The 1,060,162-nt window shown below is 28.4% G+C and overlaps 18 protein-coding genes and 1 long non-coding RNA gene across 23 annotated transcripts; 13 read left to right on the forward strand and 6 right to left on the reverse strand.

The window, feature by feature from the left end:
* Positions 1 to 3,737: 3,737 nt before the first annotated feature.
* Positions 3,738 to 7,547, forward strand: LOC148226046 (opsin-3-like). Its single transcript, XM_088203692.1, has 7 exons — positions 3,738 to 3,931; positions 3,987 to 4,202; positions 4,260 to 4,390; positions 4,448 to 4,574; positions 4,771 to 4,964; positions 5,028 to 5,129; positions 7,427 to 7,547. Exons 4-7 carry the CDS (start codon positions 4,533 to 4,535, stop codon positions 7,545 to 7,547), a joined length of 459 nt encoding a protein of 152 aa, XP_088059818.1. The 5' UTR covers positions 3,738 to 3,931; positions 3,987 to 4,202; positions 4,260 to 4,390; positions 4,448 to 4,532.
* A 3,823-nt stretch (positions 7,548 to 11,370) lies between these two features.
* Positions 11,371 to 16,478, forward strand: LOC148226047 (cell adhesion molecule 2-like). The gene is made up of 7 exons (XM_088204051.1): positions 11,371 to 11,490; positions 11,574 to 11,750; positions 14,442 to 14,647; positions 14,734 to 14,869; positions 15,708 to 15,847; positions 15,904 to 16,072; positions 16,213 to 16,478. The coding sequence occupies exons 2-7, from the start codon at positions 11,699 to 11,701 to the stop codon at positions 16,305 to 16,307; spliced, it is 798 nt and encodes a 265-aa protein (XP_088060177.1). The 5' UTR covers positions 11,371 to 11,490; positions 11,574 to 11,698; the 3' UTR covers positions 16,308 to 16,478.
* A 3,653-nt stretch (positions 16,479 to 20,131) lies between these two features.
* On the reverse strand, positions 20,132 to 77,375 carry LOC148226048 (uncharacterized). 3 transcript variants are annotated; one of them, XM_088203892.1, is made up of 2 exons: positions 76,446 to 77,375; positions 20,132 to 20,914 (listed from the first exon to the last, which is right to left on the reverse strand). In XM_088203892.1, exons 1-2 carry the CDS (start codon positions 76,644 to 76,646, stop codon positions 20,189 to 20,191), a joined length of 927 nt encoding a protein of 308 aa, XP_088060018.1. In that variant the 5' UTR covers positions 76,647 to 77,375; the 3' UTR covers positions 20,132 to 20,188. The 3 variants fall into 3 exon arrangements, 2 of the variants coding, with proteins under 2 accessions (XP_088060018.1, XP_088060019.1); XM_088203893.1 differs by lacking the exon at positions 76,446 to 77,375 and adding an exon at positions 21,082 to 21,180; XR_015812262.1 differs by lacking the exon at positions 20,132 to 20,914 and adding an exon at positions 72,270 to 72,787.
* Positions 77,376 to 77,389: 14 nt separating this feature from the next.
* meng (serine/threonine-protein kinase meng-po) lies at positions 77,390 to 79,204 on the forward strand. The gene has a single exon (XM_088203891.1). It carries the CDS (start codon positions 77,390 to 77,392, stop codon positions 78,677 to 78,679), a length of 1,290 nt encoding a protein of 429 aa, XP_088060017.1. The 3' UTR covers positions 78,680 to 79,204.
* A 2,995-nt stretch (positions 79,205 to 82,199) lies between these two features.
* LOC148226050 (uncharacterized) lies at positions 82,200 to 91,681 on the reverse strand. The gene is made up of 3 exons (XM_088203894.1): positions 91,517 to 91,681; positions 83,468 to 83,654; positions 82,200 to 83,397 (listed from the first exon to the last, which is right to left on the reverse strand). The coding sequence occupies exons 1-3, from the start codon at positions 91,531 to 91,533 to the stop codon at positions 83,266 to 83,268; spliced, it is 336 nt and encodes a 111-aa protein (XP_088060020.1). The 5' UTR covers positions 91,534 to 91,681; the 3' UTR covers positions 82,200 to 83,265.
* Positions 91,682 to 93,465: 1,784 nt separating this feature from the next.
* On the forward strand, positions 93,466 to 97,639 carry Hpr1 (THO complex 1-like protein Hpr1). Its single transcript, XM_088204104.1, has 9 exons — positions 93,466 to 93,563; positions 94,179 to 94,847; positions 94,921 to 95,177; positions 95,246 to 95,418; positions 95,481 to 95,622; positions 95,692 to 95,777; positions 96,795 to 97,021; positions 97,096 to 97,167; positions 97,242 to 97,639. The coding sequence occupies exons 1-9, from the start codon at positions 93,513 to 93,515 to the stop codon at positions 97,569 to 97,571; spliced, it is 2,007 nt and encodes a 668-aa protein (XP_088060230.1). The 5' UTR covers positions 93,466 to 93,512; the 3' UTR covers positions 97,572 to 97,639.
* Positions 97,640 to 208,336: 110,697 nt separating this feature from the next.
* On the forward strand, positions 208,337 to 542,893 carry Nmdar2 (glutamate ionotropic receptor NMDA type subunit 2). 2 transcript variants are annotated; one of them, XM_088203959.1, is made up of 22 exons: positions 208,337 to 208,584; positions 251,558 to 251,736; positions 260,859 to 261,340; positions 339,433 to 339,607; positions 397,442 to 397,615; positions 397,697 to 397,878; positions 404,937 to 405,174; positions 417,924 to 418,098; positions 427,706 to 427,853; positions 457,897 to 458,126; positions 502,805 to 503,006; positions 506,528 to 506,686; positions 525,485 to 525,652; positions 525,722 to 525,846; positions 527,983 to 528,135; positions 528,208 to 528,310; positions 528,877 to 529,025; positions 531,542 to 531,762; positions 532,017 to 532,203; positions 535,615 to 535,719; positions 535,785 to 535,845; positions 539,336 to 542,893. In XM_088203959.1, exons 3-21 carry the CDS (start codon positions 260,951 to 260,953, stop codon positions 535,828 to 535,830), a joined length of 3,330 nt encoding a protein of 1,109 aa, XP_088060085.1. In that variant the 5' UTR covers positions 208,337 to 208,584; positions 251,558 to 251,736; positions 260,859 to 260,950; the 3' UTR covers positions 535,831 to 535,845; positions 539,336 to 542,893. The 2 variants fall into 2 exon arrangements, with proteins under 2 accessions (XP_088060085.1, XP_088060087.1); XM_088203961.1 differs by lacking the exons at positions 208,337 to 208,584; positions 251,558 to 251,736; positions 260,859 to 261,340; positions 339,433 to 339,607 and adding an exon at positions 390,954 to 391,333.
* Positions 306,186 to 307,820, forward strand: LOC148226053 (uncharacterized). The gene has a single exon (XM_088203962.1). The coding sequence runs from the start codon at positions 306,283 to 306,285 to the stop codon at positions 307,690 to 307,692; it is 1,410 nt and encodes a 469-aa protein (XP_088060088.1). The 5' UTR covers positions 306,186 to 306,282; the 3' UTR covers positions 307,693 to 307,820.
* On the reverse strand, positions 478,574 to 486,937 carry LOC148226054 (lewis-type alpha-(1,3)-fucosyltransferase-like). The gene is made up of 2 exons (XM_088203963.1): positions 486,446 to 486,937; positions 478,574 to 479,284 (listed from the first exon to the last, which is right to left on the reverse strand). Exons 1-2 carry the CDS (start codon positions 486,934 to 486,936, stop codon positions 478,603 to 478,605), a joined length of 1,173 nt encoding a protein of 390 aa, XP_088060089.1. The 5' UTR covers position 486,937; the 3' UTR covers positions 478,574 to 478,602.
* Positions 542,894 to 545,875: 2,982 nt separating the features above from the next.
* On the forward strand, positions 545,876 to 547,023 carry Aptx (aprataxin). The gene is made up of 2 exons (XM_088203911.1): positions 545,876 to 546,443; positions 546,513 to 547,023. The coding sequence occupies exons 1-2, from the start codon at positions 546,002 to 546,004 to the stop codon at positions 546,665 to 546,667; spliced, it is 597 nt and encodes a 198-aa protein (XP_088060037.1). The 5' UTR covers positions 545,876 to 546,001; the 3' UTR covers positions 546,668 to 547,023.
* A 3,322-nt stretch (positions 547,024 to 550,345) lies between these two features.
* On the reverse strand, positions 550,346 to 743,655 carry LOC148226056 (dipeptidase 1-like). The gene is made up of 4 exons (XM_088204408.1): positions 743,437 to 743,655; positions 641,895 to 641,969; positions 598,698 to 598,745; positions 550,346 to 554,159 (listed from the first exon to the last, which is right to left on the reverse strand). Exons 1-4 carry the CDS (start codon positions 743,536 to 743,538, stop codon positions 552,807 to 552,809), a joined length of 1,578 nt encoding a protein of 525 aa, XP_088060534.1. The 5' UTR covers positions 743,539 to 743,655; the 3' UTR covers positions 550,346 to 552,806.
* Positions 619,062 to 621,430, forward strand: LOC148226057 (uncharacterized). The gene is made up of 3 exons (XR_015812339.1): positions 619,062 to 619,772; positions 619,839 to 619,882; positions 619,946 to 621,430. It is a non-coding gene; the product is annotated as an uncharacterized LOC148226057 (long non-coding RNA).
* Positions 743,656 to 906,227: 162,572 nt separating the features above from the next.
* On the forward strand, positions 906,228 to 933,828 carry LOC148226058 (uncharacterized). The gene is made up of 9 exons (XM_088203342.1): positions 906,228 to 906,397; positions 922,397 to 922,546; positions 923,596 to 923,698; positions 924,137 to 924,268; positions 926,362 to 926,614; positions 926,683 to 926,952; positions 928,920 to 929,137; positions 931,068 to 931,176; positions 932,311 to 933,828. The coding sequence occupies exons 2-9, from the start codon at positions 922,436 to 922,438 to the stop codon at positions 932,855 to 932,857; spliced, it is 1,743 nt and encodes a 580-aa protein (XP_088059468.1). The 5' UTR covers positions 906,228 to 906,397; positions 922,397 to 922,435; the 3' UTR covers positions 932,858 to 933,828.
* A 3,284-nt stretch (positions 933,829 to 937,112) lies between these two features.
* Positions 937,113 to 939,312, forward strand: Rh3 (Rhodopsin 3). The gene is made up of 7 exons (XM_088203341.1): positions 937,113 to 937,302; positions 937,652 to 937,837; positions 937,900 to 938,109; positions 938,175 to 938,311; positions 938,375 to 938,727; positions 938,793 to 938,875; positions 938,938 to 939,312. The coding sequence occupies exons 1-7, from the start codon at positions 937,253 to 937,255 to the stop codon at positions 939,047 to 939,049; spliced, it is 1,131 nt and encodes a 376-aa protein (XP_088059467.1). The 5' UTR covers positions 937,113 to 937,252; the 3' UTR covers positions 939,050 to 939,312.
* A 584-nt stretch (positions 939,313 to 939,896) lies between these two features.
* Positions 939,897 to 941,260, forward strand: Fitm (acyl-coenzyme A diphosphatase Fitm). The gene has a single exon (XM_088203238.1). The coding sequence runs from the start codon at positions 939,953 to 939,955 to the stop codon at positions 941,066 to 941,068; it is 1,116 nt and encodes a 371-aa protein (XP_088059364.1). The 5' UTR covers positions 939,897 to 939,952; the 3' UTR covers positions 941,069 to 941,260.
* Positions 941,261 to 942,479: 1,219 nt separating this feature from the next.
* Positions 942,480 to 947,037, reverse strand: Gdap1 (ganglioside induced differentiation associated protein 1). The gene is made up of 5 exons (XM_088203239.1): positions 946,434 to 947,037; positions 943,682 to 943,874; positions 943,390 to 943,569; positions 943,125 to 943,325; positions 942,480 to 942,867 (listed from the first exon to the last, which is right to left on the reverse strand). Exons 1-5 carry the CDS (start codon positions 946,521 to 946,523, stop codon positions 942,560 to 942,562), a joined length of 972 nt encoding a protein of 323 aa, XP_088059365.1. The 5' UTR covers positions 946,524 to 947,037; the 3' UTR covers positions 942,480 to 942,559.
* A 1,693-nt stretch (positions 947,038 to 948,730) lies between these two features.
* Positions 948,731 to 951,054, forward strand: LOC148226062 (uncharacterized). Its single transcript, XM_088204363.1, has 4 exons — positions 948,731 to 948,912; positions 949,078 to 949,474; positions 949,533 to 949,673; positions 949,741 to 951,054. Exons 1-4 carry the CDS (start codon positions 948,852 to 948,854, stop codon positions 950,009 to 950,011), a joined length of 870 nt encoding a protein of 289 aa, XP_088060489.1. The 5' UTR covers positions 948,731 to 948,851; the 3' UTR covers positions 950,012 to 951,054.
* Positions 949,880 to 976,866, reverse strand: LOC148226063 (ciliary microtubule inner protein 2B). Of its 2 annotated transcripts, none has more exons than XM_088204365.1 (4): positions 976,624 to 976,866; positions 953,815 to 953,916; positions 952,809 to 953,155; positions 949,880 to 952,748 (listed from the first exon to the last, which is right to left on the reverse strand). In XM_088204365.1, the coding sequence occupies exons 1-4, from the start codon at positions 976,692 to 976,694 to the stop codon at positions 952,519 to 952,521; spliced, it is 750 nt and encodes a 249-aa protein (XP_088060491.1). In that variant the 5' UTR covers positions 976,695 to 976,866; the 3' UTR covers positions 949,880 to 952,518. The 2 variants fall into 2 exon arrangements, with proteins under 2 accessions (XP_088060491.1, XP_088060490.1); XM_088204364.1 differs by having other exon boundaries at positions 952,809 to 953,158.
* A 4,590-nt stretch (positions 976,867 to 981,456) lies between these two features.
* On the forward strand, positions 981,457 to 989,383 carry Abp1 (Actin binding protein 1). The gene is made up of 9 exons (XM_088203132.1): positions 981,457 to 981,597; positions 984,476 to 984,647; positions 984,881 to 985,118; positions 985,186 to 985,283; positions 985,357 to 985,523; positions 986,550 to 986,714; positions 986,781 to 987,394; positions 987,846 to 987,941; positions 989,201 to 989,383. The coding sequence occupies exons 1-9, from the start codon at positions 981,515 to 981,517 to the stop codon at positions 989,350 to 989,352; spliced, it is 1,785 nt and encodes a 594-aa protein (XP_088059258.1). The 5' UTR covers positions 981,457 to 981,514; the 3' UTR covers positions 989,353 to 989,383.
* Positions 989,384 to 1,060,162: the final 70,779 nt, after the last annotated feature.

A 1,060,162-nucleotide genomic window follows, 5' to 3' on the forward strand; every position in this document is an offset into this window, starting at 1 on the left:
GCAACCTTAGAGTTATTAGTCTGATAACTTTACGGACTACGCTATTCCGTATCTAAAATTCCTTTCACAACTCATATTCTGCATAGTTTTTTATTATAATTTAAATACGTAAAACCTTTCTAATCGTTATATTTTTTTCGTTATAATTTATATCAAAAATGAGTGAATTTGTATAATGAAATTTTTGTGTTTAATAGAATACATTTTTATTAATATTTGCTGTTTAATTTTTTTACTTGACTTTTTATAGATAAATATTAAACAGAATTGATGTCGTCAATTTAGTTAATTTAACTTGAATCAGATTTTTTTTAAAGAAATTAATTTAATATTAGGTTAAAAATCCATTTGTTAACTAATCAGCCAAATAAACAAGTTGTTTATTAAAACGTTATTTATTATTTCTAGACATCGTAGCAAATAAAATTCAATTTAAATTTTTACTGAAGCAAAGATTTTTTAAATAATTTTAAAATATAAATTTCATCTTACGTCTACCTGTTTTTTATATTAAAAAAATATAAATTAATATTTAACATCATATTGAATTCAGGATTCTTTTTTTTCTAAAAATAATATAGAAACTCTAATCTGTACAGAGAAATAAATTGTGTTTATATGTTTTACTTTGAATATGCTTAAACCATTTTAATTAATGTTATAATATTTATAAAGAGGTAATACGTGCTTAATTTGTAATTGAAAATGTTATTAATTAACTGGGTCTATCAATAAACAAGCAAGGAGAATTTTACTCTCAAGGTAATTAATTAAAATTGCGGGTTATCTGACTTCACCTCTTAGCGAAACGAAAGTATATAATATAACGCGTTTTAATAACGATAATAACGTCCCACAATTTTTCATCCAGAATTATATCTATTACGGAATTTCACTCCGCTTTCACGTTAACGTTAGCACTTTTCCAGCACTAACCCAGTGGTTCCAGCTGCAGTTCCACGCGATTAACCACCCTTTGAATGCGATATACTGGCGTGCATTATCCGACGTAATACACCTCATATATTTTTTAGATGGTCGGTTTAATAAATATTATGTGTTTGTGTGTGACTGAATTTACTGCCGAGTAAATGATTACAAATCTATCAACGTCAAAATGGATCGATTATTTTATTTTATATTATTAATATATTTGTTTTATATCTAAATAATATAATATTTAATACAGTGTTTTGAGATAAGCTCAAAAAAAGGTTATAAAACATATTTAATATTTTTTATCAGAGACATCTGTTGTACAAAGTAAAAATTTTTTTGTCATCGCTTGCTAAAGAACTAATGAAGACAAATATATTTTCTTTACAGAATATATAGATGACAGTAATTTTGAAATTATATTTAATTTTAATCTATATTATTTCCGAACTTTTTCGTCATCATTTAAAAATATTAACCCTTTGAGTAGTGAGTTAATTTATACACATTTGGTAATTTGTTGGTATACACCTGGAAGTAAGTTAATTTTACATATTTTACCATAATTTTTCTGTTATTATTTATTATTATTTTATATTGTATTTAAAGTAAATTAATGATAAAAATCAATGATTTTCAACCTTTTATTGCTTAGATTTATTTTACTCCTTTTAGCATTTGTATGTTTAAAAATAATATTTTAATGCTTTTCTATTATCAAATTTCGATCATTTATTTCACATATTTTATATATAGATATGATATTCGGCTTTTGTGGATTTTTTTATATCAATTCAGAGGCTCTCAATATTTTTTATCAAATTATTTTAAAATATTTTTTGTTATGATCATTTATTTCGTACTCAATAATTTATTTTTCTTATTTTCCATAAAAATCATTTACACATTTAGTATATAATGATGGAAGGGATAGCTCTGGAACTGACTGTGTTGACGCAAATAGAGTATAAAAGTATAGTTATTATAACTCTTATTTTCTCAAATTTTAACTCAAAAAAAGTTTCCAAAAAGCAAAGCAATTTATTTTATTTATTTTTAAAGCCAAAGGGTAATTTGACTTGAAGTGTGTTCTCTCTGGTGTCTTTCTTCGTTTGTCTTCTTCGTCTCTCATCGCTTCTCTGTTCCTGTGACCAATTGTTACTTCTTTTATAATGCCGTTTCAATATAACTCTGGCGAATCGCAGATGAGAATGTTTGCGAGTCAATTGCATCGCTTCTTAGACACACTCTGTGTTCACGCCTTAAAATATATCAAATAAAATATATAAAAATAATCGCCTAATTTAAATACAATGCTCTATTTATTTATCTAAAATAGCTACGTTTGACTTTCATATGTAACAAAACCTCAAAAAACCCTTGGTGGCAAGTAACTTAAAATAATGAGCTAGAAGCGGCGGTAAACGGCTATTTTGAGAAGCTTGAGAAATCGTACTTTCAGGATGGGATAAAAGCATTGGAACACTGCTGTATAAAATGTGTTTGAATTGAGGTAGATTAAATTGAAAAATAAAAGTAATATAAAACAAAACAGGTATACATTTCATTATTATTATACATAGAAGTAACTTATGTACTTTTAATAATTTTTGGTTAAAAATTCACTTCGAAAAGAAATTTTGTATCATGTATTTTAATAAATTTATACTAAATTTTCAAGAATAATGTTTAAAACTTCTATATATAAATATTAACATGTAATATGATATAATACGTTTTAGCAATTAAAATGTAAAAGGCATATTATACAAAAACTATTGAATGTTTTAATTGTTAAAAATATTACATTTATATGTTTTTACTGAAAAAATATTTGACCTGCAGATCATATGATTATTTCACACAAGCTATTCTATAATCTTGTGAATTGCTGATTTTGTATATTATGATACTTTATTTTATTTCCTGTGCTTATTCGGCCTTCAGAGATTATTTCGACTTTACCGCATTACTTTTTACAAATTGTTAAACATAAACAAAAAATAAGTACTAAATAACTCATATTACAAATATAAATAAATATAACAGTTACTTAAATTTAGAGATCCGAATATTATCAAATAGCAATAAAGATAAAGCTTATTTTTTTATATAATATCGCAAAAAATAATGAAACATTTTCTTTAAATTGACAACATTTTTATTGTATATATATTTATACACCACTAAATTGTTTCAAATTAAATATCTTATTTTCTTGTTAGTTTACTTTAATCTTTGAAAATTTAGTCACTTATGTTTGTATATAATTTTAAACAATAAACCTAATTTTTTATAAAAATTATTAAATTATAAAGATCTGGTTATACATTAAAATTTTTTTCCATACTATCAACTAAATAAATATAATATTAAAATAGTATTTATTTTTATTTTATTTAATAATAATATTAACACTAGCAAAATTATAAAATTATATAAATAACCAAATCTTAAAAATATATACAACCATAAAATTTAATCTATTCTACTCGACACCAAGATTTAGTGTATTATGAAAAATTAAATTGTACAATCAGCGAATTGTATGCTTATTTTTTATTATTGCATTAAGTTTATACATTGAAATACAGTATAAATACATCATAGAATTTTCAATCAAACCGAGTGGGAAGCGACATTCATTGTCGGACTGAACTCACTACCGATCAAGCATCAGTATTATTTAAAACAGAATGTTTTCTAACAACTTAAGCGTCTACGAACCCTTTATTCAAGCTCTTAGTGGGTAAGTAATACTCAATAATTATATTAAAATATAAATATATTTTAAATATTTTTTTAGGGCAGACGATCTGAAAGTACATATGCTAGGATGGAACTTCCCATTAGAGCACCAAGGATTGGTACTTCCTCATTAGAGGAATTGCCAAGCAATATCCAAATACTGGCATCTCGGGTTAGCTTTAATTTATTTCATGTTGATGATTACATCAATAATTGGCAATGGAATAGTCATATGGATCTTTTCGACGTATGTATATATGTGTGTATATTTATATTAAACCCATTCAATTATTATTTGACAGCTCCAAACCATTAAGGACTCCAAGCAATATGTTCATTATTAATTTGGCAGTGTTTGACTTGATGATGATGCTCGAAATGCCCATGTTTATCGTCAATTCCTATTATCAAAGACTACTCGGTTATGAAGTAGGTTGTGGTATTTACGCTGCTTTTGGATCGTTGTCTGGAATTGGAGGAGCTATTACCAATGCTGCTATAGCATTTGATAGATACAAGTATTCTTTTTATTATTAATATATAATTCCGTAATAATAATTTAAAATATTTTATAGAACTATATCGAGTCCTATAGATGGTCGCCTCAATAAAATACAAGCAATTATTCTTTGTACTTTTACATGGTTTTGGGCAATGCCTTTCACAATTCTGCCATTCTTTAATATTTGGGGCAAATATGTTCCAGGTTTGTATTGAATTTACATATTTAATTATTCTTTATTAAAAACATATTTTATTTTAGAGGGATTTGATTATTTATCTGAAGATCAAGACACTAAAGTATTATATATGTTGCTTGCATATTCGTTTGGAGCTACTGTATACCAATGGCTTTAATAAGTTATTTTTACACTCAACTTTTTGGACAGGTATTTATTATTGATTTTTTTGTCATCGCGAGCAAATCGATAGTTATTTTAGGATTTAAACTTTTGTGGGATACATGTTTATTATGATTTGCTGACAATTTTCACGTAATACGAATTTTTTAAAATACACTGCACAGCTAATTTGATATATCAATATAAACATAGTGTTTTTTTGCTTTATTATTATTTTATTTAGGTTCGATCACACGAAAAGATGCTGAAAGACCAAGCTAAGAAAATGAACGTAAAATCATTTGTAGCAAATCAAGATGCTGCCAACAATAACATTAACATCAGAATTGCAAAAGTGGCTTTTACAATTTTCTTTTTGTTTTTGTGTTCATGGACTCCGTATGCAATTGTTGCAATGACTGGTGCTTTTGGTGATAAGTATGTTTGATATTATTAACATAAAAATATATATTATTAATATTTGTGTATTTTTAAAAATAGGAATATATTGACACCTTTATTGACTATGCTACCTGCAGTTTGTGCTAAAATTGTATCATGCATTGATCCTTGGATTTACGCCATCAATCATCCAAGATACAGGTAATGTAAACATAATAAATATTGCAACATAAAATTTTTAGCAACATATTTTAGAATTATAGATTTCTTCAAAATATTGCAATAATATTTTTTAATTTAATTAAGCTTAAATAATATATACTAAGACACTTACTTTTTTGATTTATAATTTTGTTTTAGCTTAGTATTATACTTGTATTTAAAATTATTGTTAAGTGCATAAGAAATGTGTATCATTTAAAAAATATTATAGTTTTTAAATAGGGGCTAATTTTTCTATAAAATTTAATTATAGAATAGAGAAATAATAGAAATAATGTATTATCAATTGTCCCACTTCAAACTTTAGATTGTTTTAAGTGGTAGTGAGGGTTTTTCTTGTTTCTAATATTTAGGTATTATTATTAAATTAAATCTAACATTTTATTATACACAGCATTATATTTTCTCTAGAATAACATGATTATGAAAATAAAAAACAAAAATTTAATTCATATGTATAATACTATATATAAAAAGACAACATGCTTAGTTGCATCTAATTTTAATAATCCCTTAAAAAAATACATGATTTATTTTGTAGCAATTAATAAAAATAAATTATTACGTTTTTTCCAAAAATCAAAATAAAATTTAAAATAAATTTAAAAATTTAGAACAAATAAATTATTTAAAAAAAAAAATTTTGTCAAAGAAAAATTGTAAAATATGATTTTTTTAAAATTGAAAAAATATACTAAATTAAAAAATATCAACTTAATTTAAAATATCTACAAAATAAAAAAAAAATTGATTTTACACAAAAATATAATAATTTATTTTACAAATAAATATAAAAAATATAATATATTAAAATTGAAAAATATTATTTCTACAATTCCGTAAAAACTAAAAACCACTTGTTCAGTATAGTTCACTTCCCATGAATAGAAAGAAAAGTAAATGTATTATATGAATAAGTTAAATTTAATTACTTTTAAATGTAAAATTTTAAAATATTTTTACTAGTAATAAATATTCAGGTACATTGCAAAATAATATCAATCTACTGAATATAACAAATTAAGAAAAAGTAAAATATTTTACAGAGTTTAGACTTTTTGTAAATAAAATACTATATTACACACATAAAAAACACTAACTTAAATACGTTATTACAATTTAATTTTATTTACTATTTATTATAAAAAGTACATATAAATTTTATTGTGAGTATCACAAAAATAGATTTTTAAAATATGGATGTTAAATATTTAGTTACTTTGATTTTAATTTTATTTTTAAAATAATATACTTACTTTATTCTCGTCACAGTTTTTTTAGCATTTGTATGCTTTCTATTTTAATCGTTTGATTATTTGTTACGACTAAATGCAATACAAATATTTATTCCTGTATTTTTTTGTTAGGAATTATTTTTGCACAAAAATGTATAATCAAATTTTAATTGTAATTTAGGAATTCAGTATAATTTGATTATAATAAAGTAAATATCTTAACAAATATTAAATAATTAATTAAATATCTTATTATCTTGTTTATATTTTAGTACTAAATTTTTGTTAAAACATTTTTGCCAACACAAATTGTGATTCCTAGCTAGATGTAATTTGAATTATCCATCATCATAATTTTCAAAAATAGATTTTGGTCTTTATTTTAATCATATATATTATTTACTAAATTTAATTTAATTCATTTTATTGAAATTAAAATGGCTAGAAAGTTAAACAGTGCAATAATAAAAATATTATAAAATAAAACAACAATATATCAAATCTCGAAGGATTTTAAACAAAAATATTTACCTGAAATCTAGACTGTATTATTCGATATTTTCCGGGAAATCTCGGTTTAGAATTTTTTTTATTTTATAGTAGAATTGACAAATGGTTCAAGTTAATTACAAATGTTAAATTTTTAATATAAAAATTGGTAGATAAATTACAACTAAAACAAAAAATATAACCTAGATACATTACATAAATTTTGATAACAATTACAAAAAAATATTTATACAATGTTTGTATGAGGCAGTGCTTTGTAGATGTTTTATGTTTGATAAAAGATATCTAATAATAATGTTATTAAAATATAGTGGATTATTATAGTTGATTTTCTTCCTGGGATGATCATATAAATTATATTTCTAAATTTTAGTTATCACGCATTAAATATATTAGTTTGATAATCCTTAGTTGGACAGTATATAGAAAATAAAATACAGTAATTTAATCAAAGCAAGAATATTTAATCTAAATCTTTATTGATAGTTCAAAGTTTATGTATTATTAACATATGTTTAACTTTAACTTTAGGAAAGAACTCCAAAAAAGATTGCCATGGCTAGGAGTTAAAGAACCTGACCTGGATTCTACTTCCATAGTCACAACAACAACATTGAACACAATAAATCAGGAGACAAACCCAGATGCTTAGATTCTATTCATTATTTTTTTAAATATGTATTATTGTTTTGATGATTTTGACCCGGCGCGTTTAATAGGTTCAACGAGTATGTACCGTAAGTAATATAACATTGTAATATAATATTTATTTATTAACATAATATGATACGCTTGATCGAAAATAAACGATTGAAAGAGGCAATACATTGAAGTTTTCTCTCCGGCGCGATATTAAAAAATGTTGGCCTAAAATTTTGCGGCCAAATGGGGGCCAAAACAGGACACCCACAAAAACGACGACAGACCCGAAGCGCAATCTATTATGGCATTTATAATTCATGAGGTCGGGGTGTTGGTGTCTGCTCCATTTTATTGTTCACGCCCGTTTGCCAGTCGCGGTGCATCACCTCATGAAAGTGTCTACCCACTTTACCCCTTAAAAGCCAACCACGATTAAAGCGGATATTCACCATCGAAAGACTGGATTTAAATTATTGTGGTGTAGCTAAATAGAAACACGTTATAAACGTATAAGTATATGGGTGTATACATCGCAATAATTATCCACATTGGAATAATTTATGGTACTAAGTGATACTTAAAAAATGACTACTTAATATTTTTTTTTAACAAAAAACATGTTTAAGAATGTTTAATTAGTTTTAGAATTAAAAAAAACGCATTACTGGATACACTATTAATTTATATTATTATATAATCACGTCATGTGTCATTAAAAAAACAAGTTGATTGCTTATCTAGACTGCTTTTCTCTTACCTTTAAAGGTTTCATCTGTGTCAATTTTATTTATACAAAAACGAATTTATTTTATATACAACTAATTTATTTATTTTTATTGATTCACTACTTTTTAATTAAGTAATTGCCATGTCTGTTAGGTATGTCTTTTGGTGTTGTCAGATCTACAACAAGTATTTTGGCTTCTTCAGTTTGGATGGCTTTTAGTCTGTCCCGGTGTATTTGTTTATTATTTCGTCTTTGCTGGATTTAATTTTAAGATCATTGTGTATACTTTAGGAACGTATCAGGAAGCATCCATTTTCATTCACAAAACCTTGTTCTAAAATCGCTATTTAGCGATTTATTTAAGCAAGTCTTTTTATTGAATGTAAACGTTATGTAAGTGGATTTAGTCTTGTTTGCTTTTATTCTCAATTTTTTAACTATTTTTTTATGTTATTAAGGTTTTTCTGGAGGGGTCTCAATGTGTCTTAATAGAAAGCCTTCACAGCTGTATCTTTGGCAAATGTCGCTATTATTGTTGATAGTCGCCATATTTTAAAAATCATCTGTACATGTTAGGTAGAGTACTGGTTACACTTCCCTGTGGAACACCGGAATGGATATCTTTCAGCTCCATATACTCCGCGTCAAAAAAAATATTTGGTAGATTTACTTTTACATCATAGAGGTGCAGTATTTTTTTTTACACTCAAAATCATTGCTGATTTTTATTATTATCCTATGAACTTGCTCTATAGACTTTTAACTATATATTAAATAAAAACTAGTGTATTATATTTTTTTACAGTTAATTAAATATATATTACTATCCAGTTATTTATGGTATTGTTGGTAAACGATGATCGTAATTTTGTTGTATTGCATATTAAAATATATAACAAAACTAATCTTTGCCCTCAAATAGAAATCACAAAAAATGTATTTAAAATATAAATATATTTAAGTTTGAGAACATCGTCGTCGCGAATGTGAAGAGATTTATCTAGATGCAAGGACCAAAAACCTCAAGTGTCATTTTGATGTAGATAGTGACGTCGGCCTCGCGGTACTGGCAATTTTTAGAGGAAAGCTGCTGGAGTTGCTGTCAAAATTATCATGTTGATAACAAATTTTCGTCGAGTTGTTTGGTGATAAAGCTTCATGCTTAGTTGCATGCATATTTACAACTATGCATACAAAATAGCAAATATAAATATACAGGGTGAGTAAAAATATTTTTTTAATAATTAGGTACTACCAAACATATGCACCTATAAATTACTAACACTATATTTTATATATAAATGCCTATCAAATATATTTTAAACTGTATAATATTACGGGTTTTATATATTATAAATAATTAAATCGTCCTTAAAGCACAATAAACACAAATATATTAATATTTGCTTTAATATGAATTAGCAGCTAGAAATTACTACTGAAATTACCTAATCAAAAATAGAGTAAAAATTGGCAAAATTTACATAGTTGATTTTTTTATTAAAACATATTTTTTATTTAAAATATGCAATCATAATCAATACACACAGAGGATATTTATCTTTATATAGAGCTAGAAATATTTGTTAAAAAATATGAGCTTAGGTAAATTGACATGTTTAGGTTACCTATGAATAATTTAAATAACAGTGGTCTTTGGTGTAAATTCATAAGAAGTTAGATACTCAATTGATAAAAAAAAAAGTTTAATGCCATAACAAACTTTGTCAAAGGCTGTTTCAAAATTTATAAAGATAATATCTTTAAATTTTTTAATCCATAAAAATCCATAGATCCATAGATTAGACTGAAACCCTAAATTGATTTACCCCCGTCGCAAATTGTGAATTATGTGGGACGAAAACCATACATGTATATCTTATGAAATTTGCTGACAGGGATTGTAAATATATTTATGGATAATTATTTAAATAATTTAACCGGCACCAGGAAAGGCAACCGGTCTATATTTTTCAATGTTTGAAATATAACCCTTTAATAAATCATGGTGACTTTCATGCATTTCTGCAGATAAGATAATAAAAACTTTTTTAGAGATAAATATGAGCTTTAGAAAAAAAGAAAGGTTTATTTCACCTTTAGGAAATAGAAATGGTGTCTGATTAAAATTAAATCAGACACCATTTCTATTTCTGGCATCAACTTACCTAAGCCATATTTTAAATTCAAAAGCTTAACTTGTTTGATAGTTAATGATGACCAAGAATAAAAAAAAGCAGGAAAAATCACATGAACTGAATCTCCAGAACGCTTTATATGTATATACAACCAGCTAGATTAAAGCATTTTAACAATCAAATCAATCTATGTAGAAAGTTTGCATATAATATTTTAATTTATTAATAAACATATTATTGAACTTCTACGAATCTCAAGTTTTTCTTAATTGAACTGTTAATTAATGAGTGAGGTATAAAAACAACTTCACTGCGCGGCCAAATCCTTCTTTATGCATTCTTAAAAAACCTCAACGGTTATTATTAGAACATGAATTAATAGTAATTAAATGTGAAATATAAACCTATTGAGTATTAAAGATGTTTTCTAAAATTTGACATTTTTATGTATTGTTTGGTTAAAATAAAACTTTACTTATAATTTTTACGAGGGCATAAAAAAGTCCGATCATTAGTCTTTTATATTTTTCTAGACTTTAGAGTAACGTTATTAAATTTATATCGGTTTTAATTTGTACATATGTATAATAATTTATTTTGATTTTAATTTTGACTGCAAAAATGCTGTTTTATTCACCGTCTCAGCGCGACATTGACGAAAGGCGGTAGTTAAACTTTTAACTATAAGATATATTTTATAGAAAGACTACTTTATCCATTAAATGGTTTCTCTCCGCCGTAAAGCTTTCGCAGCGTTCCAAAAAAGAAAAAAACACAGTCCGTCGAATTGATGTTTGCCCTACGTACATACGTAATGATTTATGTTTTATTTTGTCAATAATAAAACAACCTCGCGGGAAATCAAAGTATGATTAGTTTTTCAGTTATACGTTTATATTGTATTACAATTCATTTTTCAAATGCGTGCTATTGACGTTCAACTTTTTTAAAGTCGGCGTCAAAGCTTTCCAGTTACCGGCGAGCTTTCGCGGTAACCAGACGTTCTGGCCAGAGCTTTTCAATCAACTATTTCGTGCAACTTTACATGCGTGCTAAGAAGTTTAATGAAACTCGCTATTGAATCGACGGTTCGTGCACTGATATTTTAACTCAAAAACACAGTTGAAAATCGTATAATTATACATAATTAACTCATTACTTTTTTTTTCAGGCATACACAATATAATGAAGACGGGCATTTAAATTCATTTTAATTACAAATACAACTAGAAGTACAAATGTATTACAGATTAATTAAAATATGCCATATTTTTTATATATAAAATTAAACCAGAAATGAGCAATCGCCTAGCAAGTGTCACTGTAATCTTACTGTTGATCACGCGCGGTAAGTTGTTTTTATTTATTAAAAAGTAATTATCATAAAACTGCTCTTGAGCACTTCGCGCAAAATTACGCGTCTTATCTCGAAAGAGATGTAAGGAAAAAAAAATTCTGACGTTTTGATGTACCGCCTGTTCTAATATTCAGGAAGCATTTCGGTGTCTGTGTGCGCAGACAAATCAAAATACTATGTTGGACAGATAAGGCAAAAAGCAACGCTGGAGAGGTCTGAGTACTCTCTTTGATGTATTCGGTGTTTGTGTGCGAGTCTTCCTTTTGACTTGCATTCCCATGAACCTAATATAGTTTCAAGCTTTTCCGACTGTTTTCGGTAATCGCAAAAACTGATACAAACGTTTGAACCCATGAAAATCAATTATTGTTTTTATAGTAATGTATATTTATATTCCAAGCTCAAAGAGTTTCAGGATATATTTTTGTTTTATCGACTGCCAATAAAACTTGCCAGAATTGTTTATTTCTTTACCAAATATAAATATACCAAAATATATCAAAAGTTAAGTATATATGCAATTTTATTTAATTTAAGATATATTTAAAAATCTATATTTATTTAAGAGATTTTGGACATACATCATGATTGTGCGTAAATCTTGATTTGATTACAAAAAACAGTGTTAATATATTATTTTTTTAAATTAAAATGTATTCTACTTATTTGATAGTTTCAAGTAAGTTTATGTAATAAATATTATTTATTTATCTTTCAAAAAATTTAAAAAATAAGATAAATGTTTCAAATTAAAAATACTTGAAAATAATGTTAAGTGACAAAATTTTTAATAACCACAGTGTCATTAAAATGCAGATTTTTTTCATAAACTTTATTGTAACTTCTTCATTTATAAACACATATTTCTTTAAATAGATTTTATTTTCTTGTACCGTTAATTATTTTCGGATTTCGTGAAGTTTTGAAATCTTTAGATTATTCTCCAAATTATGATTCTTCTTAGAACTAATTTATCGAATAATTCAAGAGTTTTTCTGTCTACTAAATAATTATTTATTAACTGCAATTATTAAATATATATAATAAAATTTGACAGTAATAATAAAAGTATTTATTACAAATAGATATATTATCTGGCGTTAAAAATATTATACATTTATAAAATTAATTATAAATTAATAAGAATGGGCTTGTTAAAAATGATTTTTACGCAAATCTTGATAATTTTATTTAAAATAAATTATATAAGATTAGAAACTTATATATGCATTTTTATTAAAATGTTGCATTTGAAATTTTAGGTATTTTTGCAAGCTGTATATTATTTTATGAAAATTGTGAAACACTTCATTTTATAAATAAATTTTTAATATTATAATCATTAATTCCTGAAAATTTCAAAAGTTAATATTATCAAGTCTTGCGTAAAAAACATTTTTAACAAGCTTAAAGGAATTAATTTTATAAATGTATAATTGAAGAACAATACTGTCTTTCTTTTTACCAACAACTTAAATCATAATAGTTTAGCAAAATGATGTCTAGATTGCAAAAATTCGTAATTTATTACTTTTATATCGTCATTAAAAGGCTCAAACATTTTTATTAAAGTCGACACTAATTTATTGTTACGATTTTGTCCTAAATAATGCATCAGTAAAAATCGTCATTATGCGGTCGTAAAAGAATAATGCCGATTCTGACTGTGCACTCGTTACCGCTAATCTCATTTATTGGCACTAACTGTCAAACCTTAAATTGATCTTGCAAATAACACACAGGAAAAATTTTCAATACTTATCCTATATGTATTTATATACTTTATTATACAATTTTTAAAATATTATTTATTATAAATATATAAAATATTAAACGTTACTTATTTGCCTTTCAAAATTAGCAAAGACTATAAATAGTTTAAAACATATGTTTATTTTACAAATAAAACCATTTTCACTATGTTATACACATATAAATACACAAAATACAATAGGTACATGATTTTCAGATTTTATTCTTATTTAATTCAATATTTTACATAATAAACGTCACACGTAGTACATATGTATATAAAAGGCCAGATATTAGAAAAAGTGTAATGTTAATTTTATATTAAATATATTCTGAATGTAAAAAACAAATAAATTACTGATCTGAATAAAAATAATTTAACTAAATTTTGGCTAAAGAATATCTTCTGAGAAGATTTATAACAATAAAAATTAAAATATTACTCTAAATATAAAAGGTAATTAAAGTAATATAAATAATTCACAAATTATTTAAACTTGTATATATTGACATCTTTAAGTATACAATTATGTTGCATATGCAATAAAATATATGTTCAAGTCGCAATTAATATGATAAATAAAATAATGCGTAAGTAGATGTACCCATAAATCGAGAAGTAGTGAAACAGTTTTATGTTTTTACATTAAAATTGAAATCAATTAACGTAATTTATTTTCACCTAAAGTAATCGATCTATTGAACAATACTAATAATAATATTTTTTTATTTTAAAAGAAACATGTGTGTCATATAACTGTGATTTAGTACAAAATATAATTTAAATGAAATTTCTTTAAATTCTGAATAATATATTTCTTTTTTTTTAAAACAATCTAATTCACATTTTAAAATAAAGATTCTACTACAGCAAAATAAATATGTACTTTTGTATTATAGCTTAATATAAAATATATTTTTTCTTTTCAGAAATGTTCTGCTTGACCATGGAAGGTATAATCATACCACCATATGTGCATCAAGGAGATGCCACTGAATTGCGATGTCAATTTCGATTAGATAAAGATAATTTATATTCAGTCACGTGGTACAAAGATCATGAAGAATTTTACAGATACGTTCCCAGAAACAATCCAAAGCAGCACACTTACAAATTAGAAGGAGCCAATATAGACGTAAAAATATATTTAATTAATAATTAAAATTTCGCTCACCTATATACATTTGTGTATTATAAAATCTATTTTTGTTTCTCTAACAGCAGCAAAGATCTGGAGTACATGTTGTGAAATTAAAAGCTGCCACTCCAGCTGCAAGTGGAGTATATCGCTGTGAAGTATCGGCAGAGGCTCCATCTTTTACTTCAGCGCATGCTGAAGGTCGAATGGACGTTGTTTGTGAGATTCATAACCTTATGATTTTAAGTGTTTTGATTAGTACAGCGAATACATATCATATTATATTAAGTTAAAAAAAATTGGTAAGGTCTATGCGAATTATTCATTTAAAAAGCAGAGGTTAGTTATCTTCAATTTCTTATTTTCTTGTTGCTAATATTGGTCTAAATATATATCTGAGATGGCAAGAAGAAAATTCGCATTTTTTGCTCAATTTCATTTTTAATTTTTTTTGCTGCATAATCAATTTAATATTAATATTTTTTATATATATAACTATAAAATTATTTCTCGCCGCAAGACTACAAAATTACATTACACCGTTTTATTTAAAAAATCGACGAAAACCGAGGTACCACTGTAATTATAATTTCGACCGATTATCACAGATTAGGGTTTCGCAGATTTTCCTAATCTCAAATGTAAATATTGTAATGAATATTTAAAATAATATTGAGCTAGGTCATGCATAGTAGCATCTATCGATTGCTAGCTGTTATGAAAATAAATATTTAATAAACTATTTGCCACTTATTTACATTGCGTTTATTTAAATGTAACTTGTTGCAACGAAAGAGTTACAATAAATACATAAATAAACTCTCTGACTACCGTATCATTATTATTAACACTACTATTACTATCATTTAATGTCATAAATATAAATTGGGTAACATCTCTTTAGGGTAAAAATTATAATAATAGCGCTTTGTACCCTTTATTCTAATAAATATACTTCAAATATTTTACATATTTAAAACAGCAAGTAATCACCATAAACTGTGAGATTTACACATAATAATTAAAAATCATTGTTAATTTTATTATAATATTTCAGCACTTCCAAAAAATAATCCTGAAATTACTGGAGATATATACCCCAGAGATTATAGAGAAGGCGATATAATTAATATGAATTGTACAGCTGATAAAAGCCATCCACCTGCAAAAATAACGTGGTTCATCAATGACAGACAGGTATAAAAAATAAATAACTATATATATCATTTGTTCTTATCATACTAATATTTTAGGCATCATCCTGGTATGAGCTCAGAGATGATTCTGAAGGAAAATCAATATCGAGCTTGCGTCTTCAGTTGGCAAAGTATAATTTTTACAGTGGAATATTGACGATTCGCTGTAAATCTGTAATTGGTTCTCTATCAGTGCCCTTGGATGTTAAAGACGCATTTTTATTTGGTATGTACAATTTCTAAATTAGAAACAAAATAGCATAAATGTTTTTTTGCCAAAAATTTTATATTTTATTTTTTCAACGTTGACTTCTTAGTGTATAATATCACACATAATACGCGTATTTAACATATTTATAATTTTAGTGAGAGGATCTGCTCATAGAACACAACTATCATGGGAAAACTTGGAGCTTATAGTATTTTACGTTTTGATAAAATATTTTATATCGTATTTTTAAGAATAAAATTTTTATATTCATTCAGCGGCAATAGTTTTGTGTGTAATAAACAAAAATATTATTTTATGTCACAATATTAATATCACGACGCAATACTAATTTATAAAAAAAATTCAACAATAGATTATGTTATAATTTTAATTATAAAGAAAATAAAGAATCATTAATCATGTTTGAGTGTTTTATTTATCCTGTTGTTTTGTATCTATTAACTTAATGTATAAGAAAGTTCATTCTCCCAAATTTTAATGCTTTTAATAAAATAATAATTTTAGCATATTAATAATAAGAAAATCAATATTTAAATGTTACAATATAACAATTAATGTATATGAACAACTTATATATTATTGTCATACAAATTAAATGATTATTTATTAGATTTAAATATATAAGTGCATGGTATGTTGCATAAGACGCAATTCAATCAGGCGCGTAAGGTGAAATACATTTTCTTCCGCTCGCTCGCGTGCTAAGTGACGAGAGTGAGTGAGAAGAAGTGTGTAAAAAACCGCATGTAACGCACGGACTTATCTCTCACTCACTCTCGTCACTTTACACGCAAGCGAACGAAAAGGAATGTGTCTTGATGATAAATATTTTAAATATTTTAAAATAAATAAATATATTAAATGTGTTTTGACCGGATAAAGATATAGTTCCAGCTGCACCTCCAGAAACTGCAATTCCTAGAGCTGCGCCACGGAGAGTAGGTTCTTATATGGTCTTTCTACACACATAAAAAACTTGCGCTATTAAGTCTACGGCTTAGCCATTACTAAAACGCTAACCACAAAGCATTCTGTATTTAGTTTTACCACAATAAAAATATGCTTACAACAAATCGAATCATTTCGTTTTTACAACAAAAAAAAATGAATTTTTTGTTTATATTTATTTTAGTCACAGCTTTTTTATTCTATTTTTAAGAATCACAATAGCTGTATATGTTCCAGATACGGTGCTAATGCAAAGATATGTGTAGAATTAATTATAATTTTTTTTACCTATATTTGCATCAATGCCGTGCATTAAACAAGTCATACTATTCCATTTCTACAAAATTCCTATTTGTTTAAGCACAGCCTAATTAACGAACAGTGAGTTGCAATTTTGTTTTTGATGATGAAATTTAACGCAGTACTTAACTTTGGGAGATGATATGGCTTGAATATTGCCCGTTTCTCTTTCTCTCTCTCCCATCTCTCTTGCTGACGCTGACGTTTTGATCTTATGATTGTAGACAAACATCCCGTAGAATAAAAACAATAAGTATAAAATACATCACAAAATCAGTATTAAATTACCGGAAAGAATTTCTTTGCGGTTGTAATTTAATATTAGGCAATTTTTCGGCAACAATGTTATTGACATCATATCTTTAGAATAAAAAAAAATAAAACATCAAGCAAAACAAAATAAAGAAAGAAAAAACTATAAATTATAATTTAAACACTCGCGAAAAACTAACACATATTATATTTTTTCTAAATACTTACCACTACTTAAGAAACTTTTCATTTTTTTTATTTTTCTTGTTTTAGTATAAAATATAAAATTTATAAATATATTTTTTTTATTAATTAATATTTTAAATGGTTTGCGAATATTTATATTATTTAATTCCGTGATTTATCGCGCAGTTCTATATTTCCTCAGCAGTAGCGTAGCTAGGATATGTGCCGCCCGGGGCAATCCTTAAAATTATCGCCCCCTCCTTCCTTTTTTTTGCAGGGGCATAAAATCAGCATTTCTTAAAATAATAAATTAATTATTGTCAAGCTCTTGCTATTCGTAGACTTACATAAATTTTAGTTCATTCATGGTTAAGAACCACACTAGACGATTTTACCGCGAATATGCCGCCCCCAAGCAAGTGCCGCCTGGGGCGGCCCGCCTCCGTAGCTACGCCACTGTTCCTCAGTAATACTCACGAATTTTCAGTAACTAAGACTTCATGAAAATGCCATAATATTACTATCGAAATATGGAATCGTAAGTTCTCATCACAATGAATGCCAAATTTAAATATTAATAATATAATATATACAGCAATTAGACTAGTTAAAAATACTTTAAATATATCTATATTATTTTAAAACTATTTTAAAATTATTAATATTTATTAATTTTAAAATGTCTTCAAATAATTGTATTAGAATATGCTTACAATTATTTTTAGAATACCAATTGCCATTCGAAACCAAAATCGTCAACTGCTTTACTTAACCAGTTTAATTAAATGATTTTCACGCGTCCATTTTAAAATAAACGTTTTTCGTCAGAATGTGTTGGTCATATATAATATTATGGTACGTTGAGGCTTTAAAGTGTTTCCATTTTATAAGCCCTTTCTACTGGGCTCCATACGTGTGCTTTTCCTCACCCTATGGGTGTTTCGTAGAAAGGCAAACAAACGCGTGGCGATTATTGTTTGTACTAAGCACTGCGCGGTTGACCAAACGTATATAAAGATAAAGCAAACAAATCTAACAACTCTGCCGTCAAAGGGTTACAAAGTTGGAGATATGTAGAAAGCACAAAGTGACTCGCTGGACAAAATTCTTAAAATTATGAATAAGCTTATTTATTTGCTATGTATTAAATATACAAATGCAATTTTTTATGTAGTAAATAATAAATTAGAATATATAGATAGTAAATATATTTATCTGGTAATTGAAAGTATGTATATAAAAAAAATATTATTTTTTACAAAAAAAATCTTAGCTGTTGCAGTACACCCGGCCATTTAGCAAGTGCATAACCATGCACTGGAGAATCTTTCCAATTTATCTCTCACACTAGAAATGCATAGGATCTCTTATGAGTTCTGTGCCGAGCCAGTCTGCGTTTCATTCTAAACTTCTTATCAGATACATATTATTTTTTATGCATGCACATCAACGCACAATAAAGGCGAACTTTTAAACATTGCCCAGAAGGCCCGAGCTAATGTTGAAGAGATTGAAAAAATGCACATTTTAAATATCTACTTTGGCAATACAAAATAGCTTGCGTACAAATCTATAGATTTTATTAGATTTAATATGTTTCAATCTTAAATTTATTATATAGTAATAAATTATAAAGAGATATATAAAAAGTGCATTACAATAACTCAATGGTCTAACGATGTGAGTTGTGATAAGAACTTTCTATTAAATAAAATTCATTAATAAGTGATTCTGTAAAACCTCTCTCTCACCAGGCCAGTCCTGACGCCAGGATTTCTTTAAACCTTTGCATTGTTAGGCTGCCATATCAGATAATAAAGCAATCCAGCAATATAGCGGGCAGCTTTATGCCAAGCTTGCGTCCTCAGCCGGGCTCCCCCATTGAAGATTCCACCTCATGTTTTGTGTTTAAATTTAAAAATTACTTGAATAGTCTTCGTATCCAAGATCCTAAAAATAAGCATTTTTAATAGCGATTTTATACAAAAAAAATGAAATTATACTATAAAAGTTTATAGTTATTAAAATATATGTATAGCATATAATATGTCAAAGAAAAGTAACATAAAACTATGTAGAAAAAACTTGTAGTGATAATAAAGATAAATAACTGGTAGGTGCTGTTCTTATACTGCCAAGAAACGAACTAAATAGATTATAAAGATATACATTTAAAAATATGTTATTACAATATATCTACTAAAACTCTTTTATAAGATATAACCACATGTAAGAGCGAATATATTGTATATTAATTAAACCGAATTTTATTGATACATAACACCAGATGTTATACTAATAACAATATGACTTTATGGTTATCTAATGATTAAACGGGTTTGTAGTTTAACCTAAGAATAATACACATTTCTTTTTATATTTTAATTTATTATATTTTTTTAGCCAATCAACAAAATAAATTATCTAAACAGTGGAAGACAAAATTCTGAATCCTTTCTCATCAGCGATCCAGTTGACATCTACTAATTTTCCTTCAGGAGAAGTGTATTTATAAGATCCAGTCTTGGCAATGACATACTCCCATCCATTGTCAGTAGAGATAAGCTTACCTTGTTCCTTGACTTCGGTACCATCTGGACTTTGGAAGCCAACAGAATATTGATTCTTGTCGTCCCTCAATTGGACGTGACTATTTGGAGGTGCCACAACTGTGCGTACTGGAGAATCGATTATGCGTGCTGGAGAATCGATTATGCGTGCTGGAGAATCGATTATGCGTGCTGGAGAATCGATTGTTCGTGCTGGAGAATCGATTGCACGTACTGGGGAATTAATTGTACGTACTGGAGAATCGATTGCACGTAGTGGAGAATCGATTCCACGTACTGGAGAATCGATTGTACGTACTGGAGAATCAATCAAAGTGTCTTCGACTGGAACAATTTTTGGTCTCTTTTTAATTACATTCAAAGATCTCAGCAGAGTCCTTGGAGAATCGCGTTGAGTGCTCGTCTTGGGAGATGGTCCTGGTAGTGTCCTGGTAGCCACTGGACTAAGCAGCAATAGATTCGTACTTTTTTCAGGAAGGCCATATTCTTTGAAGGGTGTAACAGATGGAAGTCCATACTCCGATCTGAGAACGGCTGCCGAATATACTGATGAGGCAAACAACAAGAAGCAGAACGTAACCTGAAAAATAAAATAAAAAATATTTAAATACAACAGCATCTATGAGTCACGGGATAAAGCTTCGTATAATAATTTTGTATTGGGTCGCTAGGGGTTGAATAATAATAATATCTGACTAAAGATGTCGTTGATATAATGATAAAAATATTATTTTATGCATAACTCACCCCACCGAAGCGTGCCATGCTAATGTCAACTTGTTGACAGCTCTTGTTAGACAACTGATGTTTCACAACAATTTTCAAAATTTATACTGTCACCTTCAGACTGTTATTTCTAAAACCACATAATTAAGCCAGACGATTTTCCAGCTAATTTGTCGGAACAGGTTCTAGATAATTAGCAAATTCTAGCAAAATCAACGAAAACAAATTGACTTATCACTAATGATTCATTTTCGTTACAGTCAGATTTAATATTATTAATTTGTTTGGTGATTAAATCTAGCAAAATAATAATAAACTTACGATTTTTAATAATACACAAATATATCAATCGCTTATAATATAATAAATATATATTTAAAAAAAAAACATAAAATGAGTTGACAAAAATTATATTATCGATTTTATAAAAAGTATTGTATATCTAAATTGCTATTTTAAAATACCATGTTTTTAATTTTTTATTAGCTTCTATTTCAAAATAATGGAACGATTTTAACCATTTTGTATTTCTCAAAACATTTAAATTTGATGCGCTTTGTTATAATACTATGTTTCAATTAGTGTTAATTATTAAAATTTCTTTCTTTGTATATAATCAATTTAAAATGTTGTAATTATAAATACAATTTCAGGGAAGGCAAAATTGTTTATGGTTTATATTTTTCTTGAATAAAATCTACAGCATATTTACTATGAGATATGCATCTTAGTACTTAAATATTTAATTGGTTATTCAATTCAAGCAATAATATAAATATAGGTTATAATTCAATTAAAGCAATAATATAAATCAACGTCATAAAATTAGTAAACAAATATGTTATCAAAGCCGATCATAATAATTTGAAAAATATTAAAAAAAAATTTTATAAATGCAAACCAAACCTCCAACCCTGCTCTCCTGCACTTACAAGTCATCGACGAAAATATTTCTGCTTAAATCACCATAAGAAAATTCCGCCGGAAAAGATGATCTAAGAAATGTGACAACATGATACGATCTAATCTTCATAGCAACTCTAGCTTTTTCTGTAAATCTGAGTTATTAGTTGCCGCATGTATGCCATAAATAAAGAGCCAAAAGAGCAGAGTACTCAGATTGGATTCCTGCGGTACTCCACATGAACGAAACAGGTATTAACGAAGTACAAAATACGATAGAAACCGAAGTTACTCAGCTTCCGAAGTTGCATGGACAGCGGACAGACAAATCTGTGTTTTTCCTGACCACACACGATCAGATTTGTCCGCCATACGTGTATGGCCAACTTATGATCAACTTTATCGAATGCTTTTTAAAAGTCGGTATAGAATACATTGACCTGTATTTTAGAATCGATGGATTTATACCGCTTTCTAAAGGCACATGAAGTAAAAAGCAATTGTTCTAAACACTTGCCACATGCTGACTTCATGGACAATAAAAAATAGTGGATGTTTTGTTAAATCTTACATGTATTTATATTAAATTAAGAAGTTTTTTATATTTCCAGAATGGTTGTAAATAGCTACCTAAATATATAAGAGAGCCTTGAGTTAAGTTCAGATCATTCAGCAGTGATTTTGACTTTTAGTGAAGGAATAATTAAGATATAAATTAGACCAGCTCTCACCAACAAAACGACAGATTAAGAAAGTTTTTGAGTATAACTGAAAAACTGCATTAAGTTAAATGTGCAATTAAAAACAAAACAAGCTGAATACTACTTCAAGTACATACAAAAATCAACTTGAAACAATACTAAAGAACCTATAAATCAGTAAGCAATAACTACACAATAAAAATAAGAAATCTGGTATATGAAAAAATAAGGCCAAGGAGAATATAACCAGAAACCCTTAGAATAAAAATATTTTAAATAATAAAGCACGACAATTAAAACGAAAAATTTAGAAACCAAAGGAAGATTAACTATATAAGAACTTTAATAATTTAACAGCAGATAAAGGTACAGGAGATGTAACTACTTATTCCGTTGCGTGCACCACTGCCGTTACCGGTATTTGGGCCCTACGAGTCCAATATTTTGTAAATTAAATTATTGCTCATAAATACTAGTTTTAATGTTAATGTTTAAATAAGGCGTAAGGTAACCTCCTCGGTTGTCACTCAAAAGGTTAACAATAAATAACAAAAAAATAGTAATTAAATTGCTACGGAGCCGATTAGCGAGCGTTATCCAAGCCAAGTACCTCTCCCACCGCCGCGGTGTTGCCAGCGCACCACGTAGCTCAAGGGTAGCCAAATAAATCCGCCTCCCACATTATGTATAATCAAACTTGATTACCCTTTATCTTGCCCTTGATTACCGTTTATCGTCGTCGCTGTCGTTCATCGACTGTTAAATGCTTCTAAAAACTAAGACAAAGTAGAATACAAAACCGAATCTATTAGCAGATGACCAGGAACATCGAAATTTTCAATATAAAGTAATGTATTCTAAGGAAAACTTTAAGATGATTGGCGAGAAGTAGGAACTTAAAATTATAAATACCTTATTATGCATGACTTTTACTCCGGCCAGCGAACGGGATGAGTAAAAGTTTTGAGATGGCACACTATAGTTTTTCAGATCAGGCACACTAAGTATTGATATCAGAGCTCATTGCTGCAGTTTAAGTTATAGTAAAGGGAAATCGCCTCTGAAATCTGGTCTTGGTGTTATAAAATGTGAAAGACTAGCTGACATAATATTATATAAAAAAGGACAATTATATTATAGCCCTTTGAAACATAAGATGGTGGCTTTCTAGCAAAACTTTTTACTATTCAAAAATACTAATAGCTGAAACCAAAGTGGTGAACCTGCAACGTAGAAAATTTTTAAAAGAATTTGGAGTCTGGTACCTGACTGAAATTTTTTTGCAGCTACACGTGCGATCTGGCTTTGTGATACAATTTCGATTGACTTAATAGGTACATACTATATATTTTTAGGGCCGTACGATATATTTAAAACTCGCTTTTCACTGGGCCATAAATTTATGTAAAATTTCACAAATCAGATCGTATCTACGTCACACGCATTACACCCCTCTATCCATCAAGTCAACTGACTTTCCATATATTTTCATCTACTTTGATGCCACTTTAAACACGCGCGTGTTGCAACAACACACGCACGCACACAAACAGTCGTAACTGTGACAGAAGGGCCGGGGCTATAATTAAATGCGTTCTGAGAGAGCCACAAACGGTGTGCAGCATCCGTCCAATGACGTCAATTGTGATCTACTTAAGTCCTACAACGACGGACCCGTCATTGACATCGCGGTTGTTTCGTAACGATACCTAGTTGATTGGAGAAATGTTAATGGTTTTGACACGTGCCGGTTACGGCATTCACAACATGCTATAATTCAGAGAATGTAACAAACCCTTAAGAAGAAGCGTGTAAATTGTGGATAAACGGGGATACAAATGTGAAGTAGTCTGTCCGTTAGTTGAAGATTGTTTCACACGATTGGGTTTGTTTGCGCTTAGTATTTAAATATTTATATCTGGAAATCAACAGAAGTCAAATAACTATCTATAATATAATTGTTCTAAGCCGCTTCCGGACGCGTAAAACTTTAAATGAAACATTCTCCGTTCAAAAACTCTGTAAATCGTATCGCTTTGTATGAACAATATATAAATAATACACGTAAACAAAGGAAATATATTTAATTATAATAATAAAAACAAAAAATGAATTTGCTTCATTGCTTTCCAAGGCACCGGTAATGCGTTCTGTTGTTTCGACCAATAAAAAATAAGCATTCAAATATAAAACAAGATGGCCGACAGTACCGTGACAACAGTTTCAAATAATTATTATTTAATAATAAAATTTTGCTACGCGACAATATTATTTATTAATTCGTCATTTGTTTGAATATAAATAATCGGATTGCAAATTAACTAGGTGTGTTATAACTATGTTAACTTAAATATATACATAATGTGTTAAGGATTAGAAGAATACATTGATTAAACTAGATAAACAATCTTCGTAATGAAATCTTTAAATTTTGAATTCCCGGCGACGGGCTCCGAGGCCGAAAAGTGAGTTTATCCTTTAATAAATAATCCGATTGCAAATTAAATAGGTGTGTTATAACTAATCAAATTAAATATATACATAATGTGTTTAGGATAAGAAGAATACATGGATTAAATTAAATAAATAATCATAAAACAATCTTCATAATGAAATCTTCAAATTTTGAATTCCTGTCGCCGGGCTCCGAGGCCGAAAAGTGAGTTTTTCCTTTTATATTACATAAACATTATCATTGCTTCCGATTTAATGCACATATACGTTGGCTTTTAAGAATTTCAAATAAACCAGGTATGTTTTAATCGCGTATAATATATCATTAGTATGTATGATGATTGAAAGTTAGTCGATCAAATCGGTGCTGTCACAGTGGGAACGCTATACACCCTAGATACGCTCCACGAAACTTGGCCGCAAAGCGAAAAGCCGTATAACAAATCAATTATTCTAATACAAATTCATAGAAATTCAATGGGATCGGTTCCAAATTTGTTAAATATGTAACATGGTTTATCATTTAAAATGCATTTTATCTTTTTAGTTCATTTAAATCAAAAATACATACATAACAAGTACATACATTTGTACATAAAATAATAACAGACTCCAAAAACCAACAATAATCCATAAACAAAAATGAAACAACTTCATGTTACATAAAATATGTGTATGAATGCATACATATTTTTTTTTAAAATGGCTTTAATCTGAAGACGATGAAGAAATGGTAGCCTGCAGATCACTGTCGTTCTCATTTTTCGCTGGTAAGGATGGGCCTGGCTTAAAAAAACTGTCCAACGTTGTTTGTCTTGCCTTTTTGTCTCTTTCGTTCTTCAGTGATTAATAACAGCTAATGGCTGAGTTAATTCCTCGAGAAACTTTAGCGCTACGTTTGACGTCAGGATCGTTTTCAAGGAAGATGTTTATTCCTTGTTCGAAATAGGAAAAAGCTTTTGACCAATGACAATTTTTTTGATGTTAGCTGTTTGAATACAAAAGGCTCTGTCTCTTCATCAAATGCCGGTTCTGCTTGCAACTGAATGAGTTCCTTATATGAAAGGGGTTCCCTATCAGCTTCAAGTAGATCAAGCACATCACGTTCGTTCAAACCTTCAAAGCCGAGATCATGTGCTAGATCCAAAATGTTTTACCTAATTTCAGGAAGACTATTAACTTCTGCATCAGTACTTTTTACACATTCTGGCCATATTTTTTTTCAAACATGGTTCATTGTTGTTAATTTTAATTCCTTCCATGATTCACTGTTACTGTTAACAGCATCCTTGATGTTATAGTTTTTCCAAAATGTTTTAATTGAAGATTTACCATCGGTTTCCCTTATAAGTTGTCGGAAAGTTCGGCGTAGGTAATATGCCTTAAAAGTGGCTATTGCGCCCTGATCCATTGGTTGGATCAAAGCTATTGTATTTTTCGGAAGGTACTCAATCATGACATCTTCAGATAGTTTGGATAAATTAGTAGGATGCCCTGGTGCATTATCCAAAATTAGCAAAACCTTGTTGCTTAAGTTATTGTCTCGCAAATATTTTTTCACTTCTGTGCAAAAGTGATTTTTGAACCAATCCTCTAAAGTAGCTTTAGTCATCCAAGTTTTCTTGTTGGATCTCCATATTACGGGTAATTGATTTTTATTTAGTCCTTTAAGAGGCCTTAGATTTTCGGACAAATATAATAAAAGTGGTTTTAGCTTAAAATCACCCGCGGCATTTGCACCAAGTAGCAAAGTTAATCGTTCTTTAGACACCTTATAACCAGGCGCAGATTTTTCGGTTTTTGAAATGTACGTGCAATCAGGCATTCACTTTCAATAAAGCCCTGTTTCGTCTACGTTAAGCACTTGTTCAGGTTTATGACCACCTCTTTCAATAATTCCCTTTAAAATGTTGAGATATTCCTTAGATGCGGCCTCATCGGCGCTAGCCGCTTCACCTTTCATTTAAAAATTATGCAAATTAAATCAATTTTTAAATTTTTTTTAAAATTGACATCGAAAAAAAGTTTTTTTGCCGTTATAGCGAAACATTTTAGGCCGTAAATCGAAAACGTGCCTTGATTGAAGAGGGCTGTTATAGCGAAAGGCCGTATAAAGAGCGGCCGTATAGCGAGTTATGGGTGTATATATCAGCCAACGGACAGCTTATAAATGTGTAGTTTCTTGGATGCTATCTAATAAACGATATTTTACAATGATTATCAATATTTTATTGCATACCTGGAATAATCGATAGCCAAAATATTTAAGAGTGGGTTATTTTTAACTTCGATTTGGCAAAATATATATACGTCATGGTTTTTATTCATTTTTTGTTCTGTGCCATCATTCCTCTTTCGGAATAGCCAAATTCAAGATATTTAGTTACATAAAACTTATGTAGTATGTTCTTTATAAAAAGATAATTCTTGGCTGACAGTGACTTCAACATGAGAAGATTCACTTTTTGTTTAAATATACCAATTCTACGTTGTATAGGTCATCAAAATGCTTATGAAAAATAATTAAATTAAAATAATTAAATTTGAACACATTATTACTACTAATATAATCCATAAATTAAATTGAAACGACAACCGAAGAAAAAAATTAACGGGAGTTACTGTAGAGGATTTAACACGTAGATTGGCATCTCTTCATCTTCTTCAAAATTGTCGCAATATGGCATATATTAATTGTTTGCCATACGTAAATGTTATTAGATCTATCATTGTTTCTAAAAATGAACTGTAAACGATATTATATAGTAGGTAAAATGTAACTTTTTGCTTACACTAATACGAGATTTTTTATTATTACTAGCATTGTAATATGTTTAATTAACTTTGTATGTATACCTTTAATTGCCTAACCACCGCTGTTTGTCTTTTAATATTATACCCTGGAAAGTCAATGGTAATTTTGTAAGAATAACCGTGATATATTATTCATATTCCCAAACTCGTCATTTATAGTTTTGATTAAATTGTCTATAATTCGAATGCTACATCACTTTGAATTATTTCAATTGACACTTTGTAAAAAAAACGCCGTAATTATAACATATTTCACTGTTTAATAGGAAATTTTTAAAATCTATAAAAAAATTAGTAAGCTTTTCTTACACAAATCAATAACTTTTCGAAGAAAAACATTTTAATTTGGATATTATACAAATAATCCAGTTAGTAGAATTTTTAAATTATCATCTGAAACTGTAATTTTGTTAAACAACGTAGACATCAGGTAAATTTAGATTATGAGCTACGTAAGGCACAACTTAATTAAAGCTGATTAATCAATTTAAAAATGAAATTTAGTAACATTAAAAAAATCAGTGTTGCTTCACTTTTTGTTCTTGCCCTTTGCTAGATTTTTCAAAATTTAAAATTTAAAGTTTTTTTTAATATGTGTGATCTTTGTTGCATATACATTTGCACATGTATTTTAAAATAATATAAGTGAAAAGGCAATATACACTATGTTCCATTCAAAAGCAAAATCACACCTATCACCACAAATTTTCAATTTATAACACACATACACAATTATTCAAAGAAAATTTTAGTTCTAATGACCTTAACATAATATCGTCCGGAAGTCGCAAATATGCCACAGTTGTAATTATACTTCAAACTAGTAATAACAATTATAATATTAGTTTCAACATAAAATAGCTTCTACATATTATCATTTGGATAGTCTGAGATCATGGTTGAACACACATTTGCCAATTCTGGTCGTAGACGTACGTATTACAGCAGCATTGATTATTCTTGCATTATTATACTTAATATAATTAGGACTTGAGCCAAATATGCTTGCTTATAATATTCTGTGATTCTTATATTAGAATATTGTATATTATATATATTCTTACATTACATTATTTTATAATGTCCCTTTTAATTGTATTTTCTCTAAGCGTATTTTGAATGCTTAATTAAGCAAATACATTATCTCATCTGTAAATTCTAAGTAACATGTTTGCATAATTGCTTTAGAGCATATATATTGTGTAATATATCATTATAAACATTTATCAAAGATTTGATCTGGCAATAAAATAGATTATGATCATAATGATTCATAATCACCTCTCATTAAATTCACAAGTTATTTTATAATACATATTATATTTAAATATTATGTATCAGTAGTAAAGCATATTATTTTATCTCGTGAATATCTTTTATTATACATTATTAATATTTGTTTAAATGTGTGTTATATAAACATCCTTCCTTCTTGGATAATCTCACAAGTAAGTTTTTATTTTTATTAATTAATTTGCTATATTTTTTATCGATAACTCTGTATAAAAAAATCAAAGCAGTTATTTTTTAATATTATTTTTTACTATTGAATATACACTTTGTATATTATTAATTAATATTTATTTTTAAAAGTGCAATTTTTTATTAAGAATATAGATTTTATATAAAATATTTTGTACATCAGTGCAAATAAAATAATTATTATTGTGTTTTAAACTTATATTATTAGTGCTTTTATTTATAAAAATAATTAGTATTAATAAGTATTTTTTTAAATTCCTACAAAATAAATATCCCAAAGCATAATAATCATTTATGTCTGAAATATATTGGACAGATTATATATGCACATATTTTATGATTAAGATTCGTTCCGTTGAACAATATTTATTTCACGGATATCATTGCGTCTATTTACGTACATATGAAAATTCGCACGTTGGCGATTTTCCGATAATAAATCTCAAACTTTGGGACGTTTCGACATTTACGAGGGTCCCATTGCACAACATAACCTTCTGTTGTTGGTAAATGAGTTCATTTTTTTATTATTTCACGTAGCCAAAGGGATAAAAATACTGTTCGAATGCAAATGTGGCGAGGTCGATTATATAAAAAACAATATAAGAATAAAGTTTTAGAATTAATTATTGTGCGTATAATACATAAACTTTTTTCATTAAAAACATCTAGATTTTCATACTGAATTTCCGTAAAAGTTTGTTTTAAGGGTAAATACGTATTTTCCTCCCTTCATGTCAGAAAAATATGGCTAAAAATAATCTTAATTTATTTTTCAGATGACGTCATTGGGACGTACACATCCGTAAAACTAATACTTATATCCGAGCGAATCTAATATAATAAATGTATATTTATAAATAGAACCCAGAGAATTAAATATAACCATATGATGAAACACAAGACATATGGAAAGTGAACGTTGCACCTTGGTTAAAAATAACTATTTTTCTAATTTTATCTTCGCCTCTGTTCTTAATTATGTTCACTATCAAAGCGTGTTATTATAGCGCTTCTATGTGTTATTTCACACAATATTACATAATATAAAATATATTATCATAATAAATAGGAAACCGTTTGTTATTTCAACTTTTTCTGCTCTCTTCATCATAATGTGATTATATATTTAATTATTATTCAATTAGATTTTGTTCAAATGACACTAATATTTTTTATTTTAAAACTAGTGGTCATGTAATTTACTCTAAAACATTAAGCTACTTCACACGGAGTGTAACAAAAAAACTATTTATTAAGAAAATGAATTTTAAACAATTAGACTATGCATAGTTAAACATTATATCTACATATATTAATAACTTACAAATTATTTATAAATTTACAAGAACAGTCAAACTTTACAAAAATTACAAAATATTAATTAAAGGTTTTTATTTATATTTTTTTAATTTTATGTTACTTCATTTTATGTCATTATTAAACCCTTGACTCATCAAGCATTTTATTTTTTTTGTTAACCAGCAAATGCTCGAGAATGGTAAAACATTTTTTTTTGCTTATCGTAATAGACTTATTTTATTATCCTAAAATTTACATTGTGAAACAATACTTTCGGAATGTTAAATAGCGATTCCCTGTTTCTTTTCTATATACCACTCTCACTACCTGGTCTGAATGCAGCTGTGATTTCAGCGGACTTGTCGGAAGTGTCAAATATCGTTGCGGGGAAGGTTTAACTCAATTTCTAAATGGATTTTTCGAAATATAATATTACAAAGAATTTTATATCTTAAAAACTATAATACAGAGAATTTTATATCTTAAAAAATTGTCTGATATTTAATATGGAGAAATCAAATATTATATTAAAATTTAAATGAATCTCTGCAGAAAGGTGACTTAATATTCCTAGGACGCATTAACGCTTTGTTTAATTCTTCCAAATAAGGTTCATCATTTGAGATACTTGTTTTTCTCTTCAGAGTAGTAATTTTCTTGTTCTGAATTCCTCTCTCCGTCGTTTTCAAGTTCCTTTGTTTAAAGTCTCTAAAGTTCGTTAACTTTACGGTAAAATAATCTACTGTTATTGCCCTCCCTGAGCTGTTCAATCTCGTTTAGTGTGTGATTTTCTCTTTGTCATTTACCTTCTACTTATGTTATCCACTCGCTAACATTATTCAATTTCACTAACTTTACAAATTTATATATTGATAATTAATTAAATATATGTTTTTCAGTTCATACTGTACACAAAAATGTATACTGCCAGTGCGTAAAATTAAAAGCACAACTTAAGATCCGTGTTTATTTTCCTTCGCCGCAATAGCCAAATGTTGACCACCGCTGTTAATTTGCGTTATATTTAGAGTCGCGGGTGTCGTAGCAGGCAGTTAGATGTCTTATATTTAGAGCATGATGCTATTTCCACGGTCCATTTGATAATGGCGTCGGCCCACGAGTTGTGCAACTACTTGCAGCGTCCAAGGACCTCTGCTTTTTTACCTGACTTTTCCTGAATATTCTCGGCGATTAGAAATTTTGAGAGAAAGCGCAGTGTTACAAAGGAAAGCTATTTTCATGCCACTATGACGCAAATAGCGCATTGATAATAACCATATTGCCCACGAAGAAAAACGCCGATATAATAAATACATCTTGAATGCCTCGAATAGTGAAAGGTGAAAAAATATTATTAATGCGTTGTTTCGAAATCTAAAATAATCATTTATATTTTATAAACACGAGTAAACAACTTATTTCAGTGTAAAGAATCAATACAAATACTAAAAATTCACGTAGGAAGGTTTGAGTAAATATTTTTGAATCAATTGTTACAATCTCTAGAGTAAATAATGATTATTCAAAATCATTCCCCAATAAATAAGTGTGTCAATATTATGTAATTAAATATATTAGCCTATTATTTAGTATTAATATTTGTGAAGTTACATACATATAAACATTACTGTTATATTAAGTGATTTATTTTTCGTTATACTTAAACTTATAATAATTTATAGACCTTATTGATTTATAAACATTTTAAATTTAATGGAATTTGCGTACATAAATTGCTAAAAATACTGAAAAGATAGTTACTATGATATTAAATTAAAAATATAAAACGGACCTCTTGACGTAAGTTGTTCAATAGATCAGTTGAACCAATTTTTCTGTTTTATTAATATATATATAATATATGTATGTCAATATTAGAGCTTTTATAATTGTAGCTTATGTTTAAAACCAGTATTTTTTTAATCAAAACGTAACGATTAAAAAAATAGAATGTTGAATCACGTCGGGGTTCACCACTTTGAGGCCGAATGGGTGTGACTTAGTCAAATTTATTTTATGAACATATATAAATGCACACATTTATATAGAGAAATGTAGATATTGAAATGGCAGGTCTTAGAAGTCGGAGAGTGCTTGCTGATGTGTCGAGTTGTGTTCTTGTTAACATGACTTCTGTAGAATGGTCGGAATTGTTACCACATTTTTTATTATGCTGGTTCAAAACAACTCTGACAAATCATAGAGAAGGATGCTTGTAAAGCAATTGCATCGCTTCATGAACACATCCACGGAATATATTCACACCTTAAAATAAAAACGGTCCAGATGGCCATTTAAGCGATCGGTAACTAAAGGGTAGAAGAACAATAGTATTGTGTTCGGGTAGAATTTATTGTCTAGCTAGCGCACATCCTTTCCAAACAAAGCTTAGTTTTTCTAGCGATACTTTTGGGTGAATAACGTTTTGAGGTAAAATGGTTGTTAATTCTAATGACTATTTCCTAATGAAATCAAGAGATCATTCGACCTCCAAATTTTAACAAATTGTGCAGGTTGGTGAAACCCTACAAAAATATACATTATGTTATATTTAAACCTCACTTTCTCTAATGCAACATGTTGCATAAACCACAAATATATATTTAATGTAAAACATAAATAAAATATTTATTTATATAAAATATACAATAGTTAAAATTTCGCCAAAAAAAACATTTAAAAAAACATTAAAAGTCAAATATTCTTGAAATAAATTAGTTGTATAAAGCTTAACAATTATATTTCTATGCCATACAGGCACACATAATCTCACGTTGCTTGTTTATAGGAATGCAGGCATAAAAACTATATTAGTAATACATTTATATTGCTTCTTGATTGTGTTGTTTTCAGGGGATTTTTATTTTTGACATTATTTGTCCAAAGAGACTATAATCTAAATGCACACAATTATGTTGCAACATGAGCGCTTTTATTATTAAGTATTGAGAATACTTAAACATAAATCAATACCTATTTTTTTCAACTTTTAAAATGTCCATTCTGATCTGAACATATCTAACGAACAGTAGAAGTTATAAATTTAACATCATCAATCATACCTACAAGTGACGAGTATTTCTCTCAATGATTTGCCACCATGCAACTATTATTTTGATAATACAACTCGAATAAAGCTTTTAAAAAATACAATAATAATCCCCTTTTTAATAAATACAGCATAGACATATTTATTTTTAAGTACTGCATGTACGCAAAACCAATAACTTTAAATCGATATGTTTGGCAAAGAAATTCTTTGCTATTATACTTTAGGGAGCGTAGCCCTAGGGGTGGTTGACCTCGCGGCCAATGAGACTCCTGGTCGAATCCTATTAGACTATTTATTATTTTTATATTTACAAGTTTGTTAATGGACGAATATGGCGTGACGTTTCTCGTGATGTCGGAGTTCGTGCAGTTGATGATGCTCAGGATGGCTCAAGCTGCATGCGACAGGTGTCAGGAGTGTCAGATGGGGGCGCGTAGCTGGTTCCTCAGGAAGGCTGCTGGTCGTCGTTTGCCGCTGATTCCGCTCTCTGGCGACTGGTTTCTGCTTGACTCTCGTGGATTAAATGCCTTGGGCCCTCTGCCAAGGTCTTGTGGACACTGCGGATCAACTCGGATCAACTGCCGTCTCCTCGTCGGAGTCCGGGCTTATATTATTTTAGGGGATGCACCCTTGCTGGCCAATCACGCTTGTGCGTCGATCTCCTAGCCAATCGCTGGAGTCACTTCGTAGAATTCGAGAAATCGGATGTTGCATATTTGGAAGCGAGTTTTTGCTTGCTCCGACTTTCGAATTCTACGGAAAGGGTTTGCTGTTGTGATGATTAATTGCATCCGCACCGTTTAGTCACAAAAGGGATTCTCTTAACGACCCGTGTTGTGTGGTCAAAAGAAATCCCTCTTGTGCCATGATGTTTGTCTCATTGTTAATGGTGAACATTCTTGGTTACGGGCATTAACAATGAGACAATTGCCATTTTTTGTGCGTTACTATTCATGGTGGTCGACAGTCGCCACAATACTATTTTTCATATCCTCACAGAACAAGAAATCTTCCTTTACAGCAATCGGTTCAAAATTTCAATTGCTATATTGAAACAAGTTATATGGATCTTTATTATGAATACAGTAAATACATACATCCCTTTGTCACACATAATGAAACGCAATCTCGCATTCATTGAATTGTTATATAATTAATTAAATCTTTGTGACGATTCTATTTGCAAAACAGCAAATTGCGAAAACAAAACATTTACTTGATTACAGCTCAATGGTATAAGCTCATAATCTGTTGCGTATTACGCAAATTTTTCCATTGTTTTCCCTACGATTATATGACCAGCTACGCAAATCGGTCGTTGCGCAATTATGTTTTTCCGGCGAAAACACGCCGGTAAGAAATTTTGTAATTTTCCGTGCCATAATAGTCAGTGAATTTCCGTAAAAACACGAAAGGGCAACGTACATTACCGTGTAAACAAAATGCAACTTCTTTGGCAACATTTCGGGTGTTTTTGTGCATTTTTTTGTCAAAGATATGTTTTTGAACGTGCGCCAAAAGAAAATTTAATTTATTCCTCGTATTTTCTGAAGGAAATTTGCTGTTTAAATTTGTGAAACAAAGAGTGCGTGTTTTGGATTCCAAAGTTCAATCTGACAAGTTACAATACTATTCTTCTCTAAAATTATTACATTACATTAATATATACACATGTTATTATTATCATCATCTGAAAAGTCATTGCTATAATTATTAATAGGGAAATTATTTATACATTCACAAAGATTTAATTTATTAATGCCTTTGACAGGGAATTCAGATATTAAATTGATAAAAATCTTATCGGTTTAAACCAAAAATATATCATCAAAACCAAACAGCTACTGTTAGGATTCAGGTTTTTTGAGGTGTGTAAAAATATTGCGTTCAGACTGATGGCCGTAATTCAAAGCATTCAAGGAAGTAAACCAAACTATCATTATTTAAAGCAAAATACAACTTGAGATATGCAGATGACACAGTCTTATCAACTGAAAGTAAAAAAAGGTTGGTCCTGTTAAATAGCATTTAATAAGCAAGTAATGCAATAAGTGCTTTAAAATTCTAAGATTATGATTCTCGAAGAAACAGAATAATGTAATTATATTTTTCCTGTTCTAGTGCCATGTTCAATTATTTGGCGACCATCTTGTTAATTAGTTTCAAGTATCCCTATCGGTCTTTTTCTGCACGAAACATTTTTCATAGAATAATATAATAAATCATGTGTAATCTTCAAAATGACAAAAAAAAATTATATAACTGCGTTTTAAAATGAAAGTAATTATATTTTAATCTATTTAAAATAGTATTACTTTTATTTTAAAACCCAGTTGTATAAAAAAAGTCTTTTCACTTTAAAGATAATACATGATTTATTATAATATTCTATATGTGAATAATTAAACACATTAACGATTAAGTGAATAGCTATATCAGTCTTAGTAGTTCTGGTTAGCTTAAAAGCTTTTCAGTACATATTTTTATAAACATAAACAAACTCACCGTCCAAGAAATGGTATCCATCAGTACGATTTACCGAATCGGCGAATAACAAAGGTTTATATGTGTAGGTAAAATAATATCTAAACGTGACAGTGGCGTACGTGATTGTTACGAAATTCGCATTTCGCAGTAATGTAATTATAGGGAGAATATTTGGCAGAAATATTATTAATACAACCGAAAAATAATGTAAACTTTTTCAGATGACGTAGATGTAAAATATTTACGTAAAAGTATGTACTCGTCATAAAAATAAATAAACGTTCGGTATTTTATATTAAATATAAATAAACTCGTTGAAAACATTAACATACTTTTTTCATGAGTGAATGATCAAACACTCTAGGCTCAAAGCTTTGTGTTTTTATTGTGAAGCATATTGAGATTATTCAATTGAAACATTTTGCTCAATATATATTTACTTTAAATTAAAATCGAATTTTGTAATGAATTTTACCACCCACGTGGCAAATTTACGTGGGTTCCTCAATTATTATGTCTAATGTATTATTAATGCTGTAGAGAAAATAAAGTATTTAAATAAGCTTATTTTTTGTAATAATATTTTTCAGCTATATTTTGAAATAGCATATTAATATAAATTATTATGTTATTTCAAGATATAGCTGAAAAATATTATTACAAAAAATAATTCAAACAATAATACACATAGAGCTGTTTCTGTGTATTTGAATACAAATTAAACTTACAGTTTTTTATATTCCTCAATAGGTATACTAATATTTAAAATTGACCTGTTTCCTGTGTAGTACAATAATTTTTTAAGCATCATTTTGCTGTCAACTATTAACTACGAGTCTCACGCTTGTACAAGTATTTTCTTTTTAATTCCATTGCTTGTATTGTAACGAACGGTGCAAGCATCGTAGTACGCGTTCGAAAAAATGTCACGCCAGAACACCAATTATGCATCGCTATGCATTTAACCTTTCCCAATTATGATATATAGCATTAAAGAAAAATACAACCGCTGGTTGGAAAAGCTTAACCAAAGAATTTAAATAAAATCTTTGATTAAAGTTAAAAATAAAACTAAAATCGAGATAATGGAACGACTGATGAGTTGGAAATGAATCTTTTGCTATCAAATGAATCGGTGGTTCAAGAGAATGTTTATAAATGTGGGATGATTGTATAACAGTGACTTAATCGACAGTCTTATTCCCAAGAGTTACAAATGTTTGGCCATCCCTATATTTAACTTGACAATAAAAATAGACCATGTTTCGCAAAGATTTTTTACCTAACGAGTAGGAAAAGAACATAAGTCTAAAATGCTTTCCCATCCCTGTTTTATAGCACTGATCCATCACGCTGGTTACCTTACTTATAAATACACATTGAAATAAAACAAAATATTTACGACTGTCACACAGCAGTGACAATCAATCGGTCACGGCCATTTAAACCGTGCACCCGCCCAGAATCGATGGGTGACAGATATCGAAAACGAGCGTGGTCAGTGATATTTGTGAGTCTGTCTTGAAATAGCGCAGCCAGCAGTCCGCATTGAGATATTGCATATTCTTAGAAGTTTATTAGTGGCGCGTGTGAAAATTTAAGTCTTAAACCGTCCCGGGTCTGACTGGCCACTACTGGTGCCCGATTATATATAAAAGCTCTAGAAAAATGTTATTCTAGATTAAAACTTTAGCAGACATATTAAACCTATATTTCATCACAGTAGCATTAGTTATTTTACATTGTACTGAAACAAAAACTGCTGGCTATATCGCACTCTCGTTTACTCTAAAGTTAAATTTCCATATGTTTGTTAAATATTTGTTAAATTATTTAAACAAGCGTTAATTTAATTTACAAGCTATCCATTGACTCACAATAACTGATGTAAAAAAATATTTTTTCTACCTTTGTGCTGTCCAATGCTTCCAAATGCCATAGCATAGACGATGTGATGACAAGTTTTCATGTTCTCGCTTACATGCAAAACAAAATGAGCCTGATCACTTAATATTTTTTGGGTTTTGAGACCGAAAAGATGTTACTTAGTTCTTTGTTTCGAACGCTGGTAGAGAAGTTGGCAAGGGAATAATGTCTTCGGAATAATCTCTTGAGTTCTATTGTTGCTCGTCTCGGCTCGCATGGTGTCTCTAGCCTTAGGAATGTCTTTTGGACGTCTCTGAAGCGTCTGGAGCGTCGTCGCCAAACTGATCTGGCTCTCGTCTCCCATTTTCTCTCTAGTGTCAGACCTTTTGTAACGTTGATTCAGCACGTCTCCGGCGAATCACAACTCTGGCGCTTGTATATTCGATTAATGAAATATGTTTATGTCTTGAAAGAGTGAAATTTTGTAAATAAACTCATTAATTAAAATAATTCAAAATGGTAATAACAATTGTGTTTTTTCTGTCCGGATGACGTGTTATTTGTGCTATCCATAATGCAGAAAATGGTATAGATTCTCTGTTCATTACTGTATTTTTTTGTAGTAACATTTTTCTGAACTTTCAACGCGGATTTTTAATGCTATACTGTGGGAGATCTCCCTTTTCGTTGTTCGTGTGGCCATTATGGTGACCTCTTATTTATGACATATGGCGCAGATGGTTGAAAACATCTACATTTTTTCAATTTATTTTGTTATTTTATATGAGTTTTATTATGCAAGGTGTATTGACGTGAAGCTGTCATGCCTTGCACATGTATTTAAATATATAAATACATAAATCGGCGCCCTCTTTTGTTTAGATGTTCCATAACTGTTTCATTGATTTACCTGATGTATCATATACTTTGTACACAATATTTATAGTATTAAAAAAATATTTATTTTATTTTTCAAGCTGTAAATTCGTAATAAAAATATATTTAAAAATCAATACATACACAATAAATTATTTGATAAGAATAATACAAACCCTTGGAAAGATTTAAAGCTTATGTAACAACCGCTAATGATTATATTTTTTAGTGATCGACGACTTTCTCTTTTTCTTAATAAAAACTCATTTTTCACATAGATCTTTTTTGGCTATGTAAAAATGAGATAGTTTTAGTAAAATATTAATTATTAAATTTGTAAATTAAATATAAAATATATTTTTACAAATTAATATTGTGGATTATGTGACGTAACAAGCAGTACGTGACTTTCTAGGCAATTTGCGAAATACCTCGCAGCTTGCGAAACGCGATCGGTATTTGACCTTATCGAAAATACATGACTAATAACAATAGCACTTGTTTTGTGGGTCGTTGATGAACGTAATAGCAACCCTGACCTCGGTGAAGGTTTGAGATGCTCTTTAAAATAAGCTTAAAGACTATAATAATGCAATGCGCGGAGACCGTTTAACGCGATCCATAAAGTCACTAATTTATTTATCTTGCGCTTTGAAGTATATTGATTTATAAATATTGACCTACTTAGTTAGAAATATATAGACCTTAGCGCTTAATTTTGTGTCGCATACTCTTCGAAGCAAATTAATTAGTTAGATTAAAAGATTTGGGCAAAATTAGGTCCAATGTCAAGAGAGATTTCTTAGAAAAATCTTTCATAAGCGAAGATTTGTAATAGTACATAAACATCTCATAAAAAATAGAAACACTAAATTTCGCGAGAAAAATTAATAGCCCAATTAAATTACGTAAATATTTACTTAAGCCAACTCTTCGCTTTTAAGATTAAATGGTTGCTTAAGTAAAGGGTCGGCAACCAGCACCTCGCGAAGATTAATTTTATAGTAGCGTTTTTAGATATATTTTTAATTGTGCGAGGGGGTTTTCTAAAAATAATTACAGTTAATAAAAAAATTAAGATAAAATAATTTCTGTTATTATAAATATTTATTATTTTTATAAAATTGCTTTTTATATAATCTGATAATTAAATTTCCAGGATTACGGATTATATTTTCGGCTTCCTAATCTTTGCTCTTTTACCTCTTATGTAGAAAACAATATAATAACATTCAAATTTAGAGTACTAACCAAAATTGCTAGATTTATAAATATGAATGAATACCACTCATCAGAATATGTAATTTTGTACCAACCTTCGTGTTTATTTTGCTTTTAAAAGAAAGTTATTGCTTGTAATTTTTTGTGCAAATAATTTAGCTATCAGTTATACGTTAAGTTTTCTTGAAACCAGGTGGAAATATAAATTCTCGACGTCGAGCTGGACTAGGATACGCGAAGAGAGAAGCGGCGGCATCACTAGCTGTTTCAATAAAAACAATCAGCTTGAAAAAAAATATTTCAGAATTTTTATGTGGTTGTTTAAGATGCTTTTGAAAAATCTAAGGGTCAAAATATATGTTTTTTAAATAAATGTAAAATTTTTTGCAGCGCGATTGAAAAGCTTATTTTGTTTTAAAAAAGTAAATTTATTACATTTGAATAAAAACCCTAAAATAACTCACATTCTTGAATGAAGTTATTAATTTTAGACAAAAATTCGAATGTATCTTATTTTGTCTGTCATTTTCTTAAAAGAAAAATAATAAGAAAATTCTATTAATATCTTATCTTCAAATTACGACACCATATTTTATTAAAATATGTAATAATCTTATTTAACCTAAAGTATATTTAAATTAAATTACATGTTATAAAAAAATGTAAAGCTTCTCGCTAAGCTTTTACATAATCGTATCATTATCTTTGAATAAAAACAGTGTTTTTAATAATTAACTTAAATAAAATAAATCGTTTCGCAAATATAATGAATAGTATACAATGATATACTGTACACAGTGGCATAGCCAGGATTTGTCAAGGAGGGGGGGGGGGGGTTTGTCAAGAAAAAAGGCAAGATAATTTTTGTAATTTTAACTTAATTAACATAAAATGCCGCCAGACGAAAAGAGACTCTTGTCCGAGATTAAAATTTTCAACTATCAAAAGTAAGCCCCATGATTTGCTGATTAACATGTACTTAGAATGTGATTCTAATGCTTATAAAGTTTAACAAATACTGAACTAAGTTGATATTCCATGTTTTTAAAATAATAACATTTTCAGTTGCCTATTTAAACTTATTTTGTATACAGGCGGCCCTTGACTTTCGCACATAATTGGTTCCTGAAAATGTGTGCGAATGTTGAATGTACGAAAGTCGAGGGAAGTAAAAAAAATTGAAATTATGTGTATTTTAAAATATTTATATATCAAGTAAATATAAATATTTAAGAGGCGTTTAAGAGACACGTTTAAGTGGGGTTTGCGGGTGTTTCCTTTGAAAAGTTATCAAGAGTTAACTGTTTTCCACTATTCTTTTTCTTTTCTTCATATAGTATTTTATAACATGCTATGTTTTTATTGATCGCCCCACGCACTTGAGATATGCGTTTTCCATTGGGATCACAATATTCTATGATATTTAAAAATTTGTCAAGGTGCGTGAAGGCTTCATTCATATTTTTTATTGTTAAAGAGTTTTCCAAAATAAACCTGTCTCAACTACATTAAATATTTGGCTAGAGGAATATTCTACATCTTCAATAATTTTGGATAATTAGGAAATAATTTATTTTGCAGCATCTTTATCCGCATCAGCTGATTCTCCAGTAAATTTAATATTATGAAAAGAATACCTCATTTTAAAATTGTAAAACCAACCGTTACTTGCTTGAAAAACCGTGTTAAAATATTTTTTAATCTATCCTTCCAATCTTTGTGCAAACTAAGAGCTTTTTGCTTGACATCTTTTTGATGTTGGTCATCGATCTACGATGACAAAGATTTTTCATTTCATCCATGTTTTTTTTTGCTGTGTATTTTTGGAAACATATCATTAAAGATTGTGGAAATATATCTTTATTTTTCCCAATTTTGAACGTATTCTTTAATTATATTTTTATTTTGCAGAGTTGAACATATCATAGACCTGTTTGTATCATACGAACGTCCGATTGAAGCAAAATATTCACCGCTATCATAACGTTTTTTTAAAAAAATTAAATTAAAAAAAATTGTTCTTTTTAAATGTGCGAAATAGCGAATTGTGCGAAAATCGAACGTTCGAAAGTCGAGGGCCGCCTGTAAATTAAACAATCTACAAATTGCCATTTTAATCCAGAAATTAAGTAAAGAAGCACTTTCGATATGTGATAAAAAAGTTAATTACATTAAGTGTATTTACAATTTGAATAAAATCCCTTGAGAAATAAAAACAAAGTACTTTGGTTCATATAAATATTATTTGTCTAACACTCTTCACATGTGTATTAAATGGGATTACGTACATAATGAGTATTTTTGCCACACGCTTATGAGTTTATTTGACTTGCGGCCTTCGACCTATTTATAATTGCTAATTTTCTCCACGAGGTTTAAAAGGTTGTCGATCCATAGCTTAAATGATATCAAAATATTTTGTAATATGGTGTAATAACAATGCACAGCAAGATATTGACACATTTCCAATGACATAATTGACGTACGTATTACGGTTTATTATGGAATTGGCAAAGATTCTACGTCGTCATCGTCTTATATGAAAACTGTGTACTTCATTCGTAAACAAGCTTCAGATCTTTTAATTGAGTAATCGCAAGAAAATATTGATAAAAACACAAGGTTTTTCACACTTTCGACTTTCAATCGTCCTACGTTATTTTTCGCTGAGGCAAATCACATTTATTTTTTACGCCTTGAAAATTTTAACAATGCGCCATAAGCTTTGATAAAAAAAAGCGTTAAATAAAATTGAATTTAGATTTTAGATTTCAGACCCCTTTGCCTTATGTATGCGTATAAAAATTCAATCGTTTTTATTTCATAATATTATATTTTAAATATAAATACGCAATAATATGCATTGATAAAATAGTTTTACTTTAATAATTTTAAAACAAATCTCTGCCATCTTTTCTAATCGTTCAATCGTTTACTAATTCAATGGCTTAGTGAAATATAGCTAAATGACGCGAATGGTATGTTTCTACTTTTAGACAAACGGTTATCCTCTATTCTAGACACATGGCATATTTTTGGATATAATGTTACTTACTTGGTTGGTGTCATCTGCCGTCAAATGTATGTGTTAATAAGAATCTTTGCCTCAATCTCATCAGTATGTATTATTAACTAAGATCCATTGCACAGTTTTGCTTTTCTCAATAAAGCTAACGTCCTTAATGATTAATTCTTACAGAAAAAAATATATTGACTCCAATGGAATAAAATGAACATGCTGCAACTAAATCATAACATCATATCTTGAATCATCAAATTTAATTAATTATTATCAAATTAAATTCACCTTTAACATTGCTTGACACAAGATACTAGATATTATTTAAATTATGTGTATCTACCTACATTATATATTTTTAAGGGTGCGTTGACTTGGAAGTTATATTATTAGTAGTATTTACTATTTTTTAAAATACATTTTATTGATACAACAGATTATATGTTCACATATATAAGTATGCATACAATAAATATAGAACTCGCTTCCCACAATCCCGTTTGATCGCTCACCCGCGGTTTAATTACATTCGTTTTGAAACATCGAAGCGTTAGGTCTATTTCAAGATGATGTGTGGATAATAACCGTCGGTTATTAATGTTGCCTTATAAATATAGATTTAACGAGCGTAACAGGGGATGACTATTATTCATAAATTCAATTCATAAGAGAAGGTAAAGCTAGTGACGTAAATTCTAGTATATAATGCCACCATATTCATAGAGCACAAAAAGCAATAAGGGTTCCCAGTTTTTAAGCTATATGAAGATTCAGGGTTACAAATACATTCAAGTAAAAAATATAATTTCTTAGTATTAAAAAATCGGTGATAAATAGTAACGACTTTTACTTTCAAACATCCAAAGCTAATGGGATATTTTGATATATTATGATATACTCAAACGGCTCAGAAAAGGGGAAAATCTAACTACATAAATAAGATTGTGTTTTTGCTACATATGTAAGTTATATTAAACTCGTTATTATTTTACTAATTCACAGGCATGTGTGTTCAAAGCCATTCGCTTTAATTTTCACGTAGTATTTACAACATTTTTAAGCATGTGTATAAAATTTGAGGTTATTGGAATCAAAAGTGATTTGTCTTCAAGAAAAGTAGTTCAAGTTCAGCTGCTTCTGAAAGAACTGGTTATTCTCAAAGGGATAGATGAAAATATCACACAAATCTGCGAGTATAACAAATTAGTCTTTTCAAGAAAATTTTGTCTACCAAAGCAAAAATAAAATTTCTATAATTGTCTCTTATTAACTTTCAAGGATGTGTTAAAAATTGCAGCAAATTATTTTACATTAACATTATCCATAAATGGCACAATTTTGTGGACTTAAAAGTTTAGAAAACATAGCGCTAACTATAGAAAAGTAAGCATTAAATCACATGTTTTTTATTTAATAAAAGTAGGAGTGTTTAAAAAAGATAAAAAATCTTTGTTTGATTATGTTTATTAGTATGATTATGTTTAATACATATCCAAATCTAATAAACTTGATGATAATATGCAAGATAACATAACAGCGAGAACTACACACAGTAAACTATTCTAGATTTAAAAATTATCAAAAATTTAGACAAGCATTATGTTTACCCTTAAATTTTGTAGCAGGGAAATACATCTTGCAACAAGGAATTGAGATTAAAATGACTGTCGTGAATGGTAGAAAAAATTTTATTAGTCATCCTAATACTGTGAATCTTTGTACAAAAAAATATTTTTTTTAGATACTACTGAAAAAGCTATCATAAAATTAAATAAGTATTTAACTACATAATATTAATGTTATCACTGATTTTCAATAAATTATTTCTAATATAGCGCCAAATAGTCATAGACTTTCCAACTCAAAAACTAAACTAAAATTTTGTAACCCATACTAAGAATGAATTCTTTCGCGGGATAACCCGGAAATAATTTAATATTGTTAAAAAAAACGCTGTTTGCAGAAGTCAATCCGAATAAAATGACTATAATTGTGGGCAAACAGCAAACACACAAGCTCACACTTCACTACTAATTTGCAAAAAAAATTATATAATAAATATAGTATTATCAGAATATTGCTATAACAAAAAAAATACGTTTATGCATATATAAATGACAACCCTTGTTTCATAATGTCAATTTCGCGATATACCCAGCATCACATGCGGGGGATGTTAATCGTAAATTTCGTAAGCTTACTATTATCTTCCACTGTCGGTGACGCGCCCACTTGGCAATCTCGGAGAACACTCACCTCGAACCGGTATCTTAGCAAGCGTTTTTCCCTTTGTTGCATAAATCATGATGACGTCACGCCTAGAATACCGTGTGATAAAGCCGTGACGTCAACTCTACGGTATCAAAGCCACGTCACCTTCGATTGTACCTTGTCGTTAGTTGTCGTGGTCATTTTATTCAAGTTTGTTTTCTTCGATTGGATATTGGTATGAAGTGACGTTGATATTATGAAACTGCGTCACGAATGTTTACTAGAGTTTAAATACACAATTAGCATTTCATTCGTGAAGGCGTAGTTTCACTATATCAATAAGAACCGTTTAATAGTGTTTTCTTGATATTTAGAGGTAATTACTCGTAAAGTATACATTAGCTGAAAATAACATTACAATAATACTTTGCTCAAATGCAGATGATATGTAAATAACAATCATTAAAAATCGTTTTGAGAAAATTTTACAACTCTATTGTCGCTGAAAATAACATTGAAAAATGTATAAAAAGCATTGACCTGATTGCTTGTTAAAACGGGAGATTAAAAATAATCTTATAATTATTTAAAGCAAACCACGTAGCTTTACATTGTACTTGTAAAGTTTACACTTAATGTAATTTATTATATTTACATTTTTGACATCGTGGAGGGCATCGTTTTGCATCTTATTATTTATGATATTTTTAGCAGTGAAATTTTTTCTTAAAAGCGTGCTATTTTTTCTATAAATTAACTGATATTTTAAATGAAAAATTATGGTTTAATTTATTAACAAATAAATACAATTAATTTTGCTGAACTAAAATTTATTTCTTATAATATTATAGAAAATAGTTTTTTTAATACAATTAACTTTGCTGAAATAAAAATTATTTTATATATTATTATAGAAAAGAGTTTCTTTTAATGATATTAATTTTGCTAAATTTAAATTTATTTCATTTAATATTATAGAAAATAGTTTTTTAATACAATTAATTTTGCTGAAATAAAATTTATTTCATATAATTCATATAAAAGGCTAAAAATTGTACATTTGAAAAACAATTGTTTTTTTCATCTCAAACAGATAATAAATCGAAAATTTCAGTTCACCGTTTTTTAGACTTCTACAAGCGTTTTGAGCCTAAAACTCATGTTCATAGTTATAACGTACTGTAAGATTTTTACATTTTTTTAGGCTGGAAAAACTTCACAAAAGACCTCAAAAATCTTGAAAAGCAAAATTATGTAGAATCCTCTACAGTGGGATTTGACAAAAGTATTCCAGCATTTTATGCTCCCAGAGAACATATTGGACAATTTTAAAGAAGTGTTTAGGAATTAAAATTAAAATTTATAAAAAGAGATTTATTGCAGACGTCGTTTACATCTTACCCTTAAAGTGATTCCAAGATCTTTAGTGGAATTTTTTCTTATTATTTTTTTACTAAGATCGTAGAAATAATCTGACAGCAAAAAATACCACAAAATGGCGGTTTTGACAAACCTTGTCGAAGGCCTTCCATAATCCATATATACGACGTCTAGAGATTGTGTAAATATTTAGGTGAAAAACAGAAGGTTAGTAACAGCTGAACGCGTAGGATGAAACCCATGCTAGTTCAATTAAACTTGCCGAGAGTGATAAGAAGCGTTGCAATGTTGTATTTTAAATAATTTAGCAGAAGCAGACCAAACTGCGACTACTTTGTGCACATTAGTCACCTTTTTTATAAACAGTGGTAACTTTTGTGCATTTCCAAAGATCAGGAAATGATGACATAAAAATCAGATCAAAGATACGTTTTAGAGCTTTTAAATAAACTTAACTAAAACATTTTGAAATAAAATTTCACAGTTTGGTTGAATTGTATTTTAATCCATTCCTCAAATATTATGCTTTTGCTGTGTGAAAATATTTCATAAGTCTTTGATCTGAGTTTATAAATAAATTGCTCAATAAATTAATTTTATAAATGGATTAAGTGAAATATTATAAAATTCTTCAAAATAATATTTATTTAATGGTCAAATCTAAAACCGATACATTTCCATGAATTGAAAATCCGTGCACTTTTCGAGAGAGAGCTTTATCCTAAATCTCATTAGTCTCGCATCACCCGCTAGCTTCTACGTAATCTTAAAGGACATCTCAGACATTTAAGCATTCAAGGCAAACAGTTTTATAATTAAGTGTACACATAATATCTCATTGAACTGTCTTTCGCCTTATAAATGCGCGAAACAGGCCCATGTACAAAAGGTTTGGCAAAGGACACTACGCTTTGTCACCTTTTTACTTTGTTAGTCCACAAAGCACATTATTCAGTTTGATTTACTTAGATTCCAAAACAATAAATCTCGCCAACAATGTCTTTGTTGCATATATGAGTGGAAAAATTTATTTCCACAGTTTCTTCTAATCAGAAAAAATTGTTAGAAGTATAAACCTTTCATTAAAGATGATAAACGCTATAAAATATATTTAATATGTTGTCTTATAAAATTTATAATATGAATATTTTTCTGTTCCAAATCACTGTTATATATGACGTCGAATCATCATTGCGTTTAAAAACAGAATGATCAAAGCGATTCGAGATTCATCCGAGCATGTACACGCTTATCATTCGATTAGTTACTTTTAGGTTTATTTGGCGTTTGAGATGTCATCTTAGGTCTTTAAATTGGGTCAAGAGTATCAAAATATACTCTTAAAAACGATGTCGTCTTGAAGCGACTCAATATTCTTATTATTTTCGTGTATCTTAAGTAGCTTTTAAAAAGTCAATCAATCATTTCTTATTTCCATTCTTCTTCCGAGACAAATATTCATTTTCACTTTTGATTTCAATCGTGAAAACCCAATTTATTCCTTCTCAACATACGTGAAACTCTCACAGTTTGTCTTTTGCTTCTCGGAAGCGAGACGTTTATATTTTCCTTGGAAACTTTCTGCTTCAATCTTCTTTTTCTGTCTGCAAAAGCGTCGGGCGAAGCGTCTCACTTTCCTGTGTCTTTTCCTTCTTTATTTTTATACTTGTCACCGGGCGACTTCCTATCGAAATCCTAATTAAAAAATAAGCAGCCCTTTGAGATGTAGCATATTATTTTAATTTAAATTTAAAACACACGTATACGCCAGCTTCCATTTTTCTTTTGCTTCACATTTGTATGTACAATAATTTAATACAAATTTAAATTAAATAAAGATTGTTAGTGTCTTTGCAATAATAACAATTATTGTTATAAATAATATGCTTAATATTTTTTAAATTTATTAATAAACATCAAACTTAAATACATAATATATTAACCTAAAATATATATTACTTTAGTATATATGATGATCAAAATATATTTTTTTTCATAACACAAAACCATTTCAAGAATGTAAATGGCAATTAATACATGTCTGTTCAATACAACTGTTTTTTTTATATACATTATAATGCTGAGATAATTTTATGACTGTGTTTAAAAATTTGCATGCTTAAAGTATTGATTTTTTTTATCTAAAGTTATAAGTCTTAATAATTTTTTTTATCTAAAGTTAGATGTTTTATTAAAACTTTTAACTTTAGATAAAAAAAATCAATACTTTAAGTGAAAATCCAAACAAATATGTTTGGATTTTCGCAAGCTCTTTTATTGTATAACACAATAAAATAAACGACGACGACGATAGACGACACGCACTTGTTTTGATGTATAAAATATTTATGGTGGTATACGTAAATGAAGCTTATCAACTTACAAATTTTATTATAATATTTTTAATACGAATATAATTATTATTATTGTGAATATTCCGATGCAACATGACAGACGCTATAAGTCACTAAGTAAGTAAAGAAACACCGGACTAAAATAAAGTCTATAAATCAGTAACATATATTTTAGTAATCATGGTCTATTAATATAGCTTATAATTAATAAATGTTTTTTTATTTTAATTGCTAATCTGCGAGAGTAATAAAATCTAAGAAATCTTTTTCTGTGACTGTGAAATTTTATAATATTCACTAAATCCGATCTTACAGATATGTTCATTTGGGATTCGAACTCTGTTTCATCAGATATTATTCACTGACTTATACTTAGTGTTTTTATGTTGGTTTGCGCTTAGTAGCGTTTTTTTATTAAATTTTGTTGCAGTTTCACATAGTAATGTTCGAAGAAGTAAAATAAAAAATAAAAAATTGCAATTTATTAATCGTTAAGTTGAAAGGGTGAATAGATCGCATGTTATATTATGGTAAATTAAAGTGACAACTAAATGAGAATGTATGTAATTAATATGTAAATTATTTTAGGAATGATCGCATTATGATTCTATTTTTGTATGGTAGGGTTAATATATTTTTAACAATGTAATGAATTTAGATTTTGCTGGCTGCTTTATAATCAGTGTTGTTTTAAATTTGTATTTAAATCATAAATAACCCCACTTTAAACTTTGATATTGATATTCATGAAAAGCATTGAGTAGGTGTAATAGGTCTCAAATTTTCCTTATTATTATCAAAAGGTCATATTTATAATATATTCAATTTGCTAAATTTAACTTGGTATACATTAGCATATTATTAAGTATAAATTTAAAGACCGAAAATAGTCCCATATTGGGTTTCCGATTTTAAAGAAAAGCTCTTTCGAATCGCTACATTATAAAGGCATTAAATACACCTACATTATTAACTCACCTTACTTGGAACAAAATTAATTTAGCGATCATTTGTATTTTTAATAACTCGCAGCTTTTTCGAACGCGGAAAGAAAAAGCTTCTCAGAAAGCTGCGAAGAAAAGAGTTGATCATTATGTTTGGAAACCATTAGCGTCTGTAGCATCTCCCTAAGCAATAAGGGATCGTTGCCCCTCGCGTGACATGACAAATGAAAATAATTATGTCTTGCACGTGCAACACACTGAGGCGGTTGCCAACGAGTCGGATTCGTTGCCCCCGTGTTGCGTTTCTCGTTACTCGGTAAGAAGGTGCAACGTCTCGTCAGGCTCTCTCGTTAAATAGGTTGTCATACTGATTTATAGGGCGCAGCTTGCTCGCAATGACCAAAGTTCTCCAAGAAGCAGCTTTCTTGGAAAAACAGAACGAAAAGAGGAAATCTCTCGGTTCTGGCTCTCGGAGAAATTTATCGTAAGACTCTTGGCAGAGATACCGACTAATCTAATTCGATGCGGGTGAACCATTGTTGCGTCACGGACGAGTTGTTAATTATTGCAACACCGATACACTGAGCTTGTGCTTAGATATTTAAAAGGCACATCGAGATAAACGTGATTGTTTTAATGTATAGAGACATTGAAATAAATGTATGTAATCAACTCTTAATTTGTATTTCATCTTATGAATATTTATTGTAATAAATACAACATATATTATCAATATAATATTAATTTGCTGCATTGATACAGAAATGACAAAAACTTTCTTGCTTTCTTTAATTCATTAAGATCTTATAGATGTACCTCATGGTATTTTTTTCCAAGAAATAAATTTAGTTCATCCACGTACTTTCATTTCTGACAAATCGCGAATCAAGGAATAGTTGTTTTTAGACATTTTGTAATGTTCCTTTTAGTGACGATAGAGTTGACACATTTTATTTTATTTTTATTTATATTTTTACTCAAAAGTTGAATAAATCAATTTATACAAATTCATAAGTATACTAGTATATTTGTATGTAAAAATCGATAAAAAATATCAAGCTGTGAAGATGGCCGTAAAATCATTAGTTGTCAATCAAGATTCTTGCAACAAAAACATTTATTTCTAAAATTACTTTTTTGTGTTCTTTGCTTTTTTATGCTATTTGTAATATACTTTTTATATAATTATACCATTAAATATATTTTTTTTAAAAATGTTATGCTTGTAGTTTGTACTATAATTACATCCTACAATTAATTTACAAAAAAAGCTTGAACGGAAAATTTACAGAAAATAAACAGATGCGTATAATCTTTTCATGCTTAGGATTTTATTGTTCTTTTAATATTAGTTATGTATTTATTTTATATTTACATATATAATATTCTCTATAAGCTGTACGGTATAGCTCGATTTGAATTAACCCTTTGAGTAGTGAATCAAATATTGTTAAATTATTTTACGTATTTTTTATTTACCTATCTATTATTTGGATTTTTTATATTAATTCTGAGGCTCTCAATATATTTTCTATAAAAATCATTTACATTAAAACCAATTAAAATTTAATAAAATTTATTTTATATAAATATAATATTTTTATTTATTCGATTATATATGTAAATATATCTAGGATACCTCAAAACAGTGAAATATCGATCAACGTACAAGTACGGTGATACTCCTTCAAGGGTTAAACATCACTATATTTTTATGTGGGATTTGGAAAATCTAAGAAAAAATAATCTGTGATGATCAATCAGAATTATAATTATATAATAATTCCCAGTAAAGTAAATTTATTTTGTGTTTTTTATCATTGAATACAAAAAATATAGTGCAATTGGTGTTTTCTTTGACATATTTTTTCTACTCGCTTTTCTATATAGAACAACAAACAAACAAAAGTAAACAACTGCGTGAAAGATTTTTATAGTTAAAGATTTTATTGCCTTTTGTAGATTATTTGAATATGTTTTCTATACATTATTGATACTTTTTACCAGCTGAAGTAGATTTTAATAAACCTAGTATGTTCGACCTAGTTCTATTTAAATTAAGCATCCCGATATTTATTTGTGAGATTCGTAAAATTTAGAAAAACCTAATCTGTTATGATCCATCGTATATATTTTTATAAATTTATAACTAATTCTAATCTTCTAAACATAATATAAATTGAAAAATGGAAAATATATCTTTTGGGTAATAATCAGCAACTACACGACTTAAAAAAAATAAATTATATTTTTTTTTTAATTATCTCTGGTCACATTTTATAATATATTTATTATTGTAACTTATAACCATAAAATTATGTACAATAAATACAAGTTTAAATAATTTAAATATTTAATATGATCCCATTAAGGAAAAAATAATCAATAAATAGTTTGGGTTATTTTCAATTTTTAATTGTTAAAATAAAACCTTATTTGCTATGTATTAATATTTATTTTCACCCAAAGATAAAATTTGATAAATCCATACTGTTTCAGAAATATTCAGGAAAAAAGGTATACTGTTCAATTAATCGTATTGTTAAATTAACTATATTATCCATAAAAGTAATATGTGATGATGGCCCAATCAGCACATATCATTTTTATTTAAATTGATCTTAATAATACAATTTTAGTTTCAGACACTTCGTAAACATTCACCTATTACTGCTACTTTTACAAAACTAAAATAAAAAAATGAGATAACAACTAGTGACTTAAGAAAATAATTGATCATACAATTACCTATTTTGTGAATTAATAAATAATGTATGTACTTAAAAAATATTTTTTTTAAGAAAATCTGCACAATATTGACTCTAAACATTACATTTGATAGTATATAATGCTTAAATATAAAGTAGATAGATATTATAAAGCGGTTATCAAATACAATTTCGATTAGCCTGTTTTTTGGCACTAAGGGAATATTTTGTTACGCGTCTTGGTGATATTTAGTATTCTGAATCATGCTGTTCGAGAAGATTTCTTGTATTAATATATTATGACATAATGTATTTCACCAATGAGAATCAAATTTCAATTTATATAAATATTCAATGCCTGATAAAAAAATTGTATTGCAAAAGTATCTGAATTTTTTTACATACATGATAATTGCAAATACAAAACTATTATAATTTATTCTTAAAATTGTTTATCTATTAGACAGCAAAATAAAAGCGGAAAAAATATTGAAAATAAAAATAATCTCTTTATGAGACAACTATTACCATAATTTAATAATTTATTCTATAGATTATTATTATGGATCGTATATTATATCATAACTCTCACAAAAAAATTTCAATAAAATATGTCCAGTATGTCATATGAAATATATTTTCATTTTTAAATATCCTACTTCATCTGCCAACACCTATGATGTCACAGAACGTCACTTATTAAAAAAAATGATACGCTCAACAAATAGATATATACATATGTATATACATAAACAAACTTTCTGCAGCTTCTCTGAAACGTAATTAGCACACGTACATATTTACATTCTTGGAAGTTGTTAATGTGACGTTTTTATATATGAAATTAAACACTGAGCTTTCGGGATTCTCATTAAATATATCGACGTCAAAAAATCATAGTTTATTCTATCTTTACTATTAACACACTTCCGCGAAATTGAATGAGGTTTATAACGTATATTTTTGCAAATGCCATCCATCACTAGCTTTTTGATTGTTTGTACAATTTGAATTAACGCGAATTAACGCCATAATATTTATTTCTGGGATATATTTAAATACTTTGAAAGATTGACGTCAATCGATACACGTGCAATCGATTGGTAGGATTTTGTAACTTGGTTGCTATTGGGTTATTTGTGATTTTTTATATAAACAAAATGCACTACATGTGCAGAAAAAGAAGAGCAGATAAAATTAAAAATAAATAAATAAGATTATAAATATGTTTTTTTCTATTTTAAACTGCCTGATATATTTATTTATAATACTATTTTAGTTGAACCTAAAATAAAAATTACCGAGTAAATCGTCGGAGTACTATATAAATATATATATATATAAAATACAATAATTTCCTAACCTAAAATAAAAATATTAGTATATGATTTCCGACGCTCACTTATCAAAATACGCCTACGCTAGATCTGAAATCGAGAGATCCCTTTCGAAAGTTCAAATATAAAATGTAACATGTACTCAATGGTGCAATATTGTGTTTTTTATATTTTTCTTCTTTTAACAAGCTTGTTTATCTTCTGACCTAAAAACGCATATAAGAAAAATAGGATAAGGTGGGACGAGATTGATGCATTCAACGATTGGTTTGGGATTGCGTTAATTTTTGCATCACAAATTAATGTTTTGTAAATATTTTTTTTCAACGTCAAAACGGCTCAGATTTATCTTCGTGCTAAATATAAAAAAATCATTACTCTTTGTACGTGTAAGCTGAATATGAGAAGCGGTTGAAAGTGCATAAATTAATTCATGTTTATATTTACTCTGGGATGGAGCGAAGGAAATTGCAGCGATTTGGAATTATGTTCATATGTATGATATGAACATCAGTGGCAGTGCGTGAGTTGTAAATAAGGTTTCTGAATACCAAGACTTTTTAAATACACAAATAACAATTCAGGGGTATTTCTGAAAATTCCCGGTTACTTAGGATTTTTTAATATGGGTGAAAAACTAAAAAAAATATCTTTTATATATTATATATAATTAGACTTTTTTCTAATTTATATTCCTTATCAGAGATCATATTTTTTATAAACATCCAAACTGCCTACAATTTCTGCAAGATATTTCCCTAGTATAAAATTTGATATTGGTGTTTAATATTAAATTATAAAATTATTTCATTCAAAATACTAGACTCTAATACTTCAGTTCTTTAGTTAGGTTGTTACTAACCTTGTATTTATGAAATCTCTCCAAATATATTTTTATTTCACTTATTCATAATCATTTATACGAGTGACTTTCTAATTAACTAATTTTATAAATGTTTCCAGACGTGATTTTTCATAATAATATTAGCTGAAAAATGGCAAATTTACAAAATAATTAATATTAATAATATTTTAAGTTACTTAATACCACTGTAAAATTATTACAAAAACACAGGGCAAAACAATATCTATCCAGTAAATTAACAAATTTGATGTTGGATAATGAATGACCCTCAATTAAAATTATCTTTACAAATAAAAATCAGTTTATTATTCATAAGCCTTTGAATGATATTGCTGAGGTTTAAAAAAACTTATATGACAGTTATCAATCCAGCTGCGTGTCAAGTGATATTTAACTAGAAAAATGGTGAATTTAAAGGGTTTTTAATTATCTGCTTTTGTCAATAAAATTTCGCGATTAACTGCAAAATATTTATAAATTACCCAAATAGTCTCTAAATTTTCCAAGACAAGTCAGGACAGAAACATTAGTTAATGATTTGGAGAAGCGGCGGTTAAAATATTAAATCGCCTAGTGGTCACCCTCAAATAAATTACATAGTGAATGCAAATTAAAACAATTTTTTTTTAATCTTTCGCTATAACCTAACATGCGTAAGTCCAATGCGTTACAACGAGATAAATTTGTTACAAATGGGTAAGTACTAAGCCACAAAAAATAATTATAAGTTAATATATGTATATATTATATATTCACATTTGCAACTTGCGTCAGTTTTTAATAATAGAACATTTATATAAATAAAAATTGGAGTCTGCTCCGTAACTCAAACCCGTGGACTCTTAAGTTACCAGTCTAGATCTAAATAGAGGTGTAATTAACACGCATAATAAGTGTTTATAATATTAATGAATATTTTAATTTATAGTACCTAAAACAAATAATCGATCTTTAATATAATATATTTTCTAAGTCAAACACTTTGTTTTTATGTAACATTAAATTCTAAATTGCTTTAGATTTTGCTATCGAATTAAAAATAAATTAAAAGCAATGAAAGCTTAAAATGGGTGGAATAACAACAAATCGTAAACTTAACAATACTTTTGGTGCGAGTACTGTAATGAAATTTAAGATGCAATTGAGGTTCTAAAAATGTCGTGCTGTAGACATGAGCTTTATTAGGATACACTACAATAATCGAGATCTTATATTAAAAATATACGCTAGTAATCTAACGGTTATTGGGCGCTTAAAACAGACATAAAAACATAAAATGGGTGCCGCACGTACTGAACTACAACCAAATATTTGTATATTTTAAGCAGAAATTTATTTTTATTTTTTATTTTCGCTCGTATTAAAATTTTCTATAAAATGCAGATCATTCACAACAACATAGAATAATCTAAAATTAGCTTTACAAAAATAAAGGCATTGATAATTTATAGTTAAATCACAAAGCCGATTTATAGTAAAAAAATGCGCTTGATATAATTTACTATATTTTTAATTCTAGCAAAACCATTACAGTTTTATCTTGTCGTTGGGAAATCCACAAAATGCACTAAAAACTGCGATGTCTGGCTCCGCACTTGTGAAGCAAAAAGTTTTGATTATCCTGCACGACAATGCCTAGCCACACATCGCAACATTGCCCTTTCAAAAATTTAGTAAGTAGAGCTATGAAATATTCTTTATTCTATATTATATAACATACACACCAGACATATATTACAATATAAGCACCAAACATTTCACTTGCTAAAGCATTTCGACAACTTTTTACATAAAAGTGCATTTTAGTTTTCCATCTAATTTTATGTTTCGAGGCAAAATAGTTGTGAATTTGCAGCCAAATAGACGCCGGAAAAGCTTGTAAGAGTTAATTTTATAAATATATATAAATAAATATAGTTGCCGCTATCAGGCAGTAGAGTTGAAATAACAGCCTTCAATGGCGTGTCGAGATGTATTATTGTCGGCTGTGATTTCAGTGAATTATTGGTCCAGCATTTCTATTCTGGCTCTTCTTCGCATAATACTGCGGCAAGGTCAAGCTTCATACACCATTAATCCTCACTAGCTCTGATCGTAAAAATATGTTACTTCACAACTCAAAAAAAAAAAAATGGCTTAAATTAGGTTATTACTCAAACATGCAAATTAATTACTTCTCATTTATATAATATAAAAAGATATTACATATCTTGAAAAAGTGAAAATGTTAATAATAATAACTCGAATATTGTAATATAATTTGAGAAGTGGAATCATATTTCAGACAATCGCAATATCAAGCTTTCGGGCGGGTTTGACGTTTTCGATTCCGACTTTTGCGATTTGTTCGATGTGTGTGACAGCAACTCATCGCGTGGGCGTCTCTCGACAAGTGAGTGAGAATCGGATAGCGCCATCATAACGATTTTCGCAGAACTTCGTCATGTAGTTATTTTTTTCGTTGCGTGTAGCAGCCGCGGTTATTTTTTCACACGGTTGTGACACGGCGGCTAAATGACGGTGACAAACGGCGTCGGCGGTGTCCCACCAGACGTCGCGGCGCCAAGTATTAATCAGAAATCCTAAACATTTCTGCTGCATTTACGAGTTCTGTCAGAAAAGAACAAACGATTATAAACTGACTTCTTCGTATGATAATCTATCAGATGTAATGCGTTAATAGGCAGGGGAACATGGTTTGAGTAAGATAAGGTAAAAAATATAAGTGAAATAAATATGTAATTAATAAAAATCTAGAATCAACGTTTAAATAATGGAGAAGCGATTTATTTTGACAAAAGCTATGCGGCGGCGAGAGCAACACTATTGTTTGGTTGATCAATATGGAAAGACGACGATTGACGGAGCCTCGTCCACCGATCTCATTCATAACATCACCAATAACTAATTGTCTAATTGCCACACATCACTATCTTGTAGTAGGCATAAACAACATGCCAGGATAATATAATATTTTATTTATATCGAAAACCTAAACTCCAAGTATATCAAAATACAACGCCTTAAGTAGGCTGAACATGTTTTTTCAATAAAATAACTTGAAAGCTTCTAATTATTAATAAGCTTTTAAGTAAAAGGAGCTGCGTTGGACTTACTTTAAGAGGCGTACATTACCGTAGAGACCTTTGAATGCTTATAGTCAGCATCTGGCGTTAAGTGACTCATGTATATTTGAAACAATATTCAAAGCAAGTAATGAGTTTGGAGCCAATAGTTTACTTTAAGAAACGCACTTTCAAATATCAGTCGCTGGCGACTTAGTCAGAAAAAAACAAGAAAGCAGAATGTGGCAAAAAATACAACCAGAACACATGATTAAAACTATATTTGATTCATATTAGTGAATGAATAAGACTAAACAAATTAACAATTAATGAAAGAAAAATTCACTATACGATATTTATTGACAATTTTGATATTAAAATTACTGCAAAATATTCGCTAATTACAAGAAGTGTTAGTATAAAATTATTATATTTATTTTTAGATAAAAGTTTAAATTTTAAATTTTAATATCAAAAACCTCTTAAACCATTTTCTTTATAAGCTTAGAGACGTCTAAAAAGTAATGGTTTTGCATTAATGCTGTTCGAACTATCCTTTGTAATTTTCGGACGGTCGTGCAACCCCGAGACAAACTTGAAAAACTTTCACTAAGTGATGGTTTTGTAGGTGAAGCTAAGCCTTCTCTACCGTTCGTCTAAGCTTTCTCAAAAGACCATTATAAAAAACGTGACATTTTGTCACGTAACCAATCACTCCCGAAATCGTTCATCAATCGATCACCACTTGTTCAAAGAAGACACTTAGACCGATAACCATTCAAGGAACTCTCAAGACTAGCCAATTTGACTCTAACTGCAAGGCTTGCCATACTTGACACCGCTGTCTACTTCTTTGGTAGTTGTTTCTGCTCTAAAACATCCATTTGCCGTTCCAACCTAATCAAAGTTATAAATCTAATTGTAGTTTTAGAACTTTTATTAGGTCAAGCCTATAATACAAACTAAGCAAACTCATCTCTGAGGGGAAAATAAGCGGAAGAAGAATTACAGAAAGACGTCGTATCTCGCATATTACTCCATTGTTTATCTGCACATGTGTATTACATTATGTTTTAAAAATATGATAGCTATTCTTAACGATATTACTATGGACTTCTAATATAAGAAAGCTGATTAAAGTATATTGAAACCGAATTTTGATCAATAGAAGAGCGCAAAAACAATTATCACTGCGACGGTGGCGGCACGATTTTATTGCTTTTGACGTGAATTTTTGACTTCTGAGAAGGGATAATTGTTTTTTGCGCTCTCCTATTGATCAAAATTCTGTTTAGATGTGCTTTATTCGATTCTCATTCGTAATATTGTATCAAAAGTCTTAATATAAATGCTTGATAATCGAGCTATTTCCCCTCAATGACTAAATTTTATTGCTTTTGATCTGGAATGAAAATTCACTATATGGCAACACTGAGCAGCAAAATAAATACGACTAATTATAAGGTAAATATTATGAGTAGATATTTTTAATAATTTTTAATTCCTAATTAAAATATTTCGCATAAAATATGTCGCAACGGTGGCTACTTTTTATATTTATTTGTAGCAAAGAAAGGGTAAACTTGTACCTACTATTATTTATTCAAGAAATTAAATTACGATAAAAAAATGTATAAAATACCATTTTTATCATTAGACCAGAATCATTGTTTTCTCAGGGCTCGGGTTTATTTTCGGTGGCCCTGCGTATGTACTATATTTTTAACTTGTTATAGCTAATGTAATACGTCTTTAACATCCTTCACCGTATATTAGTAAAAAATATTATTTATAAAATTTCATTCATTCATTTTTAGCGACCTTTTCTATCACGTTGACAGTTACATTTGCAAATATTAATTTCAATCGATACATTGTCATACTTTTGAAAAGCTTTCAGTGTATTTTAACACATATGCTTTCACTATAAATATAAATCGACATTCGATTCGATACTAAGCAATGCTCAATGCTAAGTGTTTTTCAAACTTTCATAACAGTCTTATGTGACTATAATATAGTCGATGTTTACACAATCAAGTGCCTATTCATAACGAATACCAATTGCTTACTCCCAACGCTATATAATAAATTCTGTCAAATGAAAACCTAATAATTGTGGGCGCTCAGAGAAAATAATGAAAAATTCATGCGTTTGACTTGCTTTACACAATGGCACCATTCAAAGGTCAAACAATGGTCTGAAAAAATTAATTAAATATTCTTCGCCTAACAAATTTTAAGCACTCGGTTTAAATTGTATTTTTAAGTTAAATTTTCAAGAATACTGCTATTGGGAACGATGTAATGATAACGGTGACGAAATCGGCAAAACCTAGAACTTAGTCACGCATGTATTTTTTATACTCTTGAGTTTGCAGACTAACGATGCTTGGAAATATTGTCAAGGTCTGGAAAATGAGAGCGAAAAATTATTTTAAAAAAATACATAGGAAAACATTTACGACACGCCTCGTTGAAAAAATCTCGGAAGATTTAGATTGATTTGTTTAAAAAGACAATATAATTTATAATCTGGTGACGTAACTATTTATATACTAAAGGTTGTTTAATTATTATAAACACGTTTTATTATTATTTGATAATATCGCTATACAAGTTATATAAAAAAATATTAAGTGAATATAATCATTTATTTTGCTATACAACTTTTCTGTAAAATCAGAGGGACGTGTTAAATATAAGAAGGAATATTTGAAACAATTACCATAAATATATAAATAAAAATTATATATGGATATGGTTTTAAAAAAGGTTTAATAAATTATTTTTAATATTATTTAAGTTATTTAACCACAAAACTCAATTATTTAATATTAAAAAAAATATAAATATAGATTTATAATTTGTTAAATCTATTCACATAAGCAACTGTAATTTAATTGAAATAAATTATTAGTTTGCGATTAAGAGAGTTTTAAAGTAAAATACTATAATATAGAGGGACACTCTGGAAGCTGTGGATCAAGATAATCTAAGTGTTATTAAGCATCGTATTTATCTAACACAAAGCTAGTTTATTAAATACAATTAAATAAATCAATTTTCGGGGTTAAGAATTTTTTTAAATAAAAAATGTTTATTAAGGCGTACTACAAAGCTAATAAATTAGAGCATTTTTAAATAAAGTATATGTTATAAATACTTGTACACAGATCAATCTTTGATTTACTGTAGTAGTTAAATAAACAGAATGGTAAATTTATTAATGAAAATATAAATAATAATTAAAAAGTAAAATTTATAAAAATAATAATCTGTGTTTATTTAAAACAAGATTACAATTTCAATATCAGTGTGTATTAAATAGGATTAAAAATATATTAATACCTTATTAAATAAAAAAATTATATATTTTTCTGTGAAGTTATGTTACCACTAGTTTAAATAAAATGTTACGAGTATTATTGTTATTAAAAGTAAATTTTTAATAAGGTAATTATATTATATATGAGTTGGCCTCTGGGACTAAAACTGGATTTATAATTCCTGAAATATGAAATATTTTTTACCTATTACGTATATTTTTCTATGTATTTATGTAACATATTTTTAATCAAATTAAAAGCCTAAATATATTTTAAAATTCAGAAGTATATATATAACTTCTTCACAGACCTTTTCGTTCAAATAAGTTCGCTAATGAAACTCGTGGATTATGTAATATTTTTTTCACATTGGGTGGTAAAACGTGATAAGGGTGTTTAAATACACCGTGTATATAAAAAAGCGTATTCAAATTTTAAAGAATAATAAGGCATTGTAATTTTTGTGCTTCAACTTTTGTTTCGCAAATAGCAGAGTGCGAAATTGCCAACGAGGGGTGAATTGATGGAAATTTTATACGGTACGCAGACTTACGTGTTTGTTGTGATATCGCTAAAATTTACGTAATTTCGGTTGAATACAGGCGATTTTTACTGTTGAATGCTTTGCGTAATCATAATGAACCCTTTTGATTATCGTAATAACAATATTATACCGAAAGCATTGACGTACCGGTATTGTACTAAAGTTTAAGCAATTACACGGCTTCTAACAAATGTACATTGAAAACTCGACCCAAACACACATAAACACGTTTAGCGCTATTTTATATACGTCTTCGTATAAATACCATACAAATGGTCTTGGTTGCGGTCTATATATAAAGTGTAGACTCAGAAAATAAATGTTTGTTTTCCTATGTGTAATTACTATGATTACATAATGTTCTGTAGCCTTTTCTATATCTGTAAAATTTAGTCGTCTCCGAAGAACGAAGTCGTAGCTAAATCAGAGTTGACGCGAAGAGGGAAGCGTCTGTTTTTTCGGACTTAAAAGTTTCAGTCGTTGCTTAGCATTGTTATGCTTGGTGTGAGTTGAGACGAACATTTGTCTTAAGGTAAAAATAAAATTAATAACCTCTTATAAGATTGACAGATTATTTTTGTCCATCTTTAAGGATAAAAATGTTTTATAAATAAAGTTTAAGGGTCGCCGAAACACCTTGAATGATGCTTGTGAACACATTCGGAACACAGGAATTCGGAAAAATATTCTATCGTTGTATAAAAATTGTACCGTATTCTTAAATTCGGATCAGTATACTGAGATCAGTGCTCGTTACAATTAAAACATTTTGTATGAAAGTTTATCGGGGACAAATTGAAAATTCGTTATACTAAGAATCTCAACCGCGCCCAAGATCGGGATTTCCCTTATCTCTCAAATTTGCATACACGTGACTACTCTTCTGTCATCTGGCAAGCGCTTGTTTCGCGCAGTTCGGTGCAATTAAATAAACAGTGAAATATGTTATAATCACAGCATTTTTCTCACAAAATGTTAATTGAACATGATTTAAAATGATGTAGCATTGGAATTATAAACAATATAATCAAAACTATAAATTATGAGTGTGCCAGTAAGTGTTGGTTATATGAATAATATTACACGGTTATTCTAATAAAATTACTATTGACTTTCTAGTAGCAAAAATTAAAAGACAAACAGCATTATTTTGGAAATTATAGGTATTCGTACCAAAGTTAATTAAACATATTATAATGGTAGTAATAATGAAAAATCTCATATTAGTGTTAGCAAAAAGTTACATTTCACCCACTATATAGTATCATTTTCGTATGTCAAACAATTAAAATATGACATATCATACGTAATAAGTATATATTACATGTTCACGTTTAAAACATACCTAGTTCTGTCAAATATAACGTAAATGTGCATTAAATCGGAAGCGATGATAATGTTTATGTATTAAAAAAGGTCACTTTTCGGCCTCGGAGTCCGTCGCCAGGAATTCAAAATTTGAAGATTTCATTACGAAGTTTATCTAGTTTGAGCAATGTATTCTTATAATCCTTACACATATTATTTATATATTTAATTTTCATAGTTATAACATACCTAGTTAATTAGCAATCCGATTATTTATATTAAGTCAAATGGAAAAACGCACATGACGAACTAATGAAAATTACTGTCGCGTAACAAAATTTTATTAATAAATAATAATTATTTAAAACTGTTGCCACGTTACTGTCGGCCATTTTGTTGTATATTTGAATGCTTATTTTTTATTGGTCGAAACAACAGAACGCATTACCGGTGGCTCGGAAATCAATCGAGCTAGCTCAATTTTTATTTTTATTATTATAATTAAATATATTCCTTTGTTCACGTGTGTAATTATATACACTCTTCATACGAAGCGATACTATTTACAGAGTAGAAATTGAGCATAAAATGTTTCATTTTAAAATATGCGCGTCCGGAAGCGACTTAGAACAATAATATATAAGATTAAGATTTACTGTAGATTTCCTTAGCTTAGCTCAAGCCATTAATAAATAAAAATCAGTGTCTGTTATTCTATAGGAACAATCAACATCTACTAATACATTAAATACGGTTGCTGTGGCCATAAAATAATCTTCGTACTGTTTATTTTCAATTTATACCAAAAATAAATGTTTTATTAATTCGCAATGATCACGAATACGATCTGTTCGGTAAACAAACAGCGAAAACGATTTATAAACGCGCTTTAACAAATGCGTTCAAATGGTCGACGTGAAAAATTTCGTCCGTTCCATATAATGTTTCCCTGGTCGTTTTGCACAACAGAAATTTATTATCATGCTGTGTTTATGCGAGAGATTCGGATAATGCGTAAAAACATTATGATTATAAACATATTCAAGCGACCTGGCAAATATTTACAGCTTCTTTGAAAAATTCTAGCTGACGTCTTTATTATTCCAGTTAACGTGGCTGGATTTAAGTTAGATTTTATGACGGTCATTACAGTGGCTACAACAAGACTAGTTTGAATGATTAGACTATGAATTATAAAATGTTATTTTTATTAATACAGTGTACTCTCAATAATACGGGTGCAGATTATAATGAATTTAATATTTATGAATTAATTTTAAATTTCTTTAATTAATTCTTAAATATTAGTCATGTGTGCGGAGATGTAAAAAAAATTTATAAAATCGATCTTTCAGTGATCAAAAAAACAGAAAAAACCTAGATAAAGGGAGCCGAAATAAAAAATCTTACTGTTGATTATTATAACTAAAATGGAGCATGGATAGTTAGAGAGATCTTCGAAAATTGGTTCAAAACCATGTGAGTTTCTGAAATAAGAGATACTTTTTAAAGTAAAGGGTTGCCACACAAAGCAGTATCGTAAATATAAACTGCTCCTTCTTATCCAATTTCTAGGAAAAAATGACGACATTGGATAATATATAATACATATAATAGCACAATCTTGGGCAAAAGTACGAGAATCACATATGTTCCTAATAAATAAAAAAAATGATAATCTGTATTTTAAATACATTCAGCATATTCAGCTCGGATTATCCGTGTTCTTTATCTCCAGCATTAGTCCAGATATTCGAGAGTTTACTGTATAGAAATCTACTTTCTCGCCATTATCCTTATTTTTTATTTTATAGTAAATATATACCAGCGTTTAGAAGTCTACTTTATTGGAGATTAAGATTAACAACATATAAATGCTTTTTTCTTATAATATAATAATGTACATGCGAAAGGCGATTCTAAAGAAATATTAGACAAATATAATATTTTTCAATATTAAAGCTTTTCCACTGTAAGTTTTAAACAGACACACAACGACAAAATGTATCATTTATGATTTTTAGTTAAAAAAAACGTTTACAATATGCACTTTTCTATGTTTCCCTTGATATATTAAAAAAATGTCTATGCAGTGAGATTTTCCACAATTTTCCTTGAATTAAACAAATTCAATTCAATCAAATAACCTTTCATAATAAAAAAAACATTAATTGATATAACAAAACATTAAAACGTAGCACATTTGTAATGATTCGAAATACTTTATTACAATTTTATGACTAGAACATAAATTTATTTACGGTCTAAAAAATAAAAAAAATGTTATCGTTACATTATATATGTATAGCAATATAAAAAAGTTCAGAGCAAAAAATAAATTCGATTTGCCTTAGATAAAATATTTTAGCGACGTTTTAATATATGGAATTATCGAGGGCAATCTGCGAATCTATATTGGTGAGATTGGCAAAATATATGCAAAATAAATATTATTATAAAGAATTAAATATACCATGACCTACAATAGACTGCTGTCGAAATAATTATAATAAATTATACATATACATATAAAATAATATTTCGATCCAATAGCCTTTACATTTAGTAAGAGTTAAAAAATTAAGAAGGATCTTCGCACATCTTAAAACACTAACTAATTCAAAATATATGTAAATGTCTCTTTATCGACTTTTTACAAAGCTCATAAGCTTTAGTGGTCAAAGGATGTAGCTACAATGAATAAAAATCGATTGCATAAGTACAGAAGATGATGAAGCTAGGGTAATAGTGGATTTTTGTCGAGATGAAAATGTTTCCAAAAGAATAAATAAGGATAGCAACTATAAATCAATAAATAGGATATTCATAAAAATGGCTAAATTCACTTGTGTAATAAAATAAAAGGTATAATAATCCAACGGGTTAAGATGAATTTTTAATTAATTTTTAAATATTTTAAATAATTTTCTTATTTATTGCAGGCATAGCTTGTGCCAAAAATTAGCATGTATGGTACTAAATGATGTAATTTTAAATACATACACATATTATTATGCCTAATTCTAGTTATAATCTATATTTCCAACAATTTGCATAATTAATTTACAGGCAATTCTAACAATATTTCAAATAAAAACAAAACAAATAGATCTCGGGGTTAAACAATTGCGTAAATAGTTGTTATTATTTTACGTAAAAATAATCACTTGTAAGCACCCGCAAAAAAACAATATGTCTTACCTTGCGCAAAAGGACCACTGTTATTTTTATCCCTTTGTTAATAATCGCCGAAAGTGGCAATCTGGACATTTCACTTTTAAGGCATAAGCACATTTCGTGTGTGTGTGTCTAAGAAGCAATTAGCCCGCCAACATTTTTATCTGCTATTAGTCAGAAGATATAAAATATGTGACACTCGGTAACATGAATGCAGACAAGCAGGCAGAGAAAGAGAGAGAGAGACAGACAAATAAAGATTCTCCATATCAATACAAGATCACACCACGACAAATCACAGCTGACAATAATTCAACTCGACATTCCAGCAAAAACTCTAATTCTTAATGACAGCTTTTTTGTCCACCCCAGCTACATATCTATATATAAATATATGGTATTTTATATATTCTTACGAAAAGAAACTTCCACCAACTTTTCTGTCTATTTAGTCATTTTGGTCTCAAAATCATAAAATTAAATATATTTAAGCAAATTATTGTAAAGTTAAAAAAATGTATTACATTTAATTTTTTTCTATCATTCCCGTTTATGAATCTTCGCTCACTTTTTTACTAAAATTCCCTCAGTAAAATAACCTATTTTTATATTATTTTAACACACATAATCCATCTATTTTTAGCATACATATAACCATTATAATTTCTTGCTCTATTCTAAGCACCGCAACCACTCTCTTATTCTGCAAGTTTTGGAATAAATTAACCCACCCTTCATTTGCCAAAAATAGTATTATTGCATAATAATATGTGTTATAATAGGTACAAAATTTATGATATATATTTAATATATTTTAAATCCTACTTAATTAACTTACTTTACAGTCATAGTAGCGCTTAATATTTTTTATTTACATGATATTTCTCTACATTTATTTTTATATCATCACGTATATTAATATTTTCTATTATCATTACTTTTTGCACATTTGTGTTTTCAATGTTGATTTAAACTATTTTTCAAGAGTCCATTATATTATTTATTATCACAGTAACTTTTTTATTCACCATTAGAGAGATTACATAATACTATCAAGTCATGAAAGGCTAGATAGTTCGGCTCGTTATAAAGCATTTTCACAGATTAAGAAAAAGTATGTTTCTTCGTTAAAATGGGACACCACCGTGAAAAACCTTTTAACAATTTAAGTCACAAGGTACATGCTATAAATCAGAAATGATTAAAATACCCTTTGTCTTAAAAAAAGTTGTTTTTAATCTGCGTTAGCGGCAAACATTTTACAATTTAGCGGCTAGCATTTTAATGTACACCCATTTTAATTAAATTTTTGTACAATAAAAATAAATAATGGTCTCAACTTAAAATCCTGTGGTATGCCTTTATAAATTATATTTTAGTAGCTTGTGCATATATTTGTTTTTATAAATCAATATGAAGTTGATAAATATTTTATTAGATTCACAGCTACATTGCAATATAATAAGCATTAGACCAATGCATTATAACAGGGTAAACACAATTAACGCCGGTCAGTCTATAAATTGGTGACATATATTTTAATATTTATAAAATTTAGCTTACAAATATGAAATGACACTATGCACGATCTAGATCAGTTTTTTTATTCATAAGTTAGATTAGGAAAATCTGAATTGACCTAATCTGTAATGATCGATCGCATTTAGAACTGTATAATAAATAATCACTAATTCTGATTTTTTAAATACAATAAAAATTGAAAAATTCTAAGGTTCATTTAGGATTCGAACCTAGGTCTTTTAGTTATTAGCAATATTATACTAATGGTCTATTGCGCTTATATTTGTGCTAGTACTGATGAAAGAGGTATTGCGCAAATATTTGTCTTATAAATAAATATATAGTAAGACGTGTATGATAATTCAAAATGATAAGGTAACCTTTTAGGTCACGATGGTCTTAAATTAACTTACATAAATAAATATTCATATATATTAGCTTTTCGGGGAATTTCACAAAGAGCTTTTGTGTACCATGTACCAACAGATTGTCATGAAATATCTTTTCGATATTAAATAGTAAATTAGTTAAACATAAATCTTTAGATCTTAACCATGTCCATTTAGCAAATATTTACACAATTTATATCTCTCATATTAACGATTATATGACATTAAATTTAAAACATCTGTCTAATAATTTATATCAAGAGTTTTCGTACTAATAAAAAACGGAACAAACACGTTTCACCGTTGATCAGACAAATAACGTGCGATTTTTTTAAACTATGTTTGTGTATATTATTATTTTAAAATTGCTTAGAAGTAAGCCGTCTACAATAAGCTGATACATTTTAGTCTATAACCATTTTACCACATTGGGGCATTTAATTATTTTTTTCATTATACCCATTATTCGAAGCACGTTTTAAAAAAGACTGAAATTCCCAGTAAGGCTATTATGTTATATTTATGAATCGTTCTCAAAGTAAAAAATAATTTTGCACCTCTCTTTCATTGGGTGTTGTAAAATACTGAGAAGCCCACGCGATCTTAACTAAAGTAAGGAAAAGTGATTCTCGACAATGGCTAGGTAATTTTCCCACCCACACACAAGAAAATAAATTCTACAGATAAACATAAAGGGACAATATTGCAACTAAAAATACGACTCAAATTAGACAATTGTTTATTTATAGAGTATGTGGACTTTTCCCAGTACTTGACTAAATTATTCTTTCACCGTATCATTAACGCGGAGCTTGTACTTGGCACAAACCTAGAGCTGTATTTAAAATTGCCAATTGCCAGAAATCTAATTTGAAAACAATCTTTGCTTGTAGCAAAACGATATAATTCGATTAACATTGTAGTTAGAAACCACAATACAAAACCAATGTAGCGTTCTTAAAAAAATATTTGTTTCAACAGATATATTGCAAGGAAATAAATTCCAGAATAAATTTATTTTACGCTTAATTTGAAACGAGATTAAAATGTGCGAAAGAATGCAAGCGACATTGATTTAAAAATTGAAATTAGATTTATATTAAATTTCACGCTAGAAATACTTTTCACAGACAAATGCATATTTAATATAAAAAAATGTTTATAGATTTTATTTTACATCTGACCATCATGACTTGACAGGTTTACCCAATGCGCCATAATGGCTATTATACAAACAATAATAAACATTTGAAAATAATTTAAAAAAGGATTTATATAAATGTTTCTAACTCATCATAGCTATCGCCGGAAACATCTTTGTGTTTTGTAAGCTAAGCTCGTGCAAGAGAAGCGTTCTTAAGCGCTGACGTTCTGGTCGCAAAGGTCAGGGATAAGGGACGCGATTGCGACTCTTTTGAAAAAAAAATTGACGCAGTAAATGCCAAAAATGAGAGTAGGTACGAAACATTGAAAAAAAGAAATGTTTAGGTTAAAAAATAGATACAGAGGTACACTAATAAATATTTTCTAGGCTGATAATGATAATTAAAAAAAATATTATATGACTATTTCAGATTAAGGTCAAAAAATAGTTTCGTTATGTTAGATTAAAACATTAATAATACTTTTCTAGTTGTCTTTAATTTAAAATAAAATATATATAATATAATTTTCATTTCACACTTATTCTCGCTCATGTGACAATCAAACAAAAATAACATTCGCGATAAAATCTGATTTTTCCCTACTTGGAAGTGTTGGTGACTTGGCATGCTTAAATGAATAAGAACTTTGATCAAAGATTAAATCTTTTAGAAAATATATGACTTTCACATTTTAAATATAATTGATAATTATACCTATATATATATATATATTTAGAATTTCGCTTTATTATTATATTTTTTTGTATTAAAATAAATGAATAACTACAACTAATATGATACATAGTGTAAAATATATTTACACGTGCAACATATCTAATAATATATAATAACTTAACTACAGTTTTATTACAGTAAACGAATCTCATCTTTCCCGTGTTCTAAGTAAAGCGTCGTCATCGCGATATAAAAGACAGCGGTTAACATCTACTTTTAAAACACCTATTTCTTTAGAGTTAATAAATCTGTATTTAATGTATGTGTTTTATATTTTAATAACGCAATAAATAAAGTATTTTCATTCCTGATAAATTAACATCAGTTTTGGTAACTGAAATATTATTTTATTGATCAAATAAACGGAGAAAAAGTAATAAAATTTAATTATAAAAATAAAATATTATAATCGTTAAACACAATGGACTATAAACCACCAACCAATAGCCGTTTAACACCAAAGCCACAGGTTGGCAATCAATCTAAAAAGTCAAACATCTCGTGCTATTGCATAATATACCTTTGACGGTCGTTGGTTTATGCAAAACAAAATAAATAATTTTAACAATCACAATATGCAATATAAACACAGACATCATCGTTACTGTAGTATTATTAGGAGATACACTTCCTGAAGAATCTTTAAAATACACATAAAAATAAAAACCTACGAGTCAGGAAAGTTTTCTCAGACTTCAGCTAAGAATGAGCTTTTAAGATTAAAATAATTTCCTGAATTTTTGGCGTCACAAATCCTGAAAATTCGTCTTAAAATATACAAGTGTCAAGACGGAAAAATTAAAATAAAAACTAATTATAAAATGCACTAGAATTCGTAACAATAGAACAATAAAAATACATATATACAGGTTGGTACGAAAATGATTTTTTATTTACTCTTTACGTTATAAAAACACGCACATTCATAACATATGGCTTCCAAGATGTTGAGATTTGTACAATAATATTTTTGTTAATTAAAGTGCTCAAGAGTACCATGCACCTTGTATAATTACTGTTTTTTTAACATGCATATTTTGTTTGGTTACTAAATAATGCAATCTACTCTCATGTTTATTTCTAATTAAATTTTTTTGAAAGGCATACTAGTATATAAATCTTTAAACGTATGGTTTAGAGCTGAATTATTGTATAACTTACATATTAGAACTGGAGTGATTTACTTTTCTAAGAAAATAAACAGCACATTGTCTGCAAGAATTTATGTATTACATATCGATTGGATTTAAGATCTTAATCTTAAAAAAGTTTTGCGCAGTTGCTTACTTTTTCATTTTTTAGCTTTTTAGCTATTAATTATGTTATTTTAATAATTCATTAAGCTAATATATATATATATCTCATTGTTTATACACTAAACAAATTTAATTAAAACATATATATAAAATAATATAAAAAATACTTATATTATAATTTATTTCCTGATGCACATGGGTGTTTTTTATTTCATTGAGAAAACCCACTACATTTTTAATTTTACGGATTGTCTTATAAATATTATAAACAAAATAATTAAATTTAAGAAATATAGTGATATTGTATTTATATTTAACATATTCATAATCCTAGATAATACACTTATTTTTTTTAATATGTAAATTCAATGCTCCTTAAATTATTTGTTTAACTACAATTAATCCTAAATATTTTATATAATCACCCATTACTACAATATAGTTATCTATAACTATATTTATATTATTATCTAAGATATTCTCACAACTAATAAGCATACATTTCATTTTTATTTAATTCCAGAACATTATGTTAAAAATTAAAGTGTCGTCCACAAACAGATCTATTTTACATTTTTCTATATTAATAATTATATCATTATTATTTATTATAAACAACAATGGTCCTAATTTGAACCACTGTGGTACAATTTTTTCTTTCTATTTTTTATATAATTATCAAACCATTTTAAAATAATTTCACTTATATCTAAAATTTATTAAAATTTTTTCAACATTATTTTTTTGTCTATTGTTTCGAAAGCTATATATAAACAATAAATAAACAAATAAAAATGGAGACACTTCTTTTTAGAATACATAAAAAGCATAATTGTTAAATTTAAATAGATAAAAATAATACCATAATTTTATGAGACTCACGAAGTAATATTTTCGCTCTACATATGAAAAATATGACTATATGATTAATACGATTTGCCGCAAAATATTATGTATAACTGACGTTTGAATTAATTGCTAATCTTAGATCTGACTGTAGCTGTACTTTTCTCGTGAAGGTTTCGTTCAACTATACATCAAATTTTCGGCAGCTTGTTGATACATCAGAGAGCTTCAGTGTCTTATGTTGACGGCAGTATGTAAGCAGCGGTGATCCCAAAGCTAGGATATCAACAGCTTTAAGATAGTGCAGCTTGGAGGTCTCTCTCTGAAGTCGATGAACAGCGTATGTTAGCTGTCCGTGTGAGAAGAGTGGTTTTCCGTTTTCTATAGACCAGATCAGCTTATTGTCGAGGTCGGTCGACTAGAAGATGAATCACTCCTAAAAGTTTATTTACAAGTCCAAAAATAATTGATTTTTTAACTAAAATTATATATTCACCAAGATTTACATCTCGCATTTTGTATTTTAAAGAATCTTTGCTTATTGAAAATGTAATTTTAATTCCCTTTATCTCGGTTAAGATTACTTTTTTACAATAACTAGTTTGTTTTATATAATAATACCCAGAAAGATTCTTAATCGCACTTGTGACTATCCCTTTTTGGTCACACATAATTTAGCAGGTGTACGCGTAGACGAAGGGTCGATTTGATATGAAATAATGGAAGATTATTCCGTATATATTATATTAGTGAATCATTGGAATTTAAATTTAGTCAAAACCTATATTAAAGGATCTAGTTGCAAGTAACATTATTTGATCTTGAACCAAATAATCAATAGTGTTGATAATTTTTATCTTGTAATATATATATAAATATGTATACATTATTCATATATATTTTAGCTATCTTTTTAATATGCAACAAGTGTCAAATCCTAAATTCTTTAGTAAAACATAATCATGAGGAAAACTCCTTTGCACATAAATATTTTATAGGCATCCAAATTATGTATTGAACACACCCTGTATAGGCGCAAGATGCAGGGACGCCCAACGGGAACGGAGCGGAGCGGGGGGCGTCGCGACGCTGATGACGTCAAACGGTACGGGATATAAAACTAAGCTTTCGCGTCCGATGGCAGTCAGTTGAGAGCTTTCGGGCGCAAAGGCTCCAAGGAAGAAACACGTCCTGGAGACTGGCGCACATATCAATAACACGCTGATCACATCGATTATCGAATCGGACTTGTTGAACTTGTGACTTTGTGATTTTTATTGACTCAGTGTGAAGAGAATAAGAGACTTTTATATTGTGAAAAAATAGGAGATACAAAAGCTGAGCCACTACTAGAAGGGATCGTTTCGGATAATTTATCTAAATCGTGAGTAATTATTTATTTATTTATGTTTAGGTTGTGCGGATCTTTCGTTTCGTCCTTCGTTCTATTTTCGTGCATAAGGTCATAGGTCAAGTCTGTCTATTCGTAGGTGTGTGCATAGAGATTTACGTAGGAGGGATAAACACTTGACGTTTGAGTATTTCTAGTGACGAATTTCTAAAACGACCGTGAAGTACTAGAAAAAGCTCATTAGTTAAACGTAGGAGCTTTTACAATATTTTATATTCAATTTATGTTTGCGCGTTAAAAATACAAGGTAAACTGAAAATATTTTATTTTAATGTCCTGAAGGAATACTACGTACATATAGTTAACGTTAAATTATGCATTAATATTTTTTTAATTAAATTAATTATAATTTATTTATTCTAATAAATTAATTGTATATTTTATATAAAATTACTGTTATCTATATCATAAAAATAAACGCTATATCAAATAATCTATATATAGGATGATCGTATTTTTTTTAATTTAAATAATTTTGTAGCTTTAATATATAAATGCATACTTAACAATACACATTTTTTTTTTTATTAAATATAAGTTAAAGAACTTTTTTATTAAGTATTTTTAACTTATTTTAATATATTATCATATGTGGTATAATTGATTATAAATATAAAAAAATATTTAAAATTTAAAAAGCACTAGTTGTAAATATATAAATTAACTGATTAAATTAATGATTTTATAATTTTTGCTTTGCTTCTAATTTAATAAATCAATATCACTATCATAAAATGTATTATTAAATAGCGAAATAGGCAATAAATTGTATTATTAATTTATTATAAATCTTTTTACCACGATTTTATATAAAAATGTTGTATCAAAAAAACAAAAAACTGGACCATCACCGAAAACATCTTAGTATCTGATATCATTATAATATAATATCATACAATAATTATTTTATATTTTCATTACGCAATTCTGTCACTGAATAAATAACTAAGGTAGATAAAACATGTACGAAGCCAATGCTAATGTGTAATAAATAATGTGTTCGAGCCGCCCTGTACATCTGCCAAAAATAGAAGTAAATCAATACACGCCGTAGCTGGGTTGACAAGTTAGCGCTCAAAATAAATAGAGTTCAAAGTAACCGAAACGCTCTCATAAAGGACTTTTCGTGGGTCTACATTGATGCCCCACTTAAAATTTCCTCTCTCGAAAGCCTCATTGCAAGAAAATTTTAGTCGCCATTTTGGTGGCACACTCGAAATCGCGTGCGCTCTATTATTAGCGACAATAAAACTTGGGAGTGTTTCGCACGCATATTATTTTTAGATATATGAATTCCTAGATGCAAATATAGCAAGTGGTATTTGGCCAAAATTTTAGCCATTTATTTGAGCGTGTTGGCCGCCATTTTAAGGGCGCGGGATTAACGGCAAACAAACCCTTTGTCTGGCAAAATCTCGGTTAATTGAATTGGCAAATTGAATTGGTTCAATTTAAACTCGGCGAGGTCGAAACAAAACTCCGAAATCGCGAGAACAATTAATTTGTCGAAATAATGGTGTTGAAGGAAGGAAAACCTCATGAAGTATTAATTGGATTTTATTTAATAATGCAAAATAAATTCGAACGACGAATACGACGACGACGTTTATCGATCGCATAAAAAATCTATTATTATTAATAAAAAAATGCATTTAATGTGACTAGGATAGCTTTCAAAACCTTGGAGAGCAATGATCTATAATATAATTACACGCGCGAGTTTTATACCTCTGAGCCAAAAACATGATACATTGCTTGTTCCACTTTGGACATGTAAACTGAAACATTAACTCTGTTTGTATACAACCTAAAATTAGTTCGTTTTAAACGTAATCGTGTTTTATTCGAATGCGCAGTATAATTTTCTCAAATACAAAGTTAATAGGGATAGATGAATAAAGAAATTCAACTACAACCTCACGGTCACGTCTGCCATGATCATAAAAACTAAACGGAGCTTAACTATTTGATTGATTAAGACTTAACTCGACCTTCACAATAATACGAAAGAAATTCTGACCGTGCATATTATACTTCACGAAGAGAGAAAAACAATCCTTCTATTTAGCTTACTAGCGATTTTTTTATGTTTAATTTATTGTTATCTACTACCAAACTTTATCTGAGGTAAACTATTACTTCGTGTGTGGTCTTGTCGTCCTCCATTAATATATGACAAGAAACTTAAAACAATGCTTTACAATATGCTACATAAACAAGCTTATCGTTTAACTTTTGATTTTAACAAATGAAAGCTCATTTGGAAAACATTAGTTAAACTACATAAAATATTATATTTATATGGACAAGAATGGATACTAAATAAATCTTTTTTTATAAAAAACAAATTATTAAAAAAAGTTTAAAATAAACATTTTTAGCTACGCGGCTTATTTTATTTTATTACTTAAATTAAACATACCTTTACAATAATAATATTATTAACACATTGAAAGATTATTAAAAATGCAATTATAACAACGTTAGATATGTGAGTAATTTAATTATAAATATACGAGAGCTCATTAACAGTAATAAATCACATTTTAATTTACTTCGAACATTAAAATTAAATAATTAAACTTTCGCATTATGATCCTTTAATTTTATAATGAATAGATGATTTTAATAAAAATAAATTCTAACATACAATAAATTTTATTTATCAATTTTATCTACTCACATGAATATTCCCGAGGGTCTGGGATCGTCGAATTGCAATCCCGAAATCCCGAGGCCGCAATTTTAGCTCGGAATCTGAGCACTGTTGTTGAATTAAAAAAATATGATATAGTCTTCTTATCAACGTTTCTATAATGGAAAAATTTAAATTAGAAAAAGCACAGTGGAGCATTGTTTTTATAAAAAAATCAATACTACGCATCTTAGTTAAGATCAAGATTCAAAGCGAATTGTATCTCCAATCTAAATATTGTGTGTGGCTACGATTGACCAAGCGTATCTTTGTTTAACAAACAACATTTAGTAGGCCACTGGTTTAATTGATATTATATGAAATCAAAGTTAGTAAGACTCATTCAAAATTTAAGTGTTACCTATATATATTATATGATAGTATTTGTAGTTATTTTCGATCTAATGCGATATTTATAATGGAAGAAGAAAAAATGTTTTACTGTTATACTTGTGATCTAAAATTAGCCCGACGAATACTGACAGCATGCTAAGTTATAAAAAGCATAGTTTCCCCAGAAGAACAAAAGCTTCGTGCGTGTCGGCACAAAAGCCTACATATAGCTCAAGTCTATTTGTTTCTTATAGTCCGACAAACGTAAATATCAGTTGCCATCGCCCATACTGAAACCGATGCTCGATTAGTAAACATTCGATCACCATTTACTCAAACGCGTGCTGACTTTAGTGACGTGTGAAGCTTTTCTATAGCTTCAGTATTTATTTAAAAGCGCCGTACCTGCACGCCAAATATTCGCCAATCGTTTATTTATCATGCGATTGCTTTATAAATAAAGAAAGATCGTAAAAAAAATATTGTGTATACAATAGAAGAATTCGCACAGCTTATGTATATAAACAGAGATTTATTTTTACACAGTCGATTTATTGATTTCTTTCTTGCCATTTCAGGATATCAGGATCTTCCGTTCCATGAGATCTCTGTTGTTGGCCAGTTACATCTTCGGTGACGGCTACGAGCCCGCCTATACCAAGCTGAAGCAGAAGCAGGACATCATGAAGCTATCGGAGAAGAAAGAGATCGACCAGAAAGACAACAATGGCAATCAACTGTGCCATTCGCTGTCTAACGGCGCAATCAACAGCATCCACAGGATCCAAGAAGTCCAGCTGGCAGAGATTAACATGTCTGAAATATACGACATCAAGAAAGTGTTAGCTGAAGGATGCTACGCCAGAGTCACTCTAGCGAATCACAAAAACACCGATTCTACCGTCGTACTTAAATCAGTTTATGGCGAACTGACACCGATGAAAGACTTTTTCAGAGAATACCACTACTCCTATCATCTAAGCCCACATCCGAACATCTTGGACAGCTATAACGTGTCTTTCAAGTGCGACAACTGCTACGTGTTCGCCCAGGAGTACGCGCCTTATGGCGATTTGGCCGGACACGTCAAACTTGGAGGACTTCCAGAATCCATTTGCAAGCTCATCGGCAATCAATTATCGAGTGCATTAGACTTCATGCACTCTAAAGAGCTTGTGCATAGAGATTTAAAGTTGGAGAACGTCTTAATATTCGCTCCGGATTACTCCAAAGTGAAGCTGTGCGACTTTGGCGCTACCAGAAAGGAAGGAACCCTCGTTTCTAAGCTGAGATGCACTTGGCTGCCGTTCCTCCCTCCTGAAATATACGAAACAATAAAGAATGAAAAATACATATGTAAAACGTCGAGCGACAGCTGGCAATTAGGTATCATACTCTTTGTCTGCCTGACAGGCTGTCCGCCATGGCAAATGGCCGACAGTATACAAGACCCTAATTATTCAGCATTCTGGAGATATCAAAAGAGACGGACCACCAAAATACCAATCCCTTTTAAGAAATTCTCCCCACGAGCTTTGAGAATGTTCAGGCGCATATTTGAGCACAAACCTGACAAAAGGGCGCCGGTTACGGAAGTCTCGAAATACATGAAAGACTCTTGGATCGAAAACAGGCTGCAAACTTCTAGCTCTTGCTCGCAAATCGTTAGCACTAGTACATTGGTCCAAGAAAGGAAAGACTCGATCAAACTATATCTTAGACAACAAGACGGAAGTAAGAACTCGCAAGAGAACAACAGAAACAAACTGAACAAAATAATGAACACTTATGGGTTAGAATCGACAGTAGACCAAAAAGCAATATCCAAACGTGTTTGGGAATGGGTATTATCTTGTGATGTAAACGCAGAACTTGTAGAGGGTATATAAATTAATATATACTATATATAATATGTACATAAGACATTTTTTTAATCTACTAAATATTGATTGTCAATTATGCAAAGAACAAAATATATTCATAGACTTAAGTGTGATAGTAAGAGTATAGTCAAACATGTATTCCATATATTATGTGTACCTAAAATTATTATGTAATTTTGAGAGCATTTTTACCAAGTAGGATATTTATTGATATTTTAGATAATGTACCAGTATTATTGCTGTGCGACTTTTATGTGGATCGACGAGTGACTAATAGGTATATCTAAAATCTTCCTGTAAATGTGATCGTTGGTCTCTATGAGACCGATTTTAGTATTAATGTACTTCATATAATATATTAGTATGAAATGTATTGTAAATATAATATACTTGTGCAGTGCAATATTTAATTTTAAATAAATATCAGTTAAGTTAATTGTAATTTTTTTATATGTGAAATTCAATTTAATTTGTATTATTTGTTAGTTTTATATAAAAAAATATTTAATAAATGATATTTCAAGTGTAAAATATGAGTGTTTTTTTTTCTTATAAAAATAGCAATAAAATATAAAATTATTACAACAATAAATAAGAATAATAATCAGTAAAAAATGTTATGATATGGTAATTAGCTGAAGCCGTGGATCAAAAAAATTTGTTACCTTAATAAATAAAATATACTGTTTAACACAGGACAAAATATATAATATCAGGGGGAATAAAGTCTCAATAAATAGTTTATTACACAAAATATATAACTTTTTAAAATATAAAACCGATTTTTTGTTAATAGGAGAGGGCAAAAACAATTATCACTTTTCAGAAGTCAAAAATCCATGTCAAAAGCTATAACATCGTGTCGGCGCCGTTGCAGTGGGAACGCTCGGTACCGAGCGGTCATTAACGTTTGTCAATATTTATAAATTAATTAAAACGCTAACCCTTAAATATCTCAATGTATGAATAAATAGACTTATTTACATACTTTTTTATGACCGTTGTTGAAACACGCACAATATTTATAAAATTGCACAAAAATATACTATTTAATAGATTAGCCAAGAACCTTCATTTCATATTATAGCAGAGTTGACATTTTTTAATATTAAAAGCGGCAAAGACTTGTGACACAGTTGCATATTAGGAAGGGATACTATTGCTGCATATTTTTTTAGAATTTGTTTTAAATTGGTTGAAGATGTGTTAAAAATTTTACATTTAAAAATATATTTTTATTAATGCTGTTAATGTTTTATTTGATTATTTTGTTAGACTTTTATTATATTTTTGAAGTTATGTGGCGTCTATAGTACCTCGTATAACATTGACAATATAATAAAATATCAATAGCATACATACAATACCGACGGCAAAGAATAACGCATTACTATTTTACGTATTGCAAATAAAATATCATACAAAGCAAAGACAACAAAAGGAATTTACTATAAGTTAACGTCATATTCGACAAAAAAAACAACTGTCTATAAACAAATGCATATTACAGTAATTTAAATATAAACATCGACCCACAAAAATGCTTGAAAAGTAATTAAAAAAAAAACATTCTACAATATGTGACGCGATGTGTAAAAAAAACATTATTTAGGTCGATACACATAGCAGATAAGAAACACTGTTCTAAGCCGCTGTGTAAGATCTCAATTATCGCAGTCCATTTAACCGATATTAAACACTCTTTTATTAATGGAATTTTATTGCAAATCATCTCCAATCGATTAGAGAAAAGCACGAATTAGCAATGGAGCTTTCTACCTTTTCGATGGCGAAAATTTTGTTAACAAAAGCCAATATTTAGCATCAAATGATGAAACACTCGGGTACAGAATTTCGAGGATCACAATTCTATACAAGATTTGAGACGACCAGCGACTCTACGATGAAATATGCGATCCAGTATTGTCTTAAAAATAATATAAAATTGCGAAACTTTTTACGACAAATAGAAATAACTGTCAATTGATAAATGTAGTAGTGTATATCATTTAAGTAACACATAGTCAATATTGAACCTCAAAGTTTTAGCGTGAATTATTTATGAACCATAAGGGAAAGATTAACCCTTTCACCGCGGATGATATTTTTGCGGGTCATTTCGAATTTTGTTAATATGTGGTGGGGGGCACATATTCATGATATATTTTTTTAAATATTATAGTTTATGAAATTCAAGTGATTTACAGCCTTAAATTATAGTAAGTAACCATATGATTAGGCTTAAGGGTTTTTGGCACCTTTAGGTGCCCAATGAGTACTAGCTATTTTCTTGATGACTTCTATAGAAGCCATCCGCGGTGAAAGGGTTAAAGAAAAAATACCTTATTACCAAAACATCTAAAAAAAAATTGCAGTATGCGGCCAATTATTCCTTCACATATTTTTAAATATGAGTAAAATATTAAAATTCTTTAAAACGCATGAGTATTATAATCTCATTATTTTTTATGTGAAATGGCAGTAAAACACGAATTATATAATACTTTAATTACTATATTTGCAGTAATGATCATATTTGTGTATCTATGTAATACAATCTAGATGCATTTAAATACTATACTATAGTTATTTTATACAATTTAATGTTCCGCCATTATTTTTGCAGCTTATATTATTATAAACAAAATTATTTTGGGGTCGACTAAAAAAGATCACCCAAACACTAATCTGGATTGAGTCTTAGTTAAAATAATGATTATAATTTATAGTAATCTTCTAAGCTTTGGTTTACAACTTTACTATAGTAAAATTAATATATTGATTACAAACATTAAAAAATATGAATGACAATTAAATTATTATTTTTACTACAAATATATTTATTTTTTAATAAAAAAATAGCGAATATTTTGTTTAACTAAAAGGGTTAAATAAAAATAACAACAGTAAATAATCATTTATGAACACTTACTACTAAATGAGTTACTGGTTTGTAATGTAAATAAACTTTTGAAAAGTTTGTATCCTCATGAGGATGCTATGGCACACACTTTAAGAACCACTAATAAATTAATAAATAAAATCTTAAAAATTATCTAAGATTTTGGTTTTAAGACAATATTGATTGAACACGCTTAAATTTAATCAATAAAGATTATAAATACAAAATTACATTAAGTACGAAGAATTATAGTTTAAGTAACAGTAAAATTAGACATAAAGCTTAAATATTGACTATATTCTTATTAATCTCAAAAGATGCCAAACTTAAGTCAAAAGCATCTTTTGATTACAAAATAAAATGTGTCAATGTTAATAGTCTTACTTACTGATACACTATTAGGATGAGGAAAATAAAATAAAATGTAAGATTTGAACTTTTATTTCAGTGTTGTATGGTAAATCATCATTGTAAGTTCAAAGTACAAAATCAATTATTTTCAATGAACGTGAATTTAAGTGAAAAGTAAATTAAGAGACAGTATAGTTTATGAACACAGAAGGAATGTCAAATGATAAAAGTAATAAAAAATATAAATAATTAGATATAATAAAATAAAGAAACTTTTCACAATTAGAAATGAGCTTGTTTTTATTTTGAATGTATCATCGAAAAATCGTATAACAGCTAATCATTATTTCTCAGTCTAATAAATATTTGGTTGTATAAAAAAGATTAATTACAATCTACAATAATTACAGATCATAAAATATCCAATATAGACAAAAAAATAAGAACTTTGAAAATGGACAAAAAACATCAATTAATTTTTAGTACATTGAATTCAGTATAAAAATATAAAATATCATATTTTAAAAAACGGGATATTTATTTTTAATATATATTTTGTGTAGCATTAGTACACTACGATAAAACGACATAATTGGATTCACCTAAAAATACATTTAAAAAATTAAAATAATACTCAAAGTAATGTAATAAAGTATTTTTTATTACAATACTCTTCTAAAAGGTACGAGAGAGAATAAAAAAAGTACGCCAGCAGATTTTCGAACATTATATCGACAAACATAAATATTGTAATAAAATAAATACATAATTTACTTTCGAGGAATGTGCTGCTATGGAAAAATCACAATTATAATCTCACAAAATTTATTAATGTACGAATGCATACGCATATGTAATATACGCACAGATACACGCATACATATCTTATAAAAAGAGAGCGTCACTCTGTATATATAAATACTTGAAACGGATAATAAAATATATATATAGTATATCAATGGCATGCCGCCCATATATGCGGTAGATTCAAAAAGTCAAACGCATTCACGGTTGATCGAATACAAACACGAGCGACTATAAACACGAGCACGTGTAACGGCTGAGTCGCTTGCCATCAACCGTACATGCATTTGACGTTTTGAATCTACAGCATGTATGGACGGCACGCCACTGATGTATATATATATATTTGTACATTCCAATCTTACAATGCAATATGCACAAGTGAATATAATTTACATATTGTCCATGTAAAAGATATTTAAGTTAAAGAATTTTTTTTACTATTAAATTTACCAAATGATTGAATCGTCTAAATAAAAATAGTTTTGGTATTTTCATTGATAACGTTTACAATATTATCGGAGCCTTAAACGAACTATGAGTTGTGCTGTGGACGTTTGATGCGACCCCACAATTCGTTTAGATCGAATGGCACAAAGTTACTGTACTGAGTAGGTCCTTGATAATATCGGACATGGTTAGCTCCACCCCGTTCCTCTCTGTGAACCTGTGAATATATAAAACTTGTTATAAATGATGATTATCGTACAAATATTTTTGATATGTTTGGTCTTTACTTTTTCCCATGTATCAAAAATATAATTTACAAGATCTTCTTGTTGACTTCCATGATTGCTTGGAGTCTCATTGTTTGAACTTGTAGGGCTAATTCTATTATATCCTCCGGAAGAGCGATTCTTTCCGTTGTAATTATTTACATGGTGGTTGGATCGTGGATTTCCATTGGAGGAGTAAGAGTTATTTCTGAAAGCAATAAAAAATTCTAATTATATTTTATACAAATGTCGATTACAAAAAATATTTCAAAGCATATTTTTAATATTATATATATTTGTAAAACACAATTAAACCAAATGTTTGTTTAAAGTCTTCAAGAAGATCACCATAAAGCTCATATGACAGAGAAACTTGTGCAGATGCATAAAATTTAAGTTAGGTCAAATTCCAAGACAACTAGCATCACACGCATTACACATTTCACTGCTCTGGGTCGTGCGGAACGAATTCTCCAACTAGTGATATGTGATATTTTCGTTTAAGAAATATTACAGATAGGTCGTACCAAGATGTAGAAATGAGATGAAAGTTTATCTGAACCAAAAACGCAATAAATTTCTAGGTGGAATATAAATGCCAAATAATTTAAAGTGGGATTTAGTAGAACACATTTTAAAGTGTTCTTATAAAACAACATAAGATATATCTGGCTATGCACGGTTTTTCCCATCATTATGTTGGTAACAATGGTCAAAATAAAACTTCATATTGCATCAAACAATAACATTTTAATATGCTACGACATCCAAACATAGTGAATGTAAAGCATATATTAGAAGATAGATCCAAGTGACCAAAGATGCAATGGACCTAACTAACATCAGTGTGGAAGAATCTTAGAAAACTAAGAAACAAATTATCCGTAATCTGATGTTTTCAATTTTTTTACGGAGATAAGACTACTGTTACTTGTAATGGATTCTGTAATTCTTAGGACACATTTCTCACTAATAACAATAAAGCTTTAAAGCAATGTGTTAGGAATAAGAAGAAAATCACCGATTAGATGAATGACTAAGTAACCAGTATTGTGAGTGAAGATTTTCCATTGGTGATTTAGATAGAAATAGTGAGTCCTAGCAAATCAATGATCGCGATTAAATCATGAGGTAAATGATAGATGCAAAACGTATTTTATTCATATCATAGGTTCATATCTATATATATACATACACATACAGGGGTGTGACAAAATAATTGGACCAGACATTATTTTTTTATATTTTTGTAGTTTTTACACACTTTTATGTAATTTAAGAAAGTAGAAGCAATATATTTACACAAACAATTTATTTTGGCACATTTTTCATTTTAAAAATGAATGTCTAGTAACACCACCTTTATCTTTAACCGCCCTACCCATACGAACGTACGTGATACGTTCGTATGGGTATTATAAAAAATATTTGGCGAAATCTTTTTTCGAGAACCTCTGACTTGCAAAGGATACAAAAAAGGATCACAAATGAGTCTATTGCGTATTTTTTTATGTTATATTGTAAACAAGTATTGTTATTGTGAAATCTAATGAAAAAAAAACCCAATGTATTTTTTAACTACTTTTTGAATAATAACCCAGAGGTAGGGCGGTTTAATTACTTAGAGTACTCTTCTAAGCATACTCTCTATTCTCGCTATTATATTTTTACTGCTCAACAATTTTCTATTTGATTTATATTAGGTGAATTACCTGGCCAAGGTAAAACTTGTATATTTTGCTTGTCAAGTAATTCTTTATTGATTTTGCCGTGTGGCAGGGAGCTGCATCTTGCATAAATATAGTTTTTCGGATTTTTATTAATAATATATGTCCGTCCAAGGGGTTGTTTTGCATTTTCGTCCACATTTATGTCATTGTTTATGCTATGTATCAATAAAAGTTTTAGTTTTAGCAGTATATCATATCATAATCAATTATAAAAAAGCGATTATCAACAATTATCGAAAAACAAGAAAATAAGAACCAGAATGCAAATTACAATGAAACATATTAAATACATTATCATTAACAGCTAGTCCTGATATTATTTTTGAGATTAATAGAATTGCAATACATTTTGAAACATACTAAGATATGAAAATTAAATGAGATACATAAACCTTATTATGAGATAAGATAAATATGTTTATGAATAATTTCTCAGAATATTTTATTGAAGATAAACTAATTCTGATTATGACGTATGTTGAAATCTATCAATACGATGACTCAAAACTGAAACATTATATACTCGGTTATGTATTATTTCCTCATGTTTAGACTACTTTGTATAAAGATAGATTGAGCTAAGCTGTTCAGGTTAAAACAATAGTCATAGTGATCTTGTGATTTAAATATTAGATTCAGGCAACTTTATTTTATACATCAACTCGTCTGACATTCTTGATAGAGGTGATAAAATCTTTATAATTTTTTTATATTCTTTATATAAAATCATTATAGTATGGGGTTGTATGTATGTCTTAGCATGGGGTCGGTCCTATCCATTTAATTGAAGGGATTATGAACCAGGAAGTATATGTTAATATTATGGAACCTGTAATGTTACCTTATGCTGAAGATTTCGGGTCATTGTCCTGTTTATCAACAGAACAATGACCCGAAACATATTTCACATAGGGCAAAAAAGTCGTTCACAGACAATATTATGGATGTTTTGGAATGGCAATCATGCAGCCTGAATCTAAACCTTATTGAACACTTATGGAGACATTTAAAATACAAAATTAAGAATTAATTTGTCACAAATTTAAAAGAAATATATTCAATTGGAAAAAACGAGCGGGAACCGAATCCTGCCGCAAATACCAGCAATTAATCGAGTCAATGCCTAACCGTTGTAGGGCTATTATAAAGACAAAAGGTCACCCTACAAAATATGATATTAATGGTATTTTTTTTTTTTTTATGTTTTTGAATTTTTAGAATACACTCATATCAGTGGTGTGCCGTCCATAGATGCGGTAGATTCAAAACGCCACCAGCCTGAACGGTTGATAGCGAGCGACTCTATCGTTCACGTAATAGTGTTTATATTCGCTCGTGTTTATAGCAAGCACGCCACTGACTCATATGTATCTATTAAATTGAAAATAAATATTTTAAATATTTATTACAACATATACTAGTATTATTTACCATTATGTAGATTATCAAGATAAAAAATAAAAATTTAAAAGGTTTCAACAATTTTATGTAAAATTTGCACTTTACATCGCATTTTGACAAAACTGCAAAAGTGTCTTATTTAGGTGGCTGCCACTATATATAAAAACTACACCCTGCAAGATTCAACTTACAAAAATGAAATACACGTACCACTTCCCAGTTAGCACATCCATTAACTAATCGTAAGCACTAGAAAAACTACCCTTTGTGCGTAAAAATGCAATAGACAATGGGTCTCCGGCAAAAAACCTCGCATTAACCCTTACTTAATTATTCGCTGTACGCCATGCGTTTTTAGCGATATAATTTTTTGGCTACTTACTTGGTTTATTAACACATCATTACAGCCAAAATACTCAATTTTTATATTTTAAAATTATATATGTATGATTAACATGATTTAAACATTCTAATTATATCAATAAACAAACATTTTTCATCGTATTGTTGGTAATATGGAGTAAACAAAACTTATTATGCACTTAAATCAATTGGCCGGCCCGCGTGTTCACACGTACACACACATGCACGCGCGCGACACTATACAAGCGAATGACAAGCAGGATCATGCTTCCACACTGAGACAATTTTAATATATAAATTTGCAACGCATTTTTTCGTCGTCACATCCTGTTATAAAAATGTACAAATCGACAACATTTCTTAGATTTATAGAAAATCACATATATCGCACACAAAAATAACCCTAATAACCAAACCGTTTACGAATTATAACACGCTCTTATGTGGAAGAAGAATTTGCAGTTGTTTGTTGCTATAAAAATAATAAATAACAAAACTTGATGGCAAGTTACGATGTTACATTTAACTATATATAATTATATGTATAATTTATAATATATACATATTCTTCTTCTTCTTCCACAGCGCTACAACCAGTGAGTGGTTTTGGTCTCCCCACCTAATTTCTTGTAGGGCTTCTAGATATATCATGAGTTTTAGTGTTTCTTCCGCTATTGTTTGCAATTTCTCTGGTTGTAATATTGCACATTCCAGGTTCCAAAATTGAAGTTCAGTCGTTTATCTAGATTTCGATCGTCTAGGTCAGGGGTCGACAAAGTGCGACTCCGGAGCCGCATGCGGCTCTTTGGCCCCCTAAGTGCGGCTCTGGCACAAATATCCACAGGCATTCGCGCAAGACGCGCCGGATTTAAGAAATAAGGAAATATGGAGCTCTAAATTTGAACATCTTTGTGTTGATTTGGAAAATTATAATAAGTGTTTGCTAAATTAATAAATAGATTTGGCTCTCAATTTTTTTTTAATCGTTGTAATGTACATATTTGGCTCTTTGGCTAATTAGTTTGCCGACCACCGGTCTAGGTCATTATGAATCGGGGCGGATTTATTATTTCTTTGTGATTTTTTCGTAACTATTTGGATTTCTCCACGTTGGTTGGTTTGCTCCACGATAGAAACCCTCCTCCTTTATCCGGGTTTGGGACCGGCAAGAGTGCAACATATCTACACTCCAGGCGGAATATGTAAAATATATTACACACACACATATACACATATATACAATAAATAATAAGCGTTTCGTCCATCGTGACGCAATGGGGTAACCTGTTAAGTCACAATGGTCTTAATTTAATCTAATTAAATAAATATATTACAAATAAATTATAAAATAATAGAAGAAGTAAAATAAAATGACTCAATGACAAGGAATCGCTTTTGTTATTATTATTATTATTATTATTTAATATTTACTAAGAGTTATTATTAATATTTACTAAGAGTTATTATTAATATTTTATTAATTATATCTTATTTATATTTATTAATAAGTATTAATTAGTAATTATTATTATTATTATATAATTATTACAAACAATAAAAACCAATCACAAAAACATTTGACAATATTAAAACAGTCGAAATAATGTATATTCACAAGTATTTACAAATCACAATAATTATTGAAATATTGATGACATAATTTAATTTCGATTCATTAATTAAATTATAAAAAAAAACGAATTTTCGCGACGCGTTTGTGCCAACCCTAAAAGTGGCGCTGCAGTAGCACAATCAAAACCGCGCGCAAAATACAAACGACTAAAATTAAGGCTTGACTATAATTATATATACCACTTTTTCATCGCAAATTCTATAAATAAAATCACTGAAATCGCTTACTAAGAATTCAAACTGATTTTTAAAACATATATTACCAACTTTTACCTTTCCTTTTCTTTAAAAAACGAAGGTTTTAACGAACGCATCATATGATGCGCATGGCGTGAGAGTCGATTCAGTTGCGCATCATATGATGCGCGTGGCGTAGAAAGGGTTAACGACGTTCAAAATATGTTCAGCTTGCAGATTCACTTATTCAAGGAATGAACATATTTCGTTGATCGAAGCACTCGACCAACCAGCATCAGCACCGGTGATTCGCCACAGATGTCTCAAAGCAAGTGTATAAAAGATCTGACACTTTATCACATCGGCAGACAATCAAGCGATTTGAGATGAAAGCGCTTGATTAGAGCAGACGAACACAAGATTCGAGAAGGCAGACAAGCAGACCAAAACAAAAACAAACATGAGAGACCTCAGCAGATAATTCAGAGAACATAACTTCTCCACCAGCGCTCAGTCTATAAAATATTTACAACTCGACAATATTTCGCTTTGGTAAATTGTACAACTTAACAATAAACTGTAAACTGCAAAGCCACACTTATATATTTTATTCTCTAAGCCCGAAATCAGAATAGTTAGTAAGAAACGATATAAATTGATTAGCTTCTGGCTAGCGAATCTAATTTCAGGATCCTAAACGATTAACGATACCTATGATATTAGTAATTATAATCGCGCAAATTGTATGATTAATTTTTTGTTAAAAACAATCGAGTTGATCTTAAACAAATTTAAAAATGTTGATACACCTGCAGTTGTCACATGCTGGATCACCAGATGCTCACATGTAATAATAACCTTTTAATGTTGCAAAATGCAATCATCATCAGAGATGCGAGTAATTTAATTTTTAAAACATATTAGAGAAGAAAAAGAATTACAATCATTAATGGTAACAAATACCGTTTTAATTTACTTCAGACATATTATTTAAAATAAAATTGGGTACTTGTTTTTTGCACAACAGAAAGCTCAAAAATCAACAGTTGTAATTTCCACTGTGTGCATACGAGCCTGTTAGCTTATTCAGCGTTTGCGTAAGTATAAATTTATTGTATGGAATGAAAATGACTATGAAAATATATTATAGTTATTAAAGTTGACAATTGCGAAACGTCCATTTGCTGTTGAAACCCAAACCTAGCCTAAACAAATATAATAGTATAATCGTTAATTTGTTTAGGTTACTTTTGGGCTTGAACAGCTCGGGAAGCGCAGTTGGTAGTAACTGGTGATTTGAGCGTTGCTAATTAACAAGTACTTACAATTGTTTAATGTTCACATTATGATTTGTCTTATATTATGTAATATATTGTATGTCAGATTCCTTGAATGTATTATATGTACTTAATTGAAAATACATGTCTATACTACAAATTGTATTTGTCATTTTTTGATCTATTTTATAAATGTTTTTAAATATTTATTTTCCCCAAACTAGTCCCAGAATCACGGGATTGGTTCATCTAATATTTTTGATTCAACTAATTACCTATTCACTGAACCTGCTGATATTTTTATTTTATCATATCTATTAGATTAAATTTATTTAAAAAGTACAGTAGTAATTAATCGCCGCCAATAAATACTTAATCCCAATTTAGAATGAATTCACTTCTATTAGCTACTATAATTGAACAAATGTTCTCCTTGAAATGAAGTATCTCTAAAGAATACATTTCAATATAAAAATATAACTCTTCACTTTTATTAGTTTTATAGTTGGTGATTAATTTAAAGAATAAAATATAAAATCATATATAATATAAAGAATTACACATAATAGAAAAAATGCAGACAAACAAAATGGCGACATAACTTATAAACGGTACACATTTTAATACCATTTTGACTATCGAATGTTTAAAATTTCATTCAACATTACTTTTATATGTATTCATAATTACCGTAAAATAATCCATAGATGTAAAAATATGAAAAATTAATTTTACAAGGACATAAATATAGTTTTTAATAGTTCACCAAATCATGTATCTATGTGGATAGAATGACACACATTTGTGATCCGTTGATTAAAAATCTGGTTTATACAATTTTTTCTAGTATGTATATAGTATTGCACGAATAATATATTAAATAAAATTCTAATACTTTTTCTCCACTATAATTAATAAATGTTAACTTAAGCACTCAAACATTATTTACTGTAATTTTCTTTGGATATATTTTTTAATTTCTTATGAACCATTGCATTAAACAAGTTCCTTTGTTAAATATGTAATTTAAAATGGCAATAAAACTGTAATTTATACGACTTAGGGTTAATTTTTAAGAATATAATAGATTTATGGATCCCGTCAAATTGACGGAATTCTGAATTGATTTGTATCAGACAGTGTTTTTTTACGACTTTTAATATTTGAACAATGCAAATATGTTACTATTTTTATTTTCGGAAACAGTTACGATAAAAAACGATTAGTACGTAAGTAATGTTTCAAAATGGCGGCAAATTAGGACCAAATTAAAAAGTACATAAACAAAGATCCAAGCGTCGACTTCGTAATCCGTGACGGAAGAACGGCGCTTTGGGCCAAATTTTCCGCTCGATTATCGCGAATCGAACCGCACATAACCAGAAAATTGAACCAGCTAAGTCGCTAGAACAAACAGCGGACGGTCGAGGATAGGACGAAGGCACGAGATCGATTCTGTCTGTTCGGAAGGTAGAAGGAAGGGGCCTTACCTGACGTTACGATCCATGGCTGTCAGCCTTTGTTTTGGAGACGCTTGCAAACAACCGCTCCAGCTGGTAGATGCAACGTTGTGCGTCCGTCGCGCGAAAGCGTCGAGCGAACGACGCGCGTATGAGGATGCGATTTCGCGAACGCGAACGTTGCAACCATTCTTTAAAATAATGTGAGCACTGAGATTACTCAATATAATATATGTTATTTTTTTCTTTTTTAAATTATTACTATTTACAATAATATGAAAATAAATCTGATATCTGAAAAACAAACAAATTAGCTAAGTATTTATGGTGTCATGTATGAATATGTGTGTTTCTAAATATGAATTAGGCGATTGGGTGAAATTTTTTTTAACAATCAGTACTATTTCATAAAATTAACTGCAAAACTATGTATGTTGAAGCTACTCTTATTTAAATGTTTAAAAAATATTTTTTTTTAAATAAAAGATTAATGTAATTGTTAAAAGTATTTTATTTTATAATTAAAATAGTTACATGGATATGATAATAATTTGGATGCTTAGTGTCTTAGGGAGGGAATGACAGGTGGCTGCATTTACCTTATATTGGAAATGCATGTAATTTATTAAAATACTACGAATTTTAATTTTATAAAAATATTGAAAGTAGCTGAAATAACGTCCCTGATTCTAAACCGAAAATTCTCTAATTATCTCTATAGGAGCCGAATTTAGATTTGTTATGGCCAAAACTGGTCGTCTTCTTGTCAATGTATTGCTTTCCGCCGCTGTCACGTCGATGTTTCCAGAGTGCCGCCGAGTTTATTTGGTGATTGTAATAACAATGTAACGATATTTTTAAAAAAACAGATTTGTCACAGTGTTATGATTTTGAAAATATAGTCGAGTGCCAAACAATATATTTAATATTATTAGAATAATAAATTAAATGTTATAATTTTAATTGGTAACCGGATTATTGCGTAAACAAAAGTTGTGCACACAAAAATTTTGAATATTAGTAATTGTTTTGTGGGAGCTTAGATTTGTTATGGCCAAAACTTACCAGCACTTGGGTAACACTAACGTGATGGCAGCCCTCGGCCTGTTCAGGCACGCATCGCGGGCTCGTGCCCCGTTCAAATGTAAGCAACTTCAATCGTCAATAAAAACACTACTGCAGCGTCTCAATCTGTGTCTTATTGTCACCTGTCACCATCCCGTCGCTAAAGTTTGATTGTCAAATATATTTTACTTAAAATTTTAACTACTGCCAAATATTTCTCTCTATTTTTTATTGAATATTGATCTGAATTGTTGTTGTTTGCAATTTTCGCCATGCGCAATTTTCGTTTCCGCAATAATTACCGAACAAAAGAGTAATTAATCTAATTTAAAATAAGATATTTAACATACATATTTATAATCAGGGCTGTGGAGTCGGAGTCGGAGTCGGAGTTGGAGTCGTGGAGTCGTGGTGTTTTGGCCAGAGTTGGAGTCGGAGTCGGAGTCGTGAAAAATGAGCGACTCCGAGCATTTTTTAAATTATGAAATTTATGAATTTTTAATTGCGTAATAATGAATGTGTATAGCGTATGAATATTAAACGGGTAGAGAAACACCAAAAATACCTGATAAAATTAAACTTTTTTGAGTCGGAGTCGAAGTCGGAGTCGGAGTCGGAGTGGAGTCGTGTTGTTGGTAAATATCGGAATCGGAGTCGGAGTCGGAGTCGTGTTTTTTTTTAACGACTCCACAGCCCTGTTTATAATGCTTGATATTATTATTGTTGATACACATATACATAAAACGATAAATTTTAATAATATTTCTCAAATTATTTTATAAGTTATAAAAATGATTAAATATGAGTTATTAATAAAGTTGACGTGTTTAGAAATATTTACAATATTATTTTATTTATTTTTCATGATAATATTATTAAATTTTAGTAATGAAGTTTTTTCATATTGCAACCCTGTTACAAGCTGTCATCATCGTGCGGCGGCGTCGTTTTTGCCGCTACAATGTCTGACGATAAAGGTCTAACTTTTGAAGAATATCGGTCTCTATATAAAGTGAGTTAACTATAATTACACAGTTTCTAAGCTTCGCTAGTAATTTAAAGTGAATTTATCATATAAAATTAATTCTCATAAAAATATAGGTTGGGTTCTATTTGGTTGAAACATCAAGGCGACTTTTTATATGTAGTTTTATATATTCTTATCGCATTACTTTATTGTAACCAATTTACGTATAATGGTGCACCAATTCGTTAATAATTTAACAGCTTAGCAATACAACATTAATTATATAAATAAATACAATATTCGAATTTGGACCTGGTGCTTACAATTTATTGGTTGCCAGTTTTTGATCAGACTTCATGAGCTAAAAATTGTGTTTTCTAAATAATTTTCAGTAAAAACATTTTAATGTCTAGGAGAGTTAAAACTCTTAAAGACATCACTATATAACATTCGAGATTGTCTGTTTTGCCATATTTCTCATCACAAGATGATCAAATTAATTAATAATAAAACTGAACATTTTTATCTGTGTTTTCAATAGTAAGGTGCTTGGGTAGCAAAATTAGATCAATATTGAATAACAAAACACTCGATGCTTTGATATTACTTCAAACATGAAAATTTAAATTATTTAAGTTAATGCAAATTTTATTTTTTTAGGGAGTTTTGCGCCATGCTTTTACAATCAAAAATGACGAATCAGAATTATGCAAGCATTCTTCAGATCCGACTTTCAAATGTGCAATGGATCAACTCTTCAGAGATGTGCTCATAGAGTTCTTAGGCAAAGATCAAGAATGCTTAGAAAGATATGTCACTTTTTGCATAAGATGTTGCCGGAAAGAGATAACAAAACCCACCATGCCTGTGGTATTATTGGTCGACATTTTCGACTCGTTCACTTTGGACAAATGCGAGAAAATGTTCACATACGTCGAAAACGGCGTAAACATATGGAAGGAAGAACTTTTTTTTACGGCTTGCAAAAATAATTTGTTAAGAATGTGTAATGGATTGTTAAGGCGATTGTCACGTTCACAAAACACCATATTTTGTGGCAGAATATTGCTATTCTTGGCTAAGTTTTTCCCGTTTTCTGAACGATCGGGATTAAACATTGTGTCGGAGTTTAATTTGGATAATGTCACTGAGCTTGGAGGCGAAAATGATTTAATGGATGCGAACGAGGACGAAGATATGCTGGACGAGAATAAGAAGAATTCTATCACTATTGATTATAGTTTGTACTGTAGATTCTGGGCTTTGCAAGATTATTTCAGAAATCCAAACTTGTGCTATAATAAAGTTCAATGGAAAACCTTCGCTGGAGTAAATAATTTATTTTATTAATTTATCATATGTTATAAAAAACTTATTTTTATTATAAAATTAATGTTTACAGCATTCTTCAAATGTACTAACAGCGTTCAATTCATATAAACTAGATACTATTCAAGTAAATAATGAATTCAAGAACAAATCTTCAATGATGATGGAAGTAGACTCAAAAGAAGATCAAGAAAAACACTACTTTGCAAAATTTTTGACGAACCGAAAACTTCTCGAACTACAGTTGTCGGATTCTAACTTTAGACGGTGTATTTTAGTACAATTTTTAATACTATTCCAATACTTACAATCAACTGAGAAATCCAAATTGTGAGTCAATTTTGAAATTTTGTGTAAAATATAGTATGTTTTTATATTTTTTTTTTAAATATGTTTAGGGAAACTCTTGAGTTGAAACCGGATCCTTCAGAATGGATAAAGCAAACGGCTGAATTAGTTTATAAACTGATATCAGAAACGCCGCCAGATGGTAAGAACTTCGTTAATAGAGTTCGGCACATATTAAAACGCGAGGAGTTATGGATTCAATGGAAGATTGAATCATGTCCAGGTAATTTATAATTTTTTTATTATTGTATATTATTTTAGATACTAAGGTATTTTTTTTTATAGAATTTCAAAAACTAAAAGCAAACAGACCTGCAGAAATAATAAGCACAGATGAACCAAGAAAAATGTTAAAGCCTCGCAGAAAAAGATTGCTTGGTGACATAATCAAAGATTATGAAGGTCAAGGAAAGTTTTATTTAGGAAAGTAAGTATAATTCGTTTAAAATTGTGATATACATGAATTGTTAATTAATTTCGTTTATTTTAATTTCAGCAATGAGTTGACTAAATTATGGAATTTAAATCCAGACAATCTAGAGTCGTGTAAAGGAAAAGATAGAGATTTCATTCCATCATTAGGTAATAATATAAAAATACTTGAATTAACACAGAAAATATTAGATTTTATAATCAATCTGATTTTTATTTATATTTAAAGTTGAATAAATATGAGTGAAAACAATTATTGTCATTCGATTAGATATAATTTATAATCATTTGTGTAAATAAGAAGCAGTAAAATGCAGAATTCCATTAAATTTAGTTTCACATGCTAGTTACACATTAAATCAGACTGATTGCTTCTTTTATTAATAAATATAAATATATGTTGTATTTAAGTTTAGTATTTCGCAATGAAATATTGAAAGAAAAAAATGCCTTTTTTTATTATCAACTGAAACCAAACCTTGAACTAAAGTTTTTCTAAAGTTTGTGAATATAAAATAATCTCAAACCTAAATGAAGTACTGTGAGAGATTTTTTTTGTTTGTTTCATCCACTGGGTTTTCCTTGTCATTGATTATTGTTTAGTAATGATTTATTTTTACGTTCACGTAATGTTCTAATAAGAGGTACGTTTAATCCTTCGCATATCCATATCTTTAATTAGTAAAAATCTTCATAAAGTTTTGACTATGAAAATTTTACAATACATGTATTTTCTTGATATTTGCATTTAAAATCATCTACAATTTTTAATAATCGACTGAATACTTTCTTGATTCAGTGAATACTAGTAGCATTATCTTGAATTACGAGATGAATTTTCAATCTTATCTCAAAGTTATACATCAATTTAACGAACTTTCCTGTCAAATAAGTTGTGGTTTTTTTGAAGACTCGTCTTGTGAGTGTCACTCATAAGACTTAGAATTGTGTGGATAAATAAGTGTCTATTTCTAAAAGTTCAGAGAGTAATGATGATTTTCTGTTGACTTTCCATCCTTGGATAAAAGTCTCAGTTTCGGCTGTATATTTCGACTAAAACTAGATAGAAGATTTATGGCATTCTAGCACTTTTTATTTCCTTTAACCAATTGAAAATATTAAAGCAGAAAAAAGCCATATTTTAAAATTTGTTTAATATTATTTTAGAAACTTATCTAGCTGAGGCCTTTGATCAAGTCGAGAAAGGCGTCACAGGTGATCAACGCGTGGTGGCCGATGAAAACTTCGGATGGAGAGCACTGCGATTACTTGCTAATCGCAGCCCTCATTTCTTCACGTATACGTGTAATTTAATAAACAAACTACCAGACTACTTAGAATCGATGATAAAGAACATAGCCAATGATCTAGAATTGGCAAAACAGCCGAACCAGGTAATAAATCAATATATTGATTTGATTTATTATACAATTTATATATAATTTAATTTTATTGTTTTGAATTCTAGGATTCAACTGAAGATGAAGTCAAAGAGGAAGAATTCGAGCTGATGAAAGTGGAACCGACAGATGAAGAACAGGTTAGATTTATTAAAAATTTGCAATAAGTATTAGTAAAAATTACATTTCTTTCATTGTGCGAAATAATTTATAGATGCCAATACAAGATGCTGATAATCAGTCGGGTGATTATGAAGAAAATTCCAAATCAGCGCTACAAAAAGCCTTGAGCGACGAGCAGATGAGTGAGCTATGCGAACAATTGCAAGGGGACTGGAAAAAGTTGGCTACAAAGCTCGGCTTTAAAGAAGACGAAATATTGTACTTTATAGAGAATAATACGTCAAATTCCACGAGTGCCAAAAGCATGCTGCAACTTTATTTTCAAGATGACGAGGACGCGTCTCCGGAAAATTTAGCATACATATTAGAAGGTTTGGGTCTCACAGAAGCTGCTTTGGTTTTGAAAGAGGCTGAAAATTAATTTTACACCTGTAGTGCTTTATATGTGTATTTTTAAATTGTCTAATAAAATGTATTTTTAATTAAAAATCTCGTATTTAATTTAGTTAAATTTATATTTGGAGAAAAAACCGAAAAAGGGTAAGAGTGTGAGTTGGCTTTGTGGCTAAATAAAATACAACTGCTCTTAACAAACAGTGTGAAAAAGAATTTATGTAACTTGGAATGAACATTTATGGTTGTATGGACCGTAACGCTAGCAAAGTTCTAACCTTGATATAATATTAGTTTTTATGTGCACAAAGGGAATTGTTAGCGTTGTAAACTATTTGTTAGTTGTTTTCTTCAACATAATAAACCATTTAATATTTAATGAATTGGAAAACTGGGATGTGAAATAAGATTTTTAGTTATTGTAGTATAGTTAATTGCAGTACCATCGCCTATTGTTTTTAATCATACAAGAATAATAATATCTATATGCAATGAAGCACTCACTGTGAAAGCAGCGATTTTATGTCTCATTTTAATTTTAGTAGTATTCTATTTATATTGTAGATGCTACAGCTTCACTATTTGGACAAATTTAAGTAAAACCTAAGCACAAATATATTTAATTCTTAATTTTTTTTTTAATTTAAAAAACAATACCAGAATATAAATATTGATTATTTAAAATGACATTTTATAATAAAACTTTTCTTAATTTGGTATTTGGTAGTAACATTATTTCTTGGAATTACATTAAAAGGGCTATCCAAAAAAGATAGAAAGTATGATCTTATTGAAAAAAATTTCGATGAGTCATAATCTTAGAGATTTTGCTTTCCAGAAACTCCCTCCCTTCGCCAGGTGCTAAAGATATCAACGGGTTTGAGCCATGCCCTGGAAAAGTAGAGTAAGTCGTCGACCAGAGTGGACAGCGCACTTTTATAACGATGGTTTACGCCCTCTGATCCGACGTCGGAGTTTTTTCCATTTGCTTGTTGGTTTAATAACAGGAACGTCATTGAGGGGGGGGGGAGTTGGTAGGGGCATTTAGAGGGTCAGTCAGGAGTCCTCCAGAGAACGACGTCACTGAATCGTACTTCACAAATTGCGCATCGTCAAGAGTACACGAGCCCTGATACCGTGCTTCGTAAATTGCGTCCCCAGTTGCGTCAATCATTAGTGTAACAGAAAAATCGCTCGAGTTGAGTCTCCAACGATAAACTTACGATCCCAATATATACATATATTAGCCTTAGCCAGAATATCTATATTACGATTTCCATACTTTGTCTCTCTATAAAATCATTAATGAAGCACTAAAGTTATTACATTTTTACTGAACGTCTGCTGCGAATTTGTGAGTCAATTTAAATGATACTCGATTATTCCAGTTCTTTTAGACTTTATCGACGGTAACAACTGGACTTATCAAGTAACGTTAAAAAGTTATATCTCAAATCGTTCAAAATAACTGTCAGCATTTTGCTAGGTGAGGAGTATAATCCTGGTAAGCTATTACAACATATATACTTTGTAAAATTTATTAATTTATATAGTTATCTGTAGCAGCTCGAGCATCTGCAGCATAAAAGTTAAGAGGAACGCACTGGAATACTGTTAATATACATTTTGGAATTTACGACAGGGAAGAAAAAACAAGAAAATTCCCAAATTTATTTTACGCTTCCGAACCGTAAACGCTCCCAAACACTGGAGCCAAGACGCTCGCTCGTAAAACGTGCATATGCAAATAGCATGACGAAGTGGAGTGGAGTTTACCAAAATTTTAATCTCGTAAAAAGCAATTTATCCCTACGTCCAAGCTTAGCGTTTTCTGCTCGCTATATAACGGCAGAACTACTTCTACTACATAATTTTCAATTTGTAATTTCCAATTAAAACAGTGCGCTATGGTGTGAGCTTTCCAGGTTTTTCTTCGTCGGATGTCATAGCTGCGAATGAATTTAATTAAAGGACTCGAAATCTTGTTCTTCAAACTCGGCGTTCCGCCCATTAAGTCTTCGAAAGCACAAAAAGCAATAAACGTGATTCTGACGTTAACAGTGAACCAATTAAGGCGCGTCAAAGCTCGGCCGCTTCTTATGAAGCATTAAGATTTGTAGGTGCTTGCAAAGTTTACCTTTCATGAATAGAAGCTGATTAATTTATTCAAAAACAGTCTTTAGACACATTCTTCCATTACCAATTTCTGTAAAGCGTCGATAACATAAACGAATTATTTTATTTTAGATGTTTAGTATATTCATTACTGAGAAAGAAATTAGTTATTGGCAGCTTGTAGAGACTTTTCAGAAAATATGTTACTCAAACAATAAACGGTTTTCAAAGTCATGCTTATCCAAAAAAAAAAAAAATAAATAGTGCATAAACATAACTTAATTACTGCACAGATTTACGCCGAAAGTATTTTTTTTGTTGATAAATTTAGTTAAATATATTAGTTTAAACAAAATATATTTTTTTTCATTCTACGGCGTACTTATTCATGTTTGTTTATACACATATAAAGCAAGAAGTGGAGACTAATGGATATCTTGCTATTATAAGTAGTAGTGAATTACCTTGTTACATTTTACTAAAAATATCTAAAAAATTTTCTCTGCGCTGCTGAAAACGTTTCGGTGTTTTTATTTTTAAAATTTATAAAAAAAATATTTAAAAAATCATTACGTTGATTAGGAAATATTATAAAATAATAATAAATTTTGCGCTGCGCTGTCAATTGTATATTGACAATTATTTGAAAAAAATAAAATATCAGTAAAAACATAAAATATATTAACAAATTAGGGTTTTGCGTTCGAGTGATGTGACTTTTATTAGCCATTAAGATGCTTGGTTAATCTGTCTAATGATATTTTATTGCATAAGTAATCATGGGTCGAGTCTAGATTCATTGAATTGCTCCTTGAGGAGGTAGTATTGGTGACCTTCTAAATGAGTGAGAATCAACACTTTTATACGTTTTTTTTCGAGCGTAAAACTTAATTATTAAGATCAATAAGGACGTATGGGCAAACTCAACTAATTTAATGTACGCCCTAACAAACTGTGAGTATTTCACCAGGGTAAATTTACAATATAGATTTGATAGCGTTGGGAATATAATAAAATTTCGACTATGTGCACGTTTCTGAGAGCTTTCGTTACTCGCTTCCTTTCGCCAGGCGCCAGAGATATCAAGTTTTTAACGACTCTGAACTGGCAGAGTGTTACTACATGATCCATTGCTTAAACCACCACCGTTACTAGTACTATGTCCCTATATTTTTTATTTATTTATTTTTAAATGTTTTATAAAAGACTGCATAAAAATGTTAATTACAATTTAAAATATATTTTCGTGTGTTATTTTTCGTTTTTTTAGTATAATTTCCGGCTTTTCAGATTTATTTGACAGTCTTACGTTCGAGAGATTCATAAAGTGTCTTTGATGCTGTATACAATATTTATTTATCCATCCGTATGTATTTTCAAAGATGTCTATACTAAAAATCGAATTTATAACGCTTCGCTTGCTACACAGAGATTTACTTGCTAAACTTTTGCGCGCTTTGCATAACGAACTAAATAGCAAACATAATTTATGCAAGAAATGCAGTTCAAAGCGTTTGAATCACCACTGTGCATCCGTCTTCTTAATAAAATACGCCACAATCTTTGACAACTTTGTGCGAATCTGCCTTGCAAAGTTCGATGGCGTCCGCAATTCATACAAAGAAATTTCAAGCAATTATTATATAATGGTAATAAATAGTAATCTGAAAATTTCGCGATTATGTGCATGGTGTGTACGCAAGATAAGGCACCAAGATTGGATTACAGTTGCGAAAGGCGAAACACAGAGTCGACGCTAATTTATAAAGCATCTCCTAAGAGATACCCTTAAGAGTGCAGCAGCTCAAGCGGATAATAATCTCCTTTATGCTCATACCGAGGGTAAATTTTTTTTTATAGTAAGAAATAATATTTTATGACAATATATAGCTTATTGGTACAACTTGTACTATGTGCATATGCAGCAGGAGTGGGGAAGTAGACGCTTTTCTGCCGCCATTTTGACATTAACATCTTGATGACGTCCGATTAGCCGTAGGATTATCGTTTGTCAGAAATATTACTATAACGTATGGAAAGTAGTTTACGTCAACTAAGCGATTTATACAGAAAATGGAAGCTATACGAGCGACTAAATCACATTTAATTGTCACCGACATAATTACCAAACAAGTAAACACTCACAATATCGCATACACCACGGTGGCGTATGCGATAATGTGAGTGATACATTCACATATTATCGATATGTGAATGTATATTGTCATAAATTTGGCACATATAAATTAGATTTAAATAATATTTTTCATATAAATAAACATTAAATCATCGGCATTATACTTTTAGAAGGTCGACATTATTACAAAGGTGACCTTCGACTATTATGACATCGGATGACCTCTCAATAAAATAAATCAAATGAGAGATAGATATTATAAAAATATTTTAAAGCTAGACAAATTGTCAACCTTTGATAAAAAATATTTTTTTTTGTTATCTGAGATGCACGATATTTTAATCGTTATGGTTTACATGAAGCATAACCTTGAACTCGTTTGAGCTTGTTTATGCATCTCGAAATATTTAAAAAAAATTCAGTAGCTATGTGACATTAGTCATTAACGGTCGTGTTACATTTTTGTCGAATAAGTGTTTTTATAATAATATCCCTATCGATGTTTTTAATTATAAAGTGATAGTGTAATTCAGTGTATGTGTTAGAATTAAGCAGTGTATAATTCAAATTAGTGTAGTGTTTAGTTGCACCGGCGGCGTGGCGCTGGCGCTGGCGCTGGCGTCCTTACCGACGCCGACGCGACGCGGCCCCCGCTACCCGTCACGTCAAGGTTATGTCTTTTTATTCATTTTCTGTTATGTGTCTTTCGAATTTAGTTAACCCTTTATGTATTATTACTCGTAAGTCGACAATGTGTCGACATCCGAGTGTATTCCAAGCGTTGCACTCTTACGTTGTGTTGGAGCTAATTTTGCCAATTTCAATTTATTAATGGTAAAAAAAGCTGTGGTAAACACATTTTAGTAATATTAAATTTTCAACTTATGCAAATAACTCAATAATCTTCAATTTACGAGTGTAAGTTTATTGTAAAAAATTTCATCGGTACATGGCTGGACGGCGCGATGTTAGGACCGCATAACGACGCGACTTGACAATTATTGGTCTTATATTATCTATATTTTTATGATATGGGATTATATACTCTAATTGTGAATACTTGTTACTTAATATTGTGTGTCTGTTATGAAATAAATAGATTATAAAATTTAGTAAGACGGAAAAAAAGAGCGAGATGCAAGCAGAGCTCGCTATCTCGTTCGCAGTATTCAAATCAGCGATTGACAACTATCGTCATTTTTAGCGGCAACTCAATTAATAATATTAGTCTTTTCGAGCTAGTAAATTACTAAGAATTAGTAATCTGTGCTTTAATTATTTATAAATACATATATTGATTTATTTTTAGAAATTATCCATATATTAATGGATGTTTAAGAAAGTGACGATGAGTTTGATATTAACCGTGTTATTATTACTGTGACAGTAATAGTAGTAGGAATGATATCTAACCACTTAAAAGAAGATGGATTATGCCAATATTCGATGTAAATAATGAATACGAATCAGATTATAATCTTAAATAATATGACAATTGGTATGGTGCGCCAAGTAAATACTGTTAACCTAATTTAACACCTCTGCACCAAGAGATCCATTTATTGTCCAAATACCCAGAGACCCGAAACTATAAAATAATATATCGATTTATAAAAACTAATAAATTTACTAAGAGTGATTAGCATAATAGTTTATTAATATTATTTATAAGTTAATACAAATATTGTTTCTAAAACAATTTTATATCTGACCTAGATCTTAAAGATTACTTGTTTTTGGAGGAAGGGTATGCGAATTTTATGTCAGATGTTCCTACTGACAATGAGGATACTGGGAATTAAAGTGATAGTGACCAAGACCCTTTTGGTCAATTGAGGGATTATCCACGTGTCATGACACTCGAGAGTGATTCAGAGCATTCAGAAGAAGGCGAGGATATGTTGTCATTGTCATTCCAATCAAGGTCACCCTTGATTGGAATGACAATGATCCACCCAGACAAAACGAGCCGTTTGAAGGATTATCGGGATTATATTATAATATTGGACCGAAAGGATTTGCGAAAAAAAATATTGGAGACGATTTATTCCACACAATTGCAGAGGAATGTGTTATAATTATTTAAAATTAGTGTTTATTATATATTAAATAATAAATGTTAATAAATTTTAGTGTATATAACTATATAATTTAGTGTAATATGTGTTAGAATTAAGCAGTGTATAATTAAAATTAGTGTTTTAATAGTGTTTATTGCTAAACTTTGTGTTTATACACACAATATATTTATCGTTATGAGCTACTATATTTAGATGTATAATAAAAAGTAAACAATTTGTTATTTGTCTACCATGTTCAAAAATATGAGGTGCTTGTTTCTTGTGAGTGACATTTTAAAAACAATCTTTAATATGAAATATATAAGCATCTAAGACGAAATATCGAACAATATGTTCTTAGAACTATTTATAAAATTATTTAAAATAGACACATTGTGTTTCTCATTATTAATATTATGTCCAGACTATTTTATTATAATTTATTAAATTAAAAATAAATTTTACATACGAGTATATACGTTTTATATTGATCAAGTAAGTGCGCTGATTTTTTATTTAAATGTAGTTGATGCATATATAAGACTCACATTATATTACAAGTTGATTTTGCGCAATACGACTCTTGGAAAGTCACATTGGTTTTAATATTTTTATTTCACTATCGTAGCAATATTGCAAGTCTGCTTAGTTTAAGGGTGATAGTTTTCATAGTCCTTTAATGACAACCATTCAACTCGATTTAAACTTAGGTGAGAGATAGAAGTATCACAGAGTTTGGTTCGGGCTGTATTGAAGTTATAGAAGTGTCTGGACCCTAGTTTTCATCGAAAACTTTTAAATTAAAATTTCTATGTAAGCAAACGCGTTGAGGTAAAAATAATCAGCATCGATTTGCTAATTATGCTTTATTATAACTTGGCGAGTGTGTGTTGAAGTACCTTTTTGCTATTTTTTTCTCTCTTATCTGCCTTACACTGAGCAAATGCTAAGATTTTATTATGAGGCGTTCAGATCACAAAGGGCGAACTCTACAAATGACCATTTCGAGAAAAACGAGATTAAAATATATTTTTAAATATGGGAAAAAATATTATAATGTAGAGTTTGCCCTTTGTGCTCGTAACCAGAACGCCAGAAATCAGCAAAAGAATTTATAAATTCGTGAATATCTTGTAAAATAGGAGCAATCTCAACATTATAAAAATATGGCTATAATCTCTATGAGGCAGGGATTAAATTTTTCGAAAAAAATAATTTAAGTCAGATTTCGAGTTCGCCCTTTTTGCTATTAACGCCTCATATATATATTCTCACAAAAGCTTTAAGGAATGGGAACATATTTATTTAGATTTTTAAACTTTGCATAAAATATCCAATCTTTCTAACGAAGCTAGGACTCTTTATAAACATAAGCATTGAGGTTGCTTTCAAATGATTTCAATAACTGTTTGATAGACAAAGTTTTTTATTTCCACGATCACGATATATTGTATTTACATTTTGTCTGTCGCAGTCATTGTTTACGTCATTATTGCATATTCTAAATATGACGATTTCTCTTGAAGGTTAATTTGTAAAGCAGCTTTGTTCCACTGACGCTTATTTCTGGCAAGTCTCTATAAATTCAATACGTACTATTTAATATAATTATTCATTAAATGATTGTCATAATCATATATGATATTTAAGCAATTAAAGTGTTAAAAAATGTAATAATATTTAAATAAAATATTTAAAATATAAAATCAGAGATATTAGAATATAAATATAAAAACGAAAGAGATAATATAATGATACAGCTGTAATTAATGCGTTTGTAAAATATAGTTTTTATATCTTTGTAATAAATAATATGTAGTTGATAATAATTCTAATAAGCACTAATAATATATTAAAATTAAAATAAGTAAATATTAATAAAATAAAATGATAATATGAATCAGTCAAACAGCAAATAAAACATTGTAAATTTATTCAATTAAAAATACATTCGCCTGGATGCAATGTTAGAAATTAAAAATGTAATTTTCAAAAGAAGCAATTCTTGAAAGAGAGAATAAATTGGCAGGGAATCTAGAAGTCCAGCTTTGATACAAATAGTTATAAGTTGTATCGCAGCTAGTTACTAGTGTAATTACACTTCAAACTGTTGTCTAGTATATTTAATTAAAAAGTTAAATTTAGACTTTAAAGAGTTTTTATTAATCATCCGTTCAATATATTTTTTTTAATATTTGAGAAAGATATTAAATTAAGATCTTAAGATAAGTTTTCAACTGACGTTTTTGCTTAGAATATTCTTTGTTCTTTTAAATGAACAATCGCATCGTTAAAAATGGACTACTTTCACAAATATATTATTCACGGCAAGATTAAGTTAAGCAACATATTTAATGCTTTGCTATAAATGTTTTAACATTTGGCTATGTTAATGTTTTAGTAATCAAAATAATTTAAGTATGAGTAGTAGGATCTTTATTAAAATAAAAAAATATAGCATACAACGTATCTATATATTATATTAAGTTTTTAATTATAATACCACCCATTAAAAATATGTAATGTTATAAATTATTAAAATAAGGTAAATTTTCAAATGTCATCTTACATTTTACTGAGTCGTGGCCTTAAAATAATTCACAAATATGTAACGAAAATTAAGATATGTATTATACTTAAGTACGATGTCAACCAGCTTTGATTGGAATTAAATTAATTCTACCCTATATCAAAGATCCATCAAAGGCGTACAGTGTTAATCCGGCAAATTATTCACTCATCCATAGCTTTTCAGGATTCATGCCATAATTCTGGTATTGTTAGATTTGACTTACTACGCTATCCAAAATAAGCTCCATGCCAAATGATAATATGGCTTCGATCCAAACGTTTGTTTCCAATATTTTCGATTATTTCCATCGTTTTAAATAACGTTTTAAAGCAGTCGTTATTTAAGAACATGTATAGTAGATATACATTTTCGTACATTGCGCAGTATTTATGTACACCGGCGATGTGTGTAAAGCGAGATAAGGTCCTTGGGGAGTCTTAAATTTCCCTTTTACATATATTGAAAATGCACGTGTGCAGCTAAAACAACACGCTGGGTCGTTGGTTGAACCGATGTGAACTTAAAAGTCAGACGAAAAAGTGAAGGTGGAGGGTTTGACGTCACTATACTTTGTATGCTTTAAAAAGCAAGCATCGTTCGATATATTTTATCTCATGAAATATGTATGAAAAATAATACTATAAATAAAATAGGCATTAAGTTACATCAACTTTGAAGCAAGTTTAAACGTATTTTTTTTAAATATAATACACAATTTATTATTTTAATATGCTTATTTTAAATTTTTGATTGAATTTGATAAAACTGATAATTTTTAACACTCACATATTTTTGACTTTTTTGACTAATATTTAAAGTTATACGTATAAAAATAATAAAAATTATTTACTTAAATGTACTAAATATGATGTAATAATATTAATTTACTTAATGACTTATTGTTTTGTCAACGTTGATTTTTTATTGAGTGTTATGCTATTTATTTATGCTATATTTCACCCATACTTCTGTGTTTTTTTATTAAATAAAATGAAACTTCGAGTTGTTTATAATATTTAGTACTACCGGTTCATATCCGGCGTTGTCCAGGATTAAGATTTACCGCAAATTAACCTCTGATTAGTTCAAGGGAGCCATTATTGTTATATTTACATGTATTATATACATATATAGAACAGAAGCGGTTATTTAAAAATGTTATTTATAAATATTTCCTTACTCATTGTCGATGCGTAAATAAGCAATGATTATTGAACGTAAATTAATTCAAGCAAAAACTTTTCTTTCGTTCAAAAAAACTGCTAAGTTTTATTTATAATGAAGGGTGCATTAAGAGTGGGTATTTAAGTAATAAAGGGGGTTTTGTAAAAGGACTATATTTTTCTTAGGGTCCAAGAGTGCAACTGAATATAATTTATTTTTATAAGGAAAAGAGATTACTATATTTTTTATTATTGCTGTCGAAACGTAGCTCTGCGTAAAGAGTAAAAGAGCTGAAAAACGATCCTATTAATTTTTATTTTATAAAATCATAAGATTTTGTGTTTAACACTAGATATGTTTCTAAGATTTGCTGAAAAATAACTTAATATGTGTATCAGAAATCTGTTTTCTTTTGTTAATCAATATAACATTCAGATCTGAATTTATAAGCAAACTTGCAGATTGCAATGAGCAAGAAATTTTCACGTAAATGAGAAGCAGAAACAAAGGAAGTGTAGGAAACAATTATAAAGTTACAATAGAACAACGTTTTAATAACCAATCATAAAATAATTCCTAGGCAATATAGCACCAGTTTTATATTGTATTCTCTCGCTATAAGCAATCAGCGCCGAAACGAGATTTATTGTGAATGGCACAAATAACGAAAGAATATGGGCGTTTTAAAATACAATCAAAAACCGTTATTTGAGCAAGTTTTATAGTAAAATTAATAATTTAATTGTTGTTAAATTTAGGATCTTACTCTTAAAACTCACCTTATTTACTGTAACCAAAATAATCATCCATCAACAAGGAAACATAGCGTAAAGGATTGGGACACACAACCCCCACTACGACCAGAAAAAATCATTAATAACACGCAAGGATTCTCTGGTGCATTGAAATAATGTCAATAACGAATATAATAAATCACCGGATCCACAAGATTTCCGTTGCAGTATACGACCTTGGACAATGCTCATCAACCAAATGTTGCTTTCTAAAGGCGTATACCTATTTCGCTGTTCTATGAAACGAGTACATATATTGGCTGGATGATCGTTGCATAATTGTGATTTGTCAGCGAGCTTTGCAGCCCTAGATAATTAAGTCTCACAACTAGGGTTCTCAAACATTTTTTTTTTCGGAAGGGAGAAACCTTCAAAAGGCACCTCTGGCGTATTTTTTAGCCTTTGATAGTGTGGGATTTTTACCCACTAAAACTCCCCCCCTCTGCTCCCACCACTTTCCAGGTATATTGCTTTTACGCATTAACTTCTAGAAGGCGGCTGTTCTGAAGCTTGTGCTCCTATCTTTCAAGATTTAGGCTTTTGTTTCATTATTCAATGAGCCTTGTTCTTCGGTGGGGATAGCTCTTCGATTTCTCTCATCCTCCTCTTTGGCGGTCATAACGGGTTCTCAAACCTTAAATTGGACGAAAGCACCTGTTAAAACAGATAAAAAGTTTAATAGGTTATTTAAAAGTTAAAAGAAAATATATTAGTTTTGCACATTAGCCTAGGCTGGTTAGGAATTCGAGTAACTGAAACTTCACTTTTTGTATTTTAGACTTTAAAATATATTTAATAAAGCTTATACAAAAAAGATCCAAAGGAAGCAGCTGCTTCCACTTTGAGACACCACAACAAACAATGTAACACGTATTTAATATGCATTTATTTTATAAATAGTACGGCCGTATTTTAACTTTAAAATAGTTTTAATATAATCTTTATTAAAATTATAAATTAAACTTAAAAATAAACGAGTTTGCCGAGGAAAGGTTTAGTCGTCATTAAATTTTATGTGCATAATAAGAATAGATTTTATTTTTTTCATTTTTTTCTCACTGAGTTAAAAGTTTGTTTTGCCACATTTATTCATACGCAGATTGTTCATACTTTTTATGGTTCAATCTATAATTAGTTTTTTAAAATAATAATGCTAATACTAATAATTATTTAAATGTGATGTTACTTATGTATGGAGTGTGAACAATAATCAAACACATTCTCAGGATTTGGGTCATTTAATAGATTGGGAGCCCCTGCTCTACTTATACGATAATATATTTTGCAACTACTCGCTACGCTTATTACACAAAGGTCTAAAAGCAAATTATCGATTCCCAAATACATGCAGTTGTTAGTCTTTGTAAATTAGCATACATTACAAAGACTTAATACAGTTAGCACAAGATGAAGAGCTTTCTTGATTGACGTTCATTGTTTCATATCTTGCGAATGTACTGTTGAGATTACGGTCTTGCAATTGTCAAAAATTAATGCAGGGCCTTAACGAGCGTAAGAAACTACTCGCATTCGAAGTGATTAATGTGTTTTTGCGCTTTGAATTTCATCCCTCGAGTATGATAACAAAACAGACACGTAGGCGCAAAGAGCGAACGGAGTTGCTCATATTTACAAGATTATCCCTCGTAATTGATTCCTTCCATAACTGTTTTGGCCTTTATTCATTACACGCGATTCCACTTAGTGCCCGCGATAAGACCGTGTAAAGTGGAATCCCGAATGTATTGTTATGGGGGCACTGTGTCCCGAAAACGGCGAGGGAAATTACATTTATTATTTCAGGTGAAAAGAGCAAACGGAGCGGAAAAACGTTGATCCAAATGGGAGAATGTCATGGGTAGCCCATAGGTAGTTCACAATGAACATTTTTTAAATTAAAGATCGAATTTAACATGGTAAAAAATATACGAGGTGTGCTTATAATTTTATTCCATTATATATAACGTATATTTACTCTGAAAACAGACATTAATAGATTTGATATTTACCGATTTTCATTAAGCATTGTTATACTGGTAATAACAAAATTTGATAAATTAAATAATAAATTAAGATTTTGTGTGAATTTATTAGATTGCGTTAAATCATTGTCAGACAAAATTCCAGTTGCTGAAATAATTAATTATATTCCTTATTCATGTATTGCAACAATTATTGTAGCATAAAATAGTGCTTTTTCTATATCGCTGATGACCTTGAATAATTTACTATTTATTCTACAAAATTCATTAAAAATGCTATAAAAGAATATGTTAATATGTAATATGAAGAACTTATAAAAGAATAATATTTTTTTACTTTCTCGTATTCATGTTTAACGTTAGGGTTTATTCTAATAAATCTAGCTATTTAAAAATATTTTTAAGTAAAACGGAGTTTGTAAAAATAATACTTTTATATTGTCACTATATTTTAACGTAATACGTTCACGGTATAATAATTACAGTGTACTACCAAGTTTAAATTTTTTTATTTTTTTTTTATTTAAAGTAAATTATTTAATTATTTATTACTATTATTGTGTAGATTTTTTTGAAAAGAAGTGAAGTTTAGATGATTATATTGTAATATTCGTTGGTAAAGTCCGATTCTGCAAAAAAATGTGTGCAAATCTAGAGTTTAAAGAACGTATTTGAACAGGGACGATGAGAAGAGGGAAGCGGCTGCTTTTTCGAGACTAATCTCTGCCGATGGTTGGCGTAGTCTTACTTGATGCGAGTTTGGATGAATTATTTTGTTTTCAAATTGAGTATATGGGACGGAAGTTCATAAAGAAGGGATGACGGAAGTATATGTGCTATATCTGTGTTCATCTATGTTTTGTTTTCATGGGAGAGGTTTCTTTCTCGTCCGTTTTTGCGGCGATGGCTAATTATTTATTGTTATTCGATTAAGATATGTAATTAGATGTGTTTATTTCTGTACATTTTCTTATTGAAACATTTGCGTTGCGAAACTTTAAGTTTAAATCGTGAAAGATTTGGAAACCTTGCACATTTACATTCAATATGTTTGAAAAATCAGCAATTAATATAAGCATAGAAAAATGATTTATTGAGAAATTAGCAACTAATATAAGCATGGAAAAATGATTGATTTTATATTTATTAAACACATTTATGTAGTAAATTATTATTTTGTTACAGTCTTTAATCAATCGAAACCAATTAAATCCATTCATGCACGTCGCTCATTAGCCAAAATCTATGGGGCAGTAACAAGCGTCATCACATTATAAATTCACGGTCTATAAATGTATTCAAACGGTACACGCATCAATAATAACGTTATTCCACCATCACCATAAATTATTTACAAATTTGGGTCAAGTTTCTTTTCCGACGTGGTTCACGTTATCACCGACAGTAAAATTCCTTTATTGTTTTCCATCAGCCATAAATTACCCCATGAAAAATTCAGGCATGCACTTCGTATCCTTCGAAAGTTATTGCACTATCTCGCTGTTCATAGTAAATAAGTAGTAGCATCCAATAATTCTAAGCGCGGACAACTTTCCCGTTATGCAAGAATTGCTCGTGCATAATATGTTCCTGAAGACCAGAATAGGAAATTATGTATATTGACAATTCCAGATACGCGCACAGGGAATGTAAATGGGACAACATTTGACATACATCATTTTGACGTTTTGGAATATTTTCATTGTGTCCATTTAATAACTTTCGCTTCATAAATTGAATGGCATTTTCTTCTGTTAACTTGTTTATTTGGTAAATATACGTACAATACATTTCTAAAGTGATCGTCTATTTTTTTAAATTATGTGAATTATAAAAAAAAACACATTAACACATACTATAAAATATACATTTTTAACAATTTTATTATTTAATTTAAAATATTTTACATTTCAATATCTTAGTTATTTAAGATCTGATTATATATAGACATACTGTTTAAGCAATATAGCAATACTTATACGGCCCGATTTAATAAAAATAATAATAATAGTAAAAAAAATATATTTCAATTAGAAATATTTTTTAAACTCTGTACCTTTATTTAACAAAAATCCCTCGTATTTTTATTCCTTAATTTACAGATATCTGAAAGAAAATAATAAAATCGAATAGTTTCATGGCATATTATATTATCTGATAATTTATATTTTTTTATTTCTAAATTTAGAAATCAAGTTATATATAAGTTTACAAATCGTACAATACATAATAGGTTTAACTATCTAACCATGGTCTGAAATGAACGCCAATTTATCAAAGGCAATTCGGTTCCGAATGACAAATCGTTTGAAATAGAAAAGGGTTCAAGAACAAGGATTTGCCCCAAATTGAACACACGAGCATTAGAAATTTTTTATAGAATACCCACATCTCTATTATTACTTTCATTTTTTACACAAAAATTTAATTTAGATAACACATATATACATATATTATTATTATTAATTTATTATTTATTTATATCAATGTAAACAAAAAATAAAACTAAGTAAAAAGTCTTTAAATTTTATTAACTACGTATTGGGTACGGTTTCTTCACTTTCAGAATATCTTGTATACCATTATTACCAAAATTTTTTTTATAGTTATTAAAAATTTTCATAGTGTAAGATCTGCAACCACTTCTTTTTTATTTATACATTTTTTAATAATAAAATTATTTAAATACATTTTTGCTACTGAAAAATCTTAAATTTTAATGTATGAATATATATTATAAAGGATGATCTAATTTTAGTTTCCATACTTTTTTTAAAACCCTCCACAAATTTAAGGATTTTTTGAATTTCTTATTAATCGAACATTTGATGTTATTCGTTAATTATGTAAAATAATATCAATTAAATGCTCACCTTTAGATCTTTTACAGCTGCCGATCATTTCGATTTATTTTTCGTACATTTCAGGCTGTATTTCGGCTATAAGTTGACGGATGTTGGTTTTTAAGTACTTAATTGTTTCGGTTTGTTGGCGTAGACACGACGCTAGCGTAATCCTACAAAACAACAGCATTAAATTGCTTGATTTTGAAGTCCAATTGACGTCACCAAAACAGTAAATAATAGGACCTAGGAACTTTTCAAGCAAAACATTTAACGTTGCATCTGATGTGTAGAAAGCTACGCCATCTTGCTGTAACTACATGTCTTTCAGATCAATATATTAATTTTCCTGCTAAAAATGATCTGTGAGTAGCGTTTGTAGTGTTCACCATGGACTGTTACAGTCTTACCTTCATCGTTTTTAAAAAAGTAAGGCCCAATGACGCTGCCTGACCACAATGCGCAATAAACAGTTTTTGCGCATTTAATGCATCACCTAAATTACACAAGGGTTTTCCTCGCCCAAATGCAATAGTTTTGCTTAATAACATTCCCATAGAGGTGCAGATGTGCCTCATTATAAAAGAAGATTATTTTTGAAAAATCAGCATCAATTTTTGCTGATCTAACACCCAATCATCGCTGTCCATGGTTTCTAGGCTTTTGCTCTTGAGTTATCTAAGTTTTAAACAGGTGTAGATGCAAGTCCAGATAAAAAAATCATCAAAAGATGCCATAAGAATTCCGAGATCTTGGCTTTTAATTCGGAGCAGGGTGAAACCGATACACAAAAAATCACAAAAAATAATACTATTTCAAACATTATTATATACAATACAATTGATAAAAATAAAAAAATAAAAAAATAAACCAGGAAGATCAAATGTTGGTTCGCGAATTCCTTAAAAATCGTCGAAAAATGTCTTCAAAGCGGGCTGCTAAAGTCTTTGCAAGCGAAGGGCCAACTATTTTTTTGCAGACGGTGAGAATAAAGCTCAACAATGTGAAAATCAGAGGTTTTTAAACCTAATAAAATCCGTTGCTTTCAGAAAAAAATAAAATCGAAAATGGGCATGAAAAAAAAGTCATTTAGTTCGATTACACTAACTTTAAGATAATTTTAAACATGAAAAAAATATTAAAAATTCAATTTATTCAAAAATTTTTAGAGGAATATTAAAAAAAAATTGTACTTTTTTAAAAAGAAATTAAAAGTTTTTGGGATCCTTGGTGTAGTACACGTGCGTAGAAGAGTCGGAGAAGAATATCTTACTGATTGGGTAGTACCCAAAGTAAAATATATTGGCGGAAGCGTTATGTTCTGAGGTTGCATAGCAGCAGCAGGGGTATAAAGCCTATACACTTGCGAGGGCAGTATGAATAGTGACATTTATTTATTTCAATGTTGGAATTCACTTTACTGGATTCCTACTGGAAAATTGTTTTAAGCATAGACCACGCTATCATCCGATAGCGTGTCGCTAAAAAGCAGAGGTTTGTTTGTGTCAAAGGTTTTGACACTTTTAGTTACCTATATTTTATAAAGCATTTATGGGCAAAATTAAAAGACAAGGGTACCCAATACAATTGCAAAATAAGGCTGCAAGAAAAATGAAAATGGAATGGAGAAAATTGTCTCCATCCACCCGGAAGTCATTAGCTGACAGTATGCCAAAAAGGGTTTTAGCTGTAATTATAGCTAAAAGTGGGCCTACTATATTTAAAAAATATGTTTAAAATAAACACTACCAACGTTGATTAATTTTTTATTTATGTTTTTACTATTTTTTAAGATTTAACACATTTATTGGGGTGCCTCATTATTATGGTCAAGCCTGTATATATATGTACATTTAGTCTCAAATTAATGAATAAATAAAGTTGGAATAATATTAATTAATTAAAGCAACGTCTATAGCAATAAATAACGAAGAAAATAATTACGTGCTCGGGTAACTTTTAAGATTTAATAATTAAAAAAACAATTTTTTCGAAGAAATTTCAATTTGGGTTGTTAATATTTTGATTGATTGCTTTGTTTTTCCAAGAGTAATCAAAAAATGATTAATCTCATTGAATTTTTACGCTTTTCAAATCCATTTTTAATGGTATCTTTTTGCAAAATGCATTCCATATCTTACATAAACAATTAGCATACATGTAGATATTATACCTATTAAGTGTTTACGCTTTTATAAATCCAATTTAAGCGAAAGCTCTTTCCGGAATGCATTCCTTAACGGAATATTGCATAATTTGTGAAAAGTTATGCAACGTCACGACCGCCGGTAGTGCGCTTTAAATTTAAACCTCGGATTATTGAAAGTTGAACGATCGATCTTGGCGTAGGGTATATTTTTCATCCTTTGTTATATGATTTCTACACGGGGGGCGTCCCGGGAGAGGATTAGTGGGACTCGTGACACATCCCTGACCCGTTCGGTCGAAGCAAATTGCTCCAGTGAAAGGACCCAAGGGTAAAAAATCTCGTTTCACTGAGCATTGGCGCATTTATACACCGCCTTTGAGCGTTATATATTTTTAAATGGTATATATCACCGAGATTTGGCAAAAACATATAACTGAAAACGTTTTATTATGTAATCCATAATGATTTAAAAAATCAATAATAAAAAAGTATTTATTTTTTATTAATTTGATTGATTTAAATATTTAGAAAAGTGTTATATGAATGTTTAAATGTTAGAGACGTGTGGGAGCCGATTTATTTGCCACTATAGGCGGCATTCTGATATTATAAGCGACTCTATTTATTATTGGCTGATGACCTGAAAGTATTTCAGAATATTCGTTAGTCAATTGACAACTGACAACATTTAAACGTTTTTAAGTATCACATTATTATATTTTCTAGATATCCATGTTTGCCAGAATTAATTTACAGTTTAGACAAAAGTGTTTTAGTTCAAAATTCTTAAAGTCAGTGACTTAAAAATTCAATATACACATTGCTAAATTTTTCGATACAAAATTGAAGATGCTCGCCTTCGTTATGCGGAGCACGTGTGACTTTAACAATTGATGGGCGATATGGGCTAAGTACGATAAGTTAGTTCGTAGCTTCTTAAAAAAGAAGAATACATTGTCTAAAATTTAAGCGAAAAAAGTACCTTGTTGATTGGAGAATTATTTTATAAGTATATATATTTTTGTTCGGAGCGTTGCGATAAAATTGATATTTTTACCGTAGAGTGTATTTAATTAAGCGAATTTTACATTTGCTGAGAATTAGTATCGACAATCTGTCGATGCTTTGCAATTTTTAGCTCTAGTATTAGTAATTTAGTATTTCAATAAATAAATATGTTGTGTATAGATTATAGAAGAATAGTGCTACATTTAATATATTCAATGATTATGTATACAACAATATATCAATAATAAGTTAAGTTCCCATAAATGAGTAATTCTGAAAAATAAATTATTTAATGAAAAAAATGTTGGTTTAATATAAAAAATATCTACGAACAGTTACTCAGTATGTTTAAAATTCGTATTAGTTAGGAACAAGATTATAAATTTGTTTTTATTAGAATTACAACTGTATGAAGGAATTATTTATTAAACGGGGCTTATTGCGATTTTAATTTACTTTTAGTTTTAAATTTGGTAGCAATGATCACGACTTCCGGGTAATCCACTTGTTCGCACGAAAAGAGAGGCGTTAGACATATAAATCCACAAAGAGTCCGCTTTGTACAATCGGGATTATAGCATAATGATATCAATGTCTATGCTTCCGATTTTAAAATATTCAACAAAAACACCGAAAAATATCACATATACCAACATAAGAAGCATAAGTGCAAACAAATCATTTTCTATAATAAAAATAAAAAGGGTGACAAAAATAAGTTTTCGATTCGAGTTGAATAAAATAGTAAAATCGAAAAATAATTAAAAGCCATGCCTAATAATAATTACGTTCCAACCAGTGATAACGCTGCTAAAATAATTTCATTAGAAAAATAGAAGCACAAGACAATTCCCATATTACAAGTTCAAGAACAAAGTTCGGATCCAGAGAGTCGGTCTCTTCAAAACATCAGTTAACTAAGAAAAGTAAAATAATAAGATCGCGATAGCATCTTATATAGGATATCATGTATATATGTAGTTACGTAAATATGTATATGTTTGTGTAATACTCACTTTCTGTGCTAAATTATTCACAGAAAATCCATACGCATCGTCGACTTATGATACTGTCACGTAAATATTTCTTGCTAGTAAAACAGTCGATTTGAACAAAGAAAACGCCAAGATGAAGTACAAGCTTTATTTGATTCTATTTGTTTGCTCTTTGCTTCGAGTGTTTTTCTCCTATATATTAATCTCACCATCGGCGAGCGGAAGTTACTGGACCTTTGCTCGTAATAAACTTTTATGGGCCACAATTTTTTCCACGCTTGTGAAGAGACGCACAGATTATTTGCACAGCTTTCATACGGAAGCGTAAAATTCTTTATGTTCACGGCATTAAAACGTACACCGCCAAAAACTACTTTCCATGGATTGAATATATATAGTATGCGGAATTCAGAGTACCCGTGTTTATTGTGTATTTCTGAAAAATATTACTCAACCGTATCCAAGCTTTTAGCTATAACGGAAACCATGGGTGAAAACATGGGCTTTACACTTTTGAGGTTTGGCACTCGCAGAGGATCTGCTACGGTAAAACGGAAGGACGGAGAAACAACGAGTCATTGTAAACTACCACAAGTGTAACCGCATACTTATGAACTGAAATTTATGAATATGTATTCGGAGAGAACGTACGCATATTTTGTTCAACGTTGATTATTTGTGAGGCGCAGTTAAACATAGAGCTCCCAAATATGTAAATATGTACATTATCAACATTCAACTAGCGTCACGCTATGTGTATAATCCTATGAATCCGAAAACTTGTTATATAAAATTAATTAAAATAAAGTAATCTCAATACATAAACAAGATCATAAAATAATAAAATTAAATAGCTGACAATAAAAAGATCGATGTGCAATGCCAGCGCATTGAGTCAATCGTGATTCTCGAAAATGTTTCAAAATCCTTAACATGAATTCCTCAAGAACAAAAAACATAGTGCTTAAAACATAAATGATTAAATATAGAATATAATTAATTGTTATCACGATCGTCCTATATTTTAATTTTGCTCCTTCTATATTTTTATTCTGACCGTATGCTATTTTTATTTTACCTATTTGATATTTATTCTGACCCTGAATTATTATGATCAGTAGACAACCAATTGAGCCACTTACCAAAAGTAAAAAATCACCGAGATATTATTAAGCTCTCGAATTATAAAATTAATTCTCAAAGCAAAAGATCCATTTATTTACAAACAGCATCTTGAATTAATTAATTAATAACATACAAATCAATACTTGTGATACAACTCAGACGGAGAACAAAGTAATATTGATGTTGCTGGAATCCTTATCGGAATGATAAAATTAATATACTAATTAACAGTCAGTCAAAATACAAATGTTTAATAAAAGAAGCCTTAAGCAAAAATAGTAAGTGAGCATATAGCAATTGAGAATCTTGATCACACTGTGTACCTAGTGCGCAGTCTCTCGAGTATGCTTCTCTGGTTTGGTTGTGAAATAACGCAACCGACTCACATTCAATACAGAAGGTCCAAAAAAGATTTCTCAGATACCTGTGCATGAGATAATATAAATATTTTATATTTTTATTTTCTATAAATATCTATAAGGTATGCTGGGATATGATTCTCTCAATGTATTGAAGAAAACACTTCTTTATGTTGCTGGTACGGAATAATTACAATTCGATAATACTAAAATAACTTAATTTTTGTGGCCACCTAATTTTCGACGCTTGGGTTCCTATGTACTGTTTTAAATAACTCATGCTAAAACAATAGTATTAGACATATTTTTTCGACTTATAACCATTTGCCAGATGGTATTAATTTGTCCTCATTTTACATATTTAACTCGCAGTCGATAAAAGCATTATTGTCTAGACGGAATTATACAGAAATTTATTTAATAGTTCTGTATATATTATTCTTATGTAGTTTGTTAATATGTATTTACACGCATTGACGTAGAGCTGCCCTGAAATATAATTAAATAAATAAATAAATATATTCCGTCAAAAATTTATTTCATAATCACCAGTAGGTATAACATTGTTCATTGAAGGCACATATTATCTTTAGTTCAGAAACTGTAAACCTCCACAACTGATCGGTTGGCGAGTGATTAATTTTCTGCCGGCTGACCCAGAGAAACTGCTACAATTCGACCCGCACACCGATCCTGCCTGCTTAGATCTGAACTGGACGCAGTACACTGATTGTTTTATTCCGCCTATGTATTTGATCAATATATATTATTCAATACACATTGCAATTTTGTAAAGCGTTTCAATTATTAGTCAATATTAAATTAATTATTATATATTTTTAACAAAAATATAGACTTTTATTCAATACATATTTTAAATTTAAAAATACATAAATTTAATCACACATGTGTATCAACACATATACAATAAATTCTTTCGTGATGGTCGAAAGTACATATATAAAAGTATTATACTGTTCACAGGCTATATCTTTTCTAATGGATCTTATTTTACGTGATATTTACAAGCGTGATTCTAATAGCGATAGGATGTCTTGTAAAATGGATGGCTCATTAGAACTCAATTATTTCGTCTCATGCAGGAAACAAACTATTTGTTTCCGCAGGCACGGTACTTACATCGGAAGATCCGCCCACCTAACACAGTGCCTTGTTATTTGGCGCCTTGTCAAAATGACGCTTTCAAATGAGGTCGACTCCATCCACCCTGACTGACTCTATACACTTCTCTACCTGGGCTATAAAACACAGTTGCATTTTTATTATGTGGAATAAAAAGTGTAGCAAATGTGTGCACGTATTAAATTATAACTATAATAAAAAAATATTTTTTAGCCATAAAATAATTAGTAGATACTGCTACTACTCGACACAATAGGAATATCTAAGGCAGTGGTTATCATGACGTTTAGTATTTTAGAGTGTGCTGCAGCAGGATCTGGTATATTTGAATGTATTACAATAGTACTATTTGACTTTGAATTCATAACATCAACAATTCACGAGACATGGTCTTATAAAACAATGTCGGTTTTCCTTTTGAGGCGCCCTGTAGATCTCAAATGATATAACATCATCTGCACGTATACGTCGCAATAATAAAACGTTAAGTACCATCATCTACGTAGGTATTCACAAACGTAAATGTGTTTTCCACGCAGTGATTCGCCCTCGGATTTGTGCCAATTGAATTTGTCCCCCAAACTTACATAATCTCGCCGTAAATCTTTTATTTACTCTTGTCATCGGGGCAATTTTAACTTTTGAACCCGAGCTCTTATCGATTTCAAAAATCGCAGGTAGAGAAGTTAAATTGATAACGATTTATCGAGAGAGAATTTCTAATTTATTACAAATAATGCTACTTATAGTTTGCAAACCAATTTTCGACTACCTTTGTTTCTGTCATGGTATATATTTATAATAAGTAACGTCAACAGAAAGTCACGTAGCACTTGTAACAAAAATACTTCGTAATTCAATTTATTGTTGTCTATGATATCAAGTTCTGCTGCTCATGGACCCCGAAGGATTCACTCTGAAAGAGTATAATGGAGAAGGCCTTTTGTGTCAGATTTGATAGCTAACATCAAGAACATAAATTTATTTTACAAAACTATATTTCAATTTAAATATATATTTATAAATATGCTTAACAAAGCAGATATTTTAAGAAATAATAAGTGGCTAATAAAATAATTAAGTGAGTCCGTGGGGTTCACTTAGTTATTTTATTATTTTATCATAAAAAGGCAGATAATCGTAAATGATCAAAATAAACCAATTGCTTAAACATATACTTTTTTTCATATTTTTATATATTTGGTATATATGCATACAAATTGTTATTTACTTTTTTTACGACGTAGTGAAAATCGTAGTTTTTACTGCTTTTTTATGTAATATATTGAAAGCATATATTATAAAAATCGTATTAGCTATAAGCAACTGATCTTCACATGGCATAATTTTAATTTATTTTTTATTGTATTTATACCGAGTTAAATTTGTAATTTTATGAATTATTACACAGCTAATATTAAAAAGCAGCATATAATTATAATAAAAAGCAGTTATGGAATTATAATTTTAAAGTTATTTTGAAATTATATTAAATTTATCAGTATATTGATAAAGTATAATAAATAAATAAAATAATACAATTTTGTGCCTAAATGAATAAAAAATAATATAGCTTTATTAAGAAATAGATATTTTTAATTAGTAGTTGTCGGTTTTTAATTCGTAATTTGTATAATTCACAAAACTTTGTTTTTTTAAGGCTACTTTACGATATCAGAATTAAAATGAATTTTTTTAATAAAATGCAATCTGTCCTTTTAGATAATTAGCATTTTTTATAATATATACATATATTTCTTTATTTATTCTTTCTCCCAGTTACTAGGTACTTTGGAAAGAAAAAATAAAAAAATTTGAACTACTCTTACTTTTTAAGCTACAAAACACGCACCGTTTAAAAATTAGAAACGTTACGTTTTTTAAATAAGACATTTTTTCTATTCACAAAATTGTAATTGTGCACAAAACATCTTTTCTATTAAGGGTAACATTTTAATATGTCTCATATATCTGTCTCCTATTGTGCCTATTACTTTTAGTATAGCCACTATTGTCTCTATATTTATTTGGTATACCCTATTTTTTCGTACATCTCCCTCATATAGGAAATTATTAAATAAAGCAACATTCTTTTCTATTATATCACGTGACCAATGGAAGTTTCCTATATATATTATAGAAATAAAGCGCAATAAATCTGCCATTGTTTGCAATAACAACTGATAATTATTATATCCACATTAAAACATTCTTACTATTTTCAGATAAATTTTTGTGCGGGTATTTATAATCAATAGTCTATTTCATTAAAATTGAATATCAAAGGCTGCAATCTTCAATTTAGAAATATTAAATTTATTTTAAAAAGGCATTGAAAGTCAGGTTTATCTAATTCACTAAACTGAGGTAACTATTTAATCAATGTGTTTTTTAGAACAAAACGTAATCGTTTGGACTTTAAAATAAAAATTGTGATTATATCCTAAATTATTTTTAATTTATTTAAAAATCAAATCACTTTTACTATAAACTGCTAACATTTATATAATATATCCAAAAGCCTCAACCGTTATCTGTGTTTACAATAAGTATAATATAAAGTTAAACTTCGCACAATTACCAGAGAAAACAATAATAACGGATTTCCGTTAAATTTTGCTGCTTATCTAAATTCGGATTAGTTATATTACACTAATTAAATTGCGTTTTATTTAACAGTAATTTTAAGACTATGTCGACTACAATGATTTTCATTGAAACGTTATTTATGAAAGATTGAGCCCATAACCATTAAAATGATTTATTCGACTCAGAACAAAAAAAAAACATTATGGATTTTCACGTATTTTTAATCCAAAATCACTATTGCGGACCGCTTTATGCCTTCCGCCGGGAAGATTTATACTTTAACTCTATTCTTTATCATCTCCACTCTTTAGTACTATTTAAAGTACATTACTCGAAACGAATATAATGTCACGAGAAGAAAACTCGCATTTTTTCTTCCGGCGCACAGTAGTATAGAGCCGACTTGAAATGGGTTAAATTAATGCTTATATGTTATCAATTATAAATATATAATTTATTATAAAGGTTATTTAAAATAACCTCTTTTACCAAAAAATAAATCAAAGGGTTATTGGGTATTTTTTTTTAACATATAAAGCGAATATTAACTACACTGTCGATTTGACATAAAAATTGGCATAAATAGGGTTAGTATTTACAATTATTAATTAGATGTGGGTTTAGCTTTTAGTATATTGCGACGATTCCAGTATACGTTAATTAAGTTATTGTTATCAAATCAATCTTTGATTTAAATATTATGCCTTATTGATACTTAATTGTATACATCTATTTTTCTTAAATCTGAAATACTGTACCAGCAGATTATTGCAGATTAAGAAAGTATAAGTGATTCATTGTATATTATAATATAATCCTGATATAAAATTATACGACCAGGCGTGAATAAGACTGGTAAAAAGTAAGAAAAAAATATAGTCATTTATTTTTCACTTTTAAATTAAAAGTTTATGAATAGGGATGAAACGAAGGAGTCGTGGAAAAAGGGAAACTTATGTCACTATAAATTAAAGTAGTTATACTTTTATACATTCTTGATATAAAATTAAACTAGCAGATTTTGAGCAAAGGTAGTAAATTTGTACTAATTTAAGTTAACAAAAAGAGATAATATTCAATACAAAAATCATATTAATCTTAATTAAAGTGTAAAATTATTATTAAACAACATTTTAAACTGTTTTAGTACAGTAGTTCATTGAAGGTCATATTCTTTAAAGGTTATTAACGTTTACATTAAAAAAATGATTTTTGTTTATAGTATTTTTAAGAAAACGCGATTAAAGCTAGTATATTATTGAAAAATGTTTAATTTAAGAATTGGTGGTTGAAAATGTGACTATAAATGATAATAATCTCGTATTATTTAAATAAAGGATAAATTAAAAAATGTATAAAGGAACAACAAGTGAGAGTTTCAACCGCCTGCACAATTTGTTTTAATTTTAAGGTTACTCTCTAAATTATTATTAAAAAAGATTAACAAGTCTTGAAAGTTCACAATAACGAAAAAGAAATCTCGTGACCAAATATTTGTGTTAATAATTGAAAGTATTGCATAAACGACCTAAAAGCACATCCGTCCTGAGACGTTATAAACTTATAAGTACCGCTGGGAAAACTACTCTTTGTTTAGAAAGGATGCGCGCTAGCTAAATTTCAGTTTGTTAGGTTTTTAAGAACATAGAAAAATTTAATGCGTTGCTATTGAATAGTATTTAAAACAGTGTTACCATAGTAAAAAAATATTTTTTAATTTTTTGACTCAAGTTCGAATTAAAAATCCTACTTTTTATTATGTTAGTCTTCAAAGTTCGAGCAATATATTTTTTTTTAAAAAATACCTTTTTGAGATTGAAAATAACATTCTCAATTACCTATTTAAAGTCAATAAGCATATGTAAAAAATATATTATTATTTTAAGAGAGAAAAAAATAACTAACTAAATAGAATAAGTTTAGAAAATAAACAGTAAAAGGTTATGATTTTTTTTATAGAATAATTTTTTAAAGAATATTGTGTTTTAATTTTAAAAGAGATTTATCCTAAAACATTTATAAAAATATTTTAATTATTAAATGTTTAGTAATGGTCAAGTAAATATAGTTAATAGAATTGCATATTTATTAAAAATAAAATTGAACCCAAAATTTAAAATTAAGATCATATTGATGTTATTATTTATTATCAGTGTTTTTTCAATAATTGTTGTAACATGCATTTATTAGTGTTTCATTTTGCATTTCCATTTTTCGAGAAATAAGAGTTCACATTCACGAATTCCCTTCTCGATTTTCTCTATAAATTTTGATTAATAAAAAAATATGTAATTTTTAGAAAGTAATTAAAAAAATACATAATTATCGATAAATTTATATTATTGATGAACAGAGAACTGGATGATCGCTGAACAAAACAAACTTTAATAGAATGATGTTTTGTTATAATGGATGCGAATAATCGAATCAACTTCAATTGACGTAAAATTTTGGGCTCCCCTATTCATACCCGCATCGTTGAGAAAATTGCCAATAACAGCTGTTGCCACTTTACATTTTTCATATTTAAAACAAGATAAAAATAAAAAAAGTATTTAGATTATTAAGAAAACGAGATTTATGTTCGTCGAAAAGCAAATTTTATGGCGTAATTCTGTGAAAAGCTCCTATACGTTTTTGCATTCTGCCAATTTACACAAAGTGGATTCTTCTTATCTGGTTATTTATTAATGTAATTCTTAGAATATTAAATTAAAGATAGGACTAATTAGAGATATTGAGAAAATCATAAATATTTTTTGCCATTTAAATACCGACTGTTAAAAGCATCTAAGAAAGCATACCTTTTTTGAAATATCTAGTACTGACCTACCCTTTTTATTCAGCGGTATAAAAAATACGGCGATTGTAAAATATTTGTTAAAATTTAATTTTGAAAAAATAGGCTTTATAAAATAAGAGTTCTCAATTTATATTTTTTTCAGACAAATAATAGAGAAATAATTGTTGAGAAGAAATGCTATTTGAATGAGTAATATTATAAATAGTATAACGAATTTGATAAACAAAAAATTAAATCAAACGATAAAAAATTAAAGTGAAATGTGTTACTATGTACTTACTATAAAATCGTAAAAAATATTTAAACACTGAATTAAATCGAGTTAATAGATTCGAATTTAAAAGTGTTACTAATAATAATATTAATAAAGTAGATCTTGGTTAAAGGCGTAACTTCTTGGAGCAAATTAGTTGTTAGAGCAAGGTTGTAGTTTGAGCGTCGATGTGTAGTGTGTCTAGTCTGGTTTTGTAATGCGTTATATACACATATGTACGCGTGAACCATAAATCTGCCACGCGTGTTGAAGGGGGTTGTAAGAATGCTGGCGTGCTTCTCGACGACTGATAGGTAAGTAGGCACGCCTCACGGAACTACTGACGCGCATGTGGCATGTCACTTGATTGGTGTTATGAATAAATCGCTACAATGCTATTTAAAAAAAAAAATTTAATACACATACAAAATATTATTGACGATATATACAAATTTAATATTAAAACTCAACTCGTTACAATTTGTGTTCTATAAATATTTAAAATGATGTATGATTTATTAAATTTAATTAAAATGTAATATCAATACTAAATTTGTATCATTAAACTCAATGTATGATTAACTACATATAAATATTTCGTAATAATTGCTTTTATTAAAACTAAATTAAGTTTGCGAGCTTAATAGTTATTTTTACAAACATTACAAATTCTAATCCATATTTTATCATGCTCCCTAAACATTTATTATTCATTCTGACATCCTGATAAATTGACGAATATCTGTGAAATTATGTACAAAATGTAAATATATTTTTACAGAAAGTTCAAATATAAACTTGGGCTAATATTTTTATAAAAATAAATTGTTTTTTTCACTTAATATTATAAGACTTTAATAATATTCGCAATAAAAGTTTTTGCTTGGCTCAAAAACATGCAAAGTAAATTTATTTTCTAAATAATAAATCACGGAAACTTCTTAGCTGTGTTCTATATTTACTTGAACTCAAGTAATCAATAACTTTTTCAGTGAGATATTTAACTTAAGAATTTAAAAAAATATAATCGTAATTTATAGATATTTTATTATTTCTATATGTTTTTTATAAACAAATAAAAAGCAAAAATATTAAAAGTTTTTACACAACAAAATTTTACTATTTATTTAAATGTTTTGCAATTTATTAAATGTTTAAACATTCAAAGGTAATATTAGTGTTTTAATTATTTGCTGTATTTCAAAAGCAATATTTGCTATTAAATGACTTTAGCTTGTTGTGCTAAAATATATCTATATAACAAAAAAATAAATATAGAAATCCACCGAAACAATACATAAATTTATAAGCGAATGCTTGTCGGAAATAACAGATTCAGAAATTTTATCTTATATAATATATATGTATATAGATTTAAAAAATATAAATGGCGAAGCTTTTATTGTGAATTTACCAAAACATTAACAGTACACACAATCAGAACATATAACTTTAACACCAAAGCCCAGTGGCTTATTGTAAAGAAATTTTCAATATCTATAATGTAAGACCTAGCTCAATCCTAAATAATTGTCACGATGTTCATCCGTGAGATTAGAAAAATATAGATAAATATAATTTGTAATAATAGATCAGATTTATAATTATATATAAATCACTAATTTTAATCTCCCATACACGATATAAAAACAGTAAGATCTATATTAAATTTAAATCCAGGACTTTTAGGTCAATAGTCAGTGACTTACACCACTCGTTTATTGTGCTAGTATTGCCTTTTTCGGCAAATTAAAATCTTTCGTTAAATGTACTTTTCAAATAAATCTAAACTAAAAAATTGGTCAATGAAATTTGCTTGGCATTTGTGACACCCGATTCGCATTCCATAAAGTTACAGCGTTGTCAAATCTCCACCTGTTTAAATTATTTCTTATCAGATAGTTAGCAAATGATAACAAATTTTGTTTTTGTAATTGAAGCATATTATTGATTAAACGGTTGAGGGTAGGAATATGAAAATAACGTAATCTTTTTTTACCTTAAGCTTAACCTAACCCAACCCAACATAACATATTAAAGACACCTTTATCCGTTAATTGTTAATGACAGAATTTTACCAAAGATTTATTGTTTTAAAAGAAGATTTGGTGCCCGAAATTTTGTAATTATTAAAAGCATTTTAATTAAACTAATTTGTGGTTAAAATATTAAATTCATCGAAACAATAGTTGCCAGGGTATTGAAATGCTTTGATTTGCCTAATCAATAAGCATGGTGAATTATGCTAGCGGTATTTTAATTATTTTTTTGCTTATTTAAATGAAATAATAATAGCAATGTAAATATTTTTTTCTTAGTATTGCCGGTATTCAAAATTCCTGTTTAATTGCAATCCCTAGTTACGTCATTAAATTTGCCTTTCGGCGAACTAAAATGTCGCTTTTGAATTAATCGAAAAAGGTTTTTAAGAAATGATTTTGTTCGAAATATAAAAATATGTACTAACAGCTATTATTGATAATTTTTTATATGACTTATTTATGAATAAGGAGGCCCAAAATTTTTTCCTAAATTGACGCTGTGTTCTTAATCGAAGTAGATCGATCGGTTCTGATTTTTACAATATTTGCGTCCAATATAAGGACTTGTTATCTTATTAAAATTTGTTTATGTAAAATTCCGATTAACGGCCAAATTACCTCATTAAAAGAGCCTTAGTGGAATAGCCATGTCAAGGGTTTCTTTAGTGTTTAATTTGGAAATAACATTATTGTTTAGTTTTGTTTCAGTAAGACATTTAAAATTATACTAAAATTACGTTTAACTAAGACTGGAATTATAGTCTAATAATTTTTAGAATTTGCACCACAAAAACACACCAACTAAACTTTGGTACTGATTCTTTAATTTAAAAAAAAAAGCACTACCACTATGCTAAAACAGCGATTTTAATTATCGGATATCTCCTATGACGTTTTTACGTTCCTGTAGCCAAAAAAGAATGTCGGTGAAAAAACAACGTTTTGAGGCTATCGAGTGTAAAGTAAAACCAATAATTAAACTAAAGATCAAACAAGATAATTATTTCTTTAAATATTGTGCATATTAAAAAAAACATTTGATTAGTAAATTTTATCTTATGGGTATTGCTTTGAAGGAGTAAATATAAATATTAGAGAATACGTATATATTTTTAATTAAAAATTAAAATTATCAGATATCGTTAAATTTTATAATGAAAGTTATAGGTAGGATATTTTTAGAGCATAATCAAATTATATTGTAAAAAAATTACCTAATTTTTTGAATATTTACTAACTATTTTGTGATATTTTTATTATAAAAAAAATATTGACAGCCACTGTCAAGATTTTTTTTACCGAATAATCGACAGCTAAGCTCATAAACTTCATACGATAATGTTAGAAATGCCGTTCACATGCATGTGCATTCCCGGGATTAGGTTTCTTTTCCTAACGATATTTTTTTTTTTAAACAAGTACATACGTCCAAAACGGTACATTTTTTTTGCACTCAATGTGAGCGCGCGTTCGAAAAGCGGTTAAGTCTCTAAAATATACGTTGTACTGGTCAGTTCTTTAGTGATGCTTAAATATTTCGATCGCTTAAAGATACGATGGAAGGAAAGAGGTTCAAAGAAGAGATGCAGCAAATAATTTAATAGTTTTGCGCACACACCAAAGTATTTTTAGGGGTATTTTTATAGTTTCTAAGCGCTATAAAAATGCAATAAAAACTAAGTAAAATAAATATAACTTAACAACATTTTTGTTTAATAAATTACAATATTAAGAAATAATTAATTATTGTTTTATACTTTATATTAAAAAGCTTATTACAAAAATATACAATTACTTAAAATTTGATAGAAATTACTGGTTCAATATTTTAGAATAATTTCAAACATACTTTAAATCGTTTTCTTTAACTTAAAAGTTGGTTTTATCCCACTGTGCGGCGACGAAGTGGCGTAACTTCGATAAGAAAAATTCGGGTAAAAATTTTCCTAACCGTTGATTTAGTGCCCTTTTTGGGACCGACGAAAATCTCCTTTCCTTACGCCCATAAATTACAAGCGACACAAATTAACAAGTATCCATAAGCACCGCATATTATTTAGGCACAGTATCTGAGCCCTCCGAGCCAGCCTTGTCGCACTGTAAATATTTACCTCTGGATTCCTGTCCATAATTGGAAAATCGGTTTTAGTTTTAGTACGCTCGGATGACACACTGGTGTTAAACAAGCAAACTACGATCGTCGAACTAATCCGTGGGATTTGGACGGTTATTTAATCCTGGACCCTTTGCATGCTCAGTCTCTTTTGATATATGTACTGTTGTTTTGGATTAAATCATGGGGTCTCAACCTGCGGTTTAATGTTATAATATCAGTCATATTTTGAAAGTTTGTATATGAAGCCGTTAATAACTAAAGTGATGAGTATCAACACATATTTCGTCGAATATTGAGGATTATTTATTAGTGAAGTTCTATTAATACAATAATGATTATACGTGAGAGACAGATTACAAACACAAAAATATTTTATATGAAAATAATTCGTACAAACGCAATATTAATATTAATTATCTATACATTGTTCTTTAGTGTATTTAAAATCACTATAATCATAGTAGTATACATCAGAATTTAATTTATATAGTGTTACTATTTTTACCCGAATTTATTTATTGTAATTAAAATAAGATCATTGTGACCTAACACAACCTAACCTAACAAATTACATCAACGCGTCACGATGGTCAACAAACAATACAAAGTATTATTAAAATACACAAAAACTATAATACAAGTAAAATGCAAAATAATGTAATACATACTAAAAAAATATAAAATAAAATGATACCAATCGGACCAGTTATTCATAGCTGAAATTAATCAGATAAATGTTCATTGCTAGTGTACTTAGGAGCTGAATAATGATAGCCATATACAAATTGCCTAGTTCGGACTTTCTGGCTCTAACGGTCAACAGAAAAAGACGCGATTGTGATTCAATAAAACGTTCCAAAATTTAAAACTGGATAACCTCTAGAATAATTACATTGTCGACAGAACTCTTTGGTAGTTTTAGAAATGGCTAGCGATAAACAAATTTCTGCAGGAAATCAGCAAATCCTATCACAATGCTCATATAAGAAAGGCGGTAATAACCATATATACTTTTATAAAGGTATTTTAAGAACCTATTCTAACAATTTTCTATTGAGAAAGAGTATTAATTTATTAAAAGATTAATTGTGCTGTAAACTAAAGTGTCATAGAGGACGCGAGTAATTGACGGATCATTAAAGTGAAATGCGTTCTTAATAATAAAGCTAAGCATCTTAAAAGTTTTTTACAGACGTAATTTATGTATAGACAGAACCACTTGCTCTTCAAAATGATTCCGAGATCGTAGGATTATTTTGGGGGCAAACAAGATTAAAAAGTTAAGCAGTATAGCAATTTATGACACTAAGGCACTGATGATTGATAAAAGTCTATTTCCATGGAGAATCTAAATCATACTGCAGAGAGGTGTCTGTAACAGATTGAATGCATTTAAGATTTTTTTATTCCTAATATAATAATTTAAAAAAATAATGGAATATTATATTCTTAAGACTAATTAAAGATTATAATATTAAGTATATTTTCAATCAATATAGAGATTAGTTATAGGATCTAGGTTGTAATAAAAGTAAAGAATTGGTACCTCTACTAAAAATGCACATGAAAATGTCAAATTTTTATTTTAGTTGCAACTGTCTGTACCGATAAAAGCGTATAATATGAACGAAGAATTTTACCGCTCTTGACTGATTCCCTCCAAGGGGTTTTGAATGTGTTGTTTGATTCAATGAAAAGCGTTTGCAGTCTTACCAAAAAGCGTAGTGGAAAATTCATTTCTTTTCTTGGAAAATGGTAGAAAGCATCGGCGACGACGGCGAGCCTTGTCAACGGTTTCAATGTAATGTTGGTGCTTTTTTATTTTATTTTAGCTCGCCGCACGTCAGTGTCATACTACGTTTTTCAATTTATTGGACAAAGCTAGAGATGCATCCGTGTGTCAGTATATATTTTTTTAGTAAAATGTAAACAAAGAGGAATTGTAAAAAATATTTAAAAAACACAATATATTTATATTTTTAAACGTAAACCGGTTCAACTTTGGTTTGAATAAGCCATCCTTTAATACTATTAGAAATTTTGTCGTCGAACAAGACAACACGACACCTTTAGAGAATTTCCCCCAACGAAATGCTCACGTCTGGCATTATAATCCTTATTAAATCGATTTTCCGAGTTCACACACAGCAATGACCTATTAGAACCCTTTAACCCTTGCGGGAAAATTCCATTCAATGGTGTAATGCACGCATTAATTCTAAAACAATGACCTCATTAACCCCATAATATGTACGAGTATTCATAATATGATAAATCAAGAATATCAGATTATACAGCGTAACCTATATTAATATATAAGCGTATAATAAATAGTTTAAATATTATTAAATTAAAATTTATAAAACTTAAGTCAATTTTATTCCAAAACAAAAATAATATTTGAAGTAAGTATTTCATCATTAATTAACACAATCATTTTGAAGATGTTAACCATCCATTATCGCCGCCAATAAAAACAATCATTTGTATGAAAAAAAGCGCGCTAGATAAAATATGTTCGATCCTGTGTCACTATTGATTTCCGAAGTAGCCATCTATATCGTGTTTTCCTTTAGGCCATGAACACATTTTAGAGGTGTGGTTAAGAAGCGATGCAATTTTTCCTTATCTACGATTTACCATGCCTGTTTCGAACGATCCGTATAAAATATGTGACATTTGGTTACATCAAGGCAGAGATTTGAACAGACACGGACAGAGCCACAGAGTGACTGAGGCAGATTGACAAAAGAGACACCAGCAGATTGTCCAGAGAGAATCAAGTGAACACGAAATTACGACAATAACTCCAACGAAACCACCAGTACGGCAACAATTACAATTCTACACACCAGCGAAGATTATCTGACTTTCATGAGCCGCATTCTTATACGATGCTGTGGTAAATTGTACCAATTTAATGAACTGTTATTATATTTTTTGGCGTCTATTTGGTAGCAAAGATAATAAACAATAAAAATCATGTTGAATTTTATTTATTATTTATTTAGCTAATATAGATAATTGTTATACCAAAAAAAACTACATGGTGTGTTATAGGCTATAGCTCATAGCACGACAATAACACAAAACCCTCATTAGTATCAATATGTAGGTATCAAAAATCACATTCATAGACTTATCATATGCATTTAGGTTCATGGTGAATATATGTCAATGACAAAATAAATGTCTTTAAATTAATAAATATATTATTAAATTTCCCTTCATATTTAAAGATATATGTAGCAATGTATGTATCTTTGTATATATTTGAAAATTGACTAATTAACACAATTTGCATATTTCAAAGTGAATCTCGTCGCTTTTTATGCGACATCCTGCTCATATTTTACCAAAAATATTGCGCTTCCGGTTGATTTCCAGCGTTGACGGGTACGCGTTCGGTCGCATCTGCTGGGGACGCTAAATTGTTAGGCAGATGAATAATGCAGTGTCGTGTTCGTCATCGTTGCACAACCTGCTCTTTATTTTATAGCAATAAAATATTATACAGTGAGTGTATATAAACTTTTATGTGCCGCAAAGAAGAAAATTTGTCCCGCAGGACTTGTGGTAAAAAAAGTTAACGCTTTATTATTAAAGCGAGCGTCTGAAAATTTTATACACACAGGTGGTGGAGATTTTCTAGCCAGACAAACAGGGGTTGTTTTTTATTTTTAATAAGATTTTCATTACTTTGGCATTTAGATGTTATGTAGGTTGAGTAAATGTTTCTTTTGTGTTAAAGTATATTTATATTTAGTTTAATATTATATGCCGTATAATGGTTATAGTATAATCTATATTATATGATAATGTTTGACGAAAAGTAATTTAATTTACCCTCATAATAAGCATGTAGTATTTAGACTAATGGACTTTGATTATTGTGCCAAAACGATTGTTGTCTAAAACAATACTAGCTGCTTCACTACAAAAATGCACTGGCACACACCAAAACACATTTGATATTGACGAAACATATTCTCAGTTTTTTTTATTTACCAACATTTTGGTACAAAAAACTTAACTTAAACTTTTTAGTCAAAGAGCGCGCGATCAGAATCGGCGTAATTTTTTTCAACCGCTTAATAAATGCGTGAACGACATCCATGAATTTGATTTTGCTACTCTTGAAAATTGACCTGGTAAATACCACACATAAAGTTGTACATAAATAACAGTTTATTTTATCTATTGACTGCTAATTAAATCATGTTTGTATTTTATATTAAAGATTTTTTCATCATTTGTTATTAATATTCTAATATGTTTATATCACTTAATTTTTTTTTTCAATTTTTTTTTTAATTAAAACAATATAAACTTTTAGTATTCCCCAAAAGAAAGAGAAGTGGAAGGGTTGGATGCAACAAAGAAAGATATAAAGCATGCTATTTCGTGTAACGGTACTTCATCCATTCGACATAGGAATCTTATAAAGGAATTAGGTAAAGCCTAAATATTTTTAATTTAGTTCTTTCATCCCTGTATTACAAGGGCTATGATATTACATTTAAAAATTGTGTTTATAAATAGTAAAATATATTCTTGAATGTGCATTTAAGTACAAAGTATTGAAATACAATATTTTATAAAAAAAGAATGTTACTTTTCTAGTATATTTAAAAGGTTAATATTTACTTGAAAAACATATATTTTTTTCGAAATATTAATGTTATAAATGATTTATAGCACTTTGTAGGTATGCATAATTCTGTCGATTTTTTAACTGTCGAATTCCTTAAACTGATAAAGTGCCCTCGTAAAAAGGATTAATAGATATTCTGTACATCGTTGGCTCTTTGGAACCTGGGAGTGGGTAGAGTTACAAAAAATATTTCCTATATAATAATAAAATACATTGCATTAATTTGCAATATAATATATTACATTAAATTAGGGTTGTCAAAAAATATTTTTTTATCTATACGTAAATAAATATTTAATTTTACCAAATTTATAAATAAATAAACAACGAAACAAACGTTTAAAAATATTGTAAAAAAAATAATTTGAAAATTTATAATATAATAAATTAAATTATAGTACAATTAAATAATCAACTAAATATATAATACATATATGTGAATTTAATAATAGATATAAACGAATTGATTCAAAATAAAATATATATTAAATTAATATATGAAAAAATTAACTGTGATAATTAATCACTGGCGATCAATTTTAAGATCGGTAAAATTTCCGTTCGACGAATTTTGGGGTCGATAAATTTTCCATTCGACGAATTTACTAATCAGTGAACTTTTAGCTCGATGAACTCTCTGGATATACATGGACATGAGACACATTAGTGGATCGTCTGGTTGCTAGACGATCCTAGACTATACTAGACTAGCATTATCGCGAGAACACATCACGATAAAATCCGAAGTGCTTCATTTAATCAAAGCCGACAATAATACAACCTGACATGCCTGTAAAAATTATTCCACTTTCAAGATCTGCCATTTCACCACCTAAGAGCGGCATCTATATTTCTTTATATATGTGGCAATTATTAGATGTTTGTAAAATATTTGTTTCCAGCATTTCCGGCGTCTATTTTAGCTGTAAAGTCACACTCTTTGTGCCTCAAAGTCCAAAAGTGGCGTAAATAACGAATTATTTTATGGCGTATCTAATGGTTTAATAATATACATTGAGCTCTAGTTACCAAAGGTATTATTTGAATACCACGAGTCCTCCTCGAAACATTCTGCGATTGTCTTGAATCTGCGATCTGAGAAAAGCCACCGAGTTTTATCGAATACTTCAAACCTCTTCTAGAAACCATTACAATCATATTATTTATCAATGACACGCAAAATAAAATTTTAAAATATTGACATGAATGAGCTTTATCAAGATCCGCACATTTTGTAGCATTATATATTTTTGTCTTCTGGATAACCGTATGTCTTAAAGTTTCATTTGGACGTCAGATTATCAGTGTACAGGAATGAGATTTTCTCTTTTCATCTAATCTTGATTGTATCATATAAAAAAAACATTTATTTTTATTCGGCCACATTACATAAACGTTGACCATACTATATCGGAGATAAACTTACGGTTTCTTTGATCGCGTTCAAAAATAAATTCGTGAAAAACCGTCGTTGAATACAAATGCAAATAAAAAATAAAAAAAACAGAGAATACAAATTGATTGTATACTCTGTTTGTGCGTTTTATAAACTATTGTTATATTATTTATTATATAATGTTTCTCAAGGTTATTCAATGTAACAAACTTTGAATTTATATATGTCTGTAAGCTTGGCATTAAAAGAGTAAAATTCACATTAATTAGGTAATTAACTGGCTTACTTAATATATACATTATTATAGATGTATTCAATTCGTTATAAAATGCTTAATTCAAAATCGCAATAAATTAAAGTTAAAAAAACGTTCAGATGAAGAATAATAATCCGTTGGATTAATGATATTCCAGACGAAAAACTTTTATATTTTAATCTTGCTAAGTAATTTTTTACATTTTTCTTTTCTTTGTAAATCGTTATGGTATGATTTTACACATTTTAATATTAAAACTTACAAAAATATTATTATTAGCGTATGGAACATGTATCACTATGTTTTCAAATTGAAATCTCAATCTTAGCAACGTTATTTATTACTTACATAAACTATAAAAAATGTACATTATCGAAGAAAAATATATACTTATAAGTATCTTTTTAGTATTGGTGAAATTTTCCAGTACAAAATTTCAAGCTATGTAAACGCACTCTAAATACGTCGAACTCGGCATAATTCTATTCGAGCAATAATGGAGTACAAATTTTATTTACCTTATTGCATTAAAATGTGCAAAACGTGAACGACTCAAAGAGCGGGGAGAAAATAACGTAAAGGAGAACATAAAAGCTTTCGAATGTAGAAAAACTTAGAGTTCAATAAATTGATTTACGTAACATGTTTATCGATTATAGATTGAATCAATCATAATATAAATTGAATCTATGGTTTTATTTTAGCTAAGCGTGTATTTCTTATCAGGGTATTATTGAAGCACATTTTTTACAATATAACAATTCATAAACAGTGATGTATTACTGATATTTATTAAACTGGCAACTATGCAGTTGTGAATCTCATATTGTTTTACTGACTGGCCTCAACCGTTTATACAATTTAATCTAAAATACTCGGAAGAAGGGTATTATATAATTCGCACAAGCGAAATAAATTCTTCGTGAGAAAAACGCAAAGTTTCACAATTTTATCGTTAATCTGTCTAATTGGCAGGGTTCCGGCCAAAGCTGAATGTAAATCGTACATGAATAACAAATAGAGCTTGTCTTGCAGATTACTACGGTTATATAAACGGTAGTCAATATGGTACGAGTACTTGCCGCAAACTTGCGGATTGAGTATTGAAAGATGGGATGCAAATAGCGGTTCCTATTTGAATCAAATCATTCGAGTAAACGATCAGAATATAGCGACAAGTGCACTGTAATTAATCAGATTCAGTATTTGACCACTGAAGAACCTTGTATTAAAATATTATTTGCAATAAAATAAGGGATTTAAAAAAAAAATTATGCTTAAAAAATACTCAAATAATAATAACTATTCATAAAGTATTTCAGTATTTCAAAAATATATTTAAAACATTTTGTCTTAAAAGTAAATTTGTACAAAAAGTATAAAATTATTTATTTTTATCATTATTATAAAGTGTGAATTTTAATTTAGGGTGTGCAATTATAGCAATCGCCTCTTCCATGTTATCTAAGTAGGGTCAACGAGGGCATATTTAGGACCTAATGACCTACATCCTAACTTCGTCATGATAATCTGCCTCATAAAGAAAATTCGAGCTTCTAATTATTACAGTTAGCCTCTTTTTGTAATCAAAATAATGCTTGAAGGCAAAATATTTAACGACCTCAAAAATATATTATAAGTATTTTAAAAGAGATATAATCAAGTTAAAATGCATTGACGGAAAGACGCAAAAACCTTTTCTAAATGTTTCTGTGGATTTTTTCAACACAAAACATTTTCTTTGTGAAATATAATATACATTTTTTTTCAGAGCTTTCATTTAATTTACGCTTTGTCTTTGTAATATAATGTTATAGAACATTGCAAAAATAAACGAAATACTTAATATATTTTTTAGTTTATTATTGCAAGAATTAATTTATATACTTTATTTTAAGTTGTACAATATCGTTAAACACTGTAAGTATTGATTTAAATCATCCTTTATAAATGTTTTTAATTCGAGTCTAATTTTTTTGTACATATAATTTTCGGCAACGTCACAAATAAGCGCGGACAAATGGGCGTGCGTCAAAAGAGCGCTGCATTATAAGCGCTGCGTCATAAGAGCGTTTACTACAGTAGCGCTGTAACAAAATAGCGTGCCTCAACCGCGCAGACAGTCATATGAGCGTTTGACAAAAGAGAGCACGTCATTAGAGCGTAAAAATACTTGGAGAAAATCAAGTAATAAATATTTTAGGAATTAGGTATACAAAATATAAGTAAATTGCGAGAAATGTAAAAAAAATAATAATTCACGAGATATAGGCGGTAAAATTAGTATTTTATGTGCCAGAGCGTAATGACGATTAAAATGATTAGTCAATGAAAACATTATTATTTATTAATTATTACGTACATACGAAAGTATGGCTCCACATCCCCATACGTACGATATACATATATTTTGTACTAAAATGAAACGCTGATTTTGAATTTATCATTAGATTGGTTTTGTAATTTTTCATTAAATTGACAAATAATTATCGACTCGACTTGCAATAAATGCGTACAGTTATAGGGCAGGTATATGACCGGCTGCCATTATTTTCATAATATTCCTTATAAAACATGAACATTGGAATCTAAAGATCTTATAAGCTATAAATAAAACATTTACATATATACATATATGTATGATAATATGTATTATGTAAATAAAAACTATCATATCTAAGCAAAAGTGTGAAATTATGATCAATTTAACTTTGAACTTTTATAAGTTTATTATTTTAGTAGAGAAAGTGCTTATTTAAGGAAAGTGTTAATTATGTCACTTAATTTTATTTTTATTTATTTAAATTTAATAAAGAACATCGAGACTTAACTGAAATGCACCACAATTTTATACATGATCAATTTATTTTTCTTTTTTATTTAACCCAACTCTTTTCCTCTGACTCAAAATTGCTTGTGAATTTGACATAGACTTGCCGTTGAAGTATTTATAGATATGGACGGGATGCATTACAGTTAAATGTTTTATTTAAATAAAGGGGATTTTTAATGAAAACGTTGAGAAATATCCATATTTTAAAACAGAAAAATAAAACATGGTTATAACAAATACTATCATAGACATCAGTGAGAGCATTTAAAAAAAAAATATTTGTCACTACTAAAGCTAGTAGAATCCGAAGCCATTGTTTTTCTCGTTCATCAACGTATAATTACTGTGAAACCGTAATAGTAAATTTATCTATGAATAGATACCTTTACTCATGTTTTATTTGGAAGTTTGACCATGCGACCTAAAGGGTTTAAATTAACATTCTCCTCATTCATTCAAGCAAAATAATTTTAAAGAACTCAGATACCTTCAAAAGCTCTTTAAAAACTCGGACTCTTTGACTAGCTATACTACTTTAATGCATATGAGGTATTTTTCATGCATTTAATGCTACCACCTGATTTACATCTAATATATATATTGGTAAACATAATTACTGAGCAATATTCATCACAAATATATTACTCACTGATTATGTATATCACTACAAATACAACATTTTAAAAACATATATCACATAGGTTCACAAAACTTCACTTATTGACATATTCATACTACTGAGATCAAAAACGTAAAATATATATTTTTCCTATTAAAGAAACTAGTCTTTGTGTTTACTGAGCAACAATGAATAAAAAATGTCTACATTTGTCAGTTTTCTTAAAAACTATAAAAGTTTTTTCTTAAAGTAACCTTCGTGCATTACCCTTATGTTATATTAATTATTATATTTCCATAAAATGCATATACTGTTTATATTGTGACAATACGGCTTTAAGTGATATGATACATTGTATACATTATCGTTCGCGCTACATTTAATATAATTACCCCTAACGTTATTAATTTGCTACTATTAGTATCAAAATATACATAAACATATGTTGTGTATCTGTTGTATCAACGGATTTATAAAGGCGTACACATTGCGTATGAATCAAATCTACTTTGAACTTTGTAATAGCTCACATACATAATTATATAACATCCGTAATTAAATGTATTCAAGCATCTCTTGTACGTGTGAGAGGATATTGTAAATTAAGTTGGGCAATTCATTATCAAAATCGTTTAAGCATATCAGAGCTCTAATAAAACAACGATGTTTAAATACACTCGTTAACTTAAATATGCTGGCTGCAAGACGCACGCGTTTCTTATTAAATTTGTTCAATAAAATTAGCGAAACTCCGAGTTTGCTATATACAGAGTTTATTTTACGTTTGCGTATGAATATAAGTTCGAAAAATTAGGGTCCATGTTAGGATGGGTGGAAAGTTTTGTGTGTTGAATAAGCAGATTTGTTCGAGCTGTTTTGTTGCTTTGCAAAGATACGGTAAAGTAAAACGCAGTTAGTTTGTATATAACATATTAAAACGCGCAGTTGTTCGAATTGCATTAAAACATTTCTGAATTGAGATATTTTTAGAAATAAATAATAAATTCAGGCTTAAGAAAAAATGCGGCTTTATTAATAGAAAATAAACCTACACAACTTTAATACATATATAGAGGAAATATTAATTTAATAACTATTTTCTTGATTGTACAAAATGGTGGATAAATGATTAAACTTTAAACAAGGTTATATAATATATATTAAATTCTGAAACTGTAATACTACTCAGTTTTAAATATAATATAAGTAATAAATTGTGAAATTTATATTAAAGAGCAATTTCGTAGAAGAATACTATACAATATAAATATAGTATCACTATTTTAAAATTTACAGTATCAACATGTATCTAAATATACATATCTAAAAATATTTATTTAAGGAGAAAATAAAAAAGAGCCCCTAACATGTCATTAAATTGATAAAAAAAATATTTATGTATTCAGGTCTAACAAAAAACAATTTACTAAATAAAATAATAAAATAATTTAAAAACGTAATAAAATAATTTGCCAAATAATCATATTGCACAATGTCATTTTTTGCCTTGCCATTTTGCATATTAGTAATATTTTGCTTCACCAAAATGTTTGTCTTTGACGTATTTAAGTATAAAACTTTAAATTAAATCAAAGATGCACAATAATAGTGCATTGTAAAACTAACTAAATTACATTAAAATCGTTGCCATATAATCAAAAATTAAGATTTATCAATTTTATTTTTGTAAATAAGAACTGTATAGATTAGATTATCTAAACTAAATAAAGATTAACCCAGTGACTGCCGCTGGTATTTTATATGACATTTCACACATTGCTACTTATTTATTCCACAATTACTTAATATTATATTTCAATGAATTAATGATTTTTAGATTTAAATTATATAAAATAACCATATTAAAAAGCTTTAATGTTTATGGCTCCTTTAAAAGGCTTAATGAGTACTACCTATTTTTTTGATGGTATCTATAGATAGTATAGATGCTATCCGACGTAAAAATAAAAAAAAAATGAATTAAATTATTAAGAAATATTTTATTTTGTTTTTAATACATATATAGCCTTATTTAAAAAATATAAAATATATTGCTTAAAGATAACTGTTATTTTTAAAAACGACAAAAGATTACGTTTTATTTAAAGTCATTCTTCTTGTCTATTTAATTACTTTATAGTTAGTTGCATCTAAAAATTTAAAAGTCTTTTGTAGAATCAATAATCTTCGACTTCTTGGCTTTGTAATTTTAAACTCGTGTCTCCTATACATTCTTTATTTACTAAATCGACGTCATCGGCTTTATTATAACTGCAACATACTAACATTTACTTAAAATAAAATGTTAAGTTCTATGCATTTTTCTATGCAATTTTCTACTGCTAAAAAATCGGATATCAATAAAAGTTGCTTACAGATTTATTTTTGATATATTTAGAAAGCGCTTAAATTTATCTATTGCATTTTAATCTAAATGTAAATTTTTCCCATTAATTAATTTGTTTTGTACAATATTTTTTATCTAAAATTTCGATAAAAATCACATTATTATATTTATTTTATAAAATACTATTTTTTACTACAATTTTTAGTATCACTATTATTTTATCCCTCAATTCGATTGATAATTAAGTATCATATTGAATAAAATACAATTTAGAGTTAATTAATAAATTACGCGAGGTCATCCAGAAATATAAATCGTCACAAATGTTCAAAACGTAGACTCCCATCAGATAAAATATTAATTTATGATAACCTCTAATAATATTAGAACAGTTTTTACTGCTTAACAAAAGGAGTAATTGAAAATTGGTAATTGCCCAAAATAAATCTGTGCAGTGTTTATTGCAAGAATAATATAAAAGGGATTATCACTTATCACGTCAACTAGTTTAACAATATAACTGTAAACTCCACTACGGTTCACCCGTATCTCATATTTGACAAAGACACTGAAAACTGATACTTAATATTTATTTATTATCGTTATCCGTAACCTAAATGTGCAATAAATTATATATGTACATATATTTACAAGACAGATTCAGCAAGCGTCTCAGTGGCGAACAGTGAAGTCACATTAACTTGATCCTAAAACTCGAAAGCTCTCTGGAATTTTGAATAGCCACAGTTTAAACCACAGCATTCTTGAGTAATACTCGCAAACGTTTGATATATAACCATAAAATGTTAACTCGCAGTAAAAGGCTACTTCCCAATCAACCATTAATATTGCCATGTGTTCAATCATAGATACAACGACGGTGTCACTATTTAATATGCTTTTATCGATTTTTTGTCATTTAGTTTGAATTTACGGTTATGTTTACCATATATTAAATATCATATTTTATCTATGAACGGATTAAAAATTTGTATGTGTTTAGATATATGTATAAACAAGAATGACCAGCCATTTACCTATTTGGGCGCTAGCCAAATATAGTGAATAATATAATATCTACGATAACATAATATACTAGCGCAGATAAAATTGATTTATTGTCCAAATTTAATTATTGATATTTTTGTTATCAGAAAAATATTTTTGCTTCTTATTAGTCAAATACATAGATATGTTTATATATAGATTAGGAAATTCACTATGGCTTATATTTATTTTACATGCAGTAAATTTTTACCAAAAGTTTATATGTTTTAAATTATTTTTGTTGTACCGTCTCTCTACAAAAGAGTGTATAGGTGTGATCCGTAGTTGTATTATATTTTTTTGTGCAAGGAGCGTTGAGATACAATTAGGGCTCGCAATTGAATATTCGAATATTCGATTATTTATTCGCCCGATTTCAAACTATATGAATATTCAAATTAGTGATCGAATATTCGTAAAAATGTTTGTTTATATTATTTTAAATGAAATTTTTAAGAATATTAGAATAAAACAGTTTGGAAACTTGAGAAGCACAGGACTAGTGCTGCTACAAAATTCATGTTATTTTATCCGCCTTTATTTTATTTCAAATTGTGAGATAATGACACAAAACATTGTGAATAGAATGTTTATCGGCGTGTGTACTATGACCGAAATATGTAGAATTCTTTCATGGAAAAAACAAAATGTTGGAAAGACCCACACTTAATTACCGTTTAATTCGTATCTTAAAAACAAGTGTGCATTGCAAATTTTTGTGACGTTCGAGTTATATTCTTGTATTTTTCGTTTCAAGATGCAAATTTTTATCAGTTTATTAATTCGATCACGATTAATTAATTTATAATTATTTAATAAATATGCAAATACGCACAAAACAAACGCCGATAAGTATATGATCTTTATGTATATTTAATTTGTCAAATTTATTAAATCATTTTTATTGAATTAATTTAATCGCAACTGATCTTAATATTGGTGAATAAAAAATCTAAAATGACGCCTTTGATGAAAAATAATAAAATTAAAAATTAAACGGGTTTTTTTCGACGCCCTCACTGATCAGTTATTCTATTAAAATGTGTTTTGCATATTTTATAAAATTCAAAAAGCTTAACGAAAATAAATGCAATTATTGATTTATTAAAAGAAATATTATTTACCAATCATGTACTAATTGGTTAAATAAATTATTATTGGCAAAAAAAACAAGAAAAAAATTACAAATATATTCGAATACTTGATCCATTTTTATTTGATATTCGAATAGTTGAAAACTATGAATATTTGAGAGCTCTAAATTGAATGCTAGGCGTAGCTTTTACTCAATCAAGAAAGTTGCAAGGAGGTGTCGACAATCCATCAATGGTCGGCGACTTTCAGCTGTGAGCTTTAGAATGCCATAATGAGTCACGATCGCGTCCCATTTTTTATTTCTTGGCTAGGACGTCAGTGATTAAGAACACTCCTATTGCACGTTTTTGGGAAAGCCATGAGCATCTAGAAAAAAAATTGTTGGATGGTGCTTATCTTTTTTATGTGTGCACCATAATTGTTTTATATATATTAAGAAAAATATGATTTATTTCGACCTTAAAGATGTCAGTAGATTGCAAAATGTTTTTTTAATTTTCCAATCTTTAGGGTGCGTAGCTCTAGTGGTGGTTGACCTCGCGGACAATGAGACTCTTCAGTGAATCCTATTAGATTGTTAATAAGTTATAAAAACAATTTTAAGTATGGACGATTACGGCGTGACGATGTACGTGTACGTGGCGCAGGTGGTGATGGCCGTAGATGATGTTCAGGATTCTTAGGCTGCGTGCGGCGAGTGTCAGGTGTGATCTTCAGGTCTGTCGGTGAGGGCGCGTGGCTGGTTCCTCCGGATGACTGCTGGTAGATTTTGGCTTTCTGGTTATCTGCGTCACTGGCTCTGCTGTTTGGTGACGTCTCTTGTCTCGTGCCTCAGCCGTCTCGTATCTCGGACCGTCTGCCTTCTCGTCGTTGGAGTCCGGGCTTATATCCTTTAGGGGATGCACGTTAGCTGGCCAATCGCGATTGTGCATCGATCTTCTAGCCAATCGCTGCAGTGGTTTCTTAGAATTCGAGAAATCGGATGTGTATTTCCGAAAGCGAGTTTTTTGCTTAGCTCTAGACTTCGGAAAGAGTTTCCATTGTGGTGATTGATTGCGTCCGAACCGTTTTGTCACAAAAGGGATTCTCTTAACGACTCGTGTTGTGTGGTCAAAAGAAATCTCTCTTGTGCCATGATGTTTGTCTCATTGTTAATGAATGAATGTTTTTGGTCACGGTCATTAACAATGAGACAATCGCCCTTCTAAATGTGCCTATATGTGTGGTCGCCACAAATCAATTACTCTTATCGCATTTTTTGTAGAGAAGTCACTTTAACTACTATTATATATTTATTATAATATTATTAATATATTTTTTGTATATATATTATATATAAAATAAAAATAAGTATGGTAAAATTTTTATTTTATTTTAATACAACAGATTACGTTTCTGTCTATAAAACGGCAAAGTAGTATGATTTTTTTATTTAAACCTAAAATAGTAAATACATTATTTTATATTATTATTAATAGTTTTCTCGTTATAATTATAATTGGCTACAACAGAATGTAATATTTCAAATTGCGGTGAAATCTTCGCAGTGCTCGGAGAGACATATAGATTTGTTAAATCCTTGAATTAAGGAAAAGATCCAAGCGAAGAAAGGCGGAGAATATACGGTTTCAGTATTCACCAATAAAACTATCCTATACATTGTACTAGAAACCGGATTTTACTGGTGGATAAAAATGTTTTCTATAGCCACACGTCACAAAAATAAAATGTGACCATTACATGTAATTTAATTAGATGTTGTTTTATTAAAACATGCATTCTCTAATTGAGGTTGATATTGTTATTAAATCGTAATTATAAATGATAAAAGTGTATTTTGTAACGAAAGAGTCTGTCAAGTCTGACACGTACGGTGTCAAAAATCACTACTCAAAATCATTAAAATTGCAGTTTACCGTATTTGATTATTTTACTTTTTATTATATTATTTACTTACCTAATTTAGAGTTTAAAATGAAGCATCACTGCTTTAAGGTTTAATAAAAATATCAGCATTCCTAAAAATATGCGTTCTTATTAGGTCACCTTCTAATATCTATTATAATTTTTGTGAATATCTAGTAAAAAAACAAGTTAATATTTTAATCTACAATTAATCACAAATACTAAAACGTGTAATATAAAACATAGTAGTTTTAAAAAATAACCTTATGTGCGGCGGTCAATTACCTTTTGCCACATAAAGTTTTTCAAGTGACAATAATCTTTGTATGAAGTTAGTAGTTGCGAACCAGTGCATTAACCATGTTAAATAAAATAGAGCGATAAAGCATGAGTCACATGTATTTATAAATACAATTTAATTAATTATTGAGGAGCTTTCTAACTTGCTTAAGGTTGTTCAAGTATATGAATTAACATGCACGTGCAAGTAAACTTTTAACAAAAACCTATAGTAAACTTTTAAGTTCTGCATGCATTGGGAAGCTTTCAGCTCGTTACATCTGGGGTAGCTCGGGCAATCGTAGCAAATTTTTTATGGTTTAACGCACATCGTCCCCCATTTTTTGCGCTAAGAAGGAAGATATATTTTTGTGTTTTAGACCCTTTTTAGGTAAGAGCAGCGTGATTTATCAGATTCAGGGTAAAATCCGTCAAGCGAAACCGGATATGTCGTTGATGTAGGTGAAAATATTGTGCTAATGTGATGCGCTCCGCGCGGTTCGCTCTAATAGCTACATAATTCGATATATAATAGTAATTGATGGTGGTGCGGTGTCGTGTTTATTATCAGAATACATTATTTTAATATGCGGCGGTTGTAATGCGAATATTGTTAATGTGCGCCATTAATAAAATTGGCTAACTAATATAGTTTCTGAAAATTCCACTAATACCAATTTACAAGGAATGCTCATAAAATGTAAATAATACAATAAATGTACACGCTGTTTTGAAGTATAGTATTATTCTATCTAGTGGAAATAATTTTATATTCTTATCTATCCAGTGGAATATATTTTGAATTATTAATTAATTATGAATATATGTATATTATATAATAATGTTAAGATATTCGTACATAGAAGTGTAAGGTTATATAACCCTAAAGGGTGTGACTTTGCAGCCAGTAAGACGCAGTTGGAAACTGAAGAAACATTTATTGGATTATATTTAATATATTCCGGCTATTATGATAGGTGAGTATCGTTTTCTCCAAGCAGTGGTGGAGAAACTGGCCCAGGGATGATATCCGTGGAAGATCCTCGGGGGCTTCGTAAATGGCGGGGACAGTGTATAAATGCAGTTTCATATTTGTTAAATAATATTTAACATGGTTACTTTAAAAAGTATTAAATATTTATTATTATACTTGAAATATTTTTTTTAAACAAGCGAACATTTATTCTGAATAAAAATTACAGTATAATAAATATATGTAAAGAACAAACCCAAGAAAACACTGATTATTACAAAAATACTGGTCATACACTTAAATTGACGGCATCGTAAACTAAATAATAAGGCATTGTGCTCAGGCGGCAGACCCTCGGCGACGCGCCATCGTGAGATTGTGGTCGACGAGACGCGCTTAGTATTTCTATTTGTATAAATATGTTAATTTCAGCTCTAAGATAAATAAATTGCTTTAGCACATTTCCGCGAATTAACTATTTCACTTCATTATAGTACAATAAATACCGTACACAGCTTTAATAATTTCAAGAAAAAAAAATTACGATGAATAAGATTGGTCTTGCAAATAAAATTTACTTTTGATTTTAAAACGCACATGACTCAATTTGTGGACAAAAACTCTCCAAACAAAGCCTGTTGATGAATTAAACAGTGAAATTGCATAGGTTTTTTGATATCAATATTATTGAGATGACCCATAAATCCAATATTTGAATAATATTTTTAGCCCCATCCGTTGTAACAGCTTTATAAAATTGAGCTGAAAAAGCAAATGCGACCGAATATTTTCAACGTAAAAACCAGACTAAAACGAATTTCTACCACAAAAATTAATACATCCAACTTTTTTATGCTTTTGAATTATAAGTACATAAATATATAACACATTCCTAAAAAAAAGAATTGCCCGATAATTATTGCAAGTCTGCACATGTACATTTTGCATCTTTCACGATTTGCATGATAAACGTGCTGCGTGTTCGTGACGCATTTTAAGTTTATGGGAAATTGAAATGAGAATACACGCAAAATGTGCTCCGGATGGTTTTGTTTTCTATGAGCCAGAACTTCAAAGGAAGCGTAAAGTTTGTGACAAACAGGAAGTATGTATCTGGCTTGTGTTTACCAAAGGGGATATTTTACAACGAACTATTGTATTTTATGAGATAATAGATTATTTTTACAGATTTTTTTCTTGTGGAAAATATTCATTGGAATAAATTAAACGAGGCAATGACCGTATAAAAACCTTTTGCAGGCCGGATACGGCTCACGGGCCGTAGTTTAATGACATTAAAAATAATGCTTTTAGAAATTATTCACTCACTGCTCGAGTTATGTTCTAAGTCGTTAAGTGAATTGGTTAATAAACATGGAGCTTTTTATTATTTATTTCTAATAAAAATGTTTCGCAAAAAAATATAGCTTATTATTTTAAGCAGTAAAAAATATTAAAAAACAAAAATTTATTTGTCAGAACAAAATCTTGAAAGGTCATATTCTCAAGTTCACAAGTTCACCAACGTCAATATATTGTAGGAGTTGCCAGCAAGGTACTTGTAAAGAATATATGTATATGTACGTAGTGGTTCTGGTTGTAAGTTTGAGAATAATCTGGTTTTTATGTCCGCTTTAAAACTTTTTATATTGATAATATTTTTAACAAAAACATCGTGAAAGTTTATAAATTTCACGTTTTACTTCTGGGATATGTTCAACATAGCCGCATTTGCTTTTAAGAATATACCCTTAAATTTGAACTTTATATCTACTCCATTATTTTATCTTCTACCTTCTCCAAATGCTGCTGCAGTTGAAAATTTATCTATAATTTGTTTTAGTTAGCTCTCTAAAATGAGGCATACGTCTAATGAGAAAGAGGATTTCCGTTTTAAGTTCGAGCGTTTGTTAAGCTGGTAGGTCGCTTAGTGAGGGGTGGCTGTATTTATTTTATAATATTTTTCATAGTTAGTTTCGGTTTCTCAAAGAAAAATATTAAATAAAGCTGCTATGTTACTTGACATAAATTTAATTAAATATAAGGAGGTAGGTTAATTAAAGGTTTAAAAAGTTTATGATATTCTATATCAAATAAAAAAAAAATGAAGGAAATTTATATTGTATGAATATATGTTTTTCGTTTAGAATTAAATATATAATATAATAATTAAATTTAATATAAAAAGTGTCAGGGGTGTTTAAGAAAAATCTAAAAATATTCATCACAACATTAAATATATCAAGCTACATTAAATATAGGCATGTCAAATTTAATGATTTTTTGTTATCTTAGATTGAAATTGAATTAAATACAATTTACAGCACACTATCCTTTTACTTTTGATAAAACTTGAATTACCGTTATATAGCACAAGAAGTAATAAAATAAGCTTTTAAGGAAAGGACAAATATAAATAAACACATAAGGGAGAAGTAAATTAACTGCTGCTGTTACGGAAATTAATGCATGCGGTACTTATATTACTCTTCTAATTGTCTCTCTGAAAAAATATGGCACTAAAAATAATGAAGCTCTTAATCAATTGTTATGAAAATAAAAAGGGTTATGAAAATTTTAAATACATATATATGTCGATTATTGATCATATTATAAACTAAAAAATAGCATAAAGCGTATCTGATTTTGATACTTACATTGAAGGTAAATGTTTTTATTATGTAAATGTAGCTCTTAACTACCCCTACTATATATCTAAATCTACATGAATTGTTATTAAAAAATAAAAATAAATTTCTCTAAAGAAAAATCATATAGGTATCTTTGTAAAGCGTTTTCTATTTTTATTATTTATTATTATTTTTAAAATAATAAACTGATATATTTTATCAAAGCGTATATCAAAGTATAATTAAGTAAATACAAGGTTTCTAATTGTTTCAAAAGAAATATCGTTCCTTGAGAATTCATGTAATTTATTTATTGTATAGTGAAATTAATGAATCACCAAAGGCGCGCAGACACTGCAATCTGTTTAAAAGTGTGAATTGATTAAACCGAAGTACTCTATCCAGCGACTGACAATTTAGAAAGGATTGAAATGAAGGCAGCGTTTTTGAGCACAGCTTCCTAATGAACAGTACATAGTTTGTTAATTGGAATCCTTTTGGCGCGGTTTCGTTCATTATATTCATTCAAATAAGGGTTAAACTCCTCGGGCGTATAGAAACATATTGCGTAATGAACATTAAGATTATATTTTGATATTCATTAGACCTGTTGTTGACGGGTAAAACTAACTTGCGTCATTGCCGTATGTTTGCGAAAGATTTACGAGCTATATTTGCCCCTGGCAGACGTATACATTAACTTAATATAGCGGGTATTTGCTTAGTCATGTCGTCTTCGGATAAAATGCTCACGATAGACGCTAGTGACTATCCGCAGACTTCTTTGGTAAATTTATAGTGCTGTGCGAAAACCTAAGCTATGCTATAAGTAAACTTAAACGGACTTTCTACACTTTTATATTTATTGATTTAGATATTTGTACAGCCATTGAATGCAATGCTTATAAATACAATGTTAACATTTATATTGCGTTTAAATACGCTGAAATCAAATCGTATCTTAGATAACTTAGTTATATTTCTATATAAATAATAAAATGTGTAAATAAACCGTAATAAACGACTACAGATTAAAAATAACACAATGTGGGTTCTTCCCACATATTTTTTTTAATGGTAAAAATGAGATACATTTTAAGTTCTGCTAAGCAGCTTACTTTATACCAAATAAACAATAGCCAATTAAAAGATTCTTTATGATGCTTAAACTAATTATAAATATTTATACAAAGATCCCCAGAATGTGACTTAGCTTGTTGTTATTTGGTCTTAAAAAAATGATAATTTTAATGAAAGATCTCAAAGCATGACACATGCATTGGAATTGTTCCAGCGTTAGTCGATCCAAAATAACGCTTTTTAATCGACAAGGACACGATTTTAAGCTTCTAAAAATCAGTAACAAATTACCGTAGCTGCACTACGACGTAAATGTTAAATATTGAGTGAGTTAAGAGTAATGTTCAGATCTTAGTTATGCAATGCATCCAGTCTTGTCAGAGTAGATAAAAGTCAGATTTATATCCATACGGATACTAAAAAATCGACGATGGTATTCATTATTTAACATGCTTAATTATATTAAACTTACTGCATAAATTATGAAATTAATTAAAATTTAAAATAAAATGAAAAAATAGTAGCAAAAAAATAAATTTCCTCAATTAAAAACTTTAATAAACAAACCGAATGATAGTCATGTAGACATTTGGGTTTATATGAATTGAAATGGATTCAATGAAGTCAACGTTTTTAGTTGTTTTCTCCTAATAAAACACGATTACCCAAATTAGTTCGTAAAGGTCTATAATTCATACTATTAATATTATCTATCTGGCATCTGCGTCTGTTATAAATCATACAAATCGGATCTACTATATTTAAGCACGTCTGCTAACTGCTTTATTTTGATAGGTCTAATCATTTTAATTATAACAACCTATTCCAAATTAATATTTATTTCTACTTCCAATCATTATTAATTGTATGTATAGCTATTGCCACAATCGTGATAAAGTGATGAGCTTTCAAAAATAATAATAGAAGAGTTTCGTTGATTTTATTAGTCTAGTAACTAGACCCTGCCTATGTCACGTTGCCATGTTGACAGAAAATTTACGAGATTTTTTCAATAACGAGCCTCCTTCGATTCTCGTCATATGGGTGACTGAAACGAGGAGGTTGCCTTATCCTATACTTGATTACTTTTATCCGATATAGTAATAAAAATTTGACCTTCTAAAATGTAACATACTTATATGATATAATCGTATATGACTTGCAAACTTTGAAGAAATATGTATATGATATCATATTAAATCTTTGATGCGATGTATAGGATACTATAGCTCAATATAAATGAACGAGTTTTTATATGTGTGATGTTCTCATTAGAAATTGAAATGTACCTAGTTGTATAATATACGGGCTTAATGGATTGGAAGGGATGTTAAATACATTTGAAGATTTATGAGTAACATTAAAAAAATAAATCATGTAACCGTATTTTACCGTATATTTTTTTGCAAAATAAGCAAGTTGTATACAAAGAGAACATTGAGAAAAAATTGTGAAATTGCAATAATAAATTATAAAAATATTGTAAAATTATAAGCATTTTATTATTTAAATTGTAAGCAATTTATTATTAAATTAAATAAAAATGGTATATATATTATATAAAAATTACTACAATTTTTATTAATTTATATAATAATTTATTATTAAATTAAGTTTTTGATTTATTTTATTAGAACTACTATAAGAATTCTACCACGTATATGTGATTTTGAAAAAAAATGTTAAAAATATTATTTATGGTCTATTTTATTTATATAATTGTTTGACTAAAATCAATAAATTTTATTGAATGAGTTTCTTGGCATAAATATATATAACATTAAAAATAACATAGATGAACATTTGTCATCATCAAAGTTGTTATCAAAGTTTGAATATATAGTGTTTATAATAAAAATTATATGAATATTTTTATTAAATAACAAGGAAATACGCTAAATTATATATTATATACTACAATATGTAATATTAACAAGGTCGGTGTTTGAGGACAGTAAAATTAAAAACAAGATCGTCATTAATTAAGCGGTAAGAAAAAAATGTCGATCCTGACTGCGAATTTGTTATTCGTTAACATTTTTCTTAGAAATCAGCGTCATTATTACTAATTTAGTGGCTTAACTTATTTAACTGTATAACTAATTTATTAAATATACAGATACTATTAATATTTATATAATTAATATAATAATATTAAAATATAAATATATAATCATTTTTAATAGTTTTACATCGATATTTATTTATTTATTTATTAAAATTATAGCCATCGTGACCTGACAGGCAAACCCAATGCGTCACGATAGTCAAAAGTCTAATACATCATAATACATACAAATATAAACAAGACAAAACAACAGACACAAATCACCTCAACAGGTGTCCCATACGAACTGAACCAAAACTCCATATGTGCAAGAGAAAATGTCAATATTACTATGGACAGAATTGAGCAGATAAATAGCCTTGGCCAGAGAAGAGTTGGCAAGTGCTCCAGTTCTAGACTTAACAGGCAAGAATAGTGGACGCGACCGAGAACTATAACCACCTTCAGGAGCCCACATTTGAAGCTGCTCGAGCATTGAAGGATTGTCTACGATGCCCTTGAGCAATTTCCAGAAGTGTTTAATTACATAAACACTTCTGCGAGTCGACAAAGAAACGTATCCCAGGGCTCCCAAAATAAAATCACTGGGAAACAAGAACGGATAATACCCGTATTCCTTCAAGTATAAATATCAAAGAAATTTACGTTGTACTTTTTCCAGCTTCAATTCATTACATTGATTCATTACGCCTGGGATCCAAATGATGGAGCTAGTTTCTAGTATGCTGCGGACTAGAGTATCATAAAGAGTGCGCAATACTAAAGTATTCCTGAAGTAACGCGCATTTCTCAAGATAAAACCGAGCATTTTTAAGGATTTGCTATGAGTCTCTGCAATGTGCTGGCTAAATTTCCAACGTTCTTCGAAAGTCACTCCTAAGTCCTTAGTTGAAGAAAACCTTTCCAGAAAATATCCGCCTAGATGGTATGAATATTTTGCCGGCATTAATGACCTTGAAAATGAAATTGTGTGACATTTCTTTATACTGAAAGGCAATTGGTTATAGCAAGTTCATTTCCATATAGAGTTGAGATCCTCCTGTAGGTCGAGGGAATCAGAAATCGAATGCATTTTCTTGTAAATTTTCAAGTCATCTGCATATAATAAAAAATCTGAATGCTCTATTGCTGTTTCTATGTCATTAATGAACAATAAAAACAACAATGGACCCAAATTGGATCCTTGAGGTACTCCAGTAGGGGTCATATATCGTTCTGAAAAGGAGTTATTATACTTGATGAATTAATATCCATTGGTCAAGTAATTTGAGAATAGATTTATGAGATCTTCAGAAAACCCGAAATTAGATACCTTTTTTACAAGTAAAGCATGGTTAACTTTATTAAGTGCTTTTTCAAAATTGTAAATAAAACATGTTGCTTTAATTGAAATATTTTTGGTTTTTAATGGTAAGCTTTTACTTACTGTATCAAACTTTTTTGCTATGGTTTATTATAAAAAACACAAAAATAATAATAACTATAGGTTTTACTATAACCTGTCTGAACAATATTATATTAATTTTCATAAATATATCATTGAAAAATATTGGTAAAACAATTTATATTATTTTAATTTTAATAAATAACATATTTCACGTTTGGGAGCTTTATGGTTATGACCAATGGCATTTCAAGAATTTCTCTTTGGGCACATGCATCTAAGTGTGCAATGCGAAATATTTAGGAGACGCTAAATTACAACAGATATTCAGAATGTCATACATTTACTTATTAATATCATAACTACCTTATTAAAATGTGTTCTTTAAATATAATAATTTGATAATATCTTAAAGCGTGAGAATTATATTTAAAATAATATTTGTACAATTTATCTGATTAAAAGTGAAAAAATATTTATTTTAGTACGATTGTGCCTTCAAGCTTTGTCTATATACTTTGCTATTTGAGAAAATCAAGTCTGTTCAATTAAGGAAAAACGACGAGCAAATCATCAGAGGGGAGCGTTAGCAATATCTTTTTTTGGCCCTAACATTTGGCGATCTATCTGAAAAAATAATAAATTATAAGAAACTGACTCAGGAACATATTATATTTAATATTCCGTTATCAGTTATAATACATTACAATATTACTAATATATTAGTATTATGTAAAAAATAATTTTTTGGTGTTTAATTTAAGCCATAGAATTAATATCATTATATCTCGCTTGTAACTAAAAAATAATGATCAAAAGTAAAATGTGCAGTGCAAGACCGCTGAAAAAAGTTTTAACGAACAACGACACTGTTCGTGTTCAGAATACTTAACTTTTACCTCTCCACAATGGATGGGTCGAAATCAAATTTTTAAACGTTTCTACGACAAAATGAAAGGGTTAATAATTTAAACTGGCCTTTGCTGTGCAATTTCCTAGCTTAACTACTCTTTTGTGAGCACAAAGTCTTGCCCTGTAACACAGAATGGTAAAATATCACATCTTACGTAATGAATTCACCATTATACCTCTACAATGATATATTTTGGATAGAAACAGTACACAAAAGAATGGCGCTTTAAGTTAATACCGAGACTATTTATATTTTGCTTGCTGCTAAGCTGTCTGATGTTGAAACACCTTTTATGTTTAAAACTGCGGGTTCTATATTTATGTATCTGCTTACAATTATATTCTTTAAGAATTGTGTTTAAAATATTAATTACGATAACATAGACTGGCTCTCCTCGTATTTTGTAAACCACTAATTATATATTGTTATTTAAGTGCCTTTATAATTTAAATTTCAACGTGAGCAATGTTGATATAAAATAATTTGTAAGGATCCAATAATGTTTAATTCGTATTTTGTTAACATTAAATTGCGTCATGTTAATGTTAAAGTAAAAAATTACTGTAATATATTAAACTTTTAAATACAAATTCTCTCTGAATTGTTACAGATAACATCATATAATTATGAAATTTTATTTATTCTTTTTTTCGTATTGCTAGGGAGGAGGTAACGTGTGTGTCACATATAACGATTAATGATTTTACACGGTGGCGTTTGAATTTCAAAAAATATTATCAAATTTAATGAATAATTTATTGAAATGAAGCACTTTATTTTTTATTATATTGTTATATACATAATAATCGCGCTTAGATTTATGTTCTGTGCTTTTAAAAAATCAAAATGCCCTTGAATACAAAACAGTATTATCGTCTTCAAGCGAGCAGCAACAATTTCATTGTTGCCAAATTTATAAAATACGCGCCTGCTGCAATCGTTAGAGAAAAAAAAATTTTACTCTAAAAAATCTGTATTACGATAAAAATTTTATATTTCATTTTCCTTGATTATATATGTCATTTTTAAGTGACTACTACTGTCCGAACTTAAGCGTAAGCTCTCATCCAAGCGGATGTGCGCCGAATTTACCAAATAATCTTTTCAAGTTCTAAAAAAACCGTCACGTCTGCTTCGACCATATAATCTGGTCCAGGCAAGCATAGTTACATTGAACCTTCAAAATTAAAATATTTATTTTTTTATAAATTGTTCAATTTTTGTGACTTGAAAATAATTTATAAAATTTTGTAATTTTTAATTAAAATTTAACGCATGTAATGTATCGTATAGCTAATTACCAAGGCACATTAATCAGCCGCCGCAAAAAGCAATATTCATGCCTCCTCAATACAATTTAGAAGATAATAAGGTTATTTTACCCTCGACTTAACAACGAAACACATCTGGATGGTGAAGGTCAAGTAAGATAATTCCTTTGTATGATCAGCCGCTTTGAACTAACAACAAAGCACGTGACAGTGACTGACATGTGTCATAAATTAAGGAAGAGACATTTCACAAACTCATTAAAGAACAAACAATAAAAGTTAGTTAAATTTAAAAATACAAAAAAAAGAATTGATACAAAGTATTTTATTTCTTAATAAATACCGATTAAACACATACTTAGAAATGTCATAAGTCGCCATACGGAGATGATGTAAAAGTAAGGCTCTGGAAGCAAAAGGGCAGATAAAAGTTCAATGTTCGCCTTAGTCACTTGAGACGACTAGCTCACTAAATTATACTTGGATATTGCAAATAATAATATTTTAATTCTTGAGAAAAACCATTGAATTTAGCTTTCTCCTTGGAAGTAAATATTATATGGTTATTTATTATTTACATTTATTAAGTAATATGTAAATTTATTTAGCACTGTATATATAAATTAAATATATTTATACTATACAGATATTTTATTAATATACATACAGTTTAAAAAAATCGAAAAATTCTGATCCAATTATTTTGTAAGACTGTTAATAAATTATTAATTTAGTGAAATAAATATTCAGTTTAATTGTAGATCCATATAATACTGGAACTGCAAAAGTGTTTTCTTTAAAATATTTTTGCAGTTAAAAAAATAGATTTGAAATATTTATAAAATATTTCGAATCTCTTAAACTAATTTTTTTTTATTATTTTAGTTATTGGTATTTATTCGTTATTGATTCTTTAGAGGGTGATTTATATTTAATACAATATAATTTAAGTTTTATATCATTAAATGTTACTTTAAGTTATTGTAAATATGTATCATAATAATTCCACAGTTCTGTTTTATTTTTTAGTCTAGATTTTAAAAAAAATCTTATAAAAATTATACTAAGGAATTAAACTGGTAATCTCTCAAATACTATATTTATATATTCTGTTATTAAATGCCTTTCTTATACTTTGGTTATAATATGTATGCTTACATGAAACTCGTATGGTAATTTTTAATATTTTTTAAGCTTTATATTTATCCATTTAATACATCAGTTCTTTGACTGCCTAATATATATTTTGTTGTGCTTAATATTTTTTATTTTAGTATAATATATATTAAATATTATGCTTGATTTTAAGCTGTTTATTTATAGCTTCTATATTAAAAAAATCACTGTTGATTTTTTCGAGGGTGTGACGCTAGTTAGTACAAAATATTCAGGCACAGTTCGTCTTTGTGTACGGCAGGTATTTTAATTATTTTCAAAACAATCCCTTTGGTGTCGTGCAACGCTGAGATATTTAGAATGTTTTCCTCTTTTTCCTTCTCTTTTAGTATTTCGCAACATAGGCTCAGCCAAACCTTCGAAGGATGGAATATTCACCCTTAAGCGGTCGGGTCCCATCAATCACCATAGTCTACTGACTTTTATAAAACTTTTTTCATTTTTCATGCTGTCGCTGAAAGACACTTTATGGATGTTCCACGTCGGATCATTTCATCTCGTCTCCTAATAAAATTCTCACAAATTTACCGCTGTCCAAAATTGATACGACTTCGACCGTCCATTTCAATTCAAAGCCTACAAAGACAAAAGCAAATATATCCCGCCATATTATGGCGTTAAAAAAACTTTTCAAAACAATAATCTGCACGTTCGAAAGTTATTTTCGGCACCCGACCGTGGAATGTGACCTCCTTGACCGAAAACTTTGACTCTCCTTTGTGCGATTTTTTTCACGTTTGCTCTTCGATGAATTCGCGAGAACTCGGTGAAAAGTTGTAATGAACTTCGTATGCGGAAGAAATGTTAAACTATATCGTGGTAAAATTTTTTTTGTGAATGCCAAGTATAAAAGTAAATTTAAGTTGTGGATTTGGCAATGGGTTTAAATCACACATGAGGAATTATACGATTAATAATTTCCTGACAAATCAAAATACAGGAAATTGGATCGTACCGAGTTAAGTAAACGTTATTGATTTATATTCGTTAAATATGTGCTCAGGTAATTAAGAAATGAAAATGAGATCCAATTAATATAGTTTATTATTATTCGTATTATTTTTTTAATTAAAATTATATTATACATTTAAAGTTTTTTGTTAAATTAATTGACGAAGACACAAATTTGTTGACATTTCAAAAATAAATTATATGGAGTGAGGGTTATGTTAGTGTTAAAAAATTATGAAAAAGTCATTTGCAATTGCGTCAAGATCTGGAAAACGCGACTCAAATTGATTTTAAAGTCACTCAAAGCCTTACTTTCCCCTAAAACTTCTATTTGTTACTTGCGCTGAGGACTTTTAAAATGATAAAATAATTGCATCACCTCTTCGCTTTTGACTTTGAAATATATGAAAGTTTTTATTTTTACATTTGTAGAAAATAAGCCTTTATTAAATAAATGCTTTAAAATTACGTTTTGTATGAATATGTTTCATATATTTTATGTTAGTTATTTAACAATAAATAACTTAATAAAATAAAATTAATAAGATCGCAACGCTCAACATTTTTTAAATATCGAGCAGTTCTTGAATTTTTCCAAATTTTGGACATCCCTGATAAAATACAATTTACCTAAAATAATTCATGCTTTGTGTGTTATACAAGGCGTTATAGTAATAACCGCTGTCAAAACAAAGAAAAGCGTGGTGCGTTGTTACGTTGTCAAAAGTCGATATTTATGGTACATCGGGGGTGGCAATTCATCCCGTTGCCAAATGGGTGTTCCGCGGGCTCTGATAATGTCGGGGGTCCATGATCTGGCCCGACGATATGAGCCTATGTAAGTGTGACATTGTCGATTTTGTGGAAGATAAACTGTTGTTAAGCCGATCACGTTTTGAAAATGGGACATTAGCATTGGCATACGGGCGAATTTATTGCTCCCAAGCCAGCCCTTACAATATTGTGGATATCAAAGAATGATCTCCCGTGTCTGACCTTGCCTGTTACACAGGATGCGGCAAATAATCCGGTCGATTCTTAAAAGAGAAGAACAAAATGAAATAAACATACACATTACCACGGGTGCCTGATAGCCAGTGTTGCGTTTATTCAAATAATAATGTTTTCCCAATATTTTCGAGTAGTTTAATATATTATTATGGAATATTTGATTCTCATTAGCAACATTTTTATCTGATGCTATTTTTTATTTTATATATTTTTATTTTTCATCCAGCTGCTGCGTAGCGATTCGAAATCAGGCTTACAATACCGGCATACCGATATTCAGGTACAAGCAGGGCTGTAGTGAAGGGTATAAGGGGGTATACGCCGTATATCCTCTAGTTAAATCAAAATATTCTAACATCAGATTAAAAATAAAATGCATTTTGATAAAAAGTATTGTAAACACATCGTAGAAGTCTCTTTTAGCTTTCGGTGCGAAGCCAGCATTCAATAATTAAAATATAGATGTAAATTTAGCTGTAAATATAGGGTATACAATATTGTACAAAGTGCGTTACCGTAAACCCTCTACAAATTTTACGGCTACAGCACTTGGTACAAGGTTGACAATTATTTTGATTATAAAATAGCACATTTTAAGTGCTTCATTAGAAATATTAAACGACTTAAGAGTTTTATTTTAATATGAGTGCATATTCCATAAGTATATAGTAATTTAATTTTATTATAGATTTTTGCGCTCAAATATCTGTCAGAAAAGCTGAAAGTTTGTTTATATTTTTTTTAACAGATAAATAACGTTTAGTGACACACTAAACATACAAAAAGCAAACGAAACATTTCAGTATCAGGCTTTTTAGCTGGCTTTCGGCAAGTTTGTTGTAATGAACTAATAATTATTGTTTAGATAATTAAACCTTTTTATTGTATGAGGTTATATGCGTGGACATATAATAAAAAATGCAGCTATAATATAACAAGTTAAAACTATCATACGGTCGTTAGTCATGTTAGGATTTAATGCAATTTAGTTGAAAACTTAACGATCGTTCTCGTTTTAGCTTATGTACACGAGAAATGCGGCTAAGTGCAGGTACGTCGCACAAGTTTCACATCATAGTAAATGATGGATAGCAGCATGCCTGAAACGATGGGGTGCATCATAGAGTTTTAGTATGAGATATTATAAGAGATAGTGATATCGGAAAATGGATATTGTCTATGTGCATCACGTGTTCTGAATACAGTCGAGTTAAAAGGTTGAAGTTTAACATTTTGTAAGTAGCTGTGAATGAAGTATACTATTATCTACATTATTTAAAAAAAATCGAGCAATATTAGAAAAATAAGAATTCTAGGCTCAAAGAAATTGAAGCATTTTTTTTTAATAATTCAGTGTTTTATTATTAAATGAAATAATAACCAGTAGTGGTTATTATTACTTTTACAAATATAGCTTAAATTTTTTTTACATTTCGCATTTATCGTGGCAATGTTGTATTGTGATAATTTTTTTAATACAAGAGAATTTTTATAAACATTTTATAAAATATAATTAACACAAATCAAATATAAATATATAGAATTTGTATATATTTTTATCTTCAGTTTAAAAAACACGTTTTTAAATCCAATAGCTTAAAAATGTCTGAGCATGTTTCTCCTATTTACTCGTGATTCAATTGCATTTGTAAAGCAGTAGTAGTTCTTTCGAAACGAGTTGCAACCGTGAACATGACAGTGCCACACATGTCGAAGAGCATACCTACACTCGCGTAGAATACCAACTTATAGCCTTAATCCAGCACAAGAACGATAACTACATACCTGAGGTGAAAGCGTAAACTTTAAGTTGGAAATTTACTGCAGCCGTATATGTTTTTATTGTTAAGAGTGGAACAACCCTCATATCATTATATACGCCATATCTGCCATGTAATAAATTCACTGATTGCTTTTTGATATTTAAGCGAGTCATTTATATAAATATATAGTATATATTTAGATTAAATTAGTATTCTAGAAGGGAGCAGGTTCACCTGGTGATAGCAAAACTAAGTTCGCTCGCTGAAAGCTCGCAACCGCAAATTTTAAGCACTACACAACCGTGCGACATAATGTGCGTAATTCATCGTAATACGAGAGCGTTGAAAGCTCCGTTATGGAGGTCTCGTAAATTAACGTGTAAGAATTTTATCATTTGAACTTCCGGTAATTGGCGAATGTAATAACGCGTTTGTTGTGTATAGAGTTTGTCTACGTTGTGCGTATGTTTAAGGGCTTTGCCATGTTATGGGGAAATGGGATCTCTTGTTATTTTGATAAATTTATCACGAATTGACAATGATGGATAAGCTTTTTAATGAGGAAAATGACGTGAAATATTGATTATGTATTATTATGTCAATAAATTTTTGATGCGTTTATAAACACAATAAACCCATTAGAAATGCTTCTTAGTATCTTCAATTCAAACCTTACAAATTATAAATTATGTTTACGATACAACAACTAACTAATTCAGCTGTATAATTTCGTGCAGACAAATCATAATTAAATATAGATACAGAACAGAATTCGTACTATCATCTAAAATATGCGCCTTAAAAGTCGCAAAACCACGAGCTCCAACGGTGGAAAGTTCAGGGTCTGAACTCTTGTGTAGTTACAAGAGCAAAAACTCCTCATTGTTTTTTAAATTATAAAAGTAATCGAAGTTCTTGTATGATATAATTATCTTAGTCTAAATTTTTGCTCCAAAATATATTGATTTTGTTTTTATTGTATTAAAAAAAACGTTTTTCGCTGGGATCTACTAACAATTGGTATTTAACTTTGTGCATTTTTTGTCTGTTTCTGTAAAGCGATTGGCTTAAAAAACGAATTTGCTTAGCTAACATTTATTATCTGTAAATCTTTAATTGCGCAGAAGATAAAATTTAAGCGTCATATCACTAGTTTATTATCCTTAAAATTATTGTTTGATAGTAAGTTTAAAGTCAATTTACAATTATTATGACTAGTCGACGCAATTTATTAGTGGCGTTAAAATTTTCTTAAGGGAAAAGGCAGATTTTATGAAATATTTATGTTTACGATATAAAACAAATAGTACCTAGTTTTATATAATAAAGGTAAAACATAACAATATATGAATTAAGTAGCAAAAGAAAAAAAAGTATTATGAAAAAAATTATTAAAAAAAATAAAAAATTATTAAAAAATAAAATAAATGAAGAACTATTATTTTGAAACATTTAGATATTTATAAAGAATAAGAAACATAGTACAAAATGGCATTATATATCAAGAAATAAGTAAATCGTTATTTTATTACAACAATAAAAAAATAATACAATAATGCAATATAATAGTGATTTCAATACATACTGGGTAAAGATTAAAAAAGAGAACAATTGTCTGTCTAGTCTTGTCCTTAAATTTTTTTTTATTTAATTTCTAAATAAAAAAAAACTAATTTAGATAAAGAAGATGTGAATATTTTGTCTCACACTTATATAATTAAGCAAATATATAAACAATAAATAAAACAAAATTTTAAAATTGCCATTATAACACCTAGATCCTGTATGAAAAAATAATACAAAGTTTTAAGAAATTTCGCATTTAAAAATCTTGTTAATAAAGTATTTTTATTAAACAAATAAAGCAATAAAATAAATAATATAATAAAAGCAATAATATCGAATACAAAAAAAAAACGAAAAATTGTTTCTTTGATTAAGCACGATTATTGCGAAAAGAAAAGCGACTTTATGAGATCTTTGATGGTCTCAAGTTGGTTCAAATTCCTATGAACTGAAACGACTCTGAGCTGAAGAGGTCCTGTAGTGTTTTTGCCAGAAAGGGTCAAACAAAATCTCTGAGGTAGTCTCTCATAAAGGGATTGTCGATTATACTAATTGTCCCCTCCGTAGGAGAGGTTAGCCTCCCCTTTCGGTGGGTAGGACAAATTGAAAAGGATGGCCGTTTGATAGTTTTTTTGTAAACATATTGTATTTGACAAGATTGCGAATATTGAGTGCACATGATATTATTTTTAGTCGCTTGCGACAAATACTTGCAATCTTTATCATTCATAAAAGGTACTTTGACTTAATCTACAAAAAGGTGTTTTCACGGTAATGTGCAATTTTTACAAGGAAGGCGCTTTTTGTCTTTGACGTTTAAAATCCGTCTTTGTATATCATATAGTGAATCTGGCTTTATCACTGGTGGGTGGGTCAAATCGACGAGTAAAAATACAAAATAAATAATTTTCTTTCGCACACAAAAATTGATTTTTGTGCTCAGTGACGAATACAGTCTTATTATTATCGAGTATTCTATGTTTTAAAATCCTTAATTTAAACCATAATAATAATCATAACCATTCCAATATAAAAAGTTAGTATTTTTTGTGCGAAAATGAGTTTTAAATGTTTTAAACTTGTGAATTATATTAATGTCATAATCATGAAAATTTATTATTAAATTTATTACCTAAAACGTGCTTTTTAACTTTAACCGTTTATTAAAAAAATATATGATTTACTACTGATAGCTACATGTATGTCTAAAATATAATGAAAAAACTTTCTTTGACATGCTCCTGTAAAAAATCTAAGGTAATTCAATCACGTAAATGTGGCGAAAAATTAAACCATATATATTTTTTAATAAAAGTCCAGCAAAAATTGTACCAAGATACTTGTTTATTTTTAATGTTTCAACAAAAACATGCATGATATGTATTAAACCACTATTTTTAATAGCTTAAAATTAATGTATGAGTGAGAAAATAAACACAGTATGCGAAGGGTAAAAAATACATATTTCACAAAACAACAATTTAAATTTGACAATTGTGTGAAAGTACTTATTTTATTTTATATAGTTTTAGTTTTTTTTTGCTTTAAAACTTTAACTACCATAAACGTTATAATAAATGGCGTTGCTTTAAACTGAAATTTAATATTTTTTTAAGCAACAAGCTTTTTTTATAAGATTGGTCGACCTTCTTTGTAATTCAAGTACGTGTGATTAAAACGAGTTAAGAGTTAAAAATTGCTTTTAGTCTCTGTGTTTATACTTGGCCCCTTCAGAGGAAGATATAGGGCTCACCCACATTTACTCAAACGAGAAATAACTGGTCTAAATGTAACCGTTATTATGGTGAGTTTCATTTGCTTTTGATTGGCAGATTTTCAAGCTGTATTTTAAGATTAAGGAATGCATTCAACCATTTTCAGAAAGCAATTGGATATTTGTGGGTAATTTATTTGACTTAAAACTAAATTGTATTGGACGGTATACATCCAAAAAAATGTCTCGCAAACGACTAATCTCTTGATTGTAAGAAAACTTAGGGATCTGTTTGTTTAGCATCTGCTGGTATTACAATTAACAACTGACCTGCCGATGGTAATGGCTTGATAGCGTAATATTTAGATTTTAAAATAAATGTTTGAGACCTACTGATTCAATACATCAACAGTATGTAAAATAGAGTTGTTTTAGTTCATTAAATGTCACCCGATTAATGATAACAAATCTATTACCAACACTTAGAATCGATTTTTTGACCATTAAAAGTTCAAAATATATATGACAAGATTTTTTCACTGATTCTTGTAAGCCACGCTACTAAAACATATGTATTTTAATACTTAATATATGTATCATACTCAATAAAAAAATATTTTTATGTACAAACTGATATTTTATAGCTCGGATATATTGTAAAAAATAGAGTTTTATAATCTTATGATATATATTAGATATTAGTTATACGTTCATGATAGTGCAACCGTTGTTTGAGTGTCGTTCTTCACGCGAGAACATCGTTCTGACAGAGATTAATCGAAAAGTTTGTAGGGCTTAGTCGACACGTTGTGACAAATTCTCCGAGTGCCGATATTAACTTTTAAGCGATTATATCTGAAAGGAAAACAGGGCAGTATTGCAATGTCTGGTTGGGGATTTACAGCGTCTACGACTTCAGATTGGGCCAATCGCGAGTAGATCTCGTATTAGGTTGCATCTTATTTTTGTTTTTTGGCTCAAATATAAAAATCTCTGGAAGGTACTCAGCCTCTGGGGTTGCAGTATCTCTGTGGACCAACCTAATGAAAATATCACATTTTCAGTTGCTTGTCATATTCAATACGCAATTGAAAACGTGGCGATCAGGTCAGAAGGAATATACACTTCTGCGATTAGTCGATTGCTTCTGGCAATCGGGTCTTGGTAAGTTGTATTTTAAATTACATCAAAAATCCTTGATAAAGTATGTGTTTGAAAATGTTTTTCTTTGGTACAATAAAGAATTTTTTATTTTATTTTCAAGCGGTTTCACTTTGACGTTAAACTTTAGACATGCACCTTATCTGGACCGTTAACTGAAAAGTGTTTTAAATAGCACAATTCTTTGTCAGTAGTTTGCTATTGTGTTATTCTCTAAAAGTGACATTTATTATCAACGTTGCTCGGATATAGTGAATTAAGGGCAATTTTAGCATTTAAAATATTACACCACTTTATTTTTAAAATGTATTTTTCCTGTTGACGCGATTCTTAAAACAGTCCCATAGAGTTATATTCACTTTTAATAGTTAGACTATATTCAAAGAATGTAGTTTTGAGTTAGAAAGCAAAAAACGATACCGTTGCAGAATTGCAACACGATTAGTTTAAAAACTAAGAATATTATACTGACTAATGCGGCTAGCTCAGGATTAATAAACTTATTAATAACTTCAAACTGCTATCGATATTTTATGCAGACATTTAAATATGAACTAAATATGTACGTAGAACAAAGTTTAAATAATAATAAGAACTATATTTTATATAAGTTTTAGGGATATATAACTATGCGCGTGATGTCTATCTTAATGGAGCACTATGTTACTAGCTTTCGTTTAACAAAACTTTGAATACACAATTTATTATCGCGAATGGGCAAACTCGCAAAAAGGAAATATATAAACGATATTTATCTACAACATTCAAGCTTTACACACAAAGCTACATTTCATGAAACATGAATTTTTATTTAACGCACATCGCTATCGCGCCGATACATACACGAAATACCATTCAATATTTCACTAATTTTCAGAAGGTTATGTTAAGGTATAGCGTGCAAGTTAATGGCTTGTGCGCAGCATTGTATTTTTATGATCGCATTTATTTTATTTTGTTGAGGTTACGCGATTTTTGCTTACGAACTGAAAACCGCGCGTTGCGGAATTAGACCCAGCTCATAAAGAAATCCCTTATTTTGCTCCAATTTCTCGTTTATTTCTACTGATTTTGTCCTCTTTCACAACAGCTCTCGCTCGTTCAAGCCCCTTTGATCTTCGAATAATGTGTTACATGTAAACATGCACGTTCGAGTTAAAACTTTTCGTGGATACGTACGGGTCCTACTTCGAAGCTTTAGAATTTTTTCACGCAAGCACGAAAACCACATTTTTTAACCGAGGTTGTTCATAATAAACTGATTCAAAGTAAAATGAAACGCGTTCTACATATATAAAAAGAAATTTAAAATGTATAGAACGTGTTTGATATTTCAGTATTCCGAATAAAATATAATTTATTCAATAGAGGTTACTTACAACTGGTAATCATAATTTACTTTATTTCATATTTCAGATTCTAAGGTCGTAGGGGTGTGAATAAACGCAAAATAGATGCCGGAAAGCTGGTAACAGTTTATAGAGCTAAGTTGTACAATTTACCAAAGAGAAATAGTATAATAAAATAATTCCTCTGGATGATCCGTTGAAGTTTCTCGTGTTTGTTGTTGTTGCTTGTTATCGGTCTCGGTCTGGTTGTCTATCATTTTGAATCAGCTAGTGATATCGTCTATATTGTCTGGTTATTTCTCTATATATTACAATCAATTACGGTAAATATAATTCATGTTTGATTTCAAATCATTTCATGTTGTATAACTTTGGGTATTTCTGATTTGAATATGTTAGAGGGTTAATTCGATATGAACCTTATAATATGAAAATTTAAGTTAAGAATAGATTTAGCAATAAGGTATACAATATTTAAAAATACATCGTTTTTTTTTAATTTTAAGATACTCTATTATTTTACAAGTTCTAAAAATTATTTTCTTTAAGGTGTATTTTTATAAAATAGCACTCCTAAATTTTTAAAAAATATTTTCATGAGTAAAATTAAATTGTTGCATATATACCTACATATGCACTTACGTTCTTATTTTATTAAAATAAATGGTTTAAAATTTTTTATTATTAACTTTGCACAACAATTAGTTAAATTATTCTCATCTCCTTGTCAAATTGCTAAAACATGTCCTTTTTTATCCAGTAATACGCTTTTAAATCATGATCATTAAGCAAGTGTTGTATATATGATACAATATAATAGATATTGTTTTTTTTATATCTAATTATTTTTTTAATGTATATACAGTAGAACCCCCAACAACACGATAAATTAGGGACGTTTTAATTGCCCAATATCTCAGTTTTACTAGGATGGCTTTTATTCTTAGTCATCAACCTAACATAAGTTTATGATTTCATTACGATAAACTGGATTATGCTAAAAAAAATCTGCGGAGCACTACTTATTTTACGGGATTTACGTTGAAATAAATAAAAGCAAACATTTTATCTAAATGTGTTTTATAACTTTGTATCCAGTGATTTCTACCAATAAAATGTAATACAAATAATTTATGTAGTGAAAATAATAATACGAATTAAACAATACAAGGTTATTTAAAAAATAATACAACTGGTCATTGTGGAAACCAAAAGTAACAAAAATCAAATCATATTGCAAATATAAGAAATATGACTTTAAATATCACCTTACTAAAGATAATGAGAGAGAAACTCACGTTTTTTACCACCAAAATAACTTGATATTTATATATTTATAAAAATGAACATCAATAAAAACGCATTTAACTCACAAGAAAGCTTCTAGTCATGATTTAATGACGGCACGGGTGATATTTATTTTATTCAGAAATAATTATTTTTGCAGTACCTTTGTTTGGAATAAATTTTTATTTTTAGCTATAATTATTTTTACATTACAAAATTTGAAATATCCTATAGATATTTTTTGTGTTGTTCTTGCCGTGTAATTCAAGGTGATTGCTTTTATAATAATCAAAGTGGAAGCGGCTGCTTCTATGCGAGTCTGGGTTTAACTTTTGTGTATTTAAAATTGAAAGCAAAGTATATAGTACTGTTTATATACGATCAGAGAAATGGAAGAAGTTCAACGTCATTACTATCTTAATCTGTCGACTAATCAGGTTGATTTGTTTTGGGATTTATCCGAGAACGAAGTTATTTATAATTGTTTAAATCAAAGACAGTAGGGTGGTCATTATTTTGGAGAACAATACTATTCAAAAGTGCACATTTTCTCGATATTTTAACCAGAACGATACACCATTCTAGCTATTGTTTTTACTGTATTTTATTTCTTTTGGGCCCATTGCTAAAACGCCGTAACTTTGTAAATGAATGACATCAGTTTTTATAATCATTTAAACAGGTCTTATAAAATTAATTATAATGTGTGGTCTTTACAAATTGAAATCGAGGTAGGTCGTACGTACTAGGTACTGAAAATTTTCTAATAATGAGCTATATACTTCAGCTTATAGATCTTATGTGTTTATAAACAAAATTGTACGGTCTAAATAATTTGTTGTATTTTTGGGTAATTAATAAATTTAAAAAGTACTAGTTTATTTTACATAACATTTTAAAAATAAACTACACTAAATCAAAAAAAAAGTGACATCAATCTAATTTATAAATTAATAAAAATAAAAATAAATGGAATATAATATTACAAAAATGTGACACTCAATCATGTGAAAACATTTAATGGAAGCATATCCCTCCACTTAAACTTTCAATTCGCCGTTGTCAATTTGGACGTCTACGACCCTCTTCATATTGAAGATTCACATTACTTTTATAAAGCTTTTAGAGTCTATATTTGAATAGTTCATCTAAAATTTTTTTATTAGACAATTTTATTATTTGTAAAATATATTTAAATTATTATATAAAAATTAACCGTTTATCATGGTATACTATAATAGTACGTAATATCACCTAGCCTTTTAGTAAGCTTTCTAAAACTATGCGTTTCGATTTCCATAAATGCATTTACCAATGCTACAAATCGCGAAACAAGGTTGTTTGCTTTTGTTTGACTTGTCAATTCCTGTGCATGCAAAACAGTAATAATGACTTGACACATGTTTGCTGCTTTCTGTATTGGAGCAAATACTTTGTTTGAATAAGTTTGTACATATATACATATATTTGCATTATCTGACGTTTTTGATGTATTATTTTACCTTGATACGTGATTTATGTTTTATTGCTATATAAAATATATAAGCATTTTTATTGTATATCTAAAGTTATATATAATAATATAAGCTATACAAATAAACTCAATACATATATTTCACATTGCCTATTTTAATTTAATTTTTTTTTGTATAGAAGAATTGTTTAAATTTACCCATATTTTTTTAAATATTTTATTTATTTTTTATACAAGCACGATAGACAGTAGTATAATATGAGTCTTTGACTATTAAATAAAAAGACATGGGTTTAAAACAAATACGGACCTTATTGTTTTTAAATTTCTATCGGAATTAGTGATTATTATAATTAAAATTCTGATCGATCATCATAGATTAGGTTTACCTATATTTTCTTAATCTCACGGATGAATATCGTGATGTTTAATTCAATTCGAACTAGGTCGTAAATATCTTGTATTGCAAATTCTCTAAAGCTCATAAAGTATCTGATATGTATTAAAAATAAAAATATTTAAATAGAAAAATATTTTATATAAATCAGTAACTGTAATACAAATTTTTTAAACAAAAAAAAAAAATATTTTAAAAGAAAAATATTTTATATTATTCAGTAGCGTTTCTACATAAAAAATTACACTGTTCTAAGAACGCAGTTTGTCGAAGCAGGTAGATATGCTGCTGCGGTGTATGACTAATAGCTATTTGGGCGTTTTTTCGTTTTAAAAAACTATTTTTTTCATCGTCAAGTTATTTATAGCATCCATAGCAAGGCTAAAAAAAAACAAACAAGCAGTCGCATGCAAAATATGACAAAAAAACTTTATAATTTCCGAAATTCTAAAAATTACTCGTTTCTGACTTAATGTTATACACCTGTAAACTTTTTTAATGACTGATATTAAAATTTTCTATATCTTTTTACTTAATACAAATTATGTAAAATTTTACATCTAATTAAAGTAATATTTTTTTGCTGCAATCTATATCTAAAAATAACGTCCACATAAACAGCAACAGTGTTTTTGACAGCAAAAATTAATAATTTTGTTTTGTATTTATTTAAAGCTTAAAACATTGAATGCTCTATTATTTAAAAAAAAATCTTTATACTTTTAATATATGTAAACATTTATTCGATATTTATACCGTAATTTTCGACTCTTCATAACTTTGTAAATATAATATATTTTAATATTTGATCGTTTAATATTCGTTATTCAAATAGTTTAAAATAGCGTATATTTAGAAACTATTTGTCCAGCTTTAAACTAGTATACTTGGCTATTCAATTAAAATTATATACACGCATCCAAGGAAAAAAATTGACCCTTTCGTCTGATAAGTTGAAGTAAATCCATTTACCATATGCCAAAGCCGCTCGCACTAAACATATAAAAGGGTTTATTAGCTAATGCATTCTCTACATCCTATGTGCTAACGCAAAATTATACGCATCTAAAAACCCAGAGTAAAGTTGATCGTTCAATTCAAAGACTTGATAAAACTAGAATAGATAAGAAAACTATTAACGAAATTACCCCGTTCGAAATTTATAACATTGCAAAATCACTTAAAAATAATAAAGCTCCGGGAATTGACCGATTAGATAACATCTTAATAAAAAACTTTCCATTTAAATGCTTTCATTTCCTAACTAACATATTTAACTTTTGCTTATCTATTGGGTATTTTCCAGGTATTTGGAAAGTTGCAAAAATAATTCCGATAAAAAAACCCGGTAAAGCTGATAGCATCCCGTTAAATTACCGACCGATTAGCTTACTACCGTCCCTAAGTAAATTATTTGAAAAGATTATCTTATCACGTTTAAAAGAGTGTCTAAATAGTAAAATCATTGACGAACAATTTGGCTTCCGCGAAGGACACTCAACAACGCATCAACTTAATAGACTCACGGAGCACATTTCTGCGAATTTTAACAGGAAAAAAAGCACAGGATTTTTAATGTTAGACGTAGAGAAGGCATTTGATACTGTGTGGCATGAAGGGCTAGTATACAAACTAGATAAGTACAAAACCCCACACTATCTGATACAAATTATCCGATCATACCTCCAAGATCGAAGCTATGTCGTCTCCTTAAATAACGATAATTCGACACCGCGTAAAATACCAGCCGGGGTTCCTCAGGGGAGCATACTTGGGCCGTATCTTTATATAATATATACAAACGATATTCCAATTTTAAAAAACACCAGTCTCTCTATTTACGCGGACGATACGGCCGTTTTAACTAGTTCATATGGTCTTAAACCAATAGCAACAAAACTACAAAAATCTTTGCATAACTTAAATAAACATTTAAAAAAGTGGAAAATAAAAATAAACGATGATAAAACTGAGGCAATTATTTTTACGATGCGCCGGCAACCGTTGCCTCCGCCTTTAAAAACCGAGCAGGGCAAAAACATTGAATGGAAAACGAGTGTTAGGTATCTGGGTCTTCACTTAGATTCTAAATTAAAATATACAAAGCATATAAAAGAAGTACGGTCTAAAGGGCTTGCCGCCATTTCAGCTCTGAGACCCATTTTTAACAGAAAAAGCGCGTTGACGATTAAAAACAAAATTTTATTATATAAACAATTAATACGACCGATATTAACATACGCTTGCCCAGTGTGGAGTAATACGTGTAAAAATAATTTTAATAAGTTACAAGTAATTCAAAATAAAGCTGTAAAAATAATTTATAACACCCCATATTATACTAATTTAAAGAAACTCCACACTCGATATTCTATACCTACAATTAAAAATCACATTATTACTAATACGATAAATTATTACAAAAATATCTCGCGTGAACATAATAATAAATTAATTGCAAAAATTGGTAACTATGACAAAGTCACACTAAATTTCAAGTATAAACATAAAATGCCTAAGCACATAATGCTTTGATAGCAAATCTGTAACCACGACTTCAATAGCCCCAGTTCGTAAGTGTTATTTTTAATTATGTATCTTACATTTTATTTATTTTATTTTCTTTTTCTTATTGTATAAAGGTTTTAGTATTTTCTCCTTAAATTTTACTTATTAAATATTGCATATTGTTGCCTCTATTTTTATTTATACTATTGTAATTTCGCTTGTAAACATGATAATGGCTAAAAGCCAGAAACATGTAATTTATAACTTGTATAAAACTAAATTATTTTTGAAATAAACATTAAAAAAAAAAAAAAAAAAAATATAAAAGGGTTCACAGGCTTCATTTAGTATTCATCAAAAGCGGCGACGGTATGTCGCTTAGAATATCATAAAGACATAATAACGCATTGGGACAACTTGGAACAACAATCTGCTACATCACTATGATCCATCCATAGTGATGTAGCAGACTCCTGACACCTGATTCACATTTATATATTAGCATACGTATAATAATTAGGCAATTAATAAATCAGACAGATCTACCAAGCGGTACCTGGATTACTAATAGTCACATTAGTTAAAACATGACAGTATATAAATTAAATAAAGTCCGAAGCAAGTTATAGTTTTAACAGAAGGTTTATATGACGGTGTTTTGCTTTTTATACGATCGAAAAAATGAAAGTAGATCTACATGATCTAAAACGGAATTAAAATCTTTGATTTTAACTGATATGATATGAAGTTTGGCAAAGATGAGATTTTATCTTAGTGCACATTATACATTCGCAGAGAGGTTATTGTCAACTTTCCTTCTATAAATAATTTGTCTAATAATCTAGACTATAATTATAATTTTAGGAAATTGAAAATGTTGTAGATTAAACTAAAAACTTAAAATCACAAATAAAAATTATAAACAAATATAAACGAATAAAGAACTTGTTGAATTAAAAACATTTTTTTAAAGTGTAAATTTTGATAAAAAGATACATAGCTGGTGTTCTATTTTTCACATAAGAAAGACCGCTTTGTTTCGCAAAGGTTACAAATTCATTATTTGTCTTGTAGAATAAATTGAGACGCGGCAATTATGAGTGGTCCTGACATATGTACATATATATACATATTTTTGAATAACTCGAGTAATATTTGACATTAGAGTCAATATGTATTTCACATTTTAAGTTAACTCACACATCTCTAATAATAAAAAAGATAATTTAAATAAATAATTTACAACTCCAAAATATTGTCTCTTAAATACTGCTATAAAGCAGTTTCCTTTTAAAATTGAGAATATTCCTATATTATATAATTTATAATATTCCATAATTAATTACGAAGCTTCTCATTAAATTTCTTACTTAATTATGTTAATAAGTTCAACAAGACAAACTATTTCATTTTTGAGCTAAATTTATATTTGTTACTCTCATTCTGTTTTTCTCTTCTCTACATAGGATCAATTACTAACGGAAGGAAAAATATAAGAAAAGCGCTGTTTATAATCGTTTAACCTTTCATGGTTCAGAAGCATCTTGTACATATAACGATCCAAGTAAAAAGAGCCTATTTAAAAGGAATAATTTATATTTATAAACAAAAGTATTTATGCATCATCACCTTTAAAACGAAAAATTGAGCACTGAGCACAATCGACGCATTTATCCCTCTTATAATCGTAGGGTTTATTATATTGTATACCTTTTTTTGCCATCTCACTCAATAGAACCCTTTCCAGCTTTTATATTATACAATACTCGTACAACAACCCTCGGCGCTGAAAGCATAAATATCTGACGTGAAAAAATATGCTCAGAGGAAAAGGCGAGATTTTCGTCAAGTCATCGAGAGAGAGAGGATGTGGGCCATCTCGGTAATAAATTAGTCTGTCGCCTGAAAGAAGACTGACACAAGATTACATCCAAGGTTTCAACAATTTAATTAGCCCTTTTCGCAAGCCCTGCAACCTCCTACCGACTACGAAGTCAGCCAGCGGCGATAATTCATCCCACCTTCATTGTTTGGAATTTTAGCGCCGGGCGTGATCAGCATATAGAAAGTTTTTTGACAGCGGTTTATAAGGCGAATTAGGGCTTCACATCATGTCTGAACCGCACTTGTATAATGCATACAAATAAAAGAGCCCTTTGTAAATAAATAAAACGAAAATCGCACACGGAACGGCCGACCTGGAAGTGCCAAGCTATTGATTTATACCACCGCAGGCTACTGTGTGTTACATCTATCTATACCTCGATACATATTGTGTTGTAATAAAATATTAAAGAAATAATTGCGATCGAATTTGGGTTCGTTAAGGTTGGTTGATTGTTTATGGTGTTGGAAAAATGTTTGATTCGGAACAATTATCATATGGAGTGATTGATTGTTTGCCAACGTACTGACGAACGCTTGATAAGCGAAATGTGTGTGATGTGTACAAAGAGATTTATTTATATGTATGTACATATATGTATACATTCAATATACCTGTTATATTTAGATATGTATATTTAAATTAAAAAAATATGAATTAATCGATATATACCAATGTAAATTATTTTTACGTTACCAAAAATATTTATTATTATTATTGTTTTTACGTTACAGAAAAAAATTATGCAATAAAATAATATTTACTTATCTCTGCATTTTCTATCTATTCAAGGTAACGAATAGGCTGGGCAAAATTTCACAATAGAAATAGAAAGACGGCTTTTCAGACTTAATGTCATTTGTGTCGATTTGGCGTGAGTTTCCATGGTGGCAAGCTCAGAGTTAAACTATATTTTTTTCTTAATTAAAATAAGTTAGTTATTAGCAACGAATGGGTAATGATTATCCGTCAGTCACGTTCCCGCGAATATTTTGACAAATCATAGGTCTTTTTGGCAATAATGAAATATCGTTATTATTACTTTAAACACTTGCATTGTGTTTAAATATATTTTTTTGTTTTTACAGTTCTTGTTATGCACAACAGTGATTAATAAGCTTTACATTACTAATACGATAAAATACTGACGATTTTGCATCATTAAAATACATCGTAAAATCTGTGCTTGCTCAGTATTCCCTTATCAGTTTTATGTTTTACTATCAAATGTACTAACTTCAACAATCTATAATAAATTTACTAATCTTAGTACATTTATGTTAGACCCGTATAATTTAAACATATGCATATGGTGTGATAATTAAATGCTCTCAATAGTCAATTAGATAATTTGTGATTAAGCTGTCGATGAATTGTCACTATCTAAGCTTTGTGAATGTTTATGTCATACTAATTAAAATAATTAATTGATAAAAATACGTATTGAAATGAGATTAATATTTACAAAATATAGGTTTGTAGCTCGTAATATTTAAAAATTTATTAAATTAATAAAATATTCAGTAAAAGTCATTATAAAAATTAGCCATTAAAATTTGAAACCTAATGTCAGTTGCAGTATCTAAAAACCTTTTGAAGACTTAAGCAAATACATCTCGTTTGAAATTATCTACCTTGAGGCGCAGATATTGTATTTCAGTGAACTGGTTTTCTTGGCTTATTATTTCACACTGTCTTTAGAATTTATACATAAATATTCAGTATGTTTCAAAATTTATTCCATTTATTTTTTTCAGTTTTAATATTAATTGAAAAACTAGCAGTATTATTTTTTATTAGACAATTTAGGAGTATCAATATATTTAAAAGTTTTAATTAAATTTTTACAAACTTGCTTGGACCAGTACCGATTTATTTAAAATTCACCAATTTTTTTTACAAATTTGCTCAGTTGACTAATTAAAGTAGCAGTTTATTTAAACCTTTTTAGCATAAAAAATTGCCTTATTAATTTTTATTTAATTTTTTTTTAAAAATGTACATTATATTGTCGAAATTTGTCAAGTTATGTTTTTAATTTGCTTACAAATTGTTTACCTTAATTTTTTTTCAGAAAAATATCAGTTTAAAAAATACTATAGTAGTTTTTATTTGAGAAATTTTAAGTGATAATTTATTGTTAAAATACGTTGTTTTATTATTCAAATATATTTGTTGTTGTTTTAAATCTGTTGTACCTTACTTTTTACAAAGTTATAACATATAAAAAATATTTTAAGTGATAATTTCACACCTATAGTTAAAGCTTAAGAAGAAAGTTTTGTCTCTTAAACCTAGATAAAAGTTTTATCATTATATTTTTTTGAAATAAACATTTTAAATCAGTGACTTTTCTCTGATATACAAAGAAAATAATAAAACATACGTTTAGTTTATTAAATTGAACTGATAATAATAATAATAACAATATACAATGTCTTATTTCTTATTTTCCCTTTTAAGTTGCAGAGATATAATGATTCAAGACATTTTTTATGTGACTTTTTATTTTCAATTTAAATGTATTAAATAACATGAGTGCATATAACTCTAATGAATTTTTAAAAGCTAATTTTAAAACATAATAATACCTAAATATCGATTTTAATTTCAGTTTATATCTAGTTGATCTATCTATAAATAGCAATTTTATTGCAAATACAATTTATACCAAAGGATCATCATTGCTAGGCAACGATCTTCAATCAAGCCTCTCTCGTAAGACGTTTGATAAATCATGTATTAATTTTTAACTGTAGCACGTACATAAACGCCACATCACTCAAAACAGTCTTTGATCTGTTTCGGCTAATATAACTCAAGCATTACATTTAGCACATGATGTTTAGTATGTACCAATGCATGGAACGTTTATTACCAATGATAAAGCATCTCGCACAATTTCAATATCGTTGAACACACAGACATATTTGGTTTAATTAAGATCAGCATTGGTTCACAAAGTCAGCGAGGGGTGAAAACTGTTAATTATATACGCTGGCATCAGTCAAATATTCCAGTTTGATTAAGTTAAAATGTTTAACTGGGTCCGATCGATTCGGCATGTCAGTTACACTTGAAGAGGGTGAATGGAAAAAAACTGACAACTGGAACACAAATCGATTGGGATATTTTGCTGTGAATGATATTGGAATTCCATGTGTCTGAGCTTTAAACGACTAGATGGCAAAATAGAACATGTGATAAATAATAAACAAATTAGAACGATATTTATTATAAAAAAAGTAAGCTTTTAAATGTTATATATTTATATACATTATATTACTATGCGCTTATTTGGGATATATTATTTTTTATAAATATTGCAATAACTCTTTTTTGCATTCTACAAAGAAACTGAAACATAATTGTGGATGAAACTTACTGCCCTAAGGCAATGGAGAGTCGTGTAAATTGAAGAAGACGTAACAAAAGAGAGCTACAAAGACTTAGCAGGTAAATTATGTAACAAAGCTTTTCTGCGCGATTCATTGTCGCTGTGTTGTCACGTATGTATGTATAATATGCATGTATGTATGCATGTTCTACTTATGTAAATATCAGTGGAAATGTGTGGATTATGACTAAAGTGGAACTAGGGAAAAACATCTAAATGTTAAGTATAAGCGCAATTTTCATTCTAATATTTATATTTTAATTAAAAATATAACGATAGGATTATTATGACACATTCTTAAATCAAATTATTTTAATAGTAAAAAACAATTATTTTTCAGAAAAATAATAAACAAGATAAGCGAAACAACTGACAAAAGTTTCTGCAATATATTTGCTTTAACAAATTATCCAAAAGCACGTACTCAATAATATAATTTTAAGTTGTAGAAAACGGAAGATTTAGTATTAAATTCAACTAAATATTATATTTAGATATTTTGGAATATTGTTAACTTATTTTTTAGCACCATATTCCTGTCTTAATTTGATGTCCTTATGGTCTACGTTTCTAAAATATATTATATGAAAAACCTTAATCTATCCATACTTTTATGATCATCTCCATCGCATTTTTTTTCATTGCGATTCTACTTTTAATTTCTTCATGCAAGTCTAGGGTTAAAAAAGAATTAATTTAAAATAATCGTTATTCATTGTAAATCACTACAAACTCATCAAAATGTATGTCTGAAACTCAAATATACATAAAGATTTAAAAATAGACACTTTACGTGATTATTTCGATAAACTTAAAGTAAATTACCATGACAGAAATAAAAATCATTCTAACCCATTAGTTAAAAACCTTAATAAAATAACATAAATATTAAAAAAAAGCTAATTTAATAAGAAACAAAAAGTTTTTTTTTTCTTACTTTTTTTTTGGCTAAAAAATAAATAAATAAAAATAAGAACAAATTTAAAGATACCCAGGTAAATGACTTTGGCCTTGAACTGGAAAGAAATAAATATTAGACACTCTAATTCATTGTTTAACTATTCTTATATAATATGTATGTATGCAATGAATTCTTGGGTTTATTGGTCGTGTGGCTTGTAGATAATTAAATCAATGAAAACTTGTGGTGGGTAGTGTAAAGGTGTAAAATAGTAAACAAAACACTTTTTTGGACAGCATAATCAGGGGAGAGCCAAAAAAGGGTAATCAGTAAAATTGCACTTTAGCATTAGATCTCGTTTTTTTAGTAACAAGGCTTCGACTATAAATAATAATTTGAAAAATCAAATAAAGAATCTGGTCTTTACCAGCTAATATTTATTTAACGCTGTGATGCCTTATAAAGTTACGATATGGGTTATATGGGTGTAATATATTTCACGCTAAAAATTAAGGTCGATAAGGGCATAAAATATAATCGATTCTGTATAGTAACAAGGCTTACAATGGTGATATATTTTCGATGGGCTTATTGTTGATTTTCAAGGCAGACAATGGTGATATATTTTCGATGGGCTTATTGTTGATTTTATGCTGAATAAAATATCGAGGGGTGAGATGAGCTATTATTATATAAGATTAGTAAACAAGTTAAATATTCAATGAGGTTTATGAGTCTGACACGAAAAATATTTTAAGATCTTATTGTATATGAGAATAAAAAATATATTATCCTCTTCTCGCACGGCTATATAATCGATTGCGTCGTGATAGAAATTTCTATTAGACATAATGAAAAATGAAACTAACATAAAGGGGTAGGAGAGATGGAAGGAGTATGAGAAAATTTTAGAAAAGATACTACGTCACATAAATTGCGGTGTTCAAACATCGGCATCAGAGTAAGATAAATGTATAAAGTACGAGAAGTGTCTGAGACACGTCGACGAACTTTAGTTACATCACAAGTATTGTTTACTAAGATACTACATCAAATTTACGTACATACATGTGTAGAAACGCATGTTATAATAGATTCTATAAAACAAACTCTCATAACAACAATATGCATATCTCAGTATCACGCATATTCGCGTAGGCTTGTCGTTTGCGAAATTCACAGCTCTCTTGTTCTAAGTAAACAATTCTTTAAGTACTTTACTTCCATTGTGAAGATTAAATAGACTTGGGGCTATTTTCTAATGAAAAGTCAGAAACGTGTGCTTAGTCGTATGATATATTGCAAATTCTCACAAATGTACGTTGAGACATAACTTATTACACATATTAACTATATTTATTTTACTTGTATTATATTCGTTAAAATTAAGAGTATATAAAAATAAAATATATGGTATATTAAAGTTTCATTTTATTGATTTTTAATGTTTTGACAAAGCAAAAGAATGAAAAACAAATTATGCAGAAAATTTCAATAAATAAAATCAAAGATAACATCATCATAAATATATTGTGCTGTCCCACATATGTAATTTTTTTATAAATTTATATTAGGCGCTAGTGTTAAAGCGTATCACAAGTTAACATTATTGTACCCCTTATTTTCTTTAATAAATTCAACTCTAAAAGAAAAATGTAGACTTATCTTATATAGATCTTATAAAACACTCTTAATATTTATACGAAAAAAATAGCACCATATAGATTAAAATTACTGAGATTTTTTAAAATAACTTATAACAAAAACATACATAATTAAATTGAGCTAAGTTAGTGTATTAGATTTTCTGATTATGTGTTCAAAAAGTTAATGTGTGTAAGATTGTGTCAAATATTTGCCTTAACATTTCATATTAATTAATCAGATGCTTATTATTTATGTTTTAAAACTATACGTAAAGTTATGGAAAATAAAAAGAGGTTGTAAAATTAAATAAAATGTACATTTTTATATAATTTTGCAAATTAAATTTGTATTTTTACAAGCAATGTCATGATAGCAATAAATTTAATTTTACTTATTTATTCAAATATTTCATCGCTAAGACTTATCTCGCTACTTATTATTATTAGCAAATATTCCTTTCAAATTATTATAATGCTTGCGAAGAATTATGTGTTATTTGAGCAATAAGCAAAATAAATGACATCGTACTCGTAATTAATCAACGAGAGTACTTTTAATAAATTATCAGACATAAGGATATTTCTAAAATTTATATAGGATGTTATATTATTAATAAAAAATAAATATTTGCCATTTTATTATGTATGTCCTATAAAGCTGCAAACGATAGTAATAATATTTTTAAAATGGGTTTATAATTAATTTAAAGAAATAAGTTAAGTGATATAAATTTAATTAATTGCATATATTTTAAATACACAGTCTACAAATAAATTGTAACAAGTAATTAAAGTAAATAAACTGCTAAGAAAAAAAAATTGCAGTGGATTATATATTTTTTTCTCTACGGTTAGAATAATTACTCTTCCGCTTTTCTTCCACTCGAGTTTTACTTTCACTTTTAAAACAAATATATATATATTTAGAATATAAATTATTATTAAATGTGTTAATATGCTCTGTACATTATTCATGCTAAATAACATTAACATAATCCTATTAAAAGTAACAAAAAAGTTTTTTTATGGACTAAGAATAATAATATTAATAATGATATATAACATATTGAGTATATTTTAAATGTTGTAAATAGCAAGTGAGTAATATAAACTAGCATAATTTAATTAATTATGTTGAATCTAGTGAGTTTGCTAGTCGAAAAGCAGAACTAGACATCTGAGAGTATTCAGATTTGCGGTTAAACAGTGTCGTCGAAAGCCTCAGTTGCAAATAGGTTAGTTAACGGTAATTAATTATGCAATTTGTATCTAAAATTGGCACGAGAGTGAATTAACTAAACTATTGAATTAAAAACTATACTTCTACCCGTACAATTTCATTAGGTAAACTATGCGTTATTATTTCTCGCAGTTCATTTCAAGATAACACGTAGATATTATTTAGTAAAAACGGTATTCAGAACCTATATATGAGCATATGTTGCTTAGGAAAAAATTATATAACGGTTTAAGAGGCCCAGTAATATATTTAGGAAATACCAATCCATCAAATCTTACGCCGAACGTGAAAAATGTTTTACCATATTTGTAATATATTTTTAGCAATGAATTTGCACATAAGCGTAATGTTATATTAAAAAAGTGGAAAGGTATAAATAAAAAGTATAATATTTAATTTTAAAAGTACGTTATTATTAATAATTACTATTGTCACTATATTATCCATTAACTTAAAAAAATAAATTGATACATTTATGTACCAGTATCGTGAATATTTTAAAAATAAATGAAAGGTAAAAAGGTAGTATTATATGTTTTTAAAATTTTTTTTTTAATTAAATTTAATTATATATATGTATATATAGTTTTTTAAAATGTAAACTGTTTTTTTTTATAAAAGTATGCGTGTGATAAAAGCGTCTTAAAACTAAACTACCGATAGAACCAAAAGCTAACGATTGAAGTGGAAAGGCTACTAAGGTGGTGTCAGTCTGAATGTATCGTCGTTGACTTTTAGTAAGCTCAAAGCCTGAAGCGTATTTTATTTTACAAAAAACCAACTTTAATTATATGTCTAGTAATATTTTTATTTCTTTTTTTCTGTATTAATAAACCAGAAATTTGCTTGTACACTATTCTTAGAATTTAACAACGTATTGATTAAAGTAGATTGTTGATTAATTTAAAAAATATACGCGATCGGTATGCTATGAAATCTACACTGATAAAATAAAGTTATAAAATGTCATTTGCATATCATTTGGTTCAAGTATCATCAACTTCGGTCGACTATATCCTCGTTAACAATTCTTAATTGTAGGTAGATTGTTGGGTCAAAAGCGTAGATCGCTCTAAATTAAACAACTTTCAAGGGTGAAGCGTTAACGAAGTTATTGTTGGATAAATTGCGTTTCGTTCAAGTTATAACACATTTGCATTTGATAAAGTAATTTATGTAAGCATCGCTTTCGTCAAAGCGTAGTAGGAAAATGCGAGTAGTGCAGGGAATAAGTTTACGAGCGATGAGAAAAATCGCATTCGAAATTGTTTTGCAAATCGTTCGGATTCTTTTTGCGAAGATCCGCCGTGGGGCGGGATGAAAATCCTATCCATCCACTTTGGAATTCATTTTTTCGGACCTTGGGATTAAATTTTCGATCTGAGACTTTTCCATCCATGAGTAGGTACATTTTTTAACAATTCTTTCTTGTCCTTCTGTGCCCCAGGGCTAGGTGAACGTGACGTTTTAAAAAAAATCCCCCTTTTCTTTATTCCTACAAACGAGATTTGAATACGCAATTGCGCGTGTGTTCAATATTCAGAAAAAAAAACTCTTCAAACGTGTGTATTCGTATTTAAATTCAATTTTTCGACAAACAAAACCGACAAAGAATGGGAAAAATTCGATTAAAAAAACTGGGCGGTGTTCTCATAATGGACGCTTACATTAGTGCTCATACCTGATGAGCCCTCTTTAAGATTTTTTATTTGTTCAACCATTGAAACCTTTGTTTGCCAAAAAACAAACGATCAAATTTGTACGCATAAATACATACATTATAATATTTTATAAAGTTTGATAGGTTGAACTTAAGCATCGTTATAAGATACAGCAAAATAAAGAGACGATTATAAAAAGGAAAACACAATAGAATACGATTAACAACGTAGAAAAAAAATAAATAAAAGATGAAATAATAATATATAAATCATATATTTGCAATATTGTTTCTTTAATCACATACTTGCTCAATGCCGTAATTACCGTTGCTTTATATTAGGCAACTTTGCTATGTTATTATTTATTAATAATATATGGGTGTTACCAATATTGAAAATAAATGATGAGGTAATCTACTTGGATTAAGAAAATTATTTTCTATTTAATATATCTATTATATTGGCAATTTATTAAGATTAACACGTGTAGTCTAAATTGGTAAATTATTTTCATGTTATTTATATATATTTTTAATGTGGTTATAAGAGCAATAAAATTTTAGGCAATATTTATTCGTAATTAAATATTTGTTCCAATATTTAAATAATAAATAATATGTGCTGTTTTTAACCTTATTCTAGCGGGTACTAAAAATATTTTCAGACCACCTTTAAACTAGGAGGTTTATAAGAGATTAAAGTGTCATACTATATTACGTTACGCAATAATATAAATATCTTCTAGTTGGATAGAGAATTGGTGCGGATTGTTTTATTCTGTAATAACACAACTTATGCTAAGATAACTAAGCTGTAGTAATACTTGAGTAAAGTTTGACTGACTTCGAACGTGTTAACGGAACCTTACATTTCCAAGGATTCCGATCATAGTATTACTTTTCTTACAAATATATATCTATAGCAACGGATATTCTATAGTGTATACATATTATATTTGTGTATTTGTTTTCGTTTACAAATTTACGATGCTCTGATAAAATTATATCGAAATCAATGATCTTGCTAAATAACTTTTAATAAAGTTCTATATTTAATGTTTATTATATTATTCTACTGTATTTTCAATATGATTTATTAAATTTTGATTAAACTCTGATTCTAATCATTATTGAAAATAACTATATGTGTAGTTAATTATTTAAAAATAACAGAGGCAGTCTGAACATATTTTATTACCGCGTAATGAATTTTGCAAACCTCAAAAAGTAACATAAATAAACGAAGTTGAGTTTACAATCTCCTGATAAAATAAATAATAAATTTGCATCGCAGTTATATTATTCTGGATGAATACCAAAAATATTTACGAATATCCCGTAACCTAATTGGCGGTCTAATAAACTTCCTCAATTCAGTTACATATTAAATAACCCATGCGTTTTTGCACTTAACTAATTCTCTATAAATTTTAGATCAAATATATAAAAACATGCACTAATTGAATCATGAAATTTGTATTTATATTTGACGAATAATACAAACTTTTTGTATTTTTGATGAATATCGATAGTAGTCAGTCAATATAAATCTTATCGTGGAAATCGGTTGATTCGGAAGCAAGCTGTTAAAAAATACTTTCATATAAGAGCTACTTATTGGGAAATTTCGCACTGCGCGGATTAATAAATCTTCCCAATTTATTTAAAAATTATATAATATAAAAAATAGTGGTATTGGCATATTATAAATAATACTTTGATTATCTAATAACTTGCTTTTGAAAAGCATTCTATTTATATAAATATATTTTTATAAAATTAAATCTTAATTAGTTTAATAAAATAAAATATTAGCATAGTCACTGTCAATAAATCGTTTAATATACATATATGGCAACGTTTATTAAACATTCCACTTATATACATATTGATTTGTGAGCAAAGCGTATATTGGAATATATTGAATTGTATGAACAATTATAGGTAAATAACGTAGAAAATCGTTTATTTCATATGATAAGAGAATATTATATTACAAATTACTTGTTACGAAGAAATATTTAAATTGGAAGTCGTTGCTAAAGAAGCATATTAATATATTGTATAAGATAATTGTTTAAATTAAAAATGAAATAAATTAAATTATTATAATAGCAATAACGGAACATATAATACAAATAACTCAATTTTTTTGGTAAAATAAATTACTAAGATAAATTATGTATTTGTTAAGAATAATTACAAAAAAAAAATTATTTATTGTTATTATAAAGACAGTGCATTGATTATTCATATATATTTATATACAACATTATCCGTAACACAAAATTTACATTTTTATATACAAGACTAATTAAAGATGTTATAATTATTATATTAAGCAAATTATGTATACATTTGACCTATTCATTTTAATTTAAGAATTATATAATAAACATATTTTATTGTAACTTTAAGAAACAATTTTTTTCAATCTTTATAAAATATATAAATGTGAAAAATGTATAAAAACGTTATCAAACCAATATATTTTTATTTTTAACTCCTTAAATATTTTTAATAATTTTATTTTATAAACTTTCACCGACTGAATTTAACTGATAAAAAACTTGTATTAGTAAAGTTTTAATTAAACAAAAATTTTCAATACGTTTCTGTGTTTTTCATATTGAGTTTAGTCTTTACTGCTCATTTCGGGTTTTAAAGTATTTTTTATCATATCAAATTAGCTTATAATTTTGATTTTTATTTAAAAGCTCAAATCTGTGTATGTTTAAAAAAATATGTTCCTATAAATCTCTTAAAGCAATAGTTATGATAGCTGTATCGCATATGTACATTGATAGAACGATTTGAATTTCTCTCAATCGAACGGCTGTTGTTTCAAAAGTGGAATCCGTTTATAGAGCTTTTTCGCAATTTCTCCAGCCGTTGATCCTTCAGAAAAAATCTCGACATTCCTCACAGAGCACGCGAGAAATAACGACATTAAAAAGCCGTGAATACAAATGATACGGGGGGAGAGAAAGAGCGAGAAAATGGGAATTGCCCGGGAGCGTATGCGATTTCTGCGAAGGAGCGGCGACAATGAATTGCCGAAATTGTCTGTCTGATATTCCGCATTTTTCCTACTAGACAAAAAAAGCGAATGATTGATGGAAAAATTGGAAAATCTGGCGGCGAAAATAGCCATCGATGGTAAATATAATCCAATGCCTCCAATATATTTATTTAATAAAAATAAAAATAAATTATTAGTTCACTTAGTTTTTAAAATCGCTATTGTGACATCAGTTTTGTGTCATACATGGTAAATTATGTATTGAAGTATGTATGTAAGAATGTAGTAGTTTTAGCATTTCCATTGCCCTCGTGTGTGCCAGTCAGAATGACAAGCACAAAGAGACTCTTTGGAAGAAGAAATGAATAAGTGGAATATGTGACTTTCCGCGAGCCAAAGGAAGACTATTTCATAGTGTAATGTAACAGTAAAAAGAAAATACTATTTCGATTTCGCATTTACAAAAAAACTTATGCTATGATCAATATAAGCGAACATTACTACAAATAAAATGTGAACATTTTCATATACATACGTATATTTAGAATGAGTAGGATTAATGCCACATATTAAATATGGTAGTGCATTTAAATAAAAAATATACAATTTTAATAGATTAATGTATGGGTTTTAATAACCTTTTATGAGATTTTTTATGATTTAAGTATATACAAATAATATATATATCGATAGTTTGACCTTGATAAGCACAAAAATAATGTTGTAGCAAGTTCAATTTTGTCTCTGCGTTTTATGAATAGTCTCTATATTCAAATTATGGCACGTGAAAAGTTAATAGCTTTTTCGTGTGTCTTTAAGAGTTTTAAAATAAAATCACTATAGTATAAGGGAATCAATCGTATATTTAAAAATGCTTTAGTGTCTGAAAGAACATTGTTTTAAAGTATACACAGTGTGGTCAATAAATATTTTATCTATAGCATAAAAACTTTGATTTTATTTTTAAAATATCATTAAAATTCTTTCATAATTTTAGAAGTTTTGAACTAAGCGTGTAATATATATAAACAAGCTTTATTATTTATGGTAAAAAATTGCATATTTAATCATATTAATTTTAGTTAAAAGTTTTGTGTCAAGTACAAAGAAAATTTAATAGCAAGCAAAAATAGCTAAGACCATAGTATTTTATAAATGCTTAAAAATATGATTTGGTATTAAATTAAAACACTATTTATATTTAAATATTACTAATAAATGCGTCTTGTGTCATTTCACAATATATACCTTTTAGTGTTTTATAAAATGATTTTAGAACATATAAACATTAGTAAAAAATAAATTAATATCTAGACAACAATTACCTAAATATTGCTTGATATATATATGTATGTATAACTATTTAAAATATAAAATACAACATTATTATTATCTCACGTTAAAATGGATTAGGTCGATTTTATATTGTTTACATTTCAATAATAATAATACATAAATAATAAATTTATAATCATTTTTTTATTTATAATATAATAAAAATGTAGTATTTTTTTTCTTTTTAAATTTAGAATACTTGAATTTAACTGGTATTACATCCTTTCACTTAATTATTTAACTAACCTGAGGTTAAGACTTGTTTCATAAAGTATTCTTTTTTATTTTGAAGAAATATTAGGATAGTTTTATTATAAAATATTGTACAAATATAAATGTTCATAAAACTAGTCAATAAATATATAAAAATAATAATAATATAAATATCGAAATTTAACGATAACATTTTATTTTCAAGCATTTCCATCACAATAGTGTATTGGTTCAATAGCTCTACATTAACAAAACCATATTGTTATGTTTTATTACTATTAGCGATTTATGATAAATAATAATTAAGACAATACTTTGTTGTTTTTGGGTCAAACTGTGTTTATTTATTATCATATTGAATAATTGAAATCCTACCTAATATTTCCATTTTTACTTACAAACCAAATATCTTAAGTTAATACCCAAGTTTATGAGTTGCAAAAACTTAGACAGATTGAATATTGATTTTGCATTTATATATCACATAAAACTTTTTACTATAACTTATTCAAAAGTAATTTTAAATATAAATTGAAATACACCTATAATCGAAATCCTTGTTTAATTTATAACATGAATACGTATTTTCTATATTTAATAACAAAAGCATATAACTACCTGATGTCAACTATAATATTCCTTTAAAAATTTCACAAACTAACATCGACAAGCTAAGGAAAAGCTCTAGACAAGCTTTCAGCGATTATTAACGGCAAACGAGTCTCACAACGTTTTGATCGTATGCTCTTAATTGAAATAAAATCCTTACATATTTATTATAAAACGCCTCAAATTAAAAACTACAGAATTTAAGAATCAATTAAAGAAATTTCAATTCGAATCCTTTCAAATGTTCAACGGAGATATACATTACCCGAGCGGATAATTAGGTTTGGGGAAATAACTTTTTGTTTTACCAAACAAAATTGTTTAATTAACAACTTTACAAATCAATTATGTCGTTAGGAAATCTCAGGTGCGGTTAAAAATGTATTTTTTTTCTATTATTACTCATGGAAACCTCGGCGCAAAAACATAATTAAAAGAGAAAGAATTTTTTCGCATTCAACGGCAGAAGATTAATGGGTTTCATCACTGACAATTTAACCGATATATATTTTTAACAGCGACGTTACATACCGTTTAATCTGGTAAAAAATAAATGATTAATGCGATGTTTTAAAAATAAAAATTGTTAATGAAACGTTTTAATCCTATTAAACATTAATTATTTTTTATAAAAAATATTTAAACAAAGCTTTTACATTACAATGGAATATGAAGTTAATTAATAATACTTTTGGTAGGCATATAAAGTAAAACTCCAAAAATGTACATAAAAAAGCTTCAGCGAATCAGCAAAACGAAAAAGCACACACAGTTTTCAAAGTGGGAATTTCAACGAATTTTCTCGTGTATTGCTTTTAAAATTTATTTTAAGCGGATACAATACAATTTTGTCATAAATCATAAGAAAAGTGTGTAATATAAAGAGAAGACTCTCACGAAACTGCTATAAAACAACGGTTCGAATTTCTTATCTTAAATTATATAATATTATAATATAACATGCTATGTGGACATTTTCATGTTAGATTTATATAAAATGTTATTAATTATTGCAAAAATAATATTTTGCCGTTTTGATGTAAATTAATTGCTATGATACTATGTTAATATAGATTAGCAAAAACTTAAATAATGTATTTTTTTACTAATTCTAATGTGACATTAAAGAATATACATATACATTATACTGTCAAAACAACGTTTTAAGTTATAATTTGGCTCATAACACTTTTCAATAGCCCTATACTAAAAGATTTGTGTTATAAAGAGATAAAACTAGATATAATCTAGATATCCCTTTATAATATAAAACGAGATAATATGTAAATAATATATTTATTATAGCACTACTATTTTTTTAACTAAACATAAGTTCAGAAATAATACTATATTTGAATATTAAATTTGCAGTAATATTTTGTGCATATTTGACTGATGCTTTAATTAAACTATGAAAGTGTTAAAGCTGAATTATATTTATTAATTAAACCAGAAAAGGGATTTAAAAATGCAAAATAAGGCGAATACAAAGAAAAGGTCGGGATTCGATCACTACAATGCCAGAGAAATGTCCCTTGCTAAACCTGATTGAAAGTCTGTGAACCATTATAAAAGGTACTGTGCGTCAGAGAAATTCTCGAATAATAGATAACTTTAAAATAATTTTAAAATCTTATTTTGGGGAAATTTTAGTAGCAAAATTAATAATTAAGCTTAACAAGGGTCAACATCAAGTCCTTTATATATGCAAAAAGCTTATAAATATATAAGATTTAGTTGTACAATTAAAATATATAATTTATGCGCTGATTGCAATTGTAATGTTATATATATTTTCTTTAATATCGTGAACATTTTTGATAAAATAGAACAGGTAAAAATACTAGGTAAATTATTAGTGTTAATATTAAAAAAAAATATTTGAAAAAAGGTAACTTAAATATTTTTTTTATTGAAAAGGTGTAGATCCCTGCAAAAAAATAATGCTAAATGGGTTGTGCTATTGACTAATAATGCTTACCAAAAACGTGAGACAGGGATATAACATGGTCCAGGATATGGCACACAAGCTGTACCATCGGCCAGTGTTGTATAAATATGTATTATATAAACAATATCTTAGTTATACATCTTTAAATTAATGAATAATTTAATAAAATGTCAAGATCAATTATAGATCCTCAACTTTTGACGAGATTTGCTATGAGTTCGTAATCATAAAGTATTATTTACATATAATATTTACATAAATCTATTTAAAAAATAGATAAATATTTATATTAAATAAGGCTTCTTGATACTCTTTAATAAGAAAATTGTTAGTTATATCTAATGATAATATTATATTTAAACTAGTTTTCGGTCATTCACTATCATGAGGTACCATAGCTAGTGAGTGTATGAATACCGGACGCTTAAGTTTTTATATTTTAAATTTAATTTTTGCTTCGTTTTGATGGCTTTTGATTTAAATTATTGACTTGCTGTTCTTAATATGGATAACTATAAACGAAATGAAAAAAAGCATTTTAAAATATTTTATATCTGCTTATAGTTAGTTCAACATATGCATAATTTAAATTATTAATTTTATATAGAATTCGATTTGGCAATTATTTAGTTTAAATAAAATAAAAATCAACTGATATTCCAACATTAACTGTTTTAATAATAATATCAAAATTTTAAAACACAAACGACCATTCCCGCACTTCTATGTATTATTGTATTAGACAAAACACATATACTGGCATTTCCTGACGAAATAGTATTATTTTAGTTTTAGATTCATTTGAAAACAGTGTCAAATGTGAATGAATGTAGTGCGAACAGAAGTTAAAGCATAGATTAGATAGAATGATCTAATAAAAAATATCACATAGAATGACAATACTTTTGCTGATTTTGAATCTACCGATACATAGATAAACATTAATCTAGTATAATAAGTTATGAAATATACAATAATAAAGTGTTTTTTTTTTCACCACAAATCATCGCATTGGTCAAAAGATACTACCGTACTGAATTATTTTTTGTAAAGACTTAAGTTAACACTTGACACAGAACTACTACTTCAAGTTTAGCCGGATTTGCTACTAATGTGCTACTCATATTTATTGACAAAATCACAAAATATACAATTGTTTTTCTGAAAATATCGCCTTGCTTAAATATTATTAATCTTCAAGTAGTTAAAATAAATATATTGCCGATTCATTCGGTAAATATTTATATAATAATGTAATGTTTATAGATATTATTTATTTACTTAAGCATCGGGTATATTTGATCAATGTTTTTTATCCTCGTTTCCACTACAACATATTGAGATTGTGTCGTATTAATAATACAAAGAAGTAACGAACGCCTCTTTAAACAAAAGCTATTGTTTTCGATTTATACACAAGGGGCAGAATAATTAATTCGAAAAGAGTTAGAATTCAACATGTGTAACTAATATGGGTTAGGCGCCTCTAAGGTTTAATCTATAGATAAATTAAGTAAGCAAACACACGCGAGATTTGGGTCACTATGAATCGATCAGAATCTTAATGTGGTTGCATGAATTTTTATATTAATGTCGTTTGGTGGATTTAATGGTCTTCACCTATATTTTTAAATTATGGATGTATATTGATAGTTTAAAACTCGATTCAGTTTTTATATTTCAATATGATGAAGGATTCGTTGGAAAAGCATTGCTGCAGCGAACGCGTTAGATGCACCGACGTTTGGCTGCGTGCCACACAAGTCACCCTGACCTATTTTAGATTCGAAACTGGGGTAGAAGCTTCTGGGGATTATAGTGGCTTGAATGTGGGTGGTTCCAGTGCGGATATATCGTTTATAATGGCGTTGTGCAAGAGAAAAGGGTTAAATGTGGGCCGATGAATATAATAATTAGCTGCACGGAGGCGTATTACGGTGGTATATTATGTAAAATGTTGGTGATGTTTTATTATAAGTGCAATATTGACAATAGATTGTTTAAAATTATGTAACACTGGTAATTTTACTAAATCACAACATAAAAACATAGGCCAAATGAAATGTTTCATAGTTGTTTGAAATGTTTCCCATCGTTACTTTTATTGGAAATTAAAGTTTATAAATTATATAGCTTGTCTATGTATTGTAAACTGACTTTTTTTTTATTAAAACAGCAATAATAAAAATTAATAATAAGCCGTGTAGACGTGGTTTGCTTATGAGTTATGAAGTAAATAATAATAATGCATTAGAATTTCTCTTGAATTCTAAGAAATGCCCATTATTTTGCCAACAGATGGTTGAGCTTAAGACTGAATTCAATAGGTATGTTATATAATATTGTAGTATTGATTGCTATTAAATAATTAAATACAAATTTCATTAATAATTTATTGTTAGTATTAGAAAGGTATTTTAATTAATTAAATATATCAGATGGTAGTAAATTCAGTAATAAGATTAATACATATATACTTTACTTTATAATATTTAGTTATAAATACATATTAGTTGTATAATATATACGTCTAAGTAGCTTTGTTGTTTTGTTTGGATGTATTATATTTTCCGATTGTTTGGCTCAACAGCAGTAAAAGATAAAGGAAAAGCACACAACGAACATCGAAAATGCATTTTTGCTATATTGTACTATAGGAATTTTCGCGAACAATGCAAACAAGCATATCAAGAATCCTTTTGTTTGAAAAAGTTATATATATAAATTTATAAATATATATATATATATATATATATATATATATATATATATATATATATATATATTTATATAATATAATATACATATAATTTTGTTCGTGGAACACATGAGCATTCCGTGGAACATCAGTGTTCCACAGAACATTGTTTTTGAAATTCATTAATGCATTAAACCAATATAAATATACTAACTAATTTTTCACGTTTCATTCGGCAGTTATGACGAATTCATAAATATGAGTCTCTTAAAGAAACATATTTTCAGAGCTGGCTGCCAAAATTATCAATTCAACTTTATTAAAAAAAAGGAGCAAAAAAATCAATAATTTTCAAGGCTTTATAAAATATCGATTTGAGATTTAAATATCGGTTGACAGAATTTGGGTTAATTTTTTTGATAAAAAATACCAGTGGTGACCATGTTAATACACAAATTAATTGTTTAATCAATTTTTAGTGTTGTACAATTATATGTCAAGTAATTTATTGATATAATGTTATATGTTTTTTATTTTTAATATTAATTAGTACATGCTAAATTAATTTTTTTCGAGTTAGCGAACCTTATAATTTTGAGATCAGGGATATTTTTGGGGTCCATCTGGTTCTGATTGTCAATTATAGTACTGTGCTTACATGTATGCATGTATTTATGTATGTATGTATATCTGTATACATAGCTTCACACATATAGCATTGTCACTATCAATATTTCAAACACCAACGAACCCAAACGTGGTATGCTCGTGACAGCTGAATTCTTCGGGGGTTTCCGAAAATGTGCCATTGGTTTACATACACACATTGCGAACATACGCAATATAATTGTATATATTTTTACGTCAAAGTGATGAATATTTTTACCGTTATGACATTATTTGTCACGAGCGATAGCACGTTCTAATAAACGTTTCTTGTCGTACGTTACGTACGCAAAGCGCTAAGTAACGCCGTACGCATTTAATCATTTTTGATAGGTGTTATACGTGGTGTTGAACGTTTTCTGGATGAATGGTTATCGTTTGTATTTTAAATATAAAACACGTTTCTTACATTAGAAATAAACTTCTATGAATATTTTCTCGAATATCTCGGATTCAAACGCGAGCCGGATCCGGACCACTGGGAGCCGGATCCAGACGCAAATATCGGTAGTCAAAACTACCGATTTAATAAAATCGAGTACAACAAAAATATTTTTTTATTGTAATATAACACTAAGCAATTTTTTTATTTTAATTGAATGCTTATGCAATTAATTTATAAATTATAGAAAATACAAAAAAAACAGTATATACAGAATTGTAGTAGTAGACGCATCATTTATTTATACTGTCAATAGTCTGCTCATATTGGCAACAGGCAGCGATTGCCAGATAATTCCGCTTTCATCATCAACATTATAAAGGAAGTGATATTATTTAAAATTACAAATGCAAATTTACATAAAATCAATTTGTTTTTGTGGTATCTAAGTTAATATTTATTATTATAAACGCTTCTAAAGGTTTCGAAGCCGCAGCAGTGCGATCTTATAAAAGCAGCGGAACAATCCTAAAATATTGTTTTGAAATTCATGTTATGTAATTTATCTTATACATAAGTGTAAGGATTTATATTCTCAGAGCTTATCTAATACATTCACATTAACGCGTATTTACACTATATATAAAAATATTATTTTATAAAAACACAAATGCAGAGATAAAAGTGGATTTACCACTATATCTTTGTTGACGTGTCTTGCCAAAGAGCTTTCGTCTGCATTATATAACCGTCATAGAGCTTTTGAAGAGTTATTTTGTTAACGGTCATTAAATTCCGTCGAATTAGTCTGGATATCACTGAAACATGGAATCCGCTTTGAAAATGGGTAATTATATTTTTGACGCGCATATTAAAAGGCAAATTTAATTATTGCTGTCTCTTTTAAAACAAATATGGTAAATGAAATTAATAAAATGACTGTTGCCCCTTATCAAAGAGCAAAAAAAACATTTTGCTTTTGTAACGGCAATAGTATTTATATTTTTATTAAAAAAATGATAAAGTGAAATGCTTAAAACGCAAATTAAAGGCTTATCAAAAAATATTTTTGTTTATAAATTTACACGGTTACCAATGTAACCCATAAGAAGAAGGTCATTTGTATTAAAAAATTACTACCTAATATATACGACCTAGCTCGATTTTAATTAATTTAATTAATTAACCGTGAGATCAGAAAAAATCTAGGTAAACCTAATCAGTGATGGTCGATTGGAAGTAAAACTAAATAATAATTATATAATATATTCCGATCTTCCAGATACGATAATTTTTTTAAAAAGGTCCATTCAAAGTATCAATTCGTCAAGTATAATAACTCTTTTTCAGAACGATATAAGACCCCTACTGGAGTACCTCAAGGATCCAATTTGGGTCCATTGTTGTTTTTATTGTTCATTAATGACATAGAAACAGCAATAGAGCATTCAGATTTTTTATTATATGCAGATAACTTGAAAATTTACAAGAAAATGCATTCGATTTCTGATTCCCTCGACCTACAGGAGGATCTCAACTCTATATGGAAATGGGCTTGCTATAACCAATTGCCTTTCAGTGTAAAGAAATGTCACACAATTTCATTTTCAAGGTCGTTAACGCCGGCAAAATATTCATACCATCTAGGCGGATATTTTCTGGAAAGGTTTTCTTCAACTAAGGATTTAGGAGTGACTTTCGAAGAACGTTGGAAATTTAGCCAGCACGTTGCAGAGACTTATAGCAAATCCTTAAAAATGCTCGGTTTTATCTTGAGAAATGCGCGTTACTTCAGGAATACTTTAGTATTGCGCACTCTTTATGATACTCAAGTCCGCAGCATACTAGAAACTAGCTCCATCATTTGGATCCCAGGCGTAATGAATCAATGTAATGAATTGAAGCTGGAAAAAGTACAACGTAAATTTCTTCGATATTTATACTTGAAGGAATACGGGTATTATCCGTTCTTGTTTCCCAGTGCTTTTATTTTGGGAGCCCTGGGATACGTTTCTTTGTCGACTCGCAGAAGTGTTTATGTAATTAAACACTTCTGGAAATTGCTCAAGGGCATCGTAGACAATCCTTCAGTGCTCGAGCAGCTTCAAATGTGGGCTCCTGAAGGTGGATATAGTTCTCGGTCGCGTCCACTATTCTTGCCTGTTAAGTGTAGAACTGGAGCACTTGCCAACTCTTCTCTGGCCAAGGCCATTTATCTGCTCAATTCTGTCCATAGTAATATTGACATTTTCTCTTGCACTTATGGAGTTTTGGTTCAATTCGTATGGGACAATGCACACCTGTTGAGGTGATTTGTGTCTGTTGTTTTGTCTTGTTTATATTTGTATGTATTATGATGTATTAGTACTTTTGACTATCGTGACGCATTAGGTTTGCTTGTCAGGTCACGATGGTTATAATTTTAATAAATAAATAAAAAATAAATAAATACATATGAAATTCAAATGAGTTTTATCGTTGCATATATTATTTTCTCCTTGGTGCCAAGACACAGGATGACTTTTTACTCTCGTCCATAAGAGCTTTTCACTCGATCCTTTCCACTAGCCGCCTCCAATTACCAGCTCAACTCATTTTGGTCCAGTTAGCTGCAACGTGGTCAGTCCCCGTTTTTTTTGGTTTGCTCATCGGTGTCTTTCATTGCGGAATCTATTTTGTTATTAGTTTTAGAATACGGTATTCATCCATCCTTTTAAGGTGATTGTTATTTTTGTCCATCGTAGTCTTTGATACCTATACAATCTTGTGATGTTTTTTTATTCGTTATCAAAACCATTCTGTATTTATTTATTTTATTTTAGTTCTGCTAGTCCGAGTTAACGTCTAGTCTTTGTGTTTTCTGTAAAATATTTTCAAGGGTTTTTTATACATAATGTTTTGGTGCCCTTAGTTGTGATATTTATTAAGTTTCTGAGATTTTCTCATTTGTATTTGCGATTATTATTATTTTATTAATTTATATAAATTATATTTTGACAGATTGCCTTAAAGCGTCATGATGGTCAAAAACGATATTATATTATTACAATACACAAAAAAACCTTAAAACCTCATCTTTATTTTCATATTTCACGTTGAAATCAGCTAATTAATATTTTTTATAAAGTATATTTTTGACGGCCAATGTATTCCATGATTCAGATATAACATATTTTCTATTAAGCTTTCGCGTCCAAATTTTACCATAACGCTTGCACCGTAGTTTTTGAAACTATAACGTCGTCGTTATTATTATATCAAATTCTTCTAAGCAATTTATTTTCAACCATCTTTCATGGTGTCGCATTTTTCCGATACAAATAAAAAAATCAAGGTTGAAAATGTGATTATCCTTTTTATGTAAAAAACTGTATTCCAATATTGCCGATTCCTTGTATTCGCCCATTCGTATAATGATAAGATATATCAAACTCTTAGCTTATTGATTTATTCAACTTGAATATCATTTTAATTAGTTGACGTATTTGTAAGTAAGATATATCCTTATTTTAGTAAGATGTAGGTTCTCTCATAAAAGTAATCTTAATTCAAATTCCATCTTCGGCGACCAAACGAGCCACAATCTAATAAAAAAATTAGCATATATTTAGATTTGTGATTTATTTTGCGTCTTTTCGGTGAACTACACCCGTCAACAACTTCCTTAAACTTTTTGTTAACACTGTTCCTGTGATATCTATATAAATTTCTCTGCATACTACTTGTATACCCTCATTTGCACGAAGTTGACATTGTGTCGTTAGCTTATTGTCGCACTTGCTTCAAAACTTGTGACTGGTTTTCATATTTAGCTTAAAAATAAAAGAAAATTATCTCATAATAAAACTAAAAATACTCAAATAATAATAATAGTATAAATATGGAAAAATACTTACTTATAAATGTTAAAAATTTCCGAAGAAAAAACAATGTTTGTTTATTGAACTAATACATCTGTTACTGCGACAGTGCAACAGTTAAGAAACCATGAAACCGTTCGATTTATTTTACCCAGGCCGCAATAAAAAAAAATAGTTTTTTTACCAACAAATATATTTTTTTTTATTGAACTTAACTAGCACCTTATGTGGAGCATAACAAGAAAATATTTCTCATGTTTTTTGACCCGACGTTTGTGAAGCCCTGAATTTTATTTGCACAAATCCCGGGACACAACATAAACATTCCCGGTTCTTAAGACATTAAAAATCCGTGACCCGGATTAAAAATTCTGGTCCTGACTCATGGGAATCAGAAGAGGACGCGATTGTTTTTCTCAAAAATGTTCCGGAACCCAAAAAGAACATTTTTCTATAATAATTCAATTGCCAACAGAACTCTTCAGTTGTTTGAAAACATGATAACTTAGCAAATCACATTCCAACGCTCCTATAAAATGGTACTGGGATTCAAGAATAGATGATTACCAATTTATCTTTTTATAAATGTATCTCAATAACTTTTTTTAAATATATTTTATATTAAGAGAAAGAATTTGGTTATTTGGAGATTTTAAATTATAAATCAATATCTAAAAATGCTACAAAATAAAGAGGCTTAGAGGACACAAAAAAATTAGGTATTGTCAAAGTGAAAGCGTTCTTTATAACGAAGCCAAGCATTTTAGAATTATTTTCGCAGAATTCTCACTTGCTCTCAAATATGTTTCCCTTGCTAGCCCATCGATATTATATTAAAAGTAATAAAATAAAATACTTAGTTCTACTTTTAGATGAAATTTGATTTTTTATTACCATATTGATTATATAATCCAAAAAATTTTACCAATATCAAAAATTTTATACAGATTTCAAAATATATTATTGTATAAAACTAGATTCAACATTTATTATGTACATAACAGATCGAAGGCATTAAAATAATTTAAATCATCAGCATACAGAAGTAAACTTAAATTTGTAACTTACGTATTACGTCATCAATAAATAAGTTGAATACACGAGAAACCCTTGAACGGGTGAAATGTTCTTGCGAAATTTGGCCACTATAGGTGACAAACTGTCTACGATCGCTTAATAATTCAAGAGTTAAATAATAAAGGCAACTAATTGTATTTACTAATAACCCATGACTAATCTGTATGTATAAAGTCTTTTTGTATTCAGACGCATACGGTGAGATACATTCTCTTTCACTTGCTTGCTTGTTAAGTGACAAGAATGAGTGAGAGATAAGAGTTTGCGTTACATGCGTTCCGCACGTTCCCCACTTCTTCTCAATAGCTCTCGTCACATAACACACGAGTGAGTGAAAGGGAATGTATCTCACCGAACGCGCCTGCTTGTATTCCCGTATCAAACGATTTTGCCATCGTTTTTGTGAAAGATAAAATGTTAGTAAGAGTGAAACGGGCGGGATGAAATAAAAAAAATTTGTAGAAAGTTATTAAATGCGTATCAATGAATAATTATTTTTAATAATTTAGCAAGAGCTGACGACACTGCGACTGATATTTCAGTTCTTTATGCAGAATTTGTCACCCTTTTTATAAATATAGATAGGTGACTTGTGTATATTTCCATACATAAGGAATAACAACATCTTAAGAATCAGACAAAAATCAGAGAAGCTGCTAGAATGATTTCGAACCCTTCATAATGAAATCGGAAACCAAACCAGGCCCTCAGAATGCTCAGTTTTAAACTTCTCGAAACCGTATTTAAGATCTAAGTGCTTAGTTCCCTTAATGGTCAATACAAGTATAACAATATTAAAGCGACTGAGTGGAAAACGAAAAAGATTTATGTAAACTTATTAACTTATTCATTTATGTATGTGTTTTTTGAAGTATATATTTTTGAAGTTTCCTTAAATTTTATATGATCGATTAGTAGACACGGTCAGGACAAAATGTCAAAATGAAAAATGACTACGTTAGATCGACCCGTATTAGTGGACGAAAACGGAATACACAAATTAAGAACTTAAGCGGCTGAATTTCGACGAAGTTGCTCTCGTGGCATCGTCTGTGTAAATCTTCGAAACCTATTGCGAGGATCGCTGTATCTGCATACATATTAATTACTCGTACCCATTTAGATTCGGTACCAGTGACGCATTAATATTGCGCTGCAAACATTACGTATGATATTGACTATTAATTGTACTTATGTATGTACATACATATATAACATTGAATGGAATGTCGCTTGGCGTAAAATCATACACTGAACACTTTTTGAACACAATATACGATACAAGTAATTTCCATAACAATCGAACCGGAGATATGGAATGATGGTGAATGTGGATTTTTATAGTACATTGAAAAGCCTATGGGAAATTCAAGAGTAGTCGTTGAATTTTTTTCCGCTGTGTTTTGTTTGGAAATAAAAATATAGTACGTATAATTTTATATACAAAATAAACATATTTATTTATATATAACATATTTTATAATTATAAATAAAATTTTAAAGCTGATGCATTAAAAAAATATTTAGAAAGAGCTGTACAGTTTGTGTTAATAATTAATTGCTAAGAATATAAATTATTGTAGTTTAATGTTCTAATATTTTAAAACGTATCTAGTTTCATGAATTGATACAGAGTATACAAAGGGTTGCATTACCTATATATTGAAATCAATAGCTTGTTTGTAGTCCTGTATATACGTTGTGATGTACAATTTTATTGTTATTTATTTTTATATAATATTTAGTGGGATATAGGCGCTTGGCACAGGTTGTTTATTTGAGCCCAGATTGAAAAACTTTATATATTATTATTAAGTTACAACAGTTGAAATACCGCCGTATAATTTGTAAAATAAAATAATATTACGCTACGTGGCGCTGCGTCATAAAATCTTCGCCTCGAAAATATACCGAACTATTGAAGATTTAAGGTGACTGTTAGGCTGAACCAGAACTGACAAAAAATGAATAGAGCTGTTTTTTTATGGGATTTGAAGTGACGTCTGTTTTTATTCGCCGTAAACTACACTGGATGCAAGTTCAGGGCACAACTCTTGCGTATTACACGTGGGACGCGAAGTTGTAACAGGTGGTCGAGACTTCTTTGGTATTGTTATTCTAGTAGCAGATTAGCTAAAGAACTAATATCGGTGTCTCTGAATGAAAAATGAACGTGTGTCAAATGGAGTCTATTTTCTGATCAGGCACATTATAAGTTATTTTAAAATTAAGCACAGAATTTTATTTTTTGTGGAGATTGACATTTAATATAACTACATATAAAAAAAAACACGTAATAAAATACGCTAGAGAGAACACAGTCTTAAAGAAATATTATTTATTTATTTTTAATAAATCTTCCGTTGTAACCTAACAGACATAAGCCCAATACGTTACAACGGGCAAATCTGTACCAACTGAGTAAGTCAATCAATCAGATTAAAAGTCTGAGAATCAGTGAAATCTATATTATTAATTATATATATTTATATATATTAATTAAATAAATTATGATGTGTTATACAAATAAAATCAATAGATACCACTGGAGCTGGGGTTTTTTTTTTTTAATAATAAACATTTTTATAAATAAAAATTTTAGTGCCGCTGCCGGGGCTAGAAACCGCAACCTCAGAGTTACTAGTCTGAGACATTACGGACTACGCTATTCCGTCCTTATTATATTTTATAAAGGCTACTGCCGATGGTATTATTGTGGTATTATTTTTGCCTATGGTGATCAATGTTTACGATTTTTAAAAGTCAGTGGTGGTAATTGCTTAGTTGCTCTTGAGATTTTTAATTTGATGACTTTTTTTAGTTTTAAAGCATATTTGTTTATAAGTACAATTTATTGGTAATTTGGGATCACTTTAACAATACGTACTAAGCTTGAAAAACAAGCAGAAACAAAAAATAAGAGATAAATATAAGAATTTCATTACTTTTATATATGTTATCTCATGGAAACTCACTTTAAAAAAAAGACTGATACTAAAGTTTTAAAATACAGTAAAATGTATTTGAAAATAATGATCACATAATTTATTATTTTTAATAAAACTAAACATTTTCTATCATCATCGCCTAAAATAAAAATATTATTCACGTATCTTTTTAATTTATATGTATATATATAATCTCAGAAGCCCCCAAGATACGCCACAATTATAAATTTTTCAATAAAAATAATCAAGGAAAGCAATTATTTTTTTAATACATAATTAGAATTTACCCATTCAACATTTCCTGCTCAAATCCCAAGCGTAACATAGAATCGTGGTGAGGTAACATTCAGCTCTTTATAGCTTCTCGAGCTTTATCTGCGTCAAGGAATTATCTTCTTGAGCTCCGTCTTGTCAATTGTCTTCCGCTCAAGCTCAAAACCATTCAACCTTAAGCAACTTGATCATGTAATTTTTACAAAGGCATGACATGAGACCCAAGCATTTATATGGATCTATATATATTGTATATAAGTATACTAGAAAAAAATATAAAACCAAATGAAATATATGTAGAAAATAAAATGGAATTTATTCCTTATAGCTAAAATAATAAAATACATCTCGAATCTAAGCAAAAAATCCCATTAAACACAAACTAGAGTGCTCTTTAGTCTCGCCACTCGAGTGTTGCAGTTAATGTATTTTAAATGAGTCATTCCATAGATGTAACTTAATAACGAAATATATGGTCGTAATAAATATTATACAGGATCATAATTCACAATTATGCGTTGTAATCATACACGCATAAAGATGAGTTATTTTTAACCATTGTGATTAAAGCAGCTTTGTGGGTTTTGAAATAATATGTGATTTATTGTATCGTTGAGTGGTTTCGCATTGATTTTGTATAGAATAAAAATATGTTTTCATGTATAATAGTAGCAGGTGTATTTCGATACATTTATTGCGAAATTTTCTATTGTATTCTCGTGGCAAACGATATTACTATAAGCAATATCGTTTGTAAGATATTTGATACCCTTATATTTAACTGTTATAATTTTATTCAATTAAGCTTGAAATTTGTGTGTTAAATAATATATATTTATAAATATTGTGAAAATATCTGCCTTAAAAGTTTTTGTTTCTAATAACAAGTTAAAAATAGTAATTTAATGATAAATAAGATAAACATTTATTGCTATTAGTGATAGAGTTAGCAATATAATGTTCAATACGATTATAATGTATTTTATTTAAATTTTCAGTTTGCTGCTTTCAATATTTTGTGATTTTATTCTTTGTTTAGTGTCAATAAAACTACAGAAGATATAAGAGAAATATTAAATCAAGACAAGTTAAATAAAAGCAAATCTTGTATTCAATTACTAATTATGGTGCTTTTGCTAGGTTCCGCGTGACGTACCATGAATCTACGTTTAAAATTCATCACTAATTCATTACATAGTAATGACATTAAAAACGATGGCAAAATACTTTTGTTAAAAAGAGTGGTATTGTAGAAGGGCAAAATTTGCTACTGATTTCCAAGAAACAGATAATAAGTGTTTGTAACTGTTACTTGTAAAATATAAACCGAGCATAATATTTGGTTTTAAAAAATAGGGCAGAAATAAGATGTTTTTGATAATAAAGTCAAATAATCTTTATATACATATGTACAAAAAATCATTGAAAAATTAGAAAATGTTTTTTAAAATAAATAAAAGAGTTTTCTAAAGATATTTTAAGTCAACCCAAAATTTATATTTTTTAAAAATATTTTTTTGGACTCTATGTTAACCCTTTATGGAGTATCGCCGTACATGTACGGTGGTTGATCTTTTTCTGTTTTTAGGTACCTCAGTTAGTTACCCCAAATATTACTAATAATAAATAAAAAACATTATATTTACATATATTTAAAAAAAAAAGATTTAGTGTAAATGGTTTATATAGAGATTAATACCAATAAATTAAAGAATACAAAATAGATTAACATAATCAAAATTAGAATAAAATAATTTTATATAAAATACTAAGGCCTCTGTACTTATACACATAGAATCCACAAAAGCAAAATAGTATATATTAAATTTGTAAAATAAATTAACGAAATTTTTGCAATAGAAGTGTTACTTAAAATTAACTCACTACTCAAAGGATTAAGCTAAATGGATTATTTAAATTATTTTGCACTACTTCACTAACAGGCGATCAAAATATAATGTTTTTTCTAAATGCCAAATATATTAATTGTTATTAGTTTTTGTCAAAAGTGTCTATCAAATTTTTTTTATAGCTAACGGCTTAAAGTTGTACCTCTAATAGTTAATTCTTTGCTTTTGTCTCATACTACTCATTTTAAAGCAAAAGACGGGCTTTTTATATCTGTATTCTAAAACATATATTGTGCAAAATCATATTGTTTAGATAATTTAAGCTTTTTGTTTTTGTTAATTCCACTCAAAAATATTTAAATTCATATTTTTTCGTTCTTTGAAACATGAAATTTTTCAGCGAACTTTTTTTATCTTTTATTGTTTTTTTAATAGCTACTTCATACAGTCTTATTTTTCAAAATATCACTAGAATATATTAATTATTTTTAATTCTATTGCTTTAAAATCTATATTTTTATAATTTAAACACAGCATAACCGGCAATAAACCATGTTCATATTGAAGTAACGTTAACGTAGCTTAACCGACAGTAAAGTTGTAATAATATTACAAGTTTAAGATATACTGGCGAACGCGCTGGTTTACAAAATCTGGTTTGATATGCTTGACTTGCGTGTATAGAATAATATATACGATATTTGAATTATTACTAAATATGCTCAAGAAAATAAAATTTCACACATGGTTACGAATTTTGTAATAATAGTTATCATCTTTTTGTATGAACTATTTATTTAGTTACTACAATATTTTAAATTTTGATAGAAATTTATTAATAAATCAAAGGAGCAAGAAACGATATATATAATAAAAAATTGAATGACCATCCATTTTCACTGATTAAGTTAAGAATTTATATAGGTGAATCAAGGCAAATATTGTCTAATTACTAACATACTGATCTATCTCAAAAAACAATTAATATTGTGACGATATTTTATGTAGAATTTAAAATAACTTTTTTAAATATTTAAAAATGACAGTTCTATTGTTATATTAAGAAAAACAGGTTTACGTTTATATTACGTTCATATAGTAAAAAACCTTTGACACAATCGAACGCGTTGACTATATTATATTATAATTGAATGTAACCGTCTAGGCAAATATATATATTTATATATAATAATCGCATATGTACTATAAAACCTAATAAATATATATACACATAAGCTATAATACAAATAACAAAGTTGATAATCTTAAAATTTTAAATAAATAAATAAATAATAAATATCAACGATTTAAAATTGAAAACTATAAATATACAGTAGATAACTATTTGATATTTGATTGCATATACTGAATATATATGTACATAGTATAATTCTATTTATAGAATGAATTAAAATCATATTTCCAGATTTAGCCAACTCTAACGGGTCGGTATTTGTCATATTTAAATGTTTTAGCATTAAAAGTTATTATCAAGGACACCGCTGGGGATTTAGGCCATACAAACTTTTACATTTTATAGCTAATAAAATAAATGTACAGCTACAAAATGTGTACAAATATATTTAACTATTTTGCAACAAATATTATACACATATGAAAAAAAAATATTTATACTTTTTCAGATTTTACCTATTTTCATAGTGTAAATATACTTGCATTAATTATTCTAAAAATGAGGTATTACTATTATTTAACTAGTAAATGTAAAAAAGATAAAATAAATCACACTAATTAAAAAATTTATGAGTGATGTAAATTAAATTATGTTGGTAAAAAATTTGAAAATAATAAAATGTATAAAAAAATATAAATTAAAAATTAATATAATAAAATTTTGAATAACACAAACATTTTTGCTAAATTTCCTTACATATATTGATTATTTTATATATAAAAATGTATATATTATAACTAAAATTATTCTTGATAAATTATAAAATTCATTGGTATATTTTATATTATGATTTATGTATACTAGAAAATGCATTATTCGAATACATGTATTTTTAAAATATTGTATTTTATGGAAACAAAACCAGAAAAGAGAAATCTACGGTAGTATGAATGTAAACAAATAGCTAGAAATATATTTACGCTAATATATTTATAGGCAAATAAATAATATATTACAATTCAAGTACTATTGAAATTGAACTAAATAATTTTTATGTGAAATATATTGATCTAGCATAATTAAGAAATGACGGATAAAGGGTGCTATTTAATAGGAAATTATTTTCAGAGATATGTGCATTTAAATCAGTTCTATGTTACATAAAACGAATTAGTTGTGTATTCATGTAAGCTTAATCTTTAAATTTTCTCTTTGGAAAAGGATTCGTTGCAGAGAGTTATTCATAAGGTGTTCATTATTTTGACCAATGTTTGCTCGCACCTAATATAAAATGTTCAACAGTAATACAGAAATAATTTGTTATGGAACAATTATATTATATATTGCTCATTGAAATTGTCCTCATAAATAAATATAAATTGATTGGTAGCATAAATAAGTTATGAGTGTAAACTTATGGTAACCTTTTGAGTAGTGATTTAATTTATACATATGTTCTTTTATTAGTATACACCTAAGAGAGTTAATTTTATGTATTTTGCATTATGATTTCTGTTGTTATTTATTATAAATAAAATTAAAAAAAAATAGCTACGATAGTAAGATTGCAAAAAAAAATAACAAATATAAAATAAGAAAATTGTAATTATGCTTCATAAAATAATTAATTAAATAATAAAGTTTATAAGCATATTAAGCTTATATTAGTTATTTGTTGAGGAAAAATTATAGTTCGTGTTTTATGTATTTAAAGTAGAAATATTTTTAATATTTTTTTGAAAAAAGCTTAAGCAAAAATACAAAAGTAGAAAGAAAAAATATTTGATAGTGAGTTAGTATAAGTATTTGAGAAGTATTTTTTTAATACACATTTGACTATCATTTTAAATTAACATTCAACTAGTACTAAAAATATTAAAAAATTGTTACAAAAATATCCATAAAAAAATATTTGAAGTATTGCATTTAAGATTTACGTACAAATAGTATAAAAAAATTGTAGTAAGATAGTAAAAAAACATGACTAGACTTCTGTTAAAGTCAAATAATAAACAATTAAATTACGAATTAAAATTGCTGTACTAATTCAAGCAATTAGAATATATATTTTAATTTAAGTCTTGATAATGCTTATGAAAAATAGATGAGTTTTATTTTTAGGAATAAAATCAGTTCTGTATAAATATTAAATCATTTAAATAATAAGCGAGAATAAATTATTTATGTAGATCTATTTTAAGAAAATATTGAATATGATTTGTGTGTTAAGATAAAAATACAATTTAATAATAATTTATTAATGCTATTGCAATGCATGGCTACCAAACTAAAAAGAATAAAACATCTACAATCGTAAAGGGTAAGAATATAATGTAATATAATATTTAGAGATTAGAGTATATATTGAAATGTGAGTTCTGTTAATTAACTTGTAGATTAAATATTAAAGCAAGAGGTTCTAACCCTAGATTTCAGTTTAGCCTATATTATTTATAAATTAAATATACCATCAAAAATTCACACCAAACAGATCTCCCTCGAGATAAGTGGCGTTTACTTTGTTCACAGCTACGGACCTAAATGAAAAGTCAGTTACGAAATACGTTCACACTCACACGTACACATACACACACATGTTTTCTGCAATAGTTAGTGTTATCTGGTGTGTAAGTGTCGGCGTCGCGGTGGCCGCGCAAGTCTGGCCCGAGCGGCGTCGGGGACTACGGTCAGTGCTACGCGCGAGCTACGCCGCTACGCCGGCTACGTCGCGACGCTCTTCCGGCCTCGCCCACCGCCGGAAACGACAACAAAACTTTGCACAAGACCAAAAGCTCTGATAGCTTTTTTTCTTTGGAGAAAGAAATCGGCGCGATTAAATCATTAGATTAACGTTAAATTTATATTATACACAATAAACGCTGTGTTCATATCAAGGTATTTTATACAAAAAAAAGGATTACGAAAACTTTCAAAAAAGTAAGTTAAAGTTTGTTTAATTATTAAAATAATGCAATTGCACTTTTATAAGAATTATATGTTTTAAATCAATATAAATATATAATTTATAAGCAGAACAAATTCGATTCATACATACATATTATTAATTTTATTGCAAAAATAGGACAACAGTGTATCTGATATTTTATGACGTGAAACAATTATTTTTTATTTTTACGTACACCGTGAACATATTATTTCATATTTTTTTATGGATATGCTTGTGACAAATTTAAAACATTAAGAACAGTGTTGTGTTTTTAAAATTTACTTGTTAATAAAATTATATTAAAAATAGTAGTCAAAGTCGTATTAAAAAAATCATATAACAAATATATTCTTTACTTGCTCATTATTACAAAACTTTCAACGCAGTTTTATAATATACTAGAAAAATAAAACAGCAAAATAATATTAATAAACTTTGAAAGTAAAAGTTATTGCTTTTTAACTTTTTTATGTTTTTAATACATATTAATAAAAGTACTGTTATAAATATTATCAAAAATAAAGTCAACTAACGCATATTTCATCTTACTGTAAACTTACAGTTATTAAATTTTATGTATTAAAAACAGGAAACGCTGTCATTTATCTTATGGCTGTCACCCAGCTTTTCCGAAATTCTACTTAGAACTCATAACAATCGTTAAAATAATTTTGATGAATATAATATTTAAAACACGATGTAGTCTGAAATTATATTTCACGAACACAGAGAATGTAACAATATTATTATATTCATAAATTGAATGCATTACTCATTCTTAAATTAATTCACGTACAAATCGATAACGGTATAAATTATAGAAATATAGCATTAAAAAGAACATTTCCATGATTGGTCTATATAAATTTAATAAATCTTTTATGTTTACTAGTATGTGTGAAAATGAGACAATTTATGACGTGTTACGAAAATTTGGTTTATGTTATTCTTTGCGAAGGAAGGCATTACTTTATAGCTTTTGTTTATGGATACGCCACAGAATTCGCTTACGCCAAATTTAGTACAAGTGTAAGAATAAATAAATAAATTAGAAATAGTAGCTGTAGCAAAATATACAAATCTATTGTTTTTATAAATTAATATAAATATGTATGTTAATCAAATTTTATAAAATATATTCAAACATATTATCGTGTTAGTTTTTAAGATAAAATATATAATTTATACTTATAAATATTATTTCCTACATTTAATATAATTTTTTGCGTGAATATGATTGTATGAGTGGGTTATTTTGCTAAATAATAAAAAACAACATTAAAAATACAACTGCGACCCATACGTAGTGTGATTTGTTGTTCTGGCGTTGTGCGAGTATTAATTTTTTTTGCTGGCGAGCTTTTATAACGAAACGCGTAGTGAGCTTTTATTTATTTTACGATTTTAATAACGTACGTTAGACGCGCGATATGAATGGTAGAGCTTTCACGGATATAAAAGTATGTGTGTTAAACTTTAAAACCGCAATCTAGACGAAATCGTGAGATATGTGTTTATTTTTGGACTATATATTATTAATCTCTTTTCTTGTGTAAAGTGAGAAATGTGCTTTAATGTGTTTATTATTTAAGCTCTCTGTAATACCATAAATAATTCTAATACTAAAATATATATTATTTTGACTTTAGTTTTAAATATAAAACATACACATAAAAATAAATCGATGTATATTAATTGCAAATACCAATTGGAGAGTAAAGACGAAACTGGGAAGTATAAAAAACCGAGTCTCTTAAACTTTTTTGGTTTAGTATCCTCGTTAGTTAAGTATTTTTTTGCAGCGTTTTTATTCTGCTTCAACGATGGAATACTGAATGATAGGTTTATGGCTTTTCGTTGTTATATATATATATAAGTTATTGCTAAGATAAATATTAAGGGTTTTTTTATAACCAGATGCATGTTAAAAATATATAAAATATATTTTTATACATGCATATATAAATAAATTATAAGCAATTATTGTTTTTTATATGCAATTATTTTAAGTATCATCTACTTTATACAATATTATGTATTTAATATATATCGTTTTTAAGTAAAAATAAAAATCTTTATCTTATATTATATTTTTTAGATTGTTAAACCTTTGAAAATTAAGTGTTATGTTACGTTTTCCGTTGATTTGATTATATTTGTATTAAATAAAGTTAGCTTAAATTTTTCGTCATATTATTAGCAGTTTCATAAATATATTCATTATTGAATTTGTGAATGGGATATATTTTACAAAATAAATGGAAAGGAAAAAAGGGAAAGACAATTGAGAAATAATCGATAATGCAAATGTTTCCAAAGTACGTGGGGTTAGGCTGAAAGATATTGGAAAAATGGTTAGGTTTTTGCTCCCATACTAAACCTTTAGATCCTTAGCTCTCCCTAATTTCTATATTATTTAGATGACTAGTGTTGTATATACATATACATTTATTAAAATATTTCGTTTATTGTAAAAAATTTCAATGCCATGAATTTTAATATTTTTTATTAAAACCCATGATATTGAAATACTTATGCCATGTATGTTTTGACACTAAGATTTTTGACGTAAAGTTATTATTACTTAACTAAAATGTGTATATTAAATACCTCTTGGATTTCAAATACATATATCATAAGTAACATTTATTGATTCTTAATATGAGCAGTATAATGCATATTACTGGTGAGAACTTGTGTTTAAAAATACATTTGCTCTTATTTATTTTGTAAAAGTTTTAATTAGTTAATATTTTTGATTTATTTTTTATTAATTTACAATAAAAAATAACTTTTATTTTATAGTCATATGTAGATTTTAGTTAATGATAATATAAAGCTAAGGAATACCGATTTTTTAAATATAAAAATTCGTGATATTACATTTTATTTGTTACAATGATTTTATTTATTATAAGATTTTAACAGCATTTTTAATCTATATGTCTACTAAAAAAAGTATTATTTAATAAATTATCATTTATACTGAAACAACTAATCATAAGTTGATATGAATTCAGCACATAGCTTAAACATTGAATCAAGTAACCGTAATAAATTATTAAAACATAATATTTATAAGGTACTACCTGATAATACAAACTGTAGAAATAGATTATAAAAATAATATTTTTTCTTAAGATTTACTATAAAAATATAGGTTTTTGACAAAATAGCATTTTCTTTAATAAAAATTCATGAATATAACATAGAATTTTAATCGGATAGATAAAGTGGTGGAAAGATAAAGCAAGATAAAATCGGAAACTAAAACTCGAAAGACCTTGATTTGAATCCCATATAAACCCTAGTGTTTTTCAATTGCACTTGTGTCTGTAAGATCGGAATTAGTGATTATTATATAAGTATAATTCCGATCGATCATTACAGGTATAGTTTTCGCAGATTTTACTAATCTCACGAATAAATAGCGTGATTATTAATTAAAATCAAGGAAGCTCACATGTATTACGCATTTAGACATTTTATATATATTAAAATACAGCAAATTTACCATTATTTTTTAAAATTTATTTTTGAAAGAAAAAAAAATTATGAAAGCTTTTAAGCTATAATCTTATAGTATTGTAAATTTTATTATACATCCACAATAAACAAAAAAAATCAAAAAAAATAAGGCAAAAAAGTTCATTTTTAATTTTTAAACTTAATTTAACCCTTTTAATTACCATTTTGTAATTTATATATTACGTACACATAAATGGTAGGCACATATTCATGCTATAAATTCTTTAATTATTCTAGTTCAATAAATTTAATTGATATTTAGCCTTAAATTATATAAAATAACCATATTACAAGGCTCATATGTTCATGGAGATTATTTTGCTGGCATCTATAGATACTATTCGCAGAAGAGGATTAAATATTTAATTTAAAATAGAAAGCTTTATTTTGGATTAAACTATTCTATTTTTTTAAATTTGCCACGTACAACATATACATGTATAATATTTTTATTAAAAAATATCAATTAATTTTCATTAAAAAATAAATAAATTTTGCTACTAAAAAAGTATGCAATAATTGACTAAACTAGGATCAAGTAAATTAATACATAAGCCAATCCTTCCTATAATTAAATAAAAAATTAGATCTCTATGATCACACTTGTTATTCGATGCTATGCACTCTAGAACATTGTAGATTCGAACGTGACTTGAAGTTTAGTTTCAAACGTGAGATTTCATCTAATGATTAAATTACTTGAAACTTGTATTAGTGACTCATTTACATACCGTATAATTTCACATACCTTTACTATAAATACCTTTAATTTCAATAATTAATACAGATTTAATATAGTGCGCATTAAATATACGAATTATTATTTTAAAGTTAAAATAAATTTTTAATTAAACGTTTTATAATACTGTAACAAAATAACCAATATATTTTAAAGGCATATGAAACTAATGATTTACTGAAACCTAATCGAATATTTTGTTTTTTTCTTGACTAAAACCGAAACTGATAATAAATAATATAAATAATGTTAATATATTATATAATATATTAACATAGAAACAGAGATACTAATTTTATATAATATATGATATTAGTATCTCTGATATAGTATCTATAATATACGATGTATATATTATATAATATATGAACATAGGAACAGAGATACTAGTATTATATTAATTTTTTCCGAGAAAATATGAACGCCTGCTTTTATAGATTTGTCCTACAAAAAAAGCAATGATAGTTTCTACAATATATATGCCTATAATATTTAAATAGGGTTTTTAAATGCCTGAAAGATCAATAGTAAATGTTGACGCATAATATGAGTTCAGATCATTTTTGTATAAAATTGCATATTTCGTTTTTAGCTATTTTAAAGTAATACGAATTGCTCAAAAATTGGTTTGTGATACTATAAGCGATATTGTATTTATATATACTTTATTTTATTTTACTCAGTACGAATTTTTAGCTACCACAGGCCACATACCACATAGCAGTGAAATCATCAAATCATTGTAGCGCAAATTTTCGCCCTTATGACAAATGTCTTAAAACTCACATATATCTAAATGGATACATCCCTTAGTAGGAAATTTTTGTGACAATGCTGGGAACAAACTGAATAATTCATAAACTTTTATTTATAAATCAAAATGTTCGGCCAATCAATAATTTTATTTTAAATTTATTTATTAATAAGACTACAGATTTTAAATATTCCTGCTTAGAATAGAACACACATTTAATATAACACAGAATTAGTATTTATAGACGAGCTTTCCTAATCTCAGGGTAACTTATAAATAGATAGCAAACAGATGCAATGCGATATAAATAGCAATAGCAGCCTACATTCTAATTGTTTACCACATTGAATCGGATACGAAATTATTGCTAGCGGCAAAATTAATTAAACGTCCAAACGACATTAACCATTCGACTTTTTAATATTTCGCCACCGGCTTAATGAATAAAACCCAGCGATAATCCGGGGGATTTTAACGTTACTTTGTCACACTGCGAAATTGCCGGAGAAAACTGTTTGTTATATGTATTATATTTGTGAGCAGTGAATTTTAATCTAGAATCGTCAAGGTTTCTTTGTTTTTGAGTAGTGTAATAAATATAATATAAAAAAATAAGACCTAGCAAAGAGTTTATGATTATGTGTAAAAGGCGTGAATGAAATAAGAAGTGATTTTACCTTTTGGTTATAACAATTTATAAAATACTTTTGTTCTTATTTTTTTTTTTTTTTTTATATATTTTTAAAAGCAAGTTTAAGCTCTATATTTGTGGATTTATTTTTTTATTTACCAATTATATAATCAATTAACTGGAATTTTTTTAACAGTATTTATCAATTAAATCTGTAACGTTTAGTGAGCGAGAAAAACAAGACATTTAATTTAATATTTAAATATTAAATTTTTAATTAAACAATCTAATGTAAAAAATACTACCTAATTACAAATATTATGTATATGAAATTTGACAAAAATATAGATATTGTTAATTATAATTTAAAAACTAAAAAAGTATTGTATAAAACAATTTTCATTGACAATAAACGTGCAATATACATATTTTATTTTCAGTATATTCTACCTATTATTTCATTTGGTGATCGAATTATAATCGAGTTTATTCATGCGTTATACAAGATTGGTTTTTGATCTTGTGACAAACTCGTATATGAAACCTACATATCTATTTTTAGAACTTTTCCAATATTAATAGGTTGGTTTCATACATTTTTGTCTCCTTTTTGGTTTTATATATAGCACATATTTACATACATATGTAGTACATGTGTACATACATTTTAATTAACGTATTGGTTATGACTGAAATTTTGAACTTCACTGAAAATCATAACATCATAACTTTACCCAATACCGAATCTATACAAATTTCACCGAACCTGATATTAAATGTGTTGATTTTCGGTGTCTTAGAACTGAAGATTTTTTACGCATTTTTAAGCATTTTTAGAATGAGTTTTAATCGTAATCTATTAAGTAAGTAACATTGTTTAAATTAGATCAATGGATGCATAAATTTGACAATGAAATAATTTAATTTTGTAAATATTAAAACGTTCCTAAAAGAAATGGGCTGGGATACAAGAACGTAAAATACTCAAATATCCTCCTTTAAAGGTATCTCCACATCCTTTTCCTAAATTTTTGGATTAAGAGAATTGGTTATTTAGAGATTCTGAATTATAGATTACCAATTGAGAATACTAAAAAACTAACGGATCGTCAAAGTGAAGAACGTCTTCAATTTCTCAAAGAAATATTTAAGATGTAGGCGCTCAATTTCCTTTGATGGTCAGTACCAAAGAAGAAGGCAAAATAAGATTTCTCAAAATCAGAACGGAAATATTGTGCTAAACTGTCAGCAATATTTTGTGAACCGTCCAAAGTTTTTCCATCAATGTACATTATTTTTAGCGTCGACTGAGAAGCACGTTTAATGAATTTATAGAACAACTTTCAGATCATTATTAATTTTATTTGGGTAACTTTTAAAAAAATTCAATGACAGGAAATTATTAAACATGTGGATATACTTCTAATAAATATTTTTTTAATAATTTTTAAGTTGGGTAAACAAAATTATGATTTTACTATGCAATTAGATAATGTAGTATTTTTTTTTGGATAATATTGACGAACCACTATCACTCAGTATTGAATTTAGTGTTTTTATAAATAATATTAATTATTCTGCAATTGACAATCTAGACATAAAAACACAAATTTAAAATAAATAAATACATAGACTACCATATAAAAAAAATAAACCAAAATCTATTTATAATTTTCAATATTATATTTAAATTTAATTTCATGTAATTAACATAATCTATTTAAGTGATATTTTATTTTTACAAAGATTAAGAAATATATTATTATTTTTTGTAAAAATAGAAAGTATATGAAATAAAAAACAACTCTTTTTACAATATAATATATATTAATCTACTTTCCATATTATTAACATTAAAAAAAATTTGTTCAAATTTAAATTTGCGTTTAAAAATATTGTTTTTTTTTTCAATGTTTCTATTATAGACATTGTGTAAAAACTTAATTAGTTTTTTCTCTTTCAAAATCTTCTGCAAAAACAATGTATAATAAACGTTTACTTTTAGCAAGCAAGAATACTATTTACCTTGAAATATTATTGAACACATTTTTTACATACAAACATATGTATGCAAATTCAATATTTTTTTATCCTAAGAAAATGGGAGTATTAAATTTTTCTAAATCTGTAATTAATTTTGAGGTAGCTGAATAAGTAATTATGTTTTTAATCTTTAGTTATAATAAATATCAGGTGTAGTATATTTTTAGAATGTTCAGTTTTACGCCAAGCATCAATTCTTAACTTACATGATTCACTGTGAAACTTTCAAAGCTACATATCAAAAAGTTGACAGTGCAATAAATATATAGTAGGTGTGTAGTACGTATACAGATATTAAATATATAGACATTCGGTTCTAATTATTTTTCTTAGCACCTATGCTTTTTATAGTGTACAATTATTTTTATGATTCAACTAATTATTTATTAAAAAAATATGACTTAATTGGGACAGCATTTGATTTTATGGTCATAAAATATAAAGTAGATAAAATTAATCACCGCTTCGAATTTATGCCTGTTATATATATAATAACTTTTTTACGACTTAATCCAGCGAATTTGCCAGTTTAACCCCACTGAAAGAGACTTTACTGAAATAAAACTCTTAAGAAGGCGTTTTTTTATATTAATAATTTACCCAATGTGCACTCATTGAAAATGTTCATTATATATTTGTACGATAATGTTTAAAATTTAAACATAAAATTATGTTGATTATTTGTCTGTAATCAGTTTCAGAGGTTATTAATTTTGTTGATTTATTTTCTTATTTAACTTTAACCATCATTATTGTGCTTTATAATTAAAAGCACTTACCGTAACAAAGTCTCGTTTCAAGTATCTCTTTTTAATTGAACTCAAACAAATTTCAACACACGATCCTTTCTACCTAACAGACTTTTCAAAAGTTCGGCTTTGAAATTGCTCGTAAAATTTATAAGCTTAATTGATTATTGAAAATTATATTTGCTTATTGCTAAATATTAAATTAAAACGATTCTCATTAGCGATAGTTAAGTGTTTGGATTAATGGCAAACCATTAGATTTTTAACGGAAGGGCCAGAGGTTAAATCTTTTTTTATTACGCATTACCGTAATGTCTCGCGGGTCGTAAAATATTTATATCTATGGATTTAATTCGCAAACAAACATATTAGGGAAATTTGTGCAAATTATCGCGGGCATTAGGTAACCGTTTTTTCTCGTTTGATAATAAATCTTGTTTGTATACGAGGTACCTATGTTGTTTGTTTAAATGTTAAGTGCCATTCGTTATTGAACTCTTTACGCCTACTAAGGTTAAAACCCATGGTTTAATGAATAAAGTTTTAGTATAAATTCAATATAAGTTTGTTTTAAAGCTTGTACGATTTTAATGAATAGTTAAAATATGCAAATTTTATAAATAGAATGAAGAATAAACAACGTTTGAGTTTTATTAAGTATAGATGAAATAATATACAAGAAGCGAGTATAAACACAATATTGAGTTTTCCTGAATATAGTGAATTTTAAATTAATGGTTGTGTGCCAAGAAGCAAATTGAATTTTTATTTAAGCAATTTGTAATATTTTTGCGTATTATTGCACTCATTTATTTTTTCTTTATATTTCTTTAATTTAAACATTATTATATTTTTATTAACAGCATACAAAACACGATAACTAGTTTATGAAAAATATTTTAACAGTAGCAAAGTAAAAGTAAACTAAAAAACTATAATATATTATATTTATTATTTCATCCTCCGTTATTTTTATTAAAATTAACAAACTCGATATCTTATTTTTTTAATTTAAAACATTGTACTTCTTTAAAAAGTTTAAAATCTTATGTTTTTGTAAATTTGTAAAGGCGGCCCTCGACTTTCGAACGTTCGACTTTCGCACATTTAAAAAAAAAAATTTTTTTAAAAAAAAATTATAAACATGAGTGAGAAACGAAAAAACTTCAGTGTTGATACGTACAAAACGAAACCAAAGACTAATAAACTTCACAGGATTCGAGATAAAGATGAAAATTATTAGACGTTCTGATAGCGGTGAATCTTTTGAAGCAAAAGACATTTGTGTGATACAAACAGGTCTACGATATGTTCAATTTTGCAAAATAAAAATTTAATAACGGAATACGTTCAAAATTGTGAAAATTAAAGATATATTTTCACAATCGTTAAAGATATGTTTAAAAAAACACGTTAAAAAAAACATGGATGAAATGGAAAAATCTCTGTCATCATGGATCGATGACCAACATCAAAAAGATGTCCCTCTGAGTACTTCAATTATTCAAGCAAAACTCTTAGTTTGCACAAAGATTGGAAAGATTCAATAAAAATATAGCATGTTATAAAATACTAAATGAAGAAAAGAAAAAGAATAGTGGAAAATAGTTACCTCTTGATAACTTTTCAAAGGAAACACCCGCAAATCCCACTTAAACATATCTCTTAAACATTTTATATTTACTTGATAAATAAATATTTTAAATACACAAAATTTCAAAATTTTTTTACTTCGCTCTTCTTTCAAACATCCAACATTCGCACACATTTTCAGAAACCAATTATGTGTGAAAGTCGAGGGCCGCCTGTAATTGTATCAAAACTTTTAGAAATGAGAAATAAATATAGAATTTCTGCTAACAATATTATTAAAATTAATATTTATATCAATTAAAGATAGTTATAATGCAAACATAGTTTATATTTATTGTATCCATTATAAGGTTTTCTATAAATATAATATAAAAAGTAATTATATTAATGATAAATAATATTATAATTAGAAGAACTTTTTTTATATATTTTTTATTTTCTATAATGATTGTAAATATTGTATTAAAAAAAATATAGTAAACTGAAATATTTTAACTGATGACCAAAAATATTACAAATATTATTTGGGTAAGATTTCATTGCAAAATTAGAAAGAAACTAATTTATAAAACAAATTTGTTTTGACAAGCTTGTTTTTGGTTTGTGAGATAAAATATTTCAAACCATCCACTCATAAACTTAATATGAAATCCAAAATTACATTTGAGACTTCGTTTGCACTCAGAATATTCTATTCGCAAGATATTTTACTTGATGCTATTTAAATCTTTAATCAGGCAATACAATTTAGGATCAATATTTCAATATTTCTGAATACAAATATTTTCTTTGAAGAACAATGTAGTACGATATTCTGCTTTAACTATATAGCAGTGTATAAGTTGTAGCAACATTTTTAATTTTTCTCAACTAAAAATTGATAAAACGAGATTTTACACTGTATTAAGATGATTCATAATTAATTTTATTTTGAAATGGAAATAAAACATCATTATAAAACATGAAAATATAGTTTAAGGCGTACATAAATCTACACAAGATCATATAAAACGACACTAAATAAGCCATAAATCGGTATAAAAATAATTATAACAAACAAAAATAGCCAATTATTCACAGAAGATCTATAGCATAAACTTGATATAAAATATTTATTATATTTTGTACTTTTAAACGTTTAAACCTTTAATTGTTTAATATAACTATAAATTATTTTTATGAAAAAATACCTAAAAATGTAAAGAAGAAAATTAGATTAATGGTATATTTATTATTGTATTTTAGAAAACCGCATGATACTCAAGAATTTTATCAGATATTAATTAATAAATATAGATAGTTTATGAGTTAAAAGAGTTATTCTTTTATATTCTGGTACAAAAATGTGCTTATATGGAGATAAATATATTGTGGCAACCAATCGCGTTATAATCATCATAAATTGACTTTATTGAATTGTACAAGAGAAAAAGACAAATTGCCCATAAAAATAAATAAACCCCATTTTTATATTCATGTGTACTTAAGCGTGACGATAGAGAGAAATTTTGAGTACAACTTAATAGCGATATGACGCAAAAAAATTAACGCTTTTAAAACGAATATTTATATCAATTACTATATTTTTTAAATTAGATAGTAAAACCTATATCATCATTTTTAGATGTTTTATGAAAATACTTAAGCATAGTACACCCAAAAGAGCTTCAACAAAAATTCCGTTGTTGTATAAATTAAATATAGCTCTCTTTTTATTTTTTTGCTAATATATTTATAATTTGTGTGGGGGGTCCAACCAGCTGCACTGTTAACTCTGAGGTCATTTAAATGACCCTTTAAAATAATATAGTCTTAACAAAAGGCCTAATAACAATAAAAGAATACCTAATATTACAATTAATTAGAGATTTTAGAGACCATTTATTTGCTGGCACTAGAAAATCTACACATTTGTGCGTAAAAGATGTGTTATTGACAACGTATATATATTGCATAAAAACTGTTGTCATCATCTTTCACTTTTATTTTTATCTGTAAAATTAACACACAACAGTTTTATTTAAAGGCATGAACATATTTATTTGATTCAATAATTAACAGATGCAATTGGCCCATTATCATCCCCGTCTGTGATTTGCCAGAGATGTCTTAAATCATAAGTATAAAAGATGTTACACTTTGTTACATCGAAAGACGATTACTCATAATCAGAGATGAGCTCAAACAGCAGACAGCATCTGAGGCAAACTGAGAGCGCTGTCTGAGATATTAGCGAATCGTTTTGCGGACATCACTACGATAATCACAGTTTCTCCAACAGCACTTAGTCTAGGGAACACTATTTGGCTACAGTAATTTGTACATAATAAATGCTTTTCCAGCAGCTATTTTGGGTGCAAAGTCAACCCTTTTCGGCTTTAGAACCCGAAAGCTGGAATATCACCGTAGAAAAACACAATTTTTTTGCTCATAATTAATTACTTTCGACTTAGAAATACTCAATGGTTTAGGCGTAATTTATACATACGCTCTAGTATTGGACTAGACATCTAGACAAGTTATCAGCATACGTCAAGGTCTGAAGGAAGACAGTTTTTCCGTTTTAATAATCAGATTTGGTCTAACCAAGCTGTCACCTTGAGTCGCCAAGAGCTAATTAAACTAGCACGATTGATCAATAATATACATTAATGACTCATAGTTGAAATACTGAGATTCTAATCTCATATAAACTCTGGTGTTTTCTGATCTATGTGTGGAGATCAGAATTAGTGATTTTTATTATTTTACTTTTAGGACCAGAAAGTAAAAGCAATCACATGTATGCTTTACTAATATGTCTGATTAAGGTTTATTTTTAAAATTACTCAAAACACATATAACAAACACGATACCTATTTGACGATAGCTTTTTTAAACGTAATTATTAAGTTAGAATATAAAATATTATTTTACAGACACTATAAATGATCCTTCATGACATTATTTTAAGTTATATATATTTTATAGTACGTTTAAATTATGCAGTTTAAGTTTATACAGCTGTATATTAAAGTGCACTACCACACTTTACGATACAAAATCCGTTAGCAATAGACAATTTTAACGAAAATAATATATCAAAAAAATATATGTATGTATATAAAAATAATACATATACACTTTATTTTTTTTCATTTTAAACCACACTTAAAATACTTTAATGTATGTTTATAAAACATTTAAAGTATACTGTCAATATTTTTACACCAGCTACCAATATTTATTATATTTTACTTTTTTAATTCCATCGATGTTTAACTAAGGGTAATAATGTTTTATATTTAAATTATAAGTCAATCATATTGTCCACGGGCAACTCGAAACGCTTAATAAACCTTTCCCGAAAAAGTAGGTCAGCAAGGGCTTAACATTTTCATATAACCAACATAAATGACAATATCTTAGCTTTTGCTTTCAGTGAGTGTTTTTAAATTATGTTAAATAGCATATTTGATTTTTAGACTCAAAAATAAGAACAACTTGATATAAATGTAAAATTATATAAAAATGTTTTTTTTTGTAAAAAATGTATTATCACTATTCATTGTGTTAACATTTATTTTTTAACCTATTGTTAAAAAGTATTTTTATTTTAATAATGATACAAAAAAAAATAATTGCATTAAACATTGCCTTAAAATATAATAATTATGAGGGTATACTTTGTACTAAGTTTCTGCTTGCATGTATAGGTTTTTGGTAATACAATACTTATTAATATATAATTTGGAAATCAATGAAGTAAAATTCCAATTGCAGTGGTGAGGTTTCTTTATGACTACCTATTAATTGGCAATTTGAAGTGAAACCTTATAATTCAAATATAAAATATATTTTATCAAAATACAATACTAGGGATAAAGTTATATTTAAAACCTATTAAAAATGATTAAGTACCATTGATTAGGATACCCTATTCATTACTAATACAATAGAATTGGCTGCTATAAGAATAGAATCAATTTTGATGTTCACAATTCAATTTTTTTCCTATTATTTTAAATTAATGGGACTTAACCGAAGTGTTTAAAAGCTATTTATTATTTTTGACATAACACCATAAAATATATTTTTTAAATAAATGCTTATTATATAAATAATAAATACACAACCACAGCATCACGTTTTCAATTTACTGAGTTCGAAAGAAAAACATTGCAAAAGCTCAAAAGTAAAACATTGAACTCAAACAGTCCAGAGTATTAAAAGTGAAATAAAAATTAACATATAAACGAATTCCGAGTATTTTCTTTGCAAATGTTACCCGAAAAAAAGTACATACATTTGCTTTGCATATTTATATTTTGTGAATCTTTTCGCAAGCCTACTCTGAATATTTATATAGACAATATCAATAAATTATGATATATGTGGGTTAAATCGTATTGGATTATTTAAATATTGTACAACATAACATGGCGAAGTTTGCGTAAGACAAATTTTGAATTATTGATCAGCATTGTCATTTTAGTACAGTACTTCCTTGACGCTGTAGTGTAGAAGCTTTGATTTATGTTAATCCTTTGAAAACGGGATATAAATAAACATATATATTTAATAAGCTATACCGAATTTTGGCTACCATAAATAAATAAACATGGCATTTATGTAGAACATAGGTATTGTAATTTTTACATTGTAATAATTGATATATTAATATAATACAATATACGTAAAGTATTTCTATACCATATTATGTGTTTGCAAAAGAAATATTTATTTTTATGTAGCATTAAATGCCTTTAGGCGTAAGGAAAGGAAAGCAAACATACTAGAAGATGGATGTTGTATTATCGCTTGTGTATAAATTAATACATAAAATTATACTCATGATAAATATTCAAAGATAACAATAAGTTCGACCATCTATTAGTATGTACTATGATAAAATGCAAGTTTGATCAGTTGGTAATGTGATTATTAAGGAGCATAGTTGATTATTGAATTTGCATCTGTAATATATCTACGTTGCTTCGGAATAATATATGGTGATTTTCCATTGCCAATGAAAGCAATCAGAATTCAATTTTCTTCGTTCGTACATGAACAGGTATGAAGTCCGGAAAAAATGATTTATAATTAGAATTTTTGTCACGCGTTGCAAGCTTACGCGCTCTTCTTGAGGTGAAAAAAATATTGTAAAAAATTCTCTATGTAGTTTTGTTTGGTTCAATTTAAAACTTATATTTGATTTAAAATTTCGAAAGTATCAAAATAGCTGTTATATATTATTATTATAGAAAATCATATAAATTGATAGTAAAACTCTAATATGCAAATGAAACGCAATACATTGAAGTTGCAAGAATTGTGGGTTGATTAAAAAAATGCTTAGAAAACTCCTAAAACACACTGAGAATTAAATTTAGAACTTCAATATTTTTTTTACAGTCTCAACATTATGAATGAAACGTTGATATATTTCGCCACTTTTTTAATATGATTTCAATGAAGAGCAAATATCAATATAAAGATACACTGGATGTCATATAGCTCTGTATAAAAGTAATTTAAAAGTAATAAATCATAATTCAACCACCTATTGACAACTTTAAAGATAAAACACTAAATACATAATATTTTAAAAACTGCATGTTTTTTACACCGTGCTTTTTTATAAGACATTTATTTAAAAACCTTTTACAATTAAAGGTAAAAAAATACAATAAATTAATTGTACATTTATCTGAAGATCAGGAATCATTGATATATTTATATTAAATATAGGTCTAAGGCCCGTAATGCGGCAAGCTTTTCAGAGCGAAGATTCAAAATATTTTTATTAAATTTAAGCTCCAAGTGTAAGCCCAAGTATTTAATAGCCCTGTTTATTTTTGAGAGGTGGTGGCAAAGTTTGTCTACGTTCTGTTTTATTTTGGTTATTTGTAATTTTCCATTTTTCAAAATATGTTCAAGATTTTGGTAATATATTTGTGATTGGTTTAAGAGCGTAAAAACTGTAAAAAATCACTATATTGTCAGCGTATATTTTAAATTTAGGACAAGAAAAAGGATAACGGATGGAATCCTACGCGGTATCGAGTATTCATAATTTTGTGAAACAACATAAGTTCTATTTTTCAGTTATGAGCATATTAAGTGTTGCAGATAGTCAGGGATTTTATAATTGTATAGTTTATAATTCAAACCGTCATTTTGGACCATATAAAATGCTCTCTCTATATCTAAGATAAAAACGCCTTTACTCTTTTTCAGTATAAAATGAGCGCATATTTGCTCTGTCAAACAATAAAGTTGATGTGTTGTCGAGCGGAAGTCGAACTGTTCGTCATAATTTCACTCCTAAAATATTATTTTAAAAGCCTAAAGATTATTGTTTTATTATTGTACTAACTAACGGCAATAATCAAATAGGGGGAAAACTAACCAGAACTGGAAAAACCTTATTAGGATTTCTTAAAAAAACATTTAGATATAAATATTTTATATAATTTAATTTTTTTATAAACCATCCAAAAGATAAGTATCTGAAACAAAGATATATGATTTTTTAACTACTTGAATTTGTAATAAATAAATAATAATAAATAAGATATTAAAATGCTGCTTAATTAGTTACATATAAATATATTTTATATAAAAAGCTAAGGCTAGAGGTAAACATCCTTAATGCGTTTTTGATTGCTAATTAAAAAAAAATGTATTTTTACTTTAGCATTAAGTTAATCAAATATTATTACTACTAATCTTGATTAAATAAATTTTTATTATTATAAAAAGGCACAGCACAATTTAATATGCATGAAAACCATTTAAAAGATAATTACCTTAAAAAATACTTTTAAGATAACTCGTAAACTTTTGATGTTACAAAGAATAAAGAACATTAAATTAATAATAATCAAAAGCCTTTTAAATACATGCAATTTAAGCAATTAGTTTCTTTAAAGTATAAAATAATGTATAAGATAAAATTTTGTTTTAAGCAATTTTAGAAATACAGTAGTATATGTATGCAATAGCTGGTGAATTACTTATATCTAGAAATAGCAATATATTTTTAAAAGCGATATCTATATACATAAATATAATTGCAATTTTATGAATTTAATATATTTATAAATAATCTAAAAACACAAAGTTATATAGCATTTAAATGAGCCATTAAAAAATAATCCCTACCTCTAATATATGCTAAATTTAGTTTTGTAGAAGTATATCCCGATTAATGATTCAGTTAAAATAATGACTGAACGAAAGCTCTATTTAATTTGTTGTTTTTTTATTTATTATTAAAATACATATACATAATATATTTATTAATAGTAGTACCTTTTTCGGATTACCACTATAATATTTAAGTTTGTACGGCAAATAAAATAAATTAAATTACACAAATTTATATTACTTTTATTAAGTTTATTAAATTACTAATATTTATGGTTTGTGAGATATTTAAATTTGAAACTACGTATATAACGTGAATAAAAACGGTATTCAATATATGTATTAAATCGGTAATGTTATTATAATATAAAATTATGAGAAAAGTTAATATTAAACACATTTTCATAAAAAAATATAAATTATTCAAGACATTTTTATAATTTGTTATTATTTAATATGCCTACATAAAATTTAAAAAATATCACTACAATATAATTTTCTTTGAAAAAACCTTTAATTTAAAATAAACCGATGGTTTGGAACATATTTACTTTTTATTCTAAAAAAATATATATATAATATTTAATTTATTGTTGTGTTGAATATACGAATAAACCGTATAATATACATATACTTATGTATACTATATAAGTTTATTTGGAATATATTAATGATTCTTTAATTATTTATTAAAAGCATAAAAATATATTTTCCGTACAATTATATATTTTATCTACTGTTTGTTAAAATAGCTTTACAAGATAATCATGAAAATTTCGTGTCTCTATATAACATTTGTAATAAATTTAAGTACTTTTTTTATTAAAATAGTAATATACAAACGCCAAAAATGTTTCTCTAATATTTCTGCTTGATTAGCTTTTATAACAAATAAAATATACGCACAACGTGTGTTTCATTAGCTGATTGAACCAACCCAAAAAAGATACGCATTAATACAAGTAAATTAAGCTTTTAAAATTTCTGTTGTAAATAAAATACTATATTAAAAAAAAATTTAGGATACATTTAATTAATTTGACCATACATGGCCTTAAAAAATTGTGTAATATTTTTAATCAAATAAATTACCTTCAATATAACAATAACTTTAATAGGAATCAATGAAAAAGTCTAACCTAATTTGAAGCTAATTTCTAATGTCTACATTAAAAGTTTACGACCGTTCCTCGTCTAGAGCTCACTTAATATTCTTAGTAGAACTTCAATAAATAATTTACATTTAAACTTTGGCATGAATATAATGTATAAATCCACAGTTTTGAATTATATACGCCCTTTGTACGTAATATGGTATTTGTATTATTTTATTTTTATATAAAAATATTTTTGTAACGTCTCAGACGTTTTTTATTTAGGTAAAAAAATTATTTAGAACACACCTTCAGCTTCAGATCGAACCGTATTAGCACTCGCCACAATAACGGTCATATATCTTTTTGAAATATTGACAGTAAAACAGTAGACTTATAAAACATGATAAACGAGGGTAAAGATATATAGGAAATCACTAAAAGTTGAGAAAAAATACAATACGTTTCGGATGAAAAAATATCTACGTGTGAAAAATGCGAAAAATATCTGCTCGGATTATTGATGATGAAGATAAATTTTGGGTTTGAGGGAAAATAATTAATTGAATTGTATTCATCTTAATAAGAAATAAATATGATTTATTTATGAATATAATGGTCGGTTTTTATTAATTGAATTAAAAATGGTTTTTATGTATAAATATCACGAGATGTTACAAAATATTAGACATTTGTAGTATAGTAGTTATAGTATAAACTATGTCGTAAATTATTAATAAATATTATTTAAAAAATTATAAAACAAACCCAATTCATTAAATATATTTTATTAATGAATTTGTGTGTAATGTGTGTTATAAATGCCTTTTAAATTAAAAGTTTTTAATATTATCAGCAATAGAATATTACTATTTGTCGTTTAAAGATTTAAATTTAATATATTAAATAATTTAAAAAAAATATGGCTTAAAATCATAAATATTGAGGCATTAAACACTATAAAATATATATATGATATTCTACATTCTACAACATCAATAAAGTACTTAAAATATTTTTAGAATTAAAAGTAATATATTAAATAAAAAAATAGGAAGTATTTAGTTGAAAAATTATTAGATTGTTTTAAAGGTTTTAAAATTGAAACATTTACAAAGTGTTAGCTAATAAAAAATTGCCGTAAGATCATTTTACAAGTAGGAAAAATAATCCTAAAAGTTAATTAAGCGATGTTACATGAAATAATATTAATTTATACATTAATAAAATTCCAAAAATATATTTTTTTATTATAAATATGTGTTATAAAGAAAATCTGCTGTATATAATATGAAAAATGTGAATATATATATCTTACTAAAAAATCTAACAATACAATTCGGAAAAATAAAAGGGGTTCAACAGAATTTCTGTTTGCATATAGATTACATCTATCATTATTTAATAATCTTTACAAACCCAACAAAAACAGTATATTTGTCAATTTAAGGACATTGACAGAATTCAGCAGTATATTTTTATCAAAAAATTGTAGTAATTAAAATCCATAACTTATAATATTATTAATATTAGGAAAGTCAACAAACTCACATATTACTTGCCTTAAGATATTAAAAACTTATATTATTATGGCAATCAAATATATAAAATAAAAATATATGAGCTATCACTTGAATTTTATATTATTGATACTAGTTAAAATATAAATTAAAGCAATTGACGTATAAATATAGAAGTTTTCAAACTTATATTAGATTAATTACAATCTACTTAATCCATACATAAATTAGTTAAAAAGTTATTTATTGGATTATTTGAAATATAGCCATGTAACATATTGCTATTCAAAATTAACATTACTAACTTGTTGAAGCAGAAAGACCGTTTTCAGCAACCGATTTGCATATTACCAATTAATTTGGCAGAAGCATCGACATTTTATTCTCGATATGTTATTTTAAATCATTTTAAAGATAAATGTATTATATTATTTCAAACAAATTAAAACATATTATCCATTCAGTGCTTATTTTTTATTCCCTCTGAATATGCCCCTCATAAATATTATTTTTAAATGGATATTAAGATTCGGAAGCTTCTTCGAAATTTCGGGAATCACAAAAATGAGACATCCTAATTAAAATTTAGGCTCTTTAGAATGAAAAAAGCGCATTGATGGTTTTTTAATGTAATGGTTAGTCTTTTTTTTTAATAAATTTAGTCTTAATTGTGACAAACAGACGTGTTAAAGTGAAAGCTACTTTTTACTATTGAATATGTTTTATTTATTTCACTGTGTTTACTAAGTCGCCATTTGTATTTTCTCTAGTTTAATTTGAGCCTTATATCTAGCATTATACTATGAAATCACAAACATAATCGACATATATAATTAATGTTGCTTAATAAAAATATGTTCTATATAACTTTCAGTGGATATTTATGGTGTTACTTTATTCTGGAAAACGTTTTTTTAGAAAGTACAATTTATGTGTAAAATTTGGAAAAGTGCTTGCTGATACCGTTTTAAATAGTCCACAATAAATGACTTTTATTAAACGAAAATTACAAAATTCATTGCGAAGGTTATGTGTCCTACAACAGTGTTAGAGCAATAATATATCATAGGCATTGTAAGATAAATTTTTCCTTAATGTCGAATTTCTGCTTATATCGTTTATGACAAATAAATTTTATAGATATCCGTAATCAATTATAATTATCGTAATCAATTATAAATAGCCGTAATAATAAGGATAAACTAGACAATAGAGTATAAAAGATGGGACCACACAAAAGCCTTCGTAACGTCCAGAAAGAAATGGTTTCACATAAATAACACGTAATTATTCTTCGATGCATTAAAAGAATAGTTCTTTGTTACGGAACGGGTACGGAACGGGTACGGAAAACCATTTATTACCGGAAGACAAAAAACACTGTAAATATTCCCGTTGCACCATTCGACCTATCCATTAAGCTAATGTTACTTTCTAGAGTTGTATACATATTTCGTTGGTGAAATAAACGAGTGCAACAATTGGCTGGATGGTCGCTGGACGGTTGTGATTCGTCAGCGAGTTTTGTAACCTATTGAGTAGAGATCAGATTCGGCCCGAGAGAAGACTCCACCATGCGAGAACCACTGCAGAGAGAAAGCAACTTCCACTACACTGTCGCTGCCACAACTACAAGATCTCCGAGGACCATTTACCGACATCATCCCTTCGCTAGATTCTCCACCACCACTCAGAAATAACGATACGCGCCCACCATAGTTTGTCGTAATATATGTAATAAAAACATATAAATTATTACTGGTGTCCAACGGCGTTTTACTGACTGTGAAGCTACACCCCTTGTGGTTAAAAAACTCCTAAACTTTAATTAAATAATATTTATTTTACTAATTTTAAACTATAATTATAGCCCACAATCAATATATGTCACGACTTATATAAATTTTATTTAAATTATTCCTTAAATAAGAATTTGTAATATTCGGAAAATCTAATCTGTAATCTGAATTATAATTATACAATTGTGGTGGCCGAATAATTTGGTCACAAGCTAGGTGGTAATCTGGCTTCATCTATCTTATTGTGTGTACAGAATCATCAACACATTCGTCAATAGCAAGGTCTCGGTTTCTATTGTCAGTTGAATTTCGCAATTATAAATTGATGGTGGGAGGTACCGTAAGGGCTGATTTATTTGGCTATACAGACTGGCTGCACAGACGGCGACGGGAGAAACTTTTATTTTACGTCTAATTGCCATTTGTCACCACCCGTCCGTCAAATAATAAATACTAATTGTGATCTTCCAGACACAATAAAATACAAAAACACAAGACACTATGATACGAACCCAGTTTTTTTTATATGCAAGTCACCGACTTATAGCACTGGTCAATCGTGCTAGGAAAATATACTTGTATAAAAAGTCACAAGAAATATTTATCGCCCTTTGTGTGATTTTTGAAGAGGGTAAAATAATCCATTAAATTCATGCATTTACTTTAGGTGTACTAAGAAATTAGTTTACATTTATATTTAATCTTTGTATACGCTGAAAAATAATATATTTAATTGATTGCGTTATTATTTTATTGTTGATATTAATTGTTTATTAATTTTGAAAGTGATGCAAGTCCACTCACAATAAAATAATTTTAATAAAGATTGAACAGCGTGCTATGTTAGTTAGTTTTCAAAATTAAAAAAAAAATTCTTAGCACACTTCTGTGTGCTAAGAAAATAATGTGACTGAGAAATCTCAGGAGAACGCAAAGGACTTGCAGTTTTAAATATTAATTAGATACCAGAGAAGCAAAAATTTTAGTGTGCAAATATTTTAGACACATTTAATATATCTAAATGAATAATAGACAGTGCTCTCAAGGCATCAATATATAGGAGAAGATTTTCGTGGTAGGATGGAAGGTACAATTTTGAAAAGTACCAAAAATATTGATGACGAAACTGTCAACTGGCTGAAAATCTTCTGGATACGAATTTTAATAAATGCGCCATATAAATTGCATTATAAAACATTAATCGTGATTCACAATTTAAAACTATTGATTTATCGCCAGAACAGGGTATTTTTTCATATTACAATTAAACTATTGAAAACAGGAAATCAACACTTTCATAAAATCATTGCTTTTGAAAGTGAGGTAAGTTCATTGGGCCCTATTAAAAACAAGTTTTTTGTTTAAATTACGCAAATATAATTATTGAATATGAAATTTTTAGAAAAAAGACCGTAAACAATAAAAAATGTCTATTATTGCATACAAATATTTTCAAATCAGTTCAAACACAAACCATTAATTACCCAACATTAACATAATATGGACTTGCCCCACTTTCAAAATCTACAGCTCATATAGTATATTCAATATGATATTAATGCGTTGTATATAACAATACCATTGCTATCTCTTCGTTGCGTCATATACACAATATTTTTTTAAGCTATGAGTGTACCCTTGTATATATTGTTTGATTTTAAGCAGCTTATTCTGGCATGAATAGTTAATTTGCTGCACTATTTGGTTTACATACACCGACATGCATATCAAATTGAATGCTAGCGTTACTTTAACGTAGAAACAGTGAATATAACATATAAGAGAAAAATCTATAAAAAACGGCAAAATATACGATTTGCAACTATTAAAGGACGATATTATGTGTGACACTTGCTGTCAAACGATCAAGTTGTCTTTTATGTGCTGTCAAATCATGAACTTGACTAAATCGCATTGCCACACGTAATCAGAACATTCTGTTAACTCGTCACGTAGGGGACTTTAACTTGCGAGATTATAACCACAGCACAGGATTTACATAGGCGACCCAATCGAGATAATATGCTGACTTTAATATTCAGGTAAAGTGGGTATTATTACCATATTCGGGCATCGATAACATATGTACACATGTACACATATATTTGATAAGGAATATTGAATTACGCCAATGGTGCTTTAATAACCCAAACCATTTTAATGCAAATTGGTGGTGCGCCATTATAAAGCGCTTACAATATTATATTATATATTAAATAATTAAATTCCCAGCGAAAGTACTGGCAATAAAAACATTTTCAACTCTGCGACATTTCCTTTTTGCTGGAGGCACGCCAAGTTCCGTTTTGCTAGGTTCGGTCAATTTAAACGACTGTCGTTTCTTGGATGGTGTTCGTAGATTGAACAAAATTCCACGTCCAAAAACCAAAATCGTGACATCAATTTTATTATTGCGTATTTTAAATAATTGGACGTGGGTAAGCTTATAAAATTGTTTTGTTGAAAACCGAGCTAGTAATAAATTTCTTCCTATTGTTACATAACAATGGGTCTGAAATATGAAATCATCAATTTTGAAGCACAGCAAGATATATCAGAAAGTTAAAACATTATTGCGAAACATATTTTCAATTGAGATTTTTAGTTTATTGAATATAATATAGCAGTGACAGATGTGATTCTTCTCATTAAATTTTTAAGCGTTGCTTTCAAAGTCACGCTATCTATAAATTAAAGTTTTAAAGATGCTTAATATATACTTAATGCAGGAATAACATAATATATATTTATTAGCAAATCAGTAGATTATTCTTTTAATTGTTGTAAAAACTGCACAATTTATTTAAAATATTAAATAATGTTAATTTTTTAATATTTATAAACAACAATAATTAAAAATTTGTAAGATGAATAAAATATAAAACTATTCTATAGTCTATTGTAGGGAATGAATAAATAACTATACAGACATTTCTTAACTAAATATACAGACGAAATGTATAAGCTAGTAAGAAATAATTTGTAACAAGATTGCAAAAGTTTCCTTATTAAGGTTTTAAAAAAATTTAATTTTACAAAGAGACCTCATTTTGCCTAAAAAAATAATTAAAGCAAACCTTCTTTGCTTTGCCTTGGAAAAAAATCACGTCTCTTTGAAACCAAGCATAAAGTGAATACATAAAACGAGTTCGAGTAAAAGCAGTAAATCACATAATTTGCAAATATATAAAAGCAGACAGAAAGCTCTTAGGTTATTTACAATCACATGTAAGAGAAATGTATACAATATGGAAAAAATGTACATATTATGTGTATATAATCAAAAGTTCTTATTGTCTACATTTTTATAAGCCAAGAGTCTTTATTTTTGTATAAACCCACATTAATATAATAAAAGTTATTATTAAAGTCATATCACAAGTAAAAATAAAATTGCATATCAATAAAATATGTGTATAAAAACGAAATAAACTCGAAAAAAATGATGAAAACGCAAGGAATAAATAATTATTTAGACAATTCTAAAATATTGATTTATTTTAAACCCGGATTTAACCATTAAACCTTTCATAGAATTAGCTTAGAGGATTTGGTTTAATCTTGGAAAATTAAAAATAAAGGTTTCTTTAATACATTTGTACTGCTTTTATGTATATTGTGCGAGGGTCAAAAAAAATCCTTAAATATTTATTGTTTTGCAATTTATTAAATAAAAAAGGTACAAAAATATATTGTTTTGTAGTTTTTATACTCTTTATTTAATATACGTTTTCAAGCGCTTAAAAATACATATATGAAAAATATTTGCATTGTTTTGCAGCTATATAGTATAATAAATTATTTTAATGCATCGGTAAGTCGTTATTTAACTTAATAAAACCTTGCATGTGGGTCATGACTTTTTGGATAAACGAGAGGAATGACTTTTGTAGCTAATTAAATAATGAACGGGCTGTTTGAAAACTATTTATTGTATATAGTAGATATAATTGACCAGAAAAAATGCAAGTTTTAGTATTGGGTGTAGATCGTAGATCAGTTGTAAAAAATTTGTGACTCTGGTATATAATTTCTCAATTATCTGCTGAGTACAGTTGGCGAGTCTTAGTCGAGTGATTAAAGAGCGAGTTTGGAAGTGATTAATGATTATTGACCAAGTGTTACATCCTTTATACTGGACCTTCGGTTAAACTTGAAATTTAGAGGCAATCGCGTTAGCCAATCACCTCTTACCAATCGCTATCTGAAAGTTTAAGTTCTAAGGATTCGATAATTATAAAGGATCATTGAAACAATGGTTATTTATAAGCAAAAATATTTTTTTGTCTATAAGAAATATCTAATTATTATATAAAATATATAAATAATATAAAGGGTTTAATGAGTTGTATTAATAATATAAATCAATTGCTTAATTATTTATTTTAATAATTATAGCATGTTTACGCATGTTCGAATTGCATTTAATTATTTCTAAAACTTAAGCTTAGTTACTTAAACATATCTATAAGAGATCATAAAAAAATTAGGGATCAGTGAACTATATTTTATATTTAAATTCGTAATTAGATCTGTTCTTTATAATACGGAAATTTAATAAATAATAATTTATAACTAAAACATAATTTGTAAATCTTTCATTGACATTATTCGAAATTGTTTTCGTGATCATTATCATTTCAATTGTGTATGAATTGTGCTTAACTTTTTATCCACCCAGGCAAGGTCATTACTGATTTTCTTCTGCAAGCAATAAATCCCGAGAATCCTAATCTGGGTTTCTTTATTACGGTTGAATTTTTTTCCATTTGCCATAATCGTACCCATCGAAACACATTTTTGGACTTTGGATAAATGAAAATAAATATTATTTCAGTATATAAATGTAAATTATTATTATACACAGATTATAAAATAGTGATTGTAGCATTTTTTTACAATTTATTGACTTATTCACTATTTTATTATTCAATTAATCTGTATATAAAGTTAAAATGCTCAACTGACTCAACTATTTGTGCACGCAGTAACTTAATTATTTAATCATCTATTTACTTTTATTTGTACTATATATGAACCTGAAGAATAAATAACATTAAAAACAAGCTGACTAAATAATAATTAAAATACATAATCAGATATGCATACAAATATTTTAAATTGTTTTTAATGTTAAAAAATGCTTACTCAAATTTAATAATTACTTTACGTCAACCAAAAAATGCCAATTAAAGAATATACAAATAATTAATAAAATTTGATAGCTGCGTAAATGATAATTTTAGGCAAATTGATTATCTAAGAAAATTTATTTTTAGTTCATTATTATATCCTAGAATCTTGTGGACTAAAGCAACAAATTATTTACGTGGTGATGCCATAAAAATGTATATTCAACTCACAAATTTGCGGTAATCAACATTTAAGTTGTATTTGCTAACATTTTTATGAATCAAAATACATAAAATCGAATTTTATTTAATTTTACATATATCTCGTTATATAAGTAAAATCAAATAAAATAATTTACTCAGTGCTAGAACATTCAATAAAATATAACAAACGCTGAAAGAAATTCGCAATAATACATTATATGTTGATGTGAGATCTGAAACACTGTTTGACGTATCTCTTATATTATTCATATCTTTCTAAGCTTTAAGAGAAGCGCGATGCTCTAAATGTGCGCGTATGTGTTTTTTCAGGGTGCCTTAAAATAATATCTCATGCAGAAGAAGTACATTTTAGAATATACGTATATCCAAGATTAGCACTATAAAGAAACAACTAAGGGTTGTGTCACGTAGTATTTCTGGCGCGCACGGTTGGCTATATTTTTGCGTTACCATCACGAGAAATTCGCATGTCTCACAAGAGAAATGGATATAAATCTAATTCAGGATGCGTCCGCAAAAGAAAACAGTAATGGTTAATGTGTGTTTTCTTAAAATTTGCACCTAATATTTTTTTAAAGGAGAGAAAATATATATGTTTAAATATATTATTTTACGTTTTTGCTAAAAAGTTTCGGTTAAATTTCAAAGGATAAACCCGGTTTGATATAGTTTAAGTAATGTTGTTGGCGCTGCGGTCACGTCCTCGGATTGAGGTCAACTATATTGAAGAAGATAAAAATATATGATGTTTATATATCTGCATATGTGTGGTATTGCCCAAAACAGTACTATTTAAAATAAAGTATAACTCTTCACAAATTTATAGTTTAGCGAATAGTATGCCAATTTATTATTTAAATTATAAGTTAATAATGAGCGCAGGTATGCTTCGTTTAGATGCAACAACCTATCTCGAATATTATATAAACATTTTAAAAGTTGAAAACTGAATTTTTTAGTAAATATGGTTCATATAAATCCATATCATTAAATAAAATAAAAAAGTTAAACCATATTTTATGAAAAAAATATTTGGCAAGAGACTCTATGACACCACAATTGCACTTTGAGCAACTTTAAAATAAGCTTAAACTAATGAATAAAATATTAGTCATTTATTTTAAATTATAGTTGAATTATTGTGTCATTTAGGTCGTTTTTTATTATTATTATTTTATTTTATTAGACCCCCTAGTTCTGTGTATGTGTCTCAAAGATAAATATCACGCTGGTTCACAGTGTGATGTCCTAAGAAAAATTGCAAGGAAAAACACAGTGTTGTACTTATCATTCTTTGCATGAAACTAAATATAAGTGTGTGTATTTCTGAATTAGGTTACACCAATACAAATAATTTGTCAGACGCGCTACACTTATTAATTAATACAGGGATTAGTCCAAATCACTAAATGCAAGGTTGTTACGGATTAGTAATAATGACTCAATAGAATTCAGATGGTTTGACATTTGTTGTTTTGTGGTACATTAAATTCTCAGAAATGCTAATGGGATTTGGGGTTTGTCCTGCTAGATTGTGCATTCCGATTTCATGGCAGATGTAGTATATGGTCAAACATGGGGGTGAAAGCGTTATAGTTTGAGGGTGCACGATAACGTGGAGTTGCAATCAGGTTTACGTGCGAGGGTCATATAAATAGTAATACTTAAAACTAAATCATGGAATCCATTCTAATCAAATTCTTTCGGAAAGTATTGTCCATGATGATCCGACTCTAACAAGACAGTTATTCTTGTTATACTTTGCAATAAATAATTTTTCGTTTGGGTGAAATATTTTGGATTTTAAATTACCCTACACAATTAAAATATTTGACCTCTACACTAAATATTTTTTATACCATATAGGTGTATGCAATACCTAGTTTAGTTTTTAAAAATCGTTACGATATATACTATTTTTTATATATAAACGATGCGATAAATTATTGTTACAATAAGGTATCACCTGTTTTTTCAATAGAAAAGAACAATATAATACTGTTTAGATAATGTATTAAATTATACGATAAATATTCGATTTTTTGAACAAAAATTGAATCGATGATTCACGTATTAAATTTTGATCGAATGAACCATATCACTCACTTTTGGTCAGCACATGTAACCTTTGAATTGCTTTGGACGATTTAATATATCATAAAACTGTAATGGATATATAGTTTAACCCATAAAGCTCCATCATATAATACTATACTCGTATCTGTTGAGTGCATTCGTCTGAGTGTGGTATTTTACGTTTATAGCGACTCAAATACGACAAAATGGATTCGAGTGATATTATGGATGTGACTGAAATCCTTTAAAAATAGATCTTACACTATAAGTAAATACAAATTTCATGAAAGAGAAAAAATGTAGTTGTATTAATGAATCAAAAATACTTTTAAATATATATTTTTATTTTATTTCTTAAAATATTTTTTTTACCGTCTAGGAAGTGTTGTATCTATCAAAAAAATATTGGTAAAAGAAGCAAAGTCTGTTAGATAATAGTGTTCTTAATCATTAATTTAATCAAGAGCTTATTTTCCCACATAAGGATGCGCTTTGTAGGGTTGTATAATTATTCGAATTTTATGGCGAAGCGCAGGCCTATTTTTTTAACTTTCTTGTGCAAGCGATCCAGCTTATTACCATAGATGTATGCTTTCAGAGTTTCACACCTGGTTTCAGAGTTTCATAATGCATAATCCCTTTTCAATCCCACCATAAAAACAAAATATTTTTTTACAGTGAGCCCGGGCTTCACCTTTGGATAAACTATGATTGTTATCGTACGAAAACTATTTCTCATCTCTGGTTATGCAATTTTAAGGTCTAGTAACACTAAGGAGTGTGACTTAGCAGCCAGTAAAACGTAGGTGGAAACTAGTGAGAATTTTATTAGATTATATTACATACTGCTACATACTATGATGGGCGAGATCGTTATTCTCTGAGCGGTGGTGGATTTACTGACGGAAGGATGATGTCAATGAAAAATTCTCAGAGTTCTGAATGGTGTGGCAGCGACAGTATAGCGGAGGTTGAACACTCACTTGGTGGATTCGCTCTCAGGATGTGAGCATCCATGACCATATGTTGTTCGCAGGTGTCTGCCTGGTTCTTATTGGAGACCAGTCCTATGTATTCAGGGCTACAAAACTTGCTAGCACTCACTTCTTAGAACAACAACTATTAATACGTTTTTAGAATGGACGTTTCCGAGGTCGAATTATACAGCAGAAATATTGTGGCCTTACGGTACTTTTTAGCTTTCGGTGATATATTGTTTCCCGTGACCGTTTCATAAAAATGAAATAAAAATTCAATGAATGATTTTTAATCACAGATTTTACCGTGAGTTTTAAGAATAGGATCCCCTACACAATAATTAAAAAATTCAACCAGCTCTTAGGATATGTGGATACATACACCTTGTCTCCAAGTCTACCCAATATTTTTAATGTGTCTATGCACTATTGGGTATATGTTAACAAATATCTAATGAATCACCTATCATTTCACAAAAGTTTTTAGTGGCTGTAGTTGCCATCGTAAATTTTATGGGTCAGTATTTTTCAATAGCAAAATATGGAGACATGTGCACCAACAAAGACAACAAAATACGTACATGGAATTCAACGGTCAAACTACGAATGACTGGTATAAATAATTTATTTTGGGATTACCTAATATAACGTATGTTTTTTATAGTGTTTTTATTTTATTTTATGTTTATGTAATTGCAATAACCTTCAACTTTTTTTCCTTTGATGTAGGTTTTTTTGACCATTAATTTAAATTTTTTATTGTAACTCAAATTAGTTTTCATTATACAGTCGATAAACAATAAACTGATAATGCATATAAAAAATGCAGTTCCTGTAAAAGCAAATATTTGTTAGATGATCTTTTTAAAAAAAATAGTCAAACTAATAAATAACTCAAAGCTTAAGCAAACTTAAACAAAAAATTCGCAAAACTAAAGCAGTGGAAATTGCAACGTTGTTAGCAGTTAAATTTAACTGCTACATCTTTTGTTAGGTGATTTATTTTAAAAAATAAATCAAACTAATAAATAAGTTAAAGGTTAAACTAACTTAAACAAAAATTCGCAAAACTGAAGAAGTGGACATTGCAACGCTGTTGGCAGTTAAATTTAGCTGCTACATCCTTTGTTCCTTTATGCAACAGCAATGCTATATTTTTATGTATTCAAGAAAAATACACATAAAAGTATTAATATACAAGACTTAATATGCAAGTAAATGTAAATAAAACATTCTACTACATTTTAATCCGATTAAATAATATTCCTAAAAAGAAGATAAACACCAAGAATTTAATAAAAATATTCAGATAATATTATAATATTAGCAATAGTATGCAAGCATTTCAAATGTGGGTTTATATTCTCACACTTTTATGAAATTCTATATTTCGCCTAGGGCAGATAATGCTTAAAATTTGCCATAATAATTAAGAAAGGGGTTCATCTACTGAATGCCATAATTTCCCACATAATATCCGGAATGAGGGTTTCCGTGAAAATCCAATTGTGTACTCGCTGCCAAAATTATGTCTGGCACGTATCACAAGACATAACTCGGTGCTAGCTCTAAGTTTAGGCACTACCGAAGCACTCACAATATATTCGTCTAAAACATTCACCTTTAGATCATCAGTTAAGACGCATTCTGACCCACTTATCACGCGTACTACTTCATTGATAAATTATTCCAAGACTGCCCGGGTATAACCACGTTGGCAATGTTCCAATTTTTTTTATAATAAATTAAACATATTTTTACATATGTACATACTATTGGAATATTCAGTCAATATTTGGCGATCTGTATTTGCCTCTGATGTATCCTATTTCGGCTTATATGTTCTGAGAATTTGCAATAAAACTATACAATATCACGTATATAATATTGAACCGTAACATGATGCAATTTTCTACAGATATTGAGTTCATATTTCCCACTTCACATCCTCTGGATCGTATTTACACGTTCAAAGCGCAGGTTGTATACCGTTTTAGATTTTTTCCATCATAAATGGCATTACCAAGTGAGCGTAAGTAGTGTATATTGAATTCTATATTACCTAATATGTTTTTTACATTGTTTGAATTTACAATGATTTTAATTGTATAAAGTAAATGTTTAATATACTATTTTAGCATTTAAAATAAATTATTTGCCGAAGTATTAGTAAACATATTTTTATTGAATTTAAAGGTGAAATATATATTTATGTTTTACTATACATATACTATTTCATTTAGTGAGCAAATAAAGATCCAGCTTACTCATAAATTGTAAGACATTGGTTTCGGATCTTATGTGAAACCCATACGTCTATTTTTAGAACTTTTCCAATACTTTTAGATTTTTGACTTTTACTGCACTGAAATAAATTTACTATTTGTAACCTATATGTATTGTATGCTATTAAGAAATTTAACTTGTTAAGGATAATCAAATAAATATAATTTAATATTTATTCCTTATCACATTATTCTTATAATTTATCTCAAGAAAAAATATTATTACAACCCTTCGTCGTCTCCTTATTAAAGTCGAGCACAATATATATATTGAAGACGTTCCACAGTACCGCTTGTCACATACAATAAATGAAAGCGAGATAATGGGTCGGAACATTAAGGCACACCATAAAAACCATCTTTGTCACGATGAGGTATTAATTTTTTGACGACATCGTTTCAATATATTGTTTGAAAGCATCGTTCCGTAACATGGCGTACTCCAAAATGATTTAAAATTGATTATTTTTAAAAAATACTAATATTTGTTAGTATTTACTACAAATGCTTCGACAGCAAATTCATCGCTTTGAGTGCTAATACTTTAAGCTTTCTTGAACGAATCAACTGGTATTTGAAGTTCATTAGCATTTATTATACTTTCAAATCTATTCTAAAAATATAATATTCAAATAGCACACCAATCAATTTTGCGGGAGAGAAAAACCAATCGGCGAAAAACCACTTTCAAAGAAAATATGAAAGTATTATAATTCAAGTATTGTTTTCATTTCTTTGATATTGTAAGGTTCTTTTTTAGTAAATAATGATGACATTTACTAAAAAAAATAAAAGCTTTAAGATTATAATAAATCATATATAGATATCTACGTACATACATATATTACAAATTTATTTATTTTATATTAATTTTAAGATTTATTATTGTGTATTTTGTATAAAATTTTTCGATATAATTACATTGTTAAGTATTTGATAAACATTGTATTCAAAGTAAATCATACTTAATTTTGGCATATCTGCATTAAAGCTTTAATTTACTGTCTACATAATATATCTTTAAATTAAAATTATATAATCATTAAAGGGTCTATTTTGAATATTATAAAATAATTTTAACAGCAGATACCAACTACAATAAATATTTATCAATAGATGAGAACTTAAGGATCTATTATCTTATGTTATAAAAAAATATTGAATATATAAATTTGTTTCTTATAATATAATAACACTAACGACCTTCAAAATTGTCGCTCAAAAAACCCAACGTCATGATTAAATCATTTTCATGCATTTTTCAAGTCTCACGGAAAGCTTAGCACCCAAAAGAAAGTTATTCACGCGGCTTCCGGGTTTTGATTATATCCCTTTTTTTGTACAGGGCACATGTGGGCAATATCGCCTCGTTTGTAATCCACCTGAACCACCGGTGAAGGGGCGAAAATCTCATGATTTATCATTTCGTGGGGCTAAATCACTACTCCTTATTCTCCGTGCAAGTTTATCCCCTCTAAACGGAATTAATGTGAGCGTTTTATTAGCCGTGTTTGCACCTCTCGCAAATTGCGTGTAAACACGAAGAGAATTACGTATAATAGGAGCAGGTGTCCACACAACGATCTTCTTTAAGAAAAGTTTATGCTTATAAAGAATTTTGAATTTTCGTGACGGCTTAACTTATAATAATCGAGAAATAATTAGTAAACTTAGGAGTTGAACGGCGCCGAGAGGCGCGGTTAATGCACTGAAAAAGTGTAGGGAAATTTTAAGCGTTTAAATATGAAAATATGTTAATGTAATTTTTATTAGACAAGCTTTGAATGCTTATAGCCACATTATTTTAGCATAATACCATCTGGTTTATTGTTTGGAAAAAAAATCACCAAACCTATGTATTGTATGTATATATATATATAGAAAACTCATCTCGGAAAAGCTCATCTTCTGATAGTTGACAACGTCCGAATATGAGCACAACACTATAATACGTACGAATATGTGGTTATTATATCGAATATGAAAATAAAACCGCATATTCATGTTATAAATGAAGACACAAAGGATAAAACTAAATTAACATTTTTGTTCAAAATAAGTTATATTATTTACAGAAAAAAGTTACGTTGCTTGCATTGCTAAGAATACGTTATAATATACCAAATCATAAAATTAAAAACATCAATATAAAAGCTTAAAAAAGGTAAATCGGTAAAAAATGTTTCAAATATAGTTTTGTCCGCTCATTGATATTTGCCTTCTTTATATTATTAAAATGCTTATGATAAAGAAGAAAGAATAGTATTTTGCTTTATGTATCTGTAGAATAATGAGATAAAATTACTATGACTTTTATTTTATCAAATCATTATTATACTCATAAAATATTTTGAGCTATGTCATACATGTCCTACTTATCGTTATTTCTTAATTTAGTTGTTAGGGAGACTAAAGTTTTTGTTTAATAAATTAAGCTTTCATTTTTCGTGTTTACATCTTTTTAAAGCATGATTGGCAAAATTCTATTCTGTCCTAACTTTGTTAAAGACTAGGCTAATAAATCATTTTTATCATATAAATACATATTTAAAAATGTTATTATTCTAGCACTAACATATAAATACTTTTTAATTTAATTTTAACTAATTCCAGTTATCAAAATATATTATTGATGTATTATATTTTTTAGTTTATTTTTGTCAAGCAGCTTAATAAAAAATGCAAATTAAAAAATATATAATAAGTTGTAAAAAATATAGAAGTACACAGAAGTTTTTTGTAGTATATATAAGTAATTTGCAAAGCAGTTTTTAGTGTGCTCTTATTTATAACTTTATAAAAATTATTATTTCATACTGCTCATAATAAAAGCAAAAATAATTAAATCCGATCCAATAATTTTATTGTAGTTTATATAGCACTAACAAAAGTATTTGGTATTTGATCTAACAATGATTTTTATAATATATTCTCTTTATAAATTTGTTAGTGCTAGTTGTTTATTTATATTTTGGCACTAAAATATTCCGATCTCTTTGAATCTGCAGATCTTCGCAAAATATATATTTTATGTGCATATATTATATCATTATTATATTATAGATATATAGCATAGTGGTATTGAAACATTTTGTTTAATATAAAGAATACATTTAGTGCACTTTACATTTTATTATTTTAAATTATATGTCAGAATGTCTATCCATTTTTTTCTAAATATTTACGGAACTTGTAAGTTATAAACAAGAATAATTAAGTAATTAATTTATATTAAAAACTTAACTGTACAAAAATATTTTTACAACATAACAAATATATTTTTATGTTTACAGAATTTATAAAAATAAATCAATTCACATATCCCAAAAAAATAGTGTAGTATAATAAAAGTAAAAACTATAAAAAAATGTTGATATATCAGAAATATTGTCTTTCATTGAAAAGTTTTTAAAAGAAAAACATATATTTTATAGTTACTTCATTTTTAAAGTGTACAAATTACAACTAAGATTATGAAAACAGGACTTTACAAATTAGTATTTCTAAGTGTAATAATTGTCTTATAAAGAGATAAATAGAATTTATGAGAAAATATAACTTGTAACAATCTGTGGTTCTAGAAACGGTTCTTTTCTTCTAATTTAATTCTAATTTATGTGAAAATGCAATAGCTCTAACTTTAAATAAATATTTTTTTCTAAAACACTTTGATGTGAAATTTATTATGTTCATTTTTATCACATTGTCATTGTTCATCACATTTAATTTATCATAATATATTATTAATGCAGTGAATTTACGCATTCGTTATTCAATCATTGTATATCTATCGACTATTATTTTATTTTGATCAGCCCCAACAAGTGGTTGAATTTGGTTTTGGAATAAAATCTCTAATCTATAGGGATTTTTAAAATATATTTTCCGTAAATAAAAAATGATTCTCTCAAGATTTGCTATAAAATCTCCATTGTAAAATTCCTATTAAAGATTTATATTACTATCAACTATATTTTTATTTATTACATATTATATAAATATAAGTTTTAATAAGTGTACTTTAGGTTAAAATTCAGCAACCTATATTCTGCGTTTCTTACCATTAAAAATGATTAAGTACCGAATCAAAATAATACATAATGAGAAACGCATAAATCCATAATGACAAATGTATTAAACTTTTCTCTGTGAGCAAAATATTTTTAATAATTAGTAATTGATAAGTAAAAACACTATCCTACTTGGTGCTGTTAATTATGATATTTATTTTAATAATTAAGTAATTAAAAAAAATCATATAAGCCTATACAATAATTGTTTTAAAGATAAAATAGGCACTAAGTACCATAAATATAGTTATATTATTAAAAATGTTTATTTAAATCTCATAATTACCAAAAAAATACCGATAACATAAATACATGTTTATTAAACTCATACAAATTATTTAAAGAAAAATAAGTCTCTTTAAAAAGTCCAGAGGATAAAGATTGACGCAAATCGCCAGCTATTGTCAAATAAATGTCAAAATGACAATTAAGGCCATGCGTCTTATTTAAAGATTTTATTAAGGCATATAAAATTAAAGACTTAATTATATTAAAAATAGCACTTTGTTCGTTTTTTACTTTCAGTATGAAATTTATAATTAGATAAGCGTAGCCTAATTAACTTTAATAGGACCGTAATATGAAATAAAATCTGTGTGTGTTTGTCTTAAGTTATTTTTTAAAAATTCGAGCTACGTTTTCATTACCAGGCTTAATCCTGGCCTTAATCGTAGGATTTCCCCTAACTACACTATCACCATTATGGAGGATGAAAGGTTTATGGGGAAGGGGGAAGGAGGAATAGTATAATTCAGTCACAAAAGCTTTTCGGCCTTTCCTTCTAATGAGCTAATACAGTTGGCGAATTTCATACTTTCTAGCTTGCAATTAAATGCAAAGTTTTTTCCAAAGTTTAATCGGAGCAAGAATAAAAATGATTAAAAAAAATTCAACATTTTTTTATATAGCCATAGATTTATATTCAAATGTATAGTAATAAATATCAATGTTTTAAGGCGGTTGGCGAAAACGTTAAGAGCTAAACGTTTTCCATTTGCCTTCTTAAAAATATAATAAGAGGCAATAGATCTTAATAAAAAAAAAAATCATTTAAAATATTAAAGAAAAAAATTGATTGTAAATTATTTAAAGCTATTTTACATGTTTTATAAACTTATCTGGGAATCAATAGTCATTTGAATAATACTTATTTTGCTATCTTATAGCAATATAATACCAATAGAGTTGGCATGGGATGATAAGGATATAATTACGTTCATATCATGTACATATGGTGCTAAAGGCGAATATTCTAACAACGCACGAACTTTTAATATGCTAAAACGTGTTTTTGCACCCGCAAAATAGGCGTGAAATGTGTTAAATTCAACCATTGCGAGATAAGAATCAAAGGATTGTGTTTGGGTTGTCGTGGTTGATGCGGATGCTGCGGCTTGTTCATCTGCGCGAGCGCGAAGTGCGTGTTACGTAAGTCGAGTCGAGAAGAAAAGATTAAACATCGATTAGACTCTGGGAAAGTTGTTTGGAACGTTTCACTTTGATAATTGTTCAAAATTGGATTCCAGCTAAAGCTTAGTCTGGCATACATGTCGCACGTGAGATAATCGTCTCTGAACTCTGGTGAATTTTATTTTATATAATAATTATTTATTAACTTAGGAAATGAATGACAGATAGGGTCTTTAATATAATCTTTAAGATGAAACTAATTCTAAAATTTATTTTAATAATTTGCAAATAAACTTTTTATTACTATTATACAGGGTTATTTTATTCGAGTTTCGTATGTTGGCAGCACTGTAAATCAGATAGCTGTCAATAATCACGCGTGTTCAAAGTGTCAAATGTTAATTTGCAACAACACATTTACTAAATTTATTGCTTAACCGAAGCTTAAAGCGTTAAAATTGTTCTACAGAGATAACAATTCTGTATGAATTATGTATTGAAAGTCACGGTAAAATTATGGTTTATTTCATCGTCCTACTGAGCAAACAATTCGCAACGTAGTGAAACAAATTTAAGAGACTGGAAGGGTTGGAGATCATCGTGGCGTCCGTTTTCGCCTAGATTATTGCGTTTGTACGTGAAAACGTGGCCGAAGACTCGAAATTGTCGATTCGTCGGCGTTCGCAGCTTTTGGGCTTTTCTTTAGGCTCCCTTTGGCGCGTTTTGCATCTGGGCTTACACATAAACTCGTATAAAATTCAGTTAATACAAGAACTACAGCCCAAACTCAATGGACAGCAAAGAATTTACGCAGATTAGGTGTTGAAAAAATTTGAGAAACCGAAGTTGGATCAGCCTTTATATTATATAACAATTCACAAAATATATGGTAAACCCATTTTATATTTTAGCCATCAAAAATAGTATAAAAATGTTTTATTTAATTTTAATATTGGAAATTTAATTAACAAAAATAACAGAAAAGCAATAATATTCTCCACTTATAGGAAAAGTTTAGTTAATATGTTAATTTCATATACTGTGAACTTTAGAGCAAACAAAGTAATTTCATAAAATAGAGTAGAGGTTAAATACCTAGATGTGCACATGAACTTAAAATTACATTGTCTAAGCATATTTGTTACTAAACTTCGATTTTACCGGCTTGCTATCATTAAGGGCTTTAAACCACTGTTCCATAGCATACGTCTGGTGTTAAGTAATGCTAATTAAATAGTCTTTTTAATTATACTAATACAAAATAGAGCCATTATTATCATTATTAAAAAAATATATTATAAAATTATCAGACACATTTTTTAGGTACACTAAATTTAATTTAAATTGCTCCAAGATTTCTATTAAGTAAATAAAATATTATATCAATAAAACATTAGGCATAAACCTTAGCAGATTTATTTTTATTAAGGCGAATGTTAAAATTTATTTCCTGAGAAGAAGAAGTTGCTAAATGAAATATAATTTATTTTAGAACAATTAGTTACAACTATTGCTTTTAGACTAATTTTTATTGAATTAATTCATTGCCGCAAATATATTGCGGTATGAAAAATTAAAAACACATGTTTCATGTGTTATTTGAACATAGGTCATTCAGTCAATAGTCATGTTGTTCCATTATCATACAAAATTATTCTTGTATTCATTAATATTTTACTAGTTTGCTTATGACTGTTTAAGATTATTAAAACAATTCTAAATGACACAGTACATACAAATGTCGAATTTTTCTAATTTTTGCAAATTTATATATTATTTCCGAATTTACTTTTTTACTAATCAATTCCTTCGTATACAATAGTAGAATAAGCTCAAAGGGCTCAGCATAGTTTAGCTGGTGGCTCGTATTCTTTTGTAGTCACATAACCCAATTATTTTATATCGAAACCGGAGCAATCTTTTATTCGCTTTCAATTCACTATATACATACACAATGTATGTGTAAAAAAACTAAGTATGTATTTCACAAAATATGTTCCACAGCAATCTAAAGGTCACTTTAATTTATTAAACAACTATTTAAAAGACAAATGTTTGGTATTTAAATAATAAACATCAAAAATATTATTAAAAACATTAGATGTATATGTTAATAAATTCAAGGTTTTGAGGCTTAATGATTGTGGCTTTGCCATAAAAGCTAGTAACTGTTTATTTTATAAACATATATAAATTTCCACATATGTATATAGAGAAATATAGGTGCCGCTAACAGGCGGTGTAGTTGAAATGGCAGGTCAAGTTGTATTATTGTCAACTGTGATTTCGTGGAGTAACTGGAATTTTTCATAATGTGTTTTTGTTGTCCTGACTAGTCTCTGCTACTCTGTAGTTACTCTTATTAATAAAAAATAAAAACAGCACAACACTAGTGATCATAATCAGACAAGGGTGGTGTTTAGAAGCAAAATATTTTTTTTATTGTTTACTAAATATAAAGACAAATTTTCTTTTTACCAACTTAAGGCCCAAGGACTTGTATAAGAGTCTTGAAAGAACATTGTTTAGTGGCCGTTACTCAGGCATGTCCTGCGTCATGCGTTTTAGTTTATTAAAAAAAGTTTGACAATATATCATATGATAATCAGAGATGGTAGTACCCTATTTATACGTACAATTAAATAAAAAATAAATTATATTTTACTTATAAAGAGTCGTCTTATCCCAATTCGGCGCATTGCAATGAGACGTCACCTTTTTGGGGCACGTGAATATTTTTTATGAAATGTATGACACATAATTATTTATTTCATATAAAAAATATATTATGTTACACTTCTTGAACAGAAATAAATTTCAGGGCTTAACTGTCTGGTTAGGTAAAACAAAAACTAATCCAATCAAAAAAAATCGAATCGTCCCGGTTGATAGTACTTCAATTAAGAAAGTTTTTCAACATAAAATTCTGTATGTTACTGCGTAATTAAAAGTAAAATCGTTACGGTATATGTAGATAAATTACATAACACAGTAATCAACTTGCAAAAAATATCATTCATTAACTTACAAACATTTTTACCGGGTGTTTGTTATTTTAAAATTTCCTCACCATTTGGAAAACCGCAATGATTTACAAATAAAGAAACCAGGGAAAAAAACTACAACTTGGATTAATTATCAACATATTAGTTTATTGTAAAATAATTATTGCACTTAAAAGAATCTATGAGGAATAAAATCCTGAACGAATAAATATGTAATTTTCATTCCTAATATTTTGTGTTAATTGAAAATGGTTGCAATGGTTACAAACCAGTTATTTATTATTTTATACCATGTATGTTTAAATGCAAAAATGTTGTATAATCGATTTATAAAAAAATATCCGTTTTTAATATAATATAATTTTCACTCACCAATTTTTCTGCGTCCTTTATCTGCTTACAACTGTCACAGACACATTTATTTTCACCATTACACTTATATACCATATTATAACACTATATTTATTTTTATTCTTAACACTTTTTTTATTTATTTCAATATTTTTTAATACGTATAAAAACACTCGGCAATATGAAGAGGAATTTCACAATTTTTACACATGTATGATATATCTAAACACGACACTTTTTTCCACATATTTCTCCCCACTTTGTAATTTTATTGGCTTATGGTTTTTTAGCTTATCCAAAAGCCTTTCTGGTGGATGGACAGTACGGGCACGGCAAGATGTGATAGAAACTGGTGAAATGTCTTCATAGTCGATAGATTTCACTGAATTCTGCATCCATTCTTTAGCCTTACACAAAAGAAAACCCTTGAATTTAATTTTGCTGTTACGATTCAAATTTCGATAGACACTGAACGAATAAAACAATGCGCATTGAAATAAATGAAAAAACAAATTTTTTTGTTTATTCCATTGTTTTTCGAAATATTTGGTTACTAAGGTGATGATCGCCGCGATCAACAAACATCTTTCATATATTTATTATAGTCCATTATACATTGTGGTCATTGACCGGCATTACAATATGTACATTACATATTGTAATGCCGGTCGTTCCGTTTTTTCCCCGTGTCTATCATCTTGCTGTTATGAAAGGTAGATATCATTCTGAAATATCTTTTCTTATTTGTTTTCCAAATTTAGATAAGCGTTTTAATTTTTTTTCCATGTTCATCTCTTCGAGCAGTAATTTAATATTTTTGAGATTCTGGCAGACTCATAATATTCTGGATTGTTCCACAAAGTTCTGTTTTCAGAAAAAAATAATATTTTGCGAGTAAAACGCTATTTTTAAAATTGTCAGCATAAACACGGTGCCACTTGTTCAGATATGGGTTTAGTACTTTCATCACCGTGTTTACTCTTCCTGCATTTTCAGTGTATAATTAGAAATTAAAAATATTACCGGTATCTAATTCGCAAAACATTCCAATAAAAACAAAAATTTAAATATTTTAGATACATAAATACCATATTTGTATTCAAAAAGATTTGCAATGTATAAAACCAGATATAATATATCTGATTACATACAATAAATTTATCAGAATATGCACATGTATTATTTAATATAAAAAATGCTAAATCATTATAATTTTCATGTAAAGTATTTAGAAAATCACTACATAGTAATCTCGTTGTGTTGGCTATAATCTATTAGCAATATGACATCTTAAGAATTAGTCTAATAATCAATATAATATATATTTATGTATTATAAAATATAAATGAAAAGAGAGAAACATTAACAATGGCAGTTAAAAGCTCGACTTAAGGAATTAACGAGAAAATAAGCTTAGCATTGGTTTGGTAATTTAATTGTCTTTAGGGAAAAAGATTAAAAATTTTGCTTTTTAATAGAAATTGATTGTGTGTTTTTCTTTTTTTTAATTTTTAAAATCAATAAAATATAAATATTAAATTAAATGTAAAAATTAAAACTGTAGATCCTTAAATATCATTTTTTGCTTAGCTTGCATTATATATATTTACTTCAATACATATCCTTAATTTGCTATAAATTTATATAATTCATGTTAATCCATCGTATAAAGATAATAAACGTGAATATATTTAAGGTACACTGATCGTCTTGAACTTACACAAATCTAAGGATCAAAAATCTTTTCAGACAATTTTCTTTACTCTTCCAGTAAACGGCATGAATAATTCATCATGCCATGATTCAATATTTAAGCATTTTTTTTATAAAGTTTGTTTATTTTTGTTTCAGAATGTTCCTGTACATAAAGAGTGTGTCTAAAATGGGGAGAGAATCAACCAACGCGCGAGTGTTTTTGCGAATTAATTTGTTGTTTTTAGCAAGTTAATGATAATCTCAAAACGTTCGCGAAAATTCATATTGAATGTTCAAACGCATTACAAGAGAAAACTCCAGTTATTGTGAAATAGGTATTGATATTATCATCTTTGATTCATTGAAGTATAAATAAAGTACATAGCGATATCTTTTACAAAAACCATTAATAAAAACATTTGTAGAAAATTATAGACATTGAAACGGAAATGATACGTCATTTATATCATATATCAATCGTTATAGCGCTGTCACTCTTTAAATTATGATATATATATATATATATATATTAGAAAGCACATATATGTATATCACGTCGAGTTCTTTAAATAGAAAGACAATATTTATTCAGATATTCAAGTCAATAAAATTCGTTTAAAGTGAATTGATTTTTAAACGTAAAATTCCTAATGTATAGGTTTAAGTATCTGTTATAAATTATTGAGGCAAAACGGAAATGAAGCATCCGAAGTTTTATCCGGAAGTTATTTATATTTCAAACTGTAAATCTTACGGCGCCATCGTTTATGTATGAAGTTTTATCTTTATTTAGGGTTGTATTTTTACTTTCCGATTTTGAAGGTTAATCGGCCGGTAACTGAACGTATAATTTTAATTTATTTCAATGAATGTTTGCCGTTTTGAATTTTACTCGAAGTAATTTCAAGCCGACTGCGGTTGCGGGTCTAATGGGTTAGGGTTCGCTGCTTTCAAATAATAGTTTCACTCTAAAGGACACGGGAAAATTTTAATATGATTTTTATGCGTAGCTTTAGGGATTTTAGGGCCAATTAACATTTGAGAAATATTAAATTGAATGTTGCGGAAAGCTCGTGTGAAATATTTTTACTAAACGTTTGAATGCCGCTTAAAGTGTAAAAACCATTAAATGTCATCGTCTATGTGAGTTCATATTAGAGAAAAGCTGAATAGGAGTGTTGAAAGCGCCGCTTAATTATACATACATATCTTATATTGTTTTAGGTAAAAGTTATTAATTATTTCATTTTAATATGTACTCTAATATCTATGTAGATATTTTATATAGTGCTTGTACATTAAAAGTAGTAATAGCTTAGCAATATTTAAATATTTTTTTTATTAATAATTAAAATGCCGCTCAAGTACTCAAATTTTATTTACTAAGCGAGATGAAAAATATAAGCCGGAAGTTTCGTTTCACTATATTTAATAATAACATCGTAATTGCGTTTTTATTTTGAACTGATCCATATATTTAATATTTGATTTTTATATCTCTCTAAAAAAATATTTTATTTTCCCTAAGGTCATGAAGTAAAATTACCCGAAAATATACATTACAACTGTGAATATTGCTTCCTGGGTGCAATTGTTATGTAAGAGTCAAATTTTCAGTAAGAATTGCTATTATTATTTTTTTTGTTTATCGCTGCAAAGTAACAAAGGTCTTTTATAATACTCAGCCGGTCGAAAATATCGTAACGTTTCTCGAAACGCTTTAGTCTTTCAAAGTGAGGTCAAAAGATTTTCCGCAGGCTTATTCAAATTTTATTATTTATACCAATAAGTCGCGTGTTGCTGAGAAGGATTTTAAAGTGGCAGGTACTTTTGGCGGCAAATATTATCATTAAAATACATTTTTTCCTTCTAAAAATATTTTTTTTCGGAAAAGAAACTATAGAGATCCTCTCATGAATGAAAGGACAACACCGTAACGTTATTCACCCTCTATTTACATATAAAAAACATTTTTTTTAAGAACTTCCTTGTCGGATCAAGACTGGAGCATATGAGCCGAAATAAAGTCACGTACGATAATAGGGGAACGTTTTTTTGTGAGGACGTGATGTGATGTATGGGTCAATTTAAATCTTGATGAAAGTCTAAAATTGCTTTTCGTTCCGTGTTAAGCGATGTTTCACGTGCGATTAAGTCCAAACTTTACCATTTACATTATATGCCGATAACAGCCTCTAACACAATAAACGAACATCGTTTAATATTATCAGAGTGTAACTTTTGGCAACATTTGTTTTAGAAACCCTGCAGTCTTTTTATTGGCATATTATTGCAGCGTCTTATATAGACAGTATACCTCTTAGTATTGAACTGCCCATAAATTATTCATGGTATTTCATATGGTTCATTTTCGCACCGATTTGTCGAGTATATCTATGGCATTCTACACTTTATTTAATGCTTAAGCAATCTATTTGAAATATTTAATGCGTGCTTATATTTTAGGTATTTAAAAAAAAAAAGGCAGCATTTCGATCAAATAACGTCCCATTAGCTTATTACCTTCATTTAGTAATATATTAAAAATATTTTATGGGAATTTCTTGATGGTATATAATAAATGGATTATAAATTTTTGGGAGCACATGTCTGGCATTTGTATTATATATATAATATATACATATATACTATATATAAAACACAGCATTATAGATGTTCTGTATGCCTAAACAAATTTAAAAAAATATACTACAAATTACATTATATTTATCTTGATGTCAATTTCATTTTTAACGTACAAAGGAAATTCTTGATTGTGTGTTTTATGAAATATGTTTTCCTATGATATTTTTTTAAATCATATAAATTTTACAAAATTATGATATAACCACCAGTGTTGTATTTAAATATAAAATCACTGATTATATTCTCATACCTAAAATGTTCGATCTATTTATATTATTACGTAAAAACAACAGTAGGAGCTTTTATATAGAATAACCTTTTTCAACCATATACATTGATGATAAAGCGATCAAATAAATGATATAATCTCTTTACACAATAAATATTTATTGTAGAAAATAAAAAAATATTAAGATAAAACAAACTAGTGTATTTTTAACTCTAAGAAAACTCTTTACTTTAACTCTTCACCTCAAAGTGAAATTGCATGAATTAAAAGCGAGTGCTACATAATTAAGTTTACACTTTGACTTCAAACTTCAATTCACTAAACATATTACAGAACGTACATATTTACGTATAAATGTCTTTCTTCACTATAGTTATAATAACGATACTTAGCAAAAGACGGGCATTAACAAATAAAAAATAATATTAGGCAATACTGAAATGAATGTCAATTATTTAATGAAGCAAAAAACCCTTTTAAATGTTTATTTTTATTTTAATAATTAAACATACAATTTATTTTTAATATTTAACCTTCTTCCAGCTCTCAATTATTTATTAAATTCTATTAACATAATTTGGAGTCTTTAATGCAAATTATTCTGGCAGCCCCGTTTTCACATTGTCTGCATTTTGTTTTTTTTTTCGTGTCGGTATTTGTGGTCCGAGTCAAAGGGACTGAATCACAAAATGTACTACTCTTTCAAGCGCGAACAGTGAGATACTTTCTATTTCGCTCTCTCGCGTGATAAATGACGAGGGTGAGTGAGAGATAAGAGCATGCGATTTCGCCTCTAGCTACTTCGTGAGAGTGTAGAGAAGGCATTAAAATAAATGGTTCTAAGAAGAAAGAAAGGTTCGGGGAATTATATGGTTGGGATAAAACCTTTCAGTCAAATTCCTTGATTTTGCTAAGAGTTTATTTCGTCACACGGGGCCGTCCCGCATTGTCGTATTTTAGAACTATTCGACTTATGTTTAGAAATACAAGCCTTTTAACCTTTCTCGTGCACCACAATCTAGCCGATCACCAAAAACAAGCTTGCTCTTATTGTTTGGCTAGGTTTAAGAGTTTCGTAATGCACCCTTTTTTTGTAATCCCATCACATACACAAAATAACTTTTTTTTACAGTGAGCCCAGGCTTCAAACCACTGTCTTTTACTGCGCTTGTTGTTGTACAACACCCATTTCTTATATTGAGTAATTAAATTATTGATAAAAAACGACCGGTTTCAATATACAGCAGCTTTTTGAATATGCGTATACGTGCTTACTTGTTTACTCCGCTTAATTCGCGTGGAATCTATACACATTCTCTCCATATCTGCATATTATAGCATGATTTGCTTTGATTTTACATCACCTAGCACTTCACAAATGCTTTAGTGGCCGTAGTTTACATTTTTTCAAGAAATTCATATAATCTGCAATTTCGTATTAATGGCTCACTCGGTAAAAATCTTTCAATCGTGAATTTTGTAAGATATATGACCATAGTTGTCTCTTCTTGTAGACTTTACTCACCCTTAATTCTGAAGTCGGAATAGCAAATTATTTTAATGAAAATATTTATTTTGCATCCCACCTAGTTTATCTTTGGTTTCATTATTTTTGTTTAATTAAACTATAAGATTAAACAGAATTATACATTTTTGTACTGTAAAAAATATTTTGTACGTGTTTCGAGGTACTAAATAAAAACATTACTTTCACGAGTTATTACTGGCATGTTGTAGTTAAAAACAAGTTATTATGCTCCCTTATTTATTTTATATAATATATTTTAAATTATATTACCTACAGTAATATTAACATTTAAATAGCTATAATTTCCATTAAGCTATTTTCTCGTTAATGATTAATCTTTAAAAATTGCAGGCTCTTGTTTGTGAATACTCTGATCTTGCTTCTATATTTATGTCACATACTTTGATGAATATTTAAATATAATAATTATATATACATGATATGTATTATTATTATTTTTTTCTAAGTAATATAAAAATCAGTGTGCATGCTAGAGCATCGCCTTTTCTAGGATCGTTGTTTTTTTTGTAAAAGTTAAAACACACTCTTATTTGTTTGCATATAATCTGTATTCTTATTCGGCTTTTTTCATGTCAGGTAGTTAATTTATTATATATTCTTAATTATTAGCTGCATATAATCTATTTATATTAATCGAGTCATATGCTTAATATTTAAAACGTTTGTCTATTGTTAATTTATCTGCCATAAACCTATATTTTATTTTTTAATATTATACAATATAGACATTTATTAACATATGTTGCTGCTTAGTACAAATAAATAAAAACTGTATGCGTCGAAAAAAATCGTTAGCCGTTATAACAATAGTTAGGATGACTAACAATGGTTGATGCAAAAGTTTTGTCGTTTTTTTTATGACGCAAACATTTTTTTTATTTGAACTAAGCATACCATTTCATATTAAACTATTTCACTGTATTTTATTAATTTCTCCTATAAAATACCTTAATGACAATGTGGCAACAAAAAGCATTTGTGATGTGTACTAAAAAGATGGAAATAAAAATCGATTGACACAGGTGGTTTACAAAATTCCGTTCTAGAGATTTTTCAGTGCTTGATAAATCACTGAGCTAGCTTTTAAGCATTATGATGCCAGGTTAAAGGCCATAATTTACACTGATCCATGTCAAAATTCCAGGAAGATTGTACTGAAAATGGGAGGCAATTGTAAGACATTTGCATCGCATTTGAATGATTTTGTGGTACGATGTTTGGACTTCTCGGTAATTTTCAGATGCCTGTTTTAAAATGTGTTGCTTCAAGTGCTAGAGATTTGTAACAAAATATTAAGCATAGTTTGTCTGTGACAATGTGCCATGAAAACATATTTGACTGTACCAGAGCAAACCCCATTTGCCATAACTAAGCTAAAATTCATGAAAAAGTAATGCTTTGTTTTATGATAAGATTTGAAGGTGTTGCATTAATAATTTTGGAATATAATATAATTTAACTAGAATATAAAAATTAAACGTTATTGTTATCAATTAACAAAATTAACCACAGCTCTCAGAAAGGTTAAACCTCAATTAGTGAACAAAACGGGGGTAGTTTTCACAATGACAATGCATTGTTTCTCCTGATTATATCTTTTAAGGGCATTACAATCTGTTTTAAAATATAAAAAATGGAATCAGATTGAAAATCTTAATTAATTTTGTACATAAGTCATAAAAATTTATTGAGATAAATGAAGTTAAATAAAGATGATAGAAAAATATACCCACAAATAAAAAGTATGTAATTAAAATAATATACTATCTGAAAAAACAAACTTTTTTACATAGTTATTTATTTGTAGTATTTAGTTTGACAATTTTTTTGTGTAGTTGACGTCTACTTAAATTTAGTGTGCATGTCTTTATTCTAGCATTTTTTTAAAAACCTTATGAAGGTATTGCAATGTAGTTAATTTCCTACTTTCACGCATCCTTACAATTATCTTATACTTATCTTGTGATTTGTCGATTTTTTAATGCTCTCTTAACTTTATTTAAATGGGGATACAATATACATTTTTTTAACATAGCGTTGTCTTTTTCTTGTCTTTGTATTGCCCAAATATTTTTAGCTCTTTATGTCATAACTATTTATCTAAAATCATGACATTTTATAAAATCTTTGCGCATCTAATTCGCTCTACAATGTTTTAGGAGTTTACCAAAATTTAATTTAAATTTAAAAATTTAAGAATTAAACAAAAAAAATATTAGTTAACTCAAATTAATTTTAAAGTTATAAGCTAAAACTAACATTTTAAGCAATTGTGTATTTGACATTTAATGTAAACAACACAATAACCATATTCGTTACCTATATAAGTTTAAATTTAAATTAAATTTTGGCATGTTTTGCGGGTTCCGACAGATTTCAAGGAATTATCTTAGCACTTGCCAAATAAGTTAATTTAGTAAGATTAATCTTGTGTCTGTGACAACTCTAATTATCCTGGTTTGTACAAGCTTTCGAGTCTTGATATTACAATTTTGAATATTTCGAATATTCAGGAAATATATTAATTTTAATAACGTCGCATCGAAAGTTCGGTTTGCGAGTAGAATTTTACCTCGAGGCAATTTTCGCGACAGTATTGGACGCTCTCGGTTAATTTCACTTCATTTTAAATCAATTATAAGACTCACCGGCTGTTGTGCAAGAAAATTTCGCCATACTTTAGTCACTTCCTAAATTTGCGAGAAAACTTGTTAAGATTGCATGTCGTCAAATGTAAGCAATGGAAAATTTACGACTCGTAGCGATCGAATCTGGAGAGGTGAAAAATATGGAGAGCAGAAAACGAACAAGGTCATAAATCATAGTGTATGAATTTTTTAGCATTTGATGTATTCCCAAAACGCTTAAATTTGATTTATTATATCTGTGCACACGCATATATTATGAGGGGATTGAAATTCCATTAGGGTAAATAACCTTAAAGATATTTATTCCGTTTGATACGAGTAGTTTATGACGTTTATTAAGCTTATATAGCTCTCTTTAGAATGTTTAGTAACTATGTTTTATGTTATTTAAAACATTCTGTATATATCACTAAGTATATATGATAATATTCTGTTAATGTTATCTCTTATTTATTTAAAAAAATTAAGTAAAAACGTATATAAGGCATATTTGAGATATTAAACCTACCCCTTTAATTTTGTAGCGATACACATCCATTTAAAATACCCATTCAATGACTTTGATAATATTTCCAAGTGATCCACAATTTCTTCACGTACACTTGAAATTAGAGACTTATTTTTATCAACCATTTCTTTGAGTGATAGAAAATTATAAAGATTCCCTCCCCTAGCTCGTCGACACCAAAGTTTTAACGTTTCTTTAAAACTGTTTATTTTCTCGCAGCATGTCAATATGTTTGCATTTTGTCCTAAGATAGATATATTCAGGTCATTAATACGAGTGAAAATTTCACTCAAATAGGTTAACATTTGGTTGAACTCTTGTTATTCCATTTCTCTAAGCAGATTATAATCTCGTACCTTTAGAAATGCTTTGACTGTGAGAAGAACGCAGTCTAAGAAACACGTTAAAGCATTCCCACGTGACAACCAGCTGAATGCTCACTTCCAAATTCTTTACAAAACAACTTAAAGAGGCGGTTGTTTGGAGCGCAAACCCTAATCTAGTTTATGGTATTCTCTGTAGTGTCAAGAATTTTTTTCATCTTTGGAGATAATGTTTTTGATGCCAGAGCATGTCAATGAGTAAAACAGTGGGTACATTAAGTGCGGAATCTTTTGTTTTAGCAGAGCAAAAAATATTTTACAACATGGTAGAGATACCATCAGTATACAAAGTCATGCTTCGCAAATGAGTACGTCACATATTGAAAGTGGTCTTTTGTAAGTTTGTTTTCACGTCTTTACAGAACAGAAAATCTTTCATTATGGCACTATTATGGACCTCACCAATGCAATGAGTTGACTGCAATTTGCAACATAAGTTGCTTCATCCAACTAGAGAGATATTTCAAAGGAACTAGATGAAAATGTTTTAACTCAAATCACTAATTCGGCTTTGAATAACATTATTTGACAACCTCACTAATTTAAGGCTTCTTTACCGAGAACAATTGTTGCCATTTCTAATGCACACGGTTTTATCAACTCTTCTGCAGATGCATACTTTATACGATTCGAGGTATGAAGTCATAAGCAGTGGTTTTTCAGTCAGTATAAAACCTAATTTTGGAAGGGTTGCTCAAGAGTTAAATCGGACTCTTTTAGTTTTCAATGATTCAACATCATAGCCTGAAAAATCTGCACCACAATCTCGGTTGTTAAAATGTTGCAGCAGCTTAAACGGTTTCAGATTTGCGTTTGAAAAGACACATCATCAGTTGTTTTAAACAAATAATGAAACGAGCGCCCTGATTGGAAACCTCTGTGGTAATCACAACTGTCCTTTTAACAACAATAGAAATAAGTTGGGAACTAATAATATAAGCATTTTGTTCTTTGCTATAGAATTGATAAAATACTAAACGAAACATTCACCCAAAAATATTAATAATTTGCGCGAACTTCTTTAGAATACTGTAATACACTTTTCATGTCACGCGTACCCTAGCGAAAACAGCAGTTTCCAAATTCGAATAAAAAATAACTCTTATTTCTGGTAGCCTTGTATTTTTATGTTGCAAATGTCGCATTTTCAATTAAATTTTACTATACTGTTTTAGTACATGATATGCGAAAAATATCATATACAAGCAATTTTCATATATTATAGTATAAGACAATTAGTTATGAGTAAAGCGACGCTTATACAGCTTCCTCGAATGGCTATAGAAATTCTCGGCTCTTTCTCTCTATATATGTATGTACTCGCATGACGGATGTTCATAGTTTGATGTAAATTATGGACTTACAAATTTGAAAAGGGTAGTAGACCATTAGTGTCTTTGTCAGACGGCATAAATCCTATATAATTATTCAACGACAATGACTTGAGGTCTTTCTTGGGATGCTTGGATAAAAAAAATATGTTTTTAATAATAGTTGTGTAGTGAACTGTGAGCTTACAGATTGTTTGGTGGTGACATGTTGACCGTTTCGTCGTAAAACATCTGGGATTCGTCCTGTCGGCAATCATGCCACTGCCGTGTTCGGGAGCGTCCAGATTAGCGTTGGTAATGTTGTTATTTTGCGGCTGCTTCGAGGGTGGTGAACCCAGGTGGTTCGGACGGGAAGGTGCGGTTTCTCACATGACAAGCGAGTTGACTCGCTCCGGTAGGAGGTCGCGCTCGGCCGAGCTGTCGTGGTCCGGCAGGGAAAGGGGCGGCTCTGGGGTCAAAGTGGGCTCCGGCTCCTTGAGGGGCAACACCACCGGCGCCAGAGGCGGGGGACTGAAGCTAGGGGGCGGCAGGACCAGCAGGACCACGACATCGCCCCCTTCTTACTACATTCCCGGAGAGGCGGACTATCCAACGCCGCGCAGTGACGTCAACGTCTATCACCAGAAGGAAAACGAAGCGGAACAGGTAAGGCTATGATAATTTTTAATTAGATCACTCACTCCGGTATTAAGTTTTTTTCCGTTGGTCGTAAACCTTTTTGTCGTAGAAACCGTGATAGTAAAATTAAGAATACAATCTGGGAGAATCGCTTGTTAATTTGTGGTGATACAGTGCGCTGGCAGTGTGCCAAACTACAGTTCCTTGACTTCATTTGATAAACAAATCGTATTTATGTGCAGTAATTCGCACGAACTATTCAATATAAATAAAATAGTAACTATAAAAATATTTAATGATACTTTACTAAATTTTCCTTAAAATTATAATTTTTTATAAAATAATATACTTCTATCACAGTCATTGTCTTTAACGCTATGGTTTCATTACTTATCTGTCACGACACAAAATCGTATTGATTAAGACAATGAGTTATTTTCGTGTTTATTAGGTTGCATGCTTTAAAAATTAGCTAGACATATAAAAAAAACCTTTGGTTGATCTTGAATTTAATAAAAAATGTTTATGTTCAGACTAAAAAAATAGTCTATAACAATCATCACTTCTTTCATAAATATCAGCTGATTGCTATAAAAATGTCATTCTTAGATGACCATCAATAACATGCAGAATTCGCGAGTCCTATTTCACTCTACGAGGTCTGATGATTGAGTACTACTCAGTACTACTACGTTTAACCTCAAACGGAATCAGTTTCCTATTCCGCAAGTAAGACAGCTTAAGGAGTCCTTCTCAGATGCTATATCTATCACAGATCTTCTCAAAATGCTGAAAATGTTCTAAAAAATCCGAGTCAAGGTTGGTAAGTGAGCCAATAAAAGGGAAATAGCGCTGATGATAGTTAAATATTTATGTGTCCTCTTCTACACGGAAAATTAATTACCGTAGTCACTGAAACCGCACATTAACATTTACATCCCCAGCTTTGCATGTCTCCTGAGGGATCGTCTCTCAAGACCAGGCAGAGGAGTCGTGATATAAACGCGCGCATAAACACTAACACAATTAACCTAGAAACCGTCGCGATGCAACTTAAACATAAAAATAGAATAATAAGAAATGTCACAGGGTATGTGTAGTTTCCTTCTGTTGTTAGTTTGTGAATTGACCCGTTGCAATCTTTATGCAGTTTTTACCCATGGAAATTCAATGATTTTAACTAAAGATCTTTACGATAAATACGTGCATTGGAATTGTTCCATCGTGAAATTTTTTTTTTAGTATTAACACGACACAAATACAATTTTAAGTTTTCCAAAACCAACAAAACATGACGCCATTAATTTTAAATTATGCGGTATTGCTAATGGGCAATTCTAGGATCTCAGATATACAATTAGGGTTAAAATTATCGGTAGTACCAGTTTTAAGGCAAATATCGATTTTTGATACTACTGGTAAAACAAAATAAATACTGCTATTAACGAAAAATTTATATTTTTTTTAAAATCCATACATTTTATTTGTTGAAAACGATATCTCCATGGCTTATAGCTATGAAAACGACGATGCCAATATTGATTAAAAGCAGAGGCTTAGAATAAAATAATGTTTATTGTGGAGGATTAATCTAATTAATGTTATCGGCGTAGTAGAATATTATTATGCTGTATTTACGTGAACATAAACACGTATTACTTAATTTTAATTAACGTTTGGGATGGGTAGAAATAAATTAATAAACGAGAGACGAATCCTTAAAAATTAATACTAGTGAAATATTCTAAAATAAATCACATAATTATCACAATTTTTAATCAGATGATTCTGTTTTTAGAAAATAATTTGTCGCAGTTTGAACAATTTTGTACGCACTCCTTTCTCATAATCGTAACTGGCAAAAAATATATGAATAATATAGGAATATATTTTATTATAATAAATTTGCTGATGGTGTTTTGGCCCCTAGTATAAAAACTTAGGAGGCATCCAAAAACAGTTTATAAGAACGATATTTTGTCAAAGATTATATTTTTTTAGACTTATTGTCCCTGCATTTTTTTTTCGACTATGTAATAAATAAAATAAATGGGACAAAAACGTTTCTGTACACAGTAGTCTTATTGATTTTTATTGCTATTCATAGATAGCACAATGGTTTAGCGTACACAGTATTTTTAAAAGTACCTGACTGTAAAGAAGATTGCTTTAACGCTTCTTATTGTTTGAAACATGAAATATTCATAAACAGTCAGAAGGATAATTATGACAAAATTTGCCCTGCATGTTTTTTATATTTCAAAAAAAAAACACTGTGGAGTAACGCTAGTAGTATTATTTATTTCTCAATTGCAAATCATTCAAAATAAAGCTGTAAAAATAATATATTCACATTTTTTTTACTTATTAAAAAAAAATGCATATGCCTTCAAATACTTACAATTAAAGAACATTTTAATTTTTATATTAGACAATTATATAAAAATATAAAACACAGTTAATTATGAAACACCGTCGGTGTTTCATAGTCTACTATCCAAATATGGTAAAAAAATATTAGCAAGAGCTGTAAAGACCGTTTTTGTATTTCCCATAAACTGTCCGGTCATTACAAAACAACGAGGATTAAAATATGTTTTTTTTTTGTGAAGAATAACAATTATAGCCATTTCTTTAAAATTAAATCACTAGGTATAAAACATGGGCTGTTATTTAAACTGACTGAGAAAAACAGTAGCTATCTCACGTTCAAAGGGCAGTTCCTCTAAATCAAGAATTCACCCTAAAAATGCTTTTCTTTGTGTATGATGAAATTCCAAAATATTTATTTATTTAAAGTGTAAAGGCAAGGTAAAACATAATGGCAAAAGTATACAGTAAACATTTAACTTGATTGAGTGTTGCATTGAGTGAAAAGAAAAATTCTCCAGTGAATAATCAAAAAATATTTTCCAACATAACAACATACTGCTTAATTGACTCTAGATAAAATCTGTAACTTGATTGATAAGTTTTAGTGCAGCCTCTATATTCTAAGGACCATTGCCTTTCGTCACTTTCGATAAAATATATTTTCAATTAATTATTAAAAAAAGGAATATTGACTCTTTTTAATTGTTTTGATTCTAAATTAAAAAAATATTACAACATTGGCACTAGTATTTTTTTAAGATCGTAAAAAATGTTATTTAAAATATAGAAAAAATCGGAAATACTGTAAAATTAATTAATTTTTTTTTCACATTCTACTATTTTTTCTAGAAATAAATTTCTAGCATACTACTTCTTTTTAAATGTAATAGTTCTTAAATATTCAAAATATCAACAGTCATTGTATGAAACAATGAATAATTTTCGACGATGCAAAATTAAATATGATAATAAATGCATCATACTTTGAATCGACAAATAATTGCAACTGAATTGTTCAATCTCAATTTACTACAATTTTTACATTATTCAGTGCCGTATTTCATGAACAATACATATTTAAAAGAATTAAGTGTGGCTATTATTTTAATATAAATAAAAAGAGAAATAATTTAACTAAAAATGAAAAATACATGCGTTGAAAACTAACAGTATCACAGTGTTTGAAACATTACAATAAAAAATATATTTGTGAATGAAATTTAACACTATTACAAGGTTAACATAATTCCGAATATGGCTTTTGACCTTTTCTTGACATTCAAAACTAGTCTATTTATACTAAAATATCGTTCGTGATACCATTTTTAAAGTTTCAAAGCCAGATTGTTTATAATCTTAGCTCACGTGGCTCGCGAACTGCGAGTTCCTTACCACCTATTTCAGGAAATAAGAGATCGAAAAATAATTGGGGAGCAAAATAATAATTTTGTAGGCCGACCGGTTGGCTGGCAATCTGGTTTAAGTCTGGAATTTGAATGGGCTATAAAGTTGTAATTATCTTACTTTAAAACATGGTTAGCCCTTAATTGCAAAAAGATAATTAGTTTTTAATCAAAAAACCTATTCTATATTTAGAATGTAATTCGATTGATTATCATAAATTAACATTAAACTCTAAATAACCTACCCTTACTTGTTCTAGCGTAATTAAAAAATAATTATCTCAAAAAAAAAACAGTATCGGATGACGTTTTATTATAAAAAAATTCAAAATCTTTTAATAGATTCGTAAATTTTTCGCCTTACTGAATTAAACCTGTTGTTTATTATTTTGTGGAAAATTTTCCAAGTATTGTTATTACGGTATATTAAATGTTTTGGGTTTCGGATTTAAATATAATCGAAACGACTAAAGGATTTAATGGTAATTAGTAGGGTTTATGGGAAACAAATGGACCAAAGCAAATTAGAGGTTTTAATAGACATATAATTGAAACTTCGCAAAAGCCTGTGCAATAGTATCTTATAATAAATAATTTTGGAATGTTCTTAATTTATACGAAAAAGTTAGATAATATTATAAAATATTTAGCATACTCTATTGTGATTATAACCCACATAACTCGCACACCTATGTAAATCACTTAGTAGTACAGTCACGTACTCGTGTTATTTAGCATCATGTAATAAATTTCATACAGTATGCTGCCTATTAAATTATGTGTAATATACTCTTCTGTGCTCTTTAGTAATAAAAAATATCCTGAGTTAATTTTACATTATTTTATTTTATCTTAAATATTTCAAATAGTTGCTCTTTCCCTTGGATCTAAGATTTCAAACACTTTAAAACTTGCATTTTACGTTGGCTTAAAAGTATAATTTTTCACAGTGAATAAAACGTCAGTAAATCTCGAACACTACTCTTAAGTAAGCTTTGCCACTTTGTATTTAAGCTGTGTATACTGAGTTGTGAAACCCATGACTTCACGCCATTGCAAATCGCAATAATTATATTAACAAATAAAAACAGGTTTATTAAATATATAAATTTAATAAATTTCAATAAAAAAGTACATCTTTTTTAAAGTCATATATAGTATATATACATATATATTGAATATGCAAATTCCTAATAATCAGATTATTTTATTGTATATTAAAACTTTATACTTGTTCATTTATATAATTGAATGCCTTTCATAAGAAAACAAAATTATAATTTGTGTACGTGTTTCAAAGTGTTGCTTTCTTGTTATATGTCTATATTATACAGTACACGTATCAAAATTTAATTATCGTATTAATAATATTGTACGTGTTTGCCTAATGTTGTTTCATGAAAATATTGATATTTAATAATTATTACTGTTCGTGCATTATAAATTAGTTTTAGGTGTAATTTATAATATCGGTGTATATATATATAATATATATAATTAATTTTAAATTGTGGTATACATATATATACATATATGTGTTTTTGTATATTTATAACAGTAAAAGTTGTCAAGAAATGTCTGAAAAAATAAATTAAAATTTAATTACATTTTAGTAGTATTTAAATAGCATTAAGTTCTTAAGCTAAATACATTTAAGAAAATTATTTTTTACATTGAAAGTTTTGCTGTCTAAAATGTTTGATTTATTAAATAAAATCAATATATAAAAGTAGCATATTATTATACAATATTTATATATCCACATTCTTATCGATCAACTACCTGTTTTAGACCATAACTTTCCACTGTTGCTCATATGCTTTACTCAATATGCTTCAAATGCATTTGGTTCTAGAACACAGGTGTATGTTATGTTCAATTATTTCCCATAAGCGTTTTTAAAATAAACTTAAAATTGCCATTGATTTTTTAAAGCTATTTAGTGTGTAGTAAATGCTTCTTGATAAGTTATTTATTTAATTAACAATAATCTTATGTCTTTATTTGAGTATTCGCATTTACTCCAAATAAGTTGAGTTTTAATACACTAAATATATTCACGTACAACAATATTAGGTTTCTGATATACCATAACATTTAAACTTTTAATTTATGTACTTACACATACAACATTTTTATGTATATAAAATAATATGTTACTAAAATATTTAAAGCAACTTTCAAAATACAAATAATATCTTTGTATAAAAAAACATGTTCAAAAATAATTTATGTAGAATGTGAATTAAAATTTAGGAGTAATAGAATGAATTTCAAATATATATTTATAAATTTGTTTCTATGTATATGATAATACAATATATATATTTATTAATATATCATATTAAATAAATATTCAATCTAAATTTTTTCTCCGTCTGTTTTTTCTTAAATATTGTATTGTATCCACCCATAACATACATTTTTATGATTTATTCAGCTTAGAGCTAGCCAGAAAATAGTTGACAGACTTTGACATTTTGAAATGTGTGGTAAGAAAGTGTGAAAGTTTTTGCTTACTTTATAAACTTCTAAAAGCAATAACGCGACTTTGGAAAGCAAAAACATGGATGCCACCATGGTTGACAAACTCAATAGTGGTTTTCAAAATTTCAATCTAGATAAATGAATATATACTATTTAAGTTTCAAAACATAATCTTTAAAATGGATGTTGAACATCTTTTTAATTATATTTTCCTGTATTTAATTATTTATCTAGTCTTTTAATGTTTTAAAATGTATTTTACTATATTTTTATTAGTTGAGAGAAATATTTAAAATGTGCAATTGATAAGGTATTTTCATATTTTAAAATTTTACTTAACAAGGGGCCCGCCATACAGGATGAAATACAAATTGGAGAAAATGTTCATTCGAATTTACGTCAAAGGAAATACTGGCACGGCTACAGGTGCAGAATAACAGATACTCTAACGAGCAAATTGGCAAAGTGCATCTTGAAGAGCATCCAAGGTTTCGCATTCCTTAAGACGTAGAAAAGAATTCCTCTCGAAAAGCGCAATTCACGCATTCCGACAAGGTAGAGAAATTCAAAATTACGCTGAAGTTGCGAAAGATTGCATTCCACTAAAAGGGCAGAAACTATTTCAAAAACGCCCACTGGTTGACTTGGAAAGGCTCAGAGATTAGCAGTCACGAAAGAATTTATAAAAATATTTATTTTTTAAGACTGATTTCATTTTAAAGTATTAACAAGCATATTAATATCCACATTATTGAGATTTAAAAATTACCGCAGTTTAGTCAAATTCACCTCAATTATTTTTTAAATAAACTCGATCAATTTAATAGCTCAAAAAAATAATTAAATATGACTTAATTATGTTTCTGGATAAAAGTTTGCCGGACAGATAAAGACCAGTGCCAATAAGACACTTTGATTAGGTCGCTGCAGTAGTGTTTATTGAGATTTATATATTAGTAACATGGATACTGAATGTTATAAATGCGACTGGTGGACGAAGCACCACCGGTCGTCGTACTTCTGTCGTATTTGCCTTAAGAATGATGTTACTCTTGCCGTTGCCAGTGCTGCCAAAATGGCATCTAGCTTTTTTCCAAATAAATCGCCACCCCCCCCCCCACACAAAAACATTAAGCAATTTTAAAGTCATAAAAAATTTACTTAAAAAAAGTTGCATACAAAAACTGTAATAAAAACACTTTGGTTGACATTTTAATATTTTAGTATAATATCTTTTTGTCCATATTACGATAAAGTTTAAATATAAAAAATGTTTATTATTGCATAAAATGTTTTTAATTTGATATGAAATATTGTAATCTAACATTAAAATTAACAAACAAGTTTTTAATATGTTGTTAACAACGATAATTCATTCTCTAATGTTCAACTATCGTAAATTCTAACAACTTCTGGGGTTTCAATTTACAATAATTAACAGTCAATGAGTTCGCATTTTCTAGAAGATATATTGAAACAGTTAACTAAATACACACATATACATTCACACGGAACAATATAATTAAGTCAGTTTATTATACGATAAAATGTAGGTATCAAGTTCGCTTCGTTAAACCTAAGCATTACAATATAGTGCTATATACATAAATATTATGCGAGAATATCGCCTCTTTTAATTTATTACATCATCAATAAATTACATCAATTTAACTGCAATTACTGTATATTATTGTGACATATTTTCGTATATTACCATAAATTACTACGTTGTAAATAATTACAGCTTTACGCTATAGTGCAACGGAGCCTAGATACTTTTACGTTCATGTAATTAAAATGAGAGTAAACAGTGATTTTCTAATTATATTAGTATATTATAAATATATATTTTAAATCTCTGGATTCATCGCAATTTTCGCTTACTTTCTTTTTATATTTCGACTGCGATGCTACAGCCATGATCACGAATTATCCATAACTGCTGCTCTGGTCCTTGATCTTGTCATATATACACGTTTCGGTTAGACAGTATTAATTATATTAATTATTTGTCCATTAGCCCGGGACACGTCATTTGTGTATGTGTTAATGTGTTTGCGTAATTGTGTGGCAATTAGGTCGGTGACAATTTTATGTGATTTTTTCGCAAAGACTACGTACGAACGACTTTGTACGAACAAAAGGATTTTTAATGTTCGTTAAAGTTTTTGTGCTGCTAAAATCAATTTTGTGGTCTTCTATGAAACTGTGTTCGGCCAGAGTAGAATTTCTGTTGAATTTTTTTGTTACTATTACTATTGAATTTGGTTTTTTGGAGACTAAAGATGAAAATAGACAAACTTTTCGTAATGTCAGACGCTCACATACAAGTAAGATCGCGATCGCATCCGTAGCCAATAATCATAAAAATATATAACTCTAGAGATTCCAATAGTATCAATACTCGCGAACCAATGATGAAGCAATCAAACATTAATTCTCATATGCAATTTCATTCGAATAGAAAAAAGTTTTAATCATCCTGTTTTATACACACTTTATCGAGTAGATTTAATTTTTTTATAAAGTTGATTCACGATTTATGTATATGCATAAATTAAAATTCAATTAATAAAAAATTAGTATAGTTTTAATTTTTTTGATTATCCTTAAACCTAATTTTGTAAATGCAGTCTTTGTAGGTGTTATTAGCCAGGACACCGCGTGTACTGTATATCAGTTCAATGGACCTTATTACCGCAAATCCCAGGATGTAATAAATACCCACAACTTCCTTTCTCGCTCTTATCGCCTTTCTTCGACCAACAGATGTTTTTCTATTTTCTACGTCTTCAGCTCGAAGTAACTCAATCTAGATTAGTTTTCATATTTATTTGCTGTAATTTACTTCCTTTTTGTCCGAGGAGCTTTATTGCTTCTTAAGGGTTAAATTACATTCTTAATCTAAAATTCCCTAAAATAATTTGTATGTGAAAATATGTATTTGATTCGATAGATTAGGCTATTTACATTTTTTAAATTTTACAATGGATGGCATGTTACTTTTGTATTTTAAAACATAGTGATTTTTTTCTATTTATACAAAGGTGTCTATTAGTAGCGTTTTTCATTCATCGAATCGATCGAAATTTTTCGGGAACCCTCGAGAAATTTGGACATTTAAAAATATGTATTTTTAATGGAAAATATATTTATATTATTTTTGTGTTTATTTATGGACATATATAATAGTTGCAGATAAAATATAAGGTCGGAATAGCGTAGTCCGTAACATCTTGAATGATAAACAAAATACAGCGGGTTCGAGCCACGACAGCAGAATTAAATTTGTATTTATAAAAATTAAAATATAATGATTACAAATTATAATACATATAATATTTCTGAATAAATTAAATAGTATTCCTGAATCCAGACAAAAATTTTGACTTAGGCAAATGGAATATATTTATTTTTAAAAATTATTTAAAATTTACTATATATTATTGTACAGTATATATTAAATTATATAAATCTATTTCTTAATATATTGTATTGTATTAATAAAAAAATTTATATTAACATTTTTTACACACATATTAAATTTACATTTTCTACTTATTTATCTTGTATTAGTTAGCCTGGTATTTTATTTTAATATTATATTGAAATGTTTTCTGGCAAAAGCGCACGTAATAAATGCGTTTGTTTTGACAAGCAAAGTTTTAAGCCCAACTTTTGATTTAAAGGCGAATGTAATTCTGTCAAATACATTATTTTTAAAAGTATAGTGACTACAAAAATATAAAATTGCGTAAATAATTGTCTAGCAAAAATACTACATATTATTTATTTAGTAACCTTTTATGATATTATTATTAGTATTTTAGCAAATATTGCAACTAATTGTATGATGTATATTGATTTTTTTTTATTTAGCTAATTCTTGTTAAACAGTTATTAATATATTTTTGTTAAGGTATTGCTCTTCGCAATAATACTTTCTTGTTGACCGGTAAATGTTCGTGGATATACAACAAAATGTTTGCTTTTCGTCATTCCTAGAGTCTGTCATAAATTTAGATTGTCAAACATTGTTTTCGGAGCGTTAATCGGAAATCTTTCTGTTTCTTTTCGTCTTTGAATTCAGCTGATTCAAACCACTATTTGGTTGCTAGTGAAATCGCACGTAATAAATACGTTTTATATGACAAATACGTTTTTGTCATATAAAATACGTTTTATATGACAAATTTTAAGTACAAGCAATTCAAAAGCTAATATATTTCTGAAAAATAAAAGTACCGTAATTACAAAAGTAATATAATTTAATTATTAATTGATTTTAAAACAATAGCAAACATTATATATTATTTCAACAATTTATTTGTTTAAGAGAAATCTTAAATAAAATTATTATTACATTTAAAATTTCGTATTTTCAATATATTTCTAACAGATCCGCTGTAAAAGACAGCGAAGGCGATTACAACTAATTCGTTTTCACAGAAAGCTCATTTTCTGAGAAGAGAAAATTATAAATATCAAATTGGACCATTTAATTTAGAGAATACATTTTTGTTAAGACATATTAACTTAATTCAATATATTTACTTTTCTTTTAAATGTTTACTCATAATTTAATATTTTTCTCTGATGTAGCTTTCATGGTCAAAATTTCCACAAAATAAATATTTATTGATAAATTTAATAACAAGGATTTTGATTTTCAATTATTGGAAAAACGTTTTCAATGAAAACAATAAAACTTTTATTACAAGTATTATATAATTAATTAACATCAAGTTTGCTTAAGATTTAGCATTATTATTTGTTTTATAAAATTTCAATGCTACAATAAATAAATATAACTTTAATTAAAGTTTTAAAACTAAAACAATAATTATTACTTTTTTCAAAGCCAGCAGCAATAAAATTGTATATGAATATTAAATATTATATATTATTTATTTAATAATACAAACACACACATTATTGTATAGGTTTTAATATCTTATAAATATAAAAATTTAGAATCGATTACAGCAGAATTATATTATAACAATATTTATTGAAATTCATATTCACTCTATATGACGTTTATATTAAAGTTGTTTAATATAATAATTCATATTTAATGTTAAAAGAACTTCGTATTAAGGAAACTATTAAATTTGCATTACAATCATTTTAGAATATAATTCACGTTGTTACACAAAAGCGACAATCGTTGTATTCACAAAAAACGTAAACTCGCTTAGAACGGAAATGTGCGAACGTTATCAACAAAAAATACCCTTTTAACACTTTATCTACCGCTCACGCCAATTGGCGTCCTGAGTGTGCCGAAAGTTAAACACCGCAGACGCCAATTGGCGTCCTGTGTATGTTTTCGTTTCCATGTCAAATTAAAAATATATGTTTAGTGTTTTATTTGATTTTTTTTAAGAGATGACTAAATAAATGTATGAATTTTCATTTTATTTTAATTTTTTTTTTTTTTAATTATATTTAGACAAATGCGAAGGTTTTATAAATATATTTTATATTTCTTTCATCAGGCAGTTTCACTACCAGACAAACTTCTGTATCTTTTGATGTGGTCCGAATATTTCAACAAATTTTTCTAGACATGTTATAAATGTAACAATGCATCAATTCAAGCCATTATTAAGTGGTTCTCAACATGTGGTTCGCCGGAAATAGAAATTAATTATTACATTTCCTTATTATTAGATTTTAAAATTGATTGATGATTTTAAAATTATAAAAGCAAGTAATCTAGGAATTTAAATAAATATAATTAAAATTGAGGTAACCAACGGTTCTCAAACTTTTTCAAATTTCAAAAAACTTTTATCCAGCACACTTTTTTTTCGGACGGTGTAAAAAAAGAAAAAATATGATATTTTATACACAAACATATAAATGTGTATATTTAAAAATAATTTATTGAGTAAATGGGTTTATTTAGAAATAAAGTCAAATTACATAAAATTAAAAAATACGATGTACATATATAAAAAGTACAAGACACTAAAAATTTATCATATCATTAACCATTAGATAGTATTGGATTACTGAGAATCTCAAGATTGTCAGATTAGTAAGATTCTATTGTATTTTTTTCTATCCTGCTATAAGGAAATTCCAACATATTTTTTGTGAGTAAATATTATCTCCCTTCAGATAATACTGGCTTACTGGAAATACCGAATCTCAGTGACACATTATTTTAGAAAGTGGGAATTTTTTCGAGTAATTATTTTTGAATTATTAGCACGATACACATAAAAACTTATGGATAAGAATTAAGTTTAAGTTATACTATCGTGTGAAGTGCATCTGGTTTTCGTGTGCTCGAGTGAATATTCGAAAAATATTACGAACTGTTTATAAAACATAGTTTTTTAGTTAGATACGAGTGTAGAATCTACGTGAAAATAATTACAGTTTATGTTATTTAATATAGTGTTAAATATATATAGATATTCCAAGTGACAATGAAAATTATAATGATAGTGATTCAGACTCCTCTGTTCATGAAAGAAATCGTCCACATGCTATGATGCTCATGAGCAATGAGGAAGATGAACAAGAAAAATACTTAGAAGACACTTTACAAGACACAAAACTTTATTGAAGATGACTTGATTCCCGTTATTGCAGAATAAACGAATAGACACCATAATCAACACATCAACAGATACAAACTGCAAATAAAATCTAAAAAATGGGTGGATGTAACGGTACCAGAATTAAAAAATTGGTTTGAGTTGATATTGCTAATGGGCCTGGTAAAAAAAGGCTCATTACACCTGTATTAGACAATAAATCCACTAATAGGAACCTTGATATTTACAAAAACCATGAGTAGAAATAGGTTTTATCAAATATTACGTTACCTGCGTTTTTCCAATAATGAAAATGTTCCTGATAATGTAGGATTACTGTTCAAAGTACAAAAAATAATTGATTATTTCTCCGAAAGATTAAAAAAGATGTACAAACCAAGCCAAAACACATCTCTGGATGAGGGTATGATCCCATGGTGTGGAAGATTAAATTTTTACGTATACAACCCCAGTAAGCTCACAAAGTACGGTATAGTGATAAGAATGGTATGTGAATTAGTGTCAGGATACATATCAAAATTTTAAATATATATTAAGGACCTAGAATTTCGTTACAAGATTCAATATCACATCTAACATCAGACAATAAATACAAATGGCATCATCTTTATATGGACGATTATTATAAGTGCTGAAATAGCAAAAAAAAAATATATATGAAAAAAAATAGCATCTGTGGTACCATAAGGAAGAATCGGGTTTTACCAGAATATCTAAAAAATGCAAAATTACGAATATTTGAAACCAAATATAAACGATATGGGGTAATATTGTTGCAATTGTGAAAAACAGTAAAAAATCGAGACACTTTAAACTTTCATTATATAACTAGTTATTGTGAAAAGTGATTTACACGTGAAAGACAATGTAAATTATGTGTGTATGTGCCTGGAAAATTTCACATTACGATGGAGTGAATTACAACGGTTAGTGAATATTTTATTGCAAATGAATTATACATCAGTAAACTCGTATTAGTAAAAATGTCACAATACAAAAGAAAAGTTTGCTTGAAAAAAGTTTTTACAAATTTAAAAAAGTTTGAGAACCGCTGGTTAACTAAATTTAAATTATTTTTATTAAAATTTCTAGGTTATTCGTTTTTATAATTTTAAAATCAAGATAATCATTTTAAAAATCTAATAATAAGGAAAAGTAATAATTATTTTTTATTTCCGGCGAACCACATGTTGAGAACCATCTAATAATAACTTGAATTGATGCATTGATACATTTATAACATGTCTAGAAAAATTCAACGAAATATTCGGACCGTATCAAAAGATACATAAATTTAAATAAAAAAGGTAAAATTTGCGAAGTTTTGCGAAAAGGTGCCGGTATTTAGCGTAAGTCTGGTAGTGAAACTGCCGGTCGGTAAAGTGTTAAGAGAAAATTTTACGTGAATTTATAAAAGGCTATATTTATCTACGTACGGCCAAATATCTTATATCTGTGCATCTTGAAAAACGATAATAGTTTGTTTGTAAACAGAACCCAAAATGATCGGATTTTAGTGTTTTCGATACGTATTCCGGTCGCGTAGAATCCGTTCGTGTATTATTCGTAAAATTGGGCTCATATATTTGGCTCATATTTGTGAAAGTTCAGGTGTAAATTTGACACAGTTGCTAATCGAATTTCAGATTCATGCAATACAACCTTTCCACGAACGGCGCTACTAAAATAACATGCAAAGTTACCAACGGTCCAATTTAAATAAAAAATAAAAACTAGGTTACACCAGCAAGTTTTTATTACATTATGCGCTCGAACGCAAAGGGTTGTAGTGAATACATTCCAAATTTTAGAACGTCGTTGCCAAACTATGATTCGTGGAATAAAATTGTGCCATATACAAAATATAGTGTCCCAGCAAATATTGTAAAAGTTAATTAAAAAAACTAGGTCGCAACTAGTGTTACTCCTCGAGAAAACACAATTATTTGAGTGTTTTTTTGAAAAACACACGAATAAATTTGTTTAATTACCTAATTAATAGTAAAAAAATATAAGTTTTAATGCCAAAATACTAGTATTTATCTAAACAATTATATTTTATATTTATTTTATATATTTATAAAATAAAATACTAAAAATGCATTTTTAAATTTATACATACATATGTTTATAGCATAATTAATAAAAAAAATCGCGTTCACAAAATAAAATTGAAAATATTAGACTTATCGTATTAAGAAAATAACATACTACTAGAGCTACTAATAATTAACTGCTAATAAAATAATATGTCGTAAAGAATTTTATATTTAAACTTTAATACAAATTTAGTCTTGTCGTAGTTACCAATTCTAGAGAAAGTGAATTAATATGCTGTTGCGGAATATTTTATGGAATTTTAAGGTATAGTTATAGTATTGGTAGTATAGTGTTAGTATTAAAAATATAATATTATTATTATTTGTATCGCTCAATGTGAAATAACGCTCGTAAAATCAATTACAAGCGTTACTCCACACCGAGCAAGCGTATGTGATTGCTATTCTAATAAGCTGTCTAATTTAGTAAACATTTTTCTCTTGCTAATGTTCTTATTCTGTTAAATATTGTTCTTAGGGTGGCAATGGCAGGAAGTTACTAAAATCTTAACTCCGTGATATGTTTGGTATATTTAGCTTTGAATACCTGGGTATTTATCCCTCTAGCTTAATTCAATGGAGTTTTCTTGTTTACTTTTAAATGTCAAAGTCAAAGGTTGTTAGCAAATAGAGTTTGGTTCAACTTTAATTTTTTGAATAGTAAAATAATTATCTATATTTTGAAAAAAAATCTGTTTATTGTATTGATTTTAAAATTATAATAAATATTTATGACGACTATATCGTAAATTAACAATGATAAATCACTTTTATTTAAGTAAAAATGTCTTTATTATACATAATGAAGAGTTATAGATTAAGTAAACTATCCTGTAGGACTTTAACTAAAAGTTCACTTTGCACCAAGAACTCATTATTTTGCATAAAATCAAATTCTTATATAATATATGAAAAGTTATCGGTATGACAACAAAAGTTTTACCTTAGTTAGCACAAAAGTCTTAGTTATGGTGCCGTTTTAATGCTATGTCATTCTTGTTTTTTTGGAAAAAATCGAAATAATTTTAATTTGCCATAAATTTGAACGCAAGACAGATATTAAATTGCAGCTTTACTACATATTTTATTTTAAAATTAAAAAAGTTAATATTTACTAAGAGATAAGCTGCTGAAGTAAGTTTTATTATTATAATATGATACTTTAAACTTTAGATTATGTTTTTAGATTACTATTTTATTATCTACGTATTAAAAAAAAACGTATGGAATTATCTTGTAAACGGAAATACTCTCCAACCAGGGCTGTAGTAAAGTATTTGTAAAAATAGCGTATACCGTTTGGTTATATTAAAATATTTTAACATTAGCAAAAATTAAAATTAGTGAATATTATTGTAAGCACAATGTAGATGTCTCTTTGGGCTTTCAGTGCAATATATATGTAAGTACGTAGATGTTGATTTGGCTGTAAACATAGGGTATACGATATTGTACAAAAAATGCGTAACTTTATACCCTCTTCGAATTTTACGACTACAGCACTGGGTTTTGTACTCAAACATTTATCAATAAGGATAAAAATTTGTGGATTAGTATTTTTTTGTTTTTATTTGTACTTAAAACAGACCTAAAATTTAGTATTTCTAACTTAAAAATCTAGCAAAAAGGCTAAATTTGTAGACTCATAATTTTGTTTATTATTATTTTTCTTAAAAATCGGCTTTAAATTTAGTGTTCTGAGCTAAAAAATCTATCAAAAAGTTTGTGATTTTGTATAATTTTTTTTTTTTTTCTTAAAATCGGCCATTAATTCATGGTTTTGAGCTTATAAATCTAGCAAAAAGGCTGTAAATTTTATTAAAAACATGCCTTAAACACTTAGATTTGTAGTGAAGGGTACACAGTGATATACTTTACACTTTTTACTTTTTACGCTTTTCTATATTTGTAGGAAAAGCATATACCGCATAGTTTATTCAAAATATTTTACCATAAGTAAAAACTTAAATGTATTTTTTAACCAATATTGTTAAAACATTGTAGATATATCTTTTGGCTTTTGTTTTAAAAAAAAGTTATACTGTTTTATATAGAACCTTTTAAAAAAACTATTTAATAATATTATTAGTATACAGTTTATAAATAGGGGTTTTAATTTATAAAATATTCATGCTACAATATACAAATGCATAGGATAATAAAGATATTTAAAAATCCAGTAAGACGGAAAGTTTGCGCCGCTATTTTGCTCGTTCTAGCATAAGCCTAAGATAAAGTCTGACATCTTGGTTTGCAATTTAACTTTCAAAAGTACTGACAAATTAATTAAAGTAATACATATTATAAAATCTGTAGTCATTTTAATCTCCTTTTATGACGCTATAGTTCTTTTTCCGTTTATGTGCCACATATATTGTAGGATTACCTTTAAATAGTTATATACAATTTTATGCTTGCCCTACACTCTCTGGAAGTTGTCCGAACCGAAGTTTAACTGAAGTTGGCCGAGGTCGCTGACTTCTGAGTAGCGGCCACACTACCACAAATTTCATATGTCGTCCGGACGTCGGTCGTGAATGACGTTCGCACAGCGGCTGCTGTCACGTACAGCTGGTATATTTGCGCGCGATCGAAAAATGTGCCAAATAATCGCAATTTTTAAATTGTCATATTATTAAAAATACGCTACTGACAAATATAAAAGTTTATGTGGGCACTCACCAATACAATATCAGTAAAAACTTTTCGGTCGTAAATATTCAATTTACGCATAATCTTTGTTGGCTTTTGAAAAAATGACATAAGGCATAAAAATGATACTTAAGAATACAAACACCACATCTGTGACTATCCTAGAATTTGTCGCCATCGATTCTAAATATAAATTCGTTATGGTGTGACATTTAGATAAACCGATATAGGAAAATTCATAAGGATATTCGAAACAATTTTTTTTTTTAAATCAAGTACCACTAATTATTTTTGAATTATTTAATTTTATATAAAAAAAATATAATAACGATATCTATCAAAAATATAATTATTGCCTTTTGGTGCCCTAAAATATTCAAAGATGTCAGTAAGAGTCTGTTGAAGTCTTCGATAAGCATGTGGTATTATAACTTGAACATGTGACCACGATGCAGCGCTCGTCATGCGTGTTGACCATAGGACGCCTACGCGCTTACTAAAATTGAACCGAATTACTCGTTCTATCTCAGTTTGCGAAAAACCATATCATTATCTTTCTAATTCTCGTCACTTAACACGCAAGAGAGCGAAAGGGGAAGTATCTCACCGCTCGCGCCCGAAAGAGCAGCTCCGACTTCGGTTTCTTTGACTTCGGTCCGTTTGCTGACAATCTTCGGAAGCGCTTGAAGCTGGCCAAGTCGACTGAATTACCCCCACTTTACTTCCCGATTACTTTCGAGAGATTTTAGAGCGGGTAGAACCGAACTCAACCGAAGTAACCCACTATATTCTCCGTCCTTGGCCAACCTTGGCCAACTTCCAGAGAGTGTAGTGCAGGCAATACATCTTGATTTTTTTCATTAGTATTGGCATTAAAACGATTTAATAATTTTAAAAGTTAGGCTTTGCTATGTCGTTAGTTATTTCAGCTTTATTTACTAAAACTATTGATGGATTGTGTTTTCAGATTAAGTAACTTGGAAACATATTATTTTTATTGGTTTGCTGTTCTGTAGAACGCAATATTTTTTTATATACTTTTTCATTGTTCAGTGTTGATATTGCTACCTAGAGTTTCATATTTATTTCATGTGCTTGGAATTTATAATAAAAAAATAATGTGACCCTCAATTAAAATATATTTTTAAATGTGTTTTATATTTCTATTAGATTTCTATCAGATTTCTATTAGATAAACTATATGTTACCAGTTAATTATAGGTACTATATAACACATCCATTATAAATTATAACTGACGGTAAAAGACCGTCGCATAGCCATGATGATAAGATCGAAACAGCGGCAGTAAAGTAATTCTGTAAGATATATGAACGAATAATGGCTGCCTAAAAAAAGCTAGGGAAATATAGGAACAAATGCCTTCTTGTAGTGAAAAAAGCAAAGGATCACTACCGATTGTAGTGGTAATACAAGTACGACAACAATGTTTTTTTTACCGCAAACCTTTTAGGCTCATTTATTTTATTTCTAGTAATATTGCGTTCATGTATTTCTGCGTGTGAAGGTTTCATTCGCAAATTCGACACGTGTTCTAATATATTTTTTAAATTCACGCTACACAAACTTTGACTTTGTATGCTATTGAAATAAAACGCAACGTTAACAACACTCATTTAAATGAAACAGTAGACATTACAACGTGAAAATGTGTAAGACAAAGAAAACATTATCTTTTCGTGGGTCGTTTGACGCACAAGACAAATTTTGCCATAAAAGAATTTATATGGCAGTTATGAAGATTCTTGTCGAGATAAAAGGTCCAAATTATGCATGTAAATCGTTTTTCGATACAAAAATTAAGTTGGAAATACAATTCATGGATCTAATTTTAATCCGAAAAAGTAGGTTATTTAGTACTGGGTGTATGAAAGGTCACTCATTCGGTATTTGCTATTTTATGCTTTGTAATTAATAATTATTTTTTATACGGTATAGTGAAACTTTATTTTAGAAAATTAATATTTAAGTAATTGTTTGCGTAAAAGGAAAAACTATTTTTTCCTTAATATTGAATTTAAAAAAATTGTTTGTATGGTGAATAACCATTTAAATTTTAAAGACAAGTAGTAATGTTAATCAGCTAAATTCACAGCTGCTGCAGCAGTTGGTACGAAAAGCAATAGATATTTCCGATTAAATTTTGACAATACAAATTTTATGACCGACTATACAAATTACGTTTTGACTTCCTTAAACAATTCCGGGCAATGTATGGATCAATGACTTTATAAATATTATTATTAAGTCTTTGGTAAAAAATTATTTGCCGGCTAAGTGAAACCAAAGTCGACGTTTTATTATAAATGCTTTAAATCTTACAATAGGATGTTTTAAAAAATACGAGAAAAGGTGTCAAAAAATTAACTAAGCATGCATTTCTTATTTTAGTCACAACTTTTAATATTATCTTATGAAGAAATTTAGAATAAATATGTTATGTTATATTTATTTATTAGTAGGTATGCTTAATAATTGTGTTTCCATTCTTTTTGTACATTGTTAACTCAATTTAATTTACACGCATAACTATCAATCTAATCTATTGCAAAAAATGTTTTTCATATATTACAAAAAAAAAAAATTGTACATTACATATGTTTTTTAAATATGTACTGTAAATATATGTAAATACATACTGTATATTGCATATATTTTTTATGTCTAGCTTTTTCCATTATTCTCCAAAAATTTTAACAAATTTTCCATTTTATAAGAAGTGACAAACTATTGAGAAACATTGAATGTAATCTTATTATATATTTTTTTTTAAATTTAAATTTTACTATATTGTTTGCCAAAGTTTTGGAAACATTTTTAGGAAATTAAAAAATGACACTTCGGTAATTTAGGCCATAATATTCTTAAGGCCTCATATTATGTATGGCTTACATAATTTAATACCCGCACATAAAAAGGTTAATTAACTGGCTTAACAGGAACAGAGTTAAAATTAAATCTTGTAAAAGGAGTGTTTTGAATACATTTAAAGAGCTAGAGACCCTAAACAACGTTAAGCTATATATGTATATTTCATAATTTGAAATTTGTGTAGCATATATGATAATATATATATATATATACCCTATTCAAACATTTTCAATTAAATTATATATAATTTAATAAGTTACATTAGAGGATAACTTCACATATCTATATATTTTACAAATTAAAATAATAATAGAAGCAATAAGAGATATTAAATATATAAGTATAAAAAAAGCGTATAAACATAGTTATTTTTATACTCGGTTAGAAAACCCGTAGCTTAAGAAAAATTAATAGCAGGACTATCTTACTTGTGAGTGTTTAAAATAGCCTTACACGTTAGTTTATTTAAAGCCAAGAATAAGTTATTTAAATTCATTACTACGTTAAAATGTAAGTGTAAATCTAAACATTGTATATAATGAAAATATGCTTATTTATTCATTAAATAATGAAAAATATAAACTATGTTTACGATTCAATTATTATTGATGATTTTTTTCATGGCTCTAGATAAAAAAATCTCCAGTTGAGTTCGAAATTCAAGCTTACTTCTGTAATACAAGTTAATATCCTAGCTAAAACAAATTTGACGATCGAAATGGAAATGGTGCATTTTATATAGACTTCAGTGCTTTCAGTCTGAAACTAGATTGTCTGTGTGTATTTGACGTAAGCTCAACTTGTAGTGAGTTAAGAAATAAACTCTAGTGTATATCTAACACAAAAGTAAAAAGTAATATCAAATAATTTGTAGTGATAGATAAACATTGAGTAAAACGTGATTTATTTTTGGCGGCGATCCGGTTTATGTATTGGCAATAAATAAGGAAATGACAATATTTACATAAATTATTTGTAATATTTTTATAAAATATTACAAATAATTTATGTAATTTGTGAAAATGGTTTTTGCTGGCATTTTTGTCTGTTTCTGCGAAACGGTAGGCTATTCAAAGAAAACTGTTTTTTTTTCTTATTTAAACCACGCCAAGCAACAAAAAATTGCGCTGAAAAAGAAATTTTGGCGTCATATTGTTTATCCGCTTTTGTTTGTTTTTATGCACGCCTCGTATAGGTAAAGGGTAGTTAATTAATCTATTGAGTCTTATACATTTTATTTGCATGAATTTATGACGATTAAGACGCGATGACTCATAATGCTCCCAACCACAAAAAAAAACATTTTTTTTAACAAAAAGCGTTTAACAATAGTATAACTTTATTATTAATGTCAATAATTCTGAACTGTTCTTTATGAAACGGTTACCGAAAGATTAGGGCTCCAAAGAGTGCTGCGTCGATCGCAAAGCGAAATTTATTTGATTCGAAGTGGGATTTCGTATTAATAACTCAAATTTACGGCAGTCATATTTTTTTAAACAACTCTTATACTTGATCGTAACAGTGGGGTTAGTGTTTCTGATTTATCTTTATTTTTTATTTTTTGCGACAAAAAAATGCAATGTAATAACTAAAAAATACGTAATAAAAATATTTAATGTTAATATTTATAATCTTATATTCACGTATTAAAAATAAAAATGTAAAAATTTGCTTATTCTTAAAGGCGTACATCTGTTTTCTTGAGAAAAATTCCCAGTAAGGATTTCTCATTTTTCGAATGAAATGATTTTTTTAATAAACATAAAATTCATATAAAAATTATTTAATAAATTAGAACCACTTTAATTTTAAAGACAAAGGCAACCAGAGCAGATTTTCGATAATTACTCCAAAAACATTGTTATATGATCGATTTGAATAATTGTTGTACTATTTTTCGAGTTATTTATTAACTCTAATATAATTTATAACTAAGTTACTTAAGTCGTTGCTACATTTTTTTTGATAGAAAAAGAAAATAATGGCACCTATGTATCTTCATAAGATTAAATGGATTTAAAAATAAATTTACATTGTTTATTTACATAACAAAGCTTAACATACAATTTTAGTGCTCACTAAAAAAAATATATATACGTCATAAGAAAATCAATTGTTGGTATTTCAACATAAAAAATAATTTAAAAGCATTGAACGAAAGTCTATCTATATAAACATGTTTTAAAAGTAATTTATTATATTTTGCACGTAGTTATTTATCTTCGACATATTGTGAATATATTTATATTAAATAAAAAGAAAAAAAATCTGTAAAAAAAGGACACTTTTTCTTACAAATTTTATGCGTTGCCACCATTGTCAAGTGAGTACATTTGGAAGATTTGCGTAAAATATTTTTTTACGATTTTATTTTTATTTCGCATAAGAACAAGTAGGCGCAAAATAAACTCGGCAAAAGCTACAAGCTCACTTTTCTCCCCGAACAACTCTTTACATAATATTAACATTAGGAATAAACGAGTGCCATTTTACTGTTTGAATCATGAAACATGGCTCTTTATTTATAAAGAGCAATTAAGGCATAATTTAATTGCGCAAAATATATACAACTTGTTTAAATGTTTTCGTTGAGTGCCATTTATTGAGTTTTTAATAAATCGCAACTTGATATTTGAACATCAGAAGAGAGTCTCATAATAATTTATGACGTAGTGAGTTAGTTGAATTATCCGTTTACTCTATGATCCGCTTAAAATTTGAACTAGAACGAAGTATAGAATATACGTAAATACTACGTACACCACTTTTGATTATTTGAATATAAAATTTAATTTATTTGGGTGAAAAAAATATACCATTTACAAATTTGTATACAAGAAAGAAGCTGTACTACATTCAATGTGCTTCGAATTGATTAATAGCAACAAATATATAAAGCGAAGCTACCAAAGCCACGGTCCATTCGGTTTTATGCAAATTGTTGTATATTTTTTTTTCTATACAAGTTGACATATGTTTGCAATTTTTCTTGTTTAGGAATACACTTGAAAGAATAAAAGTACAAATATATTTTCTTTTTCTGGTATTTAATTAATATCACGACAAAATAATCATTGTTTTTAAGATACGTTTTACATACTCCTAGTGATTTTCAAAGCTTTGGCATATTTTATTTTTTCTGTTATTAAAAAACTATATTTTTAATTTATCTAGGTCATCGTATTAGGAGTGTTATTGTATTTTTTAGAACAAAGTTAAATAATTTCTGTAAAAGAATAATAAACAATGTATTTGAAGGCCACGTGTGTCACACATATTCAAAATATTAAAATTTCAATGGCTCCACATGTGTCACACATATTTAAAATAATGCAATGTATTCACTGATTATGTATTACAAAAATATAAATATTTATTTATCCATTAAATACACAAAATTTTATTGTTTGTGTAATAAATCTTCATGATATTTTTTTGTAAAATTTAGTATAATTATTGTAAAAGAAAATATATATTATATATGTAATTGAATGAGTCAATAATCACAAATACTGTTTATTGACTCATTTTCTTGTTAGAATATACGTTTCAGTAATATATCTGACAGTTCTTGTGTACATACATTTATATTATTAGGGTTGGTTTGCAATACGATATAGTCACGTGTCCCTTATATAGAATATTTTATATTTGTGTGTAATTCCAGCTTAATATAAGTCATTTCTTGAAAATTTATTTGTGTTGAAAAGAATACAAATTAGTAATATTTATGGTTTTTATTACATTATTCGTAATTAGAAAACATGATATACTAGTTGCAATTTTCTGCATATGCTGCAACACACTAGGAGTAATTTTAAAGCGTGTTAACTGTTTCAAAGTTTACAAGTGTATGTTCTAAGCGTTTAAGCAATTTTGAACTAAAATAAATCAGAGCTATTTAAGATTGGGAATTTAGCTTATTTAAGCAATCATGTTTTTTTCATTCTGTAATAAATTAATTTCAAACATATACACTGTGATGATAGTAATTAATAGCTTTTTTACAGATATTCTATACGGCAGATATTCTAAAACACTATAAAAAGGAACATCAGCAATTAAAATTAAGTGATTTACTAGAAAAAATATTTGTAAATTATTTTTAGGCACAGTTATGATTTAAATTCAAGAATAATTACGTGTATATAAATACGATAAAGTATTTTTTTTTGATTAACTTCATAAAATAAAATTTTGTACAGATTTATAAATAGTTTGTTTGAAATATTGACTAATGATAAAATAAAACCCCTTATATTAAAAAAATATATAAAAATAAATGGCAAAGACGTAGAAGTGCAAATTATATTAATCAATTTTTATTAGAGTTTCGGCACACGTCATTTTTAATAAAACTAGCTTAATGCAAATGTTATATAATGGCTAAAATGTTTAATACTCCACAAAAAGTCATTGAAAATATTTCATAAAAAACACAAAAAAATAATTTGTAAAATTGCGATTAGTTAATGTGTAGTTTTGTCTTAAAATTACGATAAGAAAAAGTAAAGGGCTAATGAAATGACTATATTTTGATTAAAATATATTTTTTTATTTACAATCTGTCTATACATTACCAATTAGTATTTTTTTATTATAATATTGGCATGTAAAATAACATCTCATTGGATATCTCTTCATATTTATTATTACAAAATCTAATATATTTTATATGATACTAATTTATCATGTCTATCAGGTATATCAGGTGGTCTAAATCGTTTAAATCGTCTGGTGTTGTCATATCTATGGCCAAGTAGTTGGGTTGCCATTTTGTTTAGGAATAAAAAAATATCTATGAAAACAGTTTTTGTTTGAAAATTTTTTTTTAAATTTTTTTATTGTGTCCACAAAAATCTATACTTTAATATAGGTTAAGCACCCCATAGGCTCAAGAAACTTAAAAGTGGTGACCCCAACGTGATTCGCGCAGGTTGTTCAAACCTCCCAAAATAACAAAAATATTTTTGGACTAGCTTAATATTTATTTTTTGTAATTAATAATAAATGTAAAAAATTTAAATTTATATAGCTTATCTGCAGTATGGAGTTACTTAATTATCTGTTTGCGTAATCAATATTCAAAGATAAATTCAACTGAAGTCATTAATGCTCAAAAAACATTTTCCATTACAATAAGTTTAAATTAAACGTTGTATGTTCCAAATTACATAAATCAAACTCAGAAATTTTCAATTGTACCAATTTGATGGCAAATGGCTCGTGTGCTATTTATGGCAGCACTAGCCGAAATGGATAAATTATACCCGTCAAAAAATTTAAACATAATATAAAGCTTTGATTCACGGCCGTTTCAATGCATCTGAAAGGGGCGCCAGTGACCCGGATTCCCCCGTTTGCGCATCACTGGGGCAGACAAAGTATCGAACGTTTGACCGAGGACACACATCCATGTACGTACAAAACCTGCCAGTGTTGGCACTACCAACCGCACTCGTACATATTAAATTCCCAGACATTCGCCTCTCACAATTTTTCACTCGAGCACTTTCGTACTTTCCTAAAGCTCGTTTCGTTTCAATGCGAAATTTCTACAATAGAAGAAATTCTCCATGTCAACCTTTTTCCCGCACCCAGTTTAACCATTTTGCACAATTATTGGCTTTTTCCCTTCTTAACCCTTTCGGACATACACTGCGCAACTTTTAACTGCGATTCGTCGTTCAGAAAATCGATTAAAATCGATCAAACGCTACTAAATTCAACCTTTGAAAAAGTTGATTGAAGTCAAAGCATTTTTTGTGGCTCCATTAATTACCAAATTATCAGTACGAGAGCGAAAGAGCGAATTTATTTCATGGTGAGGTTTAGCGATGATTTAGGTTTAATTAAACGTCACTGTGGTGACACAAAATTTATATTTATATTCACGAAGATAAACGAGCATAATACCATATTACACATATACATTTTATTAAAATAAAATATCCAAATATTAAAATAAAATATTCAGATTAAAAGTCAACGACAAATTTTAAAGTTTTGCTTAAATAATTCTATAACGTCGAAGCAATACCTATTTACAAACTAAATTTGTTAATGAGTCACTCTTTATATTTTTTATATTAAAATAAATATAAATACTAAATTTAGAAAGCTTTAATAAAAAATCTCAAACTGTATGCTTTTAGTTAAAAAAATCCTATAATTTTGTAATCACTATACTAAAAAAAATATAATTTATCGTATCAGAAATAGTAAATAACCATATATATTAAATTTTTTTGTAGAATAAAACCAACGCTGGTAAATTCATAAATATAACTTTGTAAATTGTGATTTTATTTATCTATTTATATTAATGTATAAAAATAAAATAATGTCTTATATTTCGTGACAGTTTTGGGCGCTGGTTTGACAGATGTAAGCATTTAGGCCGACAAAAAATTACTTCAAACGCCGGCCGATCAAAATTAAAATCAAAATTTTGGCGTAATTATCGTCCTTATATTAATTAATTTTATTTGTTAATTTTTACTTTTACTAAAAGATTTTACTATTAGTATTTGATTTAAATATTAGTACTTAATTTTTATTGCTTAGTGAGGATAAATTTTTGGTCTTGTTTCATTCAATATGATCAAAATTGTATATGATAAATATAATAGGACGGTATTGTTTTACTTTTAAGGACATTACTATGTGGATGTATGTGTATATAATAAAACATATATTAGTTTATTTGTATCATACTGATTTTATGCTTTTAAATTCTGTGTTTTTATATTTAGTTAATTTATTTTTAAAATAGTTTTGCACAAACTTAAAAACATTTATTTTTAATACATTATGTTAGATAAACATATTACACAAATATAATTCAATGGAAAATTCCCTTAACATTTATGTAGCCATAATAGACATTAAATAAATACATATTATCGATTTTTTAATTTTTTTATCATTTACTTTCAAACAACCTATGTATACCACAAGACATTTAAACGTATCATAATTCAAGCGTGTGTAAAAGTTCGTGGCACATGATCAAAGAAATTATTACCGAATTTCCCAAGAGAGAAATATAAACTCTTATCATAAAAAAATGAACATATAAACATTTCTTTGTGAGAATATTGAATTAAGTAATTTTTGTCGTATATGAATGAAGTTATAACTAAATATATTCCTAAGCATCTTTTCAAGACATATGTACATTCAAGATAAATACAATTTGTAAAATAAATAATTTTGAACGTTTGTAAATACAAAATACTGTATTTAAATTTTATGTATATATTTATATAATATATACATATGGAAAGTAGAAATGTTTTTTATTTTAAGTCATATTAGCCCATAGCTAATTATAAAATTTATCAAATGGAATGAGCATGCATATAAAATAATATGACATAAAGCCTTCTAATTAAAATATGCGTATGCTTTGAAATTATGTAATTTATTAAGTCTTATTGAATAAATTTTTATTTCAACTATAATATTTCATTCATAATTTTTTTACAAAAGTGATGATATACATCGGTATAAATGTTTAAGCATTGCTAATGCTTTCATTCCTTTCAACAAGGAAGAAAACCTTTTCACCTGGTCAAAATTTCTTGTTGTCGAACGTCGGTAATGAATGGCACTTTTTTCTGTGAATGCGGTTTTGGTGTTTCCGACCACAAAAGAAATTTCAAAGCCCTGAAAATATTCCTCTTGGGAAAAAATAAATAGCCAGTCCGCAACTAACATCTAATAGTCTCATTATTTAACCAGCTAATATTGACCCCATATATAACATTGATTAGTAAGTCTGACTAGGGTCAATTTAACGATTTTCATTACATATGCTGAACGAAGAACACCTTTTGTATGTATGAACAACATAGACAAGACTTTCGTTTTAATACTAAAAATATAATAGAATTACTTTCGGGTTCCCAATGGGATTAAAACATCGTCTCACAAATAGAAAAAATACGCCGTTACCAAGACTATAGGGATTTGTGATTATATCAAAGAAAGGTCTTATCTTTTATATTTGTGTGTGTGTGTTCCAAGTTTATTTTTCATATGAGAAGATAACGCTGACATTGTAAATCTTTTATGATAATATTAATTTGTTAGGAATGCCAAAATATATGTTTTTGATGGGATTAAATTTGTAACGTATGTGACAATTTGTTTATTAAATACATGTTTTACGTTGCTTAGTATATACACAAGACGTTGCTTAGTATACATTTCATTTAAATGTAAAAGTTACAATGCTTAAATATTATTTTAATAATTTTAGCTTAATTTATTTCAGGTATAATCTTATTCAATTTAATTCATTTTTATCATTTTTTTATCTAATAAGTAACTTATATATAAAATAAATTATTGTCTCACTAATTTGACTTTATGATTATGTATATAACATACAGTGTAATTATACACGTAATTTTTAGTACACTTACTCTCAAAAATATATAAAATAACATTGTTTAATGTTTGGCATACATCAAATCGATTTTGCTATCTAAGCAGTTGTATGTCAACATTATTCAGTCCTAAAATTTAAGTGATTAGTGTGTTCATTAACCATAAAAATAGCATTCTTTATTATTTACTCCCAAGTAAATATAATGGAACGCCATAACATCTTGCAGATTGACGCATAGTTGATGATTTACTAATAATAAAAATATTTTATCTGTACAGCAAAACTGACCTTGTGCTCACATTAACAATTAATAAAATACTTATTACAAAACTAATTTATTTCAAAGCTCAAGTATTTTTTATAGATATTAATGCTTTAAACTAATCTATGCTTTCAAGAACACTCATTACAATTAAAATTGTTTTATCAAACCGTTGAGTTTTCCTCTCATATAAGAGTATACATATTTATAGTAAATCCTGTTATTGCCGGATTACCTACAGGACGTGACGATCTTATGAAATCCCTATTGGGTTTTCCCTTCTCGAACACTTACCCTCAGGCGTATCCGGAAGCAGTCGCACGGTTTACTCGTATTTTTCTCGTATGGGATAATAATATACACGATAAACATTTATGCAAAAATAAATTATACACTTAAAAGCTTGCTTAAAAAATTGAGCTTACGCAATTAATTATCATGATACATGGCGATACGTTTTTTTTTATCAAGGCTGTATTTACGTTTCTAGAATTAATTACGCGATTCGTATGTGTGTAATGACCCGTATATATGCACATATATCAAATTGAATTAATTCCACTCTGAAAAATATACGCAGGGATTTTTTATGTAAGTAACAAATGTGTGAATGGAAATGTTTCGAATGAAACGATTAAAATTCCTAGAATGGTATGCAACATTAAACAAAGCACGTTCTAGAAGTCTAGACAATTGTCCAGGGAACTTTTGAACCTAAAACACAAATAGAAATTCTTGAGATGTTCTTTTAAGTTGTACACATACTTCAAATAGAAACAACGTGAAGTGATTTATTCCTATGATATATATCTAAACTTATTGCGAGCTAGCTATATACATAATACGTATATATGAATATATGTACATATATTCATAGATATATGGTTTAGTGTATCGGATAAAAATCTTTTAATCTTGGTTTAGTCATGCATGAGAATATATATTTCCACTTTTAGTATATTTTTTAAATAATTTATTTGGAATCTCTCATTTTTTTAACCATTTATGCATAGGGAATTTGAGTATAATTTTTTATAATATTAAAGACATTTAGTTTAAAAAAAAAATTATTTTATAAAATAAAAACCATGGTATTTTATGAATCTTTCGTGAAAATGCAATTTATATGTATGTATCTAATTATATTTTTCGTATTATTAATACTTAGTTCAAATGCTAATGAGTTATTATATATTATTTTATTTTAAATTTATATATTTTTAACACTTAAACGATTAGTCTTTAAATTATACAGTCAAATTTAAACAAACGTATTTAAACTGTGTAGCCAAATTGATTTACGATACCCTGTCCATTTATTTGAGCCATAAAATAGAACGCGTCCCTTTTTTAATTAAGTTTCGTTTTACATCGCTTTTTGCACAGTTTATTTCATTACTATATAAAAAAATAAATAAAATTTTATCTAAAACTTTTCTAGTATGTATGTATGTATTATAGAATCGATTTAATTTCAATTGAGTCAGAGGAAATCCCGATTTCAATTACTTGCAGTCCGTTTGAGTGATCGCTCCATTGAATACGAGCCTCTTTAGCATACTCATTCGATTACGAACATTATGTACAGAACAAACAGTGCCGAAACCACACCAACCAAAACTAAGCAATCCATATAAATATCGTTGATAGCGCTTCGTCCAATTCGGACAAATAACCCGAAGATTTATGGTAGGTTAAAATGTCTTAAGGCTTAATGTTAGGAACCAAGTCATTTGAATTTGAATACTATACATAATACATTTATTACAAATATGTAAATAATAATATACAAAAACTAATGTTTTATTACGCACAAACCCTATAATTATTTTATATAATATAATAATAAATTTATTAAATTGGGTCCAGAGATAGCATCGATCATATTAATCAATTTATTAGATGGCACCAGTAGGCAATTTAATGAAATATAATACTAATAAACTATGAAATCAATCTGTTTACAATACTGCCGATAGAATAAAGCTTCAATATAATAATAACGATGGTCCAGAATACTGACTTTATATACAGAAAAGTATATATAATAAATATAATTAAAACAATTATTTCTTAAAAACCGTTAATGTAAAGCGAAGAAAATAAATATGTTAAATTATTATATTTTATTTTAAAAACCACATAAAATAATCTTGTTAATAAAAACAAATTAGGAGTAATTTAGAGACTTTTCTTTATTTATATAAAAACACATTTTTTTCTAGTAGATTATCATACTGTTTATTATTATATAAGTTGAGTTTTTGATTATAACATTAAATTTTAAATAGAGAAATAAAAATCTTGACATTATTTCTTATAACTTACACAGAAAGTAAATAAAACTATTAGATCTGCAGCAAAAAACACATCTGTATTTAAATATATAAACTTGAGCAATACTATACATACAGAATTACGTTACTGTCTCCACGTTTTTTGGTTCAGTAATTTGCTATCGCAATGTTTCTACGTTTACTTATTTTTTACTAAATTTATTATATTAAATAATAGACTTGCCATATAATAATGATTTACGTATATTGTCAGAATTACTATAAAATAACTATTTTTTTAAAATAATATCTACTAGCATATGAATGTATATAACTCAAATCATGATGCTTGTCAATCGAAATAAACTACTTGTTCCCACCTACATACATTACTTAAACATTTGTTTGGAGGGCAATTGAGTCAAGTTTGCGTAGTAATTTGACTCTAACTCATAATTGCTTTAAATTGAATGGAACATATTGCAAACTTGCAAGTTCTGCGTTGTATTTGACAGTTGCGAGACACGAAACTTGGTCTGAGATACAAAGCTCGACTGCCGACTTAGGCATATCTTCATTCAATTCGAAATCAGCCCTTGAATTGAAAGTAGGGCATAACTACTGATTTACTGACATTTTTCATATATCTAATAAAATTACTGGTATTATAATAGTATATAACAGACCTGGCCAACAAGTCGATTGCGATCTACCAATCGATCGCTTGTAATAGACCGTCGATATTAACACAATGTATCGATATAAAAAATCGGTTTTAAGACCGAAAAGATTGAATTTACAGTCAAATAGACGCCGGAAAAGCTTGTAACAGTTATTAAAATATCACTATCAGGCAATTGAGTAGAAATGGCACGTCTTGAAACTCGAAGAGTCTTTATTGGCCTGTCGAGTTGTATTATTTTCGGCTGTGATTTCGGTGGAGCAGCTGAGAGTTGTCGAGATGTCTTCTTTTAATGCTCTCTAGATGATTCGTTGATGTCTGTCGTATCAATGCAGTCTCATAAAACGTCTCTGCTGCTGTAACTCCGTGGAGTCTCTAGCGTTTCCCTTCCGCCCCTTTCATCGCTTTTCTCTTCCCTCTGTTTCCAAGTGTCACATATTTTATAATGCTGGTTTGAGACAGCTTTTGAAAAACGTAGTTAGTGATGTTTGTGAGCCAATTGCATCGCTTCTTGGACACACAATGCCTTAAAAAGAACATGGTCTAGATGGGTACTCTAGCGATCGGTAACCAAAGGGTAGAATATATTAGTTTTCATGCACTACTTAAATGCAATAAATGCTTTAGAAAAATGTGCTATTATGTGATTTGTTTAATATTCTCAAAAATTTCCGTAATTATTTGGTCACGAAAATTCTTTCTATTTTTTTTAAATATTGTTATTTTTCGAAGTGATCTAATAATTATTATGCCTTCTAAATATTAACAAATTGTACAAGTAATTTAAACCTCTGCAAATCTCTCCACATACATTTTTGTTGTTTTGCTTAATTTGTTCATTTATGTTTTTACATTGTTATGTTTTATTAAATGCATAAAACTATTTGTGGGTTAAAGTAGTGCGCGTACTTTCCAAACAAAGAGTAGTTTTCAGTGGTACTTACGTGTGATTAACCTTTTGGGACGGATGTGCAATATATACAATTATTCATGAATTTTTTTTAAAATATTGTGTGTGGCTTAGAGAATTTTGATGTTTCTTTTCGTTTGTTTTTAATCATCGTTAGAATAATCTCAAAATCATAATAAATTATACAGGTGGTTAATGCCACTTTAACTATATAATTTTCATAATAAATTGGAATTATATGGTTAAAGTCGTTTTTAAAAAAAACATTTTTGCGCAATACTTTAGAAAATAAATTTAGAGCGCCATTTTAACATGTTTTATATTAAATTTAAATCTAAGTGTCATGAGTTTTAAATAATGAAAAAAATAGTAAGAACTAAAAACATGTTTTCTAGTCAAATTAATCAATCTAAGGCCGCAACATATAGTAATAAAAACAGTCATCAAAAAAAAAATAAAGCTAAAATGTCAATCCGTTTTTTGTAATCGGTGTTACAGTCGGGAAGTAATATTGTATAATATTAAATAATCTGAAGGTTTGGGTAATCTGATTGTCATGCATGTTGAATGACTTGCTCTCTACAGACTGAAAAATGAGCCCTTTGTGTACTTCGAGAGATTTAAAAAGCTATTTATATTTAGCGTTGTGAGTAAATGTGTAATGAAAATATCTTTTAAATGAATTTTAATGAGATTAAAATACCTCTTGTGTATAGAATTTATATAATAGGTTTACGAATAAGTTTTTGATGCTTTCAAAAGCAATTTGTCTAAAAATATGAACTAACTAATGCATACTTTATATTTACTATTCAGGTTGTACTTCGTCAGCAAATACAAGAGAGCCAATATTTTTTTTAATGTCTGGCAGAAAAGTGTATTTACCTAACTTACTGAAAGCAAAAACGCGACTAGAGTTAAATAGACTAATTAATGTTTTATAAGCATTTTCATTTGCTGATCAAGTAATATTTTAATACTGAGAAAATTACATTCAAGGTCATATTCATTGATGCTGATATAATAATATTTCTTAATTGATTAGTTTTTTTATTTCTAAGCTACACGTTGGATCCATACCATATATTATTTTTAAATGTAGATATATTAATTATAAATACTATAAAATAAACCCTCATTTTAGTTTTATATTAATAGTATTCAATTAATTACATTTTTATATATTATTGAATATACCAGTAGAATGTTATTTTTTGACAAATATAAAATACAAATAAACCATACATAAGCATATTTTTCGAGTCAAATAATCTTTTTTTTATCTAAGAAAGTAATAATATTTTTTATCTATTTTTTTAATATGTGATCACATATATCATTTACATTTAATTTATTATTGAGCAATAGTGTTAATATAATTAAAGTATCATCTGCGAGCAGATGTATTTTATTGGTGTTTTTACAAAGATCCTAAACTCTATATTTCAGATTTCGTAGCTGGACTAGGGTTGACTTGAAGTGGGAAGCAGCTGTTTCCTCTGTCTTTGGATTAACTCACGTGTGCCCCATGATGTTTTTTTATCAAAAATAAATTCCGAATAAGAGTTAATAATACACTTTGTATGCGCTTATATACACTAGGTCGAGAAAAATATAGTTTTTTGCTCTGATTATTCTTTATTAAGACGAATTGGGGGCGAATTTATTATGCTTATTTCATGCGTCTTTCTTATGAGAATCATTACTTGTATATTTGAGCAGGTAAAGATTTGGCAACATGCTCTTCCGGGTAGTACATTCCACAGGCTATCTGCTTTGTCAATTACATAGTATTATAAAAAGACACCAATTCATTTGAAAATTGTTTCTGATTATAACGTACAAATGCACTTTCCGTCATAACTTATCGGTAAATATACATTAGTTTATTGCGCTTTGAACACCTTATTTTAAATGATGGAATAACGTCTTAAACTAGTAACTCTGAGGTTGAGGGCAGTGGCACCCGAATTTTTATTTAAGAAAATGCGATATAATTAAAAAATTGGCTCCAGGTCCAGTGACATCTATTGATTATAAATTATGTTTAACATATTAATTTATAATAAATAATATAGTTGTCACAAAATAATTATCAAACTTAGTGTTCAGTAATAACTTGTAGGTTTTTATTATATCTGATTGACTTACTAAAGTTGGCACAGATTTACCCCGTTGTAACGCATTGGGCACGTAAAACACGTATACCTGACAAGTACTTTTCCACTGTTATTGTATATGTTTAATTTGTGCTTTTTAATTGGCTGGGTCTACAAAAATAATTAAATTTATTTACTCGATAAGATAATTTTTTTACTCGGTCGTTTTTTTTAGTGTCTTTTTTTATTTAATAATTTGGATCAACGTTTAATGCACTGTTTAGTTGACTGTAAGTCAAATGTCTTATTATTGCTATGTAAAATATAATAAGTGGTCATTATCGTCTATTAAATGCAAGTATGTTATTGTTTTTTTACAATGTTGTAAACGTAATTAGAAAGCCATAAATATATTTAAACAATTTTATATAAATAATTTAAAACACTACTAATTTTTTTATTATATCGATACATACAGTTAAAAAAACATTATTTATATTCCAATAGAATGGTGATATAAAATTTATGCATTTTTACTGTCAGTACATAGATATGGAATCCGCTAAAAGATAACGTCACATTGATCGAGTTTTCGAAGTCAATAAGCACTTTAGCTTAAATCTTAAGATTTTGAGAGCCACGTAGTGGAAAGTAGCTAAGAACTTAACCCAAGATTTGATATGATCCGCAGTCTATCTAAATCCATTACATATACATACATATATGCTCCAGGAAGATATGCTACTAGCATACAAAAATCAACGCAGTTCAGTACTGCAATTTTGTACGATTTTTATAAATAAATTAAGATCGATTAACTGAATAAAGTACATATAAATATAACCACAGTGGTTAACCCTAGGTGATTTAAACACACAAACTTTGTCCGATAATTTAGCCGTCATTTTCAAAATGCCTTATCTGTTCTACTAAGAAGTTCATCGTTTTCAGATAATGGGTACTGAAATCTATTTATATATAGTATATTTTATATATATATTATATTTAGATTCATATACTATTCTGTTTTTAAATATGTCTGTTCTATGCTTTCAAATCTCTCTTAAAATTCAGAAATACTGCTCCAATGATCTCTTTTGTATCGTTAACTTCTAACGAATCTTGCATAAAATGTTATTCCTTGATGCATGATTTTTATTATAGGGATAAATGCAAAATTTTTGATCTTTTAAAAGATTCTGGTTTATTATTTTCATATGCTTATAAAAAATGAAAAAAAATATGGTAAACCTTTGTTGCACCCTAAAATAAAATATTAAAAATATTATATAACAAAAACCATATTTTTTTATAATACAATTAAAACCGTCGTTTACATATTAAATCAAATTTAGTTAACCATTCTCATCACGTAAAACAGATCCATTTCAATTTGAATATATCTACGTTTACTTTAATAGGGACACATAAAAAAGATGGGTCCAATGTAATATATATCACTTTCAAAACATAATAATAGTGAATCTAACGTCCATCTAAAATTGAATCTATTAGTTCGTTTTAACCGACGCTCTCTATATTCGAACGGGAAAATCACGTTTCATTAGTTACTATTATGTAGTAAGTCTATGAAAATAATCGATATTTATTGCAGAATAGATATTAATCAGCTACAGGCATTTAATTTCCGTTTTATATGTGAGGTGGCTATATTAAATTATCGTGTGTTGTGTGTATGATTTCTTTTTAACTCGGTACTAATCCGTAATTTTAATATTCATGTAGGGATGTAATACATTGAATGACGTGATGAATCTAAATTGCGTTGAAAAGTATTATGTATTTAAAAATATGGATATAAAAAGCAGTAGACTACGATATAAAAACATAAGTAGCACCTTAGGGCTTTAGGAAAGTATTTGTATTCAAAATACGTGATTCACGTTTTATCTTCGTATCAGTCACGCAACGCTTGGCAATATTTCGTAGAAAAATAACAACAATTTTCTTATGTACTGAAATAATTTTGTAAGGCAAAATTTCAATCAAGATTTCCATGTAATCATTCCAATGCAATTAAAACGTATACATAGATTAAAATTTATGTATTTTTTTAATTTAAAATGTAAACGTAGTGTATGATAACCATTGATATACATACATATTTATAGGTTTATTTATAAATAAAAAATCTTTTTTTATCTTTATATAATTTATAAAAAAATAATGAGCTTTTAAAGCTTTGTCATCTTAATATTTTTTATTTCAATAAATATTTGATTGCTAAAATTTGCACGAAAGCAATTGCTTTTAGTTCATCGAGTACCAACTATATATACTTATTTATTAAAGCCTTCGCGTTAAGAAAAATAACTAATGGCCCAGAAAAAAGCATCGCGCCCAATTACATTTTTTCGGTCAACTAAGCACGTCTGTTGGTCATTAATCATAACTTCGAAACATCGTATACGCTATAGAAAACTAAACATCCGACATTTTTAGGTTTCCTTTTCAATACAGTATATATGTATACATACATATATAGTTTTTATGATGAACGTGTAATGTTACTGTTTCTCTGACAACATTCTATAAGCTATTTAATTAGATCTTGCGATGAAAAAATATGCGTCAGAGATATGAGTTCGGAACTTTGCCCCTGGTGATGAACTTAACATCAAATGTCGAAACGGTAACAAGTGATGCGAAGAAGAAAAGCGTTTCTTGTTTATCGATATACGAGTAAACAAGGTTATGTTTTTGATTGGAAACCGCACAAACTCTTAATTGAGGTTTAACCTACTTTCATAGCGATCTATCTATAATAACTCTCATGAAAAGATATTGTACTATTTTATAGTTATTATATTAACTAGTCGTTTGTTACGCACTATAATTTCTACATTTGTTTGCTATGTGTTATGTACATATGTAAATTCGGAATAGGTTTACTTTATACATATTAATACATTCTAGGCTACCTGTACGGATAAACCAGTATGAAACTCATATGGATATTTTGCGAATTTAAACTTGTTTGGGTATGGTATTAATATAATATTCTCTATAATTTATTATTAAAATTCTATACTATATGTATACCTATAATAAACTTACTATTATTAAAAATGTATATATGTTATTCTAAAAAATCTTAATACAACATGTTACTTTTGATATCTAATATAATATGTAATTATGTTTCGGGAAGTAAATAATTAATGATTTGATAATTGAACGAACTTTGTAAGTGTCACATTCAGCAAATCGTGATAATTAGACTTAACGACTTCTTAATTAAGAGGTACTCGTATCGTATATTATACAACTTTAGCTCTAACCCAACGTGTTTCTCAATTGCGAAAAGTTACTTAAATAGCAGTTGAAATGTATATATGTAGAAATAATTATTGCATTGTGAATGTTTGATATTGCTACCGAACCATCTCCTCGCAATACGTTTAAATATTTTTAAGGCTTTATTTAACATCATATAATAATTTTTCACGTTGCTACATAGATTTTTTAACCTAGAAACTCAATTACTCTCAAGAAGGTAAATACATTTATTGCGAAATAAATTGCACAAACTCGAGTGCGTCAACCAAACCGAGTACTACATGCACTAAATCTCAACCAAGAGATTTCCTCTCGATTTTCTCTGAAAGCTTAGAGTTAAATGTGCCAAGCCATCGACTTGAGAAAAATCCAAGCTTTTTTCAAGGATTTTTTTACAATGAGTTAAAATCAAAATTTATGTCAAACCTTGATATTGATTTTTAATCCTTGTTATGTATTGCAGTCAAATAAATAAATATTTACCGCCTTTATAGTATGCATATTGATTTTCAATGTTACTTTATAATATAATAAATCAAATAGCGTAGTTCCTGGAGGGCAGACTCCCCGATGTATAGAACTTCAGATGTAAAGTGCCCAGAGAGCGTGGTTACCGGGTGCGCATTCCCCGAGGTCATTTTTTCTTAGATTTTTTTCAAGTTTTTCTTACATTTTTATATTTACATATAAAAATATAATATCGCATCTCGGCCCACTGCTCAAAGTGTGAAACTCTTGACCCGTTGTCTTGTTCAGGAGTTGCACAAACACATACTGTTGGAATTTATTTCGCAGCGTGTTCGCAGTGTGCGGCACAACTTTCGCAAACCGCGAATTTGCATTTAGCCCCTCACATTGCTCAACTCTGTGTAAGGCTCTTTTGTATGCAAAGGGGGTTGCCCTGGGCGTCGAATTAGTTTTTACCCGTCAACATATTCGGGAAAATTGACATAGTTTAAAACTGTGTAATGACCAAGAACCGTAATTTACGGTCGACGTTGCCAAGCTGTCGAAAGCTTGTGAGATGTGTGGTTTGGTGTGCTTCGAACATTTGATTAGAAAATGAAACATCAAATAATTTATTTATATTTAAATTTATTTTTTATTAGTTAAAGTCAAGGGTCGGCAAAGTGCGACTCTCAAGCCGCAAAATTGGTAGGCTAAGCGTTAACATAAAATATTTAGAGAGCTATCTTTGTCGATAAGCACACCCCTCATAATTTTACTTTGTGACAAGTAAGTGTTACGTTGTCTAAACTCAATTAAAGCGTTCCGTCACAAAGGTAAAAGGAAAAGCTTAATTGAAAATAAATATAAAAAATAACAAGGTTAAACCATTCACAGATAAATATATTCGTTTGGGTAACAATATACATAAAATGATTCTTTATAGAAACAGTTTAACACAAATCAGTTTTATGTTCACTTAAATTTATTTTTATTTAAATATATATTTTTAAGAGCTATAAGAGTTGTTTTTTTATCATAGTATAAAAAAAAACAATTTTATGATTCTAATTTTTACAAATAGGCTCCAAAAACATATATTGCTTGACCTTTTTTTATCAAATTATACATAATGTAATATAATATATCTTGAAAGTTTATAGGTATAAGGTTTGATCTCTACAAGAATTGCGTTTTTCTTGATCCAATCGCTGAACCCTCGAAATCCTAATTATGTGTATACATACAAAGAATATTTTTCTTTGATAAAAATATTTTTCCTACACTAATCCGATCATAATTAATTTTAAACAATGTGGTTCTCAATATATTGTATATAATTATATTTGTTCATAGTATAATATTAATTTTAAAACAATTAATTATATTGTATATAGGCAGTTTATTGTTTTTGAACTTTTCGATCGGTTAAGCTTCGTTGAAATTGTTCTATACCGAGTTTATGAGCTGTAATCCTGTTTAAATGTCTTAAATTTATTTAGAAATATTTACAGAATATTTTATGTAGAAAATCATCCTGTCGTTTCAAGAAACGTTTGATTAAGATACCATGAAGACTAAATTACCACAAAAGTAATCGCTTGCGTGTTTTGATTATACCATTCCCAATTGAAACTTAGTTAGTTTCTCACAGACAACTTTGTACAATTATCCTTTATGTTTATCCTTCCGTTCCTTATATTAATTTCTTATTCTGTATTAAAATTTAAATTGAAGCTATTATAACAATACATATAAAAATATATATTTATATAGTGAGATTAAATTATAAATTATGAAAGAGTATGAATTTTGCTACATAAATAATATAAGTCGAAATCGCAATTTTAAAATTAAATATTTTATTCCTTACTTTGCTTAATTTTTTTTTACAAAAGTTTATTCTCAAGAGTTATTAGTGAAAACTTTTATCTGCCCAAATAAAAGATTTTGAGAAAGTGTTCAATGTCAGGCCGCATATTATTTTTATCAGTGAAAATTAAATTATATAAAGTTCATCGTAACACCGTACGAATATTTCACATCTTTTGCAAGTTTCTGATAAGTATCGTAATAATTTATTATCAAGAAAGAGTTTGAGTGTATTAAGTTTCATTCAATTGTTTTTTTTTTAAATATTTTATATAAATAAACAAACGCATACTATTATAGAAACATATCTTTATTATGAAGCATCACTTGTATTAATTTTGATAACAGAACCGCCATAAATGATCGATAGGATATTAAGTTTACTTATATGTTGTGACATCAAAAACATTTTAATACAATGCGGTAGAAATCCCACGAGTCTTACGACGTAATTGTTAAAATACAAACATGAGACAAACGCTTACAAAAAGTAGCAATCTGTTTCTTTGTGAAAAAGTGAAGTTTAAATAAATTAAATTTAATATTTGGTTGAGTCGTATATTTCGATTCATTCCCCTTTAATTTTTTTATAAAAATGTGGAAAAAGAAAGCAGAGTAAATCAAAATTTACGACTAAAATTATATAAGTTTTGATCGTCGACAACTGTGATTTATTTGATATTGAGTTAGATAAAGATTTACATTTAGGTAATCCAACCAGTTTTATAAGATAAACACCGTCACTATAAAGTATTACATATTATTATTATAAAAAACGTTTGGTTGATATGCTTGTTGAATTTAACGTTGGTATAAAAATTGACCCCTTAATCAGAGGCTTAACTCGTAATATTTATTTATTGTATATTTTTTAGTAATTATTGCGCAAAAAAGAAATGCGCATAGCAAAAATTTAGATCATTAATGATCAATATATTAGAAAAAATAATTTCCGTTTATATCACAGATGTAATGTCATTAAAAAATATCAAAATTCAAAAATATTTTATATTTATATTAATAATTTACATCAATTATATTTTTATTTGGTTTGCGACCACAAAGGTTTCGCTTGCAATGGATCACTCGAAAAACATACTTTTAAATACAAGGATATCACATCATAGGATATTTACAATACGACTATTTATCACCAACGTATGAAATACAGATTTCATGAGCACAACTGCGACTCAGATTTTTTACGCAAGCAATAAGTTGACTACGAGAAACCAGAGACCAGAGAGACTTTGCTATTTTTGTTCAGTCAAAACTGTCGGATAATAGCAGATTTTTAAATTACTACTTATTAAGAGCTTTAAAAAAGGCGATTTGAAAATCGACTAGTTCGATAAAGAGTTAATACAAAAATGATTATAAATGTTTGTAGAGTAGATCACATATGTATTTTGAAATTATTGCAATAAGATTTGAATTGACCTTAATACCGGCCTTATAAAAATATAATACATTTATGTCTCACTTTGACTCTCTAAATTATAAAAAATATTGTTTGAAACGCCCTCGGAAAAGACACAGATTTTTTTTTAATATTCACTTTGTGCTTTGATCACAAAGGCGAGGGTTGTACAAAAAGATTTAAAAAAAACATTTGTTGCAGGCGAAACAAAATGTTGCCACTGTACGTATGATGAGTTTTGCACGATTTACTTTGTTTAAAATTTTATATTATATAATACACATATTGTTACAGCTACGGTGAAGGTAGTTTAAATGATATGTGACACATTCGTGCATGCCTGTGATTTGAACTTGCATGTGAACATAAAGTTTGCCTCTCTATTTTGTGCATTTGATGGTAAAGTTACCTGAATGTTTAACGGCATATTGCATAATTGAAAGCACAAGCAAAAAGCGTAATATTTATTTAAATTTTGTTATGCATTTTATCCCTTACTTGGTAAAATAATTTTAATATTAATGATTGATGCTATAGTATAATAGTTTTATAATAAATATATTAAATATAATTACTTTTTTGTAAACAGTAAAGCTTAAAATTGTGATATTGTTTCGTAAGTATTGATTTATTTATATATGTTGTACACTATACAACTCTCAATGAAAAAATATAACTATGACAATATTTATATAAAAAATAAGAAACATATCTATATATAAAATAACCATCAAAATTTGAGTGTCGAGGGAATGTCATATACAGCAGACCCTTAGCTGTATGTACTACAAAAAACATGAAAGCTTTTGTAAAAATCGGCAAATATTTAAATAAAAATGGTATATTCTTTTTTCATATATTTATTTAAAAAATGTGATTATTGCAAATTAAGTAACAAAATAATGTTATTTTTTCAATACAATCTTAATGTAAATTTAGCTCTCAATACATTTTTTTACGACTGTACAATGTTGTATTAACTTAAATGGTATCTTTAAGGAGTAGCAAAGTATTTTTATTGCGGGCATCCAAGACAAACTACAACTTATAAAAATGTATTTATGGACTAATAAATAACATAGTATCATACATAGTTTATAGTTTAATATTATTGTTAAGACGCTATACTTTATAAAAATATTAATATTGATTAACGATAACTTAAAATTCACAACAGTCACAATAAATTAATTTATAACAATAATTTTTAGAATCATTTAAATAAAAAATAATGTTGCACTTTCTTGAAGTACTTCTTAATAAAAAAATTGTTATAAATTAAACATTTTACAAATATAGTAATTATATTCTTAATGTATCTTAAAATGATTCAAAGCTTGTAAATATATATATAATTATTTAAGTCCTTTTTCTGCGTACAGATTTTATTATATCAATATTTAATACACAATTAAGATTAATTCTAAATAATAAAAAAATATTGATATTGTAATGAGTTCGTTTATTTTATACTTAAGAAGTGAAAAAGCTTTTAGATTACATATTTGCAACCTACATATTTTTTTTTATAAATAATAATGATATTCTTATAACATCTTATAGAAAATGCTAAACGTTAAAAAGGTACACTTCGAATATATTTAAAATGCAAAAGACGCATTTTTATCAGATTCGATTATAAAATAAATGTATCTGATTACAATCCATATTAAGGCTAACATTTAGTCTTATTTTAATATGAAATAAATTGATTTAAAAATATTAGCGTAAAAACAGCTCGCTGTTTTTTTAGATTGTGCCATTTTATATTGAGTTATAAATAGATTAATAATTCTTTGTGAGTTGTATGAAAAATTAAAATCATGCAATGTTCGCGTTATTACAGCACACTTTATTATCTCTATTTTAAAGCAGCGTTCTCAAGAATAATTTATAATAATGCCTGCTTTCGCAAAGTTGAATTAAGGATGCCACATGCGCAACTTTGGCACTGGTTTTTATGGAGTACATCCTGCCATCCAACAGAGCGTAAAGTAGCATTTCTCTTTGAAGAGCACTGATCCAAAACATTTTAATATATATATATATACATATAAACCTATGTGCGAAATATGTTATACTCAATTTGTAAAATCCTTATGCATCAAATCTTGATTTACTTCACAGCATAAATTAATTAGAAACTAGATTATAAAGGATATGTTATTAGAACTTTATTTTCTGATTGTTACTTAAGCCTTAAGTTTCGTTATATGCATATTCATGAGAAGGCTTCGACAAAATGCCTGTAAAACTGATATGACAAGTTCTGACATCAAACTGAAACTTTCCTCACCGACAAAGTCGGTTTCCAAAGGGTACTTATGTTTAACATTGACGTCCAAGCTATAATCTGCCAATATTATTTAAAAGTTTTTTAGATTGAAATTTTTATGTTTATAAAAAATGAAGTTAAGCTCTGATTAAACTTAAGGTGAACCCTTATCAATCATTTAATTTTATAATAAATCAGTGTTCAATAAATAAAGTTTTTTATAAAATTATCTACAAGATTAATTTGTGAAAGCCTAATAAATTACCGTTGCACAAGATAAAATAGTGTCAATATTTGATGAAAGAAGACAAGTTTTATAAAGTAATAATATACAACAATTTTATATTAAAACATGATATATTGAGCATCTGAATATATTTAAACATAAATAAGTAATACAAACTAAAGAAATAGTTACCAAATATAATAATTTATAAATTTAAGTTCATTCTTGTTTCGGCTACCGGACGAGATACACGCTCTGAGCACACCACTCCAACGACGGTTTTCCCCCGCTGACTCATCGGTCTTCCGACCGGCTCTGTCATGGCGGAGCCAATCTTTGACGTGGACTCCCTAAGCATGGAGTTCACTCAAGTAAGTGAGCATGCCTCAGACTTGACGAACCTCAGGGAGGAAATGGAGATCCTTCGCCAGGAACTCCTTGAGGAACGTCGACTCCGCATCTACCTTGAGGTGCAAATTGCCGAGCTCCTGAAGGGCAAAAAACCAAATAAAAAAACGGCTTCCGTTTCTTCCGCGTCCGCAACGGAGGCAGTTATTTCTGCGCCTCTAAAAGGCGCACATTCTTCTCAAATAAAAAAAAATAATAAGCAAAACGTATCCGCGGTACCAATCGTTGTTACCGCATCTGCTCCCGCGATACCCGCGAGTAACGTTTCGACCGGAATAGTGACATTGAACACTGCCTCTGCACCCGCGAAATTTCTCGCTGATAAACTGACCGCGCCCTCGACTACTCGTTATCCCTCGAATAATAGGGAATCGTCCCCTGCTAAGAAGAGGCTACGGCCTAGCACACCGCCAATAGTAGAAACGGAAATAAAAAAGGCGAATATCCCGCCAATTATACTTAATAATCCATCAGATTACAAAGCGGCGAGACAAACCATTATCAACAATGGTTTGTCGTTTTCCTCTATTCAGCGCACCGACTGCGCAAAAATTATTGCGGCGTCAACCGATGACTTCCGCAAAATTACTAATTTGCTAGATGAAAGGAAATTCTCCTTTCATACCTACACACTAACCGAAGACAAACCTCTTCGGGTAGTCATCCGGGGGCTGAACGCTGACTTTACTTGCGACGAAATTAAAGAGGAGCTCCTGTCGCTTAAGTTCGAGGTTGAATCCATCAACCAATTAAAAAATAAAAAGTCAAGCAAACCTATGCTATTATTTGCAGTCTCGCTAAAAAAAAGCGAGCACAATAAATCAATATACAATTTGGGATATCTCCTGCACCAGCGTATTACGGTGGAGCAGCAGAATAGACCAAAAGGCATTCTCCAGTGCCACCGTTGCCAATTGTTCGGCCACTCTGCGATTAATTGCAGAGCTACTCCTGCATGCGTAAAATGTGCCGGTCCCCATCTCACCAGAGATTGCTCCCACGAGGAAAAAATTGATAAGCCCTTATGCAGTAACTGCGCAGGTTCTCATCCTGCGAATTACGGGGGATGTGCTAAAAACCCAAACAATAAAAAAAATATAGATTACAAGAAACCGCGAGATAATAAAAAAACCCATAACCATATTAATAATAAAATAAACGGCTGCTCATTCGCCGAAAAACTTAAAGGAAACCCGGAAGTGACTCCTATCAATAATGTGACAACAGAGAACCCCTCCAATCGCGACGTCATAATCAATATGTTTATGGAATTAAGTGAAAAAATGAAATTTATCAGTTCCCACCTATTGCCAACATTATGATGTGCGAAAAAAAAGGGAAAACCCACCACCGCAAAATTTTAAGGATATTAGCGTGGAATGCTAATGGCCTTCGCGATAAAAAATTCGAACTTAATCAATTTCTCATAGATCAAAACATAGATATAGCTCTTATTTCCGAAACACACCTTAAAGAATCGATAAAAATTAACTTTGCTAATTACAAAACCTATCGCTCGGACAGGCAAATCGGTGCCGGGGGAGGAACTGCAATTTACATTAAAAATGAGATAAAGCATAATGATGCGCTTACAAAAACATTTAATAAGCTTGAAGTTACAACTTTAGAAGTTAAAGCCGATGCTCGATCGCCCATAATTATTCATTCTGTATATACCCCACCGAAACCGGCGTATCCCATTGAAGATTTACAACATTTATTTAACTATTCGCAACCTATTTTTGCTGCAGGGGACTTTAACTCCAAACATAGAGAATGGAATTGCAGGGCGACTAATAAAAATGGTAGAACGCTAAATAAATTTGCCAAAGATAATAATAACATAAACTTAGAAATCCCAACAGATCCAACCCACTATTCAACACGCGGTGTTTCAGATATTTTAGATATTGCCATAACAAACAACTTACCCACATGCAATATAGAGGTCCACAATAGTCTCGCGTCTGATCATAACCCAGTCATTTTTTGCCTTCCAATAAATTTTGATATTAACATTAGAAGAAACATAAAGAAAGTACAGTGGGATTTCTTCCCTTATTACTTAGAGCAAACCCTTCCTGAACAAAAAGAGCTTAACAACACGGTAGAAATAGAAGAAGAAATTAATACTCTCACTTGCTCAATAAACAAATCGATAGAACGAGTTACTCTCGAAAGAAAGACAAACAAAGATATTTCTTTACCAAATAATATTCGCGAACTTATTAAAATTAAAAATCAAATTCGTAGGAAATGGCAACAATCTAAGAATAAGTCAGATAAATCAAAATTAAACCGCTTACAGTCCGAAATAAAAACTGCAATTTCAGAATACAATAATGAACTATGGGAGAATAAACTTATCGACCTAAACCCTGAAGACAATTCCCTTTGGAATATGTCAAAAATTTTACGCAGAGATCCAGTAGATATAAAAAAAATTATGACTCCTTCACAAGTGCTAGTTTATTCTTTAGAAGATAAAGCAGAAGCTATTGCCGATAGCCTCCAAGATCAATGTACAATTAACTTATCTTTAATAAATGTAGACTTTAAAAACAAAATAGAAAAAGAAATTAGAACTACTCTAGGAAAATAACACAACCAAATAGAACCAGTAACGTCAATTGAACTAGAAAATATTCTTCGATCACTAGCCAACCGCAAAGCCCCTGGAAACGATTCCATCCCTAGTAAAGCTTTCAAAATCTTTCCTCCTAGCGCTATCAGTTTTTTTCTTAATATCATAAACGCATCATTTAACTGTCTGTATTTTCCAACAGTTTGGAAACAAGCTAATGTGATAGTTCTGAGAAAACCCGGTACCGACCCAACTCTTCCCGCGAGCTATCGACCCATAAGCCTCCTACCCGTCGCGAGTAAAATATTTGAAAGGCTTATCCAACGTAGATTATTAAAACATGTAATAGAAAATAAAATATTACCCAATGAACAGTTCGGTTTTAGAACGGAACACTCGGCTACGCAGCAGCTGCATAGAGTTGTGAACCACATCCAGTCGGGCTTTAATAAAAAAATGACAACAGGAGCAGTATTTTTGGATATAGCCAAAGCGTTTGACAAAGTATACCATGATGGTATACTATTTAAACTTATAAAATACAAATTTCCATCTGAACTGGTCAAAATAATTGAATCTTTTCTCAAAAATAGAACCTTTAAAATTAAATTGGAAAACCATCTATCGAGTCCGAGACCTATTCTGGCAGGCGTTCCGCAGGGATCAATTCTGGGTCCATTATTATTTACAATTTTTACTAGCGACTTTCCCTCCAAGCCATATAAAAAAGTAATTACTGCCCTATTCGCGGATGATACCGCCATTTTATGCTCTTATAAAAACCCCCATCGTGCAATAATTCATCTTCAAAACAAACTCAACACTATTCAAAAGTGGTTCGATAAGTGGCTAATAACAGCAAATCCCAACAAAAGCGTCGCTGTAATGTTTAATCGCAGGAGAAAACACGCTTATGCTAATAATAATCTCTCTAAATTAAAAATGTACGATAAAAGCCTCGAATGGCAAAATTCAGCCAAATACTTGGGATTAACTCTGGACTCCAAATTAACATGGAAATCCCATATTAATAACATAACTTCAAGAGTCAAAACAACTCGTGCTCGTCTATATCCATTATTAAACAGAAAGAGCAAACTAAATGTAAAAAACAAACTGCTCCTGTACAAATCGATCATCCGACCAGTTATTTCATATGCCTCCCCCGTCTGGGGAGGTATACTTAGTCGTAATTATTCGAAATCACTACAAACGCAACAAAATATTGCGCTAAGAATGGCGACAAATGCCCAATGGTTTGTCCGAAACTCAAATATACATAAAGATTTAAAAATAGACACTTTACGCGATTATTTCGATAAACTTAAAGTAAATTACCATGACAGAAATAAAAATCATTCTAACCCATTAATTAAAAACCTTAATAAGGTAACATGAATATTTGTAAAAAAAAGTGCTAGCTAACGTAATAGAAAACAAAGTTTTTTTTTTTTTTTTTTACTTTTTTTTTTTTTTTTTTTTTTTTGCCCTAAAAATAAATAAATAAAAGTGAGAACCAATTAATAGATACCCAGGTAAATGGCTTTGGCCAGGAACTGGAAAAAAATAAATATTAGACACTGTTATAAATTTAAGTTATTAACCACGGTTTAAAGTAATCGATAAATACAACAAAGCAACGCATAATAAATTCTAAAATAGCAAAAGGAACAATTTAATAAATATTGTGTATTATTACCAATGCAATACAATATTTCGCTTTTAAAATATATGATATTTTTATAGAGACAGCAATGTCAATTGGACATATTTCTATAATACCTTACTTGGGCTACAATAATGTCCCAACTCAAAAAACAGCAGTTTAATGTTACTTATATCTGAATTAGTCATATTTAAATACATAAAACATTGGGAATATTTAAACAAATAACACTCATTAATATTCTGGACGGTTGAAATGTAAAGTCGTATAGGGTACAACTTCCGTTATTTTTAAACTTGACTTTATTTATTACTGTATAAATTTGCAATTAAAATAATGACTAGAAGTTTTCCCCTAGTCTTGACGAAAAAACGAAAATATCTGAGAAAAAAATATTAAGAGAACATAAATTAGCTTAGCACATTAATCGTCAAACTCAGTGGACAATGTAGTGATTATACTAGCCGACAAAACTACATGTTGTCAATTAAAAATCTTATGTTAACATCCTGTATAAACAAAGAGAATTCATGAAAATTAATTTTAACGGTAAGAGGAGAAATACTGTAACATAAAAAAATAAAGCAAAATGATCAAAGAAACTTATACAAAACTCCGAGATTTTTAATCTCAGCAAGCCTTAAATTGTACCAGTGTCTGTAGCATTATTTGTGTTATTGCAATTATATGTTAATATAGACAATAACACAAAGAGTCATATTAATAAAAAAAATGAAAGCACAAAGCCACTAATATACCGTTATAAATCCATTAAATTTATAATTAAATTGTGTAAGTTGAACATGTCAAATAAATTAAAAAGTTGTTATTTATATTTTAAATATAAAAAAATAATGTATATTATATATTGTATTCGGTTATCAGAGTTTAAATCAAAAACGTTGTGTATTTTTTACATAGTGATTTCATTTACAGTAAACCAATTTTATAATAATTTTAATTTATTTCAATATTTATATTTCACTTTTGGGCTTATTTCTGTTCTTTTCCTAATCAGGCTGCTTCTATAACATTAATGCACATTTTGCTAAAGATAAATATTACCATCAAAGAAGAAGGATTAAATATAATTTTAGTTAGTCAGTTGACTTTAGATAAATGCCATACTATGGTTACTACAATGAGAGTTAAGTTGAGTCCATTATTTGGACTTTGGGACTTAATCAGTTAGTCAATTATTTTTTTTCACTGTAACCATTAAATTAAGATGTAAAGTGTTATAAAGATAATAAAATTTCCTAAAAAGTCTTGAATTGCTTTCTAATTAGACTCAGTATAATGCGTCAAAACAAACAATCAACTTTATCTGCTTAAAAATAAACTTACGGGAGGCTTAAAAACCTACCTCTACATTTAAAGACCTTGGTTACATAAAGATTTATTATAAGTATGTATAATATATATTTAACCAAAGTTTATTTTTTTAAAAACAACGTAAAAACATCATATTAAAAATGCGCCACGAAAAAAAAGAAAACATAAAAATGGGTACATATTTTAAGAAGCAATGTGTATATTTATATATACATATGTAATAAATAAGTATAAAAATTCTAGGAATAAACCTATAATTTCATTAAAATTAATTATTTTATAATAATACTACATATTTTAACATAGTCTTCATTAAAGACTTTTTACAATATATAAAAATAAACAGACCTCCTCGAAAACTTTATGATATACTTATTTATTGCTGCTTTCATTCAGTTAAAATATTCTAAAGTGTTTTTTTTTCAAATAGGCGTTAGATACTAGATCTTAATCAAGCGAATAGATAAGATGTGCTATTATTTCCCATCGTAGATCTGGCAAAACTTTATTTCTAAGACGAGAGGGTCAAGCGTAAAGCATTCCTGATCCCTTCATGATTAAAGTTTATCGTTGTGGGCTACTAAACAGTTGGAAATAGTATCGTAGGCGTTTGTTGTATCTCATTCTAGATAATAATTCAGGAGCTTGAAACATATTTGATTGATTATATGCTTCAGAATTGAAATAAATAACTCAGATTTCAATTGTTTTTCGATACAGTTGTGATGTGTCATCTATAGAGCGAATAAGTCATGAAAAATGTTTTGATCAAGTATTATTAGTCGTAAAACTTAACGAGATAAAACTATATTCATTACTCATTAAATATAATAAATGGTAATTTTCGATTTTTAGTCCAACTAATTTTTCCAGTCGCAAAATATCGTAACAGCTTATCTCACTGTTTTTAAATTGGTCCAACATTAACAGGCAACTTATATATTAATAAGGATTAAACATATATTTTAATTTAAGCCTACGTTATGATTAACGTTTAAATTTTTGTTGAGTAAGAACATTTTAAGCTAAATCAAATTAGTTTTCCTCTGATAAATTGCTTTATATTATGCTTTTTTTAATACGGCCACATAGCATCGTCTAATGAAAATGAAGGTCCAAGTGGTTTTAATTACACTATCAGAAATTTAACATTGAGTATTATAAATATTAGTATATTTTTTAATCTCATCACGTGATATAATGTAGCTCACTCGAGAGTTGTAACCATATGCTTTGCTTTTCTAGTACATCATTTTAAATGTAAAAGCAATATTGCAAAATGTACACATATTGCTTTCGTAGAAACTGTAAAGTCATGCTTTTATGTATGTACTACATATATATTTAATGTTAACTTTTGTGAATAAAATTCTTAAGTAATCAATACTCGCACAATTATTTATTTTCTTAATTTAGGTATTTTCTTTATGTATTTATTTTTATTTCTGACGTTTTATTTATTTTAGTTAGATAGTTTGCAAAGATTTTAAAGATTAACTTCCTTTGACAATACCGTAAAAATTGCATTACGTATTTTTATCGCTCGCTGCACAATCTACGTCGGTATATAATCCATATTGTATTGGTATTAATATTTTATTTAACTTCGTAAGATATAAATTATTAGGCAATAAATTAAAATTAATATTTATACATTCGTTAAGGCTTTCGTAACCATGTTATACAAATAATAGACGATACATTTAATCCATTACAAATAAAAAAACATCTGACATCTAACGTATTAATATAAGATTGAATTTCATTAACCACTTATACCATGTTAATTTTTTTTTTAACATCGTAATGTATTTGTAAAATATTACGAATAATACGAAACTATAATGAAAAGTTTATATTCCGCAAAAATCACTTGACAACACATCAACTTAATAGTTTGACGGAGCATATGTATATGTGTTAATTTCAATATGAAAAAGATGAGCCTTTTAATATTTGATATAAAAAAAAAAGTTTTTTACACGGTATGGCATAATAGTTTAATTCAGAAACTATACAAATACCAAACCCCTGACTATCTGCGACGCTTATTACGCTCATACCTGGAAGTAAAAGCTATGTTGTTTCACTAAATATTGAGCATTCGATACCGCGTAAAATTCCAGCAGGAGTTTCTCATGAAAGTTTCCTCGAGCCATTTCTCTTTATCTTGTATACGAATATATCTTTAAAAAATACACGTTTATTTATGTATGCAAACGGTACAGCTGTTTTTAAAAGTGCAAATATATTTTTTTTTAATATTTTAATTATATCTACGAAACGTAGACGAAAATTGTTTAAAAGTAATAGGGCATTAAGGTAGAAATGGAAAACAAGCGTTAAATATTTTGGCTTTCACCTGGATTTTAAACTTAAATTTAATAAACATATTTTATAACTTCGCTCTCATGGGCTTGCCGCGATTGCGGTTCTTGGAAAAAATAAAAGCTTACTCTTAAAGGAAATATTCAGACACATTTTAACATATGCCTACCCGGTATAGAGTAACACTAGGAATACTATTTTTTTTATAAATCTTTATTCATTTAAAATATTATATAATATACATTTATACACCAATTTTAAATAACTTTATGATGGTCTTTAAATAGCAACAGTCATTTTTATACCAGAAAATATTTTAAAAATATATCGCGTGACAATATTAACCAATAATTCCATGTATCGGTGAATACGATATTATTATATTTCTTAAGAGGCTAAAGGTAACATATCCATCATTTTAGATCTTTAGTTAAATGTACTCAAATTATCACTTAATTTATTGTTTCATTTTTATATATTTTTCTTTTACTTAAATTGTAAAAGATTTAATTATAACCATCAACATATTAATTCATGTTCTGATTTTATATTAAATTGTAGCTAATACAAAATTGTATACACTAAAAAATGTTTATAAACCAGTGACATGTTTAATATATAATATATAATAAAATAAACGTTTATATAAAATAAAATAAAATTATACAGCCTCATCTATTTTACTAAATATGTTTATAAGCTTATAATAAGCTAAGATTAAGAAAAAACATACGTATATATTTAGTTAATCGGTTTTAAAAATATATTATTATAATATTGTCTTTAAAAAAATAAAAACTTGGTGAAAGTTTTTCGATCAAGACGAAAACTTTAATTTGTAAAACGATGGAAATTCATTTACCTTTTTACATATATAAAAAAGACCTTTGGAGATTGTTTTGCGATCTCAACCCTGCGGGAGATCTACTTTAACAAAGAACAATCGCAAAATTTACATTTTAATTTAAATAACAAGGGAATATACACCCTCTCGCGAATTTTTGCAGGAAAAAATTACGATCGCGCGAATTTGCGAAAAATATATAGCAAACGTGAGGTTGTGGGTGTAATTGAAGAAAAAAATCTCAAAAGGGACAGGAAATTGCCGTTGGTGCTGGATGGGGAACACTTCAGATAAATGTTAGTATGTGAAGGGTTAGAACATGGCAATACGAGATTTTTACATTTCACGCTAAGGTCAACTTTGTAACGCTCGCTTTAATAGTACATTATAAATGTCTAAAGCAATATTATACAATTTGAACTTGAACTATTTAAAGATACATTTGCATTGAAATATAAAAAAAAATTGAGCAGGTTAAAAAATATTTATAATAATCAATTTTTTATATATTATAGAACATATGAACTTCTCGCATATTTTTTGATTGAACCTATCCTGAAACAAAAACATTTCATGAAACGTCCTTAGAAATTGCTTATATAATCTTGTCACGTTTTAAGAAAATACTGAAAAAATGTTCATTTCTCGTACCACAAAAGAAAACCCTTATATATAATGTCTCCGTTTTATAAGGGAAAATGTCATTATTATTTCATTTTTTATACGTTTAACTGTAAATTATTATTGAAAAATGATAATTTTAACTATTTTTTATTGCATATACAAATATATTCGTAGAATAAAATCATTATATTTTATCTTCAATGTCGCTTATCGCTTTTCATAATTTATTTTATTTTTATATAAGACAATATAATATATACTATTCATGTTCATGTGAATATTAGGCACTTTTCACGCGAATTCACAACTGACTCTAAATTATTCATAAAACGATATTGAAATATTTTTTCTGCTTGGATAGGCAGAAAATTTGTCTTATTGCCGGGTGATTTATTGAGATTTTTGGTTCTTTTGATGTAACTGTTCGTAGTGAAACAAAGACTTGAAAATTGAATGTGGTTATGGCTATACAGGTTGGTATAAAAATGTATTTCAATAGGAAAATTTTAATAAGAAAAATCTGAACTTAAGCTCTATTCATAAGTAAATGATAAGATCATTAAATATTTATTCTATTTCATTTAAAAAATAATATAAATAAATTCAAGAAATTTATATTTTAATATAAAATAAAAGTTTTATTCGTTAAATAATTATAAAGTGTAATCCAAATACACAGTTTTGTAATTTAAAGTAAAGTATTTTTCTGCGTAAGCGTCATTTTATTTTTTTACAATATTTAATATATTTATGTTATTTTTTTGACAAGTTTAATTTTAGCACAAGTCGTTTAAAAGCAATATTTACAATTTTACACAGTGAAAAAATAATATTAATGTATTTTATAGTAATATATTATAAAAAATATTGGATTCAAAATTGACAAAAGTTATTTAAAGTCAAGGTTTAAGTTAAGCTAAGATGCATAACTAGTGGTGAATAAATGTGATTGACAAAAAAAACATGGTGTGTTTGGCAGATAATTGGAGTACAAAAAAAACAGAATTTACATTTCTTTCACCTATTGATATTATACTTTCAGGTATTCAGCTATTATTATGCTTTCAGTTAATTAAGCTTCACATTTATATATAACAGAACAGAAATTAGAAAAGGATTCATAAATTTATGATAAAATTTGGTCAAAAAATAATGAAAAATAGCAGTTTTCTTGAAAAAAAATATTTTTACAAATTTAATAAAGGAATTAAAAAAAAAATTGTTTTTAAAAACTAAACATTAATTATATTGTGTTTATGAAGAAAAATATAAGACTTTTAGGTGTAAAAACACTTTTATATTATCATTATAATTATGATCATTTTGGAATCTATGCTGTGGTGCTGAATGAGATGCCTTCATATAATGGTGATGCCACTAAATAGCGCAGCATTCGAAAGGCGCAGACTCTCTGATAAAGCAGTATCTGAAGTTGCAGTCAATGAAAGCGCTTTAAACGCGTTTATTAGAGCTCGTTGTGATGAATTGGTGCAGGCACTTTCTATTGGGGGGTAAGCCATATTGCATAACTCTAGCGAATGCAAATTCTGGGGGCCGTTAATTGTGAAGATGTAGCCTCTTCAGGTGGTATGGTACTTTAAGAGGGGAGGGGACTTTGGTGGCGCAAGTAGCCATAGGGTGGAGCCCTCGTGGTAGATCTCACCCCTTCGAGTTTATCTTCTGTATTCAACATGGGTAGTAACGCAGGAGACCATAAACTCAGAATAGAGGTGGAGCAATTCGTTGGCGCACAGCTAACTATGCGAAGCCTATAGGATGTTGTAGCTACGGGTCGTTAATGGACCGTTGGGTAAAGGCCTATGCTCGACCATAAGGAGTGGATGGAAACATCCAGAGTACTTTTAATTCTTTGCCCTTTCTCATCGGCGACTCAAAAGCGATTGACGCTCATATTTTTGTCTCCTCTAAAAATATAAAGAAATGAAATTCTAACCTTTTAATGATTCATTGCGATTTACATTGATGAGTCATCCCGTATCTTGCCACGTGCAGAGGACATACGACGGCCACCATAATAATGTAAAATGACCTGTAATATTAACAAAAATCAAATCATGTTTTTTTCCAAGATTTTTCGCACACATTTTTTAATGAATAAAATTGTTTTTTTTTTTAATAATAATAATTTATATAATATGATATTTAGTATTATTATCTTCAATATAAAACAAATAAATACATAATTATGTAAGGTGCACAAATTAAATTAATTGCACTAGGATACAAAATGAGACATTTTGTAAGCTTAGTATCAAAAAGGAATATTTTAAAATTTTACGCAAAAGATCTTATGGTTATTAGAATAGGCAAGAATTTGATATTTGTCTAAAAAACAGTTTAAAATTTAAATTAGTAATTTTATTTATTAAAGGTCTTTTGTGAATCAATTAGACTCAATAGCCAGATTTGCTTTTAAACAACTCATATAATATATTACCATTATAACATATTTATAATTTGTAATAATAATAAATCATTTTAATAATTACTTTTAAACGAAACACTTCTTAAAATAGTCGAATACAAATATATTTTATACAGCATATACAAATATTCGAGAAAATTGAATACAATTACTATGGCTTTATTTAGCGTATCTAAAATTTTAATTTTACAATATAGGCTTTTGAAACAGTAAAATATAAGGGGCTAATAATAAAAAAAATCTAGTAAGATAGATTTGAAAATCTTATAAAATGCAACACAATGATAAAAAGCTTGGAAGAGATTTTGAAGTGAAACATTATTATTTGTAGATATTTATTTCCTACAGTTATGCGCCTTTTTATACTAAATAAAAATCTTAATTTTGATTCAATAAAAATAGTTATTGCTGCTACTCTTCTTTTTTTCAGAAAAAAAAATAGTCTATCAAAAGGTATTTTTATAGACTATTTTGCACAATTTAAAAAAAAAATCGTTTTTTCACATATGTATGTATTACACCTCATTAAAAAATCTTATTTTATTTTGCTGCGCTGCTCTGTCAAAAATATGATTTTATTTATTAAAATATATCAAATGCTAACGATGCATTAATATTTTTTGCTAGTGTATTAATAGTACTATTTCGAGTTTAGGGGTTTCAAACATAATTTACATATAATAAAAACTATACTAATAATATGTTAAAATTTGCGCCAAGTTCGGCTTATATTAGAAAGTCGCCTGCGGGGTTTAAAAGTTTAGTGAGCTCGATTATATTGAGTACATGCAGTTTTGGGTTTATGTTGTAGTTTTAGGTAAATTTCAATTAAAATTCACATACTAAAAATATACTCGTGTTCTAATTTAAAAAAATCGATGTAGTTTTTTTAATAATTTCTTTAAATCTGATTTGAAAATGACTGTTATTAAAATTATAATATATTTAGGAAGAAACCAAAACTTTAAATATTTTTCCACACACAACAAACTGCCTGATTTTTGCGACCAGTGTCAAAAGTTTTTTTCTATAGCAATAAGTATCAAAACACTATTGCCAGCATAAACCTAAAATATTTTTTAAGAAGGTTTTTATTTTTCAAAAATAGTATCATCCCTTTACGCGATTCAACAATTTATAACCCATATATGTATGTACATATATTTTAAGAAAAAAATCCTCATTAAAATGTAAAAGCTTCTTAAATTAGATAATTTATTATATAATTGCGCTTTTATTTTGCGCCAAGACACTATAAGGTGTTTTAAAAGCTACAAAGATGTTTTCGCTGTTTATAGAGAAAATTAGATTTTATTACCAACCTTTTACGAAAAAGCCTTACAAAGGCAAACGTGAATTTTGTTAAAATGCTGAATATGTTGACAATTTCTATAACACGGCGTCCCTAATTAATATGTTGCTAATTTACAGTGTTTATACATTGATAACAACGAAAGTAATAATAAATAAAATAAATATTAAACGGTATTGTATTCACAAGCAAAAATATCGTTAGGGTGATATAAAATATAACTCTTCAAATAAAGGATCGAACATTATTAAAAGTGCGTTTATTACGAGACTGAAAGTATATCTTGTGTTATAGATAAAGAAAAAAATCTGTTATACAGGATACTCTAATATAACTTGAACAAGAGTATTGATTACGTCAGAGGTCGGCAACCTATTTAGCATCAGAGCCCCTATATTAATTATAAATCAGTACGATATTTTAACAACGCTGATTGTATATGCTACTGGTTTTATTGTTTTTTTTTTATGTTTATAATTAAGTTATCTTACAATAATATAATAAAAACAAAAATATTTATATCAATAGTAAAATTTAAGGGAAAATATTTTCCATTAAAAAAAAGGAAATTGAATTTATATCAAAAAATTGTATATAGAAGTGAAGTTGTTTTCGAGGAGGATGAACTATTCGTTAATAATTTTATTTCCTAGAGATTCCTGTAAACGCGATAAACTTATTTTATCTCGTACTTAACAAATGACCGTAATAAACTAAAAGAATAGTAGCTTATCGTAATGGTAGGCTATTTATCTAGTTAGATAATCGAGTAATTTCGGGTGGGAATATTTCCAAAAAGTATGGAAGTGTTACAGATTTTTATTAGTTAATGATTATGCGCCATTCAAAAACAAAATTTAAAATAAAAGTAATAATATTAAATAATTTGATTTATATAAATACATTTGGTGCATTAATGGTTTTTTCATTGGTTGAAATTTTTTTCACATTGCACTATATATCTGCAATTTATACGACCGTTTCCGTTCGATTGTTTGTGGCGTTCAGATTGCATGATACGCGCACTCCCACAGCCAATATATGTATATATGAAACATAACCTATCTATATAATCTTATATATAATTATTCTAAGCCGACGCTTCCGGGCGTTCTCTTTAATTTAAAATGTAACGCTTTACGTTAAATTTCTTACCCTATTAATCGTATCGCTCTGTATAAACGGTGTTTAATAATACATGTAAACAAAGGAAATATATTTAATTATAATTAATAAAAATAAAAATTATTTGCCTAGATCAATTTTCAAACCTCCGGTAATGAATTCTTTTGTTTTTGATTCGAGGCTCTGACTGTCGACCAATGAAAAAAAAGCATTTAAATTAAAACAAGATGGACGATTTTCATTAATTTCTTATGTGCGTTGTTTGATTTGACTAAATATAAATATTTGGAGTGTAAATTAACTAAGTACGTTTAAACTATGAAAGTGAAATATATACATAGTGCGTGTGAAGATTCAAAGTGTACACTGATTAGACTATATAAACAATTATAAGAAAATCTTTGTGAAAAAATATTCAAATTTGAAGTTCCGTCGAAGGGCTCTGCGAACTAAAAGTGAGTTTTTGATTTTCAATACATCAAATTTATCATTGCTTCTGATTTAATGCAGATATTCGTTAGTTTTGACTGGATATAATACTCGAATTTCAAATAATTCAGGTACATTTTAAACATGAACATATAATATGTATGAGGATTGAAAGTTAATGTTGATCAAACCATATAAATGCTATTAAAAAGTATTTTTTTTATCTATTGATTTTTGGGGATACCATCTTTCACAACGATGCATGACAATGATTGTGATCCAAGCGGTTATTTATCTGAAAAAGTTTGGTTTATTATTGTGTAGTCATCTTATTCCGGCGCCAGTCGACCACACGCTGGAGTTCGCCGTAAACAGTGTGACCTTAGGGTACCGAGGGCTAAAACTAAAACTGAGGCAACACAAATAGTGATGCAATAAGGATGAAGCGCACCGAAATGCAATAGCATGCAATGCTAATGTATTGCATGCTATTGCATTTCGGCGGCAGGTAGTCATGAGAACGTTTCCCAGCGTGCTCGGGAGAAATACTACTGAGACTCTGATTATTAACATAGTACTACGGGGGGCGGACCCCGCTTATCTGGCCGTTAAAAGCTAGATGCCGTCCATTGGGTTGGACTCGTAGGGTCCAAGTACCGGTAACGGCAGTGGTTTGCGCAATGGATGCCAAAGTAGTTCACTCGCAGTCATCTTATTGCTTGTTTCTAAAAAATAATTGTGAACAATAAAAATTATGTAAGATAATTAAAATCTAAACATAATATTTACACAGAAAACTGACAATGATATGACATAATAATTTGTTAAGGATGCAATGATTTTAATTATTAAATTAATTTTTATAATTTTCATAAAACGTCAGTCATAGGCTCTTGACTTTTTTATTTTTACGTTTTTTGTGCCATATAGTGTTAATAAGTAGGGTAGTGAGTGAGTTGTTATATAAACCAAATATATTAAAACCATTATTGTAGCAAAAAAAAAAAAATCACCTTGATCGATCCGTTCCAAGCAACAATTTGCAGTATATTAGCCTACGGACAGCTTATAAATGTGTAGTTTCCTGGATGTTATCTAATAGACATTTTAAAATAATTATAAATATATGATTGGTTACCTGGAATAATCGATAGCCAGAATATCTAAGAGTAGGTTATTTTTAATTCCGATGTGGCAAAATATGTATCTATGTCATAGTATTTTTTTATCAATTTTTGTTCTGTGCAATCATTTCTCTTTCGGAACAGTTTCATGGTATTCAGTTACATCAAACTTATGTAGTATGTTATAAAAAGATAATACTTGCTGACAGTGACTTCAAGATGATATGATGCACTCTTTGTTTATATATATATATATATATACATATATACAAATTCTACGTTGTCGCCATAATATCATCAAATTGTTCTATCATTGCTTCTGAAAAATAATTCAAAACAACAAAGCTTTTATCAAGAGTTAGACATTGAGCATATTATTATTACTAATATAATCTATAAATAAAATTTAAACAACCCAAGAAAAAAAACGTTAGTTACCGTAGAGGATTAATTATGTTGGTTTGCATCTCTTCTTTAACTGATAAGTTTTCGCAACACATTATATTTTAAATGTATGCCATAAGTAAATGCTATTAGGTCTTTCATTGCCTCTGAAAATTAACTGTGAACGATACTGTATCAAATTTTTCATTTTTACTACCATGTCAATCATACCATTGTAATGTGTTTAATTATCTATGGTATGTATATCTTTAATTGGCAAATTACTGCTGATTGTCTTTTATCATTTGATCCTAGAAAGTCAAAAGTAATTTTGTTAGAATAACCGTGATATATTATTCATATAACCAAACACTTACTAGCTCACTCATAATTTAAAGTGTTTATATTATCTATAATTCCAATTGCTACATCATCTTCAATTAAGAATGTGTAAGAAAAATGCACTCTGAGTATAATATATTTCACTGTTAAATAATTTCACTTAATTGTGCGCGGCGTGCGTTTGACAGATGACAGAAGGGTTACCATATGAAAGCAATATTGGCAGTAAGGGGAATTCCAGTTTTGGCGCGTTTGAGAACAAACTACGCAATTCATTAAACTATTCAAATTGTAAAACATTGATTAAAATAGGTAGAAAAAAAGTTCTAAAAAAAAATCAGATTACAAAATATATTTTTTTTGTTTTAAAATATAGAGATTTTAAAAATAATATTAATAATATGGATTTGTATTACATTCTTCATACAAAAAAATGTATAATTAAATGTTGGCGACGATGGCAATTTAATACAATTTAAATTTGTATTTTTTAGAAAATTTTAAAAAATTTATTTAAAAAAAAACATTTTCAACAAAAAGTGGCAGAATCTTCTAATACTATTAATCGCGCTGTCACAATGACAGCACGCAAAGTTTAAACTACTAATATCAAAAACCCATAGGAATCCCATTTCTGACCCGTTCGAAAGGAATCTACACAAAGTTTTAAAACACTAATTTAAATATTTTTAAAATATAAAGTTTCAGAATAAATTTCAAGATATTTTTTTAACCGTAAAAAATAATTTTATATTAATATGAATTTTCAATACTTTTAGTTTATTTATATGTAGATTTAAAATATAGTTTGTCTAATATAGATTTCAAATATAGTGAAAACTTTTTGAGCTTATTTTATTTTAAAAAAATAATAAAATATTTATTGCTGCACAGAAAAAAACCTTAACTTAAAAAAATTGAAATATTTTTCAACAAAAATTGATAAAAGTCTTAAAATTATTAGTATTTTTAAAGCGCATATTATGTTTACCTTAAGGTGACCAGATTTTAACATGGGTGAAGCGGGACACTATTGACGGGGGGGGGGGAAGTAGTGAAGGGAGGGGGGGGGTCTTGCTTAAAAATGTTTTAAAGCAACAAAAAATTATTATCATAGAACGCAAAAATTGTAATGTAATATATATTTTTTTAAATTCAAGCATATATAAAATTTACAAATGTAATAAATATATATATATATATATATATATATATATATATATATATATATATATATATATATATATATATATATATATATATATATATATATATATATATATATATATATATATATATATATATATATATATATATATATATATATATATATATATATATATATATATATATAAATAAATAAATAAATAAATAAATAAATAAATAAATAAATAAATAAATAAATAAATAAATAAATAAATAAATAAATAAATATATATATATATATATATATATATATATATATATGTACATATATGTATAATATGATAAATCTTTAAAACCTCTATTTTTTCGCCCTTTTCTCATTTGAGTGAATTTCAATAGACTGACAACTGAGAGTTGTAGCATTCAGAGAGATACAGTATTCTTTCCAAAAATCGGGACAAATTGTTAAAATTCGGGACTGTCCCGCCAAAAGTGGAACGTCAACTTTTGGTTTAAAGCAATAGATTGGATGGTCGATATTTTCAGTGTATTGCTTCTTTTTAATTAGTAAATTTAATTAAAAACCTGCTTTTATATTTACAATAAAACTTATAAAAAACTTTTTTTAATTATAAAGTGCAGCTTATGGTTCAACTGTAATGTCTAAATAAAAAACTTACTAATTACTAAACGTTGAATTAAGGAAAAAATTGTGTTGTATTATATATTATTTATATCACATAGTAATATGTGAGACTATTTTTTTATATTGATAAAGTTATTTAAGCAAAAAAACATTATTTTAAGAAGACGGGCACTATAACACCTAGACACTAGCAGTGTTTGCTAGTGTCTTCAAGTGTCTGCTTTCTCCTCATTGGAGACCAACCTTATGTATTTAGGGCTGCAAAGCTTGCTGTAGAATCACAATCATGTAGCGATCATCCAGTTAATCGTTTTACTCGCTTCTTAGAACAATAACATATGTATACGCCTTTAGAAAGTGATATTTTCTTGATGAACATTTCCGAGGTCAAATTATGCAACGGTAATATTGTGACCTTATGTTGCTTTTTGTCTTTCGGTGATATAATGTTTCCCGTGACCGTTACGTAACATATAAACATTCATTCAATGCACCTGAAAATCCTAGCGTATTATTTATGTAAACCCTTTTTTCTAGTCGTAACAAGGGCTTTGTGTGGTCCCATTCTTTACACTATTGTCTAGTTTATCCTTATTGGTAAATGATCACTTTTGGTAACAGTCATTCACCCATCCCCCACAACACAATGTTTAGTTTCATTATTACATAGCTAAGTTTTAAACATAATCTTATATGATATACAATAATTAGTTTTATTATTAAATATCTAAGTTTGAAACCTAATGTTTGTTTTTCTATAAATATTTAGCTATAACAATCGACGGTTATTCATAGAAAAACAGATTTCAAAACAGATCAAAATTTTCAACCAACAAATTTATAATAACCCTCACACCGCTACTTGCCACCTGCAATTATAGTATATACACCCAACAGTTATATAAAGTCCACCCAATTGTTACCAATAACCAAAAAATCTTATTTCTTATAATATTGAATTTGCTTACTTCATTGAAATGCTGATGAAACGAATTCATAAACTCAATATATTCAAAATAATAAATTGTATAAAATTTCACCAAGTCATTGTGATATTGAAAAACGTTTGACGGCGACAAAACGCGATAAATCAATTTGTTTGAGGCGACAATAATTTATTGAAGCTTATCACTTTCAACTTTGAGAAATGATATATTGTCTCCTATACATAAATACCCTTACGCCTAACGAATTTTTGCGCTTACTGAGCAAAATGTGTTATATAATATTTTATACGTAAAATAAATATGAGCTGTAAAAAGAATATGACTAATCTAAAAGGGTCTTTCTTTTACAACCCGATACATCGATTTTTCCCGTTTTTATTCTCTGCGAAAATTTTATATTATATAATAATCCTAAGGGTATGGAATGATGATGTGATTGAGAATTCCCAAAGGTAAACATTCGCACAAAAAATATAACAACACTCATTTATATCACATACGAGACTATAAAAACAGCGATAAGCAGATATACTAGGTTGTAAGCTATCTCTTCGATAATGAAACGTGGACATTTTTTTTAATACGTGATTACGGGTCATAATGATATATTACTTTTATCTTGTCACATCCGAAATCTTAGCATTTCTAGCGCGTATAAAATATAAATCCATGCTATAAGCAGCGGGTCGACAACCCGCGGCTTGCGAAAGGATTTCGTGCATCACGTAGTTGCTGGATAACGATGTAGAAGTCTCTTGCCACAAAGAAAGTCTGTTTATATTTTAATAATTTTATTAGTAGAGTAGTTGTTTTTGAATACCTTGATTCTTTACATTAAAAAAAATAGATTAATATTTTTTCTGACTAAAAAATATTAGGAATAAATACAATTTTGTATAATTAATTAATTACCATTCATAACAATATCATTAAAATCTGTTCAAAACTATCGTGCAGTTTGATTAATTAGCGGTTTTCTTTAAGTAACACACTTTGGTCTACTGTTGTTCTTATGGTTTATTAATAAAAGTAATAGTACTATTTTGATTTCGTTTAATTATTTTAATAGTTTTGTATATGAATTGCTTATTAACAATAATACTTTATTTAACACTACTAAAATTACAGATTAATATATATTGTTTTATAAATACTATATTAATATAAAGAGCATAACTGATGTTTTGTCATAGGTGTTCCACAAACTCTAATTAAATAATACGCTTTAAATATTATTTATGTAAGTCATATTGTTAGAAGTATAATTAAATTTAATTTGTGGAAGTCTTAATTCTTTGATTGAAATAAACCGTTTTGCAAAAGGTTCTGCGTAAATAGGATAACGAATAATTGAATCAAAGACTTTTAGATATGTGTGCATTTAAAGCAGTGCAGCACTACAAATTTATAAACACAATACCAATCATTAAAAGCTCTAATGGGTATGTTAAACTACTAACTTAGGTAAGTGCTAAAGCTTAACATACTCAACTAGTTACGCAATTATATATATATTTTATATTTGAGTCAGTTGAACGCCTGAGATAACTATATCTGAGAAATGATATTATCAAAGTGTAGGGTGTTATTAATTACTATTTCGATTCCAATTCGATAGGTCAGTATTTCCATATTAATTAAAAGAATTTACCAAACTAAAAGTAAACTAAAAACAATCCAGAAACGCAATCATTAATCATTATCTGACCTTTCTGTTGGGTTTGGTGTCTAGTAGTTGTTCATTAGACATTTGATTTTGATAAAGATTCAATATCTAAGATGAGAGCCGCGTGTGGCTCACGATCCGTTCTTTGCAGACCTCAATATCTTAATTCTGCTTTTAATTTCTAATTACAATTTCATTCTCTTTTTGTAACGCTATGCTTTAATTGAAGTTCAAACAACGTGACACTTACTTGTCACAAAGTCAAATTATAAGCGGTGTGCTTATCGACAAAGATGTCTCTCTAAATATTTGATGTTACCGCCTAGCCTACCAATTATGATGTGTCTCTAAGCTTTTGCGAAATAGCACTTTCAAATGCGCAATTACAGTGTAAAACGTTATACTTTCATTTTAAGCGAGAGGGTTCGAGTAGTTATATAATATAATATAAGTAGGCGTATATGTATGGACTTCGTTTTAAATATTTTTTTTTATATTATATAAAACTTTGTACAAAAAACAATTTTCAAGTAAAAATTTAAGACCGATCAAAACTGTCTTTTTAATATTCAGGCAAAAACTGAAATGACATTTTTATAAGTAAGTTGAATTGCCAAAATTAACCTAATATGTACATTGACACATTTAGAATTTAGAATCAATTTTATTTTTTATTTTTTTTTATATTATATAAAACTTTGTACAAAAAACAATTTTCAAGTAAAAATTTAAGACCGATCAAAACTGTCTTTTTAATATTCAGGCAAAAACTGAAATGACATTTTTATAAGTAAGTTGAATTGCCAAAATTAACCTAATATGTACATTGACACATTTAGAATTTAGAATCAAGGGACTTTGTGTTCGCTTTTGTGTGACCGTTAAAAAGGCAGACTTAAACAGTGTTTAGGAATATATAATATTTGTATAGAATTATATTTAGCATCTTAACAGATACCAAAGGAACGATGGCCTTTTAAAGTTTTCAATACACGATTTATCAACCTTCTCGTACATCTTAACGAATTAGGAAACGATGTAATTTTTGGTGATAAATAAAAATATATTGAAAGAAGGCAAAGAGATTAACCTGGCAGATTTTTAGTATATTTCTATAAAACTATGCGATTTGAGCTTTCCAAAACTATACTTGTATGTCGATAATGTCGTATTATTTATGGCTAAGACGGACGACGATCGTGAAGTGGGATTGCTTGGTTGTGATAGAGAGTTGAAGATGATTCTTCATAGGCGGATTTAAAACAGTCAAAAGTTTTTCAAAATTCACGATGCATCAGTATCAGTGCAATTTGTGTGCACTTTTTAGAGGCAAATAATCTCTAAAATTTTCCGGGATTACTGATAAGGAAATTTTCTCATTATCTAAATTATTTTTAGTGAAATAAGATTATCATTCTTTTAGCAAAACTTTATGAAAGACATGTTTCTTTTAAGTATTGCAATAACGTCCCAAGAACTCTACTGATCGTTTAGTTACATTTTATAAGAATAGAGTTGCCGAACACACTGTAAATTTTTGTCTGGAGTACGGTAGGGGCTGCATCTAGGTTCATAGACTCAACCCCATTGCATTTCATTAACATAGTTAAAGGTCTCGCACAACTGATCTGTATCTTAAATATAGTATTTCTTTGTATATGTACAACTTAATCAAATAAAATAAATTGTCAGTGTCTATGTTTTAACTATAGATCTTATTTTTAATTTGTTTGTCTTTATATTTGGGCAAAAATTTGTTTTCTTTTTAAATGATTATTTACGCCATCTCTTCTTAAACACAATTGACTTATATACATATTTATATTGAATTTACTATTAATAACTTGTTTACTACGAAGAAAAAATTAAAATATTCAAATGCTTATGTTTATTAAAAATTTTTTTTTATAAATTTGCCTCCGATGTAAATACCGCGTATCAAAATATTTACGCTCAGTTTGTAAAAGCGCTGTATGTTAAATATATCAAAGGGAAGTTTTTTATGGCTTTTCTGAAAATAAAGCCATGTTATCTCGTTCTTGTTTCGCATGAATATATTTTTCATATTTAAAGGCGTCTCTACCGCAGTTGATATTCAAGCAATTTTTTATGATTGAGATCTAAGCTTTAATTACAAATTTGCAATCGTATCTTTTCTTTCACCAGTCACCAAATCGTGATATTGCATTTCAAAACGGACTTCCAACTTTTTCCATCACGTCTTTTATATCAAATAAGAGTCGTTTTCAGGAGCCAATAAAGACTGGCTCGATTTTTTCTTTCTTAACCGCAAAAGCCCCCGCGGATATTTCTCCCTCGTAGGCCATTTTACTGCAAAATCTCGCAGACAGAAAATACGTTTTTTCCCATCAACTCCGACTTGTATTTTTATTTTATTTTGCTCGACCGCTTTTCTTTCCTCTGACATTAGAACTGTTTTTCCAGACGTCGTGTGTAATGTTTATTTTCATTGTGTCTAGAACGAAGTGTATAAAAACGACAATTTCTAAAGATACTCGGGCACATTTCACACTTAGCTCAAAAGCATAAATTTCATTATTTTCTTTTTAAAAAATCGAAATTTTTGAAATGATAAAAAAGTTTAGTCAAGGATTTTGTTAAAGAAAATCCAATAAAAAGCATTTGCTCTGAAACGAAATTCCGCTTTAGGCGTCAATCGTATTATTATATATATTTACACAAAAAAATATCCGCTCGCAGATTTCCCCCCCAAGAGTGACATCAAAGTATAATAGAGGAAAACTTTTTTGTTGTTCGATAAAGCATTCAATTTAATTTTACATTTCATTGCGTTATATGCTTGTGTATACATTCCTAAATAATGATTTATTAAATTCATCAAAGAAACGAAATTCAAGTGGAAAATCCTTTTTGAGGGCTATTTATACGACACTAAATTATTCAACTGATTTTCTGAATTACAAATATTACATTTTTTTTATTTTACAACTCATAATAAATAATTTATTTTCATTTTTTTGTATTTATTAAAGCACACTAAGTGATACCAATCTGATTAAAATAAATTAAATTAAAATGCAACTCAATGAAAAAGAGAAATACAGTATGTGTAGGTTTTTGCTATTGTAAATTAAAATCATTCGTAATCATCATGATATAATCTGATGCAGTTTAACACTAACAAAGTATTACGATTAGCTACACGTCACATGTCATCATAAAAAAAGTAAAACATAATATAATGCTAGGCTAACAAAATACTAATAACAGTAATTTGATACTTACTAGGTCGGCTTCCTAGGGCTGTGAAATGCAATTAAGGACTAGAACGTCGTTTAAATGTTTATAAGGCGGTCGAAAAGAATAGTGCAGATTCCGTTAATTCCATTTCTTGGCTTTAACAATCATACTTAAATCAAAGTTTTTTTTTTTTTTTTTTAGATTAAATTAAGACCATCGTGGCCTAACAGGTTACCCCAATGCGCCACGATGGTCGAAAACAAATTTTAAATTTATCAAACAAAAAAAAAAACGTATATATACATAAATAGAACAATACTTAAAAATAATAAACATAACAAAAAATTATAAAATATCAAAATTAAATGAGACAAACTGGATCAGCTCCTTGTAGCTAACATTAAACAGGTCAATATGTAATGCAAGCGTATTAAGGAGCCGTATGGCCACAGCTATAGGCGAGTCGGCAAGTGCGGATGTCCTAGCCCTAACTGCCATCAAAAGAGGTCTCGATCGTGATTCTCGAAAATGTTCCGGAACCCAAAACTGGAATTCCTCGAGAATAGCTGGATTGTCGACAGCACCTTTTAGTAGTTTGAAAAAATGCTTAGCGACATACAGCTTTCTGCGAGAATTCAGCGAATCATATCCCAACGCTCCTAAAAGAAAGGCGCTGGGATATAAGTACGGATAATAACCAAATGTTCTTTTGTAAAGGTATCTTAAATACCTTTTTTGAATTTTTTCCACTAAAAGGGAATATTTGGCTATTCGGGGATTCCAAATTATAGATCCCGATTCAAGAATGCTACGAACTAAGGTGTCATAGAGGATGCGAATAACTGACGGATCGTCAAAGTGAAAGGCATTCCTCATAACAAAGCCGAGCATCTTGGAAGATTTATCACAGACGTCGTGTATGTGTAGAGAGAACCTCCATTTGCTCTCGAAAGTGATTCCGAGATCTTTAATGGAAGTTTCTCTAGTCAAAATGTTACCACCGAGATGGTAGAAATAAGCTGATGGCGAACGGGATCGAGAAAATGACACAGTATGGCACTTTCCGACACTAAAGGGCAGACGGTTAATGGAAGCCCATCTCCACAGAGAGTCTAAATCACTTTGTAGAGAGAAGGAGTCCGCAACAGATCGAATGCATTTATATAATTTTAAATCATCTGCGTACAGAAGAAAACTTGAATTTTTAATTGCTGTATTTATGTCATTAATAAATAACACAAAAAGCAGAGGTCCCAGATTGGATCCTTGAGGAACCCCCGAAGGGGTAAAATATTCCTTTGACAATCGGCCACCATAGGTTACAAACTGTCTACGATTGCTTAAATGACTCGAAAATAACCGAGTTAAATTATCTGAGCAACCGAGGTTCGACAATTTTTTTAATAATAACGTATGACAAACTTTGTCAAATGCTTTCTCAAAATCTGTATACACGACGTCTACTTGAATTCCGGCATCGAGAGAAGTTGTCACCGTTTTGGTGAACGACAGAAGATTAGTAACAGTGGAACGGGCAGGACGAAACCCGTGCTGTTGGTCTAATAAAACTTGCTGAAAGTGATTGTAAAGATATTTATGAATAATTATTTCAAATAATTTAGCAGGAGCTGACAACACTGCTACTGGTCTATAATTCTTTTTATGAATAGGGGTGACTTTTGTGCATTTCCATAGATCAGGAAATGATGATGTTTAGAGAATCAGATCATAAATACATTTTAGAGGAGCAGCGAGACTTACTTCGCAACCCTTCAAAATAAGATCTGGAATTAAATCAGGTCCAGAAGAACGCCCTGTCTTTAATTTATTAAATCCGTATTTAAGATCTGAGTGCTCAGTTTCTCTGATGGTCAGTACTGAAGACCAAGAACATGAAGAAGGAAGCGACTGAGCAGAAGGCGAAAAATATTCCTCGAAAACAGAACGAAAATATTGCGCAAAACCGTCAGCAATATTTTGTGAACCGTCCAATGTTTTATCGTCGAGGTTCTTCATCACTTTCAACGTAGACTGAGTAGCGCGTTTAGTGCTAATGAATTTCTAGAACGCTTTGGGATCATTAATTATTTGTTTTTGGCAATTTTTGTAATGATTGCGATGACAGGAAATTATCAAACACTTAACGCGTGCTCTTAATGAACGAAATTCCTCGAGAGCAGATGGATGTCCCGATCTCTTCCATAACTTATGAAAGGCGTGCTTTCTTTTTAGCAATGGGATGATCTCATGAGAAAACCATCTAGGATATGACACGTTAAGCACTCGAGGGCGCTTTCGAATAAAGAGCTGGTCGAATGCACAATAAAGAACCTCATAGAAGATGATAATTATCCCACAGGCTTATCTTTTAATACTACATATTTAGTCCTACAATTAAATATTTTATATATAAATTATACATTCTTTCACTTAAAAACAAATATTTTATTTTTGAAACAAATGTTTTTTACAAAGTAAAAATAGATATATAAAAAAATTATTTATTGGTAATAAAATAGTATAAAATATTGTTATTGTTAATAAATAAATGAAATTATATCTTATCCTTGCATGAAAGAGATACTGAGAATAAGGCGTAAAAGCGGAAGGAAAAGGGCGAGCAAATATTGTATTTAGTTATTCATTCAGTAAATTTTAGTACAAATATTATATATGATACTTGTAAATATAAATATAATACATATAAATATTTACAATAAGTCTACTTTTTTTAAATAGCAACTATTATACCGAAATACCAAATCACACCAATGACAACAACATTGATAGTTTTTTGACAGTTTCATTTATTTTTTGTATTACATTTATAAATTCATAAAAATGCAATGGCTTTGAATTAACTCAATTTTCATTATTATTTTATCAATCGAAGTTATATTTTTTATATTCATGAATCCAAAATTGTATCCATTCAAGCAATTCTAAGCATTTCTCTATATCAGTGGTCCTGAATATATTTTGAATGCAAGGTATATTTTCAGATCCTATGCGGGTCGCAATACAACTTGTAAGCTGAACTTTCAATTGAATGATTTCAGGAAAATATATGATAATAACCCTTTACACGCTGATTGTTAAATTATTTCAATTTAAATTTACGTAATTTCAGTGCAACTAAAATTAATTTTATATTCTATAAAATAAATAGAACACTTCGGATTGGGTTTGTCCACACAATCCATGTTAGTAAAAAATGATCGTTGTAAATTGGGACAAAAAATCTCCTTTGTAATTGTCTGGCCAAGTTTTACTAAATTATAATAAATGCCTCCCAAAAAATTTACACTAAACTGATCCTCTTTTAAGGACAATGTAATGGTTACAAGAAAAACAGTAGTAGTTACAGGGAATTAGTTTTTAGATGACCATTAATTTCTATTTGGATTTGTAGAAGACACATTCTTCCTTATTAGTAAAAATCCTTCACATAATATATTAGTTTTATATCTAGACATGATATGATTATTCCTTAATGAAATACATATATTTTTAAGCAACATGTAAAAAAAATATCTTTCCTTGTTGCTTTATATTTCTGGCTTTAGGTAATAAATATAGGTAAAAACAAAACATAAGTGATAAAAATTTAAACTATTGCTAAAAAGAAAACAATACTCTTAACCGAAACTGACTAAATTATGATAGGAATCAGAGTAGTAAATTTTTTTAAATTATTTTTACTTCAAATAAAATATATTCTGTAATTTATTAATTTATAAATTACCTAAGTTTTATATATTCTTCTACGTAACCTTTACTATAAATTAAATACTACTTAATGCCTTTTCTTAAAGCACGATTGTTGTTAAATTAAAATATGTTGAAAAATAACAAATTCTATAACTTATTAAATGACTTCTATGTACTATTACTAATACCACACAGGGCAACATTTTTTATTTTAGTTATATAGTAATAAATCAAATCTTAAAATTTTCTAGTAATTTTACTTTACTGATTAATTATTAAAATATCGTAATAAATTTAGTAATTATTTACGATTCTTTTTTAGGTAATAACTTGACAATTATTTCATTACCTTAATGTAATATTTTTACTTATTGTTTGTAATGATATTGTTATATTTTCAATTATATTCAACTTGCATATAACATTTTACTGATCTATAAATTAATTTTGTAGTGCTTTTAGTTTTGCTCTGATCATCTTACACTTAATAATATATTTTCAACTTTTTTACGTACACGTTTTTGCTATCCTCAGTTATAAGGTTTTGAATTTTTCATCTGAAATTAAAAGTTTTAATTTAAATATTTTATACATGCCATAAAAAATATTGTTATGACTTTTTGATGAAATATTCATTTAGATTTGAGACTACTTATTATTTCACAGAAGACATCTATTTATTATTAAGCAATAGTTTTGGAGTTAATTAAATTATTTTTCTTAGAAAATATTATTTAATTATCATAAAAATACGTTTATGTCCTTAACGTGTAGTAGGTGTATATATCTATGAAGTTTAATTATTTGTGTTACCAATATTAATTTTATTAATAAGGCCAAAATTCATTATAAAATATATTTAATATAATTGTACTTTTAATAATTAACCACCCCTTTTTTATTCAAGTATTTTTTATGTCAAATATTGACATAATTTATTACATCCCGGGAGCCCGGAATAAATGCCTATTTCGTTCCAGAGTCCCGGGTAAGCAAATGTGTCCAACATGAAAACCCCTACTATGTAATATACGCGCATCCTTTTTCTAATTTATTTTTAGCTTCGTCCAATGTTTTAAGGCTTTAATTGCAGCCTGATTGAGCTTTACGGCTTCGCGCGAAGGCCCAGCGAGCCTTTTCCACGTCCATCAGAGTGAAAGTTTTACGTGAGAGAATGAATAAAACCTTCGAACAGGCGCCAGAGGTAAAACGTCACGAAGTGTGATTCATTTGTAAAGGGTTTCTCCCGCGGGGAAACACAAGTTTGTTGTCTTTGTGACTACGATGCGCGTGGGGAAAGCTTGCTCTTTTTTCCAAGTGACGAGACTCGTTTGCTTTTATCGCTTTCATACCCCGAGCTTTTTTGCCTTCACCCTTTTTTTCCTTTGTCGTACGTGAATCTCGCACGTTATTCCTTTGTTTAGTCTCGTTTGCATAAATTTGTTTATCAACTGAATTTTTGGCGAACACCGTTTCAACAAGTCGTAAATAACATTTGGTTACGCATTATATAATGTTGTATAAACCTGCACGTAAAGTATAATATATACATATATACGCCCAACTGAATATGTAAGGAAGCCAAATCCATTTTGTTCGAAATCGAATTATATTTGTACGACAAAAGGCGCACTCTCTATATGAAGGTACACACATATATGAGATATTTGTAAAGTAAAGATACACGGCTAGTAAATATAGAAGCGAATTTCGCTTTACTAATTTAACTAAGCTGTTAGAGTTTCAGTCACATAAATGTTGTTTTTAAAATGTACAGATAAATAATAAACGGTTGGTGAAACTCAAATCTAATTTGCTTCTGTTTGTAGCAAATAGTGGAATATATTAAAGTAGTGCTTATTATGAAAAATGTATTTTTTTGGTATTTTAGAATTTTATATATATGTTTCAGATCTGTAATGATTTTAAATTAAAAAATCTCAATCAAATATACTACAAAATATATAGTATGCATTGTTTTTTTAATCTTTCAATTACTATTTAAGGACATATTCGTTTAGTAAAAATGCTTTGTTTTTTAACTCTGTAGTTTTTCTTAAAGAGGAAAAATATTAAAAAAATGTTATTATTTTTGGCTTTATCTTAATTCTGAACTATTTTTAGTGCAACGATTTTTTTTATCAAAGCAAATATATTTTATAATTTATAAACATTTTATAAATATATTTTGATTAATATATTGCTAGTTATTACCATAATAATCTTATACTAATTATTTTATATTAATATTTAATATTTATAAAATATCCATAGATACTTTCAACTTATTAATTATTGTTTTAAAAATATTTTGTTTCCTGTTAGTAAGAATTATTAAAAAAAATGTTCAGCAATTCTCACTATAAGACAATAATAAAAGTTTTAATGCTGATCAAGATAAAGAAAAATCTTGACAGATTATTTTATCAAGATTATGTCACTTCACACTTTCGGCAAACCATTATTTTTATGATCCGTATGTTCGTTGATCCTAAAATATATTGTGTTACATTATTAAAGTAATATTTTAATAATAATAACATGAATAAAATAAAATTTCAAACCAAGAAATAATATTTAATCATACATGAAAATTAATGTCTTAACAATTAAATTTAGACTATATAATGCAAAAAATAAAAAAAAAATTCTAATAATTCTCGATGTGCAAAATTTATATCATTAAACGTTTACAAACATTTTAAGCTGAAAAAGTATACTCAAAATCATAATATTAATTTTTAATTAAAAAGCAATAATTGTTTTTATTATTTACTGTCATTTTAATTTCTTAGATATATTAAAAATTCACATTATTAAACACGAAAAAAAAGTGAAGTAATATCATAATAATTAAGTTACAAAAAATTGGACCTCTTGGATAATTTTATTAAAGTCTACTTTCTTTCAATTCATTTGTAAATTAAATTTACTCTCATATATTATTTATTTAAATATTATATCATGCAAATTATAATTAATTATATACGTCATTTATTATGTTAAGGTTATTGCATTAATTTGCCGAAATATAATTTAATTTAAATGTTAAAAATTGCGCTCTACGATGTCAGTGTTCAAGGCGTAGGATCTTATTTCTTCTGTTTTATAAGGTAATCTCAGTCTAGCAAAACCTGATTTGGAGTATTCAGTAATCCGTACAAATTAGAGCATCTTGTTCGTAATATATCAAATTAAGCTTCGGGCATGTTTGTCAACAAAGAAACCTTATTTATTATTATTAAATCAAATTATTAATAAAATATTTTTTATTTATTATATATGTAATAATAGTTATGTGCAGTATATTTGTAAATTTATTTTTAAAATTATTTATGTTATCTTACGACCGCACAATAATACCTAGTGGCGACTTTCGAAACAAAATTGTGCACTAAAACAATTTTCTCTTACTCAAAGTAAATTTGGTTTATTTCCAGAATATATATTAGTTAGGAAAACCGCCGCTGGTGGCAGCACAAGTCGGGCGCCACGCCCATTTCCCCTCAACACGTTAAGAACGAAATGCTTTTCTTGATTTAATTTACATATTTATTATTTAAGAAACTCTTAAACATTATTACAAATGTTATTTAATTATTGCTTTCATATTTTCATTATTAATACTACTATTATATTTATACGAGAAATAATTAGAGTAATATTTTTACTAAATTAACACTATAAATGCCGCTCAAATACACGGTTAAAATCCACAGGAGATAGCAACTCATTTAAGGAATTTAAAAAAGTTAAAAATAATTTCAATAAAATTTTTATGCATTTTTAGAAAATAGTATTTTTAGAGTGCAGAGGTTCTAAATTTAAAAAAACATAAACAAGGTCTATCTTGTTTGTTGTTGTTTCTTTTTAATATCAGTCTGATGGTCTGCCTTCTCGAATCTCTCTTAATCTATGTAATTGTCTCTGACCCTTAAATTCTGGAATCGTTTGATTGTCTGCCGATGTAACAAAGTATCAGATATGTTATACTCTTGATTCGAGACGTTTCTTGAATCATAGATGCGGATGTTGGTTGGCCAATTGCATCGCTTACATATTGGATCAGCGAAATATTTTTACACATTGGAGTGAAACCGCAAGATGAAACGATTTTGAAGGTCTTTAATGCGAGGAGTAAATTACAGTAGCGGTTTTATTTAGTATAAACGAGTTGTCTATTGCATTCTTTATGCACAGAATGTTAGTTTTTTGTTGATTACGAGTAATTTAATAGGAGGATGTGCAAATAGGGTGTCTGTTAATACCATTATTGCAATTGTGAGTTACGCAAATGTGGTTTTGAATATTCTCATATATTAGGCTTTTTGTCAAAATGCGTTGCTATTGTCTTTTCGTAAGTTAAAAATTGAGCTGCGCAGCTAAGTGGACCTCCTACGCAATGTTTCGTGTCTTAAAGATTCATTTACATATTACTTTAAAATTATATTAACAGAAATTTGGTTTGAAAAATTAACCTATCCATTTAGTACAACCGTATAATAAAATTTTTGTTTGTTTTTTAATTGTATGTATTGTATAATAATATATGTAACACATGAATACTATACATGTTTAAGTATAGACATATTTATTGTCAATTTCTTTGAAATATAAAAATCAATAACTTAAATTAAAAAAACCGTAAGTGATTTAGTCACCCAAAAATGAAATATTTAATGAAAATTAAAATAAAATATACATCTTGAGGCGTGAATGGGTTAAGCTTTCAGCGACATACGGTGAAAAGTCGAACTAAAATTACCGCAAATTTTTTTCTATGTAAAATTAAAGCTTAATAGTTTATATATTTAATAAAAAATATGTTTAATTTGTATGCAAATTTATTCTATTTTATTCATCCAAATTCTAAATCGCATTTTTTATGGAGACATCTACATCGTAGGTTGTTAAATTTTCGTTACGTAACTCCAATATATTACACACGAACAACACAATAGAAATTTTCCTTTGATGTTCACTTACTATCACGGCAAATATGAGTATGCGGCATTATAATAATTTACAATATAATAAACTAATATTGCAAGACCATACTATGATAATGTGTAATATTATATAATATTATTAATATTTAAAAATTCATATGATAATTTATTACTGCATGTTTATAACACATATACATAAATAACCTGAGGTTTGTTTTCCGTTTCATTTCAGACGATTAGAGAGTTACACGTTGGATTAGTGGTCCCTTATAAATCTTTTGGCACGAGAGACTACACAAAGGCCGTGACCTCTGCGATATCGGGGCTAACGAGAAAATTAAATCTTTTCAAAAGATATGATTTTAGAGTGAGATATGCAATGCAAGAGCTTACACCTAGTCCTATGGGTGAGTACACATTATTTTTGTTATTTTTAAGTGTAACATACGTATATAAAATCGTATTATGAAAATATGTTGGTGTAATCGATTTTGATATGCCTTCAAGCCATATAATATAGAATTTTTATTAAATATTTTTGATATATTAATTCTCATAATGGGTATTTTTCAAACGTATGCGAAAAAACCCATTAACTTCGTTGATCGTCTCGGTTGAATTTAACTACTTTTTCCGCGTTAATAAATTTATTGCTCAATTATTAAGCTTCGCGTCGTTTCACGCGTTTTAATTGCTCATATCCATTATGTGTGTGTATATTATATAACTCTTAACTGTAGACTTGGTTTCGTTATGTTCTAACACGAAGTTATCCAATGAAATCTAATGCAGCGGACATTGCTCGTGCACCGATAGAGTAATTTCGCTGAACAAACAAGGAGCTTCGATATCGCAATTGTAAACTCGAACTTTAAAGATTTTCGTTTCTGTGATAAAAAAAGAAATCATTTCGTCTCCAATATCGCTTCCTATAAAATTCAGATAATGTTTGTAGGCGAAGATTCGCTCGATTCGAATCTCAGAATTTATTGCATCGTTCCTATGCGACTTTTATGCTTTAGGGATAGTCTATAAATGTTATTGAAAAGTTTCGTCAGTTAAAAATGTTTTATTAGATTCTTTATTTGTATATAAATAAATCAAATTGAATCTTATTTAAATGGAATTCTGAAATACATATGAATACATAAATTCTTCTTAATTATCATATATAAAAATATGTATATCAAAGTAAATATAATAAATTAATAAATCATTGCAAGCCAGCTACAAAAATCAGAGCCCTAATTTTTATTAAAAGATACGTTATTGTATTATTACATTTATTTTTACTTTATATAAATTCCTATTCTGAATTTAATTTTAACAGTAAGTTCATGCTTCTACTTAAGACTATTGCTTATTCAATTTTTAGTGAATTTCAAATAAAATAGAATATTCAAAAGGCAAGACCTCCAATTATATAATATATTTTAATATGTTACAACTGGTCAAGGCCACAGAATTCCTGAAATACACCATTTTCACGCTAGAAAATTTTCCATGTTAATTATAAATAATATATAACATATATCAGTATTTTAGTTAAGTTATATTAAGACATAAACATATAATGAAATATTGCATAAACGTCAAACATTTATTGAATAAATATAAAACTAGGATACAGTTTTTATAAAAAAAGAACTCCTTACTTTTATGCATTCATATCTTGTGTAATTATATAATTATTTTTGTCTTTTTCTCTCTTTATTAATAATAATGTTTGATCCAAAAAATCTTTACTTTAACTTTAACGTAGTTACAAAAAATATGATAGAATCTAACGAAAATATTAAAATATGATAAAATCTAACGAAAAGTTTGATTTTTTAATTTTTTTCTATACTGTTAATTTTATAACAACACAAAATCTCTCATTTTCAAAAATTAAACTACAAATAATCATTTAAACATTACATATATGAGTAATTACGAAAATTTGTTAATGTATGAAGGGATTTAAAAAGAGCTACTATCGTATCCATAGTGAATAAAAGTTGCTTTAAATGAAACTTTTTCATTGTTTCCATAGTATAAAATGTATAATTAAAATATATTGATGTTTCTGTATAATGTGTCTCCAAGCGAGATCGTATATTTTATAAAGTAAATTATTTCAAGAAAAAATCTGTTTAAAGGTCACTGCTACATGTATATTTTTTCTCTTTGAATAACGTAAAAATATAACGTGAGTAATATACACTTATATAATATTTATGCCGTAAAATAACAGACATTAAAATTATAAAATATAGGGAATTGGATACAAATATTTCAAAATAGTTACTGTTTATATAAAATGTTTATATTTAATAGTATTGCAAATCATTTGCCATTAACTTTCGACGATTATTAAAATATTTAGTTTATTAAAAAACCTATTTGAGTGTATACTTCAACACATATTTAAACTGTGTATGTTTAAATTTGTGAAAGTTGTTATAAATATTTATATAGTTAGAAAGTTTGTAGTCATTTAAAATCGTTTTATAGCTTTAAATATATATATACTATATATGAATGTGAAAATATATAAAAAATATATATTTCATATATAATACTATATTACAGATATTTCATCGATAAGTGTCAATTTTTGTCGACGTAAAATGTCAAGAAAATCACGTTGAATTGCATGTTTAAGTTAAGCCCCTTTTCATTTGACAAGTATCTCAATCATATGAATAAAAAAAAGGAAGCACTAGAATAAAACGTACTCTTTTATATTTAATGCAACGCCTGGAATACGATTTCTCATGATTGAATCTCGAAACGGTTGCAGAGGTCGAAGCGTCCAGATTGAAACGGGGCCCAAAATGAATAATTTACCACAAACAAAAGGTCAAAATATCAAATAAAGCGAACAACAAAATTACATGAATGTTCTGAACCGTAGGGTGATTTGAAGCACACAAATAATTGAGAGAGAAAGATAAAGTTCAGTCGCGCAAAACCGCGCAACGATAACGACAATTTTAACTACGGGTTAAATATTCACACCGATGTTAACGACGCGTTTTATAACGCAAAAGTATGTAGATGTGATTGAGATTAAATTTTTTTCATGATAAAATTTTTCATTGCCGTTTTTCGCCTGACTGCATTAGCATTTTCCGCTCTAGGCCATAAATGTCCACGCGTCGTAAAATAGGAAGTTATACAAAATACCATGGAAAAACATTAACGATATATTTATTTTTATATTAATGTTTAAGTAGTAATATATACATAAATATGAAACTTACTGAACTATATAATTTGTTAAGTGCTTGGCTAATAGCAAAATTACACAAATTAGGATTCATGCAAAATAAAATGCATTGATATTTTAATACTTTATTATGAATATATATGAGTTTATTGATCTACAATTAACCTGAGCAAAAAAGAAAACATATCAGTCAAGTATATAAGGCGAAAAAAATCAAGAATGTTATGCAAATATACACAGAAAAGTTTTGACAATTTTTTAATTAATTTTTAATTAAGAAACTTTTGAAATTACAAGAACAAATACATATATGATATCTGTGCCGAAATTAAAGTGAATGAAAATACAAATCAAACTGAAAATCTTTTTAAAACTCATTAAAAAATAAAGACTTATCCAAAGAATACAGTACTTTGATTACTAATTTAGCTTCAAACCAGATAAGTTACAAGCAGAGATTTATAAAGGTATTTATGAAGAAATGAAGATGTAAAATATCTCTAGTTTTCCAGCGATAATATTAATAAACATGAAGGCAAATGTATTGCCATATTATGATATATATACATCACAATATGGAAAAGCGGGATTTAGCCTCAAAACTAACTTAAATTTAAATATAAGACGTTGCACAAAAAGGATCCACCAAAAGTGCACTGACAACATTTATTTGGAATTAATTATATGTAAATAAGGAGGCTTATTCAAAGCACATCACAGTAGTTGCTTCTACAGAATATTTTTTCTTATTTCTTATGTTGTTTTTTCCTTTACACATAGAATTCAAAGTTTTTTAAATTTAATTTAAAATATTCTATAATGTACGTTGTTAAGAAATATAAAGTATTTTATCTACATTTTTTCAACAAATTACTTTTTTAAATATTTAAGTAATATAATAAAACCATGTTTTGTTATATTACATACTTTTATAAATATACGTAAAACCAATATTATTAAAACAACAAGGTTGTTAATATTTACAAAATCTTTATTTTAAATTAGATAAAGTTGTGAGAGCTTAATAACTAGATCTTAAAAAGAAACGAGCTTTAGAGCTTTACTTTCATAGTTAAAATTAATGACGATCGTTAAGTAGGCACAAAAGTTTCTGACTTGGTTACTATTAATGAAAATATTTTTTTTATTATGTCCACTTCTTTTTACTTTACTAAACTTTTAATCACTTTTGTTTAATATCAAAGTCATTTATCATTCATGTAGAGTAATAAGAAGTTTTAACTTTAGAAGTCTAAACGGTTGGCTCTAAATTAACATTATTACATTTGATTCAATTTTTTATAACTAGTAATCATTTATTTGGGGTATTGTTTTAGGCTTTATTTGCCATTAAAGAGTTTTTTTTATAAGTAAGTTGTATCTTAGAGGTTTCCATAAAATAAAATTATAACACATTATCGGTTATTCTTGTATGCAATATGTCAAAAAAACGAAAAAAAATATTCTTTTAAAACCATATATAATACATGCACCAAATTTAACAAATTATTTACTTATACAGAGAATTACTTTTAAGTAAAGCGTACATTTAAAATACTTATTGCTGTATAAATATAGTTTTTGGTTATGCCGTGAGATGTTTTATTTAAGGCTTTATATTTTTTTTTTAAATTATTAATAAAAAATACATCACAATGATTGTTAAGATATAATTTGTTTATATTACGAATATTTGGTAATTACCTTTTAATAATTAATATCCATGAGTATTTTATATTTAATGAAAATTATAAATAGAAAACATATTGTCTTAAATTTTATTTCATCATACCAATAAGTTTAACCTTAAGGTGAAACTAAAAAACTATTCATTAGCATTGATATTTAGATATGACTAAATTAAGCTTAAACTATATAGAGCCTTAATATAAAATATGAAACATAGTTTAAATTTAAAACTCGTACATATTTTAATCTTTATATTAAGACTTACCACTATTTTTTATGTCAGTAAAACTCGTTAAATTTAACGACGAAACAAAGATAGAGCAAAATTCGTCATAGATATTTTTCGATTCTCATAGTTACAATTTATTAGATTTGTATAATTTTACTGTAATCGCTCAGTGCTTTGAATATTTTTAATTAAAAAATTTACTTTCTATTTAATAATGATCTTTATATTTATTGTTTTTTTTCTTGAGTAATTGTTAAAAGCTAAAATCTGCTTTGAGTTTGATGTTAAGGTAACGATAAATGGCGAGATGTTGTCTCCGAGTGGTAGTGGAGAAGCTAACGGTGGGATGTGTGAGTCCATTATCGTATGTTGTCCGCAGGCGGCGGACGTCTGCTGGTCTCTTTGAGTGCCTGAGTCTTCAGGTGGCTGCTTGTAGCTGCCTTCTCCTTATCTACAAGCTACAAAGCTTGCTGACCAATCAAAATTATGCAGCGGTCATCCAGCCAATCGCTTAAGTGGCAAAATAGGTTTACGCCGTTAAAAAGCGACATTTGCTTGATAGGCAGTGTCCAAGGTCTTATTACACTCCAACGGGAATCTTGTGAATCTGATGGTTTATTATATCAGTGACAAACAAATATTTTTTTAATGAACAAAACACGTGTTACTTATGCGATTTTTTTTTGGTCGTAAGGAGGGCTTATATGTGTGGTCCATCTTTTACGCTATTGTCTTGTTTCTTTGTTAATGGAGGATCATTAGGGTCACAGTAAATTAGAGTTTTGGGAATAAGACCCTTTTAAACGTGGCATCTGTGTGTGGTCGCTACATGAGTAAATCTTGTAAAATACCACAAGTAGATTTCATTTTGTTGTAAGATCTTTTACATATCTTATTTCGTGCTATGTATTATATAATTTTATTTCACACATATATAGTACAGTAAAAGGTTTCAGATATATTTAGTTGTATGTTATATATTAATTAATATAGCCCAACAGAAATGCACTTTATCATAAATACATTACGAAATCTCCATTAAATCTGTATATATAAAATATTAAAAAGTTGCATATTTAAGTTTAAAATATATTTTTTTTAAAACACCAATAATTTATGCATTAATATGATTGAAAAGTAATTAAATTATATATTACTGATCCATATCTTATATGTGCATGAAAAATGTGTCATATAAAATTCGGAGTGTGATAACACTCAAGGTGTTTTGAATTAAAAAACCCAAGTATTTAAAGAAAATTATTGTAATTAAATAAAATGACAATACTGTATGTAGTATATTTATTTTTTAGATTTTTTTTGCTTTGTGAGCATATACAATTTGTACATGGCTTTGCTTTTCAAAACATTTATTAAGGATTATTGAAGAACGATATACCAAAGCTCAACTCCATGGCAAAATTATATAATCTTGCAAATATTAAAAATCATTAATCGTTATAATGGATTGACTTTTTTGTAATTCCCAGCACATTATAATAATGTCTGGGTGAGTAATTACACTGTTTATGTCTCTAGAGAATTTGATATACTCTTTTGAGTACCGCAAATCATAAATCAAAATGTATCGATCGTTCTTTATTAAGTTACAAAATGTCTCGCTAGATCATCAGATTACAAATGATCGGTAAACTTGTCAATTAAAATTTTCAACTATTAATAAAAGACGCTTAATTTCAAGTACATCACTATTTAACAAGCCGTCAGATTTTTAATAACGTAAATAACGAATGTTTAAAAGGCTCATTTAATGACGTAATCATAACATTTCTATGACTGTTTGTAATCACTTAACAATATAATTGGGATTACTAAAATGCGCAGATGAATTTAATATGACTTTTATGCTCAACTCAATTTTTTGCATAAGAAAGTGCAACCACTGAAAAAACATTAATGTTTCTAGTCAAAATTTACACACAATAAAAGCAAAGATTAACCATACGCCAAAATTAGTAAAAGATTAGTCAAAGCCGCTCTTAGTAAACTTATTAAAGAAGGGACAAAACATCAGCTCTTTAACGACACTATGTTTTATCTAAGCTCTTCCGCGATTGATACTGACGTCATTTAAATATTTACAAGATTCTGGTTACGTGCTTGTTAGCCGTTAATCTTATTTTTTTAGCCTTAACCAACACACTTACAACTTGGCCTTAGCAACTAAATTGTTGCTTATGATTTTATTACAGATTTTTTTGATATTGACCATTAAAGTCACAGCGCCCTAATCTTGGAACCCAAAAAACAATCATTGCATAAATATATTGAATGGAAATTTTTTAGCAGTAATATTTCAAAGCCTTTTTTTTCATATGCTCTGTACACATGCACCTGCCTTATTGCAGAACTGGTTATTAGCATAAAAATGCATCGAAACAATATTTTGGACCCACCTATATATGATTTTAATTTATCATAAAACTATTACCGATCGTTGTTTCTTAGAAGATTGATTTATGCGCATGAATTATCCACTCATGACTATTTATGAGTAATGGATAACCATTTAAATGGGTCTCGCGAATAATTCAGCGTATACCTTGTCTTTGACGTTGACGAGGGACCACAAACACACGCCTGAATTAATACATGGTCCATTGAACACATAACATTGGATTTGAACAATTAGATCGAATTTGAGAGCACATGATTCGCTATGTTTTTGCACACGGGCAATGCGAATGTTAATTGTATTAATTTGCTGCGAGGTAGGTTGGTTTGGAATTAAATATGATCAAATAACCAGATTAGGGCTGATGGCATTAAACGCTGCCGTTTCAATTAAGGAATTTGATTAAATGGGACCGTCAATATGATGTGCGTGAAAAGGTGAATTGGGGTACAGTATATGCAATTACTGTGGCAAATATTTTATTAAACGATTTAAAACGTTATATAAACAAAGTTTATTTTTCGATATAAACATATTTAAAGGAATAAATAAGACATACAATTTAATTAACAAAGATGTTATAAACTTGTTTCTTATAAATAGGTCGAACCCTACATTTTCATTAATTAAAATTTAGGAGTTTTCTCTTTGCAATTTGGACCTTATCCTTTTTTTCGCGAAGGCAAACTTTTATCAAATTATCGAAACTTTTGGGAGCAAAATAAATGCAGAGGTCGAAAATAGATCGATAAATAACTTTATGCGCAGATTTGAACCTTATGACATGAAAAGATCACAATACATAAAGCACATAACATATAATACAGCAATGAAATGCGACTGCTTGAAGCTCCAAGTACAGTTAAGGGAGAGATGTCGGTATATACTACTATGTACAACATAGTATGTACACAGTGGTGTATGTATAATATATACATACATAATATATGATATTCAATTTATAGATATATTCAATGAAAATAGCAGTACCTTAATTTTAAAATTAAAATTTGTATTATACCTGTTTAAAAGTAGGTTTACGCAAAACACCTATTTCTTAATGTAGTGAACCTATCTTTATATAAATTAGTTATTTATTGTGAATTTACAAATCATTTTGTATTTTTAATTGCTTCTACTTTTAAAAACATCCAGTCAGTAGCAGTTTTTTTAGCTTAATAAAATCATATATTTTACATCAGAATCAAATAATAAAATCATTAGAAATGGCAAGCTTTGTCTTATACATAATATTTTAATTTTGTTAAGCTTTTGTAATAGTTTGCAATATATTTAGCTAAAAATTGTCACAAATACTATTTAAAATATTGCTGCCAAAGTATCTAATTGTAGAAAAGGAGATAGAAAATGTTGTTAAAAGAGTAGTACCTATACTAACATAATTTCGGAATTAAAAACTAAAAATAAAGGTTATTTTTTTATAAACATTTATAACAAATATCTTGTCAATTGTAATAAGTAATATTTGTAGCGTTAATATTTTTATTACAAAGCTGATAATATTACATCTCACCTAATTTATTCCGCAAAATTTTAGTGTGAATCATTATTTTTTTGGCAACGTCACAAATGAGCGCGGACAAATGGGCGTGCGTCAAAAGAGCGCTGCATTATAAGCGCTGCGTCATAAGAGCGTTTACCGAAGTAGCGTTAGCCATATGAGCGTTTGACAAAAGAGAGCACGTCACAAGAGCGCAAAAATACTTTGAGAAAATCAAGTAATGAATATTTTAGGAATTAGGTATAAAATATATGTAAATTGTGAGAAATTTCAAAAAATAAAAATTCACAAAATATAGGCGGTAAAATTGGTATTTTATGTACCAGAGCGTAATGACTATTAAAATAATAAGTCAATAAAAACATTATTATTTAATAATTATTACGTACATATTCAAGTATGGCTCCCCATCCCCATACGTACGATATACATATATTTTTATTAAAATGAAACGCTGGTTTTGAATTTATCATAAGATTTGTTCTGTAATGTTTCATTAAATTGACAAATAATTGTCGACTCGACTAGCAATAAATGCGCAGGTATATTAATTATATGCGATAAATAAAATATAATATTCAATTTTCACAGCATCGCGGTTGGATTTTGGGGTCCTTCGGCTTAATAAATTGATGGAAGGAACACGAAATTCACAAAAAAATAGTTTAATCGTAATCGCAAAAAATTTAGGTCTCTAGTAATAACACAATAAAACTAAATTTCAGACTAATAAAAGAATCATAAAGATTTACCAATTACTACTTTAAGTCTTACTATCGTAAACATAATTTTAATTTTAATTTTAGTATTTAAAAAATCATAAGTAACTCCCTTTTTGACAATTAAATTGAATTCGGCAATATTAATGTTTAAACTATAATAAGATTTAAATAATATTTTTCATATAAATAAACTTGAAATCATCGACATAATACTTTAAGTAGGTCAACAACAACAACCAAGGTGACCTTCGCGTCACTCGCATTAAAAAAACAAACAGATGCATTAAAATAATTCGAATTAGAGATAAATATTTTAAAAATAGACAAAGAGGTGAATGACATTTGTTATTTTTAATGAAGCATAACCTTGAATTGTCTGAATGCATCTAGAAATATTTAAAAAAACAACAGTAGCTATGCGACCGCGGACGTAAACGGTCGAATAAATTGTTTTGTTACATTTTTCTCGAATAAGTGTTCTCGTTCATATTTTTTTATAATAATATCCGTTTCGATCTTTTTAATTATAAAGTGATAGTGTAATTCAGTGTATATGTTAGAATTAAGCAGTGTATAATTCAAATTAGTGTTTATAATGTTATTACTATGCAAAGCACCGTTACACCAGTGTTTTTCCACGGTTGCAACCGTCCCTTTTGCCGATTTTGGTTGCCGATTGACGCCGAAAGCGCGAGGCCGCGAGGATATTTGCAATTCTAGGCATCATGCGGTTGACAAGGTAATGTCTTTTTAATTTTATGTGTAACCCTTTGTGCTAGTAACTCGACAATTGGTCGACATCGTATTCCAAGCGTTGCACTCAAAACTTGAAATGCATTTATTGGCTTTGTGTTGGAGCTAATTTTGCCAATTTTAATTTATTAATGGGAAAAAAACTTCCGGTAAACACATTTTAGTAATATTAAATCTTTAATGTATGCAAATAACTCAATAATAAGTTTATTGTAAATTTTTTAATTGGAATATGGTCGTTACGCGTGGTGTTAAGACCGATAATTGACAACGATAATTTACGGTGTCAATTAAATTCATTTTTTCCTTCGACGGGTATCTATATTTTTATAATATGGGATGAAACGGGATTATATGCTCTAATTGTGCATATTTGTTACTTAATATTGTGTGTCGGTTAAAAGAGCGAGATGCAAGCAGAGCTCGCTATTTCGCTCGCACTATTTAAATCAGCGATTGACAACTATCGACAACTCAAATAATAATATTAATTAATTATAAATACATATATTGATTTATTTTTACAAATTATTTATATAATTAAGAATGACGATATAACAATGTTATTACTGTGACAGTAATAGTAGTAGGAATGATATCTAACCACTTAAAACAAGATGGATTATGGCAATATTTTATGCAAATACTCTTATTTTAATCTTAAATAGTATGATGCGCCAAGTAAATATTGTTAACCTAATATAATACCTCTGCACCAAGAGATTTATTTACCCGAAACTATAAAATAATATATCTATTTATAAAAACACTAATCAATTTACTAAGAGAGATTAGCATAATAGTTTATTATTATTATTTTTAACCTAATAAAAATATTGTTTCTGAAATATGTTTAAGTATATATGGTCTTCTTTTAAAATTGTAAATTCTATAATTTTTTTTATATAATTTTCATTTTAATTTTTAATTTCATTTATTTTATACACTTTCTGGATTGATAGTGCAGCAAGAGCATTTAGTATGCTAAGACTATTTCTACCAATATTAAATCTTGTACAAGTTTCAAGTTTTAGAATTATCTTTTAATGTTATCATTTTTTATGATAAATTTAATTCTTTTTTTAAAAACTGTTTTAATAAATTCCGAAGTATTTTGGTATGTCCAAATATGGTTTTAATATCAAATATCATTAGGGAATAACAGTATTTTCATATTTCTAAGGTATCGTATTTTCTAATAAGAAATTACAATTTTTTTCTTCTACTGAAATTAATGTATAATTGTCAATTGGAGTTTGGTTAGTCTTTTTAGGAGATTTGATCTTTTCATTGAGCATTGTTTTAAAATGTTGTAGTGCTTGTTTTGCAAAAAAAATAATTATTCGATTTTAGTGATTATTTTTAATATTTTTCTTCAAAACCACAAGATTATATGTCTATCTTCATCTTCCAAATTAAAATATCTAAAAATATTGAAGCGATATTCAAAACTAGGTATAGATAAAAAGGGTATTTTGTCAAATATTGTAAATCTTACAGTATTATTTATAGTAATCTTAATCTCACTGATGTATATCGTATGTATGGAAATGGGGAGCCATACTTTCGTATGTACGTAATGATTAATAAATAATAATGTTTTTATTTACTAATCAATTTAATCGTCATTATGCTCTGGCACATAAAATACTAATTTTACCGCCTATATTTCGTGAATTTTAATTCTTTGTAAATTTCCCACAAGTTACTTATATTTTATATTCCTAATTCCTAAAATATTCATTACTTGATATTCTCCAAGTATTTTTGCGCTCTTATGACGCGCTCTCTTTTTTAAAGCGCTCATATGTCTCTCTGCGCATTTGACGCACGCTATTTTGTTACAGCGCTACTTTGGTAAACGCTCTTATGACGCAGCGCTTATATGACCGCGCTTATTTGACACACGCTCTTTTGACCGGCTGCCTATTTTTTTCTAATTGCAATCTAAAAAATAAATTAAATATTCTGTTATAACATAATGTGTTGTTTATATATTATATATTGTTTAATAAAAAATCGATAGCTACATTTATCGGTACTTGACAGAATATAAAATACGAGTAAAAATATTGTCAAACATAATGTGGTGAAGGATTTAAATTACTTTAAATAATAATATTTCATTATAAAAAAATATTTTTTATAATTATCAATATAAATTATGCTTTCTTATTCATTAAAGGCGAAGGCAAACTTCAGTATTTAACGTTTATTGCTGTGCTTAATATCACTTAAAATAAATTGCTTTTGCGATAATTACATTGTATACTGATTCAAAGCGATATCACGCCATTACCCCCGGTTAAATATACATAATTTTTTTGTAATATTGAGGGATACTTGGAAAATATAAGCACTTTTATCTTAACACCTTATTACAGTTAAATTTAAATATTTGCCGTTTTCAGTTAGCTATTATTAAGATTTATAAATATTAATGTGTACTAATCATTATAGAAAATTGGTGTAAGGAATTATAGTCCATACGGCAAACCTCTAATCGTTCTGACCCTCATTCGGGTAATAGGCTTTGTCTCGTGGCTAATTCGAAAATGGAGGCCCTCTTTAACAATTCACCGCATTGAAACGATGTCATGAATATGACAAGAGCTTTCGAAAATGAGTCAAATTCACACATTTTCACTCTGAGATATAGGTCTTCCGAACCTTGCGAATATTAAATCCGTGTCGCTAAATATCAAGACGTATTCCTCAGACCTAATAAATTTGGTAAGTGTTCCCTCGTGTGTGTACTAATTTGGGCATCATAAGTTGTGCTTACAACAGTTTAAATCGCATTAGCATATTTGAGCTGTTAAGTTCGAAAGGAATAATGAATGTTGCGAAAGTAATTATAGACATTGTTTTAAAAACAGGGATGTACAATTTTTAAATATTTATTTTAAATAAAAATCAATATTCTTAAATAATTGCCACACATTGATAAAATGTATCGTTCCATTAAATACGCTTTAAAATTAATCTGTCAATGCTGTTTCGTATATTAAAAAGTCCTTGTATTTTGTCTAAGATCTGTTTTACAAAGTTGAAGATACATTTACTGTAAACTTTATGTTATGTAGCAAATCTTTATTAAAGTTTTAAAAATATATTAAAAACGTGTTCGTAATAAGTAATTTATCTGCGAGTTGTTCAAACAAGAAATATGAAAATAAAAAAGAGATTAGTCCTTTTCAATGATTAAATTTTTAATTTCACCGCTTTCAAAGCGAGACCTTATTCTCTTTCGCCGATGTATTGTACGTCGATCCCTGAAAGGCATTCTTCATTTTCGTGATATTTAATCGGATGTGCAATTTAAATATTTACCAGGACGTAGGATGTCTGCTTCTGCGAAATATCTCCGCCCTTTGTTTCATTTTAACCGTTGGCGAATTCCGAATAGAAATTGGGGTTTTGTGAATCGATTTACACCTCTCTAATGGTCAAAAATGACGACTGACATACGTCAAATTTGACGTGTACCACGCGAGCGGAATGACCACTGAAATATTAAGCGAACATATATCAAATTTCAATTGTATGTTGTAAATATGATTCATACAATTTAGACAGAAAAATAAAATTTTAAATAAGTTTAGGCTATTTATAAATCATTTTAAAGTAGAAACTAGTTTAAGAATTAAAATATTTAGATGACGATGATAAAAAAGTTTTATATCTTTTTTATATATATATATAAAAAAAAATCAGTAAAACTGAATTTAAAATTGTAGAGAACATAGAAGTAAATAAAAAAGACTATTACAGATATTCAAAAGATTGTACAAGTATATTCAATTCCTCATGTAGTATATCCCACAGACATACATACAAGTCAATACATATTAAATAGATATCTTTGCTATACTTTTTTAAGGAAGCTATTTTTTTGAGTAGCCAATATTTTTAAATATTTTTAGACTGGTAAACAAACTTTTACTTCACTTAAAAATAACAGTCAGTAGGCAGGACTTAACCAGTATTTTCATGAATTAAATAGTGGTATAAACCAGTGACTAATATTTGAATGTTATGGGTTCGAACCCACATGAACCCTAGTGTTTTTATATTTTAATCGTGTCTGGGAGATGATTATTATATATTTAAAATTCAAATCGAATATGACAAATTAGGTTTTCCGTAATTTTCCTCCCCTCACGGATGAATATAATTTATTATTTGTTTTATTTTAATAATTTATTAAGTTAATATAGCTTATTGCTTAGACCAGGGGTCGGCAAAGTGCGGCTCCGGAGCCGCATGCGGCTCTTTGGCTCCTTGAGTGCGGCTTTGGCACAAATATCCACGGGCTTGGGCACTAATTCTGGTCAAGTGTCTTTTCCATGCAACGTTGAATGTGTGCGTGAGCGTTGACGTAGTACCTGTTTCGTCCGGTAGGGGCGCAGCGCAGCGTAGTAGTATGACAGCTGTCAATCTGCGTATTTGGCGGCTACAGAAAAGCCGGCCAAAAGTATGACCGGTGTCAGAAAAGGGTTTGTTGTCATTTTGAAAGAAAAAAAATAATCACGAGATATTGGTTTATCATTGCATTATTCACCAAGAAGCACTTTGTGCGCAGACATTTCCGAAAGAAATTAGTAAAGTTATGGGATTAGTGATCACGATCATCAACTCCATTGTAGCTAAAGCTTTTAATCATCGTCAATTCAAAGAATTTTTAGTTAAAATGGAGAGTGAGTACGCTGATCTTTTGCTTCATAACAAGGTTCGATGTGTATCAAGAGGGAACGTTTTAAAACGTTTCGCGTCCCTATTGCCAGAAATTAAAGCATTTCTCCTTGAGAAGGGTGTTCACTATCCAGAACTTACAGACAATCAGTGGATCCAAAACTTTCATTTCATGGTAGACGTTACGTCTCATCTAAATCAGCATAACCGTAAACTACAAGGGAAAGGAAATACAATTTTTTCGATGTTAGAAGAAGTCACTTTATTCGAAAACAAATTATCCTTTTTTGCTCAAGATTTTGAAAGGGAAACATTGTTTCACTTTCCGAGCCTGCTGAAGTATCGCCAAGAAAATAATTCCTCTTTTGATAAACACCATTTCAAAACAACAATTTTAAATATGAAGGAAGCATTTCTCAGTAGTTTTCAGGAGCTTAAAAACAGCAAAGCGACCTTAGCATTCGTCAAAAATCCTCTTAATGCTATAATAACTTTTTTTTTTAATTTTCTCCTTTTGGCATTGACATTGTAACTTTGAAATACAATTGCAGGATTTAAAAAACATGTAAATATGGAGCTCCAAATTTCAACGTCTTTGTATTGATTTGGAAATATTGGAGAAAAACGAATGTGATCTTAGTTCACAACACAAGTGGTCTGCTTTGAAAGACCTGGAGAATGAAGACATGATCATTTTCAACGTCTGGAATAGTATTCCCGACTCTTACGATCAGCTGAAAAAACTTGCGTTTGCTGTTCTTTCCCTTTTTGGTTCTACATATTCATGCGAACAATCCTTTTTAAGCATGAACTTTATCAAGAGTAAACTGAGAAGTTGTCTTATTGATGAGAACCTGGAATCATGCCTAAAATTAAAAACGACAACATATATACCTGACTTACTGAAACTTTCCAAGGAGATGCAAGGATATTGTTCGCATTAAGTGTTTGTCAGTCATTGTCATGATTTACATTTATGGATACCTTACTTTCATATTTTTGTTTATCAACGAATAAATCTTTATTAAGTGTGAAATCAAGTTTTATTCAGTATACCCGTAATTTAATGAAGGTCTAAAATTATAATAAAGGTTTACTAAATTAAAAAACAGATTTGGCTCTTAGAATCGTTGTAATGTACATATTTGGCTCTTCGGCCAATAAGTTTGCCGACCACTGGCTTAGACATTAAACAAATTTAATCGAAACAAACATATAAAACATAATATAATAAAGACTTAATAATATAATATTTCTTAATGCACGAAGCTGTTTCTTTAAAAACTATAAATAAAATTAACATTACTTAAAGTTTATGCAATTAAATGTTGTTTTACCATATCAAGTAATTTTATTTTATCATAATTGCTATTTTTGTATTTTTAACTTTAATGGCCTTAATAAATTAAATTTGTACTCATATGTACACTTCTATGAACATAAAGATATTCACATGTGGCTTTATTAATTAAAATTTTACTTTTCTGTACACTTAATGATATTCATTAAACGTATACATTTTACTCAAAGCTTTTCTGAAATATAAGAATAACAAGAAATTACATTATAATAACAACTGGTTTTTACCATATGAAAAAAAAACAATGACGACTATATTCGTTAGAAATACATAAATTTCTTTTTGACTTTTAAAGTAAATAATAATACCTAAACATTGCTCTCAAATATGTCTTTCTTACCTATAAATATTGATAAAACTGTGATTTCTAAATCTAGTAAAATTGAGGTTTTTAATTTTTTTTTTTCAAATCGTTTTATGGAAATTTGTGAAATACGGTTTTAGAATTTTTAAATATATTCTTATTAAAAATTAATTGAAATAACGACAATTACCGTGTCCATAATAATTTTATGACATTTTTTTCCTTAATTTAAATTTTTATTATACAATAAAATTTATTGGTGGCAGTTTGTGACACTCAATACAAATTGATGTATTACGATAGGGGATAAGTTTTACAGAACAATTTATAATGTTATAATTAACATATACAAAAATATTTAAAGAACACAATAATTTTATTTATTCACAATTAAAATTATTTAGATTATTTTATATATTCAATCTCATGCATCTTTGAGAATAACAGAAAGCTCAAAACAATTTTACAATCTGGTAGTAATGATGATACAAATTTTAGCAAAGAGTTTAATGGATTTGAAACGACTAGCAAAACGACAACAATTAAACAGTTCTTGAGCGATGCATTGTTTACGATTAAAGCTATTTTCAGGCCTAATTAACGCAATCTATCAGATGCTAATGATTTTACCATTTAAAAGCCAGAAAATATGTTAAATTACATAATATTTTATTGTATTTAAGAATAGGTAAAATATATTATCTTTTAAATATATCATTAGCAATAATTTGCTGTCCAGAGAAAGCAAAATAACTAGTCGCAACGAACAATGACTTAATTTTGTTCTTTTAAATTAGAATTTTTCAGCAATACACATGGTTCAAGGACAGTTGTGTGTATTATTTTTATTTTTTTCCTGAAATATTTTTTTTATACTGTATTGTGAAAGTATTGTTAGGAGTTTATGTTAAATTGTAAAGATTTTTGCATATAAAATTTTGGCTTTACAATAAGACCTAAGCTAGGCAACTAACCTACGATTTAAATCTAACGTTCACCGTATATACAATTCCCAGGACTTAATGCTCTGAAATTATCATAAGGTCCTTTGTGCTGGTTTGCCCGCACAATAACACCACGAGTCGTAATTGTATTTATTACTGAAATGCTTTCTTTTTATTAAATCTTAGCTTTGCCTAGCTAAATGCATACTTTAAATGGGAAACAGTCGCGTAAAACGCTTAATTCACAATTAACGTTAACGACAATGAATTGTTTGCGATTTATGGGAAGTTTATTCATTATAAATCATATTAATTATAATTTACTTTTAGCGCTAATTAATTACTCGTCGAATGAAAAATATTGATTTTTACTTCTTGGAATAAATTAATGTTTTAATTTGTATTTTGAATAAATACCATATTATTACAACTGATGTAACTTATTATTGAAAATAATAAATATTTTTTATCATAATATGTAGGTCATTTGAAAAGTTTTCAAGCTTATGAAAAATAAATATATTTTTTTTCTCTTTCAATTTTTTAACATAATCCCTTTTAACTTACTTTATTTAGCAATGTAAAAGTGTTTTTACTTTGTATAGGAGAAGTTTGTCGTCGCTTTTTTATGGTTCAATAAAAATCAATAAGATATAAAAATAGATAATTTAAATCAGGTGAATAATCTGGGTTTTTCACTGATTTTTTTAGTTCATTGTTTTAAAAGGCTAGTATAACAGTAAAAATTATCGTTTAAATTTTCGGAATATAATTAATGAGCAATATTACCTATTTATTCCAGAAAACAGTAGACATAACATATCCTGTAGTCAAAATTGATTTGGCCTTCTATGGTAAAGACTAATTACATTGCTTTTTTTATTTAAATATTTAGTATGATTAAAAATTAAGTAAGAAAAGGGTTGTAACAGTATTGATGAGCCTGCAATTTAATTATATTTTAAATTAACTGAGTCTGTTAAGTAAAAAAAAAATAAACATAATGTAGAATGTTTTTTATTGTATTGGGTCTCATTAAATTTGTTTTACTCTTGCCGAATCTATAAAATAACCATGCTTCTTAAAAAAATGACTACGTTTTTTAACCAGCAGGTTATAGTGGTATAAGTTGCACTGTTAAAGGTCTATATGTCTAAGACATTAAAATTAGCGATTATTAAATAAATATAATTTCGATAACAGATTAGATTTACGTAACGCTATTTTAAGTCATAGAAAATATATTTTGTATTTAACAATGAAAAACGCTACAATTTGCGATTGTTCAGCTAATGCGGACTAATTAAATGCGGATATAGCTTATTATTAAAAGTGTTTTAGTATCATACTATAGCTGAAAAGTTAATTTCTATTTATATTGTAAAAAAAAGTTAGTTGCGTATTTGGAGAGTAACGTATACTGAAGTTACTATATTTGTTTTTAGCAATACAATATCTAAAAAAATAGTGTATATTTTCCAATTTTATTAAAACAGTGATATATTTATATAATACAATATCGCTATTTATATTGATAACAGTGCTAATATTGCTGTTTCAACAAAAATGAAGTTTAAAAATATTATGTCAGAGCTTACAAATAATGACGATATATTGCTTGTGGTTTATATAATTAAATAGCATAAATTTATGAAATTATTATGATCCATTTACTGATAATGAAAAGGCTATATATAGTTAATATTTTGATTTTCGCTGCTAAAGCAAATATAATAGTCAATCTAATCACATGTCAAATAAAATGTGCATATGAAAGTGGTTAATTTGATTAGATCAAGTTCCAAAACATATTTAAAAAACATCGAATCGTTATTATTTTGTGTCTTTTTACACAAAAATATTAAAGTTCTTACATGGCTTCTCAAACTTGGATATATAGTTCATATATATTTTTCAATACCATTCTTTCTAACTTGCTTCTAAGACTTTTAGTATAAATTGAAATCCCAAAAATCATCTTTCAGCAAGCAGTAATTAATTAGATTATCAATATTTCCGTAACGCTAAATTATTAATTAAAGAAATAGAGATTTTAATTTTTTTTTAAATATTTTTTGTATAAAAAACATTGATAAGCTAAATAAAGTTTTAACAGATTTGATATTTTACATCGCCAAAGGGTACGCAAGTCAAAAAAAGTTGATTGATAGCTAGCTGCACATAATTAATGATTTATGGTATCGTAACACTTTAAATGGCTTACTGCAGGGTTAATTTTCTTATCTTGTGCAATTAATATAAAATTCTAAAGTTCATATTTTCGTCAATGAAGGTGAACCAAAATATTTTCCATCATTTTGAAAACCTCGGTTGAGAATAAACCTAAATTTTAATATAGACAGATTTTTAAATTATGTTTTAATTTTATATATTTTAATATAGCTAAAAAAATATAGTATAACCTTGCTACCGTACATCCTTGCATATGTAATAAAAACTAGTATTTCAAATACTAATCTAATCTAGTAAATAAATAGTAACAAAAACAACTTTCGTAAGAAATATTGCTTAGAGATTCTTAAATTTTATGCACACACTTTTAGTTTACTATTAATTTAAAAACTAAAACTCTCGACAATGGTTGTATATTTTATTACACTGAATTTGACTCTGTGATTAATTTTAACTTTTTATTAACCCTTTGCGCTAATAAGTTGAAACTGTGTCAATATTGTAATCCATGTGTTCATTCCAAGTTTTGTCTGCAATACGTGGACAAAACTTTGAATGCATTTTTATTTATTATTTTTTTTCTAATTTTAATTTATTAATGGTAAATAACTTCTGTCAAACACATTTAAGTAGTATTGAATTTTTATATTATGCAAACATCTAAATAGTCTCAAATTTACGAGTGTAAGTTTATTGTAAAAAAAATCCTCAAGTCATGGACAGTTTTACGATGTCAATTATTATTCTTAAACAGATTTTTTCCTTCAATGTTGTTAGTCTGTTATAAATAGTTATGCAAACAGAACTCGATATCTAGCTCGCACTATTAAATCAAGCGATTGACAAATATCAAAATTTTCAGCGGCAACTCAATTTTTAAAATTAGTCTCTACACATTTAATGTATTTTTGAGCTAGTAAATTATTAACTTATATCGAACAGAATTGGTAATCTGTACTTAAATTATTTTTCAATATATTGATTTACTTTTAGATATTATCAATATAATAACGAATGACAATACAATAATAAATTTCGATGAATTTGATATCACTTGTGATAGGTATTACTGTGACAGTAATAGTAATAGAAATTATATGTAACGACTCAAAAGCATATCGATTATGCCAATATTTGATGCAAATAAGGAATACGAATCTGGTTAATCGTAAATAAGATGACAATTGCTATGGCGTGACAAGTAAATATTGTTAAGCTAATGTAATACCTTTGCACAAAGAGAACTATTTACTGTTCAAATACCTAGAGACCCGAAACTGTAAAAAAAATATATCGATTTATAAAATCACAAATATATTTAGTAATAGAGATTTGCATGATAGTTACTTATTAGTCTGATAAAAATATTGTTTCTAAAGCAATGCAAATTTTATCGATCCTATTAAGACGTCCTATGCAATTTAACGTTGCAAATAATTTCCGTAAAATAAGACTTGGAGAAATGCTTAAAAAAACTTTTTATAGAACACAATGTGCTTTACAACTTTAAATTGAAACATTTTCCATTTTATACAAATTGCAATTTTTATTGATCCTATGCAAAAAGTAACATCTATACTGCCGTAAAATTATACAGCTTTAATTATTAGTTTAGTCAGAGTGTATTCCTTAACTTGAAACTGATGTCCTAATGTGCACATTGTTGTGCTTATATATTGTAAAAAGCATTACGAATTTTTGTATTGTTTATGGTTAAGAATTCTTTTTTACAGCGATTATTTTAGTTTTTCTAGATTTATATGTTTATTGTATGCTTTAATTAACCCAAATTTTTTTGTTCTTTCATAATAGGTTTATGGTTAATCGATTTCTTAGTAAGTACTAAATTTGATAATGTAAATAAATATTAATAATACATGGCAGTTAAATAAGTACACTAACAAAAAAGATTATTTTAAGTAACAAAATAATGGTTTTTGTGTCTTAAAAATAGAATTGATTGTAATCAGTATTTTATTTTTCTCGTATGAACGTCAATCGAGAAGTGCTGAAAAAAATACCAGTAGAGCAATATTCTAGTTATTTACAATTCACTTCACATCTAGCTATTTATAAATAATTACTTATGGGTATAAATCTCTGGCCGCTACATCGAGCGGCGCATTTAATTACGATGGACGAAAAATCATTTAAAATCAATTTTATTAACCTTTCCATACTATGTATACCTTTTACTAAGTCATTTTTTTTTTGTGAATAGTAAACACACTTCAATAAATAAATCCTATATAAGAGTTTTGGTTAACGTTTTACAAAATATTTTTAAAAGTACATTAAAAAATTTATTGTCAGAATAAATTATTTAAATTACAATATTTTTTTGATACTTAGTATAATATTTTCTGAACTAAAATACTGGCAAACTATTATACTTAGGCTGTGCTAATTTTTTTTTTAATAATAATCGAAACATGTCTTATTTAATTTTTACTCTCGAAAGTTAGACTTAAAAAAAATCATTTAATTAAATACGAGCTGGCACTACCCCAATATAAAAAATATACAAGTGCAAAGGGTACATACATTTATGAAATATTTTAGCACGTTTTGTAAACATACATTTTTCATTTTGACATACGTACAAACTTTTTCGATATAAATATATTACATTTACTTATGCGCATAAATGTATATATCAATAAATTATTATAGTAGCAAGCAACTTTATATCAATATGACAATCTATGAATGTGGCATTCACAATTTGTGTTGTGTAGTTTCCTTCCTTCCAACTATTATGTACACCTTTTTATCCACATGCCATTTTTGTCGTACACATACCACATATCTACTATTTATATACCTTGAATACTTTCAGACTAAATTATCTTCTTTCACAGTCCTCATTACGTGACCGATATGTGTAATTACTGTATTTGTACCAACCTCAACCGAGATTTCTTCGCTTAATATGTCTCGCCGCACCTGTCGCAGTTGTGATGTAATTTTTCAGGGGTTACCAACCGGCCAACTCACTTTTATCATAATTTAGATGTGCACGTACGTTATAGAATCGCACATTTCCCCCAATATTGCTCCCAAGAGAGTCTCGGCACGAACGAAACCGACTTATCTTTAGTGCCTCTTTTATGTCTTTTCAGTGTGACTGGATAACAATGGTGTCTTGCGGTGTAGTGTTATTGATGTACAATTGCCTCTTAAATATTTTATTGTATCGATCACTTCCATAATCTAGTTGACATTGTGGCGCTCTTCTTGTGAACCTATCTCTCAGAAATCGAGTATCATATTCGGGTTACGATAAAGGTTCGATTTTACGAGAGAAACGCGCCGCTCTATTGACAGACGGGAAGAAGGAGATGAGAGAATTTTTTGCGAATGATAATTGAAGTTGTGTCAGTAAACTTCGACACAATAGGAAGAGAAAAACCGAAAGGATATTTTCGTCTGGCGAAATTAACAGATAGTGGAGTCAGAAGTCTGATATTGATTTTGGCTGTCGGTAAATTGCGTTGCCAAATATAAATAAACAAACAAAAAAATCATTAGTTCCCAGATAAAAAAGCTCTATCTAAATAGAAACATTACAAATAAAAATATATACCTTTTATAAAAGCAATGATCCGTTTTAATTGACTTTGTAAATATAAAACTTTAATTTTATCGTGAAGGTTAATTTTGTCATTGTTCATTATTAACTTATTAAATATATTGCTATGAATATAAACTTAATGTTTTTTAATCAAACGGTAAATTTTAAATGATTTATTAAAAAAGTTTCCAGTTTCATATTTATTATTATACCAAAAATTAATTATTTCCTATAGAAATCAATGCATAATTAACAGTAATTTCATTATTATTAATTTTATTTAAATATGGATTATTTTTAAAGTATTAATGAGTCAAATAAAACACTGTTGTTTTTATGTATCTGGGAGGTATTTATATATATATATATATTAAATTAAATGCATTAATCTTATTTGCAATTAAGATTAGTACATTTCACTTTTTTGTTTATAATATAAAGTGTTTTTGGTTACAATTTTGGAGTAAAACTAAAAAACGTTTTACAATTTAAGTGAAAAAAAATTTTCCAAAGTGCTAATCCTAACGTATTTTTCTGAAAATATGCAACCATTCGAATGTGTATTTCAGCCTTTAAAGCAACATGTACAAATATTTAAATTAAGGTGTGCTTTGTATTTTTTGTTCTTTGATTGTTCGAATTTGTAAGCTATAGTCAGAAATACAAGTAGATTTTTTGTTTCTATAAAGTTAGAAGGTTTGTCATAAGTTATTAATAAAAAAATTGTCATACCTCAGTTGCTCCTATGATTGAGATTGATTATTCTTAAATTATTTAAATTATCGTAAATAGTTTATTCATTATGAAGTGCTGACGGAAGCGAATTCTGAATGAAAGTAGAGTATAGGCGCTATGGGAAATTACGATTTAGATTTAGAGGTGTAATTTGATTTGTTATCAGAACATTTGCGTTGCGTGACTGTTTGAACTGTTAAAGATTTGACAATGACACCCTTGTCATTTTGAATTCAACTTGTTTGTCAACGTAATGTATTTTTTTGTGTGTATAAAGACACTTAATAGCTATTTAGTAATGTTGTTTACAATTATCTTACAAACTATATTTTATATTTTATAATTCTAGGGCCGTGTTTATAATACGTATTTTTTTTAATTATGCAAAAATGTATATATGATATTTATTATTTTTATGAAATGTATTAAATTAAAAAATATTACATTGAAAATCGTATTACTAAAAATTAGTGATTTGCAATAGCTTTTATTTAAATAATCAGTTTGATCGAGTTTTCATTAAAAAAATCGAATGTATTAAGTTAATGTTAATGTCATTTAATATATTCTGTTAAGATATTAGAGATATTTTCCAACCATCTTTCATTGACATTGTTTTTATTTTTCTCAAAACACTTATTATATTATTTATTTTTAAAATGTTTTAAATGTCAAAAACATTTTTTATCAATAATAATATATCACTGAGATAATCCTAATTAAAATGCCGTCATATTAAAATTGTTTTCAAGTTATTATTATTCATATAGATGTCCACCTTTCACGAGCTCTATTCCATACCCTTGTTAGGGGTTTAGCCCTCAGGGATATAAGCTAGGCTCTTAAAATTGCAACTATTACAACGAGTTTACGTTATTTTCAATTAAACCTACAGTTTTGAACAATTGACGAGTTTTCCCAAACTGGGGCATTGAAATTATAAAACGAGCAATTCAAAACTTATGGTGGCTAGTATATTTAACTATTTGATGTTAGTTAACTTTAGTTCAACGTTATTAATTAAACAACCGCTGCAGCTTAAATAAGTTCTTTGAACCGCACGTGTCTGATAATATTCTGAAAGTGTAACAATAATGAACTGTTAAATATATAAAGTTTATAATTAGTTTGACTATCTAATGTGTGATTAAAATTACCTAAAACTTTTAATTAAAATCAATGCAGTACGTGTGATGTAGAAAAGCAATTTTAAATATATGAGCAGAGACTTATATTTTTATAGTTAGATGACACTATAAAGTTCTATTTTGAACGCTGATTTTGCTTGCGAGATTCCACAAACTTTGCTGCTTAACTTTTTTCAGCTTATTTTTAAAAGTGTTGTCCAATTCAAATTTAAATTGAATTTCTCAGAAGTGATTTGAAATAAATTCCCGGTAAATGTTCAAAGTAGCTGTTGCAGCATTATCCCTTCGCATCTCCCATTAGTTTTACAAAGCATATATTGGAAATACGTATTTTTGTAGCGCAATATAGAAATATCAACGGAAATTATGTGTTTCACATATAAATATGTGATAGGTTGGGTAAGGTTAATTTAAGAAAGATTTACTTTGCAACGATTTGTATAGTTGTCCAAAAAAAATTCAATATTTTTAATAAAACGTTTTAACATTATTTTGATAAATAATTGTTCATAAAATAAAAATCTTATAATTTAGGATTTTTAACATGAGATAAGAATTAGTGATTATTGTATAATTAATTAAAGTCGAGCTAAGTTGTATATGTAAAGTATTGGAAATTCTCTAATTATGAGCTATTTCAGCTCATGGAGTATCTTGTATGTATTAAAAAATATGTATATAGTAATTCTAATATATTTTTAATTTCATTAGATTATAATTAGCTAATATTATTGAATTTAAATTATTATTTGCAGTAATATTTTATTATTAATTATAATTGTACTTGTTGAAAAATAAACGGAAAGTACAAGTTTTGTAGATATTCTTAAAGTTGTTTAATATATAACTATTTAATAAAAAAAATACTATTTTAAATATGAGTTTTCAGATGAATTCGATTGTCACTCTTTCATATATACATATATATGTGAGAGGTAATAACTGCTATCAAATTTCACCCCCTCTTTTTTCCCCCTATACGCAAGCTTTAAGCGCTCGTGTAATCTCCTCTCATTCAAACCGAGCTATATATTTTGATTGAACTCAATCGAGTATTTAATACATTCCCGGAAAGCACTCTTTCCACAAAAAAAAAAATAATATCACAGTGCTATCAATCACGCAGACGACTCGATCGATTTCATTTTTTGCAGACCATCTTGCGAGTTTTCAATTCTTGCAACACCCACAGCCTCCCATGTAATATATTTGCAAAATCTGCAGTAAAACGGCAAGCAGACACCCCTGTGCCGAAGGTGGCCGACCGCTGATAAATGAGAATAAACCCGTAAATCGTCTACGGCTGCGAGTCGTTGGCCGTGGGGCCTGGGCGCTGTGCTCTCTCCATGGTAACCATGACGACGCCAGTTTGCGACGCCTGCTCAGTAGCAAACCCCCCCTAGATCCCAGACCCTCGAATTGGAAACGGTAGAGCTTGTAAACAATTTGGGCGCAAATTGTATGTGTGTATGCATTATGGATATATCGATGGTGTTTGGACAGAGTGTACTTATGTAGGAAGTGTGGTCGTGTTCGCTTTTGAATGATTAGGCGCGCAGTTCAATTGTATTTGCCCTATAATCACAAATGACAAAGTGAACTAAATATTTCAAAAATAAACGTAAACTACAACCAGGAAAAAGCTGAAACGTTGGTGAATGTATTTTTATCACTCCACATACATATATTCATTATCGACGCGATAAAAAGCAATCACCACAATGCGCGAAAACGTGAGCTAGAGCCGAATTTCACTCATTACATTTGCAACTAGGAAGCGTGGTGACGTTTAAAACAAACTTGTATGAAAAATCCTCAACATATTTTAAATAATAACCATATTATTTGAATAACTCAGTAAAAATATATTTAAATGTTTAAAAGATTATAAATAATATTGTAATACACTATGCCAGAGGGGTATCGAAAATTTACTTAAGCTTTTAAAATAATTAATATTAAACTTTTTATGCAGCCTTTATTTATGTTTTTAAAACTTTGATGGTTAAGGTTAAGTTCGCTCCCAATAATTTTAACGCCCATGAATTTGCAATTACAAATAAAAAATATATATGGGGTAGTCTATATAAATTACAACCCGCTGCTTCATCACGATAATACACCGGCTTACACTACAGCAAAAACACGTGTTTGTTTTTTTTTAAATAAAATTTCAATTGCATACCAGATTAATTTAATCATAGGAAATACAGATTTAGTAAAGTTAAGAATAATTATTTTTATTCTAAAAAAACATTTAATATGTTACTTAATTTACTTGTATAAAGCAATTTCTAATAAACGCAAATGATATTAAATATACATTATTTTTAAAAACTTGTTATGCAAATAATGTATAATTAATAATCCAATGTACGACATTTTACACTAAATTGAATTTAGCTACTTGAACACGATTAGGGAATAGAATAAATATAATTAATTACAATGGTTACTGAAAATAGCGCTTTTGCCCAGTCGATTAGAAATATTATTTTTTTAATAATGATCTAAATTTCGAGTGTGCTTTTGAATTTCAGCGAGATTCAGAAATATTTTGCGTGCAATATTAAAAAAGTTATATGACTTTGATAAAAAATAAAACACAAAAAATAGTTACAATTATTTTATAAAAGTGAATTCAGAAAATCCTGCTTCGGTAATTTCTAGATTGGCTTTTTTATATATATAATATCAGTGCTTTTAAAAAATATACGGTATATATTTTATTAATTAAAAATTACCAATTTTGATTTCGAAATAAAATGTTGCTTATTATTACCATTAATAAACAAAATTTCATAATTAGCAATTTGATATAATGAAAAAAGCATTTTTTAAGTCCTTTGATTTATAAAATTAATAACGTAGAAACATTCTGTGTGTGACCTATTTTTCGCTTGAGGTAAACAATTTTTTTGGTCGAAATGTAATAATATTTTGTATAAGACTTACGATACATTTAAGTATAAATAAATCCCAGTATATCCCTTGATTACCAATATTTTTCTTTCATAAAAGAGAACCTTTTAATCAGTATTCTTTATTAGTATATATTAATTACAAATTTAACTCACGTTTTATTAAATAATATCATGAAAACAATGTTTAATTTATTTTATATTGATTTATATTCAACTTTACTGCTTATAAAGTAATAATATTAATAATATTAAGTCATCAAAGTGTATGTTAATATAATACGTAACGATATTACTATATAGGCGAAATTGAGGTTATAAACCACGTCTGAATATTTACATTAATTACACATTCGTAAAATATTTAACGGCAAAAGCATAAAATTATCGTTCTATAATATTTGCTAGAATTCTCACAAATTTAATAGTTTATCAAGAATTATTTCTTTATTACACGCGTAGCTGATGGATGGATTCTTGTGTTTATACTTTCTATATAATATTAAGAGCATGTCAAAACATTTTGACTGGTATATAATAGTTATACTTTTCTTGGTATTGTAATTAATACATTTCCGAGAAATATATAATATTCCTAGTAATCAAATTTCAGAATAATAATGGCGAGGTTTGCCAAAATATACGCAATTTAACCTTTTGAAATTAAAAATATTTATTTAATTAAATTCTAAAATCTATGGATATATATAAAAAAAATTATTACAAGGGGGTGATAAAACCATGTATGTAGGATCTTTAAAGATGCCCATTATCCGTGAATACAACTCTAGGGACAAAAGTCTTTATAGGCGCCTTCTGTAGTGGACGAGACCAGTCAATCGTAAAGCCTCATAATTGCGTTTCTTTGCTATGCTGAACTGCTGTGAAGGGTGTATATGGATGTTCAACCGGCTAAGGGCAAAGCCCCTGCGTCGGTACCGATAACATATATACTCTGTGATGCGCGATTATGTCCATTTTTGTTTTTTCCAACTTTAAGCAAATTTGTTATACCTAGCATCTAGCTACATATATGACTCATCAAAGTTTAAATTTATGAGTTACTCTTTTTTGGATTGAAATATTTTTTTATCTCGTTTAGAGTTACTAATGATCATCACAAAACTATTATATTAAACCCTTTTATTACAACTTGTGAAATCGATTGTAAGTTTCATTATAATATTGATAAAATATCTTAACTCTTTCAACGCGTTAATTAAAAATAATATTTTATTGTTTTTTTTTTTTGAAAAATGCAAATTTTACTTTGATACTGTGTTTAAATGTTCTGATTTTTTAATTTTTATTCATTTTAAATGATATTTAATGTTTATTCACAAAAAAAAGTTTTTTCTTGAAAAGCATTTTTTTTTACTGATTTTTGTGTAAAGGGATAAAAAAATCAATTGGGCGACTTTAGCCGCTTTCCGCGTTCAAAGGGCTAAATTAATAATACAATAGCAATGTTTTATTTTTAGGGTGTGTCTTACTATATTTATATAATTTATAAACCTTTTTGTTATCGAAGTAATTAATTATAGTTGCAATATAGTCTCAATAACCGAAACTGTCACTACGGTACGCCTGATAGTATCCTGGTAATGATTTATAGGTCAATTAAAATGTGATAGGTAGTACTTGTTAGAAACCGCGACACATTTCTCACTAAATGTGCACTCTGACCCCTATAATTATTATTTAGTTGTATCATATTGTATATAATATATAATTCAGTTAAATTGTATAATATACATATGTTTTTAATATACAAATAATTTATATTAAGGTCTGTTTATACACTTTAGACAAAGATAATTTATTGTTGATAAATTTATTATAAAGTATTACTATTTAAATTTATTTTTATTACAAACTATTACAATACTATTATCCGAAATTATAAAAATAAGTCAGAAGTAATCGTAGAGTATGATAACGTTTTGGAATATTTCGAGGACTAGGAGTCCAACATTTTTTCAAGTTTTTGATCACTAGATCAATGCAGATATTTGTTTAATACACACTTATCAGACTTTTTGTCGTGCTTAACAGGGAAAATGTAGGATTATTAAAATCTAGCCACAATGGTAAATTTAAAAAAATCTGGGGTTGATACCTGTTTGGTGAAGAAAACCGATTCTGACTATTTTTTGTTAACTAACTTGTTAAGTAGTAATTTCTTTGGTTCTGATCTATTATACCCAATCATAGAAATATCATCAAATAATTGTTTTACATTGTAAGCGCAAAATCTTTATTAATTTGCAAGATACAAATCTGAGTTTTGTAAGTGATAATTTATTTGCTTTGCGATGAGTTACATTCAAACAAGTTGCAATACCTTAGCAAACACTTGTTCATATTACTTGTGCCAGAGCCACATTTTCACTCGCTTCACCAACCTTACCGCGTAATATAGAAACATTTACACATTCGACAATACAAAGACCCCATACCTTATTCTAGTTGAATTTCGTAATTTGAAATTGATTGGGAGGGAGTACTGTGAGTGCCAATTTATTTAGTTTGCCATAAGCTAGGTTACAGCGGTGAAACATTCCCTCGGCAACAATGACAGGAGCACGGTTGCCAGCAATGCTTCGTTCACTGACCTTATAACATTTACAATAATAACATGTAATTCTATTAAATTTATTTAAAACTACTGTAACGGCCAATTGCTGTCTAATTGCCATCCGCCATTAAGCATATCTTACACGAATCATTTCGAAGCGCATATTATAGTTGGTTCAAAAACAAATACGCTTTGACAAGAAAAAGTACGCTGAGTTTCATTAAATGGCAGGATTCTCATAATTTTTTTGTTTAAAACGGCTTAGTTCACTATGAATTTACCAACTAGGAGATCAAAAAAATAATAAGCAATAAATATTATTTTGCAGTCTAACGCTGTTTGCGGGATAGGATCTAAAAAAGCATAATTGTGGGCAACCAGCTCTTGGGTTTTGCACTACGATAACTCACTGGATTATTATTTGTATATTTGTCCAAAATCATAGTAATACTGTAGGAGTGTTTATTTACTAGATGGATCTAGTAAATAAATAGGACATTGAAAGGGAAACGTGTTGTTACATAGAGAAGAGAAAGGCAATCTGAAGTATAATTACAAATAGTGCATTCCACAGATATTTTATGTTTTTTAAAGTATTTATTATATTCCACTCATATAATACATCCACTTCCAATGTCACTATTAATTACAATACTATTTTTTTTGTTAGAACGTCAGAGGTTTCTTGTTTTTAAAGATAAACTTTCGTTAGCTAAAAAATAAAAAACAATACTATATACTATATACATACATACTTTATTAAAGCTTTTATAAAATTGCTGAAAACAGTTAATCGTGTTGCTTTTTTTATATATAAAATATTTTAATATTTTATTACTTTAAAATAATTAATACAATTTTTTAAATGTAAAAAACAAACATAAATTGTTCCTATTGTATTTCTTTCTCATGTATTATTCCAAGATATTATTCTTTATATAAAACGGATATTGCTTCTGAAAAAAATCTGCACATATAATAAAACCATTGTGATATTTTGGGGTTACCATATACAGCATTTTTTCCTTTATAACAACTTGATGACACATCATATTTCAAAAGCGCTTCTACAAATACTGGTTGACCATTTTTTAACATTTAATCAAATACCACATTTAAACTAATTATTTTTAATATTATTCAGCCGATGTTTCTCAAATGTCTATTGATTTTTCAGTCATAATGTTTATATACTTAAGTGGCTGTGTGTGCTGGATATGGAAACGTGTGTATTTATTTATGCATTACACATCCTACACATATGCTCAACGCAAACGCGACCTTTGTTCATAACCAAAGGAACTTTGTCTCATGATAATTAATTATTGTGACAATCTCATACAATTATGTTTTTCTGCACAAATAAAACCTAATAAGAGTGGTAAAAAATTATATATATAAATATAAAATAAATTTATTAATCATCACAGTAATGTATTGAGTAAAAAAGCCTCCTTTGCGAGTTAACGAGGTGTGATCCTTTATTTGAAGAAATTTCTAAAGGTGAGAGAAAATGTTTCGCATCGGCCCGACCTTTCTCTCTCGTTTTTATCCAAAGTCAAACCAATTTTGGTTACTCAATATCAAGGCTGTTAAATAGGACTCTTATTCACAGGCTGGTCTTTGTCGGAGGAAATTTTCATGAAATAAAATTTTATTACAGCATAAAGGTGTGCGACATACGCGACGTGCGTTGTAATGAAGAAAAACGGCTGTGTTACGTGGTATGTTCCAATATAATGTGTAACGTAACACTTGAGAGTAAAATAGGTCGATAACATAGTAATTCGTGGAAGAAAACATATTATATTTTAGTTGATTTTTTTTATGTAAGTCGTGTTTAAAACATGATTTGATATAGTAAAACATTTTAGAGTAGAAAGTGCATCTTAAAAGCGATTGACCAATGCTGTATGGTACACAAAAGGGTAGTCGTGCTTAATTAACAAAAGGTTAACGAGCGGATGTTCACAGAGAGGTAAAACCTCCGATACTTTTGGTATATAGAAGCACCATTATTGCAATTATGGTATTGAATATTATTTAATAGGTATAAGACCTTTTGTCAAAAGGCGTTGCTATTTGCTTTTCCAAAGTTTAAAATTATCATTTGATGGACCATAGGTTAAACAGCGCAGCTGGGTGAATCTCCTACATTTAGTTATATATTAATTACTAATGCTAATTTCTCAGACAAAATAGAAAATTTAATTTTTTTTAGGGTCCAGTTGGGATTTAAGCTTATGTTTTTTATAAATTAGCTACCAACTTATACCATGTCTTATAATATTGGTAGATAGTATGTATGTTTATGTGTTTTTGTCTGAATCAATTAATAGAAACGGCAATTGTTTCCTGTCTTTTACAAATATAGTTAAAGAGCTTAAAATCTTGTTTATATATCACTTTATGAAAAACACAATACTTCTTATATTGTCAGAGATATGCACACAAAGTGTATTGTATAATTAATACAATCTGAAAAAAATCATAATAAACGAAAAGTATAGCTAAAATTAAAAAACTTTTTAATAAGGAACGTTTATGTGTTCAACTTTTAGATGAATTAATTTCAAAAATTGAAAAATTCAATCACGTAATAAAATAAACACAAAGCAAGGAAAATATTTCCAACCACATAGTTAAAATTCTTGGTAAAAAGCTAAAAAAACTTTCATGAATTAAAATAGTCTAAATAATTCTCGATAATAGTGAAATGTTTTAGTTGTTTTATTATGTTACCATTGTTATACGTAATATGAAATTCACTAACCCGTAAACGACCATGATGTGCATTTAAGCTAACAAATTTGAAAATTAATTAGATAATATCATGATCCCTTTACTGCTTTTTTATAGCCACTTTTAAAACAGCCTATATGAGCCTATTATTATTACACTTAATCTGAGTGAAAAGCTTTAAAGTAAATATTAATGTTTTTAATTAAGCTAATAAACAATATATATTCGAGCAGTAAGATAAAATAAAAGTTACATATGAAACATTATTATTTACATGTTTAATTAAAACACTTTTGATTAATATTATCTGTAGTTTACCAAAAGGTACGATACTAATTTATATTAAAATTTCATATAGAATGCTTATAAATAAAAATGAAAGAGAATTGATTGAGTAATCTCGCTGAAGTCAAGGTCACTTCGTCTCCTACTCTCACTTAATCTCCCGTTCCAAGATCAAGGTGAATATGTGGTTGAGTTGCGGAAAATGTGTTTCTTGTTTATGTATTAAACACAGGTTGCCCTAAAATATATATTATCATTTACACACAATTACCAAACTTTTTCATTTTAAAATTTACAAAATCATTAAAAAATTAGTAAATATATTTGGATTCGTTTGCTACCACTGGCTTATTAAAATATATTAACCCAAATGTTGACTTACAAAGCTTTGTTTGCAGTATCTTGACGTTTTGTCATTGTTTGTGATATTTAAACCAGACCATTACTTGATAGTTTAAGATTAGTATTTTATATTTTCTAACCAAAATATATAAGTAAATATACACTATATGTATTTTAAACAAAAAATGTAATATTAGAGCGTTACTTATATCTCGAAGGTATTTCCAAATAATCTACTGTGTTTTTATGGTTTCCAAAAAGCATAAATGATAGTTTTTCATATTTGGCATTTATGTATTTCAAAATAATGGTTAAAAAGTGGAAATAATCATTTTTTAAATTTGTGATTTTAGCCCTATTGTTTTATGTTTGTATTTTTATCATAAAGTGTTATTGTTTTTGCATAAAATACTGAGAAATGAAAAGCTTTATATATTTAACATTAAAGTAACTTACAAAAATTAAGAATTGGCGAAGACATTTATTTCATTTTGTTTTACTCTTCTTTGAAACTTAATATATTAATAATAAGTGTCACCCCTAATATGTTTATTTAATTCTTATTGACAATAACAGGTTAGGTTTTTCGAAGATTTTTCTAATGTATTCTGTGATGAATATTTACAATCAAACCATTGGCAACTGTTCCTATGTTACTTATTATAACTGCGATAAAAGTAAGACAAATTAAATATTAAAGCCGCTTGAAGCCTAAAGTCAAGTCACTAAAGATTAGCACCATCGACCAGTAGTTTATCTTGGTAACTTACACATAAAATATCTGATGGTAAATTCTCTATGCACCCTTTTTTAATTTTTATTGAGTTTAAAGATTGCTGTTAATGATTATTAAATATTTATATTTTCAATTAATTATCATTGATAATATTTTTCTGTGTTTTAATATTGACTATTGACCTGAATGACCTGGGTTCGTATCTCATATGGACCTTAATGTTGCTTAAAAAATTCTTGTCGTATCTGTAAGATCAGAATTAGCTATTTATTACAAATAATTCCATTATTAAGGTTATTGAGTTTTTCACACCGATATATATTAGGATAAATAATTAAAATCAAGCTGGGTTGTACATATTTGGTATTAAAAATTCTCCAATAAGGAGCTTCTTCAGTTTATAAATAAATATTTTATGTGTAATACAAATAACTGATTTATATAATTTGATTATTGGTTATTGATTGTATTTACTTCATTGTAAGACATTGGGCTAACGCCTGGATGTTTCAACGGAAGATTTTCAATAAATATATATATATATATATATATATATATATATATATATATATATATATATATATATATATATATATATATATATATATATATATATATATATATATATATATGTATATGATTACTCTCTACTAATGTTCTAATTTAAGATTAAAATGTTATTTCAATTTTTTTTTTATTTCTATTCAAAAAATAATATTGATTTATCATAACGACTATATAAAGAGTTATTAAAAATCGCAATATCAGCCAATTCATTTCCGAGCCAATGCAATCTTGGCAACCTCGAATGAATACAGTAATTTGTGCCACTATATCTTATAAAAAATCAGCTTGTTGTTGCATATATGATTAAATGTATTTTTTATCTGCTAACGTAATAAATTTTATTAGATAAAAAAAAATTATTTGTAAATATAAAATAATTAGATTCAGTATTTTTTTTCCAATGCTTAAAAATGATAGTGTTAAACACTTGTGACCATGGCTGGAGTATCACAGTCGATATATATATATATATATATATATATATATATATATATATATATATATATATATATATATATATATATATATATATATATTTGTTTTTGTATCAATATTCGTTCATAACTTTTATGTAAACATCTCACAAACAAAACATTTATAAACGAATTTAAAACTAGCAAAACATTTTTCCGACCCCCTGCGCATACACACAGCGTTCGGGTCCTGCGAGGGTTTTCCGATTCCAGCCGAGATCAGAGGGACTGAGCGTAGCAGCGCGCTTCTCGCTAGTTTCACTTGGGCGTCGCCCCGCGGTGGCGGCCCGCATCGAGTGCCGCCCCGAAAAATAAAAAAAAACAACACACACCCCTTAGTGACAGTTTGTTAACATCAAGTGACTACCCTTAATTTAAAAAAAATAATAATCGAATATGTCATTATCTTCGGTGGTGGAAAAATAAAATCATCTGTCATCCCCCGGCGTCTTTGCGCGACCAGCTCAATGTCAAACAGAGTGTTCTCACAAGTTGACGTTTGAAAAAAAAAATTAGGGTGTTGATGTTATAATATATAAAAGAAAAAATAAAGTGATTATTATATGTAAACTACGATATTTTAATTACACTCTCAATTAGCACATTGAAAGTTTTCTTATGTGTAATCAAAGGTTGTTCTTTAATAATATTTTATTTTTTTTAAAAAAAGTATTTAACATCATATTTGCTTTTGTATATTTTAAGCGAAAATCTGTAAAACTGATAAAACGATTTTTTTATCTTATCAGTTGAATAGCAAACATTTTGGTTCAGTGCTTTTCAACTGAAAGGGGCTTAACGGTCAGTTTCGTGTTAACGCTTGATCGACACAATGCTGTCAAGTGAAGTTGTAGTGCTTCGATTTTCAACGCCTTGATAAATAAATTTCTTGATATTTTGAACTGGAGAAACACATAAATAAATTTAGATATCTTAAAAGTTGTGTAAAATAAAAGTATGTTTATTTTATAAATATTGTAGTAAAGCATTAAGATCGTGGGTCTAAACGACTTTTTTCAATAGTTATATAATTGCATTATTTTTCTTTCTAGATGATGTAATTAAAAGCGTTTAAACTTTAGTCATTAATTACAATTAGTTGATGGTAATTAAAACAGCAAAAAATCACAAGCTGCACACATACTAAAATGCACCGACTTACATCTCAGCACGCGTGATCTATAATTTACTTTACTTATATATTTATTTATTATAAATCTTTAGTCACAATCATAATCAAGCACATAAATTGTTTAAAATAGAATCGGTTGCATATATTATTGTCTTTAATCAATAAATATCACTATACACAACATTACTCTAATTTAATTTTAATTATTTATCACCATATTTATACGTAAAATAGGAAAAATCTGAGGCGATATAGTATGTAAGAGTCAATTGGAATAATAATTATTTTTCCGATCTCTAAGACACGTTAGAAATTTAAGAAACCCCACTTAAACACGAATAATGTCACTGGTAAACATTGTTTTTAAGCTACAGCTTTAATTACTTTCTAATAAAACATATGCTACAAGTAAAATATCATACTATAAAAGAAGCAAATATATCATACAACAATATCAATACGACTTGACACGTCTTTAAAGGTATTATTAATACTTTTAGTGATAATGTTCGGTTATTTAAATATCTTATAAATCTACTTTCTTTAAATTATAGAATGTTATGTCTCTGATACTGAATGATTTACAAATATTAATATTTTTCTCTATAGCTGTATTAATCCTTTACTGTGATGCAATAGCACGTCTTTGATTCCCATTATTGTCATAAAATAGCTGAAAGTACTTTTTTGTGAACCTTAATGAATAATATTATTTATGCTTATAAAATAGTTAACATAATATGTAAAACATACTATAAATTCAATAGCTATTTTATAATACGTAGAATTTTACATAGTTGCAATGTATTTTTAAAATTCAAAGCAATGTGAATTGTGTATATTGATTTATTTATTTATTAAAATTAAAACAATCTTGACGTCTTATATTAATAAAAGTAATAGTTTAAAGTATATATGCACAAGTATGTCTTATTGTTTAACAAAAAAATATTTAAAGTAAAACGGAATAATAAAATTCATATTTTACTGTAACATATAAATTATAAATTAATATTTTGACCCTGAATAATATTTTCTATTTTAATAAAGGTAATAAAGGTATAATGTTGTTATTTAGCACAAGATTAAATAAACATGCTAATAAACGAAATTATATCAATCTTATTACGTTTACTGGCCAAGTGCCACAACGAATTCGATGTCAAATAAACGACGATCTTTCCTAAGAGCTTTCACGTGCTGACGTCATGAAAAATATCGGCTGATGGCTTTTTTTTCTATTTTAAAAGCACAACATAAATGTGCACATACTATAAAGAGTCGTTTATATAAATAATATTTCAAATTTGCTTTAGTCTTAAAACAAATAACTTATCAATTAGTAATAAAAGATTATGCTTAAAAAGTGTCATTAAAATTTAATTATCAATTTTATTTTTAAGTAATAAATAATTAGTTGGTTACCAATATAATTAATTGAACAGCAAAAGGTTTAACTGCGGTTAGCCACAATTTGAACTATTGAAAATATAATTTCTCTTTGTTATCAATTTAATGGGTTATTAATTTTTCATTTTATAAACAATATTATATCGCAGTTTTAAAAACATTTTAATTGTAAAGACGAATATAATTATATATATAAAATAATATTATTATTGGCCCTAGAATTCTTGAAACGGATAACATAAATTTTGGTAAACGCGTCGACATATCGCGTGTTTCATCTTAATTTCTGCTCGGATCAGTCGGTTGGATTTGGTTTATTGTGTGACACCTTATTATTTGAGATAAACACACGAAAATTCAGGTGTCCTAAATCAGTGGTAATAGATTTGTTTTATTGTTTTAAATAATAATTCATAGTAATAATTAAATGCATTTAAAGCTAAGTTGTTTTTTAGTTTTTCACTTCAAATTTTCTTAATTAAAAATTTTTTTTTTAAATATATTTAGTATTTAAATAATTCATTTTTTTACAAACTTTCATGAAAATTACTAGTTTTTAAAATATTTTGGTTTGCAAAAATACTGAAAGGTAATTTTGATAACATAAACAATGATTTTTAGTGAAATGTAGCTAGCTTAAGTCTTGCTTCAAAGATTGTATTATAATTATAAAATTTTAAAAATTCGAGATATTATTGATTTTAACTTTGATATTTATTTATCGTAGTGATTGCAATTAGTCTTCTTTGTAATTATGTTATTTAATCACGTTTTTTTGCTTAGTGTGAGGCTAAAATAAAAGCTAATTACATGTATTAATTTATATAACTGGTTAATAAAACATATGTAAATGAAAATATTTATGAAATCAATTTGTTTGACAAATTTCCAAAATTAAATATTTGTTTGCTTAAAATAATATTAATTTATTTAAATTACACTTTAATATTTATTGTTTAGCTTTATTTGTATTATGTGTTACACTTAACAATTATTTTGCTTATTTTATTGAACTATTTCAAATATATTTATAATAATGTACAAGAGAATTGCAATAAATTATTATATACAAAAACATGTTTAAAGAAAAAAAATCAGTATCGTAAATATGTATCATTAAATGCTTATTAAAATGATTTATATCAGTGGATTTTCTTAAATACTTCTGATTTTAATATATAACAGAATTAAGTGATTCAAATACTATCAATAACAAAAATAAGGTTTAAATAAGCAAAAAATTTAAGTTTATATTTTACACAAAATAAACGGATCACTTCACGTATCATGTACTTGCTACAAATATTTTACGATACACAGACCCTAGCATGCATATATATTTTACTAGCTTTGCATCGAAATATTTCAGACTTTGACAAGATAGGTCTCGTTATAAACTAGTTGAAATCCATACGAAAATAACTAGCCCGCTCATTTCTCGGTTTAAGGTGAGCACACCATTTCCTTCCGGTTTGAAGTGTAAAAACGGTTGATAATTCAAACACATTAAAAATAAGTTATTTTTGGATCACCTTGTACAACGTTATAAACGCTACATTATAATAGAGAATATCACTTTAAATATGCTGGAGTTTTTAGCGCCTCTTTGACCCTTACCGAGAGAGTTCCCTTTCATCTCGGAGTTATCAATCAATACACCATCTGGCCAAACAACGGAGCACACGTCCAATCAACAATCGTTTCATCTCTCAATCTATGAATAATGGTGATTAATTTTCATACTGAATGTATGTAGGCAATGCACGTCAGTTTTATTTGTCTTGTATTATTATACAAATTGAAAATCAAAAATGAGGAGCTTTAATGCATATGATTAATGATAAATGTATCGAATTAAATATAATATACTAGGCATCTGTTAGAACGAATATTTCCCAAAAGCGGTCGGTTTATTTTTAGACTAGAATAGCCACTATAAGAGTAACATCTGGCAGATATGGGTTCAATGCGGTAAAGCCTTCCGATTCAGTTCTTGTTTTTTTAATGAATTATATCTAACCACTTTTGTGAATTGTTACAGAAAAGGATCGCTTTCTATCCCCCTTTGTCCTCCGCTAATTATGAAAATACATTTTCTTTTTGGTCGCTTTATCTCAGTGAAGGGATATTTTTTCCGCACACATATTTTAGCGTTAATCCTGGTTTGTGTCTGATAAGGTGTGGGTAATCCATTGTGTTCCCGCTCCTATTATTGCCGATGTGCCTTTTCACGCCGACACAGTCTTGAGTTTTTATTATTATCTTAACGTTATGGATCGGTAATTTGTTATCGGCTTAAAAATTAATTAATAAGCAATCAACTTGATTGCCATAACTGTCAAAATATTAATTTACCTTTTTCGCTATATTTTTGCGCTGTATTGCATGTATATTTTGAAAGTTAATCGATAATATTATGTTTGACCTATATATAATTTTTGGAAGTCACTGCTTGTATTATTTATGCAATATACACATACATATTTATTTATTTATATTAGCGAGTATGTATTATGAAATACAATAATATACAAAAAGTATAATTTCATGTTAATTTGCGTCTTATAGCAAAATGGTGTTTCTTAAAACCTTCTAAATTGTATAAGATTATCCTAAAAATAATTTTATATGAACCAACATATTACCTCATTTTTTTACCCCGCTCCTTTTTTTATAGTTATAAAATATGTAATATTTTATTTAAATATTTCTTTAATATGCAAAGATTTGGATCGTTAAAACATACTTTGAAATTCAGCTAAAAAATTATTTAAAAATAATAAAATAAAAAAATATTGTTTAAGCTTTATAAAATATTATTAATATCATAGCATAATTGTTAAAATAAAACATTAACAAATATTGTATAGTATATTCATTATTTTTAGATTAAAATAAAATTATATTATTGGTATATACTATTTTAATAAATATTATTCTAATAATATAATTGGTAAAAAATATTTTTACTAAGCATACTTAGAAATTCAGATAATTATTTATTTAATAATACTTAAATAAAAATATTTATTTTATTTATTAAAGTTCAAAATTTTTTTTACTATTGCATGATTGGTAAAATAAAACATTAATAAATATTGTATCGTATAAATTCATAATTTTTTAAATAAGATTATAATAATCATTAATTCTATTTTTTATAATTAAAAAGGATAATAATTATATCATTAATATAATGGTTAAAAACAGTTTTTATTACCCAATTGTATATTTAATTTTATTAATACGCTAGTTATTCCATTTTCTTACTTTTTCTTTAAACATTTTGTTAAGCGTTGTTTTAATACGTTCATTCAACCATGTTAAAACAATTATTCAAGCAGCTCAAAAAAGACACGTTTATTAAATAAAAAAAAATATTTAAGCTCATCAAAATAGTACGTTTATTCATTCATGGAAAAGCGACTAATTAAGCTCAGCAATGTAAATGTAGCTTCTAGCTCATAATTAAATAAAATACACTTACTAATAAAAAATTTTAAGGTTTAAAAATGAGCGAATGTTAAGCAAAGTTATTTCTTAAATTAGGCGTTTGGTTTACAAAAAATCTTAGTATACTTAAATTTAGCGATCTTTAACAATATTTACATGGGTACGTGCATCACTAGAAAAAAACTAATTTTACTTTGACTAAAATGTAATTTTTATAAAGAGCAATATTCCCTTTGTATTTTTTGAAATGAAAGGTACAACTATTTAAGCAGACAAAAAATTCGTCAAATAAAATTAGCGTTAGTCTTTATTTAATAAATACAATTATTAAATAAATACTAATATTTATTAAATAATTGTTATGATTACACAATGTAATCAAGAAGAAAAGAAAACATTGGTAATTACAAATTGAGAGCCAAACTTTTAGCAATTAAAAAGATAAAATTATTAATCTAATTAATTATTTTTTATATTAAGCTACAAATTTCTAGTCATTAAAACGTCTGTTTGTGATTAATCTATGTTTTATAATTTTAAACTTATATTTAAATTTAGTAGTAGTCGATATTTAGTTATTAACGAAAAATATATTTATTATATAAATAATATTTATTTATTAGTTAATGTCTGTTTATATTATTGAGTATTTAATCACTTGCAATACAATAAAATTTAATCCTTCTCAAAAGGTTTCCAAGAATTTGCTTTCATTTGTGATTCATTGCTTTTTAATGCTCAGTTATATTTAGATTTTATTACACTTGTTCATCTGATATATGTAAATACAAATACAATCTTTAAAATTTCAGACAAATTTCAGTCATAGCATTTTTAGAGCGTCAAATAAGCTCGTAAGATAAATTTTTAAGTGTGTCATTATTTATCTCATTAAAAACTTTGTCGAGGTAAAACAATACTTAAACATTTTTATTTATTTTTATATATTTTATTTATTTTTATATATTTTTGCATATTTTATTAGCTGATTTGAAAATCAGCTAATAAAATATGCAAAAATTCAACATTTCACAAAGGCTAAGAATAAAAATACTGTTTTACATTCAAGAGAGATTTAAGAATGTCGTAATGAGCTTCGTATTTACCACTTTTATATTAAGCTAGTTTCGTCAGAAGGCTTTCATAAATGCTTTACTAAAACAAATAATAATTATTGTTAAATTAAGGTGAATTGAAAATAATGTATTTGGTGGGTATTTTTATATTGAACGTTAGGTTTTGCAGACATAGCTCTACTAATATTGATACTTAAATCATTTATGTATTAAAATCTTATTATTAATATGGAAAATATGTTCCGTAATCATTTATTTATTGAATATTGTTAGGAACTATAAACTTATGAATATTATGAAAAATATTCGTCAAAGACCAGATAATAGCGGTAATAGCTTTCTTGACAATGTTTATAATAGTTTATTATTATTAACTGACGATATAAAAATAATATTTCTGGCAATTTTATTTAAGATTAAATGACCATTTATTTAATAAAACTTGTCATTTAATTTTCTAACATTTTACTTTTACAAATAATACTTTTGCTACACATATTTAGTTTTAAAAATGTATTTTTTTTTTTTTTTTTTATAATACAGCTATGCAAAATAAAATTAATTCTGATTTATTCATAATCCTATGAACCCATGACAATTTTTGAATCCGAATTGGTAGTTATTATTTGTCGAAATAACACTTTTTCGAATATTTTTGACAGCAGAAGTAAGCATATTTTTTAATATTTAGAAAAATAGCTATTTAAAATAAAAAACAAATCTGCTTTAAATAAATCTAAAATGCACTTTAATTGATAAACAATTATAAAAATATAAATAATAAGTTTATGGTAAAAACTATAAACGCAAAAAAACTTTTGCATAGTTATATAGCAATTCCTCTAAAATCTTATATAGTTGTTGTTGGCTCAACTAACTTATTGTGTTATTACTATAAATATTAATTCAATATCTTCATGAGCGTTTCGTGAGAGAATTGTGTAATATTATCGCTACCCTATTGAGTGTTAATTAAAATAAACGGCAGTCTTTGAAAGTATGTATTATATATAGGCGTATAAAGGTATAATGGCGTTGTTTTTGGGTAAGCTTTGGAAGCGAGCGATTAAAACGCGTTACGTGAAAATGGATGGCAAAAGTCATAAAGGGAGCAATTTGTTTGTATTTTTTATTAGACTTAACTGCCGTTAAAACGGTTCGGAACGCGAAACGTTCGCTTTTTGAGCGTTCGTTGTGCGTACACTTTAACTGGAACGCGGTAATTTATGTTGTATAAAGTCATGTGTAAAATTAAGGGAAAACTTTTCGAATCTGCCCTTTGAATAAATTTAAGCAATGTTCTATTTACCGTGAGAAGTTTATAAGTTTGCGAAGACTTCCTGGTAATTCTGAGGCATTGCTTGAAGGAAAATAGGTTTAATTGCAGTTTTATCGCTTAACTGATACCTTATTAGTTGTGTGCTTGATAGCTTTATATAACATAATACAAAATCGTTTGAGAGTATCTATTTTTAGGGCCCATATCAAACTTCAGGTAAAAACTATATAAATATAAATTTTACTGTTTATTTATTTATGTTTAAATTTTTGTAAATATTATTAATGCGTCTATTATGTATATTTACCATCAATTCCAATCTCACAAGAAATATTTTTCAACTATCGACATATGCTAAAAAGTCTGTTTTATTAAGAAATAGTGTGTTCATACTTTGATATAATGTTAATAATATATTATATAAAACATTGTCATATATTATATAATTATGTATATAGCATAACGTGTTGATTACATTACATAAAGTTCACCTAGGAATTTTCGAACACCCACATTATACGCAAAAGTGAATATAAACAATATATAATATCTAATGTAGGTATATTTATGCGCGTATACATTATAAATCGTGGACTATTCATTGCCTTTGAGCTTAATAGCACTATTCCCTTTCACAACAACGATTTTATCGACGCATTCTTTACGAGAGTTTTTGTCCTCTGAATAATGGTGAATGCCCAATTTGATATATCGAAGGGTAAGGACTTTACTCGTTTACTGACTAAAGGTTTTAGCATAGGATTTTGCACACATAAGCTTCCGTTGCGAAGACGAACCTCTGAAAAAAAGTTAATGAAACCTTTCTTTCCAGCGCTGAAAAAGAAATGGGAACGATACAAATGAAAATTACTTTTTTCCCTTTTTTTATTTTATATCCACGTGCAATTTTCCCACTTTATTTTTTTGCTGTGTGGTGTGAAATGAGTCTCAGGGTTTCGCTACAAATTATAAATTAGGTCGGAGCATTAACTAATGTACATTTATTATCGGATTGCGTGCGTAATATTTTATAATTAGAGGTAGAGTAATTAATGATTCGTATTAGTGAACTGAAACTAATTAATTGAATAAAGTGACTATATAACCATCATTGTTCTAGATAAGGGATACTAATTTTAAACACTTAATAGATACTGAGAATCAACATTTGCGTAAATCCCTGGAATTCCCAGGACTTGAGAGCTATATATATTCCAAATTTTGTGCCAATTTTTTCTGTTACTTAATAAATTTATCAAGTTTGAAAAAATAATGACCATATATACAAGTTTCTACAGTAACTAAATAAATAATATAGTATATTTTCTATTGTCATCCTTTAAAATACTATAAAATTTGTCAACAAATTATTCATTTTAAAAACATTACAAATTTATATAAAATTGATAAAAAATAATATGTATATTTAATGTAATAGTATATGTAAATTATTAAATAATCATTTATTCTTATAACAATATAGTGTACTTAATCCTAATTTACTTTTAAAATCATATTATATATCAACAGCTACAATATGCATTTTTATTAAATCAAATAAAATAATATAAACATCATAATAAATACAATTAAGAATCATGATTTTTTCAGTAACAATTTTTTTTTTCTTATTATATGTCTTAGCTGTAACATAAAATACTTTTCAATACACTAATAATACTTAAATCGCAAGTAAACGATTTTTATTTTAATCGTACTAACCACCAAAAGCTTTTACGTGTATAAAAGCTTATTTTCAATGTATATTTATGAATGCATAAATGGATATAGAGATTATTCTCGACGTTGTATACGAGATTATCAATAATTAATTATACGTTATTATAATTATCATTGTATAAAGGAATCCTAGAATTTATTATTATTTATTTTAAGGTAAATGCTTTTTCTAGCACCTCTTTAGCTATTATCATATCTTCTTATTTTTAATTGATTTAGAAAGTTGTAGCTTTAATTTAATAAAAACATATATACTAAAAAAGATACTTACATTTTATTTATTAAAATTTAGGATATTTTTTATAAGCTATTTTATCATTTTAAATTTTTTTTTTTAATAAAAAGTTTTTGATTATCTTAAAATCGTAGCATATTTGCAATATATTGCTTTAAAAGTAATTTAAAAGTTCCAAAAATATTTTTTCAGAAAAACATATTTTAATTTTAACCTTATGCATTCAATACTATAATATAATATTTATCGTACCATATAATTAAATTGCTGTTCTATTTTGGTATTCTTAATGATTAAAATTTCCAATGTGAGATTGTTTAACACCTATATATCTTCATCTAGTATTTTAATTAAAAAACTATGCTAATGACATTCAAATAAATTTCATGCTTAAAGCATAACTCATTTTGAACAGGTATTCGCCTTTTTTTTCATTACGAAAATTCCTTTTACGGTCGTTGCTACAGTTAAAAACTCAGTTGTGTTAAGAGTTAAAGGCAGAAAATTGCATATAAATTAAATATGAAATAAATCCTATTTTAAGATACGCTAATTTTAAAACACATTCTTTAAGTATTCATTGATTAGATAATATGTATAACTAATATACTTCCTATTTATATATCACAAAAGTAAAATATTTCTCAAATTGCCTTAAATCGTATCTCCATATTTCTCAAATTGCATTGTTTGATTTTAATATGTACATTACTTTTTATGTATTTTTTATTTCATATTTATCAAATAGTTGTGAGAATCAAAGTATTCTGGATTTTTAGTGCAAATAATTATTTATATTTATATATATTTATATATAATATCAGTCTCTTTTAATAATATAATGCCAAACTTAAACTGCCTTATTGCTATTTTTACCATTAACAATTATTCTAAAAGGATTCTTTAATCCTTTTAGATCGATAAGAACAACACTGTAGGCGTAATATTTACATACATGTAGCTTTTTTATATATTTTTGCTTGAAATGAAATCATTACATATTTTCTAACCAAAAAAAAATATTTATATTTTTACCTTACTAAACATATCATCGAAATTTAATGCATGTATCTCTCATATGGACATACTATATAACTATAGTATGTATATATACTTGTAATACGAGGTAACAATATACTGTTTGATTTCGACGAATCCTCATTTGGATATAATTTAGTATCGAACTGATTTTCTAGAGAACTTAGGTTATTTACCACAAATCCATTCTATTACGTTCAAAACGCAAATATAATAATTTCCTTTAATTTAATGCCCGAAAACACACGATTATTTGGTAGATTACCCAATATGATGAACGTGGTTATGATATCAAGTCTACCATGCAATTGGTTAGACGCTGCTCGACATGGTTTAAGATTAAAGCTTAGCAAATAATTTATATTCGTCAAACTTAAAAAAAAAACAACGATAAATACCTACATATTTTTCATTTGCCTTTATAGAATTTCAAAAGCACCTTCCGAAGAAAATGAAATTTTCCATAAAGCAACGCTATCTAGTATGTATACATTATAGCATTATATGTACTACGTCTTTTATACGAAAGTACCTTAGCGAGCCCCATAATGTAGCAAACGAAATTATCGAAATGCTTCATTTTTACTCGCTAAATCCTCTCAGACACAATCAGTGATTTTTTACACGTGAAATGAAATTACTCATCCTTTCAAAAAATCACAGAGCATTAGATAAAATATAATTCAGTTATATATACATTTTTGAGGTAAGTTAAATATAGAAAATGATGCAATTTATTCAATCTTGATAAATCGATATTCTGTAATGTTTCCAGATAAATAAGGTCGGAAACGATAGAGAGATAGTGAAGATATGTGAAACTGATTACCGGATAGAGTTAAACATGCCTCAGCGAAAGCTTGAGTCGTCAAACGTACCCTTTTATTTGTAGTCGATTCACTTGGAGAACTCGTAAAACCTTCTCGATTACTTTTTATGTAAAACTTTATACCTACCTACGTATACGTAAAAAGAATAATCCAACTAACCGTTTTTATAAATAATGCTAATCAATCCTATGTAATATAAAACGATCGTTCAAATACACTCATTATGACGTAATACGAGATTCATATTTTTATATATTTCAATCAAAAATAAATCTACATTCTAAAAATATACGATCTAATATTAGTACGATATTTTTTTAACGTTTTTTACATCTTTTGTTTCATTAAATGTATCTCTGATTTTTCTTCGCCTTTTAAAGTACAATCACGCATGGACGGAGATGCAGAAGTAAAATCAGAGATTTCTATTCTTCTTATTATTTCCCCTTTCTTTGAACTACCATGTAATGCTTTGTAAACTTTGCACTTTTTCCTCTTTTGAAGAGCAATAAACTATTAAATGAAAAAATAATCAGAAAATATTGATTTGTAAAAACAATAACTCATTATACGTTTACTTTCATGTAAAATATTTTTTAATGGTAAACTTTTTCTTTATTATTATATATATATATATATATATATATATATATATATATATATATATATATATATATATATATATATATATATATATATATATATATATATATATATATATATATATATATATATATATATATATATATATATATATATATATATATATATATATATATATATATATATATATATATATATATATATATATATATATATATATATATATATATATATATATATATATATATATATATATATATATATATATATATATATATATATATATATATATATATATATATATATATATATATATATATATATATATATATATATATATATATATATATATATATATATATATTGAATCAAGGCTTTGGTTTTTTTCGATGAATTAAATTTTGATTAATTAGTAATCATGAGTGAAGAAAATAATATCAGATTTAAAATCAGCCTGTCAAATAATAGAGTGGTATTTTTATCTTTGTGAACAACATTTTTCTATAGAGTATTATATTATCATAAATAATATGTTATTAGCATAATCTTATAATTTATGTTAGGTTTTTTTTTATATTTTTTAAAATTTTATTAATACTTAATTACATGCAAAATAATTAGAAAAACATATTCTAATGTTGCCTTTTTAGAGCATTGCCTGTTCTATTTAAATTCTTTTAACACTACATATTAAAATCGATTTTTTCAAATAAGCGCTTTAGCTTATTTGAAAAAAAAAAATATTTGAAAAAATAAAAAATTTACTCAATCACATTTCGACATATTTAATTAAGGATTTGCTTAGTAAAGTACATGCTTTTATATTGCTTTCAAATTGATCTTTTATTTTTCTGAAGTATTATTAAACAAACGCCATAATGAATCGCAAACTGAAATGTGCCACTCAATCCATAGCAGTGAAGTCAGCGGGGTGAAGAGCCTTTATTAGTATATTAAAAATAAATTAATCATCAGATTTGTTCTGTAAATATAATTTACTTTGAAAACTTTTTAATATTGTTTAGGTACATAATTTTTTTTGTTTATTTTAGCAGACTGAATTATGCAAATTTTTTGTCTAAAATCGAATGTTATTATTATTAATTATTTTGTATCTGTATTTGAAACTAGTATATGAGACATGTAACAATTTTTAAGTTAAGCATGTTATTAAAATTGTGTGGACACTTTAATGGCATTTATATTAGTACTACGAAGTTGAGAAACTGTTCAGAGTGTAACAGATGGTTACAAGTTTGATCGTTTACTATAGTAGTCGCTGAAGTCTCATTAGCATATTAACGTTTCTCAAGATTCTCGTACTCTCATCAGACATTTTTTTGTAAACAAATACACATAGTAATGTGCTACACTACCGTTGAATGTAGGTCTTAAAATAATACTGCTAAATAAAACTTATAATTACAATTTAGTTATAGATCTATAGTTTTGAAAATTATTATTATGTATCGTCTTGAATATCAAAATAAAAAAACTAACTTAATCTCAAATCTTTAATTAGCCTTAGTAATACAAAATGAATATACATAAAACATAGTACTTTATTAAGACTAGAAAAACAGGTATCAAAAATTATTTCTAAAAGAAAAAAGAATGTCATCAATAAAAATATTTAATGTAAGCGACAAGGAAAGTAGCATATCACTATATTAATTGTGTCAGGGGTATTTAAAATGTTGCACAACTATTGCAGTGTTGTTCGTGGGTGCACCCGTTGTAGGTATTATTTAAATTGTAATATATCTCATGCATTAAGTTAACCTGTCAGGTCACAATGGTCTTAATAAATAAATAATAATAATAAAAATCCAGCATGACATCACAATGGTATAAGTCATATTTATTAATTTAAGTCATTGGTTCAAATCTTAAATAGAACTATGGAGCTATTATTTTTTATCGTATCTGGGAGATCAAAATTAGTGATTTTTATAATATAATTCCAATCGATTATCTCATATAATGTTTTATTTATTATGGTTGTCAATTTAAGTCGAGCATATTTACTACATAATAATATAAAACAGATTTATTGTAACTTATCATACAATAAAGTATAAATGACACAATAATTATTATGTTCCCAGGAAAATACTATCCCAAAAAATTGCAAAAAATAAATTATCTATTATTATACTTCTAGTTTGTACTTAGAAAATGATTATGTTGAAATCTAATCTCTAGTAAGCTACTACTACAAAATTATTAAAGAACGACTTTTGAACAAAACTTTAATCCTATCTCTTTATAATTTTAATTAAATTTACCATTTTTTATAATATTATAAAACCGTTTTGTATTTTCGTACTTATTTTTTGCGCAAAAATAAAATTTGTACAGAGCACATGAACAGCTATTTACGACTTGGTGCCACATATAATAATGTACACCCCTCGCGAGTCTTTTTAGTACCAAAAAACAAGAACGAACACCCGTATAAATATAACTTTTTGGGTCGCCAAAGACGCCGCAGACAATTAAGCTCGAGTAAAAAAGCCTCCGGAGTAAATATTTGTGTCACATTTTAGAGTTAAAGTGCGAACTTTACTGCGAATTTTCGCGTGTAACCCACACACTCATAACGAATGCACAAACACACGCAGAAAGTAAATTTGCGTTTAAACAATGCCCGCGCAGTCTTATCGCGTACAAGTGAGCATCGATTTTTCGCTTAACGAATCAAAATAATGGCTAACGATGAAAATTCGTCAAAGGCCAAAGAACGAGGGTTATTGTGAGCGTGACGAGATGATCAAAGTGTTTCCTGGAAGATAGCAGCAGTAGTGTACTCTCACCTCTTCTAGATAGTTAATTTAGATACTCTGTCGCTAAGTTAAGTGCAAGCGTCAGCCATGCGACCCCCGAAATGCATACACCTGTCAAAGATCGCGCCCTTCGTCGTGGTTTTGGTGCTCATACTGAGATGCCAGTGCGACGTGGAAGCAGAGGCGAGGAAAAGCCTGAGCCATCAAAAGAGCACACTGACCATGCTCAACATCGGCCTCATAGTTCCAAAGACCAGCTTCGGAGTGAGAGAATACATAAGGGCCGTAAGCTCAGCCGTCGGAAATCTGCACAGGGGTAGAGGGCAAAAGCTCACTTTCTTGAAACAATACGGCCTGACTCCAAAGAACGTCAATTCAGTCATGTTTTCTTTGACGCCTAGTCCAACAGGTATGTAAATTGTATAAAACGGATTTATTACACTAAAAATTTTTCCCGTCAAAAACACAAAAAAAAAATTTAAACAATGTAAGGTCTAGAATGATAATCCAGAGGTCATGCAAACTCAAATATTTATTTAAAATAAATGCACTATTATTAAAAACCAGAACAAGCTATAAAAAACATCTATTATATATAAATTTGAATGCACATAATAATTTATAATTAATTACGGATTCCCATACTTTCAGTCTAGTGGTTAATACTTACTTGTTAGTATCCGTTATGTATGATTGGCTTACCCAGTTAGTTAAGATTTTAACGTTTTAAGCATACGCCTTTCAGGTTACAAAGGAAGATTGAAATAAAAGACGAAAAACATTAGTTAAGGTCTTGTTTCACAGATTGTAAATTTTTATGTGTAGTTCATATATTGTTGTCAATAGTTTTTTGCAAGCATATAAACATTTTTTGTTAGTTCATGTATGCATTACTTTTCTTTTATAACATTAATTTTATTACGAACTACAATGTTTTTAAGTATGATTTTTTTACTAACGATTTTATTTTATGATACATATTAATCTCTCAGTTCATACTTGAAACTTCACATAGTCTTTCAAAGTCGTTTCTCTGACAAGCATTTTATTGATTAAATACATAATTTTCTTTACAACTATGAAATTAATATATCAATAAATAATAAAGTTTTAATTGTATTATATGTATATGCTTTTACAAAATATCTAGCAATCGTTACGTTATTGCAAAATTAGAGTTAATTTTCTCAATATCCTCCGAGAGGAAATTTTGTTACCGTATTGAGTTATTATAAGCTATGTTCAATATTGTTTCTCTTTTACAACATAAAAGGCTCTTGTTTGCATCGATATATCTTGTATTTGTCTATTAAAAGACGTTAGTTAATTAATCCCTACAAGAACAATGGATACTCAATATATCGCACTACAATGCAGATTTAACCTCTTGTTAAAGTTTATTGTCTATTGATTTTATAATCCAGATTAATTATCTGCGTTTTCAATTAATAATTTATTTAATATTTCAGACATTTTAAGTGATAATTTCTTAATTAGATTTTGAGTCAACCTATTTTACCATTAAACTTTTTCATCTTCTCAAATTATGTTGTTGAAATATAAATACTAATATTACATTAACCGCAGCATAAGTTGAATTAATAAATATGTGTATTTGTTTTAGGTGTTTGAATGTTTGTGTTTTAGATTTATCTTAACCATTCTATAGCCATCGTGTCATTACGGCTAGCCGCAATTCTCTTGTGGGTTACATCGTTCAGAAAGGCATATTTGATGTTGACGTAGTCCATAATTGGACCAAACTTTTAGTATTTATTATAAATTTTCACGTAACTTTCTATGCTACGCTAATTTATTAACAGGGTATATATAGTATGCAGGTTATTATTGTACTTCATGTTTATTTTTATAAATATTGCCTGAAATTACTAAAAACTATCTTTATGCAAAATATAATATACCACATTTTTGTAATCCTGAAGTCTTTTGAAAAGTTTTAAAATAAAAATTGTATATTTTTATAAAGCTTAAATTAATATTTATATATTAGTAGGCATTGCGAGTTTATAACATCGCTGATAATACTTTCTAATAAAAAAACTCAGTCTATAGAGAGCAATAAATTGGCTAATGTCGCTCAATGATAAGCTCAACAATTAGTTTTGCGTGTTTTGTATATATATATCATGCACAAAACATGTTGTAAATTTCAATGAAAAAGAGCCCAACGGACTCGTTTATGAGCAGTCTCTTGGTAGAAGCTTTGCACACGAAGCTGAATAATCAAGTGTAGAATTTTATTCTTAATTAATATTTGATTTTTATGTAAATAAATATTCGATCAACAATAAGCTCATTAGTTGAATAACAAATAAATATAATTGTAAAAGAGAGCAAATGTATAACAACAATAATATACAGTACGTGTTTATATTTGAGTAATATAGTAACATAAATTTTTATTTAAAAAATTATTTATTAATATTTAAGTTTTAATCTGTTTTTACTATGATTTTATAAAAATAATAAAATTGTGTTTAAAATACATAAGTTTTAGTATTGTGATATATTTTATAGTAAATAATAAAACAGATATATTCATGTTTTTATTTTAAAAAATTAGTAAAATGAACGATAAAATATTATTTTCGTCGACCGACCTCAAGAATCAGTTGATTTGGTCCCAAATAAAACATAACTTTGCTAACGTAGACAACTAACATATGCCACTCACCAACTTAAAACGAGATTTTTGAGCTATCCACCTTCCTTATAAGAACATGTTGGTACCAGGGGCAAGCGGTGAGATATTTTCCCTCTCGATCGCAGTGACGGGAGTGAGTGAGAGATAAGAACATGTGGTCAACATGCTGTTATTTCTTATTTACTATCGTCACTTGAAAAAGTATCTCACAAGTTAAATTTTTTTAAATACTTTATTACGCTTTATAATCCTCTTCTTTGGCAAGAGGTCGCCACAAAAATTACACTAAACTATAAAAATCTCGATAAAGCTATCCATTTTATATAATAAAAAAGCAGTAAAGATTTATATTAAAATGTAAAAGGCTAAATATAGAAATCAATTTATTATTTACTTTCATAATAATTTGATTATACCTATCAGTGAACCTCCTAAATTTCATTAACTGTGATCTTTTCCAGTTCCGTTAAAATATCTTAAAGCAATTTAAATTATAAAGAGCCGATAATTTTACTTATTTAACGTATTAGCTTAAAAATTATAAAAAAGGTCAAGAATTCATACTTCAAGAAAAATTCTGTTAATATATGCAAATTTCTGAATATCTAATAACTACAAATTTGATGTGCTATCGTAATAAACTTTGTAGTTATTAGATGTTTTATTCAAATTACACACACATAATTAATTAGAGCTTTATTAATATGCTATAATATTTTTTTTAATATATAATAATAATTAATAAAAATTTACTATATATTTAGTATTCTGTCACAAATAAGTAAAACGACCATTTTTCCAATTATTGCAAAAATAATAGAAAACCAGGTAAAATAAAATCGTTAAGATTCTTTTAAATAACTGAAAGTGAGTGAAAAACGTGCATCATTGAAATTATTTATAATAATGTCAAAAAATCAGATTTATAAAAAAAAATAAGTGGAAATGTGCATATTTTAGTACAGTGTTTATATTATAATTATATATGCATATATAATTTTATTTACTAAAGCTCTATTACATTTAAAGTAACAATAACATATAATGTACATATATATTTTTAAAATTAGTAGTACGTGATTTCTCACGTCTTACGAATTTATTTGTGTTTTTCTAAATATAATATTTTACGAAGCGTATTTTTATAATAATTATTTTAATGCAGTGTATAAAATATATAAATCGTTTCGAAAGACATAAATTTAAATAAGGCTTTATTTTCTTACGAAACTTAATATCTACATTTTCTCCATTTCACTTTTAACAAGGGTCCTAATTTTATTATTGCTCATCCAAATGTCAATCAATCAACTTGAAAGTATCATTAGACGGTTCGTAATTTTTTTAACTCAAGTCTTAGCCAACATTTTGTTGTGAAATATAAATATCATTATCCACAAATTATAATTTATTACGAACATAAATTCGCATCAAATAAATACACTCAATAAATCATCAAATTTAAACGTGAAACAATAAAAAGGTTGAGTTTTTTTTATTTTTGTAATCTTTTTTCAACACGTGGCAAAGGCGACCAACCTGGACATAAATAAAAGGGGTTGTTTCCCCTTATTTTTTATCCAAACACCACAGACCCTTATCGTGTGAAAGCCCTATGACACTTGTTACAACCCGTTAAAGGGATAAACGATTTTTTTCATGCGATAGAATTTTTAATTAAAACATATAAGAGTATATATTAATTTATTAATAATTCACAAGCTCATAAATATGAGATTTATATTACTTTTGTTTATACAAACATAGCATATCCTATGTGTCCTTGTGTCCTAGCATATGTAGGATCGATAAACCAGCACACAGGTCAGTTAGAATTGGAACGAATCCTTGTAACTGACAGTCGTATTTTTTGTTTATTTTGTATATTATTGTAGTTTAACATTTTATATTAAATAGTTACAAAACTAAAATATGGTTTATGCTTAAATATTTTTTAATATTTTTAAATAACAACTCAAAAATCATATTTTTTTACTAATATAAATATAAGCACATGAAATATAAAGTATAATATAGGGTCTTTATTCAGATTTTGTTTATGCATGAAATTTTAATGAAATTTTTTATCACCTTATTTACGAAGGCGCAAATTTGTATTCATGTAAACATATTAAAATTTGGTATGGAAAATTAAGATTTTGCCATACAATTGCAAGCTTTTCTGGGGTTTCGTTAATAAATTATGGTGCTATTTTATCCCACTTGCAAACGAAAAAAGAAATTTGAGCCATTATTTTCAAGCACCTTTTGCAAATGACGTGTGAATTTATCAGCAAAGTTCAACTAAAATCTTGAAGTTAATCTAATGTACATCATCATTCATCGATACTTAATCAACTTTTTATATAAAACTTTATAGTTATTTTCATTAAAATACATTAATAATTACCTATTGTCACCATTTTTTATCTATAACAAAAAAAATGTTTATTAGAATATTTTAAATAAAATTAAGAACCAAATAGCATGCATAAAAATTTATATATATATGAAATTGTATATTTTTTACATTGGTGTGTAAGCACCACTTAAATTGATTTATAACTGTCATTGCATCAAACTCTTAATTTCCTGCTCTTGTGTCTGAAGTAAAATCTTTATTTGTTTCTCATTCATGATGACTGATTGTTAAAGGATGAATATTATTTCTAAAATTTATTATATACTTCGAAGCCGCACTATACCTGAAACAGTTTTTACTACTGTCTACACTGCCAATTTCCTTATAAATATTTTTCTTTGACTATTTTAATTTATCTTTTAATACAAATTTGTTTTTATTCATTTAATTTTATTGTTTTTCTTAAACAGAAAGTGCACAAGCACATCTTTCTTGGGCCAATTTTTGTGTAAAATTACTATTATTATTTTTCTTTTGCCACAATCATTAAATTTTGTTAACAGTAGTATATCAGATTCATAGATATTTTTAAATTTGGAAAATAAATAAGGCAGATTTTATAAAAAATATATAAAATATCCAGCTTTTTTTTAATACCGATGAGACAAAGCTCCATATAAACTATAATTCTAGAAAAAGGTAAAGAATTTAAATTTTGTATAAATTTAGATCTAGATAAATATGTCATATATATGCATCACTTGCAATGTTTTTATTTTACCTTTCAATAAAAAAAATCTGAACCCAATTTTATGAAAGCAATATCAATATGTTGTAATATTCTAAATCATTATAATCTTTAAATAAATTTTATAAATATTTAATATTATTGTAATATTTGTAATATAATTAATACTGTAAAAATAATAAATAAAATATTGACTAACACTGGTAAGTTACTTCAAGAAGGCGCAAAATTTAGCGACAAACTTGTTCACTCACACTCATTAGATAATATCAAGATTCTACCCATTTAATCTCCTATTATACCACCACTTCAGAACTTGTGGAACTATCGTTAATTTATAAAAAGTTACACATTTTTGTAAATGTAAGAAAAAACGCAAAGACATTTTTTTTGCACTTAAAAAATATAATTTTATGATATTTATTTTATTCTAGAAATAAAATGTGGTTCTTCTTATATCATGTACACATGTTGAATCTAAATTGCGTTAATGTTATATTAAATGCTGCAGCGATTTTCATTTTATTATTAGCTCGTTTCAAAAGCACTACACTCATACAAGATGGGTTATTAAAGAATATATATATCTATATAGTATATATTGCTTATTATTATATATATTATATACAAATAATTTAAATATAGAAATATCAGAGATAATAAAATTTACCCTTGTACCATAATATATACAAACATTTTTAAATCATGGTATAATAACTGTTTTTATTAAATTTGTTCACAGCAATTCTCAACTCGCTCTGCAAAGAGTTTCTCTCTGTCAACGTGTCTGCTATTCTTTATCTGATGAATTACGAAAAATACGGAAGGTCTACAGCTTCGGCGCAATACTTCCTCCAGTTAGCTGGATACCTCGGCATTCCGGTAATAGCCTGGAACGCCGATAATTCCGGTCTTGGTATGTACTATACCAGCGTATAACGATATATAATAAACGACTAAACGCTTTCAATATAAAATGTATTGTTTTTGCTTTCAGAGAGAAGAGCTTCGCAATCAACACTTCAACTGCAATTAGCACCTTCTATAGAACATCAAACGGCGGCTATGCTGAGCATACTTGAAAGATACAAATGGCACCAGTTTTCAGTAGTAACTTCTCAAATAGCGGGCCATGACGACTTTATACAAGCTGTTAGGGAGAGAGTTAGTGAGATGCAGGTGAGCAGATTTTAGTATTATTCTATGTAATAATGTAGTGAGATATAATCAGTTTCAGAACCAAATTGGTAATTTACAATCGGTCGCCATATATTACAAAGCATCTACGATCGCTTAAATGAATCGAAAATAACCGAGCTAAATAATTTGATTTAATTTTAATACTAACCTATGACAAACTTTATCAAATGTCTGTAAATCTGTATAAAATACGTATATTTATATTCCTGCATTGAGAGATTGTTGGTCCAACAAAACTAGTTTGTGATTGAAGATAATTTATTGTCATATTAGCAAATAAATAATAAAAGTTTACTATTTAAATGTGTTAAATTAATATATGTCAAAATTCTAATAATAAATTATTTTTTACTGTTTTAAGAAACATTTTTTTATAATTAATATGACTTTTATTTATCATATATAATGATAAACTTGTAAAGAATATATTTCAATTTAATAAAAAGTCAATTTTATAAGTTATTTTCAACGATATAGATTAACATTTACATATTTTCAATTAAAATAATAAAAGGTCTAATATATTCACAATAGTCTACAGCGATATTATAGTGGTTTATATTATTTTAATTTTTTGGACCAACTTTGTTATTGGTTCTTTTAATCATAAAAATTGTGTATTAAATTACAATTTAGTATGTATACGGTTATTTGTTTTCATCAAAGGTTCATAAATATTTGTGTTTGCTGATCCGTTAACAATAACAATATTTTCTCAGCAACCCCACCATATTTAAAAAAAAATAATATTGATTAAAAACACCTGAAATACCTTGAAATATAAATTTATTAACTACTATATCACTAAATATAATTATGAAAGATACAAAAGAAAAACACCTAATTTATATCGATGTATTTTAGTAGAGAATATGTTTCATACAAATATTAATAATCGAATTATATTAAGTTAGATATTGTGATATTTTAGTAACACCGATGATTTATTAAAATTAGTTGTTAAATTGATTTTAATAAGTTGCAAATATATATATATATATATATATATATATAATTACTTTTGAAATTTAGTTAATCAATACTTTCAAGTAAATAGTTTGACTCCCGTTTAAACTTGTGTATAGTATTGTATCTTAGTTACCTATATTTATAAAAAAAACAAAATATACAAACAAGTAGTTTTATATACGATGTTCACAATCTTGCTAGTTCGACTATTTTTGGATAATTCGTTTATGGTATTGCCACGTCAAATTCACCATGAGGGAAGCATTTAAGTCTATTACTATCACATTAAGCGAATCTCCCTGTGTTACTAATTATTATCTCTATAAAGGTAAGACACGTTTATAATTAAAGCCGATTGAAGCATAGAGCCATGTCACTATCAGTACATAATTATTAAAAAATATATTAAATAAATATTTACAAATATGCATTTGAAACTACGCTTTATTAATCCATAGCTTTAATATTTGCAAATATTAAGGTTAAATCTTAAAAATTTAATAAAACAAACCTTTAATTTAAAAAATGTTATTATTAACATTGATGTAGATTAATGCATGTGTCGCTTATATTTGTTAATGTATGTTTTAGATACTTGTAAATAAATCGAAACTATGTGTGCTTGAAAATTTAATACTGATATGAACATATATTTAAGGTAATTTTAATCTTATCGCTGTTTCTTCGGCGACTTCTCAGTTATTTAATATAATTCTTACAAATATATCAATATCATTGTTAGTAGGTTTTAGTGGACCAACAACACGGATCTCCTTTGCGCCTTTCCAAAAAAACTATCCTCTTATGCTACGTAAAGGCGGTGAGTAGCAAATCCCTTGATTTCGGAATTTCAGTTAACATGTTCTATGCTGTCTTTTAAAAAAAATTTGATAAGGTTTGTTTTTAACCTATTTTTTTATAAATTATGTAGCATTGGTTTTTCATTAGCGTGTAAGTGATGGTACTAGTCGCTTCAACGAATATCTAATTTTGATCTTTTGCCCTTTCCTATCTTTATCAATGACATGCATAAGGCAACTGAGAAAGAATATATATTGTGTGTATCTAAAAGTGCTTTAGAGTCTATACTTTTTTGATTATTAATTAAGTTCTTACAATTTCAAAGTAGTTAAATTGTAAAAAAATGATATTGAAATACTTCCGATCTCTATTCGGAGCTTCATATTAAAAAATTAAAAGCTATAAAACATGCAAAAATATTTATACAAATTAGTAATAGCAGAAAAACGCCTATAAATATTCTCGAAAAATCAGCAATTTTCTCGAAAAATTAAAATTGTCTATATGACATTTTGCTCAATATTTTTTTAAGAAATGCTTCTCGAAAAAAACTGTCATGGTAATTACCTTTGTAATATAAAAATTATTTATTAAAAATATAAAGGTAATCATATCGGCTAATCATATTAGCTTAGGAATCAATAAGTCACCAGTTCTTAGTTTGCTGGTAAAGATTTAAGGTCCAGCGAACGAAATATGTGTTATCGTGTGCTCTTGTGTAATTATTTGATATAAGTAAATCTATGTGATTTAATCTAATAATATTTTACATTCGCTGCTCTGGATCCGGGCCTTTTATATTTGTCTCCGTATGACTCTTTATCTAATCATCATTTGGTGAATTTTAGGCAATTTTGTTTATAACAAAAAATGCAGCCATTAAACCATTAAAATTAAATAAAGACTATTTGACAAATAATAATATTTGTTTTCTCTTTGGTTATTTACATGGTTTAATAATAACTGAATTTTACAGCACAATTATACATTTTACCTTTCACAAAACACGGTCGATTCTTGAGCACGTGTCAGGTTCGAAAATATTGTTTCAAATATAATAGTAAGGTTTAATGTTTACGTTTTAGACTATACTAATAGGTTTCCAAGATTTGTGACGGTATTTCTCCTAAATATTTGTAAACAATTTCTCAATATATTATTATGAAATATTAATTTCAATAACTGATTCCTATTAATAAAATATATTATTTTCAAAGCTTTGTATTTGGCGATAATTTATTGGGACATATGCAATGCATTAACTGGGTTCCCACAATATTATTCGTACAATACATTATGCGATTAGAATTGTAGTAAATTAGTAAATATAATCTGCATAAATTTGCACAATCAAATGACGCGCTATTTGTGCTTTATATACAATACAATACAAACATCTATATTAAATTTCTCATAAAAATTCATTTTTAGCAAAAGGTAATACGTTTCACGTGTCAGATTTCTTCTTTGAAACGCGATAAAAATTATACGGCCGGTCTGTTTTTGTATCGCAGAGGCAGATGCTCTTTCGTCTTGGTTAAGTTTTCCTTTTGCAAAGCACACGTACGCGATGATAGAAAAATAAAACCACCCGGGGCAAACACTTTCAGGCTTTTCTCTCCTTTTCTCTCGAGGGTCAGAGAAGAGAACCGCCTTTCTAGGAATTTTACCCGGCGAAATTCAACCGTTATATAATACCTTGTTGTATATGAAAACATAAGAATTGCGCGCCTACTTTGTTTTTGTCGTGTTTTCTGTAGCAAATTAAACGAATTTTGTCGATGTCTAATTTTAACTGCTCTTATATATCATTTAATTACTGAAAAAATACTTTATTTAAAAAATAATAAATACCTTGTTGTATATTATATTATTATAACCCATAATCAGCGTCACGCCAAATGTATGTTGTCGAGGTATTTTTTATAAGAAAATAAACAATGATTCTTTTACCAAAATACATAGCATATTCAGAGAAATATTAATAATCGTCGTTATGGAGACAATCCTAGCTAAAACAAAGTACTAAGATGATTGAAAAACTTCAGGAAAACGACTTATTTAAAAAGAAACCACCTGGTCATATTCGAAGCGACAGGACTTCTTACATAACTAACCTTTATATACTCTGCGCGGGGTTTTATTTTTGGACCACTTACTTTTTTACTTTAAGTACAATATAACAAATGTTCTTTTTGTGTTAACTTGTTTATATTCATAAATATACATAAACATTTTGATTCAACTTTATAATAAAATTATTTTAAAACATCCACACAATTATAATTGATTGCAAATATTAAATAAACAGTATCGTTTTTTAGACAATACTAAATAATTTCTTAGCAATTTTGACTTCCTTAAACTTTTCTTCCACAGCGAAAAAAAAAGTAAGAATTGTTTCTAATATAGTATTTATATATGGACATATTTCAATCAAACTAATGTCATATTGAATCTTTAGAATATCTAAAAGAGTATCACTTTTATTGTTCGAGGATTTAAACATAAAGATTTAAGGCTCATACTTATTTTAATCGTCGCTAAATTTAACCGTAAAACAAACGACCGATATATTTAAATAAGTAAAACTTATATATTCTAAGGATAAGACATAGAAAAATCAAACATTCGCACGCATATCCCCATTTGCTTATAACGCTAATTTACTATTGTCAAAATAATTTAAATATTCTGTATAGATATATATAAATAATAAATTGCAATACAGCTTTTATTAATTTTAATTACTTAACTATTGTCTTTTGTTAATTAGTAAATTTAAGCGAAATTGATTAAGCTATTTTTTTCCTTAGATAAAATTGTTTTAGACACATGTTTCTTTGTATAAGCTCCCTAGCTGACCTTGCAGCCAAATAGACAAAGCTAATAACAGATTATTTCATTAACATATATAAATTACCATATTGTATATGTATATAGAGAGAGAAATGTAGATGTCACTATTATGCGTTAAAGTTAAGTTTTTGCTGGCGTGTCTAGTCGTATTATTGTCGGCTGTGATATCGATAGAGCGGCTAGGATTATCGTGACGTGTTCTCATGATACTCTCTACACGATTCTTTGATATTTTCCGTGTCTATTGGCTCATTTTTTCTTGTCTATGTTCTGCTTCTCTCACCACAACTCTTCGCTGCGACTAAGAGTCTCGTCTTTAAAAATACTAGTTCAAGACAGCGCTGGTAAATGGCAGATGATAATGTTTTTGAGCCAATTGTATCTATTTTTAGATACACCCTCGAAATGTCCTCACGCATTGAAAGGAAAACGATCCAAATGGTTATTTCGGCGATCGGTAACCAAAGGGTAGAAGAACAATAGTATCATTCGCATGCTAGAATATATTTTCAAGCGTGCGTTCTTTCCAAACATATATTAGTTTTTCGGCATTACTTAAAAGTGAAAAACTTCTTAGTGAAAATATGCTATTAAGTGATTTGTTTAATATTCTCAACTATTTTCGCAATTATTTGGTCACAAATTTTTTTTTTTTTTTTGAAAAATATTGTGATAGCTTAATTTTTGGATGTGGTTTATTTTATTTTCGAAATGGTCGTTATAAAGACCTCTAAATAATAACAAATTGTGCAGGTGATTGAAATCTCTCGACATACATTTTTGTTGTTATGCTTAATTTGTTCGTTTTATACATTGTTGAGTTTTATTTAACACATAAAACTGTTTTAATTTATTTAGAATAAAAAACCTTTTGCTTTTAACTGAGCTTCTGGATTCGATGACATATTTTAAATTGCTTTTAATTTAAATTAGTAATAATAGGGAAATTAATTATTCGCCTTTTATTAACCTCATTGTAAATATAATAAAAAAAAATATAACATAAGTAGTCCTCATCGTCATGCTAAGCGACATGCTTTCAGTTCGATTAATTTCCCATTCAAGCAATTTAACTTTTAAATATTTATTCTCAAAATCAGAATATGCGAGGTATAAATCATGAGCGGTCTGAAAGTGTTAAGGTTGAACAAATTTGCTTCACGAATAATATTCGAGTTGATTGCGCATTAATGCGAGATTTATGACGCAGCGATGGTTTTGGCATATAGCGTACAAAATATTAACGTTTTGGTTGTTTAGTCAAGCGTGAATTTTTAAATATACTTATAATTACAATTTTATGTTAAAAATGTTGTTTGTATATATCTCGAACAGTGCCATGATCAATTTTGAACTCGATGAGCTGGATTATTGTTCGTTCGTGCTAGCGTTCATTGTGTGGGGATTTGTAAGCTTTATAGCAAAAAATAATATGTATCTAACGCATTTAATATGGAATAGTATTACTCACATATTCTATTTATATCGACTGTTATATTTAAGATGTTTATATATGTATAAATATATTTTATAACAAATATTAAATATTATTACAATTAATGAACTTGGAGAAGTTGACCAGAACATTACAGTCACAATTCAAAGCATGATAACAGATCCCTCTAATAATAATTGTGAGGTTATCTATCTCGAACTCTCGATTTTTTACTTCGAGCTGGACCAATGGATGCGAAGAGAGAAGCAGCGGCTATTGCGATCTTCATTGATCTGAAGTTGGGTCGGTCTCCTCTTAGTTATAATTCAAACTGGAAAGCTCTTAAGGATCAAGCCTTAAATGATCAGATGTTCAATTGTAAATACTAGTAATAGTTTCTAAGAGAAATGCTTGCATTTTCGTGTTATATTTTTCTGTCTACCTCTTTCTCGGTGGGACGATAAATTACAGAAGGGTAGCGAGTTTTATTAAAATAAATTGCTGTTTTTCGCTAAGATAGGTCAGAAACGGTTGTTTTAAGGGCAAACCCCACGTATACATTATTTATTCTAAATAATGATACTTCAATCCTGTTTATTTTGTAGCGTGTACCTCATTTTAACGAAACAACTCATTTTTCTTAAACGGTCAAAACGCTTTATCATAATTATTTTTATAACTTATTAAAATACAAAAATGGTTTAATGGATGAACCTGACAAAAAATGAATCACACTTATGTTTTTAGTAAAGGGAAAGTTTGCAAAAATCTACTATGATCGATAAAATCGAAACTTTTGGCACCTGGGTACTAATTCTAAATACAAAAAAATATGTATGTATTATCACACCTAAAAAATACTTAAAGGGGTGGCATATTATTTCTGTATCTTTCAATGGAAGAAACGAAACATTTTCGTTTAATACTGTCAGTTAAACTTAAACAATTTAAATACATTTTATATTTTTTACAGGATCGTTTCAAGCTAACCATATTAAACGCCGTGCTGGTGACGAAACCAGGCGATCTGGTCGAGCTGGTGAATAGCGAATCAAGAGTAATGCTATTATACGCCACTAAGGAGGAGGCGATGCACATTTTAGCAGCTGCGAGAGATTACCACATCACCGGAGAAAATTACATTTGGGTCGTCACTCAGAGTGTCATAGAAAACTTGCAGGCACCAAACCAGTTTCCGATCGGAATGTTGGGTGAGTTTCTTTTAAATATATTGCTGATTATATGTATTATAAAATTCAGAATATACATAAAACACGGAATTGCTTATCATTATAATACATTATCAATAAATTATATAAGCACTATGCACCTCAATTAATCTAGTAAGGCTGAAAACGAGTCTCTTGATTCCAACTTCATATACTTTCTCTACTTGCCAGAAGTTTTTTATTTTAAACAATCATCAAAACGGATCAAGGTATGAACCTAGCACTTCTGGTATTAGGGCGCGGCCATTTTAAAACACATTGTTATCATAATGTTACTAGAACTTAGGTCTGATAAATTCGAACATGTCACTCAAACATTGTCATTCATCTAATAAGATTATTTTTTACATATATTATATTGGCAATGACTAAGCAATGAGATAAATTAAAATCCAAAATAATACTGAGCTATCATTTTTAATATCATTACCCCTTGTAATTTATTACATTGGGAAATTTGGAGATTAAGTACATTTTTTTTTCAGAAAATTACATTTTCACTGGGTTTTTCAATTTCAATGAGCATATTAAATTAATTCAGGCTCGGAGACAGGTGTTGAGAAATGTAAGAGGACATTCGGTATCTCTTGACCTATATATTGGAACTCTAACAACGCTTCCCGTATTGTTTAGTTTAGTATAAGTATGCATACTACAAAATATAGGGCAAATTATATGCTGTACCTAACAAATTATATATTATTTTAATGTCATAATTCATTTTAATATATACAAAACATGTTACTTGTTTAAAACAATTTTTTTATTAGCTGTGATGTAATAAAAACGAAAAGCAGAAAATAAGTGCTAATTTAAATATATCCAGAACCACTAAAATGTGTTCTTTAGCCCTAAAGCAATATGTGCTTTGGTATTTTATGCTTATATTTAAATTTAAGGTTGTGTACATCCTAGTTTGCGATAAATGAGATTAGTGAGTTTGTGTGGTTATTATTAAATTATTTTTTGGCATGAGAATATCAATATTTGTTTATTTGTATTTGTAGTTACTTTTAAATTAGTATAAAATGCGTATTATATTTTTATAGCTTTATTCTGAATGACTTGGTTTAGAATAAATATATGAATAGTATTACACCATACCAGACTAGCATATGTTAAAATAGGTCTGATTAATTCTTTGTATGTGATTATTATTTGTGGTGCGCGCTCTTTTTTAAACATTGGTCTGTGGGTCGCTGTAGTAGCAAGACCTTTGTAGCAAAGTTTCAAAGCAAAAGTATTCAATATAAGGTTGGAGTCCAGGTATTTCACGTTAAATTTACATTATATGTTACTGCCCTGTTTACTTTGGAGAGGCGGTGGAATGTTATAAATATATATGACTGTTTTATTCTTGTTGATTTTAATTATCTACCTCTCAAAATATTTATTTTGGTTTTAAAAACATTTTTTTAATTCGTTTGCGATTGGTTTTATATCTAAATCGCTTGTTAAGATAGCTGTATAATCAGCGTACACAGATAGACGCGTTCTTTATATGAGGTCGTTTGTATAAAAGATAAAGAGAAACATTCCTAAAGACTCTGATACTGATTAATTAGTAAAACAACATAACTAATATTTCACAGGTTTAAGTTTATTAAGCGAAGCAGATAGACGGGGGTTTTATATTTTTATAGTTTATTAATCAAGCCGTTATGCTATATCGTGTCGAAAGCTTTTTCTATTTCTAACATTAAAAGTTACTACTCTTTCACATATTAAAATTAGCACATGTATGCTTTGTCAAACTAGTAAGTTGCTGTATTGTTGTGTTAATAATTTTATTCTCAAGAGATTCTTTTGAATGTAAAAATATTTTTTTTACATTTTACGAAATGATAAAATGCTAATAATAAATGTTGGTATATCAATTACTATTTTTTAACAGAAAAATTTTGTCTTGAATGTTTTAATAATTTTACTTTAAATATTTAAAATTAATAATAACCTGTTTCTGAAAACCTTTGCCGTAATATAAAAATTAATTTTTCATGGAGTTAAATATATCCTAAAAAATAGGTTTTATAAGTAACATGTTTTTCTTCAAATGTAATACTGAGCTTTAAAAAAAAAATCGATTTTTATTTGTATTCTAGAAATTGTGGTAAGCCAAGGTGAAATTGTCGCTTCGGTCTTATTATTTAACCCATTTTTGGGGGTGAAATACAATATAAGCTGGGGCATAAGTCCTGTTTTGGGTTTGTACCCAAAGCTAATGCTCACTTTATTAAAAAGTACATTCTCTAGATATGTTACTATATTTCAATTAATTTGCTTTAATTCATTTTTTCAAAAAAATGTTTTATGTCGAACTTTTCTTATTACTTTTCTGTAAGCAACCTGTATGCAGCTTAAGTGAATAAAAGCATCGATATCGACATTAGAACGTCTTCATACTATTTTTTATCCGGCGTCATCACATTTTCAAGTGAGAACCACTCGAATGGCTTTATTCACCCTCGTCATACATCTCTTCACTACGTAAGCATAATTCAATTAGAGTTTAATTTACTCTGTCGTCAGTTCTTGACGCGCACGAGTGACTACAAAATCGAAAAACGAATTCCACAGCTGCAAATTTAATTACGACCGACACGATATTCCATTATAAAACGTCGATAGATGTCCGGCGAGAAGAGTAACACTATTAAAAACTTTTAAAGACTGAAAGGAGTGATGTAAACTGATATTGATTTAAAATCGTTATTCGTATGAACTGCACAACAATGGCAACAAAACCATATTCTTAGCTCCAAAGCTTCTGTTAAAATATTAAATTTTACACATTTAAATTGTATATTGAACCGTGAAACATAATTTTCAATAAAATTGGTCAATATAATTAAACTAAAATATATTACGAAAATCCTTATAAACACAATTAATATGACAACTACAATATATTGTTTATATAATATTTAGATAAATTAATATAATTATTATTATAACTAATCTAAGAGATTCTTGCATTTTTCATTAATTTAACATATTATTACCTTTATATTATTAATATTAATTTATTACTTATTAAGTAATGCATATGTCTTAAATAATAAATCGTATCTTATTTATCTGGCATAAACGTGTCACCTAAATAAATAACTATTATAGAATATTGTTTTTAATAAATATTAATATCTTCGAATTATTTAATTTTGCAATATACAATATTTTGCCTTTCAAATGTATTTAATCCTAACTAAAATTATTTTATATAAATAATAATTAAGGCTATATATTTTAATTATTAGGTTATTCTGTGAATTAAATGTCATATAAAGGGGTACAGCAGCTCTCTAAAGCTGAATTTATAGTTTAAGGTACTCGAATTCAATTCGAAATAGATTTTAAGGGGCTCGAATTCAAGTAGAGGGGTTGAAAGTTATCATCTACACTTGACATTGTATCAGGATATTATGTGATTATTACAATCGCAATATGATATATACATAGTTGCTGTTAATTTAACAAGCACGTGATAAATTAAAACTTACGTCTACTAATCACAAATTAAAACTATTTATTCCTTCATGACATACATTGGTATTAACAATAAGTATTTAATTAAAAATATTGTTTTTTTCATAAATGTATGTATGTATATCATATGCATTTTTAAACACAGTTTATAAAGTCTTACGTAAAAATATTTATATAAACATTTTGGGGTTTCACAACACAGCAACTTTTTATTATTTCTTATGAATAAATTGGGTTTAATATACGAGCACGTTTTCGAAGCGAATTTATGCTCGTAAACCGAGGTACCATTGTAACATATTATAATTTATATATGTATATTAAAAAAACAGAACTTATTGCTTACCCCTAATCCTATTCATAGACGATCTTACGTGTTGTTAATATGTATTAAAAAAGTGTAAAATTACTTTGTTCATAAAAAAAACTGTACACCTAATTTTTGAATTAATTTATTATGTAATCACAATTTTGCTTGTGATTCTGTTAGCAACATCTTTCTTACTTTTGTTATACAACAACCACAAATCGAATTGAGAACTCTTGCTCCATAGATAAAGAATTTTTCACTGCCTATAATATATACGTTCCAATATATGTACATCCATACATACATTATGCTAAAACGCGAAATCAAGTTAGCCCCAATGATTTATTGACTTTCTGACTTAAATTTGAAAATTTCGTTTTTCTTTCTATTTCTGCCTGAATTTTCTTCTTCCGAAATGCTCCCGCAGCTGTGGGTATATTTAAATAAATTATCCGATAGAATTTATGAACAGTTTTTTTTCTTTCCTGTGGATATCCTTGCAGCATATTCACGGTGCTGCGTAGATCGAATTACAATCAGCTCACGTGCGTCCATACCAAGCGCAAAAAGTGTTTTCCTCTCTCAATTCTGTCGTTTTATCTAAATGGTGAAAGTGGAAAATTTTCCCTCTCTTGTGAAAATGTAGTTTAATTCCATTATAAACAGTTTAGGCTGGGTGAATCCTCGTTTTGAGGACGCGAGATGCCTCCAGGCTGGATGTAATTTGCGAAGCGGAATTTTAATTAATCAAGAAAGAGATATGAAACTGTTTTGGAGAATTACTTCTAAAATTTGGAAAAATAACGCTTATAGAACAAATACGTTAAAGGTTTTAAAGCGAGCATAATTAAAACGAGATGACCTTGAACTGTGAAACCCTGAAAAATTTCGCATAACTTTCACAATTTGAAATCTTGTTAAAAAACGTTTACAATGTATTAATATTTCATTTTCGTTTTACTTTTTTATAGGCTTTTGAACCTGTAGCTCATAAAAATATATTGTAGTTTCAAGAAGCAGACCATTAAAATTATACAAGTGATTCTCTCCACTAATTTTAAAATTATTAATAATATATAGACATACAAAAACCTACCCTTTTATTTTATTCTTTAGTCTTTGTCGAGTTACGTAAAGTTGGAATCGTATATATTTTTGATATCTAACTACAAATGACATATTAATATGTCATTGTACTTATTACGATATTAACTAAAGACGACTTTTACTTATTATTAACATTATAATAATTTAAGTTTTTATACATCACTGTATAAAAACTAATGACCAAATTTTTTTTATATCTTTCATCGTTTTAATAATAACGATCCATAAAATTGACAGATTCTTACTATTCATATGTCATTTATAGAGTAATGGTTTAAGGCACTATTAAGATAATGAGACACATTTCTCTTAACAAACGACAAAGTCGACCTTCTAATCATACTTTATCCAGTATATTTTTTGTTATTAACACATATTTCACCTTAGAAAAGTCATTTTATATACTTGTTACGTAAATAAATCTTACCTAAATTATATTTATTTTGCCATTATATATTTATTTATTTATTTTATTCTATTTACATTTTACGAAAGTAAATTGAGAAACTCAGAACAATTACTAAAGAATTTATAATTTATGATTGCCTTTAATTATTTTCAGAACATTCTTTTATTTATTTTATTCCAAAGTCAGCCCATTGATTGATGTTTTCAAACGCTGTATAAATATAGTATAGAAGAATCCTTTAGAAATCTATTTATAAAGTTGATTTTCTATTGATAACAAATCTAGCCATTATCACTGCATGAGCCATGCATCATAATGTTATTTTATTAAAATAGTTTTACTCAACATTTCATACACATACATATATAAAATGCACACGAAATGTATAATTAAACTAATAAATATAAAAACTATCTACTGTTTCGCATATTTAAAAGTGTTGAAGGTATTTCCAAAAACACTCATGTCTGGCAAACCCGTTGAGAAAATAGTGTAAAGCGAGTATTCTTGAGCGATTATGTCTTGATCCCGAGGGGTAAGAATAAAGGACGCAATCGTGATTTTCTATACCACTCTACAACCCGATTGTTAGAATATTTTATTGCTCACTATTTGATATTCTTATAAAAAAAAATAGTACAGATTTTAAAACTTTATAGCTATATTCAAGGGCATTACAAACTATTGCATTGTGACACGTATTCCGAGTAATGAAAACGAGCATTCTAGAAGCCTTATAGCAAGCTCTGGTGATGTGCATACAAAGTCTCTATCATTGCTTTAAAGTCACTGACGGAAATATTTTTGTTTAAAATACTTCTGCCTAAACTGTGAGAGATGGACATGGAAAATGTGAGAAGTGTCGCTTGAAAGATTATTTTTTGTGTAGTGTTTTTTTTTCATAAAACGGTAAATACGCAATTGTGCAAAAATTTATAACCAGCATATTATAAATATGCTGAGTTTTAATTTTCAATTGTATGTCGTTGATATAGAGTAGAAAGAGCAAGTTACTATGGATATCTTTCTGCAAAATTCAATTGAATTTATCTGGCTTTTAATTTGACAACATTTTAAAGTATTATTTTCATAAACTGAAACAAGTTGGTAAAGAATTTACGCGGATACTTAAATTACATTATGTAAGCGCAATGTGGCTGCGACTTAAGCCTAATAAATTTTAACACGCTACATGGACTCTAAGAAAAACGGCACTATTTCTAAATAAGTCCAAAATAATTTTCTTAAATTTTTACTAGCTTCGTATATTTATTTCTAAATATCTCTTATATAAACCAAACATTCCCATATCCTTTTTTATTATATTAATTTTTTTATGGTACTATTTATATAGAAAAGGTGATTAAACTTACGCATTATAAATACTTAAGCACACGTTTAACAAATATATATGTACATAAAGCACAATAATATGATTTCTCATGAAAAACATATATATAAATCTTTAATGTATTTTATAATTCTTTTAAACAATTACGATAATAGATAATATAACTTTTGTATTATTAGTCAATTTATCAAGCACGCTATATTTTTAAATTTTAAAGATAAAATTTAGCTAGAACCGCCTGTATTATACTAATATAAAATTTCACTGCATCAATGAGTTTTACTCTTATGTTTACACGAAGTCCGCCTTCTGCTTTCTAAATTTTCACTTAATATTTATAGCTCAAGTAAAATCAAATATAAATTCATAACATATTAATATGTATTAATTTATTTTTTCTATATATCACGTCGTATTTTATTTTGTTCAGCCATCACATGATTGACAATCACAGTCTGTAATGATTTAAAGGAGCTTGTGTTTCCCGATATATTATCTACCTCTGCTCGAGCGTGATGGGAAAAATCCGAAAAGAAATGTACTTGACATTAAAAGATTTTCTCTTTACCTTATAAAAAAAATATTGAATTTGCGACGTTATCAGAACCGTTATTTTTATTATTTATTTGCTTTATATACAGTTCGTTTTCTTTATTATGTATAAAATAATAATAATAAATAGTACTACCTATCCGCTCGATGGTTGAAATAATATTTTTGCACGCTTCAAAGTTTTGTAATTTAATCATTATAATTCTGTCGCACCTCTGCTAACAAGATTTCGATTTATATTTGGCGAACATTATTTGCTCGAAGCTTTAGCTTCGGCGTGCTGCTGCTTGATTAAGCCTCAAGCTTTAAAAGCTCAAAATTCTGGTAGACCTACACGCTTTCGTGATTTTTTTCACGTACAGTCAGAGTCGTACTTTCGTTGGCAGAGTACACAAAATCTACAGTAAATCGATATCCTAAATGGAACGGTAAATATATTTATTTAATTAATGATACATTAATTACGTCAATGTTAACTATATATTATCATGTTTATATGATATGGAGCAATATTTTTTTATGAAAAAATAAAAAATCATTAGGAAATAAATTATAATTATAAACTGTTTATTCTTATATTATTTTTTATGTTTGTTATTGTTTTTATATATGTGTTTGTGTATTGTAATAATACAGTGTATTGTTTATACTTTTGAACATCTTGACTCATTGGGTTTTCAGAGCACGATGGCTTAATTAATTTTTTGAACTTATGACTTTATTAAATACTTACACTATAACTCTGAGTTAAATTCTGAGTTATATTAATATTGCACATGTAATGTATATTATTTAATTTCTTACAGATCTACGAAAACGTAAATTTCAATCATTACTTATATGTAGGTATGATGAGTCAAGTACTGAAAAATTAGTATATTGCTTGTAATGAATAATGGCTTTTAAACGCTTGTAATTAACGCAAATTCGCTAAAATAATGATTATTAAATGTTCTTTGTAAGACCGTTAATTTTAATATTTTAATTAATACGTCAATTAATTTTTTAATTATGTATAGTAGCTTTTCGTTTCAAATTTCAACTGACACTTTAATATAAGATTAGGAAATTGAAAATGTCCAATAATATAATTATTTATATTGATATTATTATTTATATTATTGTTAGTACTATAAGAATGTTTATAAAGAAAGTTTAATTCACATTTTTATTATAAAAAAATAAATAAAAAAGCTTAAATTAGCCCTTATCGGATGATATTCTAGAGATAACTTGAGAGCAAGTGTCATAATTCGAGCGCTCGAATAAATTTGTTAGTCATTTTCAATAAAGGGGCGATCCCTTTAAAACGAGCCGCTGAGGTCGAATTACGCTAAAATTACAAAGGTTGTGCGAAAATAGAATGCCTTCTTTATGCGGTGCTAAATTTTCATTTCGATATAACATTTCGTCCGGACGAATTGGTCACCTTGTCAATTTGCAATCAAATAACGTTACGGCCCTAAGGGTCCTAGTTCATAAAACGTGTTTTATATGCGCTTAAACGAGGAGCGAATCATTCCGAAACGCGACGAGCTACTTTATGACGATGTCTCACAGAAAAAAATAAACAGCTCTCATTTTATACGACACTAATATATAAATTTATTCTACGGAAAATTTCATTAATTTAAATCTATAGTTTAAGAATGTCGCCGCGACATTATTCAATCGCTTTGTAAAATTTTACTTGAAATATAATATTTTCTAATTTCCAAGAAATATTGTAATTTATTACTTGATGAAAATATTTTGTTAAATGTGAGGTGAAAAAGAGCGTCAGCTACTTTGTGCTAGAGTAAAAAAGGTAATCTAAATATTAGTGTTTCACTTAAGGTATTTTTTGTCATAATTATTTAAAAATCTGATTTTAAAAAGCAATAAATTATATTTATTTATAATAATGTTTATTTTAAACCCTTGCTGCTAAATATTAAAATAAAATTGCAATAATAACTGTGGATCAAAAGTAATAATATGACATACGTAAACCAATATATTTATTTATGGTTGTTTTCTGATCTTCTGTTTATTTTGTTAAAACAAATATAGTTTGCTCGCAGCAATTTAGAAATGTTGTGCGTGGGTGCATACGTAGGCTGTAAGTTAGCTCTATAATCCAGACGTCTGGCTGGATCAGTGGTGAAGAGAGAAGCGGCGGCTTCTAAAATCTTCACTGGTCTGAAGTTGAGTCAACCTCCTCTTGGTTGCAGTTCAAGTTATATGGCTCTTAAAGACGTTCGAGTATTTTAAATTTGCCGCTAAGACAGGTCAGAAGCGGTTTTTTTTATTATAAACCCGGTTTTTACATTTTTTAAAGCTGCGGATATTGTATCCTTTCTGATTTATGAAGCGTACCTTGTGAGATGTTTCATATAGTGTCTAATTTTAGCAAAGAAACGCAGTTTTTTAGTAACGGTTTAAACGCAACATCACAAGTTTTTTTTAGTAAATATTATAAGATAATTTCTCCAATTGTAAATAGTAGAGTGGTTGAATTATTGAACCCGACAGTCTTTTTATGGTTAATTTAATTACCGTTCCAATAAACACTATCATTAGTGCAGTAGCGCAAGCTCTTCGGCCTTTAACGAAATCTGTCGTTGTGATATCTGCGGGCTCTGTAAAACGTTTGAGGTCTAGGGTGTTCAGACCTTCTCCATGAAGCAAGTTCTTTAATACGCTTTATGGTGACAGACTTGTTTTTGTGTGCCAGTCTCTTCAATAGCGATTCATTGTGCCAAATGTTTGGGGGTTTTCTAGAAGCTTAACTGGCCAAAAACGTATACCGTTCAGTTCTTCACGCCATTAAAATTTTCTGTCTGTGTGTCCGCCACAAATACATTGTTTATTATTATCCTTCTACAAATTGATAATGTTAACGACTACATTGTAATACATTGCAAGCTTATTGTGTAATTGATATTATTTCATAATTAAATACCCTTTATCTAAAATAGTTGTGAAGTGATACATTAATAATTATTTATTTGTAGACGCATTTTTTAATTAGAAACACTAATGAACAACAATATGCAACCTGTAATTATTATTGTTTTATTACAATTTTTTATATCCTGCAAATAATGTAGATATCAGGCGCGTACCGTGTGATACTCTCCCTTTCGCTCGCTCTCGTGTTAAGTTACGACAATGAGTGAGAGATATGGCGTTACATGCGTTCAGCACACCCTTATCTCTCACTCATTCTTGACACTTAACACGCGAGCGAGTGAAAGGAAACGTGCCTCACCATACGCGCCTTGTAGATATACATATTGCATAGATATTTTAGTAAATATGATTTTAATTTAAAAAGTAGTAGTCGTATCATTTTTTTTACCTAATAAATAATTTTAAACTTTAAATTTGCTTAGTTTTAATACTTTTTGATTAAATGTTTTTTTTTTATTTTTCAAGTATTACATTGCATATTATAATGTATTAAATTTTTTAACATAAAACACAAATTTAAACCATAAATCTAATAATATTTTTTATATGTGTTTTAAGGATAATGTACATTTTAAAAATAATTGTTCCTGAATGCGTATTACTTTATTGAAAATAAACTTGAAATGCGTTCTCATTTATTGTTTTTATTTTTGCTGCGACATTAATTGGTAGACTTTTTGTGGTAATTTTTATACAAAAATCGCTTGTCAGGATCAGATTGTATATATAAGTGTAGTAAAAGAAACAAATTACATTTTATTAATTAACGTTTAGTAACTTTAAATAATACATTTAATTATTACAATTTGATGAACACAATAAATAAGTGGTTTGACCTGAAAGACTTGAGTTCCAATCCTATATGGAATTTCTAATTATATAATTAAAATTTTCATCGACAATAATAGATTAGGTTGATCTAGATTTTTCTGATCTCACAGATAAATATCGTGATGCATAATTAAAATGTAGGTGTTTTTAGACAAATATAATTGTTAGAAACATATCTCACGTTATTAAAAGCATTGCTAAAATTGTATAAAAAGTTGTCTATGCTATACATTATATTTTAATATACCATTAGTGGTAATTTTCGAAAAGCTATTTTAAATTTGAGCTATATTTAATCACAATGCTTGTTTTTTATGTACCGTTACTTCATTAAAAATTATTAATAAATTTATTTGGGCACTTAATCTATAATACTGTTTTTAAGTGAAATATTTCTATAGAATAATATCTAATAAGAGCTGACTTAAGCTTTTGAATTTAATAAACTTAAATCGCAAGCATTATTGGGTCATTTCACACTGAAACCATAATTTTGGTATTGGTTTTGGCTGAACTACAATATGGTGTCAATGTAGGTATTACACATATATTTTTTTCTTGCAAGATTTGCTTGAATTACAACGTAACAAATATTACTAGTCTTGGGGAAACCACTGTAAGCCAGATAACTATTTCGAGAAACTTCGTATGGTTTACATTAACCACTTGAATATAAACCACAAGAAAGGCCTTTGTTTGCTGTTAATAAAGAACAATTGAGAGACATTGTTGAATCTAATATACAAACAACTAGTTCGAGCAAGCGCGTTAGTGGTATCATTTATACGCCGTAAAATTTATGGTGCAAGAATATTATTTAGTTATTTTTTTAACAACTTTTTAAAATAAAGTTGAACTAATTAATTAATAAAAATAAAGTAATAAATTATTTTGAACAATAACTATCTTTTTTACTATTTTATTAAAGAAACTGTTAAATTAAGCACTTTAGTTAAGAAAGATAATTTTATCTGAAAAATAACAAATACACATTATTTAAAACCGGCAAACTCAAACAATTTTTTCGCGATGGTTTCTTTTATTTAACCCACTTTTCAATGTGTATATCTTTGCCATATTTTGAATGGACTGCAGCTTAGGCATCTTTCGTTTACGATCGTAGAATATACATTAAAATTTTCCGGAAATTGCGATATGATCTTCAAATATTTGTTAGAAAAAAGGTTATTATCGTAGGCAATCCAAATTATATAGCACAACTTTAACCTATATAAAAATGCCTTAAAAATATTATGAACAGAGAAAAACATTAATATCTCGGTGTTTGTATGTAAAGCTGAAACTTCATCTATCACAATCAATCACAAGCAAAGTGTCACATATGTTTGTTTTACAGGGGTTCAAAAATTGATTTGAAATAATAAGTTTTATTAAAATCTAGAGTTCCATTAAAACAATAAGGTACTACACCTATGAAATCTAAAACAGTTTCCAAAGTGAACACATCGATTCCCATTCAATTCAATTATTCATACATCTACCCATTTTATAACCTAAACGTTCAATAACTAATCCATCAAAACATACATTTCAGATACGTAAACGGCGAGACCCCACTTACACCCTAAAGTGCAATAACATGTTTGCCACCCAACCGCACATTAAGCTAATACTTCCACTCAAACCGGAGTACCCAAATAGAATTTATCATACGTCGTCATCGTCCTATGAGGTATAAATATTAATTTTCTTGTATTTTTCGTTGCCAGGTGTGCATTTTGATACGTCGTCAGCGTCCCTAGTGAACGAGATCACAACGGCGATAAAGGTGTACGCTTATGGGGTGGAAGAGTACGTTTCGGACCCCAGAAACGCGAAGAGACCCTTGGGCACGCAGCTGTCCTGCGAAGGTCCCGGAGACTCCAGATGGCCCGCGGGAGACAGGTAATATGTGAAAAAATCTCGTCGAAGTGTGAAAATACGAGCCCCGCCTAAAAAAGAAATCGTGTAACTTGTTATTCTGACCTTCAGATTTTAGCTTGAAGGTTTACAGATAAAAAATGCATAAGGGGATATATTTACTTAGATAAGAAGTATCTTGATTTACTTGTTTCTGTAGAATATTTGATTATTTTGCTTTTTGCAACATTAAGTGCGAGACTGATTTAAAAAATTATTATAAACAATAAATGATCCATAAGTTAGGTGAAAATCATATACAACGTAGTTTAATCGAGGATATAATAGTTATTTTTAAACTCCGTCATGGTAGCTAAGTTCGCGTCACATGTCTTTCTTTTGGTAGTGTTTAAAATAACATCTGGAAACTGCGTTAGGCAAACATAACAAAAAAAACACCTCAAGTTTCAATGAAAGATTTCGTTCCGAGTAAGGTGTTTTTATGCACTTAAATGCTGTACCACAGCAACCAAAATATGGTGATTTTCTGGAAATTGTCTGAAATTTTTTGTTTGGAAGACAACCCGATAAGTGGGACACCAAAAATCACTATGATGACCGCATAACTGCAGAAATTAAAACCAATCCAGATATATTGATTTAGGAGTTAATATATAATACATGAATTTTTTGGCCTAGTATTCAAAGAATAAAAAATAGAAAGATGTGTGTGTATCTCACGCACTAAGCGACGAGAACAAGGCGAAGCGCCTGCCTCATCCTGCGAGAATCACGCAAAAAATATTGCTCTCGGATGGAAAACTGTTACTCATCCTTTATTTTCTTTCAATATAGCACCATCAGATTATCATTTATTTAGATCTCTACAACATAATTTAGATGGTAAAAAATTAATAGTGTTAGTCAAGTTTAAACACTCCTTTCTGAATATTTTAACTCACAGCCAGTCAGTTTTCACAAACGTGGGATTAACAATCTGATCGATGGAAGAAGTTTTTTAAAATAAATTGCAAAAATACTTTTGATTTAAATAAACGTCCTTTCTTTTGGATACCCCATATGGATAAAAAATTCTCTACAAATGAACTTGATTCTTTATTAAAAAATATTGTACAATTTTAAGGATTTTTTTTTCTTTATATATATATATTACTTTTACATAGATATATACAAAATTACCTAAAAATTGTCATCATTTTTAAATACATTTTTAAAGTCACTTCTATTGAAAACTAGTAATCAAATGTTTGTGAAATGAATGACCAACTTAATTGCAAAAAACTAAGACTTGTTTAAATAAAGAGAACAAAGTACCGCTTTCACTCGGAATCCGGTACAAATCCAAAACATATTGTTAATCCTGATTTTTACCAGACAATTATTGTCGCGAGACAGCACCATTGAATATGAGACTGTTCCGCGTAATCCGAGTTACCTGGTCACCTTAAGCTAAACCCATATAAAAGGAAAATATCTACGGAAGATAATATCAAATGGTCTTAACTACGTTCACGTTTTTTTGCTCCTTACTATTGACTAACAAATTCAGACGAGAAACAGAAATAATAAAAAGAAAATGCCACCAAATGACAGAAACTTTTTTTATTACTTAAGGATCAAAATAAGTTTTTATTGTTTTATCTTCCATTAGCTATATTATTCACAAGAATACCCAAAAGCACTCAGCTTTCGTATATCATATATGTGTTTTCTTGTTCTTTTTTAACACATTATTATTTTTAATATTTGATAAAAAATAGTCAAATTGGATAAATTGTATGTGTCAAACATGAGTGCTTAAACTGCATTTTAATACAAATATAGAAATTTAATTTTTCTTATTCTAACAAAACGTCGAAAACTGTTGCTAAGCAAATTGCTATTTATGAAGTATACAAAAATTTTATGTTAGCATTTATATGTTTTTATTTGTTAATAAATACTCGAACTACCACTTACACTTAAAATACTTTGTTGCCATTTCTTTGAGTCTAAACCGTCATAAAACTTCAGGGTTTCTCAAGGATCTAATCTAAGCCTTCTATTATTTGTGTTATTTAGTATTGACATGGTGTTCTTCGTATGTAGATGATTATTTCTATGATTTTGATTAAAAGAACTCTCACTAAAGATATTGGAATTACCTTTGAGAGCAAATGGAGGTGTTTAGTTTTTTGTATTGTAATAATCTGTACTGTATTTTTACCATCAACGATGCTTTTAATTTAATTTTAATAATCAAATACATCATAATAATAAAGAGCCGGACATCTTTTTCGCATGAATGACTCAGAGCCTGCAAAGCGGTTAATTTGTATACAAGCCTGAATTTAAAAGGTTCATAATAATCATAATTCAGACTATGGTAACGGGCATAAATATATTATTGAAAGCCATATTTTGTAGGTTTGAACTTCAAGTCAAAATTTTATATTTCAAATTGATAAAAAGATGTGTGAAAAGTCTATATCAATAATTTAAATTACTTCATAAAAACAATGTTCTACGCATGACACGTAAATACAATCGATTTTTATAAACAACCGTTGCTATAGTAACCATGACCCAGCTGTGATGAGGGCGAGTAAAAACGCTCACGGAGGATATAAACTTGGAGAAAATTTATATTTTTATTTTACCGTGTTATTTTTTTACGCTATCAAAACCGAGGGATCTGATTCTGAGCACTTTCTTAAATCCCGAAAATTAATAATCGCAATTCCAGGAATTCCCAGGATCTAATATTTTAAAATATAAACAGCAGGTTTAAATACACCTAAATTCTTTCCTTGATGCAATTTTTTTAGCTCGGTAAATTTGAGTAAATAAGGTATTCCTTTGCAATTGTTTTATATTTTCAATAGTTTTTTTATTAGTATTAAATTTATGAACAACAATAATAATTGGGTAGTGCATACATATTTATATGTTCGAAAAACGTATATATATTATATTTGTAGTTTATTATCTATGTCGGAAAATATTCTAAATAACAGTTCTGATAACGATTTTTTTTACTAAAAAACTTAAAATTATTCCAGCAGTCATCATCGTAGCATTTCGCTGACAGAGAGCAATTCATTAGTATAGCTATTGATAAAATTTAAAAAATAAAAAAAATACTTGAGATTCACTGACAAAAAGTGAAAAGGCGACCAGGCAAGTTTTGTTTACTAAAACAAATTTTACAAATTTCAAAATCTAAGAATTGTGTGTATAAGCTAAATATATTTTTTATGTTAATAATTGCTTTCTCATTTAATTGATTATCGGAATTAATTAACAACTCTCGAATATACTCCATTTATTATTTTTATATTTTTGAGAAAAGGCTGCCTAATTGGATTTTTGCATGAATTTAATTTTTATGTAGGAATTGAAAAATAACCTGAAATACTTTCCGTTTTAATTTTTCTATGTGTTCCTTTTAAATCATCTTATTAAGAACATATTTTGTTATTTCAAACAAATCTCAAGGTTCTTTTTATTGTATTTTTTTTTACAAATTTATTATTTAAAATATTATGTTGCGGTTTTACGCTGTTTTCATTTAGTAATCCGATGAAAACGACCTATTTTGAAAGAATAACTCTGATTTTGCTCCACGATAACGCATCAGCTCACACTTGACTACATATTTGTGATTTATTGACCGAAAACGATACTAGATATGCCCCCTGTGGCATTTTCTATATTGCGTATTGAAAGGATATCGTTTTGTGACCATATATGAGATAAAGGCAAACTCAAACTGTTCTGAAAGCTATATAAAATTATGGATTTTAATAAAAGATGGTTTAAAATACACGTTTACATAATATTCAATGCAAAATATATTGATGAAAAATCAATCTATTCTTTTCGAGTAAATAAAAACTATCGTTATTGCCTATTTATACTTAGTATAGAATCATTTATTGACTGATATTTAAAAAGCTAAAAATATACTTATTTCTCTGTTGTTAATTAAGAAAATCAATATAATTTTTAATGAATTTTTAATAAAATCTCTCATATAAAAGCGCTTATGTAACATAAAATAATTTAATTAATAATTTATTTTTTTTCATTAAAATGAATTAAAGTTATTATTCTATTTTAATGGCAATTGAATTGGTAAATACATACTACCTAAATTATTTAAAAAATAAATAATTAGGCAATTCATTATTTGCTCGTGTGTCAAGAAATTGCTCGTATTTCGAGTCAAATTTTGTAATAAAAAATGTTTGTATTTCGAAATACCAGTCGAGGTTTCACTTTACTCGTATTTTCAAGAAGCAATTTTAATAACCTTGATATTCATTATTTTCACCAATTATCTCAAATACCACATAAAAATTATATAACATTTATATTTCTGACGATTGATGACTCATCAAAGCATAAATAAGCTTTTAAATAAAAAAATGTTTCAACAAATTGCTAGTCACTGCAAATCTTACGGTAATGGTTTTTCGTGAAAAAAAACTTTCGCTGTCGGCAAGTTACCGTATAAGAAATAAGTATATAAGAGACCTGTAAAATAAAATAACTAGAGCTAAATTATATTAAATTCTTTTCCGTAAATAGTGAATTCATCTTAAACTCTGAAATTTCGTTTGAATCTTTGTTTAAAAATATATAATTATTACTTATAAGGACTATTCAATTTTAATTCTAGCGAAATATTAAATTGAGAATTATGTAAAGTGCTTAATTTATTGTCAGCAGTATTATGTTACACCATTACTTAAAAACTGATACATTCATAAAGCTCTGCGATATTATTAAATTAAAAAACCGCAAAAAAAATAATTTCGGAAAAATGTGTACTTATCAAATATTTGAATAAAAAATAAATAATTCGTATAAGTTAATTAATACCAATATGAGAGAAATAAAATAACCAAGAGCTGAAAAATGCTTATTAGATTATATTTATATCATATTACATTCATAAAAAGTTTATCAGTTTGATTACAAACCATAAAAACATATTTTCTCTTTGGTTAACATGCATGTAGTACATAACAAAATCTCATCCTATCGCGGTTTATGACATCGGAAACTCTCTTCGAATTCGAATCTTTCCAAAGCCCACTCGTTACGAAATTCGTTTTGTTCTGCAAAATTAAGCTTCGAATAGCCAGATACGTCCCTCTTACACTCGGTCTAAAATTTCGCCCAAACAGGACTCCATTGATGTCAGATATCATGTTCCATGGGCGTTAACCGATTCGGATAGCCTGGGAAGAGACAGCACAAAGTTGCCGACAAACTTGAAATTGTCTGGCTGAGGCACTTTATGTGCTCTTTAATTAATGACGGCTAAGGAGACTCGTCCCCGAAACTACGGCTGTTTGCCACTAAACAACCCTTCCATGGCTGATGACTACCAAGAACGGTGCTCTGCACTCGCTGAACTTATGGTTCGTGAACATCGTAAATTATTTAATTAAAAACTTGTTAATCTTGTTAAGTTTATTACACACTCTAAATCGTATAAATATAAAAAATATAATTCAGGAATAGCTACAATTTTACCTACATACTTGTTAGTATTTTTAAATCTTAACCCATAATAATTATTGAAATAATCCGCCGAAATATAAAATGTGAAATTTATATATATTAGGATATTTTTTATAAAATGTTATATTATATTACACTTATTTTTAATATATATTATTTAATAATTATAATTATTTAACAAAGCATTTTTATTGTTTTTGTTTATAAGTTTCTTTTTGCTAAGAGAATTTAAATACAATTTGTTGCATTCTTGGCGTAGCATCTATTCAATATAGTACTTGAAGTCGCGATCACGTCCTTTATTCTTACCGTCGCGGCTAGTACGTCAGCGCTTAAGAACGCTTTTCTTAAACGAGCCAACAAGTGTTCGATGTTTTCGGTGATAGCTATAAGGAACTGAAAAAAATATGTAAGATTATGCTCATCAATTTTAGATGGGCACCTAAAATTAATGACAACAATCCTAGTTAAATATTTTTAGATTTAACTATATATTTGAATTTGGAAATAAATTTATGTACATCTATATATAATTTATGATTATATATCAGTGCAGAATATTCGTTGTATAGATGACGTAATCAACACTTTAAATGAGTAAGCATGAATTTTTCAAACCATTCTTAAAGTTTTTGCGAGCAGCTTTGACTAAGAGTGAATGGGTTTATCTCGATCAATTAGGCCATATAGGTAAACTTCGTTCCATATTAACGACCTTTATTTTACAATATGTCAATCTGTAAATAAATATAATTGTATCACAATTCTTTTTCGCGAATAATAATAAAAACATAAGTTTTGTTCTTTATGACTGAAAACGCAGGCGGTTAAAAAATAGAATTCTGTTTATTCAAAGACAATTGTTCTTAATCGCTGAATTTTTACCACAAAGACATATGGTTTGAATCCTATATGGGAAAATATATAACACTCTTACTAATTACTAAAAAAAAATATTTTAATACACATATTTTGAATAATCGTATAAGTAGTTAATAATACCTATAATACTGTAAATAAAAATCACGAAAACATATTTAATATGACTAAACTGATTAATCCATTGATGTACTATTATTATTATATTAATTTCAAGAAATTATAGCAACGCTAGAAAATGACAAATCGCAATATTAATATATTCTCTGAAATATCATTAAAGTATGTATTTGGCATACAAAAGATTTATCGATTACTTTACGTTTTCCAGCTAAAATCTGCCATGGCCGCTTTCTATTAGGGTATTAACTATGTATATGATTCTTATTTTATTAGATAATATCTGAAAATACAATGCTTTTAAATATATATTAATTTTTAAAATTCAGATTTCCTTTGATATGATTTGTATCATTCATAAAAGTTTGTTACTTTACCAGAATTAATATTTTTTTATATAGTCTACCTACAATACAATAAGGTATTATGTATATAAATTTAATAATGATCAAAATTGGTTCTAATTTAAGTCAGACATATGTTTCATTGTATTTTTTTACTGCTTTAATTTCATTTGGACGTTGTTTCTTATCTCAAACTTAATTATAAATACACAAATAAAAATAATATTTTCTTAGGCAAAAACAAATTTTAAGCAGGCGTTAAAAATTTATTCTTGTTTTATATTTTTTTGTGCAGTTATTTTTTATGTCAATGCACTAAATTTTCAATATAATATATTAAACTAAAACAACCAACATACCATATTCTTGCCGTATAAAAACTACATATATTGTAAAGCCCATCCTTGTTATAGATAATGTGAGTCAGCATCAGTGAGTTAGATAGTGAATTAATATATATGGCTATATGTAGCGGTAAGGGTCAGTAAATTTTCGCAATATTGCCGTAAATCCTGTTCGCTGATAATTTGTTACGCGAAGCCATAAATACCATACCGAAAATGGTCATTTTATGTATTAGTTTTCGTTTCAAAGCAGTAGTTTAAAAGTATTAAATAATATATTAATTATATCTTTTAATGTGTTTTTAAAAATAAATTCCCATGTCCTAGTGTAATTTTGGCTTTTCTGCTGAAATAAGTTTGGAATTTAATCGTGTTGGTTTGAACCTTTTGATATAATCAAATAAATTGATGATGAAAAAATATAAATCGTTGTCGATTATATCAGCACAAGCCAACGTATTTGAGATTTATATACTATAGATTATATTGAAGTATACTTGATTGATCAACAGCGTGGTTTTATGTGTAAAGGGATAATTCGAAACGATTTGCTCTTTTTAACTTTATTACCATTATGTGTTTTATCAGATGGAATTTATCTACATTAATTTTCTAAAGCCCTTTAACATAATATAAGAAGCTTTACCTGTTAAAGCTTGCTATAGTTTGTTCCATAAATGGTAATCTAGCTTTACTGTGTTATATGTAAAGGTTCAAAGTTGTTAATTTTATTAATTCTAATAAAAGGAATTCGTGCTAAAATATTTTTAATGTGCTCGATAAAAAAAACCTTAGTCATCTAACAATATAAAACCACATAATATGTTTTTTTTATGAATTTTTGTAAATAACCAAATCTATTATTGTTGATATTATTTATGTATATTGTGGACTGAATTCAATGTTAATCGCTCAGCAGAAAAAAATATCAGCATCTAAAAAGTAAGTTGTTTTAACTGACGCTTATGTAAGATTATAAAAATAATAGAAAATAAAATAATTCGTATATATTAACAAATAATAAAATTATAGACTTTTGCACTGGCATGATTAATTAGGCTTATTAATATTTATTAATATATAATAAAAATAACGTAAAATATTTATTATTTAAAGTAACAAAATTTATAAGTTCTTAACGTAATTTAAGAAGCAATATATAGCATACTTTTTGATGAACAATTTGTATACATATCCAATTGTAATTTGGTTCTGATATTTAAAAAATGTTGTAGAGTGTTTATACTCCGTTTTTCAATTATTCGCATACAAAAACCTTTTATTTAAAAGCTTGAGGTTTTATATTCAGAATTAAAATGGATGTATATTAACTTATGGTAAAGTATCTTATACATTTAATTAGTTAAAAAGTCTTCTAAATAGAGAATAAAACACTTTCATTTATATTTACTAAGTTGAAAAGAATGTTGGTATTGTCATGAAAAATGAGGCAAAGTTTATTACAAGTTTTACAATTATTTTAAAACCTCTTTACAAATAAGCCACGTTAGAGTAAAGGCTCACGTATCAAATCTATCCATATATTTATAAAAATTAAATTACGTACATCATAATCGAACGGGTAACCTACAATGCGCCATGCTAATAAAAAAATACATTGTATTTCTACAATAATTACAAAAAAAAAATTATGAACAATACACAAAACAAGAAAGAGAAAAAATCATAAAATATCAAAATTTAATTTTACGAATCTGCAACTTTTCAAAGCCGTATTTATGATTTGAGCGCTCAGATACGCAAATAACTTCTACCAATTTATTTTAGACGATTGGGCTTAGAGAATTTTTTTAAATTTTATAAGTATTACATGCTTCATTATCGCAGTATGTATAAAAGCAGTTTTTTTTTCTTACAAATTTTCTGCGAGGATTATGAATCTCTAGAGTCGTGTTGTCATATGTAGCAATATCTGTTAATATGCATTTTTAACAACCCAGAAATTCTAAAGCAACCTTGCATTTGTGATCCACCAAATTATAAACGCCTGAATTGTCAAAAATTGCTTAAACTAGCATTTTCTTGATAGGTGCAGGTCCTCGTTATTAAATTCAAATTATTATTTTAGTTCATTTTTTTATGCTATATTTTGTTTAAAAAATTATTATTTTGTTTTGTTTATTTCAATAAATTAGTACTATTGTGATAACGAAATTATTACATCTATAATTTTATATCGTATGTCAAAATGTTTGTGTCTTAGGCCCAAGCTGTAGGTGTGTACCTTTCACATTAAAATAAACCTAACCCTTGGTCCAATTTACTCAACTCACTCCGAGTGTAATCTATCCTTGGGATGCGGGGTCTTAATGGGTAATGCAGTAATCGAATAATAGATGGCGACCTCGTGCCGAATCCAAGCTGCTTTCTGTGTATCGCAAAACAATTTATCAATCCTTTCATCCTCAGATTCTTCAAATACCTACGCAACGTCTCGGTGGAGAGCGAACAGGGTAAGCCGAATGTGGAATTTACGGCTGACGGGGATTTGAAAGCGGCCGAGCTGAAGATCATGAACCTCAGGCCTGGGGTCTCGAAACAACTCGTCTGGGAGGAGGTATGTATTTCAAATTTGTTAACTTAATGTAAACCTAACGACTTGATTATATAATTAATAATTGTGTATTTGGAAACAGTGGGTAATTTAATTCGTAGAAAATGCCAGTAAAATGGCGAAACGGTCGCATGTTTCTGGTACGCGTGTGTTGCTCTTTTAGAAACGTTTATTGTAAAAATAATACTACCGTATTTTTATACAGTAATATATTTTTACAATTATTAACTTAAAAAATAACATTTATTAAGTATATACGTATATTTATATGAAGTCAGCAAATCAGACGCACTGTATATCAATGCATAATTTGGCGTGACAAAACCCTTAAAGCCTTAATCGATTCTGAGAGTTCCAGATACAGTTAACAACAATATACGCTTAACTAGCTAAATAACTGTACAACCTTCATTAAATCATTAAGTAACTTAAACTAACCCGTGAGTTGATTCAAAGTCATGTAAAAAATAAATGTAACGCCTCGGACAAAGTAACCTTGCTAGCGTTCTTAGAGATAAATTTATATTTTTCTGTATTTGAAGTTTTTTGACATATAGGTATTTAGTCTATTTACAACACTGAGGCTATCCATTTAGAAATAAATAGGATAATTAGCTGTTTGTTTAATAGAGTGCTAATTTACGCTCTTTTATCTCAGCGGTATTTTGCATAAGCAATGTAAAGTATTATATTGTCGTCTTTTCCGAATAAAAAATTATTGTTGTCGTATGTGACTTTTATAAAACAACTTTTATGACATACGCGAAAAGTAAGATACAAAACAAATTCTGAATTTGTACGCAAAACATTGCTTAAAGTGATGTTGTGAAGTTAATGGCTTCGTCGAATCTTTGAAAATTTAAAAAGAGATAAATCAAGATTCAAGTAAATTTTTCTGTTTTTATTTATTAACTAATTTAAATTTTGTTATAAATATTTTTAGATGAGTTTCATAAAATATAGTTTAAAACGTAGCTTATATTTTATTATGAAAAAAATATAAATAGATAAATAATAAAGCTAAAATATTGTTGTATTGCTTAAACTAATATTTAGCTCATTATGTGCAATTACATTTTCGATGAATAAGGCACAGTTGTAGTTTAGGGGGCGTAGCCCTAGAAGTGGTTGACCTCGTGGCCAATGAGACTCTTTGGTGAATCCTATTAAATTGTTTATTAAGTTATAATTACAATTTTGACTATGGATGATTACGGCGTGACATTTCTCGCGATGAAGGTGTTGGTGGCGCAGGTGGTGATGGCCGTAGATGATGCTCAGGGTTCTTAGGCTGCGTGTGGCGAGTGTCATGTGTAATCTTCAGGTCTGTCTGGTTCCTCCGGATGACTGCTGGTAGATCTTGGCTCTCTGGTCGTCTGCGTCGCTGGCTCTGCTGTCTGGTGACGTCTCTTATCTCGTGCCTCAGCCGTCTCGTATTTCGCACCGTCTGCCCTCTCCTCGTCAGAGTCCGGGCTTATACCCTTTAGGGGTGCATCGATCTCCTAGCCAATCGCTGCAGTGGCTTCTTAGAATTCAAGAAATCGGATGTGTATTTTCGAAAGCGAGTTTTTTGCTTGGCTCCAGACTTTCGAATTCTTCGTAAAGGGTTTGCATTGTGGTGATTGATTGTTTCCGTACCGTTTTGTCACAAAACGGATTCTTTTAAGGACCCGTGTTGTGTGTGGTCAAAAGAAATTCCTCTTGTGCCATGATGTTTGTCTCATTGTTAATGAATGAACGTTTTTGGTCACGGTCATTAACAATGAGACAATCGCCCTTTTGAATTTTTTTTTTTTTTTTTATTTTTTTTTATAAAAGTTTATTTCTTAAATAGACAGGTAAAATAGCATACAGATATATTAAATGCACAATACTGGTTCATAACCATTTACATTGTTTACAAATTGTTAAGTTATACAATAACATAAAAAAAATAATAAATTATACGAGAATATACTAAATTAAAGGAAAAATACATAAAACCTTTTACAAATTTAAAAAAAAAATCCAAAAAAAAAAAAAAAAAAATTTGGAAAAGAATGAAGCAGATGAGAAAAACAAATTATACAAAATACATAATATACAAAATAAAACACATACAAAGGTAAATAAACCTAGCCCTGTAGACCTGAAACTGATGACACTGTGATGAGCTTAACTGCATCAAAGCAATATGTGCTTAGGCATTTTATGTTTGTATTTAAATTTAAGTTTTGCTTTGTCGTAATCACCGATTCTTGAAATTAGTGGGTTTGCGTGGTCTCGCGAGATTTTTTTATAGTATTTTTCGGTTTGATAATAACAGTATTCTTTAATGGTAGGAATTAAATGTTTGGTGTGGAGTTTTTTAAGGTTAGTATAAAACGGTGTATTATAAATTATTTTTATGGCTTTATTTTGAATTACTTGAAGTTTATTAAAATTACTATTACTTGCGTTACTCCACACTGAACAAGCGTAAGTTAAAACAGGTCTGATTAATTGTCTATAGACTAGAATTTTATTTTTTATTGTAAGCGCACTTTTTCTATTAAATATTGATTTTAGAGCCGCAATGGCGCCGAGCCCTTTCGACCGGAGTTCAGTTATATGTTTATTGAATTTTAGTCTGGAGTCCAGGTGTATACCCAGATATTTAACGCTCGCTCTCCATTCAATGTTATGCCCTTGTTCACTTTTAATGGATGCAGGCAAGGGTTGTCTACGTTTAGTGAATATTATTGCTTCTGTTTTGTCTTGATTAATTTTAATTCTCCATTTCATAAAATATTTTTCTAAGTTTTCAAGGGATTTTTGAAGTTTAACTGCAATAGGTTTAAGACCATAAGAACTAGTAAGGATTGCAGTGTCGTCAGCGTACATTGAGAGTTTAGTATTTTTTAACATTGGAATATCATTAGTATATAGAATGAAGAGAAACGGGCCAAGTATACTTCCTTGAGGAACACCAGCTGGTATTTTACGCGGTGTCGAAAATGTATTATTTAGCGAAACAACATAGCTTCGATTCTTCAGGTAAGACCGTAACATGTGAATAATGTAATAGGGAGTTTCATATTTTAAAAGTTTATACATTAATCCATCATGCCATACTGTATCAAAAGCCTTTTCCATATCTAATAATAAAAGACCAGAACTTTTTTTCATATTAAAATCGGCAGATATGTGCTCTGTTAATCTATTAAGTTGATGCGTAGTCGAGTGATTTTCGCGGAAACCAAATTGCTCATTAATGAGTTTGCTATTAAGAGATTCCTTTAATCGAGATAATATATTTTTTTCAAATAATTTGCTTAATGAGGGAAGTAAACTTATCGGGCGGTAGTTAATTGGTATGTTATCTGCTTTGCCAGGTTTTTTTATCGGATGAATTTTTGCCGTTTTCCAGATTATTGGGAAATATCCAAAAGATAAGCATGAATTAAAAATGTTATTTAAGTACTTAAAGCAAACAAAAGGAAGGTTTTTAATCAATATATTCTCTAATTTATCTATACCTGGAGCCTTTCTATTTGATAATCGTTTAACAATACTAAGAATTTCTGATATGCCGACTTGGTTAATGGATTTTTTATCTATTGGAGTTTTACTAATATCTTTAATTGCCCGGTCTACTTTATTTTGGGTTTTTTGGTCAATGTAATTTTGCGTAAGTTGATAAGATGTAGAAAATGTCTCAGCTAAAATCTCGACCTTCTCCTGAGTCGTGTTAGCTACGTTGTTTCCGGTTTTTAAAGGTGGTATATTTGAGTTTTTATTTTTAAGCGATTTCGTCATTCTCCATAAGGAATTATCTCCCGGTTTCAAAGCTTTTAGTTTACGCGACCACGAAGCGTTTTTGATGTTTTGAATTTGAACGCGAATTTCATCAGTTAGTTTGTTAATTAGAGTTTTAAGTTGGGGCGATTTATTTTTGTGCCATTGCTTTCTCATATTATTTTTAATTTTAATACGTTTAATTATTTCTGGGGTGAGTTCTATGTTATTCCAAATATTTTTACGCGACGGAATTGATGATATTTTGGCCTGCTCGATCACGGATGTTAAGTAATGAATATCATCGTCAATAGTTTTAGTGTCATTTGAGGTATAATTCTGTCGTTTAATCAATACCCGAGACTCTACTATGCTTCTGAATCGCTTCCAATCAGCCTTTGCATAATTGAAAACGACCTCAGACACCATCTCGACCTCACCGTCCAACGTAAAGAATACTGGAAGGTGGTCCGAGGACAGAGCCTGGATGCAGTGCATGTTTGAAATCCGGGAATTACCCTTGACCAACGTTATGTCCAGAATTGACGGAGTCGTGTGGTTGGTAGGATAATGCGTTGGGGATTTCGGAAAATTTACAGTAGTGTCCGTATCGTGTAAATAATCAAAGATTAATTTACCGGATCGATTCGCACCGGGGCAATCCCAATGCATGTGTCTCGCGTTAAAGTCTCCAGTTAATATCACGGATTCTCCAAGACGAAACACATCATCAAGGTCACCTCGAAGCAACCTGTCACCGGGAGAATTATACCCCGCGACAATTATTATTAATTTATTATCGTGTTTAATTTGTATCGCGACAGTTTCAAGATTAGTCGTGTTTGTTGTAATGCGCGCGTGTTTAATTGATTTTTTTACAAATATCGCGACCCCTCCGCCTGGCCTTGAGAGACGGTCCCTCCGGAGGCAGACAAAGTTCGGTATAAAAACGTTGACGTGTGGTTTGAGGTAAGATTCGGTGATTACGACAATATCAATTTTGTACTCACTGATCAGCAGTTCCAGTTCTCCAGTTTTATTTCGGAATCCGCGTGAATTCCACGTCAAAAGCCCTTTTGAATGTGCCTATATGTGTGGTCGCCACAGTAGCGACATTGTGCTTACAAAGTGTGTTTAAAATTGCATTGTTATTTTATTTAAGTGCAAGGTATGTTTAGTGATTTTCTTATTTTGTGCATGAGAGAAATTTCAGCTAAAATGCATAGTTCACCTATTTCTGTTTTGAATAAAAAATTAGTGAAAAGTTAGTCATTGTCACTGATATCATATCATTTTTTGTGACAGGCGTTGATCGATCAATATTTTTTGTGAATAATTGTATAAAAATATATAAAACGATTTGTAAGCAATAGATTATTAAAATCTCGTTAGGTGCCAAAAAATATAGTAGGGATGAGATATTTTTTTTTTAATATTTTCAATTAATAATAACTCTATATTAGGAGACACAAAAAATATGTATTTGTGATTAATTTTTATTTTATTTTCATCAGTATTATAATATATTTTTAAAACCTTGGCGATGAGTTTAAGCGAATTTCATAATCGCTCTTAAACTGTTTTACTCAACCTCTAAATTTGTATTATTTGCTTGCGGCATATTTAATAAAATATGTTTTAATACAGGTGTACACAAAATTCTTCTTTACAAATGTTTTAAAAAATATTTGTTTCTTATACATCGGGGCACCAGTCCACCACGCGCTGAAGGCCCGTCAATAACAGTGTGGGAGAGCAGCTTGGACTCCTTTTGGGTAAAAACCCATCCCTTGAGGAGCAGGGAGTCTCGGGCTAGCAGCTGAGGTAGCATTTAAAACCCCCCTAGAGATTTCTGGGGGTGGTGCTATACGGGGACGAAAAAAGCCATTCAAACCAACAAGGGCCAGACCTTTGTACTCCTCTTGGGAAATCTATCCCTTGAGGAACGGGGACTATCGGGGGCTATCGGCTGCGGCTGAGGTAGCATTTAATACCCCCCATCGATGATGAAAACGCAATGCAATGCAAAGCAAGCTAGCCAACGAGGGCCCGATCTTTCCTTAATGCTTGGAAGAAATTCTAAATAAACTCTTTTAAAATATATAGTACTAGTGTGGACCCAAAAAAGGGTTACTCGTAGGGCTCTTGTACCGGTAACGGCATACCAAGTAAAAATACCTCTGTTTCCTATATATTTTATTCTATTCCAGAAAAAAAAACATTTTGTAGGGATCAACCATAATCGTTGCGATAAAATTAGTTGCAAGAGCTATAAAAGTTTATTACTATGCGCATCCGAATGTATGTCTATTAAACGTTATCCATTAACAGTTTTAAAAAACTTTTGGTTCAAATCTTTAGGTAGGTTAAATGCAATTAGTTGAAAACGATTAAATATTTTTGCGCTACATATGAAAACCGAATATGTTTATTTTTGAATATTTAAAAAAAATATGTTTTTATTGTACCAACGTAAAGTAAAACCGCGTAAAATAAGGAATATTAATTAACGCAAATAAATGGTAAAATCCTTTAAAATTCGTAAAAATGTCGTTCGTTACTTAACAAAAGTTATGGCTACAGTTATTTTTATTCAAGTTTTTTGATAGGATAGATATAGATATTTTTTTAATAGGATTAACTTTATAACGAAAGAGCTCTTACAAATCAAAAGCTCACTTAACTCAAGTCACAACACAGTTATTTGTTTTAAATCACATTGAATTAATAATTAATATACTGTCTATCATTATCTGTAATTCATTATCTCCGAGAGATAAAATCCCTATCCTATAAGAGTTTCGCGCAACTGTTTACTTTTTGTATATTTGCCGTGCCATAAAACAAGTGAAACTTAAAAATTGTTGTATTCTACCTTCTTAATAGATAATATATGTAAAGACATATAGTAAAAGACTCGAAAAATGTTAATTTGTTAATAGTATTAAAAAGTTTGGTAGCATAAAAATAAATATTTTCGTAAGTAACATACAATATGTTTTAATATTAAAAGCAACTCATGTTACAGATGCCTCAATGGTGACTATTTTAAATAATATATATATATATATATATATATATATATATATATATATATATATATATATATATATATATATATATATATATATATATATATATATATATATATATATATATATATATCAAAAAATAAAATATTAATGTTTTCTGGAATTTTCAAGTTTCACTGTTTAATAAATAGTAAATATTTTAATTTAAATTAATACTATTCAACAGCATATTTTAAATATATATTTAATTATTTTTGTTTTAGTTTTTAGTTAATGTAAATATGGTATGCTTTATTAGAGCACACGTGCATACTCCCGTAAAATTTTCCTCGTTTTCAAATAGATTGTTTTTCTTCTACGAACTTTACCCACATCGTACAGCAACCTTCCCATCTCTTATATTTTACGCTATTCTGTAATATATTTTGACTTACATCCCTGATTTACGTCACGCTTTTCATTCCACAAATTAGTCTGGCAAACATGACAAATTTATACGTCGAAACGAGCTTGTTTACAATGAATGCCATAAAAGTAATTACGGTTTAATAAAATGTATTTATATTCATATTGTAATATTGCGAAATATTTTTCACTTGAGGTATATTTTACAAGTTAATCAAAGTGAAAACTCGTTTGATGTTGAAAATATGGCAATCGTTAAATCAACACTTGTACCTTGTTTGTTTTTTCTACGTTTCCACAAAAGATAAACGCCTTTTAAAAGGAGAAAACTTTTTATAATAATCTATAAGGGAATAAGGCATTTATATTTTGCACAAAACATTGTTGTAGATAGCCCTTTCAGGTGTTTTTGAATCTTCAAACGAAATCAACTGCAACATATATTTATAAACATATACATGATACGTATGTATGTATATATAATATTTTTACAGTCACATTTTGTATTTTTCATCTCTTTGCTCGTGCAATTTCATATTTGAAACCAAGGCACAAAAAAAAATATATATGTATATGTATTTGAAATCCTTACACTCTTATTTTCGAGAAAATATATTATCTTTTTTATCTTGAAGATTGTTTTTATATTTCAGTGAAAGTATATTAACCTGAGAGTGAAATATGTGAATCAATATGTTTTATATATTGCATTAAAACTATAATATATATATATATATATATATATATATATATACATACGTATATTCAAAAAAAGTTCTGCAAACTTCCGTAAAGCTGTTACAAATTTATAATTAGTTTAGATAAATAACAAGTCAGATTGCAAAACTTCGCAGTTAAATCTGAATATTAATACTATAGCGACCGGATTTCGCTTTAACTGTTAAAATTTCCTATATTGTGTGTCGTTGAAAGTAATGTTATTCATAATTAACGTTTTTTTTATTTATGTGTAATAAATCACTTTTTTATGGATTTAATAATATTTATAATAAAATTAATTGAAAATTAGATTTCATTTAATTTTTTTGCACTTATTTTTAATTTAATATTTATAATTAACTCTTTGAGTTACTTTACCTTTCGAAGCTTTTACCATTTTGCTTAATTGCTTTTTCTTGGTACGTTTACGCTGTCGTAATATACTTATTATTCAGACCATTTATTATATACAATAAGGTACAAAAATAAAAGTACAAATACGTTAAAATTGTATTAATTTTTAGGTAGGATATCAATTCTATGTTGCAACATTTGACATTTTATCAAAATGTGTATCAGTTTATGGTATGGAATTTATTTTTAAACAAATCATAGTTGTTAATTTTATTAGGTTAAGATAATTTAAAATATTTAAGAACAAATAAAATATAGCACATAAAAACTAAAAAATGTATAAGAAAATTATAAAATCATTTCTCTTTATATATTTATATAAATTTCCTTGTGTTAATTTCTTTGGGTGAAATATACACTTTTAGTAAAAATTGAATAGAATAAATTAAAGTGTTATCTATTTTTAATATAATAATTAGCAATAGACCTATAATTTACTTTTTATTATTTTTATTTTCTTTTTTATAAAATGCAAATGCACTGTTGTATTTTGTAAGATACGTAGAAAGGCGCGTACGGTGAGATACATTCCCTTTCGCTCGTTCGCGTATTAAGTGACGAGAGTGAGTGAGAGCGTGCATTACATGCGCTCCACATGTTCACTTCTTCTCACTCACTCTCGTCACGCATGAAATTATCATTGATGTATTTGTTACTATTGTTTAATATTTACATATTAGCGCATTCTTCTACAATCTATCCTTATTCAGGTGTACAGGTGTTTATTTTTTATATAATACAAAAAAGTAGTTGTAAATTATTATAATTTTGAGTACATGTTAAATTTATCGAAAAATCAATTCCTTTTCAAAGATTGTGGCTAACTGTAGGTTTTAGTCGTCGTAGCTGGACCAAAGTTGACGGGAAGAGGAAAGCAGATGTTTTCTCGGTCTTTTGTTTCTGTCATTAGTCGGCTTTAGTCGGTGCAAGTTTTAATGAATGTCAATGATATCAGGCAGTAGTTTTTGTCAGAAGTAAATTTCGAATGGAAGTGTTGATGAAAGAAAATTCTCAATAAAAGTGAATGATATAACTTATGTATGCGCTTCTCATAACATTTTATGTAATATTGTTGTTAGCTACATTTTAATACAATTAAAAATATAAAATTAATTGAAAATATTTCACAATTTAGGTGAAAAAAAATGTACAATGTAAAACACTGGATTGTTTATTTAACTAAAGATCTGAACCATTAAAACGTGTTTTAAATTTAAAGCCTCTAAAGCAATATGTTCTTTGGTATTTTGTACTTATTTTTATATTGCGGTTTTTTATTGTAGTCTCTGATACATGAGATAAGTATGCTAGTGTGGTTACGTAAAATATTATTATACTATTTTCTGATTTTTGATTGTTATTACTTATAGGCCATTATAAAGTTTTTATGTATTTATTTTTAGTGACGAGTTTAAAAATGTTGGTTTTACTAGTGTTATATTAAAGTATTATTTTTTGTAGCAAGGGCGCTCTATTTATTTATTATTGGTCTAAGAGCCGCAAAGTTTCTCAATGTATGTATTATATACACGTGGTCTGACTGCAAAAGGTCTCTTTGCTTGCACACTCTCAACAAAATTATTTTTCTTATTTCCGTCTTTACGTCACCGTCTGAGTTTTACCAAGCGGAGATTGAGTGACACTATTTAATGCAATACAATATCATTTGTATTTTTTATAGGCCAAATTAGACCAAATATTTAAAAAAAAATTGTAAATCTTGCGTTTTTAATTTTTCATTAGCTATTTTTTTTGTAATTTTATAATGGATTTTTTAATTGTGAAATTATATTGTTACAATTTTAATGCCGCAACAACATCCACTACAAACATGATTAGAAACCTTATCATTTTTTTTGAGCAGGATGCAGTGTTCAATTAGCCATGATCAAATATTCATAGACCTGTTTGCAATGAACAGATCAATGAGTTACCGATGATCTATTTGTGTGTACTCGTCGATGTACTACTCACTTGGGCATCTTTATAATATCACAAAAGCGGATTTTGCTACTTGACCTGAATATTTTTTCATACAATATTTAGTGATTATTACCTCGGGATAAAGAACAACGCTCAAGATATGTTAAGTCAGTACAAGTTGCCCCACCCTGTTTGTACACATCAATAATCGATAGATAAATGAGGTTGTTGCCTGAAAATTGTTCTACTTAAATTTCAGTCCAAGAACATCTGTCACATATTAGCTCTTATATCATGAATCCAAAATTCTAGATGTGATACAACGAGAAGTATTTTATAATAAAAAAATCTTGTATGATATTAACTTATGCAACAGAAGAATTTTAAAATTAATTTTATCATAACAGACGTTGCTTTATCCAAATATTTGTGGCTAAGAATATCTAATAAGCGCTCTAGCATGATGATCGTATTTTTTACACAAACTATAACAGTGATATCAGCTTTGCTTGTAGCTACCTATATTTGCAGTTTTATCGCAAATTATAAGGTAGATTATCGAATTAATGTCAAATATACACGTCAGTTCAACAAGCTTGTTTACCTAATAAGCTCTATGTTGGTTTTCCTAAAAATTTGACAGCGACGATCAGTTTCCGACTGGCCGGCGACTGTCACTCGCAAAACTTGTGAGTGACACTCAGGTTGGAAAAAATCCTATTATGAGACAAGGCCTCGCATTAGCTGTCCGAAATTCGACATACTACAATATAGTTGTGTGTCTACGTATATTAAAATTAAATAACAAACGAAATTAGTGGCAATTTTAAGCTTTTCGTATTAATATTAATTTAGTTCGTTCGTCATTAAATTAAAGGTTTTTGGTTCATAGGTTGTAAAAAATATTCTTTTCATTTACGATTACTATTTTATAAATTTTGTTAAATATTTTAAAATCTCATTCATTTAGCATTAATCATCGCCCTTCGCATCAGAGCAAATGAAAAATTCTTCCGAATCTGTAAAGCTCTTCTCTCAATGTAATCGGCTCGTTTGCAGGCATGGTAGGCGTTGCTCCTACGCCCACGTATTTTTTCCCTCCACGGAACGGATAGCACAACAAAAATGTGGTAGCGATGAGACGACATAAATTACCAGTTCGAATCCACATAAACGGGGCACGGCGTATACTTACTTCACATTATGTACACACACTCCCCGAGGAAATATCTTCTCCTGTTTTGATGCGCGGTTCGCCTGAGGGTCGTTACGTGTCCTAAATATAATACACACACGAACGAGTTGGTTCGATATCGATTCGTTTGCCCTTGATTTGCATAAAGAGTAAAAAATGTTCAAATCTGAGAGCGTTAGTGATATCCACTTTTACCCTGGACCGACAGAAACTCGTCCGGTTCGAATGTATAAAATTTACATTCGAAACTACTATCTTACGTATATGAAAACGAGGCAGTTGGGAATTTTCTGCATTCCATTCACAGCTTTTTATATACTACATATAACGATAGAGAAGGCTATATATAAATAGTAACTAAAATTCAAACCCCAGAGGAAATTGCGAGAGTTGTGTAGGACGTACGATACTGCGAGATGGCTCATTTACTTGTTTCATACGTTACCATTTTCGAAAATGTAAATAGTTACTCGTCAAGCTTAGCTGACATCGAAAAATAAAAAAAATATAAACGGAAAACTCTCTTTACTTCTCCTGTAGGTTTCGTATGTTGAAATACGATATTTTATAAATATATTATATCTTAAAAACTTGTTTTGAAATGTTTATGGATTCACATCTAAATTTAAATTACCAAGAGCTTTAGTTCATATAAAATATTATATTTCTCTAGAGAAATTGTTTTTTTCATAAACGACGAATACACAAATTCAGAAACATGCTTAAAAAAAGTCAATTATAAATTTAATTCATTACAGAATTTAATATAAATAAGTAGATCGTAGAATTCATTTTCAGTAAAATGTTACATTTATTCGTTAATGATAAATATAGCATTTATAACTGGTAATTAACCACTTAAATCAATACAAAAAGTGTTTAAATATTATTAAAAATCATTTTAATTTTAAAACTATGTATGTATTTTATTATTTAAATAATATATGTAAGAACTATATAAATACAACAAAATTTATGGTAATTGTTTTTTTATAGTTCACGAAAAACAATAGTTTAAAATAAATTATTTAAAATGTACGTACCTATTCTTTTATCTATAAATAAACGTGTGAGTCGTAATTTAGTTATTTTGTCAGAGATCAATACGATATATAGCATTGGGAGATAAAAGGGCTTGCCTATCGCGTCTTTTCTGTTTCTCATCTCTCTTGTCGACATTTCGACTTCCAATGTTAGGGTCATCTAAAACGTAATCTTATTCTTACATTTGTAAGCTCATATTATTAGCTGCACCATTTTTTACTTAATCTAATAGCTAACAAGTCTCCATCGACAGAGATAAGATCAATATTACATCCAAGACGATGCTCCTAAAATAAAAGGACGAAACGTCGATAAGAATTATAGAAAAATATATATCACAGTTAATTTGATACCTCGTTATAAATTGTGTGATTTATATTTAGAAAAATTATTTTATTATTTATTATTAAGTGTTATTAGTCTATCTTTATAAAGCACTTTTGTGTTATTAAAAAAATCCTAATATATACAATAAATTTGATATGCCATATATTATTTATAAATTTGAAACATATGTTAAATATATATAAATTCTTAGAAAAATGTAAAATAATGATGTACCTAGATTTTTTAATACGCTTATTTTAATAATATAAATTATTTAACAAACATATTAAAAATGAATAATATACTTGTTACTGGTTTATTTCATTGCAAAACGCTTGTTGTTATAATTTAAAGAAACAGAAAAATGTAGGAGAAAAACAATAATTTTAGTACATTTCAATGAATATCTGGAATCATGGACATATTTTCTTTAGTCTTTAAAGAATATGTGCTTTGGCATTTGATGCTTAATTTAAATAAAAAACCATTCGCGAAATATTTTTATTATAATTTCTAGTATAAAAATGACAGTGTTGCAATGTTGCTAAAATGCATTTTTTAAAGTTCAGTATAAAAAGGTCGATTGTATATTATTTGTATAGCTTTATTTTCAATGACTTGTAATATATAAAGCTTACTATTACATATGTTAAAATGCATCTGTTTAATTGTTGATAGATTTAATTTTTATTTGTCATAATAAGCGCGTTTTTTTATTCAATATCGGTCTAAAGGTCGCAATAGCAGTTAGCTCTTTAAAGCGAAAGCGTAACTAATAGTATTTTGTTTTTAATACATATTTTTTACCAATAGCATAATTCAGATTGTTGAGTAGTAACATGTATTTCCATGTTTTCGTGTTGTCACTTTGGTTTAGGCAAAAAAAAATATTCTCTGATATAACAACACACTATTTGATTAACTCGGGATAAAATCTTAAATCATTGATAGAAAGTTTTATTTTAGTTCCTATATTTACCGTAATTTATCCCTTTTGTCTCCTTGTTTGTTTTAATGAAACATTTATTTAGGTAAAAAAATACTTAAAAAAGTGAAATTGACTCTTTGATTGTTTTGATTCTAAACCAGAAATATTTTACGAAAAAGGCGAAACTAATTTATTAAAAACGTAGTAAAAGGTTAAAAAAACGATACAAATTTTATTATATATAAAAATAAATTGAAAATGCTATCTGAGTTTTATGGATTAAAACGTTATTAGATTTGGGTACCACAGAAATTATCTAATATATTATAGAATTTCCTGTGTATAATTAAATATTTTTCCTAATATTAAACCATAAAGGAATATTCTCCTAAATCTAAACGTGACATTTTGTAGTTGTTAATAAAATAAACCGGTAATTTATAGTAGGAATTTATTTTGATTTTTCACAATTTTACTGAATGTATGTATACAAATTATGATTTATGTTAAAAGAACTAATTTTCATGTACACACACATTGACTTTATTTTAAATAATTTTATTGTTCAGTATACCATTTGTATTTTATTATATTACATACAAAAACACAATTTTATATACACTTTTTATTTCCATACGTAAGAAAAGCTGGAAGCTTTTGTGTTTTTCATTCATTTAACTCACGTACACGCATTAATTTTCTTCTTTGTGACGTTGCCATGATATTAATTTTTAATATTTTTTTGTAAAATTTGCTGCATAATTTAAAATTTTAATTAAAAAAATATTTCTGTGTGAAGCAGATGTTTTGAAAATTATTATTGCTTTACAAAATAAATAAACAGTATTTAGTATGACACTATTTAAGAACTTATTTATTATCTATTCAATTTATATGAAATATTTAAATAATAAATTTGCAAGCACTCGATTTAATGTAACTTACGTGTAAATCGATACGTGCTAGTATTATTTACACAACACAATTTTATTACCTTATAAAAATACCAATAACATTGTAATAAAATAGGTTTTATGCCACATATGTATGACATAATTATACTATCAATATAATTTATAACAAAACTACGCTGTGATTACAATAATTTAAAAAAGTTTATAACCTATTAAATTTACTAACAGTACAACACAATATATTTTTAAGTTTTCTCGCAAATCTTGGTGTAAATTTGATTTTAAATATACTCGGAAAACTTTAAAGGAACAATTCATAATATAGTCGAAATAAAGTATGATACGTTTTTGTACATTTTGATGTGCATTCGAGTAACTGGAAATATTCGACAAGACAAGTTTTCTTAAATGATATGCCTTAGAAGTCAAGAAGGTTTATTCTATAAATGGAGCATACTTATACATAAGATATATATCTTATCTTGTTTCTAGAAGACACTCTTGTAACTCCCTTGTGATAGCTCATCTCCGTTACTTGTGTCCGCAATCTATGTATTTTTTTTCTTTTTCTATTCCGCAACATTTTCTTGATGTTATACATAAAGACACATCAACTATTTTATTTACTATATAGACATGGATAAAAATATGTATTTCATATATTTTTATAAAAAATAGCGTATTACTAAATTACACCAAAGTATTATAGCTTTACTTATATTTTCAATAATCTAAATGGAATGGAATTTAAAACATCTTAAGCAGCATATTTTCATTACCTCAAAAAGGTAACCAGTTTATTAAAGTGATGGTAATCGATTTCCTTGTGCTAATGGCAGTGTCTGATGTAATATGTAAATGTGTTCTAGATAGAGTACCAAATTAAATTTAAAAATCCTTAGAAAGCTTTTAAAGTATTATTTTTTTATATACCAATACTAAAGCAAATAAAAATAGTTTAAATTTCATATTGTTATTATTTTGGTAAATATACACTTTGACTTATATCATTTGTTAAAAAATATATTTATTACAATAATTTAGTTTTTTACCTATACTTATTACAACATGAATATAGATTACAAATATTAATCTTCTTTACTTCGAACCTTGTTGTATATTGTGATTATAACTCTCTGCTTAAAATAAATACAGTTTATATTTAATTTTTATTTTAAATTTTCAACTTTCACTAAACCAACAAAACATGCATATAAAATACAACACATAATATAGTGTAGGTTTTAAAATACGAATTTTAAAAATAAGACTTATAATTACTGCGCTAATCCTAAGTATATCAGTAAACAAATTTAAACCTCCGTTTAATAATCTGTTTGTATAACTTTTTCTTAACTCTCGGTCATTCTTTTAAATTCAATTAGCAAAAAATGTTGGAGGCTTTGATCTAAAATATTTTGATTATCCCTTTCCACATAGATGTAATTGTTTTTTTTTCTGACTGAAATAAATGGAACTTAAAATAAGCAAGGTCTGGAGAATAAAGTGGATATGATAAAACTTTTTCCTTAATTTTATCGAGAGTTATTTTCGCCAAATGCAGATGTGCATTGTCATCTTGTAGAAATCTTCAACTTTTGTTGACATGTGTAGACCATTTTTTATTTACTCGTGCAAATGATCTAGCTAATTACAATATAAAGCTGCTGTTATTGTTTAGCCAGATTTAAAAGTTTCGTAATTCACAATACCTTTACAATTTCACCATAAGGCAGAATAACTTTTTTTACAGTAAGCCTGAGTTTCAAAGTAAGTTTAGCTACTTGATCTTTATATAACCACTGTATTCTATGCCAATTTTTGTCATACAAGACTCACTTCTCATCTGTCTATCAAATATTTAAAAAAAAAAGCGACTCAGTTTCAAGATTCAGAGGCTCTTGGTATATGGAGATACGCGCCGCCTTGTTTTATACACATTGTCTCTAAGCCTACCCAATCTTGTTAATGTGTCTCACTATTGAATTGGATTTGTTTAGTTGCTCGGTGAGTTGACGGATAGTTTAAGTAGGACTTACTACACTTTATGCAGCCAGGATATCATTCTCTATTTTTGCTGGTCTCCCGCATCTAGGACTACTCTGGATAACGAAATTTCTCGTTCAAAGTTTTTTAAGCTATCTCTGACATTCATTTATATCTAATAAATTACCTTTAACTATTATTACTTATTTAAAAAAATATTTCAGTTTAATAATATTTTTTATTTGATAAGTAAATACTTAAATATGTATTTTAAACAAATTTCACATCTTAGGGTAAATAAATTAATGTTTTGCAAGATTTTTTTATCTCTAGTTACTTATTAGTTTCATTTATAATTTTTTTATAGTGGAAATATCTTGAATTTTTTTATAAAATAAACTTGATTTCACTTTTTTTTTAATCCACAATCAAAGTAAATTTACTTTAATAATATAATTCCTTAACCTTTCATATAATAACATTAATTTATTATTTTAATTATTTAGTGTTGTCTGCAAACATATGTATTTTATAGTTAATATATAATTAATAGATTATAAGCATAGTACATCGAAAAATAATATTTTATCTTTAAAATAAACCTTATTTATTTATACTTTTTTTTCATACATTATACAATTTAGGAAAACTAATCCAATGATCTTGTTTGTACATTTAGTTAATATTTTATTAATACTTTTAATGCATTTTTTTCTATATCTTCATTTTTGTTTACATACAATTAATATTTTTATTTGTTTAGTTTTTTCTTTGATTTATTTTTATTTAAGTTAAAGGTATATTTGTAGCAATCGGTTTTTTTTTAGTATTTCACCTATTAAGAGTGCTTTATTTACTTAATAATATGTTTTCATTATTGTTTAAATTGGATTTTCTTATAATTTAATAATACTAGTTATTTTTATTTATTATTTTTATCTTTTTTAAAAAAATGTTTTCATTGTATTATTGTTAGTTTTATTTTTATCATATTATAGTATTTTTGAGCTAAATTAATTAAACATTTTTTTATTTTACTAATAATATGTAAAATAAGCACATCGTAATATATATTTAATTTATTAGAATATAATTTTCAGCTTAAAGTTCTTTATTGAAACTATATTTTACTTAATTAAAACTACATTAATATATAATATATATTTCAATGAAATGTTCTATTCATGATAATTCTTTTTATAGATTTTCAGCTTACACAATTCATATTTTAAAGCATATTCCTGTCACGTACACACTTTTCATTTTATAACACACGCTATTAGTTTATACCTAACACCTTTTACTAATTTTATGGATCGAATAGCTTTCAATACCCTCTTGTTCATTTTGAAATGGTCCATTGCGTTTTGCCCAATTTCAAATTGCCTTTGAAGCGACCGTATTATTTTTCATGTAAGCTCTATATAAGGTACTATATCGTATAACTAATAACGGTTTTTTACCTCTCGCAACGTAGTAAACTAATAGCGCTGTCTCTCGTCTCTTGATTTTGACGAGCTCGAGACTAAACGAGCTTTTTGTTGTAGAGACGATCCATATTATGTGGTGTAGAGGATGTGAAACAAAAACATACGAGACACAAAGAGAACAATTTTCCAACTAGAGGTTGAATATTAGCTTACATAAAATGATGAAAATAGTTTGGGTTAATAGCTAAGGTATAAAAACTGGAACTACGTCTAACAAAGAAAAGAATAGAATACATTATATGTTAGTAAGCACAATATTCTAACGGCATAGATAATATTTTCATAGCTCATTCTTAATCTAAAGGTTAGATTAGGTACTTATGATAAAAACTTTAAGACTAACAGGAAAAATATAATGTTTTACAGTACGAAAAAAATCGAACAAGTAATCTATTGGTTTAAAATTAAATATATTTAATAAATCTTGTGTAAAATTAAAACAAAAAATGGCTTATCCTACTTCGCTAGTGAACGTGTTTTATCCTATTCCGCATGAAACGAAAATTCACTATTTTTATTGAACTTCTAGAGCATATTGAATAAACAATAGGAGTAGATCTCACACTCAAAATTTGAAAATTCCTCCCTCTTATTGATCTTTCTTTGAAGCGAAAACAAAAACACAATGTTCTATTATTATGAGGCACCGGCCTAAAGTGGTAATTATACAAGACTTTTTTTACGGACGCCCAGGCGTAAAAAATCGACGCCGCCCGTAGGCGTCCATGATAAATTAGCCATCGTCTACCGATGAGAAGATTTTCACGCGAAATAGGACGAGAAAAGTAAAAGAATAAACAAAAACAGACGATCAATTTTAATGACGCGCCTCATTTCGGCCCTTTTAATAAATGTAAAAACCCTTATGTAAAACGGTGGTGTTTGTTGAAATTTCAATTGAGGATACTTTAACCAACACCAAGGGCTTTTAAAGGTATCTCAATAATAAACTATATTAAAACATATGTTTTTAAAAATCAATAATTATCAGTTATTATTTATAATTTATTGCTAATAAAATGCATTTCTCTACCCTTAACCTTTGATTGTAAAATACTTTAAAAAGAAACTCGTTGATTTAAACATAATTTACTTCATATATATATATATTTTATAACACATAAATATTTAAAAACAATTCTTATTTTTTATTAAAGATATGTTAAAATTAAGTCAAAGTAAAAAAGTATTTAATACAAAATGGGTATATAAAAACGGCACCTATTTACTACCATAGTATATTTATTTTATTCATAGTAATTTTTCCTAATCAAGGCTTTAAAACTGCTCACATTTATTTTGGCTATGAAAAAAAGTAAATAAAATATAGTCTTGTGTACTACTGACTTTATTCATATATTCTCCTTTAGATTTCGTCACCTTTATCACATGGCCGTTTTTTCAGTCGCATGAAAAATAAATATTTATTGATTCTTATAATGCTTTGATCAAAACATAGGAATCATCAAGTCATTGCCATTATAGCGAAAGCAATTTAGCGATGCTACGATTATTCGTATTAATTTACAAAAGCTCAAAAGTTTAATAGCAGTAGTAAGAAAATCATAATAATAATTCAGAAATATGAGTCATTTTTGGATTCTCGGCAATTAAAAAGTGTGTATTTTTCATCACTATTTTGTATGCAATGCAAATAATGTTTAAATTATGTCTGTCTAAATTAACTTATTATGGTAATATTTTTAAGCATACATTACATATAAATAGTCATGATACTCTTATCAAAAAAAAATTCATTTACTCTTCGATATTTGAATAGCTAAAAGTAACGAAAATTTAAAAAATTTACTTGTGTCCTAAGATTAGAGTATTTAGTGTCGGTTTTTTCATGTCAGTTTCTGACAAAAGAGTATTTTTAATAATTTGAATCCGATGTATATATTATATTATGTGCCTACGCTCAAAGCCTTTCTTGTCATTTTCTACTATCCTTTCTCTAAGAACACTTTTGCATCGTAGTTTAAACAACTTGAGGTTCGGCTATACTGCAATATAGCAATTGTAATCTCGGGTGGTGTATTTCTTAACATTTTTCAAACCTAATCCGTTCGTATCTCCGATCATTACGTGCGTCACTTGTGCGGCATGTTGTGAAAACTGATAACTATTAGATGTATTATATTTTTATCACGTATTATAATGTGTGATTTTTTCACTTGTTAAGAACATACAAAAATCTGTTTCTACCTCTCTTCCCCTTATCATCAGTATACACTGTCAACTTATCCAGACGGTCTGGTACACGTCGCGAAGTATGCATAACATAATTTATAAAATATAATCCTTTTTAACATTGCATCGATCTTCTTGCATGCATGACTCAACTACATTGAGAAATATCGAAAACATGTTTTGCCAATCACTTTTGAGAGCATGTGGGGGTTCTCTCTACACATACACGACGTCTGTGATAAATCTTTCAATATGCTCGGCTTTGTTATGAGGACCGCCTTTCCCTTTGACGTTTCTTCAGTTATTTTCATCTTCTATGACATCTTAGTTAGCAGCATTTCCCCGAATAAACAAATACTCTCTGTTAGTCGAGATTCAGAAAAGGTTCTTAAGATACTATTATTAATGAATATTTGTTTATTATCCCGGTGTCTTTCTTTTAGGAGCGTTGGGATACGATTTGGTGAGTTATATCAGAAAGTTGTATTATATGTCTCTAAGCATTTTTTCAAACTACTAAAGGGTGTTATCGACAATCAACTATTCTCGAGAAATTCCGTTTTCGAGAATCACGGTCGCGTCCTCTTTTGATGGCCGTTGGGGCTAAGACGTCTGCACTTGCTGACTCGCCTTTGACTATCGCCATTCGGCTCCTTAATACGCTGCCGTTGCATATCGATCTGTTTAATTTCAGCTACGAAGAGCCGGTCTGGTTCGTATCATATAATTTTAATATTTTATGATTTTTTTGTGTATTAGAATAATACAGCGCATAGTACTTTTAAAATTTCTAAGGTCACACTATTTATCTTATTTAGCTATTTAATTATTTCTACACATATTTTATATGATAAGATAAGATAAGGTAGACCCTAGACATACAATATTCTCAACTAGTACCTTATAAATTCTCTGAAAATTACCATATCATACCAATTTTCATGTGTGAAATACCAGCTAGTTCTGATTTATCGTAAGCTAGAAGAGTGGGATCGTCAGTATAATTTAGGTTAGATATATTTTACCTTGTCACCTCCTTCATAGCCAGCAAGTGACATACTTTAGTATTTGACATATTAGAGGTGAAAGAATACACCCATGTCCATCAACACCCTTTTCAAATTTGAAAGATTTTGTACAAGAGATATTATTTTCAAACCGTATACCATAATGATGGGTCACATTTAGAGTTTAATTCTAATTACGATGAGACTCATCGTTCATGGTCATCTTTGTTATCAATCAAAACCTTTAGTTTGGTTGATATGGAATATGGATTTAGCAGACTAAAGTCCATTTTTACCTCGGGACCAGATTTTATTCCAGACTACATTCTGAAAGGATGCAAGTCTGGTATTTTACAGCCCCTAAAATTTATATTTAATTTAATTTTGAGATCCTCTTGTTTTCCAGAATTGTGGAAATGTTCAAAAGTCACTCCGATTCATAAAAAGGGTCCCAAATCTCAGATTGACAATTACAGGCCAATAGCTTTGATCTCATCACCTGCAAAATTATTTGAAATTGTTTTGCATAAATACATTTTTAATCATTGCAGGTGTATGCTTCTCGACCAACAACATGGTTTCCGTAAATCTCGATCCACTGTCACTAATCTAATGGTTTTGTCTAACTATGTTTCAAAATCATTGAACTCTGGTGTACAAGTGGACGTCATATACACAGACTTTGAAAAAGCATTTGATAAAGTTAACCATGCTTTACTTGTAAAAAAGTTATCTAATTTTGGGTTTTCTGAAGATCTCATAAATCTATTCTCAAATTACTTGACCAATAGATATCAATTCGTCAAGTATAATAACTCTTTTTCAGAACGATATAAGACCCCTACTGGAGTACCTCAAGGATCCAATTTGGGTCCATTGTTGTTTTTATTGTTCATTAATGACATAGAAACAGCAATAGAGCATTCAGATTTTTTATTATATGCAGATGACTTGAAAATTTACAAGAAAATGCATTCGATTTCTGATTCCCTCGACTTACAGGAGGATCTCAACTCTATATGGAAATGGGCTTGCTATAACCAATTGCCTTTCAGTGTAAAGAAATGTCACACAATTTCATTTTCAAGGTCTTTAACGCCGGCAAAATATTCATACCATCTAGGTGGATATTTTCTGGAAAGGTTTACTTCAACTAAGGATTTAGGAGTGACTTTCGAAGAACGTTGGAAATTTAGCCAGCACATTGCAGAGACTCATAGCAAATCCTTAAAAATGCTCGGTTTTATCTTGAGAAATGCGCGTTACTTTAGGAATACTTTAGTATTGCGCACTCTTTATGATACTCTAGTCCGCAGCATACTAGAAACTAGCTCCATCATTTGGATCCCAGGCGTAATGAGTCAATGTAATGAATTGAAGCTAGAAAAAGTACAACGTAAATTTCTTCGATATTTATACTTGAAGGAATACGGGTATTATCCGTTCTTGTTTCCCAGTGCTTTTATTTTGGGAGCCCTGGGATACGTTTCTTTGTCGACTCGCAGAAGTGTTTATGTAATTAAACACTTCTGGAAATTGCTCAAGGGCATCGTAGACAATCCTTCAGTGCTCGAGCAGCTTCAAATGTGGGCTCCTGAAGGTGGATATAGTTCTCGGTCGCGTCCACTATTCTTGCCTGTTAAGTGTAGAACTGGAGCACTTGCCAACTCTTCTCTGGCCAAGGCCATTTATCTGCTCAATTCTGTCCATAGTAATATTGACATTTTCTCTTGCACTTATGGAGTTTTGGTTCAATTCGTATGGGACAATGCACACCTGTTGAGGTGATTTGTGTCTGTTGTTTTATCTTGTTTATATTTGTATGTATTATGATGTATTAGTACTTTTGACTATCGTGACGCATTAGGTTTGCCTGTCAGGTCACGATGGTTATAATTTTAATAAATAAATAAATAAATAAATTATGTGTACATGAACACATTATCTTTAACATAATTAACTAAGCCTAAGACATGTATTGACCCAATCAATAAATCATAAATTATAAGTTTATTAATTTCCTTTATATGTTTTTATAATTTTATGTAGCATGTTACAGTTTTTGTATGTATATTTGGTTATGCAGGGAATTAAGGATTATTATTATCCAGCCATTAGGTCTTTATCCTATTGTTCAAAATTGTATAAGATATCATCTGTATTATTAAGATGTTTTTTTTTTTGCTAACCCACTAATTTCTAACCAAGCTCATTTTCCCGTTATATGTTTATTTAAATTTTCTAGTTTAAGATAATACTTACTCCAATGATTTATGTCAATTCTGCGTAATATTATTTTCGCCTGTCTATGACTTTGTGTTGACCTGTTAAAAGGTTTTAAGTCTTAAGTTGAAAGTTTAAACTCTATTGTGAGTAGTTTGACTTTTCAGATCAAGTGACTTCACATACAAGTATACAATATATCTCACCACACACAAAACATTGCCTTTTTAGTAGATTTCAGCTTTCAAAGCGCCTAATGGAATTTGCCATGCAATATTTTTTCATGTCACGTTGTTGTATAGTATCAATTTGTTATATTCAGTCACCAATCAATGCAAAAAGTGATCGTATTGTTGTATTGTTAAGCGATCAAATACGATCCATTAAATTTGCAGCAGGCAATTGATGAGGAGCATAAACGTCTTTACCTATAAAAGCATAATGATTGATTGAATCTTAATGGTGTTCTTACGTGGATTAGCATTAATTATGAGCCGTAACTTGTCATAGTTGGCCTTCAAAGACCACACGGTTCTATAAAAAATATAAAATTCAAAATTGAATGGCAGCTCATCACATATATTTTTATTTACCATAATTGCGTTGATGGCTTTATTAATTTAATTTAGTAAAAATTACATTAACGTATTCTTCACAGATGATAACTAAAATGTATACATTATGTATATGTTTTCGAAAATCAAATCGATTATGATGTAATAAAAAATGTTTACTCAATAGTATAAAAGATATGGACTTTTGTTTACATACATAGGTTGCCTTTGAACCTTACAATGATTCTTCAGGCATAAATATTCATAGCTGTGATTAAAAAGGCGTTTTTTTTTCTTTCTTAACAGTCTGAATAATAAATACCTGCAAATTTTCGGCAAAATACATATATAATATTGCGCAGTCTTTACAGTGTTCGTATAGGTCAGAGAAATTTTCTTTTAAATTATTAGACAGCAGCTTTGCGGGAAAATGGCTCGCGAGAGGATGACTTAATTGAAGGTCTGGGTGGAAAACGAATTGGATTCAATTTTGCACTCGTCCTACTCAATTAACTGAATACTTCTTCCGGAAGCTGCTTTTTCACGATCGCAGTAAAAAAAACGAGTAACGATTAAACGAAGCTTAGGAGTTTTTATGTAATTTATTTATATATTTTTAATTGTAGGACCTAATTTTATTGTCAACGTATAAAAATAAACTTAAAGGAAATAATATATATAGATATCAGTACGGTATACATAAATATAAAACCAGTATTCTATAAGTTTAACTTAAAGTACATCGCACCAGATGCCCCATGAAATACTAATTCAGGTGCTGGGGAAAGTTTTGCTAGCCAGAGAACTATTCGGCATTTGTTGAAGAGATACGTTGTAGTGACGGTAATAACTAAAATGAACCCCGAGAATGATCTATATCTATTGGTATAAATTGTTGTATAAGTTAGATTAAAAATTATTATTTAGACACGCAAAAATTGTGAAAAATTGACAAATAAACACATTGCAAATTGATCAAAGCAAAAACTGCACAAAAAGTCACCACTAAAATTAAAATAGTTAGGATTATTATCTAAAAGTCTACGATTTTTCTAATACATTTCGTTGTACATTCAGAATAATCTAATTTTATCATATTTATTTTATTGCTATTTTTTAATTTGGTATTCAGTTAAATCCCTTCTTAATAAAATCGATTACTTTGCATAGAGCAACCGTTCGAAAAGTTGCCTATCTTTTTAATTAAAAAAACAAATTAGTTTCATAATATACTACAATAACTAATACTATTACTATTGTAGTATATAATAATGATACTATACTGTATATTTTTCATTGTTAAGAGTATAATAAACGATCTTATCATTATATATTATATAAAAGCCAAACAATTAATTGAACTTTGGGGTACAGTTAATTTTACAAATGAGAAAGCTCCGAGCAAATATCATATTATATCTTAACATAATGAAAGGAGTACTGTATTGTTTCAGACATTGATGAGAAATAGGCATCTCAATGTTATATTGCGCTATATCTCATTCTTCTTTCAACCCATTAACGCCTTTAATGTATTATATCTAAGGACTCCTATTGTTTAATTTAAAAATATTATAATAACAATAAGTGTTCAAGATTGAGACGTTTAATATTCAAGGTTTAATATTAATTTATGCAAAATGTAACTATAGTGTTATCTTTTCCAAGTACCTTTTAAATAATTTGTATGTTATTTACCTTTTATATATTCATAAATGATAAAATGGTTTTACCAATTTTATTTTAAGTGTGGTTTAAGCGCAAAATTAACATAAAAGTAATATTCATTGTACAACTATTAAAATATAATTTATATATCCATGTGAAATTAAGTAATTTATTATCTCATAAAATTGTTTTATAGTAATACATAAAAATATATATTATTTAAAATATCAAAAATTCATAATTTACAATGAAACGAAATCTAAAAATAATTTATTATATTTCTAAAATTGTATTTAAAATTCATAAAACAATATACGTTTGAAATATGATGAGCAACTAAAATTGTACAGTAAGCCATCAATTGCATCAAAAACTCCTTAAACCCCTTTCTTTATAATTTCCAAAAAACAAATAGTCTTATATCTTTTGTAATTATTAGACGGACGCCCAACGTAGGGCTTAAAAACAGCTTTCATCACAAGTGTTTTTTTGGAGGTTGAATTGGCTTTTAATCTGATACGCCCAAACTTTCACAAATTTATTCAAAAGAATTAGAACGAAGAAAAATAATATTTAAAACGCAAAAAGTTAAGGGTCCGGTATTCGTACACTCGCAAGCTGCAGTACCTCACGACAGTGAAGTACTGACAGTTAGTAATCAATATATTATTTCTAATACAATGCCTACAATATAAACACCAATTCTTGGACTTCAGTTTCAGTTAATTGTTGTCACAATGCCTACTCGTATGTATTGATTGTGACCCTTTTGTACCGCATATAAGAATAAAACACTTGGTTACGTATATTTTTCCAATTATATTTTGAATATAGTGCGCAAAAAAACAGTTTAATCCTAGTTGAAGGTGTTTTTCAATTGTCAGCTGTTTCTTTGTAGCTTAGTCTCAAATACGCAGAGAGCCGCTATTTGTCTCTTTCTAGAGATAAGACAGAAAAATTAATTAGTCACTGACTTATACTTTAATGAGTCGTTCGAGTCTGTATTAATAGTTAATCTATTGCTTATTATTAATATTATTATTAATACAAATATTATTTTTTGTTTTATTGACACTGACTGTAGACTTTCGCTTTATATGACGAATGGTGGCGTCTGTCATAGTGTGAACGCTCGGTAACGTAATTTTTCATGCGTGCTTAATTTTTTATTGCGTTAGATTTTTAATAATTTTCAAATGTGATTTGTAATACTTAGGGTTTTATTATATTTTTTTAATATTAAGTGACTTTTTATGTAACAAAATTTGTTATAAAGTTAGACAAGTAGAAAATTAAGTTATACATATTTATTTATTTGAGAATCGATAATGATTTTTTTAAATATATATTATTACAATGTACTGACGGAACAGCAAAGTTGTTTTCAACGTTTTTACGTTTTTCATATAAAAGTAAAAAATCCAAATGAACCGATTGGAATTTTAATAATAATTATTCTCTTTTGTGAGATCTAACTCATGACTATCGTGCTGATCACGTTATTTAAAAAATACAATACATTAGAAAAGTTTAATCAAACCGTCAAATGATAACATAAACAATAGCTAGCTTTATTTTCACCCGATGGACGTTTCCGTTAAAATTTATCTTGTATTATTATATAACATTTCACATTTCGGAAATTTCAACTGAAAGTATCTCAAAAACAGATTTTTTACCAGTGAAACACAGCCTCCGCCGTATACAGCGTGTTTGTAAATAAATAAACATGATTTATTGCCTGGTTCGAGATGTGTGTATGTTTTATGTAACATTTATATATCATAGGTTGGAAATTATCTCGACCGGGTTCGCGTCAAATCTGATACGTGACTTCAGCATATTATTCTTATATATCTCTTTTCTCCCCTCGCTTTTTTATTGGTATGATTTTCGCATAGTACACATTCGCAGAATCCTCGTGCGATTCACATAAATTTATAGATAAACCACTTCGCATTCAAAGCTCCTCCTTGACTGGGTCACCGTGAAATGCATTTCTTATGCGAACCTATTTGGTTTTGGAAAGAAAAAATACGTGACACTGTTCGTTGGCTTTCCAGACACGTAACCTTGTCTTTTAAAAGTGTGTTCATACATAGTGTAGTTTAAAATTTGCACATACATGTCATAAATATATTATATTTAATTTATGAGCTAAATAAAACCTCTCTACTTTTTTTTCCAAGCTCGATTGTGAATTTTAATAGTAGCATTCACAATAAAGATATTAAAACATTTTTATTATGGTAAAAAAATTGAAGTAATATAAATTCATGAACATTTTGAAACTTGACTTTACTTAATAGAGTAGAATTCGAAAAATGTTTGCAACGGGTAGTACTTAGTACAAATATTATTGTTTCCATGAGAAGTAGGTTAGTAACACTGAGTTGCTTTCTGTCCGAAACTTTTCCATCTACGTTACATATTTAAAGCAAGCGTTATATACATAAAACTTTAGCAAAGAATAAAATATATTTTTAATTGTAACTTATTAATTTACTTCAGTCATAAAATATAAATTAATTTATAATCTAAAGTTTGAGCTTTAAACACAAATCGGTATTATTATTCAAAGTAACGACACAGTTCTGTTATCTTAACGGTAAATTGTACATCCTGACAGAAAATAACTCTAAGGAGCAAGTTTATGAAAACTTCTTTTAATAACATTTTCTGTGTCTTAGTTTGTTGTATTAAGAGTTTAATTTTAAGAATGATTAGGAAAATAAAAGCATTATCGGCAGATATATCCTAAATTATCCAATAAAAAAATTGATGAAAATAAAAACCTCAAAGAATATTTATTAATGTTCTGACATGATGTACACATTAATTCATGTATTTTTTATATTTTAAATTAGAGTTTACTTTATAAAGTGTAGATTAATCAGTTTTTTTATAGATATATATTTATCTATTACTGAACTCTTTTATACTCGATTCAAGATTGCAAAATCACATATCACATAAAAAAATCGCGAACTAGTATTATTTTTATTAACTTTTCGCTGTGCACAGTTCTAAATATAATGCAAGATAAATAAAAATATAAGATAATTACATATATCATACAATGTTTTTTACACTTACGAATCTGTAGTGTAAGGTATTAATTATTATAAAGTAAATTATATATAGACCTGTAGGTAAAAAATAAAATAAACGTAAATAATATTAATGTAAATTTGTTTCAGCTTAAAAAATAAGATATCATTCGCATTCACTGATTAAGGTGGAAACTTTTTCCAACTTTTTATGGTCAAAGTTCAATATTTGATGTAAATTACTTTTGGACGGTCATAAATTATACAATAAAAACAACACTGTAGATTAATGGTAAAACCGCTAGTATATATTTAAAGGTGGCTTCAAAGCCTATATAAATCATAAAGTGGTTCTAGTTTGTAGTGTAATTAGCATATTTATAATTTTTATTGAAAACCTAATTATGTTTACCTAATCTTGTTGACGAGTAACTCGATGATTAACCAAAAAAATTAAGTCACGTCATATATATAGATATGATATATCAAGCTACTTACATAAAAATTATTTTAAAACTTAAATTAAGCTCTATTTAAACTTTAATAAAAAGGGCTATAAATAAACCTTTGTTTGTTGTTATAATTCTTAATGCATAATAATTTACAATTTTATGCTTTTATTTCATATTTGATTATGAATATATATTCATATAATTTTAATTATAAACATTATAAGATATATTAAATGTATGTATATTTATATTACTATTTCTTAAATCTTACTTAATTACAGATTCAATACAGCACAACTTCGCAAAAAATAAATTGGGTGTAAATAATCTGTAGATAAATGATATAATACATTCATATAAAATTAACTATACAAATAATAAAAATTATATTTATTACATTACAAGTGTGATTATAATATCTTATAAATATTTAAACCTTACATACCTTTTGAGTATATATTATACAACAAATAATTTTTAGTGCTAAACTACATAGAGGTCACTATTTATCTCATATGAGCAAAAGGTATCGTTTGTTATATTGATATTATAGAATTAAATATTGCAGTGTATTTTCTTAAAATAATTCACTATTATATAAAAAAAAAATTAAAATGAAAATAATAATACGAGAGCAAAAATTAAGTATCAAACCTGCCTCTAAGTTCAGTCAGAAAATATTGAATAAATACATTTTCCAACTGTGCTACATTTAGAATATCCCAACTTTTTTTTATATTAAACCGCTTCCCTTTTTATTCGCAGATCGGTGTTTGGAAATCATGGCAAAAGGAGGGATTGGATATCAAGGATATCGTTTGGCCGGGAAACAGCCATACACCGCCGCAAGGAGTGCCTGAAAAATTTCATTTAAAGATCACATTCCTGGAAGAGCCACCTTACATCAATCTGGCACCTCCTGATCCAATAACCGGCAAATGTTCCATGGACCGAGGGGTGCTTTGTAGAGTTGCAGTCGATCACGAAATGGGAGAGTGAGTATCCGTCCTTTTTTTGCTTATATTACACACATATATAATATCATGTACCGATTTTCCCATTTTTTATGCAAGAAAATGTTCATATGGCAAACGAAAGCTAACTAACTAAATATATTTTTATTTATTTTACTGAAACTTCGATCTCTGATATTTTTTGATTTATCGTCTGAGTCAAAGTCTTATAGTAATTGAATAGATAACTGTATAATACTACAGCAGCTATAGAGACATGCTATATCTAATATACTGCAATAAATAAAATTATGAATTTAAGATTCTATAGTTGATTCTATAGTATGTTTATTTATCGTCATTATACGCAGCCTTTCTTATTTCTATATAATACGTAGCCAGTTGTTTAAATACCTAGCTTATCTTAAACTTTATTCTTTATTTCTTCCTTTATTTCCTTCCTATATATATATATATATATACATTTAACATGCGACGAGTCCGAATGGACATCAACATGTTAACAGTACAGTATTGTTATCGGTATCCAAGTACTTATCGATTTACCTCGTCGTTCAATCGGATGATAAATATTAAGTCCTTGTTTGCAGTGACTGCTTCACTATAAACAAACCTTCATATAAATCGATTCTTGCGATTATCAATTTACGTAATATTACATTATATAATATTAAAAATACAGATATTAATCAAAGTATAACCCATTGACGCTATTTTTTTAATAAATTACTCTCTTATTCCTTAACTTCTACATTAACAGTAATTTTTAATTAATATTTAATTAATATAAGACAACATACCTTTGAGATTTTTAGCAATTTTTTTTCCATAAATTTGTTCAAATTTATGTTTAGTTTTTTACAATTTTTAAAGTGCATAATTTTTAAAATTAAATATTGTTTTTTTGATATATAATTACATTTTTATTGAAAGCATAGATCTGAAATTTTTAATTAAATAAATTAAGAAAGAGATATAATATAATTTATATTAATACTATTTACAATAGTACATTGTATAAATTGGATCTTTATAACTTCGATTTTGTACTGTAAATTATTAATTAAAATTTAAAAAAAAAATGTTTTTCACTTAGAAAAGTATAATTTGTGTGGTTGAATATATATAATAAGTATATTTTAAATTTTTTTTTCTTATAGAATGTATGTTTTTATTAAAATATACTTTAAATCATTTAAAAAAATATATGAAAAATTGCTAAATATAGTATCGATTAACAAAAAAATATTAATAAAATCAGTTTACAGGTAAACGTTGCTAAAAACTAACATAAAAATCTATACTGAAGTGATAGTCAAAACAGTACATAAATAATAAGTAATATGTGAAATAATTTAAATATATATAGTAAATATATTTTATTAACATGTAATCAAGTATTGGAATTAAATTAAAGTGATTTTCAAGTTAGTTGATTAAAACTATCTATTAATAGTTTTTTTTAAATCGATTAAATGGTCGTTACATTAAATGTCAGTTGGTAACCGCCAGTAAATATTTTAAATGGTCCCTTAGTATATTAAATGATTAGAACCTATAATTTAGTGTCAGTTTGTTTATTTGAATGGTCGGTTAAATCCTAAAATTTGGATGAATAAAACTATTGAAACTATTTGTTTGTTATCAGGTGTTTCAATACGTGTCATATGTGGAGAGAAATTTAAGAAAGAAAATCGACTTCAATTGCTTAAAGTAAAATAATTTATATAATAAATAATAATATTTTTGTAATGGTATTATTTTTAAATTATAAATGAAAAAAATATATTTTAAGAAATTATTGCTAGTTTTATATATTAAACTGGCTGTTTAAAATCTCTTTACTAATCATAAGTCAAAAAATTCCTGACCATTTGTGATAAAAGTACTTAATGCTTATTACAAGATTATTGACCATTCGCAATTAAACATTTTTTAGAGTTTAAACTTTAAAGTTATTGACCATTTATAACCGTTGAATTTATTGTGTAACGTTTATGCGTTCGTAATGGAAGAAAACATAAAAAAAATATAATAGGCATAAAAATATTAGTTTTCTTGATATTATTTGTGTTGACATACATCTGATATTGGTGAAAAAAATACTGTACGAAATAAACTTTCAAACCCTATTTCTTGTTTGCAGTAATAATCAGATTCATATAAATAAAGGTTATTATTACTTTTATTATAATTGTTTGTACAATATATAACTATAATTACTCAAATGCATCCTAAAATGTTGAAAATTTATATTATCAGGCGGTGTTTTTTTTTTAATATTTTTAAACTTAGTATCAAATTGGAATTCTCATATAATATCGTCGATATTGATTAAATAACAAAAGGCCCTCAGTCATGGTAAATCCCCAAGCGCGATGGCAACGAAGCATGTTTGAGTTTTGAAAAAGGGAATTCTCTCGAGGGTCTCCCAATGTTTTGCTACCCTCATAATATTGTATATAATATATTATAATACCTGTAACGTACAACAAACACAGAAAATATAATAAAAAATAACGTTTTTTTTCTAAGCATGGTATATATTATAATATACTAATTTTCTTATATATAATATATTAAATTTTTGCATAAATTAAGAAAATCTTACCAAGTATGAAAATTTATTTTAATGAAAAATATCACTTACGCTTTTCTTGTTTGTCTTTTTTTCACATCTTAAAAGTTAATTGAAAAACAGTAAAATTTTTCATTTCTCCTGCTACTTAATTTACGCAGTACCTTGTATTATTGGTTTATATTATTAATGTATTTATACAAGACGAGAAAACACTTTTTGTCGTTTTTTAATTACATGTATTTAAAAAATCTTGGTTGCTGTTTACTTAAACGGAAAAATATTTCTCTGATGGTATATATTTATTGTAAATAAATTAAAATGGATAATAATTTAATATGATATTTAATAGATCATTAGTAAAAATCGGGTATAAGATTCAAACGAATATTTTTGGCATTTTTAAATGACATCTTTGTTGTGCTTTGTTTTGCTAGAAATAACAAAAATAAACTTTCTTGGTATTTTAATTGCATTTTATTTGTATTTTATTTTTAATTAAAGAAAAAACAAATATCGATTTAATAGTTTATATATTAGGTTATTTTAAAATTAATTTCTTGTTTTTAATAAAATTAAAAAATATTTTTTTTTATTAAAAATATATTTTTTTAAGATATAACTTTCTCGCAACTTTTGATTATTTTTCATTACATTACATCAGCATAAATATGGGAAGTTTTGGTACAAAACTTTCTGATACTTTTCATATCGTCTGTATTTTTAATTAATTTTCTATATTCATGAAGTGTTGCAGTAAACTAAGTAAATACTAATCGAAAGGAGCAAGGTTCAAAGAATAAGGCGGATCATACAAAATCTTGATTTTATCGATAGTTAATTTTGCCACATAGGTGTTGTAGAACGATTTGCCTTCTGTTGACAAGTACATTTTTTTTATGTGCAAATGATCTAGCTGAATTTTCTTATTGTTTGGCCAAGTTTAGAGTTTCGTAATGCACAGTTCCTTTGCAATCCCAGCATACATAAAAAATAACTTTTTTTACAGTCAGCCCGGAATTCGAAGTAAGTTTTGCTACTTGACTTTTGAATAATTACAGTCTTGTTCGATGATTGTAGTCGCAACACCCATTTTCCATATCCGGTTATCAAATAATCGAGAAAAGCTACTCAGCTTCAAGCTCTTGGGATATATGGATCTGTATTGACTTGTTTGAATAGCCAAAGTTGTTTAGAACACGTTGTCTACGTGTCTTTCCAATATTGCAATGTTGAAATCAGACTGGTTCAGTTCCTCGGCCATCTTATTGATAATTATTATTTCTCCAGCCAGAACATTATCGTATATTTTTGCTGGTATAAACCTTATAATATATCATATAAATGACAGCTTTATTTTTTATGTAGTAATTGAGCAAAAAGGGCTTAGATGTCAGATATCTTGCTAATGCATATGAATATCTTTATTTCATGTTCCTTTGTGTGAAAAGCAGTACATAAAATCTCAGCACTTTATCTTTAACAATTTATTTTTTCATCAAAGACAGCACATATTATTTTTATGTCGTAAAAAATCTCATTACGCACCAAACAGCTCTTCACCTCAAAATACAGTAATGCTGTTTATTGCAGATTTTTAATTAGTGTTATAAACATAAAACGGTAAACTTAATATGAGTGGCCCTTTAATGAGCATACTAGTATATTAATGAACACTAATAATATTATTTAATTAATTGCCAATTATACATACACGAATGTGCCAACTTTTATTTTTATTTATTTATTTTATTTATTTATTTTTATTTAATATTGATATTAATGTTTTAAAAGTAGTCTTTACTTAAGAAAGCGTTTCTTTCTATCTGGAAAATATTTGTGAAATGTACTTTCGGTCACTTGGCGATTTAAAAATTGTCAAGCGTACAAAAGGCGTAATCAATACGTATTTAATGTGACTAATATTTACATAATTAAAATTGTCAGAATTTGTATCACATATAATCGCGTCATTTATTTGATATTTTATTACAAACAGTAAAGTATTCCAAGTTAATAATATCTTTTTGTGACATATCAAAAACGACTGGTACTTGTTTATATAGTTTTACGTATTTTAAAATATGAATACTGTATGAATCGTTCAAATTGAACATGTAATCAAATGTAACATAGCAACACTATTTTTATACACACAAAAAATGTATACAATCAACACGAAACAGAGCAATTTATTTTTTACGCGTACGACATAAAAGCCCTGTATGTTTTTCAGCTTTAATATACAAAAAATAGACACAATAGTAAAAACAGTATATTTTTTCCGACGATCTTTTAATTAACAAAATGGCTGCTCAAAGGGGGATATCCGCTGGGATGTCGTGTTGCAAATCGGTATTTCGAAATGGGAATCGTCGATTTCAGTCTCTTCGTCTCGAGTGATTTAATTGCTCTCCTGAGAACCTGGCGAAGAAAACTTTATCATGGAGAAAATTAATTATCTGGCAATATCTCACCAGACTTTTGACAATTCTGAGCTTCTAGAGTGCTGAGATTTTTTATACATGATGGACTTGACAATAGTTATAAATATGTAATTTTGCACTTGGCATATATCTATATTGTTTTTAATTAACCCATTGATTTGAATAAGCCAGTGTTTCGAACCCTTTTTCTGAGTGAATAACCTCAAAGCTGATTTGATTTGACTCGAATGAGGAATTCTTATAACATCAGATTATTTTAAAGCAATTTCGATAAATTTAGGTTCAGATTTTTTATATTGCATTAATGTACAATTTTTAATATTGCATTAATGTACAAAGAAAATAAACAGCATTTATTACGAATAACTGAAATTATATATGATAATTTATTCATAAACTTTAGGTTGTTTGTTCTTACATATTTGTTAACAAAAAAACAAGCAGTTCCTTCATAATTCTTGAAAAACGTTTTTTTTTTCTTTTTTATTACAGTAAGAGCAAAAAAACTTAGTTTAGATTTTTTAGCATTTATAGCCTTTTTTAATATAATAGGGTATTGAACCGTTGTCTACGAAACTAATAAATGCTATAAGTGTTTTGGCACTGGTTTTTTTCTTACGTTGTTTTCAAACTTGTCAATCAACGATTTACATATCTACTGATGGTATTATTAAAAAATGGTATCTTCTTATGTATAATAGTGTCAATCTGTTCTTCAATCATTTTTTAAGCATGGCCTTATGAGTAAGTATAATTAATTACTACAGCACCATGATAATTAATTATTCTTGCAATTCAGTAACTAGTTTCTTGTACTTTATTACGCTTTCACCTGCGTTTTTGAACTTATCGCCTGTGTGTGCGTAGCACACATTACAATTAACAACCGATTTCATGTCAGTACTTTTTCATGAGTTACTTTTGAATTAAAAAAATAACATAACAATCAATTATTTATTTATTTTTGCAAAACATCAGTTGCGAGATATTGCTCTTAGCATTTAATAACATATCAATGTTGACTACCTAAATGTATTACTTAGAGTTTGTGTTGATGAAACACTCCGTATACAAATAATCGAGTTAGTCGCGAATGAAATAATAAATGATAAAACTTATCCTGTATTATTATTCATAGTTTAATTAACTCTATATAATCGCATAAAAGTAAATAAGGCAAAAAAATTATACTCACAAAGAATACTAAGAACCCTTCTAAGACATTTGCTGCCAGATGCTGGCATAAGAATTTTCTCTGACATTTTTATTATTACACAAAACTGTGTAAATTAAACAAAATAAAAAAATCTGCATCAAATTTGTTTGCGAGCAATTTTCATTAAATTCGCGCAGACGTGTTACAAGTTTTTGAGACGTCTGCCATTACGTTGTCTAGACTCAGTATATTTTAGCTTGAAATTTAAGCTACACTCAACAGTATTACACGTCAAGGAATTTGATCCAACTTTACTCTATGCGCGTTTGATAATTACTCCTAATCACATTCGTATTGTTTAGGGTGGCAGTAAAAAAAGCACGTCCAAAATTGTTTCTGGAATTTTTCAGACGTGCCCGTTGGCGGAATTGGGTCAAAATCGTTGACCCATTTTGGTTCAGCGAAAGTTACGACCCACTAAGAAGTTGACCTATTTGAGACAAAAATTTTGAAACAAAACGACAATAAAAAAGCTTCATTCGCACTACTTTACTGCCATAGAAAATAGTTTCAAATAGACTGGATAAACATTTAACCAGATCGCATTACATGGAATATCCATTTGTATTTGACCCGAGAAAAGGACGAGCAAACAGTGTTTTAATATATGTTTATATATGTGTATGTAACATTTCTTTATATTATAGTAGTTAACCCAAAAGTTTTTAAAAGCATAGTATTTCATTGTTACTAACATTTGAGTTTTTAGTATGGAATCTTTTTTGTATTATATGATCGTTATATTATATATAAACTCTATAAATTTAACTTTTCTTAAAATTTTTCATATATATACTGCATATACTTTAGATTTTTATTGATACATCACAAATTTAATTGATAAAATATATACTAAAAATATTTATTAACAGTTTTGTCAAAGCAACAATATCCAAATATTGAAAGAATTCGGTCATTAAAGACCTCAATCTATCGAACTTTTAGCATACGCCTATAAAACCACATTTTAAACTTTTCTAGTCTATTTATCAAGTCCAGATCTCACATTCGTAAATTATTAATGCCCTTATATTGCACTTTACGAATTTAATTCTGGTCTAAAGATGTAGGTGTTTGTTTTTAAGACCAGATTTAAATTTTAAAAACTGGTTTCTAGCAATTTTGAAGCGAACTTTAATTTCTTCGTTGGAGTCCATTTTGTCCTATACCCAACCATCTACTTAATGGAAATACTTTACCCTCTTAGTTTTATTTCCATCTAATGATAAGCTTACCGGTCCCACGGGAAGCTTGCTTATAACCGTAAATTTTATTTTATCGATGTTTATTGGTAGCCCCTTTTTAAACATTTTTTATTTACGCTATCCAAAGATCGTTAAGGATCGTTAACGGTCGCAAAAAATATTACGTGTCATCAGCACAACAAATATTGTTAATTGTCTCTTTGCTCATTTTATTTTTTTTTGTTTCTGTAGTGCTTCTTTAAATATGGTTTTTTAATAAAAATTAAAAAGAGTTGAAGAAAGAACAAATTTCTGTCTAATTATTGTTATTCCTATATAATTTTTGGGGAATTCTTACATTTCTTTTAGAGTTGTAGAACTTAGGCCCTCTATAAAATGATCATATCTCGATCAAATGCTTTCTCAATATTTATGAAGTAAATATAAACAGATTTATGAATTTTGTAACATCTCTAATATAGTGTTTGCATGCATACCTAGGCCCAACTAACAGCTTTTTTGCAACGTGTATGAATTCTCACCTGTAAAAATTTTAACAAATGAGTCATTAAGTCACTGTATTGTTACGCTGTTATTTATATTATGAATAACATAGTTATGTTATTTAAAACAATCATGATAATAACAACTAATTGTCGAAAAACAGACACAAACAAATTTATGAAAAATTAAATACTTTGTAATTGCCGAAATTACAATAATGACTCATATTTGAGTTAATAAATGGCAATGGTTTGTGTTTTGAAGCACTGTCGTATTAGAGCTATGCGTTAGTATTATATACTATCGATTTATTTAGTAAGCATACTAGACATACCATGATGGACGTCGAACTGATGTAATGCATATTGTTGTTCCATCTTAGTGATAGACAAAGTAATATTGACATTATTAATGAATGTATTGCTACGCTGTGATTAGTTCCATATCTAACTGTTACAAACACACTATGATGCACATTAACAAGCAAAGTCGTGTCGTGAATTTGTAACAAAAAAAAGTGGCGACTTTGATAATGAAAAAATCTCATTAAAACGGTTTCTTATAAAAAAAATCTATGACAATACCATCAATAAGCTCGTTTATGAAATAAAGTTAGGTAAAATAATTATATAAGTCAATCACAAAATTTATATTTTTACATTTTAGTCTCGTATTATTAAATAATTTGGTTTGCATACATTTGCACCCATCTTTTTACAAAACGGATTATCGAATTTCATATTCCTATCGTCGCATCCATTGGCAAGATATTCTAAAAATAAATTTAAACTCGAAGCCTCAATTGTAATTGCCAATTTACAGATAAAAATATATCAAAAAATATATAATTAAATATAACTAGTATATTCTTATTCAACTCTTGTTTTTTGCAAGTCCTTAGGAATGGGGAAAATAAAAGCTCCGTAGCCAACGCGACGTAATCAAATTCCATCTATTGAATTTCACCAGTTCTAAATCTATGTATTCGTTAGATAATCACATTATAGAGACTTAAATCAAATTACGGAATGCCCGATGAAAAAAGGTTTCGTCTAACCTACCTCCTTTTTTATACACACCATAGTATGTGTGTGTTTTTTTTAGATACGTTATCACATTAGTACGCTTTATCAAGGCAATTCTGATACTAGTAAATATTTAACTTGTTTCATTCCGAATTAATTGTAATAAATATGTATTTATTTATTATCTGTAAGAAACCTATATTATCCAAAAACTAATGAGCGCTGAAAACCTTTAAAGTACTTATATTGCTTTATATTTTGGATTATATATGGGTATTTGTTACATTAATAGGTGTATTAATCTTTATGTAAAGCAAGATGATCAGTTATTCTAATAACTAATAAATGCTCAATCTATGTACAATCATATAATACATATGTATGTTTGTGAAAATTAATATTTTTCCATTTTTGCTACAATGTAAATATTTTAAAATTTAATAATTTAGAGCTTATAAAAATTGTCTGAGATATCTGGCATTTCTGTCCTACAAAATCGAATCTTTACCATACAAGATTTATCTAAAAGTGAATAACTTAATATATGTACATGCGACGTGATGTCTAAAATCAATATTAGAAAAATGATACATTTACTTTTGAGTAATTTACAAATAGCATTTGTATTTTAAATAATTATTTTTTTGACAGAAGTAAAAAATTCAATTAAATATATTTGTATAATAAAATGCTTTTTACTTCAAATGTAGGACTTTGAGGTTCCAAAGCTCTTCGTAAGCTCTACATAAGATTTTATAAAAAATAACAAGAACGACTGAAATAGGCCCAGAGACACAGATATTTAACTCTTGAAAATTGAGCGAAATAAATTTTATGTATGTACGTTGTTTTACAGGATAATATGCTAAAAATAGGTTTTAAACTTTTTTTTTTATTTATTAAAATATTACCATTCACGTTATCTAATGTGCGCATCTTTAAAAAAAACACAGGTATCTAATTAGTAGCTTTTATCTTTCTGCATTAAAAAATAAAGAAGATATATAATATATTAGATATTTTAATTACGAGCTTAAATGACATAAAATTATCGTCATCGCTCCCAGTAAACGAAGAAAAGTAATTCTTAAAGGAATGTTTTAATAAAGCTATTCAAAATCAGATGGGTTGTAATATAAAACCTCTATCTGGTCTCTTAAAACCGTTTATATAAAATAATTGCCCTTATTTCTTTTATGGTAATTTTAACCCTTTAGCAACTGGAGTGATAGGGTTTTTCTCTTTTACAACGACAATTTTTTTAATCAAAAAATAAATAAGACATGATATAAAAAATTTCTACTTAAAGAAATAATTATATTATTTACCTTTATATGCATATGTATATCAATGTATATCACATATAGCTAATATATTAATAATATTTTATGCAGGTAACTATTTATTGTATTAAAAAAATCTTTATATGCTATTTGATAGCTATAAATAAAATATTACCACAGCTAAAATAATTATTTGTTGAAGGGACATAGTGATTCTCGCAACTATTGCGTTGATATTAATTGTTTTTATGATATATTTTTTTAATAAGCTTTATTTCTAAAATCTTATGCATTGAATTTCTGTAAGATGTTATATGCCTTAAAGCAAAACCAAAAATATGTTGTTTTTGTTATTTTTACATGTTTTAATAACTTGAATAATAAATGTCAAACTGACCAGGGTCTGAAATTAAAATAATATCTCTATGTATAAACAAAAAAATAATTTCTTGTTTTGTTTTCACATTGATATTATGTAAAAGGGCTGTAACTTATATTTATTATATAAAATCTCATTTAACTGTTTATAAACCTAAATGCCAGAAATGAAACTTGATATTATTTTAATTTAAACAATCTTATCTAATTACCATTTTTTTTTGTGCCAAATATGTTTTTAAATCTGTTAATAATTTAATTGTATAATATTATTACTTTTGTCTATGTTTTAAATATCATTATTCAGTAATCTTGCAATAAGCTGAGCTGATTTTTTCTGAAATTAAATTGAACCTTCGTTTACGCGCACTATTTTAACAGCTTAACGACCGGTATTTATTTGCCGAACTTTGCTTGGTGGCCGGGCGATCTCACGGAAAAATGGCAAACAATTATGTTTTTCAGTAAATTCCCTATAGCTTGTAAACTAATTAAGATATTGTATTCAAATTTAATATGTAGCTTCCTTATGATTTTTCGCATAAATACCTGTCAAGTACGTCATTTAACCAGTGTTTCTAAACCTGTGGGTCCGATTTGTTTGAAATAATAGTTTCAAAAACAAATTTATATCATTGGCAAACATCTTACAAATACAAAGTAAGTGAGAGTCTTCAATAGATTAGTATTAATTACCTGATTTTTTATCACTTTTTAAATTAAAAAGTAAAAATTTTGCTTTGTTATTTCTGGGCCACCATGTCTGACCATTTGTATGCCCATACTCACGAAATGAATTTACGGTACACTTCACTAAAAATATTTTGCTTATTGCACTTAAATAAATTAAAAGTAACATGTATGCTTTCAATATATTTTATATTCATCATTTTCATTCTTTCCATAATAATAATTTGGTATTATATAGGTGATATAAACAAAAAACCAAACATAGATTCTCAGAACAGTTTCTTTCTAATTATATTGTATGCTTTGAGCGAAGGCCAACACCCATTTCTAAAAGGTTCATTGTTGACAATTTACTACCTGCACTTGCGATAAGTAGATTGGCTCTAATCTTAGGAAAGATATTTTCTACTTAATTTTGTATTGGTTATTTACATGAAACACAAGTTAGATCAGCCCACAATATTCGCATACACTACAAGGTGTTAAGCAATTTACAAAAATATTATGATAATATTTTATTTAAGAAATTATTATTAAAAAAACTAGTTTACGATTTTATCTAATGTTATTGATAATTTATTATTCTTAATCTTATAACACATCTAAGCACTATATTTTTTACCAGCTTAACGCCCGGTGTTTTTTGCCGAACTTTCCTTGGTGGCCGGGAGATTTCGCGGAATAATAGCAAAACATTACCTTTTTTAGTAAATTCCCTATAACTTGTAAACCAAATAATATATTTTATCGAAATTTAATTTGTAGCTTTCTTATGATTTTTTGCATAAATATATTGTAATTATGTCATTTAACCAGTGTTTCTAAATATGTGGGCCGCATAATTAAGTGATATAACGAAAAAAACCTTGTTTACAAATATAATATTAAATATTTACTATAAAGTACAATCAATGTTAATCTAAAAGGGTAAATCGCCACTACCTGTCCCGTCTTATCAGCTTACCTTGTGCATACCTTTTAAGAATTCATCTATTAGGGTATATGACACTTTTTTTATTGTGGAATTCTCAAATTCGGGAATTCCACACAGATAAAAAAATGCATTTTATAATCGAAGTAATGCAGTATATTTAGTCTCCTCTAAACTATCGGTCGAAACGTATCGCGAAAATAGCTCTTCTCTCTGTGATCTTTCGTGATTGTGATTTTGATTTAAAAATTTTATTTTCAATCACGGCAAAAATTTTGATGACGCGTTGTCCAACGCCCCCAGTGATTGTGAACATAGTGATGTGTGCGAAAGTAATTCTAATTCAAGTGTTCGTGAACATAAACCGCGTGTGACAAATTTGCACTCATCCAGTTCATTTTCTTCATAATGACAAATGTTTTTACACGTATCACTCAGTGTAATTATGAAAATAAATGCGTTCGAAACGGTTGTACGCAGAAAATGGACGACAAAAAAGTTAGTGAGTGCAAATTATTATTTATTATAAATGGATATTTCTTATAAATCGTTTATACAAAAAATTTTAGAAGCATTTAAACATACATGTTATTAATTTAATTATCACATTTTTAAGCTAATGTGGTGCTCAAAAAAAATCGTGCACTAATCAACGTTGTCAAATTTCAAAAATTTCTTTAATGATTATTTAACTATTTTTGTAAATACGAAATTCACTGTTTTTAATATTATTAACTAACTTTTACTACAAATTATCACTTATTAATAACAACAACAATAAATAAAAATATAATATTCCACAATGCAAAAAATATGGTCACTGTAAGTGGGAGCGGCTTGGAGAACCGTTAACAAACAACACACTAGCCCAAAAATATTAGAATATAACAAACTAAAATAGGCGACGACTCGTTGCATTGCGACGCAGTGGGATAAAACGACTCTTTTTACGAAAAATTAAAGTAAAATATAATTTATTTTATATCTTATATTATCTAGAAATAGTATACTACCATCTCGCATTATAATATAGGGGTAAACTGTATTGTATCATAGTGTATTTTTAATAAAAGAAGACGCGTGACGCAGGACGCACGGGCGAGTCCTCGGCCGCTGCAAAAGGTTCTCTCAGGACTCGTGGGTGAGTCCTCGGTCGTTGAGCTGTTAATATCTACAAAATATCGGTCGACGAGAAATTAATATTCTCGTCAACCGACCTTGAGAGTCTAAGCTAATCCAAATGGACCACAACTCTCACACGGACAGCTGATATTTGCCGCTTATTACCTTTACATTTGAGATAGTCTAGCTCTAGTAACTGATACGTCGACACTAATGGACGTTCCTGGCTTTAAAATTCATGCTATTTTCGACCTAGAAATCTGAAAAAATTAAGGAAAGATAGTTAGGCATCAGATCGGAAAAAAAATGTTACAAAACCGTGTACTCACCTCTACGATTTCTTAGATTTAATTCTGCGCCTTGTATGAACATTCTTAAAAATTGTCTTTTCAGTAATGTTTTTAATAAGGTATTTTTAGCAGTTTTTTTCAATATTAACGTATAATGTAAATCACAAATACCTTTGCCATCAAAATGCTATAATAATATTATCATTAAAATCATACGTGTATATGTATTAATTTCAATGTATATTTTTATTTGCCTTTAGTATTCTCCATCGGTGCTTTTTACACTTTTAATTACTTTGATCACATTTTGCACTTTCGCAAGTGACGTCCGTTTTTGCTCCGTCGCCTAAAAACGGTGATTGCTTAACTTTTTTCTTTACTTTCCGTGCTTTCCACTGCTTATACATTCAAATATTGTATATGTATGTATAAATATACATTTCAACGCCGGAATAGTCTAAATTTAAACTTAAATTCATCCACCAGAGTTTGTGATTAAGTTTTCTCGTTTTAATTTCAACCGAGCTGGTAACTTTAGTTATTAGTTGCTCGTGATAAACGCGACAGATTAACTCACCGACAATGTTTGGATTGCGAGTTTAAATTGCACCAGTGGTTTGTTTATCACCTCAAACCAGAATTTTCGATTTCTTACGGGCTATGATTGATGTATGCACTTAAACGCTTAAAGGGAAATCGACCACTTAAAAGATGATGGGCAATGTAATGCTTATAATCATATTCAAATTATATGTGATAATTATTTAAATACGTAGATTCCTTTAGATTATATTATAATTTGATTCACAGTAATTTAAAATGTAATTAAACTCAATACTATGTTATTAAGTGTAAATTTATACGAGTCACGCGAGACAACAAAGTCAATTATAGCTTACATTGTAAATACTCAAACGATCATAATTGCTGATAAGTAATGTGATTATATAATAGTTTGAATTGTTAGCAATATTATTTCATGGTAATTTTATAAAAATATTTTTGAGCAAAAATGTTAAAATACAATAAAAATAAAATAAAATTTGCCGTTTAATTAAGCAAAAAACATTGCAGAAAGAATATTTTTATGAATTTTATTTATAAATGAAAATTTAATTTAAAGTCAAGTCCCTATGGATTGCTTCAAATATCATTAGGTATATTTCACTCGCGTGTGATATTAAACTATTATTCTAACTTCCTTCGTTCCTTTAAACCTAATATCTAGCTGATTGTTGACATTGACACGATAGTAGTTTTCACAAGTGTTAAAGCGGTATTAATCCACTATTTAATCTGAATTACGTTTCGTCAATTAGTATCGTATTTTTGGAGAATGTTATACAATATAGAAAATATAACATTATTTATTTATTAATTACTTATAAAATTACGCATAAAATATAAGTGAATGAATTTTGGGTTCTTGAATTACAAATTTACTTTAAATTAGGCAAAATATTCAAAAGCTGAATTCTAATATCTAATGTAGCATCTAACCTTTGACTGGACTTATTGCAGTATAATAATAAAATCATATTTCACATAAATATGTTGTAGTGAACCCACGTAAGATAATAATAGTTTGATTTAACAAACTGGGGTATTTTTCTGATGAATTTGCTCAGAAATTTAATGACTGTCTCTGTATTTTAGTTTTCAATCAAACTCACTTATTAAATCGATTACCTTTTTAAAATCACTGGCTTAGCTGTCACAAAAATGAATTTTTAAATCAGGAATCGTTCTCAATATTTTTTGGAATATATTGCAAAATAGCTGTTTTTTACTTATGTAAGCGTTCAAAAGAAACTTTACTTTTAAATTTTATTCGGACAAACATTTTTTTAGGCGAAAAATAATCAAAATTATTTTGTTCAACCTTAGAAATCAAAAATTTTAATTTTCTTTCAAAAGATGCAATTTTATCTTTTTTATTAAAAATTGTGATAATTTTTTCTTGTAATGTAGAAGTGTTACGCAAAATTATACGACAAAGGATATATTAAAAAGTTTTGTCTTGAATTGTTTGGTGCCTTAAAGAAAAATAATAACTCACAAATAAGTTCATGAAGCCATCAGTGTTTTTTCTCTATGTATGCATCTCATTTTTATTACCCATCTCATGGTACAAAATTTTCAATACTCTGGTTTGAAGTGGTTAAGATTTTACATGTTCTATTCATTTTTACTGCTTTATCCATACCATTTTTTAAATTTGTAGAAACGTGTGTTTATTCACTACTAATTGCCTTTGCAAAATATAATGACTGATGGTGGTATTTTTAGCATACGTGATACAACTCCCTTCATCTTTCCTACTAATTTTCAAGCACCATCTATACAAATATTAATACACTTTTTTCAATCAATCTTATATTTTAAAATTTATTTTTTTTGTGGTTTTTTCGTGTAGATGGGCGCACTTCAGTGAATTTTCTTTAATACTATTAAATGTGTTAATGTTTTACAAACAAATACTGGTAGTACATTCATTCATTTGCAATGCATATTCACTGCAAAGATCAATAAATTATATCTATCTCTATGTCAGTAGAAAGATCTTTGTCGTAAAACAATATTATTTGATAATTTATTGCATCTATTGGTTTGAGCTTTACCATTAAATGCAATAAAATGCCTTTCTAACATTTTCAATTTTAGTTTTAGTAATTACAATAATTTGAATTTTATACTTTTAGTCGCATTATCCCTTAAAAAAATACATGTACCTTCCTTGGTAATCAGCGTATATCGTTTCGAAGTGCCTAAAAGTCTAGCTAGAACCAAAGAACTGCTTGCAAGTAACTCATGACAAAAAACACAGTTTGCATCAGTGATATCTGAATTACCATAGACGTAAATACAAAACTCAAATAACTTTCATCGTACTTTCGTTTTGATCTGTTCATGTGTGACACCTGTTTTTTTTAATATTAGATTTATAATAAACTATAGGTAATTTTTTAATCGTAAATGAATCAGTTTTTTTTTGTGAAAGTTCCTGTCTTAAACCCAAAATCTATGGATAGCTTTTAAATAATATCCAAATTCTATAATAAGAAAAACAATTTTGTCAAAATATTTTTACGCAATTTAAACAATTTTATATTTGCTAAAGTATATTGCTCTAATGTCGTGTAAATAATAGATAATGTGAAATAGATAATATTAGTAAATAATAGATAATTGTTGGCCTTAAAATTAAGACAGCGCTACGTTGAATACGTTACACGTATTTTCTTTCGATTGGATATGTAATTAAATTTATCGAATTAGGAAGTCTACTTGACAATATTGGCAACTGTCATAAGACTAATGACAGTCGGCTGTCGCGTCAGTCGGGATCCAACAACCAAACAAAAACAATATACGATTTTTTTCTTGCACCGGGTGCGAAAGGATAGCCCATTATTTATCACTCGCCTGCTAATATGAAGTCAAACTTTGTTGAATTTAATTTCAGCGACAGATAGTTTGTGAAACCTTAGCCTAATGCGTTACAATGCGGTAAACTCGATTAACACCAGACTGAAATATCTATCACGATATACGAGTGGTATTAGTCGCTAACTATGGTCCTCAAAGACTTAGCTTCAAATTACATATGGACCTTGATGTTTTTTTAATTTATATGGTGTCTCGAAAAAAAAATTATTATATAATAATAATTCCGATCGATCGATCAACACAGATTTTCTTAATCTCATATCTATATTGCTTTTGTTACTGAAGCTATACGTTGATACAATTTATAATAAAATATATTTTTTTTTAAATATTGCTTTACATAGAATAGTTATTAATAAATAAACACATTATACAAACAGTTTTTATCTGCCTAGAAATATATTTTACAATGTATTTTAATATTTTTTACGATTTATTTTTCAAATGCTCATATAAATTATTTAAATTTAAATAAATTTAATTCCAGTCTAGTGACTGCAAAAATATGCTTCAATAAATTTAATTCCAGTCTAGTGATTGCAAAAATATGCTTATCAAGTATATAAAAATCGTATTACATAAAAAAATAACAAGAAATAGACAAAATTTTTAAACCATCCGTATCGGTCTCGCCAATATCTTCTCCCTTGGGACTGAACCCTTATTTAGTTTTTAAGCCAGCCGGGAAAAATTACAGTCCCCGAGAAGGGTTAATGCGTTCCGGGTGGCAGATAGAGAAAATCTCCGAGATATCCCAGAGGTACATACACACTACAAAGGTTCTCTGGCTGCAGGGCGCGGAGGCGCCCAAACTCAGGGGTAGCTCATTAGTATTTCGCAACATTCCACTTGTTGTATTTGAGAAATTTGCCCTACAGTAATTTATTCTGTGCTAATCTGTGTTTATATTATATTTTTCTCTGAGTGCGAAAATTATGCGCATACATTTCAATGCTAAATTCAATTCTTCTCGACTTTTTCAACCGTATTTTGCTAGTCGCGGATTATAACAAAAACATCTTAGGCGCTGATTTTATGAGATTTAAATTAAATCAGCATAAATAATATATTGAGAAAGCATAGTATCATTATGATCTACTATATTAAATCTGAATAGTTTACTTAAATTCAATGATATAACGTAATTTTATAAGCGTTTCAATTTTAATTTATAGCATATTTATCATACTTTCAGAAGGCACTGTTTTTGAACTTGTGACCTTTGAATTATTATTATATATAAAATTCTTATAATAAATAATAATCTTTATAAGCTATTTTTGATATTAACTTATGAAAATTTTTGCACAAACTTCCTATTCCATGTTGATGTTTTTATTTATTTTATTTTTTTATATATGTAAATAGTTATTAACGCGTCAAGTATTTATTATATTTTTAGCAACCCTATTAAAGTAAAAATATTAAAATGCGAGCAAAAGATCTGCCATTGCAATTTAGTCATTATATGTAGATAGATAAAAATTACTTTAGTTTGTCTTTTATATACTGATAACCCCAGTTTCAAACTACTCCGTTTGACACCAATATCATTAATTATTAAACCGAGGACACTTTACAGTTTCATTTTTAATTGTGACATGTGTTGACATAATAATAATATATTTATTTTGTGAATTATAATTAGAGTAAATTACATTTTTTCAATACGTCCAAACTGTGTATTCATGATACACATTTAAACTATTTACAAAATTAATCATTGATCACATAAACATGCTCTCAAACGTAATTATAGTTCTGCATGCATGCTCAATAATAAATTTTCTATTTGTGAGCTAAAGGGTTATAATATGTACGTACTTTTACTATTTAACTTTTAGCAACAACAAAAAAACACAATAAATATACCCTTATAGAGTCACTAAATTATACAAATAATTTTAATAAAAAATTTAAGCTTCTTCACATACATTTTTAATTATGAGTATTTATAGTTGAATTGTGTTTTATTTTTTATTAAACGTTTAAAAAGTATTTTTTGTCATTATTATCATAGTAATTTTGATTTATGATATACAAATAAACTCACTAGGCATATACAAATAAGATTTTCGTCTACAGAATATATATAACCACAACTCAAACAATTGTGCCTTACGTTTGTATTTAAATTGCTGATTCCACAAATTGCAAGGGTCGTAAAGTGATCTGTTTATTTTATGCAAAAGAACCTTTTGCTGAAATTCCATGCCAATTTGATTTAAGTTATTGTAATGATGCTATAAACAAGCAAAATCGTAAATTTAAAAGAGTCATTGATAAAATTAGAGAACCATTTGTTTCGATCTACATACAGGGCCAACCCAAGAATGTTTAGCGCCCTTGGTTCTAAGAATAACAAAGGTTAAAAAAAAAAAAAATCATTAAGAAAATTTTTATTGAGAAAATCGTGCACAATTTTGACCATTAAAATATTTATGCACAGTTTTAAACATATGGCACAGACCCACCCTCTCTTATACAGCAGTTTTTTTTTTAATAGTTTTACAAATTTAATTTTTAACAAAAACATTATTAATTTGGCAGTTTTCTCAAGAAATTTTTGAGAAACACTAGTTATAGCTGTACAATTTGTTTTATCGATTATTTTATTGACGAATACACGGTAATACTCAAACTATAACACATAATTTAAAAAGATTTTGCTTTATAATTTTTATAAATAATTTTACTATGATAGGTGAGGTAATCACATAAAAACAATAAAGTTCTAAAAAATCCAATAAAGCATTACGTTTATATTGCATTCTTATGATTGATATATGTGTATATATAGTATATACTAAAATAACCACGACTCATTCCATAATAAAACACCAAGACATATCGGATCATTCCGTTTTTGCAAGATAAAGGAAGGATGCTGGGAATAAAAATAAGAAAACTCTTTTTGGATCTCGAGGATATCCGCCACATGGCGAACGGAAGCTAGTGGCAAAATTACCATTTACCGCTGAGAAAATCGTATTAAAAAAACTTTTAGCGTAATATTCTACTTATGCAATCGCGATTTTCGTAAAACACAAATTCAATTTACCGAAAAACTCAAAACGAGACAGTAAAAATAATAAATATGGCTTTTGATAATGAAACTATGGGTGGTTTGTAGCTTCCTTGAATTTTTTTTACGTTTTATTTTGCTATCTATTGCTTTCAAAATAAATTTATGCTAAACTGAGAATATAAATTATTAGGTATAAAAATTTTAATGATACAATATTTTTAAGTACATTATTTATTGAAACATATTAAAAATCTCAATGTACATTGTACAGTTTGATTAAACATTAAAAATAATTTACAGAAAAATATATTTTCTTTTGATAAGTACACATACCTACGGCGCATTGTTATATATTTTATCTTTTTTATATATTACATAACCATGCATGTTTGGTTATTGTCCGTTCCATGCCACCATTCCATTATATCGTAAACTTTCCGTTCTGAATTCTCGTGCAGCATCTCGCACAGTTCGCAAAAGGGAAACGTTGATTTTTGAACCCGATAAAAGTCTTTCCACCAGAAAAAACTAGCATAAGTTTCCTCGTCGTCTATTATGTCCTTTATCTTCATTGCCAAAGTCTTCGCCGACATCCCGCTTGCGTCTACGTAAGAATTCGGCGGCAAATACTTATTTAAATCCGCTCCGTTGTACACAACCGGCACTACTTCGTTCTCCAAGGCGTTGAGCACTTTTTCCGTCACGTAATCTTTACAATTTGAATTCTCGAAAGACAGATAAAAGTAATAATCGCCCTTTAGCAACTCCCCGCAGTAGTCCGAGTCTCTAGGGCACTTTAACGGGCCGCAATCCCCGTATATATCCACTTGAATATACTTTTGCAGCTCCATGACAAACTGTTCCCTATTATTTTTGCTATAGCAATTAGATACAAACCATGCGATTGCTTTACTTTTCCTCTTGGCTATATTCATATATTTGTTTCGGACGTGTTTGAGCGGCTCTATCCATTTGGGATGATCCGCTGGAGATACAATATTTCCGTCGTGTGTGAGAAAATTGAAATAGTAGACTTTCACATCAGAGTTTGTCCTGTAATGAAAGATTTCATATTACTAAATATAAACAATATGAATTTAAAAAAATAAGTATGTACAAAATAAACATTAAAGTATAGATTTTAATGTTATCGCATACGTTATCACAGATTATACATTGTAAATTATGAATATAATATGAGTATAAACTCGATACTAATATTATATATAAGCCGTTGATTTTGAAATTGGGGCAAGTCCATATTATGTTATTGCTGGATAATTAATGATTTGCGTTTGAACTGATTTAACTTCTTTTATCAATATTTTTGGTACTTTTCAAAATTGTTTATGAACTAAAAATTTAGTTACAACAACGTTTTTCAAATCTCGATGCAAGTGCAAAAAACATTTGCCTATTTCAAAATCTATTTAAATGTACAATTGAAGAACTTCCGTCAGACCTTTCATTAGAAGTGATTGATCTGCAAAATGACGTTAGGTTAAAAATTATGTTTGAAAAAATCTAATTCAATTCCATAAATATCTTTCGTAAGATAAATCCGGCCAATTAAAATCATTTTCACGGGGACTTATCTGTATTTGGGAGTACTTATCAATGTGAAAGTACATTTTCGAAAATTAAATATGTAAAATCTCAATACAGCCCATTATTAACATATGCCCATTTACAAACAATTTTAATGATAGGAAGTACTAATTTTAAAGTACAGTATGATAAAATATTATCTCAGTAAAAACAGTTACATTCATCGCAATAATATAAAATTAAACTTTATTTTTTAATACATTTATTAACAATTTAAAATATCTTATTTGATTTTTTATGTATATATGTATATATATTTCTTATTTTTTTTAAAATATCTTATTTGATTTTTTATGTATATATGTATATATATTTCTTATTTTTTTTATTTTTATGTATTTATATATATTTCTGATATTTTTTGTATTGATAATTTTTTATTTTTTTATTGTTTAAGAATTGTATAATTATTATGTAAAAAATTTTACTCCCTAATAAAAGTACATATGTATGTTGAACCTAGTTTTTTAATAGAATTACTTATGTATTACATAAGTATTTTCCAGTTTGACACCTGGCCTGTCGAGCCTAAATTGTTTACAATCTGACCCTTTCTAAAAAAAGTTTGCCGAACCATGCAAACCAAAAAAGCATTACTATACCCTAAGCTTTAGGGTATGGTAGTGCTTTTTGCAAATCAAAGGTAAAAGAAAAATGGTTTCCCGGGTTTTTTAAGGCTAGCGCTTTATCTTCTTTTAAGGCTTTTTTAGCTAGTTCAGCATCTTTTAAATGAAGTTTATGTTGTTTCATCAGACTTGTTTTTTCTTTAATATTGCGTGACGTTATAATTTGCTAATCGCACTTTGGCACGTGTCCTTATGTGGATGATAAAAGTGTAAATTAATTTATTTGTTTGAAATATTCCCATGAATTTTCTTCTTGACATAACTTGTGTTATTTTCCTTACAGTTATCAACGTATAAATTGTACATTTTTATTATTTACAATTCAAAGTTTACATACTTTCCATTTGAAATGTAAGACCTTGTAAAATTGCTTTCTGATTAAGGAAAACTCTCAATTTATTTCTTTCTGCGTTTTACTTCTTCCTCGTTGGTTTTTCTGGAGGAACCTTCCATTCTACCACGAAAATCTTCTCCAAATTTTTTTCGCATTGCGAGCACGATCCACTTTTCCTTTAAATATATTAATTGTGTCTAATAAAAATCTGTTACTTCTTTGCTATCTAAATAATATTTAAAACTGCAAGTCATTTGCGTTTTCCTGCAAATTTTCGGTCGCATTCTTCTCTTAGCACACTTCTATATAAATCCATTAATCTATAAGACTCCAAAAATTTTTATTTCCCGTAACTATGGAAACTAACTTAACATAGCATGCTTTTCAATTTTTATTAAAATTATTTTAATTTGCGTGGACTTGCCTCACTTTCAAAATTAACAAACAAATAATATCATTGACCAAAATAATTTACTAGTAATAGATTGTGAATTGATTAAAAACATAACATCTAAGATAATTTTTAATAAAAATGATCTCTAACATTTTTTTATTTAACGAAATGGACTATTAATTATTTAATAATTTATTCAGCTAATATCTAATTACATATATAATACAACCAACAAAATATTAACAGAAAACACATAAAATATACCTTATCGATGGCCTTAAGTGTAAAAAATGTACTTCATATTTGACAACTACCTATATATTGTAGATAACTTTTTTATAGTAATCTCAAGTTTGTAGTTTAATGATTGTAGTTTTTAATTGGAGATTTAGAAGATAGCAATTTTTTGAGCATGTGTAGTTCGATTGATTCATTGCTCGATTAAAAGTACAATATGACACTGTTAAGTCATTTTCACTCAAAAATGGAGCAAACTTACATTTTGAGTCATCAATATATATAATGAGAAAACTATTTGATAGCAAAATTTACGTCTAAATATATAAAGGTGTTACTTTGTTCAAGTAATAAAACCTGATATTTTTTTATTACTGTGAATTGTTTTATGAATATTATTATATATCTATACTAGTTTTACTATGGTTATTTACCCATAAATTATCTTCTTTTTCTAGTACCAAATCAATGTTCCTGTTTATTTATTATTAATACTTATTGAAATACTCTTGTTATATAATATTTTAAATTAATATATTATATCGAACCCAAACACTATTCCAAAATAATTCTCGAACATACAAGCAATCTTGTCTTTTAATCATACTTTAACCACAACTGATAAATCAATTATTTGCATCATCGTCTTATCTTATTTATTAGGTTTATATAATATTGTTGCTCGATAAGTTATTATCTTATTCACACAACATATTACTCGTCTCAAATATTAAATCCATATATATATACTATATGTTTTTATCATTATTTTTTAGAAAACGTATTTACAAATAACTAATGATGCAGCTAAAATAAGCGTGCTACTTTTATATATCGTTTTGCAGCATTTTGCTAATTATATTAAATGTCAATTATGTATCATAAACTCATTTCATTTCTCACATTTCATCATGTGTTAACTTGAGTTATGTATAAACACTAAGTGTAATATGAACTTCTAAGGTTGTAATAATTGGCATCAGTAAGTTTTAATGTTTTTCATTAAGCTTCAAACTTATATTTTTTATTATAATTATCTTTATTTATAGTTTAATTAAACAAAAACTATATTCGACAAACATGCATGGCTGATTTTGGAAAATCTTATAAAAAATATGAATCAAAATAACATTGAAATCATTAGAAATATATTTTTATAAATGAGCAATATGAATTATATTTAAATAATAATGACTTTAATATATAGAAGTACAAGTTTCTGGTTTATAACTATTTTTAGTTTACAAAAGGAAATAATAAAACAATAAGGCTAATAATTTTCAATACATAATTTAGCAAAAGCTTAGCATTTTCTCGACCATTAGGAGCGGATGTAAAAAATTGGAGCACCCTTACTCCTGGTCTTGCATGCATTTCGAAATATACTAGTGAATACTATAAATACTATACTAATAAATTATAGTAACCCACAGAATGTTTTTTTACACTGTCAAAATTACAAAAAAAAATAACATAAAAATCGAATCATAAACCACTGAAATACATTGGTTTATACTTTGGCCAAAGGTGACTTTTGAGGTTATAATTAATATATTTATAGGGAATATGGCAGCGGCTTTTTTAATTGTATATATATAAAGGTAAGGAGGGGATTTAATTACTAACAACATTAAATCGTTACTTATATTTTTAGTAAGAGCGTTTTAGCACTGAACTTTGGTATGTAACAAATTAGATACAATATATGACAACTAGCTGTCGGTACCTCACTATCGTGAGGTACCGAAAGCTAGCGAGTGTGCGTTTACCGGACCCTCAACTTTTTGGGTTTTAAATATAATTTTTGCTTCGTTCTGATTTTTTTAAATATTTAAAAAAAAATTAATGGTTCAAATTGGACATTATTATTTAGGATTTTCAATAATAGACAAAATGGTTTAATCTATAAAAAACTACTAACATTTTCAATTTATTTGAAAATAGGTTTACAACTTGACTGAATATTTCCAGAAGAAAACATTTTATATTATTTATTAGATTTGAAACGTTAAATTTTATCGTTATATTTGAAACTTAGATATTTAATGATAAATCTAAATATTGCATATCATTTATAAATAGATTTAGAACTTAGCTAGATAATAATAAATTAAAAATTGTACAGTGAAATCTCAATACAGCGAAGCTTATGGAACCAATGAATAAATTGCATATAACACAATTTTATCATAAATTTAAATCTTAGTAATAAGAACTTTTTTTAGTTACACCATAAGTTGATTTATAATTTAAAAAAGTTGTTTATATGTTTTATGTGTAAATATAAAAGCCAATTAGAAAGAAATAATAAACTGAAAATATCAAGCACTTAATCTGTTACTTTAGACCAAAAGTGCGCTTTAAAAATAATAATAATTTTGAGACCTTTGTCAATTTTTATTAAAAAATATTTATATTTATATATTTTTTAAAGTAAATGATTTATCTGCGCAGCATTATTAATTTTAATAATTAATAAGTGCAAAAAATTTTCACATTATTTAAAATTAATAATAAACTAAACATATTTAAAATCTATAATAAATTAAGAATATTTAAAATCCATAATAAAATAAAAAATATTTTTAAGGTTAAAAAAAATATTTTGAAAAAATCTTGAAAATTTATTTTAAAACTTAATAATTTAAAAAATATTTAAATAAGTTAAAAAAATTAAATTAGTTATAAAATATTTTACAATTTTGTGTAGTTTCCTTTCAAAGGGGTCAGTAAGAGAGATTCTTGCAACACTATGTGTTTAGTAGTTGGTTGGTAATGAATAGTACTTATTTTGAAATTTTCCCCCTTTTTTTTTAAATGTTTTTTCAAGCGAAATTTTAAAAATTCTCTAAAAACTATTAATTTAAATTGCCAACGTTCGCCAAAATTCAAGTACATATTTTTTTTTTGTTAAGAGAAGCTAATAAAAATCCACATTATTTATATTATATTTTAAATACCGTATAAACTAAAATATTTAAAAAAATATTTTTTTTTTAGAATTTGATGATTTTTAAACATATATTGATAAGTGTTTTACAATTTAAATCGTTAAAATCAATTTCGTAGTTCGTTCTTAAGCGCGCGGTGATATCCCGATCATGTATCGGGATATCCCCTCAGTTGCTTACATTTGACAGTTCTGTCATCAGTCAAGCGCGCGACGGGATACAGCTTAGTGCGATTCAATAAACAGTAAAATATGTTAATTAAACAAAGCATTTTTCTTACTAAGTTACAATTGAAGATGATTCAAAGTGATTTACCATTGGAATTATAGACTATATCGAAATATAAATTATGAGTGCCAGTAAGTGTTTGGTTATATGAATACTATTATCACGGTTATTCTAACAAAATTACTATTGACTTTCTAGGATCTAATATTAAACGACAAACAGCAGTGATTTGGCAATTTAAGATATACATGCCAAAGTTAATTAAACATATTACAATGGTAGTAATAATGAAAAATCTCATATTAGTGTAAACAAAAAGTTACTTTTTACCCATATATAGTATCGTTTACAGTCAATTTCCAGAATCAATGAGAGATCTAATAACATTTACGTATGGCAAACAATTAATGTATGACATATTGCGACTATTTTGAAGAAGATGAAGATATGTCAATCTACGTGTTTAATCCTCTACAGTAATTTCCGTTAATTTTGTTCTTCGGTTGTCGTTCAAATTTAATTTATGGATTATATTAGTAGTAATAATGTGTTTAATGTTTACTCTTATTGTTTTTTAATTACTTTTCAGAAGCAATGATGGAGCAATTTGATGACCTATATGCCTATAACGTAGAATTGGTATATATAAACAAAGAGTGAATCTTCTCATGTTGAAGTCACTGTCAGCAAGTATTATCTTTTTATAAAGAACATACTACATAAGTTTGATGTAACTGAATATCTTGAATTTGGCTATTCCGAAAGAGGAATAAAGGCACAGAACAAAAATTGAACATATTGTATTTTGCCACATCGGAATTAAAAATAACCCACTCTTAGATATTTTGGCTATCGATTATTCCAGGTATGCAATCACATATTTATAATCATTGTAAAATGTTGTTTATTAGATAACATCTAAGAAACTACACATTTATAAGCTGTCCGTTGGCTGATATAGCGTTCCGACAGCGCCGATTTGATCGACATTAACTTTCAATCCTCATACATACTAAGGATTTATTTGCAATTCGTAAAATCTAACGAATATGTGCATTAAATCAGAAACAACGATAATTTTTATGTATTGTAAAAGGAAAAACTAATTTTTCGGCCTCGGAGCCCGGTGACGGGAATTCAAAATTGAAGATTTCGTTACGAAGATAGTTTTATCATTCTTTATCTAATTTAATCAATGTATTCTTTTTATCCTATACACATTATGTATATATTTAATTTTCATAGTCATAACACACCTAGTTAAGTTGCAATCCGATTATTAAAAAAGGAAAAACTCACTTTTCGGCCTCGGAGCCCGTCGCCGGGAATTCAAAATTTGAAAATTTCATTACGAAGATTGTTTATCTAGTTTAATCAATGTATTCTTCTAATCCTCAACACATTATGTTTATATTTAAGTTAACATAGTTATAACACACCTAGTTAATTTGCAATCCGATTATTTATATTCAGTCAAATGACGAATTAATGAAAATTATTGTCGCGTAGCAAAATTTTATTATTAAATAAAAGTGTTGTCACGGTACTGTCTATTTGAATTCGAATGCTTATTTTTCATTGGTCGAAACTATTTGAATATTTGAATGCTTATTTTTGATTGGTCGAAACAACAGAGGAGCAAATTCAATTTTTATTTTTATTATGATTTATTATTATAATTCCTTTGTTTACGTGTATTGTTACACACCGTTCATACAAAGCGATACGATTTACAGAGTAGATGATTGAACGGAGAATGTTTCATTTAAAGTTGTGCGCGTCCGGAAGCGGCTTAGAACAATTATATATAAGATGTAAAATTGTAGACAGTCTCACCTGTAAGTCATAGTCCAATTAAAGAATTTATCCAAATCTGACGACACAGGTCTGTTCATAGGTGACTCCATTGAAAAGTAAATATAACGCTGATGTTCGTAACGCGTTTCTGGAAAGCCTTGATTGAGTTCAAATTCAGGTCCGTGAAATATGACAGCATCGAAGTATTGTACAGGAATCCAGTATTTATCGTGCGTTACATAGCAGTCGACCTGATTACACTTCGAAAAGAAAGGCTCCATTCCTTCGGGAAAGCCGAAGTCCTTGCTACCGAAGAAGCCGTTCCAGTACAAAATCTTTCTAGTCCTGTCTGTTCTATTCAGCTCTACTTTATACATATCATTATCCTTTATTTTGTTTATTTTACCAATGAAACTAGTCATTATAAGTACTGTCGTTAAACGCATAAACATTATAAAACACTTTTTAACTTTAACTCGTTTAATATATCTCGGTGTTTTCCAATAACTTTGACTTGCGCGACTATCCATAACGAGCGAAAGGCGTGAACTGTTTGGATATGTTGTGAAATGACGCTTGCACTTCAAACAATACAGGGTGATCGATAATAATCGAATCAATATGTCAAATAAAATAGTAAAAGGCATGTTTTGTAAAGCAAACAAATGAACGAATTATAATACAACACAGCAGTATGATTACAAAATATTTTAAAATATATATTAAATAAAAATATTACGTAAAATTATTTATTTAATTTGTAATTTAACTGTAAATAATATTATAAAATTTGTATTGACATAATATTGAATTAAAACGCAACATATTTTTGAAATTTACGCGATGAAAAACTTTCTATAAAAATAAGTGTGAATATATTCTGGTTAGTTGGTTTCGGTTGCTTTGACACGTGATTTTCTATTCATTCGATTATTAACATATATTTTGGTAAAAAATATAAATAAAATCGTTCCTAACATATGTATCTAAAAAAAGCATTTATAACAACAATTGAGGTTATAAAAATATTATGAAAAGATTAATTTATATATTAAATAGCAATATCTGAAAAAGTAACTTTGCTTTCTGAATTGGTACCGAGTATTGTTTTTATATATTTTTTCCAAAAAAATTATCGAATATATACAGTGAATTTATATAATCAGCAGGCGATGGAGTTTTCGCTGATGTGTAGTAGTGGCCGTTTGTCAAGTGGTAGTTGGAGTATTTGCCATTTGTCGTGTGCTTGGCAAATGATTACTTCCAGTGATTTCTGTAAATCGAGTGATTTACATTTCCAGTCAATAGTAGTGATTCTCGGTGATTGGTGATGTGACTAAATGACACATTTGTATATAGGTTATTCTAGGAAGCTTGGACAAATAGCGAACGAGTTTTATTAAGAATTCTAATTATACCCCTAAAAATCAACCCCTAGTATTTAATTATAACAAATACTATTAGATGCAAAGCATTTTTTCTTGACATATATTGCAACGTTTTAATGATTTATAATTTTAGATGGTTTTTAAAGTTCAAGTGGCTATTGTGCAAAACTGGGTGTTTTGCACGATTTATAATGTTAATTGTTCAAAGTCAAACCATTATCGTTTCCGTGCTTTCTAATGTTTTTAAAACCCATATAAATCATATTATTAAAAGTACCGAATAAAGAATATAATATAATAAAACGTTTTGTGAATCTGTAGTGGATTTGTTTATCAAAAATAGTAAACTTTCAAAATGCATTTAAAAAGCATCTTAAGAGTGACATAGCAAATTCTTGATGCTCCAAAGAGAGCGTGCTGGATTAAACTATAGTTTGTCTCTATACATATATTAATGTTCCTCGGCAGTTTTAAACAGTCACTGTTATGTTATATTTGTTTATGTTACATTAGTTGCAAGCTCCTGTTATAAATATTTTTTAATGCAAGGGTACGTTTGACACCTTATGACAAAAGCTTGTGCTTGTTTTTGTGGTAAAGATCCTTGAGTTGTGCATAAATATAAATTCTGTCTCAGTGGTACGTCTTAATGCTATTTGTTTGGCATAATGAAATGCAATGTTGCTTTAATAGCAGCTAGTAACAAAAGTTCCGTCACTCTGCGTCCTTAATGTTTTTTTAAGTAACAAAATAAGGTATTTTACATTAAACTTTAAAGAATAATGTAAAACATACTATATGTAAAATGTGACCCATTTAAGGTTACCGAACTTTTAAGAAATAAACATACAAATTTAAGGATTTAAAAAGTAGACCCAATGACGCCAACTGACTATAATGTCACTTTTTGTGCATGTAATGATCTCCCGTGAATCGCATGTAAAATATACATTTGCTTAATATTGGCTACGGATGCCATCGTGATCTTACTTGTATGTGAGCGTCTGACGTTTCGAAGAGAATCATATTTTGTTTCTTGTTTGCCTTTGACTTGTCGGGCTTTTATTAAAACCATTTTTTCAAGCCAGCACAACATTTGGCTGTTGCCACAAAGTTTAAGTCCTGCCTTTGCCAAAAGAGATTTTATTCGTGGATGGCCCGTTGCTAAGGCATTTATCAGCACCTACAGAGACTGCAGCTTTTAGAGCTGCATCCACGGAAAGGCCCTCTTTAGAGAGGCAATTAGAAGGCTAGTCGTCAAATAATTGTTTTTATTTAAATGCTCGTTCGCAGATAGTGAAACTATATATTAGTTAGATAATAAAAAAGAGTGTTTTCGTCCTAAATTATCGCAACGGCTAAACAGTAAATAACTGAAATCGCGTTGTTTTTCACCTAATTCTATAAACACGGTTAAACACAGTGAATACACTAAATAAACGAAAGTTCATCCAAACTCTCGCCAAGTAGAGGTACGTAAAGTATCGATTGTTGAATCAGGCCTAGTTAAGTTGTCACTGAAATATTAAGAGTTCAACTAGGTATTTTAAGACGATTTGCGATAACGGTGAAGACAAACTGTTGTAAATTAAAAATTACTTTTAATAAAAACTTTATTTTTAAAAATCTAAGCTAAGCCCCTGTACCTAAGTTTGGGCAATCTGGCCATTATCTGGAGCAATACATATTTTAATCTAACAATCTACACTGTAGATAGGGGAACTTGTATATCGTATATTTTCAATATCTCTTGCCGACCTCCGATGTTATGACATACTGTCGGTATTATCTGTTCCAACTAAGTATCATAATTGCATTGTTTTTAATTTAAAAAACGAGTAATATTAAAAAAAAATAACCCTAATATATCAGTATTACAAATTGCTTATTTTTATAATCGCAGATAATGTTTGTTTATTAGTCAAGTTAACTATTTTTTTTAATCAAGTCTAATGAATTTTTATCTAAAAAAAATAATAAAAAAACAGTTCATCTATGTCATTTCTAATAATGTAATATTTTCACATTTACAAGTTATCAACGTTACTTGATTCTATCCACTTTTTATTATTATTTACAAAATATATTTTTTTTAATATGTGATGTAAAATACTACAGCTATAAATTTTTATGAATATTATTCACAAATGTTTAACCCTATTAGCAAATTACAGATAAAGAAACTCGCTATAAAATTGCTGTTTATGGTCTTTGTGAGAATTTTCATTAGCTTAAAAGTTTGCCACGATGCATCCGCCTAACTATAATGCACACATTAAATATATGGTGTTGTTATATATAAAACGTATATTTTATTATATTTAACAACTAATTATGCTTTATTTAATATCGTTGTTTAAAATAATTATATGATATGAAGAATATTTGCGATATGAATATGCGACGCGAATAACGTAGTTAGTCTGAATTGAGATTTTGATTGAATAACGTTATATGAACCAACTTTTTCAAAATATAAAATAAAATAGACTTGACAAAATATCTGCTGGAAAATGAAAAATTCTTTATTATAAAAAATATGTAACGTTTTTAATTTTTAGTTTGTTTTTTTCAAAAAAATTTTTGTCAAATTGTAAATTTTTTTATTAAACCTTTTTTAAAAGACTACTATTTTATTTAACTTTAAAATTATGCATTTGTAGATAAGTTTTCGACAAACGTTAGGTACTTACTGTCATACAGTGTAACAATGTTACAACATCATAACTTACGTTATTCCACAATTGGAAATGTTCATTCTTGACAAAATCCAATTTTGTGTTATATAGATACTAGTAAAGTACGAAAAAACTTTCTGATAAATAAATTGTGAAATATATTATTATAAAAATCTAAAAATTAACGTATGTAAATCTGTAAATTAATTCACCTCCTGTAAAGTTGACTATTTACGTTTTTAAGACTTACAACGTTATTCGCGTCGCATATTCATATATATATAACACAAAATTTAGATAATGTGTATCTTTATTATGTATCTTTTTTAGATATTGTCGATCTTGTGTTAGAAATATTTTGACAAAATTCATCGTAATATAAAATTATAATATAACTGTTCTTTACATCTAAAATAATTTCAAGATTAGCTTAACTTATATCCAACTTTTTCCCAATACAAATAAATATATTATATTTATTACGATGATGTAATGAATGAAATTTGCAAACAATTATTATATCGTTTCCCAAATTTGCACCGGGCATATTAAAAGCTAGTTACGGCACTGCGTATTATTATATTCAAATTATTTTGTTTTACTTTCACGAACTATTTTAATCTTTATTTATATATACATATAATTGAAGATAAAGTATGACTGCATCATGAGATGATTGTTGAAAATACTATCAAACAAATACATATTATTTACCATTTTACGATATAATCACCCAACGAGTTATTTCATACGTTAGCACTAGCAGTAATGTTAATCATTCTAATTGAACGCCATTGACGTGTAACATGCAAACGTATCGTAATCTACAAACAAATGGAACATTGTATACATGGATTTACACAAAAAAATAAACATAACTTTATATCGACTAAAATAGATTTTGCTATATATGTATAGTATCATACATTCATTTTTACGTATACCTTTGGTATTTAAAATTGATGACAATGACGAAGGACTCTAAAACCCTTTGTAGGTCTTAAATTTTGGGTTTAAACATAGGAAATCGCCCCCACAGCTTCCTGGGTCACCCACTTGCTTGCTTTCGTATAAGCACCCACATTGCTAATTACAAAAAGGATATACATATGGTTTAGTTATTCTGACATCATCAGAATATATGTTTTTTGCATTATTTTTTTTATATTATTAAAAAAATAACAAAAATATTAATATTGCTGCTTATTTATCAGCTTGAATTAAATAATTTAAAAATATTTTTTTTATTGTTGTGAAATGTTTTAAAATTGCTTAGTTGTGTAATATAAATTTGATACTAATTGCTTATTATAATATAAGCCAACCTAAATATAATTAAATAGTGTATTTTTTTTATTTTCATAAGTATAATAGATATATACATATTAAAATAACAAACTGCTTGGTTTTCTATAATACAACAATAATATTATTGATGAGTGATTACTATAAATATTTGATTTATGAATATTTTTGTAATCTTATTTGCATCTGTAAAATTCAGTTTTGTTTAGTATTGACGTGAAGAGGGAAGCGGTTGCTTTCCCGGTCTTTCAAATCTTGATCGATGCTAAGCGTAGCTTCGCTTGGTACACGTTTGAATGTACTCTCGTGTGTCTTTAGTTGGGGGTTACTCATGTTTCTGTTACAATTTTGAACTCAAAATAAATTTGATTAATGCGCCTAAATACGCTTAGTTGATATGAAATTAGTTCTTTTGCTCTACTCCTCTCAATTTACTTACATTAAAATAATTTCATCTCTGATAATAATCACTTTTGACCTACCGTCTCACATTATTTGATCGTCTTCCGATGTGACAAATCGTCACATTTTTTATACTACTGATTCGAGACGTCTTAGATGAAACACAGATGCAAAAATTGCTTAATGATACTTTCACGCTTTGAAGTGAAACTGTAGGTGCAACTTTAAAAGATCGGCTTTTTACGCAAATGGGACGCATTGTCTATCGCGCATATTTTACAAACAAAAATGTTGTTTTTTTGCTTATAGGGTGGTCTGTAAAATCTTTCAATTATAATGCAATTGTTCATGAGCGTTCTCTTATATTGTTAGACCTTTTTTCAAAAGGGTTGTTTATTTCCTTTTTAAAATATTTAAAATGTGCAGCAGATTGGATCCCTCACATAATCAAATTCAAGTTATAAAAATAACTATACTTTTAAAACTACTAAATGGACGTTTTGCAGTTGGGAAATATTGTTTTTATGGATATCTTAGAGTAGCATATAATTTCACTTGCCTATCAGTTAAATTATATTTTCACTAAAATTTAACTTTATTTAAGAATATACCACCACTATAACATGTGTTTTATATATGTAACACATAGTCGCAAGTGGAACAATAAATAGTGTTTTAATCGTTTTAAGCAAAATTTAATTTTATATCCAATTACGTTACTATTTTTCAGTTTAATTAATTTAAAATTTGTAGACATTAAAAATAAAAAAAAGATTGACCCAATTTCTAATAAAAAAAATCCGAAGATATCCTTAGAATTGTACGTTCAATTTTTTTTAAAGTTTAGAAACTAAAATTGGATTACCCTTTATTCTTGCTAGCAATTCATATCAAAATTTATAACTTTTTTGGATACATATATTTTCATTATATTGATTTAGAATGTATCTTTCGATTTATTTTATAGTGGTATTACGAAGCAACCCTCATCATGTATTATCTTACCTGTGAAATAAATTGTACTTTAGGAATTAACCCATTTGTTCAAAGAAAACGATGAGTCATAGTCAACGCCTCTCCCTAATCTCTCTTGCGCTTATATAAGTGCAAAACTCTAGACCATAAAAAAATATTTTATCTTTGTAATTTTAAAAAATACTACATATGGGTTGGATGTTTTTGACCCATCTGTACGTATCAACACATTTAGATTTATTCTGAATGGGTGAAAAAGGTATTATCCAACATACAAGGGCAGTTTCACCTTCGCTTTTACGGCATCTGCACAAGAATCGTGAGGAATTGTCGTGCATTGCGTAAAATCCCCGAGTTACGTAATATTGTACAGCGCCTCGTGAAAAACAAGTCGTAAAACTAAATCTACTTATACACACAGCCAGTGACCCATTTCATCCCCAGCCCCGGGCTTTGTCTTTTGAGCGCGGTGACAAAGGGCCGTACAAATGACGGGCCCTCTTTGGCGGCTAATTTATTCACGAATTTGTTTCCGAGGTAATCCGTCACGTAGAGAGGCGGCGGGATCATCGTTTTTTTCTCGCTTTTAGCAACGATCCATGCTTGAAACTAATTCCAAGCTCTTCAGACAAAGCAGCTGTTTAATGCGTATCCTTGAAAGATTTCGTGTTAAGCTTTGCTCGTGATAAACACAAACCATCTGCATGCACATTTATTTTGACATGTCAGACTGGCTTTTAAGAAAAAATGGGTTTCTTCGACAAAATCAAACATTGTGGGAAACTCCGCAAAAGAAAAAAACTCCACACCTATGTAAACAATGTTATGTGTTTGCGCATAACACAAAAAATTAAGAAAAAATACAAATAAATCACAATTAATACTGCGTGATTAATTTAATTCAATGTTTAATTAAAAATGTATTTTATACATTAAAACTAATCTATATGATAAACTAGTAAATATACTTTATATTTATATATTAATTACATTGCCTTCCAAAAGCTTTTAGTTACACTACACACTTACTAACACTTAAAAAGTTCAAGTGACTAGTTTAAAGGACTTAGTATTTCAAATCATCTTATCAAATTGGCCATATTGAGGAAATTGTTGCCTCGATGTTGATGTAGTGTTGGAACCTTAGTTTGTGTTTAACATCAAAACGTTTCATAACACTGGTGACATCTTTGCCAACATGCGTCTTTATCGTAAACATACTACATAGCAAAAACAATGTTTCGTAGCACTTTATTTTAAATTCTTCCGATTATTGTTTGTCACCTTCACATGAGTTTTTTTAATTTTCCGTTGTAATTTGACAGGCGTAAGCTTAATATGTTACAACGTGGTTAATTTCTACTTACTGGGTAGTCAATCGGACATAATAAATATTTATTACCAGACTAAAAGTTTTGATATCGACGACATCATATAGTTGTAATATTGTAGCTAGGGCCAGTTTTCAATAATAGCGAATTTTTATAAATAAAAATTTGAGTCTGCTGCCATAACTCGAACCTGCCGCCTCTGGATAACCAATCTAAGCCTCACAGTCTACGCTATTCTGACCTTAATTTAGTTTATTTTATTTTAATTATATCTTTTAAACCTAAAATGGCTTCAGAATTTAGTTGTATAATTAATCTTATTACTTATTAAGTTTCGAGTTTATTCTCATAATTCAGTACATCTTTTTATATTTGCTTTCAAGTCCTACTTTATTTATTTTAACATGTGATTTTTGTGTCTAGGGTCATGTCAAGGTATTGTGCTATATTTCCATATGGTATGGTGTTCTAAATTATGAAATCATTTAATTAATTAATTATATTTTTATTGTGAAGATGATATGGAGCAAATTTAAATCAATAGAATTTATTTTTATGTTCCAATTAGTGATTCTATTAGCAACTTGTTGCTTTTTTTTAAGTAATATCCTTTTTTCTAATTCGGAAATGTTGCAATTGTAACATTCTCTATGGTTGAAAAATCATATGCGAATCTGGCGCGTATGGTGAGATACTTTCCCTTTCGCTCACTCGTGTGCTAAGTGACGAGAGTGAGTGAGAGATTAGGACGTCTGCACGCCCTTATCTCCCACTCACTCTCGTTACTTAACGCGCGAGCGAATAAAACGGGATGTGTACATCAGATAAAGTATCGGCCCTAGGACACTTCCTTGTGGGAATATATTATCAATTATTTTTAACTGACTTATGAATAAGTTCTTTAATATTGTTTTAAGATATCTTTGAAAAACTATTCAGCTTCTAATTAAAGTTGCTATTTTGTTTCTATTTATACATTTAAAGTAATGTTATTTTTCAGCTTTATTTTGAAACTTTCTCAATCTGTCTTTTTCTGTTGCTTAGAGTAAGTCTGTTTTCTCTTTTAATAATTATTTTTACTTATGGCTAATAATTACTGCTGAATGATCAACACTTAAGGCAATGTTTTTTTTTTTGAAAAATAAAAAGCAATTTATGTGTAAAATATCTAAAAACAATACTTAATTGCTTTTAATTTTTCAAATATTTTATATTTTAATGCTTTCTATGAATTTTATGATCAAAAGGGTGTGATTTAATATACAAAATAATCGGTGAAAAACCGGTTTATTATATTATATAAGCTTTTAATAATTATCACATACATATATAAAAAAAATATAGATGCCGCTATCGGTCATTAAAGTTGAAATGGCAAGTTTTATAAGTTAGGGAGGCTTTACTGGAGTGTCGAGTTGGGTTATTGTCGGCTGTGGTTTTATTGAAGCAGCTGGGATCTGTCGTGATGCGTCCCCGTAATTGCAATTTTCTGGTTTGTCTCCACTCGTTTCTGCTATCATGCTACTTTGACTCCATAGCGTTTCTCTTGCCGCGTCTCTACTTTGTAATCAAATATCACTTTTTTTATAATTCTGGTTTAAGACAACTCTGGAAAATCTCCCCACTCCCAAAATGCGCCTTAAAATTTAAGCTTTCTTGATTGTAAATTGTAGAAGAATAATATAATTAAGCGCAGTCTAAAATAAATTTGTTGGATAGCACAATGCCAAAATAACCTAATAAACTTTAATCTATGTGCTAGCATCCTTTCCTAACAAAGAGTATTTTTAGCGATACTATTAGGTGGTTTGTAAAATTTAATAATAACACAAAAAATACTGTGGCTGGCCTCATGGACTTGTTAACGTTTCTCTGAAATTGTCATAAGAATGCCCACCAAATTAAAATAAATTTTGTAGGTGGTGGAACCCCCTTACTTTAATGTCATTTAAGCATCTGAATGAAACTAACAGACAGTTAATTATAAATATTTTTTTTTAAATAAAATTCAAGTCGTTGAGTCAAAAGCATTGTGTAAATAGAGTGATTTTTACAAGGTTAATTCGCTTGCGATTTAATGTTTCTTTTTAAATCCCTGGATTCCTTACAAATGTGTCTTGATGGATCCTTTGTGGTCTGCATTTAATTTATTGTAAGTGGGGACCACTGTTTTAAGCTCTATTTTATAATGTATTGTTTGTGTTATAGTCATACCGAATATTCAAAACATAACTGCTATTCTAAGCATCCTCCACCGCCAAACATAGGCGCACACGTATCGCCATAAACTGGAATTTCTAAACATATTATAGTGTCTTTGTGTGCCCCATTATAATTCTATGTACGAGTAGGAGTGCATCCAATGAAAACGCCCCAAGCGCTCTCTTTAGCACTAGTTTGATTTAACTAACAGAGATGAAAATGAAATTAATTACACGCATTACCCGAGATAAAGTTTGAAGAACAACAATGTGTACACGAGAAAATCTCAGTCCTATAATCTAATCGTCAAAGTATTAGGTACACTTTGTGTGCGTGCTTATAAGAGTGTTAGCGTACTTTATAAAGCTCGGTATAAAAGACGTGAGATATAATATGCAAATGTACGGATATAGATTGCGATACTTTTTATGGATAAATACTAATCCGTGTAGCGTGAATATGGATAATGTTTCAAACATATAAGGCTATATATATCCTCCTGAACTTATTAAATCATAAATATATAATTCTAAAGATATTTTATTGATTTATTCATTATCAATCTAGCGCCGTAGCATAATATGCTTCGACAACGTTAGTAACCATACATAATATACAAAATCAAAATCTGAGAATAGGGTAATGTGTGACCAAAAGTTAGGTCACACAAAGAATTTTCACAAATGTAAAATATTGATGTCGATAATAATTGTGATTAGTTTATAAATCACATAATAGCACATCCACCCAGAGACGTTGACCACTGCTGAAAAACTACTCTTTGTTTGGAAAAGATGCACGCACGTTTACCCTGCGCATAATACTATTGCTTTTCCACGCTTTATTACTAATTAAAATATTTCTCAGAAAATATGTCGCAACGGTGGCTAATTTTTGCATTTATTTGTAGTATAGAAAAGGTTAAGCTATTGTTATTTATTCAAAAAATTTAATTACGATGTTAAAAAATATATAAAATACTTTTTTTGTCATGAGGCGCATTACCTAATTCACCCGAGATTATCTTATTTATTTATTAAAATAATTTTGTATATTGTTGCGAAAGCACTTTAAAAATATAAAAACGCTAAGAAAATAATATTTTGATTTTCCTAATCATGATGTTAATTACCAATTAGAGAATCGTAAAATCCTTCTTCTAAAATCCCGATTTATGTACACCTCCTATTCACAAACTCTCTTAATTGCACGCAAGCAACTTCTTTCAACTCTTTTCCATTAAAGGCACCATATAAATCTCACTGGCTTTTGTTGCGCCCTTAACCTTTGCTATAGGCACTATTCTTTTTACCTTTAATATATGTACATACCTTTTTTAGTGATTTAATAAATAAATTAGTAATAACAACAACAATGTAGAATGGGTGCTTTTATGTAAATTAATAATTAAAATTGTAGTATAACTTTTATTTTACTTCAAGCTTTAACACCGACAACTTTTCGTTTTGCTTCTATAAATTTTGTACAATAAAACTATTATTGTATGTACTTTAATGATAGCAATACTTAAATTAGTATTTATATAACATAAGCGAATGAAAACATTATATAAAAACTTAGCTTGTTTAAGAAGAGCAAAACATATTTTAATAAACCATCCTTTTCCTAAAAAGTTTTGTTTATTTAATTACAATAAAATAAATAAATTCTTTAAAGTCTAAATTTTACAATATAGGATAAAAATTACTGACATAAGTTCAGCAAAATCAAAAAGAACTAATAGTAAATTGTTATGCAATTGAAAAAATAAATTCTTAAGGTATGTGATTAATATTTAAAAGATTAAATACAATAATAAAACAAGCTTTAAAAAGTCTGACACTGAACAAACTGTTAGAATGGAAGCGTTATATTCAATTAAACAATGTTTTATCCGTCCTAAACTTTTCGCATAAGAATGCCACGCGAGAAAGTTTGATCAGATTTTCCAGATTTTCTCATTCCTTAAAGCAAGGAGTGAAGCAAAAGCTTACGACGTGCATTTTCATATTTCCACAAATTCCATCTTGCCTTCGCTTGCTACCGAAATTCGCTAATATATCTTCGATTTTCTCTGCTGGTTGTTTATGTGACCCAAATCTGGTTAAAACTTACATCTTGAATGGAACAAGTTTGAAAATACAGATTTTCCGATAGAGTTTACCTGTATTTTCATCGTTAAGAACTCTAGGCTTGCGATTGCTTTACCAGCGAAAAAGTTTCTAGCTTTATATTTTGAAGACGGATTATTTTAATTTGAGTTATCTAGAATCAGAGCAACGTAATAAAAGATAAATAATTAATTACTTAGTTCACTATGCTGTACCATTTATGCTTTATTTATAATAAAATTGCTATTTTTGTAATACATTTTTATTAAATATAAAATTACAATTAAAAGTGCGTTGTCCTCTCTGCTCTAGTCGACGACTCAATTAATGTTTTCTGTCGTAGCTTAAAACACTTAATTTCTTGAAAGCACCCAGAAACGTATGAATTTTAGCTGTTAAGCCACGCTTTTTATATTATGAATCTTATAGTTGTTTCGAAGAACGTTGCAAAGCAGTTCAAAAATTCAGTTAACGAAAACGTCATTATTTAGCTGAATGTTTATTAAAATATTTTTCTCTTTATTTAACGAATTATCAGATTCTGAAATGGACAAAATTTTGGTAAAATATCACGTGAATCAATTTTTAAATGTATGTTTTTTGAACCTCCTGTCGTATATAAGTTAGAAAGTAAACAAAAATTGAAAACATGACATAAAAATTTGACATAAGCGTAGATGAACGTAATTCTAATATTGCAGTATAAAAAAATTGCGTCCTTGTCTCCCGTTTTCAACCGACAATCGTCGCAAAATAAAGATTTTCAAACTCAATTTTTTTTAGCAACATGAAATTATTTATGATTAATATATAAATGACGCTGCTCTGATCATAATTTTAACTTAAGTTAATAAAAATAAAAAATGTATACGCAGTACTTTTGCTTTATAGCATCAAAGAGCATGAGAATTTATGAAACCTTTTAAAAATTACTTCAGATTTTTAAATCAACTGTATATAGTATCTCTCTTTCACCTCTATTTTTATTTTGATTTTCACATAAGAGGGATAATATGACAATACAACTCTAGCATACCTAACCAAGATGATAAAAATCAATTTCACTCATGAATTCTACATTTTTGTATTTTTGATAATCAGGTCCAAATTATAAATATACAATAATAGAAATAAGAAAAATACATCAATATATAATACATAAAACATTGGCATTAAAATCATTAATAAATTTTTTTAATATATGATTTGCGATAGCGAACCTCCGAAACGCAAATTTCATTAAATAATTGGTCATGCAGAGAAAATATTTCTGTTAATTTTACTTATAAATGAAAATTAAAACAGTGATCCCAGACGCCTCCTTCGAATTGCTTCAATTAGTAATATGCTAAATTTGCCCCTGGGAGGAATTAAATTTGCATTCTAACTTCGTTCATTTATTTTTATCTAATATCTAGCTGATTGTTGACATTTACGTGGCAGTAATATTTACCACTACTCATCAATATTATCTTTTATAAATGTTTTCCACTGTCTTTAATTATTGGACTGATAGCATATATCTTAAATTCCAAATAAATATTTGCGTGCTATTATTTTGACTGCTCACACTAATAATATAAATAAATTTTCTAACTAGTTTATTAACAAATAATATTCGTAAAGAAGAAATATAAAATATGTTTAGAAATAATAATTAGATATGCGATTAGCAATTAAACTTACTTTTACACTCGGAACAGATCCTAGAAATGGCACAGTAATATAAGTATAATATCCATAACCCATTTATATACTACATATCAGTACATGATTTATTGTTAATTTTTCGTTGCACTAGCTCAATGCATTACAAATTAGTTAACACAGTCAACGTCCACTAAGTAAATAGTAAGACGATAGACTAAAATTATATGACATCTATTATATAAATTATAAATTAATATTAGAACTTAAAACCAATAGATGTTACTATGCAAAATTTAAGCTATCTATTACGATATCCATTTGTGAGATAGTCAAAATCTAAACTTTGATTAGCCATAAGCTAAATTATTTGATAACAATTACTAGTTTGGATCTCTCAGACACGATATCAAATAAAAAACACTAGGATTCCTTAATAAAATATTTCATAAATATATTTTTGCTTTCCATATATTTGCTTATATAAAATTATTATATATATGTAAATATATACATATGTTGTACAATCAAGTCAAGGCCTTGAATCCGGAACAATTCGCGTCACCTGATCAAATTTCGCCTTGTACATAAAGGCAATTTATTATGCGGCGTTTTGTTCCGTCGGGTCGCATTAATTGCCCGGTAACCGAATTTCGTGCTGGTTTACACCTGAGAGCGAATTCGCAAACGATCCTTTATAACCATTAAGGGAACAGACCGGATCTTCCGAATCGGACAGTAGCCCCTTCGGACAAAGGCGTCCATGATAAGCTACTCATTGTTGTGTTTTATCTTTCCTGACTCAAACAACTCATCTTTGTTTCGGCTCCCAATCTAAATCCTCGATTCTTTTGTGATTCACCAAATTTGCGCTCTTAATTTCGACGAAGGCACTCCGTTATCAGCTTTGGTTATTCTGTACGTATTCATTGTGTTATATTATTGAATGGAGTACAGCTTAGCTTTTTAAATAGAATCTCATTTCATCTTGTAAATCATCTTGATTTAAGTGATAATGCTCAGTTAAAAATTGAAAAGGTAATATTTTTATATATTTAAATTAGTTTTATTGATTGAGAAGATATACATGCATATAGAAAATATGCATTGATACATGACTTTGGCTACATTTCACCATAATTTATATAGTATTAATATTTCATGGTCATAGACGATGTTTTTGGTTAATTTATTTTTATCTACCTGAACATATAACAACATAAAATTACCCACGAAAGAAGCAATAATATAATGTTTGTGATTCATTAGTAAGACGGACAAACAGAAAAAATATATTTAAGGGTCACAAAAGAGCGACTCGTAAATCGCATTAGTCCGTTTTTGTGACACGCTTATCTTGCGATCTAATTTCCGTAACACTCAGCATTTGGAAACTGGCTCTGTCAATCCCACTAATTGACGTAACTCTAGAATGGCTCAGTCTCTGGATGCGTCCTCTCTGTGTTTTATCAACCTTCCATTGTACTAGGGACAATCAATGGGTGAAAACCTAGCTGTGGTCATGCTTTTTTTCGTACATAATCAAAAACGTTAATTTCCAATTATTTAAACAAAGCAATTGATTTTGAATCAATTGCTTTGTTTAAATAACGGTTATTGTATTAGTTGTAGGTTTAATATCATAAAAAGCTTTTGAACGCTTTATTACACTGAGGAACGTGTACTTGTTAAGTCCAGCGATATCATCTTGACGCCATTAAACACGTGCAAGAGTTTATTGTTTATTTTTTTAATTACCTGAGACTGACTGTTTTGAACTGCATTCTGTTATTAATTATTTTTGTAGGTTTTTTAATCTATTACCTGGGTTAAATTTTAATTAGTGAAATAGATGTTGCGATAATTTCTCTCACAACTATATTTTCCATATATACTCAATTATGAAAAAAAATATTTTTATTCTAGAATTAAAATAGTATTTTTCTCTTAAAAATATTTGAAATTTTTGCCTCTTTTGTATTAAAACTTTGCCGAACTCAAGTATATGTAATATTCTAACTCATGTGCACTCAGCCTTAAGATTAACAATAAAAAATTTAGTATATTAATATCTCAGAGTTCATAACCTTCACAGTATAAACTTTCTACACATCTCGTCTCAAAATCTGACGTAAAAAGCGAGATGGAATGAAGCACCTAGATTCAAGTACTTAGCAAGAATGCGAAGGGTCAATTTTGTTACAGTTTACGACTTTATTTTTATAACCCATTCCCAAAATACTCAGTTCGCACGCTATATTCTCTCTATTTTATCGTTATACACACCTACCATATACACATATTATATATATGTATATATAAAATACGGTTTTCTTTAATATTGCGTTTACGTTTGCAGAATGGACGTCAATGCCGCGCACAGAAATGGCTCCCTATACCAATGCTGTTCAGGCTTTTGCATCGATCTCCTGGAGAAATTCGCCGAAGAGCTTGGATTTACATATGAATTGGTGCGAGTGGAAGATGGACGCTGGGGCACCCTGGAAAACGGAAAATGGAACGGACTCATTGCCGATCTTGTCAACAGGAAAACCGACATGGTAATATCGCAATTTTATACCCTTTCGAATATGTGGCACATATCTCACGATATTGAGTATCATATACGTGGATCGTTTTAGAAATGAAAAAATATTTTTAAACACTGTCAACCTTAATAAACGATGTTCCAGTACTTTAATTACAACCTGAAAGAGCTAACACCTAATCATCATAATCCAATATGTAGCCTTGCTCTAATAAAATATTGTTTTCCACGTTGGTGTTTTGTGTTATACTCTAGTTTTTTTAAGTTTGTAAAAAGTTAACCGCTTTGCAGCTTTCAAGTCCTCTAGTAATGATCAATTTCCGGCCTACTAGAAACGTAGTATTTTTAAACAAACAATTTAGTCACTATAGTGTAAAATTATTTTAGTTGTGACTTATTTTTATACCTCGTCTTTATTAGAAAAGCGTTCCTGGATAAATTTTTCTTCGATAAATATAGAAACACTCAAGGTCATAAATATATGGGTATTTATATATATATTTGCTCTTGATTGCTAAATTAGAACGTGCGTTATCATGCAAAAACAATATTCGTTTTTCAAGGAGTCCGTGTCGCTTTTATCGAACGACAGTACAATTTTTTTTCCCACACTGGAAATTAAATTTTTTCCTACGTTTTGTAATAAAAATATATTCTTGAATATACTTTTTAGTTATTGTTCTAATTTTAATGTAGTGATGCATCGCGTCTATTATAGTTATTTTTTGTTGAAAGCAAATTTTTGCGAATAAATGTAGCACAAGTACTAAATGAGGCGTATTTTAAACTTTATAAGATTTATAATATGATAATTATAACATAAAATTATACAATATTTTACTTCAAAGGATTAAAATGTAATGTATTATGTCTTAAAAATGCATTTTATTAAATATTATAATATTGGCGCTGTCACTGAGAGACGCAGGACTTCTGGTGACATGTGGTCACTGAGATGCCTCTCGTGGCGTAAGCGTATGGTAGGCTCTCTGTCCTTACAGCATAGCTCTCCCTAAATAGTATAGAGTCTAGACTTTTAAGGGAAGGTAGCCTGCTAATAACAAAGCCTTAGCGTAGAATACTATGAAGTAGTTATTTTTGTGAGAATCGTAGACTCACTTTATGGAGCTTCTGAAGATCCAACAGAGCAAGATTTGCATCCTAGTGGTAGCTGTTTTAAAGGCAACTCAGCTGCAATCAAAATTAAATGAAATTTTAATTCATGTATTATCTCATCGCACCATTGAAATACCGTAATTTTTAGTCTGCGTAGCACATGAGTGCCGCCATAATTTATTTCAAATAATTCTCGAGAATTTTTAAAAATAAATCTTAAAATAAACAATATCTACGCCTAATGTTAAGAATATCGGACTATAACTAAAGCGGTAAATTTATTTTAAAGCACTTTTAAAATACCAGTGAACAAAAGGACGCTTTGTTTATGATTAAGTTAAGGTTCAGTTAAAACTAATATTTTAAAACTAGTAAATAGTTTTGTAGATTTTAAGATAATTGCATTTTTTTCATTATTATTTATAGCATAGGAAATTAATAAAATTGGCAATGAATTTCTTGAGAAATAACAACCATTTTTGTAACACACTAAAATTTTTTTTCTCTAGAAATTATGTACATATGTATATATAAAAAATGGCGCATCCAATATTTTGTCAAGATTAAACCTAATTACATTTTATTGGCTTTAAAAAAATCACTAAATTTAAATGAATAAGCAGTTCTTAATACTTTTTTTGATATTCTATAAACTGCATATGCTAAAAAAAGTATTTTAAATCAGTATTTTACTTTACATATAAATCAGAAAATTAAATATCTTCGCCTATAAAATTATATGTAATATAGTTTAAACGCAAAGATTCGATTACAATTATTACTTTAAAATATGTAATTAAATAATATTTATTTTTTTATAATTAATTTTTTTTATGTTCTATAATAAAATTGCCAATATCTATAAATCGAAGTCTTAAAAAGAACTTATGGTACATCTAAATCAGTGTTTCATTTTACGTATAAATCAAAATATTTTATCTCAGAAGCAAAAAATATTCTATTATTTAATTTTTTTTTACGAAAATAATTAATTGTAATATTTTTTAAATTATAAATAAGAAAAAGACGAGGTGTTAAAAAAATATGCCATTATGTCACGTTTTAATCCCGCAAAGTAGATACTACATCATTGCATGCTCTTTGACAAGTCCAATTACCATCAAACCAATCTTCACGTCGCTTCAAAACACTTCGTGGTAATAGGAAGGAATTTTTTTATTCAATGTGACGTGGACTCTCGCTGATTTGATTTTTTATGTTGTACATACATACATGTTTATTACATTTTTCTAGCCTCGTATATTATTTCGGGGAGAAAAGCAATTATTAATCAATGTACATTTATAAATAAAATTAAATAATCAATTACTTTGTCAATCAATATATTTTTAAAACCGCATATATTCAACCTATGTTATAATTTAGCGGTGGTAAATAAATGTTTTTACTGTGTTTGTAAATTGAATTCTTATAAAAATTTCAATCGAATATTCATATGGACGACCTTTTTTAGTCAACCTTTTAGATTTTTCTAATTGGTTTTACCCAGATTGAAATAAAATTTATTGTAAAATATTAAATATTATTATTTAATAGTCATTTAAATCAAAACTCTGTGCTGAGTAAATCACTTAATCTTATCGTTAATTTAAAATTAACAAAATTATTTTTCTTTTGTATGTAAATATTTATCATAATAAAGATTTTCTAATTAAATATATAATAATATTTATCAAACAATGAACCAAGTTTTCGTTTGAAGTTGGATACAAAGGAAATCCATCCTGTCTATATACATATATACTATATATTATATATGTATACAAATACGTATGGAAGTATTATATGATGAAAATCGTACTTAATCTATTATAAAAAGGGTTACTATCTTATTTATTCTAATATATTACGTACAAAGAACAGTGTTTTTGTTTAATGATATGTACATACTATTTGAATATATTATTTATATAAATAATAAATTATGGATTTTTTTACGCATAGAAATTGTCTTATAAAATATTTTTAATCCTGTCTTACTCGATGCTACGTACTTCTTTTATTTCCTCATTTATTTCAAATTAAAATCATCGTTACCTATTAGGTTACGATGGCAAAAACTTGAACAATACTTTGTATTATTAGGCTCTTAATTTGTAATATCTGCTATTTGTCTAAACATTACCAATCACTGGCGAAAAAATCAACGGAGATAATTCAACACGGGCATAATCATTATTACCAATGTAATCATCGACGACTACAACACATACTTTTCCGGCGTCTTATTGCTAGTCATATTACTCGGCTACTGAAAATAGTAATACAATGTATTTTTTGTTAATTAATATCAACCAAATAAAGTATGTATTTCGTTATATGGTTAGATGGTTTTAATTCAAAAACCTTTTTATGTGTTAAAACTCAATGACATTTGTTTAATTTTCTTATTTTCAGGTTATGACATCGCTAATGATCAATTCGGAGCGCGAAGCTGTGGTGGATTTCAGTGTGCCATTTATGGAAACGGGGATTGCGATTGTGGTAGCGAAACGCACAGGGATCATATCTCCCACGGCTTTCCTGGAACCGTTCGATACAGCCTCTTGGATGTTGGTGAGTTTTGACAACGTTTTACTTACAAAACAATAATGAAGCTTTCGTCCTTGTAACTACCAACGCACGCACGCATACACACATACTGTGATAAATATTTAATATAAAAGGAAATTGGATTTTAAAAGTCCGTTCCGATAAACGGAAGGAGATCGATTGAGAAACTTTTTTACGAGATGAATTCCATCATTTTTCCCGATGGGGAATCCTTTTTAAATATTTCGTTGTATGTATTATATATTATATATTTTTATCGCTAGCCCTCGTCAGGCTTTTGATCCAGATATACTTTCGCCTTTTGATATTGTCGTCAAGGGAGACAAATCGAGCGACAAGTTCTCAACTTTTTCACTCCCATTCTTTTCATGGATTAGATTGAATGTTATTTATTGTTATTCTCTCTTATTGCAAATCAATGAGGTGAGCAAACAATTATTTGCGTCAAAGTCGCTGTGTTAAAGATTGTTGTATTTCTTTATTATGTGTATATGAAAATTATTTTTAATTGCGTTTCTTGAATAATATTAAATACTTAGGTACACAAACGTAAAGCTACTATAGAGTTTTGAGGCCGAAGGAGTGTGACTTTGCAATCAAAAATGCCGGAAAGCTGGTAAATTATTTTAAAAACATATATATGGAAATGTAGCTGCCGTTATCAGGTCCTATAAGTCTTTGCTGTAGTGGCGAAATATTGTCGGCTGTCTTAGGAGCGTCTGTTCCTGCCTCCTGAAATATAAGATATGTAAATGTTTCATATTTTATATTACTTTTTGAGACACCTTTGTTGAATCACAGATTATGATATTAGTGGGTCAACTGCATTTCTTTTTTAACACACTATAAAGTAAAACTGCAAAGTGGTTACTTTTGGTGATAGTTAACAAAGGGGTAAAAATGACAATAGTACTTTTGATGTGAATGGTAAATCGTATTCAAAAATTCACATATAATATATATAAAAGGGTATAGATTTTCAGTATAAAAATAATATTACTCTCACTCCTGAGACAGAAGTAACCAACTTCTCTAAATTTTGCACCAAAAGATAGGAGACTTTAGATATCTAAGAATAATTCTAAGCATTTTAAACTTTTACAAAGAAAAACTCATCTTTTAACGCTCTATATTATTAACTACTAGTTTTAATAAATCTCTTTATAGTAAATAATAATTACTAAAAAAGCATTAATTTTAATCTCAAAATGTAGACGCGACAGTTTTGCCATTGACACTTGCTGATTTTTTTAATATTTACTTGTTTTATCTTATATTTATTGTCACTTATTTTACAAAAATCTAAATTACCTAATATTTTATTGGCGCAATAGCAAAAACATAATGTAAAGATAGGCTTGAAACGAGTCGCAGTTATTTAAACACTTAAAATAAGTTATGAAATTAAAGAGCTAACTTATCGCGCGCTTTTTCCTTATCTCTCTTCTCGACGTTTCGCCTCCCCAAAATTTTCATTTGGGTCATCACTTAGGGTAAAATCTTAATCGTATTTTATGCATATTTTCTAGAAACATCATATCTTGTGATATTTTTGTCCTTCCTTTGCTTCAAATCTTTCATTCAAGATCACAAGTAAGAAATGTGACGAGTGATTATTAGGTAAACATGATAATTAATTGTTATAAGCTCAAGTAAATAGACTATTTCACATATTTTTTAATAAATTATATTCTACATATACCTTGCTTCTACATTTACCGCATTAGAAAAGCAAACTTCCGCTAGAAAAAATATATTTTAAATATAAATTAATATAATAAATAAAAGTTTGATAAACTCAATAATTAAATTTTTAAAATCCAAATCACTACTCAATTATACGATGATTTAATTATATTAAAATTATGTATCGAATTTTATTTCATTACATAAACATATTTTTAATATTCTCTCTTAAAAAAAATTAAAATTGTATTATTATACAAAATGTAATTATATGATGATGTATACCTGAGTCGGTTGTATTTACTAGATATATTAATATATTTTTTATCTAATTAATAATATTGAATAATTCCATTTTTTTACCTGACATTTATTTAATATTGTTTAAAAGATTTTAACACGTCTAGATATTGCAAGCAATAATATGGTTTTTATATTAACAATGTTAGTAGTATTACATTTATTTTAATTTTCACACAAATCATGTATGTTGTTAAAACATTATTTAATATACTTATAAATTAGTTGCCATTTTCTTAAGCAGTAATTCTGATTTTAAAACTTAATTTTTGCACATATAATTCACACAAATTCTTGAATTGTTAATTGGCAGTGTTCAAAATGAATAATTCTTAAAAACTCTTTATTGATTACATTGCATAATAAATATCCGTACTATTCAATTTCTTTCAAAATAAATTTATCTTTGTATCTAATGTTATACCAAACTATTTTGAATTCTGTAATTCAAAGCCCAATATCGAATAAAGTTCACAACTTCAATGACGCTAGACATAGTTTATTTTAGTATTATGGATAGAATTGTCGATGCCTATCTCTATATAACGACTTAAAAATCAGTGTAATATCAATACTTTCAGGGACTCAAAACTAAATTTTATTACTATCGTGATAGGTCACCATCAGTGCAAAATAAACCTTTTATTGTAGTCCAGTTACTTATAAGTTTAAAAAAAAATAGTTTAATAAAACATCGGCCAGTATATTAAAAAATATAAAAAGTTACGTATAAGTTTTAAAAAAAAATGTAGTTACATTACATTTTTACATACAAGGTTCACAAACAATTTTTCTCAATGCTGCTTTTGGTAACACAAAAGTTGTCACATTTTAACATTTTTTTTTAAATTACTTGCTTTTTTATAGCATACATATTATATATATCAGAAAAAACATGAAACCAAATATATGTTAGGTTCTAATATTCACACTAAAATAATCTTGTCACAGCAAAAAATAAAAGAAACATAGTTAGAAATTAGGATCTGGAAATGTTTCAGGTGTCGCAACGTGTTCTGTGGAGTCCCATTAAATCAAAACGTGATCAAAATCACCAAACGAAACCTATACAAGGCCCAAATACAAGTTATTCGATAACTCTATACATATCCAAATAAATTCATCCGTGATTTACTTAGCTCACAGTATAGAATTTCAGAGTAACGGGCGCGTACCTTCCCAAAACGGTCTGTTTATTATTGTTTTTATAAGCAATGATAAACAAAAATAACGGAGGGTAATAAAAAAACAGATATTCGGTCTTGACAAGATACTGGAAACGAAATAAGATTTAAGACACGCAATTTCGTGCTTTCTATCCATTCGTACATAGCCTCAAGATGTTCATGAAAAAGATATTAAGGCATCTTAATTATTGTGAAAAATCTGAAAAATGTAAATAATGCTATTTAAACTAATAATATTCATATTTTCCCAAATTTAAATAGTACGAATATAACCTAATGCATAATTGTGACAAATATTACTTATTTTGTATAGGAAGACATTGAAAATATTATTTAATCAGTTATGAAGTACTGAATTGTAAATTACATATGTATATTTATTTGCTGAAATAAAATAAATTTTTAATAAAAAAACAAAATTATGAAATTGAAAAGTAAGAGCAATATTTAACAATAAATATGTAGATGTTGATTAGAATTAGTCGATACAATAAATTACCACAGGTTTCAATATTAAAAAATTGTAAGAAAATTGCTCTAATTATAATTGGATTCATTGCCTTCGTAGCACATCTTTATTGGCCATTTATAGAGTGTACTTTTTGTCGTAGGCTTAATCGTCCAAGGGCAGAGCCCTGGAGGTGGGCCTATGGTATCGTTTTGTCTTTGCTAGAGTTCTGCTTTTTAATAGTGCCATAAGTCGCTGGTTTATTATGGCGCTTCTGGAGGTCCAACAAAGTCAAAACTGCGGTAGTAATCCTAAATCCTACGATCACACGCTTACCAAACCTTACTGTCTTTGCCTTATAGTTTCCATTCTAGCTCGATTTTCTTATCGGCGATTTTTATAAGGATTTCTGACGTTTATATGACTTATCAAAATTCCTAATGATGGATAATTTTTTGATCTCGAAGCAACACACATTGCCAATATCGTAACCACGTGTAAACTCTATAAAACACTTTTTAGCTTGTGAGCTTGAATTATAGAGAAGGAAAGTTTATTAGAATAGAGCATTAAAAATTTCAACTCAATGCGTAAATTAAAAAGTATGCTAAAGTAATTAAAAGTTTAATAAAGTATGCTAGATTTTGTATTAATTTTATTAGGTGTGAGATTAAAAGTTGTCATGTGTGTTTTTGAATTGGGTTATGAACTACAACTAAAATATTTATTTTAGCAATAATGTTGATAACTACTTTAAGATGAAATAAATAAATGAACTGTTACATATTGTCATACGTGCGTTCCAGAGATGTAACTTTGTTGTTTGGAAGCACTAGATTTCAATAACGCAAGCACATGCATGAGTAAAGCGCTATGCATGTGCTTTATCTATAGTATTTCAACTTTTTCACACGTTTTTGAAAAAGTATAATGGGAACACGGCGCTTTATATTAAAAATAAGCTTAATACGGCCCGTTTGTTATATGGTAGCTATCATAGATCTGCACGGTTTCAAAAAACATTTTTTTTTTTTGAGGCGAAAATAGTGTGATTTTACAGCTAAAATAGACGCTGGATAGATTGGTAATAATTAATTTTTATTATGTACAATTGATTACATAAAGTTGTATTCCGTAGGCTGTTTCGTGTTGATGTGTAGTATTTCTCGGTTTGCCTCGAATGCCGTCTGTATTTTTCTGAGCTCATGTCTGATCATCTGCCGTCTTAAATTATCTCTGATCATGTTTCAAAGTAACAAAGGGTAGCATTTATATAATCATGAATTTAGACGTCTCTGACGATTCACAGATGCGGATGTTAGTAAGCCAATTGGATCATTGATCAAATCACTAGCAAAGTATGCTTTGAAATAAAATTGCAAGGCGATGCTTTCAAAGATTCTTAATACAAAGGGTAGATGATAGCGGTTTTATGCAGGATAGACGCATTTTTATGCGTAAAATTTTCTACTTTATTGTTAAACCCTTTATCAAAACGAGTTGGTATTTCCTTTTTATAAAGTTAAACTGATAGTTGGAATGACCTCAGAATTAACGTTACAGCTTGTTATATCTCCCCCACATTTATATGTAATTTTACATGAATAATTTATTGACTGGATCAGACTTCGTACCAATAAAAATATATATTAATATTTAATATATTTTAATATCCATCATATATACCCTATTTATTCAGAATTCCATATTATTTAATGATCTGCCGCTCAAATATTAAATTCAATACAAAGGAATTTCATTTATGAGGTCATTTTGCTTCGAAAATTTGCGGTCGCCTATAATAACACTCGAACGTTCCATAAACACAAATTAAAATTAAAAACAACGAGCTCCAAAATTGTACCTCCATAAATTTTCGATGGCTGTGGGATACGAACGTCAAAATTAACTCGAGCTTATCACACGAGCACAGGCGTTAGGTACACATGTTTGAGTTGAGAATTTTAGCAAAATGCCTGGATAACCGTTTCCCAAAGCTTTTAGATCGGCAATTTATTTTTCAAATATTTTTTTCTAGTCTAGTTCTGATAACATTGTGAAAATTGAAAGAATATTTTTTTTATCAATTGGAAATGCAGAAAAGATAAAGGAATGTGACGAATAAAAACAAATATCAGATAATGTAATACATGTCTTAGTAGCAAATAAATAAATCAGAAGCTCATATATAGTGGATTTTATAAACATTTTGTATTTTGTATATATAAAAATGTTTGTATCTACACATGTCCCAGTGTTTTCCACCATGTAGTTGAGCCCCTGCTGTGAATCATAGTTTGGAAAACCGTGGTTTAGAAAAAGAACATGCCTTACATACGCACACATTATAAAAAAAATAAAAACAATACTTTTGTGAAAGCCCAACGGCCCTTTTGTCGGACTGGAACGCTTGCTATTATTATTCGATACGACGATTCGCTAGTTTAGAAAACTGGCTTTTCTCTATAGCCAGAAAATAAAATCACAATGCGAAACCGGTCATTTCGGAACGTGTGAAGTGTCCATATTATATAACGCTAACACACGTGTGTGTGTAAACATCACGTATATGTATGTATGCATCGTGTGTGTATGACCCTTTAACGTCCCACATTTGCCACAGAAACGTCCCTAGTGTAAAAATCGATAGGCTCGGGGCAAATATGTTTAATATGAATTTTAATAAAACCTTATAAAGCGTATCGGAAAAATGTATCGGTGTAATTTTCGCGATAAACAATATTTGCGCTGGTTTAAATGTATAATACATACAAACAATCGCTAATGGTCCGCTTTTTCCCATTCTAGATATATTTATAAACCTGAAAACATAGGATATAGAACTTTTTTTTTAATAAAATTTTTAGCACCACTTTGGTAACTGATAGCATTATATTAATAACCAGATCTCTATCTCAGCAACTTCGTAATGCGTTGGGCAAGCAGCCTGCGCTAAGTCATTAGGAGCTAGAACCACAAGTTTTCACTTAAATACACTACGCGGTTAGTCGCGCTCCGCGAACCTAAGAATTACTCTTATGAATCGTTAAATATCGTATTACCCTAACACACAAAAATAGAAAAGTCACTAGTTTTGTATATTTTATAAAACTAGCTTAAAATAAATTTTACCTTGCATGTTACTACAAAACTCATTTCTGCGTATTCATCGTCACTGACGTGTGTCTATAAATGAAATACAAATACGGTGAACATGCAATGGAAATAAATTAGTTAGTAGAACAGTGGTATTTATATAATATACCAATTAAAATTTTAGCTACAGAAATAATTAAAATAAGTTTATTATATCAAAATAAATAAACACTTTAAAAGCATTGCTTAATCTGCTTTTTTGTTATTTTCCTTGCCTAGTTTCTCGCTTTCGACGGACTGGCAATATTTTTTAATTTGTTTTGATTATTTTTTCCTATACTTTATTTGCGTTAACACAGTCAGTTCAAAAGCTCTTCATTTCATCATTATTCATAATTAAGAAAGAGATGGCAAGCTTAGATTTGCCTCTATTATTAGCTCTAAAGCACACGTTCAATATATTTAATTTTACTCCTTTGATTAATTGATAAATATTAAAAATATAGTAATGACTTTAATTTCCATAAATTTGTTCAAAATATAAACAGAAGTAATGATGAGTATATCGAACGTATATCTATATCGTGTGCTTTAGAGCTAATAATAGAGGCGTAAACCCATCACTAGCCATCTTTTTCGCAAATATGAATATTGATCAAATTTCAAGGTTTGAGAACCTTTGGGGTGTGAACCTTCGTAGTCTTTGTGACGCAGGTGAATCTAGTACAGTTTTATTAGATTATATTACAATTGCGTCAGACGATAAATGGCGAGATGTGTTCTCCGAGCGATTTTGGAAAAGCTGGCGCAGGGATGATGTCCATGGGAGGTCTTCAAAGGTCTTGTAGATGTCTGCAGCGAGAGGCAATGGCGTAGCTAGGGTGGGGCGGAGGGGGCGGGCCGCCCGAGCGGCACTTGCTTGGGGCGGCATATTCGCGATGGGATCATCTAGTGTGGTTCTTAATCCTGAATGCACTAAAACATATATAAATTCACGAATAACATTTATCATTTTAAGAAATACTAATTTTATGACCCTGCAAAAATTGTATGGGGGGGGTGGCAATTTTAAAAATCGCCCTGGGCGGCACATACCCTAGCTACGCCACTATCTGGAGGCAGTTCCTCTTGCTGCGATGATCGTATTCAGGAGTCTCAGGTCGTATCTTCGCCTCTGTCCACGGGGGCGCATTTGCCAAGCGGGGTGAATCTGCTGTTAGTCACTTCTTTCTCTTCATCGAAGTCCAAGCTTAAGTATCCAGCGCTGAAAAGCTTGCTAACCAATCGCAATTATGCAGCGATCATCCAGCCAATCGCATCAGTCGCTACTTAGAACGGCGAAATATGTATACATTTTTAAATAGCGACGTTCGCTTGATGGGCATTGTCCAAGGTCGTATTTTTTTGGATCTTGTGTTTCGCAACCAAGAAATATTTTCTCAATGACGGATAATATTTACAATAAAAACAAAACTCGTTATTTATGTGGTCGTAACGAGGGCTTTTGTGTGGTCAAAGTTATTTACGCTATTGTCTTGTTTCCTTGTCGATGGATGAACATTTGCTCACCATAAATTAACATGAAGAACACTTTTTCAAACGTGGCATCTATGTATAGTCACCACAAAATGAATAGCTCTCAAACTGACCTGTTAACGCTAGTAAGTAGCCTAAGTTATTTGGTTTTAAATGATTATTGTACAACAATTTTAGGTCAACCCTCGTACAGTTTGTATACTTATTGCTACACATACGTTCCTTACTCTCCTGTCTGCGTCTAAAAAAATCAGTCTCTCCGAGGATTGAGTTCTTCTTTAGACTATACATCGTAGCTAGATTAGAATTGACGTGAAAGGGGAAGCCACTGTTTTCTTGGTCGACGTTGCTTCACTTATTTTCAAGTTTGTACGAACCCTCGTCTGTTTGAGAACTTAGATAGAATTTTTTGATAATGTGTTGTTAGAAGCGATTTCCGTATTGAAGCGTAGTTTAAACTAAAAGTAAATGGATCCATGCACCTTTAGCACCAAGAAAAACATCCACGATTTTAGTAATAGCACTATTATAAAATTATAGGGGATCCAACATACTTTTATATTAGAAATTGTTTATATATTAACAAACCCTCAAGAAAATGCATTATATTAAAATATCAAACATTATTTACCTTAACCAAAACATATACATATGTATATGTTTTGGCTACGAATATACTCGCCAAAAATATGTTATCCAATTTTCCCATGGACGAGCTAGCTCCCACGTTTTATTGAATTTGTAACGTATTGAATTTGATTTATGATATGGACGAAACTCCCCACGACCGAATATACTCGCTAACGGAAAATTGAAGTAATTGATTTTTGCAATGTTTCTATTTAAAAGACTTCATTGCAACACATTTTAGTCACAAAGATTTGATAAACTGATTTATTTTTAAAATTAATGCTGATTAAAAAAAATATATTCAGTTTTATGGTATACATTGTTTTCTATAATATAATAAAAAAATCATATTAACTATATTTTAACTTGCCCTAAATTTGATGAAGTTTCTTATTTTAAACTTGACGTAAAATTATTATATTCAATAAATTATTTTAGCATAAAAAAATCTGACTCCACGGTTGCAAATTATCCGCAAGTGTTTATTAACTGCCACTCTTCCCCTAAAAAAGTTTTATAAAACAAGAGACTAGAAAACAATGCGGCCATGGGTGTCGGGTAATCCTGGAGGCAGCTCTTTAAGTAATTAATTTTTACAGCAGGGATATTCAAGACGGCTTCGCAAACTCGTATTATAATATAAAACGTAACGGGACGCCCATTTATCTTTCGTCCCCTGCTGTAACACTTAAGCCGGATTTTAACCGACTGCGAAAAAATTCATGTGCAAAAATGACCCGAAAAACGACACAAGGGATTATTCCCTAATATACGTATTTTTACTTTACATGTTTTTAAGTGTGTAGGGATAAAACACAAGACTATAAAATTGCACGTAAAACTTTGAGAGAACGAGCTTACACCATATGTAACCTATATTCGGTCACTGTCAAATAAATCTTCCCTCAAGAGTTTATTTTTCGACCTCGGATCTAAGATGAAAGATTTATTTATAATATGTACAACTATAATTATATTAGCTATATAGGGTTAAGTTGGCTTAGTATTTATTTAAAATATATCTTACGCAAACCTTAAGCTTCTTATTTATAATATGTAAATATATCGTAGTCGTAACATGCCTGTTACATATAAAAGTTTTGCAACATCTTTATCTTAACACTCGTTAAATTCAACACATGAAGATGTCAGATACATTATAGACGAAACCTCGCACAAAAAGTAGCTTGCAAATTGTAGAGAAAACGCCATATGAGGCGTTGACAATATTAATGGCAAACTCAACAAGGATAATCGATTACAAAGTTATTTAATTGCTTCAGAATATTAAATACGATCTGAAACTTATGGGTCTAATCATTATACGTCAAAGTTTAATTATTTAGAGATTAAAGTATGGAAAATTACGTGCTTTGTTTCGATCTTGCGATTCTTACTTTTTGATCTTGAGTTAATTTTCTATATTTATCTAGTAACCACAGAAAATGATTATTAATTTATTTTTAAGCCTTTAATGATATATTTATAAACCGACTGTTTTTAAATTTCACTCTGTAAAATTTGAGGAGTATTATTATCTTTCGCTTAGAATTGATAAATAAGGCACAATGTAAGAAAACGCGCATTAGCTAATTTATTGTTTTTCTTGTTTGTGGCCACAATATCATGTCTCATAGTATCTAATATAATACTAAATCTTTCAAATCATTTCTGAGAATTCTACCATGTGTTAAACGTAAGAGATAATGTAGGTAATTAGTATATCAACCACTTAGCCCTGTAAATGGCACTCTGCTTTATTAAAGTTAATAAATAACCCTTACACATGGCTGACTAGGTGTGTTAAACGATATTAAATATGAGTAAGTATTTTGCTTATAGATATATGTATTTTAGTTTAATACTATACACATCAGTGTGCAATTCCTTTGAAAAATTCTAGCTGCAATATTCTAACTTTTCTTAGTATATTATTATGTTTCTAGGCAGCTTATCATTGGTATAAATATTAATCGCCTAATGCAACAAATTAACTTTATTTTTACTTTTTATTTTTTTCGTATAAAAATGATCATCATAAATCAACATATTTGCTCAATACGTAATGGTATTTATAAAACAAATAATAATAAACAAAAAACAAATAAATCGATGAGCATCATCTTATATAACTTTTTCGGCTCCTCGTAACTATTGCTGAAAACATCCTAGTGTTTAGCAAGCTCGTTGAGAAGCTGGATGGCTCGTGCAAGAGAAGCGTTCTCAAGCACTGACGTCCTGGTCGCAACAGGCAAGAATAAAGAACGCGATCGCGACTCTTTAAGGCACTCTAAGGCTCACAGAATTGACGGATTGTCGACACCGCCTCTTAACAACTTTAATAATGTGCTTCATGAAGTAGACATTACGGCAATAATGCAATGAGTTATATCCCAATGCTCCTATAAAAATGGCACTAGGATACATTTTTTTTTATTAAATCTTCCGTTGTAACCTGACAGGAGTCAGACAATTCAAAATTCTTGTGCCGCTGCCGAGGCTCGTCTGAGACGTTACAGACTACGCTATTCCGTCCTTTTTTATAGATATCTCTGATTTTTTCTTTTAAAATTCACTCGGATTCTATACAATGGAGCCATATTCGAGGACGCTACGAACTAGCGTATCTTACAGATCGTAAATTGCCAACAAATCTAAGTAACACGCGCTTCGCATAACGAAGCCGAGCATCCTCGACGCCTTATTGCGAACTTTGCCGATGTGAATAGAAAATCTCAATCATTCATCTCCACAAATCAGGAAACGATGAAGTTTTAAACGACAAATTGAATATTAATCAAAGGGGAGCAAGAAGATGAACCTGACAGCCCTTCATTATAAAGTCAGGAATGAAGTCCGGTTCTGTGGAACTTTGCGATTTGAACTTCTCAAAACCGTACTTATGTCTAAAATGTCAATTTCGTTTATGGCTAAAACGGACGACCAGCTAAATCGTGAAGTCAAATTATCTTCATTGATTAGTAATAGAAAATATTTAATATTCAATTCCAATTTATTGTGTTTTAATAAAATAAAATAAATGAGCTAATTTTCGATTAAAAGTAAACATCATTGCTTCATAGTTCTGATTTTGTGAGAATTTGGTCGGTTTAGCTTATAATTTTATGCAAATCGACATTTGCGATAGGCGGTTGTCAATCATACGATATAATCACAATATTAAAAGTTCTTATTTTAATTCTGATCCAGTGGCTATAGTATATATGTATATTATAACAATCCATTGGCTTACTTAATGGCAGAATTAATATTTTATATTAATCTGAAACTTTCTATTTACATAACCAGAGCATGTAGTAAATACATTTTATTTATATACAATGTTTTTGCCAGCGGTAAAAAAATGACATGTCTATATAAAGTTTTTGCCACAAAATCCATTAATTAGAATATATTTTTTACAGTATTCTTTGTATTATAAAAATTAAATCAATGCCAATAAAAATATCGCCATAATTAAATTATTTTCTTCCTTTTTCAGTATTTCTTTGTATATTATATGAATCGCATAAATTATTTATAGCCATTTTACAGCCGCTCTGATTTTATTGTATTCTTGCGAAAATAGCACTGGATATAAAATGTATTTTTACCACATCTCACAATGCTTTCAATGGATAATATACGAAGACACGAATATTAACTCAAAAAGTTTTTTATATAAAGGTGACAATAATATTCCATTTTTTTTTTATTACGTAAATAAAATATCGTTTCCGAATATACTTTTTAAGTCATTATGAATAATATTTCATTTTATACTTCAAAATATTACATTATATGGTTTTAAAAGTCATAAAGTTCGTTTTTTGTCAAAAAATTTTTAAACTCATCTATCAAATCGAACTAATAGATATTCATGCTTACTTATATTTTTATTGGTGGTAAACTTTGCTATTTAAAAACTTTAAATTGCTTCTTAACAAATCATTTCTTTAGATAAAGTTACTAGGTTTTTAAAATATCAAAAGAGGACACTGAAAGGTATTGCACTTTTTTTTCAAAGACGAAAAATTGCTGCGGGAGCTAAAAAAGTCATCACGGGCTTTTTTCTTGGAGGAGGATGAAGAACAGATTTCTGTTCTATTAAAGGCTATTAATGGAGCTAAAAAAATGTCATTTCAAAAACTTTTGTATTAAGGACATTTCAGATTTTTTAAGGGAGAAAAATTGCTACAAGAGTTTAAGAAAAGGTCTTTTTGGTTTTTTTTTTTTATTAAGGAGGGAGACGTCTGGTCATCTTACCTTAGAAAACTAGCTATAGATCTACTTTATTTATTTTTTCACATATACTTCAAATTTATTTATATAATTCTTAAATTCGGTACGGGGAAAAATATTATTTTTAACAATATTTCGTTTTTGTCGTTCACATTATTTTCGACTTGTCTTGAATGCATCTCTCAGCATAAAAACCGCCATTTTAATTTACTCCTAGCAATAATAATTTAGAAAATTGCCCTTGTATTAATATTTAAAGTCGTGAACATATTTCGTTGGTTAAATGTGCAATTCATTAGATAAATAAGCGATCAGAGACAATCACTATTTTGCTCTGGTAAATTGCATAACTTAACAATAAACTGTTACCAGCTTCTTCCGGCATCTATTTAAGCTAAAAAGTCACACTCCCTTGGCCTTAAGACCCGAAAATATATTCAATACATATAAAAAAATAATATTAATAAATGAAACATAAAGCCATCTAAATATAAGCGTAGTAACGTGGGTCCTCTGTGTTGAGGACAGGCTTTCTGTGGGCCTTACCTTCATGTCACAGTTTTTTAATTAAATTTTTAATGCACCCTTGAGGCTCCTCTGTGTATATGTAGCCTTTAGCCGGGTAGATAAGGGCAGAGCCCGAATGAAAAATTATTTGCAAAGCGATGTTCTTCGCGAGCACTCTGAAGGACGTAGTGATCTGTTTGGCTTTTGGGGATTAAGTTGAGCTTTGATTTTCGTCTTTTGCCGTCTCCTCTGGCAGGGGTTTTGGGAACTAAAAGTTTGGAAATATACATAACATTGCCAGTTTATTCTTAAGAATACACGATAATTTATTACAAAAAAAAAACAGATCTTAAACTGTTTTAATGTAAAATTATTTTGAAAATTTTATAATTTATTTAAATAACGAATATTTTAATAAAAAAATGAAACTATACTTCATAATATTTTATCAATTATATAAGTAATATATTCAAATGTGTTGCAATATAAAGCATCGGTCTTAAAATTGTATTTGGTAAGTGTGATAGTGATACTGCTATGCAAAAAAACAGCTTTGCTATCTGACTATCTTCTCTGGTAAAGATCATTTATTTTCATTGATGAGTCATCTCTTATCTTACTGACCCGCCACATCAATAATGTATCATATACTAGCCACCACAGTTTATACACTGTTATGGATTAACATTGTATATAAAAAAAGATAAATTTAAATAAGTTTATAAAAATAAATATAAATATTACAAATATGACACAGTATTAAATATCAATATGCATCAATAGTGAATTGTACAAATTTGTAAGGAATTTCATTCGTGAAAATTTACAACAGTACTGCTTTTCTCGTAGTATTTCAATAGTACACGTACCAAATTATCTTGGTTGTGAAGACGAATATATTATATAAGCATTCCTAACCGTGTTTACCGTGAAAATCACCGAAATGTCCAATTAGGAGACGTTGCTCCAAAACAAGATCATTATTATATCAAGCCTTACGAAGCTGATAGTATAACGGGTATTAGGGATTTGCGCCACCTATGGTTCATTAATTTGGGATATCGGATTTAATGCTTCTGCGGTGATTGGATAATTGAGATAAGGATGTAAGCAAGTATAATTGCAGATATCGAACAATACGATATAATTAATAATATACATTTACAATTTTGCTTAATATAGAATTGCCACTACTGGATATTTTGTGTCATTATTATCCAGCTGCAATTTAAGTATTTTTAGAATTCGATCGTAGTATATACAGATAGCAGGTTTATTTTTACAAAGCATTGCTTATACACATGTTTCAATTTTTATTATTAAAGCGCACTTAAAAATCAGGTCTTTTATTATATTCTATATTTAATTGAACTATACTTTATGGAGCTATAATTCCTAGAATGAAAAGCTTTTATAATATATTTATGGAACAATGCTTTATTTTTGTATCAGTGCCTTGTTGTCAATTAATAACTTTTTTTTCAACCTTCTTTAAATGTTCAAAAGATTAAAAGTTGTAAGCATATTTTTGAAGATAATTCCACTATCTTTACAATTAATTTATGTTAATTGTCGTGTTGCATTTTTTTTATTAGAAAAGCATAAAATAAGTATGTTATAAATTTAACAAAAGAGTCTAACCGGCCAATTCTCGTCTCATCGATAATCGTCCGTCGCAAACATGTAAATATTGCGATAAAAGTCCTACTAGATTCCACATTGAGTCTCATAGGCCACAATGTCAATCTGCTCTAGAGTCTTAACCTCTAATTTTTAAATAATAATAAAAAAATTGTAAATTATTGGTTAACTTGTTTTAAAAAAATATATAACACATGACAGGGGTTATAAAATATAATTTTAACTTCGCTATTTAATTAGTTATTTACAGACTAAATTAGTGCGAAAGATTAGAAAAGCATTGTCTTGGAAATCGGAATTATTAACAAATAGTAAAATAAATATTTTGATAATCATACACTTAAGATTATATTTTATTAATTTCAATAATTATTATTAAACAATTAAAGTAATACAACTATTAAACTTTTAAAATTTAAACAATTCAGTAATGACAACGGGATTAGTTGAGTGATTAATATGTTAATTTGTAAGGCAGGTCAATTCATTGAATGTTACGTAAAATATAATATGTTGTAGATGTATCGTTTTAAGTGTAGAGTTTAATTTGAATGCAGCCTTGAACACAATGTAACTTTTGCCTGGTTAAGTTTATTGCTCAAAACTCTATAGAGAGTGCTTAAATTAAATGATTCTAAATAATAATTAGAGCGTCTCTTGTGCTCTTTTACTAGTGGATATTATTGCCATTGTGACATATATTGTACAATATAAACAAAAGTGTTATTAGCATTTAAGTATATTTGCTAAACATATATTATCAGAAAAATATGTATATTTTTTACCTACTGATTTTATATTAATAACTTAAATAATCTTCTAGGGTAAAAGAAATTTAATATTGATTTAATCAAAGCAAAATCTGATAAAAATAGTACATATTACAATAGAAGTTGTATTAAAAATAATGTATTGATATTTTTAAACACATATTTATGATAGGACAGTCTTAAGCGTTAGATAAAAATAGAAACCATTTTAGTTTTAAGTTTAAATGTGGCCAAATAAGATCGTTGAACTTGTAGTTGAAAACTTCCTAAAAATAGATTCGATTTAATTGAATACAAAAGTCGCGAAGTTATTAGTATAAAAGGCAAAACATATACATTGCCCATCATATTTACAAAAAGTATTGTTTTAGATTTACATTTCCATTATTTATTTTCTAAATTATAGTAAGGCACAAATCTGATTAAGGAGTGAGTTTCGTATTAGTTAATGCTTAGTCGATTACCTTAAGTATATTTTTTTCTATATACATGTGTAATAGATTATTATAACTTTTGAAATAAAAACAAACCATTTGTCTATACTTCGTGATTATGGGGAAAAAATACATAAACTATCAATGGATTTAGCGCAAACAATTTTTAATCATTTGAATAACATTCCTTCTGATTATTCAACACAAATATAAACGAAACATTCAAAGAGTCCTTATTACATTAAATAAATTGTCATTTATATTGTTTCATAAATAATACAAAAAAATTAGAGATCCACAAGTTGTCGATATAAGACACTCCAGCGTTTCAGTCTCAGAATCCAATCTCTAATGAAAAATGCAAACACCTACAATATATGAAATCAGTTATTGAAAAATAGCATTAACAGAACCTGGCTGTTATTTCTGTCTTGTAAAATTATTATATTATAAAATCGGAGCTTTTAACAAATTGAGGGAATGCTACCAAGGCATAATAACGAAATCGAAGGGTGGAAAAATAATGTAATTACAATATAAATTTTATAATTTGAACGTATTTTTAGCACCAAAATCTGTTTAGTATGCAAAACGACACATTTTCTCTGCAGTCTCTAAGTATTGATTTTTAATTTTAAACTCTCCGCCGTTAACAAATATTACGAGAAAACCTGTTATTTAGCACTTAAAACTTTTATATGTCTCTTATATTTATAATGTACTTTATCGTTGAGGCTGTTTTATTGAAAAAAAATGTATAAATATATAGCGACAGCATTGTCCCGCTTTCAATACAACCCTAAAGGGAAAGGAATTGTCTCTAAATTTTACAAAGGTATCCCATTGGGGTTTGATGTTACTGTACAATTTTACGGTCGGTTTAACAGCGGAAAATAGATGACAAACATCATACAGTTATACTTAACAAATGTATTCATTCGATATATTATAAGGCTTTGTTGTATATTGCTAAAGTTATATATGTTTAGTATAAAAAAAAGTTTTATGTACATATGAATTTCGAGAAAACTCGGAACAAAAACAATAAAAATTCAACGTAGGCCCATTCTTGAAAATTTTATGGATAAAATTTCCCCCGAGGAGGACATGGTTCATTTTTATTTTCAATTTATATTCAAGTATCGTCACGTATTATAGCGCGTCGCGTGGGCTACTTTTGGATGCCCCATCCAGAAACACGAGTGTTTGAGTTCCAATCTAGTACTCTCGAAAGAAAGTTAAAAGAAGGACTCTTGGATCGATGTGTCGTGTGATATGTAGCAGGGTTGTCGCGTGTTATTTTAAAGGAGAAAGTTTAGTATTGTTCCTGTAAAAAATATATTTCTTTTATAAATATGATCATCGTAACTTGAAAGTTTTCCTCCATGCGTCATGGTGGCCTTTATACAAAATTGTTTTATTCAACATTTCAATCACATACATATACATCAACCCAAACATGCACTCACATATGTAAATACACACATACAAATATGTTTAAATATATCAATAAACATTTAAAAACATGTTGTGGTACACTCTTAAAAGAGATGTGCATCATCTTACATGAATTATTTCAACTCCTCGTAGCTATTATCAAAAATATCCTAGTGTCTGCCAAGCTCAATGAAGAGCGGAATGTTTCGTATAATGAGAACGTTCTCGAGCGCGGACGTCCTGTACGCGACGATTTAGAATAAGGGACGCAATCACTATTCTCTATGGCACCCTACCGTCCGCAGCTGATAATTATAGACACTACCTCTTAACAACAAAAAGTGTTGGATACACGCTACGTCCTGTTATATGGGTGTGAGGCGTGGACATTAGGCTTTAGCGACTTTCAGCGGCTACAAGCTTTCGATTAAAGGACCCTTAGAAAGATTTTTTAGCCCATTTGCGAGGACTGTCTTGTCATCGTCGTTACAATAATGAACCATACGGGTTGTATCAGAAGTCTGACATAGCAGATTATATTTAAATACAATGTCGCAAGTGGGGTAGACATCTGCCTCGTATAGGCTATTCCAAACCAGCAAAACATCTAACTTTTTATTAAACTAGATTTTATATTTTTGCTATATTTTTATTTTATTTTATATACCTTCTAATATTTTCAAAGTGGGCTACGTTTAAAAAATAATATACGACATCGTTAAAAGTTTATTAAAATCGTAACTCTCTACAAGGAAGTTACGTATTAAAAGTGCAATTTTAGCTACATATCGCATTTCCGACAGACCAATACTTTAACCGTTTTACAACACCGCCCCTACACCAGAGTCTGAGAAAACATTCTCACAGTATCATTTTGCTCTTTTCAGGTGGGCGTGGTGGCCATCCAAGCGGCCACTTTTATGATTTTCCTATTCGAGTGGCTATCACCAAGTGGCTTCGACATGAAACTGGCGCTGAGGGCCGACGCCCCGAACGCCCCTCACCGGTTCTCTTTGTTCAGAACTTATTGGCTCGTCTGGGCTGTATTGTTTCAGGTATGTTTGTTTTAAATTTCCCCACGCCATCTTCCTGTGACGCTCACGGCCGAAATTTATTCCTCTCAGGCCGCTGTGCACGTCGACTCGCCCAGGGGGTTCACATCACGTTTCATGACCAACGTTTGGGCCATGTTCGCTGTAGTGTTCCTCGCCATATACACTGCCAACTTAGCAGCCTTCATGATAACCAGGTAATTATATTTTTAATAATATGACATGAATTAACTTCAAATACATGCATGTAAGTGCTTTTACATGGATATTTTTATGCCGCTATGTCAAAGATATTAGATAAAATAAATAATACAACTATACCAGATATGCTAAAATATTGAAAGACACAGTATCGTAGTATATTGTATATGAAAAATACATACCGCTTCTTGTGTGAACTTTTAAGTATCTCCCCAGTCCCCATCCCTCGGTGTTCGTACAAGCGTTATCCTCCCGCTACAGACAAATATTTGACACGACAGGAAATCACGAGCACATATAGTGAAAATGGATATAAAAACAACGGTTGTGATTGAATAAGATTTTTCTCTTGATATTTTTCATCCCCTCTGAAAGGCAATAAATCGAATTCCAAATGTTAAATCTGAGCACTTCGGCGTGAAATCCAACGCGTATCTTTCACAAATGGTGTTTAACATGCCAAGAACAAGTATATTTCCTTTACAGATTTAAATTGGAATTTTATAAACCTCACTGCAAATTTTAGGTAACCGCAACACGGCCGACATATGGCAACACCAGCTCAACAAGTGGTCAGCAAACACTGACAAAAAGGGTTTCTAAACGCTTAAGGCGCTTCGGACTTTCAATTTATTTTTATAGTATGAAAGTAGGAGACTATGAATTTATAATGATATATTTGTTATTTTTAACTTGGTGTAACAACATATATTTTTTCCAAATGGCATACATATAATCGTTTTTTAAAGCATAGTACCCGTTTGAAAATCAACCAAGATTAATATATGTATAGTAATTATTATTATACAAATATTATCATAACTAATATATTAATTACACACAATTGAAGTAAAATTTCAATGCAATATTTTAAAATATAATACACACTAGCCTTAAAACCCGATACATCGGTGTGCATTTGCAATGCATAAAAATTCACTTAACTTTCGCTTTTACTAGGTATAAGTAGCATAAAATAAATCTTTAGTAGATGAATCCAAATAAAACCCCCATTCTATTGTCATGTATGTATATTCGCAAAAGTGCTACATAGTTTTTGATGAGTGTTTGATAAGTGGCAGATCAAGTCAGACGAAAGCACAATAGTAGCCTAAAATAGGCGCCGCACTACCAAAATGTAAACACAAATTGTATTTTGGTTATCACTTCATCACACTCCATGCACAGAAAAATGTTTAAGATAAAAGGGTAGCTACAAAATCAAGCAATATAATTTTATATAAGTATCATTGGAAAATGTATGACCTTCAGTATGTTGTAATTAGAAATGAAAATATGTCAAGGTAATATTAAACTTTTCCTCAAAAATTCTCTAAAATATTACTGCACAACTTCAATACATACTTATTTTAATTAATTTGTACAGTTATAATTTTTTATACATAAACTATATTTTAAAAATAAAGAATTAAATCGATTTTAATTATACAAATTAAATAACAGATACAACTTTTTTATTGAATATTAGGGCGAAATTACATTTCTTAATAATATAATTCAATAATGTTGTGACAGTATAATTATTTGTATTAAATCTATGTAGAAAGAGAAAAGATAAATATGCAACCAAATAACCTTAAAAACTTTTAAAAATATAATTGTATAATAATCAAAATAATAAACTGTATAATGAAACGAAATGTTTTTTACATTTAAATTATAGATATCAATTTAAACAATTTTAACATGGACGCCATTTCTAGTGCTTTGTGTAAAATTTACATGCTCGTGTTTTACGCTGTTATGACAAATGTCAAATATTTACGGCTATTGTGTTTACAATTAAAATAAACATTTATCATTTTATATTATGAAAATAAACATTTATCATATTTAATTTTAAAAATATTTTAATTAAATTATATATCAGATCAATTCCGAAGTAAATATTACATTATAATCTTTCTTATGACTACATATAAAATTAAAATATGAATACAATATAAACATAAATTTCTCACATATTTAATTTAAAGATATTTATATATTTCATTTTTATGATATTTAGTATTAAAGTATTTTTAATAAATAAAACAATATATTTAGACATTTTATTTCAAAAAGAATTTAATAAATGTTTTTACTAAAATTATATTTTTTTAATAATTTAGAGAAGAGTTCCACGAGTTTTCTGGACTGGATGATCATCGTTTACAACGTCCTTTCTCACACAAACCAATGTTCAAGTTCGGAACGATTCCGTGGAGTCATACAGATTCAACTTTAGCGAGATACTTCAAAGACATGCACTCGTATATGAGAACGTAAGTAAAATAAAATTCAATTACATTAACAACGATATTCTTTTACTAAGCAGAGTATGATATCCATTTCAGATATAATAAAACTAGCGTAGCTGATGGAATTGGTGCAGTTTTAACCGGCGAAATGGATGCATTCATCTACGACGGAACCGTATTAGATTATTTAGTATCACAGGTAATGAAATTATTTGAAATCAGTCTAGGTTATTAAATTATTACTGAATGTTTGTTTTATTCTGGAATATCCAACAGTTAAAAATTGATAGTTTTTTTCATTTAGTAGATAAAGACAGCCTACTATGTCATATATTAATTAGCTAATGAGAAGCCTTCTTTTATAATTATAATACAACTTTTCTCCAACCTCATGGATACCGTATCTAGATATCTCTTGTATTCTGTGAGTAACACTTGTCGACCAGTTACAAACCGATTATTGATGTGCTTAAGAAAATCACCATGAATTTTATTTGTCAGAGAAACTTGTTTAGCTTGAGGAATGAAAACAAAATTTCTATTCAATACTGATACATGCATTGCTGACTTCACTGTTAAGGGTTGTGTGGTATATACCAGTTTTTAATGTTTTAAATAAACGGTGACAGAAGACGTGGTAGGAACAAAAATAAAAAATGATATGCATCAAACAAGAATATCTTATCATATTTCATAAACTACTTTAACCTAAATTAAAATGTCAGTTTCGGTTGATCTTTAATTATTTTTAAAATATGATTTCAGGATGAAGATTGCCGATTATTGACAGTTGGATCGTGGTACGCAATGACTGGCTATGGCTTAGCATTTAGTAGAAACTCGAAATATGTTCAGATGTTCAATAAAAGACTATTAGACTTTCGTGCCAATGGAGATTTAGAGAGACTCAGAAGGTCTGTATTTAAAAAACAATTTGTAAATGTAAATAGCACTGTTAAATTATTTATTTATTTAAATGAAATTAAGACCATCGTAACCTAACAGGTTATCCCAATGCGTCACGAGAATTATAATGAAAACAATAATTGTATTATTTCAATACACAAAAAATAAATATATATAATTAAAATAATACACAAAAAATAATACATATAGGAAGCAAACCAAAAATAATCATATAATATCAAAATTAAATTATACTAACCGGACCAACTCTTCGTAGCTGACATTAAATAGGTAAACGTGCAATATCAGGGTATTAAGGAGCCGGATGGCGAATCGGCAAGTGCGGACGTTCTAGCCCCAACGTCCATCAAAAGAGGACGCGATCATGATTATCGAAGACCTTCTGGAACCCAAAATTGGAATTCCTTGAGAATAGCTGTATTGTCGACAGAACCCTTTAGTAATTTGAAGAAATGCTTAGTGATATACAACTTTCTGCGAGAATTCAGCGAATCATATCCCAACGCTCCTAGGTGCTAGGATATAAGAATGGATAAAAACATATTTCCTTTTATAAAAGTATCTTAAAAATCTTTTATACTAAAAGGGAATATTTGGTTATTCGGGGATTCCAATTTATAGATCCCGATTCAAGAATGCTACGAACTAAGGTATCATAGAGGACGCGAATAACTGATGGATCGTCAAAGTGAAAGGCGTTCCTCATAACAAAGTCGAGCATCTTAGAAGATTTATCACAGACATCGTGTATGTGTAGAGAGAACCTCCACTTGCTCCTAAAAGTTGTTCCGAGATCTTTAGTGGAAGTTTCTCTAGTCAAAATGTTCCCACCGAGTTCGTAGAAATAATCTGTTGGCGAACGGGCCAAAAAAAAGGCGCAGTATGGCACTTTCCGACACTAAAGGGCAGACAGTTAACGGAAGCCCATATCCATAGATTGTCTAAATCACTCTGTAGAGAGAAAGAGTATGCAACAGATCGAATGCATTTATACAATTTTATATCATCTATGTACAGAGGAAAACTTTAATTTGTAACTGCCGTATTTATGTCAACATAAAGATCATAGGGCCCAGGTTGGACCCTTGAAGAACCCCTGAGGGGGTGAAATATTCTTTCGATAATCGGCCGCCAAAGGTTACAAACTGTACGTCGCTCAAACAAACTCGAGAATAACCAAGTTAAATTATCCAAGCAACTGAGGTTCCACAATTTTTTTTAATAACTCATGACAAAACTTGTCGAAAGCCTTCTCAAAATCTGTATATACAAAGTCTACTTGAATTCCTGCATCAATAGATTTTGTCACTGTTTTGGTGAAAAACAGAAAGTTAGTAACAGTGGAACATGCGGGACGATACCCATGCTGTTACTCCAACAAAACTTGTCAAAAGTGATTAAAGACATCTATGAATATTTATTTTAAACAATTTAGCAGGAACTGACAACACTGCGACTGATCTATAGTTATTTATACACAATTTATCACCCTTTTTATAAGGGTAACTTTGGCGCATTTCCATAAATCAGGAAATGATGATGTCTAGAGAATTAGATCAAAAATTCGTTTTAGAAAAGCAGCGAGACTGACACTGCAATCCTTCAAAATCAAATCAGGCCCAGAAGAATCTTTTCAATCTATTAAAGCCGTATTTAGGATCTGAGCGCTCAGTTTCTTTGATGGTCAGTACTGAAGACCAAGAACAAGAAGAAGGAGGGTGACTGAGCGCATTCCTCGAAAACAGAACGAAAATATTGCGCAAAACCATCAGCAATATTTTGTGAACTGTTCAATGTTTTATCGTCGAAGTTCATCACTTTCGGCGTCAACTGAGTAGGGCGTTTAGTGGTAATGAATTCCCAGATCGCTTTGGGATCATTATTTATTTGTTTTTGGTAACTTTTGCAATAATTGCGATGACAGAAAAATATCAAACACTTAACGCCGCTCTTAATGAACGAAATTCCTCGAGAGCAAACGGATGTCCTGATCTCTTCCATAACTTATGGAAGGCGTACTTTCTTTTTAGCAATGAAACGCTCTCAGGAGAAAACCATCTAAGATATATCACATCAGTGCTGATCGAAAGCACAGTAGAGCACCTCATAGAAGGCCGCTAGGGAAGACTTAACATCAACGCATTCGCCCACTCGATTTCAGTCTATTACTAAAAGTAAATTATTCAATTAATTACAATCTAAAGGACCATCCGCATACAATCAGATCGTTCACGTATTCCACCCCATTCGTAATTATGCTATTTTTATTTATATTTAACTTTATCATTTGCGCCGGGTGATAATTATCTTCCAGCACTAATGTGAAATCGCTCTTAATTACTAGGCAATTATTTACATTTGTATATATTAAATCTAATTTGTCACCAAATTGACACAATTTATTTGATTGAAATTTAAAATATTACCTATTAAACTTGTATGTCAATATTGGCGGCTACGTTCGTAGATAAATTAAAATTATGTATATGAATATTAATTTCAGATACTGGATGACTGGAACTTGTAAGCCTGGTAAACAAGAGCATAAGTCGTCGGATCCTTTGGCTTTGGAGCAGTTTCTCTCAGCTTTCCTGCTCCTAATGGCTGGGATTCTTTTAGCAGCTTTACTTTTATTAATGGAGCATATGTATTTTAAATATATAAGAAAACACTTAGCGAAAACGGATCAAGGAGGATGTTGTGCTCTTATTTCGTTATCAATGGGTAAGTTATCCTTGGTATTTATTTAAATTCTCCTTAGGTAATACATTAAAAAATATTTTTTGAACGAGTTTATCAGTGACAATGGATGCCCTTCATAGTTGCTGATGAGTTTCAGTAACGGTTTTTTCTTGTCTACAAAAAAATAAAATAAACGTTTATATTTTTACTAGCATTTTTAAATTTAGAGTTTAATGGCAAGATTATGTACTATAATATAATATAAAATTAAACAGTTCTGTTACACATGATTTCAGGAAAATCGTTAACATTCCGTGGTGCCGTATACGAAGCCACTGATATTATAAGACAGCATCGTTGTACAGATCCAATATGTGATACAAGACTGTGGAAAGCTAGACATGAGTTAGATATGGCACGGTTACGCATAAGACAGCTGCTGAAAGAAATGGAAGCGCACGGCTTAAAACCGCCTCACAGAAGGTAAAATAAACGTTTAATCAAACTTTATATTACTATAAATTTATAAACGGTGATGTCACTGTTGAATCAGCACACAATTCGTACAAAAATATCACTTCCTTAATACTTTCTCAACACAGTAGTTAACATTTTCCTTTAAAATTGGCTTTCCTGTTCAACACGTTTCATATCCGAGTTTAATGAGCAGTTTGCATGCTTTGTTTTAATCAACCTTTCGGTAAATATTTGTCTAAATTTTTTTGGCATTTTCTAATTGTCACTGTGGCGTAGACATTTGATATTGTTTGAATCAAACTGCAAACGCTATTTATATTGCAGTTTGATTGTGCGTTTCACTTCCGTGAAACGATTTTCTACACCGTAAAGCTCCGTATGTGGTTCTTGTTGTAAAATATACGTGTTTTTTGAACAAAACGGTACATATGCGATGTTCGGTTTATTAATAAGGCATATGAGAGGACGCTCCCGATCCTGTTGGCCGTGCGTCGGAACTATGGAGTCGCCGGCTGACACTACAGCGTTTACTGATATCTCTGCCAGTGAATCAAGAATATCAGAGTAAGTCCACGTCATGCATCATGGTTAAATATTTTTATTATTGTCATAAATAGATCATCCTTAAAAGAACATCCAGAGCCGCTGACGCAACATTTACATATACGCAATAATCATAACATACAAATGTACTCTAACTATATAGTCTTATTATAGTGATACTAATATATTTTGTTTAAGGAAAAGTATATATAAAAAAATATATCATCGATATACATATATGTATGTGCTTTGCACGGCATTACAGTAAGCTTTCAATTGCAGTATTTATTTAAAAAAAAACATTTATATTTTAAATTTAATAATTATACATTGAAAGCTTATTAATTAATTTGCATGTCAAACGATAGCTATACATAAAATAATTGAACCAAATATTTATTATCAAAATAAAATGTTTCACGTGATTTGGCTGATTTTAGAAGTATATGACCATAATAAATATTTGTATGTTTACCTATAACTTGCAAGACACTCCAGCTCCATATTATTAAAAGACGAAGAACGAATATTTTTGGGCTCAATTCTTTTTTATTTTGCCAATTGTCTAGAGTAGCCCAGCTTTGATGTGCTGTGTGATGTTTTGGAATGCAAATAAAAATCACAATATTTTCACTTATAGTGGGGATGACAAATTGTTATCTGAAAGATAATGCATTGATTCCTGATGGTCCCTGGAACCACTTTCATTCGAAAGATGGGATTCCAAGGGGATCAACTTTTACTTAACCACTCTCATTTCTCATTATTTATTAACATTCCATATTTTGAAAACATAAACTTTGGCGACGCATGGTGATGGGTGGCAATTATATACAGATTAATCCGCTGCAGTAGTATTTCATTAAAAGTATATGAAGTTACATGTCATAATATATGATGCTCGGTGAGCGGTGCACGAGGCACGCACCGCCTGTGTGAGTCCGTCAAAGACGCCAAGAGAATCTGCCTATGTCACAGTCTTATCAGAGTGCTGCCAAGATTTAGCCTATATATAAATACATAAATTGCCCCCCCAGAAAACTAACCTCATATTGTGGCCTGTCTTTTAATACTGGACGGAGTATAATTGTTCATTAATTAATATAGGACCGGGCAAGTAATCAATGAAATATAGTGTAAAAAAGAAAACACTGATAAAACACGCGCCACTAAGGACACTATTTACTAAGTACATTATATGGGGACACAGAATCTTGGGCTACGGCATCTGGTGTCGTCGTCTTTAGGAGGACAAAGTGGCGCAGACTTTTGGCTAGCCCTCTAGAAAGAATCTCATTTCATAGATGTTACTCTGATGACTGCATTTTCGATGGGAGTGGCCTTGCGGAGGATGCCTTAAATGTGAGCCCAGCCAAATAAAGTTGAAAACTCTTTCTAAAACTGTCACGAGGCATAGTTCAAAACCTTACATCCTTGGAACTCCATGGAGAGAAGGGCTTATGAATACTTCTTAGAAACATATGACACTGATTTTTTTTCGATGAGCACCGCTTTTTATTTTTCCTAGAAAATAGTTAAAATTTAGTCTGAAAAACAGAAAGCAGTTTAAATCTAGTTCCAAGAAACTTCGTTATCTCATTGGGTGCAGCAACGGTCGCCACATAATAATTTTCTAAAATGTATGAAACACAATCCTTGACATTGATTATTATCTGTTTCTATTATATGATCCTTGTCTAATAAATATTCATTAATAAGATATCAATAAATAATAATTAGATTTGTTGAATAACGAGTTACACCAAAAAAAAGGAAGGTTTCACAGAAACAACTGCTGTCGTGCATATTATCTAATATCTATATATCTATTAATTTCTATACAGATTAGAAACATATCATCACCTATATTTCTTCATATTTTAACATATTAAATTTTATTTTGTAGTATAAAAATGGGCCATTTTTTTATGAAACTATATAATAATATGAATTTCCAGATACTAATAAGTTCCATTATTTTATTATATCTGATATTGGTGTTTAATTGTAAAATATATTTCTATGTAATAATTATGTGTTAATTAATATATGAGCATGATTGTGTCTGTGTTATAAATTTTGATGTTTAAGTGTAATTGTAATTATTATACATATGTGTTATATTTACAGGAATAATAATTATTATGTATAATAAAAGATTTTATTGTTATACTATAATGTAATCTGTACGCTTTCTTAAAAAATATAATAAGAAAATACCACATATTATATGGAGCTTTTAGGATATAATTTGCATTCTCAGTAATATAATATTTCATATTTCAAGGAGGTAAGTCTATATATGTTATAAATTGATGTTAGTGTTTGCTTTTACAAATATTTATATATAACGGCCGAAATAAAACAATACATATGGTATTTAATTTCTAGCAGCAAAATATAACATTATCCTAGACATTACACTATTAATAAAAATAGCTGGTCAAACATTAATAACAATTAAATAAAAACAGATATCTTAGATTTTTTATATTGGAAATTATGTACTGTATGCAGATTTTTATCACAAAAGATAAAAAAAACCTAAGTGTTTCCTAATAATGAATGTTTCATCGTTGAATGTTCTATAAAAATATTAAAATATTTTCTTTGTATGAACTTCCACAATATTAAATCAAGGATTATGTATAAAAGCAATTGCTTAAAATTTAATTAGATGACATTGAAACATTCTGATTATTAATATTATAGCTATTATCTATGAGAATTATAACATATTTTTTCACATTGTGTTGAAATATATCACAAAAGTAATCAAGACATTATTGATGAATGATCAATAAGTGTTACTCATATATAATACATACATACATTAAATTATTATTCCATATTAAAAATCCATTGTTTTTATAGGTTAGCAAGTGCGTCAGATTTATTAAGAGCAGGAACAAGAGATATGACAAGAAGTCAACTTCTTGTGTCGGATTACATCGGTGGAAGTGCACGAGATCTTTATCGGTAATTTAACAAAGTCATTTAGAACTATATAATTAATTTTTAATAATTTTATACATTAATTTCAGACCTAATCGGACGACAGAAATAGCGGAAATGGAAACAGTACTGTGATTGCCATGTCACAATGTATGTATAAAAAATATATGAGCCATTGATTTTGAAAGTGGGACCAGTCCATGTTATGTTATTGTTGGATAATTAATGGTTTGCGTTTGAACTGATTTAAAAATATTAGTAAGCAATAATCGACTTACTTTATATAGTTTACGGTCTTTTATCATAAAAATTTCATATGCAATAATTATATTCGCGTTATTTAAACAAAAAACATGTTTTTAATAGAGCCCAATGGACTTACCTCACTTTTAAAAGTAATGATTTTATGTTTTCAAGACTAATTGCAAAAAGAAAAAAAAATTCTGTACTTTTCGATTTTACTTAAACAAATTTGACTTTGACTTTGTATTTAAGTTAAAGATTTTACTACGAAGTCTTTTACCTATTGTATACAGTGCTATATACCCTCTTTAAGAACTTCCCTAGAAGGTCTACTTGATACTCATTTTTGTTTCGTCAAAGACAATGTTAAATATATTCTAGAATCCTAGTGAAGCGATGTACTCCATGTTTGTATTCTAGTGCCTTTTTGCTAGGAGATAAATACAACTCATTGCTTTCTCAACATAGCATGTATTCAATGAAGCACTTTTTGAAGTTGCTAAGGGTGGTGTAGACAATCCGTCAATGCTCAGCGATTATCAGCTGCGAGCAGATTTGTAATAAATAAATAAAAAAAACATTAATTAAAGAAGGCATGTAAGAACATTTTCGTAGGTAATTCGAGGTATAAAAATCACGCAAGAATTTTGCAGCATTTAACTTTGTTTATTGTAATTTTGCCAATGTTGAATTTATTTGGAATTCTGTATTCCTCTATAGCAGGGTTTCCAAAACTTTTTCAGCGACGGAACACTTAGCTTATTTTTTAGGTTGGGTAATTCATAATAGTATAAATAAAAATAAAAAATGTTATTAAAGAAATGTTATTAAATTTATTTAATAAACTTATGTATTATGCAAATAAATAAGACTCTTAATGACTCTGATGATTTTGGGTTCTTAAATTAAAATTTTTTTATATCAGGCACAATATTGGTCAGTTGTATTCTCATATCTGCCGTGGCGTCGAGTCTATTTCTGTATTTTGTTTTTTTTGCAATATATTTTAAAAATCCCGCTTTGCATAAATAGGACGTGGAAAATGGAAGTAAACAAACAAGAGCATGTTTTGACACATTGGGGAACTCTTCAGTCAGACTCGCCCAGAATCATTTAATGGCTGTTCTTTATATTTTTGTTTCTATTCAGTCATTAATTAAATTAACTAAAATCTCATAATTCCTTGCACTTAAGCCCACTGGTTTAACTGTCACAGAAAATGGATTCCGAACCCAGGAATCGTCCTTACTAGTTTTCGGAAAATATTCCAAAAGAGTTATTTTCAAGTTATATAGGTGTTCTAAAAATACTTGTAAAACTTTTTTATCAACTTGAAAATTCAATTCATTTAAACATTTATCCAAAACAGGAAAACAATCAAAAATATTAGATTCAACTGATAAAATCCAAAATTGTAATTTTTTATCAAAAGATTCAATTTTATCTCTCATATTAAAAATTGTAATACTTTTTCCTTGTAATGATAAGTTAACATCATTGCACTTGTAAAAATATTCGCCAGATATGCAAGATGTATAAACTAGGAAGGATTTGTTAAAAATTTGATAAAATGATTTTGCAAATTATTTTGTGCCTTCAAGAAAACTAATAATTCATTTCGAAGTTCATAAAGTCTTAATAGTGCTTTTCCTCTGGATAGTTATCTCACTTCAGTATGTAATAAAAGTGCTTTATATTGACTATCCATTTCATCGCACAAAATTTTAAATAATCTGGATTGCAGTGGTCTAGATTTTACATAGTTTATCAATTTCACGGCTTCTTTGTAACATTTTTTAAATTTATGAAATTTTTTTTAGTCAACAGTGCATGCCTATGCAAAATACAGTGACTGCTAGTAGCTCTTGTAGCTACTTTCAGGATACGTGATACAACACCTTTCATTTTTCCTACCATTGCACGAGCACCATCTGTACAAATATCAGTATACTTTTCCCAGCCTATCTCTCGTTTTGTAATGTAATCATTAATACAGTTGAATATATCTTCTCCTGTAGTTTTTCCATGTAGATACGCACACATGAGTAAATCTTCTTCAATACTATTATTATATGTGTAACGAACAAATACCAATAGCACAGCTAGTCCTGCGACATCTGTAGATTCATCCATTTGCAATGCATATTCACTGCAAAGTCCAAGTCGACTAATTAACTCTAGTAGAAATATCTTTAATGCGTCATGAAACATTTCATTTTCAGTTTTAGCCATTGTAATCATTTGAAATTTGGACTTTTCTAGTGAGTCACGTTGTCTTAAAACATTGCATGTCTTTTCCTTTGTAATCAGAGTGTATCGTTTCGAAGTGCCTGCGAAGTTTAGCTGGAGCCAAAGAACTGTTTGCGAGTATTTTTTGACACAAAACACACATTGCATCAGGAGCATCTGAATTGCCAATATACGTAAATCCAAAATTTAAATAACTTTCATCGTACTTTCGTTTTGGTATGTTCATAGATGACACTAGTTCTTTATTCGATTTTGAAGAAATCACAATTTTTGGATTATTTTCTTCTTCGATGTAGACATATCAGTAAAAGTATTTGGCCTTTCTTTCGTCAAATTTCATGTTTTCAACCAAAGATCCATGGGTAGTTTTTGAATAATATGTAAATTCTGTAATATTTTTTTTTGTCAAAATGTAAAAAACTGTAGCAATCAGACTAAATTAATGTACAAGAAAATCGATTCATCTATATGCAAACTTTATTTAATTAATTTACATTTACAAAAGTATACACCCAATCCTGTTTTAACGCAATAAATTAGTTTCAGAAATTAACACGTAGAATAAAAACGCGTGAAAAATTATCCGCAATAACCTTTTATAAATTTGACAGATTGGATCCCAAGATTGAAAAATCTTGTATAAAAATCACGTACAAGTGAATTTGCGTAAATTAATCGTGTAAAAAGTGGCATTCGTGGCACCAAAAAAATTGCATAAAAGTGACACCACATAAATAAAATTCTCATAACAAGCACTAATATCGTGTGATTAATTAACAACATAAATATTGTTTAAATTCGGTCAAATTTTAAAGTTAAAAAAAAACAACACTGACATATGAAACTTTTCCCTCCAAAATTTATATTTATCAATGTTGAATATTTAACACATATTTTCAAGTTTCTTTATTAGATTTATGAACAATTTTTATATATACAATATTTTTAATGTACTCCAAATATTTGTGAAATATCTATTTAGGCTCCGCGGAACACCTATTTTGGATCCGCGGAACATAGTTTGGGAAACCATGCTCTATAGTTTCATACAATTTTGAAATATATACAAAGAAATAGTATTATATGTGTTGATGTTGTATTTGTATGTCTTTTGAATAAATTAACATATATTTTATCTATGTTTCAGTATGATTTTTTATAAACATGGATTATATAAAATCATTTCAACGCTGTGCACCCATGACTAATGCGAGTTATGAAGACGCCGTAAAAGGTTCAACATCAACTAACATGAAATTGAAAGATATACACACAATAAAACTATATGTAAATAAGATATAAGTGTTAAATGTTTGGATGTGAGCGGTTTAAGAGATGTAATTTCACGGTGATGAAGCTTCCATTATTCTTATGAGATAAATATATATGTATATATATATATATAAAAATCATATTATATATTATTGCATTATTTCTTAATTTATGAATTTTATCAACATTGATGTACTTAGAGAGTTTATACATGTTTATTTCAATGTTATATAGTTATTACAAATACGCCTATACGAATAAGCAAGTCTGTTTTACACGAATATGTGATGCGTTGGGAGGTGACAGTTTTTAACAGATATTTTAACGTAAGGAAGTTTATTTTTCTATACTCTGCCTGATGTTCAAAGTTAATATGAAAGTATATTTGTAAGTGAGGAAGGAAAGAATGATTTATGTCTGTTATTTTTTTTTTAAATTGCATACATTTACAAGAATAAATAAAATTAGCATAATTCATATTTGTATATAGTGATCAATTCTTAGAAATATTTTATTTCTTATTATTGCAATGCGAAACACCGCTATTTAACAAATATGCACATTGAAATTCACTGGTCATTATGGTAAATGTGTAATAAACATGCACATTTCAATTGTAGTGATTGCATAAATGGCAAAGATGATGTATTCATATGGGAAATAAAAAGGTAACCGGCGCTTCCACAGCTTATATAGACGCAACACTACTGGTATGCTTAGTATTGACTGTGCACAATGGACACAGTATAGAAACGTATTCCCTAAATTCATTGTTTATCTTTTGAGCTTTTTTGTAGATCGTACAAAACTTGAGCCTTCCTGATAAAAAAATTTGATAAAACATATAAATCAGTAAATATGATTATTAGAATGGGGTGTCTTATCGTAAATATTTTTTTAACAATAAATTTATAAATTTGGATAGATATTTTTATGTATTACTAGAAGAAAATAAGTTCGGGTATAAAAGCCCACGAAAATACCTCACAGAAAAAGTCCACACAAAACATAACCCACAGAAAAAGTCTTAATGTTCAAGTAAAAAATATTTTGCAATCTTCGTGTGGCCTTTTTTCTAATCATCTATTAGAAAATGTTATTTTTAATTATAATTTATATACATTACAAAATTATTAATCAAATATTATTAAGGAATTGGTTGAAGTATGAAAATTGACTAGAACGAGTTATGGTGTACATATACATAGGTAAATAACTATATAATCATATTAATTTGCATATTTTGAGATGCATTAGAACTTTAACAATCTGAGATTCTAGCAGTCTTACTTGATACTAAAGGAAAATACAGGCTCATTTAAATAAACTAAACTGTGTCAATTCTTATTGAGTATTTTCTTAGATTTTTGAAGTTCTATTGTGCTTATGATTTTGCCTAACAATATAATTCAAATACAATATTTTTATTGCCATATTGACGTGATTGTAAATATTTATATAATATATAATATACGTTAAGAGAGCTGTGCCTAATTGTGGCAAGGTAAATTGATATGGATAACCTTTTATTGATGTGTTTATAATACAAATTAAGATCAATACGTTTTTATTTTCATTTCTCGATATGCACATTCATAAATATGTATCGTTATTTTTTTAACAGTGTAGAAGTACTTGCGTATTTATGAATTGTGTCTATGACAAGACAACATCTGTGATATACATTTATCGCTTTTTTTATTTGTTGTTAATTTACACTTGCCAAAAACTGTTATTATTTATTTTTTAAATCATTAACACATTTCAACACTTCCATCTTATGCCCTTTCTAATCTTTATCTAACGTTAATCTTCTATGAAATGATTTAAGGACATTTTATGAATATTACAAATAGACGAACTCTTCGTTTATTTCGTATTGTAATTAGTAAAAGAAGTAGTCTTTAAAAAAATGGATAATTAACTGCTATTTCTCAGACATATGTACATTATATATGTCCTTGTTTCAAAAATAATATAAAACGACGTAGAGTGTTATTTTTAGCAATATATGTAACAGAGTAAAATCTCTCCTATAAATGTAAGACTGTATATTATATACAAATTATATAATGAATACACTGTCCATAACAAAATGTATCATGTTTGGTTTCGTAGTCACAAAAATGATATAAAAAAAAATATTTTTTAAAGTAAATGTGCTTTAAGCACATAAATATTACAACTAATGTTATGATTGTTATAACAAAATTTTATATGTGAGTTTTTTTAATATACAATTGCTCAAATAAACATTGTATCAAAATTACTAGAATTTGTAATTAATTGAGCTTCTAATACAAAATATTAAAAGCTTTATACTGTACAACAAATATGAGATAACAATTTGTATGTAATTACACACTGAGATTAGATTGTGAGGATCTTAGGTTGACGTTACGCAATTGATGCTCTGATCGATTATTCAAGATATAATGTAGCTCAAAACCGTAGTTGTCATAGGTTCCTAGTTGAGGGAGTGGTCTTTTGGAAAACTTCTTAGCAATGTAAGATTTAAGGAAAATCGTGCTCTCTATCTTTCTTAAGAAAGCAGTCTTAAATTTGGTTCCAATACACAATGTGATCTCAGTAAGATGGCAAATAATCACCACAGTACATTATTTCGTTTTTAGTTAAAATTTCTCTCAATGAAATATATTTTATTGATAATAATACATTATATATATTGTATTTATAATAATCTAAGTTTCTGTCTCTAACTTAATATGGATTTTTAATTAGAAAAAGTAAAGTTTTTAATATGAAAATTATATTTTCTACAAAAATGTTTTTTTAATCATAATCCATAAATTACTAAAGCATTAAATTGTCTATGTCACTACGAAATAAATTATAATTTTGTATAACAAATTCTACTAATATTTTTTTATTATATATCTAAATTATAATTTTGAGGCTTAGGTCTAAATATATGTAATATATACAATGTTTTATAATCTTTAATATTCAGATTTTAATATATCAAAAGATTTGAATTACTATAAAGTTTGCCAAAAATGTCAAAAATTAAATCCGACACTTGAAAAAATAAAATGTTTCGGAAAAAATCTTATTTGCGATCAAAGTGTAATTTTACATATAAATTAATTTATCATATCTTTGTTGCAAAACAGTACGAAATTGTTACATAATATGTAAAAAAATATTATTGCAATTACTGGTCTATTCTTCAACGTCAATGTGAATTGAACCTATTTTTTCTGTAAATATCTTATTTTTCTTGTATCCTCATATCGCTGCAGATATATATATACATTTTTTTTTCTAATTGAAGTTTTCTGTTATGTTTGCACCGAATTTTACGATACAGGTATATAACATTGTAAATAATTACTAGGTTTAAAAGATTCCAAATTGGAAATATTTACACCAATTTAACCTAGACGTATACATAATAAATTGGATTTAAAGAGGTGTTGTAATTATTAAATAAATTATATAAATTCATAAAATGACTGTATGACATTAAACGTATAATATATATTACAGAAAAAAATTAATTTATGTAGCTAGATTAATATACATAAATATCTATGTATGAGAGTAAATAAAAAACGAATTAAAATATAAAATATCAAGTGTTGCATGCAGGTATAAAAAAATGTATATTCTTCTATGTGACAATTTATATTGCAAATTGGTAACTTAAAGTTTTGGAATTTAGTAGATTATATTCGGTAATGATTTGCCAATAAAATCAGATTAAGATATTTTAATATTTTCATAAGCACGTCGTTGAAAATCATATGTTTATAATAAAACACATTTTGTGAGATTTATTTACCGAAGATCAGCTTTAACATTGATAGAGCTTAATTTTCTTCATCACTCTCTACGAAACGTTCAACAATAAATTAAAAGAATAATTGTGCCAATGTGAATTGTTATGCTGTTATTGTTGATATATTGTTAATTAACCGATAAGAGAGAGTGTGTTTGCAGTAAATCGTTTTATCAGCTCAATCAGTCGATTTCCATGGCTGGATAGTATCGACTGTGTTTCACTTTTATTAAAATATTATAAATTATAATTTACTATATGTCTTTAGAAATGGTGTCATAGTAAATATCTGCAAATTAAGATTCAACACACACTTATTGTAAGCTGAAAGTATATTATATAAAATATTATAATATAAATAAATATTAAACGTAATAGATACCATATCTGTCCATTTATATAAATGTGTGTAAATATTATTGTTATTAAATAAATACATACATAATTAATCGATTATGATGATTTGGGTGAGTGAACTTAAGGATGATTTACTGCATTCACATACGACACATTATATTAGCAAATTTGCTAATATTGTATATATATTTATAAAACGACCTTATGTACGATTTTTGCCTTAATGCAAACGATCGTAGACATTAATATTAAAATATTCATATTATTTATGTTTATTATATTTATTTTGATCTCATTGTATGGTTCCTTGTATATTTTTAAACATTTTTTAATGGTAAATGTTATACTGGTATTTGTATTAAATTATAAATGTGGATGTAATTGTATTACATGTATATTTCTTTTATATAAAATATTCATATTTTATTTTACCCCGATTATTTACAAAGTGCAAAATATATCGAAAATAAAAAATGGATAAAACTTATGAAGCTTTTATTTTATGTAAATATATCTTTAAATACATTGTTTAATAAAATGGCAACTTAAAACAATCCATCGTAAGGCCGGTTTCACACGTGCCGGATAGATTTGCCCAGCACCCGGCCGGCGTCGTGTAGTGGAGGTGGTGTTGTATGGGCAGCGTCGGGCCGGCGCCGGGTGAATTCGTCCAGCACGTCTGAAATGATCAGTACTAGCCCATACAACACCACCCCCACTACACGGCGCTGGCTCGTTGCCGGGCGAATCCATCCGGCACGTGTGAAACCGGCCTAACAGTATACATTGGTAAAAGTTTTTATTTTCTGAGTATCGAGTTATATTCTTGAAAATTAAAGGTGATTGCCAGCTCCACTAAATGCTAGTTTGAAGCAGCACTCTTAGGTATTTATAACCGAAAACGAAGTAGGCAGTTCATTTGTAATTTGGTTAATCAACGTGTAAATGATTAGCTGCTTTACGGTTTTTATTAAGATAATTTATTTCATTTAATAATATTGAACTAAAATAGTTTATCTTTTTGACAGATACATTAGTCCTGGGTTGCATAACTTCAGCAACAATTGAGTTTGTAGTATTGCTCGTAAAACAATATTAAAGACTATTTTTTATAATAATGGATGGCTATCCCCTTAAAATTGCGTACATTATTTTGTTATTTGCCCCGTTCACAATTACATTTCATTTGAAAGCTACCTTTATTATTTTTTCAATTTTAAAAAACTATTTACTTTAATAACAATTTATGTATGAGGTTAATATATAAATTATTAATAATAAATGAAAGTTTATATATAATATATCAAAGGGTTAATATTATTAACCCTTTCATCGCATTTGAGGTCTCCAAGCGTCATGATGAACAACATTCAGGTGCAGATGATGTTCCTAGTTGTCATCAACTTTTTAATCTTATATCACATGTGTTTCATATATTTTAAGGTAGAAAATTGATTGAACGGAATATTAAAACCTTTATCTAACGATGGTGCAGGGAGCCTATTTTTATGTATTTATTTAGGTTTAATATGAACAAAACTTGCCGTCACTCTGGTAATACCTACTAACGGTCGCTTTTCTAGTGGAAACACTGGCGGGCTCGCAAGCCGGTGCGGCTCCGCGCCTCGTTCACTCTGTTTATAATAATATTCTAACATGTAACTTCAAACGTAATAAAAATACTTCTGCAAATAATTGCCGCCCGTCGCATCTAATCGCTAAAATATCTTTTGAGATTTGCTTGAAAACAGTTATAGATATATTTGAATTAAATATTTATAAAATAATTATAGGTGTTTGCAATTATCGCTGCCGCGACGCTGCCATTGATTTATCATAAATTATACAGAGCGGGCGAGTAAATCCCTGTCTTTTATATGGCAGAACGTTTTTTTACAGTTTATACTAAATGTTCGACACCAACTTTAACTTTTATGAATTGAAAAACACTTCAGATATAAATTGAAATATTACATATATTTTATGAAGTAACAAGATAAGTTTATACATAAAAAACGCAATTCTAAATTCAATAAAAACTGGGCCGCGTACGGATGTTGTATTAAAAGTTTTTGCAGGCAGTTAAAGGTTAATTTTGTTGTTCGATATTACCCCAATACATTTGTTATTTACCTTATATTGTAAAAATATATAGGTAAAATTTTATATAGAAGATAAGGCTAATTGTCAAATATTTTTCAGCGTTAATAAAAATAAAATGTAGAAGTACCTGTTCAGAAACATCAATATTTTTTTAGTTGGTAGCACTGCAAAGCTGTCAAACGTTCGCTGAGGTTAAACGTCAAATACACGCTTTGTAAATAAATCATTTGAACATCACTATATTGCATTCGATAATATTTTATTAAATAAACAAAAAAAATGTCTAACAAGCCACTACAAGGTATTATCAAAAGTAAAGTGAAAATCGATCCAAAAGGTAAAAAATTATCAAACCATTGGTCCATGGGTTTAGTGAGCGCCATGGAAGATTCAGAACTTCTGATTAGCCAAGACGACATAGCAGTTATCATTAAAGATAAATATCCAAAAGCCAAGCGTCACTTTTTAATACTACCGAGAGAAAACATCACTGGAATATTAAAACTGGACAGATCTCATCTACCGCTTTTGAACCATATGCATGGATTAGCTGCAAGATTAAAAAAGGAACATAATCTCAATTGCAAAATTGGATTTCACTCTGTGCCCAGCATGCAGAGATTGCATCTTCACATTGTCAGTGACGATTTTGTATCGCCTTGTTTGAAGACTAAAGTACATTGGAATTCGTATACGACAGAATTTTTTATGCCTTTTGAAAGTAAGAATATATATATAGTTGTATTTTATATTGAGTAAAACTGTTGTTAATCTTGATTTATTATTATAGAACTATTAAAAATGATCGAAGACAATGGAAAAGTTACTGAAATGTCTATCTCTAGACACAAAGAATTAATGGCCACTCCGTTAAAGTGCCACAAGTGTAAATTTGAACCGAAGAACATGCCGAACTTAAAGGAACATTTATTGACTCATCTTTAAGTTCTTGGAACGTTTATTGACTCACCTATAACTATACGGCTTAAAATTATATTATTAATCTGAGTACTTTTTAACACAAGATATTTGTAAAATGGTTTAAATTTAAAGTTTTTTACAATCATCAGCATAATACAAAAACTTTTAGCAAATGCCTTAGCAAACATTGAAAAATACTCAAGATTTAATACATTTTTTGTTTTTAAATCAGAACACTAAATCCTTCTCAAAATATATGTACATGCAACTTATGAATACTTTACTAATGATATTATATTATTTTATTTATAGTGATTGAATTTGATTATGAAAAAAATAGTTTTTATGTAAAATAAAATATTTTTTTCATATAAACATAATTATTTAAAGTGTTTTTTTTTTCAAATAAATAAAAACAGAAATTGGATGATCATGTTAGTAATAAAATCTAATAAATCTGCCTGTTTTCAACCGATATATAATTTTTCTATACCTTTCACTGTAGATCTTTGCTTTTAAACTTGCATAAAAGATGCAACTAGTGGTTAAATTTAACTGGCAATGATATAGCATGCTGTCCTTTTAATTAAAATAGAAGATAATTGGTTTTATTTTAATTTTTATAGATATAACAAGTGTGTAACTATTAGCTAGTTATTATAACAAATGCTTCAGAACAAAACAATAATCGTATAGAAAGCAATCGTAGTTGAATTTTATTTATGCATCAGTCGCAGATAGGTTATTGGTTGGGTTCTTTTGATTCTTGATTTGTGTAATTTAAAGGATTGTACACAATTCCTCATTTGAGAGCGTCCTTCAAATTAAAGTGCTTTACGAACAAACCCTTCAAAGAATAGAGCTAGACATAAACAATAACCATGCAGATTATCGAAAACCACAAATATTAATCACTATAATGAAAACTTCTGAAACCATTAGTCACTCACGACTTACAAAAGATATTGAAATATAGCTTAACACACAGAAACAAAGGCCGTTGTTTTGATCAATAAGTAGTTTAGTTCTTTGGGATTTTTCTAGTTATTGGGCAACCACAATCGTTTTGTTTATAGAGGATCACAAAAGAGACGTACTTATGCTTCATTAAAGAGAGCATATATGTATTATAGAGGTTGAGTTTGACCATACAGCTTTGAATAACTATTATATACTTATACGAGGAGCGATTGATAGTTAGGCTAGGCAAGAAAGTACAACTTTTTTCGTCAAAACTAGTTTTATTTCTCAACATAATCTTTTAGCTCTATACATTTCTTCCAACGATTCTCCAATTTTTCGATACCTTCAAAATAAGCTTCTGTTTCAGCGATTACCTCTTTATTGGATCCAAATCTCTTTCCCCCGAACCATTTCTTCGAATTTGGGAATAAATAATAAACTTATGAGGTCAAATCAGGAAAATGTGGTGGATGAGGAATTAATTAGTTCGATTTGTATGCCGTTCCTCTGGGCTCTAAAAAAATAAGATCATTTAGGAAATGTTTGTTCATATAGGGATGATGCAGAAGCAAATAAAATAGGTCTTCTTGGACATTTTTGTTCGAGGAGGACAAATGATGACGCAATTTTGAGGACACGAGGACAGGGTTTTCAAAAGGAGGCCGTCTAGTCACCTTACCTTATATAAACAAAGACGAATGTTGTTGGCAAATGAAAATGAATATTTATAGAAGGAAATATGTTTTTCATATAATAAAATTGTCGTACTCCGTTAATCCAACAAAAAGTCTACTAAGGTGTGTATTTGACAATAACATAGAGTCTGGTTCCAAAGAGGGAAGATCGAGGACTGGAAGGGGCGTTGGACTTTTTCGATTATCAAGGATATATTAGCAAATAATAGTAAAACTTTTTATTGCATATTTTTCAAAACAATGTGAAATCTTAACTACTATTTTATATATGTATAATCTAATTATATGAACTCTCATAGTCCGGCAAAAAATTTAAGGTTCCTGTCGTTATAGATTTTAAAGTTTTCAGATACATACTTGCAATTAGGAGTCCCTTTATTTTTACAAAATTGCGTACTAGAAAAATTCCACCATTACAAATTCACAATACACCCTTTGATTTGCTTACAAATAAAAATTAGCATCAAGTAAGATCTCCCCTGTAATTTCCTCACATAAATATGTATAAAAAAGGTAAGACGAAGAGAAGTTTAAATGAAAGTACATACATATATATAGTATTTAAAATGAGTATTTCGATCTATGTACACAAATACAACCAATCCAATCTTATATTCACAGGTCGTCTTAAATCTTTTGTTAAATTCTTAGCTACTTACCGGTGACTTCATATCTACAAAGATTGAAACTGCCAAAGGTATTATCCGAATCTCTCTTCTAAACCGGAGTATTGGCTATTATTCCAAAAATCTCTTTCACTGAAAAAAATCTTATCTGCATGTTTGTGCTTTTCTATAACTAATTTGAGCTGCAAATGGAGCTTAAATGGAATTTGCAACGAAATTATAATTATAAAAATATGTGTTCATTATCTGCTATGTAATTTGTAATTTGTTACATAAAGAGTGCTCCTGTTTTATGAATACTATGCACATGTGGAGTTAGCTCAAATCTGTAGTCTTCTTCTTATTTGCAGACGGCATTTTTTATGCTGCAATTAGTAAAATGTATTTAAGGTATAGATTTTTTTTAGGATTTGGTAATCTTTGTTTTTAAGCAACTTATTATAAATACAAATAATTATTTTCTGGTGATTTGTCTGTATTTGGGCAGTCATGAGTTACTAACGATTTCTCCGTCGTTGCATCTTGTAAATCAATAAATAATAAAACAAATCACATATTTCTTTCTATAATATTTATTTTTAATATCAGTTCTGTACTTGAACTCTTAATACATTGGAAATTGATCATTAGTTTTTTTATGGCCTTAACTTCCATATTATACAACCATTCAAATGGAAATACATGGAGTTGTTTTTTTTATAAATTGTGAATTTTACAACAAAAATGTATTTAATCCTGAAATTAAAACTAATCGATACATTCATTTTCTTATATCATTGACCCCACAAACATATTTTTATTTAAATAATAAACCATGAAATACAAGAAAAACAAGATAAAAGATATTATTTTCAGCTCTTGTTAAAAGCTGCAATTTTACTACTTAGAATTAGGATTTAATAAATTTTGGTCTAAAATTTGCCACTAAAATATATTTTTTTCATCATATATACTTTTGTTTTATAATGAATGAATTATTTATCAACAGAACGATTTTAAACATCAACAATAATAGTTTTCAGATATAATATATACAATTAAACGTAACAAATTTCGGTTAGGGGTCATGGCAATCTTTATTTTGTACTATGTACATAATCTTACATCAACCTCTAAGTTTCGTAGAATTGAAAATAAACACAACCCTAATTCTGTGTGAATTAATAACTTATAGTACTTTCAATGTAAAAACTTATTTATCATTTCATAATATATTATACATAAATATTATTTTAAAGTAAATTGTATATGAAAAATGTGCGATAAATAGTCAATGTGTCAATTTTTAACAAAAATTATAACAAACATAACAACGAAGGAAGCTTTTTAAAAGCTCTTTATGTTAAATTTGATTGTGAAATTGTTACATACATAAGTCTATACGTATTATATAAATAAATTATAATTGTTGTTAAAATCACAGGAAAGGTTTTAGCTTACCTAAATATATTAGCTATATTTTTTTTTAATAAATCTAAAACACACAAAGTTATAAATAATTTAATGATTATTATTTGTACAAATGATTTTTAAATTAATAACCAATTATTTTTTAAGTTTTGCTATATATGTAAATATAAATATCTATACATGATAAATTTCTATTAGGATTCATATAATATTCTATACATCAGAGTAACATATTTAGGTGAAGGGTGAGCTTTAAATTATCAAAATGTATTTGTTATGTACAGTTGACCCAAAAATAAACGCATATTTAAATATTCATATCCCATGAACCATTAATTATATAGAAAAATAAAATCATGATAGTAAACTTTAGATTGCATTGAACTAAAATAAATCGTTTAATTTGTGTACAAATTAAGTAAAATTTTATTTTTAGAAAAAGGTATTATATATTGTGAGTGATCTTTTAAAATATTCTTTTTATAAAATATTTATATGTGACGCTTTACAAAATTGTGATTAAATAAAAAAAAATTTATCAATATTTTATTTAAAATTATGTATCAAGTTGTATTTTGACACTCCTAATATAAAGTGAGCTTTCATTTAATTTTTTTATTTTATCTGTAACAAAATAGTTTACTAGGTCATGATCAAATGATCGAATTCAAGTGCATTTAATTTTTTTTCTATAGCACTAACGTTTCATCAGATATGAGCATTCAAAAATGCAGTTTTTTGCAAGATTGTAAAATTATTTGCAGCATTCAGTTTTTTGCGACATTGTAAAATTATTGTATGTATGTATATAAAAATCCTTATAAATTTTATTACGTTAAGTATTAACTATTTTTTAAGTACTTAGCAGAATTTTCTAATTTGTCAAATGAGAATGGCTTTGTGCGTTTTATGTTAACATTTATCATTAATACTATACACATTACTTTTATTTTAGAAAGATGTGCTTTTTGTAAATTCAATGTACAAATTGTTTATTATAAACAGTTTGTAATATAATACAAACTTGTAGTATAATACAAAAAAATATTTTCAATAAGATAAAAAACAACAATAAATAGATTAGTTAGGCAATGAAAACATTCATAGTTCTAGATTGTGTAAATGATAACATTAAGCGTCGGCACCTTTATCTGCGTTCTACTTATTAAAATTCACGTAGATTAAGAATTATATATTGTAAGAAAGTTCTAATAAATGCGAAGAGAACTATTAAAAATCTAGTTCGTAATAGTTTCCAATATTAAAAATGAAATAGTTAGAATAACTATTTATTTAAGAAAAAATATTTTACGTTAACAGTAAAGGTTCCGAGTTTGAGTTTTTCTAGTAGTATATCATTATGTGACATTTCAATTATATTGGAATATGTTATATGAAATACAACATAAATAATATGTTTAAAACGCTACAGTTCAATCATTTACACATTCAAATTTTCATTGGTTGCTCATTCAATATAATTTATACAATCAATACAAACATTTTTTTATAAATTATCTATATATAAATATTTTAATTAACACTTTTTACAATGTTTTCATTTTTTTCTTCTAAGATTATATAAGTATATACTATAGATTTTCTTTAAATCTCTCGTGTAAACCAACCAAAGTATTCCTTTACTATACACATACAATTTATATTTATATATTTTTTTATATAAATACATAGTTATTAAAAGGCATGGGCAAGACCATCAAAACCAAGTCTGGACATTTGTATACATTCACTTCTTAACAATTTACATCAAGTTTTGAAATGACATTTAAACGTGCTGCTTTTACATCTTAACACAGATTGATTAATACAATAACCACTCGACACGAGTCTATTACAATTAGACAGAAATCTATAGTGAAATACGTTTGCCACAGCCGTTGAGCATTAAGTGTTTCATATGTATCTAATATACATTTTTTTTATAAATATATATAATATATATGTATATAAATCAGAATTATATTAGGCGGAAGGAAAAGTAATCAAACAACTTCAGCTTTATTTCGATCGTATCGATTCGTCACAATAAGGTCGTGAGCGAACATATTTTTTGAGGTGATAAAGTTGATCCGGGGATGTTAACGTGGGCAGACAAGTTTTATCTATAATTCCTAGAATGTTTTGACGAGGGTCTGACTCTCGTGTCTCTCAAACATCATATTTTTCAAAGTTTTTTTTTATTTTGTGTCTGAAAGAGTTTGAATACTCTTACTTTCCACCTAATATTAAATTAAATTACAATGTAACTATTTTTACAAAAAATATTATAATATATAAAATTTGTTCACATCAAAAAACAACTAAAACTTCACACTTCTAATAAATTTAATTTTATATAATACATATCACACTATTTTAACTTGATTTATCGACAATGTCTTTCTGAAGATTATTCTATATGTACTTAACGTGAATGGATATATACAGGTTGGTGTCGAGCCCCTGGGGTCAAGATAGCATGTAAGTGCAAGACGGTGTTTCGGCAGGTGGTGGCGGCACTTCTTCGGCTGGGAGCACAGCAGCCAATCGCCACTTGTCTCGGACTTCTTCCACCCTATTCAACACCCTTACAACGTTCAAACCGGCCAATTTCGTCACGTCACTCTCGCTCCAACTTGGATCTGCTAACAGCTCTGCAAACAAATGTGGGTATCTAGAAACGTCTTCTAAACCCACTGGAGTGATGTTAATACCATCGTAGCCAGCTCCTATGCCTACATGATCAACCCCTGCCACTCTCCTTATGTGATTGATATGTCCAATCACATCCTTCATAGTGGCAGAATCGTTACACGTGACTAGATGCGAGAAGAAGTTCACCATCACAACTCCTCCATTCTCAGCTACCAGTTTCAATATATCATCTGGCACATTTCGCGAAGAATTGCACACTGCCATCGCTCCAGAATGTGAGAAGATCACAGGAGCGTGCGTCGCGTTCAATGCGTCCCTAGCAGTCGTAGCAGCCGTGTGCGATAAATCAACAAGCATCCCTAATCTGTTCATCTCGCGTATCACTGTGCGACCGAAGGGCGTAAGTCCGCGGTCGCCCCCAGCAGCACCAGCCCACGGAGTATCACACGCGTGCGTCACTGTCAAATAACGAGCACCTAAACCATAAAGTGATCGTAGAACGGCTAAAGAGTTCCCTAATGAGTGTCCTCCTTCTACGCCTATGAGAGACGCGATCCTACCGGAGCGATGGACCTCCAGTAACTCCCTAGAACCAGTCACTAAACCTAGATGCTGCGGGTGTAATTCGATAATCCTCTTAATCACGTCTATCTGTTCTAATGTCAATTGCACGGCGTCCATGTGTTGAGCACCGCATGGAACGTAAGCTGACCAGAACTGCGCTCCCACGAGGCCTGCTCTTAATCGAGGAATGTCGGTGTGTGACCATTGACTCCTCGCCCATGGTTCGACTCTGCCCAAGTCGGCACTCAGATTTAATCCTGCTATTCGGTTGTGCATGAATTTTCTAACGTTCCACGCTAAGTCGTTGTGTCCGTCCACTAAGGGAGCGTCTCTCAGCAGCTTGCGGACGATGTCGAGACGAGCTTGGGGGGTGTCTCGGCGTCCAGCGCCACCCAGAGCCAGCGGCAGCCCAAGACCGACGGCCAAGGCAGCTGCGATCACACACATGACTAAGCATAAGCATCGGGGACCCCTGCCTCCTACCACGGGCTTGGCAGGGTCCCCTGCTGAACTGTAGCTGCTGGAAGCGGAATCCGGTGGTAGGAAGTGTCCGCCGTTGCATCTCTCCGCCACATCTGGCAGGTCGCGTCCTCCTCCGCCTGCCTGGAATGAGAAGGTTAAAAATTAGATTTAATATTAAGAAATATATGTATTACAGTCTTCATTTATATATTTAATATTTATATTTCGAATTTTGAGGCCATATTTTGCAATCAAATTGATACCAAAAAATACTAGAACAGTTTATTCAATAAGTACAATTTATCGAACAATTATTTATGAAGAACAATAGTAATATACGCAGGATAAAATAATCTGACGTGCATCTACTCATACAAAAAGTTGTTTTTGTGCTACTGAGATCTTTCTTCCATTGATTGATGTGTGACGGGTATGTAGTGTAGGAGATTTCTCGTTTCATTGTTCAAGTGGTAATTATGATGACCTCTTAATTAAGATTATCGGCAAAGGTGGTCATACTTAAATAGTTAAGAGTGGCGTTGTATGTCTTAACGCTTCAGTTATAACTAAGTGTGTTTGATAAACAATATTGTGACGAATCTATAAAACACATGTATGTCTCTCTTGTTTAGAAATGTTTCTACAGTTAAGATGTGTTTTTCATGTTCAATAAAAGTCATTTTAGGGTCAAAAACATTCGTCTTCACAATAGTCATGATATTTCAGGTTAAATTAATGATGCGGAAAAATTTACTGTAGCACATGTATCTAGTGCACTAGTAATAAATACATGAGTTTCAGTCATTTAAATATAATTAAAGCCACTAAATTACGTTTTAGTAATTTGCACAAAAAAATGTTTTATAGGGTCAGAATATAACTATTTATGTGCAGTAGCGTAGCTAGGGTATGTGTCACCCAGGACGATCCTTAAAATTGCCGCCCCTCCAATACATTTTTTGCAGGGTTATAAAATCAGCATTTCTCAAAATAATAAATTAGTTATTATCAAGATTTTGTTATTCGTGGATTTATATATGATTTAGTGCATTCAGGGTTAAGAACCACACTAGACAATCCCATCGCGAATATACCGCCCCCAAGCAAGTGCCGCCCGGGGCGGCCCGCCCCTTCCGCCTCCCCATAGCTACGCCCTGTCTATGTGTAATGAAAATAATCATGTAAACAGCTTACCTTAATTTTCTGTGTTTTATCAATAATTTGAAAATAATTATCTGTATAAAGATAAGTTATATAAAATAATATTAAATTAAAATAATATCATCTACTATTTATTAAATAATAATTACAGCCTTTTCTTTAATTATAAAGTGTTTTTTTATGTTTTTATTAAATTATGATACGCAAAATAAAAATATTGCTTGCAATGTTCAATATTGTGTATTTATTTTTATTTTTAGTATGCTACAAACGACTAATGCTGTTTTAATATTAAATTTCTGAGAAGAAGATTATATGAAAAATTTATGTTTATAAAATGTATTTTTAATGTACTCATATTTTCTTATGTTTTTATTATGATTTTAGTAAATTATAAAAATACATATATTCATCATCTTTTGAGATGTTTCGGACTTATTGAATTTTGAGAAGATTTAGAGCGTTTTGCTACAATGTACGCCGGTACAGTAATATTTGCAGTTTCATAATCTACAATGTAATTAAAAAAAATTACTTAGTTTAGCAACAATTTATTTGATTTTTACTGCAATACAATTTATCGACAGTAAAATATTTTAAATTATAATATTTTTTCCAGAAAAAGCATATTTGCAGTCCTTAACATTCGTTGCTTAACAAAGTTTAGCTATTTGTTCCGAGATTATTATGATAATAAATATTTTTTTAATATGTTTCGGAAGTACAGGTATAAAATTAATAAATTTGTTCAAAGTACCGCATTTAAGAATAAGAGTATTTGGCAACTTTCTAATAAACACAGCTATCTGATTTTATAACCATCTGTCGAATAGTATTGATTTATTATATTTAATTAAGTTACAGAAAAATAAAATTGTTACCTAAAGAATTGTTACTATAAAAGTAATAGACAACTTTGTGGTCTGTTTCCACCCCGAATCATTACTTTGACTAAACGATTAAAGGTAGGAAATAGCAAAGCACTTTCTCTCACTCCAAAAGAGAGAAGCAACTTAACATCTAAACATCTTTGAAGAATACTCATGATATTTTTATCAGCATCTGTAAATAGGCAATATTGAAATAACTGAATGTTATTGTTTTTTTTATATGAACTTAATAAATATGTAAATAATACAATAAATGACATATTAAAGATAAATTTAACTATTTAATAATTATTTCTTTTCACATTTTTTCTTATCAAGTTTTCTGAATAATTTTCATGCATTAGAAACTTACGTGTTATAAATAATATGTTAAAAAAATGATTTTACATATTATTAACCCTTTATCCGCGCTCAAAGTAACTTCATATTTAATTCAAACTTCATTTTGAAGCTCGCTGGCCATTGAAGCACCCCGAAAATTTAGCATATTTTCGCTCACTCTCGCATTACGCCTTTCTTTGAAATTAAAATTTATTCCTTTGCGATGAAAATAAATACGAGAAAACCAATTATGCAAAACGCTTTTAAGAGTTTTGGTGCGTGGCCCCGAAAGTGTTATTGCATGATTTATTGAAGAGTGTTCCTGTGTTCGTTAGAGTTATTGTTTCGCCTCGGGTTACGTTTTAATTTGCATTTTAACCTCGGGGCGTATGTGTGCGTATTAAGTTTACTTTAAAAAGCCATTGCGCGACTTGATCTCGAAATTAGATTTTGTAGGAATTGAATCGCTCTTATTTAAGTAGGTAGTACACAAGAAGGGTGTGCTATTGAACCCTAGCAAAGCTTGGAGCTCCCTCGCGTGCCATAATCGAAAATATCAAACTTATACAAGACAATAATAATTGTAACTCCTATTATTTCGTCCTTAAAGTTGTACATATAATTTATGTGTTTGTTGAACAAAGTAAAGTTCAAACACGAACGGTTTTGGGTATAAATCCAAATCTATTCACTCCTCGCCTATGAAGTATAAGAATGATATATGTATGTTATTTAGACCTCATCATATATTTATTTATATAATATATCATAACTATTAATTTTAAATTATGATACATAATACCTCAAAACAAAAAAAGTTTTGTCTAATTATAATATTTACAAGACTTGTACTAAAATTTATTTGTGAGCTAAAAGTTTATTTAATGCGTCACGGTAGTCAAAAAAAAATTCTTTGTATTATTAAAATACTAAGAAAAAATAATAAAATATTTAAATAAGCTACATAGTAAGTTTGATTTTACAATGTGTTTTAGTATTCTTTTTCGAATATTAAGAAGGAAGAAAAAACATTTGATCTGTGTCATAAATCTGTAGTAGAATATTTGAGGTTATCCATATACAACTTGACAATTTATAAAACATATCATAACGTATTTTTTTCCCATTTTTACTGCTTAAAATTAATATGAAATAATTTATGATGAGCTTAAGCAATTTATATTGCATATAATATCGTTAAATATTGATATGAATAATTCATGAATTTGCGGAAATATTTTTGTATAATACGTAAATAAATTTGTATATTTTTCTTTTAAGCAATAATTATATAGTATTAATTTTATTATTTTCACAAACAAATAAATAAGAGCTGTAAAATTGTGGTAAGGCCAAGTACAACAATTACAAAGAAAAAAGTGGATTACTTTTAGGAATATATTAATTGAAATATCATATCTATTAATGTTTGAGGAGCAACGGCTACGCGTTGAGTCATGGAATGGGGCCTTACATAAAGGACCTCTCACAAGGCCGCCGTTTGGTTTTAAAGCAACGGCAAAAGAAAAATGTCGCTTGTTTGTATCGTGATCACGGTTTCCGCGGTTTGCAGGTGCAGATTTCTCTGGAGCGTGCGATATTCATCATAAATATCGTATGAGACCGGCACGCCGATAGAATGCAAACTATTCCCGGAACGTGGCGACTATCTCCCGCAGAATAAATAAAAACGTATCGAAGACACAGGAATATATTATTATACATATACAACGGACGTATTGTTCGCATTTTGCCAAGAGGCCATTGTACCAAGGTATGCGCTCACAAGTTCGTCGACATAATAAAATGACGTAATAGATATTTATTATATTATACAATATATAAGTAATCCAACGTTACGACCTATTTTTCATGAGGCTTCCGAGGAATGTGCTAAAACTATGCATCTATAGAATTTCGCCGTTTTTTATACGTGTACGCCCTCACTTTACGTTGGAGAGCTTCCAAGATATTTTCTTGTTACAGTGAGGTAAGGTAAACGTTCTTTCAAAAATTCTATGAAGGCCAATCTGCTACAGAGTGCAATTGGATGCATTTATATGCTAGAAATATATGAAACCAATTGTTTTTTTACGTTTTAAGAAATATATTTTTTTTTATAAATATTTTAGATGTTTTTGATTCATTATGATATGGAAATCTTACAGGTTTGCGCCATTGTATTATGATGACCCTTATACGCGATATTTATAAAAGCATTTTATGTATTTATACATACATAACTATGCTACAAATATATTTAAATATTTAATTTATTTAGCCAACTGTCGAAAAAATATTTCATTTCTTCGAAGGTTTCTAAAGTAAATACATAAGACTGGTCACAATGCAGTCACTAGGCAGACACTCGAAGATACAAGCACACGTCTGTCTGCCCCCGGACCACATACGTACACACCACAGCAGAGAGGGGTCAACCTCCGATATTTTTTTGTTTAATTTTTTTAGATTAAATTAGGACCATCGTGGCTTAAAAGGTTACCCCAATGCGCCACGATTGTCAAAAACAAATTTTAAATTTATAAAACAAAAAAACGTATATATACATAAATAGAACAATACTTAAAAATAATAAACATAACAAAAAAATATAAAATATCAAAGTTAAATGATACAAACTGGATCAGCTCCTCGTAGCTAACATTAAACCGGTCAATATGTAATGCCAGCGTATTAAGGAGCCGGATGGCTACAGCTATAGGTGAGTCGGTAAGTGCGGACGTCCTAGCCCTAACGGCCATCAAAAGAGGACGCGATCGTGATTCTAGAAAATGTTCCGGAACCCAAAACTGGAATTCCTCGACAAAAGCTGGATTGTCGACAGCACCTTTTAGTAATTTGAAAAAATGCTTAGCGACATACAACTTTCTGCGAGAACTCAGCGAATCATATCCCAACGCTCCTAAAAGAAAGGCGCTGGGATATATGTAGAGATAATAACCAAATTTCCTTTTATAAATGTATCTTAAATACCTTTTTAGAAGTTTTTCCACTAAAATGGAATATTTGGCTATTCGGGGATTCCAAATTATAAATCCCGATTCAAGAATGCTACGAACTAAGGTGTCATAGAGGATGCGAATAACTGATGGATCGTCAAAGTGAAAGGCATTCCTCATAACAAAGCCGAGCATCTTGGAAGATTTATCACAGACGTCGTGTATGTGTAGAGAGAACCTCCATTTGCTCTCGAAAGTGATTCCGAGATCTTTAGTGGAAGTTTCTCTAGTCAAAATGTTACCACCGAGATAGTAGAAATAAGCTGATGGCAAATGGGATCGAGAAAATGACACAGTATGGCACTTTCCGACACTAAAGGGCAGACGGTTAACGGAAGCCCATCTCCATAGAGAGTCTAAATCACTTTGTAGAGAGAAGGAGTCCGCAACAGATCGAATGCATTTATATAATTTTAAATCATCTGCGTACAGAAGAAAACTTGAATTTGTAATTGCTGTATTTATGTCATTAATAAATAGCACAAAAAGCAGAGGGCCCAGATTGGATCCTTGAGGAACCCCCGAAGGGGTAAAATATTCTTTCGACAATCGTCCACCATAGGTTACAAACTGTCTACGATTGCTTAAATAACTCAAGAATAACCGAGTTAAATTATCCGAGCAACCGAGGTTCGACAATTTTTTTAATAATAACCCATGACAAACTTCGTCAAAGGCTTTCTCAAAATCTATATACTGTCGCTGTCACGCCACCTACAATACATCATTCCTCCACCACTGTTCGGAGAAAACATCTCGCCCATATAATCTAATATAATCTAATAAAATTCTCACTAGTTTTTACCTGTGTCTTACTGGCTACTAAGTCACACCCCTTAGGGTTACAAAACCTTAAAATACAATGTATTGTTTTTTACCACTGTGACGCATTGAATTCACTTGATGCAATGAAACGCATTGAGTTTATAACAGAAGATTAAATAAAAAAATAATAAATAATAAAATAATATTTGATGCGTAGTTTGTGTTTGACAGTTTTATTAACATAAAAACGCTTATTTTATTTATTGACGTGCCAAATATTGCAACATTTTTACTATATTATAATAAATAAATATTAAGGAATTGAACTTTATTGAAATATATATTAATTTGTCACGCTATATTTTTTTTAAAGCTGTCTTTTTTGGTTATCCTTGTATAGTTAACATTTGATCAAATACAAAGTTAGGCATTATATAAGACAATAATCATATATTACAATACAACCGTTTACGTATCCTTTTAATCTCCGGAATAGTGATATAATAGCCAGTTGCGGATTTTACACAACCGCAGCAATTTTTTTCACAGCAATACATTCCTAACGATTATGGCTCGTGTATATATTTTTTAATACGCGATCTCTGTGTGTCGAATAATTTATGATGCAAAACAATGTTTGTTTTGTTTTTTACAACGTTCGATAATAAAGAATATACAGACACATCCAAACACACATATATACGTAAAAATTACCCAGGGATGGTAGTAAATTTGTTAGTATGCCATTATTTGATAACATTGTGTCGGCAATAAACGTCTCGCTCGCGTATGTACCATCATCCCGCGGGGATGTTTAATGAGTCATGAAGAGATACCACATATCCGAAAATCCAAAGCCAAAATAAGAGCTGACCTTGGGATTATGCCGTAAGTGCCTTTTATTCCGTCCCCTCATACACTATTGACTGTGTAATATCGAGAAAAGTGATACTTGTCGGCCTCCGAAAGATTGTGAATGTGTTTGCTACTGTAGACTTTCTCAATATTTTCGTCTTTTGATAATGTATGAAATATTATTATTATTATCTATCGTCGTAATTTAAGACACTTTACTAATACGTTACAGTAGGCTAACATTCGACACTTGTATAAGAAAATATAATAAATTAATTCATTTAAAATATAAATTGTCCATTACACATTATTAAATTTAGTAATTTCTAATTTGTTGTTCAATTTGAAATAAACCGAGAAATCGATTACAACCATGGACGATAAGTGAGCCACAAAAGAATTAGATTATCGTTGGAAAAAATAAGCTATACAGTTAAAAAAACAACCAATGGGCAGTCAAGTGATATATTGTCGACGCCACAGCAATGCAATCTCGTAAAAGCAGCGGTTGAACATCAAACATTGTCGCGAATTGCATGCTAAATAACAGTAGTTATCAAAACGTCGATTGCGAAGGTATTTTATGTTACCTATGGGACAGTGGCGTAGCTAGAGTATGTGCCGCTCCTTCCTATACATATTTTTTCAGGGTCATAAAATCAGCATTTCTTAAAATAATAAATTGATTATTGTTAAGCTCTTGGTATTCGTAGATTTACATACATTTTAGTTTATTCAGGGTTAAGAACCACACTATACGATTCCATCGCAAATATGTCGCCCCCAAGCAAGTGCCGCCCGGGGCGCCCCCCCCCCCATAGCTACGCCACTGCCATGGGAGTAAGAATGTAGATTGAGCTTAAAAAGTAAAAAAAAAATACCATGCGTAAATTAATTTATAATTTAAGATTAAGACCGATTTAAATATGTATTAAAACAGCATTTTTTATTTTTTAAACGTTTTCTAGAACCTCATTTTGTTAATTTTTTTATGTTTTATTTTTTATTACAAATCTGACCATTTGAACTTGACAGGTTTTCGCGTTCCGTCGTGATAGCATTACACAAAAATAATTATACAATTAAACATTTAATAATTAAAAAATTAAAAAACAAATTAAAATAGATGAGCACCATCCCATATAATATTTTTCATTTTCTTATACACATTGCATACAATTTGTGAATCTGGTTGAGAATCTGGATTGCTTGTGCAAGAGGAGCGTTCTCAATTGCTGACGTTCTGGCTACAACGGGACGCGATCGCGACTCTCTAGATCTAGGGAACTCCAAAGTTTTCAAGCAAAAGTCAGCAAGCATTGACAGGTTATCGACACCACCCCTTAGTAACTTTGAAAAGTGCTTAATTAAGTAGATTATTTCAAAGCTCATAGCAAAACGGCACCAGGATAGTAGTGTTTTTCAAAGCTCATAGCAAAACGGCACCAGGATAGAACAACAAAGAATATTTCGTTTCACTCAGATTTCAGACAATGGAGCCATATTCGAAGTCGTTATGAACTAGCGTATTGTACAGAACGTGAATCGGTAATAAATTATTAAAATGACAATCGCTCCACATAAAGAATCCGTGCATTCTCGACACCTTATAGCAAATTTTGGAGATGTGCATAGAAAATCTTTATTCCTGTTCAAACGTCAATCCCAAGTCATCGATAGAAGAATTTGTGCTTAAAACACTCTAGCCAAAACCGTAAGAGAATTAGATCGGATCTGAAAAATGTGACAACGTAATTGTAAAAGCTAAAAAGTAGTCGATCGTCGACTGACCACCTTCACAGTAACCTCAGGTCCTTCTTTAAAAATAGTGAATCTTAATTTTTAGGAATACTCTAAAACAATTTCAGACCATCAACATATAATAAATATTCTCACTTTAAAATTGCTGGATCAATATCGTTAATAAAGAGCAAAAATAGCAGAGGACCCAGATTGGATCCCTGTGATACTCCAATAAAGCAACAATTATATATAATAATTGTTTAATCTCTACCAACATTTTAAGCAATTGTGTTTTTATGTGATCATACTGAAGAATAAATACATAAATAAAATCATAAATTTCATTAACAGGGTAGTATTTGTATTTTTTACATAATAAATATTTATTCTTGGATACGTCTTCAATCACTTTTGGCGAGTTTTGTTGGATTAACAGCGTGGCTAGAAAAACAGTAACATTTTTTTTTGATGCAGGAATACAGGTAGACGTCGTATATATATAGATTTTGATAAGGCCTTTGACAAAGTTTGTCATAGGTTATTAGTTAAAAAAAATAAACTTTAGTTGCTCAAATGATTAATTTTGGGTATGATCCAGTTATTTAAATGATCGTAAACGGTTTGTTACATATGGTGGCCGATTGTCAAAAATATATTTTACTCCTTCGGGGGTTCTTTAAAGGTCCAACTTGAGCCCTTTATTAATGACATAAATACAGCAGTAAAAATTCCAGTGTTCTTCTAAAAGCAGATGATTAAAAATTATTTAGAATCATTTGGTATGTTGCAGACTCTCTCTCTAAAGATAAATTTAGATTTTCTATGGATATTTGCTTCTATCAATTGTCTGTCCTTGAGTAGCTATCGGAAAGTGTCATATTGTGTTATTTTCTATATGTTGTTTGCCATCAGATTATTCCTACGATATGCGAATAGACAAGAGAAACATATTCGAGGAAACTGCGTAGTAAGTTATTATACAAGATGCATAATTTACTCGACTTTAATTAATTTGAATAGGGTAAAACAAATACCAACTCTTGAAAGTCTTACCGCATCTATTTTCCTATGAAATATGTAATCTGCTGAAATAAAACAGTCTAATTAATAACTTAATCATTGTAATGAATCACGTTCTTTATAATTTTAAAATACATAATAATCATGTCATGGTTGTGGAACTGCATTTTAGTAGATGACATCAAATAATAATTTAAGATATTCATTAATAAAACTCTCTTTATATAACTAAAAACGTAAAACTTTAAAATTAAAAATCGTATTTTGCAAATCATTATTAAAAACGAAAGGTTTTGATACTTGAGAATTTTTCGTAGTATATATATAAGATCGTATACAAATTCAAAACAACTCTCCTGAAGCACGCTTCTCACTGACGTCAATTTCGCATTTGTTCGATTCAGTGGGGTTGCGGTTGAAAAAAATACGTGAAAAGGATCCTCGTACATGGCTGAAAGCTCTAAAGTTTTAATGAAGGCTTCCGTTCTCTTTGTTTTTCACGGGCGCCGTGTGTAAAACCGGACAGGAGGAGGGTGAAGCCATTATGTCTGTCTTCTGTTCATAAGACGGTAGATCAGCTTTATACCCTACGGAACATACATTTTTTTCAGCACGTAATGAATAGTTAAAAATATATATTGTCGCTCCAAGTGAAATAACTAGAAGGCAATAAAATCGTTTACGACGCGATGACGATACTTAAATTGGACAAGTAGCATTCGAAAGCTTTTTTAGGATTTTGAGCTTAAACGCTGGAAGACGATGCGAACTGTATTAGAGCTTAAAAAGCTTTAAGAATTTGGCAATACATACTGTTTAGGGACAGTAGCAAAATGTCGAAGAAAAGTACATAATTAAATCTTATATACGTATAAATAATATATGCATTCTATTCACGAATATAAATTTAATAATAATATATAAGAGATGTTTTTTTATGTAATATCAATAATTTATGCCTATTTTTTTTGGCCCACATTTGAAGTTTTGGTTATATTATTGCAACCATCATTACTATTCACAAGTGCATATTCGTAACATATAGTTTGAATTTTTCTTATTATTATAATACCTATAAGTTAATTTAGCAATTTGATCAACTGTCGGCCAATTTTAATTTGTACATGGATGAAATTGTTGTCAGAAAGGGTAAAAAAATAATATTTTATTTATTTTTTTATTAATCAAAAATAACCACAGTATTTGAACAAGCCACCAGTTATTAATTTAAGTACAATATTTTAGCGATATGGTGCAAAAATTTCCCATCCGGTGCAAAAAATTGAATCTTATGATGAGATCCATTGTGGACTAGCACAAATCTAATAACGAAAAATTACTTGAAGATTCTATAGCTAATAGTATCCACACGTTGGCTTTGTTTAAGCAATAATAAATAATAATAATAGTATAATTTATTGATATATGTTTCAAATAATCATTAAATAATATCACTTATTGGGTTGATAAGATAAGGTTAAATGACAAAAGCAGAGGCAAGAATCATGTTCTTGTATGAGAATCGCATGAATTGATCTACTCAAAGAAGTTTACGGTTTTGGATTAGAATACAAAAATATTAGATCATTTATGGTATTTTTGTGAAACATTTAAGGAATTTATAGCTTGATCATTATAAAAGGATAGTAATACATTATTAACACAACCTAAATGTATTATATATACGGACACAATAAATTTACTAGTTTAAGTGAAACAAATTACTCTGTGCATTGTGCATGTATTTAAATTTAAAGTTTTAAATCTAAAGCAGATCTTAATCTACTAACGTTGATAATTATTAGTTGCTACTATTTATTTTAAGCAAATAATAAGGTATATTATACAAAATTAAATTGTTAAAGTATTGCTGAAAAAAAATCAGATGTTATAAGTTAATGGCAAAAATGTTTTAACTGTTATTAGGAGACTACCAAATTATGACTTTAAAAAGAATATGGTTTAAATGTGTCAAAAATCAGTTATTTATTTAATGAACATTGCTTTAAAAGAGCTGAAATATTTAATATTTTATTGACACTATTCCATGATAGTCAAATATATAATTGAATATTTTATATAAGTGTCTTTATTATATAATATATAGTGGCTGTGTAGCTTACAAAATTAACTTATGATATAATGATATATAATAACATTTATTTTTTATTAAAATATTAATTACATTATTTGGTATGATTATTTTTTTAATAATTATGATATTAGTCAAAAAATAGTTAATATGTTGGCCGGACAACCCTTAATCGTTGCGATGAAATTAATCGCGAAGGACTTACTAATTGATTATTTAAGAGCTTTATTTCCCTACTGCGTATCTAAAACAAAAATCAGTTATATTTTAAATAGTATCCGTTAACAGTTTCAAAAAAACTTGGATGAAACCATTATAAAATTATATGCTCTAATATTATTTTTATTAGATAATAATAAAGAGTCTGGTTCCGCTCTAAATTATCGTTATTGATCAGATGATCCAGGACTGGAAAGGACGTTGGACTCTCTTCAATGGTGACACCATTAAATTCGTAATGAATTACTTCTTTAAGAAACTTTGTTTAGACACAACAAATATTTATCTTTCGGCTTTTAACAAGATTTCTTGCACCAAAAAAATAATACTAAAACCAACCACCAGTTAGATCTAGCTAAGCAGTCACCCGAATCTTGAAATTTTAACCCGATCTTTGAGACAACTTTGCTACTACGTGACGCAGTAAGTACTACGGCGATATAAGACAATGTATTTATTATTGCACAAATTGTAGGGCGAATTTTAAGCTGTAGAAAATTAAAAATAATTTATGTAAAAAAAATGTATTTATAAAAAAAGAACGCAAATCTTCAGGTTTTTAACACTGTTCTATAAATATGTGGAAGAGCTAACTATTACATTGATTTATTTATTTATTGTAAAATATGGTATTTTTTATTATTGAAAATTGGTCTTATCGATTTAAAAAAACTTTTATTGACAAAATGGTTTAGATACAGCAAAGTTAAATAATTTATGTTTTTTTCGTGATTTTTTAAATCAAGATTGTGTAAGTTTTAGCCGTAATAACAAAACTAGAACTTTGTTATCATCTTCTACCCGTTAAACATAGTTTTGTATGGTTTCGCTTTAAAATATATTTAACGGCACAAAAGAGCGTATTTTCGCCCGAGTAAATCCTCTTTGAAAAGTTGCAAGAAGAAAAACATCCGACGTCGTTTTATTGATACAAAGATTGCGAACACGCGTGTAAGTTCACAGTGCGAAATAAAGTGGAGGAGGCGCTCTTAGCTAACGACCAAATAGAGAAGGAAAAAAAATAGGGAAAACTTTCCGCAAAAATAACGCCGTTGAAACTTTGGAATCGTGCTACTGCTGCTTCTCCGCGATGATATTTTATTAAACTTGAAGAAAAACACATCCTGATATGTACCTATATAACCGGTATACAGCGTTTTCTGAGTGGGAAACACATCGCTCGCACTTTTGCCTCTTGGGCAATCTGGATACATATTAATGTTCCGCGAGATACGCTTTTTATTGCATAAACATAAATTCAAATGTGTGTTGGTTTGGAAGTCTTTGACAAGATTAATATGATAAATTTGCAATTTACCGTGAAATATTTTGCCATAAGAGCTATTTTTTTCGTTTACTGCAAGCTTTAATCTGGCTTTACTTATGCTACACAAAATATATCTCGAAATGAATATTTAAATAAATGTAATAATTCGTGATAATATTTCATAATAATTTGTGATAATCTTACAGGATTTTATTGCTTATGAGTTGCAAATTGGAATTACTGTAAAAATGTTGTTTATAAAGCGGCGATCGATCTAGAATGCCAAGAAGCAACCAGAGAGAAAAATCTGATAAATAGGTAATATAATGCAGCAAAAAAAATTAAAGACTAAAAATTACTGCACAGAGTATAAAATATAATTCACGGGAATAAAAAACGAGAAAGCGAAAAACACACAATATAGGTGATTGAACAGCTCAAAAAGAGCAATAACAGTGGATTTTTTACCGTAAAAGTAACCAACTTCAGAGAGAGCTTAAACCAAGGAACTTCATGTGAAAAAGCAAATCTCAGTGAGTATCGATTCTCAAGTTTTAAAAGTCATGATCCTCAACGATGACGGCACAATGGGAAATAAGAATTGACTTCTGCCCGTCACATATATATGAATAACATTTGTGTAAATAAGCCATTGAGCGCTTGACGCCATCAGATACGGACGTTCAATATTTGAAATCATAAACATTCATTCACATTTCACCCCCATCGTTTCGGGTAGCAAAACATCCCCCAAACAGCAACCAGCCCTTCGGCGGAACGATATCGGACCGAGACGATAAAGGCTTGCGCTCGAGGGTTGGCTTTCGCATTTTCGCGCTTTGTGAAATATTTCCACCGAAATTAAGGGCATCAAAGGTGTACATAAACTTTTGCTAGTGAATTCGACTGCCGTCTCCTTCCGTTTCTTCACTCTTTGTTGCGTTTAAACTGCCTCCGTTTTTGATCTTGTTCCCCACTCCACCGCGCAGGACAGGGTAGGGACTCTCCTCGCTTTTTTCTTTCTCTTCTCTTTCAAAAACCCACCCCTCACGCTAATGGAGCTTCACTTCCATCCTGCCCTACGCGCACCTGCGGAGAACACTTTATGTTTCATAGAAAGTTTTCCAACGGTGAAATTATATAATAATACACTCGGTAACGCCGTATACCACGAGTACCATTGTGCCAGGAAAATATTTACATACCTTTCAATATGTGAGCGTAGGGTGTGTAATTCAGCTTTTGTTTTTATTTCAACCCTATATAATATGATCTTAGAGTTATGACGCTTTTTAGAAAAATCTTTATAAAAACGATTTTGATTGGGAATATTTCACGTAGACATTTTTTTTTACCATGTTTATACTATATCACAGTTAAGAACAATTTGATTTTAAGAACTGTTTAGTAATAAGATAAGCAGTTTTGCTGCTAAAAATTGTAGCGTTAAAGAAAATTATATAAATAAATATATATTTTATGGATTTACAAAAAGCGTTTGCTATAGTAAATAATTAGAAAAAAAGTGTTAGAAACTTAGATTTTTATATACAATTTTAAAAACTAGAAGGCATCAATCATAGTAATAAATACCAAGCAAATATAATATATATACAGAGAGGAGTGTAATATGTATGTGTGTTGTTATCCTTGATATTTTGTTAGTATTTTTAAGTCACATTTCATATAGCAATGTATGAGTAAATTGAAGGTATGTAATCAATATTTTAAATAATGCAGGTAGCTCAATATTTTAAATAAAGCAAAATTTATTAATGCAGGTTGGTAAATAACAAATACTAAATGCACAGTTGAATCTTAATAATCGGTTTTAACAGCGAAAACATATTGTTTGAACTCGAAAACCTTTCAAATGTTCAAAAGGTGTATTGTTTGAATTGAATTGATTTGAATCGATTGATCTATATGACTGTAAAGCGTAGACATTTAATAGACATCAGACGCGTATGGTTAGATACGTTCCCTTTCGCTCGTTCGTGTGTGAGTGAAAGACAAGGCCGTGCGTTACATACGTTCCGCACGCCCACTTCTTCTCATTCACTCTCGTCACTTAACATGTGAGCAAGCGAAAAGGAATGTATCTCACCGTACGCGCCTGATAGACATATAGATTAATCAAATGACTTATTGTTAATATTTATTCTAGTACTCGAGGACTCATATTATCTTGTAACGTATATAAAATTTTATTTTTATATGCGTTTCATATCGATTAATAAGGTGTCGCTTGTTCTCTATACGCTGCAAAAAATTGTTTCTATGTCTTATTGTGTTTTTCTTTTTATTAAAAAGCTTTGTGTTATAAGTTCTTTTAATTAAATATGTCTATGTTATGTCTTGTTTATATTTGTAGTATTCTTTATTAGCTTTATTAGTATTATCATAAGATATGTTAGTCCGAGCTTACGTCATCTCTGCAGTTTATTTTCAAGGGTTCACATGTTTCATTTCACTATATTCCATTATATTATTTTTCAAGCTTTTTTTCATTTAGGCTACTACAAATATGTCAAGGGGTTTAGCTATTTTCTTTGTTTTGCTTTATTAATAATATTAGGTGCATTTTTTTTAGATATTTTCTAATGAATTAGTATATATATATATAAGAAATATCGCAAAGAATTGAAATAGTCATGTAAATATGATACTTACTATTTATACATAGAGAGTTGCATCCAACTTCTTACGTCAAGTGATTAGATAATTATTGCAGTATAAACATAAACGTTTTACATATTATAAGTCTATCGAATGCCTCAAAATTTTGTCTTAAAAATGTATAAATATATTTTATTATCCAGCAGACCTAGACTGGCAAGAAATTCTTCTTAAAATGTTATTAAAATAATTGAATTAAGACCGAAATAAATAATAAGTAGAGACCAAAAAATTGTTTAAGATATTCTAAAACATTAAAAAAAAATTTGAGTTCGTATAAAAATCAGGATATCAGTCTCTGTAAAAAGCGAACTTAAATAGTAAAACAAGTAATAGTAAGTTTTATAGAAGACAATCAAAATTGTAAATATATTAAAATGTGAGCTTTTAACTCACGACTTTTTAAGCATTTATCTATTAAAATGGATGCTCTTCATATTATTTTTCGACATATCTCTGTGGATAATGAAGGCAAAAAATTATCTACGTTGTGCCCTTTCATTTACTCATTCGCGTATCCACGTATTTGTAGAGAAAAAAATTGCAATTTTCGCATTGACTTTAATCTTCATTAAATAAAATAAACTTCATTACCATATAAAAGTTTATAAGTATGAATATATGATATATTATAAGAAAAAAATTTAAGATTTTTATTGATATATAATATGCATATTTAGAGTGAAAATTATAAGTTTAATATCATAAAAATACGGAAAAGTGATTATATTTTGAACAATGTTGAAAGGTGAGATGGAGCAAAGAAGTTGAAAAAACACTGCTATACTTATTAAGGGAACATGTCAAGGATGTGACCTTGAAAAATGTTGAGACGAGTTCCAGATCGTAATAATAATAAAAATGCTGATCAGAAAGACAACTTGTGATCATTTGCTCACTCAACAATAAAACCAATTAATAATAAAAGCAATGCCTTATTTAATTTTAATTAATATAAATATAAAATCATCAAACAGGGTCCATTGAAAGTGTTTCCTATTGTACAAATGATAAATAATTGTTAATACCCGACAATTTTATTCTTAAGCACATAAGCCCATATTGAAATCCAACCCAATTGGTTCTTGCCAATTTTGACTCTCAACGGTCAACTCAGTCGCATAATTCCTCTATTTGTCACATAATCCCTAACCCGGCATCCTCAAAATCTACCGCATAACTTCTGCTTAACACTAAACATTTTAACCGAATTTATATGTATTTATGAAGCAAAGCTCGCTCGTTTATTCCTAATCACAACACACAAAAGAAAATAATAAATCTTTTTACTACATACCACATGTCCCATATTTAATCATCTCATCCGCTTATCCTTTAAAGCAAAAATTTAATTTAAAAAATAAAGCAGCCTTTCTCGGAACTTTATTATATTTTTAATTAAAAAAATCCCTACAGTGCGCCCTAACGTACTAGCGCCTAACAATAGACAATTCACTCCGCAATAATGCACACGTCTATAAATTTTCTCCATTGATTTGTTCATAATAAGTGCGGGAGGAAATTGGGCTTTAGGGGTGGTTTGGAAACAGGTGGCAGTTCTGGCACGTACATAATGGGGACGTCAAATTTATCGCTTCCGTCAGCCCTCGGTGGGCAATACCTGGTGGGTCTATCCATTGAACGGCTCGTCGTCATTTCTTATATTATGCCATCGACGAACACAAAGATCTCGACAGAATTTTACCTTACACACATACAAGAAAAACTACATATATTATTTTCACGCTTGTGTTGCACAAACTAAAAAATAAAAATTAGTGTAAATCAACAATAGAAAATATTGTTGTATTTCATAAAATTGTAGGTATCATAAACCGAAATTTAATTTGTTACCCAGTCAATATCTAGAGAGTACATAAAAATAATCATGTTTTTATAATATGTACTGAATTTATTTAAAATAATAATAAATTAAATCTTTTTCTTAAATGGGCATTTTTTATTATAAGGTATTTTAAATATATTTGGTAAATTCTTATTTCTAAGAATTATGTAAATAAATATAAGCCGTACAAGAATATATTTATTCGCTGCAATAAAATAAGTTTGTAGTACTTTCTTAACAAATACCTCTTATTTATCGCAGTCCAATGGTACTTGTATGACTTTCGAGTGTACTTTGTCTGGGGCTGATCACTATTTGTACTGCAGATGTTCTTTTATTTTCTCGTTCAAATCTATTTTATTTATTAGTATTGTACACATTACGATATAAGTTTTATACTAGACTGTAAATATTAAATTATATTTTTATAACTATTTAATTTAATACTAGGTAGTATTTTAATATTTTGATAACATATTAAAAAAAAACTCCATTAAATCATGTAGCATGCTGGAAAATTTAAATCTTGTGATTAAGCGCTTTTCGTTGAGTTATGACAACGGAAAAATCGTTTATGATATAAATCATGGCAATTGCTGAGCAGTCAAAGGGATTGTGATGATTCATTATATGTTTGCTTAATGTTTTGAAAGAAAAATATGATAAATTTTGTTTTATTTTACTAAACATTTTGTACTTTTTTAATTGAATTTCAGAGCAACTTCAGTTATTTTTAAAGTTACATTATGAGACGATGGAATATATTAAAAAAGGCTTTCTAATTACTTTGCTCGTTAGAATTTTCCTTTTTACATTAAAATTGTTTGCTCGCTTAAGTTTTAAATTAAATTAATAATATTCATCACATAAACTGAAGCATATACATTATCTATAAATAATTCAAGAGACGTAATATATTTAAATAACAATAAAATATTTAGTATGCGTATGTATAGTATATAAAAGAAGGTACTTCATTGAAGTCGCTCCAGTCATAAAAACCACAATAAAACGGCAATTAAACTCTTGATTCGCAACCCTCGTAAACGTTTTCTTTTCTGGAGGGACTAATAATACTCGGGCAGAAAGGGTAAATTAACATGATCAGTTATTGTTATCGGCCGCTTAAAATGATCAATGTTAATAATCTCAAAAAATAATTTTTCACGGTAGCTAGATGAAAATATCCAAGATAACAAAATTAGTGTTTAATAAATTATTTTTAGGAGTGAGAATATATAATATCTTCTTTAAATATTTATTTGTTACAGTATAGTATATAATACATTTATTAAATACTATAGTTGTTTCAATCGATTTCCTTATATTTATAGATTTCACAAATCTCTCGAAATAATTTCAAGGTTGTGTAACCAATTAGTGAATAATGTAAAACTACGTTTAAAATACATAGGATAATAATAAAAATGTAATATATAAATATAAATATAATCACATACATTTATTATAAGATGTCATGTTATAATTTTCAATCTTCTTATTATTTAAAACAATAATCAATATTTTTGTTTTTAGTTTTACAATCTCTAATATATACATAATTTTGCATGAACGTAGTTTTAAAACAGATTTATTATTAAAAATAATAAAATGTATCTAATCTAAGATTTAATTAATATAGGTGTAGATATTCAGTTTGTTTAATATATATAAATTTAATTCGTAGAAGTCAAATGGTCATGGATATAATAAATCACCGGATCACAAGATTCTTGTTGCAATGCAATACAACCTTGGTCAATGCCCATCAAGCGAGTGTCGCTTCCTAAAGGCGTACAAATTTTTCGCCTACCTAAGAAGCAACTGCAGCGATTGGCTGGATGATCGCTGCATAATTGTGATTAGTCAGTAAGCTTTGCAGCTCTGGATATATAAGCCTTCACCAGCAGCAACCCAAAGACAACATACGATCATGAACTCACACATCCCGCTGGTAGCTTCTCCATCACCGCTCAAAGAATATACTATCGCTGCCACACCTATCAAAACTCTAAAGATCGTCCACTGACATCATCCCTCCGCCACATACTCTACCACCACTCGGAGAAAATATATCGCCATTTTTCGGCAATCGCAACTTTAACTAGATTCCACCCTGAGTCTCACTGGCTACAAAGTCACCCCCTAGGGTTCTTCTTCCTAAAACTTTTCGAACTCTTTGTCTTACATATTATTAGATGTGTTCTAAATTATTATGCTATTTTTTTATTGTGCAGCGAATGCAAAATATATTATTTTTTTATCTTTATGCGGGTCACAATTTTTATTATTCAGTGATTCAGCGGTAGTAATTTTTTTCTAAGATTTGTTACTATTTTATAGATATAATATATTCATTGCATATGTATCCGAATTATGGAAACAAAAAAGAAGCATGATGAGAGCAAGAACAACAGCTGTTTTTCATAATGTCCTGCCCGTTCCACTGTTACTAATCTTCTGTCGTTCACCAAAACGGTGACAACTTCTCTCGATGCCGGAATTCAAGTAGACGTCGTGTAAACAGATTTTGAGAAAGCCTTTGACAAAGTTTGTCATACGTTATTATTAAAAAAATTGTCGAACCTCGGTTGCTCAGATAATTTAACTCGGTTATTTTCGAGTTATTTAAGCAATCGTAGACAGTTTGTAACCTATGGTGGCCGATTGTCAAAGGAATATTTTACCCCTTCGGGGGTTCCTCAAGGATCCAATCTGGGACCTCTGCTTTTTGTGTTATTTATTAATGACATAAATACAGCAATTAAAAATTCTAGTTTTCTTCTGTACGCAGATGATTTAAAATTATATAAATGCATTCGATCTGTTGCGGACTCCTTCTCTCTACAAAGTGATTTAGACTCTCTGTGGAGATGGGCTTCCGTTAACCGTCTGCCCTTTAGTGTCGGAAAGTGCCATACTGTGTCATTTTCTCGATCCCGTTCGCCATCAGCTTATTTCTACCATCTCGGTGGTAACATTTTGACTAGAGAAACTTCCATTAAAGATCTCGGAATCACTTTCGAGAGCAAATGGAGGTTCTCTCTACACATACACGACGTCTGTGATAAATCTTCCAAGATGCTCGGCTTTGTTATGAGGAATGCCTTTCACTTTGACGATCCGTCAGTTATTCGCATCCTCTATGACACCTTAGTTCGTAGCATTCTTGAATCGGGATCTATAATTTGGAATCCCCGAATAGCCAAATATTCCCTTTTAGTGGAAAAAATTCAAAAAAGGTATTTAGGATACCTTTACAAAAGGACATTTGGTTATTATCCGTACTTATATCCCAGCGCCTTTCTTTTAGGGGCGTTGGGATATGATTCGCTGAATTCTCGCAGAAAGCTGTATGCAAGTAAGCTGTAAGCATTTTTTCAAACTACTAAAAGGTGCTGTCGACAATCCAGCTATTCTCGAGGAATTCCAGTTTTGGGTTCCGGAACATTTTCGAGAATCACGATCGAGACCTCTTTTGATGGCAGTTAGGGCTAGGACATCCGCACTTGTCGACTCGCCTATGGCTGTGGCCATACGGCTCCTTAATACGCTGGCATTGAAAATTTATTTATTTAATGTTAGCTACGAGGATCTGATCCGGTTTATATCTTTTAATTTTAATATTTTATAATTTTTTTTGTTATGTTTAAGTATTGTTATATTTATTTATATATTATATATACGTTTTTTTTATGTTTTATAAATTTATAATTTGCTTTCGACCATCGTGGCGCATTGGGGTAACCTGTTAGGCCACGATGGTCTTAATTTAATCGAAAAAATAAAAATAAAAATAAGATAAATATAGAATACATTTATATTTTTTCTGTATAGCTTACTAATATATATTTAAACATTTCACATTTAATTCCATTTGATATGAGTTATATTACATCTCATAATGTTTTATTATATGTGAAAATAAATTTGTATAATCAAATTATTAAATTTATTTGTAGTGAAAATCTGGAAAATCACTGTATATCCTAAAGAAAATTCATTAAAACATTATTGTTCGCTCCCTCCTTCGTGAACCCAGAGATTACCCACCGACGCACAGAAACCTCCCCCGGACCTTCGACGGGCTTACTTATTACCTGATAAAGACGAGGGATAAAGGCTATACTTAAATAATGGATTAAACGAGTGTCGGTCTCGTGAAACGATATTGTTGACAGTTTGAGAAACGAGCCGCAGTCCGAGCATGGAATAATTGCTAATAAATAGAGCCTACCCGGCAGCGTTAGCTATGACTGGTGATTAAACTTGATGCCGGAGGTTGCCTGGGAAAATTAAAAGGATTTTCTGGACGAACGGTCCTGCGGGCTATGGCGAAGGTTTTTTTTAGGGATCGGTCAGAGGCGCACTTTTATCTCAGACCTTTTCACGATGCCCACGGGCGGAATGTTACCCGTTGCGGTCTGACGTCTACGATGTTTACCCAATGTGCCGACACGTTGATAGGTGATTGATTACATATACGTATGTATATAGGAACATATGGTGTGTTTGTTTGTATAATATGTGAACCTCTGTAAATTTTCCACGTGAGGTTGTAAATATGATAATGGATAATGCTCTTTGTTTAAATATGTAAAGCAGGTAAGCGTAGAAAAGCTGGCTGATACGCTCAGTGTGTATTATACTTATCTTAGGCAGTGTGTGCTTATGATTTCTAGGTACATTACACTACAAAATTTCTGTGTGATTTGTATATAACATTTAACTTTGATTTCAAATTTACCATAATATTTCAGGGGCTAATATTTTAAGTAACACTGTAAATTTTAGCTTAGAAAAGAACACATTTAGATTTTTAATATTGCCTAAATATTAAATGTTTAGAGTATTTCATAATTGTGAATTTGTATTTATAATATTTTATAACTTTTTTCCACCATTTCTTGGTATATTGTTTTTTTAGCAAGCCTTTTTTTATTAACAAAGTTTATTACCGAAAAGTATTTTTAATATTAGTATTGCGGGATTTTTAAAATTTAATACCGGTATTTTAATAACGTAAATTAAAATATATAAAATAAGTATAAATACAATCTTAAGACATAAAATACATGAAACCATAAATAAAATATAAAAAAAGCTAAATCATAATTCACTTTGAAGAACTCATTTGAGGTCAAATATATGCTAAGCATTATTTTGCTATAAAATAAAATACCTTAACTACGAAGTAATTTATTTTATAGCAAATATTTATTATTTTTGTATCAATATTAAGTTATTTTGTTCGTATAACATATTATACAGATCCTTACTAAATTATTGTAAAAACCATATGTATTGCAATGACGCATTGACCGTGAGAAAAGAAATTGTCACATATACGCATAAAAAACGCCGACAAGTGCAATTATTATACCAAAAAAATAATTTGTACATAGCAATGAGAGATTAAGAGAGATTACCATTTTTAAAAACTAATGTGTTCTAATAAATATATGCCATTAGCAGATGCTAACATATGGCCATGAAATGTGCCGAATCTCCAAATGTTCAAGCTTAACAGTTATATAACAATTCTCAAAAAAAACTTATTTAATTAAACTATTAGTGCGCGTTTCAAGATAAATTATAGCAAAGAAATCTCCTACATCTTGACTTAGAATTTACTTCTGACATAAACCTTCACTAAGATATTTCACAAGAGTTAATCCAAACACGCTTTATGCGCAGCTATGTCAAGCATAAATAAAAAAAGTAGCCGCTTCTCTCTTTACGTTAAAAATTGTCTTTCCACAGCGTCTGATATTCAGAGTTTTCCAGATTTTCAGAGACTACTTGATTATACAGACGTAAACAAAAATAACATGATGTATTAACATTAATTAAATAAACTAACCTTAATTAAAAAAAACTACATATTAATAATAATTATTATTGCGGTAAATAAAAATAATCACGCTAAAAGCTAAATCAGAATATATGTATATTTAAATGCGTTTTTGTGGCACACTAAATTTCGTAGTTTCGATTACATTTTTTTACAAAATTTATCATAAAAATATAATAATTAAACAATGCTGTAAAAACTATTAAGAAACACTAAAGTAAAAGGTAAAATGTAGGAAATATACTGTTATTAAAATATAGTAAATTAATATAATAACATATATGTTTAATATGTATATATTTTTTTATTAAATATCTGTTAAATATTTAATATATAAAACAATTAATTAAATCTCTTTTTTTTAATATCACTTTAAATTATCGCAATGCAAATTTAATTAAAACAGATTTTCACTTTCGCATTTCATCTGCGACAAACTTTTACAAAACCTAATTTACATTCGTTTTCTTAATTTGAGATTCAACTAATAACCATATTTCAAGTCTGACTTAACGATATTAAGATTAAATCACAAATTTATTATTTTAACACAGCTCTTCCTAAAAAAAATATTTATCAAAACGTCAATATTTACCCTTATTTATGTGCATACATACACCTAATATTATACATAAATGTATTATTCTGTTTATTTACTTAACATATTCAATATTATAATCTTTATTAGGTAAAGGTAATTATCAATATCTTATTATCACCTCATAAATATCGGCCGTCGTTGACCAGAAAAACGATTCTAAACAGCCGACATTATAGCGTTTAGTCTGCTTTTATGAAAATGAAAGGTCGTTAGCTAGAAAGGGTTCAGGGAAGTAAATCAATGTTCACAAGCTGACCTATATATGTCCAAAATAGTATTTATGGTACACTCAGATAACCCGTAATTTCGGTTAATTGGAACAATGCCTTTCCATACGAGCATAATTTTAAAATGATATCGCAGCTCAACGAACATTTTACTTGAAAGTATAATAACGAGCACAAAGACCGAAGATATAAATAATGCTAGATGTACAAAACTCATGTTTTGTCTGTTATCTTAACGGTTTTATTTTTTATATTTATATGTGTTTATACAAAATAAAAAAAGATTTTGAGTTACTGATTAGATTGCGGTTGAAATATCACGTTTTTATTTATGTTGTGTAGTTGTTCTGTGGAACAAAAGTTCCAATCAAAAAATACCATTAGTAGCGTCATATTTTTAAAAAATTATTTTGTGAATAAATATGTAGAACATATCATCAAAACACATATAAAATAATGACTTGATAAACGTAAAGATAAGTTAAACAGTATCTGCGAAGATTGGTTAAAACATGCTGATACAAGATCACAATGCAAATACAATATATATAAAATAAACATAAAAGAAAGATGTGATTTAATAAAATATTGAAGAAAAACCGTAAAATGTTACGACAACCGTATTTCAGATTTGATGAGATGTGCTAACGTAAAATCTTTACTGTTAAGGTTTATAATATGACTGGATTTTATTTTGCATTTCTAATATGAGGTGACGCATGAAAAATAGCTACAGTATAAAAAATAAGTTTTCGTAATATCGTTTATATGGAAATGTCAAATTTTTATCTAATTAAATTTAGAGGATATGGATAAAATAAATCTGAGCTAAAAATTACTTGTATCAAAAACAATTAAAAAATATATCTTTATATAATATTAAAATTTTATCTGGTCCATTCACATATATTTTTGTTTATATACTTAATACATAGGTATCATAATTTTTATTATAATATAATAGCTGTATCATCTTATGAAACCAACTGCTGGAACATCCAATGTTTCACTCTAGAAATTTTCCATCAAGCCAAGCACACGAGGCACACGAACTACAGTAGCGTTACAAGGATACTCACAATAAGGAAGTGGCATCCTTGGGGTGTTATCCCGTCATCCTGCAGGACATATATTAGGGGGTCTGTGATAAATACAGGACGCAGAGACACGGGCTTATGAGCAATTTAATTTAATGAATGTTACGCACGGGAGTTAGTTCCCAACTACTTAACTAAGTCTCGCAGCCACGCCTTGGAGAAATGCCGAAGTCGCCGTGGATCAAATTATATACTTGTGTGTGTATGTACTAGGAATTCGGCCTTGCTTGCTTCAACTTCTAGGAATACGCTAGTTCCCATTAGTGTCGTTAGCCACCAGCCCTTTGCCCTTAGACTGATTAAATACACGACAATACAAGCGTAAAACTTTTATCTATACGCCCTAGGACTCGAACATCGAGCAACTCAATGCAAATTGGTGATTAAAAGCAATTGTGCGAGGATTGCTTGGAAGCTTTACGAAATTGATTTAATATAGGTATTAATATACATATTAGTTTGTAAGTAGCAAACATTAGTATATATATAATATATTGTATTAACAGACGCTTCATATATTACTGTCCAAAAAAATGCATTTATTCAACACAAATACATGATAAGATAATTTTGTTTGATATGGTCTAGCAGATGCATATAAATAAAATGTAAAATCAATATTTATTGATCTTAATATGTATTATAATTATTTTTTATATAAAAAAATAATGTTTATAGAATCGTTATTTTTTAAAATTTGTTATCATCATTATTAATTATCAAATAGAAGATCGACAAAGTGGATTTCTTAGAAAAAAGATAAATAAAAAATTCATATTATTATTTTCATGTATTTTTAAAATAATATTGTTTTAATAAAACACATTTAAAAAAAAAACATGTCAATGAAATATTTGGTTATTTTCTAAATTTGTTTAATAGTTTATCTAATAGAACGTGAACAAAAAATGATTTGGAGTTTTTTCTGGCGTTGTATTTTAAAATAAAAATAAGTACTAAGTCATTATTTTTATTATTGTATAAATTAATAATAAAATTGGTTTGTTGAATCACAAAATTAAATTTTTTATAAAAAAATGGCAATGGAAACTGTGGTTCTTTTATCAATTTTCTTAATAAAGAAAAAAATTATATTTATTAATAAATATCTTATAAATAAAATGAATATGCTGATTCACAAGATTTGGTTTTTCATATAATAGTAAATGGCAATGGAGTCAGTGGTCCTTTTTTAAATTTGCCTAATAATTATCGTATAGAATAAAAAAAGTAAGCAAATAATGATAAAAAAAGTCTCTCATTTTATTTTTATATATAAGGATAAAAATCTAGCCCATTATATTAAACATATTATCTTACAAATATATAAATAATAAAAAATAAAAAGATTTAATAATAAAATTAAATGTCAATTTTTTCTAAATTTAACTATTTTCCTAATAATTATCTAATGAAAATTTTTTCTCTGCTGTAATTCTTAAAAAGTTGTTGTTTTTAATAATAAAATCAAAAATTGTGTACATACATATATAATACATAGATTTTTTTGCAATGCCGATTAAAACAAGACTAGCACACTTAAAAATAAATGATCAGTAACTTTTAAGTGAAAAGGCCAGTTATGTTATATTAATACATGATTGTAAACGGGCAATTTTTATGAGAAATTGTCATAAAAGCTCTGATATCCGCTAAAAAACTGGCATAACGACAATAATAAAATTATTATGTTTTTATATATGTACATTCATAATTTAAAATACGATATAATTGAAAAAGTTATGTGGTTTTATTATATATTTTATAGTCTGTTTTTATTTCATAATGTAATGAATCGTTCTTTGAAATATGAAAATTGCGGCAAAATATAATATAAATATAAACATACCTTTAATTATAATTTTATTAAATAAGCTGACAATATTATGACCTAATAAACACATATACATAAAAATCTAATTAAAATTAAGTACGAAAAATCGTGTATTAATAAAATAATTAATATTACAAAAATATTATTTATAATAATATACTAAACATTTAATTTTTTTAAAAACCAAATTTATAAGAATATTAGTTTGATTAAGAAATCTTTTGCATAGAAAAATTTGTCATATTACGATTTCTATCCATTTATTATTTTATTTTCACATTAATGTAGGTTAGCATAGTAGTTAGTTTTAATTCGATTTACTATGTAATATTAATACATACACACAGATATCTGAAATTAAACCTACATTAAAAATAGTAATAGTTATTTGAATTACTAAAAAAATCACAAATATAAATCAAAGCATATTGATATACTAAAAATATAATAACGCAAAAAAATTTAATTAAGATGTATATTATTGATTTTTTAATAAATATAAATCTCATAAAGAAAAAGAGTTTTAAATAATTAAAATTTTAAATTGTATCCTCAACAAAAAGAAAAGGAAGAAGATATATTTCTAAATATATTTTAACTAGTATTAAAATTCTATATGTCGTTTTTTATTATAAATGTACTTTAGTAATATATTATTTCATTGTGTATGTATATTTTATGTATGTAATATATGTATAATGTACGTCGTAAAAAAAGGCTCTCATAATGAATAATTGTTGTTCATATGAATAGGTGTACATAAAAATAAATTATACACTTATTTCATTGTAAATTTTACATATAATATAAACCAATTTATTTTAATTTTTTTTAATCTTTTAATTTAAAAATATAATAAAAATAATTTTGATTACAATAAAAAAATATATTGTAATCAAAATTAATTCAATTAATTAATCTAATTTTGTAAACAATGCATAAAAAGACTAAGAAATTAAAAATACTAAATCCTATTAAAAAAAGCTGAAAATGAAATTTTTTATCAATAGACTAGAAGGATCGAATTATTTCACACAGTAAATATAATGAGACTGTTTCAATTGACTAGCAAGATGCAATAAAATATGTATTTTGGTGATCATCTTATTACGTTCCGAGTATAGATTCGAACCGTATTCAAATTTATGCTGATTGTAGCATAACCGTATCTAATGCCAAGATCTTTTCGAACAGTACTAGTATGCGGGCGTTAAAATTTAATAGCAAATAAACACGGTTGACTTACCGCGTTTTGATAATTATTGTACGCACAACTTTATCCTACTTCGATATTAAAGTGAAAGTTTCACTTAGCCATTTAACCTTTGGATTGAATCTAAAGGTCAAAATAAGCTTTGTATTCTCGACATGTTATATGAAAATTATTTAATAATTGTATAGAGAAAATATCTTAACGACAATCGAATTAAAACTATTAATTTAGGCTTCTTCCGTTACGTTTTAAAGCGAATTCGTTAAGCACTTTTTAAAACAGTCTATTATTCTACCATCAGCGATTCATTACAATTTCATTACACCCACCTAAAGAGGAAAAGGGAGGCTAACGGTGTTGATAAATTCACTAAATATATTCACCGCAAAAGAATTGTTACTCAAGTCAAGTCAAGTATCATCCTCGCATCGCAAATTCGCTTTGATAAATTATTTAATTTCAGAAAATATTCTACGAAGCGTGAAAAACTCTGTGTTGTAGATGCTTGAGACATATATACACATTATTTAGGGTGAGCATGGGGTGAACAGACATTTTTTAATACTTTTTAACAATAAAAATTCGGCTGTACAGTCTATAATATAAAATATTATATCTACCTAAATTTACATTTTTAAAATGACAGGCGGTAATTAGTATTGTATCAACTGAAGATTCTGATAAATACATTAGATAAGCAGTGTCTTTATTAACCTGAATAATATCTTTTTTTAACTCACGGTTTATGAATTTAATTTAATTCACTCGTCGACCGACTCCGAGAGTCAGCTGATATTTAGACGACCTTATCGTGAAACACTTAAGCTATAGCGTATTTATATGTCGACACCAACGGGTCGCCCTGGCACGATGTCGATTTAATTTCCGACCCTGTCTTAGCAAAATAACGCCTCTTCATATTGTCGACGTAGACAGTTTGAAAAAGCACAAGAGAGGGCGAATGAAACTGTCGACCTACATATACGACCTTTTCGATTAAACAGCAACTTCGATGTCCACCTTAACTAAGGACAAATCTGATTCTACGATTGGTAGATAATTGAATACATCAATTAAAAAATTAAAATAACAAACGTCTTCATTTTATCGTACTACTAATTAAACACATAATTCTAATAAAATAATTTGTTGTACAGACTCTTATACATTCCTACAGTTATTTGAATAATAAAAAATATATAAAGGGTCCTTTCTTCCCCGGTTCGTGCTGTTTTGTAATGTATGTGTGCATGTTTTGAAATTTCCATAGAGGCACACCTCCCCGCGGACTCCCGAAGCTTCGCGAAAGTTCATGTGAAACTTTCAAAAATATAGGTATCTCCCCTCGGCCAGGACAGGAAATATCGCTTGTAACTTTTCACATAGAGCTTTCTTCACGGCTGAAGTGCTTCGCCGCTGCCGCTGCCGTGCAGTCAGCACTATGGAGAGCAAATAAATATTTACATTATGTGCTGGCATCTTTGAACTTCGTCTTGTTGACTTTCGTTTATCAGCGAAACGATATAAAAGGAATTTGTTTGACTTTAAGACGTCCGAGTCTGTCTCGGTGTCGTATCATTCATATTCTTTGAAGTATCTTGTCACGTTGAAATAACATATTTATATATACTACATATATTTATATTTTATTTAAATACTTTTGTATAAGATGATATTAGGAAAGTTGTGATACATTGTGCAAAAAATCCATTTTCTTGTACTTGATTGAGAAGGTGAAGACAGGACCTTTTTTTGATCTCATTCTCATAACGTCATCATTTCCTGATATTTTTAAATATTTTAGACCAGTCAGTAAGCTTGCCGTAAAAGATTTTTTTTTGAGAAAATTGGAACATATGTATTAAAGTAAGCGTACGATGACAGACATTCCATTTTTTTAAATTTTTTCTGACGCACGAGATATGGAAATGAATAAAAAATCTGTATTTAGTGGTTAATTAAAAAAAATTATTGTAGTTATGATATCATTTATCCGATAATAAATTATGGCAACACAACATGACAAGCAGTGCTTGTATAGATGCATCGCAAATAAAATATACACACGAGTTGCTATTTGTGTTTAATCAAGCTTTTATTTTTTCCTACGTTTGCACTAATGTCTGCAATGCGCATGTTAATTGTCAGACATATTGGAAGCGTAGTTTGTGTTTGATAGTATTAAAATGAATTATGTCGCGCTCGGCTATTTTTTTATTTTGTGTATGCCGGAACAAAGAATTTTCATTTAATTTTGCATTGACTATACAATAAAATGTAGTTAAGTGATGCAAATATTGACATACGCTCTTAGATAATATTCCTTGATCAACTAAAGGATTTATGTATAGTATTATAAAACGTTTCTAAGATGAGCGTAAAGACTTGAGAGATGATGGAGAAAAATATGATATGAGAGATGGTGGCTTAGTACAGCAACCACCGGTAAAAATGAGAGAAAATAAAGACATTTGGTTAAATATGCTTGTTTAAATTCTTAAGTTGGTGAAAAAGCACGGTTCGTGCTAAAAATAAAATAAAACGAATATCAGCTAGTTTTATAAAAAATATCAGCACAAGGAAATCGCCGATCAATCAGTAAATCATTTCACTATAACTATAACATATCATAAGATATGATAAACGTCTCAATGGAAGCGCTCTCAAGAGACAAGACCAAAATATAACACTTCAAGCTCGATCCAATATCAAGGTTCTTCAAACTGTTTTCAATGAATATGTATGTATATTTCACTATGAATTTATATAAATAAGTTATGTCGTTATTAAAGAGTATAACATTTTATTTAAAATAATCCAAAAAAAATATCCATAATTGTGGAAAACCTCTAATGAATTTTGCACCACATTAACGCTTACATTTCACTATTATTTTTTTAGGTAAAAACGACATTGTCATGATGCTGTATTTGCTTAATATATTTGTAAATAAAGTTAAAATAATTTTCGTTTTGTGTCACATTTTTTAGTATTAATCTAATACAAACTTTTGAACATAATTCATTATAAAAATACAAATATCATATTCATTTACATCAGAAAGCTTCAAATTATCTCTCATTATACTCATTACGCCTATCTCTCATCTAGTGTGTTTATATGTTTAAAGCTGAAAATTTTCCAGCAGTTCCAGGTGAAGTTTAATCAAACGGGGCCGGAGTCAGGATAATGAGCTTGTTGTAGTTGCAACAGCATAGCGAGGAAATTCGCCCAGCTCCGCATTGGTGTGTGCCATTTAATTACAAAAACAAACGGCATCCGAGCAGAGATAAGCAGCGCTTGGACGTCTATGCTAGCAGGAAATTTATTTCCGCTAGTTACGAGGGGCTTTTTAGTTTCGCAGCAACTTTGCCCCTGCCGTATAATGATATGACAACATATCCAACTCAAGATTTATACACGGACGCGGATGAAATGCAAACACGTGTAGAAAAATATTTTGCAGTTGACGAACATTTTTTTCTCAAGAATACCTGAATAAATATATATTTTTTTCCGCCATGACACACTACCTTAAAATATTAAAAATGTATAAATTTGGATATTCAGTAAAACAACGTAATTCGAAAAAAAAAATGTTTGTAAAAGTGTGAAACATTTCAATTTTTAAATCGCACTACGAATTACTGTCACGGAACAAAGTATTGCTCCCAATTATCAAAATTAAAAATAGCAGTCAACAGAAAAATGGTCAAAGAGGAGCAATAATTGGACAGATTAGTGTCTCTATGAAAGTTCCAAACCATATGTTTCTTTGTAAAAATTTTTTTAATTTTTCTGACATTTTACTTTAGATTTTATAACCACTTCCCTTGTAAGTATAGCTATAAATTATTTTCATTTTTCAACCATTTGCGGATGACACATTAATGTATTGCATAGGTGATAACATTAAAGAAATTGTAAATAATTTAAATAATGAATTAAGTATATTAGAAATATGGTTAAAGAATATTGTACTTAAATTAAATGAGAATAAAACTAAATGTATGTTTATTATTTATAAAAATGTGTTAGATAATAGTACCAAAATAGTAATAAATAACTCTAGTATAGAAATAGTGGATAATATAAAATATTTAGGAGTAATTGTTGATACAAAATTAAATTTTAAAGAACATTGTAATTACATATTAAAAAAAATTAGTAGAAAAATAGGTTTATTATCTAGATTAAGAAATATATTAAGTATAAATACAAAAAAAAAAATTTACAATAGTATAATATTGCCCCATTTTAATTATTGTGCAACACTATTAAATATGTTGAATAAATTAGATAAACAAATGTTGCAAAAATTACAAAATAGGGCAATGAGAGTAATCTTAAATAAAAATAGATTAACTAATTGTAAAAGTATGATTGATAGATTAGAATGGTTGAATGTTCAAGAAATATTGAGTATGAATGTTTTAGTATTTATATATAAGTTAGAAAATAATATGTTACCAGAATATTTTAATAAGTATTTAATAAGAAATAAAGATGTACATAAATATAATACTAGAAATAGAGAAAATTTAAAGATAATTAAGTATAAGAAAACGAGTACGGCTAGGGGAATTATGTACGGAGGTTTTGATTTATATAATAGTCTTCCAAGAGAAATCCGAAACAGAAAAAATATAACGGGTTTCATAAATGGAATAAAAAAACACATTCGTACATATAGAAATAAATTATAATATTAAGACTATATTATTGTATATTTTTATTTTTTCTTTCTGTTATGTATTTTTTATATATTTTTATATATGTTTACTATATTTGTTAGATGTAAAAATTAGCTATTAAGCTAAATAAATTAATAAAATAAATAAATAATAATAATAACTATTCGATTAATGAAAAAAAATAGACCAAGTATTAATTTATTGATGCCAAAATTCATTTTTTTGCCTGTAAAATATTATTCGATTAAAAAATCAATATAATAATTAATCATTCTCTGTTTTCATAATTGTTAAATTTTTCATTCAATGCGAATTATTGAACAGTGGATTTTTTTGATCGGTAACGTATTTCTGAGAATGTAAAAAAAAAAATTACAGCTGATATAGTGGGTATTTTTCGTGAAACATGCTGCTTTTACTGCTATCTAAGAATACGATGTGTTTGTTGGTCCACTATTTGCAAATGGATAATAAATATAAATTAAAAGACAAATTTTTCGAAACAAAATAAAGGATCATGAATTTTGGAGCGGAACTAGTCACTTGAGTATATTGAGAGAAAAAACAAGTTCATGTGTTGGTCAAATATACAAATTGTTTGACTCTAAGATTTTTTAAATTTCATTTGAGATAGTTTTAACAAATATTTAATCAATTATTTTAATATTCACATAGTAATTTGAATAATCGAATATTCGATTGAGAACACTGAAAGTTTTTTAAAACGGAACTCTTAGTTAAAAATATTTAAACATATACGTAAATACTGACTTTTTTTATGCTATATGCATATTTAAATACAGTAATATTTAAGTAAAAAATCCAAAATGTTCTAAATACCATGCAATAAATGACGATGGATAAAAATCCTTGAGAACATTTTTGAGCTACGCTAAACGCTTCGAAGAATTTTTAACAAAAAGGCAACGAGTATACATTATAAAATATGTATACTATATTTGTGTTATTGCTGTGTATGTATTATATTATAGGGCGGGGTTGCGAAGTTTAAATGCAATATAAAAGTTATGTACGTTTGTGTATGTTCCGATTCCAAGTTATATAAAGATCTTGTTATGTGAAAAATGTACATATACGTTCGTTTCGAATTGAAAGCGCAGTACGCAAATATTGTCTCGTTATCCGGCACAACTAGTTGCTTTTGTATCATGTCAACAGCACTTGCCGGCTGAGTTTGAATATGATTATTTTCAGGTACGGATCGGGGATTTATTAAAAATATATACAACGAATATTTATTAAAATATGTATATTTTCACGATAAATGCACAGCTTTAAAGCTCTAAAATTAATAAAATAACATACAAAGTGTATTATGTAGATGTAGGTATAATTTTATCGGATTAACAAACTGCTCTAGAATTAATTCGATAGTATTTATGCGTTTTATGGCCGTGAAGATGACACACAAAGAAGATCGCAAATGACATTAACTGAAATGAACCGATTAAGGGAGTCCAAAGTATCTATTTAGAGACAAAATTATCGGGTTCGCAATATCGTTTTGGCAAGTGGATGGCGAATGCTTCGTAAATGTAATGAAAAAAATCTTTGAGAAAATTCCTACCTACGATATGTAAGAACAGTAAAAATATGAATTTTAAACAGTTTAATTGTAAATTAAATTATTTTAAAATAAAAAGTTCTACTAGAAACTATCGGTAAAGGTATTGTGTACAATGTGGTTTAATAATCAGGCACAAAACTTGAGGCTTATAATAAAATGATTGACACGTTTGTAAAATATTTAGTGATTAACAACCTCTTGATAGATTATGGCACGTAATTTGCCACTTGAACCTACGTTAATTTAGTAATATTTAATTTGGTAGAAATAATTGGAAATTTTTTAAATAATTAAATTTTATTTTAATTATTGTATATAAATTATTAAGCAATGTCATTTTCTTATGTGCTAGATTTATAAACTGTAAAAAATATTTTTTCAGCCACAATGTACTCGTGTCTCATCTCGATATTACTATATTTTTCCTCATATTAACAATTATCTCTCTATTCGATGGCACGTTAAGTTATTAAATTTTATGAATCGTAAAGTAACTATCTACTTTTACTATAATTTAAATGGTATAGACTTCATATAAACCTATGTAACAGAATAGTAAACTTTATTAAATTTAAAATAGTAAATTTACTATGTAACAAAATTGTTATAAAATTGCTTCAATATACTTTCTAAGCCAAGGTTTATAAAAAAATATACACCAGAATACAATGTGTCCGATTTTATATTTTCCCTTGCTCCAAAGTAAGGTTGTAACAAAATTTATATTCACAAGAAAGGAAAAGTGTAGAGAAATCAGGAAACACTAGTCGTATCGCCCGGTTTAGCGTTTTCTCTCCTTCTCTGGCTCTCTCTGGTAATGAATATTTATTTCGCCGAGAAAGCGAACTTAGTAAACCGGAAGGATGTTTCCTCGCAGGAAGTGGACTTTAATCGCGATAACACAGCGGTCATGGGCACATGGCGGGGCAGACAAAGTGCACAAGCCCCGGGACCATTGAGACAGATACAATGGACCAGATAATAATGAAAGTAGAAGTTGATCGTCTTCATTGTAAAAGTATGCATATAATATAAAACTCGCACAGACGGAGGTGATTGAACATATTTTAAAACCTTAATTTTAAGGAAATAATATTTAACATAAATATAAGGCAGTCAAATGCACAGCAACGTATATGAATTTTTTTTCATTCTATCCTATATTAAATGGTTTAATTATTAATTAATAGGGTTTAATATAAATTGAAAATTCTGATCATTTTTTTTAATCTAGCGTATAGAGATCATGTTAATTAATTGGAATTGAGAATGGTCGTACATATTAGGTATTGAATATTCTGTAATAATGAGCATCTTTAGATAAAAAAAATACGTATGCTAATCTAGCACTATATTCTCAATAATAAATGTCTGTTCGTACCGCCTATATTCGTCGTCCAACGTCTAAGAATATTTTTACTAACGAAAATAATTATTTATATTTTTATCCCAATAGATTTTTAAACAGCAACCTAGTTAATCTCACCCAGCCATAACTAAAATCCACTAGCTCTCTAATTAAATAATAAATACGCATCCCAATGTTTTTTATTTTTATTTTTCACATTTTAAAATCCTTAATTGGCATTTGACATTTTTTTCACTCACTTTATTATCAGAATTAAGCCATTCCCGGAACACTTAAAGCGGCCATAACTCACCACGCAACGTCGTTACGTATCTAATGGCCTGTTTTTATTTCGTCCCGGCTAAAAAATATATATACGTATGGCATAAATACCTAAGTATACGCACAAGCTGCGCGTATATTTAGCTTGAGCTTAATTGAACGTGTGTCGCGATTCGATTAATTCTTCACTGAAAATCGTCGATTCGGACAAATTTCCAATTTGTGAATGTATTTATTCCGTTTCGAGCTCTTACAATGAATTTTGTTTACAGATCCTTCTTTTAGAACAGTTGATAATAATAGTATTAAAGAACTTATTATGGGAAAATAAATTTAATCGTTTCACAATATTCTAATTAGAATATTTTAACTGTCTGTGGTACTAAAAAATCTTTAAAATATACCATAATTAAAGATTTTTTTAATTTATATTTTTTTTTCTATATAAATATTTTTTCATAATAAAGACTTAAAAGCGTCATTCTTAAAAATAATACAATAATATTAAACAAAACATAAGCCATATTCGTCTCAGACGCATAAATGTACAGATTCACATTTTATTAAAAAATGATAAATTAATAACGACTATGTTGTAGTTAAATCAAACGTACATTTAATCTGACATGTATGTGCATAGATTAAATCGAATATACGTATATATTGATGCACAAGTCATAGTACCTTTCACACATGAATGGTATCACATGATTTGGAAAACTGCCATGTGAAATCAGATATATTAAATAAGACGGTTAAATTTGAAACGTTACACAGACTAGAGCTATTTGTTATATACGTGTACGTTACTTTTATTAGGTGTTTTAAAATTTATTGAATTATTTAAAATTTAATTAGAATTATAACTAAGTCAAATCTAAAAATCGTTATGACACAAAGTTTTATTTTTCAAACTTAATAAAATATAATATGATAGTAAATATGAAAAATAAAGTTTAATACAGTATGATTTATATTTTATTTTTAAAATTTAATAATACTGTATAAAGCTTTTAACTACACTTGCCATGTCAAGCGACTGTAGTATAGTATGAAACTTTCATTAAATGTGGTGTAAAGTTCGCTCGCCCCACGAAAAAGTAAAATAAAAGATTAATTTAAGTTTGCACTATGTGTGTCTTTCAATAATACGTTTTTAATTAAAATTAGACTTACTTTCATAACAAACAGAGTTTTGAGTATGCGGTTGTATATATTTTGTGAAGGATATATGGAAAGTATATATGTAGCAACACTGGCGTTTTAAATTGCATGACGTGACAGAATTTATAAACTCTAGTTTCATTCAGCAGCGTTATCACAACAGTGTGTGTTTAAAATAGTAAAGTCTAATTATATTGAGTGCAAGGTTCAGTAATTATTCTGTGTGAAAGGTAAAAGTAGTGCTGAAATTATTTGCGATTTTATTTATATAGAACTTGTGGTATGTATAGACAAATTAAGGCAAAATAGGGTCGTGAATTTAAGAAAGAAAAAATGTCAGTATTAATAAAAATAAAAAAGGGTCATAAGTTGCCTATAAAAAGCTCATTAAAAAATATTTTTATTTTTATTGTATTAGGCATTGACAATGAAATGCAAATTTCAAGAACTGTTTTTAATAAAACAGAATACCTGTTATCTAAAATCCGCGTGTTAAGTACTAATAAAGCAAGCGCGAGACTCATATAGCATTAACATGATAAAATAATATATATGCGAACATTTTAAATACATAAACAAAAATATATTTAAGCTCAACTAAGTGATAAACTAAATACCATGAACATCATATGTTATAACTTCTACTGAAAATGCTACAAATTTATTTAAGCTTCACATTTGGTCGGTTGGTGAGTGAATTATATCTTGCCGGCCGACTCAAACTTACAGCTGCAATTCAGATCTTTATCTATCAAGCTATCTTTATTAAATATATAACATTGTATATGTAAATTATGTAAAATGTGTTGTTATATAATCAGCAAAATTGTTTTTGATAGCTTTCAGTATAAGAAAATTATAAATAATAAATAAAAGGGTAGTTTCAGAGTATGGTAAGTTTAGCCCAAAATACTAGATTTATTTTCTAAAATTTATGTTTATAATTTACGAATATCCTATATGTATTATATATTAAAATACACATAAAAAATGTTACGGGTATTTATATCGTCGCATAATGACTTTGTTTAATACAGCGGCAATAAACTGAACATTGTCTGGCCAACTTTGAAATTTTCAAACTTTCGTCAAATTTTCGTACATTTTATCGCAATTTCGAGGTCTCGATTTTAAATATATATAAAAAGGCACACAAGTTTCTTTAATAACGCCGTAAAAGTTTTGAAATTCGACCTAAACGAAGTCTCGAAGGGGGCCGGAGATATTACGCACCCATTTTGGTGAAGTGGTTAATATTCTTAGGGGTATTAATGTAGCATTTGACACGTCAGATTTAATTTTATATGCTATAATATATTTAGGAAACTTTTTTATATTATTTTCGAAGTGCGCTGAATATTTATGGTATTAAATAAATTTTAACTGATTTTTAAAACATCCAATTTAAATTTTAACTGATTTTTAAAACAAATTTTTTTACCAACAGAATCTATAAATAAAAAAAAATAAGTTAAAGTATTGTTAAGTTGTCTATCGATTAAATTATACATTTGAAGTATTAGAGATATTAATTAAATTATAATTATAATTAAATCGGGTAAGTGTATTATTTTATAATATTTGTGCTGTGTAGTTTATAAACTTCAAATACAGTCTGTAAATACTGAAATATATTTTGCCTGCATAATATTTTTTGGAAAGTTACTTAAATTTAAGATCTATATTTTGTTTAACTCATAGATTATTTTTTTCTTTTAAGAATATATTTTAATACTTCTAAGGGCAACACACACAATTATTTGGTTCTATAAAAGTTACCACATTTTCAAACGGGGTCAAAATTTTACTCCTCCTTCGACGGTTATTAATATTCTTAGAGGCGAACGCCTTTCGAAAGTCTCGGGGCACTGAATCGTCAGCTCGTGGTCCAGCGGTTCTCAAACCGTCGCATCTGTACGGTGACAAATTCGCGCCGCCCCCGGGCGCCCCAAATTAATCACCTAAATACAGCCGTGAGGAGTGATGTTTTCATAATGTTAACTAGGGGCCGCGACTCTGACTATTAATCAATTTGCGAACGCTCCTCTCTTCGTCTCTAAGAGACGGAGAGGTGATTGATACGATGGATGTTATCTATTAAATATAATGTATCGCAAAGACGCGTTGGATGAGCGCAAACATATTGAAACGCAAAATAAATATTTTACGAAGCGAAGCTCACAGATATTTGATAATTTACAAAAAATGTATTTTTAGCTTTTAAAAACATTAAAGCTAATCTAAAGATTAAATTTCTATATAAATGTATTAAATTATTATTTATGATTGCAACAATAAAAAATCAAACATACATTAAATAAAAAAGTATTTACTCTTACGAATTATTCTTGAGAAAATGTTTTTAGATAAAAATATTTTCTTTGTCATATTTATCTATGTAATATTTTTTATTATTTTTTTATTTATTATATTGAGCAAAAATATGTTTATGTTTTATTCTGGATCGTATGGCGAAACGGTGTTTCTTTATTCAACTTAAAAAAAACCCACTGAATTTGTACTTCTCCCGATTATCCTAAGAATATACATATATTAATATATAAACCTTCACTTTTATACAATGCTCCATTTAATACTAAGTTAAATATATATGGGTTAATAAAATATATTATTAACAAGAAACTTTAATAAATAAAAATATATGTATATTCATTTTTTGTGTGTAAAATCAAATCATCACAATTATCGATTTGTTTATTTTATATTTTAATATGTTAAAATTTAAGCATAAAATCATATTATTATTCTATGCTTACCTTATTTACGAGACGTAAACCTACTTTTAGTTATTTGTTTGGCTATTAATCAATTTGCGAACTCACATCTCTTCATCTTGGAGAGACAGAAAGGTGATTGATACGATGGATTTTGTGTGCTAAAATATAATGTACCTATCTCCAAGACGCGTGGGAAGAAAGCAAAAATATTGAAACTCAAAATAAATATCATACGAATAATCTCAAAGGTCACACACATTCAGTAATATGAAATTCAAGGTATATGTAGCTTTTGATCTATTTTTTTGGATATGGTATATATATATATATATATATATATATATATATATATATATATATATATATATATATATATATATATATATATATATATATATATTTGATACAGTATGATGTAAAATATAAATATTACTCTAGTTTTAGACAATTTTTAATTTAATCTGCTTAAAAGTTTTATTAAATTTAAATAAAGTTTATTAATATAGGGGACGCTGAGTAATTAGCAAATGATTCATTTATATGCATCGAGTATAAAAGCTTTAAGCACTGCACTATAATTTTCTCTATTTTTACACATTCAATTTGCTGATTAGATAGAAGAGACTCGCAATAGAAGTATTTTGAAAACATACGTTTGACTACAATTACATAATTACTATGATCGTGCTCGTTGAAAAATTATCTATATTTAAGAGAATTAAAAAAAATCTATAGTTTTATATTGTGATAAGTCTACTGTTTAGTTTATATCATATAGTGGATGTCTTAATTTTTATCAATGTGATTTTTGTGTGGGTTAAGCTTCACTCGTGAAATAAAAGCGCTAACACGGCAGTGGACAAAAGCACAATTTTTACTGCCTGAAAGTTCACGGTTTTAATTAGTCATGATTGCATGTGCATTGTTTATGAAATTGCCCGCTCGTGCCGTGAATAATGGTCACAGCTGCAATTTGAATATTTAAAAGCTCTGCAAACTGGATGAGCTTTTGTACAACGCAGATAGAGGGCTCGCCGAAAACGACAATTTTTTATTTAAATTTACATATTTTTAATAACAAAATTTCAGTCAAATCATTTGGACTATTTAAATAGCATACAACGTAATCTAAGAGACAGAAAACTTCTAGTTTCATGAGTAACATTATACTTTTAGTTATCTTGAAGATATCATATTTGAATAAATCGAAAGTAGACAATAAGTAGAAATTAAGTATGTTAGCTTCAGTATATTTATATTGCTTTATTATATAATGTCTGATTTATAAAAATGTATGGATCGGCCTGTGTAACAAAGATCACCAGGCAAAGAGTGCAAGGGTCTGATAAAGTCGGCCGAAAGTAGGTGTTTTCGCCAATTTTCTCCGGGTTAAAGCTGGCAACTACCTTTAATGGCCGCTTCATTTGCGGTAAATACCGAAAATACCTGCTGAAAAACATTCGAGAGTCGTTTGAACTAAGTTTGTGGATGGGCCGCACATGCTGGGACCTCGCCGAAGCCGAGGGCAGGTATAGTCTAAGTTTTCGCATTAAACGATCTGAAAATAAATGGCGAGGAATCTGCATCGGCTATACTTAAACTTTAGGGGCGGAATTTAGTGCGTCCATTAAGAGTAATTAGGTATGTGGTAGTGTTTTGTGGGTAACGCTGATTATTTACTATTTACTTGGGAATAAGCAAGGGCAAATATTTTAGATTGTAACTTTGTAGTGCAAAAGTCGACGACCTTGTTGTTTATTATATACAAACTTGAGAATAAGACATTTTGTGCCCTTGATAATTATTTACATATTATACATGTCGCTATTAAAAAGTTATTTACTGACAACTATATTTTAACATAAGTTTCTTTCGCGGCATAATTCTCATAAAGATTGGGTAAAAACATTTCAATCAAAAATGCTTTCTTTGAAGACTTGAAAGTGACTACTAAAATATGCCTTAAATGGCTTAGAAAATTATTAAGATATCTGTACAGAACATAACATACAGAGTTGGGCTATAATTCCTTACAACTTTCAACGTCGCGTGAATTTAAAGTAGTTGAAGAAAAGCGTCGATGTTTGTTGACCTTAGAGAGTTATGATTGCGTCCTTTATTTCTGGTTGCGCGGTCAGGACGTTATCGCTCGAGAAGTGTGTCACTTCATATTTTTTTTATTTCATAGCATATGTTTATGTAATATTTGTGAATATATTATATATAAGCCATTATAACATATTGGAGTAAGCTGTCAGATTTCAAATAAAGTAATAAAAATAAATATAGCGAATGTTTCATGTAATATTCTCTTTATGCTTAGACTACGTGGGTTGTAAATTACAGTTTAACATCAGACGTAAAATGTGTTGGCGTGACATTCTTTGTTAAATAAATATTATTTTATATTATACTATTTTGTCAAAGAACGGGATTTATTGTTTTAGATTAAAAAAAAATGTTATAATTTTATATTTATAGTTAAAATTTGTAAAGAAAACACAGCATTTAACTGTGTTAATTTTGTTTAAAAACATATTTTTAAATTACTTCTAAAGCAGTCAATACACAGCCTTGTGCATTTCATGCACCATTCTTTCAACAAAAACGTCCAAGTCAATAGATTCTCACTTGAAAGCCAATCGAAACACATCAGAACCCATTTTGCATTTCAATGCAAAACGGTCGACCGATTTTGCGGAATCCGTTTCGTTTTGTTCGCCAATTGGATTTCACGCACACCGATTTCGTATCCAGTGCAGATAATCGCTCGAGCCCCATATATAAATAAATGCCTACGTGGTTATGTATGTTTATTTATTGTTATAAAAAACACCACTTATATCAGTGTAGCTCAACTGTTGTTTGCGTGTGAAATTATATTTATTTTAAAAATACGTGAGCAAAATATATTTACATAACAATTTTATTAAATTATATTCAAAGATGGTTGAACCAAATGTGCCTACAAACTTCGAGTATCTGGATAAGAACAAATCAATACTATTCGACATATAGTTAAACAAATTAAAAAGCTGTGTTTTTGTATGCATACTTTAAGCAATTCGAGTAATTAGGTGAAACATAAAAACAAAAATATTCCAGAATCTCTAGTGCTTTCCCAAATATACTCGTGGATGCGACTCGAGAGAATCATATATAAGCATACCTTGTAAGATTTTTTAAAAAATAAAAAGTAGATAATATATAAGTAATAATTCAGAATTGAGAATAATTTTACTTATATCATGAATAAACAAAAGGAACATTATTGGGCCAAGATTACAACCTTGGAGAATTCCTGATGTGGCAATAAATTCAGACGAAATGTTTTGCCCATATTAAATATATTGATGACGATATAAAAAGTATGATTCAACAATTTAATTATTTTATGGAAAAACTTAAGCCGATTCATATTTTTAAAGAATTTAAGTATGACTAACATTATCATAAGTCTTTTCAAAACCAATTTAAATGACATTTACATAATTTATTAAATCGAGATTTTTCGTTGCAAAATTATAAAAATAGAGCAAATTTGTTTCTATTAATATCGATATATAAAAATCATGCTGTTGATAAATTGGGTATCACTTGATACAGTTTGAAGCATACTTATTAAATATGATAAAAATTACTTTGGCTGGTACTAAAAAAATTTTTCCCCCCTCCAAACGCAGCTTTCATGATTTAAAATAAGATTTTATTTTATGTTAATAATAAAGAAAAATAAAAATAAATAAGATAATCAATCATATTTTTATAGTAAAAAGGCACCCCCGATGCAGCCAAAGTCGAGACGGATTTTTTTACTTTGCAACTCGAATTGTTTTCGACGTCGGAACAACGAGGAGCTTTCAGAGACGGCGGACAAAAAGCTCTTGCGATAGGATTGTGTAAAAAACTTTTTTTTTATATACTCTCCGTGCGAAAAAACAGCGTCTAACTATCTATTTTGTGAGAAATAAAATCTAAAAGAGGAAAAAGTTTAAGTGCTTACATCGAAAAGATTTTAAATTAAACTTTTGTTATTGCCCCACTTTAGGGAATTGTCCGTCATACAATCTAATTGAGCGGGCGCGGTCAAAATTAATTAATTAAATAAAATAAAATAAATTAATATACAAATTGAGAAGCACTGTCTGCAAAAATAATTACCTGGCAAACCACACTTCCCGCCGAATGACCTGGCCCGGCGCAGCACATCTGTAAGTAAATATAAAATGTTAATTTAACATTACATTAAAAAAATATATTTAAAAATTCTTTGTGGAAGTTCATATAAATTTAATAAATTACATTTTATTATTATGAATTGTGAGGAGTTTTTTGAGAAACGAATTATTTTAATGGTTTAACAATATTAACACAAATAGTATAAGTAAAATTAAAACTACAATTCCAAGAAAATATTTCAAAAGCTTCTTATTATAAAATGACTTTATTTTTTTAATATGGTTGCTATTGTCGTAAATTAAATTAATTTAGTGATTTTATAAACAAGTAATTTAAATCGTTTCTAAGCATAATTACTGATTTTTATAAATAATAGATGTTTTTATATTTTTTCAAATAACTGATTCAGTGACTACGTGTTTCTCCCATTTCTTTATCATAGACTTTAATTTACGACACCATTTTAGTTGTTCCGTAAACAAAAACAAAGTGGAGACGAATTTAAGCAATAGTTTATTTTTTTAAATATAGGATAATAAAAGACAAATAAAATTTATGCATGGTTTAGTAAACACAGAAATTGCTTGTATTTTATTCTCTAAATATATTCGCACACTGCAGCACATTTTGTGGTTTTATTTATTAACCCCCAAAATGTTTATCCCTTATAATGAAAATGTTCTTTAAAATTAAAATTAAGGAAAATGAAACCAAACTAAAAATAAAATTTGCAGTTTTTGACAACTAAATGCCAATAATTCCTAATTAGGTTTTGAAAAATTGTGATTGGATAAACTAATTTAGTCCTCTAGTTAATTGTCTCTAACCAAAGCTTTTAATTTATCGCTAAGGCAATACAAAAGACGATTAAAAATATATTATGATTTTATAGTGGAGATTGCTGCTCTAGAGACTTATGTTTCTTGATTCGAAAAAATGAGCACGGAGAATCAATTTAATATACAGGCTATTGTATAGTGAATACATTTATTTTAAATAGCAATGTTTCGAGGCTAAATGTTTACAAAAAACCTTTAAATTTCTTTTAGTATGGTAAATAAAAACATATAAAAAGTTCGGTATTACTTATGTACTTCAAAGGCGAGAGGTAAATACATTTAATAAACATGCAAAGCTCACGCGATTCTTTATACATCATATCATTTTATTTTCCATTACAGCATATAAACTTTTTACTTCATAAGTTGAGCTTACATATTTACGTACGCCTCGTATGTCATATGTTTTTTTAATAAAATTTTAATATGTCGCGAACAAGATTTTTAATAAAGCCGCAGACGCGCTGAGCTTTTCCCCATGTGTCGTAAAAACTGCGAAAGCTCATCGCTCGGAGGCTGGTTGTGTGTGATTTTTCCGATATGTTGATACACAACATGCATTATATTGCCGAGTTCATCCGCATGCCTTTTACGAGACCATCCACAATGGAGTACTGATTTAATCTCTTATCTGGGTCGACTCGAGATAGACGCTCGTGGAATTCAATGCGCACAAAAGAAGTGTGTTTTCAACGACTAAAATGTCGAAAATGTCGTCTCCTAGGTGAATTTTCCTATGTAAGGTATATATTATGTGAGCGAGGATATACTTACGTATTATACTTATACACATACGTTTTATAATATGAAAGCGTGGTTTGAGAACTTCATGTATATTTTTGTACATAAATATATAAATAAAAAATATTGGGGATTTATATGCAAGTTTTTTTTATATGCATCTTGAGGAGCATATAAAAAAACTACACAAAATAGGAAAAGGATAATTAATATTTTTCAGTTTTATATACTTCTTAATAGACACATTCGTATCGTTTAAAATCAACTGGAGTGTATAGAAACACTAAACGAAAAGCATAAAAATTTATATTATATCATATTTTAACAATAAATAGCTTATTGTGCACATAATCATGCACGCCATACATAAAATATCACTACGTGATTGATTTACTGGATCATGTTGAAGTTGTGTCTCAAAGAAGAGCTAGTTTTTAGGTTAAAATTAACTTTTAACTGCCTTCAGGTGACTGCTGGGCTCTCAATAAAATTCGATTATAAAACATTGGGGGGCTGCTTAGCTGCTAAGGTCCGAACTTAGACGTGTGTACTGAATTTATTGAGTTGAACCCTATTAAATTTATAAATTGTCTACTAAACTGTATTGAGAAACTTAATATCTGACAGTTTCAACGACGCCATCGTATAAGTAAATGCAAAATGCCGTTTAATCCATTATTTAAAAACAATTTTACTATGTGTAATAAATTTTGTAATTATTTTATACAGCAATTTTATGAAACGTAGATAAAGTTTGACACCGCCTCTTCAAAGTGAACAGAACAGTGACGTAAAATGAAAATCTAGTGTTTGATACATGGGTTCTATCATTAAACGCTCTAAAGGGTATGCTGCTATTGCGGCCTCAGACCGATATTTAATAGAAAGCCGGCTAACAACAAAAAATAAAATCAATACAATAAAGTATGATTATGCACACAACTATTATACTACGCTTTAATTTTATTTTCAATGCCGTGTTATATATAATTATTTTATATATTCACTGTGTCATAAAATATTTTAGATATGTCAAATTCACTATTCTGTTCGTAGACTAGGAGACATGTTTCACATTTGATATAAATCTACGTTGACTTTTTCTCTGAATATATAAAATAAGATATTCGTCGTCGGCTCGTTGACTAAACATATTTGGTTGCCCGCTTAATATTTTCTAGAATAATAAACTAGACCTCCTAAATATAACACGCTTATAATATAACTCACACACACACGCGCGCGTAGGGGAAAAACAATTTAAACGCATTACTCGAATTAATACAGCGTTTCCATAGCAACGACAGGGTAGAGAGAGATGAATATTCCGTGCGTGCGAGTAAAAAGCAAATCACTTATCCGAATCCTAAGCAGAATCCCTATAATTCAATTATTCGTTTCGCTTTCGTGCGGAACGAACGAATCCTCGAAACGAACGGGGGACGAAACTTATTTTTCTACATTAATAAAAAAAGATCATTAGTAATCTGCATCGCTCTCTCGCTCTCGCTTTTACTATCTGCGCAACGAAATTAATAACCCGGTTTGCTCGAGCTTAATTAAAAATTAATTGCGTTTCGTTTTGTGTAATTAACGGCGTCGGACAAGCATAATGCAAAATCGTATTTTTAATTAATTTAACTGCAAATCTAGTTTAGCCAATTTGATAATTAATTGTTATTTCAATTTGTAATAATAAATATATTTATTGTATTTCAATTATTAGCGACAATTTTATATAAAAATAATATTTAAAAATATGTTTCCCTAATTTTTTCAATAATGAATAAAATTTGTTTCTTTATTGAAAAAAAAAACGGGACAAAAATTGCAATAAAAACAGTGAGATTTACTATTCAATATGACTTTCATTTTTATTGTGCCGTTTCGCATACCGCACCAATAGGCTCAGACATTCGTCAACACCTTTACACAATAATAAAATACTTTAATTTATATGTTATATTTATCGCTTTTTTTTAATATATTATATTAGTAGATTTATATTTTTAGGTAATATTTGTTTTAAAAAGATATATTTATATGATTGACTTTAACAAACTTTATTATTTATTTAAATTATATAGAAAATAAGCTGGCTTTCTATATAAAAAAATCGTAGATTTAATATGACTTTATACTGTGTAGAAAAATTATAAAGAGGTGTTAGAGCATGAATAAGGATTTTTTTAAGAAAGCGATTGCTACTTTTAATATGAATATCAGATGCAGAGGCTAACCTATTTAGCAGACTTTTTTATAACACCAATCAAAATTGGAACATAGGCGCTATGAATAGCTTTACAATTGCAATTTGTATTATTCCTATATTTTTTATGTGTGGTCTACCTAGCTACCAAGTTAACGCTGAGGTCATTAATATTTAAACCTATGAAAAGAAAATAGAAACGAGTTTTGACATAAGGCTTAATGTAGCATCTGCCCTTATGTAGCATCTGCCCGTTAGTCGCTCGTTAAACACTATAAAAATAACTATTTTGTGCATGAAATATGCAGTAGACAATGCATCAACCTGCGTAAAAACCGCCATTGCAATCTACATATTTAATAAATGACATTCGGAACGTGCTCACCATATAGTTTTACTTATTCAAGGCGTAAACATATTTTGTTAGTCGAATATGTAAGCGATGCAATTGGCAAACTGATTTCTGCATCTGTGATGAGCCACAGACGATCAAGCGATTAGAGAAGAGAGGTTTAGAGATACTACACACATACATCAAATGCAGACGATCAATAAGATGGCAGTCAAAAGTGAGAGATGAGGGCGTGCGTTACATGCGTTCCGCACGCCTACTTCGTCTCACTCAATCTCGTAACTAAACACGCGAGCGAGTGAAAGGGAATGTATTTATATTTTTGTCATTATCTTATACGTAGTGGGTGCATTGATCATGAATCAAAATTTAGTTCTTTGAAATTTAGATTTATAGACGTAAGCTCAAAATTTCTTGGGTGGATAGAACTACGAATATTAAAGTCATCATAAAGCGTTTCAATATCTCGGACATATTATGTAAGGACCAAAATACAAACTAAATAATCTCATCATTCAGGGGAATATAAGCAAAAGAAATAGTATCGATAGACGTAGCATCTCATGGCTATGCAATTTAAGAGAATGATTTGGGTGCAATTCCACTGAAATATTCCATGCAGCAGTAAACGAAATCAAAATCGCAAATATGATAGCCAACCACTGATAGAAGATGGAACAAGAAATATAAGAAAAATGTATATTTAAACTCAGCGCATAACTATAACATATAAAAATATAAGACTAAAGTTTATTTTATGTGCAAATATTATATTTAAGCGAACATCTTCAACAATTTTTTAGCACCTTATGAAAAGAAAATCGAGCAGTAAAATAAATCCGTTTTTTTATATAATACTAATGAATATAGATTATTTAAATATATTCTTACTTTAATAAAATTAAAATTTTGTAGAGCGTAATATTATGAGCTAAGCTTAAATCATTAATATTTTAATGCAAAACTATGAGCGCGAATTTATTTATTTAATAATCATATTTCGTGTTTTAATAATTTATAATTCAATTAGAATCTGGTTTCCCGTTACTACTACATAATATTAATACATAATTAGATTCTAGTTATTTATTATAAGCGTGTATTCATATTTTTAACTAGTAGCGTATACCTGAAGTTGCTCGAATAATACCCCTGCAAATCCTGTACATGTTTCTCCCCACACTATTGCATCATACATTAAAGATAATAATGTTATGAATTTGTACCGTAACATTCAAAAACTTTCCACGAAAATGTCTCTAAACATAGAATTAACCCGTATCAAGATCAGACACTCCTTAATATATTATTGGACAAAAACACCTTCAATTTTATAAATAGTGGTGTGAGCTGTTTTGTCTATTTTTATGAGATACTGCGTCATAACGAGCCTTGGTAAATGATACAATTGACTAAAACTTTGAGCATATTTATATATTTGATATTTGGCAAAATTTGTATTTCTTATACTACTTTTTTATTAATTATAAAGTATTATTACAGTTTACGGTCAATATTTGTGACTATGCACGATTTACCTGAATTGTATTTGATATATCATGATATTTATTTGTGAGATTAGTATAGTAAAACATAATCTGTGATGATCAATCAGAATTTTAATATACATATATATAAATGAGTAATTCCGATTTACTAGACACGAAAAATTAGTCACCAAATATGCCATGTTAATTATTTTTTTCACTTTAGTTAATTAAATATATGATCTACTCTACGCAAAATTTTGAAATAAATCAGGTATAGTTAATCGGAAGACGGGAAATATTTTACGCATTATGATAAAAAATCCTTTTTCATCCACAATTTTCTCGACATTTCTATAGAAAATTTCAAAGTCAAAGCGGAAGTTAGTATATTTTTCGTTGTTGAAGCTAAGAAGTTATAAGCTTGTATGTAAAAATTCAATAAATATGAAGGTAATTATTTTCGCGTGTGAATTTCTAATTTATTTATAGTATTCGAAAACACCTACATTTTTGGTTACCTAATATGTTGTCATAAACCATGACCTTTAAAATATCTCTAAAAACACGGTATAAGGTTTTATATTTATATTATATTTTATTTATAGTATTTTATTTTTGTGGTTAAAAGTGCAAAATTGGTATACAGCTTAGTCTAAAATATTAAAATTTCACGAATTCAACTTTGAATACATTTTTTAATAATACGTTGTTTCATATGTATATGTTCATACATAATATCAAGGCATACCTGGAATTTTATATATAAATGGAAGCATACTAAATTCGCTATCTCCTCGTCATCGTACCAACAAGGCGCAACGTTTCATTCGAGCTTTTGTCGCAGTGAATTTATACAGTACCCCGTTTTCTCCACAACCCATTTTGGAACCTTGTTTAATGAATTAAACACGGGGAATACGATACCTGTGTAAACAGCGCGGCTCGCACTTTTTGAAGAAATTCATTATGAATATCCTCCCTGGGTTTTATTTTTATTTATTTTTTTCGCACAGAAAAAAGGGCATCACTTTCGCCATACTCCCTAGCCATTAATTAAGCGTTTGGGTCGCAATTTTTGCCAAAACGAGCTCGTTGAAATTGTTGGTGTGCTCTGAAGAAAAAAGGGGGGTCTTTATGCAAAGCGGCCCGACTTAAATCGGTTTGATGTATATTAAAAAAATGCTAATTAAAAATAATATTTTAAAACGGTATCTGTTTACACCGATCGCCTGGTGTTTTGTGTCTTTTATAAGTGTTACATCTTATTTTTATTTAAATTTAAATATTTAAGGCTAAGTGTAATCAATATTAGGAGTATTAAATAAAAAGTATCGTAGCTTAATAAAACGAAAATTACATTAACCCGTTTAAAGCTACATAAATATCTTATGAATTAATATGAAACAATTTATGGTTTTTATATTTTTTTATAATACATAATCGAATCCATTCAAATTAAAAATAGTAATAACCCTTGAGTTAAAATTATTTTGTTGTATTTTATAAATTTATACAAAATGTATTTGCACCAAAAATAGATGATTAGCATTTGGATTTAAACATGTTATTTACGTTTTTTTACAAAAAAACATATATTGATTGTTTTAGCGTCAACATGTTAGCTAAATGATTTCTATATTTTACCATATAAATATGAACCAAAAATAGTATAATCATTAGCAAAGTGTTAGTCCGTTCATAAAATATGTTAAATCTATTTTTTGTGTTAGAAACAAATCTGAATGTTTCTTGTTATTGATAATAAAATTGTTGAAAATATATTCTCACGAACCGTCACTGGCCCTTCACATAAGGGTGTTTTCCATTAGACGTTTTTCATTAAGGGAAGTGTGTGAGTCCACACTTTTAAGTCAAATTCGCCTTTGTCGAGAGGGTCGGTATCAATAATAGAGATCCTAAATAAACATTTGGAGAGGTTAAAACATCGGTAAAATTAAACAAAGTTTGACCACGGCCTATCTAAGGTCGCTTTCTCGCTAGTATACGTTCCATATATATCAATATATATTTTATGTGAACACATATTAAAACTATTTAAAAATAACAACGTATATTAGGCATTAATATCAAAAAGGTTAGTGTACATAATTTATGTTAAATTAACAAGGCGATTAATATAACCTATGCTTAGAAATGTAGTTGTGATTCGTTTAAATACATTTTTTTAAGCTACTACTATATATACTTATTTATAAACAAATAATACATTATTTAATTTATATGTAAAATTGATAGCAAATGTTCCTTTAGTATGTAATGATTTATTTTGTTTGACCACGTATTTTATTACATGACCACGTATAATATTAAAACACATGACTGATTATTTAAAAAAATATACCTTTCTATAAAAAAAAAAACAATATTTTTAATAGGTTTCACTCAGTTGTTCACGCTTTACATGTTTAGTGTGCCGGTAAACACACTAATTAAAATTAAGAATAAATGCAATTTTTTTAGCAAATATATATATATATATATATATATATATATATATATATATATATATATATATATATATATATATATATATATATATATATATATATATATATATATATATATATATATATATATATATATATATATATATATATATATATATATATATATATATATATATATAAATATATATTTATATATAAATTATGTATTTACAAAGTTTGCTTCCGGAAGCAGCATAATAAACTTCAAAAGTTTCGTTTAAACATTTATTAGGCGGTCAGAAAAAGATAGTGTCGATTCTGACAGCGTGCTTATTGGCCATTAACCTCTCTTTTATAACTTAACAGTTATATATACTAATAGGTATATTATCTGAGTGCCTTATATTTTAATACTTCATACTTAATCCTACATTTATGTATACACATATAACCAAATACATTTCAGGAACACAAAAAAGATAAAAAAATGTAAGCATAAATTTTGTAAAATAAAGCTAGTAATAGTTATGTACTTAAATAGTGTGATTTAATAATTCTTTGATTGCCAAACCTTATGAAATATTACGCATATGTAAAATATCGACTTTTGGTTACAAAAACTAATACAATGTATAATAGTACTGCTTTTTTTGTCGGGGAAATATCGGTATTTTTGTATTAAAAATGATTAAAATTAAAATACCGCTATTTTTTTATAGCACACATATGCGTCAACAGAAGGCGCGTACAGTGAGATTTTTTATTTATTTATTAACACTATTTTTTTGTATACACTGCTTAATTCTAACACATACACTAAATTACACTGCTAATTGAAATGAATAGAAATCACTTTGTAATGCACTGCTAATTAAAAACATCGAAAGGGATATTATTATAAAAAATATCAACAAAAACACTTATTCGACAAAAATGCAACACGACCGTTAATGACTAATGTCATATTGCTACTGATTTTTTTTTAAATATTTCGAGATGCATAAACAAGCTCAAACGAGTTCAAGGTTATGCTTCGTGTTATGTTCATATAAACCATAACGATTAAAATGTCGTGCATCTCAGATTAGATAAAATATATTTTTTATCGATGGTTGACAATTTGTCTATTTTTAAAATATTTATCTCTAATTCCAATTATTTTAATGCAATTTGTTTGTTTATTTTTAATATTTTGTCCGGTTCCTTGGTATGACCCATTTACCTGGATATCGATAGCATATTATTTTCCCTTTATCTTACATATTTGCTAGACTCCAAAAATTATTCGGCGGCATGCCCATTGAAAAACTGGTATCAATAAACGACAGTTAAAAAAATATAAATCTGTCCAATATTTTCTTATTTTGTCCAGTTCCTTTGTATGGCTTATTTACCTGGTTATCGATAGCATATTATTTTCCTCTTATCTTACTTATTTGCTAAATTCCAAAAACTACTCGGTGGCACGCATATTGAAAAACTGTTATTTATCAGCTGCACCAATTATCGATAAATGTTTATAAATAAATCTTGTATAACGTTAAGAATAATAATCCTTTTAGATAGTTGTAAGTCATTTGTTGAATTTTATATAAACAATGAAAGGGTTGCAAATGGGTAAATTTAATAATCAAATAAACGTGTTTTTAAATTAAGTATATATAAAAGTTTTTTTTATCATAAACAGCTTGTAGATGTAAAAGCATGTATTCTCACGTGTGCCCGCCTTCTGAGATGATCAGAATTAGGTTTCGTGGCATCTTCGTGTAAGTAGCAATTAGAAAATATACAAATTAAAAGTTCCAAAAATTCATTGAACCAATGAAACCCAAAAATAATTGTTGCATAAAAAAATGTTGTTTAGCAAAGGTTGAATAAAAGTATCCGGACGATTTACAAAATCCGATTTTGACCCAACATCAAACATTAACAGCGTCGAAGCCTAGACACGTACATCTCGTCATAACCTCGACACGACCATTCTTGGATGGTTTATGGCTACGAAGCGTAGGTACTTCTGAGCGCTTTGCTTGGTCAAAATTAAATTCCTGTTAATGGAATCGCCAGTCCAGTGGTAGGAATTACAGCGCGTTATTACCTACGTACCGGTGACTGGCCAAATAACCCGAGTAATTGGTCGAGATTTGATTGTCAAATTTTAATTTAGTCTCGTTTGCGTTTTGTCAGTTTGCTAAAATACTATATTTAATAAATATTTAGTTGAATTCACTCGTAGCAGTATTTAAGTAACCGACACACATTCAATTCCTATTCATTCTTGCGAATTTTTAGATCAATCCAATACAAGAAATTTAAGCTGCGATGACAAAGAAAAACACCTGAGGATTTCTGCCTCATAGCAGATGAAAGCGCGTACCAAATAAAGTAAAAACATATGTATAGATATATATATGTTTATATAAACATATGTATATGAACAAGTAATGTATCATAAATACTCTGTTTGCAAAATCAATATTTATTTTTATAAAAAAGTAAGAAATAAATGTTAAAATAATTAAGGAAGTTGCGGAGTGGTAAAGTTTTATAATGTTACGAAGAAAGAATTTCAATAAGGTCAAGATATTTTAATGTTATATATTTTATACAAAAAATTGAACTTTTTTGTATTATAAGCTTAGTAATTTTTACATGTAAATAAATTTTACATTTGCCCACTTAACGAGGCCTTAAAAATATGCATTCTGATCACGTTCTTTGGAAGTAGAACTAAGTTTTAATCTGATAAATTTATCATGGATTAACTATTACATTCAAACAAATAATTCTTTGTTAATATATTTATTATTCAAAAAACAACAATTTAAATACTAAATATTCATTTCAGTTCAACCCTTAAATAAATCACAACATTGAATGGTTTCAAGTAACACATAAACAATTTATTTGGTTAACCTTCAAATAACAGCCCGTTTCATTGGATAGGTTTCTAAGGTCGATTTGAATAGCTTTGATGTAATATTTACACAACATCGGATACCCTTTTTAATAATTTAACTTTAGCAGTTTGATTTGTAATAGTTGAACGCTTTATTGTGTCAATATATTAACATGAAATTTCAATATCAAATGAAATTCTGTTTGCAAATTAATATTATACTTTATATTTGTATATATACATATTGAAACTAAAAACTTAATTAAGTAAAACCAGGCAAAATCCCTTGAAATGAGACTTGGTTTCGACGTAAAAAATCTGAACCGACTTGGGGTCAAAATTTCGGTATACAAACGACTCTGAGGTTTATTCCGGACCACGCGAGACGCAAGTATGAATGTTTCAGAGAAGGAAGCACAAAATAAACAGAAAAGGGAAGAAAAGAAACCCGAGGAAGTGAGTAGACTCGACCTTAATGCCCAGATAGTAAATGAATGAAACGTGACGCTGTGTATAGGGGGAGACAAGAAGGTACATAAACAAAATATTATGATACTTTATAATGAAAAACAGAGCACGTAGCTAGGATCATTTCTGACAGGGCTATTCAACTTGACAAACTTCTTCATACAACGTATACGTTCACCCATATACTATGGTTAATTTAATATATTTTTATCATTATTTATAAACGTCGTCTATCAATTTTAAGGCTTATTAACTCAATTTAATGGATATTTTGACATATTTTTGGCAAAACATCGTGCCATGGTTTTTAATACAAAATATACACATTTTTTTTAAGGATTTATTGTATTTTACTTAATTTTGTAATACAAAATCAAATGTTTTTTTTTATTATGCAAAATAGTTTTGAAATATATTTTGTATTAAAAATAATGATAATTGAAATAGAAGTTAATTTTTGTGTTCAGGTTTTTGTGTAAATGAATTTTAACGGTATTTTAAATATCTGTAACATACCTATAATATAAGAAAACGTTAAATATGTTTTTTTAAGTAACCAATGAAAATTCCTGACAGGTAATTGATCAATGAAATATACCCTTAAAACATGATGTTGCTTGGAATGACACCTAAAATACTTTATTATGTTAAGCGGATTATAGAAAAACCACAGTGTAATAATTAAGCAAGTAAAAATTACATATTATAAAGTGAAGTAAATAAACTTACTATAAATTAAAATATAAAAGTTTTATTTTAAACATCAATGGGATTGTTGTCCAAATGTTTGCTCATCTGTTAAATTAAATGGGTTAAACAAAACCTGTGCAAAGTGGCTTTTTATCGGGGGCGTTGTACAAGTTAGCCGTGTGCTTAAAACCCACAAATCCTATTTATGGGCATTAAGTGTTGTTCACGCAAATGTTTGGTTAAGTAACATATAGGGTTTGCTCATAGCGAAACGCCTATTCATCATATCTCATCACACATATACGCGTAATTGCGTTTACCGCGTGTTTTCGGTTTTAAGGATACGCTCATAGATAGGGGAAGATGTGGGCTTCGTACACACAGTAGATATAATGCATTATTCATGAACATTTGATTTAAATTTATTTTTAATATACTTTAAAATATATTATAATGTTATTTGTGTTTACGTGAGAAAATCTAGGCTCACCATATAATTCGGATACAACGTATGCAATACGTTAGTCTGCCATGAATAATGCTGAAACTACAACCACACAGTGTCAACTTTAATATATAAAAATACAAGGTTATACCGCACTGCAGACTATAAAGAAAAAAATAGACGTCTTACAAAAAAAACCACATGCCTTCAAATAATAATTACAAATATCGAAATTATGTATCATATATAATAAGTATTAATATAACCTTCAATAATAATACTAGTTAGTTATACTCCATTTATATAATAACAATTATATAAACGTATCTTTGAACGCTTTTGTGTAGCACTAATTACACCGTACAATAATATTTTTAGTACAAAGATAATATACCCTAATTTATATGTAAAATTACACGCTGGTTTCAGATAAAGATTTTCTGCGACGTTCATCGTTTTCCTTCGACTAAATTCATAAAAGTTTTTATTTCGTTATCATGATTGACTGTATAAATCAATTAATTATGAAATATTGAATTATATATTTTGATTTAAGTTTTCAAACATTTTAATCCGATTTTTTAACGCAAAAATGTGTTTTTTTTTTGTATAAAACTTGCTTCAAAAAGTATTAATATTTTACAAAATAATTTTGCTCGTTATCAAAATATGTGTACTACATATATTTTACTTTCATTCGTAGTGTTTTAATAGCGTAATAAACATATTTATTTTTGATTACTTTTAATTAAAATAATAATACTATTTCGTTATTGCTAAATTTAATTACACTTTCACCATATTATATATTAATTAAATTTATATTTAATATTATTAACTGTTGTATGTTATTTTATAGAAATCACACTAGAAAGCGTCAGTTGAACAAAGATGCCTTACAGGGAAATCGTTATACAATATTAGAATATACCAGAACGTTTTAAATACAAAGTATCTCAAATACCTATGGCGGTTGCAACCACATATACAATTAATTTAGAGGTCATTCTAACGATCATTTTGAGCAAATAAAAAAAATCTCGGAAGTAAGGCACAACAATAAAAAATAAATCTCGGGACTAAGCAATTGCGTTATAAATTGTTTATATTTCACGGACCCCCAATTAATATATCCCAGCCCAAAACTATGCATATTTTATTGTAAATTTACGTTTTAATCAATCAAGTTATTTAAACTTTTTAGCAAAAATTAAACCTAATTATTTGACTGTGTATTGCGTAAAGCTCTTGGTATTTTTAAAATATTTAATTGTTAACTTTTAATGTATACTGCTGGTAGTTAATGCTACCTGTGGTAAAATTAGTTTGAAGTTCAACATTTTTACAATACTTAACAATGATTTACGGCAGTTTCAATTAAGATGAAAACTCACACGTCCTAGCAAGACTTATTCCAACTCCCCGCAGCGTTTAATGTAATATACATTAAACGGTTCGTTAATTCAAATTTATTATGTATTAGAAATGGCACGCGGTTTTGGTACGTCATATCTATTTCCAGCGAGTAGCATCTCCAGAGAGTATTAGCTATATATAATAGAATATCAATGGTGGCTATGGACGAATGCGAATCCAAGCGAGGGCCATTATTTTTAATAAACGATGGAAATGGCAAAACGCAATATTTAGTGGATCCTCGCACCGGTGGTCCAAACCAGGTGGGATATTTTATCCGCAGGCCAGAATTGAACTTCCAAAATACGACAAGGGTTGCTCTTCGACGATAATATATGGCCAAAGAGCGCCGCGGAGCTGTTTTAGCGAATTTTTGACTGAGAAAGAGGGGGTCTTTTAGGCTTTGCGGTGTTATATTGCTTTTTTTTGTTCTTTTTTACGTGCGGTTGGCGTATTTTAAAATAATGTGCCTTTTGACTATTGATGAATTCGCACTGTGTTTATGTCGTAAATTGACGATTATTTTATGTATTTTTTTTCGTACTTGTATATGGTAAGAGTAATATAAAATATTTAAATATATGATCTTAGTAGAAATCATTAAAAATATATTTTGATTTTATGAATACAAAGATCTTGTTTTAAAAATATTTAATAAAAAACCTGTTATTTTTCTTGATATTGAAAAATTACTATTAAACATAATGAAACTAATTCTACAAAACAAAAAATATAACATTATTATTAATACGCTTTTCTATAATAATAGTGTACCAGTGAATAAATAATATAAATAAAGCTTAAAAAAAATACAGTTTTTAAACTTTAGTCATAGATTAAAAATTTAATCATTAAAACATATTTATTTATGAAATCTGTTTAATATTTTCTTTATCTGAGGGAAATATGTATATTTTAAAGCTTAACATGCAGATAAGTATCTAGTTTAAATTATTTTTGAAATATTAATTTGCTTTTGTACTTGACCAAACTTAAAATAACTAGCACGATTGATATTAGTCGCTGACTAATGACCTTAGAGACCTAGGTTCGATTTCCATATGGACCTTAGTGTTGTTTAATTTTTATTGTATCTGAGAGAACAGAATAAATAAGTATTATTTAATTATAATTTTGATCGATCACCACAGATTAGGTTTAATTTGTTTAATCTCGCAAATGAATGTCGTAATAATCAATTAAAATCAAGCTAAGTTGTATAAATAAATATATATAAGAACGCGCAACTTTAGCTCATAGAGAATATATATAATAATAAAATCTAAACTGCAAAAGCAGTATATATGTAATTTTATTATAACATGTCAGAAAATTATTTAAAAAAATAGTTTTTTTTAGCATTTAGTGTTTGAAAAAAAATATATAAAAATACGATTTGGAAATCAAGCTTTTGAAAATTGTCATAAATTCAAGAACTTAAAGAGTATTATTTATTTTCCATTTATTTGTAATTTCATGGAATTTTTAAGATACAATACATGGTCCTATAAGAAATTATAATAATATAATAAATTTACATACCATAACTTGAAAATAATAATGAAAAATTCCATCTACAGATTTTTTATTTGATCTTGGATTACTATGTGATGCTCGTTAAGAATCTGAATTAGGTTTTGTGTTGCAAGACCGTAAAGTATACCTTTACAAGACAATTGTTTTTATAATAAAATTGCACAATTTTGGATCCTATTATAAAATTACTGCAATTGTTGCTAATGATCTAAAGTTTTGTATAATTTTTATTTACAAAAAAGCTTCAAAATTTTTTTCTTATTGATTTAAAAACATTTTATAAAAAATTGAGAAAGTAAAAAAAAGCTTAAAAAAAAATATCGGTTTAAAGATATTTAGAGTTGACATTTAGAAAACCAAGAATTAAAAAATTTAAATTAAAAAATTCGATGATTTTATAAATATTTACATTCTCGATAGAAAATATATTGGAAAATTGTTTAGTTAAATACATGTTTTATTTACTTATGTGATTATGAAAATATTAAATCAAGTTTAATTTAACTTGACAAGATTTTTGCGGAAGACTAATAGAGTTTTCTCACTTTCGTTCATCACATAATTTAGACCACATATTTCAATCCTTTAAAGTACATTGATCTCTAGTTACTCAAAGTACAACATGTGGGCTTTGTTACTAAGGGCATAGAAAGGAGTTGTGATGTTTTGTTTGATTTGTCAAACAAAACCAGTAAAAACTTAAATTAGATGCTGTTTTTATACTCACATTTTTGTATTTGCTTGTTAGTTGTATATCATGACAAAAATAAAAATATTTAAGATAAATTATATTTATTTTATTTCTACGAATCTTTTACAGCAAGAGATGCTTTAAAATTTTCTGTAAAGAAATACATATAATACATACCAAACGATAAATACAAGAATATAAATTGGCAATTGTGTAATATAAACAATACGAGAAAGAAATAATAGACTGGCACTGAACGGACCACCACTGTAAACTCTTGTAATGTCCAGAGGAAAAAACATCCTTTTGTACATAAAGAAATGCACAAAGAATGTGTCGAAGCACGTCATAATTACCCTCATAAATACAGAGAATCCATATCCTTTTGTGCAATATAATTTACGGAAACAATACGCCATCAGGCGTCGGAAAAAAGACTTAAGATTTAACAAATTACATTATTTGACCTTCGAAATGTGTTCATCTAGCAAATTTTACTTTTTCAAGGCGTAAAAATATTTTATTGCTCAAATAAACAAACTCTCTGCATTGTTGTGATTCGTTGAAGAGCTTCCCAATCAACGGTACAAAAGGCCTGACCTCAGGAGAGAGACGCAGACGGCTGAAAGACGAAGCAGCTAGCAAACGAAAAACGGCGATGAGCAACAAGAGACCTCAGGATTAGGCCATCCGAACCCGGGTACCCGCCATATTTTTCATGGATCCAAAAACCGGGTAAATTTCGACGGGTATCCGGTTGATTTCATTTAAATATTTTTTCCAAAATTTAAAATTAAATGAAAGAGCCGAATCGACGTTCTTTAGCGACCAACGTCTTTGAACAACAAGAAAAAGGGACAGCACTTAACCAAACCTAACCTACCGATGAAATGTAAAAATATTTCAATTGAGTAAAGTAATAATAATTACATAATATATTGATTTTATTTCAATACCCTATTTTTTTTAAAATTATATTAATTATCAAAATTGAATTAAATATATCACGTCATATTTAATCAAAGATTCAAATATAATAAAAATTGGACTCTTAACGGCTTACAAAAGTAGTTTATTTAATAGCTTAGAAAACTATTAAATAGCTTAGCGAACCGGGTACCCGGTTCTTCCTCGGAAAATACCCGCAGAACCGGGTAATTAATTAGTCCGGGTATTTAGATGCCCTACTCAGGATCATCCCGAGTACATTATTCTTTCGCCAGATTCTCCACCAGCGCTCGGAAAAAAACAACTCTACAATAGTTTGTTTCTATTTTTGGCTGCAAAGTCACACCCTTTGGGTCTTAAAACGTTATATAAGATTTGGCAGTTTTTTAATAATAATATTTGATTATGTTTCAATTATGTAAAAAGTAGTTAAATAAGTATTCATCGTAACAGTAAAACATAATTTGATTTTTAAAATATTTAATATAAAAAGCGAATGGATTAAAATAAATTAGGAATATTACAGTCACTGAATTTTAGGTGAATTATTTGATGTAAAAAATAATTAAAAAGTGCTCCTGGATTTTTGACAACACGATCATATTAACTTAATGCTAATATACCACATGAATATCACATAAAACTATTACTAAAATAACATAATAAATATAAACATATGTATATATAGCCTTAAGCATATGCTGCTTAAAATTCTTTAGTGAGAATCAAGAACGAAAGAGCAACCTAAGATTCAAAATTGTAGGTATTATCAAAAAGATCTCGAGAAAGCACTTACTTTAGTTACATTTTCAAAAACAACATTAATTTTTCTAAAATATTTAAGGTGCATAGCATAATTACAATATGTTGTCATGCGATTTTTATATATGCTTTCCTTACTTTTAGCAGATTGAAATTTTTAACTAACACTAACAAAAGCTTCTTTCGTATATATATATATTGTAGATGTATTTTTTCATATTTAATCGTATTGTAAAGTTGGAAAACAACTTTTCAAACAACGTACACAACATCAAAATAAAAATCGTAAAAATAACGAATGTTGAACGTTAACAAAATTAAATTAATTCCCGCGTCGAGATAAAGGCAGTTGAAAAAAGTCACTTTGCGCTTAATTCGCAAACTTTTTCGCTTTTAATACATACATAATACATAGTACATACACTTTTTCTCCCCTTTTTCTTAAACAATAAAATAAATTGCGCTGTTTGTTGTTGCCATTGTCGAGTTTCAGAAGATACCATCTCGCTCTGGGTCCATAGTGTTGTTTAATTGAAACAATGGGCCGGTTTTAGAGAGCGCTGCCCCGGGCGGCAAAAACAAACCCATTATGATATTATCCCTTCGGATGTGAATTATTGACAAACTTGTAATTTGACCTATAAATATTATACCATATAATACCTTAAAATACGATATGTAACGGGAAGATTATTTATTATTTACAAACAATTGCATGTAAATCCCTCCTCGGGTACGAGGGCGGACCTTTACGCGGTTGGGACCTTAAAGGCTCGATAAAAGCTGCGTCATACCTTTTTTCAGAAAACTCAATTATACGACCGGAAAAGCGCCTAGAGAAAAATTGAGAATAATCAAATGCTCTTTTTCATGGCGCATAAACTATAATAGCCAAATGAATAATACATTTAACATATCAAAGTACATTTATTAAAATAATGTTATAACAGAGAACATAAAACCTAATATATTATTTATACTCATAATGAGGGTTCGTGTTCATCCACTTCCTATGAGGTTATATTAACTTTTTATTTATTTATGTAGTATCAAATTAGCTCTACTTGGTATCTCACAAGATTACTTGATTTCATTCAAAATAATTTCAGTAATTGTTATTTAAAGTTACTATATAACTATTGTTTTTTTATAATATGGTACAATAATAATTATAAATTGCAATTTTTATTAATTTAACATAAAGTTTAAAAAATATATAATATAAGCTATCTTATCTAAGTTATTATTTTAGTTTTTAATTAAAAAATAGGCATTAAAATTTATTTCACTATTTATTATTTGTATTTATTTAAAACCACTTTGTAAATTTGTTATTTCTACTATTTTTTTTTGTTATATACTAAATTTAAAGTACCTAGATATATATGTACATATATGCTGCATGTCCCACAAATTTTCCTTAAGCGATTCAAGACAATTATCGAATAATTTAGCAGAAGCCTCCAACATTGCGACTAGACTAGAATTATTTTTGCACAGTTCTTTTTATGAATGAGGTTAACTTTTGTGCATTTATAAAGACTAGCTGTCGGTACCTCACTATCGTGAGGTACCGAAAGCTAGCGAGTGTGCGTATACCGGACCCTCAACTTTTTGGGTTTTAAATATAATTTTTGCTTCGTTCTGATTTTTTTAAATATTTAAAAAAAATTAATGGTCCAAATTGGATATTATTATTTAGGATTTTCAATAATAGACAAAATGGTTTAATCTATAAAAAACTACTAACATTTTCAATTCATTTGAAAATAGGTTTACAACTTGACTAAATATTTCCAGAAGAAAACATTTTATATTATTTATTAGATTTGAAACGTTAAATTTTATCGTTATATTTGAAACTTAGATATTTAATGATAAATCTAAATATTGCATATCATATATAAATAGGTTTAGAACTTGGCTAGATAATAATAAATTAAAAATTATACAGTGAAATCTCAATACAGCGAAGCTTACGGAACCAATGAATAAATTGCATATAACAGAATTTTATCATAAATTTAAATCTTAGCAATAAGAACTTTTTTTAGTTACACCATAAGTTGATTTATAATTTAAAAAAGTTGTTTATATGTTTTATGTGTAAATATAAAAGCCAATTAGAAAGAAATAATAAACTGAAAATATCAAGCACTTAATCTGTTACTTTAGACCAAAAGTGCGCTTTAAAAATAATAATAATTTTGAGATCTTTGTCAATTTTTATTAAAAAATATTTATATTTATTTATTTTTTAAAGTAAATGATTTATCTGCGCAGCATTATATATTTTAATAATTAATAAGTGCAAAAAATTTTCACATTATTTAAAATTTAAATAAACTAAACATATTTAAAATCTATAATAAATTAAGAATATTTAAAATCCATAATAAAATAAAAAATATTTTTAAGGTTGAAAAAAATATTTTGAATAAATCTTGAAAATTTATTCTAAAACTTAATAATTTAAAAAATATTTAAATAAGTTAAAAAAATTAAATTAGTTACAAAATATTTTACAATTTTGTGTAGTTTCCTTTCAAAGGGGTCAGTAAGAGAGATTCTTGCAACACTATGTGTTTAGTAGTTGGTTGGTAATGAATAGTACTTATTTTGAAATTTTCCCCCTTTTTTTTTAAATGTTTTTTCAAGCGAAATTTTAAAAATTCTCTAAAAACTATTAATTTAAATTGCCAACGTTCGCCAAAATTCAAGTACATATTTTTTTTTTGTTAAGAGAAGCTAATAAAAATCCACATTATTTATATTATATTTTAAATACCGTATAAACTAAAAATATTTAAAAAAATATTTTTTTTAGAATTTGATGATTTTTAAAGATATATTGATAACTGTTTTACAATTTAAATCGTTAAAATCAATTTCGTAGTTCGTTCTTAAGCGCGCGGTGATATCCCGATCATGTATCGGGATATCCCCTCAGTTGCTTACATTTGACAGTTCTGTCATCAGTCAAGCGCGCGCCGGGATACAGCTTAGTGCGATTCAATAAACAGTAAAATATGTTAATTAAACAAAGCATTCTTCTTACAAAGTGTCAATTGAAGATGATTTAAAGTGTATAACATAATTAAAACTATAAATTATGAGTGTGCCAGTAAGTGTTAGGTTATATGAATAATATGTTACGGTTATTCTAACAAAATTACCATTGACTTTCCAGGATCTAATATTAAAAGACAAACAGCGGTGATTGGGCAATTAAAGGTATACATACCAAAGTTAATTAAACAAAGTAACATTTTACCCACTATATAGTATCGTTTACAGTTAATTTTCAGAAACAATGATAGATCTAATAACATTTACGTATCGCAAACAATTAATATATGACATATTGCGACTATTTTGAAGAAGATGAAGATATGTCAATCTACGTGTTTAATCCTATACAGTAACTTTCGTCAATTTTGTTCTTCGGTTGTTTAAATTTAATTTATGGATTATATTAGTAGTAATAATGTGTTCAATGCTTAACTCTTGATAAAGGTGTTTTTAATTATTTTTCAGAAGTAATGAGGGAGCAATTTGATGACTTATATGACCACAACGTAGAATTGGTATATATAAACAGAGTGAATCTTCTCATATTGAAGTCACTGTCAGCAAGTATTATCTTTAATAAAGAACATACTACATAAGTTTGATGTAACTGAATATCTTGAATTTGACTATTCCGAAAGAGGAATGAAGGCACAGAACAAAAATTGAACATATTTTGACACATCGGAATTAGAAATAACCCACTCTTAGATATTTTGGCTGTCGATTATTCCAGGTTTGCGATCACATATATATATAATCATTGTAAATTGTCGTTTATTAGATAACATCCAAGGAACTACACATTTATAAGCTGTCCGTTGGCTGATATAGCGTTCCGACAGCGCCGATTTGATCGACATTAACTTTCAATCCTCATACATACTAAGGATATATTACACGTTCACGTTTAAAATTGTGCATTAAATCGGAAGCAATGATAATGTTTATGTAATATAAAAGGAGAAATTCACTTTTGGGCCCCGGAGCCCGGCGACGGGAATTCAAAATTTGAATATTTCATTACGAAGATTGTTTTATGATTGTTTATCTAATTGAATCAATGTATTATTCTAATCCTCAACACATTATGTATATATTTCATTTTCATAGTCATAACACACCTAGTTAAGTTGCAATCCGATTATTTATAAAAGGAAAAACTCACTTTTCGGCCTCGGAGCCCGTCGCCGGGAATTCAAAATTTGAAGATTTCATTACGAAGATTGTTTATCTAGTTTAATCAATGTATTCTTCTAATCCTCAACACATTATGTATATATTTAAGTTAACATAGTTATAACAGACCTAGTTAATTTGCAATCCGATTATTTATATTCAGTCAAATGACGAATTAATGAAAATTATTGTCGCGTAGCAAAATTTTATTATTAAATAAAAGCGTTGTCACGGTACTGTCTATTTGAATTCGAATGCTTATTTTTCATTGGTCGAAACTATTTGAATATTTGAATGCTTATTTTTGATTGGTCGAAACAACAGAACGCATTACCGGCGGCTCAAAAATCAATCGGAGCAAATTCAATTTTTATTTTTATTATGATTTATTATTGTAATTCCTTTGTTTACGTGTATTGTTACACACCGTTCATACAAAGCGATACGATTTACAGAGTAAAGAATTGAACGGAGAATGTTTCATTGAAAGTTATGCGCGTCCGGAAGCGACGGCTTAGAACAATTATATATAAGATTATGAAATTATATAGTCTTAAGAATCAAATACTATGTTTTAGAAGAACAGGGAAACTGATTTTGCAACCATTTAAAATTAAATTGAAAAACAAACTAAGCGCACAGTTTCAAGGATAAACCATTAAATAGAAGTACAGAAAATTTATATTTCCTGCAAATCACGGTCAGCAATTAATCGCTAGCAGTTTACCGTCGCGTCAATTGATCACATAAATAATTTATCGCTAGCATATTTAATTCTCAAGCAATAAATATAACTTACATACATTTATTATTCATTATAAATTAAAAATGTTTTTTACTATCCACACAATCAATAAATACAGGTGCACTAATATTGAACTGTAGAATTATAATGCAATTTTTTGATACATTTTTATTGGAGTAGTTACTAAAATAATATTTATAATGTTGAAACGTTTATTTGCTAATAAAACCCAAACCTTATCTAAAAAATTATATTTTTAAAACTTCCATTAGATTAATTTATTTATGAAATTAAAAATAAGTTAAATTGAGCGTCTTAGACATTTTAGAGCAGCATATAATTTAAACCTCTTAAAATACGTATTGATTTAAAAAAATATATTTTTAGACTTGCACATCACCAATCAACCAATGAATAAGCAAGTTTGTATTATCACAACTAATTGCTTTCAGACCGTAAAATCTACTTGTAATTATATGTAGGCTATAAATTCTTTATGTGATCAATTGACGCGGCAGTAATCTGCTAGCGATTAATTGCTGGCGGTGAATTGCGTGCGATAAATTATTCTACGCTCCTATTTTATATGCTGGACCATATAGGAGCTTTTTATGTCAGCAGTGATAGTAAAAGTTATTTCTGCTATTGTGACCACTAATTTGGAATATTTGAGCAATAGTTAAAATTTCCCAAAATTCTTTTCTTGCTTGTTTTAATTAGTTTCTGTCTTTTCAGATGAAAGTCTGCATATTGACCAAGTTCGCCTAAAAGATACACTTTACCAATAATTTTAATACGTGAAGGATCGCTTTAAATACCACATTTGATCCACAAAAAATATGATAGTCTTTGTTTTGACCTCGATTTTTCCATTTTCTGCAGATTTTTAGATTAATTATTTTTCTGTTAAAATATATTCATGAATATATATATTTCAATATATTATGAGCCTATATGACGCAAGTAAATCAATAGTTCTGCGTCAAAAATAAAACCGTCGGCATAAATATGAAGAACAGATGGGGTCAAAAAGGCTGCTTTTCGGGACTATCAATATAATTTTTCTTAGAGAAGAGTTTTCCTCTCTACTTTAAATGTTTTTCACAAAAATGCTTTTTAATTATACGGATCATTAAAACGAGGCAATTCGTTAAATAGTGAATGTATTCTACTATCATGCCAGATAGTATCAAAAGCTTTATCGATGTCTGAAAAGGCTATTTCAAAACATTTTACTATTGACTATTGACTTTTTATTGAATTTTTGCAGCAAGGAGCTATATAAAACACAGTAGGTTAAAAAATGAATAATCTAGTTTTCAGTTATTCTTATCAAATTTGATTAATAATTTCAGATAGCAAGCAAAAGTAATCTCGACTATGATTCAAACAAACAATTTTTTCGCAGCAGATTTAATCCACCTCTGATTGCGCCGCGTATTTTTTTGTCGCTCGGCGATATTTTCTCATCACGCCTGCCGCAAATTAAATCGTAAAATTGATTGTAGCAATATTGGGTTATGGCTGTTGTTGTTGTTATACTTTTTTTTGCACACTAAACGATAAAGGTTATTTATAATATGCGCGTAAATTGGCGTGCATGGTTGCTTATTGTCGTAATTATACGGGTTTTGCGCGTGACCCGCGTTCAAACGACCCGATGACAAACGAGCGGGTCGTTGGGTCGTACATACACACACATTTGCAAATTTATTTGCAGGGCTGTGATATGTAATGGGTGTCGGGGGTAAACGTTCTGGGCGCCGCTTTCTTGGGGACTCCTTTTCAATGTTTTTTTACCACTTCCATATCAAATTTTCATTATTTGTTACCCGATGAAAAGATAATCTTTATTAAGATTCATCAAAAGGCATCTTGATAATGACTACATTTACTAAGAAATAAAATAAGTTTTTAGATAATAACAAAGAGTCTGGTTCCACTCTGAATCATCGCCATTGATCAATGGAGCGTTACTTGGTAGGGACAATAAATCTTTTCTAATTCATTGATGCTACATATTTAAACATTTCCAGCCCGACTTTTTACTACCACAAAACTACTGCTTCAATTTTGAATTTGAATACTGATTGTTAAGTCGTACTCATACTAAGTAGAGATATGCCAAATTAAATATGACCTAAGTAAATGTCGTTTTTTTTTAATAAATCCATTAAACATTTTAAATAACAAATAACAATTTTAATAAATCTCGACGATCCAAATGAAATAGTACCCTTGATATTAATATGAAATGGATAAAAATCATTTCATGAAACATTATTTATGTATAGATACAATTGACGTTTTGTATCTCATGTGTAACTTGTATTGAATATTTTTCAGTTTCAATCACGTTTTAAAATTTATTACAGCAAACTGTAGAGTGGATGTGTATACCGATAGCGTTTTGTTCGCCAATCACGATCCGACAGGTATGAAAAGCGGTAATTTGCATCGCTGTATCTGGATATGCTCTGCTTCTATCCAATGTAAACGTTTTGTGATTTATTTATTCATTAAGTTCAGCCATCATTCAAAATAAAAAAATTCTATTAGCAATACAAAACGTTTTAAGAATTAAATATGCAACGCTAATAACGTTGTAAGTCTGAATTGTGATTTTTTTATTATTGTTTCCGACCATCGTGACGCATTGGGGTAACCTGTTAGGTAACGATAGTGTTAATTTAATTTGAATAAATAAAAAATATATAATTTTGTTTTTATATTTGATCCTGTGAGCCAGTACAGCCTACGAAGTTGATGTCCTAAATGTTTCTTTTTGTTCCAAATGAGTTTTAAGTTCAGTCTTCTGTTGACATGAATTCCAAAATATTTCACAAATTTCTCTTGAGGTATCCATTTTTCGTTAAAGGATACCTGTAAATGTAACATGGATTCATTAAGTTTTATTAGCTCTGATTCACTATTTAGAGAGCCAAGCTTGGACTTTTGAGAGATGATCTCACAGTCTTTTCGATGATATTATTGGCGTTAGTTACTTGATTATTGTAGTCTTGTCAGCAAATGTAGCAATTATTGTTGCGTTCGTCTAAATAAAATCTATCGTGTATAATAAATACAGCATAGGTCTGAGGCATACTTGATGATATTTGTTTATTTTTTCATAGAATTAGATTATTAAGAAAATGTTGCGTGGAAGCAATCTCTGGCAAAAACTTGTGATATACACTTTCTCAAAAGCCTTGTACAAAGACTGATATAAAAGAGTTTTAACGTTTATTATTTTAATAAAATGCAAATTGTAAATAAAGGTTTAAGCAAAAATTTTATGTATAATAAAAAATAAATAAAATTAGCAAGAAAATTAAAAATATCAAATGCTAAAAAGTTTAAAGATTTTAAAAAAATATTTCAGGCAAGAATGCTTGTGTAAAGTCTTTTTTGAGCTGTTTTGTAAGAATCTAAATACTTTTCTATCATCAAAATAAGTCCGTATGTATGGGTGCCTTTAACATCTCAGCAATTATCGATTCGCAGCTCGGTCAAAGGATCAAACTGTGCGGCGCTCGGCTATGGATAATTTAACCACTTATGGCCAGACATAGTGCTCGGTTTACTGCGGTAATCGCCCCTCCGACTCCACAAAGTTCCATTAACGACTAGACGTCTCCGGCAGCTACTATTACATAATATAACAGTAAGAACTGCCACTATTATCATATCACAAAACATGGCGCAAGAACGACTCCGGTGAAACGTTTGCGGAATTTTGATTTTCCGCAAAAGCGCATGATTAGCGCAAAACGAAACACAAAAGCGGCATTGTTCGTGTATATTATTTGTGAAACAATAAATATATGATATCGGCAAAATGTATATATTATAATGCTCTTCGGCGTATGGAGTCGATAAAATACGTTTCGCGTTCGCTGAGGGTATATTATTTGTGTGTTTTATTTATTGCGTTCAAGGAATATTAAATGTGATATTTATTAAGCTGACAAAAGGGTTTATTTGACAAAATTTGTATAATGTATTTTGGCTATTTTGTGTATAGAAATATATATTAGTTACGTGTAACATTATCTTTTGCTATTAATATGATCACGTTTATCTAATTTAATGTGTAGTGAATGATAATAATACATTTATTTTTGCCTTGTCAACATTGAAACAATAAACTACTGTGCTGACTAGAGTAAAAATATTTACATATGACTGTGTATTATAATTAAATCGAAGAAAAATATGATTATCGGTTTTTACAGCATAAATTACTGAAGCTAACAGATGTAAAAAAATATTTATTGTAATGAAGTACTAATTTCATTTATTTAATTTTTTTACGGCATTACGTTATGAACTGAAAATTCAGATCAAATACCTAAATTTACATTTGTTGCATAAAAATATTCATTATTAAAATTATGTTCTACTAGTTTAAGCGCTAGTTGTAATTATTACACAATCACTTTCAGCAAGTTTTATTAGACCAACAGCACGGGTTTCGTCCTGCCCGTTCCACTGTTACTAATCTTCTGTCGTTCACCAAAACGGTGACAACTTCTCTCGATGCCGGAATTCAAGTAGACGTCGTGTATACAGATTTTGAGAAAGCCTTTGACAAAGTTTGTCATACGTTATTATTAAAAAAATTGTTGAACCTCGGTTGCTCAGATAATTTAACTCGGTTATTTTCGAGTTATTTAAGCAATCGTAAACAGTTTGTAACCTATGGTGGCCGATTGTCAAAAGAATATTTTACCCCTTCGGGGGTTCCTCAATGATCCAATTTGGGACCTCTGCTTTTTGTGTTATTTATTAATGACATAAATACAGCAATTAAAAATTCAAGTTTTCTTCTGTACGCAGATGATTTAAAATTATATAAATGCATTCGATCTGTTGCGGACTCCTTCTCTCTACAAAGTGATTTAGACTCTCTGTGGAGATGGGCTTCCGTTAACCGTCTGCCCTTTAGTGTCGGAAAGTGCCATACTGTGTCATTTTCTCGATCCCGTTCGCCATCAGCTTATTTCTACCATCTCGGTGGTAACATTTTGACTAGAGAAACTTCCATTAAAGATCTCGGAATCACTTTCGAGAGCAAATGGAGGTTCTCTCTACACATACACGACGTCTGTGATAAATCTTCCAAGATGCTCGGCTTTGTTATGAGGAATGCCTTTCACTTTGACGATCCGTCAGTTATTCGCATCCTCTATGACACCTTAGTTCGTAGCATTCTTGAATCGGGATCTATAATTTGGAATCCCCGAATAGCCAAATATTCCCTTTTAGTAGAAAAAATTCAAAAAAGGTATTTAAGATACCTTTACAAAAGGACATTTAGTTATTATCCGTTCTTATATCCCAGCGCCTTTCTTTTAGGAGCGTTGGGATATGATTCGCTGAATTCTCGCAGAAAGCTGTATGTCGCTAAGCATTTTTTCAAACTACTAAAAGGTGCTGTCGACAATCCAGCTATTCTCGAGGAATTCCAGTTTTGGGTTCCGGAACATTTTCGAGAATCACGATCGAGACCTCTTTTGATGGCAGTTAGGGCTAGGACATCCGCACTTGCCGACTCGCCTATAGCTGTGGCCATACGGCTCCTTAATACGCTGGCATTGAAAATTGATTTATTTAATGTTAGCTACGAGGATCTGATCCGGTTTATATATTTTAATTTTAATATTTTATATTTTTTTTTTGTTATGTTCAAGTATTATTATATTTATTTATATATATACGTTTTTTTATGTTTTATAAATTTATAATTTGCTTTCGACCATCGTGGCGCATTGGGGTAACCTGTTATGCCATGATGGTCTTAATTTAATCGAAAAAATAAAATAAAATAAAATTAAAATAAAATTATTACATTTTAATTTAGGCAATATCCCTTAAATTTTGCCTTGAAATATAAAGCTCCTTATTGACTTAATATTAAAAGCCCAGAAGGCTAAATTAAGATCCCTTCAGAAAATACTTTCGTATTGAAAAACTTTTTTTATTATTTACTACGCAGCGCCGTTAAATCGCAAAATATTTCAGAAATGTATTATTTTCAAAATGGAATTATCCCCCGGCCATATATCAGAGGTTCAATATCCATACGTCCGACGTATTTTTTTATTGTTTCCATCTCCGGTTCTGATTCCAACGCCGACGGGCGTAAATTGCCACCTATGGCATAGGTAAAAACTTTTTATTTTTTTATTACCCTCTTCCCAAAAAGGACCGAAAACGAATCAATCGAGTCGTAAAACAAAGGACGTTTTCATTTCAGATATGGATTTAATCGTTCGCCGCCTGTGTCTAATTGCAGCAAAAAGGACCCCGGCACGAGCCACTGCACAAAGGGACCAAACGGGTCTAGTTTTCCCATACCTATGTATGTATTTGTGGGGTATATACCTACCCTACCATTTGTTCCTCTCTACTCTCATTTGGGATTCGCATCGCAGTGTAGGCGATACGTGAGTGATTGCGAGAATTGCCTGGCAAGCAAATAAAAGCCGTTTAGATCAAACAGGTATTACGAATTAAGGCACAGGCAAGGCTGCCACTAAAAGAAATAGCCAATATTGAAGCCTGTGTTGTGATTCTTGACGGGGCTTATTGGATATAATAAATTATATTAATAAATATGGCGGACTAAATTGCGATTGAGGCAAACATTTAGGTGAGTAATTTGGTAGGTAATGTTTGTTTTTGGATTGAATAATATATATACATATATTAATAGAAAAAATACTATTTTATTATTACCAAAAATAATATAGCGTATTTTTTTCGTAATTTATATATATATGTTATTTTTAATTACTGTATAAATTAAAAAAAACAAATTATATGTTTTATTTAATATGTATGTAACTCCAATAGCTTTGCTTACTACATTTTTGTGAGATTTTATATTGTAGCTATGTTTTTTTTCTATTTAATTGACAAGTCAGAATATATGTGTTTTTCAAAGCCACGGTTTAATATAAAGTTAAAGACAAATAATGATGTACTTGATATGATTCTTAAAGAAATAGCTAGCTGTTTTGAAGTTTTAATGAAGCATATATTAATAATACAGTAAAGAAAATATCGCCTAAGTATTTGATATTGAAATATGTTTTAAAACTATATGAAGTTAAGTAATGGAATGAGATTATTTTAATGCAAATTTTCATCATAAAAGATGCAAGTTCAGGAATATCATTCTCTGATGCATTGTGCAAGTAAAATTTAATATAAATTAGAAAAGTCTAGGAAGATCTAATTATTTAATCAAAATCCTAGAGTGTGAATGAATACATTTTTAATTAAATAAAATTATATATATATGTATTATACTTATTAGGGACGAGGCAAAAGTAAATTTGTTATGGAACATTTTACATTTTCAAAATGCGAAATTTTTGTTAAAAGTTTCATCACTCTTTAATTAAAGTGGCCTTAAGAAAATCTTAAGCAATTCTTGGTAAAAACAATATGCTTTAATTGGCTATAATTAATAAGTGAATAACTAATATTGAGGAATACTGTCGCAGAAAAATCAAGGTTAAAATGCCTTTGACTCAGTAGGGAAAATTTAAGACGCGAATATAATTAAATAACCGTAAAGGTCTATAAAACGATATTATCACTGAATTGTTAGTCTTTAAATATAATAGATTATTCATATTTTCATTTAGTTTTAGTGATTTTCAGAAAAATATAATGAGAGTAAAAGGTGTGTAAAGTACTTTGTATATTTTTAATTTAACGGATTTTTCACGTTTGAAAACAATTAAAAAAAATAAGAAAGTAAATGTAAAAAATAAGGCCTTTATCTTAAATATAATTTTAAAATAAATTTTTAATTATTTTCAAATTTATGTGTAACAAAGCAAATAATAAAAAAATGTCTCAGTTTAGTAGATAAAACAGACCAATATGTGCCTTTAATTAAAGTATTAAAAATTATGTAAAAAAGTAATAAAAAAAAATTTTTATTTACCTGAAATTAAAACATTTTTAATTTAGTCGTCTAAATTTATTTAGGTTAAACCAAGTTGCCTTACTTAGTATATCTAAATTATATTTTTTATGGAAACAATATTTATTTTAAAATATATATCAACTTCAATTTATAAATGTTGTTTCACGCGTACTTAATATGAGTCCTATCCTATAAATTTTAAGATATTTTTTTAATAACTTTAAAGTATCATCGCAGTGAAATTAAAAACAATAAGGCAAGTTTGTGTGAAAACAATAAACAATAAAAATATGTTGTTACCATGTGGTTTTTGATGTAAACAAAACGAAGCAACTTGAGTATATCAAATAAATTTCAATATAGAATCATAATTTCAATATCAAAATAATTTACCTTGTTTTTTTTTTCAAATTTTAAGAAATGATTTATATTTTATTAATATATTTTAAATTAACACATTATTATTAGATTATATATTTTTACCAAAAAGTACATTTTTGTATATTATAAATAAATTATTGCAATTAAACAACGTACTATTCTTTATTCTACCAACTACAAACATGTTATATTAACAACTAAAGAAAAGATAAATAAAGCGATGATAAAATAAATTAGAGCTAAGTCAAACTAAAAATAAAAACAGTGAAGATCTTTTTATAAAAAAAGTATAAGCACATTTAAGACTCTATTGTTTTTATTTTTAATTTACTTTAAAAGCAGTATTATATATTGTACTCTAAAGCTAAGTAATAAGTTTTAATGAATCCTAAGCATTACTTAATTAATTACTAAACCATTTTAGTATCTCGCCACACTTGCACACATTAAAAATTATTTTACCTCTACACTATAAGGCGAATTCGTAAGCGTTGGGACTTTTTCGATTTTCCCGTAAAGTTTTTACTTTTGTTTGGCCCAGGTCCATATATTCGTATAAGTCACCTATCCGGCGATTTTCACGCACCCTGTAGGGACTCTTACCAACGACGCTTTTGGGAATTGGACAAGCACGCCCCAATCATCGAGATAGAGTGAGACTCTCTTCTATTATTTGATCACAAACTTATATAGATATAAGGGACATATCTTAAGTGTGTTGAAAATAAAATATAAGACCAAATTTAATTTCATACAATTGAAATATTATTGAAAGTTAGTTTTGATTTAAAGAACCGAAAGGCTTAATTCACTTTAATTAAATTAACTATTTTGCTAAAAAAATAATTTACCTTTCTCAATAAAAAAAAACTATAAATAATTTATTATATTGTAATTTTTTGTAAAAAATCATTAAATGTAATACTAAAAACTAATTGCACTAATTCGTTTTATTAGCTGCAAAAAAATTTAAATATTACATAAGCGCACGCAACATGTGGAGATTTGGACGGATTTGGAATAGTTGAAAATGTTTGCAAAAATGGATCTAAAAATTGACTGTTGTCTATGAGAATACAAATATAATAATTCAAGTACTGACATGTTTTTAAATACGTCTGTTACCTGGATTATTATAGTTGATGTCCATTTTGCAAGATTTTTATTAGAAAAATAATAAAAAGTTACAATAGTATGTCAGTACTATTTTTTAACAGCGTCACCCCATATTTAACCCTTCTACTTTAAACCTGTAATCCAACCCTTTGACCGGTACAATTCTCTCAGCGAAAAAGCAGCCCGGGCGCAAATTTGAGCCGATTAACCCATCCGGCTTTTAATTAACGTCGTTAACAACGAAAAAACGACACATACACATACACAGACACACAGCCGTTGATAACGATTATCGATTTCCGCCGACGATTTATGTCGCAGCCGAGACGAATTTTCCTCGGAGCTCTTCTCCGCCGACAAGACAAAGCTCCGCGGCCGACAGAGACCTGTATGAAAATCAATGACGGGGAAAACTCACCCCAAACCTACCCACTCTCACACCCCCTTCAAAGCTTTCATATATACGTGTGTGTCAGTGACTGCTTTTGTTTATTGCCTTGTTTTCCCGTGGCGCTCGGATCGGTTTCCGTTCGCCTATTTATCCGTTCAATTAGACCGGTTGTGCATTGATCTTCCGCTCGTATGACCCAAATGCCTGAAAATTTATTTATATACACGACGTCTTTCGATTATAAATAATGATTTATGACAGGTCCGAATTCTATTAGGCATAATAACTCGGGGTCCGCATTGTGTAAGCTCGGGGATTTGGACAATGCCTCGGCGGATAGGTTATGTTAATCTAGCAGGGATTTGTCATCTTATTTGTAAAGCTATCTTGTCATATCGTTTGGTTAATTGAGATGCGGATGAAGGACGCGTGGCAAATTAGGCTATATCCATTAAGAAATTGTTTTGGTGTACTATTCATATACTACAAATATTTGGACAGTAAAGATTTTTTAATATAGTCATTTCTGTTCAGTAATCACTTTTTCCGTTCGAGAGGTAGAACTAAAGGTAAATTTTGACACCAATTATTATAGCAATGACGTTGTGAATTAAAAACAAAAAAAAGTGAAAAATTCAATCTTAGAATATCGAATGAATTACGATATATATTAATAAACATTAATAAACATTATTAATAAACGAGAAAATAAACCAAGATTAATAAACATTATTGCAAAAAAAATTGTTATCGATTTTTGTCAAGAATAATCAAGTTGAAAAAAAATAAATGTTGAATGTTTGTACACAAATATATTAAAAAAACAGTTTTTATTTAGTATTATTATAACAGTCGGTGCAAGCGTCATGATATGCGCTAAAAAACTTCGCGCCTAAACACCAGTTGTGCATTGTACGCGGAAATCATCTCATCTTCAACGAAAACTATCTGATAATTCACTGATATCTATGAAAAAAGATGTTCAATAACATATAATAAAATTAAAATGATTTTCTTGTCTAAAAATCACTGTATCAGCGATATAATAAATTAAGCAAGAAAATTCGTAACATTAATTAAAAAAAACATCTTAGTGGATGTTTTTTCTAATAATATTAATTATTTATTAATTATTTTATAATTTGGTTAATTGAGATCAAAAACACACTTCTACTTTTTATTATCACAATAATATATTTACCATTAATTATTAAATGTTAATATATATTTTCACACAACAAATCAATATTCAGTTCAATGCTTCAAATGCCTATACATTTTATGTTTAACGGCACGATTTGCGTTTATTTTTCACTACGAGTAATAATCAAAATCCTGTTTTGCATAGGTATGCCATCGCTAAGAAATTCCACTTCAAAGAAATACTTTGATATAAATATTTTTGAGCCACCCACGTAATATAATACTACAAAAAAAATAATAAATGCTTGCTTGTCAATTTACTTAACGAAATATTTTCTGAAGAGTCGTTGTTATTTAATGTAATATACACGTCTTAATAAATATTTAATATTAATATTAAAGATAAAGTAAGTAAACAATCTTTTTATCAAAGTTTTTCAACCATACTATGATAATATTGTTTTTTAAATATACTTTCACCGCTTCATCGAAAAATGTCACTTATCTATCAACTTGAAGAGCTACGCCGAATCGACCAATATAACACTTTAAAGACCAAAAATACTGCCGCTTTATACTTCTTTAATATAATTTAGAGATTTTGTGGCGCAATATCGCGTCAAAAACAAACATGTAATATTCATTATTGCATAAATTATAAGTCTAAAACTTTTGTGCTTAAAATAAAAACTTTGCATTTACATAAAATAAACGCGTGCGCTGTCAAGTTTTACACGTAATTATTAGTATTTTGTAAGTAGCACCACAATAATTTTCAGTAAATTTTTTAAATGATATGAATTTAAAAAAGCTTTATAAATGCACATGTCTAAATTATGCTGTATATAGTTAATAAATATATTTAAAGAGCGCCTTGTTATAAAAAATATTTTGTAAGCAACCGGTTTTGATGTACAGTGAATGCGTATTTTTAATGAAATTATATTTTCACCAACTGTAAAATCATATCCAAACATATTTTCACTGGTAGATAAGTATTTCTATTAGCAAATATATAAGTGAGACGATAGGCGCTAGTGCAAATACATGTTGCTCTGAAAATGTTTATAAATATCAATTTTTTAGTTTCAAAACGTTCACTTGCTGTTCAAACCCAAATATAATCTAATAAGTTAGTTTTAGAATATTTATTAACGTTAAATTTGGTTAATTTATTTAAGCTGGGCTTGGGTTTAAAAGCAAATGGATGTAGCCTTACTAAGCCATTAAAAGTGTATCTAACAATTGATTTATATTTTTACTGGTCAATTTCAGTGAAACTGTATTTATTTACTGTGTAAATAATTCGGTACACGTACGTTCGAAACATTTTGACCTTATCAAAAGATATCTCTTTACAACTATTTTTTAAACAAAGTTAGCTAAGACCCCACAGGATTTAACAAGTGGCATTCAAACTGTCAGTTTAAAACTACTACTTTTTGTACATGTTTCATACCTTTCAAATGACAGTTTAGAGCACTATATAATTTCACTAGTAGAAATATATATATATTGCTAAAAATGAATTTCATTATTATTTTACAGAAATTAAAATAAAATTTTTACTGGTAATACATATTTATTGCACCACATTCATGAATTATGTATCAGAAAGAAGTAAAATATATATTATATATATTTTTAAATAATAAATGACTCTTAAGGTTATAAAAATGAACATAAAGAGCTGCATTTAAATATTATTAAATGAAGAACAATCTTTATAGTTAATCTCTGAAGACATTGTGTCAAATCCCTTGAAATACTTTTCGTTAACGGTTTATATTAAATGATTTTGTATATCGTGAACACATTGCAGAATATTTTTGCTTATTATAGTTAAATAATTCTTAATAGCTAACTAATTTATTATATAATTGTGATGGCGCATTTAAAGATAGCCCACCACATATTATAATACAACTGAAATATAATTTACGTAGGGATAACAGATTCAAGATATTCAATTATTTATGGTTCTGCTATTTAAATATTATCCAAAGCCATTACGGTTACGTTACTAATCTAATTGTGTGCATAAGTTTTAATGTAAAACGCTATGTATAATTTAATATAATTATTACCACCGTGAGATTATTAAGAACGAAAGTATATTATAAAGACGGCTCGAGTGTGTTATCTTATCATACTCGCCTTGATTAATTAATTTTATTAAAATACATATTTTAATAATAACCTTGCTTCGTAATGAAATTTTCTCTACACAGTGTAAAGTAAAAGTATAATTAAATTCAATATTAAAAAGTATGTATTTATATATCAGGATCCATAAACTTTTAATAAATTAAAAATGTTAAATCAATCATATGTATTAAATTTTGTATGAGAAGATCATATTAATATATAGATCAGCTATGCCAGTATTTCTCTCATTCTGAAGTACTACAGGGATCCAATCTGGGTCATTGGTTTTTTTAACACACGACATATATGCAGAAATTGATAACTTAGATTATGTATTATATGCTGATGACTTGTGTTTCAGTGTAATATGCTTTTCAGAGAATGCGCAAAAAATCAGATTCACTTTCTTTACAGAAAGATTTGGAGTCACTGTGGAGCATTGTCAAGGGTCACGTTGTCGCAATTTCAGATTTCTTTGCCAAGCGGAATTATCATACAATTTAGGCAAATTTAAGTTAAGGTTTAATTTCAAGCAAAATTACTTCCCTCGATGATAAACATTTTCTATGCACAAAACGAAAGTTTGCGATTAGGCACCGAGGATGCTCAGTTTCATTATGCGGAGCACGTGTCACTTAAATTATTTTTTACCGATTTTGTATCAGTAGCGTAATCAGTAGCGTAGCAAAGAAAAATTCTGAGATATTTCTATAAGAGGCAGTACGGGTCATATCCACATTTGTATCCTTGCGTTAGGATGGAATTCATTGAATTCTCGGCGTAGCGTCTACTCAATAAATATTATATTGCGTAAACGCTCACAAGTTTTTAAATGGCGGTATCGACTTTCGGCTACGAGCTTTAAAGAGTCCTAAAAAGTCACGATCGCGTCCCTTATTCTTGCCCGTTGCGGCTAAGACGCCTGAAATTAGGAGCGCTCCTCTTAAAAAACCCATCAAGCACAAGGACATTTACAGCGATTTTTATGAGGAGCTGGAAAAATATATATAGTGGTGTTTTTTAATTATTTAAAAAAAAATGTATATCATTGTTTGTACAATGGCCATCTTGACGCGTTGAAAAAATTTGTCTAGTTATGATGATCAGATTTGTAATAAAAAATAAATAATATTCTAAATATTAAATTTAATTATGTTTTTGATAATCTATCGCTTTTAATACAATTTTTTCTTAGGTAAATGTGATCATTATTAATATTTAATAAATATATAAAGACCGTTTAGTTATGTAAAAATAACCTAAAACTTTTCTTACCTTTTTAATTTGAATAAAATAAGATTAAATATACATTTTTGTTCGTATCTACACTGTAATTACTAACAACAACACAGTTTTGTTGAAGTTGGTCGAAACCTAACCGACATGTTTGCAAGTGGTAATGTTTTTGACCGTATCCAATTAAAATATGGAAATTCATTCAACTTGCAAATCCTCTGCGACTATACCGATATTGGTTTTACACCTGTGTACATTCATAATTATTTTATAGCTTAGCGGAATTGCGTTTTTCCGCCAATTCTCGCAGTTTGATCAGTTTATGTTGTAAGTGGCTAATTATGTGTAAAAATGCTATTAATGACTTTTATCGTTCCATTGACGTTGGAAAAACTAGATATACCTAAAAAAATAGTGTATATTTAAAAATAAATCTTAAAATGGGTTAATATAAAATTTGATAATATTTATTTATATATATACATATATTATGTATACTAAATACTCAATCCATCATTATCACATTGTATTTAACCTCATGCCTTACATTAATATCATAATCCAAACTACATTGCGTCAATCAACACCGATTTGCCTTTGATGAACTATATTATAATCCGTCATATTACTACAAAACACACAGTCGCACGTGTCACGAGACACATGCGTAAAATTAACACATTTCAATATCCAATAAATTAATTACGCAAATGTCTGAGTGATACAGATAACGGAGCTCTTTGTTCTTACAACGCCACATCAGCTTTCAAAGTCAAAGTTCGATTCGTCACATCAAGGCATAGGTATGCTATACCTACGATTGTGTGCCAGTATTAATTTTGTAAGTCAATAAACCGGTAATATTGCGGAACAATTCCATTAACGACGCACACTCGCCTGTGATGACGGTAGACCACGTCAACATCATAATGGCTATTTGTGTTCTGGAAGTCCAATTTGGTTTGATTAAGTCGGCAGCCGAATGTGGGCTTTCGCCAGAAGGGACCTACATACGTGTGTGTTGTATTCCACGTGTGTTGTACCTATGTGTGTATATCCCAGTATGCATAATATATTTTTGAATTAATCAAAATGCAGAATTTTTTCGCCGAAGCGAGGTGGCTAACTGAGTTTGCACGAAATAAGCAAATATATATGTATATGTGTGATGCGGTAAATGACGTCATTTACCAGTAGCTTTCATAAAAATTTAATATATTTTTCAATAACATGTTGTTATAAAAACATGCAAAATAACGAAACCATACAATATTTTTATATAAATTATTTTTAACCACAATGATGCTATATAATTTGTGCAATAATACATACCCCTTTTTACGAAGTTTTCAAGTAATATCAAAGATCGATTCAAATTATTAGGGTATGAGTGAATACTAAGGGTTGTCTTGATTAATTTGACGTAGCTCAGCTTAATGCGAGTTCTCTCGTTTATTTCAAAGTGTAAGTCAAAAGTAAAGTGGTAGTTATGGATTAAGTTCTGGAAGTAAGTGATTTAGTATGGCAGTGTTCTTATATACCCTTGAGAAAGATGGGAAAGTCCAGCGTCCAAAAAAATTACTTTACTTGACCTTCTAAGGGTTGTCTCCGCTTGGTGCGAGTTCTTTCAGATAGTTTGTAGTTGTGATTGAAATGGCGGAAGTAAATAATTCGGTACGAAAGTGTTTATTTAACTTAGGGGAAATAAATAAAGTACAACGCCCGTTTAAGTCTTTGATCCTCTGCATAATGCCGATGATTTAGGGTGAGACCAGACTCTTTGCTATTGTCTAATACTGATTTTATTAGATACGGCGTATATAACTGCGTACCTTGTATTTATTTAAGTATGCTTCATGATTGTCAAATAAGTATTTCAGAAATGTTAAGAAACACTGTACGCAATATTGTTTATTAAAATCGACAATACACGATACAACAATCAATTAGTTTTTGGCAAATAATTGCAATGATTATGGATGTAAAGAGTATTATAATTACTATAAATCACGACTTGAAACTACATATAAACCAATACTATTTTTTTTGTTACCAGCACGATAAACCAGTAGTCTAAATAGGTAACCTGTGTTATTATTTTGAATTTATATGTGTTTTTAAAATTCTGTCAGAATTTGTGATTATTATATAAATATAAAACCGCTATCATCATTTACAAATTCGAAAAATTCACTTCAGGGTGTAAAAATATTTCCTTAGTTGAATAATAAAGTAATACAATTGGCTCACCAACATCCACATATGTGATTCGCCAGAGGTCAAATCAAGAATATAAAAGATGTGATGCCTTGTCACATTAGCAGACGATCACACGATTTGATAGAAGACAATTAAACGATTCGAGACGATATGATCAACTGATAGCAGACGGCATTCGAAGAACCGCATTCACACGAGACACATCAGCGGATTAACAAAATATAGCTGGACACTATTTCTGTGTAATAATTTGTACTTAATTCAATTTAATATTTAATAATTTTATTATATCTGTTGTTTACCTGAAAGGCATAAGCCTACTGCGTTACAACGGGCAAATCAATACCAATTGAGTAAGGCAATCAGACGTAATGAATACCTACAAGTAAGTATTAAACACCAGACTGAAAGTCTGGGAATTGGTGCCATATATATTATTAATTATAAATTATTATATGCTATACAATTTATAATCAATATGTCACTACAGCTGGGGCTGATTTTCTTCTAATAATAGTGCATTTTTATAAATAAAAATTCGAGTGCCGTTGCCGGGGCTCGGACCCGAAACTTCAGAGTTACTAGTCTGAGAAGTACGGACTACGCTAATGCAACTTAAAAAAAAATGTTTATAGACATTTTTCAGATGGTTGTTATACTTTAACTTAAAAAATGTACATTGGAAATTATATGGTAAATTAAATGTATTGTATTATTTACATATTTTGTATTTTTTTGTAGCACTCTGTATTTCTCATAATATTTTAACCTTTTCTGATGACATAATCACTTACAGTTTCATTTCACTCCGCATAAAGACGTTTCACGTAAATTAATGAAAAAACTGTTTCTTTAATATATTAAAATAATAATAATACTTTCAAGGACTGCGTACGTTAAAAGCTCTGTAAGTATCTGCGTCTCGCATTATTTTTTCCGCAGTGGCTGCTTTCACGCGCAGAAATTAAGCACAGTAGCGATTTGCGAACGAACGCGGGCAGAATTACTGGCTAAAATTTAATTTACCATTTACAACAATTTTATTTTCGGGATTTCCATGGAAAAACAAATACCTCTGCGTGTGGTGCAATTACGCACGTTGTTCTTTGTTTTTGAAGCGTAAAGAATAAATGAAGCAGCTGCGACAAATGGCACTTGAAATATATTTAAGCCCCGAAAAAAAGGCGCAGGAAACACAAAAACGGGGCAAAAAGTCACACAACCAAAAACATTTTATTATGTAAAACGTGTTTCGCTTCAATATTTCGTAATAAGTGCCATATTTACTGGAGCGTTAGACGTACAAAAAAGTATATAAATGCAACCTTACAATTTTGACCGAGTTGTGTACATTTGATTTATTTTAGGTTCACGTTTTCGTAGCGTATACAAAATACAATTATTCTAGTGTATAATAAGCCTATTTAGATGCATACAATTCTCAAAATACAGGGTAAAAAAACACTTAACTGATTTGGTACGAAACGGAAAAATACATAAATAACGTGTTATACGTCGATAAAGAGTATTTGAAATGAGCTTTCATTTCATGTTTTTTCTCTTCGTATTTATAAAGAAGTAAGAAAGCGTATTTAAAATATTTTTCTTATTTTTTATTACTATTCTGATCATCATGATTTATCAAGATTTCTAAATACGTCATCTAGGTTTTGTTTAATTTTGTTGTTCTGTCACATTTGACTTAATTGTAAAGGAATAATACATTTTAATGTTAATTTTGCATTCAAACAATATTTTTTATAAATTTATTGTCAATGGCAAAACATATAATTTTGCATTAAGCTTTATTTTGTTTATAGAAGCAAGTTTATGTTGAAAAAATAATATTTACTACAAAGAATTGCTTGAAATAAATTGTTTTATTATTAATTTGACTGTTTTAATATACATTAGGATATTTAATTAAATGTTTTTTTTAAATTTATAATTAGTTGCTGTACCATATTGTTTATGTACTAAAATGATGCTTTTCTGTAAGATTTTATTAGTGGGAAACTTAAATGAGGTGGTTAACATTTAATGACATAAAAATGTGTGGTTCGTCGACTAGGCAGGTACAGCACAACTTCTAAGATTTTATTTAAATGTATTATAAGCTAATGCTATTAGTCATTATCATGCATAATGTACGTACCAAAAGGGATTTACATCAACGGTTGTGAATTTATTATATCGACAAAGAACAGCACATTGGAATGCGAAACAGCAAGTTACTAGGTTGCCAGATTGAGAACTTGTTTCAACTTTACCAGTCATGCAACACAAAAAATGTTATAAATTAAACAGACAAATAACAAATCTATTAACATCCCTAAAACTTTGTTGTAGCAAAAATTAGGCGAGTAGAAAATTTTTTTAACACGGTCCAAAAGTATAAAAGCAGATATATATCAAGAGTTCTATTCGAAATTTAAATATTTCAGAATTGCCTTTTAAGCTCTCCGAATTATAGGCGTACATGTTTATCTGATTATGACCCAAAGTAGAGATACAATAACCATCATTAGAGATGAAGCAGACTATTTGAAAAGCAGCCGCTTCTCTCTTCACGTTAACCCAAAACCATTTTATATTGTTAATTTTATTGTGTATTGATTTTAAAAATGTGTTTATTCAGTGACTCATAAAAATGGGAAAAATTAATTATTAGCTTAACCTAAGATTAATAAATAAATGCGCTTTAATAAAACAGTTTGAAAGACATGATATTGTACCTACACTTATAACAGTACTTCAATCAGTATCAAGCTAATATAATATTTAAAAAATGCAGATGAAATTAGTAAAAGAACATGAAATAAATATTCATAGATTATACAAATATTTAAAAGTTGCTCTAGTTAAAATTACAAATTAAATTTATTTACTTACTAATAATTGAAATATAAAATACTTTCTTGTAGCATATAAAGTCATACTATATCTCATTTAAAAACCAATATTATTTTATGAAGTATTATAAAGAACATTTATTTTTAATGTAGTTATTACATGTCAGTAATTTTTACTAATGACTAAGTGAGAAAAAGTTAATGCAGATTAGTTTAATGTTTCTTATATGATATAATATAAGTCTTATTTTCAAACAGTTGCTTTGTTTTTTAAATGGCAATATGTATTTTATACAATTTTTTTAATTTTAAAATACTAGAATGACTCAAATAGTCATTGTGAATTCAGGATAAAACTTACAATTTATTTTCGTTTATAAGCACCATGAGAGTTATAGTACGAAACTAGACGACACAAAAATTAATTTTATGAAAGTATCCTTAACTAATGTATCTACATTAAATTAGTAGTAATTTTAAATCAAATATTTAGCATATTATTCATATAAACCATTATATGTGGTATATAAAGGGCTAATATACACGCTTTATAAATTAATACGCAATGCGATAATTGCAAATACAAAATTTATAACACGGGTAAAGGCATTTGTGGAAATTAGATCGTTTTAGTATTTTGCTACTCTGATTGAATTTCGACCATGAATAGTTTTAGAATTTGCATTCATTATATTGTATAATATAATATGAATTATACACCTTCATGCAATACATATTATGTTTTTATGCATTAACGATAGTATATGATATAATTTTATAAATAAACACTCATATATATGAACTAAAAAAAAATAACATACACTTTGGTCCACAGCTAATTGTATACTTGTAGTCGGGTGGTCGGCAATATTTGGGTAATGATGGCCACATTTGCTCTGAAAAGATAAAAAATAACACAGAGTTACATTTATATAAAGAATATACTATTACATATGTTTATATTTTTGTTACTGTAATGTAAAATTACTTGTGATATTAATTGTATGATTATATTAGAAATAATTGTATGATTATAATGGAAATAAATAAGATGCATTATTTGCATGCATCTTATTTATTTCCATTTGATCGCAAATATTGTCTTCTTAATGAAATTTTTGTAAACACTACTATAATAATTTATACATGAAAATGTAGTTGGCCAGATATATAAACCCATACTAGTGACTCACACTTTCGCGCGTGCCGCGCGGTACTCCATGGAGCTAATTATTTACCGCAAGCTTTCGTAGCTCATACCGCATCTATGGGCTTAGATCATAATAATTTATTTTATCAATCGATGCTTAGTATTTCATGCTCACAGGTAATTTTTTTTTTCGAATAATTGAATAAATTTTATTTTTTTTATTTATAAAAAAATATCGAAAAAGCTTCCCCCGATACAATTTGCCACCGGATAACCCCCGATCGTAAATTTCACTTAAGACCCTGCCGCCATAATTGGTTATTCAGGCGCAAGGTGAACGTTTCAACGGCGCAATCTCACCGTCCGAGTATGGTTTAAGAAGAGAAAACTCGAAACGCTTATAACGGCGCGCGCTCAGTTAAGCCGGCGATGTTGTTTAGTTAAATTTAACGGTACCATTAGTTAAATTAGATTTCGTCTCGCTCCCATCCTTCCATCTAACGTCAAGCCGGTATGGCGTACACACACACGTTCGTACAAATAGAGTGGCTAAAAACACCGAATAATACTTCAAAACAGCGATTCATAAATATTTTTATATCACAGACAAACAAGTTTTTAGTTAAATCAGCTAATAAACAATTTTTTAGAGAAAGACAGGGTGGTTTTGCAATTTAAGATTATTTTTAAATCGATTTGAGTTTGCATCTGTCGTTAATAGCTTGTTAAATTGAAGCTCTTTAATTTGATGTAATAAATAATTAATAAGTTAAGTATACCATTACAATATGCATGGTATTCGTTTAAAAACATATATCCCAGCATATCTTGTAGACATTTTTGGAAAAAGCAAAATTAATAATATTCATAATCCTTATATTCGAGTATCTCAGAAATCTTTATTCAATCTCTTATAATAACATATTAAAGTTCATTCCTTTTTTTGTGCCACCCTGTATTTGTAGAATTTCTTGGCAACTTATTAGCAGTGAACTGTGCACGCGTCTCTCGCTCTAATAACCCTAATTATATATGTAATGTTCGCGATACAGGGCTCGAAGGTAATCCGGTCTGCAGTCATTGGTTTGGAAAATGATCATGGCGCCGTGAACCCTGCTTGACTACGAATCTACATCGCAACTAGCAGGTGCTTCGACTCAAACGGCAATAACTATTATACTACAATAGCCTCAAGGGTTTAGGAGATGCGAAAGCTTGGGACGATTCCTCTGACGCTTTTTATTCGCGTCGTTTCGGAAAAGTGCGAATTTAACAAATTGAAACAGTAAGATTGTGACAATTATTTTATTTTTCAGATCACTTAAACTGCACTAAAAGTATTTTATGAAGTGAATTTTATAGAATAGGAAAATCATTCATTAAATATGCGTTAAATTGGAAAGACTCTATGTCAGAATAACAAACATTTTACATTTTAATCATTCGTGATTATTAATTTTTTCTCCTGTGACACATTTTGGCCGCCAAATTTATATTTCAAATAAAGATTTTTTTAAACAGTTTTTTTTTTATTTTAAATAGCAATCTTATAACCAAATTAAAAATTTAAAAAGAACATCGGTAAGATAGGTGTTGTATTTGTTTAATATTTTTACTTATAAAACATTAAGTTATTTTGAGCACAGTACATAGATAGTATAAGATTATTGAATAATAATACCATAGCAAATGTAAAAAAATATAAAGCGTTGATTTGTAAATCAGTTTTTTTCAACAATAAGCAATAAGCTAATTTTTGCAAAACTTCAAGTATTGCATTTTAAGAAGAGTTTAAGACATTGGTTTACAATTCTAAAAAATATTTTATTAATTTTATTAGCTTTATTTTATAATTGTATTATTATTTTTTCACATTCTAATTCTTAAAATATTTTTATTTAATTAAAAATAATATTTACGGTAATACATTAAAATATAAAATAAGAAAACATGTCTATTCCTTGAAACAGACAAAAACTCGTTTATCACATTTTTATTTACACTGTAAATATTCTTGCTCGTAATATAGTCAAAATAAATGGAACAAAAATATTTAATTACTATTCCTTAAAACAAGCAAAAGCTCGATTAGAATGTAAATTAATTTAAATATATCAGAACTCATAAATACTATTTATTATACATTAAATATATTTGTTCTCAGATTAAAATCTTTATGCTCTTATTTTAAATAGGGACAGCTGCACAGGAAGGCGCTAAAAAATAAAGGCGTAACATATCTTTCACAATTTTCCTATAAAAATCTAAATTTCGTTAGCGAGAATAAGCCTATAAATTTTTGTAAACATCTACTTGCTAATTACCTATAAATTATTTTTGCCAAAATGTTAGTTGTGGTTGTAAAAATGCCACAAAAACTTGTTTATTTATGTATAAAACTGAAATATGTTATTAACTTATTCTAAATATATATGGGTAATTACTTTAAAATTATTAAAAAAATCTTTATTTGATAATATATTTTTAATAATAGGGCAAAGGGCTAAAAAGTATTTAATAGTTTCTCCAATAGTAGATTGACTCAAAAATAGTCTTGTGGTAACCATATATTTTACTCTCTGTACCTCGTAGCTGTACTATACATGTAAATTATCAAAGTGATGCCCACATAAAAAGAAATATCCAACATCAAGTCTAGAAAAAATTACTGTTTTGAAATTTTTGTTACCAAAAATTAACTTCTAAATATATGAGTAACTAATATAAACAAATAAGATTAATGTTCAGTGAGAAAAGGGCTACTAGAAAGATGTTAAAAATAGGGAAATGGCAGAAAAATAAATAGTTTAGCCTTTTCACCTTATACTTTTTAAGTTAAGTTTGTTAGTCTTATGTTTTTATTTATATAGAAGAATAAAAAAAAAGGAATGTGTTCTAAAAAAACAGCTATTGCAAAGTTATGTTATGTATTTTTTGTTCATGGTATGAGTATATAACATAATTTATAAGCCCTTATAATTTTAATAAAAATCATACTTGGACAATGTTAAAAAAAATGAAAAAAAATAACAAGCATAACATTTTCATAAATAAGTTATTCCTTATACCGCGACACCATTAAAATTATTTTATAAGCAAAGAAAATAAACACGCCGTTTAATTTTATTTTAAATGAAGATTTAGTATATATTAAGTTATGTTTTAAGAATATTAATAGTTTGAGTTTATTTGATATATAAGCTAAGTACGCTCGTTTGCCCCAAGTTTACTCTATTTGACATTTTCAATATTTTATTTATATGTGGTGGTAAATAATGTAAATACTGTTTGAAGCATCTCTTTAAAAAATATGCCCTGGCACGTAGTCACAGTCAAAATACGTGTATACATAAAATAAATTATGCAAAATTCTCTAAGAGCTCGTGAATATGAAATTGTCAAGATTCTCTCACTTTTGAAGATCACAAGAGCCCGGCGTCAACTTTGATGTTTTTGACGATCAGAGGGAACGTTTACCTTTCGAAACGCTTAAATGAATTCTTTTCGCATTTGTCCGAGAGCAAAGTTTATTTATTGTTGCAAAAAAAGAGTCTCGCTAACGAAAAATATATGCAAATTGTTCGTTTAATCGACCCGTCTTTCGACTCTTTTTTATCTCTTTTGTGCTTGCGAACGTGTGTGACTGCGTAATCTTTCAAAAGTTTAAATGGAAATTTCCAAAGTAAAGTTTTCCGGACCGGGACACGGTCAGGGACAGGAAAAGTGTTTGCTCTCGTGGCAAACACTGCCCAAAGTTTACTTTATGAAATGGGTTTACATGTGTTAAATTCAAAATGTCGCATCTCTAATATAGCACACAAAGTGGACTCAATGTTACAGGGCATGGTACGAAAGTTCGAGGACTGATTTTGATAATATCTTTATATTGAATTTATTTAAAAAGTTTTGAGGACGACACTCTATATACCTACAAATATTTGTAGCTTTTTGATTTATTAAATATGATGTCCATATTCATTCATATACAACTTTTACATTGCAAACTCTAAGAATAATCATCAAATGACTTTAGTTGAATTTTGTTCACAATACATTATTATTAACTATACATTTAAGAAAAGTGTAGCTGGGTCAAAACTAACCTTGGTGTAAAGATGGTATTTTTTAATATTTATAATATACGGATTTGCAGATTACTTTAAATGATACTAAGTTTTTAACTTTCCCTATTAAAAAATCTAACATTTGGTCAAAAATTAATAAAAGATTTTCTTTTTTCATAAAAACTTTAGCCTTTATTTGCAGTATTCTCAGATAAATAAAAGTAACTCCCAATAGATATATTTTATACATAGATATATTTTGAATTGCATTGCTCACAATCAACAAACGTATTTATTCAGTTGTAATTTATTGAAAATGACGAGATACATATGTATATAAAAAATAGCGACTTGTTGTTTTTAATTATTATATTGTAATTAAAAATTAATTTTTTTTACCAACATAATAGCACCAAACATATTTTCCTAATTTTAATCAATAATGTTCTCCTAAACCATTGACACAGTTTAGTAATCTTAACGGTAGCGGAAAAGCAATAGACAATGAAATCGCAAAAAAGTGTTATCCATAGCGTGTTAAGATTTAAATATAATATGGTTTAAAAAAACGATAGTAAGTTGCTATAATGTCCAATTGGATCACAAAGAGTTTCCAGCTTCTGTAGATTGAGAAGCGATGTTTGTGTGATCGGGCGTTGACTTGCCAGATGATTTGCCTTTCTCTATTAACTGATCTCGGCCGTTTTCCAATTAGTGTAGTTGCAGTATATATCTGATATAATCCATTAATCAAATTTAATGAAGCTATAGTTAATAATACCAATGCTTGACCATTACACAAATACTATTATTTTTTTACTGCTTATTCGTTTTCCGACTGTGCATTGTAACTTTACATTTTTTAGCCATGGTGCCGAACACTTAATTATTATTCGTATTTTATCGCATTATTGTTCATCAAATGTCGTTATTTTTTGTTATTTACTTTTTGTGCAACAACTCAGATCATCACGTACAGTTTGTATATGTTCGTTTCCAAGCTAGATTCCAGGCGTCAAGCTGGACTAGATAATGCGACGAAGAGAGAAGCGGCTGATCTTGCGATTTTAGATTGTCTATAGCTGGATCGAGAGCTTTTGAAATTCTGATGCCTTGATCTCGGACGTGGGTGCTCATATGTGAGTGTCAGTAAAAGTCTCTTAGAAGTGATTCTTGGTTTGCCTTCTCCTTATGAGATTTTAATTTTGCCCCTTTCGGTGGGACCGCCAATTACAAAATAAAAAATCAAGATAGCATTTTTTTAAATTAACTGCTGTTGGCTACTTTAAACCGCCATTTGGGTGGCAATCTGGAACGAGATTGCAAAAAATATTTTTTAGTTTCTGATTCATGGCGGTTACTTTGACTAAATCTAGAAATCTTTCAATTCTTAATATTTTCCTTGCGGTGGTGTTCCATTTAAAAAAACATATATTTTTAAAAATGTTTTAAACCCGTTTTAGTAAATCACATTTAGAAATCATTTTACTTGAAGTTAAGGATTTATTGTTTTTTTAAATCGTGACCTTCATATGATTTAGTAGCTTAATATTCAGATTTTTTGACCGTATTTGGACATGCGAATTTTACCTCTCAACAATTGGATTGGGTGATCCAATTGTTGAATGAAAGGTGGTTGAATTAATAAACCCAACAGTAATAATATATTTATGCCGTGCCAGCAAAAATAATAGCTTCTAAAAGAGTTTTCTCCGGACACTTATTTAATTTATGTGACATCCATTTATTGAGCTTATTTATCTTGTTGAATAATTAAAAATATTTTAACGTTGTCAAAATAGTAATATTAAAATTTTGCTGCTAGTATAGTTTAATATATACTAACTTTTACAAAAGCTTTTATCTCATTAATATCCATCTTTACGATAGAACGCCACATGGCTCATTTTCAAGATTAAAAGCATAAGAATGGAACTTCTTAAACCATTGATGTTTATTAGCTATATCCTTATCATATACATCGTTGACATTTCAAGGATTATTTTCACAATAGAACTTGTATTCGAAAATAACACGAATTGTTGGTTTATCGTGGTTTTATAAAAAAATATATCTGGAAAAACAACTTTCACAATAATAATAAAAACAAAAACTATTAAAGTGAAATGTCACAGGTATCTACTCTTAGAAGTCAAATATTTTATACTTGCTATCTTAATAATATGATAGTTCATTTGCTTGTGAGATTTTATTTTATATTATGTATTCGTCAAAATATCTCTTGAATTCGAACTGTTATTAGGTGATCCAAATCATCTGATTACGGTCGTATTGTGATAGACACATCTAAATATATGAACATACGTCTGATTTTGATCATCATTATGAGATAAATACACATATATCTAAGTAACGCTGGAGGTAAAAAAAATCTTATTTTATTTTCTCTATATTTAAAAATTATAAATACACGTAGTATAAATATTCCATAATATACAGAAAATTATCTCACGAATAGATTATGTTAAATTAATTCATATCTTGTTTTTTTTACCCTTTAGTGTACTGATGTGCACTAATATTAATATTTAACAAAATTCAGTGAAAAAAACGTAGAAAAAGCAAAATATAAGCTCCTTGTGTTACACAGAGCATTTATAGCCGGGAGCTATCAAGACTATTAGGTTGTTATAGCTTGTATTCGAGCTTTTTTTCGCTACTACAACTTTTATGGCGCACAGATGTATGGAAACATCCTTTTTTTTTATCATGCCATTGCATCAGAATGATGAATGTCGACATTTATTGCACGTATTTTCGATGAAAAACAACACTTTGTGTCGCAATCTTTATGTTAAACGATGTAGCGTAATTGAAAATTACTATGATATTTATTGAGTATTTTTTATGAGTGTAAATGCAAGCGCACAATGAGTTATTGCAAGCGATTGAATATTTTTTTGAAAGAAATATGTTTTAGGGTAGTATTTTCGATCAGATACTAAAGTTGCCAATATCGACGGCGAAAACATATCGCAAAGTAATAAAAATATTTATTAGACACTTAAAGTGGCCGATGAAATTTTTCATTTTTTATATAAATATTTCGTTTTTTTACTACTGAGCATATAAAATATAATAAAAGACACGCGTTGATATATAAATCTCAGTTATCTAAAAACATTAACTATTCTTTATTTGAAAATATTATAAAATATTTTTTGTGTATCATATATCATGATATATTTTAATTGATCTTTAATTATATTATATTGCGAAATATTTCTTATCAATTGTATTGTTACATATATAATATACACAAGTCACTCACATGTCAACCTCAGAAAATTACGATTAGAATATATGTATTTCGCGATTTAACCTTAAATATAAATAATATGTATTTATAGCAAGCTCTGCTTATTATTTTTTTTGTAGGATTTTAAAATATTTCAATTAATTTAATAATAAAAATACGATAAATAAAATCTTGTGATAAACAAATATGTGACATGCGGTTTTTTATAAAAAAACATAGCTTAAAACATACATATGTATATAATAAATAAATCAAAGAATAAAGATTTCACAATATTTTTTTTAATAGTTTTTTAGCTACGATATCTTCAAATATATTTTAAAAAATCTGAGAGCAAAAACTTGTTGAAATATTAATGCCTAGTAATTAAAAAAAATTGTGCTTGAATGCGCAAAAAGATTACTAGTCAAACTTAATAATTTTATTTAACTTATTTAAATGCTTAAACATATATGTTAAATAATCTCATTTAGCAATCTGGGTTTGATTGCTGAGGAACTTGAAAAAGTTGTTAATTGCATAAAGATATGTAACAATTTGTTTCAATATGATTAAATACTCTTTTTCTTGAAAGCCACCTAACTTTCGTGTGTAAAATAAGTGTTACATGTGCTGAATCCACATTTTGACACAATAATTTAAAGATTTTGTTCAACCTAATTTACAATTTGTACAATTATAGACAACTGTTCCTTACAACAGTAATTGCTAAGTTTTTTATAGTGTTTGTTATAAGTGTTTGATAAAAGCTTTTTTTAGGTAAAGTAAACGCAAAGCGCTTTGGCATAATTTTATATAGATTTAAAAAATGTTAAGGACTGATAATATAAATATAGCAATCTTTTTTTTTTTTAAAGCAAAATATTTTGTTTTAAATATTAGTTTGCTTTTGGTTCCAAATATTATCCATATTCTACGTGCATGGGTCAAGATTAAAAAGGTTATTATATAATTCAATTCAATTTCCTCACGTGAAAAACAAACGTGGGATTTTATTTCATAAACGGCGCCGAATAATCGTTATCGTGGTTATAAAATCGGATTTGGAACCTATCAAAAATTATTATCTCAGGTAAAAGAAAGAGGGGAAGCTTTCAATGGAATTTCAAAGGCTAGAGCACGTATTTATGGTTCGGTGTTAAAGCCATCAAATCCAGATGCTGCCGTTTACTTCAACCGCCTCGGTCAAGTGTTGCCAAATGGCACATGCATATCACAGTTGCAACTTTGCCGGTGTGGGATGTTCCAAACATAACGGTGAAATACACGGATTGGATGTGTATAGGGAAATATATTTACATTAAAACGATTGTTAATAAATTATTACACTGCTTTTGTAAACAAAAAAGACAGAGAGTTTGTAAAAATATATCGCATTATCTCAATTTTTGTAATAAATTAATATTTATGACCAGGACTTATGTTTGACATATTTAAATGGTAATTTATGCGAAAGTTCAAAATTGTTGAAAGCTCATAAAATTCTGCGGATCATCAGTTATAAGTTATAATACAATAAATAAGAAATGGTGTTTGGTCTCGCGTTGATATAATGTGCTAAAGCGTATAAAATATTTTATTAACTTTAGTGTTAGCTGAAACGTTTTTTTACGTTATTTATGTGTTTAGTCTTCTTCTTTAGTGCCCGACGGAGAATTTCCTTGAAAATACTTTGGAGATAAAGTAACGCAAAAGTTTCGCGAGCAATCTTTCAAAAGTTTAATATCCTATTTTTTCTAAACCGATCGAGAAATGATAACTTGTAAATTAAATTAATTTGAATAAAAAGAATCATAAAAAATATTTCTTATATATTATGAATATTTATTTAAAATATTATATATTATATCATTTAATATAAACATACTTAATAATTAATAACAGTAAAATGTTTGAAAATAACCTGTGAACTAATCTGTAAAATCAGATAATTCAGAAAAATAATCAGAAACAACAGATAATGATACTACAAGCATATTCCTAAAATTATATTAGTTGTGATTGTTGCCAAAAATTTTTAAATAATTCCCAGATAAAAATATTGGTAACTCCCACTTTTTTATCTAGAAATTTTTAGATATAAAAATTAATTAATCTCTATAATTAGTATGATAGTTAAATAATACATCATATAATTTAATACAATACATAATCCTTACATGCATGTCCTTAAAAACCATTAATTTTTCTAAATGTTTATATTATATATAACTTACACCATCATTAAGTGTGTAAATTATATTTTGATTAAGATTTTTTTGTAATGTTCTACATTTTTCACCGAATTTTTTTTTAATATTTTTGTAATTATTATCATACACATAACTATTTTTTTAGTAAACGTATCGTATATTAATATTCCAGTAACGTCAATATAACAGATATATGTATAATAAATAAACTAAATATTACTCTGTGAAATATTGCTTTGACTTATTTTAAAATGATTTTTTTACAATTTAATTTTTATAGCGTAAAAAAATATATAGCGTTTTAGATTTATTGGTTTATTTCAATAAAAGTTATTGAGAAACTTATTATTTGTGTTTGCAATAAAAAAATGTAAGAGTTGTTTTAATTGGCTTGTCTGGAGCTTTGCGGTGCACTCGCAACAAATACTAATAAAGTGACGGTAATTAGTTTTCATTTATTTTTGCGGTACAATATAAAAACCACTTTGGCGTATGTGTAATAAATTACATACATAGTTATCAAATTGTTAGGAAACTAATTGTCAGTTGTTTTGCCAATCTTTGTGTTGCCAGTGCACGCGTAGCTCCAGAGTAGCCAACTTTAATCAAAAGATGAGCATCTGCTTTTTCTTTGATCGTCAAGTCTGATCCAGCCAAGCAGTCACATAGCATCTTCATGAATATTTAACGACGTAGAATCATGGTACGGTGTATATATTATGAATATGAAATATAAAAAAGTACTTTATTTATATTTTTAGTAAAGTATAAAAACAATATATAAAATATTTTTGTCCCCCCTGTATTTTTATTATAAACCTCATTTCAAGCGATGCTTCAAATAATGGTGATAACTTGAAGTCTCGTACTATGTTTTTTTACAAAGGATGAGAATCCCAGATCGCTTTACGAAAATGATGAACGCCCTCGAAATTGATTATGATCCGCGGGGCGTCCGGGAAAAATGGCGTCTGTCAACGCTCCGGATAGGGGTAGTATGGGGAAAAAATAAAGGTTCTCATTGGGACCATTATTGACCCCTGTAATCACGAAAATAAAACACACCCTTGAATGGCAGAGAGTTGGGCATTGTACCAAGTACCAAGTATCCTCGGGCGGATGCGGCTCTGTTCGAGTACCGGGAAAGATCGGTAATGATGGCTCTTGTTTTTGATGATAAAACGCACACACACATGGCTTTGAAATGCCTTTCTTGTTGTAAGATATACATATTCTATAAAAAATTATAAGGCATTAAATTTTAAAAGCATGAAAATAGACTAGTAAAATTGAATTTTCGACGGTATTCATTAAATATCAGATAGATTGCTCTTTTTATGTAATAATTTTATTTTAGCGCTAAAAAAAAATATTTTATTTCATCTATAAAGGCTTTTAAATATAAAGTATTTTCAATACAAAAGTTCACCATGAAAAAAATAAAATACAAGTCCGACCAAAGAAGGCAAAAATTTATAACCAATCCTTGACTTGTCCAATTTAGATGTTAATTAAAAAAAACTCGTTAAAAATAAAATATTGTTAATTTACGTAAACAACACGAGCGAGAGCTTTTGCTTTCGAAAGCCCCGCTGGGGAAAAAAATTGATGATTAGCAGCTTTTACGCTTGTACAAGAAATCCCACAACACTGTTTCATCAGAAACAATAATTTAAAACGTAAATTTTATAATAATATTTACTAATTTTATACGTAATATCGTAACAAGTTCATAGGCAATAAATCTTTAACAATTCGCAGATGTTAAAAGAATATGTAAGACTGTCTGAAAAGAGCTTACTTTTCATGGCAATTACTTAGCAGCTCGGTAGAAATGAAAACGTTACAAATTCAGGATTAACGTTTTCAATCTCTTCACAAACACCCAGCCGTCACAGGCGAACGTCAGAGGTCAACACGTGTCGTGGAGGTCAAGTCCCGTACGTGCTCTCCTATAATTTCACTCTATGGTTTGTTGGGCATGACGTTACAAATAAAGGAAAAAACTGTAGTAGACCAAATTTGACCCTTTGGGTCAGTTTTCGATCATTGGATCATAAATATACGTTTACGTTTCTGTCTACGAATAGTGGCACGTGCAATGAAAATTTTTTATTTTTTTATATTTTTGTAGCTTACATGTTAAATTTGTATGTATAACAATTTAAGCGTATTAATTAATAACAATAGATTATGTTAATTGTATGAGTAAATTATAATTTCAATTATATTAATTAGGGTTCAATAAACATAAGATAATATATTATAAAATTAAGTATTTATCTGAATAATTATATGTATTGAGTGGAGCTATAATAAAATATTTTGAAGCTTACCATTGCCTTGATTAGGTCTATTGTGATCTGTTTGGGTTAAAGTACAATTGAATCTTTTGTTTGTATGTAGTAAATAGAGTATCTATAGAATTTTATATCAAATTAAAATCAATATATAATACATAATTTTTATATAAATATTTTACATTTTACAATAAAATTACCATTTTTAAAAAAAAATGGTGTTTTAAGAATAATAATAAATTATTTCAATTGTATTTATAATTATAAAATTAATATTATATTTAATCGTAATTTTTTATTCAAAGATAAAGCTTAAAAATTATTATATAATGTTGAAATATATAAGAGTGCATAAAGAATTAAAGTCGTTGACCAAACTGGATTTGAAGGCTATTAATATCAAGATTAAGGTTATAATTTATGGCGACCCACGTTAAACAATTTATAGATAAGAATATATCAATAATCCGTGGCAAAGAATCTAAATCATGTGTAAATTGATTTAGGGGTTATTTCCTGCTGTAAACATAATGAATTAGGATTTTTTGCACAAGAAAAATAAATAAGCATTTTTTTTGTTTATGGTAAAAATGGATGAATAATAATTTTAAAAAAGATTCACCAACATATACAGATTTGTGTTTGATGAGATATACATGATAGCATATATAATATTATAGATTATATTAAACACTTAAATCACTCAATTTACAAAATTCTCCAAAAATAATTTTAATATAACACATCTTTTTGCTAAGCATCTATGCATTTGATGAGACTTGAAACAAGATCAAGTTTTTAATTTGATAAAGAACATTTCTAAATATAATTTATTAAATAATTGTTAATAGTAAAGATAACAACATATTTAATTCCAACTTCACAGACATAATGTTTTAAAGCGTTTTGTCACAAGAGCTTTTGCTCTGCGCTGGTGTACTGTAATTGATGAATGCAATTTCACCGGTCGTTGTAATAGTGGAAAAGCAATTTTGACCCAAATGGACGCATCGATCATTCACTTTTGCACCGTCGGTCATGATGTCCTTGCTGGTTTAATCTGTAAATTATTACAATGATAGTAATAATAGGGATGCGAGTGGTGACAAACGGCCGATCGATAGATGGCAGCCAGATAATAATTGTGTACTGCTAAATAATTATGCAGTTTAGGGTAGATCCAAAGATTATATAATGTTTCAATTAAATAAAGAATGTTTGAGAGTAACGACTGCCATAAGTTCTTTAAAAAAATTTGCTTATTGAATACGAGAAAGAAAATAAAATTGGTTGAGTTTTAAACTAATAAAAATGAGCAAATATAGCTGCTACTGAAACACTCCAATATCACACAAAAGACCGTCCCATAAAATCTGATAAAGGTATGAAAACGGAACGACGTGGTACATTTAACATTCGAGTAATGCTTAAATATATTTGCAGCTGTATAGGGGAGTAATACCTTTGTGAACATTTTATCGATTTTACATGAAATGTGAGATGAAGTAAACAAATGATCTAGATAGGAACCAAATAGGTCGTATAGTCAAATTAGATAAAATTATATTAGATTATACAATAAGTTCGTGCAGTTTTTTTTGTTTATATTTTTATTGTTCTTATTATTGTCGCAGCTTTCAACTTTAGTAATCTGTCTTTACTTATTTATTGTTTATATATACATACATATATAATTAACGTTTAAAAATAAAAGGCATTTAAAGTTAAATTTATAGTAAAGTTTATAATCAACATCTTTTCTATGAATTTAATCATGGCTGTAATGTAAATATTCAAAATTAATATCTAAGAAATGGATTTATCTTTTTCAAGAAAGTGATTTTAGTTTATGTAAATGGTTTTAAATTTAAGCATAGAGCTTTTAGAAGACTTTGCCAAAATTAATAACCCGTAAATAACACGAAAATAAACTCACGTGCTTACAACTAAAAACAACAGTTATACATTAAAGCAAGTAATCATAAATATCAATAATGGTCATTGAGAAACTAAGTTGGAAAGTACAGTATCCACCATATTCCCTGGCTATTATAGCTCTGTAAGTTTTACAACAATTTTCAATGTATCTTTGTGACTCGAAATTATATTAAAAAAATATAAAAAATCAATTGGATTACATATTATATTAGACAGATTAATGCGGTTCAATTTTTACTATATATACATTGTATAAATCTAATAAAAACGAGCCTTAATCATAACTTTTCCCAAAGTTATAAAAAGGATTATAAGAATTAGTTAATAAAATACATAAAAGAAAAGCTACAATTAAATACATTAATATAAGTTATTTTTCTATGTGATATAAAAAGATGACGCGCAAAATAATTGTTAATGTCCGTTAACGGATAAGACACTAAACTAAGACAGATATAAAGACTCTTAATGAAATTTAATATTGTATTCGTTATTTATCTTTCGTTGAAACACATTTGTCGTTAGCCTAATGCATTATAATTAAGCCAACACAAATAAATCAGTGACTTCTGTTTTTATTTTTTAGTAACTATTATTGTAGCTTAGAATCAATAAATGTCACAATGCACAACCTGACTGTAATTTAAATTATCTTAGAGAATAGAAAAATCAAGGAAAATATCATATGTACTTAATGATAATATGTAATGTCGGTTTATAAATATACTATATAGCTAAGTAACTTAAATAAATTCATTATTGAGCGTAACACTAAACTTATCACAAATGATCATTAACAGTGTATTTGTGATTCGAAAAACAAGTTTATTTGTTGCGCCGACGCATGTGATAATTAAAAAATTCATTCTTATTAAAGAATCTAGATAAAGGACAATACAGATCAATTTAAGTGCTAAAAATATGCTATAGGAGGCATCTAATTTACATGTACTGCACTGACAGTGTTTCTAAATATCTAGTTGTTCAAAGAATAGTCAACACGTAAAATAAGACTCAACAAGTAACAACATCTATAGTCTATTTTCATCCGCAAATCGTTGCAAAAAAATAAATGAAAAATTTGCGTGGGTATTTAAATTTGTGCTAAACTAAACATTAGGTCTCGCGTTATCGTACTATGATATACTACTCTGCCTAATAACCCAATTTAAACAATTTTGATTAAGTTAAGCCGTAAATCTTTTTAATTGTTGATATTATAAGTTTAAAGATTTAAGCGGTAATTGGTGATATAAATCATCCACTTATCGTTTTTTCGCTTCCAAATTGCATTTTGAACTGCAAATATGCTTTTTAATTTGTAATGGAATTGTGGCAATCATATGGTATGATATAAGGAGCACATATTGAAACTAACGCATTGACCGTGAGAAAATTACTTATCTCATATACGCATTAAAAGCGTAATAAAGAATATTATATCAGTTTATACAAACTTCTGACTAGGGATTGCATTACCAGTAGTACTAATACTGTATTACAAAATGAAAAACCGGTAGTACCGATTTCCCCTCCCCCTCCCCTATATTACTTGAAAGCAGATGCAGAAAATACAATAATCATAATTTTGAAAAATCAATCTAAGCTGTATTATAGGCGTAAGATATCATTGTAAAAAATATTAAGCAGTATTTACATTTTTATAATATTAACATTTATAGGTGAAATTTAATGTCATTTTTAACATGATTAGTATACGAGAGATATATCCTTTGTAAATAAAAATTATTAAGATATTCTAAAATATTATTAATAATAATAATAGGATTATATTAATAAATCACATCTTAATTACGGGAATCTAAAAATCGTAACTAACAAAAATAATACAGATATATTTCATTGAAATAAATTGGCAAGTGGTGCTCTGGCCTTTATTGTGAAAATTTAGGAGGCATCCAAAATTGGTCGATGAAAGACGATAATTTTTTTGACTAATTGTTCAAAAAAAGGAAGATTTGCTACCCGTATTATGAAAAATATTTTTTCCGTCCAAATGAATGAATAAAAGTAAAGAAATAAATGGGATAGAATGGTTTTTGTATACGTCGTCTTATTAATCTTTATTAGTACTCGTGGACAACATAATAAAGGATCAGTGTAAAAAATATTTTTAGAAGTACCTGAATGTAAAAGAAGATGGTTTAAAAGCATCTTATTGTTTGAAACACAAAATATTCATACTAATAACAGACAAACGGATAATTGGTCATATGTCGTCAACTTTGATCTACTTGTTTATTATATTTAACAAAAAAAAATATGAAGACGACAATATTTACTATATCTTCATTTAGTAATATTTTAGAAAAAAATGTTACGATAAACATACTAATAGAGCATTTAGTTTGAATTTGAAAGAATTGAAATAATTATTTTGGTATTTTTTTAATACTAATTAATAAAAATATATATTCTTAATATAGGTAATAAAAATCAGTATTGACTGTTTTCTCTTTCAATAATACTGGTGTTGCAAATATTGGTATTATTTCAATTACTATTTCCGTGCTTATATAAATAAAAAAGAAAAGTGCTGACAAATAGTCATAAAACTTGCTTGCAGTGTTGTCAAATCTTCACCTGCTTAAATTCTAACGGTCATTATATGTTTCTTGTATAGATTTTAAAAATAAACAAATCTAATTAGATCCAAAAATCATCGCAATTGCTTTAGACATCAAGAATAAGCAAAACAATATGAAACTTCTCAGAAGTGCATATCATTAACATTCTTTCAAAATTAATTTTCGACAAAAACCTTGATCAAGAACTTTTACCAGATACTTTCGACTTGGGACACACAAAAGTTCTTTTGAAAAAGCGAAGAGATACACCAAGCTTTGACCAACACTTTCAGATACAACGTCCTAATTCAACGTCCGAGCTCAACCCGATCTTCAAAGACGACTGGGTTCTACAGATGCAATATATACGCAATATAAATTATTAACAAAATAAGTTTGCTGTATATAAAAAGTAAAATGTTGACACCTACTTTATAACAGAGCTAAAGATCTAGCATAAAGAGTAGTTAGCATAAAAAATATTTTATTTTATAATAATAAAATATAAAGTATATAAATAAAGCATTTTGAATTAGGGTTTTCTATATTTGTACAGCTTAACTGCGTAATAAGCATGGTGCTGAAGGTGCAACAGTAGCGGCTCTAGAGGCGAACGAAAATTCAAAGCTGGCAATAAAAGCTCCACGACCGCAATAAAGCTTTATTATGCACACACTATTGCTGATGCGAGCGCTGCTGACGCCGTAAACAGTTGCCCTGTTGTGGATGAAATTGCGTTTTAATTCCTACATTATAAACAACACGTGAGTCGTGATGTTGTATCAAAATAACACATTCTATGTTTCCATTTACTTTAATATAATTTAAGCCTAACCAAACATTTGCTTCTAAAGCGGTTCTCCAAACACAATGCTCAATTTGTACGCATGCTATTCGATCACAATCTTAGCATTTTCACAGATTAAAGTTACTTCGCAAATTTATCTCTTGAATATGAAAAGAGTTAAACTTAATTAAGTAAAATTCTATTTTCAATATCACACTTTAAGTTACAGCCAAATCACTCAGATTGGTCCATTGTCAATTTTTATTTTTTTATTAGAAATACTATTTCAAATTTATAATTATTATTTTTTAATATAATAACATTGTATACAAATATAGACTTGCATTGCTATAAAGATAATATAAAATATGATATTATATATAAAATATTTTTATATACATTTTTGTTATTGTCTGTTTATTATAAATATGTTTAAAATCTTTTACTTTATTCTTTTTATTTATTAAAATTTATAGAAACAATGCATTATTAAACACATTTTGCAAAAAATATTATATTATAGAGAGAGAATAGTTTTTAGTTTAAACGTCACTACTAGTTTGACAGTTCATCAAACAAGACGTAGAAAAAGTATCTGTTGTGTTACTGTGTCTGCCAAAACTCGAGAAACAAGGAGCGTCTATCTGTCAGTCATTCTGCAACTTTTTAAAGCAGGCTTCGTACAAACCGCCGACCTTAATTGAATTACGTTGACGTTTATTACATTCGCAAAGATGAATTTTACAAATTTCTCCTGACCAATTTCGGTTTTGTCACTCACTCACGTTACATCCAAACAACATCTTTGGTATAAACATTGTATATAATTTAATGTTGCCGAAATTTTAAAACCACAAGTCGGCGCGCAAACCGACAAACTTCCAACAATGGCAATCTAACTGACACAAAATACGGATGCTGGAATACTAAAGCAGAGTATACACAATAAACAAAAGGTTTCTTCCATTTGCATATGGATGTGGATGGACTGCGGCGTTTAGGGGAAACTTTGCTTTTTGAATCTCGTATAATATGTGTGCGATATACAGCGAAGATAAAATAAAATGGGCATCCAACTTTTTTGATCTGATTTTATATGTAAAAAAAGTGTCGTTTGTGGTCACACTGTTCGTTCGTTTCTTATTACATGAATAATAAATCAAGAATTCCGTTCCAAAACTCTATTGTGCAGAACTCGAGGGATGATTCATTATATTTCAATAAAGACCCCGCCAACTTTTTCAATTAATTACAAAACGTTCTGCTGCTTAACGTGTATATCCGAATTGTTCTTAAATTAAAACGGAAAATTTTCCGGGATGCTTTATGTGAAAAGATTTCAACTTTTTTATTTTTAGAAACATATTTTATTAATATTATATTTACATTTTAATATTTAAAAAATCAAGTACATTGTAATTTAAATGTGTTTGGTTTAAGGAACGGCTGTAGTATATTTATGAAAAATAAAATAATAAAATTTGATCGATCGAAATTAGTTTTTGCTAAGTTTTGCTAAAAATGAAGCTTTTTTAGTGTTACTAACAGTTTGGTACAAAAGCTTATTATTTTCACAATCTTACTCATGCATTACTGACTTCACTACTATAGGTTGTTTGTCAAGGTAAATATTTATTTGTTTTATATTTATTTTTATTCTAAGCTTGTAAATTTGTCATGATGAGCTTTTAACTAATAATAATTAACGCAATAAATAATATAAATAAAAGCTATCGCCGAAACAATCCCTGTGTGTTTGCCAAGCTCAGTAAGAAGCTAAAAGACTTGTGCAAAAGGCTCTCAAACGTTTACAATCTTGGCCGCAGCGGGCAAGATAATTAAAATAAGGTACGCGATCGCGATCCTAAAGCTCGCAACTGAAAGAAGCCAATTTTCGATACTACCCTTTTGCAACTTTTAAACGTGCTTTATTGAATAGAAGTTACACCAAAATTGCAATGAATTGTATTAAAACGCTTTTAAAAAAGGCACTAAGACACAAATACAGATACGACAAGTAATTTTTTTTTATCTTCTTTGAATTTTTTCCAACAGCAAGAAAAATTTTGCTTTACATTGAATACATACAATAAATCAATATGCGAGTACTCTATGAACTAGTGCATTGTACAGATGGCGAATCCACAATAAATTATTAAAGTGACACGCGCTCCGCATAACAAAGTTGCGCTTTCTTGAGTTATATATATTAGGTTAACTATCTATTTGTAATGTTTCAACTAAAATTAAAATACTATTATATAATAGTCACACATAAATTGTTTTTTTAAATAAAAATGTAAAAAAACATGAAGCTTTTATATGTAATGCATTGATTTTTCTGATTTTTGTAGAGAAAAAAAATATTTTAAGTTTTGTGGAATTTAATATAGAGCTTATTTTAATTCTACTTAATACTTTTTAATCAAATAAAAAAGATTTCTAAGCAAAAAGCAGGTTTGAAATTAACGATAAAAAATCTAGCACAAAAGCTCAACGTATCGCTTGCATTAGTTCACATACATATAAAAAGGTACAAAATATGTTAATTAGCAGAATATATGTATCTCATAAATTGGCTGAAAAAAACCTCATGTTGCGAATCTCAATATGCTAATAATTAATGATTTTTGCACAGAAATATTTATTTTTGAGTCAAATTGCTGCTCGTAATAAAAAGTAGATCCTTTATTTTATCACACAAAAGGTTGGACTGTGTTATACGTAAAAGTCAATGGTGAAATGGCAATCAACTCGCAATTTTAACCCCAAAAACAGGATTACACTTTAAAGGACAACGTTATGCATTTCGTGAGATATAAAGAACATAATTAATTAAATATGAGTTATTGCATTATGGGTCAAATATTACAACAAACACTTAGCTAATTCGTTGAAAAACGATCAAGATTATAAAAAACCTTCCTATATAAATTAAGGTTGGCTAATTTTACACCAAGACAGCGCTCGCCATCATGTATCCAAGAAGACGATATGAAAAATCAATGGATTTTATAGAAAATGAGCTAACAAACACCCACAGTATTCTGCAAATATTGCTTCAAAAGACTATAATTTATTTAATTTCTGTAACAGTTTTTAGGTGAAAAAAAAGATTTTACCAAAACGGATACAAAAAACGACAGTAAAAAATCATTGCTTCTAAAAATTCTATATATTTCGAATCAGATTCAGAAAAATTAATTAACACGTGGAGAATTATTATAGAAAAGGATAAGAAATACATAATTTAGTAAAAGTATTACAAGTTTATATTTTGAACTTATTTAATCCGCATCTTAAAAAACGCAAACTTATGTAAGAACCTGATACTTAAAATATTTATATTTTTCTTTTTATCAAAATGTGAAGCTTATAAGTATATATATTTTTTTCAAAGTTGAACAGTTTATTAAATAATAATAAATAATAAAACTGTAACTACTGTTTGGCAAAATATTAAAAAGTAGTGACTTTGTTGAACAATTTGATAGCACTTAAAACTAAATTTTGTCTAGATTCCATATTATTTTAGTTATGTTGAATAAATCAATACAATACAGTGTGGCGTCTATTTGTTATCCAAATGTGATTTCAGTGTGTATCTCGGAACCACTTAAAAAAAGTACATCCCTTACTATTTCAGAGTCAGAAAGAAAGTCAGAGAGATATGTGAGCCACGACGGTGAATACTAGCTAATATTAGAGTTGAGAGGATGGCGCACTACTACTGGCAGCACTAACGTCATTCGCCAAGCACTTTTCTTTGGCCGGCCTACTCCATAAAAGGCTCAGCCGGAGAAAGACTCTCATCGAGGCCTAAGTCTGCACTTTTATGCCACATTTACAGCAAAGCGATGAACTTAGTAGCCCAAAAATGGTATCATTATAATTGCAAATAATGTAAGCATCTTGGAAGCTTAACTATTAATGTATTTTTGTATTTTATTGTTAAATACTTTTCTATCATGAATACAATCATATTAAGGCCTAATGTCTTAATGTGCAATATTATTGGCTAATATACACATAAAATAATATTAAGGGCTAATGTCTCACTATATATACTACAAACTAACAATAAATAATTAACGGAAAATCGCGACCATCAAAGGGCTAATTTGAATATGCACATAATTTATCGTAAAACGTTTTACTCAGAATATCCCCATGAATATTTAGTTTTTTTTTTTAATTTCAGTGAATTTATAAGTAAGCCTTTATTATTTTTTACATTTTTTTGCAAAGTATAAATATGTATAGAAAATACGTCAAGGGGTGGAATGCTAATAATATTATTATACATAAAAAAATATTATGCGATGATATAAATAAAATTAGGGAAAAATCCGCAAACATTCATTCGTGTGTATACAAATGTGTGCAAGCAATAAATTATATTACCAAATAATAGGTTTGGGACTCGCAGTTATTTTCGAAATATTATGTTTCTCTCCATTTCACTCTTTTCTCGTATGTCTTTTTTCAGAATAGGCGCAGACGAGAAGCTTTTTTTAAGGACCCCTTTTATATTTAAAACTATTTGCAGCGCCATCGCATCTACTTAAATCCTGCATAAAGGCCCTCCTACACGCACGGCCTTAAGCCTTATAATAGGAACACGTGTGACCGTTTTTATTCAACGCACCTGGGGCACCGTGCCGCACTTTATCCATATAAAAAGTAAAACCTATTCTGGAGTACCTTTCATAAATAAAATTCAGATGTTTTCAGTTTGCGAAGGGCTAAGATTTTTTTGCTTCTTCTTATTTTCATTCCGGCCTACTGAAAGAAAATCGATTTTACAACGGAGGGTTTAAGCGAGAGCGTATTGTGGCAGAAAATTCTTATTTACATACAAAATATATACAATTCGTGTGATGAACGATGTAATTTGCAATTGTATTGAACCTACCTAAACCTATTTGTTTAGGAACCAGTAATAATGTAGTGGATAAACCTAGTAGAATAATTTAGTTTAGTTATTTATTTATCCCAGAATCACTTAGAAAGGCAAATTTTATTTATTTTTAATGTTAAACATATGTAGTAATTTATTATTGTAAATATTTTTTTTATTAACTAATCGTATTTTATAAGAAACAATATTATAAAAATGAAAATTGTAAATAATAATGCATTAGATGGATTTTCAAGGTCTGGGAGTCCTAGCGTAATAAATATGATTAAAGGTTTAATGTGATCGTTGCACCAGAAAGAATCACATAAATAACATTTTTACTGTAAATACTATCCGTCATTGAAAAAAAATATTTGTTGCAAAATGGTCACGGAAACAATAAATCACCAAATCAACAAGATCCCCGTTGCAGTATACGACCTTGGACAATGCCCACCAAGCAAATGTAGAGACAGCGGGAAAAAATTGAGCAATTTGATGAAATTGTTAAGAAAGGCTGCCCGGAATAGCTCTTCAATGTGGAAAAAACCTAGCTTTGTTGGTAAAAAAGAAACTAAAGCAATGCCCGGTTTCAAGGTTTTTAAAGACGGGATCATGTAATTGGGAAGAAATACCGCTGGATATAAGTTAAAGCCTGTCATCATCAATCGCTCCGAAAACCCAAGTACGTTTAAGCAGGTTAGTAAGCACAAGCTGCCTGCTTATTATCGTGTAAATAAAAATGCATGGATAACACAAGTTTCATTTGAATACAGCTGTATTAGAACAAGAGCTTATGAATCCGAATTAAAATGAAATGATAAATAAAATTTCATGATGCTATCCTGAAATTTATTAAGAAAAAAAAATTTACAAAGCAGACCACACTATACAACTTTACACTTTACAAAGCAGACCTGATAGCCTTGCTGATAATTCCGATGATAAGACTGACGACTCTAATAATGATACTGATGACTTAAAAGGATTTGACATCTTAAATAATAAATGCGTGTCATTTTTTACATATAAATATATAAATATTATGTTTTTAATGTCGGCTTAGATACCTATTGTAGGTATTGAAGTAGATATACAATAATAAATATAATTATTACACAATTCATCCATTGTGCTGGTTATATTCATATCTCAATAATACTCTTTCGAATAAGGCTTAACAAAAAATAATGAACCAATTAGGCAAAACAAACATCAAATGTTTCACAAGAGATCAAAATACGAGTCTTTTCTGAATCTTTAATATGATTATTATATCAGTGGATAAAGAATGCGAGTGAAATTGAATAAACATGTCGAAACGGGTTCCATTCGTTTCAGGTATCTGATATTTTAGAAATCGGGGAAATATTTGAATAACGAAACGGGGTCAGATGGAATAATTCAATACCTTCGGATATTTAGATGGTTGTTGACTTTTTGAAACAGGTTTTGTTTACCCGTCTATTTGAATGAATATCAGAACGATTAATCGAATTTATAAAATATATGCATTAAGCTTGACGGCCAAATTAATTGTATATTTCGCGTCGAGCTTTGAGTGCTTCACTTCGCTTCTGAAGCTTAGCTATGTAATAAATTTTCAAAGTAAATATACGCCGAAAATCTACGGCGTTCGCTCTCCGTATACGGATTCGGTCCAATTCGCGGAAAAAAAGTAATGTAAGCGAAATATCATTTCCACGAACCGACCTCGCAATTTTTTATTTCATACCTCGGCAAAGGTGAACTTTTTTCCTCTCCCGCTTAGCTACCGCTTTTTCCAGTTCTGAAAATTTTACTTTTAAGAAGTCATTTATCTTGGTAACGGTACCCCGGGCTGCAGTGAAAAGTGCCGCTGAAATATTTTTTTACTTTTTTTTTCGCTGGCGCTGAAATATAATATTAATATATAGTTATTATAGTCGAGTTTTAAGATAATATTGACCTATATGTATAAATTACCAAGTAAAGCATATATTTTAAATTTAGGAACAATGTTCATAAAGTTTTAGTAATTTTCTCATTTAGCTATATATTTTTTAAATATAACTTTTATAAATGGACATTTTTTTAATTGCCGATATTTTTTTTCTAGTCTCAGCTTGAGTTAATCCTATGTAAATCATATAAAAATATTTGTTAAATACCATAATGATAAATTAGTTTTTCTTTTTATTTAAAAAAGTATTTCCGGTTATTATGTTTTTGAAACATTTTAAAATATTCTTCAAATAAATTATATTTTTTTTAATAATAAGCGCCATATATATATATATATATATATATATATATATATATATATATATATATATATATATATATATATATATATATATATATATATATATATATATATATATATATATATATATATATTTTTATAAAAAAATATATTACTGTACAATAAAATCTTTCCTTTAGTATTGTTTTATGAGTTTGTATCACATAACAATAAACATATTTGGATAATAAAAATCACTATGCCAATCTAACAGTAAATAAATACACGGGATTTGTCTATATTTATAATTTAACCCTACATAAAAAATAATATTAAATCGAAGTAATATTGCTTCTTTGTATGAACCTACTTAAACTGATTTTCAGACATTTTATATAAATACAAACTTATGCTTTGTGTATTTAAGAAAATCTAATACTTAATATGTTATCAAGTATTAGATTAGATTGATCTACACGAAATTAGATTCAACGACATTACTGTCACAAACAAAATATTGAAAATATTATTTTAAGAAAGAGCTATTATTTTAAGAAAGAGCTATTATTTTAAGAAAGAGCTATTAAGAGAAAGAAATATTATTTTAATAAATCTATATGTATGGAGTATTTTTTTTTAATAAAATTTTTAGCTACAAATATGAACAAATACTTTTAATTCGAATATCAAAAAGTTATACTATTTAATTTTTATTAAATTAATATTTTTGTATTAAATATATACATAAATATTTGTATCCAATTATAATTTTAAAATGTCTATAAACTTTTCTATCAAAATTTAAAATAGCTCATAAGTTAAAAATAGTAAATATGTTATAAACTTTAGCTTAGAAAAGCATATCTTTAATTATGTTTTAAAGCTGAAAAAATGTATATTCACAAACAAACAAAAAATATGCTGTGAGTATTTATTTTTTGATAAAACGATATTAAGTTAACTAAGAAGATTCTTAAATCGGTTTAACGTTAGATTAAAGCGATAATAACGAAGTTAAAGTATATAATAAGCCTCAGAGGTAAAATTTTAGCCGTAAATGCGGTGGCAAGCATTTATCGGATAATTTAGATTATTTATTTTTGAGTCTTGTGTATTTTTATTAACAAATATAACAGTTAACCGATTTTAGTTAAAAGTATAAGCAGTTTTATTACACGAAGCAAAAGTCTCAAAACATTATATTTTTCTAGTATATAATATTATTATTGTGTTTTTATTATAAATCTTTAGCTTTACTTTTAGGTAATATTGCATATTGTTTTATTAAGTTTATTTTACATTTATTTTATTGTGTCAATTTATAATTTTCTTATTATAAACTGATTATATAATATAATTCCGTAAATATTTTTAGTTTCTAAAACATAAAAAAAATCAGAGAAAATATAAATCATTACAATAATATTTTTGAAAGTTTTGTATCATTTTTGTATGAATAGAAAAAATACATATTGTAATTAAAAATTGTATTTTATTATTACAGTACTTTTCTGCAATTTATGAAACGAACCTACAATTTTAGCGCAAAAATTTCATCTTATAATATTTTGTTAAATATATACGCTTTTACTTTTATTATTTGCTGTACTTTGTGCATGCAGAATAATTTATATAACAAAGAGATTTATGGTAAACTGCAGCTGACCGTGTTTTGAAAAGTTACTCGTTTTTTCGGTATCATTAAAAAATACTAAGAACGAAATGTACGAGCAGAACAAAGGTTGCCCTCGCATAAAATATATTAATTGGTATTAATTAAACTTCCTTACAAATTTATAAAAGTTTTAGACTATCAAATATTAGTTTGAAATATTGATCTCACAGTTTTTATTACACAAATAGGTAGTACCGAACATTTGCCACTAGTTGACTGTTTACCTTTTTCTTAAAATGTTTGTATTATCTACGTTTAAGTATATTGAAAAAATACGAGTAACATATGATCGACATCAAACGATACATGAATTTTTAAAAGGATTGAATTTTACTAAAGAAGAAATGTGTTTCATAATATAAATATGTCAATTTTTAAAATATAAAATGCAGATTCAATGGGCAATAACATGATATGATTTATACATATAAATCTAGCAACCATTAGCTTATCATTATTGTATAAAACATGTAGGTAATGCCTAAGATGCAGCAATAACGCCAAACTGTGAAAGCTTTTTAATTCTTTAAAATAGGAAATTGTTGGCTAAATTTTATTGGTTTCAGAAATATCAATTGGTTAAGCTTAGTATTATTTTTTAATAAGCGTTTATATTATTATTAAAAACAATTTAGAAAACACACTTATTATGTACACTGTGTAACTAATTTATAACCGCTCTCATTTTTAAAAGTTCAATATTATAATATAAAATTAAACGAAAGTTTTGTATGTTCACTTTTAAGCGATTTAGTTATTTAACATAATGAACTATCTGCTTGTCTAAGCTTTTTATGTTTACACGACTACGTTTCGTTTATAATGTTTTAAATTTTATTATAGTTTTTAATTATGGAGATTTAGTATTTTGCCACTGCTTTCCCATTTTATTTTTAAATTTAATTAATTTAATAATCAATAAAGTAAATTCGATATAATCATGTTTATTTTTACGCGTCGACTAAATTAATAACTGTTTGTTTAGCATATTTTTTTAATTGTTACAAGATTTTTTTTCAAGAAAACTCGAATCTTTTTTTTCATTTTCGAAAATGTTTGAAATTATTTAATTAAAACACACATTTTTAATGATCAAAATAATGTTTTATTACACACAAGTGATTTAAAAATACATTTAAAATAAATATGTGTATTACATATCATATTTTTTTACATAAATTGAATATGTTTTTTACATAAAGAGAATATAAAAACACGCAGTTTTAATCATTTAAAATACGTTTATAATTTCGTGAATTAACTTCTACTTAAGTGAACAATGTAAAACATATATTTTCTGGTGGCAATACACTTACAAAATTAGTGATTGGTTAGTTTATATTGCGTAAATATTATTAAACATATTTTGAATTTTAAAAATTGTATACAAAGGCAATTTACTTTTGCAAAAATCTGTTGAAAAATGTATCTTCTGTCAATATTTAGTAAATATTTTAAAAATAATATGGATTACCAATAACTATACTTTTTTTAAAAAAATACTAATATAACATATATAAAGTAGCTATTTATTAAAAATAAAAAAAAAATTAAAAAGTGACGCTGATTATTAAAAACTTTTAACATATTTTATATATTATTTATATTATAATAAAAACAAGTAGTGCTTATATAAATGTTTAATAATATTAGCTAATAAAATTACTTTTGCATTCAAAGCGGTATAATGCATTTGTATGATTAAACTATTCTGTGAAGGGTAATCTATTGTAATATTTGAAATGCACAATTTCGCATATAAAAACTAATATTGAAAATACGTACATTATACCCATAAAAATATAAACGTTGTAGAAAAAATCTATATTTAAATATATAGTATCTTGATCCATAGATTTAATCTCTCGAGCTTTCTGAAAGTCTAGAATGAAATGAGGCAAAATTCCGGCTTCAATTAGCGACATGATATACTTATAAATCTTTATAAATAACTCGGTTTCAGCTAATGAAAAGAAATGTATTGGATATTGAGTAACAGTCTCTTTTATATAATAGAAAGCATTAGTTTTATATTTTTCCAAAATCTTTCGAGATAAACTGTAGTCTAAGAGAATGGCATAAGGTTTTTTATCTCTAATAATCTGGCCAACATAATCGATGAATGATATGTTGCGTTCATTTAATGATTTGCCTATGAAGTACTCTGATTGTTTTGGGATTGTGGCATTGTCGAAAGCTATCTTTAAATATTCTTCAGTATACGATAAAATAGTAATATTAGAATCTAATATTTCCTGCTGCGTTAATATCCTATTCATTCTCGGAGCTGTTAAAAGGTTTAACATTTTGCAATAGTAGCACATAGTCAATACCGAAGCGGATATAGTCCACGAGATAAAAGCAATCCTGTACATTGATTGGCGTGGTTGTATTGGTATAGAAACAGATAAAAGTATTGAGTATATCTGCATAAATATATTAGTCAATTTTGTAAAAAAATCCGCTTCTCTTAAGCTCGGACAGAAAATCGAAATCAGTGCTAATAATGTGATAAAACCAATAGTTAAAATGCACGCTGTTAAAATGCTCATCATATGTTCTGGATTAGTCTTGTAATTGATGATCATCCATTTGATGTCTTCATAAAATAAAAACGTTATAACGTTCGATGATAATCTTGCATCATTAGTAGGCTTCCCAACTAACCAATGTATATCTTTGAATATAAATCCAAGTGATACCGGAAGTTGATCTTTTCTATATTTGATTATCGCCTTTTGAGTGTTGATTTTTAAATAATAGCCCACGTGTATATTATAACATATTAGATTTAAATCTATGTTTAATTTATCGCAAACAATTTTTAGTGCTTTGTGTATGTAATGCTTTCTTATGAATTGTAGTTGCTCATTGTCATAATCCGCCAACATTGAGTATAGAATAAACATCACCTGGATGAACTCTCGATCATTTTCACACTTGGTAGCTTGAGCTATGTTTAGATCGCGAGGTTGTATATATTTAATAGTTTCGTTAAACTTTGTTATATATTTAATATCATAAATCTTGGAACGAACCAATGCATAGCAATGTCTAGACGAATAAAATCTGTCTGATTTGATCGTGTCATTATGTCTGATAATGAAAAATATTCTTGGTGATAATGTAATAAGAGAAGAATTAGAGTAAGTCAATACAAGCACACTCTGCTTTGAGTTTCTGGTTACCATCGGAACAATAGTTCTTATCGTAGAAGCATCAATTATAATAATAAAATCACAACTTTGGAATATATCGTCCATTATGTACCCTTCATTGTATATCTTTGTAAACGTTTTAAAAGTAAAAACATGCATCTGCTTATTGCGAGGAATCTGTATGTCTTTACTGAATTTGAATGGTTTAATTTCTTCGTCGTAGTCGCTCAATATCACGAATATTTTTGAAAAGGTGAACATTTTAGCGATGGCTTTGTCCACTAAATCCTGTTCAATAGGATATTTTGGATTAACCATTTTAAGAATATGTTCATTAGGACTGCCATTTGTATAAAAGGCATTAGTGGTTATCAGCAAGAAAATATACACAAATTCCATGTTATAGTACGCTGCCTTAAACACAATCCACAATAATGCTAGAAAAAGAAACTTTTGCCAACCAATTTTTAAAAGTGCAGCAAAATGCATTTTAATAATACGTTATTCACGTAAAAGCACTATCATAAACATATAAATTGAATTAAATGGAAATTTATACATCATAATAATATTATCTAAACGACGGCGATTTACAATTTCTGGTATTAGCTGGACAGTACATTCATCAAAACAAGTGCTTTTTTGTAAGAAAAAAGTGTTACAAAACTAAAATATATAAATAGTTTTCAACATAAATTGAATTTACTGTATTCAAGACAAATGTTTATAATAAATTCCAAAGTTTTGTCTAATTTTTGTCCAAAAAATATTCTCGATTATTTTCTGTTAGTATATACGACAGAATATCGATCTCTAAGATCAGATCAACACAGGATTAAAAAGTATCAGAAGTGGGCTGACATTTTTGATGAACAAAGGTGCTGAAATTGTCTTAGTCTTTAATGAAGCTCTTATTATAGTGTCAATTAGATTCATTTGCAAAAGCTGCGTTCAAATTACTTAAAAAAAATGGTCCCTTGATTTAGAGTATGTATCAAATGCAACAGTTTTTCTGAACATATATTTGAGATTTTTCCAATATTCAGCAACTGAGTTAATTCTGCACTTCAATACAACTCTTTACTATTCTTTCCCGAAGCATGGAAGATGATTAATTTTTAAAGTTATTTGCTCTAATAAAAATATTATCTGTAATTATCATAATGCCAAACAATAATAGAATGAACATGTTTTGACCGAAAATTTTCAACATCATAGCAGCGCTGTCGTACGCCAGAGAAAGAAAAGTATTTTTTTTAAATAATGTTTTGTCATTTTATAAGAGTAAAACTATTAGAGCAAGAAATTAAATACCCCTGCCATTATTTTTAAAAGTCCTATCAAGTCCAAAAACATATAATTTTTATGAATTTATTCCAGCATCTTCGATGCAGTATAAAACATATACTATAAGAGTAGCTTTTTTTTGCTTATTGTGTTAGATTAAACAGTTATCAACTAGTTCTTTAAACACAATTTTTTCCATTTCTTTACTTATGTAACAAAAAACTTAAAACTTAGGACCTAAATTTATTTTCAGATAAATTTAAGTTCCAAAACAATAAAATGTTTGATTTATATGCAGTTCAAAAAATTATTGCTATTATTATTTTTCGCAGGATAATGCCGAAAATTTTTTTTTTAGACTTTCAATGCTTTAAGCTATTAATTTTATTGCTGCTTTAAGTACAGCAGAGTTACTTGGAGATAATAATAAGGCACCTTCTAAAATGGTATGTAACTCTTTACAAGTGTATATGTAGTCTAACTGAAATATTTTAGCAGGTAGTTTTAATCGTAATATAAAGGTATTTGTCGTTTTTAATTGCTCACTTGATTTTTTAAAATGGATTGCAGGTCTAATTATTTAGTCTTGCTAAAGTGAACATTGTGTTTAGTTGGCAGATTTCGGCCTTAATTTTTGTTTTAATATTTTTTTATTTATTAATTTATTATGAATATTATATAAACATTGAAAAAATAGCATAAAAACGCGAATTAAGTGAAGCGAACATACCGAATATAATTTTATTGCATTCGCATATTGCTTATTATTGACTAAATATGTCGGAAATTGGTATAAACATTAATTGTTGACGACACACTGTTCAAAATGCTTTAAAACGGTTTTTCGAATATGGGTCTTACAAATCAATGCCAAAGACTGGAATAAAACGAAAGAAAACTGCCAAGAAAAATCGAATCTTGGTTTGTCAGATTGGTCATCTGAAGATTGGGCAAAAGTCATTTAAATCCAATTTTAAAGTAATTTTAAACATAATATTTTTATTTATACTAATATGAATTACCCAACCTCAAAAATTAGCTAAGTGTTTCGTCGCTTAAAAAGTTTGAGAAACCCTGCTTTAGAGCATTTATAGTAAAAATTAAAAAAGGGTAGCATAACATAAATGCAAATCTAAAATTGAGCTGCGAGAAAAATTGCGGATGGAATTGTCTCCATCCACTCATTAGTTGATAGTATGCCAAAAAGGGTTGCAGTTGTAATTAAGGCTTAGGGTGCGTCTACTAAATATTAAAAATAGGCTTAAAATAAACACTTTATATACCCTCGATTGGTTCTAAACATATATTTTTACGACTTTTTAAGATATAACACATAGGGGTGCTCCATTATTATGGCCAAACCTGTATATTATTTTTCAAAGTGAAATTAACTGTTGTTGTTACTAGAATAGGTAATACCATTGTTTTACTACAGGGTTCTTTACCCTTCCTAAGCATTTAGAATCTTTTCAGTTTATAATATTCTTAAAGAACCACTAAATTTAGAAAAAAAATAAGTTGTCTTATAAAAAAATAGTAATAAGGTGAAAATGCTTGTATTCAATGGTATTAATTTGATCAAATTTCCTATTTTAACACAATCGGCAGTTTTGGATATTTGTTTTATTATTAAAATTGCTAAATTTCGCTTAAGTAGTATGTCACATAAACTTGAAACTCTGTTATAGGTTATCAAGTCATCGAAAAAGATACCGAAACTCAGTTCTAATGCGGTTTATGTGAAAAAGAATCAGTACTTTTATGTTAAATACATATTAATTAAAAGTAAGTAAGAAAAAAATACATTTCTAAGCCTTTTATATGAATTAAATAATTATATAAAAATCCCTAGAACCTAGCACGAATTATAAATACGCACAAGTACACAACCATTATTAATTATCAATAAATATAAGCACTAAAGAAAGAAATATATATGAAGGTGTTGAAATATATATAAATTTAATGTAAAAAAATAATAAAAATAAAAATAATCATTGTATTCATTAGTTTATAGCTAAAATAAATCATGTATAATATATATATATATACGTGCATCGTAATTTAACTATCCCTTGTATAATAATGAAGTAATAAATTAAAATAAAAACTATATTTTACGTTGAGAATTTGTGTTGAAAAACATATACATATGTTCATATAAGCTTAGAAAAAAATATGTTTAGATATATTAATTGATAAATTTAATACATTTATTTTTTAAATATTAATGACTTACACTTAAGCGTTTCTTTGAAAATAAAAAGTTATAAACAATAAGCAATTTACGCATAAAAAACGCGATTAAGTCAATAGGCTTCGCTTTTGAGTGCACAGTTAGTTCGTAAGCATGTTACATAAATTATGTTACTTTTTCATTAGGCAAGAATATTTAAAATAAAAAATTTCGCATAAAAATACAATAAACGAGAACGTGTACATCAAAATCATGAACAAGTAAACGTTATAAAAGAAATCAATAGAAAGAAAATTGTTATTGATCTGTTCGCTTTTCATTTCCTCGATCTTGCGATAGTCATTAACTATTTTTTTTACTATTCCACTCTCAATAAGCAAGTTTAACTTATTTTTCATATCGATAAAGAAGTGTGTTTCATAAAACGAATACACATGCACTGGATATTGTGCGACTGGCTTTGGCAAGTAATAAAACATAGTCGGTTTGAATTTTTCCAATATCTCCCGTGACAGGCTGTAATCGACTAGTAGTGCCATCGGTTTTTTACTTTTGATTAGATCTCTTAGACGGTTTAGGAAAGGGGCGTTTTGCTTTACGGCGGTGCTTTGATCTTTAAAAAAAGACTCATATGGCGGAGATTCGCCTTCTGAGAAAGCTATGTCGCCATACTCTTTAGATACGGTTACCAAGAGTATTTTGCTCTCAACAAGCTCTTTCTGATTTGCTACTTCATATACAATTGGCACTGTTAATAGATTCAAGATCTTGCAATAATAGCACATGGTTAAGACCGACGAAGTGATGATCCAAGATATGAATAAAACTCTATTCATATATTTTTTGGGTTGGATTGGTATAGAAACGGAAAAGAAAATAGACCAAGATAGCACAAATATGTTACAAATTCTAGTGAATATGTTAAACTTTTTAAAATACGGAACAATCGATAAGAGAGTTGTGAAAAATATCACTGAAACCACTGTAACAAACGCTATTAATATGTTCTTCCAATTCTTAGATGGTATTTCGTAATTAATCACAATCCATACTATATCTTCAGGAAATAAATAAGATAGCACGTTTGTTGAAATCCTCTTATTTTGAAAAGGTATGCCAGTTATCCAGTAAATATCGTTGAATACATAAAACCCTTCGGAGCGATTATTGACTGCCGAATTACTCATTTCGTATACGGCTCCATCAATATATTTGTAAGTTGATAATTTTTTATTAAACGTTATAATTTCTAACTGACACTTTTTATAATCAGCGAGTACTTTCATGATCGTATAAATGTAATAGCTTGAAATGAACTCCACTTGCTCTTGCCACTTATTTAGCATCATGACATAAGTGATAAACATTAATTGTATCCGATTATATCTACAATAATCAGTCATTATTGGTACTTTTGTCTTCGATGATACACTTTGAAACATCTCTATATAATATGATAATTTATTAACAATATAGGAGCAATTTTTAGGAGAGAAAAAATGGTTTACATATAAATGATTATCGAGTCTGGTTATCACAATTGAATTCGGACTGAATTCTACAGTGGTTTGTTTTGATCGAGTCAAAATAACTACACGCTGTTTTTCACCACGCGAAACGATAGGTAGATCGTAGATATAATTTGTTGCATCAAGCAGAAATAGAAAGTCAGTGTTTTGAAAAAGGTCGTCCATGATAATCTTGCTCTTGTACAAATCGATAAATTCGATATAGCTATAAATAAGCTTTGGTTTGTTTGCTGGTATTGTTATTGTGCGTGCGTAATCGTAATCGATCTTTTTATCACTCTTTCCGTTTTCTAGTAGTATGATGAAAATGTTCCGAGAATGAAATCCTTTCTTGAAAATTTCATCCAATAAATTTTGCTCAATAGGAAATTTTTGATTGGTCATTTGAAAAATTTTCGCCATTCCACATTGACAAAAAATGCACAAGCTGAATAGTATTAACAACGTAAAGATATGCATCATTGCTGAAATATTTTTTTTTAAATAATTATCATCATTGATATCACCACCACACAAATATTTATATGAAACTTACAATTTTTTATTTTAATATACAGACACCTCAAAGTGAAGACTATGCCTAATACAAAATTTCTTTGATGTTTTATAGAAAAATACTGCCTAATGAAACGCAATAAGTGATTGTCAAAGTGTGAAATTAACCATATACATTTTAATTTTAATTTTAATATAATTCAGCCATAAAAATAAATTGCATGCGAATTCTTAAAAAATTAAATTAAAAAAATAATATTTACACAAAAAAATATTTGTAGAACTTTTCAAGACTTTATATATTATCATATCATATGCTTAATTTTAATTATATAACCGTTCCTGTTCTTCAGTACTGCACTTAAATTAAAACTTGAAGAAAACTATTTGATGAATTAAATAAATTGCAAGTACCTAAAAAATATCAAGTGTTCCTCTAATGTCTAATATATTGTTATTTTTAATTAAGCAATCGAAATATCTATTCTCTATTATTATTACTGATGTATTTATAATGCAAAATCTCACATAAAAACAAGATAAACACGAAAGTGTTTATCAAAATCATAAATAGGTAAACGTCATAAAAGAAATCAATAGAAAGGAAATTGCTACTAATTTTCCCAACTTTCACTTCTTCAGACCCGCGATAGTCTTTAACTATTTTATTAACTATTCCGCTTTCGATTAGCGAGGTCAACTTGTTTTTCATATCAACAAAGTAGTAAGTTCCTAAAAACGAATACACGTGCACCGGATATTGTGCGACTGGTTTCGGCAGGTAATAAAACATGGTCGGTTTGTATTTTTCCAATATCTTCCGCGACATGCTGTAATCGACCGGTAGCGCTATCTGTTTTTTGCTTTTGATAAGATCACTCAAGCGGCTTAGAAAAGAAACATTTTGGTTTATGGCGCTACTTTGATCTTTAAAGAAAGACTCATATGGCGGAGATTCGCCCTCCGAGAAAGCTATGTCGCCATACTCTTTGGATATAGTCACCAAGTGTATTTTGCTCGCAATAAGCTCTTTCTGATTTGCTACTTCATATACAATAGGCACTGTCAAAAGATTTAAAATCTTACAGTAATAGCACATGGTTAAGACTGACGTAGTGATAATCCAAGAGATGAATAAAACCCTATTCATAAATTTTTTTGGTTGAATTGGTATAGAAACAGAAAACAAAATAGACCAAGATAGCACAAATATGTTACCGAATCTAGTAAATATATTGAACTTTTTAAAATATGGAATAGTTGATAGAAGAGTTGTGAAAAATATCAAGAAAATAACTGTAACAAAAGCGATTATGATATTTTTCCAATGCCCGGACGTTGTTTTGTAGTTAATCACAAGCCATACTATATCTTCGGGAAATAAATAAGATAATACGTTTGTGGAAATCCTCTTATTTTGAAAAGGTATGCCAGTTATCCAGTATATGTCGTTAAATACATAAAACCCTTCAGAGCGATTATTGACTGCCGAATCACTCATTTTGTATATGTTTCCTTCGCTATATTTGTAAGTCGATACATTTTTATTAAACGATATAATTTCTAACTGACACTTTTTATAATCAGAGAGAGTATAAATGTAATGATTTGAAATGAACTCCACTTGCTCCTGCCAACTATTTAACATCATAACATAAGTGACAAACATTAATTGTATCCGATTATATCGACAGTAATCGGTCCGTTTTGTCATTAATGATTTATTCTGTCCATTTTCTATGTAATATGATAGTATATTGACAATGTAAGAACAATTTTTAGGAGAAAAAAAATGGTTTACATATAAATGCTTTTCGAATCTGGTTATTACAATCAAATTCGGATTGATTTCTGATATGGTGTATTTTGGTCGAGTCAAAATAACTACATATTGTTTTTCGCTGCGCGAAACTATAGGAAGTTCGTAGAAATGAATTGTTGCATCAACCAGAAACAAAAAGTCGGTGTTGTGGAAAAGATCGTCCATGATAAACTTGCCTTTGTACAAATTTAAGAATTCGATATAACTATAAATAAGCTTTGGTTTGTTTGCTGGTATCGTTATTTCGCGTGCGTAATCATAAGCAAACTTTTCTGAATTCTTGCCGCTTTTCAGGAGTATGATGAATATGTTCTGAGAATGAAATCCTTTTTTAAAAATATCATCCAAGAACTTTTGCTCAGTAGGAAATTTTTGATTAGTCATTTGAACAATTTTCGCCATTCCACACTGACAACTAATGCATAAGCGAAATAGTATAAACAACATAAAAATATTCATCACCGCTGAAATATTTTTTTTTTAATAAGCATTTTTTTAAATATTTTTGCTATACAAATATTCAGATCAAACTTACAAGATTTTTATTTTAATATACGACACTTCAGAGTAAGCACTATCCTATTCAGAAATTTATTTTATGTGTTATAGAAAAATAATGCCCAATAAAACGCAATAAATGATTCTCAAAGTGTGAAATTAACGGAATACATTTTGATTTATATTTGTATATTATTTTTATCTAATAAAATGTTGTATTTATCTATAAGTAAAAATATGATAATAAATTGAAAATTATGATATCATATGCTTTATTAAACTATATAACTGTTCATGATGTTGATTACTACTTATTTTAAAATAAAGTAAAAATATATTAAATGCAAATACCAAAAAAATATCAAGCATTCGATACAATTTTTTTTTTATAATTAAAACAATAAAAATATTTATTTTCGATTTATATATTTATAATGAAAAATTTCGCATAAAAATACAATGAATGTGAACGTGTACATCAAAATCATGAACAGATAAACGTTATAGAAAAAATCAATAGAAAGTAAATTTTTACTATCCTCTTCACCTTTCATTTCTTCGGCTCCGCGATAGTCCTTAATTATTTTTCTGACTATTCCGCCCTCGATCAGCGAGTTCAGCTTGTTTTTTATATCAATAAAATAGTGAGTTTCTAAAAACGAATACACATGTACCGGATATTGTGCAACTGGCTCTGGCAAGTAATAAAACATGGTAGGCTTAAATTTTTCCAATATCTTTCGCGATAGACTGTAATCGGCCAATATCGCTATCGGTTTTTTGCTTTCGATTAGATCACCTATGCGGTTAAAAAAGGAAATATTCTGGTTTATGGCGCTACTTTGATCTATAAAGAAAGACTCATATGGCGGAGATTCACCCTCTGAGAAAGCTATGTCGCCATATTCTTTGGATATTGTCACCAAATGTATTTTACTATCAACTATTTCTTTCTGGTCCGCTATTTGATGTAAAATTGGCACTGTTAAAAGATTCAAGATCTTGCAGTAATAGCACATGGTTAGGACCGACGAAGTAATAATCCAAGAGATGAATAAAATCCTATTCAAAAATTTCTTAGGTTGAATTGGTATAGAAACAGAGAAGAAAATTGACCAAGATAGCACAAATATGTTACAAAATCTAGTGAATATATTAAACTTTTTAAAAAATGGAATAATCGACAGAAGAGTTGTAAAAAATATCACAGAAACCACCGTAACAAATGCGATTATTATATTCTTCCAGTGCCCAGACGTTGTTTTATAGTTAATCACAACCCATACTATATCTTCAGTAAATAAATATGTTAGTACTTTAGTTGAAATCCTCTTATTTTGAAAAGGTATGCCAGTTATCCAGTATATATCATTGAACACATAAAACCCATCTGAGCGATTATTAACTGTCAGATCTTTAAAAGAATATACAGTTCCTTCGCTATATTTATACGCAGATAACTTTTTATTGAATGATACAATTTCTAAAATGAAATTTTGATAATCAGAAATTTCATTTAAGATTTTAAAAACATAATGATTTGAAATATATTTTACTTGATCTTGCCAACTATTCAACATCATAACATAAGTGATAAAAAATATATATATTCTATTGAATCGACAATAGTCAGACATATAAGGACGTATTGGTAATACATTTTTTCCAATGTCAATGTAATATGATATTGTATTGACAACATATGTGCAATTTTTAGGAGAAAAAAAATGGCTTACATATAACTGTTTGTCTAGTCTTGTAATTACTATTGAATTTGGATTCAATTCCATTGTAACAGATTTTTGTCGAGACACAAAAGCCACACTCTGAATTTCGTTGCGTGAAACGATAGGTGTTCTGTAGACATAATTCGTTGCATCAACCAAAAACAGAAAATCAGTATTTTGCCAATGCTCATCCATAATGAACTTGCCCATGTGCAACTCAATAAACTCGACATAGCTATAAACGAGCATTGGTTTGTCCTTTGGTATAGATATTTCACGTGCATAGTCGAAATAACTCTTTATATGGCTCTCGCTGCTTTTCAGAAGTATTATGAAAATGTTTCGAGAGCGAAATTCTCTTTTAATTACTGCATCTATCAACTGTTGCTCTGTGGAGAATTTCGGATGGGTCATTTGCAAAATTTTCTCTGTGCCACACTGACAGCAAATGCACAAGCGAAACAGTATAAAAAACTTTAAGATATTCATAATCACTAAAAGTGTTTTTTTTTCATTAGTATACATCATACATAATAACACATAAAGAAATATAGGTAAATCTTACATGTTTATACTTTATTATCATAACGTCTCAAAATGAAGACTATGCCTTGCCTTGAATTTCTCGAAATTATATAGAAAATATTATCCAATTCAATTCACAATGAGTGATTCTCAAAGCGTAAAATTACTGTTATATTGTGAATTGTTTACTTTTATTTAACTATAATTTAAAAAGCTATATACCATAAAAAATAAATTATAGGTGACACAACGATTAATTTACAAATGTTTTTAAGAAGTTTGTATTAATCAAATTCCTAATAAAAATCATATATATTGCTCGGTATTATAGAAGTGATTTAAAATTAAATAGTAGTGTATATTTTATCTATTATTTAATAAGGGTTCTAGCCTCGTAAAAGTATAGTAAGCAGTTTTCTAACGATTTAATATTATTTTTGAAAATATCACAAGCTTACTTGTTTACCACCTATAAATTGCACCGTTTATATAATTTAGCGAAATGATATTTTTATGTCAGTTAATGATATCATGTACATTGAAGCGCACATATAATATTACTATAATATATTGACAGTGCAATATTAGAGCAAATATAAACCGACCGTTTAATGTTGACTGGCGTCGGTTAAATTACTGCACAGTTTCGCTTGGACATGTCTCCTGCAACTGGACAATTATTATTTCCGACAGCCGCAGAAAGTCAGAAGCTACCATTTACAATATTCACGCCATGTTGAGCAGTCAAAATTAGCTTATGAAAACTTTTCTTAGACAATGTAGTTAACGAATGAATATGCATAGCTCTGCATTACTTACTCGTCAAATATGAACTTTAAACAGCTGACTAGTCCTTAATCAAGCGACTTAATTTTATATAGTTAATCCAGAACAATCAGTGGTTTAACTCGGTGAATAACACAATGTCATGGGTTCAAAAAACCTATATATGTTCTACTATTTTTTAAATTTATATATCTTGGAGATTAGAATTAGTTATTATTACACAAATATAATTCCGATTAAACGTCACAGATTAGGTTTGCTTAGATTTTTCTAATGATGAATAATTAAAATTAAATTAAATTAGGCTTGCATGGTGGGATTTATTGATTATAAGCTGTTATAATAGATTAAATTTATGACAATAAATATCACGGATTCACAAACTCTTAAAGTAAGTCGTCATCAAGGTCAGTAAAATGAGCAGGAGCATTATAACCATAAATATTAATACTTCAAGCACAAAAAGAATGATCGATTGTCAAAAAAAATCATTGGCTCAGTTACGCAATACGCTCGTATTGAAAGACATCGCTCGTTTATTAACCCTTTAGCACGCAAAATTTGCTCGTATTGCGAAACACTAGCAATCTAACATTTCCCTGTATATATGTATATATATATTTATTAAAATCTATTCTGAATGCTAACTGATTGCTTCTATTTTGAACATAAATTTAATTCACGATAGTGACATTTCAAAATTTAAATAAAAGCTTTCTAACTTTAATTTGTTTATTTTTTTCGACGTACTATTGAAATAAAATTTAACAACTAGTAAATAAACAACTAAGAGAAAAAGAGTAATATTGAAACTAATAGTGTTTAAGGTTTTGTAACCCTACAGGGTGTGACTTCGTAGTCAGTAAGACGCAAGTAAAAACTAGTTAGAATTTTATTAGATTATATTACTTTTGCGACAGACTATATTAGAGCAGTTTCGGAAAAGCTGGCGGAGGGATGATGTCGGTAAAAGATCATCAGAGCAGAGTGTTTGGAGGCAGTTATTCTTGCTGTGATGATCGTGTTCAAGAGTTTCAGATAAAATATAAAGTTGCAAATGCATCTTTAAGTCTTCTAGTCTCTAATTAAACTTTTTGCTTGGTCTTTTGCTTTTTATAAATTATTTTTACAACAATTTATTCATTGTACTATAAATATTTTTAAGTGATTAATTTTGACAATAATTTATTTCATTGTGCACATTATTATACAAAATAAATACATACAGTTCTGTTTCCGGTAAGGAAAAATAAAAAAAAATATATGCGTTGAGCTTATAATAAAAAATAGAAATAATTAGTATTTATGGTATTTGAAACAAATGGCTTGAAACGGATTACGAGAAAGTCAGTAGTAGTAAAGGTGTCATTATAACTTCACCGAGCGTTAATTGAAATTTCCAAGTTAAAACTTTGACAATTCAAAAGCGCCGGTGCCGCTGAAGGCGGATGGAGTTGCCAGATGATTAAAACGTCTCGTGTTTATTGACGTTGATTGCGAATGTAAATCAAAGATTAATTTAATAACTAGAAATATTCATTCAATTAAATTTAATTTATTAACAAAAAAATTCACTTGAAAAATTAATAAGAATTGATAATACATATCAATATCCTGTAAAGCGAATTAGCTGACTTATTTTGTTTTTGTAGTAAGAATGAAATCATGCTTCGATGAATAAGTTACTGCAACAAAACCTGGCCATAACATTAAGAATTCACTTACTCACGGTTATAGTATCTTAGTATTTATAACCATGACGGGTTCGGATTGTGAATGCACGTTAGCTCGTGAAAAATAAACTACTTGTTCTGTCTCGGCAACGGGAAAACGGGCAATCGCTTGCAGTTTATGACCCGGATCAATTCGATATCATCCCATTTGAATGTTTCGGGTTTTATTGTGACCCTTTTCCCGTTACTCACACCATTCTATGTTACTACACACATACTTTATTGGAAATATACACATATATACACACCAATTCGACCGTGGTCATGATACGCGTGGGGGCTGTCGCACGCCAAAACCTCACTCACACGCGAGAGGCGATGTGACAGCCACGTTGATAGGGGATTGACCACGTGGAAAGAGGGTAAAGTGACCGGAGATTTTTCACAAATGGGAAAGAAAAACTAAATCTGGCGCATTAAACTTGCATGAGCATTGAAATCCACCCTTTCCTTCTATGAATTATATTATAACGGAACATTTACGGTTTGAGAGAGTACCACTTTTTGCTTATCCTATACTAAGGGTCGGTTCTTCAGAAATATGGAGCATTGAAATGAAACTGAAATATTTTTTTTAATAAAGATTTTTATATATATTCTTTATATGCCTATTTGCCTACTGAACAAACTTATTTATTTAATACAAATTTAATAAACAGTAAAATAATCATATATACTTTATTTATTATAAATCTTATGTTGCAACATAACAGGATTTAACACAATGCGTCATAGCTGAGTTAATACAATCAACCACTACTAAGCAAGTGGTGAAACACTGGACTTAAATCAAAATCTATACAAAGCTTATAATCAATATGTGGCACTATGCACAAACTTATTTGATTCTATTTAAACTATTCATCATAATATTAATCTGTATATTGGAAAAATCTTAACTTATAAACAAATATTTATAAATTTATAAGCACTGGCTTTTCAAATAAGATTTTAATTCTGTTTTTTAGGTATTAATCACTAAATTATACCACGGTGTTAATAACATTTTTCTGTTGATTATAATTGCGATATTTATACTACATACGTAAATGTAATCAATAATAAAGTTACACCCTACAGTATATATTTTTTATTTTTTTTTGAGGCGAAAATTTGTACTTTATCAGTGCATATGCTACTTTTTATTTTAAACAAATATTTATAAAAAATATTGCTGTGAATATATAATATAAATATACTAGTACTTGCATTTCCGATACCAATTAAGCTAATGATATTCCACGAAATTCTAAGCACTTGAACTCAATACAGAAACCCTTTGTGTTTGTATCGAAACCGACTATATTATTTAGGTCCATTTTCAAGTGACTCTAATATGTATCAATCTCCGATTGTCGCGTGCACTTGTATAACGTAGGCGTGACGTGACAAATAAACTTGTTTTGCAGAGTCGCAAATATTTTTTTACGCCTATTACGAATAATTGTGACAAATTTTAGTCACACGCTCAACGACAAATACAATAATAAATACAATAAAAATAATATTTATAAAAATCTACATAAAAATGAACGCACAATTTTTATTTAATACATAATAAAATTGTGAAAAGAAGTAAAAGTATAGTATATCTAAGAATAAGTGTGAATTCAATATGAAAAAAAACATAAAAGACATCAACCTTTTTAGGTTTAACACTCACTATTTCTGAATTATGTTATAGTGTCATTATCATGGTAATTTATAATGGTAAATATTAAGTTCAGATCAAGCGCGTACGGTGAGATACTTACTCTTTCGCTCGCTCGCGTGTTAAGTGATGAGAGCGGGTGAGAGATAAGGGCGTGCAGAACGTACGCTCTTATCACTAACTCACTCTTGTCACTTAACACGCGAGCGAGCGAAAGAGAAAGTATCTTGCCGTACGCGCCTGTATAAGATATATAACATTTTCTAAACTTTAAAAATAAAATAAAATATTTTATATCAATTACACATAATTAGAAATATGTTTTGTGTTATTAGAAATATGTTAGTTCGACATTCAAAGCATACTTAACAAAACTACGCATAGTCTATTAGACATGTTTTTCTCATAATATGATGTTAATACCCCAAAAAGATTTTACACGGTAGTTGTAAGTGATGACAAATTTAAAATAAAACTAATGATGTATATATTGTTAAAAAAGTATCACAATTATATGAGACTTTGTTTTACTCAATGTCAATAGGTAAAATTAATAATACTGGCATTAAAAGCTATTCTCTTGCGGGTAACTTATAATGTCTTAGTGGTAGACGACTTAGACTATTATATTGTATATAATAAATATTGAACATTTTCACTTGTATCCTTGAATTGTGGCGGACCCACAGTATCAATAAAAAAACCTGTGGAGCCCAGAAAAAAATCAGACCTGATCCAGCTTTGCTGCGGAGTTACTAAATTAGAAAGTAGAAAAACTTATTAGGAAAAGGGAAACGATCCAATAAAAAAGGGTTGGAGAATTTACCGTAACGCGTCCCACTTTTCGGGTAACTTGTGGCTTTCGGCCGTTTAGCTCGGGTTCAAATTTGATTAGGCGACGTTGTAGGTACATACTCACCTGTCGGGCAAACGTTCGACGACGTGCGATATGAAATTGAACATTCGCGTGCCATTTCATGCATACGAATGCGTCTGCGAATTTTGCGGTAACTTAGCAAAATTTCCATTGCGAATTTTCATCCGAACGAAGGAACGAACGGTAACACGTTTTTATGCTCCAGTTCGCGTGCCGTTTTCTTTTTCCGCATTGGCACGGCGGCAGGAAAGCTCTCCGTGATGCATAACTCGGACGGAATTGTTACATCAGCCGCTGTTAAATTATGCTTGGGCCAATTTAAACAAAAAAAAAGTAAGAGAAAAACGACCAGTGGCGTACCCGCGGAGGCAGAGAGTAATATACGCTGGAAAGCTCATTCGTATTTGCGCTTAGAAAAAATATATGATATGTAGTCTTTAGTCCATTACACAGTACAACCAGATTTTTACAAAAGATAAGATAACACAATGATTTATTTATGTGCATAAAATCTTGTTTAATGTATAAAATTATATAGTAGTTATTAATCTAAATAAGCATTACAGCTTTATGTCAATGCAACCTGAATAAAAAAAAATTATACCACTACTACACCACAATGCATTTACTAACTACAAGAATCTGAATGAAAACAAATTATTACTACTTGACAAATAGTTTAAGAATTCGGATAGCTGTGCTTATTGAAGAGTTGTACAACACTTTTTTTACCATGCGGTAGCTCTGCTTTATATGCGGTAAAGCACATTTTTATTTATGTATTTCACAAGCAAAATTTAGTTGTGTCCTTGTTTTAGAACAGGTCATTAAATGTTATTAAAAATTGTTAAATTTATTAGTGGATGATCACGCACATATATTTTTAACATCAAATTGAAAATTTCCATAGCCCTCAATAGAATCTGCTCTTCCCCAATGAATTTAAAGTATATCTAAAAATAATATTCAAATTTAAACTTTCTCATATTCCTTATTAACATATAGCTTATAACGCCTTATAGTCTCAAAGACGCCACGCGAATAATGGAGGGTTGAAAAGTGGTATTTTCACCCATTAGTTTAGTTAGTTGTTAATATTCTAAAAATATTGTAACCCTTGTCGTTTTACTTAAACAAGCATTCGCTTAGTTTATTGTTAATATTCTCAACGTCTTAAATGAACAATGTAATATAATCTAAATTTATTTATTTAAATGTACCCTTAACAAAAAATAAATCGGTGATGTTTAAAAAAAAACATTTTATATAATAAAACGTCGTCATATCAACTTATTAAAATATAAAAATTAATAATAAAATCCTAAATAGATCTCTAGCCAAACGATTTCTAATTGAACTTTTGACAATTCGCTAAGTCACTGCTCATAAAACAACGAGTTATATGCGATCGTTAATTTTGCAATGCAAGCGCTACATTTTTATTTATAATTTATATTTAAGAAAATAATTTTATGGCTCTCGATTATCATTTAAATGATTCTCTCATTTTTAGATGAGTTAATGTGGGCACATAAAAATGATGTAGTACACCGGATTCGATGCAAATTTTCATTGTGCATTAAGTTTATACGCATATAACGCAATACAAACAAACTCGCTCGTTCCGGCTTTTAAAAAAACGAAGCTCTAATGCAGTACTCTCTAAATAGGGATTCATGTAACTTACGGGATAATATATTAAGGTTTTCTGTAAAATACAAATTTAATACTGATACAGTTAAATCATAATAGAAAAAAAATATCGACCGATTAGGTAAATAACCTGGGTATACAAAATTATTTAATAAACATAAAGGCTTATACAATAAAACTTAATATGTAACTGCTGTTATGTAAGGGAAGACAATAAAAAAAATTAGCCAAAAATATAAAATTAAAAAAATGCAAACTAATAACGAAAAGCGTTATTTCCCATTCTATATCTACTAAATAACTCTAACTTAACGCGTAGTAATTAGATCCATTTGTTTAATTAGCTTCTAAAAAGACAAGAAGAAAACTAAACAGGTAGAAAGAAAACTTTTAATACGGTAAGAAAAAATGTGAGCCGTAATTGTAATTAATTGCTGAATGATATAAGCTACCATGATTAATAAATTTTAATAACCAGATTTAAATACATATTTAGATAATATTAGGCAATGGAGTTATTGTATTAATCTATCAAAGCTATTGGTTGAGCATTGTTAAATAAAGTTCATAAAAATATTTTCGCCACGTAAAGAGAAAACATTGAAAAAGTTTTGTAAATAAACCAACTATTTATTACTATATATAATTTAAAAATAATATCAGCTAAAATTAATAACATAAAACTGACGCACATTGCGCTAAATAAACCTACAAGTAATTTACTGTGCTTGATACATAATTGATATTATTTTAAGTAGAAAATTAAGAAACTTGTTTCGAAAGTTTGCTTTTTAAATTTTTATGAAATAAGCATTATGCGGCTACTAAAAAAAGGCCAGTGTTGTTATAACTAATATAAGTATAAAGGAAAAGCTTAATTTTTAAATAAAAAATTAAGCACAGCACTTTATCTTAAATATTTTAATGACAAAAAATAGTTTTGTAAACAATGGTAATTTTTGTAGTTACTTTTAAAATTGTTTTTTTATTTTTCTTTATTAAAAATCACATTAAATATACAATGTACAAATCTAACTATTTAACTTTTTAAAAAATATACTTTTTAGCAAATTCAAACCTGGAAAAGATTAAGATATATAGTAATAAATAGTGCTTAATTTGCATCGTATGAGCTTACTTAAAATTTTAAACATACAAAAACTGAAAGTAACAACATCAATAATTAAAATGGAAACATCCGCAGCATAAAACGATTTGTTTTGGAAAGGTAACTCATGAAAATTTGTAATAGTCATTAAAAAAATTTACGGTTCCAGATCTTCCGTCAAATATACTTAAATGAGCACCATATAATTTTTTACCATTTTTTCCTTTCACTTGAATTTTAAAATGTTTTCCGTTTGTTTTATTAAATATTTGATTATATTTAGCAAATAAGATTGAATATTATTTTTTTTCAATTTTTGCCTATTAGAATAAACCTTTGAATGATGAATTTTTCAGATTAAAAATATAAATCAGTGAAGATGTTATTATTTTTTAAAAAAATATTTGGGTTTATACGTTTATAGTGTAAACATCTTGTACACTTTAATTTAAAGTTTAGGCATTGCTAAAAGTTTATCAGTAGCATTGAGGTGCAAGCATTTAAAACCACTCATATAGTTTGAGGTTATGCACAATTTACGCCATCAAAAATGTTTGAAGACCACTGCCCTAATGCAATTCCAGGCCGAATACTATTCATTTCTTTCCTTTCGGACGAGCTGAGTAATGACCCATTCAGCTGTCGCAACTTTCCCAGATAAGAGCTGGGACCGTTTGCGTGATGGAAACGACGTTATCATATTTAGATGTAATCCGAAAAATCACTTTATATCCCGATCTGTCTTCGTCCGTCTTCCACTTTTTCTCCCCCTCCCCGCCCCGCACGCGGGTTTGTACATCTCTTAAAAGATGACCCACGGGGGTAATTCGGTGCATGATAAATGGCGACGATCCAGCATCCGGACGTTGGAAGGCGAGGAGAATCGCCTGGATGTGGGTAGAAGAAGAGAGCACTCTTTTTCCCAGGCTCCATGGAAACATCACAATGGGCCGCCGAACGAACGGGAAGTGAAGAGTGATGTTTGTTAAGAGAGAGGCGTTCATTTAGGGAAATACGAGCTCGTCATCCTCGCATTTATTCGCACAAAAACGCTATGTATACAGAGTACATTTTTATACGTCGACCCCCCGTTCCTCCTTATCCTACTTCATTTTTGCATTTTGGGTTCGTGACAAATTGGCGAACGGCAGATTTCTGACAGATTTGTGAGAAAATAAACGTGAATTACCGGTGATGATAATCCTAATCTTAGAGATCGTTCATACCTAGTTCTATGCCCATAGTTAAATAGAAAAAAATGTTTTTTTGATATCCATATATGGTTCAGAAACTTAAACTAATGGTTAATCTAAAGAAGCAAATACATTGATTTATTTTGTTCAGATACAATAACTATCTGTATTCCTTAACAACTTTGCCATTGAGTCAGTTTTACTAATGCATGTGTTAATTCAAAGTCAAGTAAAAAATAAATGTAGCTTGCGAAACAAATTTTTATTGTTTACATATTGTAGTGAATTATGTATGTTTAACATTTTCATCAAATTTATGTTCCTTGTCTCAATGTATTTTTAAAAAAACAGCCTGTTTTTTTGGCATATTTTTTTATTAACATATATTATTTTATGTTGTAGTTGATTGCACTAAACCATATTTTTAATTTAAACATTAACTTATGCTTTAGCTATAGTAAACTTTTTGCATAAATAAAATTTGACACAAGGAAAAATTCCTAATAGATTATATTTTTTTTAGCTAATGCGGTACTACGGGATATACACATTTAACACTTAGTAGTTAAATATCACAATAATTAATGTAATTTAATTTGTAACCAGTATAAGTTGTGGACTATTGCCCTAAAAGACATGGGTTCGAATCGTATATAGCCTTAATGCTGCCTAATTTTTGAGATTGGAATTAGTGAATATTATATAATTATAATTCTGATTAATTAACACAGATTATGTTTACCTTGAATTTCCAAATCTCTAATTAAAATCGAACTTGGTCGTACGTATTATGTATTGAAAACTCTTAAATAATGAGCTTCAGTTCATAGAGAATATCTTACTTGTATTTTTTTTAAATGACATCTATCTGATTAATTATAAACTATAATTAAAGCTAAAAATCAATAGATGTTTTTATCTAGAAAATCATTATCTGTGATGATCGATTAAAAATTTAAATATAATAAAGTATGATTCATTTACTCATACCGCTGATAAATCATGGTGGTGAATAAATAATCACTTATTTAGTAAAAAAATAATACATTTGGCTTGAAGCTTAATTTAGATTGTAGTCAAACTTAAATTTTGAATTAATACATTTCTTGTAATCTCCTACTTTTTTATATTTTACTTTAAGAAAAGAGATTTTTCAACTGTATTAAATTCGCTTGCTACACGAAAATTTTTGGAATCTGTGCAAAAATATGCGACGCTATATTTTTTATTTTTATTTTACGCGATATTTTTGTTTAATTATGGTGAAGTATGTTAGGATTCTTTATGGTTATCTTTTACTGTCTCTATACGATTGGATTGTGGTGGACCGCATACAAAAATTTTGTATTATGATTTAAGTGGTAGGGGGTCTCGTAGCGTGGATCGCTGCTATAAAGGAATAAGAATAAGAATACGAAATGAGGTGCCAGAGAATGATATTTTGCGTCTCTTGAGAGAAAGAGGACCAACGAAACGTCTCAATTATACAGGAGCTGGGTATTGGCGACATGTTCGAGGAAAGTATCCAGTTTTCGGACATACAATAATCTATTAAAGACGGAGAGATAAAATAAACTATAATTTTCCAGAATATATATATTACATATATAAAATCAATACATCCAGATTCTAGATATTATACTTGTGGCACACGTTAGAGAAGCTGCGCTAAAGCACAAATATGCTCACAGGTGTGTAACCATACTCTTACATAAAAGTAGTTTCAAGGGGGAAATGGCTTTAATGCAGCGCCATAATTGCGCATGACCTGATCACTTGTGGTGCATCTACTGGGATGAGGCGGAGAACTTTGGGGTGGAATCTTGTTAATGCTAGCTTTCGCTATCGCCATAAAATCAAATTTATGTGCGCATCCAATCACATTAATACATTGTGATTAACTTCAATTCGAAATACAATATTAATCGACTTTTTGGTCGAAAATAAGTCTTAATATTTTTTAATAATATGGTGTAATAACGAATTAAGACAATAATATAGCATTTTTTTTATAAAAATACCAATGTCAATCAAAGCAAGTCTTTTTTTTAAATAGGCCACAGTTGTGGAAGTTTGCATTTGCACTGTAGGTCTCTTCTAGCATTTCGAGTTCAAGCCCCTCACCGGCCTGTCTTAATTTGATCCCGCTAGCAATCCAGGGCCGGTTTAACGAATTTAAACGAGAGCGGCGTCAGTTAAATGAGGCGAACGCGTCAATCCCGCGTGCCTCTCCGCTCACGGACTGTGTGCCGCATCGTTAGTTGCGAATTCCCGGCACGTGCCGGACACGGATTGGAAACTTGCACTGCGGACCTCAACCCATTCGCTGACAAATTGTTTGAGAACGAAACGCTTCATGAGAATTTAAACGTGTTACTAAACCCAAGAATTTGTGTACCCACGGCGGCGACTCTACGATCGGAGATTCGTTTCCAATTCAGGGATTAGTTAAAAGTTAAATTACCTCAAGGCAGGTTTTAGAAATCTGTACGAGTTTGCGACGATAAAATGAAGGACTAAATCAAATAATTAGTTTGTAATGATAGTGTACGGACTTAACTATCATCGTGTTTATTTGTATATTAGGCAAAATTGTGTGTATTATTATTAAAAGTGCAACAATTTTTAAATCACGCGATGCGCTCGTAGCCCTGCCCGCGTCCGTTGAACGCAGTCGCCTCTGAAAATTGGATTGAGCACTGAATCTGCAACGTCGTAGCTGAGAAGAAGAAAGCGGCTAGCTAATACAGTTTCTAACGTAAATGTATTGGCTGGCTATACACGCGCGGGCACATCCGACACATCTGTCCGTCGCGGGGGCTTGGCGGAAAAATCCGATCGTGTGTGGTGAGAAAAAACACAAATTCGTCGTCTGTCCGCTGTCCGTGCTCAAAATGAACGAATCGGATACGGACAGGCAGATCTGAGCACCCGTACTCGATGGTGAACAGTAACATTGTAAAAAATTGTCCCCTAAGTTATTTATTGATCCGGGCCATTTCCGCTCGTTTTTATTGATTTGCGCCAAAGTTGCCAAGTAAGAAATATATTCCATAAAAAAAAAAAAATTTTCATGGAATATACTTTCGTAATCAGAACTCAGTTTTGTCCGATTGGTTAAATGATTCTGTGTTTTATTCAATTTATTACACCATATTTATAAATATTTTACATTGGTTTGACCTACATGACGACGAAAGTATATGATGTTATTATGCCAGGAATTTGAAATACATTTAAATAATAAACTTAATTTACCATGACCGTGGCGACCATAGGATATATATAAGTCGACGGCGAGCATCAAAAACTTAATTTATGGGTTGTAGGTGACAGGATGCGAGTATTTAATACTCAAAAATTGCACCGTATTTATACATATTTCAACCTTCGTGATTACGAAGGTGTATAATGTCATTATACTAAGAATTTGAGATAATTGAAAAAATATATAAAACGGCGACGAGCATTTAAAATTCATTTATGGGTTGTACGTGACAGGATGCGAGTACTTAAAACCAAATTAAGATATACTTAAACAAAGAAAAGTACGACTGCGGAGATGTGACATGATATGACGCGTGAAAGCCTGAAAATACTGTAAAAACAACAACGCTACATATCAGATTTCATTCAAATCACTTTTCAAACACTCCTGGTACTAACAAAAATAAAGTGTCAAATTTTGAACGAAATCGGTTCAGTAGTTTTTATGTTTATAGGACACATACATACATACGAACATTGCCTTTTAATTATATAATTTATATTAAAATGTAATATTTCTTATGAATAATATTTGTTTATACCTTTTTCTGTGACATAGTTCAAAAAATCATACGTTTATATATAATAAATATTAAAATTATATAATGTACTTTTAGGTTTTAGATCATTTAGATTTTTTAAATGGTTTTTATTTAGTATTTTCTTATTACTAACTAATACATCAAAAATAATAATAATAAACACATCGATTTTTTGTAGCGATTTTTATACTTTACAAAGTAATTTTTTTCTATTGAGTAAAGCAAAAAAAAATATCATTTACATTATATTGCTCGTAACGGTACTACTTAACAAAAAAATACATGTAATTTTCAATTATGTTATTTATTTATTGTGGCAAAAAAATGTTAATTATATTGCATTATTTATTATTTAAAACTATATCTTATTATTGCTTTTAACTATATATCAAAAAGTAATAAAATTTTGTGTATGTTGTAAAAAAATATGAAAAAATTCTGAGAAATAAAAATGTTTTTTGTGGAGATTTTACAAATAAAGATATACTTTTTCTACTTAATACCCTTTAGTATAAAATATACATGTAAGGAAAAGCAATTTAATAAAGTTTATATTTTTAAGTTAAAATAATTTATTGCTTTCTTAAGGCAAAAATATGTGATTGAGTTAAATTGCAATGCAATATTTATCACAGTTATATCTTAAATATTACTTTTAGCTATATTGCAAAAGCTTTTAAAAAATTAAATATACTAATAAAACCTTGTTTTCTATCAAACATATTAATATTGTGAAAAAAAACATAAAATATTAATGGCGAATTTATACATTATTATTAAAAAAAAATTTAATGAAGTATTTAAAACTAATATTTAAATAATTTCAAAACATATTAATCATGAAAATGTGAAAAAAAACTAGAGGATAAACAATAATACATATGTGGAATAGTATATGTGTATGTAGGGGATCCTATATAATGCCCAATTATAAAGCTTTACAACAAAGGCGCTTTACAAACAAACCCTAGAGAAATAAAAAAACACGCAAGAGCCAGACGTAAATAATGAACAGACTACAGAATTTCTAAAACAATAAAATGAATACCTTATTATTTTACATATATGATAAAATATATTGTGCTATTATTGCACAATTGGTATTATTTTTCTTAACAAATATATTCTTTTTACTCGTGATTTTTCTTCGTCATCGAGAAGCAACCTCAATAAATTTATTTTAAGCTCTGAAGAAACTGGTTTAATAAGTATTTGTTTTCTGTTCTCTAAAATTGTATTGACAAAATATCAGGTGCGTACGGTGAAATACATTCCCTTTCGCTAGCTCGCGTGTTAAGTGACAAGAATGAGTGAGAAGAAGTGGGTGTGCGGAACGCATGTAACGTCTTATCTATCAACTGTACGCGCCTACAGAATATATAAAAATGTGAATTATTGCTCACTTAAAATAAAAAAAGACTAATTTGACACAAACTGCTATTTCTACTACTATTTTGTTACTTCAATGACTGAACTTGGACTATTCCGTAGTCGACATCGCCACACGATAGTGATACACACCACTTCTGTATATTGGTATACATAATACCAACCGACTTATTATGTAATAAGTTTAAACTACTTAACATAACAACTTAAAGCATATAATAAAAAACACTAATTAACAAAATTAAACGTCGACCTGAAATTCGCGCTTTAAAAAATGCCTAGCGATAAAAAAAAATAGGCTCACTTAAATCCACACAATAAAAAAAATCGTTAATTTTGGTCTAACATTAAGGTAAAAAACTAAACAAGTACATATTTACGCAGTACATTAACAATGTAGGCATTTTAAAGATATATTTTTATGCAATTTATACTTGTGTTCCATTAGCTCAAATTGGCAAAAAACACGAATAAGTTTTATAGAAGATATTTATAATGTAGAATAATATATTCAAGGTTTAACTTTGGAATTCAGTTTATAGTTTTTCGTAGCCAATCAGAATTCCAAATTAATTTTTCTGATTTAGTCGAAAACCACGTAGTTACCAGTAAGCACACAGTACTCTATAATTTCATATATTATGATTTATTCAATATAAATCATAATATATTGAAAAAACTTTGCACTGCTAATATAAGTACAATAGATAATAACGCATAGTTAGTTAACTATAATTTAAAAAGTAGACCTTGAATACATTATTTATTATTGTTACTAAAATCGTGCAACACAATACTGCTTAACGTAAAATTCGAATAAAATTTAATGCAATACCTAATATTAATGTAATCATGTAGTGAAATTTGTTATGGTATAAAAAATAAGTCTTACTACAAATTTAACTATTTTTTTATATTAACGCTAACCTAAGCATAAAAATGTTTTGACTAACCTTTACTGTAAATATTTTTATTAGCAAAAAATAACTAACATTTTATATACAATTTATTATTAAACGTAAACTCAGAACAACGGGTGTGTTAAAAATCAAAATTAACTTTTTCCGAACGAAATATTAGAGTAATTTAAAATTTAGCATCTTTTGTGCGGGGTTCATAACACCTTGAAGTGTCAAGGTTTCTCCCCTCTACTTTTGCGGCATATTTTTTTCATAAAAACTTTGTATAGGTACCTGAAAGCGGAAAGCGTGACAGAGGGATGTGACACGAGCTTTAAACCATTTTGGTAAAATGTTTAATAAAAATAAGTTTATTATTAAAAAAAAACAGACATGTCTAATTTTTAATATTAAAATTAAATTTATTTAATTGAATTTAAGAATAAAAGCTTGAATTATGGATTAATTTTTCATAAGAATGATATAATCTTATATAATAGAACAGTCGCAAAACGGAAGCATTAAGCCACCCTCCCTGATAAAACATCTTAGAACAATTCCAAAGGAAAATCATTGAAAAAAGTCGTTATGCAACTCAGTCAGCAGGCATAGGCGGATATTGCCCTACATTTGTTACCAATTTACCTAGCAAATTACTAAAGTAAATTTTCTCTTTTACCGACATTTCCGTTCGGTTGAATCCTCTTGCCATTTTAATTTTGACCCTCGTTATTTTTTGTAATACTAGCCATTGAGATTATTTTAATTTATAATAATAATCGTGGGCGTTTGTACACAAATTTCCTTTCTCGATTGTAAATTATCAACATTAGGGTTAAAACGCCGTTAACCTTTTTTATCTTAGCGGTTGGTATAATTACCTATATAATATGTTTGTACATAGGACAAAAAGTCTATTGTCGGGAAATTTCACATAAAATTCCAACGAGAGTTTGTTAGGTCCCTGAATGAAAACTTTGTTTTAAAAAGATTACCCTAGAGGGGACTTCAATTAACACTTTGACGTTTATGAGATAAACTCTGTGTTCACTTAGCATTTTTAACAGTCTTAAATAATCTTAGATAAGATTTAGAAACATGCTTGTATAATATATATTTGTTTGTTATATGCAGAACAATATGGAAGAACTGATTTTTTGGTCTCGTATGTCACTATTTACATGTAACTGTTAATTTTTTTTTCCCATTGTAACTCTGATTTTATTTAAAATTTGGCTGACGCCTCTTATATTACATATGAATATACGTAATAGATAAATAAATAATTTTCATAAATACATGTATTTTTTTATACAAAAAAAATCTTCAGGAAATGAAAATATGTTAGTGACTTTCATGAATCTGTGCAAAGATTAAGTAAGACGTAAATTTATTCAAATTAAATGTATATCAAATACAAATACATATATATCATATATCTAATTATGATATCATTATCTTGACAATTAGATTGTATTATTTTATAAAATATAATAATTTAGATCGATTTTAAAATGTTTTAATATATTAAAACTATGTATATTGTTGTCAGATGATATAATAATACTAGGTATTGCATTTATCTAAATTTATAAAGTATATAACTCTTAAATAAATTTGTTAACTCATCATTAGCTAAGCTTTACCACGAATGACCTTTTTAAATCCACAACCTACGTCAATGTTAAATAGCTAATCAAACGCTTTGTAAGAAGTTTAACAGTCTAAAACGTAACGTATCAAAGAGTATCGGTCATTAAGGTAAGAAATTTATTTTGAAATCTCTCAAAAATATTGATATTAGATATGAAGGTTGAACCCAAAATCTGAGCTCCATAAGACCATGTAGGTTTTATGATAGAGTTATATATTATAATTCTGTTTTCTTATTATATGCCGGAATTTTCTGCTGTGAGCCAGCATAGCCTACAAAGTTAAAGCCCCAGATGTTTCCTTTTGATTAAAATATGAGTTTTCCAGGTCAGTCTTCTGTCGAGATTAATTTCAAGATATTTTGCGGAGTTCCCTTGTGGTATTCATTCACCGTAAATATAACATGGAATGATAAGTTTCATTAGCTATGAATTACTATATAAGGAGTCAAGCTTAGACTTTTGAGCAATGATCTTGCAATATTTTGCTACTATTTTTCGGGAAGTTTTAGGCGCTTTTATTGTAATTTCGTCGGCAAATGGCCATTTTTTGTTAAGTTTGTCTGAATAAGATCGGTTAAAGAACGCTGCTTAATTTTTGTGTTTACTACTAATTTAATATTAATTTACCTAATATATTATGATGCATGATAACTAGACAAAATATTAGTGCCTAAAAAATAAATAATAAAATACTGATGTACAAACAGATATAAATAATATAATTGTAAAAAAATAGCTTACTGCAGTACTAGAAGCTACTTTATTTTTATTTTATTTTATTGAAACTTGAAAGCAATTTTACATATTTATGTTAACTAATTATTTTTACTTTATAGATCATCTTAATTTCGACAAAAGTGCAGTTAAACTACTTTCTTGAATTATTTTCCAATGGTTATAGTACATAATAAATCGATTCATCAGAATATCGCCAAAGTATTTGTTTTGTAGCAGCAGCCTGCAATTTATGAAGCCAACAGGTGCGAAGACTAATTAGGAAATGAAGGTGGAAGCGAAAGCTTATAGATTTATGATGCTGCAGCCTGTGAAAGTTCGAGCATAAAGCTTAGCGAATATACGAGAATTATTATTTTTTATTATTTAATAACAAAATTTATAAAATTGACATAATAAACTAAAACTGTTTATTTTAATTAATTATATTTAAAAATTAAAAAATAATATGGACTAGATATGGTAAAGCCTGAATTAAATCCAGTGTTGTCAGAAAATTTGGTGTAGTGTTTTATAGTATTTATTTTATTATACATATTCAGATATAAATTAGTAATTCCATAATTATTGAAAATGTAAAATTAACTTTATTTAAATCTTGACCTATTTTGACATTTTGATTTCCTTCGACGACATTAGTTCGTATATGAAACGGAATGAATATCCACTTCAGAGACTTCAGACAAAAAGCGTCCCTTGTAATTTGGTAAAGGGGACTCATTTCCTTAGAGGACCACTGGGAAATCTACAGGTCTCCCTCGAGTCTCTAAACGCTTCATCTTCTATCGCTTCACTATACTCTATACATCGTTCGAACTAAACAGCCATTTACATAGCCCCTTATAATGCTAAATACTAGTTAAATGGATTTAAAATATTAGCCAATGCAAATTACTCCTAATAACCATATAACGCGGTCAAGTAGCAATAAGCGCGGGTATTATTGCTATCCATCCGAGTACATTAGTCACGATGGTTGTTTTATCAAGATGCTACTTTAGCATAACCCTAATAAAACTTTACATTAAAGTTTATTATATATTGCTTCAATATGCGGCAGCCCCGAATCATAATTTCACCCCCGGAGTCGGGCGTTTGTCGTTTAGCGTGTAATTTGGATGTCATTTCAGTCTCGAGGGATTCGGGTCGTTATGGAAAAACAAAGGAGTCATCACGAAGGGCCGCAAGGGCCCTAGAGGATGGGTTTATAAAGACAAAAGACAAACAATATTGCATCAGCCAATCAATAAACCACACTAGAAACTGTTAGAGTGATATTTCAGAGGATCACGCGCCACCCTTTTCACTTTAAGGTCAACCCCTAACGCCACTATGTGTGTCCCTTTAAACACACGAAATATGCTCGAACGTTAAACTGTAAGCTGTCAACATGATAAACCGACGAAAATTGCCCAAAATGATAAACAAACTCGTACTCCTTAAACATAGAGGATAATGTTGAAAAGATAAACATTTGTTATAATATAAACTTCAAGAAGATATTTCAGAGATAGTTATGTAATGTAATATGTTTTCGATTCTACTTTATCGTATTCGTAGAAAATTCATTATTTTTTATGAAAGTACTAGGATTTTTAGGGAATTGCCACATTAAGAAAATGATTTTGTTTATTGAGTGAACACTTACACAGTTAATATGCTTGAACTCATAGGTCTAAAATACTTTTGACTGTTTTAATTTTTACATAAAGCAAAACACGAATCAATTGTATTTTTTTAAACTGAATTAATTCTAATACTTGTAAATGAAATGATACAAAATATTTCAGATTGCGACTCAAAAATATTTATGTACATATGAATTATTATTGCAATATTAAAACAACAGACATTTAATAGTAAGTTTTCACATTTATTTACATGTCTGATTTTCTTACTATATTTCAGCAAAGAACCTTAAATATCCCGATTGTAATTTAAGGCTAAGAATAATGAGCACGGAGTAAAAGAAACATATATTTGGAACAATATTATTTAAATAAAAAACATTATATTTATTATTTTTTAAAACTATAGAAATAACTACTCTTTATCAAATATATGTTTATTTCTATTTCACAATAATATCCTATTTTTTTTAGATTGTATTTATGTAAAGACACAGCAAAGAATCAAGTATAAGCTTATAGGTGTAGAGCTATCCTTAAAAAAAATAATCCTAATAAATCTAATATCCAACTTTAAAACTATAAAACAAAAATTTACATAATTTATATTGTTTTTTGATAAGATTGTGTTTTCTTTAGATAACATTAATTTCAAAAAACACTATAGAAACAGATATGAACTTAAGGATTAACTTGACTAATATGGAAAAAATATTTAAAACGGACAATATTAAAATATATAGATCAAAAAAGGATGTAAAATTGGGTTTTACGATAAGTTCTTGCTTTTTAAGAACCTATTCATTTTAAAGAACTTTAAATAACATAAAAAACTACTCTAAAGTTAATAAAAAAGAATTTAAAAAAAAATATTATGCCTAATTATATAAAAGAAACTACACCTGTATTAATTTTAGACTGTATTAATTTTAGAGTAACATCAAAGAAGCAAATATATACTGAGAGGAACTATACCCACACGGAAAAATAAAAACGAAAACAAATATTTAATGAAAAATAATAAAATACGTGAATTTATATTATATTAAAAGAATTAAATCTTACTTAAATATCTATCATATTTTAGTTATTTTTGATATCTTTGGTGTATTCCTTTTAGAACATTTTACTTTACAAATTAATTTGAAGTTATGTTTTGTGACTTATATTAAAAATTTAATTTTTGTAAGTAATAATAATGTTAAAATAGTAAATTTTTGGTAAAAAATTATTATGGTATCAATAATATATTAAGGGTATGCTGAATTATTAAAGTGTGATTTGATTTATTATATTTTGCTAGTGTCTACACTTCATTAAATTATTTACTAAAAAATGTATTATTATATCTCATAAGCTAATTAAATCTTTTATTGTCGTTTTAATAACATAATTAATATTATGATTCAACTACTATAACAAAAATATTTGTTATGCTACATTTTAATCGTTATTTTAAAGCTAAAAGTATAGCATATACATATGTAACACTAAAATAATCAAATAAGTGTAAAACATTAAAAAATTAATCCACTCTTTTAAATTACCTTTTTTCTAGTTTAGAAAATGAAAGCTTGAATATAGATATTATTTTTATTATACTATATGTAAATAGATATTTCATATTTAAAATATCTACATAAATAATTTTAAAAAACGATTTTTTTTATTTATTATACCCAAGCGGAAATAAAGTTATCAAAAACAGCTGTTTTTTATAAAATCGTCAACAATAAGCATATCAACTAATAATAGAGATTTAATAGAAAATATCTGAGTCCAGATATATATTTTATTAAATATGTTATTATTTTTCAAGATATTAGTTTTCAAAACATTGACTTTTCAACAACATGTATTGTAAATATTTGTCAATAGTTTTATCACTACTTATTTTTTAAAGTATGTATATAAAATTCATAATGGATCACTCTGTATAAAAAACCATATCACTAAATCACAAGAATTAAATTGTAAGGACAAACAGGCAATACCGTAGATCTCCCGAGATAAATCCATTTTTGTAAGTGAAGCGAAGAAAAAGCGCCGCCCGCTCTTAGGTGCTTCATCTCGATGGTAGATAAAATTTCACAACAATCGCATTTTTGGAATAGCTCGAGTTTTTATCTCCTTGTAGAGAGCATCGAAAAATGCCACGTGGAGTTTTTACCCTCGTTTTTTTCCAAATTCCTTAAGTGGTACTCATAAATTAATTACCTTAATGATTTATCCAAATTATTAAAATCCGATGTTGCGTGTGACGGGCCGCAGAATGTCTTATTAATGAAGGGGATCGGTAATAAACCTCCGGAGTAACTGAATTTTCAGAGCAATCTTCCGCTGTCCTTTTGCACCCGACCTCATAAATTTCATTTCCATTTCCAACGAACCATCGTTAAAATACGTGTTTGATATCGTTTTTGCGCGACCTTTTTCGGCCTGCGTCGTGTGTATTATCTCATATATCAACGTGTTATTTTTGAAGGAGAATATGCTTGACGTACGATGACAGAATGACACATATACCCATACTAATGTCTTGAAAAAAGCCTTATATTTTGTTTGAAATTATATTTGTATATATAAAAAAATATATTTATATATGTATATATACATATATAATAATACATAACAAATCGGGTTTTGTGGTGATGTCATTTCGGCAGCGATAATCCTGCCATTGTAACTAGTATTATAATGATGCACTCGCAGTAAGGCTTCACTGATTTATTTTATTATCCACACAGATGCACCACTTGTGTTCCTGTTATGTATTTTGATTGTATCTGTGATATGACATTACATGTCTCTTTCAAAACCAGCAGCCAGGATTTTAATATCATAAAGCAATCATCACGTTTGTTCATGCGGTCTCTTTGTGGATTCAGTTTTCTACCGCCTCTCTTTTTACGCGAATAAACGGATTTTTAATATTAGAAAAAGTCTTTGTGCTACTAAAATCAATTTTGTGGCCTTCCTTAAAACAGTATTCTGCCACAACAAATTCGTTGAATTGTTTTACTGTATTTTTATGTTACGTCTCTCGTTGGCGATGTGTTTATTTTATTTACTTCACCGACATTTTTTTATAAAGCTTCACTATTTACTGGATAGAGAAAACTAATTGATTAATCTTTATTTTTAAAAAATAGCTAAATACAGGTACTGCTTACTTAACGACCAAGTTTCGTTTCTATGATTAGGTCGTTAATTAAACTGGTCAACTTGAATTATTATGTGAATTTGATATTTTTTAATTATTAAACGTAGTCGGTTTATAAATAGCTAGCTAAAGAAAATTTGATCATTTCAGTGCATCTTAGCGCTTGAGATCTTAAAAGATAGGTCGTTATATAAAGTGTACCTGAATATTTTTAAGGTAAAATAATGCTAATATTTCCAAAATATGTCAATCAATTCATGAGATAAATATTAAATAAATCAGTAATTATTGGTAGTAAATTTATAATGTATTTATTTTTGCCTAACAGCGAAACGAAATTACGATTTTTTCTAATTATAATGTGATGCATCATTCTATTAATAAATACATGTACCTTAAACACATATTACATACAGTATTCAACACATGGGATTTCCTATTACATCTGAAACATCCACCAAACACTTGTATACCCAAGAGGTAGCGTTTTGAACGCGTCAGATAAACATACACATATACTATATACGGGATAAATATTTTTTTCTCCATCCAGATAAATTTCCGCGTCGCGCTGATGCTCGGGGCCATTAAAAAAAGATTGATGAATAAAATTACGACTTTGAGGGCGCAAAAAAAAGTGTCCAAGTAAACAGTCGCCGGCAAAGGGAATAATCTGACGCGGCTGCCAAGGGCGAGGCGTTCGCGCGAATTAATTCGACAAGGGGGGGAAAATTTAAATACACACCTAACCACCCGTCCACCCACCGAGTGAAATTTTATAGATTCGCCGCTTAATTGAAAGTTTGATTGGCGTTTTAATTTTTGGCTCGAAAACGGATTATTACGGTCGAAATATCAAAACAGGACGCGGCAAAAAATGACGAAATCTGAGATTTTCCGATCGGTCGGGTTGCTCTCGCTGAAAGTTTTTGCATATTTCGGGGGTTTATTTAATCGAACCACTTCGGGCCGGTTAATTATACCGTGATTTAATTCGTACGGCAGCGACGCACAGTGAGATAGAATGTACGCTGTGAACTGAAAATAAATATCGATTTTATTATTAAAGATTTATTTTAAAATATTAGCGATTTATTTAAAAAAAATCAGATAATAATATTTAAGACATTTTGACAACTAAATTTGCGCTAGTTGATTCATTTTTCTGCAGCTTACGTAAACTGATTATTTAAACAATTATCAATCGCTAAAAACCTAGCAAAAATATTTTTGTATGAGCTCGTCAGTTAAAGCACATGACTTTCCATTCTTAATTATAAATCTTTCTCAGAAAGAAAATCGTCTAAAGGTTAGCTTTGGTTTAGATACAGTTTTGGATTATCAATACATAAAGCATAATTTTAAAATTAAAAGAAAAAAAATTATTACATTTCTACGCTATCACTTAATATTCGATAATATTTCTATACTTTAAACGACTAGATTGGTTTACGTTAAAAAAAATGTAATATTTAAAAAATAATTGAAAGATGTAATAAATTCTTTCTTTTATTTTTATGTTCTTAAATTCACACTAATTATACTAAATAAATTAATTTAAAAATAAATATAGTCTTATGTTAACAATAATTATTTAAAAAAATTAAAACGGTTAAATTTACAGATAAATTAAAATATTTGTAAATTTTCTATGAGAATTACCAAGGATTTGATAATTTTTCATTTATGTGACATTCCCTATGAGCTGAAATAGCTCATAATTAAAACAAAAAAAATAGCTAATATGTACGATCATATCTATATTCATCTGTAAGATAAGAAAAGTCTATAAAAGCCTAATTTGTGATGATCGATCAGAATTAAAATTATATAAAAATCACTTATTCCGATCTCTTATATTAGATTTAAATTTAAAAAAACACTAAGTTTTGTATGAGATTTGAACCTAGGTGTTTCTAGTAAACTTTTATTGTGGTAAATTTTTTAAAACCTTTAAATTTTGTAATCACTTTGTCATAAATAAATCGTTACTATGCTATATTTATGCTGGTGTAAAATATTTTTTTTCATCATGACTGTGCTATTTCACTATAACTTCACCATTGCAAGGACTACTCTATTTAAAACTGGATCAAATACTACAACCTATTTGACCAACCTGGATTTTTCCGCGTTTGATACCGACAACCGATACTGACATCCGAATTATGTAAAACATATGCAATAAACATATATATATGTAACATATTATTTTGTTATTAACATAAAACAGATAAAAAAAGTATAAGCAGATAAAAATTAATATAGGTAATAAATTGTTATGTAAAATTAATTTTTCTGATGTATTTTATTTTTCAGTTAAGTATTAAAAGTACTAAAAAAGTGATTTTACCTTTAATTTTTTACTATAATTGTATTATAGGTTAGCTCGTTTTGTGTGGTATTTTTAGCTATTTTATCATCGTTAAAATACTTTAAAGCAAATATTTCATTAATAAGTAGAATATAATATAAAAATATATAGGTATTAACGATTATATTCTGCCTTGAAGTCGATTCTGTTTCACTGTGCGCCGTTTAAAAAGTTAATAAAACGCCCGGCGCGAGTAAGGCGATTTAACCGGATTCGATCCGGAACGCGATAATTTTATTATTTTTAATTAAAAGCTTTAAGTGAAAATCTTATTTTGTATTTGACGCACCAGAGGGAATCCTTAGTGTTCTTAGCGAATTAATTTAGCTCACCTTTATTTTGCACATTTAAAAAATAAATAAAAAAGCTAAAAACACATTTTTAATAACTAACATTTAATACTTATATTTCATTATTATACGTTTTCATTAAAATACAAAAAAGTCTTATTCAAGCTGAAAATCGCAACAAGGTAATGAAGCACATTTTCGATAATTTTAATATGAAATAAGCCCAGGATTATTGATTTTTTGATATTGCGATCTAAGACTAATATAAGATACATCGTGTATTAGATAATTATTACGACGTTAATAAAAAGTTATTTTCCCTTCTTTTCAAAACCTAAATATTTAAGTATAATTTTTATTTATCCCTAATTTTAATTTAGAATAAAATTATAACCACTAACTGTTTTATTTGTAGTAATAGTATTTTTTTGTATTCTTAAAAATTGTTATGAATGTATGAAAATTTACAAAAACCTAATATATTTTATAGACGGTCAAAATAACTATGAGCATATTTTTATGGTTTTAAAATACTTAAAGATCTTTGCTAGCTGCAACTGTGTAAGACAGAAGCCAATAACCAGACAAAGTAAGGGTCGGCGTAAACAAGTAACAACATTATTGATATAGTGCCTTGATCTTGTTATGGAAGAAACGAAGTTTGTCTTTCTGGACCGTAACAAATGGAAGAGCGTATTTCCAGCACCGAGCTTCGTTATCCAAGGTAAATGCAGACATATTATATATCAAAAATATATTTATGAAACTCAATACTACACATGTGCTAAATATATTTTTATTTTGATGCTAAAGTCGTCCACTTCTTTGCAATTGAGACACAATGCATTTCATACACAGCACTTTACTTCACTTACATAAAATTCCAAACGACGCCATAACTTTTAATAAGGACTCCCCAGTATTAAATTTTAATACAAAGGGTTCAAGCGTTCTCCTAACAAATGTACCACGGTTACATCACTCTTTCGCTTTCATGACGGTGTGTAATAAAAAAAGGTAAAACGCCAAAATCTTCATATTTGCCTTTAGTCAACTTTATTTACATGTAACATGATAAATATTAGGTCCGAGCGTTGAATGGACGCGACTTTATGTGCGCGGTTTCTGTATGAAAAATATAATATGATGTTTTGAATGCTATTCTGCCTTTGTACTTTTCATTAAAAAAAACTCTTTACGATTAGATGTTTTAATACTTTTATATATATTTAATGTAAAATTTTATACAGTAGTACTATGTTACTATGTATATCTATATTAATTTAAGAATTTAATAATAAATCTTTCGCTGTAATAATTAAAGTCTAAGACATAATTAGTAATTATTTATTAAAATTAAAATATAAGGAATACGCTTAGATCGTAAGTTATCTTTAAATACATGTAAATTCCTTATCAAACCTATTATAAAGCTTTACCATATTTATGAAGTTTACAAGCTTCTAAAGCACTTAAAATATATTATACTTGCATTCGACATCAACTTAGTCTGTGTTATACTATCAATATAAAATACATTTATGTATTATATAAGTTGATAAACATTATTAAAAAGTATTTGTTATTTTTTGGTAATTTTTAAACTGTACAGCTAAATAAATAGGCCACACTGCAATAAAAAATAAGTTAAAGATAACTGTTTGAATTAAAAAAAATTAAATTGATTGATAAATTGATAAATAATGCAAAGCTATATTTTTATTAAAATGTAAAAACTTAAAAATGCTATTTCTTATTTCATAGGGTTATTGATTTTTAACATTAAAATGATGAGTGATAATGATAATAAAATGGACGAATTTATAAAGCACAAGCACACGCACAAGCTTATGAATTAAGTAATAATTTTAAATTACAAAAAAAAAATATTTGCACGTTTTGCTAGAACGCGTTGAATTTCGAAATATTATTGTAAATAACTAAAATTGAAAATAAGGGTTTAACTTGAATTGTAATTATGACTGGTAATTACTGAACGTTTTTTAAAAGCTATGTTTTAAACAACCTATCGAATACTTCAATGTTTCAGTTTAGAATTCTGTATGTATTTAAATGTATTTAAAATACAGAAATAGTATTGAACCATAGTATTTAAAATACAGAAATCACTAAAAGTTAGTGACGTAAGTTAGGTTTTTCGATCTATCGTTTTTTGATATTAACTCACAAGTATTTTTGCGAAAAGTATTTTTAAGATGATAATCTAAATTTTTTGTATAAACTTTAATTTTTGTAAGCTTCATACAATAAAAATTAAACGTATAGTGCATTGTATTTTTTTGCAATGAAAATTTAAAAAAAGAAACTCAAATAAATATATATTTAAGACGTATATCTGACTTTAACCCTATTAATTATATTTCCAAGTTAGTTAGTAACGTACTTAATATTGATATTAATTAAGAATAGAGTAGTAAATATATTAAAATGCTGTTTAAGAAAATTTCGTGAAACAAGTACCGTGACAAAATATAAAAAATGCCACATACTATATGTTTTAAAAGGAATAATCTGGATTGTTTAATTTTTTAAATTTCACGGTTGAAAATGTATAATATAATCAATTTAGATAAACCATTGATATCCATAAAAAAAATGAAGTGCATTTTTTTTAGTTCATGACTTAAGCACCATACAATAAAGTGCAACATATTTCAATAGCTCGTTTTAAAAGTATTATTAAACTATCTAAATTATTAGTGATTTACTTTATTCTTTTAATTATAGATGGAGCACAGTCAAATTTAATCGGGGCTAAAATATTATATATTTTTCCATAGCTTTTCTGAATCGTTGTGATATTCATACGTGTATCTTTTGTCTCGAAAGTTTGCCGACCCCAAGTACAGCCGAACTGAAGATAATCAAGTTAGAATATAACATTTTATATTTTGCCTCCTTTTCACATCTTTAACGGATAAGAACGATATTCGATACGTTCTCGCATACGCGCTTATATCTATCTATTATACATTCGCGTATCGGAATATTCTTTCGGAAAATTTACCGTTTATTGAAAAAAGGCGCGCCGAAGACGTACGAAAAAGCAACAAAAAGGGAAATATGAAAGCTCCGAGAAGGAGAAGCATAAGAAGCGGAGGAAGGTATAAAACGGCAAGATTAGGTTGTGTCGCGGAGGGTGCAGCCTGCGTAACGTCTGGCTGATCCAATTTCAGCCGAGCCGAACGACCATCGACCGATACACATATTTACTGCGCCCCGGGGTCAGGTACAGGTGTACCATCGTGATATGAACAAGCCGCGTTTAAGCCCATTCCGTACTCGAAAATCAATTTGCTCCGTTTTTCCATCGCGCCCCAACCCCTTCGGTGATTTGCATCCCCGGGGAGCGGCCGCCTAGTATCTTTTGTTTAACGATTACTTTGCTTCGAAAGACTTTATCGAACGGAGGCACTTATTATTTTTTTATCGAAAACAAAATATTATTTGCGTAAAATAAATAACGTTAACGTGAAAGCGTATAAGAGAGGAAAAGAGGCGAGAAGAAAAGATAAGAGCGTACGAGATGCTAAACGTTCAGCGTGTTGGATAACACTACAACAAGATTTTTACCACAAAGATATGTATTATATATATAGAACTACACGTTCATTTCTTATAATGAAAAGTTTAGTAATACTTTGCTTAGTTTGGGCCTATAAATATACAACATTTTTTCTGAAAATTTCTACAGCTAAAATTCATGTTTGAGATATCAACAACTACTTCTTTACAAAATATTCGATCAGGTTCTTCATTATTTTTTTCTAATGTTTTAATGTATGTTACGTAATTTTCTATATAAAATACACAAAAATTGCTCTCTTCAATCTGAATTATATTTCCAAAAAAAATAATATAAGAGATATATATGTATATAACATATTTTTTAAGAATCCTCATATTAATAAAATTTACTTTAGTTTATTGTTTATTATAAATTTAACCTGACAGGTTTCCCTAATTTGTCATGATAAGCACTACACAAACATTAATTATAAAATTAAACATTAGCGATACATTTATAAGAGGATGTTGGATGAGTTTTTGCAAAAAGTTGTATGTTGTAAGCATTCCTTTAAGCTACGAAAGGTGCTATGAGTATTAAAAATATTTTTGAAGAATTATACTTTTGAGCTCCGTAACTTTTCGTAAGTCACAATCACGTCTTTTTCTGATGCCCATTAGTGCCAGAACGTCCGCACTAAATAACTCGCCGGTGGCTGTCGCCATCCGGTTTCTTAATACGCTGACATTTGGGTTTACAATGTCGGTAATACAAAATGAAATATTGATAGTACCGGAAAGTAAAAATTTATTTTTTCTAATTTGTACATTTAATTTGATGAAAACTAGGAAAACGACGATGCCCATATTGCTTGAAAGTAGAAGCAAAAAACAAAATGATGCTTATTGTAGGGGATTAACCTAAATAACGATAATGGCGTAAGATATCAAAGAAGAATAATATTATACAGTATTTGCGTATTTTTCTACAATATTTACCTTAACATTTATAACTTAAATTTAATTATTGTATTATTTAATTTTAACATGAGCTAAAATAAATAGATATACGAAAGATATTTTTTTTAATATAAATAATATTTAAATATTCTAAAATAAATATTAAATGTGCGATAATTAAAATAAATTACATTTTAATCACAATCATTAATCACATAAATCTGTTGTTTGAAAAAAGTATGTCGCATTTTAAACAAAAAAGATAAGCTAACTAAACAACGTTTATAGATACCAAACAGGACCATCTGGTGTATTTGTAATTTAATTGTAATATATTATAAATAATACAGAATCAAACAATCACTACAAAACACAATTATAAAAGGAATGATAATATATAATTATTATATTTAATACATCGAAACAATTATTATTAGGGTATTCGAATGTTTTGGTTTTGCTAATTAATAAAAAGTGAAACATACAAGTGATGCGCATATTATTTTTTTCGTTTTTCATAACTAATTATAATATTAATGTCAATACTAGTAATACAAGTATTTATTGCTTTTCATCTCGGTAATTCCAGTATTTAAAATTCCAGTATTATTATTACAATCCCTAGCTGGCATAAAATATAAACTATTAAATATCAGCTACAAAGAGCTTCTAATTTTAATAGGAAAAGATATTTTTCTCTCTCTAACTATGTCTTATTTTTTAATTGATCTTTATATTTATATTTTTAATATTATATTGTATTGTGTATTTTCTTTACCATTGCGACGCATTAACGCTATAAGGTGACAATAGTTCTAATTTAATTTAAATAAATTATATAAGTAAATATTTATAGTATCAATTTAAATTGAACCCTTATGTATAAATTGTTAATTAAGTCTTTGTACGATATACTGTATTTCTTTACTTGCAGTAATTTAATTAATTCATGTATTTATATTCATGGATATCAAGATTTTGCAAAAATATTTTGAGCTATTCGGTTGTCATCGAAGTTAAATAAGGATATATGAATGTATATATCAATAATAGCAAAGCGATGGCGATGTTACATCAAGCAAAATGGCATTTTAAAATGCGTGGTTATCACGATAGCGTGCCTGAGTCTGGAATATATCACAGGTGCCACAACTATCGCAATATTTCAACGAGCTTCTGCAGTAGTAAGACAATTTTTCACAGTCACCCTGTGGTCGACCAGAATAACGTTCAAATATTCCGCATTGTGGTGCTGCAATACGTATTCAGAATTTATAACCAGATAAATGCACCCGCGTTCAAATTATCACATTTCATAAAACTTCAAAGGGTACTGGCGCAGTTTAATTTCCTAGTTAAAATTTATGCATTATTTAGACGCGTTAAACCGTAAAAATGTGCGATAATAAACGAGCTTCATAAATATAAAGCGCAAAATAAATTTAACCGCTCTTGGTGTATCAATAAAAGTCTTTGAACTCCGCGCATCATCCGCAGTAATTAATATCAATATTTTTTGTTACGCATTTTATGTTGTTCAAATTGTTGGAATTTATTTCGAACAATGAGAATTATTAGTGTTTTTAAGGATTCATAAAATAAAGAATTGTATATAATTCGTTATAATTAAACGTTTATATTTCAAGATGTATGATTTTAAGCTAAAAAGGTTTGTGTTATATAAAATGAATACGACAATATTAGTCCTTAATTACACACCACGAACTGTGATTCATCTATATTAGAGTTACTTCTATCATATACAATACAACTTCATTCTCGGCTACACCATTTTAATATTTAATAACTGAGATAGTAAAAAATTATCAACTTAAATAACGGTGAACACGACTGATTTTTGCCTTTAAGGTATATGTCTCTAACCCAAAACCAAGTTTAAAGGTGTGCCATGAGTACATTTAATTAAATATTTTATCAACACGTAGATGACATTAAGATGAATCATTACTTTGGGACTCCCTTTTTAAAGTTTTCTTTTAAATATAAAGCGTCACATTAAAACATACAAAAAATTAGAAAGTAATAATGACCGCAACAGGCTAATTAAATTCATGAATATTCATAATATAAAGAATTCGTGATAAAGAATGCGTCGAACCTGCGTAAAAACTGCTATTGTCATATATTGTATTAACGATCAAAGTTTTATCTTGCAGTTGCACTTATTCATATTTAGTGGGTTTATTACTTAAGCGATGCAATTGGTGCACCATCATCCGTATTTGTGAATAATCAAAGCTGGCTCAAATCAAAAATTTAAAATATGTGACGCTTTAGCACATCGGAAGACGTTGAAACGATTTAAGCCGATACAGTAAGAGACGGCAGATAATTATATAAGCTTAAAGGACATTACTGCTCCACAAGACCTCAGGCAATAAAATAAAACTCAACACTATTTGTCTTTGATAATAATAAACTGTTACAAGCTTTTCCAGTACCTATTTCACACCTCTTCGACCTCAAAACCCAAAACCTTTTTTGTATCCAAATTTTTCAGAAGTATAATAGGACTATAAATCTTAAAGATAAATTAATACTATAAAAACTAATTTTAACTCAATCAACTCAACTAAATAACTAAGAACTAAATTAATCAAGTTAGATGCACTTCAACCAAATAGCATTATTTTTTGAATACTTAAATTTATTTATCGACCTTATGCGCCTGATTTTCTAGGTTCTATTAACTAGTTTATTAAGTGGTAACAAAGTCTATATTCATATTAACTATGGAAAAAACTTGTAACTTACGCGTTAAAAGCGCCATAAATATAATATAATTTGTCTTTACGACCCACCGAGGATTTTTTATACCAACAAGTGTCATTTTTCATAAGAGATTTTATAACATTAGCATCCATGCGTTTATCGCAGCGGTTATTTAGGACAATTACAAGAGATGTTGTATTATAGTGACCAATTCAACACATTTGAATGTGAAATGACAAGTGCAAGGACGAAATCTATTTGTAAACAAATATGCTTATCAAGAACAATAATGAACATAAACAAATCCAGGGAAATCGCTATTTTTTAATAAATAAAATATTGCAACAAAAAAGGGCGAGTATTAAACTCGCCACCTTTTGATAAATCAAGCGTTTAAATGCACATTATTAACGTCTATACTGTCGCTTCTATTTTAAATTCGCTTTTATCGTTACTGCATCAAGAATTTTTGTCTGTTTTCATTGGCTTTGGATATAAAAAAAAACGCAGAGAAATCCGAAATGACCGCTGCTTCCCTCTTCATGTTAACCCTGATCTAACTACAATGACAGGATTCTTCAGACACACACAAGACTGCGAGAACTAAAAATTGTTGCACAATAATAATATATGATTAATTTGCATTGTTTTATATAAAAAGATACTTAAGACAGTTTCAAATAGTTTTTAATGAATATAATAGCTTTATATGCATATATTTACATAAAAATATTTTTTCTAGAAGCATTTATGTAGAAATTTTTAGAAACAGAAAAAATGAAATAAACCCAACAAACTTAAATAAATACGGTATAAATTTTTTTATCTATAAATTGCATATATAATAAGGCACTTTTGTATTCTATATATACACATATATCTTTTAAATTGTAGGTAGCTGTTATTAAAATAACTAAACACTTAGAATACACAAATAAAGTTTTATTATCATTATTACTGTTTATTTTATGATTGCATTTACATTTTTAAACAAAATTGTAAATCCTAATCATTTTATGATACCTAACACGAAAATTTAAGTAATACAATAAGAATTAAATTTAATATTCATTATAATATGCTATACTCAATTATTAATATACAAATCATTTATCTAAAAAAAATATATTCAGTTGCAGTTTTAAGTGTAAGTTATTTACATAAACCAATAACTTCCAAAACAATTCTTATGCTCCAAAACATCAAGTAATATTTTTTTATGCAAATGTAGCTATCATTCTAGTGGAGAGCTTTCAATATTTATTTTATTTTTTTATCTCAAAAGCAAGTGACAAATGTATGGACATTAATAGATTACCACTGTTTTCTTTCGCGTATATATACCTACGCAATGCGCACACATACCTATGTATGTGGTATGTAATATATTGCAATATCGCTTTTTCTCCGTTCGGACACTAGCGCATAAATCAAACGTCGAGTTGATCCTTTCAATACGTCACGAGGCCCCAGAGGATTTTTCCGCACGAAATTCAAAAGGAAACTCAAAAGGATGGGGAACTTTTTCACGAGCGGATTAATTCTAAAAAATAACGTCGTGCTAGTTTAAAAGGGGGTCTGAGTTAAACGTGATCGGCTGCTTTCGACCAAACCGAATTGATGATACAAAATCACAACGTTTTCCAAACTACTCTACCCTTCACTCTTATATCGCTCGTCTAGCTTTATATATGTATTTTTCGGTATTGATCGAATATTTATTTCTTTAGTATATCTGGTTACTTCAGTACTAGATAAAAAAATCAGTGTCATATCAGAAATACAAAAAAATAGTTGATATTTATATTATAAAGCGACTTATAAGCTTGTCTTTACATATACAGCTTCAAGAAAGCACTAAATTTTAGACATTGTTTAGCGGCCGTGAGAGCAGAGTTTATGATAAATTGCGATAATATATAAAACTCGCGACTGAAACACTTTCAATTATTTTAACGAGCCCCTAAAGTTTTTAACATTGAAATTTTAAACATGTCTAGCGCTCGAGTTACAAGTTATGTTTTTATTCATGATAGAAATCTTGCGTAATGTAATATAAATATGTAAACACGGCTTACTCGAGAAGATTGACTCACGCCATAAAGGTGTACATATATTATTCATAACATTATTATTTTTTTTAAGCCTAATGTTGTTTTTATTTAGTATGAATAATATTATTTTAAATATATAATAAACATGTGATGCGATTGCTTTTATGCGTAAGAGGTATTGGCGTAAATATTGTATATTTAAAAACAATACTACTGATATTTTACTTAGTGTGACATACAATACAGATTTTATTCATATAAATGAATACGCTTTTAGCTATCTAGAATCTACATGGCTATATAATAATATAATATAATAAGATAATACAATACTTTGGGATCTAGATTCTAGATCCCAAAGTATTGTATTATCAATGCCATTTAAAAAGTAACTGATTTTAATGTGTATGTGTTTAATCATATGTTTACACATGTGTATTTAATTCTAAGCTATAAATTATTGTAAAAATAAATCAAAGAATAAACAAATTCAAAGGACCACTTAAAATTGGGTAAACTAAAGTTTTTAAGATCGTTATAATATTAACTTTTGAAATTAAAATTTTGTATTTTTTAAATGAACAACACTGATATACAATCTCATCGTCTTGTCTATTTATATAAATATATTTTTCGGATGTCCCTGAGTATGTAACACTCTTGTTACAAAAAGCGGCGAAACGTGCTTGTCATAGACCACGATCATTAAAAGAGAGAGTATCGAGTTTTTTTATATCAAACTGCGACACAATACTGGTAATATGATTACGTGATGTGAAGACAGTTTGATATTTCCACGGAAATTGTACTTTCTGAATCGTATTTTTGAAAGATAAAATTGACGTACATATATAGTTTATTTTATAATATAACAAAAATACACCATAAATTCGTACATATATAGTAATATTTTTGAAACAACAATTATTATAATAAGTATATGTATTTATTCTAGTGCATTATTATATTATATTGAATATAGACATTATTAAATACTCAATTTCGCCAATTAGTAATTTAGTAAAAAACATTCACAAAACTAATCCACTTGATTTAAGGCATCATTTTTTAATTTAATCTTTAATGGAGGCGTCCGGCCAAGGATGAGAGCTTGACAATTGTCCGCTCGCTGAAATATTGACCTGCTATAAGGCCTGCAATTGTAGCATTATAAGCCAAGGATTTCAAGTAAACCTGGACAAATTAAACAAAGAAGAAAATAGAGAGATCTGTTTGATGACCAATGATCAGCTGTCCAGTGTATCTCAAAAGTGATTTTCCTGGCGCTTAACGAAAAAATTAAATATTAGAAAATCCTTAAAAACAATTATTTTAGAAAAAGTATTTATACGCTATAATACCTTACTAGAGACGCGATTAAGGAGTGGTTTTAAAAACAACGGAAAGCCGTTTTAGTTTTAAGAAATGTATATTGTTTGACCAAGAGTCGCCATAATCTATTATAGAACCAACAGTGACATCGTACTATACTTATTTATAGACTTATCCTCTATATACATATATACATACTAAGCCGACTGTCACAGTATAATAAACTATACACAAACCATGTGTGTAAATCACTATTAATCATCGCGTTGTAATTGAATTGTACAAATAAAGGCAACGACAATTATGAGGAGAAAAAATGCTGTTTTACGACAGACTTAAATCTTAGCTTATGCGATACTAGTATATTTAAAACCCATATTGGCTAAAATACAGTACTTGTTCAATTAGCCAGTACATTTTTTAACAGTTTTTTTACTCCAATATATGTTCGTGTAATATATTTTCTAGTGTAGTATATTCGTTGTTATTTTAGTGGTGTATGCTACTAGAACTGATTCAATCTCATTGAGTATATTTCTCCCTACGTTTAGTTCTTGTCAAGAATCTACTGTAGATATATCGTATCATCTGCGAATGTGGCTATTGTGGTGTCCTTTGTAGTGAGAATATCAGAAATATATATTAAACCCTATGATACTGTCTAGTGAAATTTTGCAAGTTATTAGATAGTGATGAACAAATAGTAATTATATGGAATAAGTGATTTTTCAATATTTTAAATAAACATTATTCCACAACTTATCAAACGTTCGCGTTTATACAAACTCACTTTTTCTGGAGAACTATATATTTAGCATAGTAATTTCGCACGAAGTTACAGAGGGGTAAACTAGTATAAATTTATTTTAGTTCAAAAGCTAATTTTCAAAATTAATATTCCATCGGAAATTCAATTAAAACTCCCATAACGCACCCACACACACTGTACACAAGGCATATTGAAAATTTCGCGGAACAAAGCTTTAAAATTGCCTTTGTCACACATATGGGTTAATTTGATGGTTCTGCTTGGCTGCGGTTTAGCCAAAGCATTCGAGCCGAAGCCGACCTCTTGAAGGTCCCAGTTGTACTTTTTACTGCTTAGGTTTTGTTTCGTCAATTGTGCCCCCCCAAGGGCCCAGTTTGTTGAGTGAGCACCACTCGTCGAAAATGTCTGGTCACATTTAACTAAGGACCCTTTAAACGACGTATTTTTTTTTATTTTTCGCCCTTACGCACAAAACTCGTACAAAAAGAAAAATATAAATTTTTTTTTCAAGCATTTTATCAAATGGCTTTATTTTATAAATCTCAAATGAGCATTTTTTCCTAAAAGAAATTAACATTAAAAAAATTAAGACCAAAGCGTTTAGTTAGTTTAATCAATTATAATGTTTTATTAATTTGACATTTATAACCATGTTTATTTTATAAAAATATAATATTTATATCTATATTTCGTAATATTGTTCTATGTTTTTAAAAATAGATACACTTTTGAGTTTAATTGACTCGCAAATTTAATAAAATTAACTGATGAATTTCGCATAAATTATGCATTATTTATCTTCAACGAACCGTTTTAATGTTGGCTTATTTTTCATTCAAATTAAGAGATTGAACTGAGTTTATATTTTATAGCTGTATTTTCAAGATATTAATTTTGAATATTATTAAAATAAAATATAGACAAAAAATACAACATCTAAAATCGAATTATACATTCATCAATCAAATTTAGATAAACTGAAAATTGTTATTACGAAATAAGAACAGAAATTTTATAGGAATATAATTTTTCAAAAATTTTGATGAATCTCTCTATGACATTAATTATTTTAAAAATAAATAAAAATCACTTAACCGTGATTAACTACTTTTTGACTTGTTTATCACAAATCAGATCTTTATAAATGTAAAGTTTTTTTCTAACGCGTCGAGATGGTTCTTGTACAATATGCTTTAATTTATGATTTAATACACATAAATATACTATATATGTATGTCAGCTAAAATATTTACTAATACACACACATACACACACACATTATTAGCAATTTAATTGAATGTATGCTATGTCTAGAATGCAATTAATTGTATCCTAACTTCCCTAGCAAAAATTCACTTTGCTACGAACTCAGACACAATCTGTACTGCATTTTGTAGAGATATGAAAACTTTACTCCTAATCTTCTCCAACAACAATGAGTTCTAAATTTTTTTCTTTTTTTTTCGTGATCAAATCATGCAAAACGGATTGATTTGATATATATTAGATATAGTACGATTGTGCAGATATGTTAAGAATGTGTCATAGATATGTATTAGGGTTGAGCATATGAGGATGTCAACTATACCATTGACGAAAACTATAGAATATATATTTTTTCATTAATAATATAAAAATATGCATGTAACTATTTATTCTAGAACATTAAGTTTTAAATAATAATCGAATTAAAACTCTTTTTAAATTGTCCTTTGAAAATTTATTTTGCTGCTTATATTTTATTGTAAATTGAACCCTACCTTTTCAATACATATGTCACATATTTTATTATACCATACATAATTCAATACAAGCTATACATATTTTTGTTACTCAAAGGATATATCTTTACCAGCAAATTTCACCGAAGCCCTCAAACGTACCCGCAGATGTATCGAATGTTTCAATATTCCATTTGAGCTCGATGGCTCGCTATCAATAGAGGCAAAGTGCATTCTGGGAATACATGTGAACATCGAAAGAGCTAAGTGACTATTTATAATACGTATACATAGTATGGAATGTCTAGTGAATGATAAACACATTTCGGTGAGATTCAATACGCGACCCAATTTGCGACGGGTAGCAAAAGCGGCAAGAGACACACATGTATTTTATGTACTACAGACCGTGTGTCAGTTGCGAGATTGTAATCTGCTTTTCCATCTCAATTACAAAGAGTAAACAAATATATTCTGGTCTCGGTTTCCAATTGTAACTACACGGTGTAATTCGCCGAAGCCCTGGAGTCTTACACTCGTCGGAATGTATGGGGAACTTTGAGATTGAACCATTAATTTGCAACGGCGCGCATCCACCGACAATACAGACTAAAGGTCGGAAATCCACGACCCACATGTGGCGCGAGAAGATTTCGTACATTATATAAAGAGAAATTTAGCAAAAAATTTAAAAAATAATATTATATGATATAATTCATCACGCATTTTTAGAAATAACGTAAATAAACAGACATTGTTAAAGCACAACAGTACCAATCTCATTTGAAATGTCTAATATAAAATCTCGAATTTGTATGTATCCGAGTAATACGATTTCAATTTGAGTCCCGTGATCGATAAGAGGTTTTACTGCCTAACAATACGACATACTAAATATTACACGTTTAATGCGCTTTCTGGTCCCTCGGAAGCGTACGTGTGTTGAGTAAGTGGCACGGGATATATCAGAAAGTCGTAAACAGTCTAATATACGGCAGATAAGCATAAGGGAAGTTCGGCGTGTGAAATAACAATATACTATACGGCGAAAGGTATCGAAATCGCCTTACATCCCAAAAGGTACACAAACATAACGATACCCAGAGTATCCCAGCATCGAGCTTTAGATTTTGCAATGATAATACGGATATGGGGCGTAAGAGAGAGAGCTTTATTCTTATTTAATAAATTCGGGTTTCGGGTAATCGTAAAACCCATCATAAAACAACTCCGTCGTAAATTCACCTGCCATAATAAAATTGCGAACGTATCTCACTTGGCCGGGCGTAAAAATATTTTTACTTAATCCCGTGTATTAAAATAGCGATACTCATAGGGTATGTCGGTGGGGGCGGTTCGATCCCTGGCCTCGTGTTACCTACTTTACCTTTGCCTTTTATCCATACATTATGTATGATTTGATCGTCGACCTTAAGCGCCCGACACGGCGGGGCCAATGTATAACAATTTATTACTATTAACGCTTGTAAAATATGTTTTCATTCATTTTGTAATCGTTCCCTCATTAATGAGGATCGTAACCCACAACTGAAGGAATGGGGCGCTTCGCCGCCGCCATTTTGCTACTAGACGGCCGTTTTGCCGCCGGTTATCATTTATCATAGATGACGGATATTCAGAAAATAAATTATTTTATGTGTTTCGTCCCAAGGACATAGAAGTATTACGCCTACTTTCATATTCCTCAATCAATGCGGACAAAATTTTAAATATTTTAGTAAGCGTTTCAAATAGTTCAACACTTCTCAACTTAAATCATATAATTATTAGAACAATAAACAAAATAAATATTTAACAATCTAATATTCAATCAACCCAGATAATTAATCTGTTAACCATAATTTCACAGTGCAAAATTCCGCGCGATTCGATGGTGTACACTCAGTGTACATGTTAAAATGTATCACAAATAATGCTTTAAAATAGGAAAAATGCAAATGATATTAAGAAAAAATCATTCAACGAGTCGTTATATTTATGGCAATATTTTGTATAAATGTAAAAAATTAACATACCTAATATTTATTTCAAATTAAAATATTATATTAAAAATCAAATTTAAGACTTCGATATGCAAACATAGCTTTTGTGCTATTAACTAGCAGTACTTTTATTAGTATTGATTATTATAAATTAAAAGTAGAATATTATCATTAAATATTTATTTTTGTTACTTTCAATCATCACTTATATACAGCCTTTGCCATAATAATGGGGCACCCTTTAAAATGGTGTGTAACTTTTTACAAGTGCATAGTCTGGCCGAAATAATTTTATTTCTTAGCAAACGGTGAGAAGAAGGCTCAACGATGTGGAACTCGGAGGTTGTTAAGCCCGACACAACCCGTGGCTTTCAGAAATTAATAAGACTTGAAGGTTAGAGAGGACCCAAGAACACCGAACTTAGACATCTGAAGATTGGATGAAAGTCATTTGGTGCAATGAATCCAACTTTAAGGTAATTTAAAACTAATGTTGATCAATATAAAAAATATATTAATAAAGTTATTTTGTTTCAAAGTTATTTAAGCAATGAATTTTAAAAATAATCATACTTTTTGTAAGCAATTTTTTGCGACCCCTGGTGTAGTACACGTGCGTCGAATGAGAGAAGAACATCTAGTTAATTGCGTAGTACCCAATGTCAAATATTGTGGCGGAAGAGTTATGATCTGGGGTTGCATGGCAGCATCAGGAGTAGGAAACGTATGCAGTTAGTTGCGAGGGTAGTATGAATAAAAAAGAATATATTTCAACGTTGGTATTTACTTTAATGGATTCCTACAGGAATATATTCCCAAGAACACACAAAGCTACCATCCGATTCCAGTAAGACAACGCTCCGTGCGATAAAGCAGGGGTTGATTTGCGTCAAAGAATTTGACGCTTTTAGAATGGCCTGCACAGTTACCATACCTAAATCCTATAAAGCATTTATGGGTAAAAATAAATGGAAAGCTTGCCTATTACAATTGCAAATCAGAAATTAAAACCAACTGCAAGTCATTAATTGATTGTGAAAAAAATGATATACTTATAGAATGACATGACATGTATACTCTGTGTACATCACATTAAAAGAAATATCAAAAAATGCGTGGAAGGGAATCAAAATATAAAATATGATAATCTCGTGTAGAATTATCTATAAAAATATCTTTATATGTTGTTATTATTTCATCTAAATCGGTTATAAAGAATGGAAGAAATGGTCATGAAACTAAAAGATGTGGGTTCCGAATGGTTTATGGCTTTTAACGCAAAATAATAGAACATAGCTTTGTATCTCCGCACCGACAACATTTATCTAAATATCGAAGAAATGTGCGCTGAAAACAAAAGAAGTCTGCTCCAGATATTGCCATAGAGAGCAGACATTGAGTATCCTTACTAAATGGTAGCATTTCTGAACGTAACCATTGTTATTAGACTTTCAAATCTATCAATTCCAATGGCGCACACACATATATTTACACACCTGGCCCAAAACGTATAATATATTTTTTTAATATTTCATACAAAGCAGCTTTTATTAGATTTTTTATACCTAATATGTACGACCCAGTTTGAATTGTATCAATCATCATGACATTCATCCCTGAGATTAGAAAAATATAAAAAAAAAACTAATCTTTCATGACTGACTGGAAATATATTTATGGTTTTTTTTTACCTTGCAAGCTGTCCTAAGGCAATTATTTTATAAAATTTTTAAGCATCTGTAAAAAGATTTTAGAACAAAACTGCATAAAAATTTTACTGTTTGTCTACGCAAATTTTTTACTAAATTTTATTATTGAAAAAAAATAGTTAATAGAACTAATCGATAATACAATATATAATATAAAATATTAGATCCCATTTTGTCTTTCGGTACATTTGAAAAACTGAAGAATTCTCCTCATTCGTTATTGGATACTGAACTAATCTATATTCGAGACGTTGGTTCTATTTTCTTTTCAAGAGTCTCCGAGCGCATCATTTTTAAAATTAGTTTATGCTTAGACTCTCTCTACTCTTATTGTTCAAGACTGCATGTATAAATATGAAAACAAAAGCACAAAAATATTTAATGTTCATACATCCATCCAAATCCATTAATAAAGAACATTGATTAATCAAAATTTAGATTACAGATTGTTATATATATATATATATATATATATATATATATATATATATATATATATATATATATATATATATATATATATATATATATATATATATATATATATATATATATATATATATATATATATATATATATATATATATATATATATATATATATATATATACTATATATATGTGTGTATACATATACATGTATATAGTATATATACACATATAATAATAATCTTTCTTCTTTGTGAAATAATTATTTTATGCTAAATAATAATAATTTTCGCTGAAAGAAGTTTAAGGGTATACTTTGATGTGAATATTCAAATGAGTACACGGTTTCGGTTGTTCACGGACTGAACTCTTACAACTCGGAATATGTGCGTCGGAAGAGTTATGTGGTTGTAAATAATGAAAACTTGCGCAAAACTTGGTGGTTTCGTTCGCAGTCGATAAATAAGTTCGCCGTTCTTTAATCATGAGGGTAGAATTATTTAAAAATCAATAACAATGTAGTACATTTTACGCTAAGCTAAGTTTTGCAATAAAGAAAAACATTTTATATTACAAAATATTTTTTATGAGTATTATATTTGTATTTAAACAATTTAATAATTAATAATATAAGATATTAATACTTTAATGTGAGCGTCTATAAACAAGCTTTTATTGCGGTAAGAGTTAATGGTTCGCAATTAAACTCTTAACCGTTAAATTTAACTGATCAAACAAGTAGACCAATCCTTAAAAGGTAAGCAATTAATAATAATAACCAAAGCCTATAATAATTAATTTATCTTATGTTGTAAACTGACAGGCGTTAGCCCAATGCGTTACAAGTGAGACATTAAACTGAAATCTTTATTTAAATTATTAATTTATAATTTTGGCCTTAAAATATAGGCACCCCAATAAATATGTTATATCCTAAAAAAAGCGGTGAAAATAAAGTGTTTATTTTAAGCTTATTTTTAATATTTAGTAGGCCCACACTTACTTTTAATTACAGCTACAACCCTTTTTGACATATTTCCCACTAATGACTTGCAGGTGGACGGAGACAATTTTCTCCATTCCATCTGCAATTTTTATCGCAGATCAATATTGGATTTATAATTGTGTTGGGAAAAATTTGCTTTTGATTTTGCCTATTAATACTCTACAGAATTTAGGTCTAGTGACTGTGTAGGCCATTCTAAAAGCGTCAAACTATTTGACGCAAACCAACCCCTGCTTTTTATGTGATATATTCAGTCAATAATATGCTATATGCGAATGCAATAAATTATATTCGCTCCTTTAGCTTTACTTAATTCTCGTTTTTTCGCATTTCTTAAATTATTATAATATTCAAAATAAATTAATAAATAAGAATAAATTAAGTCCTAAATCACGCAACTAAACATAAGCGAGACTAAGCAATTAGACCTGCAATATTTTTTTAAATCTCAGATGAGCAATTAAAAATTACAAATTCTTTAGTATAGTTCTTAAAATTCTGGTCTAAGCTACCTGCTAAAATATTTCAGTCATACTATGCATTTGTAAAGAGTTACACACCATTTTAAGGGGTGCCCCATTATTATGGCCAAAGCTGTATTTTTATTATTTTTATATTAATATAACAGCTAATAATAGATAGATATAAGTCTATGAATTAACTTTCATTACAATATGCATTCGTTAGATTAGGAAAATATAGATTAACATTACTGATGATGATCGATCGTTATTTAAATTATGTGCAATGACTAATAAATTAGATTAGAAGAAAAAATAAATTCGAAATGGGAAAATATGAGAACGACATTGATTCAAGTGGGAAAGTAGTTTCTCGAGACTAGAATGCCACGAAGGAAATATTAAAACTTATTAACGATCGTAGAAAATTAAAAAACATAAATCATATAAGATAAAATAATATTTACAGCCTTATATTTTTTTTTATAAAATGACAAAATAAAATCTGATAAATCAAAAATGAAAAGAAATAGTTTGCCATTTTTGAAACACACAAAGGGAAAAATATTACCTAGCTTGAGTTAAAAAATGAATGAATACATAAAATGATTATTTCTAGACCATAAAGAAGGTGTAACAAATGGAAAACATGTCAACCAGACCGGTTTCGATACCAGCAGAGTTTTTGAAAAATCCTAATGAGAAAAACTTTTTCACGAATTTTTTTATTAAAATATACCACTATGGAAAAATAATAAAGTACGACTGGTTGCGATCGACATTTATTTACTTATCAAAAAAGAACAATTCAAACGTATGCAGTGACTTTAGACTTATCAGTTTAATGAGTCACTCGCAAAAAAATATTTGGTATGCTAAAAGTTTTATGAATTAAAAGTGTATTGAGTGACCAAGCTCTCGTCGTGATAGGACGTGATCAAGAATTCATTAGAACCATCAAACGAAATAAGAAGAATTATTTTAATTAAAAAAATCTGATTATATAAAGTTGTCATCTCGCATTCTTAAGTTAGATAGATAGCCATACTATCCGTCTTTTTTGATCAGATAATGCGATGTCTTGTCGCAAAAGAAAGCCTTCCGCGTCTGAGAGTGAGACTTTCTGGCCAATTACAAACAATTAATTGCTTGTCAAGTATTTAAGAAGATCATCATAAAACTTATTTTTCAATGAAACTTGTTGAACATACGCAAAAAAAATGACATTATATCTTATTTGTCCAACTCAACAAAACGTTGTTCGTACGAATACAATACAGTTAAAAAGTTTGATTTCCTACCCTATATTTGCTCATCCACATTGCGAGAATGCCATGAAATAAACTACCCAAAATATTAATTGGAAATTTAATAATATATATTTTATACTATATATTATTCTATAGCCATATTTCATAATAGCACGCACGAACATCCTAAATAATAAAACGCTCCATATTCTCCTCCATAGAAGTAACCTACGGTCTCATTTCGGGCTTCACACTCACATTTCGGGCGCCACCCCCATATTTCCTTTGTCCATCGTCCTTGCCTTCGATCACACTTTATACACACAAGTATACATACTCGTCCCATTGCCATTTCGGCCTTTTGATCCTTTCAATTATGTCGAACACTTTAATCTTCTTCCCGACCCAGATATTACACACATATCCCAATGTCTTCCTTTTCCTTGTATCGATCATATTTTTCACATGAAATAACACATTGTTCACAATGCGAATATTTTTTTTTACATCGAGTATAAATAAATTGGTCTCCCTTTCGCTTTCGCTCATTAGCATTTTTTCAGCAATGGCATTAAAGTGGCGAAATCCATTTTTTCCGGTACCAATCTGAATACTGGGAAAGTTCTCCCGAGGTATACGGATTTTGCAGCGTAAGCTATCCCCGCTCTAGAGCCATCGTTTGAATAAAAAAGATCTGCAAAGCGTACAAAAAGGAACGAGAAGAAGAAAAAAGTTAATAATAATAAAACAGAATATCCGTCTCCTGTTTTGTCGACGCTTCAATGGGTGTACCCCTTTTGCTATTTTGCACCCACTTTTACCATCATTTATATTCGTTAAGGCTTCAATGCTATTACTTGCATTTAAATCACAAGCAGCGGGTAGATTTCATTGTTTTCCTCGTATGTATATTCTTTTAAATATGTATACCAACAATATTTTTATGGCGTCCAAAAACATAACGTTCGCATATAGTTCAGTAAACAACAATTTTATTTATTAAAATAAAATTGTATAGTGAATATACTAAGGCAAAATTAATGTTAGGTTAATTCAAGTTGGTATTATTTTATTTAATTGAAAATTTGATTATAAATTGGTTAATTTTAGAATTCACAAAGGCTTTAATACGTATCATCAATTGCCGAGAGAAGACAGGGAATTCAAATCCCTGGCAATTTTCTCAGCAATTATATAACACCCCTATGCAGACACAAAAATATTTTATGTAATAATTAGCTTTAATCAAATTATTCAAAAATATTATTTTGATCGTTAGGCAGTTAACTCGTTTTATATATAAATATAAATAATAAAATAAAAAATCATTTTTAATTTTATTTGCACTCGTATTTTTTTTTTGGTTGGGGTAGTGCCAGCTCGTATTTAATTTCAAGATTTTTTTTAAGTTCAATTTTTGGAAGTAAAAATGAAATAAAACATGTTTTGATTAATCTTTTTACAAATTAAAATTTACACAGCGAGAGATTGATAGTTTATCAGTATTTTAGTGAAAAAACAATAAATTAAATATTAAAAATATATTATAATTTAAATACTTTAATCGGAAAATAACTTTTTTTATTGTACTTTTTTAAATAATTTGTAAAACGTAAACCATGAAACTTAGAAAAGAATAATTTATTGAAATGTGTTCACGAAGAATTGTACTTACTATTCACAAAAAATAAATGACATAGTATTAGGTATACATAGAATAGGAAGGTAAATGTAATGATGTTTTTAGATGATTTTTCGTCCATCGCAATCAAATGCGCGGTAAAACAAATAAATAAATTATTTAAAAAACAGCTGAGTGATGAAGCGGCAGGGGTTTATAACCATTAAGAAATTGCTAGATGTCATATGAATTCTGAATAATTAAAATATTGACCTGCTTGTATTTTTTTGCACCTATCGTTTATTATCTTGCGCAATGCGCTTATTATCTTGCGCATCGCGCTCTTTTTATAGCGTTTAGCGCTCATAACATCGATCAACAATTTGCGTACATACAAAAAAAGAATATTTACAATATAATTTATTCAAGATTAAAATTACAAAAAGCACAAGTTTTTTTACTTGTTTTTTTTCATAGTAAACCCTTAGTTTTTAGTTTTTTTAATTGTTGTTTTTTCTTGGTGAATAGTTAATATATTCCCATTAACAAGTTTTAGACTTTTTAGAAAATCAAATTAAACCTATTATAAAAGATAAAAAATGTACTGTTAGTTAAATAAAACATATAATAACATATAAAACATTTTTTAAAACATTGATAATACGAAAAAACAACATGCACATCAGTACATATGTTTTAAGCAAAAGGATACATTTTGACGATTTAACCAATGATTTTTAAAAGAAAATTTAACACTTTTGACGCTAAGTTGCCGATAATGAGATTCCGAATAAAGTAAGTCGAAGGTCCATATATAAAGGAGAATGTAGATTAGTAAATATGATTCTAGGACACTAACCGCCTAGAAATATACTTCTTGGACAATAACCCCCCGTCAAAACCCCCCTGGACATTGACCCCCCCGTGCAAATAACCCCCTGACAATTAACCCACCATGCAAATAACCCCCCTGACAATTAGCCCCCGCCACGTATAAAGATAAGTATTTTATATAAGTTGTTAGTATTTATAATAAATGGTCATTATTTTAATAAAATAATGTTTAATACGAATAATCAGTATCAATACTAAGTATTTGCACAGGGGATTATTTGTACGGGGGGGTTAATGTCCAGGGGAGTTTTGAAGGAGGATATATGTCCAGGGGGTATTTGTCCTGCGTTTACGTGCACTTAGGATAGGAATATTTAAAATACGAAAAAGAAGGCCAAATCAAATTAGATATTTTTTTAATATATTCACTGTCTATGGCAGAGGTCAGAAAATTACGGCCAAATCCAGCCCTCTGCTTATTTTAATCCGGCTTGCAAGTAATTGTTAGATTTGACATTTAAAAAAATCAAAGTATGTGCTATAATAGAGCGGCCAACCGTCGAGCTAAGGAGCTAGCTAGGTATCACCTTATAAGGTGTTCCTATTGCTTTGGATTTCACTGTGATGTTATGCAGTTTAAAGTTGACAGCATCTTCAGAGCCCACGTAACGCCTTTTGCAATAGATTTGTTCGTCTACCAGTTTTTTGGCGAGAACAGTTGCTAAAAGATAAGCACATTGTGTGTAACATCAATAGACAACTAAATAGCAGTTTTTTTAACTCAATTCGGTGGATTTAAATTATTTTCGACTCTTAACACCATTGCTGAATTCAGGCTTTTGCATGGCTCTCTAAGTCAAAATATTACATGTAGCCTTTGCCAAATAGTTAATATTTTGTATAAGTAAAGGGTTATGTATAAATAGTAGCAGTATTTATCCATTTTTAAAGGCTTCTGCAAACAGTAAGTTACTGGTTTGCACTAAATTATTTATTCAAGCAGTCAATGCTATGTTTAAGTGACTGAAAAATTAGTTTTGATGATTAGTTTGCATGGAACAACTACAAATGAAAATATTATTATTAAAGTTGAAAAACGTTAACAAAGTACATTTTAAAGTGAATTTCGAATAAAATTTGTAACATCTGATATTAAATAGATTTGCGAATTAGCCTTTGCTGCAGATATCATGAGATTTCTTAACAGATTGAACTTAGAGCTAAAAAGAAAAACAGTGCTTATATTTAAAATTTACACAACATTTGAATATTTGAGAGAAATGATAAAGCTCATTTTAATTTTGCTTCCTGGCCTAAAATAGGAGCTTAAAATATTTACGATCTGGTCCTTCACAAAAAAGGTTTGCTGACCCCTGGTCTATGGTATTAGACAAGTAAAATAACCTTGTCTATATTCTTAAGTCATATGTTTTACAGAGAGACTTTCAAAGTGCGTCATGGCGATTTTACAACTTTATATTTAGATTGTCTTGTATAACCGGAATGTCGCAGTCCTTAAGGCGTTGAACTGATATCCAAGAGGCTATCGGTTCAGGTCCCCGCAGCAAACTAAACATTTTAATAATAGGAATGCGCTATTATTATAATTAGGCCCTAGCTGCTAAGCGACATCTATTGATTGTAAGCTGTAATTATAGTTAACAATATATAATAGATATCACTAATTTACAAACTGTGTTTTAAATCTTATCTAATTAAATGTGTAAGTATTGATTATGTTGTGCATAAACGGCTTTTAACAATAGGTTTTCAATGACGCATATTTGAGTCATCCACCTGTAGAGTGTTAAATATGGATAAATTTTTATAAGTACAATACAATCCTAAAACTCACTGAAAAAATATGTCTTACAAGACTTTTAACCCTTTCCCCGCGGATGACTTCTATGGATGTCATCAAGAAAATCGCCAGTACTCATTTGACATTTAAAGGTGCCGTAGACATTTGAGCCTAATAAAATGGCTTTTTAGTATAATTTAAGGCTGTAAATCACTAGAATTATTTGAACCATAATATTTTTAAAAATATGGCATGAATAGGTGCTCCCACATATTAACAAATTTCGAAATGGCGCTCAAAAATATCAGCTGTGGTGATAATCTAAATGCAATCGGGGCCAGGCCCCACCCAATTTTTTTGTACATAAAAATTATTAGGTGGGGCCGGTAAAGTTTTATTATATTTTGTGAAAATGATCAAATTTTATATTTAGACAAATATTCTACAAGTTTTCGTATGTATTTGCCCATTTGAGGCAGAAATGATAAATATTTCATTGTTTTTTTGTGGGGATCTGTTTTGGATTGGCAGGCGCTCTTACATCTAGAGCGAACCAGCGTTGTTTGGCCTCGTGGCTTTATTTTTGAAGTTTTGAATTTATTAAAACAGTTTTTAAAAATATAAATAAATTGATCATAAAAAAATATTACATTAAAAGATTATCCTAAAACTTGAAACTTTAAATACTTGTACAAGATTTAAAACTGGTAGAAATAGTCTTAGCATAAACGCATACTTTTACTGTCACAGTAATAATATCACGGTTAATATCAAATTCATCGTCACGTCCTTAAAAATCCATTATTATATCGTCATTCGTAATTTTATGGATAATTTTTAAAATAAAATCAATATATGTATTTATAAATAATTAAAACACAGATTACTAATTCTGTTAGACATAATTTAGTAATTTACTAGCTCGAAAATAAATTAAATGTTTCGAGACCAATATTATCATTTGAGTTGAGTACCCAGGTCGATAGTTGTCAATCGCTCATTTTATTAGTGCGAGCGAGTAAGCGAGCTCTGCTTGCATAACGGCATCTCGCTCTTTTTTCCGTCATACAAATTTTATTTTTATTTCATAACAGACACACAATATAAAGTAATAATTATGCACAATTAGAGCATATGATCCCGTTTCATCCCATGTCATAAAAATATAGATGCCCTTTGAAGGAAAAAATCAGTTTTAGAGCAATAATTGCCAACCTACATCTGTCAAGTCTAGCGCGATGCCGTCCTAACAGCGCGCGCTTTGACCATGTTCCGATGAAAAATTTTACAATAAACTTACACTTGTAAATTTAAAATTATTGAGTTATTTGCATAAGTTAAAAATTCAATATTACTGAAATGTGTTTAACAGAAGTCTTTTTACTATTAATAAATTTAAATTTTCAAAATTTGCTTGAACACAAAGCCAATAAATGCATTCAAAGTTTTGTCGACATATTGTCGACGTTCGAGTGCAACGCTTAAAATACGATGTCGACACATAGTCGACTTACGAGCGCAAAGGGTTAATATAAAATATAGTAAGCCTTTTACATTTTTATAAAAGACAAACATAAAATATTAAATCGAAACTTATTTTAAACACACAATACTTTTTTGAACATTATTGTTTTAGAACTTTTAAAGAGAGCCAGCTATTCTTAAATATGCATTTTTTAGAACTTATGGCTACATACCCTATTTTCAGTTTTAAATTCCAATAAAAAACAAGGTCTTACCAAATAAAGAACTTCACATTCTTAGAAATAAGAAAACGGAAATAGAAGTACATATGAAAATAATGCATTGTTTATTTAAAATAAGTATTTTCAAATGTGTATTTTTTAAGAAAAAAACATCAGAAAAACAACGAAACAATAAAAAATTATATAATGGGCTTATTAAGCCAAAATCGACCAGCCAAAAGCTTGTGTTAAATAAACCTATTGGCTAAGATTTCTGAACATAATATGGGTAGGTTGTTCAAAACATTTTTACAACAATATATATTACTCGAAATACTTAGTAATATATCCATATACATTGTTGTTAATTATTTTTTAAAATATGAATACATATGTACTTAATATTATAATTTTTAGTGCATGTTCTAAAATGAAAACACTAAGTTATAAAAAATAAAATTAAATGCGTTTTGATATTAGTTAATTAAAAATATGCATTTTGGCAAATAAAAAATAGTTTTATTATCTTTTTCATATCTTTGTTAAACACCTCTTCTATAAGTTTTCCTTTAAAAATCTTTAGCAACTTTATATTATTTCTAAAAACAACTAACATTTTAGACTTTCTGTTGAATCGGTCTTTTATAGTGATTTATTTAATTAAAAAAAGATCGTAGAAAGATATGTTGTTAGTTTTTATAGAATAAATAATTTATTTTATTCTATATTTCTAATATTAATACAAACGATTAAAACAGTATATGATATTGTACTGTATATCGCATCATAACCAATATTTTAATTTGGTTTGTATTTATTTTTGATTCACCTGTATTTTCTGAATCGAAATTATCACAAATTTGAATGACAAAAATATCAAATGTATTTTCGCTTTTTCATTACTTTGCCCTTTCATCTCGTTACATATTAATGTCTTTATGTAAATTTGTATTCCCTCTTCAAACAATCACGCTTGTTTAGGCGCACACCTTATTTTTTTCTTTCTGATTATGCAAAAATAAAAAAAATATTTATCAATAATTTCGCGTCAACAAAGTCGTAATGTATTCATTGTTTTAAATTTTAACAAATTTCTTGTTTACTTTGCACGCCATCGCTATTTGAACAACCCGTTACATTTTTTACAAGTAGAGGCACACATGAATATTAACGTTCATTAAGGAAAATTGAATTAAAAATTCATACATATGTTTTCGTGTGTGTATTTTTAATAATAAATAAATTTAATATTTTTTTTATCATTTTTTCAAACTGCGTATTATGTAGCAAATTATTATCAAAAAAATATTGCTTTTTAATAAAAGCATGAAAAAAACATTTAAATTTATAATTGCTTTTCTACGTAGTGTGTTAATTGGTTCGAGCATTAAAACTGTATAAAATATCGGAGCAGTGAGAAAACTCGTATGTATTTATATTATATATCAATATGTATATTTTTAGTGACACGTTTTGTAGAAAATTATTATGAACCTTGTTTTTCTATTTTAAAATGTACACAGTTAGTTAGTAAATTGTCGCGTCAGATACAGTTGAACCAGATTTTTATGTATGTATAGAAATTTATGGTTTATTTATCATTAACTAAAAAAATGTACTATCTTAAAATTATATTCAAAACATGTTTTATTTTTTAAATATTTATAAAACTGTCCAACAAAATTTATATCACAGTAAATATTTTAAACCTTCTGAATATTGACTAAAAAAATCGGTAACATATTTCTTATAATACTTTTAAGGAATAAAATTGATCTTTTTATATATTAAGAAACACCTAAACTAATAAATATATTAAATATATTTTAATATGAATGATAAGTAAGATTCCATGTATAATACTATAAAACATAAAATAAATATGTGTCTGTCTGTCACAACTATTCCTCCCAAACAGGGAAAGGTAATATCGTGACATTTGCACATGTCATTATTGCTACCTTTTTTAGATCAACTGTGTTTTTTCAACTTATAAGTTAAGAGTTGAAAGTGGACCGATTAAGTGATACTGCGATACGTAAAGACAAGAAAGTAAAAATATTGTATATAGCTAAGTTTTGAAATAAATTTATAATAACAGAATAAATCAAATTTATTATATTGAATAAAAAATGAGTTTTAATCTAGTGTAATAATAAGATACAAAGACCCATTTGTAAATTATTGTTTCTTCATAGCAAAATGGTGCAAAAATATTTATTTTAGTAAATAAAACTAACGATTTCTAAAAGCAAACCACTACATCTAATGTGATTTATAAACAGTTTAGTTTACATATAAATTAAGATATGTTTGTTCAAAAATTCTTAAGCTTCTTAATAATTAATGTGAATCAAAAATTCTGTAATTCAAAAAACAAAAGTATTACAAAACTGCTAAATTTAACAACAAAATCTAAATCTTTATATATAGGTAAAACGTGTAACTTTATATTAAGTGTAAGTATTGTTTTAGAAAAGTAAAACAGTAAAACTTTGTCTTTGAAAAAGTTTATTGAGGCAAGTTTATACGTTTTCACGCACAGACTCTTATTGGCGCATTATTTTTTTTTTCTAAAGAGATCTTATTTGACACATGTTGCTTTTTTCTGCAAAAGTGATCTAATTTGAAACATATAGTTTTTTTTTTTCAAAAGAGTGTCATACTTGACATTTTTCTTAAGAACTACTTAACAATGCCAATTTGCTTCTATAATTATGATACAATACTAATCTTACATATTTAAGATAGCAAGTAATTCTAAAAAATTGTACAATTCCATTAAGATTAAAAACAAATATATTTTTAAATTGTAGAATAGATACTTCAAGATCCATATATATTATCTTTGTGATAATACTGTATCATTATCAAATCACAATGACAACTGAAATGTTCAACATTTCAAAGAGGACCCGCTTTAAATGCGTCGGTACAAATTAGTTACCTTTTCTGTCGAATACCGAATATCGAATGGGTAAATTGAGATTTAATCCTTACGTTACTTTGTAATTTCGCGTTGCGGTAAATATTTGCCGTGGGGCAATAACAACAGTCTCAGATTCGTTCCTTAATCGCATTAGGGCAATCGTTTGAACATACGGATTGAGCAGAACTGTGTTCCGCGGCATCATATTAAAATTGTTATTACGCCCCACAAAACCCTTGTCAATCGCTGACAAAACTGGGATAGGTGGTATTATTTGTCCCCCAAAACTGTGTTGCCTTCATGACTTTGCCCATAGCGACACTCACAATGGCCGCTATTATCAATTTCAATTAAATAATGCTATTTTAACTAAAGCTAAGCAATCGAGATTTGGTCGGATATGGTAAATGGGTTAAATACAAGTGGCAGACATTTTTGGGTCTTGAAATATGCTGAATAAAATTTATATAGTAAAAAAATATTGATAATAAATGTCCGTTGTCTTATCATATTACGTATCAAAAAAATATAAGGGATATAGTACATGCATTAAAAGCTCGTTCACATATTTCCCATTGGCCAATGAAAAAAATATATATCCTTTCTCTATATAGAGGCATCTGAATTGATAGTTTCCAAACGGTCACAGATGTCATCGCTACCCTCCAAAAGGACATTTCTATTAGAGTAAAAATAATACTGAAAGAAAACTGCGACACGCGATACTGACACATAATAAAATATATTATTATTGTGTATGAAATATACTCGAGAACGTACCTTTATAAAAATATGCGCAAAAAACAACAATATTTCACAGCTCAATTACTTGGAATAACAAAAATTAGCTATACGCGGGTTCGCTTTATATGCGAATAATAAATTAGACCACCTGTGAAGTTCGTTACGTGGCTTTAAAGTATTCTAAACGTAAGTTGTGTAGTGAATACAGAATCAATTTAAGAACGTAAAATTTTCATTTAACCCTCACGTTCTAAAATTATTATTCAATTTGCATTGTGTGTGATAATTGTTACGCCTAATCGTCTCTGTGTGTATTTTAATTGCTATATATGTATTTATACAAATTTATTTTTATTCGATATGAATGACATAACATAGTATGTAGGTGTTAGTAAAAACATTTAAAATAATATTTTAATACCTAGTTAGATAACTAATTAAAACTTTTATTGTATACTTTGTGTATGATAATAATAAATATAAAAATTTTAATTTGTAAAATTTTTAATATGGGCCATGTTATTTATAAGATATACTTTAAATAGTTTTGGTATACTAAATAAGAATAAACTGATATAATTTAAATTTGCAATTTAATTATTTTAATCGAATATTACAATTATTTTTAATTGTGTTGCAATTTCAGGCAAAAATAATAATTTTAACGTGTAAAAAATATTCTAATGTGTAATGACACTTTAAAATACCAAAAAAAATAATAACAGGATATTCGCTATGAGCCATTCATCTCGTTTAGTTTTTTTATTACAAATCTGACCATGATTATTTAAAATATTTAAACAATACTTATACAATCAAATATGATGCAAACAAATAACTTTTATGTCACAATAATAACCTAGATTTTTATTGAATTTGTTACTTTTAGGACACTTGTAAAATTTGCATTTATTATTATTTTCTTACAAAAACTTTTATTCGTCGCATTGTAATTAATTTTTGTGTGTATTACAGCATTATAAAAGTTAATAAAAACAACGGTATTTGAACGTTCCGACAAAAATAAATTTCAAAGACAATTAACTAGTGGTATGAAGCTAAAATTTCCTATTCAGCCCAGTAATTGCCTTTAAAACATATTAAATAAATAATGGCACAATTTAAGTAACGCGTCTCTAATATAATTGACTGTTTCGTAAAAGCTTTAAGCAGTATTATTTGATAATATTAAAATTTAAAAACCAAGATTCCAATTTTAAGAAAAATATTAAATATATTTTTTTTCTCTAAAAATTTAATTTACTTCTCACGTGATTTTTGACTTGATAAAACACTAGTAAAGAGCGTATCACAAGTGTAGAACACACTGAATCAACACCAACCTTCCGTTACGAAAAATCGCAGCTTTTCTATTTCAATAATTAAATTTGGTTCAGTCATGCGATCTTTTAAGAATCACCAAGAGTTAACTTGAACCTAAAAAATACTTTGCACAAACGATTTAATACGTAGCTATGCCTAACCATTACATTATTAAACATTTTTTAAGACAAGAACATCAACAAACATATTTTTTTAATACTTGTAAGACTTAATTAAATAGTTTAAAAAAATGGATTTCCACGGTTAATGTGTTGTTTTTATTCGGTTATCTAATTTTTTATGTAAAAGCAAACAGGTCGATACCGACCTTTGTTTATTCGTTTATAAATGTTATTTTCTGGTATTTTTCATATAAAAAGAGTTTTAAATGGCCTAAAACTCATTTGTACTTTAATTATAATACTTTTTTGGTGCCTAAAAATACGTTGAAAATTTAACCGCGGAAAAGAATAATAAATTGCGTCCATCAGCTACACTAATGTATACCCAAAACATATTGCACCACGATGGCGATCCATTACCCGTAACAATGGGTATAATTAATCGTCTTCGGCAAAAGTGTTAGTTCTATCGTGGTAGTTTCACTAATACACGGCCATTTTCATTCTTAATCCCTCGGATCGAAGCAATAAATGAGAATCCTTTGTTGACCGCATCGATAATGGTAAGTAACGATCGGCGATTATGTACATAACCAAAGGTTTCTCGCATTAACCGCTGATTATTTACATCGAAATAATGACGATTTGCCTACCTTGAACTTAATCATCAAAGAATATTATATGACATCACTGCCGTTTCCACTAGTGTCTGGGTGACGTACTAGGTAATAATCGTAATGTTGTGGTGATTTAATATTTATATAAACATATATTATTAAATAGCAATAATCATTAAAAAAATTAAGCTATTAGAAATTCTGCGCGTGTTATATATGTAAAATAACAACGGCAGGCTTTTAAGCCTTTAGAATCAATAATAGTTTTAATTAAATTTAATAGATTTTAATTGCGAAATCATATGCTATATCTGGACTTCTCAATTTTTTTTTGTAAATAAAACATCAAAATAAATAAAATTATTCAAATTAAATTCAACTGATAACGGAGCTAATATTTTAACAATTCGATGTAAAAGTTTGTTTGCGCTGTATTTGTCGATTGTGTAAATGTTTAATACATGGACACATCACAGGGGAATTGAGTCTTCGATAAAAAGGAAGTATAAAACGGCTAATACGGCTAATACGTCAAGCCAAATCCATAAAAGAGCATTATGCTGCTTCTTTTAGAGATAAGGATAAATATAGATAAATAAAAACATGTACATGGTAAAATTGTATTCTTTATATATTTTATATGTATAAACTATTGTAAGAAGGGCTTTTATAATGGGTTAATTGTAGTTAATAATATTACTTTATACATTAAAAATATTTGTTTCGAGGAGACTAGAGAATTTTATTTACTACTAAATACAATATTATCAATTTTATTTAATTTTAATCTGTACTTAAATCGATTTTGTACTGAATAAACTAAATAAATATATTAATGACGAACACATTCTGTCAGCATATATAATACATACATTTGCAAAACATTAAAGAACAACTATTCTTAATCGTCAGTATAACAAACCATTCAATTTTCTTAATTTAATATATTTTTGGAAGATATTATTTTATATTTAAAAACATTGCTTTTTTGTGTTTAATATTGCTTACTCATATGGAAAAAAATAATGATCATTAAATTCATGTGGGTTTTCTTATGTGTTTACAATTGATTTGTCTATTTATTATTTAATTGTAAATATTCTGTTTTATTATAATAGGCGTTAAACGCGGTTTACACAATTAACAAATACTAAGTAAGAAGTGATACACCAGACTGAAGCCAAAGTCTGTAAGTCAGTGACATTAGTTTTAATAAATAAAAAATAGCATTGCAGCTTACAATTAGTATGTGTAACTATACACGATCTAGCTCAATAATAATTTTTAAATATTAAGATATTAATCCACAAGATTAGGTAAATCTAGAAAAACATATTCTATGATGATCGATCAAACTGGTATTGATATAATAGGCACTAATTCCAATCTACCAGACACAATAAAAAAAGAAAACATAAGAGTAAATATGGAATTTAAACCCATGTCTTTCAGGTTTTAGTCACCAATAAGCAATAAAATACATCGTAGAGTTATATATTAGTACATATTTCAAAATAAAATATGGTTGATTTCTCATAAAAATACAATTTAAAGCTTTTTTATGATTGATTTATTTTAACAGAATAATATGTTATACTGAAGTATAAAATTATTATAAATTAATTGTACACTCAGGGACATAGTGTTTACCAAATGGTCAAAGGCATGTTTCTAAAAATAAATAAAGACAAAACATCAGGAACAAAGATTAACCAAAATAACGTATAAAAAACAAATTATTATGAATCGACATATTTACAAAACTGCTGTAAATGATTTCAAGTGGTTGACTTTTATATAACATGTGTATTTCTATTTTACTAAGTTTATTGGTTTTATTTTTATTTTTTAATTAACATCTTAATGTTCTTTAAATTTGAAAGAATGTATAAGAGACAAATATATTTTCTCAGTAAATTCAAAGTTTGTCTCAATCGGTAAAACTGCATCGTTGCCGTTATAAAGAGACTTACGATCGTTCGAGGCCAGAGGAGGTAAACCAGTGATCCGACGCAATAAATATTCCCAGGAAAAACATATCAGAGAAGCCTTATCGCCCAGAAAGAATCTCATGCCCCAATTTAAGATTCGGGGTAGAGTTTCGGCGAAAACGAATGAGAAAACCGCAAAACTCTCGACTATAAATCGTCAGCAGCCGGCGAAATTAATCCAAAACTCAATACCGCGATTAACTTTGTTGCAAATCCGTTGAAATTTTAATTTAACTTATTACACGGCCATCCCGCATCTTAATCTGTTCTTTTGCTCTTCTTCTTCGTCTTCGTTCTTCTTCTTCCCGGCGAACAGTTAAAAGCAACTCATTGGTTTTAACGTTGGCTGAAACGAGCCGAGCAACAAATGATTTAATTTACACACACAATGTGTATACAACACACAAATACACATTAAGTTGTTTCGTTAATTGTTTAACTTTGTGCTCTAACCAAGATAAGTAATAAAAATAAACAAAGCGAACAAGATTAGAACGATAAACTCCAACTGTGAAATCTCTAAAGATTTACTTAATTAATTAATATATATGTACATACGTATATATTATGCTTATCTTGATTTATAACCATATCGAAACTATTTTAATCAACGAATATATACAGATACATTCAAGTTCAGTTATTGATGGTTCTCAATTTATATAGTTGGAAAGTTTATCGAACTTAACCTTTAGCTATTAAATATTTGATCAATATGTACTTAATGGTGCACTTTAACGTATAAATTCATACTGGATATTACAAGGATACTAACTAGTGTAAAACTATTTCGAAACCCGATATTCATGAGTGCAAATTAAACATAGTTTTGAATGGTAAATCATTTATAACCTATGAATTATATAACTATTATATTAATAGATATATTAATTCTAATTTTAGTTTTAAATTATATTCAAAATTAATATGTAAACATATACAAAAAATGTGTGTTTTTGGTATAACTGTTGCAGAAATAAAAACTGAAAAAATATAATCAATCTACTATTTATTAAAATATATAAAATAAAATAATTTAAATAAGCATTGGAATTTTTAATTTAATATTGTAGTTAATATAAAATTCATTGCATTTATTTATGCAAAACTTATTAATTGTTATCCTTATTATTTCACAAATATTATTTTTAAAAACCTAATACTTTATTACTATTTATTATTTATTCATTACATGTTTATTTCACTTTAAACCATAGTAATTATCTATAAAATATAAAATATGCATACTATATATTAGATATGTAGTATATGAACACAAAAACTCCAATGATCATACTGATGATGCGCAAATATGTATTATTTTATATATCACAAATAAAATACACATTTTCATAATTAAAAATACATAATAAAAGGAATGCGCATGCACAGTAATGTTACTAAAAATTACACGTTACTAAAAATATTATTTTTCATAAATAAGTAAAAAAAATATATGTAGAAATAGTGGAACTGCTTTTGAGCTTATATTTAAACCAATAGTACAATGGTGCATTTTTCAAAATATGTGAATAAAAATATGAATTTAAAACAAGCCAGGCATATAGAATTTTTACAATAAATATATTTACATTTTTTTAAATATAATACAAACATAATTAAACAATGTATGATTTTATTTCATGATAAATGTTTTTAAAGTCTTATTAGAAAGTTGCGCATAAGTAAACCACAATAATAAATTTTATTAATTGAAGCTATGTTATAAATATTTTAAAATTTCGAAATCAAAACTGTGTCATAAGATAGTATTGTAACTTAATTGTGACATATTGGACTAATTCGTGCTATGTTAAAGCAGTATAATTAAAATTTAATAACAGTTCAGTAAGTAAATGGGTTTGAGAGAAACGCAAATTTTTGAAAATTGCATTATGAGATTAAGCTATGTCTTGTTTCTATATAGTATTTTTGCACAATTGTAACACATTGGACTAATCCATGTTATGGTGTGATATAAAAAAATAATATACACACTATAATACCTGAACATCGGCTTTTTAATCAAATTTGATATTTTTTATGAGCTGAATTATTAGATATACAACATAATTTATATATTATTTTTACACTATATACATTTTCATTATTAATTATGATATTTTTCGGTGAGATTAGGAAAATCTAAGAAAACCTAACCTGTCACAATCGATCAAAATTATATTTATGTATATACTAAATTCGATTTTCTAGGCACAATATTAATACACCAAAGTTCTTAATGAATTTAAATTAAAACCTTTTAGGTATTTGTCATTGACTTATACCATTGATCTATCTTTCATAAACCTTATATATAAAAAAAAGATATTTGAAATGACAATTGTATATACATATGTATAATTAAATATTTTTTGTGAACGACCAAGGTCGATTTTATTTATTACGTTATTTATCTGTGAGATTAGAAAAATCGAAGAAAACCTGTGTCATGTAGGTATTGGTCATTAACTTTAATACTGATCTATAGTGCTTTATTATTATTTTAACTACAATTGTAGATAATACAATGTAATTTTAACAATGTTATATCAAAAATATGTTTTTTTAAGTAATGAATGTTAGAAGTAATCTTAACAGGGTATATTTTATACTTTGAAACGCAACATAGTAAAATCCTGATTTAGAATAAGTCCCGAAAAGCTTATAAAATATTAAAAACATATAAAACTCAACACGGAAACGTCATTTCCCATACTTTCACTTCTCAATAATTGCCAGATGATTAGATCCATGCTTAGTAGGTATTTTATTTTAAAACAAGTTTAAATAAACCTAAAAAACATTCAACATGATTTTATTTTGCGTTAATTATTCCCAAAGCCTCATATAAGGTGTCAAGAATATAAAGGGGGAACTCAACAAATTCATGTTGTGATACAATTGTTTTTAAAGTTTGTGTTTGAGATTGCGGTCCTAATAAACGCATGAGAAGATTGTATGTTTATGTTTAACTCCGATGCTTTTTTATTTAATTTGTCTATATTATAGAATAGATTTTCTACATTACTTTTCGAAATTAAAGAATATTATTATAAAATAAAAAATAACACCCTGTTGAGTCTGTCCATAATAAACTCAACGTTTTGTTTATTGCTGATATGTCTTTAAAAAATGTTATTTACAGAAAATTTAGCAGCATTTTAAAACATTTTGTTTTCAAGTCGAGCTGCAGGAATTTTTGTGGGAAAATTGGAATTTTATTTATGTTTAAAACATTCCATTCCACTCTCACATCGATAAGGCGAAAGAATTATGATCCTTATTCAAAGCAATGATTACGCTTTCTCTCATTCTAAATAAGTCGTTGCGTTGCATTGAACATATTTGCGTATGCATTAAATATCCTATCATCACTTCATCACTTTTATAGCAACATATCACTGATTGATCACTGTTTTTGTTTACTGCGCGCGGCCAACAAGTGCCGGTGTCGCCTTACTTGGTAGTCCATGTAATTGCCATATCCCATGTGGTTGCATGTGCACGCGCAGGTCTGGATGTGCTGCCGCAGCTCCAGCTCGACGTCCCAAGGAGACTCCATGTCACATGATCACATGGTCACTCGGCGGACGGGGGCCCGGGGCGGAGCCCCGCGGTGGGGCTGAGGCGGGCCGAGCCCGGTCCGCACGCATGGCGCTCGGCGCCGCCACCGACGGACTGGAACTGGGACTTTCCCCGGCCCAGTCCCAGCATCCCTGGCTGGCTGGGAGAGGCGAGGGGAGAGGGCGCGGGGCGCGGAGAGGGAGGCTCGCCGGGATAAATTCCGCAGCTCATTCATTCGCTTATGGCGAATTTGGACGGTGCGCGTCGCACAGCCGATGTTTTCGGTCATTCATGTCGAAGCGTGAGATCAAAATTAAAGCATATAATTAAACAAAACAAATTAGTGACACTTGTTTACACTGACCGAATATTTTAAATTTATTATTTTAAGTTCGGATACGACTACGTTTTGTCTTGAAGATAATTTTTAAAACTATCAATTGAAATATTTACGTTTTTTCGTTAATAACTACGTAAAACGTAGTGTCTTCTGAAATAGAAATCGTCCACATAATATATGTATCACTAAAAATATGTAAAACTCTTTTCTGTGAACTACGTACTAACTGGAATAATTAAAAAAAGCTTGCCTTAAAAGGCATTTTAAATCATTAAATATGAATGTTTGGGTTCCACAAAATCTGTCATTTAATGACTTATTCTACAATGAAACTAAGACACCGTTTAATTTTGATTATGAAATAGATAACAATGTGCTTTATTACACAAATGTTTTATGGATGTCTTATTTAAATAAAACTACAAATTCTATAAGTATATATAAAAGAAAACATATACAATAAACATGTAATATGTTTTCAGATCATTTAAAGAACTCGAGGGAATTATGTGTCTTGTAAAATCGCCTACTGAGCAGTACCCTTAGTATTCAGCATTGCCAAATACTGCAACCAACTTATTTCAGATAGAAAATGTCCAACATAGGTAGGAATTGCAATACCGGTATAACCGGTATTGGGGCAAAAATTTACCTTTAGTACTACCGGTATTACAAAATAAAATACCGGTAATACCGAAAAATTTTTTTATATCCGTACATCTTATTTGTTAAAAAATATACCTATATGGCATAGAACTACGAAAACGACGTTGCTCATATTGCTTGAAAGCAACAGCGTAGAACAAACGATTATATAATAATATTATCCCCTTAAGTGTAAGAAGGCAAATATATCAGCCCAACCTATGCCTATACCTATGCGAAAAAATTCAATCGGCCGATATTTTGGCGCAAATTTAAAAAATTGAGTATAACAAGTTCGATATTTTTGTATTATTGTTTATGCGCAATATTTCAACATAAACGGAATAAATTTGCTTTATCTCAAGAATATCTAGCGGTACCTAGTAATTCTTAGTAATTCTGGTATGTACCCGCGCAATAACCGCGCCTTTTTTCATGATAGGGATGGCTGGTGAAGTGAAAACAAAAGCAGGTATTGCATGCACGAAATTCTTTCAATTTTATCTTCATTCAGGCATATTTTTACCTAAATAGCTCACGGAATATGCTTTACTAAGCATTTGTGCTAAACATTGGCAATAAGTAAGTACTAATAATTATATTTAAATAAAAAACGTATTTAAAAAAACAGCGCGAAATATGTGTTTTTAAAAAAAAATTTTCATTATAAAATATAACAATGTATATTTTTTGTTACCAATTTAAGCTAGATTGTACTATACCATATAATTAAAACGTGTTGACAGGTGCTTTTTTAAACTAAACCTGATTTAAATTGATTTTTTTTACTAGTCTAGTACTTACTTTTGTTCAAAGTATTTAGAGCAGCAACTAATAAGTAAAATCCTAACCAACAGCTTAATCGAAATCATTTTCAAGTACACAAGTTAACGTGACTAGAAATTTGTATTTCACCATGAATTTTAAAGATAGTGTGTAACATACGAAGATGTAGTATTTTTATTCCTGTATGTAAAGGTATTTGAGAAATCTCTTTTAAACTTTATATATCATAAAAGAGTCGGTTGCATTATTTGGCAAGTAGACAAGAGATGTATGTTCGCGGAAACTGCGGAGCAAGTGTTTATATAAGGAAGGCATAGAGCTCTTTAATTGATGAGCAAAACGGAGAGTTAATCCTAACATCTTCAAAACATTATTACATATATTTTCTATATGCTTAAATCATATGTTATATAATTAAAACAAAAACGTATTTAAAACAAAGTGGTGTGATTAATAATAAAGAATATACCACTAAATATAAATAAATCAATATATAGTTATGTTACAAAAGTAATTAAATATTAAAAACATATTTTAGGTGACAATTTTATACCAAGTATAAAGTTAATATTGCAAATATTTTTTTTTAATAATGATTTGTTATTATTTTTGGTTACCAGTAATAATCTAATCAATATTTTGCATGGTCATTGCGACTGTTTTTCAATTACCACCAAATCTAAAAATATATTGTTTTTAATAAATTATCAGATTTTTATTAGTGAACATTATGAAGCTGTCAAAAAGTTATAATATACATTTTTACACAAATCTCAATGCAAAATTTTATAATAGACAACAAATACAAAACATTAATTTGAAGAGCATTTTATTTTGACACAAAAAAATACTAATAAAATATTTAGCGTAACTAAACTACAATTAAAATAAACCTTTGTTTGAATATATGCAAAAAAGTATGTATTCTTTTATCGAAAAATGCTTTCAGATGACTATAACTTATAGAGCTAAATATAACTTGTATATACTACGATTTTTTATCTTAATTAAATAATTAAAACTTTGGCCTTAAATACACATTATTTTATACTAAAAAATTACATAAAAAAAAAAACAAAAAAATATTATGATGTTTGCTATTTATTTTTTTGATAAAATAAACGTTGACAATTAACCCAAACGATAATATAAACATTAAAATAATATAAAAAGTTAAGCGATAAGAAATTTCAACCATCATTGAAAAACCTTATGTCAAAAAACATTATTTTTAGATTTAAAAACAAATTAATAAAACACTCCCAGATAAAAATCTTTACAAACAATCGGGCTTCTGCAAAAATCAATTTTCGAAAAATCAACTTTGCCAGTTTTACAAAGAATAGATAAGGTGATTTTATTATTAAACATAGTACAAATCTTTCAATGCTGGATAGAGCGAAACTTGAGAGCAAATTAAGGCTCGATGATTTGATTTATAATCTAAATAATAAACAATGGTCACAGCGTTAAATCTTAGAGAGAGATTCTCAGGAAAGGTTTCTTTAGATGAATATACAAATGTAATCTAAAATTTTGAAAATATACGTTTAAGATTTCAATAACGAATCAGCTTGTCTCCAAAAATAAAGAGAAGCAGTATTTTTGTCGTTGACCAGTTAGCAATAAAGACAAAGCCTGACTCGCAAATAAATTACAAAAAAAATGTTTTAAACTAGTTATTTAATTGGAAAATACAATTATCATATTTTGAAAAACCTGAAAAAAGTTTTGCCAATAATTTTGAATTGGAAGAAGATAGTAATGTAGAAGGAAACATAAGCATTTAATACATTAACCTACGCCTAGCCTATAAGCTAAAATTTAATAAATAAATTTCAAAATTTATCACTAAATAGCTTGCCATGACCTCAGTCCACATATAATACTAATCTTATCTGCAAATAATTCCTTAAAATTATTAAAAAGATATATGTTAATAATAAACCAAAATAATACTCAAAATATGCAACATATACTAACGATTAAAAAACATTGTTATGTATAAACTATGAAAATGAAAAAACACCAGAAAATTTAAATTTAAATACCAAATTCCAAAGCACATATTTTTTTAGAGCTAGATTTCTCACTTTTTTTATTTTAATTGCCTCTTTGCTACTAAATTACAAATTACAACGAAAAAATATTGTAATAAATTGAACAAAATTTAAAAAAAATGAATTAATATACACAGTTATATTGATTGCTAAAAAAATATGTCCAATTTTTTTAATATTATAATAACAGCAATCTGTGTCGTAATTTATGTCAAAGCAATACGCATGTCATATTGGACAACTCCTAAAAAGTTTTAAAAGTTCTGATTCGTATAGTTCTGTTGTAAACGATGAGAAAACTTTCACAGCTCATTTAACAAGACAAGCATACGCTACTGTCAAGCAACAGCAAAATTTGTTTCAAGAGTTTCTTAGTGAAACTGTAATTATAGTATTTTGTTGTTCTAAGATCAATGCGTCTATATTTGCTTGGGTCAGCATCTTTGATACAGTTAATAATAAAAAAAAAACTACTTATCTATATTTTAGCATATATCTTATTAAAATAGATATAAGTTTATTTTGAAAAATTAGATGTTGAACATTTCAAATTTTCTTTAAATAATTTTTTTTATTTTTTCATCGTTATATTGTATTAGCGTGGTTATTAACAAACACAATGGATTTTATAAGTGCTTAAAAAAACTTGATTACCATATTAAAATTATATTTAAAAAAAATATATTGGGTTTTACAAATATTTTCAAAGCTTTTCGTGAAAGTTCACCGTGTTTAGTATAATGCAGTAAAACTTATTGTACTGAACTCATCCATCTATTTGGCAGGAAACGGCGAATTGAAATTGATTGAACGCGAAAAGTCGTTACAATACTATTCGATAGGTTTTGATAAGCTTACTGAATTAAATTTTGATTAATACATTTTATATTTAATGCTCAACATAAATACAAGTTAGATAATTTTAAAATCATCAACTTTATATCAGAAAATCAATTAGAATCGTTGCGGATTATGTACTTGCTCTAATGTAATATTAATCAGGTCTTTCTGCACCTGTATTTATACAAAAAAAATATTTACCTAATATAAATGTTTTTGTCACTGTGTGTTGCACGTTAAAAATAAATGTGTATAACAAATTGATGTTATACCTATATCAGATCTAGGATACTTAATCATCGAGAGTTTGAATGAATTATTGGCTGACAACGGTTCTGAATATAGGGATGTGCTTAATCACAGTTTTACTACAATTTTGCATAACCTTTGCCGGAAACAAAAATATTTATGGAAATGAAAGGAAAATATGCTGCTGAATAAAGCAACAAAAAATAGATGAGAAATTAAATTTTTAGCAAAATACATGGTAAAAATATACTTATTTTAGAGTTGTTCTTATTTCAATACCCGTGAATATTTATTACTTCCCTGTCAAAGCAATAGAAAAAGACTAGTATACTTTGACTGGTATGATTTTAAAGCATAATGGAGTTATCGAATTAAATATATGACAAAGCATTATGTTTATATGCCCATGACTTTATGTATATATAGAATACAATATACGGCGTCATTACGAGACTAAGCACTCAACTTGCAGAAAAGCAACGATCGTAAAAGTTCAAAAGCTAAACGTATTTTTTTATTAAAACGTTTTCGTGAAAATAAATGAAGGGAAATAAGGTTGCTACTAATATCAGTTTACAAGTAGCTTATCAATTAATTTATAAAATAAAGGTATTTACTGATGGCAAATTATTCAAGTCGTGTATTATTATGCAGCCTAATTACAATATATTAGGCTTTCGGTGAGAACATTTGGAAGATGTTTTGAGCACATTGTGTGTACCATCAACAGCCAATTTAAGAGCAAAATTATATTTCGATACATTTTTTTTGGATTCATTCAGTGGCTAGTGTGAAATAGCAAAATAGCAAAGTTTATTAGTTGTTACTTTTTATTCAAGAAGTCAATGCTATGTTCAATGGCTTCAATAGCTAGAAATGCTGTAACTGCTTATCGGAGAAAGATACAAGTATATCACAATAAGAAAATATTTATTGCTGCTAATAATAAACAATTTAAAATATGGAAAAATATTTGAACAATTAAAAAATAAGAAGAATGATATTCTAAATATTAAACGGGGCTTAACTACAGATCAAAAAAGAGCTGATAAATATATTAAACATTTTATTTTATTTGGAACACATCTATCCGATTAAATACAAGTTAACATTGTTGATATAAACATTATCACGAATATGGATCATAGTCATAGATCTATATTTTCACCAAATTATATTAGGAGTCATAAGATATATAAACAAATTAAAAAATAACTAAGCTCCTGGTATTGATGGCATAACAGTTAAAACAATCAAATTAATTAACAGTCTTATTGCTCCTATTTTAGAAAAAAAATAGTATTCCCTGATTGTCTAAAAATTGCCATATTATTTTCTTTATACAAAGCTGATGATAAGAGAATTATTGAAAATCATCGCCCTGTACATGTTTTAAAAGTTATATCAAAAAAATCGTAATATAAATTAGTTTTTAAAGAACATAATTTTTTATCACATTTATAATACAGATTTCACAACAAATTCAAAGCAAAATTTGCAGATTATGCTTTAAATAATGAAATAACACAAAATTAAAACGATAATAATAAAACTTCAGCATTATTTAAACAATAAAAAATATGTAGTTTTAATAAATGGTACACGAAGAAAATGTTAGGTGGTAAAGTGTGGAATTGCACAGGGTTCTATTTTGGTAGCTTTAATATTTAATTTATACATAAATTATTTAACCCTATGTAAACATGTAAAAAGGATTCAACTATTATATATGCTGTTGATACAGTGATAATATATAACTTCAAAACATAACTGAACCGCTTTAAAATGATTATTTTTATTCTAGATAGTATATAAAATGCAGTGCGAATTAAGTAGTTATAACAAATTTGAAAAAATATTAATACGGTAAATGTTTGCCAAATGGTTTCCAAAACTAAATTAAAATTTGATAAAACCGATCATAATAAATACTAAGGGCTTGGATATATAGAGAAGCGTTCACATTATCAAGCATTCGTACGGCGCGCAGGTATGCTCGCACGCACGCACGCATCCCAAGACGCGTTCACACGGCGCGTCAAATTGACGCGTCCGTCGTCTGGCAGTAAATCCGTTCGCGTTCGATAGTACACCCAATATATTATATATGTACACATGTGTTTGTGCGCGATTATGATTTTTCGCCAAGGGGTGGCGTCCGCAGGCAGTTTCACCTCTCATTAGAGCAGCCCTGGAGCCCGAAGCCGAGGCCCGGCAGCGGCTGCGGTTGCCAGGCAACGGCGCACCCTTCCCCTCGCCCCGGCCCCGGGCGAGCAGCTCGGCCAGACGGGCACGGCCTCCGCCCCCGCAAACGCTCCCACCCACCGGGACCCGGGGATTCGCCCCCCGCAACTTTCGAACCCCTAGCACAGCGGCCGTGATTTTCTACGGCTACGGCGGCGGGCCCCCGATTCAACGTGTTGTTGCGTTCAGGTGACCATTGTTCTCATCTTACGATAAAACACCGCTAAGTGGTAATCAGATGGTTTTATAATACAGATAAATCTTGTTTGATTCCTTGCTAGTGTTTTATTAGAAACCGGCGTGGTGGAACATTGATAAGCTTTTCCGGATTAAATAAGCTTGCATTGTAAATTAGAATTTTGCAAGTCGGTATTAAAAACAACAGATTCTTGAACTGCAACCCCAATAAACAAATAACGATATTAAGAAATTAAAAGCTTTACAACTAAATTCATTTAGAACAAAAATTATCGATCTATGAAATCAAATGCACATTCGAGTGCAGATTTTTTCTTAGCATCCCAACAACAACCTATTCAAAAATAATAAATAATGGGAAAATCGAACCAAATATTAAAATATTATAACAGTCAAAACCATAAACAATTACAATAGTTAAACCTCACGGTTATGTTTGCGTTATAGTGCAACAAATATAATCAATCATATCAAAGAATAAATTAAATTTCGAATATGGCAAAAATCGACGTTTAATCGACGAGTCTACAACATTTAGTAAAAAATACAACACTAATATTGTACTTAAAGTGTAAGACTGATATATTCACAGATCCACATAATTTATTAGAACTGTCCTATCAAACAGCTAAAAAAAAATCAAAAATGTTGTTAACTTGTCATAGTGTACTTGGATTTGACAATGGGTATTTAAAAAAAATCTTGTGGCCTTTACTAATGACGCGACGGTGCAAGTTTCATGGAAAAAATATTGGTGTCGCTCAAAGAATGTTATAAATATATTATAATATGGCAGTGTCTCAACCATCGTCTTAAATTGTTCGTAAAAGATTTAATAATTGAAGTACAAGAAATATAATTTTTTTAGAAGCTTATAAATATTTTTTTCTTAATATATAGTCAATCTTTAAAAAATCAACGGGAACTTCAAAAGTGCTCTACTGATTTAGGATAAGAGATAAAAAAAAACCGTGTTTTGGGTGTGAGATTAGTAGTGAGCTCATTTAGAATCTACACTGGCTACCTCAGAATGTCAAATATGATCTACACTGGCTACCTCAGAATGCCAACACAAAAACAAATAACTTTGATATCTTCTGATTCAGAAATTAGCTGCAATCAAAATAATTTGTTTTTGTGTTGACATTCTGAGGTAGACAGTGTAGATTAGGTAATAAAAATCACATTTTATGAAAACGACATTTTATACTATGGATAAATGCTTAGAAGAGTTTCATACTGCAAGACCATAAAAATGTTTTAAAGTCATGTTTATTGAATATATTCCTAGCTATTGTTGCTAAATAATCATTTAGAATTGTAATAATCTATTTCTTTAATTGATATATGATCTACCCATTTAATTCCAAGATTAATTGCAAGGGAAAACACATGTATATGTTCTGAAATTAATAATAATAAATTGGCCATCATGGCGTATTGGAGAAACCTGTCAAGTCCTAATAGTCATATTTATAATAAAAAAATAAGAATATAAGATTCTCTTGTAAAAAGACTTGTATGACGTTGAAAGCAAGAAATTCGTTACCATATGCATTGAATGTATAGGGGGGTATTTTAAAATCATATTGAAATATAGAGGGTGTTATGAAATAATATAATAAATAACACAAGGTACTTAAAAATTATTGCATTAACCCAAAAATATTATGCTTTTTTGTGTCTTTAATCTACACATAGCTCGAAAATAAACACAAATTTTAAAATAAAAATAAAATGGAAATAATTCTAACCTTATTTGTTTTTAAATTCGTTTGCGTTAACTTATAAACTAGACGTTTAAAAACTATTTTAAAGGAACAACAACTGGAATATGGCCACACGATTTGTGTTAAAATAAATATTATGATAAAGACACTTACTGTTTGCAGTGCCGCGTCTAAAGATCCTCAAGTCTGCTTGAAGATCTAGTTGCACTCTTAAAAATACAAAATAACAGGATTTAGTTGTATGAATTTAAGAGATATTTGATCCAGCTTACATTAAACACCATGGTCGACCCATTGCAATGTGGAACTTATGTAAAACACTTTAACACTATCACACTTTAACACTTTATGTAAAACAATGGTTTAGATCAGGGGTGGCCAACCCAAATGATCATGCAAGCCACTTTGAAAATGCATCATAACTCCGCGGGCCATATTTAGAATTATATATCCCCATATTAGATTTAGATACACGATAGATAATGAGTTAATATTATTGTGTTCACTATTATTCTTACATGTAAACATAGATAATATAATAATAATTATGCTAAACTTAGATTGTAAAGAAATATATATATATATATATATATATATATATATATATATCTTTCATATATTCGCAAGAATATTATTTTAAAATCAAAGTTAATTTTTCTCATAATTTCGACAATTAATTTTAGAATATATAGATGCACATTTTTTCTACTCTAGACATTATAAAATCGATATATTTTGTAAAAGTGTGATAAATTTCGCGAGCCGGAAAATGTTCAAGGCGGGCCGCGGGTTGGCCACCCGTGGTTTAGATTCTAAACCATTGTAAACTTTAGAACACATTGATCACTAATTAAATCACAGATACGCGTTTGCAAGGTCACTATGGAAGTTCTTATGAAATATAATATAAAACACCATGATTTTAACAAGTAAGAAAATTAACTAAATAGCATTTGATTTTTTCGAATATTTTTTTCATAAACATTTGAATATTATATTATATTAAAATTCAAACATATATTTTTTAAATAACAAAAAGAATGGTCAAGGTAGTCGAAATAAAATACCGCTTTTGTTATTTTTAATATTACACCATTGATGGTACTTATACAAATAAATTCGTGCATTAGCCACAGGTTTTTAACATTTAAATTATCACAGAAAAGGATCAAATAAATCAGAATTAAAAATAACATCGATTAAATTTAAATATTTATTAACGCTGAATGGAGAAAAACTACGCTAAAACTTTGATTAAAAATGTAAAACAAAAAATAAACCTAATTAATCGTTCATAGTGGAACCATTATAAATCAATTTAAAATTCAAGATGTTAAATCTTCAAAATGTTAAATATAAATAACAATTATTTATACACTTGGAATTCCATAAGACAGGTTTAAAATATTATTATTTTTATTACAACTTCAAGCCAGATTTCAATCGGCCGATGTACAAAATAATTTTCCGCCGGCCAAAATGCCAACATACTTAAGCCGAACGCCAACGCTCTTAACGTAAGCAGCCACCCGAAACACATCGAATCGCAGTCCTTGAACTTCGTCATGGAATGAGAGATAGCTATTAACCTTTTTACGATACTTTCTATTCTAATATCAATAAATCTATGTTACTTCCTAGTAAAGTATTCTACCATAAAGCATCACGAAAATAAATAAACAAGAAATTATAATAATATAAATATTGATATAAAATAAAAAGAATACTTTAAAACATTACTCTTGTAACATTTTTGTTAATTGCACTTTGTGTTGAATTTTCAGTGAATAAAATGCTACCACTTCATGCATAGCTTACAAAGCGCAACAATCTCGGAAATAATTTTGCAACGTTTTGAGCAAAAGCTCCTGTGCATCTTGAATGCGCTTGTCTCGCAAACGTTTCTTCATGTATATATAATATTTTTGTCTTTGTAATTATTACGCCGCTCATTAGTGTACCGCCTGCTTTGCCGGGAACGATGGTCACAGCATCCTCCGCCCAAGAGAGTCGGATGAATGAATGACGCCGACGTCAAATTGGCTCAGGTCTGCTCCTTAAAAATTCATAGCCAAAATGAGCTTATTAATAATTTCCGAGCCAAAAGCTTAAACCATAAAAACCACACACATACGCGCGAACACTTAATTACAATATATATTACATATGTATATAAAATATTATCTATTTTATGAATTATAAACAGCTGACCTTCATTTAAAACAGTGATTTTTTATGGCCTGATAACACTTAAATATATTTTTTTTATCAGCAAATCGACCATAGAGCAATCAGATAAGCCCCGAAAATCCTAGACCAGAGACTGTTAAAGACCAAATTACAATCGTTACATCTTTAAAATCAATACTTGCCTTTTTAACATATCGTGTGATTTAGTATTTTCTACCTATGAAAAGATACTTTTAGCCTTATTCATCCATAAGGGATCCACGAGCTTAATACAGCATGATTTGAACATTTTTGAATTGCACAATTTATAAAATATCTATTTATAAGTCAAATATCTCATATACTATGTTAATTTATGAAAATATTCCATTAAATATAGTCGTTTATTAAATTTTTCTTTGAATAACTGAAACAAATTGTATTGAATGTCAAAATTTATATTTATTGAAATATTAATAAAATAACTTTGAGACAACACAAAAAAATGCTTTTAATTTAATCTTAGATATTTTTCAATATTAATTAAAGCTTATATCTTGCTAAAAAAAATGAATTCTCTGGCAATTAAATATCTTGGGTTTAAGGCTAAAACGTCAATCAAGCTCTCTTTGGACATAACCTTCTGTATTGAACAGTTTTCCATTTATATGCTTTTATTGATAATTTGGCGGCGACAGGTTAGAAAAATTTAATGGATTCATCCTGAGTTTCCATTAAATTCCTTTGGCTTTGTGCTGTATATAAGCTTGCAATATCAAGGTGCAAAATGGCACCTCTTTTATTGGCCAGTTTCGTAGTGATAGTTTATTTTATTAGTTGCATTTAATAATAAATAGCGTCCTTTATATTTCATTAAACCGACACAATCCTTTTTGTTGTTAATATGATAAAACCTATCAGTCACTCGTTTGCTTTTTCTGTTTTAATTTAATTCAAAAATCTTTCTCCCCTTAATAAATTTAAATTAAATTCAATTAACTATTGATTATTTGTCTAGAACTGTACAAAATACGATAATCCGCTTCTAACTTTAAATATGTAAGAGTTCAACCCTAAGCTCGAAAGCAGTATGGCTTAATTTGAATAAATACAGACTTTACATTTAGAACCCATAAAAATGCAGCTGCTTTCACTTTGATAATTCGATCTGGTCCAACTCAGTCACTTTGAATCTTCCAATCCTCGATATTTGAGATAACTTGAATACTAAACGTCACATCGCGTATTTCTATTCATTGCGCAAGTTTTATGACAACATACTTTGTAATTTTAACTAAAAATCAAGCACAAGTACCACACAATTAAATGTTTTCGGTATCTATTGACACAAAATAAATTTATTGCCATCATGTGATATTTAAACAATCGACATCAATTAATAAGTGATTTACTATTATGTCGAAACAATCACAATAAAATTATTTAATCGATGTTAGTTACCTGCAGAATAACTTGAAAATGTTATAAGCAAGTTTAAAAGCCATAAAAACGCATCTTAATAATTATTAGAGGAATAAGAATATGAAAAGACGGAGAGCTGATATATTAATGCAAACATGAAAGGTAATAAAAACCGAAAAAAATATAATATGAAGCGGAGCTTATTTACATACTCATGTCAATAAAATTATATTTATGTATTTATAAAATTTAGATTATGATGTATATGTATTTAATTAGTGATCATAACATAAACAAAGCTAACATAAATAAAGCTATAGCTAAATTATACAAAATCCTTAAAAAAGAGCGTTTGACCTGAATGTATATATTTACCATATAAATAAAATTATATTGTGAGGGTTTTAACCACATGCATAATTCATTCTAACGACAAGTCGAACAAACAAAAAGAGTGATCAATCTGTTTTAAAAGCAGGACCATACATTCATAATAATAGAAGAGAGATCTCGTGACTATATAATTGTGTTATTATTTAAAAAAATGCACAGATCACCTTATAACATATATTTTTTAAAATGGTAATCAACCATAAGTACTGCTGATAAACTATTCCTTGTTTGAAAAGGATGCGCGCTAGACAAGTCATTCTTCCCTACGCACATAACTATTGTTATTTGACTCTTTGGCTACAGATCGCCGGAGTGGTCATCTAAGCACATTTTAGCTTATGTTCAAGAAGCGATGCAAGGGATTCACAAGATTCATCAAAGCTGTATCGAACCAGTAATATAAAAAAAATGTGACACAATACAGAAGGGAAAGATGCCATAGAGTAACCGCAGCAAACTACATCGATACAAAAAACATCAGCGGATCGTCCAGAGACCATGATAAATACACATCACGATGAATCCCAGATGCTCTACATATATCACAGACGGCAATAATACAACTCGACATGTCAGCGAAGGCTATATGATTTTAAATACCTACCATTTCAACTCTACCGCCTAGTAGCGGCATTTACATGTTTCTATATATTTATTTATTTACAAAGATTATATTAAGATTATTGTGACCTAACAGGTTACCCCAATGCGTCGAAAACATATGTGGTAAATTATTTATATATGCTTATAAAATAAACTGTTACCAGATTTATTTAGCTGTGATATCACATAACTTTATCCTTAAAACCAAAAAATACATTATAAATACTTTAACGCGTTATTTTATAAAAAAAACATAACAATACTGAATACGCTTAATGCTGTGATTTTCATCCGGAAGTTTCCAAGCTAGGTACCCATACTTTTTTCCTGGCTTTTGAAAGCCGAATAATTTATGTTGCGACATCATCAAGTATTGTAAAATTCTATAGGGACAATTACGGACTTGTTTATATGTACACACACATACATTTATATTTAGAAGCATACACGCATACATGGAGGATTTCCGTCGCAGGGGTTCGCAATGTTAATATTCGCCCGGGATTAGAACGTTTTCAATTATCCAAAGGAAGCCTTCGTTGGTAAACTGTGCGGAGACCTGAAATGTGCATAACTTATACGTATGGAACATACATATACACACGCTGGCCAAAATTGTATGTTTATTACATACCTACACAGGCAGGGTCAGTAATCAAGGTAAGTTCCCACTGGAGCTTCTATAAAAAGCATGGTGAGTTTTCCTCAAAATTATAAATCTGACGCTTACTTTAGGATCATAAGGCGTGCAGATTTATGATGAGAATGTATAAAAAGGGAATGAAAAAAAGATTCACACCTAATAAAATATATGGTGTGTGCTCAATTTCCTCCCAAGTTTTCCGTATTTTATTGTGATACTTCCAACTCCCTTTTTGTTGTCCGGTGACCTGCAGTTAGAATGTGTTCCATCGACTTTGTAAGCTGATAAGATTTAGTGGGATTTGGTAACATTTATTTAAGTCTCGAGTGCCCAAAGTTCTACATATTTATTTGACCGTGACCGTAAAGTTTTGCCGGCGTTAAAGTTCCAAAGGGAAATTCCAATAGCGGTACACGTGCACGCAATTAATGGAATAGAAATTATAGTTGTAATATTTATTGCTGTACATATTATGTAAATGTACAATACTATATTTATATATGTCAGCTGTATAAATTGTTATTTTGTTTAATAGTTACTTTCGTAAAATTGGTGCATCAAAAATGTATGCCTAAGATTTGCTAAAAATCAGGCGCGTACGGTAAGATATATTCTCTTTCGCTCTCTCGCGCGTTAAGTGACGAGAGTGAGTGAGAGATAAGAGCGTGCGTTACATGCGTTCTGCACGCCTACTACTTTTCACTCTCTCTCGTCACTTAACACGCGTGCGCGCCTGCTAAAAATACTCAACCAAGTTCATTTGCAAAGTGAGAATTTAAAAACAGTAAATTTTTTTTTCAATATTGATTAATAATTATATTTTATCAATAATCGAATGATGATTTATAAATAATCTGATTTTTAGAAAAAATACAATATTTTTTACAAGTATATTTGGCTATTTAAATGATATTAACTGTATCTATTTTTTCTTTATTTATTTATTTTAAAATTCAAATAATAGTAAACGTACATGTATTTACAATAATTTAAAACTTATTATGAGAAAAAGTAAAACATTTAAGAGATTCTTGTATAAAATGTATCATGATGTAAGCCGACGTTACGTTTAACGTTCAGATGTTGGTTAAATACTAAAATTAAGAGCCGAATCGAATTAGTTCTCCTCTGATAAATTTGCTTCATATGATGCTTTCCATAATACGGCCACGAAGCTTCGTCTCATAAAATAAAGATATAAGAGGTTTAGTAAATTCTTGTGAAACAACATTTATATGTTCTATCAAAAGTTGCACTTGGTACATTTTATTATTTAAATTACAAAATTACATGTGTACGTTTTAAAAATTAAATATGCTATATGTCGGGACCACCCGTAACCGTTGCGACCAAATTAATAAAAAAGATCCGCTTGAAGTTAAAAAACTATTTTTTGGCAGCATTTTACTAATAAATAGTATCCATTAACAGGTTCAAAGATTTTTTATTTTATCGGTGTCCAAATATTTTTTCTAAGCTCCGGATTATACATTACATATATTCATTATAATAGTAGTTCTTAAATAATAGTAACAAGATTTTTTATTAATATTATTATCTCATGAACCTTATGAAAAATCATCATTCTTAAGATATTTTGTAAGCCTTTTTTATTATTAATAATAAATTTACAAATATTTTTTAAATAAAATATTTTTTTTTTTTAAAATAGGTTATTGATTTTATAGTCTCAGTCATGAGTTGACGCACAATGATTAATGCGTGCCTAGATAACTTTTATTGTGTACAGTATTGCTTTAGGCTACTTAGTAGCAAAATGGATTTTACTACTTATTTTACTACTCACCTTCTTTTCATCGGCAAGGGTAGTTTAAACATACTTAAATTTCTCCACTTATTCTGTTACTATTTTATTTACTCTCACCGATTTGCCGGATGCGAATTCAACGATTTCCCTTGAGATTTGTATCGATGTATAAATCGATTTCACTGCAGCTCTAGTGTGCTTAGATATTTGCCTTTAAATATTTTTTATTTTGTGGATTTCTTTTATTAATCGTCAATGAAATTGCTAGCATGGCAACATCTTTTGGAATTATAAAAATATTTTAATTCTTACCCTGGACTTTTACTTTACATTTAAAAGTGTCGTAGACACAAATCCTTATAAGATATACTACCTTTTATTTCATAACAGTATTAAACATTTTTGGTACATCTCAGAAGAAATTATTAGAGGTTATAAGTAAATCATTAGAAATAATATAGCAACAGTGTGACATATTTTTTTTTATTAATTTAAAACACACCATGTCACATATGTTGTATTAAATAAGTATTGCGCTCGGAACATAAAAATAAAAACAAATAAATAATACTTCTCACTCAAACACATAATTACCCTTAATTATTTAAAAAAAAATTGCAAAATATTTGTTATAAAAATACTTACTATTTTATGTGAGTTAAATCAAGCTCTTGTAAAAATGTAGTATGAAATAATAAATTATTAAAATTTTAAAAGTTAGTTAAATTATTAAAAATACTATTACATGAAATATTTTATATAATAGTTAAACACGCCTATGAATGGCTTTATTAATTTAAAGTTACATATTTTATATCATAAGCAAATACCATAAATCAAAAATAACTCACAGCTATATCGTTTAGCGTATTTACCCACAATTTTTATGCTTAAGTATAAAATAATAATATAAATGTTGGAAAGCATAAAATACACAGTGAAAAAATTCAATTTTTTTAAGAATTTATAACAAAAAAATGTAACTTTAAAACTTTTAGGCGAAATAAAATAAGAAAATATTTTTGCTCAAATCGACAAAAAGCTTACAATACCTAATGATTTTATAAATTATGAGATGCGGGTGGCTTTGAGAAATATACTCGAAACAGACCATTTTTCCGGACTTGTATTATATTAGTTTGCTAGGAAAATAATTGTGGTTTATGACCCTTAAATTGCTATATATTTTTTATAGCTAATATTTAACTTTATTAATTAAAATAATCATGATTTAAATTACAAATTTTAGACAATAACGTTAATGTATTATATTCGTGTAATATTCCGGAGTTAAAACATTTAATCATTTTTTAGTGAATAAAAGAGACAAAGCAAAAATCATACGATGTATAGGTGCGCATTGTAGTGCAAGAGAAACATACATTTTTGATTGACCACTGCAGTGGTTAGACGGTGTATTATTTAATTTTTTTTTGTTCTGTATTTTACGAGCACCACCGTAGCAGAGAGGGATCAACTTCCGTTGTACACTCGCTGCCACACCACCTCCTGACCTCTGAGAATCTCCCACGGACATCATCCCTACGCCAGCTTCTCCACCACCGTTCGAAAAAAAACATCTCGCCACTTATCGTCTGTCGCAATTGTAATATAACATAATAAAACTAGATTCCATCAAGCGTCTCACTGGTTATAAAGTCACACCTCTAGGGTGCGCAAACCTTATATTTTTGCGCTGTGAATGTTTCAAATATGCTCTGTAGTTTTTGATGAAACTCGGCAGCTCTTTTTAGCTTCCAGGTTCAAAGGTCTTTTAATTAAACCCTCGGTAACTCCGCCTTTGATAAACTAATTGTTATCGCTACGAACTAGCTGCGACTCGGCTGAAGATCAATATTTGCAGTATCTAACGAACTTTATAGTGCGTAATTATTTATGATATTGCCCATTAAAACAAAGAAAACCCTCTTACTTATAATAATTAAAAATGTTAAAACATCAAAAATACATCATACCTATCTTACCGGTTAAAAATAACTATGCATCGTTTGTTGTCCAAACAACGAGCAAACGACCTTCGCCTAATTCTGTATATATAATTCATTATTCTCTTATACCCCAAACGGAAGTAATTTAATATGACTTTATTAATTTAATTTTAAATGAACTGTGTTTTTAGTAAAATATGAATCTTAAAAATCGGAAATATTACATTTTAGAAATATCACACATACAAAAGTATTAGGTTTACTCTAAATTCAATTCCATTTCCCATTGCTTTTTATTGATTATTCCAATAAATATTTATGAAATCATGCTGGTGAACATATTATTTATATTATAAATATACTACTATGACAAAAATGTGTTACTTATTTATCCGCATTATAGATGAAAGCGTGCGTTAAACAGAAACGTCTCAAGCATGAATAATTAAATAGTAGACGTCTTGAATATATTAATAAAATTATACAAAATATACATACACACACACATGCCAGATTATACACATATTCCGCCGACATAAAGTCGTCTAACTTGTTAGGATACGGATAGAGAAATTCTCCAGTCATTTTGCGAACCCATCTCCTAGCAACGATCTCCGCTTTAATCCTATCCCAATTACTTCCAGCAGTCAAGAATTTCCCAGTACAGCGTCTCATATTTCACACCACGCTCTTAGCGCTCATATATCAAACTACGAGTATATATATGTATGTACTTTTTCGAATGGTGAACCTGAACATATCTCCATTTGTCGCCAATCACGGTTAAAATCTAATACAGGAAAGCGATATCAAATTTAATTATAAACTTGCTTAAGTTCACCGTTCATACGTTTCACGTCAACGGGGGGCTAGCCCAAAAACAACATGCCGACACAAGATTTAGCAAAGGTCCTAAAGGGACTGAAAGCTCGGAGTTTGAAAGTTTTTTAGGTCGGAAAGTTTACAGAGAGAAGTGAGATACGTATAGGCGCCTTCTTACTCTACCGGCGATCTTTGTGTAAAACATAATACCTTTTGATATAAACTTGTAAAAAATCAAATGTAGCTCTTGCTACATAGTGCGGTATCCTCGAGCAACAACAGCGCCATTACGAACCTAAACAAAGTATGTCAACAAAGTTACAGGGAAAAAGTTTACTATTTTCTGCTTGAGAACTGCTTCATGGTTTACATCTGCATATTAATATTACATTAGCGACAACTTTGACAAAAAACATATAGAATAAAATAAATACTATCGGTTTCATATAAAGCCACAAAATTATGATTTAGGAGATTCGAAGAAATAAGTCTGAATAATTAAATTAAATGTACATGGTTGTCACAATAAGTTTTACTCGCGACTTTTAAACAATAGTATTTATAACATAAGCATAAAAATATTACAATTAATTAAGTTCTATATAAGGACGGAACAGCGTAGTCCATAACGTTTCAGTCTAGCAACTCTATGGTTGAAGGTTCTAGCCCCAGCAGCGGAATTCGAATTTTTATCTATAAAAAATGTACTTTTATTAAAAAACGGTCCCAGCTGCAGTGACATCCATTGAATATAAATTGTATAGCACATAATAATTTATAATTAATAATATAGATGTCACCAATTCCCAGACTCTCAGTAGAAGGTATTGATTATATCTGATTGACTTACTTAATTAGTACAAATTTGCCCATTGTAACGCATTGGGCTTACGCCTGTCAGATTATAACGGAGATTTAATAAAAATAAATAAATAAACAAAGTTTGTCAATTTGGACCAAATTGTTTTCTTTGTATTTTTATTTCATTAAAAAACTGTTTTTAATGTTTTTAATAAATCTACCGTAAATAAGCTTGTTAAACTGATGCATATAGTTTATATAATAATTTTCTTTATTTATTTAGCTAGTTTTTATACCTAATTTTTTTAACTAAACTATTTCACTTGTACCGATATTCTCTAATTTATTAATAAATATTATTTTGTATATTGTTTCAAAAGCTTTCCAAAATAAAATCGCAAATGTTTTTAAAAAATCACACTGCAATATTAATAGCACTTTTTTTAACCTCACTGCTATACGTCGTGTGGCACATGCATATGCTATTGTGCATTACCTGAATGGTTCACTTTATTTTAATTTTTTTTAATTTAATAAATTATATACATATGTGTACGATTTACTGAATCGGTTTCTATTGATATAAAAATCAATATCACTATTAAGCAGGTGAGTCGGATGAAGCCGATGCCGTTGTACATCAGGTAGTCATAAATGTAATTTTTTACACACGGTTTGAACTACTATTATGATGCTTAACATAAATACATAATCCTACATATATATGTGTATATGCTCTTCGTAGTTTCCAAGTCGTATCGATGATTGAGTTGTACCGTAGGGATTGCTTGGTCTGTAAACTGTTTTCCTCAGGTTTTTATTAGTCGTCTCGATCAATTCTGCTTTGCACATTGCTAGTTTAACTAAATTCTCATTTTTCCGAAACGAAATGAAAATCAAAGTTATGTGGTCCAGTCAAGGCTGAAGTTCTGGTGAAAGTCAGAATTTTGGTTTGGATAACATTGAAGAATGGGTAAAGTTGAACGCATTTTTCTAGTCACAGAACTTTAACGTAATACAATCCATTTAAAGTTTACCGTGATTCATTGTTTTTGTCCAATACTGATTGTAACCCTCTCGTCTTAGTAGAGTTTCGAGCCTCGCAAGCCCAAACTACAAAAATAGTGATCTCTTGCAACCGACATTACTTTATAAAATGTGAAAATTCCCTTATCAGATTTGTAGGAGATTTATCGGCGCTAAGCGGTACGATAAAAAAATTATATGGCTGTAAGGATATTGCTTACAAAGAATTTTTAAATCGTCTTTAACGATTGATCTTCGGCTCCCAATCGTAATGCGGAAATCTGACATCACATAATCTAACTGGTCATTATTGAACACGATATTATTCATATAAAATATGGTTTTCAGAAGCTTAAATATTGTAGTTTCATAAACCCGGATTTCATTTCTGACTTTAAAATAAAGGATTGTAAGGTTATTATTCTTGCTTCCTTTCGATACATTCTCAGTCACTTAAAACTGCATTGTTTACTGATGTTTTTCAAGATGTATGAGTCACACCGATCCACAAAAATTGTGAATCAAAAACGTTAGACTAGCCGGAACTCAATTATTTTTTTATATTATTATATATAAAAATATTCATGCGCACTTTGTTTTGGTCCACCAAAACAAAGTTTTCGTCTACGTCACTCCATAGTCGCTGACATTGAATGCCTTTGAAAGATGATGACAAAATTTCATACTAAAATCCAGTTTGATGTATTAGTCTATACTGATCTTCAAAAAACAATGTTTAGCATGAACTTATTTTTTGGCAGTTAAGCACCTCTAGTTTCTTGAACACTCATATTTAGTATGTAGGTTATTCTTATCACCGCTGCTATGGTTATTTTGCTTATTCTGGAATACAGCAGATTTAAAATGTGATGACATTGTTAATTCATTTTTATCCAAAAATAGATTTAGCAAACTTATACTTAAGCCATTGATATTTGATTTTCTCTGTAAACTATAATACTATTTATACATAATTTATACGATCCAGTTTGAATTATTGAATGAAACTTTACAATATGTATCCACTTCATTAGAAAAATCGAGTAGCCGTGTAGCTTGATGAGAATCAAAATTATATTTTACTAATTTTAATTTTTCAGACCCAATAAATATCAAAAAAACACAAAGTTTTATTTTTATATGGAGTTCCAACTTATGTAGGTCTCAAAATAAAGTATTCAAAGGGTATTAGACACTGACTGCACCACTAATATAACGTCATGGCTATGGATATACGAATACAAATATTACAAAACTTAAATATAATTATAGATTTGCCATGAATATAAAAATTTAAAGTTTACTACATAACTATCGTTCATATAAAAAATATGTTGTAACTGGAAAGGTTTATTTTTGGTTCAAAATTAGTCTTTCAATTATATTTAATTAAATGACTCTTATCCTTACAAAAATTATGTTTTTTTATGTTTATTATTAATAAAAAATAAATTTTAGAGTTCATTATTTTATTGATTTTTTTCTTACTTGTGTAGTTGATAAAATATATCGCGAAATCGCCTCTACCCAATGTTTGCCACTATTGTTTTTTTACCCACCCTGTATATATAACGCTGGCAGCTCCGAGGTTGTTCGCCGTTTACATTCCCGTTATCTGAAAATTGTGAGCAGCCTCTATTAATAAAAAGCGTTTGCACACCCCGCTCCGTTCGACCACTAAACACGACGAGGTTTCGAGGAGGTTAGGGGGTGCAGATTGTGGGTGTTTTTAATATCGGATATTGTTTGGAAACACATTTTTGAGTGTTTATTCAGTACGCGGTTAGGAGACCTCATCGGGCGAAAGCAAACCAGGGTCTCCTCGGCCTCCGTCTGTATTCGGCGCAGGAAAAACCCATCTGCGAAATGAGGTACGGCGGACTCCGTGGGAGGATTCCAAGAATGCATAGAGCCACCCGAAGCCGCCCACCACCCACCCACGTTACAAGAACCACCTGCATAACTATCCAGCAGCCGCGGCTACTACAAGAAATGGGATGTTCCGCGATACCCGGGCATTATACTTGCAATTGCCCATAAACATAAAGGAAAACCACTGCTTCATAATGGAAGAATCTTCTTAAGTATCCCGCGCTTTGTCATGGCAGCCCCCATCCGATATTAAAAGACCCCTTTCGCTGTCTATTGTGAATACATTTAGATGATAATATTTGACGCTTTTGTACGCTGAGGGACAAAAACTTATGGACTTACCCTATGGCTAAAGGTTTATTAGGTCACTGTAGACCGTCGCTTATTTTTATACCACCCGCGACGAAGCTTTTTTTGCCATATCGGACGTTCACATAAAGGTTGTAAACAATAGTCAGCGCACCGGCTTAAGGCAAACTTAAAGTTTAAGTAAAAATAAATAATATATTATTAATAAAAACATACTTTAGCAAAATCAGCAGCTTACTAAATAAGTAGTGAAAAATCAAACTGAAATTAAAGTCCGTAAATCAGTAATGATTATTTTACTAATCATTAATATGTATTACATCTTACTTCTTTGATACTACTTGATTTTATTTTAAATATTTGTCACAATATTTTTTGCGAGATTATTGAAATCTATAAAATAAAATTGTATTGATCTACCGAATTAAATTATTTTGATTAATAAAAATTTTGATATTTCAGTCATATTTAATAATAAAAAGCACTAGGGTCTATATTGTATTTGAACTTAGGTATTTCAGGAATTAGTCACTGACTTCAACCACTGGTCTGTAATGCTGGTAGTTGGTTTACTCCAGGCCTATGGCGGAACACGTTTTGTGTAAAATAACAAATTAAATTATGTTGTGATTTAAAAATCAGTTCCAAATGATGACTGGTAATAATCTTAATTTTATTTATTTTTTAATAAAATTGAAAAATGTCATATTTTAAGTTCATTTTTAAAAAATAAAAATATGGTGATGGGGCCAGAACCTGTGTCTTTTGAGTTACCAGCCAGATCTAATTTAGTCATTTGCAAAACATTTTTTAGCAGCTCTTAAATGTAAGATTAAGAAAATCCTGGAGGCAGATAAAATCGAAAATATCATTTAAAGACATTTGCCTTATAAGGCAAACTTCTTAATGCTTGTCTAAGCATTGGATACTGTCCTGTTTCTTAGAAATCCACCAAGGTATTTTCAATCCCAAAAGTAGGTGAAGACGCTACGGTACGCTAACTTCAAGCTACCGACCTATCAGTCTCAACGCTCAATAAAATCTTCAACCGACTTATTTTAAAAAGGCTTAAAAGACCTTCAGTAAAATTTTTTTTAAACTTTTTAATTTGATTTTAGATAAAGCCATATGACGGCACACTAAAGTTGCCTAGTTATATAAAAAAATAATATTAAAAAAGATACGGACATGACCCTTTTAGATACAGAAAAGGTCTTTGACATTGTCTGTCACGATAGATTAATATATGTATAAGCTAAGCAAAGCTTAAGTTTCTCTTTCACTTATTGGCATAATTTATAATTTATTTACTGTTTCAAATAAAAAATAAAACTCAGTCAAAAGAAAAGTACTAATGAGAGAGCCACAGGACAGCATTCTCGGTCCTTCTATTTTTTTCCCTATATATCTATGTTGTTCCAATCCCCCAATACTGTTAATTTTTGCTATATGCAGATGATTTGGCAATCTATACCTGCCCATCAAGCAGAAAAATAATCGCTAAAAGACTTACGGCAACTGCGCAACTTCTATAGCAAGTGAAAGATATAAATAAATTACGGCAAAACATAAGCTATTATGTTCTCTCGTATAACAACGGCGAATCTCTTGTAACAAATAAAAATGAACAGCTAAGCAAAATCTATTAAATATATCAGGTTGTATCTTAATTTCCCAAATAATTATGAAAATGTAATCGATAATAAAATCTCTAGTTAAAACAGCTTGTAAGTCTAATAATATATTTACAAGTAATTGATTTAGGTATGCTTTAAATCATCTAATTGTGAAAAAATCTGCGATAAAAGAGAGTAGGATCGTTGATCTCCTCCCTTTTCCTCACACTTATATAAAGCGTAACGATACCATATAAAGAAAACACTTATTCTGTTGGCTTGAAACACACAAAATGTAAACCCAAACTTAAATTCAAAGAAGCTTACAGCAAAACGGAACAAAACAACTACATACAAAAATTCACTGTAAATATTAAAACAAACATTGAAACACAATAACGTCTTATTCCATATTTAGTATTACGTGCTTACTTTTAAGTAGGATCAACTTTACCTAGATTTTTTCCTGATTTTTATACCTGAATTCGTTTTACATATCTCAAATAATATTTGTTAGATTAAAAAACAAAATTTAAAATACGATAAGAATGTTATTAATATATTTTTTAAATTATTGTCGTTAAACTAAGAATTTTGGGACATTTTTGATTGAGTTTAAACAGTAAAATTAACCCTCATTAAATCTAATTGACTGTAGTCCTAGATTTAATGCGTCGCACAACATCAGTGGCGTAGCTAGGGTATGTGGTGCCCGGGGCGATCCTTAAAATTGCCGCCCCCTATACATTTTTGCATGGTCATAAAATCAGCATTTCTTAAAATAATTAATTGGTTATTGTTAAGCACTGCCTATTCGCGGATATATATTTATATTTTAGTGCATTTAGGGTTAAGTACCACACTAGATGATCCCATCGCATATATGCCGCCCCCAAGCAAGTGCCGCCCGGGGCGGCCCGCCCCCCTCGCCCCACCATAGCTACGCCACTGCACAACATACGCACTAGCACACAATTTATATTATGTTTATTTGTGTGTGAAATTTTTAGTAAATCTTGTGATCAAAACGTATATTGTATCTTGTTTCTAAAGACTAAAAATCTTACTGCAAACTTTCCGAGAAAGTAGATTTTCTGCTCTAATATTTTTACACACGTTTTACGAAATCAGACAGAGAAAAAATCCCACAAGACATAAGAAAATTGTGATATTACATATTTTATCGAGTGAGCGAAATATATTATTCGCATGCCATAAATAAGACCAAGCTTCGTTTTATGTTTGATTATCATATAATATTCAACGAAAAATATTGATGTTTTTCCCTGATGCATTAGACGTATTAGTAAGCTCAATTTTTTATTCTTCCACGAAACTTAAAACGCTTTTCTTAATTTATTTTTGACCGAAAACTTTTTATTCCAACGTTGCATTGTTAAAAAAGTTTTACTGCTGCATTACTGAATAGAATTTACTTTTCAAACACGAGTAACAAAATTTATCGTCTAAATATGTAAATATACACGCCACATTTTTATATTCGAGTCAAAAATATGTAATAACCTGAGTATTGCGCACTTTGATTAAGCGAATAGTATAATTTTACATAGATTTTCTTGTGTGGCAGACATTACTTATTTAGTTGATAGACTCATAATATAATATTTTCAGTAACGATTTTATATTATATTTTTAAAATACAGGCTACGCTTAGTGAATTATAAATGCGCTTAATATTCCTAACCACATTTAGTAAATATTTTATTATATTAAATTGAAATCTATAGAATAATTTCGATCACAAAATTAATTTTACTTCACTGCTATTAGACTTAAAAAAATGTAATTATCAATTTTTTGCACCGGGAAGAAGCACAAAATAATATTTACAGAGTAAAAACTCAATGGCAATTTAAGTAAATATATATATTTTTATAAAATACAAAGTGGACAGGATTCTTAAATACACACTCTTAGTATTAACATACCCAAAGAGGTGGAAATCTGCCTCATCGGAGAAAAAGATTTTCTTTAAAAAATCAGTATTACCTTCCTACTGTTTTAACACTCAATCTATACAAATTATTCTTTGTTTAAGGTCTAATTTTTTTTTTAATTTTTTCACTAAAGAAAAATAAATAAAGTAAATCTGCTATGGCTGATCAAGTATTCCATTATGTGATTTGTAGCAAACTTATGCAAAAGAATATCGATAAATAAATATAAAAAATATGATAAGATAGTATTATATTATTACATCCGTCTACCAACGTGAAGTGGCACGTAAGCCACCGATCAGCTACCCCTGTCTCTATTGTGAGGGAGTGTGGATTTTCCGCACCAACGGCACGAGGACACTCGACTGACGACGCGACGCCGGAAGTAAATGAAGGACACATTTTCGCGTTTTCCTGCGATGGCGGCGTTTTGCTCGTTACATCGAAACCAGCGCCGACTATTAACGACACTCTGTGGAAAATTTGCATTCTCTCACATTACACGTGTCTGTGCCCGTGTCGGCCGTTATATATAAATCCTCTCCCGATCTTCGTACTTATACAACATATTTGATCTCAACAAGAAAACAGCCTCAAGCAGTCAACGTGAAAAAAATATTCAGTTAAATCGGTAAAGCTAATGTATGTGAGATGAAAGAATACGTTAAACCAAGCCTTTGTGTATTTGTATAAATTATCTGCTTAATAGAACGTAAGGGATGCGAACGCGTTGACAGATAATAAAGGGTTGTAAACGTATGATAAAACATTGTAACGGGGGCGGAACGCGAGTTTGTTGTGTGTGTTGTAGGAAAAACGACAGATGTTTCTATTATGTATGGGGGAAAAATGAAAATGTCTGAATAGATCGTTTATAGAATGCTCAGACATGTATTTTCAGAGAGTGTATTGTGCGAGTAACAAAGAGATATAGTTTTATTTTAGATTAACCGTTACATCAAAGAGCCACCAATTAATTTTGCAGAAAAAAATTCTGTAAAAATCAACAAGAGGTTAATTTTTTGATCATTTACTATTTTTAAGATAAATTTACAGCTCACTAATATTTAAATATAATTGATTTATATTTTTTTTTTATTACCGTATATTTTACTTTAATATAAAAATAAAAGCTGCAATGAAAAATCTTTAATAAAATGTCTTGTACAATAAAATATTTTCATATTTAAATTTATTATTCTTCGGTATCATTATGGAAATGATTTTAAATTTTTATATTATACGTAAATCTTCTACAACTTTTTTTAAGGTTATTATAAAAAGGTATGCTATATATCATATTATGTATATTGCTTAATTTTGAATAACCCTAAAATAAAGTTAAAAAAAAAATAATAATAATGTTACTCTATTGTATAAGCGTATGTTATTACTGGTCTAAAAATCTGTTTATTAAGTTACTATTGGTTTATTCTAATTTGGTTTTTGTGTTAAACATCTGATTTAATACCTCAATGGCATCTAGCGATTTGAACCTGACTTATTTATGATGCAAATAAACAAGTAAGATCATACGTAAATATCTCTAAGACAGGTCTGGCCCTAAGTTATTTAGCGCTTCAAGCAAAAACTAAATCTACCCCTATTAATATTTTCATTACTCATTACATGAGCTCAAAACTAATATTCAAATTAAAGTAAACTGATATTATCTTTGACACGATACTCTTTTTTGCAATTGTGATTATTTGGGAATTTGTAGTTTTTTTCTTTGCAATTTTTTACGCGTAGAATAATCTAAAGAGTACACAGTAAAATGTACTAAAAAAACTAATCTTCTTGGTGAAACTTAAAATAAGAAATGTCAAATGCCAAGTGAGAGTACAAAATGATATATTTGTGAATACTCAACAGCCTACGACAAAGCGATGCTTTAGACTTAAAACAAGGCACCCAAGCGCCAAGAAATGTAATAAGAGATGTCGCAATTTTTATTTAAAAAATTAAAAAAATCACAAGCTTAACAAACTGAGCAAAAATAAATTTAAAAATATTTAAAAAAAAAAAAATGTTAAAAACTGCAGCAGTGATTAAGTCTTTAAAAAAATTGACAAAAATGTATATAACAAAAAAAAAATATTTTGCTTTTATTTTTAAATTAAAAAATTATTGCTTTACTTTTTTCTTTAAAATGTTTTTGAACAAGGAAACGATTTTTTTTTTACTTGCTACTATTTTAAACAAGATTGTGGATATAGCTTGCTAACAAATATATCTGAGATGTTGACAAGGTGTATTTTTTGGCAAAAAAATTAAGCTGATATAATAAGAGCAGCAGAAGTTATCGTCACCTAAATTTTGAGTGAATTTCATACATAAACCTATTATTCATGAGCAACATGTATTTTTATAAGGAATTAAGTTAGGTTGAGTTAGGTTATGCTACGATTTATCGTAGCATAACTTTACTATTGTAGCATAACCTAAGATAGCCTAACTCAAAAGATTTTTGTTTAAGGTAAAATAAAAATGTATGTACACGTGTGTTCAATTATATACTATTAGGTACACATAAAGACCGTCATCAGGGTGGTGCAACGAATGCAAGGTACCCAAGCTGCATATTATAAGAAGGTTCAATTTTAAAAATATTTTTTTAACCTTTTACAAAAATTAATAATTTAGATTGTTTTTTTTTAATATTGCAACTTCTTTTTATGAATTTATCTACATAGAAGGGCAGTTACATGGGCGGTGCAACAAGTGCAAGGTACCCAGAATCCACCGTATAAGAAGTTTTAATAAAAAAATTAAAATTAAAAATTAAATTATTAATTTTTGAAAAAACTTCTAAAACCTTTTAAAATATTTTTGAAATAAAAAAAAAATATTTTAAATTTTTTTTTCAACTTTTTACAAAAATTAATAATTTAGATTGTTTTTTTTTATATTGCAACTTCTTTCCATGAATTTATCTACATATACGGGCAGTTACATTGGCAGTGCAACAAGTGCAAGGTACCCAGATTCCACAGTATAAGAAGTTTTATTAAAAAAAAAAATTAAAAATTGTTATGAAAACTTTAAAAAAAATATTTTTTATTTTTTTTAAAAAAAAACTAATTTAAAATATTTTTTTAACTTTTTATAAAAAGCAATAACTTGAATTTTTTTGGTAAATTGCAACTTTTTTACTGTGAAACCTTATTACCTTGCATGTTTTTGCACTGCTTTTGTTAATACCCCTATATATAAATAAATTTATAAAAATATATTAGAAAGAAGAGTCAAAAAAAAAAAATTGAAATCGTTAATTTTTCTTAGTTTATAAAGGTTTAACGATTCTGGTTATTACAAATTAAAACCAAAAACTAAAAGAAAATAAAAAACAAGTACACAAGAAGATCGAATCTTGATTCGTGAGTCCCTTTAAAATATTAGAAAAATGTCTTCAAAGCTATCTGCTTAATTTACTGCAAGCGGAAAGCCACTCATTTATAAGCGCACAGTAAGAAAAATTCTCAACAATATGGGACTCAGAGGTTGTAAAGCCAGACACAAACCGTTTCTTTAAGAAATAAATAAAACTCGAAGGTTAGGGTGCATTAAATAATACGAACTAGACCAGCTCATTGTAGCTAACATTAAACAGGTCAATGTGTAATTAGAAGACTTCAGGGAGGAAATCAGAATAAAAATATGAATGTAACCGGTGAATGTTCGGTTTATATGAAGTTTAAAAATATGGAACAGTGTACCTAGCCAATCAATGACCGGTATATATTAAGTTTAGTCGTTTAATAGCTAACTTAATCGATGTAGGATCACCGTCAGTGTCTCCTCTTCATACTGATGATCTTTCAACAGCCCGACTTTACGGCTTCCACCCTCTTGAATTCGCATTAAATAGAAATAATATATACATGTTTTAAAAGCTTTAAAGCAGTGTTTCCCACGGTGGGGCGTACGCCCCACCGGTGGGGCACCACGCCTCAGAGGTGGGGCACCACGCTTTAGAGATGGGACACGTCGGAAATTATCAAATATTCCACATATAAATATAATTTGCTCGTTCACGAATAAATATACCCACGTGCGTAGGATTTCTTAAAATTTGGATTTATACCTGCTGGGCATGACGAATGCCTACCTTTTTGTCTTCTGTGTGAGAAATCCTTTACCAATGAAACAATGAAACGAGGTCGTCTTGAAGCACATTTGAAGGCGAAACATAGTACTCATAATAATTCAGATATTATTTTCTTTCAAAATCTTAAAGAAAAATTTGGAAAACGAACAACATTAACAAATCTATTTTGTGCACAAACTGCAAATATTGATCGTAGTCTTGAGGCTAGTTACCAAATTTCATTGCTCATCGCTAAATGTGGAAAAATCCATACTATAGGAGAGGATCTAATCAAGCCATCAATATCAGCATTTCTTAAAACAGTTCTACAACAAGATGACAAACTCGTGAAGGCTATGCCCCTCAGCAACACTACTGTTTGCAGAAGAATAGACGAATTGAGTGAAAACGTTGAAATCCAACTTGTTGAAAAGCTGAAAACAAGAAAATTTTCACTACAAATGGATGAATCAACTTTGAGAGACAGTGAAGCCGTGTTGCTAGCTTACTTAAGATATATTGATAAAAGAGAATTTGCAGAAGAAATATTATTCTGCAAATCATTAGAAAGCACCACTACCTCCAAAGATATATTTAATAAGCTAAAAGAATATTTAGATGTTAAAAATATACCAATGAAAAATATAATATCTTGTGCTGCAGATGGTGCCCCCAATATGATGGGAAAGAAAAATGGCTGCTTAAAATTAATGAAAGACGAGAATCCAGATATGACTGTGGTGCATTGTGTTATTCACAGGGAAAACTTGGTGGCTAAATACATTTCACCTGTTCTAAATGAGGTACTAAATTCCGTTATAAAGTGTATCAATATGATTAAAACTAGTACTAAATCTGAGCGTCTCTTCAAGTTATTTTGTGAAGAACAAAATGCGGAACACGTAAAACTGTTACTTCACACTGAAGTAAGATGGTTCTCAAAAGGAAATTCCTTAAAAAGATTTATGGAATTATTTGATACCCTTTGTGATTTTTTAAGCAACCGATCTGATATGAAGTTTTTGATGATGGTCGACGGTAAAGCATTTGTAAGCTATTTAACTGATATATTTGAAAAATTAAATATTTTAAATAGCCAACTTCAAGGATTGGAGAAAACACTTGTCGATGCAAAAGCAAAGATATTTGCATTTACCACTTTTATCGAATTATCTAAAAAAAATATTTTAAAAAATTTTACTGGCTCCAAAAATGTGAAGTGACTGATAATGCTAAACGTGTTATTTTGGACCATCTGCAAACTTTATCAACTGATTTTAAAGAACAATTTGCTGATTTAAAAGAGATACATTTTCCGGCTTGGTTGACACAACCAATGCTGGTAGATATTTCAAATGAAAATTTATATGAAGAACTTTCGGAAATGCAAAATGATGATTCGATTACAAATTTATTCAATATAAAAGGAATAATGGCATGGATGTGCGAAGAAACTAACACAAACTATCCTAATATTACTTTTCATGCTAGAAATTTATTATTACCCTTTCCATCATTTTATTTAGTGAAATGTGGTTTTAGCGCCATAAGCGATTTACTCATTAAAAAAAGAAATCGATTGAATATTACAAATAGAGGGGACTTAAGACTGAAATTAACCAAGTTAGATCCAGACATAAAATTTCTCGGTACGCGACAATTGGGCGACGGACAATTGGGCGATTCTGGTCAACTGGGCGACGGTCAATTGGGCGATGGTTATTTGGGCGACGGTCATATGGGCGACAGAAATTTAAAAAAACTTGCACGCTTTGCTTTATTGTAAATATTAATAAAATATACATTAAAACGAAAAAGTATGTTAAATGAAAAACAATTTTATTTTAAAATTATTCACTCATAATATAATTATATGCAATACCACGTAAATATTTTATGATTTTTTCTATTGTACCTCAAAACTTTTATAAAAATTCTTTGGTGTATTCTTTTTATAAAGATATCCATTCCAAACATATTTTTCCTTGTCTTTTTGACTTAATATGCCTGAATTATCTATTTATAAAGAATATAAACTGTGGTAACTCAAATTAGTCGCTCTCAACAATGATCTATAAAAAACAATTATCTATAAATAGCACATAAAATATAACCCACATGTGAATAAAAAGACACATACTTATTTTCTTGCTGTACTAAATTTTTTTACCAAGAACATAATGACACTGTGACAAAGTGTTTTAAAACCACGACAAAAATAATTTTCAAAGACGCAACGAAACTTTTTGCGAACGTTTTCAGTAAAAATTTAAAAGTATACTGAGCGCTAGTTATGGGTTATTATATTTATATATAACTACCCTATCTAGTTTTAAATAGATAACTGTAAAATATGCGATTTTTGTGAATTCCCAAAGTTTATTCTCACACTAATTTCCAAGGCGCAAAACATAAAAAAAATTCGCGTTAATGGAAAAATCCACGATAAACATTTATCAGCGCTAGTTATAGGCTATTATATTTATATATAACTACCCTATCCAGTTTAAAATAGATAACGGTAAAATATGCGATTTTTGGAAATTCCAAAAAATTGTTTTCGCAGTAATTTATAAGTCTCAAAACATAAAAAAATCGCGTAAAGGGCAAAATCCACGATAAACACTTATCAGCGCCAGCTCTGTGTTATCATATTTATATATAATTATCCTATCTAATTTAAAATAGATAACTGTAAAATATGCGATTTTTGGAAATTCCAAAAGTTTGTTCTCACAGTAGTTTCCAAGGCACAAAACATAAAAAAAATCGCGTAAGGGCCCACTATAAACATTTATCAGTTAGGTATTTATAATAAAATTACCGACTTAAGCCGTGTGTTTTAAGTGTTTTATGATATCGTGTTACTCTCCTAAATTCTTGAATAAAAAAAACTGTTTAAGTGATATTTTATGATTAAATAAGCACAAATGATAAGTAAATATATACATACTATATCTTATGTAGGTATATTATATTTTGCTTAGACCGAATAATGTTTTCATATTTTAATTCTATTTTAAAAAATATTACTTATATTTTTGTATGTACGTATATGTATAATATATACTATATATTTTAATATATATTAAATTATGGTAATTATTTAATTAATTATAAGATCATGATTTGCATCACATTTATTTGTAATGCATTATTATTGTATCGCCCAAAAGACCGTCGCCCAAAAGACCATCGCCCATTTGTCCGTCGCCCATTTTGAATCGCCCATTTGACCGTCGCCCAATCGCCGTCGCCCAATTGACCGTGTCCCAAAATTTCTTTGTAGCAAGATTAAGTGAATTTAATAATTTAATAATGGATTAGGCATTACCATTTTATTTTATTTTACTTACATTTTTAATTTGTATTTTGTAATTATTTCAATTTTAATATACGTTTTGAAAATTTACCTACTGTTTTATTAAAAAAGATGCCGGTGGGGCATATGACTTTTGAAAAGACTACGGTGGGGCATGGCATAAAGAAGGCTGGGAAACACTGCTTTAAAGCGAATCGCTAAGTTCAGCGTATGAGCGCGGCAAATAATATCAGATTATATTTTTTAACAATATATTTTGATAATTTTCAGTAAATATTGCGTTTTTATTTGGTATCATGGCCCCCTACAAAATCTAGCGTCCCAGGCGATCGCCTCTACTGCCTGCCTCTGGGGCTGGCCCTGTTTTAAAATATACTAATTTTGTAATCAAATAGATAACATCCATATCTCTAAACATTTTTTACAAATTAAATTGCAGCAGATCCTTACATTATATTGTAAAACATATAATGATTAGAAAATTTCACACAGCAATAATTTTTAACATATGTAATTGTCAAATATCTTTTATTTTTAATGTCAACTGCTTTGTATTTTTCTCTATTTTTATGTAGAATTTTGTGTAGTTATAGAAACTTTAAGTTTATCATACCCATATGAAATACTAATATCAATGTTAAATATTTATAAAACATAATATTCTCAAATTAAAATCAAATTAACATCTGTTATGTATACAGATATTATTTAATAATTTATACGTAATCTTTAACATACATATCCGTGTATATTGATCATATATAATTAAAAAAATTATTGTTTAACATTTTCATATAATACAGGTAATATGAGAGTTTCATTTGATTTTATTCTTGAAAACACCCACAATCTTTTGCAATCAAAAAACACCTACAATTAATAATAATACGTAGAAATAAATTACAGTTGCTATATAACTATGTATAGGTCCATATTTAATTATTTATAAATTAAATAGAAAAAAACACTAATAACTTCAATACTAAATTGCTGTAAGAAAAAAACTCAAAAAACACAGAAGACAAAGCAACAGGACACAATGAAAAATTTGGAAAATTAGACAAAAATAATAGATTAACGCTAAGTATATGTCAATATCTATCTTACTCAATTGCAGATCTATGATTATGATTTTGTTAAACCATATATGCCTATCAATCATAACAGAACTAATCTCTAAACATTTGCCGATAAAACTAAGAGTAAAAATACTGCCGAAGACAAGTTGATTTCTAGTGATCTAGATGATTGTATTTTAATGACATACACTAGCATAAAAAATATTTAGAGAACTTTTAAAGTAACACACGAGTCTATTACTATTTAAGTTATAATTACAATATGTTTTTTTTCGCAATCAGATATTTTTTTTCTCTGCTGAGTATAAATCATTATCACATTTTCAAGTCAATGTATGTATGTTAATCAAATTTTGAATTGATGCTTTCATTCAGAAAAATATTTTTTTTGTAGTCAACGCACTCTTTTTATCTAATCGGTCTGAGAGCCGCAATGTCAGTAAGCCATTTAGAGCGAAATTCAAAAATGTGTGTTAAATTTAGACTTGGAGTCCAGATATACACCAATATATTTAACCCTCGATTTACGATATACGTCACTTCTCTGTTTACTGCAGAGAGGCGGTGTCAAAGTTTATATACGTTTCGAAAATATAGTTGGCTCTCTAAATATTCAGTAATGGATTAATAATTTTATATAATTTATTACCTTTTACTAAAAACAACTCTAGCTTACACTTGTATTGATATCAATATTCTAGATAACTTTCTGAATTTACCAAACAACGTTATGTAATCCATTTCATTCTTAGCTCTACCCGCATGTATAGTATAATCTTATTGACAATATATTTGCCATGCATTCAGCAAATTAGATGTTTGCCGCCCAGATTTTTGTCACGGCCGAAGCCACACAAAGCGCTGTGCACGGTCCGAAACAGCATCAAAAACACATTGACGTCTCCGAACCAATCTCCAAATGAGATTGTCCCTCCAAGGAGAGAGAGAGAGATACGACGCTACGTGTGTTGGTTACGTTGTGATCTTTCCACCCGTCCCGGCTCTTATCATTTTCCTCCCGGGCGGCGGTTGATTATACCAAATGACGGCAGTTTATTTTTTTTACGGTCCGAAATTGTTAAATTTCGATCCGGTCCATGGGGCAATAATAGATATATTGCCGCCCGCATGACTTCTGTAAGGGCCTCTACACAATTTTTGTTTCGGACGTTTTCAAACGAGTTTCGGGTGGGTCGTGGATTTTTAAGTCTCTTGCTAAAATTTATGGTATAGCAAAAATTGATAATATATTGTTTTAAGTTAAGAGAATTGTAATCAAGTGTATGTTTGTTTAATTCTTTTAAATTTTAATTCTATGTTCTCTATTATATACATTTAATTTAAATTATCTGATTTAATACTGATTTTAAAAAGCCTTATTCAGAGCCGCTGATAGAAAAAACAATGAATCCAGGACTCAAGAAAAATAGCATTTTATTTATTTTATAACATCGTAATATAATTTCTTGAATGAATAAAAATAATTACGAGTTAACCCTTTCTATGCTACAAATAAATATAAAATTAGCCATTATTGCGACACATTTTCTGAAATTATATTTCATACGAAATATTTCAATTAGGTATTAAATATTATTATAAATATCAACTCCTGATAATAACTTGATAATAAGTCGTGTTTTCTTTGCTGCTCAGTGTTGCCATATAGGGAATTTTAATTCCAGGTCAAAAGCCATAAAATTGTGCCATTGCGGTGGAAAAGCAAGCGTCTATATTACGACTTTTATAATAATATCACGAGTGAGAATTGAATAAAGCACATCTAAACCAAATTTCGCACAATAGAAGAGCGCAAAAATCACTTCTCAGAAGTCAAAAATTTACGTCAAAAGCAATAAAATCGTACCGGCGTTCTCACTGCGACGCCGCCGACACGATAGATGCAAATTTTATATCGTCACAATTTACCGTAAAGTTATTTTTTTATTCTTAAGTAAACATATTTTTTGCTTTAAAGTTAAGAAAACAATATTAAATCATTTGCTATTTCTACTCATATATACATATTAAAGAATATGTATTTAATTAAATATAATAAATAAAAAAATATATATTTTTTTTAATATTGAATCATGTAATTTTTAGAATTATTCATTCATTTACTTTCAATGAATTAATTGAACCAATAAAAACAAACAAATTTCGACTTTCAAAGATTTTTTTTTACATCGTCTGATTTACGTCCGGTGCGTAGAAACAAAGAGATTAGTAATATTTATAAGAAAATGTAAAATATCTTTAAAATTATATTTTTAAATAATAACATGTGTAGGTGGAATAAAAATAAAATTATTAGGTCAAATATTAGGACTGGCACATTTCTTTATATATAGAAATAATAATTATAATGTTTTTTATGGCGGCATATCTCTCAAAAGCAATACAACAAACATAAACACACTCAGGAGTATACCTATGTAATACATGATTTATAATACATATTTATTACAACAAAAAAAATACCTCAGAAATCAAAAATATGACGTGGATCTAATACAATCTAAGTGTATATTAATGAATCTTATAAGCAAAATAAAACGTAGCCTAAGTTATCAATATATCTTTAATAAATATTGTTTCTTTGTGTAAATTTAGACCAGAGATACAATGTTAACATAGTATATAAAGTGAAAATGACTAAAATGTGTTAAATCCGATTGTGGTAAAAATATACGCAGAATATGTTAAAGCTTGGATTACAAATACTACAAGGCTTGTTTAAATTCAAAATGCTAAAAGCCTCTAATTATTCTGTGTATTATTCACCAGCATCTACCTTGTGGTAAACATCTCAATCCATCATGTGTTATTGAACCAGTCGTGTCAGCGGTGAACTTTCAGTTGTATGACTATTTTTTCAGAAATAAAATCCTAATATCCAGACTTGGTTTATCACAATTTTTTCAACTTGGAGGAGCAATTAAAAAATGTATTTCCAAAAAAACACATGTTTATTTATTTTTTATTAAATACTGAATGACTTTGCTAATAGGCTTTCACTGCAAATATCAAGAGATTTTTCAATGCAATAACTTGAAAGTAAAAAAAGAAAACAGTTAGCATACGAGTATATTAAACTTATATTACGTTTGAGATTGTAGAGGATTTTTTTTAAGGCTCATCTAATTTTTGCTTCCTGGCCTTCTGAGCCAAAACTATTTGGCCTTCTGAGCCCTTTACAAAAACAATATTTGCTATCTGGCAATAATGCAGCCGATACTTGTTTCGCTCTTACTTGAGATTTAAGAGCAAGTCACAGAGGCGCAATAATGAACTTTAATTTTCACAAAATCGCAAATTTTACACCAATATTATATGTAATATATACATATCACAAAGTTGTATCGTCTTTGATGTCCTTATTTTTATTGATTACTATATTTAATAATATTAAAATATTTATGGTATGTTTATAAGAATAAACATCTCTCATAAATTAAATCCGTAATCTTAAGCTTTACTATTATCTTAGAAATATATGTATACTTTTACGATTAAGTTATAAAGCTTTCGAGTCATATTTCGCGGTTTTTGAAAGCTCTTTACCGGCTCCTACGCACTCCGATGATTGCGCACCTTTCCGGTATAAATACCCGCCATACGATACCTCCTGTACAATTTTGATCATATAGAATTTTCTAGTAGTGGGCGTAAAATTTATTGTTCCTCGCCGTCACGTTGTAAGTGAGTGTGTGAAATATTATGATGGCATGCATGTTCGACATGATTAGTAGCCCAATTTTTGGACAAAGGCTTACTTGGAACTTTTTCCTCATGTTTTGGCTAAAACTTTATATGCGTAGGTTTAGATTATTAAGCATATGTATAATACATGCATAGTGTATAAAGTTAAGACAGGATTTATGGACTGCTGAAATATTACGAATAATTATATTTTATTTTTACTACTAAATGTATTATTAGACATGTAAAAATATACTAAAAAAGTATAGCATATACACAAAATTCTTTAATAAAATTTACAACTCGGAAAAAATACGTCATAACTAATTGCGATTGGCATTTACTACCAAAAATATAACTATTCGTGTGCAGCATGTTTCGCAACTGAAACATTTTTTTTCCACGGATTTATTTTTTACCTTCAATTTTTCCCATTATTGACGTATAAAGAAACTCAAATTTCAGACCTCAAATCATGTGTCCGAAGCACTCCATCTTCCTCTGTTTGATGGTTGAATGGAGTTCTTTATATTGTAGAATCCTATCATGGAGATTCGATGGAGATTCTTTTAGTCCATAGAACTTATAGCATACGCCTATAAATATATATAAAATTATATTAGCTTTTTAAATTTGACTTATTTTTGTGGTTTTCAAGAATGATTGAAAATGTATAAAATACCAAATAGTAACAAATCAAATTGCTAAAAAATTTTTTTAATTTATCTTGGAAATTATTTATCTTATTACTCTATTATATTTTTTTCATGATAACAATCTAATCCAAATTTACCGCAACAATTATTTGCCGTAACAACATTTATTAGTTAACCCTTCGTAATGTGTTTATACAGCTTTGTTTTACCCTTAGTGTGTTAGTACAGTAATTTTAGTTCCATTGAAATTTAAATGCCAAAGTGGCAAATATTTATTTTCAGTGGAAAAATATTTAAAAAAATTATCATTCTGTAAAAAAATAACTTAATTCATACTATCGCTATAATTTGTTTTAAACAATTCGTAAGGATCACTTTCAAACATTTTATTTCAGTTGTTTCTTTATAACTACTAAAAAGGATGCTTAAAATAATTTTAGTGGGTTATTAAAATGCTTTAATATCATGTGTTTTTAATATTTAATTACGTTATTTTATTTCGATACCAATTTGTAATAATATCATAAAATAATATATTTTATAACATTTTTTCTTATTTTTTATATAATTAACAGCAAGTAACATATTAACTAAATTAAATATTTTCGTAAAAAAAACTACAAATAACTCACTACAAATAATCAAATATGAAAATAACAAATGACTTTTGATTTTTTATTTAATATTATTAATAAAAATCGCAAAATAATCTTACAGCACAACTACTAAGAAAAATAATATTGAAAAGTAGTATATATATAAATCCTTATAAATAGCAACTAAAAATAGCTGTGAATGTTTGAGATTAAAACGAATTTTCATACCTTATAAACTTAGCTTTGGGAGATAGGAGGACTTGCGTATCGCGCTTTGCTTCTGATGTTGGGGTCATCGTCTAGGGCTTCTAATTTCTGCCGACACAGATTTTATTGCGTCGTATTTTATAGTATGACTTGATAATTTTCCGTTGTTTATTTGTTTATTTGTTGCTAGGAGAAAAACAAGTGCATTAACTATTGAAATAAATATTTGTTTATGTTATATTTTAGTTCTATCAAATGTGTTTTTTTTTCAAATATGGATTGCTAATACTAATTTTTCATTTATATTTTTTATCGCGATTATATGTTTTAATTTTATTTGCGAGATTCTACGTTTGCTGATAAATATAAATTTTGCTGAAATTGCCACAGAAAATTAAATAAGGATTTAATAGAGATTTTATCTACTCCAATTCGTAGAATAGTTTCAATTATGTAATTAAATTTAAATTAGTTCAAACACACACCTTGGAATATTTTTAAATAGTATAGAAGAAGCAGTTAAAATTTTGATACAAAAACAAAACCCTCCTAAATATATATTTCACTATTTCAATTCAACTTATTTCATTCATAAGAAAAATTACACACAAATTATTCAACACCTAATGTACTATTGTACAAATTTCAATTATTTTTCAGTTTAAGCTCCCCATTGAAACATTCATATTAGTTATCAATGATAACATTACTCAATTTGTGAATAATTTAATATGCAAACGGCGTGCGGTGTTTCATAGTTGAAATTTAATTATTTATTGCCGCTGTTCCTATCGACACAAGCATTAAACTTTCAAAACGTTTCAATTATCGTATATGTATTTTAAAGAGCTTTCGTTGGCTGCTCATTTGACTTTTTAACAAACACGCAACTCTGGTGAGCCATTAAATTTTCTTTGATGGCTCTTGCGCCGGGAAACTCTCTAACTTGTTTCGTTGTTCGCTCTGAGTGTCCTTGTAATTTAAGACACTATATCACTTGCAAAGGACAATCCTGTTTTGATGATAAATATATTTTTTTAATATTTGTAAATATATCAACATTTATGGGAAAACTTATTACATATCAGGTCCAGCAAAAAACTATTAGAATGGTATCTTTGAACGATACAGGTATTATATATATTATTAGGGATATAAAAAAATTTAAGCTTAAATAATCGAAATATATGTGTTATTATATGTATTGTTTTTTAACTTTCTGCATGCCTGCTTTTTGCCTTGAGACACGCTTGTAAATTGCGATTGCACACAATTTTAACCCATGAAACAGTGGGAAAAATCATATGCGGCTAAAACTTGTATTGATTTTTTTTCTACGACGTTTAAAACTGCATTAGGTTACTTATTTAGCAAAGAATAAAAAATCGTCAACGCCGTTTTCAGAATATTATTATTAGATGTATTAAAAATAATGTTTATTACACATTTTTGTCAAGTTACAAATTGTATATTTGCAAATTTGTAATACAGTCTAAAAATATAAAAATAAACAGTCACTAATAGCAAATCAAAGAAAATGTACAATTATTATTTTTTTCATTTATTTGATTCATTAGAGACTTTTATAATATTTTGGGTATGTAATATAAAATAATAAAAAATTCAATATATTTTTAAAATTAATTTTAAAATAATTTGGGTATCTGTTGTATGTAATAATAATAAAAATTTCAGGTTTATAATGATATCTTAAGCAAAATCAATTTTTGGCAATATAACATATATAAACTAATTGATAAAATTATCGAAAAAAGGTCGAACCTCTCTTAGAAACCAAACTTACTCTCCTTAACTAACGCGAAATCAACACAGTCGTTTCAAAGCTCACCAGCAAAATTTAAAAAAGCAGCTTAACTACAAATGTCAGATTTAGCTCAGCCAGGATGTCACCCTAAAGTTTCTAGGAGTTATGTTAAGATGTTTTTAAAATTTCTACTTGAATACATGTCTATTCCAATATGCAAATAAATCACATTTGTAAAATTATGCAGCCAAATTTCTCTTTTAATTTATTCAATATTTAATTTAGCTTTGTAAACATTATTTTAAATGCAAATTAAATAAATTTTATATACAAAAAATATTGCGCCCACCCCGTAGATTCGATTTAGAAGCACAGCGTACGAAGATGGCATATGATAAAACTTGAAGATGAAAATGAGTTACGTGGTTTAGAACTGAATGTGCGTAGATGCATACATATGTATGTACTACATGTATAATATGTGTGTCGTAAATCGTATCCGATACATATCCTGTTTCACCCACTTAGTGCGAAGCCAAAACTTATCGCCTTGAAACTTTGGACTAGCTACGTCCACAATCAATAACCTCTTACGACCAACTCGAATATATCAGTTTCAAGATGTGAACAGCTTGTACATACGCCATACCAGTGATGTCGAACTTTTTTCCCTCTAAAACAACACCCACACGCACATACATATTATACAACACGCAGTGATATCAAAATTTCACCAAGATTTCCATTACACGAGTGTGATGGATGAATCCACACACTCGAAGCACCTGCTACTTTATCTAACTTTAGCGAATGTTTCTGTCGTTGTCGTGAATAAAAGTGTGTAATACATATAATTTTACATTAGAAAAAATTATTATTATCGTCAAATTTATGCTCTTGCAAGTAAAAATTTAGCTAAAAGAGATTTATCGCATATACGCGTTAAAAGCGCAATAAATACTATTATTTACTTTAAATTATTTTTTCTGATTTACTTAATATATATAAAATCTGTGGCGAGGCATACGCAAATTAAAATAATTAAGATCTAGTGTGATATAGATTTAAAGGAAAAATACAATGATGTTGACTTGTTTTATTGGTACATATATCTACCAGACAGGTTTGAAAATACTCGAAAATTAACATATAAAATTATTTCGATGTTTGGAAGGCTTATCAGTGCAAAGACTTATTTTTAAATACAAAAAAGATGCATCATTACCAATATTCACCATCATTAACTGCAAGCAACATTTCTACCGGAATATAAAAATAAGTATCTGAGAAAAGGTGCCAAGTGGCAAAATGAAAATATCAAATATTCATTAGATATTTAATTTTACAAAATAAACGAATCATATTAAATAAAATTGCGGCCCACATAAAATTAAATCATTTATTTTTGGCCGATACCAGTGATCAAATTTGACAGACTTGATTTACTGACTTTTACAAAACTGATAAATCAGCCTCTTTCCTCTTGACATCAACCTTGGTCAAGCTGCGACATCCGAAATCTATAATTTAAGCTGATCTTAGGATATGACTAGATACTACAGACGCAGACAAGGATGCGAAATATCGCGTATTTAATAACTTTATTTTATATTAAATATACAAAAAATACTAATATCAATTCATAGTGCGCAATAAAAATGATTAATTAAAAAATGTCAATAAAAATTGCGTTGATTTGTTAAAAGATTTTTTTTTCTGTATTTAAGGAATAAAAATTATGTAGAATTAAAACTTTTAATACAACTAAAATCATATAGTAAATCAATCAAAATTATTATTTATTAAAACTTGAATTAGACAAGATCAAATATGCAGCACATATTTTTGAACCATTTATTTTTAGCAATGATTCTTTAACTTTTATATTGAATAAATAATTTTAGCTCTGTGCTTAAAAACTAATCATATTTTTTATTTTAACTTGTTATGCTTTTTTGCTAGTTGCAGTTCAATGACTAATGGAATCTTGCTAAAAATTCATAAAAAAACAATTTCAATTATGAATCTTTACGTTAGATGTTAGAACAGCGATCCGTAAGACTAACTGTTGTTTTTATCATTTTTATATTAGATCTCTGACTTCTGCATAAATCAATTTAAAACATTAATTAATTGATACTTAGATTCACAAAAAAATATTTGTTCCATTTACATATTTAAATGTCAAACTTTTTAGAAATAGAATTAAACTATATAAAATAGTTTACATATAAATATATAAAGTTTACCAAAATTATGCTATTATTAAAATGGGCCTAACGATGATATTGTCTAAGACAAAAATAATGAGCAATTTAAATCCAGCATTTATTATAAGGGTAACTATAATGGCATAGAAAGGGTGTCAGAATACACATATCTAGGCCAGACTCTATAGTTATAGGAAAAAAGGCCAACTGAAAGAGGTCAACAAAAGATCCAGTTAAGATGGGTCGCTTATGGTTAACTGGGTAACCTGTTTATATTATTATTATCATACAATTTAGCATTCAAATAAATTTATAGTGGCTCTTATATATTTTATAAATTAATAAAAAATATATTACTGACATAGAAATATATGTATAATAATTTAAATTTAAATTAAATAAAATTCATAGAAATTACGTTAAGTAACAAATATCTACATAATCAAAATATGATTATAAGCAAACATATTATTTTAGAACTTTTATCATTGAAATATTGTTTGATATTTTATTTTGTAAACGCTTGGAAATTGCAAAAATACGCATTTTTATTATTATAATAAAACATGTGTTAGGCCATATTAAATATATGTTTTTAAAGCGTTGATTGCGCCGGAAATTTTAGCGTCATATCGCTAGTTAATTAACTTATTTTTTCTTGTGGCAAGATGTACATAAATACATGTCTTGTTTAGTGTTCTTATTTTTTGCCCATTTAAAATTCGACAGTACATTTTCAAACACAAGCTAGTTGTCAAAGCATAAAATTGTTTAAAATAAAGTACAATATATTTTTATTAGATTTTATATATAATAGAATAAATGACAATTTAGATTTTGCAAATTTCTACAATCTCTTGATAGTCGGGAAGATTATTGAATTTTTTTAATAGAAAGTAGTAGACAAATACATCTATAGATAAATTATAGATAATATATATGTAATATACATACAAGTAGTAGTCTAATTATAATTTGCGATTTAATGCGAAAATAATCAAACTAAAATTCAAATCCTATTCCCTAATGGAGACTGTTTGCGCACCGCCATATTAATCAATCATCCCGCGTTGCGAATTTCCTGCATACGCTTTGTTTGCCAACAACCCTTATACACACCATCCCTTATACGAGGCATGTACATCGGGGTTGATTTATATGCCGAACCAACGACGGCATTCGAACTAATCTTCCTTCCGACACAATGGACCGGCGGGCTAGTAACTTGCCAAAAATCTTGCCAATCGGTCCTAGCACCTGTCAAGACTGTCTAGCTTAAAATTTACACCGCACCCGCAATACCTCTGGAGATTTTTGCCGGCGTACATATTATTAATTTTGCACGTGAATGATTCAGGAACGCTAAATTATATAACAATATTACCTTGATAGTAATCAAATCAACTCACGATCAAGATAGGGCTTCGCGTCGTGTTAGCACAGCAGCCGATCAATGTATATCGAATCAAAAACGATCGTCTTCTTATTGAGTTTGAAAAATAAAATTTCAAATTGATTCGGAAATATATTAGGGGTGAAATATGTATTTGGACTATGAGCAAAGATATAAATCAAGTTACTTTGTATTTGCGACAAAAATCTTTTTTAGTGATGTTAACACGTTATTATTGATTTCTGAGTTTCCGTTTTCTAATTAAAAACCATGATTTGAAACTAATTTTACTGCATCATAAATTAAACACTAATATACTACCATAAAAGTATTTTTTAATACAAATGTGCATATTTTTATAGAAGCATATTGTCCTAGCTATATATTAATATTAATATAATGATTAAAAAAAAAACTATTTTAATCTCTTACAGCTCGTGTAATTACGGAAATGTTCTTGTAGCCTTAACCTTAGCCAGAAGAGGGAAGCGGCTGCCTTTTTTGGTCTCTTATATCATATTCGATGACGTTTAGCGTAGCTCTGCTTGATGATACTTTAAATGAAGTCGTGAAAATCAAAGTTTTCTGTTGTGTATGTTTTTTTAATCTAAAATATATAAAAGACAGATGACAAATTTATATGTTTGTAAAAAAATTATTACGCTAAACAGTTGAGAAATACGTACTTGTTTAGTGGAGCGCCATTAATGTACTTGCAGATTATTTCAATATGACCTTAAATACAATTTTATAATGGTTGATTTTGCATTTATAATCATCGAAGAATACGCACTTGTTAAGCCGAACGATAAAATCTTGAGACAATTGTTATTATTTTTTTATTGTTTTCCTTAGACTGTTGTTGAATTATTTAGCTAATAAAACTCAACAAGCTTAATGTTATTTTACGAATAAATCAGTGTCGTTTGATAACCCAATAATCTATTTTTAAGGTTGTTAATAAGAAATATGTTATTAAATAGGTATATGCATGGAAATGGACTTATCGAGAGCGAGGAATTTTACGAGGAAACAATTTTAATAAATTCTGTTGATGGTTTCCAAAATTTATTAATTAATATGTGAACTAAGAAGATTCGGCACAATAAGCGACCGCAATAAATATTTATAAATACTAAAGAACATTTTACAAAAAATCTACAACTACACATTTGAACTAACATGCTTTTTTAATGATTTACTAGTGTAACCATAATAAATTAATAATATTGTGAAAAGTGAGGAGCTTAACCTAAAAATATACTATGTCAGATAAGATTTTCTAATTTATCGTATTTGTTTCATGCCATATTTTTAGATTCAATAAAAATAATAATAATAACATCAACTTTAAGCTATTCATGCGTATTTAATGTTTCAACTATGTCTACCCCTATATGAATATATGCAATGGTTTGCTTTCTACTTTTAAATATATAACACATCTACAAATTTTATTACGGATTGTACTCACATCAAAGTATTGCGCGTATCGACTGCGTATTTCCATCTAAGCCACGCATACACAGCAGGCTAATTTGTTTGGCTGAGCACATCAAAGGATTTTTTTTCGGCGGCACGGAAAAAGGACAAAATAATATTTATAAACACACATATTGTACGGGTGTACATAATATTACACTGGTAAAAAAGCTCGAATTTTTTTCTCCTTCAGTCGATATTTGTCATGAGGCGCGCGAGAGCTATATTAAATTATTTTATCATGGTGTGTAGTAATGAAGAAAATTCAAAGGCAAAATGCCGACCAAAGTTGATTTTCTCGGACTCGTACTTTTCTACACCATTCTTGGAAAATTTTGAAACTTTTGCAAGTTAGCGCGTGCATGCGACTCATTTCGCGCTCCATTTGCTATTCAATATCAGTACTCGCTATCGACACGAGGCACACATTTTTTTATGGATCGCACATGATAAATTTCAATAGAGAAACGTTTTGAAATCGACTAAATGTTCCGTGTCAGCTATGCCATTCAAATTTGAGACTTACCTGCAAACTTTGTAATAATACACGTACAGGTAATCGGGCAATAAAATCATAATTTTATTTTATATAAAAATATTTATATATTTATATACAAAATCATATAAATTCCTTAAATATTTTTTTATTTTATTTTTTATATTACTTAGTAAATTATAACTAATAAAATTATCATAAATTATTTCGTACAAATTGATTGATTAGTACACTATATAATAAAATTATCATCTCAAATCTTCGCTCAACATACACTTTCACAAAACACACTAAACTCGCTAAAGTGGAAATACGTCGAGTATCGACTAAGAATGAGGAAGCAGCCGCTTTCCACTTTTCGTCAAACTTGGTGCAGCCATGCATTCCGAGTTTAACTCGTTCTATGTAAACCACTAGATTCTACAAGAACAACGCGTCTCTATAATACTGCACATATAGTACATCATATCAATAACTGTATTTTATTTTAAAAAAATGTACAACAAATTAGACTTAAAGACTTTGCAATGTGCAAGAAAACTGCTACTGCCACTATTTTTCATTCAAAGTCCGAATGAATATGTTTCACAATTAAATATACTTGATCGATGGCTACTGCCAAATTATTTCTATGTTTTACTACCTAAAACATTTTTTTTATATTTAAATTGTATTTGGTAGTCAACTTAAAGGAAAAGTAATAATAATATATTTTAGTGGATCAGATACTACAGAATCAATTTGCAAAGTTATCTCTATAAAAACAAGATTTTGTAAGAATTTTTTTAATTATCATTGCTTTGCTACGTATTTAAAAAAAATACTACAGTCAATTACCAACACGATAGTCAGTGATTATACCATATTTGTGTTAACACAGTCAGTTCTAGAGCTATCTACTTCATCATTATTTATAATTAAGAAAAAAATACGATACACACGATACGTTATTATTATTGATTAATAAATATAAAAAATAAAGTAATGATTTTAATTTATATTAATTTGTTAAAAATATGATAAGTAACGAATGTATATCCGAATCGTGTGCTTTAGAACTAATATCAGGGGCGTATACCCAAGCTTTTTATTTCTTTCTTACATATTAAAATTGATGAAATGGATAGCTATCAAACTGACTGTGTTAACGCAAATATGATATAGTACCTAAAATATCTGGTTTTAAATCTTATGTATACATTTATGTATTACAATTTTTAATAAGTCTGAAAAATCGGAATTAATGATTATTATATTAGGTTTTGAGAGCAAAAGAGTGTGATTTACAGAAAAAATAGTAAAAGTTCATTTTTTAAGCAGATATGCATTATTATATATAGGTATATAAAAATTTTAATACCTCGAGTTGAATTATTGTCGTCACTGCAAGTCACATATTCTCTTAGTGCGTCTCTAGTCGCATCTCTTTCTTTATTTGCCCCCTCTGTGAGTGTTACATTTTTTATATTTCTGCAAGACAGCACTGGCGAATCGCAGATAAGGATATTGGTGGGCCAATTGCATTTCTTCTTGGACACACCCCGACAACTATTTAAATATTGAAAAAGTAAATACAACTAAAGAGATGACAGTAACAATATTTAGCACAGTAATAGAATGAAAGAGTTCCTAATAAGTTCAAGTGACAAAAAGGTAATGGAAAATATGAACGACGAAATAAAACTGCAACATTTACTGTATCAAAAATACAGTTAGTGCTTACGATTAAAATTCAACCGAATGATGCATTTATATATTACATTTTAGTTACACTTTTCAGATAAATATCGGCAAATAATCAAAATTTTACAAATTTTAAATGAAAAATAAAATTGCAGCACGCGATTAGCGTGACTTGACCCATGTGCTTAACCTCACGAACTTTTTAAGCATGCAACTGTTGAGTTGGGCTCTCATATTCTGAACGATTCGCCTCATTAATGCCTTCACCGTTAAGTTAAAATAACCTGAACGTAAAAGTTTATGCCTGTTCAACGCTTGAAACAAGTTTTGATATTAAACATTTTCCGATATCAAAAACGAACATTGCACGATCAATTTGCTCTGCCAGCTGTATGATTTATAGCAAGTAAACGTGAAAGGAATTAAACAAAACGAGAATTTTAAACATCAATCTGTAACGAAAATTATATATTTATTGTTCAAAACTATTGAGTTAGAGAAAATCACTAGGCGATGATCAATTTATAATTAAAAATGAAAGAAAGGGTTTATTTTAATTTTATATGATGAATCCAAGCTTTAATTAAGAGCAAATATATTATGCGGCGGGGTTAAATAACGTGACCGGTAACATAACAAACTCTTGTTTAATTTTCGCATAATAGAGAGCACAAAGGAGGGCCGAAACACAGGTTACCCATTTTGAGAAAATAGAAATTCCAACGGAGAGTATTTTCATTTAAAACATTGGCATAATTTAATTTCGGGTTTGCGATTTACTTAATGCACCGGAGTAATAATTTTATGTTTTACTAATTTGTTATATAATGTAATCATAAATACAATGACAAACACTACTCTAAACACATAAAACATAAAATATAAATTTTAATCACATATTTAATGCAATAATGATTACTAAAATATCATTAAAAAATAATATAATATGTCTTTTAAGAATAATATACTATAAAATGTATTGAGAAACAATATTTGTATAATTGTTAATAAAATCATTATAGTTTTTTTAATATCGCAGTTTAGAATTACAAAGATTGGATTAATGAAATATTTTTTATACTATAGAGTTTAGATAAATAACAACTCCTAACTTTGCTGTTTTATTAATAATAATAATAAATGTTTCATATATCTTTAAATGGTATAATACTAAAAATTTCAAAAGCTTTCAAAAATCTTCAACCGGTTTGCACGTACTACCTGCCACAAATAATACATAGTTTCAAAGAAAAATGCTCACTCGGATAAACTTTTTAACTTTGCCACTATCGAACGCTTGCCTTTATGAACCAATTTGTTAAATAAAAAAACACACACTCAGAAACTTTGAAAACTCTTCTACACTATCACTCTTCGGCAACGAGTCCAATATCCATTTCCTCCCCTTATTCTCAACCGACCACCCACTCTCGTTCTCGCGAAGGCCACCCGCTCTCCGCCGCTCGTAAATATCTCGTAATTATAAAATTTACGTAACATGAAAGCGAATATATAATTCATTTAAAATTTAATTATCCATGCATTACAACCTCACACGCCCCGGTTAACGTCCGCGAGGGTAAGAATTTAATATGCGATCACCTGTACGGAGCGAGAGTGTAGGTGCCCGGCATACCTTGAGCCCTACGGACAAAAACCCATGATTTATACGCTGAATGCCTAATCTGTAATCTACGGCCAGCGCTAACGACTAAAAAATCTTGTTATTAAAAAATGCGTATGATAGAAAGTCAGTAATTTTGATAGATGCCTCAAAATATTTTAACTTTCAGCGAGCGTATAAAGCTCTGATTAAAATTGTTCGCTGATTATTATTAGCACTTTAATAAAATTAAAAAATATTACAATTTCTAAAAATATTAAAATTGTTATTTTTATATTTAAAGTATATTGCCCATCAAAGCACAATAATAAAAAAGAAAACTGTAAATTATTTTTCAGCAAACTGAGAAATAAATTTATTGCTAGAAGAGGTTAAAATGTCAAAAAGAATAAATTGAAATTAAGACTTAAAAACAATTAAAGAAAATAATTGTACCGAGCAGCAGTGAAAAATAACTTGAAGTGACATTCTACAGGACAACCAACTTTAAAAAAAAATCCTGACTTGATTGACTTTTGTATTTATTAATAAAGGCAATAAAATAATCTGAATCATGTTTCATAATTAAAATATAACATTTTTACCAAGCAGATGTTTCAAAAATAATGAACATTTAAACAATTTTCCTTACATTCAGGTACTTCAAAAAATACTTTATACGCTGATTCTTTATTGTGTTGTCTATAAGTACTAATAAAAATCAATAAGACGACTGTATATAAAAACCTTTTTGTCCCATTTGTCTTGCCACAAAAATTATTTCATAGAGAACATACGAACGGCAAATCTTTCTTCTTTTGGAACAATAATCGTCATTGAATGACTGCTTCTGGATGCCTTTTAAATTTAAATATGAGAATCCAAAGCAAATATTTATTTAATTTTTTTTATAAATTGTTTCTTTTTTTCAATGCTTTCGTATTTAAATTTATTTTATATGTGTTTGTTGTTTTGTCGCGGCACTGTTTTTGTGCCGATATTTTGTCCTGCACTGTTTTGTTTGCACTATTTTTTTAATATATAGAGACTGTTTTAATAGAAAGTAATAAATCATATAAAATATATTAAATGAATATAGGGAAACAATTTAAAAATTTACAGTTAAAAATTAAAAGCTTGTTAATGTCCTAAAATTAGCTAATAAAATATTGTGTAAATAATGAGTTTAAATTTATTTTCTAAATAAAATATCAATAAATATAATATTGCAGCTTAAAAAAAACACAATGAATATATTCTAATTATATAGAACATTCTAATATAATACTGTATTCAAATAAATCAAGGTAGTATTTTTTTTTTAAATAAAAAAAAAATATTTGATAATATATAAAAAGTATAATGGTGTACCAATCACACACGCTCGGACATGCACGCTAAGTCATACATTCTCCTACCATTGAAACACAGATTTCGTCATCGAATTGCAACGCGTTCAGCATTGTCTCTCAAACTTTGTATATGTAATGTATTACTGATATAATGTACACTACTGTTGTGTAGATTATCAATTAGATTAAATTTTAAAATATATATATCTTTAAAATTATATCATGTGACGTGTTTGCAAATAATGTATCTATTTCACAGTTTGCTCAGTTGCGAGAAAGGGGATGTATGAATCGTAAACCTTTGGCACAGAAATCTATAAAAGCGATCTGTATTACCCCTGGATGAGCATAAAGCAACCGTACGATATTTATATAGTGGTAAAAATGCTTAACAGTGGCCCTAGCACATAAAGTCGGGATTTGGACGCTCACATGTCCCACCAGTGTGTATGGTTACCCTTTTTTTCTATTTTGTCAACAAGTTGATATGCCAGTAATTCAACCTTGCACCATAATACGCGCCGTTGATCTTTTATGCTTTTGTTTGGAGGTGAGTTTTTATTTCTCGTTTCTCTCTTCTCGTATATATAATATGTACGTATATATGTACGTAGAGATAATACCCGGCCGAATTTGACCTGGAAAGTACGACTTATACAGATACTTGTATAATAATACGCGTACACGTTTCCGAAATCTTTATCCATTGTCTTGGAAACAATTTTTTTTTTTTGAAAATATTCCGAGAACCCACCGATTCACCTTTCATAAATATGTTTTAATAAAATCATTTTTAGCATAAAAGAGCCTGAAAATGTTCACGCAGTGAAAATGAGTTACGAACTGGTTGCGCGTTTTAGATTTATTAAATTTGTGAGTCGATGTAACTTTCTTCTTACGTATGAAATCTACTTTAAATATCTAAAGTTTGAGAAAAATTTGATTCAATTTTTTACAGATAATATATAAAAATAAATATGTATTTGTATTATTTGTTTATTACAACTACGACTTTAATTGATTTTATTTTTCTAACTCGGATTGACGATTTTGATATTGTCTGATATTCCATATATTATTTTTAAGAAGCAATAAAACGTACTATAATAAAAATGACCCTTATCTGAAACCTTTTTATAAATCTGAAATTTATATAACGTTCGGATATAAAATAAAGCAATAAAAAATGCAATTATTACAAAATCGATTTTTAAAGATTACTCTTTTTAAAAAGTAAGTTTTACAATTGATTTAAATACTCAACAAATACGATTGTTTTTAAGGTTCATTACCATAGGTTTAAGAGTTACCTGATTTTTTATATATAATATGTTATATACTAGTTATATAACAATAAGCATAATATATAGGATGGTTTTCCGTTTTGCTTTCTATGCGAAACTCTAACCAATCTAAAAACTTCAAGTTTGAATCAAAGTCAAAGCTTGCTCATTTTAAGTAAGTAATAAATTCGCAGATAAAGTACACTACGTAGAAAGGTCGTTATTTACTTTCAAACGTGTTTTTCGACCATATTTAGGCGAAAGCTACAGAATATGAAACACACTTCACATATTTTTTATTTTTTGAGCTTCAAAGCAATAGATGAAATTTTTTATGTATTCAAGTAAATTTAAAATATATATAAGTTTTTAAAAAGTGATTCTTAATTTGAAAACTGCAGTTTTTTTATTTCAATAAAATATCATTTGAAAGCAGTGTATATTAAATTAAGTGCTTTAACACTGAAAATGCTTACTTGCATCCAACTTCAAGAAAGATAGGCTGAAATTGATCCATTTATCTCAACATCAATCGTCTTGCTTTATTTTTCCAAGGAAACAATCTGAGTAAGAATGCAAGTACAACATGCACCCATTGCATTAGCAATATTTATTACTTAACGCTTTTCTAATGTGTTTGTATCAGTTTGTGTCATATTTTTATTTTAGCACTGTTAGAATATAATTCTGATCCTAAATAATTTTTAGTAATAAAATTTCTGAATTCCATTAAATGTAATGGTGATATTTTGCTATTTTAAGTATATCTTGTAAGTCTTAAATTAACCATTTTCAATTTTCGATATGTATTTCCGGGTCTTAAATTTCCCATTAATATATGTTTCTGTTAAATATAAAAATATTATATATTTATTTTCTAAATTTTTGTTACACTCTACTGCACAAATAAGACAATATTAAAACAATACTAAGCCATAATTCAATATACAATTTTAACGCCAGACAACGTAAAAAACTAGATATTCTTTTTGTATTAAAAACATTCTAAAAAGTTCAAAGAACACAAATCAAATAATTTATTTTTTAAGTTTTAAGCAAATCTTTATCAACTTATTTCATCGGAATTATTACGAATAGACCCGACATATTGAAAAAAAATCATATATACAGCAATACTAAGAAATACCTCAAAATAATTTAATGAGATCAGTTTTTAAATATAATACATGCAATATATAATTTTATTTAATTTTTTGTTTATTACATAATTAAATAATACATTTTTATAAACATATATATTTACATTTCATTGGTTGCTGGTTAATTACCATTATCACAATTTACGATTGATTTGCTAAATTAAGAGGAATTACAAAAATAAGAATAATAAAAGAACATAAAATACGTTAAGTTTAGGTCAAAGTACATAAACACCTTTAACAAAAAAAAAAAAAAAAAAAAATTATAAATATATATTTTTAATATAAAACTCGTGGACCTGGAGCTGTTAAATTAATAGATAAAATTTATGCGTCAGAGCAAGATGTGCTTTGGCATTTTGTGTTTATATTTAAATTTGAGTTTGTTTTTGTCGTAATCACCGATTCTTGAGACTAACGGGTTAGTATGATTTCGCGGTATTTTTTTATAATAATTATTAGTATGGTGGTGAACATGTTCTTTAATAGTTGGAATTAAATATTTATTATGAAGTTTTTTCAGGTTAGTATAAAAAGGTGTATTATAAATTATTTTTATAGCTTTATGTTGAACAACTTGTAGCTTAGAAAAGTTAGTATTACACGTATTACTCCACACTGGGCAGGCGTAAGTCATTGCCGGTCTGATTAATTGCTTATATAATAGAATTTTATTTTTAGTATTTAGCGCACTTTTTCGATTAAAAATTGGTTTTAACGCCGCAATGGCTGCGAGCCCTTTAGATTTAAGTTCGGTTATATGTTTATTAAATTTAAGTTTGGAGTCCAGGTGAATTCCGAGGTACTTAACCCTCGCCTTCCATTCTATACACTTTCCCTGCTCGCTTATAATAGTCGGGGGCAAAGGTTGTCTTCGAGTTGTAAAAATTATAGCCTCCGTTTTGTCCTGATTTATTTTTATTTTCCACTTTTTGAAATAATTACTTAAGAGAGTTAAGGATTTTTGCAATTTTATTGAAATAGGCTTAAGACCGTAAGAGCTACTCATTATCGCCGTATCATCGGCATACATTGAAAGACAAGTATTTTTTAAAATAGGTATATCATTTGTGTACAAAATGAAAAGGAACGGTCCAAGTAAACTCCCCTGAGGAACACCAGCTGGGATATTACGCGGTATCGATTGTTCATTATTTACTGAAACAACATAACTTCGACGATCAAGGTAGGAGCGTAACAAGTGTAGCAGATAGTTAGGGGTTTTATATTTGTGGAGTTTGTAAATCAACCCATCATGCCACACAGTATCAAACGCTTTTTCCACATCTAACAATAAGAGTCCCGTTGATTTAACAATATATAATAATATATCAATTAAACCTGCTAGTTGAAATAAAAAATGTAGCAATGCTATAAAAACAATTTTAGTACTCGCGATACTGAGAGACCGACAGCTAGTTTTAGTACTTAAAGTATTACATATAACTACGCATAAAAAGTACAAAATCCATTTCAATTATATTAATTATAAAAATCATTATTAAGTACATTATTTTCTAAATTTACATATTTTAGCATCTCAGTTTTTTTACCGAACTTTACTTGGTGGCCGGGCGATTTTGCAGAAAAATGGCAAAGAATTATCTTTTTTAGTAAATTTCTATTTTATTGAAATTTATTATGTATCTTCATTATGATTTTTCGCATAAACATATTGATACATACCTTTTGAAAATTCATCTAGAGTATATGACGCACCCCGAATTCGGCAATTCCACACAGATAAAAATATGCATTTTAAAATCGAAGAAATGCAGTATATTTAGTCTCTTCTGAACTATCGAACGAAACGTATCACGAAAATTGCTCTTCTCTCTTGATCTTTCGTGATAACGATTTTAATATAAAAAAAATATTTTCAATTACCCAAAATGGACGAATGAGATGAAACACTTTTTATAATGAATATATGATGTGCTTATCGCACCGATCAATACTTAGTTAAATAATATTACGAAAAACAATGGAATAAAAAAAAATATGGTTTCATTTGTTTCAATGCGCATTGTTTTATTCGCTTAGTGTCGGTAGTTAAATAATATTTCAAAAAACAATGTAATAAATAAAAAATATTGTTGCATTTGTTTCATGTTTTATTCGTTCAGTGTCTATCAAAAATTGAATCGTAACAGTAAAATTAAATTCAAGATTTTTTTTAAGTGAAACTAAAGGATGGATGCAAAATTTAGTACAATTCATCGATTCTGTTTCTGCCACATCTTGCCGTGCCTGTGCTGTCGGTCCATCATCAAGGCTTTTGTATAAGCTAAAAAACCATCAGAAATATGTGAGAAGAAAATGTCGTGTTCGTTCTGCACATGACGAATGTTTTTATACGTATCGGAAAATATTAAAATGGTTAAAAAAGTGAAAATAATAAAAATAAATTTAATTAGTGATATAAAGTGGTTTATAAGTGTAATGATAAAAATAAATTTAAATTGTGATATAGTGTGGTTTTTATGTGTAATAAAATGATAATGATAAAAATAATAAGTGATATGTGTTCTCTAGATAAAAATAATAAGTGTAATGATAAAATAAATGTGTCTGTGCCAGTTGTAAGCAGAAATGGAACGCCGAAAAATTTGGTGAGTGCAAATTATATTATATTATAAACGGGTATGTTTTATAAATCGTTAATACAAAAAAGTATAGAAGCATTTAAACACCCATATTATTAAATTATAAATAACTGGTTTGTAACTATTGCAACCATTTTCAATTTACACCAAATATTAGGAATGAAAAATACTTATTTATTCGTTCATGATTTTATTCCTCAGAGATTCTTTTATGTGCAATAATATTTTTTTAATTGTTTACAATAAACTAATACGGCGATAATTCGTTCGAATTTTAGATTTTTTCCCTGGTTTTTTAATCCATGAATCATTGCGTTTTTTCTCAACGGTGAAGAAATTTTAAAATAACAAACACCCTATAAAAATGTTTGTAAGTTAATGAATGATATTTTTGGGAAGTTCTTTGATTACTGTGGTTTCTAATATAGCTAAATATACCGTATCGATTTTATTTTTTAATTTTGCAATTACATACAGAAGCTTAGGTTGAAAAACTTTGTTAATTGATGTACTTTCAACCTGGATGTTTCAATATCTTTTGATTGGATTGGTTTTATGTTTACCTAGCAAAACAGTTTGCCCCTGAAATTTATTTCTGTTTAAGAAATGTAGCATTAAAATGTTATTCTTATATACAATAAATAATTATGGATCATACATTTCATAAAAAAATTTAGCAACGTCGCAATGGGACAAGACGACTTTTTTCTCAAAAATTTGAAGTAAAATATAATTTATTATTGATTAAATAGTACGTATAAATAGTATACTAGCATCTCTAATTAACATATAAAGGCAAACTTGATGGTATCTTAGTATTTTTTTTATTAAAAGAAAACGCATGACGTTGTTCTTTCATGGCTCATATACGAGTCTTCGGGCGTTAATCTGTTAATTAAATTACATATAAAAAAATGAGAACTTAGGAATTAAAATTTCGATTAGTCACACACTTTTAAGTGCCTTTCGAAACACGCTTCTTTTCGCAAACAATATCAAATGCATTGAGCCACGTCATACAGTAGATTTTGGGTCGTCAACCAAAGCATAGAGGACAGCACACTTAATTTTTATTTGACGCTGGGGCTTTCAACCATTGCTTTGTTGGGTCTTGTAGCAGGCCAACACCGCAGCGAGACAGCATTTACTATTTTTTTGGTTTTGTTTTGCGCCCCATTTAAAACACAGAGTTTTCAATTTCGGCCGTTGCAGCCCATTTAATACATCCATCGATATCCCTTGAGACCGCAGCTTTCACGCTGCACCCTCGGATAATGTGTTCCGTAAAATGTCCTCAGTATCGTGTTTTATTTGTATTAATTTTATACATATTTTAAATTTAAAATGGCTTAAATTGCATATCTTTTGGCAAACCTTCGCCAAGCACTATTTTATTTACTTTTATAATAATACATTTTTAAGTAAGATAGTGGTTTTTTCATTAAATAAATATTTTTCTTAAATATCTTTATGGTACTATTTAGGCATCTGCAATGTTGATTTTTTAATTTTTTTATTGAGGTGTGCGTATTTTTATTAATTGTAAATCGTTCATTGCAACATTAAAGGCGTTAACCCAATGTATTACAATGGGGTAAATATAGCAATTAAGTAAGTAATGAGACACTAAACCAGAGTCAAAGTAGGTCCATCAGTAAGATCTATTTAAATAATTATAGCTTACAATCAATAGATGGCACGACTTAACTTAATTTATTTTAATTATCAATCCGTGAGATTGTAAAAATCTAGGAAAACATATAATCAAAAAAGAATTGATCAGAATTAAAATTATATATTTTTAAAATCACTAATTCTGATCTCCCAAATACAATATAAATTAAAAAAAAAACACCTATGGTTCATTAGGAGTTCAAACCTAGCTTTTTTCATGTATTATTTACTAATTCACACTACAAATCTATCGTGCTGTTTGTGTTTGACCATGAAATTATTTTTATACAATATGTGCATTATGCATATTACTTTTCAGTCAATATATTAAATTATTTCTTAACAAACTGATTTTTATAAATTATTGGCTTATTAAATGTCCAAAATCTACACATCACGCACGACTATACGACAGATACCAAAATAGGAAAACATATTTGATTGAAATCAATGGGAATTGAAATCGTCGCAAAAGCGACCCTTCAAGTTATTTTTTTATGAATGACACTTTAAAAATTCTGTTATTGTTTTACTATTAATACCGTAAGTAACTTTAAATAACTTTATCTCACGCAATAATATTTCGTTTGAAGTTATATTATAGAAAACATGAGAAGATTTTATCGTTTCGATTGATTAAACTGATATAACCATTTCCTTTACAGTATTTTATGTTGATCAGTTAATATTTGAGAACCAGTTTTCGTTTATTATCGCAAATTTTAACCAGTTTGTTACGTCGTAGTATTTTGTATATAATACAGTAAAGTTTTTACTATATTTTTCTCGATCTGCTTTGTTAAAATTCGCGTGTAGCAGTTTTTAACTATTATTTACTTTGTATGAATCAAATGTATATTTTATCATATACATACATCTATACTATAAAACAGAAAATACATGCATCTGTCAGTCTGTCTGTCACAAGAACTTCTCTCAAACGGTGAACAGAGTAGACTAAGCATATTGTATATAGCCAAGTTACAAAATAAATTTGTAATACCACGAAAAATAAACTAAAATTTAATAAATAAAGAATGAGTTTAAATATATCCCGGGTGAAGCTAGGTAATAAAGTCAGTATATATAAAAAAAACATCATAAATATTTGAGTCACAAAATTTATAAATAGAACGTCCAAGTTCTCTTAACACATAATTCTTTATTCATAACGTATTAAAATTATTTTAAGGCAATATCAATATTCTGAATACCCTTCGTGCATTGTTAAATTTTAGATCAAAAATCAGTTTGTAATTTTATATTTAAATTGAGTTATCTGACACTGCGCCAAAATTCATATTGTCATTGTAATTGGAGTTATATATTTTACTGGTAGTACGTGTACGTGAAGGCTTCTGTGAACATCACGGGAGCATTCGAGTGTTTGATTATCAAAACAACACACCATACCCTAGCTTTGGATGGATAACCACGGAATGTTTGGGTGTTTCACGATGCATAAATGGCGCATATCGTTTGTCACCGAACGATGACAGTGGTGCGTGATTATTTAGCGCGACGACAAACATTATATGCGGTGTTACGTGTTACCGTAAATCATTAACGAGGGGTAGTTCACCATTATCGCTTTGTTTTATTAACATGCCAAACAGTTACCAATCAGCCAAAGTGGGCTCAGTTGACTGCGAATTCAACGCGCAGCTAATTCAATTCGTTCGCAGTATGCATACAATGTCACCCTAAAAAATAAATAATATATATTTTTGTATGCCATCCTATATGACATTTATGTCTTTTGGGTGTTTTTAATTTCCGTTGTGATGCACAAATAGTTTATTATAGTGAAAAGGTATTGTATTTATTATTTATTATTAAAATTCACCAATACATAAAGCAGGCAATATTACAAAAAGCAGCATTAAAGTTTAAATGTGTTTTGAGATAGCAAATATAGCAAAATAAAAAAAAATGTGCCAATTTATTATTTATTAATATTTTAATGGAAACCAATTAGTTAATATATAATAAAGAAATATTTCATATCATCAGGTGAGTCAAAGCAGTACCGAAAGATCAATTCTTGGTAATAATTTTCCTTTAGTCACAAGTAACTGCCGCCGGAATTCCAATTAGGAAAAGTCGCGTATAAGAAAAGTTCTGTGAAGTTAGATAATTAATCATTTTCAGTGCGTATAAATCACAAGTAGATTTTTGGTATAACATCATTAAACAGCAAAAACGTGAATTATGTATTATCAAATAATATAGGCAATTTATATATAATTTGATTATAACGATTGGTTATATATTAGATTAAATAATATTAAACAATATATAAAAAGTTAGTATTGTGTAATTATAATGATATTAATAAATACTCGATGAAAAATCCATAATAAAATTCATAATTAAACAACCGTAAAAGAACAAGCTAAACTATCATTAGTACCGACGCGTAAAATAAATCTAATTATAATAAACTCACTTTATTGATCAATTGATTAGTAAATTAATTTTAATAGAAAATAAAATGAGAAAGCATATTCACAATGAAATTCAGAGCATTAGAAACGAAACGTGGTCGCTTAAACTCTAAAAACTAAAACCAGCAAATAATTATTTATGTAAAGTAACTAAATCGCTTAAAAATAGACACACTGAAATCTCAGCGTTAGTTGACGCTTTTTCTGTATCGTATGAAATCATTAAAAAAATTTCAAGAATTCCAAATGTAAAAAATAAGTAAATAGATCGATAGAAAAAAAGGATTAATTTGCTTTAATTCTTGCTTTCAATTGAACTATAAAAGGTTTATTTCTAAATTATAACCATCAAAGTTTTGTTTTATATATTTTTTTAATTTTAAATTATATTTAAACCAGTAACATATATAGTATAAGTACACAATTAGTATGTTTGGTGATTTATTTATATTATTAAAATATTCGTTTTATAGAAAAAAATTATTGTCTCAAATTTATTTAGCTTTTGAATGAAAAATTATGTACTAAAGTTAACGTGTAAATTAACTTTTGTATCATTTTAAAATACATTTATTTTTACGGCATTTTTAACTGTATATATTAATACATTATGTATTTCATGCAAATGATATACTTTCGCAGTGTTTTCCAAGTATTATTATTCTTTTCCGTGTTACAAAATACTTTTAAAGTGCATTGAATTACATATAACAATGTTTGAGAATTTTAATAATTTTAACGTTTCTAACAAAACTAATAATGTAGTAAATTAACTCGTTTTAAAAATAGTAATTTTTTTATAAAATTAAAATTGTACTTTGTGTACTTAAATTTATATAACTCAAGTTTATTATTCAACATAATAATTTTCTAAAACCGTGCAAATGTCGAACTAAACGCGAAACAAAGTTTTACGCGATCGCAATGTGTTGAGTGGCAAATACACAAAATTAAACTTTGTATTCAAAATTATATGGCAACGCTTTGTGAATACATCATTATTATTAAATTACATTATTGTGTTATTTATAAAGTAATTATGATCAAATACATTTTATTTACGTTAACACAGCGTAACTAATTTAATAATTTAATCAATTAGGAAATTCCAAAAAGATATTTTATTTATTGTTTGTTCGAAACATTTTTTGCAAAATTAATATTTAAGTGTTGTGTAAAAAAATATTTTTGTGTTGAATTACATAGTATTTAAATACAAATTTTATAAAAATTATTACCTTTTTGCGTATTTTTGATTTATTTCTTTATTAAAAAAAATTTTTAAATACTACATATTATAATTGCTCATTAAGTATTTTTTAAATAATTTTTTTTTACATTTTTTTACTATATTAAGGCAAATTATTTTAAGCTTTGTTTTTGATTGATTTATAAAACTTTTAAAAGTGAAATTTTCTGGCAATAAATAGTTTGTATTATAATATATTTTTATGGCAAAATAAAAATTACAATAAATTAATTAATCATTAGGTCTAAATTTTATAAGCTTTAATATATTTAATTTATTTAATATAAATTGTGCTACATTATATTTCTTAATTTTTAAAAGCAAAATTTTCTATAAAAAAACAATTGTTTATAACAATTAAAAATTATTAAAAAATAAAGAAAAACTATTTATTATTTTAAAATTGACTTTAAATATTTTCAGTTTTTAATAAATTAAATATAAATTGAATAAAATTAGGATATATTTTGACCTTTGTTATAAAATATAGAACTTTTTTTATCGCTTATAAAATACTAAAATATAATAATTAAACTACTCTTAAATGTATTTGTGAATTATTTAATATAACTGGAATTGATTAAAAATAAAAATATTCGGACTGTATATTACAAAAATAATTTTACTTAAAATTATGATTTTTTTGACCAAAAAATAGCTATTTTATGAGAATAAATATTATATAATAATCTAAATATTTTTTTATATGTTGTCGAAAAAAAATGTATATTGCATTTTATTTTTTCTTAATAAAATACTTTTTGCTTTAAATAAATTCAATATATTGTAATTCGAATCAACCTTACTAATATTTTGATTCTATATTATGATGAATAATTAAAAATTTTTTGCTTGTCTCAAATTTTTTAATACAATTGCATTTATTATATAACTATCATTAGTTTGTGATTTTGTTTTTGTATTCGATTTAACAATCTTTTTTCGGATACTTCTTGCTCAAAACTTTTTAAGAACTCAAAGCTTTCTAAAAGTACAATTATTTCATTTAAATGTCAAGTTATGTTTCATTATTATTTAATTACTTTTATTTAAGCGAATATTGGTTTCTCTTATTAATATTGTAATCACATTTAGTCGTATATTTATTAATCGTTAGATATTAGCAAAAACCTTTTTTAAAAAATACCTAAACTACTTACAAATAGTTGAAAATGCAACTCCTAACTTGACACATAAATTATTATATTGAATGATTAAATTTTATACAAGTTTAGTTTACGTCAAATTTCACCTAAAAATCATAAAAAATACTATAGCTAAAAAATGCATATGACATTAAAAAATATTGTACAATAGCAAATAGTAATTTTTATAAGGAATATTCTCCTTTTTCTGTAAATTTTTTAAAATTCAGCATTTTTAATTAATATTACAATCTTTCCTTTTACAATAAGTAATTCTATGGAATGTGTTTTTCTCTCTTGTGATTAATATAAACAAGGTAAAGTGAAATACGTTGAAAGATACCCGGTCGATTCTTTTTTTACTTGTCCTTTTAATTTTTAATGTATTTGTGGTTTAGTTTTGTTAGTAATGTTAGCTTACACGCTATATCCCTAATATATGTTATTTCTTTATTTAATTAGTAGACTTTTTTACAATTTATTTACACGCTTAAGTCTACTTTTTCAACGTTTATTGACATTTATAAGCTCCTTAACTTTTTTATTATGGTGTACTTTTAGTCTTTTTATATAGTTTTCGCACAGATTTTTTATCACAGTTTAAAAACTTTCGCACTTGCAGTCACTGGCAATGTACTCGTTTGGAATATACCAAGAAGCTGTAGTATAAAGCATTATGTTTGGGAACCTTTGAATTTTATATATTTAAAGATAATTTTCATTTACGGCATATTAAATAATACAGCTAACAAAGCTATAGTCCCAGTTGCTTCCTCTTGTTCCAAATGTGAAATTTCCAATTCAAATCTCTGTCAAGGTGAATCTTTTAATATTTTACACTGGTTAATGATGGGATCGTTTGCTATTAAGAAAGACCGGAGGACAAGTGTCCCTGTATACCGTGAAGAGATTTATTATTGTTCGCCTTGATCCTCCATTTTCAGACCCACGCCTTTATTTTGCATCGTTCAAAGTTCCTAGTTCCACTGTGAATAACAGATACAGTATTGGTCTTAAAAAAAATTGGGAACCAGTTCGTGATTTAACCTCCAAACATAACTTGGATTGGGCACACAATATTAATATCAAATATTGATTTGATGACTAAATAATAAAATCTACTTTTAAATTCTAGTAGAATTCTTCTATAAAGATTCAATTTTTAGATTGGAATGTAATACCTAAACCATTATTTATTCAAGCAACAAGAACTTCCGGGTGCGAAATAAGAAATCGAAAAACGGTCCCAAAAGCTGTTGTTTCAATTATTCACCTCGCATGGCAAATCATCGCCTAAATGTTTAATTATTCTCTCAGTAATTGCCTCGTGGGTATTCGCCTTGGCGCAAAAATAGAAAAAATGGCTCGTGCTGCTCTTCGATTCGTTAAATATATAGAACTACGGAGTTAAATCCCATTTCCGTATTTGGAACCTGATATCTTTTCTATATTTACAAAAACTGTGGGTTTTTTCACGTACAGAATGTCATGAAAGTATTCGACAAAAATCAATTGAAATTTATTCATTATATAAACAAGATTAATTTTCTGATTATTATTAGGCGGCAGTTTCAAAATAAAATAAAATAACCAATGTCTAGCTAGTTAATTGGTTTTAAAAAGTGATTATTAAAGTTCAATCTTTCACCTTTATAAATAAAAATTAAAAAACCCACGCTAAAAATTATTTAAATCTAAGCCTAAAATTATACTATTTCTTACTTCAGCCATAAAACTAATGTATAATTTTTTGTGATTCAAAATTCGAATCCAACCTAAATTAAAATACCTCATTTCATGGAAAGAGTTTTTGAATGACATATAGAATGACTGATACAGTAAGTTTTGGTAACTAACAAAACACAACAGCATACTCAATTTTGCTTGGCCTTTTTCAGCTTTAGAATTTTTAGAATTTTAAATAAACAGATATGTCGTTGACTATACGTCTAAAGTTGATCTGGGTTTAAATATACATCGTGTCTAGGAGATCGGATTATTATATAATTATAATTCCGATCGATCATCACTAATTAGGTTTTCCTAGATTTTCCTTATCTTACTTATTTTATCTTAATGATTTATAAAAATCTAGTTTTATCGTGAAAATTTGGTATTAAAAATTATCAAATAATGAACAACTTTAGTGTATAAAAATATATTATATGTATTCAACAAAAAAAATATTTGTCATTATTTTTCCCTGCCTCTGACATGATGTCTTATACTTATATGTATGTATATATATATTAAATTAAAACAATATATTTTTTTTAGACAGTAAATATCTTTAAAGAGGCAAAAACTAAGGATTAATGTATATTATTATATTTAAGATCAAACAAATCTTAAATTTCTAATATCAAAACTATCGAAGTGAATAATCAATAACAATAGTACAAGTCCTAACTTTATATTCTAACTAGTGAGGTATTTATTTCAATGTCCATATGAATATCTATAAATATGAACTATAAAGCATTGATTAAAATCAACTCTTAACACTTTCCATTTGTCTTGTTAAATAGATGACGAAAGGGTAACTCCGATAGGCATCGCACTAGACACAAATCGGCTTTGACGCGTAATATCTTATCAGTCATAGAGAATTAGCCGTCAAGGAACCAACATCCGACAACAACCATGAAACACTTGATGGATGAACTTGTTTAGTTATGCACTGTTTTAGGCTCACATGGGGGTAAAAACTAGTATTTTTTAGAGTTTAATTGGCAATAAACAAATCAAACAAGTCAAATAATCTGTACCCAAATGTACTATTAATTATTTTTATTAGATTGAACTTATATACTTTTCTTTTATATTTGTTTATTTTTATTAGCTAATTTTTATTAACTTTACATAAATCTAGATTTGCATAAGTCTAGGTCCTTGCAAGAATAGCAAAAATATAGCGTGATCCTTATTGAAATGTTTTGTTGTGTTTAAAAGCATAATTACTATATTAACTTACTTAGTTTTATTTATATTTTACTAAAAGTTAATAAAAAAATTATAATACTATTTTTATTATTAAATGTAGTTCGAGAATTACTCATGAAGCGTAAGTAATTATCTATGAATCACTATTAAATCTGAGCTCCTTTCATTATTTTTTTTCTTTTTTCTTATAGTTAGTTAACTGCTTCGTAGGTTTTGCTTCATATATGCGAGATAAATATCTGGATTAACTAAGGCGCTGTATTATTATGTATTTTCTGATGTTAGATTAGGAACTTTTTCAAAACTATTTGATGAAAAGTATTAAACCTTCAGCTAAAATATGTAGTGCTTAATGTTAGAGACAGGTTATTTATATACCAAATATAAATGTAAACGTAACAACAAAAAAAGCTTTTCGTGCCATTTTTATTCATAGAAAATTAAAGTATGTATATATATAAAATCGTATTGCTATTTTTACAATACGTTAATTACATATTTTTATTTGCCACTTATTTGCTATTTTAAATCATACGTCATATTTTTTTCATAGCTCTAAATAAAATTGACGCGTAATAACAAAACACTGTAACACAGACATACATTTATGAACCAAATTAAGGGCTGATTTTTACGCAACTCCGGGAAATAATAATTCTAAAAAATTAAATAATTGTAATCGATTATCACAGATTAAGCTTAAAATTAACACTTTAAACAATCTCGATAGGTTTTTATTTATATTTTTACGATTTTTTAATATATAACACATTTAGTTAGGTGCTCCATTATTATGGCCAAGCCTGTATATGCTTCATTAAAGACCTACGGTTATAAGAAAATAAGGTAAAAATGTATTATTTAGAAAAATACATTCCCTAATATGTCACATTATAATTTGACACCTGAAACTGTCTGCTCGCACAGGAGATACTTCCGTAAAAAATTAGCCTCTTCCGTACCGTCCGACACTAACAACGGCTAATAAATATTTAACGCGTCCGAAAGTGGTTCGAAGCACGTCGTAATGTATGGGGCTGTATAAAAAATGTTTGTGTGTTAACACGGTTACATTTCCGTTAGTCCCGCACCCAGTTTCCCAGTGTGGTGGCCCAGTTCCCTAATGTGGCCATTGTTGGGGGTCGAATTCAGGTGGTGCCAGATTGCAACCTCAGCCCCAACCCCTACCCGCGAGGTCCCTGGCCTCCTCCTTGACCTCTCTGGCGCGATGTCAACTCCACTTCCAGCCCAATTTTTAACATTTAAAATTTGATTAACATGCGTGTTTTTGTCTGATGTTCTTAATTGATGATTAACTTGTTTTTTTGGTCCAGTGTGAAATTTAATTATACGCATTTATATATACATAATGTAAGACCAGTCACCAGTATTTTTGTGTAAGTAAATTACCTATTCATTTATTTTAAGGTATTGACTAAAAACAATTGCGCGAGAGCGATAATGTAAAACTTGCTCTTTAGGCTATCTATAAGGCGCTATATTGTGCATTTGACTAGTGCTATACTCAAAAGCGCCCTCGAGTGCATGAAGCGACATATTCTGCTGAGATGATTGTATTTAAAAAACAAATCAAGCGTTTTGTAAATTATGTAATAGATCGAGACTCTATCTGCCTTCAAAGTATTTGATGATATTTTGTTATCGAAATTATTAAAAAGTTGCTAAAATTGATGAGTTTTTTTTGTACTTGGTCTTGAATATTGACCATTAAAGAATCTCAGTGCTTATAAGGAATCTTAAAAAAACACTAAGAAATTGAAGACTGTGCGTTATTTTGACATGTTCCCGATTTAATTTTAAATCATTGAGAAGTCGGTCAAGCTGCTTTTCTAAAACGTATTTTTAATCTGTTTGTTTCAGTAATTTTGAGTCATTATTTTCTAATTTATAAAAACGCATAAATGTCACAACTATGTATAAAAAAATAATTAATTAATGTTGACAGCTTCTGTTAAATTATTCAAAATAATTTTCCATTGATACGTCTTAAATCATTTTTAGCAAGCTTTTTTGGAACAATAGTATGGGTTTTGTCTAACCCATTCCACTATTACAAACCTTTTGACTTTCACCACAACGATGACAAAATCTCTTAATACATAAATACAATAAAACGTCGTATTTACCGATTTTATGAATGTCTTTCATGGGCTATTAATAAAAAAATGTCAGATCATAGTTACTCATAGTTACTCGGATGATTATACTCGGTTATTCTCGAGTTGTTAAAAGCGACCGTTAGTAACCTATGGTGGCCGATTGTCTAAATAATATTTTACCCTTTTAAATTTACTTTAAGATTACAACTTAGGCCCTATGCTCTTTACGTTGTTTATTAATGACATAAAAACAGCATTTATAAATTCATGTTTGCTTCTGTATGCAGATGATTTAAAATTGTTAAGATGAATTCGATCTTTTGTGGACTTCTTTTCTCGACAGAGTGATTTAGATTCCCTTTGAAGATACACTTCCGTCAACCATCTGTCTATAAGTGCCATATGAGTGTGAAATTTTCTTGATCTCGTTCACCATCAGATTATTTTTACAATCTCTGTGAAAACATTTTGATTAGAGAAACTTCCACTCACTTTTGAAAGCAAGTGAAGTTTCTTTCTTTCTTTCTTTCTTGAAATCAAAAAAGTGTCTGAAATACTTTTATAAGAGGATATTTTGCTAATATCTGTTTTTATATCTCAGCTCTATTCTTTTAGGAGCGTTAGTATATGACTCGCTCAGTTTTCATAGAAAGTTGTATGTCACTCATCATTTTTTCAAGTAACTGTGCTTTTGACAATCAAACTAATCTCGGGGAATTCTAATTTTGCGTTACTGAATATCTTAGAGAGTGACGATTGCTTCCTCATATTATATCAGTGGAGCCAAGATATCCGCACTAACCGACTGTAACCATCCGACTCTTTAATACGCTGACATTGCACATAGATGTATTTAATGTCAGCTAGGAGGAGCTGGTCCTACTCATATAATTTATTTGCAATATTTTATTATTTTTTTATTATATTTCACGATGTGTATGTGTTTGTGTATTGTAATTATAAAATGCAAGGTATTATTTTTTTACTAACGTGACTAATTTGAGTAAACTGTCTTTAAAAAAATAAATATAAATTAAATTTAAATAATAATTAGAATTTAAATTACTGTTAATTATTAAAACGTTAATTTACACTTAACCAAATTTTAATACTGCATTAATAACTATGTATTATAAGTAATTTCTAGATTTTTCTCAAAGTACCTTTGTTTTAATTACACTTTTTAATGCGGAATTGTATGATATACCCTACATCAATATTTTAAAATTCCAAACTTATTATATGAAATTAAAAATAACGGCCTAAAAATTTACCCTTTAGAATATATTTATTATTTAACGAAGCATAATAGCTTCGACCTTTTATTTATGAGTGTATTATATAAAGGAAATCTTTATTTAAATAGTTTAGATATTAAACCATCATTTGGGTTTTTTGCACGTACACTAAGTTCTTGATATTTTTATCAATGAAAGATAATTAAGATTATTTTTTGCTGTTACTATTTATTTTTTGAACTACAAAAATCAATTTACGGTATGGTGGTATTTTTTCTTATTACACTCTAGTCGTCTGAAAGAGCAAATATAGTCTGGAAAATTTAGTGGTTGCTGAGATTGTTGAGGGACGATTTCCCAAAAGGTGGGGAGATCAAATAAAAAATATGACAACCCCGTCTCTAAGGATAGCACTCAACATTATCTAGAGTGAAGGGGAACGAAGCCACATCTCTAGTGCAATTTGAATTAAAATCAAATTTAACAAAATTAATTATTAACAAATATTTCTCAATGGATATTCCCTGTACTTTTAAAATAATAAAAAGCATGAATTTTAAATAAGGGTAGATTTCTATTTGAAATTCTAATTAAACGTGACCTTTTCAAGGCGCAGACATTTGCTTCGTCAGCTTATAAAAATACCAAAATAAATTTTTAATTAACAATTAATACGGTCCAGTTTTGTCGTCGTGAATATTTTCCGACTACGAAGCAACCCGTATGAAACAATATTAATTATACTAGTGTCCTAAAAATTCAATCAAGCATTAGAAAATTATATCAAACAAATACATTTCTTAAGAATAATAGTACAGTAAATAGATTGAGTCAAAATTATTAATAGATCAACCCTTACCGAATGGCACCGGGCGCCGAAAGTAGATAAGGGGAAAGTAAACGTTACAGTTGTTTACTGTTTTTCCCTTCGTTTTTACATTATCTAGCGACCCTAATAGAGAGCAATCCATCCCATCACTCCCGTAGGACCTTCCGAAGGACGAAAAGAAGCAATTTTTCAAAAAGTCTTTCGTGAGTTATTTCTTATATTATAGTGATTCAAATCAATCGTCAGCATTCAAGATAATCAATTGAAAAATACGAAATAAAATATGCTATTAAAGTGAGACAGCAAAATTAGTGAGAATTAAATTATTTGTTTAGAATTTCTTTTGTAGTTTTATATAATCAATGATATTATTATATCTTATGTCTTTGTTTATATCCAAATTTTCTGTTTTTAATTTAAGATTCTATATACTTTAATTTTGTATATGATTTCAAGTTAAGTAAATAGCTACTTTTAGGATATACTAATTTTTCATTAGAGTTGCAGCATAATTGGTTTAAATAATTATCTATTTACAATCTACTAAAATTTTATGGTTGAAATTTTGTTAGTATTTTCGTGCTTGAAATAATGTTCTTTACTCTCATTTAAACGCTAGATTAAAGATCAGGTAGCCCTAAGAAAAAAAAAGTAAATAATGGTAGTCAACTTCAGAGCATATAGATGAGTAGTACAAGTCGCTGACTATAGACCTGAAGGACCTAAATTTTTATCCTATATAGACCAAAATATTTTTTTATCTCGTCATCATGTCATGAAGATCAGAATTAGTAAGAATTATATAATAATCGATTATCACAGATTATATTTTTTACATTTTTTTAATCTCACTGATAAATACTATCATAAAAAATACAATCGAGCTAGGTCGTACATATTATCTAGGTAAAAAAAACTCTAATAATGAGCTACTTCAGCTTATAGAGAATATCTTTAAACGTATGCGACCAAAATGCAATGAAACTTCTTGCTTTAAAATGAGCAATATAAACACATTCACATTCGCCAAAGCTGCTAGCAGTAATTATTAAAAAAATAATTTGAAATCGAGAAGCACTTAGATATTAGCATATTTCGTCACTATGATGATCTTCAATATCATTCAAATTTATCTGTACTTAATATTCGACACTGGCGCCTAATTTATTTTTATACAAAATTTTGTGTGATAAGCATTCATGTAAGACAGACAGGTCAACCAAGTATTTACTGGCTGACAAAGTCACGCTTAGTTGGTCCTAGAACCCGAGAACACTATAGAGCAATTTTAATATGCATATTTAAGTGTGTATTTTTATTATCATTCTACTTTTAAGAGTCGGCAGTGATAAATTTTTAACAGTCTTCGAGTGTTCTTAAATTTCTGACTTGTGATTGGTTGTTAGATGGATGAAATGCGCTGAACCTAAATTTTCTATTGCAAATTTAAATGTGTTATTTAATACTAAATTATTTCTATCGCTTTATACTACCTACCCTATTGAATTAAACACCCCTGAAAGAAGTGGGAAAACACTTGCAGGTTGTTGTGAGAAAATAAAAATTCGTCCATAAAATAAATTCTGCAGTCCCCTCTCTCGGAGGAGACTCGGTTAAAAGTGGATAAATAAATTTCGTTCACCTGAATTCTTTTAATGCCGTGCCGGGAATTAAATTCGTGACAGTGCGCTAGGAATTTCCGTATCTTTCTCCTCCGAGAATGTGACAATAATTATTTACCGGCTCAGCGGCGAAACGTCTTATTTTATCTTCTGTCCGCAATAGAATTAAACGCTCTCCGAATGCGTATGATTTATATAGTTTAAAACGGATTTTATCTCTCTCTCTCTTTTTTCCATTTAAACGGTGCAACACGGTGGATTTAATATTCGCTCGGGAAATGGAGAAAAATGTTTTCTGGACAGATCATTAGGACGAAAGTTATGTGACAAAAAGCAAATCTAAATCTCTAAAAACAGGTCGGTGGCGGCCATTAAGAAAAAAATAATAGCGTTGGTGCAATTTAGCTTTAGATAAAGAAGCGCCATTAGGATTACAAACATTGAATAAAAATATATTTATAAAATTTTATATAATAGTACCAAATATATAATATTTTTTTCTATATGACATTCTGTTAAAGCAGACCTTATTTTGAAACATATCAAATTTATTCCGACACATATGGGTTACGTGGGTTCTTAAAAAAACTGGCTGTGCCCGCGATTTGTTTCCAGTTTTATCGTGTCTTTTTTGTTGAATTATTTTAATCTGCCAGTATATAAAGGTGTTTTGGATGCTCCGCTCGTGGCATAAGCGTAATAACCATAACAATATTTCAAGTAAATTTCTCTCACATTGGATCACAATTTTTTTGACTAATTTTTGTTATGACGTAAAAAATACAAATTTAGAATGCATGGCAAATAGCTAAGAAGCAATGAAATCATGCGATACTTATTACTGATACACGCGGCTATATTAATGTTACATTTTAAATTAAATCACTACGCCTTAAAGTTCTTAAAATGTCTCAAAGATCATGTTTTACTCTTAGTAATTTAAGGTGACTGCTTATCCGAACCAGATATGACGATCAAAGTGTTAGATGCACATTCAAAGCTCAACACTCGTGTTTTTGCAAGTGACAATCTTGATGGAAATTCGAATGCATGTGATTTAACCATGGCAGAATATGATCATAGATATATATATTAAATATATTATATATATTTATTATGTTAAGTAGGTGCTTGCGTCTTGGGTTACGTTAATCCGGCAACCATAGAATCTGTAGGTTTTGCCTCCTGCTCTAACAAATATTTTTTATTTTTTTATATATTTACTATGCGGTTGGTTATTTTAAACGCAGTACATTATTTCGTTATTTTTGCTAATTATTTTATTAGTAGCTGCACCGGAAATCAAAAGCATTAAAGCAATAAGAAAAGTGTTTATTTGAACCTGTCAAATGGAAAATAAAAATATTTTGGTTAATTTCAATATAATTTCAGTGCAAAAGTTATTTTAAAGTTAAAACATGTTAAACATATTTTTTCTTAGTTTATTATTTTCCTAGCTCTGTTCTTTCATAATTAATTTAACTTTTGTGATTTGTGGTTTTTGTCTTGATTCATTTAAATCTCTTAATTTTGTAAACATATAAATTAAATAAGCAAGTTAAATAGTAAATTTGACTTTCTAGTGGTTTTTATAAAAAAAAAACGCAATTTTTTTTTAAAGTTTGCAAGCCATTGAATTTTTTATTGCACTGCATAGTATAGAAGTGAGGTGTAGTCACACGATCTAACCTAACCTAACTTAACTTTTGAAGGACTGTTTTTGATGTAATTTTTAATTTTTGTAATAATATTTTGATGTTGAACGCTTACATTTTTTGACACAAGGTTTGCTCTGAAAAGCATATAGTACATCCATATAACTTTTAGTTAAGAATAATATACAATACAAATTATGAAAAACTACATAAAAAATATGAAATTTCAACATTAAAAGAACATCGTCATTGTCATCTTATATATAATTGTTCTAAGCCGTCGCTTCCGCCGTCGCTTCCGTATCCGGACGCGCATAACTTTAAACGAAACATTCTCCGTTCAATTATCTACTCTGTAAATCGTATCGCTTTGTATTAACAGTGTGTAACAATACACGTAAACAAAGGAAATATATTTAATTATAATAAATAATAATAAAAATTAAAATTGAATTTGTTCTAATTGATTTTCGAGCCGCCGGTAATGCGTTCTGTTGTTTCGACCAATCAAAAATAAGCATTCAAATATTCAAATAGCGTCGACCAATGAAAAATAAGCATTCAAATTCAAATAGATAGTACCGTGACAACGCTTTTAAATAATTATTATTTAATAATAAAATTTTGCTACGCGACAATAATTTTCATTAATTCGTCATTTGACTAAATAAAAATGAAATATATAGAAAATGTGTTGAGGATTAGAAGAATACATTGATTAAACTAGATAAACAATCATAAAATAATCTTCGTAATGAAATTTTCAAATTTTGAATTCCCGGCGACGGGCTCCGAGGCCTAAAAGTGAGTTTTTGCTTTTATAAATAATCGGATTGCAAATTAACTAGGTGTGTTATAACTATGAAAATTAAATATATTCATAATGTGTTTAGGATAAGAAGAATACATTGATTAAATTATATAAACAATCATAAAACAATCTTTGTAATGAAATCTTCAAATTTTGAAATCCCGTCGCCGGGCTCCGAGGCCGAAAAGTGAGTTTTTCTTTTATATTACATAAACATTATCATTGCTTTCCGATTTAATACACATATACGTTAGATTTTAAGAATTTAAAATTAACCAGTTATGTTTTAAACATGAACGTGTAATATATCCTTAGTATGTGAGGATTGAAAGTTAATGTCGATCAAATCGGCGCTGTCGGACAGCTTATAAATGTGTAGTTTCTTGGATGTTATCTAATAAACAACATTTTACAATGATTATAAATATGTGATTGCATACCTGGAATAATCAATAGCCAAAATATCTAATAGTGGGTTATTTTTAATTCCGATGTGGCAAAATATGTACAATTTTTGTTCTGTGCCATCATTCCTCTTTCTGAATAGCCAAATTTAAGATATTCAGTTACATCAAACTTATGTAGTATGTTCTTTATAAAAAGATAATACTTGCTGACGGTGACTTCAACATGAGAAGATTAACTCTTAGTTTATATATACCAATTCTACGTTGTAGCCATATAGGTCATCAAATTGTTCCATCATTGCTTCTGAAAAATAATTAAGAAACAATAAGACTCTTATCAAGAGTAAACATTGAACACATTATTACTACTAATATAATCCATAAATTAAATTTAAACGACAACCGAAGAACAAAATTTATGGATGTACTGTAGAGGATTAAACACGTAGATTGGCATCTCTTCATCTTCTACAAAATTGTCACAATATGTCATTTTTTTTATTATTACTAGCATTGTAATAAGTTTAATTAACTTCGGTATGTATACCTTTAATTGCCAAATCACCGCTGTTTGTCTTTTAATATTAGATCCTGGAAAGTCAATAGTAATTTTGTTAGAATAACCGTGTTATATTATTCATTTATAACCAAACACTTACTGGCACACCCACAATTTATAGTTTTGTCTATAATTTCAAATGCTGCATCACTTGCATCATCTTCAATTGTCACTTTGTAAGGAAAGGTGCCGCGATTACAACATAATTCGCAGCGGGTGCAGCGGCATAGCGAGCGCTTACCAGATGTGACAGCTGTCAGATGTAAGCAAATTTGGGAAGTCCCGCGCTTGAGAACGAACTAAAATGACTTTAACGAACGAAATTTATTTTAACGATTTAAATTGTATAACATATATTAAAATATGTATAAAAATCATAAAATACTAAAAAAAATGTTTTTTAAAATATTTTTTTAGTTTATAGATTTAAAATATAATATAAATAATGTGGATATGTATTAGCTTCTCTATACAGAAAAAATATGTACTTAAATTTTGGCGAACGTTGGCAATTTAAAGTTTTAGTTTTTAGAGAATTTTTAAAACTTTGCTTAAAAAAATATTTTCAACAAAAAGGGGCAAAGTTTCAAAATAAGTACTCTTCATTACCAACCAACTAATATTGCAAAAATCCCTCTTACTGACGCCTTTGAAAGTAAACTACACAAAAATGTATAACACTAATTTAAATATTTTTTTAAATTAAAAGTTTCAGAATAAAATTTCAATATTTATTCAAAATATTTTTTTGAACATTAAAAATATTTTTTATTTTATTATGGATTTTAAATATTAATAATTTATTATAGATTTTTAATATCTTTAGTTTATTATTAATTTTAAATATAGTGAAAACTTTTTACACTCATTAATTATTAAAATATATAATGCTGCGCATAAAAACATTTACTTTAAAAAATATGTAAATCAAAATATTTTTTAATCAAAAAAGACAAAGGTTTCAAAATTATTAATATTTTTAAAGCGCACTTTTGGTCTAAAGTAACAGATTTGATGCTTGATATTTTTAGTTTATTGTTTCTTTCTAATTAGTAAATATAAATAAAAACTAACTTTTATATTTACACATAAAACATAGAAATATTTTTTTAATTATAAAGTAACTTATGGTGTCACCAAAAAACTTTTTTATTACGAAAATTTAAATTTATGATAAAATTGTGTTATGCAGCGTTAAAACTGACACTCAAACACCTAAAATACGCTAAAACACAATCAATGACTTATAATCACTCACATTGCACTAACTATATATGATCGATTGTGTTGTTGCGTTAGTAAGGTGCAACAAAATATTTTTTCATATCAGTAATATTTTTGAGCAGATGTGTAACCGATGCTATTTATTATTATTATTTATTAAACTGTAAACCTACTTTTAAATGATACAAAATGTTACGTTTTAATATTATTTTTTATGTTGAAAATATTTTGATATTTTTTGTTTTATTAATATTTAGTAAAGTTACAAACCTATTTTAAAAAATAATACAATGATATTTTTTTGTAACGAATACCGAAATAACGAAATTCCCAGTATACCGAATCTTTAATTTGTCCCCGAAAAACTTTCATACAAAATGTTTTCATTGTAATGAAGACTAATCTCAGTATAACAAAATATTTTGCTCCGAATTTAAGAATGACGTTATTACTTGACAAAATATTTCTAAGAATTCAGTTCATCATTGACTTGGCGTGTGCCAGATGTGTTCAAAAGCGACATTACAGGTGTTTCGTTGACCCTCAAACTTTTTTTATAAAACATTTTTTTCACAAATTTTATTTTGTTTCATACATTTTCCTTAAACAAGGACAAAAAACGATCTGCCAACCTTATAAGAGGTTATTTTGATGCTGTAGTAATATAGTAATTAATAATAAAATAAAAATATATCATCTTCCTTACATTCAATATAACGAATTTTCAGTACACCAAAATTTATTCATTGGTTTCGTGAGCTTCGCTGTATTGAAATTTCATAGTACAATTTTTAATTTATTATTATCTGGCCAAGTTTTAAACCTATTCATAAATGATATACAATATTTAGATTTATCATTAAATATCTAAGTTTCAATATAACGATAAAATCTAACGTTGTAAATCTAATAAATAATATATAATGTTTTCTTCTGGAAATATTTAGTCAAGTTGTAAACCTATTTTCAAATGAATTGAAAATGTTAAGTAGTTTTTTATAGATTGAACTATTTTGTCTATCATTGAAAATCCTAAATAGTAATGTCCAATTTGAACCATTAAATTTCAAAAAATATTTAAAAAAAATCAGAACGAAGCAAAAATTATATTTAAAACCCAAAAAGTTGAGGGTCCGGTATTCGCACACTCGCTAGCTATCGGTACCTCACGATAGTGAGGTACCGACAGCTAGTACGAATAAATATAATAAGAACATAGTGACCCACTAATATCTAGTATACACAAAATGCCAAAGCACATCTTGTCTTGGAACATTTAAACTGAAACAATAATAGCTTTAGTTGGTTGATTAATTTGCCCTAGTATTTTGAATTATGATGTTTATGAACTTAAAATTGTAACAATTATATTTCTATACTTGCAAATGATTTTGTGTTATCCTTATGCTTTACCCGAATTAAAGAAACTAATAATTTTTACTTATTTGTATATTTCCTCATTGGCAAACCTTATATATTAAATAAATAATATTTAGAAAAATAGAAGATTTTCTTTTATAACTCGTCAAAAAGCATCTGGTAATTTTAAATATTAGGATTAAATTTATGAAATATTAAATGATAAACTTTTTGCGACCCCTTTAAACTAGCTCGCGCCTCTCTTAAATCAAAAAAACACTGGTCTAAGGGATCTCACATACTTCCCTGTTAGAAAGCGTAAATCTTAACAAAGGCGCTTTATGAATAAATCTATAAATAAAATAGCCATATTATAACGCAAAAATATTAAGCAAACCGTGAAAAACTTACCAATAGTAATTCTAAAACTGTTTCAAGCACTTTTATAACCGCTTATCGTCACTAATGTATTGTACTTATCTTAAGGCGCGTTGTAACAATAGTATTGTTACGCTTAATAAATAGTTATCCTTATTTATTCGCGTAAAAAGGCCGTAAAACTACCACACTACATTAAGGCAGTTTGACCGTATAGTCTGAATGGTCATAACAATTACTTTTTCCATTCGTTTTAGCTGCTAAAATGTACAATACGGTTGACAATCATCTACTTTGTCATATATTTATTTTTAAAGGCACTAATGTTACCACTTATGCAACTGCCTTGCCATTTTGATCTTAATGTTCTGCCAGATACTGACACCTAATGTTCATTTGTATATAGCATAATAAATAATGCAATAATCACATCGATATTGCCTAAGCAAAGTCACACCACTCTAAGTAAATAATCGAAAAAACCTAATTGTTTATGTCAGTCAAATACATACGTATAATATTTTATACAAATACCATATTTATTCTTTACGCATGTGTGCAAAAAATGGTCCCCTTTACATTTCACACATCAGCCAATTTTATAAATTCCACCCACCGCTCGCATCGATACCCATGATGAATTACGGTTGTGTACCTTTCGATTTTTAGTTTTTGCCATAAATTTTGAGGCAGTTCAAGACCCGATAGTCTCTCTATATATATATAGGTATGTGTGATATTTACCTGCATATATGTTCGATACGTGCGTTTATTTATTTATCGACGAAGGCATAAACGGCAGAGTGCGTGGGCGGACGGTTTCCACCTTTTAATCTGCCTAAGCCCACCGTGAGGTGAGGTCACTGGACGTTTGCCAGGGGTCGAAATATCAAAATATGAAAAACACCCCACACCACTAGAGCACCCGGGGTATTGCTGCGCCACGTATGGTTTGTGTGCATTTCATCTCGCCAAAAGCCCGCAATGTTGCATCTAGCCGTAACTTGATAATGCTCAACAAGATGTATGGCTCTCTAGCGCTGTTTTCTTACCATCAGCTTTATGGTATTATTATGTTAAAATGCATATGTAGGAATGAAGGCGTGCTGCTTCGGTAACTGTAAAGCGGAATAATTGATTCGCAAAAGAGGAAGCCCGGAAAATCGCAGGTATTTGCATCCGCTTGGGCGTGTGATGCAAATAAACACTTATTATGCGGTTATGTCTCTCCCTTGTTGTCTCCAAGATGTTCAACGAAGTTTCAACGAGTCTGGAGGATCAACAAAGCTTAAAGAAAATTGTTTCTTACTCAATGGATTGAATAATGTGCTTAACTCACTTGTCAAAGTTTTGATTGACAAAAGGAACAAAAGGTTTAATAATGAAATACATCGATACGGTATAGCGAGACGCACAGTGTGACGTCTAAAACAAACTATCAAAACAAAATCTAAATTTTAATTAATATTTTTCGTCTATAACTATATATTTATGTTCATATTTTTTCAATATAAACTGCGTTACTCGATAATTTAAATATCTTGCTAATATGAAGTTGTAAGAAAAATAACTGCGGTATATTATCATCATATTTATATACATTTTTTTATTAATAATTCACTTTATTAATATATAAGCACCAATAATGACAGCAGCTTGATTAGTAAAATTCTTACTCATTAAAAATGTATAACTGCTTATACAAATAATGATATTTTGGTATCGTTTCAATTAATTGAATTTACCTCTGCATAATGTTATGCAAGTTACAAAAAAAGTTGGGCAGTGAACACGTGATCGCGCATTGTCGTACAAAAGAATTAAACCTCTGATTGACAAATAACAGACGTAGAACCGGACTCTTAAATTAACGAGCGCCGACCACCCAACAATTACCATAATTTGATTTCGGTTTCGCTACATTATTTGGGCTTTATTTTTGTCCAACTTTTGTAAAAATTGCCTTCAGTTGTCATAAACTACGACAACATAATAAGTGGATCCTCTAAGATGTAAATTTCATTTAGCACTCATTTGTATAAAAAATTTTATTTTCATCGCTTTGGCTAGAAGACTTTTAAATGGTGTTAAAAATTAAAAACTTGAGCTTTATTCTGATTGTTAAGACTGTAAATAAATTGGTGAAATCCTAAATTCCCAATAATTAAATTTAAATAGTCTCAATAAATTCAACTAAATTTTGTGTTAAAAACACAGTGCGACAGTTTAATGTGTAATTGTTTTAAATACAAAGCCTCTGATTATTTAACTATGTTTTTTAATTAAATAACTCATGGGTTGAATTTTTTTACACCATTTCTATGTTTATTATATACATTAATAAAATGATTTTTAAAACAATATTTGGCATTAGAAATTCAACATTTAATTTCACTAGCGTGTTAAATTATATTTTCGCTAGTAGAAATATGTATTTACCCGTGAAAATGTACTATTAAAAATATAATATCTCTGAAAAATACAGAGACAGACATTTAATTGATATTTTTATTTATGTTTGATAAAAAAAATCTAAGATATGTTGTAGTTTGTGATATTTTTTTAATGTTTGCGAACTGAAGTTGAATCACTCTTTATGAGTAATATTCTTCAGCACTAACAATATATCGCAAAAATATTTGATACAAACAACTGAATGACTACTTTTAATTAAAATAAAGCATTCAGCCTAATTAATCCTTGCGACGTTATAGGACTATAATAGGACATAAAATAATAAATATATAACAACTAATTCGTCAACATTAACTTCACGATTCGGAATTTAATGCTTTTAAATTGTATTGTCTTTATATTCAGTTAAATTAAAAACAGTAATTAAATTTATTTCAAGAAAAAATGTACCTAAATGTAAAAACATTGTTTTTTAATTGAGAACCATGGATAAGAAATTACAAATCACGCGGTTGGCACAATTTTTTGCCAAATCTATTAGTATATTTGCATATTTTACCTTTGAATGACCTTTTGGAGCATGACAAACAACCCTTTAAACATATATAAAATAGTTTTATATTTTATGCATTAATTAGAATTACAAAAAATACAACCATTAATATTGTAACTAATTATTTTGCAATTAAATTCTAGTTAGATTAAGATACGTGATATACACCTACAAGTCGTCATGAAGCTTGACTTAAATCTAAGCGACTCATGGTGATGGCCCGGTTGGAACAAATCTGATGATCGCAATGCAACGGCTGCTTTTTGAGCATCGGTTTAAGCTGTAATAGGTCATGTGTTTTGTCACATTTTTCCTTAGCTTATCTGGTGGCGAACTCATGTGTTAATTTCAGCGTAGATTTTTTTATTATGTAGTAATTTATGTAGTTTTAAGTGCTGCGGTGGTAGTTGGCAAAAAATAAAAAAAATAAAAATTATGATTTATTTTATGCTTACTGAATTTTTTAATTAATCCTATAAGATATTTTAGCTTTTGCAGTCAGTTAGGCTAGTTATCCTAAATGCTCGAGTATTGGTCTTTATACTATTCGTTTGCATGTTTTTACATTAGTGTCAATTGCGCAGTTAAGGAAATTTTATCGTCATATTTCTAGTACATTCCTCACGAAATTAATAACTTGTAAAAGCTTAAATGCTACTGTTTTTATATACATGCCTAAAAAATCATTTAATTTTTAATTTCAATTATTTACTATAGTTATAAATTAAAATAATTACATGAAAGTATAAATTTCACTAGTCGTGTTTAAATTTACATTTAATGTAAAACAATTGTATAAAAAAAAATTAATTACACGACATTATTAAAAATATATATATATGCTATAAATATTTGCCATAAAATATTTTCTCTATTACAAATAGTCACGAAGTACTGATGTTTTAAATTTTCAATAGACGCTTATTTAAATCAATAAAGCGTAAATATCAGATTCAACCGACCTGATATTTACGCTTTATTGTTTTTTAAGTCAGTGGACAAAAACTAATGCATACAGTTTTCACGTGATTGCTGGGAATAGGATTCAATTTTGTAAAAATAATAGAAAATCAAATAAAATTACAGAATTTTGTAAAGCAAGTGCTATATTAAATATACCAATACTACCTTGTGTACTTACACATACCTGTAAATGCCTTATTGTTACCGGCCGATTACAAAGCAAAATTTATGAAGCATGTAATGTTCACGCGTTTAACAATTTAATTGTTAACTTACTGTTTAAAATATGTTGACTTTAAAATCAACGCTTGAGAAAAATATTATAAACATAATAAAAGCTAAGGAAATTTTTGTGTTTTTAAAAGCTGTTATATTATACATATTATAAGCTAAATTTGTTAATTCAGTTTCATTGTTAGTATACCTAATGAATTAAGTACTTTTATGGCTCTAATTATTTCGCTTTATAAAAATTGTATTTGCGTTTAGTACTAAGTTTTTATACTTGCCTAAAAATAAATTTAAATTATACAAAATTATTTATTTTGATTAATCAAATAAAAGTCCTGATTCAATTTATAAACACACGTAAAAGTAATAAGTATGTTTACATTTTGTAAATAAATTTTAACATATTATATGTACATAACTGTTTACCCATTTATTTATTCTTTGTATCTCATAAAATCTTTTTAATACTCTTAAATGAATTAGTACTACCCATATTAACATATTATGATATAAGTGGTGCACAATATTTTATTAATAAAAATTATAGTTCTTTGTGAAAAACAGTTCTAAAAACACTACTGAATCACTGAATATAATGTACAAAGTTAAATTAGAAATTCTACATCACTACAAATAAATTCATTATTATGACCCACTAAAAAGTAAAATATTTTAATTAACTACATTAATTCTCTTAAAACATTGCAGAAATAGACCAAAATGTGTTTTTTCTATATTTTATGTGTAACGATGTTTTTTTCTAAACAATTATGTTAAATGCAAATAAAAAAAAAACACGGTAAACGTACATTATTTTTTTTATTGGATAACGTATATTTTTTTCTTGACCCGACTTCTAAGAAAAAAAATACTAAAGTCAAATTTTATTTATAAATAGCTATATATCTATCTTGACTTTTCAAAAAATTTGTGAGAAAAGTGAAATTATTCTCAAAGACTTTTTATTTGCACTTTTATTTTAGTAAAATTATTTCTGAATATATAAACTTTTGCTTTAAATTATATTTGACCTAGCCTAACCTAATCTAACCTAACCTATATTTTTGTTAGGTTTGGTTTCAGTACAATTTATTTTAAATATTGTCGTACTTTTTTCCAAAGAAACGATAATATTCTGTGAATCTTTGTTTATAAATAAATACAGTCTTAAAATTGTATTTATATCAGGGAAATATGAGTTTATTATTATTATATGTACATTTAATATACAATGGATAAGGAAGGTGGATAGAAAAAAAAACATTCACGAAGAATAAACATTCATATTAGGTTATCTCAAAATAAAAGTCCTTCTTTAATGAAACAAAAAAAATCACCTATACTTGTTGGCTAAATTTTTTAATACAAAATATAATCTTCTACTCAAAATATAACATTTTCCCACTGCTCTGTCATTTTTTTAAATTTATTAGCACATGCCAAAAGTTTTGATTTTAAATATTCTGATAGCCCTTTTCTTACATTGTTTGCGTCTCAAATTTTTGTTTTATCTAAAAAGTGATGTATTGATCAAATTAGATGGTAATCAGAGAGAGCAAGGTCTGGAAATATAGATAGGAAGAAATCTTCGAGCCAAGTTTTATAAAACTATTTAATTACTGTTGATAAATGCAGGGTTTTTTCTACTTTCTTATGCAAAAAATTTAGTTGATTACAGTATAAGCTGACTTAAATTGATTAGTCAAGTAAAAGAGTGTTGTAATCTTTTTTTAATCCCAATATAGACGCGAAATATATTTATTTAATTCGATTAAAAGCGTAACTCTAATTTATTATTCTTTCACACACTATTGTTATATTTTACTTGCTTATTTAATTTTTTTTAAATATATTTTTTTTATATTTATCAGGCCGACTTAAAAAAAACATTTTTGAAACTTTATGTTTATAATTATAAATTGTATTTTGTATAATAAATACACTGTGTTGTTTATTACACATTAAAATATATAAAATATCTTAAATATTTTAAAGTCTGCAAATTACCTATGTGCTAATTCTCAATATTTTAAGCATACTAAAAGCAAAATACAAAAATTGTTATTATTATAGACCCCGTGCTCTTTTCGCGAGCAAGCAAACATTTATATTAAATTTCCCAAGTATTTAATTTCGTACATACATTTTTCTCCATAAAGCACGACATTAAAGTAAATAATAGAACACAAACGAAAACATTTTGCGTTACAATTCTTTCGACAAAACAAAGCCACAACCTCATCCGCGCGTTTGTTTGCTCGGCTACATTTACAACGTTACTATACACACTCGGCATTAAAAAGTTGACCAACGAATCACAGTTTTGCCATGCCAAATATTTCAGTTTAGACAACACAAGTTAACATTCTGAAGCTGGCGGTAATAATAATTAAATATTTGCACGGTGGCCTACGGATTAAAATCGAGATTACGTATACAACATAATTCGAGACTCCTCTCCGGATTGTATTGTAGCTGTGTAAAGAATAATTAGCAGACTGATGGGATGGGTACATATATTTGAGCTTTCACTATGTCAAATTTGCACACTGTTGAACGTCAAGCTTGTTCTTGGGATACGTTTCCGTGTTCATATTTTGCTGTATTTTGAAGTGAGCGTGCTTCGAGGGATTTCTAAATGTTTACTTTGGAATTTAAAGTAAATTGCGCGTTGCGATGTGAAAAGCAATCGAATGATTCAGGACACATTAAAACTTAATAAATACATATATATATATATATAATATATAAAATTATTATAAATATATTAAAAATGAAAACCAGCAAATTTTAATTAAAACCTAACGAGTAATATGAAAGAGTGTAGGAGTGAAAGAAAATAAGGCGCAAAGTAAACCACTAGTGTTAATTTACAAACAGAACTTCATATTTCTTTATTTAACTATGAAAATTATATGGCACACTAGTCACTTGTGACGTTATATAGGAGTTTTTATAAGTCAGACTAGTGAGTATTGGGTAAAGTAAATATTTTCTTACTGTTTTTTTCTGTGATTATGTTTATAAAATTTGTAAATTATGGTTAAAGTAATATTAATAATTGCCATCGATTTTCTTTTACATCAATTATGTGACCTTTTAGTAACTCGGAAATAAAAATATTATTTCACACTTTTGGATGGCAAGAAGGCAATGACCTTTAAAATATTTTATTATTTAATATAGCTTTTAAAATCCCTCTATTTATTGGAATGTATTATTTTTTAACATTTTAAACTAGTCACTTTACTGTCTTTACTAAATATATATTAGCGTAGAATAAAGCTGATGTTTAAAATATTTTTAAACTAGGAACAGATCCTACTTTTTTATTAGTTATTTTATTATAATTATACTGTTTATCATAGGAAAATTATATAAAAAATATACAAATTAAAAGAATCTAACATGTACAAAATATTACAATTTTTCTCGATGAATAATTTCAATATATTGTATAAGCTTTTATTTCGTTTTAAACAACTAAATAAATTTAGTTGTGAAAAATATCTGTATTAACTAAAATATTAGAATAATACAATAATATAAGCAATATTAAAAATATAGTGTAAGCCTTATTGAATTTTACCATCACTAAAGTACAATCAATTTATTTGTGTTTTTTTTTATTAAAATTAAAAATAAGCTGTAAAACCCTGAGCTATTATCTGCTAGCGTTCCTAGTAATTTTATTTTATTACCCTTTCTATGTACAATATATACATATAAGTGAATCCCTAGCTTTATCGCACATAAATAATATCATTACTTTATTTTTTAACGACAAAGACATTCAATGTTCCTATTAAAATCCTTATCGAGCAGTAAACGAACCTTGAAATAAAATTACAATTAATAAAAAAAAAACAGTTTTCCAATGAAAATATCATTTAAAGCGTCGTATAATTTTCTAACACGGAAAAAATATTTTTGCTATATAAGCTCAAATAAAATAAACTGTAGGTTGCACATTTTTAACTATTATAAAAAATTATAAAAACAATTTCATTTAAATTTTAAATTAAAAAAGTACATATAATTAAAGTATATAATATTATCCTCTAGCTACGCACAATTTAGAATACCTATGCATCTCTGGACTAATAAACATAATACTGAAAATATTAGAAACGCTATTTTGTATACATTTTAAATAATCGATACGCCTGCACTTGTCACATGCGGGATAGTCAGATATTTCTATATTTCGATAAAGAACGTAAATTCTGTGAGCGTACATATTAACATTTCTTTCCTTTTAAAATATGTTTAATAATTTCTTCGTTCAGTATATTAGATCCTAAAGAGGTAAAGCTATGTATTTCTTCATATACGTATTCTCCAATTTAAATCTCTTGTCGAATAATTAATCTTTTATTTTTTAGAAACATCTTAAATTTTTTACAATATCTAAGAATGCTCTGGTGACTTTTATTTGTTATTACTGCATCAACATGCAAACACTTTGGTTGTATTAAAATTTATATATTTAATATACTTAAATAGATTGAAGATGAGTGTAAATAATGCATCTCCTTATTTGACACACTAATATATTTTTAACTATCTTTTTCAAGCCTTTTAAATGTTGTTTAAACCAATCTCGCTAATTTATCTAGGATGCTTAGATATATATTTTTTATGATTTTATGGAAAGCCTGCTTAAAGTCTATGAATAAATAGTAGTGTTATCATATTGTAGGCTTTTTCAAGTGTCTGTCTCATTGTGGGGATTTAATCTATGGTACACCTGTTGGCTAGAAATCTACATTGATATTATCCCAGTATTTCATTGCAATATTTGTTTAGCTTTTTATACATATATTATGTTTGAGAATACTTTGTATATGGTGCTTAATAGTGAGACTAGTGTAATGATTGCCGTCTTTTATTTTTCTTATATTATTTCGTTTTTCAGGCATGTAATGAAAAATATTTAATGATGCAAAACAGAATTAAATTAAGTTTAAAAATATAAATAATTCCATTATAAAATAAATTTAGAAAAGGGTTTTCTTTATATAAAAACAAGAGCTTAATAATGGCAATAAATAACGGTTTACTTATTGCGAGTTTATATATTATTTATTGTTAATAATATACACTAAAAAATGAATTGTGTACTTAAATAATATTTATAATTATTGTTTAGTATATATATAGGTCAATGTGTATTTTTAAAATTGATTTAAATATAATTAAAGGTTTCAGTAAAATCATATTTTCATATTAAAATAATAATTTTACTAGCGAAATCATATTAAAATAATATTTCTACTAGCGAAAATGTATTTTAACTAATAGGCGCTAGCAACATTATAAGCTGCTCTAAAATGCCAATAAAATTAAATTTGACAGTTGGGAAACCTTTGCTGCTTAAACTGAAACCAAACATAAGCAAGGCAACCAAACCCAACTTAAGTTTTAGAACTTTCATTATGTCAAATTAGGTTAGGACGTCTCGCAATCGTTAGAATAAATGTTTATGTCTTAGTAATATAATAATTTAAGTGGTATAAATATAATTTCACTAACTAGATCAGTTAAAATGTATTTAAAATTTTACTTTTCAATAGCAGTAAAGTTGTATTTATCAACTTCCGGTACACTTCTGTTCAGAACAGTGTCACCCTACAACTCTTTTTTGAAACGAATTTCACTTCTGAGTAACAAGTCACTTTTCTACTCTTTTTAAATTACTGTTTATATCAGCATATAATTATATAATACTAGCATTTGTTAGATAAATTATATTTTTACAAGTAGAAATATATATCTACCGGTGAAAATGTATTCCTATATGATTATACTGAAATGACGGTACAATAAACTTTAATCATGTATACAATCGTATACATATTTAAATATTAGGGAAAATATATATAAAAACTTATTAATATTTAAAAAAAATTCTTAGAAAATTGTTTAATTGCATTTAAATACACCAATTAATCATAATTTATTTGATTTGATTGATTTTCAGTATAACTTATTAAAATATATATTATTAGAAACTCTATCACCATGACCGATCCCATAATTATAATTTTGGCTCGGCATTCGATTCTATTGTAGGTGAACATTAATATTTCGCACCTAAAAAATATTTCATTAAGAATCGCGTCAAATGGTTTATGTTCATTAATAAATGAAATAAAAAAACACTGTGAGAGAATACAATCACACAAAAATATATAACATTAAACCTAAATTTGTTAATTAATAATAAAAACAAGTTAAGACTTTTATTGTTTCAATAAGTATTAAGACAAAAATTGATATAAAGCAATAAAAAAAATCAAGAGATTTCTTAACAACCATATACATTTTAGTATTTTTTTATACGTACTATATTTATACGGTTTATATTTCAAGAAGCATTTTTTTTAAATAACTATTTTAGACTGTTTTGACATGTTAAAAGGGTCATAAATTCGTAGAATTTTGTCTGCCGAACAACTTAACAACTTCCGTATTTAATGAACGGTTCACTAATTGTTTTGTACCGGAAATGGAAATATATATGAGCAGAAAGCTCTCGATTCTAAAGTTGTATTGATTGTTGATAATGCACCGTGTATTATCTATTCCACCTAACACAACAAGCATAATTAAACCATTAAATCAATGCATTATTTCTGCTTTCAAAATATATTACATTAAGACCACGTATCGATCTATTGTGGATAAACTAGGAAACGAGTCAGTGACAGCAACTGACATTTGAAAAAAAACTGTGGACTGTATAAATCATATTGTACTCGCTATCTTTTAGATAAGACCAGTGTTGCATTACAGTCTAGTTTTTTGACCTGGATTTTAACTATATAGAAAAGTAACAGTCTAAAGCCTTAAGAGCTGTCTGTAAGCTTTTAGAAAAAAATGTTATTATCAGGTTAAAAAAACATTTAGCCAGTGATAAGAGCTATGTCCTATGACAGACAATTTTTGCTTTACAGTTGTATTATGCGAGTAGTTTCGGTCCATCAGTACCTACAATACCTACTTAATACTGCGCAAACTAATGCTAGAGCCGACCTCCTACCTGGGCTGTCGTGAGCAACAGATTCATTTGGATTACCCACTGTAAAGCTATTTTTTGCTACAGTTTCTAGCTTTTCTAAGAAAAGAATTTGCATAATTTTAACACACCAAAGACTGAAAGTAAAAGTTAGCATACATACTTTGAATCTCACAGAACTTTTCAAAACTCCAACGATTTCCTTTTGATGTGATGCTGCAGAAAGCCTCTACTAAGTGAGCTTTCCCCATTTTCTTTAGTCTACTAGAAATGAGCATTCTTATAGTTTTATCAAGTCTTCTTATACTAAGTCGCTTAATAGCAGCTACATGACTACTATAAATCTAATCTTTCTAAAATTTAGGTGATTTTTTTTGTTGTTAGTACATAAGCACATGGTTTGGGTTATCTTTACGGTGAGTGAAACTTTTTACTTGCTATCGTAGCAAAGCGATCTCTCGTCTGATCATAGAGGTTTTCATTCGCACTGTAGTGGCAATTAATTCGACTTTAGTGAGTACGCACAGCGAGGGTACTTTTTCTTCCACTTCGCTCACATACTGGTGGTATACTTTACTATCAATATCAATATGGCAGATAAACGTTAGACCAGGATATTTTACAAAGATGTATTACTGGCTAGACAGGCCCAAAGACACGATCGTTCGCAAAAGTCAGCGGATATCCGGCCCTTCTCCGACCTGACCTGCTGAACTTAACAGAATCAAAAATACATTATATATTCGTGCTAGATTTATCCTTAATAATATTATTTTGTTTACTAATATATTATTTATTTTAATCTTTTTTACAACATATATTAAAAATAAAAATATATACTATTAAAAATATATCAATTTGCATGTCATCTTCATATTGTCTTACACACGCCACGCTTGTAATCAACGCATCAACAACCCGAGTAATTTTATTCGACCATAAAACCAACTTCAATCAACCGAAGTACCTCGATAAAACAACCCGAATACATTATCCTAATAAACAAATCAATTTAGTAACGACGTTTGAGAAGCACAATCTACCGTCTCGAGCGTCTCAATTCGAATTTAACGTTATCGACGTATTCTCGGTTATTCCCATACGCGCCCGTTCGCCTATATACATAGCTCTATATACATATGTATGTACAAGTGTACGTATGTATACGTACCTACGTGCATGGTATATTAGGAAATTCTCGCAGAGACATATTAATTTATGCAAAGTTAGCTTTAGCACAGTGTTAACGCGTCGAGTTAGTGCGGTGTCTGAGTGTGTTTGATATAGAGGAAGCGGAAATAATTTCCGAGCGGAAAGATCGTGACTTATTATTGCGAGAGAGAGGGCTGAGCTTTCAGGTGAAAGCTCCGCCCGGGCGAACTCTCACTACACTTGCTCCGCAAATTTTCAACGGGCGAAATTTCGCTTTTTTAGCACAGCGGACATTTTTCGCGTTTTCACCTTCCGCCGGCGAGTAATTCCTCATTACGAAAGGGCCGCGAATGTGTATTGTTGATCTCTCGGAATGGTTATTCATGACGTCACGGTTCAGAGCTCGCTTTGTGTTTTTGAAAGAATAGATTGTTTTTATACAATTTCCACTGAGTATAATGGTGTTTTGCTTTTGAGAAATTACGTGGAATAAAATAACAAATAAAATTTAATAATAAAAAGCACCATTGAAATTATTACGTCGTAGCAAAATATTTCACAACTTGTCACATACGATTACATTTCTTATAGAATTTAATTTGAGTCGCTCTCAAACCGTCGTAAATAAAATAACAAAATACGTTTTGCATATTATAACTTTAAAATTATATAATACACATAAAAGTCGTAGTAATGCCTTTACTAGAAAGATAATTTTATGCCATTGGTGTTTAAATATGAGCAGCTAGAGCTATATATCGACAATAACGCGGCGAATATTGGCTTCCAAATCGTGTATCGTCTTTGATTTATCGGTGTAGATTAGCGACTTCACATATTCCTACAGAAAATAATTAAAATATGTTAAATCACACGATCATGGCGGTCAATTCACAGGTCCATTACGCGAACTTATGTGCTCATCGAATGCTTCTTTCAATAAATTTATATGGCATGTTGCGCCGTCTTCTTAAGACCAAAGCTCTTCCACATTATTGCCATTCAATTAGGTAACGAAAAAGTAAGTAATAATGAATTTATAGCGCTCTCCATTGACTGTAACGTTCTGGCATGCATTACACACCAAACAGTGACTTTTTGTAAATGTAACATTTTATATATTTTACTGTTTCTTGAAAATCCGCCCAAATATTTTCAATCTTAAAAGTAGGTAATGACCCTACGCTAGGTTCAAGCTACCGATCAATCAGATTTTTTTCAACGCTATTTGAGCGACTTATCTTAAAAAGGCTTTTATTTTCAGTCAATAAAATTATTCCAAATTTTCAATTTAATTTTAGTTCGGAACATTCAACGGCACATCACTAGAGTTGCCGAGTTTATATCCCAGAAAATTAAAATCAGGAATGATACGGGCATGGCTCTTCAAGATATATAAAAGGCCTTTGCCACTATCCAGCAAGATGGATTATTATATAAACTAATCAAAACTAAAGTTTTTCTTTCACTTATCTGCATAATTAATGACTAGATTATTTATCTATTTGAAACAGGTATAATATTATATAAATGTAAAAAGAGTAAAAATCGCCTATTGCTATTTTGAACTTCAGATCATGTATCTGAGGTACTCCATCTTCTTCTATTTGTAAGTGAAAAAAAGTTCTGGATTAAGTTCTTTTAAAAAGAGAATTCAGTAATTAAAAACTCTTTGTATATGGATATTTTAATATACACTTATAAAACCACATTTTAAACCCTTCCAATCCTTCCAAAGTCCAAGTCTCTCATGCGTACAATAATACTGATTATACATAGCACTTTACGAATTTAATTATGAGCTAAAGATGTATGTGCATGTTTGTAAGACCAGCTTTAAATTAAAAAAATGTCTTTGAACAATTTTGACGTGGACTTTAAGCTCTTTGTCAAGCTTCATTTAGTCGTATTTAAAATCAAATAAACATGTATTTAAAATGCTTCACCCTTTAAAATCTATCTCCATCTAATAATAATACCCGATCCACGTGGAGCTTGCTTAATACCATAAATTTTGTTTTATCAAAGTTAATTTGTAAGCCCCTTCTTAAACATTATTATCATTATACATTAACGGTCTCAGCAAATAATGCAGTGTCATCAGCATAACGAATATTGGTAATTATCTCCTTGCCAACTTCAACTTATATTTGTTCTTGGAGTGCTTATTTAAATATGTTTCTGAAGTATATAATGGACAGTGTAGGACAAAGAACATATTCTTGTCTGTCCCTCTCAATGCTTATTACAACACAGTTTTGTTAGATAAAACTTAAGCCTTTTTTAAGATGACCGTGTTTTACGCAATCAAACGCTTTACTAAATTTATGAAGCAGATGTAAACAGATTTATGATCTTAGTGACATATTTAAAGTAGCGTTTGCATACAGGAGAGTGTTTCTTGCGTACTTTAGCTTTTTCCTAAATACTTATTTTTCTATTTATTTTATTATATTGTGTGTTTTGACGTTTTTTATACATCCATAGTTTTATTTTTAACATCGTAATAAGTAAAACAAGTCTCAACAATAGTATACTGTATTTTGTTTTAAAAATGCGTGAATTTATCTGAATCTGACCTAAGATAATACAGCCCCTTTAGAATTTGTAAAGATTTACAGCGATATTTTGATTAACGCATCTCTGCATGGATAAATAGTTATCTGTAAAATTAAATGATTTTTTTTCCATTGTGTTCGTATCTTTAATAACTTGTGTAATAAAATTTTGCATTATGTATCACCAGCTGAAAAACTGTGCCACACAACTTATTGCAATGAAGTTAATAATGCGTATAGCGCTCTCTATAATAAAAGTTATTATTGTACATAATGTTAAATTTAGGCTTTCATTTATTAGTTTTTTTTGCAAAAAAATAAATTGTGATATTAGTAAAGGATAAAAGACGCCGACGTGATTTTATTGCTTTTGATATGGATTTTTGCTTTCTGAGAAGGGATAATTGTTTTTTGAACTCTCCTATTGGGTAAAATTTGGTTTAGATGTTCTTCGATTGATTCTTACTCATTTTAAATCGTTATATTGTAAAAAAAGCCATAAATTAAATTAAACCTTCTTATCATATTTCCATATTTTTTTGTCGTTAAATTTCCTTTCAATTTTAAACTTAAGGTTAAGCTTTTACACTTAAAAATAAATAAAATGAAAATAATCACGTCATATTGACGTAAACTGTCAATGTTTTTAAAACATTAAAAATACTGTTTATAAATGTGCCACCGCGTTACATGACAAAAAAAGCACTGATTACAATTATTAATACTCAAATAATATTACCATTATAAATTTCTTTTAACAAACGTAAAATTAAACATTATTATAGGTAAATAATCTTTACCAATGGTTTTTAGATTATTTTTTTCTCATAAAACAATTTTATTAGTTTTGTTTAAAAATAATGGTGGCTATGGTTTGTTTAGTTTTAATAATGAAAATGTAATTTTATCACTTTCATGCTATTTATATTTGCGAAAGTGTATTTCGGTAACGTTAAGTCCGGTATTTTTAATTATAGATATAAAAAGCAATTAAAATATTTTTGTTTTGGTTAAAAACGGTTAGTATAGCAGCTTTAAATGTTCGTAAATAAGCAAAACTTTTTGTTTGGGTACTGCTAAAAAACTTGAAGTGAAATAGTACCATTATTCAATCTTATCGTAAATTACGACGAAAATTAATCATATGCGATAAAAGCTTATTACTCCATGGTTGGATAAAAAACTATTACCTAAAGCATTTCACTACTACCTAAAGTATAAAACTATGTTGACTAATTTGGTATGAGCTCAGTATAGTTTAACAACCAAGTACATTTTCAAGACTCAAATATTCCATAGCGTTTTATTATCGGAATAAATAAATTTGTGTTTAATCTAATGGAAAATAAAAAAAAATATTATCTGAGAAAAATATATTTGAAACTTATACTACTAAGTAGTAAAAAAGATCTACTGTAAAAATATTAAAAAAATGTACAAAATAATAGATTTTAATAGCAAAATCCGTACATCATCCAACTAGCTTATGCATATACACGTGTATGTGAGTATATACTTAAGAATTTACGTACATACGTTTAAACTACGGAGCCAACCCACACGCTGCCCCCTTCTATTTTTAGTTAGAGCGAATTATTTTGCAACTTCAATTTAACTCGCCAACTATTCGTGAAATCTCAAGAATGTTTATTTGCCATTTAATCCGAATGGAAATTTAAAACATAAATCGTTTCGCCAATTAGGACAGCGCATTTTCGCAATAATCTTCCGGTGGAATTCTCCAATTTGATCCGCAGACGTTTCACTAACATATAATAAAATCGATATTAGAAAGGGCAGATGGCCCATGTTTAATTTTATTATATTTGAAAGTGACAGTTGTGACATAAAAAAGTTTTAAAGTGCGTGTGGGGTGGAAGGAATAAGCCGAGCGCGTTATAGTGCCTACGAATCGCGTATAAAATTTAATACGGCCTGGCGAAATTACCGTTGAGGGTGGATTAGTTACATTTAACCCGTATTAATAAATGTTGCAGAAAATAACAGAGTTTTATTATTATTGTCTTATATTCAAGTCTCGCTAGTGAGCACAGAGTAAGTATTATAATAAACAATTTTAGTACAGAAAATATTATTGTATATTTATGGTAGCCATAATTCTAAACTTTTAAAGGGGTTTGTTACAAATTATTTAAAAAATCTAAAATAAATTCAAAATGTGAAACGAGTAGTATTTGAAAGGTAAAGATACAAGGCTAATAAAAATTATCGCTGTGTCAATTTCTATATAGGTTTGTCAGTGATCATTCTTCGCTAAACTAGAAACTGCTTTTCTTCCAAATTGATATGACGTTGAAACTGAGAAACACGTTTTCAGGCTCATTTATATATAAATGAATGTTCATAAGAATTATCTTAGCTAAAAAAAATTGTTCTTGTAACATTTTACATTTTTTGAGACCGCGTGTAACAAAATTAATTTTATTATATTAATTTTAAATATAAATCGTATACTCAAAACTGTATAATTGAAAATATGTTACAGATATTGTAAGACGATACTTTTATTTATTTTACAGAAAGTAAAAACTCACGGTAAAGTTAGTTACATTATAAAAATTAAATTAAAGCTAAAGCAATTTTAATTTAAAGCTTAAACGTGTATAATAAAGATTTCAAATTAACGATGAATAATACTTATATACGATTAGTTGATAGCCTTAAGCTTAACAATTATTAGAGAGTATCCTAGAGTAGCATTTTAAATGCTATTTATATACTCATCGTTTAAATTATTTTGCAATAATTTTATTTTAGATATTTTAAATGAAAAGTTTAATAAAATAAAAAATATGTGTATTTATGATCAAGGTATATTTATATAATATATTTATGCTTTTCTAACCATTTCACCCATTGATTGCCGAGTCTTCTTCACATATAATATCCACTCCAGTTTCTTACTTCTTCCTTTCACGTTATATTTCTTTCTGTTATGTTCAGGACCTCCTTGGTATATTTTTAAGTGGTTCCAATTTAGTTATATATTTTTATTTTGGCGTGTCTTTCTTCGTATATGAAGTCCTTCAGAAGGGATTATACCAGATTATGTATCGATTTTTTAGATATATATATATATATATATATATATATATATATATATATATATATATATATATATTATTTTTTTATTAGAACAGCACAAATAATTAATTGATGAGTAATTTTTCAATATTATCGCTGATTAACCAGAACAGTTTACAAATCATGTACGAATAAATGGCAAGGTCATCCTTTTGTTGTTGTTTAAAACTAGATAGTCGACTACAATTCATCAATAATAGGTATTCTTTTGCTCTTTTATGGTGCTACCAAAAGTGTGAGCAAACAACTGTTCGATTTTGCGCTGCAATAAAAATAATATTTGAAAACAAGCTTTTGTGATCATAGGGAAGCCAAAAGCTACACATCCGAGCGAGCTAAATATTATGCTAACTAATGCATTCTACAAATCTAATAAATTAATCGTAGCGAATCATACATAACAGTAGTAAATAGACAAGGAACACGCGCGTCTGAAGTCCCGCTTGCGGTACCCGCGGACCTAGCACCTGTCAAAAAGTACGCCCGCATACTTACGATCCCCTACAATATATAAGGTAGGGATACGGCTACGGTTCGTACGGAGGTGTATATAACGCGGTATAAAACTAGTCTTAACACACTCGACTCGACTTGGACTATCATTTCACTCCACGGACGCCTCACCTCTTGTTTTAGAATCGCCTCTAAGACACGCGCTCAAAAACAAGTACCGACTATTTTTGATTTAATGTGCTTTTTCCCATACGAGCTACTTTAAAATTCTAAGCTCCTTCCCCGACAGTTGCCAACTCCTGCACGCCACTCACTAACTGAAGATGTTTTATTAGAGGGCCATACTTGCTCACCACGCCTTGTCGACTGGCATTGCGAGTCGTTCGCTTCGCGCCCCCAACTTGTAACCACCGAGTAATTATTACGCCGTGAATATCCATTGTGCAACTTCCTCTCTCTCTCTCTCTCTACATATCTATCTCTCTTTCTCTAAATCGCTACAAAGACTTATCTTAAACGACGGTATGTACTGTGCTTATGCTTTGTTTTCAACTTCTATGACTGCTTCCATTATCCCCCAGAATGGCATAAAAAGACGTAAAAAATTGCGCGTGAAAACATCGACGTTTTGTATTTCGAGTCCCGTAGTTGAAATTAATGGATAGGCATCGAAACCGCGATGGTGAAAAGCCATATTTCATTTTTTTTTTTTGCTGAATATTTATCCACAAAAAGTGGTAGTCTCGTTTTATAAAACTGGAAGTACAAATGCCTGAATAAATATTATAAAAAAGTTTAATACTCTTGATTTCCAAATCACATGAAAAGCTGTTGATCGAACGGTAAAAATATTATATGGATTAAAGCAAAGACAATCCATTTAAATCTTGTTTTTGATTGACAATAATTATAATTAAGAAAATTCACTAGTATCTAAAATAAATAATACGTCTAGAATGCAAAAATCAACAAGAATATTATTTCAATTTAATATACATAGCAATAAAAAGCTCTTGATGCTCTAGAAAATAAATCTTACATATTTATTACATCTTTTTCTGTAAAGGTTTTATTAGGCATAATAAATATTATTAATTTTAACAATCACGGCTTATTACATCTTCAATAACAAATCAAACAAATGCAGATTTAGTGTTGTACAATTGATTGTTGCAAGTTTGATGAAACAACATTTACGACAAATTGGCACAGTACCCGTTGTTGTTTCACCAGATAGGAAGTGCATAATCAAAATAACCAAACAATGAATATTCATCACTCTGAATTTCTCTACACTCGTTTCCGAGTCAAGTTTTCAAAGACAATATAAATTTTCTTCGAGTGGTGCCTTTATTAACTTGTTGGTTTGACTCGCTAGATTTTATTTTGTGCAAGAAGTATTGATTATTGCGAACGTTCATGTTTATGCATAACGACTGAAAATAAAACAATATTGGCATGTATAAAATACATATTACGTACACAATGATGAAATATTTCAATGCGATAGTATTATTGTATTTCGCCGTGTATGGAATTCTCGTAGAGAAAAAACTCATATGCAATAACAGTAACGCGGCGGGAGGTTTTTGTCAACTTATCAAATCTCTGCAAATAGTTTTTGCTCTGTGTTAGTCGCAAAAACAACAACACGGTTATGTCAGGAAATAGTTTTGGATACAGTTGTTCTACTTACATACATATTACGTATGTATACATATATTACATTATACCTACATACGTATATTTCAAGATTTTAGCAGCGTGGTTTTTCGCTGTAAAATAATAATATATATTGCATATTAGAGAGTCGCTTAATAAAATTATTTTTAAATGTAGATTTTCAAAAAAAATATTTGCTTTTTAAAAGTTTTTTTCATTTAATCAAATATATATTTTCCATCCAGTTATGTTGTTCAACTTTAAATAATAAATTATTTTATTGAATCTCCTATATAAAAACACTAGATAATAACCATATTATTTATTTACGTAATTAAAAAAATATATATAAATTCATATTAAATACATTTATTTCTTTAAATATGATTTATAAGTTTCTTGGTATTACTAAGCAGAGTAAATTACCGATCAATTATTGAATATCATAATCTTCTATTACCAAGTAATTTAATAATATAGTCAAATTATTTTTTATCTTGCAGAAATTGATTTTTAAATAATTTTTCGTGGAGCAATAATAAGCTTATTATATTTTGCAGCCTTTACTTATTTTTATTAAATTTTCCAAGTATCAGATAAATATTCAAATTAAAGTGAAAAAATTATAACCTCGTAATGTAACAATATTAATTTCTATCTCATGACATAAAATTACAAACTCTCTTTTTAATAAAATGAACAACTACTATAGCCTGATCCAAAGCAGATTTATTTTTCGTGAATTGCTTTCGTTACAAAAGCTTTACTATGGATACTGCAGTGAGTAAGCTTAGCTTCAGAAGCGACTGTCTTTATTTTATTTAATACCCCGCGATGTTATTCCATTAAAGCCCGAGCTCCTTCAGTACACGTGGCAATTTACTTATTCAGAGAAATATCGTTTTCTAACATAAAAATACCAATTTTCTTATTTTATTTGCAGTTTATGTGTATTATAAAGATGAGATATAAAAATAATTATTTTTGCAATTTCGGTTTTGTCTCGAAACAAATATATTTGTATAATTTTATGACTTTTTTTATATAACCTGTCATTTGAACTGTTTGTATGACAAAATATATAAAAATCTTATTTTCTGTTTTAATATGTTTTTGCAATAGTGTGCTTATTATAATTCATGGCAATTTTAAACCTCGCATTATTCTCAAAACAGTGGTTTTAATTACAGTTTTTTAAGTAACAAATACGGGTCCAAGATTTACAGATCTTTATCTGTTTAAGCTCGGGTTGTTACGCAAATATTCTAATGAAAAAAATTAAGAGTATAAATAAATACGTATCCTAAGCTTGTGACGTTGAAGTGAATTGGCAAAAAAACCTCTCACAGTTAGGCCAAACGTATATAAGCCTATAAAACGTGCATAATATTAATTTCCGTATAAAATTCACATTCGTTAGCACTTTTATTTGAAGCATATCATTCACTTCCATATAAAACTCCATTCTAACAAGAAATTTCCAAATATACTGCACCAATTAACCCTTTGAGTAGTGAGTTATTATATACACGTTTGTTAATCTGTGTGTTTTTTAATTTCCAAAATGAAGTTGATATTTAAATATTACATTTATAGTCAATTAAAGACAAAAATCAATGTTTTCCAATAGCTTATTGTTTGTTTTAAGATACTCCTTTTTTGTAATAATATATTATAATAATATATTTTAGCATTTTTCTAATATTTAATTTCGTTAATTCATTTTTTATATTTTTTATATATTATTCAGCTTTTGTGGATTTTTCACATTAATTCAGAGGCTCTCGATATTTCTTATAAATTTGATAAAAAATATTTTTGGATATCTGTATTTATTTCGTATTCTTTAATTTATTTGTATTATTTTCTATAAAAAATCATTGAGATTAATTTAAATTTAAAAAAATATTATATGAATATTATGCGATTCTTTTCAAAGGGTTAAAAAACTACGCTGTTCAACAAAAACTTAGACCAAAAATGCAGCCGCTTCTCTCTTCACGTCAACTCTGATCTATGTATGCTGTCTGAAATTCAGAGCTTAGGATATAAAAACGCAAATAAGACTTGACTATACATGGACCTAAAAAGGTTGCCTAATAATAACAATTAATAAGTTAATACCTTAGTAATATATAAAAATAAAAATACCGCACCATATTTATTGACATATTTATTATGTTAATAAGCTCCCGTTCTCAAATTTAAAATAATAGTTTCAAAAAAAGCTTGATAATGCTATTTTTCAGCCAGTGAAACGCTTGATAGATCTTAAATAAACAAGCAAGATTTATTATTTTTTTGCAAACAGCTTTGACGAGTAGTGGCTGGGTTTATTTTTTTCTTTCGTTTCATCTTTCACACAAATTAATAGAAACAGTCAATGTCATGAGTATGACAATGTCATAGAATTTTTAAACGCACCTTTATATAATTTAAGGATGACAAATAAAAAATGTATTTAAAAGATTCTCATAAACGTTTTTTGTTGATTTTTGTAGAAGTTATAATTTATTTATTATTTATTTATTTTAATAATTTATTTAGCTTAATAGCTAATTTTTACATCTAACAAATTTAGTAAACATATATAAAAATATATAAAAAATACATAACAGAAAGAAAAAATAAAAATATACAATAATAAAGTCTTAATATTATAATTTATTTCTATATGTACGAAGGTGTTTTTTTATTCCATTTATGAAACCCGTTATATTTTTGCTGTTTCGGATTTCTCTTGGAAGACTATTATATAAATCAAAACCTCCGTACATAATTCCCCTAGCCGTACTCGTTTTCTTATACTTAATAATCTTTAAATTTTATCTATTTCTAGTATTATATTTATATACATCTTTATTTCTTATTAAATACTTATTAAAATATTCTGGTAACATATTATTTTCTAACTTATATATAAATACTAAAACATTCATACTCAATATTTCTTGAACATTCAACCATTCTAATCTATCAATCATACTTTTACAATTAGTTAATCTATTTTTATTTAAGATTACTCTCATTGCCCTATTTTGTAATTTTTGCAACATTTGTATATCTAATTTATTTAACATATTTAATAGTGTTGCACAATAATTAAAATGGGGCAATATTATACTATTGTAAATTATTTTTTTTGTATTTATACTTAATATATTTCTTAATCTAGATAATAAACCTATTTTTCTACTAATTTTTTTTAATATGTAATTACAATGTTCTTTAAAATTTAATTTTGTATCAACAATTACTCCTAAATATTTTATATTATTTAAAATTAAAGTGCTTACTTATTAAACGACTTTGCTTAAAATAAAGCTTTCTAACGCAGAAACACGTGGAATTATAAATTTACTAAATAATTAATACCCTTTATCATTTTTTCCCCAAAAAGTTTTTTCATTTAATTTTATTGATATTAATATAAATCTATATGTATGTTATTAACATATTAATATTTTCTGTTTATTGATCATAGGCATTGTTTAATTTTAATTAAATAAAGCACTCAATCAAATATACTATTGTATATCAAATAAAAACAGAAATTGTTAAATTCTATTTTTTATTATATTTACAATTCTTTTACTTATCTTTGTGAAATCAAACATACTTTTAAATTTATCTTTAGCAATAACCGATTTTTTTGTATATATCCTAATCTGCTTTAGTTAAAAGATATTGTGTTAATGTTCAAAGTACATTAGTGTATAACTTTCAACTATTACAAAGATAGATGGAGGTTATCGATCAAAATGCCATATTTTCATTGTCTTAATACGGTATTTTAATATTTATCGACGTATTAAAAATGTATTTCACATTCCAGTTTAAAATTTTATTTTAATATGTAATCAAAATATTATCCCACGTTCTGGTTTATAAAGTTTTGCAATAATTGTTCGTGTGTGTCACGAAATAATAGCAAGTCTTACCCAAGCGAGATGCAAAGCGTTCGCCCATTATAAGGCAACGTGCTCGTTCGTAGTTTTATGACGCGAGCTTTATAGATTCGTCCCCGGTTTCATGCTCTTTCTCCTGGCTATTCCTTGGCGCTCGTTTGATTTGACAGTTGAACATAAAATTGTTCCTGGTTCCGTGACGAGAATTCTAAAATGCAGCCAAGCCTTATTCAATCTCCTCGGCCCGGGCGATAATATTACGTGACCATTGACGTTTCAATCATCGTGTTTGCCAACCATCGCGTTTTAAATTTGCACGTGCATCGCACTGCAGTCCAGGGACAAAATGAATCCAGAGAACGGTCGGGAATCGCCACGTAAACGTGTCCAAGGTGAACGTTTCGAGCATCGATTTGCGCTCTCTCGCCCTATTTGCGCGGCTAATCTGGGAAATATCGGATTCAGTGCGGCTGTCGCTATTTATATAATATAATAAAAGCCCAGTGTATGTACGAATGCTAAAATATTTTTATTTAAGGCTATACAACCTTTAGACACAATGATAATAATTTGATAGGATGTCAGAAATGTATTAAGTTCAATTTAGTACGAAGTCAAAAAATAATGAAATTTGATAAATTTGTCAAAGCTTATCTTATAAAAAAATTTCTCTTGAGAATTAATACATAACTTGAACATTAAGTCAAACTCTTATATATCGCCAATAATAATGCTGATTTCACTGCTGTGTGTTGTGTAGCAAAAGCTAGCAATACGTGATAATATTTATATTTTTTAAAATGTAATAACGGTTCGGTGATCTTTGCTCACATGAAAACTGGTCACACAAAGGTTGCTCATGTGGACTATTGCTCACACTAACATTGCTCACAAGGCAACTGGCTCACACAAAAATTGGTCTCAAAGCGATTGCTCATATTAACCCACACGGATCGTCACTCACGCGGTTTAAAAAGAGTAAAATTTTTCAAGGAAAGTTATGTAATTTCAATACACGTTTATTGCATATAAATTATTGAGACATTCATGAGGGGTTAGTGAATTTTTTAAATTGAAAATACATAAAAAAAACTACAAAAATTATAAAATTATTTTGACATCATCTCTCGGAGAATAACGATCTCGCAATATCGCGATCTGTTGCAATATATAATATAATCTAATAAAATTCTCACTAGTCTCCATCTGTGTCTTACTGGCTGCGGAGTCCCACCCCTTAGGGTTGAAACCTCGAAAATATAATAGCTGATCGCTTAAGAATAATTAAAAGCAAATTAATGCAACGTATTTTATTATATAGGAAATATGTTTTTTTAGCTTTAGATATAATTCGCAATTACTCTGAAAAATGTTACAGCAAAGTCCCTATATTTCAAACGCTCATTTTGTTTTATTTGCAATGTTCTGTAAATAAATACATAATTTAAAAAAAATTATAAGTAAATAAATCAACAATAGGGCTATCGTTTCAAGACAAACTAAAATAAAATAATTTTATTTTCCAACGTCTATTTTTTTTAAATATGTATATATGTATTTGAAAGACAGAACCTACTTATTAAAAGTTAAGCCTTTCACTGTAATAGTAATAGTTGTATAGCATCTTCTCTACTGACCCCTATTACCCGTTATATAATCTGATAGTTTCAAAACTGCGCTTAATATGATGCCCCAATTTGCGGTATGTCCAACTAATAAGACACCACCGATAAAGCATTATGCCTTTGGGTTTGTCCCGAGGTTAATTCTTAGCCACATTATCTAAGAGATATGGGAATATTAGGGAGATTATAATCGTCTCGCTAACTTCTTGAAATACAATCTTGTTATTCCCGAAATTATCGATTAGCTTTTCTTTTTCCTTCTATAAAAATCTATCGTTAAAATTGCTCTGCTTAGAAATTTTCTCTTTTGTACAACTTTTACATTTTTATATAAAACTTTACGTTGTATTTATTAAAAATAAATATTAAAAATAAAGTATAGAATCTCTGGCTACACACAAAGCAATATATTTTAGTTAAAAATCATTATTTAAAACTGGATTTCAACCAAATATTGTGATGTTATGTATTTTTCTGACGAATCCAATACTTTGAATAATAATATACTATCTATTACGTTGATAGATAATTTTGACTGAATTTCTCTTGCTTTACAAAATTTACACATTTTTAAGTAAATTTTAAACTACTTATATGTATTATATGTAACTGTTACATTTATTACTTGGCAAAGGAACAAGAAGCACAGCATATTCAGCATTGGTCCTGCGGGACTCCAATAGTATTTTCCTTGACTTCGGATAGACGTCTTCAATTTTCACAATATAAGAGGTTAAAATTTAGGCAATAGTTTCTGAAGTCTTTTGTTTTCATTTAATATTTTTTTTAATATCATATGCTAGTTATGAAATAAATAAGGCAAATATATTATTTTTTTCTTAAATCACTGGTTTCTAATTGTAAATAAATTAGAAATATCTGGAATATTTCTAATTTATATATATACATAATAATAATATTTAAACATAATAATAATATATTTATTATTATTATGATGCTTCTTTTATAGACTAATCTGATTTAAGAATTGTAATTACTTCAGTAATTTCTCATTATTTTGATATGAAGCTTAGTCTGAAAGCAACGTTGAATAAACGAAAAGGCCCAATTACTTTCTTACCATAAAGTTTTTTTAACAATCATGTATTTCATGGGGATGAAAATGATTGTATCATTATTATATTTTTATCGTTCTGTAATACGATTATCCTTTTTTTCTTGCTCTTATAAATTTAAAGCAGTAATTTTTAAATATAAGAAAGATTGTAACTACCCCTGAAATGTTAATATTTATAGAGCACGTTAAGAAAGATGTAAAAATATTATTAACTTTTTTATTTGAGCTCATCGCCAAAATATAATTTTAACATTAATTATGTATGGATATGACACTAAAATCACCTTAATAGCAAAAATAACGCTTATAAAATGGATATTTATTGCTGGTTCAACATATGTTTAAATTAAAATAATGAAAAAATGCATTTATCTTAGAAAGCTTAGAGCTTTCTAAGATAAATGCATTTTTTCATTATTTTAAAGCTCAGCAAATTAAACACAGACTCTGGAATTAAGGACAGACAAGTGATTTTTTTATTTTTATTTACTCTTAGACAATATATAGTCGTAACACCGTGATTGACACAATTACTTTACTTATATTAGAATTTCTGATCGAATACTAAATTTAGCTAGTGGGCTTGTCTCTTAAATCAATTTTGATTAAATTACAAAAATCTGTTAAGTAATTAGTAATTATTTAATTAAACATAAATTTAAAATGAACCGAGAAAAAAGTTAAGCATTTTTTTACAACACTCAAGCAAACCTTGCCTTTATCTCTTAAAAGTGAACAATAAAACTGCATTAAATGACGGACAAGCCTTAAATACCTATGTATACATATAGACTTTAAGCTTAAATACTTAAATGTCAACATACTAGACTTTAGTCATATATTTTAGACATAGTCATTACGGTCCTTAAATCAATTTTAAACCAATTTTTTTAATAAGCATTAAATTGCACTGGAAATAACATACGCTTGCTTGGTAATGAGTAACACTAGTAATTTATTTTTTTTAATAAAAAGAAAGCGATAAAATAATATATACTACACCTTCCCATACAAATTAAAAAAAATTTATAGTGGATTTATTTATAATATCAAAAATTAAAGAACATTGCTATAAAAATTCCGAAAAATATTACATAAAACAGTATTAACGCACTTAGCTTTAGAATCAGTAACTAGGACAAGACGAAACTTAAATTTAGGTATTAACATAAAATATCAAAATCTTGTTTAAAAAGATTAATTTTTATTATGTCTTTCTTAATAATTTATATAAATATTTATTTTATTTTGTGAAAGGTTTTTTCAATATATACTATTTTGTGTTACTATTAAGCTTAATTTAAAATTTTAATTTTTTTATGCACTAGAAAAATATTATAAAACTTTAACTTTTTTTCTTTGTAAGAGGCGTTTTTATAAAAAAAAATGTAGAGCTCACCATCTTTCAGATTAAAGCCTTTCAGTAACTTTAGTCTTGAGCTAAAAACTAAAACGATACTTAAGCCTTTATAAAATCGTTTTAAGTTAAGAGATGAAACATCACCGTCTGCCGTTTTTCCCACTTCAATGGACTAATTTATTATAATTTATATTATCAAGGGACTAATATATTAAAAAGAGCATAAATTATCATTATCTAAAAAAATGTAAAGCTATGGCTTATTTGAATAAATTTAGATAAGTTACATGTTTCTGATTTCTCTCAAGCTACTTTTTCTGGCTAATGCATAAAATATTATTTGTGTTACAGCATCAATCAGTCATAATAAATACCAACAAGTAACTATTGTTTGTATTGATGTTGATTTAATCTACAAGGTTTTAAATAGGCACTGTAAATTATTTGTTCTCTTGCGTGTCAATTAAAATATTTTGAATTTCTTCTCCATTTATCCGAAAGGTTTTGATTTTCTTACACTACTCTCTGTAAGGCTAAAGGAAATTTTTTTCTCTAATTTTTGCGCCACTGATATATTTTTAATTTCTTCAATAGATTCCAATGGTTTCATGGAGTCGCGAGGGTCCTTAAAATTCGTCGAGCCTTTAAATAATTTGCGAATAATTTCTTTCCTCATTTTACATATTTATGATTTTAAAGAATAACATAAAATGTCATTTTTTTAACATGTGATAGATTCTGAATTTTGCAAATATTTCATTATTGGCATTAATCACTGGTTTCTTAAATTATATAATTTCTCTTTAATTGCACATTGAATTTTCTAGCTTAGCTCAGAATTGATCTTTTACAATATTGTTTTAACAATAGTTTTAAGGCCCCTTCGGCTGGCAATAACCGTGAAACAATTGTCAATAACAGCTGTTGCTACTTTACAAAAACAGTATGTAAAAAAACTTTTTGGTTTATCAAAAAAGAATTGCCGATTCTCATACGCGATTTATTTTTATCGGAGCAGGTTCTTAAATTGCAAAGCAAAGATAAATCCGACAGCCAGTTTGACTAATAAAAAATCCCAAAAAATTGTAAGTTATTTAAATACTTTTGATCTTCCGAGAAAGTAAAAATATTTAAATCTTCTGGCACGAACACCTTCGGGAAAGTTTCTTATCTGAGTGTCTTCTTTTATTTCCTAAGCAAAAATATGGCGAGTTTGAGTGTTAAAAATTTGTAAATTATTTCTTGTCATTCCCAGACCCCTAATAAAACCTTTGAAGAAGTATGCATTTTAGGCATGAACCCGCCTTTACTTATGCAGCGTTATTAAAACGGTAGTGGTTGTAAACCTCTAAAAACTATTCGTATAAATTAAATTTTTATTAAATAAGAAATGCTTTATAAAATTTTTTGAGAAATAAGAATTCTCAATTTGACATTTTTCTTTAGTAATTCTTGAAAAGAAGCACTAGCCCATAGGTTAGTCTCTTTGGTAAATCTGTCGCCATCCAAATTCTTAAAAACGCCCACATTGCACAATAATAAATTTTATGTCAGATTTGTATTATTTAATTATTTTTTCTTTCTTAATATGTACTATTTTTATATGTATTGTAATCATATTTTTTGGTTATGGCTATTTTAATCTATTGTAGGTACGAATAATAGGCTATTTGCTCATATATTTATTAGGTATAAGAACAAGCATTACATTGCTATTGTTGTGTGTTATACACACGCGTACGGTGAGATACATTTCTTTTCGCTCGCTCGAGTGTTAAGTGACGAGAGTAAGTGAGAGATAAGGGCGTGCGTTACATGCGTTCCGCAAGCCCATTTCTTCTCACTTACTCTCGTCACTTAACACGCGAGCGATCGAAAGAGTAAGTATCTCACCGTACGCGTTAAGGAGTTGTACCTCAATAAATATGTAATATATACAAACTCGTTTACTCATTGTTGGATTGAAGATGTGGCGATTCTAAAATATGAAAATTTAAATCTTTATATTATATGCTGTTGCGAAACGTCATTTTGTCTATTTATCAAACCTAAGGTAAACGAATTAATCTAATTGAAATTCAAAAACTATTATTATATTATAGCTTTTGTTAGGTTATGTTTGGGCTTAAACAGCAAATGGACGTTTCGCAGCTCTTGATATATTCAAATTGTAAGTACAAATACCCACTATTTTTGACCATTGTGACGCAATTGGTTAAATTATTTATCATAAATAAATAAATATTGAACTAATTATTTTCTATCAATTTATAATCGTGTCTATATAATCATTATTTTTTTATCTAATACTATTCTTGAAAATATATTTATTTTTTCAGACTTGTAAATCGAGTTTGTTGCTTTCATTTGCTTTCAACAGGATGTTTTTTTTAAAGAGTTTTTTTTTATATTTGGCTGATGGGTGCATCACTTAGTGACGATGAAAACGTAAAAACGTTGTTGAAACCGCTTTAATCTTAGGGCTTATGAAAAAATATTTAAAATATAAATTAATCAGTGCCAGTGAAAAATCAACCCAAACTTTCTTAGTACTAGATAAAATAATAAATTAATGTTAATATGTTTCTTTGCTTTTTTAATATTCTACACATATAAAGAATAATATATATAAGCAGACAAATGTACATAAAAATTAAAATTAATTTTATCATGTCTCTATTTTTCTAAGAAAAAATGTTCGAACCTCCCCCTGTATTTCAATTTTTATTTTATTATGTGCACAGCCATAATGATGTATATTTAGCAGATAATAAAATATTCACGTAGATATTTAATACATTTTTTAATTTATGTAGGTACACACAGTAAAACAACATTATGCCGCTATTATAATAACAACGCAGTTAAATTACTTTTTAATATGCACCGAGAATTTAATTATCCGCTCGAATAATTCGCAGCGCTGAAGAGCGAATAAATTATTCGCTCATTTTTAACGCAAAATGCATCATACATACATTCTAACGAAACTTTCAGTAACACCCACACATGCGCGATGTTTCGCAATTATTATTTTTTAACACCGCGATGATGCTGCCGTAAAGGCGTTAGCGTTAATAATTAAAAGGGGCTGGAGGATTTTTGTCGTTGGCAACTTGGCAAAAAGTTGCCAGGCGATAAAACGCGTTAATTATATAGTATGGCGGGTCGTGTTCTGTTTAACTTTGAGCCTGTTTAAAATTAAACGACCACACCTTTAGCGCTTCATCAGGACGCGAAAAATTTGCGCAAAACTATAACAATGCGTGTATCTGTCCATAATCATGCATTTTTCAAAAACTTGGTAATGAAACAAAGTCAATTCATAATTTGCAAAGGTCATTTCTGTTCATATGAATGAGCTAACGTTAAAATTTTAAGGTTTTGGCAAAATTATTGACGGTATACTTAAATACATAAAAGCCTTTATAAGTAAAATAAAAATTAAGTCGAGAATAAAACTTAAAAGTATACTAAGAACGCCAGCACAACCGTACAAAATTAAATGAAATCCATGCATATAAAATACTAGCAAATTGTAAATTTGTTACTTGACCAGTTCGACCAAAGATTTATTTAATTTAGAAGCCTGAAACAGACAATTAAGTATCGGGATGTAGTAGTACTTCAGGATTAAATGGCTTCCAATAGATTCAAATTGATTTTGCAGAACAGCTTGCAGAATTTCAAGATCTGGATCTTGGATTTTGGCAACTTGTAAAAAATCATGTATATATTATAAAAGCATATATATTTAGTCTGACAGATAAATTTGCTATTTTGATATTTAGTTGACCTTAATAACTCGTATTAGATATTTTTTAATATCTTAATACGCTTGTCAAATGACAGTTTAGAGAAGCATTTAATTTCGCTAGCACCGGTTAGTAAAATTATATTTTTTTATATATATATATATATATGCCTGTAAAAATGTATTTTGATATGATTTTACTGAAATACTAATATATTTTCACTGATAATACACATTTACCGAAACATATACACCTTTATATTATATATTATATTGCGGTGTTTTTGCAGAATATATTTATTATTTTTTAAATGTATTTGTATGTAAACAGAGTTATTTGTTTTCTATGAAACAGTTATACATATTTCAATTAACTTGTAGTTTAATAAAATTTTAAAACTAATCCTTTTTTTCTTTGCCTTCGTAAAGAAACTGAGTTTTAGAGAGCTAGTCAAGGATATATTTAGGTCAATAGAACATCAATATAGTATATCTATACTAAAAGCAGTTTATGCAAATACAAGATCTTTTGTTAGTGACAATAATAGCTAAATAATGTGCGTGTTCTTAAATTCAACCCAAGACACTTGCACTAAAATACCATTTCCTGTAAAAAGATAATGAAACTATAAATTTTAGTGTTGCTAGATTTTTGCAACATATATTTCTTCACTCAAAATTATCTAGATTGGTTCAATAAATAGATAAAGAGTAAAATCGTTGATTTTTCTCTTTGTTTTGTTGGTACAAAATGTGCCATTCGTGTATGAGTTTTATCTTAATTTTTTTAATGTCAACATTTGAAATGTTGATATTGTAAAAAATACTTTGAAGGTAAATACACCAAGTTAATCACAAAGTTTTAGCCCCCAGAGATGACCCAGATGTGGGCGACGACCGGGTGGAGCCTCGTTTGTGGACGCCGCACATTGGAGCGAAACGTTAAATATTATCTCATAATTAAAAATCACTATAAAATTTAAATAAATAGTGACTTTTATTCATATTATCTCATAGATCTTAGGAAAAAACAATCGATTTTGTAGGCTTTTCCGATGATATATTATAACTTGTCAAATTTATATGTTTGGAGAGAGAGCAAATTTGAACTTCTATTTTACGTATTTTTAGTAAAATTTAAGTATTTATTTTATTAAATATATACTATTTATTTTATTTATAAATAATAATCTGATTTGTTTCTACTTCATTTTCAATTAAAGTTCAATTTATAAAATTATTAAAAAAAAAATTTTATTTAAAAAAAAATTTTAATTTAAACTATGAACAGTTAACGAATTTTGCCGAAAGTTTACTATTACGATTTTTGAATTAACTAAAGTAATAAATCTTAGATATAACAACAAAATTATGCGCTTACTTGTGCCTTTTTTAAAAAATCATTTTTAATCTATCAAAGGCGCTGCGTAAAACTATGATGCAAAGAGGTATATATAAACTCAAAATTCAATAGCTTTCAAACCAATGATAAGATAAAGATACAATTTTACACACATAATAAAAATACAATATTTCATTATGATTTCTAAAAATACATTTAAAAATAAAAAACAAATTTGGTGAAACAAGTTCTTAAGCTTTTATTAGATATACATGATTTTTCCACAATGTGAGAATGGAAAATTGATTAAAATGAAATAAAATACTGCCTTGATATATCAAGTTAAATTAATTATTAAATGCGGGAACTTCACTGTAATAATGTAGCACTTGTATCTAGTGAACTAGTAATAAATACTTGGATTAGTCGTTTAAATATAAATAAAGCCACAAAATTACGTTTTAAAAATTACGTAAAATGCTTTATAGGGTCAGAATATAACTATCTATAATGTAATAAACGTGTATACAGCTCCCTTTAATTTTCTGTGTTTTATCAATAAATTTAAAATAACTAATAATGAAAATTATTATTTGTATAAAAAAAAAAAAAAAAAATAATCATATCATCTACTATTTTAAATAATAATTAAAGTATTTTATTTATTGCAAATATATTATATTATAATATGCAAAATAAAAGTATTACTTGCAATATTTAATAATATTTTTTTTAATAATCAAACGAATAATGCTGATGTATTATTACATTTTTGAGGAAAAGATTATATGAAAAATTTATGTTTATAGAATGTATTTTCAATGTACTAAAACCCATATTTTCTTTATGTTTTTAGTATATATATTGTATATTCATCAAGTTTTGTACCAAAGTTCATATCGATACTCCCATTGGTTTATAAGTAATTGAATTTTGAGGTGATTAGAGCGTTTCGCCCCAATGTGCGCGGCCTAGAAAGACATTCTCCTAGAGACGCAACCCCAGCATCAACTTAAGCCGACGGCAGTGGCCTCCAGTAGCGGTAGTTTTTATGTAGCGGCAATTAGATTTATTTTATTAACCAGTACGATAGACGTTTCTGAATATTGACCTAAAACACTTGGGTTAGAACATATTGTGTCTAATAGATCAAAATTAGTGACTATTATATAATTAAAATTCAAATGGATCATCATCAATTAGGTTAACCTAGATTTTTCTAATCTCACGAATAAATATAATGATGTTTAATTACAACTGAGGTACGTCGTACGTATTAAGTATTGAAAATTCAATAACAATAAGCTACTTAAGCTCATTGAGAATATATTGTATTTATTAAACAAAACAAATAAACATGCTATAGCAGGCAGGTAAATTGCATCTCAATTAAAACCTTACATAGTTCTCAAAATACTAATAATATATTTATTTTTTTTCAAACTTAAAACAAGTATTTAAATAATTTTAAAAGTCTTAAATGACATAGAAGTACTTAAATTAAATTCGATCAAAAAGAAACATTTTGATCCTTATTAAAGTTTGAGTAAAATCAGTTGGAATATTCCTCAACGTAGTATGCTAAGATTGGTTTGTGGATATTTTTTGATTATAAAACTATTTTCTTTACCATAAAATAATCAAGCAATAAATCAGATTGAATTATATTATAATATATAATAATTCAAGTATTTATTTACCACTCAACTATATCGCTAAAGAAAATTATATGATGACCTTTGTTTAATTTTATTTATTTTTGTAAACACATAATTTGAAAGTTAAATAGATGTAATACCCCCAATTTTAACAGTGCTATCAGAGATGATGAAGATTAACCTCTTTAGTAATGTACATATAAATTTTACCGCATAATTTACATTTGCATTTTATTCACTTATACTTTAGCTTATATTTATATAATTTACAGCGTTTCACTATATATTTGCCACAAAGAATAATTTACGACAATATATTTTTTTAATTTTTTACTCAAATATTTTTTCATAAGAAAATGTTGTTTGTTTTCCGCGAAAATTTGCAATGCGATTACGGGCAGTCGCAGTGCGGCGCTGGGAAAAGCCTGCAACGGAAAACTTCCAAGTGAAATACCACAATTAAAAGCGACTTTGTTTTCCTCTCTCTCTCTCTTTCTCTCTCTCCCTGTGACTCTGATTCGTGTTTACGTGCTTACAAATATAAATTTTGCGAGATTTGAGAAATTCTAAAATTAATGGGCCATTTAAAAGCAACCAAACATGAAGACTTAATAAATACTTAAAAAGTTACAGTTATAAAAAATACAAGAATGGTTTAAAAAGCTCGGCCTTTTAATGTTAGTCTTTCAAAGAACCAGGGATTATACACAAATAAATAATATTTTGTTTTATATTTATACTAGCTCTTGTACCCTGCTTTGCTCAAGTTTTGTTCCCAGCTACATCGCATCTTTTAACATTTGACCATAAATAATGTTTTTTGCTGAATTATTTTCATCAGCCAGTATATCCATATATAAGTGACTTTGAAACGTAAGATAGACATTTCTGTTATATTGAGTCACTGTTCTTATGATTTATTTATGGCAGCTGAAAGCTTAAATATCAATAAGAATAATAAAAGCATAGAAACAAATCAATTGTGACAATAATTTATTTATAGAATCGATTATTTTATACTGCGAAAATAACTATATATTAGTTTTATAAAATTAAAATAAACGTTCTGAAGAACCAAAAAAATATATTCCCCAGAAAAAATTTTTTTTAACTTTAACATTGATAGTTTATTTTCATAACAATGCGTTGTAGGCATTTATTTATATATTTAGATTAGGTACATTTAAAAAAAAATACAATAATATTATTATGTGTTTTTGAGTGTATAACAACCATATTTTCCAAGTGCAATAAAAATATAAATCTTTTGACTATTTTCTTTAAATTAAAAAAAATAATTCAAATGCAACCGCTTACAAACATCAGTAATACTAAGCTAACGGTTAGTTTATATTGACTTCGTTTGAGACTGCGCAAAATCTATCTCGCTTTATCGACAGGTCAAAAGGTCAACAGGTCAGTGTGTCGTGATTCATCCAAACAACGGGTCAGCTGTTTAGATGCATCAGTGGGTCGTCAGATTTGGAAGTTGATTCCGGAATCAGCACACTTTATAGAAGTCCGGCTAAGATCGAATCTAAATCCGGGACTTTTCTTTCCGTTTTAATGGCCTTGATCAGATAATTTTCGCACCTGTAAATCCGTGCAAATAAAAAAACATCATTACAGCCAATAGATGTAGTTGTTTATTAGAATAGCAAAATAAGTATACGCTTTCAGAAAGCGACATTTGCTTGATGGGCATTGTCCAAGGTCGTATACTGCAATGGGAATCTTACGGATCCGGTGATGTATTATATACGTGATAAAATAAATCATATTCTTTAAAGGACGAAAAATATTTACAGTAAGAACAAAACTCGTGTTATATATGTGTTTTACTAGTCGTAACGAGGGCTTTTGTGTGTGATCCCATCCTTTATGCTATTGTCTTGTTTCCTTGCTAATGGATGATCATTTTGATCACAGTAAATTAACGTGAATCTTGAGAATAAGACCGTATCTGTGTGTAGTCACCACAAAAAATTTTACAATTTAAGTGAAAGAAAAAGAAAAAAAGTATAAGAAACAAAATAAATATAAATTAGGTTTCCAAAAATATGCTTTGACATTTTATGATTGAATTTTTATTTAAGGTTGTTTTTATTGTGGGCACCCATACACGATAATAGGGGTAAATGTGGTTTTGCTATATATTCTTATAATATTTTTTTATATGAAAATGTGTTTTACAGAAAATACATTCAGTCTGGTGGTCTTAAAATCAACTTACTTGAAGGTATTCATTATGTCTCATTGCCCTACCCTATTAAAACAAATTCACCCTGTTGTAACGCATTGAACCTTAGCCTGTCAGGTTGTAACAAAATATTTAAAAATACAATTTTTTTTGTCTCAAACTTTTATGGCAAATAATCCACATTTTTAAATCGAGATTATAAAATTGTATTACGCAATATCATTGTTTAAGTAATGTGTCTATCTACATGCGTTTTCTCATAGGGCAAAAACGCTGGTCTTTTAGTTATATAGCTTCTGTGGCTCGAACTTACGACCTCTAAGTTATCAGTCTAGAACTTACGAACTACGCTATTCTGACCATGATAGCTTTCATATGGTTAAACATTACCAATCATTATTTTTTTAATTTTATTTTAAAATAAATATTTAAGGCTTTTATTATTACATATAATAAAATATGAATCTGTTAAGAGAAAATTGGAAAACTCAAAAAACATTTTTTTTATAGTTATGTATATAACAAAATATAAGAAAAATCCATAGCGAATAAATAATGCGGTCGCACTTTGTCGCCCGAGGGGAAATCTTGTTTATTGATAAAACCTCAGCTTTTCCACGGACCATTCCTATTGGGCGCGACATCTAGGTCCATGTTGTTTTTTTCTCGGCTGCAAAAAAGCAGCCTTATTCAGGCCGACGGTTTCTGTTTTACTATTTGCATTCGAGATTATGCTCTGTAATCTTCCAGCGGACAGAAGCCTGCAGTAATGGATAATGTCGTCGGTTTTTTCGCGGCCCAATTGTGAAAATAGCCGCAGTAACGAAATTGCGTCGACACATGCGGATTTGAGTGAGAAAATAATTTTTTCACGAGAAAATAAGGAAATAATAAAAGTACTAATTGCCCGAGAATATTGTGATATAAAATTATGTTATTATTTATTAACTTTTCAATTATAAATATACTTTACTAAACAATGTATTAGTGTGCTTTGTATTATATTATAATTAGTGTTATCGTGTCAAGAATCTCAGTGAGACAAAGTACTTTTAAAAAACAAATTATATATCTTTATTTATTCAATTATATACGATTTTCGTGATCATATTTGTATCCTAGCAATTTTTTATCAAAATAATTTTCCACGAAGCGTTCAAAAAATATTTTTTTTATTAATCAATACATAAAGATTACTCCATTTTTAGACCATCCAGCTTCCCAACGAGTCCGCTAGGTACAAAGATGCAATCCTTTAGTAATTAATTTAAGACGGTGCACATTTTTATGATAATTTATTGCATCATCCTAAGGCTCAAGTTAAGCGGCTTTTCCTTATTTTTGTAAAAGCATAAAAAAACACACTTATATTAAAAAAAATTATCTATTTTTGATATTTTTTTATCATCATTGCTGTACTTAAGAAAGGTCACTCCTTATTTTCTCTCAACTATAAAACATAAGTTATAAATGTTTGCCATGGATGTGTGTGTTGTAGGTAAAGCTCTATATATACAGTCTATAAGTCACTGGATCCGTTCCGAGACGTTTATCTCTCATAAGAACTGCCAAAAAACAACTCTTTGTTTGGAAAAGACGCGCACTAGCTAAACAATACATTTTACTCTACGCATAATAAACAAAATTATCAAAATATTACGTATTTATAGTATTTACACAAATTTCACATGATGAAATAATAGTGTGTATATCTAAATAACTTTGCCGTAAATATCTAAAAAAAATTATATTAGTTTTCATAAATATGTTTTTAATATTTTTTTCTAATGCCATGGAAAGTTGTCGGATATTTTAAGAAGAATATATATAAAATCATTTGAAGTGTTTTTGTTTCATATTTTTGCCAGAAATAAGAGGTTAAATTGCGTCGAAATGGTTGATGTATTTAACATATATAGAATTTGTGGTATAATTTCTAGAGTAAAGCTTCCCAAATTATTCTTGAGCCGAAAAAATAATATATGTAGCTAAAATGTATTTATTCACCTGTAAACAATTATTATTATAGTTGAGAGTATGTTTAAAATAATCACTCTTTTAATCAAGATTTTAATATGTAAAACAATCCATTACACCGACAAAGGCTGTTTATATATTTATATAAATTTAATAATTTAATTAGACCGCCCATGACGCATTGAAATTGCAAAATTTTATATAAACCAATATTTTTTATTTTAGTCATTATAATTATTTCTCGTTATAGTTTCCAATCACGCATATATTTACTGATAGTAAATTAATTTTCAAAGAGTTTTCCAATAAATTTTCTCGGCTGGAAACAACATCAAAAGCGCTCTCAATAATAACATAAAATATTTGATAAACTAATGAAGTGAAATTAAAAACAATATTCATCCCAACCTAAGCAGATTATTTGGAAATAATATGATATGTTTTTCTTCATATATAATATATATTCTCTCGATCAAGCGTATAAACGTTAACTATCTTCCAAGCAGCTTAATTTGTTTTATCTGATGAACGCCGTTGCGGGAAAATAGACCGACCGTGTTGTGTCCGCATCTTTCACTATAATCCAAAATCGATATCCTTCTTGTTCCTTTGAGGATAACTTGACAACAAAAAAATACACATACACGTGACAATATCGATTCTAGAGAAAATCCGAAAGTCCTTTCTTTAATACGAGAATAAAATCAATTGGAAATAAATACTGCGGTTACAGCTTGTTGCTGAAAGGAAAATCTTTTGTTGAGAAAATCCAGGATTATTAGAACTTAAGCTTATTGATAATAAAAAATACATAATTAGCACAATCTGTGCTAGTTATTATATCATATTTATTGGCTTTTCATAATTTCTGTCTCATTGTATGGATATGATCTATGGTAGACCTGTTGGCTCGGAATCCACACTGATTTATTTTGGCATGTTTTTATAGCCTTCTATATATGTGTAAGAATTCCTTATATGTAGTGCTCAATAATGGAATCCCTCTATAATTATTTACATTTAGTTTAATATTTTTTTACTTTTATATAGAAACAATAATTCTAGTCTTCAAGCATTATTTCATTTTTACAGGCGTACATTTATTATTTTAACAAGAGCAATACCTCCATAGTTATTTTTCTACCCCTGGTGCTACGAGATTTTTTTAAGGTATTAATAGCTAATTTTACTTATCTTATTGTTGGTTTGTCAATGTTAATCTCTGCGGAGGAATAGGCTACTTCTTTCATATAATTTTTCTTCTCTGCAGGGTTTAGTAAATTTTAAAAAACCTATTAGGGGTTAGTAGATGTTTAAAAAAATCTATCAATAATTATATAGTAAATCTAAATCTCCCTATGATTTTGTTTTTCTTTATCAGAATTTTCCGTTCCTTATTTTTGCAGGCATTGAGCCGTGGTTGAAATAATTTTGTTTGATCTCTGAGTAATTTATAAAAGCATGAAAATATACATTCTAAAAAACCGAATACCAGTTAAAACTTTTCTTTAACTTTATATTATGTTTCATTAATAAAAGTAATATTATTTCAATCTCAATTTATTATATTTTAAAATAATAATAATATTTAAAATATGTAGTTAAAATTAGCAATTTTATATTTATAACGTGAAATTTTAATAAGATAAAAATAAATTTTAAAAACAAACTTGATTTACAATTCATAGAAATATTTGATTTACCAGATAACAAAAAATACAATTTCGCTGTTACTTTTATAATAATTATTAGTAGTTTATGAGTTACTATATTATAAATATATGTAGTTTTTTTTATCTATGGTTTAGTACTTAAATAATGGAAATTGAATAAGATGCTGAATATTTTTAATAACAAGATTACTTCTATCGAATTAGTTTGTCAATATAAATAATATGTAAAAAACACATATTGAAACGAACTATAAATATTTAATATCTTATAACTTTTCTCATTTTCATATTTTCTTAAAATTTATTTTATTTTAAATCTATTTTAATACATATATTGAAAAAAAAAGTCTATTATTAGCTTAGAAATAAGCTTGAAACAGACAGCTTTGACAGACAGGTTTATATTATATTATTACACTTAGTATAATACCTATGTACGAGTACACCTCAAAGTTGGATGAATCAAAGGTTATTTTAAAAATAATATACATAAATAATTTACACTTTATCGTCATTAATTGTTTACGATTCGCCCGGGGACAGAGGTCCCGTCGTCCCTTTTATTATTCATGCCGTTTTGAAGTTCTTTCAGTTCCAACAGCAGTCCCTAAATAAATCGTCTCACGTAATAAATATTTGCATTTAATTCTACCGCTCAATCTCTGAGAGCTAATATTTAAATTCTATTGAGCAACTCGTCTGGGGGCCCCGCTTCATCGGACCTCCCCCTTTCACCGCCACCCCATAGGGCTGATCAAACACTCTTCAAAGCACACTTTCAGCTGTATGTAGTGAACGGGGGACACAGCGAAATAGTTACACGAATGCCACTTCGCACGCAGAACTTTGCTCGTGCAAACTAAACTTGCGTATTTTGGGAGAAGCTCGTCAAGCGCCTCCGCAAACTTGCGTATCCATTTAGATGGATTGGATGATTTTGCTAATCAAGGACACCGCCGAGCAGTCGCGGACAAACTTTTTCCATCATGTGACATGTCAATCGTGTGTGACAGTTCGTATAAGTGAAGATAAACAAGAAGCTTAAAATAAATATTAGGTATACAAATGAGTTTTAGTATATTTTTTTCTTCTTAAAGTGGCGATAGAGAACGATCCTCCCCTTTGAATAAACTGCATTTTGTCACTAATATTTTATTTTTTTGTACATGATATGTGATGAAATAACACGCTTTACCGTTTATGACAAAATTTACGTCATAAATATTGCATCACCCAACTTAATGCAAATTAAAATTAATTCCGAGGCGCAGCTGCACATAAAAAAACGCTATTTCTTATTAAGCAACTATTTTGATTTTCATTTTTCAATAATTTTACAACCCGTACTGTTTTAACGTATTCTTTTACTTCTTTGCACTACGTGCTAATATGGGACTTAGTGGCATCAATATTAAAATTGGTAGCCACCTTTAAAAGCTAGTTTGTTTTATCTTGATGAAGTCTTTTGCAATATCGTCTGTCCACTTTTTTTAGTTTGCTTCTTGTCTCTTTTATTGTAAAATTTATTTGATTATTAGGTTCTAATGGCTGTTTTTTTTCAACCTATAAAGCTGACCTGCTAAACAATGTCTTTATGACCCAAAAAATCAAGTGATGGCTTCTTTATTAATTATTTTTTTACAATTCCTAGTTCATCCCCAAACCTTGAGGGTCTAAATACTATTTTCGAGATTTTTCCTTTGAAAACCGCCAGCTTGTTCTCTTCTAGCATAGATATACTTCATGTTTTAAATTCATATGTGATAACTGGTCCTATAATATCATATATTAATAAGCTAAAGATTTTATCTTTTCCCCAGAATCCTAGACTCATCATATTAACATTTATTACTACCTAGTAAATGCGTTTTTATATTTTCCAAACCATTGTTTTGGAAGCTTTGCGTTGGTCAAAGATTAATGAATTTGTTTTCCACTTCACTCCCTAGTCCTTATAAAGAAATATATTTTTTCAGATTCACACCGTGTTCGATCATTCTCAATTTAGATAGACCTAAGTTTACTATATCATCTGCATACATTTGGGTTGTGTAAAAACCAATAGATTAAGACTGCAGGTTATCGCCTCCAGCACTAGATAAAATATAATGGTCAAGGAGTCTCCTTGTCTAACCCTAGATTAAATTTAAAGACTCTAATAACTCTTTTTCCACATTTACCGCTTTTTTTGTTCCGATAGTGGAATACTTATTTGTCATATGTAATTTACTGAAATTCCCATATATAATTTCCAGACATATATATTTTCTTAATTAAAAATATCAAAGTCTATAAATAGCTGAAAAAGTTGAATATTATATGCATCTCTTATTTAAATGCTCTGTCTTATGAGGTGTATGTGTACTATGGTAGATCTGTTTATCCTTAAACCGCACTGACACTTAAGATATAATATAGAACGGTTTAGAAGACCTAATATACCCCATTTAAAATCGTAAATACAATTTATTTTGTCACATATTTTAAATAAGGGTATAATTATCTCTTTATCTCATAAAATTTTACTAAATTATTTATGCAAATAATAATTTAGGATTGATACTCTGTTTTTTAATAGCTCCAAATATTTTTTTTTATTTTTTAACCCTTATACTTAAACTTTATATTAGTTAGTATAGGCAGGGCCGCCGATAGCGAATCCGGGCCCTGGAAAAACAATGATTCTGGGCCTCATGACAAAAATGTCATTTTATATATTTTTTAATAGCATAATACAATTTCTTGAATAAATAATAAGTCCGATTTATCTATTCATAATATTTAGCTGATAATTAGCTGTGTTTTCTTTGCTGCTCAGTGTTGCCATATAGTGAATTTCCAGTCCAGGTCAAAAGTAATAAAATCGTACCGTCGCGGTGAAAACACTAGACTAATAAGCGACATTTTTTTTGTTTTTTAAATTTCTAATGAAATCTCCTGGGTACGTCTTTAATAGTGAAACCACTGTGTTCTGAATTTCAAAAGTCTGCATTGCCATAGATGGTTTTCAGATTTTCTTAAAATTATTGTGTGTTCTAAATATGATGATTGCTTTCGTGTTTTTGTTTGGTGAACCACTATTATTTGAGAGTCACTTTCTACTAGGCAATTATGGAATATCTTTCTCAGCTTAGACTATTTCTGCAGATATGCGAATGAACTAGAAAGCTGTCAAAAGTCTTGACAAGGTTAAGCACATTATTCATACAAAAACTCCTTAATGCAATATCCTTGCTTTTAATAATCTGCAAAGAACACACTAGTTTATATCAGAATTAAAAAAACGGCGTATTAATCACTGTTTATTGAGACTTGTATCAAATAGAGCCACATCTTTAAACCAAATCTTAACGAATCGCACCCACAACTACCTTTATGTTAACTATATTCTAAGATCAATAAGAGTAAATTGGAGTAGTATAAAATATTGGTCGCAATATGTCAAATCTTTAAGCAAATCAAAACATAGCCATGCTCATTCAATTAATGTAATCTGCTATCTGAGGGTCTTAAACATCCGCCATACTACCAGTGATTTTCACATCTTTAATTTTCTCAAAGAAGTTATAAGACGAAAAAGTGTTAGGTCTGACAAAGCAGTTTAGCGTACGGTGCACAAGTGACTGCGCGCTTGAACAATTTTTTTTTTCTTGAGGTACCCATGCATTTTCAAAGCGTTAAAAAACTTGTATTGAACCCATAGAGACTACGTAAAATAATAACATTATAGTTTACGAAAAATATCTATAACATTTATATTGTACATACAGCTTTAATTTTTAAGCTTCTATGATACCACAATTACAAAAAGATATAAATCAAAGAAAACTAGTTTACGTATTACACAGCAGATTAGTTATAGATGAAAACTTACATATGTATATTTCTGTAAATAGTACAGGTACTTGTAGTGTTTACTAATGTTTACTAATGAGGTATCGCATTTTTTTTAAATAGTCTAAGGTTTGAATCTCATATAGAGCATAGTGTTTTGCGAACATGTTTCAATCATATTTTTTAGTGTGTTCAAGTTCACTAATAACTGAAACCAATATTATAAAGTCATCCATGATCTGTTAAAGATGGTGAGATGAGATAAACAATAATGAAAATTTAAAATTAAATTATCGGCGGAATAAATAATCAATCTTTGGGGCAGCTGTAAGTGGTCGCCAGATCCGGATTAGGGGTTCCGCGGTCCCCGGGCTACGAGTACTTTTCGGGTCTCTCTCGTTAGCCAGGCGGAATTTCAGCGCGCAGGGAAAAAATTCGACCGTGATTAATGTGTTTTAAGTGTACATATTCGGGAGCAAAAAACAATTTGCGTTCGTGGCCGTACGAGAGAAAGTTTGATGCCTAAAAAGCGTATTGTGTGACCGCGACGGCCTACATGTCAAAAATCGGCTTAAATATAATTATGCGTACAGTAGCTATACCTATATAAAAGTTTTCTTCTTTGTGTTAAACATTCTTACAACTTTAAAAAAAGCTTTGGGAAAAACTTTTAAAAACATTGTCGATTAAAAAAATCAACGGTAAACTTTTACCATTTTACTTATTTTTAATATTTGCTTTTGCAATACAAAATAATCATATCTCATTAATTAAAATTAAAAGATAAATATTATTACTATAAATAATCAATACAATAGTTATGTGTTATGCAACAATATTATTTATTCAGATTTTTTAATAAAGCGGTGCTGAACGATTATGGAATAAATTTACCGATGGGGTAAATTTAACCATGTCCCGCTCAGTACGATAGGTGAAAATACTGTAAGCATATTTGGTAAAAAATAACAGGTTGTAATCAAAATAAGAAAATTACAAATAAATTGTATCGTGATAAAGATACCATAATTTTAAAATCATATGAATTAAATAGTACTATTTTTATGTCAGTGTAAAAACTACCTTACAAATAATATAAGATTGTAGTGTGGTATAAAATAATATTTTTTGATTGTTTTTTCATTTTTTCATAACGTAGTTATAAACAAAATTAAGTTTTTTTGCTCTAGGATCCATAAATATTATCAGCATCTTCGATACAGCTTATATCAGAAGATAAATATTGCGGATTCATGTCCTAACTTTTCATCTCATCATGATAAAAATTACCTTTTAACGAATTTAAACGTTACCAAATTTGCAGCTAATTCTTAAAGAATAAAATTTTGCATTTCAATTGCATTATAATCAAGCACAAATCTGCAAGAATGTCTTTCTCTTCTCTTTTCTATATATTCAATAAGTAATATTAAAAACATATTTAAAGACATAGGTTCGAATTCTATTCGGATCTTTTAAGCTTTAAAAGTTCAATACGCTAAAATAACGTAAATTTGTATCATTAGGATAAGTCAATCCATCCTTATGAATAGCTACAAGTAAGCATTATTAAACCAGACAAAAAGTCTGAGAATCTATGATATCTATATTTAATTATTTTATTTATTTATTTAGCTTAATATAATAACAATTTTATTATCAAATATTAGTAAAAATAAAGTTTTATGTTTAATATAATTTATAATTATAAGATATATACGCATTTCATTAATAAAAATTTGAGTCTGCTGGCGTGGCTAGAACACGCGGCTTCTGGATTATTAGTCTGAAACAATATGGATTGCGCTATTCCGATCTTTATATATTATATGATATTAAATATTAAATATTTTTATTTGTAATCAGTTATCAAAGGTGTCTCTTTAATATTTTATTATACTGTTCTACTATGCAGTGACAAAGCTTATCTGGTATATTTAATTTTTTCACCTCTCAGTATGTTTTTAAAGTAATTTTTCGCTAATATATCTTTGTTGTGTTTTAGATAAATGCGTATTTTATTATTTTAAAATTTTATCGTATACTGAAAAATAAAAACTGGCACGAGAAAATTTTCTTGAAGAACTAAGGTTCGAATTGTATATCGTATCAATTTTTTTATTATTTGAATAAATATCATAGATTTCACCCCTCAGCTATAAGCGTATTACCAGCATAGTATATCAGTGACTTATATTCCATACACCTGGGCTCAAATTTCATAGAGATCCTTGTATTTAAAAATAAATATCGTGTCTGGAAGATCAGAATTACTAATTATTATATAGTTTTAATTTCAATAAATTATTACGAATTGTTTTTTCCAAGATTTTCGGGAAGATATCATGATGAAAAATTTTAATCAAAAAAGGTCGTTTATATTAGATGTAAAATATCTATAATAATAAATTATTTCTAAAAAACTATCTCATTCATTAGGTAAGCGAACTCAAAAATTCTTATATTTTTTCGTTCTTCCAGAAAAACGAAAACTTCTCTCATGAATTGCTTTAACACTCTCTAAAGAACTTAATATTAGATATATTTTTACTAGCAAACTAAACTATCATTTAACAGTCGTAAAACGTATTAAAGAAAAGTGATGTAAATTATATTTTTTAACTTACAAGACTTAAATGAAAAATACACTTTCACTGTAATAGTTGTTAAATGTCCATTTTTATTAAAACACAAACCTAACCTAACCTAACCTAACCCTAACAAATTAAACAAACCTAACTTGCTATAATTAAACACTAAATACAATTATTAAACTTTTCAAGTGGAGTTAATTATTTTATGGTAAGTTAACTTGAGCTTAATAGACGTTATAGAGCAGTATACAATTTCACTAGCGCCTATCAGTTAATATATTTTCGCTTATAGAAATATATCTATTTGTATAAATGTTAAAAGAATCAATTTACTTAAAAATATATTTACACTAGTTAAATATAACTTCACTAAAAAATATATATTCACTGTAACATATTAATTATTGTACGTCACATTATTCGGCACAAATGTTATAATATTTTTTTTTAATAACAATTATTAGGTATTGTAAAAACGCCTATTAAGAAATATTTTAAGAATCAATGACAAGTTTATATAAAATAAATTATTTTACGGTATCATTTTTAATTATAATGTGATTAAACAGCTTTATCCGGTTTTTATTCCTCACTGCTATGGATTATCTTTTTAACGACTTTTTATTTATTGTTTTATTTTTAGAGTTGGATGTATTGATCATCATAAATTAGTATGGGAAAAATACATATGCCAATTACACATTTAAATAATTTAATGTGTATTGTATAATTTACCATTAATAAATTAAAAAATAAAAATACATTGTACAGTATATTTTAATATTTTTGTAAAATATATAATTTTTCAAATAAATTGCCCTTATTCAGTATACTATTATACTACTTTAGAATTACTTCAGTTCTTTAGATAGCTCAGTTTAAAATTTATATAGCAAAAAATGTTGCTTTTTCATATTATATTGTATTTTATAACAAGCTATAAAATAATTCTAATTAAATGACAAAAATTGATGTTTATTTGTAAAATAATAAATAAATATACTATATACAACTATGACTATGAAATACCTCTCTGTTTACTTGACCTATTTACCCACTTTACTGCAGTCGAAAATTTTATATCCATAAAATATCATAAAATCTTGTAATGGAAATCGTTTTATGATAATTCACATACATACATATATGTTTATTTAAATTTATAAAAATAATATTGAAATTTTAAAAATAATAAATCTTAGAAACCCAACTATTTTTAAATCACAATAACATAATATATAGTACAAAATAATATTTCAATAAATTAAATATTGTTTTCCAATCAAACTTATAATTACTATTATTACATATTATCAACATTTTTTACTAACAAAAAAAGTTGAGTTTAAGAATCAGTAAAAAAACTTCAAGCTTTTTGTGACTGTTTTACTTTAATTTATTATACACACTTAATTAGTCAAAACAAAGTGATTTTTATATTATTATTATATATATATATTATCACTATAAATATATTTTAATATAAATGATAATACATATAAAATATTTGTTTTTAAAAAGTATCAACTATTACTAGACAGTTTTCTTTTTAAAGTTAATATAATATTGTATTTTAAATAATGCAAAAAAATTAGCTATGCTTACGAATATTATAATTAAAATCAAATGTGCTTAATTTTATTAAAACTATTTGTTTACAAATATGTTAAATGAATCTATTAAAATGACAATTATTGTTTTTATTTTTATATGAAATTGCAAAATATATTATTAGCTTGCTTTATACATAATTAATACATATTTATTATTCTTGATTTAGGTTAATCGTAAAAAATCTAGAGTTAAAAAACATATTTTTATAAATAAACAAAGGCCAGTCATGCATAAAATTTATATTTGAATTTTCAGCGGCATTTAAAATGTTAATATTTATATACTTTTACATTTCGCCATTTAAAGTAAATTCTAAGAGACAGTGTCACAAATAAAATACGTTATTATTCAGGAAAATAATTGCCTCTAAATGAAACCTGGTGACAAAAAAGCAGAAATAAGCAAACATCGCATATTTGCACAATTCAAGCACATTTCACAGCCAGTACATTTTTAGAACCTGGTAAAAAATGTCGTAGACTATTAACAAACATATATTTACTATGATTTTTTATCATGTATGTAACTAAGTTTGTAAAAATATATTACAAACCAAATTTCATTCACAGACTGCATTATTTTTTATTTTTACATTCCGACATTCGACGGAAATGCCGAATTACAACGTCACATAAAAAGTTATTATTCATAACTATATTATTAAGTATGATATTAAACATATATGTATATGTTTAATGAAATAAAAAATGATCCGAATGAGATGTGGAAAACAATAAAAAAAAGAATTAATCCCACTCAGAGAAACGACATAATAAATATGGTGATTCCTGGAAATATATATAAAGATCCTCATATGATAGTAAAAAAAATACATACTACATTGAGATTATATAAAAGATTGTGATAAATTAAAATAATTAAAAGTTTGATGTAAAATTTGAAAAACTTAAAACAGTATCTTTAGAAAAAAGACATAATATAATTTATAAATTAAAATTAAAAAAATTATTGCTGAATTGGATGTAAATATAATTAAAGAAACATGGAAAATACTAGGAACTAAATAACATTATTTAATAAATAAAACATTATACGAAAGAAAAATACTTAATAATTTTAAGATTGCTACTTATACATGTATTTAAAAAATGAAACGAATTACCATGTTGCCTTGTAATGTAGTATTCAAACAATTACAAGTAGTAAGCAAACAATTAAAGGATTTCATTATTTCTCAAAACATCCTATATGAACAACAATAGGGATTCAGAGAAAAACATTCCACTGAGACTGCATTACAAGTAATTATAAATAATTTGTTGTTGGCCAAGGATACGAATAATATAATTCAAGCAATTTTATTGGATTTCAAGAGAGCTTTTTAAATAATAATGTTAAAGAAATTAGAGATTAAATATATAAATGAAATACTTTTAATAATTATTTAAAAATAGAAAGCAAAAATATAAAATTATGCTTATTCCAAAGATAAAATAATATCTCACGGTGGACCTCAAGGGTCCAAATTAGGAACACTGCTGTTTTTAATATATATTATTGATATATTTCAAAATATAAAAAATGTTAAATACATCTGTTTGTGAACGACAATTAAAATTATTGAATAGGTAAAATTGGCAAGGAAGTTGTAGATAATTAAAAAATTTAATTTAGTAAAATAGAAATATAGTTATAAAATAATATACTTGCACTAAATAAAAAAATACTAATGTTTATTTATTAAAAAGATATAACAGATAATAATATAAGAATAGTTATTGATAAATCTATTAAAGAAATGGTTGAAAATTAAAGATAAAAATAGAATTTCAATCAACATTATAATTACATATTAAAGAAAATTAGTAGAAAAATAGGAATAATATTTAGGATGAGAACATAAAAAATATAATTTACACTAGTGTTATATTACACTAGTTTTATATTGTGCAACAATATTATATATTAAAAAAATAGATAAAAAGATGATTGCAAAATAGGACAATGAGAAAAAGTTTTAAATTAAAACAGATTTACTAGTTGTAGAAGTATGATTGATAGATTTGTATGATTTAATGTCAAAGAAATATTGCAGAAAAATGTCTTAGTATTTAATAAAAAATAAAGATTAACATAAATTTAATTGAAATTGCTACATTTTAATGATCGGGTATAAGAAAACGAGTACTGCCAGGGGATTAATGTATAGAGGTATGAATTTGTATAATAATAAATAATCTCCAAAAATAAAAATGTAGCTATTTTTCTCAATGGAATAAAAAACATATTCAAGCATTAAGAAATAAATTTTAACATTAAAGACTTTGCTTATATGTTTAGTTAAATTGAATTTGTTTAGTGTATAAAAAATTAGCAATATTAAGAAAGTAAAATAATTTGTATATGTTATGTTTGTTCATAGTATTTCTGTTCATTTCATCGCGTGAAGTCAAATTTTAAGCAGCAAAATTATATCTTCAAATATATTTACACACATAATAACTTAATCGGGCAGTGCACGCGAAAAGGGTTTTAATAAATTTCCTTGAGAGCAAATATACTGTTTTGCATACGCACAATAAAATATTACAATAACAGTACCTTTGTATGTTGGAAATTTAAGCGCAAGCACAATCGTCGGGATTGCTGTTATTAATTTGTTTAGCTGCAATAAATCATGTTTGGGCACCGGTCTACCGCCTTGGTGGAATTCCAGCGGAAAATTTTTGATTTTCCAACGTCGGCCCTGACACCCTTTCCTCCACCACTGTACCCTCCCTAAAGCTTCGGCCGAGTGGCCTAATGAATACGAATGGCTCGACTGGCGAGAGCTTAAAAGCACCCGACGGACCGACGTCTACACACAATTGAACGGGTTATGCTTCATTTTTAATAATTAATAAACGAGAGCTTACACACGTACGCTCATCTACGCTCACGACAAATCGTTAACTTTAGATTAGCAACCGTATGCTTTAGTTTACACCTGCCGAGGGCTCATCGCTTAGTATGCCACTTGAGCAATGCATATTTACTTGTCAGATTACTCGGCCGAGTACTACTATTAACGTTCAAATAGGGCGAGTACTCGGCCGAGTACTTAAATGTAAAGTAGCTATTATTTAATATATAACTAGCTACATATATAACTAGTAAAAATAAATATTCTTCCAATTAACCTATTCAGCAATATCTTATTTATTATTTACTACTTTTTAAACATTTGTCTATTTATTTTCATAATTAATCTTGCAGATTTTTATGCTAGAACCACTCATAATTATTGCATCAAAATTATTTGTTAAAAAAATATAAAATTATTTCTTTTTTTACGCAGCAAACATTAAATCAGTTAATGTGTATTAAAAGTTCCAAAGCAAATCGCACCAAAATCGTTAGACCGTACTTTAACAATAAAAGTATTTGAGAGAATAAAATTCAAATGTTCACAATTTAGATTATACATGTTAAAATGTCTTATTATGTATGAATTAGGTAATAATAAACGAACTGGTTTTGTTCTAAAGCATCTGCATAAGTTAAATGATCAAGTACTAGAATAAATTCTAGATTTTTTGCTATTATACGATGTATTATAACACTCCATTTATAACTTTTGCCAAAACTTCAGTTAATACTAATCATACATAACTTAACCACAAAAATATACCTTCGCTTTCGACATGGATTAACAAGAGCTAAGCCAAACGTGCATAAGCCTTAAAAGTCAAAGAAAACTTTTAGTCACCCATTACAAAAAATGGTTCAGCAATATTTCAAGTTGTTGTGATTATTTTTTTATTAAAAAACACGCAAATACATTTATCCTAAAACAAACAAACTTTATACGATATTAGTATTAACAATTTATTTTCTCAGTATTTTTTTGATTTGCAACTGAAACAAAAATAACGTTTTTAAAGAAATAAACCTGTTTTAAATTTATTTTTCTTATTTTATTTAAAACTATTTTCTAAGTCTCTCATTTAATACGAAAATAATATTTGTTATACTCAGAAGAGATTTTTATTGAGTTTGATTTAGCGATTTTATGGCACTGATTGTCAAACTTTCAAATCAATGGTATACTATAATTTTTAAATCGTAACAAAATCCCGTCTGAAAAAAATAATTTAGTACGGCAATCTTTTGGTTTAAAAGTCAAAGTTCTATTCTGGTCCATGATCATATTAATCAACGCTAATGTAACGATTCAATGCGGTCTAATTGTCTAATACCAATATTAGTGCACATTTTATACGAAAGGGCACCGACCTTCTTTTTTGTCCACGATATTTATGCAAGTGCTTTTGGCTTTCTGAATGAATACTGTTGATTGTACTGTTTTATGCTATACGACAATATCATTTATTAACGCAGACGAGAAAAACATATATTCTTAAAAACTTTGGGTTTTTTTATTTTTCACCTGATAGTTGTTTAATAAAGAAAATTACTCACATAGCTTTAAAAATTGAAATAATATTCTTAAAAATTAATATTATCTTACAATAAATATCTGAGGATATATAGAAATTGCGCTGCCCCAAAATTTACACTGTTTTCTAATAAGCTACTATTTTTATTCAGAAAAATAGTGTTGCTTAGTAGCCTGCGTAACGCTTAAATTATATGATTTTAATACATCGCAAAGATTTAAGTATTTCAGATATTTAAGCTTTTAGCATTGCAGCACAATTTTTAATTTTTACTAATAAATTAAGATTATTTTACGTTTGTTTGTATGTAAATGTTTAATACTAACTCATTCAAAGTTTTTAGTATACTATTTTCAACGTAATTTACTTTATAGAATACTTAACTTTACGTTTGTGGGTATTATTTGCACACGCTCAAGCACACATCAAAACAGAGTATTCTCCACTGCTTCTCAACCTTATTTGTATGTTATATATTACTTTTATTAAAATTATTATTATTAAAGTTTTTAAAAGTTTTTCTCTAGCTTTTAATTTTGTGGCCATCCTGTAAATATTTAATGAAAAGCTAATTAATAACTGAAAATACATTAGTGATTATTCAATTAATAGTTAACATTTTTTTATACTATCAAATATTAAAGATTATCTTTATACAATTTGACTGTATATTATAAATAAATAATTTATGAATTTAATTTTTACGTACATTATTACATGATATTCAGATAGTAGTAATATTTAGTTACGGTTACTATATTTTACAAACATGGTAACCATATGTAATAATGTACTATTTATAAAAGAGATATAAAATAAGATATTCTTGTTACAGTAATGAGCTAATATAAAAAAAACATATTTTCCAGAATTGCTTAATAGTAAATATATAATTTAACATATTGTATATATGAATTTAAAAATTCTAAGATTATATAAAAATCTAAAGTAGCTAATTCTGTAAGATTAAGACAGCTGTATTAAATATGATTCATTATCAGATCATGTATGTAAAATCCTTGGTATGAGCGTGTTAGGTGCAACATCCTACTTGGGCTGTCTCAAGCAATAGCCATGGTGAGACAAAACATCTCTGGTATATCTAACCTTTCAAAAGACTAGGTGCGTAATTTGAAATTCGCTTCGCATATTTAAAACAATAACTCTGTAATTGCTATTTATTTTATTTATTTAGAATTAAATCATTTCCTCTTTAGTTAGCTTTTCAGAGCATCGTTCGAAAAATTGAGACGTGCTCTCTGAAGATTCTTTAGTACTAAGCATCCTTCAGCGTAAATTACTACCTAGTGGTCTCCTAAATAAATATTTTTTTTTTGAGATTGATTATATTGTAAGAAGAGAAGCCTATACAAATAGAAAAGAATGCAATTATATTAGTCATGTTATTGTTTACCTTTACCTCCAATAGATGCTTAAGAAAATATAAACATTTGTGGTAACCATCCGATTATTACAAAGGATACAAATAATAATTCTTGCGTATACACCTGTATACGTTACGATTTCTCATTACTGTTCGAATATTCGTATGTGTTATCGTTTATTATAATTTTATATAATAATAATGCTTTTGCATGACTGATTTGATGTGGGCATAAACGCAGGTTCATAGAATGTAAGGGAATTTTGCCCGAGTGCTTTATTAAAATTCATAAATTTATAAATAATAAAAAATGTGTTTAAGGTTTTTGAATTCAACCTTTTCAACTCTCAAAGATCAATCGAGCTGCTATCCTGGACGCCCTGCCAATTTATTAAAGCATATTTATTAGATTTTTATAATAAAGTAAAAATAATAAACGAGCGCACAGATGACGAATCTCCAGACGCGCTCCGGCCCCGGGCAAGTTTAATTAATTTAATTTGAAAGCTCTCGCCTCACGCGCCGCCGAAATTTTCTTCTTGAAAATTGGATTGAGCGGCCCTGTGTGAAATGAAAATAAATATGTGAAAATATTATTTTATCGATTGCCGAAGACGTGATGCAAATGGCAATGTCGCCCTGAGAGCAAAAAGACGCTACGCGTATGTCTAATAATAATACTTTGTTACGTATTCATGACGCAAATTATATTTAAATTACGGTGATCCGGTAAGAATATTTCTTTCACTCCGTATCTATCCCTTTTGGTTGATCTTTATATGTTTGAGGGGAAAAGTTGGCAAATTTAAATTCACTCGTCTTCCAAATACGTATTTTTCTTTTCATTCAATAAATTAACTGAATCGCTGGTATCAATAGCGGTCTATGTAACAAAATATAACTTTTGCGAAAAGTAAAGTTTGATTTATTTGATAACCTTTATTTTTTAAAAACAACTTAAGAATCAACATAGTTAAGATAATTAAATTCATACCATTTTACTCTAAAATGTCTTGTTTTGAATTTAAAAGAAAATTATAATTATTGTTATATTTAAAAAGCATATTTAATTTGCATAATAATGTCGATTAGGATTTAAAATTATACATAATTTTATATTTAATTCATTTAAAGATAATATTTGACACTATTGAATTTATATTATTTGTGTTAACGTAAGGCGCCACGTAAATTGTGCTACAAAACTATTTTTTACGGTACCTCCAGTTTTGTTATTAAAGAATAATCAAGGTGAGAGTCTTATGTTCTATTTTATTTTAAGCGCCTTTTTTTCTAGTTTTAAATCTAATTTATCTATTTAAATTAGCAATTTTATGTCTGTTTACATGTTGACAATAATTTTGGTTCGATCTTAAAATAAAACAGAACACAAATAGACAACTTGTTAACAAGATTTTAAAAATTAAAAAAAAATCAAATACACAGCAAAACTTTTATCAAAACATATTTACAACTGTCTTGATCCTAACTGTTTTTATTTTATCTCTTTTTTCTCTCCGCAATTGAGTGCAACATTTCTACATATCCGACTCGCATATGGAAGATCTTCAGTTCTCGCAATATATATATTAAAATAGTCGCGTACCGCTGGATGGTTAAATCTTTTCGGAGGAATGTTGACTTTGAGGCATATACTGACGGTATCTTCAAAGCTGATTTATTCCATGATACAATATTTTTGTCGCTTTGTGTTCATGGAATTGTAACTATACGATAAATTTTCATGGAAGGCTTAGAATTTTTATAATATCTCACACATATACAATTTAACTGAAATTGTTTCAATCTAACACACAATTACATTACTTCAATATACATTCAATTTTTACTGGGTTGTTTACCATATTTTAACTGCTGTCGCTCCGTAGAACTCTGAGTTTTTTAGCATACTTTTTCCATTACAATCAGTAGTGATAAATCGTTTGTTTATCCCACAATGTGTTCCTGAAAAGACTTAGTTTTAAACTGAATAGGTAAAATATTTTTCATAAGATACCATACATTTTCATTAGAAAACTATTTTGAAAAAACATTATCTTCAATATAAATATACATAATATTACAAAATAAATAATAAATTAAAGTCATGTCACCAACAAACGAGTCACTTAAGCGAGACGAAATTAACGACCGTTCCTTATTATGTATGTGTGCCATTTTCTTCTCTCGTATTATGTACATTATAATATAATATACACATACAACGTATTCACAGAACGAATTAAATATAAAAAAGAAGTATTAAAGATTTAAGCGCTCGCGCGCTATGAATGCATTAACAAAATTAATTTGTGATATAAAAAAATAAATACACTTTATGGTTAATTACGTTCGTATTTTCTCAATTCACAAACAGACCTTTCTTTGTAAAAGACGTTCATTCATTTACTCTGAATGACAAACGAAGCGATCCGATCAAATCGGATGGCAAATTGTTTAATTAAAACCACAATGCCGAATGAGTTTCTAATTATTATAGTATGTATGTGAGTGTGTATTTTTGTGTATTTCTCGGATGATTTTCTTTATTTGCATAAGCCCTAGAAAGCCTATGCCTAAAAATCAATGTTTATGAGTCCTACGCAAGTTGTGGATAAAATGCGTAGGCGTCGTAGAGGCCTTGGCTTGCGATCGCAGAGCCATACCTGGAGAGTAAATATTTTGATAATTTAGCAAAGACTTGAATCAATTTTCCGAGTTTTCCGAAGAAGGGGTGCAAAATATGTTTTACTGAATGACAACAGATCAACAAGCAATGGCCTTGAATAATTAGTAATATTTAAATTTAACGTTTGAGGAGATAATATTAACTGAAAAATGACACTCGAATATTTATATAATATATTAAGTGAATAATGCTAAAAATATTATACTAACATTATTTAAATTGAAAGACTTATAAAATGTTGTCCTGAGACATCTATGAGTGGGTACCAAAATAGTTCAGTCAGTAGATTTATAATAAATGTATTATGTAGCGCAATATAAGTAAAATATACATAATAAATTTGCTATAATTAAACTAAATTTATATATAATACAAATGGTTAATTCAAAATAATATTGATATTATTTTAATTAATTATTGTAGTGACGAGACATCTATGAGCAAGTATTATAATAGTTTAGTGCGTATATTTGTAATAAATATATTTGGTAAAACAGTTAACTGCAAAATATTATTAATAGTTAAATATTTAACGGTAATATTTCAGTAAAAATAATTTAGCAGTAATAAGTCAATTAGTTTTGTTATAAATTTATTTAGTAGAGCAGTAACTACAAAATATCAATAATGCATTTTGGTAAATTTATTAATGGAATTTATTATGGATTATAATTAATAACCAAATATGTATGTTATAAGTTTAAAATTTTAAGAAATGGCTGACACATTTAACCAATATTTAACTGTAATATTTTTTTTTATAACAAGATAAACATAAATAACAACATATATACCCGACTAAATAAATAAAATAAAATATATCTCGTAAGCAAAATAAAACCGCTAAAATATCTGATATTAGAAGTTCGTATGATTAAACAGAAACATAAGTAAAGTATAAATTTATATTTTACACTTGTTATTTTGTATTTTAAAAAATAATCACAGCAGAATATTTATTTGGGTTTATTATTTTTTTTGTATGAGAAGTTAACAATAATTTAAAGTTTGTAACATACTTTTTTCTTAAAGTTATCGATTTTTTTTGTATTGCTTTCTTAAAAATATTCTATTTCATATTTGATTCGTTTTAATTCATAAAATATAACTTTTCTTTTTGTATTAGGAATAGAAATAGTAAGACTTTTTTATTGAATATCGTTTTTAGTAATATTTATATTTTATTTTTTAATATTTATTTTATGGTTATGTTCATATTAAATTAATCTTGTAAATAAATACCAAAATATTATTGTAATATATGTTTAAAAAAAAGTTGTCGTTTATGTGGAAAGAACTTTTTAATATTAATTGTAAAACATCATTTAATTTAAAAGATAATAAAAAATAAGTATTTACAAAGCTTAAATTCAGGAAAAAAAAAGTTTTTTTTTTTTAATTTAAATTTATTATAGAAAAATAATATTATTTTTTTGGCAATTTGATTAGTTTTATGTTGTTTTAGTCCTACTCTATTTGTAGTTATTTTAAATTTTGATTTTTAGCAAAATTTTTAGCTTAAAGTCATTTGCTTTATTTCTTCTTAAGATTTTTAATCAACTTTTATAATAAATAAAACATAAGCCATAAAAAAAATCATTAGAACAATTTGTGTAGCAATTTAATGAAAATTTACTTTGAGCATATTTTTTAGTTTTAATTTTTTCTCTCGATTTTTTTAGTTTATATCTTTAATAAAAAATATTTAAATTTAGTAATTGCATAAACTAATTAAATGCATAATTAATTGATTTTGGTTGGTAATAGTGAAGGTAGTTTTAAAGTTTTTTAAGCAGTTTGCTATATATTTTCACGAGATTTTTTTAATGCTTATTTTATGCAAAATTAAAAAAAATATATATGTCAATATATGATATAACATTTATCGGTTTTCTTTAATTTTTACTTTAACACTATATGCAGCTTAAATAGTTTTTATGTATAATCTATAGCTAAACTGTTAAAAAAAAAAAAAAAAAAAAGCTTTTAAACCAATTAATATAAAACAATAAATCTTAATTATTTGCAAAAAAAATTGTATTTGCATAAGTTTTTTTTTTAATATTTTTAAATGTAATAAAAATCGTTTCTTTTATATTTATAACAATAAAATTTTATTGAGCAGAATAATGTATAAAATTTAAAATAATTATTAAATCTAAATATTTTCTTTAACTATTCTGTTTTTATATGTATGACACTTAGTTTTGAAATTACAAATAAAAACTGTAAGTGTGCTATGATTGTTTTTTTTAAATAATCAAAGCATAATTACAGTTTTGTCAAGTTAAGACATTCGAGACGCAACTAAATTTATCTTAATAGACTTTATGGGTTTTAACGTATTTTTCATCTATTCACAAACTAAAGACCTGGTAAACTTTTATGGTTAGTAATGACAGCATATGAATTTAGTAAGTTTCACTGTAAAATAATAGATTAAGACATTTGCATAATATTAAGGTGGTTATATATGCATATTCAAGTATTTTTATTAATTGCAGTCTTTAAATTTATTTTTAAAATCTGCATATATAAATTATCATATTTAGTTTTTAAATCACTTAATAATGTTAAAAATTTTCATAACAAAATAACTGTTTTTTAGAACACAAATACCTAAATATTTACACTTAAAAGTAAATGTAAATGTCCCTACAATCTTTGGGACAATGTAAATAATGCTTCAAGTTATCGTTACAGCAATTTGTTCTTAAACTGTTCGAATCATTAATATTGATTTTTTACATATTTTATTTTTCGATGGTGCGCGAATATTTTTCAGGATTTGAGACTTTTTTTGAAATAAGAAATCTTGCTAAAAAAATATTTTTAGACAGACTTCCTAATTATTATTGCTCCCTTCTTTTTTAAATATATATATACTATGATGACAATATGAGTTATTTATTATACGAATTTTTACTATGTTTTTTTTCGGTTGTATTTTACAATTCATGTCAATAAGTAGCATTTTTTTTCCATATAATAAATTATTTGATTTTCAACAATAACGACGCTCTTTTTACCATCAAATCATAATCTCATGTTTAACAAAAAAAATCGCAAAAATTTTGCATTCTGTGACAGATTAGATTTATGTATATAAACTCATTAAAAATATGATCACCAACCAACAATTCATGTTACACGTCTGCGATGCTTTTGTGTACCATTTTCTTTTATACTCTATTGTTAGCAATGCTCTGATAAATCGTCAATCTGACGGACGAGCGAGCAGTCCATAAATTAAACTTTAGGGGTTCATGCAAGTGACACGAAGGGAACTTTGATGCCGTTGACCCTCATTAAGATAAACGGCGACAGTCCATGACTTCGTAGCCCAGAGAGATCAAAACGTCGTGAGCACTATGGTAATCTGGAAAATGGGGAAGGCCGAATAAAGTTATGCATTCGGTTAATGTGTAGGAGTTTGCCTTTGTCGGAAACTTTGCGAGGGCTGAAAGTAATATTTTAGCTCCCAACGACCAACGGTCTGGGGATAACTCGAACTACGTACTGGATGTGGCCTACACAACAGTTGATTCTTCTTTATATACAGAGCACAAAGTGTACCGTGAAAAATTACTTCTGAATTTGACTTTAAATAAAACATGAATATATATTATACCTCTTTTCAATATCTATATTATTATATAAATCTCAAAGTTGGTCTGTCTTAATAAAAACATTTTTACGATACCTTCTGCCACGAATGTATAGGTCACAATACTTAGATGACTAATAATTTAGAACAGTATATACAAATTAATTTATTAGGATCCTTGATGCCGGTGAATACGATGCAATTTAAGCCTTTTTAAATTGAATAAAAAACACCATTATAAATATATATGTTAATAAACATTAGCAGCTAAATTCGCAACTAGAGGCACAAAGGCATTTGGTTACAAATAAAGATAGATATACTTTTCCTAAGAGAATGTGCACAAACCTTATAAAATCATGACTCAAACTAACATAGCCTAATCTACTTTAATATGTAAAAAAAATTATACCATATAATTTTTTTTATATATAAAATTAAGTCAGTATTTTTTATTGTTTTTATTTTAATAAAATATTATTTTATTAATTTCTAAATAATTTATAAAGTGCAATATATTTTTGATTATGATTTTTAATTTAAAAACTAACGATGTCTTCTGCACAAAACTTATCGATTGGCTCGTTAGTGGTGGTCTATGGGAGAAAGTTATATAGCTCAATTCGTTAGGCTTTTAAGGCTTCCGTTTCGAAACGTGTGGTTGGACATTGCCGTGAAACAGAATTCTCCTCTTGAACTAATTAATTTTGCTCGAGAAATTCGAGAGGATTTTTCATTATTTTGATTTTATTTTTTTCCTTAATGAATTAAATAATTTATTCATCAATAATTAATCCTATACACATACATTTAAGCAAAGTCTTTAATTTATAGCTGGTACATTAAAGTAAGACATTCTAGAAGCAATTCATCTTCAGTTTTATCTTTACTTAAAGTTTTCGGTATAACATCGCAATATGCATTTGCAAGCAGTTCCATAGTCACATATTTCACTTTTAAGCTTTTCTTTTTATATTAATAATTAAAATATTAATATATTTTATTTTAAATAGTTAAACAATTATCCATAAATATTTTATGCACTGCAATATAAAACACTCTAATATTTTTATCGCTTTGCTATTTCATTCCAGAATGCGGTGCATAGATTAATAATAAAATTCCATTCTCATTTGAGCTTAAATAAATAATACCATATCAAATAAAGCTTGTATACATTACAAATAAAATATCACAATATCTGTCTGTATTTATATTATAAAATTAATAATGCGAAAAAAATATTTTTAACCAAAATGTGCTATAAATAAGTATAAAAATATGTTTAGCATATGTGACAATTTTTATATTTAAATTAAAAAATTATATAAATATTTTTTAGCTAACAGTTAAGAATTCTATTCATTTCAATTAGCTTAATATATTTATATTTATGACATATGATGTATCGTAAAATCGAATTGAGTCACTCTTTATCCTCGGAGACTAACAAAGATAAAGGTGTGTTATATATTATGTTATATATAAAAAAAAGTTGTGTTACCCATACCTAGCAAGCATATCTGTTAATATACTATTAACAATACAGTTTTAATTTTATGAAATTTTATGTGTATAATAAAATCTCTTATATGTATTAAAGTTTCATAATACTAGAGACTAATGTATTATGAGATTGTGGCAAAAATAGTTAACTATCGTTTTTATCCTACACCATATCACCACAAAATTTATATGTGAGAGGTTTTAACCACCTCCAATTTATTATTCTTTAGGGGTCATTCTAACAACTATTAAAACTAACATAAGATAAATATTCTCGTCCACTCACACGATGACATACTGCATGGATCACCGTCTCAAGATGTTTATCACTTTTAAGTACCGCCAAAAAAAACTTATCTTTGTTTGGAAAGGACGTGCACTAAATAATATATTTTATCAAGCGCATGGTAATATTGGTCTTCAATTCTTTGGTTACCGATCGCCGGTTTGGATATCTGACACGTTTAGGGAGTGTCTCCAAAAAGCAATGCAATTAGTTCGCAAACATTTTCATATGCGATTCGGCAGAGTTGTTCAGCAGCATAGACGAGCCAAGAGAGTCATCAGCGGATCATTTAAAGAACATTACGACAAATCCCAGATTCTTGACTAAAATCACAGCCGGCAATAATACAACTCGACACGCCAATAAAAAAAACGCTGACTTTCAAAACCGGCCAATTTACTTCCGCTGCTTGTAACTGTTGTAATTTATATAATTTTAACAAATAAACGTCACTAGCTTTTTGAAGCCTTGATTGCAAAATCACACCTCTTTGTCAGTAAACCTGAAAATTTTCACCGATTGAGCGCCACTGAGCCCCTGAGTTATTCAATATCATTAAGACAAAAGACTTAAAATACAACGTATGAACGCTCTCGAAGCAAAAGTTATAAGAAAACAGTACATTAAAATATATTGAGTTCTACAGAACGATGCGATAAAAAATAATGTGTTCTTTATCTAGTAAAAAGAAATCATCGTTAAAAAATAAATAGAGTAGATAATTTGGGCGTTAAGCAAAAATAAATATTATTAAAATGATAAAATTGCGAAGGGTCAATATAATCAGAGCATGTGATTACGCAATAATATAATCAAAAGTCGTGTATTAAAGGGTTGGAATATTTAATTAGAAAATAGGAATACTCCAGCAACTAAATCAAATGCGACCAACTTATATTAAGTCTATGATACTACAATGAAGAGAACCTTGAGCTTTCGACATTGTCGTAGGCTCCTTAACGTCCCGTAGGAACATGGGCTATAAAAAACCAACAGGCGCTATAAAATTCCACCGAGCCGAAGAGAAGCAACAGCTGAGATTTTCAACATCCAACATAGTCCTTGAACTTTGTCGCAAAATATAATCAACTATTACGGACATCTGTATAAATTCATATACATTTGTAACAGCTAATAAATTTGACTAAAAAAAAAACAATATATTTTTTAACAAGAATTAAATAACTAGGATCTTAGACGATTGCTAATTTAAAAACTAAGATTGGTTAGATTATATTTAATAATTCTTCATTAAGTTACATAATAAATGTTGAACTTATAAACGACACTAAATTTCTAGAATAAAAAAAAATTAAGCTTTATAGATAACAAAAAAATATTGAATTATAGTATCAAAGTATAAGTAAAGAGAAATTGACATATTTAAAGCTTTTTAATTATACATTTCAGTGTGTTTATAATACCCCTTTTTCTTAAAAAATAAAATTATTGTATAGTTAGATATATGTATAATTGTGCACGGACATATTTTAGATAATTATGACAAAATAATAAAAATAAACATATATTTGGAGCTTTATTACTTTGAAAAATGCTAGTTAGGGTGGTTTTGACAGTTTTTAAATAGCTCTCTAAAAAGTGATTCATTAATTGCGATTTTCTTATTTGTAAGTCATTTTTAATTAATAAAATATATGTTACTTCAAATATCATGTTATACCCACCCGAATTTATAAACTCTATGTATATATAAATAGTAAAATAAAATTTATAAAAAAACATTCTGCAAACTGTGTACACGCAAACAAGCAAAATTGTTTTTCTTCCTTTGTTGTAGGTGTTATACTAACACATAACGTCACAAACAGGAACTATGCAGGAAATAACATAACGAAGTAAATTGGCAGATGCCTGCCGGGAACCGCAACAATACCTATGTATATGCACATACATACATAGATATATAACTAGAGCATATCCGTTACTACGTTCACACCTGTCTGTATTATATTAAAATTTCATGCATACCCAAGTCGATTTTACGAGCTTATATTTTATATATTATAATAATACATAAATGTTTATTAAAATAAAAAAATATTTATGTGTATCGTAACGTTTGAAACGCTGAAGATAAGGGTTCATTCCATAGAACTACAAGTCTCCCCGGGGGACACTAAGATGGAAGCCAAAGGTAATTGTCTCCTTTTCTTACTCTATTATCTAGATCGTTCCCTCGGGATACCGGTACACCTCTCAGGTGAATACTCCAAAAACACTGTCAGATCTTATATGTGCGTTCCTTGTCATAAAAAATACTTGATATAATATAACCTAATAAACTAAAATTAAATAGTTAGTAGTTAAATTGACATTTAATAAAACTTGTTTAGGTCTAAAATATACTATTTTATAAAATGGAAAAAAGCTCGATTGCAAATGAAATTAATTTTTATATATTTGATATTAAGTTTAATTATCTTGTTTTTATGATATAGCATAACCTTTTAATTAAAATATTTTACACTAACATATTTTTGTAAACGAAAGCCACTAACCTACCGATTCGTCTACCGGACTTTGAAACATTATACCAGCACACCGTTGAAATTTTAATTCATTTCGACTCTTAAATGCTTTTAATCTCGACGGTATTACGGCAATTACTAAGAAACGCAAATATAAATGGGCTTTGTTTGTAAAACAATAAATGGTTTTGGAATGCTAAAAGGTGAGTTACTGATTTTCTCGTTAAAATATTTTTAAACTAAATAAAATAATTTAACAGTAGAAATAATATTAATTTAAATAAAACTTTTGTATTGTGTATATAATACATTATATATAAATATAATATATTATATTTTAACTACTGTAAATTTTGTTGTAGCTATGGACAAGATATAAATTAATATAATTATGAAACATTTTAATCATGTAAATTATTATATCATTAAATTAGAGTACAAAATAAGCAACATAGACATGAAAATAATACTATGTAATCATTCATAAATATTGTGGCGTAATATAAAGAATTAATTAATTAATGAATAATCGCGCTTGGTACTTTATAAGTTGTTAAGATGACCTAATAATAATATTTATATGAGTCATCTATATTTAGTTCATCTGAAAACCTAAGCCAGCATTGATCATAGTTGAAACATTTTAACGACAAAAACAGTAACATTACTAAAAAATAAGTAGATCAATATTTGTCAATGTATTAGATGTGTTAATTGTATGTGTATAATGAGCATCACTTAAATAATGTACTAGATTTATTTTTTCTAATGTCAACAATACATATTATTAAATTAAAAAAATTCATACCGCACTTAGCTTGAATTAGTTCAAACTCGTCTATGTTTAAATCACTTAAGGGTTAAAACAATTATTTAATACTTAACTTAGTAATGGTATTTTGCGCTATGTAAAGATTAAATAAGTTGCTCACTTTATGATGAACTCATAATATAGGCCAAATACTGACTTTAACCATAAAATAGACCTTTCTGTTCGTAAAAAAATGTGAAAACCCACTAATACAATTTTATGATATGTTTTATTTATATTTTACATAACCTTTAACATTATGGTACCAAAGTGAATTTGCGTGGGTTGATTTACATTAAAAAGTTGTTTACCATTATATTTATTTACTTCAGAATGGCTTTATGAAAATGCAAGTCCTACAAAATAAATAATTAACAAGAATTTGCGCTTTGACTCGTTGTATTTATTATTCACGTATTTCAAAGATCAAATGACGCCTACGCCGTTTTAGAGAACGTCAAAACCTTACAAAGGTCAGAAAGCCAACGACGAAAAGGTCCTTTTTGTTGTGTTTTTTCCACCGAAATCCTTTGTACAAGATTGTGCGTTGGACAATAATTGGAAACGCAAAGTTTGTTATATAGTTTAATCTGCGGTGTAGCAACAATACGTGAAATGTTTATTGTGATCACCGAGAATAACAATAATACGGTTCGTGTCTGCTGGCGAAATCGCTCTGAGCCCTTTGAAATTAAACTGGAAATCTTCGAATTAAACCCACGACTCTCGCTTGTATCCGAATATATAGTGTCTCATTGTGTTGTATATAGTTCGACCTATTCACGGCACGTTTGTTCGCTAAAAAACGAATTTTCCTCTTTTACTTTCCCTTAACGTTTCATCCATATTGAAAAGGAAAAAAATAGGGTTTCGCTTATACAATGTCGAACTTTTTATTGTAATAAATTCTTAACATAACATCCAAAAATTGTATAATATTATTTTACTTGAAATTAAAAAATCATGCTTTTAAATAAAGCTACATTGAAAGTAAAACTATGCGTAAGCCACTTTACATTCGAACTATGTTACGTTTTCAGTAAAGTTTTTTTTATATAATTTAATAATGTTTTATAAATCAAATTGTATTACTACAATAAAATATAATAATTACTTTAATTATTATAAATTAGTTCAAAATATACACAGGAGTAATGTTAAGTATATCAAACGTATATCCGTATCATGTGCTTTAGAGCTAAGGAGCGTAAGCCCAAACTTGCCATCTTCTTCTCAATTATGCATAATGATAAAATCGATAGTTCTCGAACTGACTGTGTTAACACAAATAGAGTATATATAGTGTAAGCGGAAGTAATTGTATTAATATTATATATTCATGTCTCTCTTTATAAAGAGATATTGTAAAACATCAAATTACAAGGGTCGAGAGCATACTTAGGTGAAAACGTTGACACGTGGTACAAGCTGCCGTAGTAGTTTAAACCTATTTTTTTGCATTCTAAGCAGCAAATTCAGCGACACATATTTCTGACGAATGCTTTTAACTAAAGCCGTTTTTTCGGTACCATCTGCATCGAGCCTAAGTCCTGTTTTGTGTCAGGTACCCGCCAACGTTTATGACTTAATAGCGTGATATTTAAATTCTTACACCTGTGCGTAAATTTTGCTAAAACTTTTTGAATCTTAGACACCTACCAATAATACCTGCGATCAGTGTTTCAAGAATTATCTAATGTCTATCCTGTCGCCAATAAAGGTTAGAATAAAAAAGTTTTCACACCCTATATATGTTTTTATACTATTAATTCATTAAATATGTAAATCCACCATTTATTATATTTTTCTTAAGCGCTTAAAATCTATTATTATTTCTTAATCAATATTTAAGCTTTAATTATCTTTTGTATCCCTAAATAAAAAAACGGTTTCTGCGTAAACGCCTTTGCCTTGTGCCTTGAGCTACGAGCGCCCTTGGTAAATTCAGTAAACCCAATTTTAACTAAAAAGGGAAACTTAACCGTGCACCACATAATTATAATTATTCGACACGCCTAAATAAACATCTCTCAATTATGCTAGGTGTTTCCATGTGCCATGAATAAGCAATTAACGAACTGAAACGAGGCACTCGTGTAAGGATTTCCTCAAAGTCTAGGGAAAACATAAGAAAGATGGCTTCAAATACGCACTGTAAATACACCGATTTGGTGAAAACGTGCTGTATTATAAGTCGTATGGCAAGATAATATATTTTAAAGGCAAGACCCTCGTCCAGTGACCCTTTTTTACATAATATATGATTGTCCCTTTCGGAAAAATGCTATCGGGACATTTTTTCGATCGGACGCACATTTTTACTTGGTCCGTTATCCACAGAAATGGAGATGTTAGAGCTCTGTGAGTTTGTGAAAGTCAATATATTTTTATATAAAAATATATAAATAAATTTAATTTTATAATATACATAAAATTATGTTTCTTTGAATAAAAAAAACGTTGTACAAATTAATAAATAATATTTATAAAAAATAATCATACATATTTTTGTGTATTAATCATATTAATAATAAATAATAATAGTACATTATTTTTTTAATTAAATTTATACACCAATAGAGAAAATTATTATTGAATAATGTATTGTATATTAAATGTTTATTTTTTAATGCTTATATTTCATAAACGCAAAACGCAATATATATATATATATAATAACATAATTAAAGGTCTTTATTATAATTGCATTTTAACATTAATCACAGCAGCTGATTTATCTGAATTGCTACGATTTAAAACACAAAAATACTTTTTTAAGTTGAAATCTAGTAGTAGTAATCGTTTTTAATAAAAAAAATGAAAAGTATGTTTTACTTACACTAAATTAAAAATCAATATAGATTTTATAAACAATGTCAATGTGTAGTATATGCGTTTATTAAATTCATGTTTACATTTCTTTTATATCTGCCGTACACAATTTTCTCAATATATGATATATACGTAGTTTATTAATTAACTAAATTCGTCGTTTCGTAATTTTGCGTCAAACTGCTTTTAAATGACTGCAGTGTTCGACTAAATCTGACAATTGAAATGAGAAAGCAGCGCATTTGACTGAAAATCTTAATTTGGACTAAATCTTTCTAGTACTAATGAATAAATTAAATCTCACTTATGAACAGTACCAATAGTTTAAAATCAAAATCCCTCATACCGCCTTCTTTCATCGTCCCAGAAAGCAATTATAATAACTGGAGCGTCACTGTAAATTTGTAAATAGTTCTACGCGATTGAAACTTACTGTTTAATATTTCTGCAGTATTTGACAAACATTACTAAATTAGCTATTGGTATATTTCTTGAGTTATTTAAATCAAAACTGTCTAATAAGTATATTACGCTCATTTAGAGTACCACAGGATCCAATCTAGGTCCTCTACTCTTTTTGCTCTTTATTAACTATCGTTAACCCTGTAAGCGGTATTGCCATACTTGTACGGCACTCGATATTTATGTTTTTAAGTACCTTAGATAGTCATATATTACCATATAAAAAAAAAATTATTTGATTTAATGCAAATAATTTTAATACAAAATAATACTAATTTTATAGAAAATAGAAAAAATAAATAAACAAAACAATTTATATTTTATATATTATATTTATTTTATAAAAATATTGAGAGCCTCTGAATTAATATAAAAAATCAACAAAAGCCGAATAATATGTGAAAAAATATGTAAAATAAATTTAATATTAAAATGTGTTAAAATAAATTATTAACACATAATATCACAAAAAAAGGATAAGTTAATCAAAGTCATAAAACTGTTTTTTTTTAATTTTTTTTAAATCTTATTAATAATAAACTTCAATATTAAATATTTTTTAAACTATAGTAGCGAAGATGTACTTGTTTTATTTTAATCTCTTTATGCTGCCTTAACATATCTTAAAATATTGTTTTGTTTGAAAAGAAGATCATGTTCGTCACTAAGCATTTTATATAAAGGAAATTAGATCATATATTTTAGAAAATGCGATATAATGCGAATATAATGATGAATTTAACTTAATCTTTTTTCTTGTTTTTTTATCATTGTATAAAATATCAGCACTTATACGATGTAGTAAATTTTTATTAGCACGCTAATCTATATAACAATAAAATACTGTTGATCAAGTCTTCTTTTAGATAAAAGGACCTTGTTTTTCCCAAAGTTGTAGGAAAACAGGTTAACTTTAACTTTCAAGGTTTCCGATACTTTCACCGGCTATAGAGCTTCTATCTATATAAACAATAAATTACAATGATTTATGGTATTATATCAATTAATCATTTATGTATTACAATTATGTACATACAATTCATAATAACGAACATGGGCTTTATATACATCAGCGCAACTTCGCAATAAAAGCAGTATCTCGTAAGCAAGTAGCAATTTTACCTACGAATTTTTGTTAACGTTTTACGATCCGTGAAATCGCATCGTAAAAAATAAAATAAATATGTACACACATTGTGTTTTATTATATACAAAGAGTCTTATTTGTTTACCGTGCGAATGGCATACTCGTTAGCATGAATTATTTACACAATGCCAAGAATTCTGATTCTCAGCATGTCTTAAAACGCCTAAAATTGTTCAGAAACTAAATATGAATTTGGGAAGTTTTTCCACGCGGTCAATTAATTTTTTTCAAATTTACCAAACAATAGTTTAAAAGGTGAAGTCCCTTAAGCGATGAAAGCTCGTTTTTGAGAGCTTTCATCCGTCGAGATAATAAGACAATGAGCAATTAGACATTAGATTAAGCTCGTCCCTCTCCGCTGGAACAATGACTCTTTGACAGGTTACATGGAAATTTTCTTCGTCCCTTCTCAGTCTTATGCGTCTGGCTTTTTGACGAAAATATATGGCTTTCGTCGTTAAGCCGAGCCTGCTCTTGACGATGAAACCGTGTCGTTAATTCAAGACTGTCTAAGATTGTAACTCTTTTTACGGCTTATACTTTGCAACGTCATATTTATTCCAATTTAAAAAATCTTTTAAGGACACACTGATACTTTTGTGTAATTTATCAGACTTTTTTAATAAACAATGAACACGCTCGATACGCCTCACTCCTTTGTGTCGGAGAGTACTTAATAATTACCAAATTCTCCAAAACTTTATCGTCCATCAATAGACTCCATTAAATATACGTTCATACAAACTTTTAAATTCAACTTGATGGTAATGAAATTACAATTTTATAAAATTTTAAGTACCTACTATAAAAAAATAGATAATGAATATAATGCTCGATAATATATTTCATGATTAAATTTAGTAAAAACGACCCTTGATCGTATAAAGGCCGATATTATAATCTCGCTTATTTTAATTATTTGCCTATAATAAAGCGATTGAAATAACGTGGGGTAAAGCTCACATTATTTATTAGGGTACAAGAGTTTTTGTTAGGCGTTTCTCTATAATACAGAGCTGAGTATATAGTTAATGGATATATAATATAAACCTATTGATATAATTTGATTTTTATATGCTTGATAAATCTTTCTTTAACATTGATTTAAGTAGTATATGGTATATTATTGGCTAAAGTAATAGTTACATACAGCGTTTTATTTTAATAAAGTCAAACACAGAGACAGTTATATTATATTTTTAAAAAGATATGGTAAATCGCAGACTGATCTTTATTACTAGTATTCAAGATGACTACCATAATAGTAAATTTTATAACAGTTTCAAAATTTACCTCATAATTCAAGACAATGTTCTTAATATATCTAGTTATTCATGTATTGCTTAAATCCCTGCTACGAGTTGTGTGACAATTATTCTTCAGATACCTTTATGTATTAATATGTTTAATTAAATTCACCATAAATGTATTGGTCATGCAATTAATTATTTTAACGCAATGGTATCCTTAAATATTTTTTAAATTATTTTTTTATAAAGAAACACAATGTAATAATATGTATGTACTTCCATTATGATTACTGAAATAATATTATAAATATAAAAACAACTCAAAAACATTTATAGATAAGAAGTTCGTGTGATAAATTCCAATTATTTTGTTATTTATCCTAAGAAAATATTTTTTAATGACGATTAAATTAAAATATGGTAGCAGCAATTTCTTTATAAAAAACGGTAACAGCAATTTTTGCATCAACAACAACGCCCGCTTATTGGACAATTTAAGAAAATTATTTAAATTTATGAGAGCATTATAACCTATATTATTTATATTACAACTAATAGCTGACAAACAAAATAATAATGAAAAAGCAATTTTTGCTAAAATTTCAAAAACTACTTATATTTCCTAGTTAATATTATGAAGCTGTAAACTTTCTCAATGCTAGCTATCATTTTTTTTTATTATTTATAAATCAATGCAAACAATTTTAAAATGTTAGTATGTCTTAATAATTTAATTTATTATTTAGATAATATTTTTTTAGCATACCAGGTTGTATTTTTTTAGCAGCAGGAATAATTATTTAAAACTAGGTACAGGTGAAAATTTTAAAACAATAAATGCTTTTATATTTTTGAAATCAAAATAACAAGTTTTTCTATCATATAATATGTATGTTTCAAACGATACTTTTCGATTAATTATAATGATTGAAATATTTTTTCGCTTACTATTAAATATTTATATAGTTGAAAATAAAATAACAATGATAAATTCACAAAAAAGCAATCTTAAAGTTATACAGCAAATCTTCTTTAAGATATGATATCTTAAATTGTACGGGCAAAGAGATTTTTACCTAAGTACTTTTGTTTTTATCGTACTAAAGTTACTATGTAAAACTATATATTGTCAGTCTTATATATACGAGCACAAACAAAACGTCCAAAATATTGAAGGCGAGCTCAACATCGTCATCTGTCATTGAAAAACGAGTCTTTAATATGTTAGAACACATAAATAACTTTTAGTTAATCCCGATGTGCGTGCATTTTTTATACTGATTTCTTTTGAAATATACTTTTATTTTTATATGAAATATAAGCTCGAAATAATAAGAAAAATAACCACTTGTTGAGTTCGTCCTTAATATTCTGGACACTTTAAGCACCGATATTGTTTTTTTATTTGCAAGTTTTGGGTTGAGGCCAAAAAAATGCAGTGTGAGTCAGTTTAAGTCTTATTTGAGTTCGTTAGTCCAAAATGGTTGCATACCCCTGTCGTAGTTGCTTCACTGTCGAGCTGAAATCAATTTCGCATGAAAATCATCGCTGACCGCTCTCTAAATCGAATCGTAATGGGTCGGTTTTTAGAGGCTTCGACGGATCCGTAAGTGCGTTACGCCACGGAGTGGGATGACAGGAGGTCCGGAGGCCCCGGGACTCGTCCCCGCCCCCGGGGGCGCCAGAGGTGGGGATCGCAACAGGTGCCATGCGCGGATCGATCAACCCTCGCCGGGCTGGGGGCTGAAGACACCACCGCCTCACGTCATTAACTTGCAATTAGGCTATTTGCCAAAGCATAAATAGCACTGCATTTTTCAATCGGCGACGAATCGTTGACTTTTTGTGTAAATCTGTATAATTTGTTTAAATGACAAAAAATAAAAACTATGCCTATTTCTTGAGAATAATGCGAAAAAATTATTCTGCGAATGTTTTCTGCTCTATCTGAAGAACAAAAACAGATTTTAAATTGACCATAATTATGATTTTGTGCCAAGCATTTTAATTGAGTGCTATAAAAAAAGCTTCAAAATATAGAAGTGGACTAGAACAACATATTAACAAAGTTTCTCTAACAGAAGTAAAATTATAAAAGTGATTTATTTAAAAATCTCTTAATTAAAATTTTCGTACATTTTTCGTACTAAATTATCCTAAAAATAATTAGAAAATGTTAAAAACAATTTTATTTAAAAAAATCTGATTTTAATAGAAAAAAAACATAGCGTGTAATAATAATAATTATTCGCTAGCCCATTTAAAATTCGAATTAGGTGTTCAATATGGATATAATATTTTTCCAAAACTATGCGTATCTACTGAATCAAGGAATTGTAGACATCAAGGTAACACAGCATCTGGTTGCATTCAGCAAGGCGCTTTCTGGTATTGCCTGTCCTCTGGAAGATGAAGTAATGCAAACTCTTGGCTAGCCCTCTAAGAAGCTTCTTTCTTTTGATGCAGTTCTAAAGGCTGTGGTCTCTGTGGATGCCAATGGGGACCTCTTTCTGTACAATGTTTTTTGTGAGACTGACTGACTAGCTATAAGCAAAATATCCGCAATGCTGGCCACCTGACCAGCCAAGGGAAAAAATACCATATTGCTCAAATAAACGTCGTTTAATCGCAAATACGATTTTATAAACCTACAATGACAGCTAAAGAAGTTAATAAACCCTGCTTCTTTGAAGATGCTTTTATGTCTTACGAAGACATTCATCACAAGTTTGGTTTTCTTTAAGATAGTAAATTTATGTAATTATTTTTCGGTAAAAGGTTGCGAATCTGTAATATTATTATTTTTATATAATGCGATAAAAAAGATTTAATGTTTTTCTATTTTTAATAAAATAATTTTAAACTACGATACACAGTTTGAGAAACTGCTAAACGTGCTTACTCTACCGCAATATATTTTAATTGATATAACGTAATACGCTGTGCCGGTTTACGTCATATATACGTCTAATACTTATATATTTTTAACTATTAATTTTTAAAGATACTGTCGGAGTATATTAATTTTGCTAATGCAAACAGCGTACCTTATTGCAAGAGACTACAAAAGACGACCATCTTGTATTTAAATTAGGACACAAAAAAGAGCCATTACTTGGGAACGTTTTAATACTAAGAAGAAATTGCATCTTAGAACATTTCATTATAATGTAAAGTTTTGAAATTTTTTTTTGTACATAAATATTACCTGTTGGAGTCTGAAGTATATATTATATTTTTTATAACATAGAAACGAATATAAAGTGTGCTAAAGGTGTATCTTTTTTAAAGTAAATATTATAAAAGCACATCCAGTATTTATGTTTTATTTTTAAGGACGAAATAGCGCAGTCCGTAACGTCTCAGACTAGTAACTCTGAAGTTGCGGGTTCGATCTCCGGCAGCAGCACTCAAAATTTAATTTATAAAAATGCTTTATTAATAAAATCTGGTACAAGACTTATAATCTGTGTTTACAGAACACATGTTAATGTTCTGTAAATCTAGATAAAAGGACAATAATACGATACTCAATTCTGCCCGCTGTACTAACACGTACCGGCACACGGTGAATGACTGAATCACATGATGACTCTCGTTTTTTATGTAAGCCATTTCTTACAAAATAAAAAAATATTTGAATTATAGAGATTATTAGACTAATTAGACTGAAAAATATATGTCATATACAGTCTGTATTTATATCTTTCTGTATAGAAATTCTTCTAACTGATTTATTTTACAAAAAATTATATTTTATCCTTACATGATACTTTTTATCGTATTCACCTTTTTCATTTAGCTGACAAACAAATCTTGACATTCTCATTTTTTGTTGAACCAAAAATGTTCGAGAATGTAAAAACGAAATATTGCTTGTTAATTATTTGAATTACTAGAGTCAGACATTAAACTTATACTAACATAACAATATGTTTAGTGTTAATCTGATTTCTTTATATTTTTTAATTTACCAGTCTCAGTACCTGTTCTGTGTGCAGCTCTAATTTTAGCAGATATCAACCACTATTTGTCTCAAGAATTTGCATTTAAACAGCTTTGTTATTCTCTAGTGTGTTTTTCATTTGTAGATGGACTATGTTTTTCTTAAATATACTATAAAATCTTCAAAATAAGAACTCAAAAAAAGCACATTAAAAATTATATGGTAATAGACTGTAGTCATTACTTGATTGTGTATTAACTATTTAGTTGTCTTTTAATTTTTACAGTTTATTAACATAATAATATATTTAGGATTATATTTAAATCATTGTTATCTTTTTCCAATTAATTAATAATTATTTTTTTTAGAGATTATATTTTTGATCATTAAAAAAATAGCTACTAATAGTATTTCAATTAAATATAAACTTTTACGGTTTTGGTTTGAAATTAAATTATTTTTTCTCATAGTAATTTATTTTTTTATAAATTTATTTCAATAATAGAATCATGATAATAAAATAATAGAATAATAATCAAATTCTTTATAACCTTTCTCGATTTTCTCAATAAAATAGATTAACCTTTTTCATATCAATCTTCAAGTTGCAAGGTAATTCGACCGTGTAAAAAAATATTGTATCGGACACATTTCACGTGAAATTCATTTCGACATAATTCTATTATTAACCATCCAGCTTTACTCGTATATTACATGTATCCAACCTTTACATCCTTATTCTCGATTCGAACCCAATTCAACTCTGAAACAAAGTTCAACCTAATTACCTAGCTATTCATCAAGGTCTTCCCTGAACACATCCAAGATGTATAAACTATTCACATTACTCCCTTTGTCGCCGCACGCCGATACCCACATACAGTAAATTATGAAACAAATTAGAGACTTGCGTATCTACTTGGTAGGTACCACTGAGAGGAAAAGGAAACTTCAGGGACGCCATTAAAATACATAATTGAGCCATACCGTGGAATCTCGTACAAATTGCTCAAATATGAACCGGTCCGCTAATTATGTGTACCCGGATAAATCTACGACCCTGGGCGAAAGATGCCAAGAGATCGTCCCTTTTTATATAGTATGTATATAATTTTTTCAAGCAGAGTTTGTCTTTTAACTTATTCAACAAACACCGTCTACGCGGCTTATGTACTTAAGTGAGGGGAAAAAGAGTATAAAAAATAAAGGAAGGCGGTATCGAAAAATCGTTACACGTGAAAATATAGACCTCTTATAAAATGTCGGTGTATAATATACAGAGTTGAAACAAACGTGTATTTTGGCTTCTCGAGTATCTTGCTCTTTGGCTGATTCGTTAATATATGTATACACTGAGAGAATTGCAAAAACGATGTTTGTCGGGTTTATTTTGAATTGAAAATAAATTGAAAAATTTATTAACAGTAGAATTTTGTATGACAAATAAAATAAAGTTAATAGTATGTCAATGTTTTTTCTATTGACTTAATCTGAGGAAGGTCTTCTAGATCTCGAGTCGCAATTATTTTTTCAGGAATTTATCAAGTACGTTAAATATTTTTATTACATTTTTATAACGTGCTTTAAAAAGGCGTTATACTATAAATAATATTAAAACAGAAATAATTCACATCAAAATTTTTTATACTTCATATAAAATTTATCAAAAATTCGAAGTACATTATAGATATTTTTAAGTTTTTTTTTATTTTACCTTGATCAGTCTAATGATCACGTTATGAAAATTAGCTTTTAAAATTATAGATTTTGATTATAATAAACGTCTCATTATATAAAACTATTAAAAATTATTTTTGATAAATTGAAAATTGTTCGTACATTAAGAAATAAATTATAATAATAAGCCTTTTTTTATTTTCTGTATATGTTATATATTAAATATATGTTTAGTTAAAATTTATTGATGTAAAAATAGCTATAAAGCTAAATAAATAAAAAAAATAATTAAGTAAATATATGAGAGGCATAAAAAAGTATAGCACTAATGTGACTAAAAAATAATTTATATAGGACTAATACTTTTTATAAATTAATATATAATGATTTTTAATTGATAAATTATTTCCTCACTATATATAATTTTGCAATTTAATATAATAAAAAAATATTTAATATCGATTTGCTCATCTTAATTTTTTTTACAATATATAATTAAGACGTATTAGTAACTGCATATATTTAGAAACGTTTTGTTTAATATCAAAGCCAAAAATAATAATAAAAAGTAAGAAAATTATATAAAAAAGTATTTTATGAATATTTACATAGTAGATAACAAAATATATTATAGCATTAGAAACACTCGATATAGTGTAAAAAAAATAAAAAAGTAATATGAAATAAAATATTTATGAAATGCTACGTATCATGTGTTTATGTACGAATACTTTTGAGAATTGCATAAAATATTGGCGTATAGGCAAATATAAAATACTTCTCAAGAATATGTAACATACGAGTCAAATATTGAAAGCTTTTATATACAAATTTTAAGATAGCTGTTCAAAATGTAAAGCAACATATGCTGAAAATTCCTTATGAACGTTCAATTTATATACAATAAATTTTATTAGGATGCTGAAAAAATAATTGTGATTAATAGCAAATATGATTTAAAAATTAGAAAATAATAGCATTTTTTTGTATGTAATCAAAACGGGTGGTTAAGCTTCAATAACTTTCTAAACTTTTTATTAAAATGCAATCTATCCATGACTATAAATATTATTTTTTAACGTAGTCCCAGTAACTGGATAATAAAAATTAAAAATAATATATAGGTCACCCACCAAAGACGTCTTTTAAATAATTAACATACAATTATAGTATGTTTAATAAGTTTAAATTATAGTCTTATCTCTATATTATTATATTATCTCATATCAGTCAGAATAATACATATATTAATGAAATATGATTATTAGTTTTAACATATAAACAAGCCTAAGTCTACGCTTTATTATAACATTGTCGTTTAGCAGATAATTTACCCGAATGTTGGGGTGTTTATTTATCCTTTGAATTGACTAATTTACACTGATACATTTAAAGACACTAAATATACATATCTTTTATACACAACTAACCAACAAACACCAATGATCTTAAGGATTTTATTCTGGATTCTCTCAAGAATGTTAATATTAGATATAGAGGTCACACCCAAAATCTGAACTCCATAATATCACGCCGGTTTTGTTATATATTATTATTTTGTTATTCGATGATACACCTAAATTTGGTCCCGCCAGCCAGTAAAGCCTACTAAGTTAAAGTATCGTATGATACCTTATTTTCTAAATATGAATGGCGAACTTAAAATGGATCGATTTAGTTATATTAGATCTGATTCGCCAATTTAGATGATTTTTGGGTCAGTATCAAACGCCATTATTGTAGTGTCATTAGCAATTATACATCATAGAAATAAATAATTAAATGTGTCGTTTCTAATGTTAATTATTTATTATCAGCTGAGGTATAAAAATAATATTTTAATTAAGTTCGCAGTGATGAAATGACACTTGACTTGCATTATTATGTACATCTTCCCTATATATTATTATGGATAAAGTAATTCAATCGAACCCTTATCAATTTCTCCGACTAGGGTACGGAAACATTTTTATTTCGCTTCCATCGTCTCGAGCACGTTTCTTCGCTGATTTATCACCTCAGAAGGTGTAACCGGGATTATTACGGATGCTGGGGAGTTCTGCTAAAGCATGACTCTCCCGTCTTACTATTGGAATTCGTAGAAATATTTCGTGACATCGCCGGTAAATAATTGAATAAGTTTACCGAGAGTCGATTTTGCAACGGAGACACGTCCGCGTTACGCAAGAAGCAAAGTTTCCGAAAGCAAAAACTTAAAATTCGGCGCCGATTTTTGAGGATGTGTATAATATATAATACAGCAGGGGTCTCTAGAGTAACGTACGTGTACCACAAAGGGTACACGAAACAATACATATATTTATATTATTTTTAAAGTTTTATACCTACGTGAAAAACAAGAAAACCTAATAAAGAACTACTTATATTATCGTATAATATAAGCATTATAAATTTTGAATACAACTATAGCTTTCATGACTTTTTAGTCCTTAACCCGTTAGACCATTAGTTATAAATATATAAATTAAAATTAGACAAACTCGCACCAAGCGAAGCTACACCGAATCGACCGAGGCAACCCTCAGAATCCCGATAAAGAGGCAATTTTTACGAGTCTATGTAAAAACATCATTTATCTGAATGCCAAGAGTTCAACTCGATTTTTGATGCGGCTTTGAAGTAACGGCAAAAACAGACACGTATATTTTTTTTAAATAATTTTGATAAAAACTAAAAAAATTAAATTGTGCAATATTCGTTTTTTCAAACAATAAATTAGGTTATCATCTAAAATAAATACAAAATTCAATAAAAAAATCTAGAATATTTAAATTGAATACCAGATTAAACTCATTTTTAAAATTAGTATTTATTACTAAAAAAATAAAATAAAGTTTGCATTTCTTAGAATTAGTATTTCATCATTTGAAATACTAATTCTAAGAAATGCTATCAAGAAATCTTATTGTTATACCTCACAGTTATTATTAGTTATTTATTTAAATATTTAGAAAAAAAATCATTTCGCGAATAAAATTAAAAACGAAAATTTGCCTTTAATTTTCGTATAACAGAATTTACAAATTACATTTGCGGTAATTTTATTATGAAAAAGAACAAGGGTTTTCAATATTATTTATAAGTTTGCTTTACAAACTATAAAAAAAAGACTAACCACATTATGCTACACTACAAGTAGCTCATTATTAGGAAATTGTTTACACCTTTTATTTATTAATTTCCTTAATGCGTCATTATAAATATTAAAAAAATAGTTATGGTACACACCTATAAAATAGATGATCACTAACTAACATAAATTTATTTCACTTCCTTATAACTATCGCCAAAAATATCCTTGTGTTTGGCAATATTATTGAGAAACTGGATAGCTCGTGCAAGAGGAGCGTTCTCTAGCGCTGTCGTTCTAGCCGCAACGGACAAGAATATCGGACGGGATCACGGCTTTCTATGGCACTCTAAAACTCGCAGCTGAAATACATATTTACGAGTGCTTTCGATCTTAAGCCTATTGCAATTAATAACTGCTTGAAATAAATATTTTGAGAGGTGTAAAGTTTAATTATAATAGAATAAAACAGAGTCAATTCTATTTACGAAAGGTAGACAAGCTTTGCTATCGCTGGGTAGTAATGTAAATCTAGCGCTAAATACCTGGGCTTACACCTGGACTTCAAGCTAAAATTCGGTTTGCTTTTAAGAGCTTGTCTTCATTGTGGCTTAAATGAGATTGTAAACCAGTAACATGTATTTTATTTTAACGTTTTAAAGTAAACGTCTTACAAAAAATCTTTCCGGCGCAACTTGTTACTCAATTAATTAATCATAGTCGATCAAATTTTGTGTTTTTTTTTGTCATAACAGCATCACTTTTTTATCTTACAAAATATATTAGATTAGTATGAATACGTAACAGGTCTTTAAGCACAAAATCTTATTTTTGAAGTACTGTTTAAAATATGTATTCGTTGCTTTAAGATATTTTATAAATCCTACTAATATATCGCTTGTTATATACTGTAAAGCGAAATTTAATACTTAATTAGAGACAACTGACAAAAATAATTTTATTTTTGTAGGACACGTTTTCCTTTGTGTTCGCCCTTGTCTTTTGCATAAATTAAAATTTAAATACAAAAGCCTTTTTGACACATGTCCCTTCCGATTCCTATATATTTTGTGGTTTAAGTTTGCTGTTTTTTCTGCTAAAATAAATTTTACCCCATCCTTGTTTAACTCTTAACACTCGTCCTCCTTTATCTTTCACCGCACGAGCCCCTAACTTCGACGACTTTTCCCTCGCTCGGATACATCTGTTTGAGGCACAATAATATAAAATATGACGGCACCTGCAGGCGTGTGCGCCCGCGGCCAGGGTTCGTCAACCTTCGCTTCGAACGCTGAATCGAAATTGAATTCGGAAAACTCACGCTGCCACCTGCTGCCCAACTCCAGAGCGATTTTCGCTAACGGTTTTAATAAATTTTAAACTTTTTTCATTATTGGGATTTTTCTGAAGTCCGAAAATAAAATATGGATCTTTGTCGTAGAATTTAGATGAGGAATCATGTTTATCCACTCTCCTTGAAAGTTAAGGCTATAAAGCGCGTCATAAAATTTTTAGAACTTTCAAATTTATGTTTTATAAAATATTCATCTTAGCACTTAAATAAAAAGTAGAATGAATTTTTCATGGAATACAATTATTAATTTTAACATAGTAGCTTTCATAGATACTAAAAAGAGCAATTAGTCTTATTGAAGTATAGCTATTGTCTAAATTTAAATATTCAGCCGATTAAGTTACAGAATGCAATTTTAATAAACTGTAACTGTATTTTCCAGATATGAATTTAGTTCACACAGATAAAGAGGAATTTATACATAAAGAAAAAATATTGTATCAATGGTTTTTTTTTTTAATATTTTTATGTTGATATATTTGTGCAAAAAAATATGACTATTAAGTAAAATGTATATACAGATGTTACTTTTATATAAAAAAAAAATTGTATCGGATGTGTCTCTGAAGCAAGCTCAACTTTAGATTCCAGAAGAGAGAAGCAGCGGCTTCTGTGATTTTTGATGTTCTTAGTAAGAGTTTGTAGAGCTTAGTGAGTCGAATATAAAGAGCTCTTAAACATTTGATGCCTTGAACTCCTTGAACTCAAAAGTAGTTGTCTAAATGTGAATGTCGGTAGACTAGATGTTTCAGAGGAAGTCTCTGAGAAAATTTTTCATCAATCAAAAGTTGGTTACCCGAGTTCTTGTATTTATACCTATGGCCCCCCACAATAGGATATTTTGTTTTTTTACCCCTTTTAGTGGAACGGCCAATTACAAAAGAGTTGTGAGTCTTAAAACAAATTTTTGTTGGCCGCTAGAGCAGATTACAAATAACCGTTTTGGATTGCAATACCAAATGCATATGTTATCCTTTCTTAATGCTTTTGCGAAGAAGAATTATTTTTTTGATTCTTGGTACTTTGACTCATTCTGCAAAAAATGTTTTCTCACGGTGGTGTCTTTTTTTAACAAAGAATCACCATTTTGTCTTATACGTTTAAAACCCATCTTTGTGTATTAGATGCCTAAATAAAAGTGTTTATGATTTAATAGCATAATATTTAGATTATTAAGACTAAATTTGACTAAAAGCTTTTTGACCATTCCTAGACCTGGCGATTTAATCCTTACATTAAATGAACTAATTAGTTTAATTGATAAGCCTGACAAACTAATGGTGCATTCTAAAAATGTTTTACAGGTTCAATGAAATACTGGCATAAATATTTTATATTTAATAGAAATATATAATTTTTTATTCATTGATTTTTATTATTTTTTTTATCGCACCTCGTTTAGGTGACACACCTGTATGCTTTGTTAAATATTATATAAAATACTGATTATTAAATTATTAAATATAGTCATTTACATGTTTTTTTTATTTTATAAAAATAGGAATTATCTAAGAATATTCCACATCATTTGACGATGACAATATGTAGAAAAAATTGTATTGAATATAATACTAATGATGGTAGTTCTATATATTAATATTATTATACATCTGAATAATTGTTGCTTACAGGAAAACAATCTGCTTTGCGAGATAATTGAGCCCATTTTTAGTCCGCCCATCAAAAACGAATCAAGACAGAGACTCAAGCGACCCCTAACGAGACGCAATAATTTAGCATAATTTGTTATTCTACGCAAGGGATGAAATTATGAAGAAAAAATAATGAAAAGCTGTCCGCGAAGCGTCGATGTTTACATCTCCGTCGAGCTTCGATCGCCACCCTGTCCCGCCCGTTCAACCTCAACCCCAACCCCATATAGAACAACCCCCGCCCTTTCATCCAGTCCCGAGAGCAAACGGCCGATCCGTTTACGAGCGAAAGATTCATCCCGTCGATCGGTCGACGGGACCGAAATAAATAACAAAAATGATAAGCAAAATGGTAGAAATTTAATCAGAGACAATTTTCACACCATTGGAGAGGGGCGATTTTTACTATGAGCGGGATTCGTGCGTAGTGATTCGCGGGATGCTGGCTCAGTCTGTTCCTGGCTCCCGTTGGGACACCATTGTGCTCTCGCATCTTTGTTGTTTACATTCCACCGGTGTGTGTCTGTCTTTCTCTCCGCTTTAAGCACAACTGGGTCAACAAGTGATATTTTCTCTTGAATATGTGTTAATCTAAAAAGCGAATACTGTTGACAACGTAGAATAGAATTTCAGGAAACTGTGATAAAAATGACATGATAGCAACAAATAAGTGAATCTATGTTGTTTATTTGCTAACGCATAAAAGCGTGCATCATTGTTTTAACACTGTACGTGTTGATAATGGATTAACAGGTTTGTTTATTCTATCTTACGCTATAATAGTAATATAATTTTCACATGTGTATATAGAGAATAATGTTTTGTATGAAGCGTTTGAATTGCTTAAGTTGAGATAAACGCCCACTTTATTATAATTTAATATCAAATAGCGAAAAAGATTTATCGTAAAAAATGATAATAATAATTAATAAACAATATCCGGAAACCTATTACTATAAAAAAATATTTTAGAATTTTGAAACGTGTTGTTACCTTACTTTTTAGAAATATTAGCACTACGCGGTTTTTACTATAATTTTGTGTGAGTAGATTATATAAAATTTTAAACCGATATACTCTCAATATTGTGAAAAACTTGCATTGCATGACTAAATAAATGATTAAACAAGCCATTATTCAGTGAAGTGTCTACAAGCTTCATGCCCTTTAAATGAATTTCCTGGTATTATGAATTGAAAAAAAAATAAGCTTTTCAACCTAACACACCTCACAGCTTTTTATATAAAAGTTTAATTGAAACATCAGGTTTATTTTACATATTCAAATGCTCCTCTTCAAACATGCGACCCACTGATAAAAAATAAGTGGCAATCGTGGCCCGCAAGGCTATAATCGGCAAAATACAGGTCTTCTAAAAAATTCTAAATCGCTTTACTGCCCATATAAAGTGTATAAAATATTTAGGGCGATCTTTGGAGGGTATTATTTTTTATATCTTGATAATATTTCTGGAACCTTAAAGAGTAACATAGAACAAATTCAATTCTAGAATATAAATTTAAAGACGTAAAATAAAATAAAAATAACTGAAATTTCAAATTTAAATAAATGGTAAATTGGTCCACAGTTTAGTCAGACACTATTTTTTATTTACAAGCGTTTATAACATTGAGTCCACAATTACTAATATGTAAAAAAATTCAACTTAAAATTTTTAATTTTTATCTTACGTTCAATTAAAATCTATAATTTCTAAATATAATCTTATAAATGAATCTATTGTATATATATGTGAATATTATTCGTAATATTAGCAAAAAAAACTCGAATAACATTTGGATTTGTCATCTATGTGAAACCTCTTCCTAAAGCTTCCTATTAGGTTATGCACCCTATTACGAAACAAAAATAATATTAATGAGTTTTTATTAAAACAATGCACAAAGAAATAAATACATTCTAGAATAGCTAATATTTTATTCAGGTCATTTAGTATATTATTTCTTTAAAATGATTAGCATGTCTTGTTGACTATTTCCTTGCTAAAGCGATCCAATCACAATTAATATTTTTTTATACAATACTATGAATGAAAAGTAAGAAATTATGCACCAATTTTTTAAGGTGAAAATTTATATGCACTAATAAACTTTTAGGTAAAAATCTGGGATTTCTACTTTTGTGAAAAAAAGGTTTGTCACCACCTATTAAATTTTACACAAAATTATACTTACAAAAAAGAGTCCCACGACAACGCAAAAAAAGTTTTGCTATTAACCGTAAAAATTATAAGCTCCATTATAAGCTGTTCACTAAATCATTTTGCCAAAAAATATATTATAGTATATTATAAAGTATATAATACAAATATATTATCTCAATTTATTTTGTACTGTTTTTTTTCCTATATTTTTAAACCTTATTTAAGAAAAAAGTTTGTTCCTTTTATTTGCTAGGCAAACGAGTCAATAGATCCGTAATCTAATAAGTAGTAACATTCATTTTTTAAGTTTCCCCTTTATATTCTAAACGTATTTTTGATTACAATCGTATGAATAAAAATTTAGTAATAAATTTTATCTGTATTGAAAATATGGGTATCTGTGTTGCAAATGAGAAAAAATATACTGTAAAGCATTTTTTTGGCATAAAGATGACATTATTGATTTTATTAGACCATGAAATAGTGTATTAATAAAATTGTGAGATTTCTTTATAGTAGTGTTTTTATCTATTGAACATATACAATTTTATAAATCGAATAGTATAAATGTGATTATAAAATATTAAATATAGTTGTACATATTTCAGAGACATTTAAAATATATTGAAATTGCTTTAATTATCACAGTATTTTTTTATCTAATATTTAGGTGCTTAATTTAAAAAATTAAATATACATAATAAAATACTTCTTAAAATTTATATTTGAGACTTTTAAATAAATATTTTTGTAATTTAATAGAATATTAACCTATTTATCACAAAACAAATTTGTTTTTTCACCTTTTAAATACTTACCTGGTAAGAAAATAGGTATTCTGAATTAATAATATAAACAATCAGTGAGTGTTAAACATTAATCAGATTGTCTTTTTTGTAATAAAATTTGCTTTTAAATAACTGTTTGATTTCAAACTTTTCGAGCTAATAATTCACATAAATAAATAAATTTGATATTTTTTTTGTTAAATGCATATTAAATATGAGCTAAAGCAGTTTATTATTAGAGAATTTTCAATACCTAATATGTACCACCTAGCTCGATTTTAATTGATCATCGCGATATTCATACTGCGAGATTAGAAAAATCTATGTAAACCTAATCTGTGATAATCTATCGAAATTATATTTATATAATAATCACAGATCTCCCAAGCTGTCTAGAGACAATAAGCATATATTTTATATTGTTCTTCCTTCTTGAGTGGCTAGACACCAAGATAAAAAAACATCATGTAGGAAACCTTCCACTTGAGGTCTCCTTTAAATATACGTATATCTTTTATCATTATATGTATTATATATTTAATGGAGGTATTCATTAAATATACATATAATTACAGTGTTAAATAGTATGTTCATTAGTCTAATGACGTACCCCGGTAATTCTTTTGAATCGTTGCCTCTTATTAGGTCATATCCTGGTGACTTCATGTTTTGATGTCGTTTACAATTATATATTTTACTTCACTTAATGAGATTTTTTTTGCAATGGTATACAAAAAAATCAAAAATTTATGTAATTCTTTCAATAATTTACTTTTGGCAAGGGTTTAAGCGTATCATATAAATGATCGCCAAATAACTTTTTCTTTGTCATCTCTTATCCATATTTTATTGTTAAGTCTGATTTGTAGAGAAAATTATTGAAGTTTACTTATTTTTGCTGCCTTCTAAAGTGTGTAATATGTGGCAACTGCAATGGTTAAGCTCTCTAGGTATTCTTGGATTTCCTTGTTCTTTTTTTTGCTTATTGGTTTTTATGTTATAATATAAATTTATTTAATTTAGGCTTGTTGTGAATAGAACGCGTATTTTTTCATTTAAATTCTTTCAACACTTCTATTTCTGATCTTCTATTTTTAAGGATTTTATTTTAAATGTTTTTTGAGCTAAATAAAGTTCATTTGTTAACTAAAAATTCACTCTTTTTATTAAAATAAAGGTATAGCGTTTTTTAAATCAAGGGTTACAATTTATTCTTTTGTTTCGAATTATTTAAGAAAAAATATTCCCAGTCTGTTTTTTATTGTGTAAGAATGGGGGCTTTTCTCTTATCCAACTTAAGTATTTATCGTAAATATTATCGGGGAGCTGCCTGATGACAGATCAAGACAAGATTTAGCTGTAATCCTTTAAGTTGGTCTTCCTTTTGGTATTCCGAAGTCCATCAGATCTGGTTTCCTTCTTCGGTCAGTTGCGAGGTAGGTTTGCATGTTGTTATCCTTTATTGATAAATTTAGTTGCATACCTTTAGTTTTAAAAAAAATAGTTTAAAAAATTTACATTTTGGTTACCTCCAATAAAAAATCTGCTTCCTAATATTTTTTTGAATTTCGAATATTGAATTTGTTTAATTGAGGTCTATATATAGCTGAAAAAGCTATTTGAAATCTGGTCTTTTTCATAATGTTTAATTAAGGATTCAATTTTTAACAACTGTGCCTTCATACGCTTTACTATCTGCGTATTAAGTATGATAAATAATTTAATTATAAATTTTTATATAATTTTTTTTGATAGATGTGCTTTAGAGATCAATATTATATTGTTATTTTTGTATAGTTTATCAGTATAAATTTAAAAAAAAACACCCATGTCCATGTGCGATTTGAACCCTAGTCTTTTAGATTAATAATCAGATACTTATACCATTTATCTATCTAGCTGGTTAAAGATACCAATATAGCAACAGCATAAAAAAATATAATTTTATATATAGAAAATTACTACATTTTTTTAAAACCTCTAAATATAATATATATATATTTTAATTATAGAAAACATTAAATTTAACTTATTTAATTTTACGTATTTTGAAAACAAGTTTCTATATTAAGATATAGCTCCCTAATGTATTAAAATGGAGATTCAATCTTATATTGAATCTCTTTTAATCAGAAGAAACGTACCTTGCAACAGAATCACGAAAAATGTGTATTCAAACCTTCATTAAACGCCTGAATATCAAAGGAAAGTTTAAATTGTTTATGGCATATAAAACTAGCAAACAAGTAACATCATTACTTTCATTGAAATTAACGACTCCATTAAAATGTGTATTTACATTATATCTATATTTATCAGTAATAAAAGAGCTTACTATACTATTATATAAATAAAATTGAACGTTTTTGCGTGTGTATATAACCTTTCGTACAAAACTCTGGAGGAGAATTGCGAAAGTTTTATTTTCTTCATTTGGTTCCACTTTATTAAAAAAGCAGAATCTTGTCATCGGAGATATCTTCCGTGAAATTGGGATGTTGAAACTTTTCAAATTACCCGGTTACTCTGTCCTTTCACATTAGTATCGATCGTATAGAAAATAAATCGTATATATAACTTAACATGTATATTTTTAAAATCTGTTTTAAACAATTTAATCTAAACTTTGTATTTGTATTGATACTAAAAAAATTAATGAAATTTTCTATATTACGGCTCACATAAATTCTTGTTCGTGTAATGCCTTCAGTATAAAATTGCAGACCTTAGCGCTAACCCTTTATATCTATATTTAAAGGCATTCTTTGTAAAGCGGTAAGAAAATTGCTTTCATGAAGGATCTTACTTACATAATGTGCCCTTTATTTAATTTTATAATTATTTCACAGCTATTAGCATAATTTAATAAAAATATCGAGATTTTAGATTTCTATACATTATATTGTACAACAAAGTAATAGTTAATGCTTGTCGCAATGAACAATATTTTTTTATATTGTAAATAGAAAAATATTTTTATAATTAATTGGCTGTGTTGATACAATAATAAAAAATATGTTGCGAGAAATAATTAAGCATTTGTGGTAATTTGACAAGCAAAATCAAGTAGAAGGTTGGCTAAAAAAAATATACTTCAATCGTATATGGCATTGAAATGTGAGTCAGACCTAACCGAGGGTACAGTAAAGTAATTAACTCACTGTTACGAAGTGTTTCTTTTTGTGATTGAGTGTGTGAAACAAAAATGTTATTTTCTTATGTAATTATTTACTCATGTATATAGGTATTTACTTTTCAATGTATTAATTGGACATTTGCAATATAATAATTTATCTTTTTCGTATATTTTATTTAAATGAAATCTATCTATTTGGACAATAATCAGTTTTTATATGTATAAATATTTCCTATTTTCTATTTTTTCACAACAACTACAAGTGCCATTAAAATATATTGATATATTTTTATTTTTATTTCAATTTTTAGTTTAATGTTACGAATGCTGAACCAGTTTATTTTTATCAGTGTTTGAAAGTCTATGACGTTAACTGAAAGTATTACTGTATCATCTTATGTAATTCAATGGTTCACTATTTTCCTATTTTCCCAGATCATTTTCATCTAGAGCTTCTTGAAATATTAATTCAGAGTAGATGTTAAATAGCAAAGGTCATAAGATGCATCCCTGTCGTACACCGCGACTTATTTTGACATCTCACTGAATTTAGTCTTAGCTTTAAAATTGAATGTTTAACTTAAATAATGCTGATGTCATTTTAATTTATTCATTTATCTTTTGGTATTTATAGAAGATTAGTATGGTAAACTAATACTAAACAAAGTACACGTCCACATTAACATCCTTAAAATGTTTACATTTAATAGATTTTTCTTGTTCTCAAGACATTTCTGATACCAAACTGATTATCACTCATGCCATTTTTATACTAAATGCATATTCTATTGTGAATAATTTAAAAGAATATTTTTACCATGGGAATCAGCTAGTTCCACATTATCGGCACTACTTTTCATTTGGCTTTTTAAGCAGAGAAATTAATGTGAATTTAAGCTAAGCGTTTCTGTATACAGTAAAATCTCCTTGTAACGAATACCGAAATAACGAAATTCTCAGTATAATGAATCATTAATTTGTTCCCGAAAATTTTTTATACAAAGTGTTTTCATTGTAACGAATATTGATCTCAGTATAACGAAATATTTTGATCCGAATTTAAAAATAACGTTACAACTTGACACAATATTTCTCCGAATTCAGTTCGTCCTTGACTTAGTGTGTGCTGGATGTGTTCACAAGTCTTCCGCCGACCACCAAACTTTTTTTGAAAAACATTTTTTAAGCAAATTTTATTAGGTTCATTACACTATCCTTAAAAATAGAAAAGGTTATTTTTATGCTGTAGTAATATGGTAATTAAAAATATATCAGCTTTCTCACATTCAATATAACGAATTTTCAGTATAACGAAATTTTTTCTTCGGTCCCGTGAGCTTCGCTATACTAAGACTTAACTAATTTAGGAATAAATTTGTCATTTTTATTTTTTTATATATAGGTGATGTTTTATTTTTGGTAATTCCTAGTGAGTTATTATGTATATTATAAACGTCATGTTTTTAAAAATCTTTTTGCGTTCGGTGGACATCCACTTTTTTTTTGGTTTTCTAATTTATTTTCGAATTAACTCATCTATTTGCGTTATTGTTAAACTTAAATTTGAAGTTCCCGTTTTCTACTATTAGTTTAGGGATTTCTTTTGTAATCCATTGTTGTTTTTACACCAATTTTGTTCATTTTAGTAGTTTTTTGCCAGCATCTGTTAGGTAGTTTTTGCGATCTTCAGGTCTCCTTTTAGTTGTAGTCCAAATTAGATGTATCTAATGTATCTATAAAAAAGTCTCAGACAAGATATCTGAGAAAAAGTTCCGAGCGTTCCTGTATTTATATCCGTGGAAGATTTATTTGTCCGGCCCTTTTCGGGGATACGACTAATTACAGAAGAATAGTGAGCACTTTGGGACTTCAGCTGTTAAAAAAATTGTTTTGCTGTATCCTATTTTAACGAAGAAACCGATTTCTTCTTAAGCGATCACCAGCTGAACTGTTATTTTTATGACTTAACAGCATAATTTATTAGAATAGTGGTTCAATCGATAAAGCAAATAAATAAAAATTAAGAATTAAAGTAAAATAACATATTAGAGAGGATTACTTAACCTTAAAAAAAGTTATATTACAAAATTGCATTATTGAAAGAATAGGAAAAATCATTAGCTGCTTTCCTCGCTTCTTTTAATTTTCCTTCAATTATAAATTAGGTCTATAATTTAAATAGAGCTGTTAGCGCTGATTTAACGTGGCACTTGAAGCGTAACTCGACGCCTGCCGCGCTGTACGCCGTCACGCATGAATCTCTGAATAATGGTGGCGATAAAAACCCGCCATAATATAGAAACACCGTCGTAAGCCTGAATTATTCTCCTGTGGTATTTTTCCGCCCCCAAGACGGCTTAACTACGCTCCATTTATCCCAGTAAGAATCAGTGCCCTCCTCGGACAACAATGCTCCATTCCGAAAAAAATGCCATCGAGATAAATGATGAGAGTTTAATGGATGACACGGACGTGGTTTTTCTTGAAGGGCTCGACTGGAGTGTAAAATGAGTTTTTTTATCCCGCTGAAAAATCGCGTAGTCCATCATATTTTTTGCCGTACAAAAATACAGGCTGATCCAGCAAAATATATTCATTTAAAAAGCAATAAATAAAAAGAGTGGATCTCTTAATTAAATACCTAAAAATACTTTTCCAATGAATATTAAATTTTAAGGGGTGAAAATATGTCTTTGTAATGTCAACGCTCCGACGCTGGCACTTTTAAACCAAAGACATAAATCCGTGTAGAATTCTCCTAACTTTAGCACTGATTTCTGTATCATAAGAATATTTTCTTTAAATATAACTTAACTGTAGATGAAAATATTTGATAATGCAATTATTTCTTTATAATTTTATTACGAATTCTATTAATATCGCATATCCACAAAAAATGTATCAAGATACCTTCGATGAAAAATCGGAAGAACAAAAATCACAACAATTTTTTAAAATTATGATACCGTAGTGCTAAAATAAAATAAGTACAAAAATAAATTAAAAAATAAAAATTCAATAACTAAATATAATGTGCTAAAAAAAATTATAAAATTTTGTTCTTAGAACACATGGTAAAGGCTTTTTCTAATTTTGATATTTCACAAACTTATTCCAAATTTTCAGTACAATCAGAAAAATAGCTAATTATTTTGTTGATCTTCCAAACTAACAGACCATAAAATTGTAAAAAATATGAAACTCAAAAGTACCAAAAAGTACCAAATAAAAACGGTTTAAAAAGACTAGTCTACTACGTACCTTATTTAAACGTTTAACGTTAATTAGAAATTGGTTAAATTGCAACGTCGTCATTCTATGGAAAATTAATCCAGGAATGCTTGTAACCTGTTTGTTTTCGCACTGAATTACTTTGTATTTGGCACTGCTTTTTGTGCACTTGTTTCATTATATTTCTCGGTTTTCATAAAAGTTTTTTGAAACTGTTAATGGACCGAAAATTAACGTCCACCCAAAAACGCAATATCGTTTATTTACGCTAATAAGAAAAAGTTTTTTTATTAAAAGATCCATTTGATACAAATAAATTAATTACTCTATTGAGCAAAGTCTTATATTGATATTGTAAATATAAAGAAGGTTTATATTATATTTTTATAGCACTTCACCTCACATTGATGAATTAATCTTAGACCTCAATATATTTAGTAAATTATTTAACTGTAGTAACAAAAAAGTCTCGTGCTTTTTATGACAACGAACATTCTAGATTCTGATAATTAAATCGTTTCATAGATATTTTATAAATATTAGTTTTAGACACTAAACTATTTTGCATATAACCATTGTAATTATAAAGTAAATAAAACACTTTTATTATTCAATTATTTGTATGAGTTTATCTGTACTAATGAATAGCCTTCCACTTGTTTATTTTTTCTGGTTCAAATAAACCATTTTTTTTCTTCTTTCATTCAAAAGAAACAGATTACTTAATAAGCTTTAATCTCGGTGAGTTTAGGAATTTAAACGGTCATTTTAAACAATACTCACAACAATGCTACTAAAAAGGCTTTTGAACAACTGCCACGTCACGTTTACACTAGTATAAACAGCAGTGTTACTAATTTTTTACAAGTCTAGAATTGTTTGTATATCTCATAAACATAATAATGCCATTAAAAAATAGAAACTGTTAATAACAGTTTATATATTATACAAAAAATTTTTAAGTCATTTCGATATTGTTGAGGGCATTTTAAAGGAATTTTGTATAACATTAAATACAGATGAAAGTAAAGCTTTTAACTTTTGCATAGCTTAAAACTTTTAGTTTTATTACACTCATGTACGAAAACTTTTAATATGTAAAAGCTATAACATATTAGCGGTTTCTAAATGTTGTTTTAATATAATACATATACATTCATTAAAGTAATTATTTACATAAATATAAATTAAATGGTATACATAAATTAAAATATATAACTATGATATATGTTTTATTAATAATACTTACACAGATTATTAAATGATATATTACTTATTATATTAAGATACCTAATTAATATTTAATTTTTTATTTCGATAAATAAATAATGAAATATTAACTAAATATTTTAATAAAATAAATAGTCTACCATTTATTAATCTGTGTAAGTATTATAAACTTAAACATAAATAATTGTAATGGAGCTTAAGATAATTGAGATCGAACTACGTATTATATATTATATAATCATTATTATTTATGTGATCTTTAATTTATCTTAATTAACATCTATCTTTTTTAATATATGTTATACATAAAAACTAATTTATTAAATTAAATCTATCACTAACTTTTCTAATAAAAAAATTGATAAATAGCTTAACAAGCAATAAATCAAATTTCAAATTAAAAGCATTAGACTATAATATAATAAAAAAAACTTTATTCATTACACTCTTAAGAAGATCTTACATTGTTTTCTCTTTGTCCTAAACATAATAATTTAACCAGTAAGCAACCCTTGTACACGTAAACAATAAACTTGTTTTCCAGAATTCTCGATGATGAAAACGATATTTTTTTCTAAAGCGCTGTATTATCACAGTGTACTACAATAAGGCAAATATAAAATATCCAGAGTGTATACGATCGCCATTTTCTCTCGGTAACTGATTTTTATTTGTTCACGAACATTACATTTCAGCAAACTACACGAAAATAAAACCGAGGGAATCGCGTCCCGCGCGAATAGTGCAAATTTATTATTACACCCCTTCGGACTAAAATGAAAATTTATTTTCCATTCCAAAAACTTTTTCGCGCTTTGTGTTTGTTCGAATCCCATTTAATTTTAACTGATGTATTATGGCAATCTAGAATATTTTACTTATTTATGTACAAATAATAAAAAGGAGAAGCCAACTCTTTCCTCAGAAAGCTATGCTAATAAAATACCAAATGCTTGCCTTGCAAATATACAAATAAGCTTTTTAAGGAACACGTGTCCGATTATACTATCAACATGCGAGCTGTAAATGTAATGCTCGTTTGTCTGTTTTGTGAGTGACAAACGAGCGTTAGTTTAGGGAGTGCCTGAAATTCGCTTTCACATAGTCGAGGTAAAGCATGCACAACACACATGCTTAATTATTATTTTTTTAAGTATCTCTGAAGAGCAGTTGCATTAGTTTTTTTATAAACTATTGTCAATTATAATTATTTTTATTTTAATAAAAGAGTAAAGGATCATTATATCTTTAATTATGGTTCAAAAAACAAGTAGCTTTTATTATATATATAGCTAATAAGCAAGCTCAAAAATGTTAATAACAGGTCAATAGAAGGTTTTTGCCAAAAGTTTTCCACCTAAGCACTCAAAAAAAATTACTTTTACGTTATCAAAAAAATAGTTAATATATTGACACTTAAGATTAATCCTTTAACAAAAGTAGATGTAAATATAAATATATCAGAAGCAAAGATATAGTTGCTCAGGTATAGCTCAATGTATTTTTAATTGTATATTTTTGTAAACAACCCATTTTTAATCTTCAGTTACCAATCAATACAAAAACAGACTTGTACTCTAAGCAACACATTTTAAAACACGGTTCATTAAAATGGCGTCTGAAAAGTGATATATTAGTGGCAACTATGACCTTTTAAATGTAATCATCAGGTTACAAAGACCACCCGGTAGATGACTTTATCAATTTGTGAAAAAACTTTTTTACGTCACCTTTTAATTGCAAATGGTTGCCACAATCCTAGTTTTGTTTTTATGGAATTAAAAAATAGAACGGCCCTCTACTATTTGCTGCCTAAGCTAAATCGTTTTTTACACTATACAATGGTATTTTTAGTTCGTGAAAAAATAATCTATGGTTCTGAAAAAGCAATTTTCTGCATTAATCAATAAAAAGATAAAATATAATAAATATATATTCTCAAAAGTAGCTAGGAATAAAAATTTTGCTTCTCAATGTGTTATGCAAGTTTATAACAGAAAATTTCAATCAGTGCTTTTATTGTAAGTGACCAATTGACCGCAGAGTTATTCGCAATCGACCGCATTTATTATGGGATGCGTTGAATTGCATTACAAAACGTATTTATAAGCAAAATAACAGTATAAATCAGGACAAATATTAAAAAGAAGTAAAATTTATCGAGCAACTTAATTATAACAGGGCTTATTAAACATATATGCAGCATCATTAGATTCACAATATTAAAAATAAATCTTCACAAAACAATAAATACGTTTATTTCCACAAGCCTTTTAAATCTACTACTTGTTTCCTATTCTTGTAAACATTTAAAAAATACAGAAAATGACTTTCAGTTCTACTACTATCTGTCTACACTGTATTTGCGTTAACACAGTCAGTTTGAGAGCTATCTATTTCAGCATTACCAACTGGATTTATTACAGTAAAATAAAGAAATAATACATTTAGTTTCATGTGGTTATTCCTAGAAGAAAATCTAGAAAAAATAGTCTCAAATCTATCCCGAAAATATTTCTTAAATATGTATTTTCAGTAAAATTTTATTGGAATACATTTTTACTAGTAGATATATAATCTTATCAGTGAAAATATAAATTGTTTAGCAGGTGCTAGTAAAATTATATGATTTCATATTTTCTATATATAGTAATATATATATTTACATCAGTATTTATTTACATCCGATACATTAATGTTACATAGAATGTGTACTTTTTGGTAAAGTTATATTTTCACTAGTAAAATTCAAATACATTTTCACCAGTAGATATATATATTTCTACTAGCCTAATTAAAATTCAGCTCATTTCAGCTAAAATGTCTATGAAAAAAATTTGATAGTTGCGAAACATCTATTTGCTGTTTAAACCCAAACCCAATTTAATGAAAGTTTTAAAAATAATTATAGTTTTAGAACTTTCAATGTTCAAAAGTTCAAAATACAAACTAAGCCCATTGATTTCTCAAGGGGAAATAAGCAGAAGAAAATTGTACAGAGAGACATCGCATCTCACATATTGCTCCATAGTTTGTCTGCATTTCGATATTACACTATGTTTTAAAAATATGATAGCTATCTTTCTAATATAAGAGAGCTGATCAAAGCATATTCAAACCGAATTTTGAGCATGATTTTATTGCTTTTGACGTGGATTTTTGACTTCTGAGAAGGGATAATTGTTTTTTGCGCTCTCCTATTGGGCAGAATTTGGTTTAAATGTACTTTATTCGATTCTCACTTGTAATATTTTTATAAAAATTTACTATAAATGCTTGATAATAGAGCGTTTTTACAGCAATGGTACGATTTTATTGCTTTTGACCTGGACTGGAAATTCACTAAATGGTAACAATGAGCAGCAAATAAAACACGAATAATTATCAAGTAAATATTATAAGTAGATATTTTTAAAAATTTTTAATGCCTAATTAAAATATTATTTTAGAAAATATATTTATTTTTATATTTATTGGGTCAACTTCTGTTCACAAAACTTCGATGCTAAAAAATATATACAATATCAATTTTGTCATTAGGCCCGGAATCATGGTTTTCCCAAGGCCCATGTTCGCTCTCGGTGGTCCTGCGTATACATACTGTTTTTTTACATACATACTCATAATAGATATAAAAAATAAAAATATTTTGTGTATTTTAACAAACAAAAGTAATAAAAGTACAAAATATTTTAATTAAAAATAAATCTAAATGGTATAGGTACACGCGGAGCACTTTGTATTTTATACACGAGTATTATATGGGTATAAAGAACATTGTTTGAGAAGCTCTCGTATATTGTAGATTAGATCGATCATTCTTTAAGAGCCTGTCTTCAATACATCTTCTCAATCTGACATGTTGCTGAATCGGTTAAAACCTTAAAACCCATTGACGTGTTGTAAGCCTAAAATCAATATCGAGTACTCATCTCGACATCAAAATTATATCATACATACATATTATATATATTAAATGAGGGGTGACCTACTTTATGATTTCGATGAAAGACCCTTTTAGATAATTTTAATCCTACACTACAATATATTTTCATTTGCCAAAATGAAAATTATCTTCTGCGAAGATATTATTTATAATGTATAACATTAAATAAATGTGTTTTCGCAAAGTGATTAAAATTTTCTCATAAACTGTAACTTTTTAATGCTTGCAAATAAACCCATAATATAGTTTGTATATTTTTATTTACATTGAATAAATATAACAGTTCTATATGTTATACTTTTCTTGAATTGCATGCTAAATTAAATATTTCTGACGTCTATCAAATTGATCAAAAACACTCGAGTGAAACCAAAGTAAATTTGAAACTCGAGCGAAAATGTCACATTAATTAGAATTACGAGAAAAGTTGGCAGAAGCTGTCACTTTACCATTAAGGCTACATTTAAATGCGCAAATTACATTTTAATGTCTTTATGAATTTATTAAATTTGTTGCATACAATAATAAATTATTTTTCATCTGAATGTTGTCCAATATTAAACATATACTTTTATATGTACGTATCCTTCATAGTATATATTTTAATATGTGTACAAGGTTTTTTTAATATCGTCGTCAAAGGAAGTGTCAAAAAGTTTCCAAAACCAACTTGTTTGATAATAACCGTTTTACTTTATTAAGCTCTCCGCCATCTTTGAGGCACTAAACCGAATTTTATTTACTAATTTAATATTCGGTGACATCAGATACTTCCCAGAATCGTAAAATCGCATTATATAACTTAAAAATGTAATATAATATTATAAAAAAGATGTTTACGTCAGGAAGTCCTATGGGGGAGACATAAACATATCACGTGACATGAAATATGTATAAAAAGGGTCGGAAAATGGTAAATAAAGGTTTTTCGCAAAATTAACGTAAAAGCTTAAAATCCTTTAAAAACGAATAATTTGTTACTTAAAAGCTTAATTTAATATAAAATGAACAAAACAATTATTTAGTACGTACTTGACAATAACTGCGCATGCGCACAAGATTTTATTTAATATTTTTCTCTTCTGTTTATTATATTTTAAGCTCAGAGCTTAAAATTTTATTGTATTTACATAAAAAATAATATATGCGTATTTTATAAAATATTTATTTGTAGATAAAATTAAATTATTTTCATGTATACTTTATTATTAAAATGTGTTGACCGTGTTTTTTGGGCTAATTGATACCTATTTTATTAAATGTTAGATATTAATCAGCTTATCATTAAAAATGTGTATACAATACAGTGTTATCCAACTAAACATTACATATGTATAACCATATATCGTATGTGGGTTTGGGTCTAAATCCCAAAAACCGATGGTCTGACGGTCGAAATCCGAAATGACCGATTGCTCGAATCCAAAATCTCAAATCGCCAATAGCCCAAAAGCTAATATGTAATATTTAAAAAAATATTGTACATTATGAACCTTTATAAAACCCATTAAAGGTTATCGTATCAATTATATGTTTAAGATAACTCTTTAGAATTAGATTATTATTACAATTTTTTTTGCAAAATCTATTTTATATACTAATTTAATATTAATGTATTTAAATTGTATATTAGTATCACCATAATTGATTTTTTTTCTTTTATTAAATAAATATAATAATTTGATTTATACTTATTACTGAAGTATTATATTAGATTTCTAGGAAATAATTGTTTTTTTGTTTTTAAAGTGCGATTCATATTATATTTTGGTGGCATTAGATTCGGTTTTATTATTATATTTTTATTTTGGGCTGGTTATATATGTCAAATATTTTCTTTAAAGTATTAAATTGAAGATAAAGAAACAAAAAATGCTCGTAAACTATACAATAGTTTTGGATTGAGTACTGTTAAAAATTATTGTGCCATGAAAGTTTATAAAATGAGTTATGATAAGTGAAAGAAAATGTTCACCTATTACTTCCATTCAATAACTTTCATGTCATCTAGAATATTCTCGTCACTGCCCTCTTATTTTTTGCGTAATAAATAAATCGATTGACACAGATTGACAGCTTTCATTAGTCAAGAGTTGAAAAGAATCTGCACGTTTTCAATGTCATTGCTGAAAATTCAAGCTTAAACAATGCAAACACGTACGAAGCGTTACATTTTACAACCTCTTAAAGTTTAAAAAGCACCGTAAAAACAACTTGTAACACTTGAAACTCTATTATTATTTTTTTAATTTTTCAGGTGAAAAGTAGTGCCACCGTCTGAGGCGACTAAACGGCCATGCACGCTGGCGCGCGGCTGGGCTCCCAATGGACCGCTCGCCGCAAGCCCTGCGTACAAGGACCCGTGCGAAGGGCCCACCCGGCGTCCGGGGCTACTTGGAACGTTCAGGTCGGCTCATAAACCCTGAGGAAATTAATAAGCGACAGCTGTTACTTGTACTATTATACATACATATATACACACACAGCCGCAGGGCTGACCCTAAAGGTCAAATCTCATTCATAGCGATTATCCGATCCCGCATCGGACCCTTGTAACAGACCGCCGAGTGATCGTGAGGTCAAGACAATTGCCCTGGGTTTATGGGGGCAAGCCGCAAAAATTCAATGCCGCAAAGTAGTGATGAAACTTCATACTGATTGATGTATTTAATTTACGTTTAACATATTTTGTATTTTCCTTTCCTTATTCTTGAGTACCAGAGTTTTTGCGCTTGCAAACTCTCCTCACGCTAATGCCATCCAGTGCCACAATAAGCATTTTAATATTTTTTATTCAAGTTATTCAAAATATATTATAAAAATGCTACCTAATTCTACAGCTAAATCATTCTTTTTAATATTCAACTCTTTATGCATAAAACCAAGAATTTATAAATAGTAAAAAAGTTAATTCTCAGGGGTATTTAATTTACAAAAATGTTTTTGAAAACGTGAGGTAAAAAAATAATTACACAAAAAACTTTTTTATCATGTAATTTGTAAAGTACTCAAAGCACAATACGCAAACTTTAAACTGCCTCATTACCCTTAAATATTATAATACACACCCTCAAAAGCAAACACACAAAACAAAGTAAACTTGTTATCGAAAAATATAATTAGACTTGCGCGCACGTGCGCCACTGAATTTTTACGACTTATGAATATTTTATTATTTACGTAGAAATTTTATGAAAAATAGTCTCGCTTCACGCTCATTTTAATATTTATATAATAAGTTATATAACAAATTTTATTATTTTATACAATAATGTTTCTCAGTGAACCCGAAAAAATATCATATTACCGAAAAATCTGTCGAAAGTCAACCCTTTTCGTGTGGAAAATTATTCAAATGAAACGCGACAGAAAAATCTTAAAACATAGCGTGTATGAAATATATAATGAGAACATTCATCATTTTTATTTTCTTAACGTGTATTTTTTAAAACCCAGGTGGTTCGAGGTAAAGTGACTTCAAAGTGCCTCTGGCACGCCTGCAGAGCGCTTTCTTTAGGATTACTTCTAATGGTGTTGGGAGCTGCAATGGCTACTATAGGTAATATCAAGCTATACGTTCTATTATATAAACTCTTTGTGCAGGCTTGGCTCAAAAAAAGTACCGCCCTTAATTATTATTATATATGACATCTAAAATTACATCAGTCATGACTTACATATTTATTATATAAATAATCATTATTGATAGGTGGTTATTATATTTTATTAATATTGTGTTATAAATATTAAATTTTATATGTCTTTATTTTATATTTTCTTACAATATATTTTAAGATTTTTATTAGAATTCGACACCAGGTCTTTCAGATCAATAATTAGAAATTTATACCACTTGTCGTTCGTTTGATTTATTTGCGGGTTTATTTGTAAAAGAAAAGAAAATTAACAGATAATTGTTTAAATATGCGTTCATATTTTTTGGGCCAACTTATAAAATAAATATATTTTTAATACAGTTGTTTTAAATACTTTTTAGGATATTATGCCGACCATCTATCTATAGGGCAAGAACTACGCGGAAATGTTTCCGTGAGAGTGAAAAACGAATCTAGAGGCTTTCATCTCAACAATTTATCTTACGCTGGACCAATCGTAATGGGTGTAGGAGGTATGTACCTGTAATAATAAATCTCTCTTTTTGTTCCTGCTTTCAATATCTTTGAACTAGGCATACCTATAGATAAAACTACGTGAAAATATTCTATATTATGTAAAATTCAATGATAATATCGCAAAGATAAAATAGACATACGTTATTAAAGTTGACACTAAATGTTGTCAATTTCATCATATCTACAAGTTAAAATAATACAGATGCTGTAAGAACATATTATAATTTAGAATATTATTTTTTGTAACAGCAAAAATCGATTCTAGTAAGGAAAATGTTTATTTTAATTATTCATTTTCAACTTGATGCCAAACAGACATGTCATAATTTATTATGTTAAGACAAAGTGTATTGTACAAAGATTATGAAATGATTTGATCCGAAGACTTCAAGGGTCTCTGAAATATGTTTGCTATGGATTTTAGGAGCAAATCTGGACTAGTATATCTAAAAAGAGAAGCGGCGGCTTCTGCGATCTTCGTTGGTCTGAAGTTGATTCGACCTCCTCTTGGTTATAGTGCAATCAAAAATTCGGATGCCTAGAACTCTGAAATGGATGTTAAAATGTGAATACCAGTAAAATAAGTCTCTGAGAAGGTCTTAAAAGAGTTCTTAAACGAAGTGTATAAGAGGATGTATTTAGAAGAACAAGTGATTGCCTGCATTTTTGCATTTATATTCATGACCCAATCAATGGTAAACTTTATCGTTCGATCATTTCAATGAGACAACCAATAAAAAATGTTGATTTTTTTAAAACAAAAGATTGAACTGATAAACATGCCAAACCAAATGCATGGGTAATCTTCTCTCAAGTTGACGGATATTTCAATCTTTTGTAATTTATAACGTGAACTTTGCGACTTACGCTGTTAAAATATTTCACACAGTGATGACAAATAAAACTTTGATTCACTTGCCGAATTTCTATTTTTTATAATTAAATGGCATGAATTAAATTTTTACTTTTAAATAAAAGATAGGTTTTTTGCATATTTTTTTCAAAAGTAAGTTTCAACCATCAGCTGTTGAAAAACACATTAAAGTTAGCTGTATTATATATAGTAAAGAACAGTGAAATTTTTTTTATTAAATATTCTGTTGTAACCTAACAGGTGTAAGCCCAATACGTTGCAACTAGGTAAATCTGTACCAACTGAGTAGGTCCATCAGATATAATGAATTCCTACAAGTAGGTATTAACCACCAGACTAAAAGTCTGGGAATCGGTGAGATCTATAATAATAATTGAAAATTATTATGTGTAATATAATTTATAACTAATAAATGTCACTGCAGCTAGGGCTGGGTTTTAAATAATAGCGCATTTTTTATAAATAAAAATTCGAGTGCCTCTGCGGGGCTTGAACCCGCAACCTCAGAGTTACTAGTCTGAGACGTTACGGACTACGCTATCCCATCCTTAAAACATACGCTGTGATGTATGTCCTCTGTTGCAAAGGCAGGCTCTCTGCAGCGCAGCAATATGTTAGGACACGGATTAGAAACCTTTCACAGAGCTATATTATATACTTAAGGCAGAATTAAGTCGATATTCTCTGTGTGGTATTGTGGCCTCTGCAGATGCTATTAGAGCACAGACTCTTTAAGACTTCTGGGGATCGTACTTGAGAGCATCCTAATACTGCTGTTGAAACCGGTAGTTTTAGTTTGTCCCTTCTGTCAAAGGGTTTGAGATGTAATTTATATGTATTGAAGACATTTGCCACTATTATATTTTCTCGTCTGTATGACACATGTCAGCCGCCACAATCACGATTAATTTTCAATTTAAAATCTGTAAAAAATAAATTAGCTAAAATAAAAAACATTTATTGTAACAATATTTATTTTCACCTTATATTGCGTCTTAAATTTACAATATTTTTAGTTTTCTAAATAAAAATATTTTTGCCCTAGCTTTATGGTACCATCAAAACTTTTAAGTTTATGATTACAAATTATTTACTCTGAATTTTAAAGTGGCAACTTAATTAAAATCCAAGATATTCTTTTAACAAATTTACGTACAAAAATTTTCACCTAATATAATTCTACTTAATATTAGTAATCATGAATATTTGTTTAAGGTTTCATAGTAGTAGCTGCATGTGTGATGACTTTCGAAGCCAGGGATTCAGCTGCTAAGGTCATGCCAGCAAGACTAAAAGGCACTATAACTACCATTCAAACCAGACAAACAGCAGCAGCCAGAAGAAGTGCAGCATCCCAAACTGGACCCACCCGTTGGGATCATCATCTTGGCGTATTTCGCTCTTCTCCTTCGTCAGCCGACAGGAGAGCCTTAACAGCTGCCTTCTTGCAATTCTCACACCATCTCAGGTACAGCCTAATCGCATAATATATAAACAATTCTGTAATGAACATATAATTTTCACCATAATTTTCAGCGAGAATCGTGTCATTGAACCAAGTCATCGGACTACATCTCAAAGACCATTGCTAGCTGTTGGTAGTCTATCTCCAGCCAATCCTAAAAGAAGCATTTTGAGGTGCGGATCGGTGCCTAATTTAGGAGGCAATGGTAGGAAAGTCGCACCAGTGCCTCTTCGTGTACCACAAAAGAAACCGGCACTTCGATCAGGATGTGCTCTTCTGAATCCAGCTATTCTTCCAAGACAAGCCCTCTCGGTTGATGAATGTCATGTCAGGAGTGTCAGGTATATAATTTTTTTGTATTTTTAAAAACTTCATAAAGATTAAATTTTATTTAATATATACATATATAAATATATATATAAAAATGTTTTAGCATTAATATATTATTAATCAAATTGATTGCTATAAGTATTAAGTTGTTCGGCAATAGATAACAGAACAAAGTCTGTTTTACGATTTATATCATTTATATTCAGACCTTGTGATACGTGTGTTGTATGTAGTATCAAATTAAGCACTAAAATGCTCAAACCCTTTATTTATTCAATCCCTTTTTATCTTAACTTTCCCTTTCTGATGGTACTTTTCTATTATACGATACACTACCTACTTTTCTCGAGTTGGTTCCATTTCCATATATAAACATTCTTTCGTTTAATTCTCTTATCTTTTATTTCCACTTCTGTATTCAGTTTACTTCTTTATAAATATATATATAAAGATATTCAACTGTATAACATTGCTAAAATCAGATTAATCTTTTAATATATAGGTACATTTTATTTTTTTACTTAACAGTCACATGTTTTAATCGATAAGTTAGTTGTCTTATGCTATAAACCAAATTGTGTTCAGAAATTGTTTTTATTAAAATTTTAAATCTGTTTTTTTTTAAACTTGTGAATTTTTAAAATTACGATAGTTATTTTTTTAATAAGCCGAGTAGTTTTTTTGAAATAGTGGACACAAAAATAACACTCATATAATACATATATATAAACATTAATAGTATAATAATAAATTATTTTTATTTGTTGCTATTTTTACACTTCTTTTGAGCAATTTTATTTTAGTGTTTATATTTTTTCAATTTTATTATTATTACAAAAATATTTTATATGCCATATTTTTATTTTTTGGTCAAATCGTTAAGTTTGTAGGACAAAGCTTGTTGTTTAATTCAGGCGTTTCGAAACTGAGTTTTCTCTAAATTCTAGACGTCAAGCTAGATCAAGGGATGCAAAGAGAGAAGCGGTGGTTTCTGTGATCTTTGCTTGTCTGAGTTGAGTCGGGCTTCTCTTAGTTGTAGTCCAACCTGAAAACATCTCAGATGAATTTTGAGACGAAGCGTTTGAAGTTCAGTGTTTTTGGTTGCTTGCGCTTCCGTAATCCATACCCCGCCTTCACAAAGGATTTTGCCAAATATTTTTTTTTTTTTAATAAAGGTCTGGACCATATATTTCTGAAAACGCCACAAAAAATAATACGTATTTATTTATGTTAGAAACTATTTTTTTTTTTTAAATATACAAAGAAAATTTAATCGAATAAAAAAATATTGCATTGTAATTTAATTGTATATTTTTATTGATATCATAGAAAAATGTTAAAAAATATATTTTTAGCTTTCCGAAGAGTAGAGCTCGACTCGACTCGACTCGACTCTATATTTTACTTTCCACCTCGTCGCTTTACTATTCCCACTTTTGTCAACTATCGTTATATTCTTTATTCTGTGGTTACCATACAGTTGTTTTGACCACTGTTTTTTAGCTTTGAATGCGTTAATTTAATAAATAATTATAATGTTACGAAAAAACGCTATATAATTAATTTGAAATAAATAAAACTTTTAAAATGATTATTAATCACAAAATGTATTTTATTTTAATGTATAATAACTCATGTCGTATATGTATTTGGTTAGTAGCTTATGACGATTTATATTTATGGAGGTTTTCATATCACATTTTGGTTAAATCGCGATTTTTTTAATGGTTGATTTAAAAAGCAGATGTTTAAATACTACTTTCTTATTTGAAAACAGGAAGTATCAAAAAGAATCTCAGCAATTTATTCCTAAAAACATGTTGCTCCCCGAGAGCACCTTATGCCATTTCAATGTGTAAGGGTGTGTATATGACACTTTTGACAGCGAGTTTTTGTACTATAGTTTATATGAAGAAGTACCTTATAAATTAAAAACCTCTTACTTCACCCAACTCAAATTTTACTTTTATTGATACAGATACAGCAGAGAATCACTGGCGGGTTCCCAAGGATCAATGGCAATGGACTTGCACTTGCCCACCGACGGCCCTGTGACCCTTCGTGTCCGTGACCGCTCAAGGACAACACCAAGGACAAACCGTTCAGTAATGCGTTCCCTGACAGCCAGATCGGACACTGCCAGGAAACACATGCTAGCTAGACAGAAACAAATCATAGACGACGAAGAGCACCACGGTATGTCCACAAAACTTTATACCTATTCCTTTTATTGTATATATATTTATCGATCAGGCGATAAAATACAAGATAGAGTATTGTTATTTTATACATATCAAAAAATCTATAATATATACATACATTCAGTATATATTTAAAATTCCTTACTATACAGCAAAGCTTGACATGAAAGAGACGCTAACTGACGAACACAGCACGTGCAAAAAATAATTTCGTCATGATTTATATACTTTAACGCGTTGTTGCAAAACTGTTTATGTGCACATAAACAACGTGTTGAGTTAGCGCCTCGGGGAGCTTTGTACATATGCTTGCTGAGTAACGTGCGATGCTTTAGAGAATTAAATTTTGGACTTTAAAAATAATAATAATAATATATTTATAACGTTAAAGGAAAATGGAAGTTAGTTATATTTTGCCGATTTGTAAATTGTGCTACTGCTACTTATTTTCAAAATTAATAATTTTTAATGTTTATAATATATTTGCATATATAACATATGTTAAATAATAGGAAAACAATAACAGGATTAAAAAAAATTGCCACAAAGATAAAGAATTTATATTTTTTATTGGTTAAGATTTTAGAGATCATAGATTTTTTTCTAAACACAAAACACTTTTCTTTTGACAAAATAAACAATCGTGTGTAATCGTATGTCTTATTTATTTAGTTTATTATAATTAAAATATATTTTACATTAAAAAAATTCAAAACACATGTACCAAAACCAGCTTGATGCAGTGGCGTAGCTATGGGGAGCGGAGAGGGTGGGCCGCCCCGGGCGGCACTTGCTTGGGGGCGGCATATTCGCGATGGAATTGTCTAGTGTGGTTCTTAACTCTGAATAAACTAAAATTTATGTAAATCTACGAATAGCAAGAGCTTTAAGAAATGCTGATTTTATGACCCTGCAAAAAAATGTATGGGTAGGGGGCGGCAATTTCAAGGATTTTCCCGGGCGGCACATATCCTAGCTACGCCACTGGCTTGATACATCTACTTTGACCTTGCCTCCTATTGTGAATTATTTTCAAAAAACACACTCAAAACAATAAATAGCAATGACTTAAAGGAAGGTAATTACTGATGCATGAAAGCGCTTCAATATGGATAACTTTGCTATCGATATAAAAACAAAAATGTTATGTAAAATCAAGACATTTTTAAATGTTTAAATCAAGTTAGTTATTTTCTCGTATAAACAGTTCTAATCTGAAGAAAAATCAAAAATTAAATAGCTGTAAAATGTGTGATATTCTGTGAAATAAATATAGATTTGCAATAAAAATAAAAATAACGACTAAACATTGTTTAAAAAATTATTTTTATCTAAATAATAATTATTTGATTCTTAAAATAACATTAAAGAAGATCCTACATATTTTTTATTTGAGCCCTAATTAAGCTTATTAGGGAATTTTCACGACCATATGAAAGCAACTATAATGGTTTCGTTTATAAGGAGCACCCGGGAGAAATACATTATTGAAGTAATGCTTAACAATACTGATTTTGACAAGCACTTTGAGAGGCACTAATATTTGCTCTTTAGTTACTACTTCAATACCACTTCAATGAGTACGCAATTCGGACTCGACAGGAGTATTCCGCATTCGACATTAACGGCATATTTGTATATAACTTGTACAATAAAATTACCATATACGAAAAGATCCACTTAGCGTCTCAGTGACTGATAAGTCACACTACTCTAAAATAAATTTTATTTTTGTGGCAAAAAATAAATTATTACTCTTGTTCCTATTTTACCTGACACTTAATTTTAATGTGAAATAATGCAAAAGCAGCGAAGCGGTTGCTACTATTTTTAATTTAAAAATTAATTCTCTAGGTTATATCGATGTTCTCGTGTAAGAATCTCCTTTGCCTCAGCATTCTTTCGCTTTATTTTTACTATATTAGCACAAAACACAGAAAGAAATCGCGACACACACTCATGCAGTCCTCGTCTACCAAGTTGCCAAAGAATGTCCACACAAGACAGTACTGGAAGCGCAGTAAGCGATTACAGGTAGAAGATTGAGTACTTCTGTGTGTTTGTTATTTTATTTTATTTTTTATACATGTAAATATAAGGTCAATCCCAATATAACACTAAAAAATATATTTTTTTATGTGTTCAGATCATGTTATATGGGGGTTGACTATATTCCTTATTTACTCTTATTTTTACGCATGTAAATAATTCTTAAATTAATATTAAATTATTAGTATAATAAACAAGAAATACATTTATTAAATAAATATAATCATGTCAATGATAATAATTAAAATACGCATGAATATTATTTAAAATATATTTATTTTTCATTAAAATTATTTTTATTCAAGGAAAAATAGATTAAAATAAGTATGTTAGTGTTATTTGAAAAGTAGAGATACCAAACTTATAATTAACTTATAGTAATTATGGAATACCTCGTTACTAATTTTTTTAACATGACCATCATTTGGTGAACCTAGAAACGAATTTCTTAATTCCAACGTCTTAGAAGTCTTGCATCTGCACTCATCTCACGCAAGCTTTAGATACTAATTATGGACGATTATGGACGCAATGCTTAATAAAACTTTGTGATCGTGAAACACCTATAAAAACATTTGTTTGATTTTAATAACAATGGATAACTTTTGATTTTTTCTAAATCATGAACGTCACTTATATTTGCTTAAAAATTCCTATATTTTGCCAATTTTCAAAGTCTTTGTCATAAACAGAAACAATTGGTAATATCAGTAGTAGTTTTTTACATAAGAAGCAGATCACTCGTGGAGCAGAATTGACACATACTTATAAAATATGCTACATGCAAACAAAATATCTTATTTCTACTTTTGTCTCATATTTTCACTTTACGAATATCTTTTTGCGATGCAATGCTTAGGTTGCTTTTTAGCGTAACAATACATAACTTAAAAATATACTAAAAAACACAGCATACTAGAGCAAAGATTTATTAACATAATTAGACAGTAAATCGAATCAAATCACCATTTTTTTTTAATTTTGCATGATTGTGTATCTTAATTTTCTATTCTTAATTGTTTATGAGTTATGTTATAAATATGAATGAGCTACGTAAAATATAAATCTTAAAATATAAACACTTTTTTTAAATTTAAAATATTATTTTTTTATATACAGAAGAAGTTCCAATGCTTCCGACACCATTTACACTAGAAGAGCGAGATGTCGAGATATCAATGAGAAGACCAGATCTGCCAGCACTTCGCCTCATCCGAGGCGCTCTTACCAAAAGCCTCCAGCCAGCTTGGACCTCAACTCTTCGTTTCCTATAAGTGAAAACGATCCTTGCGATATGTCACCAGATCTGGCCTCAAGCGAATATCACACAGTCTGCGAAGACAACGCAGCTTCTACGATTTCCAACAGCAGGGTGAACCCCTTGAGCTCTGAGGACAGTAGAGATTCTAGATATTCCACGGAGACTGGCACTCTGCACACGGCTGCAGAGATGACTACCAGTGAAGATTGTGTCACTGATTATGACATGCAGACTGAGACTATCTCTACTCTTACTGAGATAGATGACGATTTGACTGACGACATCACGCCGACTTTTGACAGTGACGTTATCAGTTCTAAGGATGACGATAATGACGCTTCTACTGTCATTGATGTGGGCTCAACGAAAGACAGTATGTGTTCTTTGACAGCCAACGTTGAATGAATTCATAATGGCAAATAATTTTATATACATACATCGAGTTTGTTCTTCCTTATATTTGGACTACATAATCCCAAATAAATCTAGAGCAGAGATTTCCGATTTATATATTGATTGTAACCAACACTTCAGATTCTTTACATAATCGACTCTCTCTCTCTTAAGACTTCAGAGAGTGTAGTGCATGGTCCAATTACTGCAGTCTCTTTGAGTTGGCCGGCAGATAAAATATACTCTCCAACTTCGAAAGAGAACGGTCAGATAATAAATCTCAAATGCTAATCGTGAAATATCTTTTGAGTGTTAGTATACTAGGATTATTGCTATGTTTTTTAATAAAGATGCAAAATCCCAAATGTTCGTTAGCTGATAACCAGATTTTAAATTAAAATATTTTTTTTTGTGATAATAATAATACATATAATATAATTAACGATAACTGTTTATGATTTAACCTTTTTTAAATTTTCTTTACAACTTATCTCAGTTAACGGCAACTACTCTGGTGGCGCAGTTTTATGAAATGCAGTTGTTAGAGCTGTAAATGGATACCTTTCTATGAGTCGTAGGAGAGGTACTGACCGCCATTAAGCAATCAGCATCCCTCTATAGAGTTCTGTAAAAGGACCGCTGATTGCCTAAAGCTTAGCTAAATCGGAGTGTTAACCTTTTCTTTTTGCGTGCTATTTATTGGATTTTTGTGGTGCTGGCACCTTAAGAAGCTTCTAATGAGCCTAACAATTTAAGGGCAGAGCCCTGACTGTAAACCCAACTTCTATGTGTTTCTTGGAAAGCGACCCAGATGTGACTCTGTTTTCATTAACACATGTTTTGTTTTTTTTATTGCTGCCTCACATTTTTAATGGATCTATATCACATGTTAACCGCTACTAAGTATTGGTTATATATTTTTAAAAAAAATGGCATTCCATAGATCAAATATACTGTTGTAAAAAATACTTTTTTCCCTACAACTTCAGAAATCACTGCTCTAAAATAAAAATAGTTTATTAAAAGTTAAATATTGATTCCATTGACTATTTGATTATTATACTCAAAAGTCACTTGACCTAACAAAGCTATCAAAAGTGTAAGGAATTGATTCGATGGAATACTTTAAAATGAATTGGATTTAGTTCTGTGTTATCTCTATTAAAATGGATAAATTTGTTTTATTTTGAGAATCGTATCTACATATATACAAATACTTCACACTTGCGTCCTCTAAACTGACTTTTTAAAATTTCTATAAAATATCTTTCTATAATAAAAACATATTTTGGTTTAGTGTTTCAACAATATATTGTATAACACAATACTTTTTATATAATTATTATATACATGTAATAGTCATATTTGCACGCATATATAAAGTTTAAATGATGTAATAATAATCGTATTAATATACATGCATATATTATATTAAACATATACAATTATACAACTACCAAATAAATCATTTATCCAAAAATAATTTTTCATAAAATATTAAGATTGTTTTTACACATTTTAGACTACTGTGTCTTAGGTGATATTTTGAGCAGAATGTGTTAAAAATTTGTATATCAGAATTAAAATCTGAGCACTCATTATGGAGCTGTGCAATTTTGTAATTATTTGTAGATTACATTATTATCTTACGTTCTTAAGTATGCTTGAAGAAATCTATCGATTTTATTTATTTTTAAGTACCCAAGTTTTTTTGGGTATTTTTTTCTAAGACTGATTGCTATTTGTAATGCGTATAAAATAAACGATAACCGTACAGATTTATAATATATTATAAAAGATTGTAATTGCGTATCGTTTTTATAAAAAATATTCTAAAATTAACGATTATATAATTTCAATATTTTTTTAATGAGTTTATATTGTATTTGGTTTACGTATATTATATTTGTTTAAATATGTACTTTTTTAGATGTAAAAATAATAAATCAAGGAATTGATAAAAAATTAATATTAAAATGTATATATGGTATGGAACGTGGACAATGTTGGAATCTCTTGACTTTTTATACGCATTTTTTAAATTTGGATTTAAAAATTTATAAAAAGTTTAATATACATATATCCAAAAAAACATATAACCCTTAACGCAATATGATTTTTTTATATAAATAATAAGTGTTCATCAAAAATGGCCTATTATGATATATAATAAAATAATCATAACATACATAATGTAAATTAAATTTTAACACAGGGTTTCATATATATTATGTATTTGTATTATCAACATCGTATATATTGCTTGACACAAACATTCCATGTCGATAATTATCATTATTATTGTAAAAATCAATGGTTTTCTAGTTCAATATTAAATATAAATAAATATACATATATAAATAATCAACGTGTGTCCCATATATTTTAAAATATAATATTCCCATTGACTGTTATAAAATAAACGACTGTAATATATGTAATAATATTTATTTGTCACCATTATAAGACCTTTAGAATCCCTTAAATGTAAATTTGGTGTGTTGTTGTTGATGTTTGTTAACATAATATATTAATAAATACCATGTTGCTTTTTATTTATTTATATTTTTTTTATTTTATGGTAATATATAGGGAAAATTATACAAATTTAAATTAGGGCATTAAATATTATTTAATGATAAAAATATTGTTATCGATTTTTGACTACTATAATAATAACTTTTTTAATGCTATTTACTTAAAGTTTGTAATTGTAGCTACCACCAATAATTGCCGCTTTGCAATTAGCTTGTACAAAATCTGTTAAAAGAATTACAAATTATTGGACATTTCCTTATGCACGTGCAGATAAAACAACGTTTAATTGGTTTTCCCAAAATAAACGAAATACAAATGATCACTAACCTATTTGTATGACGAGAGTAATAAACGTTCTGTGGGGACCACACAGACTCTTGTTTCTGAGAGACCTTATTCTTGAAACTCGCGTAATTACTGTGACCAAAAGTGATTATTTAACAGTGTGTGATTACACAAAAGCTCTCGTTAAGACTAGAACTAAAGGGTTCTCTCATAAATAATACGCAAGGATTCTACGGTGTTTGAATGAATATTTCTTTGCTACGAAACGGTCACGGGAAACAATATATCACCGCAAGACAAATAGCACCGTAAGGTCACAATATTTTTGTTACGCAATTCACCTCGGAGATATCCATTAAGCAAATATCACTTTATAAAGGCATATGCTTATTTAGTTGTTCTAAGAAGCTAGTGCAACGATTGGCTGGATGATCGCTGCATGATTATGACTGGTAAATAGACTTTGTAGCCCTGGATACTTAAGCCTGTACTCCAATGAGGAGAGGTCAGACACTTGAAGAGACCAGCAGACACACGTCTGCCCGCAGACAACATATTATACGCACCAGAGCGGGATCAACTTCACCATACGAGCGCCGTAGCAGAGAGGGATCAACCTCCACTATACTATCACAGCCACGCCCCAACAATACATCTAAGGATCTTCCACCGACATCATCCCTGCACCAGCTTCTCCACCACCGCTTGGAGAATAGCGATCTCGCCTATCATTTTCTGTCGCAAAATGTAATATAATCTAATAAAATTCTCACGAGTTGCCACTGGCTGTGAAGTCACACCCCTCAAGGTTAGAAACCCAAACAGGACATATTATAAACGACTCAAATACCGAAAGGATAACCGTTACCCAAATAGAATAAAACATACCATAAACTTTTCTTTAACTTGCATCTAGTGGAGCTTACACACAGTCACGGAATAGAATCCGATTGTAATTATTGTAGCAACTATTTTTTGATAGCAATAATTGTTCAGTATGTAATGCTAATGTGTTAATTTCTTGCTTCTAGATAATTAATTGCAATTTTAAGAACTCCTTCCAACAATTTCCAAGACAAACTGCTATGAATATATTTTCCAACATACAAAGAATATCTACTGACTTATGTTACTGTATTATCAACCAAAAAAGCGCCTAAAGATACAACTTTCAGCCTAAGTCACGTTTGACTGCTTCTTTCGCGTCAAATAATAAATTTATTCTATAAATAATGGTAAAACTATCTCCATAATTGTAATACAAGGTTTTATATGAGACTTGATTTAATTATATATGCTAATACGGAATTAATCTCAATAGAAACCCTAGAAATTCCATTCGGATAGGATTATCTGACGACATTTGTATCACATTTTATTCGCGTTCAACGGCTAATCTAATCGTACTATCGGAATCAAATTAAAAAAAAACGCTCTGAAGGCTGTATAATACATATTCGTAAATGTATATAAAGGCGAAGCATGCCCAAAAGCGCCAGTCAGTAGGCACATAGCTAAACGTGAAGTATAGCTAAGTGCCTAGGACAAAAAAAAACATTTTTGGATCATTTTTCAATCAAAAACATGGAACCAGTTTATTACGATAACACGTCGATATTATTGCCACAGGCAAGGTATGAATTTTATTTAATTCAAAAACTAAAATTGTATTACATCATGTGGGCCACAAGTGTAAATTGTTGAAAATGTTTGGAGAAATTCGATTATATAGTAATTGTACATTAAATAGTATATTTTCAAATGGGCCGCATTTTTTTACATGTGGGCCGCAAATTAAATAAATTTGTGAATATATAATGTTTTTTAATTAAATTACTACATTTATACACGGGACGCATGTGTTACTTGTGGGCCGCAAGTAAAAAATAATACTTTTTATTTATATAATCAAATATATAGCTATATAGTAGCAAATTAATTGATTTCCCTGTGGGTCGCATTATTAAAAATTATTATTTTTAGAACCACCGAAGTGGTCCGACTTTTAGGATGGAATATACTTCCGAGCGAACTGAAACAGATCCCAGAGCATTGGCTCACGTTTCCAGAACCAGAAGCTTCTATGCATTTTTTGCTTGGCCTCATTTATATTGCATTTACCATAATGTCTCTTGTAGGAAATGGGCTCGTAATGTGGATATTTTCATCGTGAGTGTAATAAACTTATCATAAAAAATATATATTTTTGCTGATTTTTTTAAATGATTTAGGGCAAAGTCCTTGCAAACTCCTAGCAACATTTTCGTCGTAAACCTGGCCTTTTGTGATTTTATGATGATGGCTAAAACTCCCATATTTATATATAACTCATTTCATCGAGGCTTTGCGGCTGGAATCATAGGATGTCAGATTTTTGCCTTCATGGGATCATTGAGTGGAATTGGTGCTGGCATGACTAACGCATGCATTGCTTATGACAGGTAAGTTTTTATTCACTACACACTATTCTAAAATATCCTCTAAAAAAATACTTATTTAATAATAGATTTACAACCATTACAAAACCATTCGATGGCAAACTAACAAGAACTAAAGCACTCTTTATGGTCGGATTAGTTTGGTCTTATACGATTCCATGGGCTGTATTACCACTGTTGGAAATCTGGGGAAGATTTGTGCCAGGTATTGATTGAAACTACCTATTACTTTTTCTAATAATATGTAAATATTTTTATTTATTTATAGAGGGTTTCCTAACTCAATGCACATTCGACTATCTCACAAACACTTTCGATAACCACGTGTTTGTGGCTACGATCTTCACTTGCAGCTATGTCATACCAATGTCCATGATTATATACTATTACAGTCAAATTGTGAGTCATGTCGTTGATCACGAGAAGGCTCTGAGAGAACAAGCCAAAAAGATGAACGTAGACTCACTGAGAAGTAACCAAAATCAGGCTAACCAATCTGCTGAAATTCGCATTGCCAAGGCTGCCATCACCGTTTGCTTCCTTTTTGTGGCATCTTGGACCCCTTATGCAGTATTAGCTTTAATTGGTGCTTTTGGTGATCATAATTTGCTTACACCTGGGGTAAGTTATTATGTCCTGAAAGATATATCTGAAGATATTAACTATTTAAAACTATTTTATTTTAGGTAACAATGATTCCTGCTTGTGCTTGCAAATTGGTCGCATGTATAGATCCATACATTTATGCCATCAGTCACCCAAGATACAGGTATGCTTTTAATCATTTTGAATCTTGTCATACCAGATATATTAATTATATTATGTTTTCAGGGCCGAGCTTCAGAAGAAGTTGCCATGGTTGGCCATCAAAGAGCCTTTGCAAGATACAGCTTCTGCTGTAACAGAAAGCTCGAATACAACTGCCACGCCAGCTACAAGTTAACAAATTAAAATAGGTATAGTAAATGGTTTCTAAAAATAAAAATATCGATGCGCTCAAATGACAAAGCTAGCAGGATAGTTTTGTTATTGAAACGAAACGACTTTGGCTACGAATACGGTTATGATAATGGATTATCCTTATTTTATTGTTATTTTTTCGTAGTTTAATTATTACTTATTATTTATGTTGAAGTTTGCAATTGAAAAACAAATAAAATAAAATGTAAAACAGCAATATTGAAATACAATATAAAAAGACCAAAATTTTCTTTTTATTTTATAACCAACACAATTTTTACAAAAAAAAAATTTGAACAAATTCAGACTAATGTAGCTCTCAATTATTTTAGTTATACATACTATAATAACTACTAATATTTAAGATTTCGGGTGAATCCTATAAAACTGCAAAAGCACGAATATTTGCAGTATCGACAGCCTTAATACAAAGTAAAAGTTAACTCGATATAAAACTTATTTTTGCAATATTTCATCTTACGTAAAATTCTGCGAAAGTTGATAATGGAACAGACCCTGTGGTAACGTGACACTTGGTGATACTGAAAGATAGCTGGTTGTCGATCGACCACTTCCACAGCTATAGATATGTATATAACAAAGAAAAAGGAATGTAAAAGCATTTTAATATGTAAAAAGGGTTAGAGAAAAAGTTCAATATTACCCCCAACATTTGTGAAAATGTTTTAAAATTAAAATATTTTATAAATATTTAGTTAATAATTAAAATTTATTTTATAAAATTGATGTTTTTACATTGTTATGATTTTAATAAAATAACTAATTTTTATTTTAAAGTGAGATACTTAATGGTCGCGTCGCAAGACCTTTGGGCCAAAATTACTAGGAGCAAAGTGACGGATGTAGCGAGCAGCCGGGCTCAGAAATGGTTACGACCGCACCGGGGGGCGCGCGCTCTGCGCGGATGAACTTTCGCGGTGGCGAGCCTCGCACTCCGCCGTCTGGCAACCGCCCCACCACTCAGCCGACCTCCGTGCGCGAAGTCCTCACCGTCATGGTCATGCACGTTTGCAAAAAGTCCATATTCTTCGACACCAACATCAAAGTGGGCCTATATCTGCTGATCATCTTCATTGTGTCACTCCTCGCCGACTACTTCTCCTTCCCGAAGATCTACCTCTCCAGGAGCGACAATGTATTCAATCAGTTCTTCGTCAAGATAGGCTGGTTTTGGACTCTACTAATGACTGTACCGTTCATGCTCATGACCTCCTACACCATATGCTGCGGAAGAAGAGACAGGATTTTAAAAGGCCATCTGACTCGCATAGCCATCGCCACGTTCTTCTGGTACTTTTGGACGTCCTTTTTCAACTACGTCGAATACACGTACGGTAGATGTATACCTAAATCGGCCACCACCAAACAACTCTGTCTTAAAAACGGACATTTCTGGAACGGCTTCGACTTATCCGGACACTGCTTCATCTTAATATACTCGAGCTTGATTCTAATCGAAGAGGCGCGTCCGATAATCGGCTGGGAAGCGATTCGCGAATACGTTCGAGACGAACACTACGCCAGAAGCATTGGAGATAAAAGCGTACGCTCGAATCCACTGCGAAACCTCTCAGCTACAGAATTCACTCTAATGAAAGAAAACTACGAGAAATTTACACCATACATTAGAATCAACTTCATATGTATGACAGCTTTACAACTATTATGGGACATTATGCTCTTTTGTACTTTGTTATACTACCATATAATGGTAGAGAAGTTCATCAGCGGAGCTATAGCCATTTTAGTATGGTACGCTACTTACAGGGCTTGGTACAAAATGCCTAAATACTTCCCCAACGAGCCAGGACAGGGTATATTTAAATATAGTAAAGAAAAACTAGCTACAACGATTCCGTTAGCTACCAAGAAACGTGCGAGTATCGTAAACAACGGAAAAACCTTCATGGGTATGCCTCTTTATGGCACTCGCTCACAAGACTCGCCCGAAACAGACGAACCAGTCCCTTTGGTCAAATAATGTGAACATGACTTAGATATTAATTACGAGGTGTAAGGTTTTAATCGGATGGAATTAGATATTTTTATACATTTTTCTAATCGGGTGGAAGTACTTTGGATAGTTCGACTCAATTTTTCATACTTTTCACTAGTCATTTTCTTTAACTTATGCACGCCAACTTGTTTTTAAATATATACCATATGAAAATCATAATTTCAGTTGTGTTATATAATTATAATTCTCATAAAAAATAAGTCTGCTCCCCTAATAATGTCACAATCATTATATATGTATTAAGAGTGTATATAAATATATATTTTATATAAATCATAGATATATTTATTAAAAAAATGACAAAATATTTGTATACAAAGATTTATGTATGTTATTTACATTAAGTAAATGGTACTGTAAAAATGTCTTTTTTATAAACAACACGCATGACTATTATCTAATACTTTAATAATATAAGACACCACGGCAAGAATGTGTTGATTGATATAAGCGTTATTACGAATTTCAACTACGTTTGAATCCTTCCATTCCAACAAAATATTAAAATTTAATTGAAAAAATACCATATAAAAAAAATACTATTGATATTTTTATAAGTGGCACATATAACATAACCTCAAATATTTTTTTGTTTGATTTAAATTGAATGTGATTTAATTTACACTTTACCTAACTCCATCATTTTTTTCTGAAATAATGAATAATAAAGAAAACCAAATTTAAAACTATGGCAAGAACATGTTAGCTCTGTAGCTTAACATATTCTTGTAAATCTTAAAAACTTATTTTGTCAGTAAACATATTCTTGTTTTGGAGTCTTCATTTATTTCTTTTTATAGTAGTACAAAATTTTATATAAGTTGAACAAGTTAATCTTCCATGATATTCTCAAGATGATTTTTGTTATGGTCTGGGTAATTTTTTATTGTTAATTACAAAAAAATAAAATTTGCTTTTAAATGATTTACTAAAAAAATATCAGTGTAGAATTTTATTTTATAAATATGTTTTTTATGTAATTTAAAAATTATGTTAATTATATCCAATACACATATCACTTCAAACCAAAGCATTTAACAAAGCAATAGCGTTTTTATAATCTTCCAGTGTTATTTATTCTTCCTATAGAATTATTTGAAACATTTTATATTACTAGTGTGACGAATTGCTCATTTTATCAATATTTTATAATAAGTGATAGTTATAACTTTGGGTAAATATTACCCTAATTTTGTTGTTTTTTTTTACCCTTTACCAAGGTGTTTGTATTTTGTTTTATATTTATTTATTTATCGTTATATTTAAACTGTATACGTATGTTAATTTTTACTTTTGTGTACTTATACAAAGACGGTCAAGGGCCTCTTTGTGCCGTTAATATAATTTGATTCTCAGCCAAAACCCCAACAAAAGATTGCAAATATAAACATTTATTGTTTAGCACTTGTACATTTTATTTATATATCAACACTGTCTTTTAAAATTAAACATACTTCAAACAATCAGCTTTTTGAGTATGATTGCCGCACCGGCGATAATTCCGATGGCACCCAAAACTCCAACACTCAATCCCAATGACGTATTCGCATTGAGAATTACACTCAAATGTGTCTTGTAATTAGGTATAGAATTCTTAAACGAAGACTTTTGTTGAACCCTCTTGTAATACTTTTCCAAATGTTTACGCTTTCCGTTTCCCCAAAAGTAACTGTCCAAACCTAAGGCGTCGAGTCGTACTAATAATATAGTCAAGCTAATATCAGCTAAGGTGAACTCTTCGGAACAAAGCCACACCGAATCATCTGAAATAAAAATCAAGTACAATAATAAAATATTAATGCTGCAATTTAACAGAAAATTATTTTAAAAGATATGATTTAAATAAATTCTTTGTTCCATAAAACAAATGATTTGTGCATTAATGTAAAGTAAATCTTCGGAACAGGATTCGTTGTAGAGTTCATAACTGTCCAACAATAATGCATAAACAATTCGTTTTACATAACAAATAATTTATATATTGCTCATTTAAATTCTCCCCCTTATTCAAATTGTATACCTGAATCATGCTGCGATAGTTCATCTTCAACTTTGTTCAAAACATCTTCAACGGAATCTAAGACTTTCTTGTATTCACCTTCATCGGTCACTAAAAGGTGTTTCTTATCTTGCACTTCTGCCTTTTTCAGCAGTACTTCTTTAGCTTCCGGATTAATATCGGCGTTAGATCGTAAATTTTGTGCACTGTTGATTTCTCCAGCTTAAAAATAAATATATTTTAAAAACATTGTGTTTCATGCTACGGATACTAAAATTGTACTCACATTTCAACATGTTCCTAACCGGTTTCAGGAATGGCATTTTTGGAGTGTTACAGTACTTTTCGTGGAAGAACGAGCCCATTGTGATAACACCAGCCGGTAGTGCGTCAATAATGCTCCTAAACATTTCTGCTTTGGCTTTTTTGCTTATGTTTTTACCATGTGGCATCAGGTGAGGGCTGCCTGTATAAGGCAGCGGCGTTAATTATATCAACGTATTTTATAACAAAACCTACAAAATTGTTGGCCTTTGTTCTTAATGAAAAGGTGGGTCGGTTAAATTTTTTTAAGTTACCGTTGGAGAAGTTGTCTTCTAAATAGTCTATTATTCTAGCCGAATCTGGGATGTACTTGCTGTCATCTTGCAGCACTGGAACTTCTCCTCTCGGATTGATTTTTAGATACGAAGAAGAGTATTGCTCTCCGTTGATTAAATCGACTAATACTGGATTGAATTTTAGATTCTTTTCGTAGAGCGTCATCACAACCTAAAACAGTGCTTTAAATTTAGAAAAGTAATATATTTACTTGAAAAATTTAAGTGCTTTATATTTTTATTTTTATGTTGAATAGAGTGGAATTTATAATTTACAAACAATATTGTCATGTCTCATGAAGAAAGCATCTTATTTCAACATCAAAAAGAACCTTCTTTGATACCATGGAAATAAGACCAAAATAAATATTTACCTTATTTACCACTTTACGACTGGTGGTATGGAAAAAACAGATTTTAATTTATTATACTAGATGCGCTGTTTTACCCGATGCCTTATAAATTTATGCGTTGTACTCCGAAGTTTGCTTATTTTTAGTGTTTCTCATTATTTATCTCAATTATTTTTATTAATTTCTATATTAATAGTGAACTTTGGGCGTTTCATTAAATTAGAAATATTGATCAGATAAGATAAGAATCAATGTCGTTTATAGTATTCGTGGCATGTGTTTTTTAGATGAATTGCATTTTTTAGTAATTGAAAAATAGATTTACTCTATTTGTTCTCTATGGAAAACAACGTTGTGCTATTTATTTATTTACATATATATGCAGGGCATAACAACTTATTAACTAGAACATTTACCTAAATGAAAACAAATAAAAAATTCGGATAGGTGTGCTTATTAGAGTTGTCAAATACCCACGTTCTCGTATGCAGTACTTCACACAATATTATATATGTTCTTGTGTATATCAACATCTTAAAAAATGCTTTTCCAAGTATACAAGTTGATGCGATTCAAATGAATCATATCCCAACATACCTTGAAAGAGTTTTGTGGGAAATAAAAATGGATACATTTCTTCATGTACAAGTGTCTGAGAAAACTTTTTTGGAACGTTTCTATTGAAAGTGAGTCGGTTGCACTATTTGGCAATCAAACTAGAGAAGCATCTTCAAGGGTACTGCGCACTAGGTGATTATACAAGGACACAGCTCCCTCAAGCTCCTAAATTAATGCGCATTTCGCAAGACAAATCCCAACATCTTATTGCATGTTTTACATATACTGATGAAATATGTAGTTCTCCATTTTATAATCAAACTCAATTTTTTTCTTCTCTTGAATTGATAATTGAATGACATTTTTATGCTGAATGGTACACTTGACGTCATTTTTGGTCTTGGCTCTTCTGGATGCTTTTATTGCTACGATTGCATCGTTAACCTCATTCAAAAATTGCTCCGCAATTTTCTGTTAAATGTTTTTAATAAAAAAAATACCATCACTCGTTTCAAGCCCAAAATTTCAAAATTGTTTTGCATTAACTATAAGGAATACCAACTATTTCAACAATTTCCCTAATAGTAATTCGACAATTACTTATTACAGTGTTCTTATTTTTTACATTTTCACTAATGTTTGATTCACTAGGCCAAACATATCTCTTGTCACCTTTGCGTCTCTTTTGGGTGTCTTTGTATTGTTTATAACCTTTTAATTGAGCACAACATCCTTTTCTAACATTTGTAATTCTTAATTGGAAAAAATATTGATCGCGATACTGAGGATCATAAAACTTTAGTAATGTTTTATTAAAAATATGATAATATGATTTAAAATACTATAATATTTCAGTTGTTTTAAGAATGTATCAAACACTGCCAGTATCAGTGTATATCAAGATAACTTAATCTAAATCTCAAAATATTTAGTTACAATCAATAATGTTATTAGAATCTATTTGTTTGCCTATAATAAGAATAAGATACAACTTGATGGATAGTTTTGCTTGAAATTTATCAAATTCACAAAGCGTGCTAATTTAATAATTAAATTTATGCATACAAGGCCGACGCAGAAAATTGTAATTTCCTTATTTTATTTTAATTGCTATTGTATTTATTGCTGTAATAAATTAATACTATATAAAATTGTTCCATTATAAATTGTTTATTTTAAAAATATTTTATATGTAGTTTGCACATAGGAATTTTACATTGTTAACAATTACTTATTACAAATACTATCAACACAAGAAGAAACCATAAAACATATAGGGATATCTAAAATGTTGATTTATGACATTATTATGAATTGTACTTAATTGTATAAAAAATGTATACTGATATAAATGAGATTTTTTATTTTTGTACTAAAATCTGATGGTGTCATTATTAATTAGAATACAATAGACTTTCTAACATACATGTATGTGTATGTATATTATAAATTATAATCTTTTATAAGCATTCTAAAAACATCTCATTCTCATAACCTTAAAATTCATATAAGATGTCAAATATATATCGTTCTATTTAATTATTTTGAGATGTAATTTACTTTACTACATGCACTGATATGAAAGCCACTTAATTCATAAAATTGTATTTGAAACCAATTGTGAATAAGATATAGTAATTTATATGTTTGTTTATAGTCTCTTGACATTACAATAGTCAATAGTTGATTTACTTGAGTGATTATTTATGTAACTAGAGAAACTAGGTAGCAAATTTATTATGTTCAAAATTGCAATGATGTTGTAGTAGTGTTATGTCGATTCGATAGAGATACTACTTATTTATAATGATAATGTGTACCTTTTGTGAATAAAAACTGTACGGATGATAGTAGAGGATCAAGCTAGCAGCGGGCACAGCCATTTTTGCCACTCTGCCAATGCCTGACATCGCCTGAATAAAACCAGTCGGTCAGGTGAGCGATTATGATGTGTTTCGACGGGCGCTCTTGAAAAAGTGATGGCCAGGCGTGTCGCAAGGCAGATAAGTATATATTTATACATTTTTTTCTTTTTCGATCATATGCATGCGAGACTCGTACGGCGTGAGTTTGCTGTGAAAAGTTTCTATAAATAAACGGTCACATTTACGTCTTTGCTAGTTTTAGTTATGATTACATTCGGCGATTTTTTGGCACATCAAACAGTTAGCTTCACGACGAGTCAAAGAAAATGAACAAAAATGCATTTTTGCCATGTCTAGACTGTTGCTAATACTGCGAACAATTCAATGGATTCGCAATCTAATTTGCTTTGTTGTAGGCTAACTCAACAAAAAACGCATTGGTATCATGAATTTGCACTCTAGCAATATTTAAAAAAGTAAAGATACAACTAAAAATGTAAGCGAATTTTATTTTAATCGCTTGGCACCACAGCTGCGTCTGCTAGAAATTTCGTGACGTAACACAATATACATATTAGCTAACAACATTGTGCTTGCAATGTCTGTTTATCATTCGCCAACTTACTTTTGTTTATGGAAATGTTGTTGTGTATAGAGACAACATGGTAAAATCATATACAGAACTGTTATTTATGAAACGGTTACAGAAGGATTATATTATACTCTGCGCGCGTTGGGTACCGAAAAATACCAGGCGCAAGACTTATTAATGTTTGAAATCAATACATGCATTGAGGTTCATTGTGACAATAAATGTGCTCAGTATGGTTAAGTAGTTTTTGTTACAGTTACTAACGCTTATGTTTTTTGAAAGACCTTTGCAAGTTTAGTCGCTCTTAAATTCTTGAGTGTTCCGAAATTACGATTTTACTATAGTGTTTTTGTTGTTGTCAAAGCACCTATGTTCGATTGTCACTTTTTACATTGATTTACGATTGATTAATTATGAATGATTTCTTAAAAATATTTTTGAAATTAATATTTTCTATGCAAATCTTATAATTACTATGTACTTATTACATAATTAGAATACAATTAATAACGGGATGGACTTAAGATTTAATTTAGGCATGAACAGTTTTTTTTTTAATTTTTAAATTCTTCCATTATACTTTTTTTCAATGCGAATATATTTGATCACATATGAAATGAAACTGTTTCATTTATTTCAATGAATATTCTTTGTCAAGATAATTTTAAAAATGAATTGTAGCAACAAAAAATTGAAAACCTCTGGTGTGTCGTGATTTACGTGTTTGGTAGACCGTAACCTAAATTGTTTGCGCATTCGAGCACCGTTTTTTCTATGACAATTCTAATGATGACGTCACATTCTAAATTAAATTCTAAATTTTAAAACTGTTTTATATCTAAATCTTTCAATCACTTTGATGCTACCATATAAGACTTAATAATTTTTAAATTTAATCAAACGTAAAAATGTAAATTAAACAATATTTTATTACATTTATTAATATAAATGGGCAATAAATCATTTATTTTGAAAAATATCTTATAAAACATCTCGCTCCCACTAAAACTGTTGGACAGGTTAGGTGCGAGTTAACGGTAGCGAGTGAGCAACTGTCAGAATATTTAACACCCCATGAATAACTCTCAACGCATCTATTTTATTGTATGTAGTACGCGAAGAGCTACGAACGAAGCGGGAATAACAACAGAGCGGCAGTAGAGAGCACGCTTGGCTTGTTGTGTTGATATCTGATAATGTTGCGAACCCACCAAACATGTTAGGCATAAAACACATTGATAATGACCATGTATTATTATACTGACCATCTGTCAACAAAAGACTGATCTTGAGGTTAAAATATAAATAATATAATATAAATACTGGCTATTCTTTATAAATACTGACAAACGAACTATAATAAATACTGACTGAAAATAAAGATTCTGACCATCTATCAACATAATTCTTACTATTTAATATAAATTCTGACCCGTCCAATTAAAATTGTTAGCATTTAATATAAAATCTGAGTAATTTATATACGTTTTAGCCGTTTATATTATGACCTTTTAATATAAATTCTAACCACAACTGTATTAAAAATTTGCTCTGAAAAATATGAGCGTTTTAAAACAGTATTATTTTACAAGTATACAAACATAAAAAGTTTCAGTATACAAACATAAAAAATAAATAAATTGCACACAAGAGCAGTATAGTCACTTTTTGTTTTGTTATGGCCAAAATTTAAGAAACAAATATGATTGACAAGTGTACGTGTCAAGATGTTTCAACGATATGATTTTTTCTGATTAATAATCAATTTATGATACTATGCGATGTCAGGAACGTTCAAAGGCTTTACAGAAAAAGACATAAGCAAAATGAAGAACAAAAAAGGTTAATTTATCCACAATATTAATCAAACTTAACATTCTTCATAAATACTACCGGTCTTTACGTTAATATTTATTAAACTGTCAATCAAATATATTTTAAATGTATTATATAACATCATATTTATATTATGTAATATTTATTATAATGTTTATTTTGTGCTTGTAGATGTTGAACATCCACTTCCGGTTAAAAATGTTAATAAAAAAGTCACTCCACAACGTCAAAAGCTTCCTGTAAGCGTTGACAGTGTGGTTGAAAAGATTGACGATAAAGCGAAATTACACCGTCCGGTGAACGACGTGAATATGAACCAAAAACCAAAGATTATTACAGAAAACAGTGATTCAAAAGTGGATAGTAAGCCGTCTACTCCGCCTCCTGAAGTTAACGGAAATTGCGATGTCATATCAAATGAAGAAGTCAAAGACAACAGCGTCCCTGTGAATGAAGTTGTTACAAAAATTGAAAAGATCAAGTTCGAAGAGTTTCAGATTCATCAGAAATTGATAGAGGAGCAGAATAGGAGGCGTAAGGAGATGTTGTCTAAAGCTTTAGAAGATCGGTAAGTTAATATCATGTAAAATATCAGTATGAATTGTATTAAAGTGTATTCATTTTAGAGAGAAGCAAACTGTCGAGGAATCGTTGAGATTAGAGAAGATTAAAAACGAACTGAAAACACTCGACGCTCAGTTATCGGATGATGTTTCCATTCTGCGGAAAGAGATTGATAAGTGCAGCTTATCTTATATGGAAGCTGAGTTAGTGTTTATGATATTTTTATTATTTGAAATAAAATTTTTATTGATTATTCCTTGTATGTTTTAGAAAATCTTACCATAAGATAGAAAGGGAATTTCTAGCTGCAAAGTTGCTTCTACAAAAAGAAAAGGAGCGCAAAGAATTACTCACTGAACATTTGTGTACTTTAATCGCACACAATGAAGACCGAAAAGCAAAGAAACTCGAATCGTTGATGGACGAATTGGTTTATAATAAAACTCAAATTAACCCGCCGAATGTGAGCGATGGAGTGTGCGAAAAAACGGGTAAAATGTTGGAAATCATAGATGGTAAAGTCATTTTAAATGATGACTGATTTAATAATATAAGATTCAAAGGCAAGTAGATTTTAATTCACTTAATTGCAGATCAAAATATTTAGATAATTATAAATTCCATTGTATTTTTATATATAGGTAAGATGATGATTAAAATGTTAATTAAAATTAAACAAGAGATGCAATTACTTGAAAACTACTGATGTATCACTATGTTTAATGATAATTGAAGGCATTTAAACAATTTCTCAACTTGTCTTGTACATTAGAATTTCTTCTAACATATTTAAGATACATTAACCAATAAGTAAAGGTTTTCCTCAATTTTTGAATTAGATATAATACTTCAAAATTTGTTATAGCCGCTACAGATATTTTATTTAATAGTTAAATTAGATATTGTAAGGTAAAGTTATGCGAAGGTCAGTGATATGATGCTCAGTGAAAGGCATACTTCCGTCGCATCGCCAATCGAGCTAATTCCATCTCTGCCGCTCAGCCTCGTTGTTAGCAGTGTAGCTCCGTGTTTGTTAACCGGCCCTCTATAGTGAATATTGATGTTAATCATTATCATTAGTAAAAGCTACCCAGCTAATATATTTGTTTTAGTGGTCCAAACAGCGAGATTGGGGTATTTGCATCTTCTTGACGATTTTATTACAGATGTATATCTTAATTTCATGTATTCCTTGGACATACATTAAAAAATATATTAAAACTAATAAGACAGTCCTGCGTAAAAATTAATTCCTTGACAATTATTTTGCGTAGCATACAAAACACTTTGTCTTCCTATAAATGCCATAATTTACCTGTCAAATAAGTCTCATATTTTCATAAAATGAATTAGATTAAGTTCAATATTGTATGTTTATTATTTTTTTCCTTATTAGTAGTATGCCTTAACGAATTTATAATCTGCTCTGAACATATTTTTTATTAGTTTCTTCTAAAATATCATCATTGATATATTTTTTATCTGATATAACATCGATGTGAAAAAAATCTATCTTTACATCTTGAATCTATAAAATTTGGATCATTCACTATTTTTTCAATTCAACAAGCAAATAATATAAAATTACATAGAAAAAAATTATACTGCTCACTAACGTTTACTATAAATTTGCCATCTACGAGATAACAAATAATAATTTAAGGAAAAACACAAAAATTGATCAATTTAAAATTTTTTACTATTCAGAACTTACCTCTAAATCACCTATTATGTCTAACAAATGTGAAGTATGTGTTGTCATAATGATCTTACGAATAGTACTGTGATGTCAGTTTCCATATTTCAGCGAATAAATTCACGTCCAAATTAATCCTTCCACAGATTTATAAAACACTATTTTTGATAATAAAAACACGCACAAACCTACGAAACAAACTGTTGAAGCTTATTCTATATTATTATATAAATATTACTATGTTCTTGCCTTTGAGTCTTTTATATAACAATGATATAAAAAACATCGAATTATTTAAATTGCAGAATATATTATAGTTTAATAAAATGAGTTATGTTTACTTTGACATGTTTTATTTAAGAACATAAATGCATACATAGACTCTAATACTTATGTTAAATACTTTAAGTCGGAAAGAAATGTTCTAAACATAGACAATACTCTGTACTCTTCTAATCATATTATTTATATTATATTGTAGACTATTTTTTTAATTAATATTCTATACATTGAATTTTATGCTTGTAAATCAAATTTACATTTAGAAGCTTATTTTTTACATGTATAATTGACTTACATCTAACTAGTTTTTCAAAATTCAATGATGAATGTGTCGCTTTTATGCCATTTTAGTCTTGAATTTTATAATTTTGAGTTTTAGCTTCGATTGCAATATTTTATTAATAAAATATTGATGAGCATTTTTGTATGACATTTAATTTTTTATAATGCAAGACATTGTAATGAATTATTTTTTTAGATTCTATTGTTGTGTCAAATAACATGTTCAATAAAATAACCGATTAAGTACAAATACAGAGAATATAGTGCCTTAACTTTTTACACGAATTTTGTACTGTAATATACAATTTGCAATAATTATAATATGCCAAATTTATACAATTATTTTCTGAATGTACAATAAATCAGAGCCTGTAAAATATATTATAAAAATATACAATTAATATTTAATTAACATTAAGAGATTATAACATTTGTACTTTTTTAACAAGCTATCGATCCTGATGATGCTGCTTTATAACTTATTAATTTATAACATTTCATATGCATTTTATTTGTGTCGTTAGTTTTAATTGACAATTGTGATCTATTAAAATTATGTATTATACAAACTACTATTTTAATACAATATTTACATATTGTACAATAGTTTCAATTTATTAAAATATATTTCTCTTCCGTTCGTAGAACCTCAAAATGGCATTAGACGAGATGGTGATTTTTAAAGCAACAACCAAACTACGCATTGCAGCTGCTCTAACGTGCAATAGTTCCAAATTCTACTTCCGATTGTTAGGATGTCGTGTAAAAAACATCCTTTTCCCCGTGTGTTATCCTCTACCGTGAGAATATCTCCCTTCGGCGTCCCTCAAAACCCTGTTGACGTTCACCGTTGCCTTTTCTAATGACGTTCTACTCTCCTTTTCTTTTTGCAGAAGCTCCAGCCCTTTCTTCGCTGCACAATGATACCGCTGACTTAAAGATGCCTCAGATCCTTTGACTCTCGGAATGTGTCCCGTATAACCGGCAATGGGCGGAAAGTCGGGAGATATTTGGTTCTCTGAAACACATCAAACCATTATCATTCCAATTAATTAAACGTTGAACCAATCATAATTACCTTTGGCGTTATTCCTCTGCTCGTATTGTCTCAGTGACCTTCTCACTTCGTCCCTGCTTTGGATTGGCTCCATCTTTGGTGCACTTCTCGATCTTGTGTAGCGCTTCTCAATCTCTTTCCTTCTACGTAGCTCTGATTGCTTGATGCTGAACTCGGTCATGCTATCGTCTGCTGCTCTTGCGTAAGACTTCCCATACCGAAAATTCATACCTGGTATGTAACCGGTATATCCCAAAACGTACTTTTTGCTCCGATGATCCGTACCTTGATTGTCTGGATACGTCGGATCTTTTTGATGTAAGTATGGTTTGTGTAGAGCGTAATCGTCCATTCTATACGTCGGTTGTCTTCTGAAAGATAACAGTTATAACACTTGTCATATTGTCAATCATTTTAAATGACACTTTTAATATCTTTACATCTACAATATGTACGGTAAATAAACCTAATCAATATGAGACTATCTATATCATTAATATTAGTTAATAAGAAAGAGATGACCAATTTTAGTTTCTTATTATCCTGTAAATTGGCAGTTGTGTTACACATAGTTGGAAGAGAGGTTGATCAGACACGCAACATTAAGACATACTATGCGATTGTATTTTTGAGTAGTTCATTATGGTGATACATGTCTGTAACTCCATCAAGTGTATGAGGGCAGTAAGGAGTTCCAAAACGGCACGAATTAACTCACGACAGTCCAGGTAGGTGGTCGAACCACTTGGCCCGCACACTGTACTGAAGCGTAAGCCCGATAAGGTATGGTTGTAGTTGCTACCGAAGCTATTGTGCCTTATTTAACTCTTGCAGATTTTTAAGACATGGAAAAGAAAAATCACAGTGTAAATGTGAATGAAATAACCTCACTAATGGATGAGTCATGGATCAGCACATCATATCATCTCATTTTATCTAAAAGCGAAATCTTCATAGATAACATAAATCTAATTATAACTGGATTTTTATTTTATTTTAATATAATATTAACCATGGTATCACATACCTTATCAACCCTCTGGTGGTGAGGTCCTGCATTATTTCTCGCGTGTTTGTCCCATAGCCACGTCCAAAGCGGAATTTTAAAGTAGGGCAATGTCCCGTGTACCTGTTGAGCACAAACAAATCGATTTTTGTAATGCATGCGCCTTGAAAGCTCTTTTTATACATATTGTAATAGCTGTACAAATGAGTTTTAGTATTTGTTCCCTTTTCCATTGTTCATTTAGAGGTTTTATTTTTGGTAACGGTATGTGTTCTTCCTTACTGTTCCTAAACCAATATTCCCTACTAAATTTTAATGCACTTACAACCGCAAAACATATTTTCAAATAAAATTTGACTCAAAGCTAAACCCAAGTGGAAAGAGCACGGGAATTTTTGTAAAAATTAGCTTATTTTCACGAAGTGATAGGTAATCTTTTCAGATTTAAATAACACAAATTTAATTGGATTTTCATTTAAAATTATGTTCATTGTTAGTCATGTTCAAAATGGTTTTTATTTTATTTAACGAGTCGTAAACTTATTAAACTAAAAAGTTAAGGTTAAAATAAGTGTCACATAAAAATTTAAGATATTTTCGTAAAATAAAAAAAGGAATTTTAAAATTAAAAATACGTTAAGGGTAGCTTAATAAAAATGAGACAAACTCATTTATACATCTATTACAGATAATACTTATTCAAATACATACATAAATGTAATATTAATGTCTAAACGATTATTTGTATATACATGTACATACATTGTTTGTGCTTAATTTATAATATAATAATAATATTATTCCATATTCGAATATTTGGAAACTGTAGCTACTGAGTATGTATGTATTTATTAACATAATGTTCTCGAATCGTTTGCCATTTCGCTATTCTTATCACTGACCCAGTGCTTCTAATTATGATAAATTGTCTGTAGGATGGATCCAATCTTGTGTGGGCACAAAACATCGTATCATAATCCTTATCGCCTGGGCAATAACTATTTTAATAAAGTGCATAATTCTTGTAGGTGTTTGCTCATATGTATATTTTTATTATCGTCTAATTCAGTTCAATCTATTTTAATGTTTCAATAATAACATAATCTAAGAATACTGAAAGAAACGTTGGTGGGATTTGTTTTAATGATTTTTGATGTTTCAGATATTGCATTGCGCAATGAGAAATTTTACATTTTATCATTAGCAATAATAATCTGGTTTTTAAAGTAACAATTTACTTAGACATGCAAATGGAAAATTAAAGTTTTATTTAATATCATGTTATTTTATAAAACTTTTACTAAATTATATATTATTCGTCTTTTACTAAAATTATTCTCTACGTGTTAATCAATTTTATATTTCTGATTCGAAATATATTGTATTTTTGGAAACCATAAATTCTTTAATGTCATTTTTATATTCGTTTTTCTAAAATATTTTTTTCCACCTAAAAACTGTTGCTGTGATCTAAATAGACGATAGTCGTTTGAAGCAATGTCTAAAGAATACGGTGGGTGAGAAAGGAGTTCCCAATAAAATCAATTAATTTTTTTCTATCGTCTTCTTGGATACACGAAGGCGAGTGTTGTCTTGGTGTAAAATTACCCTTCTTTGTGTCTATCGTAATTGTCTGCCTATAACCCAATAACTCATAATAAATTACGCCCTATTTACATCCAACAAATACCTTTTACGTCGCGTGCTAAAGTAAATGCTCCACTTTTCATCTTCAGTAACAATTCGACTTAAAAATAAATCTTTCTGTTCTAGAATCATTATTTATTGACATATTTGGCGATGTTTGACAATTTATAAAATACCCATATTCTGCCAAATAACGCCTTTCCTAACATGTACATACCTGTAAACTGACGTAGGTGACACGTTGAGCTTTTGTATCGGTAATTTTGGACCTGCTATGGTGGCAGCCCTAATATACTCACTAACAACTCGCTTCGGAAAGGACTACCTGCCCTTACGTAGATATACAATGTCAAAATTCCCATAATTAATTTTTTAGAACCACATTTGACTACATTTGAATATTCGTTTATCGAATATTCAAATGTAGTCAAATTAATTAATTAAAAATTATTAGATATGCTTAAAAAAATCTAGATCTTGGGCTGCAACATAAGTTTAAAAGTACATTTCCTTCATGCACATCTGGACTACTTTCATGAAAAACTGGGTGCAGTAAGCGAGGAGCAAAGTGAAAGATTTCACCATGACATAAAGATAATCAAAATGCGATACATAAACATGATCGCGGACTATTGCTGGATGTTGAAAATGGATGATCTTCAGCAAGTTTACAAAAAAAGCGGAAAAAACAGGTTTAAAGGAATGAGAAAACGTTGCTATAAGGTATTTTTTTGTATCTATTGGAAATTTTCTTAATGATTCTATTTTTAATATTTCTTATATATTATAGTATTTATTTGCTTTAAGCGATAAATATTAATATATTGGAAATTTTACGTTTTGCTTTATCATATTAAAAAGTCACACACAATCATACATATGTATATCATCAAAGAATCGAATATTGAAAATGCTATAGATATATTCAACCCTGTTTATTTAAAATAAATGTTAAAATCTTGCTGCATAGTAAAGCAAAAGTTATTAATTATATATTTTTTTTATTTAATACAATTTTAATTCGACCCAGATGGTTATAGATCTAGAGAGATGAAAATCTCCAACTTACATCAGGTGGGTTTCTTGAGTGATGGATTCAAATTAGCTTTTAATAGTCGCTCATTATTTATTTTAAGCGATTCGTGTCACTAAAAATGTGGGGCTTCCTTACGATACAAAGTGAAGATTAATTTATAAAGATATAATTTTGTTACAGGCAAATATTTTAATACCAAGTCCAAATGTAACAGATAATACATAAAACCATTATTATATTTATATTAATTTTATGTATGTATTCCTAATTTGCAGTGTAAAGAATGATACACATATTTAAATACAAACATATATGTAATACATATAAGTATAATAAAATAGAGATGTGATATTTTTCACAAAATGTTTAGAGTAACATCATCGCGTCGCATAAACGTTGCTAGCAAAACGTCTACGATTACTAATTATCTACTATCTCCAGCAAAGCAAAAGTCTGGGAGAAATGCCAAAAAAATAATTGAAACGCAGCGTTGGCAATAGACGGCTGGTTGCAACGATGGACTTGCGAAGTGTGGTGTTTGGAAATGTCCCAAGTTATTAGCTTTTCAGGGTTACTATAAAATAAAGTTGTTGAGATACAATTAAATAATATGTATATATATTTTCCAAATCAGTGATACCTAACATTTTTAAAGTAATATGTCTAACGTAAGTATTATTATATTAAGTGGGCTACGAGCTTTATGGTGCCATAGAGAGTCACGACTGCATCTCTTGAGAACGCAACGGTATAGAATAAGGGACGCAATCGTGACACGCGACTACATTATTGTAAAGACAGTGAATCTGCATTTTTTCGGATACTCTGAAACACTTATATTTGATAAATATTATGAGTTCCCAATTGCTGGATTTGCGTCATTGGTAAAGATAAGCTAGAGCAGGGGACCCAAATGACATCCCTGCGGTACTTCAGAACAAATTATAGCAAACTTTGTCAAATGTTTTTTAAAAGTGAGTATAGACTACGTTGACATTAAAATTGAGGGACTTTGTCACTTCACTGTTTTCTAGAGGCATAATTTGACAAAAACCGTGATACTGGTCCACTAAGGCTGATTTACTAAAACCGTTCGAGAAATCGAACTTATACGTACATTATGCTGTTATAATTTTCTTTTATATTTTATTTTAAAATTCAGTGATAAAATATTTGCACAAAAAAGTATTAACGTCAATACTCTAGGAACATCTTGCTCTTAATACACAATGGTTTAAATTGAGCACATGTAACTATAACTAGTCTATATCTACGTCAACTTGAAATTTAGCATCGAGAGACTTTGTTACCGCTTTTAAGAGACATACGAGTTTAGTGACCGTGGAACGACGTGGACGAAACCCGTTGGTCAAATAAAGACTTTATCAACCATTCACATATACATATCATATAAATACACACAAAAATAAAATAAATTCTTAATAAATTTGTAATTTTTTAAGAGAATGCAGATATGCATGAAGCCGAGCAGCGCAATATATTTTGGATATTAATAATAAATTTACATTGTAGATATTTCGCTTTAAAATTATTTTTGATAATTTAATTAATAAATTAAAATTGATATATATATATTTATAATAAAGCGATTATTATTTAATTACATTAATTCCTTTTAAACTAATATCTAGTTGTTTGTAGACGTTTTTTGACTCTAAATGTTGATGTTTTACCTAAAACTCAACTCTTTTTAAATCTTTTGATAAAAATACTAGATAAATTTATTATTAGTTTTTTGCTTTTTTTATTGTTCATCACAGATTTAGTAAAAGTGTACATAAAAATTGTTTATTTAAAACTATTCATTATAACTTGAATTTTAATGGCACCTTTGCGTGTCGTTTTTCAGCTTTTCAATATGATTTTCGTTTCGTTTGGAGACTTTCATTATAAACATATGATAATATTATACAAATTATAGTTTTATAGGTAACAGTAAAATGTATCGTTTATCATTTTATATAAAAATATTGATTCGCAAATAAATGCATTTGAAGAATCATACATTTATGTTTCAACTCGCTTTGCCATGTAATATTAATATTGTACAATTTACAGAATTATAGTAATCTTAATTTCTGTCATTTCTTTAAAACTTATCGATGTTTTTAGACAACTTCTTTATGAAAAAAAATAAAGAATTTCGAATTATATGTATCGTATTATTCATGTCAATATGTTTCAACTATAAATACTAAATAATTAAATAAATAAAGTCGCTATTACTACAGAATCATACAGTCGTATTATTCATGGAGCATCCATCGCAGTTTCATAGTATTTGTCCATATGAGACACGGCGCTACTTTGAATTCTGCGAGTTGTGAATATCGTGTCATGTGCTTTATTATGATTTAATATCTTAATATTATAATAAAATATTATAAATCAAAAAATGCTCTAATTAACAATACTTTCTTTATGATGCATATGAATAGCACATACAATATATAATACTTTCTTTAAAATATATTATATAATATTGAATTTTTTATCAGTTGGGCCAAGCAAAACAATGGAGGTAAATAGACATAATACATTTTACATTTGATTGTTTAAAAAATATTTACGCTTACAGTGAACATATTGAAAGTAAAAGCCTCACTCTCTTATCTATTATATAATGAATAACACATATACGTCGTTGATATCATCGTAAAATATTTTACAAAGCTTTATTTCGATGTGTTATTTTTAAGTAATTATTTTTCCTCCAAAATTAACAAGCAAACATAAAAAAAATTATTAATTTATTTTTATTGCTGGCCTTGATGGTTACATTGTGTGTTTATGTATGTTTACAGGTCCCGAGGCATTGTGTCATAGTGTCAACCTTGACCTCCACATTATTTATTAAAAAAACTCACTAATCGAGACATTGAAAACTATGCAATGACTGACCTCTTAGACACGAGACAATGCACATAAAATGAATCCACTTGACCTCAACAAAAGAGCACTATTCCATTTCCTTGTCCATTTATCCAAGAGTGCACAATCAAAACTCTTGCGAATTGGAAAACTCCTCCACGAAAAATTACCCATTATACACACATGAATCGCATGGGAAAACAGCCACGCCGCAAGCGAAAACTTTCATTTTAGCGATGCAATTATCAAGAGATTGATTGCCACCGTTGCGTTGGGTAGTTAGCAGCAACCTTGAGGGAAAACTTTGGATAGCTGATGATCAACCCTCAGACCTGTGGCACGGAAGCGAACCTAAAAAGTAGAGGGTGGCCAAGACGGATGCTATGTCGTGCCAGGGCGCTTTTAGCGAAATCACAAGTGCAAAATTCAGCGTTTCCACCCCTTTAGGGGGCTGGGGTTGGACTGCCGAGGCGTACCACTCGCAGGATTGCACGGTGCCCTAGAAATAAACGCAAGCGGTTAACTAGTCATTATTGGCCCTGCGCGAAGATCTGTCTACAACTTTTGACCTGGTTCGAAATAGGTATCGTAATTGCTGTTTGAAACTCTAAAATTACACCTGAGATTATCATCAAAAGCGATAATTGTTCAAAAGCGAGTGTTATGGCAGTATTTCGTTTCCACTCGTTTGCTGAGTATCTATTACAGGTGTAATAAACAAGCGTTATTGTATTGTTGAACTATGAAATAATTCATGACTTGCTTGTTACGATAGAACCAACCTAGCGTGGATATTTATTATTATGACCATGGAGTACATTATGCCATTAAGTTATATCAAATCTCTACTGTGTTAATATATCAAACATGTTTACTTTCCTTACTTTTAAGAAACTAATGACTCAAAGCTTGTGAAAATTATTGTTTAAACAATAAGTATTCGGGAGATCCATTAAGGATTTCTTCGATTACTTATATAACTTTTTACTAAAGAAAAAGTAAACATCACGACAGTGGCGTTGCTAGGGTATGTTCCGCCCAGTGCGATCCTTAAAATTGCCGCCCCCCCCCCCGTATATTTTTTTGCAGGGTCATAAAATGAGCATTTCTTAAAATAACAAATTGGTTATTATTAAGCTCTTGATATTCGTGGATTTATATATGTTTTAGTGCATTCAGGGTTAAGTACCACACTAGACGATCCCATCGCGAATATGCCGCCCAAAACAAGTGCCGCCCGGGGCGGCCCGCCCCCCATAGCTAAGTCACTGCGTCACGAGAATAAATCAAAAATAAATATGTGGCAATTTCAAGGGAATGGGACACAAAGGAATCATTTTAGAGATCAGTCTCTCGATAGATATCTTTGCCTACAGATCTAAGTATCTAAATGTAATCTAGTAGTTAAAAATTTGAATACATAAATATTCATGATAAAAAATTAAATATCATAACTTTATGTGAATTTTCTTCTATATACGCTTTCTCAGTGAGTAATATAAACCAGTGTGCAGAACTGTTACTGTAGAAAATAAAAATATTATAATAACTATGCTTTAAATGCTTCGTCTTTATCTACAAAATACTTTCTTATAGATGCTAAAACTTTAGAGTTCTTTGTAAATACGTATTGGACATCCGTTTTTTACTGGCAGCTCGTATGTATAATACATAACGTCTGGATATTTTTTCGCAAGTTATTTCAAAATATTTCTTAAAATTATTAATATTAAAAAAACTTTATAAACAGTACGTATTTTAAATATTTAGTTATTATATAAACTTGGGGCAACACTTATTAAAAAAAACTAAATAAATAATCCCTTTTTGTGAAAATATTTATTTACTGCATTTATCTTAGAAAAATATACAAAATATAAATAGAAATTGCAGAGACGCTAATGATTATTAATACAACCTAAGAAATGTTCCTATTCGGTTAATCAAATGATTTTTGCGAAACGACTTTAGTGGACCAGCAACACGGTTTTCGTTCGCGTCGTTATACGGTCACTTAACTGTTATATCTCTTGAAAGCGGTAACACAGTCCCACGATTCTAAAATCCAAATTGACATATTATAGTTTTAGTTCCCTAATATTGACCATTATGTAGCAAGAACAAGATGTTCCTAGAGTAGTGTCTTAATAGTTTTTAATTGGTATTATCACCCATTTGTGCTTATATCATATTAAATCACCGCATTTATATTAGAAAAATATACATAACATAACAGATTATGTAAAAATTTTTATAATATAACCTAAAAAAATGTCTCTAATTGGTTTATCGAAAGATTTTATTAATATGACTTTAATAGGACCAGCAACACGGTTTTCGTACGCGTCGTTCACCCTGTTGTGCAAATATTTTATCACTTAAAAAAAACAAGAAATAAAAAAATATTTCTAATATTTGTAGAGACGCTAATATCGATTAACAGAGCCTGAAAAAAATATGTTAAAGTGATTTTAAAGGAATGGCATTAGTGGACGAGCAACATAATTTTCTTCCGCATCGTTCTACTCACGAAAACAGTGACAACATCCTTCGATTACAAAATCTATACTGACTCTTAAAAAGCATTTAGAAAAATGTACAAAATTATTGTAAAAAATTGCAGATATGCTAATGACTGTTAACATAACCCTAAAAAATCGTCACTTAAATTTTACCATTTATAAACATTTCACTGTTTTTGGATGTTTTAATATTATAGTTTCATAGCATTAGTATTCAGAAAAAAGATATAAATATATTTCTGAAACCACCTTATTTTCCCCAGATTATTTTGTTCATATCTCATGTCATGTTCAATTTTCCTAATCGCATCGTCTGTCTTATCATGTCGGATCTACTCCTGTGTTTTAGGAACTAGGAAGCACTCACTAAATTGATCCCATTTTGTTAAAGCCTCTACCCGTTCGTATGAATATTTTATTCAAGATTTATTCACTAGTTCCTATTATTGCACACACGCATTGTGAATTCTAAATGGCCATAAACGAAGCCATAAAAATACTTGCGTTATCAGTGTGGTTGGAATGTGATTATGATTAAGTATAGCGAATGTTTACATGGTTTTTATTTGCTGTTATTTTTGCATATGAAGTACAATTATACTAAAAAGAAACTCGATAAGGTGAATCGTTGCTTGTATTATGTAGGCATATTACAATAATGGAATCGAATATAAAAATGTATTGTGATACAGTCCTTTATATATTTTGCACGCTTTGAACGGTCTAGTAATAAAATTGTATAATGTAACGATTTTATAGAGATGAAGCTATTTCAGATAATCGACTATTTGATCTACATAATAAGTAGATTTTAAATACAGCTCTCAAAGGACTTTTTTGCACAAAAAATGTATGTTCTAAAAGAAGATCTTCTAAAATAAACATTCGTGCTTAATAGGCGTTAAATAAAACTTGTGAAAAGTTCCCTCTTGAAATAACAAATCAAACGCAAAAATATCCTTTCTATGTTTTTCATTCCTTCGGAACAAAGCAAAAAGTTTACTATGACGTCAGTTGTTTTTTGCGAACAAAAACTTTAACACGCAATCTGCTTGTTTGGTCTACAACTAAATTTACCATACAACCAGCAAGGTTTATCTAGTTTATCACATGGTTGAAAGTCCCCATTAAATTTCACAATGCAATGTTGAATAATCGATATACAGAAGATAACATTTTCTTCCTCTAGAAAGTGAAAAGTCATTGTGCGACGTTGTGAATATGCGTTTTTATTTTCTTACTTATTTTTATTTTCGTTACTTCCTACCGCTATTGTGTAAATAATTAACGTAACGATATAACGGTGGGAATTTTTTGTTACCTGCGCCGCGAGTGGCATCTGAGAAATTGATTCTCTTTTAAAATTAATTGTTAATTATCTGTCTGAGATATTCTATGGCGTAAACGCACGCAACATGCCATATATTCTGTAAACATATAGCGGAAATTTATGTAATTTTTCTCTGAATTCTTAAACCATAGTTCTTTGATAAATATGTAACATATTTTTAGCGACTATTTATAAAAAATAATGTTTATTAGCATACAAGTGTGAATTATTGCAATTATTAATATAACCCTCAATAATAAATTATCTGTATTATTTCAATAATTTATTATGATTTTTATTTAAGAATAATAAGAGCAATAAAAATATATTTTCAAGACTAATATTATTGTCTCTGTAATAACATATTAGTTTATATTATTATATAAATGGATTTTCTGGTTTCTATTGAGAATTTAATATTGATAAAAATAACGATCTTAGCATGACTAATCATTTGCTAATTTAATACTATAAATATGAACAAATATCTTCAATTAACTGATTTTTATACAATAAGCGCACACTTATTTTGCCATAATGATCAGATAACTAGATTTGTATCTAAATTACTCACAGGTTTTAATTGTACAGTAGAATCTCGGATTACGAGTGTTTCACATTTTTTTAAAATAAATTTTGACTTGATAAACGAGCAGTATGTATTCTGTCACTTTTTCCCGACTAAGTCAATGATATTGCAGTTAAAACATACCTTTTGGAAATTAATTTGCCACTCAAATGCTCCTGCTTATCCTGCAAACCTTGTGGACGACTTACTAGAGTAAATCGAGTTCATTCAAGACAAGTTTCTTCCTTCCAACATCACCCCATTGATCAGCAAGTTATTTCAAACTTCAAAAAGCATTACGCCAAATTACTATTTCAGTGATGCTTTGAAGTGACCGAAGAAACAATAATTTTTTGCAGAGGCTTTCGGAAAAATTATTTCCACGATCATTGATTAAACATAAGGTGGGTTTACCAAGAGAATTTCTAATTCTGCTTAAATAAAACTGTGGTTTAATTATTTTTGCTCATGAACGAGAACTGGCAATTAAAGATGAAATTGTGTTTTTAGGGAATAACATGAGAGAAAAACGAAGACGATATTTAAGATTTGGTGGAGGAACATGGCCAGCGAGAAACTAATAGATCTGTATTGCATGCAATAGCACGAGGCTATAGAGATATCGTCTGAGGAGGAGGTGAAATAGGCTGAAAAACCCTTACTTTAAATGAGATGAGAGTAATCTATAAAATGTCGAAAATAGTGCAAAATTTGAGTAAGGTTGTAGCAGTATAAGTAAACTATTCTTCACATTATTATGTCAATGAAATATCATATTTTGTCCAAATCCTTAAAAGCAAGTTTTCCAGTTAAAGTTACACGAAAAAAAACTTTGGGCTAATAGTAATAGGCATTAGTGATTCCGATATTATTATTTATTAAATTTAAAGTATTTTCAAACATATTTAAATAAAAAAATATACAACTTTCTTGTAAAAATCATTTTTATAAAAATATTTTAGGATTTTGGAACGAATCAACTTATGTTAATTTCCATTATTTTTTATGGAGAAATTTGTTTTCGGATTAAGTTATCTTAGTAAATCGAGGTTTTACTGTATCATTAGTGATTTTTATATCAATAAAATTAATCGTTATTAATTTAAAAATAAAATTAATTACATTTACAAGATTGGTAAATATTAAATGTTTTTACTACTGTATTTTTTAGTATAAAAAGTGAAATGTTCATTTATGAAAATTGCTTTAAAGTTTTACCAGCATCAATTGTGACGCTTTAGAATAACATTGTTGTATTTTATAAAAACAGATTTTATGTTATTTTATTTATATATTGCTCTATCAATATAAAATATTTATATTTACCAAATTAATGGTTTTATTATCGTAAAAATGATATATTTATTTAATTACTTATAAGCACATTTTTAATTTAAATAAATTGTGAAATATTTTTAACCATTATTAATAAAAATAGACAACTTTTATATGCTGTCAATTTTTCAAAGTGTACAATACTATTTGTATGGTAATAGCTAGTCGATATTTGCCTCGTAACATAAAGAAGTCAATTATATAGTAGCATACAATACATGTCATTGATTATAATAAAATATGAAGACATTAATTGGTAAAAGCAATCAATTACAATTGATGAAACGGCAGTATAGCACATTTCGATATGGTTATTTCTGCATACCAACATTCCAATTTCCGCATTCGCTATTTAAATTTGGGCTAATAAAATTCGACAAAGCGTACGAGACACGTACGACACCTGTGTTTAATTCAATTTCTCTTTTTTATTCATTCGTTAATTAAAGAACTGTGATTCGCCATAAAAAAGATGATGCTATCTTCTGAATGCCATTTTTTAAAACCAAACGCAAAATCTCCAGGTTAATCTCTAGCATTTTCTTTGTTTGGGTTTGCCTCTCATTGTAAACAAGAAATTGATATATAATAATAAAATAAAGAAGAATGTATAATAAATATAGCCATGCCCCTTTTTATCTAAACTTTATCAAATTTCATCATACATAGATATATGCATATAAGTTGTGAGCATTGTATTTCATCTATATCAATACATAATATCCTTGTTTTGTCACATGTATCCTTTCTTTTGTCGGCTTATCGTATAACATAAAACAAAAACATGTGAATGTAAAGTTCTCCCATAAGATATTTACGTTATATTATTTTTAAACTAAACATTTAAATGAATATTAATATACAAAAAAAACTACGGTATGAAATTTTTTCTAATATAAAAACGGATACGATACTAGTTTATTTTATTTTGAAAGTTTGTGAAATCAGTCTTGCTGCTTCTCTAAAGCGTATTTTTGTTCTGGTTCATTTCCTGATAATAGATAGATTAATAATGTACAATGACAGTATTTTATGGAGCTGGATGGCGGCAGTGATGGACGAGTTGGCTAGTGAGGACGTTCTGACTCTTATGAACATCATGTAAAAAATGTGGATAAGTATGTAAATATATACATTACTACGCATGGAAAAGTTGAAATCATATAGTTTTACTAGCACCTGCCAGATAAATGATATTTTCACTGGTGAAAATGTATAAGAACATGATTTTACTGAAATGACATATTTAAAAAAATATTTTTAGAATAGAGTCGAGATTGCTTTCTTTAGATTTTCTTTGAAAGATAACCCGAGAAGTAATAGTTTAGAAGCAGGACAGCATTTAAAAAAAATTTGGGGGGGTGCAAAAGTTTTTTTTTTAATTTTGATTTCAATAAAATGTATAGTATTTCATTAAATAATATGCATTTTTCTGGTCAAATTCAGGGGGAAGCACAAGTCCCCATCTGCCCCGATAAATAACGTACCTGCCTAGCACGTATCCTATTTAAAAAAAGTATATAAGCATACTCATGAGACTTACATTTACCCTTTCGATTTCAGAAACCTTCAGACGCACCAAACAGAGCTGCAATGAGAAAAAATCAAAACGACGCTTAAAAGACTGAGGAAGCAGCTGTTTTCCACTTCATGTCAAACCTGTCTAGCTACAAAGCTCGAAATCCAGAGTTAAACTATCTTTGGAGACAATTGGATTCTACGAGACTCGTAAGCATCACGCGTTTATAGCATTGAACAATTTTTACTTAATTTAAAATTATTACTAATTTAACAATAATTTTGATCATGAATAACTTTGTACTTAATAAAATAAACATGCATAATATATAACACTGCATCTTGAGCACGTTTATACTTTACTAATGATAGATTAACGCTCTGGTGTACCGCCACTCGTCGTCGCCGTTGCAACAAATTATATTAAATTAGCATAAATAAATAAGCATGATTTAAACACGAAATTTGCCTATAATACAATATACCTTCACTAAAATTATTTCAAGAACACACATTAAAATTTCATCACCTTTTCTCAGCTCATTTTACTTTTGACTAATCGGCAATAAAACTTCATGCGACCTTATCTGATTTGTTCTGTTGTCTGAGTAGAATTCTACGTTAGTTATATTATTGTACTATACTGTAGGTAGCACAGTGTTTGAAAATCACGAAGCATGAAAAGCGTCGACGTGGTTCATTGCCCGTCGTTTATGCCATTTTTATTTACATTCGACCAACAGAATCTGGGTCGGCGTTCCGATTCACCTTTAAAGTATCGTCTGGTCGACGTTTTTTACTTGTTGAATAATCAGCGTTACCATTAATTCAGTCATAATTAATTCTATTGCACTTTTAAAATGAACACTACAGCGACGAAAGAAAGTGTCGACACTTCTGCGATGACCCACAATTTATAGCGAAAATCAAGCGAGCGAATCAAAATAGGAATTACATCTGTAACACGCACTTCATACATATTTATGGTCGGATTTTAATGGAAAAAGTTTTTGCAGGGGGAGTAAATCAGATCGCCAGACGCTTCTCATGTTCCAATTTGTTTTTCGAGCACTCGACGCAACGGTAGCGTGCGCCAATCGTGACCTGTGCAATAGACTAGTTCATAAGCTATTCTTTCCTTTTATTTTAAATTGTATTTATTTGCATAGTAGCGGTACTTCAGTAAAAGCAACGGAAGCGGCGCTTTCCATAAAAAATATTATGCATTTTGCTTTGCCATTGACCCCTAATTATTTTACATTTTAATAAAGCAATTTAAAATAAATGCATAATATACTTTGCCCTAATTGTTATTTTATTCAAGTAATTTAACAGGTTTTGATAAAAATATATCAAAAAAATCTTTGTAAAATAGCCTTTTTTGAAAAAAAAATAATTCAAAATTAAAATAACCTTAAAAGTACTTAAAATTATGAGGGGTTTCAACCACCTGCGCCATTAGTCGCCATTTAAAGGTCACCATAACGACCTCTTGAACAACAGAAAGAAAAATCTCCTACATCACATAGCAAATATAGACTAAAAGAGATCTCGGTACCACAAAAAAACAAGCGTCAACATTAGGAAATATTGCACTGACACTAAAACATCACCATTTTTATGATAAGACGCACTAGACAATTGGTTTGACACTGCGTACCATTGTTCTTAGAAATCGCCGAAGTAGCTATCTTAACCGTGCTTTTTACAACGCGCGAACACATTTCAAGAGTGTTTAAGAAGCGATCCTAATCTGCGACTCGCCAGAGCTCTCTCAAACGGTCAATATATAAGTTCTAACAGTTAATCACATCATGACACGGGCAAATACAGACAGATCAATATCATCAGATGATCCAGAGAGAATCACGACGACAATTCCAGCTACTCTACCAACACTCTCGCTTCTGCTACGATACTGTGTTAAATTGTACATAAAAAAAAACTATTATAATCTAGTCCGACTGCAACGTCATACCCATTCGGCCTCAAAACCTTAAAAAAGGTTAAAAGTCTTTGTAACTTGAAGGCGTAAGCCCAATGCGTTACAACGCAGTAAATTAATACCAACTGGATAAGTCAACCAGACGTAATGAAGATTTACAATTTAGTATAAACCATCAGATTCTCTTTATTTATTTTTCAAATATACGTGTATTATAAATTACAATCAATAGATACCACTTTGCAGCTGGGTTCAGTTTTTAATACCAATACATTTTAATAAATAAAAATTTGACTTTGCTGTCGGGACCCGAACCGGTGACTTCTGGGTAATTAGTCTAGACTTTACGGACTACGCTATTTTTGCCATATCAATCAACAGAAAAACGTTGATTAAGAGTAACTATTAGATATATAGATTAGGGGATATAAAATATTTTGTAATTTTTTTGCCAAAATTGATACTTTTCAAACTTATTTTAAGCCAAGTTTTGTGTTTGACATTGAATTTTTAATTAAAAAACTGTTTTTTTTTGTATTTAAATCACTACAAAAAATATATTTTTCTTACAAATTTATAGTTTAGCTTTATAATATTATATTTAATTATTTGTTATAGCTGTTTTTATGCGCAAAGATTTCCTAACCTGATTTGTATGTGTATAAATATATTAGATATGCCACTAATTTATAATTTAAAATTTATATAAACAATTTTATAAATTATTCCACCGTGTACAGTACTAAAAAAAATTCAATGTCATTTAATAAAATTGTTTTGAACAACATATACTCGTGATAATAAAATAAGGATAAGTTAACACTTGTAGGAAAATAAATATATATATAACATATGTAAATGTGAAAATTATAAAATGCATACATAAATAAATATATTGAAAATGTCTCAAAATTATAATTTTATATGTTTAAAAATTAAATAATTAATAATAATATCACTAACTCAGCTTAAAATGAATGCAATATATCGTTGTAGTGAAAATTGAAGCAATCAAATAGTTAGTGTCCACATTTCAACAGGTGCTATATTCGCACCTTATAATCCATGAAAGTGTACTTGAATATAAATGACATAACTGTTTATGCGTTCGCGTCACTATATCGAAGCGTTAGGTAAAAAAACTACTATATTACATACAGTTTTTAATCCATATAAGGCTTTCGATTCGCGAACGGCCATGTGGCCATTCGCACGCACAATTTGTACTGAAAATTGACGAATCGGGTCAATGTCTAACCGTCACAATGACACCGAACCTAAAAAAACACAATAAACAGAACTGACGTGAAAGGTAAAATGACAGACTTCTCATAGAAATGATTAAAAATGGACGAAATAATCGATGGCCGATTTTACGGCACGATTAATAATTCGATGGCGTGCATAAGGGAAAATATAACACTTTCTATGCTTCTTACAGAGAGATAATCGATAACGGTTTAGATTGCAATAAGCCGAAAAGAAAAGTTAATATACTTATAGTATAGTTAGTTGGGCATTGAGGTTAACTGAAAATTTGTGTTGGGGGGAAAAAAGTAAAAGTGGCTACACTCGACCGATTCAAAACCACGGATAAGTGTATTTATGTTCATAAATATTCCTATTGCTTGCCTCATTAAAATCTGTTCTGAACATTGCAAATTCAGAGGTCATCATTTGGTATGGTGTATAACGCTATACACTTTCGCTTTAAAAGATAGTCAATGAGAGCAGGTCATAGAAGGTCATCACGGTTTGAAATAATGTGTTCTGAAAACATTTCTCATACAACCTTATTAGGTGACCTCACTGTACGGACAGTTACAATTACAATAAAAACGATTTAGTTAATGAGATTTAAAAAGTTAAAATAGCGTTAAAAAAAGCAAAAGTATAGTCAAACCATAGGCTTATTGCAGCTCGATGTTAAAAAGCCACAGATTTTTAACATATAAATTATATCATCTATAATTCTATACGATACGTTTATATCTGAAAGTTATCACGAAAAATCTAAACGGAGTCTTTCGGAGTTTTTTTTATTTTATATGATAATGCTATTCCTATTTATTAATACTGACACGAAAATGTACACTAACTATCCAACAGTCATAATTAGTTCTAACGATCCGAAAACAATTATTGTTAAATTGCAAAAATCACTATTAAATAATAATTTTATTAAATGCAAAATTAAAAGGATTTTTACATGTAAAAATGTAATAAAAATTAACAAGAAAATGAATAAAATAGTGAGCGAGCGTTAAATTAAACATATTGCGGAGCTTAGATCTAAAAAGCTTGCCGCTATTGTGACCCTGATACAAATATTTCACAACAAAATTAAACTATCAATAATAATTAAAAGTATAATATACGTATGAACTTATTTTCAAACTCTTAACTTATTAACAAGAAAACGATAAAAATAATATATAACATTGCTTTTTTAATTACCATAAAATAGCTCATAAAAATAGCAATAAACAAAGAACACTGCTAAAAATACTATATAAAATATACAATACAATGTTACACACAAATCTCTAGAAAAATACTAGTATTTATATAAAAACAATATTAGTATTTCGGTGTTAAAAAATGCCTAGAGTTTTGAATATCATCAATAAAAATGTTCAGAAAAATACAATATACTGGCAGTGTAAAATTTATAACAACGACTAAAATTTTTTTTTTTTAATTATATACCTTGACTCGTCTTATGAGTTTTATATCCCAGCATACTTTGCACTTATTTAATAGTAAATTAGAATGGGTAGTGTTTCTACTATTTTTTTTCATATAAAGGTATATGTGAAATCCTTTTTAAGCTTTTTCTATTATACAAGAGTCGACTATATCAATCATTTTTCGAACTTGGTGATATTTTACACGCTTCAAATAAAATACGCACATCAGTACGATGGAGCACATTACATACTACCTCTCTATGAAGCCTTTGAAAGTTGCTGCAGCATCAATAAGCTTCATTGGTTCCGACGGCAGAAGCGACCGTGAGTTCCAAATCGTGAGAAGTGTTCTAGACCTTGAGTATGTCATGAAATGACATATTTTGCTGCTGAACGGTAACGATTGACGGATGGCCATGCACAAAGATATTAAAGATAAATTTGAAGTTCAATGCAATCAACACTTTCAGGTCATGAGCAAAAAGTAAAAGTTATGAATTTATAATGCCTTTCTTGCTGTAGTTAATAAAAAGTATAATATATTTTAAACCGAAAGTTAAGCAATGATTATTTATTAATAAACTGAAATAGTAAAAAAACGAGAGTAATTTTAGTTTTGAAAATTAAGGCACTGTCAAAAGCTTCTACTAAATTAGCGTTGAGAACATTTACCCAATTTCTTGTATCAAGATTTTTCATAACAAATTATAAAAATAAAAAAATATTATTTTCATTGATTTCTATACATGCTGCTGATTTAAAGAAAATTTGTATATAATGATCGCAAATATTTTCGATCAAATTGCGACAGGTCTATAATTCTCTATCAAATTCGTTCCGCTTGTTATATATAGGAGTGGCTTACATTTTATTAAAAGCTTAAAAATAAACAGCAGCAGATGAGTAGCCAGATTATTTAATACAATTAGCAAATCAAAAGCAATAAACTACCTGATAAAAAGTTTTTGATAAACTATCGTTTGAATCTGAACTAGTTCAAATCGCATTAGACTATTCGAAAGTAACTCGTAAAAGCATTTGCTATTTCTCAGTCCACTTTATAATCACGTTCTTTCAGAGCCATTCTATTGAATTTGTACCGCGTTTTATTATGGTGGAAGTAAGGCTTTTTTGAGTAACTTGAGTCTAACATAATTAATAATATTTGTCGTAAATATATAACTGTAAAAGCGCCTTGGATGCTTTTATAATATATAATGATAACTGGTAATATTTAAGGATATTAAAGTTAAAATCAAAAGCCTTATGAGTAAGTATCGCGTATGTGTCTAACTATATGTTGTTTTTAATGCGCATTTCGATAAATATTATGGCACAATTAGTAAAGACATTAAAATTTTCGTGTTATTTTTTTTAATGATCTGATAAAAATGTGTGCGCTAGCGCAACTCTTGTTAAACACTCTTTAATCTCTCTCTAGATTGAATCGTTAATGACATAATGACTATACAATTTTAATTACATTTTTTTATACTTAATTCAAGATCAATTTTATGATAAACTGTAATTATAGAGAGTACTATTTATGTATTTTTATATTTATGTAAACTAGTTTAATATTTAGCGAATTAAAATATCTGACAAACAATTTATCAATACACATATTTATTAGTAATTACTCAATTTAAGAAAAAGTATCAGCAATTAAAAAAAATAACACTGCTATTGAAATGAAATATTTCAATAGCAGTTTTTTATTCTGCTGGTTCATTTTAGTTAAACTTTAAATAGTAATAATAGCAAAATTAACATATATATGTGACGTTTAGAATAAATAAATGTCCACGTTTTATGTTTTCTTTACTATTTATATACTTTTTTTATAATAATAATATTTAATGTAAAATCTTAATAAGTTAAAGATTGCAGGTTTAAATTTATATTTGCTTGGAAATATTAAAAATAGGAATTATTTTAATTACAATTCTGAACTATTGTTTCATATTAGGTTTTTACAGTTTTTCCTAAACCCATAGATTAATATAATAAGTTCAGCAAGGTCTTTATTTTATCGTTTATATTTAGTAAGGCTACTGTATAACTGATATTGCTGCATAGTAAGTCACCGATCATTTGGATACATATGTTTAATGCCACTTTAAGAATAATATGATTACGCAGATAAGTATATAATATATCAAACTTTTAAAATTACCACGATTAAAATATAGCCGTAGTGCAATAAATGCTGCACTGTGAAGTATTCAAGCCGTTTCAAAGATCGAGTCAAATATAGACGACCAACTGCTTGGCTGAGCTTATATACAATTGGGGAAAAGAGAGGAGATCAACGACCCTTCTCTTCCTCGACACCTTAATTTATTTTGATGGTGGAACTGAAATCTCTGTTCTAATATTTTAAATATATTATTGTAAGTACGGCAACGATAGAATTTATCGAATCACTACTTGCTCTAATCGGAAAAAAGTTTTTATTGTAAGTTTATTGCATTGGATATAACAACATCCACATTACTTAAGTTTTAATTAACTAATTTAATTTAGTTACATAATAATAAAATACATAAAAAATATTCAACATAATATTTATTTATTGGTCAAGAGCGCAAAGTTTTAATCGCAAAACCCTATGTTACAAGCGTAAATCGTAAAATTATGAGCGCAAAGCACAAATTTTTGAACGCAAAAAAGAAACCATCAGACCTATATGCTAGAAGTGAATAATATCCATATATAACCAACAGTAGCCAATTAATTACCATGGTTTTCCAGAAACCAGTTACTAATAATTAGGCAGATTTGTTATGTAAGCAAAATATGTTTAATAAAATATTATTCGAACAACAACTTTATGAATATATAATTATTCACTGTCATAAAATAAATAAATTCACATTATCTGACTTATATTTTAAGCTAAAAAATACTTATATGGTTTCGCATATCCAAGTTAAATGAAATAAGCTTTCGGGTTTTGAGGCCGAAGGGATAAGAATTCACAGCCAAATAGACGCTGATAAAGCTGGTAACTGTTTATTTTATAATCATTAATGAAAAACTACATATATATGGAATTGTAGCTGCCGTTACCAAGTGGTGAAATCGAAATAGTTGGTCATGAAAGTCAGAGTGTCTTCACTGGAGTGGCAGGTTGAATTATTGTCGGCTGTGATATGTAATGATTTTTTTTAGTCAAGTCTCTAGAGCGTTTTCCTCCGTCTGTCTCTCTGTAACTAAATGTTACATGTTTTTTATTGTTGGTTTGAGACAGTTCTGGCGAATCCCAGATAAGGATATTTGCGGGCCAATTGCATCGCCTTTTATACACATTAAAAGTGAAACTGCCCTATGTTCATTTTCAGCGATCGGTAATAAAATTATGAAAATAATAATTATCATTTTGCACAGGGTAGAACATATTGATTATCACGCATCCTTTTCAAACCAACAGTAAAAAAATTTGGATGCTTACAGGTGATTAACGTCTCTGGACAAATGTACTTGTATTGTATGTTGAAATGTGGTTATTAATGATTTTGTTTATTAGATACTTTGAAGATAAATTGTTGTTTATTTTCATTAACTGAAAATTTTCCTTTTAATAACCTCTAAATTAATCGAGAAAATGGTTGAGACTCCAACAAAACAAATAAATTTCAATAATCTTATGACAGAATACGATGCTTGGTAATAAGTTTTGACAAATTGATATTAAATAAATAAATATAGCATCGATAAGATTTTTTTAATATACAACATAGAACACGCTTATATAAAAAATGTAATATAGTATTTAAAGTAATTGTTGAATAATATTTTTTTTAGCATTAGTGAAAACTACTGTATTAGTTTCAACAACCAAATCTTAGATTAATATATTCTATAAAGTGAAGTTTTGCTTTCTGTTCCCATAATTCCTGCCGTTGTAAAATTAACAGCTATGTATATTTGTGCTTTACTTGAACTAATTGGAGTTAAAAGCGCGAAAATATAATTTACAACAAAATTTCATTTATGAAAAAATGCACTGCGTTAATTTTGCACTTGCTCAATGAGCGGTTTATTTATTTCGTTGTAGAATTTGCCTAAAGTTGTCTATATTGGTCCTATTAATCGTTCTTCAATTGCAAGTTCTTGCAATTTCTATAAGTATTATATTGTATGTTAAATTCATAGGACAGGGATGGCGAACGAGTACCCCGAGGGTCACGCAGTGACCCGCGTGTGAAATTATCGAACCCGCTTGAACTTTAGGTATGACATAAACAACAACAAATTTACCATTTAATGATTCATTCTTCCTTTCTTTATTTTATTTCTAAAAAGTTCATTGAAATTTTGCTTGTAAATTTTAATATTAATAAAACTTGTAAGCCTTAATTTATTATTGTTTTAATTACTCAACCTATGTGACCCGCCACATGAATTTAATAAAATAAAATATTAAATTTGATCCACTTGGGGAAAAGGTTCGTCATCCCTGTCATAGGAGATGCTTTTTGACATTTGCGATAATTTTAAATATTTTAAATACAAAAACATTATTTTTTGTAAATTATAAATTTGAAAAAAATTCTTACCGTTAAATAAATCATTTGTTTTTTCATAAAATGAAAGTCTATGAAACAAAATATTAATCACAAAATTTCGTTCAACATTACCCAATGACATTTTATTTGCAGAAAATGACACAGTTTATAAGTAAAATATATCAATTTTATTTGCTACATGGTGACCAAATTCTTTAAAAAATTGTCCTTGTATTTTTAGATACCTTAAATAAATAGCTTAAATCAAATAATTAAAATATTACGATGTACGTTTGATGGTAAAAAGAATATATTCTACGACAGACAAATACAAGAAAAAAATTGTTTCCGAACTTATTTTTCACACAATAATTAATTTTGAAGCGATAATTTTTGTAAATACATAAAACATACATCTTGTGATTTAAAGTATGCGAAAATCATATTTTGATCGTTTCTAATATTGAGCTGAGTTTTATAAATATAAATGATTATGAATCATCTGAAAAATATATAGCTATAAAACGCATATTAGACGGAAACGTGAAAATATTTTTCCGGTTGTTAATTCTAACGTTCGCGTATATAATTTACGAGAGTTGCCGTAAGAAAAAACTGTTATTATAATATATAATAGCAAATTTTTTGTAAACACTTTTCTTTGCTGTTTTTTCAATATAAATTTTCATTTAGAGACATCCGCAACGTCTTGGTGATTAACAAGAATGATTTATGAACTATAATAAACATCGCAAAAAACACATGCCATACTATTCAATTAAATATAATTTTAAAATAACCTATATAATAAATACGCAACATAATAAGATACTCACCCAGGCATCAAGCAGCCGTTTGTCTGTGACAGGAAATTTTGACGTTCGTGTTTATTAACGTCAACCCACATTTTACGTTTCGATTATTTACTTTTTCGATATTTATGTCATGGGAATATTTTTTAATATTAAAAATATACTTATATATTAAATAATATACAAGTTCGTTTCAAAATCAGATCGTAGAAAATCGCAGAAAATACATTTGCGGCAAATTCGCGTCGATAGCACCGTCGCGTACGAATGCTCGTATAGTACTGACACTAAAAATCACAGGCATTCATAGTAGCCATGGCAACTTGATGTTTACCTTTTGAAACGCCTTGGTTATATAAAGTGCATGGATTGAGTCGCAAATATCTAATATGTACACTATTGTTATTAATATCTTATTTACGTGACGCGAACGTAAAACGTTATACGTGTTTGAGTCATTACATGTGCAACGGTTATTATAATACCACTCGTTTATATCAGTGATCTTGTCAAATTACAGTTTAACTACTGTATTTAATCATCATAGTTAAAAACAGTTACTTTTACGTAGACAATTACAAATCAAATTAAAATATTGTTTTATTCATTGCTTTTCTAATTAATTAAATTTATAAGCGTATAAGTTTTACTAAATTATGGTTTCTCGTTCTTTATATTTGTCCTTCGTAATTTGGTTTAGACTATTCATAAGGCTACAAGTACTCAATTACTTAGAACATCGTAAACAGGTAGTACATCTCACTGTATTTGCATAGATTGCTGGTTAAATCGTCGTTGAGTCTTATTTTTAGATATTTTAGCTGCTCTCATGTGACTGGTTCTCAATCAAATCTAAAGATGGATGATAAAACCAAAGTTTGATTTCAAGTCTATTCTCAAAGTCAGAGTACTGGTTTTTCAGGACCAGAGAATCTCCTCTACCTAATCGTACCTTTTTTCATTACCTGCAAGGTGCACCGGCCCAAGATATTGTTTTTCAGGGACATCACTTCAGTTTTTTCCAGGGAGGGTAAAATTTGGCCAGTCATCGATTTCATTAAGATGCATAGTAAATTCAAGGGGCAGCGGCAAATGCTCCCACTTGTCCCCTTCTCCAATTTACATTCCTGTTGATTTCTACCTGTAATTGTAAAAAAATTCTCGTGTGAAATCTTTAATTTATTATTGTAATCTTTATACATTTTTGTACCATTTTATGACGTAATTGACGGATAGGTGCTTTTTATGTAACTTTTAAGTGCAGTCGCTACCTTGTCGAATATGACGTTAGCTTTCATATCATTTTTACATTAAGATTGCACGCGTAAAAAAATACTGACAACTTCTCCCCAAGGCGATAAGCTAAGTATTCTGTAAATTGCAAACGCATTTCGAACTTTAATACAATATACTCAGTCGTTAAGTATATCATTAAAATTTTCGTATTTTGTTAACGTACTATAAACGCTACATGTACTTTTAACGCCTGCCCTCCAGGGGGCATTGTAGTAGTGGAAACCAAGAATAAGTGAGGCGTAGATGCTCCAGCAATAATACGACAGTGATCACGTCGGTAGGTCACCATTTTAGCAACGGTACTCCAATGGGCGCAGATTATGTGCAGGATCAGTGAAGATGGCAGACAAGCTCTCCAAATATAACACAACTGTATGTTGCTCTGACGACTGGTTAATGACCTATATTTATTTTAATCCATCCATATTTATATTAAGTATTTAATACGATAAACATTATTTATAATTACTTGTTAATGAGAAACACGTCTAAATAATTAATTACATACAATTTAATTAATTTGTAATATGTGTATATAAAATTAATTTGTTGTTGCTATGCGAATTTATTTATTAAAAATAATATACAGTTAACTTGTTGATTATTATGAATAGTTTCTTGCTAAAGTCGATTTTATTTTATTTTATACACAATATCAGTCAAGCGATACGGAATATACGCGTCTGAAGTCTCACGAGCAGTGCTCACGGACTAAGCAACCATTGAGAAGCACGCTGCATTCTTACTATGATATACGGATGAATATACGGTTTACGCGCACGACGGTGTATATTACGCGGTACAAAATCAGTCTATACACACTGGACTCCACTACACATAATAAATATATAGGTTGCCCTAAATGTATTTTTTTTTTTAATATTATGAGAGTAAACGTGTTAAAAAGTGGTAAATTTAAACTTATTCTTTTAAAAATAAAATTGCCAGTATCTGAAACTTTTAATTTATTAGCTAAAAACCAATACAGATATTTTTCTACAAAATCAATGCTGCTTCAAATTCACCAAAATATTAAGAGAGAATGGCATTACATTATTTACAAAAAAAAAATTTAATTTTAATGAAATATTATAAATATTTCACTAAAACATAAATGGAGGGTACCTAAAACCACCATTATTCAACTAAGTGCTTTTTATATTTATTACTTATATAAAAAATCGTTTCTTTTAAAGCATAGTTAAATTTTTAAATTTTCAACCTCATAAAGAATATATTGTTTAAAGTTTAAGCTCTCACGCTTCAGTATCGGTTGGACGGTTTAAACTTTAAACCGTCCAACCGATACTGAAGCGCGAGAATAATATTGTTGTATTTTAAAAAGCGTACAGTATAAAACATTCAATTAATTAAAACAATAAAATAATTGATTAATACAATTTGAAATTATAAATACCATATGTACTATCTCACTTCATGCGTATTAAAATCTCTATTGCAGAAATGTGTGAACAAATATAAATATATATATGTATATATTTAATCACTAGATAAGCTGAAAAATTATACTTTAGAAAGCAGTCAACTATAAAATTAATATAACGCTAATTTGATAATTAATAAATTGATGAAGAGAAACCATTTAATCTTTATAGGCTTCACTTTTATTATTATGTGTTATATTTATAGAGCTTTGTATATTTATTTATGCTTTACCACGAAAACCTTAAAAGGTTTGTATGAAATGATCTCAAAAGGGTAAATAATTGTTCATTTACGTCAGTTTATCGATTTCAATGGTCCGTTTTCTATTTTTGTACATTTAACATTTCATACAATTCGCTCCGCTTACATAATTTCAATTATGGCTCAAAAACAAAGTTTAACTTTCGCAATATTATTTTATGTAAATTTAACGAGATGTGCATATAAATAAACACGATAAAAATTATTAAGTTATACAATCAATCAACAAAAATTAATTTAAATGAAATTTTTTGGGTATTTGACAAATATATTAGGAATATTTAGGAAATAAAAATACAATTTTTATTCTGATGACTTATAATACTTGTAATACCCCTTATTTTCTGTCAACATAATCACCATTACAATATTGCATTTGCTAAGTTAATGTAGAATTTTTGTAATTATCATATTATAGCTGTCTCGCTTTTCTGCTCTTAAGTTTTTTGAAAGAATAAAACAATGACAATATCCTTCCATTCCTTAATTCATCATTAACATCACAGTTTTGCATAGCATATAAGTAGAAACGCTCCGTTGTCTAATTTAAAAATAAACATGTAAAGTACAACATACTTATTTAGAGAGCGAGAAAGAGAATAGTTTATCATTATATTGTTCTTATTAAGTTTTTGATACAACTTTCTGGGATATGCATGTCATCAATTGTCAATCTTATTTGACGCGTAGCTTGAAACCCACTCCTTCTGCGTGGTCCTTCGCCCATAGCTTAACCACAATCCGCTGATGGCGCGTCGCTGAGGGTCTGTGCCTTCGGTTTACTTGCCTTGTAAACTGTGTTCCTAGTGGTGGTAATCATTAGTGCATAACCAGTATATAAGGGCACTCACGAACCCGATGACGTGTAATGTAACAATAACATTATTAAAAAAGACATCAACACTTTCTTATAAAAAAACTATTAACACTACATGTTACTGGTTTTACCATTTTTATTTTTTCAAATGTATCATTAGCTAAAATATAATGAACATACAAAATAAAACATTGGTAGTTATAATTTTAGGTTAAAAAACTTAAGAACAATGGATTAAGTGCTAATTTTATATATGAAGGTCTGAAGGTTTGCAACCAACGACATGTGCTCTTTAGCCTTTAAGGCAATACGTACTTCGGTATTTTGTACTTGTATTAATTTTTAACGTTGTTTCTATCGTTGTCTTCGATACACAATATTAGCGAAATATTTTGTAGTATTTTCTGATATAACAACTACGTTGTTATTTTATTATTAATAAGTTTTGAGGTTTATTATAAAAAAGTGTATTCTTTTTTTCTAATTTTGGATGACTTGCAATTCAAAGCAATTAATATTACTGGCGTTACTCCACACCAAGCAAGCGTATGGTAAAATAGGCTTGATTGATTATTAATATATTAAGATGTGGGAGTCTTTTTATATATTAATTTTTTAATTTATTATGGCCATGACTTATTGGTTGTATCTTCATGTCATAAATATTAAAACATCGGGATAACGGGAAAATTGAAAATATGAAATATAATTGTTCCTGGGAATCGCATTAAAACAAATAATTCGTAAAAAAATATGTATTAATTATTTTTTTGGACCGTGTTATTTCAAAATCGGGTAAAAAAAGAGTTGAATGTATTTATATAATATCGCATGTAAACTCTGTGTACATTACAGAAGATAAAGGATAAAAACCAAATATATTTAATATATTGCTAATTTTAAATATGTGATGGGTATAGTTTTTAAATTTAAAATTAATGTTATTGAATACTTAAATTAAAAATATTTTTGGTAAAGAAAAATTATTAATATTTATTTGAGGGAGAACATGGAATAAATTACGCACCAGCATATTTGAGTAGTGGCAACACTGTCGGTGTTGACGCGCGGTCGTTCCCCTTGCCGTCGGCCGAAATGGCTGTCAATTTGGACAAAAACCGAGACCAGCTGCTCGCAGCCTGGAAAGATGTCCTCGATGATAACACCTCCACCGACTGGTACTGCCCTTTGTCCGTTTTTCCTTTTCGAAGACGAGAAACCTTTTTTCTCTCACCTACTTCCGACCGGCGATTTTTTTATCGCGTCTAGATTAGAACGCGATATATGCTACTGTGCGCGTTCAATTATGCACAAGTATGAAAAAAACGAATCAAGTCAGGTTCATGCATGAGCAGAATACTGTTACGACAAAAAAATAATCGGCTCAAATGTATTTTATATTTAGTCAATTTTTCGTATGTAAAACAAAAATATATACATTAATATTTTGTATATCTTAAATAATTAAATAAACGACTATATATGGCAACTGTCCTAACAGAACAGTCGAGTCATATAATGCGTGCTTTTAAATATAAATTAATGTGTAATGTGAGCGTTTGAATCAACACTCATTTATAGCCCAAAACCATAAGCACTGAGAAGGAAAAAGCTGGTTCTGATGTATCTCATTGATTACGTTCTGGGGTTTTATTAGTCGATTTTTCTCGCTGAATTTTAATGAATCATCTCTTAGTTTGGTTTCAAGCCGATTGATGCTCAGGCTTAAGTACCTATACTCATTATTTCTAAGCTAAGAAAAATAATCTCAGCTAATATTTACGTTTTTGGTACTTGCTGTTAAAATGCCCAAAATCAGTTATAAATCACATAACCAACAATATGTCTTGCGCAATACCGATTCTTGATATGATATTAAAATGGTGAGTGTTCAAACAATAGACATCTGAAAAGCTAAAATAGAAAAGTCTTGGCTAAACAAAACAATAATGAAATCGTTTTTATATAAATTTTTAAAACCCTTATGTTTAATTGGCTTTAAGACACATGTCTATAACATCTAATAAGCACTGTACGTATTCTTTATAATTATCGGGTGGTTGCCCACAAATGACCACTTTTGAAGTTAAACTTTTGCTAATGAATGTATCGGAAGTAAGGATAAATGACTACATGATTGCGATGCTTCCTTGAAAGAGCAGTCTAAAAGATGTGACACTTGCTATGGTTATCATATTTTTCCTACAGCAGAATCTTTTCATCTCTATTTGCATTTAAAAACGCATAGATCCTTTTACTTCAACATAGGAACAGTAATGCTTCCACAATTAACTCCCCTCTAGCAATTTAAAATATTGAAATTCGCCTAGGGGGAGAAGCTGAAACCGTGGCATTTACCTAGAGATATTTTTGTTGCCGCTATTGCTCACACATTTAAGCAGTAAGATTGATAATATTGAATTATAGACACAGTATCAATTTCATTAACCCTTTGAACAGTATCGGTGTTCTTGAGATGCCCCAGATAGTTATATATTTATACATCACAAATCACAAAAGCTGAATAATATATAAAAAATATATATATAATTAATTATTTAATCAAGAAGTAATTAAATAAATCAAAGCAATATAAAATAATAAATAACAACAGAAATAATTATGGGAAATACGTAAAATTAATTCGCTCCCAGGTGGATACTAACAAATTAACAATTGTGTACAAATGAAGCACTGACCGAAGTATTTGAGATCATACACAACAATTCTTCAAATTACATTTCAGGGCTACTTGATTGAACAGTAGTATGATTTTCTTGCATCTGATTGGTGGCAATAAATTTGCTGTTTTTTAAACTGTTACAAATAATCTTGATATAGGTAATCAACTGGATGTTATCTACACAAAATATGTCTTGTCTTAATTCTCCAATAATGTGTACCATTTGATTTAAATCATCCTTATCTACTTTATCAACTTAAATCAACCTTATATCTAATTTCATTGTTAATTAATATTAATACACCTCCACATCGGATAATTCCTTGAAGATCTAATTTTGGCTCATCCATATTTTAGTTTTTTATAATCAAGAAAGCCATTTCAAATTGAAAATTTCCACTTTTTTGTACTGACTTTAAAGTAGTTGGTTAATTATATGCAGTAAAATATCCAAGATATCGGGATTTGTGTATTATTTTAACAAAAAATGACAGTAATGATAAAAAGTCAAGAGGATAATTAGTAAGAAAAAATAAGGTTCATATTTATACACCATTATTATGTGCAAAATAAGGCACGGCGATTTTAGCGCCCCGACTTTAACACGTCGACGTTAGGATATTAGTGCGCAATTTAATATTTTTTATATTTTATAAAAAAAACTAAATACAATAATTATAAATTTAAAACTTTTTTTCTACAAAATTGAAACAATTTGAAACACAAAAGAAAGCATAAAAGCTATTCAAAATTATTTTAATACATACATATAACATGAAATTTCCTCATCTTATTATTATTGTATCAACTCTGCTTTCTCAAAAGCACTTATATAAATACTTGTTCAATTCAAAACTACATGTCAAAAAGGTATTCTCGTGTATTTTCCATAAATATCTAAATTGCTATCGATAAGCAGTTTGGAAATCATTAAACATTTTAATCGACGAAAATTTTATGGATGGGTTGTAAAATTACCAATTAATCTTAAATAAGATGTAATTTTGGCAGAAAAGATATCTTAGATCTGTAAATTTCTTTAAATGAGTAGTTAAAAATATAAAATAAACTTATTTTGCGCGGTAATGTCCTGCGCGCTAATGTCGGTGCGTTTAAGTCGGGGTGCCGTAAATTAGATATTGTATTTAACGTTCCATTTACTTCCTACCTCCTTTGATGCAATACTACATAAAAGGCTATCGGTATCTTTTAAAAAGATTATTAAATCGTACTACACACACGCAAATGGTATGTCAGTACCAAATCATATCTCTAGATATCAAAATCAGTATATGAAATAAATATGTTTCTTAAAATAATTTAAATAATTTATTGGCATAGTGTAAAATAAACATTATCCGTCATTTTTTCAGGGCACTCTTCAGCTATGAAGGACAAACCAATGACTTGAAAGTGGTCGGTAAAGGAGATTGTGGTATAGACGAGCTCCGAGATGATCTCAACAGCGGAAAGATCATGTATGCGTTTCTGAAAGTCGAAGATCCGCAAACCAGTCTTTCCAAATATGTATTAATAAATTGGCAGGTAAATATTAGTACTTTTTATATTAACACATGGACGCCGGGCGCTTTAGACACACAAGTTTGCGCAAAGACCCGGCGAATCTGCAATTTTTTGAAAAAAAAAAACACTATTCGCAAAATAATCATAATTTCTTATCCAATACATATTTAAACAAAAAATTTAGAGAAGTTGTTTATTAGTGTCCTATCTAAATTTAGAATATCTAATTTTACAAAAATAAAATGTTTTCAAAGGGTGAAGGTGCTCCAACGGTGAGGAAAGGAACGTGCGCCAATCACGTTCGTGATATAGGAGCACTCTTTGCCGGTGCTCATCTGACATTGCATGCTCGAACCGAAGACGACGTGGAGCCTGAATTGATCATCGATAAAGTCGCTAAGGCTGGTTCGGCGTATAGTTTTAAAACTCCGCGTGCTGAGAATAGCGGACAAAAAGGACCTGTAGGCACTGCATATCAGAGAGTTAATCCAGGTAATTTATCAATAGTTACAGAAAGGTTTTCGTAATTTATTAATTTAATGACGAATAATGCGATTAGGTAAAGAAATTAATGCTAAAGAACGAGATCAATTCTGGATCAAGGAAGAGGAAGAGGAGAAAAAACGCGTAGCTACTGAGAAAATTCGAAAAGATCATGTTTGTATTTCAATAATGTTGAATTTTGATATGCTTTTTTGGATTACGGTATATTGTGTTATTTTATTTGTAGGAACAAAAGCTTGCTGAGGAAGAAATTAGAGCTCGGGATGCTAGAGAAGCAGCCGAACGAGAAAGTGCTGCAGAGAAGCGCAATGAAGCTATCGCTAGGAGACGAGCCGCTGAACATAGTCAAGAAATTGCTAGGCGGAGAGAGGAAGATCATAAAGAAACTCAAAGGTATATAGGGATATTGCTGATTAAAATAAAAAAAATATGGGGTTTCCAAAAAATGATAATAATAGTATTAAAAATAAAATAGAATACACGGAATGTATGAGGGTGAGTCAAATAAAAACCTTAATATTTTTAATGATTACGATAAGGACGTTTATTTTTTTCGGACCTGAATTGCTTTTGTGAGCCTTCCAAATATATATATATATATATATATATATATATATATATATATATATATATATATATATATATATATATATATAAATCCCTGATCGAGTACAGTGAATATCTACGTCGTTTTGCTTCTATTGCAAAGCAAAATCTTGCTCGCTCTCAGGTTTTATCTCCAGTAATAAGTTTTTCTAGAAAGCCATTACTTGCTTCAAAAGTGCTTGGCAGTCATTCTTTCATTATGAAGTCGGCTGGTATTATACCTACCTTTTAGATACTTTGTAGAACTGCAGAACATTAAAATGATTTATGACTTGTCTCCAGAAGTGAGGATATTCCTTTTACTGCTTCGGAAATTGTACCGTTATATAATTTTCTAGTCCACTCGTACCCTTGCTGTGGTGACAGACATGCATCACAATACTGAATTTTTAATTTTAACTAAAGGTTTTTATTTGTCTTACCCTTGTATGTGAAATTCCCATGTGCTTGCTTTATTTCATGTAAAATGTATTCACTTAACATGTCTAAAACCGCCGAGAGCGCCACTGTTCATGTGGCGTACCAGGGCGGCGGAATTGAAATTAAATACAGCTCCAGGTCTAAAGAAATTGTATTTGCTCGCTAATCAATTATTTTATATAGTATTTAATATGTTTGATATAATTATTTGAAAACTTTTTATAATGCTTTACGTACATGTTTCACATGATTTTTTTTTAATCAACATACATTTAAAATTTCATACGCAGCACTCTTAATATTTTTTATCATGTGCCACCACTGTGTAACATTAGTCTAAAATCAATAAGACTTATGTTCCCCTGTTATAATAATCCTTCTTTTGAATTTTAGGCTTTTAAGAGAACAGGAAGAAAACGCAGCAAATAATAAGGTTAACGCTAGTGAAGTTCTAAGGCGCCAGCGTTCTAAAGAAGCTAAGGAATTAATAGGACATTCAACATCTCAACGAAGAGCATTGTTTGAGCAAAACTCTGCTCAAGGTCAGATGAATAACAAGTAAGGCTTATATTTTATTTATCCTTATGTGATAAACATATCTTTGAATATAATGATTGGTTTCAGAACTTACATTCCTCAAAAACCAGTCAGAAATTCCATAATATCACAACGAATCAACAGTCTCGGTCAGCAGTCCGAAGCGCCAATTCAACCGACTATCGACATCACCGACGAAGAAATGCCCAAGACCAGTCCGATTAAAAACATAGACAAGATCAAGCTGAGTCTTGAGAGTCCGTCTCAGATACAGCAAAGCATCGAAATCGATCCCGCCATTAGCGACTTAAGTCCCAGCGACATTATCCCGGCCCCGTTCACATCTGTGACGCCTTCCACCGAACCAATCGAAGAAGCACAAAGTTCGTACGCACAAGAAACGGATGACGTCAGCAGGAGTCCTAATCATTCTGTTCCTCAAAACGAAGACTTCATCAAGCAGAATATTTTAGAAAATGATATTTACGATACGTCTTTGTCGACGTCGAGTAGCAACGATATCGAGGATGATGATAGTGATAATAAATTTAGCACAATTAAAAGATCGCCGCACAGCAAAAATAACATATCAGACGGCTCCGCCGATAGTAAGGATCAAGGCGATGTGAGTCGCCAGAGTACTGTCATTGAGAATATGGAGTTCAAGAACGGACATAGGAACGGATCTAGCACTCCGGATGGTAAGAATAAATATATCTTATTAATCACTTCAATGAAGATTTGAGTGTTAAACTCTGGAGAACCGTATACAGCAGAAAGTTTGATGATATTTAATTACTCCGATTCGAGAATAGATTTCTGGCATATAAATGTATTACATTGTAACAGGAAATTTTTGCCCCAAAATAATTTTTAGACGTTTCTGCATATAATTCGATTTGCTTTTCACCTAGGTACAAAACGTTTATTTTGTTAAAAATGTCATACATAGCATCTGAATGCAACCTTTATTACTCTTGCTCAATGGTCTTGAAATACTTATATTAACTTTTATTTTTAACAAATTTTTTGCTTTTGCCTACATTTTGTAATTCGTAATTCGAAAATTATACAGTTTTACTGTATCACAAAATAAATTCGTCAAAAGCTTACTTTTAACTATTATTTTAATATTTATATTTGATGTTTTAGATGTTTCACCTGAAGCTTTGGAGGATGATGGAATATATGAGGACTTGGATGAAGATCCTGGACTTATGGCTCGTGCTCTTTATGACTATCAAGCTGGTGAGTAAATTTTTTTTAAATAAAAATATATAACAATGATTAACCACTTACTCAGAATGTTTTAAAACGCATGTGTACCAATTTCCCCGTGGACGAATATATCCGCGCAGTATTGTCTTGCTTTTAAAAATTAAATTAACAAAATACCCGAGAGACAAAAAAGCTCGCTGATCTTAAATTATAATTTAATGTTTCCTGTGTCCATTTTTTTCATACATAGGCCACTCTGATTTTTTTGCTTGTTTTTCACCATATTTTTTATTATTAAAAACCTTGTTTTTAGTACTTCTCCTTTTTTCCTTAAAAAAGGGCTTTTTTACACTTTTATAAAAGAATATATATTCATAAAAAAGATTATCTTGTATTATAATTCTGAAAAGACAGGGATTTTAAAATATTTTTGCTCAAAAAGTCAGCTCTTCACCCTTATAATACCCTTCGATATTTTAATAAATGTGTCAAGAATCCCTAGGAAATATATGTTTAATAAAGTGTTTACATAAACATATAAAAAAGCAAATAAAGAAATTTTGGTAAAATATTTTATATTTTATAAACAAATAATATTACAGATTTATTCTAGGGTAATAAATTATTGCCAAAATAATTAAAAATAATTAATAAAAATTAACAAAGAATTTATTTTTAAAAAGTAAAATTTTAAAACGTTTCAAACCAATATTTTGTTTTAGGAATTTTATTATTATTAATTTTTAATATTTTCTTAGTGATTTATTTTTTAGTAATCTCATGTTTGTGTTAATGCGTTTCGGAACAAAAATTATATATGCGCAATAAATATTTTGGTAAATGAATGATCCAAGTAATTGGTTGCAAAAACTTTTGATAATGTTAAAAACAACATTTGGTAGGGTTGTATTACTAGCTGTCGATGCTCCATGTTATAACCTATCATAAAAACTCATTTAAACATCAAATTACGTTTAAAATATAAAAATAAATAGACCATATTGAAAAGCCGATATATTGGCTCTGTATATTTTTGGTGATTCCATGAAAGTCAATATATCGGCTCTGGTATTATAAGGGTTAAGTGGTTAAGTTACATAATTAAATAAAATTATATAATTTATGCAACTTAATATTTTTAGGCAATTTAGACAATACTCTATAGTTATTTAATAAATTTAAAAATCTAATGTATATTTGTTTATTTCTATACCATTTTTCTACTGTTTTAAATTATGTCTCGAGTAGCTACTCTTTAGGACCCTGCTTAAAATAGAAAACTTTTTCAGCTGACGACTCAGAAATCACATTTGATCCTGGCGATATTATAACGCACATTGATCAGATCGACGAAGGTTGGTGGCAAGGATTGGGACCACACGGCGTTTTCGGACTTTTCCCGGCCAACTATGTAGAACTTATACCGGGCAAAATTAAATAATATTTTTTATTCTAATAAATATTGACACATTTTTTTTATTTTATTAAATTGCTTTATATATTTTAATTTTCATAATAATTGTAATATTATTTTACTTAATATTTATTATAATATTTTTAATTTTCCTAGTCAACATACTCATTTTATTTGACGTTCATTGTGATCAAAAATCTTTCTTTCTTAATTTTTGACTAGTCTTATCACTTTACATATTCATTTTAATCCTTGAACAATTGTAACACCAATTTTTATATATAATGTATATATGTATAAGGCACCGAGTGGTGAATTTGTCTACGATCGCATAAAATCATTAGTAAGTCTTTTCATCTAAATTATATTTTTTTTCATAGTTAGATCTTTTCAAAATCTATTACATTTTTATATGCAGTTTATACAAGAGGCGCACTTTCATTCCATCATTTGTATTTAAAATAAATAAGGAACTGACTAGTATGGAAGACGTATTTAAATCCCCTATTTTTATAAGACGATTCGTGTATCCTGTTGTCAACTTGTAAGCCTAATATAGTTTCTTCAAAGTGACTCAAAGTTAAACTCTGCTTGTGTAAATTTGTAAAAAAGGTAAATAAAATGTTTTGTGTGTTATTATAATATTATTGTATTGTGGAAAAGAAATAGTTATTGTGCATTATACTGACTTGATTTGATCGATACATAATGTTAATTATTCATTCCAGTTCTATATTATGTCAATTTAATATTAACACTAAAATTGACGATTAAGAAAGAATATATTTAACTCTATGTATAAAAAGCTTATTGTTTTAAATTAATTTCGAACAATTAATATTAATCATATATATTTTTATCTCGAGTCTGTTTATTATAATTATTGTTGATTACAATACAGAATAAATATTGTAATGATTGTTAGTGGAAAGTTTTATAGTCTAATTGTACTTACCGCGTATACATATTATACTTCCCCATCGATAGTGATTTGTTTAGTGCCAAGTGATTACGAAGGAAATAAAAAGTATTATTAAAAGAAAAACGGATTATGTAATAAGTATTTAGGCCGTAGATTGTGAACAGATAGAAAATTCACTCAGATATTCACTGACGACTGAAGATTATTTTTTTGTAGTTTTTTTGTATTCGTACTATTATCGACAACCCCGACGATTATTACGTTTAATGTAAATTACTCGTTCTTATTGACGGTTAATTAATTCCTAATAACTGTAATTGTATATAAGTTAAATTTGGGGGATATTTTTGAAGGATGTGAAAATATAAAACGACCAACGTTTTTTGTATTTGTATAGTTGTAATCGAATCGCTTCTATAATATTTATCAAAATAATTAACATAAAACGTTTTATCGGTGTGAATAAAAAGCTTTTTTCCAAATTTATGTGAAATTATTACACAGGTTTACACTCGAGATTTAACGTTTTACGCCTGTTTTATTATTTTAATCGGACTTCTAAATTCTCAATATTATTTTTTTTTTATACGCTTGCAACTTATATATGCATGTTATATTTTTTTTCGTTTTGCTTATATATTTATATCAAATCATAGTCAAAAATTGATATTTGTTAAAAAGAGAAATGTTTAAACGTATAAATGTACACATCATTTACGCATTTTTAACTGTTTATACATTTATTAATTATCTTTATATATGATATTTGTCAAATAAATTGTTTAGATATATAATCAATAATTGTTTTATTCTACTTTTTAAGTTCGTATAGACACTGACTATCTAAATTTAAAGAAAAATATTTCTGCATGAAAAAGGAAAAGAAATGAACATTACTCCGTATATGGCAGTGTCATGGGACCAATCTAATAATCACACTAATCTAGTAGTTGTATTTAGCAGTATAGGTAAGATCCAGAACTGTGAGAATTAGAGCGAAAAATAAAAAAATATAAATTTAAACAACTTACATAAGAAAATAGTGGCAATAATCTAGGTATGCAAGCGCTATACAAGCGCTTCTAAACCGTTTTTGATCTGTGATATTTTTAGTTTCATAATATATGTGGTCCCCTTATTTATCCTTAATGAGTTTTCTTAGAAAGGAGTCCACTGTAAAAGTAGCCTTTTACAATGGACTCCCTGCTTTGAATCCAAAAACTCATATAAACAATTTTGTGAAAAATCTAGTACTGACGGTTGTTGGAATGTGTCTAGCAGGTACCTTGATCACAAGTATTCCGTTACAGGGTTACTAAATATCCAGCTATTTGAAAGATAGTCGTTAGGCAAAATAATTCCTATTAGAAAAGCTACAAAAAACAACATCTATTTCCACCCCAAAGCATCGCATTGGCCCGAGGGTCTAGGTATTAAAAAGTCTAATCACTCTTATCTCAAAGAGGATCATAATCTTCCATAAGTCAGAATTTGACTTTTCTACATCATCGCTTCCGCTTTGGATATACAAGAGTTTGTCTGAACTCGCACTAAGCAGAGCTACGTTGAATATCGACCAAGAAATTCTTAGGAATATTGTAATTATATTTAAAAAAATAGTACAAAAATAGGTATATAATCTAGAATGAGAAATATGCTTAGTATTAATAGAAAAAAAAATCTAAAATAGTATTATATTGCCCCCATTCTAATTATTGTGCAACAATATTATATATCCTTAATAAATTAGATAAAACTTTATTGCAAAAATTACAAAACACGACACAGAGTAGTTTTAAATAAAAATAAATTTACTAGTTGTAAAAGTATAATTGATAGATTGGAATGGTTGGATATTCAAGAAATATTAAAGATTAATGTTTTAGTATTTCTATATATGTTAGAAAATAATGTTACCAATGTATTTTAATAAGTATTTAATAAGAAATAAAGATGTACATAGATTTAATATCAGAAATACAGACAATTTAAGGATAGTTTGGTATACGGCCAGGGGAATAATGTACAGAGGTGTGACTTTGTATAATACTATTCCTAGAACAATCCGAAAAAATTAAAATGTAGCGGGTTTCCTCAATGGAATAAAAAAAACAAATTTGTGCATTAAGATATAAATTATAATATTAGTGTAGTTTCACACGTGCCGGATGAATTCACCCGGCACCAGGCCAGTGCCGTTTACAAAACCTTCACACGTGGCCGGTCTCTAGCCGGTTTCTTCCCAACCCGACCTATATCTCGTAAACTGATGCCAGACATTTAGGATTAACGGCTTCACATAAGTCCTTCCACGCATTTCGCATTAGGATTTTATTTGTGTATGTATTTTACTAAGATAATTAAAAGAGATTATATTAATATAATTAAAATTTCGAGGTCTATTTCTTCCGCTATTGCCTTAACATGAGGAATATATTTAATAATTTTATTATAAGATACCACAATCATTGTCAACGGCCCGGTTCATGTTTGAGTTCTACCCCCACCACACTCAACTCAGTACCCGGCACCGGACAGTTGTAGTGAGCGCGGCTCGTGTGAAACTACACTTAGTATTCTATAGAAACATTCTATACTCAATTTTCTTCTCTGCAAACCATATCGCTGTATGAACGGTGTATATAATAATACACGTAAACAAAAGAAATATATTTAATTACAATTAATAAAAATAAAAATAGAGTTGGCACGATGATTTTCAAGTCTCCACTAATGAATTCTTTTGTTGTAGACCAATAAAAAATAAGCATTCAAATATAAAACAAGATGGCCAACATCAACGTGACAACAGCTTCAATAATTTTCAAATTAACATGCAAATTAACTAGGTATGTTACAACTATGAAAATGAAATATATACATAATGTGTGTAAGGATTATAAGAATACATTGATTAAACTAGATGATCAATCTTCGTAATGAAATCTTCAAATTTTGAATTCCCGTCGACGAGCTCCGAGGCCAAAAAGTGAGTTTTTCCTTTTACTATACATAAAAATTATCATTGCTTCTGATTTAATGCACATATTCGTTAGATTTGACTGAATTTAATTACTCGAATTACAAATAAACCAGGCATGTTTAAAATATATCCTTAGTATGTATGATTGAAAGTTAATGTCAATCAAAACGGTGCTGTCGCAGTTGGAACGATATATATATCAGCCAACAGACAGCTTATAAATGTGTTGTTTTTTAGATGTTATCTAATAAACGACATTTTACAATAATTATAAATTTGTGATTGCATACCTAGAATAATCGATAGTCAAAATATCTAAAAGTGGGTTATTTTTAATTCCGATGTAGCAAAATATGTATCTACATCATGGTTTTTTATAAATTTTTCTTCTGTGCAATCATTTCTGTTTTGGAACACCCAAATTCAAAATATTCAGTTACATCAAACTTATGTAGTATGTTCTTTATAAAAGGATAATACTTCAACTTTTTGTTTATATATATATACCAATTCTACGTTGTTGTCATATAGGTCATCAAATTGTGTCTATCATTACTTCTGAAAAACAATTAGACCTTTATCAATAGCTAAATATTGACCATAGAGGATTAAACATGTAGATCGGCATCACTCCTTGAACTGATAAGTTGTATGTCATAATTTAATTGTTTGCCATACGTAAATGTTATTAGATCTTTCATTGCTTCTGAAAATTAACTGTAAACGATACTATATAGTGGGTAAAATGTAACTTTTTATTTAAACTTATTCGAGATTTTTCATTATTACTACTATGCTAATCATACCATTGTAATATGTTTAATTAACTTTGGTATGTATACCTTTAATTGCCAAATCACCGCTGTTTGTCTTTTATTATTTGATCCTAGAAAGTCAAGTGTAATTTTGTTAGAATAACCGTGATATATTATTCATATAACCAAAAACTTACTGGCAGACTTATAGTTTATAGTTTTGATTATATTTTCATTTTCAATCATCTTCATTTAACACTTTGTAAGAAAAATGCTGTGATTATAACATATTTCACTGTTTACAGTGAAATATGTTTCATTAATAATAATTTCAATATTAGTTCAATCAGTGGTGCGCAAACTACTTTCACTTTCGAACACCATTTTGCTTAAAATTTTGTCGTAATCTACAAATAGGCTTTTCTTAATCGTCAACGTAGTTGAAGTGAAATTCTTTGTAGAACTTGCGCTTATGCTTCTGGAATGTTAGAGGTCTGAATTAAACACATAATTTTATGCAACAATAGTTTTATTTATGCATGTGGGTATACCTATTTTCTTAATATAAAAAAAAAAACATTACCAAAGATTAAATTATACAAATTCAATGTGATGTAAGCGCTTGCAAAGAATTTTATTTGTGTTGGAATCTGTAATAGAAATCGCAAGCCGTAATTTATCACCTGGATACGTCACACGTTATCTTTACAACGTGTTGATTGTCCGGCAGTCACTAAGAGACTGAGAGAGTGCGCGATCTGCTTCGCGTCGCTTGGAACTCCACCAGGCGGCTATACCTGTTTTCTGTTCGGCCTTACCACCGTCATAGAAATAAATATACATTTTATTACTTTAATTTTATTTCACTATGTCACTGGTACTTAATTATTGTAGAATAAAAACCTTATATTTGTTGTCAAATGAATTTCTTTGAGTTTTGTGACCCCAAAGAAGTTCCTATCGACCCTTGAGAGCATCGGGATCCGTGGTTAGCGCACCATATCTTTAAATCATATATTGGTAAATTTTATGTGCATTTCTGAACATTACCTTGATCCCAGTCTTGGAATTTTCAATTAACGCAAGCGAGAGACTGCATACGTGTATTTCGAGAAAATTGCTTTGAAATTACAATATATTTGATATTTTAATTAAAACTCTTTAACAAGGTGGTATTGTTATACTTTCTCTTATATATTGTATCGTGTACATAAAATCTGTTTCAGATTAGTGTTTTTTATTAATTTATTATGTACAATTATATTTTTAACGTAACTATTTTCTATTTTTAACATGACGAAATATTATGCATTGTAAAAGGCTAGGTTTAGATTTTCGTTTTGTAAAATATTTACATTGTCTCTGGTTTAAATCCATTTGTCTCAAATTATCATTTTATTTCATTTCTATAGAATATTTTGAAGTAGTTACAACTATAACATTTCATACGTGCTTTTTCTGCGGTAATGCTATTCGGTTTTTTCGCACGTGACATTTGAAATTTATATGTGTGAAATATATAATCTGTGAATTACATTTTATCCCTTAATAAATTTATCATACGAAATGATATTTCAACTTTATATCATAAAATATGTGATATATTACGCAATAAACCTGAAATATTATAATCAACGAACTCAGTGAATTATATGTATATTTTTGATAAATAAAACTAAAATAAATCATTGTAGCTATGATGCATATGCTTTTTAAAATACATTTTTATATTCAATGTAACTTTAAAAGCAAACGTGTCTATCAGCACTTACTAAATTGTTTTATATAATTCTTCACAAATATATATTTATAATCACTATTGACAAGCTGTAGTGGACCAACAACACGGTTTTCGTTCTCGTCATTCCATGGTCCTCAACCTCTTGTGCCTTACGACCACCAGGTCGATATATAATAGAATATACACAATTTCAAAAAGATTTTTATAAACTTATTTTTCGGAAGTTAAGCAACTTCAGTTTCTCAAACGGTCTTATCGGCTTTTTATTGATTTTCTAAAGTTGACACCGTTAATGTGTATTGGTCCGATAGTCTTTTGCTCATTTTGGAATACCACTGGGATCTAATTTAATATTTATAATATGCTAATGAACTGATTTGGGGATACAAATGGAGTCACTGTAGAGTTGATCAATCTAGCTAGCATTCAGCGTTGCTAAGTGACACATCATTGCATTTTCTATCTCTCTTCTTACACAAGCCATCCAGCTTTTAAATGGGATTGCCTGAAACTGATAAGTGATTTTCCATAGGTCAACCACTCAATAAAAAATGGTAATTAGAAACATTTAGAGAACATGGAGTTTAGTTTGCTCTATTTTAACACACCCAAATCTTAGTGTAGTCGATTATCTCAAAACATAAATTTGCTGAGTTTACCCTTATTATTCCTAAATTTGCTAATTAAATTTTGAGCATTGAATATATAAATGGAACTAAAATTTTACCATTTTCTTGAGCTAATATAAATTTAAAAAACTTTGATGCCATTGAGAAGATTTATGGAAATAAAGTGTATATACCATTTCCAAGACTTATTTTGTAGAAGAGATACAAAAAAGTAATTGTGTCGAAATTCACCATTTTCAAAGTCGATTTTGTCAAGATGTCGATTTAATGGGACGTTTCGTGAAATGCGTTTTCTGTCTCGTGTCTAGTGCTTCTCTCTGTGAAAATTAGAGAGAGCTCTCCTGCTGATTTTTCTTTATTGTATTTGAGGATAATTTAGTACTACTCGAACGGGCGAATCGTTGTAATAAAATAAATTACGTTCGTTTCGTTCATCATATACTGTGTGAAAAAACGTTTGCCCCCACCGAAAGGTCACTGCGTAGCAGACGATTTGCTCATTAGATTTGTTATGTACGGATGTGAATTCATTTTAAAAAGTATATTTCTCAAAAAGAGGATAATACAATTATGATGAAAGAATAAAAAAAATATGTTGAAATTGGTACATCAAATTAATAAAATTTAAAAGACGTTTATGCAAACAGTTAGTAATTGAGTTATATTAAATAAATATGTATTTACTCTTGAAAATAAATCATTTTGTTAGTATTTTATCCTAAAAGCTAATTATTATATTTCTTTACTTTAAAAATACATATTATATTTATAAATTTATATTGAAGTCTAAATGTAAATGTAAAAATGAGCACTATTTTTTATTTGTTAAATGTGTTTTAATATTTTTAATGTATTTTAATACACATTTAAATATATTTGTATGCAATGGATTAATATTATAAATAGATATTCTTCATAAGTACCTACAAACTGTATTAACTAATTATATTTTCATCCAGCAACTATTAATTTTACATCTTCCTCATTATCCCTTTTACTATTTAATAACGTAGTCTGGAACTGCGTAGTTCGTAAGGCGCTGGAATGATAACCCAGCTGCCACGGGTTCGGGTCCCCACAAACGAATTTAATTTTTATTTATAATAATGCGCTATTTTTAAAAACTAGTCCCATGTGTAAAGTGACATTCATTGGTTGTAAATTAGCATTTATTACATAATAGTTTATAATTAATGATATAAATGTCACCAGTGGTGTAGTGTGAAATAAAAAATAACTTTACCCCCCTCCCCTTTTTTTTTGTTATATAAAAAATATATGCAATCATAATGCTAATTTAAATGTTTATGAAAAAAATAAAATGTTATTTAATAAATATACATACTTGTTAAATGGTGTTTTATATTTCGTAAAAAATTTCCATACTACATCTTCTTCAATATCTTGGACTTTTTATTTTATTACACAAAAGTTATATGATTTAAAAATAGTATTTAAAAATAAATAAGTTCAAAAAAAGTTCACTTTTTCTTTTCAAAAGTATATAAATATAAGCAAAAACACTATAAAGCTTCACAATATTTAAATATGCACTTTGTATGTTAGAATGTAATCAAACATAAAAATCTGACTAATATTATTTTATAAATATTAAAAAAAAATAAAAAAAAAAAAATAATCGACAATATTTAAAAACGTAAGTTACAATGCAAAAAAAAATTATCCTGTTTTTACCGCAAACATCTTGCGGAACAGTATTATTATTACTAAATTTAGTTATATTATATTTTAATCCATAAATTTAAATCGCACGAATTATAACATAATAGTTAAAAAGTTTAACAGAGTGAGAGAATAATTAAAGAATGTCTCAATAGAGAAGCTTTAATCTGCTTTTGCGACGTAAACATTGGTGGATCTCGCTGCTTTTAGAACAAGCACCAAAGTATCATCCGCTTAAAAAGTTGTATAACTTTAAAAACTTTATATTGAGTAGTACTATAAGACTTATTCAGCGTAGTTGGGTTTGATATTCTAACGCTTTTTCGCAACCCTTAAAAACCCATTAAATATATAATAATGTGTTATATAATAATTACATTTTTATTTCAATGCTTGTACGAAAATAGTAAAATTATGTATAATTGTATTTATTCATTAATAAATAACAATTTATGGAAGTATTTAGTCTCATAGGATTTGCTCATCGCAGGTTTGCGGTACTAAATCAGTTTAATAATCGTTATGTAAAATCACCTAGAGCTTTCATCACAGCTATTTAATAATTCGTAAACCTGAATTAAATTCACCACAGCTTATAAGTATTTAACTTGAATGTGAAATTAGATTCGACTGATAAAAAATATTATTTTATGAAACGGATAATCTAGCGGATTATCGGTGGATATTTTAATTTAACGGATATAATGGTATTTCGTTGAATAAATTCTGACCCCTTTATCTGTCAGAATCGTTTCGAATGATTTGTATCCCCGAAAGTACACTTGAACCCCTTTTGTATTATTTAGCTTTTGCCAAATAGAATTTCGACCTTTCTTCCTTAGTGAAAATGGTATTTCGAATTTATTTTGCCCGTTTAAAGTATTACTTGTGTAATTACTATTACTCGACTGGATTAATATAATAATATGTATGTGGGTAAATGTATATCATTTTAAGCATACGCTGTCAGACGAGTAAGTGGACATTTGCTATGTTGTATACAAACACAAGTGCTTCTAAGTGGGTGTATTTTTTTCTATGAGTGCTTATGTTTTCTTTTGAGATGAGAGTTGAATATTTTTCATAAGCAGGGATAGTAGATGCTTTTTAGTATAGAATTATGCAATAGTTTGTTTGTCTATGTCTGTTGCTATTTTACATTTTTACATCGTTATTTCAATATACGATATAAATTGAGACGGAAGTCTATAAACAATGTCGTTATCTCAAATATGCGCCATGAATTGTTTTATGGAGAATGCTCAGTCAATTTATTGAAAAACATAGCCTTTATGAAGTTAGCGTTACGCTTAGATGAATGCATTTGTATTATACAAATATATTAAATAAAAATAGAGCAAATTTATATAGTATAATATTATATGCAACATGTCCACACATTTCCTTGATTATACAGGCTCTGTATATATTTACAACGTCGTAGACTCGCAGACGAATGTCTCTTTACATACGCCACAGTGTAGTTTATTAAATTCGCTCGCAAATTTGTGTGGCAAAATTAAATTAGTCTCTTTGTAATGCAGAATAAAGACGTTATAATTATTAACCGTCTTTTCCACGGAGCGTAAAGTGAACTAATGTTAAACGTTATCGTGCACTGCTTTTCAAAGAAATTCATACATATTTAAAATACGTATCAACGTAAAAGATATATTCTTATTCGTCTCATCTTTTAAATGCTTACGATGCTAAGGTTAAATATAAATTACTTTATATAATCGTAAAGCTTCGCATAATGGGTCTAAATTGTAGCCCATTTCACAAAAGCTTACGTTTTGAGGCGTCGCGAATGATACGCTTTTAATTATGGTGAGAACTTTGCGCGAATGTTTGTAGGTACTAATGAATTCCTTGGTAATTAAGGACGCGGAGTTGACAGATTAATTTGCGAGGGGCGACCTTTTCAAAAATAAATAAATATCACCCTAATTTTCGCTAAGTATAATATATTGTTATCAGGTTTATTTAAAATCAGATACGACTTTATTTTGTGTTTTTATTAAACGTTATTTGATTTTTATATGGTTTCTTAATCTTAAATATTATAGAAACATTTTATATATAAGGTCAAAGGGTAAATACAATTTATTAAATACGCAAGGACTGAATCAAACCAACATCAGTAAATAAATCAATTGTTCACGTAACAGTGGCAAATATATTTTAGATGTGGTGCAAAGTAAGGTTGAAAGATTGAAAACATCTAACAAAAACAGAACATTTAAATGCTGAAATAGACTTGGCGACACCGAGACTGGACACATGGAGATTAGGTGAAGGTCATTTGGTACGAAAACGTCTGATAAGTTCAAACTAACCATTGTTGTTTTAATTCGAAAGCATCTAGTGCGCAGTACCCTTGATCATTCTTTTCTGGTTTGGTTACCTAATAATGCAACCGACTGACTTTTACCATAATAGTTAAAAAAACATTTTTAGATACCTGTAATTATGGGAATATACATAGCTTTTATTTACGCATGCTGGTATATGATTTGCTCGAGTCGCGTCAACGAGTGTACTTGGAAAGACACTTTTACAAACTGCTGGTAGGGAATGTTTACCTCATGAGGTGTCTCTTTGATGTATTGAAGTATAGTATTGATTTTTTTGCTATCCATGTAATCGCAGTTTGTAGGCTAGTTAAAATTATATATAATTTATTCTATATGTTCTGTAAACATTTTTGTTTATTGTATTTTGCCTATTTGTATTTTTTTTTTCTGTATCGCGCCTGCACACGTTTTAAAATAAAATAGATAAATAATTCAGTATTAAGCATCTATGTAGAAGCGTTATGGTCTGATATTGCAAAATAGTTGTAGTTGTAGGAATCATGTTCACATAAAAAGAATTCAACCTAAACCTTAAATCGATTTCTGTAAAATATAACATCTAACTACGCTCTATGCAAACATCCCATTCCAACAAATTAACATTTTTTGCTAAATTTTATAAGAAATATGATATTAGTCTGCAGTCACCATACTTAAATCGGAAATAAAATTAAATATGATGGTTGAAATATGATGCTTAAATGTTATATAACTATAATTAAAGCATACTAAATATTTAAAATATACTTAAACAATATTTTAAGGTTTGAAAACTCTAGGGGTGTGACTTTTTAGCCAGTGAAACTCAGGGTGGAATCTAGTTGGAGTTTTATTACATTATATTTACATATGTTGCGACAGACGATAAATGACGAGATGTTTTCTCCGAGTGGTGACGGAAAAGCTAGTGGAGGAATGATGTCAGTGAATGATTCTCAAAGTTATGATTGGTGTGGCAGCGACAGTATATTCTCCGAGAGGTGGTGGAAAAGCTGGCGGCGGGGTGCGTGAGTCCATGATCGTATGTTGTCCGCGGGTGACGGGCGTCTGTCTGACTGGTGACTACCTTCTCCTCATCGGAGTCCAAACTTAAGTATCTAGGGCTGCAAGGCTTGCTAACGCAGCGATTATCCAGTCAATTGCTGCAGTCGCTTCTTAAAACGGCGAAATAGGTATGCGCCTTCAAAAAACGATGTTCGCTTGATGGTCTTTGTCCAAGGTTGTATTGCATTGCAACGGGAATCTTGTGGATCTGATGATTTATTATTTCACAACAAAGAAATATTCTCTTAATGATAGAATAAAACTCGGTGTTATTTATGGTATTTTTTCTGGTCTTAACGAGGGCTGTGTGTGGTCTTGTTTTCTTGCTAATAACGCAAACTGCGCGAAACCCTTTAGTGATAAGGATTTTATGGTTTAAATATTTTGAAAGCAGTTTTATGTGTGTTGTTTTTAGAAAGTGGATAGCAAATATAATATTTTTATTAACAGCAAGATGTTTTTGCTGTTAAATAAAAATATAATAAATTCTAAAAGATTAACGCACAACTACACAGTAAAAATCTGAAAGCCACCATCAAGTTATGAGCTATAAAAATCTGGGTGCAATATAATTTTTACTGTTTTATTTATTTTAAATAATATTTTTTCTAATAAATTGTCATAAGCAAATGAACAATAATTATGTTTGTTTTATAAAAAAAAAACATCACACTTTTAGGATAAATAAGACAAATGGACAGATTTTTTTATTAAAAAGTACTTGCTAATCCATTTATCATTTAATACTAATATTTTATCTGCAATGTAAGTTTTCTTTATCCATTTTTTAAATTATTAATAACACAATTTTAACCCATGAAAACAATAATGTTTTATTGAATTATTGCTAGATTACGACAGTAAAAATACTACTAGCAAAGTATACTAACATTTTTTAGTGAACTGTGTGTAAACTGAGCACATGTAAATTTTTGTCTTTGCGCTCTTCGAACGTCATGCACTCCTACATGTTGGTACCGCACCGTTGAGCTGACAAGTTCAAAATACAAACTACCAAGCGAATTAGCAATTTGAAAGCTATATGTTAAATTACATTCAATGTATGATTAATGTTTATATTAATTTTAATTTATTTCAAAAATTAATTCAAAACGTGTAGCAACCCTAAATATAATATAGGATGTTTTACGTTTCGAATATAAGATTGGTTTATTATCAGAATGCTTTTTGGGTGCCAGATTTACACAATAGTTCGTTCGTCTGGGTACATAATTAAATAAGTAACCCATTTACCCGCACTTTTCTCGCTTATTCAAATAAATTAACTTCTTTAATTTATCTTATCTGTTTTAAGTAATTATTATTTTTGTATTACCACGAACTATATATTAAAAATGCAATATTGTTTAGGTACATACATATAATCTGAGACTACTCGTAAATCACTCTAAAACGAATACGTGATCTAGCACAAAGAGAAAATTTAATCAGAATATATACTTCTGCAAACGACTGAATGCAATCATTGCAATATATTTATATTAATAAAAGAAAATTGTATTATAAAGCTCAAAGTTCGACATGCTCACGACTTCAAAAGATTTAGAATTAAAATGACATAAACATACCTTGTACTCGATTGTAAAAGAAAAATATTCAGAGCCTTTTTCCTCTTTCTTACAGCGAAAGCTCTAAATTTACATACAATTTCAATAACGACGATATAATGACTTTGCCTGAGTTTTAAAAATATATGATTAAAAATTTAAATAAAAAGTATACATTGAAAGGCCAAGATTAATGATATCTTAAAAAATATATTAATATAATTTTGCTAAATACCGTTAGCATTGGTCCATAATTAAGTTTGCGTGTAATTTTATTACTCCATAAAATTCGAACTTTGCTCGTTTGAGGGTCTATCGAATTATAAAAGACACGTTTATGAAAATAATAGGACTGTTAACATGCAATGATATAAAAATATTATTATTTCTATTTAATTTAAGCAAATTAATATTTAAAAATTAGGAAATAATCACACAAATTATAATTTTACAAAGCGAGAAAAAGGTTTGTTTAGTTGAGCTATTTTAAAAGAATATATACAGGCCTTTAATAAATATTTTAAAATACACAACATTTATTATATGTATATAGATTAAAATAAAACGTTTGCACTTAAAAAAATATAGTGCTACATCATAATTTAAAATACCTACTCCGTATTATTAACAATCTCTAATATATATCTTATCAAAAAAACATAACACCAGAAACCACTCTTTTTTTAATGCAATATTTCATTTTCTCCACACATGATTTCAATACAAATTTGATTTTGACACGCGATTCAATTTATTATATTATAAATTAGTTTTACGACAAGTCGTTCAAATCTAACCCAGTTCTTATCAAAGGTCGTTTTATTTTGAGGTCACCTCTATAGATGATTATATAATCAATTTTATCAAATCAATCTCAAAATAATTTACAAAAAAACTTAAATTTCATTGTAATACTTCACTACTTCAAATAAAAAAGTCAATTAGATTTATTAAAAATATTACATTATATATAAGGTACGATTTTTAGAAACCATTTATAGCAAATTGCGATGTAAACTTTCGTATAATAAATGTTTGACATACTAAATACGATACATTCACAATTAGTATGGATTTCCAATAATATTAATTTTCTCTATTGTAGTAAAATGTCCATTATGTTAGATGTCTATTACTATGTCAAATACAATAGATGATCAATTATATTGGGTATGTTTTCAGTAATAGCAATTTCGTTTACACATTGTATATTAGTTAAGCATTTGTGTAACTTTTGGGTATGGTTCTTTTTTAATTTACATTTAATAATTTAATAAATCGATTTTAAGCTACGACATCGAAAATCAAAATAAATTGTATAATATTAAAAAAAATTTACGTTAAAATTAGCTGCGAAAGACTCGCCAAATAGGTCGTTAAATATCGATCCCTTAAAAAAATGGTTTATTGCGTCGATGTGAAAAACAATGTTAACTGTCATGCATTTAAGACGCGTGGTTTTTGCTTTACAGAAAAATATTGAATACACACAAAATATGAACATAGAATTTGTATTCAATTTTAATGAAATATTAAAAATCAAGAACTCTAAAAACAAATGTAGAAAAGTGATGCAAATGTAAAATAATAAACTTTTTCAGTCTCTTGAAATCTCTGAAAGCCGACTGAGCCTGTGTTTGAGTTTAGTATTGTTTCTGAAAACTTTTGTCGCGTGTGTTTCATGGTGTTTATAGCTTACCGTTTGCCATCGTCAACTTTTTATCAGTATGAAACATATCTAAATAATTATTGATAAAACGATTTTTTATTTAACATATCGCACGAAAAACAATTTTTTTGCGAAATGTAATCAGAAATATATTTTCTTAATAATAACTTAGTTGCTGAAAGATTGCCAATCCAATAAATTAGTTGCTGAAAGATTAAAAAGAAGTAAATAAATTAATTTTGCTTTTTATTTTTACCCTTTCGAAATTAACTAAAAGTACTTTCGTAAAGTGTTTGTTTTCAAAGCTATCGCTAAATTAATAAATGTCAAAATCTATTGCTTATGATTTTTATTGTATGGCTTTATTTTTATTCTACCTATTTGCACTGAGGTGTAAACCAATTAATTTTTTTTAAGATAATAATACCGGGATTTAAAATTTCAGAAAATATACATATATTTATACAGTATCTATTTTATTAAAGGTGTGTCTAATTACATTTATCATATATTAACCTAGTTTATTTGAACATATAAAACGTATAAATATATAATAAACGTGAGAAATTAGTACCATATAATATACATATATTGACGGACGTAAAAATTAACGAACGCTACATCAAAAGGTCGTCCTTTTTTTTGGGTACGAAGTATATAATTATATATATATTTTATGGTGGTTAATTTATCTGATTTTAAATTTGGACCATATAAAAAATAATTATATTATATGTACATAAAAAAGTTCTATAATAGGAGCAAAAGTTTGTATTGAAAATAATAATTTTAAAGTAGTTTAAGAGCAATAGTTGCTATAAGTTAGCCTAAATATTTTTTTTAATTCAGATCCACAATTTTTTTTTGTGAGCGTTGAAAAATATTAATATATAAATTTATTTATAGTTTAAACACATGAAAGGGCTCGCCCGTCCCAATATATTGTTGCCAGCAAAAATGTATTATTACCATGAACTAAAGGATTAACATAAACTTTATGAAGTGCTGATCATTGTCAACTCTTGCGGATTTTAAACTTGAAAGCATTATAAAATTTTGAATGAAGTTTGTATAATATTCTATTTATAATTCATCTAATTGTACAAGCATAATTTGCTTTTTCACACAAATATTTTTTTTGATTTAGAAATCGATAACAAATATTAATTATTTAATTAAATAATTTATTAATATAGAGATAAAAAGCGATCAAGACTCTAAAGATCATAAATTATTGACGGTAAATTTTAACAATATAATTAAATGCCGTTTTTTGTGTACAACCGTCCCCCGAGTATGACATATGCATTTTAAAAAAATACTGTTTAATGATACCGAAACAAAATTTGTCATAAAACTTACATTGGGAAACAATACTATCGGATTGTTAAATAGGGATTTCTTGTCCTTTTTCGATACACTGCTCTCATTATCCACTAAATGTGTTTTTTAAAATAGAAGAATAATCGGAGAATTTTTCATCTTAAAAATTGTGTAAAATATATATTTAATATGAAGAAATCAAGTATTATTTTGAAATAAAAATAACCGAATACCCGTCAAAAATAACAGGACACTCGGTTGTTCTTAAAACGTGCGGGTGACCGGGTACCCGATTCTAGTTCTACTCAGGCTGAAATTCCTAATAGTTGCGCATTTTTTCAAGTCATTTAAGCACCTATTAAAAATCAGGTAAATTTAGAGCCAACCGCATTATTGTTTAACTTTACCTTGTAAAAACGGGTTAAGTTGACCGTCAGATAATTACAAAGAATAATTCAAACAATGCTTTTTCGATAAAGTATCTATGTATGTTTTAGTGTTTTGTTAGGGAAACTATTGTTTTTTGCAGATTTCTAACGGTTATTGATGAAACCTTCACAATAGAAATATTATATGTCACGCTTTAAAATTAGAACAAAATCATTTATATAAAAATTAATAATTTAGACTATTAACCATTTCACTGTAGCAGTCATTTTTGCGCGCTATTTTGAAATTCATGGCATATTTAAAAAAATATTTTGGTTCAATTAATTTAAGTGATTTACAGCCTTAAGTTGTAGTAAATAACTATATTATTGTACTTAAAGGTTTATGGTACTTTTAGGTGCCCAATGAATACTGGCAATTTTCTTGATGACTTTTATAGAAACCATCTGCGGTGAAAGGGTTAATGTGCTTTATTTAAAACCAGATCATATAAATTCCAGGTACCCGGAATATCCCGAAATAGTATTGCAATCAATGTTTCGGGTTTTATAAATGTCCATGTATGTAGCAACCCTAGAGTTATACGTTTTTTTGCTTTTAATTTATAACTCTGAATATACATATCTCAACATTATTTTAATCAAATATTCGTGAATACAAATTTCAATATAGTGACAGATTTTTAAAAAGATCTGGAAGCAAATTACCATTTTTCAAAGATCTACGATCTGTATCAGCTTAGCTCCCTAATATTAATATGGGATTTTAATGTCAGTTAGCTGCCATTTCCATAGTGAATATATCTGAAGAGTTTTCATTTAAAATTTCACAGCTTTCATCCTATACAACCATATGTGTGTATGCCTATATTTTTATTGTGTGTGAATTAGTTTTATGAATCCTTAAAATTATATGTATTCAACTATATTTTGTACACTTGATTTTTTGGCGAAACCTTTACTAATGCTTTAAAAAAAAATCAAAAATATTACGAAAAAATGACTCTTTAAACGACTATTATGCGATTCATTTTAGTACATTCCACACAATTTGCGACTATATGCGGATAGTGGTTTTTGAACGCCAGTAATGGCTTTCTAGTGCTTTTAAATATAAAATATTTTTTTTACAAAATTTCGTTTTCCTTCCGAGATTGAATTTCAACTCGACTTCAGTTATCTTTTCGTATTATTTCTGGCTGATTAAATTAATATTGACATTAGTTTATATACCATCATAGATTAATTATTTTATTTAATTTGTAAAAATATCAAATGTATGTGTTTATAAAAAATCTATTGTAAAAATAATTTCAGTAACGAACTTAAAAATATCCTTAAATAAGACACAAAACATATTGTTTTAAGTATTAAGATTAAATTTTAATTATGTTTTGCAACTAATAAATTATCACAAATAAAAATAAAACGTAGCCTTTGGACACTACCTGTATTTTTTTTTAACCTAGAAGCAGTTATCTGTCCCTTGAGATATATTCGTTAAATAAAAAATAGGAACGGTGTATAACAAAGTCTTGCAGTTTCTGATCTACGGGTATTCAATGAATTATCCAGCATGTATTAACTCTGTAATATCCTGGTGGTAAATGTCACGCATGTATCACCGTCTATTGCATCGTGAAGATGAAATTTTCTACTACACGTTGACCGGAATGTAAAACGGAGCTCGATAAATCTCGCGAGTGCTTTCACAAGCTTGTTAAAGGTGGAGGATACCTTACTACTGTGCAGTTTAAAAAGCGGAAAATTGGAATGCGAAAGGACTTATATACTACTATAAAATATACATAGCTTATTTTAATAGAGTTGATCCCAGAAAAAGACAAGTAAAAAACAGGGAATTTGATTTATATATATTCTATCAAAATATACATGATATATAGTCTATCAAAATAGACATGATATAAAGCCCCTGCTTTGTATTCTCCGGTGACGTTGGATGTATATGTATACAAAAGTTGAGCAGGATTTGTTGTAACAAATATATCGAACAAACTGAAACAAACTTCGACAAACTCGACGCTAAAGGCCATATGCCACTATATTATTGATTCCCTGAATTAACTTATCCCTGAATTATTTGAACAATATTAATAGTAGTTACATTAAAATATTTGTAAATAAACATTTTTAATGTTATGCTGCTCAAATTATTACATTTTTCTTCACTATAATCAAATCAATCTTATTCACTAAAAATATTAAATAAAATTTTCTTAATTAACGAATGATTCCATTGCATCTAAATATTCTTAGTTTAAATAGTTCAAGTAAAAATGCGCATCACTAATTTTATTAGCCAAATCTATTATATTTTCACTGAAATATTATATTCAGGTATACAAATTATTAATTAGCTTCAATAAAATTCCAAGGTTGTTATACATAATGATTATTTAACCGTTTAGTATCACAAACTTGCAACTAACAACTCCTATGAGACTGTGGTGAGCAAAATTATATTGGAAACTTTGATTCGTTAACTACTAACGATTAAAATTTTCTATTACTAATATTGGAAAAATCCAGTGAATGCATCTGTAAACATATTAAAAATTCAATATGTTTTTAAGAATTGCAAAAAGCGTTAGATCTGCGCCAGAAAAGTCTTATGGTATTAGTAATATAAACTTATACATATTTTTAAGCGAATGATACTTTCGTTTTTGTGCCAAAAGCTATAACAATCACAGATGATAACTTCTCAAATGCAGATTTAAGTTTCTCAATAGGTAAACATTTCCTTATTATTCTCTCACTGTATTAAACTTTCTAATAATAATTCGTGTCATTTAAATCAATGCAATAAAATATATTATTAGTAAATAAAATATTAAAAGCACTGCTAATAGGATATTTTTCATCAATGAAAGATAATTCTATTGCCATGTAAACTTATAAATATTTTTTTAATTAATGTGTTTTATTAAATTTTTAATTTTAATTTATAATATATTAGGTAGTATAGCTAGGTTTTTTTCTTGTACTTATAATTATTTAATTAGTTAAAAGTATTTATATTCTTGATTAAATTATATTTTTAGTTATCGCTGAGATGTATATAGTAAAATTTATGTATATAATGTTTTGCTTGCAAATATTTTTATTTATATAATATATAGTTTATAACTGTTGTTAATTTATTAATAATGCTTTTTAACATGATCACTGGATTAACATGCAAAGTTAGGTTTTGATATTATCCATTTTTTAGTTAAAAATAATCAGGCTGCTTTTTTAGAAATTTATCTGAGCTTATTTGGTGTGAGCTTCACTGGTGGTGAGTTCGCAATTTGCACTCTATTATAGTTCTAATTCAGTTATATGATAAATCAAGTATATTTTATTTTTTTTTTATTTTCAAGGAAAGTTTTTAATTTTTGCTTATAATTTTTTCTTGTACTAGGCAAAAGTAAACTTGGCAGTTTTAAAATCTATGTTAAATACTGTTTAGTATTTTTTTATGTTCTTGGTTAAATTATATTTTTTGTTATCGTTGTGACGTATATATTTTATGGACCATTTTTATCTGTAATATATTTTTTTTATAGCTGTTGTTAATTGAATAATAATGTCTTTTGAATTTTGTCTGGGCATATTTGATGTGAGCTTCACTGCTGGTAAGTTCACAATTTAAACTTTGGTATAGTTCCAATACAATAAAATGATCGATCAAGTATATTTTATTTTTTGAAAAAAATATTACATTTTATATTTTTTATTAGTAAAAAAAATAATTTATATTGTAGCTAGGTGCTCCTTATATAATTATATTTTTTTTGAATGATCTTTGTGTCTTGATATTTTCATATAAAGTTTGTTTGTTAATATTTTATTGTATTTGTGTTGTTATTAAATTGTACAAAATGCAATCATTATATGTATATTAATTTTTTGTAAGGGAAGTTAAGCGCATTGCCAAAAAATAATTTTAAGTGGACTAGCGGTATGATGCTAAAATTTATTTCCCGGAGCAATTTACACTTTTAAAATAAATGTGCATTGTTGGAAAATATATGAAAAATCAAATGTTTTCTAGAAAAATATTATTGAATCATACATTATATTTTGTTAAATACCATAGTATACCCTTATTTTTAAGCAAGAAACGAAATCTAAAAAACGATCGTTAGATATTCACAAAATATGTCATTGCAAAAGCAATACTATAAAAATAGAATGGCGATTCACTTACTTGATTGGTCCACGAAATTTTTCAATATTTGCCAATATATTAGCCAGAACACTGCTGCATTACTTCACTTCACTTCCGAACTAAAACTGAGATAATGGGAATTGATTGTATTGCAGTATTATTACTTTTTATTACTTCAACACAAAAACTTAACACATTTATATGCTTATTCAATTTAAAAAGATCTAAAGCTAATCTGCATTTTGTTTAAATTTTCTCAATATTTTTCCAAGCTAAAGCTAAAGAGTGCTATCCAGATCAGCAACATTGCTTGAGATGTTAAATTTATGCATAAGCTTATCTGCCAAATAAGCTTGAGTGTGGTATTATTAAAGAATATAAAACGATGGTTTGTGACTGACCAGCATTAATATGAGAGCTGTAGAATAATCTTTTTAAAATACAAGACTGCATTAGCAGATTATACTGTATTGCTTTAAATATATTTCTGACCTTTACTAATAAAATAACAGTTGTTACGGGTTAGATTTATATTTGCTCTCCACAAAGTTTCAAAAACGGTGTAGTCATAATCATGTTTCAGTTTCGGCTGTATAAGATGATATACTTAGAATTGCTTTCATAATATATTATGTTTTTTTTTAATGTATGGTGTATATATTTTTATTCCGCGGGCAAAATAATAAAAAAGGGAATCTATTGTATATTAGGGCTTTTTCCACAATTATTTAGTATACATTATTATACAATTACACTTGAAATTATAAAAAATATTACAACTTAATTAAATATTGGTTATTTTAGTATACAAATATGCGTAAAATAATTTCGTATTATTTAAGTCGATAAGAGGACACAAGTTTTACTGGACCGGCAATTTGTCGATCTGATATCGGATTATTTACAGTGTTCTCGGTACAAACTAATATTATCAAAATTATTATAATATTACGTTTGACTTGCTTTATGTAAATTCAATATCTCGCAAACAAACAGAAAAGCTTGCTGGTTTTTATTTCCGAATCTAAACTTTGCTTGGATTATAAAGTCAGAAACTTTTCGCCGTTCGTTGATTGGCCTAGGTTTACTCTATGATACGATTACAGTTAAAATTAATATTCTAAATTGGCGTTAATTCGATTTCCAGCTCTATCGGACTGTGTAATTTTACGAAGGCTTGCAATATAAACTCTATCATAGTTGCAGAATCAATATGTTGTTGGGTAAGCTTCGTGCCAGGGAGCTTTGGGGTGACTTTAAAAAGTTTTATTTGTCTTTGCTGAAACACAAAGCCAGCGACGAAGCTACTGTATCCTACTAGGTAAACCCAGAATTTAGATAGTATATTATATTAAAGTATTATTTAAAGGAATAACTTTCTATCGATTTTTATGCTAATTATATTAAATATTTTTTTTCTATATATTAGCATATTTAGAAAAATAACTTTACCAATCTTTTATTTTAATAATAACTGCTGGTTAATGTAGATGTACTACATACATGATAAGAGGCGTTGAGAATCGAGATAATCGACTTCAAAGTTATTTAAGCGTTTGCGAATATTAGGGATAACTAAACTTATGGGTCTAATTACCATTTATCAGAGCTATTAAGCTATTGAGTTGTGGCAGAATAAGAGATCACAAGTTGTGTTTCAAGTATGTTTTTTTTATCTCTAATCTTATGTATACTAACTATTGAAGGTTCAGGAAATAAATTTTTAAGCTTATTTGGTCATTCAACCACTTTTCAGAGAAAGCAACTTAACGACCCCTTAAAATCTTTCTGCTTTTAGAAAAATTCTGTGACAAATTTGTGTTATTTTTTTAATGTTTATCTACGGTACATATTTTATATATTAAAAAAAATATGGCGTTAAAAAATATGTTTAGATGCTTACATTGTATCATTGTATTATACATTGAAAATAAAGATAATGAAAATGCAAACATTATGTAAAAAAGGCACTTGATTATTAAAAATATGTTTAATATTAAAATGCCTTTTTTACATATGTATTTTACATATTTCTTATTAACAATTTAAGCGAAGAAGACATAGAGAAACCCCTAAACCTAATTCGTTTTCTTACAAAACTCATACGGTTAGCCATTCATGTTACGGGGTTTTGGTTATAATCCCAATAGCCGAAAGGCTGTCGGAAAGTTACCAGTTAGCTGTCAGCACCCTTAAGTATACGAGGAGAGGATTATGTGGTTGTTGGCATTTATTAAAAAAAGTTAAGTAAATTATTTACTATTATCGTACTACTTGATAAATTAACAGATTAAACCATTAGCAGTATAAATTATCTGCGTTACTTAAGCTAATAATATATTCTCAATGTTAATACATGCTCTTTAATATTAGTTTAATGTTAAAAAATAGTAAATATAACATGTATTGAGTTGTGCAAATTATTTTATAACAATATTAATAATGAAAATTATGTATTGCTATTTTAAAATGTTATGCCATCACAAACATATTATACATCCTTTTACAATGATGAATATTTAAATATGCTAGTAAAATCAAGATTTAATCTAGATTAATAACAAAATGTTTGAGATAAATATCATGACGCTTAAAAAGCTTATTTTTTTTACTAAAGCCACTATTTTTCAAGGCAATATATAACTATTATTCTTACATTAAATTAAATCTTCGAAGCGATATATTGCTTTTTTTTCAAGCGTAGTCTTACCCAGTTAATTTTGGGATTACCGAGGATTTTCAAACTTTTTTCTTTATAAAAAAAGTATTTAAGCGAAAGCGGATTAATATACCAACATTTATATTGTCTCCGTCTGGGGGTCTTTAAGGAATTTCCAAATCTACTCTCTCTCTAACCATTTATAACCATGATGGGTTTATGCCTTATCTTTTTCATGACGTTTCATTTCGAGAGCGTTAAATTTAGTTTTTTCATCGTATTGAACAATAAAACATCACTGTATTAAAATAATCATCTAAACGACAAGGAAGCTTTTACTCGTGATTGATTGTCAGGAATGTTTGACTCGAGAAGGGTTTGGAAAATAGATAAATTGTAGACGAGGTATCGTATTAGATTTGTTTCCAAAGGCAATCGGTTGTTGTTTACTAATATTTACTTATTCAACTATGTTTGGAATCACCGTATTTAAATATATTATTTGACTCATAATAAATTTAAATATCCAGGACCCTAATTGCCGACTTAGCATTTAGCCAAACCTTTAAAGGAAGGATATTCATTAATGCTATTAATTATTTACTAATTACACATAAAAGTCAATTGAACCACTTTGATAATCTTGAATTAATTCACGTAATCGCTTTACTCTATTTATAAACGCACTTTTCATTAAACTGTTTAATTGCCTTAATGTTATTATAAATTTATTTAAAATAAATACATATTTTTTAGATATCTTCAATTTAAAGATATTCTATTTATAAAAATCCATAATACAATTAATATTTGTGTGTATATATGTATAGTTATGCATATTAATAATGTATAAATATGCACATAATATGACTATAAATAAATTTACTATTAGTTTGAAAAATCTATTAAAATTAATTACTTTTTATATTCATTAAAAAGTAATGCAATTAAAACATTTAATTTTTTTAATGAAAATTTATTCTAATTTATAATTCAATTATTTGCTTATATACAATTTAGAATATAGACATGTATCTAATATAGAAAAGTTAAAATAAGTTTTAGGACGTAAAATAAATATAATACTTTTTATTAACTTGCATGTTTACTTCCAAAACTGGACTTTATTTAGTTTTAAAAGTATGAGTTGCGAAAGTTGATGATAAGCTTTTAGTCTTAAATTTAATTTTGCGTGTTTATACTTTGGTGTATAGATACATTTTATTACAATATTAAAATAAATTTCGTTTATCTTCTTTCTACTACATATTTCAAGGAAATTCGATTAGGTAATAATAGGTAGAGCAATTTAATACTGATTAGTTTATAAATATATTATTCTGTCTATTTGGCAAAGGTCAGCAAATGAATGAGTCGAATGAAACTCATTATTTGATTAGAGTCCCAGTGCTGAGATTTTCTATTTTTTCTTTTATTTGCCCTTCCTTTCAAACCTTGAAATATATTTACTTTGAAACAACTTCACTAATAGATATATTTTATTAACAAATTATAATATGCATAAAGTAAAACACTGATTCATAATGCATATAACGATATGTGAGGTATTGATATTTGAACTTTATACGGGCCCTTTGAATAATTTATACCCCATTTTGAGTCGTTAAGCCCTTACGTGTTTGGAAGCACATTATAAGAATTTCGTATTTCCATCAGGTGGCCATTCGAAAGGCTTTATTATAATTTTCTTAAGGCTCAAACACACCGGTGGCATTATAGAAAAAAGGAGCTTAAGATACCGCCATTAATTACTTTTATTATTATAACGCCGCCCTTAACGACTGAGAAAAAGTTTTTTTTTTCATTCGAAAACGAGGGTTGAATAGAAAAGACCCTCTTGATGGTAAACCTTTCGGTTGAATGAAGTTAATTTTTAAACACATTTTTTTATACCGAAACGTATCAATTACAAACTTTTCGTTTATTCTAATGGTTTATTAAAGGATTGTTTAACTTATATAGACTAATATCTAAAAAGTCTTGAATTTTAACCATATATTTAATGAACACTATTTTTTTTTTAAATTTATTTCGTAGCTCGAAAATAAAATTTTTTAGTAATCATTACATATTATATTTTCCAATTTTTTTAATAATGTAACTGATTTTAGTCTGGATTCTTACTACGTAGTGTCTCTTGATTGTGTTAACACCGTCGTAATGCACTAGGCTGGCATATTACCTATCCTGCTTCTAATAGGTTATTTTTGAAATTTAAAAAATTAAGTATTGTTATTTTATGCAGCAAATGTTTTTTTCAAAAAATATACTAGTTCCAGCATTTTATAAAAAACTTGAAAAAAAATGCTATTGCCATTACTATCTGTCTCCTATGCACAATATATAATTTATAATAGAAGTTAATTTATATATTATTATCATGTTTAAGTCAATTAGGTTATACTCATTTATTTTCATGAAAGAACTTGCCATCAAATAATAAATTTAATGACGGATTGCTTTTCTATATAAATACTGAAGCGTCAAAATAGAATTAGGGATTGATAAAAATATGTTCGGAATAAATCTGTTCACCATTTGTCAAAGTAATGATGATGCTAACATTTTGCTCAGTAAATATTAATTTATTAAAAATTCATAAAGAGTAACATTTACTAGATTTTTAATATCATTCCTGCTATTTTTAACATAAAATTGAAAAAAAATATAAAAAACCAAAATCATTGTAATGCTTATAATTGACTTCTATCTCAAAAGTTTGCTGATCAATGCTTTACGGTATTTTAGCTTATGCATTTTAATGCGATATACCCAAGCGTAGTCACGATTTCTTGAAAATTTAAATACATTGATTATGAACTTATGAATGTGTGATAAAACGGATGGAGATGAAACTTTTATAAAACTCCAGACACCAACTTTTCAATCAATAATTTCTGTTTAATTTTGTATACAAGTTACCATCGAACGCTATAAACACGATTAAACACTTTAGATGTATTATATACATATTCATGTAAAATAATATAATTATTTTATATTTTTAACTGTAAAATTTGGTTTCATATCGTCAATATTTATTATCAATTACATAGAACAGGTTAAAAAATGTATTTTTTTACGATGATGGAAAGATATTAATTGACAAAATCATGAAAAGTAAATATTTAGGTTTTAATATGTGTGTTTAATTAAAATCTAGTAAAAAATAATATGGAACGTTAGATGAATAAGCCATGAACTGACATTTTTTATTATATACGTACATATATGATCGTAGGTATGTACAACCTTGTTTATGTTCACTTAAATGTATATATAAAGAGACATATCATATTATGGCAAAAAGCAAGGGTTCGAACCGGAACTTAACCGAACACCGGAAAGACAGTTATTTTTGCTGGAACGAAAACCGGAACTGAACCGAAAAAAACATTGGTTTATTTCGGTTCAGTCCATGTTCAAGCACGCAGTCACAAAAAATGCAAGCTGTGCAACATTTGAAAAATATTTGGAACAAATTATAATTTTTAAAGAAAACAATTTCAATCACAAATGAACAAGCACTATCATCTAGTGAAACATCCGATGAAAAGGTTGACCATTTGGAGGATTTTTTAAGAAGTAAAGATTTAGCAATAGAGACATAGATTTTCTATTTCCACAGATGTAGACCCTAAATTAATAATAATTATCTTTAACAATGTACAAAGATTAGATAAAAAAAAACATGTTTTAGAATTTTGGGAGGAAAATAAAAATACATATACTTATATATATACAAAATTGCAATGATGGTTTTAAGAGCTCCTGCAACACAAGTTAGTGTTGAAAGGGCTTTCTCTGGCTTAAAGATTATTTTGCGAGACAATCGAAATAATTTATATAAAAATACCTTGTAAATTTATATTAATAATTAGAGAAAACTTTAATATTTTTTTAATTATAAATAAATATACATAAGAATCCTGTTTACTTCAACCATGAATATACAAATTTTCTTTGTTTACGTATGTTTCGTTGAATATCATATATTATATTATAATTAATATACCTTCAATTAATTATTTTTTATTATTATCTATATTATATTATTGTAGCAATTAATACACTTTGCTTAACCACATAAAACGTAAAACATCTATTACGTTGGTTTAATAATTAGGTTGTACGTCATACGTATTTTGTATATTGTAAGGTGATTAAGTTTTATTTTACTAATTTCTCGACATTCAAAATTTATTGGAAAAATTATACGACACATTTTTTAGATTTATCTTGAGAATTTTTTTAATAAAAATCAGGCACGTACCGTGAGATACTTTCTCTTTCGGTCGCTCGCGTGTTAAGTGACGAGGGTGAGTGAGAGATAAGAGCGTGCGTTACATGCATTCCGCACGCCCATTTCTTCTCACTCACTCTTATCACTTGATACGCGGGCGAGCGAAAGGCAATGTATCTCACCGTACGCGCCTGAATTTATTAGTATTAATTGTATAAAAATATTTTATTTAACAAGTTAAATTCTATATGTAACTGCATTCATTAAACATATATCTAAGTAAGTTTCTATCTCATTATTAACCTTTTTTAAACAACAGTTTTTTATGAATACGTCTATATATTCAACAGTATACAAATTGTTGTAAAGCCTTTACTAATTGGCAGATATTCATACTATGTCAATTCATCACTTGATTATTTTAGCCATAAAACGAAACTTGAAAACGAATGTCGCTCATAGCATATATTTATTAAATCTAGAGTGTCATAAGTGCAACAAGTGTACATATACAGACCCTAGAATCAATTGCGATATAAAATTAATTTTGCATTTTGGACCAAACAATAGATAGTATATGTATGTATATATGTATGTATTTTACCGTGTTTTTTATGCCTCTAATACTTTTAAATGTCACATTTGTGAAATGTCAATATGTGATTAAAAGTAAAACATTATTCAAAGGCAAAAGCGAAATGGATATTTAATGGTCAAGTTCATCTTACGTTCCTTTTAGTCACTGTTCCTCTGACCAATGCCAATGATTTAGAATGGAACCGTAATTTTTATTATTTTCTAACACAGTTATTAGACTCTTTGGCATGAGCTATTTGAAATGGTTATCTTTAGCATTGCTTAGCGAAAATATTTGACATGTGCCATAATTTTTATGGTAAAGTAGTGTCCAACGGTTTTAATAAAAGTACAATAAAATTTTGAATAGTCGTCCGGTCAGATTCACATGTATTTTTTCCGCATTCGAAAAACTATATTGTATCTTTAATAATATGTTAGTCACATTAATTTAATGATTATTAAAATAACTTATTTCAACACAACGTTAATGCGTGGTCCTGACAGTTATATTATGCATTGTATCTCAACAGTGCCATTCACATCTAGTTTCAGTTGTAGTATAATGAATTTATATATTTTTATTTATATTTACAGACATGTGATATATATCCTGTTGTATAACGCAGGTCATTCCACATGAAATATTTCTATACACTTATTGTGTAGACGTCTTTAACATAACTAAAGCATACAACTGAGCTCTAGGGATATGAATATAGACCACATTATTTCATAAGCGGGTTCTTAAAATACAAAAAAAAACAATGAATAAAATATTTACTCCGTTCCATATTTCTAAGAAAACTTTAACAATATGGCTCGAAATGATTGTTTTATGCTAAAGTTATAGTGTATTTAACTGATTTAAAATATATGTATATTCCTATACTTTTAATTTGATTAATATGAATTGACCATGAAAAGTTAAATTTTTTATTGCAATATTATTATAATAAAAAAATATTGATTTGTGAAAAAACTATTTTAAATATTTTGCATTATTTAAGACAAAAATGCCAAATTGTTTATGTAAGTCGATAATTCACAAAAGTAAATATCAAAATATTTACTTACTTTAAATGTAAAAACACTAATAAGAAATAACTTGAACCAATAAAAACATTAGTTTGTTTATTTTAATGATCAGTTAAGTAAAGTTTATGCTTAAATGAAGACATATTTTTAATAAAATAAAATATATTTTAATTAAAATTGATTATAGATATATTGGATATTATCAAATTAATGTATCAAACCTTTGAATGATTATAAATATAAATTTAACACTAGAAACAGTGATTTTTAAATAATACATTCTGCTCTAGGATAAATTACTATTATAAGCTGAATTTATTTTAATTTATATTAAATGAAAATGTTATTAAAATAATCAATTTATATCCTTTCTTGATTTTTTAATTAACATATAAATACGTCAATCTCATATATAGTATTGTGGAAAATTCTATGTAATACACAATTGTATACTAAAGAGAAACACTAATGAACAATTTTGTATCTAAGACAAAGAGTCTTTTGTGTTACAAAAGATATTTGACTAGTCTTTGGGTCTTGGGAAATTATTTTTTATATTGTTGGTCGCTACAATATGAAAATACGAAAACAAATAAAAACTTTTTCATCATTGTTCCACGTGAAAGTGTGTGTATTAATCCATTCTTTATTAAAAATAAAAAAAACAATAATTCTAATAGGCAATACTATATTACATATTTATTTTACAGTAAACATTGTATTAAGTTATAAATGAGGTATTAAGTTCATAAGTACATTTTATGGTACCATTATAATTTCGTCAGCACATATTCGTTCGCAGCTCCATTTTATTGCTGCAAATCTATCGTAAAATTATTTTATTACCCAAAACCAATCATGAAGCGGAAGTTTAAAATAACCACTACACATATAGATACATTTCACATGCTAACATATTACACACAAATTAATTTCAATTGATACGACACTGAGAGGTCAAACATCGCCGAAAATTTCATTCTGACACAGCGAAACATAAATTGCTAAACTTTCGTTAAACGCGCATACCACTTCAAAGTTTCACGAGATATATCATTAAATAAGACGATTGTTTTCTAGAAAACTAAACACAACTCCCATCTGAGTCCTAATTAATCTCCGAGAACACTATAATCTCTGATCGGCATGATTTATCATTCGCATCACATGTGACGGGCTTTCTTTGCAATTAAGACATCTAAATGACAGTTTAATGAAAGTTTTTTCTTGTAATGTAAAAACACATGCATTAAACTCGTCAGATAGCTTAATCCTCAATTACAATTAAATGTTTGCTAATTTTATTTATAAATAGATTATTGAGAAAGTAAATTTTAGATTATAATTTTTTATATGTTCTAAATACCATTATAATGTAGGTATATACTAATGTTTAATAAAATATTTTTCAGAAAACATAACACAGTTAACGTTAGGTGCATTAATTTTTTTTTTATAACATCATTAGCAATAGATAAATTGCGTTACTTTTCGGTATTCGTAAGTTTAATCGTAGATAATGTATCTCTTAATTGTTATAAATTTGCTGTCATTTTCTAGTCGTTTTAAATACATTAAACTATAATGAGAGAACGATTAATATTACCACGAGATGGTAAAAGCTTTTTTATATTGAAAAATTTATTTTGTCTTGAGGATTAGTTAAATTTAAGAATAATTTTATACTGTTTAAGATAAAATTTATTAAACCAAATCATCGTTTTAATCAAAATCAGTATTATTTTAACTGATTTTTGTTGCTATTCTGCATATTTTTTTAAATCATTCAAAGTCAAAGCTTTTTAGAAAATGTAGTAAAGATTTTTTTTATTGAAAAGCTCTGTTCTCATATATTTTATAATTTTACTACCGTATAAGTTGTATTTAATTCTTTAATATATAATGAAGTTTACAAATAAAATAATATATTTAAACTTTACATGAGTTGTATGTAAAAACCCAGGACTCTTTTTTTAACCCTTTAACTGCTGAATTAATTTTCATAAAAAGTCACGTAATTAGTCAATTATACAGTGAAAAATTAATTTGAATATAATTATGTTTTTATTTATTCTATGCTGCATCTATATTCACCTTGAGGATTAAATCTTTAATTTAATTTTTTACCATTTAATTGCCCAATTAAAGTCAAGTGCTGAATTAATTTTCATAAAAATTCACGTAATTAGTCAATTATACAGAAGATTTAATTATAATTTGTTAAGTTTATATTCATTCTATGATGCATTTATATTCATCTTCAAAATTAAATCTTTAAGGAATGAATGAAAACATATAAAAAAATCTTAATTAAATTCACTTCTTCGATTTATCTAGACTCTTTTGCATTAGAAACAGCCGCCCGATACTGAAACTTAGTTAATACATATATACTTATGCAATAACATATATAAAAAACCAGCTTATACTAGCGTCATAGTAATTGTTAATATGAAACACATTCCATTTAGACATAAAACTTGCTTGCAATTTTAAATCTTAGAAATATTATACAATATATATTGCGTTTTATCTTAAAATTTAAAGTAACGATTACTAGTTTTGGGCTTGTGTTTATTTTTATTATTTTATTGACAAAATTATTATTTTACGTTGCTTGTCTTATTTACTATACATAAGATATTTTTATATCTTATATATGTAAAAATTAAATTGTTAATTACCTAATATTTATGTATGTCTGATTTAAATAGATTTATTAATAAAATTTTAAATAAATTCAGATTTAAAATGATATAATAATCACTAATATCGATCTATCAGATACAATAGAAAATACCTCCTTATATGATTTAAGCCCAGATCTTTCAGGTCAATATTCAGTGATTTTTACCTCTCGTTTATCGTCTTAGTTAAGCTTAACCCGCTGGGCAGTATGGCCGCACGTATGCGGCGACACTCAATGGGTCCAGATAGAGTATCGCCGCGCATACGCGTCCACGACCATTTCACTCGATTTTTTTATTTTATGTTTGTAAATTCGATTTATTTATTATTTATCATGACGATACTATTTATTATCAGTAATATTTCGATAATAAAATTATAAAATTATAATAATTATTAGTATTTAGTATGTGAAAAAATCGTAAAAATTGCGAATATTACGTATGCGCTATTTTATTTATATTTTTTAGATTTTTGTAATGTCGATCAATTATTTATTAATCTCGGTAGTACATATCAATGATATTTGGATATCAATGATATCTGAATATCATTTACTTATAGTGAAAAAAAATAGTATAATAGATGTACATAATCTAAATTCATTGTATGTGATTCTTGGAATTGATACCATCAGGATCACAGATGTTCTTTGAAGATTCCAGGCCTAAAATGGAAGTAAATATCGTATTCAAGATTTTAAAAATAATTACGGAAGTAAATTTCAAAAAAATCATATTAGTTTTGTCAACTCTGGTGTTCGTAAGTAAAAAAATTAAAAATAATAAATGTAAAAATATTATTATTTTATAATAATATTTATTTATTTACATAGTAATATCAAACATCTTCAATGAGTTTGTTTTGAGAACAAGCAACATGTGTTTCTCATTTCAATTTAGGTTTTGCACGTGACAAATTGCTTTTAGGCACACAAAAGAGATTCGCATTTTTGGTCAAATCCAACTCTTATCAACCCTCAACAATGCATATAGATTTTTTTTAGTCTTTTCGGAGAACGATTTGGTATCGGATCGCAACAATTAGTTCGATAATTATTTCATTTCTCTCCCGTATCGTGTAAAAATCGTAAATTTATAAGCATGTCCCGTAAAATGAGTGATCAAGAAATAGACAAAGTTTTCATCGAAAGTGAAGACGAAAATGTGATGGAAGATTTAGAAGACTTGGTGCTCCATCTAAACAATTCCCCAGATGAGGAAACAGACTCCGAAGAGGAGGCTGAATCGCCACTCGCTCGACGTCCTCGAAGAGAGGAACGAAAGTGGGAAGATGGTGATTTCTCTCCTCAGATACTAGAATTCAACAATTCATCATCTGGAATTCAGTCTTCATTTCAAAGGGATACTGAAATTTACTATTTCACCCTTTTTTTCAATGTTGAAATTATGAATAATATTGTAACGGAGACAAATAAATATGCTAATCAAATAAGCATAAATATGAGAGCAAATTCTAAACTGCAAAAATGGGTAGATACAAATATTTCGGAAATGTATGTATTTTTAGCTACTATAATGTTGACTAGTTTGGTTGGTAAAAGTTCCATGAAGGAATACTGGTCAACAAATCCAATTATTTCGACTCCATTTTTTCGAGTATTTTTTTCCCAAGACCGATTTTTTCTTCTTCTGCGAGCACTACACTTTGCAGATAATACAATCCGGAGCAATGATGGCTTACAAAAAATCCGTCCGCTATTAGACCCAATAAAAGCCACGTATAAAGCCGCATTTTACCCCTTCCAAAACTTATGTATTGATGAAAGTCTATTACTATGAAAGGGGCATTTGTCATTCAGAATTTATATTCCATCAAAAAGAAACCGTTTCGGTATAAAAAATTTTGTCTTGTGCGATGCACAGACTGGCTTTGTGATTGACATAATTGTCTACACGGGAAGCCAGACGGATATTGATGTGAATAAAGCCACTGGGATTTCAGGATCGGTAGTCAAAACAATACTGGCATATTATTTGGGAAAAAGGCACCGATTATATATTGATAACTGGTACTCGAGTCTAGCATTGCACTATTTATTCTAAAATAAAACTCACGCCTGTGGCACAATTAGAGCGAATCGAAAAGATTATGCTAAATTTCCCACAGGAAAGCAGAGTCGTGGGTATGTAAAGTTTCTCCACTCAGATATTTTCTTTGGTTTATTTTCTGTTTTCTGGAAACTTATTCCAATTGTATAACATTTTTAGTTGCTCTTGTTGTTCTACCTATGTAATTTTCCACATATGAGATATCGTGACTTGTAAAAGATAAACACCAAAGAAAAAAATATTACAGTACTCGTGGACCCAGAGCAAGAAAGAAGAACTAACTGATTATTTTTTATGTTTATATAATGTAACTTTACCTATATGTACACCTTAATTATTATATATAATATATTTTTATATTTAACTCTCTTGTTTTTATATTTTTATACATTATTCACATGAAAAAAACTTACAATAAAATGTTCAGAACCACTAATTTATGTTATCAATAAAACAACAATTACTCTAATATAACGTGAATAAAAAATTCATAAATTGATAAAAGTGAGACATAAGTAAAACACTTACAATAAATGTTGAGAACCAATACAATTGTAAATAAAATAATAATAAGTTGATAAAAGTGAGACATAAATAAAAAATGCTTATAATAAAATGTTGAGAACCATTGAATTTACTGTATCAATAAAGCAACATTTATTTCAATACATACGGGAATAAAATGATCATAAGTTGAAAACAATGAGACCGTAAATAAAATAATCAAAAGTTGATAAAAGTAATATGTAAATAAAAAAACAAAAAATGGTGAGAACCACTAAATTAATTTACCAATGAAGCAGCATTTACTCTAATATAAACGTAAATAAGATAATCATAATTTGATAAAATTGAGAAATAAATAAAATAATCATAAGTTGATAAATGTGAGATGTAAATAAAAAACTTACAATAAAATGTTGAGAACCACTGAATTACTTTACCAATAAAGCAACATTTACTCTTATATAAAAAAAATACTATTGTAAATATAAAATAATCATAATTTGATAAAAGTGAGAAATAAATAAAATAAACATTAGTTGATAAATGTGAGATGTAAATAAAAAACTTACAATAAAATGTTGAGAGCCACTGAATTACTTTACCAATAAAGCAACATTTACTCTTATATAAAAAAAATACTATTGTAAATAAAATAATCATAAGTTGATAAAAGTGAGAAATAAATAAAAAATGCTTAAATTAAAATGTTGAGAACCACTGAATTAACATTATCAATAAAACAACATTTACTTCAATATATACGGAAATAAAATGATCATAATCATAAGTTGATAAAAGGGAGACGTAAATAAATAATCATAAGTTGATAAAAGTAAAATGTAAATAAAAAGCAATAAAATGTTGAGAACCACTGAATTTTCTTTATCAATAAATAAAAATTCACTAATATATTAAAATTTACTCTAATGTAAATAAAATAATCATAAGTTGATAAATGTGATACATAAATAATATAAATCTTATAATAAAATGTTGAGAGCCACTGAATTTGCCTTATCAATAAATATAATACAAAAAAAATATAATACAATAAATAAAAATAATAATCGATGAAAAAAATAAACAAAACGAATTTAAAAAAAAAAAAAAAAAACTGAAAATTAACTCACTCCCACGATGTATATGCCGAAAAAATAACTCACTACTCAAAGGGTTAAGAATTTAAATTATTTCTAAACTGACATTTTACTTTAAGAAAAAGGGTTATGCTATATTAAATGCAAAGCAAGTTTTTTCTTAAATATGTTGCCCTCTAAATAAATTTACGGGATCCTTTATTAAAATAATTACTAAAATGAAATAACAAGGTATGTTTGTTAGCATAGCTTAATTTTTTTACTAGAATTATCATTATACTAAAAGAAAAAGGTAACGTACATTGTCCATCCGTGGTCTGGCGCCTTAATGAGTTTGAGGTGTATACATATGTTTTAAACAAAAAACATACAATGAGCCAAGTACTCGAATTTATTATTAGATTGCATAAATTATCTCAGATGCGTATGAAAATATAAACAAAGGTTCTTAAAAAGGATGATATAATATAAACCGCACATATATTTTTTATATAAGCATATCAAATTATTTATGTTTTAATAAATTTATAAGCAATGTTTTTATTGCATCTGTAGCATCAGTTTATTCTGATTAAACCAAATTATTGTTCTCAAAAGACACTTAATTTTTTTACGTAGAAATCAAATTTAAACACAAAAAATGTGTTAAATATTTAGTTAGAATAAAAAAATTTAAAGAATATAACAACTTATTCCGAAGTTGGTTTGAGTTACATTTAAATAGTCAGATTAATGTATTACACAGAAAAATATATGATACTGTTGTATCTATTGCGTGGATATATTACATTTATATATTTTTCCTCTTATCAGATTTGCTTCGCAACGTTTATTTTTGATACGTAAACAAGATAACTTACGTATGCAATAAAAGCACATCAAGATTGATACAAATAGTGAAGTCGACAACTCGTACAAGCTTGTAATGCATATATTACGATAAATATATATGTATGTCTAAATAAAATACTTTGAGTTTTCCATGACACGAGCCGCAATTTCTACAACTTTTCTGTGTATATACACTGTAAAGGACATCAAGGGATACAATAGGCATTTAAAGTAAATAAAACGACAATAGAACGAGTTTATGCAAATAGAAGTTAAGCATGTATCTAAGGGTCTAGTAAACAAAATGATCCATTCAGAAATTTACATTAAAAAAATCGGAAATAAAATATTTTTATTATTTCTTAGTGCTTTAAATATAAGTAAAACATTTTTGCAATATTTTTGTTAAAATTGTTAATATTGAATATTCAATGCTTTTTAATTTGCATTCTTCATATGTAATATATATATATAAAAACTTCACATAATAAAAAATATGGCACATTATTGAAAGATTAATTATATTTTTTAGTTTCACATTACAAATAAAGCACAGATTTTTATAAATAAGTTCACAAAAGTTTGGGTAAATAGGAAAAAGGCTTTATACCGTCGAAACAATGCTTATTGTTTCGACTAAAGTATAATTATAATACATTGTATAGTGAAAACAAACGATAATAGAAGTTTTAGTTACGGTTATTAAAGTTAATAGTTTTCGGAAGTTTGTAGTGGTCATTGTTTATGTCTGGCTCTTGAGTATTCCAAAATGACGATTTCTTTCGAAGATTTGTTCATAAGAAGCTTTTGCTTAACTAACAATTTATAAAAATAAAATGGAATATTTTATTAAAATTTCTTTGTTTGCTTGAATCTCATATATTTGTAAAATTGATCACCTTAATGTAGCATATAATATGTAATAATTAATATAAACTTATATATACCATTGCGATACAGTTTATTAAATAACTTTCATCCGAGTACATATTATTTTCATTTATCCCATATTTCATATACACAAAGTAAATATAAGTGGAACAGAAAGAGAGCATTTTTAAAATACGATTCGAGTAATATTTAACCAGAATTTTTCACGGCTGATTTTCCAACGTATTTTTTTTTTGTAAAAATTCAATCCGCTATAGGTCATATTTCATTTACAACAAAAAAATAACGCACACATTTTTTCTCATTTCGCTTTAAACAATCGTTGACAAGAGATTTGTACGTGAGCATTATTTACTTCAGAAAAAAATACAATAGAACAAAAGGAGTGAGATTACTTTTTATTGTATAAATATGAATTGGTCGAAAGGGAATCATAATAAATTATACGTATAAAGCTAGTACGTATTACGGCTGATACTTAAAAGTCTCAGTTTGTTTATCGCACAAACAAATATATACATAGTATGCTTTAAAAAAAAATGCGAACATTGCTCGTGTCACGTGTCAAAAACGTTACTGTGCGTAATTGGATGATATTTCACTTACAATACATATCATATATTTGTATTTTTATACAATGAAAATTTTCAATAAACTCCCTCAACGTGTTAAGCTATGTAACCTTTCAAAGAGTAGTTTCCAATTTCAAATGCTTCTTAAAAGCACGCGAGATACAATAAATTCCACAAAGGGATATCCGACACACATTATACGGAGAAGTACTAAGCATTAAATATATTTTTGAAACAGTGTTTTACATCAAGCGATTATGGTAAAGAATCTTCGCAAACTCAATGCAAACTGAATAACTTTAATATGATATTGTACAAAAGTTTCAATATTATGTAGTCAATATATATATATATATATATATATATATATATATATATATATATATATATATATATATATATATATATATATATATATATATATATATATATATATTCACCTTCGCCCGGGGCGGCTCAGGGTCGGTCATCGATGTGACCTTTGCTGACGAACTGACAGCGGGCATGATCCGAGGCTGGCAAGTGCTAGAAAAATACTCGCACAGCGACCACAGATATATCAGTTTTGAGCTCACCATCCGCAACCAGAGACCACCGCCAGAGGTCAAACGCGGATGGAGTGTGAGAAAGCTGAACGTCGCAGCACTGGACGAAGCGATTGCAGCGAAGAGCGAGGCTATCAAGACCGCCGTGCACGCTGAAGCCGGAGCGGAAAGCGTAGTACGCTCGCTGAACGAGCTCCTGCGCGACGCCTGCGATGCCTCGATGCCCAGACTTGGGGGCAACACCCGCCGCAGATCAGCATACTGGTGGACCGATGACATTGCCGACCTTCGACGCACGTGCCTAGCCGCCCGGAGAGGCGCGCAAAGACACCACGGCAGCGAAGAAAAACACCGCAGCTACAAGGAGGCGAGAAGCGCCCTGCGCCGTGCGATAAAGGAGAGCAAGGCGCGGTGCTGGTCCGAAATGTGCAAGGCAATCGACGAAGATCCCTGGGGGAGGCCATACAGGATCGTCAGAAATAAGCTGGTGGACAAAAACAAAGACCACTTCCTCAACAATGCCGGCAACATGGAGGCGGTGGTCGAAGGACTGTTCCCGCAGCACCCCACGACTGACAAAGCACTGCACAGCGGCCAGGCAGCTGCAGAAGAGGAGTTCCTACCGTTCTCAAAGGAGGAACTGCAAGGAGCAGCGAAGCGCATCAACTCTGCAAGGGCTCCGGGACCCGACGGCGTCCCAAACGCCGTGATCAAGCGAATCGCAGAAAAAGACCCCGCGCTGCTTCTTTCCGCCTTCAACGCCTGTCTCTCTGAGGGAGTCTTTGATGCTTCATGGAAGCGCCAAAGGCTCGTCCTCATCCCGAAGGGCAACAAGGCGACGCCCGGCCCCTCTGCGTACCGACCACTATGCATGCTGGACGGACTGGGCAAACTACAAGAGAGGATGATCCTCGAGCGCCTTCAACGCACCCTGGAGGACACAGATAGGGGACTCTCACCGCATCAGTACGGCTTCCGCCGCGGACGCTCCACGATAGACGCCATAGGCCGCGTAGTTACGACTATTCGCGAAGCCTGGCAAGGGAGCGTCAAGCAAAGCAAGAACGTCGTGCTGATCGCGATAGACATAAAAAATGCATTCAACTCGGCGCGATGGCGCTCAACCCTTGACGCACTGGTTAAAATCGGCACTCCGGCATACCTGATCCGCATGATTGAGAACTACTTCTCGGACAGGGTGCTGGAGTACGACAGCATGGGCGTGAGCACTCAACGAGCGGTCACGGCAGGCGTTCCCCAGGGGTCGGTCCTCGGACCCGCTCTTTGGAACGTCATGTACGACGGACTGCTAAGAGTGCCCATGCCCGAGGAAGCCAGCATGGTAGCCTTTGCCGACGACGTCGCCATCCTAATCACCGGAAAGTCAACAACTGCCCTACAGTTAGCTGGACAAGAGGCACTGCACTCAGTCAAGAGATAGCTGGACGGCGCCGGGCTGGAGCTCGCAGTTCACAAGACAGAGGCAGTGTTCTTCACCAGACGAAGAAAGACAGAACCTCCCAAACTTGTCTTCGACGGCTTCAAGGTGCCATACGCCAGGTCAATGAAATACCTTGGAGTGCACCTTGACGACAAGCTCCGCTTCACAGTCCATGCAGAGCAGGCAGCGGCGAAGGCCGCCCGCGTCGCTGGAGAACTGGCCAGACTGATGCCAAACATCGGCGGACCAAAGTCGAAACGAAGACGGCTTTACAACGAAGTGGTCCATTCCATCCTCCTATATGGGGCCCCAGTCTGGGCCGACTCCATGAGGGTGGAACGAACGAGGCTGAAACTGGCCAGAGTCCAGAGACGAAGTGCGTTGAGGGTCGCATCTGCCTACCGTACGGTCTCTGAGGCTGCGACGCTGACCGTGACCGGCACACCGCCAATCGACCTGCTCGCGCTAGAGAGGCAGGAGATGCACGAAGGCCTGCCAAGGAACGACGCCAGAAAGCGCACGCTCGACCGATGGCAAGAACGGTGGGACACGACGCTCAAGGGCCGGTGGACCCAGAAGCTCATCCCGAACCTCAAGGCATGGTGCCAGAGGGGCCACGGCGAGCTGAGCTACTACTTGACCCAAGTGCTCACTGGACACGGCTGCTTCGGGTCCTTCTTAAAAAAGATCGGAAAGGAGCCAACAGAGGGGTGCCACCACTGCGAGGAGCCAGTCGACGATGCTGACCACACACTGTTCAAGTGCGTGGCGTGGACCCAAGAAAGGTCCCGGCTCAAGGAAGCCCTCGGGGAAGAAGCAGAAGTATCACCCGAGCAGATGGTCCCGTCCATGCTCCAAAACAAGAACAAGTGGTCAGCGTGGGTGGCTTTTGCCTCGAGCGTGATGCAGGCCAAAGAAGAGGAGGACAGGAGCCGACGACGACTACCGCAAGGCGCCCAACCGACAAACGGCCAATAGCACAACGAAAGCGTCTCACGGAGCAGAAGACGACAAGATAAGACGAGGAGATCGAGGGGTGACCCAACGCTGAGGCGTGCCCCTCGGATCCCGAAAGAAACGAAGAGCGCAAGAAGTGCGCCGGGCCCAGCTGCCTCTCGAAGTACTACCTAACGGACGTGCCGGGAGGCAGCAGGAGCGGAGGGGGGTTTTAGTGAGTAGAAATCTCACACTAGCAACGCGCTGTCTTTTGAAGATTTCCCCCCTCACAAAAAAAAAAAAAAAAAAAAAAAAAAATATATATATATATATATATATATATATATATATATATATATATATATATATATATATATATATATATATATATATATATATTTATTGTAAGTTTTATTTTATACAGGTTGATTCACGAAAATCTTGCTTAATATTGTAGTAATATGAATTGTTTAATGGAGGCAAAAATAAGTGTTTGACATGTATCTTGAAAATAGTTTTTAATTTATTTTCAGAGAATATATTATAACATCCATTTATTTCAAGAATTGTACTGCTGAAAACGCATAATAAAACTAATAGTTTTTTTACATCCATTAAAAAATCTATGATGTTAAAACTAATTTAGCAAATTGTGAAATATTACTTAGCTCCTGTAAAATCGCAAAGCCACCGGAAATGATTCCATTTTCAAGAAAGGCCTTTCCGCCAACTTTTATCAATTTCTGTTTAAGCATTATACATGTATAAAAGTATCACTACAATACTTTATTATTGTATTTATAAAATCTATAAATATATTTTAGAGCTTAAAACTTATAATTAAAATATTCTGTCAAAACACAAAAGAACCAATGAATTTTGCTTATTTTTTTAAAATTAAATCAACAATATCTGACCTAATTAAAAAACTATTAACAAGGAGCTACATATTTTATTTTTGTAGCACACATATTATAGAATATAAAATAAAATATTTAAAAAAAAAATAATTTCGATCTGATGCATTGTCTTTTTATTTAAAAACTTTACGTGACATTTTAAGGGATCCATCAAATTAAATTGTCTTTTTTATAATAAGGACTACTCTAAGGAACAATGACAGTGAATAATAGGCATTGTTTTTAAGGGGTATTGTGCGTTATCAATGTGCGGTATACACTTTATTAGGTTTATCGGGTTACAATTTATATTATGAAGATTTACAAATATTTAATGTATTTATTTTAGATTTTAATTTTAATATTATGGATCTTTATTAGTATTATAAGATAAGTCTTTAGTTTTATGTTGACTTCGACTCTCAAAAGGCAAAATCAAAATGTATTTTATAATGCAAGTAGTGATTTTTAGTTTCCGAAATATTTACTGCCAGATTGGTATAGGTATTTTCTGTTTATTCTTGCTTTTCATATACTAATTAAATCTGGTGATATATATGTAATTTCCAGCAAATTTTATTTACAAAAACTCAGAAGTCAAAAATCCACGTCAAAAGCAATAAAATCATAATATTATTATTAATATTTAATCCTATTAAATTTTATTTCTTTTATTAATAGATTTGGAAGATTAAATATAAAAGTATTAAAACGAAGTTTGAAATTTATTGTAATAGAAATCAGACGGAATTATACAATAAAAATGGTATACAATCTGATCACACGTCTCCTTTTTTTTCACTTCTTTTAAGTACATGCTAATTAAACATAATATTTATTAATATACATTATCTTTAAGTTAATTTAGTATATTTATAGCATAAATTAATTGAGTAAACCCATCACTATAAATAAATAATATGCCAAATAAAATAAACTCAACGTAAAATTCCACGGTTCCAAATTAGCTCAATACCCTTTGTATCAATCCAATAAGTACTTTTAATTTATTTATTACAATGTAAGCTATGAATGTTCTTTGAGAGCCGCATGCGGCCTGCGGGCCGCGTGTTAGTCACACCTGGTCTAACACTGTGTTTCATATAAAAAACGTCGAGATTACAAACAGCTCAGTTACTCACATAAAATGACGCAGTGAATTCATTCAAAACCCTTTTCGAAGTCCAAATTAAGCTCTGACAGAAACACGATACTGTCATCTTGTAATTTGTGTTTTTGCTCGTTTTTGCCCTAACAGAAATATGAGTAAAACCGTACAGTACCCGCATATGCATTTATGGTTCAATAAATTTTATAACGCTCTGCATACAAGATTGCGCGGCTAATAAAGCAACCTGCTAAAGGGACGAAAGCTCTGTTATCTCAAGAACGTTACCCCTTTTAACCGCTTTGAGCCTTGTTTTTACATCCGCGACAAACTCTCATCTTTTTTATTGGTTGTCTGATAGCGGGAACCATTTTTGTGTCGGAAAATTTATCCATTATGGACGGTTCGATAGTGAAAATCGACACAAAAAATATAGGAATTTTCAAGAGGGAAAATGGCAGCACAGCTACATAGGCGCCTAGAGAGAGATTTGCTTTTCATTTCGTTCAAATTTTCCGATGCCGCTTATGTTGTACATTAAGTTGATGAGAAATAAATTTCCACTACAAAAAACCTTTGTGATAGGTATATTTATGTATTTTGGATTTCATTGTAATCCAAAGAATACCAACATCAATGTCAAAGTAAGAGCAAAACGTGATAACATATGTGAGGTATATACATAATAGTTTCCGACCCAAAAGTATATGATAAATAAGATGAGAGTATTAAAATGAACACATACTCACCATGAATATCTTGACTTATGGTAAATAGTATATTAATAAATTTTAGCAAATATAAAAAAAATAGGTTTTAAAAAAATACCTAATTAATTTTTATATTGATCATAATATATTTGTACACAAAATATATGTTCAATTAAATTAAAAATATTTTTGAGCTTTATATTATGCCTAAAAAATATGTATACTTTTAGGCTTTGTATTATAATTTATTATTACATTTAATTTATTGATTAAGAGAAAGTGAAATTTTTCATATTCTAAATCTTTATAAAAATAAGCTTATGAAATACAATAACATATTTAATATTAGCCTAATGTTTCACATATAAATAGAATTATCTCGTCTTTGTAAAATAAAATATTACATTATTATTATAATAATCTAAAAACTACGGTTTAAATAAAAGTAAAAATAGAGTTTTATTTATGTATACATATATAAATAAACCATAAACTATCTATGGTTATAAATTAATGTTGATACATATGACTCTTTAACAGTTTACCTATAAATATACATACATTATTATAATTTGGGATATATATTGAGCTTTATTTTTCTTGGAATATAATTCAAATGATCACAATGGAAATTGGAAAGAATTGTGAATATGAATATATATTGAATGAATACATACATACAATCATTTATCATAATAAAGGTTTTAGAAGAAGTATCTAAAAATATACATTTAACGTCTGTTAGTAGGCTTTTTATGAATAATAAAAAAATAGTTTTTATTATTATAATAATATAAGATTATAAATTAATTAAAGACCATATTTTAAATTATTTAAAAAATATAATTAATGCTTTATTGTATTAAATATTGTGTATACAATATAAAATAAAATAAAGTGTATCGAAAAACTATTAACTGTAACCATTAACGACGATAAAGGATAAAATATAAGTGTGTATTTCATACAAGCACAATGTATCCTATAAATAATATTTTTATTTATTTTTTGTGGAGTATCTAAGTTTTTTGGTTGTGAAATATCCGAAATGGTCACATATAACATATGGAGTTTATAATACTCTTCGACCATATTTCAGGCACGTGTAAAAATTCACATATGAAAGTACATTATATTGATGGATTCTTCGTTTCGCTTAATCATTCTAAGGCATATAAAGCATTTCAGAATTATTATTATATTGACGAAGGTTAAGGGACTATTTCGTTTACATATGATACAATCTCTCTTATACGTTTACAATGATATTTAGAGCAAATCTCTGTATATGGTAAATTATACAAAAAAATAATTATTTAAACTTTTAAAAATCATGTTTTTGTTAAAATTAAATCACGGATGTATATATATGATAAACTAGTATTTTACAAATATTTTTAATTATGTGTAATATATTATTTATTAAATAGTAGTAAAAATATTTTTTAAATATTAATTCTTAATAAATAAACCAATTGCTTGAAAAATCTAGCATTATAATACATATGTTAATTTGAACCATTGACCATACGTTGCCTGTCAACGTTCAACCAAATCCACAAAGCATCATATGCACCTGACGTAACAATAACAATATTTCTAAATGCTATGATAAATTATTATTTAGTGCAAATGTTAAGCTTTTTAATTTGCAAATTTAATATAAGTATAGAAATATTTTTACCTGCCTTGTATTTATAATATTAATTCGCATCATACTCGTTGAATATTAACCAGAGAGTTAAACTCAGTGGCAATTTTATATAATTAAATAAATTAAATATTACTTAAAATCAAGTCAAATCTCAAGCTTAATTTTCTAAAGATTATCTCATTGCATATATGATTTATAATACGAGTATGTATATTACTTTCTACATTATTATGTAATTTAAAATATAACTTATTTACATTCATATAATATTCTGTTCCAAGTTTTAGACGATATATTATACTCTAGAGACGGTTTAAAGCATTGGGCAATTTTATACTGCTTGCGATAAGATTAAAATGTGCAATGTCTAGATTGTGCTAAGTATAAAATTTAGTAATATATCAGTACATACAAATATGTTTATGAAAAATATACTATTGTATTTTAATATTAAAATCACATTTATGAAACTATTGAAAAAGTGTATTTATCACAACAATAAGCTCGTTAGAAATATTTTTTTTAAATTTCTTTTATGCGTGCCAGTTTTGCAAGTAAAAATAGTTGAGCATGTATAATATATACAAAAATAACCTTGCAATAGGCAAATGATCATAGCAAGATAATGGTGGACTGCTCGTTCTTGGTTTTCTTTATTACAGAAGAAAACATAATTTCTCGACCCTTAACTCATACATGTCGACCGCTATAAAACGTATATTGTTTTAGAGTACTTTTTATATATCGTAAAATAGTACTTCTAAAGAATGATATCAAGCTGATAATAAATTGTCAATTTTTTTAAAAAACAATCGTAATAATACATTTATACTTACTAAAAGTAGAGAACATAAATCAGGTGCTATTGACGTTATATTAAATTAACACAACAACCGAGGGCGCAGACCTTGTGGCGACGCGGCATCTGTGGCTGCGGTCAGCGAGGTGCGCTCTGCCGTCGTCGATCCTGTAAAATAGTGATACTCAACCTTAAACAATTTTGCTTATTGATTATTGCAAGACAACCAAAAAGCCGGGCAATTCTTTAAATTAGTTTATTATATGTCAAATTTAAAATGAATTGTATCACAAGTACAATACTTTTATCAATAGTTTTAAATAGGGATAGAAAAAATCTTTATGATTATATAATTATAAAATATTTAAAAACGAATTTGGCTTTATTAATTTTAAAAATCTTAAAATAGAAAATGAGAAAATAGCATAAAACCAATTTACAAGCAAATATAGCAGCAATAAATACACGTACAAATAATTCAGGTAAAAGGGATATTTATCATAATTCTAAAGACTACAGTCTTTAGAGTTGCCGTTGAGATCATTTTTTTTAATACCTTGTGATTTAGCCAAAGTGGCAATAACAAAGTTCTTAAAAAACGTCACGCTACAGAAGCCATGAGTGGAGGTCTGAAAAGCAAGGGGCAAAGCCCCGGCGTCAGGCCCAAGGGTATTGACCATCTATGTCACGCTATGACACGCGTTTCAAAGGTGACATGCATCGTTTACAGACTATTATTTATCAAAAACTAAACACAAATATACAGCATCAATTAAAAAAATATCATAGTAAAAAATTCTCTCGGTTAAAATTCTCAGTTAGTCATTACTGCTAGATATTAAAAAGGTCTCACAGTGATAGCAGAGTAATTAAAGTTGTAATCAGTGCCAATAAGTACATCAAAGCACAAAATATATATGGTTCTTATAAAAACATTTTATGGCGTAAGCATTGATATGTATAAAGTTGTGTTAGTAACGACAGATGGAGCCCAATATGGTGGGTAAAATATGGGATTTGTGGTATTATTTATTAAAGCTATTGGACGTACACTTTATATCCCTTTTTATTGCATTATCCATCAGGGAGTGTTATGTGCCAAGTAGGACTCTCAATTATTCGCAGTTTTCAAATTTTCAGATATTGAATTTAAAATTGATGAAATACTTGAATATTCGAATATTTTCATATTTTTTTCTCGGTTTTTACCGATATTGATTTATTAAATCAATTTGTGCGAAAAAATAAAATGCCTGTAAAATAATAAATGTATAGTTTATTATTACGTACTTTTTTGAAATCACCAGAATTAAAATTAACTGCGATTAAAATATTTCAGGAAAATTTATGAAATATTTTAAATACATACTTTTATTGAATTTATTGTATATACAATAGCAAATAATGTTTGGAACAAATTTGATATACATAAATATCGTATCGGTATCAGCGTTTGTTTTGTACGGATTTGTATATGAGTTAAATAACTAGAAATAAATTAACAATAATCGAATAAAAAAAATTGCTTCTTGAAATAACAAATAAAAAACGTAACACGAATTACACAAAAATTTGCAACGCACGCCTGTTTTTGAGACAAGCATTAAACGATAATATGGAGTGGGTTTTTCCTACATTTTGTTTTGTTTAATGAATGAATTCTGCGAATTTCAGTAATTTAACATTTTATTTACATATGTTTTTCGAAAGCGTAAAAGCAATTTTTGCTGAAAAAAGCGATTTTTTTAAAACAAAATAAAGGACCATACATTTTGGAGCGGCCAAGAGGAACTGGTAGTAATATACTACAGTTTTGGTAGACTAATGGTTATTAAAACTTTGATAAGTCGAACGGCAAACAAATACAAAATAAAAAAATATATATTCACAATAAAACATATTTCAACGTATATATTGTATGCCAAATACAGGCAAATACGTGCGAATTTAACATAGCTTACCTAAATGTGTGTATCTTTTAATACAATGTAAATATTTCAATGATTTTTTTCTGAGTATGTTAATATTAAATCAGTGTTTCATAAAATACATATTTTTCGCAGTGGAAAAAATACATGCAGTAAGAGTAGAAAGTTAAATGTGTTAAAAATATCGTATGAATACTTATTAATATCTTATTTATTCAAATATAATGCATATATTTTACGATTTATTTTTGTTTTGTTTTTTTCAAATACTCTTTAATAATTTTATTAGTTAGCTTATCAAACCTTTAGAGCTTAGACATTGACGGGTTGCTAGAATAACATTTTTTTTAAATTAGTGGATTAGTGCGATTATACTGTAATTTTTATGTCTTGTAATGGGAAACTTCTTATGAGTGATTTTATCTTTCATTAGATTACTGAATTTTTCAAATGAAAGTGGTGCTTTTTTTACAATGTGTTAATTTCCGGCACGATGCACATACAAAATGATCGTGTGTTAATATGAAGATATTTATAATGGTGAGTAAACGTTCTATTTCAAAATAATTATTAGTAAGTTTTTATTGATAAAAATCTTATTTGTGGATTTTAAAGATAATACTAATATAATGTAAATGAGAACTAATTTTTTCATATTTTTTGTAATTTGTATAACTATACATCGTATTCTTAAAAAATATTTTTAATAAATAAACGAATATAACTGTTTATTTAATGTATTTTTTCAAATGTACATAGTAGATTAAAATATGTTTGATTGGGGATATAAAATTCTTTATTTTTTATTTGTTTGCCGTCCGACTTGTAAAATGTTTATGAACCATTAGTCTACCAAAATCGTAGTATATTATTACCATAAATAAAATTGTTCGTTTCGTTACTATTAAAGTAAAGATAATTAACTTTAAAATCCCAAAATTAAGAAATTTATATTTTGAACGAACCGCTTATTAACAATCATTGAATCAATGCATTGATATATTATTAACATATCCTGAAAAATCATTAAAATATATACATTGTATCAAAAGACAACACATTTAAGTAGAAAATGTTAAATTCGCGCATATTTGCGATATAGTTCCCGTATTTGACGTACAGACGACACATAAACCACCCACCAATAAAGTGTTTATATCATAGAAGTCTCTCGAATGTATATTTTGGTGAAATTCCAGTCACCTATGCGGCAAACAAACATTTACTAGAGACTAGCTTAGTAATTCCCTGAAGTTGAAAATATGTGTATAGGTTTTTACAATATAATACGCGAAAAATATAAAATATTTCTTTAAAAATCATAGATTCTGTTTGCCGTTTGCTTATACTCCCAATGTATAATACATGCAGCAAATTAAAAATAAATGGGAGCAATGTTCTGCAAAAGTAATTTACCATGAGAGCAATATTCCATTAGAGCGATGTTCCGTGTGGGTAATATTCCGAGAGAGTAATGTTCGTGGATGCGATCATCTTAAACCGAATCATAATTTTAAAATTGCAGTTTTGACCACGGTTCTAATACGAACAGTGTTCCGAAGACCGAATGTTTAATTTATTATCAGCGAACCTAGGCCCTGGGCCTCATGACAAAAATGGCATTTTATATATGTTTTAACATCGTAATATAATTTCTTAAATAAATAATAAGAGGTACGGGTTAACCATCGCAGTGAGAACACGACACGATACGATTTTATTGCTTTTGACGTGAATTTTTGCCTTCTGAGAAGTGACAATTGTTTTTGTGCTCTCCTATTGACCAAAATTCGGTTTAAATATAATTTGATCAGCCCATTTATATTAAAAGTCAATAGTAATATCGCCAAGTATAGCTATCATATTTTAAGAAATAGTGTAATATCGAAATGCAGACAAACTATGCGATGTCTATCTATACCTATTCTTCCGCTTATTTCCCCCTAACAGATTGTTTGTATTTTGTACTTTACTTAATAAAAGTTCTAAAACTATAATTAGTTTTAGAACTTTCATTAGGTTAGGTTTGGGTTTTAACAGCAAATGGACGTTTCACAACTGTTATATATATATATATTTATAGACATTTTAGAGCAGATTATAATTATAGCGCGTATCAGCTAAATTAAATTTTTGGTAATAAAATTATATATCTACTGGTGAAATTGTATTTGGACTTCAATAGTGAAAATATAACTTTACAAAAAACACACATTCACTGTAACATTTATACATCGTTAGATTTGGGTTAAAACAGCAAATTCATAGACATTTTAGAGCAGAATATCAGTTAAATTATATTTCCGCTAGTATTAATACATATCTAGTGGTTAAAATGTAAATGAATATAACTAGTGAAAATATAATTTTACCAAAAAATACATATTTACTATACCATTTATACATCGGATGTAAATAAATAATGATTAGTATGTAAATATATATATTAATACATATAGAAAAGTTGAAATCATGTAATTTGACTAGCACCTGTCACGTAATTTATATTTTCACCGGTAAAAGTATATATTCACTAGTGAAAATGTATTCCAATATGATTTTATTTAAATTTTATATTTAAAAAAATATTTTCGGGATAGATTCGAGACTGTTTTTTCTAGATTTTCTTTTAGGAATAATCACATGATACTGAATCTAGTATTTATTTATTTCACTGCATTAAATCCAGTTGTCAAATTATCAATAATACAAACTATAAATATATTAAATTTATATAATTCAGTGGTGCTATTGTTGATTTATCGTAATTTCTTTACTCCTTCCTTAGGTATTATATCTGAATTTTCAACTCGAATACCTAAATTTATTGCTACTAATTTACATTCGTTGCATATTTTCTCTTATTTTTAAATGTTCAAAAAGCAATAAATTCAACAAATATTTGCAAACAAATTTTAACACAAACGGAGCCAATCTGTCCCTTTGAATAATAATGTTTATTGTAAAAGTACAACCTAGAAAGTTGGTATTTATTGTATGTTTAAATATAAGAATGGAATAGCGTAGTCCGTAACGTCTCAAACTAGTAACTCTAAAGTTGCGGGTTCGAGCACCGGCAGCGGCACTCGAATTTTTATTTATAAAAATGCGCTAATATTAAAAAAAACAGCTTAGCAACAGTGACATATATTTGCTGTAAATTTTGTAGCACATAATAATTTAAAATTAATATTATAGACGTAATCGATTCCCAGACTTTCAGTCTGATGGTTAATATAATACTTACTTGTAAGTATTCAATATGTCTAATTATGTTATAGCACATTGGGCTTACGCTCGTCAGGTTAAAACGGAAGATTTAATAAAAATAAAATAAAATAAAATAAAAATGCTGAAAGAACTTATATCTAAAATACTTCAGTAGATAAATACATCTCAAAGAATGTAGTTTAGTTTAGATTCATTATTTGAGGTAGATATTAATTTTTTTTATAAATATATTCTTGCTTTTATTTTTTTCCACGGGCTCTGAGAATTTGTCCCCTCTTCTTCCCTCCTCTCGGTAGGCCTTACTATAAATATATAAGATATGATAACAATATATTTTATTTACCAAAATATATGTAAACAAATCAAATTCGTATATTCACGGTTATTACGGTATACAGGTATATTATATTTATTTATAATTAAAAAATATGAAATATACAGGTATATTATATTTATTTATAATTAAAAAATATGAAAGTTCACCCTAATTTTTAATGTATTTTTATTTAAATTATTTCGATTGTTCCGCAAAATAAACTTTAAGCTAGAAAAAGCTCTTTACACATTAACTTGTGTTGCTGGAGCTCCTATAACCACCATTGAACTTTTGTATAAATGAGGATATGTATTTTTATTATCTTCCCAAAAATCTAAAATATGTTTTTTTTCTGTCTAATCTTTGCACATGGTTGCATTCAATGTCTGCATCTGTAGAAATAATAAATATGTAGTATATGCGTCTCTATTGGCAATTCTTTACTTCTATATTTTGATTTATATAATAGTCTTCCAAGAGAAATCCGAAACAGCAAAAATATAACGGGTTTCATAAATGGAATAAAAAAACACCTTCGTACATTAGACTATTACTTCGTACATAGAAATAAATTATAATATTAAGACTTTATTATTGTATATTTTTATTTTTTCTTTCTGTTATGTATTTTTTATATATTTTTATATATGTTTACTAAATTTGTTAGATGTAAAGATTAGCTATTAAGCTAAATAAATTAATAAAATAAATAAATATATATTTCACTAGATGATTGTTCTTCTATATTTGTGATTGAAATTGATTTCTTTAAATATTTTAATTTATTCTAAATATTTTTCAAATATTGCACAACCTGAAATTTTTAATGAAAATAAATCCATATTTTTTGGGTTCAGCTCTGATTTTCGGTTCAGTTTCTTTCAGATTTTTAATGCAAATACAAATTTTCATCGACTAATCGCCGATTATTTCGTTTTGAGCTGAAAAATATTAGGTCTATAGGTCAAATCTCATGTTTATACTATGCTGCAGTGTATCTTTAGTCAAATAAATTAATTTAAAAAATTGTAGCACTAGGAGTAAACAACTTAATAATAACAAATATCGCCTTTTTGCTATTGACACAAACATTGATTCATTGGATAAATATTTTTTCTTTAGTTAATGCATTTTTTTTTTTAAAAAAAACATCATCAGCAAACCATTATATATATAGCATTGCCCGTGATTATTTAATAAAATCCCAGGTAACGACGTCTCATAGTAACAAGTTTATTTAACTATAGTTTAAGAACGTTTTAGTATTTAATAATATTATTTTTGTAAATAAAAAGTTAAGTTTATTGTATCTTTCGCATTGAAACTTCATATTCTTAATAGAAATACTATTTTCCAAATACTTATTTTCAGGTATTTTTAATATTTTGTTCAACCTAATCCCACTTTGATCTTCAATATTACACATTAATGTATGTATGCTAAACACCGTTGGCGCGTTTATATACGTTTTTGCATGAGCGCCTCGAATTTTCTCGTTAATCGCACGCGTATCTCCATTGCAAATTTCTCCTAGGCATCGGCTCGGGGCGAATTAATTTTCACCAATTAATTCGGAAGCCGTTAAAACGAAATTAAACATATACCATTCTAGCGAGGAGATGGATGCGTATGATTAGTGTGCGTGAGAGTGCGATGATGAGACGTTTGCCGTTACAGACTAAATGATCTCAAGAAGAGCTTTGTGAATTAAAACACTTGGGTGCAAAATGTTTTTGTAATTAAGGCTCAAAACAAGGGAGTCCTTGAAGCGTTCATGGCGCAAAGGCGAATAGCTTCTTAACCATTTCCTCGTTATGTTATAATGCCTCTGTTGCTCCAATTCAAAATATATTCATAGCACTTATTGTATTTAATAGAGAAATATTTAAAACATTATATGAAAGTTTAATTTAAGCTATTTTTATAAATTCATAATTATATTGATATTTGTAAGAGGAAACCACAGCAAGTTTTACTTTTAATACATCTCAAAACTTATTATTATTAATATTCTAGAATCTAGATCATCTGCCTTATGGCTGAGGGTCGCAATAAAAATGACGCCGTTTCAAGTTTCTCCTTATGAATTAAAGAGTGTGTCGCAAATAGTAAAAATTCTTTATTTATGCTTTATGTTTCGAACATTTCAAAAGCAGAAATTTACTTTTGCTTTTTAGTTTCAACACAAATGTACACAAAGGTTTTTTAGTTTTACATTCTCATTACTTGAGTGTTTGTTTCAGTCTGATATTTTATATATAATAATAATCTTTATTAGTTAGCAGAAAATCTATAAAAATAAAATTAATTTCTGTTTAAAATCCCAGAATCTACTGATTATATCAATAGTCATCAGATGGGAAAACAATGATTTCGGGCCTCATGACAAAAATAGCATTTTATGTATTTTTTAAAACATCGTAATATAATTTCTTAAATAAATAATAATAGGTATGAGTTAACCTTTTCAATGCTACAAATAAAAAATGTGCCACCGTTGTGATAATATTTTATGCAAAATATTACAATTAAGCTTTAAAAATGTACTTGATGATTAGTCGTGTTTTCTTTCCATATAGTAAATTTAATTACTTCACGTTACATTTTTTTATAATATTTTTTTTTATTGTTCATATTTGTTATGTGTCTTCAATTTCATCTGAAACTGCTGTCACTTAATACATATGGTAGACAACTAAATTTAAAACGTTGAAAATAATTTTATTTATGTCACAGGCGTTGTTATCCTTTAGTCTGATTTTTTTTAAATATACATATTATATTTGGGGTTTTAATTTTAAAACAAGTGATAATGAAGTGTGCATTTTCAGGAAATTATCTCTTGATCCTCACATATCAATCTATACTTTTCAAAATTGCCTACCATTTTTAGAAAAAAATCAATAATATAAAAAATCACCTATAATAATATTATATATGTATAATTATTAGTTAAGATATTATTGCTGCTGTTGTTTTTCCGCTAGGAAACTTGTGTTTTTTTTACATTTTTCATTTAATAAATTATTAAAATAAAAATAATATTTAAATAATGTTGATCATTAAATTATAATATATTATTTATTAAAGTTAGCAAATCACTGAATATTAAATAATAGTATTTTACTTAGTAAAATTGTATGATGAAGTAATGAAATTCTGCTTCGACGAAAGCTATTTATCTATTTAAGTAATGAAACACCCAATAAGCGATTTGTACGTATTTTACGTTACAAATATCACGTGAACGAAAATTAAGAGCTGTATCAATATAATACACCTTCAAAGAACAGACAATGTTATTAATACACTATTATAAAATGTAATCTTAAATATAGAGTAATAATATTAAATAATAATAAAATCATACACTTGCCTCTGTTGATAATTTGTAATCCTATCCCCAAAGCAATTTGTACAAACAGACCATTAAGGGCAATATGATGTGGATGTGTTGACACAGGGTGGTATACCCATAACATCTACAAACACCCTCTGGTTCGCCCTTGACGATGAATGGTAACGGTCTGCTTCGATTATGCACACAATATGTAAAATCGAACGCCAATATAATCCGATAGTTCCCTCGAACACATTTTATACATATGAGTACAGAAAATATACTAGGCTTTAAGTGTCTCACTTTTAAGAATTCAACCCTTGAAATGGAATATGTGTCACAATAAAAACATACGTCTCAAAATCTCGTTTGGTATACTGCAAAAGTATTACTTTTACATTAAAACGACACTGAATTCCACTGTAGCATTTATATGTCGATGAAATTGACAGTAGTAAAATATTGTTCTCTAGACCAGAGATGGCCAAATTGTTAAGGATGATTTCTTTTGGAATAGATAAATTACAAACTATATTAATATTTTTAGTACAACATATATTATGTTAAGGTACAATAAAAATAATAGACAATACTATATAATCATTTAACCTCTCGTTAAAATAAGTACCTATATATTTTTTAGTAGTGACAAGCGATTATATAAATTTATGTTTATGGTTACATTTTTGAAAAGGTATTGTTGATGTCGTTTGTTTGCGTTTTTAAATTCGGTGCTTTATACTTATGGGCTCTGACATATCGCGTTTTATTTTAAATGGACATTTTTCACAAGGGTTGACTTATTTAAAGGACCCTTTCTAACTTCGAATTATGTAGGATCCCTGACAGCATCGATTTATGATAATTATAATGCTACAATTCAGACTGGTCGCCGCCATATAAATAATTATTAAATATATAATATTTTTACGTAATATAACACACGTTTTAGTGTAAGTACTTCAATGATAAGATTGTTTGGGAGTTTTACACAATGTTTAACTTGCCTTTATATATTTATGCAAAATATGCAGAGGATAGATTATTTAATATTTTGTGTTAAGAGTTGGAAAACTTAATATTCTTTTTTATATTCTGAGTTTAAATGCTATAATTCAGTACAAGCTTTAAGTATATTTTGTTAATACGTGTAAATTGGAAAGCATCGTTGAATGTACAGTCAACCGCAGGGGCAGTATTAATTAATTAAATTAAACGCAATCCTACCCTGTTTTCTCAATATTAAATGGCAAACTGCGCATCGGCCTTAATTTGTTTTAAACCCAGCTTGTTGCCAGTTAAGGTAGTCATCAGGTAGGAATCGACGGAAATTGCCTTCCATCCGACCGCTCGGATGGAAAATAATTAATCCAAACACTGCTGATTTTATTCAATGAAATTTTCAATAGAGTACAGCCTAAACCTAAACTTAGTCTAGTAGTACGATATTTGACATTGTTGTGAATACAATGTGCACATTGTATGCACAGGAATATCGATTCGATCAGATTGTTGTGATCCTGGTACTCTATGAACATACAAAAGGTGTATATAGGATAGGTGATATAATTACGTATTAAATCAGTGGTTATTAGTCCAAATAATAATACAAAATCTAATTTCAATACCAGGACCCAGAGCATCTCTTGCCAACTTAATTTAATAAAATTCTTACATTACTTATTATTATTGGTCAGTTGCGATTTTCTAAAAGAATCTCATGAGAAAGGAATGTATAAAAAATTGTCAATCTTTTTGTTTAAAATGCGACATATTTTTTTCTAAAAACAGATTTATGTGATTAATTATTATAATCTTATTTTAATAATTGTTCATTTCATATTTGTTTTAGAATATCTTAATAATTTTTATATTTAAAATATATACATATGTTTATGTAAATATTATAGAATACGAATTTCTAAGACAACAATGTATTCTTATGAATTTTATTGCCCATATTTTTGTGCTGATAAAATTGACACTAACCTATAGTTCTTTATTTTATATGATTTTGCCTTTTATGTATAAAGGTAATTTTCCTAATAATTCATACGTTAGGAAAATATTTGATTTTAACGATGAGTAAAGACATTTTTTTGCATTTTTTAAACATACCAGCTGGAATAAAATCAGTACATTTTTTAGCCTTTAACTAATTAAAATCATACTAAAAGTCAGAAATTTTTAAACTATCAACCAATAGAGATCTCAATGTTTTTATAGTTATAAATTAAATATAAGTGTAATTTAGCAGTAAAATATTACTGTATTTGATATTAAAATGTAGGGTTTATTAATTTAACTATTCGTCATAATCATAAAAAGCCAGTTCGACTTGTAATCAATCGTTTTAATCGTCTAAAAAAGTTTTTTTCATTAAAATGAGACACCGCCGTGAGAAATATTTATACAGCTGATGTTATAAAGTACGCGCCTTAAATTAGAAATGATTCAAGTATTCGTCGGCTTAATAAAAAATAACGCGTGCATTTTGATTTGCTTTCAAAGCAGTCATTAACAGAAATTTGTTTTAAAAAAACTCGCCTATCTTCTGTAATTGGTCGTCGCACTGAAAAGGGGCGGATAAAAAATCTTTAATAAAGAATGCCATAGATATAAATTTGAGAACGTGAACAACTAATAATCACTTCCTCTCAGACTTATTTTGTTAAATTTACACTTGAGTTCGAGACATTATATCATCAACAGTTTTCTAATGACTCAAATTATACTAGCGAAGATGGGCCGCTTTTCTCTTCACATCCACTGGTTCAGCTTTACGTTCTGAATCCAGAGCAAATCTACAGAAAACATTTCTCAATTGATGCGCAACATATTCAATGTCTTGCCACCCAGAGGTCAGGAAAAATCTTAAGGTGTAAAATAATATCATATGTGTATTTAATCTTTATTATAAAGCATACATATGCTTCTCTCAAGTGAATATAATCTTTACCTTTATGCCTATTTTTTAGGTTTTTATAATTTATTATAAGAAGTTTCGAATTACTATTATTTTAAGATTTTTTCGTTTTAATCTTATCTTACCTTACACTTTTTGTTATATCGATCTAATAATATGATCTGATGGTAAAAATATTAGAGAAAAGACTGAATGCTAAGTTATAGTTTTTTTCAAGCTTTTTTAAAGCAACGAATGGATGCGCGTTATCGCGTTATAAAAACACAAAGGGCAGAACTTTTTATTTTTTAGTTGAAGCGACCCAACTGATAGCAATAAAGCTATGCTGGTTTTGCTTGTCGAGTTTTAGCGTTTCATAAAGGCATTGAATTATACTCTTGCAGTTTAACCATAATGATAATAAAAACTTTTTTTATATGAAGTCCACCTTTGTTCGGTTCTCATATCTGACCTCTTGGGGACTATTATTTTTTACGTCCTGGGTTCAAATATAATACTAACATAAGTCTCCTGTGATTTAACTAATTTTTAATTTCAATTTCAAACGATGTTGACGTGTGTTTTCACGATAACTTATGTATTATTTTCTCAATTGATTCAATTGATCTTTGTTTTTTTATTGATATTTTATAACGAGGTTGCCAAGTAAATCGTCTTTGTCTTATTGAAAACTTTTTAAGCAATCTCTGATATTTAATCTTGAACCTTTATAGTTTAAATAGTAGTATTTGGATTTATAAATCGCAAATTTATTTTTTAACACACTTTCAAAATATTAAAAATTTCATGATGGGAAAAACCATATTTCACCCAAAAAGAAACAGCAAAATTGCGGCAACCACGGCACAGCTGACCGTTGAAAATGTTCATCGTAAAAACAACATTCTTTTCCGGTACACCTACATTTCAATCAGATTATCCAACACATGAAACTCAGAGGAACGTGTATATGTATATCCATGTCGCAACAATTATTCGCACGAAAGTACGAACCATAATTTAAAACGACGGTAAAGTTTATCCACAAAATTTTAAACTCAGCGCGACAGACAAAAAGCCACAATTGCGAAAATCAAGTTTAATAAATATCAGACGCGCACCTGAAACACCTTACAGATAAATATTTTCACGCACGTGTCTCATGTAGCGATACCATAATGCGAAAATGGCAAAAGCCCTTTGTCGCAGCTTATTAATAAGTAATTTTGTGTCGGGTATTATGAGATGTTCGAAATCCCTCTTTTGAGGAATTAAGGGCGGCGTTGTATAATTTAAAGCATTGATCATTGAATAGCTTAAAGGCGCTCAACTTAAACTTTGGTCCAATCTTCCAAGTACGATTTTCCTTTGCCGCACGACAAAAGGTATACAGAAGTTCAAACAATGCACTTAGATAATAATGAAGTTGGCGAAGCACTCATCACATATTAACAAATTGTGTTGAGAAGTTTGCTGCCAATATAAATTGAATCGTTTTCCATTTAACTTCCTTGTAAAGTTCAATTGAACTAATGCAATATTTAATGTGTATATAAGATCGACCGCTTCGATTTTATTATCCAGAAACACTACACCTTATATTTGTGTAATAAGAATGAAATGTTCCTCCTGAAAAATGTTTGCCATCTTTGTCCTCCTTGTACAAAAAAATCCGGGATTTTTTTAGCTCCCTTGGCAATTTATTTTTCTCAAAAAAATTTGGAGATGACCATTGAACAAAATTTTCTTAATGACTTTTTCTTAGCTCCTGTAGCAATTTGTTCTCCTCAGACAAAACATCCGAGATAACTTTTGAACAAAAAGTTTTTTTTACCTCTCATAGCCCTCTTTATTTTTAGTGTCCTCCTTTGATATTTTCAATATCTGGTGACCTTATCAATACTCAAGGTATCTAAATACAAATTAATTAATAAATAATCTAAATACAACGATTAAAAAAGTTGCTTAGGTTATTTTCTCTAGAAAGTGTTAAGAATATATATACATACAACTAAGCATTTTATGATAAAAATGAATTCCAGATAAAAAGCTTTATTTTCAAAGTCATGTTATCTAATCAAAATTCCAATAAATTAAATTATTATTTTACCAATACAGCCAATCGATATACGTAGAACATACGTGTGTTTTCAAATTGCAATTTTTCATGAAATCCAATAAGCAACACACAAACAATAGGACGTGATATATCATATGGACGTCAGAGCTTTTTTTGCCAGAAGGAGAGTGAGAAGGCAACGTCAGAGATTAGTTATCGAATCAGGTCAAAAAACTTGTATTTTGAGAGGCTTTTTATATTTTACTTTGGCTCGAGCAAAATAGAAAATAAATCTAGATTGGCCTTGTCTAATACATCGCCATTACAAAGTTCCGATGAAGAGCTTTACAAATTTGCGGTTGCGGTCTCATTGTCGGCGCCTTTTTGTCCAACTATAAAAGAACACACAATACAGGAAAATTTCTCAAGAACTGAGGAAAATTTTAATGGCAAGCAGTATAAAAACACGTCAGGGGTTGGTTAATTAGACGATTCAGCAAGCTTGTGTGGAGTTTTAAGCTTCTTTGAATAGTTATATGCGAAATGCGAAAATTGTATACGTTGCGTACAATGTATGTGCATTTAAGCGAATAAAGCAAGTCAAATGCTACTTATATGAGTTTCGATCAAATTAAACACTGATAGCTTTTTATTAGATTATAATAAGCAAATGTTTATCCGAGAAATGTGAATCTTTATTGCTACACAATGAGTCTGAGAGAAATGGCTTTGTTAAATCCAAATTAAATTCAGCATTTAATCTAGCCTTAGTTACAGATTCAGATTTATTTAAAGTCCTCTCATCATGATGAAAATTACAATAAATTTATATTTTTTTTAATAAAATATATATTGCTTCTATAATATTTATAAGTCAAATAAGTAACACTTAATTTGTTTATTTGTTAGTATACACCAGAGAGTTAATTTTACGTATTTTTACATAATTATTGAATCGTTACTGTGTTTTAACGAAATTTTCTTATATATTAGTTTCGTTTTAAATATTTTCATCTTTCTACTTTTCATATATACGTTACGCTGTTTTGTTGTGGTACCGTTTGTTCTTGCGCTGTTTTGTCACAAACTGTTTCGTCAGCGCTGTTTTAAATAAATAAAGAAAAAATTATTGTGCTTCAAAATAGCACATTAACAATAAATTATGCAACATATCATAAGCACTAGTTAAAACAGAAAAAGATCTAATAATATAAAAAAATATAGAAACATAAATTTTAAATATGCCCAAACAATTTCTCTCTATCAGTTACTTACTAATCTAGATTAGTGATTAATTAAAAAATAAAGTATTATGATTGCTCTCTTCTTTTTCTTCTGATCTTCCCATTATTTTCTTACTTCAGCACTAACTCAAATCCAGTGAAGTTTGCTTCGAAATGGCGCAGACGTTATTCTTGGTCCAGAAAGAAGCAGCTGCTTCCACTTCGATCGTCAGATCTGGTCTAGCCAGAGACTCGACCTTAAAAACAATTCAATGATCTTACGAATCATTACATATTATAACTTAAAAACAATATTTAAACATTTATAATTAACGCGTTTGCTAAGAACAAGTACCGCATAGTTTTTGTTTAGAAAAAAAATATGTTTATATTTAATAATAAATTAGGCATGTTGTATTATTCCCTAAATGATAAAAAATTAGAATTAAATAACAGAGTCATTACAGTATTATTAGCCTTTAAGTTATTCTTAATAAATATAAAGATAAAGAAAATAACAGATGGTTCCATTATTGCTATTCTTTAAAGTGAAATATGACATTATCCAATAATATTTCTCATATACAATATTAATATCTCTTATGAGTTACATTAAATTTTTCTTTATAACGCTAGTTTATTTTATATTGTAATACTATTTTATCAAGCACTGTGTTGATCACAAAATACTGTTTTACTGCATATTTTTATTTTATCACGACACATAAACTGCAACTTTAATAAAGCTTAAAAGTTTTTATTGTTTCATTTATCAGTAAAAACATGAAAACGCAAAATATATTCTGTATTCATATATACTTATTTTTTATTCAAGCGTATAATTTGCAAATTTTGATACATATAATATTACATCACAATTACAAAGATAACCTCAATTTGAACCCTTGCTTTAACAGTGCAGAGAATAAAATATTTATGGATTAATTAAAAGTATAAAAACTGGAACGCAACGATAAAAAGCGCTATTTTATTCGTTATTGAAGTTACATAATTTACAGGCTGTATGAAATCGTTTTTCATAAAAAAAATTAATTGATGTTATATAAATATATAAATGATGTTCTTAAGCCCGCTATTTTTCAATATTACTCAGATATTTACATTTCAAAGAAGGTCTAACAAACACCTCTTTAAAATCCCATAATCCAATAAAAAATCTCGCATTTTACATAGAAAAAATGACTTATGTTAATAAGCGTATAAATTTTTAAATTTGCGTGACAATCATATTCTCGCTCCTTAACAATATTACCATATAATTATTTAGCAATTCTAGAGTACAGCTATATGTAAAAAAAAATCTCTCTTCTATATGTATATCTGAGATTATTTCTAAAACAGAATTTAAGATTTTGACGCAAATTTATTCATTGTAATATGTAAATATTTGCGAAATTATATTATATAGTATTTAATATATTTTTAATATATATCTATTCTAGATGCTTCCTTAAAGGTTATTTGCTCATGAAGAAAAATATGTTTTATATTATCCCAGATATTTCCTTACAAAACTTTTTTTTTACTTAGAATTATTTTAGTGATATAGAAGTTTAACTAATCAGAACGACTGCTTTAAAACGATTAGCAGAAGATTATTTTAGTTAATTAAGATATACATATAACTAGTTCTAAGGCGTTCTCAGTCCCATGTTGCCATTATATAGATCTAAATAAGTTGATGTTGTCTATTACAAATTGCACTGTAAGTAAATGCAGATCTAAACTTGTTTGTATATATTATATATTTCGTTGCATTGTTTGAAACAATTTCCTTTAACAACGCAGCTCCGACGTCTCTAAAATTTCGTTTAATTACGTTCCAGCGAGCTTTTTATGCAAACATTTGGTTTACGTCCCAAGCAGCTTTATACGTAAAAGCTTTCCGAAAGACGGACGAAACGCACAAACACCCGTAACTCGTTTTATAGTGAGGGACGAGATTAAATTTTCCAGCCTCAGATATCCACGGTATTCGCAACACACATTAGATATAGATTATTTGGATATGTCATTATTTCCTGAGGTTCTGAATGCACCTTTATTGAAAATCATGGTGACGTGGCAGATATTTTCTCATCTCGGATATGCAAAGAACTGCCGATGCGTGTAGAAGATTTTCCTCGAAATGTTTTTTTTGTTGCTGTAAGTTACCCTTTGAAAGTCGCAAAAGACTAGCATATGTTAGAAAAACATTCTTAAAGATAGCTACGCTAAAGGAGTGACAAGGCATATTTTCAAAGAACACAAAACACACATGATAGCGTATGTAAAACGAAGACGAGAAAATGTGACATGACGATAGTCACGTTTTATTATTGTTTTTTTTTATTAATTCGAAACACCTTATATTAAATCATATGTGTATGTGTTTTATTTAGTTAGATTTTAACGAGTAAAAATCACATTTCATAAATATCTTATAAATAAGTTTTTAATATATATTTTATCCTGTTATATGCAAAGTATCTAAAACATAGTATGCATGATAAGCAAATATTTATAAAATTATAAATTTATGTGCTATCTAGTATATTTGTAGATGAAGGATATATAAGTAAACGAAATCGTCAAACTAATTGGGTAGTTAGACTTGAGTACATAATTTTGTAATTGCTGTTTATGTCGCTTCATTGGAAAACTAATTATATGAAATGGGAACATAATTAAATTAACTTCTAAATATTTAAATGTAACTTTGCGATTTTTGTGTAACATAATCATTATTAGTTGAAAAGGTTTTACAATAAAAAAAATGTTTTCGATTTCTGCAATGGAAAGAAAATAACAAAAGGACCACTCGTTTGTATTACATTCATTATATATCTATTTAAAATGAGATTTTTTCGCATTTTTGCTTTGTAAAGATCGCAACAGCTTTTAGATATGATTCATTAAATGTGCTTTTAAACATTTACACATTTCCTTTGTAGTTTTATTATTTTTTTACGCTTCATTTGTGTAAATAAAATCTGTTTAAAACCGAAATGTTTAATGTTAAACTTTTGCCTTTTTTGCTACGGTTGTGTTTGAACTTTTATTTTAATATTTTGAATGGTACTAAAAATTTCATGATCAATGATAAACGAATAATTTGTCATTATTGGTCTTTGCCATGTTTTTACTATCCATCATTTATAAAATACCATAAAATCCAGAATGATTGATGAATTTTATATTCATACGTTAAGGAACTCTTCGTATTTAGTTTTTCAAACTTCAACTTATTTAGTATATATCTCACTTAAGTCTTTGTAAAAATTGTACATTTAATCTAATATAAATAAATGTATGTATAATTAAAATGATATAACATTGTATATTAAACTTAAAGTTAAATAAGTCAATTTATGTTTCTTATTCATATATTAAACTATATGCAGTACTGCAGTAAACCAATTGCTTTTATTTAAAGGCATAAAATATAAATATAAGTTGAGTATTTAGAAAAAATATAAATAGTGAAGTTATTACCAATTTTAGACATATTGATTCACAGTATTGTCTACATATATATCTGTAAACTTTGTATTATTACTCAAATAGCATTATTTAGATTTAAACAAAAAAAAATTATGATAGATTGCTTTTCTATCATGTCTTAAATTTCAAATCCCCAACTTGTCTGCAAATAAATAAATAAAAATTAAATTGTAGATATATTGATTCATGGTCCATTTTTAATAAATTTGTCATTTGGTGGCATAGTAAGAATTATTAAATTAAAACTGTTTAAATTCTACTTTGTCTTAATAAAGTATTAGTTTTGTAAACCATAAGTTTAGGATATGTTTTATTCTAATTATACTGCCCTAACCGTTCGAATTAACATGTATTCAGAAAAAACTGTCTTTTCTTTTTTTAATTAAAAGAAAATGGTTTGACCTTGTGTTAATGCCAAAAAACAGATTTCTGTGAAGTAAAGCAAAACATTTTAAAACATCCAAGTGCCAACATAAACAATGACCATAACACATTATCGAGAACCAAAAACATAATTTACTATAACCAATACTCCTTAATTATTATTATTATTATTATAATATACTATAGCGTAGAGATTAGGGCTTCATTATATGAATACTACGTTATAAGGGGGACTATGCAGCCATAAAAAATTCTTTCAACTGTATTTTGTGAATAGTTTGTAAGCAAAAGCACGTGCCCTATATTCTTATTTCGACACACGCGCGAAGAATGTCCTTGATTTTGTGAGTGCCAGGAGAGTCAAACGCAACAGTTTTTTGAGCTATTTTTTAAAATGCGTAAACCTACAATAAATAAATAATAAAAAGTAAATATAAATTATTTAACTTTTTCTGCAGCATGTGTCATTTTAGGATATTAATGAAAACCTATTTATTATATTAAAAACTAACAATAAAGGTAGAAATATCACGTTCCATCTAAACCGTTTTAATACCTTAATTTCATCACCATTTTTATTAATAACAGGATAATTTTCTCTATTGTCTTTGCTCGACATTTTTCTAATTGTTTTTTTAATTCAACAGATTATTATATATTATTTACATGAATTTGGATTTGAATTTTAAAATAAAAAATTAGCTAATTTTTTATTTTAAAATTTAAGTTAAGAAAAATTACGTATTCTTTTAAAAAAAAGTTTAGAAAAATTACGTATTATTTTTAAATACACATATAGATATTACATATTTAAATAATTTTATTATTAAAAAATAGAACAGTTGAAACCCCCTAAAAAGTGTATACATAACGTATAAAAAACGTGTACATCGAATTAAAATTGTTTAAACTTTCCTTTATAATTTTTGAACGGTCAACTTGAAACTTAAGCTTTTACAAAGGTTTGTGTTTTAAGCTCAATCTTAATACATGCGATTAACTTGTATTTTTTTAACGTTTAACTACTAAATCATACTTAGAGCGATATCACTTTAGTTATTTTATGCTTACACTAGACATATTAATTGAAAACACTGTATTGTATAATGGGCAATGCAATTAGTTTAACTTAATCTTAGGCATAATCGCAGTTTTGTTTTTTGGTGCCATGCAAAATCCAAAATAATAATACATGTATTAGTACATTTTTTTTCGATGATGCTATAAAGACAACACAGATTATTCGTTGTTATTGTTTTCGATAAGCACAATAAAAAATACATTTTGGGACTAAAACAATAGTTTATACGCATAATTCTTATGTATAATTTCTAGATAGGCAGCTAAGTATAAATTCTATGTGCCAGCTTTGATATGTTTTGTATTAAATGTTAATTTAAATTCTTAAATATATATATATATATATATACTACAATATAATATGTATTTACACTATATCCGAAAATTTAAATTATATTCCCGTTTAGATAAGCAAATGTTTGTGTGAATTTTGACTTCATCGTTTTTGCATGTTATATAAATAAATATGTTTGCACAATAATATGCTAGCAAATTCTGGATATAATTAAGCTAGCTATAATTGGAGGAAAAGTCATGTTTTCCCCTACCGTGGTACAATCAAAAGTTAATGAACAAACAAAACTTTAACATAACTAGAGCGACAGAAAATCTCTATGGTGATAAATATTGTATAGTAAATCAAGTGACAATTCACTTTCGTACTAATGAATTATTAATAAAATAATGTTTATGTAAAAATTGGTTTTAAAACATTTTTTTAAAGAGACAGGTTTAAATAAAATTAATTAAAAGTGATTGATATCATCAATTGTATAATCTCTGATTTTATGATCAAAACAGCGACAGGAAAATTACTGTTTGCTATGATACATGTAATTAAATCCGAGTAATCCGTTTATCACTTTGATCAAAACAAGCTAAATTACGTCTTGGGCTTTTTTATACTATTGCTTCAGATTGTTTATATTTTTTAAATAATTTCCTTCTTAGTGCTCTTAGTTTAATAGTTCGAGTTTATCTGGAAAAAAAAGTGACATTTTCATTTCATTGTTGTTTGTATTAGCATAATTTTTAAAATGACAGGCTAGTAACAAAACTTTAGATTCCTAAGTCACGTATTGAGTTAATATATGTTTACAAAAATATTATAATAATAATATTTTTTCATAAGCAAATTTTTATTATTTCGTTGAAAAAAAGATTATAGTGGGAATTCTAGATGCGTTGGATACTACAGCGAGCTTTGCCTCCATCCACACTGTTGCTATTGTTAGCACCCAAAAATTTTTTGGGCGGAAGATTCATAATAATAATAATATCAAATAAATAAATATATTTATATAAATGAAATATGGAGAGCGATAGTTAAAAATACGGTTGTCATAAAAGCTTTTGGAATATGATTTATTCCATATTAATAAATCTGAAATAACAACGCCAAAAAACCTTTCACCGCCATCGCACGTCTAATATCTGACAGTTGGAAAAATAAAACGTATTCTGGCATAATTGCCAATATTCGAAATCGTGACGTTTGTCGCATGCCATATTACATTCTATAAACCATTTTTTATACGTTAAATTTATTTAATTAAAATATTTCTGATGACTGTACTTCTGTGTATTAATAGAGGCAATTCCAAGTCTGCAAATTAGTATTCGCAAATTTGGACCTCAACTATAAGCGCTCGCGTCACACGCGCCATTTATTCATGAAATTATTAATGTATTTAGGCAGAATTGAAATTGAAATTAATTTCGACTAGATGTCAAACTTCCAATTTATTACAGACACACAATAAGCATTATGTAGACTTAACATTAAGGATGCATATACATATACTTTCATCATGTACCTACGTGAGTATAAATATTTTACACATCTTCGTGTAGTGAGGAGGTATGTTTGTATGTATATTTATTACAAGCACTTTTAGTGTCATAAAATAAATAGCTCTTAGCTGTGACTCGCTGAAGCCGTTATTTATAAACGTGGAGAAATTGGCGTTAAGAAAGAGAAATTTCCTTCAGATGTTATCAACTTAAGTGAAATATCTCGAATAGGAGAATTTGTCAAAATTGCTGGTACGTGCAGTTCGTAAAACTATTACATTATTATTATACTCGAATTTTTTATCGAGTATTGATTTATTTTATATTAATACAAACTATAAAAATATATTTTTTAATGTAACTCGTTTTTAACATTATATAAATAATACATTAGGCGTATCCAATGCAATAAAAATACAATCATTATTTATTCATTAGGCATATTGGTATTGGAAAAATAGTATTATTAAAATAATACTAATCGATTTTTAAATATTTTATTTACTTATGTAATAGTCTATAATGATAGTATTATGTATGTTTTCAAAAATATGAGATTATAGAGATATAATTCCTGTTATTTATATAATGTAATCATATTACTTTTGCTCTCTATCTTCGCGTAAAAGTTTTATTCTCGTGCTTATTTAACCTCTTAAAATAAGTGGTGATTATTGAGCGCTAAATAAAACAAATAAAAAAATAATTTGGTTTAGTTTATGTATTTTTAGATATACTTATTACTTATAACATAATTTTTTTTTAATACATAGTATATAATTATTCAAAAGTCACTATTTAAGAATTTAACTTATATTTTAATGATATATATTATCAAAAATCTTTAAAGCTAATTATTTTAACCCAAAAAGCTTATATGTGACATTTTCATTATATAAGTTATTCTTTGCCATTTTCTGGATTAAGACCATAAAACTAATAACATCTACGTTTTACGCTTTCTGTTTTAAGCAGCTGGTTTTATTTTTTAGATTTTTATTTTAATTGCCTAATATGTTTATATCATCTTATGGCTTCAGATTTATATTGCTGTAATATTTTAAAGAGTCAGTGTTTGTTAATAACCTTAAATCTCATACAGCAAAAAACAATATTTACATATTTCATCTTGTTAAGTAAAGTCTTGCTTTTATGTAAATGGAAATATGAATCAATAATATATTATTTTTAAGCAAATGAATAAAAAATAATAATAATTCAAAATGCTATTTTTTATATAATAGTAAAGTAACTTTTTATTCATTCTATGAAAAATATTCTAGCCCTTACTAGTAAGAGTCATAAAATGTAATGTTTTTATCACCACTTGCATTTGCAAAGAAACGTAATTATACTTGTGAAAAAAATTAACACATCACTATTGTGCGTTATTACGGGCTCAACATTTTATTTATTAGTGGAAAATAGAGTACTGTCGTGATATGCATAAAAGTGAATTTACTATATCAGACAATATACGAATATACTATAAACATTTTTTTATATAAAAACGATGATCAAATAAATACTATAATGATTATAAAACTCACTGCAAGTCTCTTATTTTTCTATTTATATAATATTAAAATTTAACTGTGTAAATAAGAATAGTTGTTTCTGCTCTTGTTTATCTGATAAAACTCTGTCGTAAATGTAATACGATTTTTTCGTCTCGAAAAAAATTGTATCACATATGGTTAAAATAAAAACTTATGCCCTATGAAACGTTGGAACACATTTATACTAATGTGATCATGCGATAGGATATGATAAAATCTCGATTCTTAGATTTCAAACATTAAGGTCAAAAGCTTTAAGTTGAGGATATTAAAACATTAAAAAAATATGATTTAATTATACACATATTGATTTTTATTTTATTAATATAGCTATTTTTCACATCATACAAATTTTAACTAAACATACACATAATACGTAATATAAACTAAACAGAAAAACTTGAACTAATAATTTATTTCTTGAGGCACGAAGGTGTTTCTTTATTCCATTTAGGAAAGCAATTTAGGAAAAATATTTGTTGAAACAACCTTTTTTATTTTTGCGGATTGTCCTAGAAATATTATTATAAAAATTCACACATCCGTATGTAATTCTTTTGGCATTACTCGATTTTTTACACCTAACTCTATTTTTAGTATTAAATCTGTGTACATATTTATTTCTTATTAAATACTCCGCAACATAGTATTTTCTAATTTACGTATAAATACTAAAACATTTATCATTTCAAACTATCAATTATACTTCTAAAACTAGTAAATCAATTTTTATTTAAAACTTTTCTTATTGCCCAATTTTGTAATTTTAAAATATTACCTTTTAAATATATAAATATATTATATTTATAAAAAAATTAGCTATGTATTCATTTTTATCACAATTTGATGAGCCTTTTAATGTTCTGACTATGTAAATATGGTTATAAATTTTTTGATGTTCATAATTATAATATAAAATTATGAACATTAAAAAATTCCTTACATAATATTTATAACAATATTTACATACCTTTATACGTCTATCAT

This window comes from Plectrocnemia conspersa, unplaced genomic scaffold, assembly GCF_051122295.1.
Source record: "Plectrocnemia conspersa isolate PC_06_02 unplaced genomic scaffold, ASM5112229v1 ptg000014l, whole genome shotgun sequence".
Taxonomy (NCBI): domain Eukaryota; kingdom Metazoa; phylum Arthropoda; class Insecta; order Trichoptera; family Polycentropodidae; genus Plectrocnemia; species Plectrocnemia conspersa.

Excerpts from the sequence above, each read along its gene's own strand:
- LOC148226046 (XM_088203692.1), top strand. The coding sequence starts at position 4,533 with ATGGCTTTAATAAGTTATTTTTACACTCAACTTTTTGGACAG. Across the intron at positions 4,575-4,770 it reads ACACTCAACTTTTTGGACAG|GTTCGATCACACGAAAAGAT; the intron begins GTATTTATTATT and ends TATTTTATTTAG. Across the intron at positions 4,965-5,027 it reads ACTGGTGCTTTTGGTGATAA|GAATATATTGACACCTTTAT; the intron begins GTATGTTTGATA and ends TTTTAAAAATAG.
- LOC148226047 (XM_088204051.1), top strand. The coding sequence starts at position 11,699 with ATGAGCAATCGCCTAGCAAGTGTCACTGTAATCTTACTGTTGATCACG. Across the intron at positions 14,648-14,733 it reads TAGAAGGAGCCAATATAGAC|CAGCAAAGATCTGGAGTACA; the intron begins GTAAAAATATAT and ends TTTCTCTAACAG. Across the intron at positions 16,073-16,212 it reads TAAAGACGCATTTTTATTTG|TGAGAGGATCTGCTCATAGA; the intron begins GTATGTACAATT and ends TTATAATTTTAG.
- LOC148226048 (XM_088203892.1), bottom strand. The coding sequence starts at position 76,646 with ATGCGTAGTATTGATTTTTTTATAAAAACAATGCTCCACTGTGCTTTT. Across the intron at positions 20,915-76,445 it reads AGACCCTCGGGAATATTCAT|GTTACGTTCTGCTTCTTGTT; the intron begins GTGAGTAGATAA and ends TTTATTTTTCAG.
- meng (XM_088203891.1), top strand. The coding sequence starts at position 77,390 with ATGAGATCTCTGTTGTTGGCCAGTTACATCTTCGGTGACGGCTACGAG.
- LOC148226050 (XM_088203894.1), bottom strand. Across the intron at positions 83,398-83,467 it reads TTTTTGATACATGGGAAAAA|GTTCACAGAGAGGAACGGGG; the intron begins GTAAAGACCAAA and ends ATATATTCACAG.
- Hpr1 (XM_088204104.1), top strand. The coding sequence starts at position 93,513 with ATGTCTGACGATAAAGGTCTAACTTTTGAAGAATATCGGTCTCTATAT. Across the intron at positions 95,623-95,691 it reads GGAAAGTTTTATTTAGGAAA|CAATGAGTTGACTAAATTAT; the intron begins GTAAGTATAATT and ends TTTTAATTTCAG. Across the intron at positions 97,022-97,095 it reads TGGCAAAACAGCCGAACCAG|GATTCAACTGAAGATGAAGT; the intron begins GTAATAAATCAA and ends TTTGAATTCTAG.
- Nmdar2 (XM_088203959.1), top strand. The coding sequence starts at position 260,951 with ATGCCACTGCCGTGTTCGGGAGCGTCCAGATTAGCGTTGGTAATGTTG. Across the intron at positions 261,341-339,432 it reads AGGAAAACGAAGCGGAACAG|ACGATTAGAGAGTTACACGT; the intron begins GTAAGGCTATGA and ends GTTTCATTTCAG. Across the intron at positions 405,175-417,923 it reads GTTTCCGATCGGAATGTTGG|GTGTGCATTTTGATACGTCG; the intron begins GTGAGTTTCTTT and ends TTTCGTTGCCAG.
- LOC148226053 (XM_088203962.1), top strand. The coding sequence starts at position 306,283 with ATGGCGGAGCCAATCTTTGACGTGGACTCCCTAAGCATGGAGTTCACT.
- LOC148226054 (XM_088203963.1), bottom strand. The coding sequence starts at position 486,936 with ATGGATAGTCGCGCAAGTCAAAGTTATTGGAAAACACCGAGATATATT. Across the intron at positions 479,285-486,445 it reads AATTGGACTATGACTTACAG|GACAAACTCTGATGTGAAAG; the intron begins GTGAGACTGTCT and ends CTTTCATTACAG.
- Aptx (XM_088203911.1), top strand. The coding sequence starts at position 546,002 with ATGTCTAACAAGCCACTACAAGGTATTATCAAAAGTAAAGTGAAAATC. Across the intron at positions 546,444-546,512 it reads ATTTTTTATGCCTTTTGAAA|AACTATTAAAAATGATCGAA; the intron begins GTAAGAATATAT and ends TTATTATTATAG.
- LOC148226056 (XM_088204408.1), bottom strand. The coding sequence starts at position 743,538 with ATGGAGTCTCCTTGGGACGTCGAGCTGGAGCTGCGGCAGCACATCCAG. Across the intron at positions 598,746-641,894 it reads AATTAGCTGTGGACCAAAGT|ATGTGCTGCGCCGGGCCAGG; the intron begins GTATGTTATTTT and ends ATTTACTTACAG. Across the intron at positions 554,160-598,697 it reads CGGGAAGTGTGGTTTGCCAG|GCAGGCGGAGGAGGACGCGA; the intron begins GTAATTATTTTT and ends TTCTCATTCCAG.
- LOC148226058 (XM_088203342.1), top strand. The coding sequence starts at position 922,436 with ATGCACGCTGGCGCGCGGCTGGGCTCCCAATGGACCGCTCGCCGCAAG. Across the intron at positions 924,269-926,361 it reads AATCGTAATGGGTGTAGGAG|GTTTCATAGTAGTAGCTGCA; the intron begins GTATGTACCTGT and ends TATTTGTTTAAG. Across the intron at positions 929,138-931,067 it reads AGACGACGAAGAGCACCACG|CACAAAACACAGAAAGAAAT; the intron begins GTATGTCCACAA and ends TTACTATATTAG.
- Rh3 (XM_088203341.1), top strand. The coding sequence starts at position 937,253 with ATGGAACCAGTTTATTACGATAACACGTCGATATTATTGCCACAGGCA. Across the intron at positions 938,312-938,374 it reads CTGGGGAAGATTTGTGCCAG|AGGGTTTCCTAACTCAATGC; the intron begins GTATTGATTGAA and ends ATTTATTTATAG. Across the intron at positions 938,876-938,937 it reads ATCAGTCACCCAAGATACAG|GGCCGAGCTTCAGAAGAAGT; the intron begins GTATGCTTTTAA and ends TTATGTTTTCAG.
- Fitm (XM_088203238.1), top strand. The coding sequence starts at position 939,953 with ATGGTTACGACCGCACCGGGGGGCGCGCGCTCTGCGCGGATGAACTTT.
- Gdap1 (XM_088203239.1), bottom strand. The coding sequence starts at position 946,523 with ATGTCAGGCATTGGCAGAGTGGCAAAAATGGCTGTGCCCGCTGCTAGC. Across the intron at positions 943,875-946,433 it reads ACAGTTTTTATTCACAAAAG|GTTGTGATGACGCTCTACGA; the intron begins GTACACATTATC and ends GCACTGTTTTAG. Across the intron at positions 942,868-943,124 it reads ACTATCGCAGCATGATTCAG|ATGATTCGGTGTGGCTTTGT; the intron begins GTATACAATTTG and ends TTTTTATTTCAG.
- LOC148226062 (XM_088204363.1), top strand. The coding sequence starts at position 948,852 with ATGTCAGGAACGTTCAAAGGCTTTACAGAAAAAGACATAAGCAAAATG. Across the intron at positions 948,913-949,077 it reads CAAAATGAAGAACAAAAAAG|ATGTTGAACATCCACTTCCG; the intron begins GTTAATTTATCC and ends TTGTGCTTGTAG. Across the intron at positions 949,475-949,532 it reads TCTAAAGCTTTAGAAGATCG|AGAGAAGCAAACTGTCGAGG; the intron begins GTAAGTTAATAT and ends TATTCATTTTAG.
- LOC148226063 (XM_088204364.1), bottom strand. The coding sequence starts at position 976,694 with ATGTGGGTTGACGTTAATAAACACGAACGTCAAAATTTCCTGTCACAG. Across the intron at positions 953,917-976,623 it reads AACGGCTGCTTGATGCCTGG|GTACACGGGACATTGCCCTA; the intron begins GTGAGTATCTTA and ends TGTGCTCAACAG. Across the intron at positions 952,749-952,808 it reads GCAGAGGAATAACGCCAAAG|AGAACCAAATATCTCCCGAC; the intron begins GTAATTATGATT and ends GATGTGTTTCAG.
- Abp1 (XM_088203132.1), top strand. The coding sequence starts at position 981,515 with ATGGCTGTCAATTTGGACAAAAACCGAGACCAGCTGCTCGCAGCCTGG. Across the intron at positions 986,715-986,780 it reads CAAGGTCAGATGAATAACAA|AACTTACATTCCTCAAAAAC; the intron begins GTAAGGCTTATA and ends GATTGGTTTCAG. Across the intron at positions 987,395-987,845 it reads CGGATCTAGCACTCCGGATG|ATGTTTCACCTGAAGCTTTG; the intron begins GTAAGAATAAAT and ends TTGATGTTTTAG.